Genomic DNA, 1,103,749 nt, shown 5'->3' with positions numbered 1-1,103,749 from the left:
TGTTAGTGTTAGGGTTAGCATCAGCCTTAGGATAGTGTTAGGGTTAGGGATAGGGTTAGCATCAGCCGTAGGATAGTGTTAGGGTTAGGGTTAGCCTCAGCCCTAGGATAGTGTTAGAGTTAGGGTTAGGGTTAGCATCAGCCCTAGGATAGTGTTAGGGTTAGGGTTACTGTTAGCATCAGCCCTAGGATAGTGTTAGGGTTAGGGTTAGCATCAGCCCTATGATAGTGTTAGGGTTAGGGTTAGGGTTAGCATCAGCCCTAGGATAGTGTTAGGGTTAGGGTTAGCATCAGCCCTAGGAGAGTGTTAGGGTTAGGGATAGGGTTAGCATCAGGCCTAGGATAGTATTATTGTTAGGGTTAGGGTTAGGGTTAGCGTTAGCATCAGCTCTAGGATAGTGTTAGGGTTAGGGTTAGGGTTAGCATCAGCCCTAGGATAGTGTTAGGGTTAGGGTTAGGGTTGGCATCAGCCCTAGGATAGTGTTAGGGTTAGGGTTAGCATCTGCCCTAGGATAGTGTTAGGGTTAGGGTTAGGGTTAGCCTCAGCCCTAGGATAGTGTTAGGGTTAGGGTTAGCATCAGCCCTAGGATAGTGTTAGGGTTTGGGCTAGGGTTCGCATCAGCCCTAGGATAGTGTTAGGGTTAGGGTTAGGGTTAGCATCAGCCCTAGGATAGTGTTAGGGTTAGGGTTAGCATCAGCCCTAGGATAGTGTTAGGGTTAGGGTTAGGGTTAGCATCAGCCCTAGGATAGTGTTAGGGTTAGGGTTAGGGTTAGCATCAGCCCTAGGATAGTGTTAGGGTTAGGGTTAGGGTTAGCATCAGCCCTAGGATAGTGTTAGGGTTAGGGTTAGCATCAGCCCTAGGATAGTGTTAGGGTTAGGGTTAGCATCAGGCCTAGGATAGTGTTAGGGTTAGGGTTAGCATCAGCCCTAGGATAGTGTTAGGGTTAGGGTTAGGGTTAGCATCAGCCCTAGGATAGTGTTAGGGTTAGGGTTAGCATGAACCTTAGGATAGTGTTAGGGTTAGGGTTAGGGTTAGCATCAGCCCTAGGATAGTGTTAGGGTTAGGGTTAGCCTCAGCCCTAGGAGAGTGTTAGGGTTAGGGTTAGCCCCAGCCCTAGGAGAGTGTTAGGGTTAGGGATAGGGTTAGCATCTGGCCTAGGATAGTGTTAGGGTTAGGGTTAGGGTTAGCATCAGCCCTAGCATAGTGTTAGGGTTAGGGTTAGCATCAGGCCTAGGATAGTGTTAGGGTTAAGGTTAGCATCAGCCCTAGGAGAGTGTTAGGGTTAGGGTTAGGGTTAGCATCTGCCCTAGCATAGTGTTAGGGTTAGGGTTAACATCAGCCCTAGGATAGTGTTAAGGTTAGGGTTAGGGTTAGCATCAGCCCTAGGATAGTGTTAGGTTTAGGGTTAGCATCAGACCTAGGATAGTGTTAGGGTTAGGGTTAGGGTTAGCATCAGCCCTACGATAGTGTTAGGGTTAGGGTTAGGGTTAGCATCAGCCCTACGATAGTGTTAGGCTTAGGGTTAGGGTTAGCATCAGCCCTAGGATAGTGTCAGGGTTAGGGTTAGCATCAACCCTAGGATAGTGTTTGGGTTAGGGTTAGGGTTAGCATCAGCCCTAGGATAGTGTTAGGGTTAGGGTTAGCCTCAGCCCTAGGAGAGTGTTAGGGTTAGGGATAGGGTTAGCATCAGGCCTAGGATAGTGTTAGGGTTAGGGTTAGGGTTAGCATCAGGCCTATGATAGTGTTAGGGTTACGGTTACAATCAGCCCTAGGATAGTGTTAGGGTTAGGGTTAAGGTTAGCATCAGCCCTAGGATAGTGTTAGGTTTAGGGTTAGGGATATCATCATTCCTAGGATATTGTTAGGGTTAGGGTTAGCATCAGCCCTAGGATAGTGTTAGAGTTAGGGTTAGGGTTAGCATCAGCCCTAGGATAGTGTTAGGGTTAGGGTTAGGGTTAGCATCAGCCCTAGGATAGTGTTAGGGTTAGGGTTAGGGTTAGCATCAGCCCTAGGATATTATTAGGGTTAGGGTTAGCATCAGCCCTAGGATAGTGTTAGGGTTAGGGTTAGGGTTAGCACCAGGCCTAGGATAGTGTTAGTGTTAGGGTTAGCATCAGCCTTAGGATAGTGTTAGGGTTAGGGTTAGGGTTAGCATCAGCCGTAGGATAGTGTTAGGGTTAGGGTTAGCCTCAGCCCTAGGATAGTGTTAGCGTTAGGGTTAGGGTTAGCATCAGCCCTAGGATAGTGTTAGGGTTAGGGTTACTGTTAGCATCAGCCCTAGGATAGTGTTAGGGTTTGGGTTAGCATCAGCCCTAGGAGAGTGTTAGGGTTAGGGATAGGGTTAGCATCAGGCCTAGGATAGTATTAGGGTTAGGGTTAGGGTTAGGGTTAGCGTTAGCATCAGCTCTAGGATAGTGTTAGGGTTAGGGTTAGGGTTAGCATCAGCCCTAGGATAGTGTTAGTGTTAGGGTTAGGGTTGGCATCAGCCCTAGGATAGTGTTAGGGTTAGGGTTAGCATCTGCCCTAGGATAGTGTTAGGGTTAGGGTTAGGGTTAGCATCAGCCCTAGGATAGTGTTAGGGTTAGGGTTAGCATCAGCCCTAGGATAGTGTTAGGGTTTGGGTTAGGGTTCGCATCAGCCCTAGGATAGTGTTAGGGTTAGGGTTAGGGTTAGCATCAGCCCTAGGATACTGTTAGGGTTAGGGTTAGCATCAGCCATAGGATAGAGTTAGGGTTAGGGTTAGGGTTAGCATCAGCCCTAGGATAGTGTTAGGGTTAGGGTTAGGGTTAGCATCAGCCCTAGGATAGTGTTAGGGTTAGGGTTAGGGTTAGCATCAGCCCTAGGATAGTGTTAGGGTTAGGGTTAGCATCAGCCCTAGGATAGTGTTAGGGTTAGGGTTAGCATCAGGCCTAGGATAGTGTTAGGGTTAGGGTTAGCATCAGCCCTAGGATAGTGTTAGGGTTAGGGTTAGGGTTAGCATCAGCCCTAGGATAGTGTTAGGGTTAGGGTTAGCATGAACCTTAGGATAGTGTTAGGGTTAGGGTTAGGGTTAGCATCAGCCCTAGGATAGTGTTAGGGTTAGGGTTAGCCTCAGCCCTAGGAGAGTGTTAGGGTTAGGGTTAGCCCCAGCCCTAGGAGAGTGTTAGGGTTAGGGATAGGGTTAGCATCTGGCCTAGGATAGTGTTAGGGTTAGGGTTAGGGTTAGCATCAGCCCTAGCATAGTGTTAGGGTTAGGGTTAGCATCAGGCCTAGGATAGTGTTAGGGTTAAGGTTAGCATCAGCCCTAGGAGAGTGTTAGGGTTAGGGTTAGGGTTAGCATCTGCCCTAGCATAGTGTTAGGGTTAGGGTTAACATCAGCCCTAGGATAGTGTTAAGGTTAGGGTTAGGGTTAGCATCAGCCCTAGGATAGTGTTAGGTTTAGGGTTAGCATCAGACCTAGGATAGTGTTAGGGTTAGGGTTAGGGTTAGCATCAGCCCTACGATAGTGTTAGGGTTAGGGTTAGGGTTAGCATCAGCCCTACGATAGTGTTAGGCTTAGGGTTAGGGTTAGCATCAGCCCTAGGATAGTGTCAGGGTTAGGGTTAGCATCAACCCTAGGATAGTGTTTGGGTTAGGGTTAGGGTTAGCATCAGCCCTAGGATAGTGTTAGGGTTAGGGTTAGCCTCAGCCCTAGGAGAGTGTTAGGGTTAGGGATAGGGTTAGCATCAGGCCTAGGATAGTGTTAGGGTTAGGGTTAGGGTTAGCATCAGGCCTATGATAGTGTTAGGGTTACGGTTACAATCAGCCCTAGGATAGTGTTAGGGTTAGGGTTAAGGTTAGCATCAGCCCTAGGATAGTGTTAGGTTTAGGGTTAGGGATATCATCATTCCTAGGATATTGTTAGGGTTAGGGTTAGCATCAGCCCTAGGATAGTGTTAGAGTTAGGGTTAGGGTTAGCATCAGCCCTAGGATAGTGTTAGGGTTAGGGTTAGGGTTAGCATCAGCCCTAGGATAGTGTTAGGGTTAGGGTTAGGGTTAGCATCAGCCCTAGGATATTATTAGGGTTAGGGTTAGCATCAGCCCTAGGATAGTGTTAGGGTTAGGGTTAGGGTTAGCACCAGGCCTAGGATAGTGTTAGTGTTAGGGTTAGCATCAGCCTTAGGATAGTGTTAGGGTTAGGGTTAGGGTTAGCATCAGCCGTAGGATAGTGTTAGGGTTAGGGTTAGCCTCAGCCCTAGGATAGTGTTAGCGTTAGGGTTAGGGTTAGCATCAGCCCTAGGATAGTGTTAGGGTTAGGGTTACTGTTAGCATCAGCCCTAGGATAGTGTTAGGGTTTGGGTTAGCATCAGCCCTAGGAGAGTGTTAGGGTTAGGGATAGGGTTAGCATCAGGCCTAGGATAGTATTAGGGTTAGGGTTAGGGTTAGGGTTAGCGTTAGCATCAGCTCTAGGATAGTGTTAGGGTTAGGGTTAGGGTTAGCATCAGCCCTAGGATAGTGTTAGTGTTAGGGTTAGGGTTGGCATCAGCCCTAGGATAGTGTTAGGGTTAGGGTTAGCATCTGCCCTAGGATAGTGTTAGGGTTAGGGTTAGGGTTAGCATCAGCCCTAGGATAGTGTTAGGGTTAGGGTTAGCATCAGCCCTAGGATAGTGTTAGGGTTTGGGTTAGGGTTCGCATCAGCCCTAGGATAGTGTTAGGGTTAGGGTTAGGGTTAGCATCAGCCCTAGGATACTGTTAGGGTTAGGGTTAGCATCAGCCATAGGATAGAGTTAGGGTTAGGGTTAGGGTTAGCATCAGCCCTAGGATAGTGTTAGGGTTAGGGTTAGGGTTAGCATCAGCCCTAGGATAGTGTTAGGGTTAGGGTTAGCATCAGCCCTAGGATAGTGTTAGGGTTAGGGGTAGGGTTAGCATCAGCCCTAGGATAGTATTAGGGTTAGGGTTAGGGTTAGGGTTAGCGTTAGCATCAGCTCTAGGATAGTGTTAGGGTTAGGTTTAGGGTTAGCATCAGCCCTAGGATAGTGTTAGGGTTAGGGTTAGGGTTAGCATCAGCCCTAGGATAGTGTTAGGGTTAGGGTTAGCATCAGCCCTAGGATAGTGTTAGGGTTAGGGTTAGGGTTAGCATCAGCCCTAGGATAGTGTTAGGGTTAGGGTTAGCATCAGCCCTAGGATAGTGTTACGGTTAGGGTTAGGGTTAGCATCAGGCCTAGGATAGTGTTAGGGTTAGGGTTAGCATCAGCCCTAGGATAGTGTTAGGGTTAGGGTTAGGGTTAGCATCAGCCCTAGGATAGTGTTAGGGTTAGGGTTAGCATCAACCCTAGGATAGTGTTAGGGTTAGGGTTAGCATCAGCCCTAGGATAGTGTTAGGGTTAGGGTTAGGGTTAGCATCAGCCCTAGGATAGTGTTAGGGTTAGGGTTAGCATGAACCTTAGGATAGTGTTAGGGTTAGGGTTAGGGTTAGCATCAGCCCTAGGATAGTGTTAGGGTTAGGGTTAGCCTCAGCCCTAGGAGAGTGTTAGGGTTAGGGTTAGCCTCAGCCCTAGGAGAGTGTTAGGGTTAGGGATAGGGTTAGCATCTGGCCTAGGATAGTGTTAGGGTTAGGGTTAGGGTTAGCATCAGCCCTAGCATAGTGTTAGGGTTAGGGTTAGCATCAGGCCTAGGATAGTGTTAGGGTTAAGGTTAGCATCAGCCCTAGGAGAGTGTTAGGGTTAGGGTTAGGGTTAGCATCTGCCCTAGCATAGTGTTAGGGTTAGGGTTAACATCAGCCCTAGGATAGTGTTAAGGTTAGGGTTAGGGTTAGCATCAGCCCTAGGATAGTGTTAGCTTTAGGGTTAGCATCAGACCTAGGATAGTGTTAGGGTTAGGGTTAGGGTTAGCATCAGCCCTACGATAGTGTTAGGGTTAGGGTTAGGGTTAGCATCAGCCCTACGATAGTGTTAGGCTTAGGGTTAGGGTTAGCATCAGCCCTAGGATAGTGTCAGGGTTAGGGTTAGCATCAACCCTAGGATAGTGTTTGGGTTAGGGTTAGGGTTAGCATCAGCCCTAGGATAGTGTTAGGGTTAGGGTTAGCCTCAGCCCTAGGAGAGTGTTAGGGTTAGGGATAGGGTTAGCATCAGGCCTAGGATAGTGTTAGGGTTAGGGTTAGGGTTAGCATCAGGCCTATGATAGTGTTAGGGTTACGGTTACAATCAGCCCTAGGATAGTGTTAGGGTTAGGGTTAAGGTTAGCATCAGCCCTAGGATAGTGTTAGGTTTAGGGTTAGGGATATCATCATTCCTAGGATATTGTTAGGGTTAGGGTTAGCATCAGCCCTAGGATAGTGTTAGAGTTAGGGTTAGGGTTAGCATCAGCCCTAGGATAGTGTTAGGGTTAGGGTTAGGGTTAGCATCAGCCCTAGGATAGTGTTAGGGTTAGGGTTAGGGTTAGCATCAGCCCTAGGATATTATTAGGGTTAGGGTTAGCATCAGCCCTAGGATAGTGTTAGGGTTAGGGTTAGGGTTAGCACCAGGCCTAGGATAGTGTTAGTGTTAGGGTTAGCATCAGCCTTAAGATAGTGTTAGGGTTAGGGTTAGGGTTAGCATCAGCCGTAGGATAGTGTTAGGGTTAGGGTTAGCCTCAGCCCTAGGATAGTGTTAGAGTTAGGGTTAGGGTTAGCATCAGCCCTAGGATAGTGTTAGGGTTAGGGTTACTGTTAGCATCAGCCCTAGGATAGTGTTAGGGTTAGGGTTAGCATCAGCCCTATGATAGTGTTAGGGTTAGGGTTAGGGTTAGCATCAGCCCTAGGATAGTGTTAGGGTTAGGGTTAGCATCAGCCCTAGGAGAGTGTTAGGGTTAGGGATAGGGTTAGCATCAGGCCTAGGATAGTATTATTGTTAGGGTTAGGGTTAGGGTTAGCGTTAGCATCAGCTCTAGGATAGTGTTAGGGTTAGGGTTAGGGTTAGCATCAGCCCTAGGATAGTGTTAGGGTTAGGGTTAGGGTTGGCATCAGCCCTAGGATAGTGTTAGGGTTAGGGTTAGCATCTGCCCTAGGATAGTGTTAGGGTTAGGGTTAGGGTTAGCATCAGCCCTAGGATAGTGTTAGGGTTAGGGTTAGCATCAGCCCTAGGATAGTGTTAGGGTTTGGGTTAGGGTTCGCATCAGCCCTAGGATAGTGTTAGGGTTAGGGTTAGGGTTAGCATCAGCCCTAGGATAGTGTTAGGGTTAGGGTTAGCATCAGCCCTAGGATAGTGTTAGGGTTAGGGTTAGGGTTAGCATCAGCCCTAGGATAGTGTTAGGGTTAGGGTTAGGGTTAGCATCAGCCCTAGGATAGTGTTAGGGTTAGGGTTAGGGTTAGCATCAGCCCTAGGATAGTGTTAGGGTTAGGGTTAGCATCAGCCCTAGGATAGTGTTAGGGTTAGGGTTAGCATCAGGCCTAGGATAGTGTTAGGGTTAGGATTAGCATCAGCCCTAGGATAGTGTTAGGGTTAGGGTTAGGGTTAGCATCAGCCCTAGGATAGTGTTAGGGTTAGGGTTAGCATGAACCTTAGGATAGTGTTAGGGTTAGGGTTAGGGTTAGCATCAGCCCTAGGATAGTGTTAGGGTTAGGGTTAGCCTCAGCCCTAGGAGAGTGTTAGGGTTAGGGTTAGCCCCAGCCCTAGGAGAGTGTTAGGGTTAGGGATAGGGTTAGCATCTGGCCTAGGATAGTGTTAGGGTTAGGGTTAGGGTTAGCATCAGCCCTAGCATAGTGTTAGGGTTAGGGTTAGCATCAGGCCTAGGATAGTGTTAGGGTTAAGGTTAGCATCAGCCCTAGGAGAGTGTTAGGGTTAGGGTTAGGGTTAGCATCTGCCCTAGCATAGTGTTATGGTTAGGGTTAACATCAGCCCTAGGATAGTGTTAAGGTTAGGGTTAGGGTTAGCATCAGCCCTAGGATAGTGTTAGGTTTAGGGTTAGCATCAGACCTAGGATAGTGTTAGGGTTAGGGTTAGGGTTAGCATCAGCCCTACGATAGTGTTAGGGTTAGGGTTAGGGTTAGCATCAGCCCTACGATAGTGTTAGGCTTAGGGTTAGGGTTAGCATCAGCCCTAGGATAGTGTCAGGGTTAGGGTTAGCATCAACCCTAGGATAGTGTTTGGGTTAGGGTTAGGGTTAGCATCAGCCCTAGGATAGTGTTAGGGTTAGGGTTAGCCTCAGCCCTAGGAGAGTGTTAGGGTTAGGGATAGGGTTAGCATCAGGCCTAGGATAGTGTTAGGGTTAGGGTTAGGGTTAGCATCAGGCCTATGATAGTGTTAGGGTTACGGTTACAATCAGCCCTAGGATAGTGTTAGGGTTAGGGTTAAGGTTAGCATCAGCCCTAGGATAGTGTTAGGTTTAGGGTTAGGGATATCATCATTCCTAGGATATTGTTAGGGTTAGGGTTAGCATCAGCCCTAGGATAGTGTTAGAGTTAGGGTTAGGGTTAGCATCAGCCCTAGGATAGTGTTAGGGTTAGGGTTAGGGTTAGCATCAGCCCTAGGATAGTGTTAGGGTTAGGGTTAGGGTTAGCATCAGCCCTAGGATATTATTAGGGTTAGGGTTAGCATCAGCCCTAGGATAGTGTTAGGGTTAGGGTTAGGGTTAGCACCAGGCCTAGGATAGTGTTAGTGTTAGGGTTAGCATCAGCCTTAGGATAGTGTTAGGGTTAGGGTTAGGGTTAGCATCAGCCGTAGGATAGTGTTAGGGTTAGGGTTAGCCTCAGCCCTAGGATAGTGTTAGCGTTAGGGTTAGGGTTAGCATCAGCCCTAGGATAGTGTTAGGGTTAGGGTTACTGTTAGCATCAGCCCTAGGATAGTGTTAGGGTTAGGGTTAGCATCAGCCCTAGGAGAGTGTTAGGGTTAGGGATAGGGTTAGCATCAGGCCTAGGATAGTATTAGGGTTAGGGTTAGGGTTAGGGTTAGCGTTAGCATCAGCTCTAGGATAGTGTTAGGGTTAGGGTTAGGGTTAGCATCAGCCCTAGGATAGTGTTAGTGTTAGGGTTAGGGTTGGCATCAGCCCTAGGATAGTGTTAGGGTTAGGGTTAGCATCTGCCCTAGGATAGTGTTAGGGTTAGGGTTAGGGTTAGCATCAGCCCTAGGATAGTGTTAGGGTTAGGGTTAGCATCAGCCCTAGGATAGTGTTAGGGTTTGGGTTAGGGTTCGCATCAGCCCTAGGATAGTGTTAGGGTTAGGGTTAGCATCAGCCCTAGGATAGTGTTAGGGTTAGGGTTAGCATCAGGCCTAGGATAGTGTTAGGGTTAGGGTTAGCATCAGCCCTAGGATAGTGTTAGGGTTAGGGTTAGGGTTAGCATCAGCCCTAGGATAGTGTTAGGGTTAGGGTTAGCATGAACCTTAGGATAGTGTTAGGGTTAGGGTTAGGGTTAGCATCAGCCCTAGGATAGTGTTAGGGTTAGGGTTAGCCTCAGCCCTAGGAGAGTGTTAGGGTTAGGGTTAGCCCCAGCCCTAGGAGAGTGTTAGGGTTAGGGATAGGGTTAGCATCTGGCCTAGCATAGTGTTAGGGTTAGGGTTAGGGTTAGCATCAGCCCTAGCATAGTGTTAGGGTTAGGGTTAGCATCAGGCCTAGGATAGTGTTAGGGTTAGGGTTAGCATCAGCCCTAGGATAGTGTTAGGGTTAGGGTTAGGGTTAGCATCAGCCCTAGGATAGTGTTAGGGTTAGGGTTAACACCAGCCCTAGGATAGTGTTAAGGTTAGGGTTAGGGTTAGCATCAGCCCTAGGATAGTGTTAGGTTTAGGGTTAGCATCAGACCTAGGATAGTGTTAGGGTTAGGGTTAGGGTTAGCATCAGCCCTAAGATAGTGTTAGGGTTAGGGTTAGGGTTAGCATCAGCCCTAGGATATTATTAGGGTTAGGGTTAGCATCAGCCCTAGGATAGTGTTAGGGTTAGGGTTAGGGTTAGCACCAGGCCTAGGATAGTGTTAGTGTTAGGGTTAGCATCAGCCTTAGGATAGTGTTAGGGTTAGGGTTAGGGTTAGCATCAGCCGTAGGATAGTGTTAGGGTTAGGGTTAGCATCAGCCCTAGGATAGTGTTAGGGTTAGGGTTACTGTTAGCATCAGCCCTAGGATAGTGTTAGGGTTAGGGTTAGCATCAGCCCTAGGAGAGTGTTAGGGTTAGGGATAGGGTTAGCATCAGGCCTAGGATCGTATTAGGGTTAGGGTTAGGGTTAGGGTTAGCGTTAGCATCAGCTCTAGGATAGTGTTAGGGTTAGGGTTAGGGTTAGCATCAGCCCTAGGATAGTGTTAGGGTTAGGGTTAGCATCAGCCCTAGGAGAGTGTTAGGGTTAGGGATAGGGTTAGCATCAGGCCTAGGATAGTATTAGGGTTAGGGTTAGGGTTAGGGTTAGCGTTAGCATCAGCTCTAGGATAGTGTTAGGGTTAGGGTTAGGGTTAGCATCAGCCCTAGGATAGTGTTAGGGTTAGGGTTAGGGTTGGCATCAGCCCTAGGATAGTGTTAGGGTTAGGGTTAGCATCTGCCCTAGGATAGTGTTAGGGTTAGGGTTAGGGTTAGCATCAGCCCTAGGATAGTGTTAGGGTTAGGGTTAGCATCAGCCCTAGGATAGTGTTAGGGTTTGGGTTAGGGTTCGCATCAGCCCTAGGATAGTGTTAGGGTTAGGGTTAGGGTTAGCATCAGCCCTAGGATACTGTTAGGGTTAGGGTTAGCATCAGCCATAGGATAGTGTTAGTGTTAGGGTTAGGGTTAGCATCAGCCCTAGGATAGTGTTAGGGTTAGGGTTAGGGTTAGCATCAGCCCTAGGATAGTGTTAGGGTTAGGGTTAGGGTTAGCATCAGCCCTAGGATAGTGTTAGGGTTAGGGTTAGCATCAGCCCTAGGATAGTGTTAGGGTTAGGGTTAGCATCAGGCCTAGGATAGTGTTAGGGTTAGGGTTAGCATCAGCCCTAGGATACTGTTAGGGTTAGGGTTAGGGTTAGCATCAGCCCTAGGATAGTGTTAGGGTTAGGGTTAACACCAGCCCTAGGATAGTGTTAAGGTTAGGGTTAGGGTTAGCATCAGCCCTAGGATAGTGTTAGGTTTAGGGTTAGCATCAGACCTAGGATAGTGTTAGGGTTAGGATTAGGGTTAGCATCAGCCCTAGGATAGTGTAAGTGTTAGGGTTAGGGTTATCATCATGCCTAGGAGAGTGTTAGGGTTAGGGTTAGCATCAGCCCTAGGATACTGTTAGGGTTAGGGTTAGGGTTAGCATCAGCCCTAGGATAGTGTTAGGGTTAGGGTTATGGTTAGCATCAGCCCTAGGATAGTATTAGGGTTAGGGTTAGCATCAGCCCTAGGATAGTGTTAGGGTTAGTGTTAGGGTTAGCACCAGGCCCAGGATGATGTTAGTGTTAGGGTTAGCATCAGCCTTAGGATAGTGTTAGGGTTAGGGTTAGGGTTAGCATCAGCCGTAGGATAGTGTTAGAGTTAGGGTTAGGGTTAGCATCAGCCCTAGGATAATGTTAGGGTTAGGGTTAGGGTTAGCATCAGCCCTAGGATAGTGTTAGTGTTAGGGTTAGCATCAGCCCTAGGATAGTGTTAGGGTTAGGGTTAGGGTTAGCATCAGCCCTAGGATAGTATTAGGGTTAGGGTTAGGGTTAGGGTTAGCGTTAGCATCAGCTCTAGGATAGTGTTAGGGTTAAGTTTAGGGTTAGCATCAGCCCTAGGATAGTGTTAGGGTTAGGGTTAGGGTTAGCATCAGCCCTAGGATAGTGTTAGGGTTAGGGTTAGCATCAGCCCTAGGATAGTGTTAGGGTTAGGGTTAGGGTTAGCATCAGCCCTAGGATAGTGTTAGGGTTAGGGTTAGCATCAGCCCTAGGATAGTGTTACGGTTAGGGTTAGGGTTAGCATCAGGCCTAGGATAGTGTTAGGGTTAGGGTTAGCATCAGCCCTAGGATAGTGTTAGGGTTAGGGTTAGGGTTAGCATCAGCCCTAGGATAGTGTTAGGGTTAGGGTTAGCATCAACCCTAGAATAGTGTTACGGTTAGGGTTAGCATCAGCCCTAGGATAGTGTTAGGGTTAGGGTTAGGGTTAGCATCAGCCCTAGGATAGTGTTAGGGTTAGGGTTAGCATGAACCTTAGGATAGTGTTAGGGTTAGGGTTAGGGTTAGCATCAGCCCTAGGATAGTGTTAGGGTTAGGGTTAGCCTCAGCCCTAGGAGAGTGTTAGGGTTAGGGTTAGCCTCAGCCCTAGGAGAGTGTTAGGGTTAGGGATAGGGTTAGCATCTGGCCTAGGATAGTGTTAGAGTTAGGGTTAGGGTTAGCATCAGCCCTAGCATAGTGTTAGGGTTAGGGTTAGCATCAGGCCTAGGATAGTGTTAGGGTTAAGGTTAGCATCAGCCCTAGGAGAGTGTTAGGGTTAGGGTTAGGGTTAGCATCTGCCCTAGCATAGTGTTAGGGTTAGGGTTAACATCAGCCCTAGGATAGTGTTAGGTTTAGGGTTAGCATCAGACCTAGGATAGTGTTAGGGTTAGGGTTAGGGTTAGCATCAGCCCTACGATAGTGTTAGGGTTAAGGTTAGGGTTAGCATCAGCCCTACGATAGTGTTAGGCTTAGGGTTAGGGTTAGCATCAGCCCTAGGATAGTGTCAGGGTTAGGGTTAGCATCAACCCTAGGATAGTGTTTGGGTTAGAGTTAGGGTTAGCATCAGCCCTAGGATAGTGTTAGAGTTAGGGGTAGCCTCAGCCCTAGGAGAGTGTTAGGGTTAGGGATAGGGTTACCATCAGGCCTAGGATAGTGTTAGGGTTAGGGTTAGGGTTAGCATCAGGCCTATGATAGTGTTAGGGTTACGGTGACAATCAGCCCTAGGATAGTGTTAGGGTTAGGGTTAAGGTTAGCATCAGCCCTAGGATAGTGTTAGGTTTAGGGTTAGGGATATCATCATTCCTAGGATATTGTTAGGGTTAGGGTTAGCATCAGCCCTAGGATAGTGTTAGAGTTAGGGTTAGGGTTAGCATCAGCCCTAGGATAGTGTTAGGGTTAGGGTTAGGGTTAGCATCAGCCCTAGGATAGTGTTAGGGTTAGGGTTAGGGTTAGCATCAGCCCTAGGATATTATTAGGGTTAGGGTTAGCATCAGCCCTAGGATACTGTTAGGGTTAGGGTTAGGGTTAGCACCAGGCCTAGGATAGTGTTAGTGTTAGGGTTAGCATCAGCCTTAGGATAGTGTTAGGGTTAGGGTTAGGGTTAGCATCAGCCGTAGGATAGTGTTAGGGTTAGGGGTAGCCTCAGCCCTAGGATAGTGTTAGAGTTAGGGTTAGGGTTAGCATCAGCCCTAGGATAGTGTTAGGGTTAGGGTTACTGTTAGCATCAGCCCTAGGATAGTGTTAGGGTTAGGGTTAGCATCAGCCCTAGGATAGTGTTAGGGTTAGGGTTAGGGTTAGCATCAGCCCTAGGATAGTGTTAGGGTTAGGGTTAGCATCAGCCCTAGGAGAGTGTTAGGGTTAGGGATAGGGTTAGCATCAGGCCTAGGATAGTGTTAGGGTTAGGGTTAGGGTTAGCATCAGCCCTAGGATAGTGTTAGGGTTAGGGTTAGCATCAACCCTAGGATAGTGTTAGGGTTAGGGTTAGCATCAGCCCTAGGATGGTGTTAGGGTTAGGGTTAGGGTTAGCATGAGCCCTAGGATAGTGTTAGGGTTAGGGTTAGCATGAACCTTAGGATAGTGTTAGGGTTAGGGTTAGGGTTAGCATCAGCCCTAGGATAGTGTTAGGGTTAGAGTTAGCCTCAGCCCTAGGAGAGTGTTAGGGTTAGGGTTAGCCTCAGCCCTAGGAGAGTGTTAGGGTTAGGGATAGGGTTAGCATCTGCCCTAGGATAGTGTTAGGGTTAGGGTTAGGGTTAGCATCAGCCCTAGCATAGTGTTAGGGTTAGGGTTAGCATGAGGCCTAGTATAGTGTTAGGGTTAAGGTTAGCATCAGCCCTAGGAGAGTGTTAGGGTTAGGGTTAGGGTTAGCATCTGCCCTAGCATAGTGTTAGGGTTAGGGTTAACATCAGCCCTAGGATAGTGTTAAGGTTAGGGTTACGGTTAGCTTCAGCCCTAGGATAGTGTTAGGTTTAGGGTTAGCATCAGACCTAGGATAGTGTTAGGGTTAGGGTTAGGGTTAGCATCAGCCCTACGATAGTGTTAGGGTTAGGGTTAGGGTTAGCATCAGCCCTAGGATAGTGTTAGAGTTAGGGTTAGCATCAGCCCTAGGAGAGTGTTAGGGTTAGGGATAGGGTTAGCATCAGACCTAGGATACTGTTAGGGTTAGGGTTAGGGTTAGCATCAGCCCTAGGATAGTGTTAGGGTTAGGGTTAGCATCAGGCCTAGGATAGTGTTAGGGTTAGGGTTAGCATCAGCCCTAGGATAGTGTTAGGGTTAGGGTTAGGGTTAGCATCAGCCCTAGGATAGTGTTAGGGTTAGGGTTAACACCAGCCCTAGGATAGTGTTAAGGTTAGGGTTAGGGTTAGCATCAGCCCTAGGATAGTGTTAGGTTTAGGGTTAGCATCAGACCTAGGATAGTGTTAGGGTTAGGGTTAGGGTTAGCATCAGCCCTAAGATAGTGTTAGGGTTAGGGTTAGGGTTAGCATCAGCCCTAGGATATTATTAGGGTTAGGGTTAGCATCAGCCCTAGGATAGTGTTAGGGTTAGGGTTAGGGTTAGCACCAGGCCTAGGATAGTGTTAGTGTTAGGGTTAGCATCAGCCTTAGGATAGTGTTAGGGTTAGGGTTAGGGTTAGCATCAGCCGTAGGATAGTGTTAGGGTTAGGGTTAGCCTCAGCCCTAGGATAGTGTTAGAGTTAGGGTTAGGGTTAGCATCAGCCCTAGGATAGTGTTAGGGTTAGGGTTACTGTTAGCATCAGCCCTAGGATAGTGTTAGGGTTAGGGTTAGCATCAGCCCTAGGAGAGTGTTAGGGTTAGGGATAGGGTTAGCATCAGGCCTAGGATAGTATTAGGGTTAGGGTTAGGGTTAGGGTTAGCGTTAGCATCAGCTCTAGGATAGTGTTAGGGTTAGGGTTAGGGTTAGCATCAGCCCTAGGATAGTGTTAGGGTTAGGGTTAGGGTTGGCATCAGCCCTAGGATAGTGTTAGGGTTAGGGTTAGCATCTGCCCTAGGATAGTGTTAGGGTTAGGGTTAGGGTTGGCATCAGCCCTAGGATAGTGTTAGGGTTAGGGTTAGCATCAGCCCTAGGATAGTGTTAGGGTTTGGGTTAGGGTTCGCATCAGCCCTAGGATAGTGTTAGGGTTAGGGTTAGGGTTAGCATCAGCCCTTGGATACTGTTATGGTTAGGGTTAGCATCAGCCATAGGATAGTGTTAGTGTTAGGGTTAGGGTTAGCATCAGCCCTAGGATAGTGTTAGGGTTAGGGTTAGGGTTAGCATCAGCCCTAGGATAGTGTTAGGGTTAGGGTTAGGGTTAGCATCAGCCCTAGGATAGTGTTAGGGTTAGGGTTAGCATCAGCCCTAGGATAGTGTTAGGGTTAGGGTTAGCATCAGGCCTAGGATAGTGTTAGGGTTAGGGTTAGCATCAGCCCTAGGATACTGTTAGGGTTAGGGTTAGGGTTAGCATCAGCCCTAGGATAGTGTTAGGGTTAGGGTTAACACCAGCCCTAGGATAGTGTTAAGGTTAGGGTTAGGGTTAGCATCAGCCCTAGGATAGTGTTAGGTTTAGGGTTAGCATCAGACCTAGGATAGTGTTAGGGTTAGGGTTAGGGTTAGCATCAGCCCTAGGATAGTGTAAGTGTTAGGGTTAGGGTTATCATCATGCCTAGGAGAGTGTTAGGGTTAGGGTTAGCATCAGCCCTAGGATACTGTTAGGGTTAGGGTTAGGGTTAGCATCAGCCCTAGGATAGTGTTAGGGTTAGGGTTATGGTTAGCATCAGCCCTAGGATAGTATTAGGGTTAGGGTTAGCATCAGCCCTAGGATAGTGTTAGGGTTAGTGTTAGGGTTAGCACCAGGCCCAGGATAGTGTTATTGTTAGGGTTAGCATCAGCCTTAGGATAGTGTTAGGGTTAGGGTTAGGGTTAGCATCAGCCGTAGGATAGTGTTAGAGTTAGGGTTAGGGTTAGCATCAGCCCTAGGATAATGTTAGGGTTAGGGTTAGGGTTAGCATCAGCCCTAGGATAGTGTTAGTGTTAGGGTTAGCATCAGCCCTAGGATAGTGTTAGGGTTAGGGTTAGGGTTAGCATCAGCCCTAGGATAGTATTAGGGTTAGGGTTAGGGTTAGGGTTAGCGTTAGCATCAGCCCTAGGATAGTGTTAGTGTTAGGGTTAGCATCAGCCCTAGGATAGTGTTAGGGTTAGGGTTAGGGTTAGCATCAGCCCTAGGATAGTATTAGGGTTAGGGTTAGGGTTAGGGTTAGCGTTAGCATCAGCTCTAGGATAGTGTTAGGGTTAGGTTTAGGGTTAGCATCAGCCCTAGGATAGTGTTACGGTTAGGGTTAGGGTTAGCATCAGGCCTAGGATAGTGTTAGGGTTAGGGTTAGCATCAGCCCTAGGATAGTGTTAGGGTTAGGGTTAGGGTTAGCATCAGCCCTAGGATAGTGTTAGGGTTAGGGTTAGCATCAACCCTAGAATAGTGTTACGGTTAGGGTTAGCATCAGCCCTAGGATAGTGTTAGGGTTAGGGTTAGGGTTAGCATCAGCCCTAGGATAGTGTTAGGGTTAGGGTTAGCATGAACCTTAGGATAGTGTTAGGGTTAGGGTTAGGGTTAGCATCAGCCCTAGGATAGTGTTAGGGTTAGGGTTAGCCTCAGCCCTAGGAGAGTGTTAGGGTTAGGGTTAGCCTCAGCCCTAGGAGAGTGTTAGGGTTAGGGATAGGGTTAGCATCTGGCCTAGGATAGTGTTAGAGTTAGGGTTAGGGTTAGCATCAGCCCTAGCATAGTGTTAGGGTTAGGGTTAGCATCAGGCCTAGGATAGTGTTAGGGTTAAGGTTAGCATCAGCCCTAGGAGAGTGTTAGGGTTAGGGTTAGGGTTAGCATCTGCCCTAGCATAGTGTTAGGGTTAGGGTTAACATCAGCCCTAGGATAGTGTTAAGGTTAGGGTTAGGGTTAGCATCAGCCCTAGGATAGTGTTAGGTTTAGGGTTAGCATCAGACCTAGGATAGTGTTAGGGTTAGGGTTAGGGTTAGCATCAGCCCTACGATAGTGTTAGGGTTAAGGTTAGGGTTAGCATCAGCCCTACGATAGTGTTAGGCTTAGGGTTAGGGTTAGCATCAGCCCTAGGATAGTGTCAGGGTTAGGGTTAGCATCAACCCTAGGATAGTGTTTGGGTTAGGGTTAGGGTTAGCATCAGCCCTAGGATAGTGTTAGAGTTAGGGGTAGCCTCAGCCCTAGGAGAGTGTTAGGGTTAGGGATAGGGTTACCATCAGGCCTAGGATAGTGTTAGGGTTAGGGTTAGGGTTAGCATCAGGCCTATGATAGTGTTAGGGTTACGGTGACAATCAGCCCTAGGATAGTGTTAGGGTTAGGGTTAAGGTTAGCATCAGCCCTAGGATAGTGTTAGGTTTAGGGTTAGGGATATCATCATTCCTAGGATATTGTTAGGGTTAGGGTTAGCATCAGCCCTAGGATAGTGTTAGAGTTAGGGTTAGGGTTAGCATCAGCCCTAGGATAGTGTTAGGGTTAGGGTTAGGGTTAGCATCAGCCCTAGGATAGTGTTAGGGTTAGGGTTAGGGTTAGCATCAGCCCTAGGATATTATTAGGGTTAGGGTTAGCATCAGCCCTAGGATACTGTTAGGGTTAGGGTTAGGGTTAGCACCAGGCCTAGGATAGTGTTAGTGTTAGGGTTAGCATCAGCCTTAGGATAGTGTTAGGGTTAGGGTTAGGGTTAGCATCAGCCGTAGGATAGTGTTAGGGTTAGGGGTAGCCTCAGCCCTAGGATAGTGTTAGAGTTAGGGTTAGGGTTAGCATCAGCCCTAGGATAGTGTTAGGGTTAGGGTTACTGTTAGCATCAGCCCTAGGATAGTGTTAGGGTTAGGGTTAGCATCAGCCCTAGGATAGTGTTAGGGTTAGGGTTAGGGTTAGCATCAGCCCTAGGATAGTGTTAGGGTTAGGGTTAGCATCAGCCCTAGGAGAGTGTTAGGGTTAGGGATAGGGTTAGCATCAGGCCTAGGATAGTGTTAGGGTTAGGGTTAGGGTTAGCATCAGCCCTAGGATAGTGTTAGGGTTAGGGTTAGCATCAACCCTAGGATAGTGTTAGGGTTAGGGTTAGCATCAGCCCTAGGATGGTGTTAGGGTTAGGGTTAGGGTTAGCATGAGCCCTAGGATAGTGTTAGGGTTAGGGTTAGCATGAACCTTAGGATAGTGTTAGGGTTAGGGTTAGGGTTAGCATCAGCCCTAGGATAGTGTTAGGGTTAGAGTTAGCCTCAGCCCTAGGAGAGTGTTAGGGTTAGGGTTAGCCTCAGCCCTAGGAGAGTGTTAGGGTTAGGGATAGGGTTAGCATCTGCCCTAGGATAGTGTTAGGGTTAGGGTTAGGGTTAGCATCAGCCCTAGCATAGTGTTAGGGTTAGGGTTAGCATGAGGCCTAGTATAGTGTTAGGGTTAAGGTTAGCATCAGCCCTAGGAGAGTGTTAGGGTTAGGGTTAGGGTTAGCATCTGCCCTAGCATAGTGTTAGGGTTAGGGTTAACATCAGCCCTAGGATAGTGTTAAGGTTAGGGTTACGGTTAGCTTCAGCCCTAGGATAGTGTTAGGTTTAGGGTTAGCATCAGACCTAGGATAGTGTTAGGGTTAGGGTTAGGGTTAGCATCAGCCCTACGATAGTGTTAGGGTTAGGGTTAGGGTTAGCATCAGCCCTAGGATAGTGTTAGAGTTAGGGTTAGCATCAGCCCTAGGAGAGTGTTAGGGTTAGGGATAGGGTTAGCATCAGACCTAGGATACTGTTAGGGTTAGGGTTAGGGTTAGCATCAGCCCTAGGATAGTGTTAGGGTTAGGGTTAGCATCAGGCCTAGGATAGTGTTAGGGTTAGGGTTAGCATCAGCCCTAGGATAGTGTTAGGGTTAGGGTTAGGGTTAGCATCAGCCCTAGGATAGTGTTAGGGTTAGGGTTAACACCAGCCCTAGGATAGTGTTAAGGTTAGGGTTAGGGTTAGCATCAGCCCTAGGATAGTGTTAGGTTTAGGGTTAGCATCAGACCTAGGATAGTGTTAGGGTTAGGGTTAGGGTTAGCATCAGCCCTAAGATAGTGTTAGGGTTAGGGTTAGGGTTAGCATCAGCCCTAGGATATTATTAGGGTTAGGGTTAGCATCAGCCCTAGGATAGTGTTAGGGTTAGGGTTAGGGTTAGCACCAGGCCTAGGATAGTGTTAGTGTTAGGGTTAGCATCAGCCTTAGGATAGTGTTAGGGTTAGGGTTAGGGTTAGCATCAGCCGTAGGATAGTGTTAGGGTTAGGGTTAGCCTCAGCCCTAGGATAGTGTTAGAGTTAGGGTTAGGGTTAGCATCAGCCCTAGGATAGTGTTAGGGTTAGGGTTACTGTTAGCATCAGCCCTAGGATAGTGTTAGGGTTAGGGTTAGCATCAGCCCTAGGAGAGTGTTAGGGTTAGGGATAGGGTTAGCATCAGGCCTAGGATAGTATTAGGGTTAGGGTTAGGGTTAGGGTTAGCGTTAGCATCAGCTCTAGGATAGTGTTAGGGTTAGGGTTAGGGTTAGCATCAGCCCTAGGATAGTGTTAGGGTTAGGGTTAGGGTTGGCATCAGCCCTAGGATAGTGTTAGGGTTAGGGTTAGCATCTGCCCTAGGATAGTGTTAGGGTTAGGGTTAGGGTTGGCATCAGCCCTAGGATAGTGTTAGGGTTAGGGTTAGCATCAGCCCTAGGATAGTGTTAGGGTTTGGGTTAGGGTTCGCATCAGCCCTAGGATAGTGTTAGGGTTAGGGTTAGGGTTAGCATCAGCCCTTGGATACTGTTATGGTTAGGGTTAGCATCAGCCATAGGATAGTGTTAGTGTTAGGGTTAGGGTTAGCATCAGCCCTAGGATAGTGTTAGGGTTAGGGTTAGGGTTAGCATCAGCCCTAGGATAGTGTTAGGGTTAGGGTTAGGGTTAGCATCAGCCCTAGGATAGTGTTAGGGTTAGGGTTAGCATCAGCCCTAGGATAGTGTTAGGGTTAGGGTTAGCATCAGGCCTAGGATAGTGTTAGGGTTAGGGTTAGCATCAGCCCTAGGATACTGTTAGGGTTAGGGTTAGGGTTAGCATCAGCCCTAGGATAGTGTTAGGGTTAGGGTTAACACCAGCCCTAGGATAGTGTTAAGGTTAGGGTTAGGGTTAGCATCAGCCCTAGGATAGTGTTAGGTTTAGGGTTAGCATCAGACCTAGGATAGTGTTAGGGTTAGGGTTAGGGTTAGCATCAGCCCTAGGATAGTGTAAGTGTTAGGGTTAGGGTTATCATCATGCCTAGGAGAGTGTTAGGGTTAGGGTTAGCATCAGCCCTAGGATACTGTTAGGGTTAGGGTTAGGGTTAGCATCAGCCCTAGGATAGTGTTAGGGTTAGGGTTATGGTTAGCATCAGCCCTAGGATAGTATTAGGGTTAGGGTTAGCATCAGCCCTAGGATAGTGTTAGGGTTAGTGTTAGGGTTAGCACCAGGCCCAGGATAGTGTTATTGTTAGGGTTAGCATCAGCCTTAGGATAGTGTTAGGGTTAGGGTTAGGGTTAGCATCAGCCGTAGGATAGTGTTAGAGTTAGGGTTAGGGTTAGCATCAGCCCTAGGATAATGTTAGGGTTAGGGTTAGGGTTAGCATCAGCCCTAGGATAGTGTTAGTGTTAGGGTTAGCATCAGCCCTAGGATAGTGTTAGGGTTAGGGTTAGGGTTAGCATCAGCCCTAGGATAGTATTAGGGTTAGGGTTAGGGTTAGGGTTAGCGTTAGCATCAGCCCTAGGATAGTGTTAGTGTTAGGGTTAGCATCAGCCCTAGGATAGTGTTAGGGTTAGGGTTAGGGTTAGCATCAGCCCTAGGATAGTATTAGGGTTAGGGTTAGGGTTAGGGTTAGCGTTAGCATCAGCTCTAGGATAGTGTTAGGGTTAGGTTTAGGGTTAGCATCAGCCCTAGGATAGTGTTAGGGTTAGGGTTAGGGTTAGCATCAGCCCTAGGATAGTGTTAGGGTTAGGGTTAGCATCAGCCCTAGGATAGTGTTAGGGTTAGGGTTAGGGTTAGCATCAGCCCTAGGATAGTGTTAGGGTTATGGTTAGCATCAGCCCTAGGATAGTGTTACGGTTAGGGTTAGGGTTAGCATCAGGCCTAGGATAGTGTTAGGGTTAGGGTTAGCATCAGCCCTAGGATAGTGTTAGGGTTAGGGTTAGGGTTAGCATCAGCCCTAGGATAGTGTTAGGGTTAGGGTTAGCATCAACCCTAGGATAGTGTTAGGGTTAGGGTTAGCATCAGCCCTAGGATAGTGTTAGGGTTAGGGTTAGGGTTAGCATCAGCCCTAGGATAGTGTTAGGGTTAGGGTTAGCATGAACCTTAGGATAGTGTTAGGGTTAGGGTTAGGGTTAGCATCAGCCCTAGGATAGTGTTAGGGTTAGGGTTAGCCTCAGCCCTAGGAGAGTGTTAGGGTTAGGGTTAGCCTCAGCCCTAGGAGAGTGTTAGGGTTAGGGATAGGGTTAGCATCTGGCCTAGGATAGTGTTAGGGTTAGGGTTAGGGTTAGCATCAGCCCTAGCATAGTGTTAGGGTTAGGGTTAGCATCAGGCCTAGGATAGTGTTAGGGTTAAGGTTAGCATCAGCCCTAGGAGAGTGTTAGGGTTAGGGTTAGGGTTAGCATCTGCCCTAGCATAGTGTTAGGGTTAGGGTTAACATCAGCCCTAGGATAGTGTTAAGGTTAGGGTTAGGTTTAGCATCAGCCCTAGGATAGTGTTAGGTTTAGGGTTAGCATCAGACCTAGGATAGTGTTAGGGTTAGGGTTAGGGTTAGCATCAGCCCTACGATAGTGTTAGGGTTAGGGTTAGGGTTAGCATCAGCCCTACGATAGTGTTAGGCTTAGGGTTAGGGTTAGCATCAGCCCTAGGATAGTGTCAGGGTTAGGGTTAGCATCAACCCTAGGATAGTGTTTGGGTTAGGGTTAGGGTTAGCATCAGCCCTAGGATAGTGTTAGGGTTAGGGTTAGCCTCAGCCCTAGGAGAGTGTTAGGGTTAGGGATAGGGTTAGCATCAGGCCTAGGATAGTGTTAGGGTTAGGGTTAGGGTTAGCATCAGGCCTATGATAGTGTTAGGGTTACGGTTACAATCAGCCCTAGGATAGTGTTAGGGTTAGGGTTAAGGTTAGCATCAGCCCTAGGATAGTGTTAGGTTTAGGGTTAGGGATATCATCATTCCTAGGATATTGTTAGGGTTAGGGTTAGCATCAGCCCTAGGATAGTGTTAGAGTTAGGGTTAGGGTTAGCATCAGCCCTAGGATAGTGTTAGGGTTAGGGTTAGGGTTAGCATCAGCCCTAGGATAGTGTTAGGGTTAGGGTTAGGGTTAGCATCAGCCCTAGGATATTATTAGGGTTAGGGTTAGCATCAGCCCTAGGATAGTGTTAGGGTTAGGGTTAGGGTTAGCACCAGGCCTAGGATAGTGTTAGTGTTAGGGTTAGCATCAGCCTTAGGATAGTGTTAGGGTTAGGGTTAGGGTTAGCATCAGCCGTAGGATAGTGTTAGGGTTAGGGTTAGCCTCAGCCCTAGGATAGTGTTAGAGTTAGGGTTAGGGTTAGCATCAGCCCTAGGATAGTGTTAGGGTTAGGGTTACTGTTAGCATCAGCCCTAGGATAGTGTTAGGGTTAGGGTTAGCATCAGCCCTATGATAGTGTTAGGGTTAGGGTTAGGGTTAGCATCAGCCCTAGGATAGTGTTAGGGTTAGGGTTAGCATCAGCCCTAGGAGAGTGTTAGGGTTAGGGATAGGGTTAGCATCAGGCCTAGGATAGTATTATTGTTAGGGTTAGGGTTAGGGTTAGCGTTAGCATCAGCTCTAGGATAGTGTTAGGGTTAGGGTTAGGGTTAGCATCAGCCCTAGGATAGTGTTAGGGTTAGGGTTAGGGTTGGCATCAGCCCTAGGATAGTGTTAGGGTTAGGGTTAGCATCTGCCCTGGGATAGTGTTAGGGTTAGGGTTAGGGTTAGCCTCAGCCCTAGGATAGTGTTAGGGTTAGGGTTAGCATCAGCCCTAGGATAGTGTTAGGGTTTGGGCTAGGGTTCGCATCAGCCCTAGGATAGTGTTAGGGTTAGGGTTAGGGTTAGCATCAGCCCTAGGATAGTGTTAGGGTTAGGGTTAGCATCAGCCCTAGGATAGTGTTAGGGTTAGGGTTAGGGTTAGCATCAGCCCTAGGATAGTGTTAGGGTTAGGGTTAGGGTTAGCATCAGCCCTAGGATAGTGTTAGGGTTAGGGTTAGGGTTAGCATCAGCCCTAGGATAGTGTTAGGGTTAGGGTTAGCATCAGCCCTAGGATAGTGTTAGGGTTAGGGTTAGCATCAGGCCTAGGATAGTGTTAGGGTTAGGGTTAGCATCAGCCCTAGGATAGTGTTAGGGTTAGGGTTAGGGTTAGCATCAGCCCTAGGATAGTGTTAGGGTTAGGGTTAGCATGAACCTTAGGATAGTGTTAGGGTTAGGGTTAGGGTTAGCATCAGCCCTAGGATAGTGTTAGGGTTAGGGTTAGCCTCAGCCCTAGGAGAGTGTTAGGGTTAGGGTTAGCCCCAGCCCTAGGAGAGTGTTAGGGTTAGGGATAGGGTTAGCATCTGGCCTAGGATAGTGTTAGGGTTAGGGTTAGGGTTAGCATCAGCCCTAGCATAGTGTTAGGGTTAGGGTTAGCATCAGGCCTAGGATAGTGTTAGGGTTAAGGTTAGCATCAGCCCTAGGAGAGTGTTAGGGTTAGGGTTAGGGTTAGCATCTGCCCTAGCATAGTGTTAGGGTTAGGGTTAACATCAGCCCTAGGATAGTGTTAAGGTTAGGGTTAGGGTTAGCATCAGCCCTAGGATAGTGTTAGGTTTAGGGTTAGCATCAGACCTAGGATAGTGTTAGGGTTAGGGTTAGGGTTAGCATCAGCCCTACGATAGTGTTAGGGTTAGGGTTAGGGTTAGCATCAGCCCTACGATAGTGTTAGGCTTAGGGTTAGGGTTAGCATCAGCCCTAGGATAGTGTCAGGGTTAGGGTTAGCATCAACCCTAGGATAGTGTTTGGGTTAGGGTTAGGGTTAGCATCAGCCCTAGGATAGTGTTAGGGTTAGGGTTAGCCTCAGCCCTAGGAGAGTGTTAGGGTTAGGGATAGGGTTAGCATCAGGCCTAGGATAGTGTTAGGGTTAGGGTTAGGGTTAGCATCAGGCCTATGATAGTGTTAGGGTTACGGTTACAATCAGCCCTAGGATAGTGTTAGGGTTAGGGTTAAGGTTAGCTTCAGCCCTAGGATAGTGTTAGGTTTAGGGTTAGGGATATCATCATTCCTAGGATATTGTTAGGGTTAGGGTTAGCATCAGCCCTAGGATAGTGTTAGAGTTAGGGTTAGGGTTAGCATCAGCCCTAGGATAGTGTTAGGGTTAGGGTTAGGGTTAGCATCAGCCCTAGGATAGTGTTAGGGTTAGGGTTAGGGTTAGCATCAGCCCTAGGATATTATTAGGGTTAGGGTTAGCATCAGCCCTAGGATAGTGTTAGGGTTAGGGTTAGGGTTAGCACCAGGCCTAGGATAGTGTTAGTGTTAGGGTTAGCATCAGCCTTAGGATAGTGTTAGGGTTAGGGTTAGGGTTAGCATCAGCCGTAGGATAGTGTTAGGGTTAGGGTTAGCCTCAGCCCTAGGATAGTGTTAGCGTTAGGGTTAGGGTTAGCATCAGCCCTAGGATAGTGTTAGGGTTAGGGTTACTGTTAGCATCAGCCCTAGGATAGTGTTAGGGTTAGGGTTAGCATCAGCCCTAGGAGAGTGTTAGGGTTAGGGATAGGGTTAGCATCAGGCCTAGGATAGTATTAGGGTTAGGGTTAGGGTTAGGGTTAGCGTTAGCATCAGCTCTAGGATAGTGTTAGGGTTAGGGTTAGGGTTAGCATCAGCCCTAGGATAGTGTTAGTGTTAGGGTTAGGGTTGGCATCAGCCCTAGGATAGTGTTAGGGTTAGGGTTAGCATCTGCCCTAGGATAGTGTTAGGGTTAGGGTTAGGGTTAGCATCAGCCCTAGGATAGTGTTAGGGTTAGGGTTAGCATCAGCCCTAGGATAGTGTTAGGGTTTGGGTTAGGGTTCGCATCAGCCCTAGGATAGTGTTAGGGTTAGGGTTAGGGTTAGCATCAGCCCTAGGATACTGTTAGGGTTAGGGTTAGCATCAGCCATAGGATAGAGTTAGGGTTAGGGTTAGGGTTAGCATCAGCCCTAGGATAGTGTTAGGGTTAGGGTTAGGGTTAGCATCAGCCCTAGGATAGTGTTAGGGTTAGGGTTAGCATCAGCCCTAGGATAGTGTTAGGGTTAGGGGTAGGGTTAGCATCAGCCCTAGGATAGTATTAGGGTTAGGGTTAGGGTTAGGGTTAGCGTTAGCATCAGCTCTAGGATAGTGTTAGGGTTAGGTTTAGGGTTAGCATCAGCCCTAGGATAGTGTTAGGGTTAGGGTTAGGGTTAGCATCAGCCCTAGGATAGTGTTAGGGTTAGGGTTAGCATCAGCCCTAGGATAGTGTTAGGGTTAGGGTTAGGGTTAGCATCAGCCCTAGGATAGTGTTAGGGTTAGGGTTAGCATCAGCCCTAGGATAGTGTTACGGTTAGGGTTAGGGTTATCATCAGGCCTAGGATAGTGTTAGGGTTAGGGTTAGCATCAGCCCTAGGATAGTGTTAGGGTTAGGGTTAGGGTTAGCATCAGCCCTAGGATAGTGTTAGGGTTAGGGTTAGCATCAACCCTAGGATAGTGTTAGGGTTAGGGTTAGCATCAGCCCTAGGATAGTGTTAGGGTTAGGGTTAGGGTTAGCATCAGCCCTAGGATAGTGTTAGGGTTAGGGTTAGCATGAACCTTAGGATAGTGTTAGGGTTAGGGTTAGGGTTAGCATCAGCCCTAGGATAGTGTTAGGGTTAGGGTTAGCCTCAGCCCTAGGAGAGTGTTAGGGTTAGGGTTAGCCTCAGCCCTAGGAGAGTGTTAGGGTTAGGGATAGGGTTAGCATCTGGCCTAGGATAGTGTTAGGGTTAGGGTTAGGGTTAGCATCAGCCCTAGCATAGTGTTAGGGTTAGGGTTAGCATCAGGCCTAGGATAGTGTTAGGGTTAAGGTTAGCATCAGCCCTAGGAGAGTGTTAGGGTTAGGGTTAGGGTTAGCATCTGCCCTAGCATAGTGTTAGGGTTAGGGTTAACATCAGCCCTAGGATAGTGTTAAGGTTAGGGTTAGGGTTAGCATCAGCCCTAGGATAGTGTTAGGTTTAGGGTTAGCATCAGACCTAGGATAGTGTTAGGGTTAGGGTTAGGGTTAGCATCAGCCCTACGATAGTGTTAGGGTTAGGGTTAGGGTTAGCATCAGCCCTACGATAGTGTTAGGCTTAGGGTTAGGGTTAGCATCAGCCCTAGGATAGTGTCAGGGTTAGGGTTAGCATCAACCCTAGGATAGTGTTTGGGTTAGGGTTAGGGTTAGCATCAGCCCTAGGATAGTGTTAGGGTTAGGGTTAGCCTCAGCCCTAGGAGAGTGTTAGGGTTAGGGATAGGGTTAGCATCAGGCCTAGGATAGTGTTAGGGTTAGGGTTAGGGTTAGCATCAGGCCTATGATAGTGTTAGGGTTACGGTTACAATCAGCCCTAGGATAGTGTTAGGGTTAGGGTTAAGGTTAGCATCAGCCCTAGGATAGTGTTAGGTTTAGGGTTAGGGATATCATCATTCCTAGGATATTGTTAGGGTTAGGGTTAGCATCAGCCCTAGGATAGTGTTAGAGTTAGGGTTAGGGTTAGCATCAGCCCTAGGATAGTGTTAGGGTTAGGGTTAGGGTTAGCATCAGCCCTAGGATAGTGTTAGGGTTAGGGTTAGGGTTAGCATCAGCCCTAGGATATTATTAGGGTTAGGGTTAGCATCAGCCCTAGGATAGTGTTAGGGTTAGGGTTAGGGTTAGCACCAGGCCTAGGATAGTGTTAGTGTTAGGGTTAGCATCAGCCTTAAGATAGTGTTAGGGTTAGGGTTAGGGTTAGCATCAGCCGTAGGATAGTGTTAGGGTTAGGGTTAGCCTCAGCCCTAGGATAGTGTTAGAGTTAGGGTTAGGGTTAGCATCAGCCCTAGGATAGTGTTAGGGTTAGGGTTACTGTTAGCATCAGCCCTAGGATAGTGTTAGGGTTAGGGTTAGCATCAGCCCTATGATAGTGTTAGGGTTAGGGTTAGGGTTAGCATCAGCCCTAGGATAGTGTTAGGGTTAGGGTTAGCATCAGCCCTAGGAGAGTGTTAGGGTTAGGGATAGGGTTAGCATCAGGCCTAGGATAGTATTATTGTTAGGGTTAGGGTTAGGGTTAGCGTTAGCATCAGCTCTAGGATAGTGTTAGGGTTAGGGTTAGGGTTAGCATCAGCCCTAGGATAGTGTTAGGGTTAGGGTTAGGGTTGGCATCAGCCCTAGGATAGTGTTAGGGTTAGGGTTAGCATCTGCCCTAGGATAGTGTTAGGGTTAGGGTTAGGGTTAGCATCAGCCCTAGGATAGTGTTAGGGTTAGGGTTAGCATCAGCCCTAGGATAGTGTTAGGGTTTGGGTTAGGGTTCGCATCAGCCCTAGGATAGTGTTAGGGTTAGGGTTAGGGTTAGCATCAGCCCTAGGATAGTGTTAGGGTTAGGGTTAGCATCAGCCCTAGGATAGTGTTAGGGTTAGGGTTAGGGTTAGCATCAGCCCTAGGATAGTGTTAGGGTTAGGGTTAGGGTTAGCATCAGCCCTAGGATAGTGTTAGGGTTAGGGTTAGGGTTAGCATCAGCCCTAGGATAGTGTTAGGGTTAGGGTTAGCATCAGCCCTAGGATAGTGTTAGGGTTAGGGTTAGCATCAGGCCTAGGATAGTGTTAGGGTTAGGGTTAGCATCAGCCCTAGGATAGTGTTAGGGTTAGGGTTAGGGTTAGCATCAGCCCTAGGATAGTGTTAGGGTTAGGGTTAGCATGAACCTTAGGATAGTGTTAGGGTTAGGGTTAGGGTTAGCATCAGCCCTAGGATAGTGTTAGGGTTAGGGTTAGCCTCAGCCCTAGGAGAGTGTTAGGGTTAGGGTTAGCCCCAGCCCTAGGAGAGTGTTAGGGTTAGGGATAGGGTTAGCATCTGGCCTAGGATAGTGTTAGGGTTAGGGTTAGGGTTAGCATCAGCCCTAGCATAGTGTTAGGGTTAGGGTTAGCATCAGGCCTAGGATAGTGTTAGGGTTAAGGTTAGCATCAGCCCTAGGAGAGTGTTAGGGTTAGGGTTAGGGTTAGCATCTGCCCTAGCATAGTGTTATGGTTAGGGTTAACATCAGCCCTAGGATAGTGTTAAGGTTAGGGTTAGGGTTAGCATCAGCCCTAGGATAGTGTTAGGTTTAGGGTTAGCATCAGACCTAGGATAGTGTTAGGGTTAGGGTTAGGGTTAGCATCAGCCCTACGATAGTGTTAGGGTTAGGGTTAGGGTTAGCATCAGCCCTACGATAGTGTTAGGCTTAGGGTTAGGGTTAGCATCAGCCCTAGGATAGTGTCAGGGTTAGGGTTAGCATCAACCCTAGGATAGTGTTTGGGTTAGGGTTAGGGTTAGCATCAGCCCTAGGATAGTGTTAGGGTTAGGGTTAGCCTCAGCCCTAGGAGAGTGTTAGGGTTAGGGATAGGGTTAGCATCAGGCCTAGGATAGTGTTAGGGTTAGGGTTAGGGTTAGCATCAGGCCTATGATAGTGTTAGGGTTACGGTTACAATCAGCACTAGGATAGTGTTAGGGTTAGGGTTAAGGTTAGCATCAGCCCTAGGATAGTGTTAGGTTTAGGGTTAGGGATATCATCATTCCTAGGATATTGTTAGGGTTAGGGTTAGCATCAGCCCTAGGATAGTGTTAGAGTTAGGGTTAGGGTTAGCATCAGCCCTAGGATAGTGTTAGGGTTAGGGTTAGGGTTAGCATCAGCCCTAGGATAGTGTTAGGGTTAGGGTTAGGGTTAGCATCAGCCCTAGGATATTATTAGGGTTAGGGTTAGCATCAGCCCTAGGATAGTGTTAGGGTTAGGGTTAGGGTTAGCACCAGGCCTAGGATAGTGTTAGTGTTAGGGTTAGCATCAGCCTTAGGATAGTGTTAGGGTTAGGGTTAGGGTTAGCATCAGCCGTAGGATAGTGTTAGGGTTAGGGTTAGCCTCAGCCCTAGGATAGTGTTAGCGTTAGGGTTAGGGTTAGCATCAGCCCTAGGATAGTGTTAGGGTTAGGGTTACTGTTAGCATCAGCCCTAGGATAGTGTTAGGGTTAGGGTTAGCATCAGCCCTAGGAGAGTGTTAGGGTTAGGGATAGGGTTAGCATCAGGCCTAGGATAGTATTAGGGTTAGGGTTAGGGTTAGGGTTAGCGTTAGCATCAGCTCTAGGATAGTGTTAGGGTTAGGGTTAGGGTTAGCATCAGCCCTAGGATAGTGTTAGTGTTAGGGTTAGGGTTGTCATCAGCCCTAGGATAGTGTTAGGGTTAGGGTTAGCATCTGCCCTAGGATAGTGTTAGGGTTAGGGTTAGCATCAGCCCTAGGATAGTGTTAGGGTTTGGGTTAGGGTTCGCATCAGCCCTAGGATAGTGTTAGGGTTAGGGTTAGCATCAGCCCTAGGATAGTGTTAGGGTTAGGGTTAGCATCAGGCCTAGGATAGTGTTAGGGTTAGGGTTAGCATCAGCCCTAGGATAGTGTTAGGGTTAGGGTTAGGGTTAGCATCAGCCCTAGGATAGTGTTAGGGTTAGGGTTAGCATGAACCTTAGGATAGTGTTAGGGTTAGGGTTAGGGTTAGCATCAGCCCTAGGATAGTGTTAGGGTTAGGGTTAGCCTCAGCCCTAGGAGAGTGTTAGGGTTAGGGTTAGCCCCAGCCCTAGGAGAGTGTTAGGGTTAGGGATAGGGTTAGCATCTGGCCTAGCATAGTGTTAGGGTTAGGGTTAGGGTTAGCATCAGCCCTAGCATAGTGTTAGGGTTAGGGTTAGCATCAGGCCTAGGATAGTGTTAGGGTTAAGGTTAGCATCAGCCCTAGGAGAGTGTTAGGGTTAGGGTTAGGGTTAGCATCTGCCCTAGCATAGTGTTAGGGTTAGGGTTAACATCAGCCCTAGGATAGTGTTAAGGTTAGGGTTAGGGTTAGCATCAGCCCTAGGATAGTGTTAGGTTTAGGGTTAGCATCAGACCTAGGATAGTGTTAGGGTTAGGGTTAGGGTTAGCATCAGCCCTACGATAGTGTTAGGGTTAGGGTTAGGGTTAGCATCAGCCCTACGATAGTGTTAGGCTTAGGGTTAGGGTTAGCATCAGCCCTAGGATAGTGTCAGGGTTAGGGTTAGCATCAACCCTAGGATAGTGTTTGGGTTAGGGTTAGGGTTAGCATCAGCCCTAGGATAGTGTTAGGGTTAGGGTTAGCCTCAGCCCTAGGAGAGTGTTAGGGTTAGGGATAGGGTTAGCATCAGGCCTAGGATAGTGTTAGAATTAGGGTTAGGGTTAGCATCAGGCCTATGATAGTGTTAGGGTTACGGTTACAATCAGCCCTAGGATAGTGTTAGGGTTAGGGTTAAGGTTAGCATCAGCCCTAGGATAGTGTTAGGTTTAGGGTTAGGGATATCATCATTCCTAGGATATTGTTAGGGTTAGGGTTAGCATCAGCCCTAGGATAGTGTTAGAGTTAGGGTTAGGGTTAGCATCAGCCCTAGGATAGTGTTAGGGTTAGGGTTAGGGTTAGCATCAGCCCTAGGATAGTGTTAGGGTTAGGGTTAGGGTTAGCATCAGCCCTAGGATATTATTAGGGTTAGGGTTAGCATCAGCCCTAGGATAGTGTTAGGGTTAGGGTTAGGGTTAGCACCAGGCCTAGGATAGTGTTAGTGTTAGGGTTAGCATCAGCCTTAGGATAGTGTTAGGGTTAGGGTTAGGGTTAGCATCAGCCGTAGGATAGTGTTAGGGTTAGGGTTAGCCTCAGCCCTAGGATAGTGTTAGCGTTAGGGTTAGGGTTAGCATCAGCCCTAGGATAGTGTTAGGGTTAGGGTTACTGTTAGCATCAGCCCTAGGATAGTGTTAGGGTTAGGGTTAGCATCAGCCCTAGGAGAGTGTTAGGGTTAGGGATAGGGTTAGCATCAGGCCTAGGATAGTATTAGGGTTAGGGTTAGGGTTAGGGTTAGCGTTAGCATCAGCTCTAGGATAGTGTTAGGGTTAGGGTTAGGGTTAGCATCAGCCCTAGGATAGTGTTAGTGTTAGGGTTAGGGTTGGCATCAGCCCTAGGATAGTGTTAGGGTTAGGGTTAGCATCTGCCCTAGGATAGTGTTAGGGTTAGGGTTAGGGTTAGCATCAGCCCTAGGATAGTGTTAGGGTTAGGGTTAGCATCAGCCCTAGGATAGTGTTAGGGTTTGGGTTAGGGTTCGCATCAGCCCTAGGATAGTGTTAGGGTTAGGGTTAGGGTTAGCATCAGCCCTAGGATACTGTTAGGGTTAGGGTTAGCATCAGCCCTAGGATAGTGTTAGGGTTAGGGTTAGGGTTAGCATCAGCCCTAGGATAGTGTTAGGGTTAGGGTTAGCATCAACCCTAGGATAGTGTTAGGGTTAGGGTTAGCATCAGCCCTAGGATAGTGTTAGGGTTAGGGTTAGGGTTAGCATCAGCCCTAGGATAGTGTTAGGGTTAGGGTTAGCATGAACCTTAGGATAGTGTTAGGGTTAGGGTTAGGGTTAGCATCAGCCCTAGGATAGTGTTAGGGTTAGGGTTAGCCTCAGCCCTAGGAGAGTGTTAGGGTTAGGGTTAGCCTCAGCCCTAGGAGAGTGTTAGGGTTAGGGATAGGGTTAGCATCTGGCCTAGGATAGTGTTAGGGTTAGGGTTAGGGTTAGCATCAGCCCTAGCATAGTGTTAGGGTTAGGGTTAGCATCAGGCCTAGGATAGTGTTAGGGTTAAGGTTAGCATCAGCCCTAGGAGAGTGTTAGGGTTAGGGTTAGGGTTAGCATCTGCCCTAGCATAGTGTTAGGGTTAGGGTTAACATCAGCCCTAGGATAGTGTTAAGGTTAGGGTTAGGTTTAGCATCAGCCCTAGGATAGTGTTAGGTTTAGGGTTAGCATCAGACCTAGGATAGTGTTAGGGTTAGGGTTAGGGTTAGCATCAGCCCTACGATAGTGTTAGGGTTAGGGTTAGGGTTAGCATCAGCCCTACGATAGTGTTAGGCTTAGGGTTAGGGTTAGCATCAGCCCTAGGATAGTGTCAGGGTTAGGGTTAGCATCAACCCTAGGATAGTGTTTGGGTTAGGGTTAGGGTTAGCATCAGCCCTAGGATAGTGTTAGGGTTAGGGTTAGCCTCAGCCCTAGGAGAGTGTTAGGGTTAGGGATAGGGTTAGCATCAGGCCTAGGATAGTGTTAGGGTTAGGGTTAGGGTTAGCATCAGGCCTATGATAGTGTTAGGGTTACGGTTACAATCAGCCCTAGGATAGTGTTAGGGTTAGGGTTAAGGTTAGCATCAGCCCTAGGATAGTGTTAGGTTTAGGGTTAGGGATATCATCATTCCTAGGATATTGTTAGGGTTAGGGTTAGCATCAGCCCTAGGATAGTGTTAGAGTTAGGGTTAGGGTTAGCATCAGCCCTAGGATAGTGTTAGGGTTAGGGTTAGGGTTAGCATCAGCCCTAGGATAGTGTTAGGGTTAGGGTTAGGGTTAGCATCAGCCCTAGGATATTATTAGGGTTAGGGTTAGCATCAGCCCTAGGATAGTGTTAGGGTTAGGGTTAGGGTTAGCACCAGGCCTAGGATAGTGTTAGTGTTAGGGTTAGCATCAGCCTTAGGATAGTGTTAGGGTTAGGGTTAGGGTTAGCATCAGCCGTAGGATAGTGTTAGGGTTAGGGTTAGCCTCAGCCCTAGGATAGTGTTAGAGTTAGGGTTAGGGTTAGCATCAGCCCTAGGATAGTGTTAGGGTTAGGGTTACTGTTAGCATCAGCCCTAGGATAGTGTTAGGGTTAGGGTTAGCATCAGCCCTATGATAGTGTTAGGGTTAGGGTTAGGGTTAGCATCAGCCCTAGGATAGTGTTAGGGTTAGGGTTAGCATCAGCCCTAGGAGAGTGTTAGGGTTAGGGATAGGGTTAGCATCAGGCCTAGGATAGTATTATTGTTAGGGTTAGGGTTAGGGTTAGCGTTAGCATCAGCTCTAGGATAGTGTTAGGGTTAGGGTTAGGGTTAGCATCAGCCCTAGGATAGTGTTAGGGTTAGGGTTAGGGTTGGCATCAGCCCTAGGATAGTGTTAGGGTTAGGGTTAGCATCTGCCCTGGGATAGTGTTAGGGTTAGGGTTAGGGTTAGCCTCAGCCCTAGGATAGTGTTAGGGTTAGGGTTAGCATCAGCCCTAGGATAGTGTTAGGGTTTGGGCTAGGGTTCGCATCAGCCCTAGGATAGTGTTAGGGTTAGGGTTAGGGTTAGCATCAGCCCTAGGATAGTGTTAGGGTTAGGGTTAGCATCAGCCCTAGGATAGTGTTAGGGTTAGGGTTAGGGTTAGCATCAGCCCTAGGATAGTGTTAGGGTTAGGGTTAGGGTTAGCATCAGCCCTAGGATAGTGTTAGGGTTAGGGTTAGGGTTAGCATCAGCCCTAGGATAGTGTTAGGGTTAGGGTTAGCATCAGCCCTAGGATAGTGTTAGGGTTAGGGTTAGCATCAGGCCTAGGATAGTGTTAGGGTTAGGGTTAGCATCAGCCCTAGGATAGTGTTAGGGTTAGGGTTAGGGTTAGCATCAGCCCTAGGATAGTGTTAGGGTTAGGGTTAGCATGAACCTTAGGATAGTGTTAGGGTTAGGGTTAGGGTTAGCATCAGCCCTAGGATAGTGTTAGGGTTAGGGTTAGCCTCAGCCCTAGGAGAGTGTTAGGGTTAGGGTTAGCCCCAGCCCTAGGAGAGTGTTAGGGTTAGGGATAGGGTTAGCATCTGGCCTAGGATAGTGTTAGGGTTAGGGTTAGGGTTAGCATCAGCCCTAGCATAGTGTTAGGGTTAGGGTTAGCATCAGGCCTAGGATAGTGTTAGGGTTAAGGTTAGCATCAGCCCTAGGAGAGTGTTAGGGTTAGGGTTAGGGTTAGCATCTGCCCTAGCATAGTGTTAGGGTTAGGGTTAACATCAGCCCTAGGATAGTGTTAAGGTTAGGGTTAGGGTTAGCATCAGCCCTAGGATAGTGTTAGGTTTAGGGTTAGCATCAGACCTAGGATAGTGTTAGGGTTAGGGTTAGGGTTAGCATCAGCCCTACGATAGTGTTAGGGTTAGGGTTAGGGTTAGCATCAGCCCTACGATAGTGTTAGGCTTAGGGTTAGGGTTAGCATCAGCCCTAGGATAGTGTCAGGGTTAGGGTTAGCATCAACCCTAGGATAGTGTTTGGGTTAGGGTTAGGGTTAGCATCAGCCCTAGGATAGTGTTAGGGTTAGGGTTAGCCTCAGCCCTAGGAGAGTGTTAGGGTTAGGGATAGGGTTAGCATCAGGCCTAGGATAGTGTTAGGGTTAGGGTTAGGGTTAGCATCAGGCCTATGATAGTGTTAGGGTTACGGTTACAATCAGCCCTAGGATAGTGTTAGGGTTAGGGTTAAGGTTAGCTTCAGCCCTAGGATAGTGTTAGGTTTAGGGTTAGGGATATCATCATTCCTAGGATATTGTTAGGGTTAGGGTTAGCATCAGCCCTAGGATAGTGTTAGAGTTAGGGTTAGGGTTAGCATCAGCCCTAGGATAGTGTTAGGGTTAGGGTTAGGGTTAGCATCAGCCCTAGGATAGTGTTAGGGTTAGGGTTAGGGTTAGCATCAGCCCTAGGATATTATTAGGGTTAGGGTTAGCATCAGCCCTAGGATAGTGTTAGGGTTAGGGTTAGGGTTAGCACCAGGCCTAGGATAGTGTTAGTGTTAGGGTTAGCATCAGCCTTAGGATAGTGTTAGGGTTAGGGTTAGGGTTAGCATCAGCCGTAGGATAGTGTTAGGGTTAGGGTTAGCCTCAGCCCTAGGATAGTGTTAGCGTTAGGGTTAGGGTTAGCATCAGCCCTAGGATAGTGTTAGGGTTAGGGTTACTGTTAGCATCAGCCCTAGGATAGTGTTAGGGTTAGGGTTAGCATCAGCCCTAGGAGAGTGTTAGGGTTAGGGATAGGGTTAGCATCAGGCCTAGGATAGTATTAGGGTTAGGGTTAGGGTTAGGGTTAGCGTTAGCATCAGCTCTAGGATAGTGTTAGGGTTAGGGTTAGGGTTAGCATCAGCCCTAGGATAGTGTTAGTGTTAGGGTTAGGGTTGGCATCAGCCCTAGGATAGTGTTAGGGTTAGGGTTAGCATCTGCCCTAGGATAGTGTTAGGGTTAGGGTTAGGGTTAGCATCAGCCCTAGGATAGTGTTAGGGTTAGGGTTAGCATCAGCCCTAGGATAGTGTTAGGGTTTGGGTTAGGGTTCGCATCAGCCCTAGGATAGTGTTAGGGTTAGGGTTAGGGTTAGCATCAGCCCTAGGATACTGTTAGGGTTAGGGTTAGCATCAGCCATAGGATAGAGTTAGGGTTAGGGTTAGGGTTAGCATCAGCCCTAGGATAGTGTTAGGGTTAGGGTTAGGGTTAGCATCAGCCCTAGGATAGTGTTAGGGTTAGGGTTAGCATCAGCCCTAGGATAGTGTTAGGGTTAGGGGTAGGGTTAGCATCAGCCCTAGGATAGTATTAGGGTTAGGGTTAGGGTTAGGGTTAGCGTTAGCATCAGCTCTAGGATAGTGTTAGGGTTAGGTTTAGGGTTAGCATCAGCCCTAGGATAGTGTTAGGGTTAGGGTTAGGGTTAGCATCAGCCCTAGGATAGTGTTAGGGTTAGGGTTAGCATCAGCCCTAGGATAGTGTTAGGGTTAGGGTTAGGGTTAGCATCAGCCCTAGGATAGTGTTAGGGTTAGGGTTAGCATCAGCCCTAGGATAGTGTTACGGTTAGGGTTAGGGTTAGCATCAGGCCTAGGATAGTGTTAGGGTTAGGGTTAGCATCAGCCCTAGGATAGTGTTAGGGTTAGGGTTAGGGTTAGCATCAGCCCTAGGATAGTGTTAGGGTTAGGGTTAGCATCAACCCTAGGATAGTGTTAGGGTTAGGGTTAGCATCAGCCCTAGGATAGTGTTAGGGTTAGGGTTAGGGTTAGCATCAGCCCTAGGATAGTGTTAGGGTTAGGGTTAGCATGAACCTTAGGATAGTGTTAGGGTTAGGGTTAGGGTTAGCATCAGCCCTAGGATAGTGTTAGGGTTAGGGTTAGCCTCAGCCCTAGGAGAGTGTTAGGGTTAGGGTTAGCCTCAGCCCTAGGAGAGTGTTAGGGTTAGGGATAGGGTTAGCATCTGGCCTAGGATAGTGTTAGGGTTAGGGTTAGGGTTAGCATCAGCCCTAGCATAGTGTTAGGGTTAGGGTTAGCATCAGGCCTAGGATAGTGTTAGGGTTAAGGTTAGCATCAGCCCTAGGAGAGTGTTAGGGTTAGGGTTAGGGTTAGCATCTGCCCTAGCATAGTGTTAGGGTTAGGGTTAACATCAGCCCTAGGATAGTGTTAAGGTTAGGGTTAGGGTTAGCATCAGCCCTAGGATAGTGTTAGGTTTAGGGTTAGCATCAGACCTAGGATAGTGTTAGGGTTAGGGTTAGGGTTAGCATCAGCCCTACGATAGTGTTAGGGTTAGGGTTAGGGTTAGCATCAGCCCTACGATAGTGTTAGGCTTAGGGTTAGGGTTAGCATCAGCCCTAGGATAGTGTCAGGGTTAGGGTTAGCATCAACCCTAGGATAGTGTTTGGGTTAGGGTTAGGGTTAGCATCAGCCCTAGGATAGTGTTAGGGTTAGGGTTAGCCTCAGCCCTAGGAGAGTGTTAGGGTTAGGGATAGGGTTAGCATCAGGCCTAGGATAGTGTTAGGGTTAGGGTTAGGGTTAGCATCAGGCCTATGATAGTGTTAGGGTTACGGTTACAATCAGCCCTAGGATAGTGTTAGGGTTAGGGTTAAGGTTAGCATCAGCCCTAGGATAGTGTTAGGTTTAGGGTTAGGGATATCATCATTCCTAGGATATTGTTAGGGTTAGGGTTAGCATCAGCCCTAGGATAGTGTTAGAGTTAGGGTTAGGGTTAGCATCAGCCCTAGGATAGTGTTAGGGTTAGGGTTAGGGTTAGCATCAGCCCTAGGATAGTGTTAGGGTTAGGGTTAGGGTTAGCATCAGCCCTAGGATATTATTAGGGTTAGGGTTAGCATCAGCCCTAGGATAGTGTTAGGGTTAGGGTTAGGGTTAGCACCAGGCCTAGGATAGTGTTAGTGTTAGGGTTAGCATCAGCCTTAAGATAGTGTTAGGGTTAGGGTTAGGGTTAGCATCAGCCGTAGGATAGTGTTAGGGTTAGGGTTAGCCTCAGCCCTAGGATAGTGTTAGAGTTAGGGTTAGGGTTAGCATCAGCCCTAGGATAGTGTTAGGGTTAGGGTTACTGTTAGCATCAGCCCTAGGATAGTGTTAGGGTTAGGGTTAGCATCAGCCCTATGATAGTGTTAGGGTTAGGGTTAGGGTTAGCATCAGCCCTAGGATAGTGTTAGGGTTAGGGTTAGCATCAGCCCTAGGAGAGTGTTAGGGTTAGGGATAGGGTTAGCATCAGGCCTAGGATAGTATTATTGTTAGGGTTAGGGTTAGGGTTAGCGTTAGCATCAGCTCTAGGATAGTGTTAGGGTTAGGGTTAGGGTTAGCATCAGCCCTAGGATAGTGTTAGGGTTAGGGTTAGGGTTGGCATCAGCCCTAGGATAGTGTTAGGGTTAGGGTTAGCATCTGCCCTAGGATAGTGTTAGGGTTAGGGTTAGGGTTAGCATCAGCCCTAGGATAGTGTTAGGGTTAGGGTTAGCATCAGCCCTAGGATAGTGTTAGGGTTTGGGTTAGGGTTCGCATCAGCCCTAGGATAGTGTTAGGGTTAGGGTTAGGGTTAGCATCAGCCCTAGGATAGTGTTAGGGTTAGGGTTAGCATCAGCCCTAGGATAGTGTTAGGGTTAGGGTTAGGGTTAGCATCAGCCCTAGGATAGTGTTAGGGTTAGGGTTAGGGTTAGCATCAGCCCTAGGATAGTGTTAGGGTTAGGGTTAGGGTTAGCATCAGCCCTAGAATAGTGTTAGGGTTAGGGTTAGCATCAGCCCTAGGATAGTGTTAGGGTTAGGGTTAGCATCAGGCCTAGGATAGTGTTAGGGTTAGGGTTAGCATCAGCCCTAGGATAGTGTTAGGGTTAGGGTTAGGGTTAGCATCAGCCCTAGGATAGTGTTAGGGTTAGGGTTAGCATGAACCTTAGGATAGTGTTAGGGTTAGGGTTAGGGTTAGCATCAGCCCTAGGATAGTGTTAGGGTTAGGGTTAGCCTCAGCCCTAGGAGAGTGTTAGGGTTAGGGTTAGCCCCAGCCCTAGGAGAGTGTTAGGGTTAGGGATAGGGTTAGCATCTGGCCTAGGATAGTGTTAGGGTTAGGGTTAGGGTTAGCATCAGCCCTAGCATAGTGTTAGGGTTAGGGTTAGCATCAGGCCTAGGATAGTGTTAGGGTTAAGGTTAGCATCAGCCCTAGGAGAGTGTTAGGGTTAGGGTTAGGGTTAGCATCTGCCCTAGCATAGTGTTATGGTTAGGGTTAACATCAGCCCTAGGATAGTGTTAAGGTTAGGGTTAGGGTTAGCATCAGCCCTAGGATAGTGTTAGGTTTAGGGTTAGCATCAGACCTAGGATAGTGTTAGGGTTAGGGTTAGGGTTAGCATCAGCCCTACGATAGTGTTAGGGTTAGGGTTAGGGTTAGCATCAGCCCTACGATAGTGTTAGGCTTAGGGTTAGGGTTAGCATCAGCCCTAGGATAGTGTCAGGGTTAGGGTTAGCATCAACCCTAGGATAGTGTTTGGGTTAGGGTTAGGGTTAGCATCAGCCCTAGGATAGTGTTAGGGTTAGGGTTAGCCTCAGCCCTAGGAGAGTGTTAGGGTTAGGGATAGGGTTAGCATCAGGCCTAGGATAGTGTTAGGGTTAGGGTTAGGGTTAGCATCAGGCCTATGATAGTGTTAGGGTTACGGTTACAATCAGCACTAGGATAGTGTTAGGGTTAGGGTTAAGGTTAGCATCAGCCCTAGGATAGTGTTAGGTTTAGGGTTAGGGATATCATCATTCCTAGGATATTGTTAGGGTTAGGGTTAGCATCAGCCCTAGGATAGTGTTAGAGTTAGGGTTAGGGTTAGCATCAGCCCTAGGATAGTGTTAGGGTTAGGGTTAGGGTTAGCATCAGCCCTAGGATAGTGTTAGGGTTAGGGTTAGGGTTAGCATCAGCCCTAGGATATTATTAGGGTTAGGGTTAGCATCAGCCCTAGGATAGTGTTAGGGTTAGGGTTAGGGTTAGCACCAGGCCTAGGATAGTGTTAGTGTTAGGGTTAGCATCAGCCTTAGGATAGTGTTAGGGTTAGGGTTAGGGTTAGCATCAGCCGTAGGATAGTGTTAGGGTTAGGGTTAGCCTCAGCCCTAGGATAGTGTTAGCGTTAGGGTTAGGGTTAGCATCAGCCCTAGGATAGTGTTAGGGTTAGGGTTACTGTTAGCATCAGCCCTAGGATAGTGTTAGGGTTAGGGTTAGCATCAGCCCTAGGAGAGTGTTAGGGTTAGGGATAGGGTTAGCATCAGGCCTAGGATAGTATTAGGGTTAGGGTTAGGGTTAGGGTTAGCGTTAGCATCAGCTCTAGGATAGTGTTAGGGTTAGGGTTAGGGTTAGCATCAGCCCTAGGATAGTGTTAGTGTTAGGGTTAGGGTTGTCATCAGCCCTAGGATAGTGTTAGGGTTAGGGTTAGCATCTGCCCTAGGATAGTGTTAGGGTTAGGGTTAGGGTTAGCATCAGCCCTAGGATAGTGTTAGGGTTAGGGTTAGCATCAGCCCTAGGATAGTGTTAGGGTTTGGGTTAGGGTTCGCATCAGCCCTAGGATAGTGTTAGGGTTAGGGTTAGCATCAGCCCTAGGATAGTGTTAGGGTTAGGGTTAGCATCAGGCCTAGGATACTGTTAGGGTTAGGGTTAGCATCAGCCCTAGGATAGTGTTAGGGTTAGGGTTAGGGTTAGCATCAGCCCTAGGATAGTGTTAGGGTTAGGGTTAGCATGAACCTTAGGATAGTGTTAGGGTTAGGGTTAGGGTTAGCATCAGCCCTAGGATAGTGTTAGGGTTAGGGTTAGCCTCAGCCCTAGGAGAGTGTTAGGGTTAGGGTTAGCCCCAGCCCTAGGAGAGTGTTAGGGTTAGGGATAGGGTTAGCATCTGGCCTAGCATAGTGTTAGGGTTAGGGTTAGGGTTAGCATCAGCCCTAGCATAGTGTTAGGGTTAGGGTTAGCATCAGGCCTAGGATAGTGTTAGGGTTAAGGTTAGCATCAGCCCTAGGAGAGTGTTAGGGTTAGGGTTAGGGTTAGCATCTGCCCTAGCATAGTGTTAGGGTTAGGGTTAACATCAGCCCTAGGATAGTGTTAAGGTTAGGGTTAGGGTTAGCATCAGCCCTAGGATAGTGTTAGGTTTAGGGTTAGCATCAGACCTAGGATAGTGTTAGGGTTAGGGTTAGGGTTAGCATCAGCCCTACGATAGTGTTAGGGTTAGGGTTAGGGTTAGCATCAGCCCTACGATAGTGTTAGGCTTAGGGTTAGGGTTAGCATCAGCCCTAGGATAGTGTCAGGGTTAGGGTTAGCATCAACCCTAGGATAGTGTTTGGGTTAGGGTTAGGGTTAGCATCAGCCCTAGGATAGTGTTAGGGTTAGGGTTAGCCTCAGCCCTAGGAGAGTGTTAGGGTTAGGGATAGGGTTAGCATCAGGCCTAGGATAGTGTTAGGGTTAGGGTTAGGGTTAGCATCAGGCCTATGATAGTGTTAGGGTTACGGTTACAATCAGCCCTAGGATAGTGTTAGGGTTAGGGTTAAGGTTAGCATCAGCCCTAGGATAGTGTTAGGTTTAGGGTTAGGGATATCATCATTCCTAGGATATTGTTAGGGTTAGGGTTAGCATCAGCCCTAGGATAGTGTTAGAGTTAGGGTTAGGGTTAGCATCAGCCCTAGGATAGTGTTAGGGTTAGGGTTAGGGTTAGCATCAGCCCTAGGATAGTGTTAGGGTTAGGGTTAGGGTTAGCATCAGCCCTAGGATATTATTAGGGTTAGGGTTAGCATCAGCCCTAGGATAGTGTTAGGGTTAGGGTTAGGGTTAGCACCAGGCCTAGGATAGTGTTAGTGTTAGGGTTAGCATCAGCCTTAGGATAGTGTTAGGGTTAGGGTTAGGGTTAGCATCAGCCGTAGGATAGTGTTAGGGTTAGGGTTAGCCTCAGCCCTAGGATAGTGTTAGCGTTAGGGTTAGGGTTAGCATCAGCCCTAGGATAGTGTTAGGGTTAGGGTTACTGTTAGCATCAGCCCTAGGATAGTGTTAGGGTTAGGGTTAGCATCAGCCCTAGGAGAGTGTTAGGGTTAGGGATAGGGTTAGCATCAGGCCTAGGATAGTATTAGGGTTAGGGTTAGGGTTAGGGTTAGCGTTAGCATCAGCTCTAGGATAGTGTTAGGGTTAGGGTTAGGGTTAGCATCAGCCCTAGGATAGTGTTAGTGTTAGGGTTAGGGTTGGCATCAGCCCTAGGATAGTGTTAGGGTTAGGGTTAGCATCTGCCCTAGGATAGTGTTAGGGTTAGGGTTAGGGTTAGCATCAGCCCTAGGATAGTGTTAGGGTTAGGGTTAGCATCAGCCCTAGGATAGTGTTAGGGTTTGGGTTAGGGTTCGCATCAGCCCTAGGATAGTGTTAGGGTTAGGGTTAGGGTTAGCATCAGCCCTAGGATACTGTTAGGGTTAGGGTTAGCATCAGCCATAGGATAGAGTTAGGGTTAGGGTTAGGGTTAGCATCAGCCCTAGGATAGTGTTAGGGTTAGGGTTAGGGTTAGCATCAGCCCTAGGATAGTGTTAGGGTTAGGGTTAGGGTTAGCATCAGCCCTAGGATAGTGTTAGGGTTAGGGTTAGGGTTAGCATCAGCCCTAGGATAGTGTTAGGGTTAGGGTTAGCATCAGCCCTAGGATAGTGTTAGGGTTAGGGTTAGCATCAGGCCTAGGATAGTGTTAGGGTTAGGGTTAGCATCAGCCCTAGGATAGTGTTAGGGTTAGGGTTAGGGTTAGCATCAGCCCTAGGATAGTGTTAGGGTTAGGGTTAGCATGAACCTTAGGATAGTGTTAGGGTTAGGGTTAGGGTTAGCATCAGCCCTAGGATAGTGTTAGGGTTAGGGTTAGCCTCAGCCCTAGGAGAGTGTTAGGGTTAGGGTTAGCCCCAGCCCTAGGAGAGTGTTAGGGTTAGGGATAGGGTTAGCATCTGGCCTAGCATAGTGTTAGGGTTAGGGTTAGGGTTAGCATCAGCCCTAGCATAGTGTTAGGGTTAGGGTTAGCATCAGGCCTAGGATAGTGTTAGGGTTAAGGTTAGCATCAGCCCTAGGAGAGTGTTAGGGTTAGGGTTAGGGTTAGCATCTGCCCTAGCATAGTGTTAGGGTTAGGGTTAACATCAGCCCTAGGATAGTGTTAAGGTTAGGGTTAGGGTTAGCATCAGCCCTAGGATAGTGTTAGGTTTAGGGTTAGCATCAGACCTAGGATAGTGTTAGGGTTAGGGTTAGGGTTAGCATCAGCCCTACGATAGTGTTAGGGTTAGGGTTAGGGTTAGCATCAGCCCTACGATAGTGTTAGGCTTAGGGTTAGGGTTAGCATCAGCCCTAGGATAGTGTCAGGGTTAGGGTTAGCATCAACCCTAGGATAGTGTTTGGGTTAGGGTTAGGGTTAGCATCAGCCCTAGGATAGTGTTAGGGTTAGGGTTAGCCTCAGCCCTAGGAGAGTGTTAGGGTTAGGGATAGGGTTAGCATCAGGCCTAGGATAGTGTTAGGGTTAGGGTTATGGTTAGCATCAGGCCTATGATAGTGTTAGGGTTACGGTTACAATCAGCCCTAGGATAGTGTTAGGGTTAGGGTTAAGGTTAGCATCAGCCCTAGGATAGTGTTAGGTTTAGGGTTAGGGATATCATCATTCCTAGGATATTGTTAGGGTTAGGGTTAGCATCAGCCCTAGGATAGTGTTAGAGTTAGGGTTAGGGTTAGCATCAGCCCTAGGATAGTGTTAGGGTTAGGGTTAGGGTTAGCATCAGCCCTAGGATAGTGTTAGGGTTAGGGTTAGGGTTAGCATCAGCCCTAGGATATTATTAGGGTTAGGGTTAGCATCAGCCCTAGGATAGTGTTAGGGTTAGGGTTAGGGTTAGCACCAGGCCTAGGATAGTGTTAGTGTTAGGGTTAGCATCAGCCTTAGGATAGTGTTAGGGTTAGGGTTAGGGTTAGCATCAGCCGTAGGATAGTGTTAGGGTTAGGGTTAGCCTCAGCCCTAGGATAGTGTTAGCGTTAGGGTTAGGGTTAGCATCAGCCCTAGGATAGTGTTAGGGTTAGGGTTACTGTTAGCATCAGCCCTAGGATAGTGTTAGGGTTAGGGTTAGCATCAGCCCTAGGAGAGTGTTAGGGTTAGGGATAGGGTTAGCATCAGGCCTAGGATAGTATTAGGGTTAGGGTTAGGGTTAGGGTTAGCGTTAGCATCAGCTCTAGGATAGTGTTAGGGTTAGGGTTAGGGTTAGCATCAGCCCTAGGATAGTGTTAGTGTTAGGGTTAGGGTTGGCATCAGCCCTAGGATAGTGTTAGGGTTAGGGTTAGCATCTGCCCTAGGATAGTGTTAGGGTTAGGGTTAGGGTTAGCATCAGCCCTAGGATAGTGTTAGGGTTAGGGTTAGCATCAGCCCTAGGATAGTGTTAGGGTTTGGGTTAGGGTTCGCATCAGCCCTAGGATAGTGTTAGGGTTAGGGTTAGGGTTAGCATCAGCCCTAGGATACTGTTAGGGTTAGGGTTAGCATCAGCCATAGGATAGAGTTAGGGTTAGGGTTAGGGTTAGCATCAGCCCTAGGATAGTGTTAGGGTTAGGGTTAGGGTTAGCATCAGCCCTAGGATAGTGTTAGGGTTAGGGTTAGGGTTAGCATCAGCCCTAGGATAGTGTTAGTGTTAGGGTTAGCATCAGCCCTAGGATAGTGTTAGTGTTAGGGTTAGGGTTAGCATCAGCCTTAGGATAGTATTAGGGTTAGGGTTAGGGTTAGGGTTAGCGTTAGCATCAGCTCTAGGATAGTGTTAGGGTTAGGGTTAGGGTTAGCATCAGCCCTAGGATAGTGTTAGGGTTAGGGTTAGGGTTAGCATCAGCCCTAGGATAGTGTTAGGGTTAGGGTTAGCATCAGCCCTAGGATAGTGTTAGGGTTAGGGTTAGGGTTAGCATCAGCCCTAGGATAGTGTTAGGGTTAGGGTTAGCATCAGCCCTAGGATAGTGTTAGGGTTAGGGTTAGGGTTAGCATCAGGCCTAGGATAGTGTTAGGGTTAAGGTTAGCATCAGCCCTAGGAGAGTGTTAGGGTTAGGGTTAGGGTTAGCATCTGCCCTAGCATAGTGTTAGGGTTAGGGTTAACATCAGCCCTAGGATAGTGTTAAGGTTAGGGTTAGGGTTAGCATCAGCCCTAGGATAGTGTTAGGTTTAGGGTTAGCATCAGACCTAGGATAGTGTTAGGGTTAGGGTTAGGGTTAGCATCAGCCCTACGATAGTGTTAGGGTTAGGGTTAGGGTTAGCATCAGCCCTACGATAGTGTTAGGCTTAGGGTTAGGGTTAGCATCAGCCCTAGGATAGTGTCAGGGTTAGGGTTAGCATCAACCCTAGGATAGTGTTTGGGTTAGGGTTAGGGTTAGCATCAGCCCTAGGATAGTGTTAGGGTTAGGGTTAGCCTCAGCCCTAGGAGAGTGTTAGGGTTAGGGATAGGGTTAGCATCAGGCCTAGGATAGTGTTAGGGTTAGGGTTAGGGTTAGCATCAGGCCTATGATAGTGTTAGGGTTACGGTTACAATCAGCCCTAGGATAGTGTTAGGGTTAGGGTTAAGGTTAGCATCAGCCCTAGGATAGTGTTAGGTTTAGGGTTAGGGATATCATCATTCCTAGGATATTGTTAGGGTTAGGGTTAGCATCAGCCCTAGGATAGTGTTAGAGTTAGGGTTAGGGTTAGCATCAGCCCTAGGATAGTGTTAGGGTTAGGGTTAGGGTTAGCATCAGCCCTAGGATAGTGTTAGGGTTAGGGTTAGGGTTAGCATCAGCCCTAGGATATTATTAGGGTTAGGGTTAGCATCAGCCCTAGGATAGTGTTAGGGTTAGGGTTAGGGTTAGCACCAGGCCTAGGATAGTGTTAGTGTTAGGGTTAGCATCAGCCTTAGGATAGTGTTAGGGTTAGGGTTAGGGTTAGCATCAGCCGTAGGATAGTGTTAGGGTTAGGGTTAGCCTCAGCCCTAGGATAGTGTTAGCGTTAGGGTTAGGGTTAGCATCAGCCCTAGGATAGTGTTAGGGTTAGGGTTACTGTTAGCATCAGCCCTAGGATAGTGTTAGGGTTAGGGTTAGCATCAGCCCTAGGAGAGTGTTAGGGTTAGGGATAGGGTTAGCATCAGGCCTAGGATAGTATTAGGGTTAGGGTTAGGGTTAGGGTTAGCGTTAGCATCAGCTCTAGGATAGTGTTAGGGTTAGGGTTAGGGTTAGCATCAGCCCTAGGATAGTGTTAGTGTTAGGGTTAGGGTTGGCATCAGCCCTAGGATAGTGTTAGGGTTAGGGTTAGCATCTGCCCTAGGATAGTGTTAGGGTTAGGGTTAGGGTTAGCATCAGCCCTAGGATAGTGTTAGGGTTAGGGTTAGCATCAGCCCTAGGATAGTGTTAGGGTTTGGGTTAGGGTTCGCATCAGCCCTAGGATAGTGTTAGGGTTAGGGTTAGGGTTAGCATCAGCCCTAGGATACTGTTAGGGTTAGGGTTAGCATCAGCCATAGGATAGAGTTAGGGTTAGGGTTAGGGTTAGCATCAGCCCTAGGATAGTGTTAGGGTTAGGGTTAGGGTTAGCATCAGCCCTAGGATAGTGTTAGGGTTAGGGTTAGGGTTAGCATCAGCCCTAGGATAGTGTTAGTGTTAGGGTTAGCATCAGCCCTAGGATAGTGTTAGTGTTAGGGTTAGGGTTAGCATCAGCCTTAGGATAGTATTAGGGTTAGGGTTAGGGTTAGGGTTAGCGTTAGCATCAGCTCTAGGATAGTGTTAGGGTTAGGGTTAGGGTTAGCATCAGCCCTAGGATAGTGTTAGGGTTAGGGTTAGGGTTAGCATCAGCCCTAGGATAGTGTTAGGGTTAGGGTTAGCATCAGCCCTAGGATAGTGTTAGGGTTAGGGTTAGGGTTAGCATCAGCCCTAGGATAGTGTTAGGGTTAGGGTTAGCATCAGCCCTAGGATAGTGTTAGGGTTAGGGTTAGGGTTAGCATCAGGCCTAGGATAGTGTTAGGGTTAGGGTTAGCATCAGCCCTAGGATAGTGTTAGGGTTAGGGTTAGGGTTAGCATCAGCCCTAGGATAGTGTTAGGGTTAGGGTTAGCATCAACCCTAGGATAGTGTTAGGGTTAGGGTTAGCATCAGCCCTAGGATAGTGTTAGGGTTAGGGTTAGGGTTAGCATCAGCCCTAGGATAGTGTTAGGGTTAGGGTTAGCATGAACCTTAGGATAGTGTTAGGGTTAGGGTTAGGGTTAGCATCAGCCCTAGGATAGTGTTAGGGTTAGGGTTAGCCTCAGCCCTAGGAGAGTGTTAGGGATAGGGTTAGCCTCAGCCCTAGGAGAGTGTTAGGGTTAGGGATAGGGTTAGCATCTGGCCTAGGATAGTGTTAGGGTTAGGGTTAGGGTTAGCATCAGCCCTAGCATAGTGTTAGGGTTAGGGTTAGCATCAGGCCTAGGATAGTGTTAGGGTTAAGGTTAGCATCAGCCCTAGGAGAGTGTTAGGGTTAGGGTTAGGGTTAGCATCTGCCCTAGCATAGTGTTAGGGTTAGGGTTAACATCAGCCCTAGGATAGTGTTAAGGTTAGGGTTAGGGTTAGCATCAGCCCTAGGATAGTGTTAGGTTTAGGGTTAGCATCAGACCTAGGATAGTGTTAGGGTTAGGGTTAGGGTTAGCATCAGCCCTACGATAGTGTTAGGGTTAGGGTTAGGGTTAGCATCAGCCCTACGATAGTGTTAGGCTTAGGGTTAGGGTTAGCATCAGCCCTAGGATAGTGTCAGGGTTAGGGTTAGCATCAACCCTAGGATAGTGTTTGGGTTAGGGTTAGGGTTAGCATCAGCCCTAGGATAGTGTTAGGGTTAGGGTTAGCCTCAGCCCTAGGAGAGTGTTAGGGTTAGGGATAGGGTTAGCATCAGGCCTATGATAGTGTTAGGGTTACGGTTACAATCAGCCCTAGGATAGTGTTAGGGTTAGGGTTAAGGTTAGCATCAGCCCTAGGATAGTGTTAGGTTTAGGGTTAGGGATATCATCATTCCTAGGATATTGTTAGGGTTAGGGTTAGCATCAGCCCTAGGATAGTGTTAGAGTTAGGGTTAGGGTTAGCATCAGCCCTAGGATAGTGTTAGGGTTAGGGTTAGGGTTAGCATCAGCCCTAGGATAGTGTTAGGTTTAGGGTTAGGGTTAGCATCAGCCCTAGGATATTATTAGGGTTAGGGTTAGCATCAGCCCTAGGATAGTGTTAGGGTTAGGGTTAGGGTTAGCACCAGGCCTAGGATAGTGTTAGTGTTAGGGTTAGCATCAGCCTTAGGATAGTGTTAGGGTTAGGGTTAGGGTTAGCATCAGCTGTAGGATAGTGTTAGGGTTAGGGTTAGCCTCAGCCCTAGGATAGTGTTAGAGTTAGGGTTAGGGTTAGCATCAGCCCTAGGATAGTGTTAGGGTTAGGGTTACTGTTAGCATCAGCCCTAGGATAGTGTTAGGGTTAGGGTTAGCATCAGCCCTAGGATAGTGTTAGGGTTAGGGTTAGGGTTAGCATCAGCCCTAGGATAGTGTTAGGGTTAGGGTTAGCATCAGCCCTAGGAGAGTGTTAGGGTTAGGGATAGGGTTAGCATCAGGCCTAGGATAGTATTAGGGTTAGGGTTAGGGTTAGGGTTAGCGTTAGCATCAGCTCTAGGATAGTGTTAGGGTTAGGGTTAGGGTTAGCATCAGCCCTAGGATAGTGTTAGGGTTAAGGGTTAGGGTTGGCATCAGCCCTAGGATAGTGTTAGGGTTAGGGTTAGCATCTGCCCTAGGATAGTGTTAGGGTTAGGGTTAGGGTTAGCATCAGCCCTAGGATAGTGTTAGGGTTAGGGTTAGCATCAGCCCTAGGATAGTGTTAGGGTTTGGGTTAGGGTTCGCATCAGCCCTAGGATAGTGTTAGGGTTAGGGTTAGGGTTAGCATCAGCCCTAGGATAGTGTTAGGGTTAGGGTTAGCATCAGCCCTAGGATAGTGTTAGGGTTAGGGTTAGGGTTAGCATCAGCCCTAGGATAGTGTTAGGGTTAGGGTTAGGGTTAGCATCAGCCCTAGGATAGTGTTAGGGTTAGGGTTAGGGTTAGCATCAGCCCTAGGATAGTGTTAGGGTTAGGGTTAGCATCAGCCCTAGGATAGTGTTAGGGTTAGGGTTAGCATCAGGCCTAGGATAGTGTTAGGGTTAGGGTTAGCATCAGCCCTAGGATAGTGTTAGGGTTAGGGTTAGGGTTAGCATCAGCCCTAGGATAGTGTTAGGGTTAGGGTTAGCATGAACCTTAGGATAGTGTTAGGGTTAGGGTTAGGGTTAGCATCAGCCCTAGGATAGTCTTAGGGTTAGGGTTAGCCTCAGCCCTAGGAGAGTGTTAGGGTTAGGGTTAGCCCCAGCCCTAGGAGAGTGTTAGGGTTAGGGATAGGGTTAGCATCTGGCCTAGGATAGTGTTAGGGTTAGGGTTAGGGTTAGCATCAGCCCTAGCATAGTGTTAGGGTTAGGGTTAGCATCAGGCCTAGGATAGAGTTAGGGTTAAGGTTAGCATCAGCCCTAGGAGAGTGTTAGGGTTAGGGTTAGGGTTAGCATCTGCCCTAGCATAGTGTTAGGGTTAGGGTTAACATCAGCCCTAGGATAGTGTTAAGGTTAGGGTTAGGGTTAGCATCAGCCCTAGGATAGTGTTAGGTTTAGGGTTAGCATCAGACCTAGGATAGTGTTAGGGATAGGGTTAGGGTTAGCATCAGCCCTACGATAGTGTTAGGGTTAGGGTTAGGGTTAGCATCAGCCCTACGATAGTGTTAGGCTTAGGGTTAGGGTTAGCATCAGCCCTAGGATAGTGTCAGGGTTAGGGTTAGCATCAACCCTAGGATAGTGTTTGGGTTAGGGTTAGGGTTAGCATCAGCCCTAGGATAGTGTTAGGGTTAGGGTTAGCCTCAGCCCTAGGAGAGTGTTAGGGTTAGGGATAGGGTTAGCATCAGGCCTAGGATAGTGTTAGGGTTAGGGTTAGGGTTAGCATCAGGCCTATGATAGTGTTAGGGTTACGGTTACAATCAGCCCTAGGATAGTGTTAGGGTTAGGGTTAAGGTTAGCATCAGCCCTAGGATAGCGTTAGGTTTAGGGTTAGGGATATCATCATTCCTAGGATATTGTTAGGGTTAGGGTTAGCATCAGCCCTAGGATAGTGTTAGAGTTAGGGTTAGGGTTAGCATCAGACCTAGGATAGTGTTAGGGTTAGGGTTAGGGTTAGCATCAGCCCTAGGATAGTGTTAGGGTTAGGGTTAGGGTTAGCATCAGCCCTAGGATATTATTAGGGTTAGGGTTACCATCAGCCCTAGGATAGTGTTAGGGTTAGGGTTAGGGTTAGCACCAGGCCTAGGATAGTGTTAGTGTTAGGGTTAGCATCAGCCTTAGGATAGTGTTAGGGTTAGGGTTAGGGTTAGCATCAGCCGTAGGATAGTGTTAGGGTTAGGGTTAGCCTCAGCCCTAGGATAGTGTTAGCGTTAGGGTTAGGGTTAGCATCAGCCCTAGGATAGTGTTAGGGTTAGGGTTACTGTTAGCATCAGCCCTAGGATAGTGTTAGGGTTAGGGTTAGCATCAGCCCTAGGAGAGTGTTAGGGTTAGGGATAGGGTTAGCATCAGGCCTAGGATAGTATTAGGGTTAGGGTTAGGGTTAGGGTTAGCGTTAGCATCAGCTCTAGGATAGTGTTAGGGTTAGGGTTAGGGTTAGCATCAGCCCTAGGATAGTGTTAGTGTTAGGGTTAGGGTTGGCATCAGCCCTAGGATAGTGTTAGGGTTAGGGTTAGCATCTGCCCTAGGATAGTGTTAGGGTTAGGGTTAGGGTTAGCATCAGCCCTAGGATAGTGTTAGGGTTAGGGTTAGCATCAGCCCTAGGATAGTGTTAGGGTTTGGGTTACGGTTCGCATCAGCCCTAGGATAGTGTTAGGGTTAGGGTTAGGGTTAGCATCAGCCCTAGGATACTGTTAGGGTTAGGGTTAGCATCAGCCATAGGATAGAGTTAGGGTTAGGGTTAGGGTTAGCATCAGCCCTAGGATAGTGTTAGGGTTAGGGTTAGGGTTAGCATCAGCCCTAGGATAGTGTTAGGGTTAGGGTTAGCATCAGCCCTAGGATAGTGTTAGGGTTTGGGTTAGGGTTCGCATCAGCCCTAGGATAGTGTTAGGGTTAGGGTTAGGGTTAGCATCAGCCCTAGGATAGTGTTAGGGTTAGGGTTAGGGGTGGCAGCAGCCCTAGGATAGTGTTAGGGTTAGGGTTAGGGTTGGCATCAGCCCTAGGATAGTGTTAGGGTTAGGGTTAGCATCTGCCCTAGTATAGTGTTAGGGTTAGGGTTAGGGTTAGCATCAGCCCTAGGATAGTGTTAGGGTTAGGGTTAGCATCAGCCCTAGGATAGTGTTAGGGTTTGGGTTAGGGTTCGCATCAGCCCTAGGATAGTGTTAGGGTTAGGGTTAGGGTTGGCATCAGCCCTAGGATAGTGTTAGGGTTAGGGTTAGCATCTGCCCTAGTATAGTGTTAGGGTTAGGGTTAGGGTTAGCATCAGCCCTAGGATAGTGTTAGGGTTAGGGTTAGCATCAGCCCTAGGATAGTGTTAGGGTTTGGGTTAGGGTTCGCATCAGCCCTAGGATAGTGTTAGGGTTAGGGTTAGGGTTAGCATCAGCCCTAGGATAGTGTTAGGGTTAGGGTTAGCATCAGCCCTAGGATAGTGTTAGGGTTAGGGTTAGGGTTAGCATCAGCCCTAGGATAGTGTTAGGGTTAGGGTTAGGGTTAGCATCAGCCCTAGGATAGTGTTAGGGTTAGGGTTAGGGTTAGCATCAGCCCTAGTCTAGTGTTAGGGTTAGGGTTAGCATCAGCCCTAGGATAGTGTTAGGGTTAGGGTTAGCATCAGGCCTAGGATAGTGTTAGGGTTAGGGTTAGCATCAGCCCTAGGATAGTGTTAGGGTTAGGGTTAGGGTTAGCATCAGCCCTAGGATAGTGTTAGGGTTAGGGTTAGCATGAACCTTAGGATAGTGTTAGGGTTAGGGTTAGGGTTAGCATCAGCCCTAGGATAGTGTTAGGGTTAGGGTTAGCCTCAGCCCTAGGAGAGTGTTAGGGTTAGGGTTAGCCCCAGCCCTAGGAGAGTGTTAGGGTTAGGGATAGGGTTAGCATCTGGCCTAGGATAGTGTTAGGGTTAGGGTTAGGGTTAGCATCAGCCCTAGCATAGTGTTAGGGTTAGGGTTAGCATCAGGCCTAGGATAGTGTTAGGGTTAAGGTTAGCATCAGCCCTAGGAGAGTGTTAGGGTTAGGGTTAGGGTTAGCATCTGCCCTAGCATAGTGTTAGGGTTAGGGTTAACATCAGCCCTAGGATAGTGTTAAGGTTAGGGTTAGGGTTAGCATCAGCCCTAGGATAGTGTTAGGTTTAGGGTTAGCATCAGACCTAGGATAGTGTTAGGGTTAGGGTTAGGGTTAGCATCAGCCCTACGATAGTGTTAGGGTTCGGGTTAGGGTTAGCATCAGCCCTACGATAGTGTTAGGCTTAGGGTTAGGGTTAGCATCAGCCCTAGGATAGTGTCAGGGTTAGGGTTAGCATCAACCCTAGGATAGTGTTTGGGTTAGAGTTAGGGTTAGTATCAGCCTTAGGATAGTGTTAGGGTTAGGGTTAGCCTCAGCCCTAGGAGAGTGTTAGGGTTAGGGATAGGGTTAGCATCAGGCCTAGGATAGTGTTAGGGTTAGGGTTAGGGTTAGCATCAGGCCTATGATAGTGTTAGGGTTACGGTTACAATCAGCCCTAGGATAGTGTTAGGGTTAGGGTTAAGGTTAGCATCAGCCCTAGGATAGTGTTAGGTTTAGGGTTAGGGATATCATCATTCCTAGGATATTGTTAGGGTTAGGGTTAGCATCAGCCCTAGGATAGTGTTAGAGTTAGGGTTAGGGTTAGCATCAGCCCTAGGATAGTGTTAGGGTTAGGGTTAGGGTTAGCATCAGCCCTAAGATAGTGTTAGGGTTAGGGTTAGGGTTAGCATCAGCCCTAGGATATTATTAGGGTTAGGGTTAGCATCAGCCCTAGGATAGCGTTAGGGTTAGGGTTAGGGTTAGCACCAGGCCTAGGATAGTGTTAGTGTTAGGGTTAGCATCAGCCTTAGGATAGTGTTAGTGTTAGGGTTAGGGTTAGCATCAGCCGTAGGATAGTGTTAGGGTTAGGGTTAGCCTCAGCCCTAGGATAGTGTTAGAGTTAGGGTTAGGGTTAGCATCAGCCCTAGGATAGTGTTACGGTTAGGGTTACTGTTAGCATCAGCCCTAGGATAGTGTTAGGGTTAGGGTTAGCATCAGGCCTAGGATAGTGTTAGGGTTAGGGTTAGCATCAGCCCTAGGATACTGTTAGGGTTAGGGTTAGGGTTAGCATCAGCCCTAGGATAGTGTTAGGGTTAGGGTTAACACCAGCCCTAGGATAGTGTTAAGGTTAGGGTTAGGGTTAGCATCAGCCCTAGGATAGTGTTAGGTTTAGGGTTAGCATCAGCCCTAGGATAGTGTTAGGGTTAGGGTTAGGGTTAGCATCAGCCCTAGGATAGTGTAAGTGTTAGGGTTAGGGTTATCATCATGCCTAGGAGAGTGTTAGGGTTAGGGTTAGCATCAGCCCTAGGATACTGTTAGGGTTAGGGTTAGGGTTAGCATCAGCCCTAGGATAGTGTTAGGGTTAGGGTTATGGTTAGCATCAGCCCTAGGATAGTATTAGGGTTAGGGTTAGCATCAGCCCTAGGATAGTGTTAGGGTTAGTGTTAGGGTTAGCACCAGGCCCAGGATAGTGTTAGTGTTAGGGTTAGCATCAGCCTTAGGATAGTGTTAGGGTTAGGGTTAGGGTTAGCATCAGCCGTAGGATAGTGTTAGAGTTAGGGTTAGGGTTAGCATCAGCCCTAGGATAATGTTAGGGTTAGGGTTAGGGTTAGCATCAGCCCTAGGATAGTGTTAGTGTTAGGGTTAGCATCAGCCCTAGGATAGTGTTAGGGTTAGGGTTAGGGTTAGCATCAGCCCTAGGATAGTATTAGGGTTAGGGTTAGGGTTAGGGTTAGCGTTAGCATGAGCTCTAGGATAGTGTTAGGGTTAGGTTTAGGGTTAGCATCAGCCCTAGTATAGTGTTAGGGTTAGGGTTAGGGTTAGCATCAGCCCTAGGATAGTGTTAGGGTTAGGGTTAGCATCAGCCCTAGGATAGTGTTAGGGTTAGGGTTAGGGTTAGCATCAGCCCTAGGATAGTGTTAGGGTTAGGGTTAGCATCAGCCCTAGGATAGTGTTACGGTTAGGGTTAGGGTTAGCATCAGGCCTAGGATAGTGTTAGGGTTAGGGTTAGCATCAGCCCTAGGATAGTGTTAGGGTTAGGGTTAGGGTTAGCATCAGCCCTAGGATAGTGTTAGAGTTAGGGTTAGCCTCAGCCCTAGGAGAGTGTTAGGGTTAGGGATAGGGTTAGCCTCAGCCCTAGGAGAGTGTTAGGGTTAGGGATAGGGTTAGCATCAGGCCTATGATAGTGTTAGGGTTACGGTTACAATCAGCCCTAGGATAGTGTTAGGGTTAGGGTTAAGGTTAGCATCAGCCTAGGATAGTGTTAGGTTTAGGGTTAGGGATATCATCATTCCTAGGATATTGTTAGGGTTAGGGTTAGCATCAGCCCTAGGATAGTGTTAGAGTTAGGGTTAGGGTTAGCATCAGCCTTAGGATAGTGTTAGTGTTAGGGTTAGGGTTAGCATCAGCCGTAGGATAGTGTTAGGGTTAGGGTTAGCCTCAGCCCTAGGATAGTGTTAGAGTTAGGGTTAGGGTTAGCATCAGCCCTAGGATAGTGTTAGGGTTAGGGTTACTGTTAGCATCAGCCCTAGGATAGTGTTAGGGTTAGGGTTAGCATCAGCCCTAGGAGAGTGTTAGGGTTAGGGATAGGGTTAGCATCAGGCCTAGGATAGTATTAGGGTTAGGGTTAGGGTTAGGGTTAGCGTTAGCATCAGCTCTAGGATAGTGTTAGGGTTAGGGTTAGGGTTAGCATCAGCCCTAGGATAGTGTTAGGGTTAGGGTTAGGGTTGGCATCAGCCCTAGGATAGTGTTAGGGTTAGGGTTAGCATCTGCCCTAGGATAGTGTTAGGGTTAGGGTTAGGGTTAGCATCAGCCCTAGGATAGTGTTAGCGTTAGGGTTAGCATCAGCCCTAGGATAGTGTTAGGGTTTGGGTTAGGGTTCGCTTCAGCCCTAGGATAGTGTTAGGGTTAGGGTTAGGGTTAGCATCAGCCCTAGGATACTGTTAGGGTTAATGTTAGCATCAGCCATAGGATAGTGTTAGTGTTAGGGTTAGGGTTAGCATCAGCCCTAGGATAGTGTTAGGGTTAGGGTTAGGGTTAGCATCAGCCCTAGGATAGTGTTAGGGTTAGGGTTAGGGTTAGCATCAGCTCTAGGATAGTGTTAGGGTTAGGGTTAGGGTTAGCATCAGCCCTAGGATATTATTAGGGTTAGGGTTAGCATCAGCCCTAGGATAGTGTTAGGGTTAGGGTTAGGGTTAGCACCAGGCCTAGGATAGTGTTAGTGTTAGGGTTAGCATCAGCCTTAGGAGAGTGTTAGGGTTAGGGTTAGCATCAACCCTAGGATAGAGTTAGGGTTAGGGTTAGGGTTCGCATCAGCACTAGGATAGTGTTAGGGTTAGGGTTAGGGTCAGCATCAGCCCTAGGACAGTGTTAGTGTTAGGGTTAGCATCAGCCCTAGGATAGTGTTAGGGTTAGGGTTAGGGTTAGCATCAGCCCTAGGATAGTGTTAGGGTTAGGGTTAACATAAACACTAGGATAGTGTTAGGGTTAGGGTTAGGGTTATCATCAGGCCTAGGATAGTGTTAGGGTTAGGGATAGGGTTAGCATCAGTTCAAGGATAGTGTTTGGGTTAGGGTTAGGGATAGCATCAGCCCTAGGATAGTATTAGGGTTAGGGTTAGCATCAGCCCTAGGATAGTGTTAGGGTTAGGGTTAGGGTTAGCATCAGCCCTAGGATAGTATTAGGGTTAGGGTTAGGGTTAGGGTTAGCGTTAGCATCACCTCTAGGATAGTGTTAGGGTTAGGGTTAGGGTTAGCATCAACCCTAGGATAGTGTTAGGGTTAGGGTTAGGGTTAGCATCAGCCCTAGGATAGTGTGAGGGTTAGGGTTAGCATCAGCCCTAGGATAGTGTTAGGGTCAGGGTTAGGGTTAGCATCAGCCCTAGGATAGTGTTAGGGTTAAGGTTAGCATCAGCCTTAGGATAGCGTTAGGGTTAGGGTTAGGGTTAGCATCAGCCGTAGGATAGTGTTAGGGTTAGGGTTAGCCTCAGCCATAGGGTAGTGTTAGAGTTAGGGTTAGGGTTAGCATCAGCCCTAGGATAGTGTTAGGGTTAGGGTTAGGGTTAGCTTCAGCCCTAGGACAGTGTTAGTGTTAGGGTTAGCATCAGCCCTAGGATAGTGTTAGGGTTAGGGTTAGGGTTAGCATCAGCCCTAGGATAGTATTAGGGTTAGGGTTAGGGTTAGGGTTAGCGTTAGCATCAGCTCTAGGATAGTGTTAGGGTTAGGGTTAGGGTTAGCATCAACCCTAGGATAGTGTTAGGGTTAGGGTTAGGGTTAGCATCAGCCCTAGGATAATGTGAGGGTTAGGGTTAGCATCAGCCCTAGGATAGTGTTAGGGTCAGGGTTAGGGTTAGCATCAACCCTAGGATAGTGTTAGGGTTAGGGTTAGCATCAGCCCTAGGATAGTGTTAGGGTTAGGGTTAGGGCTAGCATCAGCCCTAGGATAGTGCTAGGGTTAGGGTTAGCATCAGCCCAAGGATAGTGTTAGGGTTAGGGTTAGGGTTAGCATCAGCCCTAGGATAGTGTTAGGGTTAGGTTTAGCATCAGCCCTAGGATAGTGTTAGGGTTAGGGTTAGGGTTAGCATCAGCCCTAGGATAGTGTTAGGGTTAGGGTTAGCATCAACCCTAGGATAGTGTTAGGGTTAGGGTTAGGGTTAGCATCAGCCCTAGGATAGTGTTAGGGTTAGGGTTAGCCTCAGCCCTAGGAGAGTGTTAGGGTTAGGGATAGGGTTAGCATCAGGCCTAGGATAGTGTTAGGGTTAGGGTTAGGGTTATCATCAGGCCTAGGATAGTGTTAGGGTTAGGGTTAGCATCAGGCCTAGGATAGTGTTATGGTTAGGGTTAGCATCAGCCCTAGGAGAGTGTTAGGGTTGGGGTTAGGGTTAGCATCAGCCCTAGGATAGTGTTAGGGTTAGGGTTAACATCAGCCCTAGGATAGTGTTAGGTTTAGGGTTAGGGTTAGCATCAGCTCTAGGATAGTGTTAGGTTTAGGGTTAGCATCAGACGTAGGATAGTGTTAGGGTTAGGGTTAGGGTAAGCATCAGCCCTAGGATAGTGTAAATGTTAGGGTTAGGGTTAGCATCAGGCCTAGGATAGTGTTAGGGTTAGGGTTAGCATCAGCCCTAGGATAGTGTTAGAGTTAGGGTTAGGGTTAGCATCAGCCCTAGGATAGTATTAGGGTTAGGGTTAGCATAAGCCCTAAATAGTGTTAGGGTTAGGGTTAGGGTTAGCACCAGGCCTAGGATAGTGTTAGTGTTAGGGTTAGCATCAGCCTTAGGATAGTGTTAGGGTTAGGGTTAGGGTTAGCATCAGCCGTAGGATAGTGTTAGGGTTAGGGTTAGCCTCAGCCATAAGATAGTGTTAGAGTTAGGGATAGGGTTCGCATCAGCACTAGGATAGTGTTAGTGTTAGGGTTAGGGTCAGCATCAGCCCTAGGACAGTGTTAGTGTTAGGGTTAGCATCAGCCCTAGGATAGTGTTAGGGTTAGGGTTAGGGTTAGCATCCACCCTAGGATAGTGTTAGGGTTAGGGTTAGGGTTAGCATCAACCCTAGGATAGTGTTAGGGTTAGGGTTAACATAAACCCTAGGATAGTGTTAGGGTTAGGGTTAGGGTTCTCATCAGGCCTAGGATAGTGTTAGGGTTAGGGTTAGGGTTAGCATCAGTTCAAGGATAGTGTTAGGGTTAGCGTTAGGGTTAGCATCAGCCCTAGGATAGTGTTAGGGTTAGGGTTAGCATCAGCCCTAGGATAGTGTTAGGATTAGGGTTAGGGGTAGCATCAGCCCTAGGATAGTGTTAAGGTTAGGGTTAGCATCAACCCTAGGATAGTGTTTGGGTTTGGGTTAGGGTTAGCATCAGCCCTAGGATAGTGTTAGGGTTAGGGTTAGCCTAAGCTCTAGGAGAGTGTTAGCGTTATGGATAGGGTTAGCATCAGGCCTAGGATAGTGTTAGGGTTAGGGTTAGTGTTAGCATCAGCCCTAGGATAGTGTTAGGGTTAGGGTTAGCATCAGGCCTAGGATAGTGTTAGGGTTAGGGTTAGGGTTAGCATCAGCCCTAGGATAGTGTTAGGGTTAGGGTTAGCATCAGCCCTAGGATAGTGTTAGGGTTAGGGTTAGGGTTAGCATCAGCCCTAGGATAGTGTTAGGGTTAGGGTTAGCATCAACCCTAGGATAGTGTTAGGGTTAGGGTTAGGGTTAGCATCAGCCCTAGGATATTGTTCGGGTTAGGGTTAGCCTCAGCCCTAGGAGAGTGTTAGGGTTAGGGATAGGGTTAGCATCAGGCCTAGGATAGTGTTAGGGTTAGGGTTAGTGTTATCCTCAGGCCTAGGATAGTGTTAGGGTTAGGGTTAGCATCAGGCCTAGGATAGTGTTATGGTTAGGGTTAGCATCAGCCCTAGGAGAGTGTTAGGGTTAGGGTTAGGGTTAGCATCAGCCCTAGGATATTGTTAGGGTTAGGGTTAACATCAGCCCTAGGATAGTGTTAGGGTTAGGGTTATGGTTAGCATCAGCTCTAGGATAGTTTTAGGTTTAGGGTTAGCATCAGACCTAGGATAGTGTTAGGGTTAGGGTTAGGGTAAGCATCAGCCCTAGGATAGTGTAAGTGTTAGGGTTAGGGTTAGCATCAGGCCTAGGATAGTGTTAGGGTTTGGGTTAGAATCAGCCCTAGGATAGTGTTAGGGTTAGGGTTAGGGTTAGCATCAGCCCTAGGTTAGTATTAGGGTTAGGGTTAGCATCAGCCCTAGGATAGTGTTAGGGTTAGGTTTAGGGTTAGCACCAGGCCTAGGATAGTGTTAGGGTTAAGGTTAGGGTTAACACCAGGCCTAGGATAGTGTTAGTGTTAGGGTTAGCATCAGCCTTAGCATAGCGTTAGGGTTAGGGTTAGGGTTAGCATCAGGCTTAGGATAGTGTTATGGTTAGGGTTAGCATCAGCCCTAGGAGAGTGTTAGGGTTAGGGTTAGGGTTAGCATCAGCCCTAGGATAGTGTTAGGGTTAGGGTTAACATCAGCCCTAGGATAGTGTTAGGGTTAGGGTTAGGGTTAGCATCAGCTCTAGGATAGTGTTAGGTTTACGGTTAGCATCAGACGTAGGATAGTGTTAGGGTTAGGGTTAGGGTAAGCATCAGCCCTAGGATAGTGTAAATGTTAGGGTTAGGGTTAGCATCAGCCCTAGGAGAGTGTTAGGGTTAGGGTTAGGGTTAGCATCAGCCCTAGGATAGTGTTAGGGTTAGGGTTAACATCAGCCCTAGGATAGTGTTAGGGTTAGGGTTAGGGTTAGCATCAGCCCTAGGATAGTGTTAGGTTTAGGGTTAGCATCAGACCTAGGATAGTGTTAGCGTTAGGGTTAGGGTTAGCACCAGGCCTAGGATAGTGATAGTGTTAGGGTTAGCATCAGGCTTAGGATAGTGTTAGGGTTAGGGTTAGGGTTAGCACCAGGCCTAGGATAGTGTTAGTGTTAGGGTTAGCATCAGCCTTAGGATAGTGTTAGGGTTAGGGTTAGGGTTAGCATCAGCCGTAGGATAGTGTTTGGGTTAGGGTTAGCCTCAGCCCTAAGATAGTGTAAGAGTTAGGGTTAGGGTTAGCATCAGCCCTAGGATAGTGTTAGGGTTAGGGTTAGGGTTAGCATCAGCCCTAGGATAGTGTTAGTGTTAGGGTTAGCATCAGCCCTAGGATAGTGTTACTGTTAGGGTTAGGGTTAGCATCCGCCCTAGGATAGTGTTAGGGTTAGGGATAGGGTTAGCATCAGCCCTAGGAGAGTGTTAGGGTTAGGGTTAACATCATCCCTAGGATAGTGTTAGGGTTAGGGTTAGGGTTAGCATCAGCCCTAGGATAGTGTTAGGGTTAGGGTTAGGGTTAGCATCAGCCCTAGGATAGTGTTAGGGTTAGGGTTAGCATCAGCCCAAGGATAGTGTTAGGGTTAGGGTTAGGGTTAGCATCAGCTCTAGGATAGTGTTAGGGTTAGGGTTAGCAACAGCCCTAGGATAGTGTTAGGGTTAGGGTTAGGGTTAGCATCAGCCCTAGGATAGTGTTAGGGTTAGGGTTAGGGTTAGCATCAGCCCTAGGATAGTGTTCGGGTTAGGGTTAGCCTCAGCCCTAGGAGAGTGTTAGGGTTAGGGATAGGGTTAGCATCAGGCCTAGGATAGTGTTAGGGTTAGGGTTAGTGTTATCCTCAGGCCTAGGATAGTGTTAGGGTTAGGGTTAGCATCAGGCCTAGGATAGTGTTATGGTTAGGGTTAGCATCAGCCCTAGGAGAGTGTTAGGGTTAGGGTTAGGGTTAGCATCAGCCCTAGGATATTGTTATGGTTAGGGTTAACATCAGCCCTAGGATAGTGTTAGGGTTAGGGTTATGGTTAGCATCAGCTCTAGGATAGTGTTAGGTTTAGGGTTAGCATCAGACCTAGGATAGTGTTAGGGTTAGGGTTAGGGTAAGCATCAGCCCTAGGATAGTGTAAGTGTTAGGGTTAGGGTTAGCATCAGGCCTAGGATAGTGTTAGGGTTTGGGTTAGAATTAGCCCTAGGATAGTGTTAGGGTTAGGGTTAGGGTTAGCATCAGCCCTAGGATAGTATTAGGGTTAGGGTTAGCATCAGCCCTGGGATAGTGTTAGGGTTAGGGTTAGGGTTAGCACCAGGCCTAGGATAGTGTTAGGGTTAAGGTTAGCATCAGCCTTAGGATAGCGTTAGGGTTAGGGTTAGGGTTAGCATCAGCCGTAGGATAGTGTTAGGGTTAGTGTTAGCCTCAGCCATAGGGTAGTGTTAGAGTTAGGGTTAGGGTTAGCATCAGCCCTAGGATAGTGTTAGGGTTAGGGTTAGGGTTAGCATCAGCCCTAGGACAGTGTTAGTGTTAGGGTTAGCATCAGCCCTAGGATAGTGTTAGGGTTAGGGTTAGGGTTAGCATCAGCCCTAGGATAGTATTAGGGTTAGGGTTAGGGTTAGGGTTAGCGTTAGCATCAGCTCTAGGATAGTGTTAGGGTTAGGGTTAGGGTTAGCATCAACCCTAGGATAGTGTTAGGGTTAGGGTTAGGGTTAGCATCAGCCCTAGGATAGTGTGAGGGTTAGGGTTAGCATCAGCCCTAGGATAGTGTTAGGGTCAGGGTTAATGTTAGCATCAGCCCTAGGATAGTGTTAGGGTTATGGTTAGCATCAGCCCTAGGATAGTGTTAGGGTTAGGGTTAGGGCTAGCATCAGCCCTAGGATAGTGTTAGGGTTAGGGTTAGCATCAGCCCAAGGATAGTGTTAGGGTTAGGGTTAGGGTTAGCATCAGCCCTAGGATAGTGTTAGGGTTAGGTTTAGCATCACCCCTAGGATAGTGTTAGGGTTAGGGTCAGGGTTAGCATCAGCCCTAGGATAGTGTTAGGGTTAGGGTTAGCATCAACCCTAGGATAGTGTTAGGGTTAGGGTTAGGGTTAGCATCAGCCCTAGGATAGTGTTAGGGTTAGGGTTAGCCTCAGCCCTAGGAGAGTGTTAGGGTTAGGGATAGGGTTAGCATCAGGCCTAGGTTAGTGTTAGGGTTAGGGTTAGGGTTATCATCAGGCCTAGGATAGTGTTAGGGTTAGGGTTAGCATCAGGCCTAGGATAGTGTTATGGTTAGGGTTAGCATCAGCCCTAGGAGAGTGTTAGGGTTAGAGTTAGGGTTAGCTTCAGCCCTAGGATAGTGTTAGGGTTAGGGTTAACATCAGCCCTAGGATAGTGTTAGGTTTAGGGTTAGGGTTAGCATCAGCTCTAGGATAGTGTTAGGTTTAGGGTTAGCATCAGACGTAGGATAGTGTTAGGGTTAGGGTTAGGGTAAGCATCAGCCCTAGGATAGTGTAAATGTTAGGGTTAGGGTTAGCATCAGGCCTAGGATAGTGTTAGGGTTAGGGTTAGCATCAGCCCTAGGATAGTGTTAGAGTTAGGGTTAGGGTTAGCATCAGCCCTAGGATAGTATTAGGGTTAGGGTTAGCATAAGCCCTAGGATAGTGTTAGGGTTAGGGTTACGGTTAGCACCAGGCCTAGGATAGTGTTAGTGTTAGGGTTAGCATCAGCCTCAGGATAGTGTTAGGGTTAGGGTTAGGGTTAGCATCAGCCGTAGGATAGTGTTAGGGATAGGGTTAGCCTCAGCCCTAATATAGTGTTAGAGTTAGGGATAGGGTTCGCATCAGCACTAGGATAGTGTTAGGGTTAGGGTTAGGGTCAGCATCAGCCCTAGGACAGTGTTAGTGTTAGGGTTAGCATCAGCCCTAGGATAGTGTTAGGGTTAGGGTTAGGGTTAGCATCAGCCCTAGGATAGTGTTAGTGTTAGGGTTAACATAAACCCTAGGATAGTGTTAGGGTTAGGGTTAGGGTTATCATCAGGCCTAGGATAGTGTTAGGGTTAGGGTTAGGGTTAGCATCAGCCCTAGGATAGTGTTAGGGTTAGGGTTAGCATCAGCCCTAGGATAGTGTTAGGATTAGGGTTAGGGGTAGCATCAGCCCTAGGATAGTGTTAAGGTTAGGGTTAGCATCAACCCTAGGATACTGTTTGGGTTTGGGTTAGGGTTAGCATCAGCCCTACGATAGTGTTAGGGTTAGGGTTAGCCTCAGCTCTAGGAGAGTGTTAGCGTTATGGATAGGGTTAGCATCAGGCCTAGGATAGTGTTAGGGTTAGGGTTAGTGTTAGCATCAGCCCTAGGATAGTGTTAGGGTTAGGGTTAGCATCAGGCCTAGGATAGAGTTAGGGTTAGGGTTAGGGTTAGCATCAGCCCTAGGATAGTGTTAGGGTTAGGGTTAGCATCAGCCCTAGGATAGTGTTAGGGTTAGGGTTAGGGTTAGCATCAGCCCTAGGATAGTGTTAGGGTTAGGGTTAGCATCAACCCTAGGATAGTGTTAGGGTTAGGGTTAGGGTTAGCATCAGCCCTAGGATATTGTTCGGGTTAGGGTTAGCCTCAGCCCTAGGAGAGTGTTAGGGTTAGGGATAGGGTTAGCATCAGGCCTAGGATAGTGTTAGGGTTAGCGTTAGTGTTATCCTCAGGCCTAGGATAGTGTTAGGGTTAGGGTTAGCATCAGGCCTAGGATAGTGTTATGGTTAGGGTTAGCATCAGCCCTAGGAGAGTGTTAGGGTTAGGGTTAGGGTTAGCATCAGCCCTAGGATATTGTTAGGGTTAGGGTTAACATCAGCCCTAGGATAGTGTTAGGGTTAGGGTTATGGTTAGCATCAGCTCTAGGATAGTGTTAGGTTTAGGGTTAGCATCAGACCTAGGATAGTGTTAGCGTTAGGGTTAGGGTTAGCACCAGGCCTAGGATAGTGATAGTGTTAGGGTTAGCATCAGGCTTAGGATAGTGTTAGGGTTAGGGTTAGGGTTAGCACCAGGCCTAGGATAGTGTTAGTGTTAGGGTTAGCATCAGCCTTAGGATAGTGTTAGGGTTAGGGTTAGGGTTAGCATCAGCCGTAGGATAGTGTTTGGGTTAGGGTTAGCCTCAGCCCTAAGATAGTGTAAGAGTTAGGGTTAGGGTTAGCATCAGCCCTAGGATAGTGTTAGGGTTAGGGTTAGGGTTAGCATCAGCCCTAGGATAGTGTTAGTGTTAGGGTTAGCATCAGCCCTAGGATAGTGTTAGTGTTAGGGTTAGGGTTAGCATCCGCCCTAGGATAGTGTTAGGGTTAGGGATAGGGTTAGCATCAGCCCTAGGAGAGTGTTAGGGTTAGGGTTAACATCATCCCTAGGATAGTGTTAGGGTTAGGGTTAGGGTTAGCATCAGCCCTAGGATAGTGTTAGGGTTAGGGTTAGGGTTAGCATCAGCCCTAGGATAGTGTTAGGGTTAGGGTTAGCATCAGCCCAAGGATAGTGTTAGGGTTAGGGTTAGGGTTAGCATCAGCCCTAGGATAGTGTTAGGGTTAGGGTTAGCAACAGCCCTAGGATAGTGTTAGGGTTAGGGTTAGGGTTAGCATCAGCCCTAGGATAGTGTTAGGGTTATGGTTAGCATCAACCCTAGGATAGTGTTAGGGTTAGGGTTAGGGTTAGCATCAGCCCTAGGATAGTGTTCGGGTTAGGGTTAGCCTCAGCCCTAAGAGAGTGTTAGGGTTAGGGATAGGGTTAGCATCAGGCCTAGGATAGTGTTAGGGTTAGGGTTAGTGTTATCCTCAGGCCTAGGATAGTGTTAGGGTTAGGGTTAGCATCAGGCCTAGGATAGTGTTATGGTTAGGGTTAGCATCAGCCCTAGGAGAGTGTTAGGGTTAGGGTTAGGGTTAGCATCAGCCCTAGGATATTGTTATGGTTAGGGTTAACATCAGCCCTAGGATAGTGTTAGGGTTAGGGTTATGGTTAGCATCAGCTCTAGGATAGTGTTAGGTTTAGGGTTAGCATCAGTCCTAGGATAGTGTTAGGGTTAGGGTTAGGGTAAGCATCAGCCCTAGGATAGTGTAAGTGTTAGGGTTAGGGTTAGCATCAGGCCTAGGATAGTGTTAGGGTTTGGGTTAGAATTAGCCCTAGGATAGTGTTAGGGTTAGGGTTAGGGTTAGCATCAGCCCTAGGATAGTATTAGGGTTAGGGTTAGCATCAGCCCTGGGATAGTGTTAGGGTTAGGGTTAGGGTTAGCACCAGGCCTAGGATAGTGTTAGGGTTAAGGTTAGCATCAGCCTTAGGATAGCGTTAGGGTTAGGGTTAGGGTTAGCATCAGCCGTAGGATAGTGTTAGGGTTAGTGTTAGCCTCAGCCATAGGGTAGTGTTAGAGTTAGGGTTAGGGTTAGCATCAGCCCTAGGATAGTGTTAGGGTTAGGGTTAGGGTTAGCATCAGCCCTAGGACAGTGTTAGTGTTAGGGTTAGCATCAGCCCTAGGATAGTGTTAGGGTTAGGGTTAGGGTTAGCATCAGCCCTAGGATAGTATTAGGGTTAGGGTTAGGGTTAGGGTTAGCGTTAGCATCAGCTCTAGGATAGTGTTAGGGTTAGGGTTAGGGTTAGCATCAACCCTAGGATAGTGTTAGGGTTAGGGTTAGGGTTAGCATCAGCCCTAGGATAGTGTGAGGGTTAGGGTTAGCATCAGCCCTAGGATAGTGTTAGGGTCAGGGTTAGGGTTAGCATCAGCCCTAGGATAGTGTTAGGGTTAGGGTTAGCATCAGCCCTAGGATAGTGTTAGGGTTAGGGTTAGGGCTAGCATCAGCCCTAGGATAGTGTTAGGGTTAGGGTTAGCATCAGCCCAAGGATAGTGTTAGGGTTAGGGTTAGGGTTAGCATCAGCCCTAGGATAATGTTAGGGTTAGGTTTAGCATCAGCCCTAGGATAGTGTTAGGGTTAGGGTCAGGGTTAGCATCAGCCCTAGGATAGTGTTAGGGTTAGGGTTAGCATCAACCCTAGGATAGTGTTAGGGTTAGGGTTAGGGTTAGCATCAGCCCTAGGATAGTGTTAGGGTTAGGGTTAGCCTCAGCCCTAGGAGAGTGTTAGGGTTAGGGATAGGGTTAGCATCAGGCCTAGGTTAGTGTTAGGGTTAGGGTTAGGGTTATCATCAGGCCTAGGATAGTGTTAGGGTTAGGGTTAGCATCAGGCCTAGGATAGTGTTATGGTTAGGGTTAGCATCAGCCCTAGGAGAGTGTTAGGGTTAGGGTTAGGGTTAGCATCAGCCCTAGGATAGTGTTAGGGTTAGGGTTAACATCAGCCCTAGGATAGTGTTAGGTTTAGGGTTAGGGTTAGCATCAGCTCTAGGATAGTGTTAGGTTTAGGGTTAGCATCAGACGTAGGATAGTGTTAGGGTTAGGGTTAGGGTAAGCATCAGCCCTAGGATAGTGTAAATGTTAGGGTTAGGGTTAGCATCAGGCCTAGGATAGTGTTAGGGTTAGGGTTAGCATCAGCCCTAGGATAGTGTTAGAGTTAGGGTTAGGGTTAGCATCAGCCCTAGGATAGTATTAGGGTTAGGGTTAGCATAAGCCCTAGGATAGTGTTAGGGTTAGGGTTACGGTTAGCACCAGGCCTAGGATAGTGTTAGTGTTAGGGTTAGCATCAGCCTCAGGATAGTGTTAGGGTTAGGGTTAGGGTTAGCATCAGCCGTAGGATAGTGTTAGGGATAGGGTTAGCCTCAGCCCTAATATAGTGTTAGAGTTAGGGATAGGGTTCGCATCAGCACTAGGATAGTGTTAGGGTTAGGGTTAGGGTCAGCATCAGCCCTAGGACAGTGTTAGTGTTAGGGTTAGCATCAGCCCTAGGATAGTGTTAGGGTTAGGGTTAGGGTTAGCATCAGCCCTAGGATAGTGTTAGGGTTAGGGTTAACATAAACCCTAGGATAGTGTTAGGGTTAGGGTTAGGGTTATCATCAGGCCTAGGATAGTGTTAGGGTTAGGGTTAGGGTTAGCATCAGCCCTAGGATAGTGTTAGGGTTAGGGTTAGCATCAGCCCTAGGATAGTGTTAGGATTAGGGTTAGGGGTAGCATCAGCCCTAGGATAGTGTTAAGGTTAGGGTTAGCATCAACCCTAGGATAGTGTTTGGGTTTGGGTTAGGGTTACCATCAGCCCTACGATAGTGTTAGGGTTAGGGTTAGCCTCAGCTCTAGGAGAGTGTTAGCGTTATGGATAGGGTTAGCATCAGGCCTAGGATAGTGTTAGGGTTAGGGTTAGTGTTAGCATCAGCCCTAGGATAGTGTTAGGGTTAGGGTTAGCATATGGCCTAGGATAGAGTTAGGGTTAGGGTTAGGGTTAGCATCAGCCCTAGGATAGTGTTAGGGTTAGGGTTAGCATCAGCCCTAGGATAGTGTTAGGGTTAGGGTTAGGGTTAGCATCAGCCCTAGGATAGTGTTAGGGTTAGGGTTAGCATCAACCCTAGGATAGTGTTAGGGTTAGGGTTAGGGTTAGCATCAGCCCTAGGATATTGTTCGGGTTAGGGTTAGCCTCAGCCCTAGGAAAGTGTTAGGGTTAGGGATAGGGTTAGCATCAGGCCTAGGATAGTGTTAGGGTTAGCGTTAGTGTTATCCTCAGGCCTAGGATAGTGTTAGGGTTAGGGTTAGCATCAGGCCTAGGATAGTGTTATGGTTAGGGTTAGCATCAGCCCTAGGAGAGTGTTAGGGTTAGGGTTAGGGTTAGCATCAGCCGTAGGATAGTGTTAGGGTTAGGGTTAGCCTCAGCCATAGGGTAGTGTTAGAGTTAGGGTTAGGGTTAGCATCAGCCCTAGGATAGTGTTAGGGTTAGGGTTAGGGTTAGCATCAGCCCTAGGACAGTGTTAGTGTTAGGGTTAGCATCAGCCCTAGGATAGTGTTCGGGTTAGGGTTAGGGTTAGCATCAGCCCTAGGATAGTATTAGGGTTAGGGTTAGGGTTAGGGTTAGCGTTAGCATCAGCTCTAGGATAGCGTTAGGGTTAGGGTTAGGGTTAGCATCAACACTAGGATAGTGTTAGGGTTAGGGTTAGGGTTAGCATCAGCCCTAGGATAGTGTTAGGGTTAGGGTTAGCCTCAGCCCTAGGAGAGTGTTAGGGTTAGGGATAGGGTTAGCATCAGGCCTAGGATAGTGTTAGGGTTAGGGTTAGGGTTATCATCAGGCCTAGGATAGTGTTAGGGTTAGGGTTAGCATCAGGCTTAGGATAGTGTTATGGTTAGGGTTAGCATCAGCCCTAGGAGAGTGTTAGGGTTAGGGTTAGGGTTAGCATCAGCCCTAGGAGAGTGTTAGGGTTAGGGTTAACATCAGCCCTAGGTTAGTGTTAGGGTTAGGGTTAGGGTTAGCATCAGCTCTAGGATAGTGTTAGGTTTACGGTTAGCATCAGACGTAGGATAGTGTTAGGGTTAGGGTTAGGGTAAGCATCAGCCCTAGGATAGTGTAAATGTTAGGGTTAGGGTTAGCATCAGCCCTAGGAGAGTGTTAGGGTTAGGGTTAGGGTTAGCATCAGCCCTAGGATAGTGTTAGGGTTAGGTTTAACATCAGCCCTAGGATAGTGTTAGGGTTAGGTTTAGGGTTAGCATCAGCCCTAGGATAGTGTTAGGTTTAGGGTTAGCATCAGACCTAGGATAGTGTTAGCGTTAGGGTTAGGGTTAGCACCAGGCCTACGATAGTGTTAGTGTTAGGGTTAGCATCAGCCTTAGGATAGTGTTAGGGTTAGGGTTAGGGTTAGCATCAGCCTTAGGATAGTGTTAGGGTTAGGGTTAGGGTTAGCACCAGGCCTAGGATAGTGTTAGTGTTAGGGTTAGCATCAGCCTTAGGATAGTGTTAGGGTTAGGGTTAGGGTTAGCATCAGCCGTAGGATAGTGTTTGGGTTAGGGTTAGCCTCAGCCCTAAGATAGTGTAAGAGTTAGGGTTAGGGTTAGCATCAGCCCTAGGATAGTGTTAGGGTTAGGGTTAGGGTTAGCATCAGCCCTAGGATAGTGTTAGTGTTAGGGTTAGCATCAGCCCTAGGATAGTGTTAGTGTTAGGGTTAGGGTTAGCATCCGCCCTAGGATAGTGTTAGGGTTAGGGATAGGGCTAGCATCAGCCCTAGGACAGTGTTAGGGTTAGGGTTAACATCATCCCTAGGGTAGTGTTAGGGTTAGGGTTAGGGTTAGCATCAGCCCTAGGATAGTGTTAGGGTTAGGGTTAGGGTTAGCATCAGCCCTAGGATAGTGTTAGGGTTAGGGTTAGCATCAGCCCAAGGATAGTGTTAGGGTTAGGGTTAGGGTTAGCATCAGCCCTAGGATAGTGTTAGGGTTAGGGTTAGCAACAGCCCTAGGATAGTGTTAGGGTTAGGGTTAGGGTTAGCATCAGCACTAGGATAGTGTTAGGGTTAGGGTTATCATCAACCCTAGGATAGTGTTAGGGTTAGGGTTAGGGTTAGCATCAGCCCTAGGATTGTGTTCGGGTTAGGGTTAGCCTCAGCCCTAGGAGAGTGTTAGGGTTAGGGATAGGGTTAGCATCAGGCCTAGGATAGTGTTAGGGTTAGGGTTAGTGTTATCCTCAGGCCTAGGATAGTGTTAGGGTTAGGGTTAGCATCAGGCCTAGGATAGTGTTATGGTTAGGGTTAGCATCAGCCCTAGGAGAGTGTTAGGGTTAGGGTTAGGGTTAGCATCAGCCCTAGGATATTGTTACGGTTAGGGTTAACATCAGCCCTAGGATAGTGTTAGGGTTAGGGTTATGGTTAGCATCAGCTCTAGGATAGTGTTAGGTTTAGGGTTAGCATCAGCCCTAGGATAGTGTTAGGGTTAGGGTTAGGGTAAGCATCAGCCCTAGGATAGTGTAAGTGTTAGGGTTAGGGTTAGCATCAGGCCTAGGGTAGTGTTAGGGTTTGGGTTAGAATTAGCCCTAGGGTAGTGTTAGGGTTAGGGTTAGGGTTAGCATCAGCCCTAGGATAGTATTAGGGTTAGGGTTAGCATCAGTCCTAGGATAGTGTTAGGGTTAGGGTTAGGGTTAGCACCAGGCCTAGGATAGTGTTAGGGTTAGTGTTAGCCTCAGCCATAGGGTAGTGTTAGAGTTAGGGTTAGGGTTAGCATCAGCCCTAGGATAGTGTTAGGGTTAGGGTTAGGATTAGCATCAGCCCTAGGACAGTGTTAGTGTTAGGGTTAGCATCAGCCCTAGGATAGTGTTAGGGTTAGGGTTAGGGTTAGCATCAGCCCTAGGATAGTATTATTGTTAGGGTTAGGGTTATGGTTAGCGTTAGCATCAGCTATAGGATAGTGTTATGGTTAGGGTTAGGGTTAGCATCAACCCTAGGATAGTGTTAGGGTTAGGGTTAGGGTTAGCATCAGCCCTAGGATAGTGTGAGGGTTAGGGTTAGCATCAGCCCTAGGATAGTGTTAGGGTCAGGGTTAGGGTTAGCATCAGCCCTAGGATAGTGTTAGGGTTAGGGTTAGCATCAGCCCTAGGATAGTGTTAGGGTTAGGGTTAGGGCTAGCATCAGCCCTAGGATAGTGTTAGGGTTAGGGTTAGCATCAGCACAAGGATAGTGTTAGGGTTAGGGTTAGGGTTAGCATCAGCCCTAGGATAGTGTTAGGGTTAGGTTTAGCATCAGCCCTAGGATAGTGTTAGGGTTAGGGTTAGGGTTAGCATCAGCCCTAGGATAGTGTTAGGGTTAGGGTTAGCATCAACCCTAGGATAGTGTTAGGGTTAGGGTTAGGGTTAGCATCAGCCCTAGGATAGTGTTAGGGTTAGGGTTAGCCTCAGCCCTAGGAGAGTGTTAGGGTTAGGGATAGGGTTAGCATCAGGCCTAGGATAGTGTTAGGGTTAGGGTTAGGGTTAGCATCAGGCCTAGGATAGTGTTATGGTTAGGGTTAGCATCAGCCCTAGGAGAGTGTTAGGGTTAGGGTTAGGGTTAGCATCAGCCCTAGGATAGTGTTAGTATTAGGGTTAACATCAGCCCAAGGATAGTGTTAGGTTTAGGGTTAGGGTTAGCATCAGCTCTAGGATAGTGTTAGGTTTAGGGTTAGCATCAGACGTAGGATAGTGTTAGGGTTAGGGTTAGGGTAAGCATCAGCCCTAGGATAGTGTAAATGTTAGGGTTAGGGTTAGCATCAGGCCTAGGATAGTGTTAGGGTTAGGGTTAGCATCAGCCCTAGGATAGTGTTAGAGTTAGGGTTAGGGTTAGCATCAGCCCTAGGATAGTATTAGGGTTAGGGTTAGCATAAGCCCTAGGATAGTGTTAGGGTTAGGGTTAGGGTTAGCACCAGGCCTAGGATAGTGTTAGTGTTAGGGTTAGCATCAGCCTTAGGATAGTGTTAGGGTTAGGGTTAGGGTTAGCATCAGCCGTAGGATAGTGTTAGGGATAGGGTTAGCCTCAGCCCTAAGATAGTGTTAGAGTTAGGGATAGGGTTCGCATCAGCACTAGGATAGTGTTAGGGTTAGGGTTAGGGTCAGCATCAGCCCTAGGACAGTGTTAGTGTTAGGGTTAGCATCAGCCCTAGGATAGTGTTAGGGTTAGGGTTAGGGTTAGCATCAGCCCTAGGATAGTGTTAGGGTTAGGGTTAACATAAACCCTAGGATAGTGTTAGGGTTAGGGTTAGGGTTATCATCAGGCATAGGATAGTGTTAGGGTTAGGGTTAGGGTTAGCATCAGTTCAAGGATAGTGTTAGGGTTAGCGTTAGGGTTAGCATCAGCCCTAGGATAGTGTTAGGGTTAGGGTTAGCATCAGCCCTAGGATAGTGTTAGGATTAGGGTTAGGGGTAGCATCAGCCCTAGGATAGTGTTAAGGTTAGGGTTAGCGTCAACCCTAGGATAGTGTTTGGGTTAGGGTTAGGGTTAGCATCAGCCCTAGGATAGTGTTAGGGTTAGGGTTAGCCTCAGCTCTAGGAGAGTGTTAGGGTTAGGGATAGGGTTAGTATCAGGCCTAGGATAGTGTTAGCGTTAGGGTTAGTGTTAGCATCATCCCCAGGATAGTGTTAGGGTTAGGGTTAGCATCAGGCCTAGGATAGTGTTAGGGTTAGGGTTAGGGTTAGCATCAGCCCTAGGATAGTGTTAGGGTTAGGGTTAGCATCAGCCCTAGGATAGTGTTAGGGTTAGGGTTAGGGTTAGCATTCAGCCCTAGGATAGTGTTAGGGTTAGGGTTAGCATCAACCCTAGGATAGTGTTAGGGTTAGGGTTAGGGTTAGCATCAGCCCTAGGATATTGTTCGGGTTAGGGTTAGCCTCAGCCCTAGGAGAGTGTTAGGGTTAGGGATAGGGTTAGCATCAGGCCTAGGATAGTGTTAGGGTTAGGGTTAGCATCAGGCCTAGGATAGTGTTATGGTTAGGGTTAGCATCAGCCCTAGGAGAGTGTTAGGGTTAGGGTTAGGGTTAGCATCAGCCCTAGGATATTGTTAGGGTTAGGGTTAACATCAGCCCTAGGATAGTGTTAGGGTTAGGGTTATGGTTAGCATCAGCTCTAGGATAGTGTTAGCTTTAGGGTTAGCATCAGACCTAGGATAGTGTTAGGGTTAGGGTTAGGGTAAGCATCAGCCCTAGGATAGTGTAAGTGTTAGGGTTAGGGTTAGCATCAGGCCTAGGATAGTGTTAGGGTTTGGGTTAGAATCAGCCCTAGGATAGTGTTAGGGTTAGGGTTAGGGTTAGCATCAGCCCTAGGTTAGTATTAGGGTTAGGGTTAGCATCAGCCCTAGGATAGTGTTAGGGTTAGGGTTAGGGTTAGCACCAGGCCTAGGATAGTGTTAGGGTTAACACCAAGCCTAGGATAGTGTTAGTGTTATGGTTAGCATCAGCCTTAGGATAGCGTTAGGGTTAGGGTTAGGGTTAGCATCAGCCGTAGGATAGTGTTAGGGTTAGGGTTAGCCTCAGCCATAGGGTAGTGTTAGAGTTAGGGTTAGGGTTAGCATCAGCCCTAGGATAGTGTTAGGGTTAGGGTTAGGGTTAGCATCAGCCCTAGGACAGTGTTAGTGTTAGGGTTAGCATCAGCCCTAGGATAGTGTTAGGGTTAGGGTTAGGGTTAGCATCAGCCCTAGGATAGTATTAGGGTTAGGGTTAGGGTTAGGGTTAGCGTTAGCATCAGCTCTAGGATAGTGTTAGGGTTAGGGTTAGGGTTAGCATCAACCCTAGGATAGTGTTAGGGTTAGGGTTAGCCTCAGCCCTAGGAGAGTGTTAGGGTTAGGGATAGGGTTAGCATCAGGCCTAGGATAGTGTTAGGGTTAGGGTTAGGGTTATCATCAGGCCTAGGATAGTGTTAGGGTTAGGGTTAGCATCAGGCCTAGGATAGTGTTATGGTTAGGGTTAGCATCAGCCCTAGGAGAGTGTTAGGGTTAGGGTTAGGGTTAGCATCAGCCCTAGGATAGTGTTAGGGTTAGGGTTAGCATCAGGCCTAGGATAGTGTTAGGGTTAGGGTTAGGGTTAGCATCAGCCCTAGGATAGTGTTAGGGTTAGGGTTAGCATCAGCCCTAGGATAGTGTTAGGGTTAGGGTTAGGGTTAGCATCAGCCCTAGGATAGTGTTAGGGTTAGGGTTAGCATCAACCCTAGGATAGTGTTAGGGTTAGGGTTAGGGTTAGCATCAGCCCTAGGATATTGTTCGGGTTAGGGTTAGCCTCATCCCTAGGAGAGTGTTAGGGTTAGGGATAGGGTTAGCATCAGGCCTAGGATAGTGTTAGGGTTAGGGTTAGTGTTATCCTCAGGCCTAGGATAGTGTTAGGGTTAGGGTTAGCATCAGGCCTAGGATAGTGTTATGGTTAGGGTTAGCATCAGCCCTAGGAGAGTGTTAGGGTTAGGGTTAGGGTTAGCATCAGCCCTAGGATATTGTTAGGGTTAGGGTTAACATCAGCCCTAGGATAGTGTTAGGGTTAGGGTTATGGTTAGCATCAGCTCTAGGATAGTGTTAGGTTTAGGGTTAGCATCAGACCTAGGATAGTGTTAGGGTTAGGGTTAGGGTAAGCATCAGCCCTAGGATAGTGTAAGTGTTAGGGTTAGGGTTAGCATCAGGCCTAGGATAGTGTTAGGGTTAGGGTTAGCATCAGCCCTAGGTTAGTATTAGGGTTAGGGTTAGCATCAGCCCTAGGATAGTGTTAGGGTTAGGGTTAGGGTTAGCACCAGGCCTAGGATAGTGTTACGGTTAAGGTTACGGTTAACACCAGGCCTAGGATAGTGTTAGTGTTAGGGTTAGCATCAGCCTTAGGATAGCGTTAGGGTTAGGGTTAGGGTTAGCATCAGCCGTAGGATAGTGTTAGGGTTAGGGTTAGCCTCAGCCATAGGGTAGTGTTAGAGTTAGGGTTAGGGTTAGCATCAGCCCTAGGATAGTGTTAGGGTTAGGGTTAGGGTTAGCATCAGCCCTAGGACAGTGTTAGTGTTAGGGTTAGCATCAGCCCTAGGATAGTGTTAGGGTTAGGGTTAGGGTTAGCATCAGCCCTAGGATAGTATTAGGGTTAGGGTTAGGGTTAGGTTTAGCGTTAGCATCAGCTCTAGGATAGTGTTAGGGTTAGGGTTAGGGTTAGCATCAACCCTAGGATAGTGTTAGGGTTAGGGTTAGGGTTAGCATCAGCCCTAGGATAGTGTTAGGGTTAGGGTTAGCCTCAGCCCTAGGAGAGTGTTAGGGTTAGGGATAGGGTTAGCATCAGGCCTAGGATAGTGTTAGGGTTAGGGTTAGGGTTATCATCAGGCCTAGGATAGTGTTAGGGTTAGGGTTAGCATCAGGCCTAGGATAGTGTTATGGTTAGGGTTAGCATCAGCCCTAGGAGAGTGTTAGGGTTAGGGTTAGGGTTAGCATCAGCCCTAGGATAGTGTTAGGGTTAGGGTTAACATCAGCCCTAGGATAGTGTTAGGGTTAGGGTTAGGGTTAGCATCAGCTCTAGGATAGTGTTAGGTTTACGGTTAGCATCAGACGTAGGATAGTGTTAGGGTTAGGGTTAGGGTAAGCATCAGCCCTAGGATAGTGTAAATGTTAGGGTAAGGGTTAGCATCAGCCCTAGGAGAGTGTTAGGGTTAGGGTTAGGGTTAGCATCAGCCCTAGGATAGTGTTAGGGTTAGGGTTAACATCAGCCCTAGGATAGTGTTAGGGTTAGGGTTAGGGTTAGCATCAGCCCTAGGATAGTGTTAGGTTTAGGGTTAGCATCAGACCTAGGATAGTGTTAGCGTTAGGGTTAGGGTTAGCACCAGGCCTAGGATAGTGTTAGTGTTAGGGTTAGCATCAGCCGTAGGATAGTGTTAGGGTTAGGGTTAGGGTTAGCACCAGGCCTAGGATAGTGTTAGTGTTAGGGTTAGCATCAGCCTTAGGATAGTGTTAGGGTTAGGGTTAGGGTTAGCATCAGCCGTAGGATAGTGTTTGGGTTAGGGTTAGCCTCAGCCCTAAGATAGTGTAAGAGTTAGGGTTAGGGTTAGCATCAGCACTAGGATAGTGTTAGGGTTAGGGTTAGGGTTAGCATCAGCCCTAGGATAGTGTTAGTGTTAGGGTTAGCATCAGCCCTAGGATAGTGTTAGGGTTAGGGATAGGGTTAGCATCAGCCCTAGGACAGTGTTAGGGTTAGGGTTAACATCATCCCTAGGATAGTGTTAGGGTTAGGGTTAGGGTTAGCATCAGCCCTAGGATAGTGTTAGGGTTAGGGTTAGGGTTAGCATCAGCCCTAGGATAGTGTTAGGGTTAGGGTTAGCATCAGCCCAAGGATAGTGTTAGGGTTAGGGTTAGGGTTAGCATCAGCCCTAGGATAGTGTTAGGGTTAGGGTTAGCAACAGCCCTAGGATAGTGTTAGGGTTAGGGTTAGGGTAAGCATCAGCCCTAGGATAGTGTAAATGTTAGGGTTAGGGTTAGCATCAGGCCTAGGATAGTGTTAGGGTTAGGGTTAGCATCAGCCCTAGGATAGTGTTACAGTTAGGGTTAGGGTTAGCATCAGCCCTAGGATAGTATTAGGGTTAGGGTTAGCATAAGCCCTAGGATAGTGTTAGGGTTAGGGTTAGGGTTAGCACCAGGCCTAGGATAGTGTTAGGGTTAGGGTTAGCATCAGCCTTAGGATAGTGTTAGGGTTAGGGTTAGGGTTAGCCTCAGCCCTAAGATAGTGTTAGAGTTAGGGATAGGGTTCGCATCAGCACTAGGATAGTGTTAGGGTTAGGGTTAGGGTCAGCATCAGCCCTAGGACAGTGTTAGTGTTAGGGTTAGCATCAACCCTAGGATAGTGTTAGGGTTAGGGTTAGGGTTAGAATCCACCCTAGGATAGTGTTAGGGTTAGGGTTAGGGTTAGCATCAACCCTAGGATAGTGTTAGGGTTAGGGTTAACATAAACCCTAGGATAGTGTTAGGGTTAGGGTTAGGGTTATCATCAGGCCTAGGATAGTGTTAGGGTTAGGGTTAGGGTTAGCATCAGCCCTAGGATAGTGTTAGGGTTATGGTTAGCCTCAGCCCTAGGAGAGTGTTAGGGTTAGGGATAGGGTTAGCATCAGGCCTAGGATAGTGTTAGGGTTAGGGTTAGGGTTATCATCAGGCCTAGGATAGTGTTAGGGTTAGGGTTAGCATCAGGCCCAGGATATTGTTATGGTTAGGGTTAGCATCAGCCCTAGGAGAGTGTTAGGGTTAGGGTTAGGGTTAGCATCAGCCCTAGGATAGTGTTAGGGTTAGGGTTAACATCAGCCCTAGGATAGTGTTAGGGTTAGGGTTAGGGTTAGCATCAGCTCTAGGATAGTGTTAGGTTTACGGTTAGCATCAGACGTAGGATAGTGTTAGGGTTAGGGTTAGGGTAAGCATCAGCCCTAGGATAGTGTAAATGTTAGGGTAAGGGTTAGCATCAGCCCTAGGAGAGTGTTAGGGTTAGGGTTAGGGTTAGCATCAGCCCTAGGATAGTGTTAGGGTTAGGGTTAACATCAGCCCTAGGATAGTGTTAGGGTTAGGGTTAGGGTTAGCATCAGCCCTAGGATAGTGTTAGGTTTAGGGTTAGCATCAGACCTAGGATAGTGTTAGCGTTAGGGTTAGGGTTAGCACCAGGCCTAGAATAGTGTTAGTGTTAGGGTTAGCATCAGCCGTAGGATAGTGTTAGGGTTAGGGTTAGGGTTAGCACCAGGCCTAGGATAGTGTTAGTGTTAGGGTTAGCATCAGCCTTAGGATAGTGTTAGGGTTAGGGTTAGGGTTAGCATCAGCCGTAGGATAGTGTTTGGGTTAGGGTTAGCCTCAGCCCTAAGATAGTGTAAGAGTTAGGGTTAGGGTTAGCATCAGCACTAGGATAGTGTTAGGGTTAGGGTTAGGGTTAGCATCAGCCCTAGGATAGTGTTAGTGTTAGGGTTAGCATCAGCCCTAGGATAGTGTTAGGGTTAGGGATAGGGTTAGCATCAGCCCTAGGACAGTGTTAGGGTTAGGGTTAACATCATCCCTAGGATAGTGTTAGGGTTAGGGTTAGGGTTAGCATCAGCCCTAGGATAGTGTTAGGGTTAGGGTTAGGGTTAGCATCAGCCCTAGGATAGTGTTAGGGTTAGGGTTAGCATCAGCCCAAGGATAGTGTTAGGGTTAGGGTTAGGGTTAGCATCAGCCCTAGGATAGTGTTAGGGTTAGGGTTAGCAACAGCCCTAGGATAGTGTTAGGGTTAGGGTTAGGGTAAGCATCAGCCCTAGGATAGTGTAAATGTTAGGGTTAGGGTTAGCATCAGGCCTAGGATAGTGTTAGGGTTAGGGTTAGCATCAGCCCTAGGATAGTGTTAGAGTTAGGGTTAGGGTTAGCATCAGCCCTAGGATAGTATTAGGGTTAGGGTTAGCATAAGCCCTAGGATAGTGTTAGGGTTAGGGTTAGGGTTAGCACCAGGCCTAGGATAGTGTTAGTGTTAGGGTTAGCATCAGCCTTAGGATAGTGTTAGGGTTAGGGTTAGGGTTAGCATCAGCCGTAGGATAGTGTTAGGGTTAGGGTTAGCCTCAGCCCTAAGATAGTGTTAGAGTTAGGGATAGGGTTCGCATCAGCACTAGGATAGTGTTAGGGTTAGGGTTAGGGTCAGCATCAGCCCTAGGACAGTGTTAGTGTTAGGGTTAGCATCAACCCTAGGATAGTGTTAGGGTTAGGGTTAGCTTTAGAATCCACCCTAGGATAGTGTTACGGTTAGGGTTAGGGTTAGCATCAACCCTAGGATAGTGTTAGGGTTAGGGTTAACATAAACCCTAGGATAGTGTTAGGGTTAGGGTTAGGGTTATCATCAGGCCTAGGATAGTGTTAGGGTTAGGGTTAGGGTTAGCATCAGTTCAAGGATAGTGTTAGGGTTAGCGTTAGGGTTAGCATCAGCCCTAGGATAGTGTTAGGGTTAGGGTTAGCATCAGCCCTAGGATAGTGTTAGGATTAGGGTTAGGGGTAGCATCAGCCCTAGGATAGTGTTAAGGTTAGGGTTAGCATCAACCCTAGGATAGTGTTTGGGTTAGGGTTAGGGTTAGCATCAGCCCTAGGATAGTGTTAGGGTTAGGGTTAGCCTCAGCTCTAGGAGAGTGTTAGGGTTAGGGATAGGGTTAGCATCAGGCCTAGGATAGTGTTAGGGTTAGGGTTAGTGTTAGCATCAGCCCCAGGATAGTGTTAGGGTTAGGGTTCGCATCAGGCCTAGGATAGTGTTAGGGTTAGGGTTAGGGTTAGCATCAGCCCTAGGATAGTGTTAGGGTTAGGGTTAGCATCAGCCCTAGGATAGTGTTAGGGTTAGGGTTAGGGTTAGCATCAGCCCTAGGATAGTGTTAGGGTTAGGGTTAGCATCAACCCTAGGATAGTGTTAGGGTTAGGGTTAGGGTTAGCATCAGCCCTAGGATATTGTTCGGGTTAGGGTTAGCCTCAGCCCTAGGAGAGTGTTAGGGTTAGGGATAGGGTTAGCATCAGGCCTAGGATAGTGTTAGGGTTAGGGTTAGTGTTATCCTCAGGCCTAGGATAGTGTTAGGGTTAGGGTTAGCATCAGTCCTAGGATAGTGTTATGGTTAGGGTTAGCATCAGCCCTAGGAGAGTGTTAGGGTTAGGGTTAGGGTTAGCATCAGCCCTAGGATATTGTTAGGGGTAGGGTTAACATCAGCCCTAGGATAGTGTTAGGGTTAGGGTTATGGTTAGCATCAGCTCTAGGATAGTGTTAGGTTTAGGGTTAGCATCAGACCTAGGATAGTGTTAGGTTTAGGGTTAGGGTAAGCATCAGCCCTAGGATAGTGTAAGTGTTAGGGTTAGGGTTAGCATAAGCCCTAGGATAGTGTTAGGGTTAGGGTTAGGATTAGCACCAGGCCTAGGATAGTGTTAGTGTTAGGGTTAGCATCAGCCCTAAGATAGTGTTAGAGTTAGGGATAGGGTTCGCATCAGTACTAGGATAGTGTTAGGGTTAGGGTTAGGGTCAGCATCAGCCCTAGGACAGTGTTAGTGTTAGGGTTAGCATCAGCCCTAGGATAGTGTTAGGGTTAGGGTTAGGGTTATCATCCACCCTAGGATAGTGTTAGGGTTAGGGTTAGGGTTAGCATCAGCCCTAGGATAGTGTTAGGGTTAGGGTTAACATAAACCCTAGGATAGTGTTAGGGTTAGGGTTAGGGTTATCATCAGGCCTAGGATAGTGTTAGGGTTAGGGATAGGGTTAGCATCAGTTCAAGGATAGTGTTAGGGTTAGCGTTAGGGTTAGCATCAGCCCTAGGATAATGTTACGGTTAGGGTTAGCATCAGCCCTAGGATAGTGTCAGGATTAGGGTTAGGAGTAGCATCAGCCCTAGGATAGTGTTAAGGTTAGGGTTAGCATCAACCCTAGGATAGTGTTTGGGTTAGGGTTAGGGTTAGCATCAGCCCTAGGATAGTGTTAGGGTTAGGGTTAGCCTCAGCTCTAGGAGAGTGTTAGGGTTAGGGATAGGGTTAGCATCAGGCCTAGGATAGTGTTAGGGTTAGGGTTAGTGTTAGCATCAGCCCTAGGATAGTGTTAGGGTTAGGGTTAGCATCAGGCCTAGGATATTGTTAGGGTTAGGGTTAGCATCAGCCCTAGGATAGTGTTAGGCTTAGGGTTAGGGTTAGCATCAGCCCTAGGATAGTGTTAGTGTTAAGGTTAGGGTTAGCATCAGCCCTAGGATATTATTAGGGTTAGGGTTAGCATCAGCCCTAGGATAGTGTTAGGGTTAGGGTTAGGGTTAGCATCAGTCGTAGGATAGTGTTAGGGTTAGGGTTAGCCTCAGCCCTAGGATAGTGTTAGAGTTAGGGATAGGGTTAGCATCAGCCCTAGGATTGTGTTAGGGTTAGGGTTTGGGTTAGCATCAGCCCTAGGATAGTGTTAGTGTTAGGGTTAGCATCAGCCCTAGGATAGTGTTAGGGTTAGGGTTAGGGTTAGCATCAGCCCTAGGATATTATTAAGGTTAGGGTTAGGGTTAGGGTTACCATCAGCTCTAGGATAGTGTTAGGGTTAGGGTTAGGGTTAGCATCAGGCCTAGGATAGTGTTAGGGTTAGGGTTAGCATCAGCCCTAGGATAGTGTTAGGGTTAGGGTTAGGGTTAGCATCAGCCCTAGGATAGTGTTAGGGTTAGGGTTAGCATCAGCCCTAGGATAGTGTTAGGGTTAGGGTTAGGGTTAGCATCAGCCCTAGGATAGTGTTAGGGTTAGGGTTAGGGTTAGCATCAGCCCTAGGACAGTGTTAGGGTTAGGGTTAGGGTTAGCATCAGCCCTAGGATAGTGTTAAGGTTAGGGTTAGCATCAGGCCTAGGATAGTGTTAGGGTTAGTGTTAGCATCAGCCCTAGGAGAGTGTTAGGGTTAGGGTTAGGGTTAGCATCAGCCCTAGGATAGTGTTAGGTTTAGGGTTAGCATCAGACCTAAGATAGTGTTATTGTTAGGGTTAGGGTTAGCACCAGGCCTAGGATAGTGTTAGTGTTAGGGTTAGCATCAGCCTTAGGATAGTGTTAGGGTTAGGGTTAGGGTTAGCACCAGGCCTAGGAAATTGTTAGTGTTAGGGTTAGCATCAGCCCTAGGATAGTGTTAGGATTAGGGTTAGGGTTAGCATCAGCCCTAGGATAGTGTTAGGGTTAGGGTTAGCATCAGCCCTAGGATAGTGTTAGGGTTAGGGTTAGGGTTAGCATCAGCCCTAGGATAGTGTTAGGGTTAGGGTTAGCATCAACCCTAGGATAGTGTTAGGGTTAGGGTTAGGGTTAGCATCAGCCCTAGGATAGTGTTCGTGTTAGGGTTAGCCTCAGCCCTAGGAGAGTGTTAGGGTTAGGGATAGGGTTAGCATCAGGCCTAGGATAGTGTTAGGGTTAGGGTTAGTGTTATCCTCAGGCCTAGGATAGTGTTAGGGTTAGGGTTAGCATCAGGCCTAGGATAGTGTTATGGTTAGGGTTAGCCTCAGCCCTAGGAGAGTGTTAGGGTTAGGGTTAGGGTAAGCATCAGCCCTAGGATATTGTTAGGGTTAGGGTTAACATCAGCCCTAGTATAGTGTTAGGGTTAGGGTTATGGTTAGCATCAGCTCTAGGATAGTGTTAGGTTTAGGGTTAGCATCAGACCTAGGATAGTGTTAGGCTTAGGGTTAGGGTAAGCATCAGCCCTAGGATAGTGTAAGTGTTAGGGTTAGGGTTAGCATGAGGCCTAGGATAGTGTTAAGGTTTGGGTTAGAATCAGCCCTAGGATAGTGTTAGGGTTAGGGTTAGGGTTAGCATCAGCCCTAGGAGAGTATTAGGGTTAGGGTTAGCATCAGCCCTAGGATAGTGTTAGGGTTAGGGTTAGGGTTAGCACCAGGCCTAGGAGAGTGTTAGGGTTAAGGTTAGGGTTAACACCAGGCCTAGGATAGTGTTAGTGTTAGGGTTAGCATCTGCCTTAGGATAGCGTTAGGGTTAGGGTTAGGGTTAGCATCAGCCGTAGGATAGTGTTAGGGTTAGGGTTAGCCTCAGCCATAGGGTAGTGTTAGAGTTAGGGTTAGGGTTAGCATCAGCCCTAGGATAGTGTTAGGGTTAGGGTTAGGGTTAGCATCAGCCCTAGGACAGTGTTAGTGTTAGGGTTAGCATCAGCCCTAGGATAGTGTTAGGGTTAGGGTTAGGGTTAGCATCAGCCCTAGGATAGTATTAGGGTTAGGGTTAGGGTTAGGGTTAGCGTTAGCATCAGCTCTAGGATAGTGTTAGGGTTAGGGTTAGGGTTAGCATCAACCCTAGGATAGTGTTAGGGTTAGGGTTAGGGTTAGCATCAGCCCTAGGATAGTGTTAGGGTTAGGGTTAGCCTCATCCCTAGGAGAGTGTTAGGGTTAGGGATAGGGTTAGCATCAGGCCTAGGATAGTGTTAGGGTTAGGGTTAGGGTTATCATCAGGCCTAGGATAGTGTTAGGGTTAGGGTTAGCATCAGGCCTAGGATAGTGTTATGGTTAGGGTTAGCATCAGCCCTAGGAGAGTGTTAGGGTTAGGGTTACGGTTAGCATCAGCCCTAGGATAGTGTTAGGGTTAGGGTTAACATCAGCCCTAGGATAGTGTTAGGGTTAGGGTTAGGGTTAGCATCAGCTCTAGGATAGTGTTAGGTTTACGGTTAGCATCAGACGTAGGATAGTGTTAGGGTTAGGGTTAGGGTAAGCATCAGCCCTAGGATAGTGTAAATGTTAGGGTTAGGGTTAGCATCAGCCCTAGGAGAGTGTTAGGGTTAGGGTTAGGGTTAGCATCAGCCCTAGGATAGTGTTAGGGTTAGGGTTAACATCAGCCCTAGGATAGTGTTAGGGTTAGGGTTAGGGATAGCATCAGCCCAAGGATAGTGTTAGGTTTAGGGTTAGCATCAGACCTAGGATAGTGTTAGCGTTAGGGTTAGGGTTAGCACCAGGCCTAGGATAGTGTTAGTGTTAGGGTTAGCATCAGCCGTAGGATAGTGTTAGGGTTAGGGTTAGGGTTAGCACCAGGCCTAGGATAGTGTTAGTGTTAGGGTTAGCATCAGCCTTAGGATAGTGTTAGGGTTAGGGTTAGGGTTAGCATCAGCCGTAGGATAGTGTTTGGGTTAGGGTTAGCCTCAGCCCTAAGATAGTGTAAGAGTTAGGGTTAGGGTTAGCATCAGCACTAGGATAGTGTTAGGGATAGGGTTGGGGTTAGCATCAGCCCTAGGATAGTGTTAGTGTTAGGGTTAGCATCAGCCCTAGGATAGTGTTAGGGTTAGGGTTAGGGTTAGCATCCGCCCTAGGATAGTGTTAGGGTTAGGGATAGGGTTAGCATCAGCCCTAGGACAGTGTTAGGGTTAGGGTTAACATCATCCCTAGGATAGTGTTAGGGTTAGGGTTAGGGTTAGCATCAGCCCTAGGATAGTGTTAGGGTTAGGGTTAGCGTTAGCATCAGCCCTAGGATAGTGTTAGGGTTAGGGTTAGGGTTAGCATCAGCCCTAGGATAGTGTTAGGGTTAGGGTTAGCAACAGCCCTTGGATAGTGTTAGGGTTAGGGTTAGGGTAAGCATCAGCCCTAGGATAGTGTAAATGTTAGGGTTAGGGTTAGCATCAGGCCTAGGATAGTGTTAGGGTTAGGGTTAGCATCAGCCCTAGGATAGTGTTAGAGTTAGGGTTAGGGTTAGCATCAGCCCTAGGATAGTATTAGGGTTAGGGTTAGCATAAGCCCTAGGATAGTGTTAGGGTTAGGGTTAGGGTTAGCACCAGGCCTAGGATAGTGTTAGTGTTAGGGTTAGCATCAGCCTTAGGATAGTGTTAGGGTTAGGGTTAGGGTTAGCATCAACCGTAAGATAGTGTTAGGGTTAGGGTTAGCCTCAGCCCTAAGATAGTGTTAGAGTTAGGGATAGGGTTCGCATCAGCACTAGGATAGTGTCAGTGTTAGGGTTAAGGTCAGCATCAGCCCTAGGACAGTGTTAGTGTTAGGGTTAGCATCAACCCTAGGATAGTGTTAGGGTTAGGGTTAGGGTTAGAATCCACCCTAGGATAGTGTTAGGGTTAGGGTTAGGGTTAGCATCAACCCTAGGATAGTGTTAGGGTTAGGGTTAGCATCAGCCCTAGGATAGTGTTAGGATTAGGGTTAGGGGTAGCATCAGCCCTAGGATAGTGTTAAGGTTAGGGTTAGCATCAACCCTAGGATAGTGTTTGGGTTAGGGTTAGGGTTAGCATCAGCCCTAGGATAGTGTTAGGGTTAGGGTTAGGGTTAGCATCCACCCTAGGATAGTGTTAGGGTTAGGGTTAGGGTTAGCATCAGCCCTAGGATAGTGTTAGGGTTAGGGTTAACATAAACCCTAGGATAGTGTTAGGGTTAGGGTTAGGGTTATCATCAGGCCTAGGATAGTGTTAGGGTTAGGGATAGGGTTAGCATCAGTTCAAGGATAGTGTTAGGGTTAGCGTTAGGGTTAGCATCAGCCCTAGGATAATGTTACGGTTAGGGTTAGCATCAGCCCTAGGATAGTGTTAGGATTAGGGTTAGGAGTAGCATCAGCCCTAGGATAGTGTTAAGGTTAGGGTTAGCATCAACCCTAGGATAGTGTTTGGGTTAGGGTTAGGGTTAGCATCAGCCCTAGGATAGTGTTAGGGTTAGGGTTAGCCTCAGCTCTAGGAGAGTGTTAGGGTTAGGGATAGGGTTAGCATCAGGCCTAGGATAGTGTTAGGGTTAGGGTTAGTGTCAGCATCAGCCCTAGGATAGTGTTAGGGTTAGGGTTAGCATCAGGCCTAGGATATTGTTAGGGTTAGGGTTAGCATCAGCCCTAGGATAGTGTTAGGGTTAGGGTTAGGGTTAGCATCAGCCCTAGGATAGTGTTAGTGTTAAGGTTAGGGTTAGCATCAGCCCTAGGATATTATTAGGGTTAGGGTTAGCATCAGCCCTAGAATAGTGTTAGGGTGATTGTAAGGGTTAGCACCAGGCCTAGGATAGTGTTAGTGTTAGGGTTAGCATCAGCCTTAGGATAGTGTTAGGGTTAGGGTTAGGGTTAGCATCAGCCGTAGGATAGTGTTAGGGTTAGGGTTAGCCTCAGCCCTAGGATAGTGTTAGAGTTAGGGTTAGGGTTAGCATCAGCCCTAGGATTGTGTTAGGGTTAGGGTTTGGGTTAGCATCAGCCCTAGGATAGTGTTAGTGTTAGGGTTAGCATCAGCCCTAGGATAGTGTTAGGGTTAGGGTTAGGGTTAGCATCAGCCCTAGGATATTATTAAGGTTAGGGTTAGGGTTAGGGTTACCATCAGCTCTAGGATAGTGTTAGGGTTAGGGTTAGGGTTAGCATCAGGCCTAGGATAGTGTTAGGGTTAGGGTTAGCATCAGCCCTAGGATAGTGTTAGGGTTAGGGTTAGGGTTAGCATCAGCCCTAGGATAGTGTTAGGGTTAGGGTTAGCATCAGCCCTAGGATAGTGTTAGGGTTAGGGTTAGGGTTAGCATCAGCCCTAGGATAGTGTTAGGGTTAGGGTTAGGGTTAGCATCAGCCCTAGGATAGTGTTAGGGTTAGGGTTAGCATCAGCCCTAGGACAGTGTTAGGGTTAGGGTTAGGGTTAGCATTAGCCCTAGGATAGTGTTAGGGTTAGGGATAGCATCAACCCTAGGATAGTGTTAGGGTTAGGGTTAGGGTTAGCATCAGCCCTAGGATAGTGTTAGTGTTAGGGTTAGCCTCAGCCCTAGGAGAGTGTTAGGGTTAGGGATAGGGTTAGCATCAGGCCTAGGATAGTGTTAGGGTTAGGGTTAGTGTTAGCATCAGCCCCAGGATAGTGTTAGGGTTAGGGTTCGCATCAGGCCTAGGATAGTGTTAGGGTTAGGGTTAGGGTTAGCATCAGCCCTAGGATAGTGTTAGGGTTAGGGTTAGCATCAGCCCTAGGATAGTGTTAGGGTTAGGGTTAGGGTTAGCATCAGCCCTAGGATAGTGTTAGGGTTAGGGTTAGCATCAACCCTAGGATAGTGTTAGGGTTAGGGTTAGGGTTAGCATCAGCCCTAGGATATTGTTCGGGTTAGGGTTAGCCTCAGCCCTAGGAGAGTGTTAGGGTTAGGGATAGGGTTAGCATCAGGCCTAGGATAGTGTTAGGGTTAGGGTTAGTGTTATCCTCAGGCCTAGGATAGTGTTAGGGTTAGGGTTAGCATCAGTCCTAGGATAGTGTTATGGTTAGGGTTAGCATCAGCCCTAGGAGAGTGTTAGGGTTAGGGTTAGGGTTAGCATCAGCCCTAGGATATTGTTAGGGTTAGGGTTAACATCAGCCCTAGGATAGTGTTAGGGTTAGGGTTATGGTTAGCATCAGCTCTAGGATAGTGTTAGGTTTAGGGTTAGCATCAGACCTAGGATAGTGTTAGGGTTAGGGTTAGGGTAAGCATCAGCCCTAGGATAGTGTAAGTGTTAGGGTTAGGGTTAGCATAAGCCCTAGGATAGTGTTAGGGTTAGGGTTAGGGTTAGCACCAGGCCTAGGATAGTGTTAGTGTTAGGGTTAGCATCAGCCCTAAGATAGTGTTAGAGTTAGGGATAGGGTTCGCATCAGTACTAGGATAGTGTTAGGGTTAGGGTTAGGGTCAGCATCAGCCCTAGGACAGTGTTAGTGTTAGGGTTAGCATCAGCCCTAGGATAGTGTTAGGGTTAGGGTTAGGGTTAGCATCCACCCTAGGATAGTGTTAGGGTTAGGGTTAGGGTTAGCATCAGCCCTAGGATAGTGTTTTGGTTAGGGTTAACATAAACCCTAGGATAGTGTTAGGGTTAGGGTTGGGGTTATCATCAGGCCTAGGATAGTGTTAGGGTTAGGGATAGGGTTAGCATCAGTTCAAGGATAGTGTTAGGGTTAGCGTTAGGGTTAGCATCAGCCCTAGGATAATGTTACGGTTAGGGTTAGCATCAGCCCTAGGATAGTGTTAGGATTAGGGTTAGGAGTAGCATCAGCCCTAGAATAGTGTTAAGGTTAGGGTTAGCATCAACCCTAGGATAGTGTTTGGGGTAGGGTTAGGGTTAGCATCAGCCCTAGGATAGTGTTAGGGTTAGGGTTAGCCTCAGCTCTAGGAGAGTGTTAGGGTTAGGGATAGGGTTAGCATCAGGCCTAGGATAGTGTTAGGGTTAGGGTTAGTGTTAGCATCAGCCCTAGGATAGTGTTAGGGTTAGGGTTAGCATCAGGCCTAGGATATTGTTAGGGTTAGGGTTAGCATCAGCCCTAGGATAGTGTTAGGGTTAGGGTTAGGGTTAGCATCAGCCCTAGGATAGTGTTAGTGTTAAGGTTAGGGTTAGCATCACCCCTAGGATATTATTAGGGTTAGGGTTAGCATCAGCCCTAGAATAGTGTTAGGGTGATTGTAAGGGTTAGCACCAGGCCTAGGATAGTGTTAGTGTTAGGGTTAGCATCAGCCTTAGGATAGTGTTAGGGTTAGGGTTAGGGTTAGCATCAGCCGTAGGATAGTGTTAGGGTTAGGGTTAGCCTCAGCCCTAGGATAGTGTTAGAGTTAGGGTTAGGGTTAGCATCAGCCCTAGGATTGTGTTAGGGTTAGGGTTTGGGTTAGCATCAGCCCTAGGATAGTGTTAGTGTTAGGGTTAGCATCAGCCCTAGGATAGTGTTAGGGTTAGGGTTAGGGTTAGCATCAGCCCTAGGATATTATTAAGGTTAGGGTTAGGGTTAGGGTTACCATCAGCTCTAGGATAGTGTTAGGGTTAGGGTTAGGGTTAGCATCAGGCCTAGGATAGTGTTAGGGTTAGGGTTAGCATCAGCCCTAGGATAGTGTTAGGGTTAGGGTTAGGGTTAGCATCAGCCCTAGGATAGTGTTAGGGTTAGGGTTAGCATCAGCCCTAGGATAGTGTTAGGGTTAGGGTTAGGGTTAGCATCAGCCCTAGGATAGTGTTAGGGTTAGGGTTAGGGTTAGCATCAGCCCTAGGATAGTGTTAGGGTTAGGGTTAGCATCAGCCCTAGGACAGTGTTAGGGTTAGGGTTAGGGTTAGCATTAGCCCTAGGATAGTGTTAGGTTTAGGGATAGCATCAACCCTAGGATAGTGTTAGGGTTAGGGTTAGGGTTAGCATCAGCCCTAGGATAGTGTTAGGGTTAGGGTTAGCCTCAGCCCTAGGAGAGTGTTAGGGTTAGGGATAGGGTTAGCATCAGGCCTAGGATAGTGTTAGGGTTAGGGTTAGGGTTAGCATCAGCCCTAGGATAGTGTTAAGGTTAGGGTTAGCATCAGGCCTAGGATAGTGTTAGGGTTAGTGTTAGCATCAGCCCTAGGAGAGTGTTAGGGTTAGGGTTAGGGTTAGCATCAGCCCTAGGATAGTGTTAGTTTTAGGGTTAGCATCAGACCTAGGATAGTGTTAGGGTTAGGGTTAGGGTTAGCACCAGGCCTAGGATAGTGTTAGTGTTAGGGTTAGCATCTGCCTTAGGATAGCGTTAGGGTTAGGGTTAGGGTTAGCATCAGCCGTAGGATAGTGTTAGGGTTAGGGTTAGGGTTAACATCAGCCCTAGTATAGTGTTAGGGTTAGGGTTATGGTTAGCATCAGCTCTAGGATAGTGTTAGGTTTAGGGTTAGCATCAGACCTAGGATAGTGTTAGGGTTAGGGTTAGGGTAAGCATCAGCCCTAGGATAGTGTAAGTGTTAGGGTTAGGGTTAGCATGAGGCCTAGGATAGTGTTAGGGTTTGGGTTAGAATCAGCCCTAGGATAGTGTTAGGGTTAGGGTTAGGGTTAGCATCAGCCCTAGGATAGTATTAGGGTTAGGGTTAGCATCAGCCCTAGGATAGTGTTAGGGTTAGGGTTAGGGTTAGCACCAGGCCTAGGAGAGTGTTAGGGTTAAGGTTAGGGTTAACACCAGGCCTAGGATAGTGTTAGTGTTAGGGTTAGCATCTGCCTTAGGATAGCGTTAGGGTTAGGGTTAGGGTTAGCATCAGCCGTAGGATAGTGTTAGGGTTAGGGTTAGCCTCAGCCATAGGGTAGTGTTAGAGTTAGGGTTAGGGTTAGCATCAGCCCTAGGACAGTGTTAGTGTTAGGGTTAGCATCAGCCCTAGGATAGTGTTAGGGTTAGGGTTAGGGTTAGCATCAGCCCTAGGATAGTATTAGGGTTAGGGTTAGGGTTAGGGTTAGCGTTAGCATCAGCTCTAGGATAGTGTTAGGGTTAGGGTTAGGGTTAGCATCAACCCTAGGATAGTGTTAGGGTTAGGGTTAGGGTTAGCATCAGCCCTAGGATAGTGTTAGGGTTAGGGTTAGCCTCAGCCCTAGGAGAGTGTTAGGGTTAGGGATAGGGTTAGCATCAGGCCTAGGATAGTGTTAGGGTTAGGGTTAGGGTTATCATCAGGCCTAGGATAGTGTTAGGGTTAGGGTTAGCATCAGGCCTAGGATAGTGTTATGGTTAGGGTTAGCATCAGCCCTAGGAGAGTGTTAGGGTTAGGGTTAGGGTTAGCATCAGCCCTAGGATAGTGTTAGGGTTAGGGTTAACATCAGCCCTAGGATAGTGTTAGGGTTAGGGTTAGGGTTAGCATCAGCTCTAGGATAGTGTTAGGTTTACGGTTAGCATCAGACGTAGGATAGTGTTAGGGTTAGGGTTAGGGTAAGCATCAGCCCTAGGATAGTGTAAATGTTAGGGTTAGGGTTAGCATCAGCCCTAGGAGAGTGTTAGGGTTAGGGTTAGGGTTAGCATCAGCCCTAGGATAGTGTTAGGGTTAGGGTTAACATCAGCCCTAGGATAGTGTTAGGGTTAGGGTTAGGGTTAGCATCAGCCCAAGGATAGTGTTAGGTTTAGGGTTAACATCAGACCTAGGATAGTGTTAGCGTTAGGGTTAGGGTTAGCACCAGGCCTAGGATAGTGTTAGTGTTAGGCTTAGCATCAGCCGTAGGATAGTGTTAGGGTTAGGGTTAGGGTTAGCACCAGGCCTAGGATAGTGTTAGTGTTAGGGTTAGCATCAGCCTTAGGATAGTGTTAGGGTTAGGGATAGGGTTAGCATCAGCCGTAGGATAGTGTTTGGGTTAGGGTTAGCCTCAGACCTAAGATAGTGTAAGAGTTAGGGTTAGGGTTAGCATCAGCACTAGGATAGTGTTAGGGTTAGGGTTAGGGTTAGCATCAGCCCTAGGATAGTGTTAGTGTTAGGGTTAGCATCACCCCTAGGATAGTGTTAGGGTTAGGGTTAGGGTTAGCATCCGCCCTAGGATAGTGTTAGGGTTAGGGATAGGGTTAGCATCAGCCCTAGGACAGTGTTAGGGTTAGGGTTAACATCATCCCTAGGATAGTGTTAGGGTTAGGGTTAGGGTTAGCATCAGCCCTAGGATAGAGTTAGGGTTAGGGTTAGGGTTAGCATCAGCCCTAGGATAGTGTTAGGGTTAGGGTTAGCATCAGCCCAAGGATAGTGTTAGGGTTAGGGTTAGGGTTAGCATCAGCCCTAGGATAGTGTTAGGGTTAGGGTTAGCAACAGCCCTAGGATAGTGTTAGGGTTAGGGTTAGGGTAAGCATCAGCCCTAGGATAGTGTAAATGTTAGGGTTAGGGTTAGCATCAGGCCTAGGATAGTGTTAGGGTTAGGGTTAGCATCAGCCCTAGGATAGTGTTAGAGTTAGGGTTAGGGTTAGCATCAGTCCTAGGATAGTATTAGGGTTAGGGTTAGCATAAGCCCTAGGATAGTGTTAGGGTTAGGGTTAGGGTTAGCACCAGGCCTAGGATAGTGTTAGTGTTAGGGTTAGCATCAGCCTTTGGATAGTGTTAGGGTTAGGGTTAGGGTTAGCATCAGCCGTAGGATAGTGTTAGGGTTAGGGTTAGCCTCAGCCCTAAGATAGTGTTAGAGTTAGGGATAGGGTTCGCATCAGCACTAGGATAGTGTTAGGGTTAGGGTTAAGGTCAGCATCAGCCCTAGGACAGTGTTAGTGTTAGGGTTAGCATCAACCCTAGGATAGTGTTAGGGTTAGGGTTAGGGTTAGAATCCACCCTAGGATAGTGTTAGGGTTAGGGTTAGGGTTAGCATCAACCCTAGGATAGTGTTAGGGTTAGGGTTAACATAAACCCTAGGATAGTGTTAGGGTTAGGGTTAGGGTTATCATCAGGCCTAGGATAGTGTTAGGGTTAGGGTTAGGTTTAGCATCAGTTCAAGGATAGTGTTAGGGTTAGCGTTAGGGTTAGCATCAGCGCTAGGATAGTGTTAGGGTTAGGGTTAGCATCAGCCCTAGGATAGTGTTAGGATTAGGGTTAGGGGTAGCATCAGCCCTAGGATAGTGTTAAGGTTAGGGTTAGCATCAACCCTAGGATAGTGTTTGGTTTAGGGTTAGGGTTAGCATCAGCCCTAGGATAGTGTTAGGGTTAGGGTTAGCCTCAGCTCTAGGAGAGTGTTAGGGTTAGGGATAGGGTTAGCATCAGGCCTAGGATAGTGTTAGGGTTAGGGTTAGTGTTAGCATCAGCCCCAGGATAGTGTTAGGGTTAGGGTTCGCATCAGGCCTAGGATAGTGTTAGGGTTAGGGTTAGGGTTAGCATGAGCCCTAGGATAGTGTTAGGGTTAGGGTTAGCCTCAGCCCTAGGATAGTGTTAGCGTTAGGGTTAGGGTTAGCATCAGCCCTAGGATAGTGTTAGGGTTAGGGTTAGCATCAACCCTAGGATAGTGTTAGGGTTAGGGTTAGGGTTAGCATCAGCCCTAGGATATTGTTCGGGTTAGGGTTAGCCTCAGCCCTAGGAGAGTGTTAGGGTTAGGGATAGGGTTAGCATCAGGCCTAGGATAGTGTTAGGGTTAGGGTTAGTGTTATCCTCAGGCCTAGGATAGTGTTAGGGTTAGGGTTAGCATCAGTCCTAGGATAGTGTTATGGTTAGGGTTAGCATCAGCCCTAGGAGAGTGTTAGGGTTAGGGTTAGGGTTAGCATCAGCCCTAGGATATTGTTAGGGGTAGGGTTAACATCAGCCCTAGGATAGTGTTAGGGTTAGGGTTATGGTTAGCATCAGCTCTAGGATAGTGTTAGGTTTAGGGTTAGCATCAGACCTAGGATAGTGTTAGGGTTAGGGTTAGGGTAAGCATCAGCCCTAGGATAGTGTAAGTGTTAGGGTTAGGGTTAGCATAAGCCCTAGAATAGTGTTAGGGTTAGGGTTAGGGTTAGCACCAGGCCTAGGATAGTGTTAGTGTTAGGGTTAGCATCAGCCCTAAGATAGTGTTAGAGTTAGGGATAGGGTTCGCATCAGTACTAGGATAGTGTTAGGGTTAGGGTTAGGGTCAGCATCAGCCCTAGGACAGTGTTAGTGTTAGGGTTAGCATCAGCCCTAGGATAGTGTTAGGGTTAGGGTTAGCATCCACCCTAGGATAGTGTTAGGGTTAGGGTTAGGGTTAGCATCAGCCCTAGGATAGTGTTAGGGTTAGGGTTAACATAAACCCTAGGATAGTGTTAGGGTTAGGGTTAGGGTTATCATCAGGCCTAGGATAGTGTTAGGGTTAGGGATAGGGTTAGCATCAGTTCAAGGATAGTGTTAGGGTTAGCGTTAGGGTTAGCATCAGCCCTAGGATAATGTTACGGTTAGGGTTAGCATCAGCCCTAGGATAGTGTTAGGATTAGGGTTAGGAGTAGCATCAGCCCTAGGATAGTGTTAAGGTTAGGGTTAGCATCAACCCTAGGATAGTGTTTGGGTTAGGGTTAGGGTTAGCATCAGCCCTAGGATAGTGTTAGGGTTAGGGTTAACATAAACCCTAGGATAGTGTTAGGGTTAGGGATAGGGTTAGCATCAGGCCTAGGATAGTGTTAGGGTTAGGGTTAGTGTTAGCATCAGCCCTAGGATAGTGTTAGGGTTAGGGTTAGCATCAGGCCTAGGATATTGTTAGGGTTAGGGTTAGCATCAGCCCTAGGATAGTGTTAGGCTTAGGGTTAGGGTTAGCATCAGCCCTAGGATAGTGTTAGTGTTAAGGTTAGGGTTAGCATCAGCCCTAGGATATTATTAGGGTTAGGGTTAGCATCAGCCCTAGGATAGTGTTAGGGTTAGGGTTAGGGTTAGCATCAGCCGTAGGATAGTGTTAGGGTTAGGGTTAGCCTCAGCCCTAGGATAGTGTTAGAGTTAGGGATAGGGTTAGCATCAGCCCTAGGATTGTGTTAGGGTTAGGGTTTGGGTTAGCATCAGCCCTAGGATAGTGTTAGTGTTAGGGTTAGCATCAGCCCTAGGATAGTGTTAGGGTTAGGGTTAGGGTTAGCATCAGCCCTAGGATATTATTAAGGTTAGGGTTAGGGTTAGGGTTACCATCAGCTCTAGGATAGTGTTAGGGTTAGGGTTAGGGTTAGCATCAGGCCTAGGATAGTGTTAGGGTTAGGGTTAGCATCAGCCCTAGGATAGTGTTAGGGTTAGGGTTAGGGTTAGCATCAGCCCTAGGATAGTGTTAGGGTTAGGGTTAGCATCAGCCCTAGGATAGTGTTAGGGTTAGGGTTAGGGTTAGCATCAGCCCTAGGATAGTGTTAGGGTTAGGGTTAGGGATAGCATCAGCCATAGGATAGTGTTAGGGTTAGGGTTAGCATCAGCCCTAGGACAGTGTTAGGGTTAGGGTTAGGGTTAGCATTAGCCCTAGGATAGTGTTAGGGTTAGGGATAGCATCAACCCTAGGATAGTGTTAGGGTTAGGGTTAGGGTTAGCATCAGCCCTAGGATAGTGTTAGGGTTAGGGTTAGCCTCAGCCCTAGGAGAGTGTTAGGGTTAGGGATAGGGTTAGCATCAGGCCTAGGATAGTGTTAGGGTTAGGGTTAGGGTTAGCATCAGCCCTAGGATAGTGTTAAGGTTAGGGTTAGCATCAGGCCTAGGATAGTGTTAGGGTTAGTGTTAGCATCAGCCCTAGGAGAGTGTTAGGGTTAGGGTTAGGGTTAGCATCAACCCTAGGATAGTGTTAGGTTTAGGGTTAGCATCAGACCTAGGATAGTGTTATTGTTAGGGTTAGGGTTAGCACCAGGCCTAGGATAGTGTTAGTGTTAGGGTTAGCATCAGCCTTAGGATAGTGTTAGGGTTAGGGTTAGGGTTAGCACCAGGCCTAGGATAGTGTTAGTGTTAGGGTTAGCATCAGCCTTAGGATAGTGTTAGGGTTAGGGTTAGGGTTAGCATCAGCCGTAGGATAGTGTTTGGGTTAGGGTTAGCCTCCGCCCTAAGATAGTGTTAGAGTTAGGGTTAGGGTTAGCATCAGCCCTAGGATAGTGTTAGGATTAGGGTTAGGGTTAGCATCAGCCCTAGGATAGTGTTAGGGTTAGGGTTAGCATCAGCCCTAGGATAGTGTTAGGGTTAGGGTTAGGGTTAGCATCAGCCCTAGGATAGTGTTAGGGTTAGGGTTAGCATCAACCCTAGGATAGTGTTAGGGTTAGGGTTAGGGTTAGCATCAGCCCTAGGATAGTGTTCGGGTTAGGGTTAGCCTCAGCCCTAGGAGAGTGTTAGGGTTAGGGATAGGGTTAGCATCAGGCCTAGGATAGTGTTAGGGTTAGGGTTAGTGTTATCCTCAGGCCTAGGATAGTGTTAGGGTTAGGGTTAGCATCAGGCCTAGGATAGTGTTATGGTTAGGGTTAGCCTCAGCCCTAGGAGAGTGTTAGGGTTAGGGTTAGGGTAAGCATCAGCCCTAGGATATTGTTAGGGGTAGGGTTAACATCAACCCTAGGATAGTGTTAGGGTTAGGGTTATGGTTAGCATCAGCTCTAGGATAGTGTTAGGTTTAGGGTTAGCATCAGACCTAGGATAGTGTTAGGCTTAGGGTTAGGGTAAGCATCAGCCCTAGGATAGTGTAAGTGTTAGGGTTAGGGTTAGCATGAGGCCTAGGATAGTGTTAGGGTTTGGGTTAGAATCAGCCCTAGGATAGTGTTAGGGTTAGGGTTAGGGTTAGCATCAGCCCTAGGATAGTATTAGGGTTAGGGTTAGCATCAGCGCTAGGATAGTGTTAGGGTTAGGGTTAGGGTTAGCACCAGGCCTAGGAGAGTGTTAGGGTTAAGGTTAGGGTTAACACCAGGCCTAGGATAGTGTTAGTGTTAGGGTTAGCATCTGCCTTAGGATAGCGTTAGGGTTAGGGTTAGGGTTAGCATCAGCCGTAGGATAGTGTTAGGGTTAGGGTTAGCCTCAGCCATAGGGTAGTGTTAGAGTTAGGGTTAGGGTTAGCATCAGCCCTAGGATAGTGTTAGGGTTAGGGTTAGGGTTAGCATCAGCCCTAGGACAGTGTTAGTGTTAGGGTTAGCATCAGCCCTAGGATAGTGTTAGGGTTAGGGTTAGGGTTAGCATCAGCCCTAGGATAGTATTAGGGATAGGGTTAGGGTTAGGGTTAGCGTTAGCATCAGCTCTAGGATAGTGTTAGGGTTAGGGTTAGGGTTAGCATCAACCCTAGGATAGTGTTAGGGTTAGGGTTAGGGTTAGCATCAGCCCTAGGATAGTGTTAGGGTTAGGGTTAGCCTCATCCCTAGGAGAGTGTTAGGGTTAGGGATAGGGTTAGCATCAGGCCTAGGATAGTGTTAGGGTTAGGGTTAGGGTTATCATCAGGCCTAGGATAGTGTTAGGGTTAGGGTTAGCATCAGGCCTAGGATAGTGTTATGGTTAGGGTTAGCATCAGCCCTAGGAGAGTGTTAGGGTTAGGGTTAGGGTTAGCATCAGCCCTAGGATAGTGTTAGGGTTAGGGTTAACATCAGCCCTAGGATAGTGTTAGGGTTAGGGTTAGGGTTAGCATCAGCTCTAGGATAGTGTTAGGTTTACGGTTAGCATCAGACGTAGGATAGTGTTAGGGTTAGGGTTAGGGTAAGCATCAGCCCTAGGATAGTGTAAATGTTAGGGTTAGGGTTAGCATCAGCCCTAGGAGAGTGTTAGGGTTAGGGTTAGGGTTAGCATCAGCCCTAGGATAGTGTTAGGGTTAGGGTTAACATCAGCCCTAGGATAGTGTTAGGGTTAGGGTTAGGGTTAGCATCAGCCCAAGGATAGTGTTAGGTTTAGGGTTAGCATCAGACCTAGGATAGTGTTAGCGTTAGGGTTAGGGTTAGCACCAGGCCTAGGATAGTGTTAGTGTTAGGGTTAGCATCAGCCGTAGGATAGTGTTAGGGTTAGGGTTAGGGTTAGCACCAGGCCTAGGATAGTGTTAGTGTTAGGGTTAGCATCAGCCTTAGGATAGTGTTAGGGTTAGGGTTAGGGTTAGCATCAGCCGTAGGATAGTGTTTGGGTTAGGGTTAGCCTCAGCCCTAAGATAGTGTAAGAGTTAGGGTTAGGGTTAGCATCAGCACTAGGATAGTGTTAGGGATAGGGTTGGGGTTAGCATCAGCCCTAGGATAGTGTTAGTGTTAGGGTTAGCATCAGCCCTAGGATAGTGTTAGGGTTAGGGTTAGGGTTAGCATCCGCCCTAGGATAGTGTTAGGGTTAGGGATAGGGTTAGCATCAGCCCTAGGACAGTGTTAGGGTTAGGGTTAACATCATCCCTAGGATAGTGTTAGGGTTAGGGTTAGGGTTAGCATCAGCCCTAGGATAGTGTTAGGGTTAGGGTTAGGGTTAGCATCAGCCCTAGGATAGTGTTAGGGTTAGGGTTAGCATCAGCCCAAGGATAGTGTTAGGGTTAGGGTTAGGGTTAGCATCAGCCCTAGGATAGTGTTAGGGTTAGGGTTAGCAACAGCCCTAGGATAGTGTTAGGGTTAGGGTTAGGGTAAGCATCAGCCCTAGGATAGTGTAAATGTTAGGGTTAGGGTTAGCATCAGGCCTAGGATAGTGTTAGGGTTAGGGTTAGCATCAGCCCTAGGATAGTGTTAGAGTTAGGGTTAGGGTTAGCATCAGCCCTAGGATAGTATTAGGGTTAGGGTTAGCATAAGCCCTAGGATAGTGTTAGGGTTAGGGTTAGGGTTAGCACCAGGCCTAGGATAGTGTTAGTGTTAGGGTTAGCATCAGCCTTAGGATAGTGTTAGGGTTAGGGTTAGGGTTAGCATCAACCGTAGGATAGTGTTAGGGTTAGGGTTAGCCTCAGCCCTAAGATAGTGTTAGAGTTAGGGATAGGGTTCGCATCAGCACTAGGATAGTGTTAGTGTTAGGGTTAAGGTCAGCATCAGCCCTAGGACAGTGTTAGTGTTAGGGTTAGCATCAACCCTAGGATAGTGTTAGGGTTAGGGTTAGGGTTAGAATCCACCCTAGGATAGTGTTAGGGTTAGGGTTAGGGTTAGCATCAACCCTAGGATAGTGTTAGGGTTAGGGTTAGCATCAGCCCTAGGATAGTGTTAGGATTAGGGTTAGGGGTAGCATCAGCCCTAGGATAGTGTTAAGATTAGGGTTAGCATCAACCCTAGGATAGTGTTTGGGTTAGGGTTAGGGTTAGCATCAGCCCTAGGATAGTGTTAGGGTTAGGGTTAGCCTCAGCTCTAGGAGAGTGTTAGGGTTAGGGATAGGGTTAGCATCAGGCCTAGGATAGTGTTAGGGTTAGGGTTAGTGTTAGCATCAGCCCCAGGATAGTGTTAGGGTTAGGGTTCGCATCAGGCCTAGGATAGTGTTAGGGTTAGGGTTAGGGTTAGCATGAGCCCTAGGATAGTGTTAGGGTTAGGGTTAGCATCAGCCCTAGGATAGTGTTAGGGTTAGGGTTAGGGTTAGCATCAGCCCTAGGATAGTGTTAGGGTTAGGGTTAGCATCAACCCTAGGATAGTGTTAGGGTTAGGGTTAGGGTTAGCATCAGCCCTAGGATATTGTTCGGGTTAGGGTTAGCCTCAGCCCTAGGAGAGTGTTAGGGTTAGGATTAGTGTTATCCTCAGGCCTAGGATAGTGTTAGGGTTAGGGTTAGCATCAGTCCTAGGATAGTGTTATGGTTAGGGTTAGCATCAGCCCTAGGAGAGTGTTAGGGTTAGGGTTAGGGTTAGCATCAGCCCTAGGATATTGTTAGGGGTAGGGTTAACATCAGCCCTAGGATAGTGTTAGGGTTAGGGTTATGGTTAGCATCAGCTCTAGGATAGTGTTAGGTTTAGGGTTAGCATCAGACCTAGGATAGTGTTAGGGTTAGGGTTAGGGTAAGCATCAGCCCTAGGATAGTGTAAGTGTTAGGGTTAGGGTTAGCATAAGCCCTAGGATAGTGTTAGGGTTAGGGTTAGGGTTAGCACCAGGCCTAGGATAGTGTTAGTGTTAGGGTTAGCATCAGCCCTAAGATAGTGTTAGAGTTAGGGATAGGGTTCGCATCAGTACTAGGATAGTGTTAGGGTTAGGGTTAGGGTCAGCATCAGCCCTAGGACAGTGTTAGTGTTAGGGTTAGCATCAGCCCTAGGATAGTGTTAGGGTTAGGGTTAGGGTTAGCATCCACGCTAGGATAGTGTTAGGGTTAGGGTTAGGGTTAGCATCAGCCCTAGGATAGTGTTAGGGTTAGGGTTAACATAAACCCTAGGATAGTGTTAGGGTTAGGGTTAGGGTTATCATCAGGCCTAGGATAGTGTTAGGGTTAGGGATAGGGTTAGCATCAGTTCAAGGATAGTGTTAGGGTTAGCGTTAGGGTTAGCATCAGCCCTAGGATAATGTTACGGTTAGGGTTAGCATCAGCCCTAGGATAGTGTTAGGATTAGGGTTAGGAGTAGCATCAGCCCTAGGATAGTGTTAAGGTTAGGGTTAGCATCAACCCTAGGATAGTGTTTGGGTTAGGGTTAGGGTTAGCATCAGCCCTAGGATAGTGTTAGGGTTAGGGTTAGCCTCAGCTCTAGGAGAGTGTTAGGGTTAGGGATAGGGTTAGCATCAGGCCTAGGATAGTGTTAGGGTTAGGGTTAGTGTCAGCATCAGCCCTAGGATAGTGTTAGGGTTAGGGTTAGCATCAGGCCTAGGATATTGTTAGGGTTAGGGTTAGCATCAGCCCTAGGATAGTGTTAGGGTTAGGGTTAGGGTTAGCATCAGCCCTAGGATAGTGTTAGTGTTAAGGTTAGGGTTAGCATCAGCCCTAGGATATTATTAGGGTTAGGGTTAGCATCAGCCCTAGAATAGTGTTAGGGTGATTGTAAGGGTTAGCACCAGGCCTAGGATAGTGTTAGTGTTAGGGTTAGCATCAGCCTTAGGATAGTGTTAGGGTTAGGGTTAGGGTTAGCATCAGCCGTAGGATAGTGTTAGGGTTAGGGTTAGCCTCAGCCCTAGGATAGTGTTAGAGTTAGGGTTAGGGTTAGCATCAGCCCTAGGATTGTGTTAGGGTTAGGGTTTGGGTTAGCATCAGCCCTAGGATAGTGTTATCTTTAGGGTTAGCATCAGCCCTAGGATAGTGTTAGGGTTAGGGTTAGGGTTAGCATCAGCCCTAGGATATTATTAAGGTTAGGGTTAGGGTTAGGGTTACCATCAGCTCTAGGATAGTGTTAGGGTTAGGGTTAGGGTTAGCATCAGGCCTAGGATAGTGTTAGGGTTAGGGTTAGCATCAGCCCTAGGATAGTGTTAGGGTTAGGGTTAGGGTTAGCATCAGCCCTAGGATAGTGTTAGGGTTAGGGTTAGCATCAGCCCTAGGGTAGTGTTAGGGTTAGGGTTAGGGTTAGCATCAGCCCTAGAATAGTGTTAGGGTTAGGGTTAGGGTTAGCATCAGCCCTAGGATAGTGTTAGGGTTAGGGTTAGCATCAGCCCTAGGACAGTGTTAGGGTTAGGGTTAGGGTTAGCATTAGCCCTAGGATAGTGTTAGGGTTAGGGATAGCATCAACCCTAGGATAGTGTTAGGGTTAGGGTTAGGGTTAGCATCAGCCCTAGGATAGTGTTAGGGTTAGGGTTAGCCTCAGCCCTAGGAGAGTGTTAGGGTTAGGGATAGGGTTAGCATCAGGCCTAGGATAGTGTTAGGGTTAGGGTTAGTGTTAGCATCAGCCCCAGGATAGTGTAAGGGTTAGGGTTCGCATCAGGCCTAGGATAGTGTTAGGGTTAGGGTTAGGGTTAGCATCAGCCCTAGGATAGTGTTAGGGTTAGGGTTAGCATCAGCCCTAGGATAGTGTTAGGGTTAGGGTTAGGGTTATCATCAGCCTTAGGATAGTGTTAGGGTTAGGGTTAGCATCAACCCTAGGATAGTGTTAGGGTTAGGGTTAGGGTTAGCATCAGCCCTAGGATATTGTTCGGGTTAGGGTTAGCCTCAGCCCTAGGAGAGTGTTAGGGTTAGGGATAGGGTTATCATCAGGCCTAGGATAGTGTTAGGGTTAGGGTTAGTGTTATCCTCAGGCCTAGGATAGTGTTAGGGTTAGGGTTAGCATCAGTCCTAGGATAGTGTTATGGTTAGGGTTAGCATCAGCCCTAGGAGAGTGTTAGGATTAGGGTTAGGGTTAGCATCAGCCCTAGGATATTGTTAGGGTTAGGGTTAACATCAGCCCTAGGATAGTGTTAGGGTTAGGGTTATGGTTAGCATCAGCTCTAGGATAGTGTTAGGTTTAGGGTTAGCATCAGACCTAGGATAGTGTTAGGGTTAGGGTTAGGGTAAGCATCAGCCCTAGGATAGTGTAAGTGTTAGGGTTAGGGTTAGCATAAGCCCTAGGATAGTGTTAGGGTTAGGGTTAGGGTTAGCACCAGGCCTAGGATAGTGTTAGTGTTAGGGTTAGCATCAGCCCTAAGATAGTGTTAGAGTTAGGGATAGGGTTCGCATCAGTACTAGGATAGTGTTAGGGTTAGGGTTAGGGTCAGCATCAGCCCTAGGACAGTGTTAGTGTTAGGGTTAGCATCAGCCCTAGGATAGTGTTAGGGTTAGGGTTAGGGTTAGCATCCACCCTAGGATAGTGTTAGGGTTAGGGTTAGGGTTAGCATCAGCCCTAGGATAGTGTTAGGGTTAGGGTTAACATAAACCCTAGGATAGTGTTAGGGTTAGGGTTAGGGTTATCATCAGGCCTAGGATAGTGTTAGGGTTAGGGATAGGGTTAGCATCAGTTCAAGGATAGTGTTAGGGTTAGCGTTAGGGTTAGCATCAGCCCTAGGATAATGTTACGGTTAGGGTTAGCATCAGCCCTAGGATAGTGTTAGGATTAGGGTTAGGAGTAGCATCAGCCCTAGGATAGTGTTAAGGTTAGGGTTAGCATCAACCCTAGGATAGGGTTTGGGTTAGGGTTAGGGTTAGCATCAGCCCTAGGATAGTGTTAGGGTTAGGGATAGCATCAACCCTAGGATAGTGTTAGGGTTAGGGTTAGGGTTAGCATCAGCCCTAGGATAGTGTTAGGGTTAGGGTTAGCCTCAGCCCTAGGAGAGTGTTAGGGTTAGGGATAGGGTTAGCATCAGGCCTAGGATAGTGTTAGGGTTAGGGTTAGGGTTAGCATCAGCCCTAGGATAGTGTTAAGGTTAGGGTTAGCATCAGGCCTAGGATAGTGTTAGGGTTAGTGTTAGCATCAGCCCTAGGAGAGTGTTAGGGTTAGGGTTAGGGTTAGCATCAACCCTAGGATAGTGTTAGGTTTAGGGTTAGCATCAGACCTAGGATAGTGTTATTGTTAGGGTTAGGGTTAGCACCAGGCCTAGGATAGTGTTAGTGTTAGGGTTAGCATCAGCCTTAGGATAGTGTTAGGGTTAGGGTTAGGGTTAGCACCAGGCCTAGGATAGTGTTAGTGTTAGGGTTAGCATCAGCCTTAGGATAGTGTTAGGGTTAGGGTTAGGGTTAGCATCAGCCGTAGGATAGTGTTTGGGTTAGGGTTAGCCTCCGCCCTAAGATAGTGTTAGAGTTAGGGTTAGGGTTAGCATCAGCCCTAGGATAGTGTTAGGATTAGGGTTAGGGTTAGCATCAGCCCTAGGATAGTGTTAGGGTTAGGGTTAGCATCAGCCCTAGGATAGTGTTAGGGTTAGGGTTAGGGTTAGCATCAGCCCTAGGATAGTGTTAGGGTTAGGGTTAGCATCAACCCTAGGATAGTGTTAGGGTTAGGGTTAGGGTTAGCATCAGCCCTAGGATAGTGTTCGGGTTAGGGTTAGCCTCAGCCCTAGGAGAGTGTTAGGGTTAGGGATAGGGTTAGCATCAGGCCTAGGATAGTGTTAGGGTTAGGGTTAGTGTTATCCTCAGGCCTAGGATAGTGTTAGGGTTAGGGTTAGCATCAGGCCTAGGATAGTGTTATGGTTAGGGTTAGCCTCAGCCCTAGGAGAGTGTTAGGGTTAGGGTTAGGGTAAGCATCAGCCCTAGGATATTGTTAGGGGTAGGGTTAACATCAACCCTAGGATAGTGTTAGGGTTAGGGTTATGGTTAGCATCAGCTCTAGGATAGTGTTAGGTTTAGGGTTAGCATCAGACCTAGGATAGTGTTAGGCTTAGGGTTAGGGTAAGCATCAGCCCTAGGATAGTGTAAGTGTTAGGGTTAGGGTTAGCATGAGGCCTAGGATAGTGTTAGGGTTTGGGTTAGAATCAGCCCTAGGATAGTGTTAGGGTTAGGGTTAGGGTTAGCATCAGCCCTAGGATAGTATTAGGGTTAGGGTTAGCATCAGCGCTAGGATAGTGTTAGGGTTAGGGTTAGGGTTAGCACCAGGCCTAGGAGAGTGTTAGGGTTAAGGTTAGGGTTAACACCAGGCCTAGGATAGTGTTAGTGTTAGGGTTAGCATCTGCCTTAGGATAGCGTTAGGGTTAGGGTTAGGGTTAGCATCAGCCGTAGGATAGTGTTAGGGTTAGGGTTAGCCTCAGCCATAGGGTAGTGTTAGAGTTAGGGTTAGGGTTAGCATCAGCCCTAGGATAGTGTTAGGGTTAGGGTTAGGGTTAGCATCAGCCCTAGGACAGTGTTAGTGTTAGGGTTAGCATCAGCCCTAGGATAGTGTTAGGGTTAGGGTTAGGGTTAGCATCAGCCCTAGGATAGTATTAGGGTTAGGGTTAGGGTTAGGGTTAGCGTTAGCATCAGCTCTAGGATAGTGTTAGGGTTAGGGTTAGGGTTAGCATCAACCCTAGGATAGTGTTAGGGTTAGGGTTAGGGTTAGCATCAGCCCTAGGATAGTGTTAGGGTTAGGGTTAGCCTCATCCCTAGGAGAGTGTTAGGGTTAGGGATAGGGTTAGCATCAGGCCTAGGATAGTGTTAGGGTTAGGGTTAGGGTTATCATCAGGCCTAGGATAGTGTTAGGGTTAGGGTTAGCATCAGGCCTAGGATAGTGTTATGGTTAGGGTTAGCATCAGCCCTAGGAGAGTGTTAGGGTTAGGGTTAGGGTTAGCATCAGCCCTAGGATAGTGTTAGGGTTAGGGTTAACATCAGCCCTAGGATAGTGTTAGGGTTAGGGTTAGGGTTAGCATCAGCTCTAGGATAGTGTTAGGTTTACGGTTAGCATCAGACGTAGGATAGTGTTAGGGTTAGGGTTAGGGTAAGCATCAGCCCTAGGATAGTGTAAATGTTAGTGTTAGGGTTAGCATCAGCCCTAGGATAGTGTTAGGGTTAGGGTTAGGGTTAGCATCAGCCCTAGGATAGTGTTAGGGTTAGGGTTAACATCAGCCCTAGGATAGTGTTAGGGTTAGGGTTAGGGTTAGCATCAGCCCAAGGATAGTGTTAGGTTTAGGGTTAGCATCAGACCTAGGATAGTGTTAGCGTTAGGGTTAGGGTTAGCACCAGGCCTAGGATAGTGTTAGTGTTAGGGTTAGCATCAGCCGTAGGATAGTGTTAGGGTTAGGGTTAGGGTTAGCACCAGGCCTAGGATAGTGTTAGTGTTAGGGTTAGCATCAGCCTTAGGATAGTGTTAGGGTTAGGGTTAGGGTTAGCATCAGCCGTAGGATAGTGTTTGGGTTAGGGTTAGCCTCAGCCCTAAGATAGTGTAAGAGTTAGGGTTAGGGTTAGCATCAGCACTAGGATAGTGTTAGGGATAGGGTTGGGGTTAGCATCAGCCCTAGGATAGTGTTAGTGTTAGGGTTAGCATCAGCCCTAGGATAGTGTTAGGGTTAGGGTTAGGGTTAGCATCCGCCCTAGGATAGTGTTAGGGTTAGGGATAGGGTTAGCATCAGCCCTAGGACAGTGTTAGGGTTAGGGTTAACATCATCCCTAGGATAGTGTTAGGGTTAGGGTTAGGGTTAGCATCAGCCCTAGGATAGTGTTAGGGTTAGGGTTAGGGTTAGCATCAGCCCTAGGATAGTGTTAGGGTTAGGGTTAGCATCAGCCCAAGGATAGTGTTAGGGTTAGGGTTAGGGTTAGCATCAGCCCTAGGATAGTGTTAGGGTTAGGGTTAGCAACAGCCCTAGGATAGTGTTAGGGTTAGGGTTAGGGTAAGCATCAGCCCTAGGATAGTGTAAATGTTAGGGTTAGGGTTAGCATCAGGCCTAGGATAGTGTTAGGGTTAGGGTTAGCATCAGCCCTAGGATAGTGTTAGAGTTAGGGTTAGGGTTAGCATCAGCCCTAGGATAGTATTAGGGTTAGGGTTAGCATAAGCCCTAGGATAGTGTTAGGGTTAGGGTTAGGGTTAGCACCAGGCCTAGGATAGTGTTAGTGTTAGGGTTAGCATCAGCCTTAGGATAGTGTTAGGGTTAGGGTTAGGGTTAGCATCAACCGTAGGATAGTGTTAGGGTTAGGGTTAGCCTCAGCCCTAAGATAGTGTTAGAGTTAGGGATAGGGTTCGCATCAGCACTAGGATAGTGTTAGTGTTAGGGTTAAGGTCAGCATCAGCCCTAGGACAGTGTTAGTGTTAGGGTTAGCATCAACCCTAGGATAGTGTTAGGGTTAGGGTTAGGGTTAGAATCCACCCTAGGATAGTGTTAGGGTTAGGGTTAGGGTTAGCATCAACCCTAGGATAGTGTTAGGGTTAGGGTTAGCATCAGCCCTAGGATAGTGTTAGGATTAGGGTTAGGGGTAGCATCAGCCCTAGGATAGTGTTAAGGTTAGGGTTAGCATCAACCCTAGGATAGTGTTTGGGTTAGGGTTAGGGTTAGCATCAGCCCTAGGATAGTGTTAGGGTTAGGGTTAGCCTCAGCTCTAGGAGAGTGTTAGGGTTAGGGATAGGGTTAGCATCAGGCCTAGGATAGTGTTAGGGTTAGGGTTAGTGTTAGCATCAGCCCCAGGATAGTGTTAGGGTTAGGGTTCGCATCAGGCCTAGGATAGTGTTAGGGTTAGGGTTAGGGTTAGCATGAGCCCTAGGATAGTGTTAGGGTTAGGGTTAGCATCAGCCCTAGGATAGTGTTAGGGTTAGGGTTAGGGTTAGCATCAGCCCTAGGATAGTGTTAGGGTTAGGGTTAGCATCAACCCTAGGATAGTGTTAGGGTTAGGGTTAGGGTTAGCATCAGCCCTAGGATATTGTTCGGGTTAGGGTTAGCCTCAGCCCTAGGAGAGTGTTAGGGTTAGGATTAGTGTTATCCTCAGGCCTAGGATAGTGTTAGGGTTAGGGTTAGCATCAGTCCTAGGATAGTGTTATGGTTAGGGTTAGCATCAGCCCTAGGAGAGTGTTAGGGTTAGGGTTAGGGTTAGCATCAGCCCTAGGATATTGTTAGGGGTAGGGTTAACATCAGCCCTAGGATAGTGTTAGGGTTAGGGTTATGGTTAGCATCAGCTCTAGGATAGTGTTAGGTTTAGGGTTAGCATCAGACCTAGGATAGTGTTAGGGTTAGGGTTAGGGTAAGCATCAGCCCTAGGATAGTGTAAGTGTTAGGGTTAGGGTTAGCATAAGCCCTAGGATAGTGTTAGGGTTAGGGTTAGGGTTAGCACCAGGCCTAGGATAGTGTTAGTGTTAGGGTTAGCATCAGCCCTAAGATAGTGTTAGAGTTAGGGATAGGGTTCGCATCAGTACTAGGATAGTGTTAGGGTTAGGGTTAGGGTCAGCATCAGCCCTAGGACAGTGTTAGTGTTAGGGTTAGCATCAGCCCTAGGATAGTGTTAGGGTTAGGGTTAGGGTTAGCATCCACGCTAGGATAGTGTTAGGGTTAGGGTTAGGGTTAGCATCAGCCCTAGGATAGTGTTAGGGTTAGGGTTAACATAAACCCTAGGATAGTGTTAGGGTTAGGGTTAGGGTTATCATCAGGCCTAGGATAGTGTTAGGGTTAGGGATAGGGTTAGCATCAGTTCAAGGATAGTGTTAGGGTTAGCGTTAGGGTTAGCATCAGCACTAGGATAATGTTACGGTTAGGGTTAGCATCAGCCCTAGGATAGTGTTAGGATTAGGGTTAGGAGTAGCATCAGCCCTAGGATAGTGTTAAGGTTAGGGTTAGCATCAACCCTAGGATAGTGTTTGGGTTAGGGTTAGGGTTAGCATCAGCCCTAGGATAGTGTTAGGGTTAGGGTTAGCCTCAGCTCTAGGAGAGTGTTAGGGTTAGGGATAGGGTTAGCATCAGGCCTAGGATAGTGTTAGGGTTAGGGTTAGTGTCAGCATCAGCCCTAGGATAGTGTTAGGGTTAGGGTTAGCATCAGGCCTAGGATATTGTTAGGGTTAGGGTTAGCATCAGCCCTAGGATAGTGTTAGGGTTAGGGTTAGGGTTAGCATCAGCCCTAGGATAGTGTTAGTGTTAAGGTTAGGGTTAGCATCAGCCCTAGGATATTATTAGGGTTAGGGTTAGCATCAGCCCTAGAATAGTGTTAGGGTGATTGTAAGGGTTAGCACCAGGCCTAGGATAGTGTTAGTGTTAGGGTTAGCATCAGCCTTAGGATAGTGTTAGGGTTAGGGTTAGGGTTAGCATCAGCCGTAGGATAGTGTTAGGGTTAGGGTTAGCCTCAGCCCTAGGATAGTGTTAGAGTTAGGGTTAGGGTTAGCATCAGCCCTAGGATTGTGTTAGGGTTAGGGTTTGGGTTAGCATCAGCCCTAGGATAGTGTTATCTTTAGGGTTAGCATCAGCCCTAGGATAGTGTTAGGGTTAGGGTTAGGGTTAGCATCAGCCCTAGGATATTATTAAGGTTAGGGTTAGGGTTAGGGTTACCATCAGCTCTAGGATAGTGTTAGGGTTAGGGTTAGGGTTAGCATCAGGCCTAGGATAGTGTTAGGGTTAGGGTTAGCATCAGCCCTAGGATAGTGTTAGGGTTAGGGTTAGGGTTAGCATCAGCCCTAGGATAGTGTTAGGGTTAGGGTTAGCATCAGCCCTAGGGTAGTGTTAGGGTTAGGGTTAGGGTTAGCATCAGCCCTAGAATAGTGTTAGGGTTAGGGTTAGGGTTAGCATCAGCCCTAGGATAGTGTTAGGGTTAGGGTTAGCATCAGCCCTAGGACAGTGTTAGGGTTAGGGTTAGGGTTAGCATTAGCCCTAGGATAGTGTTAGGGTTAGGGATAGCATCAACCCTAGGATAGTGTTAGGGTTAGGGTTAGGGTTAGCATCAGCCCTAGGATAGTGTTAGGGTTAGGGTTAGCCTCAGCCCTAGGAGAGTGTTAGGGTTAGGGATAGGGTTAGCATCAGGCCTAGGATAGTGTTAGGGTTAGGGTTAGTGTTAGCATCAGCCCCAGGATAGTGTAAGGGTTAGGGTTCGCATCAGGCCTAGGATAGTGTTAGGGTTAGGGTTAGGGTTAGCATCAGCCCTAGGATAGTGTTAGGGTTAGGGTTAGCATCAGCCCTAGGATAGTGTTAGGGTTAGGGTTAGGGTTAGCATCAGCCTTAGGATAGTGTTAGGGTTAGGGTTAGCATCAACCCTAGGATAGTGTTAGGGTTAGGGTTAGGGTTAGCATCAGCCCTAGGATATTGTTCGGGTTAGGGTTAGCCTCAGCCCTAGGAGAGTGTTAGGGTTAGGGATAGGGTTATCATCAGGCCTAGGATAGTGTTAGGGTTAGGGTTAGTGTTATCCTCAGGCCTAGGATAGTGTTAGGGTTAGGGTTAGCATCAGTCCTAGGATAGTGTTATGGTTAGGGTTAGCATCAGCCCTAGGAGAGTGTTAGGATTAGGGTTAGGGTTAGCATCAGCCCTAGGATATTGTTAGGGTTAGGGTTAACATCAGCCCTAGGATAGTGTTAGGGTTAGGGTTATGGTTAGCATCAGCTCTAGGATAGTGTTAGGTTTAGGGTTAGCATCAGACCTAGGATAGTGTTAGGGTTAGGGTTAGGGTAAGCATCAGCCCTAGGATACTGTAAGTGTTAGGGTTAGGGTTAGCATAAGCCCTAGGATAGTGTTAGGGTTAGGGTTAGGGTTAGCACCAGGCCTAGGATAGTGTTAGTGTTAGGGTTAGCATCAGCCCTAAGATAGTGTTAGAGTTAGGGATAGGGTTCGCATCAGTACTAGGATAGTGTTAGGGTTAGGGTTAGGGTCAGCATCAGCCCTAGGACAGTGTTAGTGTTAGGGTTAGCATCAGCCCTAGGATAGTGTTAGGGTTAGGGTTAGGGTTAGCATCCACCCTAGGATAGTGTTAGGGTTAGGGTTAGGGTTAGCATCAGCCCTAGGATAGTGTTAGGGTTAGGGTTAACATAAACCCTAGGATAGTGTTAGGGTTAGGGTTAGGGTTATCATCAGGCCTAGGATAGTGTTAGGGTTAGGGATAGGGTTAGCATCAGTTCAAGGATAGTGTTAGGGTTAGCGTTAGGGTTAGCATCAGCCCTAGGATAATGTTACGGTTAGGGTTAGCATCAGCCCTAGGATAGTGTTAGGATTAGGGTTAGGAGTAGCATCAGCCCTAGGATAGTGTTAAGGTTAGGGTTAGCATCAACCCTAGGATAGTGTTTGGGTTAGGGTTAGGGTTAGCATCAGCCCTAGGATAGTGTTAGGGTTAGGGTTAGCCTCAGCTCTAGGAGAGTGTTAGGGTTAGGGATAGGGTTAGCATCAGGCCTAGGATAGTGTTAGGGTTAGGGTTAGTGTTAGCATCAGCCCTAGGATAGTGTTAGGGTTAGGGTTAGCATCAGGCCTAGGATATTGTTAGGGTTAGGGTTAGCATCAGCCCTAGGATAGTGTTAGGGTTAGGGTTAGGGTTAGCATCAGCCCTAGGATAGTGTTAGTGTTAAGGTTAGGGTTAGCATCAGCCCTAGGATATTATTAGGGTTAGGGTTAGCATCAGCCCTAGAATAGTGTTAGGGTGATTGTAAGGGTTAGCACCAGGCCTAGGATAGTGTTAGTGTTAGGGTTAGCATCAGCCTTAGGATAGTGTTAGGGTTAGGGTTAGGGTTAGCATCAGCCGTAGGATAGTGTTAGGGTTAGGGTTAGCCTCAGCCCTAGGATAGTGTTAGAGTTAGGGTTAGGGTTAGCATCAGCCCTAGGATTGTGTTAGGGTTAGGGTTTGGGTTAGCATCAGCCCTAGGATAGTGTTAGTGTTAGGGTTAGCATCAGCCCTAGGATAGTGTTAGGGTTAGGGTTAGGGTTAGCATCAGCCCTAGGATAGTATTAAGGTTAGGGTTAGGGTTAGGGTTACCATCAGCTCTAGGATAGTGTTAGGGTTAGGGTTAGGGTTAGCATCAGGCCTAGGATAGTGTTAGGGTTAGGGTTAGCATCAGCCCTAGGATAGTGTTAGGGTTAGGGTTAGGGTTAGCATCAGCCCTAGGATAGTGTTAGGGTTAGGGTTAGCATCAGCCCTAGGATAGTGTTAGGGTTAGGGTTAGGGTTAGCATCAGCCCTAGGATAGTGTTAGGGTTAGGGTTAGGGTTAGCATCAGCCCTAGGATAGTGTTAGGGTTAGGGTTAGCATCAGCCCTAGGACAGTGTTAGGGTTAGGGTTAGGGTTAGCATTAGCCCTAGGATAGTGTTAGGGTTAGGGATAGCATCAACCCTAGGATAGTGTTAGGGTTAGGGTTAGGGTTAGCATCAGCCCTAGGATAGTGTTAGGGTTAGGGTTAGCCTCAGCCCTAGGAGAGTGTTAGGGTTAGGGATAGGGTTAGCATCAGGCCTAGGATAGTGTTAGGGTTAGGGTTAGGGTTAGCATCAGCCCTAGGATAGTGTTAAGGTTAGGGTTAGCATCAGGCCTAGGATAGTGTTAGGGTTAGTGTTAGCATCAGCCCTAGGAGAGTGTTAGGGTTAGGGTTACGGTTAGCATCAGCCCTAGGATAGTGTTAGTTTTAGGGTTAGCATCAGACCTAGGATAGTGTTAGGGTTAGGGTTAGGGTTAGCACCAGGCCTAGGATAGTGTTAGTGTTAGGGTTAGCATCAGCCTTAGGATAGTGTTAGGGTTAGGGTTAGGGTTAGCACCAGGCCTAGGATAGTGTTAGTGTTAGGGTTAGCATCAGCCTTAGGATAGTGTTAGGGTTAGGGTTAGGGTTAGCATCAGCCGTAGGATAGTGTTTGGGTTAGGGTTAGCCTCCGCCCTAAGATAGTGTTAGAGATAGGGTTAGGGTTAGCATCAGCCCTAGGATAGTGTTAGGGTTAGGGTTAGGGTTAGCATCAGCCCTAGGATAGTGTTAGGGTTAGGGTTAGCATCAGCCCTAGGATAGTGTTAGTGTTAGGGTTAGGGTTAGCATCAGCCCTAGGATAGTGTTAGGGTTACGGTTAGCATCAACCCTAGGATAGTGTTAGGGTTAGGGTTAGGGTTAGCATCAGCCCTAGGATAGTGTTCGGGTTAGGGTTAGCCTCAGCCCTAGGAGAGTGTTAGGGTTAGGGATAGGGTTAGCATCAGGCCTAGGATAGTGTTAGGGTTAGGGTTAGTGTTATCCTCAGGCCTAGGATAGTGTTAGGGTTAGGGTTAGCATCAGGCCTAGGATAGTGTTATGGTTAGGGTTAGCCTCAGCCCTAGGAGAGTGTTAGGGTTAGGGTTAGGGTTAGCATCAGCCCTAGGATATTGTTAGGGTTAGGGTTAACATCAGCCCTAGTATAGTGTTAGGTTTAGGGTTATGGTTAGCATCAGCTCTAGGATAGTGTTAGGTTTAGGGTTAGCATCAGACCTAGGATAGTGTTAGGGTTAGGGTTAGGGTAAGCATCAGCCCTAGGATAGTGTAAGTGTTAGGGTTAGGGTTAGCATGAGGCCTAGGATAGTGTTAGGGTTTGGGTTAGAATCAGCCCTAGGATAGTGTTAGGGTTAGGGTTAGGGTTAGCATCAGCCCTAGGATAGTATTAGGGTTAGGGTTAGCATCAGCCCTAGGATAGTGTTAGGGTTAGGGTTAGGGTTAGCACCAGGCCTAGGAGAGTGTTAGGGTTAAGGTTAGGGTTAACACCAGGCCTAGGATAGTGTTAGTGTTAGGGTTAGCATCTGCCTTAGGATAGCGTTAGGGTTAGGGTTAGGGTTAGCATCAGCCGTAGGATAGTGTTAGGGTTAGGGTTAGCCTCAGCCATAGGGTAGTGTTAGAGTTAGGGTTAGGGTTAGCATCAGCCCTAGGATAGTGTTAGGGTTAGGGTTAGGGTTAGCATCAGCCCTAGGACAGTGTTAGTGTTAGGGTTAGCATCAGCCCTAGGATAGTGTTAGGGTTAGGGTTAGGGTTAGCATCAGCCCTAGGATAGTATTAGGGTTAGGGTTAGGGTTAGGGTTAGCGTTAGCATCAGCTCTAGGATAGTGTTAGGGTTAGGGTTAGGGTTAGCATCAACCCTAGGATAGTGTTAGGGTTAGGGTTAGGGTTAGCATCAGCCCTAGGATAGTGTTAGGGTTAGGGTTAGCCTCAGCCCTAGGAGAGTGTTAGGGTTAGGGATAGGGTTAGCATCAGGCCTAGGATAGTGTTAGGGTTAGGGTTAGGGTTATCATCAGGCCTAGGATAGTGTTAGGGTTAGGGTTAGCATCAGGCCTAGGATAGTGTTATGGTTAGGGTTAGCATCAGCCCTAGGAGAGTGTTAGGGTTAGGGTTAGGGTTAGCATCAGCCCTAGGATAGTGTTAGGGTTAGGGTTAACATCAGCCCTAGGATAGTGTTAGGGTTAGGGTTAGGGTTAGCATCAGCTCTAGGATAGTGTTAGGTTTACGGTTAGCATCAGACGTAGGATAGTGTTAGGGTTAGGGTTAGGGTAAGCATCAGCCCTAGGATAGTGTAAATGTTAGGGTTAGGGTTAGCATCAGCCCTAGGAGAGTGTTAGGGTTAGGGTTAGGGTTAGCATCAGCCCTAGGATAGTGTTAGGGTTAGGGTTAACATCAGCCCTAGGATAGTGTTAGGGTTAGGGTTAGGGTTAGCATCAGCCCAAGGATAGTGTTAGGTTTAGGGTTAACATCAGACCTAGGATAGTGTTAGCGTTAGGGTTAGGGTTAGCACCAGGCCTAGGATAGTGTTAGTGTTAGGCTTAGCATCAGCCGTAGGATAGTGTTAGGGTTAGGGTTAGGGTTAGCACCAGGCCTAGGATAGTGTTAGTGTTAGGGTTAGCATCAGCCTTAGGATAGTGTTAGGGTTAGGGATAGGGTTAGCATCAGCCGTAGGATAGTGTTAGGGTTAGGGTTAGCCTCAGCCCTAAGATAGTGTAAGAGTTAGGGTTAGGGTTAGCATCAGCACTAGGATAGTGTTAGGGTTAGGGTTAGGGTTAGCATCAGCCCTAGGATAGTGTTAGTGTTAGGGTTAGCATCACCCCTAGGATAGTGTTAGGGTTAGGGTTAGGGTTAGCATCCGCCCTAGGATAGTGTTAGGGTTAGGGATAGGGTTAGCATCAGCCCTAGGACAGTGTTAGGGTTAGGGTTAACATCATCCCTAGGATAGTGTTAGGGTTAGGGTTAGGGTTAGCATCAGCCCTAGGATAGAGTTAGGGTTAGGGTTAGGGTTAGCATCAGCCCTAGGATAGTGTTAGGGTTAGGGTTAGCATCAGCCCAAGGATAGTGTTAGGGTTAGGGTTAGGGTTAGCATCAGCCCTAGGATAGTGTTAGGGTTAGGGTTAGCAACAGCCCTAGGATAGTGTTAGGGTTAGGGTTAGGGTAAGCATCAGCCCTAGGATAGTGTAAATGTTAGGGTTAGGGTTAGCATCAGGCATAGGATAGTGTTAGGGTTAGGGTTAGCATCAGCCCTAGGATAGTGTTAGAGTTAGGGTTAGGGTTAGCATCAGCCCTAGGATAGTATTAGGGTTAGGGTTAGCATAAGCCCTAGGATAGTGTTAGGGTTAGGGTTAGGGTTAGCACCAGGCCTAGGATAGTGTTAGTGTTAGGGTTAGCATCAGCCTTTGGATAGTGTTAGGGTTAGGGTTAGGGTTAGCATCAGCCGTAGGATAGTGTTAGGGTTAGGGTTAGCCTCAGCCCTAAGATAGTGTTAGAGTTAGGGATAGGGTTCGCATCAGCACTAGGATAGTGTTAGGGTTAGGGTTAAGGTCAGCATCAGCCTTAGGACAGTGTTAGTGTTAGGGTTAGCATCAACCCTAGGATAGTGTTAGGGTTAGGGTTAGGGTTAGAATCCACCCTAGGATAGTGTTAGGGTTAGGGTTAGGGTTAGCATCAACCCTAGGATAGTGTTAGGGTTAGGGTTAACATAAACCCTAGGATAGTGTTAGGGTTAGGGTTAGGGTTATCATCAGGCCTAGGATAGTGTTAGGGTTAGGGTTAGGGTTAGCATCAGTTCAAGGATAGTGTTAGGGTTAGCGTTAGGGTTAGCATCAGCGCTAGGATAGTGTTAGGGTTAGGGTTAGCATCAGCCCTAGGATAGTGTTAGGATTAGGGTTAGGGGTAGCATCAGCCCTAGGATAGTGTTAAGGTTAGGGTTAGCATCAACCCTAGGATAGTGTTTGGGTTAGGGTTAGGGTTAGCATCAGCCCTAGGATAGTGTTAGGGTTAGGGTTAGCCTCAGCTCTAGGAGAGTGTTAGGGTTAGGGATAGGGTTAGCATCAGGCCTAGGATAGTGTTAGGGTTAGGGTTAGTGTTAGCATCAGCCCCAGGATAGTGTTAGGGTTAGGGTTCGCATCAGGCCTAGGATAGTGTTAGGGTTAGGGTTAGGGTTAGCATGAGCCCTAGGATAGTGTTAGGGTTAGGGTTAGCATCAGCCCTAGGATAGTGTTAGGGTTAGGGTTAGGGTTAGCATCAGCCCTAGGATAGTGTTAGGGTTAGGGTTAGCATCAACCCTAGGATAGTGTTAGGGTTAGGGTTAGGGTTAGCATCAGCCCTAGGATATTGTTCGGGTTAGGGTTAGCCTCAGCCCTAGGAGAGTGTTAGGGTTAGGGATAGGGTAAGCATCAGGCCTAGGATAGTGTTAGGGTTAGGGTTAGTGTTATCCTCAGGCCTAGGATAGTGTTAGGGTTAGGGTTAGCATCAGTCCTAGGATAGTGTTATGGTTAGGGTTAGCATCAGCCCTAGGAGAGTGTTAGGGTTAGGGTTAGGGTTAGCATCAGCCCTAGGATATTGTTAGGGGTAGGGTTAACATCAGCCCTAGGATAGTGTTAGGGTTAGGGTTATGGTTAGCATCAGCTCTAGGATAGTGTTAGGTTTAGGGTTAGCATCAGACCTAGGATAGTGTTAGGGTTAGGGTTAGGGTAAGCATCAGCCCTAGGATAGTGTAAGTGTTAGGGTTAGGGTTAGCATAAGCCCTAGAATAGTGTTAGGGTTAGGGTTAGGGTTAGCACCAGGCCTAGGATAGTGTTAGTGTTAGGGTTAGCATCAGCCCTAAGATAGTGTTAGAGTTAGGGATAGGGTTCGCATCAGTACTAGGATAGTGTTAGGGTTAGGGTTAGGGTCAGCATCAGCCCTAGGACAGTGTTAGTGTTAGGGTTAGCATCAGCCCTAGGATAGTGTTAGGGTTAGGGTTAGCATCCACCCTAGGATAGTGTTAGGGTTAGGGTTAGGGTTAGCATCAGCCCTAGGATAGTGTTAGGGTTAGGGTTAACATAAACCCTAGGATAGTGTTAGGGTTAGGGTTAGGGTTATCATCAGGCCTAGGATAGTGTTAGGGTTAGGGATAGGGTTAGCATCAGTTCAAGGATAGTGTTAGGGTTAGCGTTAGGGTTAGCATCAGCCCTAGGATAATGTTACGGTTAGGGTTAGCATCAGCCCTAGGATAGTGTTAGGATTAGGGTTACGAGTAGCATCAGCCCTAGGATAGTGTTAAGGTTAGGGTTAGCATCAACCCTAGGATAGTGTTTGGGTTAGGGTTAGGGTTAGCATCAGCCCTAGGATAGTGTTAGGGTTAGGGTTAGCCTCAGCTCTAGGAGAGTGTTAGGGTTAGGGATAGGGTTAGCATCAGGCCTAGGATAGTGTTAGGGTTAGGGTTAGTGTTAGCATCAGCCCTAGGATAGTGTTAGTGTTAAGGTTAGGGTTAGCATCAGCCCTAGGATATTATTAGGGTTAGGGTTAGCATCAGCCCTAGAATAGTGTTAGGGTGATTGTAAGGGTTAGCACCAGGCCTAGGATAGTGTTAGTGTTAGGGTTAGCATCAGCCTTAGGATAGTGTTAGGGTTAGGGTTATGGTTAGCATCAGCCGTAGGATAGTGTTAGGGTTAGGGTTAGCCTCAGCCCTAGGATAGTGTTAGAGTTAGGGTTAGGGTTAGCATCAGCCCTAGGATTGTGTTAGGGTTAGGGTTTGGGTTAGCATCAGCCCTAGGATAGTGTTAGTGTTAGGGTTAGCATCAGCCCTAGGATAGTGTTAGGGTTAGGGTTAGGGTTAGCTTCAGCCCTAGGATATTATTAAGGTTAGGGTTAGGGTTAGGGTTACCATCAGCTCTAGGATAGTGTTAGGGTTAGGGTTAGGGTTAGCATCAGGCCTAGGATAGTGTTAGGGTTAGGGTTAGCATCAGCCCTAGGATAGTGTTAGGGTTAGGGTTAGGGTTAGCATCAGCCCTAGGATAGTGTTAGGGTTAGGGTTAGCATCAGCCCTAGGATAGTGTTAGGGTTAGGGTTAGGGTTAGCATCAGCCCTAGGATAGTGTTAGGGTTAGGGTTAGGGTTAGCATCAGCCCTAGGATAGTGTTAGGGTTAGGGTTAGCATCAGCCCTAGGACAGTGTTAGGGTTAGGGTTAGGGTTAGCATTAGCCCTAGGATAGTGTTAGGGTTAGGGATAGCATCAACCCTAGGATAGTGTTAGGGTTAGGGTTAGGGTTAGCATCAGCCCTAGGATAGTGTTAGGGTTAGGGTTAGCCTCAGCCCTAGGAGAGTGTTAGGGTTAGGGATAGGGTTAGCATCAGGCCTAGGATAGTGTTAGGGTTAGGGTTAGGGTTAGCATCAGCCCTAGGATAGTGTTAAGGTTAGGGTTAGCATCAGGCCTAGGATAGTGTTAGGGTTAGTGTTAGCATCAGCCCTAGGAGAGTGTTAGGGTTAGGGTTAGGGTTAGCATCAGCCCTAGGATAGTGTTAGGTTTAGGGTTAGCATCAGACCTAGGATATTATTAGGGTTAGGGTTAGCATCAGCCCTAGAATAGTGTTAGGGTGATTGTAAGGGTTAGCACCAGGCCTAGGATAGTGTTAGTGTTAGGGTTAGCATCAGCCTTAGGATAGTGTTAGGGTTAGGGTTAGGGTTAGCATCAGCCGTAGGATAGTGTTAGGGTTAGGGTTAGCCTCAGCCCTAGGATAGTGTTAGAGTTAGGGTTAGGGTTAGCATCAGCCCTAGGATTGTGTTAGGGTTAGGGTTTGGGTTAGCATCAGCCCTAGGATAGTGTTAGTGTTAGGGTTAGCATCAGCCCTAGGATAGTGTTAGGGTTAGGGTTAGGGTTAGCATCAGCCCTAGGATATTATTAAGGTTAGGGTTAGGGTTAGGGTTACCATCAGCTCTAGGATAGTGTTAGGGTTAGGGTTAGGGTTAGCATCAGGCCTAGGATAGTGTTAGGGTTAGGGTTAGCATCAGCCCTAGGATAGTGTTAGGGTTAGGGTTAGGGTTAGCATCAGCCCTAGGATAGTGTTAGGGTTAGGGTTAGCATCAGCCCTAGGATAGTGTTAGGGTTAGGGTTAGGGTTAGCATCAGCCCTAGGATAGTGTTAGGGTTAGGGTTAGGGTTAGCATCAGCCCTAGGATAGTGTTAGGGTTAGGGTTAGCATCAGCCCTAGGACAGTGTTAGGGTTAGGGTTAGGGTTAGCATTAGCCCTAGGATAGTGTTAGGGTTAGGGATAGCATCAACCCTAGGATAGTGTTAGGGTTAGGGTTAGGGTTAGCATCAGCCCTAGGATAGTGTTAGGGTTAGGGTTAGCCTCAGCCCTAGGAGAGTGTTAGGGTTAGGGATAGGGTTAGCATCAGGCCTAGGATAGTGTTAGGGTTAGGGTTAGTGTTAGCATCAGCCCCAGGACAGTGTTAGGGTTAGGGTTCGCATCAGGCCTAGGATAGTGTTAGGGTTAGGGTTAGGGTTAGCATCAGCCCTAGGATAGTGTTAGGATTAGGGTTAGCATCAGCCCTAGGATAGTGTTAGGGTTAGGGTTAGGGTTAGCATCAGCCCTAGGATATTGTTAGTGTTAGGGTTAGCATCAACCCTAGGATAGTGTTAGGGTTAGGGTTAGGGTTAGCATCAGCCCTAGGATATTGTTCGGGTTAGGGTTAGCCTCAGCCCTAGGAGAGTGTTAGGGTTAGGGATAGGGTTAGCATCAGGCCTAGGATAGTGTTAGGGTTAGGGTTAGTGTTATCCTCAGGCCTAGGATAGTGTTAGGGTTAGGGTTAGCATCAGTCCTAGGATAGTGTTATGGTTAGGGTTAGCATCAGCCCTAGGAGAGTGTTAGGGTTAGGGTTAGGGTTAGCATCAGCCCTAGGATATTGTTAGGGTTAGGGTTAACATCAGCCCTAGGATAGTGTTAGGGTTAGGGTTATGGTTAGCATCAGCTCTAGGATAGTGTTAGGTTTAGGGTTAGCATCAGACCTAGGATAGTGTTAGGGTTAGGGTTAGGGTAAGCATCAGCCCTAGGATAGTGTAAGTGTTAGGGTTAGGGTTAGCATAAGCCCTAGGATAGTGTTAGGGTTAGGGTTAGGGTTAGCACCAGGCCTAGGATAGTGTTAGTGTTAGGGTTAGCATCAGCCCTAAGATAGTGTTAGAGTTAGGGATAGGGTTCGCATCAGTACTAGGATAGTGTTAGGGTTAGGGTTAGGGTCAGCATCAGCCCTAGGACAGTGTTAGTGTTAGGGTTAGCATCAGCCCTAGGATAGTGTTAGGGTTAGGGTTAGGGTTAGCATCCACCCTAGGATAGTGTTAGGGTTAGGGTTAGGGTTAGCATCAGCCCTAGGATAGTGTTAGGGTTAGGGTTAACATAAACCCTAGGATAGTGTTAGGGTTAGGGTTAGGGTTATCATCAGGCCTAGGATAGTGTTAGGGTTAGGGATAGGGTTAGCATCAGTTCAAGGATAGTGTTAGGGTTAGCGTTAGGGTTAGCATCAGCCCTAGGATAATGTTACGGTTAGGGTTAGTATCAGCCCTAGGATAGTGTTAGGATTAGGGTTAGGAGTAGCATCAGCCCTAGGATAGTGTTAAGGTTAGGGTTAGCATCAACCCTAGGATAGTGTTTGGGTTAGGGTTAGGGTTAGCATCAGCCCTAGGATAGTGTTAGGGTTAGGGTTAGCCTCAGCTCTAGGAGAGTGTTAGGGTTAGGGATAGGGTTAGCATCAGGCCTAGGATAGTGTTAGGGTTAGGGTTAGTGTTAGCATCAGCCCTAGGATAGTGTTAGGGTTAGGGTTAGCATCAGGCCTAGGATATTGTTAGGGTTAGGGTTAGCATCAGCCCTAGGATAGTGTTAGGGTTAGGGTTAGGGTTAGCATCAGCCCTAGGATAGTGTTAGTGTTAAGGTTAGGGTTAGAATCAGGCCTAGGATATTATTAGGGTTAGGGTTAGCATCAGCCCTAGAATAGTGTTAGGGTGATTGTAAGGGTTAGCACCAGGCCTAGGATAGTGTTAGTGTTAGGGTTAGCATCAGCCTTAGGATAGTGTTAGGGTTAGGATTAGGGTTAGCATCAGCCCTAGGATAGTGTTAGGGTTAGGGTTAGCCTCAGCCCTAGGATAGTGTTAGAGTTAGGGTTAGGGTTAGCATCAGCCCTAGGATTGTGTTAGGGTTAGGGTTTGGGTTAGCATCAGCCCTAGGATAGTGTTAGTGTTAGGGTTAGCATCAGCCCTAGGATAGTGTTAGGGTTAGGGTTAGGGTTAGCATCAGCCCTAGGATATTATTAAGGTTAGGGTTAGGGTTAGGGTTACCATCAGCTCTAGGATAGTGTTAGGGTTAGGGTTAGGGTTAGCATCAGGCCTAGGATAGTGTTAGGGTTAGGGTTAGCATCAGCCCTAGGATAGTGTTAGGGTTAGGGTTAGGGTTAGCATCAGCCCTAGGATAGTGTTAGGGTTAGGGTTAGCATCAGCCCTAGGATAGTGTTAGGGTTAGGGTTAGGGTTAGCATCAGCCCTAGGATAGTGTTAGGGTTAGGGTTAGGGTTAGCATCAGCCCTAGGATAGTGTTAGGGTTAGGGTTAGCATCAGCCCTAGGACAGTGTTAGGGTTAGGGTTAGGGTTAGCATTAGCCCTAGGATAGTGTTAGGGTTAGGGATAGCATCAACCCTAGGATAGTGTTAGGGTTAGGGTTAGGGTTAGCATCAGCCCTAGGATAGTGTTAGGGTTAGGGTTAGCCTCAGCCCTAGGAGAGTGTTAGGGTTAGGGATAGGGTTAGCATCAGGCCTAGGATAGTGTTAGGGTTAGGGTTAGGGTTAGCATCAGCCCTAGGATAGTGTTAAGGTTAGGGTTAGCATCAGGCCTAGGATAGTGTTAGGGTTAGTGTTAGCATCAGCCCTAGGAGAGTGTTAGGGTTAGGGTTAGGGTTAGCATCAGCCCTAGGATAGTGTTAGTTTTAGGGTTAGCATCAGACCTAGGATAGTGTTAGGGTTAGGGTTAGGGTTAGCACCAGGCCTAGGATAGTGTTAGTGTTAGGGTTAGCATCAGCCTTAGGATAGTGTTAGGGTTAGGGTTAGGGTTAGCACCAGGCCTAGGATAGTGTTAGTGTTAGGGTTAGCATCAGCCTTAGGATAGTGTTAGGGTTAGGGTTAGGGTTAGCATCAGCCGTAGGATAGTGTTTGGGTTAGGGTTAGCCTCCGCCCTAAGATAGTGTTAGAGTTAGGGTTAGGGTTAGCATCAGCCCTAGGATAGTGTTAGGGTTAGGGTTAGGGTTAGCATCAGCCCTAGGATAGTGTTAGGGTTAGGGTTAGCATCAGCCCTAGGATAGTGTTAGGGTTAGGGTTAGGGTTAGCATCAGCCCTAGGATAGTGTTAGGGTTAGGGTTAGCATCAACCCTAGGATAGTGTTAGGGTTAGGGTTAGGGTTAGCATCAGCCCTAGGATAGTGTTCGGGTTAGGGTTAGCCTCAGCCCTAGGAGAGTGTTAGGGTTAGGGATAGGGTTAGCATCAGGCCTAGGATAGTGTTAGGGTTAGGGTTAGTGTTATCCTCAGGCCTAGGATAGTGTTAGGGTTAGGGTTAGCATCAGGCCTAGGATAGTGTTATGGTTAGGGTTAGCCTCAGCCCTAGGAGAGTGTTAGGGTTAGGGTTAGGGTTAGCATCAGCCCTAGGATATTGTTAGGGTTAGGGTTAACATCAGCCCTAGTATAGTGTTAGGGTTAGGGTTATGGTTAGCATCAGCTCTAGGATAGTGTTAGGTTTAGGGTTAGCATCAGACCTAGGATAGAGTTAGGGTTAGGGTTAGGGTAAGCATCAGCCCTAGGATAGTGTAAGTGTTAGGGTTAGGGTTAGCATGAGGCCTAGGATAGTGTTAGGGTTTGGGTTAGAATCAGCCCTAGGATAGTGTTAGGGTTAGGGTTAGGGTTAGCATCAGCCCTAGGATAGTATTAGGGTTAGGGTTAGCATCAGCCCTAGGATAGTGTTAGGGTTAGGGTTAAGGTTAGCACCAGGCCTAGGAGAGTGTTAGGGTTAAGGTTAGGGTTAACACCAGGCCTAGGATAGTGTTAGTGTTAGGGTTAGCATCTGCCTTAGGATAGCGTTAGGGTTAGGGTTAGGGTTAGCATCAGCCGTAGGATAGTGTTAGGGTTAGGGTTAGCCTCAGCCATAGGGTAGTGTTAGAGTTAGGGTTAGGGTTAGCATCAGCCCTAGGATAGTGTTAGGGTTAGGGTTAGGGTTAGCATCAGCCCTAGGACAGTGTTAGTGTTAGGGTTAGCATCAGCCCTAGGATAGTGTTAGGGTTAGGGTTAGGGTTAGCATCAGCCCTAGGATAGTATTAGGGTTAGGGTTAGGGTTAGGGTTAGCGTTAGCATCAGCTCTAGGATAGTGTTAGGGTTAGGGTTAGGGTTAGCATCAACCCTAGGATAGTGTTAGGGTTAGGGTTAGGGTTAGCATCAGCCCTAGGATAGTGTTAGGGTTAGGGTTAGCCTCAGCCCTAGGAGAGTGTTAGGGTTAGGGATAGGGTTAGCATCAGGCCTAGGATAGTGTTAGGGTTAGGGTTAGGGTTATCATCAGGCCTAGGATAGTGTTAGGGTTAGGGTTAGCATCAGGCCTAGGATAGTGTTATGGTTAGGGTTAGCATCAGACCTAGGAGAGTGTTAGGGTTAGGGTTAGGGTTAGCATCAGCCCTAGGATAGTGTTAGGGTTAGGGTTAACATCAGCCCTAGGATAGTGTTAGGGTTAGGGTTAGGGTTAGCATCAGCTCTAGGATAGTGTTAGGTTTACGGTTAGCATCAGACGTAGGATAGTGTTAGGGTTAGGGTTAGGGTAAGCATCAGCCCTAGGATAGTGTAAATGTTAGGGTTAGGGTTAGCATCAGCCCTAGGAGAGTGTTAGGGTTAGGGTTAGGGTTAGTATCAGCCCTAGGATAGTGTTAGGGTTAGGGTTACCATCAGCCCTAGGATAGTGTTAGGGTTAGGGTTAGGCTTAGCATCAGCCGTAGGATAGTGTTAGGGTTAGGGTTAGGGTTAGCACCAGGCCTAGGATAGTGTTATGGTTAGGGTTAGCATCAGCCTTAGGATAGTGTTAGGGTTAGGGATAGGGTTAGCATCAGCCGTAGGATAGTGTTTGGGTTAGGGTTAGCCTCAGCCCTAAGATAGTGTAAGAGTTAGGGTTAGGGTTAGCATCAGCACTAGGATAGTGTTAGGGTTAGGGTTAGGGTTAGCATCAGCCCTAGGATAGTGTTAGTGTTAGGGTTAGCATCAGCCCTAGGATAGTGTTAGGGTTAGGGTTAGGGTTAGCATCCGCCCTAGGATAGTGTTAGGGTTAGGGATAGGGTTAGCATCAGCCCTAGGACAGTGTTAGGGTTAGGGTTAACATCATCCCTAGGATAGTGTTAGGGTTAGGGTTAGGGTTAGCATCAGCCCTAGGATAGTGTTAGGGTTAGGGTTAGGGTTAGCATCAGCCCTAGGATAGTGTTATGGTTAGGGTTAGCATCAGCCCAAGGATAGTGTTAGGGTTAGGGTTAGGGTTAGCATCAGCCCTAGGATAGTGTTAGGGTTAGGGTTAGCAACAGCCCTAGGATAGTGTTAGGGTTAGGGTTAGGGTAAGCATCAGCCCTAGGATAGTGTAAATGTTAGGGTTAGGGTTAGCATCAGGCCTAGGATAGTGTTAGGGTTAGGGTTAGCATCAGCCCTAGGATAGTGTTAGAGTTAGGGTTAGGGTTAGCATCAGCCCTAGGATAGTATTAGGGTTAGGGTTAGCAACAGCCCTAGGATAGTGTTAGGGTTAGGGTTAGGGTTAGCACCAGGCCTAGGATAGTGTTAGTGTTAGGGTTAGCATCAGCCTTAGGATAGTGTTAGGGTTAGGGTTAGGGTTAGCATCAGCCGTAGGATAGTGTTAGGGTTAGGGTTAGCCTCAGCCCTAAGATAGTGTTAGAGTTAGGGATAGGGTTCGCATCAGCACTAGGATAGTGTTAGGGTTAGGGTTAAGGTCAGCATCAGCCCTAGGACAGTGTTAGTGTTAGGGTTAGCGTCAACCCTAGGATAGTGTTAGGGTTAGGGTTAGGGTTAGAATCCACCCTAGGATAGTGTTAGGGTTAGGGTTAGGGTTAGCATCAACCCTAGGATAGTGTTAGGGTTAGGGTTAACATAAACCCTAGGATAGTGTTAGGGTTAGGGTTAGGGTTATCATCAGGCCTAGGATAGTGTTAGGGTTAGGGTTAGGGTTAGCATCAGTTCAAGGATAGTGTTAGGGTTAGCGTTAGGGTTAGCATCAGCCCTAGGATAGTGTTAGGGTTAGGGTTAGCATCAGCCATAGGATAGTGTTAGGATTAGGGTTAGGGGTAGCATCAGCCCTAGGATAGTGTTAAGGTTAGGGTTAGCATCAACCCTAGGATAGTGTTTGGGTTAGGGTTAGGGTTAGCATCAGCCCTAGGATAGTGTTAGGGTTAGGGTTAGCCTCAGCTCTAGGAGAGTGTTAGGGTTAGGGATAGGGTTAGCATCAGGCCTAGGATAGTGTTAGGGTTAGGGTTAGTGTTAGCATCAGCCCCAGGATAGTGTTAGGGTTAGGGTTCGCATCAGGCCTAGGATAGTGTTAGGGTTAGGGTTAGGGTTAGCATGAGCCCTAGGATAGTGTTAGGGTTAGGGTTAGCATCAGCCCTAGGATAGTGTTAGGGTTAGGGTTAGGGTTAGCATCAGCCCTAGGATAGTGTTAGGGTTAGGGTTAGCATCAACCCTAGGATAGTGTTAGGGTTAGGGTTAGCATCCACCCTAGGATAGTGTTAGGGTTAGGGTTAGGGTTAGCATCAGCCCTAGGATAGTGTTAGGGTTAGGGTTAACATAAACCCTAGGATAGTGTTAGGGTTAGGGTTAGGGTTATCATCAGGCCTAGGATAGTGTTAGGGTTAGGGATAGGGTTAGCATCAGTTCAAGGATAGTGTTAGGGTTAGCGTTAGGGTTAGCATCAGCCCTAGGATAATGTTACGGTTAGGGTTAGCATCAGCCCTAGGATAGTGTTAGGATTAGGGTTACGAGTAGCATCAGCCCTAGGATAGTGTTAAGGTTAGGGTTAGCATCAACCCTAGGATAGTGTTTGGGTTAGGGTTAGGGTTAGCATCAGCCCTAGGATAGTGTTAGGGTTAGGGTTAGCCTCAGCTCTAGGAGAGTGTTAGGGTTAGGGATAGGGTTAGCATCAGGCCTAGGATAGTGTTAGGGTTAGGGTTAGTGTTAGCATCAGCCCTAGGATAGTGTTAGTGTTAAGGTTAGGGTTAGCATCAGCCCTAGGATATTATTAGGGTTAGGGTTAGCATCAGCCCTAGAATAGTGTTAGGGTGATTGTAAGGGTTAGCACCAGGCCTAGGATAGTGTTAGTGTTAGGGTTAGCATCAGCCTTAGGATAGTGTTAGGGTTAGGGTTATGGTTAGCATCAGCCGTAGGATAGTGTTAGGGTTAGGGTTAGCCTCAGCCCTAGGATAGTGTTAGAGTTAGGGTTAGGGTTAGCATCAGCCCTAGGATTGTGTTAGGGTTAGGGTTTGGGTTAGCATCAGCCCTAGGATAGTGTTAGTGTTAGGGTTAGCATCAGCCCTAGGATAGTGTTAGGGTTAGGGTTAGGGTTAGCTTCAGCCCTAGGATATTATTAAGGTTAGGGTTAGGGTTAGGGTTACCATCAGCTCTAGGATAGTGTTAGGGTTAGGGTTAGGGTTAGCATCAGGCCTAGGATAGTGTTAGGGTTAGGGTTAGCATCAGCCCTAGGATAGTGTTAGGGTTAGGGTTAGGGTTAGCATCAGCCCTAGGATAGTGTTAGGGTTAGGGTTAGCATCAGCCCTAGGATAGTGTTAGGGTTAGGGTTAGGGTTAGCATCAGCCCTAGGATAGTGTTAGGGTTAGGGTTAGGGTTAGCATCAGCCCTAGGATAGTGTTAGGGTTAGGGTTAGCATCAGCCCTAGGACAGTGTTAGGGTTAGGGTTAGGGTTAGCATTAGCCCTAGGATAGTGTTAGGGTTAGGGATAGCATCAACCCTAGGATAGTGTTAGGGTTAGGGTTAGGGTTAGCATCAGCCCTAGGATAGTGTTAGGGTTAGGGTTAGCCTCAGCCCTAGGAGAGTGTTAGGGTTAGGGATAGGGTTAGCATCAGGCCTAGGATAGTGTTAGGGTTAGGGTTAGGGTTAGCATCAGCCCTAGGATAGTGTTAAGGTTAGGGTTAGCATCAGGCCTAGGATAGTGTTAGGGTTAGTGTTAGCATCAGCCCTAGGAGAGTGTTAGGGTTAGGGTTAGGGTTAGCATCAGCCCTAGGATAGTGTTAGGTTTAGGGTTAGCATCAGACCTAGGATATTATTAGGGTTAGGGTTAGCATCAGCCCTAGAATAGTGTTAGGGTGATTGTAAGGGTTAGCACCAGGCCTAGGATAGTGTTAGTGTTAGGGTTAGCATCAGCCTTAGGATAGTGTTAGGGTTAGGGTTAGGGTTAGCATCAGCCGTAGGATAGTGTTAGGGTTAGGGTTAGCCTCAGCCCTAGGATAGTGTTAGAGTTAGGGTTAGGGTTAGCATCAGCCCTAGGATTGTGTTAGGGTTAGGGTTTGGGTTAGCATCAGCCCTAGGATAGTGTTAGTGTTAGGGTTAGCATCAGCCCTAGGATAGTGTTAGGGTTAGGGTTAGGGTTAGCATCAGCCCTAGGATATTATTAAGGTTAGGGTTAGGGTTAGGGTTACCATCAGCTCTAGGATAGTGTTAGGGTTAGGGTTAGGGTTAGCATCAGGCCTAGGATAGTGTTAGGGTTAGGGTTAGCATCAGCCCTAGGATAGTGTTAGGGTTAGGGTTAGGGTTAGCATCAGCCCTAGGATAGTGTTAGGGTTAGGGTTAGCATCAGCCCTAGGATAGTGTTAGGGTTAGGGTTAGGGTTAGCATCAGCCCTAGGATAGTGTTAGGGTTAGGGTTAGGGTTAGCATCAGCCCTAGGATAGTGTTAGGGTTAGGGTTAGCATCAGCCCTAGGACAGTGTTAGGGTTAGGGTTAGGGTTAGCATTAGCCCTAGGATAGTGTTAGGGTTAGGGATAGCATCAACCCTAGGATAGTGTTAGGGTTAGGGTTAGGGTTAGCATCAGCCCTAGGATAGTGTTAGGGTTAGGGTTAGCCTCAGCCCTAGGAGAGTGTTAGGGTTAGGGATAGGGTTAGCATCAGGCCTAGGATAGTGTTAGGGTTAGGGTTAGGGTTAGCATCAGCCCTAGGATAGTGTTAAGGTTAGGGTTAGCATCAGGCCTAGGATAGTGTTAGGGTTAGTGTTAGCATCAGCCCTAGGAGAGTGTTAGGGTTAGGGTTAGGGTTAGCATCAGCCCTAGGATAGTGTTAGTTTTAGGGTTAGCATCAGACCTAGGATAGTGTTAGGGTTAGGGTTAGGGTTAGCACCAGGCCTAGGATAGTGTTAGTGTTAGGGTTAGCATCAGCCTTAGGATAGTGTTAGGGTTAGGGTTAGGGTTAGCACCAGGCCTAGGATAGTGTTAGTGTTAGGGTTAGCATCAGCCTTAGGATAGTGTTAGGGTTAGGGTTAGGGTTAGCATCAGCCGTAGGATAGTGTTTGGGTTAGGGTTAGCCTCCGCCCTAAGATAGTGTTAGAGTTAGGGTTAGGGTTAGCATCAGCCCTAGGATAGTGTTAGGGTTAGGGTTAGGGTTAGCATCAGCCCTAGGATAGTGTTAGGGTTAGGGTTAGCATCAGCCCTAGGATAGTGTTAGGGTTAGGGTTAGGGTTAGCATCAGCCCTAGGATAGTGTTAGGGTTAGGGTTAGCATCAACCCTAGGATAGTGTTAGGGTTAGGGTTAGGGTTAGCATCAGCCCTAGGATAGTGTTCGGGTTAGGGTTAGCCTCAGCCCTAGGAGAGTGTTAGGGTTAGGGATAGGGTTAGCATCAGGCCTAGGATAGTGTTAGGGTTAGGGTTAGTGTTATCCTCAGGCCTAGGATAGTGTTAGGGTTAGGGTTAGCATCAGGCCTAGGATAGTGTTATGGTTAGGGTTAGCCTCAGCCCTAGGAGAGTGTTAGGGTTAGGGTTAGGGTTAGCATCAGCCCTAGGATATTGTTAGGGTTAGGGTTAACATCAGCCCTAGTATAGTGTTAGGGTTAGGGTTATGGTTAGCATCAGCTCTAGGATAGTGTTAGGTTTAGGGTTAGCATCAGACCTAGGATAGAGTTAGGGTTAGGGTTAGGGTAAGCATCAGCCCTAGGATAGTGTAAGTGTTAGGGTTAGGGTTAGCATGAGGCCTAGGATAGTGTTAGGGTTTGGGTTAGAATCAGCCCTAGGATAGTGTTAGGGTTAGGGTTAGGGTTAGCATCAGCCCTAGGATAGTATTAGGGTTAGGGTTAGCATCAGCCCTAGGATAGTGTTAGGGTTAGGGTTAAGGTTAGCACCAGGCCTAGGAGAGTGTTAGGGTTAAGGTTAGGGTTAACACCAGGCCTAGGATAGTGTTAGTGTTAGGGTTAGCATCTGCCTTAGGATAGCGTTAGGGTTAGGGTTAGGGTTAGCATCAGCCGTAGGATAGTGTTAGGGTTAGGGTTAGCCTCAGCCATAGGGTAGTGTTAGAGTTAGGGTTAGGGTTAGCATCAGCCCTAGGATAGTGTTAGGGTTAGGGTTAGGGTTAGCATCAGCCCTAGGACAGTGTTAGTGTTAGGGTTAGCATCAGCCCTAGGATAGTGTTAGGGTTAGGGTTAGGGTTAGCATCAGCCCTAGGATAGTATTAGGGTTAGGGTTAGGGTTAGGGTTAGCGTTAGCATCAGCTCTAGGATAGTGTTAGGGTTAGGGTTAGGGTTAGCATCAACCCTAGGATAGTGTTAGGGTTAGGGTTAGGGTTAGCATCAGCCCTAGGATAGTGTTAGGGTTAGGGTTAGCCTCAGCCCTAGGAGAGTGTTAGGGTTAGGGATAGGGTTAGCATCAGGCCTAGGATAGTGTTAGGGTTAGGGTTAGGGTTATCATCAGGCCTAGGATAGTGTTAGGGTTAGGGTTAGCATCAGGCCTAGGATAGTGTTATGGTTAGGGTTAGCATCAGACCTAGGAGAGTGTTAGGGTTAGGGTTAGGGTTAGCATCAGCCCTAGGATAGTGTTAGGGTTAGGGTTAACATCAGCCCTAGGATAGTGTTAGGGTTAGGGTTAGGGTTAGCATCAGCTCTAGGATAGTGTTAGGTTTACGGTTAGCATCAGACGTAGGATAGTGTTAGGGTTAGGGTTAGGGTAAGCATCAGCCCTAGGATAGTGTAAATGTTAGGGTTAGGGTTAGCATCAGCCCTAGGAGAGTGTTAGGGTTAGGGTTAGGGTTAGTATCAGCCCTAGGATAGTGTTAGGGTTAGGGTTACCATCAGCCCTAGGATAGTGTTAGGGTTAGGGTTAGGCTTAGCATCAGCCGTAGGATAGTGTTAGGGTTAGGGTTAGGGTTAGCACCAGGCCTAGGATAGTGTTATGGTTAGGGTTAGCATCAGCCTTAGGATAGTGTTAGGGTTAGGGATAGGGTTAGCATCAGCCGTAGGATAGTGTTTGGGTTAGGGTTAGCCTCAGCCCTAAGATAGTGTAAGAGTTAGGGTTAGGGTTAGCATCAGCACTAGGATAGTGTTAGGGTTAGGGTTAGGGTTAGCATCAGCCCTAGGATAGTGTTAGTGTTAGGGTTAGCATCAGCCCTAGGATAGTGTTAGGGTTAGGGTTAGGGTTAGCATCCGCCCTAGGATAGTGTTAGGGTTAGGGATAGGGTTAGCATCAGCCCTAGGACAGTGTTAGGGTTAGGGTTAACATCATCCCTAGGATAGTGTTAGGGTTAGGGTTAGGGTTAGCATCAGCCCTAGGATAGTGTTAGGGTTAGGGTTAGGGTTAGCATCAGCCCTAGGATAGTGTTAGGGTTAGGGTTAGCATCAGCCCAAGGATAGTGTTAGGGTTAGGGTTAGGGTTAGCATCAGCCCTAGGATAGTGTTAGGGTTAGGGTTAGCAACAGCCCTAGGATAGTGTTAGGGTTAGGGTTAGGGTAAGCATCAGCCCTAGGATAGTGTAAATGTTAGGGTTAGGGTTAGCATCAGGCCTAGGATAGTGTTAGGGTTAGGGTTAGCATCAGCCCTAGGATAGTGTTAGAGTTAGGGTTAGGGTTAGCATCAGCCCTAGGATAGTATTAGGGTTAGGGTTAGCAACAGCCCTAGGATAGTGTTAGGGTTAGGGTTAGGGTTAGCACCAGGCCTAGGATAGTGTTAGTGTTAGGGTTAGCATCAGCCTTAGGATAGTGTTAGGGTTAGGGTTAGGGTTAGCATCAGCCGTAGGATAGTGTTAGGGTTAGGGTTAGCCTCAGCCCTAAGATAGTGTTAGAGTTAGGGATAGGGTTCGCATCAGCACTAGGATAGTGTTAGGGTTAGGGTTAAGGTCAGCATCAGCCCTAGGACAGTGTTAGTGTTAGGGTTAGCGTCAACCCTAGGATAGTGTTAGGGTTAGGGTTAGGGTTAGAATCCACCCTAGGATAGTGTTAGGGTTAGGGTTAGGGTTAGCATCAACCCTAGGATAGTGTTAGGGTTAGGGTTAACATAAACCCTAGGATAGTGTTAGGGTTAGGGTTAGGGTTATCATCAGGCCTAGGATAGTGTTAGGGTTAGGGTTAGGGTTAGCATCAGTTCAAGGATAGTGTTAGGGTTAGCGTTAGGGTTAGCATCAGCCCTAGGATAGTGTTAGGGTTAGGGTTAGCATCAGCCATAGGATAGTGTTAGGATTAGGGTTAGGGGTAGCATCAGCCCTAGGATAGTGTTAAGGTTAGGGTTAGCATCAACCCTAGGATAGTGTTTGGGTTAGGGTTAGGGTTAGCATCAGCCCTAGGATAGTGTTAGGGTTAGGGTTAGCCTCAGCTCTAGGAGAGTGTTAGGGTTAGGGATAGGGTTAGCATCAGGCCTAGGATAGTGTTAGGGTTAGGGTTAGTGTTAGCATCAGCCCCAGGATAGTGTTAGGGTTAGGGTTCGCATCAGGCCTAGGATAGTGTTAGGGTTAGGGTTAGGGTTAGCATGAGCCCTAGGATAGTGTTAGGGTTAGGGTTAGCATCAGCCCTAGGATAGTGTTAGGGTTAGGGTTAGGGTTAGCATCAGCCCTAGGATAGTGTTAGGGTTAGGGTTAGCATCAACCCTAGGATAGTGTTAGGGTTAGGGTTAGGGTTAGCATCAGCCCTAGGATATTGTTCGGGTTAGGGTTAGCCTCAGCCCTAGGAGAGTGTTAGGGTTAGGGATAGGGTTAGCATCAGGCCTAGGATAGTGTTAGGGTTAGGGTTAGTGTTATCCTCAGGCCTAGGATAGTGTTAGGGTTAGGGTTAGCATCAGTCCTAGGATAGTGTTATGGTTAGGGTTAGCATCAGCCCTAGGAGAGTGTTAGGGTTAGGGTTAGGGTTAGCATCAGCCCTAGGATATTGTTAGGGGTAGGGTTAACATCAGCCCTAGGATAGTGTTAGGGTTAGGGTTATGGTTAGCATCAGCTCTAGGATAGTGTTAGGTTTAGGGTTAGCATCAGACCTAGGATAGTGTTAGGGTTAGGGTTAGGGTAAGCATCAGCCCTAGGATAGTGTAAATGTTAGGGTTAGGGTTAGCATAAGCCCTAGAATAGTGTTAGGGTTAGAGTTAGGGTTAGCACCAGGCCTAGGATAGTGTTAGTGTTAGGGTTAGCATCAGCCCTAAGATAGTGTTAGAGTTAGGGATAGGGTTCGCATCAGTACTAGGATAGTGTTAGGGTTAGGGTTAGGGTCAGCATCAGCCCTAGGACAGTGTTAGTGTTAGGGTTAGCATCAGCCCTAGGATAGTGTTAGGGTTAGGGTTAGCATCCACCCTAGGATAGTGTTAGGGTTAGGGTTAGGGTTTGCATCAGCCCTAGGATAGTGTTAGGGTTAGGGTTAACATAAACCCTAGGATAGTGTTAGGGTTAGGGTTAGGGTTATCATCAGGCCTAGGATAGTGTTAGGGTTAGGGATAGGGTTAGCATCAGTTCAAGGATAGTGTTAGGGTTAGCGTTAGGGTTAGCATCAGCCCTAGGATAATGTTACGGTTAGGGTTAGCATCAGCCCTAGGATAGTGTTAGGATTAGGGTTAGGAGTAGCATCAGCCCTAGGATAGTGTTAAGGTTAGGGTTAGCATCAACCCTAGGATAGTGTTTGGGTTAGGGTTAGGGTTAGCATCAGCCCTAGGATAGTGTTAGGGTTAGGGTTAGCCTCAGCTCTAGGAGAGTGTTAGGGTTAGGGATAGGGTTAGCATCAGGCCTAGGATAGTGTTAGGGTTAGGGTTAGTGTTAGCATCAGCCCTAGGATAGTGTTAGGGTTAGGGTTAGCATCAGGCCTAGGATATTGTTAGGGTTAGGGTTAGCATCAGCCCTAGGATAGTGTTAGGGTTAGGGTTAGGGTTAGCATCAGCCCTAGGATAGTGTTAGTGTTAAGGTTAGGGTTAGCATCAGCCCTAGGATATTATTAGGGTTAGGGTTAGCATCAGCCCTAGAATAGTGTTAGGGTGATTGTAAGGGTTAGCACCAGGCCTAGGATAGTGTTAGTGTTAGGGTTAGCATCAGCCTTAGGATAGTGTTAGGGTTAGGGTTAGGGTTAGCATCAGCCGTAGGATAGTGTTAGGGTTAGGGTTAGCCTCAGCCCTAGGATAGTGTTAAAGTTAGGGTTAGGGTTAGCATCAGCCCTAGGATTGTGTTAGGGTTAGGGTTTGGGTTAGCATCAGCCCTAGGATAGTGTTAGTGTTAGGGTTAGCATCAGCCCTAGGATAGTGTTAGGGTTAGGGTTAGGGTTAGCTTCAGCCCTAGGATATTATTAAGGTTAGGGTTAGGGTTAGGGTTACCATCAGCTCTAGGATAGTGTTAGGGTTAGGGTTAGGGTTAGCATCAGGCCTAGGATAGTGTTAGGGTTAGGGTTAGCATCAGCCCTAGGATAGTGTTAGGGTTAGGGTTAGGGTTAGCATCAGCCCTAGGATAGTGTTAGGGTTAGGGTTAGCATCAGCCCTAGGATAGTGTTAGGGTTAGGGTTAGGGTTAGCATCAGCCCTAGGATAGTGTTAGGGTTAGGGTTAGGGTTAGCATCAGCCCTAGGATAGTGTTAGGGTTAGGGTTAGCATCAGCCCTAGGACAGTGTTAGGGTTAGGGTTAGGGTTAGCATTAGCCCTAGGATAGTGTTAGGGTTAGGGATAGCATCAACCCTAGGATAGTGTTAGGGTTAGGGTTAGGGTTAGCATCAGCCCTAGGATAGTGTTAGGGTTAGGGTTAGCCTCAGCCCTAGGAGAGTGTTAGGGTTAGGGATAGGGTTAGCATCAGGCCTAGGATAGTGTTAGGGTTAGGGTTAGGGTTAGCATCAGCCCTAGGATAGTGTTAAGGTTAGGGTTAGCATCAGGCCTAGGATAGTGTTAGGGTTAGTGTTAGCATCAGCCCTAGGAGAGTGTTAGGGTTAGGGTTAGGGTTAGCATCAACCCTAGGATAGTGTTTTGTTTAGGGTTAGCATCAGACCTAGGATAGTGTTAGGGTTAGGGTTAGGGTTAGCACCAGGCCTAGGATAGTGTTAGTGTTAGGGTTAGCATCAGCCTTAGGATAGTGTTAGGGTTAGGGTTAGGGTTAGCACCAGGCCTAGGATAGTGTTAGTGTTAGGGTTAGCATCAGCCTTAGGATAGTGTTAGGGTTAGGGTTAGGGTTAGCATCAGCCGTAGGATAGTGTTTGGGTTAGGGTTAACCTCAGCCCTAAGATAGTGTTAGAGTTAGGGTTAGGGTTAGCATCAGCCCTAGGATAGTGTTAGGGTTAGGGTTAGGGTTAGCATCCGCCCTAGGATAGTGTTAGGGTTAGGGATAGGGTCAGCATCAGCCCTAGGACAGTGTTAGGGTTAGGGTTAACATAAACCCTAGGATAGTGTTAGTGTTAGGGTTAGGGTTATCATCAGGCCTAGGATAGTGTTAGTGTTAGGGTTAGCATCAGCCCTAGGATAGTGTTAGGGTTAGGGTTAGGGTTAGCATCAGCCCTAGGATATTATTAAGGGTAGGGTTAGGGTTAGGGTTACCATCAGCTCTAGGATAGTGTTAGGGTTAGGGTTAGGGTTAGCATCAGGCCTAGGATAGTGTTAGGGTTAGGGTTAGCAACAGCCCTAGGATAGTGTTAGGGTTAGGGTTAGGATTAGCATCAGCCCTAGGATAGTGTTAGGGTTAGGGTTAGCATCAGCCCTAGGATAGTGTTAGGGTTAAGGTTAGGGTTAGCATCAGCCCTAGGATAGTGTTAGGGTTAGGGTTAGGGTTAGTATCAGCCCTAGGATAGTGTTAGGGTTAGGGTTAGCATCAGCCCTAGGACAGTGTTAGGGTTAGGGTTAGCATCAGTCCTAGGATAGTGTTAGCGTTAGGGTTAGGGTTAGCATCAGCCCTAGGATAGTGTTAGGTTTAGGGTTAGCATCAGACCTAGGATAGTGTTAGCGTTAGGGTTAGGGTTAGCACCAGGCCTAGGATAGTGTTAGTGTTAGGGTTAGCATCAGCCTGAGGATAGTGTTAGGGTTAGGGTTAGGGTTAGCACCAGGCCTAGGATAGTGTTAGTGTTAGGGTTAGCATCAGCCTTAGGATAGTGTTACGGTAGGGTTAGGGTTAGCATCAGCCGTAGGATAGTGTTTCGGTTAGGGTTAGCCTCAGCCCTAAGATAGTGTTAGAGTTATGGTTAGGGTTAGCATCAGCCCTAGGATAGTGTTAGGGTTAGGGTTAGGGTTAGCATCCGCCCTAGGATAGTGTTGGGGTTAGAGATAGGGTTAGCATCAGCCCTAGGACAGTGTTAGGGTTAGGGTTAACATCATCCATAGGATAGTGTTAGGGTTAGGGTTAGGGTTAGCATCAGCCCTAGGATAGTGTTAGGGTTAGGGTTAGGGTTAGCATCAGCCCTAGGATAGTGTTAGGGTTAGGGTTAGCATCAGCCCTAGGATAGTGTTAGGGTTAGGGTTAGGGTTAGCCTCAGCCCTAGGAGAGTGTTAGGGTTAGGGATAGGGTTAGCATCAGGCCTAGGATAGTGTTAGGGTTAGGGTTAGTGTTATCCTCAGGCCTAGGATAGTGTTAGGGTTAGGGTTAGCATCAGGCCTACGATAGTGTTATGGTTAGGGTTAGCATCAGCCCTAGGAGAGTGTTAGGGTTAGGGTTAGGGTTAGCATGAGCCCTAGGATATTGTTAGGGTTAGGGTTAACATCAGCCCTAGGATAGTGTTAGGGTTAGGGTTATGGTTAGCATCAGCTCTAGGATAGTGTTAGGTTTAGGGTTAGCATCAGACATAGGATAGTGTTAGGGTTAGGGTTAGGGTAAGCATCAGCCCTAGGATAGTGTAAGTGTTAGGGTTAGGGTTAGCATCAAGCCTAGGATAGTGTTAGGGTTTGGGTTAGAATTAGCCCTAGGATAGTGTTAGGGTTAGGGTTAGGGTTAGCATCAGCCCTAGGATAGTATTAGGGTTAGGGTTAGCATCAGCCCTAGGATAGTGTCAGGGTTAGGGTTAGGGTTAGCACCAGGCCTAGGATAGTGTTAGGGTTAAGGTTAGCATCTGCCTTAGGATAGCGTTAGGGTTAGGGTTAGGGTTAGCATCAGCCGTAGGACAGTGTTAGTGTTAGGGTTAGCATCAGCCCTAGGATAGTGTTAGGGTTAGGGTTAGGGTTAGCATCAGCCCTAGGATAGTATTAGGGTTAGGGTTAGGGTTAGGGTTAGCGTTAGCATCAGCTCTAGGATAGTGTTAGGGTTAGGGTTAGGGTTAGCATCAACCCTAGGATAGTGTTAGGGTTAGGGTTAGGGTTAGCATCAGCCATAGGTAGTGTTAGAGTTAGGGTAGGGTTAGCATCAGCCCTAGGATAGTGTTAGGGTTAGGGTTAGGGTTAGCATCAGCCCTAGGACAGTGTTAGTGTTAGGGTTAGCATCAGCCCTAGGATAGTGTTAGGGTTAGGGTTAGGGTTAGCATCAGCCCTAGGATAGTATTAGGGTTAGGGTTAGGGTTAGGGTTAGCGTTAGCATCAGCTCTAGGATAGTGTTAGGGTTAGGGTTAGGGTTAGCATCAACCCTAGGATAGTGTTAGGGTTAGGGTTAGGGTTAGCATCAGCCCTAGGATAGTGTGAGGGTTAGGGTTAGCATCAGCCCTAGGATAGTGTTAGGGTCAGGGTTAGGGTTAGCATCAGCCCTAGGATATTGTTAGGGTAAGGGTTAGCATCAGCCCTAGGATAGTGTTAGGGTTAGGGTTAGGGCTAGCATCAGCCCTAGGATAGTGTTAGGGTTAGGGATAGCATCAGCCCAAGGATAGTGTTAGGGTTAGGGTTAGGGTTAGCATCAGCCCTAGGATAGTGTTAGGGTTAGGTTTAGCATCAGCCCTAGGATAGTGTTAGGGTTAGGGTTAGGGTTAGCATCAGCCCTAGGATAGTGTTAGGGTTAGGGTTAGCATCAACCCTAGGATAGTGTTAGGGTTAGGGTTAGGGTTAGCATCAGCCCTAGGATAGTGTTAGGGTTAGGGTTAGCCTCAGCCCTAGGAGAGTGTTAGGGTTAGGGATAGGGTTAGCATCAGGCCTAGGATAGTGTTAGGGTTAGGGTTAGGGTTATCATCAGGCCTAGGATAGTGTTAGGGTTAGGGTTAGCATCAGGCCTAGGATAGTGTTATGGTTAGGGTTAGCATCAGCCCTAGGAGAGTGTTAGGGTTAGGGTTAGGGTTAGCATCAGCCCTAGGATAGTGTTAGGGTTAGGGTTAACATAAACCCTAGGATAGTGTTAGGGTTAGGGTTAACATCAGCCCTAGGATAGTGTTAGGTTTACGGTTAGGGTTAGCATCAGCTCTAGGATAGTGTTAGGTTTAGGGTTAGCATCAGACGTAGGATAGTGTTAGGGTTAGGGTTAGGGTAAGCATCAGCCCTAGGATAGTGTAAATGTTAGGGTTATGGTTAGCATCAGGCCTAGAATAGTGTTAGGGTTAGGGTTAGCATCAGCCCTAGGATAGTGTTAGAGTTAGGGTTAGGGTTAGCATCAGCCCTAGGATAGTATTAGGGTTAGGGTTAGCATAAGCCCTAGGATAGTGTTAGGGTTAGGGTTAGGGTTAGCACCAGGCCTAGGATAGTGTTAGTGTTAGGGTTAGCATCAGCCTTAGGATAGTGTTAGGGTTAGGGTTAGGGTTAGCATCAGCCGTAGGATAGTGTTAAGGTTAGGGTTAGCCTCAGCCCTAAGACAGTGTTAGAGTTAGGGATAGGGTTCGCATCAGCACTAGGATAGTGTTAGGGTTAGGGTTAGGGTCAGCATCAGCCCTAGGACAGTGTTAGTGTTAGGGTTAGCATCAGCCCTAGGAAAGTGTTAGGATTAGGGTTAGGGTTAGCATCCACCCTAGGATAGTGTTAGGGTTAGGGTTAGGGTTAGCATCAGCCCTAGGATAGCGTTAGGGTTAGGGTTAACATAAACCCTAGGATAGTGTTAGGGTTAGGGTTAGGGTTATCATCAGGCCTAGGATAGTGTTAGGGTTAGGGTTAGGGTTAGCATCAGTTCAAGGATAGTGTTAGGGTTAGCGTTAGGGTTAGCATCAGCCCTAGGATAGTGTTAGGGTTAGGGTTAACATCAGCCCTAGGATAGTGTTAGGATTAGGGTTAGGGGTAGCATCAGCCCTAGGATAGTGTTAAGGTTAGGGTTAGCATCAACCCTAGGATAGTGTTTGGGTTAGGGTTAGGGTTAGCATCAGCCCTAGGATAGTGTTAGGGTTAGGGTTAGCCTCAGCTCTAGGAGAGTGTTAGGGTTAGGGATAGGGTTAGCATCAGGCCTAGGATAGTGTTAGGGTTAGGGTTAGTGTTAGTATCAGCCCTAGGATAGTGTTAGGGTTAGGGTTAGCATCAGGCCTAGGATAGTGTTAGGGTTAGGGTTAGGGTTAGCATCAGCCCTAGGATAGTGTTAGGGTTAGGGTTAGCATCAGCCCTAGGATAGTGTTAGGGTTAGGGTTAGGGTTAGCATCAGCCCTAGGATAGTGTTAGGGTTAGGGTTAGCCTCAGCCCTAGGAGAGTGTTAGGGTTAGGGATAGGGTTAGCATCAGGCCTAGGATAGTGTTATTGTTAGGGTTAGTGTTATCCTCAGGAAAAGGATAGTGTTAGGGTTAGGGTTAGCATCAGGCCTAGGATAGTGTTATGGTTAGGGTTAGCATCAGCCCTAGGAGAGTCTAGGGTTAGGGTTAGGGTTAGCATCAGCCCTAGGATACTGTTAGGGATAGGGTTAACATCAGCCCTAGGATAGTGTTAGGGTTAGGGTTATGGTTAGCATCAGCTCTAGGATAGTGTTAGGTTTAGGGTTAGCATCAGACCTAGGATAGTGTTAGGGTTAGGGTTAGGGTAAGCATCAGCCCTAGGATAGTGTAAGTGTTAGGGTTAGGGTTAGCATCAGCCCTAGGATAGTGTTAGGGTTTGGGTTAGAATCAGCCCTAGGATAGTGTTAGGGTTAGGGTTAGGGTTAGCATCAGCCCTAGGTTAGTATTAGGGTTAGGGTTAGCATCAGCCCTAGGATAGTGTTAGGGTTAGGGTTAGGGTTAGCACCAGGCCTAGGATAGAGTTAGGGTTAAGGTTAGGGTTAACACCAGGCCTAGGATAGTGTTAGTGTTAGGGTTAGCATCAGCCTTAGGATAGCGTTAGGGTTAGGGTTAGGGTTAGCATCAGCCGTAGGATAGTGTTAGGGTTAGGATTAGCGTCAGCCATAGGGTAGTGTTAGAGTTAGGGTTAGGGTTAGCATCAGCCCTAGGATAGTGTTAGGGTTAGGGTTAGGGTTAGCATCAGCCCTAGGACAGTGTTAGTGTTATGGTTAGCATCAGCCCTAGGATAGTGTTAGGGTTAGGGTTAGGATTAGCATCAGCCCTAGGATAGTATTAGGGTTAGGGTTAGGGTTAGGGTTAGCGTTAGCATCAGCTCTAGGATAGTGTTAGGGTTAGGGATAGGTTTAGCATCAACCCTAGGATAGTGTTAGGGTTAGGGTTAGGGTTAGCATCAGTCCTAGGATAGTGTTAGGGTTAGGGTTAGCCTCAGCCCTAGGAGAGTGTTAGGGTTAGGGATAGGGTTAGCATCAGGCCTAGGATAGTGTTAGGGTTAGGGTTAGGGTTATCTACAGGCCTAGGATAGTGTTAGGGTTAGGGTTAGCATCAGGCCTAGGATAGTGTTATGGTTAGGGTTAGCATCAGCCCTAGGAGAGTGTTTGGGTTAGGGTTAGGGTTAGCATCAGCCCTAGGATAGTGTTAGGGTTAGGGTTAGCATCAGCCCTAGGATAGTGTTAGGGTTAGGGTTAGGGTTAGCATCAGCCCTAGGATAGTGTTAGGGTTAGGGTTAGCCTCAGCCCTAGGAGAGTGTTAGGGTTAGGGATAGGGTTAGCATCAGGCCTAGGATAGTGTTATTGTTAGGGTTAGTGTTATCCTCAGGAAAAGGATAGTGTTAGGGTTAGGGTTAGCATCAGGCCTAGGATAGTGTTATGGTTAGGGTTAGCATCAGCCCTAGGAGAGTCTAGGGTTAGGGTTAGGGTTAGCATCAGCCCTAGGATACTGTTAGGGTTAGGGTTAACATCAGCCCTAGGATAGTGTTAGGGTTAGGGTTATGGTTAGCATCAGCTCTAGGATAGTGTTAGGTTTAGGGTTAGCATCAGACCTAGGATAGTGTTAGGGTTAGGGTTAGGGTAAGCATCAGCCCTAGGATAGTGTAAGTGTTAGGGTTAGGGTTAGCATCAGCCCTAGGATAGTGTTAGGGTTTGGGTTAGAATCAGCCCTAGGTTAGTGTTAGGGTTAGGGTTAGGGTTAGCATCAGCCCTAGGTTAGTATTAGGGTTAGGGTTAGCATCAGCCCTAGGATAGTGTTAGGGTTAGGGTTAGGGTTAGCACCAGGCCTAGGATAGTGTTAGGGTTAAGGTTAGGGTTAACACCAGGCCTAGGATAGTGTTAGTGTTAGGGTTAGCATCAGCCTTAGGATAGCGTTAGGGTTAGGGTTAGGGTTAGCATCAGCCGTAGGATAGTGTTAGGGTTAGGGTTAGCGTCAGCCATAGGGTAGTGTTAGAGTTAGGGTTAGGGTTAGCATCAGCCCTAGGATAGTGTTAGGGTTAGGGTTAGGGTTAGCATCAGCCCTAGGACAGTGTTAGTGTTAGGGTTAGCATCAGCCCTAGGATAGTGTTAGGGTTAGGGTTAGGATTACATCAGCCCTAGGATAGTATTAGGGTTAGGGTTAGGGTTAGGGTTAGCGTTAGCATCAGCTCTAGGATAGTGTTAGGGTTAGGGATAGGTTTAGCATCAACCCTAGGATAGTGTTAGGGTTAGGGTTAGGGTTAGCATCAGCCCTAGGATAGTGTTAGGGTTAGGGTTAGCCTCAGCCCTAGGAGAGTGTTAGGGTTAGGGATAGGGTTAGCATCAGGCCTAGGATAGTGTTAGGGTTAGGGTTAGGGTTATCTACAGGCCTAGGATAGTGTTAGGGTTAGGGTTAGCATCAGGCCTAGGATAGTGTTATGGTTAGGGTTAGCATCAGCCCTAGGAGAGTGTTAGGGTTAGGGTTAGGGGTAGCATCAGCCCTAGGATAGTGTTAAGGTTAGGGTTAGCATCAACCCTAGGATAGTGTTTGGGTTAGGGTTAGGGTTAGCATCAGCCCTAGGATAGTGTTAGGGTTAGGGTTAGCCTCAGCTCTAGGAGAGTGTTAGGGTTAGGGATAGGGTTAGCATCAGGCCTAGGATAGTGTTAGGGTTAGGGTTAGTGTTAGCATCAGCCCTAGGATAGTGTTAGGGTTAGGGTTAGCATCAGGCCTAGGATAGTGTTAGGGTTAGGGTTATGGTTAGCATCAGCCCTAGGATAGTGTTAGGGTTAGGGTTAGCATCAGCTCTAGGATAGTGTTAGGGTTAGGGTTAGGGTTAGCATCAGCCCTAGGATAGTGTTAGGGTTAGGGTTAGCCTCAGCCCTAGGAGAGTGTTAGGGTTAGGGATAGGGTTAGCATCAGGCCTAGGATAGTGTTATTGTTAGGGTTAGTGTTATCCTCAGGAAAAGGATAGTGTTAGGGTTAGGGTTAGCATCAGGCCTAGGATAGTGTTATGGTTAGGGTTAGCATCAGCCCTAGGAGAGTCTAGGGTTAGGGTTAGGGTTAGCATCAGCCCTAGGATACTGTTAGGGTTAGGGTTAACATCAGCCCTAGGATAGTGTTAGGGTTAGGGTTATGGTTAGCATCAGCTCTAGGATAGTGTTAGGTTTAGGGTTAGCATCAGACCTAGGATAGTGTTAGGGTTAGGGTTAGGGTAAGCATCAGCCCTAGGATAGTGTAAGTGTTAGGGTTAGGGTTAGCATCAGCCCTAGGATAGTGTTAGGGTTTGGGTTAGAATCAGCCCTAGGATAGTGTTAGGGTTAGGGTTAGGGTTAGCATCAGCCCTAGGTTAGTATTAGGGTTAGGGTTAGCATCAGCCCTAGGATAGTGTTAGGGTTAGGGTTAGGGTTAGCACCAGGCCTAGGATAGTGTTAGGGTTAAGGTTAGGGTTAACACCAGGCCTAGGATAGTGTTAGTGTTAGGGTTAGCATCAGCCTTAGGATAGCGTTAGGGTTAGGGTTAGGGTTAGCATCAGCCGTAGGATAGTGTTAGGGTTAGGGTTAGCGTCAGCCATAGGGTAGTGTTAGAGTTAGGGTTAGGGTTAGCATCAGCCCTAGGATAGTGTTAGGGTTAGGGTTAGGGTTAGCATCAGCCCTAGGACAGTGTTAGTGTTAGGGTTAGCATCAGCCCTAGGATAGTGTTAGGGTTAGGGTTAGGATTACATCAGCCCTAGGATAGTATTAGGGTTAGGGTTAGGGTTAGGGTTAGCGTTAGCATCAGCTCTAGGATAGTGTTAGGGTTAGGGATAGGTTTAGCATCAACCCTAGGATAGTGTTAGGGTTAGGGTTAGGGTTAGCATCAGCCCTAGGATAGTGTTAGGGTTAGGGTTAGCCTCAGCCCTAGGAGAGTGTTAGGGTTAGGGATAGGGTTAGCATCAGGCCTAGGATAGTGTTAGGGTTAGGGTTAGGGTTATCTACAGGCCTAGGATAGTGTTAGGGTTAGGGTTAGCATCAGGCCTAGGATAGTGTTATGGTTAGGGTTAGCATCAGCCCTAGGAGAGTGTTAGGGTTAGGGTTAGGGGTAGCATCAGCCCTAGGATAGTGTTAAGGTTAGGGTTAGCATCAACCCTAGGATAGTGTTTGGGTTAGGGTTAGGGTTAGCATCAGCCCTAGGATAGTGTTAGGGTTAGGGTTAGCCTCAGCTCTAGGAGAGTGTTAGGGTTAGGGATAGGGTTAGCATCAGGCCTAGGATAGTGTTAGGGTTAGGGTTAGTGTTAGCATCAGCCCTAGGATAGTGTTAGGGTGAGGGTTAGCATCAGGCCTAGGATAGTGTTAGGGTTAGGGTTATGGTTAGCATCAGCCCTAGGATAGTGTTAGGGTTAGGGTTAGCATCAGCTCTAGGATAGTGTTAGGGTTAGGGTTAGGGTTAGCATCAGCCCTAGGATAGTGTTAGGGTTAGGGTTAGCCTCAGCCCTAGGAGAGTGTTAGGGTTAGGGATAGGGTTAGCATCAGGCCTAGGATAGTGTTATTGTTAGGGTTAGTGTTATCCACAGGAAAAGGATAGTGTTAGGGTTAGGGTTAGCATCAGGCCTAGGATAGTGTTATGGTTAGGGTTAGCATCAGCCCTAGGAGAGTCTAGGGTTAGGGTTAGGGTTAGCATCAGCCCTAGGATACTGTTAGGGTTAGGGTTAACATCAGCCCTAGGATAGTGTTAGGGTTAGGGTTATGGTTAGCATCAGCTCTAGGATAGTGTTAGGTTTAGGGTTAGCATCAGACCTAGGATAGTGTTAGGGTTAGGGTTAGGGTAAGCATCAGCCCTAGGATAGTGTAAGTGTTAGGGTTAGGGTTAGCATCAGCACTAGGATAGTGTTAGGGTTTGGGTTAGAATCAGCCCTAGGATAGTGTTAGGGTTAGGGTTAGGGTTAGCATCAGCCCTAGGTTAGTATTAGGGTTAGGGTTAGCATCAGCCCTAGGATAGTGTTAGGGTTAGGGTTAGGGTTAGCACCAGGCCTAGGATAGTGTTAGGGTTAAGGTTAGGGTTAACACCAGGCCTAGGATAGTGTTAGTGTTAGGGTTAGCATCAGCCTTAGGATAGCGTTAGGGTTAGGGTTAGGGTTAGCATCAGCCGTAGGATAGTGTTAGGGTTAGGGTTAGCGTCAGCCATAGGGTAGTGTTAGAGTTAGGGTTAGGGTTAGCATCAGCCCTAGGATAGTGTTAGGGTTAGGGTTAGGGTTAGCATCAGCCCTAGGACAGTGTTAGTGTTAGGGTTAGCATCAGCCCTAGGATAGTGTTAGGGTTAGGGTTAGGATTAGCATCAGCCCTAGGATAGTATTAGGGTTAGGGTTAGGGTTAGGGTTAGCGTTAGCATCAGCTCTAGGATAGTGTTAGGGTTAGGGATAGGTTTAGCATCAACCCTAGGATAGTGTTAGGGTTAGGGTTAGGGTTAGCATCAGCCCTAGGATAGTGTTAGGGTTAGGGTTAGCCTCAGCCCTAGGAGAGTGTTAGGGTTAGGGATAGGGTTAGCATCAGGCCTAGGATAGTGTTAGGGTTAGGGTTAGGGTTATCTACAGGCCTAGGATAGTGTTAGGGTTAGGGTTAGCATCAGGCCTAGGATAGTGTTATGGTTAGGGTTAGCATCAGCCCTAGGAGAGTGTTAGGGTTAGGGTTAGGGTTAGCATCAGCCCTAGGATAGTGTTAGCGTTAGGGTTAACATCAGCCCTAGGATAGTGTTAGGGTTAGGGTTAGGGTTAGCATCAGCTCTAGGATAGTGTTAGGTTTACGGTTAGCATCAGACGTAGGATAGTGTTAGGGTTAGGGTTAGGGTAAGCATCAGCCCTAGGATAGTGTAAATGTTAGGGTTAGGGTTAGCATCAGGCCTAGGATAGTGTTAGGGTTAGTGTTAGCATCAGCCCTAGGATAGTGTTAGGGTTAGGGTTAGGGTTAGCATCAGCCCTAGGATAGTATTAGGGTTAGGGTTAGCATAAGCCCTAGGATAGTGTTAGGGTTAGGGTTGGGGTTAGCACCAGGCCTAGGATAGTGTTAGTGTTAGGGTTAGGGTTAGCATCAGCCCTAGGATAGTGTTAGGGTTAGGGTTAGGGTTAGCATCAGCCCTAGGATAGTGTTAGGGTTAGGGTTAACATAAACCCTAGGATAGTGTTAGGGTTAGGGTTAGGGTTATCATCAGGCCTAGGATAGTGTTAGGGTTAGGGTTAGGGTTAGCATCAGTTCAAGGATAGTGTTAGGGTTAGCGTTAGGGTTAGCATCAGCCCTAGGATAATGTTACAGTTAGGGTTAGCATCAGATCTAGGATAGTGTTAGGATTAGGGTTAGGAGTAGCATCAGCCCTAGGGTAGTGTTAAATTAGGGTTAGCATCAACCCTAGGATAGTGTTTGGGTTAGGGTTAGGGTTAGCATCAGCCCTAGGATAGTGTTAGGGTTAGGGTTAGCCTCAGCTCTTGGAGAGTGTTAGGGTTAGGGATAGGGTTAGCATCAGGCCTAGGATAGTGTTAGGGTTAGGGTTAGTGTTAGCATCAGCCCTAGGATAGTGTTAGGGTTAGGGTTAGCATCAGGCCTAGGATATTGTTAGGGTTAGGGTTAGCATCAGCCCTAGGATAGTGTTAGGGTTAGGGTTAGGGTTAGCATCAGCCCTAGGATAGTGTTAGTGTTAAGGTTAGGGTTAGCATCAGCCCTAGGATATTATTAGGGTTAGGGTTAGCATCAGCCCTAGAATAGTGTTAGGGTGATTGTAAGGGTTAGCACCAGGCCTAGGATAGTGTTAGTGTTAGGGTTAGCATCAGCCTTAGGATAGTGTCAGGGTTAGGGTTACGGTTAGCATCAGCCGTAGGATAGTGTTAGGGTTAGGGTTAGCCTCAGCCCTAGGATAGTGTTAGAGTTAAGGTTAGGGTTAGCATCATCCCTAGGATTGTGTTAGGGTTAGGGTTTGGGTTAGCATCAGCCCTAGGATAGTGTTAGTGTTAGGGTTAGCATCAGCCCTAGGATAGTGTGAGGGTTAGGGTTAGGGTTAGCATCAGCCCTAGGATATTATTAAGGTTAGGGTTAGGGTTAGGGTTACCATCAGCTCTAGGATAGTGTTAGGGTTAGGGTTAGGGTTAGCATCAGCTCTAGGATAGTGTTAGGTTTACGGTTAGCATCAGACGTAGGATAGTGTTAGGGTTAGGGTTAGGGTAAGCATCAGCCCTAGGATAGTGTAAATTTTAGGGTTAGGGTTAGCATCAGGCCTAGGATAGTGTTAGGGTTAGGGTTAGCATCAGCCCTAGGATAGTGTTAGGGTTAGGGTTAGGGTTAGCATCAGCCCTAGGATAGTATTAGGGTTAGGGTTAGCATAAGCCCTAGGATAGTGTTAGGGTTAGGGTTAGGGTTAGCACCAGGCCTAGGATAGTGTTAGTGTCAGGGTTAGCATCAGCCCTAAGATAGTGTTAGAGTTAGGGATAGGGTTCGCATCAGCACTAGGATAGTGTTAGGGTTAGTGTTAGGGTCAGCATCAGCCCTAGGACAGTGTTAGTGTTAGGGTTAGCATCAGCCCTAGGATAGTGTTAGGGTTAGGGTTAGGGTTAGCATCCACCCTAGGATAGTGTTAGGGTTAGGGTTAGGGTTAGCATCAGCCCTAGGATCTTGTTAGGGTTAGGGTTAACATAAACAATAGGATAGTGTTAGGGTTAGGGTTAGGGTTATCATCAGGCCTAGGATAGTGTTAGGGTTAGGGTTAGGGTTAGCATCAGTTCAAGGATAGTGTTAGGGTTAGCGTTAGGGTTAGCATCAGCCCTAGGATAATGTTACGGTTAGGGTTAGCATCAGCCCTAGGATAGTGTTAGGATTAGGGTTAGGAGTAGCATCAGCCCTAGGATAGTGTTAAGGTTAGGGTTAGCATCAACCCTAGGATAGTGTTTGGGTTAGGGTTAGGGTTAGCATCAGCCCTAGGATAGTGTTAGGGTTAGGGTAAGCCTCAGCTCTAGGAGAGTGTTAGGGTTAGGGATAGGGTTAGGATCAGGCCTAGGATAGTGTTAGGGTTAGGGTTAGTGTTAGCATCAGCCCTAGGATAGTGTTAGGGTTAGGGTTAGCATCAGGCCTAGGATATTGTTAGGGTTAGGGTTAGCATCAGCCCTAGGATAGTGTTAGGGTTAGGGTTAGGGTTAGCATCAGCCCTAGGATAGTGTTAGTGTTAAGGTTAGGGTTAGCATCAGCCCTAGGATATTATTAGGGTTAGGGTTAGCATCAGCCCTAGAATAGTGTTAGGGTGATTGTAAGGGTTAGCACCAGGCCTAGGATAGTGTTAGTGTTAGGGTTAGCATCAGCCTTAGGATAGTGTTAGGGTTAGGGTTAGGGTTAGCATCAGCCGTAGGATAGTGTTAGGGTTAGGGTTAGCCTCAGCCCTAGGACAGTGTTAGAGTTAGGGTTAGGGTTAGCATCATCCCTAGGATTGTGTTAGGGTTAGGGTTTGGGTTAGCATCAGCCCTAGGATAGTGTTAGTGTTAGGGTTAGCATCAGCCCTAGGATAGTGTTAGGGTTAGGGTTATGGTTAGCATCAGCCCTAGGATATTATTAAGGTTAGGGTTAGGGTTAGGGTTACCATCAGCTCTAGGATAGTGTTAGGGTTAGGGTTAGGGTTAGCATCAGCCCTAGGATAGTGTTAGGGTTAGGGTTAGCATCAGCCCTAGGATAGTGTTAGGGTTAGGGTTAGGGTTAGCATCAGCCCTAGGATAGTGTTAGGGTTAGGGTTAGGGTTAGCATCAGCCCTAGGATAGTGTTAGGGTTAGGGTTAGCATCAGCCCTAGGACAGTGTTAGGGTTAGGGTTAGGGTTAGCATTAGCCCTAGGATAGTGTTAGGGTTAGGGATAGCATCAACCCTAGGATAGTGTTAGGGTTAGGGTTGGGGTTAGCATCAGCCCTAGGATAGTGTTAGGGTTAGGGTTAGGGTTAGCACCAGGCCTAGGATAGTGTTAGTGTTAGGGTTAGCATCAGCCTTCGGATAGTGTTAGGGTTAGGGTTAGGGTTAGCATCAGCCGTAGGATAGTGTTTGGGTTAGGGTTAGCCTCCGCCCTAAGATAGTGTTAGAGTTAGGGTTAGGGTTAGCATCAGCCCTAGGATAGTGTTAGGGTTAGGGTTAGGGTTAGCATCAGCCCTAGGATAGTGTTAGTGTTAGGGTTAGCATCAGCCCTAGGATAGTGTTAGGGTTAGGGTTAGGGTTAGCATCCGCCCTAGGATAGTGTTAGGGTTAGGGATAGGGTTAGCATCAGCCCTAGGACAGTGTTAGGGTTAGGGTTAACATAAACCCTAGGATAGTGTTAGGGTTAGGGTTAGGGTTATCATCAGGCCTAGGATAGTGTTAGTGTTATGGTTAGCATCAGCCCTAGGATAGTGTTAGGGTTAGGGTTAGGGTTAGCATCAGCCCTAGGATATTATTAAGGTTAGGGTTAGGGTTAGGGTTACCATCAGCTCTAGGATAGTGTTAGGGTTAGCGTTAGGGTTAGCATCAGGCCTAGGATAGTGTTAGGGTTAGGGTTAGCATCAGCCCTAGGATAGTGTTAGGGTTAGGGTTAGGGTTAGCATCAGCCCTAGGATAGTGTTAGGGTTAGGGTTAGCATCAGCCCTAGGACAGTGTTAGGGTTAGGGTTAGGGTTAGCATCAGCCCTAGGATAGTGTTAGGGTTAGGGTTAGGGTTAGCATCAGCCCTAGGATATTGTTAGGGTTAGGGTTAGCATCAGACCTAGGACAGTGTTAGGGTTAGGGTTAGGGTTAGCATTAGCCCTAGGATAGTGTTAGGCTTAAGGATAGCATCAACCCTAGGATAGTGTTAGGGTTAGGGTTAGGGTTAAAATCAGCCCTAGGATAGTGTTAGGGTTAGGGTTAGCCTCAGCCCTAGGAGAGTGTTAGGGTTAGGGATAGGGTTAGCATCAGGCCTAGGATAGTGTTAGGGTTAGGGTTAGGGTTAGCATCAGCCCTAGGATAGTGTTAAGGTTAGGGTTAGCATCAGGCCTAGGATAGTGTTAGGGTTAGTGTTAGCATCAGCCCTAGGAGAGTGTTAGGGTTAGGGTTAGGGTTAGCATCAGCCCTAGGATAGTGTTAGGTTTAGGGTTAGCATCAGCCTTAGGATAGTGTTAGGGTTAGGGTTAGGGTTAGCACCAGGCTTAGGATAGTGTTAGTGTTAGGGTTAGCATCAGCCTTAGGATAGTGTTAGGGTTAGGGTTAGGGTTAGCATCAGCCGTAGGATAGTGTTTGGGTTAGGGTTAGCCTCAGCCCTAAGATAGTGTTAGAGTTAGGGTTAGGGTTAGCATCAGCCCTAGGATAGTGTTAGGGTTAGGGTTAGGGTTAGCATCAGCCCTAGGATAGTGTTAGTGTTAGGGTTAGCATCAGCCCTAGGATAGTGTTAGGGTTAGGGTTAGGGTTAGCATCCGCCCTAGGATAGTGTTAGGGTTAGGGATAGGGTTAGCATCAGCCCTAGGACAGTGTTAGGGTTAGGGTTAACATCATCCCTAGGATAGTGTTAGGGTTAGGGTTAGGGTTAGCATCAGCCCTAGGATAGTGTTCGGGTTAGGGTTAGCCTCAGCCCTAGGAGAGTGTTAGGGTTAGGGATAGGGTTAGGATCAGGCCTAGGATAGTGTTAGGGTTAGGGTTAGTGTTATCCTCAGGCCTAGGATAGTGTTAGGGTTAGGGTTAGCATCAGGCCTAGGATAGTGTTATGGTTAGGGTTAGCATCAGCCCTAGGAGAGTGTTAGGGTTAGGGTTAGGGTTAGCATCAGCCCTAGGATTTTGTTAGGGTTAGGGTTAACATCAGCCCTAGGATAGTGTTAGGGTTAGGGTTATGGTTAGCATCAGCTCTAGGATAGTGTTAGGTTTAGGGTTAGCATCAGACCTAGGATAGTGTTAGGGTTAGGGTTAGGGTAAGCATCAGCCCTAGGATAGTGTAAGTGTTAGGGTTAGGGTTAGCATGAGGCCTAGGATAGTGTTAGGGTTTGGGTTAGAATCAGCCCTAGGATAGTGTTAGGGTTAGGGTTAGGGTTAGCATCAGCCCTAGGATAGTATTAGGGTTAGGGTTAGCATCAGCCCTAGGATAGTGTTAGGGTTAGGGTTAGGGTTAGCACCAGGCCTAGGAGAGTGTTAGGGTTAAGGTTAGGGTTAACACCAGGCCTAGGATAGTGTTAGTGTTAGGGTTAGCGTCAGCCTTAGGATAGCGTTAGGGTTAGGGTTAGGTTTAGCATCAGCCGTAGGATAGTGTTAGGGTTAGGGTTAGGGTTAGCATCAGCCCTAGGACAGTGTTAGTGTTAGGGTTAGCATCAGCCCTAGGATAGTGTTAGGGTTAGGGTTAGGGTTAGCATCAGCCCTAGGATAGTATTAGGGTTAGGGTTAGGGTTAGGGTTAGCGTTAGCATCAGCTCTAGGATAGTGTTAGGGTTAGGGTTATGGTTAGCATCAACCCTAGGATATTGTTAGGGTTAGGGTTAGGGTTAGCATCAGCCCTAGGATAGTGTGAGGGTTAGGGTTAGCATCAGCCCTAGGATAGTGTTAGGGTCAGGGTTAGGGTTAGCATCAGCCCTAGGATAGTGTTAGGGTTAGGGTTAGCATCAGCCCTAGGATAGTGTTAGGGTTAGGGTTAGGGCTAGCATCAGCCCTAGGATAGTGTTAGGGTTAGGGTTAGCATCAGCCCTAGGATAGTGTTAGGGTTAGGGTTAGGGTTAGCATCAGCCCTAGGATAGTGTTAGGGTTAGGGTTAGCATCAGCCCTAGGATAGTGTTAGGGTTAGGGTTAGGGTTAGCATCAGCCCTAGGATAGTGTTAGGGTTAGGATTAGCATCAACCCTAGGATAGTGTTAGGGTTAGGGTTAGGGTTAGCATCAGCCCTAGGATAGTGTTAGGGTTAGGGTTAGCCTCAGCCCTAGGAGAGTGTTAGGGTTAGGGATAGGGTTAGCATCAGGCCTAGGATAGTGTTAGGGTTAGGGTTAGGGTAAGCATCAGCCCTAGGATAGTGTTAATGTTAGGGTTAGGGTTAGCATCAGGCCTAGGATAGTGTTAGGGTTAGGGTTAGCATCAGCCCTAGGATAGTGTTAGGGTTAGGGTTAGGGTTAGCATCAGCCCTAGGATAGTATTAGGGTTAGGGTTAGCATAAGCCCTAGGATAGTGTTAGAGTTAGGGTTAGGGTTAGCATCAGCCCTAGGATAGTGTTAGGGTTAGGGTTAGGGTTAGCATCAGCCCTAGGATAGTGTTAGTGTTAAGGTTAGGGTTAGCATCAGCCCTAGGATAGTGTTAGTGTTAAGGTTAGGGTTAGCATCAGCCCTAGGATATTATTAGGGTTAGGGTTAGCATCAGCCCTAGAATAGTGTTAGGGTGATTGTAAGGGTTAGCACCAGGCCTAGGATAGTGTTAGTGTTAGGGTTAGCATCAGCCTTAGGATAGTGTTAGGGTTAGGGTTAGGGTTAGCATCAGCCGTAGGATAGTGTTAGGGTTAGGGTTAGCCTCAGCCCTAGGATAGTGTTAGAGTTAGGGTTAGGGTTAGCATCATCCCTAGGATTGTGTTAGGGTTAGGGTTTGGGTTAGCATCAGCCCTAGGATAGTGTTAGTGTTAGGGTTAGCATCAGCCCTAGGATAGTGTTAGGGTTAGGGTTAGGGTTAGCATCAGCCCTAGGATATTATTAAGGTTAGGGTTAGGGTTAGGGTTACCATCGGCTGTAGGATAGTGTTAGGGTTAGGGTTAGGGTTAGCATCAGGCCTAGGATAGTGTTAGGGTTAGGGTTAGCATCAGCCCTAGGATAGTGTTAGGGTTAGGGTTAGGGTTAGCATCAGCCCTGGGATAGTGTTAGGGTTAGGGTTAGCATCAGCCCTAGGATAGTGTTAGGGTTAGGGTTAGGGTTAGCATCAGCCCTAGGATAGTGTTAGGGTTAGGGTTAGGGTTAGCATCAGCCCTAGGATAGTGTTAGGGTTAGGGTTAGCATCAGCCCTAGGACAGTGTTAGGGTTAGGGTTAGGGTTAGCATTAGCCTTAGGATAGTGTTAGGGTTAGGGATAGCATCAACCCTAGGATAGTGTTAGGGTTAGGGTTAGGGTTAACATCAGCCCTAGGATAGTGTTAGGGTTAGGGTTAGCCTCAGCCCTAGGAGAGTGTTAGGGTTAGGGATAGGGTTAGCATCAGGCCTAGGATAGTGTTAGGGTTAGGGTTAGGGTTAGCACCAGGCCTAGGATAGTGTTAGTGTTAGGGTTAGCATCAGCCTTAGGATAGTGTTAGGGTTAGGGTTAGGGTTAGCATCAGCCGTAGGATAGTGTTTGGGTTAGGGTTAGCCTCCGCCCTAAGATAGTGTTAGAGTTAGGGTTAGGGTTAGCATCAGCCCTAGGATAGTGTTAGGGTTAGGGTTAGGGTTAGCATCAGCCCTAGGATAGTGTTAGTGTTAGGGTTAGCATCAGCCCTAGGATAGTGTTAGGGTTAGGGTTAGGGTTAGCATCCGCCCTAGGATAGTGTTAGGGTTAGGGATAGGGTTAGCATCAGCCCTAGGACAGTGTTAGGGTTAGGGTTAACATAAACCCTAGGATAGTGTTAGGGTTAGGGTTAGGGTTATCATCAGGCCTAGGATAGTGTTAGTGTTAGGGTTAGCATCAGCCCTAGGATAGTGTTAGGGTTAGGGTTAGGGTTAGCATCAGCCCTAGGATATTATTAAGGTTAGGGTTAGGGTTAGGGTTACCATCAGCTCTAGGATAGTGTTAGGGTTAGGGTTAGGGTTAGCATCAGGCCTAGGATAGTGTTAGGGTTAGGGTTAGCATCAGCCCTAGGATAGTGTTAGGGTTAGGGTTAGGGTTAGCATCAGCCCTAGGATAGTGTTAGGGTTAGGGTTAGCATCAGCCCTAGGATAGTGTTAGGGTTAGGGTTAGGGTTAGCATCAGCCCTAGGATAGTGATAGGGTTAGGGTTAGGGTTAGCATCAGCCCTAGGATAGTGTTAGGGTTAGGGTTAGCATCAGCCCTAGGACAGTGTTAGGGTTAGGGTTAGGGTTAGCATTAGCCCTAGGATAGTGTTAGGGTTAGGGATAGCATCAACCCTAGGATAGTGTTAGGGTTAGGGTTAGGGTTAACATCAGCCCTAGGATAGTGTTAGGGTTAGGGTTAGCCTCAGCCCTAGGAGAGTGTTAGGGTTAGGGATAGGGTTAGCATCAGGCCTAGGATAGTGTTAGGGTTAGGGTTAGGGTTAGCATCAGCCCTAGGATAGTGTTAAGGTTAGGGTTAGCATCAGGCCTAGGATAGTGTTAGGGTTAGTGTTAGCATCAGCCCTAGGAGAGTGTTAGGGTTAGGGTTAGGGTTATTATCAGCCCTAGGATAGTGTTAGGTTTAGGGTTAGCATCAGACCTAGGATAGTGTTAGGGTTAGGTTTAGGGTTAGCACCAGGCCTAGGATAGTGTTAGTGTTAGGGTTAGCATCAGCCTTAGGATAGTGTTAGCGTTAGGGTTAGGGTTAGCACCAGGCCTAGGATAGTGTTAGTGTTAGGGTTAGCATCAGCCTTAGGATAGTGTTAGGGTTAGGGTTAGGGTTAGCATCAGCCGTAGGATAGTGTTTGGGTTAGGGTTAGCCTCAGCCCTAAGATAGTGTTAGAGTTAGGGTTAGGGTTAGCATCAGCCCTAGGATAGTGTTAGGGTTAGGGTTAGGGTTAGCATCAGCCCTAGGATAGTGTTAGTGTTAGGGTTAGCATCAGCCCTGGGATAGTGTTAGGGTTAGGGTTAGGGTTAGCATCCGCCCTAGGATAGTGTTAGGGTTAGGGATAGGGTTAGCATCAGCCCTAGGACAGTGTTAGGGTTAGGGTTAACATCATCCCTAGGATAGTGTTAGGGTTAGGGTTAGGGTTAGCATCAGCCCTAGGATAGTGTTAGGGTTAGGGTTAGGGTTAGCATCAGCCGTAGGATAGTTTTAGGGTTAGGGTTAGCATCAGCCCTAGGATAGTGTTAGGGTTAGGGTTAGGGTTAGCATCAGCCCTAGGATAGTGTTAGGGTTAGGGTTAGCATCAGCCCTAGGATAGTGTTAGGGTTAGGGTTAGGGTTAGCATCAGCCCTAGGATAGTGTTAGGGTTAGGGTTAGCATCAACCCTAGGATAGTGTTAGGGTTAGGGTTAGGGTTAGCATCAGCCCTAGGATAGTGTTCGGGTTAGGGTTATCCTCAGCCCTAGGAGAGTGTTAGGGTTAGGGATAGGGTTAGCATCAGGCCTAGGATAGTGTTAGGGTTAGGGTTAGTGTTATCCTCAGGCCTAGGATAGTGTTAGGGTTAGGGTTAGCATCAGGCCTAGGATAGTGTTATGGTTAGGGTTAGCATCAGCCCTAGGAGAGTGTTAGGGTTAGGGTTAGGGTTAGCATCAGCCCTAGGATTTTGTTAGGGTTAGGGTTAACATCAGCCCTAGGATAGTGTTAGGGTTAGGGTTATGGTTAGCATCAGCTCTAGGATAGTGTTAGGTTTAGGGTTAGCATCAGACCTAGGATAGTGTTAGGGTTAGGGTTAGGGTAAGCATCAGCCCTAGGATAGTGTAAGTGTTAGGGTTAGGGTTAGCATGAGGCCTAGGATAGTGTTAGGGTTTGATTTAAAATCAGCCCTAGGATAGTGTTAGGGTTAGGGTTAGGGTTAGCATCAGCCCTAGGATAGTATTAGGGTTAGGGTTAGCATCAGCCCTAGGATAGTGTTAGGGTTAGGGTTAGGGTTAGCACCAGGCCTAGGAGAGTGTTAGGGTTAAGGTTAGGGTTAACACCAGGCCTAGGATAGTGTTAGTGTTAGGGTTAGCATCAGCCTTAGGATAGTGTTAGGGTTAGGGTTAGGGTTAGCATCAGCCGTAGGATAGTGTTAGGGTTAGGGTTAGCCTCAGCCCTAGGATAGTGTTAGAGTTAGGGTTAGGGTTAGCATCATCCCTAGGATTGTGTTAGGGTTAGGGTTTGGGTTAGCATCAGCCCTAGGATAGTGTTAGTGTTAGGGTTAGCATCAGCCCTATTATAGTGTTAGGGTTAGGGTTAGGGTTAGCATCAGCCCTAGGATATTATTAAGGTTAGGTTTAGGGTTAGGGTTACCATCGGCTCTAGGATAGTGTTAGGGTTAGGGTTAGGGTTAGCATCAGGCCTAGGATAGTGTTAGGGTTAGGGTTAGCATCAGCCCTAGGATAGTGTTAGGGTTAGGGTTAGGGTTAGCATCAGCCCTAGGATAGTGTTAGGGTTAGGGTTAGCATCAGCCCTAGGATAGTGTTAGGGTTAGGGTTAGGGTTAGCATCAGCCCTAGGATAGTGTTAGGGTTAGGGTTAGGGTTAGCATCAGCCCTAGGATAGTGTTAGGGTTAGGGTTAGCATCAGCCCTAGGACAGTGTTAGGGTTAGGGTTAGGGTTAGCATTAGCCCTAGGATAGTGTTAGGGTTAGGGATAGCATCAACCCTAGGATAGTGTTAGGGTTAGGGTTAGGGTTAACCTCAGCCCTAGGATAGTGTTAGGGTTAGGGTTAGCCTCAGCCCTAGGAGAGTGTTAGGGTTAGGGATAGGGTTAGCATCAGGCGTAGGATAGTGTTAGGGTTAGGGTTAGGGTTAGCACCAGGCCTAGGATAGTGTTAGTGTTAGGGTTAGCATCAGCCTTAGGATAGTGTTAGGGTTAGGGTTAGGGTTAGCATCAGCCGTAGGATAGTGTTTGGGTTAGGGTTAGGGTTAGCATCAGCCCTAGGATAGTGTTAGTGTTAGGGTTAGGGTTAGCATCAGCCCTAGGATAGTGTTAGTGTTAGGGTTAGCATCAGCCCTAGGATAGTGTTAGGGTTAGGGTTAGGGTTAGCATCCGCCCTAGGATAGTGTTAGGGTTAGGGATAGGGTTAGCATCAGCCCTAGGACAGTGTTAGGGTTAGGGTTAACATAAAACCTAGGATAGTGTTAGGGTTAGGGTTAGGGTTATCATCAGGCCTAGGATAGTGTTAGTGTTAGGGTTAGCATCAGCCCTAGGATAGTGTTAGGGTTAGGGTTAGGGTTAGCATCATCCCTAGGATTGTGTTAGGGTTAGGGTTTGGGTTAGCATCAGCCCTAGGATAGTGTTAGTGTTAGGGTTAGCATCAGCCCTAGGATAGTGTTAGGGTTAGGGTTATGGTTAGCATCAGCCCTAGGATATTATTAAGGTTAGGGTTAGGGTTAGGGTTACCATCAGCTCTAGGATAGTGTTAGGGTTAGGGTTAGGGTTAGCATCAGGCCTAGGAGAGTGTTAGGGTTAGGGTTAGCATCAGCCCTAGGATAGTGTTAGGGTTAGGGTTAGGGTTAGCATCAGCCCTAGGATAGTGTTAGGGTTAGGGTTAGCATCAGCCCTAGGATAGTGTTAGGGTTAGGGTTAGGGTTAGCATCAGCCCTAGGATAGTGTTAGGGTTAGGGTTAGGGTTAGCATCAGCCCTAGGATAGTGTTAGGGTTAGGGTTAGCATCAGCCCTAGGACAGTGTTAGGGTTAGGGTTAGGGTTAGCATTAGCCCTAGGATAGTGTTAGGGTTAGGGATAGCATCAACCCTAGGATAGTGTTAGGGTTAGGGTTGGGGTTAGCATCAGCACTAGGATAGTGTTAGGGTTAGGGTTAGGGTTAGCACCAGGCCTAGGATAGTGTTAGTGTTAGGGTTAGCATCAGCCTTCGGATAGTGTTAGGGTTAGGGTTAGGGTTAGCATCAGCCGTAGGATAGTGTTTGGGTTAGGGTTAGCCTCCGCCCTAAGATAGTGTTAGAGTTAGGGTTAGGGTTATCATCAGCCCTAGGATAGTGTTAGGGTTAGGGTTAGGGTTAGCATCAGCCCTAGGATAGTGTTAGTGTTAGGGTTAGCATCAGCCCTAGGATAGTGTTAGGGTTAGGGTTAGGGTTAGCATCCGCCCTAGGATAGTGTTAGGGTTAGGGATAGGGTTAGCATCAGCCCTAGGACAGTGTTAGGGTTAGGGTTAACATAAACCCTAGGATAGTGTTAGGGTTAGGGTTAGGGTTATCATCAGGCCTAGGATAGTGTTAGTGTTATGGTTAGCATCAGCCCTAGGATAGTGTTAGGGTTAGGGTTAGGGTTAGCATCAGCCCTAGGATATTATTAAGGTTAGGGTTAGGGTTAGGGTTACCATCAGCTCTAGGATAGTGTTAGGGTTAGGGTTAGGGTTAGCATCAGGCCTAGGATAGTGTTAGGGTTAGGGTTAGCATCAGCCCTAGGATAGTGTTAGGGTTAGGGTTAGGGTTAGCATCAGCCCTAGGATAGTGTTAGGGTTAGGGTTAGCATCAGCCCTAGGACAGTGTTAGGGTTAGGGTTAGGGTTAGCATCAGCCCTAGGATAGTGTTAGGGTTAGGGTTAGGGTTAGCATCAGCCCTAGGATATTGTTAGGGTTAGGGTTAGCATCAGCCCTAGGACAGTGTTAGGGTTAGGGTTAGGGTTAGGGTTAGCATTAGCCCTAGGATAGTGTTAGGGTTAAGGATAGCATCAACCCTAGGATAGTGTTAGGGTTAGGGTTAGGGTTAACATCAGCCCTAGGATAGTGTTAGGGTTAGGGTTAGCCTCAGCCCTAGGAGAGTGTTAGGGTTAGGGATAGGGTTAGCATCAGGCCTAGGATAGTGTTAGGGTTAGGGTTAGGGTTAGCATCAGCCCTAGGATAGTGTTAAGGTTAGGGTTAGCATCAGGCCTAGGATAGTGTTAGGGTTAGTGTTAGCATCAGCCCTAGGAGAGTGTTAGGGTTAGGGTTAGGGTTAGCATCAGCCCTAGGATAGTGTTAGGTTTAGGGTTAACATAAAACCTAGGATAGTGTTAGGGTTAGGGTTAGGGTTATCATCAGGCCTAGGATAGTGTTAGTGTTAGGGTTAGCATCAGCCCTAGGATAGTGTTAGGGTTAGGGTTAGGGTTAGCATCAGCCCTAGGATAGTGTTTGGGTTAGGGTTAGCCTCAGCCCTAAGATAGTGTTAGAGTTAGGGTTAGGGTTAGCATCAGCCCTAGGATAGTGTTAGGGTTAGGGTTAGGGTTAGCATCAGCCCTAGGATAGTGTTAGTGTTAGGGTTAGCATCAGCCCTAGGATAGTGTTAGGGTTAGGGTTAGGGTTAGCATCAGCCCTAGGATAGTATTAGGGTTAGGGTTAGGGTTAGGGTTAGCGTTAGCATCAGCTCTAGGATAGTGTTAGGGTTAGGGTTATGGTTAGCATCAACCCTAGGATATTGTTAGGGTTAGGGTTAGGGTTAGCATCAGCCCTAGGATAGTGTGAGGGTTAGGGTTAGCATCAGCCCTAGGATAGTGTTAGGGTCAGGGTTAGGGTTAGCATCAGCCCTAGGATAGTGTTAGGGTTAGGGTTAGCATCAGCCCTAGGATAGTGTTAGGGTTAGGGTTAGGGCTAGCATCAGCCCTAGGATAGTGTTAGGGTTAGGGTTAGCATCAGCCCTAGGATAGTGTTAGGGTTAGGGTTAGGGTTAGCATCAGCCCTAGGATAGTGTTAGGGTTAGGGTTAGCATCAGCCCTAGGATAGTGTTAGGGTTAGGGTTAGGGTTAGCATCAGCCCTAGGATAGTGTTAGGGTTAGGATTAGCATCAACCCTAGGATAGTGTTAGGGTTAGGGTTAGGGTTAGCATCAGCCCTAGGATAGTGTTAGGGTTAGGGTTAGCCTCAGCCCTAGGAGAGTGTTAGGGTTAGGGATAGGGTTAGCATCAGGCCTAGGATAGTGTTAGGGTTAGGGTTAGGGCAAGCATCAGCCCTAGGATAGTGTTAATGTTAGGGTTAGGGTTAGCATCAGGCCTAGGATAGTGTTAGGGTTAGGGTTAGCATCAGCCCTAGGATAGTGTTAGGGTTAGGGTTAGGGTTAGCATCAGCCCTAGGATAGTATTAGGGTTAGGGTTAGCATAAGCCCTAGGATAGTGTTAGGGTTAGGGTTAGGGTTAGCACCAGGCCTAGGATAGTGTTAGTGTTAGGGTTAGCATCAGCCTTAGGATAGTGTTAGGGTTAGGGTTAGCCTCAGCCCTAGGATAGTGTTAGAGTTAGGGTTAGGGTTAGCATCAGCCCTAGGATAGTGTTAGGGTTAGGGTTAGGGTTAGCATCAGCCCTAGGATAGTGTTAGTGTTAAGGTTAGTTTTAGCATCAGCCCTAGGATATTATTAGGGTTAGGGTTAGCATCAGCCCTAGAATAGTGTTAGGGTGATTGTAAGGGTTAGCACCAGGCCTAGGATAGTGTTAGTGTTAGGGTTAGCATCAGCCTTAGGATAGTGTTAGGGTTAGGGTTAGGGTTAGCATCAGCCGTAGGATAGTGTTAGGGTTAGGGTTAGCCTCAGCCCTAGGATAGTGTTAGAGTTAGGGTTAGGGTTAGCATCATCCCTAGGATTGTGTTAGGGTTAGGGTTTGGGTTAGCATCAGCCCTAGGATAGTGTTAGTGTTAGGGTTAGCATCAGCCCTAGGATAGTGTTAGGGTTAGGGTTAGGGTTAGCATCAGCCCTAGGATATTATTAAGGTTAGGGTTAGGGTTAGGGTTACCATCGGCTCTAGGATAGTGTTAGGGTTAGGGTTAGGGTTAGCATCAGGCCTAGGATAGTGTTAGGGTTAGGGTTAGCATCAGCCCTAGGATAGTGTTAGGGTTAGGGTTAGGGTTAGCATCAGCCCTGGGATAGTGTTAGGGTTAGGGTTAGCATCAGCCCTAGGATAGTGTTAGGGTTAGGGTTAGGGTTAGCATCAGCCCTAGGATAGTGTTAGGGTTAGGGTTAGGGTTAGCATCAGCCCTAGGATAGTGTTAGGGTTAGGGTTAGCATCAGCCCTAGGACAGTGTTAGGGTTAGGGTTAGGGTTAGCATTAGCCTTAGGATAGTGTTAGGGTTAGGGATAGCATCAACCCTAGGATAGTGTTAGGGTTAGGGTTAGGGTTAACATCAGCCCTAGGATAGTGTTAGGGTTAGGGTTAGCCTCAGCCCTAGGAGAGTGTTAGGGTTAGGGATAGGGTTAGCATCAGGCCTAGGATAGTGTTAGGGTTAGGGTTAGGGTTAGCACCAGGCCTAGGATAGTGTTAGTGTTAGGGTTAGCATCAGCCTTAGGATAGTGTTAGGGTTAGGGTTAGGGTTAGCATCAGCCGTAGGATAGTGTTTGGGTTAGGGTTAGCCTCAGCCCTAAGATAGTGTTAGAGTTAGGGTTAGGGTTAGCATCAGCCCTAGGATAGTGTTAGGGTTAGGGTTAGGGTTAGCATCAGCCCTAGGATAGTGTTAGTGTTAGGGTTAGCATCAGCCCTAGGATAGTGTTAGGGTTAGGGTTAGGGTTAGCATCCGCCCTAGGATAGTGTTAGGGTTAGGGATAGGGTTAGCATCAGCCCTAGGACAGTGTTAGGGTTAGGGTTAACATAAACCCTAGGATAGTGTTAGGGTTAGGGTTAGGGTTATCATCAGGCCTAGGATAGTGTTAGTGTTAGGGTTAGCATCAGCCCTAGGATAGTGTTAGGGTTAGGGTTAGGGTTAGCATCAGCCCTAGGATATTATTAAGGTTAGGGTTAGGGTTAGGGTTACCATCAGCTCTAGGATAGTGTTAGGGTTAGGGTTAGGGTTAGCATCAGGCCTAGGATAGTGTTAGGGTTAGGGTTAGCATCAGCCCTAGGATAGTGTTAGGGTTAGGGTTAGGGTTAGCATCAGCCCTAGGATAGTGTTAGGGTTAGGGTTAGCATCAGCCCTAGGATAGTGTTAGGGTTAGGGTTAGGATTAGCATCAGCCCTAGGATAGTGATAGGGTTAGGGTTAGGTTTAGCATCAGCCCTAGGATAGTGTTAGGGTTAGGGTTAGCATCAGCCCTAGGACAGTGTTAGGGTTAGGGTTAGGGTTAGCATTAGCCCTAGGATAGTGTTAGGGTTAGGGATAGCATCAACCCTAGGATAGTGTTAGGGTTAGGGTTAGGGTTAACATCAGCCCTAGGATAGTGTTAGGGTTAGGGTTAGCCTCAGCCCTAGGAGAGTGTTAGGGTTAGGGATAGGGTTAGCATCAGGCCTAGGATAGTGTTAGGGTTAGGGTTAGGGTTAGCATCAGCCCTAGGATAGTGTTAAGGTTAGGGTTAGCATCAGGCCTAGGATAGTGTTAGGGTTAGTGTTAGCATCAGCCCTAGGAGAGTGTTAGGGTTAGGGTTAGGGTTATTATCAGCCCTAGGATAGTGTTAGGTTTAGGGTTAGCATCAGACCTAGGATAGTGTTAGGGTTAGGTTTAGGGTTAGCACCAGGCCTAGGATAGTGTTAGTGTTAGGGTTAGCATCAGCCTTAGGATAGTGTTAGGGTTAGGGTTAGGGTTAGCACCAGGCCTAGGATAGTGTTAGTGTTAGGGTTAGCATCAGCCTTAGGATAGTGTTAGGGTTAGGGTTAGGGTTAGCATCAGCCGTAGGATAGTGTTTGGGTTAGGGTTAGCCTCAGCCCTAAGATAGTGTTAGAGTTACGGTTAGGGTTAGCATCAGCCCTAGGATAGTATTAGGGTTAGGGTTAGGGTTAGCATCAGCCCTAGGATAGTGTTAGTGTTAGGGTTAGCATCAGCCCTGGGACAGTGTTAGGGTTAGGGTTAGGGTTAGCATCCGCCCTAGGATAGTGTTAGGGTTAGGGATAGGGTTAGCATCAGCCCTAGGACAGTGTTAGGGTTAGGGTTAACATCATCCCTAGGATAGTGTTAGGGTTAGGGTTAGGGTTAGCATCAGCCCTAGGATAGTGTTAGGGTTAGGGTTAGGGTTAGCATCAGCCGTAGGATAGTTTTAGGGTTAGGGTTAGCATCAGCCCTAGGATAGTGTTAGGGTTAGGGTTAGGGTTAGCATCAGCCCTAGGATAGTGTTAGGGTTAGGGTTAGCATCAGCCCTAGGATAGTGTTAGGGTTAGGGTTAGGGTTAGCATCAGCCCTAGGATAGTGTTAGGGTTAGGGTTAGCATCAACCCTAGGATAGTGTTAGGGTTAGGGTTAGGGTTAGCATCAGCCCTAGGATAGTGTTCGGGTTAGGGTTATCCTCAGCCCTAGGAGAGTGTTAGGGTTAGGGATAGGGTTAGCATCAGGCCTAGGATAGTGTTAGGGTTAGGGTTAGTGTTAACCTCAGGCCTAGGATAGTGTTAGGGTTAGGGTTAGCATCAGGCCTAGGATAGTGTTATGGTTAGGGTTAGCATCAGCCCTAGGAGAGTGTTAGGGTTAGGGTTAGGGTTAGCATCAACCCTAGGATTTTGTTAGGGTTAGGGTTAACATCAGCCCTAGGATAGTGTTAGGGTTAGGGTTATGGTTAGCATCAGCTCTAGGATAGTGTTAGGTTTAGGGTTAGCATCAGGCCTAGGATAGTGTTAGGGTTAGGGTTAGTGTTAGTATCAGCCCTAGGATAGTGTTAGGGTTAGGGTTAGCATCAGGCCTAGGATAGTGTTAGAGTTAGGGTTAGGGTTAGCATCAGCCCTAGGATAGTGTTAGGTTTAGGGTTAGCATCAGCCCTAGGATAGTGTTAGGGTTAGGGTTAGGGTTAGCATCAGCCCTAGGATAGTGTTAGGGTTAGGGTTAGCCTCAGCCCTAGGAGAGTGTTAGGGTTAGGGATAGGGTTAGCATCAGGCCTAGGATAGTGTTATTGTTAGGGTTAGTGTTATCCTCAGGAAAAGGATAGTGTTAGGGTTAGGGTTAGCATCAGGCCTAGGATAGTGTTATTGTTAGGGTTAGCATCAGCCCTAGGAGAGTCTAGGGTTAGGGTTAGGGTTAGCATCAGCCCTAGGATACTGTTAGTGTTAGGGTTAACATCAGCCCTAGGATAGTGTTAGGGTTAGGGTTATGGTTAGCATCAGCTCTAGGATAGTGTTAGGTTTAGGGTTAGCATCAGACCTAGGATAGTGTTAGGGTTAGGGTTAGGGTAAGCATCAGCCCTAGGATAGTGTAAGTGTTAGGGTTAGGGTTAGCATCAGCCCTAGGATAGTGTTAGGGTTTGGGTTAGAATCAGCCCTAGGATAGTGTTAGGGTTAGGGTTAGGGTTAGCATCAGCCCTAGGTTAGTATTAGGGTTAGGGTTAGCATCAGCCCTAGGATAGTGTTAGGGTTAGGGTTAGGGTTAGCACCAGGCCTAGGATAGAGTTAGGGTTAAGGTTAGGGTTAACACCAGGCCTAGGATAGTGTTAGTGTTAGGGTTAGCATCAGCCTTAGGATAGCGTTAGGGTTAGGGTTAGGGTTAGCATCAGCCGTAGGATAGTGTTAGGGTTAGGATTAGCGTCAGCCATAGGGTAGTGTTAGAGTTAGGGTTAGGGTTAGCATCAGCCCTAGGATAGTGTTAGGGTTAGGGTTAGGGTTAGCATCAGCCCTAGGACAGTGTTAGTGTTATGGTTAGCATCAGCCCTAGGATAGTGTTAGGGTTAGGGTTAGGATTAGCATCAGCCCTAGGATAGTATTAGGGTTAGGGTTAGGGTTAGGGTTAGCGTTAGCATCAGCTCTAGGATAGTGTTAGGGTTAGGGATAGGTTTAGCATCAACCCTAGGATAGTGTTAGGGTTAGGGTTAGGGTTAGCATCAGCCCTAGGATAGTGTTAGGGTTAGGGTTAGCCTCAGCCCTAGGAGAGTGTTAGGGTTAGGGATAGGGTTAGCATCAGGCCTAGGATAGTGTTAGGGTTAGGGTTAGGGTTATCTACAGGCCTAGGATAGTGTTAGGGTTAGGGTTAGCATCAGGCCTAGGATAGTGTTATGGTTAGGGTTAGCATCAGCCCTAGGAGAGTGTTAGGGTTAGGGTTAGGGTTAGAATCAGCCCTAGGATAGTGTTAGGGTTAGGGTTAGCATCAGCCCTAGGATAGTGTTAGGGTTAGGGTTAGGGTTAGCATCAGCCCTAGGATAGTGTTAGGGTTAGGGTTAGGGTTAGCATCAGCCCTAGGATAGTGTGAGGGTTAGGGTTAGCATCAGCCCTAGGATAGTGTTAGGGTCAGGGTTAGGGTTAGCATCAGCCCTAGGATAGTGTTAGGGTTAGGGTTAGCATCAGCCCTAGGATAGTGTTAGGGTTAGGGTTAGGGCTAGCATCAGCCCTAGGATAGTGTTAGGGTTAGGGTTAGCATCAGCCCTAGGATAGTGTTAGGGTTAGGGTTAGGGTTAGCATCAGCCCTAGGATAGTGTTAGGGTTAGGGTTAGCATCAGCCCTAGGATAGTGTTAGGGTTAGGGTTAGGGTTAGCATCAGCCCTAGGATAGTGTTAGGGTTAGGGTTAGCCTCAGCCCTAGGAGAGTGTTAGGGTTAGGGATAGGGTTAGCATCAGGCCTAGGATAGTGTTAGGGTTAGGGTTAGGGCAAGCATCAGCCCTAGGATAGTGTTAATGTTAGGGTTAGGGTTAGCATCAGGCCTAGGATAGTGTTAGGGTTAGGGTTAGCATCAGCCCTAGGATAGTGTTAGGGTTAGGGTTAGGGTTAGCATCAGCCCTAGGATAGTATTAGGGTTAGGGTTAGCATAAGCCCTAGGATAGTGTTAGGGTTAGGGTTAGGGTTAGCACCAGGCCTAGGATAGTGTTAGTGTTAGGGTTAGCATCAGCCTTAGGATAGTGTTAGGGTTAGGGTTAGCCTCAGCCCTAGGATAGTGTTAGAGTTAGGGTTAGGGTTAGCATCAGCCCTAGGATAGTGTTAGGGTTAGGGTTAGGGTTAGCATCAGCCCTAGGATAGTGTTAGTGTTAAGGTTAGTTTTAGCATCAGCCCTAGGATATTATTAGGGTTAGGGTTAGCATCAGCCCTAGAATAGTGTTAGGGTGATTGTAAGGGTTAGCACCAGGCCTAGGATAGTGTTAGTGTTAGGGTTAGCATCAGCCTTAGGATAGTGTTAGGGTTAGGGTTAGGGTTAGCATCAGCCGTAGGATAGTGTTAGGGTTAGGGTTAGCCTCAGCCCTAGGATAGTGTTAGAGTTAGGGTTAGGGTTAGCATCATCCCTAGGATTGTGTTAGGGTTAGGGTTTGGGTTAGCATCAGCCCTAGGATAGTGTTAGTGTTAGGGTTAGCATCAGCCCTAGGATAGTGTTAGGGTTAGGGTTAGGGTTAGCATCAGCCCTAGGATATTATTAAGGTTAGGGTTAGGGTTAGGGTTACCATCGGCTCTAGGATAGTGTTAGGGTTAGGGTTAGGGTTAGCATCAGGCCTAGGATAGTGTTAGGGTTAGGGTTAGCATCAGCCCTAGGATAGTGTTAGGGTTAGGGTTAGGGTTAGCATCAGCCCTGGGATAGTGTTAGGGTTAGGGTTAGCATCAGCCCTAGGATAGTGTTAGGGTTAGGGTTAGGGTTAGCATCAGCCCTAGGATAGTGTTAGGGTTAGGGTTAGGGTTATCTACAGGCCTAGGATAGTGTTAGGGTTAGGGTTAGCATCAGGCCTAGGATAGTGTTATGGTTAGGGTTAGCATCAGCCCTAGGAGAGTGTTAGGGTTAGGGTTAGGGTTAGAATCAGCCCTAGGATAGTGTTAGGGTTAGGGTTAGCATCAGCCCTAGGATAGTGTTAGGGTTAGGGTTAGGGTTAGCATCAGCCCTAGGATAGTGTTAGGGTTAGGGTTAGGGTTAGCATCAGCCCTAGGATAGTGTGAGGGTTAGGGTTAGCATCAGCCCTAGGATAGTGTTAGGGTCAGGGTTAGGGTTAGCATCAGCCCTAGGATAGTGTTAGGGTTAGGGTTAGCATCAGCCCTAGGATAGTGTTAGGGTTAGGGTTAGGGCTAGCATCAGCCCTAGGATAGTGTTAGGGTTAGGGTTAGCATCAGCCCTAGGATAGTGTTAGGGTTAGGGTTAGGGTTAGCATCAGCCCTAGGATAGTGTTAGGGTTAGGGTTAGCATCAGCCCTAGGATAGTGTTAGGGTTAGGGTTAGGGTTAGCATCAGCCCTAGGATAGTGTTAGGGTTAGGGTTAGCCTCAGCCCTAGGAGAGTGTTAGGGTTAGGGATAGGGTTAGCATCAGGCCTAGGATAGTGTTAGGGTTAGGGTTAGGGCAAGCATCAGCCCTAGGATAGTGTTAATGTTAGGGTTAGGGTTAGCATCAGGCCTAGGATAGTGTTAGGGTTAGGGTTAGCATCAGCCCTAGGATAGTGTTAGGGTTAGGGTTAGGGTTAGCATCAGCCCTAGGATAGTATTAGGGTTAGGGTTAGCATAAGCCCTAGGATAGTGTTAGGGTTAGGGTTAGGGTTAGCACCAGGCCTAGGATAGTGTTAGTGTTAGGGTTAGCATCAGCCTTAGGATAGTGTTAGGGTTAGGGTTAGCCTCAGCCCTAGGATAGTGTTAGAGTTAGGGTTAGGGTTAGCATCAGCCCTAGGATAGTGTTAGGGTTAGGGTTAGGGTTAGCATCAGCCCTAGGATAGTGTTAGTGTTAAGGTTAGTTTTAGCATCAGCCCTAGGATATTATTAGGGTTAGGGTTAGCATCAGCCCTAGAATAGTGTTAGGGTGATTGTAAGGGTTAGCACCAGGCCTAGGATAGTGTTAGTGTTAGGGTTAGCATCAGCCTTAGGATAGTGTTAGGGTTAGGGTTAGGGTTAGCATCAGCCGTAGGATAGTGTTAGGGTTAGGGTTAGCCTCAGCCCTAGGATAGTGTTAGAGTTAGGGTTAGGGTTAGCATCATCCCTAGGATTGTGTTAGGGTTAGGGTTTGGGTTAGCATCAGCCCTAGGATAGTGTTAGTGTTAGGGTTAGCATCAGCCCTAGGATAGTGTTAGGGTTAGGGTTAGGGTTAGCATCAGCCCTAGGATATTATTAAGGTTAGGGTTAGGGTTAGGGTTACCATCGGCTCTAGGATAGTGTTAGGGTTAGGGTTAGGGTTAGCATCAGGCCTAGGATAGTGTTAGGGTTAGGGTTAGCATCAGCCCTAGGATAGTGTTAGGGTTAGGGTTAGGGTTAGCATCAGCCCTGGGATAGTGTTAGGGTTAGGGTTAGCATCAGCCCTAGGATAGTGTTAGGGTTAGGGTTAGGGTTAGCATCAGCCCTAGGATAGTGTTAGGGTTAGGGTTAGGGTTAGCATCAGCCCTAGGATAGTGTTAGGGTTAGGGTTAGCATCAGCCCTAGGACAGTGTTAGGGTTAGGGTTAGGGTTAGCATTAGCCTTAGGATAGTGTTAGGGTTAGGGATAGCATCAACCCTAGGATAGTGTTAGGGTTAGGGTTAGGGTTAACATCAGCCCTAGGATAGTGTTAGGGTTAGGGTTAGCCTCAGCCCTAGGAGAGTGTTAGGGTTAGGGATAGGGTTAGCATCAGGCCTAGGATAGTGTTAGGGTTAGGGTTAGGGTTAGCACCAGGCCTAGGATAGTGTTAGTGTTAGGGTTAGCATCAGCCTTAGGATAGTGTTAGGGTTAGGGTTAGGGTTAGCATCAGCCGTAGGATAGTGTTTGGGTTAGGGTTAGCCTCAGCCCTAAGATAGTGTTAGAGTTAGGGTTAGGGTTAGCATCAGCCCTAGGATAGTGTTAGGGTTAGGGTTAGGGTTAGCATCAGCCCTAGGATAGTGTTAGTGTTAGGGTTAGCATCAGCCCTAGGATAGTGTTAGGGTTAGGGTTAGGGTTAGCATCCGCCCTAGGATAGTGTTAGGGTTAGGGATAGGGTTAGCATCAGCCCTAGGACAGTGTTAGGGTTAGGGTTAACATAAACCCTAGGATAGTGTTAGGGTTAGGGTTAGGGTTATCATCAGGCCTAGGATAGTGTTAGTGTTAGGGTTAGCATCAGCCCTAGGATAGTGTTAGGGTTAGGGTTAGGGTTAGCATCAGCCCTAGGATATTATTAAGGTTAGGGTTAGGGTTAGGGTTACCATCAGCTCTAGGATAGTGTTAGGGTTAGGGTTAGGGTTAGCATCAGGCCTAGGATAGTGTTAGGGTTAGGGTTAGCATCAGCCCTAGGATAGTGTTAGGGTTAGGGTTAGGGTTAGCATCAGCCCTAGGATAGTGTTAGGGTTAGGGTTAGCATCAGCCCTAGGATAGTGTTAGGGTTAGGGTTAGGATTAGCATCAGCCCTAGGATAGTGATAGGGTTAGGGTTAGGTTTAGCATCAGCCCTAGGATAGTGTTAGGGTTAGGGTTAGCATCAGCCCTAGGACAGTGTTAGGGTTAGGGTTAGGGTTAGCATTAGCCCTAGGATAGTGTTAGGGTTAGGGATAGCATCAACCCTAGGATAGTGTTAGGGTTAGGGTTAGGGTTAACATCAGCCCTAGGATAGTGTTAGGGTTAGGGTTAGCCTCAGCCCTAGGAGAGTGTTAGGGTTAGGGATAGGGTTAGCATCAGGCCTAGGATAGTGTTAGGGTTAGGGTTAGGGTTAGCATCAGCCCTAGGATAGTGTTAAGGTTAGGGTTAGCATCAGGCCTAGGATAGTGTTAGGGTTAGTGTTAGCATCAGCCCTAGGAGAGTGTTAGGGTTAGGGTTAGGGTTATTATCAGCCCTAGGATAGTGTTAGGTTTAGGGTTAGCATCAGACCTAGGATAGTGTTAGGGTTAGGTTTAGGGTTAGCACCAGGCCTAGGATAGTGTTAGTGTTAGGGTTAGCATCAGCCTTAGGATAGTGTTAGGGTTAGGGTTAGGGTTAGCACCAGGCCTAGGATAGTGTTAGTGTTAGGGTTAGCATCAGCCTTAGGATAGTGTTAGGGTTAGGGTTAGGGTTAGCATCAGCCGTAGGATAGTGTTTGGGTTAGGGTTAGCCTCAGCCCTAAGATAGTGTTAGAGTTACGGTTAGGGTTAGCATCAGCCCTAGGATAGTATTAGGGTTAGGGTTAGGGTTAGCATCAGCCCTAGGATAGTGTTAGTGTTAGGGTTAGCATCAGCCCTGGGACAGTGTTAGGGTTAGGGTTAGGGTTAGCATCCGCCCTAGGATAGTGTTAGGGTTAGGGATAGGGTTAGCATCAGCCCTAGGACAGTGTTAGGGTTAGGGTTAACATCATCCCTAGGATAGTGTTAGGGTTAGGGTTAGGGTTAGCATCAGCCCTAGGATAGTGTTAGGGTTAGGGTTAGGGTTAGCATCAGCCGTAGGATAGTTTTAGGGTTAGGGTTAGCATCAGCCCTAGGATAGTGTTAGGGTTAGGGTTAGGGTTAGCATCAGCCCTAGGATAGTGTTAGGGTTAGGGTTAGCATCAGCCCTAGGATAGTGTTAGGGTTAGGGTTAGGGTTAGCATCAGCCCTAGGATAGTGTTAGGGTTAGGGTTAGCATCAACCCTAGGATAGTGTTAGGGTTAGGGTTAGGGTTAGCATCAGCCCTAGGATAGTGTTCGGGTTAGGGTTATCCTCAGCCCTAGGAGAGTGTTAGGGTTAGGGATAGGGTTAGCATCAGGCCTAGGATAGTGTTAGGGTTAGGGTTAGTGTTAACCTCAGGCCTAGGATAGTGTTAGGGTTAGGGTTAGCATCAGGCCTAGGATAGTGTTATGGTTAGGGTTAGCATCAGCCCTAGGAGAGTGTTAGGGTTAGGGTTAGGGTTAGCATCAACCCTAGGATTTTGTTAGGGTTAGGGTTAACATCAGCCCTAGGATAGTGTTAGGGTTAGGGTTATGGTTAGCATCAGCTCTAGGATAGTGTTAGGTTTAGGGTTAGCATCAGGCCTAGGATAGTGTTAGGGTTAGGGTTAGTGTTAGTATCAGCCCTAGGATAGTGTTAGGGTTAGGGTTAGCATCAGGCCTAGGATAGTGTTAGAGTTAGGGTTAGGGTTAGCATCAGCCCTAGGATAGTGTTAGGTTTAGGGTTAGCATCAGCCCTAGGATAGTGTTAGGGTTAGGGTTAGGGTTAGCATCAGCCCTAGGATAGTGTTAGGGTTAGGGTTAGCCTCAGCCCTAGGAGAGTGTTAGGGTTAGGGATAGGGTTAGCATCAGGCCTAGGATAGTGTTATTGTTAGGGTTAGTGTTATCCTCAGGAAAAGGATAGTGTTAGGGTTAGGGTTAGCATCAGGCCTAGGATAGTGTTATTGTTAGGGTTAGCATCAGCCCTAGGAGAGTCTAGGGTTAGGGTTAGGGTTAGCATCAGCCCTAGGATACTGTTAGTGTTAGGGTTAACATCAGCCCTAGGATAGTGTTAGGGTTAGGGTTATGGTTAGCATCAGCTCTAGGATAGTGTTAGGTTTAGGGTTAGCATCAGACCTAGGATAGTGTTAGGGTTAGGGTTAGGGTAAGCATCAGCCCTAGGATAGTGTAAGTGTTAGGGTTAGGGTTAGCATCAGCCCTAGGATAGTGTTAGGGTTTGGGTTAGAATCAGCCCTAGGATAGTGTTAGGGTTAGGGTTAGGGTTAGCATCAGCCCTAGGTTAGTATTAGGGTTAGGGTTAGCATCAGCCCTAGGATAGTGTTAGGGTTAGGGTTAGGGTTAGCACCAGGCCTAGGATAGAGTTAGGGTTAAGGTTAGGGTTAACACCAGGCCTAGGATAGTGTTAGTGTTAGGGTTAGCATCAGCCTTAGGATAGCGTTAGGGTTAGGGTTAGGGTTAGCATCAGCCGTAGGATAGTGTTAGGGTTAGGATTAGCGTCAGCCATAGGGTAGTGTTAGAGTTAGGGTTAGGGTTAGCATCAGCCCTAGGATAGTGTTAGGGTTAGGGTTAGGGTTAGCATCAGCCCTAGGACAGTGTTAGTGTTATGGTTAGCATCAGCCCTAGGATAGTGTTAGGGTTAGGGTTAGGATTAGCATCAGCCCTAGGATAGTATTAGGGTTAGGGTTAGGGTTAGGGTTAGCGTTAGCATCAGCTCTAGGATAGTGTTAGGGTTAGGGATAGGTTTAGCATCAACCCTAGGATAGTGTTAGGGTTAGGGTTAGGGTTAGCATCAGCCCTAGGATAGTGTTAGGGTTAGGGTTAGCCTCAGCCCTAGGAGAGTGTTAGGGTTAGGGATAGGGTTAGCATCAGGCCTAGGATAGTGTTAGGGTTAGGGTTAGGGTTATCTACAGGCCTAGGATAGTGTTAGGGTTAGGGTTAGCATCAGGCCTAGGATAGTGTTATGGTTAGGGTTAGCATCAGCCCTAGGAGAGTGTTAGGGTTAGGGTTAGGGTTAGAATCAGCCCTAGGATAGTGTTAGGGTTAGGGTTAGCATCAGCCCTAGGATAGTGTTAGGGTTAGGGTTAGGGTTAGCATCAGCCCTAGGATAGTGTTAGGGTTAGGGTTAGCCTCAGCCCTAGGAGAGTGTTAGGGTTAGGGATAGGGTTAGCATCAGGCCTAGGATAGTGTTATTGTTAGGGTTAGTGTTATCCTCAGGAAAAGGATAGTGTTAGGGTTAGGGTTAGCATCAGGCCTAGGATAGTGTTATGGTTAGGGTTAGCATCAGCCCTAGGAGAGTCTAGGGTTAGGGTTAGGGTTAGCATCAGCCCTAGGATACTGTTAGGGTTAGGGTTAACATCAGCCCTAGGATAGTGTTAGGGTTAGGGTTATGGTTAGCATCAGCTCTAGGATAGTGTTAGGTTTAGGGTTAGCATCAGACCTAGGATAGTGTTAGGGTTAGGGTTAGGGTAAGCATCAGCCCTAGGATAGTGTAAGTGTTAGGGTTAGGGTTAGCATCAGCCCTAGGATAGTGTTAGGGTTTGGGTTAGAATCAGCCCTAGGTTAGTGTTAGGGTTAGGGTTAGGGTTAGCATCAGCCCTAGGTTAGTATTAGGGTTAGGGTTAGCATCAGCCCTAGGATAGTGTTAGGGTTAGGGTTAGGGTTAGCACCAGGCCTAGGATAGTGTTAGGGTTAAGGTTAGGGTTAACACCAGGCCTAGGATAGTGTTAGTGTTAGGGTTAGCATCAGCCTTAGGATAGCGTTAGGGTTAGGGTTAGGGTTAGCATCAGCCGTAGGATAGTGTTAGGGTTAGGGTTAGCGTCAGCCATAGGGTAGTGTTAGAGTTAGGGTTAGGGTTAGCATCAGCCCTAGGATAGTGTTAGGGTTAGGGTTAGGGTTAGCATCAGCCCTAGGACAGTGTTAGTGTTAGGGTTAGCATCAGCCCTAGGATAGTGTTAGGGTTAGGGTTAGGATTACATCAGCCCTAGGATAGTATTAGGGTTAGGGTTAGGGTTAGGGTTAGCGTTAGCATCAGCTCTAGGATAGTGTTAGGGTTAGGGATAGGTTTAGCATCAACCCTAGGATAGTGTTAGGGTTAGGGTTAGGGTTAGCATCAGCCCTAGGATAGTGTTAGGGTTAGGGTTAGCCTCAGCCCTAGGAGAGTGTTAGGGTTAGGGATAGGGTTAGCATCAGGCCTAGGATAGTGTTAGGGTTAGGGTTAGGGTTATCTACAGGCCTAGGATAGTGTTAGGGTTAGGGTTAGCATCAGGCCTAGGATAGTGTTATGGTTAGGGTTAGCATCAGCCCTAGGAGAGTGTTAGGGTTAGGGTTAGGGGTAGCATCAGCCCTAGGATAGTGTTAAGGTTAGGGTTAGCATCAACCCTAGGATAGTGTTTGGGTTAGGGTTAGGGTTAGCATCAGCCCTAGGATAGTGTTAGGGTTAGGGTTAGCCTCAGCTCTAGGAGAGTGTTAGGGTTAGGGATAGGGTTAGCATCAGGCCTAGGATAGTGTTAGGGTTAGGGTTAGTGTTAGCATCAGCCCTAGGATAGTGTTAGGGTTAGGGTTAGCATCAGGCCTAGGATAGTGTTAGGGTTAGGGTTATGGTTAGCATCAGCCCTAGGATAGTGTTAGGGTTAGGGTTAGCATCAGCCCTAGGATAGTGTTAGGGTTAGGGTTAGGGTTAGCATCAGCCCTAGGATAGTGTTAGGGTTAGGGTTAGCCTCAGCCCTAGGAGAGTGTTAGGGTTAGGGATAGGGTTAGCATCAGGCCTAGGATAGTGTTATTGTTAGGGTTAGTGTTATCCTCAGGAAAAGGATAGTGTTAGGGTTAGGGTTAGCATCAGGCCTAGGATAGTGTTATGGTTAGGGTTAGCATCAGCCCTAGGAGAGTCTAGGGTTAGGGTTAGGGTTAGCATCAGCCCTAGGATACTGTTAGGGTTAGGGTTAACATCAGCCCTAGGATAGTGTTAGGGTTAGGGTTATGGTTAGCATCAGCTCTAGGATAGTGTTAGGTTTAGGGTTAGCATCAGACCTAGGATAGTGTTAGGGTTAGGGTTAGGGTAAGCATCAGCCCTAGGATAGTGTAAGTGTTAGGGTTAGGGTTAGCATCAGCCCTAGGATAGTGTTAGGGTTTGGGTTAGAATCAGCCCTAGGATAGTGTTAGGGTTAGGGTTAGGGTTAGCATCAGCCCTAGGTTAGTATTAGGGTTAGGGTTAGCATCAGCCCTAGGATAGTGTTAGGGTTAGGGTTAGGGTTAGCACCAGGCCTAGGATAGTGTTAGGGTTAAGGTTAGGGTTAACACCAGGCCTAGGATAGTGTTAGTGTTAGGGTTAGCATCAGCCTTAGGATAGCGTTAGGGTTAGGGTTAGGGTTAGCATCAGCCGTAGGATAGTGTTAGGGTTAGGGTTAGCGTCAGCCATAGGGTAGTGTTAGAGTTAGGGTTAGGGTTAGCATCAGCCCTAGGATAGTGTTAGGTTTAGGGTTAGGGTTAGCATCAGCCCTAGGACAGTGTTAGTGTTAGGGTTAGCATCAGCCCTAGGATAGTGTTAGGGTTAGGGTTAGGATTAGCATCAGCCCTAGGATAGTATTAGGGTTAGGGTTAGGGTTAGGGTTAGCGTTAGCATCAGCTCTAGGATAGTGTTAGGGTTAGGGATAGGTTTAGCATCAACCCTAGGATAGTGTTAGGGTTAGGGTTAGGGTTAGCATCAGCCCTAGGATAGTGTTAGGGTTAGGGTTAGCCTCAGCCCTAGGAGAGTGTTAGGGTTAGGGATAGGGTTAGCATCAGGCCTAGGATAGTGTTAGGGTTAGGGTTAGGGTTATCTACAGGCCTAGGATAGTGTTAGGGTTAGGGTTAGCATCAGGCCTAGGATAGTGTTATGGTTAGGGTTAGCATCAGCCCTAGGAGAGTGTTAGGGTTAGGGTTAGGGTTAGCATCAGCCCTAGGATAGTGTTAGCGTTAGGGTTAACATCAGCCCTAGGATAGTGTTAGGGTTAGGGTTAGGGTTAGCATCAGCTCTAGGATAGTGTTAGGTTTACGGTTAGCATCAGACGTAGGATAGTGTTAGGGTTAGGGTTAGGGTAAGCATCAGCCCTAGGATAGTGTAAATGTTAGGGTTAGGGTTAGCATCAGGCCTAGGATAGTGTTAGGGTTAGTGTTAGCATCAGCCCTAGGATAGTGTTAGGGTTAGGGTTAGGGTTAGCATCAGCCCTAGGATAGTATTAGGGTTAGGGTTAGCATAAGCCGTAGGATAGTGTTAGGGTTAGGGTTGGGGTTAGCACCAGGCCTAGGATAGTGTTAGTGTTAGGGTTAGGGTTAGCATCAGCCCTAGAATAGTGTTAGGGTTAGGGTTAGGGTTAGCATCAGCCCTAGGATAGTGTTAGGGTTAGGGTTAACATAAACCCTAGGATAGTGTTAGGGTTAGGGTTAGGGTTATCATCAGGCCTAGGATAGTGTTAGGGTTAGGGTTAGGGTTAGCATCAGTTCAAGGATAGTGTTAGGGTTAGCGTTAGGGTTAGCATCAGCCCTAGGATAATGTTACAGTTAGGGTTAGCATCAGCCCTAGGATAGTGTTAGGATTAGGGTTAGGAGTAGCATCAGCCCTAGGGTAGTGTTAAATTAGGGTTAGCATCAACCCTAGGATAGTGTTTGGGTTAGGGTTAGGGTTAGCATCAGCCCTAGGATAGTGTTAGGGTTAGGGTTAGCCTCAGCTCTTGGAGAGTGTTAGGGTTAGGGATAGGGTTAGCATCAGGCCTAGGATAGTGTTAGGGTTAGGGTTAGTGTTAGCATCAGCCCTAGGATAGTGTTAGGGTTAGGGTTAGCATCAGGCCTAGGATATTGTTAGGGTTAGGGTTAGCATCAGCCCTAGGATAGTGTTAGGGTTAGGGTTAGGGTTAGCATCAGCCCTAGGATAGTGTTAGTGTTAAGGTTAGGGTTAGCATCAGCCCTAGGATATTATTAGGGTTAGGGTTAGCATCAGCCCTAGAATAGTGTTAGGGTGATTGTAAGGGTTAGCACCAGGCCTAGGATAGTGTTAGTGTTAGGGTTAGCATCAGCCTTAGGATAGTGTCAGGGTTAGGGTTACGGTTAGCATCAGCCGTAGGATAGTGTTAGGGTTAGGGTTAGCCTCAGCCCTAGGATAGTGTTAGAGTTAGGGTTAGGGTTAGCATCATCCCTAGGATTGTGTTAGGGTTAGGGTTTGGGTTAGCATCAGCCCTAGGATAGTGTTAGTGTTAGGGTTAGCATCAGCCCTAGGATAGTGTGAGGGTTAGGGTTAGGGTTAGCATCAGCCCTAGGATATTATTAAGGTTAGGGTTAGGGTTAGGGTTACCATCAGCTCTAGGATAGTGTTAGGGTTAGGGTTAGGGTTAGCATCAGCTCTAGGATAGTGTTAGGTTTACGGTTAGCATCAGACGTAGGATAGTGTTAGGGTTAGGGTTAGGGTAAGCATCAGCCCTAGGATAGTGTAAATTTTAGGGTTAGGGTTAGCATCAGGCCTAGGATAGTGTTAGGGTTAGGGTTAGCATCAGCCCTAGGATAGTGTTAGGGTTAGGGTTAGGGTTAGCATCAGCCCTAGGATAGTGTTAGGGTTAGGGTTAGCCTCAGCCCTAGGAGAGTGTTAGGGTTAGGGATAGGGTTAGCATCAGGCCTAGGATAGTGTTATTGTTAGGGTTAGTGTTATCCTCAGGAAAAGGATAGTGTTAGGGTTAGGGTTAGCATCAGGCCTAGGATAGTGTTATGGTTAGGGTTAGCATCAGCCCTAGGAGAGTCTAGGGTTAGGGTTAGGGTTAGCATCAGCCCTAGGATACTGTTAGGGTTAGGGTTAACATCAGCCCTAGGATAGTGTTAGGGTTAGGGTTATGGTTAGCATCAGCTCTAGGATAGTGTTAGGTTTAGGGTTAGCATCAGACCTAGGATAGTGTTAGGGTTAGGGTTAGGGTAAGCATCAGCCCTAGGATAGTGTAAGTGTTAGGGTTAGGGTTAGCATCAGCCCTAGGATAGTGTTAGGGTTTGGGTTAGAATCAGCCCTAGGATAGTGTTAGGGTTAGGGTTAGGGTTAGCATCAGCCCTAGGTTAGTATTAGGGTTAGGGTTAGCATCAGCCCTAGGATAGTGTTAGGGTTAGGGTTAGGGTTAGCACCAGGCCTAGGATAGTGTTAGGGTTAAGGTTAGGGTTAACACCAGGCCTAGGATAGTGTTAGTGTTAGGGTTAGCATCAGCCTTAGGATAGCGTTAGGGTTAGGGTTAGGGTTAGCATCAGCCGTAGGATAGTGTTAGGGTTAGGGTTAGCGTCAGCCATAGGGTAGTGTTAGAGTTAGGGTTAGGGTTAGCATCAGCCCTAGGATAGTGTTAGGGTTAGGGTTAGGGTTAGCATCAGCCCTAGGACAGTGTTAGTGTTAGGGTTAGCATCAGCCCTAGGATAGTGTTAGGGTTAGGGTTAGGATTAGCATCAGCCCTAGGATAGTATTAGGGTTAGGGTTAGGGTTAGGGTTAGCGTTAGCATCAGCTCTAGGATAGTGTTAGGGTTAGGGATAGGTTTAGCATCAACCCTAGGATAGTGTTAGGGTTAGGGTTAGGGTTAGCATCAGCCCTAGGATAGTGTTAGGGTTAGGGTTAGCCTCAGCCCTAGGAGAGTGTTAGGGTTAGGGATAGGGTTAGCATCAGGCCTAGGATAGTGTTAGGGTTAGGGTTAGGGTTATCTACAGGCCTAGGATAGTGTTAGGGTTAGGGTTAGCATCAGGCCTAGGATAGTGTTATGGTTAGGGTTAGCATCAGCCCTAGGAGAGTGTTAGGGTTAGGGTTAGGGTTAGCATCAGCCCTAGGATAGTGTTAGCGTTAGGGTTAACATCAGCCCTAGGATAGTGTTAGGGTTAGGGTTAGGGTTAGCATCAGCTCTAGGATAGTGTTAGGTTTACGGTTAGCATCAGACGTAGGATAGTGTTAGGGTTAGGGTTAGGGTAAGCATCAGCCCTAGGATAGTGTAAATGTTAGGGTTAGGGTTAGCATCAGGCCTAGGATAGTGTTAGGGTTAGTGTTAGCATCAGCCCTAGGATAGTGTTAGGGTTAGGGTTAGGGTTAGCATCAGCCCTAGGATAGTATTAGGGTTAGGGTTAGCATAAGCCCTAGGATAGTGTTAGGGTTAGGGTTGGGGTTAGCACCAGGCCTAGGATAGTGTTAGTGTTAGGGTTAGGGTTAGCATCAGCCCTAGAATAGTGTTAGGGTTAGGGTTAGGGTTAGCATCAGCCCTAGGATAGTGTTAGGGTTAGGGTTAACATAAACCCTAGGATAGTGTTAGGGTTAGGGTTAGGGTTATCATCAGGCCTAGGATAGTGTTAGGGTTAGGGTTAGGGTTAGCATCAGTTCAAGGATAGTGTTAGGGTTAGCGTTAGGGTTAGCATCAGCCCTAGGATAATGTTACAGTTAGGGTTAGCATCAGCCCTAGGATAGTGTTAGGATTAGGGTTAGGAGTAGCATCAGCCCTAGGGTAGTGTTAAATTAGGGTTAGCATCAACCCTAGGATAGTGTTTGGGTTAGGGTTAGGGTTAGCATCAGCCCTAGGATAGTGTTAGGGTTAGGGTTAGCCTCAGCTCTTGGAGAGTGTTAGGGTTAGGGATAGGGTTAGCATCAGGCCTAGGATAGTGTTAGGGTTAGGGTTAGTGTTAGCATCAGCCCTAGGATAGTGTTAGGGTTAGGGTTAGCATCAGGCCTAGGATATTGTTAGGGTTAGGGTTAGCATCAGCCCTAGGATAGTGTTAGGGTTAGCGTTAGGGTTAGCATCAGCCCTAGGATAGTGTTAGTGTTAAGGTTAGGGTTAGCATCAGCCCTAGGATATTATTAGGGTTAGGGTTAGCATCAGCCCTAGAATAGTGTTAGGGTGATTGTAAGGGTTAGCACCAGGCCTAGGATAGTGTTAGTGTTAGGGTTAGCATCAGCCTTAGGATAGTGTCAGGGTTAGGGTTACGGTTAGCATCAGCCGTAGGATAGTGTTAGGGTTAGGGTTAGCCTCAGCCCTAGGATAGTGTTAGAGTTAGGGTTAGGGTTAGCATCATCCCTAGGATTGTGTTAGGGTTAGGGTTTGGGTTAGCATCAGCCCTAGGATAGTGTTAGTGTTAGGGTTAGCATCAGCCCTAGGATAGTGTGAGGGTTAGGGTTAGGGTTAGCATCAGCCCTAGGATATTATTAAGGTTAGGGTTAGGGTTAGGGTTACCATCAGCTCTAGGATAGTGTTAGGGTTAGGGTTAGGGTTAGCATCAGCTCTAGGATAGTGTTAGGTTTACGGTTAGCATCAGACGTAGGATAGTGTTAGGGTTAGGGTTAGGGTAAGCATCAGCCCTAGGATAGTGTAAATTTTAGGGTTAGGGTTAGCATCAGGCCTAGGATAGTGTTAGGGTTAGGGTTAGCATCAGCCCTAGGATAGTGTTAGGGTTAGGGTTAGGGTTAGCATCAGCCCTAGGATAGTATTAGGGTTAGGGTTAGCATAAGCCCTAGGATAGTGTTAGGGTTAGGGTTAGGGTTAGCACCAGGCCTAGGATAGTGTTAGTGTCAGGGTTAGCATCAGCCCTAAGATAGTGTTAGAGTTAGGGTTAGGGTTAGCATCATCCCTAGGATTGTGTTAGGGTTAGGGTTTGGGTTAGCATCAGCCCTAGGATAGTGTTAGTGTTAGGGTTAGCATCAGCCCTAGGATAGTGTGAGGGTTAGGGTTAGGGTTAGCATCAGCCCTAGGATATTATTAAGGTTAGGGTTAGGGTTAGGGTTACCATCAGCTCTAGGATAGTGTTAGGGTTAGGGTTAGGGTTAGCATCAGCTCTAGGATAGTGTTAGGTTTACGGTTAGCATCAGACGTAGGATAGTGTTAGGGTTAGGGTTAGGGTAAGCATCAGCCCTAGGATAGTGTAAATTTTAGGGTTAGGGTTAGCATCAGGCCTAGGATAGTGTTAGGGTTAGGGTTAGCATCAGCCCTAGGATAGTGTTAGGGTTAGGGTTAGGGTTAGCATCAGCCCTAGGATAGTATTAGGGTTAGGGTTAGCATAAGCCCTAGGATAGTGTTAGGGTTAGGGTTAGGGTTAGCACCAGGCCTAGGATAGTGTTAGTGTCAGGGTTAGCATCAGCCCTAAGATAGTGTTAGAGTTAGGGATAGGGTTCGCATCAGCACTAGGATAGTGTTAGGGTTAGTGTTAGGGTCAGCATCAGCCCTAGGACAGTGTTAGTGTTAGGGTTAGCATCAGCCCTAGGATAGTGTTAGGGTTAGGGTTAGGGTTAGCATCCACCCTAGGATAGTGTTAGGGTTAGGGTTAGGGTTAGCATCAGCCCTAGGATCTTGTTAGGGTTAGGGTTAACATAAACAATAGGATAGTGTTAGGGTTAGGGTTAGGGTTATCATCAGGCCTAGGATAGTGTTAGGGTTAGGGTTAGGGTTAGCATCAGTTCAAGGATAGTGTTAGGGTTAGCGTTAGGGTTAGCATCAGCCCTAGGATAATGTTACGGTTAGGGTTAGCATCAGCCCTAGGATAGTGTTAGGATTAGGGTTAGGAGTAGCATCAGCCCTAGGATAGTGTTAAGGTTAGGGTTAGCATCAACCCTAGGATAGTGTTTGGGTTAGGGTTAGGGTTAGCATCAGCCCTAGGATAGTGTTAGGGTTAGGGTAAGCCTCAGCTCTAGGAGAGTGTTAGGGTTAGGGATAGGGTTAGGATCAGGCCTAGGATAGTGTTAGGGTTAGGGTTAGTGTTAGCATCAGCCCTAGGATAGTGTTAGGGTTAGGGTTAGCATCAGGCCTAGGATATTGTTAGGGTTAGGGTTAGCATCAGCCCTAGGATAGTGTTAGGGTTAGGGTTAGGGTTAGCATCAGCCCTAGGATAGTGTTAGTGTTAAGTTTAGGGTTAGCATCAGCCCTAGGATATTATTAGGGTTAGGGTTAGCATCAGCCCTAGAATAGTGTTAGGGTGATTGTAAGGGTTAGCACCAGGCCTAGGATAGTGTTAGTGTTAGGGTTAGCATCAGCCTTAGGATAGTGTTAGGGTTAGGGTTAGGGTTAGCATCAGCCGTAGGATAGTGTTAGGGTTAGGGTTAGCCTCAGCCCTAGGACAGTGTTAGAGTTAGGGTTAGGGTTAGCATCATCCCTAGGATTGTGTTAGGGTTAGGGTTTGGGTTAGCATCAGCCCTAGGATAGTGTTAGTGTTAGGGTTAGCATCAGCCCTAGGATAGTGTTAGGGTTAGGGTTATGGTTAGCATCAGCCCTAGGATATTATTAAGGTTAGGGTTAGGGTTAGGGTTACCATCAGCTCTAGGATAGTGTTAGGGTTAGGGTTAGGGTTAGCATCAGGCCTAGGAGAGTGTTAGGGTTAGGGTTAGCATCAGCCCTAGGATAGTGTTAGGGTTAGGGTTAGGGTTAGCATCAGCCCTAGGATAGTGTTAGGGTTAGGGTTAGCATCAGCCCTAGGATAGTGTTAGGGTTAGGGTTAGGGTTAGCATCAGCCCTAGGATAGTGTTAGGGTTAGGGTTAGGGTTAGCATCAGCCCTAGGATAGTGTTAGGGTTAGGGTTAGCATCAGCCCTAGGACAGTGTTAGGGTTAGGGTTAGGGTTAGCATTAGCCCTAGGATAGTGTTAGGGTTAGGGATAGCATCAACCCTAGGATAGTGTTAGGGTTAGGGTTGGGGTTAGCATCAGCCCTAGGATAGTGTTAGGGTTAGGGTTAGGGTTAGCACCAGGCCTAGGATAGTGTTAGTGTTAGGGTTAGCATCAGCCTTCGGATAGTGTTAGGGTTAGGGTTAGGGTTAGCATCAGCCGTAGGATAGTGTTTGGGTTAGGGTTAGCCTCCGCCCTAAGATAGTGTTAGAGTTAGGGTTAGGGTTAGCATCAGCCCTAGGATAGTGTTAGGGTTAGGGTTAGGGTTAGCATCAGCCCTAGGATAGTGTTAGTGTTAGGGTTAGCATCAGCCCTAGGATAGTGTTAGGGTTAGGGTTAGGGTTAGCATCCGCCCTAGGATAGTGTTAGGGTTAGGGATAGGGTTAGCATCAGCCCTAGGACAGTGTTAGGGTTAGGGTTAACATAAACCCTAGGATAGTGTTAGGGTTAGGGTTAGGGTTATCATCAGGCCTAGGATAGTGTTAGTGTTATGGTTAGCATCAGCCCTAGGATAGTGTTAGGGTTAGGGTTAGGGTTAGCATCAGCCCTAGGATATTATTAAGGTTAGGGTTAGGGTTAGGGTTACCATCAGCTCTAGGATAGTGTTAGGGTTAGGGTTAGGGTTAGCATCAGGCCTAGGATAGTGTTAGGGTTAGGGTTAGCATCAGCCCTAGGATAGTGTTAGGGTTAGGGTTAGGGTTAGCATCAGCCCTAGGATAGTGTTAGGGTTAGGGTTAGCATCAGCCCTAGGACAGTGTTAGGGTTAGGGTTAGGGTTAGCATCAGCCCTAGGATAGTGTTAGGGTTAGGGTTAGGGTTAGCATCAGCCCTAGGATATTGTTAGGGTTAGGGTTAGCATCAGACCTAGGACAGTGTTAGGGTTAGGGTTAGGGTTAGCATTAGCCCTAGGATAGTGTTAGGCTTAAGGATAGCATCAACCCTAGGATAGTGTTAGGGTTAGGGTTAGGGTTAACATCAGCCCTAGGATAGTGTTAGGGTTAGGGTTAGCCTCAGCCCTAGGAGAGTGTTAGGGTTAGGGATAGGGTTAGCATCAGGCCTAGGATAGTGTTAGGGTTAGGGTTAGGGTTAGCATCAGCCCTAGGATAGTGTTAAGGTTAGGGTTAGCATCAGGCCTAGGATAGTGTTAGGGTTAGTGTTAGCATCAGCCCTAGGAGAGTGTTAGGGTTAGGGTTAGGGTTAGCATCAGCCCTAGGATAGTGTTAGGTTTAGGGTTAGCATCAGCCTTAGGATAGTGTTAGGGTTAGGGTTAGGGTTAGCACCAGGCCTAGGATAGTGTTAGTGTTAGGGTTAGCATCAGCCTTAGGATAGTGTTAGGGTTAGGGTTAGGGTTAGCATCAGCCGCAGGATAGTGTTTGGGTTAGGGTTAGCCTCAGCCCTAAGATAGTGTTAGAGTTAGGGTTAGGGTTAGCATCAGCCCTAGGATAGTGTTAGGGTTAGGGTTAGGGTTAGCATCAGCCCTAGGATAGTGTTAGTGTTAGGGTTAGCATCAGCCCTAGGATAGTGTTAGGGTTAGGGTTAGGGTTAGCATCCGCCCTAGGATAGTGTTAGGGTTAGGGATAGGGTTAGCATCAGCCCTAGGACAGTGTTAGGGTTAGGGTTAACATCATCCCTAGGATAGTGTTAGGGTTAGGGTTAGGGTTAGCATCAGCCCTAGGATAGTGTTCGGGTTAGGGTTAGCCTCAGCCCTAGGAGAGTGTTAGGGTTAGGGATAGGGTTAGGATCAGGCCTAGGATAGTGTTAGGGTTAGGGTTAGTGTTATCCTCAGGCCTAGGATAGTGTTAGGGTTAGGGTTAGCATCAGGCCTAGGATAGTGTTATGGTTAGGGTTAGCATCAGCCCTAGGAGAGTGTTAGGGTTAGGGTTAGGGTTAGCATCAGCCCTAGGATTTTGTTAGGGTTAGGGTTAACATCAGCCCTAGGATAGTGTTAGGGTTAGGGTTATGGTTAGCATCAGCTCTAGGATAGTGTTAGGTTTAGGGTTAGCATCAGACCTAGGATAGTGTTAGGGTTAGGGTTAGGGTAAGCATCAGCCCTAGGATAGTGTAAGTGTTAGGGTTAGGGTTAGCATGAGGCCTAGGATAGTGTTAGGGTTTGGGTTAGAATCAGCCCTAGGATAGTGTTAGGGTTAGGGTTAGGGTTAGCATCAGCCCTAGGATAGTATTAGGGTTAGGGTTAGCATCAGCCCTAGGATAGTGTTAGGGTTAGGGTTAGGGTTAGCACCAGGCCTAGGAGAGTGTTAGGGTTAAGGTTAGGGTTAACACCAGGCCTAGGATAGTGTTAGTGTTAGGGTTAGCGTCAGCCTTAGGATAGCGTTAGGGTTAGGGTTAGGTTTAGCATCAGCCGTAGGATAGTGTTAGGGTTAGGGTTAGGGTTAGCATCAGCCCTAGGACAGTGTTAGTGTTAGGGTTAGCATCAGCCCTAGGATAGTGTTAGGGTTAGGGTTAGGGTTAGCATCAGCCCTAGGATAGTATTAGGGTTAGGGTTAGGGTTAGGGTTAGCGTTAGCATCAGCTCTAGGATAGTGTTAGGGTTAGGGTTATGGTTAGCATCAACCCTAGGATATTGTTAGGGTTAGGGTTAGGGTTAGCATCAGCCCTAGGATAGTGTGAGGGTTAGGGTTAGCATCAGCCCTAGGATAGTGTTAGGGTCAGGGTTAGGGTTAGCATCAGCCCTAGGATAGTGTTAGGGTTAGGGTTAGCATCAGCCCTAGGATAGTGTTAGGGTTAGGGTTAGGGCTAGCATCAGCCCTAGGATAGTGTTAGGGTTAGGGTTAGCATCAGCCCTAGGATAGTGTTAGGGTTAGGGTTAGGGTTAGCATCAGCCCTAGGATAGTGTTAGGGTTAGGGTTAGCATCAGCCCTAGGATAGTGTTAGGGTTAGGGTTAGGGTTAGCATCAGCCCTAGGATAGTGTTAGGGTTAGGATTAGCATCAACCCTAGGATAGTGTTAGGGTTAGGGTTAGGGTTAGCATCAGCCCTAGGATAGTGTTAGGGTTAGGGTTAGCCTCAGCCCTAGGAGAGTGTTAGGGTTAGGGATAGGGTTAGCATCAGGCCTAGGATAGTGTTAGGGTTAGGGTTAGGGTAAGCATCAGCCCTAGGATAGTGTTAATGTTAGGGTTAGGGTTAGCATCAGGCCTAGGATAGTGTTAGGGTTAGGGTTAGCATCAGCCCTAGGATAGTGTTAGGGTTAGGGTTAGGGTTAGCATCAGCCCTAGGATAGTATTAGGGTTAGGGTTAGCATAAGCCCTAGGATAGTGTTAGGGTTAGGGTTAGGGTTAGCACCAGGCCTAGGATAGTGTTAGTGTTAGGGTTAGCATCAGCCTTAGGATAGTGTTAGGGTTAGGGTTAGCCTCAGCCCTAGGATAGTGTTAGAGTTAGGGTTAGGGTTAGCATCAGCCCTAGGATAGTGTTAGGGTTAGGGTTAGGGTTAGCATCAGCCCTAGGATAGTGTTAGTGTTAAGGTTAGGGTTAGCATCAGCCCTAGGATATTATTAGGGTTAGGGTTAGCATCAGCCCTAGAATAGTGTTAGGGTGATTGTAAGGGTTAGCACCAGGCCTAGGATAGTGTTAGTGTTAGGGTTAGCATCAGCCTTAGGATAGTGTTAGGGTTAGGGTTAGGGTTAGCATCAGCCGTAGGATAGTGTTAGGGTTAGGGTTAGCCTCAGCCCTAGGATAGTGTTAGAGTTAGGGTTAGGGTTAGCATCATCCCTAGGATTGTGTTAGGGTTAGGGTTTGGGTTAGCATCAGCCCTAGGATAGTGTTAGTGTTAGGGTTAGCATCAGCCCTAGGATAGTGTTAGGGTTAGGGTTAGGGTTAGCATCAGCCCTAGGATATTATTAAGGTTAGGGTTAGGGTTAGGGTTACCATCGGCTGTAGGATAGTGTTAGGGTTAGGGTTAGGGTTAGCATCAGGCCTAGGATAGTGTTAGGGTTAGGGTTAGCATCAGCCCTAGGATAGTGTTAGGGTTAGGGTTAGGGTTAGCATCAGCCCTGGGATAGTGTTAGGGTTAGGGTTAGCATCAGCCCTAGGATAGTGTTAGGGTTAGGGTTAGGGTTAGCATCAGCCCTAGGATATTGTTAGGGTTAGGGTTAGGGTTAGCATCAGCCCTAGGATAGTGTTAGGGTTAGGGTTAGCATCAGCCCTAGGACAGTGTTAGGGTTAGGGTTAGGGTTAGCATTAGCCTTAGGATAGTGTTAGGGTTAGGGATAGCATCAACCCTAGGATAGTGTTAGGGTTAGGGTTAGGGTTAACATCAGCCCTAGGATAGTGTTAGGGTTAGGGTTAGCCTCAGCCCTAGGAGAGTGTTAGGGTTAGGGATAGGGTTAGCATCAGGCCTAGGATAGTGTTAGGGTTAGGGTTAGGGTTAGCACCAGGCCTAGGATAGTGTTAGTGTTAGGGTTAGCATCAGCCTTAGGATAGTGTTAGGGTTAGGGTTAGGGTTAGCATCAGCCGTAGGATAGTGTTTGGGTTAGGGTTAGCCTCCGCCCTAAGATAGTGTTAGAGTTAGGGTTAGGGTTAGCATCAGCCCTAGGATAGTGTTAGGGTTAGGGTTAGGGTTAGCATCAGCCCTAGGATAGTGTTAGTGTTAGGGTTAGCATCAGCCCTAGGATAGTGTTAGGGTTAGGGTTAGGGTTAGCATCCGCCCTAGGATAGTGTTAGGGTTAGGGATAGGGTTAGCATCAGCCCTAGGACAGTGTTAGGGTTAGGGTTAACATAAACCCTAGGATAGTGTTAGGGTTAGGGTTAGGGTTATCATCAGGCCTAGGATAGTGTTAGTGTTAGGGTTAGCATCAGCCCTAGGATAGTGTTAGGGTTAGGGTTAGGGTTAGCATCAGCCCTAGGATATTATTAAGGTTAGGGTTAGGGTTAGGGTTACCATCAGCTCTAGGATAGTGTTAGGGTTAGGGTTAGGGTTAGCATCAGGCCCAGGATAGTGTTAGGGTTAGGGTTAGCATCAGCCCTAGGATAGTGTTAGGGTTAGGGTTAGGGTTAGCATCAGCCCTAGGATAGTGTTAGGGTTAGGGTTAGCATCAGCCCTAGGATAGTGTTAGGGTTAGGGTTAGGGTTAGCATCAGCCCTAGGATAGTGATAGGGTTAGGGTTAGGGTTAGCATCAGCCCTAGGATAGTGTTAGGGTTAGGGTTAGCATCAGCCCTAGGACAGTGTTAGGGTTAGGGTTAGGGTTAGCATTAGCCCTAGGATAGTGTTAGGGTTAGGGATAGCATCAACCCTAGGATAGTGTTAGGGTTAGGGTTAGGGTTAACATCAGCCCTAGGATAGTGTTAGGGTTAGGGTTAGCCTCAGCCCTAGGAGAGTGTTAGGGTTAGGGATAGGGTTAGCATCAGGCCTAGGATAGTGTTAGGGTTAGGGTTAGGGTTAGCATCAGCCCTAGGATAGTGTTAAGGTTAGGGTTAGCATCAGGCCTAGGATAGTGTTAGGGTTAGTGTTAGCATCAGCCCTAGGAGAGTGTTAGGGTTAGGGTTAGGGTTATTATCAGCCCTAGGATAGTGTTAGGTTTAGGGTTAGCATCAGACCTAGGATAGTGTTAGGGTTAGGTTTAGGGTTAGCACCAGGCCTAGGATAGTGTTAGTGTTAGGGTTAGCATCAGCCTTAGGATAGTGTTAGCGTTAGGGTTAGGGTTAGCACCAGGCCTAGGATAGTGTTAGTGTTAGGGTTAGCATCAGCCTTAGGATAGTGTTAGGGTTAGGGTTAGGGTTAGCATCAGCCGTAGGATAGTGTTTGGGTTAGGGTTAGCCTCAGCCCTAAGATAGTGTTAGAGTTAGGGTTAGGGTTAGCATCAGCCCTAGGATAGTGTTAGGGTTAGGGTTAGGGTTAGCATCAGCCCTAGGATAGTGTTAGTGTTAGGGTTAGCATCAGCCCTGGGATAGTGTTAGGGTTAGGGTTAGGGTTAGCATCCGCCCTAGGATAGTGTTAGGGTTAGGGATAGGGTTAGCATCAGCCCTAGGACAGTGTTAGGGTTAGGGTTAACATCATCCCTAGGATAGTGTTAGGGTTAGGGTTAGGGTTAGCATCAGCCCTAGGATAGTGTTAGGGTTAGGGTTAGGGTTAGCATCAGCCGTAGGATAGTTTTAGGGTTAGGGTTAGCATCAGCCCTAGGATAGTGTTAGGGTTAGGGTTAGGGTTAGCATCAGCCCTAGGATAGTGTTAGGGTTAGGGTTAGCATCAGCCCTAGGATAGTGTTAGGGTTAGGGTTAGGGTTAGCATCAGCCCTAGGATAGTGTTAGGGTTAGGGTTAGCATCAACCCTAGGATAGTGTTAGGGTTAGGGTTAGGGTTAGCATCAGCCCTAGGATAGTGTTCGGGTTAGGGTTATCCTCAGCCCTAGGAGAGTGTTAGGGTTAGGGATAGGGTTAGCATCAGGCCTAGGATAGTGTTAGGGTTAGGGTTAGTGTTATCCTCAGGCCTAGGATAGTGTTAGGGTTAGGGTTAGCATCAGGCCTAGGATAGTGTTATGGTTAGGGTTAGCATCAGCCCTAGGAGAGTGTTAGGGTTAGGGTTAGGGTTAGCATCAGCCCTAGGATTTTGTTAGGGTTAGGGTTAACATCAGCCCTAGGATAGTGTTAGGGTTAGGGTTATGGTTAGCATCAGCTCTAGGATAGTGTTAGGTTTAGGGTTAGCATCAGACCTAGGATAGTGTTAGGGTTAGGGTTAGGGTAAGCATCAGCCCTAGGATAGTGTAAGTGTTAGGGTTAGGGTTAGCATGAGGCCTAGGATAGTGTTAGGGTTTGATTTAAAATCAGCCCTAGGATAGTGTTAGGGTTAGGGTTAGGGTTAGCATCAGCCCTAGGATAGTATTAGGGTTAGGGTTAGCATCAGCCCTAGGATAGTGTTAGGGTTAGGGTTAGGGTTAGCACCAGGCCTAGGAGAGTGTTAGGGTTAAGGTTAGGGTTAACACCAGGCCTAGGATAGTGTTAGTGTTAGGGTTAGCATCAGCCTTAGGATAGTGTTAGGGTTAGGGTTAGGGTTAGCATCAGCCGTAGGATAGTGTTAGGGTTAGGGTTAGCCTCAGCCCTAGGATAGTGTTAGAGTTAGGGTTAGGGTTAGCATCATCCCTAGGATTGTGTTAGGGTTAGGGTTTGGGTTAGCATCAGCCCTAGGATAGTGTTAGTGTTAGGGTTAGCATCAGCCCTATTATAGTGTTAGGGTTAGGGTTAGGGTTAGCATCAGCCCTAGGATATTATTAAGGTTAGGTTTAGGGTTAGGGTTACCATCGGCTCTAGGATAGTGTTAGGGTTAGGGTTAGGGTTAGCATCAGGCCTAGGATAGTGTTAGGGTTAGGGTTAGCATCAGCCCTAGGATAGTGTTAGGGTTAGGGTTAGGGTTAGCATCAGCCCTAGGATAGTGTTAGGGTTAGGGTTAGCATCAGCCCTAGGATAGTGTTAGGGTTAGGGTTAGGGTTAGCATCAGCCCTAGGATAGTGTTAGGGTTAGGGTTAGGGTTAGCATCAGCCCTAGGATAGTGTTAGGGTTAGGGTTAGCATCAGCCCTAGGACAGTGTTAGGGTTAGGGTTAGGGTTAGCATTAGCCCTAGGATAGTGTTAGGGTTAGGGATAGCATCAACCCTAGGATAGTGTTAGGGTTAGGGTTAGGGTTAACATCAGCCCTAGGATAGTGTTAGGGTTAGGGTTAGCCTCAGCCCTAGGAGAGTGTTAGGGTTAGGGATAGGGTTAGCATCAGGCGTAGGATAGTGTTAGGGTTAGGGTTAGGGTTAGCACCAGGCCTAGGATAGTGTTAGTGTTAGGGTTAGCATCAGCCTTAGGATAGTGTTAGGGTTAGGGTTAGGGTTAGCATCAGCCGTAGGATAGTGTTTGGGTTAGGGTTAGCCTCCGCCCTAAGATAGTGTTAGAGTTAGGGTTAGGGTTAGCATCAGCCCTAGGATAGTGTTAGGGTTAGGGTTAGGGTTAGCATCAGCCCTAGGATAGTGTTAGTGTTAGGGTTAGCATCAGCCCTAGGATAGTGTTAGGGTTAGGGTTAGGGTTAGCATCCGCCCTAGGATAGTGTTAGGGTTAGGGATAGGGTTAGCATCAGCCCTAGGACAGTGTTAGGGTTAGGGTTAACATAAAACCTAGGATAGTGTTAGGGTTAGGGTTAGGGTTATCATCAGGCCTAGGATAGTGTTAGTGTTAGGGTTAGCATCAGCCCTAGGATAGTGTTAGGGTTAGGGTTAGGGTTAGCATCAGCCGTAGGATAGTGTTAGGGTTAGGGTTAGCCTCAGCCCTAGGACAGTGTTAGAGTTAGGGTTAGGGTTAGCATCATCCCTAGGATTGTGTTAGGGTTAGGGTTTGGGTTAGCATCAGCCTTAGGATAGTGTTAGTGTTAGGGTTAGCATCAGCCCTAGGATAGTGTTAGGGTTAGGGTTATGGTTAGCATCAGCCCTAGGATATTATTAAGGTTAGGGTTAGGGTTAGGGTTACCATCAGCTCTAGGATAGTGTTAGGGTTAGGGTTAGGGTTAGCATCAGGCCTAGGAGAGTGTTAGGGTTAGGGTTAGCATCAGCCCTAGGATAGTGTTAGGGTTAGGGTTAGGGTTAGCATCAGCCCTAGGATAGTGTTAGGGTTAGGGTTAGCATCAGCCCTAGGATAGTGTTAGGGTTAGGGTTAGGGTTAGCATCAGCCCTAGGATAGTGTTAGGGTTAGGGTTAGGGTTAGCATCAGCCCTAGGATAGTGTTAGGGTTAGGGTTAGCATCAGCCCTAGGACAGTGTTAGGGTTAGGGTTAGGGTTAGCATTAGCCCTAGGATAGTGTTAGGGTTAGGGATAGCATCAACCCTAGGATAGTGTTAGGGTTAGGGTTGGGGTTAGCATCAGCCCTAGGATAGTGTTAGGGTTAGGGTTAGGGTTAGCACCAGGCCTAGGATAGTGTTAGTGTTAGGGTTAGCATCAGCCTTCGGATAGTGTTAGGGTTAGGGTTAGGGTTAGCATCAGCCGTAGGATAGTGTTTGGGTTAGGGTTAGCCTCCGCCCTAAGATAGTGTTAGAGTTAGGGTTAGGGTTATCATCAGCCCTAGGATAGTGTTAGGGTTAGGGTTAGGGTTAGCATCAGCCCTAGGATAGTGTTAGTGTTAGGGTTAGCATCAGCCCTAGGATAGTGTTAGGGTTAGGGTTAGGGTTAGCATCCGCCCTAGGATAGTGTTAGGGTTAGGGATAGGGTTAGCATCAGCCCTAGGACAGTGTTAGGGTTAGGGTTAACATAAACCCTAGGATAGTGTTAGGGTTAGGGTTAGGGTTATCATCAGGCCTAGGATAGTGTTAGTGTTATGGTTAGCATCAGCCCTAGGATAGTGTTAGGGTTAGGGTTAGGGTTAGCATCAGCCCTAGGATATTATTAAGGTTAGGGTTAGGGTTAGGGTTACCATCAGCTCTAGGATAGTGTTAGGGTTAGGGTTAGGGTTAGCATCAGGCCTAGGATAGTGTTAGGGTTAGGGTTAGCATCAGCCCTAGGATAGTGTTAGCGTTAGGGTTAGGCTTAGCATCAGCCCTAGGATAGTGTTAGGGTTAGGGTTAGCATCAGCCCTAGGACAGTGTTAGGGTTAGGGTTAGGGTTAGCATCAGCCCTAGGATAGTGTTAGGGTTAGGGTTAGGGTTAGCATCAGCCCAAGGATATTGTTAGGTTTAGGGTTAGCATCAGCCCTAGGACAGTGTTAGGGTTAGGGTTAGGGTTAGCATTAGCCCTAGGATAGTGTTAGGGTTAAGGATAGCATCAACCCTAGGATAGTGTTAGGGTTAGGGTTAGGGTTAACATCAGCCCTAGGATAGTGTTAGGGTTAGGGTTAGCCTCAGCCCTAGGAGAGTGTTAGGGTTAGGGATAGGGTTAGCATCAGGCCTAGGATAGTGTTAGGGTTAGGGTTAGGGTTAGCATCAGCCCTAGGATAGTGTTAAGGTTAGGGTTAGCATCAGGCCTAGGATAGTGTTAGGGTTAGTGTTAGCATCAGCCCTAGGAGAGTGTTAGGGTTAGGGTTAGGGTTAGCATCAGCCCTAGGATAGTGTTAGGTTTAGGGTTAGCATCAGCCTTAGGATAGTGTTAGGGTTAGGGTTAGGGTTAGCACCAGGCCTAGGATAGTGTTAGTGTTAGGGTTAGCATCAGCCTTAGGATAGTGTTAGGGTTAGGGTTAGGGTTAGCATCAGCCCTAGGATAGTGTTTGGGTTAGGGTTAGCCTCAGCCCTAAGATAGTGTTAGAGTTAGGGTTAGGGTTAGCATCAGCCCTAGGATAGTGTTAGGGTTAGGGTTAGGGTTAGCATCAGCCCTAGGATAGTGTTAGTGTTAGGGTTAGCATCAGCCCTAGGATAGTGTTAGGGTTAGGGTTAGGGTTAGCATCAGCCCTAGGATAGTATTAGGGTTAGGGTTAGGGTTAGGGTTAGCGTTAGCATCAGCTCTAGGATAGTGTTAGGGTTAGGGTTATGGTTAGCATCAACCCTAGGATATTGTTAGGGTTAGGGTTAGGGTTAGCATCAGCCCTAGGATAGTGTGAGGGTTAGGGTTAGCATCAGCCCTAGGATAGTGTTAGGGTCAGGGTTAGGGTTAGCATCAGCCCTAGGATAGTGTTAGGGTTAGGGTTAGCATCAGCCCTAGGATAGTGTTAGGGTTAGGGTTAGGGCGAGCATCAGCCCTAGGATAGTGTTAGGGTTAGGGTTAGCATCAGCCCTAGGATAGTGTTAGGGTTAGGGTTAGGGTTAGCATCAGCCCTAGGATATTGTTAGGGTTAGGGTTAGCATCAGCCCTAGGATAGTGTTAGGGTTAGGGTTAGGGTTAGCATCAGCCCTAGGATAGCGTTAGGGTTAGGATTAGCATCAACCCTAGGATAGTGTTAGGGTTAGGGTTAGGGTTAGCATCAGCCCTAGGATAGTGTTAGGGTTAGGGTTAGCCTCAGCCCTAGGAGAGTGTTAGGGTTAGGGATAGGGTTAGCATCAGGCCTAGGATAGTGTTAGGGTTAGGGTTAGGGCAAGCATCAGCCCTAGGATAGTGTTAATGTTAGGGTTAGGGTTAGCATCAGGCCTAGGATAGTGTTAGGGTTAGGGTTAGCATCAGCCCTAGGATAGTGTTAGGGTTAGGGTTAGGGTTAGCATCAGCCCTAGGATAGTATTAGGGTTAGGGTAAGCATAAGCCCTAGGATAGTGTTAGGGTTAGGGTTAGGGTTAGCACCAGGCCTAGGATAGTGTTAGTGTTAGGGTTAGCATCAGCCTTAGGATAGTGTTAGGGTTAGGGTTAGCCTCAGCCCTAGGATAGTGTTAGAGTTAGGGTTAGGGTTAGCATCAGCCCTAGGATAGTGTTAGGGTTAGGGTTAGGGTTAGCATCAGCCCTAGGATAGTGTTAGTGTTAAGGTTAGGTTTAGCATCAGCCCTAGGATATTATTAGGGTTAGGGTTAGCATCAGCCCTAGAATAGTGTTAGGGTGATTGTAAGGGTTAGCACCAGGCCTAGGATAGTGTTAGTGTTAGGGTTAGCATCAGCCTTAGGATAGTGTTAGGGTTAGGGTTAGGGTTAGCATCAGCCGTAGGATAGTGTTAGGGTTAGGGTTAGCCTCAGCCCTAGGATAGTGTTAGAGTTAGGGTTAGGGTTAGCATCATCCCTAGGATTGTGTTAGGGTTAGGGTTTGGGTTAGCATCAGCCCTAGGATAGTGTTAGTGTTAGGGTTAGCATCAGCCCTAGGATAGTGTTAGGGTTAGGGTTAGGGTTAGCATCAGCCCTAGGATATTATTAAGGTTAGGGTTAGGGTTAGGGTTACCATCGGCTCTAGGATAGTGTTAGGGTTAGGGTTAGGGTTAGCATCAGGCCTAGGATAGTGTTAGGGTTAGGGTTAGCATCAGCCCTAGGATAGTGTTAGGGTTAGGGTTAGGGTTAGCATCAGCCCTGGGATAGTGTTAGGGTTAGGGTTAGCATCAGCCCTAGGATAGTGTTAGGGTTAGGGTTAGGGTTAGCATCAGCCCTAGGATAGTGTTAGGGTTAGGGTTAGGGTTAGCATCAGCCCTAGGATAGTGTTAGGGTTAGGGTTAGCATCAGCCCTAGGACAGTGTTAGGGTTAGGGTTAGGGTTAGCATTAGCCTTAGGATAGTGTTAGGGTTAGGGATAGCATCAACCCTAGGATAGTGTTAGGGTTAGGGTTAGGGTTAACATCAGCCCTAGGATAGTGTTAGGGTTAGGGTTAGCCTCAGCCCTAGGAGAGTGTTAGGGTTAGGGATAGGGTTAGCATCAGGCCTAGGATAGTGTTAGGGTTAGGGTTAGGGTTAGCACCAGGCCTAGGATAGTGTTAGTGTTAGGGTTAGCATCAGCCTTAGGATAGTGTTAGGGTTAGGGTTAGGGTTAGCATCAGCCGTAGGATAGTGTTTGGGTTAGGGTTAGCCTCAGCCCTAAGATAGTGTTAGAGTTAGGGTTAGGGTTAGCATCAGCCCTAGGATAGTGTTAGGGTTAGGGTTAGGGTTAGCATCAGCCCTAGGATAGTGTTAGTGTTAGGGTTAGCATCAGCCCTAGGATAGTGTTAGGGTTAGGGTTAGGGTTAGCATCCGCCCTAGGATAGTGTTAGGGTTAGGGATAGGGTTAGCATCAGCCCTAGGACAGTGTTAGGGTTAGGGTTAACATAAACCCTAGGATAGTGTTAGGGTTAGGGTTAGGGTTATCATCAGGCCTAGGATAGTGTTAGTGTTAGGGTTAGCATCAGCCCTAGGATAGTGTTAGGGTTAGGGTTAGGGTTAGCATCAGCCCTAGGATATTATTAAGGTTAGGGTTAGGGTTAGGGTTACCATCAGCTCTAGGATAGTGTTAGGGTTAGGGTTAGGGTTAGCATCAGGCCTAGGATAGTGTTAGGGTTAGGGTTAGCATCAGCCCTAGGATAGTGTTAGGGTTAGGGTTAGGGTTAGCATCAGCCCTAGGATAGTGTTAGGGTTAGGGTTAGCATCAGCCCTAGGATAGTGTTAGGGTTAGGGTTAGGGTTAGCATCAGCCCTAGGATAGTGATAGGGTTAGGGTTAGGTTTAGCATCAGCCCTAGGATAGTGTTAGGGTTAGGGTTAGCATCAGCCCTAGGACAGTGTTAGGGTTAGGGTTAGGGTTAGCATTAGCCCTAGGATAGTGTTAGGGTTAGGGATAACATCAACCCTAGGATAGTGTTAGGGTTAGGGTTAGGGTTAACATCAGCCCTAGGATAGTGTTAGGGTTAGGGTTAGCCTCAGCCCTAGGAGAGTGTTAGGGTTAGGGATAGGGTTAGCATCAGGCCTAGGATAGTGTTAGGGTTAGGGTTAGGGTTAGCATCAGCCCTAGGATAGTGTTAAGGTTAGGGTTAGCATCAGGCCTAGGATAGTGTTAGGGTTAGTGTTAGCATCAGCCCTAGGAGAGTGTTAGGGTTAGGGTTAGGGTTATTATCAGCCCTAGGATAGTGTTAGGTTTAGGGTTAGCATCAGACCTAGGATAGTGTTAGGGTTAGGTTTAGGGTTAGCACCAGGCCTAGGATAGTGTTAGTGTTAGGGTTAGCATCAGCCTTAGGATAGTGTTAGGGTTAGGGTTAGGGTTAGCACCAGGCCTAGGATAGTGTTAGTGTTAGGGTTAGCATCAGCCTTAGGATAGTGTTAGGGTTAGGGTTAGGGTTAGCATCAGCCGTAGGATAGTGTTTGGGTTAGGGTTAGCCTCAGCCCTAAGAGAGTGTTAGAGTTAGGGTTAGGGTTAGCATCAGCCCTAGGATAGTGTTAGGGTTAGGGTTATGGTTAGCATCAGCCCTAGGATAGTGTTAGTGTTAGGGTTAGCATCAGCCCTGGGATAGTGTTAGGGTTAGGGTTAGGGTTAGCATCCGCCCTAGGATAGTGTTAGGGTTAGGGATAGGGTTAGCATCAGCCCTAGGACAGTGTTAGGGTTAGGGTTAACATCATCCCTAGGATAGTGTTAGGGTTAGGGTTAGGGTTAGCATCAGCCCTAGGATAGTGTTAGGGTTAGGGTTAGGGTTAGCATCAGCCGTAGGATAGTTTTAGGGTTAGGGTTAGCATCAGCCCTAGGATAGTGTTAGGGTTAGGGTTAGGGTTAGCATCAGCCCTAGGATAGTGTTAGGGTTAGGGTTAGCATCAGCCCTAGGATAGTGTTAGGGTTAGGGTTAGGGTTAGCATCAGCCCTAGGATAGTGTTAGGGTTAGGGTTAGCATCAACCCTAGGATAGTGTTAGGGTTAGGGTTAGGGTTAGCATCAGCCCTAGGATAGTGTTCGGGTTAGGGTTATCCTCAGCCCTAGGAGAGTGTTAGGGTTAGGGATAGGGTTAGCATCAGGCCTAGGATAGTGTTAGGGTTAGGGTTAGTGTTATCCTCAGGCCTAGGATAGTGTTAGGGTTAGGGTTAGCATCAGGCCTAGGATAGTGTTATGGTTAGGGTTAGCATCAGCCCTAGGAGAGTGTTAGGGTTAGGGTTAGGGTTAGCATCAACCCTAGGATTTTGTTAGGGTTAGGGTTAACATCAGCCCTAGGATAGTGTTAGGGTTAGGGTTATGGTTAGCATCAGCTCTAGGATAGTGTTAGGTTTAGGGTTAGCATCAGACCTAGGATAGTGTTAGGGTTAGGGTTAGGGTAAGCATCAGCCCTAGGATAGTGTAAGTGTTAGGGTTAGGGTTAGCATGAGGCCTAGGATAGTGTTAGGGTTTGATTTAAAATCAGCCCTAGGATAGTGTTAGGGTTAGGGTTAGGGTTAGCATCAGCCCTAGGATAGTATTAGGGTTAGGGTTAGCATCAGCCCTAGGATAGTGTTAGGGTTAGGGTTAGGGTTAGCACCAGGCCTAGGAGAGTGTTAGGGTTAAGGTTAGGGTTAACACCAGGCCTAGGATAGTGTTAGTGTTAGGGTTAGCATCAGCCTTAGGATAGTGTTAGGGTTAGGGTTAGGGTTAGCATCAGCCGTAGGATAGTGTTAGGGTTAGGGTTAGCCTCAGCCCTAGGATAGTGTTAGAGTTAGGGTTAGGGTTATCATCATCCCTAGGATTGTGTTAGGGTTAGGGTTTGGGTTAGCATCAGCCCTAGGATAGTGTTAGTGTTAGGGTTAGCATCAGCCCTAGGATAGTGTTAGGGTTAGGGTTAGGGTTAGCATCAGCCCTAGGATATTATTAAGGTTAGGTTTAGGGTTAGGGTTACCATCGGCTCTAGGATAGTGTTAGGGTTAGGGTTAGGGTTAGCATCAGGCCTAGGATAGTGTTGGGGTTAGGGTTAGCATCAGCCCTAGGATAGTGTTAGGGTTAGGGTTAGGGTTAGCATCAGCCCTAGGATAGTGTTAGTGTTAGGGTTAGCATCAGCCCTAGGATAGTGTTAGGGTTAGGGTTAGGGTTAGCATCAGCCCTAGGATAGTGTTAGGGTTAGGGTTAGGGTTAGCATCAGCCCTAGGATAGTGTTAGGGTTAGGGTTAGCATCAGCCCTAGGACAGTGTTAGGGTTAGGGTTAGGGTTAGCATTAGCCCTAGGATAGTGTTAGGGTTAGGGATAGCATCAACCCTAGGATAGTGTTAGGGTTAGGGTTAGGGTTAACATCAGCCCTAGGATAGTGTTAGGGTTAGGGTTAGCCTCAGCCCTAGGAGAGTGTTAGGGTTAGGGATAGGGTTAGCATCAGGCCTAGGATAGTGTTAGGGTTAGGGTTAGGGTTAGCACCAGGCCTAGGATAGTGTTAGTGTTAGGGTTAGCATCAGCCTTAGGATAGTGTTAGGGTTAGGGTTAGGGTTAGCATCAGCCGTAGGATAGTGTTTGGGTTAGGGTTAGTCTCCGCCCTAAGATAGTGTTAGAGTTAGGGTTAGGGTTAGCATCAGCCCTAGGATAGTGTTAGGGTTAGGGTTAGGGTTAGCATCAGCCCTAGGATAGTGTTAGTGTTAGGGTTAGCATCAGCCCTAGGATAGTGTTAGGGTTAGGGTTAGGGTTAGCATCCGCCCTAGGATAGTGTTAGGGTTAGGGATAGGGTTAGCATCAGCCCTAGGACAGTGTTAGGGTTAGGGTTAACATTAAACCTACGATAGTGTTAGGGTTAGGGTTAGGGTTATCATCAGGCCTAGGATAGTGTTAGTGTTAGGGTTAGCATCAGCCCTAGGATAGTGTTAGGGTTAGGGTTAGGGTTAGCATCAGCCCTAGGATATTATTAAGGTTAGGGTTAGGGTTAGGGTTACCATCAGCTCTAGGATAGTGTTAGGGTTAGGGTTAGGGTTAGCATCAGGCCTAGGATAGTGTTAGGGTTAGGGTTAGCATCAGCCCTAGGATAGTGTTAGGGTTAGGGTTAGGGTTAGCATCAGCCCTAGGATAGTGTTAGGGTTAGGGTTAGCATCAGCCCTAGGATAGTGTTAGGGTTAGGGTTAGGGTTAGCATCAGCCCTAGGATAGTGTTAGGGTTAGGGTTAGGGTTAGCATCAGCCCTAGGATAGTGTTAGGGTTAGGGTTAGCATCAGCCCTAGGACAGTGTTAGGGTTAGGGTTAGGGTTAGCATTAGCCCTAGGATAGTGTTAGGGTTAGGGATAGCATCAACCCTAGGATAGTGTTAGGGTTAGGGTTAGGGTTAACATCAGCCCTAGGATAGTGTTAGGGTTAGGGTTAGCCTCAGCCCTAGGAGAGTGTTAGGGTTAGGGATAGGGTTAGCATCAGGCCTAGGATAGTGTTAGGGTTAGGGTTAGGGTTAGCATCAGCCCTAGGATAGTGTTAAGGTTAGGGTTAGCATCAGGCCTAGGATAGTGTTAGGGTTAGTGTTAGCATCAGCCCTAGGAGAGTGTTACGGTTAGGGTTAGGGTTAGCATCAGCCCTAGGATAGTGTTAGGTTTAGGGTTAGCACCAGGCCTAGGATAGTGTTAGTGTTAGGGTTAGCATCAGCCTTAGGATAGTGTTAGGGTTAGGGTTAGGGTTAGCACCAGGCCTAGGATAGTGTTAGTGTTAGGGTTAGCATCAGCCTTAGGATAGTGTTAGGGTTAGGGTTAGGGTTAGCATCAGCCGTAGGATAGTGTTTGGGTTAGGGTTAGCCTCAGCCCTAAGATAGTGTTAGAGTTAGGGTTAGGGTTAGCATGAGCCCTAGGATAGTGTTAGGGTTAGGGTTAGGGTTAGCATCAGCCCTAGGATAGTGTTAGTGTTAGGGTTAGCATCAGCCCTAGGATAGTGTTACGGTTAGGGTTAGGGTTAGCATCCGCCCTAGGATAGTGTTAGGGTTAGGGATAGGGTTAGCATCAGCCCTAGGACAGTGTTAGGGTTAGGGTTAACATCATCCCTAGGATAGTGTTAGGGTTAGGGTTAGGGTTAGCATCAGCCCTAGGATAGTGTTAGGGTTAGGGTTAGGGTTAGCATCAGCCGTAGGATAGTTTTAGGGTTAGGGTTAGCATCAGCCCTAGGATAGTGTTAGGGTTAGGGTTAGGGTTAGCATCAGCCCTAGGATAGTGTTAGGGTTAGAGTTAGCATCAGCCCTAGGATAGTGTTAGGGTTAGGGTTAGGGTTAGCATCAGCCCTTGGATAGTGTTAGGGTTAGGGTTAGCATCAACCCTAGGATAGTGTTAGGGTTAGGGTTAGGGTTAGCATCAGCCCTAGGATAGTGTTCGGGTTAGGGTTAGCCTCAGCCCTAGGAGAGTGTTAGGGTTAGGGATAGGGTTAGCATCCGGCCTAGGATAGTGTTAGGGTTAGGGTTAGTGTTATCCTCAGGCCTAGGATAGTGTTAGGGTTAGGGTTAGCAGCAGGCCTAGGATAGTGTTATGGTTAGGGTTAGCATCAGCCCTAGGAGAGTGTTAGGGTTAGGGTTAGGGTTAGCATCAGCCCTAGGATTTTGTTAGGGTTAGGGTTAACATCAGCCCTAGGATAGTGTTAGGGTTAGGGTTATGGTTAGCATCAGCTCTAGGATAGTGTTAGGTTTAGGGTTAGCATCAGACCTAGGATAGTGTTAGGGTTAGGGTTAGGGTAAGCATCAGCCCTAGGATAGTGTTAGGGTTAGGGTTAGGGTTAGCATCAGCCCTAGGATAGTGTTAGGGTTAGGGTTAGCATCAGCCATAGGGTAGTGTTAGAGTTAGGGTTAGGGTTAGCATCAGCCCTAGGATAGTGTTAGGGTTAGGGTTAGGGTTAGCATCAGCCCTAGGACAGTGTTAGTGTTAGGGTTAGCATCAGCCCTAGGATAGTGTTAGGGTTAGGGTTAGGGTTAGCATCAGCCCTAGGATAGTATTAGGGTTAGGGTTAGGGTTAGGGTTAGCATTAGCATCAGCTCTAGGATAGTGTTAGGGTTAGGGTTAGGGTTAGCATCAACCCTAGGATATTGTTAGGGTTAGGGTTAGGGTTAGCATCAGCCCTAGGATAGTGTGAGGGTTAGGGTTATCATCAGCCCTAGGATAGTGTTAGGGTCTGGGTTAGGGTTAGCATCAGCCCTAGGATAGTGTTAGGGTTAGGGTTAGCATCAGCCCTAGGATAGTGTTAGGGTTAGGGTTAGGGCTAGCATCAGCCCTAGGATAGTGTTAGTGTTAGGGTTAGCATCAGCCCTAGGATAGTGTTAGGGTTAGGGTTAGGGTTAGCATCAGCCCTAGGATAGTGTTAGGGTTAGGGTTAGCATCAGCCCTAGGACAGTGTTAGGGTTAGGGTTAGGGTTAGCATTAGCCCTAGGATAGTGTTAGGGTTAGGGATAACATCAACCCTAGGATAGTGTTAGGGTTAGGGTTAGGGTTAACATCAGCCCTAGGATAGTGTTAGGGTTAGGGTTAGCCTCAGCCCTAGGAGAGTGTTAGGGTTAGGGATAGGGTTAGCATCAGGCCTAGGATAGTGTTAGGGTTAGGGTTAGGGTTAGCACCAGGCCTAGGATAGTGTTAGTGTTAGGGTTAGCATCAGCCTTAGGATAGTGTTAGGGTTAGGGTTAGGGTTAGCATCAGCCGTAGGATAGTGTTTGGGTTAGGGTTAGCCTCCGCCCTAAGATAGTGTTAGAGTTAGGGTTAGGGTTAGCATCAGCCCTAGGATAGTGTTAGGGTTAGGGTTAGGGTTAGCATCAGCCCTAGGATAGTGTTAGTGTTAGGGTTAGCATCAGCCCTAGGATAGTGTTAGGGTTAGGGTTAGGGTTAGCATCCGCCCTAGGATAGTGTTAGGGTTAGGGATAGGGTTAGCATCAGCCCTAGGACAGTGTTAGGGTTAGGGTTAACATAAAACCTAGGATAGTGTTAGGATTAGGGTTAGGATTAGCATCACCCCTAGGATAGTGTTAAGGTTAGGGTTAGAATCAACCCTAGGATAGTGTTTGGGTTAGGGTTAGGTTTAGCATCAGCCGTAGGATAGTGTTAGGGTTAGGGTTAGCCTCAGCCCTAGGATAGTGTTAGAGTTAGGGATAGGGTTAGCATCAGCCCTAGGATAGTGTTAGGGTTAGGGTTAGGGTTAGCATCAGCCCTAGGATAGTGTTAGTGTTAGGGTTAGCATCAGCCCTAGGATAGTGTTAGGGTTAGGGTTAGGGTTAGCATCAGCCCTAGGATAGTATTAGGGTTAGGGTTAGGGTTAAGGTTAGCGTTAGCATCAGCTCTAGAATAGTGTTAGGGTTAGGGTTAGGGTTAGCATCAACCCTAGGATAGTGTTAGGGTTAGGGTTAGGGTTAGCATCAGCCCTAGGATAGTGTTAGGGTTAGGGTTAGCATCAGCCCTAGGATAGTGTTAGGGTTAGGGTTAGGGTTAGCATCAGCCCTAGGATAGTGTTAGGGTTAGGGTTAGGGTAAGCATCAGCCCTAGGATAGTGTAAATGTTAGGGTTAGGGTTAGCATCAGGCCTAGGATAGTGTTAGGGTTAGGGTTAGCATTAGCCCTAGGATAGTGTTAGGGTTAGGGTTAGGGTTAGCATCAGCCCTAGGATAGTATTAGGGTTAGGGTTAGCATCAGCCCTAGGATAGTGTTAGGGTAAGGGTTAGGGTTAGCATCAGGCCTAGGATAGTGTTAGTGTAAGGGTTAGCATCAGCCTTAGGATAGTGTTAGTGTTATGGTTAGGGTTAGCATCAGCCGTAGGATAGTGTTAGGGTTAGGGTTAGGGTTATCATCAGGCCTAGGATAGTGTTAGGGTTAGGGTTAGGGTTAGCATCAGTTCAAGGATAGTGTTAGGGTTAGCGTTAGGGTTAGCATCAGCCCTAGGATAGTGTTAGGGTTAGGGTTAGCATCAGCCCTAGGATAGTGTTAGGATTAGGGTTAGGGTTAGCATCAGCCCTAGGATAGTGTTAAGGTTAGGGTTAGAATCAACCCTAGGATAGTGTTAGGGTTAGGGTTAGGGTTAGCATCAGCCCTAGGATAGTGTTAGGGTTAGGGTTAGGGTTAGCATCAGCCCTAGGATAGTGTAAATGTTAGGGTTAGGGTTAGCATCAGGCCTAGGATAGTGTTAGGGTTAGGGTTAGCATTAGCCCTAGGATAGTGTTAGGGTTAGGGTTAGGGTTAGCATCAGCCCTAGGATAGTATTAGGGTTAGGGTTAGCATCAGCCCTAGGATAGTGTTAGGGTAAGGGTTAGGGTTAGCATCAGGCCTAGGATAGTGTTAGTGTAAGGGTTAGCATCAGCCTTAGGATAGTGTTAGTGTTATGGTTAGGGTTAGCATCAGCCGTAGGATAGTGTTAGGGTTAGGGTTAGGGTTATCATCAGGCCTAGGATAGTGTTAGGGTTAGGGTTAGGGTTAGCATCAGTTCAAGGATAGTGTTAGGGTTAGGGTTAGGGTTAGCATCAGCCCTAGGATAGTGTTAGTGTTAGGGTTAGCATCAGCCCTAGGATAGTGTTAGGGTTAGGGTTAGGGTTAGCATCGGCCCTAGGATAGTGTTAGGGTTAGGGTTGACATAAACCCTAGGATAGTGTTAGGGTTAGGGTTAGGGTTATCATCAGGCCTAGGATAGTGTTAGGGTTAGGGTTAGCATCAGCCCTAGGATAGTGTTAGGGTTAGGGTTAGGGTTATCATCAGGCCTAGGATAGTGTTAGGGTTAGGGTTAGCATCAGCCCTAGGATAGTGTTAGGGATAGGTTTAGCGTTAGCATCAGCCGTAGGATAGTGTTAGGGTTAGGGTTAGCATCAACCCTAGGATAGTGTTAGGGTTAAGGTTAGGGTTAACACCAGGCCTAGGATAGTGTTAGTTTTAGGGTTAGCATCAGCCTTAGGATAGCGTTAGGGTTAGGGTTAGGTTTAGCATCAGCCGTAGGATAGTGTTAGGGTTAGGGTTAGCCTCAGCCCTAGGATAGTGTTAGAGTTAGGGTTAGGGTTAGCATCAGCCCTAGGATAGTGTTAGGGTTAGGGTTAGGGTTAGCATCAGCCCTAGGATAGTGTTAGTGTTAGGGTTAGCATCAGCCCTAGGATAGTGTTAGGGTTAGGGTTAGGGTTAGCATCAGCCCTAGGATAGTATTAGGGTTAGGGTTAGGGTTAAGGTTAGCGTTAGCATCAGCTCTAGAATAGTGTTAGGTTTAGGGTTAGGGTTAGCATCAACCCTAGGATAGTGTTAGGGTTAGGGTTAGGGTTAGCATCAGCCCTAGGATAGTGTTAGGGTTAGGGTTAGCATCAGCCCTAGGATAGTGTTAGGGTTAGGGTTAGGGTTAGCATCAGCCCTAGGATAGTATTAGGGTTAGGGTTAGCATCAGCCCTAGGATAGTGTTAGGGTAAGGGTTAGGGTTAGCATCAGGCCTAGGATAGTGTTAGTGTAAGGGTTAGCATCAGCCTTAGGATAGTGTTAGTGTTATGGTTAGGGTTAGCATCAGCCGTAGGATAGTGTTAGGGTTAGGGTTAGGGTTATCATCAGGCCTAGGATAGTGTTAGGGTTAGGGTTAGGGTTAGCATCAGTTCAAGGATAGTGTTAGGGTTAGCGTTAGGGATAGCATCAGCCCTAGGATAGTGTTAGGGTTAGGGTTAGCATCAGCCCTAGGATAGTGTTAGGATTAGGGTTAGGGTTAGCATCAGCCCTAGGATAGTGTTAAGGTTAGGGTTAGAATCAACCCTAGGATAGTGTTAGGGTTAGGGTTAGGGTTAGCATCAGCCCTAGGATAGTGTTAGGGTTAGGGTTAGGGTTAGCATCAGCCCTAGGATAGTGTAAATGTTAGGGTTAGGGTTAGCATCAGGCCTAGGATAGTGTTAGGGTTAGGGTTAGCATTAGCCCTAGGATAGTGTTAGGGTTAGGGTTAGGGTTAGCATCAGCCCTAGGATAGTATTAGGGTTAGGGTTAGCATCAGCCCTAGGATAGTGTTAGGGTAAGGGTTAGGGTTAGCATCAGGCCTAGGATAGTGTTAGTGTAAGGGTTAGCATCAGCCTTAGGATAGTGTTAGTGTTATGGTTAGGGTTAGCATCAGCCGTAGGATAGTGTTAGGGTTAGGGTTAGGGTTATCATCAGGCCTAGGATAGTGTTAGGGTTAGGGTTAGGGTTAGCATCAGTTCAAGGATAGTGTTAGGGTTAGGGTTAGGGTTAGCATCAGCCCTAGGATAGTGTTAGTGTTAGGGTTAGCATCAGCCCTAGGATAGTGTTAGGGTTAGGGTTAGGGTTAGCATCGGCCCTAGGATAGTGTTAGGGTTAGGGTTGACATAAACCCTAGGATAGTGTTAGGGTTAGGGTTAGGGTTATCATCAGGCCTAGGATAGTGTTAGGGTTAGGGTTAGCATCAGCCCTAGGATAGTGTTAGGGTTAGGGTTAGGGTTATCATCAGGCCTAGGATAGTGTTAGGGTTAGGGTTAGCATCAGCCCTAGGATAGTGTTAGGGATAGGTTTAGCGTTAGCATCAGCCGTAGGATAGTGTTAGGGTTAGGGTTAGCATCAACCCTAGGATAGTGTTAGGGTTAAGGTTAGGGTTAACACCAGGCCTAGGATAGTGTTAGTTTTAGGGTTAGCATCAGCCTTAGGATAGCGTTAGGGTTAGGGTTAGGTTTAGCATCAGCCGTAGGATAGTGTTAGGGTTAGGGTTAGCCTCAGCCCTAGGATAGTGTTAGAGTTAGGGTTAGGGTTAGCATCAGCCCTAGGATAGTGTTAGGGTTAGGGTTAGGGTTAGCATCAGCCCTAGGATAGTGTTAGTGTTAGGGTTAGCATCAGCCCTAGGATAGTTTTAGGGTTAGGGTTAGGGTTAGCATCAGCCCTAGGATAGTATTAGGGTTAGGGTTAGGGTTAAGGTTAGCGTTAGCATCAGCTCTAGAATAGTGTTAGGTTTAGGGTTAGGGTTAGCATCAACCCTAGGATAGTGTTAGGGTTAGGGTTAGGGTTAGCATCAGCCCTAGGATAGTGTTAGGGTTAGGGTTAGCATCAGCCCTAGGATAGTGTTAGGGTTAGGGTTAGGGTTAGCATCAGCCCTAGGATAGTATTAGGGTTAGGGTTAGCATCAGCCCTAGGATAGTGTTAGGGTAAGGGTTAGGGTTAGCATCAGGCCTAGGATAGTGTTAGTGTAAGGGTTAGCATCAGCCTTAGGATAGTGTTAGTGTTATGGTTAGGGTTAGCATCAGCCGTAGGATAGTGTTAGGGTTAGGGTTAGGGTTATCATCAGGCCTAGGATAGTGTTAGGGTTAGGGTTAGGGTTAGCATCAGTTCAAGGATAGTGTTAGGGTTAGCGTTAGGGTTAGCATCAGCCCTAGGATAGTGTTAGGGTTAGGGTTAGCATCAGCCCTAGGATAGTGTTAGGATTAGGGTTAGGGTTAGCATCAGCCCTAGGATAGTGTTAAGGTTAGGGTTAGAATCAACCCTAGGATAGTGTTAGGGTTAGGGTTAGGGTTAGCATCAGCCCTAGGATAGTGTTAGGGTTAGGGTTAGGGTTAGCATCAGCCCTAGGATAGTGTAAATGTTAGGGTTAGGGTTAGCATCAGGCCTAGGATAATGTTAGGGTTAGGGTTAGCATTAGCCCTAGGATAGTGTTAGGGTTAGGGTTAGGGTTAGCATCAGCCCTAGGATAGTATTAGGGTTAGGGTTAGCATCAGCCCTAGGATAGTGTTAGGGTAAGGGTTAGGGTTAGCATCAGGCCTAGGATAGTGTTAGTGTAAGGGTTAGCATCAGCCTTAGGATAGTGTTAGTGTTATGGTTAGGGTTAGCATCAGCCGTAGGATAGTGTTAGGGTTAGGGTTAGGGTTATCATCAGGCCTAGGATAGTGTTAGGGTTAGGGTTAGGGTTAGCATCAGTTCAAGGATAGTGTTAGGGTTAGGGTTAGGGTTAGCATCAGCCCTAGGATAGTGTTAGTGTTAGGGTTAGCATCAGCCCTAGGATAGTGTTAGGGTTAGGGTTAGGGTTAGCATCGGCCCTAGGATAGTGTTAGGGTTAGGGTTGACATAAACCCTAGGATAGTGTTAGGGTTAGGGTTAGGGTTATCATCAGGCCTAGGATAGTGTTAGGGTTAGGGTTAGCATCAGCCCTAGGATAGTGTTAGGGTTAGGGTTAGGGTTATCATCAGGCCTAGGATAGTGTTAGGGTTAGGGTTAGCATCAGCCCTAGGATAGTGTTAGGGATAGGTTTAGCGTTAGCATCAGCCGTAGGATAGTGTTAGGGTTAGGGTTAGCATCAACCCTAGGATAGTGTTAGGGTTAAGGTTAGGGTTAACACCAGGCCTAGGATAGTGTTAGTTTTAGGGTTAGCATCAGCCTTAGGATAGCGTTAGGGTTAGGGTTAGGTTTAGCATCAGCCGTAGGATAGTGTTAGGGTTAGGGTTAGCCTCAGCCCTAGGATAGTGTTAGAGTTAGGGTTAGGGTTAGCATCAGCCCTAGGATAGTGTTAGGGTTAGGATTAGGGTTAGCATCAGCCCTAGGATAGTGTTAGTGTTAGGGTTAGCATCAGCCCTAGGATAGTGTTAGGGTTAGGGTTAGGGTTAGCATCAGCCCTAGGATAGTATTAGGGTTAGGGTTAGGGTTAAGGTTAGCGTTAGCATCAGCTCTAGAATAGTGTTAGGTTTAGGGTTAGGGTTAGCATCAACCCTAGGATAGTGTTAGGGTTAGGGTTAGGGTTAGCATCAGCCCTAGGATAGTGTTAGGGTTAGGGTTAGCATCAGCCCTAGGATAGTGTTAGGGTTAGGGTTAGGGTAAGCATCAGCCCTAGGATAGTGTAAATGTTAGGGTTAGGGTTAGCATCAGGCCTAGGATAGTGTTAGGGTTAGGGTTAGCATTAGCCCTAGGATAGTGTTAGGGTTAGGGTTAGGGATAGCATCAGCCCTAGGATAGTATTAGGGTTAGGGTTAGCATCAGCCCTAGGATAGTGTTAGGGTAAGGGTTAGGGTTAGCATCAGGCCTAGGATAGTGTTAGTGTAAGGGTTAGCATCAGCCTTAGGATAGTGTTAGTGTTATGGTTAGGGTTAGCATCAGCAGTAGGATAGTGTTAGGGTTAGGGTTAGGGTTATCATCAGGCCTAGGATAGTGTTAGGGTTAGGGTTAGGGTTAGCATCAGTTCAAGGATAGTGTTAGGGTTAGGGTTAGGGTTAGCATCAGCCCTAGGATAGTGTTAGTGTTAGGGTTAGCATCAGCCCTAGGATAGTGTTAGGGTTAGGGTTAGGGTTAGCATCGGCCCTAGGATAGTGTTAGGGTTAGGGATAGGGTTAGCATCAGCCCTAGGACAGTGTTAGGGTTAGGGTTGACATAAACCCTAGGATAGTGTTAGGGTTAGGGTTAGGGTTATCATCAGGCCTAGGATAGTGTTAGGGTTAGGGTTAGCATCAGCCCTAGGATAGTGTTAGGGTTAGGGTTAGGGTTAGCATCCGCCCTAGGATAGTGTTAGGGTTAGGGTTAGGGTTAGCATCAGCCCCAGGATAGTGTTAGGTTTAGGGTTAGGGTTAGCATCAGCCCTAGGATAGTATTAGGGTTAGGGTTAGGGTTAGGGTCAGCGTTAGCATCAGCTCTAGGATAGTGTTAGGGTTAGGGTTAGGGTTAGCATCAACCCTAGGATAGTGTTAGGGTTAGGGTTAGGGTTAGCATCAGCCCTAGTATAGTGTTAGGGTTAGGGTTAGCATCAGCCCTAGGATAGTGTTAGGGTTAGGGTTAGGGTTAGCATCAGCCCTAGGAAAGTGTGAGGGTTAGGGTTAGCATCAGCCCTAGGATAGTGTTAGGGTTAGGGTTAACATCAGCCCTAGGATAGTGTTAGGGTTAGGGTTAGGGTAAGCATCAGCCCTAGGATAGTGTAAATGTTAGGGTTAGGGTTAGCATCAGGCCTAGGATAGTGTTAGGGTTAGGGTTAACATAAACCCTAGGATAGTGTTAGGGTTAGGGTTAGGGTCAGCATCAGCCCTAGGACAGTGTTAGTGTTAGGGTTAGCATCAGCCCTAGGATAGTGTTAGGGTTAGGGTTAGGGTTAGCATCCACCCTAGGATAGTGTTAGGGTTAGGGTTAGGGTTAGCATCAGCCCTAGGATAGTGTTAGGGTTAGGGTTAGGGTTATCATAAGGCCTAGGATAGTGTTAGGGTTAGGGTTAGGGTTAGCATCAGTTCAAGGATAGTGTTAGGGTTAGCGTTAGGGTTAGCATCAGCCCTAGGATAATGTTACGGTTAGGGTTAGCATCAGCCCTAGGATAGTGTTAGGATTAGGGTTAGGAGTAGCATCAGCCCTAGGATAGTGTTAAGGTTAGGGTTAGCATCAACCCTAGGATAGTGTTTGGGTTAGGGTTAGTGTTAGCATCAGCCCTAGGATAGTGTTAGGGTTAGGGTTAGCATCAGGCCTAGGATATTGTTAGGGTTAGGGTTAGCATCAGCCCTAGGATAGTGTTAGGGTTAGGGTTAGGGTTAGCATCAGCCCTAGGATAGTGTTAGTGTTAAGGTTAGGGTTAGCATCAGCCCTAGGATATTATTAGGGTTAGGGTTAGCATCAGCCCTAGAATAGTGTTAGGGTGATTGTAAGGGTTAGCACCAGGCCTAGGATAGTGTTAGTGTTATGGTTAGCATCAGCCTTAGGAGAGTGTTAGGGTTAGGGTTAGGGTTAGCATCAGCCCTAGGATAGTGTTAGGGTTAGGGTTAGGGTAAGCATCAGCCCTAGGATAGTGTAAATGTTAGGGTTAGGGTTAGCATCAGGCCTAGGATAGTGTTAGGGTTAGGGTTAGCATTAGCCCTAGGATAGTGTTAGGGTTAGGGTTAGGGTTAGCATCAGCCCTAGCATAGTATTAGGGTTAGGGTTAGCATCAGCCCTAGGATAGTGTTAGGGTAAGGGTTAGGGTTAGCATCAGGCCTAGGATAGTGTTAGTGTAAGGGTTAGCATCAGCCTTAGGATAGTGTTAGTGTTATGGTTAGGGTTAGCATCAGCCGTAGGATAGTGTTAGGGTTAGGGTTAGGGTTATCATCAGGCCTAGGATAGTGTTAGGGTTAGGGTTAGGGTTAGCATCAGTTCAAGGATAGTGTTAGGGTTAGCGTTAGGGTTAGCATCAGCCCTAGGATAGTGTTAGGGTTAGGGTTAGCATCAGCCCTAGGATAGTGTTAGGATTAGGGTTAGGATTAGCATCAGCCCTAGGATAGTGTTAAGGTTAGGGTTAGAATCAACCCTAGGATAGTGTTTGGGTTAGGGTTAGGGTTAGCATCAGCCCTAGGATAGTGTTAGGGTTAGGGTTAGCCTCAGCCCTAGGAGAGTGTCAGGGTTAGGGATAGGGTTAGCATCAGGCTTAGGATAGTGTTAGGGTTAGGGTTAGGGTTAGCATCAGCCCTAGGATAGTGTTAGGGTTAGGGTTAGCATCAGGCCTAGGATAGTGTTAGGGTTACGGTTAGCATCAGCCCTAGGATAGTGTTAGGGTTAGGGTTAGGGTTAGCATCAGCCCTAGGATAGTGTTAGGGTTATGGTTAGGTTTAGCATCAGCCCTAGGATAGTGTTAGGGTAAGGGTTACGGTTAGCATCAGGCCTAGGATAGTGTTAGGTTTACGGTTAGAATCAGCCCTAGGATACTGTTAGGGTTAGGGTTAGGGTTAGCATCAGCCCTAGGATAGTGTTTGGTTTAGCGTTATGGATATCATCAGGCCTATGATATTGTTAGGGTTAGGGTTAGCATCAGCCCTAGGATAGTGTTAGGGTTAGGGTTAGGGTTAGCATCAGCCCTAGGATAGTGTTAGGGTTAGTGTTAGGGTTATCACCACACCTAGGATAGTGTTAGGGTTAGGGTTAGGGTTAGCATCAGTTCAAGGATAGTGTTAGGGTTAGCGTTAGGGTTAGCATCAGCCCTAGGATAGTGTTAGGATTAGGGTTAGGGTTAGCATCAGCCCTAGGATAGTGTTAGGGTTAGGGTTAGCATCAGGCCTAGGATAGTGTTTGGGTTAGGGTTAGGGTTAGCATTAGCCCTAGGATAGTGTTAGGGTTAGGGTTAGCCTCAGCCCTAGGAGAGTGTTAGGGTTAGGGATCCGGTTAGCATCAGGCCTAGGATAGTGTTAGGGTTAGGGTTAGGGTTAGCATCAGCCCTAGGATAGTGTTAGGGTTAGGGTTAGCATCAGGCCTAGGATAGTGTTACGGTTAGGGTTAGCATCAGCCCTAGGATAGTGTTAGGGTTAGGGTTAGGGTTAGCATCAGCCCTAGGATAGTGTTAGGGTTATGGTTAGGTTTAGCATCAGCCCTAGGATAGTGTTAGGGTAAGTGTTAGGGTTAGCATCAGGCCTAGGATAGTGTTAGGGTTACGGTTAGAATCAGCCCTAGGATAGCGTTAGGGTTAGGGTTAGGGTTAGCATCACCCCTAGGATAGTGTTAGGGTTAGGGTTAGCCTCAGCCCTAGGATAGTGTTAGAGTTAGGGTTAGGGTTAGCATCAGCCCTAGGATAGTGTTAGGGTTAGGGTTAGGGTAAGCATCAGCCCTAGGATAGTGTAAATGTTAGAGTTAGGGTTAGCATCAGGCCTAGGATAGTGTTAGGGTTAGGGTTAGCATTAGCCCTAGGATAGTGTTAGGGTTAGGGTTAGGGTTAGCATCAGCCCTAGGATTGTATTAGGGTTAGGGTTAGCATCAGCCCTAGGATAGTGTTAGGGTAAGGGTTAGGGTTAGCATCAGGCCTAGGATAGTGTTAGTGTAAGGGTTAGCATCAGCCTTAGGATAGTGTTAGTGTTATGGTTAGGGTTAGCATCAGCCGTAGGATAGTGTTAGGGTTAGGGTTAGGGTTATCATCAGGCCTAGGATAGTGTTAGGGTTAGGGTTAGGGTTAGCATCAGTTCAGGGATAGTGTTAGGGTTAGGGTTAGGGTTAGCATCAGCCCTAGGATAGTGTTAGTGTTAGGGTTAGCATCAGCCCTAGGATAGTGTTAGGGTTAGGGTTAGGGTTAGCATCGGCCCTAGGATAGTGTTAGGGTTAGGGATAGGGTTAGCATCAGCCCTAGGACAGTGTTAGGGTTAGGGTTGACATAAACCCTAGGATAGTGTTAGGGTTAGGGTTAGGGTTATCATCAGGCCTAGGATAGTGTTAGGGTTAGGGTTAGCATCAGCCCTAGGATAGTGTTAGGGTTAGGGTTAGGGTTATCATCAGGCCTAGGATAGTGTTAGGGTTAGGGTTAGCATCAGCCCTAGGATAGTGTTAGGGATAGGGTTAGCGTTAGCATCAGCCGTAGGATAGTGTTAGGGTTAGGGTTAGCATCAACCCTAGGATAGTGTTAGGGTTAAGGTTAGGGTTAACACCAGGCCTAGGATAGTGTTAGTTTTAGGGTTAGCATCAGCCTTAGGATAGCGTTAGGGTTAGGGTTAGGTTTAGCATCAGCCGTAGGATAGTGTTAGGGTTAGGGTTAGCCTCAGCCCTAGGATAGTGTTAGAGTTAGGGTTAGGGTTAGCATCAGCCCTAGGATAGTGTTAGGGTTAGGGTTAGGGTTAGCATCAGCCCTAGGATAGTGTTAGTGTTAGGGTTAGCATCAGCCCTAGGATAGTGTTAGGGTTAGGGTTAGGGTTAGCATCAGCCCTAGGATAGTATTAGGGTTAGGGTTAGGGTTAAGGTTAGCGTTAGCATCAGCTCTAGAATAGTGTTAGGGTTAGGGTTAGGGTTAGCATCAACCCTAGGATAGTGTTAGGGTTAGGGTTAGGGTTAGCATCAGCCCTAGGATAGTGTTAGGGTTAGGGTTAGCATCAGCCCTAGGATAGTGTTAGGGTTAGGGTTAGGGTTAGGGTTAGCATCAGCCCTAGGATAGTGTTAGGGTTAGGGTTAGGGTAAGCATCAGCCCTAGGATAGTGTAAATGTTAGGGTTAGGGTTAGCATCAGGCCTAGGATAGTGTTAGGGTTAGGGTTAGCATCAGCCCTAGGATAGTGTTAGGGTTAGGGTTAGCATCAGCCCTAGGATAGTGTTAGGGTAAGGGTTAGGGTTAGCATCAGGCCTAGGATAGTGTTAGTGTAAGGGTTAGCATCAGCCTTAGGATAGTGTTAGGGTTAGGGTTAGGGTTATCATCAGGCCTAGGATAGTGTTAGGGTTAGGGTTAGGGTTAGCATCAGTTCAAGGATAGTGTTAGGGTTAGGGATAGGGTTAGCATCAGCCCTAGGATAGTGTTAGTGTTAGGGTTAGCATCAGCCCTAGGGTAGTGTTAGGGTTAGGGTTAGGGTTAGCATCGGCCCTAGGATAGGGTTAGGGTTAGGGATAGGGTTAGCATCAGCCCTAGGACAGTGTTAGGTTTAGGGTTGACATAAACCCTAGGATAGTGTTAGGGTTAGGGTTAGGGTTATCATCAGGCCTAGGATTGTGTTAGGGTTAGGGTTAGCATCAGCCCTAGGATAGTGTTAGGGTTAGGGTTAGGGTTATCATCAGGCCTAGGATAGTGTTAGGGTTAGGGTTAGCATCAGCCCTAGGATAGTGTTAGGGATAGGGTTAGCGTTAGCATCAGCCGTAGGATAGTGTTAGGGTTAGGGTTAGCATCAACCCTAGGATAGTGTTAGAGTTAGGGTTAGGGTTAGCATCAGCCCTAGGATAGTGTTAGTGTTAGGGTTAGCATCAGCCCTAGGATAGTGTTAGGGTTAGGGTTAGGGTTAGCATCCGCCCTAGGATAGTGTTAGGGTTAGGGTTAGGGTTAGCATCAGCCCTAGGATAGTGTTAGGTTTAGGGTTAGGGTTAGCATCAGCCCTAGGATAGTATTAGGGTTAGGGTTAGGGTTAGGGTCAGCGTTAGCATCAGCTCTAGGATAGTGTTAGGGTTAGGGTTAGGGTTAGCATCAACCCTAGGATAGTGTTAGGGTTAGGGTTAGGGTTAGCATCAGCCCTAGTATAGTGTTAGGGTTAGGGTTAGCATCAGCCCTAGGATAGTGTTAGGGTTAGGGTTAGGGTTAGCATCAGCCCTAGGAAAGTGTGAGTGTTAGGGTTAGCATCAGCCCTAGGATAGTGTTAGGGTTAGGGTTAGGGTTAGCATCAGCCCTAGGATAATGTTAGGGTTAGGGTTAGCATCAGCCCCAGGATAGTGTTAGGGTTAGGGTTAGGGTTAGCATCAGCCCTAGGATAGTGTTAGGGTTAGGGTTAGCATCAGCCCCAGCATAGTGTTAGTGTTAGGGTTAGGGTTAGCATCAGCCCTAGGATAGTGTTAGGGTTAGGGTTAGCATGAACCCTAGGATAGTGTTAGGGTTAGGGTTAGGGTTAGCATCAGCCCTAGGATAGTGTTAGGGTTAGGGTTAGCCTCAGCCCTAGGAGAGTGTTAGGGTTAGGGATAGGGTTAGCATCAGGCCTAGGATAGTGTTAGGGTTAAGGTTAGCATCAGGCCTAGGATAGTGTTATGGTTAGGGTTAGCATCAGCCCTAGGAGAGTGTTAGGGTTAGGGTTAGGGTTAGCATCAGCCCTAGGATAGTGTTAGGGTTAGGGTTAACATCAGCCCTAGGATACTGTTAGGGTTAGGGTTAGGGTAAGCATCAGCCCTAGGATAGTGTAAATGTTAGGGTTAGGGTTAGCATCAGGCCTAGGATAGTGTTAGGGTTAGGGTTAACATAAACCCTAGGATAGTGTTAGGGTTAGGGTTAGGGTCAGCATCAGCCCTAGGACAGTGTTAGTGTTAGGGTTAGCATCAGCCCTAGGATAGTGTTAGGGTTAGGGTTAGGGTTAGCATCCACCCTAGGATAGTGTTAGGGTTAGGGTTAGGGTTAGCATCAGCCCTAGGATAGTGTTAGGGTTAGGGTTAACATAAACCCTAGGATAGTGTTAGGGTTAGGGTTAGGGTTATCATAAGGCCTAGGATAGTGTTAGGGTTAGGGTTAGGGTTAGCATCAGTTCAAGGATAGTGTTAGGGTTAGCGTTAGGGTTAGCATCAGCCCTAGGATAATGTTACGGTTAGGGTTAGCATCAGCCCTAGGATAGTGTTAGGATTAGGGTTAGGAGTAGCATCAGCCCTAGGATAGTGTTAAGGTTAGGGTTAGCATCAACCCTAGGATAGTGTTTGGGTTAGGGTTAGTGTTAGCATCAGCCCTAGGATAGTGTTATGGTTAGGGTTAGCCTCAGCTCTAGGAGAGTGTTAGGGTTAGGGATAGGGTTAGCCTCAGGCCTAGGATAGTGTTAGGGTTAGGGTTAGTGTTAGCATTAGCCCTAGGATAGTGTTAGGGTTAGGGTTAGCATCAGGCCTAGGATATTGTTAGGGTTAGGGTTAGCATCAGCCCTAGGATAGTGTTAGGGTTAGGGTTAGGGTTAGCATCAGCCCTAGGATAGTGTTAGTGTTAAGGTTAGGGTTAGCATCAGCCCTAGGATATTATTAGGGTTAGGGTTAGCAACAGCCCTAGAATAGTGTTAGGGTGATTGTAAGGGTTAGCACCAGGCCTAGGATAGTGTTAGTGTTAGGGTTAGCATCAGCCTTAGGATAGTGTTAGGGTTAGGGTTAGGGTTAGCATCGTCCCTAGGATAGTGTTAGGGTTAGGGTTAGGGTAAGCATCAGCCCTAGGATAGTGTAAATGTTAGGGTTAGGGTTAGCATCAGGCCTAGGATAGTGTTAGGTTTAGGGTTAGCATTAGCCCTAGGATAGTGTTAGGGTTAGGGTTAGGGTTAGCATCAGCCCTAGCATAGTATTAGGGTTAGGGTTAGCATCAGCCCTAGGATAGTGTTAGGGTAAGGGTTAGGGTTAGCATCAGGCCTAGGATAGTGTTAGTGTAAGGGTTAGCATCAGCCTTAGGATAGTGTTAGTGTTATGGTTAGGGTTAGCATCAGCCGTAGGATAGTGTTAGGGTTAGGGTTAGGGTTATCATCAGGCCTAGGATAGTGTTAGGGTTAGGGTTAGGGTTAGCATCAGTTCAAGGATAGTGTTAGGGTTAGCGTTAGGGTTAGCATCAGCCCTAGGATAGTGTTAGGGTTAGGGTTAGCATCAGCCCTAGGATAGTGTTAGGATTAGGGTTAGGATTAGCATCACCCCTAGGATAGTGTTAAGGTTAGGGTTAGAATCAACCCTAGGATAGTGTTTGGGTTAGGGTTAGGTTTAGCATCAGCCGTAGGATAGTGTTAGGGTTAGGGTTAGCCTCAGCCCTAGGATAGTGTTAGAGTTAGGGATAGGGTTAGCATCAGCCCTAGGATAGTGTTAGGGTTAGGGTTAGGGTTAGCATCAGCCCTAGGATAGTGTTAGTGTTAGGGTTAGCATCAGCCCTAGGATAGTGTTAGGGTTAGGGTTAGGGTTAGCATCAGCCCTAGGATTGTATTAGGGTTAGGGTTAGCATCAGCCCTAGGATAGTGTTAGGGTAAGGGTTAGGGTTAGCATCAGGCCTAGGATAGTGTTAGTGTAAGGGTTAGCATCAGCCTTAGGATAGTGTTAGTGTTATGGTTAGGGTTAGCATCAGCCGTAGGATAGTGTTAGGGTTAGGGTTAGGGTTATCATCAGCCCTAGGACAGTGTTAGGGTTAGGGTTGACATAAACCCTAGGATAGTGTTAGGGTTAGGGTTAGGGTTATCATCAGGCCTAGGATAGTGTTAGGGTTAGGGTTAGCATCAGCCCTAGGATAGTGTTAGGGTTAGGGTTAGGGTTATCATCAGGCCTAGGATAGTGTTAGGGTTAGGGTTAGCATCAGCCCTAGGATAGTGTTAGGGATAGGGTTAGCGTTAGCATCAGCCGTAGGATAGTGTTAGGGTTAGGGTTAGCATCAACCCTAGGATAGTGTTAGGGTTAAGGTTAGGGTTAACACCAGGCCTAGGATAGTGTTAGTTTTAGGGTTAGCATCAGCCTTAGGATAGCGTTAGGGTTAGGGTTAGGTTTAGCATCAGCCGTAGGATAGTGTTAGGGTTAGGGTTAGCCTCAGCCCTAGGATAGTGTTAGAGTTAGGGTTAGGGTTAGCATCAGCCCTAGGATAGTGTTAGGGTTAGGGTTAGGGTTAGCATCAGCCCTAGGATAGTGTTAGTGTTAGGGTTAGCATCAGCCCTAGGATAGTGTTAGGGTTAGGGTTAGGGTTAGCATCAGCCCTAGGATAGTATTAGGGTTAGGGTTAGGGTTAAGGTTAGCGTTAGCATCAGCTCTAGAATAGTGTTAGGGTTAGGGTTAGGGTTAGCATCAACCCTAGGATAGTGTTAGGGTTAGGGTTAGGGTTAGCATCAGCCCTAGGATAGTGTTAGGGTTAGGGTTAGCATCAGCCCTAGGATAGTGTTAGGGTTAGGGTTAGGGTTAGGGTTAGCATCAGCCCTAGGATAGTGTTAGGGTTAGGGTTAGGGTAAGCATCAGCCCTAGGATAGTGTAAATGTTAGGGTTAGGGTTAGCATCAGGCCTAGGATAGTGTTAGGGTTAGGGTTAGCATCAGCCCTAGGATAGTGTTAGGGTTAGGGTTAGCATCAGCCGTAGGATAGTGTTAGGGTAAGGGTTAGGGTTAGCATCAGGCCTAGGATAGTGTTAGTGTAAGGGTTAGCATCAGCCTTAGGATAGTGTTAGGGTTAGGGTTAGGGTTATCATCAGGCCTAGGATAGTGTTAGGGTTAGGGTTAGGGTTAGCATCAGTTCAAGGATAGTGTTAGGGTTAGGGATAGGGTTAGCATCAGCCCTAGGATAGTGTTAGTGTTAGGGTTAGCATCAGCCCTAGGATAGTGTTAGGGTTAGGGTTAGGGTTAGCATCGGCCCTAGGATAGGGTTAGGGTTAGGGATAGGGTTAGCATCAGCCCTAGGACAGTGTTAGGTTTAGGGTTGACATAAACCCTAGGATAGTGTTAGGGTTAGGGTTAGGGTTATCATCAGGCCTAGGATAGTGTTAGGGTTAGGGTTAGCATCAGCCCTAGGATAGTGTTAGGGTTAGGGTTAGGGTTATCATCAGGCCTAGGATAGTGTTAGGGTTAGGGTTAGCATCAGCCCTAGGATAGTGTTAGGGATAGGGTTAGCGTTAGCATCAGCTGTAGGATAGTGTTAGGGTTAGGGTTAGCATCAACCCTAGGATAGTGTTAGAGTTAGGGTTAGGGTTAGCATGAGCCCTAGGATAGTGTTAGTGTTAGGGTTAGCATCAGCCCTAGGATAGTGTTAGGGTTAGGGTTAGGGTTAGCATCCGCCCTAGGATAGTGTTAGGGTTAGGGTTAGGGTTAGCATCAGCCCTAGGATAGTGTTAGGTTTAGGGTTAGGGTTAGCATCAGCCCTAGGATAGTATTAGGGTTAGGGTTAGGGTTAGGGTCAGCGTTAGCATCAGCTCTAGGATAGTGTTAGGGTTAGGGTTAGGGTTAGCATCAACCCTAGGATAGTGTTAGGGTTAGGGTTAGGGTTAGCATCAGCCCTAGTATAGTGTTAGGGTTAGGGTTAGCATCAGCCCTAGGATAGTGTTAGGGTTAGGGTTAGGGTTAGCATCAGCCCTAGGAAAGTGTGAGGGTTAGGGTTAGCATCAGCCCTAGGATAGTGTTAGGGTTAGGGTTAGGGTTAGCATCAGCCCTAGGATAATGTTAGGGTTAGGGTTAGCATCAGCCCCAGGATAGTGTTAGGGTTAGGGTTAGGGTTAGCATCAGCCCTAGGATAGTGTTAGGGTTAGGGTTAGCATCAGCCCCAGGATAGTGTTAGTGTTAGGGTTAGGGTTAGCATCAGCCCTAGGATAGTGTTAGGGTTAGGGTTAGCATGAACCCTAGGATAGTGTTAGGGTTAGGGTTAGGGTTAGCATCAGCCCTAGGATAGTGTTAGGGTTAGGGTTAGCCTCAGCCCTAGGAGAGTGTTAGGGTTAGGGATAGGGGTAGCATCAGGCCTAGGATAGTGTTAGGGTTAAGGTTAGCATCAGGCCTAGGATAGTGTTATGGTTAGGGTTAGCATCAGCCCTAGGAGAGTGTTAGGGTTAGGGTTAGGGTTAGCATCAGCCCTAGGATAGTGTTAGGGTTAGGGTTAACATCAGCCCTAGGATAGTGTTAGGGTTAGGGTTAGGGTAAGCATCAGCCCTAGGATAGTGTAAATGTTAGGGTTAGGGTTAGCATCAGGCCTAGGATAGTGTTAGGGTTAGGGTTAACATAAACCCTAGGATAGTGTTAGGGTTAGGGTTAGGGTCAGCATCAGCCCTAGGACAGTGTTAGTGTTAGGGTTAGCATCAGCCCTAGGATAGTGTTAGGGTTAGGGTTAGGGTTAGCATCCACCCTAGGATAGTGTTAGGGTTAGGGTTAGGGTTAGCATCAGCCCTAGGATAGTGTTAGGGTGAGGGTTAACATAAACCCTAGGATAGTGTTAGGGTTAGGGTTAGGGTTATCATAAGGCCTAGGATAGTGTTAGGGTTAGGGTTAGGGTTAGCATCAGTTCAAGGATAGTGTTAGGGTTAGCGTTAGGGTTAGCATCAGCCCTAGGATAATGTTACGGTTAGGGTTAGCATCAGCCCTAGGATAGTGTTAGGATTAGGGTTAGGAGTAGCATCAGCCCTAGGATAGTGTTAAGGTTAGGGTTAGCATCAACCCTAGGATAGTGTTTGGGTTAGGGTTAGTGTTAGCATCAGCCCTAGGATAGTGTTATGGTTAGGGTTAGCCTCAGCTCTAGGAGAGTGTTAGGGTTAGGGATAGGGTTAGCCTCAGGCCTAGGATAGTGTTAGGGTTAGGGTTAGTGTTAGCATTAGCCCTAGGATAGTGTTAGGGTTAGGGTTAGCATCAGGCCTAGGATTTTGTTAGGGTTAGGGTTAGCATCAGCCCTAGGATAGTGTTAGGGTTAGGGTTAGGGTTAGCATCAGCCCTAGGATAGTGTTAGTGTTAAGGTTAGGGTTAGCATCAGCCCTAGGATATTATTAGGGTTAGGGTTAGCAACAGCCCTAGAATAGTGTTAGGGTGATTGTAAGGGTTAGCACCAGGCCTAGGATAGTGTTAGTGTTAGGGTTAGCATCAGCCTTAGGATAGTGTTAGGGTTAGGGTTAGGGTTAGCATCGGCCCTAGGATAGTGTTAGGGTTAGGGTTAGGGTAAGCATCAGCCCTAGGATAGTGTAAATGTTAGGGTTAGGGTTAGCATCAGGCCTAGGATAGTGTTAGGTTTAGGGTTAGCATTAGCCCTAGGATAGTGTTAGGGTTAGGGTTAGGGTTAGCATCAGCCCTAGCATAGTATTAGGGTTAGGGTTAGCATCAGCCCTAGGATAGTGTTAGGGTAAGGGTTAGGGTTAGCATCAGGCCTAGGATAGTGTTAGTGTAAGGGTTAGCATCAGCCTTAGGATAGTGTTAGTGTTATGGTTAGGGTTAGCATCAGCCGTAGGATAGTGTTAGGGTTAGGGTTAGGGTTATCATCAGGCCTAGGATAGTGTTAGGGTTAGGGTTAGGGTTAGCATCAGTTCAAGGATAGTGTTAGGGTTAGCGTTAGGGTTAGCATCAGCCCTAGGATAGTGTTAGGGTTAGGGTTAGCATCAGCCCTAGGATAGTGTTAGGATTAGGGTTAGGATTAGCATCACCCCTAGGATAGTGTTAAGGTTAGGGTTAGAATCAACCCTAGGATAGTGTTTGGGTTAGGGTTAGGTTTAGCATCAGCCGTAGGATAGTGTTAGGGTTAGGGTTAGCCTCAGCCCTAGGATAGTGTTAGAGTTAGGGATAGGGTTAGCATCAGCCCTAGGATAGTGTTAGGGTTAGGGTTAGGGTTAGCATCAGCCCTAGGATAGTGTTAGTGTTAGGGTTAGCATCAGCCCTAGGATAGTGTTAGGGTTAGGGTTAGGGTTAGCATCAGCCCTAGGATAGTATTAGGGTTAGGGTTAGGGTTAAGGTTAGCGTTAGCATCAGCTCTAGAATAGTGTTAGGGTTAGGGTTAGGGTTAGCATCAACCCTAGGATAGTGTTAGGGTTAGGGTTAGGGTTAGCATCAGCCCTAGGATAGTGTTAGGGTTAGGGTTAGCATCAGCCCTAGGATAGTGTTAGGGTTAGGGTTAGGGTTAGCATCAGCCCTAGGATAGTGTTAGGGTTAGGGTTAGGGTAAGCATCAGCCCTAGGATAGTGTAAATGTTAGGGTTAGGGTTAGCATCAGGCCTAGGATAGTGTTAGGGTTAGGGTTAGCATTAGCCCTAGGATAGTGTTAGGGTTAGGGTTAGGGTTAGCATCAGCCCTAGGATAGTATTAGGGTTAGGGTTAGCATCAGCCCTAGGATAGTGTTAGGGTAAGGGTTAGGGTTAGCATCAGGCCTAGGATAGTGTTAGTGTAAGGGTTAGCATCAGCCTTAGGATAGTGTTAGTGTTATGGTTAGGGTTAGCATCAGCCGTAGGATAGTGTTAGGGTTAGGGTTAGGGTTATCATCAGGCCTAGGATAGTGTTAGGGTTAGGGTTAGGGTTAGCATCAGTTCAAGGATAGTGTTAGGGTTAGCGTTAGGGTTAGCATCAGCCCTAGGATAGTGTTAGGGTTAGGGTTAGCATCAGCCCTAGGATAGTGTTAGGATTAGGGTTAGGGTTAGCATCAGCCCTAGGATAGTGTTAAGGTTAGGGTTAGAATCAACCCTAGGATAGTGTTAGGGTTAGGGTTAGGGTTAGCATCAGCCCTAGGATAGTGTTAGGGTTAGGGTTAGGGTTAGCATCAGCCCTAGGATAGTGTAAATGTTAGGGTTAGGGTTAGCATGAGGCCTAGGATAGTGTTAGGGTTAGGGTTAGCATTAGCCCTAGGATAGTGTTAGGGTTAGGGTTAGGGTTAGCATCAGCCCTAGGATAGTATTAGGGTTAGGGTTAGCATCAGCCCTAGGATAGTGTTAGGGTAAGGGTTAAGGTTAGCATCAGGCCTAGGATAGTGTTAGTGTAAGGGTTAGCATCAGCCTTAGGATAGTGTTAGTGTTATGGTTAGGGTTAGCATCAGCCGTAGGATAGTGTTAGGGTTAGGGTTAGGGTTATCATCAGGCCTAGGATAGTGTTAGGGTTAGGGTTAGGGTTAGCATCAGTTCAAGGATAGTGTTAGGGTTAGGGTTAGGGTTAGCATCAGCCCTAGGATAGTGTTAGTGTTAGGGTTAGCATCAGCCCTAGGATAGTGTTAGGGTTAGGGTTAGGGTTAGCATCGGCCCTAGGATAGTGTTAGGGTTAGGGTTGACATAAACCCTAGGATAGTGTTAGGGTTAGGGTTAGGGTTATCATCAGGCCTAGGATAGTGTTAGGGTTAGGGTTAGCATCAGCCCTAGGATAGTGTTAGGGTTAGGGTTAGGGTTATCATCAGGCCTAGGATAGTGTTAGGGTTAGGGTTAGCATCAGCCCTAGGATAGTGTTAGGGATAGGGTTAGCGTTAGCATCAGCCGTAGGATAGTGTTAGGGTTAGGGTTAGCATCAACCCTAGGATAGTGTTAGGGTTAAGGTTAGGGTTAACACCAGGCCTAGGATAGTGTTAGTTTTAGGGTTAGCATCAGCCTTAGGATAGCGTTAGGGTTAGGGTTAGGTTTAGCATCAGCCGTAGGATAGTGTTAGGGTTAGGGTTAGCCTCAGCCCTAGGATAGTGTTAGAGTTAGGGTTAGGGTTAGCATCAGCCCTAGGATAGTGTTAGGGTTAGGGTTAGGGTTAGCATCAGCCCTAGGATAGTGTTAGTGTTAGGGTTAGCATCAGCCCTAGGATAGTGTTAGGGTTAGGGTTAGGGTTAGCATCAGCCCTAGGATAGTATTAGGGTTAGGGTTAGGGTTAAGGTTAGCGTTAGCATCAGCTCTAGAATAGTGTTAGTGTTAGGGTTAGGGTTAGCATCAACCCTAGGATAGTGTTAGGGTTAGGGTTAGGGTTAGCATCAGCCCTAGGATAGTGTTAGGGTTAGGGTTAGCATCAGCCCTAGGATAGTGTTAGGGTTAGGGTTAGGGTAAGCATCAGCCCTAGGATAGTGTAAATGTTAGGGTTAGGGTTAGCATCAGGCCTAGGATAGTGTTAGGGTTAGGGTTAGCATTAGCCCTAGGATAGTGTTAGGGTTAGGGTTAGGGTTAGCATCAGCCCTAGGATAGTATTAGGGTTAGGGTTAGCATCAGCCCTAGGATAGTGTTAGGGTAAGGGTTAGGGTTAGCATCAGGCCTAGGATAGTGTTAGTGTAAGGGTTAGCATCAGCCTTAGGATAGTGTTAGTGTTATGGTTAGGGTTAGCATCAGCCGTAGGATAGTGTTAGGGTTAGGGTTAGGGTTATCATCAGGCCTAGGATAGTGTTAGGGTTAGGGTTAGGGTTAGCTTCAGTTCAAGGATAGTGTTAGGGTTAGGGTTAGGGTTAGCATCAGCCCTAGGATAGTGTTAGTGTTAGGGTTAGCATCAGCCCTAGGATAGTGTTAGGGTTAGGGTTAGGGTTAGCATCGGCCCTAGGATAGTGTTAGGGTTAGGGATAGGGTTAGCATCAGCCCTAGGACAGTGTTAGGGTTAGGGTTGACATAAACCCTAGGATAGTGTTAGGGTTAGGGTTAGGGTTATCATCTGGCCTAGGATAGTGTTAGGGTTAGGGTTAGCATCAGCTCTAGGATAGTGTTAGGGTTAGGGTTAGGGTTATCATCAGGCCTAGGATAGTGTTAGGGTTAGGGTTAGCATCAGCCCTAGGATAGTGTTAGGGATAGGGTTAGCGTTAGCATCAGCGGTAGGATAGTGTTAGGGATAGGGTTACAATCAACCCTAGGATAGTGTTAGAGTTAGGGTTAGGGTTAGCATCAGCCCTAGGATAGTGTTAGTGTTAGGGTTAGCATCAGCCCTAGGATAGTGTTAGGGTTAGGGTTAGGGTTAGCATCCGCCCTAGGATAGTGTTAGGGTTAGGGTTAGGGTTAGCATCAGCCCTAGGATAGTGTTAGGTTTAGGGTTAGGGTTAGCATCAGCCCTAGGATAGTATTAGGGTTAGGGTTAGGGTTAGGGTCAGCGTTAGCATCAGCTCTAGGATAGTGTTAGGGTTAGGGTTAGGGTTAGCATCAACCCTAGGATAGTGTTAGGGTTAGGGTTAGGGTTAGCATCAGCCCTATTATAGTGTTAGGGTTAGGGTTAGCATCAGCCCTAGGATAGTGTTAGGGTTAGGGTTAGGGTTAGCATCAGCCCTAGGAAAGTGTGAGGGTTAGGGTTAGCATCAGCCCTAGGATAGTGTTAGGGTTAGGGTTAGGGTTAGCGTCAGCCCTAGGATAATGTTAGGGTTAGGGTTAGCATCAGCCCCAGGATAGTGTTAGGGTTAGGGTTAGGGTTAGCATCAGCCCTAGGATAGTGTTAGGGTTAGGGTTAGCATCAGCCCCAGGATAGTGTTAGGGTTAGGGTTAGGGTTAGCATCAGCCCTAGGATAGTGTTAGGGTTAGGGTTAGCATGAACCCTAGGATAGTGTTAGGGTTAGGGTTAGGGTTAGCATCAGCCCTAGGATAGTGTTAGGGTTAGGGTTAGCCTCAGCCCTAGGAGAGTGTTAGGGTTAGGGATAGGGTTAGCATCAGGCCTAGGATAGTGTTAGGGTTAAGGTTAGCATCAGGCCTAGGATAGTGTTATGGTTAGGGTTAGCATCAGCCCTAGGAGAGTGTTAGGGTTAGGGTTAGGGTTAGCATCAGCCCTAGGATAGTGTTAGGGTTAGGGTTAACATCAGCCCTAGGATAGTGTTAGGGTTAGGGTTAGGGTAAGCATCAGCCCTAGGATAGTGTAAATGTTAGGGTTAGGGTTAGCATCAGGCCTAGGATAGTGTTAGGGTTAGGGTTAACATAAACCCTAGGATAGTGTTAGGGTTAGGGTTAGGGTCAGCATCAGCCCTAGGACAGTGTTAGTGTTAGGGTTAGCATCAGCCCTAGGATAGTGTTAGGGTTAGGGTTAGGGTTAGCATCCACCCTAGGATAGTGTTAGGGTTAGGGTTAGGGTTAGCATCAGCCCTAGGATAGTGTTAGGGTTAGGGTTAACATAAACCCTAGGATAGTGTTAGGGTTAGGGTTAGGGTTATCATAAGGCCTAGGATAGTGTTAGGGTTAGGGTTAGGGTTAGCATCAGTTCAAGGATAGTGTTAGGGTTAGCGTTAGGGTTAGCATCAGCCCTAGGATAATGTTACGGTTAGGGTTAGCATCAGCCCTAGGATAGTGTTAGGATTAGGGTTAGGAGTAGCATCAGCCCTAGGATAGTGTTAAGGTTAGGGTTAGCATCAACCCTAGGATAGTGTTTGGGTTAGGGTTAGTGTTAGCATCAGCCCTAGGATAGTGTTATGGTTAGGGTTAGCCTCAGGTCTAGGAGAGTGTTAGGGTTAGGGATAGGGTTAGCATCAGGCCTAGGATAGTGTTAGGGTTAGGGTTAGTGTTAGCATCAGCCCTAGGATAGTGTTAGGGTTAGGGTTAGCATCAGGCCTAGGATATTGTTAGGGTTAGGGTTAGCATCAGCCCTAGGATAGTGTTAGGGTTAGGGTTAGGGTTAGCATCAGCCCTAGGATAGTGTTAGTGTTAAGGTTAGGGTTAGCATCAGCCCTAGGATATTATTAGGGTTAGGGTTAGCATCAGCCCTAGAATAGTGTTAGGGTGATTGTAAGGGTTAGCACCAGGCCTAGGATAGTGTTAGTGTTATGGTTAGCATCAGCCTTAGGAGAGTGTTAGGGTTAGGGTTAGGGTTAGCATCAGCCCTAGGATAGTGTTAGGGTTAGGGTTAGGGTAAGCATCAGCCCTAGGATAGTGTAAATGTTAGGGTTAGGGTTAGCATCAGGCCTAGGATAGTGTTAGGGTTAGGGTTAGCATTAGCCCTAGGATAGTGTTAGGGTTAGGGTTAGGGTTAGCATCAGCCCTAGCATAGTATTAGGGTTAGGGTTAGCATCAGCCCTAGGATAGTGTTAGGGTAAGGGTTAGGGTTAGCATCAGGCCTAGGATAGTGTTAGTGTAAGGGTTAGCATCAGCCTTAGGATAGTGTTAGTGTTATGGTTAGGGTTAGCATCAGCCGTAGGATAGTGTTAGGGTTAGGGTTAGGGTTATCATCAGGCCTAGGATAGTGTTAGGGTTAGGGTTAGGGTTAGCATCAGTTCAAGGATAGTGTTAGGGTTAGCGTTAGGGTTAGCATCAGCCCTAGGATAGTGTTAGGGTTAGGGTTAGCATCAGCCCTAGGATAGTGTTAGGATTAGGGTTAGGATTAGCATCAGCCCTAGGATAGTGTTAAGGTTAGGGTTAGAATCAACCCTAGGATAGTGTTTGGGTTAGGGTTAGGGTTAGCATCAGCCCTAGGATAGTGTTAGGGTTAGGGTTAGCCTCAGCCCTAGGAGAGTGTCAGGGTTAGGGATAGGGTTAGCATCAGGCTTAGGATAGTGTTAGGGTTAGGGTTAGGGTTAGCATGAGCCCTAGGATAGTGTTAGGGTTAGGGTTAGCATCAGGCCTAGGATAGTGTTAGGGTTAGGGTTAGCATCAGCCCTAGGATAGTGTTAGGGTTAGGGTTAGGGTTAGCATCAGCCCTAGGATAGTGTTAGGGTTATGGTTAGGTTTAGCATCAGCCCTAGGATAGTGTTAGGGTAAGGGTTAGGGTTAGCATCAGGCCTAGGATAGTGTTAGGTTTACGGTTAGAATCAGCCCTAGGATACTGTTAGGGTTAGGGTTAGGGTTAGCATCAGCCCTAGGATAGTGTTTGGTTTAGCGTTATGGATATCATCAGGCCTATGATATTGTTAGGGTTAGGGTTAGCATCAGCCCTAGGATAGTGTTAGGGTTAGGGTTAGGGTTAGCATCAGCCCTAGGATAGTGTTAGGGTTAGTGTTAGGGTTATCACCACACCTAGGATAGTGTTAGGGTTAGGGTTAGGGTTAGCATCAGTTCAAGGATAGTGTCAGGGTTAGCGTTAGGGTTAGCATCAGCCCTAGGATAGTGTTAGGATTAGGGTTAGGGTTAGCATCAGCCCTAGGATAGTGTTAGGGTTAGGGTTAGCATCAGGCCTAGGATAGTGTTTGGGTTAGGGTTAGGGTTAGCATTAGCCCTAGGATAGTGTTAGGGTTAGGGTTAGCCTCAGCCCTAGGAGAGTGTTAGGGTTAGGGATCCGGTTAGCATCAGGCCTAGGATAGTGTTAGGGTTAGGGTTAGGGTTAGCATCAGCCCTAGGATAGTGTTAGGGTTAGGGTTAGCATCAGGCCTAGGATAGTGTTACGGTTAGGGTTAGCATCAGCCCTAGGATAGTGTTAGGGTTAGGGTTAGGGTTAGCATCAGCCCTAGGATAGTGTTAGGGTTATGGTTAGGTTTAGCATCAGCCCTAGGATAGTGTTAGGGTAAGTGTTAGGGTTAGCATCAGGCCTAGGATAGTGTTAGGGTTACGGTTAGAATCAGCCCTAGGATAGTGTTAGGGTTAGGGTTAGGGTTAGCATCACCCCTAGGATAGTGTTAGGGTTAGGGTTAGCCTCAGCCCTAGGATAGTGTTAGAGTTAGGGTTAGGGTTAGCATCAGCCCTAGGATAGTGTTAGGGTTAGGGTTAGGGTTAGCATCAGCCCTAGGATAGTGTTAGTGTTAGGGTTAGCATCAGCCCTAGGATAGTGTTAGGGTTAGGGTTAGGGTTAGCATCAGCCCTAGGATAGTATTAGGGTTAGGGTTAGGGTTAGGGTTAGCGTTAGAATCAGCTCTAGAATAGTGTTAGGGTTAGAGTTAGGGTTAGCATCAACCCTAGGATAGTGTTTGGGTTAGGGTTAGGGTTAGCATCAGCCCTAGGATAGTGTTAGGGTTAGGGTTAGCATCAGCCCTAGGATAGTGTTAGGGTTAGGGTTAGGGTTAGCATCAGCCCTAGGATAGTGTTAGGGTTAGGGTTATCATCAGCCCTAGGATAGTGTTAGGGTTAAGGTTAGGGTTAGCATCAGCCCTAGGATAGTGTTAGGGTTAGGGTTAGCATCAGCCCTAGGATAGTGTTAGGGTTAGGGTTAGCATCAGCCCTAGGATAATGTTAGGGTTAGGGTTAGGGTTAGCATCAGCCCTAGGATAGTGTTAGGGTTAGGGTTAGGGTTAGCATCAGCCCTAGGATAGTGTTAGGTTTAGAGTTAGGGATATCATCAGGCCTAGGATATTGTTATGGTTAGGGTTATCATCAGCCCTAGGATAGTGTTAGGGTTAGGGTTAGGGTTAGCATCAGCCCTAGGATAGTGTTAGGGTTAGGGTTAGGGTTAGCACCAGCCCTAGGATATTATTAGGGTTAGGGTTAGCATCAGCCCTAGGATAGTGTTAGGGTTAAGGTTAGGGTTAACACCAGGCCTAGGATAGTGTTAGTTTTAGGGTTAGCATCAGCCTTAGGATAGCGTTAGGGTTAGGGTTAGGTTTAGCATCAGCCGTAGGATAGTGTTAGGGTTAGGGTTAGCCTCAGCCCTAGGATAGTGTTAGGGTTAGGGTTAGGGTTAGCATCAGCCCTAGGATAGTGTTAGTGTTAGGGTTAGCATCAGCCCTAGGATAGTGTTAGGGTTAGGGTTAGGGTTAGCATCAGCCCTAGGATAGTGTTAGTGTTAGGGTTAGCATCAGCCCTAGGATAGTGTTAGGGTTAGGGTTAGGGTTAGCATTAGCCCTAGGATAGTATTAGGGTTAGGGTTAGGGTTAGCATCAGCCCTAGGATAGTGTTAGGGTTAGGGTTAGGGTTAGCATCAGCCCTAGGATAGTGTTAGGGTTAGGGTTAGGGTTAGCATCAGCCCTAGGATAGTATTAGGGTTAGGGATAGGGTTAGCATCAACCCTAGGATAGTGTTAGGGTTAGGGTTAGGGTTAGCATCAGCCCTAGGATAGTGTTAGGGTTAGGGTTAGCATCAGCCCTAGGATAGTGTTAGGGTTAGGGTTAGGGTTAGGGTTAGCATCAGCCCTAGGATAGTGTTAGGGTTAGGGTTAGGGTAAGCATCAGCCCTAGGATAGTGTAAATGTTAGGGTTAGGGTTAGCATCAGGCCTAGGATAGTGTTAGGGTTAGGGTTAGCATCAGCCCTAGGATAGTGTTAGGGTTAGGGTTAGCATCAGCCCTAGGATAGTGTTAGGGTAAGGGTTAGGGTTAGCATCAGGCCTAGGATAGTGTTAGTGTAAGGGTTAGCATCAGCCTTAGGATAGTGTTAGGGTTAGGGTTAGGGTTATCATCAGGCCTAGGATAGTGTTAGGGTTAGGGTTAGGGTTAGCATCAGTTCAAGGATAGTGTTAGGGTTAGGGATAGGGTTAGCATCAGCCCTAGGATAGTGTTAGTGTTAGGGTTAGCATCAGCCCTAGGATAGTGTTAGGGTTAGGGTTAGGGTTAGCATCGGCCCTAGGATAGTGTTAGGGTTAGGGATAGGGTTAGCATCAGCCCTAGGACAGTGTTAGGGTTAGGGTTGACATAAACCCTAGGATAGTGTTAGGGTTAGGGTTAGGGTTATCATCAGGCCTAGGATAGTGTTAGGGTTAGGGTTAGCATCAGCCCTAGGATAGTGTTAGGGTTAGGGTTAGGGTTATCATCAGGCCTAGGATAGTGTTAGGGTTAGGGTTAGCATCAGCCCTAGGATAGTGTTAGGGATAGGGTTAGCGTTAGCATCAGCCGTAGGATAGTGTTAGGGTTAGGGTTAGCATCAACCCTAGGATAGTGTTAGAGTTAGGGTTAGGGTTAGCATCAGCCCTAGGATAGTGTTAGTGTTAGGGTTAGCATCAGCCCTAGGATAGTGTTAGGGTTAGGGTTAGGGTTAGCATCCGCCCTAGGATAGTGTTAGGGTTAGGGTTAGGGTTAGCATCAGCCCTAGGATAGTGTTAGGTTTAGGGTTAGGGTTAGCATCAGCCCCAGGATAGTGTTAGGGTTAGGGTTAGGGTTAGCATCAGCCCTAGTATAGTGTTAGGGTTAGGGTTAGCATCAGCCCTAGGATAGTGTTAGGGTTAGGGTTAGGGTTAGCATCAGCCCTAGGAAAGTGTGAGTGTTAGGGTTAGCATCAGCCCTAGGATAGTATTAGGGTTAGGGTTAGGGTTAGCATCAGCCCTAGGATAATGTTAGGGTTAGGGTTAGCATCAGCCCCAGGATAGTGTTAGGGTTAGGGTTAGGGTTAGCATCAGCCCTAGGATAGTGTTAGGGTTAGGGTTAGCATCAGCCCCAGGATAGTGTTAGTGTTAGGGTTAGGGTTAGCATCAGCCCTAGGATAGTGTTAGGGTTAGGGTTAGCATGAACCCTAGGATAGTGTTAGGGTTAGGGTTAGGGTTAGCATCAGCCCTAGGATAGTGTTAGGGTTAGGGTTAGCCTCAGCCCTAGGAGAGTGTTAGGGTTAGGGATAGGGTTAGCATCAGGCCTAGGATAGTGTTAGGGTTAAGGTTAGCATCAGGCCTAGGATAGTGTTATGGTTAGGGTTAGCATCAGCCCTAGGAGAGTGTTAGGGTTAGGGTTAGGGTTAGCATCAGCCCTAGGATAGTGTTAGGGTTAGGGTTAACATCAGCCCTAGGATAGTGTTAGGGTTAGGGTTAGGGTAAGCATCAGCCATAGGATAGTGTAAATGTTAGGGTTAGGGTTAGCATCAGGCCTAGGATAGTGTTAGGGTTAGGGTTAACATAAACCCTAGGATAGTGTTAGGGTTAGGGTTAGGGTCAGCATCAGCCCTAGGACAGTGTTAGTGTTAGGGTTAGCATCAGCCCTAGGATAGTGTTAGGGTTAGGGTTAGGGTTAGCATCCATCCTAGGATAGTGTTAGGGTTAGGGTTAGGGTTAGCATCAACCCTAGGATAGTGTTAGGGTTCGGGTTAACATAAACCCTAGGATAGTGTTAGGGTTAGGGTTAGGGTTATCATAAGGCCTAGGATAGTGTTAGGGTTAGGGTTAGGGTTAGCATCAGTTCAAGGATAGTGTTAGGGTTAGCGTTAGGGTTAGCATCAGCCCTAGGATAATGTTACGGTTAGGGTTAGCATCAGCCCTAGGATAGTGTTAGGATTAGGGTTAGGAGTAGCATCAGCCCTAGGATAGTGTTAAGGTTAGGGTTAGCATCAACCCTAGGATAGTGTTTGGGTTAGGGTTAGTGTTAGCATCAGCCCTAGGATAGTGTTATGGTTAGGGTTAGCCTCAGCTCTAGGAGAGTGTTAGGGTTAGGGATAGGGTTAGCATCAGGCCAAGGATAGTGTTACGGTTAGGGTTAGTGTTAGCATCAGCCCTAGGATAGTGTTAGGGTTAGGGTTAGCATCAGGCCTAGGATATTGTTAGGGTTAGGGTTAGCATCAGCCCTAGGATAGTGTTAGGGTTAGGGTTAGGGTTAGCATCAGCCCTAGGATAGTGTTAGTGTTAAGGTTAGGGTTAGCATCAGCCCTAGGATATTATTAGGGTTAGGGTTAGCAACAGCCCTAGAATAGTGTTAGGGTGATTGTAAGGGTTAGCACCAGGCCTAGGATAGTGTTAGTGTTAGGGTTAGCATCAGCCTTAGGATAGTGTTAGGGTTAGGGTTAGGGTTAGCATCGGCCCTAGGATAGTGTTAGGGTTAGGGTTAGGGTAAGCATCAGCCCTAGGATAGTGTAAATGTTAGCGTTAGGGTTAGCATCAGGCCTAGGATAGTGTTAGGTTTAGGGTTAGCATTAGCCCTAGGATAGTGTTAGGGTTAGGGTTAGGGTTAGCATCAGCCCTAGCATAGTATTAGGGTTAGGGTTAGCATCAGCCCTAGGATAGTGTTAGGGTAAGGGTTAGGGTTAGCATCAGGCCTAGGATAGTGTTAGTGTAAGGGTTAGCATCAGCCTTAGGATAGTGTTAGTGTTATGGTTAGGGTTAGCATCAGCCGTAGGATAGTGTTAGGGTTAGGGTTAGGGTTATCATCAGGCCTAGGATAGTGTTAGGGTTAGGGTTAGGGTTAGCATCAGTTCAAGGATAGTGTTAGGGTTAGCGTTAGGGTTAGCATCAGCCCTAGGATAGTGTTAGGGTTAGGGTTAGCATCAGCCCTAGGATAGTGTTAGGATTAGGGTTAGGATTAGCATCACCCCTAGGATAGTGTTAAGGTTAGGGTTAGAATCAACCCTAGGATAGTGTTTGGGTTAGGGTTAGGTTTAGCATCAGCCGTAGGATAGTGTTAGGGTTAGGGTTAGCCTCAGCCCTAGGATAGTGTTAGAGTTAGGGTTAGGGTTAGCATCAGCCCTAGGATAGTGTTAGGGTTAGGGTTAGGGTTAGCATCAGCCCTAGGATAGTGTTAGGGTTAGGGTTAGGGTTAGCATCAGCCCTAGGAAAGTGTGAGGGTTAGGGTTAGCATCAGCCCTAGGATAGTGTTAGGGTTAGGGTTAGGGTTAGCATCAGCCCTAGGATAATGTTAGGGTTAGGGTTAGCATCAGCCCCAGGATAGTGTTAGGGTTAGGGTTAGGGTTAGCATCAGCCCTAGTATAGTGTTAGGGTTAGGGTTAGCATCAGCCCTAGGATAGTGTTAGGGTTAGGGTTAGGGTTAGCATCAGCCCTAGGAAAGTGGGAGTGTTAGGGTTAGCATCAGCCCTAGGATAGTATTAGGGTTAGGGTTAGGGTTAGCATCAGCCCTAGGATAATGTTAGGGTTAGGGTTAGCATCAGCCCCAGGATAGTGTTAGGGTTAGGGTTAGGGTTAGCATCAGCCCTAGGATAGTGTTAGGGTTAGGGTTAGCATCAGCCCCAGGATAGTGTTAGTGTTAGGGTTAGGGTTAGCATCAGCCCTAGGATAGTGTTAGGGTTAGGGTTAGCATGAACCCTAGGATAGTGTTAGGGTTAGGGTTAGGGTTAGCATCAGCCCTAGGATAGTGTTAGGGTTAGGGTTAGCCTCAGCCCTAGGAGAGTGTTAGGGTTAGGGATAGGGTTAGCATCAGGCCTAGGATAGTGTTAGGGTTAAGGTTAGCATCAGGCCTAGGATAGTGTTATGGTTAGGGTTAGCATCAGCCCTAGGAGAGTGTTAGGGTTAGGGTTAGGGTTAGCATCAGCCCTAGGATAGTGTTAGGGTTAGGGTTAACATCAGCCCTAGGATAGTGTTAGGGTTAGGGTTAGGGTAAGCATCAGCCATAGGATAGTGTAAATGTTAGGGTTAGGGTTAGCATCAGGCCTAGGATAGTGTTAGGGTTAGGGTTAACATAAACCCTAGGATAGTGTTAGGGTTAGGGTTAGGGTCAGCATCAGCCCTAGGACAGTGTTAGTGTTAGGGTTAGCATCAGCCCTAGGATAGTGTTAGGGTTAGGGTTAGGGTTAGCATCCATCCTAGGATAGTGTTAGGGTTAGGGTTAGGGTTAGCATCAACCCTAGGATAGTGTTAGGGTTCGGGTTAACATAAACCCTAGGATAGTGTTAGGGTTAGGGTTAGGGTTATCATAAGGCCTAGGATAGTGTTAGGGTTAGGGTTAGGGTTAGCATCAGTTCAAGGATAGTGTTAGGGTTAGCGTTAGGGTTAGCATCAGCCCTAGGATAATGTTACGGTTAGGGTTAGCATCAGCCCTAGGATAGTGTTAGGATTAGGGTTAGGAGTAGCATCAGCCCTAGGATAGTGTTAAGGTTAGGGTTAGCATCAACCCTAGGATAGTGTTTGGGTTAGGGTTAGTGTTAGCATCAGCCCTAGGATAGTGTTATGGTTAGGGTTAGCCTCAGCTCTAGGAGAGTGTTAGGGTTAGGGATAGGGTTAGCATCAGGCCAAGGATAGTGTTACGGTTAGGGTTAGTGTTAGCATCAGCCCTAGGATAGTGTTAGGGTTAGGGTTAGCATCAGGCCTAGGATATTGTTAGGGTTAGGGTTAGCATCAGCCCTAGGATAGTGTTAGGGTTAGGGTTAGGGTTAGCATCAGCCCTAGGATAGTGTTAGTGTTAAGGTTAGGGTTAGCATCAGCCCTAGGATATTATTAGGGTTAGGGTTAGCAACAGCCCTAGAATAGTGTTAGGGTGATTGTAAGGGTTAGCACCAGGCCTAGGATAGTGTTAGTGTTAGGGTTAGCATCAGCCTTAGGATAGTGTTAGGGTTAGGGTTAGGGTTAGCATCGGCCCTAGGATAGTGTTAGGGTTAGGGTTAGGGTAAGCATCAGCCCTAGGATAGTGTAAATGTTAGCGTTAGGGTTAGCATCAGGCCTAGGATAGTGTTAGGTTTAGGGTTAGCATTAGCCCTAGGATAGTGTTAGGGTTAGGGTTAGGGTTAGCATCAGCCCTAGCATAGTATTAGGGTTAGGGTTAGCATCAGCCCTAGGATAGTGTTAGGGTAAGGGTTAGGGTTAGCATCAGGCCTAGGATAGTGTTAGTGTAAGGGTTAGCATCAGCCTTAGGATAGTGTTAGTGTTATGGTTAGGGTTAGCATCAGCCGTAGGATAGTGTTAGGGTTAGGGTTAGGGTTATCATCAGGCCTAGGATAGTGTTAGGGTTAGGGTTAGGGTTAGCATCAGTTCAAGGATAGTGTTAGGGTTAGCGTTAGGGTTAGCATCAGCCCTAGGATAGTGTTAGGGTTAGGGTTAGCATCAGCCCTAGGATAGTGTTAGGATTAGGGTTAGGATTAGCATCACCCCTAGGATAGTGTTAAGGTTAGGGTTAGAATCAACCCTAGGATAGTGTTTGGGTTAGGGTTAGGTTTAGCATCAGCCGTAGGATAGTGTTAGGGTTAGGGTTAGCCTCAGCCCTAGGATAGTGTTAGAGTTAGGGTTAGGGTTAGCATCAGCCCTAGGATAGTGTTAGGGTTAGGGTTAGGGTTAGCATCAGCCCTAGGATAGTGTTAGTGTTAGGGTTAGCATCAGCCCTAGGATAGTGTTAGGGTTAGGGTTAGGGTTAGCATCAGCCCTAGGATAGTATTAGGGTTAGGGTTAGGGTTAAGTTTAGCGTTAGCATCAGCTCTAGAATAGTGTTAGGGTTAGGGTTAGGGTTAGCATCAGCCCTAGGATAGTGTTAGGGTTAGGGTTAGCATCAGCCCTAGGATAGTGTTAGGGTTAGGGTTAGGGTTAGCATCAGCCCTAGGATAGTGTTAGGGTTAGGGTTAGGGTAAGCATCAGCCCTAGGATAGTGTAAATGTTAGGGTTAGGGTTAGCATCAGGCCTAGGATAGTGTTAGGGTTAGGGTTAGCATTAGCCCTAGGATAGTGTTAGGGTTAGGGTTAGGGTTAGCATCAGCCCTAGGATAGTATTAGGGTTAGGGTTAGCATCAGCCCTAGGATAGTGTTAGGGTAAGGGTTAGGGTTAGCATCAGGCCTAGGATAGTGTTAGTGTAAGGGTTAGCATCAGCCTTAGGATAGTGTTAGTGTTATGGTTAGGGTTAGCATCAGCCGTAGGATAGTGTTAGGGTTAGGGTTAGGGTTATCATCAGGCCTAGGATAGTGTTAGGGTTAGGGTTAGGGTTAGCATCAGTTCAAGGATAGTGTTAGGGTTAGCGTTAGGGTTAGCATCAGCCCTAGGATAGTGTTAGGGTTAGGGTTAGCATCAGCCCTAGGATAGTGTTAGGATTAGGGTTAGGGTTAGCATCAGCCCTAGGATAGTGTTAAGGTTAGGGTTAGAATCAACCCTAGGATAGTGTTAGGGTTAGGGTTAGGGTTAGCATCAGCCCTAGGATAGTGTTAGGGTTAGGGTTAGGGTTAGCATCAGCCCTAGGATAGTGTAAATGTTAGGGTTAGGGTTAGCATCAGGCCTAGGATAGTGTTAGGGTTAGGGTTAGCATTAGCCCTAGGATAGTGTTAGGGTTAGGGTTAGGGTTAGCATCAGCCCTAGGATAGTATTAGGGTTAGGGTTAGCATCAGCCCTAGGATAGTGTTAGGGTAAGGGTTAGGGTTAGCATCAGGCCTAGGATAGTGTTAGTGTAAGGGTTAGCATCAGCCTTAGGATAGTGTTAGTGTTATGGTTAGGGTTAGCATCAGCCGTAGGATAGTGTTAGGGTTAGGGTTAGGGTTATCATCAGGCCTAGGATAGTGTTAGGGTTAGGGTTAGGGTTAGCATCAGTTCAAGGATAGTGTTAGGGTTAGCGTTAGGGTTAGCATCAGCCCTAGGATAGTGTTAGGATTAGGGTTAGGGTTAGCATCAGCCCTAGGATAGTGTTAGGGTTAGGGTTAGCATCAGGCCTAGGATAGTGTTAGGGTTAGGGTTAGCATCAGGCCTAGGATAGTGTTAGGGTTACGGTTAGAATCAGCCCTAGGATAGTGTTAGGGTTAGGGTTAGGGTTAGCATCACCCCTAGGATAGTGTTAGGGTTAGGGTTAGCCTCAGCCCTAGGATAGTGTTAGAGTTAGGGTTAGGGTTAGCATCAGCCCTAGGATAGTGTTAGGGTTAGGGCTAGGGTTAGCATCAGCCCTAGGATAGTGTTAGGGTTAGGGTTAGCATCAGGCCTAGGATAGTGTTAGGGTTACGGTTAGAATCAGCCCTAGGATAGTGTTAGGGTTAGGGTTAGGGTTAGCATCACCCCTAGGATAGTGTTAGGGTTAGGGTTAGCCTCAGCCCTAGGATAGTGTTAGAGTTAGGGTTAGGGTTAGCATCAGCCCTAGGATAGTGTTAGGGTTAGGGTTAGGGTTAGCATCAGCCCTAGGATAGTGTTAATGTTAGGGTTAGCATCAGCCCTAGGATAGTGTTAGGGTTAGGGTTAGGGTTAGCATCAGCCCTAGGATAGTATTAGGGTTGGGGTTAGGGTTAGGGTTAGCGTTAGCATCAGCTCTAGAATAGTGTTAGGGTTAGAGTTAGGGTTAGCATCAACCCTAGGATAGTGTTTGGGTTAGGGTTAGGGTTAGCATCAGCCCTAGGATAGTGTTAGGGTTAGGGTTAGCATCAGCCATAGGATAGTGTTAGGGTTAGGGTTAGGGTTAGCATCAGCCCTAGGATAGTGTTAGGGTTAGGGTTAGCATCAGCCCTAGGATAGTGTTAGGGTTAATGTTAGGGTTAGCATCAGCCCTAGGATAGTGTTAGGGTTAGGGTTAGCATCAGCCCTAGGATAGTGTTAGGGTTAGGGTTAGCATCAGCCCTAGGATAGTGTTAGGGTTAGGGTTAGGGTTAGCATCAGCCCTAGGATAGTGTTAGGGTTAGGGTTAGGGTTAGCATCAGCCCTAGGATAATGTTAGGGTTAGGGTTAGCATCAGCCCCAGGATAGTGTTAGGGTTAGGGTTAGGGTTAGGGTTAGCATCAGCCCTAGGATAGTGTTAGGGTTAGGGTTAGCATCAGCCCCAGATTGGTGTTAGGGTTAGGGTTAGGGTTAGCATCAGCCCTAGGATAGTGTTAGGGTTAGGGTTAGCATGAACCCTAGGATAGTGTTAGGGTTAGGGTTAGGGTTAGCATCAGCCCTAGGATAGTGTTAGGGTTAGGGTTAGCCTCAGCCCTAGGAGAGTGTTAGGGTTAGGGATAGGGTTAGCATCAGGCCTAGGATAGTGTTAGGGTTAAGGTTAGCATCAGGCCTAGGATAGTGTTATGGTTAGGGTTAGCATCAGCCCTAGGAGAGTGTTAGGGTTAGGGTTAGGGTTAGCATCAGCCCTAGGATAGTGTTAGGGTTAGGGTTAACATCAGCCCTAGGATAGTGTTAGGGTTAGGGTTAGGGTAAGCATCAGCCCTATGATAGTGTAAATGTTAGGGTTAGGGTTAGCATCAGGCCTAGGATAGTGTTAGGGTTAGGGTTAACATAAACCCTAGGATAGTGTTAGGGTTAGGGTTAGGGTCAGCATCAGCCCTAGGACAGTGTTAGTGTTAGGGTTAGCATCAGCCCTAGGATAGTGTTAGGGTTAGGGTTAGGGTTAGCATCCACCCTAGGATAGTGTTAGGGTTAGGGTTAGGGTTAGCATCAGCCCTAGGTTAGTTTTAGGGTTAGGGTTAACATAAACCCTAGGATACTGTTAGGGTTAGGGTTAGGGTTATCATAAGGCCTAGGATAGTGTTAGGGTTAGGGTTAGGGTTAGCATCAGTTCAAGGATAGTGTTAGGGTTAGCGTTAGGGTTAGCATCAGCCCTAGGATAGTGTTAGGGTTAGGGTTAGCATCAGCCCTAGGATAGTGTTAGGATTAGGGTTAGGGTTAGCATCAGCCCTAGGATAGTGTTAAGGTTAGGGTTAGAATCAACCCTAGGATAGTGTTAGGGTTAGGGTTAGGGTTAGCATCAGCCCTAGGATAGTGTTAGGGTTAGGGTTAGGGTTAGCATCAGCCCTAGGATAGTGTAAATGTTAGGGTTAGGGTTAGCATCAGGCCTAGGATAGTGTTAGGGTTAGGGTTAGCATTAGCCCTAGGATAGTGTTAGGGTTAGGGTTAGGGTTAGCATCAGCCCTAGGATAGTATTAGGGTTAGGGTTAGCATCAGCCCTAGGATAGTGTTAGGGTAAGGGTTAGGGTTAGCATCAGGCCTAGGATAGTGTTAGTGTAAGGGTTAGCATCAGCCTTAGGATAGTGTTAGTGTTATGGTTAGGGTTAGCATCAGCCGTAGGATAGTGTTAGGGTTAGGGTTAGGGTTATCATCAGGCCTAGGATAGTGTTAGGGTTAGGGTTAGGGTTAGCATCAGTTCAAGGATAGTGTTAGGGTTAGCGTTAGGGTTAGCATCAGCCCTAGGATAGTGTTAGGATTAGGGTTAGGGTTAGCATCAGCCCTAGGATAGTGTTAGGGTTAGGGTTAGCATCAGGCCTAGGATAGTGTTTGGGTTAGGGTTAGGGTTAGCATTAGCCCTAGGATAGTGTTAGGGTTAGGGTTAGCCTCAGCCCTAGGAGAGTGTTAGGGTTAGGGATCCGGTTAGCATCAGGCCTAGGATAGTGTTAGGGTTAGGGTTAGGGTTAGCATCAGCCCTAGGATAGTGTTAGGGTTAGGGTTAGCATCAGGCCTAGGATAGTGTTACGGTTAGGGTTAGCATCAGCCCTAGGATAGTGTTAGGGTTAGGGTTAGGGTTAGCATCAGCCCTAGGATAGTGTTAGGGTTATGGTTAGGTTTAGCATCAGCCCTAGGATAGTGTTAGGGTAAGTGTTAGGGTTAGCATCAGGCCTAGGATAGTGTTAGGGTTACGGTTAGAATCAGCCCTAGGATAGTGTTAGGGTTAGGGTTAGGGTTAGCATCACCCCTAGGATAGTGTTAGGGTTAGAGTTAGCCTCAGCCCTAGGATAGTGTTAGAGTTAGGGTTAGGGTTAGCATCAGCCCTAGGATAGTGTTAGGGTTAGGGTTAGGGTTAGCATCAGCCCTAGGATAGTGTTAGTGTTAGGGTTAGCATCAGCCCTAGGATAGTGTTAGGGTTAGGGTTAGGGTTAGCATCAGCCCTAGGATAGTATTAGGGTTGGGGTTAGGGTTAGGGTTAGCGTTAGCATCAGCTCTAGAATAGTGTTAGGGTTAGAGTTAGGGTTAGCATCAACCCTAGGATAGTGTTTGGGTTAGGGTTAGGGTTAGCATCAGCCCTAGGATAGTGTTAGGGTTAGGGTTAGCATCAGCCCTAGGATAGTGTTAGGGTTAGGGTTAGGGTTAGCATCAGCCCTAGGATAGTGTTAGGGTTAGGGTTAGCATCAGCCCTAGGATAGTGTTAGGGTTAAGGTTAGGGTTAGCATCAGCCCTAGGATAGTGTTAGGGTTAGGGTTAGCATCAGCCCTAGGATAGTGTTAGGGTTAGGGTTAGCATCAGCCCTAGGATAGTGTTAGGGTTAGGGTTAGGGTTAGCATCAGCCCTAGGATAGTGTTAGGGTTAGGGTTAGGGTTAGCATCAGCCCTAGGATAATGTTAGGGTTAGGGTTAGCATCAGCCCCAGGATAGTGTTAGGGTTAGGGTTAGGGTTAGGGTTAGCATCAGCCCTAGGATAGTGTTAGGGTTAGGGTTAGCATCAGCCCCAGATTAGTGTTAGGGTTAGGGTTAGGGTTAGCATCAGCCCTAGGATAGTGTTAGGGTTAGGGTTAGCATGAACCCTAGGATAGTGTTAGGGTTAGGGTTAGGGTTAGCATCAGCCCTAGGATAGTGTTAGGGTTAGGGTTAGCCTCAGCCCTAGGAGAGTGTTAGGGTTAGGGATAGGGTTAGCATCAGGCCTAGGATAGTGTTAGGGTTAAGGTTAGCATCAGGCCTAGGATAGTCTTATGGTTAGGGTTAGCATCAGCCCTAGGAGAGTGTTAGGGTTAGGGTTAGGGTTAGCATCAGCCCTAGGATAGTGTTAGGGTTAGGGTTAACATCAGCCCTAGGATAGTGTTAGGGTTAGGGTTAGGGTAAGCATCAGCCCTATGATAGTGTAAATGTTAGGGATAGGGTTAGCATCAGGCCTAGGATAGTGTTAGGGTTAGGGTTAACATAAACCCTAGGATAGTGTTAGGGTTAGGGTTAGGGTCAGCATCAGCCCTAGGACAGTGTTAGTGTTAGGGTTAGCATCAGCCCTAGGATAGTGTTAGGGTTAGGGTTAGGGTTAGCATCCACCCTAGGATAGTGTTAGGGTTAGGGTTAGGGTTAGCATCAGCCCTAGGTTAGTTTTAGGGTTAGGGTTAACATAAACCCTAGGATAGTGTTAGGGTTAGGGTTAGGGTTATCATAAGGCCTAGGATAGTGTTAGGGTTAGGGTTAGGGTTAGCATCAGTTCAAGGATAGTGTTAGGGTTAGCGTTAGGGTTAGCATCAGCCCTAGGATAATGTTACGGTTAGGGTTAGCATCAGCCCTAGGATAGTGTTAGGATTAGGGTTAGGAGTAGCATCAGCCCTAGGATAGTGTTAAGGTTAGGGTTAGCATCAACCCTAGGATAGTGTTTGGGTTAGGGTTAGTGTTAGCATCAGCCCTAGGATAGTGTTATGGTTAGGGTTAGCCTCAGCTCTAGGAGAGTGTTAGGGTTAGGGATAGGGTTAGCATCAGGCCTAGGATAGTGTTAGGGTTAGGGTTAGTGTTAGCATCAGCCCTAGGATAGTGTTAGGGTTAGGGTTAGCATCAGGCCTAGGATATTGTTAGGGTTAGGGTTAGCATCAGCCCTAGGATAGTGTTAGGGTTAGGGTTAGGGTTAGCATCAGCCCTAGGATAGTGTTAGTGTTAAGGTTAGGGTTAGCATCAGCCCTAGGATATTATTAGGGTTAGGGTTAGCATCAGGCCTAGAATAGTGTTAGGGTGATTGTAAGGGTTAGCACCAGGCCTAGGATAGTGTTAGTGTTAGGGTTAGCATCAGCCTTAGGATAGTGTTAGGGTTAGGGTTAGGGTTAGCATCAGCCCTAGGATAGTGTTAGGGTTAGGGTTAGGGTAAGCATCAGCCCTAGGATAGTGTAAATGTTAGGGTTAGGGTTAGCATCAGGCCTAGGATAGTGTTAGGGTTAGGGTTAGCATTAGCCCTAGGATAGTGTTAGGGTTAGGGTTAGGGTTAGCATCAGCCCTAGCATAGTATTAGGGTTAGGGTTAGCATCAGCCCTAGGATAGTGTTAGGGTAAGGGTTAGGGTTAGCATCAGGCCTAGGATAGTGTTAGTGTAAGGGTTAGCATCAGCCTTAGGATAGTGTTAGTGTTATGGTTAGGGTTAGCATCAGCCGTAGGATAGTGTTAGGGTTAGGGTTAGGGTTATCATCAGGCCTAGGATAGTGTTAGGGTTAGGGTTAGGGTTAGCATCAGTTCAAGGATAGTGTTAGGGTTAGCGTTAGGGTTAGCATCAGCCCTAGGATAGTGTTAGGGTTAGGGTTAGCATCAGCCCTAGGATAGTGTTAGGATTAGGGTTAGGATTAGCATCAGCCCTAGGATAGTGTTAAGGTTAGGGTTAGAATCAACCCTAGGATAGTGTTTGGGTTAGGGTTAGGGTTAGCATCAGCCCTAGGATAGTGTTAGGGTTAGGGTTAGCCTCTGCCCTAGGAGAGTGTCAGGGTTAGGGATAGGGTTAGCATCAGGCCTAGGATAGTGTTAGGGTTAGGGTTAGGGTTAGCATCAGCCCTAGGATAGTGTTAGGGTTAGGGTTAGCATCAGACCTAGGATAGTGTTAGGGTTAGGGTTAGCATCAGCCCTAGGATAGTGTTAGGGTTAGGGTTAGGGTTAGCATCAGCCCTAGGATAGTGTTAGGGTTATGGTTAGGTTTAGCATCAGCCTTAGGATAGTGTTAGGGTAAGGGTTAGGGTTAGCATCAGGCCTAGGATAGTGTTAGGTTTACGGTTAGAATCAGCCCTAGGATACTGTTAGGGTTAGGGTTAGGGTTAGCATCAGCCCTAGGATAGTGTTTGGTTTAGCGTTATGGATATCATCAGGCCTATTATATTGTTAGGGTTAGGGTTAGCATCAGCCCTAGGATAGTGTTAGGGTTAGGGTTAGGGTTAGCATCAGCCCTAGGATAGTGTTAGGGTTAGTGTTAGGGTTATCATCACAGCTAGGATAGTGTTAGGGTTAGGGTTAGGGTTAGCATCAGTTCAAGGATAGTGTTAGGGTTAGCGTTAGGGTTAGCATCAGCCCTAGGATAGTGTTAGGGTTAGGGTTAGCATCAGGCCTAGGATAGTGTTTGGGTTAGGGTTAGGGTTAGCATTAGCCCTAGGATAGTGTTAGGGTTAGGGTTAGCCTCAGCCCTAGGAGAGTGTTAGGGTTAGGGATCCGGTTAGCATCAGGCCTAGGATAGTGTTAGGGTTAGGGTTAGGGTTAGCATCAGCCCTAGTATAGTGTTAGGGTTAGGGTTAGCATCAGGCCTAGGATAGTGTTACGGTTAGGGTTAGCATCAGCCCTAGGATAGTGTTAGGGTTAGGGTTAGGGTTAGCATCAGCCCTAGGATAGTGTTAGGGTTATGGTTAGGTTTAGCATCAGCCCTAGGATAGTGTTAGGGTAAGTGTTAGGGTTAGCATCAGGCCTAGGATAGTGTTAGGGTTACGGTTAGAATCAGCCCTAGGATAGTGTTAGGGTTAGGGTTAGGGTTAGCATCACCCCTAGGATAGTGTTAGGGTTAGGGTTAGCCTCAGCCCTAGGATAGTGTTAGAGTTAGGGTTAGGGTTAGCATCAGGCCTAGGATAGTGTTAGTGTAAGGGTTAGCATCAGCCTTAGGATAGTGTTAGTGTTATGGTTAGGGTTAGCATCAGCCGTAGGATAGTGTTAGGGTTAGGGTTAGGGTTAGCATCAGTTCAAGGATAGTGTTAGGGTTAGCGTTAGGGTTAGCATCATCCCTAGGATAGTGTTAGGGTTAGGGTTAGCATCAGCCCTAGGATAGTGTTAGGATTAGGGTTAGGGTTAGCATCAGCCCTAGGATAGTGTTAAGGTTAGGGTTAGAATCAACCCTAGGATAGTGTTTGGGTTAGGGTTAGGGTTAGCATCAGCCCTAGGATAGTGTTAGGGTTAGGGTTAGCCTCAGCCCTAGGAGAGTGTCAGTGTTAGGGATAGGGTTAGCATCAGGCCTAGGATAGTGTTAGGGTTAGGGTTAGGGTTAGCATCAGCCCTAGGATAGTGTTAGGGTTAGGGTTAGCATCAGGCCTAGGATAGTGTTAGGGTTAGGGTTAGCATCAGCCCTAGGATAGTGTTAGGGTTAGGGTTAGGGTTAGCATCAGCCCTAGGATAGTGTTAGGGTTATGGTTAGGTTTAGCATCAGCCCTAGGATAGTGTTAGGGTAAGGGTTAGGGTTAGCATCAGGCCTAGGATAGTGTTAGGTTTACGGTTAGAATCAGCCCTAGGATAGTGTTAGGGTTAGGGTTAGGGTTAGCATCAGCCCTAGGATAGTGTTTGGTTTAGCGTTATGGATATCATCAGGCCTATGATATTGTTAGGGTTAGGGTTAGCATCAGCCCTAGGATAGTGTTAGGGTTAGGGTTAGGGTTAGCATCAGCCCTAGGATAGTGTTAGGGTTAGTGTTAGGGTTATCATCAGGCCTAGGATAGTGTTAGGGTTAGGGTTAGGGTTAGCATCAGTTCAAGGATAGTGTTAGGGTTAGCGTTAGGGTTAGCATCAGCCCTAGGATAGTGTTAGGATTAGGGTTAGGGTTAGCATCAGCCCTAGGATAGTGTTAGGCTTAGGGTTAGCATCAGGCCTAGGATAGTGTTTGGGTTAGGGTTAGGGTTAGCATTAGCCCTAGGATAGTGTTAGGGTTAGGGTTAGCCTCAGCCCTAGGAGAGTGTTAGGGTTAGGGATCCGGTTAGCATCAGGCCTAGGATAGTGTTAGGGTTAGGGTTAGGGTTAGCATCAGCCCTAGGATAGTGTTAGGGTTAGGGTTAGCATCAGGCCTAGGATAGTGTTACGGTTAGGGTTATCATCAGCCCTAGGATAGTGTTTGGGTTAGGGTTAGGGTTAGCATCAGCCCTAGGATAGTGTTAGGGTTAGGGTTAGCATCTGCCCTAGGATAGTGTTAGGGTTAGGGTTAGGGTTAGCATCAGCCCTAGGATAGTGTTAGGGTTAGGGTTATGGTTAGCATCACCCCTAGGATAGTGTTAGGGTTAGAATTAGCCTCAGCCCTAGGATAGTGTTAGAGTTAGGGTTAGGGTTAGCATCAGCCCTAGGATAGTGTTAGGGTTAGGGTTAGGGTTAGCATCAGCCCTAGGATAGTGTTAGTGTTAGGGTTAGCATCAGCCCTAGGATAGTGTTAGGGTTAGGGTTAGGGTTAGCATCAGCCCTAGGATAGTATTAGGGTTAGGGTTAGGGTTAGGGTTAGCGTTAGCATCAGCTCTAGAATAGTGTTAGGGTTAGAGTTAGGGTTAGCATCAACCCTAGGATAGTGTTTGGGTTAGGGTTAGGGTTAGCATCAGCCCTAGGATAGTGTTAGGGTTAGGGTTAGCATCTGCCCTAGGATAGTGTTAGGGTTAGGGTTAGGGTTAGCATCAGCCCTAGGATAGTGTTAGGGTTAGGGTTAGCATCAGCCCTAGGATAGTGTTAGGGTTAAGGTTAGGGTTAGCATCAGCCCTAGGATAGTGTTAGGGTTAGGGTTGGCATCAGCCCTAGGATAGTGTTAGGGTTAGGGTTAGCATCAGCCCTAGGATAGTGTTAGGGTTAGGGTTAGGGTTAGCATCAGCCCTAGGATAGTGTTAGGGTTAGGGTTAGGGTTAGCATCAGCCCTAGGATAATGTTAGGGTTAGGGTTAGCATCAGCCCCAGGATAGTGTTAGGGTTAGGGTTAGCCTCAGCCCTAGGATAGTGTTAGAGTTAGGGTTAGGGTTAGCATCAGCCCTAGGATAGTGTTAGGGTTAGGGTTAGGGTTAGCATCAGCCCTAGGATAGTGTTAGTGTTAGGGTTAGCATCAGCCCTAGGATAGTGTTAGGGTTAGGGTTAGGGTTAGCATCAGCCCTAGGATAGTATTAGGGTTAGGGTTAGGGTTAGGGTTAGCGTTAGCATCAGCTCTAGAATAGTGTTAGGGTTAGAGTTAGGGTTAGCATCAACCCTAGGATAGTGTTTGGGTTAGGGTTAGGGTTAGCATCAGCCCTAGGATAGTGTTAGGGTTAGGGTTAGCATCTGCCCTAGGATAGTGTTAGGGTTAGGGTTAGGGTTAGCATCAGCCCTAGGATAGTGTTAGGGTTAGGGTTAGCATCAGCCCTAGGATAGTGTTAGGGTTAAGGTTAGGGTTAGCATCAGCCCTAGGATAGTGTTAGGGTTAGGGTTAGCATCAGCCCTAGGATAGTGTTAGGGTTAGGGTTAGCATCAGCCCTAGGATAGTGTTAGGGTTAGGGTTAGGGTTAGCATCAGCCCTAGGATAGTGTTAGGGTTAGGGTTAGGGTTAGCATCAGCCCTAGGATAATGTTAGGGTTAGGGTTAGCATCAGCCCCAGGATAGTGTTAGGGTTAGGGTTAGGGTTAGCATCAGCCCTAGGATAGTGTTAGGGTTAGGGTTAGCATCAGCCCCAGGATAGTGTTAGGGTTAGGGTTAGGGTTAGCATCAGCCCTAGGATAGTGTTAGGGTTAGGGTTAGCATGAACCCTAGGATAGTGTTAGGGTTAGGGTTAGGGTTAGCATCAGCCCTAGGATAGTGTTAGGGTTAGGGTTAGCCTCAGCCCTAGGAGAGTGTTAGGGTTAGGGATAGGGTTAGCATCAGGCCTAGGATAGTGTTAGGGTTAAGGTTAGCATCAGGCCTAGGATAGTGTTATGGTTAGGGTTAGCATCAGCCCTAGGAGAGTGTTAGGGTTAGGGTTAGGGTTAGCATCAGCCCTAGGATGGTGTTAGGGTTAGGGTTAACATCAGCCCTAGGATAGTGTTAGGGTTAGGGTTAGGGTAAGCATCAGCCCTAGGATAGTGTAAATGTTAGGGTTAGGGTTAGCATCAGGCCTAGGATAGTGTTAGGGTTAGGGTTAACATAAACCCTAGGATAGTGTTAGGGTTAGGGTTAGGGTCAGCATCAGCCCTAGGACAGTGTTAGTGTTAGGGTTAGCATCAGCCCTAGGATAGTGTTAGGGTTAGGGTTAGGGTTAGCATCCACCCTAGGATAGTGTTAGGGTTAGGGTTAGGGTTAGCATCAGCCCTAGGATAGTGTTAGGGTTAGGGTTAACATAAACCCTAGGATAGTGTTAGGGTTAGGGTTAGGGTTATCATAAGGCCTAGGATAGTGTTAGGGTTAGGGTTAGGGTTAGCATCAGCCCTAGGATAGTGTTAGGGTTAGGGTTAGGGTTAGCATCAGCCCTAGGATAGTGTTAGGGTTATGGTTAGGTTTAGCATCAGCCCTAGGATAGTGTTAGGGTAAGGGTTAGGGTTAGCATCAGGCCTAGGATAGTGTTAGGTTTACGGTTAGAATCAGCCCTAGGATAGTGTTAGGGTTAGGGTTAGGGTTAGCATCAGCCCTAGGATAGTGTTTGGTTTAGCGTTATGGATATCATCAGGCCTATGATATTGTTAGGGTTAGGGTTAGCATCAGCCCTAGGATAGTGTTAGGGTTAGGGTTAGGGTTAGCATCAGCCCTAGGATAGTGTTAGGGTTAGTGTTAGGGTTATCATCAGGCCTAGGATAGTGTTAGGGTTAGGGTTAGGGTTAGCATCAGTTCAAGGATAGTGTTAGGGTTAGCGTTAGGGTTAGCATCAGCCCTAGGATAGTGTTAGGATTAGGGTTAGGGTTAGCATCAGCCCTAGGATAGTGTTAGGCTTAGGGTTAGCATCAGGCCTAGGATAGTGTTTGGGTTAGGGTTAGGGTTAGCATTAGCCCTAGGATAGTGTTAGGGTTAGGGTTAGCCTCAGCCCTAGGAGAGTGTTAGGGTTAGGGATCCGGTTAGCATCAGGCCTAGGATAGTGTTAGGGTTAGGGTTAGGGTTAGCATCAGCCCTAGGATAGTGTTAGGGTTAGGGTTAGCATCAGGCCTAGGATAGTGTTACGGTTAGGGTTATCATCAGCCCTAGGATAGTGTTTGGGTTAGGGTTAGGGTTAGCATCAGCCCTAGGATAGTGTTAGGGTTAGGGTTAGCATCTGCCCTAGGATAGTGTTAGGGTTAGGGTTAGGGTTAGCATCAGCCCTAGGATAGTGTTAGGGTTAGGGTTATGGTTAGCATCACCCCTAGGATAGTGTTAGGGTTAGAATTAGCCTCAGCCCTAGGATAGTGTTAGAGTTAGGGTTAGGGTTAGCATCAGCCCTAGGATAGTGTTAGGGTTAGGGTTAGGGTTAGCATCAGCCCTAGGATAGTGTTAGTGTTAGGGTTAGCATCAGCCCTAGGATAGTGTTAGGGTTAGGGTTAGGGTTAGCATCAGCCCTAGGATAGTATTAGGGTTAGGGTTAGGGTTAGGGTTAGCGTTAGCATCAGCTCTAGAATAGTGTTAGGGTTAGAGTTAGGGTTAGCATCAACCCTAGGATAGTGTTTGGGTTAGGGTTAGGGTTAGCATCAGCCCTAGGATAGTGTTAGGGTTAGGGTTAGCATCTGCCCTAGGATAGTGTTAGGGTTAGGGTTAGGGTTAGCATCAGCCCTAGGATAGTGTTAGGGTTAGGGTTAGCATCAGCCCTAGGATAGTGTTAGGGTTAAGGTTAGGGTTAGCATCAGCCCTAGGATAGTGTTAGGGTTAGGGTTGGCATCAGCCCTAGGATAGTGTTAGGGTTAGGGTTAGCATCAGCCCTAGGATAGTGTTAGGGTTAGGGTTAGGGTTAGCATCAGCCCTAGGATAGTGTTAGGGTTAGGGTTAGGGTTAGCATCAGCCCTAGGATAATGTTAGGGTTAGGGTTAGCATCAGCCCCAGGATAGTGTTAGGGTTAGGGTTAGCCTCAGCCCTAGGATAGTGTTAGAGTTAGGGTTAGGGTTAGCATCAGCCCTAGGATAGTGTTAGGGTTAGGGTTAGGGTTAGCATCAGCCCTAGGATAGTGTTAGTGTTAGGGTTAGCATCAGCCCTAGGATAGTGTTAGGGTTAGGGTTAGGGTTAGCATCAGCCCTAGGATAGTATTAGGGTTAGGGTTAGGGTTAGGGTTAGCGTTAGCATCAGCTCTAGAATAGTGTTAGGGTTAGAGTTAGGGTTAGCATCAACCCTAGGATAGTGTTTGGGTTAGGGTTAGGGTTAGCATCAGCCCTAGGATAGTGTTAGGGTTAGGGTTAGCATCTGCCCTAGGATAGTGTTAGGGTTAGGGTTAGGGTTAGCATCAGCCCTAGGATAGTGTTAGGGTTAGGGTTAGCATCAGCCCTAGGATAGTGTTAGGGTTAAGGTTAGGGTTAGCATCAGCCCTAGGATAGTGTTAGGGTTAGGGTTAGCATCAGCCCTAGGATAGTGTTAGGGTTAGGGTTAGCATCAGCCCTAGGATAGTGTTAGGGTTAGGGTTAGGGTTAGCATCAGCCCTAGGATAGTGTTAGGGTTAGGGTTAGGGTTAGCATCAGCCCTAGGATAATGTTAGGGTTAGGGTTAGCATCAGCCCCAGGATAGTGTTAGGGTTAGGGTTAGGGTTAGCATCAGCCCTAGGATAGTGTTAGGGTTAGGGTTAGCATCAGCCCCAGGATAGTGTTAGGGTTAGGGTTAGGGTTAGCATCAGCCCTAGGATAGTGTTAGGGTTAGGGTTAGCATGAACCCTAGGATAGTGTTAGGGTTAGGGTTAGGGTTAGCATCAGCCCTAGGATAGTGTTAGGGTTAGGGTTAGCCTCAGCCCTAGGAGAGTGTTAGGGTTAGGGATAGGGTTAGCATCAGGCCTAGGATAGTGTTAGGGTTAAGGTTAGCATCAGGCCTAGGATAGTGTTATGGTTAGGGTTAGCATCAGCCCTAGGAGAGTGTTAGGGTTAGGGTTAGGGTTAGCATCAGCCCTAGGATGGTGTTAGGGTTAGGGTTAACATCAGCCCTAGGATAGTGTTAGGGTTAGGGTTAGGGTAAGCATCAGCCCTAGGATAGTGTAAATGTTAGGGTTAGGGTTAGCATCAGGCCTAGGATAGTGTTAGGGTTAGGGTTAACATAAACCCTAGGATAGTGTTAGGGTTAGGGTTAGGGTCAGCATCAGCCCTAGGACAGTGTTAGTGTTAGGGTTAGCATCAGCCCTAGGATAGTGTTAGGGTTAGGGTTAGGGTTAGCATCCACCCTAGGATAGTGTTAGGGTTAGGGTTAGGGTTAGCATCAGCCCTAGGATAGTGTTAGGGTTAGGGTTAACATAAACCCTAGGATAGTGTTAGGGTTAGGGTTAGGGTTATCATAAGGCCTAGGATAGTGTTAGGGTTAGGGTTAGGGTTAGCATCAGTTCAAGGATAGTGTTAGGGTTAGCGTTAGGTTTAGCATCAGCCCTAGGATAATGTTACGGTTAGGGTTAGCATCAGCCCTAGGATAGTGTTAGGATTAGGGTTAGGAGTAGCATCAGCCCTAGGATAGTGTTAAGGTTAGGGTTAGCATCAACCCTAGGATAGTGTTTGGGTTAGGGTTAGTGTTAGCATCAGCCCTAGGATAGTGTTATGGTTAGGGTTAGCCTCAGCTCTAGGAGAGTGTTAGGGTTAGGGATAGGGTTAGCATCAGGCCTAGGATAGTGTTAGGGTTAGGGTTAGTGTTAGCATCAGCCCTAGGATAGTGTTAGGGTTAGGGTTAGCATCAGGCCTAGGATATTGTTAGGGTTAGGGTTAGCATCAGCCCTAGGATAGTGTTAGGGTTAGGGTTAGGGTTAGCATCAGCCCTAGGATAGTGTTAGTGTTAAGGTTAGGGTTAGCATCAGCCCTAGGATATTATTAGGGTTAGGGTTAGCATCAGGCCTAGAATAGTGTTAGGGTGATTGTAAGGGTTAGCACCAGGCCTAGGATAGTGTTAGTGTTAGGGTTAGCATCAGCCTTAGGATAGTGTTAGGGTTAGGGTTAGGGTTAGCATCAGCCCTAGGATAGTGTTAGGGTTAGGGTTAGGGTAAGCATCAGCCCTAGGATAGTGTAAATGTTAGGGTTAGGGTTAGCATCAGGCCTAGGATAGTGTTAGGGTTAGGGTTAGCATTAGCCCTAGGATAGTGTTAGGGTTAGGGTTAGGGTTAGCATCAGCCCTAGCATAGTATTAGGGTTAGGGTTAGCATCAGCCCTAGGATAGTGTTAGGGTAAGGGTTAGGGTTAGCATCAGGCCTAGGATAGTGTTAGTGTAAGGGTTAGCATCAGCCTTAGGATAGTGTTAGTGTTATGGTTAGGGTTAGCATCAGCCGTAGGATAGTGTTAGGGTTAGGGTTAGGGTTATCATCAGGCCTAGGATAGTGTTAGGGTTAGGGTTAGGGTTAGCATCAGTTCAAGGATAGTGTTAGGGTTAGCGTTAGGGTTAGCATCAGCCCTAGGATAGTGTTAGGGTTAGGGTTAGCATCAGCCCTACGATAGTGTTAGGATTAGGGTTAGGATTAGCATCAGCCCTAGGATAGTGTTAAGGTTAGGGTTAGAATCAACCCTAGGATAGTGTTTGGGTTAGGGTTAGGGTTAGCATCAGCCCTAGGATAGTGTTAGGGTTAGGGTTAGCCTCTGCCCTAGGAGAGTGTCAGGGTTAGGGATAGGGTTAGCATCAGGCCTAGGATAGTGTTAGGGTTAGGGTTAGGGTTAGCATCAGCCCTAGGATAGTGTTAGGGTTAGGGTTAGCATCAGACCTAGGATAGTGTTAGGGTTAGGGTTAGCATCAGCCCTAGGATAGTGTTAGGGTTAGGGTTAGGGTTAGCATCAGCCCTAGGATAGTGTTAGGGTTATGGTTAGGTTTAGCATCAGCCCTAGGATAGTGTTAGGGTAAGGGTTAGGGTTAGCATCAGGCCTAGGATAGTGTTAGGTTTACGGTTAGAATCAGCCCTAGGATACTGTTAGGGTTAGGGTTAGGGTTAGCATCAGCCCTAGGATAGTGTTTGGTTTAGCGTTATGGATATCATCAGGCCTATTATATTGTTAGGGTTAGGGTTAGCATCAGCCCAGGATAGTGTTAGGGTTAGGGTTAGGGTTAGCATCAGCCCTAGGATACTGTTAGGGTTAGGGTTAGCATCAGGCCTAGGATAGTGTTTGGGTTAGGGTTAGGGTTAGCATTAGCCCTAGGATAGTGTTAGGGTTAGGGTTAGCCTCAGCCCTAGGAGAGTGTTAGGGTTAGGGATCCGGTTAGCATCAGGCCTAGGATAGTGTTAGGGTTAGGGTTAGGGTTAGCATCAGCCCTAGTATAGTGTTAGGGTTAGGGTTAGCATCAGGCCTAGGATAGTGTTACGGTTAGGGTTAGCATCAGCCCTAGGATAGTGTTAGGGTTAGGGTTAGGGTTAGCATCAGCCCTAGGATAGTGTTAGGGTTATGGTTAGGTTTAGCATCAGCCCTAGGATAGTGTTAGGGTAAGTGTTAGGGTTAGCATCAGGCCTAGGATAGTGTTAGGGTTACGGTTAGAATCAGCCCTAGGATAGTGTTAGGGTTAGGGTTAGGGTTAGCATCACCCCTAGGATAGTGTTAGGGTTAGGGTTAGCCTCAGCCCTAGGATAGTGTTAGAGTTAGGGTTAGGGTTAGCATCAGGCCTAGGATAGTGTTAGTGTAAGGGTTAGCATCAGCCTTAGGATAGTGTTAGTGTTATGGTTAGGGTTAGCATCAGCCGTAGGATAGTGTTAGGGTTAGGGTTAGGGTTAGCATCAGTTCAAGGATAGTGTTAGGGTTAGCGTTAGGGTTAGCATCATCCCTAGGATAGTGTTAGGGTTAGGGTTAGCATCAGCCCTAGGATAGTGTTAGGATTAGGGTTAGGGTTAGCATCAGCCCTAGGATAGTGTTAAGGTTAGGGTTAGAATCAACCCTAGGATAGTGTTTGGGTTAGGGTTAGGGTTAGCATCAGCCCTAGGATAGTGTTAGGGTTAGGGTTAGCCTCAGCCCTAGGAGAGTGTCAGGGTTAGGGATAGGGTTAGCATCAGGCCTAGGATAGTGTTAGGGTTAGGGTTAGGGTTAGCATCAGCCCTAGGATAGTGTTAGGGTTAGGGTTAGCATCAGGCCTAGGATAGTGTTAGGGTTAGGGTTAGCATCAGCCCTAGGATAGTGTTAGGGTTAGGGTTAGGGTTAGCATCAGCCCTAGGATAGTGTTAGTGTTATGGTTAGGTTTAGCATCAGCCCTAGGATAGTGTTAGGGTAAGGGTTAGGGTTAGCATCAGGCCTAGGATAGTGTTAGGTTTACGGTTAGAATCAGCCCTAGGATAGTGTTAGGGTTAGGGTTAGGGTTAGCATCAGCCCTAGGATAGTGTTTGGTTTAGCGTTATGGATATCATCAGGCCTATGATATTGTTAGGGTTAGGGTTAGCATCAGCCCTAGGATAGTGTTAGGGTTAGGGTTAGGGTTAGCATCAGCCCTAGGATAGTGTTAGGGTTAGTGTTAGGGTTATCATCAGGCCTAGGATAGTGTTAGGGTTAGGGTTAGGGTTAGCATCAGTTCAAGGATAGTGTTAGGGTTAGCGTTAGGGTTAGCATCAGCCCTAGGATAGTGTTAGGATTAGGGTTAGGGTTAGCATCAGCCCTAGGATAGTGTTAGGCTTAGGGTTAGCATCAGGCCTAGGATAGTGTTTGGGTTAGGGTTAGGGTTAGCATTAGCCCTAGGATAGTGTTAGGGTTAGGGTTAGCCTCAGCCCTAGGAGAGTGTTAGGATTAGGGATCCGGTTAGCATCAGGCCTAGGATAGTGTTAGGGTTAGGGTTAGGGTTAGCATCAGCCCTAGGATAGTGTTAGGGTTAGGGTTAGCATCAGGCCTAGGATAGTGTTACGGTTAGGGTTATCATCAGCCCTAGGATAGTGTTAGGGTTAGGGTTAGGGTTAGCATCAGCCCTAGGATAGTGTTAGGGTTATGGTTAGGTTTCGCATCAGCCCTAGGATAGTGTTAGGGTAAGTGTTAGGGTTAGCATCAGGCCTAGGATAGTGTTAGGGTTACGGTTAGAATCAGCCCTAGGATAGTGTTAGGGTTAGGGTTATGGTTAGCATCACCCCTAGGATAGTGTTAGGGTTAGAATTAGCCTCAGCCCTAGGATAGTGTTAGAGTTAGGGTTAGGGTTAGCATCAGCCCTAGGATAGTGTTAGGGTTAGGGTTAGGGTTAGCATCAGCCCTAGGATAGTGTTAGTGTTAGGGTTAGCATCAGCCCTAGGATAGTGTTAGGGTTAGGGTTAGGGTTAGCATCAGCCCTAGGATAGTATTAGGGTTAGGGTTAGGGTTAGGGTTAGCGTTAGCATCAGCTCTAGAATAGTGTTAGGGTTAGAGTTAGGGTTAGCATCAACCCTAGGATAGTGTTTGGGTTAGGGTTAGGGTTAGCATCAGCCCTAGGATAGTGTTAGGGTTAGGGTTAGCATCTGCCCTAGGATAGTGTTAGGGTTAGGGTTAGGGTTAGCATCAGCCCTAGGATAGTGTTAGGGTTAGGGTTAGCATCAGCCCTAGGATAGTGTTAGGGTTAAGGTTAGGGTTAGCATCAGCCCTAGGATAGTGTTAGGGTTAGGGTTGGCATCAGCCCTAGGATAGTGTTAGGGTTAGGGTTAGCATCAGCCCTAGGATAGTGTTAGGGTTAGGGTTAGGGTTAGCATCAGCCCTAGGATAATGTTAGGGTTAGGGTTAGCATCAGCCCCAGGATAGTGTTAGGGTTAGGGTTAGAGTTAGCATCAGCCCTAGGATAGTGTTAGGGTTAGGGTTAGCATCAGCCCCAGGATAGTGTTAGGGTTAGGGTTAGCCTCAGCCCTAGGATAGTGTTAGAGTTAGGGTTAGGGTTAGCATCAGCCCTAGGATAGTGTTAGGGTTAGGGTTAGGGTTAGCATCAGCCCTAGGATAGTGTTAGTGTTAGGGTTAGCATCAGCCCTAGGATAGTGTTAGGGTTAGGGTTAGGGTTAGCATCAGCCCTAGGATAGTATTAGGGTTAGGGTTAGGGTTAGGGTTAGCGTTAGCATCAGCTCTAGAATAGTGTTAGGGTTAGAGTTAGGGTTAGCATCAACCCTAGGATAGTGTTTGGGTTAGGGTTAGGGTTAGCATAAGCCCTAGGATAGTGTTAGGGTTAGGGTTAGCATCTGCCCTAGGATAGTGTTAGGGTTAGGGTTAGGGTTAGCATCAGCCCTAGGATAGTGTTAGGGTTAGGGTTAGCATCAGCCCTAGGATAGTGTTAGGGTTAAGGTTAGGGTTAGCATCAGCCCTAGGATAGTGTTAGGGTTAGGGTTAGCATCAGCCCTAGGATAGTGTTAGGGTTAGGGTTAGCATCAGCCCTAGGATAGTGTTAGGGTTAGGGTTAGGGTTAGCATCAGCCCTAGGATAGTGTTAGGGTTAGGGTTAGGGTTAGCATCAGCCCTAGGATAATGTTAGGGTTAGGGTTAGCATCAGCCCCAGGATAGTGTTAGGGTTAGGGTTAGGGTTAGCATCAGCCCTAGGATAGTGTTAGGGTTAGGGTTAGCATCAGCCCCAGGATAGTGTTAGGGTTAGGGTTAGGGTTAGCATCAGCCCTAGGATAGTGTTAGTGTTAGGGTTAGCATGAACCCTAGGATAGTCTTAGGGTTAGGGTTAGGGTTAGCATCAGCCCTAGGATAGTGTTAGGGTTAGGGTTAGCCTCAGCCCTAGGAGAGTGTTAGGGTTAGGGATAGGGTTAGCATCAGGCCTAGGATAGTGTTAGGGTTAAGGTTAGCATCAGGCCTAGGATAGTGTTATGGTTAGGGTTAGCATCAGCCCTAGGAGAGTGTTAGGGTTAGGGTTAGGGTTAGCATCAGCCCTAGGATGGTGTTAGGGTTAGGGTTAACATCAGCCCTAGGATAGTGTTAGGGTTAGGGTTAGGGTAAGCATCAGCCCTAGGATAGTGTAAATGTTAGGGTTAGGGTTAGCATCAGGCCTAGGATAGTGTTAGGGTTAGGGTTAACATAAACCCTAGGATAGTGTTAGGGTTAGGGTTAGGGTCAGCATCAGCCCTAGGACAGTGTTAGTGTTAGGGTTAGCATCAGCCCTAGGATAGTGTTAGGGTTAGGGTTAGGGTTAGCATCCACCCTAGGATAGTGTTAGGGTTAGGGTTAGGGTTAGCATCAGCCCTAGGATAGTGTTAGGGTTAGGGTTAACATAAACCCTAGGATAGTGTTAGGGTTAGGGTTAGGGTTATCATAAGGCCTAGGATAGTGTTAGGGTTAGGGTTAGGGTTAGCATCAGTTCAAGGATAGTGTTAGGGTTAACGTTAGGGTTAGCATCAGCCCTAGGATAATGTTACGGTTAGGGTTAGCATCAGCCCTAGGATAGTGTTAGGATTAGGGTTAGGAGTAGCATCAGCCCTAGGATAGTGTTAAGGTTAGGGTTAGCATCAACCCTAGGATAGTGTTTGGGTTAGGGTTAGTGTTAGCATCAGCCCTAGGATAGTGTTATGGTTAGGGTTAGCCTCAGCTCTAGGAGAGTGTTAGGGTTAGGGATAGGGTTAGCATCAGGCCTAGGATAGTGTTAGGGTTAGGGTTAGTGTTAGCATCAGCCCTAGGATAGTGTTAGGGTTAGGGTTAGCATCAGGCCTAGGATATTGTTAGGGTTAGGGTTAGCATCAGCCCTAGGATAGTGTTAGGGTTAGGGTTAGGGTTAGCATCAGCCCTAGGATAGTGTTAGTGTTAAGGTTAGGGTTAGCATCAGCCCTAGGATATTATTAGGGTTAGGGTTAGCATCAGGCCTAGAATAGTGTTAGGGTGATTGTAAGGGTTAGCACCAGGCCTAGGATAGTGTTAGTGTTAGGGTTAGCATCAGCCTTAGGATAGTGTTAGGGTTAGGGTTAGGGTTAGCATCAGGCCTAGGATAGTGTTAGGGTTACGGTTAGAATCAGCCCTAGGATAGTGTTAGGGTTAGGGTTAGGGTTAGCATCACCCCTAGGATAGTGTTAGGGTTAGGGTTAGCCTCAGCCCTAGGATAGTGTTAGAGTTAGGGTTAGGGTTAGCATCAGGCCTAGGATAGTGTTAGTGTAAGGGTTAGCATCAGCCTTAGGATAGTGTTAGTGTTATGGTTAGGGTTAGCATCAGCCGTAGGATAGTGTTAGGGTTAGGGTTAGGGTTAGCATCAGTTCAAGGATAGTGTTAGGGTTAGCGTTAGGGTTAGCATCATCCCTAGGATAGTGTTAGGGTTAGGGTTAGCATCAGCCCTAGGATAGTGTTAGGATTAGGGTTAGGGTTAGCATCAGCCCTAGGATAGTGTTAAGGTTAGGGTTAGAATCAACCCTAGGATAGTGTTTGGGTTAGGGTTAGGGTTAGCATCAGCCCTAGGATAGTGTTAGGGTTAGGGTTAGCCTCAGCCCTAGGAGAGTGTCAGGGTTAGGGATAGGGTTAGCATCAGGCCTAGGATAGTGTTAGGGTTAGGGTTAGGGTTAGCATCAGCCCTAGGATAGTGTTAGGGTTAGGGTTAGCATCAGGCCTAGGATAGTGTTAGGGTTAGGGTTAGCATCAGCCCTAGGATAGTGTTAGGGTTAGGGTTAGGGTTAGCATCAGCCCTAGGATAGTGTTAGTGTTATGGTTAGGTTTAGCATCAGCCCTAGGATAGTGTTAGGGTAAGGGTTAGGGTTAGCATCAGGCCTAGGATAGTGTTAGGTTTACGGTTAGAATCAGCCCTAGGATAGTGTTAGGGTTAGGGTTAGGGTTAGCATCAGCCCTAGGATAGTGTTTGGTTTAGCGTTATGGATATCATCAGGCCTATGATATTGTTAGGGTTAGGGTTAGCATCAGCCCTAGGATAGTGTTAGGGTTAGGGTTAGGGTTAGCATCAGCCCTAGGATAGTGTTAGGGTTAGTGTTAGGGTTATCATCAGGCCTAGGATAGTGTTAGGGTTAGGGTTAGGGTTAGCATCAGTTCAAGGATAGTGTTAGGGTTAGCGTTAGGGTTAGCATCAGCCCTAGGATAGTGTTAGGATTAGGGTTAGGGTTAGCATCAGCCCTAGGATAGTGTTAGGCTTAGGGTTAGCATCAGGCCTAGGATAGTGTTTGGGTTAGGGTTAGGGTTAGCATTAGCCCTAGGATAGTGTTAGGGTTAGGGTTAGCCTCAGCCCTAGGAGAGTGTTAGGATTAGGGATCCGGTTAGCATCAGGCCTAGGATAGTGTTAGGGTTAGGGTTAGGGTTAGCATCAGCCCTAGGATAGTGTTAGGGTTAGGGTTAGCATCAGGCCTAGGATAGTGTTACGGTTAGGGTTATCATCAGCCCTAGGATAGTGTTAGGGTTAGGGTTAGGGTTAGCATCAGCCCTAGGATAGTGTTAGGGTTATGGTTAGGTTTCGCATCAGCCCTAGGATAGTGTTAGGGTAAGTGTTAGGGTTAGCATCAGGCCTAGGTTAGTGTTAGGGTTACGGTTAGAATCAGCCCTAGGATAGTGTTAGGGTTAGGGTTATGGTTAGCATCACCCCTAGGATAGTGTTAGGGTTAGAATTAGCCTCAGCCCTAGGATAGTGTTAGAGTTAGGGTTAGGGTTAGCATCAGCCCTAGGATAGTGTTAGGGTTAGGGTTAGGGTTAGCATCAGCCCTAGGATAGTGTTAGTGTTAGGGTTAGCATCAGCCCTAGGATAGTGTTAGGGTTAGGGTTAGGGTTAGCATCAGCCCTAGGATAGTATTAGGGTTAGGGTTAGGGTTAGGGTTAGCGTTAGCATCAGCTCTAGAATAGTGTTAGGGTTAGAGTTAGGGTTAGCATCAACCCTAGGATAGTGTTTGGGTTAGGGTTAGGGTTAGCATCAGCCCTAGGATAGTGTTAGGGTTAGGGTTAGCATCTGCCCTAGGATAGTGTTAGGGTTAGGGTTAGGGTTAGCATCAGCCCTAGGATAGTGTTAGGGTTAGGGTTAGCATCAGCCCTAGGATAGTGTTAGGGTTAAGGTTAGGGTTAGCATCAGCCCTAGGATAGTGTTAGGGTTAGGGTTGGCATCAGCCCTAGGATAGTGTTAGGGTTAGGGTTAGCATCAGCCCTAGGATAGTGTTAGGGTTAGGGTTAGGGTTAGCATCAGCCCTAGGATAATGTTAGGGTTAGGGTTAGCATCAGCCCCAGGATAGTGTTAGGGTTAGGGTTAGAGTTAGCATCAGCCCTAGGATAGTGTTAGGGTTAGGGTTAGCATCAGCCCCAGGATAGTGTTAGGGTTAGGGTTAGCCTCAGCCCTAGGATAGTGTTAGAGTTAGGGTTAGGGTTAGCATCAGCCCTAGGATAGTGTTAGGGTTAGGGTTAGGGTTAGCATCAGCCCTAGGATAGTGTTAGTGTTAGGGTTAGCATCAGCCCTAGGATAGTGTTAGGGTTAGGGTTAGGGTTAGCATCAGCCCTAGGATAGTATTAGGGTTAGGGTTAGGGTTAGGGTTAGCGTTAGCATCAGCTCTAGAATAGTGTTAGGGTTAGAGTTAGGGTTAGCATCAACCCTAGGATAGTGTTTGGGTTAGGGTTAGGGTTAGCATAAGCCCTAGGATAGTGTTAGGGTTAGGGTTAGCATCTGCCCTAGGATAGTGTTAGGGTTAGGGTTAGGGTTAGCATCAGCCCTAGGATAGTGTTAGGGTTAGGGTTAGCATCAGCCCTAGGATAGTGTTAGGGTTAAGGTTAGGGTTAGCATCAGCCCTAGGATAGTGTTAGGGTTAGGGTTAGCATCAGCCCTAGGATAGTGTTAGGGTTAGGGTTAGCATCAGCCCTAGGATAGTGTTAGGGTTAGGGTTAGGGTTAGCATCAGCCCTAGGATAGTGTTAGGGTTAGGGTTAGGGTTAGCATCAGCCCTAGGATAATGTTAGGGTTAGGGTTAGCATCAGCCCCAGGATAGTGTTAGGGTTAGGGTTAGGGTTAGCATCAGCCCTAGGATAGTGTTAGGGTTAGGGTTAGCATCAGCCCCAGGATAGTGTTAGGGTTAGGGTTAGGGTTAGCATCAGCCCTAGGATAGTGTTAGTGTTAGGGTTAGCATGAACCCTAGGATAGTCTTAGGGTTAGGGTTAGGGTTAGCATCAGCCCTAGGATAGTGTTATGGTTAGGGTTAGCCTCAGCCCTAGGAGAGTGTTAGGGTTAGGGATAGGGTTAGCATCAGGCCTAGGATAGTGTTAGGGTTAAGGTTAGCATCAGGCCTAGGATAGTGTTATGGTTAGGGTTAGTATCAGCCCTAGGAGAGTGTTAGGGTTAGGGTTAGGGTTAGCATCAGCCCTAGGATGGTGTTAGGGTTAGGGTTAACATCAGCCCTAGGATAGTGTTAGGGTTAGGGTTAGGGTAAGCATCAGCCCTAGGATAGTGTAAATGTTAGGGTTAGGGTTAGCATCAGGCCTAGGATAGTGTTAGGGTTAGGGTTAACATAAACCCTAGGATAGTGTTAGGGTTAGGGTTAGGGTCAGCATCAGCCCTAGGACAGTGTTAGTGTTAGGGTTAGCATCAGCCCTAGGATAGTGTTAGGGTTAGGGTTAGGGTTAGCATCCACCCTAGGATAGTGTTAGGGTTAGGGTTAGGGTTAGCATCAGCCCTAGGATAGTGTTAGGGTTAGGGTTAACATAAACCCTAGGATAGTGTTAGGGTTAGGGTTAGGGTTATCATAAGGCCTAGGATAGTGTTAGGGTTAGGGTTAGGGTTAGCATCAGTTCAAGGATAGTGTTAGGGTTAGCGTTAGGGTTAGCATCAGCCCTAGGATAATGTTACGGTTAGGGTTAGCATCAGCCCTAGGATAGTGTTAGGATTAGGGTTAGGAGTAGCATCAGCCCTAGGATAGTGTTAAGGTTAGGGTTAGCATCAACCCTAGGATAGTGTTTGGGTTAGGGTTAGTGTTAGCATCAGCCCTAGGATAGTGTTATGGTTAGGGTTAGCCTCAGCTCTAGGAGAGTGTTAGGGTTAGGGATAGGGTTAGCATCAGGCCTAGGATAGTGTTAGGGTTAGGGTTAGTGTTAGCATCAGCCCTAGGATAGTGTTAGGGTTAGGGTTAGCATCAGGCCTAGGATATTGTTATGGTTAGGGTTAGCATCAGCCCTAGGATAGTGTTAGGGTTAGGGTTAGGGTTAGCATCAGCCCTAGGATAGTGTTAGTGTTAAGGTTAGGGTTAGCATCAGCCCTAGGATATTATTAGGGTTAGGGTTAGCATCAGGCCTAGAATAGTGTTAGGGTGATTGTAAGGGTTAGCACCAGGCCTAGGATAGTGTTAGTGTTAGGGTTAGCATCAGCCTTAGGATAGTGTTAGGGTTAGGGTTAGGGTTAGCATCAGCCCTAGGATAGTGTTAGGGTTAGGGTTAGGGTAAGCATCAGCCCTAGGATAGTGTAAATGTTAGGGTTAGGGTTAGCATCAGGCCTAGGATAGTGTTAGGGTTAGGGTTAGCATTAGCCCTAGGATAGTGTTAGGGTTAGGGTTAGGGTTAGCATCAGCCCTAGCATAGTATTAGGGTTAGGGTTAGCATCAGCCCTAGGATAGTGTTAGGGTAAGGGTTAGGGTTAGCATCAGGCCTAGGATAGTGTTAGTGTAAGGGTTAGCATCAGCCTTAGGATAGTGTTAGTGTTATGGTTAGGGTTAGCATCAGCCGTAGGATAGTGTTAGGGTTAGGGTTAGGGTTATCATCAGGCCTAGGATAGTGTTAGGGTTAGGGTTAGGGTTAGCATCAGTTCAAGGATAGTGTTAGGGTTAGCGTTAGGGTTAGCATCAGCCCTAGGATAGTGTTAGGGTTAGGGTTAGCATCAGCCCTAGGATAGTGTTAGGATTAGGGTTAGGATTATCATCAGCCCTAGGATAGTGTTAAGGTTAGGGTTAGAATCAACCCTAGGATAGTGTTTGGGTTAGGGTTAGGGTTAGCATCAGCCCTAGGATAGTGTTAGGGTTAGGGTTAGCCTCAGCCCTAGGAGAGTGTCAGGGTTAGGGATAGGGTTAGCATCAGGCCTAGGATAGTGTTAGGGTTAGGGTTAGGGTTAGCATCAGCCCTAGGATAGTGTTAGGGTTAGGGTTAGCATCAGGCCTAGGATAGTGTTACGGTTAGGGTTAGCATCAGCCCTAGGATAGTGTTAGGGTTAGGGTTAGGGTTAGCATCAGCCCTAGGATAGTGTTAGGGTTATGGTTAGGTTTAGCATCAGAACTAGGATAGTGTTAGGGTAAGGGTTAGGGTTAGCATCAGGCCTAGGATAGTGTTAGGTTTACGGTTAGAATCAGCCCTAGGATACTGTTAGGGTTAGGGTTAGGGTTAGCATCAGCCCTAGGATAGTGTTTGGTTTAGCGTTATGGATATCATCAGGCCTATGATATTGTTAGGGTTAGGGTTAGCATCAGCCCTAGGATAGTGTTAGGGTTAGGGTTAGGGTTAGCATCAGCCCTAGGATAGTGTTAGGGTTAGTGTTAGGGTTATCATCACACCTAGGATAGTGTTAGGGTTAGGGTTAGGGTTAGCATCAGTTCAAGGATAGTGTTAGGGTTAGCGTTAGGGTTAGCATCAGCCCTAGGATAGTGTTAGGATTAGGGTTAGGGTTAGCATCAGCCCTAGGATAGTGTTAGGGTTAGGGTTAGCATCAGGCCTAGGATAGTGTTTGGGTTAGGGTTAGGGTTAGCATTAGCCCTAGGATAGTGTTAGGGTTAGGGTTAGCCTCAGCCCTAGGAGAGTGTTAGGGTTAGGGATCCGGTTAGCATCAGGCCTAGGATAGTGTTAGGGTTAGGGTTAGGGTTAGCATCAGCCCTAGTATAGTGTTAGGGTTAGGGTTAGCATCAGGCCTAGGATAGTGTTACGGTTAGGGTTAGCATCAGCCCTAGGATAGTGTTAGGGTTAGGGTTAGGGTTAGCATCAGCCCTAGGATAGTGTTAGGGTTATGGTTAGGTTTAGCATCAGCCCTAGGATAGTGTTAGTGTAAGTGTTAGGGTTAGCATCAGGCCTAGGATAGTGTTAGGGTTACGGTTAGAATCAGCCCTAGGATAGTGTTAGGGTTAGGGTTAGGGTTAGCATCACCCCTAGGATAGTGTTAGGGTTAGGGTTAGCCTCAGCCCTAGGATAGTGTTAGAGTTAGGGTTAGGGTTAGCATCAGCCCTAGGATAGTGTTAGGGTTAGGGTTAGGGTTAGCATCAGCCCTAGGATAGTGTTAGTGTTAGGGTTAGCATGAGCCCTAGGATAGTGTTAGGGTTAGGGTTAGGGTTAGCATCAGCCCTAGGATAGTATTAGGGTTAGGGTTAGGGTTAGGGTTAGCGTTAGCATCAGCTCTAGAATAGTGTTAGGGTTAGAGTTAGGGTTAGCATCAACCCTAGGATAGTGTTTGGGTTAGGGTTAGGGTTAGCATCAGCCCTAGGATAGTGTTAGGGTTAGGGTTAGCATCAGCCCTAGGATAGTGTTAGGGTTAGGGTTAGGGTTAGCATCAGCCCTAGGATAGTGTTAGGGTTAGGGTTATCATCAGCCCTAGGATAGTGTTAGGGTTAAGGTTAGGGTTAGCATCAGCCCTAGGATAGTGTTAGGGTTAGGGTTAGCATCAGCCCTAGGATAGTGTTAGGGTTAGGGTTAGCATCAGCCGTAGGATAGTGTTAGGGTTAGGGTTAGGGTTATCATCAGCCCTAGGATAGTGTTAGGGTTAGGGTTAGGGTTAGCATCAGCCCTAGGATAGTGTTAGGGTTAGGGTTAGGGTTGGCACCAGCCCTAGGATATTATTAGGGTTAGGGTTAGCATCAGCCCTAGGATAGTGTTAGGGTTAAGGTTAGGGTTAACACCAGGCCTAGGATAGTGTTAGTTTTAGGGTTAGCATCAGCCTTAGGATAGCGTTAGGGTTAGGGTTAGGTTTAGCATCAGCCGTAGGATAGTGTTAGGGTTAGGGTTAGCCTCAGCCCTAGGATAGTGTTAGAGTTAGGGTTAGGGTTAGCATCAGCCCTAGGATAGTGTTAGGGTTAGGGTTAGGGTTAGCATCAGCCCTAGGATAGTGTTAGTGTTAGGGTTAGCATCAGCCCTAGGATAGTGTTAGGGTTAGGGTTAGGGTTAGCATCAGCCCTAGGATAGTATTAGGGTTAGGGTTAGGGTTAAGGTTAGCGTTAGCATCAGCTCTAGAATAGTGTTAGGGTTAGGGTTAGGGTTAGCATCAACCCTAGGATAGCGTTAGGGTTAGGGTTAGGGTTAGCATCAGCCCTAGGATAGTGTTAGGGTTAGGGTTAGCATCAGCCCTAGGATAGTGTTAGGGTTAGGGTTAGGGTTAGCATCAGCCCTAGGATAGTGTTAGGGTTAGGGTTAGGGTAAGCATCAGCCCTAGGATAGTGTAAATGTTAGGGTTAGGGTTAGCATCAGGCCTAGGATAGTGTTAGGGTTAGGGTTAGCATTAGCCCTAGGATAGTGTTAGGGTTAGGGTTAGGGTTAGCATCAGCCCTAGGATAGTATTAGGGTTAGGGTTAGCATCAGCCCTAGGATAGTTTTAGGGTAAGGGTTAGGGTTAGCATCAGGCCTAGGATTGTGTTAGTGTAAGGGTTAGCATCAGCCTTAGGATAGTGTTAGTGTTATGGTTAGAGTTAGCATCAGCCGTAGGATAGTGTTAGGGTTAGGGTTAGGGTTATCATCAGGCCTAGGATAGTGTTAGGGTTAGGGTTAGGGTTAGCATCAGTTCAAGGATAGTGTTAGGGTTAGCGTTAGGGTTAGCATCAGCCGTAGGATAGTGCTAGGGTTAGGGTTAGCATCAGCCCTAGGATAGTGTTAGGATTAGGGTTAGGCTTAGCATCAGCCCTAGGATAGTGTTAAGGTTAGGGTTAGAATCAACCCTAGGATAGTGTTTGGGTTAGGGTTAGGGTTAGCATCAGCCCTAGGATAGTGTTAGGGTTAGGGTTAGCCTCAGCCCTAGGAGAGTGTCAGGGTTAGGGATAGGGTTAGCATCAGGCCTAGGATAGTGTTAGGGTTAGGGTTAGGGTTAGCATCAGCCCTAGGATAGTGTTATGGTTAGGGTTAGCATCAGGCCTAGGATAGTGTTAGGGTTAGGGTTAGCATCAGCCCTAGGATAGTGTTAGGGTTAGGGTTAGGGTTAGCATCAGCCCTAGGATAGTGTTAGGGTTATGGTTAGGTTTAGCATCAGCCCTAGGATAGTGTTAGGGTAAGGGTTAGGGTTAGCATCAGGCCTAGGATAGTGTTAGGTTTACGGTTAGAATCAGCCCTAGGATAGTGTTAGGGTTAGGGTTAGGGTTAGCATCAGCCCTAGGATAGTGTTTGGTTTAGCGTTATGGATATCATCAGGCCTATGATATTGTTAGGGTTAGGGTTAGCATCAGCCCTAGGATAGTGTTAGGGTTAGGGTTAGGGTTAGCATCAGCCCTAGGATAGTGTTAGGGTTAGTGTTAGGGTTATCATCAGGCCTAGGATAGTGTTAGGGTTAGGGTTAGGGTTAGCATCAGTTCAAGGATAGTGTTAGGGTTAGCGTTAGGGTTAGCATCAGCCCTAGGATAGTGTTAGGATTAGGGTTAGGGTTAGCATCAGCCCTAGGATAGTGTTAGGGTTAGGGTTAGCATCAGGCCTAGGATAGTGTTTGGGTTAGGGTTAGGGTTAGCATTAGCCCTAGGATAGTGTTCGGGTTAGGGTTAGCCTCAGCCCTAGGAGAGTGTTAGGGTTAGGGATCCGGTTAGCATCAGGCCTAGGATAGTGTTAGGGTTAGGGTTAGGGTTAGCATCAGCCCTAGGATAGTGTTAGGGTTAGGGTTAGCATCAGGCCTAGGATAGTGTTACGGTTAGGGTTAGCATCAGCCCTAGGATAGTGTTAGGGTTAGGGTTAGGGTTAGCATCAGCCCTAGGATAGTGTTAGGGTTATGGTTAGGTTTAGCATCAGCCCTAGGATAGTGTTAGGGTAAGTGTTAGGGTTAGCATCAGGCCTAGGATAGTGTTAGGGTTAGGGTTAGCATCAGCCCTAGGATAGTGTTAGGGTTAGGGTTAGGGTTAGCATCAGCCCTAGGATAGTGTTAGGGTTATGGTTAGGTTTAGCATCAGCCCTAGGATAGTGTTAGGGTAAGTGTTAGGGTTAGCATCAGGCCTAGGATAGTGTTAGGGTTACGGTTAGAATCAGCCCTAGGATAGTGTTAGGGTTAGGGTTAGGGTTAGCATCACCCCTAGGATAGTGTTAGGGTTAGGGTTAGCCTCAGCCCTAGGATAGTGTTAGAGTTAGGGTTAGGGTTAGCATCAGCCCTAGGATAGTGTTAGGGTTAGGGTTAGGGTTAGCATCAGCCCTAGGATAGTGTTAGTGTTAGGGTTAGCATCAGCCCTAGGATAGTGTTAGGGTTAGGGTTAGGGTTAGCATCAGCCCTAGGATAGTATTAGGGTTAGGGTTAGGGTTAGGGTTAGCGTTAGCATCAGCTCTAGAATAGTGTTAGGGTTAGAGTTAGGGTTAGAATCAACCATAGGATAGTGTTTGGGTTAGGGTTAGGGTTAGCATCAGCCCTAGCATAGTGTTAGGGTTAGGGTTAGCATCAGCCCTAGGATAGTGTTAGGGTTAGGGTTAGGGTTAGCATCAGCCCTAGGATAGTGTTAGGGTTAGTGTTAGCATCAGCCCTAGGATAGTGTTAGGGTTAAGGTTAGGGTTAGCATCAGCCCTAGGATAGTGTTAGGGTTAGGGTTAGCATCAGCCCTAGGATAGTGTTAGGGTTAGGGTTAGCATCAGCCCTAGGATAGTGTTAGGGTTAGGGTTAGGGTTAGCATCAGCCCTAGGATAGTGTTAGGGTTAGGGTTAGGGTTAGCATCAGCCCTAGGATAGTGTTAGGTTTAGAGTTAGGGATATCATCAGGCCTAGGATATTGTTATGGTTAGGGTTATCATCAGCCCTAGGATAGTGTTAGGGTTAGGGTTAGGGTTAGCATCAGCCCTAGGATAGTGTTAGGGTTAGGGTTAGGGTTAGCATCAGCCCTAGGATATTATTAGGGTTAGGGTTAGCATCAGCCCTAGGATAGTGTTAGGGTTAAGGTTAGGGTTAACACCAGGCCTAGGATAGTGTTAGTTTTAGGGTTAGCATCAACCTTAGGATAGCGTTAGGGTTAGGGTTAGGTTTACCATCAGCCGTAGGATAGTGTTAGGGTTAGGGTTAGCCTCAGCCCTAGGATAGTGTTAGAGTTAGGGTTAGGGTTAGCATAAGCCCTAGGATAGTGTTAGGGTTAGGGTTAGGGTTAGCATCAGCCCTAGGATAGTGTTAGTGTTAGGGTTAGCATCAGCCCTAGGATAGTGTTAGGGTTAGGGTTAGGGTTAGCATCAGCCCTAGGATAGTATTAGGGTTAGGGTTAGGGTTAGGGTTAGCGTTAGCATCAGCTCTAGAATAGTGTTAGGGTTAGGGTTAGGGTTAGCATCAACCCTAGGATAGTGTTAGGGTTAGGGTTAGGGTTAGCATCAGCCCTAGGATAGTGTTAGGGTTAGGGTTAGCATCAGCCTTGGGATAGTGTTAGGGTTAGGGTTAGGGTTAGCATCAGCCCTAGGATAGTGTTAGGGTTAGGGTTAGGGTAAGCATCAGCCCTAGGATAGTGTAAATGTTAGGGTTAGGGTTAGCATCAGGCCTAGGATAGTGTTAGGGTTAGGGTTAGCATTAGCCCTAGGATAGTGTTAGGGTTAGTGTTAGGGTTAGCATCAGCCCTAGGATAGTTTTAGGGTTAGGGTTAGCATCAGCCCTAGGATAGTGTTAGGGTAAGGGTTAGGGTTAGCATCAGGCCTAGGATAGTGTTAGTGTAAGGGTTAGCATCAGCCTTAGGATAGTGTTAGTGTTATGGTTAGGGTTAGCATCAGCCGTAGGATAGTGTTAGGGTTAGGGTTAGGGTTATCATCAGGCCTAGGATAGTGTTAGGGTTAGGGTTAGGGTTAGCATCAGTTCAAGGATAGTGTTAGGGTTAGCGTTAGGGTTAGCATCAGCCCTAGGATAGTGTTAGGGTTAGGGTTAGCATCAGCCCTAGGATAGTGTTAGGATTAGGGTTAGGGTTAGCATCAGCCCTAGGATAGTGTTAAGGTTAGGGTTAGAATCAACCCTAGGATAGTGTTTGGGTTAGGGTTAGGGTTAGCATCAGCCCTAGGATAGTGTTAGGGTTAGGGTTAGCCTCAGCCCTAGGAGAGTGTCAGGGTTAGGGATAGGGTTAGCATCAGGCCTAGGATAGTGTTAGGGTTAGGGTTAGGGTTAGCATCAGCCCTAGGATAGTGTTAGGGTTAGGGTTAGCATCAGGCCTAGGATAGTGTTAGGGTTAGGGTTAGCATCAGCCCTAGGATAGTGTTAGGGTTAGGGTTAGGGTTAGCATCAGCCCTAGGATAGTGTTAGGGTTATGGTTAGGTTTAGCATCAGCCCTAGGATAGTGTTAGGGTAAGGGTTAGGGTTAGCATCAGGCCTAGGATAGTGTTAGGTTTACGGTTAGAATCAGCCCTAGGATAGTGTTAGGGTTAGGGTTAGGGTTAGCATCAGCCCTAGGATAGTGTTTGGTTTAGAGTTATGGATATCATCAGGCCTATGATATTGTTAGGGTTAGGGTTAGCATCAGCCCTAGGATAGTGTTAGGGTGAGGGTTAGGGTTAGCATCAGCCCTAGGATAGTGTTAGGGTTAGTGTTAGGGTTATCATCAGGCCTAGGATAGTGTTAGGGTTAGGGTTAGGGTTAGCATCAGTTCAAGGATAGTGTTAGGGTTAGCGTTAGGGTTAGCATCAGCCCTAGGATAGTGTTAGGATTAGGGTTAGGGTTAGCATCAGCCGTAGGATAGTGTTAGGGTTAGGGTTAGCATCAGGCCTAGGATAGTGTTTGGGTTAGGGTTAGGGTTAGCATTAGCCCTAGGATAGTGTTAGGGTTAGGGTTAACCTCAGCCCTAGGAGAGTGTTAGGGTTATGGATCCGGTTAGCATCAGGCCTAGGATAGTGTTAGGGTTAGGGTTAGGGTTAGCATCAGCCCTAGGATAGTGTTAGGGTTAGGGTTAGCATCAGGCCTAGGATAGTGTTACGCTTAGGGTTAGCATCAGCCCTAGGATAGTGTTAGGGTTAGGGTTAGGGTTAGCATCAGCCCTAGGATAGTGTTAGGGTTATGGTTAGGTTTAGCATCAGCCCTAGGATAGTGTTAGGGTAAGTGTTGGGGTTAGCATCAGGCCTAGGATAGTGTTAGGGTTACGGTTATAATCAGCCCTAGGATAGTGTTAGGGTTAGGGTTAGGGTTAGCATCACCCCTAGGATAGTGTTAGGGTTAGGGTTAGCCTCAGCCCTAGGATAGTGTTAGAGTTAGGGTTAGGGTTAGCATCAGCCCTAGGATAGTGTTAGGGTTAGGGTTAGGGTTAGCATCAGCCCTAGGATAGTGTTAGTGTTAGGGTTAGCATCAGCCCTAGGATAGTGTTAGGGTTAGGGTTAGGGTTAGCATCAGCCCTAGGATAGTGTTAGGGTTAGGGTTAGCATCAGCCCTAGGATAGTGTTAGGGTTAAGGTTAGGGTTAGCATCAGCCCTAGGATAGTGTTAGGGTTAGGGTTAGCATCAGCCCTAGGATAGTGTTAGGGTTAGGGTTAGCATCAGCCCTAGGATAGTGTTAGGGTTAGGGTTAGGGTTAGCATCAGCCCTAGGATAGTGTTAGGGTTAGGGTTAGGGTTAGCATCAGCCCTAGGATAGTCTTAGGTTTAGAGTTAGGGATATCATCAGGCCTAGGATATTGTTATGGTTAGGGTTATCATCAGCCCTAGGATAGTGTTAGGGTTAGGGTTAGGGTTAGCATCAGCCCTAGGATAGTGTTAGGGTTAGGGTTAGGGTTAGCATCAGCCCTAGGATATTATTAGGGTTAGGGTTAGCATCAGCCCTAGGATAGTGTTAGGGTTAAGGTTAGGGTTAACACCAGGCCTAGGATAGCGTTAGTGTTAGGGTTAGCATCAGCCTTAGGATAGCGTTAGGGTTAGGGTTAGGGTTAGCATCAGCCGTAGGATAGTGTTAGGGTTAGGGTTAGCCTCAGCCCTAGGATAGTGTTAGAGTTAGGGTTAGGGTTAGCATCAGCCCTAGGATAGTGTTAGGGTTAGGGTTAGGGTTAGCATCAGCCCTAGGATAGTGTTAGTGTTAGGGTTAGCATCAGCCCTAGGATAGTGTTAGGGTTAGGGTTAGGGTTAGCATCAGCCCTAGGATAGTATTTGGGTTAGGGTTAGGGTTAGGGTTAACGTTAGGATCAGCTCTAGAATAGTGTTAGGGTTAGGGTTAGGGTTAGCATCAACCCTAGGATAGTGTTAGGGTTAGGGTTAGGGTTAGCATCAGCCCTAGGATAGTGTTAGGGTTAGGGTTAGCATCAGCCCTAGGATAGAGTTAGGGTTAGGGTTAGGGTTAGCATCAGCCCTAGGATAGTGTTAGGGTTAGGGTTAGCATCAGCCCTAGGATAGTGTTAGGGTTAGAATTAGGGTTAGCATCAGCCCTAGGATAGTGTTAGGGTTAGGGTTAGCATCAGCCCTAGGATAGTGTTAGGGTTAGGGTTAGGGTTAGCATCAGCCCTAGGATAGTGTTAGGGTTAGGGTTAGCATCAGCCCTAGGATAGTGTTAGGGTTAGGGTTAGGGTTAGGATCAGCCCTAGGATAGTGTTAGGGTTAGGGTTAGCATCAACCCTAGGATAGTGTTAGGGTTAGGGTTAGGGTTAGCATCAGCCCTAGGATAGTGTTCGGGTTAGGGTTAGCCTCAGCCCTAGGAGAGTGTTAGGGTTAGGGATAGGGTTAGCATCAGGCCTAGGATAGTGTTAGGGTTAGTGTTAGGGTTATCATCAGGCCTAGGATAGTGTTAGGGTTAGGGTTAGCATCAGGCCTAGGATAGTGTTATGGTTAGGGTTAGCATCAGCCCTAGGAGAGTGTTAGGGTTAGGGTTAGGGTTAGCATCAGCCCTAGGATATTGTTATGGTTAGGGTTAACATCAGCCCTAGGATAGTGTTAATGTTAGGGTTATGGTTAGCATCAGCTCTAGGATAGTGTTAGGTTTAGGGTTAGGATCAGACCTAGGATAGTGTTAGGGTTAGGGTTAGGGTAAGCATCAGCCCTAGGATAGTGTTAGGGTTAGGGTTAGCATCAGGCCTAGGATATTGTTAGGGTTAGGGTTAGCATCAGCCCTAGGATAGTGTTAGGGTTAGGGTTAGGGTTAGCATCAGCCCTAGGATAGTGTTAGTGTTAAGGTTAGGGTTAGCATCAGCCCTAGGATAGTATTAGGGTTAGGGTTAGGGTTAAGGTTAGCGTTAGCATCAGCTCTAGAATAGTGTTAGGGTTAGGGTTAGGGTTAGCATCAACCCTAGGATAGTGTTAGGGTTATTGTTAGGGTTAGCATCAGCCCTAGGATAGTGTTAGGGTTAGGGTTAGCATCAGCCCTAGGATAGTGTTAGGGTTAGCGTTAGGGTTAGCATCAGCCCTAGGATAGTGTTAGGGTTAGGGTTAGGGTAAGCATCAGCCCTAGGATAGTGTAAATGTTAGGGTTAGGGTTAGCATCAGGCCTAGGATAGTGTTAGGGTTAGGGTTAGCATTAGCCCTAGGATAGTGTTAGGGTTAGGGTTAGGGTTAGCATCAGCCCTAGGATAGTATTAGGGTTAGGGTTAGCATCAGCCCTAGGATAGTGTTAGGGTAAGGGTTAGGGTTAGCATCAGGCCTAGGATTGTGTTAGTGTAAGGGTTAGCATCAGCCTTAGGATAGTGTTAGTGTTATGGTTAGAGTTAGCATCAGCCGTAGGATAGTGTTAGGGTTAGGGTTAGGGTTATCATTAGGCCTAGGATAGTGTTAGGGTTAGGGTTAGGGTTAGCATCAGTTCAAGGATAGTGTTAGGGTTAGCGTTAGGGTTAGCATCAGCCCTAGGATAGTGTTAGGGTTAGGGTTAGCATCAGCCCTAGGATAGTGTTAGGATTAGGGTTAGGGTTAGCATCAGCCCTAGGATAGTGTTAAGGTTAGGGTTAGAATCAACCCTAGGATAGTGTTTGGGTTAGGGTTAGGGTTAGCATCAGCCCTAGGATAGTGTTAGGGTTAGGGTTAGCCTCAGCCCTAGGAGAGTGTCAGGGTTAGGTATAGGGTTAGCATCAGGCCTAGGATAGTGTTAGGGTTAGGGTTAGGGTTAGCATCAGCCCTAGGATAGTGTTAGGGTTAGGGTTAGCATCAGGCCTAGGATAGTGTTAGGGTTAGGGTTAGCATCAGCCCTAGGATAGTGTTAGGGTTATGGTTAGGTTTAGCATCAGCCCTAGGATAGTGTTAGGGTAAGGGTTAGGGTTAGCATCAGGCCTAGGATAGTGTTAGGTTTACGGTTAGAATCAGCCCTAGGATAGTGTTAGGGTTAGGGTTAGGGTTAGCATCAGCCCTAGGATAGTGTTTGGTTTAGAGTTATGGATATCATCAGGCCTATGATATTGTTAGGGTTAGGGTTAGCATCAGCCCTAGGATAGTGTTAGGGTTAGGGTTAGGGTTAGCATCAGCCCTAGGATAGTGTTAGGGTTAGTGTTAGGGTTATCATCAGGCCTAGGATAGTGTTAGGGTTAGGGTTAGGGTTAGCATCAGTTCAAGGATAGTGTTAGGGTTAGCGTTAGGGTTAGCATCAGCCCTAGGATAGTGTTAGGATTAGGGTTAGGGTTAGCATCAGCCGTAGGATAGTGTTAGGGTTAGGGTTAGCATCAGGCCTAGGATAGTGTTTGGGTTAGGGTTAGGGTTAGCATTAGCCCTAGGATAGTGTTAGGGTTAGGGTTAACCTCAGCCCTAGGAGAGTGTTAGGGTTAGGGATCCGGTTAGCATCAGGCCTAGGATAGTGTTAGGGTTAGGGTTAGGGTTAGCATCAGCCCTAGGATAGTGTTAGGGTTAGGGTTAGCATCAGGCCTAGGATAGTGTTAGGGTTAGGGTTAGGGTTAGCATCAGCCCTAGGATAGTGTTAGGGTTATGGTTAGGTTTAGCATCAGCCCTAGGATAGTGTTAGGGTAAGTGTTAGGGTTAACATCAGGCCTAGGATAGTGTTAGGGTTACGGTTATAATCAGCCCTAGGATAGTGTTAGGGTTAGGGATAGGGTTAGCATCACCCCTAGGATAGTGTTAGGGTTAGGGTTAGCCTCAGCCCTAGGATAGTGTTAGAGTTAGGGTTAGGGTTAGCATCAGCCCTAGGATAGTGTTAGGGTTAGGGTTAGGGTTAGCATCAGCCCTAGGATAGTGTTAGTGTTAGGGTTAGCATCAGCCCTAGGATAGTGTTAGGGTTAGGGTTAGGGTTAGCATCAGCCCTAGGATAGTGTTAGGGTTAGGGTTAGCATCAGCCCTAGGATAGTGTTAGGGTTAAGGTTAGGGTTAGCATCAGCCCTAGGATAGTGTTAGGGTTAGGGTTAGCATCAGCCCTAGGATAGTGTTAGGGTTAGGGTTAGCATCAGCCCTAGGATAGTGTTAGGGTTAGGGTTAGGGTTAGCATCAGCCCTAGGATAGTGTTAGGGTTAGGGTTAGGGTTAGCATCAGCCCTAGGATAGTCTTAGGTTTAGAGTTAGGGATATCATCAGGCCTAGGATATTGTTATGGTTAGGGTTATCATCAGCCCTAGGATAGTGTTAGGGTTAGGGTTAGGGTTAGCATCAGCCCTAGGATAGTGTTAGGGTTAGGGTTAGGGTTAGCATCAGCCCTAGGATATTATTAGGGTTAGGGTTAGCATCAGCCCTAGGATAGTGTTAGGGTTAAGGTTAGGGTTAACACCAGGCCTAGGATAGCGTTAGTGTTAGGGTTAGCATCAGCCTTAGGATAGCGTTAGGGTTAGGGTTAGGGTTAGCATCAGCCGTAGGATAGTGTTAGGGTTAGGGTTAGCCTCAGCCCTAGGATAGTGTTAGAGTTAGGGTTAGGGTTAGCATCAGCCCTAGGATAGTGTTAGGGTTAGGGTTAGGGTTAGCATCAGCCCTAGGATAGTGTTAGTGTTAGGGTTAGCATCAGCCCTAGGATAGTGTTAGGGTTAGGGTTAGGGTTAGCATCAGCCCTAGGATAGTATTAGGGTTAGGGTTAGGGTTAGGGTTAACGTTAGGATCAGCTCTAGAATAGTGTTAGGGTTAGGGTTAGGGTTAGCATCAACCCTAGGATAGTGTTAGGGTTAGGGTTAGGGTTAGCATCAGCCCTAGGATAGTGTTAGGGTTAGGGTTAGCATCAGCCCTAGGATAGAGTTAGGGTTAGGGTTAGGGTTAGCATCAGCCCTAGGATAGTGTTAGGGTTAGGGTTAGCATCAGCCCTAGGATAGTGTTAGGGTTAGAGTTAGGGTTAGCATCAGCCCTAGGATAGTGTTAGGGTTAGGGTTAGCATCAGCCCTAGGATAGTGTTAGGGTTAGGGTTAGGGTTAGCATCAGCCCTAGGATAGTGTTAGGGTTAGGGTTAGCATCAGCCCTAGGATAGTGTTAGGGTTAGGGTTAGGGTTAGGATCAGCCCTAGGATAGTGTTAGGGTTAGGGTTAGCATCAACCCTAGGATAGTGTTAGGGTTAGGGTTAGGGTTAGCATCAGCCCTAGGATAGTGTTCGGGTTAGGGTTAGCCTCAGCCCTAGGAGAGTGTTAGGGTTAGGGATAGGGTTAGCATCAGGCCTAGGATAGTGTTAGGGTTAGTGTTAGGGTTATCATCAGGCCTAGGATAGTGTTAGGGTTAGGGTTAGCATCAGGCCTAGGATAGTGTTATGGTTAGGGTTAGCATCAGCCCTAGGAGAGTGTTAGGGTTAGGGTTAGGGTTAGCATCAGCCCTAGGATATTGTTATGGTTAGGGTTAACATCAGCCCTAGGATAGTGTTAATGTTAGGGTTATGGTTAGCATCAGCTCTAGGATAGTGTTAGGTTTAGGGTTAGCATCAGACCTAGGATAGTGTTAGGGTTAGGGTTAGGGTTAGCATCAGCCCTAGGATAGTGTTAGGGTTAGGGTTAGGGTTAGCATCAGCCCTAGGATAGTGTTAGTGTTAAGGTTAGGGTTAGCATCAGCCCTAGGATAGTATTAGGGTTAGGGTTAGGGTTAAGGTTAGCGTTAGCATCAGCTCTAGAATAGTGTTAGGGTTAGGGTTAGGGTTAGCATCAACCCTAGGATAGTGTTAGGGTTAGGGTTAGGGTTAGCATTAGCCCTAGGATAGTGTTAGGGTTAGGGTTAGCATCAGCCCTAGGATAGTGTTAGGGTTAGGGTTAGGGTTAGCATCAGCCCTAGGATAGTGTTAGGGTTAGGGTTAGGGTAAGCATCAGCCCTAGGATAGTGTAAATGTTAGGGTTAGGGTTAGCATCAGGCCTAGGATAGTGTTAGGGTTAGGGTTAGCATTAGCCCTAGGATAGTGTTAGGGTTAGGGTTAGGGTTAGCATCAGCCCTAGGATAGTATTAGGGTTAGGGTTAGCATCAGCCCTAGGATAGTGTTAGGGTAAGGGTTAGGGTTAGCATCAGGCCTAGGATTGTGTTAGTGTAAGGGTTAGCATCAGCCTTAGGATAGTGTTAGTGTTATGGTTAGAGTTAGCATCAGCCGTAGGATAGTGTTAGGGTTAGGGTTAGGGTTATCATCAGGCCTAGGATAGTGTTAGGGTTAGGGTTAGGGTTAGCATCAGTTCAAGGATAGTGTTAGGGTTAGCGTTAGGGTTAGCATCAGCCGTAGGATAGTGTTAGGGTTAGGGTTAGCATCAGCCCTAGGATAGTGTTAGGATTAGGGTTAGGGTTAGCATCAGCCCTAGGATAGTGTTAAGGTTAGGGTTAGAATCAACCCTAGGATAGTGTTTGGGTTAGGGTTAGGGTTAGCATCAGCCCTAGGATAGTGTTAGGGTTAGGGTTAGCCTCAGCCCTAGGAGAGTGTCAGGGTTAGGGATAGGGTTAGCATCAGGCCTAGGATAGTGTTAGGGTTAGGGTTAGGGTTAGCATCAGCCCTAGGATAGTGTTATGGTTAGGGTTAGCATCAGGCCTAGGATAGTGTTAGGGTTAGGGTTAGCATCAGCCCTAGGATAGTGTTAGGGTTAGGGTTAGGGTTAGCATCAGCCCTAGGATAGTGTTAGGGTTATGGTTAGGTTTAGCATCAGCCCTAGGATAGTGTTAGGGTAAGGGTTAGGGTTAGCATCAGGCCTAGGATAGTGTTAGGTTTACGGTTAGAATCAGCCCTAGGATAGTGTTAGGGTTAGGGTTAGGGTTAGCATCAGCCCTAGGATAGTGTTTGGTTTAGCGTTATGGATATCATCAGGCCTATGATATTGTTAGGGTTAGGGTTAGCATCAGCCCTAGGATAGTGTTAGGGTTAGGGTTAGGGTTAGCATCAGCCCTAGGATAGTGTTAGGGTTAGTGTTAGGGTTATCATCAGGCCTAGGATAGTGTTAGGGTTAGGGTTAGGGTTAGCATCAGTTCAAGGATAGTGTTAGGGTTAGCGTTAGGGTTAGCATCAGCCCTAGGATAGTGTTAGGATTAGGGTTAGGGTTAGCATCAGCCCTAGGATAGTGTTAGGGTTAGGGTTAGCATCAGGCCTAGGATAGTGTTTGGGTTAGGGTTAGGGTTAGCATTAGCCCTAGGATAGTGTTCGGGTTAGGGTTAGCCTCAGCCCTAGGAGAGTGTTAGGGTTAGGGATCCGGTTAGCATCAGGCCTAGGATAGTGTTAGGGTTAGGGTTAGGGTTAGCATCAGCCCTAGGATAGTGTTAGGGTTAGGGTTAGCATCAGGCCTAGGATAGTGTTACGGTTAGGGTTAGCATCAGCCCTAGGATAGTGTTAGGGTTAGGGTTAGCATCAGCCCTAGGATAGTGTTAGGGTTAGGGTTAGCATCAGCCCTAGGATAGTGTTAGGGTTAGGGTTAGGGTTAGCATCAGCCCTAGGATAGTGTTAGGGTTAGGGTTAGGGTTAGCATCAGCCCTAGGATAGTCTTAGGTTTAGAGTTAGGGATATCATCAGGCCTAGGATATTGTTATGGTTAGGGTTATCATCAGCCCTAGGATAGTGTTAGGGTTAGGGTTAGGGTTAGCATCAGCCCTAGGATAGTGTTAGGGTTAGGGTTAGGGTTAGCATCAGCCCTAGGATATTATTAGGGTTAGGGTTAGCATCAGCCCTAGGATAGTGTTAGGGTTAAGGTTAGGGTTAACACCAGGCCTAGGATAGCGTTAGTGTTAGGGTTAGCATCAGCCTTAGGATAGCGTTAGGGTTAGGGTTAGGGTTAGCATCAGCCGTAGGATAGTGTTAGGGTTAGGGTTAGCCTCAGCCCTAGGATAGTGTTAGAGTTAGGGTTAGGGTTAGCATCAGCCCTAGGATAGTGTTAGGCTTAGGGTTAGGGTTAGCATCAGCCCTAGGATAGTGTTAGTGTTAGGGTTAGCATCAGCCCTAGGATAGTGTTAGGGTTAGGGTTAGGGTTAGCATCAGCCCTAGGATAGTATTAGGGTTAGGGTTAGGGTTAGGGTTAACGTTAGGATCAGCTCTAGAATAGTGTTAGGGTTAGGGTTAGGGTTAGCATCAACCCTAGGATAGTGTTAGGGTTAGGGTTAGGGTTAGCATCAGCCCTAGGATAGTGTTAGGGTTAGGGTTAGCATCAGCCCTTGGATAGAGTTAGGGTTAGGGTTAGAGTTAGCATCAGCCCTAGGATAGTGTTAGGGTTAGGGTTAGCATCAGCCCTAGGATAGTGTTAGGGTTAGAGTTAGGGTTAGCATCAGCCCTAGGATAGTGTTAGGGTTAGGGTTAGCATCAGCCCTAGGATAGTGTTAGGGTTAGGGTTAGGGTTAGCATCAGCCCTAGGATAGTGTTAGGGTTAGGGTTAGCATCAGCCCTAGGATAGTGTTAGGGTTAGGGTTAGGGTTAGGATCAGCCCTAGGATAGTGTTAGGGTTAGGGTTAGCATCAACCCTAGGATAGTGTTAGGGTTAGGGTTAGGGTTAGCATCAGCCCTAGGATAGTGTTCGGGTTAGGGTTAGCCTCAGCCCTAGGAGAGTGTTAGGGTTAGGGATAGGGTTAGCATCAGGCCTAGGATAGTGTTAGGGTTAGTGTTAGGGTTATCATCAGGCCTAGGATAGTGTTAGGGTTAGGGTTAGCATCAGGCCTAGGATAGTGTTATGGTTAGGGTTAGCATCAGCCCTAGGAGAGTGTTAGGGTTAGGGTTAGGGTTAGCATCAGCCCTAGGATATTGTTATGGTTAGGGTTAACATCAGCCCTAGGATAGTGTTAATGTTAGGGTTATGGTTAGCATCAGCTCTAGGATAGTGTTAGGTTTAGGGTTAGCATCAGACCTAGGATAGTGTTAGGGTTAGGGTTAGGGTAAGCATCAGCCCTAGGATAGTGTTAGGGTTAGGGTTAGCATCAGGCCTAGGATATTGTTAGGGTTAGGGTTAGCATCAGCCCTAGGATAGTGTTAGGGTTAGGGTTAGCCTCAGCCCTAGGATAGTGTTAGAGTTAGGGTTAGGGTTAGCATCAGCCCTAGGATAGTGTTAGGGTTAGGGTTAGGGTTAGCATCAGCCCTAGGATAGTGTTAGTGTTAGGGTTAGCATCAGCCCTAGGATAGTGTTAGGGTTAGGGTTACGGTTAGCATCAGCCCTAGGATAGTATTAGGGTTAGGGTTAGGGTTAGGGTTAGCGTTAGCATCAGCTCTAGAATAGTGTTAGGGTTAGAGTTAGGGTTAGAATCAACCATAGGATAGTGTTTGGGTTAGGGTTAGGGTTAGCATCAGCCCTAGGATAGTGTTAGGGTTAGGGTTAGCATCAGCCCTAGGATAGTGTTAGGGTTAGGGTTAGGGTTAGCATCAGCCCTAGGATAGTGTTAGGGTTAGGGTTAGCATCAGCCCTAGGATAGTGTTAGGGTTAAGGTTAGGGTTAGCATCAGCCCTAGGATAGTGTTAGGGTTAGGGTTAGCATCAGCCCTAGGATAGTGTTAGGGTTAGGGTTAGCATCAGCCCTAGGATAGTGTTAGGGTTAGGGTTAGGGTTAGCATCAGCCCTAGGATAGTGTTAGGGTTAGGGTTAGGGTTAGCATCAGCCCTAGGATAGTGTTAGGTTTAGAGTTAGGGATATCATCAGGCCTAGGATATTGTTATGGTTAGGGTTATCATCAGCCCTAGGATAGTGTTAGGGTTAGGGTTAGGGTTAGCATCAGCCCTAGGATAGTGTTAGGGTTAGGGTTAGGGTTAGCATCAGCCCTAGGATATTATTAGGGTTAGGGTTAGCATCAGCCCTAGGATAGTGTTAGGGTTAAGGTTAGGGTTAACACCAGGCCTAGGATAGTGTTAGTTTTAGGGTTAGCATCAACCTTAGGATAGCGTTAGGGTTAGGGTTAGGTTTACCATCAGCCGTAGGATAGTGTTAGGGTTAGGGTTAGCCTCAGCCCTAGGATAGTGTTAGAGTTAGGGTTAGGGTTAGCATAAGCCCTAGGATAGTGTTAGGGTTAGGGTTAGGGTTAGCATCAGCCCTAGGATAGTGTTAGTGTTAGGGTTAGCATCAGCCCTAGGATAGTGTTAGGGTTAGGGTTAGGGTTAGCATCAGCCCTAGGATAGTATTAGGGTTAGGTTTAGGGTTAGGGTTAGCGTTAGCATCAGCTCTAGAATAGTGTTAGGGTTAGGGTTAGGGTTAGCATCAACCCTAGGATAGTGTTAGGGTTAGGGTTAGGGTTAGCATCAGCCCTAGGATAGTGTTAGGGTTAGGGTTAGCATCAGCCTTGGGATAGTGTTAGGGTTAGGGTTAGGGTTAGCATCAGCCCTAGGATAGTGTTAGGGTTAGGGTTAGGGTAAGCATCAGCCCTAGGATAGTGTAAATGTTAGGGTTAGGGTTAGCATCAGGCCTAGGATAGTGTTAGGGTTAGGGTTAGCATTAGCCCTAGGATAGTGTTAGGGTTAGTGTTAGGGTTAGCATCAGCCCTAGGATAGTTTTAGGGTTAGGGTTAGCATCAGCCCTAGGATAGTGTTAGGGTAAGGGTTAGGGTTAGCATCAGGCCTAGGATAGTGTTAGTGTAAGGGTTAGCATCAGCCTTAGGATAGTGTTAGTGTTATGGTTAGGGTTAGCATCAGCCGTAGGATAGTGTTAGGGTTAGGGTTAGGGTTATCATCAGGCCTAGGATAGTGTTAGGGTTAGGGTTAGGGTTAGCATCAGTTCAAGGATAGTGTTAGGGTTAGCGTTAGGGTTAGCATCAACCCTAGGATAGTGTTAGGGTTAGGGTTAGCATCAGCCCTAGGATAGTGTTAGGATTAGGGTTAGGGTTAGCATCAGCCCTAGGATAGTGTTAAGGTTAGGGTTAGAATCAACCCTAGGATAGTGTTTGGGTTAGGGTTAGGGTTAGCATCAGCCCTAGGATAGTGTTAGGGTTAGGGTTAGCCTCAGCCCTAGGAGAGTGTCAGGGTTAGGGATAGGGTTAGCATCAGGCCTAGGATAGTGTTAGGGTTAGGGTTAGGGTTAGCATCAGCCCTAGGATAGTGTTAGGGTTAGGGTTAGCATCAGGCCTAGGATAGTGTTAGGGTTAGGGTTAGCATCAGCCCTAGGATAGTGTTAGGGTTAGGGTTAGGGTTAGCATCAGCCCTAGGATAGTGTTAGGGTTATGGTTAGGTTTAGCATCAGCCCTAGGATAGTGTTAGGGTAAGGGTTAGGGTTAGCATCAGGCCTAGGATAGTGTTAGGTTTACGGTTAGAATCAGCCCTAGGATAGTGTTAGGGTTAGGGTTAGGGTTAGCATCAGCCCTAGGATAGTGTTTGGTTTAGAGTTATGGATATCATCTGGCCTATTATATTGTTAGGGTTAGGGTTAGCATCAGCCCTAGGATAGTGTTAGGGTTAGGGTTAGGGTTAGCATCAGCCCTAGGATAGTGTTAGGGTTAGTGTTAGGGTTATCATCAGGCCTAGGATAGTGTTAGGGTTAGGGTTAGGGTTAGCATCAGTTCAAGGATAGTGTTAGGGTTAGCGTTAGGGTTAGCATCAGCCCTAGGATAGTGTTAGGATTAGGGTTAGGGTTAGCATCAGCCGTAGGATAGTGTTAGGGTTAGGGTTAGCATCAGGCCTAGGATAGTGTTTGGGTTAGGGTTAGGGTTAGCATTAGCCCTAGGATAGTGTTAGGGTTAGGGTTAACCTCAGCCCTAGGAGAGTGTTAGGGTTAGGGATCCGGTTAGCATCAGGCCTAGGATAGTGTTAGGGTTAGGGTTAGGGTTAGCATCAGCCCTAGGATAGTGTTAGGGTTAGGGTTAGCATCAGGCCTAGGATAGTGTTACGCTTAGGGTTAGCATCAGCCCTAGGATAGTGTTAGGGTTAGGGTTAGGGTTAGCATCAGCCCTAGGATAGTGTTAGGGTTATGGTTAGGTTTAGCATCAGCCCTAGGATAGTGTTAGGGTAAGTGTTAGGGTTAGCATCAGGCCTAGGATAGTGTTAGGGTTACGGTTAGAATCAGCCCTAGGATAGTGTTAGGGTTAGGGTTAGGGTTAGCATCACCCCTAGGATAGTGTTAGGGTTAGGGTTAGCCTCAGCCCTAGGATAGTGTTAGAGTTAGGGTTAGGGTTAGCATCAGCCCTAGGATAGTGTTAGGGTTAGGGTTAGGGTTAGCATCAGCCCTAGGATAGTGTTAGTGTTAGGGTTAGCATCAGCCCTAGGATAGTGTTAGGGTTAGGGTTAGGGTTAGCATCAGCCCTAAGATAGTGTTAGGGTTAGGGTTAGCATCAGCCCTAGGATAGTGTTAGGGTTAAGGTTAGGGTTAGCATCAGCCCTAGGATAGTGTTAGGGTTAGGGTTAGCATCAGCCCTAGGATAGTGTTAGGGTTAGGGTTAGGGTTAGCATCAGCCCTAGGATAGTGTTAGGGTTAGGGTTAGGGTTAGCATCAGCCCTAGGATAGTCTTAGGTTTAGAGTTAGGGATATCATCAGGCCTAGGATATTGTTATGGTTAGGGTTATCATCAGCCCTAGGATAGTGTTAGGGTTAGGGTTAGGGTTAGCATCAGCCCTAGGATAGTGTTAGGGTTAGGGTTAGGGTTAGCATCAGCCCTAGGATATTATTAGGGTTAGGGTTAGCATCAGCCCTAGGATAGTGTTAGGGTTAAGGTTAGGGTTAACACCAGGCCTAGGATAGCGTTAGTGTTAGGGTTAGCATCAGCCTTAGGATAGCGTTAGGGTTAGGGTTAGGGTTAGCATCAGCCGTAGGATAGTGTTAGGGTTAGCCTCAGCCCTAGGATAGTGTTAGAGTTAGGGTTAGGGTTAGCATCAGCCCTAGGATAGTGTTAGGGTTAGGGTTAGGGTTAGCATCAGCACTAGGATAGTGTTAGTGTTAGGGTTAGCATCAGCCCTAGGATAGTGTTAGGGTTAGGGTTAGGGTTAGCATCAGCCCTAGGATAGTATTAGGGTTAGGGTTAGGGTTAGGGTTAACGTTAGGATCAGCTCTAGAATAGTGTTAGGGTTAGGGTTAGGGTTAGCATCAACCCTAGGATAGTGTTAGGGTTAGGGTTAGGGTTAGCATCAGCCCTAGGATAGTGTTAGGGTTAGGGTTAGCATCAGCCCTAGGATAGAGTTAGGGTTAGGGTTAGGGTTAGCATCAGCCCTAGGATAGTGTTAGGGTTAGGGTTAGCATCAGCCCTAGGATAGTGTTAGGGTTAGAGTTAGGGTTAGCATCAGCCCTAGGATAGTGTTAGGGTTAGGGTTAGCATCAGCCCTAGGATAGTGTTAGGGTTAGGGTTAGGGTTAGCATCAGCCCTAGGATAGTGTTAGGGTTAGGGTTAGGGTTAGCATCAGCCCTAGGATAGTGTTAGGGTTAGGGTTAGGGTTAGCATCAGCCCTAGGATAGTGTTAGGTTTAGAGTTAGGGATATCATCAGGCCTAGGATATTGTTATGGTTAGGGTTATCATCAGCCCTAGGATAGTGTTAGGGTTAGGGTTAGGGTTAGCATCAGCCCTAGGATAGTGTTAGGGTTAGGGTTAGGGTTAGCATCAGCCCTAGGATATTATTAGGGTTAGGGTTAGCATCAGCCCTAGGATAGTGTTAGGGTTAAGGTTAGGGTTAACACCAGGCCTAGGATAGTGTTAGTTTTAGGGTTAGCATCAACCTTAGGATAGCGTTAGGGTTAGGGTTAGGTTTACCATCAGCCGTAGGATAGTGTTAGGGTTAGGGTTAGCCTCAGCCCTAGGATAGTGTTAGAGTTAGGGTTAGGGTTAGCATAAGCCCTAGGATAGTGTTAGGGTTAGGGTTAGGGTTAGCATCAGCCCTAGGATAGTGTTAGTGTTAGGGTTAGCATCAGCCCTAGGATAGTGTTAGGGTTAGGGTTAGGGTTAGCATCAGCCCTAGGATAGTATTAGGGTTAGGTTTAGGGTTAGGGTTAGCGTTAGCATCAGCTCTAGAATAGTGTTAGGGTTAGGGTTAGGGTTAGCATCAACCCTAGGATAGTGTTAGGGTTAGGGTTAGGGTTAGCATCAGCCCTAGGATAGTGTTAGGGTTAGGGTTAGCATCAGCCTTGGGATAGTGTTAGGGTTAGGGTTAGGGTTAGCATCAGCCCTAGGATAGTGTTAGGGTTAGGGTTAGGGTAAGCATCAGCCCTAGGATAGTGTAAATGTTAGGGTTAGGGTTAGCATCAGGCCTAGGATAGTGTTAGGGTTAGGGTTAGCATTAGCCCTAGGATAGTGTTAGGGTTAGTGTTAGGGTTAGCATCAGCCCTAGGATAGTTTTAGGGTTAGGGTTAGCATCAGCCCTAGGATAGTGTTAGGGTAAGGGTTAGGGTTAGCATCAGGCCTAGGATAGTGTTAGTGTAAGGGTTAGCATCAGCCTTAGGATAGTGTTAGTGTTATGGTTAGGGTTAGCATCAGCCGTAGGATAGTGTTAGGGTTAGGGTTAGGGTTATCATCAGGCCTAGGATAGTGTTAGGGTTAGGGTTAGGGTTAGCATCAGTTCAAGGATAGTGTTAGGGTTAGCGTTAGGGTTAGCATCAACCCTAGGATAGTGTTAGGGTTAGGGTTAGCATCAGCCCTAGGATAGTGTTAGGATTAGGGTTAGGGTTAGCATCAGCCCTAGGATAGTGTTAAGGTTAGGGTTAGAATCAACCCTAGGATAGTGTTTGGGTTAGGGTTAGGGTTAGCATCAGCCCTAGGATAGTGTTAGGGTTACGGTTAGCCTCAGCCCTAGGAGAGTGTCAGGGTTAGGGATAGGGTTAGCATCAGGCCTAGGATAGTGTTAGGGTTAGGGTTAGGGTTAGCATCAGCCCTAGGATAGTGTTAGGGTTAGGGTTAGCATCAGGCCTAGGATAGTGTTAGGGTTAGGGTTAGCATCAGCCCTAGGATAGTGTTAGGGTTAGGGTTAGGGTTAGCATCAGCCCTAGGATAGTGTTAGGGTTATGGTTAGGTTTAGCATCAGCCCTAGGATAGTGTTAGGGTAAGGGTTAGGGTTAGCATCAGGCCTAGGATAGTGTTAGGTTTACGGTTAGAATCAGCCCTAGGATAGTGTTAGGGTTAGGGTTAGGGTTAGCATCAGCCCTAGGATAGTGTTTGGTTTAGAGTTATGGATATCATCAGGCCTATGATATTGTTAGGGTTAGGGTTAGCATCAGCCCTAGGATAGTGTTAGGGTTAGGGTTAGGGTTAGCATCAGCCCTAGGATAGTGTTAGGGTTAGTGTTAGGGTTATCATCAGGCCTAGGATAGTGTTAGGGTTAGGGTTAGGGTTAGCATCAGTTCAAGGATAGTGTTAGGGTTAGCGTTAGGGTTAGCATCAGCCCTAGGATAGTGTTAGGATTAGGGTTAGGGTTAGCATCAGCCGTAGGATAGTGTTAGGGTTAGGGTTAGCATCAGGCCTAGGATAGTGTTTGGGTTAGGGTTAGGGTTAGCATTAGCCCTAGGATAGTGTTAGGGTTAGGGTTAACCTCAGCCCTAGGAGAGTGTTAGGGTTAGGGATCCGGTTAGCATCAGGCCTAGGATAGTGTTAGGGTTAGGGTTAGGGTTAGCATCAGCCCTAGGATAGTGTTAGGGTTAGGGTTAGCATCAGGCCTAGGATAGTGTTACGCTTAGGGTTAGCATCAGCCCTAGGATAGTGTTAGGGTTAGGGTTAGGGTTAGCATCAGCCCTAGGATAGTGTTAGGGTTATGGTTAGGTTTAGCATCAGCCCTAGGATAGTGTTAGGGTAAGTGTTAGGGTTAGCATCAGGCCTAGGATAGTGTTAGGGTTACGGTTAGAATCAGCCCTAGGATAGTGTTAGGGTTAGGGTTAGGGTTAGCATCACCCCTAGGATAGTGTTAGGGTTAGGGTTAGCCTCAGCCCTAGGATAGTGTTAGAGTTAGGGTTAGGGTTAGCATCAGCCCTAGGATAGTGTTAGGGTTAGGGTTAGGGTTAGCATCAGCCCTAGGATAGTGTTAGTGTTAGGGTTAGCATCAGCCCTAGGATAGTGTTAGGGTTAGGGTTAGGGTTAGCATCAGCCCTAAGATAGTGTTAGGGTTAGGGTTAGCATCAGCCCTAGGATAGTGTTAGGGTTAAGGTTAGGGTTAGCATCAGCCCTAGGATAGTGTTAGGGTTAGGGTTAGCATCAGCCCTAGGATAGTGTTAGGGTTAGGGTTAGGGTTAGCATCAGCCCTAGGATAGTGTTAGGGTTAGGGTTAGGGTTAGCATCAGCCCTAGGATAGTCTTAGGTTTAGAGTTAGGGATATCATCAGGCCTAGGATATTGTTATGGTTAGGGTTATCATCAGCCCTAGGATAGTGTTAGGGTTAGGGTTAGGGTTAGCATCAGCCCTAGGATAGTGTTAGGGTTAGGGTTAGGGTTAGCATCAGCCCTAGGATATTATTAGGGTTAGGGTTAGCATCAGCCCTAGGATAGTGTTAGGGTTAAGGTTAGGGTTAACACCAGGCCTAGGATAGCGTTAGTGTTAGGGTTAGCATCAGCCTTAGGATAGCGTTAGGGTTAGGGTTAGGGTTAGCATCAGCCGTAGGATAGTGTTAGGGTTAGCCTCAGCCCTAGGATAGTGTTAGAGTTAGGGTTAGGGTTAGCATCAGCCCTAGGATAGTGTTAGGGTTAGGGTTAGGGTTAGCATCAGCACTAGGATAGTGTTAGTGTTAGGGTTAGCATCAGCCCTAGGATAGTGTTAGGGTTAGGGTTAGGGTTAGCATCAGCCCTAGGATAGTATTAGGGTTAGGGTTAGGGTTAGGGTTAACGTTAGGATCAGCTCTAGAATAGTGTTAGGGTTAGGGTTAGGGTTAGCATCAACCCTAGGATAGTGTTAGGGTTAGGGTTAGGGTTAGCATCAGCCCTAGGATAGTGTTAGGGTTAGGGTTAGCATCAGCCCTAGGATAGAGTTAGGGTTAGGGTTAGGGTTAGCATCAGCCCTAGGATAGTGTTAGGGTTAGGGTTAGCATCAGCCCTAGGATAGTGTTAGGGTTAGAGTTAGGGTTAGCATCAGCCCTAGGATAGTGTTAGGGTTAGGGTTAGCATCAGCCCTAGGATAGTGTTAGGGTTAGGGTTAGGGTTAGCATCAGCCCTAGGATAGTGTTAGGGTTAGGGTTAGCATCAGCCCTAGGATAGTGTTAGGGTTAGGGTTAGGGTTAGGATCAGCCCTAGGACAGTGTTAGGGTTAGGGTTAGCATCAACCCTAGGATAGTGTTAGGGTTAGGGTTAGGGTTAGCATCAGCCCTAGGATAGTGTTCGGGTTAGGGTTAGCCTCAGCCCTAGGAGAGTGTTAGGGTTAGGGATAGGGTGAGCATCAGGCCTAGGATAGTGTTAGGGTTAGTGTTAGGGTTATCATCAGGCCTAGGATAGTGTTAGGGTTAGGGTTAGCATCAGGCCTAGGATAGTGTTATGGTTAGGGTTAGCATCAGCCCTAGGAGAGTGTTAGGGTTAGGGTTAGGGTTAGCATCAGCCCTAGGATATTGTTATGGTTAGGGTTAACATCAGCCCTAGGATAGTGTTAATGTTAGGGTTATGGTTAGCATCAGCTCTAGGATAGTGTTAGGTTTAGGGTTAGCATCAGACCTAGGATAGTGTTAGGGTTAGGGTTAGGGTAAGCATCAGCCCTAGGATAGTGTTAGGGTTAGGGTTAGCATCAGGCCTAGGATATTGTTAGGGTTAGGGTTAGCATCAGCCCTAGGATAGTGTTAGGGTTAGGGTTAGGGTTAGCATCAGCCCTAGGATAGTGTTAGTGTTAAGGTTAGGGTTAGCATCAGCCCTAGGATATTATTAGGGTTAGGGTTAGCATCAGCCCTAGAATAGTGTTAGGGTGATTGTAAGGGTTAGCACCAGGCCTAGGATAGTGTTAGTGTTAGGGTTAGCATCAGCCTTAGGATAGTGTTAGGGTTAGGGTTAGGATTGGCATCAGCCCTAGGATAGTGTTAGGGTTAGGGTTAGGGTAAGCATCAGCCCTAGGATAGTGTAAATGTTAGGGTTAGGGTTAGCATCAGGCCTAGGATAGTGTTAGGGTTAGGGTTAGCATTAGCCCTAGGATAGTGTTAGGGTTAGGGTTAGGGTTAGCATCAGCCCTAGGATAGTATTAGGGTTAGGGTTAGCATCAGCCCTAGGATAGTGTTAGGGTAAGGGTTAGGGTTAGCATCAGGCCTAGGATAGTGTTAGTGTAAGGGTTAGCATCAGCCTTAGGATAGTGTTAGTGTTATGGTTAGGGTTAGCATCAGCCGTAGGATAGTGTTAGGGTTAGGGTTAGGGTTATCATCAGGCCTAGGATAGTGTTAGGGTTAGGGTTAGGGTTAGCATCAGTTCAAGGATAGTGTTAGGGTTAGCGTTAGGGTTAGCATCAGCCCTAGGATAGTGTTAAGGTTAGGGTTAGCATCAGCCCTAGGATAGTGTTAGGATTAGGGTTAGGGTTAGCATCAGCCCTAGGATAGTGTTAAGGTTAGGGTTAGAATCAACCCTAGGATAGTGTTTGGGTTAGGGTTAGGGTTAGCATCAGCCCTAGGATAGTGTTAGGGTTAGGGTTAGCCTCAGCCCTAGGAGAGTGTCAGGGTTAGGGATAGGGTTAGCATCAGGCCTAGGATAGTGTTAGGGTTAGGGTTAGGGTTAGCATCAGCCCTAGGATAGTGTTAGGGTTAGGGTTAGCATCAGGCCTAGGATAGTGTTAGGGTTAGGGTTAGCATCAGCCCTAGGATAGTGTTAGGGTTAGGGTTAGGGTTAGCATCAGCCCTAGGATAGTGTTAGGGTTACGGTTAGGTTTAGCATCAGCCCTAGGATAGTGTTAGGGTAAGGGTTAGGGTTAGCATCAGGCCTAGGATAGTGTTAGGTTTACGGTTAGAATCAGCCCTAGGATAGTGTTAGGGTTAGCGTTAGGGTTAGCATCAGCCCTAGGATAGTGTTTGGTTTAGCGTTATGGATATCATCAGGCCTATGATATTGTTAGGGTTAGGGTTAGCATCAGCCCTAGGATAGTGTTAGGGTTAGGGTTAGGGTTAGCATCAGCCTTAGGATAGTGTTAGGGTTAGTGTTAGGGTTATCATCAGGCCTAGGATAGTGTTAGGGTTAGGGTTAGGGTTAGCATCAGTTCAAGGATAGTGTTAGGGTTAGCGTTAGGGTTAGCATCAGCCCTAGGATAGTGTTAGGATTAGGGTTAGGGTTAGCATCAGCCCTAGGATAGTGTTAGGGTTATGGTTAGCATCAGGCCTAGGATAGTGTTTGGGTTAGGGTTAGGGTTAGCATTAGCCCTAGGATAGTGTTAGGGTTAGGGTTAGCCTCAGCCCTAGGAGAGTGTTAGGGTTAGGGATCCGGTTAGCATCAGGCCTAGGATAGTGTTAGTGTTAGGGTTAGGGTTAGCATCAGCCCTAGGATAGTGTTAGGGTTAGGGTTAGCATCAGGCCTAGGATAGTGTTACGGTTAGGGTTAGCATCAGCCCTAGGATAGTGTTAGGGTTAGGGTTAGGGTTAGCATCAGCCCTAGGATAGTGTTAGGTTTATGGTTAGGTTTAGCATCAGCCCTAGGATAGTGTTAGGGTAAGTGTTAGGGTTAGCATCAGGCCTAGGATAGTGTTAGGGTTACGGTTAGAATCAGCCCTAGGATAGTGTTAGGGTTAGGGTTAGGGTTAGCATCACCCCTAGGATAGTGTTAGGGTTAGGGGTAGCCTCAGCCCTAGGATAGTGTTAGAGTTAGGGTTAGGGTTAGCATCAGCCCTAGGATAGTGTTAGGGTTATGGTTAGGGTTAGCATCAGCCCTAGGATAGTGTTAGTGTTAGGGTTAGCATCAGCCCTAGGATAGTGTTAGGGTTAGGGTTAGGGTTAGCATCAGCCCTAGGATAGTATTAGGGTTAGGGTTAGGGTTACGGTTAGCGTTAGCATCAGATCTAGAATAGTGTTAGGGTTAGAGTTAGGTTTAGCATCAACCCTAGGATAGTGTTTGGGTTAGGGTTAGGGTTAGCATCAGCCCTAGGATAGTGTTAGGGTTAGGGTTAGCATCAGCCCTAGGATAGTGTTAGGGTTAGGGTTAGGGTTAGCATCAGCCCTAGGATAGTGTTAAGGTTAGGGTTAGAATCAACCCTAGGATAGTGTTTGGGTTAGGGTTAGGGTTAGCATCAGCCCTAGGATAGTGTTAGGGTTAGGGTTAGCCTCAGCCCTAGGAGAGTGTCAGTGTTAGGGATAGGGTTAGCATCAGGCCTAGGATAGTGTTAGGGTTAGGGTTAGGGTTAGCATCAGCCCTAGGATAGTGTTAGGGTTAGGGTTAGGGTTAGCATTAGCACTAGGATATTATTAGGGTTTGGGTTAGCATCAGCCCTAGAATAGTGTTAGGGTTAGGGTTAGGGTTAGCACCAGGCCTAGGATAGTGTTAGTGTTAGGGTTAGCATCAGCCTTAGGATAGTGTTAGGGTTAGGGTTAGGGTTAGCATCAGCCGTAGGATAGTGTTAGGGTTAGGGTTAGCCTCATCCCTAGGATAGTGTTAGAGTTAGGGTTAGTGTTAGCATCAGCCCTAGGATAGTGTTAGGGTTAGGGTTTGGGTTAGCAACAGCCCTAGGATCGTGTTAGTGTTAGGGTTAGCATCAGCCCTAGGACAGTATTAGGGTTAGGGTTAGGGTTAGGGTTAGGGTTAGGGTTAGCATCAGCTCTAGGATAGTGTTAGGGTTAGGGTTAGGGTTAGCATCAGCCCTACGATAGTGTTAGGGTTAGGGTTAGGGTTAGCATCAGGCCTAGGATAGTGTTAGGGTTAGGGTTAGCATCAGCCCTAGGATAGTGTTAGGGTTAGGGTTAGGGTTAGCATCAGCCCTAGGATAGTGTCAGGGTTAGGGTTAGCATCAACCCTAGGATAGTGTTTGGGTTAGTGTTAGGGTTAGCATCAGCCCTAGGATAGTGTTATCGTTAGGGTTAGCCTCAGCCCTAGGAGAGTGTTAGGGTTACGGATAGGGTTAGCATCAGGCCGTGGATAGTGTTAGGGTTAGGGTTAGGGTTAGCATCAGGCCTAGGATAGTGTTAGGGTTACGGTTAGAATCAGCCCTAGGATAGTGTTAGGGTTAGGGTTAGGGTTAGCATCAGGCCTAGGATAGTGTTAGGGTTAGGGTTAGGGTTAGCATCAGCCCTAGGATAGTGTTAGGTTTAGGGTTATGGATATCATCAGGCCTAGGATATTGTTAGGGATAGGGTTAGCATCAGCCCTAGGATAGTGTTAGGGTTAGGGTTAGGGTTAGCATCAGCCCTAGGATAGTGTAAGTGTTAAGGCTAGGGTTAGCATCAGCCCTAGGATATTATTAGGGTTAGGGTTAGCATCAGCCCTAGAATAGTGTTAGGGTGATTGTAAGGGTTACCACCAGGCCTAGGATAGTGTTAGTGTTAGGGTTAGCATCAGCCTTAGGATAGTGTTAGGGTTAGGGTTAGGGTTAGCATCAGCCCTTGGACAGTGTTAGGGTTAGGGTTTGGGTTAGCATCAGCCCTAGGATAGTGTTAGTGTTAGGGTTAGCATCAGCCCTAGGATAGTGTTAGGGTTAGGGTTAGGGTTAGCATCAGCCCTAGGATATTATTATGGTTAGGGTTAGCGTTAGGGTTACCATCAGCTCTAGGATAGTGTTAGGGTTAGGGTTAGGGTTAGCATCAGGCCTAGGATAGTGTTAGGGTTAGGGTTAGCATCAGCCCTAGGATAGAGTTAGGGTTAGGGTTAGGTTAGCATCAGCCCTAGGATAGTGTTAGGGTTAGGGTTAGCATCAGCCCTAGGATAGTGTTAGGGATGGGTTAGGGTTAGCATCAGCCCTAGGATAGTGTTAGGGTTAGGGTAAGGGTTAGCATCAGCCCTAGGATAGTGTTATGGTTAGGGTTAGCATCAGCCCTAGGACAGTGTTAGGGTTAGGGTTAGGGTTAGCATTAGCCCTAGGATAGTGTTAGGGTTAGGGATAGCATCAACCCTAGGATAGTGTTAGGGTTAGGGTTAGGGTTAGCATCAGCCCTAGGATAGTGTTAGGGTTAGGGTTAGCCTCAGCCCTAGGAGAGTGTTAGGGTTAGGGATAGGGTTAGCATCAGGCCTAGGATAGTGTTAGGGTTAGCGTTAGGGTTAGCATCAGCCCTAGGATAGTGTTAAGGTTAGGGTTAGCATCAGGCCTAGGATAGTGTTAGGGTTATTGTTAGCATCAGCCCTAGGAGAGTGTTAGGGTTAGGGTTAGGGTTAGCATCAGCCCTAGGATAGTGTTAGGGTTAGGGTTAGGGTTAGCATCAGCCCTAGGATAGTGTCAGGGTTAGGGTTAGCATCAACCCTACGATAGTGTTTGGGTTAGGGTTAGGGTTAGCCTCAGCCCTAGGATAGTGTTAGGGTTAGGGTTAGGGTTAGCATCAGGCCTAGGATAGTGTTAGGGTTACGGTTAGAATCAGCCCTAGGATAGTGTTAGGGTTAGAGTTTGGGTTAGCATCAGCCCTAGGATAGTGTTAGGTTTAGGGTTAGGGATATCATCAGGCCTAGGATATTGTTAGGGTTAGGGTTAGCATCAGCCCTATGATAGTGTTAGAGTTAGGGTTAGGGTTAGCAACAGCCCTAGGATAGTGTTAGGGTTAGGGTAGGGATAGCATCAGCCCTAGGATAGTGTTAGGGTTAAGGTTAGGGTTAGCATCAGCCCTAGGATATTATTAGGGTTAGGGTTAGCATCAGCCCTAGGATAGTGTTAGGATTAGGGTTAGGGTTAGCACCAGGCCTAGGATAGTGTTAGTGTTAGGGTTAGCATCAGCCTTAGGATAGTGTTAGGGTTAGGGTTAGGGTTAGCATCAGCCGTAGGATAGTGTTAGTGTTAGGGTTAGCCTCAGCCCTAGGATATTGTAAGATTTATGGTTAGGGTTAGCATCAGCCCTAGGATAGTGTTAGGGTTAGGGTTAGCATCAGGCCTAGGATAGTGTTAGGGTTAGGGTTAGCATCAGCCCAAGGAGTGTGTTAGGGTTAGGGTTAGGGTTAGCATCAGCCCTATGATAGTGTTAGGGTTAGGGTTAACATCAGCCCTAGGATAGTGTTAGGGTTAGGGTTAGGGTTAGCATCAGCCCTAGGATAGTGTTAGGTTTAGGGTTAGCATCAGACATAGGATAATGTTAGGGTTAGGGTTAGGGTTAGCATCAGCCCTAGGATAGTGTTAGGGTTAGGGTTAGAGTTAGCATCAGCCCTAGTATAGTGTTAGCGTAAGGGTTAGGGTTAGCATCAGCCCTAGGATTGTATTAGGGTTAGGGTTAGCATCAGCCCTAGGATAGTGTTAGGGTTAGGGTTAGGGTTAGCACCAGGCCCAGGATAGTGTTAGTGTTAGGGTTAGCATCAGCCCTAGGATAGTGTTAGGGTTAGGGTTAACATAAACCCTAGGATAGTGTTAGGGTTAGGGTTAGGGTTATCATCAGGCCTAGGATAGTGTTAGGGTTAGGGTTAGGGTTAGCATCAGCCCTAGGATAGTGTTAGGTTTAGGGTTATGGATATCATCAGGCCTAGGATATTGTTAGGGATAGGGTTAGCATCAGCCCTAGGATAGTGTTAGGGTTAGGGTTAGGGTTAGCATCAGCCCTAGGATAGTGTTAGTGTTAAGGCTAGGGTTAGCATCAGCCCTAGGATATTATTAGGGTTAGGGTTAGCATCAGCCCTAGAATAGTGTTAGGGTGATTGTAAGGGTTAGCACCAGGCCTAGGATAGTGTTAGTGTTAGGGTTAGCATCAGCCTTAGGATAGTGTTAGGGTTAGGGTTAGGGTTAGCATCAGCCCTAGGACAGTGTTAGGGTTAGGGTTTGGGTTAGCATCAGCCCTAGGATAGTGTTAGTGTTAGGGTTAGCATCAGCCCTAGGATAGTGTTAGGGTTAGGGTTAGGGTTAGCATCAGCCCTAGGTTATTATTAAGGTTAGGGTTAGGGTTAGGGTTACCATCAGCTCTAGGATAGTGTTAGGGTTAGGTTTAGGGTTAGCATCAGGCCTAGGATAGTGTCAGGGTTAGGGTTAGCATCAGCCCTAGAATAGTGTTAGGGTTAGGGTTAGGGTTAGCAACAGCCCTAGGATAGTGTTAGGGTTAGGGTTAGCATCAGACCTAGGATAGTGTTAGGGTTAGGGTTAGGGTTAGCATCAGCCCTAGGATAGTGTTAGGGTTAGGGTTAGGGTTAGCATCAGCCCTAGGATAGTGTTATGGTTAGGGTTAGCATCAGCCCTAGGACAGTGTTAGGGTTAGGGTTAGGGTTAGCATTAGCCCTAGGATAGTGTTAGGGTTAGGGATAGCATCAACCCTAGGATAGTGTTGGGGTTAGGGTTAGGGTTAGCATCAGCCCTAGGATAGTGTTAGGGTTAGGGTTAGCCTCAGCCCTAGGAGAGTGTTAGGGTTAGGGATAGGGTTAGCATCAGGCCTAGGATAGTGTTAGGGTTAGGGTTAGGGTTAGCATCAGCCCTAGGATAGTGTTAAGGTTAGGGTTAGCATCAGGCCTAGGATAGTGTTAGGGTTAGTGTTAGCATCAGCCCTAGGAGAGTGTTAGGGTTAGGGTTAGGGTTAGCATCAGCCCTAGGATAGTGTTAGGTTTAGCGTTAGCATCAGACCTAGGATAGTGTTAGGGTTAGGGTTAGGGATAGCACCAGGCCTAGGATAGTGTTAGTGTTAGGGTTAGCCTCACCTTAGGATAGTGTTAGGGTTAGGGTTAGGGTTAGCATCAGCCCTAGGATAGTGTTAGTGTTAGGGTTAGCATCAGCCCTAGGATAGTGTTAGCGTTAGGGTTAGGGTTAGCATCAGCCCTAGGACAGTATTAGGGTTAGGGTTAGGGTTAGGGTTAGCATCAGCTCTAGGATAGTGTTAGGGTTAGGGTTAGGGTTAGCATCAGCCCTACGATAGTGTTAGGGTTTGGGTTAGGGTTAGCATCAGGCCTAGGATAGTGTTAGGGTTAGGGTTAGCATCAGCCCTAGGATAGTGTTAGGGTTAGGGTTATGGTTAGCATCAGCCCTTGGATAGTGTCAGGGTTAGGGTTAGCATCAACCCTAGGATAGTGTTTGGGTTAGGGTTAGGGTTAGCATCAGCCCTAGGATAGTGTTATCGTTAGGGTTAGCCTCAGCCCTAGGAGAGTGTTAGGGTTAGGGATAGGGTTAGCATCAGGCCTTGGATAGTGTTAGGGTTAGGGTTAGCGTTAGCATCAGGCCTAGGATAGTGTTAGGGTTACGGTTAGAATCAGCCCTAGGATAGTGTTAGGGTTAGGGTTAGGGTTAGCATCAGCCCTAGGATAGTGTTAGGTTTAGGGTTAGGGATATCATCAGGGCTAGGATATTGTTAGGGTTAAGGTTAGCATCAGCCCTATGAAAGTGTTAGAGTTAGGGTTAGGGTTAGCAACAGCCCTAGGATAGTGTTAGGGTTAGGGTTAGGGTTAGCATCAGACCTAGGATAGTGTTAGGGTTAGGGTTAGGGTTAGCATCAGCCCTAGGATATTATTAGGGTTAGGGTTATCATCAGCCCTAGGATAGTGTTAGGGTTAGGGTTAGGTTTAGCACCAGGCCTAGGATAGTGTTAGTGTTAGGGTTAGCATCAGCCTTAGGATAGTGTTAGGGTTAGGGTTAGGGTTAGAATCACCCGTAGGATAGTGTTAGGGTTAGGGTTAGCCTCAGCCCTAGGATAGTGTAAGAGTTATGGTTAGGGTTAGCCTCAGCCCTAGGATAGTGTTAGGGATAGGGTTAGGGTTATCATCAGCCCTAGGATAGTGTTAGTGTTAGGGTTAGCATGATCCCTAGGATAGTGTTAGGGTTAGGGTTAGGGTTAGCATCAGCCCTAGGATAGTATTAGGGTTAGGGTTAGGGTTAGGGTTAGCGTTAGCATCAGCTCTAGGATAGTGTTAGCTTTAGGGTTAGGGTTAGCATCAGCCCTAGGATAGTGTTAGGGTTAGGGTTAGGTTTAGCATCAGCCCTAGGATAGTGTTAGGGTTAGGGTTAGCATCAGCCCTAGGATAGTGTTAGGGTTAGGGTTAGGGTTAGCATCATACCTAGGATAGTGTTAGGGTTAGGGTTAGCATCAGCCCTAGGATAGTGTTAGGGTTAGGTTTAGGGTTATCATCAGGAATAGGATAGTGTTAGGGTTAGGGTTAGGGTTAGCATCAGTTCTAGGATAGTGTTAGGCTTAGCGTTAGGGTTAGCATCAGCCCTAGGATAGTGTTAGGGTTAGGGTTAGGGTTAGCATCCGCCCTAGGATAGTGTTAGGGTTAGGGTTAGCATCAGCCCTAGGATAGTGTTAGGGTAAGGGTTAGGGTTATCATCAGGCCTAGGATAGTGTTAGGGTTAGGGTTAGCATCAACTCTAGGATAGTGTTAGGGTTAGGGTTAGGGATAGCATCAGCCCAAGGATAGTGTTAAGGTTAGGGTTAGGGTTATCATCAGGTCTAGGATAGTGTGAGGGCTAGGGTTAGCATCAGACTTAGGATAGTGTTAGGGTTAGTGTTAGGGTTAGCATCAGCCCTAGGATAGTATTAGTGTTAGGGTTAGGGTTAGGGTTAGGGTTAGCATCAGCTCTAGGATAGAGTTAGGGTTAGGGTTAGAGTTAACATCAGCCCTACGATAGTGTTAGGGTTAGGGTTAGGGTTAGCATCAGGCCTAGGATAGTGTTAGGGTTAGGGTTAGCATCAGCCCTAGGATAGTGTTAGGGTTAGGGTTAGGGTTAGCATCAGCCCTAGGATAGTGTCAGGGTTAGGGTTAGCATCAACCCTACGATAGTGTTTGGGTTGGGGTTTGGGTTAGCCTCAGCCCTAGGATAGTGTTAGGGTTAGGGTTAGGGTTAGCATCAGGCCTAGGATAGTGTTAGGGTTACGGTTAGAATCAGCCCTAGGATAGTGTTAGGGTTAGGGTTAGGGTTAGCATCAGCCCTAGGATAGTGTTAGGTTTAGGGTTAGGGATATCATCAGGCCTAGGATATTGTTAGTGTTAGGGTTAGCATCAGCCCTATGATAGTGTTAGAGTTAGGGTTAGGGTTAGCAACAGCCCTAGGATAGTGTTAGGGTTAGGGTTAGGGTTAGCATCAGCCCTAGGATAGTGTTAGGGTTAGGGTTAGGGTTAGCATCAGCCCTAGGATATTATTAGGGTTAGGGTTAGCATCAGCCCTAGGATAGTGTTAGGATTAGGGTTAGGGTTAGCACCAGGCCTAGGATAGTGTTAGTGTTAGGGTTAGCATCAGCCTTAGGATAGTGTTAGGGTTAGGGTTAGGGTTAGCATCAGCCGTAGGATAGTGTTAGTGTTAGGGTTAGCCTCAGCCCTAGGATATTGTAAGATTTATGGTTAGGGTTAGCATCAGCCCTAGGATAGTGTTAGGGTTAGGGTTAGCATCAGCCCTAGGATAGTGTTAGGGTTAGGGTTAGCATCAGACCAAGGAGAGTGTTAGGGTTAGGGTTAGGGTTAGGGTTAGCATCAGCCCTATGATAGTGTTAGGGTTAGGGTTAACATCAGCCCTAGGATAGTGTTAGGGTTAGGGTTAGGGTTAGCATCAGCCCTAGGATAGTGTTAGGTTTAGGGTTAGCATCAGACATAGGATAATGTTAGGGTTAGGGTTAGGGTTAGCATCAGCCCTAGGATAGTGTTAGGGATAGGGTTAGCATCAGCACTAGGATAGTGTTAGGGTTAGGGTTAGAGTTAGCATCAGCCCTAGTATAGTGTTAGCGTAAGGGTTAGGGTTAGCATCAGCCCTAGGATTGTATTAGGGTTAGGGTTAGCATCAGCCCTAGGATAGTGTTAGGGTTAGGGTTAGGGTTAGCACCAGGCCCAGGATAGTGTTAGTGTTAGGGTTAGCATCAGCCTTAGGATAGTGTTAGGGTTAGGGTTAGGGTTAGCATCAGCCGTAGGATAGTGTTTGGGTTAGGGTTAGCCTCAGCCCTAAGATAGTGTTAGAGTTAGGGTTACGGTTAGCATCAGCCCTAGGATAGTGTTAGCGTTAGGGTTAGGGTTAGCATCAGCCCTAGGATAGTGTTAGTGTTAGGGTTAGAATCAGCCCTAGGATAGTGTTAGGGTTAGGGTTAACATAAACCCTAGGATAGTGTTAGGGTTAGGGTTAGGGTTATCATCAGGCCTAGGATAGTGTTAGGGTTAGGGTTAGGGTTATCATCAGCCCTAGGATAGTGTTAGGTTTAGGGTTATGGATATCATCAGGCCTAGGATATTGTTAGGGATAGGGTTAGCATCAGCCCTAGGATAGTGTTAGGGTTAGGGTTAGGGTTAGCATCAGCCCTAGGATAGTGTTAGTGTTAAGGCTAGGGTTAGCATCAGCCCTAGGATATTATTAGGGTTAGGGTTAGCATCAGCCCTAGAATAGTGTTAGGGTGATTGTAAGGGTTAGCACCAGGCCTAGGATAGTGTTAGTGTTAGGGTTAGCATCAGCCGTAGGATAGTGTTAGGGTTAGGGTTAGGGTTAGCATCAGCCCTAGGACAGTGTTAGGGTTAGGGTTTGGGTTAGCATCAGCCCTAGGATAGTGTTAGTGTTAGGGTTAGCATCAGCCCTAGGATAGTGTTAGTGTTAGGGTTAGGGTTAGCATCAGCCCTAGGATATTATTATGGTTAGGGTTAGGGTTAGGGTTACCATCAGCTCTAGGATAGTGTTAGGGTTAGGGTTAGGGTTAGCATCAGGCCTAGGATAGTGTTAGGGTTAGGGTTAGCATAAGCCCTAGGATAGTGTTAGGGTTAAGGTTAGGTTAGCATCAGCCCTAGGATAGTGTTAGGGTTAGGGTTAGCATCAGCCCTAGGATAGTGTTAGGGTTAGGGTTAGGGTTAGCATCAGCCCTAGGATAGTGTTAGGGTTAGGGTTAGGGTTAGCATCAGCCCTAGGATAGTGTTATGGTTAGGGTTAGCATCAGCCCTAGGACAGTGTTAGGGTTAGGGTTAACATAAACCCTAGGATAGTGTTAGGGTTAGGGTTAGGGTTATCATCAGGCCTAGGATAGTGTTAGGGTTAGGGTTAGCATCAGCCCTAGGATAGTGTTAGGGTTAGGGTTAGGGTTATCATCAGGCCTAGGATAGTGTTAGGGTTAGGGTTAGCATCAGCCCTAGGATAGTGTTAGGGATAGGGTTAGCGTTAGCATCAGCCGTAGGATAGTGTTAGGGTTAGGGTTAGCATCAACCCTAGGATAGTGTTAGAGTTAGGGTTAGGGTTAGCATCAACCCTAGGATAGTGTTAGTGTTAGGGTTAGCATCAGCCCTAGGATAGTGTTAGGGTTAGGGTTAGGGTTAGCATCCGCCCTAGGATAGTGTTAGGGTTAGGGATAGGGGTAGCATCAGCCCTAGGATAGTGTTAGGGTTATGGTTATTTTTAGCATCAGCCCTAGGATAGTGTTAGGGTAAGGGTTAGGGTTAGCATCAGGCCTAGGATAGTGTTAGGGTTACGGTTAGAATCAGCCCTAGGATAGTGTTAGGGTTAGGGTTAGGGTTAGCATCAGCCCTAGGATAGTGTTAGGTTTAGGGTTATGGATATCATCAGGCCTAGTATATTGTTAGTGTTAGGGTTAGCATCAGCCCTAGGATAGTGTTAGGGTTAGGGTTAGGGTTAGCATCAGCCCTAGGATAGTGTTAGGGTTAGGGTTAGGGTTAGCATTAGCACTAGGATATTATTATGGTTTGGGTTATAATCAGCCCTAGAATAGTGTTAGGGTTAGGGTTAGGGTTAGCTCCAGGCCTAGGATAGTGTTAGTGTTAGGGTTAGCATCAGCCTTAGGATAGTGTTAGGGCTAGGGTTAGGGTTAGCATCAGCCGTAGGATAGTGTTAGGGTTAGGGTTAGCCTCATCCCTAGGATAGTGTTAGAGTTAGGGTTAGTGTTAGCATCAGCCCTAGGATAGTGTTAGGGTTAGGGTTTGGGTTAGCAACAGCCCTAGGATAGTGTTAGTGTTAGGGTTAGCATCAGCCCTAGGACAGTATTAGGGTTAGGGTTAGGGTTAGGGTTAGGGTTAGGGTTAGCATCAGCTCTAGGATAGTGTTAGGGTTAGGGTTAGGGTTAGCATCAGCCCTACGATAGTGTTAGGGTTAGGGTTAGGGTTAGCATCAGGCCTAGGATAGTGTTAGGGTTAGGGTTAGCATCAGCCCTAGGATAGTGTTAGGGTTAGGGTTAGCATCAGACCAAGGAGAGTGTTAGGGTTAGGGTTAGGGTTAGGGTTAGCATCAGCCCTATGATAGTGTTAGGGTTAGGGTTAACATCAGCCCTAGGATAGTGTTAGGGTTAGGGTTAGGGTTAGCATCAGCCCTAGGATAGTGTTAGGTTTAGGGTTAGCATCAGACATAGGATAATGTTAGGGTTAGGGTTAGGGTTAGCATCAGCCCTAGGATAGTGTTAGGGATAGGGTTAGCATCAGCACTAGGATAGTGTTAGGGTTAGGGTTAGAGTTAGCATCAGCCCTAGTATAGTGTTAGCGTAAGGGTTAGGGTTAGCATCAGCCCTAGGATTGTATTAGGGTTAGGGTTAGCATCAGCCCTAGGATAGTGTTAGGGTTAGGGTTAGGGTTAGCACCAGGCCCAGGATAGTGTTAGTGTTAGGGTTAGCATCAGCCTTAGGATAGTGTTAGGGTTAGGGTTAGGGTTAGCATCAGCCGTAGGATAGTGTTTGGGTTAGGGTTAGCCTCAGCCCTAAGATAGTGTTAGAGTTAGGGTTACGGTTAGCATCAGCCCTAGGATAGTGTTAGCGTTAGGGTTAGGGTTAGCATCAGCCCTAGGATAGTGTTAGTGTTAGGGTTAGAATCAGCCCTAGGATAGTGTTAGGGTTAGGGTTAACATAAACCCTAGGATAGTGTTAGGGTTAGGGTTAGGGTTATCATCAGGCCTAGGATAGTGTTAGGGTTAGGGTTAGGGTTATCATCAGCCCTAGGATAGTGTTAGGTTTAGGGTTATGGATATCATCAGGCCTAGGATATTGTTAGGGATAGGGTTAGCATCAGCCCTAGGATAGTGTTAGGGTTAGGGTTAGGGTTAGCATCAGCCCTAGGATAGTGTTAGTGTTAAGGCTAGGGTTAGCATCAGCCCTAGGATATTATTAGGGTTAGGGTTAGCATCAGCCCTAGAATAGTGTTAGGGTGATTGTAAGGGTTAGCACCAGGCCTAGGATAGTGTTAGTGTTAGGGTTAGCATCAGCCGTAGGATAGTGTTAGGGTTAGGGTTAGGGTTAGCATCAGCCCTAGGACAGTGTTAGGGTTAGGGTTTGGGTTAGCATCAGCCCTAGGATAGTGTTAGTGTTAGGGTTAGCATCAGCCCTAGGATAGTGTTAGTGTTAGGGTTAGGGTTAGCATCAGCCCTAGGATATTATTATGGTTAGGGTTAGGGTTAGGGTTACCATCAGCTCTAGGATAGTGTTAGGGTTAGGGTTAGGGTTAGCATCAGGCCTAGGATAGTGTTAGGGTTAGGGTTAGCATAAGCCCTAGGATAGTGTTAGGGTTAAGGTTAGGTTAGCATCAGCCCTAGGATAGTGTTAGGGTTAGGGTTAGCATCAGCCCTAGGATAGTGTTAGGGTTAGGGTTAGGGTTAGCATCAGCCCTAGGATAGTGTTAGGGTTAGGGTTAGGGTTAGCATCAGCCCTAGGATAGTGTTATGGTTAGGGTTAGCATCAGCCCTAGGACAGTGTTAGGGTTAGGGTTAACATAAACCCTAGGATAGTGTTAGGGTTAGGGTTAGGGTTATCATCAGGCCTAGGATAGTGTTAGGGTTAGGGTTAGCATCAGCCCTAGGATAGTGTTAGGGTTAGGGTTAGGGTTATCATCAGGCCTAGGATAGTGTTAGGGTTAGGGTTAGCATCAGCCCTAGGATAGTGTTAGGGATAGGGTTAGCGTTAGCATCAGCCGTAGGATAGTGTTAGGGTTAGGGTTAGCATCAACCCTAGGATAGTGTTAGAGTTAGGGTTAGGGTTAGCATCAACCCTAGGATAGTGTTAGTGTTAGGGTTAGCATCAGCCCTAGGATAGTGTTAGGGTTAGGGTTAGGGTTAGCATCCGCCCTAGGATAGTGTTAGGGTTAGGGATAGGGGTAGCATCAGCCCTAGGATAGTGTTAGGGTTATGGTTATTTTTAGCATCAGCCCTAGGATAGTGTTAGGGTAAGGGTTAGGGTTAGCATCAGGCCTAGGATAGTGTTAGGGTTACGGTTAGAATCAGCCCTAGGATAGTGTTAGGGTTAGGGTTAGGGTTAGCATCAGCCCTAGGATAGTGTTAGGTTTAGGGTTATGGATATCATCAGGCCTAGTATATTGTTAGTGTTAGGGTTAGCATCAGCCCTAGGATAGTGTTAGGGTTAGGGTTAGGGTTAGCATCAGCCCTAGGATAGTGTTAGGGTTAGGGTTAGGGTTAGCATTAGCACTAGGATATTATTATGGTTTGGGTTATAATCAGCCCTAGAATAGTGTTAGGGTTAGGGTTAGGGTTAGCTCCAGGCCTAGGATAGTGTTAGTGTTAGGGTTAGCATCAGCCTTAGGATAGTGTTAGGGCTAGGGTTAGGGTTAGCATCAGCCGTAGGATAGTGTTAGGGTTAGGGTTAGCCTCATCCCTAGGATAGTGTTAGAGTTAGGGTTAGTGTTAGCATCAGCCCTAGGATAGTGTTAGGGTTAGGGTTTGGGTTAGCAACAGCCCTAGGATAGTGTTAGTGTTAGGGTTAGCATCAGCCCTAGGACAGTATTAGGGTTAGGGTTAGGGTTAGGGTTAGGGTTAGGGTTAGCATCAGCTCTAGGATAGTGTTAGGGTTAGGGTTAGGGTTAGCATCAGCCCTACGATAGTGTTAGGGTTAGGGTTAGGGTTAGCATCAGGCCTAGGATAGTGTTAGGGTTAGGGTTAGCATCAGCCCTAGGATAGTGTTAGGGTTAGGGTTAGGGTTAGCATCAGCCCTAGGATAGTGTCAGGGTTAGGGTTAGCATCAACCCTAGGATAGTGTTTGGGTTAGTGTTAGGGTTAGCATCAGCCCTAGGATAGTGTTATCGTTAGGGTTAGCCTCAGCCCTAGGAGAGTGTTAGGGTTACGGATAGGGTTAGCATCAGGCCGTGGATAGTGTTAGGGTTAGGGTTAGGGTTAGCATCAGGCCTAGGATAGTGTTAGGGTTACGGTTAGAATCAGCCCTAGGATAGTGTTAGGGTTAGGGTTAGGGTTAGCATCAGGCCTAGGATAGTGTTAGGGTTAGGGTTAGGGTTAGCATCAGCCCTAGGATAGTGTTAGGTTTAGGGTTATGGATATCATCAGGCCTAGGATATTGTTAGGGATAGGGTTAGCATCAGCCCTAGGATAGTGTTAGGGTTAGGGTTAGGGTTAGCATCAGCCCTAGGATAGTGTAAGTGTTAAGGCTAGGGTTAGCATCAGCCCTAGGATATTATTAGGGTTAGGGTTAGCATCAGCCCTAGAATAGTGTTAGGGTGATTGTAAGGGTTACCACCAGGCCTAGGATAGTGTTAGTGTTAGGGTTAGCATCAGCCTTAGGATAGTGTTAGGGTTAGGGTTAGGGTTAGCATCAGCCCTTGGACAGTGTTAGGGTTAGGGTTTGGGTTAGCATCAGCCCTAGGATAGTGTTAGTGTTAGGGTTAGCATCAGCCCTAGGATAGTGTTAGGGTTAGGGTTAGGGTTAGCATCAGCCCTAGGATATTATTATGGTTAGGGTTAGCGTTAGGGTTACCATCAGCTCTAGGATAGTGTTAGGGTTAGGGTTAGGGTTAGCATCAGGCCTAGGATAGTGTTAGGGTTAGGGTTAGCATCAGCCCTAGGATAGAGTTAGGGTTAGGGTTAGGTTAGCATCAGCCCTAGGATAGTGTTAGGGTTAGGGTTAGCATCAGCCCTAGGATAGTGTTAGGGATGGGTTAGGGTTAGCATCAGCCCTAGGATAGTGTTAGGGTTAGGGTAAGGGTTAGCATCAGCCCTAGGATAGTGTTATGGTTAGGGTTAGCATCAGCCCTAGGACAGTGTTAGGGTTAGGGTTAGGGTTAGCATTAGCCCTAGGATAGTGTTAGGGTTAGGGATAGCATCAACCCTAGGATAGTGTTAGGGTTAGGTTTAGGGTTAGCATCAGCCCTAGGATAGTGTTAGGGTTAGGGTTAGCCTCAGCCCTAGGAGAGTGTTAGGGTTAGGGATAGGGTTAGCATCAGGCCTAGGATAGTGTTAGGGTTAGCGTTAGGGTTAGCATCAGCCCTAGGATAGTGTTAAGGTTAGGGTTAGCATCAGGCCTAGGATAGTGTTAGGGTTAGTGTTAGCATCAGCCCTAGGAGAGTGTTAGGGTTAGGGTTAGGGTTAGCATCAGCCCTAGGATAGTGTTAGGTTTAGGGTTAGCATCAGACCTAGGATAGTGTTAGGGTTAGGGTTAGGGTTAGCACCAGGCCTAGGATAGTGTTAGTGTTAGGGTTAGCATCAGCCTTAGGATAGTGTTAGGGTTAGGGTTAGGGTTAGCACCAGGCCTAGGATAGTGTTAGTGTTAGGGTTAGCATCAGCCTTAGGATAGTGTTAGGGTTAGGGTTAGGGTTAGCATCAGCCGTAGGTTAGTGTTTGGGTTAGGGTTAGCCGCAGCCCTAAGATAGAGTTAGAGTTACGGTTAGGGTTAGCATCAGCCCTAGGATAGTGTTAGGGTTAGGGTTAGGGTTAGCATCAGCCCTACGATAGTGTTAGGGTTAGGGTTAGGGTTAGCATCAGGCCTAGGATAGTGTTAGGGTTACGGTTAGAATCAGCCCTAGGATAGTGTTAGGGTTAGGGTTAGGGTTAGCATCAGCCCTACGATAGTGTTAGGGTTAGGGTTAGGGTTAGCATCAGGCCTAGGATAGTGTTAGGGTTACGGTTAGAATCAGCCCTAGGATAGTGTTAGGGTAAGGGTTAGGGTTAGCATCAGGCCTAGGATAGTGTTAGGGTTACGGTTAGAATCAGCCCTAGGATAGTGTTAGGGTTAGGGTTAGGGTTAGCATCAGCCCTAGGATAGTGTTAGGTTTAGGGTTATGGATATCATCAGGCCTAGTATATTGTTAGTGTTAGGGTTAGCATCAGCCCTAGGATAGTGTTAGGGTTAGGGTTAGGGTTAGCATCAGCCCTAGGATAGTGTTAGGGTTAGGGTTAGGGTTAGCATTAGCACTAGGATATTATTATGGTTTGGGTTATAATCAGCCCTAGAATAGTGTTAGGGTTAGGGTTAGGGTTAGCTCCAGGCCTAGGATAGTGTTAGTGTTAGGGTTAGCATCAGCCTTAGGATAGTGTTAGGGCTAGGGTTAGGGTTAGCATCAGCCGTAGGATAGTGTTAGGGTTAGGGTTAGCCTCATCCCTAGGATAGTGTTAGAGTTAGGGTTAGTGTTAGCATCAGCCCTAGGATAGTGTTAGGGTTAGGGTTTGGGTTAGCAACAGCCCTAGGATAGTGTTAGTGTTAGGGTTAGCATCAGCCCTAGGACAGTATTAGGGTTAGGGTTAGGGTTAGGGTTAGGGTTAGGGTTAGCATCAGCTCTAGGATAGTGTTAGGGTTAGGGTTAGGGTTAGCATCAGCCCTACGATAGTGTTAGGGTTAGGGTTAGGGTTAGCATCAGGCCTAGGATAGTGTTAGGGTTAGGGTTAGCATCAGCCCTAGGATAGTGTTAGGGTTAGGGTTAGGGTTAGCATCAGCCCTAGGATAGTGTCAGGGTTAGGGTTAGCATCAACCCTAGGATAGTGTTTGGGTTAGTGTTAGGGTTAGCATCAGCCCTAGGATAGTGTTATCGTTAGGGTTAGCCTCAGCCCTAGGAGAGTGTTAGGGTTACGGATAGGGTTAGCATCAGGCCGTGGATAGTGTTAGGGTTAGGGTTAGGGTTAGCATCAGGCCTAGGATAGTGTTAGGGTTACGGTTAGAATCAGCCCTAGGATAGTGTTAGGGTTAGGGTTAGGGTTAGCATCAGGCCTAGGATAGTGTTAGGGTTAGGGTTAGGGTTAGCATCAGCCCTAGGATAGTGTTAGGTTTAGGGTTATGGATATCATCAGGCCTAGGATATTGTTAGGGATAGGGTTAGCATCAGCCCTAGGATAGTGTTAGGGTTAGGGTTAGGGTTAGCATCAGCCCTAGGATAGTGTAAGTGTTAAGGCTAGGGTTAGCATCAGCCCTAGGATATTATTAGGGTTAGGGTTAGCATCAGCCCTAGAATAGTGTTAGGGTGATTGTAAGGGTTACCACCAGGCCTAGGATAGTGTTAGTGTTAGGGTTAGCATCAGCCTTAAGATAGTGTTAGGGTTAGGGTTAGGGTTAGCATCAGCCCTTGGACAGTGTTAGGGTTAGGGTTTGGGTTAGCATCAGCCCTAGGATAGTGTTAGTGTTAGGGTTAGCATCAGCCCTAGGATAGTGTTAGGGTTAGGGTTAGGGTTAGCATCAGCCCTAGGATATTATTATGGTTAGGGTTAGCGTTAGGGTTACCATCAGCTCTAGGATAGTGTTAGGGTTAGGGTTAGGGTTAGCATCAGGCCTAGGATAGTGTTAGGGTTAGGGTTAGCATCAGCCCTAGGATAGAGTTAGGGTTAGGGTTAGGTTAGCATCAGCCCTAGGATAGTGTTAGGGTTAGGGTTAGCATCAGCCCTAGGATAGTGTTAGGGATGGGTTAGGGTTAGCATCAGCCCTAGGATAGTGTTAGGGTTAGGGTAAGGGTTAGCATCAGCCCTAGGATAGTGTTATGGTTAGGGTTAGCATCAGCCCTAGGACAGTGTTAGGGTTAGGGTTAGGGTTAGCATTAGCCCTAGGATAGTGTTAGGGTTAGGGATAGCATCAACCCTAGGATAGTGTTAGGGTTAGGTTTAGGGTTAGCATCAGCCCTAGGATAGTGTTAGGGTTAGGGTTAGCCTCAGCCCTAGGAGAGTGTTAGGGTTAGGGATAGGGTTAGCATCAGGCCTAGGATAGTGTTAGGGTTAGCGTTAGGGTTAGCATCAGCCCTAGGATAGTGTTAAGGTTAGGGTTAGCATCAGGCCTAGGATAGTGTTAGGGTTAGTGTTAGCATCAGCCCTAGGAGAGTGTTAGGGTTAGGGTTAGGGTTAGCATCAGCCCTAGGATAGTGTTAGGTTTAGGGTTAGCATCAGACCTAGGATAGTGTTAGTGTTAGGGTTAGCATCAGCCTTAGGATAGTGTTAGGGTTAGGGTTAGGGTTAGCACCAGGCCTAGGATAGTGTTAGTGTTAGGGTTAGCATCAGCCTTAGGATAGTGTTAGGGTTAGGGTTAGGGTTAGCATCAGCCGTAGGTTAGTGTTTGGGTTAGGGTTAGCCGCAGCCCTAAGATAGAGTTAGAGTTACGGTTAGGGTTAGCATCAGCCCTAGGATAGTGTTAGGGTTAGGGTTAGGGTTAGCATCAGCCCTACGATAGTGTTAGGGTTAGGGTTAGGGTTAGCATCCGCCCTAGGATAGTGTTAGGGTTAGGGATAGGGTTAGCATCAGCCCTAGGATAGTGTTAGAGTTAGGGTTAGGGTTAGCAACAGCCCTAGGATAGTGTTAGGGTTAGGGTTAGGGTTAGCATCAGCCCTAGGATAGTGTTAGGGTTAGGGTTAGGGTTAGCATCAGCCCTAGGATAGTGTTAGGGTTAGGGTTAGGGTTAGCATCAGGCCTAGGATAGTGTTAGGGTTAGGGTTAGCATCAGCCCTAGGATAGTGTTAGGGTTAGGGTTAGGGTTAGCATCAGCCCTAGGATAGTGTCAGGGTTAATGTTAGCATCAACCCTAGGATAGTGTTTGGGTTAGTGTTAGGGTTAGCATCAGCCCTAGGATAGTGTTATCGTTAGGGTTAGCCTCAGCCCTAGGAGAGTGTTAGGGTTACGGATAGGGTTAGCATCAGGCCTTGGATAGTGTTAGGGTTAGGGTTAGGGTTGGCATCAGGCCTAGGATAGTGTTAGGGTTACGGTTAGAATCAGCCCTAGGATAGTGTTAGGGTTAGGGTTAGGGTTAGCATCAGCCCTAGGATAGTGTTAGGTTTAGGGTTAGGGATATCATCAGGCCTAGGATATTGTTAGGGTTAGGGTTAGCATCAGCCCTATGATAGTGTTAGAGTTAGGGTTAGGGTTAGCAACAGCCCTAGGATAGTGTTAGGGTTAGGGTTAGGGTTAGCATCAGCCCTAGGATAGTGTTAGGGTTAGGGTTAGGTTTAGCATCAGCCCTCGGATATTATTAGGGTTAGGGTTATCATCAGCCCTAGGATAGTGTTAGGGTTAGGGTTAGGGTTAGCACCAGGCCTAGGATAGTGTTAGTGTTAGGGTTAGCATCAGCCTTAGGATAGTGTTAGGGTTAGGGTTAGGGTTAGCATCAGCCCTAGGATAGTGTTATGGTTAGGGTTAGCATCAGCCCTAGGACAGTGTTACGGTTAGGGTTAGGGTTAGCATTAGCCCTAGGATAGTGTTAGGGTTAGGGATAGCATCAACCCTAGGATAGTGTTAGGGTTAGGGTTAGGGTTAGCATCAGCCCTAGGATAGTGTTAGGGTTAGGGTTAGCCTCAGCCCTAGGAGAGTGTTAGGGTTAGGGATAGGGTTAGCATCAGGCCTAGGATAGTGTTAGGGTTAGGGTTAGGGTTAGCATCAGCCCTAGGATAGTGTTAAGGTTAGGGTTAGCATCAGGCCTAGGATAGTGTTAGGGTTAGTGTTAGCATCAGCCCTAGGAGAGTGTTAGGGTTAGGGTTAGGGTTAGCATCAGCCCTAGGATAGTGTTAGGTTTAGGGTTAGCATCAGACCTAGGATAGTGTTAGGGTTAGGGTTAGGGTTAGCACCAGGCCTAGGATAGTGTTAGTGTTAGGGTTAGCATCAGCCTTAGGATAGTGTTAGGGTTAGGGTTAGGGTTAGCACCAGGGCTAGGATAGTCTTAGTGATAGGGTTAGCATCAGCCTTAGGATAGTGTTAGGGTTAGGGTTAGGGTTAGATCCGCCGTATGATAGTGTTTGGGTTAGGGTTAGCCTCAGCCCTAAGATAGAGTTAGAGTTACGGTTAGGGTTAGCATCAGCCCTAGGATAGTGTTAGGGTTAGGGTTAGGGTTAGCATCAGCCCTAGGATAGTGTTAGTGTTAGGGTTAGCATCAGCCCTAGGATAGTGTTAGGGTTAGGGTTAGGGTTAGCATCCGCCCTAGGACAGTGTTAGGGTTAGGGATAGGGTTAGCATCAGCCCTAGGATAGTGTTAGGGTTAGGGTTAACATAAACCCTAGGATAGTGTTAGGGTTAGGGTTAGGGTTATCATCAGGCCTAGGATAGTGTTAGGGTTAGGGTTAGCATCAGCCCTAGGATAGTGTTAGGGTTAGGGTTAGGGTTATCATCAGGCCTAGGATAGTGTTAGGGTTAGGGTTAGCATCAGCCCTAGGATAGTGTTAGGGATAGGGTTAGCGTTAACATCAGCCGTAGGATAGTGTTAGGGTTAGGGTTAGCATCAACCCTAGGATAGTGTTAGAGTTAGGGTTAGGGTTAGCATCAGCCCTAGGATAGTGTTAGTGTTAGGGTTAGCATCAGCCCTAGGATAGTGTTAGGGTTAGGGTTAGGGTTAGCATCCGCCCTAGGATAGTGTTAGGGTTAGGGATAGGGTTAGCATCAGCCCTAGGATAGTGTTAGGGTTAGGGTTAGGTTTAGCATCAGCCCTAGGATAGTGTTAGGGTTAGGGTTAGCATCAGCCCTAGGATAGTGTTAGGGTTAGGGTTAGGGTTAGCATCAGCCCTAGGATAGTGTTTGGTTTAGCGTTATGGATATCATCAGGCCTATGATATTGTTAGGGTTAGGGTTAGCATCAGCCCTAGGATAGTGTTAGGGTTAGGGTTAGGGTTAGCATCAGCCCTAGGATAGTGTTAGGGTTAGTGTTAGGGTTATCATCAGGCCTAGGATAGTGTTAGGGTTAGGGTTAGGGTTAGCATCAGTTCAAGGATAGTGTTAGGGTTAGCGTTAGGGTTAGCATCAGCCCTAGGATAGTGTTAGGATTAGGGTTAGGGTTAGCATCAGCCCTGGGATAGTGTTAGGGTTAGGGTTAGCATCAGGCCTAGGATAGTGTTTGGGTTAGGGTTAGGGTTAGCATTAGCCCTAGGATAGTGTTAGGGTTAGGGTTAGCCTCAGCCCTAGGAGAGTGTTAGGGTTAGGGATCCGGTTATCATCAGGCCTAGGATAGTGTTAGGGTTAGGGTTAGGGTTAGCATCAGCCCTAGGATAGTGTTAGGGTTAGGGTTAGCATCAGGCCTAGGATAGTGTTACGGTTAGGGTTAGCATCAGCCCTAGGATAGTGTTAGGGTTAGGGTTAGGGTTAGCATCAGCCCTAGGATAGTGTTAGGGTTATGGTTAGGTTTAGCATCAGCCCTAGGATAGTGTTAGGGTAAGTGTTAGGGTTAGCATCAGGCCTAGGATAGTGTTAGGGTTACGGTTAGAATCAGCCCTAGGATAGTGTTAGGGTTAGGGTTAGGGTTAGCATCACCCCTAGGATAGTGTTAGGGTTAGGGTTAGCCTCAGCCCTAGCATAGTGTTAGAGTTAGGGTTAGGGTTAGCATCAGCCCTAGGATAGTGTTAGGGTTAGGGTTAGGGTTAGCATCAGCCCTAGGATAGTGTTACGGTTAGGGTTAGCATCAGCCCTAGGATAGTGTTAGGGTTAAGGTTAGGGTTAGCATCAGCCCTAGGATAGTGTTAGGGTTAGGGTTAGCATCAGCCCTAGGATAGTGTTAGGGTTAGGGTTAGCATCAGCCCTAGGATAGTGTTAGGGTTAGGGTTAGGGTTAGCATCAGCCCTAGGATAGTGTTAGGGTTAGGGTTAGGGTTAGCATCAGCCCTAGGATAGTGTTAGGTTTAGAGTTAGGGATATCATCAGGCCTAGGATATTGTTATGGTTAGGGTTATCATCAGCCCTAGGATAGTGTTAGGGTTAGGGTTAGGGCTAGCATCAGCCCTAGGTTAGTGTTAGGGTTAGGGTTAGGGTTAGCATCAGCCCTAGGATATTATTAGGGTTAGGGTTAGCATCAGCCCTAGGATAGTGTTAGGGTTAAGGTTAGGGTTAACACCAGGCCTAGGATAGTGTTAGTGTTAGTGTTAGTTAGCATCAGCCTTAGGATAGCGTTAGGGTTAGGGTTAGGGTTAGCATCAGCCGTAGGATAGTGTTAGGGTTAGGGTTAGCCTCAGCCCTAGGATAGTGTTAGAGTTAGGGTTAGGGTTAGCATCAGCCCTAGGATAGTGTTAGGGTTAGGGTTAGGGTTAGCATCAGCCCTAGGATAGTGTTAGTGTTAGGGTTAGCATCAGCCCTAGGATAGTGTTAGGGTTAGGGTTAGGGTTAGCATCAGCCCTAGGATAGTATTAGGGTTAGGGTTAGGGTTAGCATCAGCTCTAGAATAGTGTTAGGGTTAGGGTTAGGGTTAGCATCAACCCTAGGATAGTGTTAGGGTTAGGGTTAGGGTTAGCATCAGCCCTAGGATAGTGTTAGGGTTAGGGTTAGCATCAGCCCTAGGATAGTGTTAGCGTTAGGGTTAGGGTTAGCATCAGCCCTAGGATAGTGTTAGGGTTAGGGTTAGCATCAGCCCTAGGATAGTGTTAGGGTTAGAGTTAGGGTTAGCATCAGCCCTAGGATAGTGTTAGGGTTAGGGTTAGCATCAGCCCTAGGATAGTGTTAGGTTTAGGGTTAGGGTTAGCATCAGCCCTAGGATAGTGTTAGGGTTAGGGTTAGCATCAGCCCTAGGATAGTGTTAGGGTTAGGGTTAGGGTTAGGATCAGCCCTAGGATAGTGTTAGGGTTAGGGTTAGCATCAACCCTAGGATAGTGTTAGGGTTAGGGTTAGGGTTAGCATCAGCCCTAGGATAGTGTTCGGGTTAGGGTTAGCCTCAGCCCTAGGAGAGTGTTAGGGTTAGGGATAGGGTTAGCATCAGGCCTAGGATAGTGTTAGGGTTAGTGTTAGGGTTATCATCAGGCCTAGGATAGTGTTAGGGTTAGGGTTAGCATCAGGCCTAGGATAGTGTTATGGTTAGGGTTAGCATCAGCCCTAGGAGAGTGTTAGGATTAGGGTTAGGGTTAGCATCAGCCCTAGGATATTGTTATGGTTAGGGTTAACATCAGCCCTATTATAGTGTTAATGTTAGGGTTATGGTTAGCATCAGCTCTAGGATAGTGTTAGTTTTAGGGTTAGCATCAGACCTAGGATAGTGTTAGGGTTAGGGTTAGGGTAAGCATCAGCCCTAGGATAGTGTTAGGGTTAGGGTTAGCATCAGGCCTAGGATATTGTTAGGGTTAGGGTTAGCATCAGCCCTAGGATAGTGTTAGGGTTAGGGTTAGGGTTAGCATCAGCCCTAGGATAGTGTTAGTGTTAAGGTTAGGGTTAGCATCAGCCCTAGGATATTATTAGGGTTAGGGTTAGCATCAGCCCTAGAATAGTGTTAGGGTGATTGTAAGGGTTAGCACCAGGCCTAGGATAGTGTTAGTGTTAGGGTTAGCATCAGCCTTAGGATAGTGTTAGGGTTAGGGTTAGGGTTAGCATCAGGCCTAGGATAGTGTTAGGGTTAGGGTTAGGGTAAGCATCAGCCCTAGGATAGTGTAAATGTTACGGTTAGGGTTAGCATCAGGCCTAGGATAGTGTTAGGGTTAGGGTTAGCATTAGCCCTAGGATAGTGTTAGGATTAGGGTTAGGGTTAGCATCAGCCCTAGGATAGTATTAGGGTTAGGGTTAGCATCAGCCCTAGGATAGTGTTAGGGTAAGGGTTAGGGTTAGCATCAGGCCTAGGATAGTGTTAGTGTAAGGGTTAGCATCAGCCTTAGGATAGTGTTAGTGTTATGGTTAGGGTTAGCATCAGCCGTAGGATAGTGTTAAGGTTAGGGTTAGGGTTATCATCAGGCCTAGGATAGTGTTAGGGTTAGGGTTAGGGTTAGCATCAGTTCAAGGATAGTGTTAGGGTTAGCGTTAGGGTTAGCATCAGCCCTAGGATAGTGTTAGGGTTAGGGTTAGCATCAGCCCTAGGATAGTGTTAGGGTTAGGGCTAGCCTCAGCCCTAGGAGAGTGTCAGTGTTAGGGATAGGGTTAGCATTAGGCCTACGATAGTGTTAGGGTTAGGGTTAGGGTTAGCATCAGCCCTAGGATAGTGTTAGGGTTAGGGTTAGCATCAGGCCTAGGATAGTGTTAGGGTTAGGGTTAGCATCAGCCCTAGGATAGTTTTAGGGTTAGGGTTAGGGTTAGCATCAGCCCTAGGATAGTGTTAGGGTTATGGTTAGGTTTAGCATCAGCCCTAGGATAGTGTTAGGGTAAGGGTTAGGGTTAGCATCAGGCCTAGGATAGTTTTAGGTTTACGGTTAGAATCAGCCCTAGGAGAGTGTTAGGGTTAGGGTTAGGGTTAGCATCAGCCCTAGGATAGTGTTTGGTTTAGCGTTATGGATATCATCAGGCCTATGACATTGTTAGGGTTAGGGTTAGCATCAGCCCTAGGATAGTGTTAGGGTTAGGGTTAGGGTTAGCATCAGCCCTAGGATAGTGTTAGGGTTAGTGTTAGGGTTATCATCAGGCCTAGGATAGTGTTAGGGTTAGGGTTAGGGTTAGCATCAGTTCAAGGATAGTGTTAGGGTTAGCGTTAGGTTTAGCATCAGCCCTAGGATAGTGTTAGGATTAGGGTTAGGGTTAGCATCAGCCGTAGGATAGTGTTAGGGTTAGGGTTAGCATCAGGCCTAGGATAGTGTTTGGGTTAGGGTTAGGGTTAGCATTAGCCCTAGGATAGTGTTAGGGTTAGGGTTAGCCTCAGCCCTAGGAGAGTGTCAGGGTTAGGGATAGGGTTAGCATCAGGCCTAGGATAGTGTTAGGGTTAGGGTTAGGGTTAGCATCAGCCCTAGGATAGTGTTAGGGTTAGGGTTAGCATCAGACCTAGGATAGTGTTAGGGTTCGGGTTAGCATCAGCCCTAGGATAGTGTTAGGGTTAGGGTTAGGGTTAGCATCAGCCCTAGGATAGTGTTAGGGTTATGGTTAGGTTTAGCATCAGCCCTAGGATAGTGTTAGGGTAAGGGTTAGGGTTAGCATCAGGCCTAGGATAGTGTTAGGTTTACGGTTAGAATCAGCCCTAGGATACTGTTAGGGTTAGGGTTAGGGTTAGCATCAGCCCTAGGATAGTGTTTGGTTTAGCGTTATGGATATCATCAGGCCTATTATATTGTTAGGGTTAGGGTTAGCATCAGCCCTAGGATAGTGTTAGGGTTAGGGTTAGGGTTAGCATCAGCCCTAGGATAGTGTTAGGGTTAGTGTTAGGGTTATCATCACACCTAGGATAGTGTTAGGGTTAGGGTTAGGGTTAGCATCAGTTCAAGGATAGTGTTAGGGTTAGCGTTAGGGTTAGCATCAGCCCTAGGATAGTGTTAGGATTAGGGTTAGGGTTAGCATCAGCCCTAGGATAGTGTTAGGGTTAGGGTTAGCATCAGGCCTAGGATAGTGTTTGGGTTAGGGTTAGGGTTAGCATTAGCCCTAGGATAGTGTTAGGGTTAGGGTTAGCCTCAGCCCTAGGAGAGTGTTAGGGTTAGGGATCCGGTTAGCATCAGGCCTAGGATAGTGTTAGGGTTAGGGTTAGGGTTAGCATCAGCCCTAGTATAGTGTTAGGGTTAGGGTTAGCATCAGGCCTAGGATAGTGTTACGGTTAGGGTTAGCATCAGCCCTAGGATAGTGTTAGGGTTAGGGTTAGGGTTAGCATCAGCCCTAGGTTAGTGTTAGGGTTATGGTTAGGTTTAGCATCAGCCCTAGGATAGTGTTAGGGTAAGTGTTAGGGTTAGCATCAGGCCTAGGATGGTGTTAGGGTTACGGTTAGAATCAGCCCTAGGATAGTGTTAGGGTTAGGGTTAGGGTTAGCATCACCCCTAGGATAGTGTTAGGGTTAGGGTTAGCCTCAGCCCTAGGATAGTGTTAGAGTTAGCGTTAGGGTTAGCATCAGGCCTAGGATAGTGTTACTGTAAGGGTTAGCATCAGCCTTAGGATAGTGTTAGTGTTATGGTTAGGGTTAGCATCAGCCGTAGGTAAGTGTTAGGGTTAGGGTTAGGGTTATCATCAGGCCTAGGATAGTGTTAGGGTTAGGGTTAGGGTTAGCATCAGTTCAAGGATAGTGTTAGGGTTAGCGTTAGGGTTAGCATCAGCCCTAGGATAGTGTTAGGGTTAGGGTTAGCATCAGCCCTAGGATAGTGTTAGGATTAGGGTTAGGATTAGCATCACCCCTAGGATAGTGTTAAGGTTAGGGTTAGAATCAACCCTAGGATAGTGTTTGGGTTAGGGTTAGGTTTAGCATCAGCCGTAGGATAGTGTTAGGGTTAGGGTTAGCCTCAGCCCTAGGATAGTGTTAGAGTTAGGGTTAGGGTTAGCATCAGCCCTAGGATAGTGTTAGGGTTAGGGTTAGGGTTAGCATCAGCCCTAGGATAGTGTTAGTGTTAGGGTTAGCATCAGCCCTAGGATAGTGTTAGGGTTAGGGTTAGGGTTAGCATCAGCCCTAGGATAGTATTAGGGTTAGGGTTAGGGTTAAGGTTAGCGTTAGCATCAGCTCTAGAATAGTGTTAGGGTTAGGGTTAGGGTTAGCATCAACCCTAGGATAGTGTTAGGGTTAGGGTTAGGGTTAGCATCAGCCCTAGGATAGTGTTAGGGTTAGGGTTAGCATCAGCCCTAGGATAGTGTTAGGGTTAGGGTTAGGGTTAGCATCAGCCCTAGGATAGTGTTAGGGTTAGGGTTAGGGTAAGCATCAGCCCTAGGATAGTGTAAATGTTAGGGTTAGGGTTAGCATCAGGCCTAGGATAGTGTTAGGGTTAGGGTTAGCATTAGCCCTAGGATAGTGTTAGGGTTAGGGTTAGGGTTAGCATCAGCCCTAGGATAGTATTAGGGTTAGGGTTAGCATCAGCCCTAGGATAGTGTTAGGGTAAGGGTTAGGGTTAGCATCAGGCCTAGGATAGTGTTAGTGTAAGGGTTAGCATCAGCCTTAGGATAGTGTTAGTGTTATGGTTAGGGTTAGCATCAGCCGTAGGATAGTGTTAGGGTGAGGGTTAGGGTTATCATCAGGAATAGGATAGTGTTAGGGTTAGGGTTAGGGTTAGCATCAGTTCAAGGATAGTGTTAGGGTTAGCGTTAGGGTTAGCATCAGCCCTAGGATAGTGTTAGGGTTAGGGTTAGCATCAGCCCTAGGATAGTGTTAGGATTAGGGTTAGGGTTAGCATCAGCCCTAGGATAGTGTTAAGGTTAGGGTTAGAATCAACCCTAGGATAGTGTTAGGGTTAGGGTTAGGGTTAGCATCAGCCCTAGGATAGTGTTAGGGTTAGGGTTAGGGTAAGCATCAGCCCTAGGATAGTGTAAATGTTAGGGTTAGGGTTAGCATCAGGCCTAGGATAGTGTTAGGGTTAGGGTTAGCATTAGCCCTAGGATAGTGTTAGGGTTAGGGTTAGGGTTAGCATCAGCCCTAGGATAGTATTAGGGTTAGGGTTAGCATCAGCCCTAGGATAGTGTTAGGGTAAGGGTTAGGGTTAGCATCAGGCCTAGGATAGTGTTAGTGTAAGGGTTAGCATCAGCCTTAGGATAGTGTTAGTGTTATGGTTAGGGTTAGCATCAGCCGTAGGATAGTGTTAGGGTTAGGGTTAGGGTTATCATCAGGCCTAGGATAGTGTTAGGGTTAGGGTTAGGGTTAGCATCAGTTCAAGGATAGTGTTAGGGTTAGCGTTAGGGTTAGCATCAGCCCTAGGATAGTGTTAGGGTTAGGGTTAGCATCAGCCCTAGGATAGTGTTAGGATTAGGGTTAGGGTTAGCATCAGCCCTAGGATAGTGTTAAGGTTAGGGTTAGAATCAACCCTAGGGTAGTGTTTGGGTTAGGGTTAGGGTTAGCATCAGCCCTAGGATAGTGTTAGGGTTAGGGTTAGCCTCAGCCCTAGGAGAGTGTCAGGGTTAGGGATAGGGTTAGCATCAGGCCTAGGATAGTGTTAGGGTTAGGGTTAGGGTTAGCATCAGCCCTAGGATAGTGTTAGGGTTAGGGTTAGCATCAGGCCTAGGATAGTGTTAGGGTTAGGGTTAGCATCATCCCTAGGATAGTGTTAGGGTTAGGGTTAGGGTTAGCATCAGCCCTAGGATAGTGTTAGGGTTATGGTTAGGTTTAGCATCAGCCCTAGGATAGTGTTAGGGTAAGGGTTAGGGTTATCATCAGGCCTAGGATAGTGTTAGGTTTACGGTTAGAATCAGCCCTAGGATAGTGTTAGGGTTAGGGTTAGGGTTAGCATCAGCCCTAGGATAGTGTTTGGTTTAGCGTTATGGATATCATCAGGCCTATGATATTGTTAGGGTTAGGGTTAGCATCAGCCCTAGGATAGTGTTAGGGTTAGGGTTAGGGTTAGCATCAGCCCTAGGATAGTGTTAGGGTTAGTGTTAGGGTTATCATCAGGCCTAGGATAGTGTTAGGGTTAGGGTTAGGGTTAGCATCAGTTCAAGGATAGTGTTAGGGTTAGCGTTAGGGTTAGCATCAGCCCTAGGATAGTGTTAGGATTAGGGTTAGGGTTAGCATCAGCCCTAGGATAGTGTTAGGGTTAGGGTTAGCATCAGGCCTAGGATAGTGTTTCGGTTAGGGTTAGGGTTAGCATTAGCCCTAGGATAGTGTTAGGGTTAGGGTTAGCCTCAGCCCTAGGAGAGTGTTAGGGTTAGGGATCCGGTTAGCATCAGGCCTAGGATAGTGTTAGGGTTAGGGTTAGGGTTAGCATCAGCCCTAGGATAGTGTTAGGGTTAGGGTTAGCATCAGGCCTACGATAGTGTTACGGTTAGGGTTAGCATCAGCCCTAGGATAGTGTTAGGGTTAGGGTTAGGGTTAGCATCAGCCCTAGGATAGTGTTAGGGTTATGGTTAGGTTTAGCATCAGCCCTAGGATAGTGTTAGGGTAAGTGTTAGGGTTAGCATCAGGCCTAGGATAGTGTTAGGGTTACGGTTAGAATCAGCCCTAGGATAGTGTTAGGGTTAGGGTTATGGTTAGCATCACCCCTAGGATAGTGTTAGGGTTAGGGTTAGCCTCAGCCCTAGGATAGTGTTAGAGTTAGGGTTAGGGTTAGCATCAGCCCTAGGATAGTGTTAGGGTTAGGGTTAGGGTTAGCATCAGCCCTAGGATAGTGTTAGTGTTAGGGTTAGCATCAGCCCTAGGATAGTGTTAGGGTTAGGGTTAGGGTTAGCATCAGCCCTAGGATAGTATTAGGGTTAGGGTTAGGGTTAGGGTTAGCGTTAGCATCAGCTCTAGAATAGTGTTAGGGTTAGAGTTAGGGTTAGCATCAACCCTAGGATAGTGTTTGGGTTAGGGTTAGGGTTAGCATCAGCCCTAGGATAGTGTTAGGGTTAGGGTTAGCATCAGCCCTAGGATAGTGTTAGGGTTAGGGTTAGGGTTAGCATCAGCCCTAGGATAGTGTTAGGGTTAGGGTTAGCATCAGCCCTAGGATAGTGTTAGGGTTAAGGTTAGGGTTAGCATCAGCCCTAGGATAGTGTTAGGGTTAGGGTTAGCATCAGCCCTAGGATAGTGTTAGGGTTAGGGTTAGCATCAGCCCTAGGATAGTGTTAGGGTTAGGGTTAGGGTTAGCATCAGCCCTAGGATAGTGTTAGGGTTAGGGTTAGGGTTAGCATAAGCCCTAGGATAATGTTAGGGTTAGGGTTAGCATCAGCCCCAGGATAGTGTTAGGGTTAGGGTTAGGGTTAGCATCAGCCCTAGGATAGTGTTAGGGTTAGGGTTAGCATCAGCCCCAGGATAGTGTTAGGGTTAGGGTTAGGGTTAGCATCTGCCCTAGGATAGTGTTAGGGTTAGGGTTAGCATGAACCCTAGGATAGTGTTAGGGTTAGGGTTAGGGTTAGCATCAGCCCTAGGATAGTGTTAGGGTTAGGGTTAGCCTCAGCCCTAGGAGAGTGTTATGGTTAGGGATAGGGTTAGCATCAGGCCTAGGATAGTGTTAGGGTTAAGGTTAGCATCAGGCCTAGGATAGTGTTATGGTTAGGGTTAGCATCAGCCCTAGGAGAGTGTTAGGGTTAGGGTTAGGGTTAGCATCAGCCCTAGGATAGTGTTAGGGTTAGGGTTAACATCAGCCCTAGGATAGTGTTAGGGTTAGGGTTAGGGTAAGCATCAGCCCTAGGATAGTGTAAATGTTAGGGTTAGGGTTAGCATCAGTTCAAGGATAGTGTTAGGGTTAGCGTTAGGGTTAGCATCAGCCCTAGGATAGTGTTAGGATTAGGGTTAGGGTTAGCATCAGCCCTAGGATAGTGTTAGGGTTAGGGTTAGCATCAGGCCTAGGATAGTGTTTGGGTTAGGGTTAGGGTTAGCATTAGCCCTAGGATAGTGTTAGGGTTAGGGTTAGCCTCAGCCCTAGGATAGTGTTAGAGTTAGGGTTAGGGTTAGCATCAGGCCTAGGATAGTGTTAGGGTTACGGTTAGAATCAGCCCTAGGATAGTGTTAGGGTTAGGGTTAGGGTTAGCATCACCCCTAGGATAGTGTTAGGGTTAGGGTTAGCCTCAGCCCTAGGATAGTGTTAGAGTTAGGGTTAGGGTTAGCATCAGGCCTAGGATAGTGTTAGTGTAAGGGTTAGCATCAGCCTTAGGATAGTGTTAGTGTTATGGTTAGGGTTAGCATCAGCCGTAGGATAGTGTTAGGGTTAGGGTTAGGGTTATCATCAGGCCTAGGATAGTGTTAGGGTTAGGGTTAGGGTTAGCATCAGTTCAAGGATAGTGTTAGGGTTAGCGTTAGGGTTAGCATCAGCCCTAGGATAGTGTTAGGGTTAGGGTTAGCATCAGCCCTAGGATAGTGTTAGGATTAGGGTTAGGATTAGCATCACCCCTAGGATAGTGTTAAGGTTAGGGTTAGAATCAACCCTAGGATAGTGTTTGGGTTAGGGTTAGGTTTAGCATCAGCCGTAGGATAGTGTTAGGGTTAGGGTTAGCCTCAGCCCTAGGATAGTGTTAGAGTTAGGGTTAGGGTTAGCATCAGCCCTAGGATAGTGTTAGGGTTAGGGTTAGGGTTAGCATCAGCCCTAGGATAGTGTTAGTGTTAGGGTTAGCATCAGCCCTAGGATAGTGTTAGGGTTAGGGTTAGGGTTAGCATCAGCCCTAGGATAGTATTAGGGTTAGGGTTAGGGTTAAGGTTAGCGTTAGCATCAGCTCTAGAATAGTGTTAGGGTTAGGGTTAGGGTTAGCATCAACCCTAGGATAGTGTTAGGGTTAGGGTTAGGGTTAGCATCAGCCCTAGGATAGTGTTAGGGTTAGGGTTAGCATCAGCCCTAGGATAGTGTTAGGGTTAGGGTTAGGGTTAGCATCAGCCCTAGGATAGTGTTAGGGTTAGGGTTAGGGTAAGCATCAGCCCTAGTTTAGTGTAAATGTTAGGGTTAGGGTTAGCATCAGGCCTAGGATAGTGTTAGGGTTAGGGTTAGCATTAGCCCTAGGATAGTGTTAGGGTTAGGGTTAGGGTTAGCATCAGCCCTAGGATAGTATTAGGGTTAGGGTTAGCATCAGCCCTAGGATAGTGTTAGGGTAAGGGTTAGGGTTAGCATCAGGCCTAGGATAGTGTTAGTGTAAGGGTTAGCATCAGCCTTAGGATAGTGTTAGTGTTATGGTTAGGGTTAGCATCAGCCGTAGGATAGTGTTAGGGTTAGGGTTAGGGTTATCATCAGGAATAGGATAGTGTTAGGGTTAGGGTTAGGGTTAGCATCAGTTCAAGGATAGTGTTAGGGTTAGCGTTAGGGTTAGCATCAGCCCTAGGATAGTGTTAGGGTTAGGGTTAGCATCAGCCCTAGGATAGTGTTAGGATTAGGGTTAGGGTTAGCATCAGCCCTAGGATAGTGTTAAGGTTAGGGTTAGAATCAACCCTAGGATAGTGTTAGGGTTAGGGTTAGGGTTAGCATCAGCCCTAGGATAGTGTTAGGGTTAGGGTTAGGGTAAGCATCAGTCCTAGGATAGTGTAAATGTTAGGGTTAGGGTTAGCATCAGGCCTAGGATAGTGTTAGGGTTAGGGTTAGCATTAGCCCTAGGATAGTGTTAGGGTTAGGGTTAGGGTTAGCATCAGCCCTAGGATAGTATTAGGGTTAGGGTTAGCATCAGCCCTAGGATAGTGTTAGGGTAAGGGTTAGGGTTAGCATCAGGCCTAGGATAGTGTTAGTGTAAGGGTTAGCATCAGCCTTAGGATAGTGTTAGTGTTATGGTTAGGGTTAGCATCAGCCGTAGGATAGTGTTAGGGTTAGGGTTAGGGTTATCATCAGGCCTAGGATAGTGTTAGGGTTAGGGTTAGGGTTAGCATCAGTTCAAGGATAGTGTTAGGGTTAGCGTTAGGGTTAGCATCAGCCCTAGGATAGTGTTAGGGTTAGGGTTAGCATCAGCCCTAGGATAGTGTTAGGATTAGGGTTAGGGTTAGCATCAGCCCTAGGATAGTGTTAAGGTTAGGGTTAGAATCAACCCTAGGATAGTGTTTGGGTTAGGGTTAGGGTTAGCATCAGCCCTAGGATAGTGTTAGGGTTAGGGTTAGCCTCAGCCCTAGGAGAGTGTCAGGGTTAGGGATAGGGTTAGCATCAGGCCTAGGATAGTGTTAGGGTTAGGGTTAGGGTTAGCAACAGCCCTAGGATAGTGTTAGGGTTAGGGTTAGCATCAGGCCTAGGATAGTGTTAGGGTTATTGTTAGCATCAGCCCTAGGATAGTGTTAGGGTTAGGGTTAGGGTTAGCATCAGCCCTAGGATAGTGTTAGGGTTATGGTTAGGTGTAGCATCAGCCCTAGGATAGTGTTAGGGTAAGGGTTAGGGTTAGCATCAGGCCTAGGATAGTGTTAGGTTTACGGTTAGAATCAGCCCTAGGATAGTGTTAGGGTTAGGGTTAGGGTTAGCATCAGCCCTAGGATAGTGTTAGGGTTAGGGTTAGGGTTAGCATAAGCCCTAGGATAATGTTAGGGTTAGGGTTAGCATCAGCCCCAGGATAGTGTTAGGGTTAGGGTTAGGGTTAGCATCAGCCCTAGGATAGTGTTAGGGTTAGGGTTAGCATCAGCCCCAGGATAGTGTTAGGGTTAGGGTTAGGGTTAGCATCTGCCCTAGGATAGTGTTAGGGTTAGGGTTAGCATGAACCCTAGGATAGTGTTAGGGTTAGGGTTAGGGTTAGCATCAGCCCTAGGATAGTGTTAGGGTTAGGGTTAGCCTCAGCCCTAGGAGAGTGTTATGGTTAGGGATAGGGTTAGCATCAGGCCTAGGATAGTGTTAGGGTTAAGGTTAGCATCAGGCCTAGGATAGTGTTATGGTTAGGGTTAGCATCAGCCCTAGGAGAGTGTTAGGGTTAGGGTTAGGGTTAGCATCAGCCCTAGGATAGTGTTAGGGTTAGGGTTAACATCAGCCCTAGGATAGTGTTAGGGTTAGGGTTAGGGTAAGCATCAGCCCTAGGATAGTGTTAGGGTAAGTGTTAGGGTTAGCATCAGGCCTAGGATAGTGTTAGGGTTACGGTTAGAATCAGCCCTAGGATAGTGTTAGGGTTAGGGTTATGGTTAGCATCACCCCTAGGATAGTGTTAGGGTTAGGGTTAGCCTCAGCCCTAGGATAGTGTTAGAGTTAGGGTTAGGGTTAGCATCAGCCCTAGGATAGTGTTAGGGTTAGGGTTAGCCTCAGCCCTAGGAGAGTGTTATGGTTAGGGATAGGGTTAGCATCAGGCCTAGGATAGTGTTAGGGTTACGGTTAGAATCAGCCCTAGGATAGTGTTAGGGTTAGGGTTATGGTTAGCATCACCCCTAGGATAGTGTTAGGGTTAGGGTTAGCCTCAGCCCTAGGATAGTGTTAGAGTTAGGGTTAGGGTTAGCATCAGCCCTAGGATAGTGTTAGGGTTAGGGTTAGGGTAAGCATCAGCCCTAGGATAGTGTAAATGTTAGGGTTAGGGTTAGCATCAGTTCAAGGATAGTGTTAGGGTTAGCGTTAGGGTTAGCATCAGCCCTAGGATAGTGTTAGGATTAGGGTTAGGGTTAGCATCAGCCCTAGGATAGTGTTAGGGTTAGGGTTAGCATCAGGCCTAGGATAGTGTTTGGGTTAGGGTTAGGGTTAGCATTAGCCCTAGGATAGTGTTAGGGTTAGGGTTAGCCTCAGCCCTAGGATAGTGTTAGAGTTAGGGTTAGGGTTAGCCTCAGGCCTAGGATAGTGTTAGGGTTACGGTTAGAATCAGCCCTAGGATAGTGTTAGGGTTAGGGTTAGGGTTAGCATCACCCCTAGGATAGTGTTAGGGTTAGGGTTAGCCTCAGCCCTAGGATAGTGTTAGAGTTAGGGTTAGGGTTAGCATCAGGCCTAGGATAGTGTTAGTGTAAGGGTTAGCATCAGCCTTAGGATAGTGTTAGTGTTATGGTTAGGGTTAGCATCAGCCGTAGGATAGTGTTAGGGTTAGGGTTAGGGTTATCATCAGGCCTAGGATAGTGTTAGGGTTAGGGTTAGGGTTAGCATCAGTTCAAGGATAGTGTTAGGGTTAGCGTTAGGGTTAGCATCAGCCCTAGGATAGTGTTAGGGTTAGGGTTAGCATCAGCCCTAGGATAGTGTTAGGATTAGGGTTAGGATTAGCATCACCCCTAGGATAGTGTTAAGGTTAGGGTTAGAATCAACCCTAGGATAGTGTTTGGGTTAGGGTTAGGTTTAGCATCAGCCGTAGGATAGTGTTAGGGTTAGGGTTAGCCTCAGCCCTAGGATAGTGTTAGAGTTAGGGTTAGGGTTAGCATCAGCCCTAGGATAGTGTTAGGGTTAGGGTTAGGGTTAGCATCAGCCCTAGGATAGTGTTAGTGTTAGGGTTAGCATCAGCCCTAGGATAGTGTTAGGGTTAGGGTTAGGGTTAGCATCAGCCCTAGGATAGTATTAGGGTTAGGGTTAGGGTTAAGGTTAGCGTTAGCATCAGCTCTAGAATAGTGTTAGGGTTAGGGTTAGGGTTAGCATCAACCCTAGGATAGTGTTAGGGTTAGGGTTAGGGTTAGCATCAGCCCTAGGATAGTGTTAGGGTTAGGGTTAGCATCAGCCCTAGGATAGTGTTAGGGTTAGGGTTAGGGTTAGCATCAGCCCTAGGATAGTGTTAGGGTTAGGGTTAGGGTAAGCATCAGCCCTAGGATAGTGTAAATGTTAGGGTTAGGGTTAGCATCAGGCCTAGGATAGTGTTAGGGTTAGGGTTAGCATTAGCCCTAGGATAGTGTTAGGGTTAGGGTTAGGGTTAGCATCAGCCCTAGGATAGTATTAGGGTTAGGGTTAGCATCAGCCCTAGGATAGTGTTAGGGTAAGGGTTAGGGTTAGCATCAGGCCTAGGATAGTGTTAGTGTAAGGGTTAGCATCAGCCTTAGGATAGTGTTAGTGTTATGGTTAGGGTTAGCATCAGCCGTAGGATAGTGTTAGGGTTAGGGTTAGGGTTATCATCAGGAATAGGATAGTGTTAGGGTTAGGGTTAGGGTTAGCATCAGTTCAAGGATAGTGTTAGGGTTAGCGTTAGGGTTAGCATCAGCCCTAGGATAGTGTTAGGGTTAGGGTTAGCATCAGCCCTAGGATAGTGTTAGGATTAGGGTTAGGGTTAGCATCAGCCCTAGGATAGTGTTAAGGTTAGGGTTAGAATCAACCCTAGGATAGTGTTAGGGTTAGGGTTAGGGTTAGCATCAGCCCTAGGATAGTGTTAGGGTTAGGGTTAGGGTAAGCATCAGTCCTAGGATAGTGTAAATGTTAGGGTTAGGGTTAGCATCAGGCCTAGGATAGTGTTAGGGTTAGGGTTAGCATTAGCCCTAGGATAGTGTTAGGGTTAGGGTTAGGGTTAGCATCAGCCCTAGGATAGTATTAGGGTTAGGGTTAGCATCAGCCCTAGGATAGTGTTAGGGTAAGGGTTAGGGTTAGCATCAGGCCTAGGATAGTGTTAGTGTAAGGGTTAGCATCAGCCTTAGGATAGTGTTAGTGTTATGGTTAGGGTTAGCATCAGCCGTAGGATAGTGTTAGGGTTAGGGTTAGGGTTATCATCAGGCCTAGGATAGTGTTAGGGTTAGGGTTAGGGTTAGCATCAGTTCAAGGATAGTGTTAGGGTTAGCGTTAGGGTTAGCATCAGCCCTAGGATAGTGTTAGGGTTAGGGTTAGCATCAGCCCTAGGATAGTGTTAGGATTAGGGTTAGGGTTAGCATCAGCCCTAGGATAGTGTTAAGGTTAGGGTTAGAATCAACCCTAGGATAGTGTTTGGGTTAGGGTTAGGGTTAGCATCAGCCCTAGGATAGTGTTAGGGTTAGGGTTAGCCTCAGCCCTAGGAGAGTGTCAGGGTTAGGGATAGGGTTAGCATCAGGCCTAGGATAGTGTTAGGGTTAGGGTTAGGGTTAGCAACAGCCCTAGGATAGTGTTAGGGTTAGGGTTAGCATCAGGCCTAGGATAGTGTTAGGGTTATTGTTAGCATCAGCCCTAGGATAGTGTTAGGGTTAGGGTTAGGGTTAGCATCAGCCCTAGGATAGTGTTAGGGTTATGGTTAGGTGTAGCATCAGCCCTAGGATAGTGTTAGGGTAAGGGTTAGGGTTAGCATCAGGCCTAGGATAGTGTTAGGTTTACGGTTAGAATCAGCCCTAGGATAGTGTTAGGGTTAGGGTTAGGGTTAGCATCAGCCCTAGGATAGTGTTCGGTTTAGCGTTATGGATATCATCAGGCCTATGATATTGTCAGGGTTAGGGTTAGCATCAGCCCTAGGATAGTGTTAGGGTTAGGGTTAGGGTTAGCATCAGCCCTAGGATAGTGTTAGGGTTAGTGTTAGGGTTATCATCAGGCCTAGGATAGTGTTAGGGTTAGGGTTAGGGTTAGCATCAGCCCTAGGATAGTGTTAGGGTTAGGGTTAGCATCAGGCCTAGGATAGTGTTTGGGTTAGGGTTAGGGGTAGCATTAGCCCTAGGATAGTGTTAGGGTTAGGGTTAGCCTCAGCCCTAGGAGAGTGTTAGGGTTAGGGATCCGGTTAGCATCAGGCCTAGGATAGTGTTAGGGTTAGGGTTAGGGTTAGCATCAGCCCTAGGATAGTGTTAGGGTTAGGGTTAGCATCAGGCCTAGGATAGTGTTACGGTTAGGGTTAGCATCAGCCCTAGGATAGTGTTAGGGTTAGGGTTAGGGTTAGCATCAGCCCTAGGATAGTGTTAGGGTTATGGTTAGGTTTAGCATCAGCCCTAGGATAGTGTTAGGGTAAGTGTTAGGGTTAGCATCAGGCCTAGGATAGTGTTAGGGTTACGGTTAGAATCAGCCCTAGGATAGTGTTAGGGTTAGGGTTATGGTTAGCATCACCCCTAGGATAGTGTTAGGGTTAGGGTTAGCCTCAGCCCTAGGATAGTGTTAGAGTTAGGGTTAGGGTTAGCATCAGCCCTAGGATAGTGTTAGGGTTAGGGTTAGGGTTAGCATCAGCCCTAGGATAGTGTTAGTGTTAGGGTTAGCATCAGCCCTAGGATAGTGTTAGGGTTAGGGTTAGGGTTAGCATCAGCCCTAGGATAGTATTAGGGTTAGGGTTAGGGTTAGGGTAAGCGTTAGCATCAGCTCTAGAATAGTGTTAGGGTTAGAGTTAGGGTTAGCATCAACCCTAGGATAGTGTTTGGGTTAGGGTTAGGGTTAGCATCAGCCCTAGGATAGTGTTAGGGTTAGGGTTAGCATCAGCCCTAGGATAGTGTTAGGGTTAGGGTTAGGGTTAGCATCAGCCCTAGGATAGTGTTAGGGTTAGGGTTAGCATCAGCCCTAGGATAGTGTTAGGGTTAAGGTTAGGGTTAGCATCAGCCCTAGGATAGTGTTAGGGTTAGGGTTAGCATCAGCCCTAGGATAGTGTTAGGGTTAGGGTTAGCATCAGCCCTAGGATAGTGTTAGGGTTAGGGTTAGGGTTAGCATCAGCCCTAGGATAGTGTTAGGGTTAGGGTTAGGGTTAGCATCAGCCCTAGGATAATGTTAGGGTTAGGGTTAGCATCAGCCCCAGGATAGTGTTAGGGTTAGGGTTAGGGTTAGCATCAGTCCTAGGATAGTGTTAGGGTTAGGGTTAGCATCAGCCCCAGGATAGTGTTAGGGTTAGGGTTAGGGTTAGCATCTGCCCTAGGATAGTGTTAGGGTTAGGGTTAGCATGAACCCTAGGATAGTGTTAGGGTTAGGGTTAGGGTTAGCATCAGCCCTAGGATAGTGTTAGGGTTAGGGTTAGCCTCAGCCCTAGGAGAGTGTTAGGGTTAGGGATAGGGTTAGCATCAGGCCTAGGATAGTGTTAGGGTTAAGGTTAGCATCAGGCCTAGGATAGTGTTATGGTTAGGGTTAGCATCAGCCCTAGGAGAGTGTTAGGGTTAGGGTTAGGGTTAGCATCAGCCCTAGGATAGTGTTAGGGTTAGGGTTAACATCAGCCCTAGGATAGTGTTAGGGTTAGGGTTAGGGTAAGCATCAGCCCTAGGATAGTGTAAATGTTAGGGTTAGGGTTAGCATCAGGCCTAGGATAGTGTTAGGGTTAGGGTTAACATAAACCCTAGGATAGTGTTAGGGTTAGGGTTAGGGTCAGCATCAGCCCTAGGACAGTGTTAGTGTTAGGGTTAGCATCAGCCCTAGGATAGTGTTAGGGTTAGGGTTAGGGTTAGCATCCACCCTAGGATAGTGTTAGGGTTAGGGTTAGGGTTAGCATCAGCCCTAGGATAGTGTTAGGGTTAGGGTTAACATAAACCCTAGGATAGTGTTAGGGTTAGGGTTAGGGTTATCATAAGGCCTAGGATAGTGTTAGGGTTAGGGTTAGGGTTAGCATCAGTTCAAGGATAGTGTTAGGGTTAGCGTTAGGGTTAGCATCAGCCCTAGGATAATGTTACGGTTAGGGTTAGCATCAGCCCTAGGATAGTGTTAGGATTAGGGTTAGGAGTAGCATCAGCCCTAGGATAGTGTTAAGGTTAGGGTTAGCATCAACCCTAGGATAGTGTTTGGGTTAGGGTTAGTGTTAGCATCAGCCCTAGGATAGTGTTATGGTTAGGGTTAGCCTCAGCTCTAGGAGAGTGTTAGGGTTAGGGATAGGGTTAGCATCAGGCCTAGGATAGTGTTAAGGTTAGGGTTAGTGTTAGCATCAGCCCTAGGATAGTGTTAGGGTTAGGGTTAGCATCTGGCCTAGGATATTGTTAGGGTTAGGGTTAGCATCAGCCCTAGGATAGTGTTAGGGTTAGGGTTAGGGTTAGCATCAGCCCTAGGATAGTGTTAGTGTTAAGGTTAGGGTTAGCATCAGCCCTAGGATATTATTAGGGTTAGGGTTAGCATCAGGCCTAGAATAGTGTTAGGGTGATTGTAAGGGGTAGCACCAGGCCTAGGATAGTGTTAGTGTTAGGGTTAGCATCAGCCTTAGGATAGTGTTAGGGTTAGGGTTAGGGTTAGCATCAGCCCTAGGATAGTGTTAGGGTTAGGGTTAGGGTAAGCATCAGCCCTAGGATAGTGTAAATGTTAGGGTTAGGGTTAGCATCAGGCCTAGGATAGTGTTAGGGTTAGGGTTAGCATTAGCCCTAGGATAGTGTTAGGGTTAGGGTTAGGGTTAGCATCAGCCCTAGCATAGTATTAGTGTTAGGGTTAGCATCAGCCCTAGGATAGTGTTAGGGTAAGGGTTAGGGTTAGCATCAGGCCTAGGATAGTGTTAGTGTAAGGGTTAGCATCAGCCTTAGGATAGTGTTAGTGTTATGGTTAGGGTTAGCATCAGCCGTAGGATAGTGTTAGGGTTAGGGTTAGGGTTATCATCAGGCCTAGGTTAGTGTTAGGGTTAGGGTTAGGGTTAGCATCAGTTCAAGGATAGTGTTAGGGTTAGCGTTAGGGTTAGCATCAGCCCTAGGATAGTGTTAGGGTTAGGGTTAGCATCAGCCCTAGGATAGTGTTAGGATTAGGGTTAGGATTAGCATCAGCCCTAGGATAGTGTTAAGGTTAGGGTTAGAATCAACCCTAGGATAGTGTTTGGGTTAGGGTTAGGGTTAGCATCAGCCCTAGGATAGTGTTAGGGTTAGGGTTAGCCTCAGCCCTAGGAGAGTGTCAGGGTTAGGGATAGGGTTAGCATCAGGCCTAGGATAGTGTTAGGGTTAGGGTTAGGGTTAGCATCAGCCCTAGGATAGTGTTAGGGTTAGGGTTAGCATCAGGCCTAGGATAGTGTTAGGGTTAGGGTTAGCATCAGCCCTAGGATAGTGTTAGGGTTAGGGTTAGGGTTAGCATCAGCCCTAGGATAGTGTTAGGGTTATGGTTAGGTTTAGCATCAGCCCTAGGATAGTGTTAGGGTAAGGGTTAGGGTTAGCATCAGGCCTAGGATAGTGTTAGGTTTACGGTTAGAATCAGCCCTAGGATACTGTTAGGGTTAGGGTTATGGTTAGCATCAGCCTTAGGATAGTGTTTGGTTTAGCGTTATGGATATCATCAGGCCTATGATATTGTTAGGGTTAGGGTTAGCATCAGCCCTAGGATAGTGTTAGGGTTAGGGTTAGGGTTAGCATCAGCCCTAGGATAGTGTTAGGGTTAGTGTTAGGGTTATCATCACACCTAGGATAGTGTTAGGGTTAGGGTTAGGGTTAGCATCAGTTCAAGGATAGTGTTAGGGTTAGCGTTAGGGTTAGCATCAGCCCTAGGATAGTGTTAGGATTAGGGTTAGGGTTAGCATCAGCCCTAGGATACTGTTAGGGTTAGGGTTAGCATCAGGCCTAGGATAGTGTTTGGGTTAGGGTTAGGGTTAGCATTAGCCCTAGGATAGTGTTAGTGTTAGGGTTAGCCTCAGCCCTAGGAGAGTGTTAGGGTTAGGGATCCGGTTAGCATCAGGCCTAGGATAGTGTTAGGGTTAGGGTTAGGGTTAGCATCAGCCCTAGTATAGTGTTAGGGTTAGGGTTAGCATCAGGCCTAGGATAGTGTTACGGTTAGGGTTAGCATCAGCCCTAGGATAGTGTTAGGGTTAGGGTTAGGGTTAGCATCAGCCCTAGGATAGTGTTAGGGTTATGGTTAGGTTTAGCATCAGCCCTAGGATAGTGTTAGGGTAAGTGTTAGGGTTAGCATCAGGCCTAGGATAGTGTTAGGGTTACGGTTAGAATCAGCCCTAGGATAGTGTTAGGGTTAGGGTTAGGGTTAGCATCACCCCTAGGATAGTGTTAGGGTTAGGGTTAGCCTCAGCCCTAGGATAGTGTTAGGGTTAGGGTTAGGGTTAGCATCAGCCCTAGGATAGTGTTAGTGTTAGGGTTAGCATGAGCCCTAGGATAGTGTTAGGGTTAGGGTTAGGGTTAGCATCAGCCCTAGGATAGTATTAGGGTTAGGGTTAGGGTTAGGGTTAGCGTTAGCATCAGCTCTAGAATAGTGTTAGGGTTAGAGTTAGGGTTAGCATCAACCCTAGGATAGTGTTTGGGTTAGGGTTAGGGTTAGCATCAGCCCTAGGATAGTGTTAGGGTTAGGGTTAGCATCAGCCCTAGGATAGTGTTAGGGTTAGGGTTAGGGTTAGCATCAGCCCTAGGATAGTGTTAGGGTTAGGGTTATCATCAGCCCTAGGATAGTGTTAGGGTTAAGGTTAGGGTTAGCATCAGCCCTAGGATAGTGTTAGGGTTAGGGTTAGCATCAGCCCTAGGATAGTGTTAGGGTTAGGGTTAGCATCAGCCCTAGGATAGTGTTAGGGTTAGGGTTAGGGTTAGCATCAGCCCTAGGATAGTGTTAGGGTTAGGGTTAGGGTTAGCATCAGCCCTAGGATAGTGTTAGGGTTAGGGTTAGGGTTGGCACCAGCCCTAGGATATTATTAGGGTTAGGGTTAGCATCAGCCCTAGGATAGTGTTGGGGTTAAGGTTAGGGTTAACACCAGGCCTAGGATAGTGTTAGTTTTAGGGTTAGCATCAGCCTTAGGATAGCGTTAGGGTTAGGGTTAGGTTTAGCATCAGCCGTAGGATAGTGTTAGGGTTAGGGTTAGCCTCAGCCCTAGGATAGTGTTAGAGTTAGGGTTAGGGTTAGCATCAGCCCTAGGATAGTGTTAGGGTTAGGGTTAGGGTTAGCATCAGCCCTAGGATAGTGTTAGTGTTAGGGTTAGCATCAGCCCTAGGATAGTGTTAGGGTTAGGGTTAGGGTTAGCATCAGCCCTAGGATAGTATTAGTGTTAGGGTTAGGGTTAAGGTTAGCGTTAGCATCAGCTCTAGAATAGTGTTAGGGTTAGGGTTAGGGTTAGCATCAACCCTAGGATAGTGTTAGGGTTAGGGTTAGGGTTAGCATCAGCCCTAGGATAGTGTTAGGGTTAGGGTTAGCATCAGCCCTAGGATAGTGTTAGGGTTAGGGTTAGGGTTAGCATCAGCCCTAGGATAGTGTTAGGGTTAGGGTTAGGGTAAGCATCAGCCCTAGGATAGTGTAAATGTTAGGGTTAGTGTTAGCATCAGGCCTAGGATAGTGTTAGGGTTAGGGTTAGCATTAGCCCTAGGATAGTGTTAGGGTTAGGGTTAGGGTTAGCATCAGCCCTAGGATAGTATTAGGGTTAGCGTTAGCATCAGCCCTAGGATAGTGTTAGGGTAAGGGTTAGGGTTAGCATCAGGCCTAGGATAGTGTTAGTGTAAGGGTTAGCATCAGCCTTAGGATAGTGTTAGTGTTATGGTTAGAGTTAGCATCAGCCGTAGGATAGTGTTAGGGTTAGGGTTAGGGTTATCATCAGGCCTAGGATAGTGTTAGGGTTAGGGTTAGGGTTAGCATCAGTTCAAGGATAGTGTTAGGGTTAGCGTTAGGGTTAGCATCAGCCGTAGGATAGTGTTAGGGTTAGGGTTAGCATCAGCCCTAGGATAGTGTTAGGATTAGGGTTAGGGTTAGCATCAGCCCTAGGATAGTGTTAGGGTTAGGGTTAGGGTTAGCATCAGCCCTAGGATAGTGTTAGGGTAAGGGTTAGGGTTAGCATCAGGCCTAGGATAGTGTTAGGTTTACGGTTAGAATCAGCCCTAGGATAGTGTAAGGTTAGGGTTAGGGTTAGCATCAGCCCTAGGATAGTGTTTGGTTTAGCGTTATGGATATCATCAGGCCTATGATATTGTTAGGGTTAGGGTTAGCATCAGCCCTAGGATAGTGTTAGGGTTAGGGTTAGGGTTAGCATCAGCCCTAGGATAGTGTTAGGGTTAGTGTTAGGGTTAGCATCAGGCCTAGGATAGTGTTAGGGTTAGTGTTAGCATCAGCCCTAGGAGAGTGTTAGGGTTAGGGTTAGGGTTAGCATCAGCCCTAGGATAGTGTTAGGTTTAGGGTTAGCATCAGACCTAGGATAGTGTTAGGGTTAGGGTTAGGGTTAGCATCAGCCGTAGGATAGTGTTTGGGTTAGGGTTAGCCTCAGCCCTAAGATAGTGTTAGAGTTAGGGTTAGGGTTAGCATCAGCCCTAGGATAGTGTTAGGGTTAGGGTTAGGGTTAGCATCAGCCCTAGGATAGTGTTAGTGTTAGGGTTAGCATCAGCCCTAGGATAGTGTTAGGGTTAGGGTTAGGGTTAGCATCCGCCCTAGGATAGTGTTAGGGTTAGGGATAGGGTTAGCATCAGCCCTAGGATAGTGTTAGGGTTAGGGTTAACATAAACCCTAGGATAGTGTTAGGGTTAGGGTTAGGGTTATCATCAGGCCTAGGATAGTGTTAGGGTTAGGGTTAGCATCAGCCCAAGGATAGTGTTAGGGATAGGGTTAGCGTTAGCATCAGCCGTAGGATAGTGTTAGGGTTAGGGTTAGCATCAACCATAGGATAGTGTTAGAGTTAGGGTTAGGGTTAGCATCAGCCCTAGGATAGTGTTAGTGTTAGGGTTAGCATCAGCCCTAGGATAGTGTTAGGGTTAGGGTTAGGGTTAGCATCCGCCCTAGGATAGTGTTAGGGTTAGGGATAGGGTTAGCATCAGCCCTAGGATAGTGTTAGGGTTATGGTTAGGTTTAGCATCAGCCCTAGGATAGTGTTAGGCTAAGGGTTAGGGTTAGCATCTGGCCTAGGATAATGTTAGGGTTACGGTTAGAATCAGCCCTAGGATAGTGTTAGGTTTAGGGTTAGGGTTAGCATCAGCCCTAGGATAGTGTTAGGTTTAGGGTTATGGATATCATCAGGCCTAGTATATTGTTAGTGTTAGGGTTAGCATCAGCCCTAGGATAGTGTTAGGGTTAGGGTTAGGGTTAGCATCAGCCCTAGGATAGTGTTAGGGTTAGGGTTAGGGTTAGCATCAGCCCTAGGATATTATTAGGGTTTGGGTTAGCATCAGCCCTAGAATAGTGTTAGGGATAGGGTTAGGGTTAGCACCAGGCCTAGGATAGTGTTAGTGTTAGGGTTAGCATCAGCCTTAGGATAGTGTTAGGGTTAGGGTTAGGGTTAGCATCAGCCGTAGGATAGTGTTAGGGTTAGGGTTAGCCTCAGCCCTAGGATAGTGTTAGAGTTAGGGTTAGTGTTAGCATCAGCCCTAGGATAGTGTTAGGGTTAGGGTTTGGGTTAGCATCAGCCCTAGGATAGTGTTAGTGTTAGGGTTAGCATCAGCCCTAGGATAGTGTTAGCGTTAGGGTTAGGGTTAGCATCAGCCCTAGGACAGTATTAGCATTAGGGTTAGGGTTAGGGTTAGGGTTAGGGTTAGCATCAGCTCTAGGATAGTGTTAGGGTTAGGGTTAGGGTTAGCATCAGCCCTACGATAGTGTTAGGGTTTGGGTTAGGGTTAGCATCAGGCCTAGGATAGTGTTAGGGTTAGGGTTAGCATCAGCCCTAGGATAGTGTTAGGGTTAGGGTTATGGTTAGCATCAGCCCTAGGATAGTGTCAGGGTTAGGGTTAGCATCAACCCTAGGATAGTGTTTGGGTTAGGGTTAGGGTTAGCATCAGCCCTAGGATAGTGTTATCGTTAGGGTTAGCCTCAGCCCTAGGAGAGTCTTACGGTTAGGGATAGGGTTAGCATCAGGCCTTGGATAGTGTTAGGGTTAGGGTTAGGGTTAGCATCAGGCCTAGGATAGTGTTAGGGTTACGGTTAGAATCAGCTCTAGGATAGTGTTAGGGTTAGGGTTAGGGTTAGCATCAGCCCTAGGATAGTGTTAGGTTTAGGGTTAGGGATATCATCAGGCCTAGGATATTGTTAGGGTTAAGGTTAGCATCAGCCCTATGAAAGTGTTAGAGTTAGTGTTAGGGTTAGCATCAGCCCTAGGATAGTGTTAGCGTTAGGGTTAGGGTTAGCATCAGCCCTAGGACAGTATTAGCATTAGGGTTAGGGTTAGGGTTAGGGTTAGGGTTAGCATCAGCTCTAGGATAGTGTTAGGGTTAGGGTTAGGGTTAGCATCAGCCCTACGATAGTGTTAGGGTTAGGGTTAGGGTTAGCATCAGCCCTAGGATAGTATTACGGTTAGGGTTAGGGTTAGGGTTAGCGTTAGCATCAGCTCTAGGATAGTGTTAGCGTTAGGGTTAGGGTTAGCATCAGCCCTAGGATAGTGTTAGGGTTAGGGTTAGGTTTAGCATCAGCCCTAGGATAGTGTTAGGGTTAGGGTTAGCATCAGCCCTAGGATAGTGTTAGGGTTAGGGTTAGGGTTAGCATCATACCTAGGATAGTGTTAGGGTTAGGGTTACCATCAGCCCTAGGATAGTGTTAGGGTTAGGTTTAGGGTTATCATCAGGAATAGGATAGTGTTAGGGTTAGGATTAGGGTTAGCATCAGTTCAAGGATAGTGTTAGGCTTAGCGTTAGGGTTAGCATCAGCCCTAGGATAGTGTTAGGGTTAGGGTTAGGGTTAGCATCAGCCCTAGGATAGTGTTAGGGTTAGGATTAGCATCAGCCCTAGGATAGTGTTAGGGTAAGGGTTAGGGTTATCATCAGGCCTAGGATAGTGTTAGGGTTAGGGGTAGCATGAGCTCTAGGATAGTGTTAGGGTTAGGGTTAGGGATAGCATCAGCCCAAGGATAGTGTTAAGGTTAGGGTTAGGGTTATCATCAGGTCTAGGATAGTGTGAGGGCTAGGGTTAGCATCAGACTTAGGATAGTGTTAGGGTTAGTGTTAGGGTTAGCATCAGCCCTAGGATAGTATTAGGGTTAGGGTTAGGGTTAGGGTTAGGGTTAGCATCAGCTCTAGGATAGTGTTAGGGTTAGGGTTAGAGTTAACATCAGCCCTACGATAGTGTTAGGGTTAGGGTTAGGGTTAGCATCAGGCCTAGGATAGTGTTAGGGTTAGGGTTAGCATCAGCCCTAGGATAGTGTTAGGGTTAGGGTTAGGGTTAGCATCAGCCCTAGGATAGTGTCAGGGTTAGGGTTAGCATCAACCCTACGATAGTGTTTGGGTTAGGGTTAGGGTTAGCCTCAGCCCTAGGATAGTGTTAGGGTTAGGGTTAGGGTTAGCATCAGGCCTAGGATAGTGTTAGGGTTACGGTTAGAATCAGCCCTAGGATAGTGTTAGGGTTAGAGTTTGGGTTAGCATCAGCCCTAGGATAGTGTTAGGTTTAGGGTTAGGGATATCATCAGGCCTAGGATATTGTTAGGGTTAGGGTTAGCATCAGCCCTATGATAGTGTTAGAGTTAGGGTTAGGGTTAGCAACAGCCCTAGGATAGTGTTAGGGTTAGGGTAGGGATAGCATCAGCCCTAGGATAGTGTTAGGGTTAGGGTTAGGGTTAGCATCAGCCCTAGGATATTATTAGGGTTAGGGTTAGCATCAGCCCTAGGATAGTGTTAGGATTAGGGTTAGGGTTAGCACCAGGCCTAGGATAGTGTTAGTGTTAGGGTTAGCATCAGCCTTAGGATAGTGTTAGGGTTAGGGTTAGGGTTAGCATCAGCCGTAGGATAGTGTTAGTGTTAGGGTTAGCCTCAGCCCTAGGATATTGTAAGATTTATGGTTAGGGTTAGCATCAGCCCTAGGATAGTGTTAGGGTTAGGGTTAGCATCAGGCCTAGGATAGTGTTAGGGTTAGGGTTAGCATCAGCCCAAGGAGTGTGTTAGGGTTAGGGTTAGGGTTAGCATCAGCCCTATGATAGTGTTAGGGTTAGGGTTAACATCAGCCCTAGGATAGTGTTAGGGTTAGGGTTAGGGTTAGCATCAGCCCTAGGATAGTGTTAGGTTTAGGGTTAGCATCAGACATAGGATAATGTTAGGGTTAGGGTTAGGGTTAGCATCAGCCCTAGGATAGTGTTAGGGTTAGGGTTAGCATCAGCCCTAGGATAGTGTTAGGGTTAGGGTTAGAGTTAGCATCAGCCCTAGTATAGTGTTAGCGTAAGGGTTAGGGTTAGCATCAGCCCTAGGATTGTATTAGGGTTAGGGTTAGCATCAGCCCTAGGATAGTGTTAGGGTTAGGGTTAGGGTTAGCACCAGGCCCAGGATAGTGTTAGTGTTAGGGTTAGCATCAGCCCTAGGATAGTGTTAGGGTTAGGGTTAACATAAACCCTAGGATAGTGTTAGGGTTAGGGTTAGGGTTATCATCAGGCCTAGGATAGTGTTAGGGTTAGGGTTAGGGTTAGCATCAGCCCTAGGATAGTGTTAGGTTTAGGGTTATGGATATCATCAGGCCTAGGATATTGTTAGGGATAGGGTTAGCATCAGCCCTAGGATAGTGTTAGGGTTAGGGTTAGGGTTAGCATCAGCCCTAGGATAGTGTTAGTGTTAAGGCTAGGGTTAGCATCAGCCCTAGGATATTATTAGGGTTAGGGTTAGCATCAGCCCTAGAATAGTGTTAGGGTGATTGTAAGGGTTAGCACCAGGCCTAGGATAGTGTTAGTGTTAGGGTTAGCATCAGCCTTAGGATAGTGTTAGGGTTAGGGTTAGGGTTAGCATCAGCCCTAGGACAGTGTTAGGGTTAGGGTTTGGGTTAGCATCAGCCCTAGGATAGTGTTAGTGTTAGGGTTAGCATCAGCCCTAGGATAGTGTTAGGGTTAGGGTTAGGGTTAGCATCAGCCCTAGGTTATTATTAAGGTTAGGGTTAGGGTTAGGGTTACCATCAGCTCTAGGATAGTGTTAGGGTTAGGTTTAGGGTTAGCATCAGGCCTAGGATAGTGTCAGGGTTAGGGTTAGCATCAGCCCTAGAATAGTGTTAGGGTTAGGGTTAGGGTTAGCAACAGCCCTAGGATAGTGTTAGGGTTAGGGTTAGCATCAGACCTAGGATAGTGTTAGGGTTAGGGTTAGGGTTAGCATCAGCCCTAGGATAGTGTTAGGGTTAGGGTTAGGGTTAGCATCAGCCCTAGGATAGTGTTATGGTTAGGGTTAGCATCAGCCCTAGGACAGTGTTAGGGTTAGGGTTAGGGTTAGCATTAGCCCTAGGATAGTGTTAGGGTTAGGGATAGCATCAACCCTAGGATAGTGTTGGGGTTAGGGTTAGGGTTAGCATCAGCCCTAGGATAGTGTTAGGGTTAGGGTTAGCCTCAGCCCTAGGAGAGTGTTAGGGTTAGGGATAGGGTTAGCATCAGGCCTAGGATAGTGTTAGGGTTAGGGTTAGGGTTAGCATCAGCCCTAGGATAGTGTTAAGGTTAGGGTTAGCATCAGGCCTAGGATAGTGTTAGGGTTAGTGTTAGCATCAGCCCTAGGAGAGTGTTAGGGTTAGGGTTAGGGTTAGCATCAGCCCTAGGATAGTGTTAGGTTTAGCGTTAGCATCAGACCTAGGATAGTGTTAGGGTTAGGGTTAGGGTTAGCACCAGGCCTAGGATAGTGTTAGTGTTAGGGTTAGCCTCACCTTAGGATAGTGTTAGGGTTAGGGTTAGGGTTCGCATCAGCCCTAGGATAGTGTTAGTGTTAGGGTTAGCATCAGCCCTAGGATAGTGTTAGCGTTAGGGTTAGGGTTAGCATCAGCCCTAGGACAGTATTAGGGTTAGGGTTAGGGTTAGGGTTAGGGTTAGGGTTAGCATCAGCTCTAGGATAGTGTTAGGGTTAGGGTTAGGGTTAGCATCAGCCCTACGATAGTGTTAGGGTTTGGGTTAGGGTTAGCATCAGGCCTAGGATAGTGTTAGGGTTAGGGTTAGCATCAGCCCTAGGATAGTGTTAGGGTTAGGGTTATGGTTAGCATCAGCCCTAGGATAGTGTCAGGGTTAGGGTTAGCATCAACCCTAGGATAGTGTTTGGGTTAGGGTTAGGGTTAGCATCAGCCCTAGGATAGTGTTATCGTTAGGGTTAGCCTCAGCCCAAGGAGAGTGTTAGGGTTAGGGATAGGGTTAGCATCAGGCCTTGGATAGTGTTAGGGTTAGGGTTAGCGTTAGCATCAGGCCTAGGATAGTGTTAGGGTTACGGTTAGAATCAGCCCTAGGATAGTGTTAGGGTTAGGGTTAGGGTTAGCATCAGCCCTAGGATAGTGTTAGGTTTAGGGTTAGGGATATCATCAGGGCTAGGATATTGTTAGGGTTAAGGTTAGCATCAGCCCTATGAAAGTGTTAGAGTTAGGGTTAGGGTTAGCAACAGCCCTAGGATAGTGTTAGGGTTAGGGTTAGGGTTAGCATCAGACCTAGGATAGTGTTAGGGTTAGGGTTAGGGTTAGCATCAGCCCTAGGATATTATTAGGGTTAGGGTTATCATCAGCCCTAGGATAGTGTTAGGGTTAGGGTTAGGTTTAGCACCAGGCCTAGGATAGTGTTAGTGTTAGGGTTAGCATCAGCCTTAGGATAGTGTTAGGGTTAGGGTTAGGGTTAGAATCACCCGTAGGATAGTGTTAGGGTTAGGGTTAGCCTCAGCCCTAGGATAGTGTAAGAGTTATGGTTAGGGTTAGCCTCAGCCCTAGGATAGTGTTAGGGATAGGGTTAGGGTTATCATCAGCCCTAGGATAGTGTTAGTGTTAGGGTTAGCATGATCCCTAGGATAGTGTTAGGGTTAGGGTTAGGGTTAGCATCAGCCCTAGGATAGTATTAGGGTTAGGGTTAGGGTTAGGGTTAGCGTTAGCATCAGCTCTAGGATAGTGTTAGCTTTAGGGTTAGGGTTAGCATCAGCCCTAGGATAGTGTTAGGGTTAGGGTTAGGTTTAGCATCAGCCCTAGGATAGTGTTAGGGTTAGGGTTAGCATCAGCCCTAGGATAGTGTTAGGGTTAGGGTTAGGGTTAGCATCATACCTAGGATAGTGTTAGGGTTAGGGTTAGCATCAGCCCTAGGATAGTGTTAGGGTTAGGTTTAGGGTTATCATCAGGAATAGGATAGTGTTAGGGTTAGGGTTAGGGTTAGCATCAGTTCTAGGATAGTGTTAGGCTTAGCGTTAGGGTTAGCATCAGCCCTAGGATAGTGTTAGGGTTAGGGTTAGGGTTAGCATCCGCCCTAGGATAGTGTTAGGGTTAGGGTTAGCATCAGCCCTAGGATAGTGTTAGGGTAAGGGTTAGGGTTATCATCAGGCCTAGGATAGTGTTAGGGTTAGGGTTAGCATCAACTCTAGGATAGTGTTAGGGTTAGGGTTAGGGATAGCATCAGCCCAAGGATAGTGTTAAGGTTAGGGTTAGGGTTATCATCAGGTCTAGGATAGTGTGAGGGCTAGGGTTAGCATCAGACTTAGGATAGTGTTAGGGTTAGTGTTAGGGTTAGCATCAGCCCTAGGATAGTATTAGTGTTAGGGTTAGGGTTAGGGTTAGGGTTAGCATCAGCTCTAGGATAGTGTTAGGGTTAGGGTTAGAGTTAACATCAGCCCTACGATAGTGTTAGGGTTAGGGTTAGGGTTAGCATCAGGCCTAGGATAGTGTTAGGGTTAGGGTTAGCATCAGCCCTAGGATAGTGTTAGGGTTAGGGTTAGGGTTAGCATCAGCCCTAGGATAGTGTCAGGGTTAGGGTTAGCATCAACCCTACAATAGTGTTTGGGTTAGGGTTAGGGTTAGCCTCAGCCCTAGGATAGTGTTAGGGTTAGGGTTAGGGTTAGCATCAGGCCTAGGATAGTGTTAGGGTTACGGTTAGAATCAGCCCTAGGATAGTGTTAGGGTTAGAGTTTGGGTTAGCATCAGCCCTAGGATAGTGTTAGGTTTAGGGTTAGGGATATCATCAGGCCTAGGATATTGTTAGGGTTAGGGTTAGCATCAGCCCTATGATAGTGTTAGAGTTAGGGTTAGGGTTAGCAACAGCCCTAGGATAGTGTTAGGGTTAGGGTAGGGATAGCATCAGCCCTAGGATAGTGTTAGGGTTAGGGTTAGGGTTAGCATCAGCCCTAGGATATTATTAGGGTTAGGGTTAGCATCAGCCCTAGGATAGTGTTAGGATTAGGGTTAGGGTTAGCACCAGGCCTAGGATAGTGTTAGTGTTAGGGTTAGCATCAGCCTTAGGATAGTGTTAGGGTTAGGGTTAGGGTTAGCATCAGCCGTAGGATAGTGTTAGTGTTAGGGTTAGCCTCAGCCCTAGGATATTGTAAGATTTATGGTTAGGGTTAGCATCAGCCCTAGGATAGTGTTAGGGTTAGGGTTAGCATCAGGCCTAGGATAGTGTTAGGGTTAGGGTTAGCATCAGCCCAAGGAGTGTGTTAGGGTTAGGGTTAGGGTTAGCATCAGCCCTATGATAGTGTTAGGGTTAGGGTTAACATCAGCCCTAGGATAGTGTTAGGGTTAGGGTTAGGGTTAGCATCAGCCCTAGGATAGTGTTAGGTTTAGGGTTAGCATCAGACATAGGATAATGTTAGGGTTAGGGTTAGGGTTAGCATCAGCCCTAGGATAGTGTTAGGGTTAGGGTTAGCATCAGCCCTAGGATAGTGTTAGGGTTAGGGTTAGAGTTAGCATCAGCCCTAGTATAGTGTTAGCGTAAGGGTTAGGGTTAGCATCAGCCCTAGGATTGTATTAGGGTTAGGGTTAGCATCAGCCCTAGGATAGTGTTAGGGTTAGGGTTAGGGTTAGCACCAGGCCCAGGATAGTGTTAGTGTTAGGGTTAGCATCAGCCCTAGGATAGTGTTAGGGTTAGGGTTAACATAAACCCTAGGATAGTGTTAGGGTTAGGGTTAGGGTTATCATCAGGCCTAGGATAGTGTTAGGGTTAGGGTTAGGGTTAGCATCAGCCCTAGGATAGTGTTAGGTTTAGGGTTATGGATATCATCAGGCCTAGGATATTGTTAGGGATAGGGTTAGCATCAGCCCTAGGATAGTGTTAGGGTTAGGGTTAGGGTTAGCATCAGCCCTAGGATAGTGTTAGTGTTAAGGCTAGGGTTAGCATCAGCCCTAGGATATTATTAGGGTTAGGGTTAGCATCAGCCCTAGAATAGTGTTAGGGTGATTGTAAGGGTTAGCACCAGGCCTAGGATAGTGTTAGTGTTAGGGTTAGCATCAGCCTTAGGATAGTGTTAGGGTTAGGGTTAGGGTTAGCATCAGCCCTAGGACAGTGTTAGGGTTAGGGTTTGGGTTAGCATCAGCCCTAGGATAGTGTTAGTGTTAGGGTTAGCATCAGCCCTAGGATAGTGTTAGGGTTAGGGTTAGGGTTAGCATCAGCCCTAGGTTATTATTAAGGTTAGGGTTAGGGTTAGGGTTACCATCAGCTCTAGGATAGTGTTAGGGTTAGGTTTAGGGTTAGCATCAGGCCTAGGATAGTGTCAGGGTTAGGGTTAGCATCAGCCCTAGAATAGTGTTAGGGTTAGGGTTAGGGTTAGCAACAGCCCTAGGATAGTGTTAGGGTTAGGGTTAGCATCAGACCTAGGATAGTGTTAGGGTTAGGGTTAGGGTTAGCATCAGCCCTAGGATAGTGTTAGGGTTAGGGTTAGGGTTAGCATCAGCCCTAGGATAGTGTTATGGTTAGGGTTAGCATCAGCCCTAGGACAGTGTTAGGGTTAGGGTTAGGGTTAGCATTAGCCCTAGGATAGTGTTAGGGTTAGGGATAGCATCAACCCTAGGATAGTGTTGGGGTTAGGGTTAGGGTTAGCATCAGCCCTAGGATAGTGTTAGGGTTAGGGTTAGCCTCAGCCCTAGGAGAGTGTTAGGGTTAGGGATAGGGTTAGCATCAGGCCTAGGATAGTGTTAGGGTTAGGGTTAGGGTTAGCATCAGCCCTAGGATAGTGTTAAGGTTAGGGTTAGCATCAGGCCTAGGATAGTGTTAGGGTTAGTGTTAGCATCAGCCCTAGGAGAGTGTTAGGGTTAGGGTTAGGGTTAGCATCAGCCCTAGGATAGTGTTAGGTTTAGCGTTAGCATCAGACCTAGGATAGTGTTAGGGTTAGGGTTAGGGTTAGCACCAGGCCTAGGATAGTGTTAGTGTTAGGGTTAGCCTCACCTTAGGATAGTGTTAGGGTTAGGGTTAGGGTTAGCATCAGCCCTAGGATAGTGTTAGTGTTAGGGTTAGCATCAGCCCTAGGATAGTGTTAGCGTTAGGGTTAGGGTTAGCATCAGCCCTAGGACAGTATTAGGGTTAGGGTTAGGGTTAGGGTTAGGGTTAGGGTTAGCATCAGCTCTAGGATAGTGTTAGGGTTAGGGTTAGGGTTAGCATCAGCCCTACGATAGTGTTAGGGTTTGGGTTAGGGTTAGCATCAGGCCTAGGATAGTGTTAGGGTTAGGGTTAGCATCAGCCCTAGGATAGTGTTAGGGTTAGGGTTATGGTTAGCATCAGCCCTAGGATAGTGTCAGGGTTAGGGTTAGCATCAACCCTAGGATAGTGTTTGGGTTAGGGTTAGGGTTAGCATCAGCCCTAGGATAGTGTTATCGTTAGGGTTAGCCTCAGCCCTAGGAGAGTGTTAGGGTTAGGGATAGGGTTAGCATCAGGCCTTGGATAGTGTTAGGGTTAGGGTTAGCGTTAGCATCAGGCCTAGGATAGTGTTAGGGTTACGGTTAGAATCAGCCCTAGGATAGTGTTAGGGTTAGGGTTAGGGTTAGCATCAGCCCTAGGATAGTGTTAGGTTTAGGGTTAGGGATATCATCAGGGCTAGGATATTGTTAGGGTTAAGGTTAGCATCAGCCCTATGAAAGTGTTAGAGTTAGGGTTAGGGTTAGCAACAGCCCTAGGATAGTGTTAGGGTTAGGGTTAGGGTTAGCATCAGACCTAGGATAGTGTTAGGGTTAGGGTTAGGGTTAGCATCAGCCCTAGGATATTATTAGGGTTAGGGTTATCATCAGCCCTAGGATAGTGTTAGGGTTAGGGTTAGGTTTAGCACCAGGCCTAGGATAGTGTTAGTGTTAGGGTTAGCATCAGCCTTAGGATAGTGTAAGAGTTATGGTTAGGGTTAGCCTCAGCCCTAGGATAGTGTTAGGGATAGGGTTAGGGTTATCATCAGCCCTAGGATAGTGTTAGTGTTAGGGTTAGCATGATCCCTAGGATAGTGTTAGGGTTAGGGTTAGGGTTAGCATCAGCCCTAGGATAGTATTAGGGTTAGGGTTAGGGTTAGGGTTAGCGTTAGCATCAGCTCTAGGATAGTGTTAGCTTTAGGGTTAGGGTTAGCATCAGCCCTAGGATAGTGTTAGGGTTAGGGTTAGGTTTAGCATCAGCCCTAGGATAGTGTTAGGGTTAGGGTTAGCATCAGCCCTAGGATAGTGTTAGGGTTAGGGTTAGGGTTAGCATCATACCTAGGATAGTGTTAGGGTTAGGGTTAGCATCAGCCCTAGGATAGTGTTAGGGTTAGGTTTAGGGTTATCATCAGGAATAGGATAGTGTTAGGGTTAGGGTTAGGGTTAGCATCAGTTCTAGGATAGTGTTAGGCTTAGCGTTAGGGTTAGCATCAGCCCTAGGATAGTGTTAGGGTTAGGGTTAGGGTTAGCATCCGCCCTAGGATAGTGTTAGGGTTAGGGTTAGCATCAGCCCTAGGATAGTGTTAGGGTAAGGGTTAGGGTTATCATCAGGCCTAGGATAGTGTTAGGGTTAGGGTTAGCATCAACTCTAGGATAGTGTTAGGGTTAGGGTTAGGGATAGCATCAGCCCAAGGATAGTGTTAAGGTTAGGGTTAGGGTTATCATCAGGTCTAGGATAGTGTGAGGGCTAGGGTTAGCGTCAGACTTAGGATAGTGTTAGGGTTAGTGTTAGGGTTAGCATCAGCCCTAGGATAGTATTAGTGTTAGGGTTAGGGTTAGGGTTAGGGTTAGCATCAGCTCTAGGATAGTGTTAGGGTTAGGGTTAGAGTTAACATCAGCCCTACGATAGTGTTAGGGTTAGGGTTAGGGTTAGCATCAGGCCTAGGATAGTGTTAGGGTTAGGGTTAGCATCAGCCCTAGGATAGTGTTAGGGTTAGGGTTAGGGTTAGCATCAGCCCTAGGATAGTGTCAGGGTTAGGGTTAGCATCAACCCTACGATAGTGTTTGGGTTGGGGTTAGGGTTAGCCTCAGCCCTAGGATAGTGTTAGGGTTAGGGTTAGGGTTAGCATCAGGCCTAGGATAGTGTTAGGGTTACGGTTAGAATCAGCCCTAGGATAGTGTTAGGGTTAGGGTTAGGGTTAGCATCAGCCCTAGGATAGTGTTAGGTTTAGGGTTAGGGATATCATCAGGCCTAGGATATTGTTAGTGTTAGGGTTAGCATCAGCCCTATGATAGTGTTAGAGTTAGGGTTAGGGTTAGCAACAGCCCTAGGATAGTGTTAGGGTTAGGGTTAGGGTTAGCATCAGCCCTAGGATAGTGTTAGGGTTAGGTTTAGGGTTAGCATCAGCCCTAGGATATTATTAGGGTTAGGGTTAGCATCAGCCCTAGGATAGTGTTAGGATTAGGGTTAGGGTTAGCACCAGGCCTAGGATAGTGTTAGTGTTAGGGTTAGCATCAGCCTTAGGATAGTGTTAGGGTTAGGGTTAGGGTTAGCATCAGCCGTAGGATAGTGTTAGTGTTAGGGTTAGCCTCAGCCCTAGGATATTGTAAGATTTATGGTTAGGGTTAGCATCAGCCCTAGGATAGTGTTAGGGTTAGGGTTAGCATCAGCCCTAGGATAGTGTTAGGGTTAGGGTTAGCATCAGACCAAGGAGAGTGTTAGGGTTAGGGTTAGGGTTAGGGTTAGCATCAGCCCTATGATAGTGTTAGGGTTAGGGTTAACATCAGCCCTAGGATAGTGTTAGGGTTAGGGTTAGGGTTAGCATCAGCCCTAGGATAGTGTTAGGTTTAGGGTTAGCATCAGACATAGGATAATGTTAGGGTTAGGGTTAGGGTTAGCATCAGCCCTAGGATAGTGTTAGGGTTAGGGTTAGCATCAGCACTAGGATAGTGTTAGGGTTAGGGTTAGAGTTAGCATCAGCCCTAGTATAGTGTTAGCGTAAGGGTTAGGGTTAGCATCAGCCCTAGGATTGTATTAGGGTTAGGGTTAGCATCAGCCCTAGGATAGTGTTAGGGTTAGGGTTAGGGTTAGCACCAGGCCCAGGATAGTGTTAGTGTTAGGGTTAGCATCAGCCTTAGGATAGTGTTAGGGTTAGGGTTAGGGTTAGCATCAGCCGTAGGATAGTGTTTGGGTTAGGGTTAGCCTCAGCCCTAAGATAGTGTTAGAGTTAGGGTTAGGGTTAGCATCAGCCCTAGGATAGTGTTAGCGTTAGGGTTAGGGTTAGCATCAGCCCTAGGATAGTGTTAGTGTTAGGGTTAGAATCAGCCCTAGGATAGTGTTAGGGTTAGGGTTAACATAAACCCTAGGATAGTGTTAGGGTTAGGGTTAGGGTTATCATCAGGCCTAGGATAGTGTTAGGGTTAGGGTTAGGGTTATCATCAGCCCTAGGATAGTGTTAGGTTTAGGGTTATGGATATCATCAGGCCTAGGATATTGTTAGGGATAGGGTTAGCATCAGCCCTAGGATAGTGTTAGGGTTAGGGTTAGGGTTAGCATCAGCCCTAGGATAGTGTTAGTGTTAAGGCTAGGGTTAGCATCAGCCCTAGGATATTATTAGGGTTAGGGTTAGCATCAGCCCTAGAATAGTGTTAGGGTGATTGTAAGGGTTAGCACCAGGCCTAGGATAGTGTTAGTGTTAGGGTTAGCATCAGCCGTAGGATAGTGTTAGGGTTAGGGTTAGGGTTAGCATCAGCCCTAGGACAGTGTTAGGGTTAGGGTTTGGGTTAGCATCAGCCCTAGGATAGTGTTAGTGTTAGGGTTAGCATCAGCCGTAGGATAGTGTTAGGGTTAGGGTTAGGGTTAGCATCAGCCCTAGGATAGTGTTAGGGTTAGGGTTAGCCTCAGCCCTAGGAGAGTGTTAGGGTTAGGGATAGGGTTAGCATCAGGCCTAGGATAGTGTTAGGGTTAGGGTTAGGGTTAGCATCAGCCCTAGGATAGTGTTAAGGTTAGGGTTAGCATCAGGCCTAGGATAGTGTTAGGGTTAGTGTTAGCATCAGCCCTAGGAGAGTGTTAGGGTTAGGGTTAGGGTTAGCATCAGCCCTAGGATAGTGTTAGGTTTAGCGTTAGCATCAGACCTAGGATAGTGTTAGGGTTAGGGTTAGGGTTAGCACCAGGCCTAGGATAGTGTTAGTGTTAGGGTTAGCCTCACCTTAGGATAGTGTTAGGGTTAGGGTTAGGGTTAGCATCAGCCCTAGGATAGTGTTAGTGTTAGGGTTAGCATCAGCCCTAGGATAGTGTTAGCGTTAGGGTTAGGGTTAGCATCAGCCCTAGGACAGTATTAGGGTTAGGGTTAGGGTTAGGGTTAGGGTTAGGGTTAGCATCAGCTCTAGGATAGTGTTAGGGTTAGGGTTAGGGTTAGCATCAGCCCTACGATAGTGTTAGGGTTTGGGTTAGGGTTAGCATCAGGCCTAGGATAGTGTTAGGGTTAGGGTTAGCATCAGCCCTAGGATAGTGTTAGGGTTAGGGTTATGGTTAGCATCAGCCCTAGGATAGTGTCAGGGTTAGGGTTAGCATCAACCCTAGGATAGTGTTTGGGTTAGGGTTAGGGTTAGCATCAGCCCTAGGATAGTGTTATCGTTAGGGTTAGCCTCAGCCCTAGGAGAGTGTTAGGGTTAGGGATAGGGTTAGCATCAGGCCTTGGATAGTGTTAGGGTTAGGGTTAGCGTTAGCATCAGGCCTAGGATAGTGTTAGGGTTACGGTTAGAATCAGCCCTAGGATAGTGTTAGGGTTAGGGTTAGGGTTAGCATCAGCCCTAGGATAGTGTTAGGTTTAGGGTTAGGGATATCATCAGGGCTAGGATATTGTTAGGGTTAAGGTTAGCATCAGCCCTATGAAAGTGTTAGAGTTAGGGTTAGGGTTAGCAACAGCCCTAGGATAGTGTTAGGGTTAGGGTTAGGGTTAGCATCAGACCTAGGATAGTGTTAGGGTTAGGGTTAGGGTTAGCATCAGCCCTAGGATATTATTAGGGTTAGGGTTATCATCAGCCCTAGGATAGTGTTAGGGTTAGGGTTAGGTTTAGCACCAGGCCTAGGATAGTGTTAGTGTTAGGGTTAGCATCAGCCTTAGGATAGTGTTAGGGTTAGGGTTAGGGTTAGAATCACCCGTAGGATAGTGTTAGGGTTAGGGTTAGCCTCAGCCCTAGGATAGTGTAAGAGTTATGGTTAGGGTTAGCCTCAGCCCTAGGATAGTGTTAGGGATAGGGTTAGGGTTATCATCAGCCCTAGGATAGTGTTAGTGTTAGGGTTAGCATGATCCCTAGGATAGTGTTAGGGTTAGGGTTAGGGTTAGCATCAGCCCTAGGATAGTATTAGGGTTAGGGTTAGGGTTAGGGTTAGCGTTAGCATCAGCTCTAGGATAGTGTTAGCTTTAGGGTTAGGGTTAGCATCAGCCCTAGGATAGTGTTAGGGTTAGGGTTAGGTTTAGCATCAGCCCTAGGATAGTGTTAGGGTTAGGGTTAGCATCAGCCCTAGGATAGTGTTAGGGTTAGGGTTAGGGTTAGCATCATACCTAGGATAGTGTTAGGGTTAGGGTTAGCATCAGCCCTAGGATAGTGTTAGGGTTAGGTTTAGGGTTATCATCAGGAATAGGATAGTGTTAGGGTTAGGGTTAGGGTTAGCATCAGTTCTAGGATAGTGTTAGGCTTAGCGTTAGGGTTAGCATCAGCCCTAGGATAGTGTTAGGGTTAGGGTTAGGGTTAGCATCCGCCCTAGGATAGTGTTAGGGTTAGGGTTAGCATCAGCCCTAGGATAGTGTTAGGGTAAGGGTTAGGGTTATCATCAGGCCTAGGATAGTGTTAGGGTTAGGGTTAGCATCAACTCTAGGATAGTGTTAGGGTTAGGGTTAGGGATAGCATCAGCCCAAGGATAGTGTTAAGGTTAGGGTTAGGGTTATCATCAGGTCTAGGATAGTGTGAGGGCTAGGGTTAGCATCAGACTTAGGATAGTGTTAGGGTTAGTGTTAGGGTTAGCATCAGCCCTAGGATAGTATTAGTGTTAGGGTTAGGGTTAGGGTTAGGGTTAGCATCAGCTCTAGGATAGTGTTAGGGTTAGGGTTAGAGTTAACATCAGCCCTACGATAGTGTTAGGGTTAGGGTTAGGGTTAGCATCAGGCCTAGGATAGTGTTAGGGTTAGGGTTAGCATCAGCCCTAGGATAGTGTTAGGGTTAGGGTTAGGGTTAGCATCAGCCCTAGGATAGTGTCAGGGTTAGGGTTAGCATCAACCCTACGATAGTGTTTGGGTTGGGGTTAGGGTTAGCCTCAGCCCTAGGATAGTGTTAGGGTTAGGGTTAGGGTTAGCATCAGGCCTAGGATAGTGTTAGGGTTACGGTTAGAATCAGCCCTAGGATAGTGTTAGGGTTAGGGTTAGGGTTAGCATCAGCCCTAGGATAGTGTTAGGTTTAGGGTTAGGGATATCATCAGGCCTAGGATATTGTTAGTGTTAGGGTTAGCATCAGCCCTATGATAGTGTTAGAGTTAGGGTTAGGGTTAGCAACAGCCCTAGGATAGTGTTAGGGTTAGGGTTAGGGTTAGCATCAGCCCTAGGATAGTGTTAGGGTTAGGTTTAGGGTTAGCATCAGCCCTAGGATATTATTAGGGTTAGGGTTAGCATCAGCCCTAGGATAGTGTTAGGATTAGGGTTAGGGTTAGCACCAGGCCTAGGATAGTGTTAGTGTTAGGGTTAGCATCAGCCTTAGGATAGTGTTAGGGTTAGGGTTAGGGTTAGCATCAGCCGTAGGATAGTGTTAGTGTTAGGGTTAGCCTCAGCCCTAGGATATTGTAAGATTTATGGTTAGGGTTAGCATCAGCCCTAGGATAGTGTTAGGGTTAGGGTTAGCATCAGCCCTAGGATAGTGTTAGGGTTAGGGTTAGCATCAGACCAAGGAGAGTGTTAGGGTTAGGGTTAGGGTTAGGGTTAGCATCAGCCCTATGATAGTGTTAGGGTTAGGGTTAACATCAGCCCTAGGATAGTGTTAGGGTTAGGGTTAGGGTTAGCATCAGCCCTAGGATAGTGTTAGGTTTAGGGTTAGCATCAGACATAGGATAATGTTAGGGTTAGGGTTAGGGTTAGCATCAGCCCTAGGATAGTGTTAGGGTTAGGGTTAGCATCAGCACTAGGATAGTGTTAGGGTTAGGGTTAGAGTTAGCATCAGCCCTAGTATAGTGTTAGCGTAAGGGTTAGGGTTAGCATCAGCCCTAGGATTGTATTAGGGTTAGGGTTAGCATCAGCCCTAGGATAGTGTTAGGGTTAGGGTTAGGGTTAGCACCAGGCCCAGGATAGTGTTAGTGTTAGGGTTAGCATCAGCCTTAGGATAGTGTTAGGGTTAGGGTTAGGGTTAGCATCAGCCGTAGGATAGTGTTTGGGTTAGGGTTAGCCTCAGCCCTAAGATAGTGTTAGAGTTAGGGTTAGGGTTAGCATCAGCCCTAGGATAGTGTTAGCGTTAGGGTTAGGGTTAGCATCAGCCCTAGGATAGTGTTAGTGTTAGGGTTAGAATCAGCCCTAGGATAGTGTTAGGGTTAGGGTTAACATAAACCCTAGGATAGTGTTAGGGTTAGGGTTAGGGTTATCATCAGGCCTAGGATAGTGTTAGGTTTAGGGTTATGGATATCATCAGGCCTAGGATATTGTTAGGGATAGGGTTAGCATCAGCCCTAGGATAGTGTTAGGGTTAGGGTTAGGGTTAGCATCAGCCCTAGGATAGTGTTAGTGTTAAGGCTAGGGTTAGCATCAGCCCTAGGATATTATTAGGGTTAGGGTTAGCATCAGCCCTAGAATAGTGTTAGGGTGATTGTAAGGGTTAGCACCAGGCCTAGGATAGTGTTAGTGTTAGGGTTAGCATCAGCCGTAGGATAGTGTTAGGGTTAGGGTTAGGGTTAGCATCAGCCCTAGGACAGTGTTAGGGTTAGGGTTTGGGTTAGCATCAGCCCTAGGATAGTGTTAGTGTTAGGGTTAGCATCAGCCCTAGGATAGTGTTAGTGTTAGGGTTAGGGTTAGCATCAGCCCTAGGATATTATTATGGTTAGGGTTAGGGTTAGGGTTACCATCAGCTCTAGGATAGTGTTAGGGTTAGGGTTAGGGTTAGCATCAGGCCTAGGATAGTGTTAGGGTTAGGGTTAGCATAAGCCCTAGGATAGTGTTAGGGTTAAGGTTAGGTTAGCATCAGCCCTAGGATAGTGTTAGGGTTAGGGTTAGCATCAGCCCTAGGATAGTGTTAGGGTTAGGGTTAGGGTTAGCATCAGCCCTAGGATAGTGTTAGGGTTAGGGTTAGGGTTAGCATCAGCCCTAGGATAGTGTTATGGTTAGGGTTAGCATCAGCCCTAGGACAGTGTTAGGGTTAGGGTTAGGGTTAGCATTAGCCCTAGGATAGTGTTAGGGTTAGGGATAGCATCAACCCTAGGATAGTGTTAGGGTTAGGGTTAGGGTTAGCATCAGCCCTAGGATAGTGTTAGGGTTAGCGTTAGCCTCAGCCCTAGGAGAGTGTTAGGGTTAGGGATAGGGTTAGCATCAGGCCTAGGATAGTGTTAGGGTTAGGGTTAGGGTTAGCATCAGCCCTAGGATAGTGTTAAGGTTAGGGTTAGCATCAGGCCTAGGATAGTGTTAGGGTTAGTGTTAGCATCAGCCCTAGGAGAGTGTTAGGGTTAGGGTTAGGGTTAGCATCAGCCCTAGGATAGTGTTAGGTTTAGGGTTAGCATCAGACCTAGGATAGTGTTAGGGTTAGGGTTAGGGTTAGCACCAGGCCTAGGATAGTGTTAGTGTTAGGGTTAGCATCAGCCTTAGGATAGTGTTAGGGTTAGGGTTAGGGTTAGCACCAGGCCTAGGATAGTGTTAGTGTTAGGGTTAGCATCAGCCTTAGGATAGTGTTAGGGTTAGGGTTAGGGTTAGCATCAGCCGTAGGATAGTGTTTGGGTTAGGGTTAGCCTCAGCCCTAAGATAGAGTTAGAGTTACGGTTAGGGTTAGCATCAGCCCTAGGATAGTGTTAGGGTTAGGGTTAGGGTTAGCATCAGCCCTAGGATAGTGTTAGTGTTAGGGTTAGCATCAGCCCTAGGATAGTGTTAGGGTTAGGGTTAGGGTTAGCATCCGCCCTAGGATAGTGTTAGGGTTAGGGATAGGGTTAGCATCAGCCCTAGGATAGTGTTAGGGTTAGGGTTAACATAAACCCTAGGATAGTGTTAGGGTTAGGGTTAGGGTTATCATCAGGCCTAGGATAGTGTTAGGGTTAGGGTTAGCATCAGCCCTAGGATAGTGTTAGGGATAGGGTTAGCGTTAGCATCAGCCGTAGGATAGTGTTAGGGTTAGGGTTAGCATCAACCCTAGGATAGTGTTAGAGTTAGGGTTAGGGTTAGCATCAGCCCTAGGATAGTGTTAGTGTTAGGGTTAGCATCAGCCCTAGGATAGTGTTAGGGTTAGGGTTAGGGTTAGCATCCGCCCTAGGATAGTGTTAGGGTTAGGGATAGGGGTAGCATCAGCCCTAGGATAGTGTTAGGGTTATGGTTATTTTTAGCATCAGCCCTAGGATAGTGTTAGGGTAAGGGTTAGGGTTAGCATCAGGCCTAGGATAGTGTTAGGGTTACGGTTAGAATCAGCCCTAGGATAGTGTTAGGGTTAGGGTTAGGGTTAGCATCAGCCCTAGGATAGTGTTAGGTTTAGGGTTATGGATATCATCAGGCCTAGTATATTGTTAGTGTTAGGGTTAGCATCAGCCCTAGGATAGTGTTAGGGTTAGGGTTAGGGTTAGCATCAGCCCTAGGATAGTGTTAGGGTTAGGGTTAGGGTTAGCATTAGCACTAGGATATTATTAGGGTTTGGGTTAGCATCAGCCCTAGAATAGTGTTAGGGTTAGGGTTAGGGTTAGCACCAGGCCTAGGATAGTGTTAGTGTTAGGGTTAGCATCAGCCTTAGGATAGTGTTAGGGTTAGGGTTAGGGTTAGCATCAGCCGTAGGATAGTGTTAGGGTTAGGGTTAGCCTCATCCCTAGGATAGTGTTAGAGTTAGGGTTAGTGTTAGCATCAGCCCTAGGATAGTGTTAGGGTTAGGGTTTGGGTTAGCATCAGCCCAAGGATAGTGTTAGGGTTAGGGTTAGGGTTAGCATCAGCCCTAGGATAGTGTCAGGGTTAGGGTTAGCATCAACCCTAGGATAGTGTTTGGGTTAGTGTTAGGGTTAGCATCAGCCCTAGGATAGTGTTATCGTTAGGGTTAGCCTCAGCCCTAGGAGAGTGTTAGGGTTACGGATAGGGTTAGCATCAGGCCGTGGATAGTGTTAGGGTTAGGGTTAGGGTTAGCATCAGGCCTAGGATAGTGTTAGGGTTACGGTTAGAATCAGCCCTAGGATAGTGTTAGGGTTAGGGTTAGGGTTAGCATCAGGCCTAGGATAGTGTTAGGGTTAGGGTTAGGGTTAGCATCAGCCCTAGGATAGTGTTAGGTTTAGGGTTATGGATATCATCAGGCCTAGGATATTGTTAGGGATAGGGTTAGCATCAGCCCTAGGATAGTGTTAGGGTTAGGGTTAGGGTTAGCATCAGCCCTAGGATAGTGTAAGTGTTAAGGCTAGGGTTAGCATCAGCCCTAGGATATTATTAGGGTTAGGGTTAGCATCAGCCCTAGAATAGTGTTAGGGTGATTGTAAGGGTTACCACCAGGCCTAGGATAGTGTTAGTGTTAGGGTTAGCATCAGCCTTAGGATAGTGTTAGGGTTAGGGTTAGGGTTAGCATCAGCCCTTGGACAGTGTTAGGGTTAGGGTTTGGGTTAGCATCAGCCCTAGGATAGTGTTAGTGTTAGGGTTAGCATCAGCCCTAGGATAGTGTTAGGGTTAGGGTTAGGGTTAGCATCAGCCCTAGGATATTATTATGGTTAGGGTTAGCGTTAGGGTTACCATCAGCTCTAGGATAGTGTTAGGGTTAGGGTTAGGGTTAGCATCAGGCCTAGGATAGTGTTAGGGTTAGGGTTAGCATCAGCCCTAGGATAGAGTTAGGGTTAGGGTTAGGTTAGCATCAGCCCTAGGATAGTGTTAGGGTTAGGGTTAGCATCAGCCCTAGGATAGTGTTAGGGATGGGTTAGGGTTAGCATCAGCCCTAGGATAGTGTTAGGGTTAGGGTAAGGGTTAGCATCAGCCCTAGGATAGTGTTATGGTTAGGGTTAGCATCAGCCCTAGGACAGTGTTAGGGTTAGGGTTAGGGTTAGCATTAGCCCTAGGATAGTGTTAGGGTTAGGGATAGCATCAACCCTAGGATAGTGTTAGGGTTAGGGTTAGGGTTAGCATCAGCCCTAGGATAGTGTTAGGGTTAGGGTTAGCCTCAGCCCTAGGAGAGTGTTAGGGTTAGGGATAGGGTTAGCATCAGGCCTAGGATAGTGTTAGGGTTAGCGTTAGGGTTAGCATCAGCCCTAGGATAGTGTTAAGGTTAGGGTTAGCATCAGGCCTAGGATAGTGTTAGGGTTAGTGTTAGCATCAGCCCTAGGAGAGTGTTAGGGTTAGGGTTAGGGTTAGCATCAGCCCTAGGATAGTGTTAGGGTTAGGGTTAGGGTTAGCATCAGCCCTAGGATAGTGTCAGGGTTAGGGTTAGCATCAACCCTACGATAGTGTTTGGGTTAGGGTTAGGGTTAGCCTCAGCCCTAGGATAGTGTTAGGGTTAGGGTTAGGGTTAGCATCAGGCCTAGGATAGTGTTAGGGTTACTGTTAGAATCAGCCCTAGGATAGTGTTAGGGTTAGAGTTTGGGTTAGCATCAGCCCTAGGATAGTGTTAGGTTTAGGGTTAGGGATATCATCAGGCCTAGGATATTGTTAGGGTTAGGGTTAGCATCAGCCCTATGATAGTGTTAGAGTTAGGGTTAGGGTTAGCAACAGCCCAAGGATAGTGTTAGGGTTAGGGTAGGGATAGCATCAGCCCTAGGATAGTGTTAGGGTTAGGGTTAGGGTTAGCATCAGCCCTAGGATATTATTAGGGTTAGGGTTAGCATCAGCCCTAGGATAGTGTTAGGATTAGGGTTAGGGTTAGCACCAGGCCTAGGATAGTGTTAGTGTTAGGGTTAGCATCAGCCTTAGGATAGTGTTAGGGTTAGGGTTAGGGTTAGCATCAGCCGTAGGATAGTGTTAGTGTTAGGGTTAGCCTCAGCCCTAGGATATTGTAAGATTTATGGTTAGGGTTAGCATCAGCCCTAGGATAGTGTTAGGGTTAGGGTTAGCATCAGGCCTAGGATAGTGTTAGGGTTAGGGTTAGCATCAGCCCAAGGAGTGTGTTAGGGTTAGGGTTAGGGTTAGCATCAGCCCTATGATAGTGTTAGGGTTAGGGTTAACATCAGCCCTAGGATAGTGTTAGGGTTAGGGTTAGGGTTAGCATCAGCCCTAGGATAGTGTTAGGTTTAGGGTTAGCATCAGACATAGGATAATGTTAGGGTTAGGGTTAGGGTTAGCATCAGCCCTAGGATAGTGTTAGGGTTAGGGTTAGCATCAGCCCTAGGATAGTGTTAGGGTTAGGGTTAGAGTTAGCATCAGCCCTAGTATAGTGTTAGCGTAAGGGTTAGGGTTAGCATCAGCCCTAGGATTGTATTAGGGTTAGGGTTAGCATCAGCCCTAGGATAGTGTTAGGGTTAGGGTTAGGGTTAGCACCAGGCCCAGGATAGTGTTAGTGTTAGGGTTAGCATCAGCCCTAGGATAGTGTTAGGGTTAGGGTTAACATACCCTAGGATAGTGTTAGGGTTAGGGTTAGGGTTATCATCAGGCCTAGGATAGTGTTAGGGTTAGGGTTAGGGTTAGCTTTAGCCCTAGGATAGTGTTAGGTTTAGGGTTATGGATATCATCAGGCCTAGGATATTGTTAGGGATAGGGTTAGCATCAGCCCTAGGATAGTGTTAGGGTTAGGGTTAGGGTTAGCATCAGCCCTAGGATAGTGTTAGTGTTAAGGCTAGGGTTAGCATCAGCCCTAGGATATTATTAGGGTTAGGGTTAGCATCAGCCCTAGAATAGTGTTAGGGTGATTGTAAGGGTTAGCACCAGGCCTAGGATAGTGTTAGTGTTAGGGTTAGCATCAGCCTTAGGATAGTGTTAGGGTTAGGGTTAGGGTTAGCATCAGCCCTAGGACAGTGTTAGGGTTAGGGTTTGGGTTAGCATCAGCCCTAGGATAGTGTTAGTGTTAGGGTTAGCATCAGCCCTAGGATAGTGTTAGGGTTAGGGTTAGGGTTAGCATCAGCCCTAGGTTATTATTAAGGTTAGGGTTAGGGTTAGGGTTACCATCAGCTCTAGGATAGTGTTAGGGTTAGGTTTAGGGTTAGCATCAGGCCTAGGATAGTGTCAGGGTTAGGGTTAGCATCAGCCCTAGAATAGTGTTAGGGTTAATGTTAGGGTTAGGGTTAACAACAGCCCTAGGATAGTGTTAGGGTTAGGGTTAGCATCAGACCTAGGATAGTGTTAGGGTTAGGGTTAGGGTTAGCATCAGCCCTAGGATAGTGTTAGGGTTAGGGTTAGGGTTAGCATCAGCCCTAGGATAGTGTTATGGTTAGGGTTAGCATCAGCCCTAGGACAGTGTTAGGGTTAGGGTTAGGGTTAGCATTAGCCCTAGGATAGTGTTAGGGTTAGGGATAGCATCAACCCTAGGATAGTGTTGGGGTTAGGGTTAGGGTTAGCATCAGCCCTAGGATAGTGTTAGGGTTAGGGTTAGCCTCAGCCCTAGGAGAGTGTTAGGGTTAGGGATAGGGTTAGCATCAGGCCTAGGATAGTGTAAGGGTTAGGGTTAGGGTTAGCATCAGCCCTAGGATAGTGTTAAGGTTAGGGTTAGCATCAGGCCTAGGATAGTGTTAGGGTTAGTGTTAGCATCAGCCCTAGGAGAGTGTTAGGGTTAGGGTTAGGGTTAGCATCAGCCCTAGGATAGTGTTAGGTTTAGCGTTAGCATCAGACCTAGGATAGTGTTAGGGTTAGGGTTAGGGTTAGCACCAGGCCTAGGATAGTGTTAGTGTTAGGGTTAGCCTCACCTTAGGATAGTGTTAGGGTTAGGGTTAGGGTTAGCATCAGCCCTAGGATAGTGTTAGTGTTAGGGTTAGCATCAGCCCTAGGATAGTGTTAGCGTTAGGGTTAGGGTTAGCATCAGCCCTAGGACAGTATTAGGGTTAGGGTTAGGGTTAGGGTTAGGGTTAGGGTTAGCATCAGCTCTAGGATAGTGTTAGGGTTAGGGTTAGGGTTAGCATCAGCCCTACGATAGTGTTAGGGTTTGGGTTAGGGTTAGCATCAGGCCTAGGATAGTGTTAGGGTTAGGGTTAGCATCAGCCCTAGGATAGTGTTAGGGTTAGGGTTATGGTTAGCATCAGCCCTAGGATAGTGTCAGGGTTAGGGTTAGCATCAACCCTAGGATAGTGTTTGGGTTAGGGTTAGGGTTAGCATCAGCCCTAGGATAGTGTTATCGTTAGGGTTAGCCTCAGCCCTAGGAGAGTGTTAGGGTTAGGGATAGGGTTAGCATCAGGCCTTGGATAGTGTTAGGGTTAGGGTTAGCGTTAGCATCAGGCCTAGGATAGTGTTAGGGTTACGGTTAGAATCAGCCCTAGGATAGTGTTAGGGTTAGGGTTAGGGTTAGCATCAGCCCTAGGATAGTGTTAGGTTTAGGGTTAGGGATATCATCAGGGCTAGGATATTGTTAGGGTTAAGGTTAGCATCAGCCCTATGAAAGTGTTAGAGTTAGGGTTAGGGTTAGCAACAGCCCTAGGATAGTGTTAGGGTTAGGGTTAGGGTTAGCATCAGACCTAGGATAGTGTTAGGGTTAGGGTTAGGGTTAGCATCAGCCCTAGGATATTATTAGGGTTAGGGTTATCATCAGCCCTAGGATAGTGTTAGGGTTAGGGTTAGGTTTAGCACCAGGCCTAGGATAGTGTTAGTGTTAGGGTTAGCATCAGCCTTAGGATAGTGTTAGGGTTAGGGTTAGGGTTAGAATCACCCGTAGGATAGTGTTAGGGTTAGGGTTAGCCTCAGCCCTAGGATAGTGTAAGAGTTATGGTTAGGGTTAGCCTCAGCCCTAGGATAGTGTTAGGGATAGGGTTAGGGTTATCATCAGCCCTAGGATAGTGTTAGTGTTAGGGTTAGCATGATCCCTAGGATAGTGTTAGGGTTAGGGTTAGGGTTAGCATCAGCCCTAGGATAGTATTAGGGTTAGGGTTAGGGTTAGGGTTAGCGTTAGCATCAGCTCTAGGATAGTGTTAGCTTTAGGGTTAGGGTTAGCATCAGCCCTAGGATAGTGTTAGGGTTAGGGTTAGGTTTAGCATCAGCCCTAGGATAGTGTTAGGGTTAGGGTTAGCATCAGCCCTAGGATAGTGTTAGGGTTAGGGTTAGGGTTAGCATCATACCTAGGATAGTGTTAGGGTTAGGGTTAGCATCAGCCCTAGGATAGTGTTAGGGTTAGGTTTAGGGTTATCATCAGGAATAGGATAGTGTTAGGGTTAGGGTTAGGGTTAGCATCAGTTCTAGGATAGCGTTAGGCTTAGCGTTAGGGTTAGCATCAGCCCTAGGATAGTGTTAGGGTTAGGGTTAGGGTTAGCATCCGCCCTAGGATAGTGTTAGGGTTAGGGTTAGCATCAGCCCTAGGATAGTGTTAGGGTAAGGGTTAGGGTTATCATCAGGCCTAGGATAGTGTTAGGGTTAGGGTTAGCATCAACTCTAGGATAGTGTTAGGGTTAGGGTTAGGGATAGCATCAGCCCAAGGATAGTGTTAAGGTTAGGGTTAGGGTTATCATCAGGTCTAGGATAGTGTGAGGGCTAGGGTTAGCATCAGACTTAGGATAGTGTTAGGGTTAGTGTTAGGGTTAGCATCAGCCCGAGGATAGTATTAGTGTTAGGGTTAGGGTTAGGGTTAGGGTTAGCATCAGCTCTAGGATAGAGTTAGGGTTAGGGTTAGAGTTAACATCAGCCCTACGATAGTGTTAGGGTTAGGGTTAGGGTTAGCATCAGGCCTAGGATAGTGTTAGGGTTAGGGTTAGCATCAGCCCTAGGATAGTGTTAGGGTTAGGGTTAGGGTTAGCATCAGCCCTAGGATAGTGTCAGGGTTAGGGTTAGCATCAACCCTACGATAGTGTTTGGGTTGGGGTTAGGGTTAGCCTCAGCCCTAGGATAGTGTTAGGGTTAGGGTTAGGGTTAGCATCAGGCCTAGGATAGTGTTAGGGTTACGGTTAGAATCAGCCCTAGGATAGTGTTAGGGTTAGGGTTAGGGTTAGCATCAGCCCTAGGATAGTGTTAGGTTTAGGGTTAGGGATATCATCAGGCCTAGGATATTGTTAGTGTTAGGGTTAGCATCAGCCCTATGATAGTGTTAGAGTTAGGGTTAGGGTTAGCAACAGCCCTAGGATAGTGTTAGGGTTAGGGTTAGGGTTAGCATCAGCCCTAGGATAGTGTTAGGGTTAGGGTTAGGGTTAGCATCAGCCCTAGGATATTATTAGGGTTAGGGTTAGCATCAGCCCTAGGATAGTGTTAGGATTAGGGTTAGGGTTAGCACCAGGCCTAGGATAGTGTTAGTGTTAGGGTTAGCATCAGCCTTAGGATAGTGTTAGGGTTAGGGTTAGGGTTAGCATCAGCCGTAGGATAGTGTTAGTGTTAGGGTTAGCCTCAGCCCTAGGATATTGTAAGATTTATGGTTAGGGTTAGCATCAGCCCTAGGATAGTGTTAGGGTTAGGGTTAGCATCAGCCCTAGGATAGTGTTAGGGTTAGGGTTAGCATCAGACCAAGGAGAGTGTTAGGGTTAGGGTTAGGGTTAGGGTTAGCATCAGCCCTATGATAGTGTTAGGGTTAGGGTTAACATCAGCCCTAGGATAGTGTTAGGGTTAGGGTTAGGGTTAGCATCAGCCCTAGGATAGTGTTAGGTTTAGGGTTAGCATCAGACATAGGATAATGTTAGGGTTAGGGTTAGGGTTAGCATCAGCCCTAGGATAGTGTTAGGGTTAGGGTTAGCATCAGCACTAGGATAGTGTTAGGGTTAGGGTTAGAGTTAGCATCAGCCCTAGTATAGTGTTAGCGTAAGGGTTAGGGTTAGCATCAGCCCTAGGATTGTATTAGGGTTAGGGTTAGCATCAGCCCTAGGATAGTGTTAGGGTTAGGGTTAGGGTTAGCACCAGGCCCAGGATAGTGTTAGTGTTAGGGTTAGCATCAGCCTTAGGATAGTGTTAGGGTTAGGGTTAGGGTTAGCATCAGCCGTAGGATAGTGTTTGGGTTAGGGTTAGCCTCAGCCCTAAGATAGTGTTAGAGTTAGGGTTACGGTTAGCATCAGCCCTAGGATAGTGTTAGCGTTAGGGTTAGGGTTAGCATCAGCCCTAGGATAGTGTTAGTGTTAGGGTTAGAATCAGCCCTAGGATAGTGTTAGGGTTAGGGTTAACATAAACCCTAGGATAGTGTTAGGGTTAGGGTTAGGGTTATCATCAGGCCTAGGATAGTGTTAGGGTTATGGTTAGGGTTATCATCAGCCCTAGGATAGTGTTAGGTTTAGGGTTATGGATATCATCAGGCCTAGGATATTGTTAGGGATAGGGTTAGCATCAGCCCTAGGATAGTGTTAGGGTTAGGGTTAGGGTTAGCATCAGCCCTAGGATAGTGTTAGTGTTAAGGCTAGGGTTAGCATCAGCCCTAGGATATTATTAGGGTTAGGGTTAGCATCAGCCCTAGAATAGTGTTAGGGTGATTGTAAGGGTTAGCACCAGGCCTAGGATAGTGTTAGTGTTAGGGTTAGCATCAGCCGTAGGATAGTGTTAGGGTTAGGGTTAGGGTTAGCATCAGCCCTAGGACAGTGTTAGGGTTAGGGTTTGGGTTAGCATCAGCCCTAGGATAGTGTTAGTGTTAGGGTTAGCATCAGCCCTAGGATAGTGTTAGTGTTAGGGTTAGGGTTAGCATCAGCCCTAGGATATTATTATGGTTAGGGTTAGGGTTAGGGTTACCATCAGCTCTAGGATAGTGTTAGGGTTAGGGTTAGGGTTAGCATCAGGCCTAGGATAGTGTTAGGGTTAGGGTTAGCATAAGCCCTAGGATAGTGTTAGGGTTAAGGTTAGGTTAGCATCAGCCCTAGGATAGTGTTAGGGTTAGGGTTAGCATCAGCCCTAGGATAGTGTTAGGGTTAGGGTTAGGGTTAGCATCAGCCCTAGGATAGTGTTAGGGTTAGGGTTAGGGTTAGCATCAGCCCTAGGATAGTGTTATGGTTAGGGTTAGCATCAGCCCTAGGACAGTGTTAGGGTTAGGGTTAGGGTTAGCATTAGCCCTAGGATAGTGTTAGGGTTAGGGATAGCATCAACCCTAGGATAGTGTTAGGGTTAGGGTTAGGGTTAGCATCAGCCCTAGGATAGTGTTAGGGTTAGCGTTAGCCTCAGCCCTAGGAGAGTGTTAGGGTTAGGTATAGGGTTAGCATCAGGCCTAGGATAGTGTTAGGGTTAGGGTTAGGGTTAGCATCAGCCCTAGGATAGTGTTAAGGTTAGGGTTAGCATCAGGCCTAGGATAGTGTTAGGGTTAGTGTTAGCATCAGCCCTAGGAGAGTGTTAGGGTTAGGGTTAGGGTTAGCATCAGCCCTAGGATAGTGTTAGGTTTACGGTTAGCATCAGACCTAGGATAGTGTTAGGGTTAGGGTTAGGGTTAGCACCAGGCCTAGGATAGTGTTAGTGTTAGGGTTAGCATCAGCCTTAGGATAGTGTTAGGGTTAGGGTTAGGGTTAGCACCAGGCCTAGGATAGTGTTAGTGTTAGGGTTAGCATCAGCCTTAGGATAGTGTTAGGGTTAGGGTTAGGGTTAGCATCAGCCGTAGGATAGTGTTTGGGTTAGGGTTAGCCTCAGCCCTAAGATAGAGTTAGAGTTACGGTTAGGGTTAGCATCAGCCCTAGGATAGTGTTAGGGTTAGGGTTAGGGTTAGCATCAGCCCTAGGATAGTGTTAGTGTTAGGGTTAGCATCAGCCCTAGGATAGTGTTAGGGTTAGGGTTAGGGTTAGCATCCGCCCTAGGATAGTGTTAGGGTTAGGGATAGGGTTAGCATCAGCCCTAGGATAGTGTTAGGGTTAGGGTTAACATAAACCCTAGGATAGTGTTAGGGTTAGGGTTAGGGTTATCATCAGGCCTAGGATAGTGTTAGGGTTAGGGTTAGCATCAGCCCTAGGATAGTGTTAGGGTTAGGGTTAGGGTTATCATCAGGCCTAGGATAGTGTTAGGGTTAGGGTTAGCATCAGCCCTAGGATAGTGTTAGGGATAGGGTTAGCGTTAGCATCAGCCGTAGGATAGTGTTAGGGTTAGGGTTAGCATCAACCCTAGGATAGTGTTAGAGTTAGGGTTAGGGTTAGCATCAGCCCTAGGATAGTGTTAGTGTTAGGGTTAGCATCAGCCCTAGGATAGTGTTAGGGTTAGGGTTAGGGTTAGCATCCGCCCTAGGATAGTGTTAGGGTTAGGGATAGGGGTAGCATCAGCCCTAGGATAGTGTTAGGGTTATGGTTATTTTTAGCATCAGCCCTAGGATAGTGTTAGGGTAAGGGTTAGGGTTAGCATCAGGCCTAGGATAGTGTTAGGGTTACGGTTAGAATCAGCCCTAGGATAGTGTTAGGGTTAGGGTTAGGGTTAGCATCAGCCCTAGGATAGTGTTAGGTTTAGGGTTATGGATATCATCAGGCCTAGTATATTGTTAGTGTTAGGGTTAGCATCAGCCCTAGGATAGTGTTAGGGTTAGGGTTAGGGTTAGCATCAGCCCTAGGATAGTGTTAGGGTTAGGGTTAGGGTTAGCATTAGCACTAGGATATTATTAGGGTTTGGGTTAGCATCAGCCCTAGAATAGTGTTAGGGTTAGGGTTAGGGTTAGCACCAGGCCTAGGATAGTGTTAGTGTTAGGGTTAGCATCAGCCTTAGGATAGTGTTAGGGTTAGGGTTAGGGTTAGCATCAGCCGTAGGATAGTGTTAGGGTTAGGGTTAGCCTCATCCCTAGGATAGTGTTAGAGTTAGGGTTAGTGTTAGCATCAGCCCTAGGATAGTGTTAGGGTTAGGGTTTGGGTTAGCAACAGCCCTAGGATAGTGTTAGTGTTAGGGTTAGCATCAGCCCTAGGACAGTATTAGGGTTAGGGTTAGGGTTAGGGTTAGGGTTAGGGTTAGCATCAGCTCTAGGATAGTGTTAGGGTTAGGGTTAGGGTTAGCATCAGCCCTACGATAGTGTTAGGGTTAGGGTTAGGGTTAGCATCAGGCCTAGGATAGTGTTAGGGTTAGGGTTAGCATCAGCCCTAGGATAGTGTCAGGGTTAGGGTTAGCATCAACCCTAGGATAGTGTTTGGGTTAGTGTTAGGGTTAGCATCAGCCCTAGGATAGTGTTATCGTTAGGGTTAGCCTCAGCCCTAGGAGAGTGTTAGGGTTACGGATAGGGTTAGCATCAGGCCGTGGATAGTGTTAGGGTTAGGGTTAGGGTTAGCATCAGGCCTAGGATAGTGTTAGGGTTACGGTTAGAATCAGCCCTAGGATAGTGTTAGGGTTAGGGTTAGGGTTAGCATCAGGCCTAGGATAGTGTTAGGGTTAGGGTTAGGGTAAGCATCAGCCCTAGGATAGTGTTAGGTTTAGGGTTATGGATATCATCAGGCCTAGGATATTGTTAGGGATAGGGTTAGCATCAGCCCTAGGATAGTGTTAGGGTTAGGGTTAGGGTTAGCATCAGCCCTAGGATAGTGTAAGTGTTAAGGCTAGGGTTAGCATCAGCCCTAGGATATTATTAGGGTTAGGGTTAGCATCAGCCCTAGAATAGTGTTAGGGTGATTGTAAGGGTTACCACCAGGCCTAGGATAGTGTTAGTGTTAGGGTTAGCATCAGCCTTAGGATAGTGTTAGGGTTAGGGTTAGGGTTAGCATCAGCCCTTGGACAGTGTTAGGGTTAGGGTTTGGGTTAGCATCAGCCCTAGGATAGTGTTAGTGTTAGGGTTAGCATCAGCCCTAGGATAGTGTTAGGGTTAGGGTTAGGGTTAGCATCAGCCCTAGGATATTATTATGGTTAGGGTTAGCGTTAGGGTTACCATCAGCTCTAGGATAGTGTTAGGGTTAGGGTTAGGGTTAGCATCAGGCCTAGGATAGTGTTAGGGTTAGGGTTAGCATCAGCCCTAGGATAGAGTTAGGGTTAGGGTTAGGTTAGCATCAGCCCTAGGATAGTGTTAGGGTTAGGGTTAGCATCAGCCCTAGGATAGTGTTAGGGATGGGTTAGGGTTAGCATCAGCCCTAGGATAGTGTTAGGGTTAGGGTAAGGGTTAGCATCAGCCCTAGGATAGTGTTATGGTTAGGGTTAGCATCAGCCCTAGGACAGTGTTAGGGTTAGGGTTAGGGTTAGCATTAGCCCTAGGATAGTGTTAGGGTTAGGGATAGCATCAACCCTAGGATAGTGTTAGGGTTAGGTTTAGGGTTAGCATCAGCCCTAGGATAGTGTTAGGGTTAGGGTTAGCCTCAGCCCTAGGAGAGTGTTAGGGTTAGGGATAGGGTTAGCATCAGGCCTAGGATAGTGTTAGGGTTAGCGTTAGGGTTAGCATCAGCCCTAGGATAGTGTTAAGGTTAGGGTTAGCATCAGGCCTAGGATAGTGTTAGGGTTAGTGTTAGCATCAGCCCTAGGAGAGTGTTAGGGTTAGGGTTAGGGTTAGCATCAGCCCTAGGATAGTGTTAGGTTTAGGGTTAGCATCAGACCTAGGATAGTGTTAGGGTTAGGGTTAGGGTTAGCACCAGGCCTAGGATAGTGTTAGTGTTAGGGTTAGCATCAGCCTTAGGATAGTGTTAGGGTTAGGGTTAGGGTTAGCACCAGGCCTAGGATAGTGTTAGTGTTAGGGTTAGCATCAGCCTTAGGATAGTGTTAGGGTTAGGGTTAGGGTTAGCATCAGCCGTAGGTTAGTGTTTGGGTTAGGGTTAGCCGCAGCCCTAAGATAGAGTTAGAGTTACGGTTAGGGTTAGCATCAGCCCTAGGATAGTGTTAGGGTTAGGGTTAGGGTTAGCATCAGCCCTAGGATAGTGTTAGGGTTAGGGTTAGGGTTAGCATCCGCCCTAGGATAGTGTTAGGGTTAGGGATAGGGTTAGCATCAGCCCTAGGATAGTGTTAGAGTTAGGGTTAGGGTTAGCAACAGCCCTAGGATAGTGTTAGGGTTAGGGTTAGGGTTAGCATCAGCCCTAGGATAGTGTTAGGGTTAGGGTTAGGGTTAGCATCAGCCCTAGGATAGTGTTAGGGTTAGGGTTAGGGTTAGCATCAGGCCTAGGATAGTGTTAGGGTTAGGGTTAGCATCAGCCCTAGGATAGTGTTAGGGTTAGGGTTAGGGTTAGCATCAGCCCTAGGATAGTGTCAGGGTTAATGTTAGCATCAACCCTAGGATAGTGTTTGGGTTAGTGTTAGGGTTAGCATCAGCCCTAGGATAGTGTTATCGTTAGGGTTAGCCTCAGCCCTAGGAGAGTGTTAGGGTTACGGATAGGGTTAGCATCAGGCCTTGGATAGTGTTAGGGTTAGGGTTAGGGTTAGCATCAGGCCTAGGATAGTGTTAGGGTTACGGTTAGAATCAGCCCTAGGATAGTGTTAGGGTTAGGGTTAGGGTTAGGGTTAGCATCAGCCCTAGGATAGTGTTAGGTTTAGGGTTAGGGATATCATCAGGCCTAGGATATTGTTAGGGTTAGGGTTAGCATCAGCCCTATGATAGTGTTAGAGTTAGGGTTAGGGTTAGCAACAGCCCTAGGATAGTGTTAGGGTTAGGGTTAGGGTTAGCATCAGCCCTAGGATAGTGTTAGGGTTAGGGTTAGGTTTAGCATCAGCCCTCGGATATTATTAGGGTTAGGGTTATCATCAGCCCTAGGATAGTGTTAGGGTTAGGGTTAGGGTTAGCACCAGGCCTAGGATAGTGTTAGTGTTAGGGTTAGCATCAGCCTTAGGATAGTGTTAGGGTTAGGGTTAGGGTTAGCATCAGCCCTAGGATAGTGTTATGGTTAGGGTTAGCATCAGCCCTAGGACAGTGTTACGGTTAGGGTTAGGGTTAGCATTAGCCCTAGGATAGTGTTAGGGTTAGGGATAGCATCAACCCTAGGATAGTGTTAGGGTTAGGGTTAGGGTTAGCATCAGCCCTAGGATAGTGTTAGGGTTAGGGTTAGCCTCAGCCCTAGGAGAGTGTTAGGGTTAGGGATAGGGTTAGCATCAGGCCTAGGATAGTGTTAGGGTTAGGGTTAGGGTTAGCATCAGCCCTAGGATAGTGTTAAGGTTAGGGTTAGCATCAGGCCTAGGATAGTGTTAGGGTTAGTGTTAGCATCAGCCCTAGGAGAGTGTTAGGGTTAGGGTTAGGGTTAGCATCAGCCCTAGGATAGTGTTAGGTTTAGGGTTAGCATCAGACCTAGGATAGTGTTAGGGTTAGGGTTAGGGTTAGCACCAGGCCTAGGATAGTGTTAGTGTTAGGGTTAGCATCAGCCTTAGGATAGTGTTAGGGTTAGGGTTAGGGTTAGCACCAGGCCTAGGATAGTCTTAGTGTTAGGGTTAGCATCAGCCTTAGGATAGTGTTAGGGTTAGGGTTAGGGTTAGATCCGCCGTATGATAGTGTTTGGGTTAGGGTTAGCCTCAGCCCTAAGATAGAGTTAGAGTTACGGTTAGGGTTAGCATCAGCCCTAGGATAGTGTTAGGGTTAGGGTTAGGGTTAGCATCAGCCCTAGGATAGTGTTAGTGTTAGGGTTAGCATCAGCCCTAGGATAGTGTTAGGGTTAGGGTTAGGGTTAGCATCCGCCCTAGGACAGTGTTAGGGTTAGGGATAGGGTTAGCATCAGCCCTAGGATAGTGTTAGGGTTAGGGTTAACATAAACCCTAGGATAGTGTTAGGGTTAGGGTTAGGGTTATCATCAGGCCTAGGATAGTGTTAGGGTTAGGGTTAGCATCAGCCCTAGGATAGTGTTAGGGTTAGGGTTAGGGTTATCATCAGGCCTAGGATAGTGTTAGGGTTAGGGTTAGCATCAGCCCTAGGATAGTGTTAGGGATAGGGTTAGCGTTAACATCAGCCGTAGGATAGTGTTAGGGTTAGGGTTAGCATCAACCCTAGGATAGTGTTAGAGTTAGGGTTAGGGTTAGCATCAGCCCTAGGATAGTGTTAGTGTTAGGGTTAGCATCAGCCCTAGGATAGTGTTAGGGTTAGGGTTAGGGTTAGCATCCGCCCTAGGATAGTGTTAGGGTTAGGGATAGGGTTAGCATCAGCCCTAGGATAGTGTTAGGGTTAGGGTTAGGTTTAGCATCAGCCCTAGGATAGTGTTAGGGTTAGGGTTAGCATCAGCCCTAGGATAGTGTTAGGGTTAGGGTTAGGGTTAGCATCAGCCCTAGGATAGTGTTTGGTTTAGCGTTATGGATATCATCAGGCCTATGATATTGTTAGGGTTAGGGTTAGCATCAGCCCTAGGATAGTGTTAGGGTTAGGGTTAGGGTTAGCATCAGCCCTAGGATAGTGTTAGGGTTAGTGTTAGGGTTATCATCAGGCCTAGGATAGTGTTAGGGTTAGGGTTAGGGTTAGCATCAGTTCAAGGATAGTGTTAGGGTTAGCGTTAGGGTTAGCATCAGCCCTAGGATAGTGTTAGGATTAGGGTTAGGGTTAGCATCAGCCCTAGGATAGTGTTAGGGTTAGGGTTAGCATCAGGCCTAGGATAGTGTTTGGGTTAGGGTTAGGGTTAGCATTAGCCCTAGGATAGTGTTAGGGTTAGGGTTAGCCTCAGCCCTAGGAGAGTGTTAGGGTTAGGGATCCGGTTATCATCAGGCCTAGGATAGTGTTAGGGTTAGGGTTAGGGTTAGCATCAGCCCTAGGATAGTGTTAGGGTTAGGGTTAGCATCAGGCCTAGGATAGTGTTACGGTTAGGGTTAGCATCAGCCCTAGGATAGTGTTAGGGTTAGGGTTAGGGTTAGCATCAGCCCTAGGATAGTGTTAGGGTTATGGTTAGGTTTAGCATCAGCCCTAGGATAGTGTTAGGGTAAGTGTTAGGGTTAGCATCAGGCCTAGGATAGTGTTAGGGTTACGGTTAGAATCAGCCCTAGGATAGTGTTAGGGTTAGGGTTAGGGTTAGCATCACCCCTAGGATAGTGTTAGGGTTAGGGTTAGCCTCAGCCCTAGCATAGTGTTAGAGTTAGGGTTAGGGTTAGCATCAGCCCTAGGATAGTGTTAGGGTTAGGGTTAGGGTTAGCATCAGCCCTAGGATAGTGTTACCGTTAGGGTTAGCATCAGCCCTAGGATAGTGTTAGGGTTAAGGTTAGGGTTAGCATCAGCCCTAGGATAGTGTTAGGGTTAGGGTTAGCATCAGCCCTAGGATAGTGTTAGGGTTAGGGTTAGCATCAGCCCTAGGATAGTGTTAGGGTTAGGGTTAGGGTTAGCATCAGCCCTAGGATAGTGTTAGGGTTAGGGTTAGGGTTAGCATCAGCCCTAGGATACTGTTAGGTTTAGAGTTAGGGATATCATCAGGCCTAGGATATTGTTATGGTTAGGGTTATCATCAGCCCTAGGATAGTGTTAGGGTTAGGGTTAGGGCTAGCATCAGCCCTAGGTTAGTGTTAGGGTTAGGGTTAGGGTTAGCATCAGCCCTAGGATATTATTAGGGTTAGGGTTAGCATCAGCCCTAGGATAGTGTTAGGGTTAAGGTTAGGGTTAACACCAGGCCTAGGATAGTGTTAGTGTTAGTGTTAGTTAGCATCAGCCTTAGGATAGCGTTAGGGTTAGGGTTAGGGTTAGCATCAGCCGTAGGATAGTGTTAGGGTTAGGGTTAGCCTCAGCCCTAGGATAGTGTTAGAGTTAGGGTTAGGGTTAGCATCAGCCCTAGGATAGTGTTAGGGTTAGGGTTAGGGTTAGCATCAGCCCTAGGATAGTGTTAGTGTTAGGGTTAGCATCAGCCCTAGGATAGTGTTAGGGTTAGGGTTAGGGTTAGCATCAGCCCTAGGATAGTATTAGGGTTAGGGTTAGGGTTAGCATCAGCTCTAGAATAGTGTTAGGGTTAGGGTTAGGGTTAGCATCAACCCTAGGATAGTGTTAGGGTTAGGGTTAGGGTTAGCATCAGCCCTAGGATAGTGTTAGGGTTAGGGTTAGCATCAGCCCTAGGATAGTGTTAGGGTTAGGGTTAGGGTTAGCATCAGCCCTAGGATAGTGTTAGGGTTAGGGTTAGCATCAGCCCTAGGATAGTGTTAGGGTTAGAGTTAGGGTTAGCATCAGCCCTAGGATAGTGTTAGGGTTAGGGTTAGCATCAGCCCTAGGATAGTGTTAGGGTTAGGGTTAGGGTTAGCATCAGCCCTAGGATAGTGTTAGGGTTAGGGTTAGCATCAGCCCTAGGATAGTGTTAGGGTTAGGGTTAGGGTTAGGATCAGCCCTAGGATAGTGTTAGGGTTAGGGTTAGCATCAACCCTAGGATAGTGTTAGGGTTAGGGTTAGGGTTAGCATCAGCCTTAGGATAGTGTTCGGGTTAGGGTTAGCCTCAGCCCTAGGAGAGTGTTAGGGTTAGGGATAGGGTTAGCATCAGGCCTAGGATAGTGTTAGGGTTAGTGTTAGGGTTATCATCAGGCCTAGGATTGTGTTAGGGTTAGGGTTAGCATCAGGCCTAGGATAGTGTTATGGTTAGGGTTAGCATCAGCCCTAGGAGAGTGTTAGGATTAGGGTTAGGGTTAGCATCAGCCCTAGGATATTGTTATGGTTAGGGTTAACATCAGCCCTAGGATAGTGTTAATGTTAGGGTTATGGTTAGCATCAGCTCTAGGATAGTGTTAGGTTTAGGGTTAGCATCAGACCTAGGATAGTGTTAGGGTTAGGGTTAGGGTAAGCATCAGCCCTAGGATAGTGTTAGGGTTAGGGTTAGCATCAGGCCTAGGATATTGTTAGGGTTAGGGTTAGCATCAGCCCTAGGATAGTGTTAGGGTTAGGGTTAGGGTTAGCATCAGCCCTAGGATAGTGTTAGTGTTAAGGTTAGGGTTAGCATCAGCCCTAGGATATTATTAGGGTTAGGGTTAGCATCAGCCCTAGAATAGTGTTAGGGTGATTGTAAGGGTTAGCACCAGGCCTAGGATAGTGTTAGTGTTAGGGTTAGCATCAGCCTTAGGATAGTGTTAGGGTTAGGGTTAGGGTTAGCATCAGGCCTAGGATAGTGTTAGGGTTAGGGTTAGGGTAAGCATCAGCCCTAGGATAGTGTAAATGTTACGGTTAGGGTTAGCATCAGGCCTAGGATAGTGTTAGGGTTAGGGTTAGCATTAGCCCTAGGATAGTGTTAGGATTAGGGTTAGGGTTAGCATCAGCCCTAGGATAGTATTAGGGTTAGGGTTAGCATCAGCCCTAGGATAGTGTTAGGGTAAGGGTTAGGGTTAGCATCAGGCCTAGGATAGTGTTAGTGTAAGGGTTAGCATCAGCCTTAGGATAGTGTTAGTGTTATGGTTAGGGTTAGCATCAGCCGTAGGATAGTGTTAAGGTTAGGGTTAGGGTTATCATCAGGCCTAGGATAGTGTTAGGGTTAGGGTTAGGGTTAGCATCAGTTCAAGGATAGTGTTAGGGTTAGCGTTAGGGTTAGCATCAGCCCTAGGATAGTGTTAGGGTTAGGGTTAGCATCAGCCCTAGGATAGTGTTAGGATTAGGGTTAGGGTTAGCATCAGCCCTAGGATAGTGTTAATGTTAGAGTTAGAATCAACCCTAGGATAGTGTTTGGGTTAGGGTTAGGGTTAGCATCAGCCCTAGGATAGTGTTAGGGTTAGGGCTAGCCTCAGCCCTAGGAGAGTGTCAGTGTTAGGGATAGGGTTAGCATTAGGCCTACGATAGTGTTAGGGTTAGGGTTAGGGTTAGCATCAGCCCTAGGATAGTGTTAGGGTTAGGGTTAGCATCAGGCCTAGGATAGTGTTAGGGTTAGGGTTAGCATCAGCCCTAGGATAGTTTTAGGGTTAGGGTTAGGGTTAGCATCAGCCCTAGGATAGTGTTAGGGTTATGGTTAGGTTTAGCATCAGCCCTAGGATAGTGTTAGGGTAAGGGTTAGGGTTAGCATCAGGCCTAGGATAGTGTTAGGTTTACGGTTAGAATCAGCCCTAGGAGAGTGTTAGGGTTAGGGTTAGGGTTAGCATCAGCCCTAGGATAGTGTTTGGTTTAGCGTTATGGATATCATCAGGCCTATGATATTGTTAGGGTTAGGGTTAGCATCAGCCCTAGGATAGTGTTAGGGTTAGGGTTAGGGTTAGCATCAGCCCTAGGATAGTGTTAGGGTTAGTGTTAGGGTTATCATCAGGCCTAGGATAGTGTTAGGGTTAGGGTTAGGGTTAGCATCAGTTCAAGGATAGTGTTAGGGTTAGCGTTAGGTTTAGCATCAGCCCTAGGATAGTGTTAGGATTAGGGTTAGGGTTAGCATCAGCCGTAGGATAGTGTTAGGGTTAGGGTTAGCATCAGGCCTAGGATAGTGTTTGGGTTAGGGTTAGGGTTAGCATTAGCCCTAGGATAGTGTTAGGGTTAGGGTTAGCCTCAGCCCTAGGAGAGTGTCAGGGTTAGGGATAGGGTTAGCATCAGGCCTAGGATAGTGTTAGGGTTAGGGTTAGGGTTAGCATCAGCCCTAGGATAGTGTTAGGGTTAGGGTTAGCATCAGACCTAGGATAGTGTTAGGGTTCGGGTTAGCATCAGCCCTAGGATAGTGTTAGGGTTAGGGTTAGGGTTAGCATCAGCCCTAGGATAGTGTTAGGGTTATGGTTAGGTTTAGCATCAGCCCTAGGATAGTGTTAGGGTAAGGGTTAGGGTTAGCATCAGGCCTAGGATAGTGTTAGGTTTACGGTTAGAATCAGCCCTAGGATACTGTTAGGGTTAGGGTTAGGGTTAGCATCAGCCCTAGGATAGTGTTTGGTTTAGCGTTATGGATATCATCAGGCCTATTATATTGTTAGGGTTAGGGTTAGCATCAGCCCTAGGATAGTGTTAGGGTTAGGGTTAGGGTTAGCATCAGCCCTAGGATAGTGTTAGGGTTAGTGTTAGGGTTATCATCGCACCTAGGATAGTATTAGGGTTAGGGTTAGGGTTAGCATCAGTTCAAGGATAGTGTTAGGGTTAGCGTTAGGGTTAGCATCAGCCCTAGGATAGTGTTAGGATTAGGGTTAGGGTTAGCATCAGCCCTAGGATAGTGTTAGGGTTAGGGTTAGCATCAGGCCTAGGATAGTGTTTGGGTTAGGGTTAGGGTTAGCATTAGCCCTAGGATAGTGTTAGGGTTAGGGTTAGCCTCAGCCCTAGGAGAGTGTTAGGGTTAGGGATCCGGTTAGCATCAGGCCTAGGATAGTGTTAGGGTTAGGGTTAGGGTTAGCATCAGCCCTAGTATAGTGTTAGGGTTAGGGTTAGCATCAGGCCTAGGATAGTGTTACGGTTAGGGTTAGCATCAGCCCTAGGATAGTGTTAGGGTTAGGGTTAGGGTTAGCATCAGCCCTAGGTTAGTGTTAGGGTTATGGTTAGGTTTAGCATCAGCCCTAGGATAGTGTTAGGGTAAGTGTTAGGGTTAGCATCAGGCCTAGGATAGTGTTAGGGTTACGGTTAGAATCAGCCCTAGGATAGTGTTAGGGTTAGGGTTAGGTTTAGCATCACCCCTAGGATAGTGTTAGGGTTAGGGTTAGCCTCAGCCCTAGGATAGTGTTAGAGTTAGCGTTAGGGTTAGCATCAGGCCTAGGATAGTGTTACTGTAAGGGTTAGCATCAGCCTTAGGATAGTGTTAGTGTTATGGTTAGGGTTAGCATCAGCCGTAGGTAAGTGTTAGGGTTAGGGTTAGGGTTATCATCAGGCCTAGGATAGTGTTAGGGTTAGGGTTAGGGTTAGCATCAGTTCAAGGATAGTGTTAGGGTTAGCGTTAGGGTTAGCATCAGCCCTAGGATAGTGTTAGGGTTAGGGTTAGCATCAGCCCTAGGATAGTGTTAGGATTAGGGTTAGGATTAGCATCACCCCTAGGATAGTGTTAAGGTTAGGGTTAGAATCAACCCTAGGATAGTGTTTGGGTTAGGGTTAGGTTTAGCATCAGCCGTAGGATAGTGTTAGGGTTAGGGTTAGCCTCAGCCCTAGGATAGTGTTAGAGTTAGGGTTAGGGTTAGCATCAGCCCTAGGATAGTGTTAGGGTTAGGGTTAGGGTTAGCATCAGCCCTAGGATAGTGTTAGTGTTAGGGTTAGCATCAGCCCTAGGATAGTGTTAGGGTTAGGGTTAGGGTTAGCATCAGCCGTAGGATAGTATTAGGGTTAGGGTTAGGGTTAAGGTTAGCGTTAGCATCAGCTCTAGAATAGTGTTAGGGTTAGGGTTAGGGTTAGCATCAACCCTAGGATAGTGTTAGGGTTAGGGTTAGGGTTAGCATCAGCCCTAGGATAGTGTTAGGGTTAGGGTTAGCATCAGCCCTAGGATAGTGTTAGGGTTAGGGTTAGGGTTAGCATCAGCCCTAGGATAGTGTTAGGGTTAGGGTTAGGGTAAGCATCAGCCCTAGGATAGTGTAAATGTTAGGGTTAGGGTTAGCATCAGGCCTAGGATAGTGTTAGGGTTAGGGTTAGCATTAGCCCTAGGATAGTGTTAGGGTTAGGGTTAGGGTTAGCATCAGCCCTAGGATAGTATTAGGGTTAGGGTTAGCATCAGCCCTAGGATAGTGTTAGGGTAAGGGTTAGGGTTAGCATCAGGCCTAGGATAGTGTTAGTGTAAGGGTTAGCATCAGCCTTAGGATAGTGTTAGTGTTATGGTTAGGGTTAGCATCAGCCGTAGGATAGTGTTAGGGTGAGGGTTAGGGTTATCATCAGGAATAGGATAGTGTTAGGGTTATGGTTAGGGTTAGCATCAGTTCAAGGATAGTGTTAGGGTTAGCGTTAGGGTTAGCATCAGCCCTAGGATAGTGTTAGGGTTAGGGTTAGCATCAGCCCTAGGATAGTGTTAGGATTAGGGTTAGGGTTAGCATCAGCCCTAGGATAGTGTTAAGGTTAGGGTTAGAATCAACCCTAGGATAGTGTTAGGGTTAGGGTTAGGGTTAGCATCAGCCCTAGGATAGTGTTAGGGTTAGGGTTAGGGTAAGCATCAGCCCTAGGATAGTGTAAATGTTAGGGTTAGGGTTAGCATCAGGCCTAGGATAGTGTTAGGGTTAGGGTTAGCATTAGCCCTAGGATAGTGTTAGGGTTAGGGTTAGGGTTAGCATCAGCCCTAGGATAGTATTAGGGTTAGGGTTAGCATCAGCCCTAGGATAGTGTTAGGGTAAGGGTTAGGGTTAGCATCAGGCCTAGGATAGTGTTAGTGTAAGGGTTAGCATCAGCCTTAGGATAGTGTTAGTGTTATGGTTAGGGTTAGCATCAGCCGTAGGATAGTGTTAGGGTTAGGGTTAGGGTTATCATCAGGCCTAGGATAGTGTTAGGGTTAGGGTTAGGGTTAGCATCAGTTCAAGGATAGTGTTAGGGTTAGCGTTAGGGTTAGCATCAGCCCTAGGATAGTGTTAGGGTTAGGGTTAGCATCAGCCCTAGGATAGTGTTAGGATTAGGGTTAGGGTTAGCATCAGCCCTAGGATAGTGTTAAGGTTAGGGTTAGAATCAACCCTAGGATAGTGTTTGGGTTAGGGTTAGGGTTAGCATCAGCCCTAGGATAGTGTTAGGGTTAGGGTTAGCCTCAGCCCTAGGAGAGTGTCAGGGTTAGGGATAGGGTTAGCATCAGGCCTAGGATAGTGTTAGGGTTAGGGTTAGGGTTAGCATCAGCCCTAGGATAGTGTTAGGGTTAGGGTTAGCATCAGGCCTAGGATAGTGTTAGGGTTAGGGTTAGCATCAGCCCTAGGATAGTGTTAGGGTTAGGGTTAGGGTTAGCATCAGCCCTAGGATAGTGTTAGGGTTATGGTTAGGTTTAGCATCAGCCCTAGGATAGTGTTAGGGTAAGGGTTAGGGTTATCATCAGGCCTAGGATAGTGTTAGGTTTACGGTTAGAATCAGCCCTAGGATAGTGTTAGGGTTAGGGTTAGGGTTAGCATCAGCCCTAGGATAGTGTTTGGTTTAGCGTTATGGATATCATCAGGCCTATGATATTGTTAGGGTTAGGGTTAGCATCAGCCCTAGGATAGTGTTAGGGTTAGGGTTAGGGTTAGCATCAGCCCTAGGATAGTGTTAGGGTTAGTGTTAGGGTTATCATCAGGCCTAGGATAGTGTTAGGGTTAGGGTTAGGGTTAGCATCAGTTCAAGGATAGTGTTAGGGTTAGCGTTAGGGTTAGCATCAGCCCTAGGATAGTGTTAGGATTAGGGTTAGGGTTAGCATCAGCCCTAGGATAGTGTTAGGGTTAGGGTTAGCATCAGGCCTAGGATAGTGTTTCGGTTAGGGTTAGGGTTAGCATTAGCCCTAGGATAGTGTTAGGGTTAGGGTTAGCCTCAGCCCTAGGAGAGTGTTAGGGTTAGGGATCCGGTTAGCATCAGGCCTAGGATAGTGTTAGGGTTAGGGTTAGGGTTAGCATCAGCCCTAGGATAGTGTTAGGGTTAGGGTTAGCATCAGGCCTAGGATAGTGTTACGGTTAGGGTTAGCATCAGCCCTAGGATAGTGTTAGGGTTAGGGTTAGGGTTAGCATCAGCCCTAGGATAGTGTTAGGGTTATGGTTAGGTTTAGCATCAGCCCTAGGATAGTGTTAGGGTAAGTGTTAGGGTTAGCATCAGGCCTAGGATAGTGTTAGGGTTACGGTTAGAATCAGCCCTAGGATAGTGTTAGGGTTAGGGTTATGGTTAGCATCACCCCTAGGATAGTGTTAGGGTTAGGGTTAGCCTCAGCCCTAGGATAGTGTTAGAGTTAGGGTTAGGGTTAGCATCAGCCCTAGGATAGTGTTAGGGTTAGGGTTAGGGTTAGCATCAGCCCTAGGATAGTGTTAGTGTTAGGGTTAGCATCAGCCCTAGGATAGTGTTAGGGTTAGGGTTAGGGTTAGCATCAGCCCTAGGATAGTATTAGGGTTAGGGTTAGGGTTAGGGTTAGCGTTAGCATCAGCTCTAGAATAGTGTTAGGGTTAGAGTTAGGGTTAGCATCAACCCTAGGATAGTGTTTGGGTTAGGGTTAGGGTTAGCATCAGCCCTAGGATAGTGTTAGGGTTAGGGTTAGCATCAGCCCTAGGATAGTGTTAGGGTTAGGGTTAGGGTTAGCATCAGCCCTAGGATAGTGTTAGGGTTAGGGTTAGCATCAGCCCTAGGATAGTGTTAGGGTTAAGGTTAGGGTTAGCATCAGCCCTAGGATAGTGTTAGGGTTAGGGTTAGCATCAGCCCTAGGATAGTGTTAGGGTTAGGGTTAGCATCAGCCCTAGGATAGTGTTAGGGTTAGGGTTAGGGTTAGCATCAGCCCTAGGATAGTGTTAGGGTTAGGGTTAGGGTTAGCATAAGCCCTAGGATAATGTTAGGGTTAGGGTTAGCATCAGCCCCAGGATAGTGTTAGGGTTAGGGTTAGGGTTAGCATCAGCCCTAGGATAGTGTTAGGGTTAGGGTTAGCATCAGCCCCAGGATAGTGTTAGGGTTAGGGTTAGGGTTAGCATCTGCCCTAGGATAGTGTTAGGGTTAGGGTTAGCATGAACCCTAGGATAGTGTTAGGGTTAGGGTTAGGGTTAGCATCAGCCCTAGGATAGTGTTAGGGTTAGGGTTAGCCTCAGCCCTAGGAGAGTGTTATGGTTAGGGATAGGGTTAGCATCAGGCCTAGGATAGTGTTAGGGTTAAGGTTAGCATCAGGCCTAGGATAGTGTTATGGTTAGGGTTAGCATCAGCCCTAGGAGAGTGTTAGGGTTAGGGTTAGGGTTAGCATCAGCCCTAGGATAGTGTTAGGGTTAGGGTTAACATCAGCCCTAGGATAGTGTTAGGGTTAGGGTTAGGGTAAGCATCAGCCCTAGGATAGTGTAAATGTTAGGGTTAGGGTTAGCATCAGTTCAAGGATAGTGTTAGGGTTAGCGTTAGGGTTAGCATCAGCCCTAGGATAGTGTTAGGATTAGGGTTAGGGTTAGCATCAGCCCTAGGATAGTGTTAGGGTTAGGGTTAGCATCAGGCCTAGGATAGTGTTTGGGTTAGGGTTAGGGTTAGCATTAGCCCTAGGATAGTGTTAGGGTTAGGGTTAGCCTCAGCCCTAGGAGAGTGTTAGGGTTAGGGATCCGGTTAGCATCAGGCCTAGGATAGTGTTAGGGTTAGGGTTAGGGTTAGCATCAGCCCTAGTATAGTGTTAGGGTTAGGGTTAGCATCAGGCCTAGGATAGTGTTACGGTTAGGGTTAGCATCAGCCCTAGGATAGTGTTAGGGTTAGGGTTAGGGTTAGCATCAGCCCTAGGATAGTGTTAGGGTTATGGTTAGGTTTAGCATCAGCCCTAGGATAGTGTTAGGGTAAGTGTTAGGGTTAGCATCAGGCCTAGGATAGTGTTAGGGTTACGGTTAGAATCAGCCCTAGGATAGTGTTAGGGTTAGGGTTAGGGTTAGCATCACCCCTAGGATAGTGTTAGGGTTAGGGTTAGCCTCAGCCCTAGGATAGTGTTAGAGTTAGGGTTAGGGTTAGCATCAGGCCTAGGATAGTGTTAGTGTAAGGGTTAGCATCAGCCTTAGGATAGTGTTAGTGTTATGGTTAGCGTTAGCATCAGCCGTAGGATAGTGTTAGGGTTAGGGTTAGGGTTATCATCAGGCCTAGGATAGTGTTAGGGTTAGGGTTAGGGTTAGCATCAGTTCAAGGATAGTGTTAGGGTTAGCGTTAGGGTTAGCATCAGCCCTAGGATAGTGTTAGGGTTAGGGTTAGCATCAGCCCTAGGATAGTGTTAGGATTAGGGTTAGGATTAGCATCACCCCTAGGATAGTGTTAAGGTTAGGGTTAGAATCAACCCTAGGATAGTGTTTGGGTTAGGGTTAGGTTTAGCATCAGGCGTAGGATAGTGTTAGGGTTAGGGTTAGCCTCAGCCCTAGGATAGTGTTAGAGTTAGGGTTAGGGTTAGCATCAGCCCTAGGATAGTGTTAGGGTTAGGGTTAGGGTTAGCATCAGCCCTAGGATAGTGTTAGTGTTAGGGTTAGCATCAGCCCTAGGATAGTGTTAGGGTTAGGGTTAGGGTTAGCATCAGCCCTAGGATAGTATTAGGGTTATGGTTAGGGTTAAGGTTAGCGTTAGCATCAGCTCTAGAATAGTGTTAGGGTTAGGGTTAGGGTTAGCATCAACCCTAGGATAGTGTTAGGGTTAGGGTTAGGGTTAGCATCAGCCCTAGGATAGTGTTAGGGTTAGGGTTAGCATCAGCCCTAGGATAGTGTTAGGGTTAGGGTTAGGGTTAGCATCAGCCCTAGGATAGTGTTAGGGTTAGGGTTAGGGTAAGCATCAGCCCTAGGATAGTGTAAATGTTAGGGTTAGGGTTAGCATCAGGCCTAGGATAGTGTTAGGGTTAGGGTTAGCATTAGCCCTAGGATAGTGTTAGGGTTAGGGTTAGGGTTAGCATCAGCCCTAGGATAGTATTAGGGTTAGGGTTAGCATCAGCCCTAGGATAGTGTTAGGGTAAGGGTTAGGGTTAGCATCAGGCCTAGGATAGTGTTAGTGTAAGGGTTAGCATCAGCCTTAGGATAGTGTTAGTGTTATGGTTAGGGTTAGCATCAGCCGTAGGATAGTGTTAGGGTTAGGGTTAGGGTTATCATCAGGAATAGGATAGTGTTAGGGTTAGGGTTAGGGTTAGCATCAGTTCAAGGATAGTGTTAGGGTTAGCGTTAGGGTTAGCATCAGCCTTAGGATAGTGTTAGGGTTAGGGTTAGCATCAGCCCTAGGATAGTGTTAGGATTAGGGTTAGGGTTAGCATCAGCCCTAGGATAGTGTTAAGGTTAGGGTTAGAATCAACCCTAGGATAGTGTTAGGGTTAGGGTTAGGGTTAGCATCAGCCCTAGGATAGTGTTAGGGTTAGGGTTAGGGTAAGCATCAGTCCTAGGATAGTGTAAATGTTAGGGTTAGGGTTAGCATCAGGCCTAGGATAGTGTTAGGGTTAGGGTTAGCATTAGCCCTAGGATAGTGTTAGGGTTAGGGTTAGGGTTAGCATCAGCCCTAGGATAGTATTAGGGTTAGGGTTAGCATCAGCCCTAGGATAGTGTTAGGGGAAGGGTTAGGGTTAGCATCAGGCCTAGGATAGTGTTAGTGTAAGGGTTAGCATCAGCCTTAGGATAGTGTTAGTGTTATGGTTAGGGTTAGCATCAGCCGTAGGATAGTGTTAGGGTTAGGGTTAGGGTTATCATCAGGCCTAGGATAGTGTTAGGGTTAGGGTTAGGGTTAGCATCAGTTCAAGGATAGTGTTAGGGTTAGCGTTAGGGTTAGCATCAGCCCTAGGATAGTGTTAGGGTTAGGGTTAGCATCAGCCCTAGGATAGTGTTAGGATTAGGGTTAGGGTTAGCATCAGCCCTAGGATAGTGTTAAGGTTAGGGTTAGAATCAACCCTAGGATAGTGTTTGGGTTAGGGTTAGGGTTAGCATCAGCCCTAGGATAGTGTTAGGGTTAGGGTTAGCCTCAGCCCTAGGAGAGTGTCAGGGTTAGGGATAGGGTTAGCATCAGGCCTAGGATAGTGTTAGGGTTAGGGTTAGGGTTAGCAACAGCCCTAGGATAGTGTTAGGGTTAGGGTTAGCATCAGGCCTAGGATAGTGTTAGGGTTATTGTTAGCATCAGCCCTAGGATAGTGTTAGGGTTAGGGTTAGGGTTAGCATCAGCCCTAGGATAGTGTTAGGGTTATGGTTAGGTTTAGCATCAGCCCTAGGATAGTGTTAGGGTAAGGGTTAGGGTTAGCATCAGGCCTAGGATAGTGTTAGGTTTACGGTTAGAATCAGCCCTAGGATAGTGTTAGGGTTAGGGTTAGGGTTAGCATCAGCCCTAGGATAGTGTTCGGTTTAGCGTTATGGATATCATCAGGCCTATGATATTGTCAGGGTTAGGGTTAGCATCAGCCCTAGGATAGTGTTAGGGTTAGGGTTAGGGTTAGCATCAGCCCTAGGATAGTGTTAGGGTTAGTGTTAGGGTTATCATCAGGCCTAGGATAGTGTTAGGGTTAGGGTTAGGGTTAGCATCAGCCCTAGGATAGTGTTAGGGTTAGGGTTAGCATCAGGCCTAGGATAGTGTTTGGGTTAGGGTTAGGGGTAGCATTAGCCCTAGGATAGTGTTAGGGTTAGGGTTAGCCTCAGCCCTAGGAGAGTGTTAGGGTTAGGGATCCGGTTAGCATCAGGCCTAGGATAGTGTTAGGGTTAGGGTTAGGGTTAGCATCAGCCCTAGGATAGTGTTAGGGTTAGGGTTAGCATCAGGCCTAGGATAGTGTTACGGTTAGGGTTAGCATCAGCCCTAGGATAGTGTTAGGGTTAGGGTTAGGGTTAGCATCAGCCCTAGGATAGTGTTAGGGTTATGGTTAGGTTTAGCATCAGCCCTAGGATAGTGTTAGGGTAAGTGTTAGGGTTAGCATCAGGCCTAGGATAGTGTTAGGGTTACGGTTAGAATCAGCCCTAGGATAGTGTTAGGGTTAGGGTTATGGTTAGCATCACCCCTAGGATAGTGTTAGGGTTAGGGTTAGCCTCAGCCCTAGGATAGTGTTAGAGTTAGGGTTAGGGTTAGCATCAGCCCTAGGATAGTGTTAGGGTTAGGGTTAGGGTTAGCATCAGCCCTAGGATAGTGTTAGTGTTAGGGTTAGCATCAGCCCTAGGATAGTGTTAGGGTTAGGGTTAGGGTTAGCATCAGCCCTAGGATAGTATTAGGGTTAGGGTTAGGGTTAGGGTAAGCGTTAGCATCAGCTCTAGAATAGTGTTAGGGTTAGAGTTAGGGTTAGCATCAACCCTAGGATAGTGTTTGGGTTAGGGTTAGGGTTAGCATCAGCCCTAGGATAGTGTTAGGGTTAGGGTTAGCATCAGCCCTAGGATAGTGTTAGGGTTAGGGTTAGGGTTAGCATCAGCCCTAGGATAGTGTTAGGGTTAGGGTTAGCATCAGCCCTAGGATAGTGTTAGGGTTAAGGTTAGGGTTAGCATCAGCCCTAGGATAGTGTTAGGGTTAGGGTTAGCATCAGCCCTAGGATAGTGTTAGGGTTAGGGTTAGCATCAGCCCTAGGATAGTGTTAGGGTTAGGGTTAGGGTTAGCATCAGCCCTAGGATAGTGTTAGGGTTAGGGTTAGGGTTAGCATCAGCCCTAGGATAATGTTAGGGTTAGGGTTAGCATCAGCCCCAGGATAGTGTTAGGGTTAGGGTTAGGGTTAGCATCAGCCCTAGGATAGTGTTAGGGTTAGGGTTAGCATCTGCCCCAGGATAGTGTTAGGGTTAGGGTTAGGGTTAGCATCGGCCCTAGGATAGTGTTAGGGTTAGGGTTAGCATGAACCCTAGGATAGTGTTAGGGTTAGGGTTAGGGTTAGCATCAGCCCTAGGATAGTGTTAGGGTTAGGGTTAGCCTCAGCCCTAGGAGAGTGTTAGGGTTAGGGATAGGGTTAGCATCAGGCCTAGGATAGTGTTAGGGTTAAGGTTAGCATCAGGCCTAGGATAGTGTTATGGTTAGGGTTAGCATCAGCCCTAGGAGAGTGTTAGGGTTAGGGTTAGGGTTAGCATCAGCCCTAGGATAGTGTTAGGGTTAGGGTTAACATCAGCCCTAGGATAGTGTTAGGGTTAGGGTTAGGGTAAGCATCAGCCCTAGGATAGTGTAAATGTTAGGGTTAGGGTTAGCATCAGGCCTAGGATAGTGTTAGGGTTAGGGTTAACATAAACCCTAGGATAGTGTTAGGGTTAGGGTTAGGGTCAGCATCAGCCCTAGGACAGTGTTAGTGTTAGGGTTAGCATCAGCCCTAGGATAGTGTTAGGGTTAGGGTTAGGGTTAGCATCCACCCTAGGATAGTGTTAGGGTTAGGGTTAGGGTTAGCATCAGCCCTAGGATAGTGTTAGGGTTAGGGTTAACATAAACCCTAGGATAGTGTTAGGGTTAGGGTTAGGGTTATCATAAGGCCTAGGATAGTGTTAGGGTTAGGGTTAGGGTTAGCATCAGTTCAAGGATAGTGTTAGGGTTAGCGTTAGGGTTAGCATCAGCCCTAGGATAATGTTACGGTTAGGGTTAGCATCAGCCCTAGGATAGTGTTAGGATTAGGGTTAGGAGTAGCATCAGCCCTAGGATAGTGTTAAGGTTAGGGTTAGCATCAACCCTAGGATAGTGTTTGGGTTAGGGTTAGTGTTAGCATCAGCCCTAGGATAGTGTTATGGTTAGGGTTAGCCTCAGCTCTAGGAGAGTGTTAGGGTTAGGGATAGGGTTAGCATCAGGCCTAGGATAGTGTTAAGGTTAGGGTTAGTGTTAGCATCAGCCCTAGGATAGTGTTAGGGTTAGGGTTAGCATCAGGCCTAGGATATTGTTAGGGTTAGGGTTAGCATCAGCCCTAGGATAGTGTTAGGGTTAGGGTTAGGGTTAGCATCAGCCCTAGGATAGTGTTAGTGTTAAGGTTAGGGTTAGCATCAGCCCTAGGATATTATTAGGGTTAGGGTTAGCATCAGGCCTAGAATAGTGTTAGGGTGATTGTAAGGGGTAGCACCAGGCCTAGGATAGTGTTAGTGTTAGGGTTAGCATCAGCCTTAGGATAGTGTTAGGGTTAGGGTTAGGGTTAGCATCAGCCCTAGGATAGTGTTAGGGTTAGGGTTAGGGTAAGCATCAGCCCTAGGATAGTGTAAATGTTAGGGTTAGGGTTAGCATCAGGCCTAGGATAGTGTTAGGGTTAGGGTTAGCATTATCCCTAGGATAGTGTTAGGGTTAGGGTTAGGGTTAGCATCAGCCCTAGCATAGTATTAGTGTTAGGGTTAGCATCAGCCCTAGGATAGTGTTAGGGTAAGGGTTAGGGTTAGCATCAGGCCTAGGATAGTGTTACTGTAAGGGTTAGCATCAGCCTTAGGATAGTGTTAGTGTTATGGTTAGGGTTAGCATCAGCCGTAGGATAGTGTTAGGGTTAGGGTTAGGGTTATCATCAGGCCTAGGATAGTGTTAGGGTTAGGGTTAGGGTTAGCATCAGTTCAAGGATAGTGTTAGGGTTAGCGTTAGGGTTAGCATCAGCCCTAGGATAGTGTTAGGGTTAGGGTTAGCATCAGCCCTAGGATAGTGTTAGGATTAGGGTTAGGATTAGCATCAGCCCTAGGATAGTGTTAAGGTTAGGGTTAGAATCAACCCTAGGATAGTGTTTGGGTTAGGGTTAGGGTTAGCATCAGCCCTAGGATAGTGTTAGGGTTAGGGTTAGCCTCAGCCCTAGGAGAGTGTCAGGGTTAGGGATAGGGTTAGCATCAGGCCTAGGATAGTGTTAGGGTTAGGGTTAGGGTTAGCATCAGCCCTAGGATAGTGTTAGGGTTAGGGTTAGCATCAGGCCTAGGATAGTGTTAGGGTTAGGGTTAGCATCAGCCCTAGGATAGTGTTAGGGTTAGGGTTAGGGTTAGCATCAGCCCTAGGATAGTGTTAGGGTTATGGTTAGGTTTAGCATCAGCCCTAGGATAGTGTTAGGGTAAGGGTTAGGGTTAGCATCAGGCCTAGGATAGTGTTAGGTTTACGGTTAGAATCAGCCCTAGGATACTGTTAGGGTTAGGGTTATGGTTAGCATCAGCCTTAGGATAGTGTTTGGTTTAGCGTTATGGATATCATCAGGCCTATGATATTGTTAGGGTTAGGGTTAGCATCAGCCCTAGGATAGTGTTAGGGTTAGGGTTAGGGTTAGCATCAGCCCTAGGATAGTGTTAGGGTTAGTGTTAGGGTTATCATCACACCTAGGATAGTGTTAGGGTTAGGGTTAGGGTTAGCATCAGTTCAAGGATAGTGTTAGGGTTAGCGTTAGGGTTAGCATCAGCCCTAGGATAGTGTTAGGATTAGGGTTAGGGTTAGCATCAGCCCTAGGATAGTGTTAGGGTTAGGGTTAGCATCAGGCCTAGGATAGTGTTTGGGTTAGGGTTAGGGTTAGCATTAGCCCTAGGATAGTGTTAGGGTTAGGGTTAGCCTCAGCCCTAGGAGAGTGTTAGGGTTAGGGATCCGGTTAGCATCAGGCCTAGGATAGTGTTAGGGTTAGGGTTAGGGTTAGCATCAGCCCTAGTATAGTGTTAGGGTTAGGGTTAGCATCAGGCCTAGGATAGTGTTACGGTTAGGGTTAGCATCAGCCCTAGGATAGTGTTAGGGTTAGGGTTAGGGTTAGCATCAGCCCTAGGATAGTGTTAGGGTTATGGTTAGGTTTAGCATCAGCCCTAGGATAGTGTTAGGGTAAGTGTTAGGGTTAGCATCAGGCCTAGGATAGTGTTAGGGTTACGGTTAGAATCAGCCCTAGGATAGTGTTAGGGTTAGGGTTAGGGTTAGCATCACCCCTAGGATAGTGTTAGGGTTAGGGTTAGCCTCAGCCCTAGGATAGTGTTAGAGTTAGGGTTAGGGTTAGCATCAGCCCTAGGATAGTGTTAGGGTTAGGGTTAGGGTTAGCATCAGCCCTAGGATAGTGTTAGTGTTAGGGTTAGCATGAGCCCTAGGATAGTGTTAGGGTTAGGGTTAGGGTTAGCATCAGCCCTAGGATAGTATTAGGGTTAGGGTTAGGGTTAGGGTTAGCGTTAGCATCAGCTCTAGAATAGTGTTAGGGTTAGAGTTAGGGTTAGCATCAACCCTAGGATAGTGTTTGGGTTAGGGTTAGGGTTAGCATCAGCCCTAGGATAGTGTTAGGGTTAGGGTTAGCATCAGCCCTAGGAGAGTGTTAGGGTTAGGGTTAGGGTTAGCATCAGCCCTAGGATAGTGTTAGGGTTAGGGTTATCATCAGCCCTAGGATAGTGTTAGGGTTAAGGTTAGGGTTAGCATCAGCCCTAGGATAGTGTTAGGGTTAGGGTTAGCATCAGCCCTAGGATAGTGTTAGGGTTAGGGTTAGCATCAGCCCTAGGATAGTGTTAGGGTTAGGGTTAGGGTTAGCATCAGCCCTAGGATAGTTTTAGGGTTAGGGTTAGGGTTAGCATCAGCCCTAGGATAGTGTTAGGGTTAGGGTTAGGGTTGGCACCAGCCCTAGGATATTATTAGGGTTAGGGTTAGCATCAGCCCTAGGATAGTGTTGGGGTTAAGGTAGGGTTAACACCAGGCCTAGGATAGTGTTAGTTTTAGGGTTAGCATCAGCCTTAGGATAGCGTTAGGGTTAGGGTTAGGTTTAGCATCAGCCGTAGGATAGTGTTAGGGTTAGGGTTAGCCTCAGCCCTAGGATAGTGTTAGAGTTAGGGTTAGGGTTAGCATCAGCCCTAGGATAGTGTTAGGGTTAGGGTTAGGGTTAGCATCAGCCCTAGGATAGTGTTAGTGTTAGGGTTAGCATCAGCCCTAGGATAGTGTTAGGGTTAGGGTTAGGGTTAGCATCAGCCCTAGGATAGTATTAGTGTTAGGGTTAGGGTTAAGGTTAGCGTTAGCATCAGCTCTAGAATAGTGTTAGGGTTAGGGTTAGGGTTAGCATCAACCCTAGGATAGTGTTAGGGTTAGGGTTAGGGTTAGCATCAGCCCTAGGATAGTGTTAGGGTTAGGGTTAGCATCAGCCCTAGGATAGTGTTAGGGTTAGGGTTAGGGTTAGCATCAGCCCTAGGATAGTGTTAGGGTTAGGGTTAGGGTAAGCATCAGCCCTAGGATAGTGTAAATGTTAGGGTTAGTGTTAGCATCAGGCCTAGGATAGTGTTAGGGTTAGGGTTAGCATTAGCCCTAGGATAGTGTTAGGGTTAGGGTTAGGGTTAGCATCAGCCCTAGGATAGTATTAGGGTTAGTGTTAGCATCAGCCCTAGGATAGTGTTAGGGTAAGGGTTAGGGTTAGCATCAGGCCTAGGATAGTGTTAGTGTAAGGGTTAGCATCAGCCTTAGGATAGTGTTAGTGTTATGGTTAGAGTTAGCATCAGCCGTAGGATAGTGTTAGGGTTAGGGTTAGGGTTATCATCAGGCCTAGGATAGTGTTAGGGTTAGGGTTAGGGTTAGCATCAGTTCAAGGATAGTGTTAGGGTTAGCGTTAGGGTTAGCATCAGCCGTAGGATAGTGTTAGGGTTAGGGTTAGCATCAGCCCTAGGATAGTGTTAGGATTAGGGTTAGGGTTAGCATCAGCCCTAGGATAGTGTTAGGGTTAGGGTTAGGGTTAGCATCAGCCCTAGGATAGTGTTAGGGTAAGGGTTAGGGTTAGCATCAGGCCTAGGATAGTGTTAGGTTTACGGTTAGAATCAGCCCTAGGATAGTGTTAGGGTTAGGGTTAGGGTTAGCATCAGCCCTAGGATAGTGTTTGGTTTAGCGTTATGGATATCATCAGGCCTATGATATTGTTAGGGTTAGGGTTAGCATCAGCCCTAGGATAGTGTTAGGGTTAGGGTTAGGGTTAGCATCAGCCCTAGGATAGTGTTAGGGTTAGTGTTAGGGTTAGCATCAGGCCTAGGATAGTGTTAGGGTTAGTGTTAGCATCAGCCCTAGGATAGTGTTAGGGTTAGGGTTAGGGTTAGCATCAGCCCTAGGATAGTGTTAGGTTTAGGGTTAGCATCAGACCTAGGATAGTGTTAGGGTTAGGGTTAGGGTTAGCATCAGCCGTAGGATAGTGTTTGGGTTAGGGTTAGCCTCAGCCCTAAGATAGTGTTAGAGTTAGGGTTAGGGTTAGCATCAGCCCTAGGATAGTGTTAGGGTTAGGGTTAGGGTTAGCATCAGCCCTAGGATAGTGTTAGTGTTAGGGTTAGCATCAGCCCTAGGATAGTGTTAGGGTTAGGGTTAGGGTTAGCATCCGCCCTAGGATAGTGTTAGGGTTAGGGATAGGGTTAGCATCAGCCCTAGGATAGTGTTAGGGTTAGGGTTAACATAAACCCTAGGATAGTGTTAGGGTTAGGGTTAGGGTTATCATCAGGCCTAGGATAGTGTTAGGGTTAGGGTTAGCATCAGCCCAAGGATAGTGTTAGGGATAGGGTTAGCGTTAGCATCAGCCGTAGGATAGTGTTAGGGTTAGGGTTAGCATCAACCATAGGATAGTGTTAGAGTTAGGGTTAGGGTTAGCATCAGCCCTAGGATAGTGTTAGTGTTAGGGTTAGCATCAGCCCTAGGATAGTGTTAGGGTTAGGGTTAGGGTTAGCATCCGCCCTAGGATAGTGTTAGGGTTAGGGATAGGGTTAGCATCAGCCCTAGGATAGTGTTAGGGTTATGGTTAGGTTTAGCATCAGCCCTAGGATAGTGTTAGGCTAAGGGTTAGGGTTAGCATCTGGCCTAGGATAATGTTAGGGTTACGGTTAGAATCAGCCCTAGGATAGTGTTAGGTTTAGGGTTAGGGTTAGCATCAGCCCTAGGATAGTGTTAGGTTTAGGGTTATGGATATCATCAGGCCTAGTATATTGTTAGTGTTAGGGTTAGCATCAGCCCTAGGATAGTGTTAGGGTTAGGGTTAGGGTTAGCATCAGCCCTAGGATAGTGTTAGGGTTAGGGTTAGGGTTAGCATCAGCCCTAGGATATTATTAGGGTTTGGGTTAGCATCAGCCCTAGAATAGTGTTAGGGATAGGGTTAGGGTTAGCACCAGGCCTAGGATAGTGTTAGTGTTAGGGTTAGCATCAGCCTTAGGATAGTGTTAGGGTTAGGGTTAGGGTTAGCATCAGCCGTAGGATAGTGTTAGGGTTAGGGTTAGCCTCAGCCCTAGGATAGTGTTAGAGTTAGGGTTAGTGTTAGCATCAGCCCTAGGATAGTGTTAGGGTTAGGGTTTGGGTTAGCATCAGCCCTAGGATAGTGTTAGTGTTAGGGTTAGCATCAGCCCTAGGATAGTGTTAGCGTTAGGGTTAGGGTTAGCATCAGCCCTAGGACAGTATTAGCATTAGGGTTAGGGTTAGGGTTAGGGTTAGGGTTAGCATCAGCTCTAGGATAGTGTTAGGGTTAGGGTTAGGGTTAGCATCAGCCCTACGATAGTGTTAGGGTTTGGGTTAGGGTTAGCATCAGGCCTAGGATAGTGTTAGGGTTAGGGTTAGCATCAGCCCTAGGATAGTGTCAGGGTTAGGGTTAGCATCAACCCTAGGATAGTGTTTGGGTTAGGGTTAGGGTTAGCATCAGCCCTAGGATAGTGTTATCGTTAGGGTTAGCCTCAGCCCTAGGAGAGTCTTACGGTTAGGGATAGGGTTAGCATCAGGCCTTGGATAGTGTTAGGGTTAGGGTTAGGGTTAGCATCAGGCCTAGGATAGTGTTAGGGTTACGGTTAGAATCAGCTCTAGGATAGTGTTAGGGTTAGGGTTAGGGTTAGCATCAGCCCTAGGATAGTGTTAGGTTTAGGGTTAGGGATATCATCAGGCCTAGGATATTGTTAGGGTTAAGGTTAGCATCAGCCCTATGAAAGTGTTAGAGTTAGTGTTAGGGTTAGCATCAGCCCTAGGATAGTGTTAGCGTTAGGGTTAGGGTTAGCATCAGCCCTAGGACAGTATTAGCATTAGGGTTAGGGTTAGGGTTAGGGTTAGGGTTAGCATCAGCTCTAGGATAGTGTTAGGGTTAGGGTTAGGGTTAGCATCAGCCCTACGATAGTGTTAGGGTTAGGGTTAGGGTTAGCATCAGCCCTAGGATAGTATTACGGTTAGGGTTAGGGTTAGGGTTAGCGTTAGCATCAGCTCTAGGATAGTGTTAGCGTTAGGGTTAGGGTTAGCATCAGCCCTAGGATAGTGTTAGGGTTAGGGTTAGGTTTAGCATCAGCCCTAGGATAGTGTTAGGGTTAGGGTTAGCATCAGCCCTAGGATAGTGTTAGGGTTAGGGTTAGGGTTAGCATCATACCTAGGATAGTGTTAGGGTTAGGGTTACCATCAGCCCTAGGATAGTGTTAGGGTTAGGTTTAGGGTTATCATCAGGAATAGGATAGTGTTAGGGTTAGGATTAGGGTTAGCATCAGTTCAAGGATAGTGTTAGGCTTAGCGTTAGGGTTAGCATCAGCCCTAGGATAGTGTTAGGGTTAGGGTTAGGGTTAGCATCAGCCCTAGGATAGTGTTAGGGTTAGGATTAGCATCAGCCCTAGGATAGTGTTAGGGTAAGGGTTAGGGTTATCATCAGGCCTAGGATAGTGTTAGGGTTAGGGGTAGCATGAGCTCTAGGATAGTGTTAGGGTTAGGGTTAGGGATAGCATCAGCCCAAGGATAGTGTTAAGGTTAGGGTTAGGGTTATCATCAGGTCTAGGATAGTGTGAGGGCTAGGGTTAGCATCAGACTTAGGATAGTGTTAGGGTTAGTGTTAGGGTTAGCATCAGCCCTAGGATAGTATTAGGGTTAGGGTTAGGGTTAGGGTTAGGGTTAGCATCAGCTCTAGGATAGTGTTAGGGTTAGGGTTAGAGTTAACATCAGCCCTACGATAGTGTTAGGGTTAGGGTTAGGGTTAGCATCAGGCCTAGGATAGTGTTAGGGTTAGGGTTAGCATCAGCCCTAGGATAGTGTTAGGGTTAGGGTTAGGGTTAGCATCAGCCCTAGGATAGTGTCAGGGTTAGGGTTAGCATCAACCCTACGATAGTGTTTGGGTTAGGGTTAGGGTTAGCCTCAGCCCTAGGATAGTGTTAGGGTTAGGGTTAGGGTTAGCATCAGGCCTAGGATAGTGTTAGGGTTACGGTTAGAATCAGCCCTAGGATAGTGTTAGGGTTAGAGTTTGGGTTAGCATCAGCCCTAGGATAGTGTTAGGTTTAGGGTTAGGGATATCATCAGGCCTAGGATATTGTTAGGGTTAGGGTTAGCATCAGCCCTATGATAGTGTTAGAGTTAGGGTTAGGGTTAGCAACAGCCCTAGGATAGTGTTAGGGTTAGGGTAGGGATAGCATCAGCCCTAGGATAGTGTTAGGGTTAGGGTTAGGGTTAGCATCAGCCCTAGGATATTATTAGGGTTATTGTTAGCATCAGCCCTAGGATAGTGTTAGGATTAGGGTTAGGGTTAGCACCAGGCCTAGGATAGTGTTAGTGTTAGGGTTAGCATCAGCCTTAGGATAGTGTTAGGGTTAGGGTTAGGGTTAGCATCAGCCGTAGGATAGTGTTAGTGTTAGGGTTAGCCTCAGCCCTAGGATATTGTAAGATTTATGGTTAGGGTTAGCATCAGCCCTAGGATAGTGTTAGGGTTAGGGTTAGCATCAGGCCTAGGATAGTGTTAGGGTTAGGGTTAGCATCAGCCCAAGGAGTGTGTTAGGGTTAGGGTTAGGGTTAGCATCAGCCCTATGATAGTGTTAGGGTTAGGGTTAACATCAGCCCTAGGATAGTGTTAGGGTTAGGGTTAGGGTTAGCATCAGCCCTAGGATAGTGTTAGGTTTAGGGTTAGCATCAGACATAGGATAATGTTAGGGTTAGGGTTAGGGTTAGCATCAGCCCTAGGATAGTGTTAGGGTTAGGGTTAGCATCAGCCCTAGGATAGTGTTAGGGTTAGGGTTAGAGTTAGCATCAGCCCTAGTATAGTGTTAGCGTAAGGGTTAGGGTTAGCATCAGCCCTAGGATTGTATTAGGGTTAGGGTTAGCATCAGCCCTAGGATAGTGTTAGGGTTAGGGTTAGGGTTAGCACCAGGCCCAGGATAGTGTTAGTGTTAGGGTTAGCATCAGCCCTAGGATAGTGTTAGGGTTAGGGTTAACATAAACCCTAGGATAGTGTTAGGGTTAGGGTTAGGGTTATCATCAGGCCTAGGATAGTGTTAGGGTTAGGGTTAGGGTTAGCATCAGCCCTAGGATAGTGTTAGGTTTAGGGTTATGGATATCATCAGGCCTAGGATATTGTTAGGGATAGGGTTAGCATCAGCCCTAGGATAGTGTTAGGGTTAGGGTTAGGGTTAGCATCAGCCCTAGGATAGTGTTAGTGTTAAGGCTAGGGTTAGCATCAGCCCTAGGATATTATTAGGGTTAGGGTTAGCATCAGCCCTAGAATAGTGTTAGGGTGATTGTAAGGGTTAGCACCAGGCCTAGGATAGTGTTAGTGTTAGGGTTAGCATCAGCCTTAGGATAGTGTTAGGGTTAGGGTTAGGGTTAGCATCAGCCCTAGGACAGTGTTAGGGTTAGGGTTTGGGTTAGCATCAGCCCTAGGATAGTGTTAGTGTTAGGGTTAGCATCAGCCCTAGGATAGTGTTAGGGTTAGGGTTAGGGTTAGCATCAGCCCTAGGTTATTATTAAGGTTAGGGTTAGGGTTAGGGTTACCATCAGCTCTAGGATAGTGTTAGGGTTAGGTTTAGGGTTAGCATCAGGCCTAGGATAGTGTCAGGGTTAGGGTTAGCATCAGCCCTAGAATAGTGTTAGGGTTAGGGTTAGGGTTAGCAACAGCCCTAGGATAGTGTTAGGGTTAGGGTTAGCATCAGACCTAGGATAGTGTTAGGGTTAGGGTTAGGGTTAGCATCAGCCCTAGGATAGTGTTAGGGTTAGGGTTAGGGTTAGCATCAGCCCTAGGATACTGTTATGGTTAGGGTTAGCATCAGCCCTAGGACAGTGTTAGGGTTAGGGTTAGGGTTAGCATTAGCCCTAGGATAGTGTTAGGGTTAGGGATAGCATCAACCCTAGGATAGTGTTGGGGTTAGGGTTAGGGTTAGCATCAGCCCTAGGATAGTGTTAGGGTTAGGGTTAGCCTCAGCCCTAGGAGAGTGTTAGGGTTAGGGATAGGGTTAGCATCAGGCCTAGGATAGTGTTAGGGTTAGGGTTAGGGTTAGCATCAGCCCTAGGATAGTGTTAAGGTTAGGGTTAGCATCAGGCCTAGGATAGTGTTAGGGTTAGTGTTAGCATCAGCCCTAGGAGAGTGTTAGGGTTAGGGTTAGGGTTAGCATCAGCCCTAGGATAGTGTTAGGTTTAGCGTTAGCATCAGACCTAGGATAGTGTTAGGGTTAGGGTTAGGGTTAGCACCAGGCCTAGGATAGTGTTAGTGTTAGGGTTAGCCTCACCTTAGGATAGTGTTAGGGTTAGGGTTAGGGTTAGCATCAGCCCTAGGATAGTGTTAGTGTTAGGGTTAGTATCAGCCCTAGGATAGTGTTAGCGTTAGGGTTAGGGTTAGCATCAGCCCTAGGACAGTATTAGGGTTAGGGTTAGGGTTAGGGTTAGGGTTAGGGTTAGCATCAGCTCTAGGATAGTGTTAGGGTTAGGGTTAGGGTTAGCATCAGCCCTACGATAGTGTTAGGGTTTGGGTTAGGGTTAGCATCAGGCCTAGGATAGTGTTAGGGTTAGGGTTAGCATCAGCCCTAGGATAGTGTTAGGGTTAGGGTTATGGTTAGCATCAGCCCTAGGATAGTGTCAGGGTTAGGGTTAGCATCAACCCTAGGATAGTGTTTGGGTTAGGGTTAGGGTTAGCCTCAGCCCTAGGAGAGTGTTAGGGTTAGGGATAGGGTTAGCATCAAGCCTTGGATAGTGTTAGGGTTAGGGTTAGCGTTAGCATCAGGCCTAGGATAGTGTTAGGGTTACGGTTAGAATCAGCCCTAGGATAGTGTTAGGGTTAGGGTTAGGGTTAGCATCAGCCCTAGGATAGTGTTAGGTTTAGGGTTAGGGATATCATCAGGGCTAGGATATTGTTAGGGTTAAGGTTAGCATCAGCGCTATGAAAGTGTTAGAGTTAGGGTTAGGGTTAGCAACAGCCCTAGGATAGTGTTAGGGTTAGGGTTAGGGTTAGCATCAGACCTAGGATAGTGTTAGGGTTAGGGTTAGGGTTAGCATCAGCCCTAGGATATTATTAGGGTTAGGGTCATCATCAGCCCTAGGATAGTGTTAGGGTTAGGGTTAGGTTTAGCACCAGGCCTAGGATAGTGTTAGTGTTAGGGTTAGCATCAGCCTTAGGATAGTGTTAGGGTTAGGGTTAGGGTTAGAATCACCCGTAGGATAGTGTTAGGGTTAGGGTTAGCCTCAGCCCTAGGATAGTGTAAGAGTTATGGTTAGGGTTAGCCTCAGCCCTAGGATAGTGTTAGGGATAGGGTTAGGGTTATCATCAGCCCTAGGATAGTGTTAGTGTTAGGGTTAGCATGATCCCTAGGATAGTGTTAGGGTTAGGGTTAGGGTTAGCATCAGCCCTAGGATAGTATTAGGGTTAGGGTTAGGGTTAGGGTTAGCGTTAGCATCAGCTCTAGGATAGTGTTAGCTTTAGGGTTAGGGTTAGCATCAGCCCTAGGATACTGTTAGGGTTAGGGTTAGGTTTAGCATCAGCCCTAGGATAGTGTTAGGGTTAGGGTTAGCATCAGCCCTAGGATAGTGTTAGGGTTAGGGTTAGGGTTAGCATCATACCTAGGATAGTGTTAGGGTTAGGGTTAGCATCAGCCCTAGGATAGTGTTAGGGTTAGGTTTAGGGTTATCATCAGGAATAGGATAGTGTTAGGGTTAGGGTTAGGGTTAGCATCAGTTCTAGGATAGTGTTAGGCTTAGCGTTAGGGTTAGCATCAGCCCTAGGATAGTGTTAGGGTTAGGGTTAGGGTTAGCATCCGCCCTAGGATAGTGTTAGGGTTAGGGTTAGCATCAGCCCTAGGATAGTGTTAGGGTAAGGGTTAGGGTTATCATCAGGCCTAGGATAGTGTTAGGGTTAGGGTTAGCATCAACTCTAGGATAGTGTTAGTGTTAGGGTTAGGGATAGCATCAGCCCAAGGATAGTGTTAAGGTTAGGGTTAGGGTTATCATCAGGTCTAGCATAGTGTGAGGGCTAGGGTTAGCATCAGACTTAGGATAGTGTTAGGGTTAGTGTTAGGGTTAGCATCAGCCCTAGGATAGTATTAGTGTTAGGGTTAGGGTTAGGGTTAGGGTTAGCATCAGCTCTAGGATAGTGTTAGGGTTAGGGTTAGAGTTAACATCAGCCCTACGATAGTGTTAGGGTTAGGGTTAGGGTTAGCATCAGGCCTAGGATAGTGTTAGGGTTAGGGTTAGCATCAGCCCTAGGATAGTGTTAGGGTTAGGGTTAGGGTTAGCATCAGCCCTAGGATAGTGTCAGGGTTAGGGTTAGCATCAACCCTACGATAGTGTTTGGGTTGGGGTTAGGGTTAGCCTCAGCCCTAGGATAGTGTTAGGGTTAGGGTTAGGGTTAGCATCAGGCCTAGGATAGTGTTAGGGTTACGGTTAGAATCAGCCCTAGGATAGTGTTAGGGTTAGGGTTAGGGTTAGCATCAGCCCTAGGATAGTGTTAGGTTTAGGGTTAGGGATATCATCAGGCCTAGGATATTGTTAGTGTTAGGGTTAGCATCAGCCCTATGATAGTGTTAGAGTTAGGGTTAGGGTTAGCAACAGCCCTAGGATAGTGTTAGGGTTAGGGTTAGGGTTAGCATCAGCCCTAGGATAGTGTTAGGGTTAGGGTTAGGGTTAGCATCAGCCCTAGGATATTATTAGGGTTAGGGTTAGCATCAGCCCTAGGATAGTGTTAGGATTAGGGTTAGGGTTAGCACCAGGCCTAGGATAGTGTTAGTGTTAGGGTTAGCATCAGCCTTAGGATAGTGTTAGGGTTAGGGTTAGGGTTAGCATCAGCCGTAGGATAGTGTTAGTGTTAGGGTTAGCCTCAGCCCTAGGATATTGTAAGATTTATGGTTAGGGTTAGCATCAGCCCTAGGATAGTGTTAGGGTTAGGGTTAGCATCAGCCCTAGGATAGTGTTAGGGTTAGGGTTAGCATCAGACCAAGGAGAGTGTTAGGGTTAGGGTTAGGGTTAGGGTTAGCATCAGCCCTATGATAGTGTTAGGGTTAGGGTTAACATCAGCCCTAGGATAGTGTTAGGGTTAGGGTTAGGGTTAGCATCAGCCCTAGGATAGTGTTAGGTTTAGGGTTAGCATCAGACATAGGATAATGTTAGGGTTAGGGTTAGGGTTAGCATCAGCCCTAGGATAGTGTTAGGGTTAGGGTTAGCATCAGCACTAGGATAGTGTTAGGGTTAGGGTTAGAGTTAGCATCAGCCCTAGTATAGTGTTAGCGTAAGGGTTAGGGTTAGCATCAGCCCTAGGATTGTATTAGGGTTAGGGTTAGCATCAGCCCTAGGATAGTGTTAGGGTTAGGGTTAGGGTTAGCACCAGGCCCAGGATAGTGTTAGTGTTAGGGTTAGCATCAGCCTTAGGATAGTGTTAGGGTTAGGGTTAGGGTTAGCATCAGCCGTAGGATAGTGTTTGGGTTAGGGTTAGCCTCAGCCCTAAGATAGTGTTAGAGTTAGGGTTAGGGTTAGCATCAGCCCTAGGATAGTGTTAGCGTTAGGGTTAGGGTTAGCATCAGCCCTAGGATAGTGTTAGTGTTAGGGTTAGAATCAGCCCTAGGATAGTGTTAGGGTTAGGGTTAACATAAACCCTAGGATAGTGTTAGGGTTAGGGTTAGGGTTATCATCAGGCCTAGGATAGTGTTAGGGTTAGGGTTAGGGTTATCATCAGCCCTAGGATAGTGTTAGGTTTAGGGTTATGGATATCATCAGGCCTAGGATATTGTTAGGGATAGGGTTAGCATCAGCCCTAGGATAGTGTTAGGGTTAGGGTTAGGGTTAGCATCAGCCCTAGGATAGTGTTAGTGTTAAGGCTAGGGTTAGCATCAGCCCTAGGATATTATTAGGGTTAGGGTTAGCATCAGCCCTAGAATAGTGTTAGGGTGATTGTAAGGGTTAGCACCAGGCCTAGGATAGTGTTAGTGTTAGGGTTAGCATCAGCCGTAGGATAGTGTTAGGGTTAGGGTTAGGGTTAGCATCAGCCCTAGGACAGTGTTAGGGTTAGGGTTTGGGTTAGCATCAGCCCTAGGATAGTGTTAGTGTTAGGGTTAGCATCAGCCCTAGGATAGTGTTAGTGTTAGGGTTAGGGTTAGCATCAGCCCTAGGATATTATTATGGTTAGGGTTAGGGTTAGGGTTACCATCAGCTCTAGGATAGTGTTAGGGTTAGGGTTAGGGTTAGCATCAGGCCTAGGATAGTGTTAGGGTTAGGGTTAGCATAAGCCCTAGGATAGTGTTAGGGTTAAGGTTAGGTTAGCATCAGCCCTAGGATAGCGTTAGGGTTAGGGTTAGCATCAGCCCTAGGATAGTGTTAGGGTTAGGGTTAGGGTTAGCATCAGCCCTAGGATAGTGTTAGGGTTAGGGTTAGGGTTAGCATCAGCCCTAGGATAGTGTTATGGTTAGGGTTAGCATCAGCCCTAGGACAGTGTTAGGGTTAGGGTTAGGGTTAGCATTAGCCCTAGGATAGTGTTAGGGTTAGGGATAGCATCAACCCTAGGATAGTGTTAGGGTTAGGGTTAGGGTTAGCATCAGCCCTAGGATAGTGTTAGGGTTAGCGTTAGCCTCAGCCCTAGGAGAGTGTTAGGGTTAGGGATAGGGTTAGCATCAGGCCTAGGATAGTGTTAGGGTTAGGGTTAGGGTTAGCATCAGCCCTAGGATAGTGTTAAGGTTAGGGTTAGCATCAGGCCTAGGATAGTGTTAGGGTTAGTGTTAGCATCAGCCCTAGGAGAGTGTTAGGGTTAGGGTTAGGGTTAGCATCAGCCCTAGGATAGTGTTAGGTTTAGGGTTAGCATCAGACCTAGGATAGTGTTAGGGTTAGGGTTAGGGTTAGCACCAGGCCTAGGATAGTGTTAGTGTTAGGGTTAGCATCAGCCTTAGGATAGTGTTAGGGTTAGGGTTAGGGTTAGCACCAGGCCTAGGATAGTGTTAGTGTTAGGGTTAGCATCAGCCTTAGGATAGTGTTAGGGTTAGGGTTAGGGTTAGCATCAGCCGTAGGATAGTGTTTGGGTTAGGGTTAGCCTCAGCCCTAAGATAGAGTTAGAGTTACGGTTAGGGTTAGCATCAGCCCTAGGATAGTGTTAGGGTTAGGGTTAGGGTTAGCATCAGCCCTAGGATAGTGTTAGTGTTAGGGTTAGCATCAGCCCTAGGATAGTGTTAGGGTTAGGGTTAGGGTTAGCATCCGCCCTAGGATAGTGTTAGGGTTAGGGATAGGGTTAGCATCAGCCCTAGGATAGTGTTAGGGTTAGGGTTAACATAAACCCTAGGATAGTGTTAGGGTTAGGGTTAGGGTTATCATCAGGCCTAGGATAGTGTTAGGGTTAGGGTTAGCATCAGCCCTAGGATAGTGTTAGGGTTAGGGTTAGGGTTATCATCAGGCCTAGGATAGTGTTAGGGTTAGGGTTAGCATCAGCCCTAGGATAGTGTTAGGGATAGGGTTAGCGTTAGCATCAGCCGTAGGATAGTGTTAGGGTTAGGGTTAGCATCAACCCTAGGATAGTGTTAGAGTTAGGGTTAGGGTTAGCATCAGCCCTAGGATAGTGTTAGTGTTAGGGTTAGCATCAGCCCTAGGATAGTGTTAGGGTTAGGGTTAGGGTTAGCATCCGCCCTAGGATAGTGTTAGGGTTAGGGATAGGGGTAGCATCAGCCCTAGGATAGTGTTAGGGTTATGGTTATTTTTAGCATCAGCCCTAGGATAGTGTTAGGGTAAGGGTTAGGGTTAGCATCAGGCCTAGGATAGTGTTAGGGTTACGGTTAGAATCAGCCCTAGGATAGTGTTAGGGTTAGGGTTAGGGTTAGCATCAGCCCTAGGATAGTGTTAGGTTTAGGGTTATGGATATCATCAGGCCTAGTATATTGTTAGTGTTAGGGTTAGCATCAGCCCTAGGATAGTGTTAGGGTTAGGGTTAGGGTTAGCATCAGCCCTAGGATAGTGTTAGGGTTAGGGTTAGCATCAGCCCTAGGATAGTGTTAGGGATAGGGTTAGCGTTAGCATCAGCCGTAGGATAGTGTTAGGGTTAGGGTTAGCATCAACCCTAGGATAGTGTTAGAGTTAGGGTTAGGGTTAGCATCAGCCCTAGGATAGTGTTAGTGTTAGGGTTAGCATCAGCCCTAGGATAGTGTTAGGGTTAGGGTTAGGGTTAGCATCCGCCCTAGGATAGTGTTAGGGTTAGGGATAGGGGTAGCATCAGCCCTAGGATAGTGTTAGGGTTATGGTTATTTTTAGCATCAGCCCTAGGATAGTGTTAGGGTAAGGGTTAGGGTTAGCATCAGGCCTAGGATAGTGTTAGGGTTACGGTTAGAATCAGCCCTAGGATAGTGTTAGGGTTAGGGTTAGGGTTAGCATCAGCCCTAGGATAGTGTTAGGTTTAGGGTTATGGATATCATCAGGCCTAGTATATTGTTAGTGTTAGGGTTAGCATCAGCCCTAGGATAGTGTTAGGGTTAGGGTTAGGGTTAGCATCAGCCCTAGGATAGTGTTAGGGTTAGGGTTAGGGTTAGCATTAGCACTAGGATATTATTAGGGTTTGGGTTAGCATCAGCCCTAGAATAGTGTTAGGGTTAGGGTTAGGGTTAGCACCAGGCCTAGGATAGTGTTAGTGTTAGGGTTAGCATCAGCCTTAGGATAGTGTTAGGGTTAGGGTTAGGGTTAGCATCAGCCGTAGGATAGTGTTAGGGTTAGGGTTAGCCTCATCCCTAGGATAGTGTTAGAGTTAGGGTTAGTGTTAGCATCAGCCCTAGGATAGTGTTAGGGTTAGGGTTTGGGTTAGCAACAGCCCTAGGATCGTGTTAGTGTTAGGGTTAGCATCAGCCCTAGGACAGTATTAGGGTTAGGGTTAGGGTTAGGGTTAGGGTTAGGGTTAGCATCAGCTCTAGGATAGTGTTAGGGTTAGGGTTAGGTTTAGCATCAGCCCTACGATAGTGTTAGGGTTAGGGTTAGGGTTAGCATCAGGCCTAGGATAGTGTTAGGGTTAGGGTTAGCATCAGCCCTAGGATAGTGTTAGGGTTAGGGTTAGGGTTAGCATCAGCCCTAGGATAGTGTCAGGGTTAGGGTTAGCATCAACCCTAGGATAGTGTTTGGGTTAGTGTTAGGGTTAGCATCAGCCCTAGGATAGTGTTATCGTTAGGGTTAGCCTCAGCCCTAGGAGAGTGTTAGGGTTACGGATAGGGTTAGCATCAGGCCGTGGATAGTGTTAGGGTTAGGGTTAGGGTTAGCATCAGGCCTAGGATAGTGTTAGGGTTACGGTTAGAATCAGCCCTAGGATAGTGTTAGGGTTAGGGTTAGGGTTAGCATCAGGCCTAGGATAGTGTTAGGGTTAGGGTTAGGGTTAGCATCAGCCCTAGGATAGTGTTAGGTTTAGGGTTATGGATATCATCAGGCCTAGGATATTGTTAGGGATAGGGTTAGCATCAGCCCTAGAATAGTGTTAGGGTTAGGGTTAGGGTTAGCATCAGCCCTAGGATAGTGTAAGTGTTAAGGCTAGGGTTAGCATCAGCCCTAGGATATTATTAGGGTTAGGGTTAGCATCAGCCCTAGAATAGTGTTAGGGTGATTGTAAGGGTTACCACCAGGCCTAGGATAGTGTTAGTGTTAGGGTTAGCATCAGCCTTAGGATAGTGTTAGGGTTAGGGTTAGGGTTAGCATCAGCCCTTGGACAGTGTTAGGGTTAGGGTTTGGGTTAGCATCAGCCCTAGGATAGTGTTAGTGTTAGGGTTAGCATCAGCCCTAGGATAGTGTTAGGGTTAGGGTTAGGGTTAGCATCAGCCCTAGGATATTATTATGGTTAGGGTTAGCGTTAGGGTTACCATCAGCTCTAGGATAGTGTTAGGGTTAGGGTTAGGGTTAGCATCAGGCCTAGGATAGTGTTAGGGTTAGGGTTAGCATCAGCCCTAGGATAGAGTTAGGGTTAGGGTTAGGTTAGCATCAGCCCTAGGATAGTGTTAGGGTTAGGGTTAGCATCAGCCCTAGGATAGTGTTAGGGATGGGTTAGGGTTAGCATCAGCCCTAGGATAGTGTTAGGGTTAGGGTAAGGGTTAGCATCAGCCCTAGGATAGTGTTATGGTTAGGGTTAGCATCAGCCCTAGGACAGTGTTAGGGTTAGGGTTAGGGTTAGCATTAGCCCTAGGATAGTGTTAGGGTTAGGGATAGCATCAACCCTAGGATAGTGTTAGGGTTAGGGTTAGGGTTAGCATCAGCCCTAGGATAGTGTTAGGGTTAGGGTTAGCCTCAGCCCTAGGAGAGTGTTAGGGTTAGGGATAGGGTTAGCATCAGGCCTAGGATAGTGTTAGGGTTAGCGTTAGGGTTAGCATCAGCCCTAGGATAGTGTTAAGGTTAGGGTTAGCATCAGGCCTAGGATAGTGTTAGGGTTAGTGTTAGCATCAGCCCTAGGAGAGTGTTAGGGTTAGGGTTAGGGTTAGCATCAGCCCTAGGATAGTGTTAGGGTTAGGGTTAGGGTTAGCATCAGCCCTAGGATAGTGTCAGGGTTAGGGTTAGCATCAACCCTACGATAGTGTTTGGGTTAGGGTTAGGGTTAGCCTCAGCCCTAGGATAGTGTTAGGGTTAGGGTTAGGGTTAGCATCAGGCCTAGGATAGTGTTAGGGTTACGGTTAGAATCAGCCCTAGGATAGTGTTAGGGTTAGAGTTTGGGTTAGCATCAGCCCTAGGATAGTGTTAGGTTTAGGGTTAGGGATATCATCAGGCCTAGGATATTGTTAGGGTTAGGGTTAGCATCAGCCCTATGATAGTGTTAGAGTTAGGGTTAGGGTTAGCAACAGCCCTAGGATAGTGTTAGGGTTAGGGTAGGGATAGCATCAGCCCTAGGATAGTGTTAGGGTTAGGGTTAGGGTTAGCATCAGCCCTAGGATATTATTAGGGTTAGGGTTAGCATCAGCCCTAGGATAGTGTTAGGATTAGGGTTAGGGTTAGCACCAGGCCTAGGATAGTGTTAGTGTTAGGGTTAGCATCAGCCTTAGGATAGTGTTAGGGTTAGGGTTAGGGTTAGCATCAGCCGTAGGATAGTGTTAGTGTTAGGGTTAGCCTCAGCCCTAGGATATTGTAAGATTTATGGTTAGGGTTAGCATCAGCCCTAGGATAGTGTTAGGGTTAGGGTTAGCATCAGGCCTAGGATAGTGTTAGGGTTAGGGTTAGCATCAGCCCAAGGAGTGTGTTAGGGTTAGGGTTAGGGTTAGCATCAGCCCTATGATAGTGTTAGGGTTAGGGTTAACATCAGCCCTAGGATAGTGTTAGGGTTAGGGTTAGGGTTAGCATCAGCCCTAGGATAGTGTTAGGGTTAGGGTTAGGGTTAGCATTAGCACTAGGATATTATTAGGGTTTGGGTTAGCATCAGCCCTAGAATAGTGTTAGGGTTAGGGTTAGGGTTAGCACCAGGCCTAGGATAGTGTTAGTGTTAGGGTTAGCATCAGCCTTAGGATAGTGTTAGGGTTAGGGTTAGGGTTAGCATCAGCCGTAGGATAGTGTTAGGGTTAGGGGTTGCCTCATCCCTAGGATAGTGTTAGAGTTAGGGTTAGTGTTAGCATCAGCCCTAGGATAGTGTTAGGGTTAGGGTTTGGGTTAGCAACAGCCCTAGGATCGTGTTAGTGTTAGGGTTAGCATCAGCCCTAGGACAGTATTAGGGTTAGGGTTAGGGTTAGGGTTAGGGTTAGGGTTAGCATCAGCTCTAGGATAGTGTTAGGGTTAGGGTTAGGGTTAGCATCAGCCCTACGATAGTGTTAGGGTTAGGGTTAGGGTTAGCATCAGGCCTAGGATAGTGTTAGGGTTAGGGTTAGCATCAGCCCTAGGATAGTGTTAGGGTTAGGGTTAGGGTTAGCATCAGCCCTAGGATAGTGTCAGGGTTAGGGTTAGCATCAACCCTAGGATAGTGTTTGGGTTAGTGTTAGGGTTAGCATCAGCCCTAGGATAGTGTTATCGTTAGGGTTAGCCTCAGCCCTAGGAGAGTGTTAGGGTTACGGATAGGGTTAGCATCAGGCCGTGGATAGTGTTAGGGTTAGGGTTAGGGTTAGCATCAGGCCTAGGATAGTGTTAGGGTTACGGTTAGAATCAGCCCTAGGATAGTGTTAGGGTTAGGGTTAGGGTTAGCATCAGGCCTAGGATAGTGTTAGGGTTAGGGTTAGGGTTAGCATCAGCCCTAGGATAGTGTTAGGTTTAGGGTTATGGATATCATCAGGCCTAGGATATTGTTAGGGATAGGGTTAGCATCAGCCCTAGAATAGTGTTAGGGTTAGGGTTAGGGTTAGCATCAGCCCTAGGATAGTGTAAGTGTTAAGGCTAGGGTTAGCATCAGCCCTAGGATATTATTAGGGTTAGGGTTAGCATCAGCCCTAGAATAGTGTTAGGGTGATTGTAAGGGTTACCACCAGGCCTAGGATAGTGTTAGTGTTAGGGTTAGCATCAGCCTTAGGATAGTGTTAGGGTTAGGGTTAGGGTTAGCATCAGCCCTTGGACAGTGTTAGGGTTAGGGTTTGGGTTAGCATCAGCCCTAGGATAGTGTTAGTGTTAGGGTTAGCATCAGCCCTAGGATAGTGTTAGGGTTAGGGTTAGGGTTAGCATCAGCCCTAGGATATTATTATGGTTAGGGTTAGCGTTAGGGTTACCATCAGCTCTAGGATAGTGTTAGGGTTAGGGTTAGGGTTAGCATCAGGCCTAGGATAGTGTTAGGGTTAGGGTTAGCATCAGCCCTAGGATAGAGTTAGGGTTAGGGTTAGGTTAGCATCAGCCCTAGGATAGTGTTAGGGTTAGGGTTAGCATCAGCCCTAGGATAGTGTTAGGGATGGGTTAGGGTTAGCATCAGCCCTAGGATAGTGTTAGGGTTAGGGTAAGGGTTAGCATCAGCCCTAGGATAGTGTTATGGTTAGGGTTAGCATCAGCCCTAGGACAGTGTTAGGGTTAGGGTTAGGGTTAGCATTAGCCCTAGGATAGTGTTAGGGTTAGGGATAGCATCAACCCTAGGATAGTGTTAGGGTTAGGGTTAGGGTTAGCATCAGCCCTAGGATAGTGTTAGGGTTAGGGTTAGCCTCAGCCCTAGGAGAGTGTTAGGGTTAGGGATAGGGTTAGCATCAGGCCTAGGATAGTGTTAGGGTTAGCGTTAGGGTTAGCATCAGCCCTAGGATAGTGTTAAGGTTAGGGTTAGCATCAGGCCTAGGATAGTGTTAGGGTTAGTGTTAGCATCAGCCCTAGGAGAGTGTTAGGGTTAGGGTTAGGGTTAGCATCAGCCCTAGGATAGTGTTAGGGTTAGGGTTAGGGTTAGCATCAGCCCTAGGATAGTGTCAGGGTTAGGGTTAGCATCAACCCTACGATAGTGTTTGGGTTAGGGTTAGGGTTAGCCTCAGCCCTAGGATAGTGTTAGGGTTAGGGTTAGGGTTAGCATCAGGCCTAGGATAGTGTTAGGGTTACGGTTAGAATCAGCCCTAGGATAGTGTTAGGGTTAGAGTTTGGGTTAGCATCAGCCCTAGGATAGTGTTAGGTTTAGGGTTAGGGATATCATCAGGCCTAGGATATTGTTAGGGTTAGGGTTAGCATCAGCCCTATGATAGTGTTAGAGTTAGGGTTAGGGTTAGCAACAGCCCTAGGATAGTGTTAGGGTTAGGGTAGGGATAGCATCAGCCCTAGGATAGTGTTAGGGTTAGGGTTAGGGTTAGCATCAGCCCTAGGATATTATTAGGGTTAGGGTTAGCATCAGCCCTAGGATAGTGTTAGGATTAGGGTTAGGGTTAGCACCAGGCCTAGGATAGTGTTAGTGTTAGGGTTAGCATCAGCCTTAGGATAGTGTTAGGGTTAGGGTTAGGGTTAGCATCAGCCGTAGGATAGTGTTAGTGTTAGGGTTAGCCTCAGCCCTAGGATATTGTAAGATTTATGGTTAGGGTTAGCATCAGCCCTAGGATAGTGTTAGGGTTAGGGTTAGCATCAGGCCTAGGATAGTGTTAGGGTTAGGGTTAGCATCAGCCCAAGGAGTGTGTTAGGGTTAGGGTTAGGGTTAGCATCAGCCCTATGATAGTGTTAGGGTTAGGGTTAACATCAGCCCTAGGATAGTGTTAGGGTTAGGGTTAGGGTTAGCACCAGGCCTAGGATAGTGTTAGTGTTAGGGTTAGCATCAGCCTTAGGATAGTGTTAGGGTTAGGGTTAGGGTTAGCATCAGCCGTAGGATAGTGTTTGGGTTAGGGTTAGCCTCAGCCCTAAGATAGAGTTAGAGTTACGGTTAGGGTTAGCATCAGCCCTAGGATAGTGTTAGGGTTAGGGTTAGGGTTAGCATCAGCCCTAGGATAGTGTTAGTGTTAGGGTTAGCATCAGCCCTAGGATAGTGTTAGGGTTAGGGTTAGGGTTAGCATCCGCCCTAGGATAGTGTTAGGGTTAGGGATAGGGTTAGCATCAGCCCTAGGATAGTGTTAGGGTTAGGGTTAACATAAACCCTAGGATAGTGTTAGGGTTAGGGTTAGGGTTATCATCAGGCCTAGGATAGTGTTAGGGTTAGGGTTAGCATCAGCCCTAGGATAGTGTTAGGGTTAGGGTTAGGGTTATCATCAGGCCTAGGATAGTGTTAGGGTTAGGGTTAGCATCAGCCCTAGGATAGTGTTAGGGATAGGGTTAGCGTTAGCATCAGCCGTAGGATAGTGTTAGGGTTAGGGTTAGCATCAACCCTAGGATAGTGTTAGAGTTAGGGTTAGGGTTAGCATCAGCCCTAGGATAGTGTTAGTGTTAGGGTTAGCATCAGCCCTAGGATAGTGTTAGGGTTAGGGTTAGGGTTAGCATCCGCCCTAGGATAGTGTTAGGGTTAGGGATAGGGGTAGCATCAGCCCTAGGATAGTGTTAGGGTTATGGTTATTTTTAGCATCAGCCCTAGGATAGTGTTAGGGTAAGGGTTAGGGTTAGCATCAGGCCTAGGATAGTGTTAGGGTTACGGTTAGAATCAGCCCTAGGATAGTGTTAGGGTTAGGGTTAGGGTTAGCATCAGCCCTAGGATAGTGTTAGGTTTAGGGTTATGGATATCATCAGGCCTAGTATATTGTTAGTGTTAGGGTTAGCATCAGCCCTAGGATAGTGTTAGGGTTAGGGTTAGGGTTAGCATCAGCCCTAGGATAGTGTTAGGGTTAGGGTTAGCATCAGCCCTAGGATAGTGTTAGGGATAGGGTTAGCGTTAGCATCAGCCGTAGGATAGTGTTAGGGTTAGGGTTAGCATCAACCCTAGGATAGTGTTAGAGTTAGGGTTAGGGTTAGCATCAGCCCTAGGATAGTGTTAGTGTTAGGGTTAGCATCAGCCCTAGGATAGTGTTAGGGTTAGGGTTAGGGTTAGCATCCGCCCTAGGATAGTGTTAGGGTTAGGGATAGGGGTAGCATCAGCCCTAGGATAGTGTTAGGGTTATGGTTATTTTTAGCATCAGCCCTAGGATAGTGTTAGGGTAAGGGTTAGGGTTAGCATCAGGCCTAGGATAGTGTTAGGGTTACGGTTAGAATCAGCCCTAGGATAGTGTTAGGGTTAGGGTTAGGGTTAGCATCAGCCCTAGGATAGTGTTAGGTTTAGGGTTATGGATATCATCAGGCCTAGTATATTGTTAGTGTTAGGGTTAGCATCAGCCCTAGGATAGTGTTAGGGTTAGGGTTAGGGTTAGCATCAGCCCTAGGATAGTGTTAGGGTTAGGGTTAGGGTTAGCATTAGCACTAGGATATTATTAGGGTTTGGGTTAGCATCAGCCCTAGAATAGTGTTAGGGTTAGGGTTAGGGTTAGCACCAGGCCTAGGATAGTGTTAGTGTTAGGGTTAGCATCAGCCTTAGGATAGTGTTAGGGTTAGGGTTAGGGTTAGCATCAGCCGTAGGATAGTGTTAGGGTTAGGGTTAGCCTCATCCCTAGGATAGTGTTAGAGTTAGGGTTAGTGTTAGCATCAGCCCTAGGATAGTGTTAGGGTTAGGGTTTGGGTTAGCAACAGCCCTAGGATCGTGTTAGTGTTAGGGTTAGCATCAGCCCTAGGACAGTATTAGGGTTAGGGTTAGGGTTAGGGTTAGGGTTAGGGTTAGCATCAGCTCTAGGATAGTGTTAGGGTTAGGGTTAGGGTTAGCATCAGCCCTACGATAGTGTTAGGGTTAGGGTTAGGGTTAGCATCAGGCCTAGGATAGTGTTAGGGTTAGGGTTAGCATCAGCCCTAGGATAGTGTTAGGGTTAGGGTTAGGGTTAGCATCAGCCCTAGGATAGTGTCAGGGTTAGGGTTAGCATCAACCCTAGGATAGTGTTTGGGTTAGTGTTAGGGTTAGCATCAGCCCTAGGATAGTGTTATCGTTAGGGTTAGCCTCAGCCCTAGGAGAGTGTTAGGGTTACGGATAGGGTTAGCATCAGGCCGTGGATAGTGTTAGGGTTAGGGTTAGGGTTAGCATCAGGCCTAGGATAGTGTTAGGGTTACGGTTAGAATCAGCCCTAGGATAGTGTTAGGGTTAGGGTTAGGGTTAGCATCAGGCCTAGGATAGTGTTAGGGTTAGGGTTAGGGTTAGCATCAGCCCTAGGATAGTGTTAGGTTTAGGGTTATGGATATCATCAGGCCTAGGATATTGTTAGGGATAGGGTTAGCATCAGCCCTAGAATAGTGTTAGGGTTAGGGTTAGGGTTAGCATCAGCCCTAGGATAGTGTAAGTGTTAAGGCTAGGGTTAGCATCAGCCCTAGGATATTATTAGGGTTAGGGTTAGCATCAGCCCTAGAATAGTGTTAGGGTGATTGTAAGGGTTACCACCAGGCCTAGGATAGTGTTAGTGTTAGGGTTAGCATCAGCCTTAGGATAGTGTTAGGGTTAGGGTTAGGGTTAGCATCAGCCCTTGGACAGTGTTAGGGTTAGGGTTTGGGTTAGCATCAGCCCTAGGATAGTGTTAGTGTTAGGGTTAGCATCAGCCCTAGGATAGTGTTAGGGTTAGGGTTAGGGTTAGCATCAGCCCTAGGATATTATTATGGTTAGGGTTAGCGTTAGGGTTACCATCAGCTCTAGGATAGTGTTAGGGTTAGGGTTAGGGTTAGCATCAGGCCTAGGATAGTGTTAGGGTTAGGGTTAGCATCAGCCCTAGGATAGAGTTAGGGTTAGGGTTAGGTTAGCATCAGCCCTAGGATAGTGTTAGGGTTAGGGTTAGCATCAGCCCTAGGATAGTGTTAGGGATGGGTTAGGGTTAGCATCAGCCCTAGGATAGTGTTAGGGTTAGGGTAAGGGTTAGCATCAGCCCTAGGATAGTGTTATGGTTAGGGTTAGCATCAGCCCTAGGACAGTGTTAGGGTTAGGGTTAGGGTTAGCATTAGCCCTAGGATAGTGTTAGGGTTAGGGATAGCATCAACCCTAGGATAGTGTTAGGGTTAGGGTTAGGGTTAGCATCAGCCCTAGGATAGTGTTAGGGTTAGGGTTAGCCTCAGCCCTAGGAGAGTGTTAGGGTTAGGGATAGGGTTAGCATCAGGCCTAGGATAGTGTTAGGGTTAGCGTTAGGGTTAGCATCAGCCCTAGGATAGTGTTAAGGTTAGGGTTAGCATCAGGCCTAGGATAGTGTTAGGGTTAGTGTTAGCATCAGCCCTAGGAGAGTGTTAGGGTTAGGGTTAGGGTTAGCATCAGCCCTAGGATAGTGTTAGGGTTAGGGTTAGGGTTAGCATCAGCCCTAGGATAGTGTCAGGGTTAGGGTTAGCATCAACCCTACGATAGTGTTTGGGTTAGGGTTAGGGTTAGCCTCAGCCCTAGGATAGTGTTAGGGTTAGGGTTAGGGTTAGCATCAGGCCTAGGATAGTGTTAGGGTTACGGTTAGAATCAGCCCTAGGATAGTGTTAGGGTTAGAGTTTGGGTTAGCATCAGCCCTAGGATAGTGTTAGGTTTAGGGTTAGGGATATCATCAGGCCTAGGATATTGTTAGGGTTAGGGTTAGCATCAGCCCTATGATAGTGTTAGAGTTAGGGTTAGGGTTAGCAACAGCCCTAGGATAGTGTTAGGGTTAGGGTAGGGATAGCATCAGCCCTAGGATAGTGTTAGGGTTAGGGTTAGGGTTAGCATCAGCCCTAGGATATTATTAGGGTTAGGGTTAGCATCAGCCCTAGGATAGTGTTAGGATTAGGGTTAGGGTTAGCACCAGGCCTAGGATAGTGTTAGTGTTAGGGTTAGCATCAGCCTTAGGATAGTGTTAGGGTTAGGGTTAGGGTTAGCATCAGCCGTAGGATAGTGTTAGTGTTAGGGTTAGCCTCAGCCCTAGGATATTGTAAGATTTATGGTTAGGGTTAGCATCAGCCCTAGGATAGTGTTAGGGTTAGGGTTAGCATCAGGCCTAGGATAGTGTTAGGGTTAGGGTTAGCATCAGCCCAAGGAGTGTGTTAGGGTTAGGGTTAGGGTTAGCATCAGCCCTATGATAGTGTTAGGGTTAGGGTTAACATCAGCCCTAGGATAGTGTTAGGGTTAGGGTTAGGGTTAGCATCAGCCCTAGGATAGTGTTAGGTTTAGGGTTAGCATCAGACATAGGATAATGTTAGGGTTAGGGTTAGGGTTAGCATCAGCCCTAGGATAGTGTTAGGGTTAGGGTTAGCATCAGCCCTAGGATAGTGTTAGGGTTAGGGTTAGAGTTAGCATCAGCCCTAGTATAGTGTTAGCGTAAGGGTTAGGGTTAGCATCAGCCCTAGGATTGTATTAGGGTTAGGGTTAGCATCAGCCCTAGGATAGTGTTAGGGTTAGGGTTAGGGTTAGCACCAGGCCCAGGATAGTGTTAGTGTTAGGGTTAGCATCAGCCCTAGGATAGTGTTAGGGTTAGGGTTAACATAAACCCTAGGATAGTGTTAGGGTTAGGGTTAGGGTTATCATCAGGCCTAGGATAGTGTTAGGGTTAGGGTTAGGGTTAGCATCAGCCCTATGATAGTGTTAGGTTTAGGGTTATGGATATCATCAGGCCTAGGATATTGTTAGGGATAGGGTTAGCATCAGCCCTAGGATAGTGTTAGGGTTAGGGTTAGGGTTAGCATCAGCCCTAGGATAGTGTTAGTGTTAAGGCTAGGGTTAGCATCAGCCCTAGGATATTATTAGGGTTAGGGTTAGCATCAGCCCTAGAATAGTGTTAGGGTGATTGTAAGGGTTAGCACCAGGCCTAGGATAGTGTTAGTGTTAGGGTTAGCATCAGCCTTAGGATAGCGTTAGGGTTAGGGTTAGGGTTAGCATCAGCCCTAGGACAGTGTTAGGGTTAGGGTTTGGGTTAGCATCAGCCCTAGGATAGTGTTAGTGTTAGGGTTACCATCAGCCCTAGGATAGTGTTAGGGTTAGGGTTAGGGTTAGCATCAGCCCTAGGTTATTATTAAGGTTAGGGTTAGGGTTAGGGTTACCATCAGCTCTAGGATAGTATTAGGGTTAGGTTTAGGGTTAGCATCAGGCCTAGGATAGTGTCAGGGTTAGGGTTAGCATCAGCCCTAGAATAGTGTTAGGGTTAGGGTTAGGGTTAGCAACAGCCCTAGGATAGTGTTAGGGTTAGGGTTAGCATAAGACCTAGGATAGTGTTAGGGTTAGGGTTAGGGTTAGCATCAGCCCTAGGATAGTGTTAGGGTTAGGGTTAGGGTTAGCATCAGCCCTAGGATAGTGTTATGGTTAGGGTTAGCATCAGCCCTAGGACAGTGTTAGGGTTAGGGTTAGGGTTAGCATTAGCCCTAGGATAGTGTTAGGGTTAGGGATAGCATCAACCCTAGGATAGTGTTGGGGTTAGGGTTAGGGTTAGCATCAGCCCTAGGATAGTGTTAGGGTTAGGGTTAGCCTCAGCCCTAGGAGAGTGTTAGGGTTAGGGATAGGGTTAGCATCAGGCCTAGGATAGTGTTAGGGTTAGGGTTAGGGTTAGCATCAGCCCTAGGATAGTGTTAAGGTTAGGGTTAGCATCAGGCCTAGGATAGTGTTAGGGTTAGTGTTAGCATCAGCCCTAGGAGAGTGTTAGGGTTAGGGTTAGGGTTAGCATCAGCCCTAGGATAGTGTTAGGTTTAGCGTTAGCATCAGACCTAGGATAGTGTTAGGGTTAGGGTTAGGGTTAGCATCAGGCCTAGGATAGTGTTAGTGTTAGGGTTAGCCTCACCTTAGGATAGTGTTAGGGTTAGGGTTAGGGTTAGCATCAGCCCTAGGATAGTGTTAGTGTTAGGGTTAGCATCAGCCCTAGGATAGTGTTAGCGTTAGGGTTAGGGTTAGCATCAGCCCTAGGACAGTATTAGGGTTAGGGTTAGGGTTAGGGTTAGGGTTAGGGTTAGCATCAGCTCTAGGATAGTGTTAGGGTTAGGGTTAGGGTTAGCATCAGCCCTACGATAGTGTTAGGGTTTGGGTTAGGGTTAGCATCAGGCCTAGGATAGTGTTAGGGTTAGGGTTAGCATCAGCCCTAGGATAGTGTTAGGGTTAGGGTTATGGTTAGCATCAGCCCTAGGATAGTGTCAGGGTTAGGGTTAGCATCAACCCTAGGATAGTGTTTGGGTTAGGGTTAGGGTTAGCATCAGCCCTAGGATAGTGTTATCGTTAGGGTTAGCCTCAGCCCTAGGAGAGTGTTAGGGTTAGGGATAGGGTTAGCATCAGGCCTTGGATAGTGTTAGGGTTAGGGTTAGCGTTAGCATCAGGCCTAGGATAGTGTTAGGGTTACGGTTAGAATCAGCCCTAGGATAGTGTTAGGGTTAGGGTTAGGGTTAGCATGAGCCCTAGGATAGTGTTAGGTTTAGGGTTAGGGATATCATCAGGGCTAGGATATTGTTAGGGTTAAGGTTAGCATCAGCCCTATGAAAGTGTTAGAGTTAGGGTTAGGGTTAGCAACAGCCCTAGGATAGTGTTAGGGTTAGGGTTAGGGTTAGCATCAGACCTAGGATAGTGTTAGGGTTAGGGTTAGGGTTAGCATCAGCCCTAGGATATTATTAGGGTTAGGGTTATCATCAGCCCTAGGATAGTGTTAGGGTTAGGGTTAGGTTTAGCACCAGGCCTAGGATAGTGTTAGTGTTAGGGTTAGCATCAGCCTTAGGATAGTGTTAGGGTTAGGGTTAGGGTTAGAATCACCCGTAGGATAGTGTTAGGGTTAGGGTTAGCCTCAGCCCTAGGATAGTGTAAGAGTTATGGTTAGGGTTAGCCTCAGCCCTAGGATAGTGTTAGGGATAGGGTTAGGGTTATCATCAGCCCTAGGATAGTGTTAGTGTTAGGGTTAGCATGATCCCTAGGATAGTGTTAGGGTTAGGGTTAGGGTTAGCATCAGCCCTAGGATAGTATTAGGGTTAGGGTTAGGGTTAGGGTTAGCGTTAGCATCAGCTCTAGGATAGTGTTAGCTTTAGGGTTAGGGTTAGCATCAGCCCTAGGATAGTGTTAGGGTTAGGGTTAGGTTTAGCATCAGCCCTAGGATAGTGTTAGGGTTAGGGTTAGCATCAGCCCTAGGATAGTGTTAGGGTTAGGGTTAGGGTTAGCATCATACCTAGGATAGTGTTAGGGTTAGGGTTAGCATCAGCCCTAGGATAGTGTTAGGGTTAGGTTTAGGGTTATCATCAGGAATAGGATAGTGTTAGGGTTAGGGTTAGGGTTAGCATCAGTTCTAGGATAGTGTTAGGCTTAGCGTTAGGGTTAGCATCAGCCCTAGGATAGTGTTAGGGTTAGGGTTAGGGTTAGCATCCGCCCTAGGATAGCGTTAGGGTTAGGGTTAGCATCAGCCCTAGGATAGTGTTAGGGTAAGGGTTAGGGTTATCATCAGGCCTAGGATAGTGTTAGGGTTAGGGTTAGCATCAACTCTAGGATAGTGTTAGGGTTAGGGTTAGGGATAGCATCAGCCCAAGGATAGTGTTAAGGTTAGGGTTAGGGTTATCATCAGGTCTAGGATAGTGTGAGGGCTAGGGTTAGCATCAGACTTAGGATAGTGTTAGGGTTAGTGTTAGGGTTAGCATCAGCCCTAGGATAGTATTAGTGTTAGGGTTAGGGTTAGGGTTAGGGTTAGCATCAGCTCTAGGATAGAGTTAGGGTTAGGGTTAGAGTTAACATCAGCCGTACGATAGTGTTAGGGTTAGGGTTAGGGTTAGCATCAGGCCTAGGATAGTGTTAGGGTTAGGGTTAGCATCAGCCCTAGGATAGTGTTAGGGTTAGGGTTAGGGTTAGCATCAGCCCTAGGATAGTGTCAGGGTTAGGGTTAGCATCAACCCTACGATAGTGTTTGGGTTGGGGTTAGGGTTAGCCTCAGCCCTAGGATAGTGTTAGGGTTAGGGTTAGGGTTAGCATCAGGCCTAGGATAGTGTTAGGGTTACGGTTAGAATCAGCCCTAGGATAGTGTTAGGGTTAGGGTTAGGGTTAGCATCAGCCCTAGGATAGTGTTAGGTTTAGGGTTAGGGATATCATCAGGCCTAGGATATTGTTAGTGTTAGGGTTAGCATCAGCCCTATGATAGTGTTAGAGTTAGGGTTAGGGTTAGCAACAGCCCTAGGATAGTGTTAGGGTTAGGGTTAGGGTTAGCATCAGCCCTAGGATAGTGTTAGGGTTAGGGTTAGGGTTAGCATCAGCCCTAGGATATTATTAGGGTTAGGGTTAGCATCAGCCCTAGGATAGTGTTAGGATTAGGGTTAGGGTTAGCACCAGGCCTAGGATAGTGTTAGTGTTAGGGTTAGCATCAGCCTTAGGATAGTGTTAGGGTTAGGGTTAGGGTTAGCATCAGCCGTAGGATAGTGTTAGTGTTAGGGTTAGCCTCAGCCCTAGGATATTGTAAGATTTATGGTTAGGGTTAGCATCAGCCCTAGGATAGTGTTAGGGTTAGGGTTAGCATCAGCCCTAGGATAGTGTTAGGGTTAGGGTTAGCATCAGACCAAGGAGAGTGTTAGGGTTAGGGTTAGGGTTAGGGTTAGCATCAGCCCTATGATAGTGTTAGGGTTAGGGTTAACATCAGCCCTAGGATAGTGTTAGGGTTAGGGTTAGGGTTAGCATCAGCCCTAGGATAGTGTTAGGTTTAGGGTTAGCATCAGACATAGGATAATGTTAGGGTTAGGGTTAGGGTTAGCATCAGCCCTAGGATAGTGTTAGGGTTAGGGTTAGCATCAGCACTAGGATAGTGTTAGGGTTAGGGTTAGAGTTAGCATCAGCCCTAGTATAGTGTTAGCGTAAGGGTTAGGGTTAGCATCAGCCCTAGGATTGTATTAGGGTTAGGGTTAGCATCAGCCCTAGGATAGTGTTAGGGTTAGGGTTAGGGTTAGCACCAGGCCCAGGATAGTGTTAGTGTTAGGGTTAGCATCAGCCTTAGGATAGTGTTAGGGTTAGGGTTAGGGTTAGCATCAGCCGTAGGATAGTGTTTGGGTTAGGGTTAGCCTCAGCCCTAAGATAGTGTTAGAGTTAGGGTTACGGTTAGCATCAGCCCTAGGATAGTGTTAGCGTTAGGGTTAGGGTTAGCATCAGCCCTAGGATAGTGTTAGTGTTAGGGTTAGAATCAGCCCTAGGATAGTGTTAGGGTTAGGGTTAACATAAACCCTAGGATAGTGTTAGGGTTAGGGTTAGGGTTATCATCAGGCCTAGGATAGTGTTAGGGTTAGGGTTAGGGTTATCATCAGCCCTAGGATAGTGTTAGGTTTAGGGTTATGGATATCATCAGGCCTAGGATATTGTTAGGGATAGGGTTAGCATCAGCCCTAGGATAGTGTTAGGGTTAGGGTTAGGGTTAGAATCACCCGTAGGATAGTGTTAGGGTTAGGGTTAGCCTCAGCCCTAGGATAGTGTAAGAGTTATGGTTAGGGTTAGCCTCAGCCCTAGGATAGTGTTAGGGATAGGGTTAGGGTTATCATCAGCCCTAGGATAGTGTTAGTGTTAGGGTTAGCATGATCCCTAGGATAGTGTTAGGGTTAGGGTTAGGGTTAGCATCAGCCCTAGGATAGTATTAGGGTTAGGGTTAGGGTTAGGGTTAGCGTTAGCATCAGCTCTAGGATAGTGTTAGCTTTAGGGTTAGGGTTAGCATCAGCCCTAGGATAGTGTTAGGGTTAGGGTTAGGTTTAGCATCAGCCCTAGGATAGTGTTAGGGTTAGGGTTAGCATCAGCCCTAGGATAGTGTTAGGGTTAGGGTTAGGGTTAGCATCATACCTAGGATAGTGTTAGGGTTAGGGTTAGCATCAGCCCTAGGATAGTGTTAGGGTTAGGTTTAGGGTTATCATCAGGAATAGGATAGTGTTAGGGTTAGGGTTAGGGTTAGCATCAGTTCTAGGATAGTGTTAGGCTTAGCGTTAGGGTTAGCATCAGCCCTAGGATAGTGTTAGGGTTAGGGTTAGGGTTAGCATCCGCCCTAGGATAGTGTTAGGGTTAGGGTTAGCATCAGCCCTAGGATAGTGTTAGGGTAAGGGTTAGGGTTATCATCAGGCCTAGGATAGTGTTAGGGTTAGGGTTAGCATCAACTCTAGGATAGTGTTAGGGTTAGGGTTAGGGATAGCATCAGCCCAAGGATAGTGTTAAGGTTAGGGTTAGGGTTATCATCAGGTCTAGGATAGTGTGAGGGCTAGGGTTAGCATCAGACTTAGGATAGTGTTAGGGTTAGTGTTAGGGTTAGCATCAGCCCTAGGATAGTATTAGTGTTAGGGTTAGGGTTAGGGTTAGGGTTAGCATCAGCTCTAGGATAGAGTTAGGGTTAGGGTTAGAGTTAACATCAGCCGTACGATAGTGTTAGGGTTAGGGTTAGGGTTAGCATCAGGCCTAGGATAGTGTTAGGGTTAGGGTTAGCATCAGCCCTAGGATAGTGTTAGGGTTAGGGTTAGGGTTAGCATCAGCCCTAGGATAGTGTCAGGGTTAGGGTTAGCATCAACCCTACGATAGTGTTTGGGTTGGGGTTAGGGTTAGCCTCAGCCCTAGGATAGTGTTAGGGTTAGGGTTAGGGTTAGCATCAGGCCTAGGATAGTGTTAGGGTTACGGTTAGAATCAGCCCTAGGATAGTGTTAGGGTTAGGGTTAGGGTTAGCATCAGCCCTAGGATAGTGTTAGGTTTAGGGTTAGGGATATCATCAGGCCTAGGATATTGTTAGTGTTAGGGTTAGCATCAGCCCTATGATAGTGTTAGAGTTAGGGTTAGGGTTAGCAACAGCCCTAGGATAGTGTTAGGGTTAGGGTTAGGGTTAGCATCAGCCCTAGGATAGTGTTAGGGTTAGGGTTAGGGTTAGCATCAGCCCTAGGATATTATTAGGGTTAGGGTTAGCATCAGCCCTAGGATAGTGTTAGGATTAGGGTTAGGGTTAGCACCAGGCCTAGGATAGTGTTAGTGTTAGGGTTAGCATCAGCCTTAGGATAGTGTTAGGGTTAGGGTTAGGGTTAGCATCAGCCGTAGGATAGTGTTAGTGTTAGGGTTAGCCTCAGCCCTAGGATATTGTAAGATTTATGGTTAGGGTTAGCATCAGCCCTAGGATAGTGTTAGGGTTAGGGTTAGCATCAGCCCTAGGATAGTGTTAGGGTTAGGGTTAGCATCAGACCAAGGAGAGTGTTAGGGTTAGGGTTAGGGTTAGGGTTAGCATCAGCCCTATGATAGTGTTAGGGTTAGGGTTAACATCAGCCCTAGGATAGTGTTAGGGTTAGGGTTAGGGTTAGCATCAGCCCTAGGATAGTGTTAGGTTTAGGGTTAGCATCAGACATAGGATAATGTTAGGGTTAGGGTTAGGGTTAGCATCAGCCCTAGGATAGTGTTAGGGTTAGGGTTAGCATCAGCACTAGGATAGTGTTAGGGTTAGGGTTAGAGTTAGCATCAGCCCTAGTATAGTGTTAGCGTAAGGGTTAGGGTTAGCATCAGCCCTAGGATTGTATTAGGGTTAGGGTTAGCATCAGCCCTAGGATAGTGTTAGGGTTAGGGTTAGGGTTAGCACCAGGCCCAGGATAGTGTTAGTGTTAGGGTTAGCATCAGCCTTAGGATAGTGTTAGGGTTAGGGTTAGGGTTAGCATCAGCCGTAGGATAGTGTTTGGGTTAGGGTTAGCCTCAGCCCTAAGATAGTGTTAGAGTTAGGGTTACGGTTAGCATCAGCCCTAGGATAGTGTTAGCGTTAGGGTTAGGGTTAGCATCAGCCCTAGGATAGTGTTAGTGTTAGGGTTAGAATCAGCCCTAGGATAGTGTTAGGGTTAGGGTTAACATAAACCCTAGGATAGTGTTAGGGTTAGGGTTAGGGTTATCATCAGGCCTAGGATAGTGTTAGGGTTAGGGTTAGGGTTATCATCAGCCCTAGGATAGTGTTAGGTTTAGGGTTATGGATATCATCAGGCCTAGGATATTGTTAGGGATAGGGTTAGCATCAGCCCTAGGATAGTGTTAGGGTTAGGGTTAGGGTTAGCATCAGCCCTAGGATAGTGTTAGTGTTAAGGCTAGGGTTAGCATCAGCCCTAGGATATTATTAGGGTTAGGGTTAGCATCAGCCCTAGAATAGTGTTAGGGTGATTGTAAGGGTTAGCACCAGGCCTAGGATAGTGTTAGTGTTAGGGTTAGCATCAGCCGTAGGATAGTGTTAGGGTTAGGGTTAGGGTTAGCATCAGCCCTAGGACAGTGTTAGGGTTAGGGTTTGGGTTAGCATCAGCCCTAGGATAGTGTTAGTGTTAGGGTTAGCATCAGCCCTAGGATAGTGTTAGTGTTAGGGTTAGGGTTAGCATCAGCCCTAGGATATTATTATGGTTAGGGTTAGGGTTAGGGTTACCATCAGCTCTAGGATAGTGTTAGGGTTAGGGTTAGGGTTAGCATCAGGCCTAGGATAGTGTTAGGGTTAGGGTTAGCATAAGCCCTAGGATAGTGTTAGGGTTAAGGTTAGGTTAGCATCAGCCCTAGGATAGTGTTAGGGTTAGGGTTAGCATCAGCCCTAGGATAGTGTTAGGGTTAGGGTTAGGGTTAGCATCAGCCCTAGGATAGTGTTAGGGTTAGGGTTAGGGTTAGCATCAGCCCTAGGATAGTGTTATGGTTAGGGTTAGCATCAGCCCTAGGACAGTGTTAGGGTTAGGGTTAGGGTTAGCATTAGCCCTAGGATAGTGTTAGGGTTAGGGATAGCATCAACCCTAGGATAGTGTTAGGGTTAGGGTTAGGGTTAGCATCAGCCCTAGGATAGTGTTAGGGTTAGCGTTAGCCTCAGCCCTAGGAGAGTGTTAGGGTTAGGGATAGGGTTAGCATCAGGCCTAGGATAGTGTTAGGGTTAGGGTTAGGGTTAGCATCAGCCCTAGGATAGTGTTAAGGTTAGGGTTAGCATCAGGCCTAGGATAGTGTTAGGGTTAGTGTTAGCATCAGCCCTAGGAGAGTGTTAGGGTTAGGGTTAGGGTTAGCATCAGCCCTAGGATAGTGTTAGGTTTAGGGTTAGCATCAGACCTAGGATAGTGTTAGGGTTAGGGTTAGGGTTAGCACCAGGCCTAGGATAGTGTTAGTGTTAGGGTTAGCATCAGCCTTAGGATAGTGTTAGGGTTAGGGTTAGGGTTAGCACCAGGCCTAGGATAGTGTTAGTGTTAGGGTTAGCATCAGCCTTAGGATAGTGTTAGGGTTAGGGTTAGGGTTAGCATCAGCCGTAGGATAGTGTTTGGGTTAGGGTTAGCCTCAGCCCTAAGATAGAGTTAGAGTTACGGTTAGGGTTAGCATCAGCCCTAGGATAGTGTTAGGGTTAGGGTTAGGGTAAGCATCAGCCCTAGGATAGTGTTAGTGTTAGGGTTAGCATCAGCCCTAGGATAGTGTTAGGGTTAGGGTTAGGGTTAGCATCCGCCCTAGGATAGTGTTAGGGTTAGGGATAGGGTTAGCATCAGCCCTAGGATAGTGTTAGGGTTAGGGTTAGCATCAGCCCTAGGATAGTGTTAGGGTTAGGGTTAGGGTTATCATCAGGCCTAGGATAGTGTTAGGGTTAGGGTTAGCATCAGCCCTAGGATAGTGTTAGGGATAGGGTTAGCGTTAGCATCAGCCGTAGGATAGTGTTAGGGTTAGGGTTAGCATCAACCCTAGGATAGTGTTAGAGTTAGGGTTAGGGTTAGCATCAGCCCTAGGATAGTGTTAGTGTTAGGGTTAGCATCAGCCCTAGGATAGTGTTAGGGTTAGGGTTAGGGTTAGCATCCGCCCTAGGATAGTGTTAGGGTTAGGGATAGGGGTAGCATCAGCCCTAGGATAGTGTTAGGGTTATGGTTATTTTTAGCATCAGCCCTAGGATAGTGTTAGGGTAAGGGTTAGGGTTAGCATCAGGCCTAGGATAGTGTTAGGGTTACGGTTAGAATCAGCCCTAGGATAGTGTTAGGGTTAGGGTTAGGGTTAGCATCAGCCCTAGGATAGTGTTAGGTTTAGGGTTATGGATATCATCAGGCCTAGTATATTGTTAGTGTTAGGGTTAGCATCAGCCCTAGGATAGTGTTAGGGTTAGGGTTAGGGTTAGCATCAGCCCTAGGATAGTGTTAGGGTTAGGGTTAGGGTTAGCATTAGCACTAGGATATTATTAGGGTTTGGGTTAGCATCAGCCCTAGAATAGTGTTAGGGTTAGGGTTAGGGTTAGCACCAGGCCTAGGATAGTGTTAGTGTTAGGGTTAGCATCAGCCTTAGGATAGTGTTAGGGTTAGGGTTAGGGTTAGCATCAGCCGTAGGATAGTGTTAGGGTTAGGGTTAGCCTCATCCCTAGGATAGTGTTAGAGTTAGGGTTAGTGTTAGCATCAGCCCTAGGATAGTGTTAGGGTTAGGGTTTGGGTTAGCAACAGCCCTAGGATAGTGTTAGTGTTAGGGTTAGCATCAGCCCTAGGACAGTATTAGGGTTAGGGTTAGGGTTAGGGTTAGGGTTAGGGTTAGCATCAGCTCTAGGATAGTGTTAGGGTTAGGGTTAGGGTTAGCATCAGCCCTACGATAGTGTTAGGGTTAGGGTTAGGGTTAGCATCAGGCCTAGGATAGTGTTAGGGTTAGGGTTAGCATCAGCCCTAGGATAGTGTTAGGGTTAGGGTTAGGGTTAGCATCAGCCCTAGGATAGTGTCAGGGTTAGGGTTAGCATCAACCCTAGGATAGTGTTTGGGTTAGTGTTAGGGTTAGCATCAGCCCTAGGATAGTGTTATCGTTAGGGTTAGCCTCAGCCCTAGGAGAGTGTTAGGGTTACGGATAGGGTTAGCATCAGGCCGTGGATAGTGTTAGGGTTAGGGTTAGGGTTAGCATCAGGCCTAGGATAGTGTTAGGGTTACGGTTAGAATCAGCCCTAGGATAGTGTTAGGGTTAGGGTTAGGGTTAGCATCAGGCCTAGGATAGTGTTAGGGTTAGGGTTAGGGTTAGCATCAGCCCTAGGATAGTGTTAGGTTTAGGGTTATGGATATCATCAGGCCTAGGATATTGTTAGGGATAGGGTTAGCATCAGCCCTAGGATAGTGTTAGGGTTAGGGTTAGGGTTAGCATCAGCCCTAGGATAGTGTAAGTGTTAAGGCTAGGGTTAGCATCAGCCCTAGGATATTATTAGGGTTAGGGTTAGCATCAGCCCTAGAATAGTGTTAGGGTGATTGTAAGGGTTACCACCAGGCCTAGGATAGTGTTAGTGTTAGGGTTAGCATCAGCCTTAGGATAGTGTTAGGGTTAGGGTTAGGGTTAGCATCAGCCCTTGGACAGTGTTAGGGTTAGGGTTTGGGTTAGCATCAGCCCTAGGATAGTGTTAGTGTTAGGGTTAGCATCAGCCCTAGGATAGTGTTAGGGTTAGGGTTAGGGTTAGCATCAGCCCTAGGATATTATTATGGTTAGGGTTAGCGTTAGGGTTACCATCAGCTCTAGGATAGTGTTAGGGTTAGGGTTAGGGTTAGCATCAGGCCTAGGATAGTGTTAGGGTTAGGGTTAGCATCAGCCCTAGGATAGAGTTAGGGTTAGGGTTAGGTTAGCATCAGCCCTAGGATAGTGTTAGGGTTAGGGTTAGCATCAGCCCTAGGATAGTGTTAGGGATGGGTTAGGGTTAGCATCAGCCCTAGGATAGTGTTAGGGTTAGGGTAAGGGTTAGCATCAGCCCTAGGATAGTGTTATGGTTAGGGTTAGCATCAGCCCTAGGACAGTGTTAGGGTTAGGGTTAGGGTTAGCATTAGCCCTAGGATAGTGTTAGGGTTAGGGATAGCATCAACCCTAGGATAGTGTTAGGGTTAGGTTTAGGGTTAGCATCAGCCCTAGGATAGTGTTAGGGTTAGGGTTAGCCTCAGCCCTAGGAGAGTGTTAGGGTTAGGGATAGGGTTAGCATCAGGCCTAGGATAGTGTTAGGGTTAGCGTTAGGGGTAGCATCAGCCCTAGGATAGTGTTAAGGTTAGGGTTAGCATCAGGCCTAGGATAGTGTTAGGGTTAGTGTTAGCATCAGCCCTAGGAGAGTGTTAGGGTTAGGGTTAGGGTTAGCATCAGCCCTAGGATAGTGTTAGGTTTAGGGTTAGCATCAGACCTAGGATAGTGTTAGGGTTAGGGTTAGGGTTAGCACCAGGCCTAGGATAGTGTTAGTGTTAGGGTTAGCATCAGCCTTAGGATAGTGTTAGGGTTAGGGTTAGGGTTAGCACCAGGCCTAGGATAGTGTTAGTGTTAGGGTTAGCATCAGCCTTAGGATAGTGTTAGGGTTAGGGTTAGGGTTAGCATCAGCCGTAGGTTAGTGTTTGGGTTAGGGTTAGCCGCAGCCCTAAGATAGAGTTAGAGTTACGGTTAGGGTTAGCATCAGCCCTAGGATAGTGTTAGGGTTAGGGTTAGGGTTAGCATCAGCCCTAGGATAGTGTTAGCGTTAGGGTTAGGGTTAGCATCCGCCCTAGGATAGTGTTAGGGTTAGGGATAGGGTTAGCATCAGCCCTAGGATAGTGTTAGAGTTAGGGTTAGGGTTAGCAACAGCCCTAGGATAGTGTTAGGGTTAGGGTTAGGGTTAGCATCAGCCCTAGGATAGTGTTAGGGTTAGGGTTAGGGTTAGCATCAGCCCTAGGATAGTGTTAGGGTTAGGGTTAGGGTTAGCATCAGGCCTAGGATAGTGTTAGGGTTAGGGTTAGCATCAGCCCTAGGATAGTGTTAGGGTTAGGGTTAGGGTTAGCATCAGCCCTAGGATAGTGTCAGGGTTAATGTTAGCATCAACCCTAGGATAGTGTTTGGGTTAGTGTTAGGGTTAGCATCAGCCCTAGGATAGTGTTATCGTTAGGGTTAGCCTCAGCCCTAGGAGAGTGTTAGGGTTACGGATAGGGTTAGCATCAGGCCTTGGATAGTGTTAGGGTTAGGGTTAGGGTTATCATCAGGCCTAGGATAGTGTTAGGGTTAGGGTTAGGGTTATCATCAGCCCTAGGATAGTGTTAGGTTTAGGGTTATGGATATCATCAGGCCTAGGATATTGTTAGGGATAGGGTTAGCATCAGCCCTAGGATAGTGTTAGGGTTAGGGTTAGGGTTAGCATCAGCCCTAGGATAGTGTTAGTGTTAAGGCTAGGGTTAGCATCAGCCCTAGGATATTATTAGGGTTAGGGTTAGCATCAGCCCTAGAATAGTGTTAGGGTGATTGTAAGGGTTAGCACCAGGCCTAGGATAGTGTTAGTGTTAGGGTTAGCATCAGCCGTAGGATAGTGTTAGGGTTAGGGTTAGGGTTAGCATCAGCCCTAGGACAGTGTTAGGGTTAGGGTTTGGGTTAGCATCAGCCCTAGGATAGTGTTAGTGTTAGGGTTAGCATCAGCCCTAGGATAGTGTTAGTGTTAGGGTTAGGGTTAGCATCAGCCCTAGGATATTATTATGGTTAGGGTTAGGGTTAGGGTTACCATCAGCTCTAGGATAGTGTTAGGGTTAGGGTTAGGGTTAGCATCAGGCCTAGGATAGTGTTAGGGTTAGGGTTAGCATAAGCCCTAGGATAGTGTTAGGGTTAAGGTTAGGTTAGCATCAGCCCTAGGATAGTGTTAGGGTTAGGGTTAGCATCAGCCCTAGGATAGTGTTAGGGTTAGGGTTAGGGTTAGCATCAGCCCTAGGATAGTGTTAGGGTTAGGGTTAGGGTTAGCATCAGCCCTAGGATAGTGTTATGGTTAGGGTTAGCATCAGCCCTAGGACAGTGTTAGGGTTAGGGTTAGGGTTAGCATTAGCCCTAGGATAGTGTTAGGGTTAGGGATAGCATCAACCCTAGGATAGTGTTAGGGTTAGGGTTAGGGTTAGCATCAGCCCTAGGATAGTGTTAGGGTTAGCGTTAGCCTCAGCCCTAGGAGAGTGTTAGGGTTAGGGATAGGGTTAGCATCAGGCCTAGGATAGTGTTAGGGTTAGGGTTAGGGTTAGCATCAGCCCTAGGATAGTGTTAAGGTTAGGGTTAGCATCAGGCCTAGGATAGTGTTAGGGTTAGTGTTAGCATCAGCCCTAGGAGAGTGTTAGGGTTAGGGTTAGGGTTAGCATCAGCCCTAGGATAGTGTTAGGTTTAGGGTTAGCATCAGACCTAGGATAGTGTTAGGGTTAGGGTTAGGGTTAGCACCAGGCCTAGGATAGTGTTAGTGTTAGGGTTAGCATCAGCCTTAGGATAGTGTTAGGGTTAGGGTTAGGGTTAGCACCAGGCCTAGGATAGTGTTAGTGTTAGGGTTAGCATCAGCCTTAGGATAGTGTTAGGGTTAGGGTTAGGGTTAGCATCAGCCGTAGGATAGTGTTTGGGTTAGGGTTAGCCTCAGCCCTAAGATAGAGTTAGAGTTACGGTTAGGGTTAGCATCAGCCCTAGGATAGTGTTAGGGTTAGGGTTAGGGTAAGCATCAGCCCTAGGATAGTGTTAGTGTTAGGGTTAGCATCAGCCCTAGGATAGTGTTAGGGTTAGGGTTAGGGTTAGCATCCGCCCTAGGATAGTGTTAGGGTTAGGGATAGGGTTAGCATCAGCCCTAGGATAGTGTTAGGGTTAGGGTTAGCATCAGCCCTAGGATAGTGTTAGGGTTAGGGTTAGGGTTATCATCAGGCCTAGGATAGTGTTAGGGTTAGGGTTAGCATCAGCCCTAGGATAGTGTTAGGGATAGGGTTAGCGTTAGCATCAGCCGTAGGATAGTGTTAGGGTTAGGGTTAGCATCAACCCTAGGATAGTGTTAGAGTTAGGGTTAGGGTTAGCATCAGCCCTAGGATAGTGTTAGTGTTAGGGTTAGCATCAGCCCTAGGATAGTGTTAGGGTTAGGGTTAGGGTTAGCATCCGCCCTAGGATAGTGTTAGGGTTAGGGATAGGGGTAGCATCAGCCCTAGGATAGTGTTAGGGTTATGGTTATTTTTAGCATCAGCCCTAGGATAGTGTTAGGGTAAGGGTTAGGGTTAGCATCAGGCCTAGGATAGTGTTAGGGTTACGGTTAGAATCAGCCCTAGGATAGTGTTAGGGTTAGGGTTAGGGTTAGCATCAGCCCTAGGATAGTGTTAGGTTTAGGGTTATGGATATCATCAGGCCTAGTATATTGTTAGTGTTAGGGTTAGCATCAGCCCTAGGATAGTGTTAGGGTTAGGGTTAGGGTTAGCATCAGCCCTAGGATAGTGTTAGGGTTAGGGTTAGGGTTAGCATTAGCACTAGGATATTATTAGGGTTTGGGTTAGCATCAGCCCTAGAATAGTGTTAGGGTTAGGGTTAGGGTTAGCACCAGGCCTAGGATAGTGTTAGTGTTAGGGTTAGCATCAGCCTTAGGATAGTGTTAGGGTTAGGGTTAGGGTTAGCATCAGCCGTAGGATAGTGTTAGGGTTAGGGTTAGCCTCATCCCTAGGATAGTGTTAGAGTTAGGGTTAGTGTTAGCATCAGCCCTAGGATAGTGTTAGGGTTAGGGTTTGGGTTAGCAACAGCCCTAGGATAGTGTTAGTGTTAGGGTTAGCATCAGCCCTAGGACAGTATTAGGGTTAGGGTTAGGGTTAGGGTTAGGGTTAGGGTTAGCATCAGCTCTAGGATAGTGTTAGGGTTAGGGTTAGGGTTAGCATCAGCCCTACGATAGTGTTAGGGTTAGGGTTAGGGTTAGCATCAGGCCTAGGATAGTGTTAGGGTTAGGGTTAGCATCAGCCCTAGGATAGTGTTAGGGTTAGGGTTAGGGTTAGCATCAGCCCTAGGATAGTGTCAGGGTTAGGGTTAGCATCAACCCTAGGATAGTGTTTGGGTTAGTGTTAGGGTTAGCATCAGCCCTAGGATAGTGTTATCGTTAGGGTTAGCCTCAGCCCTAGGAGAGTGTTAGGGTTACGGATAGGGTTAGCATCAGGCCGTGGATAGTGTTAGGGTTAGGGTTAGGGTTAGCATCAGGCCTAGGATAGTGTTAGGGTTACGGTTAGAATCAGCCCTAGGATAGTGTTAGGGTTAGGGTTAGGGTTAGCATCAGGCCTAGGATAGTGTTAGGGTTAGGGTTAGGGTTAGCATCAGCCCTAGGATAGTGTTAGGTTTAGGGTTATGGATATCATCAGGCCTAGGATATTGTTAGGGATAGGGTTAGCATCAGCCCTAGGATAGTGTTAGGGTTAGGGTTAGGGTTAGCATCAGCCCTAGGATAGTGTAAGTGTTAAGGCTAGGGTTAGCATCAGCCCTAGGATATTATTAGGGTTAGGGTTAGCATCAGCCCTAGAATAGTGTTAGGGTGATTGTAAGGGTTACCACCAGGCCTAGGATAGTGTTAGTGTTAGGGTTAGCATCAGCCTTAGGATAGTGTTAGGGTTAGGGTTAGGGTTAGCATCAGCCCTTGGACAGTGTTAGGGTTAGGGTTTGGGTTAGCATCAGCCCTAGGATAGTGTTAGTGTTAGGGTTAGCATCAGCCCTAGGATAGTGTTAGGGTTAGGGTTAGGGTTAGCATCAGCCCTAGGATATTATTATGGTTAGGGTTAGCGTTAGGGTTACCATCAGCTCTAGGATAGTGTTAGGGTTAGGGTTAGGGTTAGCATCAGGCCTAGGATAGTGTTAGGGTTAGGGTTAGCATCAGCCCTAGGATAGAGTTAGGGTTAGGGTTAGGTTAGCATCAGCCCTAGGATAGTGTTAGGGTTAGGGTTAGCATCAGCCCTAGGATAGTGTTAGGGATGGGTTAGGGTTAGCATCAGCCCTAGGATAGTGTTAGGGTTAGGGTAAGGGTTAGCATCAGCCCTAGGATAGTGTTATGGTTAGGGTTAGCATCAGCCCTAGGACAGTGTTAGGGTTAGGGTTAGGGTTAGCATTAGCCCTAGGATAGTGTTAGGGTTAGGGATAGCATCAACCCTAGGATAGTGTTAGGGTTAGGTTTAGGGTTAGCATCAGCCCTAGGATAGTGTTAGGGTTAGGGTTAGCCTCAGCCCTAGGAGAGTGTTAGGGTTAGGGATAGGGTTAGCATCAGGCCTAGGATAGTGTTAGGGTTAGCGTTAGGGGTAGCATCAGCCCTAGGATAGTGTTAAGGTTAGGGTTAGCATCAGGCCTAGGATAGTGTTAGGGTTAGTGTTAGCATCAGCCCTAGGAGAGTGTTAGGGTTAGGGTTAGGGTTAGCATCAGCCCTAGGATAGTGTTAGGTTTAGGGTTAGCATCAGACCTAGGATAGTGTTAGGGTTAGGGTTAGGGTTAGCACCAGGCCTAGGATAGTGTTAGTGTTAGGGTTAGCATCAGCCTTAGGATAGTGTTAGGGTTAGGGTTAGGGTTAGCACCAGGCCTAGGATAGTGTTAGTGTTAGGGTTAGCATCAGCCTTAGGATAGTGTTAGGGTTAGGGTTAGGGTTAGCATCAGCCGTAGGTTAGTGTTTGGGTTAGGGTTAGCCGCAGCCCTAAGATAGAGTTAGAGTTACGGTTAGGGTTAGCATCAGCCCTAGGATAGTGTTAGGGTTAGGGTTAGGGTTAGCATCAGCCCTAGGATAGTGTTAGCGTTAGGGTTAGGGTTAGCATCCGCCCTAGGATAGTGTTAGGGTTAGGGATAGGGTTAGCATCAGCCCTAGGATAGTGTTAGAGTTAGGGTTAGGGTTAGCAACAGCCCTAGGATAGTGTTAGGGTTAGGGTTAGGGTTAGCATCAGCCCTAGGATAGTGTTAGGGTTAGGGTTAGGGTTAGCATCAGCCCTAGGATAGTGTTAGGGTTAGGGTTAGGGTTAGCATCAGGCCTAGGATAGTGTTAGGGTTAGGGTTAGCATCAGCCCTAGGATAGTGTTAGGGTTAGGGTTAGGGTTAGCATCAGCCCTAGGATAGTGTCAGGGTTAATGTTAGCATCAACCCTAGGATAGTGTTTGGGTTAGTGTTAGGGTTAGCATCAGCCCTAGGATAGTGTTATCGTTAGGGTTAGCCTCAGCCCTAGGAGAGTGTTAGGGTTACGGATAGGGTTAGCATCAGGCCTTGGATAGTGTTAGGGTTAGGGTTAGGGTTAGCATCAGGCCTAGGATAGTGTTAGGGTTACGGTTAGAATCAGCCCTAGGATAGTGTTAGGGTTAGGGTTAGGGTTAGCATCAGCCCTAGGATAGTGTTAGGTTTAGGGTTAGGGATATCATCAGGCCTAGGATATTGTTAGGGTTAGGGTTAGCATCAGCCCTATGATAGTGTTAGAGTTAGGGTTAGGGTTAGCAACAGCCCTAGGATAGTGTTAGGGTTAGGGTTAGGGTTAGCATCAGCCCTAGGATAGTGTTAGGGTTAGGGTTAGGTTTAGCATCAGCCCTCGGATATTATTAGGGTTAGGGTTATCATCAGCCCTAGGATAGTGTTAGGGTTAGGGTTAGGGTTAGCACCAGGCCTAGGATAGTGTTAGTGTTAGGGTTAGCATCAGCCTTAGGATAGTGTTAGGGTTAGGGTTAGGGTTAGCATCAGCCCTAGGATAGTGTTATGGTTAGGGTTAGCATCAGCCCTAGGACAGTGTTACGGTTAGGGTTAGGGTTAGCATTAGCCCTAGGATAGTGTTAGGGTTAGGGATAGCATCAACCCTAGGATAGTGTTAGGGTTAGGGTTAGGGTTAGCATCAGCCCTAGGATAGTGTTAGGGTTAGGGTTAGCCTCCGCCCTAGGAGAGTGTTAGGGTTAGGGATAGGGTTAGCATCAGGCCTAGGATAGTGTTAGGGTTAGGGTTAGGGTTAGCATCAGCCCTAGGATAGTGTTAAGGTTAGGGTTAGCATCAGGCCTAGGATAGTGTTAGGGTTAGTGTTAGCATCAGCCCTAGGAGAGTGTTAGGGTTAGGGTTAGGGTTAGCATCAGCCCTAGGATAGTGTTAGGTTTAGGGTTAGCATCAGACCTAGGATAGTGTTAGGGTTAGGGTTAGGGTTAGCACCAGGCCTAGGATAGTGTTAGTGTTAGGGTTAGCATCAGCCTTAGGATAGTGTTAGGGTTAGGGTTAGGGTTAGCACCAGGCCTAGGATAGTCTTAGTGTTAGGGTTAGCATCAGCCTTAGGATAGTGTTAGGGTTAGGGTTAGGGTTAGATCCGCCGTATGATAGTGTTTGGGTTAGGGTTAGCCTCAGCCCTAAGATAGAGTTAGAGTTACGGTTAGGGTTAGCATCAGCCCTAGGATAGTGTTAGGGTTAGGGTTAGGGTTAGCATCAGCCCTAGGATAGTGTTAGTGTTAGGGTTAGCATCAGCCCTAGGATAGTGTTAGGGTTAGGGTTAGGGTTAGCATCCGCCCTAGGACAGTGTTAGGGTTAGGGATAGGGTTAGCATCAGCCCTAGGATAGTGTTAGGGTTAGGGTTAACATAAACCCTAGGATAGTGTTAGGGTTAGGGTTAGGGTTATCATCAGGCCTAGGATAGTGTTAGGGTTAGGGTTAGCATCAGCCCTAGGATAGTGTTAGGGTTAGGGTTAGGGTTATCATCAGGCCTAGGATAGTGTTAGGGTTAGGGTTAGCATCAGCCCTAGGATAGTGTTAGGGATAGGGTTAGCGTTAACATCAGCCGTAGGATAGTGTTAGGGTTAGGGTTAGCATCAACCCTAGGATAGTGTTAGAGTTAGGGTTAGGGTTAGCATCAGCCCTAGGATAGTGTTAGTGTTAGGGTTAGCATCAGCCCTAGGATAGTGTTAGGGTTAGGGTTAGGGTTAGCATCCGCCCTAGGATAGTGTTAGGGTTAGGGATAGGGTTAGCATCAGCCCTAGGATAGTGTTAGGGTTAGGGTTAGGTTTAGCATCAGCCCTAGGATAGTGTTAGGGTTAGGGTTAGCATCAGCCCTAGGATAGTGTTAGGGTTAGGGTTAGGGTTAGCATCATACCTAGGATAGTGTTAGGGTTAGGGTTAGCATCAGCACTAGGATAGTGTTAGGGTTAGGTTTAGGGTTATCATCAGGAATAGGATAGTGTTAGGGTTAGGGTTAGGGTTAGCATCAGTTCTAGGATAGTGTTAGGCTTAGCGTTAGGGTTAGCATCAGCCCTAGGATAGTGTTAGGGTTAGGGTTAGGGTTAGCATCAGCCCTAGGATAGTGTTAGGGTTAGGGTTAGCATCAGCCCTAGGATAGTGTTAGGGTAAGGGTTAGGGTTATCATCAGGCCTAGGATAGTGTTAGGGTTAGGGTTAGCATCAACTCTAGGATAGTGTTAGGGTTAGGGTTAGGGATAGCATCAGCCCAAGGATAGTGTTAAGGTTAGGGTTAGGGTTATCATCAGGTCTAGGATAGTGTGAGGGCTAGGGTTAGCATCAGACTTAGGATAGTGTTAGGGTTAGTGTTAGGGTTAGCATCAGCCCTAGGATAGTATTAGTGTTAGGGTTAGGGTTAGGGTTAGGGTTAGCATCAGCTCTAGGATAGTGTTAGGGTTAGGGTTAGAGTTAACATCAGCCCTACGATAGTGTTAGGGTTAGGGTTAGGGTTAGCATCAGGCCTAGGATAGTGTTAGGGTTAGGGTTAGCATCAGCCCTAGGATAGTGTTAGGGTTAGGGTTAGGGTTAGCATCAGCCCTAGGATAGTGTCAGGGTTAGGGTTAGCATCAACCCTACGATAGTGTTTGGGTTGGGGTTAGGGTTAGCCTCAGCCCTAGGATAGTGTTAGGGTTAGGGTTAGGGTTAGCATCAGGCCTAGGATAGTGTTAGGGTTACGGTTAGAATCAGCCCTACGATAGTGTTAGGGTTAGGGTTAGGGTTAGCATCAGCCCTAGGATAGTGTTGGGTTTAGGGTTAGGGATATCATCAGGCCTAGGATATTGTTAGTGTTAGGGTTAGCATCAGCCCTATGATAGTGTTAGAGTTAGGGTTAGGGTTAGCAACAGCCCTAGGATAGTGTTAGGGTTAGGGTTAGGGTTAGCATCAGCCCTAGGATAGTGTTAGGGTTAGGGTTAGGGTTAGCATCAGCCCTAGGATATTATTAGGATTAGGGTTAGCATCAGCCCTAGGATAGTGTTAGGATTAGGGTTAGGGTTAGCACCAGGCCTAGGATAGTGTTAGTGTTAGGGTTAGCATCAGCCTTAGGATAGTGTTAGGGTTAGGGTTAGGGTTAGCATCAGCCGTAGGATAGTGTTAGTGTTAGGGTTAGCCTCAGCCCTAGGATATTGTAAGATTTATGGTTAGGGTTAGCATCAGCCCTAGGATAGTGTTAGGGTTAGGGTTAGCATCAGCCCTAGGTTAGTGTTAGGGTTAGGGTTAGCATCAGACCAAGGAGAGTGTTAGGGTTAGGGTTAGGGTTAGGGTTAGCATCAGCCCTATGATAGTGTTAGGGTTAGGGTTAACATCAGCCCTAGGATAGTGTTAGGGTTAGGGTTAGGGTTAGCATCAGCCCTAGGATAGTGTTAGGTTTAGGGTTAGCATCAGACATAGGATAATGTTAGGGTTAGGGTTAGGGTTAGCATCAGCCCTAGGATAGTGTTAGGGTTAGGGTTAGCATCAGCACTAGGATAGTGTTAGGGTTAGGGTTAGAGTTAGCATCAGCCCTAGTATAGTGTTAGCGTAAGGGTTAGGGTTAGCATCAGCCCTAGGATTGTATTAGGGTTAGGGTTAGCATCAGCCCTAGGATAGTGTTAGGGTTAGGGTTAGGGTTAGCACCAGGCCCAGGATAGTGTTAGTGTTAGGGTTAGCATCAGCCTTAGGATAGTGTTAGTGTTAGGGTTAGGGTTAGCATCAGCCGTAGGATAGTGTTTGGGTTAGGGTTAGCCTCAGCCCTAAGATAGTGTTAGAGTTAGGGTTAGGGTTAGCATCAGCCCTAGGATAGTGTTAGCGTTAGGTTTAGTGTTAGCATCAGCCCTAGGATAGTGTTAGTGTTAGGGTTAGAATCAGCCCTAGGATAGTGTTAGGGTTAGGGTTAACATAAACCCTAGGATAGTGTTAGGGTTAGGGTTAGGGTTATCATCAGGCCTAGGATAGTGTTAGGGTTAGGGTTAGGGTTAGCATCAGCCCTAGGATAGTGTTAGGTTTAGGGTTATTGATATCATCAGGCCTAGGATATTGTTAGGGATAGGGTTAGCATCAGCCCTAGGATAGTGTTAGGGTTAGGGTTAGGGTTAGCATCAGCCCTAGGATAGTGTTAGTGTTAAGGCTAGGGTTAGCATCAGCCCTAGGATATTATTAGGGTTAGGGTTAGCATCAGCCCTAGAATAGTGTTAGGGTGATTGTAAGGGTTAGCACCAGGCCTAGGATAGTGTTAGTGTTAGGGTTAGCATCAGCCTTAGGATAGTGTTAGGGTTAGGGTTAGGGTTAGCATCAGCCGTAGGTTAGTGTTTGGGTTAGGGTTAGCCGCAGCCCTAAGATAGAGTTAGAGTTACGGTTAGGGTTAGCATCAGCCCTAGGATAGTGTTAGGGTTAGGGTTAGGGTTAGCATCAGCCCTAGGATAGTGTTAGCGTTAGGGTTAGGGTTAGCATCCGCCCTAGGATAGTGTTAGGGTTAGGGATAGGGTTAGCATCAGCCCTAGGATAGTGTTAGAGTTAGGGTTAGGGTTAGCAACAGCCCTAGGATAGTGTTAGGGTTAGGGTTAGGGTTAGCATCAGCCCTAGGATAGTGTTAGGGTTAGGGTTAGGGTTAGCATCAGCCCTAGGATAGTGTTAGGGTTAGGGTTAGGGTTAGCATCAGGCCTAGGATAGTGTTAGGGTTAGGGTTAGCATCAGCCCTAGGATAGTGTTAGGGTTAGGGTTAGGGTTAGCATCAGCCCTAGGATAGTGTCAGGGTTAATGTTAGCATCAACCCTAGGATAGTGTTTGGGTTAGTGTTAGGGTTAGCATCAGCCCTAGGATAGTGTTATCGTTAGGGTTAGCCTCAGCCCTAGGAGAGTGTTAGGGTTACGGATAGGGTTAGCATCAGGCCTTGGATAGTGTTAGGGTTAGGGTTAGGGTTAGCATCAGGCCTAGGATAGTGTTAGGGTTACGGTTAGAATCAGCCCTAGGATAGTGTTAGGGTTAGGGTTAGGGTTAGCATCAGCTCTAGGATAGTGTTAGGTTTAGGGTTAGGGATATCATCAGGCCTAGGATACTGTTAGGGTTAGGGTTAGCATCAGCCCTATGATAGTGTTAGAGTTAGGGTTAGGGTTAGCAACAGCCCTAGGATAGTGTTAGGGTTAGGGTTAGGGTTAGCATCAGCCCTAGGATAGTGTTAGGGTTAGGGTTAGGTTTAGCATCAGCCCTCGGATATTATTAGGGTTAGGGTTATCATCAGCCCTAGGATAGTGTTAGGGTTAGGGTTAGGGTTAGCACCAGGCCTAGGATAGTGTTAGTGTTAGGGTTAGCATCAGCCTTAGGATAGTGTTAGGGTTAGGGTTAGGGTTAGCATCAGCCCTAGGATAGTGTTATGGTTAGGGTTAGCATCAGCCCTAGGACAGTGTTACGGTTAGGGTTAGGGTTAGCATTAGCCCTAGGATAGTGTTAGGGTTAGGGATAGCATCAACCCTAGGATAGTGTTAGGGTTAGGGTTAGGGTTAGCATCAGCCCTAGGATAGTGTTAGGGTTAGGGTTAGCCTCAGCCCTAGGAGAGTGTTAGGGTTAGGGATAGGGTTAGCATCAGGCCTAGGATAGTGTTAGGGTTAGGGTTAGGGTTAGCATCAGCCCTAGGATAGTGTTAAGGTTAGGGTTAGCATCAGGCCTAGGATAGTGTTAGGGTTAGTGTTAGCATCAGCCCTAGGAGAGTGTTAGGGTTAGGGTTAGGGTTAGCATCAGCCCTAGGATAGTGTTAGGTTTAGGGTTAGCATCAGACCTAGGATAGTGTTAGGGTTAGGGTTAGGGTTAGCACCAGGCCTAGGATAGTGTTAGTGTTAGGGTTAGCATCAGCCTTAGGATAGTGTTAGGGTTAGGGTTAGGGTTAGCACCAGGCCTAGGATAGTCTTAGTGTTAGGGTTAGCATCAGCCTTAGGATAGTGTTAGGGTTAGGGTTAGGGTTAGATCCGCCGTATGATAGTGTTTGGGTTAGGGTTAGCCTCAGCCCTAAGATAGAGTTAGAGTTACGGTTAGGGTTAGCATCAGCCCTAGGATAGTGTTAGGGTTAGGGTTAGGGTTAGCATCAGCCCTAGGATAGTGTTAGTGTTAGGGTTAGCATCAGCCCTAGGATAGTGTTAGGGTTAGGGTTAGGGTTAGCATCCGCCCTAGGACAGTGTTAGGGTTAGGGATAGGGTTAGCATCAGCCCTAGGATAGTGTTAGGGTTAGGGTTAACATAAACCCTAGGATAGTGTTAGGGTTAGGGTTAGGGTTATCATCAGGCCTAGGATAGTGTTAGGGTTAGGGTTAGCATCAGCCCTAGGATAGTGTTAGGGTTAGGGTTAGGGTTAGCATCAGCCCTAGGATAGTGTTAGGTTTAGGGTTAGCATCAGACATAGGATAATGTTAGGGTTAGGGTTAGGGTTAGCATCAGCCCTAGGATAGTGTTAGGGTTAGGGTTAGCATCAGCACTAGGATAGTGTTAGGGTTAGGGTTAGAGTTAGCATCAGCCCTAGTATAGTGTTAGCGTAAGGGTTAGGGTTAGCATCAGCCCTAGGATTGTATTAGGGTTAGGGTTAGCATCAGCCCTAGGATAGTGTTAGGGTTAGGGTTAGGGTTAGCATCAGCCGTAGGATAGTGTTTGGGTTAGGGTTAGCCTCAGCCCTAAGATAGTGTTAGAGTTAGGGTTAGGGTTAGCATCAGCCCTAGGATAGTGTTAGCGTTAGGTTTAGTGTTAGCATCAGCCCTAGGATAGTGTTAGTGTTAGGGTTAGAATCAGCCCTAGGATAGTGTTAGGGTTAGGGTTAACATAAACCCTAGGATAGTGTTAGGGTTAGGGTTAGGGTTATCATCAGGCCTAGGATAGTGTTAGGGTTAGGGTTAGGGTTAGCATCAGCCCTAGGATAGTGTTAGGTTTAGGGTTATTGATATCATCAGGCCTAGGATATTGTTAGGGATAGGGTTAGCATCAGCCCTAGGATAGTGTTAGGGTTAGGGTTAGGGTTAGCATCAGCCCTAGGATAGTGTTAGTGTTAAGGCTAGGGTTAGCATCAGCCCTAGGATATTATTAGGGTTAGGGTTAGCATCAGCCCTAGAATAGTGTTAGGGTGATTGTAAGGGTTAGCACCAGGCCTAGGATAGTGTTAGTGTTAGGGTTAGCATCAGCCTTAGGATAGTGTTAGGGTTAGGGTTAGGGTTAGCATCAGCCGTAGGTTAGTGTTTGGGTTAGGGTTAGCCGCAGCCCTAAGATAGAGTTAGAGTTACGGTTAGGGTTAGCATCAGCCCTAGGATAGTGTTAGGGTTAGGGTTAGGGTTAGCATCAGCCCTAGGATAGTGTTAGCGTTAGGGTTAGGGTTAGCATCCGCCCTAGGATAGTGTTAGGGTTAGGGATAGGGTTAGCATCAGCCCTAGGATAGTGTTAGAGTTAGGGTTAGGGTTAGCAACAGCCCTAGGATAGTGTTAGGGTTAGGGTTAGGGTTAGCATCAGCCCTAGGATAGTGTTAGGGTTAGGGTTAGGGTTAGCATCAGCCCTAGGATAGTGTTAGGGTTAGGGTTAGGGTTAGCATCAGGCCTAGGATAGTGTTAGGGTTAGGGTTAGCATCAGCCCTAGGATAGTGTTAGGGTTAGGGTTAGGGTTAGCATCAGCCCTAGGATAGTGTCAGGGTTAATGTTAGCATCAACCCTAGGATAGTGTTTGGGTTAGTGTTAGGGTTAGCATCAGCCCTAGGATAGTGTTATCGTTAGGGTTAGCCTCAGCCCTAGGAGAGTGTTAGGGTTACGGATAGGGTTAGCATCAGGCCTTGGATAGTGTTAGGGTTAGGGTTAGGGTTAGCATCAGGCCTAGGATAGTGTTAGGGTTACGGTTAGAATCAGCCCTAGGATAGTGTTAGGGTTAGGGTTAGGGTTAGCATCAGCCCTAGGATAGTGTTAGGTTTAGGGTTAGGGATATCATCAGGCCTAGGATATTGTTAGGGTTAGGGTTAGCATCAGCCCTATGATAGTGTTAGAGTTAGGGTTAGGGTTAGCAACAGCCCTAGGATAGTGTTAGGGTTAGGGTTAGGGTTAGCATCAGCCCTAGGATAGTGTTAGGGTTAGGGTTAGGTTTAGCATCAGCCCTCGGATATTATTAGGGTTAGGGTTATCATCAGCCCTAGGATAGTGTTAGGGTTAGGGTTAGGGTTAGCACCAGGCCTAGGATAGTGTTAGTGTTAGGGTTAGCATCAGCCTTAGGATAGTGTTAGGGTTAGGGTTAGGGTTAGCATCAGCCCTAGGATAGTGTTATGGTTAGGGTTAGCATCAGCCCTAGGACAGTGTTACGGTTAGGGTTAGGGTTAGCATTAGCCCTAGGATAGTGTTAGGGTTAGGGATAGCATCAACCCTAGGATAGTGTTAGGGTTAGGGTTAGGGTTAGCATCAGCCCTAGGATAGTGTTAGGGTTAGGGTTAGCCTCAGCCCTAGGAGAGTGTTAGGGTTAGGGATAGGGTTAGCATCAGGCCTAGGATAGTGTTAGGGTTAGGTTTAGGGTTAGCATCAGCCCTAGGATAGTGTTAAGGTTAGGGTTAGCATCAGGCCTAGGATAGTGTTAGGGTTAGTGTTAGCATCAGCCCTAGGAGAGTGTTAGGGTTAGGGTTAGGGTTAGCATCAGCCCTAGGATAGTGTTAGGTTTAGGGTTAGCATCAGACCTAGGATAGTGTTAGGGTTAGGGTTAGGGTTAGCACCAGGCCTAGGATAGTGTTAGTGTTAGGGTTAGCATCAGCCTTAGGATAGTGTTAGGGTTAGGGTTAGGGTTAGCACCAGGCCTAGGATAGTCTTAGTGTTAGGGTTAGCATCAGCCTTAGGATAGTGTTAGGGTTAGGGTTAGGGTTAGATCCGCCGTATGATAGTGTTTGGGTTAGGGTTAGCCTCAGCCCTAAGATAGAGTTAGAGTTACGGTTAGGGTTAGCATCAGCCCTAGGATAGTGTTAGGGTTAGGGTTAGGGTTAGCATCAGCCCTAGGATAGTGTTAGTGTTAGGGTTAGCATCAGCCCTAGGATAGTGTTAGGGTTAGGGTTAGGGTTAGCATCCGCCCTAGGACAGTGTTAGGGTTAGGGATAGGGTTAGCATCAGCCCTAGGATAGTGTTAGGGTTAGGGTTAACATAAACCCTAGGATAGTGTTAGGGTTAGGGTTAGGGTTATCATCAGGCCTAGGATAGTGTTAGGGTTAGGGTTAGCATCAGCCCTAGGATAGTGTTAGGGTTAGGGTTAGGGTTATCATCAGGCCTAGGATAGTGTTAGGGTTAGGGTTAGCATCAGCCCTAGGATAGTGTTAGGGATAGGGTTAGCGTTAACATCAGCCGTAGGATAGTGTTAGGGTTAGGGTTAGCATCAACCCTAGGATAGTGTTAGAGTTAGGGTTAGGGTTAGCATCAGCCCTAGGATAGTGTTAGTGTTAGGGTTAGCATCAGCCCTAGGATAGTGTTAGGGTTAGGGTTAGGGTTAGCATCCGCCCTAGGATAGTGTTAGGGTTAGGGATAGGGTTAGCATCAGCCCTAGGATAGTGTTAGGGTTAGGGTTAGGTTTAGCATCAGCCCTAGGATAGTGTTAGGGTTAGGGTTAGCATCAGCCCTAGGATAGTGTTAGGGTTAGGGTTAGGGTTAGCATCATACCTAGGATAGTGTTAGGGTTAGGGTTAGCATCAGCACTAGGATAGTGTTAGGGTTAGGTTTAGGGTTATCATCAGGAATAGGATAGTGTTAGGGTTAGGGTTAGGGTTAGCATCAGTTCTAGGATAGTGTTAGGCTTAGCGTTAGGGTTAGCATCAGCCCTAGGATAGTGTTAGGGTTAGGGTTAGGGTTAGCATCAGCCCTAGGATAGTGTTAGGGTTAGGGTTAGCATCAGCCCTAGGATAGTGTTAGGGTTAGGGTTAGCATCAGCCCTAGGATAGTGTTAGGGTTAGGGTTAGGGTTAGCATCAGCCCTAGGATAGTGTTAGGGTTAGGGTTAGGGTTAGCATCAGCCCTAGGATAGTGTTATGGTTAGGGTTAGCATCAGCCCTAGGACAGTGTTAGGGTTAGGGTTAGGGTTAGCATTAGCCCTAGGATAGTGTTAGGGTTAGGGATAGCATCAACCCTAGGATAGTGTTAGGGTTAGGGTTAGGGTTAGCATCAGCCCTAGGATAGTGTTAGGGTTAGCGTTAGCCTCAGCCCTAGGAGAGTGTTAGGGTTAGGGATAGGGTTAGCATCAGGCCTAGGATAGTGTTAGGGTTAGGGTTAGGGTTAGCATCAGCCCTAGGATAGTGTTAAGGTTAGGGTTAGCATCAGGCCTAGGATAGTGTTAGGGTTAGTGTTAGCATCAGCCCTAGGAGAGTGTTAGGGTTAGGGTTAGGGTTAGCATCAGCCCTAGGATAGTGTTAGGTTTAGGGTTAGCATCAGACCTAGGATAGTGTTAGGGTTAGGGTTAGGGTTAGCACCAGGCCTAGGATAGTGTTAGTGTTAGGGTTAGCATCAGCCTTAGGATAGTGTTAGGGTTAGGGTTAGGGTTAGCACCAGGCCTAGGATAGTGTTAGTGTTAGGGTTAGCATCAGCCTTAGGATAGTGTTAGGGTTAGGGTTAGGGTTAGCATCAGCCGTAGGATAGTGTTTGGGTTAGGGTTAGCCTCAGCCCTAAGATAGAGTTAGAGTTACGGTTAGGGTTAGCATCAGCCCTAGGATAGTGTTAGGGTTAGGGTTAGGGTTAGCATCAGCCCTAGGATAGTGTTAGTGTTAGGGTTAGCATCAGCCCTAGGATAGTGTTAGGGTTAGGGTTAGGGTTAGCATCCGCCCTAGGATAGTGTTAGGGTTAGGGATAGGGTTAGCATCAGCCCTAGGATAGTGTTAGGGTTAGGGTTAACATAAACCCTAGGATAGTGTTAGGGTTAGGGTTAGGGTTATCATCAGGCCTAGGATAGTGTTAGGGTTAGGGTTAGCATCAGCCCTAGGATAGTGTTAGGGTTAGGGTTAGGGTTATCATCAGGCCTAGGATAGTGTTAGGGTTAGGGTTAGCATCAGCCCTAGGATAGTGTTAGGGATAGGGTTAGCGTTAGCATCAGCCGTAGGATAGTGTTAGGGTTAGGGTTAGCATCAACCCTAGGATAGTGTTAGAGTTCGGGTTAGGGTTAGCATCAGCCCTAGGATAGTGTTAGTGTTAGGGTTAGCATCAGCCCTAGGATAGTGTTAGGGTTAGGGTTAGGGTTAGCATCCGCCCTAGGATAGTGTTAGGGTTAGGGATAGGGGTAGCATCAGCCCTAGGATAGTGTTAGGGTTATGGTTATTTTTAGCATCAGCCCTAGGATAGTGTTAGGGTAAGGGTTAGGGTTAGCATCAGGCCTAGGATAGTGTTAGGGTTACGGTTAGAATCAGCCCTAGGATAGTCTTAGTGTTAGGGTTAGGGTTAGCATCAGCCCTAGGATAGTGTTAGGTTTAGGGTTATGGATATCATCAGGCCTAGTATATTGTTAGTGTTAGGGTTAGCATCAGCCCTAGGATAGTGTTAGGGTTAGGGTTAGGGTTAGCATCAGCCCTAGGATAGTGTTAGGGTTAGGGTTAGGGTTAGCATTAGCCCTAGGATATTATTAGGGTTTGGGTTAGCATCAGCCCTAGAATAGTGTTAGGGTTAGGGTTAGGGTTAGCACCAGGCCTAGGATAGTGTTAGTGTTAGGGTTAGCATCAGCCTTAGGATATTGTTAGGGTTAGGGTTAGGGTTAGCATCACCCGTAGGATAGTGTTAGGGTTAGGGTTAGCCTCATCCCTAGGATAGTGTTAGGGTTAGGGTTTGGGTTAGCAACAGCCCTAGGATAGTGTTAGTGTTAGGGTTAGCATCAGCCCTAGGACAGTATTAGGGTTAGGGTTAGGGTTAGGGTTAGGGTTAGGGTTAGCATCAGCTCTAGGATAGTGTTAGGGTTAGGGTTAGGGTTAGCATCAGCCCTACGATAGTGTTAGGGTTAGGGTTAGGGTTAGCATCAGGCCTAGGATAGTGTTAGGGTTAGGGTTAGCATCAGCCCTAGGATAGTGTTAGGGTTAGGGTTAGGGTTAGCATCAGCCCTAGGATAGTGTCAGGGTTAGGGTTAGCATCAACCCTAGGATAGTGTTTGGGTTAGTGTTAGGGTTAGCATCAGCCCTAGGATAGTGTTATCGTTAGGGTTAGCCTCAGCCCTAGGAGAGTGTTAGGGTTACGGATAGGGTTAGCATCAGGCCGTGGATAGTGTTAGGGTTAGGGTTAGGGTTAGCATCAGGCCTAGGATAGTGTTAGGGTTACGGTTAGAATCAGCCCTAGGATAGTGTTAGGGTTAGGGTTAGGGTTAGCATCAGGCCTAGGATAGTGTTAGGGTTAGGGTTAGGGTTAGCATCAGCCCTAGGATAGTGTTAGGTTTAGGGTTATGGATATCATCAGGCCTAGGATATTGTTAGGGATAGGGTTAGCATCAGCCCTAGGATAGTGTTAGGGTTAGGGTTAGGGTTAGCATCAGCCCTAGGATAGTGTAAGTGTTAAGGCTAGGGTTAGCATCAGCCCTAGGATATTATTAGGGTTAGGGTTAGCATCAGCCCTAGAATAGTGTTAGGGTGATTGTAAGGGTTACCACCAGGCCTAGGATAGTGTTAGTGTTAGGGTTAGCATCAGCCTTAGGATAGTGTTAGGGTTAGGGTTAGGGTTAGCATCAGCCCTAGGACAGTGTTAGGGTTAGGGTTTGGGTTAGCATCAGCCCTAGGATAGTGTTAGTGTTAGGGTTAGCATCAGCCCTAGGATAGTGTTAGGGTTAGGGTTAGGGTTAGCATCAGCCCTAGCATATTATTATGGTTAGGGTTAGGGTTAGGGTTACCATCAGCTCTAGGATAGTGTTAGGGTTAGGGTTAGGGTTAGCATCAGGCCTAGGATAGTGTTAGGGTTAGGGTTAGCATCAGCCCTAGGATAGAGTTAGGGTTAGGGTTAGGTTAGCATCAGCCCTAGGATAGTGTTAGGGTTAGGGTTAGCATCAGCCCTAGGATAGTGTTAGGGATGGGTTAGGGTTAGCATCAGCCCTACGATAGTGTTAGGGTTAGGGTAAGGGTTAGCATCAGCCCTAGGATAGTGTTATGGTTAGGGTTAGCATCAGCCCTAGGACAGTGTTAGGGTTAGGGTTAGGGTTAGCATTAGCCCTAGGATAGTGTTAGGGTTAGGGATAGCATCAACCCTAGGATAGTGTTAGGGTTAGGGTTAGGGTTAGCATCAGCCCTAGGATAGTGTTAGGGTTAGGGTTAGCCTCAGCCCTAGGAGAGTGTTAGGGTTAGGGATAGGGTTAGCATCAGGCCTAGGATAGTGTTAGGGTTAGGGTTAGGGTTAGCATCAGCCCTAGGATAGTGTTAAGGTTAGGGTTAGCATCAGGCCTAGGATAGTGTTAGGGTTAGTGTTAGCATCAGCCCTAGGAGAGTGTTAGGGTTAGGGTTAGGGTTAGCATCAGCCCTAGGATAGTGTTAGGTTTAGGGTTAGCATCAGACCTAGGATAGTGTTAGGGTTAGGGTTAGGGTTAGCACCAGGCCTAGGATAGTGTTAGTGTTAGGGTTAGCATCAGCCTTAGGATAGTGTTAGGGTTAGGGTTAGGGTTAGCACCAGGCCTAGGATAGTGTTAGTGTTAGGGTTAGCATCAGCCTTAGGATAGTGTTAGGGTTAGGGTTAGGGTTAGCATCAGCCGTAGGTTAGTGTTTGGGTTAGGGTTAGCCGCAGCCCTAAGATAGAGTTAGAGTTACGGTTAGGGTTAGCATCAGCCCTACGATAGTGTTTGGGTTGGGGTTAGGGTTAGCCTCAGCCCTAGGATAGTGTTAGGGTTAGGGTTAGGGTTAGCATCAGGCCTAGGATAGTGTTAGGGTTAGGGTTAGCATAAGCCCTAGGATAGTGTTAGGGTTAGGGTTAGGTTAGCATCAGCCCTAGGATAGTGTTAGGGTTAGGGTTAGGGTTAGCATCAGCCCTAGGATAGTGTTAGGTTTAGGGTTAGGGATATCATCAGGCCTAGGATATTGTTAGTGTTAGGGTTAGCATCAGCCCTATGATAGTGTTAGAGTTAGGGTTAGGGTTAGCAACAGCCCTAGGATAGTGTTAGGGTTAGGGTTAGGGTTAGCATCAGCCCTAGGATAGTGTTAGGGTTAGGGTTAGGGTTAGCATCAGCCCTAGGATATTATTAGGGTTAGGGTTAGCATCAGCCCTAGGATAGTGTTAGGATTAGGGTTAGGGTTAGCACCAGGCCTAGGATAGTGTTAGTGTTAGGGTTAGCATCAGCCTTAGTATAGTGTTAGGGTTAGGGTTAGGGTTAGCATCAGCCCTAGGATAGTGTTAGTGTTAGGGTTAGCCTCAGCCCTAGGATATTGTAAGATTTATGGTTAGGGTTAGCATCAGCCCTAGGATAGTGTTAGGGTTAGGGTTACCATCAGGCCTAGGATAGTGTTAGGGTTAGGGTTAGCATCAGACCAAGGAGAGTGTTAGGGTTAGGGTTAGGGTTAGGGTTAGCATCAGCCCTATGATAGTGTTAGGGTTAGGGTTAACATCAGCCCTAGGATAGTGTTAGGGTTAGGGTTAGGGTTAGCATCAGCCCTAGGATAGTGTTAGGTTTAGGGTTAGCATCAGACATAGGATAATGTTAGGGTTAGGGTTAGGGTTAGCATCAGCCCTAGGATAGTGTTAGGGTTAGGGTTAGCATCAGCACTAGGATAGTGTTAGGGTTAGGGTTAGAGTTAGCATCAGCCCTAGTATAGTGTTAGCGTAAGGGTTAGGGTTAGCATCAGCCCTAGGATTGTATTAGGGTTAGGGTTAGCATCAGCCCTAGGATAGTGTTAGGGTTAGGGTTAGGGTTAGCACCAGGCCCAGGATAGTGTTAGTGTTAGGGTTAGCATCAGCCTTAGGATAGTGTTAGGGTTAGGGTTAGGGTTAGCATCAGCCGTAGGATAGTGTTTGGGTTAGGGTTAGCCTCAGCCCTAAGATAGTGTTAGAGTTAGGGTTAGGGTTAGCATCAGCCCTAGGATAGTGTTAGCGTTAGGGTTAGGGTTAGCATCAACCCTAGGATAGTGTTAGTGTTAGGGTTAGAATCAGCCGTAGGATAGTGTTAGGGTTAGGGTTAACATAAACCCTAGGATAGTGTTAGGGTTAGCGTTAGGGTTATCATCAGGCCTAGGATAGTGTTAGGGTTAGGGTTAGGGTTAGCATCAGCCCTAGGATAGTGTTAGGTTTAGGGTTATGGATATCATCAGGCCTAGGATATTGTTAGGGATAGGGTTAGCATCAGCCCTAGGATAGTGTTAGGGTTAGGGTTAGGGTTAGCATCAGCCCTAGGATAGTGTTAGTGTTAAGGCTAGGGTTAGCATCAGCCCTAGGATATTATTAGGGTTAGGGTTAGCATCAGCCCTAGAATAGTGTTAGGGTGATTGTAAGGGTTAGCACCAGGCCTAGGATAGTGTTAGTGTTAGGGTTAGCATCAGCCTTAGGATAGTGTTAGGGTTAGGGTTAGGGTTAGCATCAGCCCTAGGACAGTGTTAGGGTTAGGGTTTGGGTTAGCATCAGCCCTAGGATAGTGTTAGTGTTAGGGTTAGCATCAGCCCTAGGATAGTGTTAGTGTTAGGGTTAGGGTTAGCATCAGCCCTAGGATATTATTATGGTTAGGGTTAGGGTTAGGGTTACCATCAGCTCTAGGATAGTGTTAGGGTTAGGGTTAGGGTTAGCATCAGGCCTAGGATAGTGTTAGGGTTAGGGTTAGCATAAGCCCTAGGATAGTGTTAGGGTTAGGGTTAGGTTAGCATCAGCCCTAGGATAGTGTTAGGGTTAGGGTTAGCATCAGCCCTAGGATAGTGTTAGGGTTAGGGTTAGGGTTAGCATCAGCCCTAGGATAGTGTTAGGGTTAGGGTTAGGGTTAGCATCAGCCCTAGGATAGTGTTATGGTTAGGGTTAGCATCAGCCCTAGGACAGTGTTAGGGTTAGGGTTAGGGTTAGCATTAGCCCTAGGATAGTGTTAGGGTTAGGGATAGCATCAACCCTAGGATAGTGTTAGGGTTAGGGTTAGGGTTAGCATCAGCCCTAGGATAGTGTTAGGGTTAGCGTTAGCCTCAGCCCTAGGAGAGTGTTAGGGTTAGGGATAGGGTTAGCATCAGGCCTAGGATAGTGTTAGGGTTAGGGTTAGGGTTAGCATCAGCCCTAGGATAGTGTTAAGGTTAGGGTTAGCATCAGGCCTAGGATAGTGTTAGGGTTAGTGTTAGCATCAGCCCTAGGAGAGTGTTAGGGTTAGGGTTAGGGTTAGCATCAGCCCTAGGATAGTGTTAGGTTTAGGGTTAGCATCAGACCTAGGATAGTGTTAGGGTTAGGGTTAGGGTTAGCACCAGGCCTAGGATAGTGTTAGTGTTAGGGTTAGCATCAGCCTTAGGATAGTGTTAGGGTTAGGGTTAGGGTTAGCACCAGGCCTAGGATAGTGTTAGTGTTAGGGTTAGCATCAGCCTTAGGATAGTGTTAGGGTTAGGGTTAGGGTTAGCATCAGCCGTAGGATAGTGTTTGGGTTAGGGTTAGCCTCAGCCCTAAGATAGAGTTAGAGTTACGGTTAGGGTTAGCATCAGCCCTAGGATAGTGTTAGGGTTAGGGTTAGGGTTAGCATCAGCCCTAGGATAGTGTTAGTGTTAGGGTTAGCATCAGCCCTAGGATAGTGTTAGGGTTAGGGTTAGGGTTAGCATCCGCCCTAGGATAGTGTTAGGGTTAGGGATAGGGTTAGCATCAGCCCTAGGATAGTGTTAGGGTTAGGGTTAACATAAACCCTAGGATAGTGTTAGGGTTAGGGTTAGGGTTATCATCAGGCCTAGGATAGTGTTAGGGTTAGGGTTAGCATCAGCCCTAGGATAGTGTTAGGGTTAGGGTTAGGGTTATCATCAGGCCTAGGATAGTGTTAGGGTTAGGGTTAGCATCAGCCCTAGGATAGTGTTAGGGATAGGGTTAGCGTTAGCATCAGCCGTAGGATAGTGTTAGGGTTAGGGTTAGCATCAACCCTAGGATAGTGTTAGAGTTCGGGTTAGGGTTAGCATCAGCCCTAGGATAGTGTTAGGGTTAGGGTTAGGGTTAGCATCCGCCCTAGGATAGTGTTAGGGTTAGGGATAGGGGTAGCATCAGCCCTAGGATAGTGTTAGGGTTATGGTTATTTTTAGCATCAGCCCTAGGATAGTGTTAGGGTAAGGGTTAGGGTTAGCATCAGGCCTAGGATAGTGTTAGGGTTACGGTTAGAATCAGCCCTAGGATAGTCTTAGGGTTAGGGTTAGGGTTAGCATCAGCCCTAGGATAGTGTTAGGTTTAGGGTTATGGATATCATCAGGCCTAGTATATTGTTAGTGTTAGGGTTAGCATCAGCCCTAGGATAGTGTTAGGGTTAGGGTTAGGGTTAGCATCAGCCCTAGGATAGTGTTAGGGTTAGGGTTAGGGTTAGCATTAGCCCTAGGATATTATTAGGGTTTGGGTTAGCATCAGCCCTAGAATAGTGTTAGGGTTAGGGTTAGGGTTAGCACCAGGCCTAGGATAGTGTTAGTGTTAGGGTTAGCATCAGCCTTAGGATATTGTTAGGGTTAGGGTTAGGGTTAGCATCACCCGTAGGATAGTGTTAGGGTTAGGGTTAGCCTCATCCCTAGGATAGTGTTAGGGTTAGGGTTTGGGTTAGCAACAGCCCTAGGATAGTGTTAGTGTTAGGGTTAGCATCAGCCCTAGGACAGTATTAGGGTTAGGGTTAGGGTTAGGGTTAGGGTTAGGGTTAGCATCAGCTCTAGGATAGTGTTAGGGTTAGGGTTAGGGTTAGCATCAGCCCTACGATAGTGTTAGGGTTAGGGTTAGGGTTAGCATCAGGCCTAGGATAGTGTTAGGGTTAGGGTTAGCATCAGCCCTAGGATAGTGTTAGGGTTAGGGTTAGGGTTAGCATCAGCCCTAGGATAGTGTCAGGGTTAGGGTTAGCATCAACCCTAGGATAGTGTTTGGGTTAGTGTTAGGGTTAGCATCAGCCCTAGGATAGTGTTATCGTTAGGGTTAGCCTCAGCCCTAGGAGAGTGTTAGGGTTACGGATAGGGTTAGCATCAGGCCGTGGATAGTGTTAGGGTTAGGGTTAGGGTTAGCATCAGGCCTAGGATAGTGTTAGGGTTACGGTTAGAATCAGCCCTAGGATAGTGTTAGGGTTAGGGTTAGGGTTAGCATCAGGCCTAGGATAGTGTTAGGGTTAGGGTTAGGGTTAGCATCAGCCCTAGGATAGTGTTAGGTTTAGGGTTATGGATATCATCAGGCCTAGGATATTGTTAGGGATAGGGTTAGCATCAGCCCTAGGATAGTGTTAGGGTTAGGGTTAGGGTTAGCATCAGCCCTAGGATAGTGTAAGTGTTAAGGCTAGGGTTAGCATCAGCCCTAGGATATTATTAGGGTTAGGGTTAGCATCAGCCCTAGAATAGTGTTAGGGTGATTGTAAGGGTTACCACCAGGCCTAGGATAGTGTTAGTGTTAGGGTTAGCATCAGCCTTAGGATAGTGTTAGGGTTAGGGTTAGGGTTAGCATCAGCCCTAGGACAGTGTTAGGGTTAGGGTTTGGGTTAGCATCAGCCCTAGGATAGTGTTAGTGTTAGGGTTAGCATCAGCCCTAGGATAGTGTTAGGGTTAGGGTTAGGGTTAGCATCAGCCCTAGGATATTATTATGGTTAGGGTTAGGGTTAGGGTTACCATCAGCTCTAGGATAGTGTTAGGGTTAGGGTTAGGGTTAGCATCAGGCCTAGGATAGTGTTAGGGTTAGGGTTAGCATCAGCCCTAGGATAGAGTTAGGGTTAGGGTTAGGTTAGCATCAGCCCTAGGATAGTGTTAGGGTTAGGGTTAGCATCAGCCCTAGGATAGTGTTAGGGATGGGTTAGGGTTAGCATCAGCCCTACGATAGTGTTAGGGTTAGGGTAAGGGTTAGCATCAGCCCTAGGATAGTGTTATGGTTAGGGTTAGCATCAGCCCTAGGACAGTGTTAGGGTTAGGGTTAGGGTTAGCATTAGCCCTAGGATAGTGTTAGGGTTAGGGATAGCATCAACCCTAGGATAGTGTTAGGGTTAGGGTTAGGGTTAGCATCAGCCCTAGGATAGTGTTAGGGTTAGGGTTAGCCTCAGCCCTAGGAGAGTGTTAGGGTTAGGGATAGGGTTAGCATCAGGCCTAGGATAGTGTTAGGGTTAGGGTTAGGGTTAGCATCAGCCCTAGGATAGTGTTAAGGTTAGGGTTAGCATCAGGCCTAGGATAGTGTTAGGGTTAGTGTTAGCATCAGCCCTAGGAGAGTGTTAGGGTTAGGGTTAGGGTTAGCATCAGCCCTAGGATAGTGTTAGGTTTAGGGTTAGCATCAGACCTAGGATAGTGTTAGGGTTAGGGTTAGGGTTAGCACCAGGCCTAGGATAGTGTTAGTGTTAGGGTTAGCATCAGCCTTAGGATAGTGTTAGGGTTAGGGTTAGGGTTAGCACCAGGCCTAGGATAGTGTTAGTGTTAGGGTTAGCATCAGCCTTAGGATAGTGTTAGGGTTAGGGTTAGGGTTAGCATCAGCCGTAGGTTAGTGTTTGGGTTAGGGTTAGCCGCAGCCCTAAGATAGAGTTAGAGTTACGGTTAGGGTTAGCATCAGCCCTACGATAGTGTTTGGGTTGGGGTTAGGGTTAGCCTCAGCCCTAGGATAGTGTTAGGGTTAGGGTTAGGGTTAGCATCAGGCCTAGGATAGTGTTAGGGTTAGGGTTAGCATAAGCCCTAGGATAGTGTTAGGGTTAGGGTTAGGTTAGCATCAGCCCTAGGATAGTGTTAGGGTTAGGGTTAGGGTTAGCATCAGCCCTAGGATAGTGTTAGGTTTAGGGTTAGGGATATCATCAGGCCTAGGATATTGTTAGTGTTAGGGTTAGCATCAGCCCTATGATAGTGTTAGAGTTAGGGTTAGGGTTAGCAACAGCCCTAGGATAGTGTTAGGGTTAGGGTTAGGGTTAGCATCAGCCCTAGGATAGTGTTAGGGTTAGGGTTAGGGTTAGCATCAGCCCTAGGATATTATTAGGGTTAGGGTTAGCATCAGCCCTAGGATAGTGTTAGGATTAGGGTTAGGGTTAGCACCAGGCCTAGGATAGTGTTAGTGTTAGGGTTAGCATCAGCCTTAGGATAGTGTTAGGGTTAGGGTTAGGGTTAGCATCAGCCCTAGGATAGTGTTAGTGTTAGGGTTAGCCTCAGCCCTAGGATATTGTAAGATTTATGGTTAGGGTTAGCATCAGCCCTAGGATAGTGTTAGGGTTAGGGTTACCATCAGGCCTAGGATAGTGTTAGGGTTAGGGTTAGCATCAGACCAAGGAGAGTGTTAGGGTTAGGGTTAGGGTTAGGGTTAGCATCAGCCCTATGATAGTGTTAGGGTTAGGGTTAACATCAGCCCTAGGATAGTGTTAGGGTTAGGGTTAGGGTTAGCATCAGCCCTAGGATAGTGTTAGGTTTAGGGTTAGCATCAGACATAGGATAATGTTAGGGTTAGGGTTAGGGTTAGCATCAGCCCTAGGATAGTGTTAGGGTTAGGGTTAGCATCAGCACTAGGATAGTGTTAGGGTTAGGGTTAGAGTTAGCATCAGCCCTAGTATAGTGTTAGCGTAAGGGTTAGGGTTAGCATCAGCCCTAGGATTGTATTAGGGTTAGGGTTAGCATCAGCCCTAGGATAGTGTTAGGGTTAGGGTTAGGGTTAGCACCAGGCCCAGGATAGTGTTAGTGTTAGGGTTAGCATCAGCCTTAGGATAGTGTTAGGGTTAGGGTTAGGGTTAGCATCAGCCGTAGGATAGTGTTTGGGTTAGGGTTAGCCTCAGCCCTAAGATAGTGTTAGAGTTAGGGTTAGGGTTAGCATCAGCCCTAGGATAGTGTTAGCGTTAGGGTTAGGGTTAGCATCAGCCCTAGGATAGTGTTAGTGTTAGGGTTAGAATCAGCCGTAGGATAGTGTTAGGGTTAGGGTTAACATAAACCCTAGGATAGTGTTAGGGTTAGCGTTAGGGTTATCATCAGGCCTAGGATAGTGTTAGGGTTAGGGTTAGGGTTAGCATCAGCCCTAGGATAGTGTTAGGTTTAGGGTTATGGATATCATCAGGCCTAGGATATTGTTAGGGATAGGGTTAGCATCAGCCCTAGGATAGTGTTAGGGTTAGGGTTAGGGTTAGCATCAGCCCTAGGATAGTGTTAGTGTTAAGGCTAGGGTTAGCATCAGCCCTAGGATATTATTAGGGTTAGGGTTAGCATCAGCCCTAGAATAGTGTTAGGGTGATTGTAAGGGTTAGCACCAGGCCTAGGATAGTGTTAGTGTTAGGGTTAGCATCAGCCTTAGGATAGTGTTAGGGTTAGGGTTAGGGTTAGCATCAGCCCTAGGACAGTGTTAGGGTTAGGGTTTGGGTTAGCATCAGCCCTAGGATAGTGTTAGTGTTAGGGTTAGCATCAGCCCTAGGATAGTGTTAGTGTTAGGGTTAGGGTTAGCATCAGCCCTAGGATATTATTATGGTTAGGGTTAGGGTTAGGGTTACCATCAGCTCTAGGATAGTGTTAGGGTTAGGGTTAGGGTTAGCATCAGGCCTAGGATAGTGTTAGGGTTAGGGTTAGCATAAGCCCTAGGATAGTGTTAGGGTTAGGGTTAGGTTAGCATCAGCCCTAGGATAGTGTTAGGGTTAGGGTTAGCATCAGCCCTAGGATAGTGTTAGGGTTAGGGTTAGGGTTAGCATCAGCCCTAGGATAGTGTTAGGGTTAGGGTTAGGGTTAGCATCAGCCCTAGGATAGTGTTATGGTTAGGGTTAGCATCAGCCCTAGGACAGTGTTAGGGTTAGGGTTAGGGTTAGCATTAGCCCTAGGATAGTGTTAGGGTTAGGGATAGCATCAACCCTAGGATAGTGTTAGGGTTAGGGTTAGGGTTAGCATCAGCCCTAGGATAGTGTTAGGGTTAGCGTTAGCCTCAGCCCTAGGAGAGTGTTAGGGTTAGGGATAGGGTTAGCATCAGGCCTAGGATAGTGTTAGGGTTAGGGTTAGGGTTAGCATCAGCCCTAGGATAGTGTTAAGGTTAGGGTTAGCATCAGGCCTAGGATAGTGTTAGGGTTAGTGTTAGCATCAGCCCTAGGAGAGTGTTAGGGTTAGGGTTAGGGTTAGCATCAGCCCTAGGATAGTGTTAGGTTTAGGGTTAGCATCAGACCTAGGATAGTGTTAGGGTTAGGGTTAGGGTTAGCACCAGGCCTAGGATAGTGTTAGTGTTAGGGTTAGCATCAGCCTTAGGATAGTATTAGGGTTAGGGTTAGGGTTAGCACCAGGCCTAGGATAGTGTTAGTGTTAGGGTTAGCATCAGCCTTAGGATAGTGTTAGGGTTAGGGTTAGGGTTAGCATCAGCCGTAGGATAGTGTTTGCGTTAGGGTTAGCCTCAGCCCTAAGATAGAGTTAGAGTTACGGTTAGGGTTAGCATCAGCCCTAGGATAGTGTTAGGGTTAGGGTTAGGGTTAGCATCAGCCCTAGGATAGTGTTAGTGTTAGGGTTAGCATCAGCCCTAGGATAGTGTTAGGGTTAGGGTTAGGGTTAGCATCCGCCCTAGGATAGTGTTAGGGTTAGGGATAGGGTTAGCATCAGCCCTAGGATAGTGTTAGGGTTAGGGTTAACATAAACCCTAGGATAGTGTTAGGGTTAGGGTTAGGGTTATCATCAAGCCTAGGATAGTGTTAGGGTTAGGGTTAGCATCAGCCCTAGGATAGTGTTAGGGTTAGGGTTAGGGTTATCATCAGGCCTAGGATAGTGTTAGGGTTAGGGTTAGCATCAGCCCTAGGATAGTGTTAGGGATAGGGTTAGCGTTAGCATCAGCCGTAGGATAGTGTTAGGGTTAGGGTTAGCATCAACACTAGGATAGTGTTAGAGTTAGGGTTAGGGTTAGCATCAGCCCTAGGATAGTGTTAGTGTTAGGGTTAGCATCAGCCCTAGGATAGTGTTAGGGTTAGGGTTAGGGTTAGCATCCGCCCTAGGATAGTGTTAGGGTTAGGGATAGGGGTAGCATCAGCCCTAGGATAGTGTTAGGGTTATGGTTATTTTTAGCATCAGCCCTAGGGTAGTGTTAGGGTATGGGTTAGGGTTAGCATCAGGCCTAGGATAGTGTTAGTGTTACGGTTAGAATCAGCCCTAGGATAGTGTTAGGGTTAGGGTTAGGGTTAGCATCAGCCCTAGGATAGTGTTAGGTTTAGGGTTATGGATATCATCAGGCCTAGTATATTGTTAGTGTTAGTGTTAGCATCAGCCCTAGGATAGTGTTAGGGTTAGGGTTAGGGTTAGCATCAGCCCTAGGATAGTGTTAGGGTTAGGGTTAGGGTTAGCATTAGCCCTAGGATATTATTAGGGTTTGGGTTAGCATCAGCCCTAGAATAGTGTTAGGGTTAGGGTTAGGGTTAGCACCAGGCCTAGGATAGTGTTAGTGTTAGGGTTAGCATCAGCCTTAGGATAGTGTTAGGGTTAGGGTTAGGGTTAGCATCACCCGTAGGATAGTGTTAGGGTTAGGGTTAGCCTCATCCCTAGGATAGTGTTAGAGTTAGGGTTAGTGTTAGCAGCAGCCCTAGGATAGTGTTAGGGTTAGGGTTTGGGTTAGCAACAGCCCTAGGATAGTGTTAGTGTTAGGGTTAGCATCAGCCCTAGGACAGTATTAGGGTTAGGGTTAGGGTTAGGGTTAGGGTTAGGGTTAGCATCAGCTCTAGGATAGTGTTAGGGTTAGGGTTAGGGTTAGCATCAGCCCTACGATAGTGTTAGGGTTAGGGTTAGGGTTAGCATCAGGCCTAGGATAGTGTTAGGGTTAGGGTTAGCATCAGCCCTAGGATAGTGTTAGGGTTAGGGTTAGGGTTAGCATCAGCCCTAGGATAGTGTCAGGGTTAGGGTTAGCATCAACCCTAGGATAGTGTTTGGGTTAGTGTTAGGGTTAGCATCAGCCCTAGGATAGTGTTATCGTTAGGGTTAGCGTCAGCCCTAGGAGAGTGTTAGGGTTACGGATAGGGTTAGCATCAGGCCGTGGATAGTGTTAGGGTTAGGGTTAGGGTTAGCATCAGGCCTAGGATAGTGTTAGGGTTACGGTTAGAATCAGCCCTAGGATAGTGTTAGGGTTAGGGTTAGGGTTAGCATCAGGCCTAGGATAGTGTTAGGGTTAGGGTTAGGGTTAGCATCAGCCCTAGGATAGTGTTAGGTTTAGGGTTATGGATATCATCAGGCCTAGGATATTGTTAGGGATAGGGTTAGCATCAGCCCTAGGATAGTGTTAGGGTTAGGGTTAGGGTTAGCATCAGCCCTAGGATAGTGTAAGTGTTAAGGCTAGGGTTAGCATCAGCCCTAGGATATTATTAGGGTTAGGGTTAGCATCAGCCCTAGAATAGTGTTAGGGTGATTGTAAGGGTTACCACCAGGCCTAGGATAGTGTTAGTGTTAGGGTTAGCATCAGCCTTAGGATAGTGTTAGGGTTAGGGTTAGGGTTAGCATCAGCCCTAGGACAGTGTTAGGGTTAGGGTTTGGGTTAGCATCAGCCCTAGGATAGTGTTAGTGTTAGGGTTAGCATCAGCCCTAGGACAGTGTTAGGGTTAGGGTTAGGGTTAGCATCAGCCCTAGGATATTATTATGGTTAGGGTTAGGGTTAGGGTTACCATCAGCTCTAGGATAGTGTTAGGGTTAGGGTTAGGGTTAGCATCAGGCCTAGGATAGTGTTAGGGTTAGGGTTAGCATCAGCCCTAGGATAGAGTTAGGGTTAGGGTTAGGTTAGCATCAGCCCTAGGATAGTGTTAGGGTTAGGGTTAGCATCAGCCCTAGGATAGTGTTAGGGATGGGTTAGGGTTAGCATCAGCCCTAGGATAGTGTTAGGGTTAGGGTAAGGGTTAGCATCAGCCCTAGGATAGTGTTATGGTTAGGGTTAGCATCAGCCCTAGGACAGTGTTAGGGTTAGGGTTAGGGTTAGCATTAGCCCTAGGATAGTGTTAGGGTTAGGGATAGCATCAACCCTAGGATAGTGTTAGGGTTAGGGTTAGGGTTAGCATCAGCCCTAGGATAGTGTTAGGGTTAGGGTTAGCCTCAGCCCTAGGAGAGTGTTAGGGTTAGGGATAGGGTTAGCATCAGGCCTAGGATAGTGTTAGGGTTAGGGTTAGGGTTAGCATCAGCCCTAGGATAGTGTTAAGGTTAGGGTTAGCATCAGGCCTAGGATAGTGTTAGGGTTAGTGTTAGCATCAGCCCTAGGAGAGTGTTAGGGTTAGGGTTAGGGTTAGCATCAGCCCTAGGATAGTGTTAGGTTTAGGGTTAGCATCAGACCTAGGATAGTGTTAGGGTTAGGGTTAGGGTTAGCACCAGGCCTAGGATAGTGTTAGTGTTAGGGTTAGCATCAGCCTTAGGATAGTGTTAGGGTTAGGGTTAGGGTTAGCACCAGGCCTAGGATAGTGTTAGTGTTAGGGTTAGCATCAGCCTTAGGATAGTGTTAGGGTTAGGGTTAGGGTTAGCATCAGCCGTAGGTTAGTGTTTGGGTTAGGGTTAGCCGCAGCCCTAAGATAGAGTTAGAGTTACGGTTAGGGTTAGCATCAGCCCTAGGATAGTGTTAGGGTTAGGGTTAGGGTTAGCATCAGCCCTAGGATAGTGTTAGTGTTAGGGTTAGCATCAGCCCTAGGATAGTGTTAGGGTTAGGGTTAGGGTTAGCATCCGCCCTAGGATAGTGTTAGGGTTAGGGATAGGGTTAGCATCAGCCCTAGGATAGTGTTAGAGTTAGGGTTAGGGTTAGCAACATCCCTAGGATAGTGTTAGGGTTAGGGTTAGGGTTAGCATCAGCCCTAGGATAGTGTTAGGGTTAGGGTTAGGGTTAGCATCAGCCCTAGGATAGTGTTAGGGTTAGGGTTAGGGTTAGCATCAGGCCTAGGATAGTGTTAGGGTTAGGGTTAGCAACCGCCCTAGGATAGTGTTAGGGTTAGGGTTAGGGTTAGCATCAGCCCTAGGATAGTGTCAGGGTTAATGTTAGCATCAACCCTAGGATAGTGTTTGGGTTAGTGTTAGGGTTAGCATCAGCCCTAGGAAAGTGTTATCGTTAGGGTTAGCCTCAGCCCTAGGAGAGTGTTAGGGTTACGGATAGGGTTAGCATCAGGCCTTGGATAGTGTTAGGGTTAGGGTTAGGGTTAGCATCAGGCCTAGGATAGTGTTAGGGTTACGGTTAGAATCAGCCCTAGGATAGTGTTAGGGTTAGGGTTAGGGTTAGCATCAGCCCTAGGATAGTGTTAGGTTTAGGGTTAGGGATATCATCAGGCCTAGGATATTGTTAGGGTTAGGGTTAGCATCAGCCCTATGATAGTGTTAGAGTTAGGGTTAGGGTTAGCAACAGCCCTAGGATAGTGTTAGGGTTAGGGTTAGGTTTAGCATCAGCCCTAGGATATTATTAGGGTTAGGGTTATCATCAGCCCTAGGATAGTGTTAGGGTTAGGGTTAGGGTTAGCACCATGCCTAGGATAGTGTTAGTGTTAGGGTTAGCATCAGCCTTAGGATAGTGTTAGGGTTAGGGTTAGGGTTAGCATCAGCCCTAGGATAGTGTTATGGTTAGGGTTAGCATCAGCCCTAGGACAGTGTTACGGTTAGGCTTAGGGTTAGGGTTAGGGTTAGGGTTAACATCAGCTCTAGGATAGTGTTAGGGTTAGGGTTAGGGTTAGCATCAGCCCTACGATAGTGTTAGGGTTAGGGTTAGGGTTAGCATCAGGCCTTGGATAGTGTTAGGGTTAGGGTTAGCATCAGCCCTAGGATAGTGTTAGGGTTAGGGTTAGGGTTAGCATCAGCCCTAGGATAGTGTCAGGGTTAGGGTTAGCATCAACCCTAGGATAGTGTTTGGGTTAGGGTTAGGGTTAGCATCAGCCCTAAGATAGTGTTAGGGTTAGGGTTAGCCTCAGCCCTCGGAGAGTGTTAGGGTTAGGGATAGGGTTAGCATCAGGCCTAGGACAGTGTTAGGGTTAGGGTTAGGGTTAGCATCAGGCCTAGGATAGTGTTAGGGTTACGGTTAGAATCAGCCCTAGGATAGTGTTAGTGTTAGGGTTAGGGTTAGCATCAGCCCTAGGATAGTGTTAGGTTTAGGGTTAGGGATATCATCAGGCCTAGGATATTGTTAGGGTTAGGGTTAGCATCAGCCCTAGGATAGTGTTAGAGTTAGGGTTAGGGTTAGCATCAGCCCTAGGATAGTGTTAGGGTTAGGGTTAGGGTTAGCATCAGCCCTAGGATAGTGTTAGGGTTAGGGTTAGGGTTAGCATCAGCCCTAGGATATTATTAGTGTTACGGTTAGCATCAGCCCTAGGATAGTGTTAGGGTTAGGGTTAGGGTTAGCACAAGGCCTAAGATAGTGTTAGTGTTAGGGTTAGCATCAGCCTTAGGATAATGTTAGGGTTAGGGTTAGGGTTAGAATCAGCCGTAGGATAGTGTTAGGGTTAGGGTTAGCATCAGCCCTAGGATAGTGTTAGGGTTAGGCTTAGGGTTAGCATCAGCCCTAGGATAGTGTTAGTGTTAGGGTTAGAATCAGCCCAAGGATAGTGTTAGGGTTAGGGTTAGGGTTAGCATCAGCCCTATGATAGTATTAGGGTTAGGGTTAGGGTTAGGTTTAGCGTTAGCATCAGCTCTAGGATAGTGTTAGGGTTAGGGTAAGGGTTAGCATCAGCCCTAGGATAGTGTTAGGGTTAGGGTTAGGGTTAGCATCAGCCCTACGATAGTGTTAGGGTTAGGGTTAGCATCAGCCCTAGGATAGTGTTAGGGTTAGGGTTAGGGTTAGCATCAGCCCTAGGATAGTGTTAGGGTTAGGGTTAGGGTTAGCATCAGCCCTAGGATAGTGTTAGGGTTAGGGTTAGCATCAGCCCTAGTATAGTGTTAGGGTTAGGGTTAGGGTTAGCATCAGACCTAGGATAGTCTTAGGGTTAGGGTTAGGGTTAGCATCAGCCCTAGGATAGTATTAGGGTTAGGGTTAGCATGAGCCCTAGGATAGTGTTAGGGTTAGGGTTAGTGTTAGCATCAGCCCTAGGATAGTATTAGGGTTAGGGTTAGCATCAGCCCTAGGATAGTGTTAGAGTTAGGGTTAGGGTTAGCATCAGCCCTAGGATAGTCTTAGGGTTACGGTTAGGGTTAGCATCAGCCCTAGGATATTATTAGGGTTAGGGTTAGCATGAGCCCTAGGATAGTGTTAGAGTTAGGGTTAGGGTTAGCATCAGCCCTAGCATAGTGTTAGGGTTAGGGTTAGGGTTAGCATCAGCCCTAGGATAGGGTTAGGGTTAGGGTTAGCATCAGGCCTAGGATAGTGTTAGGGTTAGGGTTAGCATCAGCCCTAGGAGAGTGTTAGGTTTAGGGTTAGTGTTAGCATCAGCCCTAGGATAGTGTTAGGGTTAGGGTTAACATCAGCCCTAGGATAGTGTTAGGGTTAGTGTTAGGGTTAGCATCAGCCCTAGGATAGTGTTAGGTTTAGGGTTAGCATCAGACCTAGGATAGTGTTAGGGTTAGGGTTAGGGTTAGCATCAGCCCTAGGATAGTGTAAGTGTTAGGGTTAGGGTTAGCATCAGCCCTAGGATAGTGTTCGGGTTAGGGTTAGCATCAGGCCTAGGATAGTGTTAGGGTTAGGGTTAGCATCAGCCCTAGGATAGTGTTAGGATTAGGGTTAGGGTTAGCATCAGGCCTAGGATGGTGTTAGGGTTAGGGTTAGCATCAGCCCTAGGATAGTGTTAGGGTTAGGGTTAGGGTTAGCATCAGCCCTAGGATAGTGTTAGGGTTAAGGTTAGCATCAGCCCTAGGATAGTGTTAGTGTTAGGGTTAGCTTCAGCCTTAGGATAGTGTTAGGGTTAGGGTTAACATAAACCCTAGGATAGTGTTAGAGTTAGGGTTAGGGTTATCATCAGGCCTAGGATAGTGTTAGGGTTTGGGTTAGGGTTAGCATCAGTTCAAGGATAGTGTTAGGGTTAGCGTTAAGGTTAGCATCAGCCCTAGGATAGTGTTAGGGTTAGGGTTAGGGTTAGCATCAGCCCTAGGATAGTGTTAAGGTTAGGGTTAGCATCAGCCCTAGGATAGTGTTAGGGTTAGGGTTAGGGTTATCATCAGGCCTAGGATAGTGTTAGGGTTAGGGTTAGCATCAGCTCTAGGATAGTGTTAGTGTTAGGGTTAGGGTTAGCATCAGCCCTAGGATAGTGTTAAGGTTAGGGTTAGGGTTATCATCAGGCCTAGGATAGTGTGAGGGCTAGGGTTAGCATCAGACTTAGGATAGTGTTAGGGTTAGGGTTAGGGTTAGCATCAGCCCTAGGATAGTGTTAAGGTTAGGGTTAGCATCAGCCCTAGGATAGTGTTAGTGTTAGGGTTAACATAAACCTTAGGATAGTGTTAGGGTTAGTGTTAGGGTTATCATCAGGCCTAGGATAGTGTTAGGGTTAGGGTTAGGGTTAGCATCAGTTAAAGGATAGTGTTAGGGTTAGCGTTAGGGTTAGCATCAGCCCTAGGATAGTGTTAGGGTTAGGGTTAGGGTTAGCATCAGCCCTAGGATAGTGTTAGGGTTAGGGTTAGCATCAGCCCTACGATAGTGTTAGGGTTAGGGTTAGGGTTATCATCAGGGCTAGGATAGTGTTAGGGTTAGGGTTATCATCAGCCCTAGGATAGTGTTAGGGTTAGGGTTAGGGTTAGCATCAGCCCTAGGATAGTGTTAGGGTTAGGGTTAGCATCAGCCCTAGGATAGTGTTAGGGTTAGGGTTAGGGTTATCATCAGGGCTAGGATAGTGTTAGGGTTAGGGTTAGCATCAGCCCTAGGATAGTGTTAGGGTTAGGGTAAGGGTTAGCATCAGCCCTAGGATAGTGTTAGGGTTAGGGTTAGCATCAGCCCTAGGATAGTGTTAGGATTAGGGTTAGGGTTAGCATCAGGCCTAGGATGGTGTTAGGGTTAGGGTTAGCATCAGCCCTAGGATAGTGTTAGGGTTAGGGTTAGGGTTAGCATCAGCCCTAGGATAGTGTTAGGGTTAGGGTTAGCATCAGCCTTAGGATAGTGTTAGGGTTAGGGTTAGGGTTAGCATCAGCCCTAGGATAGTGTTAGTCTTAGGGTTAGCATCAGCCCTAGGATAGTGTTAGGGTTAAGGTTAGGGTTAGCATCCGCCCTAGGGTAGTGTTAGGGTTAGGGATATGGTTAGCATCAGCCCTAGGATAGTGATAGGGTTATGGTTAGGTTTAGCATCAGCCCTAGGATAGTGTTAGGGTAAGGGTTAGGGTTAGCATCATGCCTAGGATAGTGTTAGGGTTACGGTTAGAATCAGCCCTAGGATAGTATTAGGGATAGGGTTAGGGTTAGCATCAGCCCTAGGATAGTGTTAGGTTTAGGGTTATGGATATCATCAGGCCTAGGATATTGTTAGTGTTAGGGTTAGCATCAACCCTAGGATAGTGTTAGGGTTAGGGTTAGGGTTAGCATCAGCCCTAGGATAGTGTTAGGGTTAGGGTTAGGGTTAGCATCACTCCTAGGATACTGTTAGGGTTAGGGTTAGGGTTAGCATCATCCCTAGGATATTATTAGGGTTAGAGTTAGCATCAGCCCTAGAATAGTGTTAGGGTTAGGGTTAGGGTTAGCACCAGGCCTAGGATAGTGTTAGTGTTAGGGTTAGCATCAGCCTTAGGATAGTGTTAGGGTTAGGGTTAGGGTTAGCATCAGCCGTAGGATAGTGTTAGGGTTAGGGTTAGCCTCAGCCCTAGGATAGTGTTAGAGTTAGGGTTAGTGTTAGCATCAGCCCTAGGATAGTGTTAGGGTTAGGGTTTGGGTTAGCATCAGCCCTAGGATAGTGTTAGTGTTAGGGTTAGCATCAGCCCTAGGATAGTTTTAGCGTTAGGGTTAGGGTTAGCATCAGCCCTAGGATAGTATTAGGCTTAGGGTTAGGGTTAGGGTTAGGGTTAGCATTAGCTCTAGGATAGTGTTAGGGTTAGGGTTAGGGTTAGCATCAGACCTACGATAGTGTTAGGGTTAGGGTTAGGGTTAGCATCAGGCCTTGGATAGTTTTAGGGTTAGGGTTAGCATCAGCCCTAGGATTGTGTTAGGGTTAGGGTTAGGGTTAGCATCAGCCCTAGGATAGTGTCAGGGTTAGGGTTAGCATCAACCCTAGGATAGTGTTTGGGTTAGGGTTAGGGTTAGCATCAGCCCTAAGATAGTGTTAGGGTTAGGGTTAGCCTCAGCCCTAGGAGAGTGTTAGGGTTAGGGATAGGGTTAGCATCAGGCCTAGGACAGTGTTAGGGATAGGGTTAGGGTTAGCATCAGGCCTAGGATAGTGTTAGGGTTACGGTTAGAATCAGCCCTAGGATAGTGTTAGGGTTAGGGTTAGGGTTAGCATCAGCCCTAGGATAGTGTTAGGTTTAGGGTTAGGGATATCATCAGGCCTAGGATATTGTTAGGGTTAGGGTTATCATCAGTCCTAGGATAGTGTTAGAGTTAGGGTTAGGGTTAGCATCAGCCCTAGGATAGTGTTAGGGTTAGGGTTATGGTTAGCATCAGCCCTAGGATAGTGTTAGGGTTAGGGTTAGTGTTAGCATCAGCCCTAGGATATTATTAGTGTTAGGGTTAGCATCAGCCCTAGGATAGTGTTAGGGTTAGGGTTAGGGTTAGCACCAAGCCTAGGATAGTGTTAGGGTTAGCATCAGCCTTAGGATAGTGTTAGGGTTAGGGTTAGGGTTAGAATCAGCCGTAGGATAGTGTTAGGGTTAGGGTTATCATCAGCCCTAGGATAGTGTTAGGGTTAGGGTTAGGGTTAGCATCAGCCCTAGGATAGTGTTAGTGTTAGGGTTAGAATCAGCCCAAGGATAGTGTTAGGGTTAGGGTTAGGGTTAGCGTTAGCATCAGCTCTAGGATAGTGTTAGGGTTAGGGTAAGGGTTAGCTTCAGCCCTAGGATAGTGTTAGGGTTAGGGTTAGGGTTAGCATCAGCCCTACGATAGTGTTAGGGTTAGGGTTAGCATCAGCCCTAGGTTAGTGTTAGGGTTAGGGTTAGGGTTAGCATCAGCCCTAGGATAGTATTAGGGTTAGGGTTAGCATCAGCCCTAGGATAGTGTTAGAGTTAGGGTTAGGGTTAGCATCAGCCCTAGTATAGTGTTAGGGTTAGTGTTAGGGTTAGCATCAGCCCTAGGATAGTCTTAGGGTTAGGGTTATGGTTAGCATCAGCCCTAGGATAGTATTAGGGTTAGGGTTAGCATGAGCCCTAGGATAGTGTTAGGGTTAGGGTTAGTGTTAGCATCAGCCCTAGGATAGTATTAGGGTTAGGGTTAGCATCAGCCCTAGGATAGTGTTAGAGTTAGGGTTAGGGTTAGCATCAGCCCTAGGATAGTCTTAGGGTTAGGGTTAGGGTTAGCATCAGCCCTAGGATAGTATTAGGGTTAGGGTTAGCATCAGCCCTAGGATAGTGTTAGAGTTAGGGTTAGGGTTAGCATCAGCCCTAGCATAGTGTTAGGGTTAGGGTTAGGGTTAGCATCAGCCCTAGGATATTATTAGGGTTAGGGTTAGCATCAGCCCTAGGATAGTGTTAGGGTTAGGGTTAGGGTTAGCACCAGGCCTAGGATAGTGTTACTGTTAGGGTTAGCATCAGCCTTAGGATAGTGTTAGGGTTAGGGTTAGGGTTAGCATCAGCCTTAGGATAGTGTTAGGGTTAGGGGTAGGGTTAGCATCAGCCGTAGGATAGTGTTTGGGTTAGGGTTAGCCTCAGCCCTAATATAGTGTTAGAGTTAGGTTTAGGGTTAGCATCAGCTCTAGGATAGTGTTAGGGTTAGGGTTAGCGTTAGCATCAGCCTTAGGATAGTGTTAGTGTTAGGGTTAGCATCAGCCCTAGGATAGTGTTAGGGTTAGGGTTAGGGTTAGTATCCGCCCTAGGATAGTGTTAGGGTTAGGGTTAGCATCAGCCCTAGGATAGTGTTAGGGTTAGGGTTAACATAAACCCTAGGATAGTGATAGGGTTAATGTTAGGGTTATCATCAGGCCTAGGATAGTGTTTGGGTTAGGGTTAGGGTTAGCATCAGCCCTAGGATAGTGTTAGTGTTAGGGTTAGCATCAGCCCTAGGATAGTGTTAGGGTTAGGGTTAGGGTTAGCATCAGCCCTAGGATAGTATTAGGGTTAGGGTTAGGGTTAGGGTTAGCGTTAGCATCAGCTCTAGGATAGTGTTAGGGTTAGGGTTAGGGTTAGCATCAGCCCTAGGATAGTGTTCAGGTTAGGGTTAGGGTTAGCATCAGCCCTAGGATAGTGTTAGGGTTAGGGTTAGCATCAGCCCTAGGATAGTGTTAGGGTTAGGGTTACTTTTAGCATCAGCCCTAGGATAGTGTTAGGGTTAGGGTTAGCATCAGCCCTAGGATAGTGTTAGGGTTAGGGTTAGGGTTAGCATCAGCCCTAGGATAGTGTTAGGGTTAGGGTTAGCATCAGCCTTAGGATAGTGTTAGGGTTAGGGTTAGGGTTAGCATCAGCCGTAGGATAGTGTTTGGGTTAGGGTTAGCCTCAGCCCTAATATAGTGTTAGAGTTAGGATTAGGGTTAGCATCAGCCCTAGGATAGTGTTAGGGTTAGGGTTAGCATCAACCCTAGGATAGTGTTAGGGTTAGGGTTAGCATCAGCCCTAGGATAGTGTTAGGGTTAGGGTTAGGGTTAGCATCAGCCCTAGGATAGTGTTAGGGTTAGGGTTAGCATCAACCCTAGGAGAGTGTTAGGGTTAGGGTTAGCCTCAGCCCTAGGAGAGTGTTAGGGTTAGGGATAGGGTTAGCATCAGGCCTAGGACAGTGTTAGGGTTAGGGTTAGGGTTAGCATCAGCCCTAGGATTGTGTTAGGGTTAGGGTTAGCATCAGGCCTAGGATAGTGTTACTGTTAAGGTTAGCATCAGCCCTAGGAGAGTGTTAGGGTTAGGGTTAGGGTTAGCATCAGCCCTAGGATAGTGTTAGGGTTAGGGTTAACATCAGCCCTAGGATAGTGTTAGGGTTAGGGTTAGGGTTAGCATCAGCCCTAGGATAGTGTTAGGTTTAGGGTTAGCATGAGACCTAGGATAGTGTTAGGGTTAGGGTAAGGGTTAGCATCAGCCCTAGGATAGTGTAAGTGTTAGGGTTAGGGTTAGCATCAGCCCTAGTATAGTGTTAGGGTTAGGGTTAGGGTTAGCATCAGCCCTAGGATAGTCTTAGGGTTAGGGTTAGGGTTAGCATCAGCCCTAGGATAGTATTAGGGTTAGGGTTAGCATCAGCCCTAGGATAGTGTTAGGGGTAGGGTTAGGGTTAGCACCAGGCCCAGGATAGTGTTAGTGTTAGGGTTAGCATCAGCCTTAGGATAGTGTTAGGGTTAGGGGTAGGGTTAGCATCAGCCGTAGGATAGTGTTTTGGTTAGGGTTAGCCTCAGCCCTAATATAGTGTTAGAGTTAGGGTTAGGGTTAGCATCAGCTCTAGGATAGTGTTAGGGTTAGGGTTAGCTTTAGCATCAGCCTTAGGATAGTGTTAGTGTTAGGGTTAGCATCAGCCCTAGGATAGTGTTAGGGTTAGGGTTAGGGTTAGTATCCGCCCTAGGATAGTGTTAGGGTTAGGGTTAGCATCAGCCCTAGGATAGTATTAGGGTTAGGGTTAACATAAACCCTAGGATAGTGTTAGGGTTAAGGTTAGGGTTATCATCAGGCCTAGGATAGTATTAGGGTTAGGGTTAACATAAACCCTAGGATAGTGTTAGGGTTAAGGTTAGGGTTATCATCAGGCCTAGGATAGTGTTTGGGTTAGGTTTAGGGTTAGCATCAGTTCAAGGATTGTGTTAGGGTTAGCGTTAGGGTTAGCATCAGCCCTAGGATAGTGTTAGCGTTAGGGTTAGGGTTAGCATCAGCCCTAGGATAGTGTTAGGGTTAGGGTTAGCATCAGCCCTAGGATAGTGTTAGGGTTAGGGTTAGGGTTAGCATCAGCCCTAGGATAGTGTTAGGGTTAGGGTTAGCATCAGCTCGAGGATAGTGTTAGGGTTAGGGTTAGGGTTAGCACCAGCCCTAGGATAGTGTTAAGGTTAGGTTTAGGGTTAACATCAGGCCTAGGATAGTGTGAGGGCTAGGGTTAGCATCAGACTTAGGATAGTGTTAGGGTTAGGTTTAGGGTTAGCATCAGCCCTAGGATAGTGTTAGGGTTAGGGTTAGCATCAGCCCTAGGATAGTGTTAGGGTTAGGGTTAACATAAACCCTAGGATAGTGTTAGGGTTAGGGTTAGGGTTTTCATCAGGCCTGGGATAGTGTTAGGGTTAGGGTTAGGGTTAGCATCAGTTCAAGGATAGTGTTACGGTTAGCGTTAGGGTTAGCATCAGCCCTAGGATAGTGTTAGGGTTAGGGTTAGGGTTAGCATCAGTCCTAGGATAGTGTTAGGGTTAGGGTTAGCATCAGCCCTAGGATAGTGTTAGGGTTAGTGTTACGGTTATCATCAGGCCTAGGATAGTGTTAGGGTTAGGGTTAGCATCAGCCCTAGGATAGTGTTAGGGTTAAGGTTAGGGTTAGCATCAGCCCTAGGATAGTGTTAGGGTTAGGGTTAGCATCAGCCCTAGGATAGTGTTAGAGTTAGGGTTAGGGTTAGCATCAGCCCTAGGATAGTGTTAGTGTTAGGGTTAGCATCAGCACTAGGATAGTGTTAGAGTTAGGGTTAGGGTTAGCATCCGCCCTAGGATAGTGTTAGGGTTAGGGATAGGGTTAGCATCAGCCCTAGGATAGTGTTAGGGTTAGGGTTAGCGTTAGCATCAGCCCTAGGATAGTGTTAGGGTAAGGGTTAGGGTTAGCATCAGGCCTAGGATAGTGTTAGGGTTACGGTTAGAATCAGCCCTAGGATAGTGTTAGGCTTAGGGTTAGGGTTAGCATCAGCCCTAGGATAGTGTTAGGTTTAGGGTTATGGATATCATCAGGCATAGGATATTGTTAGTGTTAGGGTTAGCATCAGCCCTAGGATAGTGTTAGGGTTAGGGTTAGGGTTAGCGTCAGCCCTAGGATAGTGTTAGGGTTAGGGTTAGGGTTAGCATGAACCCTAGGATACTGTTAGGGTTAGGGTTAGGGTTAGCATCAGCCCTAGTATATTATTAGGGTTAGGGATAGCATCAGCCCTAGAATAGTGTTAGGGTTAGGGTTAGGGTTAGCACCAGGCCTAGGATAGTGTTAGTGTTAGGGTTAGCATCAGCCTTAGGATAGTGTTAGGGTTAGGGTTAGGGTTAGCATCAGCCGTAGGATAGTGTTAGGGTTAGGGTTAGCCTCAGCCCTTGGATAGTGTTAGAGTTAGGGTTAGTGTTAGCATCAGCCCTAGGATAGTGATAGGTTTAGGGTTCGGGTTAGCATCAGCCCTAGGATAGTGTTAGTGTTAGGATTAGCATCAGCCCTAGGATAGTGTTAGCGTTAGGGTTAGGGTTAGCATCAGCCCTAGGATAGTATTAGGGTTAGGGTTTTGGTTAGGGTTAGGGTTAGCATCAGCTCTAGGATAGTGTTAGGGTTAGGGTTAGGGTTAGCATCAGCCCTACGATAGTGTTAGGCTTAGGGTTAGGGTTAGCATCAGGCCTAGGATAGTGTTAGGGTTAGGGTTAGCATCAGCCCTAGGATAGTGTTAGGGTTAGGGTTAGGGTTAGCATCAGCCCTAGGATAGTGTCAGGGTTAGGGTTAGCATCAACCATAGGATAGTGTTTGGGTTAGGGTTAGGGTTAGCATCAGCCCTAGGATAGTGTTAGGGTTAGGGTTAGCCTCAGCCCTAGGAGAGTGTTAGGGTTAGGGATAGTGTTAGCATCAGGCCTAGGATAGTGTTAGGGTTAGGGTTAGGGTTAGCATCAGGCCTATGATAGTGTTAGGGTTACGGTTAGAATCAGCCCTAGGATAGTGTTAGGGTTAGGGTTAGGGCTAGCATCAGCCCTAGGATAGTGTTAGGTTTAGGGTTAGGGATATCATCAGGCCTAAGATATTGTTAGGGTTAGGGTTAGCATCAGCCCTAGGATATTGTTAGAGTTAGGGTTAGCGTTAGCATCAGCCCTAGGATAGTGTTAGGGTTAGGGTTAGGGTTAGCATCAGCCCTAGGATAGAGTTAGGGTTATGGTTAGGGTTAGCATCAGACCTAGGATATTATTAGGGTTAGGGTTAGCATCAGCCCTAGGATAGTGTTAGGGTTAGGGTTAGGGTTAGCACCAGGCCTGGGATAGTGTTAGTGTTAGGGTTAGCATCAGCCTTAGGATAGTGTTAGGGTTAGGGTTAGGGTTAGCATCAGCCGTAGGATAGTGTTAGGGTTAGGGTTAGCCTCAGCCCTAAGATAGTGTTAGAGTTAGGGTTAGGGTTAGCATCAGCTCTAGGATAGTGTTAGGGTTAGGGTTAGGGTTAGCATCAGCCCTAGGATAGTGTTAGTCTTAGGGTTAGCCTCAGCACTAGGATAGTGTCAGAGTTAGGGTTAGGGTTAGCATCAGCCCTAGGATAGTGTTAGGGTTAGGGTTAGGGTTAGCATCAGCCCTAGGATAGTGTTAGGGTTAGGGTTAGCATCAGCCCTAGGATAGTGTTAGGGTTAGGGTTAGGGTTAGCATCAGCCCTAGGATAGTGTTAGGGTTAGGGTTAGCATCAGCCCTACGATAGTGTTAGGGTTAGGGTTAGGGTTAGCATCAGCCCTAGGATAGTGTTAGGGTTAGGGTTAGCATCAGCCCTAGGATAGTGTTAGGGTTAGGGTTAGGGTTAGCATCAGCCCTAGGATAGTGTTAGGGTTAGGGTTAGCATCAACCCTAGGATAGTGTTAGGGTTATTGTTAGGGTTAGCATCAGCCCTAGGATAATATTAGGGTTAGGGTTAGGGTTAGGGTTAGCGTTACCATCCGCTCTAGGATAGTGTTAGGGTTAGGGTTAGGGTTAGCATCAGCCCTACGATAGTGTTAGGGTTAGGGTTAAGGATGGCATCAGCCCTAGGATAGTGTTAGGGTTAGGGTTAGGGTTAGCATCAGCCCTAGGATAGTGTTAGGGTTAGGGTTAGCATCAGCCCTTGGATAGTGTTAGGGTTAGGGTTAGGGTTATCATCAGGGCTAGGATAGTGTTAGGGTTAGGGTTAGCATCAGCCCTAGGATAGTGTTAGGGTTAGGGTTAGCATCAGCCCTAGGATAGTGTTAGGGTTAGGGTTAGGGTTATCATCAGGGCTAGGATAGTGTTAGGGTTAGGGTTAGCATCAGCCCTAGGATAGTGTTAGGGTTAGGGTTAGGGTTAGCATCAGCCCTAGGATAGTGTTAGGGTTAGGGTTAGCATCAGCCCTAGGATAGTGTTAGGGTTAGGGTTAGGGTTAGCATCAGGCCTAGGATAGTGTTAGGGTTAGGGTTAGCATCAGCCCTAGGATAGTGTTAGGGTTAGGGTTAGGGTTAGCATCAGCCCTAGGATAGTGTTAGGGTTAGGGTTAGCATCAGCCCTAGGATAGTGTTAGAGTTAGGGTTAGGGTTAGCATCAGCCCTAGGAGAGTGTTAGGGGTAGGGTTAGGGTTAGCACCAGGCCCAGGATAGTGTTAGTGTTAGGGTTAGCATCAGCCTTAGGATAGTGTTAGGGTTAGGGGTAGGGTTAGCATCAGCCGTAGGATAGTGTTTTGGTTAGGGTTAGCCTCAGCCTTAATATAGTGTTAGAGTTAGGGTTAGGGTTAGCATCAGCCCTAGGATAGTGCTAGGTATAGGGTTAGCATCAGACCTAGGATACTGTCAGGGTTAGGGTTAGGGTTAGCATCAGCCCTAGGAGAGTGTAAGTGTTAGGGTTAGGGTTAGCATCAGGCATAGGATAGTGTTAGGGTTATGGTTAGCATCAGCCCTAGGATAGTGTTAGGGTTAGGGATATGGTTAGCATCAGCCCTAGGATAATGTCAGGGTTAGTGTAAGGGTTAGCATCAGCCCTAGGATAGTATTAGGGTTAGGGTTAGCATCAGCCCTGGGATAGTGTTAGGGTTAGGGTTACGGTTAACACCAGGCCTAGGATAGTGTTAGTGTTAGGGTTAGCTTCAGCCTTAGGATAGTGTTAGGGTTAGGGTTAACATAAACCCTAGGATAGTGTTAGAGTTAGGGTTAGGGTTATCATCAGGCCTAGGATAGTGTTAGGGTTTGGGTTAGGGTTAGCATCAGTTCAAGGATAGTGTTAGGGTTAGCGTTAGGGTTAGCATCAGCCTTAGGATAGTGTTGGGGTTAGGGTTAGGGTTAGCATCAGCCCTAGGATAGTGTTAAGGTTAGGGTTAGCATCATCCATAGGATAGTGTTAGGGTTAGGGTTAGGGTTATCATCAGGCCTAGGATAGTGTTAGGGTTAGGGTTAGCATCAGCTCTAGGATAGTGTTAGGGTTAGGGTTAGGGTTAGCATCAGCCCTAGGATAGTGTTAAGGTTAGGGTTAGGGTTATCATCAGGCCTAGGATAGTGTGAGGGCTAAGGTTAGCATCAGACTTAGGATAGTGTTAGGGTTAGGGTTAGGGTTACCATCAGCCGTAGGATAGTGTTAAGGTTAGGGGTAGCATCAGCCCTAGGATAGTGTTAGTGTTAGGGTTAACATAAACCCTAGGATAGTGTTAGGGTTAGGGTTAGGGTTATCATCAGGCCTAGGATAGTGTTAGGGTTAGGGTTAGGGTTAGCATCAGTTAAAGGATAGTGTTAGGGTTAGCGTTAGGGTTAGCATCAGCCCTAGGATAGTGTTAGGGTTAGGGTTAGGGTTAGCATCAGCCCTAGGATAGTGTTAGGGTTAGGGTTAGCATCAGCCCTAGGATAGTGTTAGGGTTAGGGTTAGGGTTATCATCAGGGCTAGGATAGTGTTAGGGTTAGGGTTAGCATCAGCCCTAGGATAGTGTTAGGGTTAGGGTTAGGGTTATCATCAGGGCTAGGATAGTGTTAGGGTTAGGGTTAGCATCAGCCCTAGGATAGTGTTAGGGTTAGGGTTAGGGTTAGCATCAGCCCTAGGATAGTGTTAGGGTTAGGGTTAGCGTTAGCATCAGCCCTAGGATAGTGTTAGGGTAAGGGTTAGGGTTAGCATCAGGCCTAGGATAGTGTTAGGGTTACGGTTAGAATCAGCCCTAGGATAGTGTTAGGCTTAGGGTTAGGGTTAGCATCAGGCCTAGGATAGTGTTAGGTTTAGGGTTATGGATATCATCAGGCATAGGATATTGTTAGTGTTAGGGTTAGCATCAGCCCTAGGATAGTGTTAGGGTTAGGGTTAGGGTTAGCGTCAGCCCTAGGATAGTGTTAGGGTTAGGGTTAGGGTTAGCATGAACCCTAGGATACTGTTAGGGTTAGGGTTAGGGTTAGCATCAGCCCTAGTATATTATTAGGGTTAGGGATAGCATCAGCCCTAGAATAGTGTTAGGGTTAGGGTTAGGGTTAGCACCAGGCCTAGGATAGTGTTAGTGTTAGGGTTAGCATCAGCCTTAGGATAGTGTTAGGGTTAGGGTTAGGGTTAGCATCAGCCGTAGGATAGTGTTAGGGTTAGGGTTAGCCTCAGCCCTTGGATAGTGTTAGAGTTAGGGTTAGTGTTAGCATCAGCCCTAGGATAGTGATAGGTTTAGGGTTCGGGTTAGCATCAGCCCTAGGATAGTGTTAGTGTTAGGATTAGCATCAGCCCTAGGATAGTGTTAGCGTTAGGGTTAGGGTTAGCATCAGCCCTAGGATAGTATTAGGGTTAGGGTTTTGGTTAGGGTTAGTGTTAGCATCAGCTCTAGGATAGTGTTAGGGTTAGGGTTAGGGTTAGCATCAGCCCTACGATAGTGTTAGGCTTAGGGTTAGGGTTAGCATCAGGCCTAGGATAGTGTTAGGGTTAGGGCTAGCATCAGCCCTAGGATAGTGTTAGGGTTAGGGTTAGGGTTAGCATCAGCCCTAGGATAGTGTCAGGGTTAGGGTTAGCATCAACCATAGGATAGTGTTTGGGTTAGGGTTAGGGTTAGCATCAGGCCTAGGATAGTGTTAGGGTTAGGGTTAGCCTCAGCCCTAGGAGAGTGTTAGGGTTAGGGATAGTGTTAGCATCAGGCCTAGGATAGTGTTAGGGTTAGGGTTAGGGTTAGCATCAGGCCTATGATAGTGTTAGGGTTACGGTTAGAATCAGCCCTAGGATAGTGTTAGGGTTAGGGTTAGGGCTAGCATCAGCCCTAGGATAGTGTTAGGTTTAGGGTTAGGGATATCATCAGGCCTAAGATATTGTTAGGGTTAGGGTTAGCATCAGCCCTAGGATAGTGTTAGAGTTAGGGTTAGCGTTAGCATCAGCCCTAGGATAGTGTTAGGGTTAGGGTTAGGGTTAGCATCAGCCCTAGGATAGAGTTAGGGTTATGGTTAGGGTTAGCATCAGACCTAGGATATTATTAGGGTTAGGGTTAGCATCAGCCCTAGGATAGTGTTAGGGTTAGGGTTAGGGTTAGCACCAGGCCTGGGATAGTGTTAGTGTTAGGGTTAGCATCAGCCTTAGGATAGTGTTAGGGTTAGGGTTAGGGTTAGCATCAGCCGTAGGATAGTGTTAGGGTTAGGGTTAGCCTCAGCCCTAAGATAGTGTTAGAGTTAGGGTTAGGGTTAGCATCAGCCCTAGGATAGTGTTAGGGTTAGGGTTAGGGTTAGCATCAGCCCTAGGATAGTGTTAGGGTTAGGGTTAGCGTTAGCATCAGCCCTAGGATAGTGTTAGGGTAAGGGTTAGGGTTAGCATCAGGCCTAGGATAGTGTTAGGGTTACGGTTAGAATCAGCCCTAGGATAGTGTTAGGCTTAGGGTTAGGGTTAGCATCAGCCCTAGGATAGTGTTAGAGTTAGGGTTAGGGTTAGCATCAGCCCTAGGAGAGTGTTAGGGGTAGGGTTAGGGTTAGCACCAGGCCCAGGATAGTGTTAGTGTTAGGGTTAGCATCAGCCTTAGGATAGTGTTAGGGTTAGGGGTAGGGTTAGCATCAGCCGTAGGATAGTGTTTTGGTTAGGGTTAGCCTCAGCCCTAATATAGTGTTAGAGTTAGGGTTAGGGTTAGCATCAGCCCTAGGATAGTGTTAGGTTTAGGGTTAGCATCAGACCTAGGATACTGTCAGGGTTAGGGTTAGGGTTAGCATCAGCCCTAGGAGAGTGTAAGTGTTAGGGTTAGGGTTAGCATCAGGCATAGGATAGTGTTAGGGTTATGGTTAGCATCAGCCCTAGGATAGTGTTAGGGTTAGGGATATGGTTAGCATCAGCCCTAGGATAATGTCAGGGTTAGTGTAAGGGTTAGCATCAGCCCTAGGATAGTATTAGGGTTAGGGTTAGCATCAGCCCTGGGATAGTGTTAGGGTTAGGGTTACGGTTAACACCAGGCCTAGGATAGTGTTAGTGTTAGGGTTAGCTTCAGCCTTAGGATAGTGTTAGGGTTAGGGTTAACATAAACCCTAGGATAGTGTTAGAGTTAGGGTTAGGGTTATCATCAGGCCTAGGATAGTGTTAGGGTTTGGGTTAGGGTTAGCATCAGTTCAAGGATAGTGTTAGGGTTAGCGTTAGGGTTAGCATCAGCCTTAGGATAGTGTTGGGGTTAGGGTTAGGGTTAGCATCAGCCCTAGGATAGTGTTAAGGTTAGGGTTAGCATCATCCATAGGATAGTGTTAGGGTTAGGGTTAGGGTTATCATCAGGCCTAGGATAGTGTTAGGGTTAGGGTTAGCATCAGCTCTAGGATAGTGTTAGGGTTAGGGTTAGGGTTAGCATCAGCCCTAGGATAGTGTTAAGGTTAGGGTTAGGGTTATCATCAGGCCTAGGATAGTGTGAGGGCTAAGGTTAGCATCAGACTTAGGATAGTGTTAGGGTTAGGGTTAGGGTTACCATCAGCCGTAGGATAGTGTTAAGGTTAGGGTTAGCATCAGCCCTAGGATAGTGTTAGTGTTAGGGTTAACATAAACCCTAGGATAGTGTTAGGGTTAGGGTTAGGGTTATCATCAGGCCTAGGATAGTGTTAGGGTTAGGGTTAGGGTTAGCATCAGTTAAAGGATAGTGTTAGGGTTAGCGTTAGGGTTAGCATCAGCCCTAGGATAGTGTTAGGGTTAGGGTTAGGGTTAGCATCAGCCCTAGGATAGTGTTAGGGTTAGGGTTAGCATCAGCCCTAGGATAGTGTTAGGGTTAGGGTTAGGGTTATCATCAGGGCTAGGATAGTGTTAGGTTTAGGGTTAGCATCAGCCCTAGGATAGTGTTAGGGTTAGGGTTAGGGTTATCATCAGGGCTAGGATAGTGTTAGGGTTAGGGTTAGCATCAGCCCTAGGATAGTGTTAGGGTTAGGGTTAGGGTTAGCATCAGCCCTAGGATAGTGTTAGGGTTAGGGTTAGCGTTAGCATCAGCCCTAGGATAGTGTTAGGGTAAGGGTTAGGGTTAGCATCAGGCCTAGGATAGTGTTAGGGTTACGGTTAGAATCAGCCCTAGGATAGTGTTAGGCTTAGGGTTAGGGTTAGCATCAGGCCTAGGATAGTGTTAGGTTTAGGGTTATGGATATCATCAGGCATAGGATATTGTTAGTGTTAGGGTTAGCATCAGCCCTAGGATAGTGTTAGGGTTAGGGTTAGGGTTAGCGTCAGCCCTAGGATAGTGTTAGGGTTAGGGTTAGGGTTAGCATGAACCCTAGGATACTGTTAGGGTTAGGGTTAGGGTTAGCATCAGCCCTAGTATATTATTAGGGTTAGGGATAGCATCAGCCCTAGAATAGTGTTAGGGTTAGGGTTAGGGTTAGCACCAGGCCTAGGATAGTGTTAGTGTTAGGGTTAGCATCAGCCTTAGGATAGTGTTAGGGTTAGGGTTAGGGTTAGCATCAGCCGTAGGATAGTGTTAGGGTTAGGGTTAGCCTCAGCCCTTGGATAGTGTTAGAGTTAGGGTTAGTGTTAGCATCAGCCCTAGGATAGTGATAGGTTTAGGGTTCGGGTTAGCATCAGCCCTAGGATAGTGTTAGTGTTAGGATTAGCATCAGCCCTAGGATAGTGTTAGCGTTAGGGTTAGGGTTAGCATCAGCCCTAGGATAGTATTAGGGTTAGGGTTTTGGTTAGGGTTAGTGTTAGCATCAGCTCTAGGATAGTGTTAGGGTTAGGGTTAGGGTTAGCATCAGCCCTACGATAGTGTTAGGCTTAGGGTTAGGGTTAGCATCAGGCCTAGGATAGTGTTAGGGTTAGGGCTAGCATCAGCCCTAGGATAGTGTTAGGGTTAGGGTTAGGGTTAGCATCAGCCCTAGGATAGTGTCAGGGTTAGGGTTAGCATCAACCATAGGATAGTGTTTGGGTTAGGGTTAGGGTTAGCATCAGGCCTAGGATAGTGTTAGGGTTAGGGTTAGCCTCAGCCCTAGGAGAGTGTTAGGGTTAGGGATAGTGTTAGCATCAGGCCTAGGATAGTGTTAGGGTTAGGGTTAGGGTTAGCATCAGGCCTATGATAGTGTTAGGGTTACGGTTAGAATCAGCCCTAGGATAGTGTTAGGGTTAGGGTTAGGGCTAGCATCAGCCCTAGGATAGTGTTAGGTTTAGGGTTAGGGATATCATCAGGCCTAAGATATTGTTAGGGTTAGGGTTAGCATCAGCCCTAGGATAGTGTTAGAGTTAGGGTTAGCGTTAGCATCAGCCCTAGGATAGTGTTAGGGTTAGGGTTAGGGTTAGCATCAGCCCTAGGATAGAGTTAGGGTTATGGTTAGGGTTAGCATCAGACCTAGGATATTATTAGGGTTAGGGTTAGCATCAGCCCTAGGATAGTGTTAGGGTTAGGGTTAGGGTTAGCACCAGGCCTGGGATAGTGTTAGTGTTAGGGTTAGCATCAGCCTTAGGATAGTGTTAGGGTTAGGGTTAGGGTTAGCATCAGCCGTAGGATAGTGTTAGGGTTAGGGTTAGCCTCAGCCCTAAGATAGTGTTAGAGTTAGGGTTAGGGTTAGCATCAGCCCTAGGATAGTGTTAGGGTTAGGGTTAGGGTTAGCATCAGCCCTAGGATAGTGTTAGGGTTAGGGTTAGCGTTAGCATCAGCCCTAGGATAGTGTTAGGGTAAGGGTTAGGGTTAGCATCAGGCCTAGGATAGTGTTAGGGTTACGGTTAGAATCAGCCCTAGGATAGTGTTAGGCTTAGGGTTAGGGTTAGCATCAGCCCTAGGATAGTGTTAGAGTTAGGGTTAGGGTTAGCATCAGCCCTAGGAGAGTGTTAGGGGTAGGGTTAGGGTTAGCACCAGGCCCAGGATAGTGTTAGTGTTAGGGTTAGCATCAGCCTTAGGATAGTGTTAGGGTTAGGGGTAGGGTTAGCATCAGCCGTAGGATAGTGTTTTGGTTAGGGTTAGCCTCAGCCCTAATATAGTGTTAGAGTTAGGGTTAGGGTTAGCATCAGCCCTAGGATAGTGTTAGGTTTAGGGTTAGCATCAGACCTAGGATACTGTCAGGGTTAGGGTTAGGGTTAGCATCAGCCCTAGGAGAGTGTAAGTGTTAGGGTTAGGGTTAGCATCAGGCATAGGATAGTGTTAGGGTTATGGTTAGCATCAGCCCTAGGATAGTGTTAGGGTTAGGGATATGGTTAGCATCAGCCCTAGGATAATGTCAGGGTTAGTGTAAGGGTTAGCATCAGCCCTAGGATAGTATTAGGGTTAGGGTTAGCATCAGCCCTGGGATAGTGTTAGGGTTAGGGTTACGGTTAACACCAGGCCTAGGATAGTGTTAGTGTTAGGGTTAGCTTCAGCCTTAGGATAGTGTTAGGGTTAGGGTTAACATAAACCCTAGGATAGTGTTAGAGTTAGGGTTAGGGTTATCATCAGGCCTAGGATAGTGTTAGGGTTTGGGTTAGGGTTAGCATCAGTTCAAGGATAGTGTTAGGGTTAGCGTTAGGGTTAGCATCAGCCTTAGGATAGTGTTGGGGTTAGGGTTAGGGTTAGCATCAGCCCTAGGATAGTGTTAAGGTTAGGGTTAGCATCATCCATAGGATAGTGTTAGGGTTAGGGTTAGGGTTATCATCAGGCCTAGGATAGTGTTAGGGTTAGGGTTAGCATCAGCTCTAGGATAGTGTTAGGGTTAGGGTTAGGGTTAGCATCAGCCCTAGGATAGTGTTAAGGTTAGGGTTAGGGTTATCATCAGGCCTAGGATAGTGTGAGGGCTAAGGTTAGCATCAGACTTAGGATAGTGTTAGGGTTAGGGTTAGGGTTACCATCAGCCGTAGGATAGTGTTAAGGTTAGGGTTAGCATCAGCCCTAGGATAGTGTTAGTGTTAGGGTTAACATAAACCCTAGGATAGTGTTAGGGTTAGGGTTAGGGTTATCATCAGGCCTAGGATAGTGTTAGGGTTAGGGTTAGGGTTAGCATCAGTTAAAGGATAGTGTTAGGGTTAGCGTTAGGGTTAGCATCAGCCCTAGGATAGTGTTAGGGTTAGGGTTAGGGTTAGCATCAGCCCTAGGATAGTGTTAGGGTTAGGGTTAGCATCAGCCCTAGGATAGTGTTAGGGTTAGGGTTAGGGTTATCATCAGGGCTAGGATAGTGTTAGGGTTAGGGTTAGCATCAGCCCTAGGATAGTGTTAGGGTTAGGGTTAGGGTTATCATCAGGGCTAGGATAGTGTTAGGGTTAGGGTTAGCATCAGCCCTAGGATAGTGTTAGGGTTAGGGTTAGGGTTAGCATCAGCCCTAGGATAGTGTTAGGGTTAGGGTTAGCGTTAGCATCAGCCCTAGGATAGTGTTAGGGTTAGGGTTAGCATCAGCCCTAGGATAGTGTTAGGGTTAGGGTTAGCATCAGCCCTAGGATAGTGTTAGGGTTAGGGTTAGCATCAGCCCTAGGATAGTGTTAGGATTAGGGTTAGGGTTAGCATCAGGCCTAGGATAGTGTCAGGGTTAGGGTTAGCATCAACCATAGGATAGTGTTTGGGTTAGGGTTAGGGTTAGCATCAGGCCTAGGATAGTGTTAGGGTTAGGGTTAGCCTCAGCCCTAGGAGAGTGTTAGGGTTAGGGATAGTGTTAGCATCAGGCCTAGGATAGTGTTAGGGTTAGGGTTAGGGTTAGCATCAGGCCTATGATAGTGTTAGGGTTACGGTTAGAATCAGCCCTAGGATAGTGTTAGGGTTAGGGTTAGGGCTAGCATCAGCCCTAGGATAGTGTTAGGTTTAGGGTTAGGGATATCATCAGGCCTAAGATATTGTTAGGTTTAGGGTTAGCATCAGCCCTAGGATAGTGTTAGAGTTAGGGTTAGCGTTAGCATCAGCCCTAGGATAGTGTTAGGGTTAGGGTTAGGGTTAGCATAACCCCTAGGATAGAGTTAGGGTTATGGTTAGGGTTAGCATCAGACCTAGGATATTATTAGGGTTAGGGTTAGCATCAGCCCTAGGATAGTGTTAGGGTTAGTGTTAGGGTTAGCACCAGGCCTGGGATAGTGTTAGTGTTAGGGTTAGCATCAGCCTTAGGATAGTGTTAGGGTTAGGGTTAGGGTTAGCATCAGCCGTAGGATAGTGTTAGGGTTAGGGTTAGCCTCAGCCCTAAGATAGTGTTAGAGTTAGGGTTAGGGTTAGCATCAGCTCTAGGATAGTGTTAGGGTTAGGGTTAGGGTTAGCATCAGCCCTAGGATAGTGTTAGTCTTAGGGTTAGCCTCAGCACTAGGATAGTGTCAGAGTTAGGGTTAGGGTTAGCATCAGCCCTAGGATAGTGTTAGGGTTAGGGTTAGGGTTAGCATCAGCCCTAGGATAGTGTTAGGGTTAGGGTTAGCATCAGCCCTAGGATAGTGTTAGGGTTAGGGTTAGGGTTAGCATCAGCCCTATGATAGTGTTAGGGTTAGGGTTAGCATCAGCCCTACGATAGTGTTAGGGTTAGGGTTAGGGTTAGCATCACCCCTAGGATAGTGTTAGGGTTAGGGTTAGCATCAACCCTAGGATAGTGTTAGGGTTATTGTTAGGGTTAGCATCAGCCCTAGGATAGTATTAGGGTTAGGGTTAGGGTTAGGGTTAGCGTTACCATCCGCTCTAGGATAGTGTTAGGTTTAGGGTTAGGGTTAGCATCAGCCCTACGATAGTGTTAGGGTTAGGGTTAAGGATGGCATCAGCCCTAGGATAGTGTTAGGGTTAGGGTTAGGGATAGCATCAGCCCTAAGATAGTGTTAGGGTTAGGGTTAGCATCAGCCCTAGGATAGTGTTAGGGTTAGGGTTAGCATCAGCCCTAGGATAGTGTTAGAGTTAGGGTTAGGGTTAGCATCAGCCCTAGGAGAGTGTTAGGGGTAGGGTTAGGGTTAGCACCAGGCCCAGGATAGTGTTAGTGTTAGGGTTAGCATCAGCCTTAGGATAGTGTTAGGGTTAGGGGTAGGGTTAGCATCAGCCGTAGGATAGTGTTTTGGTTAGGGTTAGCCTCAGCCCTAATATAGTGTTAGAGTTAGGGTTAGGGTTAGCATCAGCCCTAGGATAGTGTTAGGTTTAGGGTTAGCATCAGACCTAGGATACTGTCAGGGTTAGGGTTAGGGTTAGCATCAGCCCTAGGAGAGTGTAAGTGTTAGGGTTAGGGTTAGCATCAGGCATAGGATAGTGTTAGGGTTATGGTTAGCATCAGCCCTAGGATAGTGTTAGGGTTAGGGATAGGGTTAGCATCAGCCCTAGGATAATGTCAGGGTTAGTGTAAGGGTTAGCATCAGCCCTAGGATAGTATTAGGGTTAGGGTTAGCATCAGCCCTGGGATTGTGTTAGGGTTAGGGTTACGGTTAACACCAGGCCTAGGATAGTGTTAGTGTTAGGGTTAGCTTCAGCCTTAGGATAGTGTTAGGGTTAGGGTTAACATAAACCCTAGGATAGTGTTAGAGTTAGGGTTAGGGTTATCATCAGGCCTAGGATAGTGTTAGGGTTTGGGTTAGGGTTAGCATCAGTTCAAGGATAGTGTTAGGGTTAGCGTTAGGTTTAGCATCAGCCTTAGGATAGTGTTGGGGTTAGGGTTAGGGTTAGCATCAGCCCTAGGATAGTGTTAAGGTTAGGGTTAGCATCATCCATAGGATAGTGTTAGGGTTAGGGTTAGGGTTATCATCAGGCCTAGGATAGTGTTAGGGTTAGGGTTAGCATCAGCTCTAGGATAGTGTTAGGGTTAGGGTTAGGGTTAGCATCAGCCCTAGGATAGTGTTAGGGTTAGGGTTAGGGTTAGCGTCAGCCCTAGGATAGTGTTAGGGTTAGGGTTAGGGTTAGCATGAACCCTAGGATACTGTTAGGGTTAGGGTTAGGGTTAGCATCAGCCCTAGTATATTATTAGGGTTAGGGATAGCATCAGCCCTAGAATAGTGTTAGGGTTAGGGTTAGGGTTAGCACCAGGCCTAGGATAGTGTTAGTGTTAGGGTTAGCATCAGCCTTAGGATAGTGTTAGGGTTAGGGTTAGGGTTAGCATCAGCCGTAGGATAGTGTTAGGGTTAGGGTTAGCCTCAGCCCTTGGATAGTGTTAGAGTTAGGGTTAGTGTTAGCATCAACCCTAGGATAGTGATAGGTTTAGGGTTCGGGTTAGCATCAGCCCTAGGATAGTGTTAGTGTTAGGATTAGCATCAGCCCTAGGATAGTGTTAGCGTTAGGGTTAGGGTTAGCATCAGCCCTAGGATAGTATTAGGGTTAGGGTTTTGGTTAGGGTTAGTGTTAGCATCAGCTCTAGGATAGTGTTAGGGTTAGGGTTAGGGTTAGCATCAGCCCTACGATAGTGTTAGGCTTAGGGTTAGGGTTAGCATCAGGCCTAGGATAGTGTTAGGGTTAGGGCTAGCATCAGCCCTAGGATAGTGTTAGGGTTAGGGTTAGGGTTAGCATCAGCCCTAGGATAGTGTCAGGGTTAGGGTTAGCATCAACCATAGGATAGTGTTTGGGTTAGGGTTAGGGTTAGCATCAGGCCTAGGATAGTGTTAGGGTTAGGGTTAGCCTCAGCCCTAGGAGAGTGTTAGGGTTAGGGATAGTGTTAGCATCAGGCCTAGGATAGTGTTAGGGTTAGGGTTAGGGTTAGCATCAGGCCTATGATAGTGTTAGGGTTACGGTTAGAATCAGCCCTAGGATAGTGTTAGGGTTAGGGTTAGGGCTAGCATCAGCCCTAGGATAGTGTTAGGTTTAGGGTTAGGGATATCATCAGGCCTAAGATATTGTTAGGGTTAGGGTTAGCATCAGCCCTAGGATAGTGTTAGAGTTAGGGTTAGCGTTAGCATCAGCCCTAGGATAGTGTTAGGGTTAGGGTTAGGGTTAGCATCAGCCCTAGGATAGAGTTAGGGTTATGGTTAGGGTTAGCATCAGACCTAGGATATTATTAGGGTTAGGGTTAGCATCAGCCCTAGGATAGTGTTAGGGTTAGGGTTAGGGTTAGCACCAGGCCTGGGATAGTGTTAGTGTTAGGGTTAGCATCAGCCTTAGGATAGTGTTAGGGTTAGGGTTAGGGTTAGCATCAGCCGTAGGATAGTGTTAGGGTTAGGGTTAGCCTCAGCCCTAAGATAGTGTTAGAGTTAGGGTTAGGGTTAGCATCAGCCCTAGGATAGTGTTAGGGTTAGGGTTAGGGTTAGCATCAGCCCTAGGATAGTGTTAGGGTTAGGGTTAGCGTTAGCATCAGCCCTAGGATAGTGTTAGGGTAAGGGTTAGGGTTAGCATCAGGCCTAGGATAGTGTTAGGGTTACGGTTAGAATCAGCCCTAGGATAGTGTTAGGCTTAGGGTTAGGGTTAGCATCAGCCCTAGGATAGTGTTAGGTTTAGGGTTATGGATATCATCAGGCATAGGATATTGTTAGTGTTAGGGTTAGCATCAGCCCTAGGATAGTGTTAGGGTTAGGGTTAGGGTTAGCGTCAGCCCTAGGATAGTGTTAGGGTTAGGGTTAGGGTTAGCATGAACCCTAGGATACTGTTAGGGTTAGGGTTAGGGTTAGCATCAGCCCTAGTATATTATTAGGGTTAGGGATAGCATCAGCCCTAGAATAGTGTTAGGGTTAGGGTTAGGGTTAGCACCAGGCCTAGGATAGTGTTAGTGTTAGGGTTAGCATCAGCCTTAGGATAGTGTTAGGGTTAGGGTTAGGGTTAGCATCAGCCGTAGGATAGTGTTAGGGTTAGGGTTAGCCTCAGCCCTTGGATAGTGTTAGAGTTAGGGTTAGTGTTAGCATCAGCCCTAGGATAGTGATAGGTTTAGGGTTCGGGTTAGCATCAGCCCTAGGATAGTGTTAGTGTTAGGATTAGCATCAGCCCTAGGATAGTGTTAGCGTTAGGGTTAGGGTTAGCATCAGCCCTAGGATAGTATTAGGGTTAGGGTTTTGGTTAGGGTTAGTGTTAGCATCAGCTCTAGGATAGTGTTAGGGTTAGGGTTAGGGTTAGCATCAGCCCTACGATAGTGTTAGGCTTAGGGTTAGGGTTAGCATCAGGCCTAGGATAGTGTTAGGGTTAGGGCTAGCATCAGCCCTAGGATAGTGTTAGGGTTAGGGTTAGGGTTAGCATCAGCCCTAGGATAGTGTCAGGGTTAGGGTTAGCATCAACCATAGGATAGTGTTTGGGTTAGGGTTAGGGTTAGCATCAGGCCTAGGATAGTGTTAGGGTTAGGGTTAGCCTCAGCCCTAGGAGAGTGTTAGGGTTAGGGATAGTGTTAGCATCAGGCCTAGGATAGTGTTAGGGTTAGGGTTAGGGTTAGCATCAGGCCTATGATAGTGTTAGGGTTACGGTTAGAATCAGCCCTAGGATAGTGTTAGGGTTAGGGTTAGGGCTAGCATCAGCCCTAGGATAGTGTTAGGTTTAGGGTTAGGGATATCATCAGGCCTAAGATATTGTTAGGTTTAGGGTTAGCATCAGCCCTAGGATAGTGTTAGAGTTAGGGTTAGCGTTAGCATCAGCCCTAGGATAGTGTTAGGGTTAGGGTTAGGGTTAGCATCAGCCCTAGGATAGAGTTAGGGTTATGGTTAGGGTTAGCATCAGACCTAGGATATTATTAGGGTTAGGGTTAGCATCAGCCCTAGGATAGTGTTAGGGTTAGTGTTAGGGTTAGCACCAGGCCTGGGATAGTGTTAGTGTTAGGGTTAGCATCAGCCTTAGGATAGTGTTAGGGTTAGGGTTAGGGTTAGCATCAGCCGTAGGATAGTGTTAGGGTTAGGGTTAGCCTCAGCCCTAAGATAGTGTTAGAGTTAGGGTTAGGGTTAGCATCAGCTCTAGGATAGTGTTAGGGTTAGGGTTAGGGTTAGCATCAGCCCTAGGATAGTGTTAGTCTTAGGGTTAGCCTCAGCACTAGGATAGTGTCAGAGTTAGGGTTAGGGTTAGCATCAGCCCTAGGATAGTGTTAGGGTTAGGGTTAGGGTTAGCATCAGCCCTAGGATAGTGTTAGGGTTAGGGTTAGCATCAGCCCTAGGATAGTGTTAGGGTTAGGGTTAGGGTTAGCATCAGCCCTACGATAGTGTTAGGGTTAGGGTTAGGGTTAGCATCACCCCTAGGATAGTGTTAGGGTTAGGGTTAGCATCAACCCTAGGATAGTGTTAGGGTTATTGTTAGGGTTAGCATCAGCCCTAGGATAGTATTAGGGTTAGGGTTAGGGTTAGGGTTAGCGTTACCATCCGCTCTAGGATAGTGTTAGGTTTAGGGTTAGGGTTAGCATCAGCCCTACGATAGTGTTAGGGTTAGGGTTAAGGATGGCATCAGCCCTAGGATAGTGTTAGGGTTAGGGTTAGGGTTAGCATCAGCCCTAAGATAGTGTTAGGGTTAGGGTTAGCATCAGCCCTTGGATAGTGTTAGGGTTAGGGTTAGGGTTATCATCAGGGCTAGGATAGTGTTAGGGTTAGGGTTAGCATCAGCCCTAGGATAGTGTTAGGGTTAGGGTTAGGGTTAGCATCAGCCCTAGGATAGTGTTAGGGTTAGGGTTAGCATCAGCCCTAGGATAGTGTTAGGGTTAGGGTTAGGGTTATCATCAGGGCTAGGATAGTGTGAGGGCTAAGGTTAGCATCAGACTTAGGATAGTGTTAGGGTTAGGGTTAGGGTTACCATCAGCCGTAGGATAGTGTTAAGGTTAGGGTTAGCATCAGCCCTAGGATAGTGTTAGTGTTAGGGTTAACATAAACCCTAGGATAGTGTTAGGGTTAGGGTTAGGGTTATCATCAGGCCTAGGATAGTGTTAGGGTTAGGGTTAGGGTTAGCATCAGTTAAAGGATAGTGTTAGGGTTAGCGTTAGGGTTAGCATCAGCCCTAGGATAGTGTTAGGGTTAGGGTTAGGGTTAGCATCAGCCCTAGGATAGTGTTAGGGTTAGGGTTAGCATCAGCCCTAGGATAGTGTTAGGGTTAGGGTTAGGGTTATCATCAGGGCTAGGATAGTGTTAGGGTTAGGGTTAGCATCAGCCCTAGGATAGTGTTAGGGTTAGGGTTAGGGTTATCATCAGGGCTAGGATAGTGTTAGGGTTAGGGTTAGCATCAGCCCTAGGATAGTGTTAGGGTTAGGGTTAGGGTTAGCATCAGCCCTAGGATAGTGTTAGGGTTAGGGTTAGCGTTAGCATCAGCCCTAGGATAGTGTTAGGGTTAGGGTTAGCATCAGCCCTAGGATAGTGTTAGGGTTAGGGTTAGCATCAGCCCTAGGATAGTGTTAGGGTTAGGGTTAGCATCAGCCCTAGGATAGTGTTAGGATTAGGGTTAGGGTTAGCATCAGGCCTAGGATAGTGTCAGGGTTAGGGTTAGCATCAACCATAGGATAGTGTTTGGGTTAGGGTTAGGGTTAGCATCAGGCCTAGGATAGTGTTAGGGTTAGGGTTAGCCTCAGCCCTAGGAGAGTGTTAGGGTTAGGGATAGTGTTAGCATCAGGCCTAGGATAGTGTTAGGGTTAGGGTTAGGGTTAGCATCAGGCCTATGATAGTGTTAGGGTTACGGTTAGAATCAGCCCTAGGATAGTGTTAGGGTTAGGGTTAGGGCTAGCATCAGCCCTAGGATAGTGTTAGGTTTAGGGTTAGGGATATCATCAGGCCTAAGATATTGTTAGGTTTAGGGTTAGCATCAGCCCTAGGATAGTGTTAGAGTTAGGGTTAGCGTTAGCATCAGCCCTAGGATAGTGTTAGGGTTAGGGTTAGGGTTAGCATAACCCCTAGGATAGAGTTAGGGTTATGGTTAGGGTTAGCATCAGACCTAGGATATTATTAGGGTTAGGGTTAGCATCAGCCCTAGGATAGTGTTAGGGTTAGTGTTAGGGTTAGCACCAGGCCTGGGATAGTGTTAGTGTTAGGGTTAGCATCAGCCTTAGGATAGTGTTAGGGTTAGGGTTAGGGTTAGCATCAGCCGTAGGATAGTGTTAGGGTTAGGGTTAGCCTCAGCCCTAAGATAGTGTTAGAGTTAGGGTTAGGGTTAGCATCAGCTCTAGGATAGTGTTAGGGTTAGGGTTAGGGTTAGCATCAGCCCTAGGATAGTGTTAGTCTTAGGGTTAGCCTCAGCACTAGGATAGTGTCAGAGTTAGGGTTAGGGTTAGCATCAGCCCTAGGATAGTGTTAGGGTTAGGGTTAGGGTTAGCATCAGCCCTAGGATAGTGTTAGGGTTAGGGTTAGCATCAGCCCTAGGATAGTGTTAGGGTTAGGGTTAGGGTTAGCATCAGCCCTATGATAGTGTTAGGGTTAGGGTTAGCATCAGCCCTACGATAGTGTTAGGGTTAGGGTTAGGGTTAGCATCACCCCTAGGATAGTGTTAGGGTTAGGGTTAGCATCAACCCTAGGATAGTGTTAGGGTTATTGTTAGGGTTAGCATCAGCCCTAGGATAGTATTAGGGTTAGGGTTAGGGTTAGGGTTAGCGTTACCATCCGCTCTAGGATAGTGTTAGGTTTAGGGTTAGGGTTAGCATCAGCCCTACGATAGTGTTAGGGTTAGGGTTAAGGATGGCATCAGCCCTAGGATAGTGTTAGGGTTAGGGTTAGGGATAGCATCAGCCCTAAGATAGTGTTAGGGTTAGGGTTAGCATCAGCCCTAGGATAGTGTTAGGGTTAGGGTTAGCATCAGCCCTAGGATAGTGTTAGAGTTAGGGTTAGGGTTAGCATCAGCCCTAGGAGAGTGTTAGGGGTAGGGTTAGGGTTAGCACCAGGCCCAGGATAGTGTTAGTGTTAGGGTTAGCATCAGCCTTAGGATAGTGTTAGGGTTAGGGGTAGGGTTAGCATCAGCCGTAGGATAGTGTTTTGGTTAGGGTTAGCCTCAGCCCTAATATAGTGTTAGAGTTAGGGTTAGGGTTAGCATCAGCCCTAGGATAGTGTTAGGTTTAGGGTTAGCATCAGACCTAGGATACTGTCAGGGTTAGGGTTAGGGTTAGCATCAGCCCTAGGAGAGTGTAAGTGTTAGGGTTAGGGTTAGCATCAGGCATAGGATAGTGTTAGGGTTATGGTTAGCATCAGCCCTAGGATAGTGTTAGGGTTAGGGATAGGGTTAGCATCAGCCCTAGGATAATGTCAGGGTTAGTGTAAGGGTTAGCATCAGCCCTAGGATAGTATTAGGGTTAGGGTTAGCATCAGCCCTGGGATTGTGTTAGGGTTAGGGTTACGGTTAACACCAGGCCTAGGATAGTGTTAGTGTTAGGGTTAGCTTCAGCCTTAGGATAGTGTTAGGGTTAGGGTTAACATAAACCCTAGGATAGTGTTAGAGTTAGGGTTAGGGTTATCATCAGGCCTAGGATAGTGTTAGGGTTTGGGTTAGGGTTAGCATCAGTTCAAGGATAGTGTTAGGGTTAGCGTTAGGTTTAGCATCAGCCTTAGGATAGTGTTGGGGTTAGGGTTAGGGTTAGCATCAGCCCTAGGATAGTGTTAAGGTTAGGGTTAGCATCATCCATAGGATAGTGTTAGGGTTAGGGTTAGGGTTATCATCAGGCCTAGGATAGTGTTAGGGTTAGGGTTAGCATCAGCTCTAGGATAGTGTTAGGGTTAGGGTTAGGGTTAGCATCAGCCCTAGGATAGTGTTAGGGTTAGGGTTAGGGTTAGCGTCAGCCCTAGGATAGTGTTAGGGTTAGGGTTAGGGTTAGCATGAACCCTAGGATACTGTTAGGGTTAGGGTTAGGGTTAGCATCAGCCCTAGTATATTATTAGGGTTAGGGATAGCATCAGCCCTAGAATAGTGTTAGGGTTAGGGTTAGGGTTAGCACCAGGCCTAGGATAGTGTTAGTGTTAGGGTTAGCATCAGCCTTAGGATAGTGTTAGGGTTAGGGTTAGGGTTAGCATCAGCCGTAGGATAGTGTTAGGGTTAGGGTTAGCCTCAGCCCTTGGATAGTGTTAGAGTTAGGGTTAGTGTTACCATCAACCCTAGGATAGTGATAGGTTTAGGGTTCGGGTTAGCATCAGCCCTAGGATAGTGTTAGTGTTAGGATTAGCATCAGCCCTAGGATAGTGTTAGCGTTAGGGTTAGGGTTAGCATCAGCCCTAGGATAGTATTAGGGTTAGGGTTTTGGTTAGGGTTAGTGTTAGCATCAGCTCTAGGATAGTGTTAGGGTTAGGGTTAGGGTTAGCATCAGCCCTACGATAGTGTTAGGCTTAGGGTTAGGGTTAGCATCAGGCCTAGGATAGTGTTAGGGTTAGGGCTAGCATCAGCCCTAGGATAGTGTTAGGGTTAGGGTTAGGGTTAGCATCAGCCCTAGGATAGTGTCAGGGTTAGGGTTAGCATCAACCATAGGATAGTGTTTGGGTTAGGGTTAGGGTTAGCATCAGGCCTAGGATAGTGTTAGGGTTAGGGTTAGCCTCAGCCCTAGGAGAGTGTTAGGGTTAGGGATAGTGTTAGCATCAGGCCTAGGATAGTGTTAGGGTTAGGGTTAGGGTTAGCATCAGGCCTATGATAGTGTTAGGGTTACGGTTAGAATCAGCCCTAGGATAGTGTTAGGGTTAGGGTTAGGGCTAGCATCAGCCCTAGGATAGTGTTAGGTTTAGGGTTAGGGATATCATCAGGCCTAAGATATTGTTAGGGTTAGGGTTAGCATCAGCCCTAGGATAGTGTTAGAGTTAGGGTTAGCGTTAGCATCAGCCCTAGGATAGTGTTAGGGTTAGGGTTAGGGTTAGCATCAGCCCTAGGATAGAGTTAGGGTTATGGTTAGGGTTAGCATCAGACCTAGGATATTATTAGGGTTAGGGTTAGCATCAGCCCTAGGATAGTGTTAGGGTTAGGGTTAGGGTTAGCACCAGGCCTGGGATAGTGTTAGTGTTAGGGTTAGCATCAGCCTTAGGATAGTGTTAGGGTTATGGTTAGGGTTAGCATCAGCCGTAGGATAGTGTTAGGGTTAGGGTTAGCCTCAGCCCTAAGATAGTGTTAGAGTTAGGGTTAGGGTTAGCATCAGCCCTAGGATAGTGTTAGGGTTAGGGTTAGGGTTAGCATCAGCCCTAGGATAGTGTTAGGGTTAGGGTTAGCGTTAGCATCAGCCCTAGGATAGTGTTAGGGTAAGGGTTAGGGTTAGCATCAGGCCTAGGATAGTGTTAGGGTTACGGTTAGAATCAGCCCTAGGATAGTGTTAGGCTTAGGGTTAGGGTTAGCATCAGCCCTAGGATAGTGTTAGGTTTAGGGTTATGGATATCATCAGGCATAGGATATTGTTAGTGTTAGGGTTAGCATCAGCCCTAGGATAGTGTTAGGGTTAGGGTTAGGGTTAGCGTCAGCCCTAGGATAGTGTTAGGGTTAGGGTTAGGGTTAGCATGAACCCTAGGATACTGTTAGGGTTAGGGTTAGGGTTAGCATCAGCCCTAGTATATTATTAGGGTTAGGGATAGCATCAGCCCTAGAATAGTGTTAGGGTTAGGGTTAGGGTTAGCACCAGGCCTAGGATAGTGTTAGTGTTAGGGTTAGCATCAGCCTTAGGATAGTGTTAGGGTTAGGGTTAGGGTTAGCATCAGCCGTAGGATAGTGTTAGGGTTAGGGTTAGCCTCAGCCCTTGGATAGTGTTAGAGTTAGGGTTAGTGTTAGCATCAGCCCTAGGATAGTGATAGGTTTAGGGTTCGGGTTAGCATCAGCCCTAGGATAGTGTTAGTGTTAGGATTAGCATCAGCCCTAGGATAGTGTTAGCGTTAGGGTTAGGGTTAGCATCAGCCCTAGGATAGTATTAGGGTTAGGGTTTTGGTTAGGGTTAGTGTTAGCATCAGCTCTAGGATAGTGTTAGGGTTAGGGTTAGGGTTAGCATCAGCCCTACGATAGTGTTAGGCTTAGGGTTAGGGTTAGCATCAGGCCTAGGATAGTGTTAGGGTTAGGGCTAGCATCAGCCCTAGGATAGTGTTAGGGTTAGGGTTAGGGTTAGCATCAGCCCTAGGATAGTGTCAGGGTTAGGGTTAGCATCAACCATAGGATAGTGTTTGGGTTAGGGTTAGGGTTAGCATCAGGCCTAGGATAGTGTTAGGGTTAGGGTTAGCCTCAGCCCTAGGAGAGTGTTAGGGTTAGGGATAGTGTTAGCATCAGGCCTAGGATAGTGTTAGGGTTAGGGTTAGGGTTAGCATCAGGCCTATGATAGTGTTAGGGTTACGGTTAGAATCAGCCCTAGGATAGTGTTAGGGTTAGGGTTAGGGCTAGCATCAGCCCTAGGATAGTGTTAGGTTTAGGGTTAGGGATATCATCAGGCCTAAGATATTGTTAGGTTTAGGGTTAGCATCAGCCCTAGGATAGTGTTAGAGTTAGGGTTAGCGTTAGCATCAGCCCTAGGATAGTGTTAGGGTTAGGGTTAGGGTTAGCATCAGCCCTAGGATAGAGTTAGGGTTATGGTTAGGGTTAGCATCAGACCTAGGATATTATTAGGGTTAGGGTTAGCATCAGCCCTAGGATAGTGTTAGGGTTAGTGTTAGGGTTAGCACCAGGCCTGGGATAGTGTTAGTGTTAGGGTTAGCATCAGCCTTAGGATAGTGTTAGGGTTAGGGTTAGGGTTAGCATCAGCCGTAGGATAGTGTTAGGGTTAGGGTTAGCCTCAGCCCTAAGATAGTGTTAGAGTTAGGGTTAGGGTTAGCATCAGCTCTAGGATAGTGTTAGGGTTAGGGTTAGGGTTAGCATCAGCCCTAGGATAGTGTTAGTCTTAGGGTTAGCCTCAGCACTAGGATAGTGTCAGAGTTAGGGTTAGGGTTAGCATCAGCCCTAGGATAGTGTTAGGGTTAGGGTTAGGGTTAGCATCAGCCCTAGGATAGTGTTAGGGTTAGGGTTAGCATCAGCCCTAGGATAGTGTTAGGGTTAGGGTTAGGGTTAGCATCAGCCCTACGATAGTGTTAGGGTTAGGGTTAGGGTTAGCATCACCCCTAGGATAGTGTTAGGGTTAGGGTTAGCATCAACCCTAGGATAGTGTTAGGGTTATTGTTAGGGTTAGCATCAGCCCTAGGATAGTATTAGGGTTAGGGTTAGGGTTAGGGTTAGCGTTACCATCCGCTCTAGGATAGTGTTAGGTTTAGGGTTAGGGTTAGCATCAGCCCTACGATAGTGTTAGGGTTAGGGTTAAGGATGGCATCAGCCCTAGGATAGTGTTAGGGTTAGGGTTAGGGTTAGCATCAGCCCTAAGATAGTGTTAGGGTTAGGGTTAGCATCAGCCCTTGGATAGTGTTAGGGTTAGGGTTAGGGTTATCATCAGGGCTAGGATAGTGTTAGGGTTAGGGTTAGCATCAGCCCTAGGATAGTGTTAGGGTTAGGGTTAGGGTTAGCATCAGCCCTTGGATAGTGTTAGGGTTAGGGTTAGCATCAGCCCTAGGATAGTGTTAGGGTTAGGGTTAGGGTTATCATCAGGGCTAGGATAGTGTTAGGGTTAGGGTTAGCATCAGCCCTAGGATAGTGTTAGGGTTAGGGTTAGGGTTAGCATCAGCCCTAGGATAGTGTTAGGGTTAGGGTTAGCATCAGCCCTAGGATAGTGTTAGGGTTAGGGTTAGGGTTAGCATCAGCCCTAGGATAGTGTTAGGGTTAGGGTTAGCATCAGCCCTAGGATAGTGTTAGAGTTAGGGTTAGGGTTAGCATCAGCCCTAGGAGAGTGTTAGGGGTAGGGTTAGGGTTAGCACCAGGCCCAGGATAGTGTTAGTGTTAGGGTTAGCATCAGCCTTAGGATAGTGTTAGGGTTAGGGGTAGGGTTAGCATCAGCCGTAGGATAGTGTTTTGGTTAGGGTTAGCCTCAGCCCTAATATAGTGTTAGAGTTAGGGTTAGGGTTAGCATCAGCCCTAGGATAGTGTTAGGTTTAGGGTTAGCATCAGACCTAGGATACTGTCAGGGTTAGGGTTAGGGTTAGCATCAGCCCTAGGAGAGTGTAAGTGTTAGGGTTAGGGTTAGCATCAGGCATAGGATAGTGTTAGGGTTATGGTTAGCATCAGCCCTAGGATAGTGTTAGGGTTAGGGATAGGGTTAGCATCAGCCCTAGGATAATGTCAGGGTTAGTGTAAGGGTTAGCATCAGCCCTAGGATAGTATTAGGGTTAGGGTTAGCATCAGCCCTGGGATTGTGTTAGGGTTAGGGTTACGGTTAACACCAGGCCTAGGATAGTGTTAGTGTTAGGGTTAGCTTCAGCCTTAGGATAGTGTTAGGGTTAGGGTTAACATAAACCCTAGGATAGTGTTAGAGTTAGGGTTAGGGTTATCATCAGGCCTAGGATAGTGTTAGGGTTTGGGTTAGGGTTAGCATCAGTTCAAGGATAGTGTTAGGGTTAGCGTTAGGTTTAGCATCAGCCTTAGGATAGTGTTGGGGTTAGGGTTAGGGTTAGCATCAGCCCTAGGATAGTGTTAAGGTTAGGGTTAGCATCATCCATAGGATAGTGTTAGGGTTAGGGTTAGGGTTATCATCAGGCCTAGGATAGTGTTAGGGTTAGGGTTAGCATCAGCTCTAGGATAGTGTTAGGGTTAGGGTTAGGGTTAGCATCAGCCCTAGGATAGTGTTAAGGTTAGGGTTAGGGTTATCATCAGGCCTAGGATAGTGTGAGGGATAAGGTTAGCATCAGACTTAGGATAGTGTTAGGGTTAGGGTTAGGGTTACCATCAGCCGTAGGATAGTGTTAAGGTTAGGGTTAGCATCAGCCCTAGGATAGTGTTAGTGTTAGGGTTAACATAAACCCTAGGATAGTGTTAGGGTTAGGGTTAGGGTTATCATCAGGCCTAGGATAGTGTTAGGGTTAGGGTTAGGGTTAGCATCAGTTAAAGGATAGTGTTAGGGTTAACGTTAGGGTTAGCATCAGCCCTAGGATAGTGTTAGGGTTAGGGTTAGGGTTAGCATCATCCCTAGGATAGTGTTAGGGTTAGGGTTAGCATCAGCCCTAGGATAGTGTTAGGGTTAGGGTTAGGGTTATCATCAGGGCTAGGATAGTGTTAGGGTTAGGGTTAGCATCAGCCCTAGGATAGTGTTAGGGTTAGGGTTATGGTTAGCATCAGCCCTAGGATAGTGTTAGGGTTAGGGTTAGCATCAGCCCTAGGATAGTGTTAGGGTTAGGGTTAGGGTTATCATCAGGGCTAGGATAGTGTTAGGGTTAGGGTTAGCATCAGCCCTAGGATAGTGTTAGGGTTAGGGTTAGGGTTAGCATCAGCCCTAGGATAGTGTTAGGGTTAGGGTTAGCATCAGCCCTAGGATAGTGTTAGGGTTAGGGTTAGCATCAGCCCTAGGATAGTGTTAGGGTTAGGGTTAGCATCAGCCCTAGGATAGTGTTAGGATTAGGGTTAGGGTTAGCATCAGGCCTAGGATAGTGTTAGGGTTAGGGTTAGCATCAGCCCTAGGATAGTGTTAGGGTTAGGGTTAGGGTTAGCATCAGCCCTAGGATAGTGTTAGGGTTAGGGTTAGCATCAGCCCTAGGATAGTGTTAGGGTTAGGGTTAGGGTTAGCATCATGCCTAGGATAGTGTTAGGGTTAGGGTTAGCATTAGCCCTAGGATAGTGTTAGTGTTAGTGTTAGGGTAAGCATCAGCCGTAGGATAGTGTTAGGGTTAGGGTTAGCCTCAGCCCTAAGATAGTGTCAGAGTTAGGGTTAGGGTTAGCATCAGCTCTAGGATAGTGTTAGGGTTAGGGTTAGGGTTAGCATCAGCCCTAGGATAGTGTTAGTGTTAGGGTTAGCATCAGCCCTAGGATAGTGTTAGGGTTAGGGTTAGGGTTAGCATCCGCCCTAGGGTAGTGTTAGGGTTAGGGATAGGGTTAGCATCAGCCCTAGGATAGTGATAGGGTTATGGATAGGTTTAGCATCAGCCCTAGGATAGTGTTAGGGTAAGGGTTAGGGTTAGCATCATGCCTAGGATAGTGTTAGGGTTAGGGTTAGAATCAGCCCTAGGATAGTGTTAGGGTTAGGGTTAGGGTTAGCATCAGCCCTAGGATAGTGTTAGGGTTAGGGTTAGGGTTAGCATCAGCCAGAGGATACTGTTAGGGTTAGGGTTAGGGTTAGCATCAGCCCTAGGATATTATTAGGGTTAGAGTTAGCATCAGGCCTAGAATACTGTTAGGGTTAGGGTTAGGGTTAGCACCAGGCCTAGGATAGTGTTAGTGTTAGGGTTAGCATCAGCCTTAGGATAGTGTTAGGGTTAGGGTTAGGGTTAGCATCAGCCGTAGGATAGTGTTAGGGATAGGGTTAGCCTCAGCCCTAGGATAGTGTTAGAGTTAAGGTTAGTGTTAGCATCAGCCCTAGGATAGTGTTAGGGTTAGGGTTTGGGTTAGCATGAGCCCTAGGATAGTGTTAGTGTTAGGGTTAGCATCAGCCCTAGGATAGTGTTAGCGTTAGGGTTAGGGTTAGCATCAGCCCTAGGATAGTATTAGGCTTAGGGTTAGGGTTAGGGTTAGGGTTAACATCAGCTCTAGGATAGTGTTAGGGTTAGGGTTAGGGTTAGCATCAGCCCTACGATAGTGTTAGGGTTAGGGTTAGGGTTAGCATCAGGCCTTGGATAGTGTTAGGGTTAGGGTTAGCATCAGCCCTAGGATAGTGTTAGGTTTAGTGTTAGGGATATCATCAGGCCTAGGATATTGTTAGGGTTAGGGTTAGCATCAGCCCTAGGATAGTGTTAGAGTTTGGGTTAGGGTTAGCATCAGCCCTAGGATAGTGTTAGGGTTAGGGTTAGGGTTAGCATCAGCCCTAGGATAGTGTTAGGGTTAGGGTTAGGGTTAGCATCAGCCCTAGGATATTATTAGTGTTACGGTTAGCATCAGCCCTAGGATAGTGTTAGGGTTAGGGTTAGGGTTAGCACCAGGCCTAGGATAGTGTTAGTGTTAGGGTTAGCATCAGCCTTAGGATAATGTTAGGGTTAGGGTTAGGGTTAGAATCAGCCGTAGGATAGTGTTAGGGTTAGGGTTAGCATCAGCCCAAGGATAGTGTTAGGGTTAGGCTTAGGGTTAGCATCAGCCCTAGGATAGTGTTAGTGTTAGGGTTAGAATCAGCCCAAGGATAGTGTTAGGGTTAGGGTTAGGGTTAGCATCAGCCCTATGATAGTATTAGGGTTAGGGTTAGGGTTAGGTTTAGCGTTAGCATCAGCTCTAGGATAGTGTTAGGGTTAGGGTAAGGGTTAGCATCAGCCCTAGGATAGTGTTAGGGTTAGGGTTAGGGTTAGCATCAGCCCTACGATAGTGTTAGGGTTAGGGTTAGCATCAGCCCTAGGATAGTGTTAGGGTTATGGTTAGGGTTAGCATCAGCCCTAGGATAGTGTTAGGGTTAGGGTTAGGGTTAGCATCAGCCCTAGGATAGTGTTAGGGTTAGGGTTAGCATCAGCCCTAGTATAGTGTTAGGGTTAGCGTTAGGGTTAGCATCAGACCTAGGATAGTCTTAGGGTTAGGGTTAGGGTTAGCATCAGCCCTAGGATAGTATTATGGTTAGGGTTAGCATGAGCCCTAGGATAGTGTTAGGGTTAGGGTTAGTGTTAGCATCAGCCCTAGGATAGTATTAGGTTTAGGGTTAGCATCAGCCCTAGGATAGTGTTAGAGTTAGGGTTAGGGTTAGCATCAGCCCTAGGATAGTCTTAGGGTTAGGGTTAGGGTTAGCATCAGCCCTAGGATAGGGTTAGGGTTAGGGTTAGCATCAGGCCTAGGATAGTGTTAGGGTCAGGGTTAGCATCAGCCCTAGGATATTATTAGGGTTAGGGTAAGCATGAGCCCTAGGATAGTGTTAGAGTTAGGGTTAGGGTTAGCATCAGCCCTAGCATAGTGTTAGGGTTAGGGTTAGGGTTAGCATCAGCCCTAGGATAGGGTTAGGGTTAGGGTTAGCATCAGGCCTAGGATAGTGTTAGGGTCAGGGTTAGCATCAGCCCTAGGAGAGTGTTAGGTTTAGGGTTAGTGTTAGCATCAGCCCTAGGATAGTGTTAGGGTTAGGGTTAACATCAGCCCTAGGATAGTGTTAGGGTTAGTGTTAGGGTTAGCATCAGCCCTAGGATAGTGTTAGGTTCAGGGTTAGCATCAGACCTAGGATAGTGTTAGGGTTAGGGTTAGGGTTAGCATCAGCCCTAGGATAGTGTAAGTGCTAGGGTTAGGGTTAGCATCAGCCCTAGGATAGTGTTAGGGTTAGGGTTAGCATCAGGCCTAGGATAGTGTTAGGGTTAGGGTTAGCATCAGCCCTAGGAGAGTGTTAGGTTTAGGGTTAGTGTTAGCATCAGCCCTAGGATAGTGTTAGGGTTAGGGTTAACATCAGCCCTAGGATAGTGTTAGGGTTAGGGTTAGGGTTAGCATCAGCACTAGGATAGTGTTAGGTTTAGGGTTAGCATCAGACCTAGGATACTGTCAGGGTTAGGGTTAGGGTTAGCATCAGCCCTAGGAGAGTGTAAGTGTTAGGGTTAGGGTTAGCATCAGGCCTAGGATAGTGCTAGGGTTAGGGTTAGCATCAGCCCTTGGATAGTGTTAGGGTTAGGGATAGGGTTAGCATCAGCCCTAGGATAATGTTAGGGTTAGGGTAAGGGTTAGCAACAGCCCTAGGATAGTATTAGGGTCAGGGTTAGCATCAGCCCTAGGATAGTGTTAGGGTTAGGGTTAGGGTTAGCACCAGGCCTAGGATAGTGTTAGTGTTAGGGTTAGCTTCAGCCTTAGGATAGTGTTAGGGTTAGGGTTAACATAAACCCTAGGATAGTGTTAGAGTTAGGGTTAAGGTTATCATCAGGCCTAGGATAGTGTTAGGGTTTGGGTTAGGGTTAGCATCAGTTCAAGGATAGTGTTAGGGTTAGCGTTAGGGTTAGCATCAGCCTTAGGATCGTGTTAGGGTTAGGGTTAGGGTTAGCATCAGCCCTAGGATAGTGTTAAGGTTAGGGTTAGCATCAGCCCTAGGATAGTGTTAGGGTTAGGGTTAGGGTTATCATCAGGCCTAGGATAGTGTTAGGGTTAGGGTTAGCATCAGCTCTAGGATAGTGTTAGGGTTAGGGTTAGGGTTAGCATCAGCCCTAGGATAGTGTTAAGGTTAGGGTTAGGGTTATCATCAGGCCTAGGATAGTGTGAGGGCTAGGGTTAGCATCAGACTTAGGATAGTGTTAGGGTTAGGGTTAGGGTTAGCATCAGCCCTAGGATAGTGTTAAGGTTAGGGTTAGCATCAGCCCTAGGATAGTGTTAGTGTTAGGGTTAACATAAACCTTAGGATAGTGTTAGGGTTAGTGTTAGGGTTATCATCAGGCCTAGGATAGTGTTAGGGTTAGGGTTAGGGTTAGCATCAGTTAAAGGATAGTGTTAGGGTTAGCGTTAGGGTTAGCATCAGCCCTAGGATAGTGTTAGGGTTAGGGTTAGGGTTAGCATCAGCCCTAGGATAGTGTTAGGTTTAGGGTTAGCATCAGCCCTACGATAGTGTTAGGGTTAGGGTTAGGGTTATCATCAGGGCTAGGATAGTGTTAGGGTTAGGGTTATCATCAGCCCTAGGATAGTGTTAGGGTTAGGGTTAGGGTTAGCATCAGCCCTAGGATAGTGTTAGGGTTAGGGTTAGCATCAGCCCTAGGATAGTGTTAGGGTTAGGGTTAGGGTTATCATCAGGGCTAGGATAGTGTTAAGGTTAGGGTTAGCATCAGCCCTAGGATAGTGTTAGGGTTAGGGTTAGGGTTATCATCAGGGCTAGGATAGTGTTAGGGTTAGGGTTAGCATCAGCCCTAGGATAGTGTTAGGGTTAGGGTTAGGGTTAGCATCAGCCCTAGGATAGTGTTAGGGTTAGGGTTAGCATCAGCCCTAGGATAGTGTTAGGATTAGGGTTAGGGTTAGCATCAGGCCTAGGATAGTGTTAGGATTAGGGTTAGCATCAGCCCTAGGATAGTGTTAGGGTTAGGGTTAGGGTTAGCATCAGCCCTAGGATAGTGTTAGGGTTAAGGTTAGCATCAGCCTTAGGATAGTGTTAGGGTTAGGGTTAGGGTTAGCATCAGCCCTAGGATAGTGTTAGTCTTAGGGTTAGCATCAGCCCTAGGATAGTGTTAGGGTTAGGGTTAGGGTTAGCATCCGCCCTAGGGTAGTGTTAGGGTTAGGGATAGAGTTAGCATCAGCCCTAGGATAGTGATAGGGTTATGGTTAGGTTTAGCATCAGCCCTAGGATAGTGTTAGGGTAAGGGTTAGGGTTAGCATCATGCCTAGGATAGTGTTAGGGTTACGGTTAGAATCAGCCCTAGGATAGTATTAGGGATAGGGTTAGGGTTAGCATCAGCCCTAGGATAGTGTTAGGTTTAGGGTTATGGATATCATCAGGCCTAGGATATTGTTAGTGTTATGGTTAGCATCAACCCTAGGATAGTGTTAGGGTTAGGGTTAGGGTTAGCATCAGCCCTAGGATAGTGTTAGGGTTAGGGTTAGGGTTAGCATCAGTCCTAGGATACTGTTAGGGTTAGGGTTAGGGTTAGCATCATCCCTAGGATATTATTAGGGTTAGAGTTAGCATCAGCCCTAGAATAGTGTTAGGGTTAGGGTTAGGGTTAGCACCAGGCCTAGGATAGTGTTAGTGTTAGGGTTAGCATCAGCCTTAGGATAGTGTTAGGGTTAGGGTTAGGGTTAGCATCAGCCGTAGGATAGTGTTAGGGTTAGGGTTAGCCTCAGCCCTAGGATAGTGTTAGAGTTAGGGTTAGTGTTAGCATCAGCCCTAGGATAGTGTTAGGGTTAGGGTTTGGGTTAGCATCAGCCCTAGGATAGTTTTAGCGTTAGGGTTAGGGTTAGCATCAGCCCTAGGATAGTATTAGGCTTAGGGTTAGGGTTAGGGTTAGGGTTAGCATTAGCTCTAGGATAGTGTTAGGGTTAGGGTTAGGGTTAGCATCAGCCCTACGATAGTGTTAGGGTTAGGGTTAGGGTTAGCATCAGGCCTTGGATAGTTTTAGGGTTAGGGTTAGCATCAGCCCTAGGATTGTGTTAGGGTTAGGGTTAGGGTTAGCATCAGCCCTAGGATAGTGTCAGGGTTAGGGTTAGCATCAACCCTAGGATAGTGTTTGGGTTAGGGTTAGGGTTAGCATCAGCCCTAAGATAGTGTTAGGGTTAGGGTTAGCCTCAGCCCTAGGAGAGTGTTAGGGTTAGGGATAGGGTTAGCATCAGGCCTAGGACAGTGTTAGGGTTAGGGTTAGGGTTAGCATCAGGCCTAGGATAGTGTTAGGGTTACGGTTAGAATCAGCCCTAGGATAGTGTTAGGGTTAGGGTTAGGGTTAGCATCAGCCCTAGGATAGTGTTAGGTTTAGGGTTAGGGATATCATCAGGCCTAGGATATTGTTAGGGTTAGGGTTATCATCAGCCCTAGGATAGTGTTAGAGTTAGGGTTAGGGTTAGCATCAGCCCTAGGATAGTGTTAGGGTTAGGGTTATGGTTAGCATCAGCCCTAGGATAGTGTTAGGGTTAGGGTTAGTGTTAGCATCAGCCCTAGGATATTATTAGTGTTAGGGTTAGCATCAGCCCTAGGATAGTGTTAGGGTTAGGGTTAGGGTTAGCACCAGGCCTAGGATAGTGTTAGGGTTAGCATCAGCCTTAGGATAGTGTTAGGGTTATGGTTAGGGTTAGAATCAGCCGTAGGATAGTGTTAGGGTTAGGGTTATCATCAGCCCTAGGATAGTGTTAGGGTTAGGGTTAGGGTTAGCATCAGCCCTAGGATAGTGTTAGTGTTAGGGTTAGAATCAGCCCAAGGATAGTGTTAGGGTTAGGGTTAGGGTTAGCGTTAGCATCAGCTCTAGGATAGTGTTAGGGTTAGGGTAAGGGTTAGCATCGGCCCTAGGATAGTGTTAGGGTTAGGGTTAGGGTTAGCATCAGCCCTACGATAGTGTTAGGGTTAGGGTTAGCATCAGCCCTAGGATAGTGTTAGGGTTAGGGTTAGGGTTAGCATCAGCCCTAGGATAGTATTAGGGTTAGGGTTAGCATCAGCCCTAGGATAGTGTTAGAGTTAGGGTTAGGGTTAGCATCAGCCCTAGTATAGTGTTAGGGTTAGTGTTAGGGTTAGCATCAGCCCTAGGATAGTCTTAGGGTTAGGGTTATGGTTAGCATCAGCCCTAGGATAGTATTAGGGTTAGGGTTAGCATGAGCCCTAGGATAGTGTTAGGGTTAGGGTTAGTGTTAGCATCAGCCCTAGGATAGTATTAGGGTTAGGGTTAGCATCAGCCCTAGGATAGTGTTAGAGTAAGGGTTAGGGTTAGCATCAGCCCTAGGATAGTCTTAGGGTTAGGGTTAGGGTTAGCATCAGCCCTAGGATAGTATTAGGGTTAGGGTTAGCATCAGCCCTAGGATAGTGTTAGAGTTAGGGTTAGGGTTAGCATCAGCCCTAGCATAGTGTTAGGGTTAGGGTTAGGGTTAGCATCAGCCCTAGGATATTATTAGGGTTAGGGTTAGCATCAGCCCTAGGATAGTGTTAGGGTTAGGGTTAGGGTTAGCACCAGGCCTAGGATAGTGTTACTGTTAGGGTTAGCATCAGCCTTAGGATAGTGTTAGGGTTAGGGTTAGGGTTAGCATCAGCCGTAGGATAGTGTTAGGGTTAGGGTTAGCCTCAGCCCTAGGATAGTGTTAGAGTTAGGGTTAGGGTTAGCATCAGCCCTAGGATAATGTTAGGGTTAGGGTTAGGGTTAGCATCAGCCCTAGGATAGTGTTAGTGTTAGGGTTAGCATCAGCCTTAGGATAGTGTTAGGGTTAGGGTTAGGGTTAGCATCAGCCCTAGGATAATATTAGGGTTAGGGTTAGGGTTAGGGTTAGCGTTAGCATCAGCTCTAGGATATTGTTAGGGTTAGGGTTAGGGTTAGCATCAGCCCTTGGATAGTGTTCAGGTTAGGGTTAGGGTTAGCATCAGCCCTAGGATAGTGTTAGGGTTAGGGTTAGCATCAGCCCTAGGATAGTGTTAGGGTTAGGGTTACTTTTAGCATCAGCCCTAGGATAGTGTTAGGGTTAGGGTTAGCATCAGCCCTAGGATATGTTAGGGTTAGGGTTAGGGTTAGCACCAGGCCCAGGATAGTGTTAGTGTTAGGGTTAGCATCAGCCTTAGGATAGTGTTAGGGTTAGGGGTAGGGTTAGCATCAGCCGTAGGATAGTGTTTGGGTTAGGGTTAGCCTCAGCCCTAATATAGTGTTAGAGTTAGGGTTAGGGTTAGCATCAGCTCTAGGATAGTGTTAGGGTTAGGGTTAGCGTTAGCATCAGCCTTAGGATAGTGTTAGTGTTAGGGTTAGCATCAGCCCTAGGATAGTGTTAGGGTTAGGATTAGGGTTAGTATCCGCCCTAGGATAGTGTTAGGGTTAGGGTTAGCATCAGCCCTAGGATAGTGTTAGGGTTAGGGTTAACATAAACCCTAGGATAGTGATAGGGTTAAGGTTAGGGTTATCATCAGGCCTAGGATAGTGTTTGGGTTAGGGTTAGGGTTAGCATCAGCCCTAGGATAGTGTTAGTGTTAGGGTTAGCATCAGCCCTAGGATAGTGTTAGGGTTAGGGTTAGGGTTAGCATCAGCCCTAGGATAGTATTAGGGTTAGGGTTAGGGTTAGGGTTAGCGTTAGCATCAGCTCTAGGATAGTGTTAGGGTTCGGGTTAGGGTTAGCATCAGCCCTAGGATAGTGTTCAGGTTAGGGTTAGGGTTAGCATCAGCCCTAGGATAGTGTTAGGGTTAGGGTTAGCATCAGCCCTTGGATAGTGTTAGGGTTAGGGTTACTTTTAGCATCAGCCCTAGGATAGTGTTAGGGTTAGGGTTAGCATCAGCCCTAGGATAGTGTTACGGTTAGGGTTAGGGTTAGCATCAGCCGTAGGATAGTGTTAGGGTTAGGGTTAGCATCAGCCCTAGGATAGTGTTAGAGTTAGGATTAGGGTTAGCATCAGCCCTAGGATAGTGTTAGGGTTAGGGTTAGCATCAACCCTAGGATAGTGTTAGGGTTAGGGTTAGCATCAGCCCTAGGATAGTGTTAGGGTTAGTGCTAGGGTTAGCATCAGCCCTAGGATAGTGTTAGGGTTAGGGTTAGCATCAACCCTAGGAGAGTGTTAGGGTTAGGGTTAGCCTCAGCCCTAGGAGAGTGTTAGGGTTAGGGATACGGTTAGCATCAGGCCTAGGACAGTGTTAGGGTTAGGGTTAGGGTTAGCATCAGCCCTAGGATAGTGTTAGGGTTAGGGTTAGCATCAGGCCTAGGATAGTGTTAGGGTTAAGGTTAGCATCAGCCCTAGGAGAGTGTTAGGGTTAGGGTTAGGGTTAGCATCAGCCCTAGGATAGTGTTAGGGTTAGGGTTAACATCAGCCCTAGGATAGTGTTAGGGTTAGGGTTAGGGTTAGCATCAGCCCTAGGATAGTGTTAGGTTTAGGGTTAGCATCAGACCTAGGATAGTGTTAGGGTTAGGGTAAGGGTTAGCATCAGCCCTAGGATAGTGTAAGTGTTAGGGTTAGGGTTAGCATCAGGCCTAGGATAGTGTTAGGGTTAGGGTTAGCATCAGCCCTAGTATAGTGTTAGGGTTAGGGTTAGGGTTAGCATCAGCCCTAGGATAGTCTTAGGGTTAGGGTTAGGGTTAGCATCAGCCCTAGGATAGTATTAGGGTTAGGGTTAGCATCAGCCCTAGGATAGTGTTAGGGGTAGGGTTAGGGTTAGCACCAGGCCCAGGATAGTGTTAGTGTTAGGGTTAGCATCAGCCTTAGGATAGTGTTAGGGTTAGGGGTAGGGTTAGCATCAGCAGTAGGATAGTGTTTTGGTTAGGGTTAGCCTTAGCCCTAATATAGTGTTAGAGTTAGGGTTAGGGTTAGCATCAGCTCTAGGATAGTGTTAGGGTTAGGGTTAGCGTTAGCATCAGCCTTAGGATAGTGTTAGTGTTAGGGTTAGCATCAGCCCTAGGATAGTGTTAGGGTTAGGGTTAGGGTTAGTATCCGCCCTAGGATAGTGTTAGGGTTAGGGTTAGCATCAGCCCTAGGATAGTGTTAGGGTTAGGGTTAACATAAACCGTAGGATAGTGTTAGGGTTAAGGTTAGGGTTATCATCAGGCCTAGGATAGTGTTAAGGTTAGGTTTAGGGTTAACATCAGGCCTAGGATAGTGTGAGGGCTAGGGTTAGCATCAGACTTAGGATAGTGTTAGGGTTAGGTTTAGGGTTAGCATCAGCCCTAGGATAGTGTTAGGGTTAGGGTTAGCATCAGCCCTAGGATAGTGTTAGGGTTAGTGCTAGGGTTAGCATCAGCCCTAGGATAGTGTTAGGGTTAGGGTTAGCATCAACCCTAGGAGAGTGTTAGGGTTAGGGTTAGCCTCAGCCCTAGGAGAGTGTTAGGGTTAGGGATACGGTTAGCATCAGGCCTAGGACAGTGTTAGGGTTAGGGTTAGGGTTAGCATCAGCCCTAGGATAGTGTTAGGGTTAGGGTTAGCATCAGGCCTAGGATAGTGTTAGGGTTAAGGTTAGCATCAGCCCTAGGAGAGTGTTAGGGTTAGGGTTAGGGTTAGCATCAGCCCTAGGATAGTGTTAGGGTTAGGGTTAACATCAGCCCTAGGATAGTGTTAGGGTTAGGGTTAGGGTTAGCATCAGCCCTAGGATAGTGTTAGGTTTAGGGTTAGCATCAGACCTAGGATAGTGTTAGGGTTAGGGTAAGGGTTAGCATCAGCCCTAGGATAGTGTAAGTGTTAGGGTTAGGGTTAGCATCAGGCCTAGGATAGTGTTAGGGTTAGGGTTAGCATCAGCCCTAGTATAGTGTTAGGGTTAGGGTTAGGGTTAGCATCAGCCCTAGGATAGTCTTAGGGTTAGGGTTAGGGTTAGCATCAGCCCTAGGATAGTATTAGGGTTAGGGTTAGCATCAGCCCTAGGATAGTGTTAGGGGTAGGGTTAGGGTTAGCACCAGGCCCAGGATAGTGTTAGTGTTAGGGTTAGCATCAGCCTTAGGATAGTGTTAGGGTTAGGGGTAGGGTTAGCATCAGCAGTAGGATAGTGTTTTGGTTAGGGTTAGCCTTAGCCCTAATATAGTGTTAGAGTTAGGGTTAGGGTTAGCATCAGCTCTAGGATAGTGTTAGGGTTAGGGTTAGCGTTAGCATCAGCCTTAGGATAGTGTTAGTGTTAGGGTTAGCATCAGCCCTAGGATAGTGTTAGGGTTAGGGTTAGGGTTAGTATCCGCCCTAGGATAGTGTTAGGGTTAGGGTTAGCATCAGCCCTAGGATAGTGTTAGGGTTAGGGTTAACATAAACCGTAGGATAGTGTTAGGGTTAAGGTTAGGGTTATCATCAGGCCTAGGATAGTGTTAAGGTTAGGTTTAGGGTTAACATCAGGCCTAGGATAGTGTGAGGGCTAGGGTTAGCATCAGACTTAGGATAGTGTTAGGGTTAGGTTTAGGGTTAGCATCAGCCCTAGGATAGTGTTAGGGTTAGGGTTAGCATCAGCCCTAGGATAGTGTTAGGGTTAGGGTTAACATAAACCCTAGGATAGTGTTAGGCTTAGGGTTAGGGTTTTCATCAGGCCTAGGATAGTGTTAGGGTTAGGGTTAGGGTTAGCATCAGTTCAAGGATAGTGTTACGGTTAGCGTTAGGGTTAGCATCAGCCCTAGGATAGTGTTAGGGTTAGGGTTAGGGTTAGCATCAGTCCTAGGATAGTGTTAGGGTTAGGGTTAGCATCAGCCCTAGGATAGTGTTAGGGTTAGTGTTACGGTTATCATCAGGCCTAGGATAGTGTTAGGGTTAGGGTTAGCATCAGCCCTAGGATAGTGTTAGGGTTAGGGTTAGGGTTACCATCAGCCCTAGGATAGTGTTAGGGTTAGGGTTAGCATCAGCCCTAGGATAGTGTTAGAGTTAGGGTTAGGGTTAGCATCAGCCCTAGGATAGTGTTAGTGTTAGGGTTAGCATCAGCACTAGGATAGTGTTAGAGTTAGGGTTAGGGTTAGCATCCGCCCTAGGATAGTGTTAGGGTTAGGGATAGGGTTAGCATCAGCCCTAGGATAGTGTTAGGGTTAGGGTTAGCGTTAGCATCAGCCCTAGGATAGTGTTAGGGTAAGGGTTAGGGTTAGCATCAGGCCTAGGATAGTGTTAGGGTTACGGTTAGAATCAGCCCTAGGATAGTGTTAGGTTTAGGGTTAGGGTTAGCATCAGCCCTAGGATAGTGTTAGGTTTAGGGTTATGGATATCATCAGGCATAGGATATTGTTAGTGTTAGGGTTAGCATCAGCCCTAGGATAGTGTTAGGGTTAGGGTTAGGGTTAGCGTCAGCCCTAGGATAGTGTTAGGGTTAGGGTTAGGGTTAGCATGAACCCTAGGATACTGTTAGGGTTAGGGTTAGGGTTAGGGTTAGCATCAGCCCTAGTATATTATTAGGGTTAGGGTTAGCATCAGCCCTAGAATAGTGTTAGGGTTAGGGTTAGGGTTAGCATCAGCCGTAGGATAGTGTTAGGGTTAGGGTTAGCCTCAGCCCTTGGATAGTGTTAGAGTTAGGGTTAGTGTTAGCATCAGCCCTAGGATAGTGATAGGTTTAGAGTTCGGGTTAGCATCAGCCCTAGGATAGTGTTAGTGTTAGGATTAGCATCAGCCCTAGGATAGTGTTAGCGTTAGGGTTAGGGTTAGCATCAGCCCTAGGATAGTATTAGGGTTAGGGTTTTGGTTAGGGTTAGGGTTAGCATCAGCTCTAGGATAGTGTTAGGGTTAGGGTTAGGGTTAGCATCAGCCCTACGATAGTGTTAGGCTTAGGGTTAGGGTTAGCATCAGGCCTAGGATAGTGTTAGGGTTAGGGTTAGCATCAGCCCTAGGATAGTGTTAGGGTTAGGGTTAGGGTTAGCATCAGCCCTAGGATAGTGTCAGGGTTAGGGTTAGCATCAACCATAGGATAGTGTTTGGGTTAGGGTTAGGGTTAGCATCAGCCCTAGGATAGTGTTAGGGTTAGGGTTAGCCTCAGCCCTAGGAGAGTGTTAGGGTTAGGGATAGGGTTAGCATCAGCCCTAGGATAGTGTTAGGTTTAGGGTTAGGGATATCATCAGGCCTAAGATATTGTTAGGGTTAGGGTTAGCATCAGCCCTAGGATAGTGTTAGAGTTAGTGTTAGGGTTAGCATCAGCCCTAGGATAGTGTTAGGGTTAGGGTTAGGGTTAGCATCAGCCCTAGGATAGAGTTAGGGTTAGGGTTAGGGTTAGCATCAGACCTAGGATATTATTAGGGTTAGGGTTAGCATCAGCCCTAGGATAGTGTTAGGGTTAGGGTTAGGGTTAGCACCAGGCCTAGGATAGTGTTAGTGTTAGGGTTAGCATCAGCCTTAGGATAGTGTTAGGGTTAGGGTTAGGGTTAGCATCAGCCGTAGGATAGTGTTATGGTTAGGGTTAGCCTCAGCACTAGGATAGTGTCAGAGTTAGGGTTAGGGTTAGCATCAGCCCTAGGATAGTGTTATGGTTAGGGTTAGTGTTAGCATCAGCCCTAGGATAGTGTTAGGGTTAGGGTTAGCATCAGCCCTAGGATAGTGTTAGGGTTAGGGTTAGGGTTAGCATCAGCCCTAGGATAGTGTTAGGGTTAGGGTTAGCATCAGCCCTACGATAGTGTTAGGGTTAGGGTTAGGGTTAGCATCAGCCCTAGGATAGTGTTAGGGTTAGGGTTAGCATCAGCCCTAGGATAGTGTTAGGGTTAGGGTTAGGGTTAGCATCAGCCCTAGGATAGTGTTAGGGTTAGGGTTAGGGTTAGCATCAGCCCTAGGATAGTGTTAGGGTTAGGGTTAGCATCAGCCCTAGGATAGTGTTAGGGTTAGGGTTAGGGTTATCATCAGGGCTAGGATAGTGTTAGGGTTAGGGTTAGCATCAGCCCTAGGATAGTGTTAGGGTTAGGGTTAGGGTTAGCATCAGCCCTAGGATAGTGTTAGGGTTAGGGTTAGCATCAGCCCTAGGATAGTGTTAGAGTTAGGGATAGGGTTAGCATCAGCCCTAGGATAGTGTTAGTGTTAGGGTTAGCATCAGCCGTAGGATAGTGTTAGGGTTAGGGTTAGGGTTAGCATCAGCCGTAGGATAGTGTTAGGGTTAGGGTTAGCCTCAGCTCTTGGATAGTGTTAGAGTTAGGGTTAGTGTTAGCATCAGCCCTAGGATAGTGATAGGTTTAGGGTTCGGGTTAGCATCAGCCCTAGGATAGTGTTAGTGTTAGGATTAGCATCAGCCCTAGGATAGTGTTAGCGTTAGGGTTAGGGTTAGCATCAGCCCTAGGATAGTATTAGGGTTAGGGTTTTGGTTAGGGTTAGGGTTAGCATCAGCTCTAGGATAGTGTTAGGGTTAGGGTTAGGGTTAGCATCAGCCCTACGATAGTGTTAGGCTTAGGGTTAGGGTTAGCATCAGGCCTAGGATAGTGTTAGGGTTAGGGTTAGCATCAGCCCTAGGATAGTGTTAGGGTTAGGGTTAGGGTTAGCATCAGCCCTAGGATAGTGTCAGGGTTAGGGTTAGCATCAACCATAGGATAGTGTTAGGGTTAGGGTTAGGGTTAGCATCAGCCCTAGGATAGTGTTAGGGTTAGGGTTAGCCTCAGCCCTAGGAGAGTGTTAGGGTTAGGGATAGGGTTAGCATCAGGCCTAGGATAGTGTTAGGGTTAGGGTTAGGGTTAGCATCAGGCCTATGATAGTGTTAGGGTTACGGTTAGAATCAGCCCTAGGATAGTGTTAGGGTTAGGGTTAGCATCAGCCCTAGGATAGTGTTAGTGTTAGGGTTAGGGTTAGCATCAGCCCTAGGATAGTGTTAGTGTTAGGGTTAGCATCAGCCCTAGGATAGTGTTAGAGTTAGGGTTAGGGTTAGCATCCGCCCTAGGATAGTGTTAGGGTCAGGGATAGGGTTAGCATCAGCCCTAGGATAGTGTTAGGGTTAGGGTTAGCGTTAGCATCAGCCCTAGGATAGTGTTAGGGTAAGGGTTAGGGTTAGCATCAGGCCTAGGATAGTGTTAGGGTTACGGTTAGAATCAGCCCTAGGAGAGTGTTAGGGTTAGTGTTAGGGTTAGCATCAGCCCTAGGATAGTGTTAGGTTTAGGGTTAGGGATATCATCAGGCCTAAGATATTGTTAGGGTTAGGGTTAGCATCAGCCCTAGGATAGTGTTAGAGTTAGGGTTAGGGTTAGCATCAGCCGTAGGATAGTGTTAGGGATAGGGTTAGGGTTAGCATCAGCCCTAGGATAGAGTTAGGGTTAGGGTTAGGGTTAGCATCAGACCTAGGATATTATTAGGGTTAGGGTTAGCATCAGCCCTAGGATAGTGTTAGGGTTAGGGTTAGGGATAGCACCAGGCCTAGGATAGTGTTAGTGTTAGGGTTAGCATCAGCCTTAGGATAGTGTTAGGGTTAGGGTTAGGGTTAGCATCAGCCGTAGGATAGTGTTAGGGTTAGGGTTAGCCTCAGCACTAGGATAGTGTCAGAGTTAGGGTTAGGGTTAGCATCAGCCCTAGGATAGTGTTAGGGTTAGGGTTAGGGTTAGCATCAGCCCTAGGATAGTGTTAGGGTTAGGGTTAGCATCAGCCCTTGGATAGTGTTAGGGTTAGGGTTAGGGTTAGCATCAGCCCTAGGATAGTGTTAGGGTTAGGGTTAGCATCAGCCCTACGATAGTGTTAGGGTTAGGGTTAGGGTTAGCATCAGCCCTAGGATAGTGTTAGGGTTAGGGTTAGCATCAGCCCTAGGATAGTGTTAGGGTTAGGGTTAGGGTTAGCATCAGCCCTAGGATAGTATTAGGGTCAGGGTTAGGGTTAGGGTTAGCGTTAGCATCAGCTCTAGGATAGTGTTAGGGTTAGGGTTAGGGTTAGCATCAGCCCTAGGATAGTGTTAGGGTTAGGGTTAGGGTTGGTATCAGCCCTAGGATAGTGTTAGGGTTAGGGTTAGGGTTATCATCATGGCTAGGATAGTGTTAGGGTTAGGGTTAGCATCAGCCCTAGGATAGTGTTAGGGTTAGGGTTAGGGTTAGCATCAGCCCTAGGATAGTGTTAGGGTTAGGGTTAGCATCAGCCCTAGGATAGTGTTAGGGTTAGGGTTAGGGTTATCATCAGGGCTAGGATAGTGTTAGGGTTAGGGTTAGCATCAGCCCTAGGATAGTGTTAGGGTTAGGGTTATGGTTAGCATCAGCCCTAGGATAGTGTTAGGGTTAGGGTTAGCATCAGCCCTAGGATAGTGTTAGAGTTAGGGATAGGGTTAGCATCAGCCCTACGATAGTGTTAGTGTTAGGGTTAGCATCAGCCCTAGGATAGTGTTAGGGTTAGGGTTAGGGTTAGCATCAGCCGTAGGATAGTGTTAGGGTTAGGGTTAGCCTCAGCTCTTGGATAGTGTTAGAGTTAGGGTTAGTGTTAGCATCAGCCCTAGGATAGTGATAGGTTTAGGGTTCGGGTTAGCATCAGCCCTAGGATAGTGTTAGTGTTAGGATTAGCATCAGCCCTAGGATAGTGTTAGCGTTAGGGTTAGGGTTAGCATCAGCCCTAGGATAGTGTTAGGGGTAGGGTTAGGGTTAGCACCAGGCCCAGGATAGTGTTAGTGTTAGGGTTAGCATCAGCCTTAAGATAGTGTTAGGGTTAGGGGTAGGGTTAGCATCAGCCGTAGGATAGTGTTTTGGTTAGGGTTAGCCTTAGCCCTAATATAGTGTTAGAGTTAGGGTTAGGGTTAGCATCAGCTCTAGGATAGTGTTAGGGTTAGGGTTAGCGTTAGCATCAGCCTTAGGATAGTGTTAGTGTTAGGGTTAGCATCAGCCCTAGGATAGTGTTAGGGTTAGGGTTAGGGTTAGTATCCGCCCTAGGATAGTGTTAGGGTTAGGGTTAGCATCAGCCCTAGGATAGTGTTAGGGTTAGGGTTAACATAAACCCTAGGATAGTGTTAGGGTTAAGGTTAGGGTTATCATCAGGCCTAGGATAGTGTTTGGGTTAGGGTTAGGGTTAGCATCAGTTCAAGGATTGTGTTAGGGTTAGCGTTAGGGTTAGCATCAGCCCTAGGATAGTGTTAGCGTTAGGGTTAGGGTTAGCATCAGCCCTAGGATAGTGTTAGGGTTAGGGTTAGCATCAGCCCTAGGATAGTGTTAGGGTTAGGGTTAGGGTTATCATCAGGCCTAGGATAGTGTTAGGGTTAGGGTTAGCATCAGCTCGAGGATAGTGTTAGGGTTAGGGTTAGGGTTAGCACCAGCCCTAGGATAGTGTTAAGGTTAGGTTTAGGGTTAACATCAGGCCTAGGATAGTGTGAGGGCTAGGGTTAGCATCAGACTTAGGATAGTGTTAGGGTTAGGTTTAGGGTTAGCATCAGACCTAGGATAGTGTTAGGGTTAGGGTTAGCATCAGCCCTAGGATAGTGTTAGGGTTAGGGTTAACATAAACCCTAGGATAGTGTTAGGGTTAGGGTTAGGGTTTTCATCAGGCCTAGGATAGTGTTAGGGTTAGGGTTAGGGTTAGCATCAGTTCAAGGATAGTGTTACGGTTAGCGTTAGGGTTAGCATCAGCCCTAGGATAGTGTTAGGGTTAGGGTTAGGGTTAGCATCAATCCTAGGATAGTGTTAGGGTTAGGGTTAGCATCAGCCCTAGGATAGTGTTAGGGTTAGTGTTACGGTTATCATCAGGCCTAGGATAGTGTTAGGGTTAGGGTTAGCATCAGCCCTAGGATAGTGTTAGGGTTAGGGTTAGGGTTAGCATCAGCCCTAGGATAGTGTTAGGGTTAGGGTTAGCATCAGCCCTAGGATAGTGTTAGAGTTAGGGTTAGGGTTAGCATCAGCCCTAGGATAGTGTTAGTGTTAGGGTTAGCATCAGCACTAGGATACTGTTAGAGTTAGGGTTAGGGTTAGCATCCGCCCTAGGATAGTGTTAGGGTTAGGGATAGGGTTAGCATCAGCCCTAGGATAGTGTTAGGGTTAGGTTTAGCGTTAGCATCAGCCCTAGGATAGTGTTAGGGTAAGGGTTAGGGTTACCATCAGGCCTAGGATAGTGTTAGGGTTACGGTTAGAATCAGCCCTAGGATAGTGTTAGGTTTAGGGTTAGGGTTAGCATCAGCCCTAGGATAGTGTTAGGTTTAGGGTTATGGATATCATCAGGCATAGGATATTGTTAGTGTTAGGGTTAGCATCAGCCCTAGGATAGTGTTAGGGTTAGGGTTAGGGTTAGCGTCAGCCCTAGGATAGTGTTAGGGTTAGGGTTAGGGTTAGCATGAACCCTAGGATACTGTTAGGGTTAGGGTTAGGGTTAGGGTTAGCATCAGCCCTAGTATATTATTAGGGTTAGGGTTAGCATCAGCCCTAGAATAGTGTTAGGGTTAGGGTTAGGGTTAGCATCAGCCGTAGGATAGTGTTAGGGTTAGGGTTAGCCTCAGCCCTTGGATAGTGTTAGAGTTAGGGTTAGTGTTAGCATCAGCCCTAGGATAGTGATAGGTTTAGAGTTCGGGTTAGCATCAGCCCTAGGATAGTGTTAGTGTTAGGATTAGCATCAGCCCTAGGATAGTGTTAGCGTTAGGGTTAGGGTTAGCATCAGCCCTAGGATAGTATTAGGGTTAGGGTTTTGGTTAGGGTTAGGGTTAGCATCAGCTCTAGGATAGTGTTAGGGTTAGGGTTAGGGTTAGCATCAGCCCTACGATAGTGTTAGGCTTATGGTTAGAGTTAGCATCAGGCCTAGGATAGTGTTAGGGTTAGGGTTAGCATCAGCCCTAGGATAGTGTTAGGGTTAGGGTTAGGGTTAGCATCAGCCCTAGGATAGTGTCAGGGTTAGGGTTAGCATCAACCATAGGATAGTGTTTGGGTTAGGGTTAGGGTTAGCATCAGCCCTAGGATAGTGTTAGGGTTAGGGTTAGCCTCAGCCCTAGGAGAGTGTTAGGGTTAGGGATAGGGTTAGCATCAGCCCTAGGATAGTGTTAGGTTTAGGGTTAGGGATATCATCAGGCCTAAGATATTGTTAGGGTTAGGGTTAGCATCAGCCCTAGGATAGTGTTAGAGTTAGTGTTAGGGTTAGCATCAGCCCTAGGATAGTGTTAGGGTTAGGGTTAGGGTTAGCATCAGCCCTAGGATAGAGTTAGGGTTAGGGTTAGGGTTAGCATCAGACCTAGGATATTATTAGGGTTAGGGTTAGCATCAGCCCTAGGATAGTGTTAGGGTTATTGTTAGGGTTAGCACCAGGCCTAGGATAGTGTTAGTGTTAGGGTTAGCATCAGCCTTAGGATAGTGTTAGGTTTAGGGTTAGGGTTAGCATCAGCCGTAGGATAGTGTTAGGGTTAGGGTTAGCCTCAGCACTAGGATAGTGTCAGAGTTAGGGTTAGGGTTAGCATCAGCCCTAGGATAGTGTTATGGTTAGGGTTAGTGTTAGCATCAGCCCTAGGATAGTGTTAGGGTTAGGGTTAGCATCAGCCCTAGGATAGTGTTAGGGTTAGGGTTAGGGTTAGCATCAGCCCTAGGATAGTGTTAGGGTTAGGGTTAGCATCAGCCCTACGATAGTGTTAGGGTTAGGGTTAGGGTTAGCATCAGCCCTAGGATAGTGTTAGGGTTAGGGTTAGCATCAGCCCTAGGATAGTGTTAGGGTTAGGGTTAGGGTTAGCATCAGCCCTAGGATAGTGTTAGGGTTAGGGTTAGGGTTAGCATCAGCCCTAGGATAGTGTTAGGGTTAGGGTTAGCATCAGCCCTAGGATAGTGTTAGGGTTAGGGTTAGGGTTATCATCAGGGCTAGGATAGTGTTAGGGTTAGGGTTAGCATCAGCCCTAGGATAGTGTTAGGGTTAGGGTTAGGGTTAGCATCAGCCCTAGGATAGTGTTAGGGTTAGGGTTAGCATCAGCCCTAGGATAGTGTTAGAGTTAGGGATAGGGTTAGCATCAGCCCTAGGATAGTGTTAGTGTTAGGGTTAGCATCAGCCATAGGATAGTGTTAGGGTTAGGGTTAGGGTTAGCATCAGCCGTAGGATAGTGTTAGGGTTAGGGTTAGCCTCAGCTCTTGGATAGTGTTAGAGTTAGGGTTAGTGTTAGCATCAGCCCTAGGATAGTGATAGGTTTAGGGTTCGGGTTAGCATCAGCCCTAGGATAGTGTTAGTGTTAGGATTAGCATCAGCCCTAGGATAGTGTTAGCGTTAGGGTTAGGGTTAGCATCAGCCCTAGGATAGCATTAGGGTTAGGGTTTTGGTTAGGGTTAGGGTTAGCATCAGCTCTAGGATAGTGTTAGGTTTAGGGTTAGGGTTAGCATCAGCCCTACGATAGTGTTAGGCTTAGGGTTAGGGTTAGCATCAGGCCTAGGATAGTGTTAGGGTTAGGGTTAGCATCAGCCCTAGGATAGTGTTAGGGTTAGGGTTAGGGTTAGCATCAGCCCTAGGATAGTGTCAGGGTTAGGGTTAGCATCAACCATAGGATAGTGTTAGGGTTAGGGTTAGGGTTAGCATCAGCCCTAGGATAGTGTTAGGGTTAGGGTTAGCCTCAGCCCTAGGAGAGTGTTAGGGTTAGGGATAGGGTTAGCATCAGGCCTAGGATAGTGTTAGGGTTAGGGTTATGGTTAGCATCAGGCCTATGATAGTGTTAGGGTTACGGTTAGAATCAGCCCTAGGATAGTGTTAGGGTTAGGGTTAGCATCAGCCCTAGGATAGTGTTAGTGTTAGGGTTAGGGTTAGCATCAGCCCTAGGATAGTGTTAGTGTTAGGGTTAGCATCAGCCCTAGGATAGTGTTAGAGTTAGGGTTAGGGTTAGCATCCGCCCTAGGATAGTGTTAGGGTTAGGGATAGGGTTAGCATCAGCCCTAGGATAGTGTTAGGGTTAGGGTTAGCGTTAGCATCAGCCCTAGGATAGTGTTAGGGTAAGGGTTAGGGTTAGCATCAGGCCTAGGATAGTGTTAGGGTTACGGTTAGAATCAGCCCTAGGATAGTGTTAGGGTTAGTGTTAGGGTTAGCATCAGCCCTAGGATAGTGTTAGGTTTAGGGTTAGGGATATCATCAGGCCTAAGATATTGTTAGGGTTAGGGTTAGCATCAGCCCTAGGATAGTGTTAGAGTTAGGGTTAGGGTTAGCATCAGCCGTAGGATAGTGTTAGGGATAGGGTTAGGGTTAGCATCAGCCCTAGGATAGAGTTAGGGTTAGGGTTAGGGTTAGCATCAGACCTAGGATATTATTAGGGTTAGGGTTAGCATCAGCCCTAGGATAGTGTTAGGGTTAGGGTTAGGGTTAGCACCAGGCCTAGGATAGTGTTAGTGTTAGGGTTAGCATCAGCCTTAGGATAGTGTTAGGGTTAGGGTTAGGGTTAGCATCAGCCGTAGGATTGTGTTAGGGTTAGGGTTAGCCTCAGCACTAGGATAGTGTCAGAGTTAGGGTTAGGGTTAGCATCAGCCCTAGGATAGTGTTAGGGTTAGGGTTAGGGTTAGCATCAGCCCTAGGATAGTGTTAGGGTTAGGGTTAGCATCAGCCCTTGGATAGTGTTAGGGTTAGGGTTAGGGTTAGCATCAGCCCTAGGATAGTGTTAGGGTTAGGGTTAGCATCAGCCCTACGATAGTGTTAGGGTTAGGGTTAGGGTTAGCATCAGCCCTAGGATAGTGTTAGGGTTAGGGTTAGCATCAGCCCTAGGATAGTGTTAGGGTTAGGGTTAGGGTTAGCATCAGCCCTAGGATAGTATTAGGGTTAGGGTTAGGGTTAGGGTTAGCGTTAGCATCAGCTCTAGGATAGTGTTAGGGTTAGGGTTAGGGTTAGCATCAGCCCTAGGATAGTGTTAGGGTTAGGGTTAGGGTTGGCATCAGCCCTAGGATAGTGTTAGGGTTAGGGTTAGGGTTATCATCATGGCTAGGATAGTGTTAGGGTTAGGGTTAGCATCAGCCCTAGGATAGTGTTAGGGTTAGGGTTAGGGTTAGCATCAGCCCTAGGATAGTGTTAGGGTTAGGGTTAGCATCAGCCCTAGGATAGTGTTAGGGTTAGGGTTAGGGTTATCATCAGGGCTAGGATAGTGTTAGGGTTAGGGTTAGCATCAGCCCTAGGATAGTGTTAGGGTTAGGGTTAGGGTTAGCATCAGCCCTAGGATAGTGTTAGGGTTAGGGTTAGCATCAGCCCTAGGATAGTGTTAGAGTTAGGGATAGGGTTAGCATCAGCCCTACGATAGTGTTAGTGTTAGGGTTAGCATCAGCCCTAGGATAGTGTTAGGGTTAGGGTTAGGGTTAGCATCAGCCGTAGGATAGTGTTAGGGTTAGGGTTAGCCTCAGCTCTTGGATAGTGTTAGTGTTAGGGTTAGCATCAGCCCTAGGATAGTGATAGGTTTAGGGTTCGGGTTAGCATCAGCCCTAGGATAGTGTTAGTGTTAGGATTAGCATCAGCCCTAGGATAGTGTTAGCGTTAGGGTTAGGGTTAGCATCAGCCCTAGGATAGTATTAGGGTTAGGGTTTTGGTTAGGGTTAGTGTTAGCATCAGCTCTAGGATAGTGTTAGGGTTAGGGTTAGGGTTAGCATCAGCCCTACGATAGTGTTAGGCTTAGGGTTAGGGTTAGCATCAGGCCTAGGATAGTGTTAGGGTTAGGGTTAGCATCAGCCCTAGGATAGTGTTAGCGTTAGGGTTAGGGTTAGCATCAGCCCTAGGATAGTGTCAGGGTTAGGGTTAGCATCAACCATAGGATAGTGTTTGGGTTAGGGTTAGGGTTAGCATCAGCCCTAGGATAGTGTTAGGGTTAGGGTTAGCCTCAGCCCTAGGAGAGTGTTAGGGTTAGGGATAGGGTTAGCATCAGGCCTAGGATAGTGTTAGGGTTAGGGTTAGGGTTAGCATCAGGCCTATGATAGTGTTAGGGTTACGGTTAGAATCAGCCCTAGGATAGTGTTAGGGTTAGGGTTAGGGCTAGCATCAGCCCTAGGATAGTGTTAGGTTTAGGGTTAGGGATATCATCAGGCCTAAGATATTGTTAGGGTTAGGGTTAGCATCAGCCCTAGGATAGTGTTAGAGATAGGGTTAGCGTTAGCATCAGCCCTAGGATAGTGTTAGGGTTAGGGTTAGGGTTAGCATCAGCCCTAGGATAGAGTTAGGGTTATGGTTAGGGTTAGCATCAGACCTAGGATATTATTAGGGTTAGGGTTAGCATCAGCCCTAGGATAGTGTTAGGGGTAGGGTTAGGGTTAGCACCAGGCCCAGGATAGTGTTAGTGTTAGGGTTAGCATCAGCCTTAGGATAGTGTTAGGGTTAGGGGTAGGGTTAGCATCAGCCGTAGGATAGTGTTTTGGTTAGGGTTAGCCTTAGCCCTAATATAGTGTTAGAGTTAGGGTTAGGGTTAGCATCAGCTCTAGGATAGTGTTAGGGTTAGGGTTAGCGTTAGCATCAGCCTTAGGATAGTGTTAGTGTTAGGGTTAGCATCAGCCCTAGGATAGTGTTAGGGTTAGGGTTAGGGTTAGTATCCGCCCTAGGATAGTGTTAGGGTTAGGGTTAGCATCAGCCCTAGGATAGTGTTAGGGTTAGGGTTAACATAAACCCTAGGATAGTGTTAGGGTTAAGGTTAGGGTTATCATCAGGCCTAGGATAGTGTTTGGGTTAGGGTTAGGGTTAGCATCAGTTCAAGGATTGTGTTAGGGTTAGCGTTAGGGTTAGCATCAGCCCTAGGATAGTGTTAGCGTTAGGGTTAGGGTTAGCATCAGCCCTAGGATAGTGTTAGGGTTAGGGTTAGCATCAGCCCTAGGATAGTGTTAGGGTTAGGGTTAGGGTTATCATCAGGCCTAGGATAGTGTTAGGGTTAGGGTTAGCATCAGCTCGAGGATAGTGTTAGGGTTAGGGTTAGGGTTAGCACCAGCCCTAGGATAGTGTTAAGGTTAGGTTTAGGGTTAACATCAGGCCTAGGATAGTGTGAGGGCTAGGGTTAGCATCAGACTTAGGATAGTGTTAGGGTTAGGGTTAGGGTTAGCATCAGCCCTAGGATAGTGTTAGGGTTAGGGTTAGCATCAGCCCTAGGATAGTGTTAGGGTTAGGGTTAACATAAACCCTAGGATAGTGTTAGGGTTAGGGTTAGGGTTTTCATCAGGCCTAGGATAGTGTTAGGGTTAGGGTTAGGGTTAGCATCAGTTCAAGGATAGTGTTACGGTTAGCGTTAGGGTTAGCATCAGCCCTAGGATAGTGTTAGGGTTAGGGTTAGGGTTAGCATCAGTCCTAGGATAGTGTTAGGGTTAGGGTTAGCATCAGCCCTAGGATAGTGTTAGGGTTAGTGTTACGGTTATCATCAGGCCTAGGATAGTGTTAGGGTTAGGGTTAGCATCAGCCCTAGGATAGTGTTAGGGTTAGGGTTAGGGTTAGCATCACCCCTAGGATAGTGTTAGGGTTAGGGTTAGCATCAGCCCTAGGATAGTGTTAGAGTTAGGGTTAGGGTTAGCATCAGCCCTAGGATAGTGTTAGTGTTAGGGTTAGCATCAGCACTAGGATAGTGTTAGAGTTAGGGTTAGGGTTAGCATCCGCCCTAGGATAGTGTTAGGGTTAGGGATAGGGTTAGCATCAGCCCTAGGATAGTGTTAGGGTTAGGGTTAGCGTTAGCATCAGCCCTAGGATAGTGTTAGGTTAAGGGTTAGGGTTACCATCAGGCCTAGGATAGTGTTAGGGTTACGGTTAGAATCAGCCCTAGGATAGTGTTAGGTTTAGGGTTAGGGTTAGCATCAGCCCTAGGATAGTGTTAGGTTTAGGGTTATGGATATCATCAGGCATAGGATATTGTTAGTGTTAGGGTTAGCATCAGCCCTAGGATAGTGTTAGGGTTAGGGTTAGGGTTAGCGTCAGCCCTAGGATAGTGTTAGGGTTAGGGTTAGGGTTAGCATGAACCCTAGGATACTGTTAGGGTTAGGGTTAGGGTTAGGGTTAGCATTAGCCCTAGTATATTATTAGGGTTAGGGTTAGCATCAGCCCTAGAATAGTGTTAGGGTTAGGGTTAGGGTTAGCATCAGCCGTAGGATAGTGTTAGGGTTAGGGTTAGCCTCAGCCTTTGGATAGTGTTAGAGTTAGGGTTAGTGTTAGCATCAGCCCTAGGATAGTGATAGGTTTAGAGTTCGGGTTAGCATCAGCCCTAGGATAGTGTTAGTGTTAGGATTAGCATCAGCCCTAGGATAGTGTTAGCGTTAGGGTTAGGGTTAGCATCAGCCCTAGGATAGTATTAGGGTTAGGGTTTTGGTTAGGGTTAGGGTTAGCATCAGCTCTAGGATAGTGTTAGGGTTAGGGTTAGGGTTAGCATCAGCCCTACGATAGTGTTAGGCTTAGGGTTAGGGTTAGCATCAGGCCTAGGATAGTGTTAGGGTTAGGGTTAGCATCAGCCCTAGGATAGTGTTAGGGTTAGGGTTAGGGTTAGCATCAGCCCTAGGATAGTGTCAGGGTTAGGGTTAGCATCAACCATAGGATAGTGTTTGGGTTAGGGTTAGGGTTAGCATCAGCCCTAGGATAGTGTTAGGGTTAGGGTTAGCCTCAGCCCTAGGAGAGTGTTAGGGTTAGGGATAGGGTTAGCATCAGCCCTAGGATAGTGTTAGGTTTAGGGTTAGGGATATCATCAGGCCTAAGATATTGTTAGGGTTAGGGTTAGCATCAGCCCTAGGATAGTGTTAGAGTTAGTGTTAGGGTTAGCATCAGCCCTAGGATAGTGTTAGGGTTAGGGTTAGGGTTAGCATCAGCCCTAGGATAGAGTTAGGGTTAGGGTTAGGGTTAGCATCAGACCTAGGATATTATTAGGGTTAGGGTTAGCATCAGCCCTAGGATAGTGTTAGGGTTATTGTTAGGGTTAGCACCAGGCCTAGGATAGTGTTAGTGTTAGGGTTAGCATCAGCCTTAGGATAGTGTTAGGTTTAGGGTTAGGGTTAGCATCAGCCGTAGGATAGTGTTAGGGTTAGGGTTAGCCTCAGCACTAGGATAGTGTCAGAGTTAGGGTTAGGGTTAGCATCAGCCCTAGGATAGTGTTATGGTTAGGGTTAGTGTTAGCATCAGCCCTAGGATAGTGTTAGGGTTAGGGTTAGCATCAGCCCTAGGATAGTCTTAGGGTTAGGGTTAGGGTTAGCATCAGCCCTAGGATAGTGTTAGGGTTAGGGTTAGCATCAGCCCTATGATAGTGTTAGGGTTAGGGTTAGGGTTAGCATCAGCCCTAGGATAGTGTTAGGGTTAGGGTTAGCATCAGCCCTAGGATAGTGTTAGGGTTAGGGTTAGGGTTAGCATCAGCCCTAGGATAGTGTTAGGGTTAGGGTTAGGGTTAGCATCAGCCCTAGGATAGTGTTAGGGTTAGGGTTAGCATCAGCCCTAGGATAGTGTTAGGGTTAGGGTTAGGGTTATCATCAGGGCTAGGATAGTGTTAGGGTTAGGGTTAGCATCAGCCCTAGGATAGTGTTAGGGTTAGGGTTAGGGTTAGCATCAGCCCTAGGATAGTGTTAGGGTTAGGGTTAGCATCAGCCCTAGGATAGTGTTAGAGTTAGGGATAGGGTTAGCATCAGCCCTAGGATAGTGTTAGTGTTAGGGTTAGCATCAGCCATAGGATAGTGTTAGGGTTAGGGTTAGGGTTAGCATCAGCCGTAGGATAGTGTTAGGGTTAGGGTTAGCCTCAGCTCTTGGATAGTGTTAGAGTTAGGGTTAGTGTTAGCATCAGCCCTAGGATAGTGATAGGTTTAGGGTTCGGGTTAGCATCAGCCCTAGGATAGTGTTAGTGTTAGGATTAGCATCAGCCCTAGGATAGTGTTAGCGTTAGGGTTAGGGTTAGCATCAGCCCTAGGATAGCATTAGGGTTAGGGTTTTGGTTAGGGTTAGGGTTAGCATCAGCTCTAGGATAGTGTTAGGTTTAGGGTTAGGGTTAGCATCAGCCCTACGATAGTGTTAGGCTTAGGGTTAGGGTTAGCATCAGGCCTAGGATAGTGTTAGGGTTAGGGTTAGCATCAGCCCTAGGATAGTGTTAGGGTTAGGGTTAGGGTTAGCATCAGCCCTAGGATAGTGTCAGGGTTAGGGTTAGCATCAACCATAGGATAGTGTTAGGGTTAGGGTTACGGTTAGCATCAGCCCTAGGATAGTGTTAGGGTTAGGGTTAGCCTCAGCCCTAGGAGAGTGTTAGGGTTAGGGATAGGGTTAGCATCAGGCCTAGGATAGTGTTAGGGTTAGGGTTAGGGTTAGCATCAGGCCTATGATAGTGTTAGGGTTACGGTTAGAATCAGCCCTAGGATAGTGTTAGGGTTAGGGTTAGCATCAGCCCTAGGATAGTGTTAGTGTTAGGGTTAGGGTTAGCATCAGCCCTAGGATAGTGTTAGTGTTAGGGTTAGCATCAGCCCTAGGATAGTGTTAGAGTTAGGGTTAGGGTTAGCATCCGCCCTAGGATAGTGTTAGGGTTAGGGATAGGGTTAGCATCAGCCCTAGGATAGTGTTAGGGTTAGGGTTAGCGTTAGCATCAGACCTAGGATAGTGTTAGGGTAAGGGTTAGGGTTAGCATCAGGCCTAGGATAGTGTTAGGGTTACGGTTAGAATCAGCCCTAGGATAGTGTTAGGGTTAGTGTTAGGGTTAGCATCAGCCCTAGGATAGTGTTAGGTTTAGGGTTAGGGATATCATCAGGCCTAAGATATTGTTAGGGTTAGGGTTAGCATCAGCCCTAGGATAGTGTTAGAGTTAGGGTTAGGGTTAGCATCAGCCGTAGGATAGTGTTAGGGATAGGGTTAGGGTTAGCATCAGCCCTAGGATAGAGTTAGGGTTAGGGTTAGGGTTAGCATCAGACCTAGGATATTATTAGGGTTAGGGTTAGCATCAGCCCTAGGATAGTGTTAGGGTTAGGGTTAGGGTTAGCACCAGGCCTAGGATAGTGTTAGTGTTAGGGTTAGCATCAGCCTTAGGATAGTGTTAGGGTTAGGGTTAGGGTTAGCATCAGCCGTAGGATTGTGTTAGGGTTAGGGTTAGCCTCAGCACTAGGATAGTGTCAGAGTTAGGGTTAGGGTTAGCATCAGCCCTAGGATAGTGTTAGGGTTAGGGTTAGGGTTAGCATCAGCCCTAGGATAGTGTTAGGGTTAGGGTTAGCATCAGCCCTTGGATAGTGTTAGGGTTAGGGTTAGGGTTAGCATCAGCCCTAGGATAGTGTTAGGGTTAGGGTTAGCATCAGCCCTACGATAGTGTTAGGGTTAGGGTTAGGGTTAGCATCAGCCCTAGGATAGTGTTAGGGTTAGGGTTAGCATCAGCCCTAGGATAGTGTTAGGGTTAGGGTTAGGGTTAGCATCAGCCCTAGGATAGTATTAGGGTTAGGGTTAGGGTTAGGGTTAGCGTTAGCATCAGCTCTAGGATAGTGTTAGGGTTAGGGTTAGGGTTAGCATCAGCCCTAGGATAGTGTTAGGGTTAGGGTTAGGGTTGGCATCAGCCCTAGGATAGTGTTAGGGTTAGGGTTAGGGTTATCATCATGGCTAGGATAGTGTTAGGGTTAGGGTTAGCATCAGCCCTAGGATAGTGTTAGGGTTAGGGTTAGGGTTAGCATCAGCCCTAGGATAGTGTTAGGGTTAGGGTTAGCATCAGCCCTAGGATAGTGTTAGGGTTAGGGTTAGGGTTATCATCAGGGCTAGGATAGTGTTAGGGTTAGGGTTAGCATCAGCCCTAGGATAGTGTTAGGGTTAGGGTTAGGGTTAGCATCAGCCCTAGGATAGTGTTAGGGTTAGGGTTAGCATCAGCCCTAGGATAGTGTTAGAGTTAGGGATAGGGTTAGCATCAGCCCTACGATAGTGTTAGTGTTAGGGTTAGCATCAGCCCTAGGATAGTGTTAGGGTTAGGGTTAGGGTTAGCATCAGCCGTAGGATAGTGTTAGGGTTAGGGTTAGCCTCAGCTTTTGGATAGTGTTAGTGTTAGGGTTAGCATCAGCCCTAGGATAGTGATAGGTTTAGGGTTCGGGTTAGCATCAGCCCTAGGATAGTGTTAGTGTTAGGATTAGCATCAGCCCTAGGATAGTGTTAGCGTTAGGGTTAGGGTTAGCATCAGCCCTAGGATAGTATTAGGGTTAGGGTTTTGGTTAGGGTTAGTGTTAGCATCAGCTCTAGGATAGTGTTAGGGTTAGGGTTAGGGTTAGCATCAGCCCTACGATAGTGTTAGGCTTAGGGTTAGGGTTAGCATCAGGCCTAGGATAGTGTTAGGGTTAGGGTTAGCATCAGCCCTAGGATAGTGTTAGGGTTAGGGTTAGGGTTAGCATCAGCCCTAGGATAGTGTCAGGGTTAGGGTTAGCATCAACCATAGGATAGTGTTTGGGTTAGGGTTAGGGTTAGCATCAGCCCTAGGATAGTGTTAGGGTTAGGGTTAGCCTCAGCCCTAGGAGAGTGTTAGGGTTAGGGATAGGGTTAGCATCAGGCCTAGGATAGTGTTAGGGTTAGGGTTAGGGTTAGCATCAGGCCTATGATAGTGTTAGGGTTACGGTTAGAATCAGCCCTAGGATAGTGTTAGGGTTAGGGTTAGGGCTAGCATCAGCCCTAGGATAGTGTTAGGTTTAGGGTTAGGGATATCATCAGGCCTAAGATATTGTTAGGGTTAGGGTTAGCATCAGCCCTAGGATAGTGTTAGAGTTAGGGTTAGCGTTAGCATCAGCCCTAGGATAGTGTTAGGGTTAGGGTTAGGGTTAGCATCAGCCCTAGGATAGAGTTAGGGTTATGGTTAGGGTTAGCATCAGACCTAGGATATTATTAGGGTTAGGGTTAGCATCAGCCCTAGGATAGTGTTAGGGTTAGGGTTAGGGTTAGCACCAGGCCTGGGATAGTGTTAGTGTTAGGGTTAGCATCAGCCTTAGGATAGTGTTAGGGTTAGGGTTAGGGTTAGCATCAGCCGTAGGATAGTGTTAGGGTTAGGGTTAGCCTCAGCCCTAAGATAGTGTTAGAGTTAGGGTTAGGGTTAGCATCAGCTCTAGGATAGTGTTAGGGTTATGGTTAGGGTTAGCATCAGCCCTAGGATAGCGTTAGTCTTAGGGTTAGCCTCAGCACTAGGATAGTGTCAGAGTTAGGGTTAGGGTTAGCATCAGCCCTAGGATAGTGTTAGGGTTAGGGTTAGGGTTAGCATCAGCCCTAGGATAGTGTTACGGTTAGGGTTAGCATCAGCCCTAGGATAGTGTTAGGGTTAGGGTTAGGGTTAGCATCAGCCCTAGGATAGTGTTAGGGTTAGGGTTAGCATCAGCCCTACGATAGTGTTAGGGTTAGGGTTAGGGTTAGCATCAGCCCTAGGATAGTGTTAGGGTTAGGGTTAGCATCAGCCCTAGGATAGTGTTAGGGTTAGGGTTAGGGTTAGCATCAGCCCTAGGATAGTGTTAGGGTTAGGGTTAGCATCAACCCTAGGATAGTGTTAGGGTTATTGTTAGGGTTAGCATCAGCCCTAGGATAGTATTAGGGTTAGGGTTAGGGTTAGGGTTAGCGTTAGCCTCCGCTCTAGGATAGTGTTAGGGTTAGGGTTAGGGTTAGAATCAGCCCTACGATAGTGTTAGGGTTAGGGTTAAGGATGGCATCAGGCCTAGGATAGTGTTAGGGTTAGGGTTAGGGTTAGCATCAGCCCTAGGATTGTGTTAGGGTGAGGGTTAGCATCAGCCCTTGATTAGTGTTAGGGTTAGGGTTAGGGTTATCATCAGGGCTAGGATAGTGTTAGGGTTAGGGTTAGCATCAGCCCTAGGATAGTGTTAGGGTTAGGGTTAGGGTTAGCATCAGCCCTAGGATAGTGTTAGGGTTAGGGTTAGCATCAGCCCTAGGATAGTGTTAGGGTTAGGGTTAGGGTTATCATCAGGGCTAGGATAGTGTTAGGGTTAGGGTTAGCATCAGCCCTAGGATAGTGTTAGGGTTAGGGTTAGGGTTAGCATCAGCCCTAGGATAGTGTTAGGGTTAGGGTTAGCATCAGCCCTAGGATAATGTTAGGGTTAGGGTTAGGGTTAGCATCAGGCCTAGGATAGTGTTAGGGTTAGGGTTAGCATCAGCCCTAGGATAGTGTTAGGGTTAGGGTTAGGGTTAGCATCAGCCCTAGGATAGTGTTAGGGTTAGGGTTAGCATCAGCCCTAGGATAGTGTTAGAGTTAGGGTTAGGGTTAGCATCAGCCCTAGGATAGTGTTAGGGGTAGGGTTAGGGTTAGCACCAGGCCCAGGATAGTGTTAGTGTTAGGGTTAGCATCAGCCTTAGGATAGTGTTAGGGTTAGGGGTAGGGTTAGCATCAGCCGTAGGATAGTGTTTTGGTTAGGGTTAGCCTCAGCCCTAATATAGTGTTAGAGTTAGGGTTAGGGTTAGCATCAGCTCTAGGATAGTGTTAGGGTTAGGGTTAGCGTTAGCATCAGCCTTAGGATAGTGTTAGTGTTAGGGTTAGCATCAGCCCTAGGATAGTGTTAGGGTTAGGGTTAGGGTTAGTATCCGCCCTAGGATAGTGTTAGGGTTAGGGTTAGCATCAGCCCTAGGATAGTGTTAGGGTTAGGGTTAACATAAACCCTAGGATAGTGTTAGGGTTAAGGTTAGGGTTATCATCAGGCCTAGGATAGTGTTTGGGTTAGGTTTAGGGTTAGCATCAGATCAAGGATTGTGTTAGGGTTAGCGTTAGGTTTAGCATCAGCCCTAGGATAGTGTTAGCGTTAGGGTTAGGGTTAGCATCAGCCCTAGGATAGTGTTAGGGTTAGGGTTAGCATCAGCCCTAAGATAGTGTTAGGGTTAGGGTTAGGGTTATCATCAGGCCTAGGATAGTGTTAGGGTTAGGGTTAGCATCAGCTCGAGGATAGTGTTAGGGTTAGGGTTAGGGTTAGCACCAGCCCTAGGATAGTGTTAAGGTTAGGTTTAGGGTTAACATCAGGCCTAGGATAGTGTGAGGGCTAGGGTTAGCATCAGACTTAGGATAGTGTTAGGGTTAGGGTTAGGGTTAGCATCAGCCCTAGGATAGTGTTAGGGTTAGGGTTAGCATCAGCCCTAGGATAGTGTTAGGGTTAGGGTTAACATAAACCCTAGGATAGTGTTAGGGTTAGGGTTAGGGTTTTCATCAGGCCTAGGATAGTGTTAGGGTTAGGGTTAGGGTTAGCATCAGTTCAAGGATAGTGTTAGGGTTAGCGTTAGGGTTAGCATCAGCCCTAGGATAGTGTTAGGGTTAGGGTTAGGGTTAGCATCAGTCCTAGGATAGTGTTAGGGTTAGGGTTAGCATCAGCCCTAGGATAGTGTTGGGGTTAGTGTTACGGTTATCATCAGGCCTAGGATAGTGTTAGGGTTAGGGTTAGCATCAGCCCTAGGATAGTGTTAGGGTTAGGGTTAGGGTTAGCATCAGCCCTAGGATAGTGTTAGGGTTAGGGTTAGCATCAGCCCTAGGATAGTGTTAGAGTTAGGGTTAGGGTTAGCATCAGCCCTAGGATAGTGTTAGTGTTAGGGTTAGCATCAGCCCTAGGATAGTGTTAGAGTTAGGGTTAGGGTTAGCATCCGCCCTAGGATAGTGTTAGGGTTAGGGATAGGGTTAGCATCAGCCCTAGGATAGTGTTAGTGTTAGGGTTAGCGTTAGCATCAGGCCTAGGATAGTGTTAGGGTTACGGTTAGAATCAGCCCTAGGATAGTGTTAGCTTTAGGGTTAGGGTTAGCATCAGCCCTAGGATAGTGTAAGGTTTAGGGTTATGGATATCATCAGGCATAGGATATTGTTAGTGTTAGGGTTAGCATCAGCCCTAGGATAGTGTTAGGGTTAGGGTTAGGGGTAGCGTCAGCCCTAGGATAGTGTTAGGGTTAGGGTTAGGGTTAGCATGAACCCTAGGATACTGTTAGGGTTAGGGTTAGGGTAGCATCAGCCCTAGTATATTATTAGGGTTAGGGTTAGCATCAGCCCTAGAATAGTGTTAGGGTTAGGGTTAGGGTTAGCACCAGGCCTAGGATAGTGTTAGTGTTAGGGTTAGCATCAGCCTTAGGATAGTGTTAGGGTTAGGGTTAGGGTTAGCATCAGCCGTAGGATAGTGTTAGGGTTAGGGTTAGCCTCAGCCCTTGGATAGTGTTAGAGTTAGGGTTAGTGTTAGCATCAGCCCTAGGATAGTGATAGGTTTAGGGTTCGGGTTAGCATCAGCCCTAGGATAGTGTTAGTGTTAGGATTAGCATCAGCCCTAGGATAGTGTTAGCGTTAGGGTTAGGGTTAGCATCAGCCCTAGGATAGTATTAGGGTTAGGGTTTTGGTTAGGGTTAGGGTTAGCATCAGCTCTAGGATAGTGTTAGGGTTAGGGTTAGGGTTAGCATCAGCCCTACGATAGTGTTAGGCTTAGGGTTAGGGTTAGCATCAGGCCTAGGATAGTGTTAGGGTTAGGGTTTGCATCAGCCCTAGGATAGTGTTAGGGTTAGGGTTAGGGTTAGCATCAGCCCTAGGATAGTGTCAGGGTTAGGGATAGCATCAACCATAGGATAGTGTTTGGGTTAGGGTTAGGGTTACCATCAGCCCTAGGATAGTGTTAGGGTTAGGGTTAGCCTCAGCCCTAGGAGAGTGTTAGGGTTAGGGATAGTGTTAGCATCAGGCCTAGGATAGTGTTAGGGTTAGGGTTAGGGTTAGCATCAGGCCTATGATAGTGTTAGGGTTACGGTTAGAATCAGCCCTAGGATAGTGTTAGGGTTAGTGTTAGGGTTAGCATCAGCCCTAGGATAGTGTTAGGTTTAGGGTTAGGGATATCATCAGGCCTAAGATATTGTTAGGGTTAGGGTTAGCATCAGCCCTAGGATAATGTTAGAGTTAGGGTTAGGGTTAGCATCAGCCCTAGGATAGTGTTAGGGTTAGGGTTAGGGTTAGCATCAGCCCTAGGATAGAGTTAGGGTTAGGGTTAGGGTTAGCATCAGACCTAGGATATTATTAGGGTTAGGGTTAGCATCAGCCCTAGGATAGTGTTAGGGTTAGGGTTAGGGTTAGCACCAGGCCTAGCATAGTGTTAGTGTTAGGGTTAGCATCAGCCTTAGGACAGTGTTAGGGTTAGGGTTAGGGTTAGCATCAGCCGTAGGATAGTGTTAGGGTTAGGGTTAGCCTCAGCACTAGCATAGTGTCAGAGTTAGGGTTAGGGTTAGCATCAGCCCTACGATAGTGTTAGGGTTAGGGTTAGGGTTAGCATCAGCCCTAGGATAGTGTTAGGGTTAGGGTTAGCATCAGCCCTAGGATAGTGTTAGGGTTAGGGTTAGGGTTAGCATCAGCCCTAGGATAGTGTTAGGGTTAGGGTTAGCATCAACCCTAGGATAGTGTTCGGGTTAGGGTTAGGGTAAGCATCAGCCCTAGGATAGTATTAGGGTTAGGGTTAGGGTTAGGGTTAGCGTTAGCATCAGCTCTAGGATAGTGTTAGGGTTAGGGTTAGGGTTAGCATCAGCCCTAGGATAGTGTTAGGGTTAGGGTTAGGGTTGGCATCAGCCCTAGGATAGTGTTAGGGTTAGGGTTAGGGTTATCATCAGGGCTAGGATAGTGTTAGGGTTAGGGTTAGCATCAGCCCTAGGATAGTGTTAGGGTTAGGGTTAGGGTTAGCATCAGCCCTAGGATAGTGTTAGGGTTAGGGTTAGCATCAGCCCTAGGATAGTGTTAGGGTTAGGGTTAGGGTTATCATCAGGGCTAGGATAGTGTTAGGGTTAGGGTTAGCATCAGCCCTAGGATAGTGTTAGGGTTAGGGTTAGGGTTAGCATCAGCCCTAGGATAGTGTTAGGGTTAGGGTTAGCATCAGCCCTAGGATAGTGTTAGAGTTAGGGATAGGGTTAGCATCAGCCCTAGGATAGTGTTAGTGTTAGGGTTAGCATCAGCCCTAGGATAGTGTTAGGGTTAGGGTTAGGGTTAGCATCAGCCGTAGGATAGTGTTAGGGTTAGGGTTAGCCTCAGCTCTTGGATAGTGTTAGAGTTAGGGTTAGTGTTAGCATCAGCCCTAGGATAGTGATAGGTTTAGGGTTCGGGTTAGCATCAGCCCTAGGATAGTGTTAGTGTTAGGATTAGCATCAGCCCTAGGATAGTGTTAGCGTTAGGGTTAGGGTTAGCATCAGCCCTAGGATAGTATTAGGGTTAGGGTTTTGGTTAGGGTTAGGGTTAGCATCAGCTCTAGGATAGTGTTAGGGTTAGGGTTAGGGTTAGCATCAGCCCTACGATAGTGTTAGGCTTAGGGTTAGTGTTAGCATCAGGCCTAGGATAGTGTTAGGGTTAGGGTTAGCATCAGCCCTAGGATAGTGTTAGGGTTAGGGTTAGGGTTAGCATCAGCCCTAGGATAGTGTCAGGTTTAGGGTTAGCATCAACCATAGGATAGTGTTTGGGTTAGGGTTAGGGTTAGCATCAGCCCTAGGATAGTGTTAGGGTTAGGGTTAGCCTCAGCCCTAGGAGAGTGTTAGGGTTAGGGATAGGGTTAGCATCAGGCCTAGGATAGTGTTAGGGTTAGGGTTAGGGTTAGCATCAGGCCTAGGATAGTGTTAGGGTTATGGTTAGAATCAGCCCTAGGATAGTGTTACGGTTAGGGTTAGGGTTAGCATCAGCCCTAGGATAGTGTAAGGGTTAGGGTTAGGGTTAGCATCAGGCCTAGGTTAGCGTTAGGGTTAGGGTTAGCATCAGCCTTAGGATAGTGTTAGGGTTAGGGTTAGGATTAGCATCAGCCCTAGGATAGTGTTAGGGTTAGGGTTATGGTTAGCATCAGCCCTAGGATAGTGTTAGGGTTAGGGTTAGGGTTAGCATCAGCCCTAGGATAGTGTTAGTGTTAGGGTTAGCATCAGCCCTAGGATAGTGTTAGGGTTAGGGTTAGGGTTAGCATCAGCCCTAGGATAGTGTTAGGGTTAGGGTTAGGGTTAGCATCAGCCCTAGGATAGTGTTAGGGTTAGGGTTAGCATCACCCCTAGGATAGTGTTAGGGTTAGGGCTAGGGTTAGCATCAGCCCTAGGATAGTGTTATTGTTAGGGTTAGGGTTAGCATCAGCCCTAGGATAGTGTTAGGGTTAGGGTTAGCATCAGCGCTAGGATAGTGTTAGGGTTAGGGTTAGGGTTATCATCAGGCCTAGGATAGTGTTAGTGTTAGGGTTAGCATCAGGCCTAGGATAGTGTTAGAGTTAGGGTTAGGTTTAGCATCAGCCCTAGGATAGTGTTAGGGTTAGGGTTAGCATCAGACTAGGATAGTGTTAGGGTTACTGTAAGGGAAAGCATGAGCCCTAGGATAGTGTTAGGTTTAGGGTTCGCATCAGCCCTAGGATAGTGTTAGGGTTAGGGTTAGCATCAGCCCTAGGATAGTGTTAGGGTTAGGGTTAGCATTAGGCCTAGGATAGTGTTAGAGTTAGGATTACTGTTAGGATCAGCCCTAGGATAGTGTTAGGTTTAGGGTTAGCATCAGCCCTAGGATAGTGTTAGGGCTAGGGTTAGGGTAAGCATCAGCCCTAGGATAGTGTTAGGATTAGGGTTAGCATCAGCCCTAGGATAGTCTAGGGTTAGGGTTAGGGTTAGCATCTGCCCTAGCATAGTGTTAGTTTTAGGGTTAGCATCAGACCTAGGATAGTGTTAGGGTTAGGGTTAGGGTTAGCTTCAGCCCTAGGATGGTGTTGGGGTTAGGGTTAGGGTTATCATCATGCCTAGGATAGTGTTAGGGTTAGGGTTAGCATCAGGCTAGGATAGTGTTAGGGTTAGGGTGAGGGCTAGCATCAGCCCTAGGATATTGTTAGAGTTAGGGTTAGGGTTAGCATCAGCCCTAGGATAGTGTTAGATTTAGGGTTAGGGTGAGCATCAGCCCTAGGATAGTGTTAGGGTTAGTGTTAGGGTTAGCATCAGCCCTAGGATAGTATTAGGGTAAGGGTTAGGGTTAGCATCAGCCCTAGGATAGTGTTAGGGTTAGGGTTAGCATCAGGCCTAGGATAGTGTTAGGGTTAGGGTTAGGGTTAGCATCAGCCCTAGGACAGTGTTAGGGTTAGGCTTAGTGTTATCATCAGGCCTGGGACAGTGTTAGGGTGAGCGTTAGAGTTAGCATCAGCCCTAGAATAGTGTTAGGGTTAGGTTTAATGTTAGCATCAGCCCTAGGATAGTGTTAGGGTTAGCGGTTAGGGTTAGCATCAGGCCTAGGATAGTGTTAGTGTTAGGGTTAGGGTTATCATCAGGCCTAGGATAGTGTTAGGGTTACGGTTACCATCAGCTCTAGGATAGTGTTAGGGTTAGGGTTAGCGTTAGCATCGGCCCTAGGATAGTGTTAGTGTTAGGGTTAGGGTTATCATCAGGCCTAGGATAGTGTTAGGGTTAGTGTTAGCATCAGCCCTAGGATAGTGTGAGGGCTAGGGTTAGCATCAGACCTAGGATACTGTTAGGGTGAGGGTTAGGGTTAGCATCAGCCCTAGGATAGTGTTAGGGTTAGGGTTAGCATCAGCCCTAGGATAGTATTAGGGGTAGGGTTACGGTTAGGGTTAGCATCAGCTCTAGGATAGTGTTAGGGTTAGGGTTAGGGATAGCATCAGCCCTGGGATAGTGTTAGGGTTAGAGTTAGGGTTAGCATCCGCCCTAGGATAGTGTTAGGGTTAGAGTTAGGGTTAGCATCAGCCCTAGGATAGTGTTAGGGTTAGGGTTAGGGTTAGCATCAGGCCTAGGATAGTGTTAGGGTTAGAGTTAGCATCAGCCCTAGGATAGTATTAGTGTTAGGGTTAGGGTTAGCATCAGTCCTAGGATAGTGCTAAGGTTAGGGTTAGCATCAGCCCTAGGATTGTGTTACGGTTAGGGTTAGTGTTAGCATCAGCCCTAGGATAGTGTTAGGGTTAGGGTTAGCATCAGCCCTAGGATAGTGATAGGGTTAGGGTTAGCCTCAGCCCTAGGAGAGTGTTAGGGTTAGGGATAGGGTTAGCCTCAGCCCTAGGATAGTGTTAGGGTTAGGGTTAGGGTTAGCATCAGCCCTAGGATAGTGTTACGGTTAGGGTTAGGGTTAGCATCAACCCTAGGATAGTGTAAGGGTTAGGGTTAGGGTTAGCATCAGGCCTAGGAAAGTGTTAGGGTTAGGGTTAGCATCAGCCTTAGGATAGTGTTAGGGTTAGGTTTAGGGTTAGCATCAGCCCTAGGATAGTGTTAGGGTTAGGGTTATGGTTAGCATCAGCCCTAGGATAGTGTCAAGGTTAGGGTTAGGGTTAGCATCAGCCCTAGGATAGAGTTAGGGTTAGGGTTAGCATCACCCATAGGATAGTGTTAGGGTTAGGGCTAGGGTTAGCATCAGCCCTAGGATAGTGTTATGGTTAGGGTTAGCCTCAGCCCTAGGAGAGTGTTAGGGTTAGGGTTAGGGTTAGCATGAGCCCTAGGATAGTGTTAGGGTTAGGGTTAGAATCAGCCCTAGGATAGTGTTAGGGTTAGGGTTATGGTTAGCATCAGCCCTAGGATAGTGTTAAGGTTAGGGTTAGGGTTAGCATGAGCCCTAGGATAGTGTTAGTGTTAGGGTTAGCATCAGCCCTAGGATAGTGTTAGGGTGAGGGTTAGGGTTAGCATCAGCCCTGGAATAGTGTTATGGTTCGGGTTAATGTTAGCATCAGCCCTAGGATAGTGTTAGGGTTAGGGTTAGGGTTAGCATCAGCCCTAGGATAGTGTTAGGGTTAGGGTTAGCATCAGCCCTAGGATAGTGTTAGGGTAAGGGTTAGGGTTATCATCAGGCCTAGGATAGTGTTAGGGTTACGGTTACCATCAGCTCTAGCATAGTGTTAGGGTTAGGGTTAGGGTTAGCATGAGCCCTAGGATAGTGTTAGTGTTAGGGTTAGGGTTATCATCAGGCCTAGGATAGTGTTAGGGTTAGGGTTAGCATCAGCCCTAGGATAGTGTGAGGGCTAGGGTTAGCATCAGACCTAGGATAGTGTTAGGGTGAGGGTTAGGGTTAGCATCAGCCCTAGGATAGTGTTAGGGTTAGGGTTAGCATCAGCCCTAGGATAGTATTAGGCTTAGGTTTACGGTTAGGGTTAGCATCAGCTCTAGGATAGTGTTAGGGTTAGGGTTAGGGAGAGCATCAGCCCTAGGATACTGTTAGGGTTAGGGTTAGGGTTAGCATCAGCCCTAGGACAGTGTTAGGTTTAGGGTTAGCATCAGCCCTAGGATAGTGTTAGGGTTAGGGTTAGCATCAGCCCTAGGATAGTGTTAGGGTTAGGGTTAGGGTTATCATCATGCCTAGGATAGTGTTAGGGTTAGGGTTAGCATTAGGCCTAGGATAGTGTTAGAGTTAGGATTACTGTTAGCATCAGCCCTAGGATAGTGTTAGGTTTAGGGTTAGCATCAGCCCTAGGATAGTGTTAGGGCTAGGGTTAGGGTAAGCATCAGCCCTAGGATAGTGTTAGGATTAGGGTTAGCATCAGCCCTAGGATAGTCTAGGGTTAGGGTTAGAGTTAGCATCTGCCCTAGCATAGTGTTAGTTTTAGGGTTAGCATCAGACCTAGGATAGTGTTAGGGTTAGAGTTAGGGTTAGCTTCAGCCCTAGGATGGTGTTGGGGTTAGGGTTAGGTTTATCATCATGCCTAGGATAGTGTTAGGTTTAGGGTTAGCATCAGGCTAGGATAGTGTTAGGGTTAGGGTGAGGGCTAGCATCAGGCCTAGGATATTGTTAGAGTTAGGGTTAGGGTTAGCATCAGCCCTAGGATAGTGTTAGATTTAGGGTTAGGGTGAGCATCAGCCCTAGGATAGTGTTAGGGTTAGGGTTAGGGTAAGCATCAGCCCTAGGATAGTGTTAGGGTTAGGGTTAGCATCACCCCTAGGATAGTGTTAGGGTTAGGGTTAGGGTTTGCATCAGCCCTAGGATAGTGTTAGGTTTAGGGTTAGCATCAGACCTAGGAGAGTGTTAGGGTTAGGTTAAGGGTTAGCGTCTGCCCTAGGATGGTGTTAGGGTTAGGGTTAGGGTTATCATCAGGCCTAGGATAGTGTTATGGTTAGGGTTAGCATCAGGCTAGGATAGTGTTAGGTTTAGGGTTAGGGTTAGCATCAGCCCTAGGATAGTGTTAGTGTTAGTGTTAGGGTTAGCATCAGTCCTAGGATAGTGTTAGGATTAGGTTTAGGGTTAGCATCAGCCCTAGGATAGCGTTAGGGTTAGGGTTAGCATCATCCCTAGGACAGTGTTAGGGTTAGGGTTAGGGTTATCATCAGGCCTAGGATAGTGTGAGGGTGAGGGTTAGGGTTAGCATCAGCCCTAGAATAGTGTTAGGGTTAGGTTTAATGTGAGCATCAGCCCTAGGATAGCATTAGGGTTAGGGTTAGGATTCCATCACCCCTAGGATAGTGTTAGGGTTAGGGTTAGCATCAGCCCTAGGATACTGTTAGGGTAAGGGTTAGGGTTATCATCAGGCCTAGGATAGTGTTAGGGTTATGGTTACCATCAGCTCTAGGATAGTGTTAGGGTTAGGGTTAGGGTTAGCATCAGGCCTAGGATAGTGTTACTGTTAGGGTTAGGGATATCATCAGGCCTAGGATAGTGTTAGGGTTACGGTTACCATCAGCTCTAGGATAGTGTTAGGGTTAGGGTTAGGGTTAGCATCGGCCCAAGGATAGTGTTAGTGTTAGGGTTAGGGTTATCATCAGGCCTAGGATAGTGTTAGGGTTAGTGTTAGCATCAGCCCTAGGATAGTGTGAGGGCTAGGGTTAGCATGAGACCTAGGATAGTGTTAGGGTGAGGGTTAGGGTTAGCATCAGCCCTAGGATAGTGTTAGGGTTAGGGTTAGCATCAGCCCTAGGATATTATTAGGGTTAGGGTTACGGTTAGGGTTAGCATCAGCTCTAGGATAGTGTTAGGGTTAGGGTTAGGGATAGCATCAACCCTAGGATACTGTTAGGGTTATGGTTAGGGTTAGCATCAGCCCTAGGAAAGTGTTAGTGTTAGGGTTAGGGTTAGCATCAGCCCTAGGATAGTGTTAGGGATAGGGTTACCATCAGCCCTAGGATAGTGTTAGGGTTAGGGTTAGGGTTAGCATCAGGCCTAGGATAGTGTTAGGGATAGGGTTAGCATCAGCCCTAGGATAGTATTAGTGTTAGGGTTAGGGTTAGCATCAGCCCTAGGATAGTGTTAGGGTTAGGGTTAGCATCAGCCCTAGGATTGTGTTACGGTTAGGGTTAATGTTAGCATCAGCCCTAGGATACTGTTAGGGTTAGGGTTAGGGTTAGCATCAGCCGTACGATAGTGTTAGGGTTAGGGTTAGGGTTAGCATCAGCCCTACGATAGTGTTAGGGTTAGGGTTAGGGTTAGCATCAGCCCTAGGATAGTGTTAGTGTTAGGGTTAGCATCAGCCCTAGGATAGTGTTAGGGTTAGGGTTAGGGTTAGCATCAGCCCTAGGATAGTGTTAGGGTTAAGGTTAGCATCACCCCTAGGATAGTGTTAGGGTTAGGGCTAGGGTTAGCATCAGCCCTAGGATAGTGTTATTGTTAGGGTTAGGGTTAGCATCAGCCGTAGGATAGTGTTAGGGTTAGGGCTAGGTTTAGCATCAGCCCTAGGATAGTGTTATTGTTAGGGTTAGGGTTAGCATCAGCCCTAGGATAGTGTTAGGGTTAGGGTTAGCATCAGCGCTAGGATAGTGTTAGGGTTAGGGTTAGGGTTATCATCAGGCCTAGGATAGTGTTAGTGTTAGGGTTAGCATCAGGCCTAGGATAGTGTTAGAGTTAGGGTTAGGTTTAGCATCAGCCCTAGGATAGTGTTAGGGTTAGGGTTAGCATCAGACTAGGATAGTGTTAGGGTTACTGTAAGGGAAAGCATGAGCCCTAGGATAGTGTTAGGTTTAGGGTTAGCATCAGCCCTAGGATAGTGTTAGGGTTAGGGTTAGCATCAGCCCTAGGATAGTGTTAGTGTTAGGGTTAGGGTTATCATCATGCCTAGGATAGTGTTAGGGTTAGGGTTAGCGTTAGGCCTAGGATAGTGTTAGAGTTAGGATTACTGTTAGCATCAGCCCTAGGATAGTGTTAGGTTTAGGGTTAGCATCAGCCCTAGGATAGTGTTAGGGCTAGGGTTAGGGTAAGCATCAGCCCTAGGATAGTGTTAGGATTAGGGTTAGCATCAGCCCTAGGATAGTCTAGGGTTAGGGTTAGGGTTAGCATCTGCCCTAGCATAGTGTTAGTTTTAGGGTTAGCATCAGACCTAGGATAGTGTTAGGGTTAGGGTTAGGGTTAGCTTCAGCCCTAGGATGGTGTTGAGGTTAGGGTTAGGGTTGTCATCATGCCTAGGATAGTGTTAGGGTTAGGGTTAGCATCAGGCTAGGATAGTGTTAGGGTTAGGGTTAGGGCTAGCATCAGCCCTAGGATATTGTTAGAGTTAGGGTTAGGGTTATCATCAGCCCTAGGATAGTGTTAGATTTAAGGTTAGGGTGAGCATCAGCCCTAGGATAGTGTTAGGTTTAGGGTTAGGGTAAGCATCAGCCCTAGGATAGTGTTAGGGTTAGGGTTATCATCAGGCCTAGGATAGTGTTAGGGTTAGGGTTAGGGTTAGCATCAGCCCTAGGATAGTGTTAGGTTTAGGGTTAGCATCAGACCTAGGAGAGTGTTAGGGTTACGTTAAGGGTTACCGTCCGCCCTAGGATGGTGTTAGGGTTAGGGTTAGGGTTATCATCAGGCCTAGGATAGTGTTATGGTTAGGGTTAGCATCAGGCTAGGATAGTGTTAGGTTTAGGGTTAGGGTTAGCATCAGCCCTAGGATAGTGTTAGTGTTAGTGTTAGGGTTAGCATCAGGCCTAGGATAGTGTTAGGGTTAGGGTTAGGGTTAGCATCAGCCCTAGGACAGTGTTAGGGTTAGGGTTAGTGTTATCATCAGGCCTGGGACAGTGTTAGGGTGAGCGTTAGAGTTAGCATCAGCCCTAGAATAGTGTTAGGGTTAGGTTTAATGTTAGCATCAGCCCTAGGATAGTGTTAGGGTTAGCGGTTAGGGTTAGCATCAGGCCTAGGATAGTGTTAGTGTTAGGGTTAGGGTTATCATCAGCCCTAGGATAGTGTTAGGGTTACGGTTACCATCAGCTCTAGGATAGTGTTAGGGTTAGGGTTAGCGTTAGCATCGGCCCTAGGATAGTGTTAGTGTTAGGGTTAGGGTTATCATCAGGCCTAGGATAGTGTTAGGGTTAGTGTTAGCATCAGCCCTAGGATAGTGTGAGGGCTAGGGTTAGCATCAGACCTAGGATACTGTTAGGGTGAGGGTTAGGGTTAGCATCAGCCCTAGGATAGTGTTAGGGTTAGGGTTAGCATCAGCCCTAGGATAATATTAGGGGTAGGGTTACGGTTAGGGTTAGCATCAGCTCTAGGATAGTGTTAGGGTTAGGGTTAGGGATAGCATCAGCCCTGGGATAGTGTTAGGGTTAGAGTTAGGGTTAGCATCAGCCCTAGGATAGTGTTAGGGTTAGGGTTAGGGTTAGCATCAGCCCTAGGATAGTGTTAGGGTTAGGGTTAGGGTTAGCATCAGGCCTAGGATAGTGTTAGGGTTAGAGTTAGCATCAGCCCTAGGATAGTATTAGTGTTAGGGTTAGGGTTAGCATCAGTCCTAGGATAGTGCTAAGGTTAGGGTTAGCATCAGCCCTAGGATTGTGTTACGGTTAGGGTTAGTGTTAGCATCAGCCCTAGGATAGTGTTAGGGTTAGGGTTAGCATCAGCCCTAGGATAGTGATAGGGTTAGGGTTAGCCTCAGCCCTAGGAGAGTGTTAGGGTTAGGGATAGGGTTAGCCTCAGCCCTAGGATAGTGTTAGGGTTAGGGTTAGGGTTAGCATCAGCCCTAGGATAGTGTTACGGTTAGGGTTAGGGTTAGCATCAACCCTAGGATAGTGTAAGGGTTAGGGTTAGGGTTAGCATCAGGCCTAGGAAAGTGTTAGGGTTAGGGTTAGCATCAGCCTTAGGATAGTGTTAGGGTTAGGTTTAGGGTTAGCATCAGCCCTAGGATAGTGTTAGGGTTAGGGTTATGGTTAGCATCAGCCCTAGGATAGTGTCAAGGTTAGGGTTAGGGTTAGCATCAGCCCTAGGATAGAGTTAGGGTTAGGGTTAGCATCACCCATAGGATAGTGTTAGGGTTAGGGCTAGGGTTAGCATCAGCCCTAGGATAGTGTTATGGTTAGGGTTAGCCTCAGCCCTAGGAGAGTGTTAGGGTTAGGGTTAGGGTTAGCATGAGCCCTAGGATAGTGTTAGGGTTAGGGTTAGAATCAGCCCTAGGATAGTGTTAGGGTTAGGGTTATGGTTAGCATCAGCCCTAGGATAGTGTTAAGGTTAGGGTTAGGGTTAGCATGAGCCCTAGGATAGTGTTAGTGTTAGGGTTAGCATCAGCCCTAGGATAGTGTTAGGGTGAGGGTTAGGGTTAGCATCAGCCCTGGAATAGTGTTATGGTTCGGGTTAATGTTAGCATCAGCCCTAGGATAGTGTTAGGGTAAGGGTTAGGGTTAGCATCAGCCCTAGGATAGTGTTAGGGTTAGGGTTAGCATCAGCCCTAGGATAGTGTTAGGGTAAGGGTTAGGGTTATCATCAGGCCTAGGATAGTGTTAGGGTTACGGTTACCATCAGCTCTAGCATAGTGTTAGGGTTAGGGTTAGGGTTAGCATGAGCCCTAGGATAGTGTTAGTGTTAGGGTTAGGGTTATCATCAGGCCTAGGATAGTGTTAGGGTTAGGGTTAGCATCAGCCCTAGGATAGTGTGAGGGCTACGGTTAGCATCAGACCTAGGATAGTGTTAGGGTGAGGGTTAGGGTTAGCATCAGCCCTAGGATAGTGTTAGGGTTAGGGTTAGCATCAGCCCTAGGATAGTATTAGGCTTAGGTTTACGGTTAGGGTTAGCATCAGCTCTAGGATAGTGTTAGGGTTAGGGTTAGGGATAGCATCAGCCCTAGGATACTGTTAGGGTTAGGGTTAGGGTTAGCATCAGCCCTAGGACAGTGTTAGGTTTAGGGTTAGCATCAGCCCTAGGATAGTGTTAGGGTTAGGGTTAGCATCAGCCCTAGGATAGTGTTAGGGTTAGGGTTAGGGTTATCATCATGCCTAGGATAGTGTTAGGGTTAGGGTTAGCATTAGGCCTAGGATAGTGTTAGAGTTAGGATTACTGTTAGCATCAGCCCTAGGATAGTGTTAGGTTTAGGGTTAGCATCAGCCCTAGGATAGTGTTAGGGCTAGGGTTAGGGTAAGCATCAGCCCTAGGATAGTGTTAGGATTAGGGTTAGCATCAGCCCTAGGATAGTCTAGGGTTAGGGTTAGAGTTAGCATCTGCCCTAGCATAGTGTTAGTTTTAGGGTTAGCATCAGACCTAGGATAGTGTTAGGGTTAGAGTTAGGGTTAGCTTCAGCCCTAGGATGGTGTTGGGGTTAGGGTTAGGTTTATCATCATGCCTAGGATAGTGTTAGGTTTAGGGTTAGCATCAGGCTAGCATAGTGTTAGGGTTAGGGTTAGGGCTAGCATCAGGCCTAGGATATTGTTAGAGTTAGGGTTAGGGTTAGCATCAGCCCTAGGATAGTGTTAGATTTAGGGTTAGGGTGAGCATCAGCCCTAGGATAGTGTTAGGGTTAGGGTTAGGGTAAGCATCAGCCCTAGGATAGTGTTAGGGTTAGGGTTAGCATCACCCCTAGGATAGTGTTACGGTTAGGGTTAGGGTTTGCATCAGCCCTAGGATAGTGTTAGGTTTAGGGTTAGCATCAGACCTAGGAGAGTGTTAGGGTTAGGTTAAGGGTTAGCGTCCGCCCTAGGATGGTGTTAGGGTTAGGGTTAGGGTTATCATCAGGCCTAGGATAGTGTTATGGTTAGGGTTAGCATCAGGCTAGGATAGTGTTAGGTTTAGGGTTAGGGTTAGCATCAGCCCTAGGATAGTGTTAGTGTTAGTGTTAGGGTTAGCATCAGTCCTAGGATAGTGTTAGGATTAGGTTTAGGGTTAGCATCAGCCCTAGGATAGCGTTAGGGTTAGGGTTAGCATCATCCCTAGGACAGTGTTAGGGTTAGGGTTAGGGTTATCATCAGGCCTAGGATAGTGTGAGGGTGAGGGTTAGGGTTAGCATCAGCCCTAGAATAGTGTTAGGGTTAGGTTTAATGTGAGCATCAGCCCTAGGATAGCATTAGGGTTAGGGTTAGGATTCCATCACCCCTAGGATAGTGTTAGGGTTAGGGTTAGCATCAGCCCTAGGATACTGTTAGTGTAAGGGTTAGGGTTATCATCAGGCCTAGGATAGTGTTAGGGTTATGGTTACCATCAGCTCTAGGATAGTGTTAGGGTTAGGGTTAGGGTTAGCATCAGGCCTAGGATAGTGTTACTGTTAGGGTTAGGGATATCATCAGGCCTAGGATAGTGTTAGGGTTACGGTTACCATCAGCTCTAGGATAGTGTTAGGGTTAGGGTTAGGGTTAGCATCGGCCCAAGGATAGTGTTAGTGTTAGGGTTAGGGTTATCATCAGGCCTAGGATAGTGTTAGGGTTAGTGTTAGCATCAGCCCTAGGATAGTGTGAGGGCTAGGGTTAGCATGAGACCTAGGATAGTGTTAGGGTGAGGGTTAGGGTTAGCATCAGCCCTAGGATAGTGTTAGGGTTAGGGTTAGCATCAGCCCTAGGATATTATTAGGGTTAGGGTTACGGTTAGGGTTAGCATCAGCTCTAGGATAGTGTTAGGGTTAGGGTTAGGGATAGCATCAACCCTAGGATACTGTTAGGGTTATGGTTAGGGTTAGCATCAGCCCTAGGAAAGTGTTAGTGTTAGGGTTAGGGTTAGCATCAGCCCTAGGATAGTGTTAGGGATAGGGTTACCATCAGCCCTAGGATAGTGTTAGGGTTAGGGTTAGGGTTAGCATCAGGCATAGGATAGTGTTAGGGATAGGGTTAGCATCAGCCCTAGGATAGTATTAGTGTTAGGGTTAGGGTTAGCATCAGCCCTAGGATAGTGTTAGGGTTAGGGTTAGCATCAGCCCTAGGATTGTGTTACGGTTAGGGTTAATGTTAGCATCAGCCCTAGGATACTGTTAGGGTTAGGGTTAGGGTTAGCATCAGCCGTACGATAGTGTTAGGGTTAGGGTTAGGGTTAGCATCAGCCCTACGATAGTGTTAGGGTTAGGGTTAGGGTTAGCATCAGCCCTAGGATAGTGTTAGTGTTAGGGTTAGCATCAGCCCTAGGATAGTGTTAGGGTTAGGGTTAGGGTTAGCATCAGCCCTAGGATAGTGTTAGGGTTAGGGTTAGCATCACCCCTAGGATAGTGTTAGGGTTAGGGCTAGGGTTAGCATCAGCCCTAGGATAGTGTTATTGTTAGGGTTAGGGTTAGCATCAGCCCTAGGATAGTGTTAGGGTTAGGGCTAGGTTTAGCATCAGCCCTAGGATAGTGTTATTGTTAGGGTTAGGGTTAGCATCAGCCCTAGGATAGTGTTAGGGTTAGGGTTAGCATCAGCGCTAGGATAGTGTTAGGGTTAGGGTTAGGGTTATCATCAGGCCTAGGATAGTGTTAGTGTTAGGGTTAGCATCAGGCCTAGGATAGTGTTAGAGTTAGGGTTAGGTTTAGCATCAGCCCTAGGATAGTGTTAGGGTTAGGGTTAGCATCAGACTAGGATAGTGTTAGGGTTACTGTAAGGGAAAGCATGAGCCCTAGGATAGTGTTAGGTTTAGGGTTAGCATCAGCCCTAGGATAGTGTTAGGGTTAGGGTTAGCATCAGCCCTAGGATAGTGTTAGTGTTAGGGTTAGGGTTATCATCATGCCTAGGATAGTGTTAGGGTTAGGGTTAGCGTTAGGCCTAGGATAGTGTTAGAGTTAGGATTACTGTTAGCATCAGCCCTAGGATAGTGTTAGGTTTAGGGTTAGCATCAGCCCTAGGATAGTGTTAGGGCTAGGGTTAGGGTAAGCATCAGCCCTAGGATAGTGTTAGGATTAGGTTTAGCATCAGCCCTAGGATAGTCTAGGGTTAGGGTTAGGGTTATGGTTAGCATCTGCCCTAGCATAGTGGTAGTTTTAGGGTTAGCATCAGACCTAGGATAGTGTTAGGGTTAGGGTTAGGGTTAGCTTCAGCCCTAGGATGGTGTTGAGGTTAGGGTTAGGGTTATCATCATGCCTAGGATAGTGTTAGGGTTAGGGTTAGCATCAGGCTAGGATAGTGTTAGGGTTAGGGTTAGGGCTAGCATCAGCCATAGGATATTGTTAGAGTTAGGGTTAGGGTTATCATCAGCCCTAGGATAGTGTTAGATTTAAGGTTAGGGTGAGCATCAGCCCTAGGATAGTGTTAGGGTTAGGGTTAGGGTAAGCATCAGCCCTAGGATAGTGTTAGGGTTAGGGTTATCATCAGGCCTAGGATAGTGTTAGGGTTAGGGTTAGGGTTAGCATCAGCCCTAGGATAGTGTTAGGTTTAGGGTTAGCATCAGACCTAGGAGAGTGTTAGGGTTACGTTAAGGGTTACCGTCCGCCCTAGGATGGTGTTAGGGTTAGGGTTAGTGTTATCATCAGGCCTAGGATAGTGTTATGGTTAGGGTTAGCATCAGGCTAGGATAGTGTTAGGTTTAGGGTTAGGGTTAGCATCAGCCCTAGGATAGTGTTAGTGTTAGTGTTAGGGTTAGCATCAGCCCTAGGATAGTGTTAGGGTTAGGGTTAGGGTTAGCATCAGCCCTAGGATAGTGTTAGGGTTAGGGTTAGCATCATCCCTAGGACAGTGTTAGGGTTAGGGTTAGGGTTATCATCAGGCCTAGGATAGTGTTAGGGTGAGGGTTAGGGTTAGCATCAGCCCTAGAATAGTGTTAGGGTTAGGTTTAATGTGAGCATCAGCCCTAGGATAGTATTAGGGTTAGGGTTAGGGTTCCATCAGCCCTAGGATAGTGTTAGGGTTAGGGTTAGCATCAGCCCTAGGATACTCTTAGGGTAAGGGTTAGGGTTATCATCAGGCCTAGGATAGTGTTAGGGTTATGGTTACCATCAGCTCTAGGATAGTGTTAGGGTTAGGGTTAGGGTTAGCATCAGGCCTAGGATAGTGTTAGTGTTAGGGTTAGGGATATCATCAGGCCTAGGATAGTGTTAGGGTTACGGTTACCATCAGCTCTAGGATAGTGTTAGGGTTAGGGTTAGGGTTAGCATCGGCCCCAGGATAGTGTTAGTGTTATGGTTAGGGTTATCATCAGGCCTAGGATAGTGTTAGGGTTAGTGTTAGCATCAGCCCTAGGATAGTGTGAGGGCTAGGGTTAGCATCAGACCTAGGATAGTGTTAGGGTGAGGGTTAGGGTTAGCATCAGCCCTAGGATAGTGTTAGGGTTAGGGTTAGCATCAGCCCTAGGATAGTATTAGGGTTAGGGTTACGGTTAGGGTTAGCATCAGCTCTAGGATAGTGTTAGGGTTAGGGTTAGGGATAGCATCAACCCTAGGATACTGTTAGGGTTAGGGTTAGGGTTAGCATCAGCCCTAGGATAGTGTTAGTGTTAGGGTTAGGGTTAGCATCAGCCCTAGGATAGTGTTAGTAATAGGGTTAGCATCAGCCCTAGGATAGTGTTAGGGTTAGGGTTAGGGTTAGCATCAGGCCTAGGATAGTGTTAGGGTTAGGGTTAGCATCAGCCCTAGGATAGTATCAGTGTTAGGGTTAGGGTTAGCATCAGCCCTAGGATAGTGTTAGGGTTAGGGTTAGCATCAGCCCTAGGATTGTGTTACGGTTAGGGTAGTGTTAGCATCAGCCCTAGGATAGTGTGAGGGTTAGGGTTAGCATCATCCCCGGGATAGTGATAGGGTTAGGGTTAGCCTCAGCCCTAGGAGAGTGTTAGGGTTAGGGATAGGGTTAGACTCAGCACTGGGAGAGTGTTAGGCTTAGGGATAGGGTTAGCCTCAGCACTAGGAGAGTGTTAGGGTTAGGGTTAGGGTTAGCATCAGCCTTAGGATAGTGTTAGGGTTAGGGTTAGGGTTAGCATCAGCCCTAGGATAGTGTTAGGGTTAGGGTTATGGTTAGCATCAGCCCTACGATAGTGTTAGGGTTAGGGTTAGGGTTAGCATCAGCCCTAGGATAGTGTTAGTGTTAGGGTTAGCATCAGCCCTAGGATAGTGTTAGGGTTAGGGTTAGGGTTAGCATCAGCCCTAGGATAGTGTTAGGGTTAGGGTTAGCATCACCCCTAGGATAGTGTTAGGGTTAGGGCTAGGGTTAGCATCAGCCCTAGGATAGTGTTATTGTTAGGGTTAGGGTTAGCATCAGCCCTAAGATTGTGTTAGGGTTAGGGTTAGCATCAGCGCTAGGATAGTGTTAGGGTTAGGGTTAGGGTTATCATCATGCCTAGGATAGTGTTAGGGTTAGGGTTAGCATTAGGCCTAGGATAGTGTTAGAGTTAGGGTTACTGTTAGCATCAGCCCTAGGATAGTGTTAGGTTTAGGGTTAGCACCAGCCCAAGGATAGTGTTAGGGCTAGGGTTAGCGTAAGCATCAGCCCTAGGATAGTGTTAGGATTAGGGTTAGCATCAGCCCTAGGATAGTGTTAGGGTTAGGGTTAGGGTTAGCATCTGCCCTAGGATAGTGTTATTTTTAGGGTTAGCATCAGACCTAGGATAGTGTTAGGGTTAGGGTTAGGGTTAGTTTCAGCCCTAGGATGGTGTTGGTGTTAGGGTTAGGGTTATCATCAGCCCTAGGATAGTGTTAGGGTTAGGGTTAGGGTTAGCATCAGCCCTAGGAGAGTGTTAGGGTTAGGGCTAGGGTTAGCATCAGCCCTAGGATAGTGTTATTGTTAGGGTTAGGGTTAGCATCAGCCCTAGGATAGTGTTAGGGTTAGGGTTAGCATCAGCGCTAGGATAGTGTTAGAGTTAGGGTTAGGGTTATCATCAGGCCTAGGATAGTGTTAGTGTTAGGGTTAGCATCAGGCCTAGGATAGTGTTAGAGTTAGGATTACTGTTAGCATCAGCCCTAGGATAGTGTTAGGTTTAGGGTTAGCATCAGCCCTAGGATAGTGTTAGGGCTAGGGTTAGGGTAAGCATCAGCCCTAGGATAGTGTTAGGATTAGGGTTAGCATCAGCCCTAGGATAGTCTAGGGTTAGGGTTAGGGTTAGCATCTGCCCTAGCATAGTGTTAGTTTTAGGGTTAGCATCAGACCTAGGATAGTGTTAGGGTTAGGGTTAGGGTTAGCTTCAGCCCTAGGATGGTGTTGAGGTTAGGGTTAGGGTTGTCATCATGCCTAGGATAGTGTTAGGGTTAGGGTTAGCATCAGGCTAGGATAGTGTTAGGGTTAGGGTTAGGGCTAGCATCAGCCCTAGGATATTGTTAGAGTTAGGGTTAGGGTTATCATCAGCCCTAGGATAGTGTTAGATTTAAGGTTAGGGTGAGCATCAGCCCTAGGATAGTGTTAGGGTTAGGGTTAGGGTAAGCATCAGCCCTAGGATAGTGTTAGGGTTAGGGTTATCATCAGGCCTAGGATAGTGTTAGGGTTAGGGTTAGGGTTAGCATCAGCCCTAGGATAGTGTTAGGTTTAGGGTTAGCATCAGACCTAGGAGAGTGTTAGGGTTACGTTAAGGGTTACCGTCCGCCCTAGGATGGTGTTAGGGTTAGGGTTAGGGTTATCATCAGGCCTAGGATAGTGTTATGGTTAGGGTTAGCATCAGGCTAGGATAGTGTTAGGTTTAGGGTTAGGGTTAGCATCAGCCCTAGGATAGTGTTAGTGTTAGTGTTAGGGTTAGCATCAGGCCTAGGATAGTGTTAGGGTTAGGGTTAGGGTTAGCATCAGCCCTAGGACAGTGTTAGGGTTAGGGTTAGTGTTATCATCAGGCCTGGGACAGTGTTAGGGTGAGCGTTAGAGTTAGCATCAGCCCTAGAATAGTGTTAGGGTTAGGTTTAATGTTAGCATCAGCCCTAGGATAGTGTTAGGGTTAGCGGTTAGGGTTAGCATCAGGCCTAGGATAGTGTTAGTGTTAGGGTTAGGGTTATCATCAGCCCTAGGATAGTGTTAGGGTTACGGTTACCATCAGCTCTAGGATAGTGTTAGGGTTAGGGTTAGCGTTAGCATCGGCCCTAGGATAGTGTTAGTGTTAGGGTTAGGGTTATCATCAGGCCTAGGATAGTGTTAGGGTTAGTGTTAGCATCAGCCCTAGGATAGTGTGAGGGCTAGGGTTAGCATCAGACCTAGGATACTGTTAGGGTGAGGGTTAGGGTTAGCATCAGCCCTAGGATAGTGTTAGGGTTAGGGTTAGCATCAGCCCTAGGATAATATTAGGGGTAGGGTTACGGTTAGGGTTAGCATCAGCTCTAGGATAGTGTTAGGGTTAGGGTTAGGGATAGCATCAGCCCTGGGATAGTGTTAGGGTTAGAGTTAGGGTTAGCATCAGCCCTAGGATAGTGTTAGGGTTAGGGTTAGGGTTAGCATCAGCCCTAGGATAGTGTTAGGGTTAGGGTTAGGGTTAGCATCAGGCCTAGGATAGTGTTAGGGTTAGAGTTAGCATCAGCCCTAGGATAGTATTAGTGTTAGGGTTAGGGTTAGCATCAGTCCTAGGATAGTGCTAAGGTTAGGGTTAGCATCAGCCCTAGGATTGTGTTACGGTTAGGGTTAGTGTTAGCATCAGCCCTAGGATAGTGTTAGGGTTAGGGTTAGCATCAGCCCTAGGATAGTGATAGGGTTAGGGTTAGCCTCAGCCCTAGGAGAGTGTTAGGGTTAGGGATAGGGTTAGCCTCAGCCCTAGGATAGTGTTAGGGTTAGGGTTAGGGTTAGCATCAGCCCTAGGATAGTGTTACGGTTAGGGTTAGGGTTAGCATCAACCCTAGGATAGTGTAAGGGTTAGGGTTAGGGTTAGCATCAGGCCTAGGAAAGTGTTAGGGTTAGGGTTAGCATCAGCCTTAGGATAGTGTTAGGGTTAGGTTTAGGGTTAGCATCAGCCCTAGGATAGTGTTAGGGTTAGGGTTATGGTTAGCATCAGCCCTAGGATAGTGTCAAGGTTAGGGTTAGGGTTAGCATCAGCCCTAGGATAGAGTTAGGGTTAGGGTTAGCATCACCCATAGGATAGTGTTAGGGTTAGGGCTAGGGTTAGCATCAGCCCTAGGATAGTGTTATGGTTAGGGTTAGCCTCAGCCCTAGGAGAGTGTTAGGGTTAGGGTTAGGGTTAGCATGAGCCCTAGGATAGTGTTAGGGTTAGGGTTAGAATCAGCCCTAGGATAGTGTTAGGGTTAGGGTTATGGTTAGCATCAGCCCTAGGATAGTGTTAAGGTTAGGGTTAGGGTTAGCATGAGCCCTAGGATAGTGTTAGTGTTAGGGTTAGCATCAGCCCTAGGATAGTGTTAGGGTGAGGGTTAGGGTTAGCATCAGCCCTGGAATAGTGTTATGGTTCGGGTTAATGTTAGCATCAGCCCTAGGATAGTGTTAGGGTAAGGGTTAGGGTTAGCATCAGCCCTAGGATAGTGTTAGGGTTAGGGTTAGCATCAGCCCTAGGATAGTGTTAGGGTAAGGGTTAGGGTTATCATCAGGCCTAGGATAGTGTTAGGGTTACGGTTACCATCAGCTCTAGCATAGTGTTAGGGTTAGGGTTAGGGTTAGCATGAGCCCTAGGATAGTGTTAGTGTTAGGGTTAGGGTTATCATCAGGCCTAGGATAGTGTTAGGGTTAGGGTTAGCATCAGCCCTAGGATAGTGTGAGGGCTACGGTTAGCATCAGACCTAGGATAGTGTTAGGGTGAGGGTTAGGGTTAGCATCAGCCCTAGGATAGTGTTAGGGTTAGGGTTAGCATCAGCCCTAGGATAGTATTAGGCTTAGGTTTACGGTTAGGGTTAGCATCAGCTCTAGGATAGTGTTAGGGTTAGGGTTAGGGATAGCATCAGCCCTAGGATACTGTTAGGGTTAGGGTTAGGGTTAGCATCAGCCCTAGGACAGTGTTAGGTTTAGGGTTAGCATCAGCCCTAGGATAGTGTTAGGGTTAGGGTTAGCATCAGCCCTAGGATAGTGTTAGGGTTAGGGTTAGGGTTATCATCATGCCTAGGATAGTGTTAGGGTTAGGGTTAGCATTAGGCCTAGGATAGTGTTAGAGTTAGGATTACTGTTAGCATCAGCCCTAGGATAGTGTTAGGTTTAGGGTTAGCATCAGCCCTAGGATAGTGTTAGGGCTAGGGTTAGGGTAAGCATCAGCCCTAGGATAGTGTTAGGATTAGGGTTAGCATCAGCCCTAGGATAGTCTAGGGTTAGGGTTAGAGTTAGCATCTGCCCTAGCATAGTGTTAGTTTTAGGGTTAGCATCAGACCTAGGATAGTGTTAGGGTTAGAGTTAGGGTTAGCTTCAGCCCTAGGATGGTGTTGGGGTTAGGGTTAGGTTTATCATCATGCCTAGGATAGTGTTAGGTTTAGGGTTAGCATCAGGCTAGCATAGTGTTAGGGTTAGGGTTAGGGCTAGCATCAGGCCTAGGATATTGTTAGAGTTAGGGTTAGGGTTAGCATCAGCCCTAGGATAGTGTTAGATTTAGGGTTAGGGTGAGCATCAGCCCTAGGATAGTGTTAGGGTTAGGGTTAGGGTAAGCATCAGCCCTAGGATAGTGTTAGGGTTAGGGTTAGCATCACCCCTAGGATAGTGTTACGGTTAGGGTTAGGGTTTGCATCAGCCCTAGGATAGTGTTAGGTTTAGGGTTAGCATCAGACCTAGGAGAGTGTTAGGGTTAGGTTAAGGGTTAGCGTCCGCCCTAGGATGGTGTTAGGGTTAGGGTTAGGGTTATCATCAGGCCTAGGATAGTGTTATGGTTAGGGTTAGCATCAGGCTAGGATAGTGTTAGGTTTAGGGTTAGGGTTAGCATCAGCCCTAGGATAGTGTTAGTGTTAGTGTTAGGGTTAGCATCAGTCCTAGGATAGTGTTAGGATTAGGTTTAGGGTTAGCATCAGCCCTAGGATAGCGTTAGGGTTAGGGTTAGCATCATCCCTAGGACAGTGTTAGGGTTAGGGTTAGGGTTATCATCAGGCCTAGGATAGTGTGAGGGTGAGGGTTAGGGTTAGCATCAGCCCTAGAATAGTGTTAGGGTTAGGTTTAATGTGAGCATCAGCCCTAGGATAGCATTAGGGTTAGGGTTAGGATTCCATCACCCCTAGGATAGTGTTAGGGTTAGGGTTAGCATCAGCCCTAGGATACTGTTAGTGTAAGGGTTAGGGTTATCATCAGGCCTAGGATAGTGTTAGGGTTATGGTTACCATCAGCTCTAGGATAGTGTTAGGGTTAGGGTTAGGGTTAGCATCAGGCCTAGGATAGTGTTACTGTTAGGGTTAGGGATATCATCAGGCCTAGGATAGTGTTAGGGTTACGGTTACCATCAGCTCTAGGATAGTGTTAGGGTTAGGGTTAGGGTTAGCATCGGCCCAAGGATAGTGTTAGTGTTAGGGTTAGGGTTATCATCAGGCCTAGGATAGTGTTAGGGTTAGTGTTAGCATCAGCCCTAGGATAGTGTGAGGGCTAGGGTTAGCATGAGACCTAGGATAGTGTTAGGGTGAGGGTTAGGGTTAGCATCAGCCCTAGGATAGTGTTAGGGTTAGGGTTAGCATCAGCCCTAGGATATTATTAGGGTTAGGGTTACGGTTAGGGTTAGCATCAGCTCTAGGATAGTGTTAGGGTTAGGGTTAGGGATAGCATCAACCCTAGGATACTGTTAGGGTTATGGTTAGGGTTAGCATCAGCCCTAGGAAAGTGTTAGTGTTAGGGTTAGGGTTAGCATCAGCCCTAGGATAGTGTTAGGGATAGGGTTACCATCAGCCCTAGGATAGTGTTAGGGTTAGGGTTAGGGTTAGCATCAGGCATAGGATAGTGTTAGGGATAGGGTTAGCATCAGCCCTAGGATAGTATTAGTGTTAGGGTTAGGGTTAGCATCAGCCCTAGGATAGTGTTAGGGTTAGGGTTAGCATCAGCCCTAGGATTGTGTTACGGTTAGGGTTAATGTTAGCATCAGCCCTAGGATACTGTTAGGGTTAGGGTTAGGGTTAGCATCAGCCGTACGATAGTGTTAGGGTTAGGGTTAGGGTTAGCATCAGCCCTACGATAGTGTTAGGGTTAGGGTTAGGGTTAGCATCAGCCCTAGGATAGTGTTAGTGTTAGGGTTAGCATCAGCCCTAGGATAGTGTTAGGGTTAGGGTTAGGGTTAGCATCAGCCCTAGGATAGTGTTAGGGTTAGGGTTAGCATCACCCCTAGGATAGTGTTAGGGTTAGGGCTAGGGTTAGCATCAGCCCTAGGATAGTGTTATTGTTAGGGTTAGGGTTAGCATCAGCCCTAGGATAGTGTTAGGGTTAGGGCTAGGTTTAGCATCAGCCCTAGGATAGTGTTATTGTTAGGGTTAGGGTTAGCATCAGCCCTAGGATAGTGTTAGGGTTAGGGTTAGCATCAGCGCTAGGATAGTGTTAGGGTTAGGGTTAGGGTTATCATCAGGCCTAGGATAGTGTTAGTGTTAGGGTTAGCATCAGGCCTAGGATAGTGTTAGAGTTAGGGTTAGGTTTAGCATCAGCCCTAGGATAGTGTTAGGGTTAGGGTTAGCATCAGACTAGGATAGTGTTAGGGTTACTGTAAGGGAAAGCATGAGCCCTAGGATAGTGTTAGGTTTAGGGTTAGCATCAGCCCTAGGATAGTGTTAGGGTTAGGGTTAGCATCAGCCCTAGGATAGTGTTAGTGTTAGGGTTAGGGTTATCATCATGCCTAGGATAGTGTTAGGGTTAGGGTTAGCGTTAGGCCTAGGATAGTGTTAGAGTTAGGATTACTGTTAGCATCAGCCCTAGGATAGTGTTAGGTTTAGGGTTAGCATCAGCCCTAGGATAGTGTTAGGGCTAGGGTTAGGGTAAGCATCAGCCCTAGGATAGTGTTAGGATTAGGGTTAGCATCAGCCCTAGGATAGTCTAGGGTTAGGGTTAGGGTTATGGTTAGCATCTGCCCTAGCATAGTGTTAGTTTTAGGGTTAGCATCAGACCTAGGATAGTGTTAGGGTTAGGGTTAGGGTTAGCTTCAGCCCTAGGATGGTGTTGAGGTTAGGGTTAGGGTTATCATCATGCCTAGGATAGTGTTAGGGTTAGGGTTAGCATCAGGCTAGGATAGTGTTAGGGTTAGGGTTAGGGGTAGCATCAGCCATAGGATATTGTTAGAGTTAGGGTTAGGGTTATCATCAGCCCTAGGATAGTGTTAGATTTAAGGTTAGGGTGAGCATCAGCCCTAGGATAGTGTTAGGGTTAGGGTTAGGGTAAGCATCAGCCCTAGGATAGTGTTAGGGTTAGGGTTATCATCAGGCCTAGGATAGTGTTAGGGTTAGGGTTAGGGTTAGCATCAGCCCTAGGATAGTGTTAGGTTTAGGGTTAGCATCAGACCTAGGAGAGTGTTAGGGTTACGTTAAGGGTTACCGTCCGCCCTAGGATGGTGTTAGGGTTAGGGTTAGTGTTATCATCAGGCCTAGGATAGTGTTATGGTTAGGGTTAGCATCAGGCTAGGATAGTGTTAGGTTTAGGGTTAGGGTTAGCATCAGCCCTAGGATAGTGTTAGTGTTAGTGTTAGGGTTAGCATCAGCCCTAGGATAGTGTTAGGGTTAGGGTTAGGGTTAGCATCAGCCCTAGGATAGTGTTAGGGTTAGGGTTAGCATCATCCCTAGGACAGTGTTAGGGTTAGGGTTAGGGTTATCATCAGGCCTAGGATAGTGTTAGGGTGAGGGTTAGGGTTAGCATCAGCCCTAGAATAGTGTTAGGGTTAGGTTTAATGTGAGCATCAGCCCTAGGATAGTATTAGGGTTAGGGTTAGGGTTCCATCAGCCCTAGGATAGTGTTAGGGTTAGGGTTAGCATCAGCCCTAGGATACTCTTAGGGTAAGGGTTAGGGTTATCATCAGGCCTAGGATAGTGTTAGGGTTATGGTTACCATCAGCTCTAGGATAGTGTTAGGGTTAGGGTTAGGGTTAGCATCAGGCCTAGGATAGTGTTAGTGTTAGGGTTAGGGATATCATCAGGCCTAGGATAGTGTTAGGGTTACGGTTACCATCAGCTCTAGGATAGTGTTAGGGTTAGGGTTAGGGTTAGCATCGGCCCCAGGATAGTGTTAGTGTTATGGTTAGGGTTATCATCAGGCCTAGGATAGTGTTAGGGTTAGTGTTAGCATCAGCCCTAGGATAGTGTGAGGGCTAGGGTTAGCATCAGACCTAGGATAGTGTTAGGGTGAGGGTTAGGGTTAGCATCAGCCCTAGGATAGTGTTAGGGTTAGGGTTAGCATCAGCCCTAGGATAGTATTAGGGTTAGGGTTACGGTTAGGGTTAGCATCAGCTCTAGGATAGTGTTAGGGTTAGGGTTAGGGATAGCATCAACCCTAGGATACTGTTAGGGTTAGGGTTAGGGTTAGCATCAGCCCTAGGATAGTGTTAGTGTTAGGGTTAGGGTTAGCATCAGCCCTAGGATAGTGTTAGTAATAGGGTTAGCATCAGCCCTAGGATAGTGTTAGGGTTAGGGTTAGGGTTAGCATCAGGCCTAGGATAGTGTTAGGGTTAGGGTTAGCATCAGCCCTAGGATAGTATCAGTGTTAGGGTTAGGGTTAGCATCAGCCCTAGGATAGTGTTAGGGTTAGGGTTAGCATCAGCCCTAGGATTGTGTTACGGTTAGGGTAGTGTTAGCATCAGCCCTAGGATAGTGTGAGGGTTAGGGTTAGCATCATCCCCGGGATAGTGATAGGGTTAGGGTTAGCCTCAGCCCTAGGAGAGTGTTAGGGTTAGGGATAGGGTTAGACTCAGCACTGGGAGAGTGTTAGGCTTAGGGATAGGGTTAGCCTCAGCACTAGGAGAGTGTTAGGGTTAGGGTTAGGGTTAGCATCAGCCTTAGGATAGTGTTAGGGTTAGGGTTAGGGTTAGCATCAGCCCTAGGATAGTGTTAGGGTTAGGGTTATGGTTAGCATCAGCCCTACGATAGTGTTAGGGTTAGGGTTAGGGTTAGCATCAGCCCTAGGATAGTGTTAGTGTTAGGGTTAGCATCAGCCCTAGGATAGTGTTAGGGTTAGGGTTAGGGTTAGCATCAGCCCTAGGATAGTGTTAGGGTTAGGGTTAGCATCACCCCTAGGATAGTGTTAGGGTTAGGGCTAGGGTTAGCATCAGCCCTAGGATAGTGTTATTGTTAGGGTTAGGGTTAGCATCAGCCCTAAGATAGTGTTAGGGTTAGGGTTAGCATCAGCGCTAGGATAGTGTTAGGGTTAGGGTTAGGGTTATCATCATGCCTAGGATAGTGTTAGGGTTAGGGTTAGCATTAGGCCTAGGATAGTGTTAGAGTTAGGGTTACTGTTAGCATCAGCCCTAGGATAGTGTTAGGTTTAGGGTTAGTACCAGCCCAAGGATAGTGTTAGGGCTAGGGTTAGCGTAAGCATCAGCCCTAGGATAGTGTTAGGATTAGGGTTAGCATCAGCCCTAGGATAGTGTTAGGGTTAGGGTTAGGGTTAGCATCTGCCCTAGGATAGTGTTATTTTTAGGGTTAGCATCAGACCTAGGATAGTGTTAGGGTTAGGGTTAGGGTTAGTTTCAGCCCTAGGATGGTGTTGGTGTTAGGGTTAGGGTTATCATCAGCCCTAGGATAGTGTTAGGGTTAGGGTTAGGGTTAGCATCAGCCCTAGGAGAGTGTTAGGGTTAGGGCTAGGGTTAGCATCAGCCCTAGGATAGTGTTATTGTTAGGGTTAGGGTTAGCATCAGCCCTAGGATAGTGTTAGGGTTAGGGTTAGCATCAGCGCTAGGATAGTGTTAGAGTTAGGGTTAGGGTTATCATCAGGCCTAGGATAGTGTTAGTGTTAGGGTTAGCATCAGGCCTAGGATAGTGTTAGAGTTAGGGTTAGGTTTAGCATCAGCCCTAGGATAGTGTTAGGGTTAGGGTTAGCATCAGACTAGGATAGTGTTAGGGTTACTGTAAGGGAAAGCATGAGCCCTAGGATAGTGTTAGGTTTAGGGTTAGCATCAGCCCTAGGATAGTGTTAGGGTTAGGGTTAGCATCAGCCCTAGGATAGTGTTAGTGTTAGGGTTAGGGTTATCATCATGCCTAGGATAGTGTTAGGGTTAGGGTTAGCGTTAGGCCTAGGATAGTGTTAGAGTTAGGATTACTGTTTGCATCAGCCCTAGGATAGTGTTAGGTTTAGGGTTAGCATCAGCCCTAGGATAGTGTTAGGGCTAGGGTTAGGGTAAGCATCAGCCCTAGGATAGTGTTAGGATTAGGGTTAGCATCAGCCCTAGGATAGTCTAGGGTTAGGCTTAGGGTTAGCATCTGCCCTAGCATAGTGTTAGTTTTAGGGTTAGCATCAGACCTAGGATAGTGTTAGGGTTAGGGTTAGGGTTAGCTTCAGCCCTAGGATGGTGTTGAGGTTAGGGTTAGGGTTATCATCATGCCTAGGATAGTGTTAGGGTTAGGGTTAGCATCAGGCTAGGATAGTGTTAGGGTTAGGGTTAGAGTTACGGCTAGCATCAGCCCTAGGATATTGTTAGAGTTAGGGTTAGGGTTATCATCAGCCCTAGGATAGTGTTAGATTTAAGGTTAGGGTGAGCAACAGCCCTAGGATAGTGTTAGGGTTAGGGTTAGGGTAAGCATCAGCCCTAGGATAGTGTTAGGGTTAGGGTTATCATCAGCCCTAAAATGGTGTTAGGGTTAGGGTTAGGGTTATCATCAGGCCTAGGATAGTGTTATGGTTAGGGTTAGCATCAGGCTAGGATAGTGTTAGGTTTAGGGTTAGGGTTAGCATCAGCCCTAGGATAGTGTTAGTGTTAGTGTTAGGGTTAGCATCAGCCCTAGGATAGTGTTAGGGTTAGGGTTAGGGTTAGCATCAGCCCTAGGATAGTGTTAGGGTTAGGGTTAGCATCAGCCCTAGGACAGTGTTAGGGTTAGGGTTAGGGTTATCATCAGGCCTAGGATAGTGTTAGGGTGAGGGTTAGGGTTAGCATCAGCCCTAGAATAGTGTTAGGGTTAGGTTTAATGTGAGCATCAGCCCTAGGATAGTATTAGGGTTAGGGTTAGGGTTCCATCAGCCCTAGGATAGTGTTAGGGTTAGGGTTAGCATCAGCCCTAGGATACTCTTAGGGTAAGGGTTAGGGTTATCATCAGGCCTAGGATAGTGTTATGGTTATGGTTACCATCAGCTCTAGGATAGTGTTAGGGTTAGGGTTAGGGTTAGCATCAGGCCTAGGATAGTGTTAGTGTTAGGGTTAGGGATATCATCAGGCCTAGGATAGTGTTAGGGTTACGGTTACCATCAGCTCTAGGATAGTGTTAGGGTTAGGGTTAGGGTTAGCATCGGCCCCAGGATAGTGTTAGTGTTATGGTTAGGGTTATCATCAGGCCTAGGATAGTGTTAGGGTTAGTGTTAGCATCAGCCCTAGGATAGTGTGAGGGCTAGGGTTAGCATCAGACCTAGGATAGTGTTATTGTGAGGGTTAGGGTTAGCATCAGACCTAGGATAGTTTTAGGGTTAGGGTTAGCATCAGCCCTAGGATAGTATTAGGGTTAGGGTTACGGTTAGGGTTAGCATCAGCTCTAGGATAGTGTTAGGGTTAGGGTTAGGGATAGCATCAACCCTAGGATACTGTTAGGGTTAGGTTTAGGGTTAGCATCAGCCCTAGGATAGTGTTAGTGTTAGGGTTAGGGTTAGCATCAGCCCTAGGATAGTGTTAGGGATAGGGTTAGCATCAGCCCTAGGATAGTGTTAGGGTTAGGGTTAGGGTTAGCATCAGGCCTAGGATAGTGTTAGGGTTAGGGTTAGCATCAGCCCTAGGATAGTATCAGTGTTAGGGTTAGGGTTAGCATCAGCCCTAGGATTGTGTTACGGTTAGGGTAGTGTTAGCATCAGCCCTAGGATAGTGTGAGGGTTAGGGTTAGCATCAGCCCTAGGATAGTGATAGGGTTAGGGTTAGCCTCAGCCCTAGGAGAGTGTTAGGGTTAGGGATAGGGTTAGACTCAGCACTAGGAGAGTGTTAGGGTTAGGGATAGGGTTAGCCTCAGCACTAGGAGAGTGTTAGGGTTAGGGTTAGGGTTAGCATCAGCCTTAGGATAGTGTTAGGGTTAGGGTTAGGGTTAGCATCAGCCCTAGGATAGTGTTAGGGTTAGGGTTATGGTTAGCATCAGCCCTACGATAGTGTTAGGGTTAGGGTTAGGGTTAGCATCAGCCCTAGGATAGTGTTAGTGTTAGGGTTAGCATCAGCCCTAGGATAGTGTTAGGGTTAGGGTTAGGGTTAGCATCAGCCCTAGGATAGTGTTAGGGTTAGGGTTAGCATCACCCCTAGGATAGTGTTAGGGTTAGGGCTAGGGTTAGCATCAGCCCTAGGATAGTGTTATTGTTAGGGTTAGGGTTAGCATCAGCCCTAAGATAGTGTTAGGGTTAGGGTTAGCATCAGCGCTAGGATAGTGTTAGGGTTAGGGTTAGGGTTATCATCATGCCTAGGATAGTGTTAGGGTTAGGGTTAGCATTAGGCCTAGGATAGTGTTAGAGTTAGGGTTACTGTTAGCATCAGCCCTAGGATAGTGTTAGGTTTAGGGTTAGCATCAGCCCAAGGATAGTGTTAGGTCTAGGGTTAGGGTAAGCATCAGCCGTAGGATAGTGTTAGGATTAGGGTTAGCATCAGCCCTAGGATAGTGTTAGGGTTAGGGTTAGGGTTAGCATCTGCCCTAGGATAGTGTTATTTTTAGGGTTAGCATCAGACCTAGGATAGTGTTAGGGTTAGGGTTAGGGTTAGTTTCAGCCCTAGGATGGTGTTGGGGTTAGGGTTAGGGTTATCATCAGCCCTAGGATAGTGTTAGGGTTAGGGTTAGGGTTAGCATCAGCCCTAGGATAGTGTTAGGGTTAGGGTTAGCATCAGCCCTAGGACAGTGTTAGGGTTAGGGTTAGGGTTATCATCAGGCCTAGGATAGTGTTAGGGTGAGGGTTATGGTTAGCATCAGCTCTAGAATAGTGTTAGGGTTAGGTTTAATGTTAGCATCAGCCCTAGGATAGTGTTAGGTTTACGGTTAGGGTTCCATCAGCCCTAGGATAGTGTTAGGGTTAGGGTTAGCATCAGCCCTAGGATAGTGTTAGGGTAAGGGTTAGGGTTATCATCCGGCCTGGGATAGTGTTAGGGTTATGGTTACCATCAGCTCTAGGATAGTGTTAGGGTTAGGGTTAGGGTTAGCATCAGGCCTAGGATAGTGTTAGTGTTAGGGTTAGGGATATCATCAGGCCTAGGATAGTGTTAGGATTACGGTTACCATCAGCTCTAGGATAGTGTTAGGGTTAGGGTTAGGGTTAGCATCAGGCCTAGGATAGTGTTAGTGTTAGGGTTAGGGATATCATCAGGCCTAGGATAGTGTTAGGATTACGGTTACCATCAGCTCTAGGATAGTGTTAGGGTTAGAGTTAGGGTTAGCATCGGCCCTAGGATAGTGTTCGTGTTAGGGTTAAGGTTATCATCAGGCCTAGGATAGTGTTAGGGTTAGTGTTAGCATCAGCCCTAGGATAGTGTGAGGGCTAGGGTTAGCATCAGACCTAGGATAGTGTTAGGGTGAGGATTAGGGTTAGCATCAGCCCTAGGATAGTGTTAGGGTTAGGGTTAGCATCAGCCCTAGGATAGTATTAGGGTTAGGGTTACGGTTAGGGTTAGCATCAGCTCTAGGATAGTGTTAGGGTTAGGGTTAGGGATAGCATCAGCCCTAGGATACTGTTAGGGTTAGGGTTAGGGTTAGCATCAGCCCTATGATAGTGTTAGGGTTAGGGTTAGGGTTAGCATCAGCCCTAGGATAGTGTTAGGGTTAGGGTTAGCATCAGCCCTAGGATAGTGTTAGGGTTAGGGTTAGGGTTAGCATCATTCCTAGGATAGTGTTAGGGTTAGGGTTAGCATCAGCCCTAGGATAGTATTAGTGTTAGGGTTAGGGTTAGCATCAGCCCTAGGATAGTGTTAGGGTTAGGGTTAGCATCAGCCCTAGGATTGTGTTACGGTTAGGGTTAGTGTTAGCATCAGCCCTAGGATAGTGTTAGGGTTAGGGTTAGCATCAGCCCTAGGATAGTGATAGGGTTAGGGTTAGCCTCAGCCCTAGGAGAGAGTTAGGGTTAGGGATAGGGTTAGCCTCAGCCCTAGCAGAGTGTTAGGGTTAGGGTTAGGGTTAGCATCAGCCCTAGGATAGTGTTACGGTTAGGGTTAGGGTTAGCATCAGCCCTAGGATAGTGTAAGGGTTAGGGTTAGCGTTAGCATCAGGCCTAGGATAGTGTTAGGGTTAGGGTTAGCATCAGCCTTAGGATAGCGTTAGGGTTAGGGTTAGGGTTAGCATCAGCCCTAGGATAGTGTTAGGGTTAGGGTTATGGTTAGCATCAGCCCTAGGATAGTGTTAAGGTTAGGGTTAGGGTTAGCATCAGCCCTAGGATAGTGTTAGTGTTAGGGTTAGCATCAGCCCTAGGATAGTGTTAGGGTTAGGGTTAGGGTTAGCATCAGCCCTAGGATAGTGTTAGGGTTAGGGTTAGCATCACCCCTAGGATAGTGTTAGGGATAGCGCTAGGGTTAGCATCAGCCCTAGGATAGTGTTATTGTTAGGGTTAGGGTTAGCATCAGCCCTAGGATAGTGTTAGGGTTAGGGTTAGCATCAGCGCTAGGATACTGTTAGGGTTAGGGTTAGGGTTATCATCAGGCCTAGGATAGTGTTAGCGTTAGGCTTAGCATCAGGCCTAGAATAGTGTTAGAGTTAGGGTTAGGTTTAGCATCAGCCCTAGGATAGTGTTAGGGTTAGGGTTAGCATCAGACTAGGATAGTGTTAGAGTTACGGTTAGGGTAAGCATGAGCCCTAGGATAGTGTTAGGTTTAGGGTTAGCATAAGCCCTAGGATAGTGTTAGGGTTAGGGTTAGCATCAGCCCTAGGATAGTGTTAGGGTTAAGGTTAGGGTTATCATCATGCCTAGGATAGTGTTAGGGTTAGGGTTAGCATTAGGCCTAGGATAGTGTTAGAGTTAGGGTTAGGGTTAGCAACAGCCCTAGGATAGTGTTAGGGTTAGGGTTAGGGTTATCCTCAGGCCTAGGATAGTGTTAGGGTTAGGGTTAGCATCAGCCCTAGGATAGTGTTAGGGTTACGGTTAGGGTTAGCATCAGCCCTAGGATAGTGTTAGGGTTAGGGTTAGGGTTAGCATCAGCCCTAGGATAGTGTTAGGGTTAGGGTTAGCATCAGCCCTAGGATAGTGTTAGGGTTAGGGTTAGGGTTATCATCAGGCCTAGGATAGTGTTAGGGTTAGGGTTAGCATCAGCCCTAGGATAGTGTTAGGGTTAGGGTTAGGGTTAGCATCATCCCTAGGATAGTATTAGGGTTAGGGTTAGCATCAGCCCTAAGATAGCGTTAGGGTTAGGGTTAGGGTTAGCATCAGCCCTAAGATAGTGTTAGGGTTAGGGTTAGCCTTAGCCCTAGGAGATTGTTAGGGTTAGGGTTAGGGTTAGCATCAGCCTTACGATAGTGTTAGGGTTAGGGTTAGCATCAGCCCTAGGATAGTGTTAGGGTTAGGGTTACGGTTAGAATCAGCCCTAGGATAGTGTTAGGGTTAGGGTCAGCATCAGCCCTAGGATAGTGTTAGGGTTAGGGTTAGGGTTATCATCAGGCCTAGGATAGTGTTAGGGTTAGAGTTAGCATCAGCCCTAGGATAGTGTTAGGGTTATGGTTAGGGTTAGCATCAGCCCTAGGATTGTGTTAGGGTTAGGGTTAGGGTTATCATCAGGCCTAGGATAGTGTTAGGGTTAGGATTAGGTTAGCATCAGCCCTAGGATAGTGTTAGGGTTACGGTTAGGGTTAGCATCAGCCCTAGGATAGGGTTAGGGTTAGGGTTAGGGTTAGCATCAGCCCTAGGATAGTGTTAGGGTTAGGGTTAGCATCAGCCCTAAGATAGCGTTAGGGTTAGGGTTAGGGTTATCATCAGCCCTAGGATAGTGTTAGGGTTACGGTTACCATCAGCTCTAGGATAGTGTTAGGGTTAGGGTTAGGGTTAGCATTGGCCCTAGGATAGTGTTAGTGTTAGGGTTAGGGTTATCATCAGGCCTAGGATAGTGTTAGGGTTAAGGTTAGCATCAGCCCTAGGATAGTGTGAGGGCTAGGGTTAGCATCAGACCTAGGATAGTGTTAGGGTGAGGGTTAGGGTTAGCATCAGCCCTAGGATAGTGTTAGGGTTAGGGTTAGCATCAGCCCTAGGATAGTATTGGGGTTAGTGTTAGGGTTAGGGTTAGCATCAGCCCTAGGATAGTGTTCGGGTTAGGTTTAATGTTAGCATCAGCTCTAGGATAGTGTTAGGGTTAGGGTTAGGGTTCCATCAGCCCTAGGATAGTGTTAGGGTTAGGGTTAGCATCAGCCCTAGGATAGTGTTAGGGTAAGGGTTAGGGTTATCATCAGGCCTACGATAGTGTTAGGGTTATTGTTACCTTCAGCTCTAGGATAGTGTTACGGTTAGGGTTAGGGTTAGCATCAGGCCTAGGATAGTGTTAGTGTTAGGGTTAGGGTTATCATCAGGCCTAGCATAGTGTTAGGGTTAGGGTTAGGGTTAGCATTGGCCCTAGGATAGTGTTAGTGTTAGGGTTAGGGTTATCATCAGCCCTAGGATAGTGTTAGGGTTAGGGTGAACATCAGCCCTAGGATAGTGTGAGGGCTAGGGTTAGCATCAGACCAAGGATAGTGTTAGGGTGAGGGTTAGGGTTAGCATCAGCCATTAGGATAGTGTGAGGGTTAGGGTTAGCATCAGCCCTAGGATAGTATTAGAGTTAGTGTTAGGGTTAGGGTTAGCATCAGCCCTAGGATAGTGTTAGGGTTAGGGTTAGCATCAGCCCTAGGATTGTGTTACGGTTAGGGGTAGTGTTAGCATCAGCCCTAGGATAGTGTTAGGGTTAGGGTTAGCATCAGCCCTAGGATAGTGATAGGGTTAGGGTTAGCCTCAGCCCTAGGAGAGTGTTAGGGTTAGGGATAGGGTTAGCCTCAGCCCTAGGAGAGTGTTAGGGTTAGGGTTAGGGTTAGCATCAGCCCTAGGATAGTGTTAGGGTTACGGTTAGGGTTAGCATCAGCCCTAGGATAGTGTTAGGGTTAGGGTTAGGGTTAGCATCAGCCCTAGGATAGTGTTAGTGTTAGGGTTAGCATCAGACCTAGGATAGTGTTAGGGTTAGGGTTAGGGTTAGCATCAGCCCTAGGATGGTGTTAGGGTTAGGGTTAGGGTTATCATCAGGCCTAGGATAGTGTTAGGGTTAGGGTTAGCATCAGGCTACGATAGTGTTAGGGTTAGGTTTAGGGTTAGCATCAGCCCTAGGATAGCGTTAGCGTTAGGGTTAGGGTTAGCATCAGACCTAGGATAGTGTTAGGGTTAGGGTTAGGGTTAGCATCAGCCCTAGGATAGTGTTAGGGTTAGGGTTAGGGTTATCATCAGGCCTAGGATAGTGTTAGGGTTAGGGTTAGCATCAGCCCTAGGATAGTGTTAGGGTTAGGGTTAGGGTTAGCATCATCCCTAGGATAGTGTTAGGGTTAGGGTTAGCATCAGCCCTAAGATAGCGTTAGGGTTAGGGTTAGGGTTAGCATCAAACCTAAGATAGTGTTAGGGTTAGGGTTAGCCTTAGCCCTAGGAGATTGTTAGGGTTAGGGTTAGGGTTAGCATCAGCCTTACGATAGTGTTAGGGTTAGGGTTAGCATCAGCCCTAGGATAGTGTTAGGGTTAGGGTTACGGTTAGAATCAGCCCTAGGATAGTGTTAGGGTTAGGGTCAGCATCAGCCCTAGGATAGTGTTAGGGTTAGGGTTAGGGTTATCATCAGGCCTAGGATAGTGTTAGGGTTAGGGTTAGCATCAGCCCTAGGATAGTGTTAGGGTTATGGTTAGGGTTAGCATCAGCCCTAGGATTGTGTTAGGGTTAGGGTTAGGGTTATCATCAGGCCTAGGATAGTGTTAGGGTTAGGATTAGGTTAGCATCAGCCCTAGGATAGTGTTAGGGTTACGGTTAGGGTTAGCATCAGCCCTAGGATAGGGTTAGGTTTAGGGTTAGGGTTAGCATCAGCCCTAGGATAGTGTTAGGGTTAGGGTTAGCATCAGCCCTAAGATAGCGTTAGGGTTAGGGTTAGGGTTATCATCAGCCCTAGGATAGTGTTAGGGTTACGGTTACCATCAGCTCTAGGATAGTGTTAGGGTTAGGGTTAGGGTTAGCATTGGCCCTAGGATAGTGTTAGTGTTAGGGTTAGGGTTATCATCAGGCCTAGGATAGTGTTAGGGTTAAGGTTAGCATCAGCCCTAGGATAGTGTGAGGGCTAGGGTTAGCATCAGACCTAGGATAGTGTTAGGGTGAGGGTTAGGGTTAGCATCAGCCCTAGGATAGTGTTAGGGTTAGGGTTAGCATCAGCCCTAGGATAGTATTAGGGTTATTGTTAGGGTTAGGGTTAGCATCAGCCCTAGGATAGTGTTCGGGTTAGGTTTAATGTTAGCATCACCTCTAGGATAGTGTTAGGGTTAGGGTTAGGGTTCCATCAGCCCTAGGATAGTGTTAGGGTTAGGGTTAGCATCAGCCCTAGGATAGTGTTAGGGTAAGGGTTAGGGTTATCATCAGGCCTAGGATAGTGTTAGGGTTATTGTTACCTTCAGCTCTAGGATAGTGTTACGGTTAGGGTTAGGGTTAGCATCAGGCCTAGGATAGTGTTAGTGTTAGGGTTAGGGTTATCATCAGGCCTAGCATAGTGTTAGGGTTAGGGTTAGGGTTAGCATTGGCCCTAGGATAGTGTTAGTGTTAGGGTTAGGGTTATCATCAGCCCTAGGATAGTGTTAGGGTTAGGGTGAACATCAGCCCTAGGATAGTGTGAGGGCTAGGGTTAGCATCAGACCAAGGATAGTGTTAGGGTGAGGGTTAGGGTTAGCATCAGCCATTAGGATAGTGTGAGGGTTAGGGTTAGCATCAGCCCTAGGATAGTATTAGAGTTAGTGTTAGGGTTAGGGTTAGCATCAGCCCTAGGATAGTGTTAGGGTTAGGGTTAGCATCAGCCCTAGGATTGTGTTACGGTTAGGGTTAGTGTTAGCATCAGCCCTACGATAGTGTTAGGGTTAGGGTTAGCATCAGCCCTAGGATAGTGATAGGGTTAGGGTTAGCCTCAGCCCTAGGAGAGTGTTAGGGTTAGGGATAGGGTTAGCCTCAGCCCTAGGAGAGTGTTAGGGTTAGGGTTAGGGTTAGCATCAGCCCTAGGATAGTGTTAGGGTTACGGTTAGTGTTAGCATCAGCCCTAGGATAGTGTTAGGGTTAGGGTTAGGGTTAGCATCAGCCCTAGGATAGTGTTAGTGTTAGGGTTAGCATCAGACCTAGGATAGTGTTAGGGTTAGGGTTGGGGTTAGCATCAGCCCTAGGATGGTGTTAGGGTTAGGGTTAGGGTTATCATCAGGCCTAGGATAGTGTTAGGGTTAGGGTTAGCATCAGGCTACGATAGTGTTAGGGTTAGGTTTAGGGTTAGCATCAGCCCTAGGATAGCGTTAGCGTTAGGGTTAGGGTTAGCATCAGACCTAGGATAGTGTTAGGGTTAGGGTTAGGGTTAGCATCAGCCCTAGGATAGTGTTAGGGTTCGGGTTAGCATCAGCCCTAGGACAGTGTTAGGCTTAGTGTTAGGGTTATCGTCAGGCTTAGAATAGTGTTAGTGTGAGGGTTAGGGTTAGCATCAGCCCTAGGATAGTGATAGGGTTAGGGTTAGCCTCAGCCCTAGGAGAGTGTTAGGGTTAGGGATAGGGTTAGCCTCAGCCCTAGGAGAGTGTTTGGGTTAGGGTTAGGGTTAGCATCAGCCCTAGGATAGTGTTACGGTTAGGGTTAGGGTTAGCATCAGCCCTAGGATAGTGTTAGGGTTAGGGTTAGCATCAGCCTTAGGATAGCGTTAGGGTTAGGGTTAGGGTTAGCATCAGCCCTAGGTAAGTGTTAGGGTTAGGGTTATGGTTAGCATCAGCCCTAGGATAGTGTTAGTGTTAGGGTTAGCATCAGCCCTAGGATAGTGTTAGGGTTAGGGTTAGGGTTAGCATCAGCCCTAGGATAGTGTTAGGGTTAGGGTTAGCATCACCCCTAGGATAGTGTTAGGGATAGCGCTAGGGTTAGCATTAGCCCTAGGATAGTGTTATTGTTAGGGTTAGGGTTAGCATCAGCCCTAGGATAGTGTTAGGGTTAGGGTTAGCATCAGCGCTAGGATACTGTTAGGGTTAGGGTTAGGGTTATCATCAGGCCTAGGATAGTGTTAGTGTTAGGCTTAGCATCAGGCCTAGAATAGTGTTAGAGTTAGGGTTAGGTTTAGCATCAGCCCTAGGATAGTGTTAGGGTTAGGGTTAGCATCAGACTAGGATAGTGTTAGAGTTACGGTTAGGGTAAGCATGAGCCCTAGGATAGTGTTAGGTTTAGGGTTAGCATAAGCCCTAGGATAGTGTTAGGGTTAGGGTTAGCATCAGCCCTAGGATAGTGTTAGGGTTAGGGTTAGGGTTATCATCATGCCTAGGATAGTGTTAGGGTTAGGGTTAGCATTAGGCCTAGGATAGTGTTAGAGTTAGGGTTAGGGTTAGCAACAGCCCTAGGATAGTGTTAGGGTTAGGGTTAGGGTTATCCTCAGGCCTAGGATAGTGTTAGGGTTAGGGTTAGCATCAGCCCTAGGATAGTGTTAGGGTTACGGTTAGGGTTAGCATCAGCCCTAGGATAGTGTTAGGGTTAGGGTTAGGGTTAGCATCAGCCCTAGGATAGTGTTAGTGTTAGGGTTAGCATCAGCCCTAGGATAGTGTTAGGGTTAGGGTTAGGGTTATCATCAGGCCTAGGATAGTGTTAGGGTTAGGGTTAGCATCAGCCCTAGGATAGTGTTAGGGTTAGGGTTAGGGTTAGCATCATCCCTAGGATAGTGTTAGGGTTAGGGTTAGCATCAGCCCTAAGATAGCGTTAGGGTTAGGGTTAGGGTTAGCATCAGCCCTAAGATAGTGTTAGGGTTAGGGTTAGCCTTAGCCCTAGGAGATTGTTAGGGTTAGGGTTAGGGTTAGCATCAGCCCTACGATAGTGTTAGTGTTAGGGTTAGCATCAGCCCTAGGATAGTGTTAGGGTTAGGGTCAGCATCAGCCCTAGGATAGTGTTAGGGTTAGGGTTAGGGTTATCATCAGGCCTAGGATAGTGTTAGGGTTAGGGTTAGCATCAGCCCTAGGATAGTGTTAGGGTTATGGTTAGAGTTAGCATCAGCCCTAGGATTGTGTTAGGGTTAGGGTTAGGGTTATCATCAGGCCTAGGATAGTGTTAGGGTTAGGATTAGGTTAGCATCAGCCCTAGGATAGTGTTAGGGTTACGGTTAGGGTTAGCATCAGCCCTAGGATAGGGTTAGGGTTAGGGTTAGGGTTAGCATCAGCCCTAGGATAGTGTTAGTGTTAGGGTTAGCATCAGCCCTAGGATAGTGTTAGGGTTAGGGTTAGGGTTATCATCAGGCCTAGGATAGTGTTAGGGTTAGGGTTAGCATCAGCCCTAGGATAGTGTTAGGGTTACGGTTAGGGTTAGCATCATCCCTAGGATAGTGTTAGGGTTAGGGTTAGCATCAGCCCTAAGATAGCGTTAGGGTTAGGGTTAGGGTTAGCATCAGCCCTAAGATAGTGTTAGGGTTAGGGTTAGCCTTAGCCCTAGGAGATTGTTAGGGTTAGGGTTAGGGTTAGCATCAGCCCTACGATAGTGTTAGTGTTAGGGTTAGCATCAGCCCTAGGATAGTGTTAGGGTTATGGTTACGGTTAGAATCAGCCCTAGGATAGTGTTAGGGTTAGGGTCAGCATCAGCCCTAGGATAGTGTTAGGGTTAGGGTTAGGGTTATCATCAGGCCTAGGATAGTGTTAGGGTTAGGGTTAGCATCAGCCCTAGGATAGTGTTAGGGTTATGGTTAGAGTTAGCATCAGCCCTAGGATTGTGTTAGGGTTAGGGTTAGGGTTATCATCAGGCCTAGGATAGTGTTAGGGTTAGGATTAGGTTAGCATCAGCCCTAGGATAGTGTTAGGGTTACGGTTACCATCACCTCTAGGATAGTGTTAGGGTTAGGGTTAGGGTTAGCATCGGCCCTAGGATAGTGTTAGTGTTAGGGTTAGGGTTATCATCAGGCCTAGGATAGTGTTAGGGTTAAGGTTAGCATCAGCCCTAGGATAGTGTGAGGGCTAGGGTTAGCATCTGACCTAGGATAGTGTTAGGGTGAGGGTTAGGGTTAGCATCAACCCTAGGATAGTGTTAGGGTTAGGGTTAGCATCAGCCCTAGGATAGTATTAGGGTTAGTGTTAGGGTTAGGGTTAGCATCAGCCCTAGGACAGTGTTAGGGTTAGGTTTAATGTTAGCATCAGCTCTAGGATAGTGTTAGGTTTAGGGTTAGGGTTCCATCAGCCCTAGGATAGTGTTAGGGTTAGGGTTAGCATCAGCCCTAGAATAGTGTTAGGGTAAGTTTTAGGGTTATCATCAGGCCTAGGATAGTGTTAGGGTTATTGTTACCTTCAGCTCTAGGATAGTGTTACGGTTAGGGTTAGGGTTAGCATCAGGCCTAGGATAGTGTTAGTGTTAGGGTTAGGGTTATCATCAGGCCTAGGATAGTGTTAGGGTTAGGGTTAGCATCAGGCTACGATAGTGTTAGGGTTAGGTTTAGGGTTAGCATCAGCCCTAGGATAGCGTTAGTGTTAGGGTTAGGGTTAGCATCAGACCTAGGATAGTGTTAGGGTTAGGGTTAGGGTTAGCATCAGCCCTAGGATAGTGTTAGGGTTCGGGTTAGCATCAGCCCTAGGACAGTGTTAGGCTTTGGGTTAGGGTTATCGTCAGGCTTAGAATAGTGTTAGTGTGAGGGTTAGGGTTAGCATCAGCCCTAGAATAGTGTTAGGGTTAGGGTTAATGTTAGCATCAGCCCTAGGATAGTGTTAGGGTTAGGGTTGGGTTTAGCATCAGCCCTAGGATAGTGTTAGGGTTAAGTTTAGCATCAGCCCTAGGATAGTGTTAGGGTTAGGGTTAGGGTTATAATCAGGCCTAGGATAGTGTTAGGGTTAGGGTTAGCATCAGCTCTAGGATAGTGTTAGGGTTAGGGTTAGGGTTAGCATCAGCCCTAAGATAGTGTTAGTGTTAGGGTTAGGGTTATCATCAGGCCTAGGATAGTGTTAGGGTTAGGGTTAGCATCAGCCCTAGGATACTGTGAGGGCTAGGGTTAGCATCAGACCTAGGATAGTGTTAGGGTTAGGGTTAGGGTTCCATCAGCCCTAGGATAGTGTTAGGGTTAGGGTTAGCATCAGCCCTAGGATAGTGTTAGGGTAAGGGTTAGGGTTATCATCAGGCCTAGGATAGTGTTAGGGTTATGGTTACCATCAGCTCTAGGATAGTGTTAGGGTTAGGGTTAGGGTTAGCATCAGGCCTAGGATAGTGTTAGTGTTAGGGTTAGGGTTATCATCAGGCCTAGGATAGTGTTAGGGTTACGGTTACCATCAGCTCTAGGATAGTGTTAGGGTTAGGGTTAGCATCAGCCCTAGGATAGTATTAGGGTTAGGGTTACGGTTAGGGTTAGCATCAGCTCTAGGATAGTGTTAGGGTTAGGGTTAGGGATAGCATCAGCCCTAGGATAGTGTTAGGGTTAGAGTTAGGGTTAGCATCAGCCCTAGGATAGTGTTAGGGTTAGGGTTAGGGTTAGCATCAGCCCTAGGATAGTGTTAGGGTTAGGGTTAGGGTTAGCATCAGGCCTAGGATAGTGTTAGGGTTAGAGTTAGCATCAGCCCTAGGATAGTATTAGTGTTAGGGTTAGGGTTAGCATCAGTCCTAGTATAGTGCTAAGGTTAGGGTTAGCATCAGCCCTAGGATTGTGTTACGTTTAGGGTTAGTGTTAGCATCAGCCCTAGGATAGTGTTAGGGTTAGGGTTAGCATCAGCCCTAGGATAGTGATAGGGTTAGTGTTAGCCTCAGCCCTAGGAGAGTGTTAGGGTTAGGGATAGGGTTAGCCTCAGACCTAGGATAGTGTTAGGGTTAGGGTTAGGGTTAGCATCAGCCCTAGGATAGTGTTACGGTTAGGGTTAGGGTTAGCATCAGCCCTAGGATAGTGTAAGGGTTAGTGTTAGGGTTAGCATCAGGCCTAGGAAAGTGTTAGGGTTAGGGTTAGCATCAGCCTTAGGATAGTGTTAGGGTTAGGGTTAGGGTTAGCATCAGCCCTAGGATAGTGTTAGGGTTAGGGTTAGCATCACCCCTAGGATAGTGTTAGGGTTAGGGCTAGGGTTAGCATCAGCCCTAGGATAGTGTTATGGTTAGGGTTAGCCTCAGCCCTAGGAGAGTGTTAGGGTTAGGGTTAGGGTTAGCATGAGCCCTAGGATAGTGTTAAGGTTAGGGTTAGAATCAGCCCTAGGATAGTGTTAGGGTTAGGTTTATGGTTAGCATCAGCCCTAGGATAGTGTTAAGGTTAGGGTTAGGGTTAGCATCAGCCGTAGGATAGTGTTAGTGTTAGGGTTAGCATCAGCCCTAGGATAGTGTTAGGGTTAGGGTTAGGGTTAGCATGAGCCCTAGGATAGTGTTAGGGTTAGGGTTAGCATCAGCCCTAGGACAGTGTTAGGGTTAGTGTTAGGGTTATCATCAGGCGTAGGATAGTGTTAGGGTGAGGGTTAGAGTTAGCATCAGCCCTGGAATAGTGTTATGGTTCGGGTTAATGTTAGCATCAGCCCTAGGATAGTGTTAGGGTTAGGGTTAGCATCAGCCCTAGGATAGTGTTAGGGTAAGGGTTAGGGTTATCATCAGGCCTAGGATAGTGTTAGGGTTACGGTTACCATCAGCTCTAGCATAGTGTTAGGGTTAGGGTTAGGGTTAGCATGAGCCCTAGGATAGTGTTAGTGTTAGGGTTAGGGTTATCATCAGGCCTAGGATAGTGTTAGGGTTAGGGTTAGCATCAGCCCTAGGATAGTGTGAGGGCTAGGGTTAGCATCAGACCTAGGATAGTTTTGGGTGAGGGTTAGGGTTAGCATCAGCCCTAGGATAGTGTTAGGGTTAGGGTTAGCATCAGCCCTAGGATAGTATTAGGGTTAGTGTTAGGGTTAGGGTTAGCATCAGCCCTAGGATAGTGTTAGGGTTAGGGTTAGCATCAGCCCTAGGATTGTGTTAGGGTTAGGGTTAGGGTTAGCATCAGCCCTAGGATAGTGTTAGGGTTAGGGTTAGCATCACCCCTAGGATAGTGTTAGGGTTAGGGCTAGGGTTAGCATCAGCCCTAGGATAGTGTTAGTGTTAGGGTTAGGGATATCATCAGGCCTAGGATAGTGTTAGGGTTACGGTTAACATCAGCTCTAGGATAGTGTTAGGGTTAGGGTTAGGGTTAGCATCGGCCCTAGGATAGTGTTAGTGTTAGGGTTAGGGTTATCATCAGGACTAGGATAGTGTTAGGGTTAGTGTTAGCATCAGCCCTAGGATAGTGTGAGGGCTAGGGTTAGCATCAGACCTAGGATAGTGTTAGGGTGAGGGTTAGGGTTAGCATCAGCCCTAGGATAGTGTTAGGGTTAGGGTTAGCATCAGCCCTAGGATAGTATTAGGCTTAGGTTTACGGTTAGGGTTAGCATCAGTTCTAGGATAGTGTTAGGGTTAGGGTTAGGGATAGCATCAGCCCTAGGATACTGTTAGGGTTAGGGTTAGGGTTAGCATCAGCCCTAGGATAGTGTTAGGGTTAGGGTTAGGGTTAGCATCAGCCCTAGGATAGTGTTAGGGTTAGGGTTAGCATCAGCCCTAGGATAGTGTTAGGGTTAGGGTTAGGGTTAGCATCAGGCCTAGGATAGTGTTAGGGTTAGGGTTAGCATCAGCCCTAGGATAGTATTAGTGGTAGGGTTAGGGTTAGCATCAGCCCTAGGATAGTGTTAGGGTTAGGGTTAGCATCAGCCCTAGGATTGTGTTACGGTTAGGGTAGTGTTAGCATCAGCCCTAAGATAGTGTTAGGGTTAGGGTTAGCATCAGCCCTAGGATAGTGATAGGGTTATGGTTAGCCTCAGCCCTAGGAGAGTATTAGGGTTACGGATAGGGTTAGCCTCAGCACTAGGAGAGTGTTAGAATTAGGGTTAGGGTTAGCATGAGCCCTACGATAGTGTTACGGTTAAGGTTAGGGTTAGCATCAGCCCTAGGATAGTGTAAGGGTTAGGGTTAGGGTTAGCATCAGGCCTAGGATAGTGTTAGGGTTAGGGTTAGCATCAGCCTTAGGATAGTGTTAGGGTTAGGGTTAGGGTTAGCATCAGCCCTAGGATAGTGTTAGGGTTAGGGTTATGGTTAGCATCAGCCCTAGGATAGTGTTAGGGTTAGGGTTAGGGTTAGCATCAGCCCTAGGATCGTGTTAGTGTTAGGGTTAGCATCAGCCCTAGGATAGTGTTAGGGTTAGGGTTAGGGTTAGCATCGGCCCTAGGATAGTGTTAGAGTTAGGGTTAGCATCACCCCTAGGATAGTGTTAGGGTTAGGGCTAGGGTTAGCATCAGCCCTAGGATACTGTTAGTGTTAGGGTTAGGGTTAGCATCAGCCCTAGGATAGTGTTAGGGTTAGGGTTAGCATCAGCGCTAGGATAGTGTTAGGGTTAGGGTTAGGGTTATCATCAGGCCTATGATAATGTTAGTGTTAGGGTTAGCATCAGGCCTAGGATAGTGTTAGGGTTAGGGTTAGGGTTAGCATCAGCCCTAGGATAGTGTTAGGGTTAGGGTTAGCATCAGACTAGGATAGTGTTAGGGTTACTGTAAGGGAAAGCATGAGCCCTAGGATAGTGTTAGGTTTAGGGTTAGCATCAGCCCTAGGATAGTGTTAGGGTTAGGGTTAGCATCATCCCTAAGATAGTGTTAGGGTTAGGGTTAGGGTTATCATCATGCCTAGGATAGTGTTAGGGTTAGGGTTAGCATTAGGCCTAGGACAGTGTTAGAGTTAGGATTACTGTTAGCATCAGCCCTAGGATAGTGTTAGGTTTAGGGTTAGCATCAGCCCTAGGATAGTGTTAGGGCTAGGGTTAGGGTAAGCATCAGCCCTAGGATAGTGTTAGGATTAGGGTTAGCATCAGCCCTAGGATAGTCTAGGGTTAGGGTTAGGGTTAGCATCTGCCCTAGCATAGTGTTAGTTTTAGGGTTAGCATCAGACCTAGGATAGTGTTAGGGTTAGGGTTAGGGTTAGCTTCAGCCCTAGGATGGTGTTGGGGTTAGGGTTAGGGTTATCATCATGCCTAGGATAGTGTTAGTGTTAGGGTTAGCATCAGGCTAGGATAGTGTTAGTGTTAGGGTTAGGGCTAGCATCAGCCCTAGGATATTGTTAGAGTTAGGGTTAGGGTTAGCATCAGCCCTAGGATAGTGTTAGATTTAGGGTTAGGGTGAGCATCGGCCCTAGGATAGTGTTAGGGTTAGGGTTAGGGTAAGCCTCAGCCCTAGGATAGTGTTAGGGTTAGGGTTAGCATCACCCCTAAAATAGTGTTAGGGTTAGGGTTAGGGTTAGCATCAGCCCTAGGATAGTGTTAGGTTTAGGGTTAGCATCAGACCTAGGAGAGTGTTAGGGTTAGGTTAAGGGTTAGCGTCAGCCCTAGGATGGTGTTAGGGTTAGGGTTAGGGTTATCATCAGGCCTAGGATAGTGTTATGGTTAGGGTTAGCATCAGGCTAGGATAGTGTTAGGTTTAGGGTTAGGGTTAGCATCAGCCCTAGGATAGTGTTAGTGTTAGTGTTAGGGTTAGCATCAGCCCTAGGATAGTGTTAGGGTTAGGGTTAGGGTTAGCATCAGCCCTAGGATAGCCTTAGGGTTAGGGTTAGCATCAGCCCTAAGACAGTGTTAGGGTTAGGGTTAGGGTTATCATCAGGCCTAGGATAGTGTTAGGGTGAGGGTTAGGGTTAGCATCAGCCCTAGAATAGTGTTAGGGTTAGGTTTAATGTGAGCATCAGCCCTAGGATAGTATTAGGGTTAGGGTTAGGGTTCCATCAGCCCTAGGATAGTGTTAGGGTTAGGGTTAGCATCAGCCCTAGGATACTGTTAGGGTAAGGGTTAGGGTTATCATCAGGCCTAGGATAGTGTTAGGTTTATGGTTACCATCAGCTCTAGGATAGTGTTAGGGTTAGGGTTAGGGTTAGCATCAGGCCTAGGATAGTGTTAGTGTTAGGGTTAGGGATATCATCAGGCCTAGGATAGTGTTAGGGTTACGGTTACCATCAGCTCTAGGATAGTGTTAGGGTTAGGGTTAGGGTTAGCATCGGCCCTAGGATAGTGTTAGTGTTAGGGTTAGGGTTATCATCAGGCCTAGGATAGTGTTAGGGTTAGTGTTAGCATCAGCCCTAGGATAGTGTGAGGGCTAGGGTTAGCATCAGACCTAGGATAGTGTTAGGGTGAGGGTTAGGGTTAGCATCAGCCCTAGGATAGTGTTAGGGTTAGGGTTAGCATCAGCCCTAGGATATTATTAGGGTTAGGGTTACGGTTAGGGTTAGCATCAGCTCTAGGATAGTGTTAGGGTTAGGGTTAGGGATAGCATCAACCCTAGGATACTGTTAGGGTTAGGGTTAGGGTTAGCATCAGCCCTAGGAAAGTGTTAGTGTTAGGGTTAGGGTTATCATCAGCCCTAGGATAGTGTTAGGGATAGGGTTAGAATCAGCCCTAGGATAGTGTTAGGGTTAGGGTTAGGGTTAGCATCAGGCCTAGGATAGTGTTAGGGATAGGGTTAGCATCAGCCCTAGGATAGTATTAGTGTTAGGGTTAGGGTTACCATCAGCCCTAGGATAGTGTTAGGGTTAGGGTTAGCATCAGCCCTAGGATTGTGTTACGGTTAGGGTTAATGTTAGCATCAGCCCTAGGATACTGTTAGGGTTAGGGTTAGGGTTAGCATCAGCCCTAGGATAGTGTTAGGGTTAGGGTTAGGGTTAGCATCAGCCCTAGGATAGTGTTAGGGTTAGGGTTAGCATCAGCCCTTGGATTGTGTTACGGTTAGGGTAGTGTTAGCATCAGCCCTAGGATAGTGTGAGGGTTAGGGTTAGCATCAGCCCTAGGATAGTGATAGGGTTAGGGTTAGCCTCAGCCCTAGGAGAGTGTTAGGGTTAGGGATAGGGTTAGCCTCAGCACTAGGAGAGTGTTAGGGTTAGGGATAGGGTTAGCCTCAGCACTAGGAGAGTGTTAGGGTTAGGGTTAGGGTTAGCATCAGCCTTAGGATAGTGTTAGGGTTAGGGTTAGGGTTAGCATCAGCCCTAGGATAGTGTTAGGGTTAGGGTTATGGTTAGCATCAGCCCTACGATAGTGTTAGGGTTAGGGTTAGGGTTAGCATCAGCCCTAGGATAGTGTTAGTGTTAGGGTTAGCATCAGCCCTAAGATAGTGTTAGGGTTAGGGTTAGGGTTAGCATCAGCCCTAGGATAGTGTTAGGGTTAGGGTTAGCATCACCCCTAGGATAGTGTTAGGGTTAGGGCTAGGGTTAGCATCAGCCCTAGGATAGTGTTATTGTTAGGGTTAGGGTTAGCATCAGCCCTAGGATAGTGTTAGGGTTAGGGCTAGGGTTAGCATCAGCCCTAGGATAGTGTTATTGTTAGGGTTAGGGTTAGCATCAGCCCTAGGATAGTGTTAGGGTTAGGGTTAGCATCAGCGCTAGGATAGTGTTAGGGTTAGGGTTAGGGTTATCATCAGGCCTAGGATAGTGTTAGTGTTACGGTTAGCATCAGGCCTAGGATAGTGTTAGAGTTAGGGTTAGGTTTAGCATCAGCCCTAGGATAGTTTTAGGGTTAGGGTTAGCATCAGACTAGGATAGTGTTAGGGTTACTGTAAAGGAAAGCATGAGCCCTAGGATAGTGTTAGGTTTAGGGTTAGCATCAGCCCTAGGATAGTGTTAGGGTTAGGGTTAGCATCAGCCCTAGGATAGTGTTAGGGTTAGGGTTAGGGTTATCATCATGCCTAGGATAGTGTTAGGGTTAGGGTTAGCATTAGGCCTAGGATAGTGTTAGAGTTAGGATTACTGTTAGCATCAGCCCTAGGATAGTGTTAGGTTTAGGGTTAGCATCAGCCCTAGGATAGTGTTAGGGCTAGGGTTAGGGTAAGCATCAGCCCTAGGATAGTGTTAGTTTTAGGGTTAGCATCAGACCTAGGATAGTGTTAGGGTTAGGGTTAGGGTTAGCTTCAGCCCTAGCATGGTGTTGGGGTTAGGGTTAGGGTTATCATCATGCCTAGGATAGTGTTAGGGTTAGGGTTAGCATCAGGCTAGGATAGTGTTAGGGTTGGGGTTAGGGCTAGCATCAGCCCTAGGATATTGTTAGAGTTAGGGTTAGGGTTAGCATCAGCCCTAGGATAGTGTTAGATTTAGGGTTAGGGTGAGCATCAGCCCTAGGATAGTGTTAGGGTTAGGGTTAGGGTAAGCATCAGCCCTAGGATAGTGTTAGGGTTAGGGTTAGCATCACCCCTAGGATAGTGTTAGGGTTCGGGTTAGGGTTAGCATCAGCCCTAGGATAGTGTTAGGTTTAGGGTTAGCATCAGACCTAGGAGAGTGTTAGGGTTAGGTTAAGGGTTAGCGTCCGCCCTAGGATGGTGTTAGGGTTAGGGTTAGGGTTATCATCAGGCCTAGGATAGTGTTATGGTTAGGGTTAGCATCAGGCTAGGATAGTGTTAGGTTTAGGGTTAGGGTTAGCATAAGCCCTAGGATAGTGTTAGTGTTAGTGTTAGGGTTAGCATCAGCCCTAGGATAGTGTTAGGGTTAGGGTTAGGGTTAGCATCAGCCCTAGGATAGTGTTAGGGTTAGGGTTAGCATCAGCCCTAGGACAGTGTTAGGGTTAGGTTTAGGGTTATCATCAGGCCTAGGATAGTGTTAGGGTGAGGGTTAGGGTTAGCATCAGCCCTAGAATAGTGTTAGGGTTAGGTTTAATGTGAGCATCAGCCCTAGGATAGTATTAGGGTTAGGGTTAGGGTTCCATCAGCCCTAGGATAGTGTTAGGTTTAGGGTTAGCGTCAGCCCTAGGATACTGTTAGGGTAAGGGTTAGGGTTATCATCAGGCCTAGGATAGTGTTAGGGTTATGGTTACCATCAGCTCTAGGATAGTGTTAGGGTTAGGGTTAGGGTTAGCATCAGGCCTAGGATAGTGTTAGTGATAGGGTTAGGGATATCATCAGGCCTAGGATAGTGTTAGGGTTACGGTTACCATCAGCTCTAGGATAGTGTAGGGTTAGGGTTAGGGTTAGCATCGGCCCTAGGATAGTGTTAGTGTTAGGGTTAGGGTTATCATCAGGCCTAGGATAGTGTTAGGGTTAGTGTTAGCATCAGCCCTAGGTTAGTGTGAGGGCTAGGGTTAGCATCAGACCCAGGATAGTGTTAGGGTGAGGGTTAGGGTTAGCATCAGCCCTAGGATAGTGTTAGGGTTAGGGTTAGCATCAGCCCTAGGATAGTATTAGGGTTAGGGTTACGGTTAGGGTTAGCATCAGCTCTAGGATAGTGTTAGGGTTAGGGTTAGGGATAGCATCAACCCTAGGATACTGTTAGGGTTAGGGTTAGGGTTAGCATCAGCCCTAGGATAGTGTTAGTGTTAGGGTTAGGGTTAGCATCAGCCTAGGATAGTGTTAGGGATAGGGTTAGCATCAGCCCTAGGATAGTGTTAGGGTTAGGGTTAGGGTTAGCATCAGGCCTAGGATAGTGTTAGGGATAGGGTTAGCATCAGCCCTAGGATAGTATTAGTGTTAGGGTTAGGGTTAGCATCAGCCCTAGGATAGTGTTAGGGTTAGGGTTAGTATCAGCCCTAGGATTGTGTTACGGTTAGGGTTAATGTTAGCATCAGCCCTAGGATACAGTTAGGGTTAGGGTTAGGGTTAGCATCAGCCCTAGGATACTGTTAGGGTTAGGGTTAGGGTTAGCATCAGCCCTAGGATAGTGTTAGGGTTAGGGTTAGCATCAGCCCTAGGATAGTGTTACGGTTAGGGTTAGGGTTAGCATCAGGCCTAGGATAGTGTTAGGGTTAGGGTTAGCATCAGCCCTAGGATAGTATTAGTGTTAGGGTTAGGGTTAGCATCAGCCCTAGGATAGTGTTAGGGTTAGGGTTAGCATCAGCCCTAGGATTGTGTTAAGGTTAGGGTAGTGTTAGCATCAGCCCTAGGATAGTGTGAGGGTTAGGGTTAGCATCAGCCCTAGGATAGTGAGAGGGTTAGGGTTAGCCTCAGCCCTAGGAGAGTGTTAGGGTTAGGGATAGGGTTAGCCTCAGCACTAGGAGAGTGTTAGGGTTAGGGATAGGGTTAGCCTCAGCACTAGGAGAGTGTTAGGGTTAGGGTTAGGGTTAGCATCAGCCTTAGGATAGTGTTAGGGTTAGGGTTAGGGTTAGCATCAGCCCTAGGATAGTGTTAGGGTTAGGGTTATGGTTAGCATCAGCCCTACGATAGTGTTAGGGTTAGGGTTAGGGTTAGCATCAGCCCTAGGATAGTGTTAGTGTTAGGGTTAGCATCAGCCCTAGGATAGTGTTAGGGTTAGGGTTAGGGTTAGCATCAGCCCTAGGATAGTGTTAGGGTTAGGGTTAGCATCACCCCTAGGATAGTGTTAGGGTTAGGGCTAGGGTTAGCATCAGCCCTAGGATAGTGTTATTGTTAGGGTTAGGGTTAGCATCAGCCCTAGGATAGTGTTAGGGTTAGGGTTAGCATCAGCGCTAGGATAGTGTTAGGGTTAGGGTTAGGGTTATCATCAGGCCTAGGATAGTGTTAGTGTTAGGGTTAGCATCAGGCCTAGGATAGTGTTAGAGTTAGGGTTAGGTTTAGCATCCGCCCTAGGATAGTGTTAGGGTTAGGGTTAGCATCAGACTAGGATAGTGTTAGGGTTACGGTTAGGGAAAGCATGAGCCCTAGGATAGTGTTAGGTTTAGGGTTAGCATCACCCCTAGGATAGTGTTAGGGTTAGGGTTAGCATCAGCCCCAGGATAGTGTTAGGGTTAGGGTTAGGGTTATCATCATGCCTAGCATAGTGTTAGGGTTAGGGTTAGCATTAGGCCTAGGATAGTGTTAGAGTTAGGGTTACTGTTAGCATCAGCCCTAGGATAGTGTTAGGTTTAGGGTTAGCATCAGCCCAAGGATAGTGTTAGGGCTAGGGTTAGGGTAAGCATCAGCCCTAGGATAGTGTTAGGATTAGGGTTAGCATCAGCCCTAGGATAGTGTTAGGGTTAGGGTTAGGGTTAGCATCTGCCCTAGGATAGTGTTAGTTTTAGGGTTAGCATCAGACCTAGGATAATGTTAGGGTTAGGGTTAGGGTTAGCTTCAGCCCTAGGATGGTGTTGGGGTTAGGGTTAGGGTTATCATCAGCCCTAGGATAGTGTTAGGGTTAGGGTTAGGGTTATCATCAGGCCTAGGATAGTGTTAGGGTGAGGGTTATGGTTAGCATCAGCCCTAGAATAGTGTTAGGGTTAGGTTTAATGTTAGCATCAGCCCTAGGATAGTGTTAGGGTTACGGTTAGGGTTCCATCAGCCCTAGGATAGTGTTAGGGTTAGGGTTAGCATCAGCCCTAGGATAGTGTTAGGGTAAGTGTTAGGGTTATCATCAGGCCTAGGATAGTGTTAGGGTTATGGTTACCATCAGCCCTAGGATAGTGTTAGGGTTAGGGTTAGGGTTAGCATCAGGCCTAGGATAGTGTTAGTGTTAGGGTTAGGGATATCATCAGGCCTAGAATAGTGTTAGGATTACGGTTACCATCAGCTCTAGGATAGTGTTAGGGTTAGGGTTAGGGTTAGCATCGGCCCTAGGATAGTGTTCGTGTTAGGGTTAAGGTTATCATCAGGCCTAGGATAGTATTAGGGTTAGTGTTAGCATCAGCCCTAGGATAGTGTGAGGGGTAGGGTTAGCATCAGACCTAGGATAGTGTTAGGGTGAGGATTACGGTTAGCATCAGCCCTAGGATAATGTTAGAGTTAGGGTTAGCATCAGCCCTAGGATAGTATTAGGGTTAGGGTTACGGTTAGGGTTAGCATCAGCTCTAGGATAGTGTTAGGGTTAGGGTTAGGGATAGCATCAGCCCTAGGATACTGTTAGGGTTAGGGTTAGGGTTAGCATCAGCCCTATGATAGTGTTAGGGTTAGGGTTAGGGTTAGCATCAGCCCTAGGATAGTGTTAGGGTTAGGGTTAGCATCAGCCCTAGGATAGTGTTAGGGTTATTGTTAGGGTTAGCATCAGTCCTAGGATAGTGTTAGTGTTAGGGTTAACATCAGCCCTAGGATAGTATTAGTGTTAGGGTTAGGGTTTGCATCAGCCCTAGGATAGTGTTAGGGTTAGGGTTAGCATCAGCCCTAGGATTGTGTTACGGTTAGGGTTAGTGTTAGCATCAGCCCTAGGATAGTGTTAGGGTTAGGGTTAGCATCAGCCCTAGGATAGTGATAGGGTTAGGGTTAGCCTCAGCCCTAGGAGAGTGTTAGGGTTAGGGATAGGGTTAGCCTCAGCCCTAGGAGAGTGTTAGGGTTAGGGTTAGGGTTAGCATCAGCCCTAGGATAGTGTTACGGTTAGGGTTAGGGTTAGCATCAGCCCTAGGATAGTTTAAGGGTTAGGGTTAGCGTTAGCATCAGGCCTAGGATAGTGTTAGGGTTAGGGTTAGCATCAGCCTTAGGATAGCGTTAGGGTTAGGGTTAGGGTTAGCATCAGCCCTAGGATAGTGTTAGGGTTAGGGTTATGGTTAGCATCAGCCCTAGGATAGTGTTAAGGTTAGGGTTAGGGTTAGCATCAGCCCTAGGATAGTGTTAGTGTTATTGTTAGCATCAGCCCTAGGATAGTGTTAGGGTTAGTGTTAGGGTTAGCATCAGCCCTAGGATAGTGTTAGGGTTAGGGTTAGCATCACCCCTAGGATAGTGTTAGGGATAGCGCTAGGGTTAGCATCAGCCCTAGGATAGTGTTATTGTTAGGGTTAGGGTTAGCATCAGCCCTAGGATAGTGTTAGGGTTAGGGTTAGCATCAGCGCTAGGATACTGTTAGGGTTAGGGTTAGGGTTATCATCAGGCCTAGGATAGTGTTAGTGTTAGGCTTAGCATCAGGCCTAGAATAGTGTTAGAGTTAGGGTTAGGTTTAGCATCAGCCCTAGGATAGTGTTAGGGTTAGGGTTAGCATCAGACTAGGATAGTGTTAGAGTTACGGTTAGGGTAAGCATGAGCCCTAGGATAGTGTTAGGTTTAGGGTTAGCATCAGCCCTAGGATAGTGTTAGGGTTAGGGTTAGGGTTATCCTCAGCCCTAGGATACTGTTAGGGTTAGGGTTAGCATCAGCCCTAGGATAGTGTTAGGGTTACGGTTAGGGTTAGCATCAGCCCAAGGATAGTGTTAGGGTTAGGGTTAGGGTTATCATCAGGCCTAGGATAGTGTTAGGGTTAGGGTTAGCATCAGCCCTAGGACAGTGTTAGGGTTAGGGTTAGGGTTAGCATCAGCCCTAGGATAGTGTTAGGGTTAGGGTTAGCATCAGCCCTAAGATAGCGTTAGGGTTAGGGTTAGGGTTAGCATCAGCCCTAAGATAGTGTTAGGGTTAGGGTTAGCCTTAGCCCTAGGAGAGTGTTAGGGTTAGGGTTAGGGTTAGCATCAGCCCTAGGATAGTGTTAGGGTTAGGGTTACGGTTAGAATCAGCCCTAGGATAGTGTTAACGTTAGGGTCAGCATCAGCAATAGGATAGTGTTAGGGTTAGGGTTAGGGTTATCATCAGGCCTAGGATAGTGTTAGGGTTAGGGTTAGCATCAGCCCTAGGATAGTGTTAGGGTTATGGTTAGGGTTAGCATCAGCCCTAGGATTGTGTTAGGGTGAGGGTTAGGGTTATCATCAGGCCTAGGATAGTGTTAGGGTTAGGATTAGGTTAGCATCAGCCCTAGGATAGTGTTAGGGTTACGGTTAGGGTTATCATCAGCCCTAGGATAGTGTTAGGGTTACGGTTACCATCAGCTCTAGGATAGTGTTAGGGTTAGGGTTAGGGTTATCATCAGGCCTAGGATAGTGTTAGGGTTAGGGTTAGCATCAGCCCTAGGATAGTGTGAGGGCTAGGGTTAGCATCAGACCTAGGATAGTGTTAGGGTGAGGGTTCGGGTTAGCATCAGCCCTAGGATAGTGTTAGGGTTAGGGTTAGCATCAGCCCTAGGATAGTATTAGGGTTAGTGTTAGGGTTAGGGATAGCATCAGCCCTAGGATAGTGTTAGGGTTAGGTTTAATGTTAGCATCAGCTCTAGGATAGTGTTAGGGTTAGGGTTAGGGTTCCATCAGCCCTAGGATAGTGTTAGGGTTAGGGTTAGCATCAGGCCTAGGATAGTGTTAGTGTTAGGGTTAGGGTTATCATCAGGCCTAGGATATTGTTAGGGTTACGGTTACCATCACCTCTAGGATAGTGTTAGGGTTAGGGTTAGGGTTAGCATTGGCCCTAGGATAGTGTTAGTGTTAGGGTTAGGGTTATCATCAGCCCTAGGATAGTGTTAGGGTTAGGGTTAGCATCAGCTCTAGGATAGTGTTAGGTTTAGGGTTAGGGTTAGCATCAGCCCTAAGATAGTGTTAGTGTTAGGGTTAGGGTTATCATCAGGCCTAGGATAGTGTTAGGGTTAGGGTTAGCATCAGCCCTAGGATACTGTGAGGGCTAGGGTTAGCATCAGACCTTGGATAGTGTTAGGGTGAGGGTTAGGGTTAGCATCAGCCCTAGGATAGTGTTAGTGTTAGGGTTAGCATCAGCCCTAGGATAGTGTTAGGGTTAGGGTTAAGGTTATCATCAGGCCAAGGATAGTGTTAGGGTGAGGGTTAGGGTTAGCATCAGCCCTAGAATAGTGTTAGAGTTAGGGTTAATGTTAGCATCAGCCCTAGGGCAGTGTTAGGGTTAGGGTTAGGGTTAGCATCAGCCCTAGGATAGTGTTAGGGTTAGGGTTAGGGTTAGCATCAGCCCTAGGATAGTGTTAGGGTTAGGGTTAGCATCAGCCCTAGGACAGTGTTAGGGTTAGGGTTATCATCAGGCCTAGGATAGTGTTAGGGTGAGGGTTAGGGTTAGCATCAGCCCTAGAATAGTGTTAGGGTTAGGGTTAATGTTAGCATCAGCCCTAGGATAGTGTTAGGGTTAGGGTTAGCATCACCCCTAGGATAGTGTTAGCATAAGGGTTAGGGTTAGCATCAGCCCTAGGATAGTGTTAGGGTTAGGGTTAGCATCAGCCCTAGGATAGTATTAGGGTTAGGGTTACGGTTACGGTTACCATCACCTCTAGGATAGTGTTAGGGTTAGGGTTAGGGTTAGCATGAGCCCTAGGATAGTGTTAGTGTTAGGGTTAGGGTTATCATCAGGCCTAGGATAGTGTTAGGGTTAGGGTTAGCATCAGCCCTAGGATAGTGTTAGTGTTAGGGTTAGGGATATCATCAGGCCTAGGATAGTGTTAAGATTACGGTTACCATCAGCTCTAGGATAGTGTTAGGGTTAGGGTTAGGGTTAGCATCGGCCCTAGGATAGTGTTCGTGTTAGGGTTCAGGTTATCATCAGGCCTAGGATAGTATTAGGGTTAGTGTTAGCATCAGCCCTAGGATAGTGTGAGGGCTACGGTTAGCATCAGACCTAGGATAGTGTTAGGGTGAGGATTAGGGTTAGCATCAGCCCTAGGATAATGTTAGGGTTAGGGTTAGCATCAGCCCTAGGATAGTATTAGGGTTAGGGTTACGGTTAGGGTTAGCATCAGCTCTAGGATAGTGTTAGGGTTAGGGTTAGGGATAGCATCAGCCCTAGGATACTGTTAGGGTTAGGGTTAGGGTTAGCATCAGCCCTAGGATAGTGTTAGGGTTAGGGTTAGGGTTAGCATCAGCCCTAGGATAGTGTTAGGGTTAGGGTTAGCATCAGCCCTAGGATAGTGTTAGGGTTAGGGTTAGGGTTAGCATCAGGCCTAGGATAGTGTTAGGGTTAGGGTTAACATCAGCCCTAGGATAGTATTAGTGTTAGGGTTAGGGTTAGCATCAGCCCTAGGATAGTGTTAGGGTTAGGGTTAGCATCAGCCCTAGGATTGTGTTACGGTTAGTGTTAGTGTTAGCATCAGCCCTAGGATAGTGTTAGGGTTAGGGTTAGCATCAGCCCTAGGATAGTGATAGGGTTAGGGTTAGCCTCAGCCCTAGGAGAGTGTTAGGGTTAGGGATAGGCTTAGCCTCAGCCCTAGGAGAGTGTTAGGGTTAGGGTTAGGGTTAGCATCAGCCCTAGGATAGTGTTACGGTTAGGGTTAGGGTTAGCATCAGCCCTAGGATAGTTTAAAGGTTAGGGTTAGCGTTAGCATCAGGCCTAGGATAGTGTTAGGGTTAGGGTTAGCATCAGCCTTAGGATAGCGTTAGGGTTAGGGTTAGGGTTAGCATCAGCCCTAGGATAGTGTTAGGGTTAAGGTTATGGTTAGCATCAGCCCTAGGATAGTGTTAAGGTTAGGGTTAGGGTTAGCATCACCCCTAGGATAGTGTTAGTGTTAGGGTTAGCATCAGCCCTAGGATAGTGTTAGGGTTAGGGTTAGGGTTAGCATCAGCCCTAGGATAGTGTTAGGGTTAGGGTTAGCATCACCCCTAGGATAGTGTTAGGGATAGCGCTAGGGTTAGCATCAGCCCTAGGATAGTGTTATTGTTAGGGTTAGGGTTAGCATCAGCCCTAGGATAGTGTTAGGGTTAGGGTTAGCATCAGCGCTAGGATACTGTTAGGGTTAGGGTTAGGGTTATCATCAGGCCTAGGATAGTGTTAGTGTTAGGCTTAGCATCAGGCCTAGAATAGTGTTAGAGTTAGGGTTAGGTTTAGCATCAGCCCTAGGATAGTGTTAGGGTTAGGGTTAGCATCAGACTAGGATAGTGTTAGAGTTACGGTTAGGGTAAGCATGAGCCCTAGGATAGTGTTAGGTTTAGGGTTAGCATCAGCCCTAGGATAGTGTTAGGGTTAGGGTTAGCATCAGCCCTAGGATAGTGTTAGGGTTAGGGTTAGGGTTATCATCATGCCTAGGATAGTGTTAGGGTTAGGGTTAGCATTAGGCCTAGGATAGTGTTAGAGTTAGGGTTAGGGTTAGCAACAGCCCTAGGATACTGTTAGGGTTAGGGTTAGGGTTATCCTCAGCCCTAGGATACTGTTAGGGTTAGGGTTAGCATCAGCCCTAGGATAGTGTTAGGGTTACGGTTAGGGTTAGCATCAGCCCTAGGATAGTGTTAGGGTTAGGGTTAGGGTTAGCATAAGCCCTAGGATAGTGTTAGTGTTAGGGTTAGCATCAGCCCTAGGATAGTGTTAGGGTTAGGGTTAGGGTTATCATCAGGCCTAGGATAGTGTTAGGGTTAGGATTAGGTTAGCATCAGCCCTAGGATAGTGTTAGGGTTACGGTTAGGGTTAGCATCAGCCCTAGGATAGGGTTAGGGTTAGGGTTAGGGTTAGCATCAGCCTTAGGATAGTGTTAGGGTTAGGGTTAGCATCAGCCCTAAGATAGCGTTAGTGTTAGGGTTAGGGTTATCATCAGCCCTAGGATAGTGTTAGGGTTACGGTTACCATCAGCTCTAGGATAGTGTTAGGGTTAGGGTTAGGGTTATCATCAGGCCTAGGATAGTGTTAGGGTTAGGGTTAGCATCAGCCCTAGGATAGTGTGAGGGCTAGGGTTAGCATCAGACCTAGGATAGTGTTAGGGTGAGGGTTCGGGTTAGCATCAGCCCTAGGATAGTGTTAGGGTTAGGGTTAGCATCAGCCCTAGGATAGTATTAGGGTTAGTGTTAGGGTTAGGGATAGCATCAGCCCTAGGATAGTGTTAGGGTTAGGTTTAATGTTAGCATCAGCTCTAGGATAGTGTTAGGGTTAGGGTTAGGGTTCCATCAGCCCTAGGATAGTGTTAGGGTTAGGGTTAGCATCAGCCCTAGGATTGTGTTACGGTTAGTGTTAGTGTTAGCATCAGCCCTAGGATAGTGTTAGGGTTAGGGTTAGCATCAGCCCTAGGATAGTGATAGGGTTAGGGTTAGCCTCAGCCCTAGGAGAGTGTTAGGGTTAGGGATAGGCTTAGCCTCAGCCCTAGGAGAGTGTTAGGGTTAGGGTTAGGGTTAGCATCAGCCCTAGGATAGTGTTACGGTTAGGGTTAGGGTTAGCATCAGCCCTAGGATAGTTTAAAGGTTAGGGTTAGCGTTAGCATCAGGCCTAGGATAGTGTTAGGGTTAGGGTTAGCATCAGCCTTAGGATAGCGTTAGGGTTAGGGTTAGGGTTAGCATCAGCCCTAGGATAGTGTTAGGGTTAGGGTTATGGTTAGCATCAGCCCTAGGATAGTGTTAAGGTTAGGGTTAGGGTTAGCATCAGCCCTAGGATAGTGTTAGTGTTAGGGTTAGCATCAGCCCTAGGATAGTGTTAGGGTTAGGGTTAGGGTTAGCATCAGCCCTAGGATAGTGTTAGGGTTAGGGTTAGCATCACCCCTAGGATAGTGTTAGGGATAGCGCTAGGGTTAGCATCAGCCCTAGGATAGTGTTATTGTTAGGGTTAGGGTTAGAATCAGCCCTAGGATAGTGTTAGGGTTAGGGTTAGCATCAGCGCTAGGATACTGTTAGGGTTAGGGTTAGGGTTATCATCAGGCCTAGGATAGTGTTAGTGTTAGGCTTAGCATCAGGCCTAGAATAGTGTTAGAGTTAGGGTTAGGTTTAGCATCAGCCCTAGGATAGTGTTAGGGTTAGGGTTAGCATCAGACTAGGATAGTGTTAGAGTTACGGTTAGGGTAAGCATGAGCCCTAGGATAGTGTTAGGTTTAGGGTTAGCATCAGCCCTAGGATAGTGTTAGGGTTAGGGTTAGCATCAGCCCTAGGATAGTGTTAGGGTTAGGGTTAGGGTTATCATCATGCCTAGGATAGTGTTAGGTTTAGGGTTAGCATTAGGCCTAGGATAGTGTTAGAGTTAGGGTTAGGGTTAGCAACAGCCCTAGGATACTGTTAGGGTTAGGGTTAGGGTTATCCTCAGCCCTAGGATACTGTTAGGGTTAGGGTTAGCATCAGCCCTAGGATAGTGTTAGGGTTACGGTTAGGGTTAGCATCAGCCCTAGGATAGTGTTAGGGTTAGGGTTAGGGTTAGCATCAGCCCTAGGATAGTGTTAGTGTTAGGGTTAGCATCAGCCCTAGGATAGTGTTAGGGTTAGGGTTAGGGTTATCATCAGGCCTAGGATAGTGTTAGGGTTAGGATTAGGTTAGCATCAGCCCTAGGATAGTGTTAGGGTTACGGTTAGGGTTAGCATCAGCCCTAGGATAGGGTTAGGGTTAGGGTTAGGGTTAGCATCAGCCTTAGGATAGTGTTAGGGTTAGGGTTAGCATCAGCCCTAAGATAGCGTTAGTGTTAGGGTTAGGGTTATCATCAGCCCTAGGATAGTGTTAGGGATACGGTTACCATCAGCTCTAGGATAGTGTTAGGGTTAGGGTTAGGGTTATCATCAGGCCTAGGATAGTGTTAGGGTTAGGGTTAGCATCAGCCCTAGGATAGTGTGAGGGCTAGGGTTAGCATCAGACCTAGGATAGTGTTAGGGTAAGGGTTCGGGTTAGCATCAGCCCTAGGATAGTGTTAGGGTTAGGGTTAGCATCAGCCCTAGGATAGTATTAGGGTTAGTGTTAGGGTTAGGGATAGCATCAGCCCTAGGATAGTGTTAGGGTTAGGTTTAATGTTAGCATCAGCTCTAGGATAGTGTTAGGGTTAGGGTTAGGGTTCCATCAGCCCTAGGATAGTGTTAGGGTTAGGGTTAGCATCAGGCCTAGGATAGTGTTAGTGTTAGGGTTAGGGTTATCATCAGGCCTAGGATAGTGTTAGGGTTACGGTTACCATCAGCTCTAGGATAGTGTTAGGGTTAGGGTTAGGGTTAGCATTGGCCCTAGGATAGTGTTAGTGTTAGGGTTAGGGTTACCATCAGCCCTAGGATAGTGTTAGGGTTAGGGTTAACATCAGCCCTAGGATAGTGTGAGGGCTAGGGTTAGCATCAGACCAAGGATAGTGTTAGGGTGAGGGTTAGGGTTAGCATCAGCCATTAGGATAGTGTGAGGGTTAGGGTTAGCATCAGCCCTAGGATAGTATTAGAGTTAGTGTTAGGGTTAGGGTTAGCATCAGCCCTAGGATAGTGTTAGGGTTAGGGTTAGCATCAGCCCTAGGATTGTGTTACGGTTAGGGTTAGTGTTAGCATCAGCCCTAGGATAGTGTTAGGGTTAGGGTTAGCATCAGACCTAGGATAGTGATAGGGTTAGGGTTAGCCTCAGCCCTAGGAGAGTGTTAGGGTTAGGGATAGGGTTAGCCTCAGCCCTAGGAGAGTGTTAGGGTTAGGGTTAGGGTTAGCATCAGCCCTAGGATAGTGTTAGGGTTACGGTTAGGGTTAGCATCAGCCCTAGGATAGTGTTAGGGTTAGGGTTAGGGTTAGCATCAGCCCTAGGATAGTGTTAGTGTTAGGGTTAGCATCAGACCTAGGATAGTGTTAGGGTTAGGGTTAGGGTTAGCATCAGCCCTAGGATGGTGTTAGGGTTAGGGTTAGGGTTATCATCAGGCCTAGGATAGTGTTAGGGTTAGGGTTAGCATCAGGCTAGGATAGTGTTAGGGTTAGGTTTAGGGTTAGCATCAGCCCTAGGATAGCATTAGGGTTAGGGTTAGGGTTAGCATCAGACCTAGGATAGTGTTAGGGTTAGGGTTAGGGTTAGCATCAGCCCTAGGATAGTGTTAGGGTTCGGGTTAGCATCAGCCCTAGGACAGTGTTAGGCTTAGGGTTAGGGTTATCGTCAGGCCTAGAATAGTGTTAGTGTGAGGGTTAGGGTTAGCATCAGCCCTAGAATAGTGTTAGGGTTAGGGTTAATGTTAGCATCAGCCCTAGGATAGTGTTAGGGTTAGGGTTGGGTTTAGCATCAGCCCTAGGATAGTGTTAGGGTTAAGGTTAGCATCAGCCCTAGGATAGTGTTAGGGTTAGGGTTAGGGTTATAATCAGGCCTAGGATAGTGTTAGGGTTAGGGTTAGCATCAGCTCTAGGATAGTGTTAGGGTTAGGGTTAGGGTTAGCATCAGCCCTAAGATAGTGTTAGTGTTAGGGTTAGGGTTATCATCAGGCCTAGGATAGTGTTAGGGTTAGGGTTAGCATCAGCCCTAGGATACTGTGAGGGCTAGGGTTAGCATCAGACCTAGGATAGTGTTAGGGTGAGGGTTAGGGTTAGCATCAGCCCTAGGATAGTGTTAGTGTTAGGGTTAGCATCAGCCCTAGGATAGTGTTAGGCTTAGGGTTAAGGTTATCATCAGGCCAAGGATAGTGTTAGGGTGAAGGTTAGGGTTAGCATCAGCCCTGGGATAGTGTTAGAGTTAGGGTTAATGTTAGCATCAGCCCTAGGACAGTGTTAGGGTTAGGGTTAGGGTTAGCATCAGCCCTAGGATAGTGTTAGGGTTAGGGTTAGGGTTAGCATCAGCCCTAGGATAGTGTTAGGGTTAGGGTTAGCATCAGCCCTAGGACAGTGTTAGGGTTAGGGTTAGGGTTATCATCAGGCCTAGGATAGTGTTAGGGTGAGGGTTAGGGTTAGCATCAGCCCTAGAATAGTGTTAGGGTTAGGGTTAATGTTAGCATCAGCCCTAGGATAGTGTTAGGGTTAGGGTTAGCATCACCCCTAGGATAGTGTTAGCGTAAGGGTTAGGGTTAGCATCAGCCCTAGGATAGTGTTAGGGTTAGGGTTAGCATCAGCCCTAGGATAGTATTAGGGTTAGGGTTACGGTTACGGTTACCATCAGCTCTAGGATAGTGTTAGGGTTAGGGTTAGGGTTAGCATGAGCCCTAGGATAGTGTTAGTGTTAGGGTTAGGGTTATCATCAGGCCTAGGATAGTGTTAGGGTTAGGGTTAGCATCAGCCCTAGGATAGTGTGAGGGCTAGGGTTAGCATCAGACCTAGGATAGTGTTTGGGTGAGGGTTAGGGTTAGCATCAGCCCTAGGATAGTGTTAGGGTTAGGGTTAGCATCAGCCCTAGGATAGTATTAGGGTTAGGGTTACGGTTAGGGTTAGCATCAGCTCTAGGATAGTGTTAGGGTTAGGGTTAGGGACAGCATCAGCCCTAGGATAGTGTTAGGGTTAGGGTTAGGGTTAGCATCAGCCCTAGGATAGTGTTAGGGTTAGGGTTAGGGATAGCATCAGCCCTAGGATAGTGTTAGGGTTAGGGTTAGGGTTAGCATCAGCCCTAGGATAGTGTTAGGGTTAGGGTTAGGGTTAGCATCATCCCTAGGATAGTGTTAGGGTTAGGGTTACCATCAGCTCTAGGATAGTGTTAGGGTTACGGTTAGGGTTAGCATCAGCTCTAGGATAGTGTTAGGGTTAGGGTTAGGGATAGCATCAGCCCTAGGATAGTGTTAGGGTTAGGGTTAGGGTTAGCATCAGACCTAGGATAGTGTTTGGGTTAGGGTTAGGGTTAGCATCATCCCTAGGATAGTGTTATGGTTAGGGTTACCATCAGCTCTAGGATAGTGTTAGGGTTAGGGTTACGGTTAGAATCAGCCCTAGGATAGTGTTAGGGTTAGGGTCAGCATCAGCCCTAGGATAGTGTTAGGGTTAGGGTTAGGGTTAGCATCAGCCCTAGGATAGTGTTAGTGTTAGGGTTAGCATCAGCCCTAGGATAGTATTAGGGTTAGTGTTAGGGTTAGGGTTAGCGTCAGCCCTAGGATAGTGTTAGGGTTAGGATTAATGTTAGCATCAGCTCTAGGATAGTGTTAGGGTTAGGGTTAGGGTTCCATCAGCCCTAGGATAGTGTTAGGGTTAGGGTTAGCATCAGCCCTAGGATAGTGTTAGGGTAAGGGTTAGGGTTATCATCAGGCCTAGGATAGTGTTAGGGTTATTGTTACCTTCAGCTCTAGGATAGTGTTACGGTTAGGGTTAGGGTTAGCATCAGGCCTAGGATAGTGTTAGTGTTAGGGTTAGGGTTATCATCAGGCCTAGGATAGTGTTAGGGTTACGGTTACCATCAGCTCTAGGATAGTGTTAGGGTTAGGGTTAGGGTTAGCATTGGCCCTAGGATAGTGTTAGTGTTAGGGTTAGGGTTATCATCAGGCCTAGGATAGTGTTAGGGTTAGGGTTAACATCAGCCCTAGGATATTGTGAGGGCTAGGGTTAGCATCAGACCAAGGATAGTGTTAGGGTGAGGGTTAGGGTTAGCATCAGCCATTAGGATAGTGTGAGGGTTAGGGTTAGCATCAGCCCTAGGATAGTATTAGAGTTAGTGTTAGGGTTAGGGTTAGCATCAGCCCTAGGATAGTGTTAGGGTTAGGGTTAGCATCAGCCCTAGGATAGCGTTAGGGTTAGGGTTAGGGTTAGCATCAGACCTAGGATAGTGTTAGGGTTAGGGTTAGGGTTAGCATCAGCCCTAGGATAGTGTTAGGGTTCGGGTTAGCATCAGCCCTAGGACAGTGTTAGGCTTAGGGTTAGGGTTATCGTCAGGCCTAGAATAGTGTTAGTGTGAGGGTTAGGGTTAGCATCAGCCCTAGAATAGTGTTAGGGTTAGGGTTAATGTTAGCATCAGCCCTAGGATAGTGTTAGGGTTAGGGTTGGGTTTAGCATCAGCCCTAGGATAGTGTTAGGGTTAAGGTTAGCATCAGCCCTAGGATAGTGTTAGGGTTAGGGTTAGGGTTATAATCAGGCCTAGGATAGTGTTAGGGTTAGGGTTAGCATCAGCTCTAGGATAGTGTTAGGGTTAGGGTTAGGGTTAGCATCATCCCTAAGATAGTGTTAGTGTTAGGGTTAAGGTTATCATCAGGCCTAGGATAGTGTTAGGGTTAGGGTTAGCATCAGCCCTAGGATACTGTGAGGGCTAGGGTTAGCATCAGACCTAGGATAGTGTTAGGGTGAGGGTTAGGGTTAGCATCAGCCCTAGGATAGTGTTAGTGTTAGGGTTAGCATCAGCCCTAGGATAGTGTTAGGGTTAGGGTTAAGGTTATCATCAGGCCAAGGATAGTGTTAGGGTGAGGGTTAGGGTTAGCATCAGCCCTAGAGTAGTGTTAGAGTTAGGGTTAATGTTAGCATCAGCCCTAGGACAGTGTTAGGGTTAGGGTTAGGGTTAGCATCAGCCCTAGGATAGTGTTAGGGTTAGGGTTAGGGTTAGCATCAGCCCTAGGATAGTGTTAGGGTTAGGGTTAGCATCAGCCCTAGGACAGTGTTAGGGTTAGGGTTAGGGTTATCATCAGGCCTAGGATAGTGTTAGGGTGAGGGTTAGGGTTAGCATCAGCCCTAGAATAGTGTTAGGCTTAGGGTTAATGTTAGCATCAGCCCTAGGATAGTGTTAGGGTTAGGGTTAGAGTTAGCATCAGCCCTAGGATAGTGTTAGGGTTAGGGTTAGCATCACCCCTAGGATAGTGTTAGCGTAAGGGTTAGGGTTAGCATCAGCCCTAGGATAGTGTTAGGGTTAGGGTTAGCATCAGCCCTAGGATAGTATTAGGGTTAGGGTTACGGTTACGGTTACCATCAGCTCTACGATAGTGTTAGGGTTAGGGTAGGGTTAGCATGAGCCCTAGGATAGTGTTAGTGTTAGGGTTAGGGTTATCATCAGGCCTAGGATAGTGTTAGGGTTAGGGTTAGCATCAGCCCTAGGATAGTGTGAGGGCTAGGGTTAGCATCAGACCTAGGATAGTTTTGGGTGAGGGTTAGGGTTAGCATCAGCCCTAGGATAGTGTTAGGGTTAGGGTTAGCATCAGCCCTAGGATAGTATTAGGGTTAGGGTTACGGTTAGGGTTAGCATCAGCTCTAGGATAGTGTTAGGGTTAGGGTTAGGGATAGCATCAGCCCTAGGATAGTGTTAGGGTTAGGGTTAGGGTTAGCATCAGCCCTAGGATAGTGTTAGGGTTAGGGTTAGGGTTAGCATCAGGCCTAGGATAGTGTTAGTGTTAGGGTTAGGGTTAGCATCAGGCCTAGGATAGTGTTAGGGTTACGGTTAACATCAGCTCTAGGATAGTGTTAGGGTTAGGGTTAGGGTTAGCATCGGCCCTAGGATAGTGTTAGTGTTAGGGTTAGGGTTATCATCAGGCCTAGCATAGTGTTAGGGATAGGGTTAGCATCAGCCCTAGGATAGTGTGAGGGCTAGGGTTAGCATCAGACCTAGGATAGTGTTAGGGTGAGGGTTAGGGTTAGCATCAGCCCTAGGATAGTGTTAGGGTTAGGGTTAGCATCAGCCCTAGGATAGTATTAGGGTTAGTGTAAGGGTTAGGGTTAGCATCAGCCCTAGGATAGTGTTAGGGTTAGGGTTAGCATCAGCCCTAGGATTGTGTTACGGTTAGGGTTAGTGTTAGCATCAGCTCTAGGATAGTGTTAGGGTTAGGGTTAGGGTTCCATCAGCCCTAGGATAGTGTTAGGGTTAGGGTTAGCATCAGCCCTAGGATAGTGTTAGGGTAAGGGTTAGGGTTATCATGAGGCCTAGGATAGTGTTAGGGTTATTGTTACCTTCAGCTCTAGGATAGTGTTACGGTTAGGGTTAGGGTTAGCATCAGGCCTAGGATAGTGTTAGTGTTAGGGTTAGGGTTATCATCAGGCCTAGGATAGTGTTAGGGTTAGGGTTAACATCAGCCCTAGGATAGTGTGAGGGCTAGGGTTAGCATCAGACTAAGGATAGTGTTAGGGTGAGGGTTAGGGTTAGCATCAGCCATTAGGATAGTGTGAGGGTTAGGGTTAGCATCAGCCCTAGGATAGTATTAGAGTTAGTGTTAGGGTTAGGGTTAGCATCAGCCCTAGGATAGTGTTAGGGTTAGGGTTAGCATCAGCCCTAGGATTGTGTTACGGTTAGGGTTAGTGTTAGCATCAGCCCTATGATAGTGTTAGGGTTAGGGTTAGCATCAGCCCTAGGATAGTGATAGGGTTAGGGTTAGCCTCAGCCCTAGGAGAGTGTTAGGGTTAGGGATAGGGTTAGCCTCAGCCCTAGGAGAGTGTTAGGGTTAGGGTTAGGGTTAGCATCAGCCCTAGGATAGTGTTAGGGTTACGGTTAGGGTTAGCATCAGCCCTAGGATAGTGTTAGGGTTAGGGTCAGGGTTAGCATCAGCCCTAGGATAGTGTTAGTGTTAGGGTTAGCATCAGACCTAGGATAGTGTTAGGGTTAGGGTTAGGGTTAGCATCAGCCCTAGGATGGTGTTAGGGTTAGGGTTAGGGTTATCATCAGGCCTAGGATAGTGTTAGGGTTAGGGTTAGCATCAGGCTAGGATAGTGTTAGGGTTAGGTTTAGGGTTAGCATCAGCCCTAGGATAGCGTTAGGGTTAGGGTTAGGGTTAGCATCAGACCTAGGATAGTGTTAGGGTTAGGGTTAGGGTTAGCATCAGCCCTAGGATAGTGTTAGGGTTCGGGTTAGCATCAGCCCTAGGACAGTGTTAGGCTTAGGGTTAGGGTTATCGTCAGGCCTAGAATAGTGTTAGTGTGAGGGTTAGGGTTAGCATCAGCCCTAGAATAGTGTTAGGGTTAGGGTTAATGTTAGCATCAGCCCTAGGATAGTGTTAGGGTTAGGGTTGGGTTTAGCATCAGCCCTAGGATAGTGTTAGGGTTAAGGTTAGCATCAGCCCTAGGATAGTGTTAGGGTTAGGGTTAGGGTTATAATCAGGCCTAGTATAGTGTTAGGGTTAGGGTTAGCATCAGCTCTAGGATAGTGTTAGGGTTAGGGTTAGGGTTAGCATCAGCCCTAAGATAGTGTTAGTGTTAGGGTTAGGGTTATCATCAGGACTAGGATAGTGTTAGGGTTAGGGTTAGCATCAGCCCTAGGATACTGTGAGGGCTAGGGTTAGCATCAGACCAAGGATAGTGTTAGGGTGAGGGTTAGGGTTAGCATCAGCCCTAGGATAGTGTTAGTGTTAGGGTTAGCATCAGCCCTAGGATAGTGTTACGGTTAGGGTTAAGGTTATCATCAGGCCAAGGATAGTGTTAGGGTTATTGTTACCTTCAGCTCTAGGATAGTGTTACGGTTAGGGTTAGGGTTAGCATCAGCCCTAGGATAGTGTTAGGGTTAGGGTTAGCATCAGCCCTAGGACAGTGTTAGGGTTAGGGTTAGGGTTATCATCAGGCCTAGGATAGTGTTAGGGTGAGGGTTAGGGTTAGCATCAGCCCTAGAATAGTGTTAGGGTTAGGGTTAATGTTAGCATCAGCCCTAGGATAGTGTTAGGGTTAGGGTTAGCATCACCCCTAGGATAGTGTTAGCGTAAGGGTTAGGGTTAGCATCAGCCCTAGGATAGTGTTAGGGTTAGGGTTAGCATCAGCCCTAGGATAGTATTAGGGTTAGGGTTACGGTTACGGTTACCATCAGCTCTAGGATAGTGTTAGGGTTAGGGTTAGGGTTAGCATGAGCCCTAGGATAGTGTTAGTGTTAGGGTTAGGGTTATCATCAGGCCTAGGATAGTGTTAGGGTTAGGGTTAGCATCAGCCCTAGGATAGTGTGAGGGCTAGGGTTAGCATCAGACCTAGGATAGTGTTTGGGTGAGGGTTAGGGTTAGCATCAGCCCTAGGATAGTGTTAGGGTTAGGGTTAGCATCAGCCCTAGGATAGTATTAGGGTTAGGGTTACGGTTAGGGTTAGCATCAGCTCTAGGATAGTGTTAGGGTTAGGGTTAGGGACAGCATCAGCCCTAGGATAGTGTTAGGGTTAGGGTTAGGGTTAGCATCAGCCCTAGGATAGTGTTAGGGTTAGGGTTAGGGATAGCATCAGCCCTAGGATAGTGTTAGGGTTAGGGTTAGGGTTAGCATCAGCCCTAGGATAGTGTTAGGGTTAGGGTTAGGGTTAGCATCATCCCTAGGATAGTGTTAGGGTTAGGGTTACCATCAGCTCTAGGATAGTGTTAGGGTTACGGTTAGGGTTAGCATCAGCTCTAGGATAGTGTTAGGGTTAGGGTTAGGGATAGCATCAGCCCTAGGATAGTGTTAGGGTTAGGGTTAGGGTTAGCATCAGACCTAGGATAGTGTTTGGGTTAGGGTTAGGGTTAGCATCATCCCTAGGATAGTGTTATGGTTAGGGTTACCATCAGCTCTAGGATAGTGTTAGGGTTAGGGTTACGGTTAGAATCAGCCCTAGGATAGTGTTAGGGTTAGGGTCAGCATCAGCCCTAGGATAGTGTTAGGGTTAGGGTTAGGGTTAGCATCAGCCCTAGGATAGTGTTAGTGTTAGGGTTAGCATCAGCCCTAGGATAGTATTAGGGTTAGTGTTAGGGTTAGGGTTAGCGTCAGCCCTAGGATAGTGTTAGGGTTAGGATTAATGTTAGCATCAGCTCTAGGATAGTGTTACGGTTAGGGTTAGGGTTCCATCAGCCCTAGGATAGTGTTAGGGTTAGGGTTAGCATCAGCCCTAGGATAGTGTTAGGGTAAGGGTTAGGGTTATCATCAGGCCTAGGATAGTGTTAGGGTTATTGTTACCTTCAGCTCTAGGATAGTGTTACGGTTAGGGTTAGGGTTAGCATCAGGCCTAGGATAGTGTTAGTGTTAGGGTTAGGGTTATCATCAGGCCTAGGATAGTGTTAGGGTTACGGTTACCATCAGCTCTAGGATAGTGTTAGGGTTAGGGTTAGGGTTAGCATTGGCCCTAGGATAGTGTTAGTGTTAGGGTTAGGGTTATCATCAGGCCTAGGATAGTGTTAGGGTTAGGGTTAACATCAGCCCTAGGATATTGTGAGGGCTAGGGTTAGCATCAGACCAAGGATAGTGTTAGGGTGAGGGTTAGGGTTAGCATCAGCCATTAGGATAGTGTGAGGGTTAGGGTTAGCATCAGCCCTAGGATAGTATTAGAGTTAGTGTTAGGGTTAGGGTTAGCATCAGCCCTAGGATAGTGTTAGGGTTAGGGTTAGCATCAGCCCTAGGATAGCGTTAGGGTTAGGGTTAGGGTTAGCATCAGACCTAGGATAGTGTTAGGGTTAGGGTTAGGGTTAGCATCAGCCCTAGGATAGTGTTAGGGTTCGGGTTAGCATCAGCCCTAGGACAGTGTTAGGCTTAGGGTTAGGGTTATCGTCAGGCCTAGAATAGTGTTAGCGTAAGGGTTAGGGTTAGCATCAGCCCTAGGATAGTGTTAGGGTTAGGGTTAGCATCAGCCCTAGGATAGTATTAGGGTTAGGGTTACGGTTACGGTTACCATCAGCTCTACGATAGTGTTAGGGTTAGGGTTAGGGTTAGCATGAGCCCTAGGATAGTGTTAGTGTTAGGGTTAGGGTTATCATCAGGCCTAGGATAGTGTTAGGGTTAGGGTTAGCATCAGCCCTAGGATAGTGTGAGGGCTAGGGTTAGCATCAGACCTAGGATAGTTTTGGGTGAGGGTTAGGGTTAGCATCAGCCCTAGGATAGTGTTAGGGTTAGGGTTAGCATCAGCCCTAGGATAGTATTAGGGTTAGGGTTACGGTTAGGGTTAGCATCAGCTCTAGGATAGTGTTAGGGTTAGGGTTAGGGATAGCATCAGCCCTAGGATAGTGTTAGGGTTAGGGTTAGGGTTAGCATCAGCCCTAGGATAGTGTTAGGGTTAGGGTTAGGGTTAGCATCAGGCCTAGGATAGTGTTAGTGTTAGGGTTAGGGTTAGCATCAGGCCTAGGATAGTGTTAGGGTTACGGTTAACATCAGCTCTAGGATAGTGTTAGGGTTAGGGTTAGGGTTAGCATCGGCCCTATGATAGTGTTAGTGTTAGGGTTAGGGTTATCATAAGGCCTAGCATAGTGTTAGGGATAGGGTTAGCATCAGCCCTAGGATAGTGTGAGGGCTAGGGTTAGCATCAGACCTAGGATAGTGTTAGGGTGAGGGTTAGGGTTAGCATCAGCCCTAGGATAGTGTTAGGGTTAGGGTTAGCATCAGCCCTAGGATAGTATTAGGGTTAGTGTAAGGGTTAGGGTTAGCATCAGCCCTAGGATAGTGTTAGGGTTAGGGTTAGCATCAGCCCTAAGATTGTGTTACGGTTAGGGTTAGTGTTAGCATCAGCTCTAGGATAGTGTTAGGGTTAGGGTTAGGGTTCCATCAGCCCTAGGATAGTGTTAGGGTTAGGGTTAGCATCAGCCCTAGGATAGTGTTAGGGTAAGGGTTAGGGTTATCATGAGGCCTAGGATAGTGTTAGGGTTATTGTTACCTTCAGCTCTAGGATAGTGTTACGGTTAGGGTTAGGGTTAGCATCAGGCCTAGGATAGTGTTAGTGTTAGGGTTAGGGTTATCATCAGGCCTAGGATAGTGTTAGGGTTAGGGTTAACATCAGCCCTAGGATAGTGTCAGGGCTAGGGTTAGCATCAGACCAAGGATAGTGTTAGGGTGAGGGTTAGGGTTAGCATCAGCCATTAGGATAGTGTGAGGGTTAGGGTTAGCATCAGCCCTAGGATAGTATTAGAGTTAGTGTTAGGGTTAGGGTTAGCATCAGCCCTAGGATAGTGTTAGGGTTAGGGTTAGCATCAGCCCTAGGATTGTGTTACGGTTAGGGTTAGTGTTAGCATCAGCCCTATGATAGTGTTAGGGTTAGGGTTAGCATCAGCCCTAGGATAGTGATAGGGTTAGGGTTAGCCTCAGCCCTAGGAGAGTGTTAGGGTTAGGGATAGGGTTAGCCTCAGCCCTAGGAGAGTGTTAGGGTTAGGGTTAGGGTTAGCATCAGCCCTAGGATAGTGTTAGGGTTACGGTTAGGGTTAGCATCAGCCCTAGGATAGTGTTAGGGTTAGGGTTAGGGTTAGCATCAGCCCTAGGACAGTGTTAGTGTTAGGGTTAGCATCAGACCTAGGATAGTGTTAGGGTTAGGGTTAGGGTTAGCATCAGCCCTAGGATGGTGTTAGGGTTAGGGTTAGGGTTATCATCAGGCCTAGGATAGTGTTAGGGTTAGGGTTAGCATCAGGCTAGGATAGTGTTAGGGTTAGGTTTAGGGTTAGCATCAGCCCTAGGATAGCGTTAGGGTTAGGGTTAGGGTTAGCATCAGACCTAGGATAGTGTTAGGGTTAGGGTTAGGGTTAGCATCAGCCCTAGGATAGTGTTAGGGTTCGGGTTAGCATCAGCCCTAGGACAGTGTTAGGCTTAGGGTTAGGGTTATCGTCAGGCCTAGAATAGTGTTAGTGTGAGGGTTAGGGTTAGCATCAGCCCTAGAATAGTGTTAGGGTTAGGGTTAATGTTAGCATCAGCCCTAGGATAGTGTTAGGGTTAGGGTTGGGTTTAGCATCAGCCCTAGGATAGTGTTAGGGTTAAGGTTAGCATCAGCCCTAGGATAGTGTTAGGGTTAGGGTTAGGGTTATAATCAGGCCTAGGATAGTGTTAGGGTTAGGGTTAGCATCAGCTCTAGGATAGTGTTAGGGTTAGGGTTAGGGTTAGCATCAGCCCTAAGATAGTGTTAGTGTTAGGGTTAGGGTTATCATCAGGACTAGGATAGTGTTAGGGTTAGGGTTAGCATCAGCCCTAGGATACTGTGAGGGCTAGGGTTAGCATCAGACCTAGGATAGTGTTAGGGTGAGGGTTAGGGTTAGCATCAGCCCTAGGATAGTGTTAGTGTTAGGGTTAGCATCAGACCTAGGATAGTGTTAGGGTTAGGGTTAAGGTTATCATCAGGCCAAGGATAGTGTTAGGGTGAGGGTTAGGGTTAGCATCAGCCCTAGAATAGTGTTAGAGTTAGGGTTAATGTTAGCATCAGCCCTAGGACAGTGTTAGGGTTAGGGTTAGGGTTAGCATCAGCCCTAGGATAGTGTTAGGGTTAGGGTTAGGTTTAGCATCAGCCCTAGGATAGTGTTAGGGTTAGGGTTAGCATCAGCCCTAGGACAGTGTTAGGGTTAGGGTTAGGGTTATCATCAGGCCTAGGTTAGTGTTAGGGTGAGGGTTAGGGTTAGCATCAGCCCTAGAATAGTGTTAGGGTTAGGGTTAATGTTAGCATCAGCCCTAGGATAGTGTTAGGGTTAGGGTTAGAGTTAGCATCAGCCCCAGGATAGTGTTAGGGTTAGGGTTAGCATCACCCCTAGGATAGTGTTAGCGTAAGGGTTAGGGTTAGCATCAGCCCTAGGATAGTGTTAGGGTTAGGGTTAGCATCAGCCCTAGGATAGTATTAGGGTTAGGGTTACGGTTACGGTTACCATCAGCTCTAGGATAGTGTTAGGGTTAGTGTTAGGGTTAGCATGAGCCCTAGGATAGTGTTAGTGTTAGGGTTAGGGTTATCATCAGGCCTAGGATAGTGTTAGGGTTAGGGTTAACATCAGCCCTAGGATAGTGTGAGGGCTAGGGTTAGCATCAGACCTAGGATAGTTTTGGGTGAGGGTTAGGGTTAGCATCAGCCCTAGGATAGTGTTAGGGTTAGGGTTAGCATCAGCCCTAGGATAGTATTAGGGTTAGGGTTACGGTTAGGGTTAGCATCAGCTCTAGGATAGTGTTAGGGTTAGGGTTAGGTATAGCATCAGCCCTAGGATAGTGTTAGGGTTAGGGTTAGGGTTAGCATCAGCCCTAGGATAGTGTTAGGGTTAGGGTTAGGGTTAGCATCATCCCTAGGATAGTGTTAGGGTTAGGGTTACCATCAGCTCTAGGATAGTGTTAGGGTTAGGGTTAGGGTTAGCATCAGGCCTAGGATAGTGTTAGTGTTAGGGTTAGGGTTAGCATCAGGCCTAGGATAGTGTTAGGGTTACGGTTAACATCAGCTCTAGGATAGTGTTAGGGTTAGGGTTAGGGTTAGCATCGGCCCTAGGATAGTGTTAGTGTTAGGGTTAGGGTTATCATCAGGCCTAGGATAGTGTTAGGGATAGGGTTAGCATCAGCCCTAGGATAGTGTGAGGGCTAGGGTTAGCATCAGACCTAGGATAGTGTTAGGGTGAGGGTTAGGGTTAGCATCAGCCCTAGGATAGTGTTAGGGTTAGGGTTAGCATCAGCCCTAGGATAGTATTAGGGTTAGTGTAAGGGTTAGGGTTAGCATCAGCCCTAGGATAGTGTTAGGGTTAGGGTTAGCATCAGCCCTAGGATTGTGTTACGGTTAGGGTTAGTGTTAGCATCAGCCCTAGGATACTGTTAGGGTTAGGGTTAGCATCAGCCCTAGGATAGTGTTAGATTTAGGGTTAGGGTTAGCATCAGCCCTAGGATAGTGTTAGGGTTAGGGTTAGGGTAAGCATCAGCCCTATGATAGTGTTAGGGTTAGGGTTAGCATCACCCCTAGGATAGTGTTAGGGTTAGGGTTAGGGTTAGCATCAGCCCTAGGATAGTGTTAGGTTTAGGGTTAGCATCAGACCTAGGAGAGTGTTAGGGTTAGGTTAAGGGTTAGCGTCAGCCGTAGGATGGTGTTAGGGTTAGGGTTAGGGTTATCATCATGCCTAGGATAGTGTTATGGTTAGGGTTAGCATCAGGCTAGGATAGTGTTAGGTTTAGGGTTAGGGTTAGCATCAGCCCTAGGATAGTGGTAGTGTTAGTGTTAGGGTTAGCATCAGCCCTAGGATAGTGTTAGGGTTAGGGTTAGGGTTAGCATCAGCCCTAGGATAGTGTTAGGGTTAGGGTTAGCATCAGCCCTAGGACAGTGTTAGGGTTAGGGTTAGGGTTATCATCAGCCCTAGGATAGTGTTAGGGTTAGGATTAATGTTAGCATCAGCCCTAGGATAGTGTTAGGGTTAGGGTTAGGGTTCCATCAGCCCTAGGATAGTGTTAGGGTTAGGGTTAGCATCAGCACTAGGATAGTGTTAGGGTAAGTGTTAGGGTTATCATCAGGCCTAGGATAGCGTTAGGGTTATGGTTACCATCAGCTCTAGGATAGTGTTAGGGTTAGGGTTAGGGTTAGCATCAGGCCTAGGATAGTGTTAGTGTTAGGGTTAGGGATATCATCAGGCCTAGGATAGTGTTAGGATTACGGTTACCATCAGCTCTAGGATAGTGTTAGGGTTAGGGTTAGGGTTAGCATCGGCCCTAGGATAGTGTTAGTGTTAATGTTAGGGATATCATCAGGCCTAGGATAGTGTTAGGGTTAGTGTTAGCATCAGCCCTAGGATAGTGTGAGGGCTAGGGTTAGCATCAGACCTAGGATAGTGTTAGGGTGAGGGTTAGGGTTAGCATCAGCCCTAGGATAGTGTTAGGGTTAGGGTTAGCATCAGCCCAAGGATAGTATTCGGGTTAGGGTTACGGTTAGGGTTAGCATCAGCTCTAGGATAGTGTTAGGGTTAGGGTTAGGGATAGCATCAGCCCTAGGATACTGTTAGGGTTAGGGTTAGGGTTAGCATCAGCCCTAGGAAAGTGTTAATGTTAGGGTTAGGGTTAGCATCAGCCCTAGGATAGTGTGAGGGTTAGGGTTAGCATCAGCCCTAGGATAGTGTTAGGGTTAGGGTTAGCATCAGCCCTAGGATAGTGTTAGGGTTAGGGTTAGGGTTAGCATCAGCCCTAGGATAGTGTTAGGGTAAGGGTTAGCATCAGCCCTAAGATAGCGTTAGAGTTAGGGTTAGGGTTAGCATCAGCCCTAAGATAGTGTTAGGGTTAGGGTTAGTCTTAGCCCTAGGAGACTGTTAGGGTTAGGGTTAGGGTTAGCATCAGCCCTACGATAGTGTTAGGGTTAGGGTTAGCATCAGCCCTAGGATAGTGTTAGGGTTAGGGTTACGGTTAGAATCAGCCCTAGGATAATGTTAGGGTTAGGGTCAGCATCAGCCCTAGGATAGTGTTAGGGTTAGGGTTAGGGTTATCATCAGGCCTAGGATAGTGTTAGGGTTAGGGTTAGCATCAGCCCTAGGATAGTGTTAGGGTTATGGTTAGGGTTAGCATCAGCCCTAGGATTGTGTTAGGGTAAGGTTTAGGATTATCATCAGGCCTAGGATAGTGTTAGGGTTAGGATTAGGTTAGCATCAGCCCTAGGATAGTGTTAGGGTTACGGTTAGGGTTAGCATCAGCCCTAGGATAGGGTTAGCGTTAGGGTTATGGTTAGCATCAGCCCTAGGATAGTGTTAGGGTTAGGGTTAGCATCAGCCCTAAGATAGCGTTAGGGTTAGGGTTAGGGTTATCATCAGCCCTAGGATAGTGTTAGGGTTAGGGTTAAGGTTATCAACAGGCCAAGGATAGTGTTAGGGTGAGGGTTAGGGTTAGCATCAGCCCTAGGATAGTGTTAGGGTTAGGGTTAAGGTTATCATCAGGCCAAGGATAGTGTTAGGGTGAGGGTTAGGGTTAGCATCAGCCCTAGAATAGTGTTAGAGTTAGGGTTAATGTTAGCATCAGCCCTAGGACAGTGTTAGGGTTAGGGTTAGGGTTAGCATCAGCCCTAGGATAGTGTTAGGGTTAGGGTTAGGTTTAGCATCAGCCCTAGGATAGTGTTAGGGTTAGGGTTAGCATCAGCCCTAGGACAGTGTTAGGGTTAGGGTTAGGGTTATCATCAGGCCTAGGTTAGTGTTAGGGTGAGGGTTAGGGTTAGCATCAGCCCTAGAATAGTGTTAGGGTTAGGGTTAATGTTAGCATCAGCCCTAGGATAGTGTTAGGGTTAGGGTTAGAGTTAGCATCAGCCCCAGGATAGTGTTAGGGTTAGGGTTAGCATCACCCCTAGGATAGTGTTAGCGTAAGGGTTAGGGTTAGCATCAGCCCTAGGATAGTGTTAGGGTTAGGGTTAGCATCAGCCCTAGGATAGTATTAGGGTTAGGGTTACGGTTACGGTTACCATCAGCTCTAGGATAGTGTTAGGGTTAGTGTTAGGGTTAGCATGAGCCCTAGGATAGTGTTAGTGTTAGGGTTAGGGTTATCATCAGGCCTAGGATAGTGTTAGGGTTAGGGTTAACATCAGCCCTAGGATAGTGTGAGGGCTAGGGTTAGCATCAGACCTAGGATAGTTTTGGGTGAGGGTTAGGGTTAGCATCAGCCCTAGGATAGTGTTAGGGTTAGGGTTAGCATCAGCCCTAGGATAGTATTAGGGTTAGGGTTACGGTTAGGGTTAGCATCAGCTCTAGGATAGTGTTAGGGTTAGGGTTAGGTATAGCATCAGCCCTAGGATAGTGTTAGGGTTAGGGTTAGGGTTAGCATCAGCCCTAGGATAGTGTTAGGGTTAGGGTTAGGGTTAGCATCATCCCTAGGATAGTGTTAGGGTTAGGGTTACCATCAGCTCTAGGATAGTGTTAGGGTTAGGGTTAGGGTTAGCATCAGGCCTAGGATAGTGTTAGTGTTAGGGTTAGGGTTAGCATCAGGCCTAGGATAGTGTTAGGGTTACGGTTAACATCAGCTCTAGGATAGTGTTAGGGTTAGGGTTAGGGTTAGCATCGGCCCTAGGATAGTGTTAGTGTTAGGGTTAGGGTTATCATCAGGCCTAGGATAGTGTTAGGGATAGGGTTAGCATCAGCCCTAGGATAGTGTGAGGGCTAGGGTTAGCATCAGACCTAGGATAGTGTTAGGGTGAGGGTTAGGGTTAGCATCAGCCCTAGGATAGTGTTAGGGTTAGGGTTAGCATCAGCCCTAGGATAGTATTAGGGTTAGTGTAAGGGTTAGGGTTAGCATCAGCCCTAGGATAGTGTTAGGGTTAGGGTTAGCATCAGCCCTAGGATTGTGTTACGGTTAGGGTTAGTGTTAGCATCAGCCCTAGGATACTGTTAGGGTTAGGGTTAGCATCAGCCCTAGGATAGTGTTAGATTTAGGGTTAGGGTTAGCATCAGCCCTAGGATAGTGTTAGGGTTAGGGTTAGGGTAAGCATCAGCCCTATGATAGTGTTAGGGTTAGGGTTAGCATCACCCCTAGGATAGTGTTAGGGTTAGGGTTAGGGTTAGCATCAGCCCTAGGATAGTGTTAGGTTTAGGGTTAGCATCAGACCTAGGAGAGTGTTAGGGTTAGGTTAAGGGTTAGCGTCAGCCGTAGGATGGTGTTAGGGTTAGGGTTAGGGTTATCATCATGCCTAGGATAGTGTTATGGTTAGGGTTAGCATCAGGCTAGGATAGTGTTAGGTTTAGGGTTAGGGTTAGCATCAGCCCTAGGATAGTGGTAGTGTTAGTGTTAGGGTTAGCATCAGCCCTAGGATAGTGTTAGGGTTAGGGTTAGGGTTAGCATCAGCCCTAGGATAGTGTTAGGGTTAGTGTTAGCATCAGCCCTAGGACAGTGTTAGGGTTAGGGTTAGGGTTATCATCAGCCCTAGGATAGTGTTAGGGTTAGGATTAATGTTAGCATCAGCCCTAGGATAGTGTTAGGGTTAGGGTTAGGGTTCCATCAGCCCTAGGATAGTGTTAGGGTTAGGGTTAGCATCAGCACTAGGATAGTGTTAGGGTAAGTGTTAGGGTTATCATCAGGCCTAGGATAGCGTTAGGGTTATGGTTACCATCAGCTCTAGGATAGTGTTAGGGTTAGGGTTAGGGTTAGCATCAGGCCTAGGATAGTGTTAGTGTTAGGGTTAGGGATATCATCAGGCCTAGGATAGTGTTAGGATTACGGTTACCATCAGCTCTAGGATAGTGTTAGGGTTAGGGTTAGGGTTAGCATCGGCCCTAGGATAGTGTTAGTGTTAGGGTTAGGGATATCATCAGGCCTAGGATAGTGTTAGGGTTAGTGTTAGCATCAGCCCTAGGATAGTGTGAGGGCTAGGGTTAGCATCAGACCTAGGATAGTGTTAGGGTGAGGGTTAGGGTTAGCATCAGCCCTAGGATAGTGTTAGGGTTAGGGTTAGCATCAGCCCAAGGATAGTATTCGGGTTAGGGTTACGGTTAGGGTTAGCATCAGCTCTAGGATAGTGTTAGGGTTAGGGTTAGGGATAGCATCAGCCCTAGGATACTGTTAGGGTTAGGGTTAGGGTTAGCATCAGCCCTAGGAAAGTGTTAATGTTAGGGTTAGGGTTAGCATCAGCCCTAGGATAGTGTGAGGGTTAGGGTTAGCATCAGCCCTAGGATAGTGTTAGGGTTAGGGTTAGCATCAGCCCTAGGATAGTGTTAGGGTTAGGGTTAGGGTTAGCATCAGCCCTAGGATAGTGTTAGGGTAAGGGTTAGCATCAGCCCTAAGATAGCGTTAGAGTTAGGGTTAGGGTTAGCATCAGCCCTAAGATAGTGTTAGGGTTAGGGTTAGTCTTAGCCCTAGGAGACTGTTAGGGTTAGGGTTAGGGTTAGCATCAGCCCTACGATAGTGTTAGGGTTAGGGTTAGCATCAGCCCTAGGATAGTGTTAGGGTTAGGGTTACGGTTAGAATCAGCCCTAGGATAATGTTAGGGTTAGGGTCAGCATCAGCCCTAGGATAGTGTTAGGGTTAGGGTTAGGGTTATCATCAGGCCTAGGATAGTGTTAGGGTTAGGGTTAGCATCAGCCCTAGGATAGTGTTAGGGTTATGGTTAGGGTTAGCATCAGCCCTAGGATTGTGTTAGGGTAAGGTTTAGGATTATCATCAGGCCTAGGATAGTGTTAGGGTTAGGATTAGGTTAGCATCAGCCCTAGGATAGTGTTAGGGTTACGGTTAGGGTTAGCATCAGCCCTAGGATAGGGTTAGCGTTAGGGTTATGGTTAGCATCAGCCCTAGGATAGTGTTAGGGTTAGGGTTAGCATCAGCCCTAAGATAGCGTTAGGGTTAGGGTTAGGGTTATCATCAGCCCTAGGATAGTGTTAGGGTTAGGGTTAAGGTTATCAACAGGCCAAGGATAGTGTTAGGGTGAGGGTTAGGGTTAGCATCAGCCCTAGGATAGTGTTAGGGTTAGGGTTAAGGTTATCATCAGGCCAAGGATAGTGTTAGGGTGAGGGTTAGGGTTAGCATCAGCCCTAGAATAGTGTTAGAGTTAGGGTTAATGTTAGCATCAGCCCTAGGACAGTGTTAGGGTTAGGGTTAGGGTTAGCATCAGCCCTAGGATAGTGTTAGGGTTAGGGTTAGGTTTAGCATCAGCCCTAGGATAGTGTTAGGGTTAGGGTTAGCATCAGCCCTAGGACAGTGTTAGGGTTAGGGTTAGGGTTATCATCAGGCCTAGGTTAGTGTTAGGGTGAGGGTTAGGGTTAGCATCAGCCCTAGAATAGTGTTAGGGTTAGGGTTAATGTTAGCATCAGCCCTAGGATAGTGTTAGGGTTAGGGTTAGAGTTAGCATCAGCCCCAGGATAGTGTTAGGGTTAGGGTTAGCATCACCCCTAGGATAGTGTTAGCGTAAGGGTTAGGGTTAGCATCAGCCCTAGGATAGTGTTAGGGTTAGGGTTAGCATCAGCCCTAGGATAGTATTAGGGTTAGGGTTACGGTTACGGTTACCATCAGCTCTAGGATAGTGTTAGGGTTAGTGTTAGGGTTAGCATGAGCCCTAGGATAGTGTTAGTGTTAGGGTTAGGGTTATCATCAGGCCTAGGATAGTGTTAGGGTTAGGGTTAACATCAGCCCTAGGATAGTGTGAGGGCTAGGGTTAGCATCAGACCTAGGATAGTTTTGGGTGAGGGTTAGGGTTAGCATCAGCCCTAGGATAGTGTTAGGGTTAGGGTTAGCATCAGCCCTAGGATAGTATTAGGGTTAGGGTTACGGTTAGGGTTAGCATCAGCTCTAGGATAGTGTTAGGGTTAGGGTTAGGTATAGCATCAGCCCTAGGATAGTGTTAGGGTTAGGGTTAGGGTTAGCATCAGCCCTAGGATAGTGTTAGGGTTAGGGTTAGGGTTAGCATCATCCCTAGGATAGTGTTAGGGTTAGGGTTACCATCAGCTCTAGGATAGTGTTAGGGTTAGGGTTAGGGTTAGCATCAGGCCTAGGATAGTGTTAGTGTTAGGGTTAGGGTTAGCATCAGGCCTAGGATAGTGTTAGGGTTACGGTTAACATCAGCTCTAGGATAGTGTTAGGGTTAGGGTTAGGGTTAGCATCGGCCCTAGGATAGTGTTAGTGTTAGGGTTAGGGTTATCATCAGGCCTAGGATAGTGTTAGGGATAGGGTTAGCATCAGCCCTAGGATAGTGTGAGGGCTAGGGTTAGCATCAGACCTAGGATAGTGTTAGGGTGAGGGTTAGGGTTAGCATCAGCCCTAGGATAGTGTTAGGGTTAGGGTTAGCATCAGCCCTAGGATAGTATTAGGGTTAGTGTAAGGGTTAGGGTTAGCATCAGCCCTAGGATAGTGTTAGGGTTAGGGTTAGCATCAGCCCTAGGATTGTGTTACGGTTAGGGTTAGTGTTAGCATCAGCCCTAGGATAGTGTTAGGGTTAGGGTTAGCATCAGCCCTAGGATAGTGTTAGATTTAGGGTTAGGGTTAGCATCAGCCCTAGGATAGTGTTAGGGTTAGGGTTAGGGTAAGCATCAGCCCTATGATAGTGTTAGGGTTAGGGTTAGCATCACCCCTAGGATAGTGTTAGGGTTAGGGTTAGGGTTAGCATCAGCCCTAGGATAGTGTTAGGTTTAGGGTTAGCATCAGACCTAGGAGAGTGTTAGGGTTAGGTTAAGGGTTAGCGTCAGCCGTAGGATGGTGTTAGGGTTAGGGTTAGGGTTATCATCATGCCTAGGATAGTGTTATGGTTAGGGTTAGCATCAGGCTAGGATAGTGTTAGGTTTAGGGTTAGGGTTAGCATCAGCCCTAGGATAGTGGTAGTGTTAGTGTTAGGGTTAGCATCAGCCCTAGGATAGTGTTAGGGTTAGGGTTAGGGTTAGCATCAGCCCTAGGATAGTGTTAGGGTTAGTGTTAGCATCAGCCCTAGGACAGTGTTAGGGTTAGGGTTAGGGTTATCATCAGCCCTAGGATAGTGTTATGGTTAGGATTAATGTTAGCATCAGCCCTAGGATAGTGTTAGGGTTAGGGTTAGGGTTCCATCAGCCCTAGGATAGTGTTAGGGTTAGGGTTAGCATCAGCACTAGGATAGTGTTAGGGTAAGTGTTAGGGTTATCATCAGGCCTAGGATAGCGTTAGGGTTATGGTTACCATCAGCTCTAGGATAGTGTTAGGGTTAGGGTTAGGGTTAGCATCAGGCCTAGGATAGTGTTAGTGTTAGGGTTAGGGATATCATCAGGCCTAGGATAGTGTTAGGATTACGGTTACCATCAGCTCTAGGATAGTGTTAGGGTTAGGGTTAGGGTTAGCATCGGCCCTAGGATAGTGTTAGTGTTAGGGTTAGGGATATCATCAGGCCTAGGATAGTGTTAGGGTTAGTGTTAGCATCAGCCCTAGGATAGTGTGAGGGCTAGGGTTAGCATCAGACCTAGGATAGTGTTAGGGTGAGGGTTAGGGTTAGCATCAGCCCTAGGATAGTGTTAGGGTTAGGGTTAGCATCAGCCCAAGGATAGTATTCGGGTTAGGGTTACGGTTAGGGTTAGCATCAGCTCTAGGATAGTGTTAGGGTTAGGGTTAGGGATAGCATCAGCCCTAGGATACTGTTAGGGTTAGGGTTAGGGTTAGCATCAGCCCTAGGAAAGTGTTAATGTTAGGGTTAGGGTTAGCATCAGCCCTAGGATAGTGTGAGGGTTAGGGTTAGCATCAGCCCTAGGATAGTGTTAGGGTTAGGGTTAGCATCAGCCCTAGGATAGTGTTAGGGTTAGGGTTAGGGTTAGCATCAGCCCTAGGATAGTGTTAGGGTAAGGGTTAGCATCAGCCCTAAGATAGCGTTAGGGTTAGGGTTAGGGTTAGCATCAGCCCTAAGATAGTGTTAGGGTTAGGGTTAGTCTTAGCCCTAGGAGACTGTTAGGGTTAGGGTTAGGGTTAGCATCAGCCCTACGATAGTGTTAGGGTTAGGGTTAGCATCAGCCCTAGGATAGTGTTAGGGTTAGGGTTACGGTTAGAATCAGCCCTAGGATAATGTTAGGGTTAGGGTCAGCATCAGCCCTAGGATAGTGTTAGGGTTAGGGTTAGGGTTATCATCAGGCCTAGGATAGTGTTAGGGTTAGGGTTAGCATCAGCCCTAGGATAGTGTTAGGGTTAGGGTTACGGTTAGAATCAGCCCTAGGATAATGTTAGGGTTAGGGTCAGCATCAGCCCTAGGATTGTGTTAGGGTAAGGTTTAGGATTATCATCAGGCCTAGGATAGTGTTAGGGTTAGGATTAGGTTAGCATCAGCCCTAGGATAGTGTTAGGGTTACGGTTAGGGTTAGCATCAGCCCTAGGATAGGGTTAGCGTTAGGGTTATGGTTAGCATCAGCCCTAGGATAGTGTTAGGGTTAGGGTTAGCATCAGCCCTAAGATAGCGTTAGGGTTAGGGTTAGGGTTATCATCAGCCCTAGGATAGTGTTAGGGTTACGGTTACCATCAGCTCTAGGATAGTGTTAGGGTTAGGGTTAGGGTTAGCATCGGCCCTAGGATAGTGTTAGTGTTAGGGTTAGGGTTAGCATCAGCCCTAGGATAGTGTGAGGGCTAGGGTTAGCATCAGACCTAGGATAGTGTTAGGGTGAGGGTTAGGGTTAGCATCAGCCCTAGGATAGTGTTAGGGTTAGGGTTAGCATCAGCCCTAGGATAGTATTAGGGTTAGTGTTAGGGTTAGGGTTAGCATCAGCCCTAGGATAGTGTTAGGGATAGGTTTAATGTTAGCATCAGCTCTAGGATAGTGTTAGGGTTAGGGTTAGGGTTCCATCAGCCCTAGGATAGTGTTAGGGTTAGGGTTAGCATCAGCCCTAGGATAGTGTTAGGGTAAGGGTTAGGGTTATCATCAGGCCTAGGATAGTGTTAGGGTTATTGTTACCTTCAGCTCTAGGATAGTGTTACGGTTAGGGTTAGGGTTAGCATAAGGCCTAGGATAGTGTTAGTGTTAGGGTTAGGGTTATCATCAGGCCTAGGATAGTGTTAGGGTTACGGTTACCATCAGCTCTAGGATAGTGTTAGGGTTAGGGTTAGGGTTAGCATTGGTCCTAGGATAGTGTTAGTGTTAGGGTTAGGGTTATCATCAGGCCTAGGATAGTGTTAGGGTTAGGGTTAACATCAGCCCTAGGATAGTGTGAGGGCTAGGGTTAGCATCAGACCAAGGATAGTGTTAGGGTGAGGGTTAGGGTTAGCATCAGCCATTAGGATAGTGTGAGGGTTAGGGTTAGCATCAGCCCTAGGATAGTATTAGAGTTAGTGTTAGGGTTAGGTTTAGCATCAGCCCTAGGATAGTGTTAGGGTTAGGGTTAGCATCAGCCCTAGGATTGTGTTACGGTTAGGGTTAGTGTTAGCATCAGCCCTAGGATAGTGTTAGGGTTAGGGTTAGCATCAGCCCTAGGATAGTGATAGGGTTAGGGTTAGCCTCAGCCCTAGGAGAGTGTTAGGGTTAGGGATAGGGTTAGCCTCAGCCCTAGGAGAGTGTTAGGGTTACGGTTAGGGTTAGCATCAGCCCTAGGATAGAGTTAGGGTTACGGTTAGGGTTAGCATCAGCCCTAGGATAGTGTTAGGGTTAGGGTTAGGGTTAGCATCAGCCCTAGGATAGTGTTAGTGTTAGAGTTAGCATCAGACCTAGGATAGTGTTAGGGTTAGGGCTGGGTTAGCATCAGCCCTATGATGGTGTTAGGGTTAGGGTTAGGGTTATCATCAGGCCTAGGATAGTGTTAGGGTTAGGGTTAGCATCAGGCTAGGATAGTGTTAGGGTTAGGTTTAGGGTTAGCATCAGCCCTAGGATAGCGTTAGGGTTAGGGTTAGGGTTAGCATCAGACCTAGGATAGTGTTAGGGTTAGGGTTAGGGTTAGCATCAGCCCTAGGATAGTGTTAGGGTTCGGGTTAGCATCAGCCCTAGGACAGTGTTAGGCTTAGGGTTAGGGTTATCGTCAGGCCTAGAATAGTGTTAGTGTGAGGGTTAGGGTTAGCATCAGCCCTAGAATAGTGTTAGGGTTAGGGTTAATGTTAGCATGAGCCCTAGGATAGTGTTAGGGTTAGGGTTGGGTTTAGCATCAGCCCTAGGATAGTGTTAGGGTTAAGGTTAGCATCAGCCCTAGGATAGTGTTAGGGTTAGGGTTAGGGTTATAATCAGGCCTAGGATAGTGTTAGGGTTAGGGTTAGCATCAGCTCTAGGATAGTGTTAGGGTTAGGGTTAGGGTTAGCATCAGCCCTAAGATAGTGTTAGTGTTAGGGTTAGGGTTATCATCAGGCCTAGGATAGTGTTAGGGTTAGGGTTAGCATCAGCCCTAGGATAATGTGAGGGCTAGGGTTAGCATCAGACCTAGGATAGTGTTAGGGTGAGGGTTAGGGTTAGCATCAGCCCTAGGATAGTGTTAGTGTTAGGGTTAGCATCAGCCCTAGGATAGTGTTAGGGTTAGGGTTAAGGTTATCATCAGGCCAAGGATAGTGTTAGGGTGAGTGTTAGGGTTAGCATCAGCCCTAGAATAGTGTTAGAGTTAGGGTTAATGTTAGCATCAGCCCTAGGACAGTGTTAGGGTTAGGGTTAGGGTTAGCATCAGCCCTAGGATAGTGTTAGGGTTAGGGTTAGGGTTAGCATCAGCCTTAGGATAGTGTTAGGGTTAGGGTTAGCATCAGCCCTAGGACAGTGTTAGGGTTAGGGTTAGGGTTATCATCAGACCTAGGATAGTGTTAGGGTGAGGGTTAGGGTTAGCATCAGCCCTAGAATAGTGTTCGGGTTAGGGTTAATGTTAGCATCAGCCCTAGGATAGTGTTAGGGTTAGGGTTAGAGTTAGCATCAGCCCTAGGATAGTGTTAGGGTTAGGGTTAGCATCACCCCTAGGATAGTGTTAGCGTAAGGGTTAGGGTTAGCATCAGCCCTAGGATAGTGTTAGGGTTAGGGTTAGCATCAGCCCTAGGATAGTATTAGGGTTAGGGTTACGGTTACGGTTACCATCAGCTCTAGGATAGTGTTAGGGTTAGGGTTAGGGTTAGCATGAGCCCTAGGATAGTGTTAGTGTTAGGGTTAGGGTTATCATCAGGCCTAGGATAGTGTTAGGGTTAGGGTTAGCATCAGCCCTAGGATAGTGTGAGGGCTAGGGTTAGCATCAGACCTAGGATAGTGTTAGGGTGAGGATTAGGGTTAGCATCAGCCCTAGGATAATGTTAGGGTTAGGGTTAGCATCAGCCCTAGGATAGTATTAGGGTTAGGGTTACGGTTAGGGTTAGCATCAGCTCTAGGATAGTGATAGGGTTAGGGTTAGGGATAGCATCAGCCCTAGGATACTGTTAGGGTTAGGGTTAGGGTTAGCATCAGCCCTAGGATAGTGTTAGGGTTAGGGTTAGGGTTAGCATCAACCCTAGGATAGTGTTAGGGTTAGGGTTAGCATCAGCCCTAGGATAGTGTTAGGGTTAGGGTTAGGGTTAGCATCAGGCCTAGGATAGTGTTAGGGTTAGGGTTAACATCAGCCCTAGGATAGTATAAGTGTTAGGGTTAGGGTTAGCATCAGCCCTAGGATTGTGTTACGGTTAGGGTTAGTGTTAGCATCAGCCCTAGGATAGTGTTAGGGTTAGGGTTAGCATCAGCCCTAGGATAGTGATAGGGTTAGGGTTAGCCTCAGCCCTAGGAGAGTGTTAGGGTTAGGGATAGGGTTAGCCTCAGCCCTAGGAGAGTGTTAGGGTTAGGGTTAGGGTTAGCATCAGCCCTAGGATAGTGTTACGGTTAGGGTTAGGGTTAGCATCAGCCCTAGGATAGTTTAAGGGTTAGGGTTAGCGTTAGCATCAGGCCTAGGATAGTGTTAGGGTTAGGGTTAGCATGAGCCTTAGGATAGCGTTAGGGTTAGGGTTAGGGTTAGCATCAGCCCTAGGATAGTGTTAGGGTTAGGGTTATGGTTAGCATCAGCCCTAGGATAGTGTTAAGGTTAGGGTTAGGGTTAGCATCAGCCCTAGGATAGTGTTAGTGTTAGGGTTAGCATCAGCCCTAGGATAGTGTTAGGGTTAGGGTTAGGGTTAGCATCAGCCCTAGGATAGTGTTAAGGTTAGGGTTAGCATCACCCCTAGGATAGTGTTAGGGATAGCGCTAGGGTTAGCATCAGCCCTAGGATGGTGTTATTGTTAGGGTTAGGGTTAGCATCAGCCCTAGGATAGTGTAAGGGTTAGGGTTAGCATCAGCGCTAGGATACTGTTAGGGTTAGGGTTAGGGTTATCATCAGGCCTAGGATAGTGTTAGTGTTAGGCTTAGCATCAGGCCTAGAATAGTGTTAGAGTTAGGGTTAGGTTTAGCATCAGCCCTAGGATAGTGTTAGGGTTAGGGTTAGCATCAGACTAGGATAGTGTTAGAGTTACGGTTAGGGTAAGCATGAGCCCTAGGATAGTGTTAGGTTTAGGGTTAGCATCAGCCCTAGGATAGTGTTAGGGTTAGGGTTAGCATCAGCCCTAGGATAGTGTTAGGGTTAGGGTTAGGGTTATCATCATGCCTAGGATAGTGTTAGGGTTAGGGTTAGCATTAGGCCTAGGATAGTGTTAGAGTTAGGGTTAGGGTTAACAACAGCCCTAGGATAGTGTTAGGGTTAGGGTTAGGGTTATCCTCAGCCCTAGGATACTGTTAGGGTTAGGGTTAGCATCAGCCCTAGGATAGTGTTAGGGTTACGGTTAGGGTTAGCATCAGCCCTAGGATAGTGTTAGGGTTAGGGTTAGGGTTAGCATCAGCCCTAGGATAGTGTTAGTGTTAGGGTTAGCATCAGCCCTAGGAGAGTGTTAGGGTTAGGGTTAGGGTTATCATCAGGCCTAGGATAGTGTTAGGGTTAGGGTTAGCATCAGCCCTAGGACAGTGTTAGGGTTAGGGTTAGGGTTAGCATGAGCCCTAGGATAGTGTTAGGGTTAGGGTTAGCATCAGCCCTAAGATAGCGTTAGGGTTAGGGTTAGGGTTAGCATCAGCCCTAAGATAGTGTTAGGGTTAGGGTTAGCCTTAGCCCTAGGAGAGTGTTATGGTTAGGGTTAGGGTTAGCATCAGCCCTAGGATAGTGTTAGTGTTAGGGTTACGGTTAGAATCAGCCCTAGGACAGTGTTAGCGTTAGGGTCAGCATCAGCCCTAGGATAGTGTTAGGGTTATTGTTAGGGTTATCATCAGGCCTAGGATAGTGTTAGGGTTAGGGTTAGCATCAGCCCTAGGATAGTGTTAGGGTTATGGTTAGGGTTAGCATCAGCCCTAGGATTGTGTTAGGGTTAGGGTTAGGGCTATCATCAGGCCTAGGATAGTGTTAGGGTTAGGATTAGGTTAGCATCAGCCCTAGGATAGTGTTAGGGTTACGGTTAGGGTTAGCATCAGCCCTAGGATAGGGTTAGGGTTAGGGTTAGGGTTAGCATCAGCCTTAGGATAGTGTTAGGGTTAGGGTTAGCATCAGCCCTAAGATAGCGTTAGTGTTAGGGTTAGGGTTATCATCAGCCCTAGGATAGTGTTAGGGTTACGATTACCATCAGCTCTAGGATAGTGTTAGGGTTAGGGTTAGGGTTATCATCAGGCCTAGGATAGTGTTAGGGTTAGGGTTAGCATCAGCCCTAGGATAGTGTGAGGGCTAGGGTTAGCATCAGACCTAGGATAGTGTTAGGGTGAGGGTTCGGGTTAGCATCAGCCCTAGGATAGTGTTAGGGTTAGGGTTAGCATCAGCCCTAGGATAGTATTAGGGTTAGTGTTAGGGTTAGGGATAGCATCAGCCCTAGGATAGTGTTAGGGTTAGGTTTAATGTTAGCATCAGCTCTAGGATAGTGTTAGGGTTAGGGTTAGGGTTCCATCAGCCCTAGGATAGTGTTAGGGTTAGGGTTAGCATCAGGCCTAGGATAGTGTTAGTGTTAGGGTTAGGGTTATCATCAGGCCTAGGATAGTGTTAGGGTTACGGTTACCATCACCTCTAGGATAGTGTTAGGGTTAGGGTTAGGGTTAGCATTGGCCCTAGGATAGTGTTAGTGTTAGGGTTAGGGTTATCATCAGCCCTAGGATAGTGTTAGGGTTAGGGTTAACATCAGCCCTAGGATAGTGTGAGGGCTAGGGTTAGCATCAGACCAAGGATAGTGTTAGGGTGAGGGTTAGGGTTAGCATCAGCCATTAGGATAGTGTGAGGTTTAGGGTTAGCATCAGCCCTAGGATAGTATTAGAGTTAGTGTTAGGGTTAGGGTTAGCATCAGCCCTAGGATAGTGTTAGGGTTAGGGTTAGCATCAGCCCTAGGATTGTGTTACGGTTAGGGTTAGTGTTAGCATCAGCCCTAGGATAGTGTTAGGGTTAGGGTTAGCATCAGCCCTAGGATAGTGATAGGGTTAGTGTTAGCCTCAGCCCTAGGAGAGTGTTAGGGTTAGGGATAGGGTTAGCCTCAGCCCTAGGATAGTGTTAGGGTTACGGTTAGGGTTAGCATCAGCCCTAGGATAGTGTTAGGGTTAGGGTTACGGTTAGCATCAGCCCTAGGATAGTGTTAGTGTTAGGGTTAGCATCAGACCTAGGATAGTGTTAGGGTTAGGGTTAGGGTTAGCATCAGCCCTAGGATGGTGTTAGGGTTAGGGTTAGGGTTATCATCAGGCCTAGGATAGTGTTAGGGTTAGGGTTAGCATCAGGCTAGGATAGTGTTAGGGTTAGGTTTAGGGTTAGCATCAGCCCTAGGATAGCGTTAGGGTTAGGGTTAGGGTTAGCATCAGACCTAGGATAGTGTTAGGGTTAGGGTTCGGGTTAGCATCAGCCCTAGGATAGTGTTAGGGTTCGGGTTAGCATCAGCCCTAGGACAGTGTTAGGCTTAGGGTTAGGGTTATCGTCAGGCCTAGAATAGTGTTAGCGTGAGGGTTAGGGTTAGCATCAGCCCTAGAATAGTGTTATGGTTAGGGTTAATGTTAGCATCAGCCCTAGGATAGTGTTAGGGTTAGGGTTGGGTTTAGCATCAGCCCTAGGATAGTGTTAAGGTTAAGGTTAGCATCAGCCCTAGGATAGTGTTAGGGTTAGGGTTGGGGTTATAATCAGGCCTAGGATAGTGTTAGGGTTAGGGTTAGCATCAGCTCTAGGATAGTGTTAGGGTTAGGGTTAGGGTTAGCATCAGCCCTAAGATAGTGTCAGTGTTAGGGTTAGGGTTATCATCAGGCCTAGGATAGTGTTAGGGTTAGGGTTAGCATCAGCCCTAGGATACTGTGAGGGCTAGGGTTAGCATCAGACCTAGGATAGTGTTAGGGTGAGGGTTAGGGTTAGCATCAGCCCTAGGATAGTGTTAGTGTTAGGGTTAGCATCAGCCCTAGGATAGTGTTAGGGTTAGGGTTAAGGTTATCATCAGGCCAAGGATAGTGTTAGGGTGAGGGTTAGGGTTAGCATCAGCCCTAGAATAGTGTTAGAGTTAGGGTTAATGTTAGCATCAGCCCTAGGACACTGTTAGGGTTAGGGTTAGGGTTAGCATCAGCCCTAGGATAGTGTTAGGGTTAGGGTTAGGGTTAGCATCAGCCCTAGGATAGTGTTAGGGTTAGGGTTAGCATCAGCCCTAGGACAGTGTTAGGGTTAGGGTTAGGGTTATCATCAGGCCTAGGATAGTGTTAGGGTGAGGGTTAGGGTTAGCATCAGCCCTAGAATAGTGTTAGGGTTAGGGTTAATGTTAGCATCAGCCCTAGGATAGTGTTAGGGTTAGGGTTAGCATCACCCCTAGGATAGTGTTAGCGTAAGGGTTAGGGTGAGCATCAGCCCTAGGATAGTGTTAGGGTTAGGGTTAGCATCAGCCCTAGGATAGTATTTGGGTTAGGGTTACGGTTACGGTTACCATCACCTCTAGGATAGTGTTAGGGTTAGGGTTAGGGTTAGCATGAGCCCTAGGATAGTGTTAGTGTTAGGGTTAGGGTTATCATCAGGCCTAGGATAGTGTTAGGGTTAGGGTTAGCATCAGCCCTAGGATAGTGTTAGTGTTAGGGTTAGGGATATCATCAGGCCTAGGATAGTGTTAGGATTACGGTTACCATCAGCTCTAGGATAGTGTTAGGGTTAGGGTTAGGGTTAGCATCGGCCCTAGGATAGTGTTCGTGTTAGGGTTCAGGTTATCATCAGGCCTAGGATAGTATTAGGGTTAGTGTTAGCATCAGCCCTAGGATAGTGTGAGGGCTAGGGTTAGCATCAGACCTAGGATAGTGTTAGGGTGACGATTAGGGTTAGCATCAGCCCTAGGATAATGTTAGGGTTAGGGTTAGCATCAGCCCTAGGATAGTATTAGGGTTAGGGTTACGGTTAGGTTTAGCATCAGCTCTAGGATAGTGTTAGGGTTAGGGTTAGGGATAGCATCAGCCCTAGGATAGTGTTAGGGTTAGGGTTAGGGTTAGCATCAGCCCTAGGATAGTGTTAGGGTTAGGGTTAGCATCAGCCCTAGGATAGTGTTAGGGTTAGGGTTAGGGTTAGCATCAGGCCTAGGATAGTGTTAGGGTTAGGGTTAACATCAGCCCTAGGATAGTATTAGTGTTAGGGTTAGGGTTAGCATCAGCCCTAGGATAGTGTTAGGGTTAGGGTTAGCATCAGCCCTAGGATAGTGTTAGGGTTAGGGTTAGCATCACCCCTAGGATAGTGTTAGGGATAGCGCTAGGGTTAGCATCAGCCCTAGGATAGTGTTATTGTTAGGGTTAGGGTTAGCATCAGCCCTAGGATAGTGTTAGGGTTAGGGTTAGCATCAGCGCTAGGATACTGTTAGGGTTAGGGTTAGGGTTATCATCAGGCCTAGGATAGTGTTAGTGTTAGGCTTAGCATCAGGCCTAGAATAGTGTTGGAGTTAGGGTTAGGTTTAGAATCAGCCCTAGGATACTGTTAGGGTTAGGGTTAGCATCAGACTAGGATAGTGTTAGAGTTACGGTTAGGGTAAGCATGAGCCCTAGGATAGTGTTAGGTTTAGGGTTAGCATCAGCCCTAGGATAGTGTTAGGGTTAGGGTTAGCATCAGCCCTAGGATAGTGTTAGGGTTAGGGTTAGGGTTATCATCATGCCTAGGATAGTGTTAGGGTTAGGGTTAGCATTAGGCCTAGGATAGTGTTAGAGTTAGGGTTAGGGTTAGCAACAGCCCTAGGATAGTGTTAGGGTTAGGGTTAGGGTTACCCTCAGCCCTAGGATACTGTTAGGGTTAGGGTTAGCATCAGCCCTAGGATAGTGTTAGGGTTACAGTTAGGGTTAGCAAAAGCCCTAGGATAGTGTTAGGGTTAGGGTTAGGGTTAGCATCAGCCCTAGGATAGTGTTAGTGTTAGGGTTAGCATCAGCCCTAGGATAGTGTTAGGGTTAGGGTTAGGGTTATCATCAGGCCTAGGATAGTGTTAGGGTTAGGGTTAGCATCAGCCCTAGGACAGTGTTAGGGTTAGGGTTAGGGTTAGCATCAGCCCTAGGATAGTGTTAGGGTTAGGGTTAGCATCAGCCCTAAGATAGCGTTAGGGTTAGGGTTAGGGTTAGCATCAGCCCTAAGATAGTGTTAGGGTTAGGGTTAGCCTTAGCACTAGGAGAGTGTTAGGGTTAGGGTTAGGGTTAGCATCAGCCCTAGGATAGTGTTAGGGTTAGGGTTACGGTTAGAATCAGCCCTAGGATAGTGTTAGCGTTAGGGTCAGCATCAGCCCTAGGATAGTGTTAGGGTTAGGGTTAGGGTTATCATCAGGCCTAGGATAGTGTTAGGGTTAGGATTAGCATCAGCCCTAGGATAGTGTTAGGGTTATGGTTAGGGTTAGCATCAGCCCTAGGATTGTGTTAGGGTTAGGGTTAGGGCTATCATCAGGCCTTGGATAGTGTTAGGGTTAGGATTAGGTTAGCATCAGCCCTAGGATAGTGTTAGGGTTACGGTTAGGGTTAGCATCAGCCCTAGGATAGGGTTAGGGTTAGGGTTAGGGTTAGCATCAGCCTTAGGATAGTGTTAGGGTTAGGGTTAGCATCAGCCCTAAGATAGCGTTAGTGTTAGGGTTAGGGTTATCATCAGCCCTAGTATAGTGTTAGGGTTACGGTTACCATCAGCTCTAGGATAGTGTTAGGGTTAGGGTTAGGGTTATCATCAGGCCTAGGATAGTGTTAGGGTTAGGGTTAGCATCAGCCCTAGGATAGTGTGAGGGCTAGGGTTAGCATCAGACCTAGGATAGTGTTAGGGTGAGGGTTCGGGTTAGCATCAGCCCTAGGATAGTGTTAGGGTTAGGGTTAGCATCAGCCCTAGGATAGTATTAGGGTTAGTGTTAGGGTTAGGGATAGCATCAGCCCTAGGATAGTGTTAGGGTTAGGTTTCATGTTAGCATCAGCTCTAGGATAGTGTTAGGGTTAGGGTTAGGGTTCCATCAGCCCTAGGATAGTGTTAGGGTTAGGGTTAGCATCAGGCCTAGGATAGTGTTAGTGTTAGGGTTAGGGTTATCATCAGGCCTAGGATCGTGTTAGGGTTACGGTTACCATCACCTCTAGGATAGTGTTAGGGTTAGGGTTAGGGTTACCATTGGCCCTAGGATAGTGTTAGTGTTAGGGTTAGGGTTATCATCAGCCCTAGGATAGTGTTAGGGTTAGGGTTAACATCAGCCCTAGGATAGTGTGAGGGCTAGGGTTAGCATCAGACCAAGGATAGTGTTAGGGTGAGGGTTAGGGTTAGCATCAGCCATTAGGATAGTGTGAGGGTTAGGGTTAGCATCAGCCCTAGGATAGTATTAGAGTTAGTGTTAGGGTTAGGGTTAGCATCAGCCCTAGGATAGTGTTAGGGTTAGGGTTAGCATCAGCCCTAGGATTGTGTTACGGTTAGGGTTAGTGTTAGCATCAGCCCTAGGATAGTGTTAGGGTTAGGGTTAGCATCAGCCCTAGGATAGTGATAGGGTTAGGGTTAGCCTCAGCCCTAGGAGAGTGTTAGGGTTAGGGATAGGGTTAGCCTCAGCCCTAGGAGAGTGTTAGGGTTAGGGTTAGGGTTAGCATCAGCCCTAGGATAGTGTTAGGGTTACGGTTAGGGTTAGCATCAGCCCTAGGATAGTGTTAGGGTTAGGGTTAGGGTTAGCATCAGCCCTAGGATAGTGTTAGTGTTAGGGTTAGCATCAGACCTAGGATAGTGTTAGGGTTAGGGTTAGGGTTAGCATCAGCCCTAGGATGGTGTTAGGGTTAGGGTTAGGGTTATCATCAGGCCTAGGATAGTGTTAGGGTTAGGGATAGCATCAGGCTAGGATAGTGTTAGGGTTAGGTTTAGGGTTAGCATCAGCCCTAGGATAGCGTTAGGGTTAGGGTTAGGGTTAGCATCAGACCTAGGATAGTGTTAGGGTTAGGGTTAGGGTTAGCATCAGCCCTAGGATAGTGTTAGGGTTCGGGTTAGCATCAGCCCTAGGACAGTGTTAGGCTTAGGGTTAGGGTTATCGTCAGGCCTAGAATAGTGTTAGTGTGAGGGTTAGGGTTAGCATCAGCCCTAGAATAGTGTTAGGGTTAGGGTTAATGTTAGCATCAGCCCTAGGATAGTGTTAGGGTTAGGGTTGGGTTTAGCATCAGCCCTAGGATAGTGTTAGGTTTAAGGTTAGCATCAGCCCTAGGATAGTGTTAGGGTTAGGGTTAGGGTTATAATCAGGCCTAGGATAGTGTTAGGGTTAGGGTTAGCATCAGCTCTAGGATAGTGTTAGGGTTAGGGTTAGGGTTAGCATCAACCCTAAGATAGTGTCAGTGTTAGGGTTAGGGTTATCATCAGGCCTAGGATAGTGTTAGGGTTAGGGTTAGCATCAGCCCTAGGATACTGTGAGGGCTAGGGTTAGCATCAGACCTAGGATAGTGTTAGGGTGAGGGTTAGGGTTAGCATCAGCCCTAGGATAGTGTTAGTGTTAGGGTTAGCATCAGCCCTAGGATAGTGTTAGGGTTAGGGTTAAGGTTATCATCAGGCCAAGGATAGTGTTAGGGTGAGGGTTAGGGTTAGCATCAGCCCTAGAATAGTGTTAGAGTTAGGGTTAATGTTAGCATCAGCCCTAGGACAGTGTTAGGGTTAGGGTTAGGGTTAGCAACAGCCCTAGGATAGTGTTAGGGTTAGGGTTAGGGTTAGCATCAGCCCTAGGATAGTGTTAGGGTTAGGGTTAGCATCAGCCCTAGGACAGTGTTAGGGTTAGGGTTAGGGTTATCATCAGGCCTAGGATAGTGTTAGGGTGAGGGTTAGGGTTAGCATCAGCCCTAGAATAGTGTTAGGGTTAGGGTTAATGTTAGCATCAGCCCTAGGATAGTGTTAGGGTTAGGGTTAGCATCAGCCCTAGGATAGTGTTAGGGTTAGGGTTAGCATCAGCCCTAGGATAGTATTAGGGTTAGGGTTACGGTTACGGTTACCATCACCTCTAGGATAGTGTTAGGGTTAGGGTTAGGGTTAGCATGAGCCCTAGGATAGTGTTAGTGTTACGGTTAGGGTTATCATCAGGCCTAGGATAGTGTTAGGGTTAGGGTTAGCATCAGCCCTAGGATAGTGTTAGTGTTAGGGTTAGGGATATCATCAGGCCTAGGATAGTGTTAGGATTACGGTTACCATCAGCTCTAGGATAGTGTTAGTGTTAGGGTTAGGGTTAGCATCGGCCCTAGGATAGTGTTCGTGTTAGGGTTCAGGTTATCATCAGGCCTAGGATAGTATTAGGGTTAGTGTTAGCATCAGCCCTAGGATAGTGTGAGGGCTAGGGTTAGCATCAGACCTAGGATAGTGTTAGGGTGAGGATTAGGGTTAGCATCAGCCCTAGGATAATGTTAGGGTTAGGGTTAGCATCAGCTCTAGGATAGTGTTAGGGTTAGGGTTAGGGATAGCATCAGCCCTAGGATACTGTTAGGGTTAGGGTTAGGGTTAGCATCAGCCCTAGGATAGTGTTAGGGTTAGGGTTAGGGTTAGCATCAGCCCTAGGATAGTGTTAGGGTTAGGGTTAGCATCAGCCCTAGGATAGTGTTAGGGTTAGGGTTAGGGTTAGCATCAGGCCTAGGATAGTGTTAGGGTTAGGGTTAACATCAGCCCTAGGATAGTATTAGTGTTAGGGTTAGGGTTAGCATCAGCCCTAGGATAGTGTTAGGGTTAGGGTTAGCATCAGCCCTAGGATAGTGTTAGGGTTAGGGTTAGCATCACCCCTAGGATAGTGTTAGGGATAGCGCTAGGGTTAGCATCAGCCCTAGGATAGTGTTATTGTTAGGGTTAGGGTTAGCATCAGCCCTAGGATAGTGTTAGGGTTAGGGTTAGCATCAGCGCTAGGATACTGTTAGGGTTAGGGTTAGGGTTATCATCAGGCCTAGGATAGTGTTAGTGATAGGCTTAGCATCAGGCCTAGAATAGTGTTAGAGTTAGGGTTAGGTTTAGCATCAGCCCTAGGATAGTGTTAGGGTTAGGGTTAGCATCAGCCCTAGGATAGTGTTAGGGTTAGGGTTAGCATCACCCCTAGGATAGTGTTAGGGATAGGGTTAGGGTTAGCATCAGCCCTAGGATAGTGTTAGGGTTAGGGTTAGCATCAGCGCTAGGATACTGTTAGGGTTAGGGTTAGGGTTATCATCAGGCCTAGGATAGTGTTAGTGTTAGGCTTAGCATCAGGCCTAGAATAGTGTTAGAGTTACGGTTAGGGTAAGCATGAGCCCTAGGATAGTGTTAGGTTTAGGGTTAGCATCAGCCCTAGGATAGTGTTAGGGTTAGGGTTAGCATCAGCCCTAGGAATGTGTTAGGGTTAGGGTTAGGGTTATCATCATGCCGAGGATAGTGTTAGGGTTAGGGTTAGCATTAGGCCTAGGATAGTGTTAGAGTTAGGGTTACGGTTAGCAACAGCCCTAGGATAGTGTTAGGGTTAGGGTTAGGGTTATCCTCAGCCCTAGGATACTGTTAGGGTTAGGGTTAGCATCAGCCCTAGGATAGTGTTAGGGTTACGGTTAGGGTTAGCATCAGCCCTAGGATAGTGTTAGGGTTAGGGTTAGGGTTAGCATCAGCCCTAGGATAGTGTTAGTGTTAGGGTTAGCATCAGCCCTAGGATAGTGTTAGGGTTAGGGTTAGGGTTATCATCAGGCCTAGGATAGTGTTAGGGTTAGGGTTAGCATCAGCCCTAAGACAGTGTTAGGGTTAGGGTTAGGGTTAGCATCAGCCCTAGGATAGTGTTAGGGTTAGGGTTAGCATCAGCCCTAAGATAGCGTTACGGTTAGGGTTAGGGTTAGCATCAGCCCTAAGATAGTGTTAGGGTTAGGGTTAGCCTTAGCCCTAGGAGAGTGTTAGGGTTAGGGTTAGGGTTAGCATCAGCCCTAGGATAGTGTTAGGGTTAGGGTTACGGTTAGAATCAGCCCTAGGATAGTGTTAGGGTTAGGGTTAGCATCAGCCCTAGGATAGTGTTAGGGTTATGGTTAGGGTTAGCATCAGCCCTAGGATTGTGTTAGGGTTAGGGTTAGGGTTATCATCAGGCCTAGGATAGTGTTAGGGTTAGGATTAGGTTAGCATCAGCCCTAGGATAGTGTTAGGGTTACGGTTAGGGTTAGCATCAGCCCTAGGATAGGGTTAGGGTTAGGGTTAGGGTTAGCATCAGCCTTAGGATAGTGTTAGGGTTAGGGTTAGCATCAGCCCTAAGATAGCGTTAGTGTTAGGGTTAGGGTTATCATCAGCCCTAGGATAGTGTTAGGGTTACGGTTACCATCAGCTCTAGGATAGTGTTAGGGTTAGGGTTAGGGTTATCATCAGGCCTAGGATAGTGTTAGGGTTAGGGTTAGCATCAGCCCTAGGATAGTGTGAGGGCTAGGGTTAGCATCAGACCTAGGATAGTGTTAGGGTGAAAGTTCGGGTTAGCATCAGCCCTAGGATAGTGTTAGGGTTAGGGTTAGCATCAGCCCTAGGATAGTATTAGGGTTAGTGTTAGGGTTAGGGATAGCATCAGCCCTAGGATAGTGTTAGGGTTAGGTTTAATGTTAGCATCAGCTCTAGGATAGTGTTAGGGTTAGGGTTAGGGTTCCATCAGCCCTAGGATAGTGTTAGGGTTAGGGTTAGCATCAGGCCTAGGATAGTGTTAGTGTTAGGGTTAGGGTTATCATCAGGCCTAGGATAGTGTTAGGGTTACGGTTACCATCACCTCTAGGATAGTGTTAGGGTTAGGGTTAGGGTTAGCATTGGCCCTAGGATAGTGTTAGTGTTAGGGTTAGGGTTATCATCAGCCCTAGGATAGTGTTAGGGTTAGGGTTAACATCAGCCCTAGGATAGTGTGAGGGCTAGGGATAGCATCAGGCTAGGATAGTGTTAGGGTTAGGTTTAGGGTTAGCATCAGCCCTAGGATGGTGTTAGGGTTAGGGTTAGGGTTATCATCAGGCCTAGGATAGTGTTAGGGTTAGGGATAGCATCAGGCTAGGATAGTGTTAGGGTTAGGTTTAGGGTTAGCATCAGCCCTAGGATAGCGTTAGGGTTAGGGTTAGGGTTAGCATCAGACCTAGGATAGTGTTAGGGTTAGGGTTAGGGTTAGCATCAGCCCTAGGATAGTGTTAGGGTTCGGGTTAGCATCAGCCCTAGGACAGTGTTAGGCTTAGGGTTAGGGTTATCGTCAGGCCTAGAATAGTGTTAGTGTGAGGGTTAGGGTTAGCATCAGCCCTAGAATAGTGTTAGGGTTAGGGTTAATGTTAGCATCAGCCCTAGGATAGTGTTAGGGTTAGGGTTGGGTTTAGCATCAGCCCTAGGATAGTGTTAGGTTTAAGGTTAGCATCAGCCCTAGGATAGTGTTAGGGTTAGGGTTAGGGTTATAATCAGGCCTAGGATAGTGTTAGGGTTAGGGTTAGCATCAGCTCTAGGATAGTGTTAGGGTTAGGGTTAGGGTTAGCATCAACCCTAAGATAGTGTCAGTGTTAGGGTTAGGGTTATCATCAGGCCTAGGATAGTGTTAGGGTTAGGGTTAGCATCAGCCCTAGGATACTGTGAGGGCTAGGGTTAGCATCAGACCTAGGATAGTGTTAGGGTGAGGGTTAGGGTTAGCATCAGCCCTAGGATAGTGTTAGTGTTAGGGTTAGCATCAGCCCTAGGATAGTGTTAGGGTTAGGGTTAAGGTTATCATCAGGCCAAGGATAGTGTTAGGGTGAGGGTTAGGGTTAGCATCAGCCCTAGAATAGTGTTAGAGTTAGGGTTAATGTTAGCATCAGCCCTAGGACAGTGTTAGGGTTAGGGTTAGGGTTAGCATCAGCCCTAGGATAGTGTTAGGGTTAGGGTTAGGGTTAGCATCAGCCCTAGGATAGTGTTAGGGTTAGGGTTAGCATCAGCCCTAGGACAGTGTTAGGGTTAGGGTTAGGGTTATCATCAGGCCTAGGATAGTGTTAGGGTGAGGGTTAGGGTTAGCATCAGCCCTAGAATAGTGTTAGGGTTAGGGTTAATGTTAGCATCAGCCCTAGGATAGTGTTAGGGTTAGGGTTAGCATCAGCCCTAGGATAGTGTTAGGGTTAGGGTTAGCATCAGCCCTAGGATAGTATTAGGGTTAGGGTTACGGTTACGGTTACCATCACCTCTAGGATAGTGTTAGGGTTAGGGTTAGGGTTAGCATGAGCCCTAGGATAGTGTTAGTGTTACGGTTAGGGTTATCATCAGGCCTAGGATAGTGTTAGGGTTAGGGTTAGCATCAGCCCTAGGATAGTGTTAGTGTTAGGGTTAGGGATATCATCAGGCCTAGGATAGTGTTAGGATTACGGTTACCATCAGCTCTAGGATAGTGTTAGTGTTAGGGTTAGGGTTAGCATCGGCCCTAGGATAGTGTTCGTGTTAGGGTTCAGGTTATCATCAGGCCTAGGATAGTATTAGGGTTAGTGTTAGCATCAGCCCTAGGATAGTGTGAGGGCTAGGGTTAGCATCAGACCTAGGATAGTGTTAGGGTGAGGATTAGGGTTAGCATCAGCCCTAGGATAATGTTAGGGTTAGGGTTAGCATCAGCTCTAGGATAGTGTTAGGGTTAGGATTAGGGATAGCATCAGCCCTAGGATACTGTTAGGGTTAGGGTTAGGGTTAGCATCAGCCCTAGGATAGTGTTAGGGTTAGGGTTAGGGTTAGCATCAGCCCTAGGATAGTGTTAGGGTTAGGGTTAGCATCAGCCCTAGGATAGTGTTAGGGTTAGGGTTAGGGTTAGCATCAGGCCTAGGATAGTGTTAGGGTTAGGGTTAACATCAGCCCTAGGATAGTATTAGTGTTAGGGTTAGGGTTAGCATCAGCCCTAGGATAGTGTTAGGGTTAGGGTTAGCATCAGCCCTAGGATAGTGTTAGGGTTAGGGTTAGCATCACCCCTAGGATAGTGTTAGGGATAGCGCTAGGGTTAGCATCAGCCCTAGGATAGTGTTATTGTTAGGGTTAGGGTTAGCATCAGCCCTAGGATAGTGTTAGGGTTAGGGTTAGCATCAGCGCTAGGATACTGTTAGGGTTAGGGTTAGGGTTATCATCAGGCCTAGGATAGTGTTAGTGATAGGCTTAGCATCAGGCCTAGAATAGTGTTAGAGTTAGGGTTAGGTTTAGCATCAGCCCTAGGATAGTGTTAGGGTTAGGGTTAGCATCAGCCCTAGGATAGTGTTAGGGTTAGGGTTAGCATCACCCCTAGGATAGTGTTAGGGATAGGGTTAGGGTTAGCATCAGCCCTAGGATAGTGTTAGGGTTAGGGTTAGCATCAGCGCTAGGATACTGTTAGGGTTAGGGTTAGGGTTATCATCAGGCCTAGGATAGTGTTAGTGTTAGGCTTAGCATCAGGCCTAGAATAGTGTTAGAGTTACGGTTAGGGTAAGCATGAGCCCTAGGATAGTGTTAGGTTTAGGGTTAGCATCAGCCCTAGGATAGTGTTAGGGTTAGGGTTAGCATCAGCCCTAGGAATGTGTTAGGGTTAGGGTTAGGGTTATCATCATGCCGAGGATAGTGTTAGGGTTAGGGTTAGCATTAGGCCTAGGATAGTGTTAGAGTTAGGGTTACGGTTAGCAACAGCCCTAGGATAGTGTTAGGGTTAGGGTTAGGGTTATCCTCAGCCCTAGGATACTGTTAGGGTTAGGGTTAGCATCAGCCCTAGGATAGTGTTAGGGTTACGGTTAGGGTTAGCATCAGCCCTAGGATAGTGTTAGGGTTAGGGTTAGGGTTAGCATCAGCCCTAGGATAGTGTTAGTGTTAGGGTTAGCATCAGCCCTAGGATAGTGTTAGGGTTAGGGTTAGGGTTATCATCAGGCCTAGGATAGTGTTAGGGTTAGGGTTAGCATCAGCCCTAAGACAGTGTTAGGGTTAGGGTTAGGGTTAGCATCAGCCCTAGGATAGTGTTAGGGTTAGGGTTAGCATCAGCCCTAAGATAGCGTTACGGTTAGGGTTAGGGTTAGCATCAGCCCTAAGATAGTGTTAGGGTTAGGGTTAGCCTTAGCCCTAGGAGAGTGTTAGGGTTAGGGTTAGGGTTAGCATCAGCCCTAGGATAGTGTTAGGGTTAGGGTTACGGTTAGAATCAGCCCTAGGATAGTGTTAGGGTTAGGGTTAGCATCAGCCCTAGGATAGTGTTAGGGTTATGGTTAGGGTTAGCATCAGCCCTAGGATTGTGTTAGGGTTAGGGTTAGGGTTATCATCAGGCCTAGGATAGTGTTAGGGTTAGGATTAGGTTAGCATCAGCCCTAGGATAGTGTTAGGGTTACGGTTAGGGTTAGCATCAGCCCTAGGATAGGGTTAGGGTTAGGGTTAGGGTTAGCATCAGCCTTAGGATAGTGTTAGGGTTAGGGTTAGCATCAGCCCTAAGATAGCGTTAGTGTTAGGGTTAGGGTTATCATCAGCCCTAGGATAGTGTTAGGGTTACGGTTACCATCAGCTCTAGGATAGTGTTAGGGTTAGGGTTAGGGTTATCATCAGGCCTAGGATAGTGTTAGGGTTAGGGTTAGCATCAGCCCTAGGATAGTGTGAGGGCTAGGGTTAGCATCAGACCTAGGATAGTGTTAGGGTGAAAGTTCGGGTTAGCATCAGCCCTAGGATAGTGTTAGGGTTAGGGTTAGCATCAGCCCTAGGATAGTATTAGGGTTAGTGTTAGGGTTAGGGATAGCATCAGCCCTAGGATAGTGTTAGGGTTAGGTTTAATGTTAGCATCAGCTCTAGGATAGTGTTAGGGTTAGGGTTAGGGTTCCATCAGCCCTAGGATAGTGTTAGGGTTAGGGTTAGCATCAGGCCTAGGATAGTGTTAGTGTTAGGGTTAGGGTTATCATCAGGCCTAGGATAGTGTTAGGGTTACGGTTACCATCACCTCTAGGATAGTGTTAGGGTTAGGGTTAGGGTTAGCATTGGCCCTAGGATAGTGTTAGTGTTAGGGTTAGGGTTATCATCAGCCCTAGGATAGTGTTAGGGTTAGGGTTAACATCAGCCCTAGGATAGTGTGAGGGCTAGGGTTAGCATCAGACCAAGGATAGTGTTAGGGTGAGGGTTAGGGTTAGCATCAGCCATTAGGATAGTGTGAGGGTTAGGGTTAGCATCAGCCCTAGGATAGTATTAGAGTTAGTGTTAGGGTTAGGGTTAGCATCAGCCCTAGGATAGTGTTAGGGTTAGGGTTAGCATCAGCCCTAGGATTGTGTTACGGTTAGGGTTAGTGTTAGCATCAGCCCTAGGATAGTGTTAGGGTTAGGGTTAGCATCAGCCCTAGGATAGTGATAGGGTTAGGGTTAGCCTCAGCCCTAGGAGAGTGTTAGGGTTAGGGATAGGGTTAGCCTCAGCCCTAGGAGAGTGTTAGGGTTAGGGTTAGGGTTAGCATCAGCCCTAGGATAGTGTTAGGTTTACGGTTAGGGTTAGCATCAGCCCTAGGATAGTGTTAGGGTTAGGGTTAGCATCAGCGCTAGGATACTGTTAGGGTTAGGGTTAGGGTTATCATCAGGCCTAGGATAGTGTTAGTGTTAGGCTTAGCATCAGGCCTAGAATAGTGTTAGAGTTACGGTTAGGGTAAGCATGAGCCCTAGGATAGTGTTAGGTTTAGGGTTAGCATCAGCCCTAGGATAGTGTTAGGGTTAGGGTTAGCATCAGCCCTAGGATAGTGTTAGGGTTAGGGTTAGGGTTATCATCATGCCGAGGATAGTGTTAGGGTTAGGGTTAGCATTAGGCCTAGGATAGTGTTAGAGTTAGGGTTAGGGTTAGCAACAGCCCTAGGATAGTGTTAGGGTTAGGGTTAGGGTTATCCTCAGCCCTAGGATACTGTTAGGGTTAGGGTTAGCATCAGCCCTAGGATAGTGTTAGGGTTAGGGTTAGCATCAGCCCTAGGATAGTGTTAGGGTTAGGGTTAGGGTTATCATCAGGCCTAGGATAGTGTTAGGGTTAGGGTTAGCATCAGCCCTAAGACAGTGTTAGGGTTAGGGTTAGGGTTAGCTTCAGCCCTAGGATAGTGTTAGGGTTAGGGTTAGCATCAGCCCTAAGATAGCGTTAGGGTTAGGGTTAGGGTTAGCATCAGCCCTAAGATAGTGTTAGGGTTAGGGTTAGCCTTAGCCCTAGGAGAGTGTTAGGGTTAGGGTTAGGGTTAGCATCAGCCCTAGGATAGTGTTAGGGTTAGGGTTACGGTTAGAATCAGCCCTAGGATAGTGTTAGGGTTAGGGTTAGCATCAGCCCTAGGATAGTGTTAGGGTTATGGTTAGGGTTAGCATCAGCCCTAGGATTGTGTTAGGGTTAGGGTTAGGGTTATCATCAGGCCTAGGATAGTGTTAGGGTTAGGATTAGGTTAGCATCAGCCCTAGGATAGTGTTAGGGTTACGGTTAGGGTTAGCATCAGCCCTAGGATAGGGTTAGGGTTAGGGTTAGGGTTAGCATCAGCCTTAGGATAGTGTTAGGGTTAGGGTTAGCATCAGCCCTAAGATAGCGTTAGTGTTAGGGTTAGGGTTATCATCAGCCCTAGGATAGTGTTAGGGTTACGGTTACCATCAGCTCTAGGATAGTGTTAGGGTTAGGGTTAGGGTTATCATCAGGCCTAGGATAGTGTTAGGGTTAGGGTTAGCATCAGCCCTAGGATAGTGTGAGGGCTAGGGTTAGCATCAGACCTAGGATAGTGTTAGGGTGAAAGTTCGGGTTAGCATCAGCCCTAGGATAGTGTTAGGGTTAGGGTTAGCATCAGCCCTAGGATAGTATTAGGGTTAGTGTTAGGGTTAGGGATAGCATCAGCCCTAGGATAGTGTTAGGGTTAGGGTTAGCATCAGCCCTAGGATTGTGTTACGGTTAGGGTTAGTGTTAGCATCAGCCCTAGGATAGTGTTAGGGTTAGGGTTAGCATCAGCCCTAGGATAGTGATAGGGTTAGGGTTAGCCTCAGCCCTAGGAGAGTGTTAGGGTTACGGTTACCATCAGCTCTAGGATAGTGTTAGGGTTAGGGTTAGGGTTAGCATTGGCCCTAGGATAGTGTTAGTGTTAGGGTTAGGGTTATCATCAGCCATAGGATAGTGTTAGGGTTAGGGTTAACATCAGCCCTAGGATAGTGTGAGGGCTAGGGTTAGCATCAGACCAAGGATAGTGTTAGGGTGAGGGTTAGGGTTAGCATCAGCCATTAGGATAGTGTGAGGGTTAGGGTTAGCATCAGCCCTAGGATAGTATTAGAGTTAGTGTTAGGGTTAGGGTTAGCATCAGCCCTAGGATAGTGTTAGGGTTAGGGTTAGCATCAGCCCTAGGATTGTGTTACGGTTAGGGTTAGTGTTAGCATCAGCCCTAGGATAGTGTTAGGGTTAGGGTTAGCATCAGCCCTAGGATAGTGATAGGGTTAGGGTTAGCCTCAGCCCTAGGAGAGTGTTAGGGTTAGGGATAGGGTTAGCCTCAGCCCTAGTAGAGTGTTAGGGTTAGGGTTAGGGTTAGCATCAGCCCTAGGATAGTGTTAGGTTTACGGTTAGGGTTAGCATCAGCCCTAGGATAGTGTTAGGGTTAGGGTTAGGGTTAGCATCAGCCCTAGGATAGTGTTAGTGTTAGGGTTAGCATCAGACCAAGGATAGTGTTAGGGTTAGGGTTAGGGTTAGCATCAGCCCTAGGATGGTGTTAGGGTTAGGGTTAGGGTTATCATCAGGCCTAGGATAGTGTTAGGGTTGGGGTTAGCATCAGGCTAGGATAGTGTTAGGGTTAGGTTTAGGGTTAGCATCAGCCCTAGGATAGCGTTAGGGTTAGGGTTAGGGTTAGCATCAGACCTAGGATAGTGTTAGGGTTAGGGTTAGGGTTAGCATCAGCCCTAGGATAGTGTTAGGGTTCGGGTTAGCATCAGCCCTAGGACAGTGTTAGGCTTAGGGTTAGGGTTATCATCAGGCCAAGGATAGTGTTAGGGTGAGGGTTAGGGTTAGCATCAGCCCTAGGATAGTGTTAGAGTTAGGGTTAATGTTAGCATCAGCCCTAGGATAGTGTTAGGGTTAGGGTTACCATCAGCCCTAGGACAGTGTTAGGGTTAGGGTTAGGGTTATCATCAGGCCTAGGATAGTGTTAGGGTGAGGGTTAGGGTTAGCATCAGCCCTAGAATAGTGTTAGGGTTAGGGTTAATGTTAGCATCAGCCCTAGGATAGTGTTAGGGTTAGGGTTAGCATCACCCCTAGGATAGTGTTAGCGTAAGGGTTAGGGTTAGCATCAGCCCTACGATAGTGTTACGGTTAGGGTTAGGGTTAGCATCAGCCCTAGGATAGTGTAAGGGTTAGGGTTAGGGTTAGCATCAGTCCTAGGATAGCGTTAGGGTTAGGGTTAGCATCAGCCTTAGGATAGTGTTAGGGTTAGGGTTAGGATTAGCATCAGCCCTAGGATAGTGTTAGGGTTAGGGTTATGGTTAGCATCAGCCCTAGGATAGTGTTAGGGTTAGGGTTAGGGTTAGCATCAGCCCTAGGATAGTATTAGGGTTAGGGTTACGGTTAGGGTTAGCATCAGCTCTAGGATAGTGTTAGGGTTAGGGTTAGGGACAGCATCAGCCCTAGGATAGTGTTAGGGTTAGGGTTAGGGTTAGCATCAGCCCTAGGATAGTGTTAGGGTTAGGGTTAGGGATAGCATCAGCCCTAGGATAGTGTTAGGGTTAGGGTTAGGGTTAGCATCAGCCCTAGGATAGTGTTAGGGTTAGTGTTAGGGTTAGCATCATCCCTAGGATAGTGTTAGGGTTAGGGTTACCATCAGCTCTAGGATAGTGTTAGGGTTACGGTTAGGGTTAGCATCAGCTCTAGGATAGTGTTAGGGTTAGGGTTAGGGATAGCATCAGCCCTAGGATAGTGTTAGGGTTAGGGTTAGGGTTAGCATCAGACCTAGGATAGTGTTTGGGTTAGGGTTAGGGTTAGCATCATCCCTAGGATAGTGTTATGGTTAGGGTTACCATCAGCTCTAGGATAGTGTTAGGGTTAGGGTTACGGTTAGAATCAGCCCTAGGATAGTGTTAGGGTTAGGGTCAGCATCAGCCCTAGGATAGTGTTAGGGTTAGGGTTAGGGTTAGCATCAGCCCTAGGATAGTGTTAGGGTTAGGGTTAGCATCAGCCCTAGGATAGTATTAGGGTTAGTGTTAGGGTTAGGGTTAGCATCAGCCCTAGGATAGTGTTAGGGTTAGGATTAATGTTAGCATCAGCTCTAGGATAGTGTTAGGGTTAGGGTTAGGGTTCCATCAGCCCTAGGATAGTGTTAGGGTTAGGGTTAGCATCAGCCCTAGGATAGTGTTAGGGTAAGGGTTAGGGTTATCATCAGGCCTAGGATAGTGTTAGGGTTATTGTTACCTTCAGCTCTAGGATAGTGTTACGGTTAGGGTTAGGGTTAGCATCAGGCCTAGGATAGTGTTAGTGTTAGGGTTAGGGTTATCATCAGGCCTAGGATAGTGTTAGGGTTACGGTTACCATCAGCTCTAGGATAGTGTTAGGGTTAGGGTTAGGGTTAGCATTGGCCCTAGGATAGTGTTAGTGTTAGGGTTAGGGTTATCATCAGGCCTAGGATAGTGTTAGGGTTAGGGTTAACATCAGCCCTAGGATATTGTGAGGGCTAGGGTTAGCATCAGACTAAGGATAGTGTTAGGGTGAGGGTTAGGGTTAGCATCAGCCATTAGGATAGTGTGAGGGTTAGGGTTAGCATCAGCCCTAGGATAGTATTAGAGTTAGTGTTAGGGTTAGGGTTAGCATCAGCCCTAGGATAGTGTTAGGGTTAGGGTTAGCATCAGCCCTAGGATTGTGTTACGGTTAGGGTTAGTGTTAGCATCAGCCCTAGGATAGTGTTAGGGTTAGGGTTAGCATCAGCCCTAGGATAGTGATAGGGTTAGGGTTAGCCTCAGCCCTAGGAGAGTGTTAGGGTTAGGGATAGGGTTAGCCTCAGCCCTAGGAGAGTGTTAGGGTTAGGGTTAGGGTTAGCATCAGCCCTAGGATAGTGTTAGGGTTACGGTTAGGGTTAGCATCAGCCCTAGGATAGTGTTAGGGTTAGGGTTAGGGTTAGCATCAGCCCTAGGATGGTGTTAGGGTGAGGGTTAGGGTTATCATCAGGCCTAGGATAGTGTTTGGGTTAGGGTTAGCATCAGGCTAGGATAGTGTTAGGGTTAGGGTTAGGGTTAGCATCAGACCTAGGATAGTGTTAGGGTTAGGGTTAGGGTTAGCATCAGCCCTAGGATAGTGTTAGGGTTCGGGTTAGCATCAGCCCTAGGACAGTGTTAGGCTTAGGGTTAGGGTTATCGTCAGGCCTAGAATAGTGTTAGTGTGAGGGTTAGGGTTAGCATCAGCCCTAGAATAGTGTTAGGGTTAGGGTTAATGTTAGCATCAGCCCTAGGATAGTGTTAGGGTTAGGGTTGGGTTTAGCATCAGCCCTAGGATAGTGTTAGGGTTAAGGTTAGCATCAGCCCTAGGATAGTGTTAGGGTTAGGGTTAGGGTTATAATCAGGCCTAGGATAGTGTTAGGGTTAGGGTTAGCATCAGCTCTAGGATAGTGTTAGGGTTAGGGTTAGGGTTAGCATCAGCCCTAAGATAGTGTTAGTGTTAGGGTTAGGGTTATCATCAGGCCTAGGATAGTGTTAGGGTTAGGGTTAGCATCAGCCCTAGGATACTGTGAGGGCTAGGGTTAGCATCAGACCTAGGATAGTGTTAGGGTGAGGGTTAGGGTTAGCATCAGCCCTAGAATAGTGTTAGTGTTAGGGTTAGCATCAGCCCTAGGATAGTGTTAGGGTTAGGGTTAAGGTTATCATCAAGCCAAGGATAGTGTTAGGGTGAGGGTTAGGGTTAGCATCAGCCCTAGAATAGTGTTAGAGTTAGGGTTAATGTTAGCATCAGCCCTAGGACAGTGTTAGGGTTAGGGTTAGCATCAGCCCTAGGATAGTGTTAGGGTTAGGGTTAGGGTTAGCATCAGCCCTAGGATAGTGTTAGGGTTAGGGTTAGCATCAGCCCTAGGACAGTGTTAGGGTTAGGGTTAGGGTTATCATCAGGCCTAGGATAGTGTTAGGGTGAGGGTTAGGGTTAGCATCAGCCCTAGAATAGTGTTAGGGTTAGGGTTAATGTTAGCATCAGCCCTAGGCTAGTGTTAGGGTTAGGGTTATAGTTAGCATCAGCCCTAGGATAGTGTTAGGGTTAGGGTTAGCATCACCCCTAGGATAGTGTTAGCGTAAGGGTTAGGGTTAGCATCAGCCCTAGGATAGTGTTAGGGTTAGGGTTAGCATCAGCCCTAGGATAGTATTAGGGTTAGGGTTACGGTTACGGTTACCATCAGCTCTAGGATAGTGTTAGGGTTAGGGTTAGGGTTAGCATGAGCCCTAGGATAATGTTAGTGTTAGGGTTAGGGTTATCATCAGGCCTAGGATAGTGTTAGGGTTAGGGTTAGCATCAGCCCTAGGATAGTGTGAGGGCTGGGTTAGCATCAGACCTAGGATAGTTTTGGGTGAGGGTTAGGGTTAGCATCAGCCCTAGGATAGTGTTAGGGTTAGGGTTAGCATCACCCCTAGGATAGTGTTAGCGTAAGGGTTAGGGTTAGCATCAGCCCTAGGATAGTGTTAGGGTTAGGGTTAGCATCAGCCCTAGGATAGTATTAGGGTTAGGGTTACGGTTAGGGTTAGCATCAGCTCTAGGATAGTGTTAGGGTTAGGGTTAGGGATAGCATCAGCCCTAGGATAGTGTTAGGGTTAGGGTTAGGGTTAGCATCAGCCCTAGGATAGTGTTAGGGTTAGGGTTAGGGTTAGCATCAGGCCTAGGATAGTGTTAGTGTTAGGGTTAGGGTTAGCATCAGGCCTAGGATAGTGTTAGGGTTACGGTTAACATCAGCTCTAGGATAGTGTTAGGGTTAGGGTTAGGGTTAGCATCGGCCCTAGGATAGTGTTAGTGTTAGGGTTAGGGTTATCATCAGGCCTAGGATAGTGTTAGGGATAGGGTTAGCATCAGCCCTAGGATAGTGTGAGGGCTAGGGTTAGCATCAGACCTAGGATAGTGTTAGGGTGAGGGTTAGGGTTAGCATCAGCCCTAGGATAGTGTTAGGGTTAGGGTTAGCATCAGCCCTAGGATAGTATTAGGGTTAGTGTAAGGGTTAGGGTTAGCATCAGCCCTAGGATAGTGTTAGGGTTAGGGTTAGCATCAGCCCTAGGATTGTGTTACGGTTAGGGTTAGTGTTAGCATCAGCTCTAGGATAGTGTTAGGGTTAGGGTTAGGGTTCCATCAGCCCTAGGATAGTGTTAGGGTTAGGGTTAGCATCAGCCCTAGGATAGTGTTAGGGTAAGGGTTAGGGTTATCATGAGGCCTAGGATAGTGTTAGGGTTATTGTTACCTTCAGCTCTAGGATAGTGTTACGGTTAGGGTTAGGGTTAGCATCAGGCCTAGGATAGTGTTAGTGTTAGGGTTAGGGTTATCATCAGGCCTAGGATAGTGTTAGGGTTACGGTTACCATCAGCTCTAGGATAGTGTTAGGGTTAGGGTTAGGGTTAGCATTGGCCCTAGGATAGTGTTAGTGTTAGGGTTAGGGTTATCATCAGGCCTAGGATAGTGTTAGGGTTAGGGTTAACATCAGCCCTAGGATAGTGTGAGGGCTAGGGTTAGCATCAGACCAAGGATAGTGTTAGGGTGAGGGTTAGGGTTAGCATCAGCCATTAGGATAGTGTGAGGGTTAGGGTTAGCATCAGCCCTAGGATAGTATTAGAGTTAGTGTTAGGGTTAGGGTTAGCATCAGCCCTAGGATAGTGTTAGGGTTAGGGTTAGCATCAGCCCTAGGATTGTGTTACGGTTAGGGTTAGTGTTAGCATCAGCCCTAGGATAGTGTTAGGGTTAGGGTTAGCATCAGCCCTAGGATAGTGATAGGGTTAGGGTTAGCCTCAGCCCTAGGAGAGTGTTAGGGTTAGGGATAGGGTTAGCCTCAGCCCTAGGAGAGTGTTAGGGTTAGGGTTAGGGTTAGCATCAGCCCTAGGATAGTGTTAGGGTTACGGTTAGGGTTAGCATCAGCCCTAGGATAGTGTTAGGGTTAGGGTTAGGGTTAGCATCAGCCCTAGGATAGTGTTAGTGTTAGGGTTAGCATCAACCCTAGGATAGTGTTAGGGTTAGGGTTAGGGTTAGCATCAGCCCTAGGATGGTGTTAGGGTTAGGGTTAGGGTTATCATCAGGCCTAGGATAGTGTTAGGGTTAGGGTTAGCATCAGGCTAGGATAGTGTTAGGGTTAGGTTTAGCGTTAGCATCAGCCCTAGGATAGCGTTAGGGTTAGGCTTAGGGTTAGCATCAGACCTAGGATAGTGTTAGGGTTAGGGTTAGGGTTAGCATCAGCCCTAGGATAGTGTTAGGGTTCGGGTTAGCATCAGCCCTAGGACAGTGTTAGGCTAAGGGTTAGGGTTATCGTCAGGCCTAGAATAGTGTTAGTGTGAGGGTTAGGGTTAGCATCTGCCCTAGAATAGTGTTAGGGTTAGGGTTAATGTTAGCATCAGCCCTAGGATAGTGTTAGGGTTAGGGTTGGGGTTAGCATCAGCCCTAGGATAGTGTTAGGGTTAAGGTTAGCATCAGCCCTAGGATAGTGTTAGGGTTAAGGTTAGGGTTATAATCAGGCCTAGGCTAGTGTTAGGGTTAGGGTTAGCATCAGCTCTAGGATAGTGTTAGGGTTAGGGCTAGGGTTAGCATCAACCCTAGGATAGTGTTATTGTTAGGGTTAGGGTTAGCATCAGCCCTAGGATAGTGTTAGGGTTAGGGTTAGCATCAGCGCTAGGATAGTGTTAGGGTTAGGGTTAGGGTTATCATCAGGCCTAGGATAATGTTAGTGTTAGGGTTAGCATCAGGCCTAGGATAGTGTTAGAGTTAGGGTTAGGTTTAGCATCAGCCCTAGGATAGTGTTAGGGTTAGGGTTAGCATCAGACTAGGATAGTGTTAGGGTTACGGTTAGGGTAAGCATGAGCCCTAGGATAGTGTTAGGTTTAGGGTTGGCATCAGCCCTAGGATAGTGTTAGGGTTAGGGTTAGCATCAGCCCTAGGATAGTGTTAGGGTTAGGGTTAGGGTTATCATCATGCCTAGGATAGTGTTAGGGTTAGTGTTAGCATTAGGCCTATAATAGTGTTAGAGTTAGGGTTAGGGTTAGCATCAGCCCTAGGATAGTGTTAGGTTTAGGGTAAGCATCAGGCCTAGGATAGTGTTAGGGTTAGGGTTAGCATCAGCCCTAGGATATTGTTAGGGTTAGGGTTAGGGTTAGCATCAACCCTAGGATAGTGTTAGATTTAGGGTTAGGGTTAGCATCAGCCCTAGGATACTGTTAGGTTTAGGGTTAGGGTAAGCATCAGCCTTAGGATAGTGTTAGGGTTAGGGTTAGCATCACCCCTAGGATAGTGTTAGGGTTAGGGTTAGGGTTAGCATCAGCCGTAGAATAGTGTTTGGTTTAGGGTTAGCATCAGACCTAGGATAGTGTTAGGGTTAGGGTAAGGGTTAGCGTCAGCCCTAGGATGGTGTTAGGGTTAGGGTTCGGGTTATCATCAGGCCTAGGATAGTGTTATGGTTAGGGTTAGCATCAGGCTAGGATAGTGTTAGGTTTAGGGTTAGGGTTAGCATCAGCCCTAGGATAGTGTTAGTGTTAGTGTTATGGTTAGCATCAGCCCTAGGATAGTGTTAGGGTTAGGGTTAGGGTTAGCATCAGCCCTAGGATAGTGTTAGGGTTAGGGTTAGCATCAGCCCTGGGACAGTGTTAGGGTTAGGGTTAGGGTTATCATCAGGCCTAGGATAGTGTTAGGGTGAGGGTTAGGGTTAGCATCAGCTCTAGAATAGTGTTAGGGTTAGGTTTAATGTTAGCATCAGCCCTAGGATAGTGTTAGGGTTAGGGTTAGGGTTCCATCAGCCCTAGGATAGTGTTAGGGTTAGGGTTAGCATCAGCCCTAGGATAGTGTTAGGGTAAGGGTTAGGGTTATCATCAGGCCTAGGATAGTGTTAGGGTTATGGTTACCATCAGCTCTAGGATAGTGTTAGGGTTAGGGTTAGGGTTAGCATCAGGCCTAGGATAGTGTTAGTGTTAGGGTTAGGGTTAGCATCAGCCCTAGGATAGTGTTAGGGTTAGGGTTAGCATCCGCCCTAGGATTGTGTGAGGGCTAGGGTTAGCATCAGACCTAGGATAGTGTTAGGGTTAGGGTTAGCATCAGCCCTAGGATAGTATTAGGGTTAGTGTAAGGGTTAGGGTTAGCATCAGCCCTAGGATAGTGTTAGGGTTAGGGTTAGCATCAGCCCTAGGATTGTGTTACGGTTAGGGTTAGTGTTAGCATCAGCCCTAGGATAGTGTTAGGGTTAGGGTTAGCATCAGCCCTAGGATAGTGGTAGGGTTAGGGTTAGGGTTATCATCAGGCCTAGGATAGTGTTAGGGTTAGGGTTAGCATCAGCCCTAGGATAGTGTTAGGGTTAGGGTTAGGGTTAGCATCAGCCCTAAGATAGTGTTAGGGTTAGGGTTAGCATCAGCCCTAAGATAGCGTTAGGGTTAGGGTTAGGGTTAGCATCAGCCCTAAGATAGTGTTAGGGTTAGGGTTAGCCTTAGCCCTACGAGAGTGTTAGGGTTAGGGTTAGGGTTAGCATCAGCCCTAGAATAGTGTTAGGGTTAGGTTTAATGTTAGCATCAGCCCTAGGATAGTGTTAGGGTTAGGGTTAGGGTTCCATCAGCCCCAGGATAGTGTTAGGGTTAGGGTTAGCATCAGCACTAGGATAGTGTTAGTGTAAGGGTTAGGGTTATCATCAGGCCTAGGATAGCGTTAGGGTTATGGTTACCATCAGCTCTAGGATAGTGTTAGGGTTAGGGTTAGGGTTAGCATCAGGCCAAGGATAGTGTTAGTGTTAGGGTTAGGGATATCATCAGGCCTAGGATAGTGTTAGGATTACGGTTACCATCAGCTCTAGGATAGTGTTAGGGTTAGGGTTAGGGTTAGCATCGGCCCTAGGATAGTGTTAGTGTTAGGGTTAGGCATATCATCAGGCCTAGGATAGTGTTAGGGTTAGTGTTAGCATCAGCCCTAGGATAGTGTGAGGGCTAGGGTTAGCATCAGACCTAGGATAGTGTTAGGGTGAGGGTTAGGGTTAGCATCAGCCCTTGGATAGTGTTAGGGTTAGGGTTAGCATCAGCCCTAGGATAGTATTCGGGTTAGGGTTACGGTTAGGGTTAGCATCAGCTCTAGGATAGTGTTAGGGTTAGGGCTAGGGTTAGCATCAGCCCTAGGATAGTGTTATTGTTAGGGTTAGGGTTAGCATCAGCCCTAGGATAGTGTTAGGGTTAGGGTTAGGGTTAGCATCAGCCCTAGGATAGTGTTAGGGTTAGGGTTAGCATCAGCCCTAGGATAGTGTTAATGTTAGGGTTAGGGTTAGCATCAGCCCTAGGATAGTGTTAGGGTTAGGGTTAGCATCAGCCCTAGGATAGTGTTAGGGTTAGGGTTAGGGTTAGCATCAGGCCTAGGATAGTGTTAGGGTTAGGGTTAGCATCAGCCCTAGGATAGTATTAGTGTTAGGGTTAGGGTTAGCATCAGCCCTAGGATTGTGTTACGGTTAGGGTTAGTGTTAGCATCAGCCCTAGGATAGTGTTAGGGTTAGGGTTAGCATCAGCCCTAGGATAGTGATACGGTTAGGGTTAGCCTCAGCCCTAGGAGAGTGTTAGGGTTAGGGATAGGGTTAGCCTCAGCCCTAGGAGAGTGTTAGGGTTAGGGTTAGGGTTAGCATCAGCCCTAGGATAGTGTTTCGGTTAGGGTTAGGGTTAGCATCAGCCCTAGGATAGTGTAAGGGTTAGGGTTAGGGTTAGCATCAGGCCTAGGATAGTGTTAGGGTTAGGGTTAGCATCAGCCTTAGGATAGTGTTAGGGTTAGGGTTAGGGTTAGCATCAGCCCTACGATAGTGTTAGGGTTAGGGTTATGGTTAGCATCAGCCCTAGGATAGTGTTAAGGTTAGGGTTAGGGTTAGCATCAGCCCTAGGATAGTGTTAGTGTTAGGGTTAGCATCAGCCCTAGGATAGTGTTAGGGTTAGGGTTAGGGTTAGCATCAGCCCTAGGATAGTGTTAGGGTTAGGGTTAGCATCACCCCTAGGATAGTGTTAGGGTTAGGGCTAGGGTTAGCATCAGCCCTAGGATAGTGTTATTGTTAGGGTTAGGGTTAGCATCAGCCCTAGGATAGTGTTAGGGTTAGGGTTAGCATCAGCGCTAGGATAGTGTTAGGGTTAGGGTTAGGGTTATCATCAGGCCTAGGATAGTGTTAGTGTTAGGCTTAGCATCAGGCCTAGAATAGTGTTAGAGTTAGGGTTAGGTTTAGCATCAGCCCTAGGATAGTGTTAGGGATAGGGTTAGCATCAGACTAGGATAGTGTTAGAGTTACGGTTAGGTTAAGCATGAGCCCTAGGATAGTGTTAGGTTTAGGGTTCGCATCAGCCCTAGGATACTGTTAGGGTTAGGGTTAGCATCAGCCCTAGGATAGTGTTAGGGTTAGGGTTAGGGTTACCATCATGCCTAGGATAGTGTTAGGGTGAGGGTTAGCATTAGGCCTAGGATAGTGTTAGAGTTAGGGTTAGGGTTAGCATCAGCCCTAGGATAGTGTTAGGGTTAGGGTTAGGGTTATAATCAGGCCTAGGATAGTGTTAGGGGTAGGGTTAGCATCAGCCCTAGGATAGTGTTAGGGTTACGGTTAGGGTTAGCATCAGCCCTAGGATAGTGTTAGGGTTAGCGTTAGGGTTAGCATCAGCCCTAGGATAGTGTTAGTGTTAGGGTTAGCATCAGCCCTAGGATAGTGTTAGGGTTAGGGTTAGGGTTATCATCAGGCCTAGGATAGTGTTAGGGTTAGGGTTAGCATCAGCCCTAGGATAGTGTTAGGGTTAGGGTTAGGGTTATCATCAGGCCTAGGATAGTGTTAGGGTTAGTGTTAGCATCAGCCCTAGGATAGTGTGACGGCTAGGGTTAGCCTCAGACCTAGGATAGTGTTAGGGTGAGGGATAGGGTTAACATCAGCCCTAGGATAGTGTTAGGGTTAGGGTTAGCATCAGCCCTAGGATAGTATTCGGGTTAGGGTTACGGTTAGGGTTAGCATCAGCTCTAGGATAGTGTTAGGGTTAGGGTTAGGGATAGCATCAGCCCTAGGATACTGTTAGGGTTAGGGTTAGGGTTAGCATCAGCCCTAGGATAGTGTTAATGTTAGGGTTAGGGTTAGCATCAGCCCTAGGATAGTGTTAGGGTTAGGGTTAGCGTCAGCCCTAGGATAGTGTTAGGGTTAGGGTTAGGGTTAGCATCAGGCCTAGGATAGTGTTAGGGTTAGGGTTAGCATCAGCCCTAAGATAGTATTAGTGTTAGGGTTAGGGTTAGCATCAGCCCTATGATTGTGTTACGGTTAGGGTTAGTGTTAGCATCAGCCCTAGGATAGTGTTAGGGTTAGGGTTAGCATCAGCCCTAGGATAGTGATAGGGTTAGGGTTAGCCTCAGCCCTAGGAGAGTGTTATGGTTAGGGATAGGGTTAGCCTCAGCCCTAGGAGAGTGTTAATGTTAGGGTTACGGTTAGCATCAGCCCTAGGATAGTGTTTCGGTTAGGGTTAGGGTTAGCATCAGCCCTAGGATAGTGTACGGGTTAGGGTTAGGGTTAGCAACAGGCCTAGGATAGTGTTAGGGTTAGTTTTAGCATCAGCCTTAGGATAGTGTTAGGGTTAGGGTTAGGGTTAGCATCAGCCCTAGGATAGTGTTAGGGTTAGGGTTATGGTTAGCATCAGCCCTAGGATAGTGTTAAGGTTAGGGTTAGGGTTAGCATCAGCCCTAGGATAGTGTTAGTGTTAGGGTTAGCATCAGCCCTAGGATAGTGTTAGGGTTAGGGTTAGGGTTAGCATCAGCCCTAGGATAGTGTTAGGGTTAGGGTTAGCATCACCCCTAGGATAGTGTTAGGGTTAGGGCTAGGGTTAGCATCAGCCCTAGGATAGTGTTATTGTTAGGGTTAGGGTTAGCATCAGCCCTAGGATAGTGTTAGGGTTAGGGTTAGAATCAGCGCTAGGATAGTGTTAGAGTTAGGGTTAGGGTTATCATCAGGCCTAGGATAGTGTTAGTGTTAGGCTTAGCATCAGGCCTAGAATAGTGTTAGAGTTAGGGTTAGGTTTAGCATCAGCCCTAGGATAGTGTTAGGGATAGGGTTAGCATCAGACTAGGATAGTGTTAGAGTTACGGTTAGGTTAAGCATGAGCCCTAGGGTAGTGTTAGGTTTAGGGTTAGCATCAGCCCTAGGATAGTGTTAGGGTTAGGGTTAGGGTTATCATCATGCCTAGGATAGTGTTAGGGTTAGGGTTAGCATTAGGCCTAGGATAGTGTTAGAGTTAGGGTTAGGGTTAGCATCAGCCCTAGGATAGTGTTAGGGTTAGGGTTAGGGTTATCATCAGCCCTAGGATAGTGTTAGTGTTAGGGTTAGCATCAGCCCTAGGATAGTGTTAGGGTTAGGGTTAGGGTTAGCATCAGCCCTAGGATAGTGTTAGGGTTAGGGTTAGCATCAGCCCTAGGATAGTGTTAGGGTTAGGGTTAGGGTAAGCATCAGCCCTAGGATAGTGTTAGGGTTAGGGTTAGCATCAGCCCTAAGATAGCGTTAGGGTTAGGGTTAGGGTTAGCATCAGCCCTAAGATAGTGTTAGGGTTAGGGTTAGCCTTAGCCCTAGGGGAGTGTTAGGGTTAGGGTTAGGGTTAGCATCAGCCCTACGATAGTGTTATGGTTAGGGTTAGCATCAGCCCTAGGATAGTGTTAGGGTTAGGGTTACGGTTAGAATCAGCCCTAGGATAGTGTTAGGGTTAGGGTCAGCATCAGCCCTAGGATAGTGTTAGGGTTAGGGTTAGGGTTATCATCAGGCCTAGGATAGTGTTAGGGTTAGGGTTAGCATCAGCCCTAGGATAGTGTTAGGGTTATGGTTAGGGTTAGCATCAGCCCTAGGATTGTGTTAGGGTTAGGGTTAGGGTTATCATCAGGCGTAGGATAGTGTTAGGGTTAGGATTAGGTTAGCATCAGCCCTAGGATAGTTTTAGGGTTACGGTTAGGGTTAGCATCAGCCCTAGGATAGGGTTAGGGTTAGGGTTAGAGTTAGCATCAGCCCTAGGATAGTGTTAGGGTTAGGGTTAGCATCAGCCCTAAGATAGCGTTAGGGTTAGGGTTAGGGTTATCATCAGCCCTAGGATAGTGTTAGGGTTACGGTTACCATCAGCTCTAGGATAGTGTTAGGGTTAGGATTAGGGTTAGCATCGGCCCTAGGATAGTGTTAGTGTTAGAGTTAGGGTTATCATCAGGCCTAGGATAGTGTTAGGGTTAGGGTTAGCATCAGCCCTAGGATAATGTGAGGGCTAGGGTTAGCATCAGACCTAGGAGAGTGTTAGGGTGAGGGTTAGGGTTAGCATCAGCCCTAGGATAGTGTTAGGGTTAGGGTTAGCATCAGCCCTAGGAGAGTATTAGGGTTAGTGTTAGGGTTAGGGTTAGCATCAGCCCTAGGATAGTGTTAGGGTTAGGTTTAATGTTAGCATCAGATCTAGGATAGTGTTAGGGTTAGGGTTAGGGTTCCATCAGCCCTAGGATAGTGTTAGTGTTAGGGTTAGCATCAGCCCTAGGATAGTGTTAGGGTAAGGGTTGGGGTTATCATCAGGCCTAGGATAGTGTTAGGGTTATGGTTACCATCAGCTCTAGGATAGTGTTACGGTTAGGGTTAGGGTTAGCATCAGGCCTAGGATAGTGTTAGTGTTAGGGTTAGGGTTATCATCAGGCCTAGGATAGTGTTAGGGTTACGGTTACCATCAGCTCTAGGATAGTGTTAGTGTTAGGGTTAGTGTTATCATAAGGCCTGGGATAGTGTTAGGGTTAGGGTTAGCATCAGCCCTAGGATAGTGTGAGGGCTAGGGTTAGCATCAGACCTAGGATAGTGTTAGGGTGAGGGTTAGGGTTAGCATCAGCCCTAGGATAGTGTGAGGGTTAGGGTTAGCATCAGCCCTAGGATAGTATTAGAGTTAGTGTTAGGGTTAGGGTTAGCATCAGCCCTAGGATAGTGTTAGGGTTAGGGTTAGCATCAGCCCTAGGATAGTGATAGGGTTAGGGTTAGCCTCAGCCCTAGGAGAGTGTTAGGGTTAGGGATAGGGTTAGCCTCAGCCCTAGGAGAGTGTTAGGGTTAGGGTTAGGGTTAGCATCAGCCCTAGGATAGTGTTAGGGTTACGGTTAGGGTTAGCATCAGCCCTAGGATAGTGTTAGGGTTAGGGTTAGGGTTAGCATCAGCCCTAGGATAGTGTTATGTTAGGGTTAGCATCAACCCTAGGATAGTGTTAGGGTTAGGGTTAGGGTTAGCATCAGCCCTAGGATGGTGTTAGGGTTAGGGTTAGGGTTATCATCAGGCCTAGGATAGTGTTAGGGTTAGGGTTAGCATCAGGCTAGGATAGTGTTAGGGTTAGGTTTAGCGTTAGCATCAGCCCTAGGATAGCGTTAGGGTTAGGCTTAGGGTTAGCATCAGACCTAGGATAGTGTTAGGGTTAGGGTTAGGGTTAGCATCAGCCCTAGGATAGTGTTAGGGTTCGGGTTAGCATCAGCCCTAGGACAGTGTTAGGCTTAGGGTTAGGGTTATCGTCAGGCCTAGAATAGTGTTAGTGTGAGGGTTAGGGTTAGCATCTGCCCTAGAATAGTGTTAGGGTTAGGGTTAATGTTAGCATCAGCCCTAGGATAGTGTTAGGGTTAGGGTTGGGGTTAGCATCAGCCCTAGGATAGTGTTAGGGTTAAGGTTAGCATCAGCCCTAGGATAGTGTTAGGGTTAAGGTTAGGGTTATAATCAGGCCTAGGCTAGTGTTAGGGTTAGGGTTAGCATCAGCTCTAGGATAGTGTTAGGGTTAGGGTTAGGGTTAGCATCAGCCCTACGATAGTGTTAGTGTTAGGGTTAGGGTTATCATCAGGCCTAGGATAGTGTTAGGGTTAGGGTTAGCATCAGCCCTAGGATACTGTGAGGGCTAGGGTTAGCATCAGACCTAGGATAGTGTTAGGGTGAGGGTTAGGGTTAGCATCAGCCCTAGGATAGTGTTAGTGTTAGGGTTAGCATCAGCACTAGGATAGTGTTAGGGTTAGGGGTAGGGTTATCATCAGGTCTAGGATAGTGTTAGGGTGAGGGTTAGGGGTAGCATCAGCCCTAGAATAGTGTTAGAGTTAGGGTTAATGTTAGCATCAGCCCTAGGATAGTGTTAGGGTGAGGGTTAGGGTTAGCATCAGCCCTAGCATAGTGTTAGTGTTAGGGTTAGCATCAGCACTAGGATAGTGTTAGGGTTAGGGTTAGGGTTATCATCAGGTCTAGGATAGTGTTAGGGTGAGGGTTAGGGGTAGCATCAGCCCTAGAATAGTGTTAGAGTTAGGGTTAATGTTAGCATCAGCCCTAGGATAGTGTTAGGGTTAGGGTTAGGGTTAGCATCAGCCCTAGGATAGTGTTATGGTTAGGGTTAGCATCAGCCCTAGGACAGTGTTAGGGTTAGGGTTAGGGTTATCATCAGGCCTAGGATAGTGTTAGGGTGAGGGTTAGGGTTAGCATCAGCCCTAGAATAGTGTTAGGGTTAGGGTTAATGTTAGCATCAGCCCTAGGATAGTGTAAGGGTTAGGGTTAGGGTTAGCATCAGCCCTAGGATAGTGTTAGGGTTAGGGTTAGCATCAGCCCTAGGATAGTGTTAGTGTTAGGGTTAGGGTTATCATCAGGCCTAGGATAGTGTTAGGGTTAGGGTTAGCATCAGCCCTAGGATAGTGTGAGGGCTAGGGTTAGCATCAGACCTAGGATAGTGTTAGGGTGAGGGATAGGGTTAGCATCAGCCCTAGGATAGTGTTAGGGTCAGGGTTAGCATCATCCCTAGGATAGTATTATGGTTAGGGTTACGGTTAGGGTTAGCATCAGCTCTAGGATAGTGTTAGGGTTAGGGTTAGGGATAGCATCAGCCCTAGGATAGTGTTAGGGTTAGGGCTAGGGTTAGCATCAGCCCTAGGATAGTGTTATTGTTAGGGTTAGGGTTAGCATCAGATCTAGGATAGTGTTAGGGTTAGGGTTAGAATCAGCGCTAGGATAGTGTTAGAGTTAGGGTTAGGGTTATCATCAGGCATAGGATAGTGTTAGTGTTAGGCTTAGCATCAGGCCTAGAATAGTGTTAGAGTTAGGGTTAGGTTTAGCATCAGCCCTAGGATAGTGTTAGGGATAGGGTTAGCATCAGACTAGGATAGTGTTAGAGTTACGGTTAGGTTAAGCATGAGCCCTAGGGTAGTGTTAGGTTTAGGGTTAGCATCAGCCCTAGGATAGTGTTAGGGTTAGGGTTAGGGTTATCATCATGCCTAGGATAGTGTTAGGGTTAGGGTTAGCATTAGGCCTAGGATAGTGTTAGAGTTAGGGTTAGGGTTAGCATCAGCCCTAGGATAGTGTTAGGGTTAGGGTTAGGGTTATCATCAGCCCTAGGATAGTGTTAGTGTTAGGGTTAGCATCAGCCCTAGGATAGTGTTAGGGTTAGGGTTAGGGTTAGCATCAGCCCTAGGATAGTGTTAGGGTTAGGGTTAGCATCAGCCCTAGGATAGTGTTAGGGTTAGGGTTAGGGTTAGCATCAGCCCTAGGATAGTGTTAGGGTTAGGGTTAGCATCAGCCCTAAGATAGCGTTAGGGTTAGGGTTAGGGTTAGCATCAGCCCTAAGATAGTGTTAGGGTTAGGGTTAGCCTTAGCCCTAGGGGAGTGTTAGGGTTAGGGTTAGGGTTAGCATCAGCCCTACGATAGTGTTATGGTTAGGGTTAGCATCAGCCCTAGGATAGTGTTAGGGTTAGGGTTACGGTTAGAATCAGCCCTAGGATAGTGTTAGGGTTAGGCTCAGCATCAGCCCTAGGATAGTGTTAGGGTTAGGGTTAGGGTTATCATCAGGCCTAGGATAGTGTTAGGGTTAGGGTTAGCATCAGCCCTAGGATAGTGTTAGGGTTATGGTTAGGGTTAGCATCAGCCCTAGGATTGTGTTAGGGTTAGGGTTAGGGTTATCATCAGGCGTAGGATAGTGTTAGGGTTAGGATTAGGTTAGCATCAGCCCTAGGATAGTTTTAGGGTTACGGTTAGGGTTAGCATCAGCCCGAGGATAGGGTTAGGGTTAGGGTTAGAGTTAGCATCAGCCCTAGGATAGTGTTAGGGTTAGGGTTAGCATCAGCCCTAAGATAGCGTTAGGGTTAGGGTTAGGGTTATCATCAGCCCTAGGATAGTGTTAGGGTTACAGTTACCATCAGCTCTAGGATAGTGTTAGGCTTAGGATTAGGGTTAGCATCGGCCCTAGGATAGTGTTAGTGTTAGAGTTAGGGTTATCATCAGGCCTAGGATAGTGTTAGGGTTAGGGTTAGCATCAGCCCTAGGATAATGTGAGGGCTAGGGTTAGCATCAGACCTAGGATAGTGTTAGGGTGAGGGTTAGGGTTAGCATCAGCCCTAGGATAGTGTTAGGGTTAGGGTTAGCATGAGCCCTAGGAGAGTATTAGAGTTAGTGTTAGGGTTAGGGTTAGCATCAGCCCTAGGATAGTGTTAGGGTTAGGTTTAATGTTAGCATCAGATCTAGGATAGCGTTAGGGTTAGGGTTAGGGTTCCATCAGCCCTAGGATAGTGTTAGTGTTAGGGTTAGCATCAGCCCTAGGATAGTGTTAGGGTAAGGGTTAGGGTTATCATCAGGCCTAGGATAGTGTTAGGGTTATGGTTACCATCAGCTCTAGGATAGTGTTACGGTTAGGGTTAGGGTTAGCATCAGGCCTAGGATAGTGTTAGTGTTAGGGTTAGGGTTATCATCAGGCCTAGGATAGTGTTAGGGTTACGGTTACCATCAGCTCTAGGATAGTGTTAGTGTTAGGGTTAGTGTTATCATAAGGCCTGGGATAGTGTTAGGGTTAGGGTTAGCATGAGCCCTAGGATAGTGTGAGGGCTAGGGTTAGCATCAGACCTAGGATAGTGTTAGGGTGAGGGTTAGGGTTAGCATCAGCCCTAGGATAGTGTGAGGGTTAGGGTTAGCATCAGCCCTAGGATAGTATTAGAGTTACTGTTAGGGTTAGGGTTAGCATCAGCCCTAGGATAGTGTTAGGGTTAGGGTTAGCATCAGCCCTAGGATAGTGATAGGGTTAGGGTTAGCCTCAGCCCTAGGAGAGTGTTAGGGTTAGGGATAGGGTTAGCCTCAGCCCTAGGAGAGTGTTAGGGTTAGGGTTAGGGTTAGCATCAGCCCTAGGATAGTGTTAGGGTTACGGTTAGGGTTAGCATCAGCCCTAGGATAGTGTTAGGGTTAGGGTTAGGGTTAGCATCAGCCCTAGGATAGTGTTAGTGTTAGGGTTAGCATCAACCCTAGGATAGTGTTAGGGTTAGGGTTAGGGTTAGCATCAGCCCTAGGATGGTGTTAGGGTTAGGGTTAGGGTTATCATCAGGCCTAGGATAGTGTTAGTTTTAGGGTTAGCATCAGGCTAGGATAGTGTTAGGGTTAGGTTTAGCGTTAGCATCAGCCCTAGGATAGCGTTAGGGTTAGGCTTAGGGTTAGCATCAGACCTAGGATAGTGTTAGGGTTAGGGTTAGGGTTAGGGTTAGCATCAGCCCTAGGATAGTGTTAGGGTTCGGGTTAGCATCAGCCCTAGGACAGTGTTAGGCTTAGGGTTAGGGTTATCGTCAGGCCTAGAATAGTGTTAGTGTGAGGGTTAGGGTTAGCATCTGCCCTAGAATAGTGTTAGGGTTAGGGTTAATGTTAGCATCAGCCCTAGGATAGTGTTAGGGTTAGGGTTGGGGTTAGCATCAGCCCTAGGATAGTGTTAGGGTTAAGGTTAGCATCAGCCCTAGGATAGTGTTAGGGTTAAGGTTAGGGTTATAATCAGGCCTAGGCTAGTGTTAGGGTTAGGGTTAGCATCATCTCTAGGATAGTGTTAGGGTTAGGGTTAGGGTTAGCATCAGCCCTACGATAGTGTTAGTGTTAGGGTTAGGGTTATCATCAGGCCTAGGATAGTGTTAGGGTTAGGGTTAGCATCAGCCCTAGGATACTGTGAGGGCTAGGGTTAGCATCAGACCTAGGATAGTGTTAGGGTGAGGGTTAGGGTTAGCATCAGCCCTAGGATAGTGTTAGTGTTAGGGTTAGCATCAGCACTAGGATAGTGTTAGGGTTAGGGTTAGGGTTATCATCAGGTCTAGGATAGTGTTAGGGTGAGGGTTAGGGGTAGCATCAGCCCTAGAATAGTGTTAGAGTTAGGGTTAATGTTAGCATCAGCCCTAGGATAGTGTTAGGGTGAGGGTTAGGGTTAGCATCAGCCCTAGGATAGTGTTAGTGTTAGGGTTAGCATCAGCACTAGGATAGTGTTAGGGTTAGGGTTAGGGTTATCATCAGGTCTAGGATAGTGTTAGGGTGAGGGTTAGGGGTAGCATCAGCCCTAGAATAGTGTTAGAGTTAGGGTTAATGTTAGCATCAGCCCTAGGATAGTGTTAGGGTTAGGGTTAGGGTTAGCATCAGCCCTAGGATAGTGTTAGGGTTAGGATTAGCATCAGCCCTAGGACAGTGTTAGGGTTAGGGTTAGGGTTATCATCAGGCCTAGGATAGTGTTAGGGTGAGGGTTAGGGTTAGCATCAGCCCTAGAATAGTGTTAGGGTTAGGGTTAATGTTAGCATCAGCCCTAGGATAGTGTAAGGGTTAGGGTTAGGGTTAGCATCAGCCCTAGGATAGTGTTAGGATTAGGGTTAGCATCAGCCCTAGGATAGTGTTAGTGTTAGGGTTAGGGTTATCATCAGGCCTAGGATAGTGTTAGGGTTAGGGTTAGCATCAGCCCTAGGATAGTGTGAGGGCTAGGGTTAGCATCAGACCTAGGATAGTGTTAGGGTGAGGGATAGGGTTAGTATCAGCCCTTGGATAGTGTTAGGGTTAGGGTTAGCATCATCCCTAGGATAGTATTATGGTTAGGGTTACGGTTAGGGTTAGCATCAGCTCTAGGATAGTGTTAGGGTTAGGGTTAGGGATAGCATCAGCCCTAGGATAGTGTTAGGGTTAGGGTAAGGGTTAGCATCAGCCCTAGGACAGTGTTAGTGTTAGGGTTAGCATCAGCCCTAGGATAGTGTTAGGGTTAGTGTTAGGGTTAGCATCAGGCCTAGGATAGTGTTAGGGTTAGGGTTAGCATTAGCCCTAGGATACTATTAGTGTTAGGGTTAGGGTTAGCATCAGCCCTAGGATAGTGTTAGGGTTAGGGTTAGCATCAGCCCTAGGATTGTGTTATGGTTAGGGTTCGTGTTAGCATCAGCCCTAGGATAGTGTTAGGGTTAGGGTTAGCATCAGCCCTAGGATAGTGATAGGGTTAGGGTTAGCCTCAGCCCTAGGAGAGTGTTAGGGTTAGGGATAGGGTTAGCCTCAGCCCTAGGAGAGTGTTAGGGTTAGGGTTAGGGGTAGCATCAGCCCTAGGATAGTGTTACTGTTAGGGTTAGGGTTAGCATCAGCCCTAGGATAGTGTAAGGGTTAGGATTAGGGTTAGCATCAGGCCTAGGATAGTGTTAGGGTTAGGTTTACCATCAGCCTTAGGATAGTGTTAGGGTTAGGGTCAGCATCAGCCCTAGGATAGTGTTAGGGTTAGGGTTAGGGTTATCATCAGGCCTAGGATAGTGTTAGGGTTAGGGTTAGCATCAGCCCTAGGATAGTGTTAGGGTTATGGTTAGGGTTAGCATCAGCCCTAGGATTGTGTTAGGGTTAGGGTTAGGGTTATCATCAGGCGTAGGATAGTGTTAGGGTTAGGATTAGGTTAGCATCAGCCCTAGGATAGTTTTAGGGTTACGGTTAGGGTTAGCATCAGCCCGAGGATAGGGTTAGGGTTAGGGTTAGAGTTAGCATCAGCCCTAGGATAGTGTTAGGGTTAGGGTTAGCATCAGCCCTAAGATAGCGTTAGGGTTAGGGTTAGGGTTATCATCAGCCCTAGGATAGTGTTAGGGTTACGGTTACCATCAGCTCTAGGATAGTGTTAGGGTTAGGATTAGGGTTAGCATCGGCCCTATGATAGTGTTAGTGTTAGAGTTAGGGTTATCATCAGGCCTAGGATAGTGTTAGGGTTAGGGTTAGCATCAGCCCTAGGATAATGTGAGGGCTAGGGTTAGCATCAGACCTAGGATAGTGTTAGGGTGAGGGTTAGGGTTAGCATCAGCCCTAGGATAGTGTTAGGGTTAGGGTTAGCATGAGCCCTAGGAGAGTATTAGGGTTAGTGTTAGGGTTAGGGTTAGCATCAGCCCTAGGATAGTGTTAGGGTTAGGTTTAATGTTAGCATCAGATCTAGGATAGCGTTAGGGTTAGGGTTAGGGTTCCATCAGCCCTAGGATAGTGTTAGTGTTAGGGTTAGCATCAGCCCTAGGATAGTGTTAGGGTAAGGGTTAGGGTTATCATCAGGCCTAGGATAGTGTTAGGGTTATGGTTACCATCAGCTCTAGGATAGTGTTACGGTTAGGGTTAGGGTTAGCATCAGGCCTAGGATAGTGTTAGTGTTAGGGTTAGGGTTATCATCAGGCCTAGGATAGTGTTAGGGTTACGGTTACCATCAGCTCTAGGATAGTGTTAGTGTTAGGGTTAGTGTTATCATAAGGCCTGGGATAGTGTTAGGGTTAGGGTTAGCATCAGCCCTAGGATAGTGTGAGGGCTAGGGTTAGCATCAGACCTAGGATAGTGTTAGGGTGAGTGTTAGGGTTAGCATCAGCCCTAGGATAGTGTGAGGGTTAGGGTTAGCATCAGCCCTAGGATAGTATTAGAGTTACTGTTAGGGTTAGGGTTAGCATCAGCCCTAGGATAGTGTTAGGGTTAGGGTTAGCATCAGCCCTAGGATAGTGATAGGGTTAGGGTTAGCCTCAGCCCTAGGAGAGTGTTAGGGTTAGGGATAGGGTTAGCCTCAGCCCTAGGAGAGTGTTAGGGTTAGGGTTAGGGTTAGCATCAGCCCTAGGATAGTGTTAGGGTTACGGTTAGGGTTAGCATCAGCCCTAGGATAGTGTTAGGGTTAGGGTTAGGGTTAGCATCAGCCCTAGGATAGTGTTAGTGTTAGGGTTAGCATCAACCCTAGGATAGTGTTAGGGTTAGGGTTAAGGTTAGCATCAGCCCTAGGATGGTGTTAGGGTTAGGGTTAGGGTTATCATCAGGCCTAGGATAGTGTTAGGGTTAGGGTTAGCATCAGGCTAGGATAGTGTTAGGGTTAGGTTTAGCGTTGGCATCAGCCCTAGGATAGCGTTAGGGTTAGGCTTAGGGTTAGCATCAGACCTAGGATAGTGTTAGGGTTAGGGTTAGGGTTAGCATCAGCCCTAGGATAGTGTTAGGGTTCGGGTTAGCATCAGCCCTAGGACAGTGTTAGGCTTAGGGTTAGGGTTATCGTCAGGCCTAGAATAGTGTTAGTGTGAGGGTTAGGGTTAGCATCTGCCCTAGAATAGTGTTAGGGTTAGGGTTAATGTTAGCATCAGCCCTAGGATAGTGTTAGGGTTAGGGTTGGGGTTAGCATCAGCCCTAGGATAGTGTTAGGGTTAAGGTTAGCATCAGCCCTAGGATAGTGGTAGGGTTAAGGTTAGGGTTATAATCAGGCCTAGGCTAGTGTTAGGGTTAGGGTTAGCATCATCTCTAGGATAGTGTTAGGGTTAGGGTTAGGGTTAGCATCAGCCCTACGATAGTGTTAGTGTTAGGGTTAGGGTTATCATCAGGCCTAGGATAGTGTTAGGGTTAGGGTTAGCATCAGCAATAGGATACTGTGAGGGCTAGGGTTAGCATCAGACCTAGGATAGTGTTAGGGTGAGGGTTAGGGTTAGCATCAGCCCTAGGATAGTGTTAGTGTTAGGGTTAGCATCAGCACTAGGATAGTGTTAGGGTTAGGGTTAGGGTTATCATCAGGTCTAGGATAGTGTTAGGGTGAGGGTTAGGGGTAGCATCAGCCCTAGAATAGTGTTAGAGTTAGGGTTAATGTTAGCATCAGCCCTAGGATAGTGTTAGGGTGAGGGTTAGGGTTAGCATCAGCCCTAGGATAGTGTTAGTGTTAGGGTTAGCATCAGCACTAGGATAGTGTTAGGGTTAGGGTTAGGGTTATCATCAGGTCTAGGATAGTGTTAGGGTGAGGGTTAGGGGTAGCATCAGCCCTAGAATAGTGTTAGAGTTAGGGTTAATGTTAGCATCAGCCCTAGGATAGTGTTAGGTTTAGGGTTAGGGTTAGCATCAGCCCTAGGATAGTGTTAGGGTTAGGATTAGCATCAGCCCTAGGACCGTGTTAGGGTTAGGGTTAGGGTTATCATCAGGCCTAGGATAGTGTTAGGGTGAGGGTTAGGGTTAGCATCAGCCCTAGAATAGTGTTAGGGTTAGGGTTAATGTTAGCATCAGCCCTAGGATAGTGTAAGGGTTAGGGTTAGGGTTAGCATCAGCCCTAGGATAGTGTTAGGATTAGGGTTAGCATCAGCCCTAGGATAGTGTTAGTGTTAGGGTTAGGGTTATCATCAGGCCTAGGATAGTGTTAGGGTTAGGGTTAGCATCAGCCCTAGGATAGTGTGAGGGCTAGGGTTAGCATCAGACCTAGGATAGTGTTAGGGTGAGGGATAGGGTTAGTATCAGCCCTTGGATAGTGTTAGGGTTAGGGTTAGCATCATCCCTAGGATAGTATTATGGTTAGGGTTACGGTTAGGGTTAGCATCAGCTCTAGGATAGTGTTAGGGTTAGGGTTAGGGATAGCATCAGCCCTAGGATAGTGTTAGGGTTAGGGTTAGGGTTAGCATCAGCCCTATGATAGTGTTAGGGTTAGGGTTAGGGTTAGCATCAGCCCTAGGACAGTGTTAGTGTTAGGGTTAGCATCAGCCCTAGGATAGTGTTAGGGTTAGGGTTAGGGTTAGCATCAGGCCTAGGATAGTGTTAGGGTTAGGGTTAGCATTAGCCCTAGGATACTATTAGTGTTAGGGTTAGGGTTAGCATCAGCCCTAGGATAGTGTTAGGGTTAGGGTTAGCATCAGCCCTAGGATTGTGTTATGGTTAGGGTTCGTGTTAGCATCAGCCCTAGGATAGTGTTAGGGTTAGGGTTAGCATCAGCCCTAGGATAGTGATAGGGTTAGGGTTAGCCTCAGCCCTATGAGAGTGTTAGGTTTAGGGATAGGGTTAGCCTCAGCCCTAGGAGAGTGTTAGGGTTAGGGTTAGGGGTAGCATCAGCCCTAGGATAGTGTTACTGTTAGGGTTAGGGTTAGCATCAGCCCTAGGATAGTGTAAGGGTTAGGATTAGGGTTAGCATCAGGCCTAGGATAGTGTTAGGGTTAGGTTTACCATCAGCCTTAGGATAGTGTTAGGGTTAGGGTTAGGGTTAGCATCAGCCCTAGGATAGAGTTAGGGTTAGGGTTATGGTTAGCATCAGCCCTAGGATAGTGTTAGGGTTAGGGTTAGGGTTAGCATCAGCCCTAGGATAGTGTTAGTGTTAGGGTTAGCATCAGCCCTAGGATAGTGTTAGGGTTAGGGTTAGGGTTAGCATCAGCCCTAGGATAGTGTTAGGGTTAGGGTTAGCATCACACCTAGGATAGTGTTAGGGTTAGGGTTAGGGTTATCATCAGGCCTAGGATAGTGTTAGTGTTAGGGTTAGCATCAGGCCTAGGATAGTGTTAGAGTTATGGTTAGGTTTAGCATCAGCCCTAGGATAGCGTTAGGGTTAGGGTTAGCATCAGACTAGGATAGTGTTAGGGTTACGGTTAGGGTAAGCATGAGCCCTAGGATAGTGTTAGGTTTAGGGTTAGCATCAGCCCTAGGATAGTGTTAGGGTTAGGGTTAGCATCAGCCCTAGGATAGTGTTAGGGTTAGGGTTAGGGTTATCATCATGCCTAGGATAGTGTTAGGGTTAGTGTTAGCATTAGGCCTATAATAGTGTTAGAGTTAGGGTTAGGGTTAGCATCAGCCCTAGGATAGTGTTAGGTTTAGGGTTAGCATCAGGCATAGGATAGTGTTAGGGTTAGGGTTAGCATCAGCCCTAGGATATTGTTAGGGTTAGGGTTAGGGTTAGCATCAACCCTAGGATAGTGTTAGATTTAGGGTTAGGGTTAGCATCAGCCCTAGGATACTGTTAGGTTTAGGGTTAGGGTAAGCATCAGCCTTAGGATAGTGTTAGGGTTAGGGTTAGCATCACCCCTAGGATAGTGTTAGGGTTAGGGTTAGGGTTAGCATCAGCCCTAGAATAGTGTTTGGTTTAGGGTTAGCATCAGACCTAGGATAGTGTTAGGGTTAGGGTAAGGGTTAGCGTCAGCCCTAGGATGGTGTTAGGGTTAGGGTTATGGTTATCATCAGGCCTAGGATAGTGTTATGGTTAGGGTTAGCATCAGGCTAGGATAGTGTTAGGTTTAGGGTTAGGGTTAGCATCAGCCCTAGGATAGTGTTAGTGTTAGTGTTATGGTTAGCATCAGCCCTAGGATAGTGTTAGGGTTAGGGTTAGGGTTAGCATCAGCCCTAGGATAGTGTTAGGGTTAGGGTTAGCATCAGCCCTGGGACAGTGTTAGGGTTAGGGTTAGGGTTATCATCAGGCCTAGGATAGTGTTAGGGTGAGGGTTAGGGTTAGCATCAGCTCTAGAATAGTGTTAGGGTTAGGTTTAATGTTAGCATCAGCCCTAGGATAGTGTTAGGGTTAGGGTTAGGGTTCCATCAGCCCTAGGATAGTGTTAGGGTTAGGGTTAGCATCAGCCCTAGGATAGTGTTAGGGTAAGGGTTAGGGTTATCATCAGGCCTAGGATAGTGTTAGGGTTATGGTTACCATCAGCTCTAGGATAGTTTTAGGGTTAGGGTTAGGGTTAGCATCAGGCCTAGGATAGTGTTAGTGTTAGGGTTAGGGTTAGCATCAGCCCTAGGATAGTGTTAGGGTTACGGTTAACATCAGCTCTAGGATAGTGTTAGGGTTAGGGTTGGGTTAGCATCGGCCCTAGGATAGTGTTAGTGTTAGGGTTAGGGTTATCATCAGGCCTAGGATAGTGTTAGGGTTAGGGTTAGCATCAGCCCTAGGATTGTGTGAGGGCTAGGGTTAGCATCAGACCTAGGATAGTGTTAGGGTTAGGGTTAGCATCAGCCCTAGGATAGTATTAGGGTTAGTGTAAGGGTTAGGGTTAGCATCAGCCCTAGGATAGTGTTAGGGTTAGGGTTAGCATCAGCCCTAGGATTGTGTTACGGTTAGGGTTAGTGTTAGCATCAGCCCTAGGATAGTGTTAGGGTTAGGGTTAGCATCAGCCCTAGGATAGTGGTAGGGTTAGGGTTAGCATCAGCCCTAGGAGAGTGTTAGGGTTAGGGATAGGGTTAGCCACAGCCCTAGGAGAGTGTTAGGGTTAGGGTTAGGGTGTTCATCAGCCCTAGGATAGTTTTAGGGTTACGGTTAGGGTTAGCATCAGCCCTAGGTTAGTGTTAGGGTTAGATTTAGGGTTAGCATCAGCCCTAGGATAGTGTTAGTGTTAGGGTTAGCATCAGCCCTAGGATAGTGTTAGGGTTAGGGTTAGGGTTATCATCAGGCCTAGGACAGTGTTAGGGTTAGGGTTAGCATCAGCCCTAGGATAGTGTTAGGGTTAGGGTTAGGGTTAGCATCAGCCCTAGGATAGTGTTAGGGTTAGGGTTAGCATCAGCCCTAAGATAGCGTTAGGGTTAGGGTTAGGGTTAGCATCAGCCCTAAGATAGTGTTAGGGTTAGGGTTAGCCTTAGCCCTAGGAGAGTGTTAGGGTTAGGGTTAGGGTTAGCATCAGCCCTACGGTAGTGTTAGGGTTAGGGTTAGCATCAGCCCTAGGATAGTGTTAGGGTTAGGGTTACGGTTAGAATCAGCCCTAGGATAGTGTTAGGGTTAGGGTCAGCATCAGCCCTAGGATAGTGTTAGGGTTAGGGTTAGGGTTATCATCAGGCCTAGTATAGTGTTAGGGTTAAGGTTAGCATCAGCCCTAGGATAGTGTTAGTGTTATGGTTAGGGTTAGCATCAGCCCTAGGATTGTGTTAGGGTTAGGGTTAGGGTTATCATCAGGCCTAGGATAGTGTTAGGGTTAGGATTAGGTTAGCATCATCCCTAGGATAGTGTTAGGGTTACGGTTAGGGTTAGCATCAGCCCTAGGATAGTGTTAGGGTTAGGGTTAGGGTTAGCATCAGCCCGAGGATAGTGTTAGGGTTAGGGTTAGCATCAGCCCTAAGATAGCGTTAGGGTTAGGGTTAGGGTTATCATCAGCCCTAGGATAGTGTTAGTGTTAGGCTTAGTGTTATCATCAGGCCTAGGATAGTGTTAGGGTTAGGGTTAGCATCAGCCATAGGATAGTGTGAGGGCTAGGGTTAGCATCAGACCTAGGATAGTGTTAGGGTGAGGGTTAGGGTTAGCATCAGCCCTAGGATAGTGTTAGGGTTAGAGTTAGCATCAGCCCTAGGATAGTATTAGGGTTAGTGTTAGGGTTAGGGTTAGCATCAGCCCTAGGATACTGTTAGGGTTAGGTTTAATGTTAGCATCAGCCTTAGGATAGTGTTAGGGTTAGGGTTAGGGTTCCATCAGCCCTAGGATAGTGTTAGGGTTAGGGTTAGCATCAGCCCTAGGATAGTGTTACGGTAAGGGTTAGGGTTATCATCAGGCCTAGGAGAGTGTTAGGTTTATGGTTACCATCAGCTCTAGGATAGTGTTAGGGTTTTTGTTAGGGTTAGCATCAGCACTAGGATAGTGTTAGTGTTAGTGTTAGGGTTAGCATCAGCCCTAGGATAGTGTTAGGGTTAGGGTTAGGGTTAGCATCAGCCCTAGGATAGTGTTAGGGTTAGGGTTAGCATCAGCCGTAGGACAGTGTTAGGGTTAGGGTTAGGGTTATCATCAGGCCTAGGATAGTGTTAGGGTTAGGGTTAGCATCAGCCCTAGGATAGTGTTAGGGTTAGGGTTAGCATGAGCCCTAGGAGAGTATTAGGGTTAGTGTTAGGGTTAGGGTTAGCATCAGCCCTAGGATAGTGTTAGGGTTAGGTTTAATGTTAGCATCAGATCTAGGATAGCGTTAGGGTTAGGGTTAGGGTTCCATCAGCCCTAGGATAGTGTTAGTGTTAGGGTTAGCATCAGCCCTAGGATAGTGTTAGGGTAAGGGTTAGGGTTATCATCAGGCCTAGGATAGTGTTAGGGTTATGGTTACCATCAGCTCTAGGATAGTGTTACGGTTAGGGTTAGGGTTAGCATCAGGCCTAGGATAGTGTTAGTGTTAGGGTTAGGGTTATCATCAGGCCTAGGATAGTGTTAGGGTTACGGTTACCATCAGCTCTAGGATAGTGTTAGTGTTAGGGTTAGTGTTATCATAAGGCCTGGGATAGTGTTAGGGTTAGGGTTAGCATCAGCCCTAGGATAGTGTGAGGGCTAGGGTTAGCATCAGACCTAGGATAGTGTTAGGGTGAGGGTTAGGGTTAGCATCAGCCCTAGGATAGTGTGAGGGTTAGGGTTAGCATCAGCCCTAGGATAGTATTAGAGTTACTGTTAGGGTTAGGGTTAGCATCAGCCCTAGGATAGTGTTAGGGTTAGGGTTAGCATCAGCCCTAGGATAGTGATAGGGTTAGGGTTAGCCTCAGCCCTAGGAGAGTGTTAGGGTTAGGGATAGGGTTAGCCTCAGCCCTAGGAGAGTGTTAGGGTTAGGGTTAGGGTTAGCATCAGCCCTAGGATAGTGTTAGGGTTACGGTTAGGGTTAGCATCAGCCCTAGGATAGTGTTAGGGTTAGGGTTAGGGTTAGCATCAGCCCTAGGATAGTGTTAGTGTTAGGGTTAGCATCAACCCTAGGATAGTGTTAGGGTTAGGGTTAGGGTTAGCATCAGCCCTAGGATGGTGTTAGGGTTAGGGTTAGGGTTATCATCAGGCCTAGGATAGTGTTAGGGTTAGGGTTAGCATCAGGCTAGGATAGTGTTAGGGTTAGGTTTAGCGTTAGCATCAGCCCTAGGATAGCGTTAGGGTTAGGCTTAGGGTTAGCATCAGACCTAGGATAGTGTTAGGGTTAGGGTTAGGGTTAGCATCAGCCCTAGGATAGTGTTAGGGTTCGGGTTAGCATCAGCCCTAGGACAGTGTTAGGCTTAGGGTTAGGGTTATCGTCAGGCCTAGAATAGTGTTAGTGTGAGGGTTAGGGTTAGCATCTGCCCTAGAATAGTGTTAGGGTTAGGGTTAATGTTAGCATCAGCCCTAGGATAGTGTTAGGGTTAGGGTTGGGGTTAGCATCAGCCCTAGGATAGTGTTAGGGTTAAGGTTAGCATCAGCCCTAGGATAGTGGTAGGGTTAGGGTTAGGGTTATCATCAGGTCTAGGATAGTGTTAGGGTGAGGGTTAGGGGTAGCATCAGCCCTAGAATAGTGTTAGAGTTAGGGTTAATGTTAGCATCAGCCCTAGGATAGTGTTAGGGTGAGGGTTAGGGTTAGCATCAGCCCTAGGATACTGTGAGGGCTAGGGTTAGCATCAGACCTAGGATAGTGTTAGGGTGAGGGTTAGGGTTAGCATCAGCCCTAGGATAGTGTTAGTGTTAGGGTTAGCATCAGCACTAGGATAGTGTTAGGGTTAGGGTTAGGGTTATCATCAGGTCTAGGATAGTGTTAGGGTGAGGGTTAGGGGTAGCATCAGCCCTAGAATAGTGTTAGAGTTAGGGTTAATGTTAGCATCAGCCCTAGGATAGTGTTAGGGTGAGGGTTAGGGTTAGCATCAGCCCTAGGATAGTGTTAGTGTTAGGGTTAGCATCAGCACTAGGATAGTGTTAGGGTTAGGGTTAGGGTTATCATCAGGTCTAGGATAGTGTTAGGGTGAGGGTTAGGGGTAGCATCAGCCCTAGAATAGTGTTAGAGTTAGGGTTAATGTTAGCATCAGCCCTAGGATAGTGTTAGGTTTAGGGTTAGGGTTAGCATCAGCCCTAGGATAGTGTTAGGGTTAGGATTAGCATCAGCCCTAGGACAGTGTTAGGGTTAGGGTTAGGGTTATCATCAGGCCTAGGATAGTGTTAGGGTGAGGGTTAGGGTTAGCATCAGCCCTAGAATAGTGTTAGGGTTAGGGTTAATGTTAGCATCAGCCCTAGGATAGTGTAAGGGTTAGGGTTAGGGTTAGCATCAGCCCTAGGATAGTGTTAGGATTAGGGTTAGCATCAGCCCTAGGATAGTGTTAGTGTTAGGGTTAGGGTTATCATCAGGCCTAGGATAGTGTTAGGGTTAGGGTTAGCATCAGCCCTAGGATAGTGTGAGGGCTAGGGTTAGCATCAGACCTAGGATAGTGTTAGGGTGAGGGATAGGGTTAGTATCAGCCCTTGGATAGTGTTAGGGTTAGGGTTAGCATCATCCCTAGGATAGTATTATGGTTAGGGTTACGGTTAGGGTTAGCATCAGCTCTAGGATAGTGTTAGGGTTAGGGTTAGGGATAGCATCAGCCCTAGGATAGTGTTAGGGTTAGGGTTAGGGTTAGCATCAGCCCTATGATAGTGTTAGGGTTAGGGTTAGGGTTAGCATCAGCCCTAGGACAGTGTTAGTGTTAGGGTTAGCATCAGCCCTAGGATAGTGTTAGGGTTAGGGTTAGGGTTAGCATCAGGCCTAGGATAGTGTTAGGGTTAGGGTTAGCATTAGCCCTAGGATACTATTAGTGTTAGGGTTAGGGTTAGCATCAGCCCTAGGATAGTTTTAGGGTTAGGGTTAGCATCAGCCCTAGGATTGTGTTATGGTTAGGGTTCGTGTTAGCATCAGCCCTAGGATAGTGTTAGGGTTAGGGTTAGCATCAGCCCTAGGATAGTGATAGGGTTAGGGTTAGCCTCAGCCCTAGGAGAGTGTTGGTGTTAGGGATAGGGTTAGCCTCAGCCCTAGGAGAGTGTTAGGGTTAGGGTTAGGGGTAGCATCAGCCCTAGGATAGTGTTACTGTTAGGGTTAGGGTTAGCATCAGCCCTAGGATAGTGTAAGGGTTAGGATTAGGGTTAGCATCAGGCCTAGGATAGTGTTAGGGTTAGGTTTACCATCAGCCTTAGGATAGTGTTAGGGTTAGGGTTAGGGTTAGCATCAGCCCTAGGATAGAGTTAGGGTTAGGGTTATGGTTAGCATCAGCCCTAGGATAGTGTTAGGGTTAGGGTTAGGGTTAGCATCAGCCCTAGGATAGTGTTAGTGTTAGGGTTAGCATCAGCCCTAGGATAGTGTTAGGGTTAGGGTTAGGGTTAGCATCAGCCCTAGGATAGTGTTAGGGTTAGGGTTAGCATCACACCTAGGATAGTGTTAGGGTTAGGGTTAGGGTTATCATCAGGCCTAGGATAGTGTTAGTGTTAGGGTTAGCATCAGGCCTAGGATAGTGTTAGAGTTATGGTTAGGTTTAGCATCAGCCCTAGGATAGCGTTAGGGTTAGGGTTAGCATCAGACTAGGATAGTGTTAGGGTTACGGTTAGGGTAAGCATGAGCCCTAGGATAGTGTTAGGTTTAGGGTTAGCATCAGCCCTAGGATAGTGTTAGGGTTAGGGTTAGCATCAGCCCTAGGATAGTGTTAGGGTTAGGGTTAGGGTTATCATCATGCCTAGGATAGTGTTAGGGTTAGTGTTAGCATTAGGCCTATAATAGTGTTAGAGTTAGGGTTAGGGTTAGCATCAGCCCTAGGATAGTGATAGGTTTAGGGTTAGCATCAGGCATAGGATAGTGTTAGGGTTAGGGTTAGCATCAGCCCTAGGATATTGTTAGGGTTAGGGTTAGGGTTAGCATCAAACCTAGGATAGTGTTAGATTTAGGGTTAGGGTTAGCATCAGCCCTAGGATACTGTTAGGTTTAGGGTTAGGGTAAGCATCAGCCTTAGGATAGTGTTAGGGTTAGGGTTAGCATCACCCCTAGGATAGTGTTAGGGTTAGGGTTAGGGTTAGCATCAGCCCTAGAATAGTGTTTGGTTTAGGGTTAGCATCAGACCTAGGATAGTGTTAGGGTTAGGGTAAGGGTTAGCGTCAGCCCTAGGATGGTGTTAGGGTTAGGGTTATGGTTATCATCAGGCCTAGGATAGTGTTATGGTTAGGGTTAGCATCAGGCTAGGATAGTGTTAGGTTTAGGGTTAGGGTTAGCATCAGCCCTAGGATAGTGTTAGTGTTAGTGTTATGGTTAGCATCAGCCCTAGGATAGTGTTAGGGTTAGGGTTAGGGTTAGCATCAGCCCTAGGATAGTGTTAGGGTTAGGGTTAGCATCAGCCCTGGGACAGTGTTAGGGTTAGGGTTAGGGTTATCATCAGGCCTAGGATAGTGTTAGGGTGAGGGTTAGGGTTAGCATCAGCTCTAGAATAGTGTTAGGGTTAGGTTTAATGTTAGCATCAGCCCTAGGATAGTGTTAGGGTTAGGGTTAGGGTTCCATCAGCCCTAGGATAGTGTTAGGGTTAGGGTTAGCATCAGCTTAGGATAGTGTTAGGGTAAGGGTTAGGGTTATCATCAGGCCTAGGATAGTGTTAGGGTTATGGTTACCATCAGCTCTAGGATAGTTTTAGGGTTAGGGTTAGGGTTAGCATCAGGCCTAGGATAGTGTTAGTGTTAGGGTTAGGGTTAGCATCAGCCCTAGGATAGTGTTAGGGTTACGGTTAACATCAGCTCTAGGATAGTGTTAGGGTTAGGGTTGGGTTAGCATCGGCCCTAGGATAGTGTTAGTGTTAGGGTTAGGGTTATCATCAGGCCTAGGATAGTGTTAGGGTTAGGGTTAGCATCAGCCCTAGGATTGTGTGAGGGCTAGGGTTAGCATCAGACCTAGGATAGTGTTAGGGTTAGGGTTAGCATCAGCCCTAGGATAGTATTAGGGTTAGTGTAAGGGTTAAGGTTAGCATCAGCCCTAGGATAGTGTTAGGGTTAGGGTTAGCATCAGCCCTAGGATTGTGTTACGGTTAGGGTTAGTGTTAGCATCAGCCCTAGGATAGTGTTAGGGTTAGGGTTAGCATCAGCCCTAGGATAGTGGTAGGGTTAGGGTTAGCATCAGCCCTAGGAGAGTGTTAGGGTTAGGGATAGGGTTAGCCACAGCCCTAGGAGAGTGTTAGGGTTAGGGTTAGGGTGTTCATCAGCCCTAGGATAGTTTTAGGGTTACGGTTAGGGTTAGCATCAGCCCTAGGTTAGTGTTAGGGTTAGATTTAGGGTTAGCATCAGCCCTAGGATAGTGTTAGTGTTAGGGTTAGCATCAGCCCTAGGATAGTGTTAGGGTTAGGGTTAGGGTTATCATCAGGCCTAGGACAGTGTTAGGGTTAGGGTTAGCATCAGCCCTAGGATAGTGTTAGGGTTAGGGTTAGGGTTAGCATCAGCCCTAGGATAGTGTTAGGGTTAGGGTTAGCATCAGCCCTAAGATAGCGTTAGGGTTAGGGTTAGGGTTAGCATCAGCCCTAAGATAGTGTTAGGGTTAGGGTTAGCCTTAGCCCTAGGAGAGTGTTAGGGTTAGGGTTAGGGTTAGCATCAGCCCTACGGTAGTGTTAGGGTTAGGGTTAGCATCAGCCCTAGGATAGTGTTAGGGTTAGGGTTACGGTTAGAATCAGCCCTAGGATAGTGTTAGGGTTAGGGTCAGCATCAGCCCTAGGATAGTGTTAGGGTTAGAGTTAGGGTTATCATCAGGCCTAGTATAGTGTTAGGGTTAAGGTTAGCATCAGCCCTAGGATAGTGTTAGTGTTATGGTTAGGGTTAGCATCAGCCCTAGGATTGTGTTAGGGTTAGGGTTAGGGTTATCATCAGGCCTAGGATAGTGTTAGGGTTAGGATTAGGTTAGCATCATCCCTAGGATAGTGTTAGGGTTACGGTTAGGGTTAGCATCAGCCCTAGGATAGTGTTAGGGTTAGGGTTAGGGTTAGCATCAGCCCTAGGATAGTGTTAGGGTTAGGGTTAGCATCAGCCCTAAGATAGCGTTAGGGTTAGGGTTAGGGTTATCATCAGCCCTAGGATAGTGTTAGTGTTAGGCTTAGTGTTATCATCAGGCCTAGGATAGTGTTAGGGTTAGGGTTAGCATCAGCCATAGGATAGTGTGAGGGCTAGGGTTAGCATCAGACCTAGGATAGTGTTAGGGTGAGGGTTAGGGTTAGCATCAGCCCTAGGATAGTGTTAGGGTTAGAGTTAGCATCAGCCCTAGGATAGTATTAGGGTTAGTGTTAGGGTTAGGGTTAGCATCAGCCCTAGGATACTGTTAGGGTTAGGTTTAATGTTAGCATCAGCCTTAGGATAGTGTTAGGGTTAGGGTTAGGGTTCCATCAGCCCTAGGATAGTGTTAGGGTTAGGGTTAGCATCAGCCCTAGGATAGTGTTACGGTAAGGGTTAGTGTTATCATCAGGCCTAGGAGAGTGTTAGGTTTATGGTTACCATCAGCTCTAGGATAGTGTTAGGGTTTTTGTTAGGGTTAGCATCAGCCCTAGGATAGTGTTAGTGTTAGTGTTAGGGTTAGCATCAGCCCTAGGATAGTGTTAGGGTTAGGGTTAGGGTTAGCATCAGCCCTAGGATAGTGTTAGGGTTAGGGTTAGCATCAGCCGTAGGACAGTGTTAGGGTTAGGGTTAGGGTTATCATCAGGCCTAGGATAGTGTTAGGGTGAGGGTTAGCGTCAGCCCTAGGATAGTGTGAGGGCTAGTGATAGCATCAGACCTAGGATAGTGTTAGGGTGAGGGTTAGGGTTAGCATCAGCCCTAGGATAGTGTTAGGGTTAGGGTTAGCATCAGCCCTAGGATAGTATTTGGGTTAGTGTAAGGGTTAGGGTTAGCATCAGCCCTAGGATAGTGTTAGGGTAAGGGTTAGGGTTATCATCAGGCCTAGGATAGTGTTAGGGTTATGGTTACCATCAGCTCTAGGATAGTGTTACGGTTAGGGTTAGGGTTAGCATCAGGCCTAGGATAGTGTTAGTGTTAGGGTTAGGGTTATCATCAGGCCTAGGATAGTGTTAGGGTTACGGTTACCATCAGCTCTAGGATAGTGTTAGTGTTAGGGTTAGTGTTATCATAAGGCCTGGGATAGTGTTAGGGTTAGGGTTAGCATCAGCCCTAGGATAGTGTGAGGGCTAGGGTTAGCATCAGACCTAGGATAGTGTTAGGGTGAGGGTTAGGGTTAGCATCAGCCCTAGGATAGTGTGAGGGTTAGGGTTAGCATCAGCCCTAGGATAGTATTAGAGTTACTGTTAGGGTTAGGGTTAGCATCAGCCCTAGGATAGTGTTAGGGTTAGGGTTAGCATCAGCCCTAGGATAGTGATAGGGTTAGGGTTAGCCTCAGCCCTAGGAGAGTGTTAGGGTTAGGGATAGGGTTAGCCTCAGCCCTAGGAGAGTGTTAGGGTTAGGGTTAGGGTTAGCATCAGCCCTAGGATAGTGTTAGGGTTACGGTTAGGGTTAGCATCAGCCCTAGGATAGTGTTAGGGTTAGGGTTAGGGTTAGCATCAGCCCTAGGATAGTGTTAGTGTTAGGGTTAGCATCAACCCTAGGATAGTGTTAGGGTTAGGGTTAGGGTTAGCATCAGCCCTAGGATGGTGTTAGGGTTAGGGTTAGGGTTATCATCAGGCCTAGGATAGTGTTAGGGTTAGGGTTAGCATCAGGCTAGGATAGTGTTAGGGTTAGGTTTAGCGTTAGCATCAGCCCTAGGATAGCGTTAGGGTTAGGCTTAGGGTTAGCATCAGACCTAGGATAGTGTTAGGGTTAGGGTTAGGGTTAGCATCAGCCCTAGGATAGTGTTAGGGTTCGGGTTAGCATCAGCCCTAGGACAGTGTTAGGCTTAGGGTTAGGGTTATCGTCAGGCCTAGAATAGTGTTAGTGTGAGGGTTAGGGTTAGCATCTGCCCTAGAATAGTGTTAGGGTTAGGGTTAATGTTAGCATCAGCCCTAGGATAGTGTTAGGGTTAGGGTTGGGGTTAGCATCAGCCCTAGGATAGTGTTAGGGTTAAGGTTAGCATCAGCCCTAGGATAGTGGTAGGGTTAGGGTTAGGGTTATCATCAGGTCTAGGATAGTGTTAGGGTGAGGGTTAGGGGTAGCATCAGCCCTAGAATAGTGTTAGAGTTAGGGTTAATGTTAGCATCAGCCCTAGGATAGTGTTAGGGTGAGGGTTAGGGTTAGCATCAGCCCTAGGATACTGTGAGGGCTAGGGTTAGCATCAGACCTAGGATAGTGTTAGGGTGAGGGTTAGGGTTAGCATCAGCCCTAGGATAGTGTTAGTGTTAGGGTTAGCATCAGCACTAGGATAGTGTTAGGGTTAGGGTTAGGGTTATCATCAGGTCTAGGATAGTGTTAGGGTGAGGGTTAGGGGTAGCATCAGCCCTAGAATAGTGTTAGAGTTAGGGTTAATGTTAGCATCAGCCCTAGGATAGTGTTAGGGTGAGGGTTAGGGTTAGCATCAGCCCTAGGATAGTGTTAGTGTTAGGGTTAGCATCAGCACTAGGATAGTGTTAGGGTTAGGGTTAGGGTTATCATCAGGTCTAGGATAGTGTTAGGGTGAGGGTTAGGGGTAGCATCAGCCCTAGAATAGTGTTAGAGTTAGGGTTAATGTTAGCATCAGCCCTAGGATAGTGTTAGGTTTAGGGTTAGGGTTAGCATCAGCCCTAGGATAGTGTTAGGGTTAGGATTAGCATCAGCCCTAGGACAGTGTTAGGGTTAGGGTTAGGGTTATCATCAGGCCTAGGATAGTGTTAGGGTGAGGGTTAGGGTTAGCATCAGCCCTAGAATAGTGTTAGGGTTAGGGTTAATGTTAGCATCAGCCCTAGGATAGTGTAAGGGTTAGGGTTAGGGTTAGCATCAGCCCTAGGATAGTGTTAGGATTAGGGTTAGCATCAGCCCTAGGATAGTGTTAGTGTTAGGGTTAGGGTTATCATCAGGCCTAGGATAGTGTTAGGGTTAGGGTTAGCATCAGCCCTAGGATAGTGTGAGGGCTAGGGTTAGCATCAGACCTAGGATAGTGTTAGGGTGAGGGATAGGGTTAGTATCAGCCCTTGGATAGTGTTAGGGTTAGGGTTAGCATCATCCCTAGGATAGTATTATGGTTAGGGTTACGGTTAGGGTTAGCATCAGCTCTAGGATAGTGTTAGGGTTAGGGTTAGGGATAGCATCAGCCCTAGGATAGTGTTAGGGTTAGGGTTAGGGTTAGCATCAGCCCTATGATAGTGTTAGGGTTAGGGTTAGGGTTAGCATCAGCCCTAGGACAGTGTTAGTGTTAGGGTTAGCATCAGCCCTAGGATAGTGTTAGGGTTAGGGTTAGGGTTAGCATCAGGCCTAGGATAGTGTTAGGGTTAGGGTTAGCATTAGCCCTAGGATACTATTAGTGTTAGGGTTAGGGTTAGCATCAGCCCTAGGATAGTTTTAGGGTTAGGGTTAGCATCAGCCCTAGGATTGTGTTATGGTTAGGGTTCGTGTTAGCATCAGCCCTAGGATAGTGTTAGGGTTAGGGTTAGCATCAGCCCTAGGATAGTGATAGGGTTAGGGTTAGCCTCAGCCCTAGGAGAGTGTTGGTGTTAGGGATAGGGTTAGCCTCAGCCCTAGGAGAGTGTTAGGGTTAGGGTTAGGGGTAGCATCAGCCCTAGGATAGTGTTACTGTTAGGGTTAGGGTTAGCATCAGCCCTAGGATAGTGTAAGGGTTAGGATTAGGGTTAGCATCAGGCCTAGGATAGTGTTAGGGTTAGGTTTACCATCAGCCTTAGGATAGTGTTAGGGTTAGGGTTAGGGTTAGCATCAGCCCTAGGATAGAGTTAGGGTTAGGGTTATGGTTAGCATCAGCCCTAGGATAGTGTTAGGGTTAGGGTTAGGGTTAGCATCAGCCCTAGGATAGTGTTAGTGTTAGGGTTAGCATCAGCCCTAGGATAGTGTTAGGGTTAGGGTTAGGGTTAGCATCAGCCCTAGGATAGTGTTAGGGTTAGGGTTAGCATCACACCTAGGATAGTGTTAGGGTTAGGGTTAGGGTTATCATCAGGCCTAGGATAGTGTTAGTGTTAGGGTTAGCATCAGGCCTAGGATAGTGTTAGAGTTATGGTTAGGTTTAGCATCAGCCCTAGGATAGCGTTAGGGTTAGGGTTAGCATCAGACTAGGATAGTGTTAGGGTTACGGTTAGGGTAAGCATGAGCCCTAGGATAGTGTTAGGTTTAGGGTTAGCATCAGCCCTAGGATAGTGTTAGGGTTAGGGTTAGCATCAGCCCTAGGATAGTGTTAGGGTTAGGGTTAGGGTTATCATCATGCCTAGGATAGTGTTAGGGTTAGTGTTAGCATTAGGCCTATAATAGTGTTAGAGTTAGGGTTAGGGTTAGCATCAGCCCTAGGATAGTGATAGGTTTAGGGTTAGCATCAGGCATAGGATAGTGTTAGGGTTAGGGTTAGCATCAGCCCTAGGATATTGTTAGGGTTAGGGTTAGGGTTAGCATCAAACCTAGGATAGTGTTAGATTTAGGGTTAGGGTTAGCATCAGCCCTAGGATACTGTTAGGTTTAGGGTTAGGGTAAGCATCAGCCTTAGGATAGTGTTAGGGTTAGGGTTAGCATCACCCCTAGGATAGTGTTAGGGTTAGGGTTAGGGTTAGCATCAGCCCTAGAATAGTGTTTGGTTTAGGGTTAGCATCAGACCTAGGATAGTGTTAGGGTTAGGGTAAGGGTTAGCGTCAGCCCTAGGATGGTGTTAGGGTTAGGGTTATGGTTATCATCAGGCCTAGGATAGTGTTATGGTTAGGGTTAGCATCAGGCTAGGATAGTGTTAGGTTTAGGGTTAGGGTTAGCATCAGCCCTAGGATAGTGTTAGTGTTAGTGTTATGGTTAGCATCAGCCCTAGGATAGTGTTAGGGTTAGGGTTAGGGTTAGCATCAGCCCTAGGATAGTGTTAGGGTTAGGGTTAGCATCAGCCCTGGGACAGTGTTAGGGTTAGGGTTAGGGTTATCATCAGGCCTAGGATAGTGTTAGGGTGAGGGTTAGGGTTAGCATCAGCTCTAGAATAGTGTTAGGGTTAGGTTTAATGTTAGCATCAGCCCTAGGATAGTGTTAGGGTTAGGGTTAGGGTTCCATCAGCCCTAGGATAGTGTTAGGGTTAGGGTTAGCATCAGCTTAGGATAGTGTTAGGGTAAGGGTTAGGGTTATCATCAGGCCTAGGATAGTGTTAGGGTTATGGTTACCATCAGCTCTAGGATAGTTTTAGGGTTAGGGTTAGGGTTAGCATCAGGCCTAGGATAGTGTTAGTGTTAGGGTTAGGGTTAGCATCAGCCCTAGGATAGTGTTAGGGTTACGGTTAACATCAGCTCTAGGATAGTGTTAGGGTTAGGGTTGGGTTAGCATCGGCCCTAGGATAGTGTTAGTGTTAGGGTTAGGGTTATCATCAGGCCTAGGATAGTGTTAGGGTTAGGGTTAGCATCAGCCCTAGGATTGTGTGAGGGCTAGGGTTAGCATCAGACCTAGGATAGTGTTAGGGTTAGGGTTAGCATCAGCCCTAGGATAGTATTAGGGTTAGTGTAAGGGTTACGGTTAGCATCAGCCCTAGGATAGTGTTAGGGTTAGGGTTAGCATCAGCCCTAGGATTGTGTTACGGTTAGGGTTAGTGTTAGCATCAGCCCTAGGATAGTGTTAGGGTTAGGGTTAGCATCAGCCCTAGGATAGTGGTAGGGTTAGGGTTAGCATCAGCCCTAGGAGAGTGTTAGGGTTAGGGATAGGGTTAGCCACAGCCCTAGGAGAGTGTTAGGGTTAGGGTTAGGGTGTTCATCAGCCCTAGGATAGTTTTAGGGTTACGGTTAGGGTTAGCATCAGCCCTAGGTTAGTGTTAGGGTTAGATTTAGGGTTAGCATCAGCCCTAGGATAGTGTTAGTGTTAGGGTTAGCATCAGCCCTAGGATAGTGTTAGGGTTAGGGTTAGGGTTATCATCAGGCCTAGGACAGTGTTAGGGTTAGGGTTAGCATCAGCCCTAGGATAGTGTTAGGGTTAGGGTTAGGGTTAGCATCAGCCCTAGGATAGTGTTAGGGTTAGGGTTAGCATCAGCCCTAAGATAGCGTTAGGGTTAGGGTTAGGGTTAGCATCAGCCCTAAGATAGTGTTAGGGTTAGGGTTAGCCTTAGCCCTAGGAGAGTGTTAGGGTTAGGGTTAGGGTTAGCATCAGCCCTACGGTAGTGTTAGGGTTAGGGTTAGCATCAGCCCTAGGATAGTGTTAGGGTTAGGGTTACGGTTAGAATCAGCCCTAGGATAGTGTTAGGGTTAGGGTCAGCATCAGCCCTAGGATAGTGTTAGGGTTAGAGTTAGGGTTATCATCAGGCCTAGTATAGTGTTAGGGTTAAGGTTAGCATCAGCCCTAGGATAGTGTTAGTGTTATGGTTAGGGTTAGCATCAGCCCTAGGATTGTGTTAGTGTTAGGGTTAGGGTTATCATCAGGCCTAGGATAGTGTTAGGGTTAGGATTAGGTTAGCATCATCCCTAGGATAGTGTTAGGGTTACGGTTAGGGTTAGCATCAGCCCTAGGATAGTGTTAGGGTTAGGGTTAGGGTTAGCATCAGCCCTAGGATAGTGTTAGGGTTAGGGTTAGCATCAGCCCTAAGATAGCGTTAGGTTTAGGGTTAGGGTTATCATCAGCCCTAGGATAGTGTTAGTGTTAGGCTTAGTGTTATCATCAGGCCTAGGATAGTGTTAGGGTTAGGGTTAGCATCAGCCATAGGATAGTGTGAGGGCTAGGGTTAGCATCAGACCTAGGATAGTGTTAGGGTGAGGGTTAGGGTTAGCATCAGCCCTAGGATAGTGTTAGGGTTAGAGTTAGCATCAGCCCTAGGATAGTATTAGGGTTAGTGTTAGGGTTAGGGTTAGCATCAGCCCTAGGATACTGTTAGGGTTAGGTTTAATGTTAGCATCAGCCTTAGGATAGTGTTAGGGTTAGGGTTAGGGTTCCATCAGCCCTAGGATAGTGTTAGGGTTAGGGTTAGCATCAGCCCTAGGATAGTGTTACGGTAAGGGTTAGTGTTATCATCAGGCCTAGGAGAGTGTTAGGTTTATGGTTACCATCAGCTCTAGGATAGTGTTAGGGTTTTTGTTAGGGTTAGCATCAGCCCTAGGATAGTGTTAGTGTTAGTGTTAGGGTTAGCATCAGCCCTAGGATAGTGTTAGGGTTAGGGTTAGGGTTAGCATCAGCCCTAGGATAGTGTTAGGGTTAGGGTTAGCAACAGCCGTAGGACAGTGTTAGGGTTAGGGTTAGGGTTATCATCAGGCCTAGGATAGTGTTAGGGTGAGGGTTAGCGTCAGCCCTAGGATAGTGTGAGGGCTAGTGATAGCATCAGACCTAGGATAGTGTTAGGGTGAGGGTTAGGGTTAGCATCAGCCCTAGGATAGTGTTAGGGTTAGGGTTAGCATCAGCCCTAGGATAGTATTTGGGTTAGTGTAAGGGTTAGGGTTAGCATCAGCCCTAGGATAGTGTTAGGGTTAGGGTTAGCATCAGCCCTAGGATTGTGTTACGGTTAGGGTTAGTGTTAGCGTCAGCCCTAGGATAGTGTTAGGGTTAGGGTTAGCATCAGCCCTAGGATAGTGATAGGGTTAGGGTTAGCATCAGCCCTAGGTGAGTGTTAGGGTTAGGGATAGGGTTAGCCTCAGCCCTAGGAGAGTGTTAGGGTTAGGGTTAGGGTTAGCATCAGCCCTAGGATAGTTTTAGGGTTACGGTTAGGGTTAGCATCAGCCCTAGGATAGTGTTAGGGTTAGGGTTAGGGTTAGCATCAGCCCTAGGATAGTGTTAGTGTTAGGGTTAGCATCAGCCCTAGGATAGTGTTAGGGTTAGGGTTAGGGTTATCATCAGGCCTAGGATAGTGTTAGGGTTAGGGTTAGCATCAGCCCTAGGATAGTGTTAGGGTTAGGGTTAGGGTTAGCATCAGCCCTAGGATAGTGTTAGGGTTAGGGTTAGCATCAGCCCTAAGATAGCGTTAGGTTTAGGGTTAGGGTTAGCATCAGCCCTAAGATAGTGTTAGGGTTAGGGTTAGCCTTAGCCCTAGGAGAGTGTTAGGGTTAGGGTTAGGGTTAGCATCAGCCCTACGGTATTGTTAGGGTTAGGGTTAGCATCAGCCCTAGGATAGTGTTAGGGTTAGGGTTACGGTTAGAATCAGCCCTAGGATAGTGTTAGGGTTAGGGTCAGCATCAGCCCTACGATAGTGTTAGGGTTAGGGTTAGGGTTATCATCAGGCCTAGTATAGTGTTAGGGTTAGGGTTAGCATCAGCCCTAGGATAGTGTTAGGGTTATGGTTAGGGTTAGCATCAGCCCTAGGATTGTGTTAGGGTTACGGTTAGGGTTATCATCAGGCCTAGGATAGTGTTAGGGTTAGAATTAGTTTAGCATCATCCCTAGGATAGTGTTAGGGTTACGGTTAGGGTTAGTATCAGCCCTAGGATAGTGTTAGGGTTAGGGTTAGGGTTAGCATCAGCCCTAGGATAGTGTTAGGGTTAGGGTTAGCATCCGCCCTAAGATAGCGTTAGGGTTAGTGTTAGGGTTATCATCAGCCCTAGGATAGTGTTAGTGTTAGGCTTAGGGTTATCATCAGGCCTAGGATAGTGTTAGGGTTAGGGTTAGCATCAGCCCTAGGATAGTGTTAGGGTTAGGGGTAGGGTTATCATCAGGCCTAGGATAGTGTTAGGGTTAGTGTTAGCATCAGCCCTAGGATAGTGTGAGGGCTAGGGTTAGCCTCAGACCTAGGATAGTGTTAGGGTGAGGGTTAGGGTTAGCATCAGCCCTAGGATAGTGTTAGGGTTAGGGTTAGCATCAGCCCTAGGATAGTATTCGGGTTAGGGTTACGGTTAGGGTTAGCATCAGCTCTAGGATAGTGTTAGGGTTAGGGTTAGGGATAGCATCAGCCCTAGGATACTGTTAGGGTTAGGGTTAGGGTTAGCATCAGCCCTAGGATAGTGTTAATGTTAGGGTTAGGGTTAGCATCATCCCTAGGATAGTGTTAGGGTTAGGGTTAGCATCAGCCCTAGGATAGTGTTAGGGTTAGGGTTAGGGTTAGCATCAGGCCTAGGATAGTGTTAGGGTTAGGGTTAGCATCAGCCCTAGGATAGTATTAGTGTTAGGGTTAGGGTTAGCATCAGCCCTAGGATTGTGTTACGGTTAGGGTTAGTGTTAGCATCAGCCCTAGGATAGTGTTAGGGTTAGGGTTAGCATCAGCCCTAGGATAGTGATAGGGTTAGGGTTAGTCTCAGCCCTAGGAGAGTGTTAGGGTTAGGGATAGGGTTAGCCTCAGCCCTAGGAGAGTGTTAATGTTAGGGTTAGGGTTAGCATCAGCCCTAGGATAGTGTTTCGGTTAGGGTTAGGGTTAGCATCAGCCCTAGGATAGTGTACGGGTTAGGGTTAGGGTTAGCATCAGGCCTAGGATAGTGTTAGGGTAAGGGTTAGCATCAGCCTTAGGATAGTGTTAGGGTTAGGGTTAGGGTTAGCATCAGCCCTAGGATAGTGTTAGGGTTAGAGTTATGGTTAGCATCAGCCCTAGGATAGTGTTAAGGTTAGGGTTAGGGTTAGCATCAGCCCTAGGCTAGTGTTAGTGTTATGGTTAGCATCAGCCCTAGGATAGTGTTAGGGTTAGGGTTAGGGTTAGCATCAGCCCTAGGATAGTGTTAGGGTTAGGGTTAGCATCACCCCTAGGATAGTGTTAGGGTTACGGCTAGGGTTAGCATCAGCCCTAGGATAGTGTTATTGTTAGGGTTAGGGTTAGCATCAGCCCTAGGATAGTGTTAGGGTTAGGGTTAGAATCAGCGCTAGGATAGTGTTAGATTTAAGGTTAGGGTTATCATCAGGCCTAGGATAGTGTTAGTGTTAGGCTTAGCATCAGGCCTAGAATAGTGTTAGAGTTAGGGTTAGGTTTAGCATCAGCCCTAGGATAGTGTTAGGGATAGGGTTAGCATCAGACTAGGATAGTGTTAGAGTTACGGTTAGGTTAAGCATGAGCCCTAGGGTAGTGTTAGGTTTAGGGTTAGCATCAGCCCTAGGATAGTGTTAGGGTTAGGGTTAGGGTTATCATCATGCCTAGGATAGTGTTAGGGTTAGGGTTAGCATTAGTACTAGGATAGTGTTAGAGTTAGGGTTAGGGTTAGCATCAGCCCTAGGATAGTGTTAGGGTTAGGGTTAGGGTTATCATCAGGCCTAGGATAGTGTTAGGGTTAGGGTTAGCATCAGCCCTAGGATAGTGTTAGGGTTACGGTTAGGGTTAGCATCAGCCCTAGGATAGTGTTAGTGTTAGGGTTAGGGTTAGCATCAGCCCTAGGATAGTGTTAGGGTTAGGGTTAGGGTTAGCATCAGGCCTAGGATAGTGTTAGGGTTAGGGTTAGCATCAGCCCTAGGATAGTATTAGTGTTAGGGTTAGGGTTAGCATCAGCCCTAGGATTGTGTTACGGTTAGGGTTAGTGTTAGCATCAGCCCTAGGATAGTGTTAGGGTTAGGGTTAGCATCAGCCCTAGGATAGTGATAGGGTTAGGGTTAGCCTCAGCCCTAGGAGAGTGTTAGGGTTAGGGATAGGGTTAGCCTCAGCCCTAGGGGAGTGTTAATGTTAGGGTTAGGGTTAGAATCAGCCCTAGGATAGTGTTTCGGTTAGGGTTAGGGTTAGCATCAGCCCTAGGATAGTGTAAGGGTTAGGGTTAGGGTTAGCATCAGGCCTAGGATAGTGTTAGGGTTAGGGTTAGCGTCAGCCTTAGGATAGTGTTAGGGTTAGGGTTAGGGTTAGCATCAGCCCTAGGATAGTGTTAGGGTTAGAGTTATGGTTAGCATCAGCCCTAGGATAGTGTTAAGGTTAGGGTTAGGGTTAGCATCAGCCCTAGGCTAGTGTTAGTGTTATGGTTAGCATCAGCCCTAGGATAGTGTTAGGGTTAGGGTTAGGGTTAGCATCAGCCCTAGGATAGTGTTAGGGTTAGGGTTAGCATCACCCCTAGGATAGTGTTAGGGTTAGGGCTAGGGTTAGCATCAGCCCTAGGATAGTGTTATTGTTAGGGTTAGGGTTAGCATCAGCCCTAGGATAGTGTTAGGGTTAGGGTTAGAATCAGCGCTAGGATAGTGTTAGAGTTAAGGTTAGGGTTATCATCAGGCCTAGGATAGTGTTAGTGTTAGGCTTAGCATCAGGCCTAGAATAGTGTTAGAGTTAGGGTTAGGTTTAGCATCAGCCCTAGGATAGTGTTAGGGATAGGGTTAGCATCAGACTAGGATAGTGTTAGAGTTACGGTTAGGTTAAGCATGAGCCCTAGGGTAGTGTTAGGTTTAGGGTTAGCATCAGCCCTAGGATAGTGTTAGGGTTAGGGTTAGGGTTATCATCATGCCTAGGATAGTGTTAGGGTTAGGGTTAGCATTAGGCCTAGGATAGTGTTAGAGTTAGGGTTAGGGTTAGCATCAGCCCTAGGATAGTGTTAGGGTTAGGGTTAGGGTTATCATCAGGCCTAGGATAGTGTTAGGGTTAGGGTTAGCATCAGCCCTAGGATAGTGTTAGGGTTACGGTTAGGGTTAGCATCAGCCCTAGGATAGTGTTAGTGTTAGGGTTAGGGTTAGCATCAGCGCTAGGATAGTGTTAGTGTTAGGGTTAGCATCAGCCCTAGGATAGTGTTAGGGTTAGGGTTAGGGTTATAATCAGGCCTAGGATAGTGTTAGGGTTAGGGTTAGCATCAGCCCTAGGATAGTGTTAGGGTTAGGGTTAGGGTTAGCATCAGCCCTAGGATAGTGTTAGGGTTAGGGTTAGCATCAGCCCTAAGATAGCGTTAGGGTTAGGGTTAGGTTTAGCATCAGCCCTAAGATAGTGTTAGGGTTAGGGTTAGCCTTAGCCCTAGGAGAGTGTTAGGGTTAGGGTTAGGGTTAGCATCAGCCCTACGATAGTGTTATGGTTAGGGTTAGCATCAGCCCTAGGATAGTGTTAGGGTTAGGGTTACGGTTAGAATCAGCCCTAGGATAGTGTTAGGGTTAGGGTCAGCATCAGCCCTAGGATAGTGTTAGCGTTAGGGTTAGGGTTATCATCAGGCCTAGGATAGTGTTAGGGTTAGGGTTAGCATCAGCCCTAGGATAGTGTTAGGGTTATGGTTAGGGTTAGCATCAGCCCTAGGATTGTGTTAGGGTTAGGGTTAGGGTTATCATCAGGCGTAGGATAGTGTTAGGGTTAAGGTTAGGTTAGCATCAGCCCTAGGATAGTGTTACGGTTACGGTTAGGGTTAGCATCAGCCCTAGGATAGGGTTAGGGTGTGGGTTAGAGTTAGCATCAGCCCTAGGATAGTGTTAGGGTTAGGGTTCGCATCAGCCCTAAGATAGCGTTAGGGTTAGGGTTAGGGTTATCATCAGTCCTAGGATAGTGTTAGGGTTACGGTTCCCATCAGCTCTAGGATAGTGTTAGGGTTAGGATTAGGGTTAGCATCGGCCCTAGGATAGTGTTAGTGTTAGAGTTAGGGTTATCATCAGTCCTAGGATAGTGTTAGGGTTAGGGTTAGCATCAGCCCTAGGATAGTGTGAGGGCTAGGGTTAGCATCAGACCTAGGATAGTGTTAGGGTGAGGGTTAGGGTTAGCATCAGCCCTAGGATAGTGTTAGGGTTAGGGTTAGCATCAGCCCTAGGAGAGTATTAGGGTTAGTGTTAGGGTTAGGGTTAGCATCAGCCCTAGGATAGTGTTAGGGTTAGGTTTAATGTTAGCATCAGATCTAGGATAGTGTTAGGGTTAGGGTTAGGGTTCCATCAGCCCTAGGATAGTGTCAGTGTTAGGGTTAGCATCAGCCCTAGGATAGTGTTAGGGTAAGGGTTAGGGTTATCATCAGGCCTAGGATAGTGTTAGGGTTATGGTTACCATCAGCTCTAGGATAGTGTTACGGTTAGGGTTAGGGTTAGCATCAGGCATAGGATAGTGTTATTGTTAGGGTTAGGGTTATCATCAGGCCTAGGATAGTGTTAGGGTTACGGTTACCATCAGCTCTAGGATAGTGTTAGGGTTAGGGTTAGGGTTAGCATTGGCCCTAGGATAGTGTTAGTGTTAGGGTTAGGGTTATCATAAGGCCTAGGATAGTGTTAGGGTTAGGGTTAGCATCAGCCCTAGGATAGTGTGAGGGCTAGGGTTAGCATCAGACCTAGGATAGTGTTGGGGTGAGGGTTAGGGTTAGCATCAGCCCTAGGATAGTGTGAGGGTTAGGGTTAGCATCAGCCCTAGGATAGTATTAGAGTTAGTGTTAGGGTTAGGGTTAGCATCAGCCCTAGGATAGTGTTAGGGTTAGGGTTAGCATCAGCCCTAGGATAGTGATAGGGTTAGGGTTAGCCTCAGCCCTAGGAGAGTGTAAGGGTTAGGGATAGGGTTAGCCTCAGCCCTAGGAGAGTGTTAGGGTTAGAGTTAGGGTTAGCATCAGCCCTAGGATAGTGTTAGGGTTACGGTTAGGGTTAGCATCAGCCCTAGGATAGTGTTAGGGTTAGGGTTAGGGTTAGCATCAGCCCTAGGATAGTGTTAGTGTTAGGGTTAGCATCAGCCCTAGGATAGTGTTAGGGTTAGGGTTATGGTTAGCATCAGCCCTAGGATGGTGTTAGGGTTAGGGTTAGGGTTATCATCAGGCCTTGGATAGTGTTAGGGTTAGGGTTAGCATCAGGCTAGGATAGTGTTAGGGTTAGGTTTAGGGTTAGCATCAGCCCTAGGATAGCGTTAGGGTTAGGGTTAGGGTTAGCATCAGACCTAGGATAGTGTTAGGGTTAGGGTTAGGGTTAGCATCAGCCCTAGGATAGTGTTAGGGTTCGGGTTAGCATCAGCCCTAGGACAGTGTTAGGCTTAGGGTTAGGGTTATCGTCAGGCCTAGAATAGTGTTAGTGTGAGGGTTAGGGTTAGCATCTGCCCTAGAATAGTGTTAGGGTTAGGGTTAATGTTAGCATCAGCCCTAGGATAGTGTTAGGGTTAGGGTTGGGGTTAGCATCAGCCCTAGGATAGTGTTAGGGTTAAGGTTAGCATCAGCCCTAGGATAGTGTTAGGGTTAAGGTTAGGGTTATAATCAGGCCTAGGCTAGTGTTAGGGTTAGGGTTAGCATCAGCTCTAGGATAGTGTTAGGGTTAGGGTTAGGGTTAGCATCAGCCCTAGGATAGTGTTAGTGTTAGGGTTAGGGTTATCATCAGGCCTAGGATAGTGTTAGGGTTAGGGTTAGCATCAGCCCTAGGATACTGTGAGGGCTAGGGTTAGCATCAGACCTAGGATAGTGTTAGGGTGAGGGTTAGGGTTAGCATCAGCCCTAGGATAGTGTTAGTGTTAGGGTTAGCATCAGCACTAGGATAGTGTTAGGGTTAGGGTTAGGGTTATCATCAGGCCTAGGATAGTGTTAGGGTGAGGGTTAGGGGTAGCATCAGCCCTAGAATAGTGTTAGAGTTAGGGTTAATGTTAGCATCAGCCCTAGGATAGTGTTAGGGTTAGGGTTAGGGTTAGCATCAGCCCTAGGATAGTGTTAGGGTTAGGGTTAGCATCAGCCCTAGGACAGTGTTAGGGTTAGGGTTAGGGTTATCATCAGGCCTAGGATAGTGTTAGGGTGAGGGTTAGGGTTAGCATCAGCCCTAGAACAGTGTTAGGGTTAGGGTTAATGTTAGCATCAGCCCTAGGATAGTGTAAGGGTTAGGGTTAGGGTTAGCATCAGCCCTATGATAGTGTTAGGGTTAGGGTTAGCATCAGCCCTAGGATAGTGTTAGTGTTAGGGTTAGGGTTATCATCAGGCCTAGGATAGTGTTAGGGTTAGGGTTAGCATCAGCCCTAGGATAGTGTGAGGGCTAGGGTTAGCATCAGACCTAGGATAGTGTTAGGGTGAGGGATAGGGTTAGCATCAGCCCTAGGATAGTGTTAGGGTTAGGGTTAGCATCATCCCTAGGATAGTATTATGGTTAGGGTTACGGTTAGGGTTAGCATCAGCTCTAGGATAGTGTTAGGGTTAGGGTTATGGAAAGCATCAGCCCTAGGATAGTGTTAGGGTTAGGGTTAGGGTTAGCATCAGCCCTATGATAGTGTTAGGGTTAGGGTTAGCATCAGCCCTAGGATAGTGTTAGGGTTAGGGTTAGGGTTATCATCAGGCCTAGGATAGTGTTAGGGTTAGGGTTAGCATCAGCCCTAGGATAGTGTCAGTGTTAGGCTTAGGGTTATCATCAGGCCTAGGATAGTGTTAGGGTTAGGGTTAGCATCAGCCCTAGGATAGTGTTAGGGTTAGGGTTAGGGTTATCATCAGGCCTAGGATAGTGTTAGGGTTAGTGTTAGCATCAGCCCTAGGATAGTGTGAGGGCTAGGGTTAGCCTCAGACCTAGGATAGTGTTAGGGTGAGGGTTAGGGTTAGCATCAGCCCTAGGATAGTGTTAGGGTTAGGGTTAGCATCAGCCCTAGGATAGTATTCGGGTTAGGGTTACGGTTAGGGTTAGCATCAGCTCTAGGATAGTGTTAGGGTTAGGGTTAGGGATAGCATCAGCCCTAGGATACTGTTAGGGTTAGGGTTAGGGTTAGCATCAGCCCTAGGATAGTGTTAATGTTAGGGTTAGGGTTAGCATCATCCCTAGGATAGTGTTAGGGTTAGGGTTAGCATCAGCCCTAGGATAGTGTTAGGGTTAGGGTTAGGGTTAGCATCAGGCCTAGGATAGTGTTAGGGTTAGGGTTAGCATCAGCCCTAGGATAGTATTAGTGTTAGGGTTAGGGTTAGCATCAGCCCTAGGATTGTGTTACGGTTAGGGTTAGTGTTAGCATCAGCCCTAGGATAGTGTTAGGGTTAGGGTTAGCATCAGCCCTAGGATAGTGATAGGGTTAGGGTTAGCCTCAGCCCTAGGAGAGTGTTAGGGTTAGGGATAGGGTTAGCCTCAGCCCTAGGAGAGTGTTAATGTTAGGGTTAGGGTTAGCATCAGCCCTAGGATAGTGTTTCGGTTAGGGTTAGGGTTAGCATCAGCCCTAGGATAGTGTACGGGTTAGGGTTAGGGTTAGCATCAGGCCTAGGATAGTGTTAGGGTTAGGGTTAGCATCAGCCTTAGGATAGTGTTAGGGTTAGGGTTAGGGTTAGCATCAGCCCTAGGATAGTGTTAGGGTTAGAGTTATGGTTAGCATCAGCCCTAGGATAGTGTTAAGGTTAGGGTTAGGGTTAGCATCAGCCCTAGGCTAGTGTTAGTGTTAGGGTTAGCATTAGCCCTAGGATAGTGTTAGGGTTAGGGTTAGGGTTAGCATCAGCCCTAGGATAGTGTTAGGGTTAGGGTTAGCATCACCCCTAGGATAGTGTTAGGGTTAGGGCTAGGGTTAGCATCAGCCCTAGGATAGTTTTATTGTTAGGGTTAGGGTTAGCATCAGCCCTAGGATAGTGTTAGGGTTAGGGTTAGAATCAGCGCTAGGATAGTGTTAGAGTTAGGGTTAGGGTTATCATCAGGCCTAGGATAGTGTTAGTGTTAGGCTTAGCATCAGGCCTAGAATAGTGTTAGAGTTAGGGTTAGGTTTAGCATCAGCCCTAGGATAGTGTTAGGGATAGGGTTAGCATCAGACTAGGATAGTGTTAGAGTTACGGTTAGGTTAAGCATGAGCCCTAGGGTAGTGTTAGGTTTAGGGTTAGCATCAGCCCTAGGATAGTGTTAGGGTTAGGGTTAGGGTTATCATCATGCCTAGGATAGTGTTAGGGTTAGGGTTAGCATTAGGCCTAGGATAGTGTTAGAGTTAGGGTTAGGGTTAGCATCAGCCCTAGGATAGTGTTAGGGTTAGGGTTAGGGTTATCATCAGGCCTAGGATAGTGTTAGGGTTAGGGTTAGCATCAGCCCTAGGATAGTGTTAGGGTTACGGTTAGGGTTAGCATCAGCCCTAGGATAGTGTTAGTGTTAGGGTTAGGGTTAGCATCAGCCCTAGGATAGTGTTAGTGTTAGGGTTAGCATCAGCCCTAGGATAGTGTTAGGGTTAGGGTTAGGGTTATCATCAGGCCTAGGATAGTGTTAGGGTTAGGGTTAGCATCAGCCCTAGGATAGTGTTAGGGTTAGGGTTAGGGTTAGCATCAGCCCTAGGATAGTGTTAGGGTTAGGGTTAGCATCAGCCCTAAGATAGCGTTAGGGTTAGGGTTAGGTTTAGCATCAGCCCTAAGATAGTGTTAGGGTTAGGGTTAGCCTTAGGCCTAGGAGAGTGTTAGGGTTAGGGTTAGGGTTAGCATCAGCCCTACGATAGTGTTATGGTTAGGGTTAGCATCAGCCCTAGGATAGTGTTAGGTTTAGGGTTACGGTTAGAATCAGCCCTAGGATAGTGTTAGGGTTAGGGTCAGCATCAGCCCTAGGATAGTGTTAGCGTTAGGGTTAGGGTTATCATCAGGCCTAGGATAGTGTTAGGGTTAGGGTTAGCATCAGCCCTAGGATAGTGTTAGGGTTATGGTTAGGGTTAGCATCAGCCCTAGGATTGTGTTAGGGTTAGGGTTAGGGTTATCATCAGGCGTAGGATAGTGTTAGGGTTAGGATTAGGTTAGCATCAGCCCTAGGATAGTGTTAGGGTTACGGTTAGGGTTAGCATCAGCCCTAGGATAGGGTTAGGGTTAGGGTTAGAGTTAGCATCAGCCCTAGGATAGTGTTAGGGTTAGGGTTCGCATCAGCCCTAAGATAGCGTTAGGGTTAGGGTTAGGGTTATCATCAGCCCCAGGATAGTGTTAGGGTTACGGTTACCATCAGCTCTAGGATAGTGTTAGGGTTAGGATTAGGGTTAGCATCGGCCCTAGGATAGTGTTAGTGTTAGAGTTAGGGTTATCATCAGGCCTAGGATAGTGTTAGGGTTAGGGTTAGCATCAGCCCTAGGATAGTGTGAGGGCTAGGGTTAGCATCAGACCTAGGATAGTGTTAGGGTGAGGGTTAGGGTTAGCATCAGCCCTAGGATAGTGTTAGGGTTAGGGTTAGCATCAGCCCTAGGAGAGTATTAGGGTTAGTGTTAGGGTTAGGGTTAGCATCAGCCCTAGGATAGTGTTAGGGTTAGGTTTAATGTTAGCATCAGATCTAGGATAGTGTTAGGGTTAGGGTTAGGGTTCCATCAGCCCTAGGATAGTGTTAGTGTTAGGGTTAGCATCAGCCCTAGGATAGTGTTAGGGTAAGGGTTAGGGTTATCATCAGGCCTAGGATAGTGTTAGGGTTATGGTTACCATCAGCTCTAGGATAGTGTTACGGTTAGGGTTAGGGTTAGCATCAGGCATAGGATAGTGTTAGTGTTAGGGTTAGGGTTATCATCAGGCCTAGGATAGTGTTAGGGTTACGGTTACCATCAGCTCTAGGATAGTGTTAGGGTTAGGGTTAGGGTTAGCATTGGCCCTATGATAGTGTTAGTGTTAGGGTTAGGGTTATCATAAGGCCTAGGATAGTGTTAGGGTTAGGGTTAGCATCAGCCCTAGGATAGTGTGAGGGCTGGGGTTAGCATCAGACCTAGGATAGTGTTGGGGTGAGGGTTAGGGTTAGCATCAGCCCTAGGATAGTGTGAGGGTTAGGGTTAGCATCAGCCCTAGGATAGTATTAGAGTTAGTGTTAGGGTTAGGGTTAGCATCAGCCCTAGGATAGTGTTAGGGTTAGGGTTAGCATCAGCCCTAGGATAGTGATAGGGTTAGGGTTAGCCTCAGCCCTAGGAGAGTGTTAGGGTTAGGGATAGGGTTAGCCTCAGCCCTAGGAGAGTGTTAGGGTTAGAGTTAGGGTTAGCATCAGCCCTAGGATAGTGTTAGGGTTACGGTTAGGGTTAGCATCAGCCCTAGGATAGTGTTAGGGTTAGGGTTAGGGTTAGCATCAGCCCTAGGATAGTGTTAGTGTTAGGGTTAGCATCAGCCCTAGGATAGTGTTAGGGTTAGGGTTATGGTTAGCATCAGCCCTAGGATGGTGTTAGGGTTAGGGTTAGGGTTATCATCAGGCCTAGGATAGTGTTAGGGTTAGGGTTAGCATCAGGCTAGGATAGTGTTAGGGTTAGGTTTAGGGTTAGCATCAGCCCTAGGATAGCGTTAGGGTTAGGGTTAGGGTTAGCATCAGACCTAGGATAGTGTTAGGGTTAGGGTTAGGGTTAGCATCAGCCCTAGGATAGTGTTAGGGTTCGGGTTAGCATCAGCCCTAGGACAGTGTTAGGCTTAGGGTTAGGGTTATCGTCAGGCCTAGAATAGTGTTAGTGTGAGGGTTAGGGTTAGCATCTGCCCTAGAATAGTGTTAGGGTTAGGGTTAATGTTAGCATCAGCCCTAGGATAGTGTTAGGGTTAGGTTTGGGGTTAGCATCAGCCCTAGGATAGTGTTAGGGTTAAGGTTAGCATCAGCCCTAGGATAGTGTTAGGGTTAAGGTTAGGGTTATAATCAGGCCTAGGCTAGTGTTAGGGTTAGGGTTAGCATCAGCCCTAGGATTGTGTGAGGGCTAGGGTTAGCATCAGACCTAGGATAGTGTTAGGGTTAGGGTTAGCATCAGCCCTAGGATAGTATTAGGGTTAGTGTAAGGGTTAGGGTTAGCATCAGCCCTAGGATAGTGTTAGGGTTAGGGTTAGCATCAGCCCTAGGATTGTGTTACGGTTAGGGTTAGTGTTAGCATCAGCCCTAGGATAGTGTTAGGGTTAGGGTTAGCATCAGCCCTAGGATAGTGGTAGGGTTAGGGTTAGCATCAGCCCTAGGAGAGTGTTAGGGTTAGGGATAGGGTTAGCCTCAGCCCTAGGAGAGTGTTAGGGTTAGGGTTAGGGTGTTCATCAGCCCTAGGATAGTTTTAGGGTTACGGTTAGGGTTAGCATCAGCCCTAGGGTAGTGTTAGGGTTAGATTTAGGGTTAGCATCAGCCCTAGGATAGTGTTAGTGTTAGGGTTAGCATCAGCCCTAGGATAGTGTTAGGGTTAGGGTTAGGGTTATCATCAGGCCTAGGATAGTGTTAGGGTTAGGGTTAGCATCAGCCCTAAGATAGCGTTAGGGTTAGGGTTAGGGTTAGCATCAGCCCTAAGATAGTGTTAGGGTTAGGGTTAGCCTTAGCCCTAGGAGAGTGTTAGGGTTAGGGTTAGGGTTAGCATCAGCCCTACGGTAGTGTTAGGGTTAGGGTTAGCATCAGCCCTAGGATAGTGTTAGGGTTAGGGTTACGGTTAGAATCAGCCCTAGGATAGTGTTAGGGTTAGGGTCAGCATCAGCCCTAGGATAGTGTTAGGGTTAGGGTTAGGGTTATCATCAGGCCTAGTATAGTGTTAGGGTTAAGGTTAGCATCAGCCCTAGGATAGTGTTAGTGTTATGGTTAGGGTTAGCATCAGCCCTAGGATTGTGTTAGGGTTAGGGTTAGGGTTATCATCAGGCCTAGGATAGTGTTAGGGTTAGGATTAGGTTAGCATCATCCCTAGGATAGTGTTAGGGTTACGGTTAGGGTTAGCATCAGCCCAAGGATAGTGTTAGGGTTAGGGTTAGGGTTAGCATCAGCCCTAGGATAGTGTTAGGGTTAAGGTTAGCATCAGCCCTAAGATAGCGTTAGGGTTAGGGTTAGGGTTATCCTCAGCCCTAGGATAGTGTTAGTGTTAGGCTTAGTGTTATCATCAGGCCTAGGATAGTGTTAGGGTTAGGGTTAGCATCAGCCATAGGATAGTGTGAGGGCTAGGGTTAGCATCAGACCTAGGATAGTGTTAGGGTGAGGGTTAGGGTTAGCATCAGCCCTAGGATAGTGATAGGGTTAGAGTTAGCATCAGCCCTAGGATAGTATTAGGGTTAGTGTTAGGGTTAGGGTTAGCATCAGCCCTAGGATACTGTTAGGGTTAGGTTTAATTTTAGCATCAGCCCTAGGATAGTGTTAGGGTTAGGGTTAGGGTTCCATCAGCCCTAGGATAGTGTTAGGGTTAGGGTTAGCATCAGCCCTAGGATAGTGTTACGGTAAGGGTTAGGGTTATCATCAGGCCTAGGAGAGTGTTAGGTTTATGGTTACCATCAGCTCTAGGATAGTGTTAGGCTTTTTGTTAGGGTTAGCATCAGCCCTAGGATAGTGTTAGTGTTAGTGTTAGGGTTAGCATCAGCCCTAGGATAGTGTTAGGGTTAGGGTTAGGGTTAGCATCAGCCCTAGGATAGAGTTAGGGTTAGGGTTAGCATCAGCCCTAGGACAGTGTTAGGGTTAGGGTTAGGGTTATCATCAGGCCTAGGATAGTGTTAGGGTGAGGGTTAGCATCAGCCCTAGGATAGTGTGAGGGCTAGGGTTAGCATCAGACCTAGGATAGTGTTAGGGTGAGGGTTAGGGTTAGCATCAGCCCTAGGATAGTGTTAGGTTAGGGTTACCATCAGCCCTAGGATAGTATTTGGGTTAGTGTAAGGGTTAGGGTTAGCATCAGCCCTAGGATAGTGTTAGGGTTAGGGTTAGCATCAGCACTAGGATTGTGTTACGGTTAGGGTTAGTGTTAGCATCAGCCCTAGGATAGTGTTAGGGTTAGGGTTAGCATCAGCCCTAGGATAGTGATAGGGTTAGGGTTAGCATCAGCCCTAGGAGAGTGTTAGGGTTAGGGATAGGGTTAGCCTCAGCCCTAGGAGAGTGTTAGGGTTATGGTTAGGGTTAGCATCAGCCCTAGGATAGTTTTAGGGTTACGGTTAGGGTTAGCATCAGCCCTAGGATAGTGTTAGGGTTAGGGTTAGGGTTAGCATCAGCCCTAGGATAGTGTTAGTGTTAGGGTTAGCATCAGCCCTAGGATAGTGTTAGGGTTAGGGTTAGGGTTATCATCAGGCCTAGGATAGTGTTAGGGTTAGGGTTAGCATCAGCCCTAGGATAGTGTTAGGGTTATGGTTAGGGTTAGCATCAGCCCTAGGATTGTGTTAGGGTTAGGGTTAGGGTTATCATCAGGCCTAGGATAGTGTTAGGGTTAGGATTAGGTTAGCATCATCCCTAGGATAGTGTTAGGGTTACGGTTAGGGTTAGTATCAGCCCTAGGATAGTGTTAGGGTTAGGGTTAGGGTTAGCATCAGCCCTAGGATAGTGTTAGGGTTAGGGTTAGCATCCGCCCTAAGATAGCGTTAGGGTTAGGGTTAGGGTTATCATCAGCCCTAGGATAGTGTTAGTGTTAGGCTTAGGGTTATCATCAGGCCTAGGATAGTGTGAGTGTTAGGGTTAGCATCAGCCCTAGGATAGTGTTAGGGTTAGTGTTAGCATCAGCCCTAGGATAGTGTGAGGGCTAGGGTTAGCCTCAGACCTAGGATAGTGTTAGGGTGAGGGTTAGGGTTAGCATCAGCCCTAGGATAGTGTTAGGGTTAGGGTTAGCATCAGCCCTAGGATAGTATTCGGGTTAGGGTTACGGTTAGGGTTAGCATCAGCTCTAGGATAGTGTTAGGGTTAGGGTTAGGGATAGCATCAGCCCTAGGATACTGTTAATGTTAGGGTTAGGGTTAGCATCATCCCTAGGATAGTGTTAGGGTTAGGGTTAGCATCAGCCCTAGGATAGTGTTAGGGTTAGGGTTAGGGTTAGCATCAGGCCTAGGATAGTGTTAGGGTTAGGGTTAGCATCAGCCCTAGGATAGTATTAGTGTTAGGGTTAGGGTTAGCATCAGCCCTAGGATTGTGTTACGGTTAGGGTTAGTGTTAGCATCAGCCCTAGGATAGTGTTAGGGTTAGGGTTAGCATCAGCCCTAGGATAGTGATAGGGTTAGGGTTAGCCTCAGCCCTAGGAGAGTGTTAGGGTTAGGGATAGGGTTAGCCTCAGCCCTAGGAGAGTGTTAATGTTAGGGTTAGGGTTAGCATCAGCCCTAGGATAGTGTTTCGGTTAGGGTTAGGGTTAGCATCAGCCCTAGGATAGTGTACGGGTTAGGGTTAGGGTTAGCATCAGGCCTAGGATAGTGTTAGGGTTAGGGTTAGCATCAGCCTTAGGATAGTGTTAGGGTTAGGGTTAGGGTTAGCATCAGCCCTAGGATAGTGTTAGGGTTAGGGTTATGGTTAGCATCAGCCCTAGGATAGTGTTTAGGTTAGGGTTAGGGTTAGCATCAGCCCTAGGATAGTGTTAGTGTTAGGGTTAGCATCAGCCCTAGGATAGTGTTAGGGTTAGGGTTAGGGTTAGCATCAGCCCTAGGATAGTGTTAGGGTTAGGGTTAGCATCACCCCTAGGATAGTGTTAGGGTTAGGGCTAGGGTTAGCATCAGCCCTAGGATAGTGTTATTGTTAGGGTTAGGGTTAGCATCAGCCCTAGGATAGTGTTAGGGTTAGGGTTAGAATCAGCGCTAGGATAGTGTTAGATTTAGGGTTAGGGTTATCATCAGGACTAGGATAGTGTTAGTGTTAGGCTTAGCATCAGGCCTAGAATAGTGTTAGAGTTAGGGTTAGGTTTAGCATCAGCCCTAGGATAGTGTTAGGGATAGGGTTAGCATCAGACTAGGATAGTGTTAGAGTTAAGGTTAGGTTAAGCATGAGCCCTAGGGTAGTGTTAGGTTTAGGGTTAGCATCAGCCCTAGGATAGTGTTAGGGTTAGGGTTAGGGTTATCATCATGCCAAGGATAGTGTTAGGGTTAGGGTTAGCATTAGGCCTAGGATAGTGTTAGAGTTAGGGTTAGGGTTAGCATCAGCCCTAGGATAGTGTTAGGGTTAGGGTTAGGGTTATCATCAGGCCTAGGATAGTGTTAGGGTTAGGGTTAGCATCAGCCCTAGGATAGTGTTAGGGTTACGGTTAGGGTTAGCATCAGCCCTAGGATAGTGTTAGGGTTAGGGTTAGGGTTAGCATCAGCCCTAGGATAGTGTTAGTGTTAGGGTTAGCATCAGCCCTAGGATAGTGTTAGGGTTAGGGTTAGGGTTATAATCAGGCCTAGGATAGTGTTAGGGTTAGGGTTAGCATCAGCCCTAGGATATTGTTAGGGTTAGGGTTAGGGTTAGCATCAGCCCTAGGATAGTGTTAGGGTTAGGGTTAGCATCAGCCCTAAGATAGCGTTAGGGTTAGGGTTAGGTTTAGCATCAGCCCTAATATAGTGTTAGGGTTAGGGTTAGCCTTAGCCCTAGGAGAGTGTTAGGGTTAGGGTTAGGGTTAGCATCAGCCCTACGATAGTGTTATGGTTAGGGTTAGCATCAGCCCTAGGATAGTGTTAGGGTTAGGGTTACGGTTAGAATCAGCCCTAGGATAGTGTTAGGGTTAGGGTCAGCATCAGCCCTAGGATAGTGTTAGCGTTAGGGTTAGGGTTATCATCAGGCCTAGGATAGTGTTAGGGTTAGGGTTAACATCAGCCCTAGGATAGTTTTAGGGTTATGGTTAGGGTTAGCATCAGCCCTAGGATTGTGTTAGGATTAGGGTTAGGGTTATCATCAGGCGTAGGATAGTGTTAGGGTTAGGATTAGGTTAGCATCAGCCCTAGGATAGTGTTAGGGTTACGGTTAGGGTAAGCATCAGCCCTAGGATAGGGTTAGGGTTAGGGTTAGAGTTAGCATCAGCCCTAGGATAGTGTTAGGGTTAGGGTTAGCATCAGCCCTAAGATAGCGTTAGGGTTAGGGTTAGGGTTATCATCAGCCCTAGGATAGTGTTAGGGTTACGGTTACCATCAGCTCTAGGATAGTGTTAGGGTTAGGATTAGGGTTAGCATCGGCCCTAGGATAGTGTTAGTGTTAGAGTTAGGGTTATCATCAGGCCTAGGATAGTGTTAGGGTTAGGGTTAGCATCAGCCCTAGGATAGTGTGAGGGCTAGGGTTAGCATCAGACCTAGGATAGTGTTAGGGTGAGGGTTAGGGTTAGCATCAGCCCTAGGATAGTGTTAGGGTTAGGGTTAGCATCAGCCCTAGGAGAGTATTAGGGTTAGTGTTAGGGTTAGGGTTAGCATCAGCCCTAGGATAGTGTTAGGGTTAGGTTTAATGTTAGCATCAGATCTAGGATAGTGTTAGGGTTAGGGTTAGGGTTCCATCAGCCCTAGGATAGTGTTAGTGTTAGGGTTAGCATCAGCCCTAGGATAGTGTTAGGGTAAGGGTTACGGTTATCATCAGGCCTAGGATAGTGTTAGGGTTATGGTTACCATCAGCTCTAGGATAGTGTTACGGTTAGGGTTAGGGTTAGCATCAGGCATAGGATAGTGTTAGTGTTAGGGTTAGGGTTATCATCAGGCCTAGGATAGTGTTAGGGTTACGGTTACCATCAGCTCTAGGATAGTGTTAGGGTTAGGGTTAGGGTTAGCATTGGCCCTAGGATAGTGTTAGTGTTAGGGTTAGGGTTATCATAAGGCCTAGGATAGTGTTAGGGTTAGGGTTAGCATCAGCCCTAGGATAGTGTGAGGGCTAGGGTTAGCATCAGACCTAGGATAGTTTTGGGGTGAGGGTTAGGGGTAGCATCAGCCCTAGGATAGTGTGAGGGTTAGGGTTAGCATCAGCCCTAGGATAGTATTAGAGTTAGTGTTAGGGTTAGGGTTAGCATCAGCCCTAGGATAGTGTTAGGGTTAGGGTTAGCATCAGCCCTAGGATAGTGATAGGGTTAGGGTTAGCCTCAGCCCTAGGAGAGTGTTAGGGTTAGGGATAGGGTTAGCCTAAGCCCTAGCAGAGTGTTAGGGTTAGAGTTAGGGTTAGCATCAGCCCTAGGATAGTGTTAAGGTTACGGTTAGGGTTAGCTTCAGCCCTAGGATAGTGTTAGGGTTAGGGTTAGGGTTAGCATCAGCCCTAGGATAGTGTTAGTGTTAGGGTTAGCATCAGCCCTAGGATAGTGTTAGGGTTAGGGTTATGGTTAGCATCAGCCCTAGGATGGTGTTAGGGTTAGGGTTAGGGTTATCATCAGGCCTAGGATAGTGTTAGGGTTAGGGTTAGCATCAGGCTAGGATAGTGTTAGGGTTAGGTTTAGGGTTAGCATCAGCCCTAGGATAGCGTTAGGGTTAGGGTTAGGGTTAGCATCAGACCTAGGATAGTGTTAGGGTTAGGGTTAGGGTTAGCATCAGCCCTAGGATAGTGTTAGGGTTCGGGTTAGCATCAGCCCTAGGACAGTGTTAGGCTTAGGGTTAGGGTTATCGTCAGGCCTAGAATAGTGTTAGTGTGAGGGTTAGGGTTAGCATCTGCCCTAGAATAATGTTAGGGTTAGGGTTAATGTTAGCATCAGCCCTAGGATAGTGTTAGGGTTAGGGTTGGGGTTAGCATCAGCCCTAGGATAGTGTTAGGGTTAAGGTTAGCATCAGCCCTAGGATAGTGTTAGGGTTAAGGTTAGGGTTATAATCAGGCCTAGGCTAGTGTTAGGGTTAGGGTTAGCATCAGCTCTAGGATAGTGTTAGGGTTAGGGTTAGGGTTAGCATCAGCCCTAGGATAGTGTTAGTGTTAGGGTTAGGGTTATCATCAGGCCTAGGATAGTGTTAGGGTTAGGGTTAGCATCAGCCCTAGGATACTGTGAGGGCTAGGGGTAGCATCAGACCTAGGATAGTGTTAGGGTGAGGGTTAGGGTTAGCATCAGCCCTAGGATAGTGTTAGTGTTAGGGTTAGCATCAGCACTAGGATAGTGTTAGGGTTAGGGTTAGGGTTATCATCAGGCCTAGGATAGTGTTAGGGTGAGTGTTAGGGGTAGCATCAGCCCTAGAAGAGTGTTAGAGTTAGGGTTAATGTTAGCATCAGCCCTAGGATAGTGTTAGGGTTAGGGTTAGGGTTAGCATCAGCCCTAGGATAGTGTTAGGGTTAGGGTTAGCATCAGCCCTAGGACAGTGTTAGGGTTAGGGTTAGGGTTATCATCAGGCCTAGGATAGGGTTAGGGTGAGGGTTAGGGTTAGCATCAGCCCTAGAACAGTGTTAGGGTTAGGGTTAATGTTAGCATCAGCCCTAGGATAGTGTAAGGGTTAGGGTTAGGGTTAGCATCAGCCCTAGGATAGTGTTAGGGTTAGGGTTAGCATCAGCCCTAGGATAGTGTTAGTGTTAGGGTTAGGGTTATCATCAGGCCTAGGATAGTGTTAGGGTTAGGGTTAGCATCAGCCCTAGGATAGTGTGAGGGCTAGGGTTAGCATCAGACCTAGGATATTGTTAGGGTGAGGGATAGGGTTAGCATCAGCCCTAGGATAGTGTTAGGGTTAGGGTTAGCATCATCCCTAGGATAGTATTATGGTTAGGGTTACGGTTAGGGTTAGCATCAGCTCTAGGATAGTGTTAGGGTTAGGGTTAGGGATAGCATCAGCCCTAGGATACTGTTAGGGTTAGGGTTAGGGTTAGCATCAGCCCTATGATAGTGTTAGGGTTAGGGTTAGGGTTAGCATCAGCCCTAGGACACTGTTAGTGTTAGGGTTAGCATCAGCCCTAGGATAGTGTTAGGGTTAGGGTTAGGGTTAGCATCAGGCCTAGGATAGTGTTAGGGTTAGGGTTAGCATCAGCCCTAGGATACTATTAGTGTTAGGGTTAGGGTTAGCATCAGCCCTAGGATAGTGTTAGGGTTAGGGTTAGCATCAGCCCTAGGATTGTGTTATGGTTAGGGTTCGTGTTAGCATCAGCCCTAGGATAGTGTTAGGGTTAGGGTTAGCATCAGCCCTAGGATAGTGATAGGGTTAGGGTTAGCCTCAGCCCTAGGAGAGTGTTAGGGTTAGGGATAGGGTTAGCCTCAGCCCTAGGAGAGTGTTAGGGTTAGGGTTAGGGGTAGCATCAGCCCTAGGATAGTGTTACGGTTAGGGTTAGGGTTAGCATCAGCCCTAGGATAGTGTAAGGGTTAGGGTTAGGGTTAGCATCAGGCCTAGGATAGTGTTAGGGTTAGGTTTAGCATCAGCCTTAGGATAGTGTTAGGGTTAGGGTTAGGGTTAGCATCAGCCCTAGAATAGAGTTAGGGTTAGGGTTATGGTTAGCATCAGCCCTAGGATAGTGTTAAGGTTAGGGTTAGGGTTAGCATCCGCCCTAGGATAGTGTTAGTGTTAGGGTTAGCATCAGCCCTAGGATAGTGTTAAGGTTAGGGTTAGGGTTAGCATCAGCCCTAGGATAGTGTTAGGGTTAGGGTTAGCATCACACCTAGGATAGTGTTAGGGTTAGGGCTAGGGTTAGCATCAACCCTAGGATAGTGTTATTGTTAGGGTTAGGTTTAGCATCAGCCCTAGGATAGTGTTAGGGTTAGGGTTAGCATCAGCGCTAGGATAGTTTTAGGGTTAGGGTTAGGGTTATCATCAGGCCTAGGATAGTGTTAGTGTTAGGGTTAGCATCAGGCCTAGTATAGTGTTAGAGTTAGGGTTAGGTTTACCATCAGCCCTAGGATAGTGTTAGGGTTAGGGTTAGCATCAGACTAGGATAGTGTTAGGGTTACGGTTAGGGTAAGCATGAGCCCTAGGATAGTGTTAGGTTTAGGGTTAGCATCAGCCCTAGGATAGTGTTAGGGTTAGGGTTAGAATCAGCCCTAGGATAGTGTTAGGGTTAGGGTTAGGGTTATCATCATGCCTAGGATAGTGTTAGGGTTAGGGTTAGCATTAGGCCTGGGATAGTGTTAGAGTTAGGGTTAGGTTTAGCATCAGCCCTAGGATAGTGTTAGGGTTAGGGTTAGCATCAGCCCTAGGATAGTGTTAGTGTTAGGGTTAGCATCAGCCCTAGGATAGTGTTAGGGTTAGGGTTAGGGTTAGCATCAGCCCTAGGATAGTGTTAGGGTTAGGGTTAGCATCACCCCTAGGATAGTGTTAGGGTTAGGGCTAGGGTTAGCATCAGCCCTAGGATAGTGTTATTGTTAGGGTTAGGGTTAGCATCAGCCCTAGGATAGTGTTAGGGTTAGGGTTAGAATCAGCGCTAGGATAGTGTTAGAGTTAGGGTTAGGGTTATCATCAGGCCTAGGATAGTGTTAGTGTTAGGCTTAGCATCAGCCCTAGGATAGTGTTAGGGATAGGGTTAGCATCAGACTAGGATAGTGTTAGAGTTACGGTTAGGTTAAGCATGAGCCCTAGGGTAGTGTTAGTTTTAGGGTTAGCATCAGCCCTAGGATAGTGTTAGGGTTAGGGTTAGCATTAGGCCTAGGATAGTGTTAGAGTTAGGGTTAGGGTTAGCATCAGCCCTAGGATAGTGTTAGGGTTAGGGTTAGGGTTATCATCAGGCCTAGGATAGTGTTAGGGTTAGGGTTAGCATCAGCCCTAGGATAGTGTTAGGGTTACGGTTAGGGTTAGCATCAGCCCTAGGATAGTGTTAGGGTTAGGGTTAGGGTTATATTCAGGCCTAGGATAGTGTTAGGGTTAGGGTTAGCATCAGCCCTAGGATAGTGTTAGGGTTAGGGTTAGGGTTAGCATCAGCCCTAGGATAGTGTTAGGGTTAGGGTTAGCATCAGCCCTAAGATAGCGTTAGGGTTAGGGTTAGGTTTAGCATCAGCCCTAAGATAGTGTTAGTGTTAGGGTTAGCCTTAGCCCTAGGAGAGTGTTAGGGTTAGGGTTAGGGTTAGCATCAGCCCTACGATAGTGTTATGGTTAGGGTTAGCATCAGCCCTAGGATAGTGTTAGTGTTAGGGTTACGGTTAGAATCAGCCCTAGGATAGTGTTAGGGTTAGGGTCAGCATCAGCCCTAGGATAGTGTTAGCGTTAGGGTTAGGGTTATCATCAGGCCTAGGATAGTGTTAGGGTTAGGGTTAGCATCAGCCCTAGGATAGTGTTAGGGTTATGGTTAGGGTTAGCATCAGCCCTAGGATTGTGTTAGGGTTAGGGTTAGGGTTTTCATCAGGCGTAGGATAGTGTTAGGGTTAGGATAAGGTTAGCATCAGCCCTAGGATAGTGTTAGGGTTACGGTTAGGGTTAGCATCAGCCCTAGGATAGGGTTAGGGTTAGGGTTAGAGTTAGCATCAGCCCTAGGATAGTGTTAGGGTTAGGGTTAGCATCAGCCCTAAGATAGCGTTAGGGTTAGGGTTAGGGTTATCATCAGCCCTAGGATAGTGTTAGGGTTACGGTTACCATCAGCTCTAGGATAGTGTTAGGGTTAGGATTAGGGTTAACATCGGCCCTAGGATAGTGTTAGTGTTAGAGTTAGGGTTATCATCAGGCCTAGGATAGTGTTAGGGTTAGGGTTAGCATCAGCCCTAGGATAGTGTGAGGGCTAGGGTTAGCATCAGACCTAGGATAGTGTTAGGGTGAGGGTTAGGGTTAGCATCAGCCCTAGGATAGTGTTAGGGTTAGGGTTAGCATCAGCCCTAGGAGAGTATTAGGGTTAGTGTTAGGGTTGGGGTTAGCATCAGCCCTAGGATAGTGTTAGGGTTAGGTTTAATGTTAGCATCAGATCTAGGATAGTGTTAGGGTTAGGATTAGGGTTCCATCAGCCCTAGGATAGTGTTAGTGTTAGGGTTAGCATCAGCCCTAGGATAGTGTTAGGGTAAGGGTTAGGGTTATCATCAGGCCTAGGATAGTGTTAGGGTTATGGTTACCATCAGCTCTAGGATAGTGCTACGGTTAGGGTTAGGGTTAGCATCAGGCATAGGATAGTGTTAGTGTTAGGGTTAGGGTTATCATCAGGCCTAGGATAGTGTTAGGGTTACGGTTACCATCAGCTCTAGGATAGTGTTAGGGTTAGGGTTAGGGTTAGCATTGGCCCTAGGATAGTGTTAGTGTTAGGGTTAGGGTTATCATAAGGCCTAGGATAGTGTTAGGGTTAGGGTTAGCATCAGCCCTAGGATAGTGTGAGGGCTAGGGTTAGCATCAGACCTAGGATAGTGTTGGGGTGAGGGTTAGGGTTAGCATCAGCCCTAGGATAGTGTGAGGGTTAGGGTTAGCATCAGCCCTAGGATAGTATTAGAGTTAGTGTTAGGGTTAGGGTTAGCATCAGCCCTAGGATAGTGTTAGGGTTAGGGTTAGCATCAGCCCTAGGATAGTGATAGGGTTAGGGTTAGCCTCAGCCCTAGGAGAGTGTTAGGGTTAGGGATAGGGTTAGCCTCAGCCCTAGGAGAGTGTTAGGGTTAGAGTTAGGGTTAGCATCAGCCCTAGGATAGTGTTAGGGTTACGGTTAGGGTTAGCATCAGCCCTAGGATAGTGTTAGGGTTAGGGTTAGGGTTAGCATCAGCCCTAGGATAGTGTTAGTGTTAGGGTTAGCATCAGCCCTAGGATAGTGTTAGGGTTAGGGTTATGGTTAGCATCATCCCTAGGATGGTGTTAGGGTTAGAGTTAGGGTTATCATCAGGCCTAGGATAGTGTTAGGGTTAGGGTTAGCATCAGGCTAGGATAGTGTTAGGGTTAGGTTTAGGGTTAGCATCAGCCCTAGGATAGCGTTAGGGTTAGGGTTAGGGTTAGCATCAGACCTAGGATAGTGTTAGGGTTAGGGTTAGGGTTAGCATCAGCCCTAGGATAGTGTTAGGGTTCGGGTTAGCATCAGCCCTAGGACAGTGTTAGGCTTAGGGTTAGGGTTATCGTCAGGCCTAGAATAGTGTTAGTGTGAGGGTTAGGGTTAGCATCTGCCCTAGAATAGTGTTAGGGTTAGGGTTAATGTTAGCATCAGCCCTAGGATAGTGTTAGGGTTAGGGTTGGGGTTAGCATCAGCCCTAGGATAGTGTTAGGGTTAAGGTTAGCATCAGCCCTAGGATAGTGTTAGGGTTAAGGTTAGGGTTATAATCAGGCCTAGGCTAGTGTTAGGGTTAGGGTTAGCATCAGCTCTAGGATAGTGTTAGGGTTAGGGTTAGGGTTAGCATCAGCCCTAGGATAGTGTTAGTGTTAGGGTTAGGGTTATCATCAGGCCTAGGATAGTGTTAGGGTTAGGGTTAGCATCAGCCCTAGGATACTGTGAGGGCTAGGGTTAGCATCAGACCTAGGATAGTGTTAGGGTGAGGGTTAGGGTTAGCATCAGCCCTAGGATAGTGTTAGGGTTAGGGTTAGGGTTAGCATCAGCCCTAGGATAGTGTTAGGGTTAGGGTTAGCATCAGCCCTAAGATAGCGTTAGGGTTAGGGTTAGGTTTAGCATCAGCCCTAAGATAGTGTTAGTGTTAGGGTTAGCCTTAGCCCTAGGAGAGTGTTAGGGTTAGGGTTAGGGTTAGCATCAGCCCTAGGATAGTGTTAGGGTTAGGGTTACGGTTAGAATCAGCCCTAGGATAGTGTTAGGGTTAGGGTCAGCATCAGCCCTAGGATAGTGTTAGCGTTAGGGTTAGGGTTATCATCAGGCCTAGGATAGTGTTAGGGTTAGGGTTAGCATCAGCCCTAGGATAGTGTTAGGGTTATGGTTAGGGTTAGCATCAGCCCTAGGATTGTGTTAGGGTTAGGGTTAGGGTTTTCATCAGGCGTAGGATAGTGTTAGGGTTAGGATAAGGTTAGCATCAGCCCTAGGATAGTGTTAGGGTTACGGTTAGGGTTAGCATCAGCCCTAGGATAGGGTTAGGGTTAGGGTTAGAGTTAGCATCAGCCCTAGGATAGTGTTAGGGTTAGGGTTAGCATCAGCCCTAAGATAGCGTTAGGGTTAGGGTTAGGGTTATCATCAGCCCTAGGATAGTGTTAGGGTTACGGTTACCATCAGCTCTAGGATAGTGTTAGGGTTAGGATTAGGGTTAACATCGGCCCTAGGATAGTGTTAGTGTTAGAGTTAGGGTTATCATCAGGCCTAGGATAGTGTTAGGGTTAGGGTTAGCATCAGCCCTAGGATAGTGTGAGGGCTAGGGTTAGCATCAGACCTAGGATAGTGTTAGGGTGAGGGTTAGGGTTAGCATCAGCCCTAGGATAGTGTTAGGGTTAGGGTTAGCATCAGCCCTAGGAGAGTATTAGGGTTAGTGTTAGGGTTAGGGTTAGCATCAGCCCTAGGATAGTGTTAGGGTTAGGTTTAATGTTAGCATCAGATCTAGGATAGTGTTAGGGTTAGGATTAGGGTTCCATCAGCCCTAGGATAGTGTTAGTGTTAGGGTTAGCATCAGCCCTAGGATAGTGTTAGGGTAAGGGTTAGGGTTATCATCAGGCCTAGGATAGTGTTAGGGTTATGGTTACCATCAGCTCTAGGATAGTGCTACGGTTAGGGTTAGGGTTAGCATCAGGCATAGGATAGTGTTAGTGTTAGGGTTAGGGTTATCATCAGGCCTAGGATAGTGTTAGGGTTACGGTTACCATCAGCTCTAGGATAGTGTTAGGGTTAGGGTTAGGGTTAGCATTGGCCCTAGGATAGTGTTAGTGTTAGGGTTAGGGTTATCATAAGGCCTAGGATAGTGTTAGGGTTAGGGTTAGCATCAGCCCTAGGATAGTGTGAGGGCTAGGGTTAGCATCAGACCTAGGATAGTGTTGGGGTGAGGGTTAGGGTTAGCATCAGCCCTAGGATAGTGTGAGGGTTAGGGTTAGCATCAGCCCTAGGATAGTATTAGAGTTAGTGTTAGGGTTAGGGTTAGCATCAGCCCTAGGATAGTGTTAGGGTTAGGGTTAGCATCAGCCCTAGGATAGTGATAGGGTTAGGGTTAGCCTCAGCCCTAGGAGAGTGTTAGGGTTAGGGATAGGGTTAGCCTCAGCCCTAGGAGAGTGTTAGGGTTAGAGTTAGGGTTAGCATCAGCCCTAGGATAGTGTTAGGGTTACGGTTAGGGTTAGCATCAGCCCTAGGATAGTGTTAGGGTTAGGGTTAGGGTTAGCATCAGCCCTAGGATAGTGTTAGTGTTAGGGTTAGCATCAGCCCTAGGATAGTGTTAGGGTTAGGGTTATGGTTAGCATCAGCCCTAGGATGGTGTTAGGGTTAGGGTTAGGGTTATCATCAGGCCTAGGATAGTGTTAAGGTTAGGGTTAGGGTTAGCATCCGCCCTAGGATAGTGTTAGGGTTAGGGTTAGGGTTAGCATCAGCCCTAGGATAGTGTTAGGGTTCGGGTTAGCATCAGCCCTAGGACAGTGTTAGGCTTAGGGTTAGGGTTATCGTCAGGCCTAGAATAGTGTTAGTGTGAGGGTTAGGGTTAGCATCTGCCCTAGAATAGTGTTAGGGTTAGGGTTAATGTTAGCATCAGCCCTAGGATAGTGTTAGGGTTAGGGTTGGGGTTAGCATCAGCCCTAGGATAGTGTTAGGGTTAAGGTTAGCATCAGCCCTAGGATAGTGTTAGGGTTAAGGTTAGGGTTATAATCAGGCCTAGGCTAGTGTTAGGGTTAGGGTTAGCATCAGCTCTAGGATAGTGTTAGGGTTAGGGTTAGGGTTAGCATCAGCCCTAGGATAGTGTTAGTGTTAGGGTTAGGGTTATCATCAGGCCTAGGATAGTGTTAGGGTTAGGGTTAGCATCAGCCCTAGGATACTGTGAGGGCTAGGGTTAGCATCAGACCTAGGATAGTGTTAGGGTGAGGGTTAGGGTTAGCATCAGCCCTAGGATAGTGTTAGTGTTAGGGTTAGCATCAGCACTAGGATAGTGTTAGGGTTAGGGTTAGGGTTATCATCAGGCCTAGGATAGTGTTAGGGTGAGGGTTAGGGGTAGCATCAGCCCTAGAATAGTGTTAGAGTTAGGGTTAATGTTAGCATCAGCCCTAGGATAGTGTTAGGGTTAGGGTTAGGGTTAGCATCAGCCCTAGGATAGTGTTAGGGTTAGGGTTAGCATCAGCCCTAGGACAGTGTTAGGGTTAGGGTTAGGGTTATCATCAGGCCTAGGATAGTGTTAGGGTGAGGGTTAGGGTTAGCATCAGCCCTAGAACAGTGTTAGGGTTAGGGTTAATGTTAGCATCAGCCCTAGGATAGTGTAAGGGTTAGGGTTAGGGTTAGCATCAGCCCTAGGATAGTGTTAGGGTTAGGGTTAGCATCAGCCCTAGGATAGTGTTAGTGTTAGGTTTAGGGTTATCATCAGGCCTAGGATAGTGTTAGGGTTAGGGTTAGCATCAGCCCTAGGATAGTGTGAGGGCTAGGGTTAGCATCAGACCTAGGATAGTGTTAGGGTGAGGGATAGGGTTAGCATCAGCCCTAGGATAGTGTTAGGGTTAGGGTTAGCATCATCCCTAGGATAGTATTATGGTTAGGGTTACGGTTAGGGTTAGCATCAGCTCTAGGATAGTGTTAGGGTTAGGGTTAGGGATAGCATCAGCCCTAGGATAGTGTTAGGGTTAGGGTTAGGGTTAGCATCAGCCCTATGATAGTGTTAGGGTTAGGGTTAGGGTTAGCATCAGCCCTAGGACACTGTTAGTGTTAGGGTTAGCATCAGCCCTAGGATAGTGTTAGGGTTAGGGTTAGGGTTAGCATCAGGCCTAGGATAGTGTTAGGGTTAGGGTTAGCATCAGCCCTAGGATACTATTAGTGTTAGGGTTAGGGTTAGCATCAGCCCTAGGATAGTGTTAGGGTTAGGGTTAGCATCAGCCCTAGGATTGTGTTATGGTTAGGGTTCGTGTTAGCATCAGCCCTAGGATAGTGTTAGGGTTAGGGTTAGCATCAGCCCTAGGATAGTGATAGGGTTAGGGTTAGCCTCAGCCCTAGGAGAGTGTTAGGGTTAGGGATAGGGTTAGCCTCAGCCCTAGGAGAGTGTTAGGGTTAGGGTTAGGGGTAGCATCAGCCCTAGGATAGTGTTACGGTTAGGGTTAGGGTTAGCATCAGCCCTAGGATAGTGTAAGGGTTAGGGTTAGGGTTAGCATCAGGCCTAGGATAGTGTTAGGGTTAGGTTTAGCATCAGCCTTAGGATAGTGTTAGGGTTAGGGTTAGGGTTAGCATCAGCCCTAGGATTGAGTTAGGGTTAGGGTTATGGTTAGCATCAGCCCTAGGATAGTGTTAAGGTTAGGGTTAGGGTTAGCATCCGCCCTAGGATAGTGTTAGTGTTAGGGTTAGCATCAGCCCTAGGATAGTGTTAGGGTTAGGGTTAGGGTTAGCATCAGCCCTAGGATAGTGTTAGGGTTAGGGTTAGCATCACACCTAGGATAGTGTTAGGGTTAGGGCTAGGGTTAGCATCAACCCTAGGATAGTGTTATTGTTAGGGTTAGGTTTAGCATCAGCCCTAGGATAGTGTTAGGGTTAGGGTTAGCATCAGCGCTAGGATAGTGTTAGGGTTAGGGTTAGGGTTATCATCAGGCCTAGGATAGTGTTAGTTTTAGGGTTAGCATCAGGCCTAGTATAGTGTTAGAGTTAGGGTTAGGTTTAGCATCAGCCCTAGGATAGTGTTAGGGTTAGGGTTAGCATCAGACTAGGATAGTGTTAGGGTTACGGTTAGGGTAAGCATGAGCCCTAGGATAGTGTTAGGTTTAGGGTTAGCATCAGCCCTAGGATAGTGTTAGGGATAGGGTTAGAATCAGCCCTAGGATAGTGTTAGGGTTAGGGTTAGGGTTATCATCATGCCTAGGATAGTGTTAGGGTTAGGGTTAGCATTAGGCCTGGGATAGTGTTAGAGTTAGGGTTAGGTTTAGCATCAGCCCTAGGATAGTGTTAGGTTTAGGGTTAGCATCAGGCCTAGGATAGTGTTAGGGCTAGGGTTAGGGTAAGCATCAGCCCTAGGATAGTGTTAGGGTTAGGGTTAGCATCAGCCCTAGGATATTGTTAGGGTTAGGGTTAGGGTTAGCATCAACCCTAGGATAGTGTTAGATTTAGGGTTAGGGTTAGCATCAGCCCTAGGATAGTGTTAGGTTTAGGGTTAAGGTAAGCATCAGCCCTAGGATAGTGTTAGGGTTAGGGTTAGCATCACCCCTAGGATAGTGTTAGGGTTAGGGTTAGGGTTAGAATCAGCCCTAGATTAGTGTTTGGTTTAGGGTTAGCATCAGACCTAGGATAGTGTTAGGGTTAGGGTAAGGGTTAGCGTCAGCCCTAGGATGGTGTTAGGGTTAGGGTTAGGGTTATCATCAGGCCTAGGATAGTGTTATGGTTAGGGTTAGCATCAGGCTAGGATAGTGTTAGGTTTAGGGTTAGGGTTAGCATCAGCCCTAGGATAGTGTTAGTGTTAGTGTTAGGGTTAGCATCAGCCCTAGGATAGTGTTAGGGTTAGGGTTAGGGTTAGCATCAGCCCTAGGATAGTGTTAGGGTTAGGGTTAGCATCAGCCCTAGGACAGTGTTAGGGTTAGGGTTAGGGTTATCATCAGGCCTAGGATAGTGTTAGGGTGAGGGTTAGGGTTAGCATCAGCTCTAGAATAGTGTTAGGGTTAGGTTTAATGTTAGCATCAGCCCTAGGATAGTGTTAGGGTTAGGGTTAGGGTTCCATCAGCCCTAGGATAGTGTTAGGGTTAGGGTTAGCATCAGCCCTAGGATAGTGTTAGGGTAAGGGTTAGGGTTATCATCAGGCCTAGGATAGTGTTAGGGTTATGGTTACCATCAGCTCTAGGATAGTGTTAGGGTTAGGGTTAGGGTTAGCATCAGGCCTAGGATAGTGTTAGTGTTAGGGTTAGGGTTAGCATCAGCCCTAGGATAGTGTTAGGGTTACGGTTAACATCAGCTCTAGGATAGTGTTAGGGTTAGGGTTAGGGTTAGCATCGGCCCTAGGATACTGTTAGTGTTAGGGTTACGGTTATCATCAGGCCTAGGATAGTGTTAGGGTTAGGGTTAGCATCAGCCCTAGGATTGTGTTATGGGTAGGGTTCGTGTTAGCATCAGCCCTAGGATAGTGTTAGGGTTAGGGTTAGCATCAGCCCTAGGATAGTGATAGGGTTAGGGTTAGCCTCAGCCCTAGGAGAGTGTTAGGGTTATGGATAGGGTTAGCCTCAGCCCTAGGAGAGTGTTAGGGTTAGGGTTAGGGGTAGCATCAGCCCTAGGATAGTGTTAGGGTTAGGGTTAGCATCAGCCCTAGGATAGTGTTAGGGTTAGGGTTAGGGTTAGCATCAGCCCTAGGATAGTGTTAGGGTTAGGGTTAGCATCAGCCCTAGGATAGTGTTAGGGTTAGGGTTAGGGTTAGCATCAGCCCTAGGATAGAGTTAGGGTTAGGGTTATGGTTAGCATCAGCCCTAGGATAGTGTTAGGGTTAGGGTTAGGGTTAGCATCAGCCCTAGGATAGTGTTAGTGTTAGGGTTAGCATCAGCCCTAGGATAGTGTTAGGGTTAGGGTTAGGGTTAGCATCAGCCCTAGGATAGTGTTAGTGTTAGGGTTAGCATCACACCTAGGATAGTGTTAGGGTTAGGGCTAGGGTTAGCATCAACCCTAGGATAGTGTTATTGTTAGGGTTAGGGTTAGCATCAGCCCTAGGATAGTGTTAGGGTTAGGGTTAGCATCAGCGCTAGGATAGTGTTAGGGTTAGGGTTAGGGTTATCATCAGGCCTAGGATAGTGTTAGTGTTAGGGTTAGCATCAGGCCTAGGATATTGTTAGAGTTAGGGTTAGGTTTAGCATCAGCCCTAGGATAGTGTTAGGGTTAGGGTTAGCATCAGACTAGGATAGTGTTAGGGTTAGGGTTAGCATCAGACTAGGATAGTGTTAGGGTTACGGTTAGGGTAAGCATGAGCCCTAGGATAGTGTTAGGTTTAGGGTTAGCATCAGCCCTAGGATAGTGTTAGGGATAGGGTTAGAATCAGCCCTAGGATAGTGTTAGGGTTAGGGTTAGGGTTATCATCATGCCTAGGATAGTGTTAGGGTTAGGGTTAGCATTAGGCCTGGGATAGTGTTAGAGTTAGGGTTAGGTTTAGCATCAGCCCTAGGATAGTGTTAGGTTTAGGGTTAGCATCAGGCCTAGGATAGTGTTAGGGCTAGGGTTAGGGTAAGCATCAGCCCTAGGATAGTGTTAGGGTTAGGGTTAGCATCAGCCCTAGGATATTGTTAGGGTTAGGGTTAGGGTTAGCATCAACCCTAGGATAGTGTTAGATTTAGGGTTAGGGTTAGCATCAGCCCTAGGATAGTGTTAGGTTTAGGGTTAAGGTAAGCATCAGCCCTAGGATAGTGTTAGGGTTAGGGTTAGCATCACCCCTAGGATAGTGTTAGTGTTAGGGTTAGGGTTAGCATCAGCCCTAGATTAGTGTTTGGTTTAGGGTTAGCATCAGACCTAGGATAGTGTTAGGGTTAGGGTAAGGGTTAGCGTCAGCCCTAGGATGGTGTTAGGGTTAGGGTTAGGGTTATCATCAGGCCTAGGATAGTGTTATGGTTAGGGTTAGCATCAGGCTAGGATAGTGTTAGGTTTAGGGTTAGGGTTAGCATCAGCCCTAGGATAGTGTTAGTGTTAGTGTTAGGGTTAGCATCAGCCCTAGGATAGTGTTAGGGTTAGGGTTAGGGTTAGCATCAGCCCTAGGATAGTGTTAGGGTTAGGGTTAGCATCAGCCCTAGGACAGTGTTAGGGTTAGGGTTAGGGTTATCATCAGGCCTAGGATAGTGTTAGGGTGAGGGTTAGGGTTAGCATCAGCTCTAGAATAGTGTTAGGGTTAGGTTTAATGTTAGCATCAGCCCTAGGATAGTGTTAGGGTTATGGTTAGGGTTCCATCAGCCCTAGGATAGTGTTAGGGTTAGGGTTAGCATCAGCCCTAGGATAGTGTTAGGGTAAGGGTTAGGGTTATCATCAGGCCTAGGATAGTGTTAGGGTTATGGTTACCATCAGCTCTAGGATAGTGTTAGGGTTAGGGTTAGGGTTAGCATCAGGCCTAGGATAGTGTTAGTGTTAGGGTTAGGGTTAGCATCAGCCCTAGGATAGTGTTAGGGTTACGGTTAACATCAGCTCTAGGATAGTGTTAGGGTTAGGGTTAGGGTTAGCATCGGCCCTAGGATAGTGTTAGTGTTAGGGTTAGGGTTATCATCAGGCCTAGGATAGTGTTAGGGTTAGGGTTAGCATCAGCCCTAGGATAGTGTGAGGGCTAGGGTTAGCATCAGACCTAGGATAGTGTTAGGGTGAGGGTTAGGGTTAGCATCAGCCCTAGGATAGTGTTAGGGTTAGGGTTAGCATCAGCCCTAGGATAGTATTAGGGTTAGTGTAAGGGTTAGGGTTAGCATCAGCCCTAGGATAGTGTTAGGGTTAGGGTTATCATCAGCCCTAGGATTGTGTTACGGTTAGTGTTAGTGTTAGCATCAGCCCTAGGATAGTGTTAGGGTTAGGGTTAGCATCATCCCTAGGATAGTGATAGGGTTAGGGTTAGCATCAGCCCTAGGAGAGTGTTAGGGTTAGGGATAGGGTTAGCCTCAGCCCTAGCATAGTGTTAGGGTTAGGGTTAGGGTGTTCATCAGCCCTAGGATAGTTTTAGGGTTACGGTTAGGGTTAGCATCAGCCCTAGGATAGTGTTAGGGTGAGGGTTAGGGTTGGCATCAGCTCTAGAATAGTGTTAGGGTTAGGGTTAATGTTAGCATCAGCCCTAGGATAGTGTTAGGGTTATGGATAGGGTTAGCCTCAGCCCTAGGAGAGTGTTAGGGTTAGGGTTAGGGGTAGCATCAGCCCTAGGATAGTGTTAGGGTTAGGGTTAGCATCAGCCCTAGGATAGTGTTAGGGTTAGGGTTAGGGTTAGCATCAGCCCTAGGATAGTGTTAGGGTTAGGGTTAGCATCAGCCCTAGGATAGTGTGAGGGCTAGGGTTAGCATCAGACCTAGGATAGTGTTAGGGTGAGGGTTAGGGTTAGCATCAGCCCTAGGATAGTGTTAGGGTTAGGGTTAGCATCATCCCTAGGATAGTATTATGGTTAGGGTTACGGTTAGGGTTAGCATCAGCTCTAGGATAGTGTTAGGGTTAGGGTTAGGGATAGCATCAGCCCTAGGATAGTGTTAGGGTTAGGGTTAGGGTTAGCATCAGCCCTATGATAGTGTTAGGGTTAGGGTTAGGGTTAGCATCAGCCCTAGGACAGTGTTAGTGTTAGGGTTAGCATCAGCCCTAGGATAGTGTTAGGGTTAGGGTTAGGGTTAGCATCAGGCCTAGGATAGTGTTAGGGTTAGGGTTAGCATCAGCCCTAGGATACTATTAGTGTTAGGGTTAGGGTTAGCATCAGCCCTAGGATAGTGTTAGGGTTAGGGTTAGCATCAGCCCTAGGATTGTGTTATGGTTAGGGTTCGTGTTAGCATCAGCCCTAGGATAGTGTTAGGGTTAGGGTTAGCATCAGCCCTAGGATAGTGATAGGGTTAGGGTTAGCCTCAGCCCTAGGAGAGTGTTAGGGTTATGGATAGGGTTAGCCTCAGCCCTAGGAGAGTGTTAGGGTTAGGGTTAGGGGTAGCATCAGCCCTAGGATAGTGTTAGGGTTAGGGTTAGCATCAGCCCTAGGATAGTGTTAGGGTTAGGGTTAGGGTTAGCATCAGCCCTAGGATAGTGTTAGGGTTATGGTTAGCATCAGCCCTAGGATAGTGTTAGGGTTAGGGTTAGGGTTAGCATCAGCCCTAGGATAGTGTTAGTGTTAGGGTTAGCATCAGCCCTAGGATAGTGTTAGGGTTAGGGTTAGGGTTAGCATCAGCCCTAGGATAGTGTTAGGGTTAGGGTTAGCATCACACCTAGGATAGTGTTAGGGTTAGGGCTAGGGTTAGCATCAACCCTAGGATAGTGTTATTGTTAGGGTTAGGGTTAGCATCAGCCCTAGGATAGTGTTAGGGTTAGGGTTAGCATCAGCGCTAGGATAGTGTTAGGGTTAGGGTTAGGGTTATCATCAGGCCTAGGATAGTGTTAGTGTTAGGGTTAGCATCAGGCCTAGGATAGTGTTAGAGTTAGGGTTAGGTTTAGCATCAGCCCTAGGATAGTGTTAGGGTTAGGGTTAGCACCAGACTAGGATAGTGTTAGGGTTACGGTTAGGGTAAGAATGAGCCCTAGGATAGTGTTAGGTTTAGGGTTAGCATCAGCCCTAGGATAGTGTTAGGGTTAGGGTTAGCATCAGCCCTAGGATAGTGTTAGGGTTAGGGTTAGGGTTATCATCATGCCTAGGATAGTGTTAGGGTTAGTGTTAGCATTAGGCCTATAATAGTGTTAGAGTTAGGGTTAGGGTTAGCATCAGCCCTAGGATAGTGTTAGGTTTAGGGTTAGCATCAGGCCTAGGATAGTGTTAGGGCTAGGGTTAGGGTAAGCATCAGCCCTAGGATAGTGTTAGGGTTAGGGTTAGCATCAGCCCTAGGATATTGTTAGGGTTAGGGTTAGGGTTAGCATCAATCCTAGGATAGTGTTAGATTTAGGGTTAGGGTTAGCATCAGCCCTAGGATAGTGTTAGGTTTAGGGTTAGGGTAAGCATCAGCCCTAGGATAGTGTTAGGGTTAGGGTTAGCATCACCCCTAGGATAGTGTTAGGGTTAGGGTTAGGGTTAGCATCAGCCCTAGAATAGAGTTTTGTTTAGGGTTAGCATCAGACCTAGGATAGTGTTAGGGTTAGGGTAAGGGTTAGCGTCAGCCCTAGGATGGTGTTAGGGTTAGGGTTAGGGTTATCATCAGGCCTAGGATAGTGTTATGGTTAGGGTTAGCATCAGGCTAGGATAGTGTTAGGTTTAGAGTTAGGGTTAGCATCAGCCCTAGGATAGTGTTAGTGTTAGTGTTAGGGTTAGCATCAGCCCTAGGATAGTGTTAGGGTTAGGGTTAGGGTTAGCATCAGCCCTAGGATAGTGTTAGGGTTAGGGTTAGCATCAGCCCTAGGACAGTGTTAGGGTTAGGGTTAGGGTTATCATCAGGCCTAGGATAGTGTTAGGGTGAGGGTTAGGGTTAGCATCAGCTCTAGAATAGTGTTAGGGTTAGGTTTAATGTTAGCATCAGCCCTAGGATAGTGTTAGGGTTAGGGTTAGGGTTCCATCAGCCCTAGGATAGTGTTAGGGTTAGGGTTAGCATCAGCCCTAAGATAGTGTTAGGGTAAGGGTTAGGGTTATCATCAGGCCTAGGATAGTGTTAGTGTTATGGTTACCATCAGCTCTAGGATTGTGTTAGGGTTAGGGTTAGGGTTAGCATCAGGCCTAGGATAGTGTTAGTGTTAGGGTTAGGGTTAGCATCAGCCCTAGGATAGTGTTAGGGTTACGGTTAACATCAGCTCTAGGATAGTGTTAGGGTTAGGGTTAGGGTTAGGGTTAGCATCGGCCCTAGGATAGTGTTAGTGTTAGGGTTAGGGTTATCATCAGGCCTAGGATAGTGTTAGGGTTAGGGTTAGCATCAGCCCTAGGATTGTGTGAGGGCTAGGGTTAGCATCAGACCTAGGATAGTGTTAGGGTGAGGGTTAGGGTTAGCATCAGCCCTAGGATAGTGTTAGGGTTAGGGTTAGCATCAGCCCTAGGATAGTATTAGGGTTAGTGTAAGGGTTAGGGTAAGCATCAGGCCTAGGATAGTGTTAGGGTTAGGGTTAGCATCAGCCCTAGGATTGTGTTACGGTTAGGGTTAGTGTTAGCATCAGCCCTAGGATAGTGTTAGGGTTAGGGTTAGCATCAGCCCTAGGATAGTGATAGGGTTAGGGTTAGCATCAGCCCTAGGAGAGTGTTAGGGTTAGGGATAGGGTTAGCCTCAGCCCTAGGATAGTGTTAGGGTTAGGGTTACGGTTAGAATCAGCCCTAGGATAGTGTTAGGGTTAGGGTCAGCATCAGCCCTAGGATAGTGTTAGGGTTAGGGTTAGGGTTATCATCAGGCCTAGTATAGTGTTAGGGTTAAGGTTAGCATCAGCCCTAGGATAGTGTTAGTGTTATGGTTAGGGTTAGCATCAGCCCTAGGATTGTGTTAGGGTTAGGGTTAGGGTTATCATCAGGCCTAGGATAGTGTTAGGGTTAGGATTAGGTTAGCATCATCCCTATGATAGTGTTAGGGTTACGGTTAGGGTTAGCATCAGCCCTAGGATAGTGTTAGGGTTAGGGTTAGGGTTAGCATCAGCCCTAGGATAGTGTTAGGGTTAGGGTTAGCATCAGCCCTAAGATAGCGTTAGGGTTAGGGTTAGGGTTATCATCAGCCCTAGGATAGTGTTAGTGTTAGGCTTAGTGTTATCATCAGGCCTAGGATAGTGTTAGGGTTAGGGTTAGCAACAGCCATAGGATAGTGTGAGGGCTAGGGTTAGCATCAGACCTAGGATAGTGTTAGGGTGAGGGTTAGGGTTAGCATCAGCCCTAGGATAGTGTTAGGGTTAGAGTTAGCATCAGCCCTAGGATAGTATTAGGGTTAGTGTTAGGGTTAGGGTTAGCATCAGCCCTAGGATACTGTTAGGGTTAGGTTTAATGTTAGCATCAGCCCTAGGATAGTGTTAGGGTTAGGGTTAGGGTTCCATCAGCCCTAGGATAGTGTTAGGGTTAGGGTTAGCATCAGCCCTAGGATAGTGTTAGTGTAAGGGTTAGGGTTATCATCAGGCCTAGGAGAGTGTTAGGTTTATGGTTGCCATCAGCTCTAGGATAGTGTTAGGGTTTTTGTTAGGGTTAGCATCAGCCCTAGGATAGTGTTAGTGTTAGTGTTAGGGTTAGCATCAGCCCTAGAAAAGTGTTAGGGTTAGGGTTAGGGTTAGCATCAGCCCTAGGATAGTGTTAGGGTTAGGGTTAGCATCAGCCCTAGGACAGTGTTACGGTTAGGGTTAGGGTTATCATCAGGCCTAGGATAGTGTTAGGGTGAGGGTTAGCATCAGCCCTAGGATAGTGTGAGGGCTAGGGTTAGCATCAGACCTAGGATAGTGTTAGGGTGAGGGTTAGTGTTAGCATCAGCCCTAGGATAGTGTTAGGGTTAGGGTTAGCATCAGCCCTAGGATAGTATTTGGGTTAGTGTAAGGGTTAGGGTTAGCATCAGCCCTAGGATAGTGTTAGGGTTAGGGTTAGCATCAGCCCTAGGATTGTGTTACTGTTAGGGTTAGGGTTAGCATCAGCCCTAGGATAGTGTTAGGGTTAGGGTTAGCATTAGCCCTAGGATAGTGATAGGGTTAGGGTTAGCATCAGCCCTAGGAGAGTGTTAGGGTTAGGGATAGGGTTAGCCTCAGCCCTAGGAGAGTGTTAGGGTTAGGGTTAGGGTTAGCATCAGCCCTAGGATAGTTTTAGGGTTACGGTTAGGGTTAGCATCAGCCCTAGGATAGTGTTAGGGTTAGGGTTAGGGTTAGCATCAGCCCTAGGATAGTGTTAGTGTTAGGGTTAGCATCAGCCCTAGGATAGTGTTAGGGTTAGGGTTAGGGTTATCATCAGGCCTAGGATAGTGTTAGGGTTAGGGTTAGCATCAGCCCTAGGATAGTGTTAGGGTTAGGGTTAGGGTTAGCATCAGCCCTAGGATAGTGTTAGGGTTAGGGTTAGCATCAGCCCTAAGATAGCATTAGGGTTAGGGTTAGGGTTAGCATCAGCCCTAAGATAGTGTTAGGGTTAGGGTTAGCATCAGCCCTAGGATAGTGTTAGGGTTAGGGTTAGGGTTAGCATCAGCCCTACGGTATTGTTAGGGTTAGGGTTAGCATCAGCCCTAGGATAGTGTTAGGGTTAGGGTTACGGTTAGAATCAGCCCTAGGATAGTGTTAGGGTTAGGGTCAGCATCAGCCCTAGGATAGTGTTAGGGTTAGGGTTAGGGTTATCATCAGGCCTAGTATAGTGTTAGGGTTAGGGTTAGCATCAGCCCTAGGATAGTGTTAGAGTTATGGTTAGGGTTAGCATCAGCCCTAGGATTGTGTTAGGGTTAGGGTTAGGGTTATCATCAGGCCTAGGATAGTGTTAGGGTTAGGATTAGGTTAGCATCATCCCTAGGATAGTGTTAGGGTTACGGTTAGGGTTAGTATCAGCCCTAGGATAGTGTTAGGGGTAGGGTTAGGGTTAGCATCAGCCCTAGGATAGTGTTAGTGTTAGGCTTAGGGTTATCATCAGGCCTAGGATAGTGTTAGGGTTAGGATTAGGTTAGCATCATCCCTAGGATAGTGTTAGGGTTACGGTTAGGGTTAGCATCCGCCCTAAGATAGCGTTAGGGTTAGGGTTAGGGTTATCATCAGCCCTAGGATAGTGTTAGTGTTAGGCTTAGGGTTATCATCAGGCCTAGGATAGTGTTAGGGTTAGGGTTAGCATCAGCCATAGGATAGTGTGAGGGCTAGGGTTAGCATCAGACCTAGGATAGTGTTAGGGTGAGGGTTAGGGTTAGCGTCAGCCCTAGGATAATGTTAGGGTTAGGGTTAGCATCAGCCCTAGGTTAGTATTAGGGTTAGTGTTAGGGTTAGGGTTAGCATCAGCCCTAGGATAGTGTTAGGGTTAGGTTTAATGTTAGCATCAGCCCTAGGATAGTGTTAGGGTTAGGGTTAGGGTTCCATCATCCCTAGGATAGTGTTAGGGTTAGGGTTAGCATCAGTCCTAGGTTAGTGTTAGGGTAAGGGTTAGGGTTATCATCAGGCCTAGGAGAGTGTTAGGGTTATGGTTACCATCAGCTCTAGGATAGTGTTAGGATTTTGTTAGGGTTAGCATCAGGCCTAGGATAGTGTTAGTGTTAGGGTTAGGGTTATCATCAGGCCTAGGATAGTGTTAGGGTTACGGTTACCATCAGCTCTAGGATAGTGTTAGGGTTAGGATTAGGGTTAGCATTGGCCCTAGGATAGTGTTAGTGTTAGGGTTAGGGTTATCATCAGGCCTAGGATAGTGTTAGGGTTAGGGTTAGCATCAGCCCTAGGATAGTGTTAGGGTTAGGGTTAGCATCAGCCCTAGGATTGTGTTACGGTTAGGGTTAGTGTTAGCATCAGCCCTAGGATAGTGTTAGGGTTAGGGTTAGCATCAGCCCTAGGATAGTGATAGGTTTAGGGTTAGCCTCAGCCCTAGGAGAGTGTTAGTGTTAGGGATAGGGTTAGCCTCAGCCCTAGGAGAGTGTTAGGGTTAGGGTTAGGGTTAGCATCAGCCCTAGGATAGTGTTAGGGTTACGGTTAGGGTTAGCATCATCCCTAGGATAGTGTTAGGGTTAGGGTTAGGGTTAGCATCAGCCCTAGGATAGTGTTAGGGTTAGGGTTAGGGTTATCATCAGGCCTAGGATAGTGTTAGGGTTAGGGTTAGCATCAGCCCTAGGATAGTGTTAGGGTTAGGGTTAGGGTTAGCATCAGCCCTAGGATAGTGTTAGGGTTAGGGTTAGCATCAGCCCTAAGATAGCGTTAGGGTTAGGGTTAGGGTTAGCATCAGCCCCAAGATAGTGTTAGGGTTAGGGTTAGCCTTAGCCCTAGGAGAGTGTTAGGGTTAGGGTTAGGGTTAGCATCAGCCCTACGATAGTGTTAGAGTTAGGGTTAGCATCAGCCCTAGGATAGTGTTAGGGTTAGGGTTACGGTTAGAATCAGCCCTAGGATAGTGTTAGGGTTAGGGTTAGGGTTATCATCAGGCCTAGGATAGTGTTATGGTTAGGGTTAGCATCAGGCTAGGATAGTGTTAGGTTTAGGGTTAGGGTTAGCATCAGCCCTAGGATAGTGTTAGTGTTAGGGTTAGGGTTAGCATCAGCCCTAGGATAGTATTAGGTTTAGGGTTAGGGTTAGGGTTAGCATCAGCTCTAGGATAGTGTTAGGGTTAGGGTTAGGGATAGCATCAGCCCTAGGATACTGTTACGGTTAGGGTTAGGGTTAGCATCAGCCCTAGGATAGTGTTAGGGTTAGGGTTAGGGTTAGCATCAGCCCTAGGATAGTGTTAGGGTTAGGGTTAGCATCAGCCCTAGGATAGTGTTAGGGTTAGGGTTAGCATCAGCCCTAGGACAGTGTTACGGTTAGGGTTAGGGTTATCATCAGGCCTAGGATAGTGTTAGGGTGAGGGTTAGCATCAGCCCTAGGATAGTGTGAGGGCTAGGGTTAGCATCAGACCTAGGATAGTGTTAGGGTGAGGGTTAGGGTTAGCATCAGCCCTAGGATAGTGTTAGGGTTAGGGTTAGCATCAGCCCTAGGATAGTATTTGGGTTAGTGTAAGGGTTAGGGTTAGCATCAGCCCTAGGATAGTGTTAGGGTTAGGGTTAGCATCAGCCCTAGGATTGTGTTACTGTTAGGGTTAGGGTTAGCATCAGCCCTAGGATAGTGTTAGGGTTAGGGTTAGCATTAGCCCTAGGATAGTGATAGGGTTAGGGTTAGCATCAGCCCTAGGAGAGTGTTAGGGTTAGGGATAGGGTTAGCCTCAGCCCTAGGAGAGTGTTAGGGTTAGGGATAGGGTTAGCATCAGCCCTAGGACAGTTTTAGGGTTACGGTTAGGGTTAGCATCAGCCCTAGGATAGTGTTAGGGTTAGGGTTAGGGTTAGCATCAGCCCTAGGATAGTGTTAGTGTTAGGGTTAGCATCAGCCCTAGGATAGTGTTAGGGTTAGGGTTAGGGTTATCATCAGGCCTAGGATAGTGTTAGGGTTAGGGTTAGCATCAGCCCTAGGATAGTGTTAGGGTTAGGGTTAGGGTTAGCATCAGCCCTAGGATAGTGTTAGGGTTAGGGTTAGCATCAGCCCTAAGATAGCATTAGGGTTAGGGTTAGGGTTAGCATCAGCCCTAAGATAGTGTTAGGGTTAGGGTTAGCATCAGCCCTAGGATAGTGTTAGGGTTAGGGTTAGGGTTAGCATCAGCCCTACGGTATTGTTAGTGTTAGGGTTAGCATCAGCCCTAGGATAGTGTTAGGGTTAGGGTTACGGTTAGAATCAGCCCTAGGATAGTGTTAGGGTTAGGGTCAGCATCAGCCCTAGGATAGTGTTAGGGTTAGGGTTAGGGTTATCATCAGGCCTAGTATAGTGTTAGGGTTAGGGTTAGCATCAGCCCTAGGATAGTGTTAGAGTTATGGTTAGGGTTAGCATCAGCCCTAGGATTGTGTTAGGGTTAGGGTTAGGGTTATCATCAGGCCTAGGATAGTGTTAGGGTTAGGATTAGGTTAGCATCATCCCTAGGATAGTGTTAGGGTTACGGTTAGGGTTAGTATCAGCCCTAGGATAGTGTTAGGGGTAGGGTTAGGGTTAGCATCAGCCCTAGGATAGTGTTAGGGTTAGGGTTAGCATCCGCCCTAAGATAGCGTTAGGGTTAGGGTTAGGGTTATCATCAGCCCTAGGATAGTGTTAGTGTTAGGCTTAGGGTTATCATCAGGCCTAGGATAGTGTTAGGGTTAGGGTTAGCATCAGCCATAGGATAGTGTGAGGGCTAGGGTTAGCATCAGACCTAGGATAGTGTTAGGGTGAGGGTTAGGGTTAGCGTCAGCCCTAGGATAATGTTAGGGTTAGGGTTAGCATCAGCCCTAGGTTAGTATTAGGGTTAGTGTTAGGGTTAGGGTTAGCATCAGCCCTAGGATAGTGTTAGGGTTAGGTTTAATGTTAGCATCAGCCCTAGGATAGTGTTAGGGTTAGGGTTAGGGTTCCATCATCCCTAGGATAGTGTTAGGGTTAGGGTTAGCATCAGTCCTAGGTTAGTGTTAGGGTAAGGGTTAGGGTTATCATCAGGCCTAGGAGAGTGTTAGGGTTATGGTTACCATCAGCTCTAGGATAGTGTTAGGATTTTGTTAGGGTTAGCATCAGGCCTAGGATAGTGTTAGTGTTAGGGTTAGGGTTATCATCAGGCCTAGGATAGTGTTAGGGTTACGGTTACCATCAGCTCTAGGATAGTGTTAGGGTTAGGATTAGGGTTAGCATTGGCCCTAGGATAGTGTTAGTGTTAGGGTTAGGGTTATCATCAGGCCTAGGATAGTGTTAGGGTTAGGGTTAGCATCAGCCCTAGGATAGTGTGAGGGCTAGGGTTAGCATCAGACCTAGGATAGTGTTAGGGTGAGGGTTAGGGTTAGCATCAGCCCTAGGATAGTGTTAGGGTTAGGGTTAGCATCAGCCCTAGGATAGTATTAGGGTTAGTGTTAGGGTTAGGGTTAGCATCAGCCCTAGGATAGTGTTAGGGTTAGGGTTAGCATCAGCCCTAGGATTGTGTTACGGTTAGGGTTAGTGTTAGCATCAGCCCTAGGATAGTGTTAGGGTTAGGGTTAGCATCAGCCCTAGGATAGTGATAGGTTTAGGGTTAGCCTCAGCCCTAGGAGAGTGTTAGGGTTAGGGATAGGGTTAGCCTCAGCCCTAGGAGAGTGTTAGGGTTAGGGTTAGGGTTAGCATCAGCCCTAGGATAGTGTTAGGGTTACGGTTAGGGTTAGCATCAGCCCTAGGATAGTGTTAGGGTTAGGGTTAGGGTTAGCATCAGCCCTAGGATAGTGTTAGGGTTAGGGTTAGGGTTATCATCAGGCCTAGGATAGTGTTAGGGTTAGGGTTAGCATCAGCCCTAGGATAGTGTTAGGGTTAGGGTTAGGGTTAGCATCAGCCCTAGGATAGTGTTAGGGTTAGGGTTAGCATCAGCCCTAAGATAGCGTTAGGGTTAGGGTTAGGGTTAGCATCAGCCCTAAGATAGTGTTAGGGTTAGGGTTAGCCTTAGCCCTAGGAGAGTGTTAGGGTTAGGGTTAGGGTTAGCATCAGCCCTACGATAGTGTTAGAGTTAGGGTTAGCATCAGCCCTAGGATAGTGTTAGGGTTAGGGTTACGGTTAGAATCAGCCCTAGGATAGTGTTAGGGTTAGGGTTAGGGTTATCATCAGGCCTAGGATAGTGTTATGGTTAGGGTTAGCATCAGGCTAGGATAGTGTTAGGTTTAGGGTTAGGGTTAGCATCAGCCCTAGGATAGTGTTAGTGTTAGGGTTAGGGTTAGCATCAGCCCTAGGATAGTATTAGGTTTAGGGTTAGGGTTAGGGTTAGCATCAGCTCTAGGATAGTGTTAGGGTTAGGGTTAGGGATAGCATCAGCCCTAGGATACTGTTACGGTTAGGGTTAGGGTTAGCATCAGCCCTAGGATAGTGTTAGGGTTAGGGTTAGGGTTAGCATCAGCCCTAGGATAGTGTTAGGGTTAGGGTTAGCATCAGCCCTAGGATAGTGTTAGGGTTAGGGTTAGGGGTAGCATCAGGCCTAGGATAGTGTTAGGGTTAGGGTTAGCATCAGCCCTAGGATAGTATTAGTGTTAGGGTTAGGGTTAGCATCAGCCCTAGGATAGTGTTAGGGTTAGGGTTAGCATCAGCCCTAGGATTGTGTTACGGTTAGGGTTAGTGTTAGCATCAGCCCTAGGATAGTGTTAGGGTTAGGGTTAGCATCAGCCCTAGGATAGTGATAGGGTTAGGGTTAGCCTCAGCCCTAGGAGAGTGTTAGGGTTAGGGATAGGGTTAGCCTCAGCACTAGGAGAGTGTTAGGGTTAGGGTTAGGGTTAGCATCAGCCCTAGGATAGTGTTACGGTTAGGGTTAGGGTTAGCATCAGCCCTAGGATAGTGTAAGGGTTAGGGTTAGGGTTAGCATCAGGCCTAGGATAGTGTTAGGGTTAGGGTTAGCATCAGCCTTAGGATAGTGTTAGGGTTAGGGTTAGGGTTAGCATCAGCCCTAGGATAGTGTTAGGGTTAGGGTTATGGTTAGCATCAGCCCTAGGATAGTGTTAGGGTTAGGGTTAGGGTTAGCATCAGCCCTAGGATAGTGTTGGTGTTAGGGTTAGCATCAGCCCTAGGATAGTGTTAGGGTTAGGGTTAGGGTTAGCATCAGCCCTAGGATAGTGTTAGGGTTAGGGTTAGCATCACCCCTAGGATAGTGTTAGGGTTAGGGCTAGGGTTAGCATCAGCCCTAGGATAGTGTTATTGTTAGGGTTAGGGTTAGCATCAGCCCTAGGATAGTGTTAGGGTTAGGGTTAGGGTTATCATCAGGCCTAGGATAGTGTTAGGGTTAGGGTTAGCATCAGCCCTAGGATAGTGTTAGGGTTACGGTTAGGGTTAGCATCAGCCCTAGGATAGTGTTAGGGTTAGGGTTAGGGTTAGCATCAGCCCTAGGATAGTGTTAGTGTTAGGGTTAGCATCAGCCCTAGGATAGTGTTAGGGTTAGGGTTAGGGTTATCATCAGGCCTAGGATAGTGTTAGGGTTAGGGTTAGCATCAGCCCTAGGATAGTGTTAGGGTTAGGGTTAGGGTTAGCATCAGCCCTAGGATAGTGTTAGGGTTAGGGTTAGCATCAGCCCTAAGATAGTGTTAGGGTTAGGGTTAGCCTTAGCCCTAGGAGAGTGTTAGGGTTAGGGTTAGGGTTAGCATCAGCCCTACGATAGTGTTATGGTTAGGGTTAGCATCAGCCCTAGGATAGTGTTAGGGTTAGGGTTACGGTTAGAATCAGCCCTAGGATAGTGTTAGGGTTAGGGTCAGCATCAGCCCTAGGATAGTGTTATGGTTAGGGTTAGGGTTATCATCCGGCCTAGGATAGTGTTAGGGTTAGGGTTAGCATCAGCCCTAGGATAGTGTTAGGGTTATGGTTAGGGTTAGCATCAGCCCTAGGATTGTGTTAGGGTTAGGGTTAGGGTTATCATCAGGCGTAGGATAGTGTTAGGGTTAGGATTAGGTTAGCATCAGCCCTAGGATAGTGTTAGGGTTACGGTTAGGGTTAGCATCAGCCCTAGGATAGGGTTAGGGTTAGGGTTAGAGTTAGCATCAGCCCTAGGATAGCGTTAGGTTTAGGGTTAGCATCAGCCCTAAGATAGCGTTAGGGTTAGGGTTAGGGATATCATCAGCCCTAGGATAGTGTTAGGGTTACTGTTACCATCAGCTCTAGGATAGTGTTAGGGTTAGGATTAGGGTTAGCATCGGCCCTAGGATAGTGTTAGTTTTAGGGTTAGGGTTATCATCAGGCCTAGGATAGTGTTAGGGTTAGGGTTAGCATCAGCCCTATGATAGTGTGAGGGCTAGGGTTAGCATCAGACCTAGGATAGTGTTAGGGTGAGGGTTAGGGTTAGCATCAGCCCTAGGATAGTGTTAGGGTTAGGGTTAGCATCAGCCCTAGGAGAGTATTAGGGTTAGTGTTAGGGTTAGGGTTAGCATCAGCCCTAGGATAGTGTTAGGGTTAGGTTTAATGTTACCATCAGCTCTAGGATAGTGTTAGGGTTAGGGTTAGGGTTCCATCAGCCCTAGGATAGTGTTAGTGTTAGGGTTAGCATCAGCCCTAGGATAGTGTTAGGGTAAGGGTTAGGGTTATCATCAGGCCTAGGATAGTGTTAGGGTTATGGTTACCATCAGCACTAGGATAGTGTTACGGTTAGGGTTAGGGTTAGCATCAGGCCTAGGATAGTGTTAGTGTTAGGGTTAGGGTTATCATCAGGCCTAGGATAGTGTTAGGGTTACGGTTACCATCAGCTCTAGGATAGTGTTAGGGTTAGGGTTAGGGTTAGCATTGGCCCTAGGATAGTGTTAGTGTTAGGGTTAGGGTTATCATCAGGCCTAGGATAGTGTTAGGGTTAGGGTTAGCATCAGCCCTAGGATAGTGTGAGGGCTAGGGTGAGCATCAGACCTAGGATAGTGTTAGGGTGAGGTTTAGGGTTAGCATCAGCCCTAGGATAGTGTGAGGTTTAGGGTTAGCATCAGCCCTAGGATAGTATTAGAGTTAGTGTTAGGGTTAGGGTTAGCATCAGCCCTAGGATAGTGTTAGGGTTAGGGTTAGCATCAGCCCTAGGATAGTGATAGGGTTAGGGTTAGCCTCAGCCCTAGGAGAGTGTTAGGGTTAGGGATAGGGTTAGCCTCAGCCCTAGGAGAGTGTTAGGGTTAGGGTTAGGGTTAGCATCAGCACTAGGATAGTGTTAGGGTTACGGTTACGGTTAGCATCAGCCCTAGGATAGTGTTAGGGTTAGGGTTAGGGTTAGCATCAGCCCTAGGATAGTGTTAGTGTTAGGGTTAGCATCAGCCCTAGGATAGTGTTAGGGTTAGGGTTAGGGTTAGCATCAGCCCTAGGATGGTGTTAGGGTTAGGGTTAGGGTTATCATCAGGCCTAGGATAGTGTTAGGGTTAGGGTTAGCATCAGGCTAGGATAGCGTTAGGGTTAGGTTTAGGGTTAGCATCAGCCCTAGGATAGCGTTAGGGTTAGGGTTAGGGTTAGCATCAGACCTAGGATAGTGTTAGGGTTAGGGTTAGGGTTAGCATCAGCCCTAGGATAGTGTTAGGGTTCGGGTTAGCATCAGCCCTAGGACAGTGTTAGGCTTAGGGTTAGGGTTATCGTCAGGCCTAGAATAGTGTTAGTGTGAGGGTTAGGGTTAGCATCTGCCCTAGAATAGTGTTAGGGTTAGGGTTAATGTTAGCATCAGCCCTAGGATAGTGTTAGGGTTAAGGTTGGGGTTAGCCTCAGCCCTAGGATAGTGTTAGGGTTAAGGTTAGCATGAGCCCTAGGATAGAGTTAGGGTTAGGGTTAGGGTTATAATCAGGCCTAGGCTAGTGTTAGGGTTAGGGTTAGCATCAGCTCTAGGATAGTGTTAGGGTTAGGGTTAGGGTTAGCATCAGCCCTAGGATAGTGTTAGTGTTAGGTTTAGGGTTATCATCAGGCCTAGGATAGTGTTAGGGTTAGGGTTAGCATCAGCCCTAGGATACTGTGAGGGCTAGGGTTAGCATCAGACCTAGGATAGTGTTAGGGTGAGGGTTAGGGTTAGCATCAGACCTAGGATAGTGTTAGTGTTAGGGTTAGCATCAGCACGAGGATAGTGTTAGGGTTAGGGTTAGGGTTATCATCAGGCCTAGGATAGTGTTAGGGTGAGGGTTAGGGGTAGCATCAGCCCTAGAATAGTGTTAGAGTTAGGGTTAATTTTAGCATCAGCCCTAGGATAGTGTTAGGGTTAGGGTTAGGGTTAGCATCAGCCCTAGGATAGTGTTAGGGTTAGGGTTAGCATCAGCCCTAGGACAGTGTTAGTGTTAGGGTTAGGGTTATCATCAGGCCTAGGATAGTGTTACGGTTAGGGTTAGCATCAGCCCTAGGATAGTGTGAGGGCTAGGGTTAGCATCAGACCTAGGATAGTGTTAGGGTGAGGGTTAGGGTTAGCATCAGCCCTAGGATAGTGTTAGGGTTAGGGTTAGCATCATCCCTAGGATAGTATTATGGTTAGGGTTACGGTTAGGGTTAGCATCAGCTCTAGGATAGTGTTAGGGTTAGGGTTAGGGATAGCATCAGCCCTAGGATAGTGTTAGGGTTAGGGTTAGGGTTAGCATCAGCCCTATGATAGTGTTAGGGTTAGGGTTAGGGTTAGCATCAGCCCTAGGACAGTGTTAGTGTTAGGGTTAGCATCAGCCCTAGGATACTGTTAGGGTTAGGGTTAGGGTTAGCATCAGGCCTAGGATAGTGTTAGGGTTAGGGTTAGCATCAGCCCTAGGATTGTGTTATGGTTAGGGTTCGTGTTAGCATCAGCCCTAGGATAGTGTTAGGGTTAGGGTTAGCATCAGCCCTAGGATAGTGATAGGGTTAGGGTTAGCCTCAGCCCTAGGAGAGTGTTAGTGTTAGGGATAGGGTTAGCCTCAGCCCTAGGAGAGTGTTAGGGTTAGGGTTAGGGGTAGCATCAGCCCTAGGATAGTGTTACGGTTAGGGTTAGTGTTAGCATCAGCCCTAGGATAGTGTAAGGGTTAGGGTTAGGGTTAGCATCAGGCCTAGGATAGTGTTAGGGTTAGGTATAGCATCAGCCTTAGGATAGTGTTAGGGTTAGGGTTAGGGTTAGCATCAGCCCTAGGATAGAGTTAGGGTTAGGGTTATGGTTAGCATCAGCCCTAGGATAGTGTTAAGGTTAGGGTTAGTGTTAGCATCAGCCCTAGGATAGTGTTAGTGTTAGGGTTAGCATCAGCCCTAGGATAGTGTTAGGGTTAGGGTTAGGGTTAGCATCAGCCCTAGGATAGTGTTAGGGTTAGGGTTAGCATCACACCTAGGATACTGTTAGGGTTAGGGCTAGGGTTAGCATCAACCCTAGGATAGTGTTATTGTTAGGGTTAGGGTTAGCATCAGCCCTAGGATAGTGTTAGGGTTAGGGTTAGCATCAGCGCTAGGATACTGTTAGGGTTAGGGTTAGGGTTATCATCAGGCCTAGGATAGTGTTAGTGTTAGGGTTAGCATCAGGCCTAGGATAGTGTTAGAGTTAGGGTTAGGTTTAGCATCAGCCCTAGGATAGTGTTAGGGTTAGGGTTACCATCAGACTAGGATAGTGTTAGGGTTACGGTTAGGGTAAGCATGAGCCCTAGGATAGTGTTAGGTTTAGGGTTAGCATCAGCCCTAGGATAGTGTTAGGGTTAGGGTTAGCATCACCCCTAGGATAGTGTTAGGGTTAGGGTTAGGGTTATCATCATGCCTAGGATAGTGTTAGGGTTAGGGTTAGCATTAGGCCTAGGATAGTGTTAGAGTTAGGGTTAGGGTTAGCATCAGCCATAGGATAGTGTTAGGTTTAGGGTTAGCATCAGGCCTAGGATAGTGTTAGGGCTAGGGTTAGGGTAAGCATCAGCCCTAGGATAGTGTTAGGGTTAGGGTTAGCATCAGCCCTAGGATATTGTTAGGGTTAGGGTTAGGGTTAGCAACAACCCTAGGATAGTGTTATATTTAGGGTTAGGGTTAGCATCAGCCCTAGGATAGTGTTAGGTTTAGGGTTAGGGTAAGCATCAGCCCTAGGATAGTGTTAGGGTTAGGGTTAGCATCACCCCTAGGATAGTGTTAGGGTTAGGGTTAGGGTTAGCATCAGCCCTAGAATAGTGTTTGGTTTAGGGTTAGCATCCGACCTAGGATAGTGTTAGGGTTAGGGTAAGGGTTAGCGTCAGCCGTAGGATGGTGTTTGGGTTAGGGTTAGGGTTATAATCAGGCCTAGGATAGTGTTATGGTTAGGGTTAGCATCAGGCTAGGATAGTGTTAGGTTTAGGGTTAGGGTTAGCATCAGCCCTAGGATAGTGTTAGTGTTAGTGTTAGGGTTAGCATCAGCCCTAGGATAGTGTTAGGGTTAGGGTTAGGGTTAGCATCAGCCCTAGGATAGTGTTAGGGTTAGGGTTAGCATCAGCCCTAGGACAGTGTTAGAGTTAGGGTTAGGGTTATCATCAGGCCTAGGATAGTGTTAGGGTGAGGGTTAGGGTTAGCATCAGCTCTAGAATAGTGTTAGGGTTAGGTTTAATGTTAGCATCAGCCCTAGGATTGTGTTAGGGTTAGGGTTAGGGTTCCATCACCCCTAGGATAGTGTTAGGGTTAGGGTTAGCATCAGCCCTAGGATAGTGATAGTGTAAGGGTTAGGGTTATCATCAGGCCTAGGATAGTGTTAGGGTTATGGTTACCATCAGCTCTAGGATAGTGTTAGGGTTAGGGTTAGGGTTAGCATCAGGCCTAGGATAGTTTTAGTGTTAGGGTTAGGGTTAGCATCAGCCCTAGGATAGTGTTAGGGTTACGGTTAACATCAGCTCTAGGATAGTGTTAGGGTTAGGGTTAGGGTTAGCATCGGCCCTAGGATAGTGTTAGTGTTAGCGTTAGGGTTATCATCAGGCCTAGGATAGTGTTAGGGTTAGGGTTAGCATCAGCCCTAGGATAGTGTGAGGGCTAGGGATAGCATCAGACCTAGGATAGTGTTAGGGTGAGGGTTAGTGTTAGCATCAGCCCTAGGATAGTGTTAGGGTTAGGGTTAGCATCAGCCCTAGGATAGTATTAGGGTTAGTGTAAGGGTTAGGGTTAGCATCAGCCCTAGGATAGTGTTAGGGTTAGGGTTAGCATCAGCCCTAGGATTGTGTTACGGTTAGGGTTAGTGTTAGCATCAGCCCTAGGATAGTGTTAGGGTTAGGGTTAGCATCAGCCCTAGGATAGTGATAGGGTTAGGGTTAGCATCAGCCCTAGGAGAGTGTTAGGGTTAGGGATAGGGTTAGCCTCAGCCCTAGGAGAGTGTTAGGGTTAGGGTTAGGGTGTTCATCAGCCCTAGGATAGTTTTAGGGTTACGGTTAGGGTTAGCATCAGCCCTAGGATAGTGTTAGGCTTAGGGTTAGGGTTAGCATCAGCCCTAGGATAGTGTTAGTGTTAGGGTTAGGGTTATCATCAGGCCTAGGATAGTGTTAGGGTTAGGGTTAGCATCAGCCCTAGGATAGTGTTAGGGTTAGGGTTAGGGTTAGCATCAGCCCTAGGATAGTGTTAGGGTTAGGGTTAGCATCAGCCCTAAGATAGCGTTAGGGTTAGGGTTAGGGTTAGCATCAGCCCTAAGATAGTGTTAGGGTTAGGGTTAGCCTTAGCCCTAGGAGAGTGTTAGGGTTAGGGTTAGGGTTAGCATCAGCCCTACGGTAGTGTTAGGGTTAGGGTTAGCATCAGCCCTAGGATAGTGTTAGGGTTAGGGTTAGGGTTAGCATCAGCCCTAGGATAGTGTTAGTGTTAGGGTTAGCATGAGCCCTAGGATAGTGTTAGTGTTAGGGTTAGGGTTATCATCAGGCCTAGGATAGTGTTAGGGTTAGGGTTAGCATCAGCCCTAGGATAGTGTTAGGTTTAGGTTAGGGTTAGCATCAGCCCTAGGATAGTGTTAGGGTTAGGGTTAGCATCAGCCCTAAGATAGCGTTAGGGTTAGGGTTAGGGTTATCATCAGGCCTAGTATAGTGTTCGGGTTAAGGTTAGCATCAGCCCTAGGATAGTGTTAGTGTTATGGTTAGGGTTAGCATCAGCCCTAGCATTGTGTTAGGGTTAGGGTTAGGGTTATCATCAGGCCTAGGATAGTGTTAGGGTTAGGATTAGGTTAGCATCATCCCTAGGATAGTGTTAGGGTTACGGTTAGGGTTAGCATCAGCCCTAGGATAGTGTTAGGGTTAGGGTTAGGGTTAGCATCAGCCCTAGGATAGTGTTAGGGTTAGGGTTAGCATCAGCCCTAAGATAGCGTTAGGGTTAGGGTTATTGTTATCATCAGCCCTAGAATAGTGTTAGTGTTAGGCTTAGGGTTATCATCAGGCCTAGCATAGTGTTAGGGTTAGGGTTAGCATCAGCCATAGGATAGTGTGAGGGCTAGGGTTAGCATCAGACCTAGGATAGTGTTAGGGTGAGTGTTAGGGTTAGCATCAGCCCTAGGATAGTGTTAGGGTTAGGGTTAGCATCAGCCCTAGGATAGTATTAGGGTTAGTGTTAGGGTTAGGGTTAGCATCAGCCCTAGGATACTGTTAGGGTTAGGTTTAATGTTAGCATCAGCCCTAGGATAGTGTTAGGGTTAGGGTTAGGGTTCCATCAGCCCTAGGATAGTGTTAGGGTTAGGGTTAGCATCAGCCCTAGGATAGTGTTAGGGTAAGGGTTAGTGTTATCATCAGGCCTAGGAGAGTGTTAGGTTTATGGTTACCATCAGCTCTAGGATAGTGTTAGGGTTTTTGTTAGGGTTAGCATCAGCCCTACGATAGTGTTAGTGTTAGTGTTAGGGTTAGCATCAGCCCTAGGATAGTGTTAGGGTTAGGGTTAGGGTTAGCATCAGCCCTAGGATAGTGTTAGAGTTAGGGTTAGCATCAGCCCTAGGACAGTGTTAGGGTTAGGGTTAGGGTTATCATCAGGCCTAGGATAGTGTTAGGGTGAGGGTTAGCATCAGCCCTAGGATAGTGTGAGGGCTAGGGTTAGCATCAGACCTAGGATAGTGTTAGGGTGAGGGTTAGGGTTAGCATCAGCCCTAGGATAGTGTTAGGGTTAGGGTTAGCATCAGCCCTAGGATAGTATTAGGGTTAGTGTAAGGGTTAGGGTTAGCATCAGCCCTAGGATTGTGTTACGGTTAGGGTTAGTGTTAGCATCAGCCCTAGGATAGTGTTAGGGTTAGGGTTAGCATCAGCCCTAGGATAGTGATAGGGTTAGGGTTAGCATCAGCCCTAGGAGAGTGTTAGGGTTAGGGATAGGGTTAGCCTCAGCCCTAGGAGAGTGTTAGGGTTAGGGTTAGGGTTAGCATCAGCCCTAGGATAGTTTTAGGGTTACGGTTAGGGTTAGCATCAGCCCTAGGATAGTGTTAGGGTTAGGGTTAGGGTTAGCATCAGCCCTAGGATAGTGTTAGTGTTAGGGTTAGCATCAGCCCTAGGATAGTGTTAGGGTTAGGGTTAGGGTTATCATCAGGCCTAGGATAGTGTTAGGGTTAGGGTTAGCATCAGCCCTAGGATAGTGTTAGGGTTAGGGTTAGGGTTAGCATCAGCCCTAGGATAGTGTTAGGGTTAGGGTTAGCATCAGCCCTAAGATAGCGTTAGGGTTAGGGTTAGGGTTAGCATCAGCCCTAAGATAGTGTTACGGTTAGGGTTAGCCTTAGCCCTAGGAGAGTGTTAGGGTTAGGGTTAGGGTTAGCATCAGCCCTACGGTAGTGTTAGGGTTAGGGTTAGCATCACCCCTAGGATAGTGTTAGGGTTAGGGCTAGGGTTAGCATCAGCCCTAGGATAGTGTTATTGTTAGGGTTAGGGTTAGCATCAGCCCTTGGATAGTGTTAGGGTTAGGGTTAGCATCAGCGCTAGGATAGTGTTAGGGTTAGGGTTAGGGTTATCATCAGGCCTAGGATAGTGTTAGTGTTAGGGTTAGCATCAGGCCTAGGATAGTGTTAGAGTTAGGGTTAGGTTTAGCATCAGCCCTAGGATAGTGTTAGGGATAGGGTTAGCATCAGACTAGGATAGTGTTAGAGTTAGGGTTAGGGTTAGCATCAGCCCTAGGATAGTGTTAGGGTTAGGGTTAGGGTTATCATCAGGCCTAGGATAGTGTTAGGGTTAGGGTTAGCATCAGCCCTAGGATAGTGTTAGGGTTACGGTTAGGGTTAGCATCAGCCCTAGGATAGTGTTAGGGTTAGGGTTAGGGTTAGCATCAGCCCTAGGATAGTGTTAGTGTTAGGGTTAGCATCAGCCCTAGGATAGTGTTAGGGTTAGGGTTAGGGTTATCATCAGGCCTAGGATAGTGTTAGGGTTAGGGTTACATCAGCCCTAGGATAGTGTTAGGGTTAGGGTTAGGGTTAGCATCAGCCCTAGGATAGTGTTAGGGTTAGGGTTAGCATCAGCCCTAAGATAGTGTTAGGGTTAGGGTTAGCCTTAGCCCTAGGAGAGTGTTAGGGTTAGGGTTAGGGTTAGCATCAACCCTACGATAGTGTTATGGTTAGGGTTAGCATCAGCCCTAGGATAGTGTTAGGGTTATGGTTAGGGTTAGCATCAGCCCTAGGATTGTGTTAGGGTTAGGGTTAGGGTTATCATCAGGCGTAGGATAGTGTTAGGGTTAGGATTAGGTTAGCATCAGCCCTAGGATAGTGTTAGGGTTACGGTTAGGGTTAGCATCAGCCCTAGGATAGGGTTAGGGTTAGGGTTAGAGTTAGCATCAGCCCTAGGATAGCGTTAGGGTTAGGGTTAGCATCAGCCCTAAGATAGCGTTAGGGTTAGGGTTAGGGTTATCATCAGCCCTAGGATAGTGTTAGGGTTACGGTTACCATCAGCTCTAGGATAGTGTTAGGGTTAGGATTAGGGTTAGCATCGGCCCTAGGATAGTGTTAGTTTTAGGGTTAGGGTTATCATCAGGCCTAGGATAGTGTTAGGGTTACGGTTAGCATCAGCCCTATGATAGTGTGAGGGCTAGGGTTAGCATCAGACCTAGGATAGTGTTAGGGTGAGGGTTAGGGTTAGCATCAGCCCTAGGATAGTGTTAGGGTTAGGGTTAGCATCAGCCCTAGGAGAGTATTAGGGTTAGTGTTAGGGTTAGGGTTAGCATCAGCCCTAGGATAGTGTTAGGGTTAGGTTTAATGTTAGCATCAGCTCTAGGATAGTGTTAGGGTTAGGGTTAGGGTTCCATCAGCCCTAGGATAGTGTTAGTGTTAGGGTTAGCATCAGCCCTAGGATAGTGTTAGGGTAAGGGTTAGGGTTATCATCAGGCCTAGGATAGTGTTAGGGTTATGGTTACCATCAGCTCTAGGATAGTGTTACGGTTAGGGTTAGGGTTAGCATCAGGCCTAGGATAGTGTTAGTGTTAGGGTTAGGGTTATCATCAGGCCTAGGATAGTGTTAGGGTTACGGTTACCATCAGCTCTAGGATAGTGTTAGGGTTAGGGTTAGGGTTAGCATTGGCCCTAGGATAGTGTTAGTGTTAGGGTTAGGGTTATCATCAGGCCTAGGATAGTGTTAGGGTTAGGGTTAGCATCACCCCTAGGATAGTGTGAGGGCTAGGGTGAGCATCAGACCTAGGATAGTGTTAGGGTGAGGTTTAGGGTTAGCATCAGCCCTAGGATAGTGTGAGGTTTAGGGTTAGCATCAGCCCTAGGATAGTATTAGAGTTAGTGTTAGGGTTAGGGTTAGCATCAGCCCTAGGATAGTGATAGGGTTAGGGTTAGCCTCAGCCCTAGGAGAGTGTTAGGGTTAGGGATAGGGTTAGCCTCAGCCCTAGGAGAGTGTTAGGGTTAGGGTTAGGGTTAGCATCAGCACTAGGATAGTGTTAGGGTTACGGTTAGGGTTAGCATCAGCCCTAGGATAGTGTTAGGGTTAGGGTTAGGGTTAGCATCAGCCCTAGGATAGTGTTAGTGTTAGGGTTAGCATCAGCCCTAGGATAGTGTTAGGGTTAGGGTTAGGGTTAGCATCAGCCCTAGGATGGTGTTAGGGTTAGGGTTAGGGTTATCATCAGGCCTAGGATAGTGTTAGGGTTAGGGTTAGCATCAGGCTAGGATAGTGTTAGGGTTAGGTTTAGGGTTAGCATCAGCCCTAGGATAGCGTTAGGGTTAGGGTTAGGGTTAGCATCAGACCTAGGATAGTGTTAGGGTTAGGGTTAGGGTTAGCATCAGCCCTAGGATAGTGTTAGGGTTCGGGTTAGCATCAGCCCTAGGACAGTGTTAGGCTTAGGGTTAGGGTTATCGTCAGGCCTAGAATAGTGTTAGTGTGAGGGTTAGGGTTAGCATCTGCCCTAGAATAGTGTTAGGGTTAGGGTTAATGTTAGCATCAGCCCTAGGATAGTGTTAGGGTTAAGGTTGGGGTTAGCCTCAGCCCTAGGATAGTGTTAGGGTTAAGGTTAGCATGAGCCCTAGGATAGTGTTAGGGTTAGGGTTAGGGTTATAATCAGGCCTAGGCTAGTGTTAGGGTTAGGGTTATCATCAGGCCTAGGATAGTGTTAGGGTTAGGGTTAGGGTTAGCATCAGCCCTAGGATAGTGTTAGGGTTAGGGTTAGGGTTAGCATCAGCCCTAGGATAGTGTTAGGGTTAGGGTTAGCATCAGCCCTAAGATAGCGTTAGGGTTAGCGTTAGGGTTAGCATCAGCCCTAAGATAGTGTTAGGGTTAGGGTTAGCCTTAGCCCTAGGAGAGTGTTAGGGTTAGGGTTAGGGTTAGCATCAGCCCTACGGTAGTGTTAGGGTTAGGGTTAGCATCAGCCCTAGGATAGTGTTATGGTTAGGGTTAGGGTTAGCATCAGCCCTAGGATAGTGTTAGTGTTAGGGTTAGCATCAGCCCTAGGATAGTGTTAGTGTTAGGGTTAGGGTTATCATCAGGCCTAGGATAGTGTTAGGGTTAGGGTTAGCATCAGCCCTAGGATAGTGTTAGGTTTAGGTTAGGGTTAGCATCAGCCCTAGGATAGTGTTAGGGTTAGGGTTAGCATCAGCCCTAAGATAGCGTTAGGGTTAGGGTTAGGGTTATCATCAGGCCTAGTATAGTGTTCGGGTTAAGGTTAGCATCAGCCCTAGGATAGTGTTAGTGTTATGGTTAGGGTTAGCATCAGCCCTAGCATTGTGTTAGGGTTAGGGTTAGGGTTATCATCAGGCCTAGGATAGTGTTAGGGTTAGGATTAGGTTAGCATCATCCCTAGGATAGTGTTAGGGTTACGGTTAGGGTTAGCATCAGCCCTAGGATAGTGTTAGGGTTAGGGTTAGGGTTAGCATCAGCCCTAGGATAGTGTTAGGGTTAGGGTTAGCATCAGCCCTAAGATAGCGTTAGGGTTAGGGTTATTGTTATCATCAGCCCTAGAATAGTGTTAGTGTTAGGCTTAGGGTTATCATCAGGCCTAGCATAGTGTTAGGGTTAGGGTTAGCATCAGCCATAGGATAGTGTGAGGGCTAGGGTTAGCATCAGACCTAGGATAGTGTTAGGGTGAGTGTTAGGGTTAGCATCAGCCCTAGGATAGTGTTAGGGTTAGGGTTAGCATCAGCCCTAGGATAGTATTAGGGTTAGTGTTAGGGTTAGGGTTAGCATCAGCCCTAGGATACTGTTAGGGTTAGGTTTAATGTTAGCATCAGCCCTAGGATAGTGTTAGGGTTAGGGTTAGGGTTCCATCAGCCCTAGGATAGTGTTAGGGTTAGGGTTAGCATCAGCCCTAGGATAGTGTTAGGGTAAGGGTTAGTGTTATCATCAGGCCTAGGAGAGTGTTAGGTTTATGGTTACCATCAGCTCTAGGATAGTGTTAGGGTTTTTGTTAGGGTTAGCATCAGCCCTACGATAGTGTTAGTGTTAGTGTTAGGGTTAGCATCAGCCCTAGGATAGTGTTAGGGTTAGGGTTAGGGTTAGCATCAGCCCTAGGATAGTGTTAGAGTTAGGGTTAGCATCAGCCCTAGGACAGTGTTAGGGTTAGGGTTAGGGTTATCATCAGGCCTAGGATAGTGTTAGGGTGAGGGTTAGCATCAGCCCTAGGATAGTGTGAGGGCTAGGGTTAGCATCAGACCTAGGATAGTGTTAGGGTGAGGGTTAGGGTTAGCATCAGCCCTAGGATAGTGTTAGGGTTAGGGTTAGCATCAGCCCTAGGATAGTATTAGGGTTAGTGTAAGGGTTAGGGTTAGCATCAGCCCTAGGATTGTGTTACGGTTAGGGTTAGTGTTAGCATCAGCCCTAGGATAGTGTTAGGGTTAGGGTTAGCATCAGCCCTAGGATAGTGATAGGGTTAGGGTTAGCATCAGCCCTAGGAGAGTGTTAGGGTTAGGGATAGGGTTAGCCTCAGCCCTAGGAGAGTGTTAGGGTTAGGGTTAGGGTTAGCATCAGCCCTAGGATAGTTTTAGGGTTACGGTTAGGGTTAGCATCAGCCCTAGGATAGTGTTAGGGTTAGGGTTAGGGTTAGCATCAGCCCTAGGATAGTGTTAGTGTTAGGGTTAGCATCAGCCCTAGGATAGTGTTAGGGTTAGGGTTAGGGTTATCATCAGGCCTAGGATAGTGTTAGGGTTAGGGTTAGCATCAGCCCTAGGATAGTGTTAGGGTTAGGGTTAGGGTTAGCATCAGCCCTAGGATAGTGTTAGGGTTAGGGTTAGCATCAGCCCTAAGATAGCGTTAGGGTTAGGGTTAGGGTTAGCATCAGCCCTAAGATAGTGTTAGGGTTAGGGTTAGCCTTAGCCCTAGGAGAGTGTTAGGGTTAGGGTTAGGGTTAGCATCAGCCCTACGGTAGTGTTAGGGTTAGGGTTAGCATCACCCCTAGGATAGTGTTAGGGTTAGGGCTAGGGTTAGCATCAGCCCTAGGATAGTGTTATTGTTAGGGTTAGGGTTAGCATCAGCCCTTGGATAGTGTTAGGGTTAGGGTTAGCATCAGCGCTAGGATAGTGTTAGGGTTAGGGTTAGGGTTATCATCAGGCCTAGGATAGTGTTAGTGTTAGGGTTAGCATCAGGCCTAGGATAGTGTTAGAGTTAGGGTTAGGTTTAGCATCAGCCCTAGGATAGTGTTAGGGATAGGGTTAGCATCAGACTAGGATAGTGTTAGAGTTAGGGTTAGGGTTAGCATCAGCCCTAGGATAGTGTTAGGGTTAGGGTTAGGGTTATCATCAGGCCTAGGATAGTGTTAGGGTTAGGGTTAGCATCAGCCCTAGGATAGTGTTAGGGTTACGGTTAGGGTTAGCATCAGCCCTAGGATAGTGTTAGGGTTAGGGTTAGGGTTAGCATCAGCCCTAGGATAGTGTTAGTGTTAGGGTTAGCATCAGCCCTAGGATAGTGTTAGGGTTAGGGTTAGGGTTATCATCAGGCCTAGGATAGTGTTAGGGTTAGGGTTACATCAGCCCTAGGATAGTGTTAGGGTTAGGGTTAGGGTTCGCATCAGCCCTAGGATAGTGTTAGGGTTAGGGTTAGCATCAGCCCTAAGATAGCGTTAGGGTTAGGGTTAGGGTTAGCATCAGCCCTAAGATAGTGTTAGGGTTAGGGTTAGCCTTAGCCCTAGGAGAGTGTTAGGGTTAGGGTTAGGGTTAGCATCAACCCTACGATAGTGTTATGGTTAGGGTTAGCATCAGCCCTAGGATAGTGTTAGGGTTAGGGTTACGGTTAGAATCAGCCCTAGGATAGTGTTAGGGTTAGGGTCAGCATCAGCCCTAGGATAGTGTTAGGGTTAGGGTTAGGGTTATCATCAGGCCTAGGATAGTGTTAGGGTTAGGGTTAGCATCAGCCCTAGGATAGTGTTAGGGTTATGGTTAGGGTTAGCATCAGCCCTAGGATTGTGTTAGGGTTAGGGTTAGGGTTATCATCAGGCGTAGGATAGTGTTAGGGTTAGGATTAGGTTAGCATCAGCCCTAGGATAGTGTTAGGGTTACGGTTAGGGTTAGCATCAGCCCTAGGATAGGGTTAGGGTTAGGGTTAGAGTTAGCATCAGCCCTAGGATAGCGTTAGGGTTAGGGTTAGCATCAGCCCTAAGATAGCGTTAGGGTTAGGGTTAGGGTTAGCATCAGCCCTAGGATAGTGTTAGTGTTAGGGTTAGCATCAGCCCTAGGATAGTGTTAGGGTTAGGGTTAGGGTTATCATCAGGCCTAGGATAGTGTTAGGGTTAGGGTTACATCAGCCCTAGGATAGTGTTAGGGTTAGGGTTAGGGTTAGCATCAGCCCTAGGATAGTGTTAGGGTTAGGGTTAGCATCAGCCCTAAGATAGCGTTAGGGTTAGGGTTAGGGTTAGCATCAGCCCTAAGATAGTGTTAGGGTTAGGGTTAGCCTTAGCCCTAGGAGAGTGTTAGGGTTAGGGTTAGGGTTAGCATCAACCCTACGATAGTGTTATGGTTAGGGTTAGCATCAGCCCTAGGATAGTGTTAGGGTTAGGGTTACGGTTAGAATCAGCCCTAGGATAGTGTTAGGGTTAGGGTCAGCATCAGCCCTAGGATAGTGTTAGGGTTAGGGTTAGGGTTATCATCAGGCCTAGGATAGTGTTAGGGTTAGGGTTAGCATCAGCCCTAGGATAGTGTTAGGGTTATGGTTAGGGTTAGCATCAGCCCTAGGATTGTGTTAGGGTTAGGGTTAGGGTTATCATCAGGCGTAGGATAGTGTTAGGGTTAGGATTAGGTTAGCATCAGCCCTAGGATAGTGTTAGGGTTACGGTTAGGGTTAGCATCAGCCCTAGGATAGGGTTAGGGTTAGGGTTAGAGTTAGCATCAGCCCTAGGATAGCGTTAGGGTTAGGGTTAGCATCAGCCCTAAGATAGCGTTAGGGTTAGGGTTAGGGTTATCATCAGCCCTAGGATAGTGTTAGGGTTACGGTTACCATCAGCTCTAGGATAGTGTTAGGGTTAGGATTAGGGTTAGCATCGGCCCTAGGATAGTGTTAGTTTTAGGGTTAGGGTTATCATCAGGCTTAGGATAGTGTTAGGGTTACGGTTAGCATCAGCCCTATGATAGTGTGAGGGCTAGGGTTAGCATCAGACCTAGGATAGTGTTAGGGTGAGGGTTAGGGTTAGCATCAGCCCTAGGATAGTGTTAGGGTTAGGGTTAGCATCAGCCCTAGGAGAGTATTAGGGTTAGTGTTAGGGTTAGGGTTAGCATCAGCCCTAGGATAGTGTTAGGGTTAGGTTTAATGTTAGCATCAGCTCTAGGATAGTGTTAGGGTTAGGGTTAGGGTTCCATCAGCCCTAGGATAGTGTTAGTGTTAGGGTTAGCATCAGCCCTAGGATAGTGTTAGGGTAAGGGTTAGGGTTATCATCAGGCCTAGGATAGTGTTAGGGTTATGGTTACCATCAGCTCTAGGATAGTGTTACGGTTAGGGTTAGGGTTAGCATCAGGCCTAGGATAGTGTTAGTGTTAGGGTTAGGGTTATCATCAGGCCTAGGATAGTGTTAGGGTTACGGTTACCATCAGCTCTAGGATAGTGTTAGGGTTAGGGTTAGGGTTAGCATTGGCCCTAGGATAGTGTTAGTGTTAGGGTTAGGGTTATCATCAGGCCTAGGATAGTGTTAGGGTTAGGGTTAGCATCACCCCTAGGATAGTGTGAGGGCTAGGGTGAGCATCAGACCTAGGATAGTGTTAGGGTGAGGTTTAGGGTTAGCATCAGCCCTAGGATAGTGTGAGGTTTAGGGTTAGCATCAGCCCTAGGATAGTATTAGAGTTAGTGTTAGGGTTAGGGTTAGCATCAGCCCTAGGATAGTGATAGGGTTAGGGTTAGCCTCAGCCCTAGGAGAGTGTTAGGGTTAGGGATAGGGTTAGCCTCAGCCCTAGGAGAGTGTTAGGGTTAGGGTTAGGGTTAGCATCAGCACTAGGATAGTGTTAGGGTTACGGTTAGGGTTAGCATCAGCCCTAGGATAGTGTTAGGGTTAGGGTTAGGGTTAGCATCAGCCCTAGGATAGTGTTAGTGTTAGGGTTAGCATCAGCCCTAGGATAGTGTTAGGGTTAGGGTTAGGGTTAGCATCAGCCCTAGGATGGTGTTAGGGTTAGGGTTAGGGTTATCATCAGGCCTAGGATAGTGTTAGGGTTAGGGTTAGCATCAGGCTAGGATAGTGTTAGGGTTAGGTTTAGGGTTAGCATCAGCCCTAGGATAGCGTTAGGGTTAGGGTTAGGGTTAGCATCAGACCTAGGATAGTGTTAGGGTTAGGGTTAGGGTTAGCATCAGCCCTAGGATAGTGTTAGGGTTCGGGTTAGCATCAGCCCTAGGACAGTGTTAGGCTTAGGGTTAGGGTTATCGTCAGGCCTAGAATAGTGTTAGTGTGAGGGTTAGGGTTAGCATCTGCCCTAGAATAGTGTTAGGGTTAGGGTTAATGTTAGCATCAGCCCTAGGATAGTGTTAGGGTTAAGGTTGGGGTTAGCCTCAGCCCTAGGATAGTGTTAGGGTTAAGGTTAGCATGAGCCCTAGGATAGTGTTAGGGTTAGGGTTAGGGTTATAATCAGGCCTAGGCTAGTGTTAGGGTTAGGGTTACCATCAGCTCTAGGATAGTGTTAGGGTGAGGGTTAGGGTTAGCATCAGCCCTAGGATAGTGTTAGTGTTAGGGTTAGCATCAGCACGAGGATAGTGTTAGGGTTAGGGTTAGGGTTATCATCAGGCCTAGGATAGTGTTAGGGTGAGGGTTAGGGGTAGCATCAGCCCTAGAATAGTGTTAGAGTTAGGGTTAATTTTAGCATCAGCCCTAGGATAGTGTTAGGGTTAGGGTTAGGGTTAGCATCAGCCCTAGGATAGTGTTAGGGTTAGGGTTAGCATCAGCCCTAGGACAGTGTTAGGGTTAGGGTTAGGGTTATCATCAGGCCTAGGATAGTGTTAGGGTGAGGGTTAGGGTTAGCATAAGCCCTAGGATAGTGTTAGGGTTAGGGTTAGCATCAGCCCTAGGATAGTGTTAGTGTTAGGGTTAGGGTTATCATCAGGCCTAGGATAGTGTTAGGGTTAGGGTTAGCATCAGCCCTAGGATAGTGTGAGGGCTAGGGTTAGCATCAGACCTAGGATAGTGTTAGGGTGAGGGTTAGGGTTAGCATCAGCCCTAGGATAGTGTTAGGGTTAGGGTTAGCATCATCCCTAGGATAGTATTATGGTTAGGGTTACGGTTAGGGTTAGCATCAGCTCTAGGAGAGTGTTAGGGTTAGGGTTAGGGATAGCATCAGCCCTAGGATAGTGTTAGGGTTAGGGTTAGGGTTAGCATCAGCCCTAGGATAGTGTTAGGGTTAGGGTTAGGGTTAGCATCAGCCCTAGGACAGTGTTAGTGTTAGGGTTAGCATCAGCCCTAGGATACTGTTAGGGTTAGGGTTAGGGTTAGCATCAGGCCTAGGATAGTGTTAGGGTTAGGGTTAGCATCAGCCCTAGGATTGTGTTATGGTTAGGGTTCGTGTTAGCATCAGCCCTAGGATAGTGTTAGGGTTAGGGTTAGCATCAGCCCTAGGATAGTGATAGGGTTAGGGTTAGCCTCAGCCCTAGGAGAGTGTTAGTGTTAGGGATAGGGTTAGCCTCAGCCCTAGGAGAGTGTTAGGGTTAGGGTTAGGGGTAGCAGCAGCCCTAGGATAGTGTTACGGTTAGGGTTAGTGTTAGCATCAGCCCTAGGATAGTGTAAGGGTTATGGTTAGGGTTAGCATCAGGCCTAGGATAGTGTTAGGGTTAGGTATAGCATCAGCCTTAGGATAGTGTTAGGGTTAGGGTTAGGGTGAGCATCAGCCCTAGGATAGTGTTAGTGTTAGGGTTAGCATCAGCCCTAGGATAGTGTTAGGGTTAGGGTTAGGGTTAGCATCAGCCCTAGGATAGTGTTAGGGTTAGGGTTAGCATCACACCTAGGATAGTGTTAGGGTTAGGGCTAGGGTTAGAATCAACCCTAGGATAGTGTTATTGTTAGGGTTAGGGTTAGCATCAGCCCTAGGATAGTGTTAGGGTTAGGGTTAGCATCAGCGCTAGGATAGTGTTAGGGTTAGGGTTAGGGTTATCATCAGGCCTAGGATAGTGTTAGTGTTAGGGTTAGCATCAGGCCTAGGATAGTGTTAGAGTTAGGGTTAGGTTTAGCATCAGCCCTAGGATAGTGTTAGGGTTAGGGTTACCATCAGACTAGGATAGTGTTAGGGTTACGGTTAGGGTAAGCATGAGCCCTAGGATAGTGTTAGGTTTAGGGTTAGCATCAGCCCTAGGATAGTGTTAGGGTTAGGGTTAGCATCACCCCTAGGATAGTGTTAGGGTTAGGGTTAGGGTTATCATCATGCCTAGGATAGTGTTAGGGTTAGGGTTAGCATTAGGCCTAGGATAGTGTTAGAGTTAGGGTTAGGGTTAGCATCAGCCATAGGATAGTGTTAGGTTTAGGGTTACCATCAGGCCTAGGATAGTGTTAGGGCTAGGGTTAGGGTAAGCATCAGCCCTAGGATAGTGTTAGGGTTAGGGTTAGCATCAGCCCTAGGATATTGTTAGGGTTAGGGTTAGGGTTAGCAACAACCCTAGGATAGTGTTATATTTAGGGTTAGGGTTAGCATCAGCCCTAGGATAGTGTTAGGTTTAGGGTTAGGGTAAGCATCAGCCCTAGGATAGTGTTAGGGTTAGGGTTAGCATCACCCCTAGGATAGTGTTAGGGTTAGGGTTAGCATCAGCCCTAGAATAGTGTTTTGTTTAGGGTTAGCATCCGACCTAGGATAGTGTTAGGGTTAGGGTAAGGGTTAGCGTCAGCCCTAGGATGGTGTTTGGGTTAGGGTTAGGGTTATCATCAGGCCTAGGATAGTGTTATGGTTAGGGTTAGCATCAGGCTAGGATAGTGTTAGGTTGAGGGTTAGGGTTAGCATCAGCCCTAGGATAGTGTTAGTGTTAGTGTTAGGGTTAGCATCAGCCCTAGGATAGTGTTAGGGTTAGGGTTAGGGTTAGCATCAGCCCTAGGATAGTGTTAGGGTTAGGGTTAGCATCAGTCCTAGGACAGTGTTAGAGTTAGGGTTAGGGTTATCATCAGGCCTAGGATAGTGTTAGGGTGAGGGTTAGGGTTAGCATCAGCTCTAGAATAGTGTTAGGGTTAGGTTTAATGTTAGCATCAGCCCTAGGATTGTGTTAGGGTTAGGGTTAGGGTTCCATCACCCCTAGGATAGTGTTAGGGTTAGGGTTAGCATCAGCCCTAGGATAGTGATAGGGTAAGGGTTAGGGTTATCATCAGGCCTAGGATAGTGTTAGGGTTATGGTTACCATCAGCTCTAGGATAGTGTTAGGGTTAGGGTTAGGGTTAGCATCAGGCCTAGGATAGTGTTAGTGTTAGGGTCAGGGTTAGCATCAGCCCTAGGATAGTGTTAGGGTTACGGTTAACATCAGCTCTAGGATAGTGTTAGGGTTAGGGTTAGGGTTAGCATCGGCCCTAGGATAGTGTTAGTGTTAGCGTTAGGGTTATCATCAGGCCTAGGATAGTGTTAGGGTTAGGGTTAGCATCAGCCCTAGGATAGTGTGAGGGCTAGGGATAGCATCAGACCTAGGACAGTGTTAGGTTGAGGGTTAGTGTTAGCATCAGCCCTAGGATAGTGTTAGGGTTAGGGTTAGCATCAGCCCTAGGATAGTATTAGGGTTAGTGTAAGGGTTAGGGTTAGCATCAGCCCTAGGATAGTGTTAGGGTTAGGGTTAGCATCAGCCCTAGGATTGTGTTACGGTTAGGGTTAGTGTTAGCATCAGCCCTAGGATAGTGTTAGGGTTAGGGTTAGCATCAGCCCTAGGATAGTGATAGGGTTAGGGTTAGCATCAGCCCTAGGAGAGTGTTAGGGTTAGGGATAGGGTTAGCCTCAGCCCTAGGAGAGTGTTAGGGTTAGGGTTAGGGTGTTCATCAGCCCTAGGATAGTTTTAGGGTTACGGTTAGGGTTAGCATCAGCCCTAGGATAGTGTTAGGCTTAGGGTTAGGGTTAGCATCAGCCCTAGGGTAGTGTTAGTGTTAGGGTTAGCATCAGCCCTAGGATAGTGTTAGTGTTAGGGTTAGGGTTATCATCAGGCCTAGGATAGTGTTAGGGTTAGGGTTAGCATCAGCCCTAGGATAGTGTTAGGGTTAGGGTTAGCATCAGCCCTAAGATAGCGTTAGGGTTAGGGTTAGGGTTAGCATCAGCCCTAAGATAGTGTTAGGGTTAGGGTTAGCCTTAGCCCTAGGAGAGTGTTAGGGTTAGGGTTAGGGTTAGCATCAGCCCTACGGTAGTGTTAGGGTTAGGGTTAGCATCAGCCCTAGGATAGTGTTAGGGTTAGGGTTAGGGTTAGCATCAGCCCTAGGATAGTGTTAGTGTTAGGGTTAGCATCAGCCCTAGGATAGTGTTAGTGTTAGGGTTAGGGTTATCATCAGGCCTAGGATAGTGTTAGGGTTAGGGTTAGCATCAGCCCTAGGATAGTGTTAGGGTTAGGGTTAGGGTTAGCATCAGCCCTAGGATAGTGTTAGGGTTAGGGTTAGCATCAGCCCTAAGATAGCGTTAGGGTTAGGGTTAGGGTTATCATCAGGCCTAGTATAGTGTTCGGGTTAAGGTTAGCATCAGCCCTAGGATAGTGTTAGTGTTATGGTTAGGGTTAGCATCAGCCCTAGCATTGTGTTAGGGTTAGGGTTAGGGTTATCATCAGGCCTAGGATAGTGTTAGGGTTAGGATTAGGTTAGCATCATCCCCAGGATAGTGTTAGGGTTACGGTTAGGGTTAGCATCAGCCCTAGGATAGTGTTAGGGTTAGGGTTAGGGTTAGCATCAGCCCTAGGATAGTGTTAGGGTTAGGGTTAGCATCAGCCCTAAGATAGCGTTAGGGTTAGGGTTATTGTTATCATCAGCCCTAGGATAGTGTTAGTGTTAGGCTTAGGGTTATCATCAGGCCTAGGATAGTGTTAGGGTTAGGGTTAGCATCAGCCATAGGATAGTGTGAGGGCTAGGGTTAGCATCAGACCTAGGATAGTGTTAGGGTGAGTGTTAGGGTTAGCATCAGCACTAGGATAGTGTTAGGGTTAGGGTTAGCATCAGCCCTAGGATAGTATTAGGGTTAGTGTTAGGGTTAGGGTTAGCATCAGCCCTAGGATACTGTTAGGGTTAGGTTTAATGTTAGCATCAGCCCTAGGATAGTGTTAGGGTTAGGGTTAGGGTTCCATCAGCCCTAGGATAGTGTTAGGGTTAGGGTTAGCATCAGCCCTAGGATAGTGTTAGGGTAAGGGTTAGTGTTATCATCAGGCCTAGGAGAGTGTTAGGTTTATGGTTACCATCAGCTCTAGGATAGTGTTAGGGTTTTTGTTAGGGTTAGCATCAGCCCTACGATAGTGTTAGTGTTAGTGTTAGGGTTAGCATCAGCCCTAGGATAGTGTTAGGGTTAGGGTTAGGGTTAGCATCAGCCCTAGGATAGTGTTAGAGTTAGGGTTAGCATCAGCCCAAGGACAGTGTTAGGGTTAGGGTTAGGGTTATCATCAGGCCTAGGATAGTGTTAGGGTGAGGGTTAGCATCAGCCCTAGGATAGTGTGAGGGCTAGGGTTAGCATCAGACCTAGGATAGTGTTAGGGTGAGGGTTAGGGTTAGCATCAGCCCTAGGATAGTGTTAGGGTTAGGGTTAGCATCAGCCCTAGGATAGTATTAGGGTTAGTGTATGGGTTAGGGTTAGCATCAGCCCTAGGATTGTGTTACGGTTAGGGTTAGTGTTAGCATCAGCCCTAGGATAGTGTTAGGGTTAGGGTTAGCATCAGCCCTAGGATAGTGATAGGGTTAGGGTTAGCATCAGCCCTAGGAGAGTGTTAGGGTTAGGGATAGGGTTAGCCTCAGCCCTAGGAGAGTGTTAGGGTTAGGGTTAGGGTTAGCATCAGCCCTAGGATAGTTTTAGGGTTACGGTTAGGGTTAGCATCAGCCCTAGGATAGTGTTAGGGTTAGGGTTAGGGTTAGCATCAGCCCTAGGATAGTGTTAGTGTTAGGGTTAGCATCAGCCCTAGGATAATGTTAGGGTTAGGGTTAGGGTTATCATCAGGCCTAGGATAGTGTTAGGGTTAGGGTTAGCATCAGCCCTAGGATAGTGTTAGGGTTAGGGTTAGGGTTAGCATCAGCCCTAGGATAGTGTTAGGGTTAGGGTTAGCATCAGCCCTAAGATAGCGTTAGGGTTAGGGTTAGGGTTAGCGTCAGCCCTAAGATAGTGTTAGGGTTAGGGTTAGCCTTAGCCCTAGGAGAGTGTTATGGTTAGGGTTAGGGTTAGCATCAGCCCTACGGTAGTGTTAGGGTGAGGGTTAGCATCACCCCTAGGATAGTGTTAGGGTTAGGGCTAGGGTTAGCATCAGCCCTAGGATAGTGTTATTGTTAGGGTTAGGGTTAGCATCAGCCCTAGGATAGTGTTAGGGTTAGGGTTAGCATCAGCGCTAGGATAGTGTTAGGGTTAGGGTTAGGGTTATCATCAGGCCTAGGATAGTGTTAGTGTTAGGGTTAGCATCAGGCCTAGGATAGTGTTAGAGTTAGGGTTAGGTTTAGCATCAGCCCTAGGATAGTGTTATTGATAGGGTTAGCATCAGACTAGGATGGTGTTAGAGTTAGGGTTAGGGTTAGCATCAGCCCTAGGATAGTGTTAGGTTTAGGGTTAGGGTTATCATCAGGCCTAGGATAGTGTTAGGGTTAGGGTTAGCATCAGCCCTAGGATAGTGTTAGGGTTACGGTTAGGGTTAGCATCAGCCCTAGGATAGTGTTAGGGTTAGGGTTAGGGTTAGCATCAGCCCTAGGATAGTGTTAGTGTTAGGGTTAGCATCAGCCCTAGGATAGTGTTAGGGTTAGGGTTAGGGATATCATCAGGCCTAGGATAGTGTTAGGGTTAGGGTTAGCATCAGCCCTAGAATAATGTTAGAGTTAGGGTTAATTTTAGCATCAGCCCTAGGATAGTGTTAGGGTTAGGGTTAGGGTTAGCATCAGCCCTAGGATAGTGTTAGGGTTAGGGTTAGCATCAGCCCTAGGACAGTGTTAGGGTTAGGGTTAGGGTTATCATCAGGCCTAGGATAGTGTTAGGGTGAGGGTTAGTGTTAGCATCAGCCCTAGGATAGTGTTAGGGTTAGGGTTAGCATCAGCCCTAGGATAGTGTTAGTGTTAGGGTTAGGGTTATCATCAGGCCTAGGATAGTGTTAGGGTTAGGGTTAGCATCAGCCCTAGGATAGTGTGAGGGCTAGGGTTAGCATCAGACCTAGGATAGTGTTAGGGTGAGGGTTAGGGTTAGCATCAGCCCTAGGATAGTGTTAGGGTTAGGGATAGCATCATCCCTAGGATAGTATTATGGTTAGGGTTACGGTTAGGGTTAGCATCAGCTCTAGGATAGTGTTAGGGTTAGGGTTAGGGATAGCATCAGCCCTAGGATAGTGTTAGGGTTAGGGTTAGGGTTAGCATCAGCCCTAGGATAGTGTTAGGGTTAGGGTTAGGGTTAGCATCAGCCCTAGGACAGTGTTAGTGTTAGGGTTAGCATCAGCCCTAGGATACTGTTAGGGTTAGGGTTAGGGTTAGCATCAGGCCTAGGATAGTGTTAGGGTTAGGGTTAGCATCAGCCCTAGGATTGTGTTATGGTTAGGGTTCGTGTTAGCATCAGCCCTAGGATAGTGTTAGGGTTAGGGTTAGCATCAGCCCTAGGATAGTGATAGGGTTAGGGTTAGCCTCAGCCCTAGGAGAGTGTTAGTGTTAGGGATAGGGTTAGCCTCAGCCCTAGGAGAGTGTTAGGGTTAGGGTTAGGGGTAGCATCAGCCCTAGGATAGTGTTACGGTTAGGGTTAGTGTTAGCATCAGCCCTAGGATAGTGTAAGGGTTATGGTTAGGGTTAGCATCAGGCCTAGGATAGTGTTAGGGTTAGGTATAGCATCAGCCTTAGGATAGTGTTAAGGTTAGGGTTAGGGTGAGCATCAGCCCTAGGATAGTGTTAGTGTTAGGGTTAGCATCAGCCCTAGGATAGTGTTAGGGTTAGGGTTAGGGTTAGCATCAGCCCTAGGATAGTGTTAGGGTTAGGGTTAGCATCACACCTAGGATAGTGTTAGGGTTAGGGCTAGGGTTAGAATCAACCCTAGGATAGTGTTATTGTTAGGGTTAGGGTTAGCATCAGCCCTAGGATAGTGTTAGGGTTAGGGTTAGCATCAGCGCTAGGATAGTGTTAGGGTTAGGGTTAGGGTTATCATCAGGCCTAGGATAGTGTTAGTGTTAGGATTTGCATCAGGCCTAGGATAGTGTTAGAGTTAGGGTTAGGTTTAGCATCAGCCCTAGGATAGTGTTAGGGTTAGGGTTACCATCAGACTAGGATAGTGTTAGGGTTACGGTTAGGGTAAGCATGAGCCCTAGGATAGTGTTAGGTTTAGGGTTAGCATCAGCCCTAGGATAGTGTTAGGGTTAGGGTTAGCATCACCCCTAGGATAGTGTTAGGGTTAGGGTTAGGGTTATCATCATGCCTAGGATAGTGTTAGGGTTAGGGTTAGCATTAGGCCTAGGATAGTGTTAGAGTTAGGGTTAGGGTTAGCATCAGCCATAGGATAGTGTTAGGTTTAGGGTTACCATCAGGCCTAGGATAGTGTTAGGGCTAGGGTTAGGGTAAGCATCAGCCCTAGGATAGTGTTAGGGTTAGGGTTAGCATCAGCCCTAGGATATTGTTAGGGTTAGGGTTAGGGTTAGCAACAACCCTAGGATAGTGTTATATTTAGGGTTAGGGTTAGCATCAGCCCTAGGATAGTGTTAGGTTTAGGGTTAGGGTAAGCATCAGCCCTAGGATAGTGTTAGGGTTAGGGTTAGCATCACCCCTAGGATAGTGTTAGGGTTAGGGTTAGCATCAGCCCTAGAATAGTGTTTTGTTTAGGGTTAGCATCCGACCTAGGATAGTGTTAGGGTTAGGGTAAGGGTTAGCGTCAGCCCTAGGATGGTGTTTGGGTTAGGGTTAGGGTTATCATCAGGCCTAGGATAGTGTTATGGTTAGGGTTAGCATCAGGCTAGGATAGTGTTAGGTTGAGGGTTAGGGTTAGCATCAGCCCTAGGATAGTGTTAGTGTTAGCGTTAGGGTTAGCATCAGCCCTAGGATAGTGTTAGGGTTAGGGTTAGGGTTAGCATCAGCCCTAGGATAGTGTTAGGGTTAGGGTTAGCATCAGTCCTAGGACAGTGTTAGAGTTAGGGTTAGGGTTATCATCAGGCCTAGGATAGTGTTAGGGTGAGGGTTAGGGTTAGCATCAGCTCTAGAATAGTGTTAGGGTTAGGTTTAATGTTAGCATCAGCCCTAGGATTGTGTTAGGGTTAGGGTTAGGGTTCCATCACCCCTAGGATAGTGTTAGGGTTAGGGTTAGCATCAGCCCTAGGATAGTGATAGGGTAAGGGTTAGGGTTATCATCAGGCCTAGGATAGTGTTAGGGTTATGGTTACCATCAGCTCTAGGATAGTGTTAGGGTTAGGGTTAGGGTTAGCATCAGGCCTAGGATAGTGTTAGTGTTAGGGTTAGGGTTAGCATCAGCCCTAGGATAGTGTTAGGGTTACGGTTAACATCAGCTCTAGGATAGTGTTAGGGTTAGGGTTAGGGTTAGCATCGGCCCTAGGATAGTGTTAGTGTTAGCGTTAGGGTTATCATCAGGCCTAGGATAGTGTTAGGGTTAGGGTTAGCATCAGCCCTAGGATAGTGTGAGGGCTAGGGATAGCATCAGACCTAGGACAGTGTTAGGGTGAGGGTTAGTGTTAGCATCAGCCCTAGGATAGTGTTAGGGTTAGGGTTAGCATCAGCCCTAGGATAGTGATAGGGTTAGGGTTAGCATCAGCCCTAGGAGAGTGTTAGGGTTAGGGATAGGGTTAGCCTCAGCCCTAGGAGAGTGTTAGGGTTAGGGTTAGGGTGTTCATCAGCCCTAGGATAGTTTTAGGGTTACGGTTAGGGTTAGCATCAGCCCTAGGATAGTGTTAGGCTTAGGGTTAGGGTTAGCATCAGCCCTAGGGTAGTGTTAGTGTTAGGGTTAGCATCAGCCCTAGGATAGTGTTAGTGTTAGGGTTAGGGTTATCATCAGGCCTAGGATAGTGTTAGGGTTAGGGTTAGCATCAGCCCTAGGATAGTGTTAGGGTTAGGGTTAGCATCAGCCCTAAGATAGCGTTAGGGTTAGGGTTAGGGTTAGCATCAGCCCTAAGATAGTGTTAGGGTTAGGGTTAGCCTTAGCCCTAGGAGAGTGTTAGGGTTAGGGTTAGGGTTAGCATCAGCCCTACGGTAGTGTTAGGGTTAGGGTTAGCATCAGCCCTAGGATAGTGTTAGGGTTAGGGTTAGGGTTAGCATCAGCCCTAGGATAGTGTTAGTGTTAGGGTTAGCATCAGCCCTAGGATAGTGTTAGTGTTAGGGTTAGGGTTATCATCAGGCCTAGGATAGTGTTAGGGTTAGGGTTAGCATCAGCCCTAGGATAGTGTTAGGGTTAGGGTTAGGGTTAGCATCAGCCCTAGGATAGTGTTAGGGTTAGGGTTAGCATCAGCCCTAAGATAGCGTTAGGGTTAGGGTTAGGGTTATCATCAGGCCTAGTATAGTGTTCGGGTTAAGGTTAGCATCAGCCCTAGGATAGTGTTAGTGTTATGGTTAGGGTTAGCATCAGCCCTAGCATTGTGTTAGGGTTAGGGTTAGGGTTATCATCAGGCCTAGGATAGTGTTAGGGTTAGGATTAGGTTAGCATCATCCCTAGGATAGTGTTAGGGTTACGGTTAGGGTTAGCATCAGCCCTAGGATAGTGTTAGGGTTAGGGTTAGGGTTAGCATCAGCCCTAGGATAGTGTTAGGGTTAGGGTTAGCATCAGCCCTAAGATAGCGTTAGGGTTAGGGTTATTGTTATCATCAGCCCTAGGATAGTGTTAGTGTTAGGCTTAGGGTTATCATCAGGCCTAGGATAGTGTTAGGGTTAGGGTTAGCATCAGCCATAGGATAGTGTGAGGGCTAGGGTTAGCATCAGACCTAGGATAGTGTTAGGGTGAGTGTTAGGGTTAGCATCAGCACTAGGATAGTGTTAGGGTTAGGGTTAGCATCAGCCCTAGGATAGTATTAGGGTTAGTGTTAGGGTTAGGGTTAGCATCAGCCCTAGGATATTGTTAGGGTTAGGTTTAATGTTAGCATCAGCCCTAGGATAGTGTTAGGGTTAGGGTTAGGGTTCCATCAGCCCTAGGATAGTGTTAGGGTTAGGGTTAGCATCAGCCCTAGGATAGTGTTAGGGTAAGGGTTAGTGTTATCATCAGGCCTAGGAGAGTGTTAGGTTTATGGTTACCATCAGCTCTAGGATAGTGTTAGGGTTTTTGTTAGGGTTAGCATCAGCCCTACGATAGTGTTAGTGTTAGTGTTAGGGTTAGCATCAGCCCTAGGATAGTGTTAGGGTTAGGGTTAGGGTTAGCATCAGCCCTAGGATAGTGTTAGAGTTAGGGTTAGCATCAGCCCTAGGACAGTGTTAGGGTTAGGGTTAGGGTTATCATCAGGCCTAGGATAGTGTTAGGGTGAGGGTTAGCATCAGCCCTAGGATAGTGTGAGGGCTAGGGTTAGCATCAGACCTAGGATAGTGTTAGGGTGAGGGTTAGGGTTAGCATCAGCCCTAGGATAGTGTTAGGGTTAGGGTTAGCATCAGCCCTAGGATAGTATTAGGGTTAGTGTATGGGTTAGGGTTAGCATCAGCCCTAGGATTGTGTTACGGTTAGGGTTAGTGTTAGCATCAGCCCTAGGATAGTGTTAGGGTTAGGGTTAGCATCAGCCCTAGGATAGTGTTAGGGTTAGGGTTAGCATCAGCCCTAGGATAGTGTTAGGGTTACGGTTAGGGTTAGCATCAGCCCTAGGATAGTGTTAGGGTTAGGGTTAGGGTTAGCATCAGCCCTAGGATAGTGTTAGTGTTAGGGTTAGCATCAGCCCTAGGATAGTGTTAGGGTTAGGGTTAGGGTTATCATCAGGCCTAGGACAGTGTTAGGGTTAGGGTTAGCATCAGCCCTAGGATAGCGTTAGGGTTAGGGTTAGGGTTAGCATCAGCCCTAAGATAGTGTTAGGGTTAGGGTTAGCCTTAGCCCTAGGAGAGTGTTAGGGTTAGGGTTAGGGTTAGCATCAGCCCTACGATAGTGTTATGGTTAGGGTTAGCATCAGCCCTAGGATAGTGTTAGGGTTAGGGTTACGGTTAGAATCAGCCCTAGGATAGTGTTAGGGTTAGGTTCAGCATCAGCCCTAGGATAGTGTTAGGGTTAGGGTTAGGGTTATCATCAGGCCTAGGATAGTGTTAGGGTTAGGGTTAGCATCAGCCCTAGGATAGTGTTAGGGTTATGGTTAGGGTTAGCATCAGCCCTAGGATTGTGTTAGGGTTAGGGTTAGGGTTATCATCAGGCGTAGGATAGTGTTAGGGTTAGGATTAGGTTAGCATCAGCCCTAGGATAGTGTTAGGGTTACGGTTAGGGTTAGCATCAGCCCTAGGATAGGGTTAGGGTTAGGGTTAGAGTTAGCATCAGCCCTAGGATAGCGTTAGGGTTAGGGTTAGCATCAGCCGTAAGATAGCGTTAGGGTTAGGGTTAGGGTTATCATCAGCCCTAGGATAGTGTTAGGGTTACGGTTACCATCAGCTCTAGGATAGTGTTAGGGTTAGGATTAGGGTTAGCATCGGCCCTAGGATAGTGTTAGTTTTAGGGTTAGGGTTATCATCAGGCCTAGGATAGTGTTAGGGTTAGGGTTAGCATCAGCCCTATGATAGTGTGAGGGCTAGGGTTAGCATCAGACCTAGGATAGTGTTAGGGTGAGGGTTAGGGTTAGCATCAGCCCTAGGATAGTGTTAGGGTTAGGGTTAGCATCAGCCCTAGGAGAGTATTAGGGTTAGTGTTAGGGTTAGGGTTAGCATCAGCCCTAGGATAGTGTTAGGGTTAGGTTTAATGTTAGCATCAGCTCTAGGATAGTGTTAGGGTTAGGGTTAGGGTTCCATCAGCCCTAGGATAGTGTTAGTGTTAGGGTTAGCATCAGCCCTAGGATAGTGTTAGGGTAAGGGTTAGGGTTATCATCAGGCCTAGGATAGTGTTAGGGTTATGGTTACCATCAGCTCTAGGATAGTGTTACGGTTAGGGTTAGGGTTAGCATCAGGCCTAGGATAGTGTTAGTGTTAGGGTTAGGGTTATCATCAGGCCTAGGATAGTGTTAGGGTTACGGTTACCATCAGCTCTAGGATAGTGTTAGGGTTAGGGTTAGGGTTAGCATTGGCCCTAGGATAGTGTTAGTGTTAGGGTTAGGGTTATCATCAGGCCTAGGATAGTGTTAGGGTTAGGGTTAGCATCAGCCCTAGGATAGTGTGAGGGCTAGGGTGAGCATCAGACCTAGGATAGTGTTAGGGTGAGGTTTAGGGTTAGCATCAGCCCTAGGATAGTGTGAGGTTTAGGGTTAGCATCAGCCCTAGGATAGTATTAGAGTTAGTGTTAGGGTTAGGGTTAGCATCAGCCCTAGGATAGTGTTAGGGTTAGGGTTAGCATCAGCCCTAGGATAGTGATAGGGTTAGGGTTAGCCTCAGCCCTAGGAGAGTGTTAGGGTTAGGGATAGGGTTAGCCTCAGCCCTAGGAGAGTGTTAGGGTTAGGGTTAGGGTTAGCATCAGCACTAGGATAGTGTTAGGGTTACGGTTAGGGTTAGCATCAGCCCTAGGATAGTGTTAGGGTTAGGGTTAGGGTTAGCATCAGCCCTAGGATAGTGTTAGTGTTAGGGTTAGCATCAGCCCTAGGATAGTGTTAGGGTTAGGGTTAGGGTTAGCATCAGCCCTAGGATGGTGTTAGGGTTAGGGTTAGGGTTATCATCAGGCCTAGGATAGTGTTAGGGTTAGGGTTAGCATCAGGCTAGGATAGTGTTAGGGTTAGGTTTAGGGTTAGCATCAGCCCTAGGATAGCGTTAGGGTTAGGGTTAGGGTTAGCATCAGACCTAGGATAGTGTTAGGGTTAGGGTTAGGGTTAGCATCAGCCCTAGGATAGTGTTAGGGTTCGGGTTAGCATCAGCCCTAGGACAGTGTTAGGCTTAGGGTTAGGGTTATCGTCAGGCCTAGAATAGTGTTAGTGTGAGGGTTAGGGTTAGCATCTGCCCTAGAATAGTGTTAGGGTTAGGGTTAATGTTAGCATCAGCCCTAGGATAGTGTTAGGGTTAAGGTTCGGGTTAGCCTCAGCCCTAGGATAGTGTTAGGGTTAAGGTTAGCATGAGCCCTAGGATAGTGTTAGGGTTAGGGTTAGGGTTATAATCAGGCCTAGGCTAGTGTTAGGGTTAGGGTTAGCATCAGCTCTAGGATAGTGTTAGGGTTAGGGTTAGGGTTAGCATCAGCCCTAGGATAGTGTTAGTGTTAGGGATAGGGTTATCATCAGGCCTAGGATAGTGTTAGGGTTAGGGTTAGCATCAGCCCTAGGATACTGTGAGGGCTAGGGTTAGCATCAGACCTAGGATAGTGTTAGGGTGAGGGTTAGGGTTAGCATCAGCCCTAGGATAGTGTTAGTGTTAGGGTTAGCATCAGCACGAGGATAGTGTTAGGGTTAGGGTTAGGGTTATCATCAGGCCTAGGATAGTGTTAGGGTGAGGGTTAGGGGTAGCATCAGCCCTAGAATAGTGTTAGAGTTAGGGTTAATTTTAGCATCAGCCCTAGGATAGTGTTAGGGTTAGGGTTAGGGTTAGCATCAGCCCTAGGATAGTGTTAGGGTTAGGGTTAGCATCAGCCCTAGGACAGTGTTAGGGTTAGGGTTAGGGTTATCATCAGGCCTAGGATAGTGTTAGGGTGAGGGTTAGGGTTAGCATCAGCCCTAGGATAGTGTTAGGGTTAGGGTTAGCATCAGCCCTAGGATAGTGTTAGTGTTAGGGTTAGGGTTATCATCAGGCCTAGGATAGTGTTAGGGTTAGGGTTAGCATCAGCCCTAGGATAGTGTGAGGGCTAGGGTTAGCATCAGACCTAGGATAGTGTTAGGGTGAGGGTTAGGGTTAGCATCAGCCCTAGGATAGTGTTAGGGTTAGGGTTAGCATCATCCCTAGGATAGTATTATGGTTAGGGTTACGGTTAGGTTTAGCATCAGCTCTAGGATAGTGTTAGGGTTAGGGTTAGGGATAGCATCAGCCCTAGGATAGTGTTAGGGTTAGGGTTAGGGTTAGCATCAGCCCTATGATAGTGTTAGGGTTAGGGTTAGGGTTAGCATCAGCCCTAGGACAGTGTTAGTGTTAGGGTTAGCATCAGCCCTAGGATACTGTTAGGGTTAGGGTTAGGGTTAGCATCAGGCCTAGGATAGTGTTAGGGTTAGGGTTAGCATCAGCCCTAGGATTGTGTTATGGTTAGGGTTCGTGTTAGCATCAGCCCTAGGATAGTGTTAGGGTTAGGGTTAGCATCAGCCCTAGGATAGTGATAGGGTTAGGGTTAGCCTCAGCCCTAGGAGAGTGTTAGTGTTAGGGATAGGGTTAGCCTCAGCCCTAGGAGAGTGTTAGGGTTATGGTTAGGGGTAGCATCAGCCCTAGGATAGTGTTACGGTTAGGGTTAGTGTTAGCATCAGCCCTAGGATAGTGTAAGGGTTAGGGTTAGGGTTAGCATCAGGCCTAGGATAGTGTTAGGGTTAGGTATAGCATCAGCCTTACGATAGTGTTAGGGTTAGGGTTAGGGTTAGCATCAGCCCTAGGATAGAGTTAGGGTTAGGGTTATGGTTAGCATCAGCCCTAGGATAGTGTTAAGGTTAGGGTTAGGGTTAGCATCAGCCCTAGGATAGTGTTAGTGTTAGGGTTAGCATCAGCCCTAGGATAGTGTTAGGGTTAGGGTTAGCATCAGCCCTAGGATAGTGTTAGGGTTAGGGTTATCATCACACCTAGGACAGTGTTAGGGTTAGGGCTAGGGTTAGCATCAACCCTAGGATAGTGTTATTGTTAGGGTTAGGGTTAGCATCAGCCCTAGGATAGTGTTAGGGTTAGGGTTAGCATCAGCGCTAGGATAGTGTTAGGGTTAGGGTTAGGGTTATCATCAGGCCTAGGATAGTGTTAGTGTTAGGGTTAGCATCAGGCCTAGGATAGTGTTAGAGTTAGGGTTAGGTTTAGCATCAGCCCTAGGATAGTGTTAGGGTTAGGGTTACCATCAGACTAGGATAGTGTTAGGGTTACGGTTAGGGTAAGCATGAGCCCTAGGATAGTGTTAGGTTTAGGGTTAGCATCAGGACTAGGATAGTGTTAGGGTTAGGGTTAGCATCACCCCTAGGATAGTGTTAGGGTTAGGGTTAGGGTTATCATCATGCCTAGGATAGTGTTAGGGTTAGGGTTAGCATTAGGCCTAGGATAGTGTTAGAGTTAGGGTTAGGGTTAGCATCAGCCATAGGATAGTGTTAGGTTTAGGGTTAGCATCAGGCCTAGGATAGTGTTAGGGTTACGGTTAGGGTAAGCATCAGCCCTAGGATAGTGTTAGGGTTAGGGTTAGCATCAGCCCTAGGATATTGTTAGGGTTAGGGTTAGGGTTAGCAACAACCCTAGGATAGTGTTATATTTAGGGTTAGGGTTAGCATCAGCCCTAGGATAGTGTTAGGTTTAGGGTTAGGGTAAGCATCAGCCCTAGGATAGTGTTAGGGTTAGGGTTAGCATCACCCCTAGGATAGTGTTAGGGTTAGGGTTAGGGTTAGCATCAGCCCTAGAATAGTGTTTGGTTTAGGGTTAGCATCCGACCTAGGATAGTGTTAGGGTTAGGGTAAGGGTTAGCGTCAGCCCTAGGATGGTGTTTGGGTTAGGGTTAGGGTTATCATCAGGCCTAGGATAGTGTTATGGTTAGGGTTAGCATCAGGCTAGGATAGTGTTAGGTTTAGGGTTAGGGTTAGCATCAGCCCTAGGATAGTGTTAGTGTTAGTGTTAGGGTTAGCATCAGCCCTAGGATAGTGTTAGGGTTACGGTTAGGGTTAGCATCAGCCCTAGGATAGTGTTAGGGTTAGGGTTAGCATCAGCCCTAGGACAGTGTTAGAGTTAGGGTTAGGGTTATCATCAGGCCTAGGATAGTGTTAGGGTGAGGGTTAGGGTTAGCATCAGCTCTAGAATAGTGTTAGGGTTAGGTTTAATGTTAGCATCAGCCCTAGGATTGTGTTAGGGTTAGGGTTAGGGTTCCATCACCCCTAGGATAGTGTTAGGGTTAGGGTTAGCATCAGCCCTAGGATAGTGATAGGGTAAGGGTTAGGGTTATCATCAGGCCTAGGATAGTGTTAGGGTTATGGTTACCATCAGCTCTAGGATAGTGTTAGGGTTAGGGTTAGGGTTAGCATCAGGCCTAGGATAGTGTTAGTGTTAGGGTTAGGGTTAGCATCAGCCCTAGGATAGTGTTAGGGTTACGGTTAACATCAGCTCTAGGATAGTGTTAGGGTTAGGGTTAGGGTTAGCATCGGCCCTAGGATAGTGTTAGTGTTAGCGTTAGGGTTATCATCAGGCCTAGGATAGTGTTAGGGTTAGGGTTAGCATCAGCCCTAGGATAGTGTGAGGGCTAGGGATAGCATCAGACCTAGGATAGTGTTAGGGTGAGGGTTAGTGTTAGCATCAGCCCTAGGATAGTGTTAGGGTTAGGGTTAGCATCAGCCCTAGGATAGTATTAGGGTTAGTGTAAGGGTTAGGGTTAGCATCAGCCCTAAGATAGTTTTAGGGTTAGGGTTAGCATCAGCCCTAGGATTGTGTTACGGTTAGGGTTAGTGTTAGCATCAGCCCTAGGATAGTGTTAGGGTTAGGGTTAGCATCAGCCCTAGGATAGTGATAGGGTTAGGGTTAGCATCAGCCCTAGGAGAGTGTTAGGGTTAGGGATAGGGTTAGCCTCAGCCCTAGGAGAGTGTTAGGGTTAGGGTTAGGGTGTTCATCAGCCCTAGGATAGTTTTAGCGTTACGGTTAGGGTTAGCATCAGACTTAGGATAGTGTTAGGCTTAGGGTTAGGGTTAGCATCAGCCCTAGGATAGTGTTAGTGTTAGGGTTAGCATCAGCCCTAGGATAGTGTTAGTGTTAGGGTTAGGGTTATCATCAGGCCTAGGATAGTGTTAGGGTTAGGGTTAGCATCAGCCCTAGGATAGTGTTAGGGTTAGGGTTAGGGTTAGCATCAGCCCTAGGATAGTGTTAGGGTTAGGGTTAGCATCAGCCCTAAGATAGCGTTAAGGTTAGGGTTAGGGTTAGCATCAGCCCTAAGATAGTGTTAGGGTTAGGGTTAGCCTTAGCCCTAGGAGAGTGTTAGGGTTAGGGTTAGGGTTAGCATCAGCCCTTCGGTAGTGTTAGGGTTAGGGTTAGCATCAGCCCTAGGATAGTGTTAGGGTTACGGTTAACATCAGCTCTAGGATAGTGTTAGGGTTAGGGTTAGGGTTAGCATCGGCCCTAGGATAGTGTCAGTGTTAGGGTTAGGGTTATCATCAGGCCTAGGATAGTGTTAGGGTTAGGGTTAGCATCAGCCCTAGGATAGTGTGAGGGCTAGGGTTAGCATCAGACCTAGGATAGTGTTAGGGTGAGGGTTAGGGTTAGTATCAGCCCTAGGATAGTGTTAGGGTTAGGGTTAGCATCAGACTAGGATAGTATTAGGGTTAGTGTAAGGGTTAGGGTTAGCATCAGCCCTAGGATAGTGTTAGGGTTAGGGTTAGCATCAGCCCTAGGATTGTGTTACGGTTAGGGTTAGTGTTAGCATCTGCCCTAGGATAGTGTTAGGGTTAGGGTTAGCATCAGCCCTAGGATAGTGATAGGGTTAGGGTTAGCATCAGCCCTAGGAGAGTGTTAGGGTTAGGGATAGGGTTAGCCTCAGCCCTAGGAGATTGTTAGGGTTAGGGTTAGGGTTAGCATCAGCCCTAGGATAGTGTTAGTGTTAGGGTTAGCATCAGCCCTAGGATAGTGTTAGGGTTAGGGTTAGGGTTATCATCAGGCCTAGGATAGTGTTAGGGTTAGGGTTAGCATCAGCCCTAGGATAGTGTTAGGGTTAGGGTTAGGGTTGGCATCAGCCCTAGGATAGTGTTAGGGTTAGGGTTAGCATCAGCCCTAAGATAGCGTTAGGGTTAGGGTTGGGGTTCGCATCAGCCCTAAGATAGTGTTAGGGTTAGGGTTAGCCTTAGCCCTAGGAGAGTGTTAGGGTTAGGGTTAGGGTTAGCATCAGCCCTACGGTAGTGTTAGGGTTAGGGTTAGCATCAGCCCTAGGATAGTGTTAGGGTTAGTGTTACGGTTAGAATCAGCCCTAGGATAGTGTTAGGGTTAGGGTCAGCATCAGCCCTAGGATAGTGTTAGGGTTAGGGTTAGGGTTATCATCAGGACTAGTATAGTTTTAGGGTTAGGGTTAGCATCAGCCCTAGGATAGTGTTAGGGTTATGGTTAGGGTTAGCATCAGCCCTAGGATTGTGTTAGGGTTAGGGTTAGGGTTATCATCAGGCCTAGGATAGTGTTAGGGTTAGGATTAGGTTAGCATCATCCCTAGGATAGTGTTAGGGTTACGGTTAGGGTTAGCATCAGCCCTAGGATAGTGTTAGGGTTAGGTTTAGGGTTAGCATCAGCGCTAGGATAGTGTTAGGGTTAGGGTTAGCATCAGCCCTAAGATAGCGTTAGGGTTAGGGTTAGGGTTATCATCAGCCCTAGGATAGTGTTAGTGTTAGGCTTAGGGTTATCATCAGGCCTAGGGTAGTGTTAGGGTTAGGGTTAGCATCAGCCATAGGATAGTGTGACGGCTAGGGTTAGCATCAGACCTAGGATAGTGTTAGGGTGAGGGTTAGGGTTAGCATCAGCCCTAGGATAGTGTTAGGGTTAGGGTTAGCATCAGCCCTAGGATAGTATTAGGGTTAGTGTTAGGGTTAGGGTTAGCATCAGCCCTAGGATAGTGTTAGGGTTAGGTGTAATGTTAGCATCAGCCCTAGGATAGTGTTAGGGTTAGGGTTAGGGTTCCATCAGCCCTAGGATAGTGTTAGGGTTAGGGTTAGCATCTGCCCTAGGATAGTGTTAGGTTAAGGGTTAGGGTTATCATCAGGCCTAGGAGAGTGTTAGGGTTATGGTTACCATCAGCTCTAGGATAGTGTTAGGGTTAGGGTTAGGGTTAGCATCAGGCCTAGGATAGTGTTAGTGTTAGGGTTAGGGTTATCATCAGGCCTAGGATAGTGTTAGGGTTACGGTTACCATCAGCTCTAGGATAGTGTTAGGGTTAGGGTTAGGGTTAGCATTGGCCATAGGATAGTGTTAATGTTAGGGTTAGGGTTATCATCAGGCCTAGGATAGTGTTAGGGTTAGGGTTAGCATCAGCCCTAGGATAGTGTGAGGGCTAGGGTTAGCATCAGCCCTAGGATAGTATTAGGGTTAGTGTTAGGGTTAGGGTTAGCATCAGCCCTAGGATAGTGTTAGGGTTAGGGTTAGCATCAGCCCTAGGATTGTGTTACAGATAGGGTTAGTGTTAGCATCAGCCCTAGGATAGTGTTAGGGTTAGGGTTAGCATCAGCCCTAGGATCGTGATAGGGTTAGGGTTAGCCTCAGCCCTAGGAGAGTGTTAGGGTTATGGTTAGGGTTAGCATCAGCCCTAGGATAGTGTTAGGGTTACGGTTAGGGTTACCATCAGCCCTAGGATAGTGTTAGGGTTAGGGTTAGGGTTAGCATCAGCCCTAGGATAGTGTTAGTGTTAGGGTTAGCATCAGCCCTAGGATAGTGTTAGGGTTAGGGTTAGGGTTATCATCAGGCCTAGGATAGTGTTAGGGTTAGGGTTAGCATCAGCCCTAGGATAGTGTTAGGGTTAGGGTTAGGGTTAGCATCAGCCCTAGGATAGTGTTAGGGTTAGGGTTAGCATCAGCCCTAAGATAGTGTTAGGGTTAGGGTTAGCCTTAGCCCTAGGAGAGTGTTAGGGTTAGGGTTAGGGTTAGCATCAGCCCTACGATAGTGTTAGGGTTAGGGTTAGCATCAGCCCTAGGATAGTGTTAGGGTTAGGGTTACGGTTAGAATCAGCCCTAGGATAGTGTTAGGGTTAGGGTTAGGGTTATCATCAGGCCTAGGATAGTGTTATGGTTAGGGTTAGCATCACGCTAGGATAGTGTTAGGTTTAGGGTTAGGGTTAGCATCAGCCCTAGGATAGTGTTAGTGTTAGGGTTAGGGTTAGCATCAGCCCTAGGATAGTATTAGGGTTAGGGTTAGGGTTAGGGTTAGCATCAGCTCTAGGATAGTGTTAGGGTTAGGGTTAGGGATAGCATCAGCCCTAGAATACTGTTAGGGTTAGGGTTACGGTTAGCATCAGCCCTAGGATAGTGTTAGGGTTAGGGTTAGGGTTAGCATCAGCCCTAGGATAGTGTTAGGGTTAGGGTTAGCATCAGCCCTAGGATAGTGTTAGGGTTAGGGTTAGGGGTAGCATCAGGCCTAGGATAGTGTTAGGGTTAGGGTTAGCATAAGCCCTAGGATAGTATTAGTGTTAGGGTTAGGGTTAGCATCAGCCCTAGGATAGTGTTAGTGTTAATGTTAGCATCAGCCCTAGGATTGTGTTACGGTTAGGGTTAGTGTTAGCATCAGCCCTAGGATAGTGTTAGGGTTAGGGTTAGCATCAGCCCTAGGATAGTTATAGGGTTAGGGTTAGCCTCAGCCCTAGGAGAGTGTTAGGGTTAGGGATAGGGTTAGACTCAGCACTAGGAGAGTGTTAGGGTTATGGTTAGGGTTAGCATCAGCCCTAGGATAGTGTAAGGGTTAGGGTTAGGGTTAGCATCAGGCCTAGGATAGTGTTAGGGTTAGGGTTAGCATCAGCCTTAGGATAGTGTTAGGGTTAGGGTTAGGGTTAGCATCAGCCCTAGGATAGTGTTAGGGTTAGGGTTATGGTTAGCATCAGCCCTAGGATAGTGTTAGGGTTAGGGTTAGGGTTAGCATCAGCCCTAGGATATTGTTAGTGTTAGGGTTAGCATCAGCCCTAGGATAGTGTTAGGGTTAGGGTTAGGGTTAGCATCAGCCCTAGGATAGTGTTAGGGTTAGGGTTAGCATCACCCCTAGGATAGTGTTAGGGTTAGGGCTAGGGTTAGCATCAGCCCTAGGATAGTGTTATTGTTAGGGTTAGGGTTAGCATCAGCCCTCGATAGTGTTAGGGTTAGGGTTAGCATCAGCGCTGGGATAGTGTTAGGGTTAGGGTTAGGGTTATCATCAGGCCTAGGATAGTGTTAGTGTTAGGGTTAGCATCAGGCCTAGGATAGTGTTAGAGTTACGGTTAGGTTTAGCATCAGCCCTAGGATAGTGTTAGGGTTAGGGTTAGCATCAGACTAAGATAGTGTTAGGGTTACGGTTAGGGAAAGCATGAGCCCTAGGATAGTGTTAGGTTTAGGGTTAGCATCAGCCCTAGGATAGTGTTAGGGTTTGGGTTAGCATCAGCCCTAGGATAGTGTTAGGGTTAGGGTTAGGGTTATCATCATGCCTAGGATAGTGTTAGGGTTAGGGTTAGCATTAGGCCTAAGATAGTGTTAGAGTTAGGGTTACTGTTAGCATCAGCCCTAGGATAGTGTTAGGTTCAGCGTTAGCATCAGCCCTAGGATAGTGTTAGGGTTAGGGTTAGGGTTAGCATCTGCCCTAGGATAGTGTTAGTTTTAGGGTTAGCATCAGACCTAGGATAGTGTTAGGGTTAGGGTTAGGGTTAGCTTCAGCCCTAGGATGGTGTTGGGGTTAGGGTTAGGGTTATCATCAGGCCTAGGATATTGTTATGGTTAGGGTTAGCATCAGGCTAGGATAGTGTTAGGTTTAGGGTTAGGGTTAGCATCAGTCCTAGGATAGTGTTAGTGTTAGTGTTAGGGTTAGCATCAGCCCTAGGATAGTGTTAGGGTTAGGGTTAGGGTTAGCATCAGCCCTAGGAAAGTGTTAGGGTTAGGGTTGGGGTTAGCATCAGGCCTAGGATAGTGTTAGAGTTAGGGTTAGCATCAGCCCTAGGATAGTATTAGTGTTAGGGTTAGGATTAGCATCAGCCCTAGGATAGTGTTAGGGTTAGGGTTAGCATCAGCCCTAGGATTGTGTTACGGTTAGGGTTAGTGTTAGCATCAGCCCTAGGATAGTGTTAGGGGTAGGGTTAGCATCAGCCCTAGGATAGTGATAGGGTTAGGGTTAGCCTCAGCCCTAAGAGAGTGTTAGGGTTAGCGATAGGGTTAGCCTCAGCACTAGGAGAGTGTTAGGGTTAGGGTTAGGGTTAGCATCAGCCCTAGGATAGTGTTACGGTTAGGGTTAGGGTTAGCATCAGCCCTAGGATAGTGTAAGGGTTAGGGTTAGGGTTAGCATCAGGCCTAGGATAGTGTTAGGGTTAGGGTTAGCATCAGCCTTAGGATAGTGTTAGGGTTAGGGTTAGGGTTAGCATCAGCCCTAGGATAGTGTTATGGTTAGGGTTATGGTTAGCATCAGCCCTAGGATAGTGTTAGGGTTAGGGTTAGGGTTAGCATCAGCCCTAGGATAGTGTTAGTGTTAGGGTTAGCATCAGCCCTAGGATAGTGTTAGGGTTAGGGTTAGGGTTAGCATCAGCCCTAGGATAGTGTTAGGGTTAGGGTTAGCATCACCCCTAGGATAGTGTTAGGGTTAGGGCTATGGTTAGCATCAGCCCTAGGATAGTGTTATTGTTAGGGTTAGGGTTAGCATCAGCCCTAGGATAGTGTTAGATTTAGGGTTAGCATCAGGCTAGGATAGTGTTAGGGTTAGGGTTAGGGCTAGCATCAGCCCAAGGATATTGTTAGAGTTAGGGTTAGGGTTAGCATCAGCCCTAGGGTAGTGTTAGATTTAGGGTTAGGGTTAGCATCAGCCCTAGGATAGTGTTAGGGTTAGGGTTAGGGTAAGCATCAGCCCTAGGATAGTGTTAGGTTTAGGGTTAGCATCAGACCTAGGAGTGTGTTAGGGTTAGGTTAAGGGTTAGCGTCAGCCCTAGGATGGTGTTAGGGTTAGGGTTAGGGTTATCATCAGGCCTAGGATAGTGTTATGGTTAGGGTTAGCATCAGGCTAGGATAGTGTTAGGTTTAGGGTTAGGGTTAGCATCAGCCCTAGGATAGTGTTAGTGTTAGTGTTAGGGTTAGCATCAGCCCTAGGATAGTGTTAGGGTTAGGGTTATGGTTAGCATCAGCCCTAGGATAGTGTTAGGGTTAGGGTTAGGGTTAGCATCAGCCCTAGGATAGTGTTAGTGTTAGGGTTAGCATAAGCCCTAGGATAGTGTTAGGGTTAGGGTTAGGGTTAGCATCAGCCCTAGGATAGTGTTAGGGTTAGGGTTATGGTTAGCATCAGCCGTAGGATAGTGTTAGGGTTAGGGTTAGGGTTAGCATCAGCCCTAGGATAGTGTTAGTGTTAGGGTTAGCATCAGCCCTAGGATAGTGTTAGGGTTAGGGTTAGGGTTAGCATCAGCCCTAGGATAGTGTTAGGGTTAGGGTTAGCATCACCCCTAGGATAGTGTTAGGGTTAGGGCTAGGGTTAGCATAAGCCCTAGGATAGTGTTATTGTTAGGGTTAGGGTTAGCATCAGCCCTCGATAGTGTTAGGGTTAGGGTTAGCATCAGCCCTAGGATAGTTATAGGGTTAGGGTTAGCCTCAGCCCTAGGAGAGTGTTAGGGTTAGGGATAGGGTTAGACTCAGCACTAGGAGAGTGTTAGGGTTAGGGTTAGGGTTAGCATCAGCCCTAGGATAGTGTAAGGGTTAGGGTTAGGGTTAGCATCAGGCCTAGGATAGTGTTAGGGTTAGGGTTAGCATCAGCCTTAGGATAGTGTTAGGGTTAGGGTTAGGGTTAGCATCAGCCCTAGGATAGTGTTAGGGTTAGGGTTATGGTTAGCATCAGCCCTAGGATAGTGTTAGGGTTAGGGTTAGGGTTAGCATCAGCCCTAGGATAGTGTTAGTGTTAGGGTTAGCATCAGCCCTAGGATAGTGTTAGGGTTAGGGTTAGGGTTAGCATCAGCCCTAGGATAGTGTTAGGGTTAGGGTTAGCATCACCCCTAGGATAGTGTTAGGGTTAGGGCTAGGGTTAGCATCAGCCCTAGGATAGTGTTATTGTTAGGGTTAGGGTTAGCATCAGCCCTCGATAGTGTTAGGGTTAGGGTTAGCATCAGCGCTGGGATAGTGTTAGGGTTAGGGTTAGGGTTATCATCAGGCCTAGGATAGTGTTAGTGTTAGGGTTAGCATCAGGCCTAGGATAGTGTTAGAGTTACGGTTAGGTTTAGCATCAGCCCTAGGATAGTGTTAGGGTTAGGGTTAGCATCAGACTAAGATAGTGTTAGGGTTACGGTTAGGGAAAGCATGAGCCCTAGGATAGTGTTAGGTTTAGGGTTAGCATCAGCCCTAGGATAGTGTTAGGGTTTGGGTTAGCATCAGCCCTAGGATAGTGTTAGGGTTAGGGTTAGGGTTATCATCATGCCTAGGATAGTGTTAGGGTTAGGGTTAGCATTAGGCCTAAGATAGTGTTAGAGTTAGGGTTACTGTTAGCATCAGCCCTAGGATAGTGTTAGGTTCAGCGTTAGCATCAGCCCTAGGATAGTGTTAGGGTTAGGGTTAGGGTTAGCATCTGCCCTAGGATAGTGTTAGTTTTAGGGTTAGCATCAGACCTAGGATAGTGTTAGGGTTAGGGTTAGGGTTAGCTTCAGCCCTAGGATGGTGTTGGGGTTAGGGTTAGGGTTATCATCAGGCCTAGGATATTGTTATGGTTAGGGTTAGCATCAGGCTAGGATAGTGTTAGGTTTAGGGTTAGGGTTAGCATCAGTCCTAGGATAGTGTTAGTGTTAGTGTTAGGGTTAGCATCAGCCCTAGGATAGTGTTAGGGTTAGGGTTAGGGTTAGCATCAGCCCTAGGAAAGTGTTAGGGTTAGGGTTGGGGTTAGCATCAGGCCTAGGATAGTGTTAGAGTTAGGGTTAGCATCAGCCCTAGGATAGTATTAGTGTTAGGGTTAGGATTAGCATCAGCCCTAGGATAGTGTTAGGGTTAGGGTTAGCATCAGCCCTAGGATTGTGTTACGGTTAGGGTTAGTGTTAGCATCAGCCCTAGGATAGTGTTAGGGGTAGGGTTAGCATCAGCCCTAGGATAGTGATAGGGTTAGGGTTAGCCTCAGCCCTAAGAGAGTGTTAGGGTTAGCGATAGGGTTAGCCTCAGCACTAGGAGAGTGTTAGGGTTAGGGTTAGGGTTAGCATCAGCCCTAGGATAGTGTTACGGTTAGGGTTAGGGTTAGCATCAGCCCTAGGATAGTGTAAGGGTTAGGGTTAGGGTTAGCATCAGGCCTAGGATAGTGTTAGGGTTAGGGTTAGCATCAGCCTTAGGATAGTGTTAGGGTTAGGGTTAGGGTTAGCATCAGCCCTAGGATAGTGTTATGGTTAGGGTTATGGTTAGCATCAGCCCTAGGATAGTGTTAGGGTTAGGGTTAGGGTTAGCATCAGCCCTAGGATAGTGTTAGTGTTAGGGTTAGCATCAGCCCTAGGATAGTGTTAGGGTTAGGGTTAGGGTTAGCATCAGCCCTAGGATAGTGTTAGGGTTAGGGTTAGCATCACCCCTAGGATAGTGTTAGGGTTAGGGCTATGGTTAGCATCAGCCCTAGGATAGTGTTATTGTTAGGGTTAGGGTTAGCATCAGCCCTAGGATAGTGTTAGATTTAGGGTTAGCATCAGGCTAGGATAGTGTTAGGGTTAGGGTTAGGGCTAGCATCAGCCCAAGGATATTGTTAGAGTTAGGGTTAGGGTTAGCATCAGCCCTAGGGTAGTGTTAGATTTAGGGTTAGCATCAGGCTAGGATAGTGTTAGGGTTAGGGTTAGGGCTAGCATCAGCCCAAGGATATTGTTAGAGTTAGGGTTAGGGTTAGCATCAGCCCTAGGATAGTGTTAGATTTAGGGTTAGCATCAGGCTAGGATAGTGTTAGGGTTAGGGTTAGGGCTAGCATCAGCCCAAGGATATTGTTAGAGTTAGGGTTAGGGTTAGCATCAGCCCTAGGATAGTGTTAGGGTTAGGGTTAGGGTAAGCATCAGCCCTAGGATAGTGTTAGGGTTAGGGTTAGCATCACCCCTAGGATAGTGTTAGGGTTAGGGTTAGGGTTAGCATCAGCCCTAGGATAGTGTTAGGTTTAGGGTTAGCATCAGACCTAGGAGTGTGTTAGGGTTAGGTTAAGGGTTAGCGTCAGCCCTAGGATGGTGTTAGGGTTAGGGTTAGGGTTATCATCAGGCCTAGGATAGTGTTATGGTTAGGGTTAGCATCAGGCTAGGATAGTGTTAGGTTTAGGGTTAGGGTTAGCATCAGCCCTAGGATAGTGTTAGTGTTAGTGTTAGGGTTAGCATCAGCCCTAGGATAGTGTTAGGGTTAGGGTTATGGTTAGCATCAGCCCTAGGATAGTGTTAGGGTTAGGGTTAGGGTTAGCATCAGCCCTAGGATAGTGTTAGTGTTAGGGTTAGCATAAGCCCTAGGATAGTGTTAGGGTTAGGGTTAGGGTTAGCATCAGCCCTAGGATAGTGTTAGGGTTAGGGTTATGGTTAGCATCAGCCGTAGGATAGTGTTAGGGTTAGGGTTAGGGTTAGCATCAGCCCTAGGATAGTGTTAGTGTTAGGGTTAGCATCAGCCCTAGGATAGTGTTAGGGTTAGGGTTAGGGTTAGCATCAGCCCTAGGATAGTGTTAGGGTTAGGGTTAGCATCACCCCTAGGATAGTGTTAGGGTTAGGGCTAGGGTTAGCATAAGCCCTAGGATAGTGTTATTGTTAGGGTTAGGGTTAGCATCAGCCCTCGATAGTGTTAGGGTTAGGGTTAGCATCAGCGCTAGGATAGTGTTAGGGTTAGGGTTAGGGTTATCATCAGGCCTAGGATAGTGTTAGTGTTAGGGTTAGCATCAGGCCTAGGATAGTGTTAGAGTTAGGGTTAGGTTTAGCATCAGCCCTAGGATAGTGTTAGGGTTAGGGTTAGCATCAGACTAGGATAGTGTTAGGGTTACGGTTAGGGAAAGCATGAGCCCTAGGATAGTGTTAGGTTTAGGGTTAGCATCAGCCCTAGGATAGTGTTAGGGTTTGGGTTAGCATCAGCCCTAGGATAGTGTTAGTGTTAGGGTTAGGGTTACCATCATGCCTAGGATAGTGTTAGGGTTAGGGTTAGCATTAGGCCTAGGATAGTGTTAGAGTTAGGGTTACTGTTAGCATCAGCCCTAGTATAGTGTTTGGTTTAGGGTTAGCATCAGCCCTAGGATAGTGTTAGGGTTAGGGTTAGGGTTAGCATCTGCCCTAGGATAGTGTTAGTTTTAGGGTTAGCATCAGACCTAGGATAGTGTTAGGGTTAGGGTTAGGGTTAGCTTCAGCCCTAGGATGGTGTTGGGGTTAGGGTTAGGGTTATCATCAGGCCTAGGATAGTGTTATGGTTAGGGTTAGCATCAGGCTAGGATAGTGTTAGGTTTAGGGTTAGGGTTAGCATCAGTCCTAGGATAGTGTTAGTGTTACTGTTAGGGTTAGCATCAGCCCTAGGATAGTGTTAGGGTTAGGGTTAGGGTTAGCATCAGCCCTAGGAAAGTGTTAGGGTTAGGGTTAGGGTTAGCATCAGGCCTAGGATAGTGTTAGGGTTAGGGTTAGCATCAGCCCTAGGATAGTATTAGTGTTAGGGTTAGGGTTAGCATCAGCCCTAGGATAGTGTTAGGGTTAGGGTTAGCATCAGCCCTAGGATTGTGTTACGGTAAGGGTTAGTGTTAGCATCAGCCCTAGGATAGTGTTAGGGTTAGGGTTAGCATCAGCCCTAGGATAGTGATAGGGTTAAGGTTAGCCTCAGCCCTAGGAGAGTGTTAGGGTTAGGGATAGGGTTAGTCTCAGCACTAGGAGAGTGTTAGGGTTAGGGTTAGGGTTAGCATCAGCCCTAGGATAGTGTTACGGTTAGGGTTAGGGTTAGCATCAGCCCTAGGATAGTGTAAGGGTTAGGGTTAGGGTTAGCATCAGGCCTAGGATAGTGTTAGGGTTAGGGTTAGCATCAGCCTTAGGATAGTGTTAGGGTTAGGGTTAGGGTTAGCATCAGCCCTAGGATAGTGTTAAGGTTAGGGTTATGGTTAGCATCAGCCCTAGGATAGTGTTAGGGTTAGGGTTAGGGTTAGCATCAGCCCTAGGATAGTGTTAGTGTTAGGGTTAGCATCAGCCCTAGGATAGTGTTAGGGTTAGGGTTAGGGTTAGCATCAGCCCTAGGATAGTGTTAGGGTTAGGGTTAGCATCACCCCTAGGATAGTGTTAGGGTTAGGGCTAGGGTTAGCATCAGCCTTAGGATAGTGTTATTGTTAGGGTTAGGGTTAGCATCAGCCCTAGGATAGTGTTAGAGTTAGGGTTAGCATCAGGCTAGGATAGTGTTAGGGTTAGGGTTAGGGCTAGCATCAGCCCTAGGATATTGTTAGAGTTAGGGTTAGGGTTAGCATCAGCCCTAGGATAGTGTTAGATTTAGGGTTAGGGTTAGCATCAGCCCTAGGATAGTGTTAGGGTTAGGGTTAGGGTAAGCATCAGCCCTAGGATAGTGTTAGGGTTAGGGTTAGCATCACCCCGAGGATAGTGTTAGGGTTAGGGTTAGGGTTAGCATCATCCCTAGGATAGTGTTAGGTTTAGGGTTAGAATCAGACCTAGGAGAGTGTTAGGGTTAGGTTAAGGGTTAGCGTCAGCCCTAGGATGGTGTTAGGGTTAGGGTTAGGGTTATCATCAGGCCTAGGATAGTGTTATGTTTAGGGTTAGCATCAGGCTAGGATAGTGTTAGGTTTAGGGTTAGGGTTAGCATCAGCCCTAAAATAGTGTTAGTGTTAGTGTTAGGGTTAGCATCAGCCCTAGGATAGTGTTAGGGTTAGGGTTAGGGTTAGCATCAGCCCTAGGATAGTGTTAGGGTTAGGGTTAGCATCAGCCCTAGGACAGTGTTAGGGTTAGGGTTAGGGTTATCATCAGGCCTAGGATAGTGTTAGGGTGAGGGTTAGGGTTAGCATCAGACCTAGAATAGTGTTAGGGTTAGGTTTAATGTTAGCATCAGCCCTAGGATAGTGTTAGGGTTAGGGTTAGGGTTCCATCAGCCCTAGGATAGTGTTAGGGTTAGGGTTAGCATCAGCCCTAGGATAGTGTTAGGGTAAGGGTTAGGGTTATCATCAGGCCTAGGATAGTGTTAGGGTTATGGTTACCATCAGCTCTAGGATAGTGTTAGGGTTAGGGTTAGGGTTAGCATCAGCCCTAGGATAGTGTTAGGGTTAGGGTTAGCATCAGCCCTAGGATAGTATTAGGGTTAGTGTTAGGGTTAGGGTTAGCATCAGCCCTTGGATAGTGTTAGGGTTAGGTTTAATGTTAGCATCATCCCTAGGATAGTTTTAGGGTTAGGGTTAGGGTTCCATCAGCCCTAGGATAGTGTTAGGGTTAGGGTTAGCATCAGCCCTAGGATACTGTTAGTGTTAGTGTTAGGGTTAGCATCAGCCCTAGGATAGTGTTAGGGTTAGGGTTAGGGTTAGCATCATCCCTAGGATAGTGTTAGGGTTAGGGTTAGCATCAGCCCCAGGACAGTGTTAGGGTTAGGGTTAGGGTTATCATCAGGCCTAGGATAGTTTTAGGGTGAGGGTGAGGGTTAGCTTCAGCTCTAGAATAGTGTTAGGGTTAGGTTTAATGTTAGCATCAGCCCTAGGATAGTTTTAGGGTTAGGGTTAGGGTTCCATCAGCCCTAGGATAGTGTTAGGGTTAGGGTTAGCATCAGCCCTAGGATAGTGTTAGGGTAAGGGTTAGGGTTATCATCAGGCCTAGGATAGTGTTAGGGTTATGGTTACCATCAGCTCTAGGATAGTGTTAGGGTTAGGGTTAGGGTTAGCATCAGGCCTAGGATAGTGTCAGTGTTAGGGTTAGGGTTAGCATCAGCCCAAGGATAGTGTTAGGGTTACGGTTAACATCAGCTCTAGGATAGTGTTAGGGTTTTTGTTAGGGTTAGCATCAGGCCTAGGATAGTGTTAGTGTTAGGGTTAGGGTTATCATCAGGCCTAGGATAGTGTTAGGGTTACGGTTACCATCAGCTCTAGGATAGTGTTAGGGTTAGGGTTAGGGTTAGCATTGGCCCAAGGATAGTGTTAGTGTTAGGGTTAGGGTTATCATCAGGCCTAGGATAGTGTTAGGGTTAGGGTTAGCATCAGCCCTAGGATAGTGTGAGGGCTAGGGTTAGCATCAGACCTAGGATAGTGTTAGGGTGTGGGTTAGGGTTAGCATCAGCCCTAGGATAGTGTTAGGGTTAGGGTTAGCATCAGCCCTAGGATAGTATTAGGGTTAGTGTTAGGGTTAGGGTTAGCATCAGCCCTAGGATAGTGTTAGGGTTAGGGTTAGCATCAGCCCTAAGATTGTGTTACGGTTAGGGTTAGTGTTAGCATCAGCCCTAGGATAGTGTTAGGGTTAGGGTTAGCATCAGCCCTAGGATCGTGATAGGGTTAGGGTTAGCCTCAGCCCTAGGAGAGTGTTAGGGTTAGGGATAGGGTTAGCCTCAGCCCTAGGAGAGTGTTAGGGTTAGGGTTAGGGTTAGCATCAGCCCTAGGATAGTGTTAGGGTTACGGTTAGGGTTAGCATCAGCCCTAGGATAGTGTTAGGGTTAGGGTTAGGGTTAGCATCAGCCCTAGGATAGTGTTAGTGTTAGGGTTAGCATCAGCCCTAGGATAGTGTTAGGGTTAGGGTTAGCATCAGACTAGGATAGTGTTAGGGTTACGGTTAGGGAAAGCATGAGCCCTAGGATAGTGTTAGGTTTAGGGTTAGCATCAGCCCTAGGATAGTGTTAGGGTTTGGGTTAGCATCAGCCCTAGGATAGTGTTAGGGTTAGGGTTAGGGTTACCATCATGCCTAGGATAGTGTTAGGGTTAGGGTTAGCATTAGGCCTAGGATAGTGTTAGAGTTAGGGTTACTGTTAGCATCAGCCCTAGTATAGTGTTTGGTTTAGGGTTAGCATCAGCCCTAGGATAGTGTTAGGGTTAGGGTTAGGGTTAGCATCTGCCCTAGGATAGTGTTAGTTTTAGGGTTAGCATCAGACCTAGGATAGTGTTAGGGTTAGGGTTAGGGTTAGCTTCAGCCCTAGGATGGTGTTGGGGTTAGGGTTAGGGTTATCATCAGGCCTAGGATAGTGTTATGGTTAGGGTTAGCATCAGGCTAGGATAGTGTTAGGTTTAGGGTTAGGGTTAGCATCAGTCCTAGGATAGTGTTAGTGTTACTGTTAGGGTTAGCATCAGCCCTAGGATAGTGTTAGGGTTAGGGTTAGGGTTAGCATCAGCCCTAGGAAAGTGTTAGGGTTAGGGTTAGGGTTAGCATCAGGCCTAGGATAGTGTTAGGGTTAGGGTTAGCATCAGCCCTAGGATAGTATTAGTGTTAGGGTTAGGGTTAGCATCAGCCCTAGGATAGTGTTAGGGTTAGGGTTAGCATCAGCCCTAGGATTGTGTTACGGTTAGGGTTAGTGTTAGCATCAGCCCTAGGATAGTGTTAGGGTTAGGGTTAGCATCAGCCCTAGGATAGTGATAGGGTTAAGGTTAGCCTCAGCCCTAGGAGAGTGTTAGGGTTAGGGATAGGGTTAGTCTCAGCACTAGGAGAGTGTTAGGGTTAGGGTTAGGGTTAGCATCAGCCCTAGGATAGTGTTACGGTTAGGGTTAGGGTTAGCATCAGCCCTAGGATAGTGTAAGGGTTAGGGTTAGGGTTAGCATCAGGCCTAGGATAGTGTTAGGGTTAGGGTTAGCATCAGCCTTAGGATAGTGTTAGGGTTAGGGTTAGGGTTAGCATCAGCCCTAGGATAGTGTTAGGGTTAGGGTTATGGTTAGCATCAGCCCTAGGATAGTGTTAGGGTTAGGGTTAGGGTTAGCATCAGCCCTAGGATAGTGTTAGTGTTAGGGTTAGCATCAGCCCTAGGATAGTGTTAGGGTTAGGGTTAGGGTTAGCATCAGCCCTAGGATAGTGTTAGGGTTAGGGTTAGCATCACCCCTAGGATAGTGTTAGGGTTAGGGCAAGGGTTAGCATCAGCCTTAGGATAGTGTTATTGTTAGGGTTAGGGTTAGCATCAGCCCTAGGATAGTGTTAGAGTTAGGGTTAGCATCAGGCTAGGATAGTGTTAGGGTTAGGGTTAGGGCTAGCATCAGCCCTAGGATATTGTTAGAGTTAGGGTTAGGGTTAGCATCAGCCCTAGGATAGTGTTAGATTTAGGGTTAGGGTTAGCATCAGCCCTAGGATAGTGTTAGGGTTAGGGTTAGGGTAAGCATCAGCCCTAGGATAGTGTTAGGGTTAGGGTTAGCATCACCCCGAGGATAGTGTTAGGGTTAGGGTTAGGGTTAGCATCATCCCTAGGATAGTGTTAGGTTTAGGGTTAGAATCAGACCTAGGAGAGTGTTAGGGTTAGGTTAAGGGTTAGCGTCAGCCCTAGGATGGTGTTAGGGTTAGGGTTAGGGTTATCATCAGGCCTAGGATAGTGTTATGTTTAGGGTTAGCATCAGGCTAGGATAGTGTTAGGTTTAGGGTTAGGGTTAGCATCAGCCCTAAAATAGTGTTAGTGTTAGTGTTAGGGTTAGCATCAGCCCTAGGACAGTGTTAGGGTTAGGGTTAGGGTTATCATCAGGCCTAGGATAGTGTTAGGGTGAGGGTTAGGGTTAGCATCAGACCTAGAATAGTGTTAGGGTTAGGTTTAATGTTAGCATCAGCCCTAGGATAGTGTTAGGGTTAGGGTTAGGGTTCCATCAGCCCTAGGATAGTGTTAGGGTTAGGGTTAGCATCAGCCCTAGGATAGTGTTAGGGTAAGGGTTAGGGTTATCATCAGGCCTAGGATAGTGTTAGGGTTATGGTTACCATCAGCTCTAGGATAGTGTTAGGGTTAGGGTTAGGGTTAGCATCAGCCCTAGGATAGTGTTAGGGTTAGGGTTAGCATCAGCCCTAGGATAGTATTAGGGTTAGTGTTAGGGTTAGGGTTAGCATCAGCCCTAGGATAGTGTTAGGGTTAGGTTTAATGTTAGCATCATCCCTAGGATAGTTTTAGGGTTAGGGTTAGGGTTCCATCAGCCCTAGGATAGTGTTAGGGTTAGGGTTAGCATCAGCCCTAGGATACTGTTAGTGTTAGTGTTAGGGTTAGCATCAGCCCTAGGATAGTGTTAGGGTTAGGGTTAGGGTTAGCATCATCCCTAGGATAGTGTTAGGGTTAGGGTTAGCATCAGCCCCAGGACAGTGTTAGGGTTAGGGTTAGGGTTATCATCAGGCCTAGGATAGTTTTAGGGTGAGGGTGAGGGTTAGCTTCAGCTCTAGAATAGTGTTAGGGTTAGGTTTAATGTTAGCATCAGCCCTAGGATAGTTTTAGGGTTAGGGTTAGGGTTCCATCAGCCCTAGGATAGTGTTAGGGTTAGGGTTAGCATCAGCCCTAGGATAGTGTTAGGGTAAGGGTTAGGGTTATCATCAGGCCTAGGATAGTGTTAGGGTTATGGTTACCATCAGCTCTAGGATAGTGTTAGGGTTAGGGTTAGGGTTAGCATCAGGCCTAGGATAGTGTCAGTGTTAGGGTTAGGGTTAGCATCAGCCCAAGGATAGTGTTAGGGTTACGGTTAACATCAGCTCTAGGATAGTGTTAGGGTTTTTGTTAGGGTTAGCATCAGGCCTAGGATAGTGTTAGTGTTAGGGTTAGGGTTATCATCAGGCCTAGGATAGTGTTAGGGTTACGGTTACCATCAGCTCTAGGATAGTGTTAGGGTTAGGGTTAGGGTTAGCATTGGCCCAAGGATAGTGTTAGTGTTAGGGTTAGGGTTATCATCAGGCCTAGGATAGTGTTAGGGTTAGGGTTAGCATCAGCCCTAGGATAGTGTGAGGGCTAGGGTTAGCATCAGACCTAGGATAGTGTTAGGGTGTGGGTTAGGGTTAGCATCAGCCCTAGGATAGTGTTAGGGTTAGGGTTAGCATCAGCCCTAGGATAGTATTAGGGTTAGTGTTAGGGTTAGGGTTAGCATCAGCCCTAGGATAGTGTTAGGGTTAGGGTTAGCATCAGCCCTAAGATTGTGTTACGGTTAGGGTTAGTGTTAGCATCAGCCCTAGGATAGTGTTAGGGTTAGGGTTAGCATCAGCCCTAGGATCGTGATAGGGTTAGGGTTAGCCTCAGCCCTAGGAGAGTGTTAGGGTTAGGGATAGGGTTAGCCTCAGCCCTAGGAGAGTGTTAGGGTTAGGGTTAGGGTTAGCATCAGCCCTAGGATAGTGTTAGGGTTACGGTTAGGGTTAGCATCAGCCCTAGGATAGTGTTAGGGTTAGGGTTAGGATTAGCATCAGCCCTAGGATAGTGTTAGTGTTAGGGTTAGCATCAGCCCTAGGATAGTGTTAGGGTTAGGGTTAGTGTTATCATCAGGCCTAGGATAGTGTTAGGGTTAGGGTTAGCATCAGCCCTAGGATAGTGTTAGGGTTAGGGTTAGGGTTAGCATCAGCCCTAGGATAGTGTTAGGGTTAGGGTTAGCATCAGCCCTAAGATAGTGTTAGAGTTAGGGTTAGCCTTAGCCCAAGGAGAGTGTTAGGGTTAGGGTTAGGGTTAGCATCAGCCCTACGATAGTGTTAGGGTTAGGGTTAGCATCAGCCCTAGGATAGTGTTAGGGTTAGGGTTACGGTTAGAATCAGCCCTAGGATAGTGTTAGGGTTAGGGTTAGGGTTATCATCAGGCCTAGGATAGTGTTATGGTTAGGGTTAGCATCAGGCTAGGATAGTGTTAGGTTTAGGGTTATGGTTAGCATCAACCCTAGGATAGTGTTAGTGTTAGGGTTAGGGTTAGCATCAGCCCTAGGATAGTGTTAGGGTTAGGGTTAGCATCAGCCCTAGGATACTGTTAGGGTTAGGGTTAGGGTTAGCATCAGGCTTACGATAGTGTTAGGGTTAGGGTTAGCATCAGCCATAGGATAGTATTAGTGTTAGGGTTAGGGTTAGCATCAGCCCTAGGATAGTGTTAGGGTTAGGGTTAGCATCAGCCCTAGGATTGTGTTACGGTTAGGGTTAGTGGTAGCATCAGCCCTAGGATAGTGTTAGGGTTAGGGTAAGCATCAGCCCTAGGATAGTGTTAGGATTAGGGTTAGCATCAGCCCTAGGATAGTGTTAGGGTTAGGGTTAGGGTTAGCATCTGCCCTTTGATAGTGTTAGTTTTAGGGTTAGCATCAGACCTAGGATAGTGTTAGGGTTAGGGTTAGGGTTAGCTTCAGCCCTAGGATGGTGTTGGGGTTAGGGTTAGGGTTATCATCAGGCCTAGGATAGTGTTATGGTTAGGGTTAGCATCAGGCTAGGATAGTGTTAGGTTTAGGGTTAGGGTTAGCATCAGTCCTAGGATAGTGTTAGTGTTAGTGTTAGGGTTAGCATCAGCCCTAGGATAGTGTTAGGGTTAGGGTTAGGGTTAGCATCAGCCCTAGGATAGTGTTAGGGTTAGGGTTAGCATCAGCCCTAGGACAGTGTTAGGGTTAGGGTTAGGGTTATCATCAGGCCTAGGATAGTGTTAGGGTGAGGGTTAGGGTTAGCATCAGCCCTAGAATAGTGTTAGGGTTAGGTTTAATGTTAGCATCAGCCCTAGGCTAGTGTTAGGGTTAGGGTTAGGGTTCCATCAGCCCTAGGATAGTGTTAGGGTTAGGGTTAGCATCAGCCCTAGGATAGTGTTAGGGTAAGGGTTAGGGTTCCATCAGCTCTAGGATAGTGTTAGGGTTAGGGTTAGTGTTAGCATCAGGCCTAGGATAGTGTTAGTGTTAGGGTTACGGATATCATCAGGCCTAGGATAGTGTTAGGGTTAGGGTTAGCATCAGCCCTAGGATAGTGTTAGGGTTAGGGTTAGGGTTAGCATCAGCCCTAGGATAGTGTTAGGGTTAGGGTTAGCATCAGCCCTAAGATAGTGTTAGGGTTAGGGTTAGCCTTAGCCCTAGGAGAGTGTTAGGGTTAGGGTTAGGGTTAGCATCAGCCCTACGATAGTGTTAGGGTTAGGGTTAGCATCAGCCCTAGGATAGTGTTAGGGTTAGGGTTACGGTTAGAATCAGCCCTAGGATAGTGTTAGGGTTAGGGTTAGGGTTATCATCAGGCCTAGGATAGTGTTATGGTTAGGGTTAGCATCAGGCTAGGATAGTGTTAGGTTTAGGGTTAGGGTTAGCATCAGCCCTAGGATAGTGTTAGTGTTAGGGTTAGGGTTAGCATCAGCCCTAGGATAGTATTAGGGTTAGGGTTAGGGTTAGGGTTAGCATCAGCTCTAGGATAGTGTTAGGGTTAGGGTTAGGGATAGCATCAGCCCTAGAATACTGTTAGGGTTAGGGTTACGGTTAGCATCAGCCCTAGGATAGTGTTAGGGTTAGGGTTAGGGTTAGCATCAGCCCTAGGATAGTGTTAGGGTTAGGGTTAGCATCAGCCCTAGGATAGTGTTAGGGTTAGGGTTAGGGGTAGCATCCGGCCTAGGATAGTGTTAGGGTTAGGGTTAGCATCAGCCCTAGGATAGTATTAGTGTTAGGGTTAGGGTTAGCATCAGCCCTAGGATAGTGTTAGTGTTAGGGTTAGCATCAGCCCTAGGATTGTGTTACGGTTAGGGTTAGTGTTAGCATCAGCCCTAGGATAGTGTTAGGGTTAGGGTTAGCATCAGCCCTAGGATAGTTATAGGGTTAGGGTTAGCCTCAGCCCTAGGAGAGTGTTAGGGTTAGGGATAGGGTTAGACTCAGCACTAGGAGAGTGTTAGGGTTAGGGTTAGGGTTAGCATCAGCCCTAGGATAGTGTAAGGGTTAGGGTTAGGGTTAGCATCAGGCCTAGGATAGTGTTAGGGTTAGGGTTAGCATCAGCCTTAGGATAGTGTTAGGGTTAGGGTTAGGGTTAGCATCAGCCCTAGGATAGTGTTAGGGTTAGGGTTATGGTTAGCATCAGCCCTAGGATAGTGTTAGGGTTAGGGTTAGGGTTAGCATCAGCCCTAGGATAGTGTTAGTGTTAGGGTTAGCATCAGCCCTAGGATAGTGTTAGGGTTAGGGTTAGGGTTAGCATCAGCCCTAGGATAGTGTTAGGGTTAGGGTTAGCATCACCCCTAGGATAGTGTTAGGGTTAGGGCTAGGGTTAGCATCAGCCCTAGGATAGTGTTATTGTTAGGGTTAGGGTTAGCATCAGCCCTCGATAGTGTTAGGGTTAGGGTTAGCATCAGCGCTGGGATAGTGTTAGGGTTAGGGTTAGGGTTATCATCAGGCCTAGGATAGTGTTAGTGTTAGGGTTAGCATCAGGCCTAGGATAGTGTTAGAGTTAGGGTTAGGTTTAGCATCAGCCCTAGGATAGTGTTAGGGTTAGGGTTAGCATCAGACTAAGATAGTGTTAGGGTTACGGTTAGGGAAAGCATGAGCCCTAGGATAGTGTTAGGTTTAGGGTTAGCATCAGCCCTAGGATAGTGTTAGGGTTTGGGTTAGCATCAGCCCTAGGATAGTGTTAGGGTTAGGGTTAGGGTTATCATCATGCCTAGGATAGTGTTAGGGTTAGGGTTAGCATTAGGCCTAAGATAGTGTTAGAGTTAGGGTTACTGTTAGCATCAGCCCTAGGATAGTGTTAGGTTCAGCGTTAGCATCAGCCCTAGGATAGTGTTAGGGTTAGGGTTAGGGTTAGCATCTGCCCTAGGATAGTGTTAGTTTTAGGGTTAGCATCAGACCTAGGATAGTGTTAGGGTTAGGGTTAGGGTTAGCTTCAGCCCTAGGATGGTGTTGGGGTTAGGGTTAGGGTTATCATCAGGCCTAGGATATTGTTATGGTTAGGGTTAGCATCAGGCTAGGATAGTGTTAGGTTTAGGGTTAGGGTTAGCATCAGTCCTAGGATAGTGTTAGTGTTAGTGTTAGGGTTAGCATCAGCCCTAGGATAGTGTTAGGGTTAGGGTTAGGGTTAGCATCAGCCCTAGGAAAGTGTTAGGGTTAGGGTTGGGGTTAGCATCAGGCCTAGGATAGTGTTAGAGTTAGGGTTAGCATCAGCCCTAGGATAGTATTAGTGTTAGGGTTAGGATTAGCATCAGCCCTAGGATAGTGTTAGGGTTAGGGTTAGCATCAGCCCTAGGATTGTGTTACGGTTAGGGTTAGTGTTAGCATCAGCCCTAGGATAGTGTTAGGGGTAGGGTTAGCATCAGCCCTAGGATAGTGATAGGGTTAGGGTTAGCCTCAGCCCTAAGAGAGTGTTAGGGTTAGCGATAGGGTTAGCCTCAGCACTAGGAGAGTGTTAGGGTTAGGGTTAGGGTTAGCATCAGCCCTAGGATAGTGTTACGGTTAGGGTTAGGGTTAGCATCAGCCCTAGGATAGTGTAAGGGTTAGGGTTAGGGTTAGCATCAGGCCTAGGATAGTGTTAGGGTTAGGGTTAGCATCAGCCTTAGGATAGTGTTAGGGTTAGGGTTAGGGTTAGCATCAGCCCTAGGATAGTGTTATGGTTAGGGTTATGGTTAGCATCAGCCCTAGGATAGTGTTAGGGTTAGGGTTAGGGTTAGCATCAGCCCTAGGATAGTGTTAGTGTTAGGGTTAGCATCAGCCCTAGGATAGTGTTAGGGTTAGGGTTAGGGTTAGCATCAGCCCTAGGATAGTGTTAGGGTTAGGGTTAGCATCACCCCTAGGATAGTGTTAGGGTTAGGGCTATGGTTAGCATCAGCCCTAGGATAGTGTTATTGTTAGGGTTAGGGTTAGCATCAGCCCTAGGATAGTGTTAGATTTAGGGTTAGCATCAGGCTAGGATAGTGTTAGGGTTAGGGTTAGGGCTAGCATCAGCCCTAGGATATTGTTAGAGTTAGGGTTAGGGTTAGCATCAGCCCTAGGGTAGTGTTAGATTTAGGGTTAGGGTTAGCATCAGCCCTAGGATAGTGTTAGGGTTAGGGTTAGGGTAAGCATCAGCCCTAGGATAGTGTTAGGGTTAGGGTTAGCATCACCCCTAGGATAGTGTTAGGGTTAGGGTTAGGGTTAGCATCAGCCCTAGGATAGTGTTAGGTTTAGGGTTAGCATCAGACCTAGGAGTGTGTTAGGGTTAGGTTAAGGGTTAGCGTCAGCCCTAGGATGGTGTTAGGGTTAGGGTTAGGGTTATCATCAGGCCTAGGATAGTGTTATGGTTAGGGTTAGCATCAGGCTAGGATAGTGTTAGGTTTAGGGTTAGGGTTAGCATCAGCCCTAGGATAGTGTTAGTGTTAGTGTTAGGGTTAGCATCAGCCCTAGGATAGTGTTAGGGTTAGGGTTATGGTTAGCATCAGCCCTAGGATAGTGTTAGGGTTAGGGTTAGGGTTAGCATCAGCCCTAGGATAGTGTTAGTGTTAGGGTTAGCATAAGCCCTAGGATAGTGTTAGGGTTAGGGTTAGGGTTAGCATCAGCCCTAGGATAGTGTTAGGGTTAGGGTTATGGTTAGCATCAGCCGTAGGATAGTGTTAGGGTTAGGGTTAGGGTTAGCATCAGCCCTAGGATAGTGTTAGTGTTAGGGTTAGCATCAGCCCTAGGATAGTGTTAGGGTTAGGGTTAGGGTTAGCATCAGCCCTAGGATAGTGTTAGGGTTAGGGTTAGCATCACCCCTAGGATAGTGTTAGGGTTAGGGCTAGGGTTAGCATAAGCCCTAGGATAGTGTTATTGTTAGGGTTAGGGTTAGCATCAGCCCTCGATAGTGTTAGGGTTAGGGTTAGCATCAGCGCTAGGATAGTGTTAGGGTTAGGGTTAGGGTTATCATCAGGCCTAGGATAGTGTTAGTGTTAGGGTTAGCATCAGGCCTAGGATAGTGTTAGAGTTAGGGTTAGGTTTAGCATCAGCCCTAGGATAGTGTTAGGGTTAGGGTTAGCATCAGACTAGGATAGTGTTAGGGTTACGGTTAGGGAAAGCATGAGCCCTAGGATAGTGTTAGGTTTAGGGTTAGCATCAGCCCTAGGATAGTGTTAGGGTTTGGGTTAGCATCAGCCCTAGGATAGTGTTAGGGTTAGGGTTAGGGTTACCATCATGCCTAGGATAGTGTTAGGGTTAGGGTTAGCATTAGGCCTAGGATAGTGTTAGAGTTAGGGTTACTGTTAGCATCAGCCCTAGTATAGTGTTTGGTTTAGGGTTAGCATCAGCCCTACGATAGTGTTAGGGTTAGGGTTAGGGTTAGCATCTGCCCTAGGATAGTGTTAGTTTTAGGGTTAGCATCAGACCTAGGATAGTGTTAGGGTTAGGGTTAGGGTTAGCTTCAGCCCTAGGATGGTGTTGGGGTTAGGGTTAGGGTTATCATCAGGCCTAGGATAGTGTTATGGTTAGGGTTAGCATCAGGCTAGGATAGTGTTAGGTTTAGGGTTAGGGTTAGCATCAGTCCTAGGATAGTGTTAGTGTTACTGTTAGGGTTAGCATCAGCCCTAGGATAGTGTTAGGGTTAGGGTTAGGGTTAGCATCAGCCCTAGGAAAGTGTTAGGGTTAGGGTTAGGGTTAGCATCAGGCCTAGGATAGTGTTAGGGTTAGGGTTAGCATCAGCCCTAGGATAGTATTAGTGTTAGGGTTAGGGTTAGCATCAGCCCTAGGATAGTGTTAGGGTTAGGGTTAGCATCAGCCCTAGGATTGTGTTACGGTTAGGGTTAGTGTTAGCATCAGCCCTAGGATAGTGTTAGGGTTAGGGTTAGCATCAGCCCTAGGATAGTGATAGGGTTAAGGTTAGCCTCAGCCCTAGGAGAGTGTTAGGGTTAGGGATAGGGTTAGTCTCAGCACTAGGAGAGTGTTAGGGTTAGGGTTAGGGTTAGCATCAGCCCTAGGATAGTGTTACGGTTAGGGTTAGGGTTAGCATCAGCCCTAGGATAGTGTAAGGGTTAGGGTTAGGGTTAGCATCAGGCCTAGGATAGTGTTAGGGTTAGGGTTAGCATCAGCCTTAGGATAGTGTTATTGTTAGGGTTAGGGTTAGCATCAGCCCTAGGATAGTGTTAGAGTTAGGGTTAGCATCAGGCTAGGATAGTGTTAGGGTTAGGGTTAGGGCTAGCATCAGCCCTAGGATATTGTTAGAGTTAGGGTTAGGGTTAGCATCAGCCCTAGGATAGTGTTAGATTTAGGGTTAGGGTTAGCATCAGCCCTAGGATAGTGTTAGGGTTAGGGTTAGGGTAAGCATCAGCCCTAGGATAGTGTTAGGGTTAGGGTTAGCATCACCCCGAGGATAGTGTTAGGGTTAGGGTTAGGGTTAGCATCATCCCTAGGATAGTGTTAGGTTTAGGGTTAGAATCAGACCTAGGAGAGTGTTAGGGTTAGGTTAAGGGTTAGCGTCAGCCCTAGGATGGTGTTAGGGTTAGGGTTAGGGTTATCATCAGGCCTAGGATAGTGTTATGTTTAGGGTTAGCATCAGGCTAGGATAGTGTTAGGTTTAGGGTTAGGGTTAGCATCAGCCCTAAAATAGTGTTAGTGTTAGTGTTAGGGTTAGCATCAGCCCTAGGATAGTGTTAGGGTTAGGGTTAGGGTTAGCATCAGCCCTAGGATAGTGTTAGGGTTAGGGTTAGCATCAGCCCTAGGACAGTGTTAGGGTTAGGGTTAGGGTTATCATCAGGCCTAGGATAGTGTTAGGGTGAGGGTTAGGGTTAGCATCAGACCTAGAATAGTGTTAGGGTTAGGTTTAATGTTAGCATCAGCCCTAGGATAGTGTTAGGGTTAGGGTTAGGGTTCCATCAGCCCTAGGATAGTGTTAGGGTTAGGGTTAGCATCAGCCCTAGGATAGTGTTAGGGTAAGGGTTAGGGTTATCATCAGGCCTAGGATAGTGTTAGGGTTATGGTTACCATCAGCTCTAGGATAGTGTTAGGGTTAGGGTTAGGGTTAGCATCAGCCCTAGGATAGTGTTAGGGTTAGGGTTAGCATCAGCCCTAGGATAGTATTAGGGTTAGTGTTAGGGTTAGGGTTAGCATCAGCCCTAGGATAGTGTTAGGGTTAGGTTTAATGTTAGCATCATCCCTAGGATAGTTTTAGGGTTAGGGTTAGGGTTCCATCAGCCCTAGGATAGTGTTAGGGTTAGGGTTAGCATCAGCCCTAGGATACTGTTAGTGTTAGTGTTAGGGTTAGCATCAGCCCTAGGATAGTGTTAGGGTTAGGGTTAGGGTTAGCATCATCCCTAGGATAGTGTTAGGGTTAGGGTTAGCATCAGCCCCAGGACAGTGTTAGGGTTAGGGTTAGGGTTATCATCAGGCCTAGGATAGTTTTAGGGTGAGGGTGAGGGTTAGCTTCAGCTCTAGAATAGTGTTAGGGTTAGGTTTAATGTTAGCATCAGCCCTAGGATAGTTTTAGGGTTAGGGTTAGGGTTCCATCAGCCCTAGGATAGTGTTAGGGTTAGGGTTAGCATCAGCCCTAGGATAGTGTTAGGGTAAGGGTTAGGGTTATCATCAGGCCTAGGATAGTGTTAGGGTTATGGTTACCATCAGCTCTAGGATAGTGTTAGGGTTAGGGTTAGGGTTAGCATCAGGCCTAGGATAGTGTCAGTGTTAGGGTTAGGGTTAGCATCAGCCCAAGGATAGTGTTAGGGTTACGGTTAACATCAGCTCTAGGATAGTGTTAGGGTTTTTGTTAGGGTTAGCATCAGGCCTAGGATAGTGTTAGTGTTAGGGTTAGGGTTATCATCAGGCCTAGGATAGTGTTAGGGTTACGGTTACCATCAGCTCTAGGATAGTGTTAGGGTTAGGGTTAGGGTTAGCATTGGCCCAAGGATAGTGTTAGTGTTAGGGTTAGGGTTATCATCAGGCCTAGGATAGTGTTAGGGTTAGGGTTAGCATCAGCCCTAGGATAGTATTAGGGTTAGTGTTAGGGTTAGGGTTAGCATCAGCCCTAGGATAGTGTTAGGGTGTGGGTTAGGGTTAGCATCAGCCCTAGGATAGTGTTAGGGTTAGGGTTAGCATCAGCCCTAGGATAGTATTAGGGTTAGTGTTAGGGTTAGGGTTAGCATCAGCCCTAGGATAGTGTTAGGGTTAGGGTTAGCATCAGCCCTAAGATTGTGTTACGGTTAGGGTTAGTGTTAGCATCAGCCCTAGGATAGTGTTAGGGTTAGGGTTAGCATCAGCCCTAGGATCGTGATAGGGTTAGGGTTAGCCTCAGCCCTAGGAGAGTGTTAGGGTTAGGGATAGGGTTAGCCTCAGCCCTAGGAGAGTGTTAGGGTTAGGGTTAGGGTTAGCATCAGCCCTAGGATAGTGTTAGGGTTACGGTTAGGGTTAGCATCAGCCCTAGGATAGTGTTAGGGTTAGGGTTAGGGTTAGCATCAGCCCTAGGATAGTGTTAGTGTTAGGGTTAGCATCAGCCCTAGGATAGTGTTAGGGTTAGGGTTAGTGTTATCATCAGGCCTAGGATAGTGTTAGGGTTAGGGTTAGCATCAGCCCTAGGATAGTGTTAGGGTTAGGGTTAGGGTTAGCATCAGCCCTAGGATAGTGTTAGGGTTAGGGTTAGCATCAGCCCTAAGATAGTGTTAGAGTTAGGGTTAGCCTTAGCCCAAGGAGAGTGTTAGGGTTAGGGTTAGGGTTAGCATCAGCCCTACGATAGTGTTAGGGTTAGGGTTAGCATCAGCCCTAGGATAGTGTTAGGGTTAGGGTTACGGTTAGAATCAGCCCTAGGATAGTGTTAGGGTTAGGGTTAGGGTTATCATCAGGCCTAGGATAGTGTTATGGTTAGGGTTAGCATCAGGCTAGGATAGTGTTAGGTTTAGGGTTATGGTTAGCATCAACCCTAGGATAGTGTTAGTGTTAGGGTTAGGGTTAGCATCAGCCCTAGGATAGTATTAGTGTTAGGGTTAGGGTTAGGGTTAGCATCAGCTCTAGGATAGTGTTAGGGTTAGGGTTAGGGATAGCATCAGCCCTAGGATACTGTTAGGGTTAGGGTTAGGGTTAGCATCAGCCCTAGGATAGTGTTAGGGTTAGGGTTAGCATCAGCCCTAGGATACTGTTAGGGTTAGGGTTAGGGTTAGCATCAGGCTTACGATAGTGTTAGGGTTAGGGTTAGCATCAGCCATAGGATAGTATTAGTGTTAGGGTTAGGGTTAGCATCAGCCCTAGGATAGTGTTAGGGTTAGGGTTAGCATCAGCCCTAGGATTGTGTTACGGTTAGGGTTAGTGGTAGCATCAGCCCTAGGATAGTGTTAGGGTTAGGGTAAGCATCAGCCCTAGGATAGTGTTAGGATTAGGGTTAGCATCAGCCCTAGGATAGTGTTAGGGTTAGGGTTAGGGTTAGCTTCAGCCCTAGGATGGTGTTGGGGTTAGGGTTAGGGTTATCATCAGGCCTAGGATAGTGTTATGGTTAGGGTTAGCATCAGGCTAGGATAGTGTTAGGTTTAGGGTTAGGGTTAGCATCAGCCCTAGGATAGTGTTAGGGTTAGGGTTAGGGTTAGCATCAGCCCTAGGATAGTGTTAGGGTTAGGGTTAGCATCAGCCCTAGGACAGTGTTAGGGTTAGGGTTAGGGTTATCATCAGGCCTAGGATAGTGTTAGGGTGAGGGTTAGGGTTAGCATCAGCCCTAGAATAGTGTTAGGGTTAGGTTTAATGTTAGCATCAGCCCTAGGCTAGTGTTAGGGTTAGGGTTAGGGTTCCATCAGCCCTAGGATAGTGTTAGGGTTAGGGTTAGCATCAGCCCTAGGATAGTGTTAGGGTAAGGGTTAGGGTTCCATCAGCTCTAGGATAGTGTTAGGGTTAGGGTTAGGGTTAGCATCAGGCCTAGGATAGTGTTAGTGTTAGGGTTACGGATATCATCAGGCCTAGGATAGTGTTAGGGTTACGGTTACCATCAGCTCTAGGATAGTGTTAGGGTTAGGGTTAGGGTTAGCATCGGCCCTAGGATAGTGTTAGTGTTAGGGTTAGTGTTATCATCAGGCCTAGGATAGTGTTAGGGTTAGTGTTAGCATCAGCCCTAGGATAGTGTGAGGGCTAGGGTTAGCATCAGACCTAGGATAGTGTTAGGGTTAGGGTTAGCATCAGCCCTAGGATAGTATTAGGGTTAGGGTTACGGTTAGGGTTAGCATCAGCTCTAGGATAGTGTTAGGGTTAGCGTTAGGGAAGCATCAGCCCTAGGATACTGTTAGGGTTAGGGTTAGGGTTAGCATCAGCCCTAGGATAGTGTTAGGGTTAGGGTTAGGGTTAGCATCAGCCCTAGGATAGTGTTAGGGTTAGGGTTAGCATCAGCCCTAGGATAGTGTTAGGGTTAGGGTTAGGGTTAGCATCAGGCCTAGGATAGTGTTAGGGTTAGGGTTAGCATCAGCCCTAGGATAGTATTAGTGTTAGGGTTAGGGTTAGCATCAGCCCTAGGATAGTGTTAGGGTTAGGGTTAGCATCAGCCCTAGGATTGTGTTACGGTTAGGGTTAGTGTTAGCATCAGCCCTAGGATAGTGTTAGGGTTAGGGTTAGCATCAGCCCTAGGATAGTGATAGGGTTAGGGTTAGCCTCAGCCCTAGGAGAGTGTTAGGGTTAGGGATAGGGTTAGCCTCAGCCCTAGGAGAGAGTTAGGGTTAGGGTTAGGGTTAGCATCAGCCCTAGGATAGTGTTATGGTTAGGGTTAGGGTTAGCATCAGCCCTAGGATAGTGTAAGGGTTAGGGTTAGGGTTAGCATCAGGCCTAGGATAGTGTTAGGGTTAGGGTTAGCATCAGCCTTAGGATAGTTTTAGGGTTAGGGTTAGGGTTACCATGAGCCATAGGATAGTGTTAGGGTTAGTGTCATGGTTAGCATCAGCCCTAAGATAGTGTTAAGGTTAGGGTTAGGGTTAGCATCAGCCCTAGGATAGTGTTAGTGTTAGAGTTAGCATCAGCCCTAGGATAGTGTTAGGGTTAGGGCTAGGGTTAGCATCAGCCGTAGGATAGTGTTATTGTTAGGGTTAGGGTTAGCATCAGCCCTAGGATCGTGTTAGGGTTAGGGTTAGCATCAGCGCTAGGATAGTGTTAGGGTTAGGGTTAGGGTTATCATCAGGCCTAGGATAGTGTTAGGGTTAGGGTTAGCATTAGGCCTAGGATAGTGTTAGAGTTAGGGTTAGGGTTAGCATCAGACTAGGATAGTGTTAGAGTTACGGTTAGGGTAAGCATGAGCCCTAGGATAGTGTTAGGTTTAGGGTTAGCATCAGCCCTAGGATAGTGTTAGGGTTAGGGTTAGCATCAGCCCTAGGATAGTGTTAGGGTTAGGGTTAGGGTTATCATCATGCCTAGGATAGTGTTAGGGTTAGGGTTAGCATTAGGCCTAGGATAGTGTTAGAGTTAGGGTTAGGGTTAGCATCAGCCCTAGGATAGTGTTAGGGTTAGGGTTAGGGTTATCATCAGGCCTAGGATAGCGTTAGGGTTAGGGTTAGCATCAGCCCTAGGATAGTGTTAGGGTTAGGGTTAGGGTTAGCATCAGCCCTAGGATAGTGTTAGTGTTAGGGTTAGCATCAGCCCTAGGATAGTGTTAGGGTTAGGGTTAGGGTTATCATCAGGCCTAGGATAGTGTTAGGGTTAGGGTTAGCATCAGCCCTAGGATAGTGTTAGGGTTAGGGTTAGGGTTAGCATCAGCCCTAGGATAGTGTTAGGGTTAGGGTTAGCATCAGCCCTAAGATAGCGTTAGGGTTAGGGTTAGGGTTAGCATCAGCCCTAAGATAGTGTTAAGGTTAGGGTTAGCCTTAGCCCTAGGAGAGTGTTAGGGTTAGGGTTAGGGTTAGCATCAGCCCTACGATAGTGTTAGGGTTAGGGTTAGCATCAGCCCTAGGATAGAGTTAGGGTTAGGGTTACGGTTAGAATCAGCCCTAGGATAGTGTTAGGGTTAGGGTCAGCATCAGCCCTAGGATAGTGTTAGGGTTAGGGTTAGGGTTATCATCAGGCCTGGGATAGTGTTAGGGTTAGGGTTAGCATCAGCCCTAGGATAGTGTTAGGGTTATTGTTAGGGTCAGCATCAGCCCTAGGATTGTGTTAGGGTTAGGGTTAGGGTTATCATCAGGCCTAGGATAGTGTTAGGGTTAGGATTAGGTTATCATCATCCCTAGGATAGTGTTAGGGTTACGGTTAGGGTTAGCATCAGCCCTAGGATAGGGTTAGGGTTAGGGTTAGGGTTATCATCAGCCCTAGGATAGTGTTAGGGTTACGGTTACCATCAGCTCTAGGATAGTGTTAGGGTTAGGGTTAGGGTTAGCATCGGCCCTAGGATAGTGTTAGTGTTAGGTTTAGGTTTATCATCAGGCCTAGGATAGTGTTAGGGTTAGGGTTAGCATCAGCCCTAGGATAGTGTGAGGGCTAGGGTTAGCATCAGACCTAGGATAGTGTTAGGGTGAGTGTTAGGGTTAGCATCAGCCCTAGGATAATGTTAGGGTTGGAGATAGCATCAGCCCTAGGATAGTATTAGGGTTAGTGTTAGGGTTAGGTTTAGCATCAGCCCTAGGATAGTGTTAGGGTTAGGTTTAATGTTAGCATCAGCTCTAGGATAATGTTAGGGTTAGGGTTAGGGTTCCATCAGCCCTAGGATAGTGTTAGGGTTAGGGTTAGCATCAGCCCTAGGATAGTGTTAGGGTAAGGGTTAGGGTTATCATCAGGCCTAGGATAGTGTTAGGGTTATGGTTACCATCAGCTCTAGGATAATGTTACGGTTAGGGTTAGGGTTAGCATCAGGCCTAGGATAGTGTTAGTGTTAGGGTTAGGGTTATCATCAGGCCTAGGATAGTGTTAGGGTTACGGTTACCATCAGCTCTAGGATAGTGTTAGGGTTAGGGTTAGGGTTAGCATTGGCCCTAGGATAGTGTTAGTGTTAGGGTTAGGGTTATCATTAGGCCTAGGATAGCGTTAGGGTTAGGGTTAGCATCAGCCCTAGGATAGTGTGAGGGCTAGGGTTAGCATCAGACCTAGGATAGTGTTAGGGTGAGGGTTAGGGTTAGCATCAGCCCTAGGATAGTGTGAGGGTTAGGGTTAGCATCAGCCCTAGGATAGTATTAGGGTTAGTGTTAGGGTTAGGGTTAGCATCAGCCCTAGGATAGTGTTAGGGTTAGGGTTGGCATCAGCCCTAGGATTGTGTTACGGTTAGGGTTAGTGTTTGCATCAGCCCTAGGATAGTGTTAGGGTTAGGGTAAGCATCAGCCCTAGGATAGTGATAGGGTTAGGGTTAGCCTCAGCCCTAGGAGAGTGTTAGGGTTAGGGATAGGGTTAGCCTCAGCCCTAGGAGAGTGTTAGGGTTAGGGTTAGGGTTAGCATCAGCCCTAGGATAGTGTTAGGGTTACGGTTAGGGTTAGCATCAGCCCTAGGATAGTGTTAGGGTTAGGGTTAGGGTTAGCATCAGCCCTAGGATAGTGTCAGTGTTAGGGTTAGTATCAGCCCTAGGACAGTGTTAGGGTTAGGGTTAGGGTTAGCATCAGCCCTAGGATGGTGTTAGGGTTAGGGTTAGGGTTATCATCAGGCCTAGGATAGTGTTAGGGTTAGTGTTAGCATCAGGCTAGGATAGTGTTAGGGTTAGGTTTAGGGTTAGCATCAGCCCTAGGATAGCGTTAGGGTTAGGGTTAGGGTTAGCATCAGACCTAGGATAGTGTTAGGGTTAGGGTTAGGGTTAGCATCAGCCCTAGGATAGTGTTAGGGTTCGGGTTAGCATCAGCCCTAGGACAGTGTTAGGCTTATGGTTAGGGTTATCGTCAGGGATAGAATAGTGTTAGTGTGAGGGTTAGGGTTAGCATCAGCCCTAGAATAGTGTTAGGGTTAGGGTTAATGTTAGCATCAGCCCTAGGATAGTGTTAGGGTTAGGGTTGGGGTTAGCATCAGCCCTAGGATAGTGTTAGGGTTAAGGTTAGCATCAGCCCTAGGATAGTGTTAGGGTTAGGGTTAGGGTTATAATCAGGCCTAGGATAGTGTTAGGGTTAGGGTTAGCATCAGCTCTAGGATAGTGTTAGGGTTAGGGTTAGGGTTAGCATCAGCCCTAGGATAGTGTTAGTGTTAGGGTTAGGGTTATCATCAGGCCTAGGATAGTGTTAGGGTAAGGTTTAGCATCAGCCTAGGATACTGTGAGGGCTAGGGTTAGCACAGACCTAGGATAGTGTTAGGGTGAGGGTTAGGGTTAGCATCAGCCCTAGGATAGTGTTAGTGTTAGGGTTAGCATCAGCCCTAGGATAGTGTTAGGGTTAGGGTTAGGGTTATCATCAGGCCTAGGATAGTGTTAGGGTGAGGGTTAGGGTTAGCATCAGCCCTAGAATAGTGTTAGAGTTAGGGTTAATGTTAGCATCAGCCCTAAGACAGTGTTAGGGTTAGGTTAGGGTTATCATCAGGCCTAGGATAGTGTTAGGGTGAGGGTTAGGGTTAGCATCAGCACTAGAATAGTGTTAGGGTTAGGGTTAATGTTAGCATCAGCCCTAGGATAGTGTTAGGGTTAGGGTTAGGGTTAGCATCTGCCCTAGGATAGTGTTAGGGTTAGGGTTAGCATCAGCCCTAGGATAGTGTTAGGGTAAGGGTTAGGGTTATCATCATGCCTAGGATAGTGTTAGGGTTACGGTTACCATCAGCTCTAGGATAGTGTTAGGGTTAGGGTTATGGTTAGCATGAGCCCTAGGATAGTGTTAGTGTTAGGGTTAGGGTTATCATCAGGCCTAGGATAGTGTTAGGGTTAGGGTTAGCATCAGCCCTAGGATAGTATGAGGGCTAGGGTTAGCATCAGACCTAGGATAGTTTTAGGGTGAGGGTTAGGGTTAGCATCAGCCCTAGGATAGTGTTAGGGTTAGGGTTAGCATCAGCCCTAGGATATTATTAGGGTTAGGGTTACGGTTAGGGTTAGCATCAGCTCTAGGATAGGGTTAGGGTTAGGGTTAGGGATAGCATCAGCCCTAGGATAGTGTTAGGGTTAGGGTTAGGGTTAGCATCAGCCCTTGGATAGTGTTAGGGTTAGGGTTAGGGTTAGCCTCAGCCCTTGGATAGTGTTAGGGTTAGGGTTAGCATCAGCCCTAGGATAGTGTTAGGGTTAGGGTTAGGGTTAGCATCAGGCCTAGGATAATGTTAGGGTTAGGGTTAGCATCAGCCTAGGATAGTATTAGTGTTAGGGTTAGGGATAGCATCAGCCCTAGGATAGTGTTAGGGTTAGGGTTAGCATCAGCCCTCGGATTGTGTTACGGTTAGGGTTAGTGTTAGCATCAGCCCTAGGATAGTGTTAGGGTTAGGGTTAGCATCAGCCCTAGGATAGTGATAGTGTTAGGGTTAGCCTCAGCCCTAGGATAGTGTTAGGGTTAGGGTTAGGGGTAGCATCAGCCGTAGAATAGTGTTAGGTTTAGGGTTAGCATCAGACCTAGGATAGTGTTAGGGTTAGGGTAAGGGTTAGCGTCAGCCCTAGGATGGTGTTAGGGTTAGGGTTAGGGTTATCATCAGGCCTAGGATAGTGTTATGGTTAGGGTTAGTATCAGGATAGGATAGTGTTAGGTTTAGTGTTAGGGTTAGCATCAGCCCTAGGATAGTGTTAGTGTTAGTGTTAGGGTTAGCATCAGCCCTAGGATAGTGTTAGGGTTAGGGTTAGGGTTAGCATCAGCCCTAGGATAGTGTTAGGGTTAGGGTTAGCATCAGCCCTAGGACAGTGTTAGGGTTAGGGTTCGGGTTATCATCAGGCCTAGGATAGTGTTAGGGTGAGGGTTAGGGTTAGCATCAGCACTAGAATAGTGTTAGGGTTAGGTTTAATGTTAGCATCAGCCCTAGGATAGTGTTAGGGTTAGGGTTAGGGTTCCATCAGCCCTGGGATAGTGTTAGGGTTAGGGTTAGCATCAGTCCTAGGATAGTGTTAGGGTAAGGGTTAGGGTTATCATCAGGCCTAGGATAGTGTTAGGGTTATGGTTACCATCAGCTCTAGGATAGTGTTAGGGTTAGGGTTAGGGTTAGCATCAGGCCTAGGATAGTGTTAGGGTTAGGGTTAGCATCAGCCCTAGGATTGTGTTACGGTTAGGGTTAGTGTTAGCATCAGCCCTAGGATAGTGTTAGGGTTAGGGTTAGCATCAGCCCTAGGATAGTGATAGGGTTAGGGTTAGCATCAGCCCTAGGAGAGTGTTAGGGTTAGGGATAGGGTTAGCCTCAGCCCTAGGAGAGTGTTAGGGTTAGGGTTAGGGTTAGCATCAGCCCTAGGATAGTTTTAGGAATACGGTTAGGGTTAGCATCAGCCCTAGGATAGTGTTAGGGTTAGGGTTAGGGTTAGCATCAGCCCTAGGATAGTGTTAGTGTTAGGGTTAGCATCAGCCCTAGGATAGTGTTAGGGTTAGGGTTAGGGTTATCATCAGGCCTAGGATAGTGTTAGGGTTAGGGTTAGCATCAGCCCTAGGATAGTGTTACGGTTAGGGTTAGGGTTAGCATCAGCCCTAGGATAGTGTTAGGGTTAGGGTTAGAATCAGCCCTAAGATAGTGTTAAGGTTAGGGTTAGGGTTAGCATCAGCCCTAAGATAGTGTTAGGGTTAGTGTTAGCCTTAACCCTAGGAGAGTGTTAGGGTTAGGGTTAGGGTTAGCATCAGCCCTACGGTAGTGTTAGAGTTAGGGTTAGCATCAGCCCTAGGATAGTGTTCGGGTTAGGGTTACGGTTAGAATCAGCCCTAGGATAGTGTTAGGGTTACTGTCAGCATCAGCCCTAGGATAGTGTTAGGGTTAGGGTTAGGGTTATCATCAGGCCTAGTATAGTGTTAGGGTTAGGGTTAGCATCAGCCCTAGGATAGTATTAGTGTTATGGTTAGGGTTAGCATCAGCCCTAGGATTGTGTTAGGGTTAGGGTTAGGGTTATCATCAGGCCTAGGATAGTGTTAGGGTTAGGATTAGGTTAGCATCATCCCTAGGATAGTGTTAGGGTTACGGTTAGGGTTAGCATCAGCCCTAGGATAGTTTTAGGGTTAGGGTTAGGGTTAGCATCAGCCCTAGGATAGTGTTAGGGTAAGGGTTAGCATCAGCCCTAAGATAGCGTTAGGGTTAGGGTTAGGGTTATCATCAGCCCTAGGATAGTGTTAGTGTTAGGGTTAGGGTTATCATCAGGCCTAGGATAGTGTTAGGGTTAGGGTTAGCATCAGCCATAGGACAGTGTGAGGGCTAGGGTTAGCATCAGACCTAGGATAGTGTTAGGGTGAGGGTTAGGGTTAGCATCAGCCCTAGGATAGTGTTAGGGTTAGGGTTAGGGTTAGGGTTAGCATCAGCCCTAGGATAGTGTTAGGGTTAGGGTTAGGGTTCCATCAGCCCTAGGATAGTGTTAGGGTTAGGGTTAGCATCAGCCCTAGGATAGTGTTAGGGTAAGGGTTAGGGTTATCATCAGGCCTAGGAGAATGTTAGGGTTATGGTTACCATCAGCTCTAGGATAGTGTTAGGGTTAGGGTTAGGGTTAGCATCAGGCCTAGGATAGTGTTAGTGTTAGGGTTAGGGTTATCATCAGGCCTAGGATAGTGTTAGGGTTACGGTTACCATCAGCTCTAGGATAGTGTTAGGGTTAGGGTTAGGGTTAGCATTGGCCCTAGGATAGTGTTAGTGTTAGGGTTAGGGTTATCATCAGGCCTAGGATAGTGTTAGGGTTAGGGTTAGCATCAGCCCTAGGATAGTGTGAGGGCTAGGGTTAGCATCAGACCTAGGATAGTGTTAGGGTGAGGGTTAGGGTTAGCATCAGCCCTAGGATAGGTTAGGGTTAGGGTTAGCATCAGCCCTAGGATAGTATTAGGTTTAGTGTTAGGGTTAGGGTTAGCATCAGCCCTAGGATAGTGTTAGGGTTAGGGTTAGCATCAGCCCTAGGATTGTGTTACGGTTAGGGTTAGTGTTAGCATCAGCCCTAGGATAGTGTTATGGTTAGGGTTAGCATCAGCCCTAGGATAGTGATAGGGTTAGGGTTAGCCTCAGCCCTAGGAGAGTGTTAGGGTTAGGGATAGGGTTAGCATCAGCCCTAGGAGAGTGTTAGGGTTAGGGTTAGGGTTAGCATCAGCCCTACGATAGTGTTAGTGTTACGGTTAGCATCAGCCCTGGGATAGTGTTAGGGTTAGGGTTAGGGTTATCATCAGGCCTAGGATAGTGTTAGGGTTAGGGTTAGCATCAGCCCTAGGATAGTGTTAGGGTTAGGGTTAGGGTTAGCATCAGCCCTAGGATAGTGTTAGGGTTAGGGTTAGCATCAGCCCTAAGATAGTGTTAGGGTTAGGGTTAGGGTTAGCATCAGCCCTAAGATAGTGTTAGGGTTAGGGTTAGCCTTAGCACTAGGAGAGTGTTAGGGTTAGGGTTAGGGTTAGCATCAGCCCTACGGTAGTGTTAGAGTTAGGGTTAGCATCAGCCCTAGGATAGTGTTAGGGTTAGTGTTACGGTTAGAATCAGCCCTAGGATAGTGTTAGGGTTACTGTCAGCATCAGCCCTAGGATAGTGTTAGGGTTAGGGTTAGGGTTATCATCAGGCCTAGTATAGTGTTAGGGTTAGGGTTAGCATGAGCCCTAGGATAGTGTTAGTGTTAGGGTTAGGGTTATCATCAGGCCTAGGATAGTGTTAGGGTTAGGGTTAGCATCAGCCCTAGGATAGTGTGAGGGCTAGGGTTAGAATCAGACCTAGGATAGTGTTAGGGTGAGGGTTAGGGTTAGCATCAGCCCTAGGATAGTGTTAGGGTTAGGGTTAGCATCAGCCCTAGGATATTATTAGGGTTAGGGTTACGGTTAGGGTTAGCATCAGCCGTAGAATAGTGTTAGGTTTAGGGTTAGCATCAGACCTAGGATAGTGTTAGGGTTAGGGTAAGGGTTAGCGTCAGCCTAGGATGGTGTTAGGGTTAGGGTTAGGGTTATCATCAGGCCTAGGATAGTGTTATGGTTAGGGTTAGTATCAGGCTAGGATAGTGTTAGGTTTAGTGTTAGGGTTAGCATCAGCCCTAGGATAGTGTTAGTGTTAGTGTTAGGGTTAGCATCAGCCCTAGGATAGTGTTAGGGTTAGGGTTAGGGTTAGCATCAGCCCTAGGATAGTGTTAGGGTTAGGGTTAGCATCAGCCCTAGGACAGTGTTAGGGTTAGGGTTCGGGTTATCATCAGGCCTAGGATAGTGTTAGGGTGAGGGTTAGGGTTAGCATCAGCACTAGAATAGTGTTAGGTTTAGGGTTCCATCAGCCCTAGGATAGTGTTAGGGTTAGGGTTAGCATCAGTCCTAGGATAGTGTTAGGGTAAGGGTTAGGGTTATCATCAGGCCTAGGATAGTGTTAGGGTTATGGTTACCATCAGCTCTAGGATAGTGTTAGGGTTAGGGTTAGGGTTAGCATCAGGCCTAGGATAGTGTTAGTGTTAGGGTTAGGGTTAGCATCAGGCCTAGGATAGTGTTAGGGTTACGGTTAACATCAGCTCTAGGATAGTGTTAGGGATAGTGTTATGGTTAGCATCGGCCCTAGGATAGTGTTAGTGTTAGGGTTAGGGTTATCATCAGGCCTAGGATAGTGTTAGGGTTAGGGTTAGCATCAGCCCTAGGATAGTGTGAGGTCTAGGGTTAGCATCAGACCTAGGATAGTGTTAGGGTGAGGGTTAGGGTTAGCATCAGCCCTAGGATAGTGTTAGGGTTAGGGTTAGCATCAGCCCTAGGATAGTATTAGGGTTAGTGTTAGGGTTAGGGTTAGCATCAGCCCTAGGATAGTGTTAGGGTTAGGGTTAGCATCAGCCCTAGGATTGTGTTACGGTTAGGGTTAGTGTTAGCATCAGCCCTAGGATAGTGTTAGGGTTAGGGTTAGCATCAGCCCTAGGATAGTGATAGGGTTAGGGTTAGCATCAGCCCTAGGATAGTATTAGGGTTAGGGTTAGGGTTAGCATCAGCCCTAGGAGAGTTTTAGGGTTAGGGTTAGGGTTAGCATCAGCCCTAGGATAGTTTTAGGAATACGGTTAGGGTTAGCATCAGCCCTAGGATAGTGTTAGGTTTAGGGTTAGGGTTAGCATCAGCCCTAGGATAGTGTTAGTGTTAGGGTTAGCATCAGCCCTAGGATAGTATTAGGGTTAGGGTTAGGGTTATCATCAGGCCTAGGATAGTGTTAGGGTTAGGGTTAGCATCAGCCCTAGGATAGTGTTAGGGTTAGGGTTAGGGTTAGCATCAGCCCTAGGATAGTGTTAGGGTTAGGGTTAGCATCAGCCCTAAGATAGTGTTAGGGTTAGGGTTAGGGTTAGCATCAGCCCTAAGATAGTGTTAGGGTTAGGGTTAGCCTTAGCCCTAGGAGAGTGTTAGGGTTAGGGTTAGGGTTAGCATCAGCCCTATGGTAGTGTTAGAGTTAGGGTTAGCATCAGCCCTAGGATAGTGTTCGGGTTAGGGTTACGGTTAGAATCAGCCATAGGATAGTGTTAGGGTTACTGTCAGCATCAGCCCTAGGATAGTGTTAGGGTTAGGGTTAGGGTTATCATCAGGCCTAGTATAGTGTTAGGGTTAGGGTTAGCATCAGCCCTAGGATAGTATTAGGGTTATGGTTAGGGTTAGCATCAGCCCTAGGATTGTGTTAGGGTTAGGGTTAGGGTTATCATCAGGCCTAGGATAGTGTTAGGGTTAGGATTAGGTTAGCATCATCCCTAGGATAGTGTTAGGGTTACGGTTAGGGTTAGCATCAGCCCTAGGATAGTTTTAGGTTTAGGGTTAGGGTTAGCATCAGCCCTAGGATAGTGTTAGGGTTAGGGTTAGCATCAGCCCTAAGTTAGCGTTAGGGTTAGGGTTAGGGTTATCATCAGCCCTAGGATAGTGTTAGTGTTAGGGTTAGGGTTATCATCAGGCCTAGGATAGTGGTAGGGTTAGGGTTAGCATCAGCCATAGGACAGTGTGAGGGCTAGGGTTAGCATCAGACCTAGGATAGTGTTAGGGTGAGGGTTAGGGTTAGCATCAGCCCTAGGATAGTGTTAGGGTTAGGGTTAGCATCAGCCCTAGGATAGTATTAGGGTTAGTGTTAGGGTTAGGGTTAGCATCAGCCCTAGGATAGTGTTAGGGTTAGGGTTAGGGTTCCATCAGCCCTAGGATAGTGTTAGGGTTAGGGTTAGCATCAGCCCTAGGATAGTGTTAGGGTAAGGGTTAGGGTTATCATCAGGCCTAGGAGAATGTTAGGGTTATGGTTACCATCAGCTCTAGGATAGTGTTAGGGTTAGGGTTAGGGTTAGCATCAGGCCTAGGATAGTGTTAGTGTTAGGGTTAGGGTTATCATCAGGCCTAGGATAGTGTTAGGGTTACGGTTACCATCAGCTCTAGGATAGTGTTAGGGTTAGGGTTAGGGTTAGCATTGGCCCTAGGATAGTGTTAGTGTTAGGGTTAGGGTTATCATCAGGCCTAGGATAGTGTTAGGGTTAGGGTTAGCATCAGCCCTAGGATAGTGTGAGGGCTAGGGTTAGCATCAGACCTAGGATAGTGTTAGGGTGAGGGTTAGGGTTAGCATCAGCCCTAGGATAGGTTAGGGTTAGGGTTAGCATCAGCCCTAGGATAGTATTAGGTTTAGTGTTAGGGTTAGGGTTAGCATCAGCCCTAGGATAGTGTTAGGGTTAGGGTTAGCATCAGCCCTAGGATTGTGTTACGGTTAGGGTTAGTGTTAGCATCAGCCCTAGGATAGTGTTATGGTTAGGGTTAGCATCAGCCCTAGGATAGTGATAGGGTTAGGGTTAGCCTCAGCCCTAGGAGAGTGTTAGGGTTAGGGATAGGGTTAGCATCAGCCCTAGGAGAGTGTTAGGGTTAGGGTTAGGGTTAGCATCAGCCCTAGGATAGTGTTAGGGTTAGGGTTAGGGTTAGCATCAGCCCTAGGATAGTGTTAGTGTTAGGGTTAGCATCAGCCCTAGGATAGTGTTAGGGTTAGGGTTAGGGTTATCATCAGGCCTAGGATAGTGTTAGGGTTAGGGTTAATATCAGCCCTAGGATAGTGTTAGGGTTAGGGTTAGGGTTAACATCAGCCCTAGGATAGTGTTAGGGTTAGGGTTAGCATCAGCCCTAAGATAGCGTTAGGGTTAGGGTTAGGGTTAGCATCAGCCCTAAGTTAGTGTTAGGGTTAGGGTTAGCCTTAGCCCTAGGAGAGTGATAGGGTTAGGGTTAGCATTAGCCCTACGATAGTGTTAGGGTTAGGGTTAGCATCAGCCCTAGGATAGTGTTAGGGTTAGGGTTACGGTTAGAATCAGCCCTAGGATAGTGTTAGGGTTAGGGTTAGGGTTATCATCAGGTCTAGGATAGTGTTATGGTTAGGGTTAGCATCAGGCTAGGATAGTGTTAGGTTTAGGGTTAGGGTTAGCATCAGCCCTAGGATAGTGTTAGTGTTAGTGTTAGGGTTAGCATCAGCCCTAGGATAGTGTTAGGGTTAGGGTTAGGTTTAGCATCAGCCCTAGGATAGTGTTAGGGTTAGGGTTAGCATCAGCCCTAGGACAGTGTTAGGGTTAGGGTTAGGGTTATCATCAGGTCTACGATAGTGTTAGGGTGAGGGTTAGGGTTTGCATCAGACCTAGAATAGTGTTAGGGTTAGGTTTAATGTTAGCATCAGCCCTAGGATAGTGTTAGGGTTAGGGTTAGGGTTCCATCAGCCCTAGGATACTGTTAGGGTTAGGGTTAGCATCAGCCCTAGGATAGTGTTAGGGTAAGGGTTAGGGTTATCATCAGGCCTAGGATAGTGTTAGGGTTATGGTTACCATCAGCTCTAGGATAGTGTTAGGGTTAGGGTTAAGGTTAGCATCAGGCATAGGATAGTGTTAGTGTTAGGGTTAGGGTTAGCATCAGGCCTAGGATAGTGTTAGGGTTACGGTTACCATAAGCTCTAGGATAGTGTTAGGGTTAGGGTTAGGGTTAGCATCGGCCCTAGGATAGTGTTAGGGTTAGGGTTAGCATCAGCCCTAGGATAGTGTGAGGGCTAGGGTTAGCATCAGACCTAGGATAGTGTTAGGGTGAGGGTTAGGGTTAGCATCAGCCCTAGGATAGTGTTAGGGTTAGGGTTATCATCAGCCCTAGGATAGTATTAGGGTTAGTGTTAGGGTTAGGTTTAGCATCAGCCCTAGGATAGTGTTAGGGTTAGGGTTAGCATCAGCCCTAGGATTGTGTTACTGTTAGGGTTAGTGTTAGCATCAGCCCTAGGATAGTGCTAGGGTTAGGGTTAGCATCAGCCCTAGGATCGTGATAGGGTTAGGGTTAGCCTCAGCCCTAGGAGAGTGTTAGGGTTAGGGATAGGGTTAGCCTCAGCCCTAGGAGAGTGTTAGGGTTAGGGTTAGGGTTAGCATCAGCCCTAGGATAGTGTTAGGGTTACGGTTAGGGTTAGCATCAGCCCTAGGATAGTGTTAGGGTTAGGGTTAGGGTTAGCATCAGCCCTAGGATAGTGTTAGTGTTAGGGTTACCATCAGCCCTAGGATAGTGTTAGGGTTAGGGTTAGGGTTATCATCAGGCCTAGGATAGTGTTATGGTTAGGGTTAGCATCAGCACTAGGATAGTGGTAGGGTTAGGGTTAGGGTTAGCATCAGCCCTAGGATAGTGTTAGGGTTAGGGTTAGCATCAGCCCTAAGATAGCGTTAGGGTTAGGGTTAGGGTTAGCATCAGACCTAAGATAGTGTTAGGGTTAGGGTTAGCCTTAGCCCTAGGAGAGTGTTAGGGTTAGGGGTATGGTTAGCATCAGCCCTACTATATTGTTAGGGTTAGGGTTAGCATCAGCCCTAGGATAGTGTTAGGGTTAGGGTCAGCATCAGCCCTAGGATAGTGTTAGGGTTAGGGTTAGGGTTATCATCAGGCCTAGTATAGTGTTAGGGTTAGGGTTAGCATCAGCCTAGGATAGTGTTAGAGTTAGGGTTAGGGTTAGCATCAGCCCTAGGATTGTGGTAGGGTTAGGGTTAGGGTTATCATCAGGCCTAGGATAGTGTTAGGGTTAGGGTTAGGTTAGCATCAGCCCTAGGGTAATGTTAGGGTTACGGTTATGGTTAGCATCAGCCCTAGGATAGTGTTAGGGTTAGGGTTAGGGTTAGCATCAGCCCTAGGATGGTGTTAGGGTTAGGGTTAGCATCAGACCTAAGATAGTGTTAGGGTTAGGGTTAGCCTTAGCCCTAGGAGAGTGTTACGGGTAGGGTTAGGGTAAGCATCAGCCCTAGGATAGTGTTAGGGTTAGGGTAAGGGTTAGCGTCAGCCCTACGATGGTTTTAGGGTTAGTGTTAGGGTTATCATCAGGCCTAGGATAGTGTTATGGTTAGGGTTAGCATCAGGCTAGGATAGTGTTAAGTTTAGGGTTAGGGTTAGCATCAGCCCTAGGATAGTGTTAGTGTTAGTGTTAGGGTTAGCATCAGCCCTAGGATAGTGTTAGGGTTAGGGTTAGGGTTAGCATCAGCCCTAGGATAGTGTTAGGGTTAGGGTTAGCATCAGCCCTAGGACAGTGTTAGGGTTAGGGTTAGGGTTATCATCAGGCCTAGGATAGTGTTAGGGTGAGGGTTAGGGTTAGCATCAGCCCTAGGATAGTGTTAGGGTTAGGTTTAATGTTAGCATCAGCCCTAGGATAGTGTTAGGGTAAGGGTTAGGGTTATCATCAGGCCTAGGATAGTGTTAGGGTTATGGTTACCATCAGCTCTAGGATAGTGTTAGGGTTAGGGTTAGGGTTAGCATCAGGCCTAGGATAGTGTTAGTGTTAGGGTTAGGGTTAGCATCAGGCCTAGGATAGTGTTAGGGTTATGGTTACCATAAGCTCTAGGATAGTGTTAGGGTTACGGTTAGGGTTAGCATCGGCCCTAGGATAGTGTTAGTGTTAGGGTTAGGGTTATCATCAGGCCTAGGATAGTGTTAGGGTTAGGGTTAGCATCAGCCCTAGGATAGTGTGAGGGCTAGGGTTAGCATCAGACCTAAGATAGTGTTAGGGTGAAGGTTAGGGTTAGCATCAGCCCTAGGATAGTGTTAGGGTTAGGGTTAGCCTCAGCCCTAGGATAGTATTACGGTTAGTGTTAGGGTTAGGGTTAGCATCAGCCCCAGGATAGTGTTAGGGTTAGGGTTAGCATCAGCCCTAGGATTGTGTTACGGTTAGGGTTAGTGTTAGCATCAGCCCTAGGATAGTGTTATGGTTAGGGTTAGCATCAGCCCTAGGATAGTGAGAGGGTTAGGGTTAGCCTCAGCCCTAGGAGAGTGTTAGGGTTAGGGATAGGGTTAGCCTCAGCCCTAGGAGAGTGTTAGGGTTAGGGTTAGTGTTAGCATCAGCCCTAGGATAGTGTTAGGGTTACGGTTAGGGTTAGCCTCAGCCCTAGGATAGTTTTAGGGTTAGGGTTAGGGTTAGCATCAGCCCTAGGATAGTGTTAGTGTTAGGGTTAGCATCAGCCCTAGGATAGTGTTAGGGTTTGGGTTAGGGTTATCATCAGGCCTAGGATAGTGTTAGGGTTAGGGTTAGCATCAGCCCTAGGATAGTGTTAGGGTTAGGGTTAGGGTTAGCGTCAGCCCTAGGATAGTGTTAGGGTTAGGGTTAGCATCAGCCCTAAGATAGCGTTAGGGTTAGGGTTAGGGTTAGCATCAGCCCTAAGATAGTGTTAGGGTTAGGGGTAGCCTTAGCCCTAGGATAGTGTTATGGTTAGGGTTACGGTTAGAATCAGCCCTAGGATAGTGTTAGGGTTAGGGTCAGCATCAGCCCTAGGATAGTGTTAGGGTTAGGGTCAGCATCAGCCCTAGGATAGTGTTAGGGTTAGGGTTAGGGTTATCATCAGGCCTAGGATAGTGTTAGGGTTAGGGTTAGCATCAGCCCTAGGATAGTGTTAGGGTTATGGATAGGGTTAGCATCAGCCCTAGGATTGTGTTAGGGTTAGGGTTAGTGTTATCATCAGGCCTAGGATAGTGTTAGGTTTAGGGTTAGGTTAGCATCAGCCCTAGGATAGTGTTAGGTTTACGGTTAGGGTTAGCATCAGCCCTAGGATAGTGTTAGGGTTAGGGTTAGGTTTATCATCAGCCCTAGGATAGTGTTAGGGTTGCGGTTACCATCAGCTCTAGGATACTGTTAGGGTTAGGGTTAGGGTTAGCATCGGCCCTAGGATAGTGTTAGTGTTAGGGTTAGGGTTATCATCAGGCCTAGGATAGTGTTAGGGTTAGGGTTAGCATCAGCCCTAGGATAGTGTGTTGGCTAGGGTTAGCATCAGACCTAGGATAGTGTTAGGGTGGAGGTTAGGGTTAGCATCAGCCCTAGGATAGTGTTAGGGTTAGGGTTAGCATGAGCCCTAGGATAGTATTAGGGTTAGTGATAGGGTTAGGGTTAGCATCAGCCCTAGGATAGTGTTAGGGTTAGGTTTAATGTTAGCATCCGCCCTAGGATAGTGTTAGGGTTAGGGTTAGGGTTCCATCAGCCCTAGGATAGTGTTAGGGTTAGGGTTAGCATCAGCCCTAGGATAGTGTTAGGGTTAGGGTTACGGTTAGAATCAGCCCTAGGATAGTGTTAGGGTTAGGGTCAGCATCAGCCCTAGGATAGTGTTAGGGTTTGGGTTAGGGTTATCATCAGGCCTAGGATAGTGTTAGGGTTAGGGTTAGCATCAGCCCTAGGATAGTGTTAGGGTTAGGGTTAGGGTTACCATCAGCCATAGGATTGTGCTAGGGTTAGGGTTAGGGTAATCATCAGGCCTAGGATAGTGTTAGGGTTAGGGTTAGGTTAGCATCAGCCCTAGGATAGTGTTAGGGTTACGGTTAGGGTTAGCATCAGCCCTAGGATAGTGTTAGGGTTAGGGTTAGGGTTAGCATCAGCCCTAGGATAGTGTTAGGGTTAGGGTTAGCGTCAGCCCTAAGATAGCGTTAAGGATAGGGTTAGGGTTAGCATCAGCCCTAAGATATGTTAGGGTTAGGGTTAGCCTTAGCCCTAGGAGAGTGTTACGGGTAGGGTTAGGGCTAGCATCAGCCCTACAATAGTGTTAGGGTTAGGGTTAGCATCAGCCCTAGGATAGTGTTAGGGTTAGGGTTACGGTTAGAATCAGCCCTAGGATAGTGTTAGGGTTAGGGTCAGCATCAGCCCTAGGATAGTGTTAGGGTTAGGGTTAGGGTTATCATCAGGCCTAGGATAGTGTTAGGGTTAGGGTTAGCATCAGCCCTAGGATAGTGATAGGGTTAGGGTTAGGGTTAGCATCAGCCCTAGGATTGTGTTAGGGTTAGGGTTAGGGTTGGCATCAGACCTAGGATAGTGTTAGGGTTACGGTTAGCATCAGCCTTAGGATAGTGTTAGGGTTAGGTTTACGGTTAGCTTCAGCCCTAGGATCGTGTCAGGGTTAGGGTTAGCCTCAGCCCTGGGATAGTGTTAGAGTTAGAGTTAGGGTTAGCATCAGCCCTAGGATAGTGTTAGGGTTAGGGTTAAGGTTATGGTTAGCATCAGCCCTAGGATAGTGTTAGGGTTAGGGTTAGCATCAGCCCTAGGATAGTGTTAGGGTTATGGTTAGGGTTAGCATCAGCCCTAGGATAGTGTTAGGGTTAGGGTTAGCATAAGCCCTAGGATAATGTTAGGTTAAGGGTTAGGGTTAGCATCAGCCCTAGGATAGTGTTAGGTTTAGGGTTACCATCAGCCCTAAGATAGTGTTAGTTTTAGGGTTAAGGTTAGCATCAGCCCTAGGATAGTGTTAGGTGTAGGGTTAGCATCAGCCCTAGGATAGTGTTAGGGTTAGGGTTAGGGTTAGCATCAGCCCTAGGATAGTGTTATGGTTAGGGTTGGCCTCAGCCCTAAGAGAGTGTTAGGGTTAGGGATAGGGTTAGCATCAGCCCTAGGATAGTGTTAGAGTTAGGGTTAGCCTCAGCCCTAGGAGAGTGTTAGGGTTAGCGTTATGGTTAGCATCAGCCCTAGGATAGTGTTACGGTTAGGGTTAGGGTTAGCATCAGACCTAGGATAGTGTAAGGTTTAGGGTTAGGGTTACCATTAGGCCTAGGATAGTGTTAGGGTTACGGTTAGCATCAGCCTTAGGATAGTGTTTTGGTTAGGGTTAGGGTTAGCATCAGCCGTAGGATAGTGGTAGGGTTAGGGTTAGGGTAAGCATCAGCCCTAGGATAGTGTTAGCGTTAGAGTTAGCATCAGCCCTAGTATAGTGTTAGGGTTAGGGTTAGGGTTAGCATCAGCCCTAAGATAGTGTTAGTGGTAGGGTTAGGGTTAGCATCAGCCATAGGATAGTGTTAGGGTTAGGGTTAGCCTCAGCCCTAGGCGAGTGTTACTGTTAGGGTTAGGGTTAGCATCAGCCCTAGAATAGTGATAGGGTTAGGGTTAGGGTAAGCATCAGCCCTAGGACAGTGTTAGGGTTAGGGTTAGCATCAGCCCTAGGATAGTGTTAGGGTTAGGGTTACGGTTAGCATCAGCCCAAGGATAGTGTTAGGTTTAGGGTTAGCATCAGACCTAGGATAGTGTTAGGGTTAGGGTTAGGGTTAGCGTCAGCCCTAGGACGGTGTTAGGGTTAGGGTTAGGGTTATCATCAGGCCTAGGATAGTGTTAGGGTTAGGGTTAGCATCAGGCTAGGATAATGTTAGTGTTAGGGTTAGGGTTAGCATCAGCCCTAGGATAGTGTTAGTGTTAGGGTTAGGGTTAGCATCAGCCCTAGGATAGTGTTAAGGTTAGGGTTAGGGTTAGCATCAGCCCTACGATAGTGTTAGGGTTAGGGTTAGCATCAGCCCTAGGATAGTGTTAGGGTTAGGTTTAGGATTAGCACCAGGCCTAGGATAGTGTTAGGGTTAGGGTTAGCATCAGCCTTAGGATAGTTTTAGGGTTAGGTTTAGGGTTAGCTTCAGCGCGAGGATCGTGTCAGGGTTAGGGTTAGCCTCAGCCCTGGGATAGTGTTAGAGTTAGGGTTAGGGTTAGCATAAGCCATAGGACAGTGTTAGGGTTAGGGTTAAGGTTATGGTTAGCATCAGCCCTAGGACAGTGTTAGGGTTAGGGTTAGCGTTAGCATCAGCTCTAGGATAGTGTTATTGTTAGGGTTAGCATCAGCCCTAGGATAGTGTTAGGGTTAGGGTTAGGGTTAGCATCAGCCTTAGGATATTGTTTGGGTTAGGGTTAGCATCAGCCCTAGGATAGTGTTAGTGTTAGGGTTAGGGTTAGCATCAGCCCTAGGATAGTGTTATTGTTAGGGTTAGGGTTATAATCAGGCCTAGGATAGTGGTAGGGTTAGGGTTAGCATCAGGCTAGGATAGTGTAAGGGTTAGGGTTAGGGTTAGCATCAGCCCTAGGATAGCGTTAGGGTTAGGGTTAGGGTTAGCATCAGACCTAGGATAGTGTTAGGGTTAGGGTTAGGGTTAGCATCAGCCCTAGGATAGTGTTAGGGTTCGGGTTAGCATCAGCCCTAGGACAGTGTTAGGGTTAGGGTTAGGGTTATCATCAGGCCTAGAATAGTGTTAGTGTGAGGGTTAGGGTTAGCATCAGCCCTAGAATAATGTTAGGGTTAGGGTTAATGATAGCATCAGCCCTAGGATAGTGTTAGGGTTAGGGGTGGGGTTAGCATCAGCCCTAGGATAGTGTTAGGGTTAAGGTTAGCATCAGCCCTAGGATAGTGTTAGGGTTAGGGTTAGGGTTATCATCAGGCCTAGGGTAGTGTTAGGGTTAGGGTTAGCATCAGCTCTAGGATAGTGTTAGGGTTAGGGTTAGGGTTCGCATCAGCCCTAGGATAGTGTTAGTGTTAGGGTTAGAGTTATCATCAGGCCTAGGATAGTGTTAGGGTTAGGGTTAGCATCAGCCCTAGGATAGTGTTAGGGTTAGGGTTAGCATCAGCCCTAGGATAGTATTAGGGTTAGGGTTTGGGTTAGGGTTAGCATCAGCTCTAGGATAGTGTTAGGGTTCGGGTTAGCATCAGCCCTAGGACAATGTTAGGGTTAGGGTTAGGGTTATCATCAGGCCTAGAATAGTGTTAGTGTGAGGGTTAGGGTTAGCATCAGCCCTAGAATAATGTTAGGGTTAGGGTTAATGATAGCATCAGCCCTAGGATAGTGTTAGGGTTAGGGTTGGGGTTAGCATCAGCCCTAGGATAGTGTTAGGGTTAAGGTTAGCATCAGCCCTAGGATAGTGTTAGGGTTAGGGTTAGGGTTATCATCAGGCCTAGGATAGTGTTAGGGTTAGGGTTAGCATCAGCTCTAGGATAGTGTTAGGGTTAGGGTTAGGGTTAGCATCAGCCCTAGGATAGTGTTAGTGTTAGGGTTAGAGTTATCATCAGGCCTAGGATAGTGTTAGGGTTAGGGTTAGCATCAGCCCTAGGAAACTGTTAGGGTTAGGTTTAGTGTTATCATCAGGCCTAGGATACTGTTAGGGTGAGGGTTAGGGTTAGCATCAGCCCTAGAATAGTGTTAGGGTGAGGGTTAATGTTAGCTTCAGCCCTAGGATAGTGTTAGGGTTAGGGTTAGGGTTAGCATCAGCCCTAGGATAGTGTTAGGGTTAGGGTTAGGGTTAGCATGAGCCCTAGGATAGTGTTAGGGTTAGGGTTAGCATCAGCCCTAGGACAGTGTTAGGGTTAGGGTTAGGGTTATGATCAGGCCTAGGATAGTGTTAGGGTGAGGGTTAGGGTTAGCATCAGCCCTAGAATAGTGTTAGGGTTAGGGTTAATGTTAGCATCAGCCCTAGGATAGTGTTAGGGTTAGGGTTAGGGTTAGCATCAACCCTAGGATAGTGTTAGGGTTAGGGTTAGCATCAGCAATAGGATAGTGTTAGTGTTAGGGTTAGCCTCAGCCCTAGGAGAGTGTTAGTGTTAGGGTTAGGGTTAGCATCAGCCCTAGGATAGTGATAGGGTTAGGGTTAGGGTAAGCATCAGCCCTAGGACAGTGTTAGGGTTAGGGTTAGCATCAGTCCTATGATAGTGTTAGGGTTAGGGTTACGGTTAGCATCAGCCCAAGGATAGTGTTAGGTTTAGGGTTAGCATCAGACCTAGGATAGTGTTAGGGTTAGGGTTAGGGTTAGCGTCAGCCCTAGGACGGTGTTAGGGTTAGGGTTAGGGTTATCATCAGGCCTAGGATAGTGTTAGGGTTAGGGTTAGCATCAGGCTAGGATAGTGTTAGTGTTAGGGTTAGGGTTAGCATCAGCCCTAGGATAGTGTTAGGGTTAGGGTTAGGGTTAGCATCAGCCCTACGATAGTGTTAGGGTTAGGGTTAGATCAGCCCTAGGATAGTGTTAGGGTTAGGTTTAGGATTAGCACCAGGCCTAGGATAGTGTTAGGGTTAGGGTTAGCATCAGCCTTAGGATAGTTTTAGGGTTAGGTATAGGGTTAGCTTCAGCGCGAGGATCGTGTCAGGGTTAGGGTTAGCCTCAGACCTGGGATAGTGTTAGAGTTAGGGTTAGGGTTAGCATAAGCCATAGGACAGTGTTAGGGTTAGGGTTAAGGTTATGGTTAGCATCAGCCCTAGGACAGTGTTAGGGTTAGGGTTAGCGTTAGCATCAGCTCTAGGATAGTGTTATTGTTAGGGTTAGCATCAGCCCTAGGATAGTGTTAGGGTTAGGGTTAGGGTTAGCATCAGCCTTACGATATTGTTTGGGTTAGGGTTAGCATCAGCCCTAGGATAGTGTTAGTGTTAGGGTTAGGGTTAGCATCAGCTCTAGGATAGTGTTATTGTTAGGGTTAGGGTTATAATCAGGCCTAGGATAGTGTTAGGGTTAGGGTTAGCATCAGGCTAGGATAGTGTAAGGGTTAGGGTTAGGGTTAGCATCAGCCCTAGGATAGCGTTAGGGTTAGGGTTAGGGTTAGCATCAGACCTAGGATAGTGTTAGGGTTAGGGTTAGGGTTAGCATCAGCCCTAGGATAGTGTTAGGGTTCGGGTTAGCATCAGCCCTAGGACAGTGTTAGGGTTAGGGTTAGGGTTATCATCAGGCCTAGAATAGTGTTAGTGTGAGGGTTAGGGTTAGCATCAGCCCTAGAATAATGTTAGGGTTAGGGTTAATGATAGCATCAGCCCTAGGATAGTGTTAGGGTTAGGGGTGGGGTTAGCATCAGCCCTAGGATAGTGTTAGGGTTAGGGTTAGGGTTATCATCAGGCCTAGGATAGTGTTAGGGTTAGGGTTAGCATCAGCTCTAGGATAGTGTTAGGGTTAGGGTTAGGGTTAGCATCAGCCCTAGGATAGTGTTAGTGTTAGGGTTAGAGTTATCATCAGGCCTAGGATAGTGTTAGGGTTAGGGTTAGCATCAGCCCTAGGATAGTGTTAGGGTTAGGGTTAGGGTTATCATCAGGCCTAGGATTCTGTTAGGGTGAGGGTTAGGGTTAGCATCAGCCCTAGAATAGTGTTAGGGTTAGGGTTAATGTTAGCATCAGCCCTAGGATAATGTTAGGGTTAGGGTTAGGGTTAGCATCAGACCTAGGATAGTGTTAGGGTTAGGGTTAGGGTTAGCATCAGCCCTAGGATAGTGTTAGGGTTCGGGTTAGCATCAGCCCTAGGACAGTGTTAGGGTTAGGGTTAGGGTTATCATCAGGCCTAGAATAGTGTTAGTGTGAGGGTTAGGGTTAGCATCAGCCCTAGAATAATGTTAGGGTTAGGGTTAATGATAGCATCAGCCCTAGGATACTGTTAGGGTTAGGGGTGGGGTTAGCATCAGCCCTAGGATAGTGTTAGGGTTAAGGTTAGCATCAGCCCTAGGATAGTGTTAGGGTTAGGGTTAGGGTTATCATCAGGCCTAGGGTAGTGTTAGGGTTAGGGTTAGCATCAGCTCTAGGATAGTGTTAGGGTTAGGGTTAGGGTTCGCATCAGCCCTAGGATAGTGTTAGTGTTAGGGTTAGAGTTATCATCAGGCCTAGGATAGTGTTAGGGTTAGGGTTAGCATCAGCCCTAGGATAGTGTTAGGGTTAGGGTTAGGGTTATCATCAGGCCTAGGATACTGTTAGGGTGAGGGTTAGGGTTAGCATCAGCCCTAGAATAGTGTTAGGGTTAGGGTTAATGTTAGCATCAGCCCTAGGATAGTGTTAGGGTTAGGGTTAGGGTTAGCATCAGCCCTAGGATAGTGTTAGGGTTAGGGTTAGGGTTAGCATGAGCCCTAGGATAGTGTTAGGGTTAGGGTTAGCATCAGCCCTAGGACAGTGTTAGGGTTAGGGTTAGGGTTATCATCAGGCCTAGGATAGTGTTAGGGTGAGGGTTAGGGTTAGCATCAGCCCTAGAATAGTGTTAGGGTTAGGGTTAATGTTAGCATCAGCCCTAGGATAGTGTTAGGGTTAGGGTTAGGGTTAGCATCAGCCCTAGGATAGTGTTAGGGTTAGGGTTAGCATCAGCCCTAGGATAGTGTTAGAGTAAGGGTTAGGGTGATCATCAGGCCTAGGATAGTGTTAGGGTTACGGTTACCATCAGCTCTAGGATAGTGTTAGGGTTAGGGTTAGGGTTAGCATGAGCCCTAGGATAGTGTTAGTGTTAGGGTTAGGGTTATCATCAGGCCTAGGATAGTGTTAGGGTTAGGGTTAGCATCAGCCCTAGGATAGTGTGAGGGCTAGGGTTAGCATCAGACCTAGGATAGTGTTAGGGTGAGGGTTAGGGTTAGCATCAGCCCTAGGATAGTGTTAGGGTTAGGGTTAGCATCAGCCCTAGGATAGTATTAGGGTTAGGGTTTGGGTTAGGGTTAGCATCAGCTCTAGGATAGTGTTAGGGTTCGGGTTAGCATCAGCCCTAGGACAGTGTTAGGGTTAGGGTTAGGGTTATCATCAGGCCTAGAATAGTGTTAGTGTGAGGGTTAGGGTTAGCATCAGCCCTAGAATAATGTTAGGGTTAGGGTTAATGATAGCATCAGCCCTAGGATAGTGTTAGGGTTAGGGTTGGGGTTAGCATCAGCCCTAGGATAGTGTTAGGGTTAAGGTTAGCATCAGCCCTAGGATAGTGTTAGGGTTAGGGTTAGGGTTATCATCAGGCCTAGGATAGTGTTAGGGTTAGGGTTAGCATCAGCTCTAGGATAGTGTTAGGGTTAGGGTTAGGGTTAGCATCAGCCCTAGGATAGTGTTAGTGTTAGGGTTAGAGTTATCATCAGGCCTAGGATAGTGTTAGGGTTAGGGTTAGCATCAGCCCTAGGATACTGTTAGGGTTAGGGTTAGGGTTATCATCAGGCCTAGGATACTGTTAGGGTGAGGGTTAGGGTTAGCATCAGCCCTAGAATAGTGTTAGGGTTAGGGTTAATGTTAGCATCAGCCCTAGGATAGTGTTAGGGTTAGGGTTAGGGTTAGCATCAGCCCTAGGATAGTGTTAGGGTTAGGGTTAGGGTTAGCATGAGCCCTAGGATAGTGTTAGGGTTAGGGTTAGCATCAGCCCTAGGACAGTGTTAGGGTTAGCGTTAGGGTTATGATCAGGCCTAGGATAGTGTTAGGGTGAGGGTTAGGGTTAGCATCAGCCCTAGAATAGTGTTAGGGTTAGGGTTAATGTTAGCATCAGCCCTAGGATAGTGTTAGGGTTAGGGTTAGGGTTAGCATCAGCCCTAGGATAGTGTTAGGGTTAGGGTTAGCATCAGCCATAGGATAGTGTTAGTGTTAGGGTTAGCCTCAGCCCTAGGAGAGTGTTAGTGTTAGGGTTAGGGTTAGCATCAGCCCTAGGATAGTGATAGGGTTAGGGTTAGGGTAAGCATCAGCCCTAGGATAGTGTTAGGGTTAGGGTTAGCATCACCCCTAGGATAGTGTTAGGTTTAGGGTTACGGTTAGCATCAGCCCAAGGATAGTGTTAGGTTTAGGGTTAGCATCAGACCTAGGATAGTGTTAGGGTTAGGGTTAGGGTTAGCGTCAGCCCTAGGACGGTGTTAGGGTTAGGGTTAGGGTTATCATCAGGCCTAGGATAGTGTTAGGGTTAGGGTTAGCATCAGGCTAGGATAATGTTAGTGTTAGGGTTAGGGTTAGCATCAGCCCTAGGATAGTGTTAGTGTTAGGGTTAGGGTTAGCATCAACCCCAGGATAGTGTTAGGGTTAGGGTTAGGGTTAGCATCAGCCCTACGATAGTGTTAGGGTTAGGGTTAGCATCAGCCCTAGGATAGTGTTAGGGTTAGGTTTAGGATTAGCACCAGGCCTAGGATAGTGTTAGGGTTAGGGTTAGCATCAGCCTTAGGATAGTTTTAGGGTTAGGTTTAGGGTTAGCTTCAGCGCGAGGATCGTGTCAGGGTTAGGGTTAGCCTCAGCCCTGGGATAGTGTTAGAGTTAGGGTTAGGGTTAGCATAAGCCATAGGATGGTGTTAGGGTTAGGGTTAAGGTTATGGTTAGCATCAGCCCTAGGACAGTGTTAGGGTTAGGGTTAGCGTTAGCATCAGCTCTAGGATAGTGTTATTGTTAGGGTTAGCATCAGCCCTAGGATAGTGTTAGGGTTAGGGTTAGGGTTAGCATCAGCCTTAGGATATTGTTTGGGTTAGGGTTAGCATCAGCCCTAGGATAGTGTTAGTGTTAGGGTTAGGGTTAGCATCAGCCCTAGGATAGTGTTACTGTTAGGGTTAGGGTTATAATCAGGCCTAGGATAGTGTTAGGGTTAGGGTTAGCATCAGGCTAGGATAGTGTAAGGGTTAGGGTTAGGGTTAGCATCAGCCCTAGGATAGCGTTAGGGTTAGGGTTAGGGTTAGCATCAGACCTAGGATAGTGTTAGGGTTAGGGTTAGGGTTAGCATCAGCCCTAGGATAGTGTTAGGGTTCGGGTTAGCATCAGCCCTAGGAGAGTGTTAGGGTTAGGTTTAGGGTTATCATCAGGCCTAGAATAGTGTTCGTGTGAGGGTTAGGGTTAGCATCAGCCCTAGAATAATGTTAGGGTTAGGGTTAATGATAGCATCAGCCCTAGGGTAGTGTTAGGGTTAGGGGTGGGGTTAGCATCAGCCCTAGGATAGTGTTAGGGTTAAGGTTAGCATCAGCCCTAGGATAGTGTTAGGGTTAGGGTTAGGGTTATCATCAGGCCTAGGATAGTGTTAGGGTTAGGGTTAGCATCAGCTCTAGGATAGTGTTAGGGTTAGGGTTAGGGTTAGCATCAGCCCTAGGATAGTGTTAGTGTTAGGGTTAGAGTTATCATCAGGCCTAGGATAGTGTTAGGGTTAGGGTTAGCATCAGCCCTAGGATAGTGTTAGGGTTAGGGTTAGGGTTATCATCAGGCCTAGGATACTGTTAGGGTGAGGGTTAGGGTTAGCATCAGCCCTAGAATAGTGTTAGGGTTAGGGTTAATGTTAGCATCAGCCCTAGGATAGTGTTAGGGTTAGGGTTAGGGTTAGCATGAGCCCTAGGATAGTGTTAGGGTTAGGGTTAGCATCAGCCCTAGGACAGTGTTAGGGTTAGGGTTAGGGTTATCATCAGGCCTAGGATAGTGTTAGGGTGAGGTTTAGGGTTAGCATCAGCCCTAGAATAGTGTTATGGTTAGGGTTAATGTTAGCATCAGCCCTAGGATAGTGTTAGGGTTACGGTTACCATCAGCTCTAGGATAGTGTTAGGGTTAGGGTTAGGGTTAGCATGAGCCCTAGGATAGTGTTAGTGTTAGGGTTAGGGTTATCATCAGGCCTAGGATAGTGTTAGGGTTAGGGTTAGCATCAGCCCTAGGATAGTGTGAGGGCTAGGGTTAGCATCAGACCTAGGATAGTGTTAGGGTGAGGGTTAGGGTTAGCATCAGCCCTAGGATAGTGTTAGGGTTAGGGTTAGCATCAGCCCTAGGATAGTATTAGGGTTAGGGTTTGGGTTAGGGTTACATCAGCTCTAGGATAGTGTTAGGGTTAGGGTTAGGGATAGCATCAGCCCTAGGATACTGTTAGGGTTAGGGTTAGGGTTAGCATCAGCCCTAGGATAGTGTTAGGGTTAGGGTTAGGGTTAGCATCAGCCCTAGGATAGTGTTAGGGTTAGGGTTAGCATCAGCCCTAGGATAGTGTTAGGGTTAGGGTTCGGTTAGCATCAGGCCTAGGATAGTGTTAGCGTTAGGGTTAGCATCAGCCCTAGGATTCTGTTACGGTTAGGGTTAGTGTTAGCATCAGCCCTAGGATAGTGTTAGGGTTAGGGTTAGCATCAGCCCTAGGATAGTGATAGGGTTAGGGTTAGCCTCAGCCCTAGGAGAGTGTTAGGGTTAGGGATAGGGTTAGCCTCAGCACTAGGAGAGTGTTAGGGTTAGGGTTAGGGTTAGCATCAGCCCTAGGATAGTGTTACGGTTAGGGTTAGGGTTAGCATCAGCCCTAGGATAGTGTTAGGGTTAGGGTCATGGTTAGCATCAGCCCTAGGATAGTGTTAGGGTTAGGGTTAGGGTTAGCATCCGACCTAGGATAGTGTTAGTGTTAGGGTTAACATCAACCCTAGGATAGTGTTAGGGTTAGGGTTAGGGTTAGCATCAGCCCTAGGATAGTGTTAGGGTTAGGGTTAGCATCACCCCTAGAATAGTGTTAGGGTTAGGGCTAGGGTTAGCATCAGCCCTAGGATAGTGTTATTGTTAGGGTTAGGGTTAGCATCAGCCCTAGGATAGTGTTAGGGTTAGGGTTAGCATCAGCGCTAGGATAGTGTTAGGGTTAGGGTTGGGGTTAGCATCAGCCCTAGGATAGTGTTAGGGTTAGGGTTAGGGTAAGCATCAGCCCTAGGATAGTGTTAGGGTTAGGGTTAGCATCAGCACTAGGACAGTGTTAGGGTTAGGGTTAGCATCAGGCCTAGGATAGTGTTAGAGTTAGGGTTAGCTTTAGCATCAGCCCTAGGATAGTGTTAGAGTTAGGGTTAGCATCAGACTAGGATACTATTAGGGTTACGGTTAGGGAAAGCATGAGCCCTAGGATAGTGTTAGGTTTAGGGTTAGCATCAGCCCTAGGATAGTGTTAAGGTTAGGGTTAGCATCAGCCCTAGGATAGTGTTAGGGTTAGGGTTAGGGTTATCATCATGCCTAGGATAGTGTTAGGGTTAGGGTTAGCATAAGGCCTAGGATAGTGTTAGAGTTAGGGTTACTGTTAGCATCAGCCCTAGGATAGTGTTAGGTTTAGGGTTAGCATCAGCCCTAGGATAGTGTTAGGGCTAGGGTTAGGGTAAGCATAAGCCCTAGGATAGTGTTAGGATTAGTGTTAGCATCAGCCCTAGGATAGTGTTAGGGTTAGGGTTAGGGTTAGCATCTGCCCTAGGATAGTGTTAATTTTAGGGTTAGCATCAGACCTAGGATAGTGTTAGGGTTAGGGTTAGGGTTAGCTTCAGCCCTAGGATGGTGTTGGGGTTAGGGTTAGGGTTATCATCAGGCCTAGGATAGTGTTAGCGTTAGGGTTAGCATCAGGCTAGGATAGTGTTAGGGTTAGGGTTAGGGTTAGCATCAGCCCTAGGATATTGTTAGAGTTAGGGTTAGGGTTAGCATCAGCCCTAGGATAGTGTTAGATTTAGGGTTGGGGTTAGCATCAGCCCTAGGATAGTGTTAGGGTTAGGGTTAGGGTAAGCATCAGCCCTAGGATAGTGTTAGGGTTAGGGTTAGCATCACCCCTAGGATAGTGTTAGGGTTAGGGTTAGGGTTAGCATCAGCCCTAGGATAGTGTTAGGTTTAGGGTTAGCATGAGACCTAGGAGAGTGTTAGGGTTAGGTTAAGGGTTAGCGTCAGCCCTAGAATGGTGTTAGGGTTAGGGTTAGGGTTATCATCAGGCCTAGGATAGTGTTATGGTTAGGGTTAGCATCAGGCTAGGATAGTGTTAGGGTTAGGGTTAGGGTTAGCATCAGCCCTAGGATAGTGTTAGGGTTAGGGTTAGCATCAGCACTAGGACAGTGTTAGGGTTAGGGTTAGGATTATCATCAGGCCTAGGATAGTGTTAGGGTGAGGGTTAGGGTTAGTATCAGCCCTAGAATAGTGTTAGGGTTAGGTTTAATGTTAGCATCAGCCCTAGGATAGTGTTAGGGTTAGGGTTAGGTTTCCATCAGCCCTAGGATAGTGTTAGGGTTAGGGTTAGCATCAGCCCTAGGATAGTATTAGTGTAAGTGTTAGGGATATCATCAGGCCTAGGATAGTGTTAGGGTTATGGTTACCATCAGCTCTAGGATAGTGTTAGGGTTAGGGTTAGGGTTAGCATCGGCCCTAGGATAGTGTTAGTGATAGGGATAGGGTTATCATCAAGCCTAGGATAGTGTTAGGGTTTGTGTTAGCATCAGCCCTAGGATAGTGTGAGGGCTAGGGTTAGCATCAGACCTAGGATAGTGTTAGGGTGAGGGTTAGGGTTAGCATCAGCCCTAGGATAATGTTAGGGTTAGGGTTAGCATCAGCCCTAGGATAGTATTAGGGTTAGTGTTAGGGTTAGGGTTAGCATCAGCCCTAGGATAGTGTTAGGGTTAGGGTTAGCATCAGCCCTAGGATTGTGTTACGGTTAGGGTTAGTGTTAGCATCAGCCCTAGGATAGTGTTAGGGTTAGGGTTAGCATCAGCCCTAGGATAGTGATAGGGTTAGGGTTAGCCTCAGCCCTAGGAGAGAGTTAGGGTTAGGGATAAGGTTAGCCTCAGCCCTAGGAGAGTGTTAGGGTTAGGGTTAGGGTTAGCATCAGCCCTAGGATAGTGTTAGGGTTAGGGTTAGCGTTAGCATCAGCCCTAGGATAGTGTAAGGGTTAGGGTTAGGGTTAGCATCAGCCTAGGATAGTGTTAGGGTTAGGGTTAGCATCAGCCTTAGGATAGTCTTAGGGTTAGGGTTAAGGTTAGCATCAGCCCTAGGATAGTGTTAGGGTTAGAGTTATGGTTAGCATTCAGCCCTAGGATAGTGTTAGGGTTAGCGTTAGGGTTAGCATCAGCCCTAGGATAGTGTTAGTGTTAGGGTTAGCATCAGCCCTAGGATAGTGTTAGGGTTAGGGTTAGGGTTAGCATCAGCCCTAGGATAGTGTTAGGGTTAGGGTTAGCATCAGCCCTAGGATAGTGTTAGGGTTAGGGCTAGGGTTAGCATCAGCCCTAGGATAGTGTTATTGTTAGGGTTAGGGTTAGCATCAGCGCTAGGATAGTGTTAGGGTTAGGGTTAGCATCAGCGCTAGGATAGTGTTAGGGTTAGGGTTAGGGTTATCATCAGGCCTAGGATAGTGTTAGTGTTAGGGTTAGCATCAGGCCTAGGATAGTGTTAGAGTTAGGGTTAGGGTTAGCATCAGCCCTAGGATAGTGTTAGGGTTAGAGTTAGCATCAGACTAGGATAGTGTTAGGGTTAGGGTTAGGGTAAGCATGAGCCCTAGGTTAGTGTTAGGGTTAGGGTTAGCATCAGCCCTAGGATAGTGTTAGGGTTAGGGTTAGGGTTAGCATCAGCCCTAGGATAGTGTTAGGTTTAGGGTTAGCATCAGCCCTAGGATAGTGTTAGGGTTAGGGTTAGGGTTAGCATCAGGCCTAGGATAGTGTTAGGGTTAGGGTTAGCATCAGCCCTAGGATAATGTTAGGGTTATGGTTAGGGTTAGCCTCAGCCCTAGGAGAGTGTTAGGGTTAGGGATAGGGTTAGCATCAGCCCTAGGATAGTGTTAGGCTTAGGGTTAGCCTCAGCCCTAGGAGAGTGTTAGGGTTAGGGTTAGGGTTAGCATCAGCCCTAGGATAGTGTTACGGTTATGGTTAGGGTTAGCATCAGCCCTAGGATAGTGTAAGGGTTAGGGTTAGGGTTTGCATCAGGCCTAGGATAGTATTAGGGTTACGGTTAGCATCAGCCTTAGGATAGTGTTAGGGTTAGGGTTAGGGTTAGCATCAGCCCTAGGATAGTGGTAGGTTTAGGGTTAGGGTAACCATCAGCCCTAGGATAGTGCTAGGGTTAGAGTTAGCATCAGCCCTACGATAGTGTTAGGGTTAGTGATAGCATCAGCCCTAGGATAGTGTTAGGGTTAGGGTTAGGGTTAGCATCAGCCCTAGGATAGTGTTAGGGTTAGGGTTAGTGTTAGCATCAGCCCTAGGATAGTGTTAGGGTTAGGGTTAGCATCAGCCCTAGGATAGTGATAGGGTTAGGGTTAGCCTCAGCCCTAGGAGAGTGTTAGGGTTAGGGATAGGGTTAGCCTCAGCACTAGGAGAGTGTTAGGGTTAGGGTTAGGGTTAGCATCAGCCCTAGGATAGTGTTACGGTTAGGGTTAGGGTTAGCATCAGCCCTAGGATAGTGTTAGGGTTAGGGTCATGGTTAGCATCAGCCCTAGGATAGTGTTAGGGTTAGGGTTAGGGTTAGCATCAGCCCTAGGATAGTGTTAGTGTTAGGGTTAGCATCAGCCCTAGGATAGTGTTAGGGTTAGGGTTAGCATCAGCCCTAGGATAGTATTAGGGTTAGGGTTTGGGTTAGGGTTAGCATCAGCTCTAGGATAGTGTTAGGGTTAGGGTTAGGGATAGCATCAGCCCTAGGATACTGTTAGGGTTAGGGTTAGGGTTAGCATCAGCCCTAGGATAGTGTTAGGGTTAGGGATAGGGTTAGCATCAGCCCTAGGATAGTGTTAGGGTTAGGGTTAGCATCAGCCCTAGGATAGTGTTAGGGTTAGGGTTAGGGTTAGCATCAGCCCTAGGATAGTGTTATTGTTAGGGTTGGCCTCAGCCCTAAGAGAGTGTTAGGGTTAGGGATAGGGTTAGCATCAGCCCTAGGATAGTGTTAGAGTTAGGGTTATGGTTAGCATCAGCCCTAGGATAGTGTTACGGTTAGGGTTAGGGTTAGCATCAGACCTAGGATAGTGTAAGGTTTAGGGTTAGGGTTAGCATTAGGCCTAGGATAGTGTTAGGGTTACGGTTAGCATCAGCCTTAGGATAGTGTTAGGGTTAGGGTTAGGGTTAGCATCAGCCGTAGGATAGTGGTAGGGTTAGGGTTAGGGTAAGCATCAGCCCTAGGATAGTGTTAGCGTTAGAGTTAGCATCAGCCCTAGGATAGTGTTAGGGTTAGGGTTAGGGTTAGCATCAGCCCTAAGATAGTGTTAGTGGTAGGGTTAGGGTTAGCATCAGCCATAGGATAGTGTTAGGGTTAGGGTTAGCCTCAGCCCTAGGAGAGTGTTAGTGTTAGGGTTAGGGTTAGCATCAGCCCTAGGATAGTGATAGGGTTAGGGTTAGGGTAAGCATCAGCCCTAGGACAGTGTTAGGGTTAGGGTTAGCATCAGTCCTATGATAGTGTTAGGGTTAGGGTTACGGTTAGCATCAGCCCAAGGATAGTGTTAGGTTTAGGGTTAGCATCAGACCTAGGATAGTGTTAGGGTTAGGGTTAGGGTTAGCGTCAGCCCTAGGACGGTGTTAGGGTTAGGGTTAGGGTTAGCATCAGCCCTACGATAGTGTTAGGGTTAGGGTTAGCATCACCCCTAGGATAGTGTTAGGGTTAGGTTTAGGATTAGCACAAGGCCTAGGATAGTGTTAGGGTTAGGGTTAGCATCAGCCTTAGGATAGTTTTAGGGTTAGGTATAGGGTTAGCTTCAGCGCGAGGATCGTGTCAGGGTTAGGGTTAGCCTCAGACCTGGGATAGTGTTAGAGTTAGGGTTAGGGTTAGCATAAGCCATAGGACAGTGTTAGGGTTAGGGTTAAGGTTATGGTTAGCATCAGCCCTAGGACAGTGTTAGGGTTAGGGTTAGCGTTAGCATCAGCTCTAGGATAGTGTTATTGTTAGGGTTAGCATCAGCCCTAGGATAGTGTTAGGGTTAGGGTTAGGGTTAGCATCAGCCTTACGATATTGTTTGGGTTAGGGTTAGCATCAGCCCTAGGATAGTGTTAGTGTTAGGGTTAGGGTTAGCATCAGCCCTAGGATAGTGTTATTGTTAGGGTTAGGGTTATAATCAGGCCTAGGATAGTGTTAGGGTTAGGGTTAGCATCAGGCTAGGATAGTGTAAGGGTTAGGGTTAGGGTTAGCATCAGCCCTAGGATAGCGTTAGGGTTAGGGTTAGGGTTAGCATCAGACCTAGGATAGTGTTAGGGTTAGGGTTAGGGTTAGCATCAGCCCTAGGATAGTGTTAGGGTGAGGGTTAGGGTTAGCATCAGCCCTAGAATAGTGTTAGGGTTAGGGTTAATGTTAGCATCAGCCCTAGGATAGTGTTAGGGTTAGGGTTAGGGTTAGCATCAGCCCTAGGATAGTGTTAGGGTTAGGGTTAGCATCAGCCCTAGGATAGTGTTAGAGTAAGGGTTAGGGTTATCATCAGGCCTAGGATAGTGTTAGGGTTACGGTTACCATCAGCTCTAGGATAGTGTTAGGGTTAGGGTTAGGGTTAGCATGAGCCCTAGGATAGTGTTAGTGTTAGGGTTAGGGTTATCATCAGGCCTAGGATAGTGTTAGGGTTAGGGTTAGCATCAGCCCTAGGATAGTGTGAGGGCTAGGGTTAGCATCAGACCTAGGATAGTGTTAGGGTGAGGGTTAGGGTTAGCATCAGCCCTAGGATAGTGTTAGGGTTAGGGTTAGCATCAGCCCTAGGATAGTATTAGGGTTAGGGTTTGGGTTAGGGTTAGCATCAGCTCTAGGATAGTGTTAGGGTTCGGGTTAGCATCAGCCCTAGGACAGTGTTAGGGTTAGGGTTAGGGTTATCATCAGGCCTAGAATAGTGTTAGTGTGAGGGTTAGGGTTAGCATCAGCCCTAGAATAATGTTAGGGTTAGGGTTAATGATAGCATCAGCCCTAGGATAGTGTTAGGGTTAGGGTTGGGGTTAGCATCAGCCCTAGGATAGTGTTAGGGTTAAGGTTAGCATCAGCCCTAGGATAGTGTTAGGGTTAGGGTTAGGGTTATCATCAGGCCTAGGATAGTGTTAGGGTTAGGGTTAGCATCAGCTCTAGGATAGTGTTAGGGTTAGGGTTAGGCTTAGCATCAGCCCTAGGATAGTGTTAGTGTTAGGGTTAGAGTTATCATCAGGCCTAGGATAGTGTTAGGGTTAGGGTTAGCATAAGCCCTAGGATACTGTTAGGGTTAGGGTTAGGGTTATCATCAGGCCTAGGATACTGTTAGGGTGAGGGTTAGGGTTAGCATCAGCCCTAGAATAGTGTTAGGGTTAGGGTTAATGTTAGCATCAGCCCTAGGATAGTGTTAGGGTTAGGGTTAGGTTTAGCATCAGCCCTAGGATAGTGTTAGGGTTAGGGTTAGGGTTAGCATGAGCCCTAGGATAGTGTTAGGGTTAGGGTTAGCATCAGCCCTAGGACAGTGTTAGGGTTAGCGTTAGGGTTATGATCAGGCCTAGGATAGTGTTAGGGTGAGGGTTAGGGTTAGCATCAGCCCTAGAATAGTGTTAGGGTTAGGGTTAATGTTAGCATCAGCCCTAGGATAGTGTTAGGGTTAGGGTTAGGGTTAGCATCAGCCCTAGGATAGTGTTAGGGTTAGGGTTAGCATCAGCCATAGGATAGTGTTAGTGTTAGGGTTAGCCTCAGCCCTAGGAGAGTGTTAGTGTTAGGGTTAGGGTTAGCATCAGCCCTAGGATAGTGATAGGGTTAGGGTTAGGGTAAGCATCAGCCCTAGGATAGTGTTAGGGTTAGGGTTAGCATCACCCCTAGGATAGTGTTAGGTTTAGGGTTACGGTTAGCATCAGCCCAAGGATAGTGTTAGGTTTAGGGTTAGCATCAGACCTAGGATAGTGTTAGGGTTAGGGTTAGGGTTAGCGTCAGCCCTAGGACGGTGTTAGGGTTAGGGTTAGGGTTATCATCAGGCCTAGGATAGTGTTAGGGTTAGGGTTAGCATCAGGCTAGGATAATGTTAGTGTTAGGGTTAGGGTTAGCATCAACCCCAGGATAGTGTTAGGGTTAGGGTTAGGGTTAGCATCAGCCCTACGATAGTGTTAGGGTTAGGGTTAGCATCAGCCCTAGGATAGTGTTAGGGTTAGGTTTAGGATTATCACCAGGCCTAGGATAGTGTTAGGGTTAGGGTTAGCATCAGCCTTAGGATAGTTTTAGGGTTAGGTTTAGGGTTAGCTTCAGCGCGAGGATCGTGTCAGGGTTAGGGTTAGCCTCAGCCCTGGGATAGTGTTAGAGTTAGGGTTAGGGTTAGCATAAGCCATAGGATGGTGTTAGGGTTAGGGTTAAGGTTATGGTTAGCATCAGCCCTAGGACAGTGTTAGGGTTAGGGTTAGCGTTAGCATCAGCTCTAGGATAGTGTTATTGTTAGGGTTAGCATCAGCCCTAGGATAGTGTTAGGGTTAGGGTTAGGGTTAGCATCAGCCTTAGGATATTGTTTGGGTTAGGGTTAGCATCAGCCCTAGGATAGTGTTAGTGTTAGGGTTAGGGTTAGCATCAGCCCTAGGATAGTGTTATTGTTAGGGTTAGGGTTATAATCAGGCCTAGGATAGTGTTAGGGTTAGGGTTAGCATCAGGCTAGGATAGTGTAAGGGTTAGGGTTAGGGTTAGCATCAGCCCTAGGATAGCGTTAGGGTTAGGGTTAGGGTTAGCATCAGACCTAGGATAGTGTTAGGGTTAGGGTTAGGGTTAGCATCAGCCCTAGGATAGTGTTAGGGTTCGGGTTAGCATCAGCCCTAGGAGAGTGTTAGGGTTAGGTTTAGGGTTATCATCAGGCCTAGAATAGTGTTCGTGTGAGGGTTAGGGTTAGCATCAGCCCTAGAATAATGTTAGGGTTAGGGTTAATGATAGCATCAGCCCTAGGGTAGTGTTAGGGTTAGGGGTGGGGTTAGCATCAGCCCTAGGATAGTGTTAGGGTTAAGGTTAGCATCAGCCCTAGGATAGTGTTAGGGTTAGGGTTAGGGTTATCATCAGGCCTAGGATAGTGTTAGGGTTAGGGTTAGCATCAGCTCTAGGATAGTGTTAGGGTTAGGGTTAGGGTTAGCATCAGCCCTAGGATAGTGTTAGTGTTAGGGTTAGAGTTATCATCAGGCCTAGGATAGTGTTAGGGTTAGGGTTAGCATCAGCCCTAGGATAGTGTTAGGGTTAGGGTTAGGGTTATCATCAGGCCTAGGATACTGTTAGGGTGAGGGTTAGGGTTAGCATCAGCCCTAGAATAGTGTTAGGGTTAGGGTTAATGTTAGCATCAGCCCTAGGATAGTGTTAGGGTTAGGGTTAGGGTTAGCATGAGCCCTAGGATAGTGTTAGGGTTAGGGTTAGCATCAGCCCTAGGACAGTGTTAGGGTTAGGGTTAGGGTTATCATCAGGCCTAGGATAGTGTTAGGGTGAGGTTTAGGGTTAGCATCAGCCCTAGAATAGTGTTATGGTTAGGGTTAATGTTAGCATCAGCCCTAGGATAGTGTTAGGGTTAGGGTTAGCATCAGCCCTAGGATAGTGTTAGAGTAAGGGTTAGGGTTATCATCAGGCCTAGGATAGTGTTAGGGTTACGGTTACCATCAGCTCTAGGATAGTGTTAGGGTTAGGGTTAGGGTTAGCATGAGCCCTAGGATAGTGTTAGTGTTAGGGTTAGGGTTATCATCAGGCCTAGGATAGTGTTAGGGTTAGGGTTAGCATCAGCCCTAGGATAGTGTGAGGGCTAGGGTTAGCATCAGACCTAGGATAGTGTTAGGGTGAGGGTTAGGGTTAGCATCAGCCCTAGGATAGTGTTAGGGTTAGGGTTAGCATCAGCCCTAGGATAGTATTAGGGTTAGGGTTTGGGTTAGGGTTACATCAGCTCTAGGATAGTGTTAGGGTTAGGGTTAGGGAAAGCATCAGCCCTAGGATACTGTTAGGGTTAGGGTTAGGGTTAGCATCAGCCCTAGGATAGTGTTAGGGTTAGGGTTAGGGTTAGCATCAGCCCTAGGATAGTGTTAGGGTTAGGGTTAGCATCAGCCCTAGGATAGTGTTAGGGTTAGGGTTCGGTTAGCATCAGGCCTAGGATAGTGTTAGCGTTAGGGTTAGCATCAGCCCTAGGATTCTGTTACGGTTAGGGTTAGTGTTAGCATCAGCCCTAGGATAGTGTTAGGGTTAGGGTTAGCATCAGCCCTAGGATAGTGATAGGGTTAGGGTTAGCCTCAGCCCTAGGAGAGTGTTAGGGTTAGGGATAGGGTTAGCCTCAGCACTAGGAGAGTGTTAGGGTTAGGGTTAGGGTTAGCATCAGCCCTAGGATAGTGTTACGGTTAGGGTTAGGGTTAGCATCAGCCCTAGGATAGTGTTAGGGTTAGGGTCATGGTTAGCATCAGCCCTAGGATAGTGTTAGGGTTAGGGTTAGGGTTAGCATCCGACCTAGGATAGTGTTAGTGTTAGGGTTAACATCAACCCTAGGATAGTGTTAGGGTTAGGGTTAGGGTTAGCATCAGCCCTAGGATAGTGTTAGGGTTAGGGTTAGCATCACCCCTAGAATAGTGTTAGGGTTAGGGCTAGGGTTAGCATCAGCCCTAGGATAGTGTTATTGTTAGGGTTAGGGTTAGCATCAGCCCTAGGATAGTGTTAGGGTTAGGGTTAGCATCAGCGCTAGGATAGTGTTAGGGTTAGGGTTGGGGTTAGCATCAGCCCTAGGATAGTGTTAGGGTTAGGGTTAGGGTAAGCATCAGCCCTAGGATAGTGTTAGGGTTAGGGTTAGCATCAGCACTAGGACAGTGTTAGGGTTAGGGTTAGCATCAGGCCTAGGATAGTGTTAGAGTTAGGGTTAGCTTTAGCATCAGCCCTAGGATAGTGTTAGAGTTAGGGTTAGCATCAGACTAGGATACTATTAGGGTTACGGTTAGGGAAAGCATGAGCCCTAGGATAGTGTTAGGTTTAGGGTTAGCATCAGCCCTAGGATAGTGTTAAGGTTAGGGTTAGCATCAGCCCTAGGATAGTGTTAGGGTTAGGGTTAGGGTTATCATCATGCCTAGGATAGTGTTAGGGTTAGGGTTAGCATTAGGCCTAGGATAGTGTTAGAGTTAGGGTTACTGTTAGCATCAGCCCTAGGATAGTGTTAGGTTTAGGGTTAGCATCAGCCCTAGGATAGTGTTAGGGCTAGGGTTAGGGTAAGCATAAGCCCTAGGATAGTGTTAGGATTAGTGTTAGCATCAGCCCTAGGATAGTGTTAGGGTTAGGGTTAGGGTTAGCATCTGCCCTAGGATAGTGTTAATTTTAGGGTTAGCATCAGACCTAGGATAGTGTTAGGGTTAGGGTTAGGGTTAGCTTCAGCCCTAGGATGGTGTTGGGGTTAGGGTTAGGGTTATCATCAGGCCTAGGATAGTGTTAGGGTTAGGGTTAGCATCAGGCTAGGATAGTGTTAGGGTTAGGGTTAGGGTTAGCATCAGCCCTAGGATATTGTTAGAGTTAGGGTTAGGGTTAGCATCAGCCCTAGGATAGTGTTAGATTTAGGGTTGGGGTTAGCATCAGCCCTAGGATAGTGTTAGGGTTAGGGTTAGGGTAAGCATCAGCCCTAGGATAGTGTTAGGGTTAGGGTTAGCATCACCCCTAGGATAGTGTTAGGGTTAGGGTTAGGGTTAGCATCAGCCCTAGGATAGTGTTAGGTTTAGGGTTAGCATGAGACCTAGGAGAGTGTTAGGGTTAGGTTAAGGGTTAGCGTCAGCCCTAGAATGGTGTTAGGGTTAGGGTTAGGGTTATCATCAGGCCTAGGATAGTGTTAGGGTTAGGGTTAGCATCAGCCCTAGGATAGTATTAGTGTAAGTGTTAGGGATATCATCAGGCCTAGGATAGTGTTAGGGTTATGGTTACCATCAGCTCTAGGATAGTGTTAGGGTTAGGGTTAGGGTTAGCATCGGCCCTAGGATAGTGTTAGTGATAGGGATAGGGTTATCATCAAGCCTAGGATAGTGTTAGGGTTTGTGTTAGCATCAGCCCTAGGATAGTGTGAGGGCTAGGGTTAGCATCAGACCTAGGATAGTGTTAGGGTGAGGGTTAGGGTTAGCATCAGCCCTAGGATAATGTTAGGGTTAGGGTTAGCATCAGCCCTAGGATAGTATTAGGGTTAGTGTTAGGGTTAGGGTTAGCATCAGCCCTAGGATAGTGTTAGGGTTAGGGTTAGCATCAGCCCTAGGATTGTGTTACGGTTAGGGTTAGTGTTAGCATCAGCCCTAGGATAGTGTTAGGGTTAGGGTTAGCATCAGCCCTAGGATAGTGATAGGGTTAGGGTTAGCCTCAGCCCTAGGAGAGAGTTAGGGTTAGGGATAAGGTTAGCCTCAGCCCTAGGAGAGTGTTAGGGTTAGGGTTAGGGTTAGCATCAGCCCTAGGATAGTGTTAGGGTTAGGGTTAGCGTTAGCATCAGCCCTAGGATAGTGTAAGGGTTAGGGTTAGGGTTAGCATCAGGCCTAGGATAGTGTTAGGGTTAGGGTTAGCATCAGCCTTAGGATAGTGTTAGGGTTAGGGTTAAGGTTAGCATCAGCCCTAGGATAGTGTTAGGGTTAGAGTTATGGTTAGCATCAGCCCTAGGATAGTGTTAGGGTTAGCGTTAGGGTTAGCATCAGCCCTAGGATAGTGTTAGTGTTAGGGTTAGCATCAGCCCTAGGATAGTGTTAGGGTTAGGGTTAGGGTTAGCATCAGCCCTAGGATAGTGTTAGGGTTAGGGTTAGCATCAGCCCTAGGATAGTGTTAGGGTTAGGGTTAGGGTTAGCATCAGGCCTAGGATAGTGTTAGGGTTAGGGTTAGCATCAGCCCTAGGATAATGTTAGGGTTATGGTTAGGGTTAGCCTCAGCCCTAGGAGAGTGTTAGGGTTAGGGATAGGGTTAGCATCAGCCCTAGGATAGTGTTAGGCTTAGGGTTAGCCTCAGCCCTAGGAGAGTGTTAGGGTTAGGGTTAGGGTTAGCATCAGCCCTAGGATAGTGTTACGGTTATGGTTAGGGTTAGCATCAGCCCTAGGATAGTGTAAGGGTTAGGGTTAGGGTTTGCATCAGGCCTAGGATAGTATTAGGGTTACGGTTAGCATCAGCCTTAGGATAGTGTTAGGGTTAGGGTTAGGGTTAGCATCAGCCCTAGGATAGTGGTAGGTTTAGGGTTAGGGTAACCATCAGCCCTAGGATAGTGCTAGGGTTAGAGTTAGCATCAGCCCTACGATAGTGTTAGGGTTAGTGATAGCATCAGCCCTAGGATAGTGTTAGGGTTAGGGTTAGGGTTAGCATCAGCCCTAGGATAGTGTTAGGGTTAGGGTTAGTGTTAGCATCAGCCCTAGGATAGTGTTAGGGTTAGGGTTAGCATCAGCCCTAGGATAGTGATAGGGTTAGGGTTAGCCTCAGCCCTAGGAGAGTGTTAGGGTTAGGGATAGGGTTAGCCTCAGCACTAGGAGAGTGTTAGGGTTAGGGTTAGGGTTAGCATCAGCCCTAGGATAGTGTTACGGTTAGGGTTAGGGTTAGCATCAGCCCTAGGATAGTGTTAGGGTTAGGGTCATGGTTAGCATCAGCCCTAGGATAGTGTTAGGGTTAGGGTTAGGGTTAGCATCAGCCCTAGGATAGTGTTAGTGTTAGGGTTAGCATCAGCCCTAGGATAGTGTTAGGGTTAGGGTTAGCATCAGCCCTAGGATAGTATTAGGGTTAGGGTTTGGGTTAGGGTTAGCATCAGCTCTAGGATAGTGTTAGGGTTAGGGTTAGGGATAGCATCAGCCCTAGGATACTGTTAGGGTTAGGGTTAGGGTTAGCATCAGCCCTAGGATAGTGTTAGGGTTAGGGATAGGGTTAGCATCAGCCCTAGGATAGTGTTAGGGTTAGGGTTAGCATCAGCCCTAGGATAGTGTTAGGGTTAGGGTTAGGGTTAGCATCAGCCCTAGGATAGTGTTATTGTTAGGGTTGGCCTCAGCCCTAAGAGAGTGTTAGGGTTAGGGATAGGGTTAGCATCAGCCCTAGGATAGTGTTAGAGTTAGGGTTATGGTTAGCATCAGCCCTAGGATAGTGTTACGGTTAGGGTTAGGGTTAGCATCAGACCTAGGATAGTGTAAGGTTTAGGGTTAGGGTTAGCATTAGGCCTAGGATAGTGTTAGGGTTACGGTTAGCATCAGCCTTAGGATAGTGTTAGGGTTAGGGTTAGGGTTAGCATCAGCCGTAGGATAGTGGTAGGGTTAGGGTTAGGGTAAGCATCAGCCCTAGGATAGTGTTAGCGTTAGAGTTAGCATCAGCCCTAGGATAGTGTTAGGGTTAGGGTTAGGGTTAGCATCAGCCCTAAGATAGTGTTAGTGGTAGGGTTAGGGTTAGCATCAGCCATAGGATAGTGTTAGGGTTAGGGTTAGCCTCAGCCCTAGGAGAGTGTTAGTGTTAGGGTTAGGGTTAGCATCAGCCCTAGGATAGTGATAGGGTTAGGGTTAGGGTAAGCATCAGCCCTAGGACAGTGTTAGGGTTAGGGTTAGCATCAGTCCTATGATAGTGTTAGGGTTAGGGTTACGGTTAGCATCAGCCCAAGGATAGTGTTAGGTTTAGGGTTAGCATCAGACCTAGGATAGTGTTAGGGTTAGGGTTAGGGTTAGCGTCAGCCCTAGGACGGTGTTAGGGTTAGGGTTAGGGTTAGCATCAGCCCTACGATAGTGTTAGGGTTAGGGTTAGCATCACCCCTAGGATAGTGTTAGGGTTAGGTTTAGGATTAGCACAAGGCCTAGGATAGTGTTAGGGTTAGGGTTAGCATCAGCCTTAGGATAGTTTTAGGGTTAGGTATAGGGTTAGCTTCAGCGCGAGGATCGTGTCAGGGTTAGGGTTAGCCTCAGACCTGGGATAGTGTTAGAGTTAGGGTTAGGGTTAGCATAAGCCATAGGACAGTGTTAGGGTTAGGGTTAAGGTTATGGTTAGCATCAGCCCTAGGACAGTGTTAGGGTTAGGGTTAGCGTTAGCATCAGCTCTAGGATAGTGTTATTGTTAGGGTTAGCATCAGCCCTAGGATAGTGTTAGGGTTAGGGTTAGGGTTAGCATCAGCCTTACGATATTGTTTGGGTTAGGGTTAGCATCAGCCCTAGGATAGTGTTAGTGTTAGGGTTAGGGTTAGCATCAGCCCTAGGATAGTGTTATTGTTAGGGTTAGGGTTATAATCAGGCCTAGGATAGTGTTAGGGTTAGGGTTAGCATCAGGCTAGGATAGTGTAAGGGTTAGGGTTAGGGTTAGCATCAGCCCTAGGATAGCGTTAGGGTTAGGGTTAGGGTTAGCATCAGACCTAGGATAGTGTTAGGGTTAGGGTTAGGGTTAGCATCAGCCCTAGGATAGTGTTAGGGTGAGGGTTAGGGTTAGCATCAGCCCTAGAATAGTGTTAGGGTTAGGGTTAATGTTAGCATCAGCCCTAGGATAGTGTTAGGGTTAGGGTTAGGGTTAGCATCAGCCCTAGGATAGTGTTAGGGTTAGGGTTAGCATCAGCCCTAGGATAGTGTTAGAGTAAGGGTTAGGGTTATCATCAGGCCTAGGATAGTGTTAGGGTTACGGTTACCATCAGCTCTAGGATAGTGTTAGGGTTAGGGTTAGGGTTAGCATGAGCCCTAGGATAGTGTTAGTGTTAGGGTTAGGGTTATCATCAGGCCTAGGATAGTGTTAGGGTTAGGGTTAGCATCAGCCCTAGGATAGTGTGAGGGCTAGGGTTAGCATCAGACCTAGGATAGTGTTAGGGTGAGGGTTAGGGTTAGCATCAGCCCTAGGATAGTGTTAGGGTTAGGGTTAGCATCAGCCCTAGGATAGTATTAGGGTTAGGGTTTGGGTTAGGGTTAGCATCAGCTCTAGGATAGTGTTAGGGTTCGGGTTAGCATCAGCCCTAGGACAGTGTTAGGGTTAGGGTTAGGGTTATCATCAGGCCTAGAATAGTGTTAGTGTGAGGGTTAGGGTTAGCATCAGCCCTAGAATAATGTTAGGGTTAGGGTTAATGATAGCATCAGCCCTAGGATAGTGTTAGGGTTAGGGTTGGGGTTAGCATCAGCCCTAGGATAGTGTTAGGGTTAAGGTTAGCATCAGCCCTAGGATAGTGTTAGGGTTAGGGTTAGGGTTATCATCAGGCCTAGGATAGTGTTAGGGTTAGGGTTAGCATCAGCTCTAGGATAGTGTTAGGGTTAGGGTTAGGCTTAGCATCAGCCCTAGGATAGTGTTAGTGTTAGGGTTAGAGTTATCATCAGGCCTAGGATAGTGTTAGGGTTAGGGTTAGCATAAGCCCTAGGATACTGTTAGGGTTAGGGTTAGGGTTATCATCAGGCCTAGGATACTGTTAGGGTGAGGGTTAGGGTTAGCATCAGCCCTAGAATAGTGTTAGGGTTAGGGTTAATGTTAGCATCAGCCCTAGGATAGTGTTAGGGTTAGGGTTAGGTTTAGCATCAGCCCTAGGATAGTGTTAGGGTTAGGGTTAGGGTTAGCATGAGCCCTAGGATAGTGTTAGGGTTAGGGTTAGCATCAGCCCTAGGACAGTGTTAGGGTTAGCGTTAGGGTTATGATCAGGCCTAGGATAGTGTTAGGGTGAGGGTTAGGGTTAGCATCAGCCCTAGAATAGTGTTAGGGTTAGGGTTAATGTTAGCATCAGCCCTAGGATAGTGTTAGGGTTAGGGTTAGGGTTAGCATCAGCCCTAGGATAGTGTTAGGGTTAGGGTTAGCATCAGCCATAGGATAGTGTTAGTGTTAGGGTTAGCCTCAGCCCTAGGAGAGTGTTAGTGTTAGGGTTAGGGTTAGCATCAGCCCTAGGATAGTGATAGGGTTAGGGTTAGGGTAAGCATCAGCCCTAGGATAGTGTTAGGGTTAGGGTTAGCATCACCCCTAGGATAGTGTTAGGTTTAGGGTTACGGTTAGCATCAGCCCAAGGATAGTGTTAGGTTTAGGGTTAGCATCAGACCTAGGATAGTGTTAGGGTTAGGGTTAGGGTTAGCGTCAGCCCTAGGACGGTGTTAGGGTTAGGGTTAGGGTTATCATCAGGCCTAGGATAGTGTTAGGGTTAGGGTTAGCATCAGGCTAGGATAATGTTAGTGTTAGGGTTAGGGTTAGCATCAACCCCAGGATAGTGTTAGGGTTAGGGTTAGGGTTAGCATCAGCCCTACGATAGTGTTAGGGTTAGGGTTAGCATCAGCCCTAGGATAGTGTTAGGGTTAGGTTTAGGATTAGCACCAGGCCTAGGATAGTGTTAGGGTTAGGGTTAGCATCAGCCTTAGGATAGTTTTAGGGTTAGGTTTAGGGTTAGCTTCAGCGCGAGGATCGTGTCAGGGTTAGGGTTAGCCTCAGCCCTGGGATAGTGTTAGAGTTAGGGTTAGGGTTAGCATAAGCCATAGGATGGTGTTAGGGTTAGGGTTAAGGTTATGGTTAGCATCAGCCCTAGGACAGTGTTAGGGTTAGGGTTAGCGTTAGCATCAGCTCTAGGATAGTGTTATTGTTAGGGTTAGCATCAGCCCTAGGATAGTGTTAGGGTTAGGGTTAGGGTTAGCATCAGCCTTAGGATATTGTTTGGGTTAGGGTTAGCATCAGCCCTAGGATAGTGTTAGTGTTAGGGTTAGGGTTAGCATCAGCCCTAGGATAGTGTTATTGTTAGGGTTAGGGTTATAATCAGGCCTAGGATAGTGTTAGGGTTAGGGTTAGCATCAGGCTAGGATAGTGTAAGGGTTAGGGTTAGGGTTAGCATCAGCCCTAGGATAGCGTTAGGGTTAGGGTTAGGGTTAGCATCAGACCTAGGATAGTGTTAGGGTTAGGGTTAGGGTTAGCATCAGCCCTAGGATAGTGTTAGGGTTCGGGTTAGCATCAGCCCTAGGAGAGTGTTAGGGTTAGGTTTAGGGTTATCATCAGGCCTAGAATAGTGTTCGTGTGAGGGTTAGGGTTAGCATCAGCCCTAGAATAATGTTAGGGTTAGGGTTAATGATAGCATCAGCCCTAGGGTAGTGTTAGGGTTAGGGGTGGGGTTAGCATCAGCCCTAGGATAGTGTTAGGGTTAAGGTTAGCATCAGCCCTAGGATAGTGTTAGGGTTAGGGTTAGGGTTATCATCAGGCCTAGGATAGTGTTAGGGTTAGGGTTAGCATCAGCTCTAGGATAGTGTTAGGGTTAGGGTTAGGGTTAGCATCAGCCCTAGGATAGTGTTAGTGTTAGGGTTAGAGTTATCATCAGGCCTAGGATAGTGTTAGGGTTAGGGTTAGCATCAGCCCTAGGATAGTGTTAGGGTTAGGGTTAGGGTTATCATCAGGCCTAGGATACTGTTAGGGTGAGGGTTAGGGTTAGCATCAGCCCTAGAATAGTGTTAGGGTTAGGGTTAATGTTAGCATCAGCCCTAGGATAGTGTTAGGGTTAGGGTTAGGGTTAGCATGAGCCCTAGGATAGTGTTAGGGTTAGGGTTAGCATCAGCCCTAGGACAGTGTTAGGGTTAGGGTTAGGGTTATCATCAGGCCTAGGATAGTGTTAGGGTGAGGTTTAGGGTTAGCATCAGCCCTAGAATAGTGTTATGGTTAGGGTTAATGTTAGCATCAGCCCTAGGATAGTGTTAGGGTTAGGGTTAGCATCAGCCCTAGGATAGTGTTAGAGTAAGGGTTAGGGTTATCATCAGGCCTAGGATAGTGTTAGGGTTACGGTTACCATCAGCTCTAGGATAGTGTTAGGGTTAGGGTTAGGGTTAGCATGAGCCCTAGGATAGTGTTAGTGTTAGGGTTAGGGTTATCATCAGGCCTAGGATAGTGTTAGGGTTAGGGTTAGCATCAGCCCTAGGATAGTGTGAGGGCTAGGGTTAGCATCAGACCTAGGATAGTGTTAGGGTGAGGGTTAGGGTTAGCATCAGCCCTAGGATAGTGTTAGGGTTAGGGTTAGCATCAGCCCTAGGATAGTATTAGGGTTAGGGTTTGGGTTAGGGTTACATCAGCTCTAGGATAGTGTTAGGGTTAGGGTTAGGGAAAGCATCAGCCCTAGGATACTGTTAGGGTTAGGGTTAGGGTTAGCATCAGCCCTAGGATAGTGTTAGGGTTAGGGTTAGGGTTAGCATCAGCCCTAGGATAGTGTTAGGGTTAGGGTTAGCATCAGCCCTAGGATAGTGTTAGGGTTAGGGTTCGGTTAGCATCAGGCCTAGGATAGTGTTAGCGTTAGGGTTAGCATCAGCCCTAGGATTCTGTTACGGTTAGGGTTAGTGTTAGCATCAGCCCTAGGATAGTGTTAGGGTTAGGGTTAGCATCAGCCCTAGGATAGTGATAGGGTTAGGGTTAGCCTCAGCCCTAGGAGAGTGTTAGGGTTAGGGATAGGGTTAGCCTCAGCACTAGGAGAGTGTTAGGGTTAGGGTTAGGGTTAGCATCAGCCCTAGGATAGTGTTACGGTTAGGGTTAGGGTTAGCATCAGCCCTAGGATAGTGTTAGGGTTAGGGTCATGGTTAGCATCAGCCCTAGGATAGTGTTAGGGTTAGGGTTAGGGTTAGCATCCGACCTAGGATAGTGTTAGTGTTAGGGTTAACATCAACCCTAGGATAGTGTTAGGGTTAGGGTTAGGGTTAGCATCAGCCCTAGGATAGTGTTAGGGTTAGGGTTAGCATCACCCCTAGAATAGTGTTAGGGTTAGGGCTAGGGTTAGCATCAGCCCTAGGATAGTGTTATTGTTAGGGTTAGGGTTAGCATCAGCCCTAGGATAGTGTTAGGGTTAGGGTTAGCATCAGCGCTAGGATAGTGTTAGGGTTAGGGTTGGGGTTAGCATCAGCCCTAGGATAGTGTTAGGGTTAGGGTTAGGGTAAGCATCAGCCCTAGGATAGTGTTAGGGTTAGGGTTAGCATCAGCACTAGGACAGTGTTAGGGTTAGGGTTAGCATCAGGCCTAGGATAGTGTTAGAGTTAGGGTTAGCTTTAGCATCAGCCCTAGGATAGTGTTAGAGTTAGGGTTAGCATCAGACTAGGATACTATTAGGGTTACGGTTAGGGAAAGCATGAGCCCTAGGATAGTGTTAGGTTTAGGGTTAGCATCAGCCCTAGGATAGTGTTAAGGTTAGGGTTAGCATCAGCCCTAGGATAGTGTTAGGGTTAGGGTTAGGGTTATCATCATGCCTAGGATAGTGTTAGGGTTAGGGTTAGCATTAGGCCTAGGATAGTGTTAGAGTTAGGGTTACTGTTAGCATCAGCCCTAGGATAGTGTTAGGTTTAGGGTTAGCATCAGCCCTAGGATAGTGTTAGGGCTAGGGTTAGGGTAAGCATAAGCCCTAGGATAGTGTTAGGATTAGTGTTAGCATCAGCCCTAGGATAGTGTTAGGGTTAGGGTTAGGGTTAGCATCTGCCCTAGGATAGTGTTAATTTTAGGGTTAGCATCAGACCTAGGATAGTGTTAGGGTTAGGGTTAGGGTTAGCTTCAGCCCTAGGATGGTGTTGGGGTTAGGGTTAGGGTTATCATCAGGCCTAGGATAGTGTTAGGGTTAGGGTTAGCATCAGGCTAGGATAGTGTTAGGGTTAGGGTTAGGGTTAGCATCAGCCCTAGGATATTGTTAGAGTTAGGGTTAGGGTTAGCATCAGCCCTAGGATAGTGTTAGATTTAGGGTTGGGGTTAGCATCAGCCCTAGGATAGTGTTAGGGTTAGGGTTAGGGTAAGCATCAGCCCTAGGATAGTGTTAGGGTTAGGGTTAGCATCACCCCTAGGATAGTGTTAGGGTTAGGGTTAGGGTTAGCATCAGCCCTAGGATAGTGTTAGGTTTAGGGTTAGCATGAGACCTAGGAGAGTGTTAGGGTTAGGTTAAGGGTTAGCGTCAGCCCTAGAATGGTGTTAGGGTTAGGGTTAGGGTTATCATCAGGCCTAGGATAGTGTTAGGGTTAGGGTTAGCATCAGCCCTAGGATAGTATTAGTGTAAGTGTTAGGGATATCATCAGGCCTAGGATAGTGTTAGGGTTATGGTTACCATCAGCTCTAGGATAGTGTTAGGGTTAGGGTTAGGGTTAGCATCGGCCCTAGGATAGTGTTAGTGATAGGGATAGGGTTATCATCAAGCCTAGGATAGTGTTAGGGTTTGTGTTAGCATCAGCCCTAGGATAGTGTGAGGGCTAGGGTTAGCATCAGACCTAGGATAGTGTTAGGGTGAGGGTTAGGGTTAGCATCAGCCCTAGGATAATGTTAGGGTTAGGGTTAGCATCAGCCCTAGGATAGTATTAGGGTTAGTGTTAGGGTTAGGGTTAGCATCAGCCCTAGGATAGTGTTAGGGTTAGGGTTAGCATCAGCCCTAGGATTGTGTTACGGTTAGGGTTAGTGTTAGCATCAGCCCTAGGATAGTGTTAGGGTTAGGGTTAGCATCAGCCCTAGGATAGTGATAGGGTTAGGGTTAGCCTCAGCCCTAGGAGAGAGTTAGGGTTAGGGATAAGGTTAGCCTCAGCCCTAGGAGAGTGTTAGGGTTAGGGTTAGGGTTAGCATCAGCCCTAGGATAGTGTTAGGGTTAGGGTTAGCGTTAGCATCAGCCCTAGGATAGTGTAAGGGTTAGGGTTAGGGTTAGCATCAGGCCTAGGATAGTGTTAGGGTTAGGGTTAGCATCAGCCTTAGGATAGTGTTAGGGTTAGGGTTAAGGTTAGCATCAGCCCTAGGATAGTGTTAGGGTTAGAGTTATGGTTAGCATCAGCCCTAGGATAGTGTTAGGGTTAGCGTTAGGGTTAGCATCAGCCCTAGGATAGTGTTAGTGTTAGGGTTAGCATCAGCCCTAGGATAGTGTTAGGGTTAGGGTTAGGGTTAGCATCAGCCCTAGGATAGTGTTAGGGTTAGGGTTAGCATCAGCCCTAGGATAGTGTTAGGGTTAGGGCTAGGGTTAGCATCAGCCCTAGGATAGTGTTATTGTTAGGGTTAGGGTTAGCATCAGCGCTAGGATAGTGTTAGGGTTAGGGTTAGCATCAGCGCTAGGATAGTGTTAGGGTTAGGGTTAGGGTTATCATCAGGCCTAGGATAGTGTTAGTGTTAGGGTTAGCATCAGGCCTAGGATAGTGTTAGAGTTAGGGTTAGGGTTAGCATCAGCCCTAGGATAGTGTTAGGGTTAGAGTTAGCATCAGACTAGGATAGTGTTAGGGTTAGGGTTAGGGTAAGCATGAGCCCTAGGTTAGTGTTAGGGTTAGGGTTAGCATCAGCCCTAGGATAGTGTTAGGGTTAGGGTTAGGGTTAGCATCAGCCCTAGGATAGTGTTAGGTTTAGGGTTAGCATCAGCCCTAGGATAGTGTTAGGGTTAGGGTTAGGGTTAGCATCAGGCCTAGGATAGTGTTAGGGTTAGGGTTAGCATCAGCCCTAGGATAATGTTAGGGTTATGGTTAGGGTTAGCCTCAGCCCTAGGAGAGTGTTAGGGTTAGGGATAGGGTTAGCATCAGCCCTAGGATAGTGTTAGGCTTAGGGTTAGCCTCAGCCCTAGGAGAGTGTTAGGGTTAGGGTTAGGGTTAGCATCAGCCCTAGGATAGTGTTACGGTTATGGTTAGGGTTAGCATCAGCCCTAGGATAGTGTAAGGGTTAGGGTTAGGGTTTGCATCAGGCCTAGGATAGTATTAGGGTTACGGTTAGCATCAGCCTTAGGATAGTGTTAGGGTTAGGGTTAGGGTTAGCATCAGCCCTAGGATAGTGGTAGGTTTAGGGTTAGGGTAACCATCAGCCCTAGGATAGTGCTAGGGTTAGAGTTAGCATCAGCCCTACGATAGTGTTAGGGTTAGTGATAGCATCAGCCCTAGGATAGTGTTAGGGTTAGGGTTAGGGTTAGCATCAGCCCTAGGATAGTGTTAGGGTTAGGGTTAGTGTTAGCATCAGCCCTAGGATAGTGTTAGGGTTAGGGTTAGCATCAGCCCTAGGATAGTGATAGGGTTAGGGTTAGCCTCAGCCCTAGGAGAGTGTTAGGGTTAGGGATAGGGTTAGCCTCAGCACTAGGAGAGTGTTAGGGTTAGGGTTAGGGTTAGCATCAGCCCTAGGATAGTGTTACGGTTAGGGTTAGGGTTAGCATCAGCCCTAGGATAGTGTTAGGGTTAGGGTCATGGTTAGCATCAGCCCTAGGATAGTGTTAGGGTTAGGGTTAGGGTTAGCATCAGCCCTAGGATAGTGTTAGTGTTAGGGTTAACATCAACCCTAGGATAGTGTTAGGGTTAGGGTTAGGGTTAGGGTTAGCATCAGCCCTAGGATAGTGTTAGGGTTAGGGTTAGCATCACCCCTAGAATAGTGTTAGGGTTAGGGCTAGGGTTAGCATCAGCCCTAGGATAGTGTTATTGTTAGGGTTAGGGTTAGCATCAGCCCTAGGATAGTGTTAGGGTTAGGGTTAGCATCAGCGCTAGGATAGTGTTAGGGTTAGGGTTAGGGTTATCATCAGGCCTAGGATAGTGTTAGTGTTAGGGTTAGCATCAGGCCTAGGATAGTGTTAGAGTTAGGGTTAGCTTTAGCATCAGCCCTAGGATAGTGTTAGAGTTAGGGTTAGCATCAGACTAGGATACTATTAGGGTTACGGTTAGGGAAAGCATGAGCCCTAGGATAGTGTTAGGTTTAGGGTTAGCATCAGCCCTAGGATAGTGTTAGGGTTAGGGTTAGCATCAGCCCTAGGATAGTGTTAGGGTTAGGGTTAGGGTTATCATCATGCCTAGGATAGTGTTAGGGTTAGGGTTAGCATTAGGCCTAGGATAGTGTTAGAGTTAGGGTTACTGTTAGCATCAGCCCTAGGATAGTGTTAGGTTTAGGGTTAGCATCAACCCTAGGATAGTGTTAGGGTTAGGGTTAGGGTTAGCATCTGCCCTAGGATAGTGTTAGTTTTAGGGTTAGCATCAGACCAAGGATAGTGTTAGGGTTAGGGTTAGGGTTAGCTTCAGCCCTAGGATGGTGTTGGGGTTAGGGTTAGGGTTATCATCAGGCCTAGGATAGTGTTAGGGTTAGGGTTAGCATCAGGCTAGGATAGTGTTAGGGTTAGGGTTAGGGTTAGCATCAGCCCTAGGATAGTGTTAGATTTAGGGTTGGGGTTAGCATCAGCCCTAGGATAGTGTTAGGGTTAGGGTTAGGGTAAGCATCAGCCCTAGGATAGTGTTAGGGTTAGGGATAGCATCACCCCTAGGATAGTGTTAGGGTTAGGGTTAGGGTTAACGTCAGCCCTAGGATAGTGTTAGGTTTAGGGTTAGCATCAGACCTAGGAGAGTGTTAGGGTTAGGTTACGGGTTAGCGTCAGCCCTAGGATCGTGTTAGGGTTAGGGTTAGGGTTATCATCAGGCCTAGGATAGTGTTATGGTTAGGGTTAGCATCAGGCTAGGATAGTGTTAGGTTTAGGGTTAGGGTTAGCATCAGCCCTAGGATAGTGTTAGTGTTAGTGTTAGGGTTAGCATCAGCCCTAGGATAGTGTTAGGGTTAGGGTTAGGGTTAGCATCAGCCCTAGGATAGTGTTAGGGTTAGGGTTAGCATCAGCACTAGGACAGTGTTAGGGTTAGGGTTAGGATTATCATCAGGCCTAGGATAGTTTTAGGGTGAGGGTTAGGGTTAGCATCAGCCCTAGAATAGTATTAGGGTTAGGTTTAATGTTAGCATCAGCCCTAGGATAGTGTTAGGGTTAGGGTTAGGTTTCCATCAGCCCTAGGATAGTGTTAGGGTTAGGGTTAGCATCAGCCCTAGGATAGTATTAGTGTAAGTGTTAGGGATATCATCAGGCCTAGGATAGTGTTAGGGTTATGGTTACCATCAGCTCTAGGATAGTGTTAGGGTTAGGGTTAGGGTTAGCATCGGCCCTAGGATAGTGTTAGTGTTAGGGATAGGGTTATCATCAGGCCTAGGATAGTGTTAGGGTTTGTGTTAGCATCAGCCTTAGGATAGTGTGAGGGCTACGGTTAGCATCAGACCGAGGATAGTGTTAGGGTGAGGGTTAGGGTTAGCATCAGCCCTAGGATAGTGTTAGGGTTAGGGTTAGCATCAGCCATAGGATAGTATTAGGGTTAGTGTTAGGGTTAGGGTTAGCATCAGCCCTAGGATAGTGTTAGGGTTAGGGTTAGCATCAGCCCTAGGATTGTGTTAGGGTTAGGGTTAGCATCAGCCCTAGGATAGTGATAGGGTTAGGGTTAGCCTCAGCCCTAGGAGAGTGTTAGGGTTAGGGATAGGGTTAGCCTCAGCCCTAGGAGAGTGTTAGGGTTAGGGTTAGGGTTAGCATCAGCCCTAGGATAGTGTTAGGGTTAGGGTTAGCGTTAGCATCAGCCCTAGGATAGTGTAAGGGTTAGGGTTAGGGTTAGCATCAGGCCTAGGATAGTGTTAGGGTTAGGGTTAGCATCAGCCTTAGGATAGTGTTAGGGTTAGGGTTAAGGTTAGCATCAGCCCTAGGATAGTGTTAGGGTTAGGGTTATGGTTAGCATCAGCCCTAGGATAGTGTTAGGGTTAGCGTTAGGGTTAGCATCAGGCCTAGGATAGTGTTAGTGTTAGGGTTAGCATCAGCCCTAGGATAGTGTTAGGGTTAGGGTTAGGGTTAGCATCAGCCCTAGGATAGTGTAAGGGTTAGGGTTAGCATCAGCCCTAGGATAGTGTTAGGGTTAGGGCTAGGTTTAGCATCAGCCCTAGGATAGTGTTATTGTTAGGGTTAGGGTTAGCATCAGCGCTAGGATAGTGTTAGGGTTAGGGTTAGCATCAGCGCTAGGATAGTGTTAGGGTTAGGGTTAGGGTTATCATCAGGCCTAGGATAGTGTTAGTGTTAGGGTTAGCATCAGGCCTAGGATAGTGTTAGAGTTAGGGTTAGGGTTAGCATCAGCCCTAGGATAGTGTTAGGGTTAGAGTTAGCATCAGACTAGGATAGTGTTAGGGTTAGGGTTAGGGTAAGCATGAGCCCTAGGTTAGTGTTAGGGTTAGGGTTAGCATCAGCCCTAGGATAGTGTTAGGGTTAGGGTTAGGGTTAGGGTTAGCATCAGCCCTAGGATAGTGTTAGGGTTAGGGTTAGCATCAGCCCTAGGATAGTGTTAGGGTTAGGGTTAGGGTTAGCATCAGGCCTAGGATAGTGTTAGGGTTAGGGGTAGCATCAGCCCTAGGATAATGTTAGGGTTATGGTTAGGGTTAGCCTCAGCCCTAGGAGAGTGTTAGGGTTAGGGATAGGGTTAGCATCAGCCCTAGGATAGTGTTAGGGTTAGGGTTAGCCTCAGCCCTAGGAGAGTGTTAGGGTTAGGGTTAGGGTTAGCATCAGCCCTAGGATAGTGTTACGGTTATGGTTAGGGTTAGCATGAGCCCTAGGATAGTGTAAGTGTTAGGGTTAGGGTTAGCATCAGGCCTAGGATAGTATTAGGGTTACGGTTAGCATCAGCCTTAGGATAGTGTTAGGGTTAGTGTTAGGGTTAGCATCAGCCCTAGGATAGTGGTAGGGTTAGGGTTAGGGTAAGCATCAGCCCTAGGATAGTGCTAGGCTTAGAGTTAGCATCAGCCCTAGGATAGTGTTAGGGTTAGTGATAGCATCAGCCCTAGGATAGTGTTAGGGTTAGGGTTAGGGTTAGCATCAGCCCTAGGATAATGTTAGGGTTAGGGTTAGCATCAGCCCTAGGATAGTGTTAGGTTTATGGATAGGGTTAGCATCAGCCCTAAGATATTGTTAGGGTTAGGGTTAGCCTCAGCCCTAGGAGAGTGTTAGGGTTAGTGTTAGGGTTAGCATCAGCCCTAGGATAGTGTTAGGGTTAGGGTTAGCATGAGCCCTAGGATAGTGTTAGGGATAGGTTTACGGTTAGAATCAGCCCTAGGATAGTATTTGGGTTAGGGTTAGGGTTAGGGTTAGCATCAACTCTAGGATAGTGTTAGGGTTAGGGTTAGCATCACCCTAGGATAGTGTTAGGGTTAGGGTTAGTGTTAGCATCAGCCCTAGGATAGTGTTAGGGTTAGGGTTACGGTTAGCATCAGCCCTAGGATAGTGTTAGGGTTAGGATTAGCATCAGCCGTAGGATAGTGTTAGGGTTAGGGTTAGGGTTAGCATCAGGCCTAGGATAGTGGTTATGGTTAGGGTTATCATCAGCCCTAGGATAGTGTTAGGGTTACGGTTAGGGTTAGCATCAGCAATAGGGTTGTGTTAGGGTTAGGGTTAGCATCAGCCCTAGAATAGTGTTACGGTTAGGGTTAGCATCAGCCCTAGGATAGTGTTACGGTTAGGATTAGGGTTAGCATCAGCCCTAGGATAGTGTTATTGTTAGGGTTAGGGTTAGCATCAGCCCTAGGATAGTGTTAGGGTTAGGGTTAGCATCAGACTAGGATAGTGTTAGGGTTAGGGTTAGGGTTAGCATCTGCCCTAGGATAGTGTTAGCGTTAGGGTTAGCATCAGACTAGCATAGTGTTAGGGTTAGGGTTAGGGTAAGCGTCAGCCCTAGGATAGTGTTAGGGTTAGGGTTAGCATCAGCCCTAGGATAGTGTTAGGGTTAGGGATAGCATCAGCCCTAGAATAGTGGTAGGGTTAGGGTTAGGGTAAGCATCAGCCCTAGGATAGTGTTAGCGTTAGAGTTAGCATCAGCCCTAGGATAGTGTTAGGGATAGGGATAGCATCAGCCCTAGGAGAGTGTTAGGGTTAGGGTTAGGGTTAGCATGAGCCCTAGGATAGTGTTAGGGTTAGGGTTAGCATCAGCCCTAGGATAGTGTTAGGTTTATGGATAGGGTTAGCATCAGCCCTAAGATATTGCTATGGTTAGGGTTAGCCTCAGCCCTAGGAGAGTGTTAGGGTTAGTGTTAGGGTTAGCATCAGCCCTAGGATAGTGTTAGGGTTAGGGTTAGCATCAGCCCTAGGATAGTGTTAGGGTTAGGTTTACGGTTAGAATCAGCCCTAGGATAGTATTAGGGTTAGGGTTAGGGTTAGGGTTAGCATCAGCTCTAGGATAGTGTTAGGGTTAGGGTTAGCATCAGCCCTAGGATAGTGTTAGGGTTAGGGTTAGGGTTAGCATCAGCCCTAGGATAGTGTTAGGGTTAGGGTTAGGGTTAGCATCAGCCCTAGGATAGTGTTAGGGTTAGGGTTAGCATCAGCCCTAGGATAGTGTTAGGGTTAGGGTTAGTGTTAGCATCAGGCCTAGGATAGTTGTTATGGTTAGGGTTAGCATCAGCCCTAGGATAGTGTTAGGGTTAGGGTTAGCGTTAGCATCAGGCCTAGGATAGTTGTTATGGTTAGGGTTAGCATCAGTCCTAGGATAGTGTTAGGGTTAGGGTTAGCATCAGCCCTAGGATAGTGTTAGGGTTAGGGTTAGCGTTAGCATCAGCCCTAGGATAGTGTAAGGGTTAGGGTTAGGGTTAGCATCAGGCCTAGGATAGTGTTAGGGTTAGGGTTAGCATCAGCTTTAGGATAGTGTTAGGGTTAGGGTTAAGGTTAGCATCAGCCCTAGGATAGTGTTAGGGTTAGGGTTATGGTTAGCATCAGCCCTAGGATAGTGTTAGGGTTAGCGTTAGGGTTAGCATCAGCCCTAGGATAGTGTTAGTGTTAGGGTTAGCATCAGCCCTAGGATAGTGTTAGGGTTAGGGTTAGGGTTAGCATCAGCCCTAGGATAGTGTTAGGGTTAGGGTTAGCATCAGCCCTAGGATAGTGTTAGGGTTAGGGCTAGGGTTAGCATCAGCCCTAGGATAGTGTTATTGTTAGGGTTAGGGTTAGCATCAGCGCTAGGATAGTGTTAGGGTTAGGGTTAGCATCAGCGCTAGGATAGTGTTAGGGTTAGGGTTAGGGTTATCATCAGGCCTAGGATAGTGTTAGTGTTAGGGTTAGCATCAGGCCTAGGATAGTGTTAGGGTTAGGGTTAGGGTTAGCATCAGCCCTAGGATAGTGTTAGGGTTAGGGTTAGCATCAGCCCTAGGATAGTGTTAGGGTTAGGGTTAGGGTTAGCATCAGGCCTAGGATAGTGTTAGGGTTAGGGGAAGCATCAGCCCTAGGATAATGTTAGGGTTATGGTTAGGGTTAGCCTCAGCCCTAGGAGAGTGTTAGGGTTAGGGATAGGGTTAGCATCAGCCCTAGGATAGTGTTAGGGTTAGGGTTAGCCTCAGCCCTAGGAGAGTGTTAGGGTTAGGGTTAGGGTTAGCATCAGCCCTAGGATAGTGTTAGGGTTAGGGTTAGGGTTAGCATCAGCCCTAGGATAGTGTTACGGTTATGGTTAGGGTTAGCATCAGCCCTAGGATAGTGTAAGGGTTAGGGTTAGGGTTTGCATCAGGCCTAGGATAGTATTAGGGTTACGGTTAGCATCAGCCTTAGGATAGTGTTAGGGTTAGGGTTAGGGTTAGCATCAGCCCTAGGATAGTGGTAGGTTTAGGGTTAGGGTAACCATCAGCCCTAGGATAGTGCTAGGGTTAGAGTTAGCATCAGCCCTACGATAGTGTTAGGGTTAGTGATAGCATCAGCCCTAGGATAGTGTTAGGGTTAGGGTTAGGGTTAGCATCAGCCCTAGGATAGTGTTAGGGTTAGGGTTAGTGTTAGCATCAGCCCTAGGATAGTGTTAGGGTTAGGGTTAGCATCAGCCCTAGGATAGTGATAGGGTTAGGGTTAGCCTCAGCCCTAGGAGAGTGTTAGGGTTAGGGATAGGGTTAGCCTCAGCACTAGGAGAGTGTTAGGGTTAGGGTTAGGGTTAGCATCAGCCCTAGGATAGTGTTACGGTTAGGGTTAGGGTTAGCATCAGCCCTAGGATAGTGTTAGGGTTAGGGTCATGGTTAGCATCAGCCCTAGGATAGTGTTAGGGTTAGGGTTAGGGTTAGCATCAGCCCTAGGATAGTGTTAGTGTTAGGGTTAACATCAACCCTAGGATAGTGTTAGGGTTAGGGTTAGGGTTAGGGTTAGCATCAGCCCTAGGATAGTGTTAGGGTTAGGGTTAGCATCACCCCTAGAATAGTGTTAGGGTTAGGGCTAGGGTTAGCATCAGCCCTAGGATAGTGTTATTGTTAGGGTTAGGGTTAGCATCAGCCCTAGGATAGTGTTAGGGTTAGGGTTAGCATCAGCGCTAGGATAGTGTTAGGGTTAGGGTTAGGGTTATCATCAGGCCTAGGATAGTGTTAGTGTTAGGGTTAGCATCAGGCCTAGGATAGTGTTAGAGTTAGGGTTAGCTTTAGCATCAGCCCTAGGATAGTGTTAGAGTTAGGGTTAGCATCAGACTAGGATACTATTAGGGTTACGGTTAGGGAAAGCATGAGCCCTAGGATAGTGTTAGGTTTAGGGTTAGCATCAGCCCTAGGATAGTGTTAGGGTTAGGGTTAGCATCAGCCCTAGGATAGTGTTAGGGTTAGGGTTAGGGTTATCATCATGCCTAGGATAGTGTTAGGGTTAGGGTTAGCATTAGGCCTAGGATAGTGTTAGAGTTAGGGTTACTGTTAGCATCAGCCCTAGGATAGTGTTAGGTTTAGGGTTAGCATCAGCCCTAGGATAGTGTTAGGGTTAGGGTTAGGGTTAGCATCTGCCCTAGGATAGTGTTAGTTTTAGGGTTAGCATCAGACCTAGGATAGTGTTAGGGTTAGGGTTAGGGTTAGCTTCAGCCCTAGGATGGTGTTGGGGTTAGGGTTAGGGTTATCATCAGGCCTAGGATAGTGTTAGGGTTAGGGTTAGCATCAGGCTAGGATAGTGTTAGGGTTAGGGTTAGGGTTAGCATCAGCCCTAGGATATTGTTAGAGTTAGGGGTAGGGTTAGCATCAGCCCTAGGATAGTGTTAGATTTAGGGTTGGGGTTAGCATCAGCCCTAGGATAGTGTTAGGGTTAGGGTTAGGGTAAGCATCAGCCCTAGGATAGTGTTAGGGTTAGGGATAGCATCACCCCTAGGATAGTGTTAGGGTTAGGGTTAGGGTTAACGTCAGCCCTAGGATAGTGTTAGGTTTAGGGTTAGCATCAGACCTAGGAGAGTGTTAGGGTTAGGTTACGGGTTAGCGTCAGCCCTAGGATGGTGTTAGGGTTAGGGTTAGGGTTATCATCAGGCCTAGGATAGTGTTATGGTTAGGGTTAGCATCAGGCTAGGATAGTGTTAGGTTTAGGGTTAGGGTTAGCATCAGCCCTAGGATAGTGTTAGTGTTAGTGTTAGGGTTAGCATCAGCCCTAGGATAGTGTTAGGGTTAGGGTTAGGGTTAGCATCAGCCCTAGGATAGTGTTAGGGTTAGGGTTAGCATCAGCACTAGGACAGTGTTAGGGTTAGGGTTAGGATTATCATCAGGCCTAGGATAGTTTTAGGGTGAGGGTTAGGGTTAGCATCAGCCCTAGAATAGTATTAGGGTTAGGTTTAATGTTAGCATCAGCCCTAGGATAGTGTTAGGGTTAGGGTTAGGTTTCCATCAGCCCTAGGATAGTGTTAGGGTTAGGGTTAGCATCAGCCCTAGGATAGTATTAGTGTAAGTGTTAGGGATATCATCAGGCCTAGGATAGTGTTAGGGTTATGGTTACCATCAGCTCTAGGATAGTGTTAGGGTTAGGGTTAGGGTTAGCATCGGCCCTAGGATAGTGTTAGTGTTAGGGATAGGGTTATCATCAGGCCTAGGATAGTGTTAGGGTTTGTGTTAGCATCAGCCTTAGGATAGTGTGAGGGCTAGGGTTAGCATCAGACCGAGGATAGTGTTAGGGTGAGGGTTAGGGTTAGCATCAGCCCTAGGATAGTGTTAGGGTTAGGGTTAGCATCAGCCATAGGATAGTATTAGGGTTAGTGTTAGGGTTAGGGTTAGCATCAGCCCTAGGATAGTGTTAGGGTTAGGGTTAGCATCAGCCCTAGGATTGTGTTAGGGTTAGGGTTAGCATCAGCCCTAGGATAGTGATAGGGTTAGGGTTAGCCTCAGCCCTAGGAGAGTGTTAGGGTTAGGGATAGGGTTAGCCTCAGCCCTAGGAGAGTGTTAGGGTTAGGGTTAGGGTTAGCATCAGCCCTAGGATAGTGTTAGGGTTAGGGTTAGCGTTAGCATCAGCCCTAGGATAGTGTAAGGGTTAGGGTTAGGGTTAGCATCAGGCCTAGGATAGTGTTAGGGTTAGGGTTAGCATCAGCCTTAGGATAGTGTTAGGGTTAGGGTTAAGGTTAGCATCAGCCCTAGGATAGTGTTAGGGTTAGGGTTATGGTTAGCATCAGCCCTAGGATAGTGTTAGGGTTAGCGTTAGGGTTAGCATCAGCCCTAGGATAGTGTTAGTGTTAGGGTTAGCATCAGCCCTAGGATAGTGTTAGGGTTAGGGTTAGGGTTAGCATCAGCCCTAGGATAGTGTAAGGGTTAGGGTTAGCATCAGCCCTAGGATAGTGTTAGGGTTAGGGCTAGGTTTAGCATCAGCCCTAGGATAGTGTTATTGTTAGGGTTAGGGTTAGCATCAGCGCTAGGATAGTGTTAGGGTTAGGGTTAGCATCAGCGCTAGGATAGTGTTAGGGTTAGGGTTAGGGTTATCATCAGGCCTAGGATAGTGTTAGTGTTAGGGTTAGCATCAGGCCTAGGATAGTGTTAGAGTTAGGGTTAGGGTTAGCATCAGCCCTAGGATAGTGTTAGGGTTAGAGTTAGCATCAGACTAGGATAGTGTTAGGGTTAGGGTTAGGGTAAGCATGAGCCCTAGGTTAGTGTTAGGGTTAGGGTTAGCATCAGCCCTAGGATAGTGTTAGGGTTAGGGTTAGGGTTAGGGTTAGCATCAGCCCTAGGATAGTGTTAGGGTTAGGGTTAGCATCAGCCCTAGGATAGTGTTAGGGTTAGGGTTAGGGTTAGCATCAGGCCTAGGATAGTGTTAGGGTTAGGGGTAGCATCAGCCCTAGGATAATGTTAGGGTTATGGTTAGGGTTAGCCTCAGCCCTAGGAGAGTGTTAGGGTTAGGGATAGGGTTAGCATCAGCCCTAGGATAGTGTTAGGGTTAGGGTTAGCCTCAGCCCTAGGAGAGTGTTAGGGTTAGGGTTAGGGTTAGCATCAGCCCTAGGATAGTGTTACGGTTATGGTTAGGGTTAGCATGAGCCCTAGGATAGTGTAAGTGTTAGGGTTAGGGTTAGCATCAGGCCTAGGATAGTATTAGGGTTACGGTTAGCATCAGCCTTAGGATAGTGTTAGGGTTAGTGTTAGGGTTAGCATCAGCCCTAGGATAGTGGTAGGGTTAGGGTTAGGGTAAGCATCAGCCCTAGGATAGTGCTAGGCTTAGAGTTAGCATCAGCCCTAGGATAGTGTTAGGGTTAGTGATAGCATCAGCCCTAGGATAGTGTTAGGGTTAGGGTTAGGGTTAGCATCAGCCCTAGGATAATGTTAGGGTTAGGGTTAGCATCAGCCCTAGGATAGTGTTAGGTTTATGGATAGGGTTAGCATCAGCCCTAAGATATTGTTAGGGTTAGGGTTAGCCTCAGCCCTAGGAGAGTGTTAGGGTTAGTGTTAGGGTTAGCATCAGCCCTAGGATAGTGTTAGGGTTAGGGTTAGCATGAGCCCTAGGATAGTGTTAGGGATAGGTTTACGGTTAGAATCAGCCCTAGGATAGTATTTGGGTTAGGGTTAGGGTTAGGGTTAGCATCAACTCTAGGATAGTGTTAGGGTTAGGGTTAGCATCACCCTAGGATAGTGTTAGGGTTAGGGTTAGTGTTAGCATCAGCCCTAGGATAGTGTTAGGGTTAGGGTTACGGTTAGCATCAGCCCTAGGATAGTGTTAGGGTTAGGATTAGCATCAGCCGTAGGATAGTGTTAGGGTTAGGGTTAGGGTTAGCATCAGGCCTAGGATAGTGGTTATGGTTAGGGTTATCATCAGCCCTAGGATAGTGTTAGGGTTACGGTTAGGGTTAGCATCAGCAATAGGGTTGTGTTAGGGTTAGGGTTAGCATCAGCCCTAGAATAGTGTTACGGTTAGGGTTAGCATCAGCCCTAGGATAGTGTTACGGTTAGGATTAGGGTTAGCATCAGCCCTAGGATAGTGTTATTGTTAGGGTTAGGGTTAGCATCAGCCCTAGGATAGTGTTAGGGTTAGGGTTAGCATCAGACTAGGATAGTGTTAGGGTTAGGGTTAGGGTTAGCATCTGCCCTAGGATAGTGTTAGCGTTAGGGTTAGCATCAGACTAGCATAGTGTTAGGGTTAGGGTTAGGGTAAGCGTCAGCCCTAGGATAGTGTTAGGGTTAGGGTTAGCATCAGCCCTAGGATAGTGTTAGGGTTAGGGATAGCATCAGCCCTAGAATAGTGGTAGGGTTAGGGTTAGGGTAAGCATCAGCCCTAGGATAGTGTTAGCGTTAGAGTTAGCATCAGCCCTAGGATAGTGTTAGGGATAGGGATAGCATCAGCCCTAGGAGAGTGTTAGGGTTAGGGTTAGGGTTAGCATGAGCCCTAGGATAGTGTTAGGGTTAGGGTTAGCATCAGCCCTAGGATAGTGTTAGGTTTATGGATAGGGTTAGCATCAGCCCTAAGATATTGCTATGGTTAGGGTTAGCCTCAGCCCTAGGAGAGTGTTAGGGTTAGTGTTAGGGTTAGCATCAGCCCTAGGATAGTGTTAGGGTTAGGGTTAGCATCAGCCCTAGGATAGTGTTAGGGTTAGGTTTACGGTTAGAATCAGCCCTAGGATAGTATTAGGGTTAGGGTTAGGGTTAGGGTTAGCATCAGCTCTAGGATAGTGTTAGGGTTAGGGTTAGCATCAGCCCTAGGATAGTGTTAGGGTTAGGGTTAGGGTTAGCATCAGCCCTAGGATAGTGTTAGGGTTAGGGTTAGGGTTAGCATCAGCCCTAGGATAGTGTTAGGGTTAGGGTTAGCATCAGCCCTAGGATAGTGTTAGGGTTAGGGTTAGTGTTAGCATCAGGCCTAGGATAGTTGTTATGGTTAGGGTTAGCATCAGCCCTAGGATAGTGTTAGGGTTAGGGTTAGCGTTAGCATCAGGCCTAGGATAGTTGTTATGGTTAGGGTTAGCATCAGTCCTAGGATAGTGTTAGGGTTAGGGTTAGCATCAGCCCTAGGATAGTGTTAGGGTTAGGGTTAGCGTTAGCATCAGCCCTAGGATAGTGTAAGGGTTAGGGTTAGGGTTAGCATCAGGCCTAGGATAGTGTTAGGGTTAGGGTTAGCATCAGCCTTAGGATAGTGTTAGGGTTAGGGTTAAGGTTAGCATCAGCCCTAGGATAGTGTTAGGGTTAGGGTTATGGTTAGCATCAGCCCTAGGATAGTGTTAGGGTTAGCGTTAGGGTTAGCATCAGCCCTAGGATAGTGTTAGTGTTAGGGTTAGCATCAGCCCTAGGATAGTGTTAGGGTTAGGGTTAGGGTTAGCATCAGCCCTAGGATAGTGTTAGGGTTAGGGTTAGCATCAGCCCTAGGATAGTGTTAGGGTTAGGGCTAGGGTTAGCATCAGCCCTAGGATAGTGTTATTGTTAGGGTTAGGGTTAGCATCAGCGCTAGGATAGTGTTAGGGTTAGGGTTAGCATCAGCGCTAGGATAGTGTTAGGGTTAGGGTTAGGGTTATCATCAGGCCTAGGATAGTGTTAGTGTTAGGGTTAGCATCAGGCCTAGGATAGTGTTAGGGTTAGGGTTAGGGTTAGCATCAGCCCTAGGATAGTGTTAGGGTTAGGGTTAGCATCAGCCCTAGGATAGTGTTAGGGTTAGGGTTAGGGTTAGCATCAGGCCTAGGATAGTGTTAGGGTTAGGGGAAGCATCAGCCCTAGGATAATGTTAGGGTTATGGTTAGGGTTAGCCTCAGCCCTAGGAGAGTGTTAGGGTTAGGGATAGGGTTAGCATCAGCCCTAGGATAGTGTTAGGGTTAGGGTTAGCCTCAGCCCTAGGAGAGTGTTAGGGTTAGGGTTAGGGTTAGCATCAGCCCTAGGATAGTGTTACGGTTATGGTTACGGTTAGCATCAGCCCTAGGATAGTGTAAGGGTTAGGGTTAGAGTTAGCATCAGCCCTAGGATAGTGTTAGGGTTAGTGATAGCATCAGCCCTAGGATAGTGTTAGGGTTAGGGTTAGGGTTAGCATCAGCCCTAGGATAATGTTAGGGTTAGGGTTAGCATCATCCCTAGGATAGTGTTAGGTTTATGGATAGGGTTAGCATCAGCCCTAAGATATTGTTAGGGTTAGGGTTAGCCTCAGCCCTAGGAGAGTGTTAGGCTTAGTGTTAGGGTTAGCATCAGCCCTAGGATAGTGTTAGGGTTAGGGTTAGCATGAGCCCTAGGATAGTGTTAGGGTTAGGTTTACGGTTAGAATCAGCCCTAGGATAGTATTAGGGTTAGGGTTAGGGTTAGGGTTAGCATCAGCTCTAGGATAGTGTTAGGGTTAGGGTTAGCATCAGCCCTAGGATAGTGTTAGGGTTAGGGTTAGGGTTAGCATCAGCCCTAGGATAGTGTTAGGGTTAGGGTTAGGGTTAGCATCAGCCCTAGGATAGTGTTAGGGTTAGGATTAGCATCAGCCCTAGGATAGTGTTAGGGTTAGGGTTAGGGTTAGCATCAGGCCTAGGATAGTGGTTATGGTTAGGGTTATCATCAGCCCTAGGATAGTGTTAGGGTTACGGTTAGGGTTAGCATCAGCAATAGGGTTGTGTTAGGGTTAGGGTTAGCATCAGCCCTAGAATAGTGTTAGGGTTAGGGTTAGCATCAGCCCTAGGATAGTGTTAGGGTTAGGATTAGGGTTAGCATCAGCCCTAGGATAGTGTTATTGTTAGGGTTAGGGTTAGCATCAGCCCTAGGATAGTGTTAGGGTTAGGGTTAGCATCAGACTAGGATAGTGTTAGGGTTAGGGTTAGGGTTAGCATCTGCCCTAGGATAGTGTTAGCGTTAGGGTTAGCATCAGACTAGCATAGTGTTAGGGTTAGGGTTAGGGTAAGCGTCAGCCCTAGGATAGTGTTAGGGTTAGGGTTAGCATCAGCCCTAGGATAGTGTTAGGGTTAGGGTTAGCATCAGCCCTAGAATAGTGGTAGGGTTAGGGTTAGGGTAAGCATCAGCCCTAGGATAGTGTTAGGGTTAGAGTTAGCATCAGCCCTAGGATAGTGTTAGGGTTAGGGATAGCATCAGCCCGAGGAGAGTGTTAGGGTTATGGATCGGGTTAGCATCAGCCCTAAGATATTGCTATGGTTAGGGTTAGCCTCAGCCCTAGGAGAGTGTTAGGGTTAGTGTTAGGGTTAGCATCAGCCCTAGGATAGTGTTAGGGTTAGGTTTACGGTTAGAATCAGCCCTAGGATAGTATTAGTGTTAGGGTTAGGGTTAGGGTTAGCATCAGCCCTAGGATAGTGTTAGGGTTAGGGTTAGGGTTAGCATCAGCCCTAGGATAGTGTTAGTGTTAGGGTTAGGGTTAGCATCAGCCCTAGGATAGTGTTAGGGTTAGGGTTAGCATCAGCCCTAGGATAGTGTTAGGGTTAGGGTTAGGGTTAGCATCAGCCCTAGGATAGTTGTTATGGTTAGGGTTAGCATCAGCCCTAGGATAGTGTTAGGGTTACGGTTAGGGTTAGCAGCAGCAATAGGATAGTGTTAGGGTTAGGGTTAGCATCAACCCTAGGATAGTGTTAGGGTTAGGGTTAGGGTTAGCATCAGCCCTAGGATAGTGTTAGGGTTAGGGTTAGCATCAGCCCTAGGATAGTGTTAGGGTTAGGGCTAGGGTTAGCATCAACCCTAGGATAGTGTTATCGTTAGGGTTAGGGTTAGCATCAGCGCTAGGATAGTGTTAGGGTTAGGGTTAGCATCAGCGCTAGGATAGTGTTAGAGTTAGGGTTAGGGTTAGCATCAGCCCTAGGATAGTGTTAGGGTTAGAGTTAGCATCAGACTAGGATAGTGTTAGGGTTAGGGTTAGCGTAAGCATGAGCCCTAGGTTAGTGTTATTGTTAGGGTTAGCATCAGCCCTAGGATAGTGTTAGGGTTAGGGTTAGGGTTAGCATCAGCCCTAGGATAGTGTTAGCGTTAGGGTTAGCATCAGCCCTAGGATAGTGTTAGGGTTAGGGTTAGGGTTAGCATCAGGCCTAGGATAGTGTTTGGGTTAGGGTTAGCATCAGCCCTAGGATAATGTTAGGGTTATGGTTAGGGTTAGCCTCAGCCCTAGGAGAGTGTTAGGGTTAGGGTTAGGGTTAACATCAGCCCTAGGATAGTGGTACGGTTAGGGTTAGGGTTAGCATCAGCCCTAGGATAGTGTAAGGGTTAGGGTTAGGGTTAGCATCAGGCCTAGGATAGTATTACGGTTACGGTTAGCATCAGCCTTAGGATAGTGTTAGGGTTAGGGTTAGGGTTTGCATCAGCCCTAGGATAGTGGTAGGGTTAGGGTTAGGGTAAGCATCAGCCCTAGGATAGTGTTAGGGTTAGAGTTAGCATCAGCCCTAGGATAGTGTTAGGGTTAGGGATAGCATCAGCCCTAGGATAGTGTTAGGGTTAGGGTTAGGGTTAGCATCAGCCCTAGGATAGTGTTAGGGTTAGGGTTAGCATCAGCCCTAGGATAGTGTTAGGTTTATGGATAGGGTTAGCATCAGCCCTAAGATATCGTTAGGGTTAGGGTTAGCCTGAGCCCTAGGAGAGTGTTAGGGTTAGTGTTAGGGTTAGCATCAGCCCTAGGATAGTGTTAGGGTTAGGGTTAGCATGAGCCCTAGGATAGTGTTAGGGTTAGCTTTACGGTTACAATCAGCCCTAGGATAGTATTAGGGTTAGGGTTAGGGTTAGGGTTAGCATCAGCTCTAGGATAGTGTTAGGGTTAGGGTTAGCATCAGCCCTAGGATAGTGTTAGGGTTAGGGTTAGGGTTAGCATCAGCCCTAGGATAGTGTTAGGGTTAGGGTTAGCGTTAGCATCAGCCCTAGGATAGTGTTAGGGTTAGGGTTAGCATCAGCCCTAGGATAGTGTTAGGGTTAGGGCTAGGGTTAGCATCAGCCCTAGGATAGTGTTATTGTTAGGGTTAGGGTTAGCATCAGCGCTAGGATAGTGTTAGGGTTAGGGTTAGGGTTATCATCAGGCCTAGGATAGTGTTAGTGTTAGGGTTAGCATCAGGCCAAGGATAGTGTTAGAGTTAGGGTTAGGGTTAGCATCAGCCCTAGGATAGTGTTAGGGTTAGAGTTAGCATCAGACTAGGATAGTGTTAGGGTTAGGGTTAGGGTAAGCATGAGCCCTAGGTTAGTGTTAGGGTTAGGGTTAGCATCAGACCTAGGATAGTGTTAGGGTTAGGGTTAGGGTTAGCATCAGCCCTAGGATAGTGTTAGGGTTAGGGTTAGCATCAGCCCTAGGATAGTGTTAGGGTTAGGGTTAGGGTTAGCATCAGGCCTAGGATAGTGTTAGGGTTAGGGTTAGCATCAGCCCTAGGATAATGTTAGGGTTATGGTTAGGGTTAGCCTCAGCCCTAGGAGAGTGTTAGGGTTAGGGATAGGGTTAGCATCAGCCCTAGGATAGTGTTAGGGTTATGGTTAGCCTCAGCCCTAGGAGAGTGTTAGGGTTAGGGTTAGGGTTAGCATCACCCCTAGGATAGTGTTACGGTTATGGTTAGGGTTAGCATCAGCCCTAGGATAGTGTAAGGGTTAGGGTTAGGGTTAGCATCAGGCCTAGGATAGTATTAGGGTTACGGTTAGCATCCGCCTTAGGATAGTGTTAGGGTTAGGGTTAGGGTTAGCATCAGCCCTAGGATAGTGGTAGGGTTAGGGTTAGGGTAAGCATCAGCCCTAGGATAGTGCTAGGGTTAGAGTTAGCATCAGCCCTAGGATAGTGTTAGGGTTAGTGATAGCATCAGCCCTAGGATAGTGTTAGTGTTAGGGTTAGGGTTAGCATCAGCCCTAGGATAATGTTAGGGTTAGGGTTAGCATCAGCCCTAGGATAGTGTTAGGTTTATGGATAGGGTTAGCATCAGCCCTAAGATATTGTTAGGGTTAGGGTTAGCCTCAGCCCTAGGAGAGTGTTAGGGTTAGTGTTAGGGTTAGCATCAGCCCTAGGATAGTGTTAGGGTTAGGGTTAGCATCAGCCCTAGGATAGTGTTAGGGTTAGGTTTACGGTTAGAATCAGCCCTAGGATAGTATTAGGGTTAGGGTTAGGGTTAGGGTTAGCATCAGCTCTAGGATAGTGTTAGGGTTAGGGTTAGCATCAGCCCTAGGATAGTGTTAGGGTTAGGGTTAGGGTTAGCATCAGCCCTAGGATAGTGTTAGGGTTAGGGTTAGGGTTAGCATCAGCCCTAGGATAGTGTTAGGCTTAGGATTAGCATCAGCCGTAGGATAGTGTTAGGGTTAGGGTTAGGGTTAGCATCAGGCCTAGGATAGTGGTTATGGTTAGGGTTATCATCAGCCCTAGGATAGTGTTAGGGTTACGGTTAGGGTTAGCATCAGCAATAGGGTTGTGTTAGGGTTAGGGTTAGCATCAGCCCTAGAATAGTGTTAGGGTTAGGATTAGGGTTAGCATCAGCCCTAGGATAGTGTTATTGTTAGGGTTAGGGTTAGCATCAGCCCTAGGATAGTGTTAGGGTTAGGGTTAGCATCAGACTAGGATAGTGTTAGCGTTAGGGTTAGGGTTAGCATCTGCCCTAGGATAGTGTTAGCGTTAGGGTTAGCATCAGACTAGCATAGTGTTAGGGTTAGGGTTAGGGTAAGCGTCAGCCCTAGGATAGTGTTAGGGTTAGGGTTAGCATCAGCCCTAGGATAGTGTTAGGGTTAGGGTTAGCATCAGCCCTAGAATAGTGGTAGGGTTAGGGTTAGGGTAAGCATCAGCCCTAGGATAGTGTTAGGGTTAGAGTTAGCATCAGCCCTAGGATAGTGTTAGGGTTAGGGATAGCATCAGCCCTAGGAGAGTGTTAGGGTTAGGGTTAGGGTTAGCATCAGCCCTAGGATAGTGTTAGGGTTAGGGTTAGCATCAGCCCTAGGATAGTGTTAGGTTTATGGATAGGGTTAGCATCAGCCCTAAGATATTGCTATGGTTAGGGTTAGCCTCAGCCCTAGGAGAGTGTTAGGGTTAGTGTTAGGGTTAGCATCAGCCCTAGGATAGTGTTAGGGTTAGGGTTAGCATCAGCCCTAGGATAGTGTTAGGGTTAGGTTTACGGTTAGAATCAGCCCTAGGATAGTATTAGGGTTAGGGTTAGGGTTAGGGTTAGCATCAGCTCTAGGATAGTGTTAGGGTTAGGGTTAGCATCAGCCCTAGGATAGTGTTAGGGTTAGGGTTAGGGTTAGCATCAGCCCTAGGATAGTGTTAGGGTTAGGGTTAGGGTTAGCATCAGCCCTAGGATAGTGTTAGGGTTAGGGTTAGCATCAGCCCTAGGATAGTGTTAGGGTTAGGGTTAGGGTTAGCATCAGGCCTAGGATAGTTGTTATGGTTAGGGTTAGCATCAGCCCTAGGATAGTGTTAGGGTTACGGTTAGGGTTAGCAGCAGCAATAGGATAGTGTTAGGGTTAGGGTTAGCATCAACCCTAGGATAGTGTTAGGGTTAGGGTTAGGGTTAGCATCAGCCCTAGGATAGTGTTAGGGTTAGGGTTAGCATCAGCCCTAGGATAGTGTTAGGGTTAGGGCTAGGGTTAGCATCAACCCTAGGATAGTGTTATTGTTAGGGTTAGGGTTAGCATCAGCGCTAGGATAGTGTTAGGGTTAGGGTTAGCATCAGCGCTAGGATAGTGTTAGGGTTAGAGTTAGGGTTATCATCAGGCCTAGGATAGTGTTAGTGTTAGGGTTAGCATCAGGCCTAGGATAGTGTTAGAGTTAGGGTTAGGGTTACCATCAGCCCTAAGATAGTGTTAGGGTTAGAGTTAGCATCAGACTAGGATAGTGTTAGGGTTAGGGTTAGGGTAAGCATGAGCCCTAGGTTAGTGTTAGGGTTAGGGTTAGCATCAGCCCTAGGATAGTGTTAGGGTTAGGGTTAGGGTTAGCATCAGCCCTAGGATAGTGTTAGCGTTAGGGTTAGCATCAGCCCTAGGATAGTGTTAGTGTTAGGGTTAGGGTTAGCATCAGGCCTAGGATAGTGTTAGTGTTAGGGTTAGCATCAGCCCTAGGATAATGTTAGGGTTATGGTTAGGGTTAGCCTCAGCCCTAGGAGAGTGTTAGGGTTAGGGATAGGGTTAGCATCAGCCCTAGGATAGTGCTAGGGTTAGGGTTAGCCTCAGCCCTAGGAGAGTGTTAGGGTTAGGGTTAGGGTTAGCATCAGCCCTAGGATAGTGGTACGGTTAGGGTTAGGGTTAGCATCAGCCCTAGGATAGTGTAAGGGTTAGGGTTAGGGTTAGCATCATGCCTAGGATAGTATTAGGGTTACGGTTAGCATCAGCCTTAGGATAGTGTTAGGGTTAGGATTAGGGTTGGCATCAGCCCTAGGATAGTGGTAGGGTTAGGGTTAGGGTAAGCATCAGCCCTAGGATAGTGTTAGGGTTAGAGTTAGCATCAGCCCTAGGATAGTGTTAGGGTTAGGGATAGCATCAGCCCTAGGATAGTGTTAGGGTTAGGGTTAGGGTTAGCATCAGCCCTAGGATAGTGTTAGGGTTAGGGTTAGCATCAGCCCTAGGATAGTGTTAGGTTTATGGATAGGGTTAGCATCAGCCCTAAGATATCGTTAGGGTTAGGGTTAGCCTGAGCCCTAGGAGAGTGTTAGGGTTAGTGTTAGGGTTAGCATCAGCCCTAGGATAGTGTTAGGGTTAGGGTTAGCATGAGCCCTAGGATAGTGTTAGGGTTACCTTTACGGTTAGAATCAGCCCTAGGATAGTATTAGGGTTAGGGTTAGGGTTAGCATCAGCCCTAGGATAGTGTTAGGGTTAGGGTTAGGGTTAACATCAGCCCTACGATAGTGTTAGGGTTAGGGTTAGCGTTAGCATCAGCCCTAGGATAGTGTTAGGGTTAGGGTTAGCATCAGCCCTAGGATAGTGTTAGGGTTAGGGTTAGGGTTATCATCAGGCCTAGGATAGTGGTTATGGTTAGCGTTATCATCAGCCCTAGGATAGTGTTAGGGTTACGGTTAGGGTTAGCATCAGCAATAGGATTGTGTTAGGGTTAGGGTTAGCATCAGCCCTAGGATAGTGTTAGTGTTAGGGTTAGCATCAGCCCTAGGATAGTGTTAGGGTTAGGGTTAGGGTTAGCATCAGCGCTAGGATAGTGTTAGCGTTAGGGTTAGCATCAGCCCTAGGATAGTGTTAGGGTTAGGATTAGGGTTAGCATCAGCCCTAGGATAGTGTTATTGTTAGGGTTAGGGTTAGCATCAGCCCTAGGATAGTGTTAGGGTTAGGGTTAGGGTTATCATCAGGCCTAGGATAGTGTTAGGGTTAGGGTTACCATCAGCCCTAGGATAGTGTTACGGTTAGGGTTAGGGTTAGCATCAGCTCTACGATACTGTAAGGGTTAGGGTTAGGGTTAGCATCAGGCCTAGGATAGTGTTAGGGATACGGTTAGCATCAGCCTTAGGATAGTGTTAGGGATAGGGTTAGGGTTAGCATCAGCCCTAGGATAGTGTTGGGGTTAGGGTTAGCATCAGCCCTAGGATAGTGGTAGGGTTAGCGTTAGGGTAAGCATCAGCCCTAGGATAGTGTTACGGTTAGAGTTATCATCAGCCATAGGATAGTGTTAGGGTTAGGGTTAGGGTTAGCATCAGCCCTAAGATAGTGTTAAGGTTAGGGTTAGGGGTAGCATCAGCCATAGGATAGTGTTAGGGTTAGGGTTACCCTCAGCCCTAGGAGAGTGTTAGGGTTAGAGTTAAGGTTAGCATCAGCCCCAGGATAGTGTTAGGGTTAGGGTTAGCAACAGCCCTAGGATAGTGTTAGGTTTATGGATAGGGTTAGCATCAGCCCTAAGATATTGTTAGGGTTAGGGTTAGCCTCAGCCCTAGGAGAGTGTTAGGGTTAGTGTTAGGTTTAGCATCAGCCCTAGGATAGTGTTAGGGTTAGGGTTAGCATGAGCCCTAGGATAGTGTTAGGGTTAAGTTTACGGTTAGAATCAGCCCGAGGATAGCATTAGGGTTAGGGTTAGGGTTAGGGTTAGCATCAGCTCTAGGATAGTGTTAGGGTTAGAGTTAGCATCAGACTAGGATAGTGTTAGGGTTAGGGTTAGGGTAAGCATGAGCCCTAGGTTAGTGTTAGGGTTAGGGTTAGCATCAGCCCTAGGATAGTGTTAGGGTTAGGGTTAGGGTTAGCATCAGCCCTAGGATAGTGTTAGCGTTAGGGTTAGCATCAGCCCTAGGATAGTGTTAGGGTTAGGGTTAGGGTTAGCATCAGGCCTAGGATAGTGTTAGGGTTAGGGTTAGCATCAGCCCTAGGATAATGTTAGGGTTATGGTAAGGGTTAGCCTCAGCCCTAGGAGAGTGTTAGGGTTAGGGATAGGGTTAGCATCAGCCCTAGGACAGTGCTAGGGTTAGGGTTAGCCTCAGCCCTAGGAGAGTGTTAGGGTTAGGGTTAGGGTTAGCATCAGCCCTAGGATAGTGGTACGGTTAGGGTTAGGGTTAGCATCAGCCCTAGGATAGTGTAAGGGTTAGGGTTAGGGTTAGCATCATGCCTAGGATAGTATTAGGGTTACGGTTAGCATCAACCTTAGGATAGTGTTAGGGTTAGGGTTAGGGTTGGCATCAGCCCTAGGATAGTGGTAGGGTTAGGGTTAGGGTAAGCATCAGCCCTAGGATAGTGTTAGGGTGAGAGTTAGCATCAGCCTTAGGATAGTGTTAGGGTTAGGGATAGCATCAGCCCTAGGATAGTGTTAGGGTTAGGGTTAGCATCAGCCCTAGATAGTGTTAGGGTTAGGATTAGGGTTAGCATCAGCCCTAGGATAGTGTTATTGTTAGGGTTAGGGTTAGCATCAGCCCTAGGATAGTGTTAGGGTTAGGGTTAGCATCAGACTAGAATAGTGTTAGGGTTAGGGTTAGGGTTATCATCAGGCCTAGGATAGTGTTAGTGTTAGGGTTAGCATCAGGCCTAGGATAGTGTTAGAGTTAGAGTTAGGGTTAGCATCTGCCCTAGGATAATGTTAAGGTTAGGGTTAGCATCAGACTAGCATAGTGTTAGGGTTAGGGTTAGGGTAAGCATCAGCCCTAGGATAGTGTTAGGGTTAGGGTTAGCATCAGCCCTAGGATAGTGTTAGGGTTAGGGTTAGGGTTAGCATCAGCCGTAGGATAGTGTTAGGGTTAGGGTTAGCATCAGCCCTAGGATAGTGTTAGGGTTAGGGTTAGGGTTAGCATCAGGCCTAGGATAGTGTTCGGGTTAGGGTTAGCATCAGCCCTAGGATAATGTTAGGGTTAGGGTTAGGGTTAGCATCAGCCCTAGGATAGTGTTAGGTTTAGGGTTAGCATCAGCCCTAGGATAGTGTTAGGGTTAGGGTTAAGGTTAACATCAGCCCTAGGATAGTGTTAGGTTTAGGGTTAGCATCAGCCCTGTGATAGTGTTAGGGTTAGGGTTAGGGTTATCATCAGCCCTAGGATAGTGTTATGGTTAGGGTTAGCCTCAGCCCTAGGAGAGTGTTAGGGTTTGGGATAGGGTTAGCATGAGCCCTAGGGTATTGTTAGGGTTAAGGTTAGCCTCAGCCCTAGAAGAGTGTTAGGGTTAGGGTTAGGGTTAGCATCAGCCCTAGGATAGTGTTACGGTTAGGGTTAGGGTTAGCAACAGCTCTACGATACTGTAAGGGTTAGGGTTAGGGTTAGCATCAGGCCTACGATAGTGTTAGGGATACGGTTAGCATCAGCCTTAGGATAGTGTTAGGGATAGGGTTAGGGTTAGCATCAGCCCTAGGATAGTGTTGGGGTTAGGGTTAGCATCAGCCCTAGGATAGTGGTAGGGTTAGCGTTAGGGTAAGCATCAGCCCTAGGATAGTGTTACGGTTAGAGTTATCATCAGCCATAGGATAGTGTTAGGGTTAGGGTTAGGGTTAGCATCAGCCCTAAGATAGTGTTAAGGTTAGGGTTAGGGGTAGCATCAGCCATAGGATAGTGTTAGGGTTAGGGTTACCCTCAGCCCTAGGAGAGTGTTAGGGTTAGAGTTAAGGTTAGCATCAGCCCCAGGATAGTGTTAGGGTTAGGGTTAGCAACAGCCCTAGGATAGTGTTAGGTTTATGGATAGGGTTAGCATCAGCCCTAAGATATTGTTAGGGTTAGGGTTAGCCTCAGCCCTAGGAGAGTGTTAGGGTTAGTGTTAGGGTTAGCATCAGCCCTAGGATAGTGTTAGGTTTAGGGTTAGCATGAGCCCTAGGATAGTGTTAGGGTTAAGTTTACGGTTAGAATCAGCCCGAGGATAGCATTAGGGTTAGGGTTAGGGTTAGGGTTAGCATCAGCTCTAGGATAGTGTTAGGGTTAGAGTTAGCATCAGACTAGGATAGTGTTAGGGTTAGGGTTAGGGTAAGCATGAGCCCTAGGTTAGTGTTAGGGTTAGGGTTAGCATCAGCCCTAGGATAGTGTTAGGGTTAGGGTTAGGGTTAGCATCAGCCCTAGGATAGTGTTAGCGTTAGGGTTAGCATCAGCCCTAGGATAGTGTTAGGGTTAGGGTTAGGGTTAGCATCAGGCCTAGGATAGTGTTAGGGTTAGGGTTAGCATCAGCCCTAGGATAATGTTAGGGTTATGGTTAGGGTTAGCCTCAGCCCTAGGAGAGTGTTAGGGTTAGGGATAGGGTTAGCATCAGCCCTAGGACAGTGCTAGGGTTAGGGTTAGCCTCAGCCCTAGGAGAGTGTTAGGGTTAGGGTTAGGGTTAGCATCAGCCCTAGGATAGTGGTACGGTTAGGGTTAGGGTTAGAATCAGCCCTAGGATAGTGTAAGGGTTAGGGTTAGGGTTAGCATCATGCCTAGGATAGTATTAGGGTTACGGTTAGCATCAGCCTTAGGATAGTGTTAGGGTTAGGGTTAGGGTTGGCATCAGCCCTAGGATAGTGGTAGGGTTAGGGTTAGGGTAAGCATCAGCCCTAGGATAGTGTTAGGGTTAGGGTTAGCATCAGTCCTAGGATAGTGTTAGGGTTAGGGTTAGGGTTAGCATCAGGCCTAGGATAGTTGTTAGGGTTAGGGTTAGCATCAGCCCTAGGATAGTGTTAGGGTTACGGTTAGGGTTAGCATCAGCAATAGGATAGTGTTAGGGTTAGGGTTAGCATCAGCCCTAGGATAGTGTTAGTGTTAGGGTTACCATCAGCCCTAGGATAGTGTTAGAGTTAGGGTTAGGGTTAGCATCAGCCCTAGGATAGTGTTAGGGTTAGAGTTAGCATCAGACTAGGATAGTGTTAGGGTTAGGGTTAGGGTAAGCATGAGCCCTAGGTTAGTGTTAGGGTTAGGGTTAGCATCAGTCCTAGGATAGTGTTAGGGTTAGGGTTAGGGTTAGCATCAGCCCTAGGATAGTGTTAGCGTTAGGGTTAGCATCAGCCCTAGGATAGTGTTAGGGTTAGGGTTAGGGTTAGCATCAGGCCTAGGATAGTGTTTGGGTTAGGGTTAGCATCAGCCCTAGGATAATGTTAGGGTTATGGTTAGGGTTAGCCTCAGCCCTAGGAGAGTGTTAGGGTTAGGGATAGGGTTAGCATCAGCCCTAGGATAGTGCTAGGGTTAGGGTTAGCCTCAGCCCTAGGAGAGTGTTAGGGTTAGGGTTAGGGTTAGCATCAGCCCTAGGATAGTGGTACGGTTAGGGTTAGGGTTAGCATCAGCCCTAGGATAGTGTTAGGGTTAGGGATAGCATCAGCCCTAGGATAGTGTTAGGGTTAGGGTTAGGGTTAGCATCAGCCCTAGGACAGTGTTAGGGTTAGGGTTAGGGTTAGCATCAGGCCTAGGATAGTGTTAGGGTTAGGGTTAGGGTTAGCATCAGCCCTAGGATAGTGTTAGGGTTAGGGTTAGCATCAGCCCTAGAATAGTGTTAGGGTTAGGGTTAGGGTTAGCATCAGGCCAAGGATAGTTGTTAGGGTTAGGGTTAGCATCAGCCCTAGGATAGTGTTAGGGTTACGGTTAGGGTTAGCATCAGCAATAGGATAGTGTTAGGGTTAGGGTTAGCATCAGCAATAGGATAGTGTTAGGGTTGGGGTTAGCATCAGCCCAAGGATAGTGTTAGTGTTAGGGTTACCGTCAGCCCTAGGATAGTGTTAGGGTTAGGGTTAGGGTTAGCATCAGCCCTAGGATAGTGTTAGGGTTAGGGTTAGCATCAGCCCTAGGATAGTGTTAGGGTTAGGATTAGGGTTAGCATCAGCCCTAGGATAGTGTTATTGTTAGGGTTAGGGTTAGCATCAGCCCTAGGATAGTGTTAGGGTTAGGGTTAGCATCAGACTAGGATAGTGTTAGGGTTAGGGTTAGGGTTTTCATCAGGCCTAGGATAGTGTTAGTGTTAGGGTTAGCATCAGGCCTAGGATAGTGTTAGAGTTAGAGTTAGGGTTAGCATCTGCCCTAGGATAGTGTTAGGGTTAGGGTTAGCATCAGACTAGCATAGTGTTAGGGTTAGGGTTAGGGTAGCATCAGCCCTAGGATAGTGTTAGGGTTAGGGTTAGCATCAGCCCTAGGATAGTGTTAGGGTTAGTGTTAGGGTTAGCATCAGCCCTAGGATAGTGTTAGGGTTAGGGTTAGCATCAGCCCTAGGATAGTGTTAGGGTTAGGTTTACGGTTAGAATCAGCCCTAGGATAGTATTAGGGTTAGGGTTAGGGTTAGGATTAGCATCAGCTCTAGGATAGAGTTAGGGTTAGGGTTAGCATCAGCCCTAGGATAGTGTTAGGGTTAGGGTTAGGGTTAGCATCAGCCCTAGGATAGTGTTAGGGTTAGGGTTAGGGTTAGCATCAGCCCTAGGATAGTGTTAGGGTTAGGGTTAGCATCAGCCCTAGGATAGTGTTAGGGTTAGGATTAGGGTTAGCATCAGCCCTAGGATAGTGTTATTGTTAGGGTTAGGGTTAGCATCAGCCCTAGGATAGTGTTAGGGTTAGGGTTAGCATCAGACTAGGATAGTGTTAGGGTTAGGGTTAGGGTTTTCATCAGGCCTAGGATAGTGTTAGTGTTAGGGTTAGCATCAGGCCTAGGATAGTGTTAGAGTTAGAGTTTTGGTTAGCATCTGCCCTAGGATAGTGTTAGGGTTAGGGTTAGCATCAGACTAGCATAGTGTTAGGGTTAGGGTTAGGGTAGCATCAGCCCTAGGATAGTGTTAGGGTTAGGGTTAGCATCAGCCCTAGGATAGTGTTAGGGTTAGTGTTAGGGTTAGCATCAGCCCTAGGATAGTGTTAGGGTTAGGGTTAGCATCAGCCCTAGGATAGTGTTAGGGTTAGGTTTACGGTTAGAATCAGCCCTAGGATAGTATTAGGGTAAGGGTTAGGGTTAGGATTAGCATCAGCTCTAGGATAGAGTTAGGGTTAGGGTTAGCATCAGCCCTAGGATAGTGTTAGGGTTAGGGTTAGGGTTAGCATCAGCCCTAGGATAGTGTTAGGGTTAGGGTTAGGGTTAGCATCAGCCCTAGGATAGTGTTAGGGTTAGGGTTAGCATCAGCCCTAGGATAGTGTTAGGGTTAGGGTTCGGGTTAGCATCAGGCCTAGGATAGTTGTTAGGGTTAGGGTTAGCATCAGCCCTAGGATAGTGTTAGGGTTACGGTTAGGGTTAGCATCAGCAATAGGATAGTGTTAGGGTTAGGGTTAGCATCAGCCCTAGGATAGTGTTAGGGTTAGGGTTAGCATCAGCCCTAGGATAGTGTTAGGGTTAGGGTTAGGGTTAGCATCAGCCCTAGGATACTGTTAGGGTTAGGGTTAGCATCAGCCCTAGGATAGTGTTAGGGTTAGGATTAGGGTTAGCATCAGCCCTAGGATAGTGTTAAGGTTAGGGTTAGGGTTAGCATCAGCCCTAGGATAGTGTTAGGGTTAGGGTTAGCATCAGACTAGGATAGTGTTAGGGTTAGGGTTAGGGTTATCATCAGCCCTAGGATAGTGTTAGTGTTAGGGTTAGCATCAGGCCTAGGATAGTGTTAGAGTTAGAGTTAGGGTTAGCATCTGCCCTAGGATAGTGTTAGGGTTAGGGTTAGCATCAGACTGGCATAGTGTTAGGGTTAGGGTTAGGGTAAGCGTCAGCCCTAGGATAGTGTTAGTGTTAGGGTTACCATCAGCCCTAGGATAGTGTTAGGGTTAGGGTTAGGGTTAGCATCAGCCCTAGGATAGTGTTAGGGTTAGGGTTAGCATCAGCCCTAGAATAGTGGTAGGGTTAGGGTTAGGGTAAGCATCAGCCCTAGGATAGTGTTAGGGTTAGAGTTAGCATCAGCCCTAGGATAGTGTTAGGGTTAGGGATAGCATCAGCCCTAGGATAGTGTTAGGGTTAGGGTTAGGGTTAGCATCAGCCCTAGGACAGTGTTAGCGTTAGGGTTAGGGTTAGCATCAGGCCTAGGATAGTGTTAGGGTTAGGGTTAGGGTTAGCATCAGCCCTAGGATAGTGTTAGGGTTAGGGTTAGCATCAGCCCTAGAATAGTGTTAGGGTTAGGGTTAGGGTTAGCATCAGGCCTAGGATAGTTGTTAGGGTTAGGGTTACCATCAGCCCTAGGATAGTGTTAGGGTTACGGTTAGGGTTAGCATCAGCAATAGGATAGTGTTAGGGTTGGGGTTAGCATCAGCCCAAGGATAGTGTTAGTGTTAGGGTTACCATCAGCCCTAGGATAGTGTTAGGGTTAGGGTTAGGGTTAGCATCAGCCCTAGGATAGTGTTAGGGTTAGGGTGAGCATCACCCCTAGGATAGTGTTAGGGTTAGGATTAGGGTTAGCATCAGCCCTAGGATAGTGTTATTGTTAGGGTTAGGGTTAGAATCAGCCCTAGGATAGTGTTAGGGTTAGGGTTAGCATCAGACTAGGATAGTGTTAGGGTTAGGGTTAGGGTTTTCATCAGGCCTAGGATAGTGTTAGTGTTAGGGTTAGCATCAGGCCTAGGATAGTGTTAGAGTTAGAGTTAGGGTTAGCATCTGCCCTAGGATAGTGTTAGGGTTAGGGTTAGCATCAGACTAGCATAGTGTTAGGGTTAGGGTTAGGGTAGCATCAGCCCTAGGATAGTGTTAGGGTTAGGGTTAGCATCAGCCCTAGGATAGTGTTAGGGTTAGTGTTAGGGTTAGCATCAGCCCTAGGATAGTGTTAGGGTTAGGGTTAGCATCAGCCCTAGGATAGCGTTAGGGTTAGGTTTACGGTTAGAATCAGCCCTAGGATAGTATTAGGGTTAGGGTTAGGGTTAGGATTAGCATCAGCGCTAGGATAGTGTTACGGTTAGGGTTAGCATAAGCCCTAGGATAGTGTTAGGGTTAGGGTTAGGGTTAGCATCAGCCCTAGGATAGTGTTAGGGTTAGGGTTCGGGTTAGCATCAGCCCTAGGATAGTGTTAGGGTTAGGGTTAGCATCAGCCCTAGGATAGTGTTAGGGTTAGGGTTCGGGTTAGCATCAGGCCTACGATAGTTGTTAGGGTTAGGGTTAGCATCAGCCCTAGGATAGTGTTAGGGTTACGGTTAGGGTTAGCATCAGCAGTAGGATAGTGTTAGGGTTAGGGTTAGCATCAGCCCTAGGATAGTGTTAGGGTTAGGGTTAGCATCAGCCCTAGGATAGTGTTAGGGTTAGGGTTAGGGTTAGCATCAGCCCTAGGATAGTGTTAGGGTTAGGGTTAGCATCAGCCCTAGGATAGTGTTAGGGTTAGGATTAGGGTTAGCATCAGCCCTAGGATAGTGTTAAGGTTAGGGTTAGGGTTAGCATCAGCCCTAGGATAGTGTTAGGGTTAGAGTTAGCATCAGACTAGGATAGTGTTAGGGTTAGGGTTAGGGTTCTCATCAGGCCTAGGATAGTGTTAGTGTTAGGGTTAGCATCAGTCCTAGGATAGTGTTAGAGTTAGAGTTAGGGTTAGCACCTGCCCTAGGATAGTGTTATGGTTAGGGTTAGCATCAGACTAGCATAGTGTTAGGGTTAGGGTTAGGGTAAGCATCAGCCCTAGGATAGTGTTAGGGTTAGGGTTAGCATCAGCCCTAGGATAGTGTTAGGGTTAGGGTTAGGGTTAGCATCAACCGTAGGATAGTGTAAGGGTTAGGGTTAGCATCAGCCCTAGGATAGTGTTAGGGTTAGGGTTAGGGTTAGCATCAGGCCTAGGATAGTGTTAGGGTTAGGGTTAGCATCAGCCCTGGGATAGTGTTAGGGTTCGGGTTAAGGTTAACATCAGCCCTAGGATAGTGTTAGGTTTAGGGTTAGCATCAGCCCTAGGATAGTGTTAGGGTTAGGGTTAGCATCAGCCCTAGGATAGTGTTAGGGTTAGGGTTAGGGTTAGCATCAGCCCTAGGATAGTGTTATTGTTAGGATTAGGGTTAGCATCAGCCCTAGGATAGTGTGAGGGCTAGGGTTAGCATCAGACCTAGGATAGTGTTAGGGTGAGGGTTAGGGTTAGCATCAGCCCTAGGATAGTGTTAGGGTTAGGGTTAGCATCAGCCCTAGGATAGTATTAGGGTTAGTGTTAGGGTTAGGGTTAGCATCAGCCCTAGGATAGTGTTAGGGTTAGGGTTAGCATCAGCCCTAGGATTGTGTTAGGGTTAGGGTTAGCATCAGCCCTAGGATAGTGTTAGGGTTTGGGTTAGGGTTAGCATCAGCCCTAGGATAGTGTTATGGTTAGGGTTAGCCTCAGCCCTAGGAGAGTGTTAGGGTTAGGGATAGGGTTAGCATCAGCCCTAGGATATTGTTAGGGTTAGGGTTAGCCTCAGCCCTAGAAGAGTGTTAGGGTTAGGGTTAGGGTTAGCATCAGCCCTAGGATGATGTTACGGTTAGGGTTAGGGTTAGCATCAGCCCTACGATAGTGTAAGGGTTAGGATTAGGGTTAGCATCAGGCCTAGGATAGTGTTAGGGTTACGGTTAGCATCAGCCTTAGGATGGTGTTAGGGATAGGGTTAAGGTTAGCATCAGCCCTAGGATAGTGTTAGGGTTAGGGTTAGCTTCAGCCCTAGGATAGTGGTAGGGTTAGGGTTAGGGTAAGCATCAGCCCTAGGATAGTGTTAGGGTTAGAGTTAGCATCAGCCCTAGGATAGTGTTAGGGTTAGGGTTAGCATCAGCCCTAGGATAGTGTTAGGGTTAGGTTTACGGTTAGAATCAGCCCTAGGATAGTATTAGGGTTAGGGTTAGGGTTAGGATTAGAATCAGCTCTAGGATAGTGTTAGGGTTAGGGTTAGCATAAGCCCTAGGATAGTGTTAGGGTTATTGTTAGGGTTAGCATCAGCCCTAGGATAGTGTTAGGGTTAGGGTTCGGGTTAGCATCAGCCCTAGGATAGTGTTAGGGTTAGGGTTAGCATCAGCCCTAGGATAGTGTTAGGGTTAGGGTTCGGGTTAGCATCAGGCCTAGGATAGTTGTTAGGGTTAGGGTTAGCATCAGCCCTAGGATAGTGTTAGGGTTACGGTTAGGGTTAGCATCAGCAATAGGATAGTGTTAGGGTTAGGGTTAGCATCAGCCCTAGGATAGTGTTAGGGTTAGGGTTAGCATCAGCCCTAGGATAGTGTTAGGGTTAGGGTTAGGGTTAGCATCAGCCCTAGGATAGTGTTAGGGTTAGGGTTAGCATCAGCCCTAGGATAGTGTTAGGGTTAGGATTAGGGTTAGCATCAGCCCTAGGATAGTGTTAAGGTTAGGGTTAGGGTTAGCATCAGCCCTAGGATAGTGTTAGGGTTAGGGTTAGCATCAGACTAGGATAGTGTTAGGGTTAGGGTTAGGGTTCTCATCAGGCCTAGGATAGTGTTAGTGTTAGGGTTAGCATCAGTCCTAGGATAGTGTTAGAGTTAGAGTTAGGGTTAGCACCTGCCCTAGGATAGTGTTAGGGTTAGGGTTAGCATCAGACTAGCATAGTGTTAGGGTTAGGGTTAGGGTAAGCATCAGCCCTAGGATAGTGTTAGGGTTAGGGTTAGCATCAGCCCTAGGATAGTGTTAGGGTTAGGGTTAGGGTTAGCATCAGGCCTAGGATAGTGTTAGGGTTAGGGTTAGCATCAGCCCTGGGATAGTGTTAGGGTTCGGGTTAAGGTTAACATCAGCCCTAGGATAGTGTTAGGTTTAGGGTTAGCATCAGCCCTAGGATAGTGTTAGGGTTAGGGTTAGCATCAGCCCTAGGATAGTGTTAGGGTTAGGGTTAGGGTTAGCATCAGCCCTAGGATAGTGTTATTGTTAGGATTAGGGTTAGCATCAGCCCTAGGATAGTGTGAGGGCTAGGGTTAGCATCAGACCTAGGATAGTGTTAGGGTGAGGGTTAGGGTTAGCATCAGCCCTACGATAGTGTTAGGGTTAGGGTTAGCATCAGCCCTAGGATAGTGTTAGGGTTAGGGTTAGCATCAGCCCTAGGATTGTGTTACGGTTAGGGTTAGTGTTAGCATCAGCCCTAGGACAGTGTTAGGGTTAGGGTTAGGGTTAGCATCAGCCCTAGGATAGTGTTAGGGTTAGGGTTAGCATCAGCCCTAGGATAGTGTTAGGGTTAGGGTTAGGGTTAGCATCAGCCCTAGGATAGTGTTATGGTTAGGGTTAGCCTCAGCCCTAGGAGAGTGTTAGGGTTAGGGATAGGGTTAGCATCAGCCCTAGGATATGGTTAGGGTTAGGGTTAGCCTCAGCCCGAGAAGAGTGTTAGGGTTAGGGTTAGGGTTAGCATCAGCCCTAGGATGATGTTACGGTTAGGGTTAGGGTTAGCATCAGCCCTACGATAGTGTAAGGGTTAGGATTAGGGTTAGCATCAGGCCTAGGATAGTGTTAGGGTTACGGTTAGCATCAGCCTTAGGATAGTGTTAGGGATAGGGTTAAGGTTAGCATCAGCCCTAGCATAGTGTTAGGGTTAGGGTTAGCTTCAGCCCTAGGATAGTGGTAGGGTTAGGGTTAGGGTAAGCATCAGCCCTAGGATAGTGTTAGGGTTAGAGTTAGCATCAGCCCTAGGATAGTGTTAAGGTTAGGGTTAGGGTTAGCATCATCCCTAAGATAGTGTTAAGGTTAGGGTTAGGGTTAGCATCAGCCCTAGGATAGTGTTAGGGTTAGGGTTACCCTCAGCCCTAGGAGACTGTTAGGGTTAGGGTTAGGGTTAGCATCAGCCCTAGGATAGTGTTAGGGTTAGGGTTAGCATCAGCACTAGGATAGTGTTAGGGTTAGGGATAGCATCAGCCCTAGGATAGTGTTAGGGTTAGGGTTAGGGTTAGCATCAGCCCTAGGATAGTGTTAGGGTTTGGGTTAGCATCAGCCCTAGGATAGTGTTAGGGTTAGGGTTAGGGTTAGCATCAGCCCTAGGATAGTGTTAGTGTTAGGGTTAGCATCAGCCCTAGGATAGTGTTAGGGTTAGGGTTAGCATCAGCACTAGGATAGTGTTAGGGTTAGGGTTAGCATCAGCCCTACGATAGTGTAAGGGTTAGGATTAGGGTTAGCATCAGCCCTAGGATAGTGTTAGGGTTAGGTTTACGGTTAGAATCAGCCCTAGGATAGTATTAGGGTTAGGGTTAGGGTTAGGATTAGCATCAGCGCTAGGATAGTGTTACGGTTAGGGTTAGCATAAGCCCTAGGATAGTGTTAGGGTTAGGGTTAGGGTTAGCATCAGCCCTAGGATAGTGTTAGGGTTAGGGTTCGGGTTAGCATCAGCCCTAGGATAGTGTTAGGGTTAGGGTTAGCATCAGCCCTAGGATAGTGTTAGGGTTAGGGTTCGGGTTAGCATCAGGCCTACGATAGTTGTTAGGGTTAGGGTTAGCATCAGCCCTAGGATAGTGTTAGGGTTACGGTTAGGGTTAGCATCAGCAGTAGGATAGTGTTAGGGTTAGGGTTAGCATCAGCCCTAGGATAGTGTTAGGGTTAGGGTTAGCATCAGCCCTAGGATAGTGTTAGGGTTAGGGTTAGGGTTAGCATCAGCCCTAGGATAGTGTTAGGGTTAGGGTTAGCATCAGCCCTAGGATAGTGTTAGGGTTAGGATTAGGGTTAGCATCAGCCCTAGGATAGTGTTAAGGTTAGGGTTAGGGTTAGCATCAGCCCTAGGATAGTGTTAGGGTTAGAGTTAGCATCAGACTAGGATAGTGTTAGGGTTAGGGTTAGGGTTCTCATCAGGCCTAGGATAGTGTTAGTGTTAGGGTTAGCATCAGTCCTAGGATAGTGTTAGAGTTAGAGTTAGGGTTAGCACCTGCCCTAGGATAGTGTTATGGTTAGGGTTAGCATCAGACTAGCATAGTGTTAGGGTTAGGGTTAGGGTAAGCATCAGCCCTAGGATAGTGTTAGGGTTAGGGTTAGCATCAGCCCTAGGATAGTGTTAGGGTTAGGGTTAGGGTTAGCATCAACCGTAGGATAGTGTAAGGGTTAGGGTTAGCATCAGCCCTAGGATAGTGTTAGGGTTAGGGTTAGGGTTAGCATCAGGCCTAGGATAGTGTTAGGGTTAGGGTTAGCATCAGCCCTGGGATAGTGTTAGGGTTCGGGTTAAGGTTAACATCAGCCCTAGGATAGTGTTAGGTTTAGGGTTAGCATCAGCCCTAGGATAGTGTTAGGGTTAGGGTTAGCATCAGCCCTAGGATAGTGTTAGGGTTAGGGTTAGGGTTAGCATCAGCCCTAGGATAGTGTTATTGTTAGGATTAGGGTTAGCATCAGCCCTAGGATAGTGTGAGGGCTAGGGTTAGCATCAGACCTAGGATAGTGTTAGGGTGAGGGTTAGGGTTAGCATCAGCCCTAGGATAGTGTTAGGGTTAGGGTTAGCATCAGCCCTAGGATAGTATTAGGGTTAGTGTTAGGGTTAGGGTTAGCATCAGCCCTAGGATAGTGTTAGGGTTAGGGTTAGCATCAGCCCTAGGATTGTGTTACGGTTAGGGTTAGCATCAGCCCTAGGATAGTGTTAGGGTTTGGGTTAGGGTTAGCATCAGCCCTAGGATAGTGTTATGGTTAGGGTTAGCCTCAGCCCTAGGAGAGTGTTAGGGTTAGGGATAGGGTTAGCATCAGCCCTAGGATATTGTTAGGGTTAGGGTTAGCCTCAGCCCTAGAAGAGTGTTAGGGTTAGGGTTAGGGTTAGCATCAGCCCTAGGATGATGTTACGGTTAGGGTTAGGGTTAGCATCAGCCCTACGATAGTGTAAGGGTTAGGATTAGGGTTAGCATCAGGCCTAGGATAGTGTTAGGGTTACGGTTAGCATCAGCCTTAGGATGGTGTTAGGGATAGGGTTAAGGTTAGCATCAGCCCTAGGATAGTGTTAGGGTTAGGGTTAGCTTCAGCCCTAGGATAGTGGTAGGGTTAGGGTTAGGGTAAGCATCAGCCCTAGGATAGTGTTAGGGTTAGAGTTAGCATCAGCCCTAGGATAGTGTTAGGGTTAGGGTTAGCATCAGCCCTAGGATAGTGTTAGGGTTAGGTTTACGGTTAGAATCAGCCCTAGGATAGTATTAGGGTTAGGGTTAGGGTTAGGATTAGAATCAGCTCTAGGATAGTGTTAGGGTTAGGGTTAGCATAAGCCCTAGGATAGTGTTAGGGTTATTGTTAGGGTTAGCATCAGCCCTAGGATAGTGTTAGGGTTAGGGTTCGGGTTAGCATCAGCCCTAGGATAGTGTTAGGGTTAGGGTTAGCATCAGCCCTAGGATAGTGTTAGGGTTAGGGTTCGGGTTAGCATCAGGCCTAGGATAGTTGTTAGGGTTAGGGTTAGCATCAGCCCTAGGATAGTGTTAGGGTTACGGTTAGGGGTTAGCATCAGCAATAGGATAGTGTTAGGGTTAGGGTTAGCATCAGCCCTAGGATAGTGTTAGGGTTAGGGTTAGCATCAGCCCTAGGATAGTGTTAGGGTTAGGGTTAGGGTTAGCATCAGCCCTAGGATAGTGTTAGGGTTAGGGTTAGCATCAGCCCTAGGATAGTGTTAGGGTTAGGATTAGGGTTAGCATCAGCCCTAGGATAGTGTTAAGGTTAGGGTTAGGGTTAGCATCAGCCCTAGGATAGTGTTAGGGTTAGGGTTAGCATCAGACTAGGATAGTGTTAGGGTTAGGGTTAGGGTTCTCATCAGGCCTAGGATAGTGTTAGTGTTAGGGTTAGCATCAGTCCTAGGATAGTGTTAGAGTTAGAGTTAGGGTTAGCACCTGCCCTAGGATAGTGTTAGGGTTAGGGTTAGCATCAGACTAGCATAGTGTTAGGGTTAGGGTTAGGGTAAGCATCAGCCCTAGGATAGTGTTAGGGTTAGGGTTAGCATCAGCCCTAGGATAGTGTTAGGGTTAGGGTTAGGGTTAGCATCAGGCCTAGGATAGTGTTAGGGTTAGGGTTAGCATCAGCCCTGGGATAGTGTTAGGGTTCGGGTTAAGGTTAACATCAGCCCTAGGATAGTGTTAGGTTTAGGGTTAGCATCAGCCCTAGGATAGTGTTAGGGTTAGGGTTAGCATCAGCCCTAGGATAGTGTTAGGGTTAGGGTTAGGGTTAGCATCAGCCCTAGGATAGTGTTATTGTTAGGATTAGGGTTAGCATCAGCCCTAGGATAGTGTGAGGGCTAGGGTTAGCATCAGACCTAGGATAGTGTTAGGGTGAGGGTTAGGGTTAGCATCAGCCCTACGATAGTGTTAGGGTTAGGGTTAGCATCAGCCCTAGGATAGTGTTAGGGTTAGGGTTAGCATCAGCCCTAGGATTGTGTTACGGTTAGGGTTAGTGTTAGCATCAGCCCTAGGACAGTGTTAGGGTTAGGGTTAGGGTTAGCATCAGCCCTAGGATAGTGTTAGGGTTAGGGTTAGCATCAGCCCTAGGATAGTGTTAGGGTTAGGGTTAGGGTTAGCATCAGCCCTAGGATAGTGTTATGGTTAGGGTTAGCCTCAGCCCTAGGAGAGTGTTAGGGTTAGGGATAGGGTTAGCATCAGCCCTAGGATATGGTTAGGGTTAGGGTTAGCCTCAGCCCGAGAAGAGTGTTAGGGTTAGGGTTAGGGTTAGCATCAGCCCTAGGATGATGTTACGGTTAGGGTTAGGGTTAGCATCAGCCCTACGATAGTGTAAGGGTTAGGATTAGGGTTAGCATCAGGCCTAGGATAGTGTTAGGGTTACGGTTAGCATCAGCCTTAGGATAGTGTTAGGGATAGGGTTAAGGTTAGCATCAGCCCTAGCATAGTGTTAGGGTTAGGGTTAGCTTCAGCCCTAGGATAGTGGTAGGGTTAGGGTTAGGGTAAGCATCAGCCCTAGGATAGTGTTAGGGTTAGAGTTAGCATCAGCCCTAGGATAGTGTTAAGGTTAGGGTTAGGGTTAGCATCATCCCTAAGATAGTGTTAAGGTTAGGGTTAGGGTTAGCATCAGCCCTAGGATAGTGTTAGGGTTAGGGTTACCCTCAGCCCTAGGAGACTGTTAGGGTTAGGGTTAGGGTTAGCATCAGCCCTAGGATAGTGTTAGGGTTAGGGTTAGCATCAGCACTAGGATAGTGTTAGGGTTAGGGATAGCATCAGCCCTAGGATAGTGTTAGGGTTAGGGTTAGGGTTAGCATCAGCCCTAGGATAGTGTTAGGGTTTGGGTTAGCATCAGCCCTAGGATAGTGTTAGGGTTAGGGTTAGGGTTAGCATCAGCCCTAGGATAGTGTTAGGGTTAGGGTTAGCATCAGCCCTAGGATAGTGTTAGGGTTAGGGTTAGCATCAGCACTAGGATAATGTTAGGGTTAGGGTTAGCATCAGCCCTACGATAGTGTAAGGGTTAGGATTAGGGTTAGCATCAGGCCTAGGATAGTGTTAGGGTTACGGTTAGCATCAGCCTTAGGATGGTGTTAGGGATAGGGTTAAGGTTAGCATCAGCCCTAGGATAGTGTTAGGGTTAGGGTTAGCTTCAGCCCTAGGATAGTGGTAGGGTTAGGGTTAGGGTAAGCATCAGCCCTAGGATAGTGTTAGGGTTAGAGTTAGCATCAGCCCTAGGATAGTGTTAGGGTTAGGGTTAGCATCAGCCCTAGGATAGTGTTAGGGTTAGGTTTACGGTTAGAATCAGCCCTAGGATAGTATTAGGGTTAGGGTTAGGGTTAGGATTAGCATCAGCTCTAGGATAGTGTTAGGGTTAGGGTTAGCATAAGCCCTAGGATAGTGTTAGGGTTATTGTTAGGGTTAGCATCAGCCCTAGGATAGTGTTAGGGTTAGGGTTCGGGTTAGCATCAGCCCTAGGATAGTGTTAGGGTTAGGGTTAGCATCAGCCCTAGGATAGTGTTAGGGTTAGGGTTCGGGTTAGCATCAGGCCTAGGATAGTTGTTAGGGTTAGGGTTAGCATCAGCCCTAGGATAGTGTTAGGGTTACGGTTAGGGTTAGCATCAGCAATAGGATAGTGTTAGGGTTAGGGTTAGCATCAGCCCTAGGATAGTGTTAGGGTTAGGGTTAGCATCAGCCCTAGGATAGTGTTAGGGTTAGGGTTAGGGTTAGCATCAGCCCTAGGATAGTGTTAGGGTTAGGGTTAGCATCAGCCCTAGGATAGTGTTAGGGTTAGGATTAGGGTTAGCATCAGCCCTAGGATAGTGTTAAGGTTAGGGTTAGGGTTAGCATCAGCCCTAGGATAGTGTTAGGGTTAGGGTTAGCATCAGACTAGGATAGTGTTAGGGTTAGGGTTAGGGTTCTCATCAGGCCTAGGATAGTGTTAGTGTTAGGGTTAGCATCAGTCCTAGGATAGTGTTAGAGTTAGAGTTAGGGTTAGCACCTGCCCTAGGATAGTGTTAGGGTTAGGGTTAGCATCAGACTAGCATAGTGTTAGGGTTAGGGTTAGGGTAAGCATCAGCCCTAGGATAGTGTTAGGGTTAGGGTTAGCATCAGCCCTAGGATAGTGTTAGGGTTAGGGTTAGGGTTAGCATCAGGCCTAGGATAGTGTTAGGGTTAGGGTTAGCATCAGCCCTGGGATAGTGTTAGGGTTCGGGTTAAGGTTAACATCAGCCCTAGGATAGTGTTAGGTTTAGGGTTAGCATCAGCCCTAGGATAGTGTTAGGGTTAGGGTTAGCATCAGCCCTAGGATAGTGTTAGGGTTAGGGTTAGGGTTAGCATCAGCCCTAGGATAGTGTTATTGTTAGGATTAGGGTTAGCATCAGCCCTAGGATAGTGTGAGGGCTAGGGTTAGCATCAGACCTAGGATAGTGTTAGGGTGAGGGTTAGGGTTAGCATCAGCCCTACGATAGTGTTAGGGTTAGGGTTAGCATCAGCCCTAGGATAGTATTAGGGTTAGTGTTAGGGTTAGGGTTAGCATCAGCCCTAGGATAGTGTTAGGGTTAGGGTTAGCATCAGCCCTAGGATTGTGTTACGGTTAGGGTTAGTGTTAGCATCAGCCCTAGGACAGTGTTAGGGTTAGGGTTAGGGTTAGCATCAGCCCTAGGATAGTGTTAGGGTTAGGGTTAGCATCAGCCCTAGGATAGTGTTAGGGTTAGGGTTAGGGTTAGCATCAGCCCTAGGATAGTGTTATGGTTAGGGTTAGCCTCAGCCCTAGGAGAGTGTTAGGGTTAGGGATAGGGTTAGCATCAGCCCTAGGATATTGTTAGGGTTAGGGTTAGCCTCAGCCCTAGAAGAGTGTTAGGGTTAGGGTTAGGGTTAGCATCAGCCCTAGGATGATGTTACGGTTAGGGTTAGGGTTAGCATCAGCCCTACGATAGTGTAAGGGTTAGGATTAGGGTTAGCATCAGGCCTAGGATAGTGTTAGGGTTACGGTTAGCATCAGCCTTAGGATAGTGTTAGGGATAGGGTTAAGGTTAGCATCAGCCCTAGGATAGTGTTAGGGTTAGGGTTAGCTTCAGCCCTAGGATAGTGGTAGGGTTAGGGTTATGGTAAGCATCAGCCCCAGGATAGTGTTAGGGTTAGAGTTAGCATCAGCCCTAGGATAGTGTTAAGGTTAGGGTTAGGGTTAGCATCATCCCTAAGATAGTGTTAAGGTTAAGGTTAGGGTTAGCATCAGCCCTAGGATAGTGTTAGGGTTAGGGTTACCCTCAGCCCTAGGAGACTGTTAGGGTTAGGGTTAGGGTTAGCATCAGCCCTAGGATAGTGTTAGGGTTAGGGTTAGCATCAGCACTAGGATAGTGTTAGGGTTAGGGATAGCATCAGCCCTAGGATAGTGTTAGGGTTAGGGTTAGGGTTAGCATCAGCCCTAGGATAGTGTTAGGGTTTGGGTTAGCATCAGCCCTAGGATAGTGTTAGGTTTACGGTTAGGGTTAGATTCAGCCCTAAGATATTGTTAGGGTTGGGGTTAGCCTCAGCCCTAGGAGAGTGTTAGGGTTAGTGTTAGCATCAGACTAGGATAGTGTTAGGGTTAGGGTTAGGGTTATCATCAGCCCTAGGATAGTGTTAGTGTTAGGGTTAGCATCAGGCCTAGGATAGTGTTAGAGTTAGAGTTAGGGTTAGCATCTGCCCTAGGATAGTGTTAGGGTTAGGGTTAGCATCAGACTAGCATAGTGTTAGGGTTTGGGTTAGGGTAAGCGTCAGCCCTAGGATAGTTTTAGAGTTAGGGTTACCATCAGCCCTAGGATAGTGTTAGGGTTAGGGTTAGGGTTAGCATCAGCCCTAGGATAGTGTTAGGGTTAGGGTTAGCATCAGCCCTAGAATAGTGGTAGGGTTAGGGTTAGGGTAATCATCAGCCCTAGGATAGTGTTAGGGTTAGAGTTAGCATCAGCCCTAGGATAGTGTTAGGGTTAGGGATAGCAACAGCCCTAGGATAGTGTTAGGGTTAGGGTTAGGGTTAGCATCAGCCCTAGGACAGTGTTAGGGTTAGGGTTAGGGTTAGCATCAGGCCTAGGATAGTGTTAGGGTTAGGGTTAGGGTTAGCATCAGCCCTAGGATAGTGTTAGGGTTAGGGTTAGCATCAGCCCTAGAATAGTGTTAGGGTTAGGGTTAGGGTTAGCATCAGGCCTAGGATAGTTGTTAGGGTTAGGGTTAGCATCAGCCCTAGGATAGTGTTAGGGTTACGGTTAGGGTTAGCATCAGCAATAGGATAGTGTTAGGGTTGGGGTTAGCATCAGCCCAAGGATAGTGTTAGTGTTAGGGTTACCATCAGCCCTAGGATAGTGTTAGGGTTAGGGTTAGGGTTAGCATCAGCCCTAGGATAGTGTTAGGGTTAGGGATAGCATCAGCCCTAGGATAGTGTTAGGGTTAGGATTAGGGTTAGCATCAGCCCTAGGATAGTGTTATTGTTAGGGTTAGGGTTAGCATCTGCCCTAGGATAGTGTTAGGGTTAGGGTTAGCATCAGACTAGCATAGTGTTAGGGTTAGGGTTAGGGTAGCATCAGCCCTAGGATAGTGTTAGGGTTAGGGTTAGCATCAGCCCTAGGATAGTGTTAGGGTTAGTGTTAGGGTTAGCATCAGCCCTAGGATAGTGTTAGGGTTAGGGTTAGCATCAGCCCTAGGATAGTGTTAGGGTTAGGTTTACGGTTAGAATCAGCCCTAGGATAGTATTAGGGTTAGGGTTAGGGTTAGGATTAGCATCAGCTCTAGGATAGTGTTAGGGTTAGGGTTAGCATCAGCCCTAGGATAGTGTTAGGGTTAGGGTTAGGGTTAGCATCAGCCCTAGGATAGTGTTAGGGTTAGGGTTAGGGTTAGCATCAGCCCTAGGATAGTGTTAGGGTTAGGGTTAGCATCAGCCCTAGGATAGTGTTTGGGTTAGGGTTCGGGTTAGCATCAGGCCTAGGATAGTTGTTAGGGTTAGGGTTAGCATCAGCCCTAGGATAGTGTTAGGGTTAGGATTAGGGTTAGCATCAGCTCTAGGATAGTGTTAGGGTTAGGGTTAAGGTTAGCATCAGCCCTAGGATAGTGTTAGTGTTAGGGTTAGCATCAGGCCTAGGATAGTGTTAGAGTTAGAGTTAGGGTTAGCATCTGCCCTAGGATAGTGTTAGGGTTAGGGTTAGCATCAGACTAGCATAGTGTTAGAGTTAGGGTTAGGGTAAGCGTCAGCCCTAGGATAGTGTTAGTGTTAGGGTTACCATCAGCCCTAGGATAGTGTTAGGGTTAGGGTTAGGGTTAGCATCAGCCCTAGGATAGTGTTAGGGTTAGGGTTAGCATCAGCCCTAGAATAGTGGTAGGGTTAGGGTTAGGGTAAGCATCAGCCCTAGGATAGTGTTAGGGTTAGAGTTAGCATCAGCCCTAGGATAGTGTTAGGGTTAGGGATAGCATCAGCCCTAGGATAGTGTTAGGGTTAGGGTTAGGGTTAGCATCAGCCCTAGGACAGTGTTAGCGTTAGGGTTAGGGTTAGCATCAGGCCTAGGATAGTGTTAGGGTTAGGGTTAGGGTTAGCATCAGCCCTAGGATAGTGTTAGGGTTAGGGTTAGCATCAGCCCTAGAATAGTGTTAGGGTTAGGGTTAGGGTTAGCATCAGGCCTAGGATAGTTGTTAGGGTTAGGGTTAGCATCAGCCCTAGGATAGTGTTAGGGTTACGGTTAGGGTTAGCATCAGCAATAGGATAGTGTTAGGGTTGGGGTTAGCATCAGCCCAAGGATAGTGTTAGTGTTAGGGTTACCATCAGCCCTAGGATAGTGTTAGGGTTAGGGTTAGGGTTAGCATCAGCCCTAGGATAGTGTTAGGGTTAGGGTTAGCATCAGCCCTAGGATAGTGTTAGGGTTAGGATTAGGGTTAGCATCAGCCCTAGGATAGTGTTATTGTTAGGGTTAGGGTTAGCATCAGCCCTAGGATAGTGTTAGGGTTAGGGTTAGCATCAGACTAGGATAGTGTTAGGGTTAAGGTTAGGGTTTTCATCAGGCCTAGGATAGTGTTAGTGTTAGGGTTAGCATCAGGCCTAGGATAGTGTTAGAGTTAGAGTTAGGGTTAGCATCTGCCCTAGGATAGTGTTAGGGTTAGGGTTAGCATCAGACTAGCATAGTGTTCGGGTTAGGGTTAGGGTAGCATCAGCCCTAGGATAGTGTTAGGGTTAGGGTTAGCATCAGCCCTAGGATAGTGTTAGGGTTAGTGTTAGGGTTAGCATCAGCCCTAGGATAGTGTTAGGGTTAGGGTTAGCATCAGCCCTAGGATAGTGTTAGGGTTAGGTTTACGGTTAGAATCAGCCCTAGGATAGTATTAGGGTTAGGGTTAGGGTTAGGATTAGCATCAGCTCTAGGATAGTGTTAGGGTTAGGGTTAGCATCAGCCCTAGGATAGTGTTAGGGTTAGGGTTAGGGTTAGCATCAGCCCTAGGATAGTGTTAGGGTTAGGGTTAGGGTTAGCATCAGCCCTAGGATAGTGTTAGGGTTAGGGTTAGCATCAGCCCTAGGATAGTGTTAGGGTTAGGGTTCGGGTTAGCATCAGGCCTAGGATAGTTGTTAGGGTTAGGGTTAGCATCAGACTAGGATAGTGTTAGGGTTAGGGATAGGGTTCTCATCAGGCCTAGGATAGTGTTAGTGTTAGGGTTAGCATCAGTCCTAGGATAGCGTTAGAGTTAGAGTTAGGGTTAGCACCTGCCCTAGGATAGTGTTAGGGTTAGGGTTAGCATCAGACTAGCATAGTGTTAGGGTTAGGGTTAGGGTAAGCATCAGCCCTAGGATAGTGTTAGGGTTAGGGTTAGCATCAGCCCTAGGATAGTGTTAGGGTTAGGGTTAGGGTTAGCATCAACCGTAGGATAGTGTAAGGGTTAGGGTTAGCATCAGCCCTAGGATAGTGTTAGGGTTAGGGTTAGGGTTAGCATCAGGCCTAGGATAGTGTTAGGGTTAGGGTTAGCATCAGCCCTGGGAGAGTGTTAGGGTTCGGGTTAAGGTTAACATCAGCCCTAGGATAGTGTTAGGTTTAGGGTTAATATCAGCCCTAGGATAGTGTTAGGGTTAGGGTTAGCATCAGCCCTAGGATAGTGTTAGGGTTAGGGTTAGGGTTAGCATCAGCCCTAGGATAGTGTTATTGTTAGGATTAGGGTTAGCATCAGCCCTAGGATAGTGTGAGGGCTAGGGTTAGCATCAGACCTAGGATAGTGTTAGGGTGAGGGTTAGGGTTAGCATCAGCCCTAGGATAGTGTTAGGGTTAGGGTTAGCATCAGCCCTAGGATAGTATTAGGGTTAGTGTTAGGGTTAGGGTTAGCATCAGCCCTAGGATAGTGTTAGGGTTAGGGTTAGCATCAGCCCTAGGATTGTGTTACGGTTAGGGTTAGTGTTAGCATCAGCCCTAGGATAGTGTTAGGGTTAGGGTTAGGGTTAGCATCAGCCCTAGGATAGTGTTAGGGTTAGGGTTAGCATCAGCCCTAGGATAGTGTTACGGTTAGGGTTAGGGTTAGCATCAGCCCTAGGATAGTGTTATGGTTAGGGTTAGCCTCAGCCCTAGGAGAGTGTTAGGGTTAGGGATAGGGTTAGCATCAGCCCTAGGATATTGTTAGGGTTAGGGTTAGCCTCAGCCCTAGAAGAGTGTTAGGGTTAGGGTTAGGGTTAGCATCAGCCCTAGGATGATGTTACGGTTAGGGTTAGGGTTAGCATCAGCCCTACGATAGTGTAAGGGTTAGGATTAGGGTTAGCATCAGCCCTAGGATAGTGTTAGGGTTAGAGTTAGCATCAGCCCTAGGATAGTGTTAAGGTTAGGGTTAGGGTTAGCATCATCCCTAAGATAGTGTTAAGGTTAAGGTTAGGGTTAGCATCAGCCCTAGGATAGTGTTAGGGATAGGGTTACCCTCAGCCCTAGGAGACTGTTAGGGTTAGGGTTAGGGTTAGCATCAGCCCTAGGATAGTGTTAGGGTTAGGGTTAGCATCAGCACTAGGATAGTGTTAGGGTTAGGGATAGCATCAGCCCTAGGATAGTGTTAGGGTTAGGGTTATGGTTAGCATCAGCCCTAGGATAGTGTTAGGGTTTGGGTTAGCATCAGCCCTAGGATAGTGTTAGGTTTACGGTTAGGGTTAGCATCAGCCCTAAGATATTGTTAGGGTTGGGGTTAGCCTCAGCCCTAGGAGAGTGTTAGGGTTAGTGTTAGCATCAGACTAGGATAGTGTTAGGGTTAGGGTTAGGGTTATCATCAGCCCTAGGATAGTGTTAGTGTTAGGGTTAGCATCAGGCCTAGGATAGTGTTAGAGTTAGAGTTAGGGTTAGCATCTGCCCTAGGATAGTGTTAGGGTTAGGGTTAGCATCAGACTAGCATAGTGTTAGGGTTAGGGTTAGGGTAAGCGTCAGCCCTAGGATAGTGTTAGAGTTAGGGTTACCATCAGCCCTAGGATAGTGTTAGGGTTAGGGTTAGGGTTAGCATCAGCCCTAGGATAGTGTTAGGGTTAGGGTTAGCATCAGCCCTAGAATAGTGGTAGGGTTAGGGTTAGGGTAAGCATCAGCCCTAGGATAGTGTTAGGGTTAGAGTTAGCATCAGCCCTAGGATAGTGTTAGGGTTAGGGATAGCATCAGCCCTAGGATAGTGTTAGGGTTAGGGTTAGGGTTAGCATCAGCCCTAGGACAGTGTTAGGGTTAGGGTTAGGGTTAGCATCAGGCCTAGGATAGTGTTAGGGTTAGGGTTAGGGTTAGCATCAGCCCTAGGATAGTGTTAGGGCTAGGGTTAGCATCAGCCCTAGAATAGTGTTAGGGTTAGGGTTAGGGTTAGCATCAGGCCTAGGATAGTTGTTAGGGTTAGGGTTAGCATCAGCCCTAGGATAGTGTTAGGGTTACGGTTAGGGTTAGCATCAGCAATAGGATAGTGTTAGGGTTGGGGTTAGGGTTATCATCAGCCCTAGGATAGTGTTAGTGTTAGGGTTAGCATCAGGCCTAGGATAGTGTTAGAGTTAGAGTTAGGGTTAGCATCTGCCCTAGGATAGTGTTAGGGTTAGGGTTAGCATCAGACTAGCATAGTGTTAGGGTTAGGGTTAGGGTAAGCGTCAGCCCTAGGATAGTGTTAGAGTTAGGGTTACCATCAGCCCTAGGATAGTGTTAGGGTTAGGGTTAGGGTTAGGGTTAGCATCAGCCCTAGGATAGTGTTAGGGTTAGGGTTAGCATCAGCCCTAGAATAGTGGTAGGGTTAGGGTTAGGGTAAGCATCAGCCCTAGGATAGTGTTAGGGTTAGAGTTAGCATCAGCCCTAGGATAGTGTTAGGGTTAGGGATAGCATCAGCCCTAGGATAGTGTTAGGGTTAGGGTTAGGGTTAGCATCAGCCCTAGGACAGTGTTAGGGTTAGGGTTAGGGTTAGCATCAGGCCTAGGATAGTGTTAGGGTTAGGGTTAGGGTTAGCATCAGCCCTAGGATAGTGTTCGGGTTAGGGTTAGCATCAGCCCTAGAATAGTGTTAGGGTTAGGGTTAGGGTTAGCATCAGGCCTAGGATAGTTGTTAGGGTTAGGGTTAGCATCAGCCCTAGGATAGTGTTAGGGTTACGGTTAGGGTTAGCATCAGCAATAGGATAGTGTTAGGGTTGGGGTTAGCATCAGCCCAAGGATAGTGTTAGTGTTAGGGTTACCATCAGCCCTAGGATAGTGTTAGGGTTAGGGTTAGGGTTAGCATCAGCCCTAGGATAGTGTTAGGGTTAGGGTTAGCATCAGCCCTAGGATAGTGTTAGGGTTAGGATTAGGGTTAGCATCAGCCCTAGGATAGTGTTATTGTTAGGGTTAGGGTTAGCATCAACCCTAGGATAGTGTTAGGGTTAGGGTTAGCATCAGACTAGGATAGTGTTAGGGTTAGGTTTAGGGTTTTCATCAGGCCTAGGATAGTGTTAGTGTTAGGGTTAGCATCAGGCCTAGGATAGTGTTAGAGTTAGAGTTAGGGTTAGCATCTGCCCTAGGATAGTGTTAGGGTTAGGGTTAGCATCAGACTAGCATAGTGTTAGGGTTAGGGTTAGGGTAGCATCAGCCCTAGGATAGTGTTAGGGTTAGGGTTAGCATCAGCCCTAGGATAGTGTTAGGGTTAGTGTTAGGGTTAGCATCAGCCCTAGGATAGTGTTAGGGTTAGGGTTAGCATCAGCCCTAGGATAGTGTTAGGGTTAGGTTTACGGTTAGAATCAGCCCTAGGATAGTATTAGGGTTAGGGTTAGGGTTAGGATTAGCATCAGCTCTAGGATAGTGTTAGGGTTAGGGTTAGCATCAGCCCTAGGATAGTGTTAGGGTTAGGGTTATGGTTAGCATCAGCCCTAGGATAGTGTTAGGGTTAGGGTTAGGGTTAGCATCAGCCCTAGGATAGTCTTAGGGTTAGGGTTAGCATCAGCCCTAGGATAGTGTTTGGGTTAGGGTTCGGGTTAGCATCAGGCCTAGGATAGTTGTTAGGGTTAGGGTTAGCATCAGCCCTAGGATAGTGTTAGGGTTACGGTTAGGGTTAGCATCAGCAATAGGATAGTGTTAGGGTTAGGGTTAGCATCAGCCCTAGGATAGTGTTAGGGTTAGGGTTAGCATCAGCCCTAGGATAGTGTTAGGGTTAGGATTAGGGTTAGCATCAGCTCTAGGATAGTGTTAGGGTTAGGGTTAGGGTTAGCATCAGCCCTAGGATAGTGTTAGTGTTAGGGTTAGCATCAGGCCTAGGATAGTGTTAGAGTTAGAGTTAGGGTTAGCATCTGCCCTAGGATAGTGTTAGGGTTAGGGTTAGCATCAGACTAGCATAGTGTTAGGGTTAGGGTTAGGGTTAGCATCAGCCCTAGGATAGTGTTAGTGTTAGGGTTACCATCAGCCCTAGGATAGTGTTAGGGTTATGGTTAGGGTTAGCATCAGCCCTAGGATAGTGTTAGGGTTAGGGTTAGCATCAGCCCTAGAATAGTGGTAGGGTTAGGGTTAGGGTAAGCATCAGCCCTAGGATAGTGTTAGGGTTAGAGTTAGCATCAGCCCTAGGATAGTGTTAGGGTTAGGGATAGCATCAGCCCTAGGATAGTGTTAGGGTTAGGGTTAGGGTTAGCATCAGCCCTAGGACAGTGTTAGCGTTAGGGTTAGGGTTAGCATCAGGCCTAGGATAGTGTTAGGGTTAGGGTTAGGGTTAGCATCAGCCCTAGGATAGTGTTAGGGTTAGGGTTAGCATCAGCCCTAGAATAGTGTTAGGGTTAGGGTTAGGGTTAGCATCAGGCCTAGGATAGTTGTTAGGGTTAGGGTTAGCATCAGCCCTAGGATAGTGTTAGGGTTACGGTTAGGGTTAGCATCAGCAATAGGATAGTGTTAGGGTTGGGGTTAGCATCAGCCCAAGGATAGTGTTAGTGTTAGGGTTACCATCAGCCCTAGGATAGTGTTAGGGTTAGGGTTAGGGTTAGCATCAGCCCTAGGATAGTGTTAGGGTTAGGGTTAGCATCAGCCCTAGGATAGTGTTAGGGTTAGGATTAGGGTTAGCATCAGCCCTAGGATAGTGTTATTGTTAGGGTTAGGGTTAGCATCAGCCCTAGGATAGTGTTAGGGTTAGGGTTAGCATCAGACTAGGATAGTGTTAGGGTTAGGGTTAGGGTTTTCATCAGGCCTAGGATAGTGTTAGTGTTAGGGTTAGCATCAGGCCTAGGATAGTGTTAGAGTTAGAGTTAGGGTTAGCATCTGCCCTAGGATAGTGTTAGGGTTAGGGTTAGCATCAGACTAGCATAGTGTTCGGTTTAGGGTTAGGGTAGCATCAGCCCTAGGATAGTGTTAGGGTTAGGGTTAGCATCAGCCCTAGGATAGTGTTAGGGTTAGTGTTAGGGTTAGCATCAGCCCTAGGATAGTGTTAGGGTTAGGGTTAGCATCAGCCCTAGGATAGTGTTAGGGTTAGGTTTACGGTTAGAATCAGCCCTAGGATAGTATTAGGGTTAGGGTTAGGGTTAGGATTAGCATCAGCTCTAGGATAGTGTTAGGGTTAGGGTTAGCATCAGCCCTAGGATAGTGTTAGGGTTAGGGTTAGGGTTAGCATCAGCCCTAGGATAGTGTTAGGGTTAGGGTTAGGGTTAGCATCAGCCCTAGGATAGTGTTAGGGTTAGGGTTAGCATCAGCCCTAGGATAGTGTTAGGGTTAGGGTTCGGGTTAGCATCAGGCCTAGGATAGTTGTTAGGGTTAGGGTTAGCATCAGACTAGGATAGTGTTAGGGTTAGGGATAGGGTTCTCATCAGGCCTAGGATAGTGTTAGTGTTAGGGTTAGCATCAGTCCTAGGATAGCGTTAGAGTTAGAGTTAGGGTTAACACCTGCCCTAGGATAGTGTTAGGGTTAGGGTTAGCATCAGACTAGCATAGTGTTAGGGTTAGGGTTAGGGTAAGCATCAGCCCTAGGATAGTGTTAGGGTTAGGGTTAGCATCAGCCCTAGGATAGTGTTAGGGTTAGGGTTAGGGTTAGCATCAACCGTAGGATAGTGTAAGGGTTAGGGTTAGCATCAGCCCTAGGATAGTGTTAGGGTTAGGGTTAGGGTTAGCATCAGGCCTAGGATAGTGTTAGGGTTAGGGTTAGCATCAGCCCTGGGATAGTGTTAGGGTTCGGGTTAAGGTTAACATCAGCCCTAGGATAGTGTTAGGTTTAGGGTTAATATCAGCCCTAGGATAGTGTTAGGGTTAGGGTTAGCATCAGCCCTAGGATAGTGTTAGGGTTAGGGTTAGGGTTAGCATCAGCCCTAGGATAGTGTTATTGTTAGGATTAGGGTTAGCATCAGCCCTAGGATAGTGTGAGGGCTAGGGTTAGCATCAGACCTAGGATAGTGTTAGGGTGAGGGTTAGGGTTAGCATCAGCCCTAGGATAGTGTTAGGGTTAGGGTTAGCATCAGCCCTAGGATAGTATTAGGGTTAGTGTTAGGGTTAGGGTTAGCATCAGCCCTAGGATAGTGTTAGGGTTAGGGTTAGCATCAGCCCTAGGATTGTGTTACGGTTAGGGTTAGTGTTAGCATCAGCCCTAGGATAGTGTTAGGGTTAGGGTTAGGGTTAGCATCAGCCCTAGGATAGTGTTAGGGTTAGGGTTAGCATCAGCCCTAGGATAGTGTTAGGGTTAGGGTTAGGGTTAGCATCAGCCCTAGGATAGTGTTATGGTTAGGGTTAGCCTCAGCCCTAGGAGAGTGTTAGGGTTAGGGATAGGGTTAGCATCAGCCCTAGGATATTGTTAGGGTTAGGGTTAGCCTCAGCCCTAGAAGAGTCTTAGGGTTAGGGTTAGGGTTAGCATCAGCCCTAGGATGATGTTACGGTTAGGGTTAGGGTTAGCATCAGCCCTACGATAGTGTAAGGGTTAGGATTAGGGTTAGCATCAGGCCTAGGATAGTGTTAGGGTTACGGTTAGCATCAGCCTTAGGATAGTGTTAGGGATAGGGTTAAGGTTAGCATCAGCCCTAGGATAGTGTTAGGGTTAGGGTTAGCTTCAGCCCTAGGATAGTGGTAGGGTTAGGGTTAGGGTAAGCATCAGCCCTAGGATAGTGTTAGGGTTAGAGTTAGCATCAGCCCTAGGATAGTGTTAGGGTTAGGGTTAGGGTTAGCATCATCCCTAAGATAGTGTTAAGGTTAGGGTTAGGGTTAGCATCAGCCCTAGGATAGTGTTAGGGTTAGGGTTACCCTCAGCCCTAGGAGACTGTTAGGGTTAGGGTTAGGGTTAGCATCAGCCCTAGGATAGTGTTAGGGTTAGGGTTAGCATCAGCACTAGGATAGTGTTAGGGTTAGGGATAGCATCAGCCCTAGGATAGTGTTAGGGTTAGGGTTAGGGTTAGCATCAGCCCTAGGATAGTGTTAGGGTTAGGGTTAGCATCAGCACTAGGATAGTGTTAGGTTTACGGTTAGGGTTAGCATCAGCCCTAAGATATTGTTAGGGTTGGGGATAGCCTCAGCCCTAGGAGAGTGTTAGCGTTAGGGTTAGGGTTAGCATCAGCCCTAGGATAGTGTTAGGGTTAGGGTTAGCATCAGCCCTAGGATAGTGTTATGGTTAGGTTTACGGTTAGAATCAGCCCTAGGATAGTATTAGGGTTAGGGTTAGGTTTAGGGTTAGCATCAGCTCTAGGATAGTGTTAGGGTTAGGGTTAGCATCAGCCCTAGGATAGTGTTAGGGTTAGGGTTAGGGTTAGCATCAGCCCTAGGATAGTGTTATTGTTAGGATTAGGGTTAGCATCAGCCCTAGGATAGTGTGAGGGCTAGGGTTAGCATCAGACCTAGGATAGTGTTAGGGTGAGGGTTAGGGTTAGCATCAGCCCCAGGATAGTGTTAAGGTTAGGGTTAGCATCAGCCCTAGGATAGTATTAGGGTTAGTGTTAGGGTTAGGGTTAGCATCAGCCCTAGGATAGTGTTAGGGTTAGGGTTAGCATCAGCCCTAGGATTGTGTTACGGTTAGGGTTAGTGTTAGCATCAGCCCTAGGATAGTGTTAGGGTTAGGGTTAGCATCAGCCCTAGGATAGTGATAGGGTTAGGGTTAGCCTCAGCCCTAGGAGAGTGTTAGGGTTAGGGATAGGGTTAGCCTCAGCCCTAGGAGAGTGTTAGGGTTAGGGTTAGGGTTAGCATCAGCCCTATGATAGTGTTACGGTTAGGGTTAGCGTTAGCATCAGCCCTAGGATAGTGTAAGGGTTAGGGTTAGGGTTAGCATCAGGCCTAGGATAGTGTTAGGGTTAGGGTAAGCATCAGCCTTAGGATAGTGTTAGGGATAGGGTTAAGGTTAGCATCAGCCCTAGGATAGTGTTAGGGTTAAGGTTATGGTTAGCATCAGCCCTAGGATAGTGTTACGGTTAGCGTTAGGGTTAGCATTAGCCCTAGGATAGTGTTAGTGTTAGGGTTAGCATCAGCCCTAGGATAGTGATAGGGTTAGGGTTAGGGTTAGCATCAGCCCTAGGATAGTGTTAGGGTTAGGGTTAGCATCAGCCCTAGGATAGTGTTAGTGTTAGGACTAGGGTTAGCATCAGCCCTAGGATAGTGTTATTGTTAGGGTTAGGGTTAGCATCAGCGCTAGGATAGTGTTAGGGTTAGGGTTAGCATCAGCGCTAGGATAGTGTTAGGGTTAGGTTTAGGGTTATCATCAGGCCTAGGATAGTGTTAGTGTTAGGGTTAGCATCAGGCATAGGATAGTGTTAGAGTTAGGGTTAGGGTTAGCATCAGCCCTAGGATAGTGTTAGGGTTAGAGGTAGCATCAGACTAGGATAGTGTTAGGGTTAGTGTTAGGGTAAGCATGAGCCCTAGGTTAGTGTTAGGGTTAGGGTTAGCATCAGCCCTAGGATAGTGTTAGGGTTAGGGTTAGGGTTAGCATCAGGCCTAGGATAGTGTTAGGGTTAGGGTTAGCATCAGCCCTAGGATAATGTTAGGATTATGGTTAGGGTTAGCCTCAGCCCTAGGAGAGTGTTATGGTTAGGGATAGGGTTAGCATCAGCCCTAGGATAGTGTTAGGGTTAGGGTTAGCCTCATCCCTAGGTGAATGTTAGGGTTAGGGTTAGGGTTAGCATCTGCCCTAGGATAGTGTTACGGTTAGGGTTAGGGTTAGCATCAGCCCTAGGATAGTGTAAGGGTTAGGGTTAGGGTTAGCATCAGGCCTAGGATAGTATGAGGGTTACGGTTAGCATCAGCCTTAGGATAGTGTTAGGGTTAGGGTTAGGGTTAGCATCAGCCCTAGGATAGTGGTTGGGTTAGGGTTAGGGTAAGCATCAGCCCTAGGATAGTGTTAGGGTTAGAGTTAGCATCAGCCCTAGGATAGAGTTAGGGTTAGGGATAGCATCAGCCCTAGGATAGTGTTAGGGTTAGGGTTAGGGTTAGCATCAGCCCTAGGATAGTGTTAGGGTTAGGGTTAGCATCAGCCCTATGATAGTGTTAGGTTTATGGATAGGGTTAGCATCAGCCCTAAGATATTGTTAGGGTTAGGGTTAGCATCAGCCCTAGGATAGTGTTAGGGTTAGGTTTACGGTTAGAATCAGCCCTAGGATAGTATTAGTGTTAGAGTTAGGGTTAGGGTTAGCATCAGCTCTAGGATAGTGTTAGGGTTAGGGTTAGGGTTAGCGTCAGCCCTAGGATAGTGTTAGGGTTAGGGTTAGGGTTAGTATCAGCCCTAGGATAGTGTTAGGGTTAGGGTTAGCATCAGCCCTAGGATAGTGTTAGTGTTAGGGTTAGCATCAGCCCTAGGATAGTGTTAGGGTTAGGGTTAGGGTTAGCATCAGCCCTAGGATAGTGTTAGGGTTAGGGTTAGCATCAGCCCTAGGACAGTGTTAGGGTTAGGATTAGGGTTAGCATCAGCCCTAGGATAGTGTTATTGTTAGAGTTAGGGTTACCATCAGCCCTAGGATAGTGTTAGGGTTAGGGTTAGCATCAGACTAGGATAGTGTTAGGGTTAGGGTTAGGGTTATCATCAGGCCTAGGATAGTGTTAGTGTTAGGGTTAGCATCAGGCCTAGGATAGTGTTAGAGTTAGAGTTAGGGTTAGCATCTGCCCTAGGATAGTGTTAGGGTTAGGGTTAGCATCAGACTAGCATAGTGTTAGGGTTAGGGTTAGGGTAAGCGTCAGCCCTAGGATGGTGTTAGGGTTAGGGTTAGGGTTAGCATCAGCCCTAGGATAGTGTTAGGGTTAGGGTTAGCATCAGCCCTAGGATAGTATTAGGGTTAGTGTTAGGGTTAGGGTTAGCATCAGCCCTAGGATAGTGTTAGGGTTAGGGTTAGCATCCACCCTAGGATTGTGTTACGGTTAGGGTTAGTGTTAGCATCAGCCCTAAGATAGTGTTAGGGTTAGGGTTAGCATCAACCCTAGGATAGTGTTAGGGTTAGGGTTAGGGTTATCATCAGGCCTAGGATAGTGTTAGTGTTAGGGTTAGCATCAGGCCTAGGATAGTGTTAGAGTTAGAGTTAGGGTTAGCATCAGCCTAAGGATAGTGTTAGGGTTAGGGTTAAGGTTAGCATCAGCACTAGGATAGTGTTAGGGTTAGGGTTATGGTTAACATCAGCCCTAGGATAGTGTTAGGGTTAGCGTTAGGGTTACCATCAGCCCTAGGATGGTGTTAGTGTTAGGGTTAGCATCAGCGCTAGGATAGTGTTAGGGTTAGGGTTAGGGTTAGCATCAGCCCTAGGATAGTGTTAGGGTTAGGGTTAGCATCAGCCCTAGGATAGTGTTAGGGTTAGGGCTAAGGTTAGCATCAGCCCTAGGATAGTGTTATTGTTAGGGTTAGGGTTAGCATCAGCCCTAGGATAGTGATAGGGTTAGGGTTAGCCTCAGCCCTAGGAGAGTGTTAGGGTTAGGGTTAGGGTTAGCATCAGCCCTAGGATAGTGTTAGGGTTAGGGTTAGGGTAAGGATGAGCCCTAGGTTAGTGTTAGGGTTAGGGTTAGCATCAACCCTAGGATAGTGTTAGGGTTAGGGTTAGGGTTAGCATCAGCCCTAGGATAGTGTTAGGGTTAGGGTTAGCATCAGCCCTAGGATAGTGTTAGGGTTAGGTTTACGGTTAGAATCAGCCCTAGGATAGTATTAGGGTTAGGGTTAGGGTTAGGATTAGCATCAGCTCTAGGATAGTGTTAGGGTTAGGGTTAGCATCAGCCCTAGGATAGTGTTAGGGTTAGGGTTAGGGTTAGCATCAGCCCTAGGATAGTGTTAGGGTTAGGGTTAGGGTTAGCATCAGCCCTAGGATAGTGTTAGGGTTAGGGTTAGCATCAGCCCTAGGATAGTGTTAGGGTTAGGGTTCGGGTTAGCATCAGGCCTAGGATAGTTGTTAGGGTTAGGGTTAGCATCAGACTAGGATAGTGTTAGGGTTAGGGTTAGGGTTCTCATCAGGCCTAGGATAGTGTTAGTGTTAGGGTTAGCATCAGTCCTAGGATAGCGTTAGAGTTAGAGTTAGGGTTAGCACCTGCCCTAGGATAGTGTTAGGGTTAGGGTTAGCATCAGACTAGCATAGTGTTAGGGTTAGGGTTAGGGTAAGCATCAGCCCTAGGATAGTGTTAGGGTTAGGGTTAGCATCAGCCCTAGGATAGTGTTAGGGTTAGGGTTAGGGTTAGCATCAACCGTAGGATAGTGTAAGGGTTAGGGTTAGCATCAGCCCTAGGATAGTGTTAGGGTTAGGGTTAGGGTTAGCATCAGGCCTAGGATAGTGTTAGGGTTAGGGTTAGCATCAGCCCCGGGATAGTGTTAGGGTTCGGGTTAAGGTTAACATCAGCCCTAGGATAGTGTTAGGTTTAGGGTTAATATCAGCCCTAGGATAGTGTTAGGGTTAGGGTTAGCATCAGCCCTAGGATAGTGTTAGGGTTAGGGTTAGGGTTAGCATCAGCCCTAGGATAGTGTTATTGTTAGGATTAGGGTTAGCATCAGCCCTAGGATAGTGTGAGGGCTAGGGTTAGCATCAGACCTAGGATAGTGTTAGGGTGAGGGTTAGGGTTAGCATCAGCCCTAGGATAGTGTTAGGGTTAGGGTTAGCATCAGCCCTAGGAAAGTATTAGGGTTAGTGTTAGGGTTAGGGTTAGCATCAGCCCTAGGATAGTGTTAGGGTTAGGGTTAGCATCAGCCCTAGGATTGTGTTACGGTTAGGGTTAGTGTTAGCATCAGCCCTAGGATAGTGTTAGGGTTAGGGTTAGGGTTAGCATCAGCCCTAGGATAGTGTTAGGGTTAGGGTTAGTATCAGCCCTAGGATAGTGTTAGGGTTACGGTTAGGGTTAGCATCAGCCCTAGGATAGTGTTATGGTTAGGGTTAGCCTCAGCCCTAGGAGAGTGTTAGGGTTAGGGATAGGGTTAGCATCAGCCCTAGGATATTGTTAGGGTTAGGGTTAGCCTCAGCCCTAGAAGAGTGTTAGGGTTAGGGTTAGGGTTAGCATCAGCCCTAGGATGATGTTACGGTTAGGGTTAGGGTTAGCATCAGCCCTACGATAGTGTAAGGGTTAGGATTAGGGTTAGCATCAGGGCTAGGATAGTGTTAGGGTTAGGGTTAGCTTCAGCCCTAGGATAGTGGTAGGGTTAGGGTTAGGGTAAGCATCAGCCCTAGGATAGTGTTAGGGTTAGAGTTAGCATCAGCCCTAGGATAGTGTTAGGGTTAGGGTTAGGGTTAGCATCATCCCTAAGATAGTGTTAAGGTTAGGGTTAGGGTTAGCATCAGCCCTAGGATAGTGTTAGGGTTAGGGTTACCCTCAGCCCTAGGAGACTGTTAGGGTTAGGGTTAGGATTAGCATCAGCCCTAGGATAGTGTTAGGGTTAGGGTTAGCATCTGCACTAGGATAGTGTTAGGGTTAGGGATAGCATCAGCCCTAGGATAGTGTTAGGGTTAGGGTTAGGGTTAGCATCAGCCCTAGGATAGTGTTAGGGTTAGGGTTAGCATCAGCACTAGGATAGTGTTAGGTTTACGGTTAGGGTTAGCATCAGCCCTAAGATATTGTTAGGGTTGGGGATAGCCTCAGCCCTAGGAGAGTGTTAGGGTTAGGGTTAGGGTTAGCATGAGCCCTAGGATAGTGTTAGGGTTAGGGTTAGCATCAGCCCTAGGATAGTGTTATGGTTAGGTTTACGGTTAGAATCAGCCCTAGGATAGTATTAGGGTTAGGGTTAGGTTTAGGGTTAGCATCAGCTCTAGGATAGTGTTAGTGTTAGGGTTAGCATCAGCCCTAGGATAGTGTTAGGGTTAGGGTTAGGGTTAGCATCAGCCCTAGGATAGTGTTATTGTTAGGATTAGGGTTAGCATCAGCCCTAGGATAGTGTGAGGGCTAGGGTTAGCATCAGACCTAGGATAGTGTTAGGGTGAGGGTTAGGGTTAGCATCAGCCCTAGGATAGTGTTAAGGTTAGGGTTAGCATCAGCCCTAGGATAGTATTAGGGTTAGTGTTAGGGTTAGGGTTAGCATCAGCCCTAGGATAGTGTTAGGGTTAGGGTTAGCATCAGCCCTAGGATTGTGTTACGGTTAGGGTTAGTGTTAGCATCAGCCCTAGGATAGTGTTAGGGTTAGGGTTAGCATCAGCCCTAGGATAGTGATAGGGTTAGGGTTAGCCTCAGCCCTAGGAGAGTGTTAGGGTTAGGGATAGGGTTAGCCTCAGCCCTAGGAGAGTGTTAGGGTTAGGGTTAGGGTTAGCATCAGCCCTAGGATAGTGTTACGGTTAGGGTTAGCGTTAGCATCAGCCCTAGGATAGTGTAAGGGTTAGGGTTAGGGTTAGCATCAGGCCTAGGATAGTGTTAGGGTTAGGGTTAGCATCAGCCTTAGGATAGTGTTAGGGATAGGGTTAAGGTTAGCATCAGCCCTAGGATAGTGTTAGGGTTAGGGTTATGGTTAGCATCAGCCCTAGGATAGTGTTACGGTTAGCGTTAGGGTTAGCATTAGCCCTAGGATAGTGTTAGTGTTAGGGTTAGCATCAGCCCTAGGATAGTGTTAGGGTTAGGGTTAGGGTTAGCATCAGCCCTAGGATAGTGTTAGGGTTAGGGTTAGCATCAGCCCTAGGATAGTGTTAGTGTTAGGACTAGGGTTAGCATCAGCCCTAGGATAGTGTTATTGTTAGGGTTAGGGTTAGCGTCAGCGCTAGGATAGTGTTAGGGTTAGGGTTAGCATCAGCGCTAGGATAGTGTTAGGGTTAGGTTTAGGGTTATCATCAGGCCTAGGATAGTGTTAGTGTTAGGGTTAGCATCAGGCATAGGATAGTGTTAGAGTTAGGGTTAGGGTTAGCATCAGCCCTAGGATAGTGTTAGGGTTAGAGGTAGCATCAGACTAGGATAGTGTTAGGGTTAGTGTTAGGGTAAGCATGAGCCCTAGGTTAGTGTTAGGGTTAGGGTTAGCATCAGCCCTAGGATAGTGTTAGGGTTAGGGTTAGGGTTAGCATCAGGCCTAGGATAGTGTTAGGGTTAGGGTTAGCATCAGCCCTAGGATAATGTTAGGATTATGGTTAGGGTTAGCCTCAGCCCTAGGAGAGTGTTATGGTTAGGGATAGGGTTAGCATCAGCCCTAGGATAGTGTTAGGGTTAGGGTTAGCCTCATCCCTAGGTGAATGTTAGGGTTAGGGTTAGGGTTAGCATCTGCCCTAGGATAGTGTTACGGTTAGGGTTAGGGTTAGCATCAGCCCTAGGATAGTGTAAGGGTTAGGGTTAGGGTTAGCATCAGGCCTAGGATAGTATGAGGGTTACGGTTAGCATCAGCCTTAGGATAGTGTTAGGGTTAGGGTTAGGGTTAGCATCAGCCCTAGGATAGTGGTTGGGTTAGGGTTAGGGTAAGCATCAGCCCTAGGATAGTGTTAGGGTTAGAGTTAGCATCAGCCCTAGGATAGAGTTAGGGTTAGGGATAGCATCAGCCCTAGGTTAGTGTTAGGGTTAGGGTTAGGGTTAGCATCAGCCCTAGGATAGTGTTAGGGTTAGGGTTAGCATCAGCCCTAGGATAGTGTTAGGTTTATGGATAGGGTTAGCATCAGCCCTAAGATATTGTTAGGGTTAGGGTTAGCATCAGCCCTAGGATAGTGTTAGGGTTAGGTTTACGGTTAGAATCAGCCCTAGGATAGTATTAGTGTTAGAGTTAGGGTTAGGGTTAGCATCAGCTCTAGGATAGTGTTAGGGTTAGGGTTAGGGTTAGCGTCAGCCCTAGGATAGTGTTAGGGTTAGGGTTAGGGTTAGTATCAGCCCTAGGATAGTGTTAGGGTTAGGGTTAGCATCAGCCCTAGGATAGTGTTAGTGTTAGGGTTAGCATCAGCCCTAGGATAGTGTTAGGGTTAGGGTTAGGGTTAGGGTTAGCATCAGCCCTAGGATAGTGTTAGGGTTAGGGTTAGCATCAACCCTAGGATTGTGTTACGGTTAGGGTTAGTGTTAGCATCAGCCCTAAGATAGTGTTAGGGTTAGGGTTAGCATCAGCCCTAGGATAGTGATAGGGTTAGGGTTAGCCTCAGCCCTAGGAGAGTGTTAGGGTTAGGAATAGGGTTAGCCTCAGCCCTAGGAGAGTGTTAGGGTTAGGGTTAGGGTTAGCATCAGCCCTAGGATAGTGTTACGGTTAGGGTTAGCGTTAGCATGAGCCCTAGGATAGTGTAAGGGTTAGGGTTAGGGTTAGCATCTGGCCTAGGATAGTGTTAGGTTTAGGGTTAGCATCAGCCTAAGGATAGTGTTAGGGTTAGGGTTAAGGTTAGCATCAGCACTAGGATAGTGTTAGGGTTAGGGTTATGGTTAACATCAGCCCTAGGATAGTGTTAGGGTTAGCGTTAGGGTTACCATCAGCCCTAGGATGGTGTTAGTGTTAGGGTTAGCGTCAGCCCTAGGATAGTGTTAGGGTTAGGGTTAGGGTTAGCATCAGCCCTAGGATAGTGTTAGGGTTAGGGTTAGCATCAGCCCTAGGATAGTGTTAGGGTTACGGCTAAGGTTAGCATCAGCCCTAGGATAGTGTTATTGTTAGGGTTAGGGTTAGCATCAACGCTAGGATAGTGTTAGGGTTAGGGTTAGCATCAGCCCTAGGATAGTGTTAGTGTTAGGGTTAGCATCAGCCCTAGGATAGTGTTAGGGTTAGGGTTAGGGTTAGCATCAGCCCTAGGATAGTTGTTAGGGTTAGGGTTAGCATCAGCCCTAGGATAGTGTTAGGGTTACGGTTAGGGTTAGCATCAGCAATAGGATAGTGTTAGGGTTAGGGTTAGCATCAGCCCTAGGATAGTGTTAGGGTTAGGGTTAGGGTTAGCATCAGCCGTAGGATAGTGTTAGGGTTAGGGTTAGCATTAGCCCTAGGATAGTGTTAGGGTTAGGGTTAGGGTTAGCATCAGGCCTAGGATAGTGTTAGGGTTAGGGTTAACATCCGCCCTAGGATAATGTTAGGGTTAGGGTTAGGGTTAGCATCAGCCCTAGGATAGTGTTAGGTTTAGGGTTAGCATCAGCCCTAGGATAGTGTTAGGGTTAGGGTTAAGGTTAACATCAGCCCTAGGATAGTGTTATGGTTACGGTTAGGGTTAGCATCAGCAATAGGATTGTGTTAGGGTTAGGGTTAGCATCACCCTAGGATATTGTTAGTGTTAGGGTTAGCATCAGCCCTAGGATAGTGTTAGGGTTAGGGTTAGGGTTAGCATCAGCCCTAGGATAGTGTTAGGGTTTTGGTTAGCATCAGCCCTAGGATAGTGTTAGGGTTAGGATTAGGGTTAGCATCAGCCCTAGGATAGTGTTATTGTTAGGGTTAGGGTTAGAATCAGCCCTAGGATAGTGTTAGGGTTAGGGTTAGCATCAGACTAGGATAGTGTAGGGTTAGGGTTAGGGTTATCATCAGCCCTAGGATAGTGTTAGTGTTAGGGTTAGCATCAGGCCTAGGATTGTGTTAGAGTTAGAGTTAGGGTTAGCATCTGCCCTAGGATAGTGTTAGGGTTAGGGTTAGCATCAGACTAGCATAGTGTTAGGTTTAGGGTTAGGGTAAGCGTCAGCCCTAGGATAGTGTTAGGGTTAGGGTTAGCATCAGCCCTAGGATAGTGTTAGGGTTAGGGTTAGGGTTAGTATCAGCCCTAGGATAGTGTTAGGGTTAGGGTTATCATCAGCCCTAGAATAGTGGTAGGGTTAGGGTTAGGGTAAGCATCAGCCCTAGGATAGTGTTAGGGTTAGGGATAGCATCAGCCCTAGGATAGTGTTAGGGTTAGGGTTAGGGTTAGCATCAGCCCTAGGACAGTGTTAGGGTTAGGGTTAGGGTTAGCATCAGGCCTAGGATAGTGTTAGGGTTAGGGTTAGGGTTAGCATCAGCCCTAGGATAGTGTTAGGGTTAGGGTTAGCATCAGCCCTAGAATAGTGTTAGGGTTAGGGTTAGGGTTAGCATCAGGCCTAGGATAGTTGTTAGGGTTAGGGTTAGCATCAGCCCTAGGATAGTGTTAGGGTTACGGTTAGGGTTAGCATCAGCAATAGGATAGTGTTAGGGTTAGGGTTAGCATCAGCCCAAGGATAGTGTTAGTGTTAGGGTTACCATCACCCCTAGGATAGTGTTAGGGTTAGGGTTAGGGTTAGCATCAGCCCTAGGATAGCGTTAGGGTTAGGGTTAGCATCAGCCCTAGGATAGTGTTAGGGTTAGGGTTAGGGTTTTCATCAGGCCTAGGATAGTGTTAGTGTTAGGGTTAGCATCAGGCCTAGGATAGTGTTAGAGTTAGAGTTAGGGTTAGCATCTGCCCTAGGATAGTGTTAGGGTTAGGGTTAGCATCAGACTAGCATAATGTTAGGGTTAGGGTTAGGGTAAGCATCAGCCCTAGGATAGTGTTAGGGTTAGAATTAGCATCAGCCCTAGGATAGTGTTAGGGTTAGGGTTAGGGTTAGCATCAGCCCTAGGATAGTGTTAGGGTTAGGGTTAGCAGCAGCCCTAGGATAGTGTTAGCTTTATGGATAGGGTTAGAATCAGCCCTAAGATATTGTTATGGTTGAGGTTAGCCTCAGCCCTAGGAGAGTGTTAGGGTTAGTGTTAGGGTTAGCATCAGCCCTAGGATAGTGTTAGGGTTAGGGTTAGCATCAGCCCTAGGATAGTGTTAGGGTTAGGTTTACGGTTAGAATCAGCCCTAGGACAGTATTAGGGTTAGGGTTAGGGTTAGGGTTAGCATCAGCCCTAGGATAGTGTTAGGGTTAGGGTTAGCATCAGCCGTAGGATAGTGTTAGGTTTATGGATAGGGTTAGCATCAGCCCTAAGATATTGTTAGGGTTAGGGTTAGCATCAGCCCTAGGATAGTGTTAGGGTTAGGTTTACGGTTAGAATCAGCCCTAGGATAGTATTAGTGTTAGGGTTAGGGTTAGGGTTAGCATCAGCTCTAGGATAGTGTTAGGGTTAGGGTTAGGGTTAGCGTCAGCCCTAGGATAGTGTTAGGGTTAGGGTTAGGGTTAGTATCAGCCCTAGGATAGTGTTAGGGTTAGGGTTAGCATCAGCCCTAGGATAGTGTTAGTGTTAGGGTTAGCATCAGCCCTAGGATAGTGTTAGGGTTAGGGTTAGGGTTAGCATCAGCCCTAGGATAGTGTTAGGGTTAGGGTTAGCATCAGCCCTAGGACAGTGTTAGGGTTAGGATTAGGGTTAGCATCAGCCCTAGGATAGTGTTATTGTTAGAGTTAGGGTTACCATCAGCCCTAGGATAGTGTTAGGGTTAGGGTTAGCATCAGACTAGGATAGTGTTAGGGTTAGGGTTAGGGTTATCATCAGGCCTAGGATAGTGTTAGTGTTAGGGTTAGCATCAGGCCTAGGATAGTGTTAGAGTTAGAGTTAGGGTTAGCATCTGCCCTAGGATAGTGTTAGGGTTAGGGTTAGCATCAGACTAGCATAGTGTTAGGGTTAGGGTTAGGGTAAGCGTCAGCCCTAGGATGGTGTTAGGGTTAGGGTTAGGGTTAGCATCAGCCCTAGGATAGTGTTAGGGTTAGGGTTAGCATCAGCCCTAGGATAGTATTAGGGTTAGTGTTAGGGTTAGGGTTAGCATCAGCCCTAGGATAGTGTTAGGGTTAGGGTTAGCATCAACCCTAGGATTGTGTTACGGTTAGGGTTAGTGTTAGCATCAGCCCTAAGATAGTGTTAGGGTTAGGGCTAGCATCAGCCCTAGGATAGTGATAGGGTTAGGGTTAGCCTCAGCCCTAGGAGAGTGTTAGGGTTAGGAATAGGGTTAGCCTCAGCCCTAGGAGAGTGTTAGGGTTAGGGTTAGGGTTAGCATCAGCACTAGGATAGTGTTACGGTTAGGGTTAGCGTTAGCATGAGCCCTAGGATAGTGTAAGGGTTAGGGTTAGGGTTAGCATCTGGCCTAGGATAGTGTTAGGTTTAGGGTTAGCATCAGCCTAAGGATAGTGTTAGGGTTAGGGTTAAGGTTAGCATCAGCACTAGGATAGTGTTAGGGTTAGGGTTATGGTTAACATCAGCCCTAGGATAGTGTTAGGGTTAGCGTTAGGGTTACCATCAGCCCTAGGATGGTGTTAGTGTTAGGGTTAGCATCAGCCCTAGGATAGTGTTAGGGTTAGGGTTAGGGTTAGCATCAGCCCTAGGATAGTGTTAGGGTTAGGGTTAGCATCAGCCCTAGGATAGTGTTAGGGTTAGGGCTAAGGTTAGCATCAGCCCTAGGATAGTGTTATTGTTAGGGTTAGGGTTAGCATCAACGCTAGGATAGTGTTAGGGTTAGGGTTAGCATCAGCGCTAGGATAGTGTTAGTGTTAGGGTTAGCATCAGGCCTAGGATAGTGTTAGAGTTAGGGTTAGGGTTAGCATCAGCCCTAGGATAGTCTTAGTGTTAGAGTTAGCATCAGACTAGGATAGTGTTAGGGTTAGGGTTAGGGTAAGGATGAGCCCTAGGTTAGTGTTAGGGTTAGGGTTAGCATCAGCCCTAGGATAGTGTTAGGGTTATGGTTAGGGTTAGCATCAGGCCTAGGATAGTGTTAGGGTTAGGGTTAGCATCAGCCCTAGGATAATGTTAGGGTTATGGTTAGGGTTAGCCTCAGCCCTAGGAGAGTGTTAGGGTTATGGATAGGGTTAGCTTCAGCCCTAGGATAGTGTTAGGGTTAGGGTTAGCCTCAGCCCTAGGAGAGTGTTAGGGTTAGGGTTAGGGTTAGCATCAGCCCTAGGATAGTGTTAAGGTTAGGGTTAGGGTTAGCATCAGCCCTAGGATAGTGTTAAGGTTAGGGTTAGGGTTAGCATCAGGCCTAGGATAGTATTAGGGTTACGGTTAGCATCAGCCTTAGGATAGTGTTAGGGTTAGGGTTAGGGTTAGCATCAGCCCTAGGATAGTGGTAGGGTTAGGGTTAGGGTTAGCATCAGCCCTAGGATAGTGTTAGTGTTAGGGTTAGCATCAGCCCTAGGATAGTGTTAGGTTTATGGATAGGGTTAGCATCAGCCCTAAGATATTGTTAGGGTTAGGGTTAGCATCAGCCCTAGGATAGTGTTAGGGTTAGGTTTATGGTTAGAATCAGCCCTAGGATAGTATTAGGGTTAGGGTTAGGGTTAGGGTTAGCATCAGCTCTAGGATAGTGTTAGGGTTAAGGTTAGCATCAGCCCTAGGATAGTGTTAGGGTTAGGGTTAGCATCAGCCCTAGGATAGTGTTAGGGTTAGGGTTAGGGTTAGTATCAGCCCTAGGATAGTGTTAGGGTTAGGGTTAGCATCAGCCCTAGGATAGTGTTAGTGTTAGGGTTAGCATCAGCCCTAGGATAGTGTTAGGGTTAGGGTTAGGGTTAGCATCAGCCCTAGGATAGTTGTTAGGGTTAGGGTTAGCATCAGCCCTAGGATAGTGTTAGGGTTACGGTTAGGGTTAGCATCAGCAATAGGATAGTGTTAGGGTTAGGGTTAGCATCAGCCCTAGGATAGTGTTAGGGTTAGGGTTAGCATCAGCCCTAGGATAGTGTTAGGGTTAGGGTTAGGGTTAGCATCAGCCCTAGGATAGTGTTAGGGTTAGGGTTAGCATCAGCCCTAGGATAGTGTTAGGGTTAGGATTAGGGTTAGCATCAGCCCTAGGATAGTGTTATTGTTAGGGTTAGCATCAGGCCTAGGATAGTGTTAGAGTTAGAGTTAGGGTTAGCATCTGCCCTAGGATAGTGTTAGGTTTAGGGTTAGCATCAGACTAGCATAGTGTTAGGGTTAGGGTTAGGGTAAGCATCAGCCCTAGGATAGTGTTAGGGTTAGGGTTAGCATCAGCCCTAGGATAGTGTTAGGGTTAGGGTTAGGGTTAGCATCAGCCGTAGGATAGTGTTAGGGTTAGGGTTAGCATTAGCCCTAGGATAGTGTTAGGGTTAGGGTTAGGGTTAGCATCAGGCCTAGGATAGTGTTAGGGTTAGGGTTAGCATCAGCCCTAGGATAATGTTAGGGTTAGGGTTAGGGTTAGCATCAGCCCTAGGATAGTGTTAGGTTTAGGGTTAGCATCAGCCCTAGGATAGTGTTAGGGTTAGGGTTAAGGTTAACATCAGCCCTAAGATAGTGTTATGGTTACGGTTAGGGTTAGCATCAGCAATAGGATTGTGTTAGGGTTAGGGTTAGCATCAGCCCTAGGATATTGTTAGTGTTAGGGTTAGCATCAGCCCTAGGATAGTGTTAGGGTTAGGGTTAGGGTTAGCATCAGCCCTAGGATAGTGTTAGGGTTTTGGTTAGCATCAGCCCTAGGATAGTGTTAGGGTTAGGATTAGGGTTAGCATCAGCCCTAGGATAGTGTTATTGTTAGGGTTAGGGTTAGCATCAGCCCTAGGATAGTGTTAGGGTTAGGGTTAGCATCAGACTAGGATAGTGTTAGGGTTAGGGTTAGGGTTATCATCAGCCCTAGGATAGTGTTAGTGTTAGGGTTAGCATCAGGCCTAGGATTGTGTTAGAGTTAGAGTTAGGGTTAGCATCTGCCCTAGGATAGTGTTAGGGTTAGGGTTAGCATCAGACTAGCATAGTGTTAGGTTTAGGGTTAGGGTAAGCGTCAGCCCTAGGATAGTGTTAGGGTTAGGGTTAGCATCAGCCCTAGGATAGTGTTAGGGTTAGGGATAGCATCAGACCTAGGATAGTGTTAGGGTTAGGGTTAGGGTTAGCATCAGCCCTAGGACAGTGTTAGGGTTAGGGTTAGGGTTAGCATCAGGCCTAGGATAGTGTTAGGGTTAGGGTTAGGGTTAGCATCAGCCCTAGGATAGTGTTAGGGTTAGGGTTAGCATCAGCCCTAGAATAGTGTTAGGGTTAGGGTTAGGGTTAGCATCAGGCCTAGGATAGTTGTTAGGGTTAGGGTTAGCATCAGCCCTAGGATAGTGTTAGGGTTACGGTTAGGGTTAGCATCAGCAATAGGATAGTGTTAGGGTTAGGGTTAGCATCAGCCCAAGGATAGTGTTAGTGTTAGGGTTACCATCAGCCCTAGGATAGTGTTAGGGTTAGGGTTAGGGTTAGCATCAGCCCTAGGATAGCGTTCGGGTTAGGGTTAGCATCAGCCCTAGGATAGTGTTAGGGTTAGGATTAGGGTTAGCATCAGCCCTAGGATAGTGTTATTGTTAGGGTTAGGGTTAGCATCAGCCCTAGGACAGTGTTAGGGTTAGGGTTAGCATCAGACTAGGATAGTGTTAGGGTTAGGGTTAGGGTTTTCATCAGGCCTAGGATAGTGTTAGTGTTAGGGTTAGCATCAGGCCTAGGATAGTGTTAGAGTTAGAGTTAGGGTTAGCATCTGCCCTAGGATAGTGTTAGGGTTAGGGTTAGCATCAGACTAGCATAATGTTAGGGTTAGGGTTAGGGTAAGCATCAGCCCTAGGATAGTGTTAAGGTTAGGGTTAGCATCAGCCCTAGGATAGTGTTAGGGTTAGGGTTAGGGTTAGCATCAGCCCTAGGATAGTGTTAGGGTTAGGGTTAGCAGCAGCCCTAGGATAGTGTTAGCTTTATGGATAGGGTTAGCATCAGCCCTAAGATATTGTTATGGTTGAGGTTAGCCTCAGCCCTAGGAGAGTGTTAGGGTTAGTGTTAGGGTTAGCATCAGCCCTAGGATAGTGTTAGGGTTAGGGTTAGCATCAGCCCTAGGATAGTGTTAGGGTTAGGTTTACGGTTAGAATCAGCCCTAGGACAGTATTAGCGTTAGGGTTAGGGTTAGGGTTAGCATCAGCTCTATGATAGTGTTAGGGTTAGGGTTAGTATCAGCCCTAGGATAGTGTTAGGGTTAGGGTTAGGGTTAGCATCAGCCCTAGGATAGTGTTAGGGTTAGGGTTAGGGTTAGCATCAGCCCTAGGATAGTGTTAGGGTTAGGGTTAGCATCAGCCCTAGGATAGTGTTAGGGTTAGGGTTCGGGTTAGCATCAGGCCTAGGATAGTTGTTAGGGTTAGGGTTAGCATCAGCCCTAGGATAGTGTTAGGGTTACGGTTAGGGTTAGCATCAGCAATAGGATAGTGTTAGGGTTAGGGTTAGCATCAGCCCTAGGATAGTGGTAGTGTTAGGGTTAGCATCAGCCCTAGGATAGTGTTAGGGTTAGGGTTAGGGTTAGCATCAGCCCTAGGATAGTGTTAGGGTTAGGGTTATCATCAGCCCTAGGATAGTGTTAGGGTTAGGATTAGTGTTAGCATCAGCCCTAGGATAGTGTTAAGGTTAGGGTTAGGGTTAGCATCAGCCCTAGGATAGTGTTAGGTTTAGGGTTAGCATCAGCCCTCGGATAGTGTTAGGGTTAGGGTTAAGGTTAACATCAGCCCTACGATAGTGTTAGGTTTAGGGTTAGCATCAGCCCTAGGATAGTGTTAGGGTTAGGGTTAGGGTTATCATCAGCCCTAGGATAGTGTTATGGTTAGGGTTAGCCTCAGGCCTAGGAGAGTGTTAGGGTTAGGGATAGGGTTAGCATCAGCCCTAGGATAATGTTAGTGTTAGGGTTAGCCTCAGCCCTAGAAGCGTGTTAGGGTTAGGGTTAGGGTTAGCATCAGCCCTAGGATAGTGTTACGGTTAGGGTTAAGGTTAGCATCAGCCCTACGATAGTGTAAGGGTTAGGGTTAGGGTTAGCATCAGGCCTAGGATAGTGTTAGGGTTACGGTTAGCATCAGCCTTAGGATAGTGTTAGGGATAGGGTTAGGGTTAGCATCAGCCCTAGGATAGTGTTAGGGTTAGGGTTAGCATCAGCCCTAGGATAGTGGTAGGGTTAGGGTTAGGGTAAGCATCAGCCCTAGGATAGGGTTAGTTTTAGAGTTAGCATCAGCCCTAGGATAGTGTTAGGGTTAGGGTTAGGGTTAGCATCAGCCCTAAGATAGTGTTAAGGTTAGGGTTAGGGTTAGCATCAGCCATAGGATAGTGTTAGGGTTAGGGTTACCCTCAGCCCTAGGAGAGTGTTAGGGTTAGGGTTAGGGTTAGCATCAGCCCTAGGATAGTGTTAGGGTTAGGGTTAGCATCAGCACTAGGATAGTGTTAGGGTTAGGGATAGCATCAGCCCTAGGATAGTGTTAGGGTTAGGGTTAGGGTTAGCATCAGCCCTAGGATAGTGTTAGGGTTAGGGTTAGCATCAGCCCTAGGATAGTGTTAGGGTTAGTTTTACGGTTAGAATCAGCCCTAGGATAGTATTAGGGTTAGGGTTAGGTTTAGGGTTAGCATCAGCTCTAGGATAGTGTTAGGGTTAGGGTTAGCATCAGCCCTAGGATAGTGTTAGAGTTAGGGTTAGGGTTAGCATCAGCCCTAGGATAGTGTTATTGTTAAGATTAGGGTTAGCATCAGCCCTAGGATAGTGTGAGGGCTAGGGTTAGCATCAGACCTAGGATAGTGTTAGGGTGAGGGTTAGGGTTAGCATCAGCCCTAGGATAGTGTTAGGGTTAGGGTTAGCATCAGCCCTAGGATAGTATTAGGGTTAGTGTTAGGGTTAGGGTTAGCATCAGCCCTAGGATAGTGTTAGGGTTAGGGTTAGCATCAGCCCTAGGATTGTGTCACGGTTAGGGTTAGTGTTAGCATCAGCCCTAGGATAGTGTTAGGGTTAGGGTTAGTGTTAGCATCAGCCCTAGGATAGTGTTAGGGTTAGGGTTAGCATCAGCCCTAGGATAGTGTTAGGGTTAAGGTTAGCATCAGACTAGGATAGTGTTAGGTTTAGGGTTAGGGTTATCATCAGGCCTAGGATAGTGTTAGTGTTAGGGTTAGCATCAGGCCTAGGATAGTGTTAGAGTTAGAGTTAGGGTTAGCACCTGCCCTAGGATAGTGTTAGGGTTAGGGTTAGGGTAAGCATCAGCCCTAGGATAGTGTTAGGGTTAGGGTTAGCATCAGCCCTAGGATAGTGTTAGGGTTAGGGTTAGGGTTAGCATCAACCGTAGGATAGTGTAAGGGTTAGGGTTAGCATCAGCCCTAGGATAGTGTTAGGGTTAGGGTTAGGGTTGGCATCAGGCCTAGGATAGTGTTAGGGTTAGGGTTAGCATCAGCCCTAGGATAATGTTAGGGTTAGGGTTAGGGTTAGCATCAGCCCTAGGATAGTGTTAGGTTTAGGGTTAGCATCAGCCCTGGGATAGTGTTAGGGTTAGGGGTAAGGTTAACATCAGCCCTAGGATAGTGTTAGGTTTAGGGTTAGCATCAGCCCTAGGATAGTGTTAGGGTTAGGGTTAGGGTTATCATCAGCCCTAGGATAGTGTTATGGTTAGGGTTAGCCTCAGCCCTAGGAGAGTGTTAGGGTTAGGGATAGGGTTAGCATCAGCCCTAGGATATTGTTAGGGTTAGGGTTAGCCTCAGCCCTAGAAGAGTGTTAGGGTTAGGGTTAGGGTTAGCATCAGCCCTAGGATAGTGTTACGGTTAGGGTTAGGGTTAGCATCAGCCCTACGATAGTGTAAGGATTAGGGTTAGGGTTAGCATCAGGCCTAGGATAGTGTTAGGGTTACGGTTAGCATCAGCCTTAGGATAGTGTTAGGTTTAGGGTTAGGGTTATCATCAGGCCTAGGATAGTGTTAGGGTTAGGGTTAGCATCAGCCCTAGGATAGTGTTAGGGTTAGGGTTCGGGTTAGCATCAGGCCTAGGATAGTTGTTAGGGTTAGGGTTAGCATCAGCCCTAGGATAGTGTTAGGGTTACGGTTAGGGTTAGCATCAGCAATAGGATAGTGTTAGGGTTAGGGTTAGCATCAGCCCTAGGATACTGTTAGTGTTAGGGTTAGCATCAGCCCTAGGATAGTGTTAGGGTTAGGGTTAGGGTTAGCATCAGCCCTAGGATAGTGTTAGGGTTAGGGTTAGCATCAGCCCTAGGATAGTGTTAGGGTTAGGATTAGGGTTAGCATCAGCCCTAGGATAGTGTTAAGGGTAGGGTTAGGGTTATCATCAGCCCTAGGATAGTGTTAGGGTTAGGGTTAGCGTCAGACTAGGATAGTGTTAGGGTTAGGGTTAGGGTTATCATCAGGCCTAGGATAGTGTTAGTGTTAGGGTTAGCATCAGGCCAGGATAGTGTTAGAGTTAGAGTTAGGGTTAGCACCTGCCCTAGGATAGTGTTAGGGTTAGGGTTAGCATCAGACTAGCATAGTGTTAGGGTTAGGGTTAGGGTAAGCATCAGCCCTAGGATAGTGTTAGGGTTAGGGTTAGCATCAGCCCTAGGATAGTGTTAGGGTTAGGGTTAGGGTTAGCATCAACCGTAGGATAGTGTAAGGGTTAGGGTTAGCATCAGCCCTAGGATAGTGTTAGGGTTAGGGTTAGGGTTAGCATCAGGCCTAGGATAGTGTTAGGGTTAGGGTTAGCATCAGCCCTAGGATAATGTTAGGGTTAGGGTTAGGGTTAGCATCAGCCCTAGGATAGTGTTAGGTTTAGGGTTAGCATCAGCCCTCGGATAGTGTTAGGGTTAGGGTTAAGGTTAACATCAGCCCTACGATAGTGTTAGGTTTAGGGTTAGCATCAGCCCTAGGATAGTGTTAGGGTTAGGGTTAGGGTTATCATCAGCCCTAGGATAGTGTTATGGTTAGGGTTAGCCTCAGCCCTAGGAGAGCGTTAGGGTTAGGGATAGGGTTAGCATCAGCCCTAGGATATTGTTAGGGTTAGGGTTAGCCTCAGCCCTAGAAGAGTGTTACGGTTAGGGTTAGGGTTAGCATCAGCCCTAAGATAGTGTTACGGTTAGGGTTAGGGTTAGCATCAGCCCTACGATAGTGTAAGGGTTAGGGTTAGGGTTAGCATCAGGCCTAGGATAGTGTTAGGGTTACGGTTAGCATCAGCCTTAGGATAGTGTTAGGGATAGGGTTAGGGTTAGCATCAGCCCTAGGATAGTGTTAGGGTTAGGGTTAGCATCAGCCCTAGGATAGTGGTAGGGTTAGGGTTAGGGTAAGCATCAGCCCTAGGATAGGGTTAGTTTTAGAGTTAGCATCAGCCCTAGGATAGTGTTAGGGTTAGGGTTAGGGTTAGCATCAGCCCTAAGATAGTGTTAAGGTTAGGGTTAGGGTTAGCATCAGCCATAGGATAGTGTTAGGGTTAGGGTTACCCTCAGCCCTAGGAGAGTGTTAGGGTTAGGGTTAGGGTTAGCATCAGCCCTAGGATAGTGTTAGGGTTAGGGTTAGCATCAGCACTAGGATAGTGTTAGGGTTAGGGATAGCATCAGCCCTAGGATAGTGTTAGGGTTAGCGTTAGGGTTAGCATCAGCCCTAGGATAGTGTTAGGGTTAGGGTTAGCATCAGCCCTAGGATAGTGTTAGGGTTAGTTTTACGGTTAGAATCACCCCTAGGATAGTATTAGGGTTAGGGTTAGGTTTAGGGTTAGCATCAGCTCTACGATAGTGTTAGGGTTAGGGTTAGCATCAGCCCTAGGATAGTGTTAGAGTTAGGGTTAGGGTTAGCATCAGCCCTAGGATAGTGTTATTGTTAAGATTAGGGTTAGCATCAGCCCTAGGATAGTGTGAGGGCTAGGGTTAGCATCAGACCTAGGATAGTGTTAGGGTGAGGGTTAGGGTTAGCATCAGCCCTAGGATAGTGTTAGGGTTAGGGTTAGCATCAGCCCTAGGATAGTATTAGGGTTAGTGTTAGGGTTAGGGTTAGCATCAGCCCTAGGATAGTGTTAGGGTTAGGGTTAGCATCAACCCTAGGATTGTGTCACGGTTAGGGTTAGTGTTAGCATCAGCCCTAGGATAGTGTTAGGGTTAGGGTTAGTGTTAGCATCAGCCCTAGGATAGTGTTAGGGTTAGGGTTAGCATCAGCCCTAGGATAGTGTTAGGGTTAGGGTTAGCATCAGACTAGGATAGTGTTAGGTTTAGGGTTAGGGTTATCATCAGGCCTAGAATAGTGTTAGTGTTAGGGTTAGCATCAGGCCTAGGATAGTGTTAGAGTTAGAGTTAGGGTTAGCACCTGCCCTAGGATAGTGTTAGGGTTAGGGTTAGCATCAGACTAGCATAGTGTTAGGGTTAGGGTTAGGGTAAGCATCAGCCCTAGGATAGTGTTAGGGTTAGGGTTAGCATCAGCCCTAGGATAGTGTTAGGGTTAGGGTTAGGGTTAGTATCAACCGTAGAATAGTGTAAGGGTTAGGGTTAGCATCAGCCCTAGGATAGTGTTAGGGTTAGGGTTAGGGTTGGCATCAGGCCTAGGATAGCGTTAGGGTTAGTGTTAGCATCAGCCCTAGGATAATGTTAGGGTTAGGGTTAGGGTTAGCATCAGCCCTAGGATAGTGTTAGGTTTAGGGTTAGCATCAGCCCTGGGATAGTGTTAGGGTTAGGGTTAAGGTTAACATCAGCCCTAGGATAGTGTTAGGTTTAGGGTTAGCATCAGCCCTAGGATAGTGTTAGGGTTAGGGTTAGGGTTATCATCAGCCCTAGGATAGTGTTATGGTTAGGGTTAGCCTCAGCCCTAGGAGAGTGTTAGGGTTAGGGATAGGGTTAGCATCAGCCCTAGGATATTGTTAGGGTTAGGGTTAGCCTCAGCCCTAGAAGAGTGTTAGGGTTAGGGTTAGGGTTAGCATCAGCCCTAGGATAGTGTTACGGTTAGGGTTAGGGTTAGCATCAGCCCTACGATAGTGTAAGGATTAGGGTTAGGGTTAGCATCAGGCCTAGGATAGTGTTAGGGTTACGGTTAGCATCAGCCTTAGGATAGTGTTAGGGATAGGGTTAGGGTTAGCATCAGCCCTAGGATAGTGTTAGGGTTAGGGTTAGCATCAGCCCTAGGATAGTGGTAGGGTTAGGGTTAGGGTAAGCATCAGCCCTAGGATAGTGTTAGTTTTAGAGTTAGCATCAGCCCTAGGATAGTGTTAGGGTTAGGGTTAGGGTTAGCATCAGCCCTAAGATAGTGTTAAGATTAGGGTTAGGGTTAGCATCAGCCATAGGATAGTGTTAGGGTTAGGGTTACCCTCAGCCCTAGGACAGTGTTAGGGTTAGGGTTAGGGTTAGCATCAGCCCTAGGATAGTGTTAGGGTTAGGGTTAGCATCAGCACTAGGATAGTGTTAGGGTTAGGGATAGCATCAGCCCTAGGATAGTGTTAGGGTTAGGGTTAGGGTTAGCATCAGCCCTAGGATAGTGTTAGGGTTAGGGTTAGCGTGAACCCTAGGATAGTGTTAGGGTTAGTTTTACGGTTAGAATCAGCCCTAGGATAGTATTAGGGTTAGGGTTAGGTTTAGGGTTAGCATCAGCTCTAGGATAGTGTTAGGGTTAGGGTTAGCATCAGCCCTAGGATAGTGTTAGGGTTAGGGTTAGGGTTAGCATCAGCCCTAGGATAGTGTTATTGTTAGGATTAGGGTTAGCATCAGCCCTAGGATAGTGTGAGGGCTAGGGTTAGCATCAGACCTAGGATAGTGTTAGGGTGAGGGTTAGGGTTAGCATCAGCCCTAGGATAGTGTTAGGGTTAGGGTTAGCATCAGCCCTAGGATAGTATTAGGGTTAGTGTTAGGGTTAGGGTTAGCATCAGCCCTAGGATAGTGTTAGGGTTAGGGTTAGCATCAGCCCTAGGATTGTGTTACGGTTAGGGTTAGTGTTAGCATCAGCCCTAGGATAGTGTTAGGGTTAGGGTTAGGGTTAGCATCAGCCCTAGGATAGTGTTAGGGTTAGGGTTAGCATCAGCCCTAGGATAGTGTTAGGGTTAGGGTTAGGGTTAGCATCAGCCCTAGGATAGTGTTATGGTTAGGGTTAGCCTCAGCCCTAGGAGAGTGTTAGGGTTAGGGATAGGGTTAGCATCAGCCCTAGGATATTGTTAGGGTTAGGGTTAGCCTCAGCCCTAGAAGAGTGTTAGGGTTAGGGTTAGGGTTAGCATCAGCCCTAGGATAGTGTTACGGTTAGGGTTAGGGTTAGCATCAGCCCTACGATAGTGTAAGGGTTAGGATTAGGGTTAGCATCAGGCCTAGGATAGTGTTAGGGTTACGGTTAGCATCAGCCTTAGGATAGTGTTAGGGATAGGGTTAGGGTTAGCATCAGCCCTAGGATAGTGTTAGGTTTAGGGTTAGCATCAGCCCTAGGATAGTGGTAGGGTTAGGGTTAGGGTAAGCATCAGCCCTAGGATAGTGTTAGGGTTAGAGTTAGCATCAGCCCTAGGATAGTGTTAGGGTTAGGGTTAGGGTTAGCATCAGCCCTAAGATAGTGTTAAGATTAGGGTTAGGGTTAGCATCAGCCATAGGATAGTGTTAGGGTTAGGGTTACCCTCAGCCCTAGGAGAGTGTTAGGGTTAGGGTTGGGTTAGTATCAGCCCTAGGATAGTGTTAGGGTTAGGGTTAGCATCAGCACTAGGATAGTGTTAGGGTTAGGGATAGCATCAGCCCTAGGATAGTGTTAGGGTTAGGGTTAGGGTTAGCATCAGCCCTAGGATAGTGTTAGGGTTTGGGTTAGCATCAGCCCTAGGATAGTGTTAGGTTTACGGTTAGGGTTAGCATCAGCCCTAAGATATTGTTAGGGTTGGGGTTAGCCTCAGTACTAGGAGAGTGTTAGGGTTAGGGTTAGGGTTAGCATCAGCCCTAGGATAGTGTTAGGGTTAGGGTTAGCATCAGCCCTAGGATAGTGTTAGGGTTAGGTTTACGGTTAGAATCAGCCCTAGGATAGTATTAGGGTTAGGGTTAGGTTTAGGGTTAGCATCAGCTCTAGGATAGTGTTCGGGTTAGGGTTAGCATCAACCCTAGGATAGTGTTAGGGTTAGGGTTAGGGTTAGCATCAGCCCTAGGATAGTGTTATTGTTAGGATTAGGGTTAGCATCAGCCCTAGGATAGTGTTAGGGTTAGGGTTAGCATCAGCCCTAGGATAGTATTAGGGTTAGTGTTAGGGTTAGGGTTAGCATCAGCCCTAGGATAGTGTTAGGGTTAGGGTTAGCATCAACCCTAGGATTGTGTCACGGTTAGGGTTAGTGTTAGCATCAGCCCTAGGATAGTGTTAGGGTTAGGGTTAGTGTTAGCATCAGCCCTAGGATAGTGTTAAGGTTAGGGTTAGCATCAGCCCTAGGATAGTGTTAGGGTTAGGGTTAGCATCAGACTAGGATAGTGTTAGGTTTAGTGTTAGGGTTATCATCAGGCCTAGAATAGTGTTAGTGTTAGGGTTAGCATCAGGCCTAGGATAGTGTTAGAGTTAGAGTTAGGGTTAGCACCTGCCCTAGGATAGTGTTAGGGTTAGGGTTAGCATCAGACTAGCATAGTGTTAGGGTTAGGGTTAGGGTAAGCATCAGCCCTAGGATAGTGTTAGGGTTAGAGTTAGCATCAGCCCTAGGATAGTGTTAGGGTTAGGGTTAGGGTTAGCATCAGCCCTACGATAGTGTAAGGGTTAGGATTAGGGTTAGCATCAGGCCTAGGATAGTGTTAGGGTTACGGTTAGCATCAGCCTTAGGATAGTGTTAGGGATAGGGTTAGGGTTAGCATCAGCCCTAGGATAGTGTTAGGGTTAGGGTTAGGGTTAGCATCAGCCCTAGGATAGTGTGAGGGCTAGGGTTAGCATCAGACCTAGGATAGTGTTAGGGTGAGGGTTAGGGTTAGCATCAGCCCTAGGATAGTGTTAGGGTTAGGGTTAGCATCAGCCCTAGGATTGTGTTACGGTTAGGGTTAGTGTTAGCATCAGCCCTAGGATAGTGTTAGGGTTAGGGTTAGGGTTAGCATCAGCCCTAGGATAGTGTTAGGGTTAGGGTTAGCATCAGCCCTAGGATAGTGTTAGGGTTAGGGTTAGGGTTAGCATCAGCCCTAGGATAGTGTTATGGTTAGGGTTAGCCTCAGCCCTAGGAGAGTGTTAGGGTTAGGGATAGGGTTAGCATCAGCCCTAGGATATTGTTAGGGTTAGGGTTAGCCTCAGCCCTAGAAGAGTGTTAGGGTTAGGGTTAGGGTTAGCATCAGCCCTAGGATAGTGTTACGGTTAGGGTTAGGGTTAGCATCAGCCCTACGATAGTGTAAGGGTTAGGATTAGGGTTAGCATCAGGCCTAGGATAGTGTTAGGGTTACGGTTAGCATCAGCCTTAGGATAGTGTTAGGGATGGGGTTAGGGTTAGCATCAGCCCTAGGATAGTGTTAGGGTTAGGGTTAGCATCAGCCCTAGGATAGTGGTAGGGTTAGGGTTAGGGTAAGCATCAGCCATAGGATAGTGTTAGGGTTAGGGTTACCCTCAGCCCTAGGAGAGTGTTAGGGTTAGGGTTAGGGTTAGTATCAGCCCTAGGATAGTGTTAGGGTTAGGGTTAGCGTGAACCCTAGGATAGTGTTAGGGTTAGTTTTACGGTTAGAATCAGCCCTAGGATAGTATTAGGGTTAGGGTTAGGTTTAGGGTTAGCATCAGCTCTAGGATAGTGTTAGGGTTAGGGTTAGCATCAGCCCTAGGATAGTGTTAGGGTTAGGGTTAGGGTTAGCATCAGCCCTAGGATAGTGTTATTGTTAGGATTAGGGTTAGCATCAGCCCTAGGATAGTGTGAGGGCTAGGGTTAGCATCAGACCTAGGATAGTGTTAGGGTGAGGGTTAGGGTTAGCATCAGCCCTAGGATAGTGTTAGGGTTAGGGTTAGCATCAGCCCTAGGATAGTATTAGGGTTAGTGTTAGGGTTAGGGTTAGCATCAGCCCTAGGATAGTGTTAGGGTTAGGGTTAGCATCAGCCCTAGGATTGTGTTACGGTTAGGGTTAGTGTTAGCATCAGCCCTAGGATAGTGTTAGGGTTAGGGTTAGGGTTAGCATCAGCCCTAGGATAGTGTTAGGGTTAGGGTTAGCATCAGCCCTAGGATAGTGTTAGGGTTAGGGTTAGGGTTAGCATCAGCCCTAGGATAGTGTTATGGTTAGGGTTAGCCTCAGCCCTAGGAGAGTGTTAGGGTTAGGGATAGGGTTAGCATCAGCCCTAGGATATTGTTAGGGTTAGGGTTAGCCTCAGCCCTAGAAGAGTGTTAGGGTTAGGGTTAGGGTTAGCATCAGCCCTAGGATAGTGTTACGGTTAGGGTTAGGGTTAGCATCAGCCCTACGATAGTGTAAGGGTTAGGATTAGGGTTAGCATCAGGCCTAGGATAGTGTTAGGGTTACGGTTAGCATCAGCCTTAGGATAGTGTTAGGGATAGGGTTAGGGTTAGCATCAGCCCTAGGATAGTGTTAGGTTTAGGGTTAGCATCAGCCCTAGGATAGTGGTAGGGTTAGGGTTAGGGTAAGCATCAGCCCTAGGATAGTGTTAGGGTTAGAGTTAGCATCAGCCCTAGGATAGTGTTAGGGTTAGGGTTAGGGTTAGCATCAGCCCTAAGATAGTGTTAAGATTAGGGTTAGGGTTAGCATCAGCCATAGGATAGTGTTAGGGTTAGGGTTACCCTCAGCCCTAGGAGAGTGTTAGGGTTAGGGTTGGGTTAGTATCAGCCCTAGGATAGTGTTAGGGTTAGGGTTAGCATCAGCACTAGGATAGTGTTAGGGTTAGGGATAGCATCAGCCCTAGGATAGTGTTAGGGTTAGGGTTAGGGTTAGCATCAGCCCTAGGATAGTGTTAGGGTTTGGGTTAGCATCAGCCCTAGGATAGTGTTAGGTTTACGGTTAGGGTTAGCATCAGCCCTAAGATATTGTTAGGGTTGGGGTTAGCCTCAGTACTAGGAGAGTGTTAGGGTTAGGGTTAGGGTTAGCATCAGCCCTAGGATACTGTTAGGGTTAGGGTTAGCATCAGCCCTAGGATAGTGTTAGGGTTAGGTTTACGGTTAGAATCAGCCCTAGGATAGTATTAGGGTTAGGGTTAGGTTTAGGGTTAGCATCAGCTCTAGGATAGTGTTCGGGTTAGGGTTAGCATCAACCCTAGGATAGTGTTAGGGTTAGGGTTAGGGTTAGCATCAGCCCTAGGATAGTGTTATTGTTAGGATTAGGGTTAGCATCAGCCCTAGGATAGTGTTAGGGTTAGGGTTAGCATCAGCCCTAGGATAGTATTAGGGTTAGTGTTAGGGTTAGGGTTAGCATCAGCCCTAGGATAGTGTTAGGGTTAGGGTTAGCATCAACCCTAGGATTGTGTCACGGTTAGGGTTAGTGTTAGCATCAGCCCTAGGATAGTGTTAGGGTTAGGGTTAGTGTTAGCATCAGCCCTAGGATAGTGTTAAGGTTAGGGTTAGCATCAGCCCTAGGATAGTGTTAGGGTTAGGGTTAGCATCAGACTAGGATAGTGTTAGGTTTAGTGTTAGGGTTATCATCAGGCCTAGAATAGTGTTAGTGTTAGGGTTAGCATCAGGCCTAGGATAGTGTTAGAGTTAGAGTTAGGGTTAGCACCTGCCCTAGGATAGTGTTAGGGTTAGGGTTAGCATCAGACTAGCATAGTGTTAGGGTTAGGGTTAGGGTAAGCATCAGCCCTAGGATAGTGTTAGGGTTAGAGTTAGCATCAGCCCTAGGATAGTGTTAGGGTTAGGGTTAGGGTTAGCATCAGCCCTACGATAGTGTAAGGGTTAGGATTAGGGTTAGCATCAGCCCTAGGATAGTGTTAGGGTTACGGTTAGCATCAGCCTTAGGATAGTGTTAGGGATAGGGTTAGGGTTAGCATCAGCCCTAGGATAGTGTTAGGGTTAGGGTTAGGGTTAGCATCAGCCCTAGGATAGTGTGAGGGCTAGGGTTAGCATCAGACCTAGGATAGTGTTAGGGTGAGGGTTAGGGTTAGCATCAGCCCTAGGATAGTGTTAGGGTTAGGGTTAGCATCAGCCCTAGGATTGTGTTACGGTTAGGGTTAGTGTTAGCATCAGCCCTAGGATAGTGTTAGGGTTAGGGTTAGGGTTAGCATCAGCCCTAGGATAGTGTTAGGGTTAGGGTTAGCATCAGCCCTAGGATAGTGTTAGGGTTAGGGTTAGGGTTAGCATCAGCCCTAGGATAGTGTTATGGTTAGGGTTAGCCTCAGCCCTAGGAGAGTGTTAGGGTTAGGGATAGGGTTAGCATCAGCCCTAGGATATTGTTAGGGTTAGGGTTAGCCTCAGCCCTAGAAGAGTGTTAGGGTTAGGGTTAGGGTTAGCATCAGCCCTAGGATAGTGTTACGGTTAGGGTTAGGGTTAGCATCAGCCCTACGATAGTGTAAGGGTTAGGATTAGGGTTAGCATCAGGCCTAGGATAGTGTTAGGGTTACGGTTAGCATCAGCCTTAGGATAGTGTTAGGGATAGGGTTAGGGTTAGCATCAGCCCTAGGATAGTGTTAGGGTTAGGGTTAGCATCAGCCCTAGGATAGTGGTAGGGTTAGGGTTAGGGTAAGCATCAGCCATAGGATAGTGTTAGGGTTAGGGTTACCCTCAGCCCTAGGAGAGTGTTAGGGTTAGGGTTAGGGTTAGTATCAGCCCTAGGATAGTGTTAGGGTTAGGGTTAGCATCAGCACTAGGATAGTGTTAGGGTTAGGGATAGCATCAGCCCTAGGATAGTGTTAGGGTTAGGGTTAGGGTTAGCATCAGCCCTAGGATAGTGTTAGGGTTTGGGTTAGCATCAGCCCTAGGATAGTGTTAGGTTTACGGTTAGGGTTAGCATCAGCCCTAAGATATTGTTAGGGTTGGGGTTAGCCTCAGTTCTAGGAGAGTGTTAGGGTTAGGGTTAGGGTTAGCATCAGCCCTAGGATAGTGTTAGGGTTAGGGTTAGCATCAGCCCTAGGATAGTGTTAGGGTTAGGTTTACGGTTAGAATCAGCCCTAGGATAGTATTAGGGTTAGGGTTAGGTTTAGGGTTAGCATCAGCTCTAGGATAGTGTTAGGGTTAGGGTTAGCATCAACCCTAGGATAGTGTTAGGGTTAGGACTAGGGTTAGCATCAGCCCTAGGATAGTGTTATTGTTAGGGTTAGGGTTAGCATCAGCGCTAGGATAGTGTTAGGGTTAGGGTGAGCATCAGCGCTAGGATAGTGTTAGGGTTAGGGTTAGGGTTATCATCAGGCCTAGGATAGTGTTAGTGTTAGGGTTAGCATCAGGCCTAGGATAGTGTTGGAGTTACGGTTAGGGTTAGCATCAGCCCTAGGATAGTGTTAGGGTTAGAGTTAGCATCAGACTAGGATAGTGTTAGGGTTAGTGTTAGGGTAAGCATGAGCCCTAGTTTAGTGTTAGGGTTAGGGTTAGCATCAACCCTAGGATAGTGTTAGGGTTAGGGTTAGGGTTAGCATCAGCCCTAGGATAGTGTTAGGGTTAGGGTCAGCATCAGCCCTAGGATAGTGTTAGGGTTAGGGTTAGGGTTAGCATCAGGCCTAGGATAGTGTTAGGGTTAGGGTTAGCATCAGCCCTAGGATAATGTTAGGATTATGGTTAGGGTTAGCCTCAGCCCTAGGAGAGTGTTAGGGTTAGGGATAGGGTTAGCATCAGCCCTAGGAGAGTGTTAGGGTTAGGGTTAGCCTCAGCCCTAGGAGAGTGTTAGGGTTAGGGTTAGGGTTAGCATCAGCCCTAGGATAGTGTTACCGTTAGGGTTAGGGTTAGCATCAGCCCTAGGATAGTGTAAGCGTTAGGGTTAGGGTTAGCATCAGGCCTAGGATAGTGTTAGGGTTAGGGTTAGCATCAGCCCTAGGGTAGTGTTAGGGTTAGGGTTAGGGTTAGCATCAGCCCTAGGATAGTGTTAGGGTTAGGGTTAGCATCAGCCCTAGGATAGTGTTAGGTTTATGGATAGGGTTAGCATCAGCCCTAAGATATTGTTAGGGTTAGGGTTAGCATCAGCCCTAGGATAGTGTTAGGGTTAGGTTTACGGTTAGAATCAGCCCTAGGATAGTGTTAGGGTTAGAGTTAGCATCAGCCCTAGGATAGTGTTAGGGTTAGGGTTAGCATCAGCCCTAGGGTAGTGTTAGGGTTAGGGTTAGGGTTAGCATCAGCCCTAGGATAGTGTTAGGGTTAGGGTTAGCATCAGCCCTAGGATAGTGTTAGGTTTATGGATAGGGTTAGCATCAGCCCTAAGATATTGTTAGGGTTAGGGTTAGCATCAGCCCTAGGATAGTGTTAGGGTTAGGTTTACGGTTAGAATCAGCCCTAGGATAGTATTAGTGTTAGGGTTATGGTTAGGGTTAGCATCAGCTCTAGGATAGTGTTAGGGTTAGGGTTAGCATCAGCCCTAGGATAGTGTTAGGGTTAGGGTTAGGGTTAGCATCAGCCCTAGGATAGTGTTAGGGTTAGGGTTAGGGTTAGTATCAGCCCTAGGATAGTGTTAGGGTTAGGGTTAGCATCAGCCCTAGGATAGTGTTAGTGTTAGGGTTAGCATCAGCCCTAGGATAGTGTTAGGGTTAGGGTTAGGGTTAGCATCAGCCCTAGGATAGTGTTAGGGTTAGGGTTAGCATCAGCCCTAGGATAGTGTTAGGCTTAGGATTAGGGTTAGCATCAGCCCTAGGATAGTGTTATTGTTAGGTTTAGGGTTACCATCAGCCCTAGGATAGTGTTAGGGTTAGGGTTAGCATCAGACTAGGATAGTGTTAGGGTTAGGGTTAGGGTTATCATCAGGCCTAGGATAGTGTTAGTGTTAGGGTTAGCATCAGGCCTAGGATAGTGTTAGAGTTAGAGTTAGGGTTAGCATCTGCCCTAGGATAGTGTTAGGGTTAGGGTTAGCATCAGACTAGCATAGTGTTACTGTTAGGGTTAGGGTAAGCGTCAGCCCTAGGATGGTATTAGGGTTAGGGTTAGGGTTAGCATCAGCCCTAGGATAGTGTTAGGGTTAGGGTTAGCATCAGCCATAGGATAGTATTAGGGTTAGTGTTAGGGTTAGGGTTAGCATCAGCCCTAGGATAGTGTTAGGGTTAGGGTTAGCATCAACCCTAGGATTGTGTTACGGTTAGGGTTAGTGTTAGCATCAGACCTAGGATAGTGTTAGGGTTAGGGTTAGCATCAGGCCTAGGATAGTGATAGGGTTAGGGTTAGCCTCAGCCCTAGGAGAGTGTTAGGGTTAGGGATAGGGTTAGCCTCAGCCCTAGGAGAGTGTTAGGGTTAGCGTTAGGGTTAGCATCAGCCCTAGGATAGTGTTAGTGTTAGGGTTAGCATCAGCCCTAGGATAGTGTTAGGGTTAGGGTTAGGGTTAGCATCAGCCCTAGGATAGTGTTAGGGTTAGGGTTAGCATCAGCCCTAGGATAGTGTTAGGGTTAGGGCTAAGGTTAGCTTCAGCCCTAGGATAGTGTTATTGTTAGGGTTAGGGTTAGCATCAACGCTAGGATAGTGTTAGGGTTAGGGTTAGCATCAGCGCTAGGATAGTGTTAGGGTTAGGGTTAGGGTTATCATCAGCCCTAGGATAGTGTTAGGGTTAGGGTTAGCATCAGCCCTAGGATAGTGTTAGGGTTATGGTTAGGGTTAGCATCAGGCCTAGGATAGTGTTAGGGTTAGGGTTAGCATCAGCCCTAGGAAAATGTTAGGGTTATGGTTAGGGTTAGCCTCAGCCCTAGGAGAATGTTAGGGTTAGGGATAGGGTTAGCTTCAGCCCTAGGATAGTGTTAGGGTTAGGGTTAGCCTCAGCCCTAGGAGAGTGTTAGGGTTAGGGTTAGGGTTAGCATCAGCCCTAGGATAGTGTTACGGCTAAGGTTAGGGTTAGCATCAGCCCTAGGATAGGGTAAGGGTTAGGGTTAGGGTTAGCATCAGGCCTAGGATAGTATTAGGGTTACGGTTAGCATCAGCCTTAGGATAGTGTTAGGGTTAGGGTTAGGGTTAGCATCAGCCCTAGGATAGTGGTAGGGTTAGGGTTAGGGTAAGCATCAGCCCTAGGATAGTGTTAGGGTTAGAGTTAGCATCAGCCCTAGGATAGCGTTAGGGTTAGGGATAGCATCAGCCCTAGGATAGTGTTAGGGTTAGGGTTAGGGTTAGCATCAGCCCTAGGATAGTGTTAGGGTTAGGGTTAGCATCAGCCCTAGGATAGTGTTAGGTTTATGGATAGGGTTAGCATCAGCCCTAAGATATTGTTAGGGTTAGGGTTAGCATCAGCCCTAGGATAGTGTTAGGGTTAGGTTTACGGTTAGAATCAGCCCTAGGATATTATTAGGGTTAGGGTTAGGGTTAGGGTTAGCATCAGCTCTAGGATAGTGTTAGGGTTAAGGTTAGCATCAGCCCTAGGATAGTGTTAGGGTTAGGGTTAGCATCAGCCCTAGGATACTGTTAGGGTTAGGGTTAGGGTTAGGGTTAGTTTCAGCCCTAGGATAGTGTTAGGGTTAGGGTTAGCATCAGCCCTAGGATAGTGTTAGTGTTAGGGTTAGCATCAGCCCTAGGATAGTGTTAGGGTTAGGGTTAGGGTTAGCATCAGCCCTAGGATCGTGTTAGGGTTAGGGTTAGCATCAGCCCTAGGATAGTGCTAGGGTTAGGATTAGGGTTAGCATCAGCCCTAGGATAGTGTTATTGTTAGGGTTAGGGTTACCATCAGCCCTAGGATAGTGTTAGGGTTAGGGTTAGCATCAGACTAGGATAGTGTTAGGGTTAGGGTTAGGGTTATCATCAGGCCTAGGATAGTGTTAGTGTTAGGGTTAGCATCAGGCCTAGGATAGTGTTAGAGTTAGAGTTAGGGTTAGCATCTGCCCTAGGATAGTGTTAGGATTAGGGTTAGCATAAGACTAGCATAGTGTTAGGGTTAGGGTTAGGGTAAGCGTCAGCCCTAGGATGGTGTTAGGGTTAGGGTTAGGGTTAGCATCAGCCCTAGGATAGTGTTAGGGTTAGGGTTAGCATCAGCCCTAGAATAGTGGTAGGGTTAGGGTTAGGGTAAGCATCAGCCCTAGGATAGTGTTAGGGTTAGAGTTAGCATCAGCCCTAGGATAGTGTTAGGGTTAGGGATAGCATCAGCCCTAGGATAGTGTTAGGGTTAGGGTTAGGGTTAGCATCAGACCTAGGATAGTGTTAGGGTTAGGGTTAGCATCAGCCCTAGGATAGTGTTAGGTTTATGGATAGGGTTAGCATCAGCACTAAGATATTGTTATGGTTAGGGTTAGCCTCAGCCCTAGGAGAGTGTTAGGGTTAGTGTTAGGGTTAGCATCAGCCCTAGGTTAGTGTTAGGGTTAGGGTTAGCATCAGCCCTAGCATAGTGTTAGGGTTAGGTTTACGGTTAGAATCAGCCCTAGGATAGTATTAGGGTTAGTGTTAGGGTTAGGGTTAGCATCAGCTCTAGGATAGTGTTAGGGTTAGGGTTAGCGTCAGCCCTAGGATAGTGTTAGGGTTAGGGTTAGGGTTAGCATCAGCCCTGGGATAGTGTTAGGGTTAGGGTTAGGGTTAGCATCAGCCCTAGGATAGTGTTAGGGTTAGGGTTAGCAACAGCCCTAGGATAGTGTTAGGGTTAGGGTTAGGGTTAGCATCAGGCCTAGGATAGTTGTTAGGGTTAGGGTTAGCATCAGCCCTAGGATAGTGTTAGGGTTACGGTTAGGGTTAGCATCAGCAATAGGATAGTGTTAGGGTTAGGGTTAGCATCAGCCCTAGGATAGTGTTAGGGTTAGGGTTAGCATCAGCCCTAGGACAGTGTTAGGGTTAGGGTTAGGGTTAGCATCAGCCCTAGGATAGTGTTAGGGTTAGGGTTAGCATCAGCCCTAGGATAGTGTTAGGGTTAGGATTAGGGTTAGCATCAGCCCTAGGATAGTGTTATTGTTAGGGTTAGCATCAGGCCTAGGATAGTGTTAGAGTTAGAGTTAGGGTTAGCATCTGCCCTAGGATAGTGTTAGGTTTAGGGTTAGCATCAGACTAGCATAGTGTTAGGGTTAGGGTTAGGGTAAGCATCAGCCCTAGGATAGTGTTAGGGCTAGGGTTAGGGTTATCATCAGCCCTAGGATATTGTTATGGTTAGGGTTAGCCTCAGCCCTAGGAGAGTGTTACGGTTAGGGTTAGGGTTAGCATCAGCCCTAGGATAGTGTTACGGTTAGGGTTAGGGTTAGCATCAGACCTAGGATAGTGTAAGGTTTAGGGTTAGGGTTAGCATCAGGCCTAGGATAGTGTTAGGGTTACGGTTAGCATCAGCCTTAGGATAGTGTTAGGGATAGGGTTAGGGTTAGCATCAGCCCTAGGATAGTGTTAGGGTTAGGGTTAGCATCAGCCCTAGGATAGTGGTAGGGTTTGGGTTAGGGTAAGCATCAGCCCTAGGATAGGGTTAGTTTTAGAGTTAGCATCAGCCCTAGGATAGTGTTAGGGTTAGGGTTAGGGTTAGCATCAGCCCTAAGATAGTGTTAAGGTTAGGGTTAGGGTTAGCATCAGCCATAGGATAGTGTTAGGGTTAGGGTTACCCTCAGCCCTAGGAGAGTGTTAGGGTTAGGGTTAGGGTTAGCATCAGCCCTAGGATAGTGTTAGGGTTAGGGTTAGCATTAGCCCTAGGATAGTGTTAGGGTTAGAGTTAGCATCAGCCCCAGGATAGTGTTAGGGTTAGGGTTAGGGTTAGCATCAGCCCTAAGATAGTGTTTATGTTAGGGTTAGGGTTAGCATCAGCCATAGGATAGTGTTAGGGTTAGGGTTACCCTCAGCCCTAGGAGAGTGTTAGGGTTAGGGTTAGGGTTAGCATCAGCCCTAGGATAGTGTTAGGGTTAGGGTTAGCATCAGCACTAGGATAGTGTTAGGGTTAGGGATAGCATCAGCCCTAGGATAGTGTTAGGGTTAGGGTTAGGGTTAGCATCAGCCCTAGGATAGTGTTAGGGTTTGGGTTAGCATCAGCCCTAGGATAGTGTTAGGTTTATGGTTAGGGTTAGCATCAGCCCTAGGATATTGTTAGGGTTAGGGTTAGCCTCAGCCCTAGGAGAGTGTTAGGGTTAGGGTTAGGGTTAGCATCAGCCCTAGGAGAGTGTTAGGGTTAGGGTTAGCATCAGCCCTAGGATAGTGTTAGGGTTAGGGTTACCATCAGCCCTAGGATAGTGTTAGGGTTAGGGTTAGGGCTAGCATCAGGCCTAGGATAGTCTTAGGATTAGGGTTAGCATCAGCCCTAGGATAGTGTTAGGGTTAGGGTTAGGGTTAGCATCAGCCCTAGGATAGTGTTATTGTTAGGGTTAGGGTTAGCATCAGCCCTAGGATAGTGTTAGGGTTAGGGTTAGCATCAGCCCTAGGATAGTGTTAGTGTTAGGGTTAGGGTTATCATCATGCCTAGGATAGTGTTAGTGTTCGGGTTAGGGTTATCATCAGGCCTAGGATAGTGTTAGGGTTAGGGTTAGCATCAGCCCTAGGATAGTGTGAGGGCTAGGGTTAGCATCAGATCTAGGATAGTGTTTTTGGGTGAGGGTTAGGGCTAGCATCATCGCTAGCATAGTGTTAGGGTTAGGAATAGGGTTAGCATCAGCCCTAGGATAGTGTTAGGGTTAGGGTTAGGGTTAGCATCAACCCTAGGATAGTGTTAGGGTTAGGGTTAAGGTTACGGTTAGCATCAGCCCTAGGATAGTGTTAGGGTTAGGGTTAGCGTTAGCATCATCTCTAGGATAGTGTTAGGGTTAGGGTTAGCATCAGCCCTAGGATCGTGTTAGGGTTAGGGTTAGGGTTAGCATCAGCCCTAGGATAGTGTTAGGGTTAGGGTTAGGGTTAGCATCAGTCCTAGGATAGTGTTAGGGTTAGGGTTAGCATCAGCCCTAGGATAGTGTTAGGGTTATGGTTAGGGTTAGCATCAGCCCTAGGATAGTGTTAGGGTTAGGGTTAGCATAAGCCCTAGGATAATGTTAGGTTAAGGGTTAGGGTTAGCATCAGCCCTAGGATAGTGTTAGGTTTAGGGTTACCATCAGCCCTAGGATAGTGTTAGTGTTAGGGTTAAGGTTAGCATCAGCCGTAGGATAGTGTTAGGTGTAGGGTTAGCATCAGCCCTAGGATAGTGTTAGGGTTAGGGTTAGGGTTAGCATCAGCCCTAGGATAGTGTTATGGTTAGGGTTAGCCTCAGCCCTAAGAGAGTGTTAGGGTTAGGGATAGGGTTAGCATCAGCCCTAGGATAGTGTTAGGGTTAGGGTTAGCCTCAGCCCTAGGAGAGTGTTAGGGTTAGCGTTAGGGTTAGCATCAGCCCTAGGATAGTGTTACGGTTAGGGTTAGGGTTAGCATCAGACCTAGGATAGTGTAAGGGTTAGGGTTAGGGTTAGCATCAGGCCTAGGATAGTGTTAGGGTTACGGTTAGCATCAGCCTTAGGATAGTGTTAGGGTTAGGGTTAGGGTTAGCATCCCCCCTAGGATAGTGTTAGGGTTAGGGTTAGCATCAGCCCTAGGATAGTGGTAGGGTTACGGTTAGGTTAAGCATCAGCCCTAGGATAGTGTTAGGGTTAGAGTTATCATCAGCCCTAGGATAGTGTTAGGGTTAGTGTTAGGTTTAGCATCAGCCCTAAGATAGTGTTAGGGTTAGGGTTAGGGTTAGCATCAGTCATAGGATAGTGTTAGGGTTAGGGTTAGCCTCAGCCCTAGGAGAGTGTTAGTGTTAGGGTTAGGGTTAGCATCAACCCTAGGATAGTGTTAGGGTTAGGGTTAGGGTAAGCCTCAGCCCTAGGATAGTGTTAGGGTTAGGGTTAGCATCACCCCTAGGATAGTGTTAGGGTTAGGGTTACGGTTAGCATCAGCCCAAGGATAGTGTTAGGTTTAGGGTTAGCATCAGATCTAGGATAGTGTTAGGGTTAGGGTTAGGGTTAGCGTCAGCCCTAGGATGGTGTTAGGGTTAGGGTTAGGGATATCATCAGGCCTAGGATAGTGTTAGGGTTAGGGTTAGCATCAGGCTAGGATAATGTTAGTGTTAGGGTTAGGGTTAGCATCAGCCCTAGGATAGTGTTAGTGTTAGGGTTAGGGTTAGCATCAGCCCTAGGATAGTGTTAGGGTTAGGGTTAGGGTTAGCATCAGCCCTAGGATAGTGTTAGGGTTAGCGTTAGCATCAGCCCTAGGATAGTGTTAGGGTTAGGTTTAGGATTAGCACCAGGCCTAGGATAGTGTTAGGGTTAGGGTTAGCATCAGCCTTAGGATAGTTTTAGGGTTAGGTTTAGGGTTAGCTTCAGCGCTAGGATCGTGTCAGGGTTAGGGTTAGCCTCAGCCCTGGGATAGTGTTAGAGTTATGTTTAGGGTTAGCATCAGCCATAGGATAGTGTTAGGGTTAGGGTTAAGGTTATGGTTAGCATCAGCCCTAGGACAGTGTTAGGGTTAGGGTTAGCGTTAGCATCAGCTCTAGAATAGTGTTATTGTTAGGGTTAGCATCAGCCCTAGGATAGTGTTAGGGTTAGGGTTAGGGTTAGCATCAGCCTTAGGATAGTGTTTGGGTTAGGGTTAGCATCAGCCCTAGGATAGTGTTAGTGTTAGGGTTAGGGTTAGCATCAGCCCTAGGATAGTGTTATTGTTAGGGTTAGGGTTATCATCAGGCCTAGGATAGTGTTATGGTTAGGGTTAGCATCAGGCTAGGATAGTGTTAGGGTTAGAGTTAGGGTTAGCATCAGCACTAGGATAGCGTTAGGGTTAGGGTTAGGGTTAGCATCAGACCTAGGATAGTGTTAGGGTTAGGGTTAGGGTTACCATCAGCCCTAGGATAGTGTTAGGGTTCGGGTTAGGGTTATCATCAGGCCTAGGATAGTGCTGGGTGAGGATTAGGGTTAGCATCAGCCCTAGAATAGTGTTAGGGTTAGGGTTAATGTTAGCATCAGCCCTAGGATAGTGTTAGGGTTAGGGTTAGGGTTAGCATCAGCCCTAGGATAGTGTTAGGGTTAGGGTTAGCATCAGCCCTAGGATAGTGTTAGGGTAAGGGTTAGGGTTATCATCAGGTCTAGGATAGTGTTAGGGTTACGGTTACCATCAGCTCTAGGATAGTGTTAGGGTTAGGGTTAGGGTTAGCATGAGCCCTAGGATAGTGTTAGTGTTAGGGTTAGTGTTATCATCAGGCCTAGGATAGTGTTAGGGTTAGGGTTAGCATCAGCCCTAGGATAGTGTGAGGGCTAGGGTTAGCATCAGACCTAGGATAGTGTTAGGGTGATGGTTAGGGTTAGCATCAGCCCTAGGATAGTGTTAGGGTTAGGGTTAGCATCAGCCCTAGGATAGTATTAGGGTTAGGGTTAGGGTTAGGGTTAGCATCAGCTCTAGGATAGTGTTAGGGTTAGGGTTAGGGATAGCATCAGCCCTAGGATACTGTTAGGGTTAGGGTTAGGGTTAGCATCAGCCCTAGGATAGTGTTAGCGTTAGGGTTAGCATCAGCCCTAGGTTAGTGTTAGGGTTAGGGTTAGGGTTATCATCAGGCCTAGGATAGTGTTAGGGTTAGGGTTATCATCAGGCTAGGATAATGTTAGTGTTAGGGTTAGGGTTAGCATCAGCCCTAGGATAGTGTTAGTGTTAGGGTTAGGGTTAGCATCAGCCCTAGGATAGTGTTAGGGTTAGGGTTAGGGTTAGCATCAGCCCTAGGATAGTGTTAGGGTTAGGGTTAGCATCAGCCCTAGGATAGTCTTAGGGTTAGGTTTATGATTAGCACCAGGCCTTGGATAGTGTTAGGGTCAGGGTTAGCATCAGCCTTAGGATAGTTTTAGGGTTAGGTTTAGGGTTCGCTTCAGCGCTAGGATCGTGTCAGGGTTAGGGTTAGCCTTAGCCCTGGGATAGTGTTAGAGTTAGATTTAGGGTTAGCATCAGCCATAGGATAGTGTTAGGGTTAGGGTTAAGGTTATGGTTAGCATCAGCCCTAGGACAGTGTTAGGGTTAGGGTTAGCGTTAGCATCAGCTCTAGAATAGTGTTATTGTTAGGGTTAGCATCAGCCCTAGGATAGTGTTAGGGTTAGGGTTAGGGTTAGCATCAGCCTTAGGATACTGTTTGGGTTAGGGTTAGCATCAGCCCTAGGATAGTGTTAGTGTTAGGGTTAGGGTTAGCATCAGCCCTAGGATAGTGTTATTGTTAGGGTTAGGGTTATCATCAGGCCTAGGATAGTGTTAGGGTTAGGGTTAGCATCAGGCTAGAATAGTGTTAGGGTTAGGGTTAGGGTTAGCTTCAGCCCTAGGATAGCGTTAGGGTTAGGGTTAGGGTTAGCATCAGACCTAGGATAGTGTTAGGGTTAGGGTTAGGGTTAGCATCAGCCCTAGGATAGTGTTAGGGTTCGGGTTAGCGTCAGCCCTAGGACAGTGTTAGGGTTAGGGTTAGGGTTATCATCATGCCTAAAATAGTGTTAGTGTGATGGTTAGGGTTAGCATCAGCCCTAGAATAGTGTTAGGGTTAGGGTTAATGATAGCATCAGCCCTAGGATAGTGTTAGGGTTAGGGTTGGGGTTAGCATCAGCCCTAGGACAGTGTTAGGGTTAAGGTTAGCATCAGCCCTAGGATAGTGTTAGGGTTAAGGTTAGGGTTATCATCAGGCCTAGGATAGTGTTAGGGTTAGGGTTAGCATCAGCTCTAGGATAGTGTTAGGGTTAGGGTTAGGGTTAGCATCAGCCCTAGGATAGTGTTAGGGTTAGGGTTAACATCAGCCCTAGGATAGTGTTAGGGTTAGGTTTAGGATTAGCACCAGGCCTATGATAGTGTTAGTGTTAGGGTTAGCATCAGCCTTAGGATAGTTTTAGGGTTAGGTTTAGGGTTAGCTTCAGCGCTAGGATCGTGTCAGGGTTAGGGTTAGCCTCAGCCCTGGGATAGTGTTAGAGTTAGGTTTAGGGTTAGCATCAGCCATAGGATAGTGTTAGGGTTAGGGTTAAGGTTATGGTTAGCATCAGCCCTAGGACAGTGTTAGGGTTAGGGTTAGCGTTAGCATCAGCTCTAGAATAGTGTTATTGTTAGGGTTAGCATCACCCCTAGGATAGTGTTAGGGTTAGGGTTAGCATCAGCCTTAGGATAGTGTTTGGGTTAGGGTTAGCATCAGCCCTAGGATAGTGTTAGTGTTAGGGTTAGGGTTAGAATCAGCCCTAGGATAGTGTTATTGTTAGGGTTAGGGTTATCATCAGGCCTAGGATAGTGTTAGGGTTAGGGTTAGCATCAGGCTAGGATAGTGTTAGGGTTAGGGTTAGGGTTAGCATCAGCCCTAGGATAGCGTTAGGGTTAGGGTTAGGGTTAGCATCAGACCTAGGATAGTGTTAGGGTTAGGGTTAGGGTTAGCATCAGCCCTAGGATAGTGTTAGGGTTCGGGTTAGCGTCAGCCCTAGGACAGTGTTAGGGTTAGGGTTAGGGTTATCATCATGCCTAGAATAGTGTTAGTGTGAGGGTTAGGGTTAGCATCAGCCCTAGAATAGTGTTAGGGTTAGGGTTAATGATAGCATCAGCCCTAGGATAGTGTTAAGGTTAGGGTTGGGGTTAGCATCAGCCCTAGGATAGTGTTAGGGTTAAGGTTAGCATCAGCCCTAGGATAGTGTTAGTGTTAGGGTTAGGGTTATCATCAGGCCTAGGATAGTGTTAGGGTTAGGGTTAGCATCAGCTCTAGGATAGTGTTAGGGTTAGGGTTAGGGTTAGCATCAGCCCTAGGATAGTGTTAGGGTTAGGGTTAGCATCAGCCCTAGGATAGTGTTAGGGTTATGTTTAGGATTAGCACCAGGCCTAGGATAGTGTTAGGGTTAGGGTTAGCATCAGCCTTAGGATAGTTTTAAGGGTTAGGTTTAGGGTTAGCTTCAGCGCTAGGATCGTGTCAGGGTTAGGGTTAGCCTCAGCCCTGGGATAGTGTTAGAGTTAGGTTTAGGGTTAGCATCAGCCATAGGATAGTGTTAGGGTTAGGGTTAAGGTTATGGTTAGCATCAGCCCTAGGACAGTGTTAGGGTTAGGGTTAGCGTTAGCATCAGCTCTAGAATAGTGTTATTGTTAGGGTTAGCATCACCCCTAGGATAGTGTTAGGGTTAGGGTTAGCATCAGCCTTAGGATAGTGTTTGGGTTAGGTTTAACATCAGCCCTAGGATAGTGTTAGGGTTAGGTTTAGGATTAGCACCAGGCCTATGATAGTGTTAGGGTTAGGGCTAGCATCAGCCTTAGGATAGTTTTAGGGTTAGGTTTAGGGTTAGCTTCAGCGCTAGGATCGTGTCAGGGTTAGGGTTAGCCTCAGCCCTGGGATAGTGTTAGAGTTAGGTTTAGGGTTAGCATCAGCCATAGGATAGTGTTAGGGTTAGGGTTAAGGTTATGGTTAGCATCAGCCCTAGGACAGTGTTAGGGTTAGGGTTAGCGTTAGCATCAGCTCTAGAATAGTGTTATTGTTAGGGTTAGCATCACCCCTAGGATAGTGTTAGGGTTAGGGTTAGCATCAGCCTTAGGATAGTGTTTGGGTTAGGGTTAGCATCAGCCCTAGGATAGTGTTAGTGTTAGGGTTAGGGTTAGAATCAGCCCTAGGATAGTGTTATTGTTAGGGTTAGGGTTATCATCAGGCCTAGGATAGTGTTAGGGTTAGGGTTAGCATCAGGCTAGGATAGTGTTAGGGTTAGGGTTAGGGTTAGCATCAGCCCTAGGATAGCGTTAGGGTTAGGGTTAGGGTTAGCATCAGACCTAGGATAGTGTTAGGGTTAGGGTTAGGGTTAGCATCAGCCCTAGGATAGTGTTAGGGTTCGGGTTAGCGTCAGCCCTAGGACAGTGTTAGGGTTAGGGTTAGGGTTATCATCATGCCTAGAATAGTGTTAGTGTGAGGGTTAGGGTTAGCATCAGCCCTAGAATAGTGTTAGGGTTAGGGTTAATGATAGCATCAGCCCTAGGATAGTGTTAAGGTTAGGGTTGGGGTTAGCATCAGCCCTAGGATAGTGTTAGGGTTAAGGTTAGCATCAGCCCTAGGATAGTGTTAGTGTTAGGGTTAGGGTTATCATCAGGCCTAGGATAGTGTTAGGGTTAGGGTTAGCATCAGCTCTAGGATAGTGTTAGGGTTAGGGTTAGGGTTAGCATCAGTCCTAGGATAGCGTTAGTGTTAGGGTTAGAGTTATCATCAGGCCTAGGATAGTGTTAGGGTTAGGGTTAGCATCAGCCCTAGGATAGTGTTAGGGTTAGGGTTAGGGTTATCATCAGGCCTAGGATAGTGTTAGGGTGAGGGTTAGGGTTAGCATCAGCCCTAGAATAGTGTTAGGGTTAGGGTTAATGTTAGCATCAGCCCTAGGATAGTGTTAGGGTTAGGGTTAGGGTTAGCATCAGCCCTAGGATAGTGTTAGGGTTAGGGTTAGGGTTAGCATGAGCCGTAAGATAGTGTTCGGGTTAGGGTTAGCTTCAGCCCTAGGACAGTGTTAGGATTAGGGTTAGGGTTATCATAAGGCCTAGGATAGTGCTGGGTGAGGATTAGGGTTAGCATCAGCCTTAGAATAGTGTTAGGGTTAGGGTTAATGTTAGCATCAGCCCTAGGATAGTGTTAGGTTTAGGGTTAGGGTTAGCATCAGCCCTAGGATAGTGTTAGGGTTAGGGTTAGCATCAGCCCTAGGATAGTGTTAGGGTAAGGGTTAGGGTTATCATCCGGTCTAGGATAGTGTTAGGGTTACGGTTACCATCAGCTCTAGGATAGTGTTAGGGTTAGGGTTAGGGTTAGCATGAGCCCTAGGATAGTGTTAGTGTTAGGGTTAGTGTTATCATCAGGCCTAGGATAGTGTTAGGGTTAGGGTTAGCATCAGCCCTAGGATAGTGTGAGGGCTAGGGTTAGCATCAGACCTAGGATAGTGTTAGGGTGATGGTTAGGGTTAGCATCAGCCCTAGGATAGTGTTAGGGTTAGGGTTAGCATCAGCCCTAGGATAGTATTAGGGTTAGTGTTAGGGTTAGGGTTAGCATCAGCTCTAGGATAGTGTTAGGGTTAGGGTTAGGGATAGCATCAGCCCTAGGATACTGTTAGGGTTAGGGTTAGGGTTAGCATCAGCCCTAGGATAGTGTTAGGGTTAGGGTTAGCATCAGCCCTAGGATAGTGTTAGGATTAGGGTTAGGGTTATCATCAGGCCTAGGATAGTGTTAGGGTTAGGGTTATCATCAGGCTAGGATAATGTTAGTGTTAGGGTTAGGGTTAGCATCAGCCCTAGGATAGTGTTAGTGTTAGGGTTAGGGTTAGCATCATCCCTAGGATAGTGTTAGGGTTAGGGTTAGGGTTAGCATCAGCCCTAGGATAGTGTTAGGGTTAGGGTTAGCATCAGCCCTAGGATAGTGTTAGGGTTAGGTTTAGGATTAGCACCAGGCCTAGGATAGTGTTAGGGTTAGGGTTAGCATCAGCCTTAGGATAGTTTTAGGGTTAGGTTTAGGTTTAGCTTCAGCGCTAGGATCGTGTCAGGGTTAGGGTTAGCCTCAGCCCTGGGATAGTGTTAGAGTTAGGTTTAGGGTTAGCATCAGCCATAGGATAGTGTTAGGGTTAGGGTTAAGGTTATGGTTAGCATCAGCCCTAGGACAGTGTTAGGGTTAGGGTTAGCGTTAGCATCAGCTCTAGAATAGTGTTATTGTGAGGGTTAGCATCAGCCCTAGGATAGTGTTAGGGTTAGGGTTAGGGTTAGCATCAGCCTTAGGATACTGTTTGGGTTAGGGTTAGCATCAGCCCTAGGATAGTGTTAGTGTTAGGGTTAGGGTTAGCATCAGCCCTAGGATAGTGTTATTGTTAGGGTTAGGGTTATCATCAGGCCTAGGATAGTGTTAGGGTTAGGGTTAGCATCAGGCTAGGATAGTGTTAGGGTTAGGGTTAGGGTTAGATTCAGCCCTAGGATAGCGTTAGGGTTAGGGTTAGGGTTAGCATCAGACCTAGGATAGTGTTAGGGTTAGGGTTAGGGTGAGCATCAGCCCTAGGATAGTGTTAGGGTTCGGGTTAGCGTCAGCCCTAGGACAGTGTTAGGGTTAGGGTTAGGGTTATCATCATGCCTAAAATAGTGTTAGTGTGATCGTTAGGGTTAGCATCAGCCCTAGAATAGTGTTAGGGTTAGGGTTAATGATAGCATCAGCCCTAGGATAGTGTTAGGGTTAGGGTTGGGGTTAGCATCAGCCCTAGGATAGTGTTAGGGTTAAGGTTAGCATCAGCCCTAGGATAGTGTTAGGGTTAGGGTTAGGGTTATCATCAGGCCTAGGATAGTGTTAGGGTTAGGGTTAGCATCAGCTCTAGGATAGTGTTAGGGTTAGGGTTAGGGTTAGCATCAGCCCTAGGATAGTGTTAGGGTTAGGGTTCGCATCAGCCCTAGGATAGTGTTAGGGTTATGTTTAGGATTAGCACCAGGCCTAGGATAGTGTTAGGGTTAGGGTTAGCATCAGCCTTAGGATAGTTTTAGGGTTAGGTTTAGGATTAGCTTCAGCGCTAGGATCGTGTCAGGGTTAGGGTTAGCCTCAGCCCTGGGATAGTGTTAGAGTTAGGTTTAGGGTTAGCATCAGCCATAGGATAGTGTTAGGGTTAGGGTTAGCATCAGCCTTAGGATAGTGTTTGGGTTAGGGTTAGCATCAGCCCTAGGATAGTGTTAGTGTTAGGGTTAGGGTTAGAATCAGCCCTAGGATAGTGTTATTGTTAGGGTTAGGGTTATCATCAGGCCTAGGATAGTGTTAGGGTTAGGGTTAGCATCAGGCTAGGATAGTGTTAGGGTTAGGGTTAGGGTTAGCATCAGCCCTAGGATAGCGTTAGGGTTGGGGTTAGGGTTAGCATCAGACCTAGGATAGTGTTAGGGTTAGGGTTAGGGTTAGCATCAGCCCTAGGATAGTGTTAGGGTTCGGGTTAGCATCAGCCCTAGGACAGTGTTAGGGTTAGGGTTAGGGTTATCATCATGCCTAGAATAGTGTTAGTGTGATGGTTAGGGTTAGCATCAGCCCTAGAATAGTGTTAGGGTTAGGGTTACTGATAGCATCAGCCCTAGGATAGTGTTAGGGTTAGGGTTGGGGTAAGCATCAGCCATACGATAGTGTTAGGGTTAAGGTTAGCATCAGCCCTAGGATAGTGTTAGGGTTAGGGTTAGGGTTATCATCAGGCCTAGGATAGTGTTAGGGTTAGGGTTAGCATCAGCTCTAGGATAGTGTTAGGGTTAGGGTTAGGGTTAGCATCAGTCCTAGGATAGTGTAAGTGTTAGGGTTAGAGTTATCATCAGGCCTAGGATAGTGTTAGGGTTAGGGTTAGCATCAGCCCTAGGATAGTGTTAGGGTTAGGGTTAGGGTTATCATCAGGCCTAGGATAGTGTTAGGGTGAGGGTTAGGGTTAGCATCAGCCCTAGAATAGTGTTAGGGTAAGGGTTAGGGTTATCATCAGGTCTAGGATAGTGTTAGGGTTACGGTTACCATCAGCTCTAGGATAGTGTTAGGGTTAGGGTTAGGGTTAGCATGAGCCCTAGGATAGTGTTAGTGTTAGGGTTAGTGTTATCATCAGGCCTAGGATAGTGTTAGGTTAGGGTTAGGGTTATCATCAGCCCTAGGATAGTGTGAGGGCTAGGGTTAGCATCAGACCTAGGATAGTGTTAGGGTGATGGCTAGGGTTAGCATCAGCCCTAGGATAGTGTTAGGGTTAGGGTTAGCATCAGCCCTAGGATAGTGTTAGGGTTAGGGTTAGGGTTATCATCAGGCCTAGGATAGTGTTAGGGTTAGGGTTAGCATCAGGCTAGGATAATGTTAGTGTTAGGGTTAGGGTTAGCATCAGCCCTAGGATAGTGTTAGTGTTAGGGTTAGGGTTAGCATCAGCCCTAGGATAGTGTTAGGGTTAGGGTTAGGGTTAGCATCAGCCCTAGGATAGTGTTAGGGTTAGGGTTAGCATCAGCCCTAGGATAGTGTTAGGGTTAGGTTTAGGATTAGCACCAGGCCTAGGATAGTGTTAGGGTTAGGGTTAGCATCAGCCTTAGGATAGTTTTAGGGTTAGGTTTAGGGTTAGCTTCAGCGCTAGGATCGTGTCAGGGTTAGGGTTAGCCTCAGCCCTGGGATAGTGTTAGAGTTAGGTTTAGGGTTAGCATCAGCCATAGGATAGTGTTAGGGTTAGGGTTAAGGTTAGGGTTAGCATCAGCCCTAGGACAGTGTTAGGGTTAGGGTTAGCGTTAGCATCAGCTCTAGAATAGTGTTATTGTTAGTGTTAGCATCAGCCCTAGGATAGTGTTAGGGTTAGGGTTAGGGTTAGCATCAGCCTTAGGATACTGTTTGGGTTAGGGTTAGCATCAACCCTAGGATAGTGTTAGTGTTAAGGTTAGGGTTAGCATCAGCCCTAGGATAGTGTTATTGTTAGGGTTAGGGTTATCATCAGGCCTAGGATAGTGTTAGGGTTAGGGTTAGCATCAGGCTAGGATAGTGTTAGGGTTAGGGTTAGGGTTAGCATCATCCCTAGGATAGCGTTAGGGTTAGGGTTAGGGTTAGCATCAGACCTAGGATAGTGTTAGGGTTAGGGTTAGGGTTAGCATCAGCCCTAGGATAGTGTTAGGGTTCGGGTTAGCGTCAGCCCTAGGACAGTGTTAGGGTTAGGGTTAGGGTTATCATCATGCCTAAAATAGTGTTAGTGTGATGGTTATGGTTAGCATCAGCCCTAGAATAGTGTTAGGGTTAGGGTTAATGATAGCATCAGCCCTAGGATAGTGTTAGGGTTAGGGTTGGGGTTAGCATCAGCCTTAGGATAGTGTTAGGGTTAAGGTTAGCATCAGCCCTAGGATAGTGTTAGGGTTAGGGTTAGGGTTATCATCAGGCCTAGGATAGTGTTAGGGTTAGGGTTAGCATCAGCTCTAGGATAGTGTTAGGGTTAGGGTTAGGGTTAGCATCAGCCCTAGGATAGTGTTAGGGTTAGGGTTAGCATCAGCCCTAGGATAGTGTTAGGGTTAGGTTTAGGATTAGCACCAGGCCTAGGATAGTGTTAGGGTTAGGGTTAGCATCAGCCTTAGGATAGTTTTAGGGTTAGGTTTAGGGTTAGCTTCAGCGCTAGGATCGTGTCAGGGTTAGGGTTAGCCTCAGCCCTGGGATAGTGTTAGAGTTAGGTTTAGGGTTAGCATCAGCCATAGGATAGTGTTAGGGTTAGGGTTAAGGTTATGGTTAGCGTCATCCCTAGGACAGTGTTAGGGTTAGGGTTAGTGTTAGCATCCGCTCTAGAATAGTGTTATTGTTAGGGTTAGCATCACCCGTAGGATAGTGTTAGGGTTAGGGTTAGCATCAGCCTTAGGATAGTGTTTGGGTTAGGGTTAGCATCAGCCCTAGGATAGTGTTAGTGTTAGGGTTAGGGTTAGAATCAGCCCTAGGATAGTGTTATTGTTAGGGTTAGGGTTATCATCAGGCCTAGGATAGTGTTAGGGTTAGGGTTAGCATCAGGCTAGGATAGTGTTAGGGTTAGGGTTAGGGTTAGCATCAGCCCTAGGATAGCGTTAGGGTTAGGGTTAGGGTTAGCATCAGACCTAGGATAGTGTTAGAGTTAGGGTTAGGGTTAGCATCAGCCCTAGGATAGTGTTAGGGTTCGGGTTAGCGTCAGCCCTAGGACAGTGTTAGGGTTAGGGTTATTGTTATCATCATGCCTAGAATAGTGTTAGTGTGATGGTTAGGGTTAGCATCAGCCCTAGAATAGTGTTAGGGTTAGGGTTAATGATAGCATCAGCCCTAGGATAGTGTTAGGGTTAGGGTTGGGGTTAGCATCAGCCCTAGGATAGTGTTAGGGTTAAGGTTAGCATCAGCCCTAGGATAGTGTTAGGGTTAGGGTTAGGGTTATCATCAGGCCTAGGATAGTGTTAGGGTAGGGTTAGCATCAGCTCTAGGATAGTGTTAGGGTTAGGGTTAGGGTTAGAATCAGTCCTAGGATAGTGTTAGTGTTAGGGTTAGAGTTATCATCAGGCCTAGGATAGTGTTAGGTTTAGAGTTAGCATCAGCCCTAGGATAGTGTTAGGGTTAGGGTTAGGGTTATCATCAGGCCTAGGATAGTGTTAGGGTGAGGGTTAGGGTTAGCATCAGCCCTAGAATAGTGTTAGGGTAAGGGTTAGGGTTATCATCAGGTCTAGGATAGTGTTAGGGTTACGGTTACCATCAGCTCTAGGATAGTGTTAGGGTTAGGGTTAGGGTTAGCATGAGCCCTAGGATAGTGTTAGTGTTAGGGTTAGTGTTATCATCAGGCCTAGGATAGTGTTAGGGTTAGGGTTAGGGTTATCATCAGCCCTAGGATAGTGTGAGGGCTAGGGTTAGCATCAGACCTAGGATAGTGTTAGGGTGATGGTTAGGGTTAGCATCAGCCCTAGGATAGTGTTAGGGTTACGGTTAGCATCAGCCCTAGGATAGTATTAGGGTTAGGGTTAGGGTTAGGGTTAGCATCAGCTCTAGGATAGTGTTAGGGTTAGGGTTAGGGATAGCATCAGCCCTAGGATACTGTTAGGGTTAGGGTTAGGGTTAGGATCAGCCCAACGATAGTGTTAGGGTTAGGGTTAGCATCAGCCCTAGGATAGTGTTAGGGTTAGGGTTAGCATCAGCCCTAGGATAGTATTAGTGTTAGGGTTAGGGTTAGCATCAGCCCTAGGATAGTGTTAGGGTTAGGGTTAGCATCAGCCCTAGGATTGTGTTACGGTTAGGGTTAGTGTTAGCATCAGCCCTAGGATAGTGTTAGGGTTAGGATTAGCATCAGCTCTAGGATAGTGATAGGGTTAGGGTTAGCGTCAGCCCTAGGAGAGTGTTAGGGTTAGGGTTAGGGTTAGCATCAGCCCTAGGATAGTGTTACGGTTAGGGTTAGGGTTAGCATCAGCCCTAGGATAGTGTAAGGGTTAGTGTTAGGGTTAGCATCAGGCCTAGGATAGTGTTAGGGTTAGGGTTAGCATTAGCCTTAGGATAGTGTTAGGGTTAGGTTTAGGGTTACCATCAGCCCTAGGATAGTGTTAGGGTTAGGGTTATGGTTAGCATCAGCCCTAGGATAGTGTTAGGGTTAGGGTTAGGGTTATGGTTAGCATCAGCCCTAGGACAGTGTTAGGGTTAGGGTTAGCGTTAGCATCAGCTCTAGAATAGTGTTATTGTTAGGGTTAGCATCAGCCCTAGGATAGTGTTAGGGTTAGGGTTAGGGTTAGGGTTAGCATCAGCCTTAGGATACTGTTTGGGTTAGGGTTAGCATCAACCCTAGGATAGTGTTAGTGTTAAGGTTAGGGTTAGCATCAGCCCTAGGATAATGTTATTGTTAGGGTTAGGGTTATCATCAGGCCTAGGATAGTGTTAGGGTTAGGGTTAGCATCAGGCTAGGATAGTGTTAGGGTTAGGGTTAGGGTTAGCATCAGCCTAGGATAGCGTTAGGGTTAGGGTTAGGGTTAGCATCAGACCTAGTATAGTGTTAGGGTTAGGGTTAGGGTTAGCATCAGCCCTAGGATAGTGTTAGGGTTCGGGTTAGCGTCAGCCCTAGGACAGTGTTAGGGTTAGGGTTAGGGTTATCATCATGCCTAAAATAGTGTTAGTGTGATGGGTAGGGTTAGCATCAGCCCTAGAATAGTGTTAGGGTTAGGGTTAATGATAGCATCAGCCCTAGGATAGTGTTAGGGTTAGGGTTGGGGTTAGCATCAGCCCTAGGATAGTGTTAGGGTTAAGGTTAGCATCAGCCCTAGGATAGTGTTAGGGTTAGGGTTAGGGTTATCATCAGGCCTAGGATAGTGTTAGGGTTAGGGTTAGCATCAGCTCTAGGATAGTGTTAGGGTTAGGGTTAGGGTTAGCATCAATCCTAGGATAGTGTTAGTGTTAGGGTTAGTGTTATCATCAGGCCTAGGATAGTGTTAGGGTTAGGGTTAGCATCAGCCCTAGGATAGTGTTAGGGTTAGGGTTAGGGTTATCATCAGGCCTAGGATAGTGTTAGGGTGAGGGTTAGGGTTAGGATCAGCCCTAGAATAGTGTTAGGGTAAGGGTTAGGGTTATCATCAGGTCTAGGATAGTGTTAGGGTTACGGTTACCATCAGCTCTAGGATAGTGTTAGGGTTAGGTTTAGGGTTAGCATGAGCCCTAGGATAGTGTTAGTGTTAGGGTTAGTGTTATCATCAGGCCTAGGATATGGTTAGGGTTAGGGTTAGGGTTATCATCAGCCCTAGGATAGTGTGAGGGCTAGGGTTAGCATCAGACCTAGGATAGTGTTAGGATGATGGTTAGGGTTAGCATCAGCCCTAGGATAGTGTTAGGGTTACGGTTAGCATCAGCCCTAGGATAGTATTAGGGTTAGGGTTAGGGTTAGGGTTAGCATCAGCTCTAGGATAGTGTTAGGGTTAGGGTTAGGGATAGCATCAGCCCTAGGATACTGTTAGGGTTAGGGTTAGGGTTAGGATCAGCCCTACGATAGTGTTAGGGTTAGGGTTAGCATCAGCCCTAGGATAGTGTTAGGGTTAGGGTTAGGGTTAGCATCAGGCCTAGGATAGTGTTAGGGTTAGAGTTAGCTTCAGCCCTAGGATAGTATTAGTGTTAGGGTTAGGGTTAGCATCAGCCCTAGGATAGTGTTAGGGTTAGGGTTAGCATCAGCCCTAGGATTGTGTTACGGTTAGGGTTAGTGTTAGCATCAGCCCTAGGATAGTGTTAGGGTTAGGGTTAGCATCAGCTCTAGGATAGTGATAGGGTTAGGGTTAGCCTCAGCCCTAGGAGAGTGTTAGGGTTAGGGTTAGGGTTAGCATCAGCCCTAGGATAGTGTTACGGTTAGGGTTAGGGTTAGCATCAGCCCTAGGATAGTGTAAGGGTTAGGGTTAGGGTTAGCATCAGGCCTAGGATAGTGTTAGGGTTAGGGTTAGCATCAGCCTTAGGATAGTGTTAGGGTTAGGGTTAGGGTTACCATCAGCCCTAGGATAGTGTTAGGGTTAGGGTTATGGTTAGCATCAGCCCTAGGATAGTGTTAGGGTTAGGCTTAGGGTTATGGTTAGCATCAGCCCTAGGACAGTGTTAGGGTTAGGGTTAGCGTTAGCATCAGCTCTAGAATAGTGTTATTGTTAGGGTTAGCATCAGCCCTAGGATAGTGTTAGGGTTAGGGTTAGGGTTAGGGTTAGCATCAGCCTTAGGATACTGTTTGGGTTAGGGTTAGCATCAACCCTAGGATAGTGTTAGTGTTAAGGTTAGGGTTAGCATCAGCCCTAGGATAGTGTTATTGTTAGGGTTAGGGTTATCATCAGGCCTAGGATAGTGTTAGGGTTAGGGTTAGCATCAGGCTAGGATAGTGTTAGGGTTAGGGTTAGGGTTAGCATCAGCCTAGGATAGCGTTAGTGTTAGGGTTAGGGTTAGCATCAGACCTAGGATAGTGTTAGGGTTAGGGTTAGGGTTAGCATCAGCCCTAGGATAGTGTTAGGGTTCGGGTTAGCGTCAGCCCTAGGACAGTGTTAGGGTTAGCTTTAGGGTTATCATCATGCCTAAAATAGTGTTAGTGTGATGGTTAGGGTTAGCATCAGCCCTAGAATAGTGTTAGGGTTAGGGTTAATGATAGCATCAGCCCTAGGATAGTGTTAGGGTTAGGGTTGGGGTTAGCATCAGACCTAGGATAGTGTTAGGGTTAAGGTGAGCATCAGCCCTAGGATAGTGTTAGGGTTAGGGTTAGGGTTATCATCAGGCCTAGGATAGTGTTAGGGTTAGGGTTAGCATCAGCTCTAGGATAGTGTTAGGGTTAGGGTTAGGGTTAGCATCAGCCCTAGGATAGTGTTAGGGTTAGGGTTAGCATCAGCCCTAGGATAGTGTTAGGGTTAGGTTTAGGATTAGCACCAGGAATAGGATAGTGTTAGGGTTAGGGTTATCATCAGCCTTAGGATAGTTTTAGGGTTAGGTTTAGGGTTAGCTTCAGCGCTAGGATCGTGTCAGGGTTAGGGTTAGCCTCAGCCCTGGGATAGTGTTAGAGTTAGGTTTAGGGTTAGCATCAGCCATAGGATAGTGTTAGGGTTAGGGTTAAGGTTATGGTTAGCATCAGCCCTAGGACAGTGTTAGGGTTAGGGTTAGCGTTAGCATCAGCTCTAGAATAGTGTTATTGTTAGGGTTAGCATCACCCCTAGGATAGTGTTAGGGTTAGGGTTAGCATCAGCCTTAGGATAGTGTTTGGGTTAGGGTTAGCATCAGCCCTAGGATAGTGTTAGTGTTAGGGTTAGGGTTAGAATCAGCCCTAGGATAGTGTTATTGTTAGGGTTAGGGTTATCATCAGGCCTAGGATAGTGTTAGGGTTAGGGTTAGCATCAGGCTAGGATAGTGTTAGGGTTAGGGTTAGGGTTAGCATCAGCCCTAGGATAGCGTTAGGGTTAGGGTTAGGGTTAGCATCAGACCTAGGATAGTGTTAGGGTTAGGGTTAGGGTTAGCATCAGCCCTAGGATAGTGTTAGGGTTCGGGTTAGCGTCAGCCCTAGGACAGTGTTAGGGTTAGGGTTAGGGTTATCATCATGCCTAGAATAGTGTTAGTGTGATGGTTAGGGTTAGCATCAGCCCTAGAATAGTGTTAGGGTTAGGGTTAATGATAGCATCAGCCCTAGGATAGTGTTAGGGTTAGGGTTGGGGTTAGCATCAGCCCTAGGATAGTGTTAGGGTTAAGGTTAGCATCAGCCCTAGGATAGTGTTAGGGTTAGGGTTAGGGTTATCATCAGGCCTAGGATAGTGTTAGGGTTAGGGTTAGCATCAGCTCTAGGATAGTGTTAACGTTAGGGTTAGGGTTAGCATCAGTCCTAGGATAGTGTTAGTGTTAGGGTTAGAGTTATCATCAGGCCTAGGATAGTGTTAGGGTTAGGGTTAGCATCAGCCCTAGGATAGTGTTAGGGTTAGGGTTAGGGTTATCATCAGGCCAAGGATAGTGTTAGGGTGAGGGTTAGGGTTAGCATCAGCCCTAGAATAGTGTTAGGGTAAGGGTTAGGGTTATCATCAGGTCTAGGATAGTGTTAGGGTTACGGTTACCATCAGCTCTAGGATAGTGTTAGGGTTAGGGTTAGGGTTAGCATGAGCCCTAGGATAGTGTTAGTGTTAGGGTTAGTGTTATCATCAGGCCTAGGATAGTGTTAGGGTTATGGTTAGGGTTATCATCAGCCCTAGGATAGTGTGAGGGCTAGGGTTATCATCAGACCTAGGATAGTGTTAGGGTGATGGTTAGGGTTAGCATCAGCCCTAGGATAGTGTTAGGGTTAGGGTTAGCATCAGCCCTAGGATAGTATTAGGGTTAGGGTTAGGGTTAGGGTTAGCATCAGCTCTAGGATAGTGTTAGGGTTAGGGTTAGGGATAGCATCAACCCTAGGATACTGTTAGGGTTAGGGTTAGGGTTAGTATCAGCCCTACGATAGTGTTAGGGTTAGGGTTAGCATCAGCCCTAGGATAGTGTTAGGGTTAGGGTTAGGGTTAGCATCAGGCCTAGGATAGTGTTAGGGTTAGGGTTAGCATCAGCCCTAGGATAGTATTAGTGTTAGGGTTAGGGTTAGCATCAGCCCTAGGATAGTGTTAGGGTTAGGGTTAGCATCAGCCCTAGGATTGTGTTACGGTTAGGGTTAGTGTTAGCATCAGCCCTAGGATAGTGTTAGGGTTAGGGTTAGCATCAGCTCTAGGATAGTGATAGGGTTAGGGTTAGCCTCAGCCCTAGGAGAGTGTTAGGGTTAGGGTTAGGGTTAGCATCCGCCCTAGGATAGTGTTACGGTTAGGGTTAGGGTTAGCATCAGCCCTAGGATAGTGTAAGGGTTAGGGTTAGGGTTAGCATCAGGCCTAGGATAGTGTTAGGGTTAGGGTTAGCATCAGCCTTAGGATAGTGTTAGGGTTAGGGTTAGGGTTAGCATCAGCCCTAGGATAGTGTTAGGGTTAGGGTTATGGTTAGCATCAGCCCTAGGATAGTGTTAGGGTTAGGGTTAGGGTTAGCATCAGCCCTAGGATAGTGTTAGTGTTAGGGTTAGCATCAGCCCTAGGATAGTGTTAGGGTTAGGGTTAGGGTTAGCATCAGCCCTAGGATAGTGTCAGGTTTAGGGTTAGCATCAACCCTAGGATAGTGTTAGGGTTAGGGCTAGGGTTAGCATCAGCCCTAGGATAGTGTTATTGTTAGGGTTAGGGTTAGCATCAGCCCTAGGATAGTGTTAGGGTTAGGGTTAGCATCACCGCTAGGATAGTGTTAGGGTTAGGGTTAGGGTTATCATCAGGCCTAGGATAGTGTTAGTGTTAGGGTTAGGATCAGGCCTAGGATAGTGTTAGAGTTAGGGTTAGGTTTAGCATCAGACTAGGATAGTGTTAGGGTTACGGTTAGGGAAAGCATGAGCCCAAGGATAGTGTTAGGTTTAGGGTTAGCATCAGCCCTAGGATAGTGTTAGGGTTAGGGTTAGCATCAGCCCTAGGATAGTATTAGGGTTAGGGTTAGTGTTAGGGTTAGCATCAGCCCTAGGATAGTGTTAGGGTTAGGGTTAGGGTTAGCATCAGCCCTAGGATAGTTGTTAGGGTTAGGGTTAGCATCAGCCCTAGGATAGTGTTAGGGTTACGGTTAGGGTTAGCATCAGCAATAGGATAGTGTTAGGGTTAGGGTTAGCATCAGCCCTAGGATAGTGTTAGGGTTAGGGTTAGCATCAGCCCTAGGATAGTGTTAGGGTTAGGGTTAGGGTTAGCATCAGCCCTAGGATAGTGTTAGGGTTAGGGTTAGCATCAGCCCTAGGATAGTGTTAGGGTAAGGATTAGGGTTAGCATCAGCCCTAGGATAGTGTTATTGTTAGGGTTAGCATCAGGCCTAGGATAGTGTTAGAGTTAGAGTTAGGGTTAGCATCTGCCCTAGGATAGTGTTAGGTTTAGGGTTAGCATCAGACTAGCATAGTGTTAGGGTTAGGGTTAGGGTAAGCATCAGCCCTAGGATAGTGTTAGGGTTAGGGTTAGCATCAGCCCTAGGATAGTGTTAGGGTTAGGGTTAGGGTTAGCATCAGCCGTAGGATAGTGTTAGGGTTAGGGTTAGCATTAGCCCTAGGATAGTGTTAGGGTTAGGGTTAGGGTTAGCATCAGGCCTAGGATAGTGTTAGGGTTAGGGTTAACATCAGCCCTAGGATAATGTTAGGGTTAGGGTTAGGGTTAGCATCAGCCCTAGGATAGTGTTAGGTTTAGGGTTAGCATCAGCCCTAGGATAGTGTTAGGGTTAGGGTTAAGGTTAACATCAGCCCTAGGATAGTGTTATGGTTACGGTTAGGGTTAGCATCAGCATTAGGATTGTGTTAGGGTTAGGGTTAGCATCACCCTAGGATATTGTTAGTGTTAGGGTTAGCATCAGCCCTAGGATAGTGTTAGGGTTAGGGTTAGGGTTAGCATCAGCCCTAGGATAGTGTTAGGGTTTTGGTTAGCATCAGCCCTAGGATAGTGTTAGGGTTAGGATTAGGGTTAGCATCAGCCCTAGGATAGTGTTATTGTTAGGGTTAGGGTTAGAATCAGCCCTAGGATAGTGTTAGGGTTAGGGTTAGCATCAGACTAGGATAGTGTAGGGTTAGGGTTAGGGTTATCATCAGCCCTAGGATAGTGTTAGTGTTAGGGTTAGCATCAGGCCTAGGATTGTGTTAGAGTTAGAGTTAGGGTTAGCATCTGCCCTAGGATAGTGTTAGGGTTAGGGTTAGCATCAGACTAGCATAGTGTTAGGTTTAGGGTTAGGGTAAGCGTCAGCCCTAGGATAGTGTTAGGGTTAGGGTTAGCATCAGCCCTAGGATAGTGTTAGGGTTAGGGTTAGGGTTAGCATCAGCCCTAGGATAGTGTTAGGGTTAGGGTTATCATCAGCCCTAGAATAGTGGTAGGGTTAGGGTTAGGGTAAGCATCAGCCCTAGGATAGTGTTAGGGTTAGGGATAGCATCAGCCCTAGGATAGTGTTAGGGTTAGGGTTAGGGTTAGCATCAGCCCTAGGACAGTGTTAGGGTTAGGGTTAGGGTTAGCATCAGGCCTAGGATAGTGTTAGGGTTAGGGTTAGGGTTAGCATCAGCCCTAGGATAGTGTTAGGGTTAGGGTTAGCATCAGCCCTAGAATAGTGTTAGGGTTAGGGTTAGGGTTAGCATCAGGCCTAGGATAGTTGTTAGGGTTAGGGTTAGCATCAGCCCTAGGATAGTGTTAGGGTTACGGTTAGGGTTAGCATCAGCAATAGGATAGTGTTAGGGTTAGGGTTAGCATCAGCCCAAGGATAGTGTTAGTGTTAGGGTTACCATCACCCCTAGGATAGTGTTAGGGTTAGGGTTAGGGTTAGCATCAGCCCTAGGATAGCGTTAGGGTTAGGGTTAGCATCAGCCCTAGGATAGTGTTAGGGTTAGGGTTAGGGTTTTCATCAGGCCTAGGATAGTGTTAGTGTTAGGGTTAGCATCAGGCCTAGGATAGTGTTAGAGTTAGAGTTAGGGTTAGCATCTGCCCTAGGATAGTGTTAGGGTTAGGGTTAGCATCAGACTAGCATAATGTTAGGGTTAGGGTTAGGGTAAGCATCAGCCCTAGGATAGTGTTAGGGTTAGAATTAGCATCAGCCCTAGGATAGTGTTAGGGTTAGGGTTAGGGTTAGCATCAGCCCTAGGATAGTGTTAGGGTTAGGGTTAGCAGCAGCCCTAGGATAGTGTTAGCTTTATGGATAGGGTTAGAATCAGCCCTAAGATATTGTTATGGTTGAGGTTAGCCTCAGCCCTAGGAGAGTGTTAGGGTTAGTGTTAGGGTTAGCATCAGCCCTAGGATAGTGTTAGGGTTAGGGTTAGCATCAGCCCTAGGATAGTGTTAGGGTTAGGTTTACGGTTAGAATCAGCCCTAGGACAGTATTAGGGTTAGGGTTAGGGTTAGGGTTAGCATCAGCCCTAGGATAGTGTTAGGGTTAGGGTTAGCATCAGCCCTAGGATAGTGTTAGGTTTATGGATAGGGTTAGCATCAGCCCTAAGATATTGTTAGGGTTAGGGTTAGCATCAGCCCTAGGATAGTGTTAGGGTTAGGTTTACGGTTAGAATCAGCCCTAGGATAGTATTAGTGTTAGGGTTAGGGTTAGGGTTAGCATCAGCTCTAGGATAGTGTTAGGGTTAGTGTTAGGGTTAGCGTCAGCCCTAGGATAGTGTTAGGGTTAGGGTTAGGGTTAGTATCAGCCCTAGGATAGTGTTAGGGTTAGGGTTAGCATCAGCCCTAGGATAGTGTTAGTGTTAGGGTTAGCATCAGCCCTAGGATAGTGTTAGGGTTAGGGTTAGGGTTAGCATCAGCCCTAGGATAGTGTTAGGGTTAGGGTTAGCATCAGCCCTAGGACAGTGTTAGGGTTAGGATTAGGGTTAGCATCAGCCCTAGGATAGTGTTATTGTTAGAGTTAGGGTTACCATCAGCCCTAGGATAGTGTTAGGGTTAGGGTTAGCATCAGACTAGGATAGTGTTAGGGTTAGGGTTAGGGTTATCATCAGGCCTAGGATAGTGTTAGTGTTAGGGTTAGCATCAGGCCTAGGATAGTGTTAGAGTTAGAGTTAGGGTTAGCATCTGCCCTAGGATAGTGTTAGGGTTAGGGTTAGCATCAGACTAGCATAGTGTTAGGGTTAGGGTTAGGGTAAGCGTCAGCCCTAGGATGGTGTTAGGGTTAGGGTTAGGGTTAGCATCAGCCCTAGGATAGTGTTAGGGTTAGGGTTAGCATCAGCCCTAGGATAGTATTAGGGTTAGTGTTAGGGTTAGGGTTAGCATCAGCCCTAGGATAGTGTTAGGGTTAGGGTTAGCATCAACCCTAGGATTGTGTTACGGTTAGGGTTAGTGTTAGCATCAGCCCTAAGATAGTGTTAGGGTTAGGGCTAGCATCAGCCCTAGGATAGTGATAGGGTTAGGGTTAGCCTCAGCCCTAGGAGAGTGTTAGGGTTAGGAATAGGGTTAGCCTCAGCCCTAGGAGAGTGTTAGGGTTAGGGTTAGGGTTAGCATCAGCACTAGGATAGTGTTACGGTTAGGGTTAGCGTTAGCATGAGCCCTAGGATAGTGTAAGGGTTAGGGTTAGGGTTAGCATCTGGCCTAGGATAGTGTTAGGTTTAGGGTTAGCATCAGCCTAAGGATAGTGTTAGGGTTAGGGTTAAGGTTAGCATCAGCACTAGGATAGTGTTAGGGTTAGGGTTATGGTTAACATCAGCCCTAGGATAGTGTTAGGGTTAGCGTTAGGGTTACCATCAGCCCTAGGATGGTGTTAGTGTTAGGGTTAGCATCAGCCCTAGGATAGTGTTAGGGTTAGGGTTAGGGTTAGCATCAGCCCTAGGATAGTGTTAGGGTTAGGGTTAGCATCAGCCCTAGGATAGTGTTAGGGTTAGGGCTAAGGTTAGCATCAGCCCTAGGATAGTGTTATTGTTAGGGTTAGGGTTAGCATCAACGCTAGGATAGTGTTAGGGTTAGGGTTAGCATCAGCGCTAGGATAGTGTTAGGGTTAGGGTTAGGGTTATCATCAGGCCTAGGATAGTGTTAGTGTTAGGGTTAGCATCAGGCCTAGGATAGTGTTAGAGTTAGGGTTAGGGTTAGCATCAGCCCTAGGATAGTCTTAGTGTTAGAGTTAGCATCAGACTAGGATAGTGTTAGGGTTAGGGTTAGGGTAAGGATGAGCCCTAGGTTAGTGTTAGGGTTAGGGTTAGCATCAGCCCTAGGATAGTGTTAGGGTTATGGTTAGGGTTAGCATCAGGCCTAGGATAGTGTTAGGGTTAGGGTTAGCATCAGCCCTAGGATAATGTTAGGGTTATGGTTAGGGTTAGCCTCAGCCCTAGGAGAGTGTTAGGGTTATGGATAGGGTTAGCTTCAGCCCTAGGATAGTGTTAGGGTTAGGGTTAGCCTCAGCCCTAGGAGAGTGTTAGGGTTAGGGTTAGGGTTAGCATCAGCCCTAGGATAGTGTTAAGGTTAGGGTTAGGGTTAGCATCAGCCCTAGGATAGTGTTAAGGTTAGGGTTAGGGTTAGCATCAGGCCTAGGATAGTATTAGGGTTACGGTTAGCATCAGCCTTAGGATAGTGTTAGGGTTAGGGTTAGGGTTAGCATCAGCCCTAGGATAGTGGTAGGGTTAGGGTTAGGGTAAGCATCAGCCCTAGGATAGTGTTAGGGTTAGAGCTAGCATGAGCCCTAGGATAGTGTTAGAGTTAGGGATAGCATCAGCCCTAGGATAGTGTTAGGGTTAGGGTTAGGGTTAGCATCAGCCCTAGGATAGTGTTAGTGTTAGGGTTAGCATCAGCCCTAGGATAGTGTTAGGTTTATGGATAGGGTTAGCATCAGCCCTAAGATATTGTTAGGGTTAGGGTTAGCATCAGCCCTAGGATAGTGTTAGGGTTAGGTTTATGGTTAGAATCAGCCCTAGGATAGTATTAGGGTTAGGGTTAGGGTTAGGGTTAGCATCAGCTCTAGGATAGTGTTAGGGTTAAGGTTAGCATCAGCCCTAGGATAGTGTTAGGGTTAGGGTTAGCATCAGCCCTAGGATAGTGTTAGGGTTAGGGTTAGGGTTAGTATCAGCCCTAGGATAGTGTTAGGGTTAGGGTTAGCATCAGCCCTAGGATAGTGTTAGTGTTAGGGTTAGCATCAGCCCTAGGATAGTGTTAGGGTTAGGGTTAGGGTTAGCATCAGCCCTAGGATAGTTGTTAGGGTTAGGGTTAGCATCAGCCCTAGGATAGTGTTAGGGTTACGGTTAGGGTTAGCATCAGCAATAGGATAGTGTTAGGGTTAGGGTTAGCATCAGCCCTAGGATAGTGTTAGGGTTAGGGTTAGCATCAGCCCTAGGATAGTGTTAGGGTTAGGGTTAGGGTTAGCATCAGCCCTAGGATAGTGTTAGGGTTAGGGTTAGCATCAGCCCTAGGATAGTGTTAGGGTTAGGATTAGGGTTAGCATCAGCCCTAGGATAGTGTTATTGTTAGGGTTAGCATCAGGCCTAGGATAGTGTTAGAGTTAGAGTTAGGGTTAGCATCTGCCCTAGGATAGTGTTAGGTTTAGGGTTAGCATCAGACTAGCATAGTGTTAGGGTTAGGGTTAGGGTAAGCATCAGCCCTAGGATAGTGTTAGGGTTAGGGTTAGCATCAGCCCTAGGATAGTGTTAGGGTTAGGGTTAGGGTTAGCATCAGCCGTAGGATAGTGTTAGGGTTAGGGTTAGCATTAGCCCTAGGATAGTGTTAGGGTTAGGGTTAGGGTTAGCATCAGGCCTAGGATAGTGTTAGGGTTAGGGTTAGCATCAGCCCTAGGATAATGTTAGGGTTAGGGTTAGGGTTAGCATCAGCCCTAGGATAGTGTTAGGTTTAGGGTTAGCATCAGCCCTAGGATAGTGTTAGGGTTAGGGTTAAGGTTAACATCAGCCCTAAGATAGTGTTATGGTTACGGTTAGGGTTAGCATCAGCAATAGGATTGTGTTAGGGTTAGGGTTAGCATCAGCCCTAGGATATTGTTAGTGTTAGGGTTAGCATCAGCCCTAGGATAGTGTTAGGGTTAGGGTTAGGGTTAGCATCAGCCCTAGGATAGTGTTAGGGTTTTGGTTAGCATCAGCCCTAGGATAGTGTTAGGGTTAGGATTAGGGTTAGCATCAGCCCTAGGATAGTGTTATTGTTAGGGTTAGGGTTAGCATCAGCCCTAGGATAGTGTTAGGGTTAGGGTTAGCATCAGACTAGGATAGTGTTAGGGTTAGGGTTAGGGTTATCATCAGCCCTAGGATAGTGTTAGTGTTAGGGTTAGCATCAGGCCTAGGATTGTGTTAGAGTTAGAGTTAGGGTTAGCATCTGCCCTAGGATAGTGTTAGGGTTAGGGTTAGCATCAGACTAGCATAGTGTTAGGTTTAGGGTTAGGGTAAGCGTCAGCCCTAGGATAGTGTTAGGGTTAGGGTTAGCATCAGCCCTAGGATAGTGTTAGGGTTAGGGTTAGGGTTAGCATCAGCCCTAGGATAGTGTTAGGGTTAGGGTTAGCATCAGCCCTAGAATAGTGGTAGGGTTAGGGTTAGGGTAAGCATCAGCCCTAGGATAGTGTTAGGGTTAGAGTTAGCATCAGCCCTAGGATAGTGTTAGGGTTAGGGATAGCATCAGACCTAGGATAGTGTTAGGGTTAGGGTTAGGGTTAGCATCAGCCCTAGGACAGTGTTAGGGTTAGGGTTAGGGTTAGCATCAGGCCTAGGATAGTGTTAGGGTTAGGGTTAGGGTTAGCATCAGCCCTAGGATAGTGTTAGGGTTAGGGTTAGCATCAGCCCTAGAATAGTGTTAGGGTTAGGGTTAGGGTTAGCATCAGGCCTAGGATAGTTGTTAGGGTTAGGGTTAGCATCAGCCCTAGGATAGTGTTAGGGTTACGGTTAGGGTTAGCATCAGCAATAGGATAGTGTTAGGGTTAGGGTTAGCATCAGCCCAAGGATAGTGTTAGTGTTAGGGTTACCATCAGCCCTAGGATAGTGTTAGGGTTAGGGTTAGGGTTAGCATCAGCCCTAGGATAGCGTTCGGGTTAGGGTTAGCATCAGCCCTAGGATAGTGTTAGGGTTAGGATTAGGGTTAGCATCAGCCCTAGGATAGTGTTATTGTTAGGGTTAGGGTTAGCATCAGCCCTAGGACAGTGTTAGGGTTAGGGTTAGCATCAGACTAGGATAGTGTTAGGGTTAGGGTTAGGGTTTTCATCAGGCCTAGGATAGTGTTAGTGTTAGGGTTAGCATCAGGCCTAGGATAGTGTTAGAGTTAGAGTTAGGGTTAGCATCTGCCCTAGGATAGTGTTAGGGTTAGGGTTAGCATCAGACTAGCATAATGTTAGGGTTAGGGTTAGGGTAAGCATCAGCCCTAGGATAGTGTTAAGGTTAGGGTTAGCATCAGCCCTAGGATAGTGTTAGGGTTAGGGTTAGGGTTAGCATCAGCCCTAGGATAGTGTTAGGGTTAGGGTTAGCAGCAGCCCTAGGATAGTGTTAGCTTTATGGATAGGGTTAGCATCAGCCCTAAGATATTGTTATGGTTGAGGTTAGCCTCAGCCCTAGGAGAGTGTTAGGGTTAGTGTTAGGGTTAGCATCAGCCCTAGGATAGTGTTAGGGTTAGGGTTAGCATCAGCCCTAGGATAGTGTTAGGGTTAGGTTTACGGTTAGAATCAGCCCTAGGACAGTATTAGGGTTAGGGTTAGGGTTAGGGTTAGCATCAGCTCTATGATAGTGTTAGGGTTAGGGTTAGTATCAGCCCTAGGATAGTGTTAGGGTTAGGGTTAGGGTTAGCATCAGCCCTAGGATAGTGTTAGGGTTAGGGTTAGGGTTAGCATCAGCCCTAGGATAGTGTTAGGGTTAGGGTTAGCATCAGCCCTAGGATAGTGTTAGGGTTAGGGTTCGGGTTAGCATCAGGCCTAGGATAGTTGTTAGGGTTAGGGTTAGCATCAGCCCTAGGATAGTGTTAGGGTTACGGTTAGGGTTAGCATCAGCAATAGGATAGTGTTAGGGTTAGGGTTAGCATCAGCCCTAGGATAGTGGTAGTGTTAGGGTTAGCATCAGCCCTAGGATAGTGTTAGGGTTAGGGTTAGGGTTAGCATCAGCCCTAGGATAGTGTTAGGGTTAGGGTTAGCATCAGCCCTAGGATAGTGTTAGGGTTAGGATTAGTGTTAGCATCAGCCCTAGGATAGTGTTAAGGTTAGGGTTAGGGTTAGCATCAGCCCTAGGATAGTGTTAGGTTTAGGGTTAGCATCAGCCCTCGGATAGTGTTAGGGTTAGGGTTAAGGTTAACATCAGCCCTACGATAGTGTTAGGTTTAGGGTTAGCATCAGCCCTAGGATAGTGTTAGGGTTAGGGTTAGGGTTATCATCAGCCCTAGGATAGTGTTATGGTTAGGGTTAGCCTCAGGCCTAGGAGAGTGTTAGGGTTAGGGATAGGGTTAGCATCAGCCCTAGGATAATGTTAGTGTTAGGGTTAGCCTCAGCCCTAGAAGCGTGTTAGGGTTAGGGTTAGGGTTAGCATCAGCCCTAGGATAGTGTTACGGTTAGGGTTAAGGTTAGCATCAGCCCTACGATAGTGTAAGGGTTAGGGTTAGGGTTAGCATCAGGCCTAGGATAGTGTTAGGGTTACGGTTAGCATCAGCCTTAGGATAGTGTTAGGGATAGGGTTAGGGTTAGCATCAGCCCTAGGATAGTGTTAGGGTTAGGGTTAGCATCAGCCCTAGGATAGTGGTAGGGTTAGGGTTAGGGTAAGCATCAGCCCTAGGATAGGGTTAGTTTTAGAGTTAGCATCAGCCCTAGGATAGTGTTAGGGTTAGGGTTAGGGTTAGCATCAGCCCTAAGATAGTGTTAAGGTTAGGGTTAGGGTTAGCATCAGCCATAGGATAGTGTTAGGGTTAGGGTTACCCTCAGCCCTAGGAGAGTGTTAGGGTTAGGGTTAGGGTTAGCATCAGCCCTAGGATAGTGTTAGGGTTAGGGTTAGCATCAGCACTAGGATAGTGTTAGGGTTAGGGATAGCATCAGCCCTAGGATAGTGTTAGGGTTAGGGTTAGGGTTAGCATCAGCCCTAGGATAGTGTTAGGGTTAGGGTTAGCATCAGCCCTAGGATAGTGTTAGGGTTAGTTTTACGGTTAGAATCAGCCCTAGGATAGTATTAGGGTTAGGGTTAGGTTTAGGGTTAGCATCAGCTCTAGGATAGTGTTAGGGTTTGGGTTAGCATCAGCCCTAGGATAGTGTTAGAGTTAGGGTTAGGGTTAGCATCAGCCCTAGGATAGTGTTATTGTTAAGATTAGGGTTAGCATCAGCCCTAGGATAGTGTGAGGGCTAGGGTTAGCATCAGACCTAGGATAGTGTTAGGGTGAGGGTTAGGGTTAGCATCAGCCCTAGGATAGTGTTAGGGTTAGGGTTAGCATCAGCCCTAGGATAGTATTAGGGTTAGTGTTAGGGTTAGGGTTAGCATCAGCCCTAGGATAGTGTTAGGGTTAGGGTTAGCATCAGCCCTAGGATTGTGTCACGGTTAGGGTTAGTGTTAGCATCAGCCCTAGGATAGTGTTAGGGTTAGGGTTAGTGTTAGCATCAGCCCTAGGATAGTGTTAGGGTTAGGGTTAGCATCAGCCCTAGGATAGTGTTAGGGTTAAGGTTAGCATCAGACTAGGATAGTGTTAGGTTTAGGGTTAGGGTTATCATCAGGCCTAGGATAGTGTTAGTGTTAGGGTTAGCATCAGGCCTAGGATAGTGTTAGAGTTAGAGTTAGGGTTAGCACCTGCCCTAGGATAGTGTTAGGGTTAGGGTTAGGGTAAGCATCAGCCCTAGGATAGTGTTAGGGTTAGGGTTAGCATCAGCCCTAGGATAGTGTTAGGGTTAGGGTTAGGGTTAGCATCAACCGTAGGATAGTGTAAGGGTTAGGGTTAGCATCAGCCCTAGGATAGTGTTAGGGTTAGGGTTAGGGTTGGCATCAGGCCTAGGATAGTGTTAGGGTTAGGGTTAGCATCAGCCCTAGGATAATGTTAGGGTTAGGGTTAGGGTTAGCATCAGCCCTAGGATAGTGTTAGGTTTAGGGTTAGCATCAGCCCTGGGATAGTGTTAGGGTTAGGGGTAAGGTTAACATCAGCCCTAGGATAGTGTTAGGTTTAGGGTTAGCATCAGCCCTAGGATAGTGTTAGGGTTAGGGTTAGGGTTATCATCAGCCCTAGGATAGTGTTATGGTTAGGGTTAGCCTCAGCCCTAGGAGAGTGTTAGGGTTAGGGATAGGGTTAGCATCAGCCCTAGGATATTGTTAGGGTTAGGGTTAGCCTCAGCCCTAGAAGAGTGTTAGGGTTAGGGTTAGGGTTAGCATCAGCCCTAGGATAGTGTTACGGTTAGGGTTAGGGTTAGCATCAGCCCTACGATAGTGTAACGATTAGGGTTAGGGTTAGCATCAGGCCTAGGATAGTGTTAGGGTTACGGTTAGCATCAGCCTTAGGATAGTGTTAGGTTTAGGGTTAGGGTTATCATCAGGCCTAGGATAGTGTTAGGGTTAGGGTTAGCATCAGCCCTAGGATAGTGTTAGGGTTAGGGTTCGGGTTAGCATCAGGCCTAGGATAGTTGTTAGGGTTAGGGTTAGCATCAGCCCTAGGATAGTGTTAGGGTTACGGTTAGGGTTAGCATCAGCAATAGGATAGTGTTAGGGTTAGGGTTAGCATCAGCCCTAGGATACTGTTAGTGTTAGGGTTAGCATCAGCCCTAGGATAGTGTTAGGGTTAGGGTTAGGGTTAGCATCAGCCCTAGGATAGTGTTAGGGTTAGGGTTAGCATCAGCCCTAGGATAGTGTTAGGGTTAGGATTAGGGTTAGCATCAGCCCTAGGATAGTGTTAAGGGTAGGGTTAGGGTTATCATCAGCCCTAGGATAGTGTTAGGGTTAGGGTTAGCGTCAGACTAGGATAGTGTTAGGGTTAGGGTTAGGGTTATCATCAGGCCTAGGATAGTGTTAGTGTTAGGGTTAGCATCAGGCCAGGATAGTGTTAGAGTTAGAGTTAGGGTTAGCACCTGCCCTAGGATAGTGTTAGGGTTAGGGTTAGCATCAGACTAGCATAGTGTTAGGGTTAGGGTTAGGGTAAGCATCAGCCCTAGGATAGTGTTAGGGTTAGGGTTAGCATCAGCCCTAGGATAGTGTTAGGGTTAGGGTTAGGGTTAGCATCAACCGTAGGATAGTGTAAGGGTTAGGGTTAGCATCAGCCCTAGGATAGTGTTAGGGTTAGGGTTAGGGTTAGCATCAGGCCTAGGATAGTGTTAGGGTTAGGGTTAGCATCAGCCCTAGGATAATGTTAGGGTTAGGGTTAGGGTTAGCATCAGCCCTAGGATAGTGTTAGGTTTAGGGTTAGCATCAGCCCTCGGATAGTGTTAGGGTTAGGGTTAAGGTTAACATCAGCCCTACGATAGTGTTAGGTTTAGGGTTAGCATCAGCCCTAGGATAGTGTTAGGGTTAGGGTTAGGGTTATCATCAGCCCTAGGATAGTGTTATGGTTAGGGTTAGCCTCAGCCCTAGGAGAGCGTTAGGGTTAGGGATAGGGTTAGCATCAGCCCTAGGATATTGTTAGGGTTAGGGTTAGCCTCAGCCCTAGAAGAGTGTTACGGTTAGGGTTAGGGTTAGCATCAGCCCTAAGATAGTGTTACGGTTAGGGTTAGGGTTAGCATCAGCCCTACGATAGTGTAAGGGTTAGGGTTAGGGTTAGCATCAGGCCTAGGATAGTGTTAGGGTTACGGTTAGCATCAGCCTTAGGATAGTGTTAGGGATAGGGTTAGGGTTAGCATCAGCCCTAGGATAGTGTTAGGGTTAGGGTTAGCATCAGCCCTAGGATAGTGGTAGGGTTAGGGTTAGGGTAAGCATCAGCCCTAGGATAGGGTTAGTTTTAGAGTTAGCATCAGCCCTAGGATAGTGTTAGGGTTAGGGTTAGGGTTAGCATCAGCCCTAAGATAGTGTTAAGGTTAGGGTTAGGGTTAGCATCAGCCATAGGATAGTGTTAGGGTTAGGGTTACCCTCAGCCCTAGGAGAGTGTTAGGGTTAGGGTTAGGGTTAGCATCAGCCCTAGGATAGTGTTAGGGTTAGGGTTAGCATCAGCACTAGGATAGTGTTAGGGTTAGGGATAGCATCAGCCCTAGGATAGTGTTAGGGTTAGCGTTAGGGTTAGCATCAGCCCTAGGATAGTGTTAGGGTTAGGGTTAGCATCAGCCCTAGGATAGTGTTAGGGTTAGTTTTACGGTTAGAATCACCCCTAGGATAGTATTAGGGTTAGGGTTAGGTTTAGGGTTAGCATCAGCTCTACGATAGTGTTAGGGTTAGGGTTAGCATCAGCCCTAGGATAGTGTTAGAGTTAGGGTTAGGGTTAGCATCAGCCCTAGGATAGTGTTATTGTTAAGATTAGGGTTAGCATCAGCCCTAGGATAGTGTGAGGGCTAGGGTTAGCATCAGACCTAGGATAGTGTTAGGGTGAGGGTTAGGGTTAGCATCAGCCCTAGGATAGTGTTAGGGTTAGGGTTAGCATCAGCCCTAGGATAGTATTAGGGTTAGTGTTAGGGTTAGGGTTAGCATCAGCCCTAGGATAGTGTTAGGGTTAGGGTTAGCATCAACCCTAGGATTGTGTCACGGTTAGGGTTAGTGTTAGCATCAGCCCTAGGATAGTGTTAGGGTTAGGGTTAGTGTTAGCATCAGCCCTAGGATAGTGTTAGGGTTAGGGTTAGCATCAGCCCTAGGATAGTGTTAGGGTTAGGGTTAGCATCAGACTAGGATAGTGTTAGGTTTAGGGTTAGGGTTATCATCAGGCCTAGAATAGTGTTAGTGTTAGGGTTAGCATCAGGCCTAGGATAGTGTTAGAGTTAGAGTTAGGGTTAGCACCTGCCCTAGGATAGTGTTAGGGTTAGGGTTAGCATCAGACTAGCATAGTGTTAGGGTTAGGGTTAGGGTAAGCATCAGCCCTAGGATAGTGTTAGGGTTAGGGTTAGCATCAGCCCTAGGATAGTGTTAGGGTTAGGGTTAGGGTTAGTATCAACCGTAGAATAGTGTAAGGGTTAGGGTTAGCATCAGCCCTAGGATAGTGTTAGGGTTAGGGTTAGGGTTGGCATCAGGCCTAGGATAGTGTTAGGGTTAGTGTTAGCATCAGCCCTAGGATAATGTTAGGGTTAGGGTTAGGGTTAGCATCAGCCCTAGGATAGTGTTAGGTTTAGGGTTAGCATCAGCCCTGGGATAGTGTTAGGGTTAGGGTTAAGGTTAACATCAGTCCTAGGATAGTGTTAGGTTTAGGGTTAGCATCAGCCCTAGGATAGTGTTAGGGTTAGGGTTAGGGTTATCATCAGCCCTAGGATAGTGTTATGGTTAGGGTTAGCCTCAGCCCTAGGAGAGTGTTAGGGTTAGGGATAGGGTTAGCATCAGCCCTAGGATATTGTTAGGGTTAGGGTTAGCCTCAGCCCTAGAAGAGTGTTAGGGTTAGGGTTAGGGTTAGCATCAGCCCTAGGATAGTGTTACGGTTAGGGTTAGGGTTAGCATCAGCCCTACGATAGTGTAAGGATTAGGGTTAGGGTTAGCATCAGGCCTAGGATAGTGTTAGGGTTACGGTTAGCATCAGCCTTAGGATAGTGTTAGGGATAGGGTTAGGGTTAGGATCAGCCCTAGGATAGTGTTAGGGTTAGGGTTAGCATCAGCCCTAGGATAGTGGTAGGGTTAGGGTTAGGGTAAGCATCAGCCCTAGAATAGTGTTAGTTTTAGAGTTAGCATCAGCCCTAGGATAGTGTTAGGGTTAGGGTTAGGGTTAGCATCAGCCATAGGATAGTGTTAGGGTTAGGGTTACCCTCAGCCCTAGGACAGTGTTAGGGTTAGGGTTAGGGTTAGCATCAGCCCTAGGATAGTGTTAGGGTTAGGGTTAGCATCAGCACTAGGATAGTGTTAGGGTTAGGGATAGCATCAGCCCTAGGATAGTGTTAGGGTTAGGGTTAGGGTTAGCATCAGCCCTAGGATAGTGTTAGGGTTAGGGTTAGCGTGAACCCTAGGATAGTGTTAGGGTTAGTTTTACGGTTAGAATCAGCCCTAGGATAGTATTAGGGTTAGGGTTAGGTTTAGGGTTAGCATCAGCTCTAGGATAGTGTTAGGGTTAGGGTTAGCATCAGCCCTAGGATAGTGTTAGGGTTAGGGTTAGGGTTAGCATCAGCCCTAGGATAGTGTTATTGTTAGGATTAGGGTTAGCATCAGCCCTAGGATAGTGTGAGGGCTAGGGTTAGCATCAGACCTAGGATAGTGTTAGGGTGAGGGTTAGGGTTAGCATCAGCCCTAGGATAGTGTTAGGGTTAGGGTTAGCATCAGCCCTAGGATAGTATTAGGGTTAGTGTTAGGGTTAGGGTTAGCATCAGCCCTAGGATAGTGTTAGGGTTAGGGTTAGCATCAGCCCTAGGATTGTGTTACGGTTAGGGTTAGTGTTAGCATCAGCCCTAGGATAGTGTTAGGGTTAGGGTTAGGGTTAGCATCAGCCCTAGGATAGTGTTAGGGTTAGGGTTAGCATCAGCCCTAGGATAGTGTTAGGGTTAGGGTTAGGGTTAGCATCAGCCCTAGGATAGTGTTATGGTTAGGGTTAGCCTCAGCCCTAGGAGAGTGTTAGGGTTAGGGATAGGGTTAGCATCAGCCCTAGGATATTGTTAGGGTTAGGGTTAGCCTCAGCCCTAGAAGAGTGTTAGGGTTAGGGTTAGGGTTAGCATCAGCCCTAGGATAGTGTTACGGTTAGGGTTAGGGTTAGCATCAGCCCTACGATAGTGTAAGGGTTAGGATTAGGGTTAGCATCAGGCCTAGGATAGTGTTAGGGTTACGGTTAGCATCAGCCTTAGGATAGTGTTAGGGATAGGGTTAGGGTTAGCATCAGCCCTAGGATAGTGTTAGGTTTAGGGTTAGCATCAGCCCTAGGATAGTGGTAGGGTTAGGGTTAGGGTAAGCATCAGCCCTAGGATAGTGTTAGGGTTAGAGTTAGCATCAGCCCTAGGATAGTGTTAGGGTTAGGGTTAGGGTTAGCATCAGCCCTAAGATAGTGTTAAGATTAGGGTTAGGGTTAGCATCAGCCATAGGATAGTGTTAGGGTTAGGGTTACCCTCAGCCCTAGGAGAGTGTTAGGGTTAGGGTTGGGTTAGTATCAGCCCTAGGATAGTGTTAGGGTTAGGGTTAGCATCAGCACTAGGATAGTGTTAGGGTTAGGGATAGCATCAGCCCTAGGATAGTGTTAGGGTTAGGGTTAGGGTTAGCATCAGCCCTAGGATAGTGTTAGGGTTTGGGTTAGCATCAGCCCTAGGATAGTGTTAGGTTTACGGTTAGGGTTAGCATCAGCCCTAAGATATTGTTAGGGTTGGGGTTAGCCTCAGTACTAGGAGAGTGTTAGGGTTAGGGTTAGGGTTAGCATCAGCCCTAGGATAGTGTTAGGGTTAGGGTTAGCATCAGCCCTAGGATAGTGTTAGGGTTAGGTTTACGGTTAGAATCAGCCCTAGGATAGTATTAGGGTTAGGGTTAGGTTTAGGGTTAGCATCAGCTCTAGGATAGTGTTCGGGTTAGGGTTAGCATCAACCCTAGGATAGTGTTAGGGTTAGGTTTAGGGTTAGCATCAGCCCTAGGATAGTGTTATTGTTAGGATTAGGGTTAGCATCAGCCCTAGGATAGTGTTAGGGTTAGGGTTAGCATCAGCCCTAGGATAGTATTAGGGTTAGTGTTAGGGTTAGGGTTAGCATCAGCCCTAGGATAGTGTTAGGGTTAGGGTTAGCATCAACCCTAGGATTGTGTCACGGTTAGGGTTAGTGTTAGCATCAGCCCTAGGATAGTGTTAGGGTTAGGGTTAGTGTTAGCATCAGCCCTAGGATAGTGTTAAGGTTAGGGTTAGCATCAGCCCTAGGATAGTGTTAGGGTTAGGGTTAGCATCAGACTAGGATAGTGTTAGGTTTAGTGTTAGGGTTATCATCAGGCCTAGAATAGTGTTAGTGTTAGGGTTAGCATCAGGCCTAGGATAGTGTTAGAGTTAGAGTTAGGGTTAGCACCTGCCCTAGGATAGTGTTAGGGTTAGGGTTAGCATCAGACTAGCATAGTGTTAGGGTTAGGGTTAGGGTAAGCATCAGCCCTAGGATAGTGTTAGGGTTAGAGTTAGCATCAGCCCTAGGATAGTGTTAGGGTTAGGGTTAGGGTTAGCATCAGCCCTACGATAGTGTAAGGGTTAGGATTAGGGTTAGCATCAGGCCTAGGATAGTGTTAGGGTTACGGTTAGCATCAGCCTTAGGATAGTGTTAGGGATAGGGTTAGGGTTAGCATCAGCCCTAGGATAGTGTTAGGGTTAGGGTTAGGGTTAGCATCAGCCCTAGGATAGTGTGAGGGCTAGGGTTAGCATCAGACCTAGGATAGTGTTAGGGTGAGGGTTAGGGTTAGCATCAGCCCTAGGATAGTGTTAGGGTTAGGGTTAGCATCAGCCCTAGGATTGTGTTACGGTTAGGGTTAGTGTTAGCATCAGCCCTAGGATAGTGTTAGGGTTAGGGTTAGGGTTAGCATCAGCCCTAGGATAGTGTTAGGGTTAGGGTTAGCATCAGCCCTAGGATAGTGTTAGGGTTAGGGTTAGGGTTAGCATCAGCCCTAGGATAGTGTTATGGTTAGGGTTAGCCTCAGCCCTAGGAGAGTGTTAGGGTTAGGGATAGGGTTAGCATCAGCCCTAGGATATTGTTAGGGTTAGGGTTAGCCTCAGCCCTAGAAGAGTGTTAGGGTTAGGGTTAGGGTTAGCATCAGCCCTAGGATAGTGTTACGGTTAGGGTTAGGGTTAGCATCAGCCCTACGATAGTGTAAGGGTTAGGATTAGGGTTAGCATCAGGCCTAGGATAGTGTTAGGGTTACGGTTAGCATCAGCCTTAGGATAGTGTTAGGGATAGGGTTAGGGTTAGCATCAGCCCTAGGATAGTGTTAGGGTTAGGGTTAGCATCAGCCCTAGGATAGTGGTAGGGTTAGGGTTAGGGTAAGCATCAGCCATAGGATAGTGTTAGGGTTAGGGTTACCCTCAGCCCTAGGAGAGTGTTAGGGTTAGGGTTAGGGTTAGTATCAGCCCTAGGATAGTGTTAGGGTTAGGGTTAGCATCAGCACTAGGATAGTGTTAGGGTTAGGGATAGCATCAGCCCTAGGATAGTGTTAGGGTTAGGGTTAGGGTTAGCATCAGCCCTAGGATAGTGTTAGGGTTTGGGTTAGCATCAGCCCTAGGATAGTGTTAGGTTTACGGTTAGGGTTAGCATCAGCCCTAAGATATTGTTAGGGTTGGGGTTAGCCTCAGTTCTAGGAGAGTGTTAGGGTTAGGGTTAGGGTTAGCATCAGCCCTAGGATAGTGTTAGGGTTAGGGTTAGCATCAGCCCTAGGATAGTGTTAGGGTTAGGTTTACGGTTAGAATCAGCCCTAGGATAGTATTAGGGTTAGGGTTAGGTTTAGGGTTAGCATCAGCTCTAGGATAGTGTTAGGGTTAGGGTTAGCATCAACCCTAGGATAGTGTTAGGGTTAGGGTTAGGGTTAGCATCAGCCCTAGGATAGTGTTATTGTTAGGATTAGGGTTAGCATCAGCCCTAGGATAGTGTGAGGGCTAGGGTTAGCATCAGACCTAGGATAGTGTTAGGGTGAGTGTTAGGGTTAGGGTTAGCATCAGCCCTAGGATAGTGTTAGGGTTAGAGTTAGCATCAGCCCTAGGATTGTGTTACGGTTAGGATTAGTGTTAGCATCAGCCCTAGGATAGTGTTAGGGTTAGGGTTAGCATCAGCCCTAGGATAGTGATAGGGTTAGGGTTAGCCTCAGCCCTAGGAGAGTGTTAGGGTTAGGGATAGGGTTAGCCTCAGCCCTAGGAGAGTGTTAGGGTTAGGGTTAGGGTTAGCATCAGCCCTAGGATAGTGTTACGGTTAGGGTTAGGGTTAGCATCAGCCCTAGGATAGTGTAAGGGTTAGGGTTAGGGTTAGCATCAGGCCTAGGATAGTGTTAGGGTTAGGGTTAGCATCAGCCTTAGGATAGTGTTAGGGTTAGGGTTAGGGTTAGCATCAGCCCTAGGATAGTGTTACGGTTAGCGTTAGGGTTAGCATCAGCCCTAGGATAGTGTTAGTGTTAGGGTTAGCATCAGCCCTAGGATAGTGTTAGGGTTAGGGTTAGCATCAGCCCTAGGATAGTGTTAGGGTTAGGACTAGGGTTAGCATCAGCCCTAGGATAGTGTTATTGTTAGGGTTAGGGTTAGCATCAGCGCTAGGATAGTGTTAGGGTTAGGGTGAGCATCAGCGCTAGGATAGTGTTAGGGTTAGGGTTAGGGTTATCATCAGGCCTAGGATAGTGTTAGTGTTAGGGTTAGCATCAGGCCTAGGATAGTGTTGGAGTTACGGTTAGGGTTAGCATCAGCCCTAGGATAGTGTTAGGGTTAGAGTTAGCATCAGACTAGGATAGTGTTAGGGTTAGTGTTAGGGTAAGCATGAGCCCTAGTTTAGTGTTAGGGTTAGGGTTAGCATCAACCCTAGGATAGTGTTAGGGTTAGGGTTAGGGTTAGCATCAGCCCTAGGATAGTGTTAGGGTTAGGGTCAGCATCAGCCCTAGGATAGTGTTAGGGTTAGGGTTAGGGTTAGCATCAGGCCTAGGATAGTGTTAGGGTTAGGGTTAGCATCAGCCCTAGGATAATGTTAGGATTATGGTTAGGGTTAGCCTCAGCCCTAGGAGAGTGTTAGGGTTAGGGATAGGGTTAGCATCAGCCCTAGGAGAGTGTTAGGGTTAGGGTTAGCCTCAGCCCTAGGAGAGTGTTAGGGTTAGGGTTAGGGTTAGCATCAGCCCTAGGATAGTGTTACCGTTAGGGTTAGGGTTAGCATCAGCCCTAGGATAGTGTAAGCGTTAGGGTTAGGGTTAGCATCAGGCCTAGGATAGTATGATGGTTACGGTTAGCATCAGCCTTAAGATAGTGTTAGGGTTAGGGTTAGGGTTATCATCAGCCCTAGGATAGTGGTTGGGTTAGGGTTAGGGTAAGCATCAGCCCTAGGATAGTGTTAGGGTTAGAGTTAGCATCAGCCCTAGGATAGTGTTAGGGTTAGGGTTAGCATCAGCCCTAGGGTAGTGTTAGGGTTAGGGTTAGGGTTAGCATCAGCCCTAGGATAGTGTTAGGGTTAGGGTTAGCATCAGCCCTAGGATAGTGTTAGGTTTATGGATAGGGTTAGCATCAGCCCTAAGATATTGTTAGGGTTAGGGTTAGCATCAGCCCTAGGATAGTGTTAGGGTTAGGTTTACGGTTAGAATCAGCCCTAGGATAGTATTAGTGTTAGGGTTATGGTTAGGGTTAGCATCAGCTCTAGGATAGTGTTAGGGTTAGGGTTAGCATCAGCCCTAGGATAGTGTTAGGGTTAGGGTTAGGGTTAGCATCAGCCCTAGGATAGTGTTAGGGTTAGGGTTAGGGTTAGTATCAGCCCTAGGATAGTGTTAGGGTTAGGGTTAGCATCAGCCCTAGGATAGTGTTAGTGTTAGGGTTAGCATCAGCCCTAGGATAGTGTTAGGGTTAGGGTTAGGGTTAGCATCAGCCCTAGGATAGTGTTAGGGTTAGGGTTATCATCAGCCCTAGGATAGTGTTAGGCTTAGGATTAGGGTTAGCATCAGCCCTAGGATAGTGTTATTGTTAGGTTTAGGGTTACCATCAGCCCTAGGATAGTGTTAGGGTTAGGGTTAGCATCAGACTAGGATAGTGTTAGGGTTAGGGTTAGGGTTATCATCAGGCCTAGGATAGTGTTAGTGTTAGGGTTAGCATCAGGCCTAGGATAGTGTTAGAGTTAGAGTTAGGGTTAGCATCTGCCCTAGGATAGTGTTAGGGTTAGGGTTAGCATCAGACTAGCATAGTGTTACTGTTAGGGTTAGGGTAAGCGTCAGCCCTAGGATGGTATTAGGGTTAGGGTTAGGGTTAGCATCAGCCCTAGGATAGTGTTAGGGTTAGGGTTAGCATCAGCCCTAGGATAGTATTAGGGTTAGTGTTAGGGTTAGGGTTAGCATCAGCCCTAGGATAGTGTTAGGGTTAGGGTTAGCATCAACCCTAGGATTGTGTTACGGTTAGGGTTAGTGTTAGCATCAGACCTAGGATAGTGTTAGGGTTAGGGTTAGCATCAGCCCTAGGATAGTGATAGGGTTAGGGTTAGCCTCAGCCCTAGGAGAGTGTTAGGGTTAGGGATAGGGTTAGCCTCAGCCCTAGGAGAGTGTTAGGGTTAGCGTTAGGGTTAGCATCAGCCCTAGGATAGTGTTAGTGTTAGGGTTAGCATCAGCCCTAGGATAGTGTTAGGGTTAGGGTTAGGGTTAGCATCAGCCCTAGGATAGTGTTAGGGTTAGGGTTAGCATCAGCCCAAGGATAGTGTTAGGGTTAGGGCTAAGGTTAGCTTCAGCCCTAGGATAGTGTTATTGTTAGGGTTAGGGTTAGCATCAACGCTAGGATAGTGTTAGGGTTAGGGTTAGCATCAGCGCTAGGATAGTGTTAGGGTTAGGGTTAGGGTTATCATCAGCCCTAGGATAGTGTTAGGGTTAGGGTTAGCATCAGCCCTAGGATAGTGTTAGGGTTATGGTTAGGGTTAGCATCAGGCCTAGGATAGTGTTAGGGTTAGGGTTAGCATCAGCCCTAGGATAATGTTAGGGTTATGGTTAGGGTTAGCCTCAGCCCTAGGAGAATGTTAGGGTTAGGGATAGGGTTAGCTTCAGCCCTAGGATAGTGTTAGGGTTAGGGTTAGCCTCAGCCCTAGGAGAGTGTTAGGGTTAGGGTTAGGGTTAGCATCAGCCCTAGGATAGTGTTACGGCTAAGGTTAGGGTTAGCATCAGCCCTAGGATAGGGTAAGGGTTAGGGTTAGGGTTAGCATCAGGCCTAGGATAGTATTAGGGTTACGGTTAGCATCAGCCTTAGGATAGTGTTAGGGTTAGGGTTAGGGTTAGCATCAGCCCTAGGATAGTGGTAGGGTTAGGGTTAGGGTAAGCATCAGCCCTAGGATAGTGTTAGGGTTAGAGTTAGCATCAGCCCTAGGATAGCGTTAGGGTTAGGGATAGCATCAGCCCTAGGATAGTGTTAGGGTTAGGGTTAGGGTTAGCATCAGCCCTAGGATAGTGTTAGGGTTAGGGTTAGCATCAGCCCTAGGATAGTGTTAGGTTTATGGATAGGGTTAGCATCAGCCCTAAGATATTGTTAGGGTTAGGGTTAGCATCAGCCCTAGGATAGTGTTAGGGTTAGGTGTACGGTTAGAATCAGCCCTAGGATATTATTAGGGTTAGGGTTAGGGTTAGGGTTAGCATCAGCTCTAGGATAGTGTTAGGGTTAAGGTTAGCATCAGCCCTAGGATAGTGTTAGGGTTAGGGTTAGCATCAGCCCTAGGATACTGTTAGGGTTAGGGTTAGGGTTAGGGTTAGTTTCAGCCCTAGGATAGTGTTAGGGTTAGGGTTAGCATCAGCCCTAGGATAGTGTTAGTGTTAGGGTTAGCATCAGCCCTAGGATAGTGTTAGGGTTAGGGTTAGGGTTAGCATCAGCCCTAGGATCGTGTTAGGGTTAGGGTTAGCATCAGCCCTAGGATAGTGCTAGGGTTAGGATTAGGGTTAGCATCAGCCCTAGGATAGTGTTATTGTTAGGGTTAGGGTTACCATCAGCCCTAGGATAGTGTTAGGGTTAGGGTTAGCATCAGACTAGGATAGTGTTAGGGTTAGGGTTAGGGTTATCATCAGGCCTAGGATAGTGTTAGTGTTAGGGTTAGCATCAGGCCTAGGATAGTGTTAGAGTTAGAGTTAGGGTTAGCATCTGCCCTAGGATAGTGTTAGGATTAGGGTTAGCATAAGACTAGCATAGTGTTAGGGTTAGGGTTAGGGTAAGCGTCAGCCCTAGGATGGTGTTAGGGTTAGGGTTAGGGTTAGCATCAGCCCTAGGATAGTGTTAGGGTTAGGGTTAGCATCAGCCCTAGAATAGTGGTAGGGTTAGGGTTAGGGTAAGCATCAGCCCTAGGATAGTGTTAGGGTTAGAGTTAGCATCAGCCCTAGGATAGTGTTAGGGTTAGGGATAGCATCAGCCCTAGGATAGTGTTAGGGTTAGGGTTAGGGTTAGCATCAGACCTAGGATAGTGTTAGGGTTAGGGTTAGCATCAGCCCTAGGATAGTGTTAGGTTTATGGATAGGGTTAGCATCAGCACTAAGATATTGTTATGGTTAGGGTTAGCCTCAGCCCTAGGAGAGTGTTAGGGTTAGTGTTAGGGTTAGCATCAGCCCTAGGTTAGTGTTAGGGTTAGGGTTAGCATCAGCCCTAGCATAGTGTTAGGGTTAGGTTTACGGTTAGAATCAGCCCTAGGATAGTATTAGGGTTAGTGTTAGGGTTAGGGTTAGCATCAGCTCTAGGATAGTGTTAGGGTTAGGGTTAGCGTCAGCCCTAGGATAGTGTTAGGGTTAGGGTTAGGGTTAGCATCAGCCCTGGGATAGTGTTAGGGTTAGGGTTAGGGTTAGCATCAGCCCTAGGATAGTGTTAGGGTTAGGGTTAGCAACAGCCCTAGGATAGTGTTAGGGTTAGGGTTAGGGTTAGCATCAGGCCTAGGATAGTTGTTAGGGTTAGGGTTAGCATCAGCCCTAGGATAGTGTTAGGGTTACGGTTAGGGTTAGCATCAGCAATAGGATAGTGTTAGGGTTAGGGTTAGCATCAGCCCTAGGATAGTGTTAGGGTTAGGGTTAGCATCAGCCCTAGGACAGTGTTAGGGTTAGGGTTAGGGTTAGCATCAGCCCTAGGATAGTGTTAGGGTTAGGGTTAGCATCAGCCCTAGGATAGTGTTAGGGTTAGGATTAGGGTTAGCATCAGCCCTAGGATAGTGTTATTGTTAGGGTTAGCATCAGGCCTAGGATAGTGTTAGAGTTAGAGTTAGGGTTAGCATCTGCCCTAGGATAGTGTTAGGTTTAGGGTTAGCATCAGACTAGCATAGTGTTAGGGTTAGGGTTAGGGTAAGCATCAGCCCTAGGATAGTGTTAGGGCTAGGGTTAGGGTTATCATCAGCCCTAGGATATTGTTATGGTTAGGGTTAGCCTCAGCCCTAGGAGAGTGTTACGGTTAGGGTTAGGGTTAGCATCAGCCCTAGGATAGTGTTACGGTTAGGGTTAGGGTTAGCATCAGACCTAGGATAGTGTAAGGTTTAGGGTTAGGGTTAGCATCAGGCCTAGGATAGTGTTAGGGTTACGGTTAGCATCAGCCTTAGGATAGTGTTAGGGATAGGGTTAGGGTTAGCATCAGCCCTAGGATAGTGTTAGGGTTAGGGTTAGCATCAGCCCTAGGATAGTGGTAGGGTTTGGGTTAGGGTAAGCATCAGCCCTAGGATAGGGTTAGTTTTAGAGTTAGCATCAGCCCTAGGATAGTGTTAGGGTTAGGGTTAGGGTTAGCATCAGCCCTAAGATAGTGTTAAGGTTAGGGTTAGGGTTAGCATCAGCCATAGGATAGTGTTAGGGTTAGGGTTACCCTCAGCCCTAGGAGAGTGTTAGGGTTAGGGTTAGGGTTAGCATCAGCCCTAGGATAGTGTTAGGGTTAGGGTTAGCATTAGCCCTAGGATAGTGTTAGGGTTAGAGTTAGCATCAGCCCCAGGATAGTGTTAGGGTTAGGGTTAGGGTTAGCATCAGCCCTAAGATAGTGTTAATGTTAGGGTTAGGGTTAGCATCAGCCACAGGATAGTGTTAGGGTTAGGGTTACCCTCAGCCCTAGGAGAGTGTTAGGGTTAGGGTTAGGGTTAGCATCAGCCCTAGGATAGTGTTAGGGTTAGGGTTAGCATCAGCACTAGGATAGTGTTAGGGTTAGGGATAGCATCAGCCCTAGGATAGTGTTAGGGTTAGGGTTAGGGTTAGCATCAGCCCTAGGATAGTGTTAGGGTTTGGGTTAGCATCAGCCCTAGGATAGTGTTAGGTTTATGGTTAGGGTTAGCATCAGCCCTAGGATATTGTTAGGGTTAGGGTTAGCCTCAGCCCTAGGAGAGTGTTAGGGTTAGGGTTAGGGTTAGCATCAGCCCTAGGAGAGTGTTAGGGTTAGGGTTAGCATCAGCCCTAGGATAGTGTTAGGGTTAGGGTTACCATCAGCCCTAGGATAGTGTTAGGGTTAGGGTTAGGGCTAGCATCAGGCCTAGGATAGTGTTAGGATTAGGGTTAGCATCAGCCCTAGGATAGTGTTAGGGTTAGGGTTAGGGTTAGCATCAGCCCTAGGATAGTGTTATTGTTAGGGTTAGGGTTAGCATCAGCCCTAGGATAGTGTTAGGGTTAGGGTTAGCATCAGCCCTAGGATAGTGTTAGTGTTAGGGTTAGGGTTATCATCATGCCTAGGATAGTGTTAGTGTTCGGGTTAGGGTTATCATCAGGCCTAGGATAGTGTTAGGGTTAGGGTTAGCATCAGCCCTAGGATAGTGTGAGGGCTAGGGTTAGCATCAGATCTAGGATAGTGTTTTTGGGTGAGGGTTAGGGCTAGCATCATCGCTAGCATAGTGTTAGGGTTAGGAATAGGGTTAGCATCAGCCCTAGGATAGTGTTAGGGTTAGGGTTAGGGTTAGCATCAACCCTAGGATAGTGTTAGGGTTAGGGTTAAGGTTACGGTTAGCATCAGCCCTAGGATAGTGTTAGGGTTAGGGTTAGCGTTAGCATCATCTCTAGGATAGTGTTAGGGTTAGGGTTAGCATCAGCCCTAGGATCGTGTTAGGGTTAGGGTTAGGGTTAGCATCAGCCCTAGGATAGTGTTAGGGTTAGGGTTAGGGTTAGCATCAGTCCTAGGATAGTGTTAGGGTTAGGGTTAGCATCAGCCCTAGGATAGTGTTAGGGTTATGGTTAGGGTTAGCATCAGCCCTAGGATAGTGTTAGGGTTAGGGTTAGCATAAGCCCTAGGATAATGTTAGGTTAAGGGTTAGGGTTAGCATCAGCCCTAGGATAGTGTTAGGTTTAGGGTTACCATCAGCCCTAGGATAGTGTTAGTGTTAGGGTTAAGGTTAGCATCAGCCGTAGGATAGTGTTAGGTGTAGGGTTAGCATCAGCCCTAGGATAGTGTTAGGGTTAGGGTTAGGGTTAGCATCAGCCCTAGGATAGTGTTATGGTTAGGGTTAGCCTCAGCCCTAAGAGAGTGTTAGGGTTAGGGATAGGGTTAGCATCAGCCCTAGGATAGTGTTAGGGTTAGGGTTAGCCTCAGCCCTAGGAGAGTGTTAGGGTTAGCGTTAGGGTTAGCATCAGCCCTAGGATAGTGTTACGGTTAGGGTTAGGGTTAGCATCAGACCTAGGATAGTGTAAGGGTTAGGGTTAGGGTTAGCATCAGGCCTAGGATAGTGTTAGGGTTACGGTTAGCATCAGCCTTAGGATAGTGTTAGGGTTAGGGTTAGGGTTAGCATCCCCCCTAGGATAGTGTTAGGGTTAGGGTTAGCATCAGCCCTAGGATAGTGGTAGGGTTACGGTTAGGTTAAGCATCAGCCCTAGGATAGTGTTAGGGTTAGAGTTATCATCAGCCCTAGGATAGTGTTAGGGTTAGTGTTAGGTTTAGCATCAGCCCTAAGATAGTGTTAGGGTTAGGGTTAGGGTTAGCATCAGTCATAGGATAGTGTTAGGGTTAGGGTTAGCCTCAGCCCTAGGAGAGTGTTAGTGTTAGGGTTAGGGTTAGCATCAACCCTAGGATAGTGTTAGGGTTAGGGTTAGGGTAAGCCTCAGCCCTAGGATAGTGTTAGGGTTAGGGTTAGCATCACCCCTAGGATAGTGTTAGGGTTAGGGTTACGGTTAGCATCAGCCCAAGGATAGTGTTAGGTTTAGGGTTAGCATCAGATCTAGGATAGTGTTAGGGTTAGGGTTAGGGTTAGCGTCAGCCCTAGGATGGTGTTAGGGTTAGGGTTAGGGATATCATCAGGCCTAGGATAGTGTTAGGGTTAGGGTTAGCATCAGGCTAGGATAATGTTAGTGTTAGGGTTAGGGTTAGCATCAGCCCTAGGATAGTGTTAGTGTTAGGGTTAGGGTTAGCATCAGCCCTAGGATAGTGTTAGGGTTAGGGTTAGGGTTAGCATCAGCCCTAGGATAGTGTTAGGGTTAGCGTTAGCATCAGCCCTAGGATAGTGTTAGGGTTAGGTTTAGGATTAGCACCAGGCCTAGGATAGTGTTAGGGTTAGGGTTAGCATCAGCCTTAGGATAGTTTTAGGGTTAGGTTTAGGGTTAGCTTCAGCGCTAGGATCGTGTCAGGGTTAGGGTTAGCCTCAGCCCTGGGATAGTGTTAGAGTTATGTTTAGGGTTAGCATCAGCCATAGGATAGTGTTAGGGTTAGGGTTAAGGTTATGGTTAGCATCAGCCCTAGGACAGTGTTAGGGTTAGGGTTAGCGTTAGCATCAGCTCTAGAATAGTGTTATTGTTAGGGTTAGCATCAGCCCTAGGATAGTGTTAGGGTTAGGGTTAGGGTTAGCATCAGCCTTAGGATAGTGTTTGGGTTAGGGTTAGCATCAGCCCTAGGATAGTGTTAGTGTTAGGGTTAGGGTTAGCATCAGCCCTAGGATAGTGTTATTGTTAGGGTTAGGGTTATCATCAGGCCTAGGATAGTGTTAGGGTTAGGGTTAGCATCAGGCTAGGATAGTGTTAGGGTTAGAGTTAGGGTTAGCATCAGCACTAGGATAGCGTTAGGGTTAGGGTTAGGGTTAGCATCAGACCTAGGATAGTGTTAGGGTTAGGGTTAGGGTTACCATCAGCCCTAGGATAGTGTTAGGGTTCGGGTTAGGGTTATCATCAGGCCTAGGATAGTGCTGGGTGAGGATTAGGGTTAGCATCAGCCCTAGAATAGTGTTAGGGTTAGGGTTAATGTTAGCATCAGCCCTAGGATAGTGTTAGGGTTAGGGTTAGGGTTAGCATCAGCCCTAGGATAGTGTTAGGGTTAGGGTTAGCATCAGCCCTAGGATAGTGTTAGGGTAAGGGTTAGGTTTATCATCAGGTCTAGGATAGTGTTAGGGTTACGGTTACCATCAGCTCTAGGATAGTGTTAGGGTTAGGGTTAGGGTTAGCATGAGCCCTAGGATAGTGTTAGTGTTAGGGTTAGTGTTATCATCAGGCCTAGGATAGTGTTAGGGTTAGGGTTAGCATCAGCCCTAGGATAGTGTGAGGGCTAGGGTTAGCATCAGACCTAGGATAGTGTTAGGGTGATGGTTAGGGTTAGCATCAGCCCTAGGATAGTGTTAGTGTTAGGGTTAGCATCAGCCCTAGGATAGTATTAGGGTTAGGGTTAGGGTTAGGGTTAGCATCAGCTCTAGGATAGTGTTAGGGTTAGGGTTAGGGATAGCATCAGCCCTAGGATACTGTTAGGGTTAGGGTTAGGGTTAGCATCAGCCCTAGGATAGTGTTAGCGTTAGGGTTAGCATCAGCCCTAGGTTAGTGTTAGGGTTAGGGTTAGGGTTATCATCAGGCCTAGGATAGTGTTAGGGTTAGGGTTATCATCAGGCTAGGATAATGTTAGTGTTAGGGTTAGGGTTAGCATCAGCCCTAGGATAGTGTTAGTGTTAGGGTTAGGGTTAGCATCAGCCCTAGGATAGTGTTAGGGTTAGGGTTAGGGTTAGCATCAGCCCTAGGATAGTGTTAGGGTTAGGGTTAGCATCAGCCCTAGGATAGTCTTAGGGTTAGGTTTATGATTAGCACCAGGCCTTGGATAGTGTTAGGGTCAGGGTTAGCATCAGCCTTAGGATAGTTTTAGGGTTAGGTTTAGGGTTCGCTTCAGCGCTAGGATCGTGTCAGGGTTAGGGTTAGCCTTAGCCCTGGGATAGTGTTAGTGTTAGATTTAGGGTTAGCATCAGCCATAGGATAGTGTTAGGGTTAGGGTTAAGGTTATGGTTAGCATCAGCCCTAGGACAGTGTTAGGGTTAGGGTTAGCGTTAGCATCAGCTCTAGAATAGTGTTATTGTTAGGGTTAGCATCAGCCCTAGGATAGTGTTAGGGTTAGGGTTAGGGTTAGCATCAGCCTTAGGATACTGTTTGGGTTAGGGTTAGCATCAGCCCTAGGATAGTGTTAGTGTTAGGGTTAGGGTTAGCATCAGCCCTAGGATAGTGTTATTGTTAGGGTTAGGGTTATCATCAGGCCTAGGATAGTGTTAGGGTTAGGGTTAGCATCAGGCTAGAATAGTGTTAGGGTTAGGGTTAGGGTTAGCTTCAGCCCTAGGATAGCGTTAGGGTTAGGGTTAGGGTTAGCATCAGACCTAGGATAGTGTTAGGGTTAGGGTTAGGGTTAGCATCAGCCCTAGGATAGTGTTAGGGTTCGGGTTAGCGTCAGCCCTAGGACAGTGTTAGGGTTAGGGTTAGGGTTATCATCATGCCTAAAATAGTGTTAGTGTGATGGTTAGGGTTAGCATCAGCCCTAGAATAGTGTTAGGGTTAGGGTTAATGATAGCATCAGCCCTAGGATAGTGTTAGGGTTAGGGTTGGGGTTAGCATCAGCCCTAGGACAGTGTTAGGGTTAAGGTTAGCATCAGCCCTAGGATAGTGTTAGGGTTAAGGTTAGGGTTATCATCAGGCCTAGGATAGTGTTAGGGTTAGGGTTAGCATCAGCTCTAGGATAGTGTTAGGGTTAGGGTTAGGGTTAGCATCAGCCCTAGGATAGTGTTAGGGTTAGGGTTAACATCAGCCCTAGGATAGTGTTAGGGTTAGGTTTAGGATTAGCACCAGGCCTATGATAGTGTTAGTGTTAGGGTTAGCATCAGCCTTAGGATAGTTTTAGGGTTAGGTTTAGGGTTAGCTTCAGCGCTAGGATCGTGTCAGGGTTAGGGTTAGCCTCAGCCCTGGGATAGTGTTAGAGTTAGGTTTAGGGTTAGCATCAGCCATAGGATAGTGTTAGGGTTAGGGTTAAGGTTATGGTTAGCATCAGCCCTAGGACAGTGTTAGGGTTAGGGTTAGCGTTAGCATCAGCTCTAGAATAGTGTTATTGTTAGGGTTAGCATCACCCCTAGGATAGTGTTAGGGTTAGGGTTAGCATCAGCCTTCGGATAGTGTTTGGGTTAGGGTTAGCATCAGCCCTAGGATAGTGTTAGTGTTAGGGTTAGGGTTAGAATCAGCCCTAGGATAGTGTTATTGTTAGGGTTAGGGTTATCATCAGGCCTAGGATAGTGTTAGGGTTAGGGTTAGCATCAGGCTAGGATAGTGTTAGGGTTAGGGTTAGGGTTAGCATCAGCCCTAGGATAGCGTTAGGGTTAGGGTTAGGGTTAGCATCAGACCTAGGATAGTGTTAGGGTTAGGGTTAGGGTTAGCATCAGCCCTAGGATAGTGTTAGGGTTCGGGTTAGCGTCAGCCCTAGGACAGTGTTAGGGTTAGGGTTAGGGTTATCATCATGCCTAGAATAGTGTTAGTGTGAGGGTTAGGGTTAGCATCAGCCCTAGAATAGTGTTAGGGTTAGGGTTAATGATAGCATCAGCCCTAGGATAGTGTTAAGGTTAGGGTTGGGGTTAGCATCAGCCCTAGGATAGTGTTAGGGTTAAGGTTAGCATCAGCCCTAGGATAGTGTTAGTGTTAGGGTTAGGGTTATCATCAGGCCTAGGATAGTGTTAGGGTTAGGGTTAGCATCAGCTCTAGGATAGTGTTAGGGTTAGGGTTAGGGTTAGCATCAGCCCTAGGATAGTGTTAGGGTTAGGGTTAGCATCAGCCCTAGGATAGTGTTAGGGTTATGTTTAGGATTAGCACCAGGCCTAGGATAGTGTTAGGGTTAGGGTTAGCATCAGCCTTAGGATAGTTTTAAGGGTTAGGTTTAGGGTTAGCTTCAGCGCTAGGATCGTGTCAGGGTTAGGGTTAGCCTCAGCCCTGGGATAGTGTTAGAGTTAGGTTTAGGGTTAGCATCAGCCATAGGATAGTGTTAGGGTTAGGGTTAAGGTTATGGTTAGCATCAGCCCTAGGACAGTGTTAGGGTTAGGGTTAGCGTTAGCATCAGATCTAGAATAGTGTTATTGTTAGGGTTAGCATCACCCCTAGGATAGTGTTAGGGTTAGGGTTAGCATCAGCCTTAGGATAGTGTTTGGGTTAGGTTTAACATCAGCCCTAGGATAGTGTTAGGGTTAGGTTTAGGATTAGCACCAGGCCTATGATAGTGTTAGGGTTAGGGCTAGCATCAGCCTTAGGATAGTTTTAGGGTTAGGTTTAGGGTTAGCTTCAGCGCTAGGATCGTGTCAGGGTTAGGGTTAGCCTCAGCCCTGGGATAGTGTTAGAGTTAGGTTTAGGGTTAGCATCAGCCATAGGATAGTGTTAGGGTTAGGGTTAAGGTTATGGTTAGCATCAGCCCTAGGACAGTGTTAGGGTTAGGGTTAGCGTTAGCATCAGCTCTAGAATAGTGTTATTGTTAGGGTTAGCATCACCCCTAGGATAGTGTTAGGGTTAGGGTTAGCATCAGCCTTAGGATAGTGTTTGGGTTAGGGTTAGCATCAGCCCTAGGATAGTGTTAGTGTTAGGGTTAGGGTTAGAATCAGCCCTAGGATAGTGTTATTGTTAGGGTTAGGGTTATCATCAGGCCTAGGATAGTGTTAGGGTTAGGGTTAGCATCAGGCTAGGATAGTGTTAGGGTTAGGGTTAGGGTTAGCATCAGCCCTAGGATAGCGTTAGGGTTAGGGTTAGGGTTAGCATCAGACCTAGGATAGTGTTAGGGTTAGGGTTAGGGTTAGCATCAGCCCTAGGATAGTGTTAGGGTTCGGGTTAGCGTCAGCCCTAGGACAGTGTTAGGGTTAGGGTTAGGGTTATCATCATGCCTAGAATAGTGTTAGTGTGAGGGTTAGGGTTAGCATCAGCCCTAGAATAGTGTTAGGGTTAGGGTTAATGATAGCATCAGCCCTAGGATAGTGTTAAGGTTAGGGTTGGGGTTAGCATCAGCCCTAGGATAGTGTTAGGGTTAAGGTTAGCATCAGCCCTAGGATAGTGTTAGTGTTAGGGTTAGGGTTATCATCAGGCCTAGGATAGTGTTAGGGTTAGGGTTAGCATCAGCTCTAGGATAGTGTTAGGGTTAGGGTTAGGGTTAGCATCAGTCCTAGGATAGCGTTAGTGTTAGGGTTAGAGTTATCATCAGGCCTAGGATAGTGTTAGGGTTAGGGTTAGCATCAGCCCTAGGATAGTGTTAGGGTTAGGGTTAGGGTTATCATCAGGCCTAGGATAGTGTTAGGGTGAGGGTTAGGGTTAGCATCAGCCCTAGAATAGTGTTAGGGTTAGGGTTAATGTTAGCATCAGCCCTAGGATAGTGTTAGGGTTAGGGTTAGGGTTAGCATCAGCCCTAGGATAGTGTTAGGGTTAGGGTTAGGGTTAGCATGAGCCGTAAGATAGTGTTCGGGTTAGGGTTAGCTTCAGCCCTAGGACAGTGTTAGGATTAGGGTTAGGGTTATCATAAGGCCTAGGATAGTGCTGGGTGAGGATTAGGGTTAGCATCAGCCTTAGAATAGTGTTAGGGTTAGGGTTAATGTTAGCATCAGCCCTAGGATAGTGTTAGGTTTAGGGTTAGGGTTAGCATCAGCCCTAGGATAGTGTTAGGGTTAGGGTTAGCATCAGCCCTAGGATAGTGTTAGGGTAAGGGTTAGGGTTATCATCAGGTCTAGGATAGTGTTAGGGTTACGGTTACCATCAGCTCTAGGATAGTGTTAGGGTTAGGGTTAGGGTTAGCATGAGCCCTAGGATAGTGTTAGTGTTAGGGTTAGTGTTATCATCAGGCCTAGGATAGTGTTAGGGTTAGGGTTAGCATCAGCCCTAGGATAGTGTGAGGGCTAGGGTTAGCATCAGACCTAGGATAGTGTTAGGGTGATGGTTAGGGTTAGCATCAGCCCTAGGATAGTGTTAGGGTTAGGGTTAGCATCAGCCCTAGGATAGTATTAGGGTTAGTGTTAGGGTTAGGGTTAGCATCAGCTCTAGGATAGTGTTAGGGTTAGGGTTAGGGATAGCATCAGCCCTAGGATACTGTTAGGGTTAGGGTTAGGGTTAGCATCAGCCCTAGGATAGTGTTAGGGTTAGGGTTAGCATCAGCCCTAGGATAGTGTTAGGATTAGGGTTAGGGTTATCATCAGGCCTAGGATAGTGTTAGGGTTAGGGTTATCATCAGGCTAGGATAATGTTAGTGTTAGGGTTAGGGTTAGCATCAGCCCTAGGATAGTGTTAGTGTTAGGGTTAGGGTTAGCATCATCCCTAGGATAGTGTTAGGGTTAGGGTTAGGGTTAGCATCAGCCCTAGGATAGTGTTAGGGTTAGGGTTAGCATCAGCCCTAGGATAGTGTTAGGGTTAGGTTTAGGATTAGCACCAGGCCTAGGATAGTGTTAGGGTTAGGGTTAGCATCAGCCTTAGGATAGTTTTAGGGTTAGGTTTAGGTTTAGCTTCAGCGCTAGGATCGTGTCAGGGTTAGGGTTAGCCTCAGCCCTGGGATAGTGTTAGAGTTAGGTTTAGGGTTAGCATCAGCCATAGGATAGTGTTAGGGTTAGGGTTAAGGTTATGGTTAGCATCAGCCCTAGGACAGTGTTAGGGTTAGGGTTAGCGTTAGCATCAGCTCTAGAATAGTGTTATTGTTAGGGTTAGCATCAGCCCTAGGATAGTGTTAGGGTTAGGGTTAGGGTTAGCATCAGCCTTAGGATACTGTTTGGGTTAGGGTTAGCATCAGCCCTAGGATAGTGTTAGTGTTAGGGTTAGGGTTAGCATCAGCCCTAGGATAGTGTTATTGTTAGGGTTAGGGTTATCATCAGGCCTAGGATAGTGTTAGGGTTAGGGTTAGCATCAGGCTAGGATAGTGTTAGGGTTAGGGTTAGGGTTAGATTCAGCCCTAGGATAGCGTTAGGGTTAGGGTTAGGGTTAGCATCAGACCTAGGATAGTGTTAGGGTTAGGGTTAGGGTGAGCATCAGCCCTAGGATAGTGTTAGGGTTCGGGTTAGCGTCAGCCCTAGGACAGTGTTAGGGTTAGGGTTAGGGTTATCATCATGCCTAAAATAGTGTTAGTGTGATCGTTAGGGTTAGCATCAGCCCTAGAATAGTGTTAGGGTAGGGTTAATGATAGCATCAGCCCTAGGATAGTGTTAGGGTTAGGGTTGGGGTTAGCATCAGCCCTAGGATAGTGTTAGGGTTAAGGTTAGCATCAGCCCTAGGATAGTGTTAGGGTTAGGGTTAGGGTTATCATCAGGCCTAGGATAGTGTTAGGGTTAGGGTTAGCATCAGCTCTAGGATAGTGTTAGGGTTAGGGTTAGGGTTAGCATCAGCCCTAGGATAGTGTTAGGGTTAGGGTTCGCATCAGCCCTAGGATAGTGTTAGGGTTATGTTTAGGATTAGCACCAGGCCTAGGATAGTGTTAGGGTTAGGGTTAGCATCAGCCTTAGGATAGTTTTAGGGTTAGGTTTAGGATTAGCTTCAGCGCTAGGATCGTGTCAGGGTTAGGGTTAGCCTCAGCCCTGGGATAGTGTTAGAGTTAGGTTTAGGGTTAGCATCAGCCATAGGATAGTGTTAGGGTTAGGGTTAGCATCAGCCTTAGGATAGTGTTTGGGTTAGGGTTAGCATCAGCCCTAGGATAGTGTTAGTGTTAGGGTTAGGGTTAGAATCAGCCCTAGGATAGTGTTATTGTTAGGGTTAGGGTTATCATCAGGCCTAGGATAGTGTTAGGGTTAGGGTTAGCATCAGGCTAGGATAGTGTTAGGGTTAGGGTTAGGGTTAGCATCAGCCCTAGGATAGCGTTAGGGTTGGGGTTAGGGTTAGCATCAGACCTAGGATAGTGTTAGGGTTAGGGTTAGGGTTAGCATCAGCCCTAGGATAGTGTTAGGGTTCGGGTTAGCATCAGCCCTAGGACAGTGTTAGGGTTAGGGTTAGGGTTATCATCATGCCTAGAATAGTGTTAGTGTGATGGTTAGGGTTAGCATCAGCCCTAGAATAGTGTTAGGGTTAGGGTTACTGATAGCATCAGCCCTAGGATAGTGTTAGGGTTAGGGTTGGGGTAAGCATCAGCCATACGATAGTGTTAGGGTTAAGGTTAGCATCAGCCCTAGGATAGTGTTAGGGTTAGGGTTAGCGTTATCATCAGGCCTAGGATAGTGTTAGGGTTAGGGTTAGCATCAGCTCTAGGATAGTGTTAGGGTTAGGGTTAGGGTTAGCATCAGTCCTAGGATAGTGTAAGTGTTAGGGTTAGAGTTATCATCAGGCCTAGGATAGTGTTAGGGTTAGGGTTAGCATCAGCCCTAGGATAGTGTTAGGGTTAGGGTTAGGGTTATCATCAGGCCTAGGATAGTGTTAGGGTGAGGGTTAGGGTTAGCATCAGCCCTAGAATAGTGTTAGGGTAAGGGTTAGGGTTATCATCAGGTCTAGGATAGTGTTAGGGTTACGGTTACCATCAGCTCTAGGATAGTGTTAGGGTTAGGGTTAGGGTTAGCATGAGCCCTAGGATAGTGTTAGTGTTAGGGTTAGTGTTATCATCAGGCCTAGGATAGTGTTAGGTTAGGGTTAGGGTTATCATCAGCCCTAGGATAGTGTGAGGGCTAGGGTTAGCATCAGACCTAGGATAGTGTTAGGGTGATGGCTAGGGTTAGCATCAGCCCTAGGATAGTGTTAGGGTTAGGGTTAGCATCAGCCCTAGGATAGTGTTAGGGTTAGGGTTAGGGTTATCATCAGGCCTAGGATAGTGTTAGGGTTAGGGTTAGCATCAGGCTAGGATAATGTTAGTGTTAGGGTTAGGGTTAGCATCAGCCCTAGGATAGTGTTAGTGTTAGGGTTAGGGTTAGCATCAGCCCTAGGATAGTGTTAGGGTTAGGGTTAGGGTTAGCATCAGCCCTAGGATAGTGTTAGGGTTAGGGTTAGCATCAGCCCTAGGATAGTGTTAGGGTTAGGTTTAGGATTAGCACCAGGCCTAGGATAGTGTTAGGGTTAGGGTTAGCATCAGCCTTAGGATAGTTTTAGGGTTAGGTTTAGGGTTAGCTTCAGCGCTAGGATCGTGTCAGGGTTAGGGTTAGCCTCAGCCCTGGGATAGTGTTAGAGTTAGGTTTAGGGTTAGCATCAGCCATAGGATAGTGTTAGGGTTAGGGTTAAGGTTATGGTTAGCGTCATCCCTAGGACAGTGTTAGGGTTAGGGTTAGTGTTAGCATCCGCTCTAGAATAGTGTTATTGTTAGGGTTAGCATCACCCGTAGGATAGTGTTAGGGTTAGGGTTAGCATCAGCCTTAGGATAGTGTTTGGGTTAGGGTTAGCATCAGCCCTAGGATAGTGTTAGTGTTAGGGTTAGGGTTAGAATCAGCCCTAGGATAGTGTTATTGTTAGGGTTAGGGTTATCATCAGGCCTAGGATAGTGTTAGGGTTAGGGTTAGCATCAGGCTAGGATAGTGTTAGGGTTAGGGTTAGGGTTAGCATCAGCCCTAGGATAGCGTTAGGGTTAGGGTTAGGGTTAGCATCAGACCTAGGATAGTGTTAGAGTTAGGGTTAGGGTTAGCATCAGCCCTAGGATAGTGTTAGGGTTCGGGTTAGCGTCAGCCCTAGGACAGTGTTAGGGTTAGGGTTATTGTTATCATCATGCCTAGAATAGTGTTAGTGTGATGGTTAGGGTTAGCATCAGCCCTAGAATAGTGTTAGGGTTAGGGTTAATGATAGCATCAGCCCTAGGATAGTGTTAGGGTTAGGGTTGGGGTTAGCATCAGCCCTAGGATAGTGTTAGGGTTAAGGTTAGCATCAGCCCTAGGATAGTGTTAGGGTTAGGGTTAGGGTTATCATCAGGCCTAGGATAGTGTTAGGGTAGGGTTAGCATCAGCTCTAGGATAGTGTTAGGGTTAGGGTTAGGGTTAGAATCAGTCCTAGGATAGTGTTAGTGTTAGGGTTAGAGTTATCATCAGGCCTAGGATAGTGTTAGGTTTAGAGTTAGCATCAGCCCTAGGATAGTGTTAGGGTTAGGGTTAGGGTTATCATCAGGCCTAGGATAGTGTTAGGGTGAGGGTTAGGGTTAGCATCAGCCCTAGAATAGTGTTAGGGTAAGGGTTAGGGTTATCATCAGGTCTAGGATAGTGTTAGGGTTACGGTTACCATCAGCTCTAGGATAGTGTTAGGGTTAGGGTTAGGGTTAGCATGAGCCCTAGGATAGTGTTAGTGTTAGGGTTAGTGTTATCATCAGGCCTAGGATAGTGTTAGGGTTAGGGTTAGGGTTATCATCAGCCCTAGGATAGTGTGAGGGCTAGGGTTAGCATCAGACCTAGGATAGTGTTAGGGTGATGGTTAGGGTTAGCATCAGCCCTAGGATAGTGTTAGGGTTACGGTTAGCATCAGCCCTAGGATAGTATTAGGGTTAGGGTTAGGGTTAGGGTTAGCATCAGCTCTAGGATAGTGTTAGGGTTAGGGTTAGGGATAGCATCAGCCCTAGGATACTGTTAGGGTTAGGGTTAGGGTTAGGATCAGCCCAACGATAGTGTTAGGGTTAGGGTTAGCATCAGCCCTAGGATAGTGTTAGGGTTAGGGTTAGCATCAGCCCTAGGATAGTATTAGTGTTAGGGTTAGGGTTAGCATCAGCCCTAGGATAGTGTTAGGGTTAGGGTTAGCATCAGCCCTAGGATTGTGTTACGGTTAGGGTTAGTGTTAGCATCAGCCCTAGGATAGTGTTAGGGTTAGGATTAGCATCAGCTCTAGGATAGTGATAGGGTTAGGGTTAGCGTCAGCCCTAGGAGAGTGTTAGGGTTAGGGTTAGGGTTAGCATCAGCCCTAGGATAGTGTTACGGTTAGGGTTAGGGTTAGCATCAGCCCTAGGATAGTGTAAGGGTTAGTGTTAGGGTTAGCATCAGGCCTAGGATAGTGTTAGGGTTAGGGTTAGCATTAGCCTTAGGATAGTGTTAGGGTTAGGTTTAGGGTTACCATCAGCCCTAGGATAGTGTTAGGGTTAGGGTTATGGTTAGCATCAGCCCTAGGATAGTGTTAGGGTTAGGGTTAGGGTTATGGTTAGCATCAGCCCTAGGACAGTGTTAGGGTTAGGGTTAGCGTTAGCATCAGCTCTAGAATAGTGTTATTGTTAGGGTTAGCATCAGCCCTAGGATAGTGTTAGGGTTAGGGTTAGGGTTAGGGTTAGCATCAGCCTTAGGATACTGTTTGGGTTAGGGTTAGCATCAACCCTAGGATAGTGTTAGTGTTAAGGTTAGGGTTAGCATCAGCCCTAGGATAATGTTATTGTTAGGGTTAGGGTTATCATCAGGCCTAGGATAGTGTTAGGGTTAGGGTTAGCATCAGGCTAGGATAGTGTTAGGGTTAGGGTTAGGGTTAGCATCAGCCTAGGATAGCGTTAGGGTTAGGGTTAGGGTTAGCATCAGACCTAGTATAGTGTTAGGGTTAGGGTTAGGGTTAGCATCAGCCCTAGGATAGTGTTAGGGTTCGGGTTAGCGTCAGCCCTAGGACAGTGTTAGGGTTAGGGTTAGGGTTATCATCATGCCTAAAATAGTGTTAGTGTGATGGGTAGGGTTAGCATCAGCCCTAGAATAGTGTTAGGGTTAGGGTTAATGATAGCATCAGCCCTAGGATAGTGTTAGGGTTAGGGTTGGGGTTAGCATCAGCCCTCGGATAGTGTTAGGGTTAAGGTTAGCATCAGCCCTAGGATAGTGTTAGGGTTAGGGTTAGGGTTATCATCAGGCCTAGGATAGTGTTAGGGTTAGGGTTAGCATCAGCTCTAGGATAGTGTTAGGGTTAGGGTTAGGGTTAGCATCAATCCTAGGATAGTGTTAGTGTTAGGGTTAGTGTTATCATCAGGCCTAGGATAGTGTTAAGGTTAGGGTTAGCATCAGCCCTAGGATAGTGTTAGGGTTAGGGTTAGGGTTATCATCAGGCCTAGGATAGTGTTAGGGTGAGGGTTAGGGTTAGGATCAGCCCTAGAATAGTGTTAGGGTAAGGGTTAGGGTTATCATCAGGTCTAGGATAGTGTTAGGGTTACGGTTACCATCAGCTCTAGGATAGTGTTAGGGTTAGGTTTAGGGTTAGCATGAGCCCTAGGATAGTGTTAGTGTTAGGGTTAGTGTTATCATCAGGCCTAGGATATGGTTAGGGTTAGGGTTAGGGTTATCATCAGCCCTAGGATAGTGTGAGGGCTAGGGTTAGCATCAGACCTAGGATAGTGTTAGGATGATGGTTAGGGTTAGCATCAGCCCTAGGATAGTGTTAGGGTTACGGTTAGCATCAGCCCTAGGATAGTATTAGGGTTAGGGTTAGGGTTAGGGTTAGCATCAGCTCTAGGATAGTGTTAGGGTTAGGGTTAGGGATAGCATCAGCCCTAGGATACTGTTAGGGTTAGGGTTAGGGTTAGGATCAGCCCTACGATAGTGTTAGGGTTAGGGTTAGCATCAGCCCTAGGATAGTGTTAGGGTTAGGGTTAGGGTTAGCATCAGGCCTAGGATAGTGTTAGGGTTAGAGTTAGCTTCAGCCCTAGGATAGTATTAGTGTTAGGGTTAGGGTTAGCATCAGCCCTAGGATAGTGTTAGGGTTAGGGTTAGCATCAGCCCTAGGATTGTGTTACGGTTAGGGTTAGTGTTAGCATCAGCCCTAGGATAGTGTTAGGGTTAGGGTTAGCATCAGCTCTAGGATAGTGATAGGGTTAGGGTTAGCCTCAGCCCTAGGAGAGTGTTAGGGTTAGGGTTAGGGTTAGCATCAGCCCTAGGATAGTGTTACGGTTAGGGTTAGGGTTAGCATCAGCCCTAGGATAGTGTAAGGGTTAGGGTTAGGGTTAGCATCAGGCCTAGGACAGTGTTAGGGTTAGGGTTAGCATCAGCCTTAGGATAGTGTTAGGGTTAGGGTTAGGGTTACCATCAGCCCTAGGATAGTGTTAGGGTTAGGGTTATGGTTAGCATCAGCCCTAGGATAGTGTTAGGGTTAGGCTTAGGGTTATGGTTAGCATCAGCCCTAGGACAGTGTTAGGGTTAGGGTTAGCGTTAGCATCAGCTCTAGAATAGTGTTATTGTTAGGGTTAGCATCAGCCCTAGGATAGTGTTAGGGTTAGGGTTAGGGTTAGGGTTAGCATCAGCCTTAGGATACTGTTTGGGTTAGGGTTAGCATCAACCCTAGGATAGTGTTAGTGTTAAGGTTAGGGTTAGCATCAGCCCTAGGATAGTGTTATTGTTAGGGTTAGGGTTATCATCAGGCCTAGGATAGTGTTAGGGTTAGGGTTAGCATCAGGCTAGGATAGTGTTAGGGTTAGGGTTAGGGTTAGCATCAGCCTAGGATAGCGTTAGTGTTAGGGTTAGGGTTAGCATCAGACCTAGGATAGTGTTAGGGTTAGGGTTAGGGTTAGCATCAGCCCTAGGATAGTGTTAGGGTTCGGGTTAGCGTCAGCCCTAGGACAGTGTTAGGGTTAGCTTTAGGGTTATCATCATGCCTAAAATAGTGTTAGTGTGATGGTTAGGGTTAGCATCAGCCCTAGAATAGTGTTAGGGTTAGGGTTAATGATAGCATCAGCCCTAGGATAGTGTTAGGGTTAGGGTTGGGGTTAGCATCAGACCTAGGATAGTGTTAGGGTTAAGGTGAGCATCAGCCCTAGGATAGTGTTAGGGTTAGGGTTAGGGTTATCATCAGGCCTAGGATAGTGTTAGGGTTAGGGTTAGCATCAGCTCTAGGATAGTGTTAGGGTTAGGGTTAGGGTTAGCATCAGCCCTAGGATAGTGTTAGGGTTAGGGTTAGCATCAGCCCTAGGATAGTGTTAGGGTTAGGTTTAGGATTAGCACCAGGAATAGGATAGTGTTAGGGTTAGGGTTATCATCAGCCTTAGGATAGTTTTAGGGTTAGGTTTAGTGTTAGCTTCAGCGCTAGGATCGTGTCAGGGTTAGGGTTAGCCTCAGCCCTGGGATAGTGTTAGAGTTAGGTTTAGGGTTAGCATCAGCCATAGGATAGTGTTAGGGTTAGGGTTAAGGTTATGGTTAGCATCAGCCCTAGGACAGTGTTAGGGTTAGGGTTAGCGTTAGCATCAGCTCTAGAATAGTGTTATTGTTAGGGTTAGCATCACCCCTAGGATAGTGTTAGGGTTAGGGTTAGCATCAGCCTTAGGATAGTGTTTGGGTTAGGGTTAGCATCAGCCCTAGGATAGTGTTAGTGTTAGGGTTAGGGTTAGAATCAGCCCTAGGATAGTGTTATTGTTAGGGTTAGGGTTATCATCAGGCCTAGGATAGTGTTAGGGTTAGGGTTAGCATCAGGCTAGGATAGTGTTAGGGTTAGGGTTAGGGTTAGCATCAGCCCTAGGATAGCGTTAGGGTTAGGGTTAGGGTTAGCATCAGACCTAGGATAGTGTTAGGGTTAGGGTTAGGGTTAGCATCAGCCCTAGGATAGTGTTAGGGTTCGGGTTAGCGTCAGCCCTAGGACAGTGTTAGGGTTAGGGTTAGGGTTATCATCATGCCTAGAATAGTGTTAGTGTGATGGTTAGGGTTAGCATCAGCCCTAGAATAGTGTTAGGGTTAGGGTTAATGATAGCATCAGCCCTAGGATAGTGTTAGGGTTAGGGTTGGGGTTAGCATCAGCCCTAGGATAGTGTTAGGGTTAAGGTTAGCATCAGCCCTAGGATAGTGTTAGGGTTAGGGTTAGGGTTATCATCAGGCCTAGGATAGTGTTAGGGTTAGGGTTAGCATCAGCTCTAGGATAGTGTTAACGTTAGGGTTAGGGTTAGCATCAGTCCTAGGATAGTGTTAGTGTTAGGGTTAGAGTTATCATCAGGCCTAGGATAGTGTTAGGGTTAGGGTTAGCATCAGCCCTAGGATAGTGTTAGGGTTAGGGTTAGGGTTATCATCAGGCCAAGGATAGTGTTAGGGTGAGGGTTAGGGTTAGCATCAGCCCTAGAATAGTGTTAGGGTAATGGTTAGGGTTATCATCAGGTCTAGGATAGTGTTAGGGTTACGGTTACCATCAGCTCTAGGATAGTGTTAGGGTTAGGGTTAGGGTTAGCATGAGCCCTAGGATAGTGTTAGTGTTAGGGTTAGTGTTATCATCAGGCCTAGGATAGTGTTAGGGTTATGGTTAGGGTTATCATCAGCCCTAGGATAGTGTGAGGGCTAGGGTTATCATCAGACCTAGGATAGTGTTAGGGTGATGGTTAGGGTTAGCATCAGCCCTAGGATAGTGTTAGGGTTAGGGTTAGCATCAGCCCTAGGATAGTATTAGGGTTAGGGTTAGGGTTAGGGTTAGCATCAGCTCTAGGATAGTGTTAGGGTTAGGGTTAGGGATAGCATCAACCCTAGGATACTGTTAGGGTTAGGGTTAGGGTTAGGATCAGCCCTACGATAGTGTTAGGGTTAGGGTTAGCATCAGCCCTAGGATAGTGTTAGGGTTAGGGTTAGGGTTAGCATCAGGCCTAGGATAGTGTTAGGGTTAGGGTTAGCATCAGCCCTAGGATAGTATTAGTGTTAGGGTTAGGGTTAGCATCAGCCCTAGGATAGTGTTAGGGTTAGGGTTAGCATCAGCCCTAGGATTGTGTTACGGTTAGGGTTAGTGTTAGCATCAGCCCTAGGATAGTGTTAGGGTTAGGGTTAGCATCAGCTCTAGGATAGTGATAGGGTTAGGGTTAGCCTCAGCCCTAGGAGAGTGTTAGGGTTAGGGTTAGGGTTAGCATCCGCCCTAGGATAGTGTTACGGTTAGGGTTAGGGTTAGCATCAGCCCTAGGATAGTGTAAGGGTTAGGGTTAGGGTTAGCATCAGGCCTAGGATAGTGTTAGGGTTAGGGTTAGCATCAGCCTTAGGATAGTGTTAGGGTTAGGGTTAGGGTTAGCATCAGCCCTAGGATAGTGTTAGGGTTAGGGTTATGGTTAGCATCAGCCCTAGGATAGTGTTAGGGTTAGGGTTAGGGTTAGCATCAGCCCTAGGATAGTGTTAGTGTTAGGGTTAGCATCAGCCCTAGGATAGTGTTAGGGTTAGGGTTAGGGTTAGCATCAGCCCTAGGATAGTGTCAGGTTTAGGGTTAGCATCAACCCTAGGATAGTGTTAGGGTTAGGGCTAGGGTTAGCATCAGCCCTAGGATAGTGTTATTGTTAGGGTTAGGGTTAGCATCAGCCCTAGGATAGTGTTAGGGTTAGGGTTAGCATCACCGCTAGGATAGTGTTAGGGTTAGGGTTAGGGTTATCATCAGGCCTAGGATAGTGTTAGTGTTAGGGTTAGGATCAGGCCTAGGATAGTGTTAGAGTTAGGGTTAGGTTTAGCATCAGACTAGGATAGTGTTAGGGTTACGGTTAGGGAAAGCATGAGCCCAAGGATAGTGTTAGGTTTAGGGTTAGCATCAGCCCTAGGATAGTGTTAGGGTTAGGGTTAGCATCAGCCCTAGGATAGTGTTAGGGTTAGGGTTAGGGTTATCATCATGCCTAGGATAGTGTTACGGTTAGGGTTAGCCTCAGCCCTAGGATAGTGTTAGAGTTAGTGTTACTGTTAGCATCAGCCCTAGGATAGTGTTAGGTTTAGGGTTAGCATCAGCCCTAGGATAGTGTTAGGGCTAGGGTTAGGGTAAGCATCAGCCCTAGGATAGTGTTAGGATTAGAGTTAGCATCAGCCGTAGGATAGTGTTAGGGTTAGGGTTAGGGTTAGCATCTGCCCTAGGATAGTGTTAGTTTTAGGGTTAGCATCAGACCTAGGATAGTGTTAGGGTTAGGGTTAGGGTTAGCTTCAGCCCTAGGATGGTGTTGGGGTTAGGGTTAGGGTTATCATCAGGCCTAGGATAGTGTTAGGGTTAGGGTTAGCATCAGGCTAGGATAGTGTTAGAGTTAGGGTTAGGGTTAGCATCAGCCCTAGGATAGTGTTAGATTTAGGGTTAGGGTTAGCATCAGCCCTAGGATAGTGTTAGGGTTAGGGGTAGGGTAAGCATCAGCCCTAGGATAGTGTTAGGGTTAGGGTTAGCATCACCCCTAGGATAGTGTTAGGGTTAGGGTTAGGGTTAGCATCAGCCCTAGGATAGTGTTAGATTTAGGGTTAGGGTTAGCATCAGCCCTAGGACAGTGTTAGGGTTAGGGTTAGGGTTATCATCAGGCCTAGGATAGTGTTAGGGTGAGGGTTAGGGTTAGCATCAGCCCTAGAATAGTGTTAGGGTTAGGTTTAATGTTAGCATCAGCCCTAGGATAGTGTTAGGGTTAGGTTTAATGTTAGCATCAGCCCTAGGATAGTGTTATTGTTAGGATTAGGGTTAGCATCAGCCCTAGGATAGTGTTAGGGTTAGGATTAGCATCAGCCCTAGGATAGTGTTAGGGTTAGGGTTAGCATCAGCCCTAGGATAGTCTGAGGGCTAGGGTTAGCATCAGATCTAGGATAGTGTTTTTGGGTGAGGGTTAGGGCTAGCATCAGCCCTAGGATAGTGTTAGGGTTAGGGTTACGGTTAGCATCAGCCCTAGGATAGTGTTAGGGTTAGGGTTAAGGTTACGGTTAGCATCAGCCCTAGGATAGTGTTAGGGTTAGGGTTAGGGTTAGCATCAGCCCTAGGATAGTGTTAGGGTTAGGGTTAGCATCAGCCCTAGGATAGTGTTAGGGTTAGGTTTAGGATTAGCACCAGGCCTAGGATAGTGTTAGGGTTAGGGTTAGCATCAGCCTTAGGATAGTTTTAGGGTTAGGTTTAGGGTTAGCTTCAGCGCTAGGATCGTGTCAGGGTTAGGGTTAGCCTCAGCCCTGGGATAGTGTTAGAGTTAGGTTTAGGGTTAGCATCAGCCATAGGATAGTGTTAGGGTTAGGGTTAAGGTTAGGGTTAGCATCAGCCCTAGGACAGTGTTAGGGTTAGGGTTAGCGTTAGCATCAGCTCTAGAATAGTGTTATTGTTAGTGTTAGCATCAGCCCTAGGATAGTGTTAGGGTTAGGGTTAGGGTTAGCATCAGCCTTAGGATACTGTTTGGGTTAGGGTTAGCATCAACCCTAGGATAGTGTTAGTGTTAAGGTTAGGGTTAGCATCAGCCCTAGGATAGTGTTATTGTTAGGGTTAGGGTTATCATCAGGCCTAGGATAGTGTTAGGGTTAGGGTTAGCATCAGGCTAGGATAGTGTTAGGGTTAGGGTTAGGGTTAGCATCATCCCTAGGATAGCGTTAGGGTTAGGGTTAGGGTTAGCATCAGACCTAGGATAGTGTTAGGGTTAGGGTTAGGGTTAGCATCAGCCCTAGGATAGTGTTAGGGTTCGGGTTAGCGTCAGCCCTAGGACAGTGTTAGGGTTAGGGTTAGGGTTATCATCATGCCTAAAATAGTGTTAGTGTGATGGTTATGGTTAGCATCAGCCCTAGAATAGTGTTAGGGTTAGGGTTAATGATAGCATCAGCCCTAGGATAGTGTTAGGGTTAGGGTTGGGGTTAGCATCAGCCCTAGGATAGTGTTAGGGTTAAGGTTAGCATCAGCCCTAGGATAGTGTTAGGGTTAGGGTTAGGGTTATCATCAGGCCTAGGATAGTGTTAGGGTTAGGGTTAGCATCAGCTCTAGGATAGTGTTAGGGTTAGGGTTAGGGTTAGCATCAGCCCTAGGATAGTGTTAGGGTTAGGGTTAGCATCAGCCCTAGGATAGTGTTAGGGTTAGGTTTAGGATTAGCACCAGGCCTAGGATAGTGTTAGGGTTAGGGTTAGCATCAGCCTTAGGATAGTTTTAGGGTTAGGTTTAGGGTTAGCTTCAGCGCTAGGATCGTGTCAGGGTTAGGGATAGCCTCAGCCCTGGGATAGTGTTAGAGTTAGGTTTAGGGTTAGCATCAGCCATAGGATAGTGTTAGGGTTAGGGTTAAGGTTATGGTTAGCGTCATCCCTAGGACAGTGTTAGGGTTAGGGTTAGTGTTAGCATCCGCTCTAGAATAGTGTTATTGTTAGGGTTAGCATCACCCGTAGGATAGTGTTAGGGTTAGGGTTAGCATCAGCCTTAGGATAGTGTTTGGGTTAGGGTTAGCATCAGCCCTAGGATAGTGTTAGTGTTAGGGTTAGGGTTAGAATCAGCCCTAGGATAGTGTTATTGTTAGGGTTAGGGTTATCATCAGGCCTAGGATAGTGTTAGGGTTAGGGTTAGCATCAGGCTAGGATAGTGTTAGGGTTAGGGTTAGGGTTAGCATCAGCCCTAGGATAGCGTTAGGGTTAGGGTTAGGGTTAGCATCAGACCTAGGATAGTGTTAGAGTTAGGGTTAGGGTTAGCATCAGCCCTAGGATAGTGTTAGGGTTCGGGTTAGCGTCAGCCCTAGGACAGTGTTAGGGTTAGGGTTATTGTTATCATCATGCCTAGAATAGTGTTAGTGTGATGGTTAGGGTTAGCATCAGCCCTAGAATAGTGTTAGGGTTAGGGTTAATGATAGCATCAGCCCTAGGATAGTGTTAGGGTTAGGGTTGGGGTTAGCATCAGCCCTAGGATAGTGTTAGGGTTAAGGTTAGCATCAGCCCTAGGATAGTGTTAGGGTTAGGGTTAGGGTTATCATCAGGCCTAGGATAGTGTTAGGGTAGGGTTAGCATCAGCTCTAGGATAGTGTTAGGGTTAGGGTTAGGGTTAGAATCAGTCCTAGGATAGTGTTAGTGTTAGGGTTAGAGTTATCATCAGGCCTAGGATAGTGTTAGGTTTAGAGTTAGCATCAGCCCTAGGATAGTGTTAGGGTTAGGGTTCGGGTTATCATCAGGCCTAGGATAGTGTTAGGGTGAGGGTTAGGGTTAGCATCAGCCCTAGAATAGTGTTAGGGTAAGGGTTAGGGTTATCATCAGGTCTAGGATAGTGTTAGGGTTACGGTTACCATCAGCTCTAGGATAGTGTTAGGGTTAGGGTTAGGGTTAGCATGAGCCCTAGGATAGTGTTAGTGTTAGGGTTAGTGTTATCATCAGGCCTAGGATAGTGTTAGGGTTAGGGTTAGGGTTATCATCAGCCCTAGGATAGTGTGAGGGCTAGGGTTAGCATCAGACCTAGGATAGTGTTAGGGTGATGGTTAGGGTTAGCATCAGCCCTAGGATAGTGTTAGGGTTACGGTTAGCATCAGCCCTAGGATAGTATTAGGGTTAGGGTTAGGGTTAGGGTTAGCATCAGCTCTAGGATAGTGTTAGGGTTAGGGTTAGGGATAGCATCAGCCCTAGGATACTGTTAGGGTTAGGGTTAGGGTTAGGATCAGCCCAACGATAGTGTTAGGGTTAGGGTTAGCATCAGCCCTAGGATAGTGTTAGGGTTAGGGTTAGCATCAGCCCTAGGATAGTATTAGTGTTAGGGTTAGGGTTAGCATCAGCCCTAGGATAGTGTTAGGGTTAGGGTTAGCATCAGCCCTAGGATTGTGTTACGGTTAGGGTTAGTGTTAGCATCAGCCCTAGGATAGTGTTAGGGTTAGGATTAGCATCAGCTCTAGGATAGTGATAGGGTTAGGGTTAGCGTCAGCCCTAGGAGAGTGTTAGGGTTAGGGTTAGGGTTAGCATCAGCCCTAGGATAGTGTTACGGTTAGGGTTAGGGTTAGCATCAGCCCTAGGATAGTGTAAGGGTTAGTGTTAGGGTTAGCATCAGGCCTAGGATAGTGTTAGGGTTAGGGTTAGCATTAGCCTTAGGATAGTGTTAGGGTTAGGTTTAGGGTTACCATCAGCCCTAGGATAGTGTTAGGGTTAGGGTTATGGTTAGCATCAGCCCTAGGATAGTGTTAGGGTTAGGGTTAGGGTTATGGTTAGCATCAGCCCTAGGACAGTGTTAGGGTTAGGGTTAGCGTTAGCATCAGCTCTAGAATAGTGTTATTGTTAGGGTTAGCATCAGCCCTAGGATAGTGTTAGGGTTAGGGTTAGGGTTAGGGTTAGCATCAGCCTTAGGATACTGTTTGGGTTAGGGTTAGCATCAACCCTAGGATAGTGTTAGTGTTAAGGTTAGGGTTAGCATCAGCCCTAGGATAATGTTATTGTTAGGGTTAGGGTTATCATCAGGCCTAGGATAGTGTTAGGGTTAGGGTTAGCATCAGGCTAGGATAGTGTTAGGGTTAGGGTTAGGGTTAGCATCAGCCTAGGATAGCGTTAGGGTTAGGGTTAGGGTTAGCATCAGACCTAGTATAGTGTTAGGGTTAGGGTTAGGGTTAGCATCAGCCCTAGGATAGTGTTAGGGTTCGGGTTAGCGTCAGCCCTAGGACAGTGTTAGGGTTAGGGTTAGGGTTATCATCATGCCTAAAATAGTGTTAGTGTGATGGGTAGGGTTAGCATCAGCCCTAGAATAGTGTTAGGGTTAGGGTTAATGATAGCATCAGCCCTAGGATAGTGTTAGGGTTAGGGTTGGGGTTAGCATCAGCCCTAGGATAGTGTTAGGGTTAAGGTTAGCATCAGCCCTAGGATAGTGTTAGGGTTAGGGTTAGGGTTATCATCAGGCCTAGGATAGTGTTAGGGTTAGGGTTAGCATCAGCTCTAGGATAGTGTTAGGGTTAGGGTTAGGGTTAGCATCAATCCTAGGATAGTGTTAGTGTTAGGGTTAGTGTTATCATCAGGCCTAGGATAGTGTTAGGGTTAGGGTTAGCATCAGCCCTAGGATAGTGTTAGGGTTAGGGTTAGGGTTATCATCAGGCCTAGGATAGTGTTAGGGTGAGGGTTAGGGTTAGGATCAGCCCTAGAATAGTGTTAGGGTAAGGGTTAGGGTTATCATCAGGTCTAGGATAGTGTTAGGGTTACGGTTACCATCAGCTCTAGGATAGTGTTAGGGTTAGGTTTAGGGTTAGCATGAGCCCTAGGATAGTGTTAGTGTTAGGGTTAGTGTTATCATCAGGCCTAGGATATGGTTAGGGTTAGGGTTAGGGTTATCATCAGCCCTAGGATAGTGTGAGGGCTAGGGTTAGCATCAGACCTAGGATAGTGTTAGGATGATGGTTAGGGTTAGCATCAGCCCTAGGATAGTGTTAGGGTTACGGTTAGCATCAGCCCTAGGATAGTATTAGGGTTAGGGTTAGGGTTAGGGTTAGCATCAGCTCTAGGATAGTGTTAGGGTTAGGGTTAGGGATAGCATCAGCCCTAGGATACTGTTAGGGTTAGGGTTAGGGTTAGGATCAGCCCTAGGATAGTGTTAGGGTTAGGGTTAGGGTTAGCATCAGGCCTAGGATAGTGTTAGGGTTAGAGTTAGCTTCAGCCCTAGGATAGTATTAGTGTTAGGGTTAGGGTTAGCATCAGCCCTAGGATAGTGTTAGGGTTAGGGTTAGCATCAGCCCTAGGATTGTGTTACGGTTAGGGTTAGTGTTAGCATCAGCCCTAGGATAGTGTTAGGGTTAGGGTTAGCATCAGCTCTAGGATAGTGATAGGGTTAGGGTTAGCCTCAGCCCTAGGAGAGTGTTAGGGTTAGGGTTAGGGTTAGCATCAGCCCTAGGATAGTGTTACGGTTAGGGTTAGGGTTAGCATCAGCCCTAGGATAGTGTAAGGGTTAGGGTTAGGGTTAGCATCAGGCCTAGGATAGTGTTAGGGTTAGGGTTAGCATCAGCCTTAGGATAGTGTTAGGGTTAGGGTTAGGGTTACCATCAGCCCTAGGATAGTGTTAGGGTTAGGGTTATGGTTAGCATCAGCCCTAGGATAGTGTTAGGGTTAGGCTTAGGGTTATGGTTAGCATCAGCCCTAGGACAGTGTTAGGGTTAGGGTTAGCGTTAGCATCAGCTCTAGAATAGTGTTATTGTTAGGGTTAGCATCAGCCCTAGGATAGTGTTAGGGTTAGGGTTAGGGTTAGGGTTAGCATCAGCCTTAGGATACTGTTTGGGTTAGGGTTAGCATCAACCCTAGGATAGTGTTAGTGTTAAGGTTAGGGTTAGCATCAGCCCTAGGATAGTGTTATTGTTAGGGTTAGGGTTATCATCAGGCCTAGGATAGTGTTAGGGTTAGGGTTAGCATCAGGCTAGGATAGTGTTAGGGTTAGGGTTAGGGTTAGCATCAGCCTAGGATAGCGTTAGTGTTAGGGTTAGGGTTAGCATCAGACCTAGGATAGTGTTAGGGTTAGGGTTAGGGTTAGCATCAGCCCTAGGATAGTGTTAGGGTTCGGGTTAGCGTCAGCCCTAGGACAGTGTTAGGGTTAGCTTTAGGGTTATCATCATGCCTAAAATAGTGTTAGTGTGATGGTTAGGGTTAGCATCAGCCCTAGAATAGTGTTAGGGTTAGGGTTAATGATAGCATCAGCCCTAGGATAGTGTTAGGGTTAGGGTTGGGGTTAGCATCAGACCTAGGATAGTGTTAGGGTTAAGGTGAGCATCAGCCCTAGGATAGTGTTAGGGTTAGGGTTAGGGTTATCATCAGGCCTAGGATAGTGTTAGGGTTAGGGTTAGCATCAGCTCTAGGATAGTGTTAGGGTTAGGGTTAGGGTTAGCATCAGCCCTAGGATAGTGTTAGGGTTAGGGTTAGCATCAGCCCTAGGATAGTGTTAGGGTTAGGTTTAGGATTAGCACCAGGAATAGGATAGTGTTAGGGTTAGGGTTATCATCAGCCTTAGGATAGTTTTAGGGTTAGGTTTAGGGTTAGCTTCAGCGCTAGGATCGTGTCAGGGTTAGGGTTAGCCTCAGCCCTGGGATAGTGTTAGAGTTAGGTTTAGGGTTAGCATCAGCCATAGGATAGTGTTAGGGTTAGGGTTAAGGTTATGGTTAGCATCAGCCCTAGGACAGTGTTAGGGTTAGGGTTAGCGTTAGCATCAGCTCTAGAATAGTGTTATTGTTAGGGTTAGCATCACCCCTAGGATAGTGTTAGGGTTAGGGTTAGCATCAGCCTTAGGATAGTGTTTGGGTTAGGGTTAGCATCAGCCCTAGGATAGTGTTAGTGTTAGGGTTAGGGTTAGAATCAGCCCTAGGATAGTGTTATTGTTAGGGTTAGGGTTATCATCAGGCCTAGGATAGTGTTAGGGTTAGGGTTAGCATCAGGCTAGGATAGTGTTAGGGTTAGGGTTAGGGTTAGCATCAGCCCTAGGATAGCGTTAGGGTTAGGGTTAGGGTTAGCATCAGACCTAGGATAGTGTTAGGGTTAGGGTTAGGGTTAGCATCAGCCCTAGGATAGTGTTAGGGTTCGGGTTAGCGTCAGCCCTAGGACAGTGTTAGGGTTAGGGTTAGGGTTATCATCATGCCTAGAATAGTGTTAGTGTGATGGTTAGGGTTAGCATCAGCCCTAGAATAGTGTTAGGGTTAGGGTTAATGATAGCATCAGCCCTAGGATAGTGTTAGGGTTAGGGTTGGGGTTAGCATCAGCCCTAGGATAGTGTTAGGGTTAAGGTTAGCATCAGCCCTAGGATAGTGTTAGGGTTAGGGTTAGGGTTATCATCAGGCCTAGGATAGTGTTAGGGTTAGGGTTAGCATCAGCTCTAGGATAGTGTTAACGTTAGGGTTAGGGTTAGCATCAGTCCTAGGATAGTGTTAGTGTTAGGGTTAGAGTTATCATCAGGCCTTGGATAGTGTTAGGGTTAGGGTTAGCATCAGCCCTAGGATAGTGTTAGGGTTAGGGTTAGGGTTATCATCAGGCCAAGGATAGTGTTAGGGTGAGGGTTAGGGTTAGCATCAGCCCTAGAATAGTGTTAGGGTAAGGGTTAGGGTTATCATCAGGTCTAGGATAGTGTTAGGGTTACGGTTACCATCAGCTCTAGGATAGTGTTAGGGTTAGGGTTAGGGTTAGCATGAGCCCTAGGATAGTGTTAGTGTTAGGGTTAGTGTTATCATCAGGCCTAGGATAGTGTTAGGGTTATGGTTAGGGTTATCATCAGCCCTAGGATAGTGTGTGGGCTAGGGTTATCATCAGACCTAGGATAGTGTTAGGGTGATGGTTAGGGTTAGCATCAGCCCTAGGATAGTGTTAGGGTTAGGGTTAGCATCAGCCCTAGGATAGTATTAGGGTTAGGGTTAGGGTTAGGGTTAGCATCAGCTCTAGGATAGTGTTAGGGTTAGGGTTAGGGATAGCATCAACCCTAGGATACTGTTAGGGTTAGGGTTAGGGTTAGGATCAGCCCTACGATAGTGTTAGGGTTAGGGTTAGCATCAGCCCTAGGATAGTGTTAGGGTTAGGGTTAGGGTTAGCATCAGGCCTAGGATAGTGTTAGGGTTAGGGTTAGCATCAGCCCTAGGATAGTATTAGTGTTAGGGTTAGGGTTAGCATCAGCCCTAGGATAGTGTTAGGGTTAGGGTTAGCATCAGCCCTAGGATTGTGTTACGGTTAGGGTTAGTGTTAGCATCAGCCCTAGGATAGTGTTAGGGTTAGGGTTAGCATCAGCTCTAGGATAGTGATAGGGTTAGGGTTAGCCTCAGCCCTAGGAGAGTGTTAGGGTTAGGGTTAGGGTTAGCATCCGCCCTAGGATAGTGTTACGGTTAGGGTTAGGGTTAGCATCAGCCCTAGGATAGTGTAAGGGTTAGGGTTAGGGTTAGCATCAGGCCTAGGATAGTGTTAGGGTTAGGGTTAGCATCAGCCTTAGGATAGTGTTAGGGTTAGGGTTAGGGTTAGCATCAGCCCTAGGATAGTGTTAGGGTTAGGGTTATGGTTAGCATCAGCCCTAGGATAGTGTTAGGGTTAGGGTTAGGGTTAGCATCAGCCCTAGGATAGTGTTAGTGTTAGGGTTAGCATCAGCCCTAGGATAGTGTTAGGGTTAGGGTTAGGGTTAGCATCAGCCCTAGGATAGTGTCAGGTTTAGGGTTAGCATCAACCCTAGGATAGTGTTAGGGTTAGGGCTAGGGTTAGCATCAGCCCTAGGATAGTGTTATTGTTAGGGTTAGGGTTAGCATCAGCCCTAGGATAGTGTTAGGGTTAGGGTTAGCATCACCGCTAGGATAGTGTTAGGGTTAGGGTTAGGGTTATCATCAGGCCTAGGATAGTGTTAGTGTTAGGGTTAGCATCAGGCCTAGGATAGTGTTAGAGTTAGGGTTAGGTTTAGCATCAGACTAGGATAGTGTTAGGGTTACGGTTAGGGAAAGCATGAGCCCAAGGATAGTGTTAGGTTTAGGGTTAGCATCAGCCCTAGGATAGTGTTAGGGTTAGGGTTAGCATCAGCCCTAGGATAGTGTTAGGGTTAGGGTTAGGGTTATCATCATGCCTAGGATAGTGTTACGGTTAGGGTTAGCCTCAGCCCTAGGATAGTGTTAGAGTTAGTGTTACTGTTAGCATCAGCCCTAGGATAGTGTTAGGTTTAGGGTTAGCATCAGCCCTAGGATAGTGTTAGGGCTAGGGTTAGGGTAAGCATCAGCCCTAGGATAGTGTTAGGATTAGGGTTAGCATCAGCCGTAGGATAGTGTTAGGGTTAGGGTTAGGGTTAGCATCTGCCCTAGGATAGTGTTAGTTTTAGGGTTAGCATCAGACCTAGGATAGTGTTAGGGTTAGGGTTAGGGTTAGCTTCAGCCCTAGGATGGTGTTGGGGTTAGGGTTAGGGTTATCATCAGGCCTAGGATAGTGTTAGGGTTAGGGTTAGCATCAGGCTAGGATAGTGTTAGAGTTAGGGTTAGGGTTAGCATCAGCCCTAGGATAGTGTTAGATTTAGGGTTAGGGTTAGCATCAGCCCTAGGATAGTGTTAGGGTTAGGGGTAGGGTAAGCATCAGCCCTAGGATAGTGTTAGGGTTAGGGTTAGCATCACCCCTAGGATAGTGTTAGGGTTAGGGTTAGGGTTAGCATCAGCCCTAGGATAGTGTTAGGTTTAGGGTTAGCATCAGACCTAGGAGAGTGTTAGGGTTAGGTTAAGGGTTAGCGTCAGCCCTAGGATGGTGTTAGGGTTAGGGTTAGGGTTATCATCAGGCCTAGGATAGTGTTATGGTTAGGGTTAGCATCAGGCTAGGATAGTGTTAGGTTTAGGGTTAGGGTTAGCATCAGCCCTAGGACAGTGTTAGGGTTAGGGTTAGGGTTATCATCAGGCCTAGGATAGTGTTAGGGTGAGGGTTAGGGTTAGCATCAGCCCTAGAATAGTGTTAGGGTTAGGTTTAATGTTAGCATCAGCCCTAGGATAGTGTTAGGGTTAGGTTTAATGTTAGCATCAGCCCTAGGATAGTGTTATTGTTAGGATTAGGGTTAGCATCAGCCCTAGGATAGTGTTAGGGTTAGGATTAGCATCAGCCCTAGGATAGTGTTAGGGTTAGGGTTAGCATCAGCCCTAGGATAGTCTGAGGGCTAGGGTTAGCATGAGATCTAGGATAGTGTTTTTGGGTGAGGGTTAGGGCTAGCATCAGCCCTAGGATAGTGTTAGGGTTAGGGATAGGGTTAGCATCAGCCCTAGGATAGTGTTAGGGTTAGGGTTACGGTTAGCATCAGCCCTAGGATAGTGTTAGGGTTAGGGTTAAGGTTACGGTTAGCATCAGCCCTAGGATAGTGTTAGGGTTAGGGTTAGCGTTAGCATCATCTCTAGGATAGTGTTAGGGTTAGGGTTAGCATCAGCCCTAGGATAGTGTTAGGGTTAGGGTTAGGGTTAGCATCAGCCCTAGGATAGTGTTAGGGTTAGGGTTAGGGTTAGCATCAGTCCTAGGATAGTGTTAGGGTTAGGGTTAGCATCAGCCCTAGGATAGTGTTAGGGTTATGGTTAGGGTTAGCATCAGCCCTAGGATAGTGTTAGGGTTAGGGTTAGCATAAGCCCTAGGATAATGTTAGGTTAAGGGTTAGGGTTAGCATCAGCCCTAGGATAGTGTTAGGTTTAGGGTTACCATCAGCCCTAGGATAGTGTTAGTGTTAGGGTTAAGGTGAGCATCAGCCCTAGGATAGTGTTAGGTGTAGGGTTAGCATCAGCCCTAGGATAGTGTTAGGGTTAGGGTTAGGGTTAGCATCAGCCCTAGGATAGTGTTAGGGTTAGGGTTGGGGTTAGCATCAGCCCTAGGATAGTGTTAGGGTTAAGGTTAGCATCAGCCCTAGGATAGTGTTAGGGTTAGGGTTAGGGTTATCATCAGGCCTAGGATAGTGTTAGGGTAGGGTTAGCATCAGCTCTAGGATAGTGTTAGGGTTAGGGTTAGGGTTAGAATCAGTCCTAGGATAGTGTTAGTGTTAGGGTTAGAGTTATCATCAGGCCTAGGATAGTGTTAGGTTTAGAGTTAGCATCAGCCCTAGGATAGTGTTAGGGTTAGGGTTAGGGTTATCATCAGGCCTAGGATAGTGTTAGGGTGAGGGTTAGGGTTAGCATCAGCCCTAGAATAGTGTTAGGGTAAGGGTTAGGGTTATCATCAGGTCTAGGATAGTGTTAGGGTTACGGTTACCATCAGCTCTAGGATAGTGTTAGGGTTAGGGTTAGGGTTAGCATGAGCCCTAGGATAGTGTTAGTGTTAGGGTTAGTGTTATCATCAGGCCTAGGATAGTGTTAGGGTTAGGGTTAGGGTTATCATCAGCCCTAGGATAGTGTGAGGGCTAGGGTTAGCATCAGACCTAGGATAGTGTTAGGGTGATGGTTAGGGTTAGCATCAGCCCTAGGATAGTGTTAGGGTTACGGTTAGCATCAGCCCTAGGATAGTATTAGGGTTAGGGTTAGGGTTAGGGTTAGCATCAGCTCTAGGATAGTGTTAGGGTTAGGGTTAGGGATAGCATCAGCCCTAGGATACTGTTAGGGTTAGGGTTAGGGTTAGGATCAGCCCAACGATAGTGTTAGGGTTAGGGTTAGCATCAGCCCTAGGATAGTGTTAGGGTTAGGGTTAGCATCAGCCCTAGGATAGTATTAGTGTTAGGGTTAGGGTTAGCATCAGCCCTAGGATAGTGTTAGGGTTAGGGTTAGCATCAGCCCTAGGATTGTGTTACGGTTAGGGTTAGTGTTAGCATCAGCCCTAGGATAGTGTTAGGGTTAGGATTAGCATCAGCTCTAGGATAGTGATAGGGTTAGGGTTAGCGTCAGCCCTAGGAGAGTGTTAGGGTTAGGGTTAGGGTTAGCATCAGCCCTAGGATAGTGTTACGGTTAGGGTTAGGGTTAGCATCAGCCCTAGGATAGTGTAAGGGTTAGTGTTAGGGTTAGCATCAGGCCTAGGATAGTGTTAGGGTTAGGGTTAGCATTAGCCTTAGGATAGTGTTAGGGTTAGGTTTAGGGTTACCATCAGCCCTAGGATAGTGTTAGGGTTAGGGTTATGGTTAGCATCAGCCCTAGGATAGTGTTAGGGTTAGGGTTAGGGTTATGGTTAGCATCAGCCCTAGGACAGTGTTAGGGTTAGGGTTAGCGTTAGCATCAGCTCTAGAATAGTGTTATTGTTAGGGTTAGCATCAGCCCTAGGATAGTGTTAGGGTTAGGGTTAGGGTTAGGGTTAGCATCAGCCTTAGGATACTGTTTGGGTTAGGGTTAGCATCAACCCTAGGATAGTGTTAGTGTTAAGGTTAGGGTTAGCATCAGCCCTAGGATAATGTTATTGTTAGGGTTAGGGTTATCATCAGGCCTAGGATAGTGTTAGGGTTAGGGTTAGCATCAGGCTAGGATAGTGTTAGGGTTAGGGTTAGGGTTAGCATCAGCCTAGGATAGCGTTAGGGTTAGGGTTAGGGTTAGCATCAGACCTAGTATAGTGTTAGGGTTAGGGTTAGGGTTAGCATCAGCCCTAGGATAGTGTTAGGGTTCGGGTTAGCGTCAGCCCTAGGACAGTGTTAGGGTTAGGGTTAGGGTTATCATCATGCCTAAAATAGTGTTAGTGTGATGGGTAGGGTTAGCATCAGCCCTAGAATAGTGTTAGGGTTAGGGTTAATGATAGCATCAGCCCTAGGATAGTGTTAGGGTTAGGGTTGGGGTTAGCATCAGCCCTAGGATAGTGTTAGGGTTAAGGTTAGCATCAGCCCTAGGATAGTGTTAGGGTTAGGGTTAGGGTTATCATCAGGCCTAGGATAGTGTTAGGGTTAGGGTTAGCATCAGCTCTAGGATAGTGTTAGGGTTAGGGTTAGGGTTAGCATCAATCCTAGGATAGTGTTAGTGTTAGGGTTAGTGTTATCATCAGGCCTAGGATAGTGTTAGGGTTAGGGTTAGCATCAGCCCTAGGATAGTGTTAGGGTTAGGGTTAGGGTTATCATCAGGCCTAGGATAGTGTTAGGGTGAGGGTTAGGGTTAGGATCAGCCCTAGAATAGTGTTAGGGTAAGGGTTAGGGTTATCATCAGGTCTAGGATAGTGTTAGGGTTACGGTTACCATCAGCTCTAGGATAGTGTTAGGGTTAGGTTTAGGGTTAGCATGAGCCCTAGGATAGTGTTAGTGTTAGGGTTAGTGTTATCATCAGGCCTAGGATATGGTTAGGGTTAGGGTTAGGGTTATCATCAGCCCTAGGATAGTGTGAGGGCTAGGGTTAGCATCAGACCTAGGATAGTGTTAGGATGATGGTTAGGGTTAGCATCAGCCCTAGGATAGTGTTAGGGTTACGGTTAGCATCAGCCCTAGGATAGTATTAGGGTTAGGGTTAGGGTTAGGGTTAGCATCAGCTCTAGGATACTGTTAGGGTTAGGGTTAGGGATAGCATCAGCCCTAGGATACTGTTAGGGTTAGGGTTAGGGTTAGGATCAGCCCTACGATAGTGTTAGGGTTAGGGTTAGCATCAGCCCTAGGATAGTGTTAGGGTTAGGGTTAGGGTTAGCATCAGGCCTAGGATAGTGTTAGGGTTAGAGTTAGCTTCAGCCCTAGGATAGTATTAGTGTTAGGGTTAGGGTTAGCATCAGCCCTAGGATAGTGTTAGGGTTAGGGTTAGCATCAGCCCTAGGATTGTGTTACGGTTAGGGTTAGTGTTAGCATCAGCCCTAGGATAGTGTTAGGGTTAGGGTTAGCATCAGCTCTAGGATAGTGATAGGGTTAGGGTTAGCCTCAGCCCTAGGAGAGTGTTAGGGTTAGGGTTAGGGTTAGCATCAGCCCTAGGATAGTGTTACGGTTAGGGTTAGGGTTAGCATCAGCCCTAGGATAGTGTAAGGGTTAGGGTTAGGGTTAGCATCAGGCCTAGGATAGTGTTAGGGTTAGGGTTAGCATCAGCCTTAGGATAGTGTTAGGGTTAGGGTTAGGGTTACCATCAGCCCTAGGATAGTGTTAGGGTTAGGGTTATGGTTAGCATCAGCCCTAGGATAGTGTTAGGGTTAGGCTTAGGGTTATGGTTAGCATCAGCCCTAGGACAGTGTTAGGGTTAGGGTTAGCGTTAGCATCAGCTCTAGAATAGTGTTATTGTTAGGGTTAGCATCAGCCCTAGGATAGTGTTAGGGTTAGGGTTAGGGTTAGGGTTAGCATCAGCCTTAGGATACTGTTTGGGTTAGGGTTAGCATCAACCCTAGGATAGTGTTAGTGTTAAGGTTAGGGTTAGCATCAGCCCTAGGATAGTGTTATTGTTAGGGTTAGGGTTATCATCAGGCCTAGGATAGTGTTAGGGTTAGGGTTAGCATCAGGCTAGGATAGTGTTAGGGTTAGGGTTAGGGTTAGCATCAGCCTAGGATAGCGTTAGTGTTAGGGTTAGGGTTAGCATCAGACCTAGGATAGTGTTAGGGTTAGGGTTAGGGTTAGCATCAGCCCTAGGATAGTGTTAGGGTTCGGGTTAGCGTCAGCCCTAGGACAGTGTTAGGGTTAGCTTTAGGGTTATCATCATGCCTAAAATAGTGTTAGTGTGATGGTTAGGGTTAGCATCAGCCCTAGAATAGTGTTAGGGTTAGGGTTAATGATAGCATCAGCCCTAGGATAGTGTTAGGGTTAGGGTTGGGGTTAGCATCAGACCTAGGATAGTGTTAGGGTTAAGGTGAGCATCAGCCCTAGGATAGTGTTAGGGTTAGGGTTAGGGTTATCATCAGGCCTAGGATAGTGTTAGGGTTAGGGTTAGCATCAGCTCTAGGATAGTGTTAGGGTTAGGGTTAGGGTTAGCATCAGCCCTAGGATAGTGTTAGGGTTAGGGTTAGCATCAGCCCTAGGATAGTGTTAGGGTTAGGTTTAGGATTAGCACCAGGAATAGGATAGTGTTAGGGTTAGGGTTATCATCAGCCTTAGGATAGTTTTAGGGTTAGGTTTAGGGTTAGCTTCAGCGCTAGGATCGTGTCAGGGTTAGGGTTAGCCTCAGCCCTGGGATAGTGTTAGAGTTAGGTTTAGGGTTAGCATCAGCCATAGGATAGTGTTAGGGTTAGGGTTAAGGTTATGGTTAGCATCAGCCCTAGGACAGTGTTAGGGTTAGGGTTAGCGTTAGCATCAGCTCTAGAATAGTGTTATTGTTAGGGTTAGCATCACCCCTAGGATAGTGTTAGGGTTAGGGTTAGCATCAGCCTTAGGATAGTGTTTGGGTTAGGGTTAGCATCAGCCCTAGGATAGTGTTAGTGTTAGGGTTAGGGTTAGAATCAGCCCTAGGATAGTGTTATTGTTAGGGTTAGGGTTATCATCAGGCCTAGGATAGTGTTAGGGTTAGGGTTAGCATCAGGCTAGGATAGTGTTAGGGTTAGGGTTAGGGTTAGCATCAGCCCTAGGATAGCGTTAGGGTTAGGGTTAGGGTTAGCATCAGACCTAGGATAGTGTTAGGGTTAGGGTTAGGGTTAGCATCAGCCCTAGGATAGTGTTAGGGTTCGGGTTAGCGTCAGCCCTAGGACAGTGTTAGGGTTAGGGTTAGGGTTATCATCATGCCTAGAATAGTGTTAGTGTGATGGTTAGGGTTAGCATCAGCCCTAGAATAGTGTTAGGGTTAGGGTTAATGATAGCATCAGCCCTAGGATAGTGTTAGGGTTAGGGTTGGGGTTAGCATCAGCCCTAGGATAGTGTTAGGGTTAAGGTTAGCATCAGCCCTAGGATAGTGTTAGGGTTAGGGTTAGGGTTATCATCAGGCCTAGGATAGTGTTAGGGTTAGGGTTAGCATCAGCTCTAGGATAGTGTTAACGTTAGGGTTAGGGTTAGCATCAGTCCTAGGATAGTGTTAGTGTTAGGGTTAGAGTTATCATCAGGCCTAGGATAGTGTTAGGGTTAGGGTTAGCATCAGCCCTAGGATAGTGTTAGGGTTAGGGTTAGGGTTATCATCAGGCCAAGGATAGTGTTAGGGTGAGGGTTAGGGTTAGCATCAGCCCTAGAATAGTGTTAGGGTAAGGGTTAGGGTTATCATCAGGTCTAGGATAGTGTTAGGGTTACGGTTACCATCAGCTCTAGGATAGTGTTAGGGTTAGGGTTAGGGTTAGCATGAGCCCTAGGATAGTGTTAGTGTTAGGGTTAGTGTTATCATCAGGCCTAGGATAGTGTTAGGGTTATGGTTAGGGTTATCATCAGCCCTAGGATAGTGTGAGGGCTAGGGTTATCATCAGACCTAGGATAGTGTTAGGGTGATGGTTAGGGTTAGCATCAGCCCTAGGATAGTATTAGGGTTAGGGTTAGGGTTAGGGTTAGCATCAGCTCTAGGATAGTGTTAGGGTTAGGGTTAGGGATAGCATCAACCCTAGGATACTGTTAGGGTTAGGGTTAGGGTTAGGATCAGCCCTACGATAGTGTTAGGGTTAGGGTTAGCATCAGCCCTAGGATAGTGTTAGGGTTAGGGTTAGGGTTAGCATCAGGCCTAGGATAGTGTTAGGGTTAGGGTTAGCATCAGCCCTAGGATAGTATTAGTGTTAGGGTTAGGGTTAGCATCAGCCCTAGGATAGTGTTAGGGTTAGGGTTAGCATCAGCCCTAGGATTGTGTTACGGTTAGGGTTAGTGTTAGCATCAGCCCTAGGATAGTGTTAGGGTTAGGGTTAGCATCAGCTCTAGGATAGTGATAGGGTTAGGGTTAGCCTCAGCCCTAGGAGAGTGTTAGGGTTAGGGTTAGGGTTAGCATCCGCCCTAGGATAGTGTTACGGTTAGGGTTAGGGTTAGCATCAGCCCTAGGATAGTGTAAGGGTTAGGGTTAGGGTTAGCATCAGGCCTAGGATAGTGTTAGGGTTAGGGTTAGCATCAGCCTTAGGATAGTGTTAGGGTTAGGGTTAGGGTTAGCATCAGCCCTAGGATAGTGTTAGGGTTAGGGTTATGGTTAGCATCAGCCCTAGGATAGTGTTAGGGTTAGGGTTAGGGTTAGCATCAGCCCTAGGATAGTGTTAGTGTTAGGGTTAGCATCAGCCCTAGGATAGTGTTAGGGTTAGGGTTAGGGTTAGCATCAGCCCTAGGATAGTGTCAGGTTTAGGGTTAGCATCAACCCTAGGATAGTGTTAGGGTTAGGGCTAGGGTTAGCATCAGCCCTAGGATAGTGTTATTGTTAGGGTTAGGGTTAGCATCAGCCCTAGGATAGTGTTAGGGTTAGGGTTAGCATCACCGCTAGGATAGTGTTAGGGTTAGGGTTAGGGTTATCATCAGGCCTAGGATAGTGTTAGTGTTAGGGTTAGCATCAGGCCTAGGATAGTGTTAGAGTTAGGGTTAGGTTTAGCATCAGACTAGGATAGTGTTAGGGTTACGGTTAGGGAAAGCATGAGCCCAAGGATAGTGTTAGGTTTAGGGTTAGCATCAGCCCTAGGATAGTGTTAGGGTTAGGGTTAGCATCAGCCCTAGGATAGTGTTAGGGTTAGGGTTAGGGTTATCATCATGCCTAGGATAGTGTTACGGTTAGGGTTAGCCTCAGCCCTAGGATAGTGTTAGAGTTAGTGTTACTGTTAGCATCAGCCCTAGGATAGTGTTAGGTTTAGGGTTAGCATCAGCCCTAGGATAGTGTTAGGGCTAGGGTTAGGGTAAGCATCAGCCCTAGGATAGTGTTAGGCTTAGGGTTAGCATCAGCCGTAGGATAGTGTTAGGGTTAGGGTTAGGGTTAGCATCTGCCCTAGGATAGTGTTAGTTTTAGGGTTAGCATCAGACCTAGGATAGTGTTAGGGTTAGGGTTAGGGTTAGCTTCAGCCCTAGGATGGTGTTGGGGTTAGGGTTAGGGTTATCATCAGGCCTAGGATAGTGTTAGGGTTAGGGTTAGCATCAGGCTAGGATAGTGTTAGAGTTAGGGTTAGGGTTAGCATCAGCCCTAGGATAGTGTTAGATTTAGGGTTAGGGTTAGCATCAGCCCTAGGATAGTGTTAGGGTTAGGGGTAGGGTAAGCATCAGCCCTAGGATAGTGTTAGGGTTAGGGTTAGCATCACCCCTAGGATAGTGTTAGGGTTAGGGTTAGGGTTAGCATCAGCCCTAGGATAGTGTTAGGTTTAGGGTTAGCATCAGACCTAGGAGAGTGTTAGGGTTAGGTTAAGGGTTAGCGTCAGCCCTAGGATGGTGTTAGGGTTAGGGTTAGGGTTATCATCAGGCCTAGGATAGTGTTATGGTTAGGGTTAGCATCAGGCTAGGATAGTGTTAGGTTTAGGGTTAGGGTTAGCATCAGCCCTAGGACAGTGTTAGGGTTAGGGTTAGGGTTATCATCAGGCCTAGGATAGTGTTAGGGTGAGGGTTAGGGTTAGCATCAGCCCTAGAATAGTGTTAGGGTTAGGTTTAATGTTAGCATCAGCCCTAGGATAGTGTTAGGGTTAGGTTTAATGTTAGCATCAGCCCTAGGATAGTGTTATTGTTAGGATTAGGGTTAGCATCAGCCCTAGGATAGTGTTAGGGTTAGGATTAGCATCAGCCCTAGGATAGTGTTAGGGTTAGGGTTAGCATCAGCCCTAGGATAGTCTGAGGGCTAGGGTTAGCATCAGATCTAGGATAGTGTTTTTGGGTGAGGGTTAGGGCTAGCATCAGCCCTAGGATAGTGTTAGGGTTAGGGATAGGGTTAGCATCAGCCCTAGGATAGTGTTAGGGTTAGGGTTCCGGTTAGCATCAGCCCTAGGATAGTGTTAGGGTTAGGGTTAAGGTTACGGTTAGCATCAGCCCTAGGATAGTGTTAGGGTTAGGGTTAGCGTTAGCATCATCTCTAGGATAGTGTTAGGGTTAGGGTTAGCATCAGCCCTAGGATAGTGTTAGGGTTAGGGTTAGGGTTAGCATCAGCCCTAGGATAGTGTTAGGGTTAGGGTTAGGGTTAGCATCAGTCCTAGGATAGTGTTAGGGTTAGGGTTAGCATCAGCCCTAGGATAGTGTTAGGGTTATGGTTAGGGTTAGCATCAGCCCTAGGATAGTGTTAGGGTTAGGGTTAGCATAAGCCCTAGGATAATGTTAGGTTAAGGGTTAGGGTTAGCATCAGCCCTAGGATAGTGTTAGGTTTAGGGTTACCATCAGCCCTAGGATAGTGTTAGTGTTAGGGTTAAGGTGAGCATCAGCCCTAGGATAGTGTTAGGTGTAGGGTTAGCATCAGCCCTAGGATAGTGTTAGGGTTAGGGTTAGGGTTAGCATCAGCCCTAGGATAGTGTTATGGTTAGGGTTAGCCTAAGCCCTAAGAGAGTGTTAGGGTTAGGGATAGGGTTAGCATCAGCCCTAGGATAGTGTTAGGGTTAGGGTTAGCCTCAGCCCTAGGAGAGTGTTAGGGTTAGCGTTAGGGTTAGCATCAGCCCTAGGATAGTGTTACGGTTAGGGTTAGGGTTAGCATCAGACCTAGGATAGTGTAAGGGTTAGGGTTAGGGTTAGCATCAGGCCTAGGATAGTGTTAGGGTTACGGTTAGCATCAGCCTTAGGATAGTGTTAGGGTTAGGGTTAGGGTTAGCATCAGCCCTAGGATAGTGTTAGGGTTAGGGTTTGCATCACCCTAGGATAGTGGTAGGGTTAGGGTTAGGGTAAGCATCAGCCCTAGGATAGTGTTAGGGTTAGAGTTAGCATCAGCCCTAGGATAGTGTTAGGGTTAGTGTTAGGTTTAGCATCAGCCCTAAGATAGTGTTAGGGTTAGGGTTAGGGTTAGCATCAGTCATAGGATAGTGTTAGGGTTAGGGTTAGCCTCAGCCCTAGGAGAGTGTTAGTGTTAGGGTTAGGGTTAGCATCAGCCCTAGGATAGTGTTAGGGTTAGGGTTAGGGTAAGCATCAGCCCTAGGATAGTGTTAGGGTTAGGGTTAGCATCACCACTAGGATAGTGTTAGGTTTAGGGTTAGCATCAGACCTAGGATAGTGTTAGGGTTAGGGTTAGGGTTATCGTCAGCCCTAGGATGGTGTTAGGGTTAGGGTTAGGTTTATCATCAAGCCTAGGATAGTGTTACGGTTAGGGTTAGCATCAGGCTAGGATAATGTTAGTGTTAGTGTTAGGGTTAGCATCAGCCCTAGGATAGTGTTAGTATTAGGGTTAGGGATAGCATCAGCCCTAGGATAGTGTTAGGGTTAGGGTTAGGGTTAGCATCAGCCCTAGGACAGTGTTAGGGTTAGGGTTAGCATCAGCCCTAGGATAGTGTTAGGGTTAGGTTTAGGATTAGCACCAGGCCTAGGATAGTGTCAGGGTTAGGGTTAGCATCACCCCTAGGATAGTGTTAGGGTTAGGGTTAGGGTTAGCATCAGCCATAGGATAGTGTTAGGGTTAGGGTTAAGGTTATGGTTAGCATCAGCCCTAGGACAGTGTTAGGGTTAGGGTTAGCGTTAGCATCAGCTCTAGGATAGTGGTATTGTTAGGGTTAGCATCAGCCCTAGGATAGTGTTAGGGTTAGGGTTAGGGTTAGCATCAGCCTTAGGATAGTGTTTGGGTTAGGGTTAGCATCAGCCCTAGGATAGTGTTAGTGTTAGGGTTAGGGTTAGCATCAGCCCTAGGATAGTGTTATTGTTAGGGTTAGGGTTATCATCAGGCCTAGGATAGTGTTAGGGTTAGGGTTAGCATCAGGCTAGGATAGTGTTAGGGTTAGGGTTAGGGTTAGCATCAGCCCTAGGATAGCGTTAGGGTTAGGGTTAGGGTTAGCATCAGACCTAGGATAGTGTTAGGGTTAGGGTTAGGGTTAGCATCAGCCCTAGGATAGTGTTAGGGTTCGGGTTAGCATCAGCCCTAGGACAGTGTTAGGGTTAGGGTTAGGGTTATCATCAGGCCTAGAATAGTGTTAGTGTGAGGGTTAGGGTTAGCATAAGCCCTAGAATAGTGTTAGGGTTAGGGTTAATGATAGCATCAGCCCTAGGATAGTGTTAGGGTTAGGGTTGCGGTTAGCATCAGCCCTAGGATAGTGTTAGGGTTAGGGTTAGGGTTAGCATGAGCCCTAGGATAGTGTTCGGGTTAGGGTTAGCATCAGCCCTAGGACAGTGTTAGTGTTAGGGTTAGGGTTATCATCAGGCCTAGGATAGTGTTACGGTGAGGATTAGGGTTAGCATCAGCCCTAGAATAGTGTTAGGGTTAGGGTTAATGTTAGCATCAGCCCTAGGATAGTGTTATGGTTAGGTTTAGGGTTAGCATCAGCCCTAGGATAGTGTTAGGGTTAGGGGTAGCATCAGCCCTAGGATTGTGTTAGGGTAAGGGTTAGGGTTATCATCAGGCCTAGGATAGTGTTAGGGTTACGGTTACCATCATCTCTAGGATAGTGTTAGGGTAGGGTTAGGGTTAGCATGAGCCCTAGGATAGTGTTAGTGTTAGGGTTAAGGTTATCATCAGGCCTAGGATAGTGTTAGGGTTAGGGTTAGCATCAGCCCTAGGATAGTGTGAGAGCTAGGGTTAGCATCAGACCTAGGATAGTGTTAGGGTGATAGCTAGGGTTAGCATCAGCCCTAGGATAGTGTTAGGGTTAGGGTTAGCATCAGCCCTAGGATAGTATTAGGGTTAGGGTTAGGGTTAGGGATAGCATCAGCCCTAGGATACTGTTAGAGTTAGGGTTAGGGTTAGCATCAGCCCTAGGATAGTGTTAGGGTTAGGGTTAGGGTTAGCATCAGCCCTAGGATAGTGTTAGGGTTAGGGTTAGCATCAGCCCTAGGATAGTGTTAGGGTTAGGGTTAGGGTTAGCATCAGGCCTTGGATAGTGTTAGGGTTAGGGTTAGCATCAGCCCTAGGATAGTATTAGTGTTAGGGTTAGGGTTAGCATCAGCCCTAGGATAGTGTTATGGTTAGGGTTAGCATCAGCCCTTGGATTGTGTTACGGTTAGGGTTAGTGTTAGCATCAGCCCTAGGATAGTGTTAGGGTTAGGGTTAGCATCAGCCCTAGGATAGTGATAGGGTTAGGGTTAGCCTCACCCCTAGGAGAGTTTTAGGGTTAGGGATAGGGTTAGCCTCAGCACTAGGAGAGTGTTAGGGTTAGGGTTAGGGTTAGCATCAGCCCTAGGATAGTGTTAGGGTTAGGGTTAGGGTTAGCATCAGTCCTAGGATAGTGTTAGGGTTAGGGTTAGCATCAGCCCTAGGATAGTGTTAGGGTTATGGTTAGGGTTAGCATCAGCCCTAGGATAGTGTTAGGGTTAGGGTTAGCATAAGCCCTAGGATAATGTTAGGTTAAGGGTTAGGGTTAGCATCAGCCCTAGGATAGTGTTAGGTTTAGGGTTACCATCAGCCCTAGGATAGTGTTAGTGTTAGGGTTAAGGTGAGCATCAGCCCTAGGATAGTGTTAGGTGTAGGGTTAGCATCAGCCCTAGGATAGTGTTAGGGTTAGGGTTAGGGTTAGCATCAGCCCTAGGATAGTGTTATGGTTAGGGTTAGCCTAAGCCCTAAGAGAGTGTTAGGGTTAGGGATAGGGTTAGCATCAGCCCTAGGATAGTGTTAGGGTTAGGGTTAGCCTCAGCCCTAGGAGAGTGTTAGGGTTAGCGTTAGGGTTAGCATCAGCCCTAGGATAGTGTTACGGTTAGGGTTAGGGTTAGCATCAGACCTAGGATAGTGTAAGGGTTAGGGTTAGGGTTAGCATCAGGCCTAGGATAGTGTTAGGGTTACGGTTAGCATCAGCCTTAGGATAGTGTTAGGGTTAGGGTTAGGGTTAGCATCAGCCCTAGGATAGTGTTAGGGTTAGGGTTTGCATCACCCTAGGATAGTGGTAGGGTTAGGGTTAGGGTAAGCATCAGCCCTAGGATAGTGTTAGGGTTAGAGTTAGCATCAGCCCTAGGATAGTGTTAGGGTTAGTGTTAGGTTTAGCATCAGCCCTAAGATAGTGTTAGGGTTAGGGTTAGGGTTAGCATCAGTCATAGGATAGTGTTAGGGTTAGGGTTAGCCTCAGCCCTAGGAGAGTGTTAGTGTTAGGGTTAGGGTTAGCATCAGCCCTAGGATAGTGTTAGGGTTAGGGTTAGGGTAAGCATCAGCCCTAGGATAGTGTTAGGGTTAGGGTTAGCATCACCCCTAGGATAGTGTTAGGTTTAGGGTTAGCATCAGACCTAGGATAGTGTTAGGGTTAGGGTTAGGGTTATCGTCAGCCCTAGGATGGTGTTAGGGTTAGGGTTAGGTTTATCATCAAGCCTAGGATAGTGTTACGGTTAGGGTTAGCATCAGGCTAGGATAATGTTAGTGTTAGTGTTAGGGTTAGCATCAGCCCTAGGATAGTGTTAGTATTAGGGTTAGGGATAGCATCAGCCCTAGGATAGTGTTAGGGTTAGGGTTAGGGTTAGCATCAGCCCTAGGACAGTGTTAGGGTTAGGGTTAGCATCAGCCCTAGGATAGTGTTAGGGTTAGGTTTAGGATTAGCACCAGGCCTAGGATAGTGTCAGGGTTAGGGTTAGCATCACCCCTAGGATAGTGTTAGGGTTAGGGTTAGGGTTAGCATCAGCCATAGGATAGTGTTAGGGTTAGGGTTAAGGTTATGGTTAGCATCAGCCCTAGGACAGTGTTAGGGTTAGGGTTAGCGTTAGCATCAGCTCTAGGATAGTGGTATTGTTAGGGTTAGCATCAGCCCTAGGATAGTGTTAGGGTTAGGGTTAGGGTTAGCATCAGCCTTAGGATAGTGTTTGGGTTAGGGTTAGCATCAGCCCTAGGATAGTGTTAGTGTTAGGGTTAGGGTTAGCATCAGCCCTAGGATAGTGTTATTGTTAGGGTTAGGGTTATCATCAGGCCTAGGATAGTGTTAGGGTTAGGGTTAGCATCAGGCTAGGATAGTGTTAGGGTTAGGGTTAGGGTTAGCATCAGCCCTAGGATAGCGTTAGGGTTAGGGTTAGGGTTAGCATCAGACCTAGGATAGTGTTAGGGTTAGGGTTAGGGTTAGCATCAGCCCTAGGATAGTGTTAGGGTTCGGGTTAGCATCAGCCCTAGGACAGTGTTAGGGTTAGGGTTAGGGTTATCATCAGGCCTAGAATAGTGTTAGTGTGAGGGTTAGGGTTAGCATAAGCCCTAGAATAGTGTTAGGGTTAGGGTTAATGATAGCATCAGCCCTAGGATAGTGTTAGGGTTAGGGTTGCGGTTAGCATCAGCCCTAGGATAGTGTTAGGGTTAGGGTTAGGGTTAGCATGAGCCCTAGGATAGTGTTCGGGTTAGGGTTAGCATCAGCCCTAGGACAGTGTTAGTGTTAGGGTTAGGGTTATCATCAGGCCTAGGATAGTGTTACGGTGAGGATTAGGGTTAGCATCAGCCCTAGAATAGTGTTAGGGTTAGGGTTAATGTTAGCATCAGCCCTAGGATAGTGTTATGGTTAGGTTTAGGGTTAGCATCAGCCCTAGGATAGTGTTAGGGTTAGGGGTAGCATCAGCCCTAGGATTGTGTTAGGGTAAGGGTTAGGGTTATCATCAGGCCTAGGATAGTGTTAGGGTTACGGTTACCATCATCTCTAGGATAGTGTTAGGGTAGGGTTAGGGTTAGCATGAGCCCTAGGATAGTGTTAGTGTTAGGGTTAAGGTTATCATCAGGCCTAGGATAGTGTTAGGGTTAGGGTTAGCATCAGCCCTAGGATAGTGTGAGAGCTAGGGTTAGCATCAGACCTAGGATAGTGTTAGGGTGATAGCTAGGGTTAGCATCAGCCCTAGGATAGTGTTAGGGTTAGGGTTAGCATCAGCCCTAGGATAGTATTAGGGTTAGGGTTAGGGTTAGGGATAGCATCAGCCCTAGGATACTGTTAGAGTTAGGGTTAGGGTTAGCATCAGCCCTAGGATAGTGTTAGGGTTAGGGTTAGGGTTAGCATCAGCCCTAGGATAGTGTTAGGGTTAGGGTTAGCATCAGCCCTAGGATAGTGTTAGGGTTAGGGTTAGGGTTAGCATCAGGCCTTGGATAGTGTTAGGGTTAGGGTTAGCATCAGCCCTAGGATAGTATTAGTGTTAGGGTTAGGGTTAGCATCAGCCCTAGGATAGTGTTATGGTTAGGGTTAGCATCAGCCCTTGGATTGTGTTACGGTTAGGGTTAGTGTTAGCATCAGCCCTAGGATAGTGTTAGGGTTAGGGTTAGCATCAGCCCTAGGATAGTGATAGGGTTAGGGTTAGCCTCACCCCTAGGAGAGTTTTAGGGTTAGGGATAGGGTTAGCCTCAGCACTAGGAGAGTGTTAGGGTTAGGGTTAGGGTTATCATCAGCCCTAGGATAGTGTTACTGTTAGGGTTAGGGTTAGCATCAGCCCTAGGATAGTGTAAGGGTTAGGGTTAGGGTTAGCATCAGGCCTAGGATAGTGTTAGGGTTAGGGTTAGCATCAGCCTTAGGATAGTGTTAGGGTTAGGGTTAGGGTTAGCATCAGCCCTAGGATAGTGTTAGGGTTAGGGTTATGGTTAGCATCAGCCCTAGGATAGTGTTAGGGTTAGGGTTAGGGTTAGCGTCAGCCCTAGGATAGTGTTAGTGTTAGGGTTAGCATCAGCCCTAGGATAGTGTTAGGGTTAGGGTTAGGGTTATCATCAGGCCTAGGATAGTGTTAGGGTTAGGGTTAGCATCAGCCCTAGGATAGTGTGAGGGCTAGGGTTAGCATCAGACCTAGGATAGTGTTAGGGTGATGGTTAGGGTTAGCATCAGCCCTAGGATAGTGTTAGGGTTAGGGTTAGCATCAGCCCTAGGATAGTATTAGGGTTAGGGTTAGGGTTAGGGTTAGGGTTAGCATCAGCTCTAGGATAGTGTTAGGTTTAGGGTTAGGGATAGCATCAGCCCTAGGATACTGTTAGGGTTAGGGTTAGGGTTAGCATCAGCCCTAGGATAGTGTTAGGGTTAGGGTTAGGGTTAGCATCAGCCCTAGGATAGTGTTAGGGTTAGGGTTAGCATCAGCCCTAGGATAGTGTTAGGGTTAGGGTTAGGGTTAGCATCAGGCCTAGGATAGTGTTAGGGTTAGGGTTAGCATCAGCCCTAGGATAGTGTTAGGGTTAGGGTTAGCATCAGCCCTAGGATAGTATTAGGGTTAGGGTTAGGGTTAGGGTTAGCATCAGCTCTAGGATAGTGTTAGGTTTAGGGTTAGGGATAGCATCAGCCCTAGGATACTGTTAGGGTTAGGGTTAGGGTTAGCATCAGCCCTAGGATAGTGTTAGGGTTAGGGTTAGGGTTAGCATCAGCCCTAGGATAGTGTTAGGGTTAGGGTTAGCATCAGCCCTAGGATAGTGTTAGGGTTAGGGTTAGGGTTAGCATCAGGCCTAGGATAGTGTTAGGGTTAGGGTTAGCATCAGCCCTAGGATAGTATTAGTGTTAGGGTTAGAGTTAGCATCAGCCCTAGTATAGTGTTAGGGTTAGGGTTAGCATCAGCCCTAGGATTGTGTTACGGTTAGGGTTAGTGTTAGCATCAGCCCTAGGATAGTGTTAGGGTTAGGGTTAGCATCAGCCCTAGGATAGTGATAGGGTTAGCCTTAGCCTCAGCCCTAGGAGAGTGTTAGGGTTAGGGATAGGGTTAGCCTCAGCACTAGGAGAGTGTTAGGGTTAGGGTTAGGGTTATCATCAGCCCTAGGATAGTGTTACGGTTAGGGTTAGGGTTAGCATCAGCCCTAGGATAGTGTAAGGGTTAGGGTTAGGGTTAGCATCAGGCCTAGGATAGTGTTAGGGTTAGGGTTAGCATCAGCCTTAGGATAGTGTTAGGGTTAGGTTTAGGGTTAGCATCAGCCCTAGGATAGTGTTAGGGTTAGGGTTATGGTTAGCATCAGCCCAAGGATAGTGTTAGGGTTAGGGTTAGGGTTAGCATCAGCCCTAAGATAGTGTTAGGGTTAGGGTTAGGGTTAGCATCAGTCATAGGATAGTGTTAGGGTTAGGGTTAGCCTCAGCCCGAGGAGAGTGTTAGTGTTAGGGTTAGGGTTAGCATCAGCCCTAGGATAGTGTTAGGGTTAGGGTTAGGGTAAGCATCAGCCCTAGGATAGTTTTAGGGTTAGGGTTAGCATCACCCCTAGGATAGTGTTAGGTTTAGGGTTAGCATCAGACCTAGGATAGTGTTAGGGTTAGGGTTAGGGTTAGCGTCAGCCCTAGGATGGTGTTAGGGTTAGGGTTAGGTTTATCATCAAGCCTAGGATAGTGTTAGGGTTAGGGTTAGCATCAGGCTAGGATAATGTTAGTGTTAGTGTTAGGGTTAGCATCAGCCCTAGGATAGTGTTAGTATTAGGGTTAGGGTTAGCATCAGCCCTAGGATAGTGTTAGGGTTAGGGTTAGGGTTAGCGTCAGCCCTAGGATAGTGTTAGTGTTAGGGTTAGCATCAGCCCTAGGATAGTGTTAGGGTTAGGGTTAGGGTTATCATCAGGCCTAGGATAGTGTTAGGGTTAGGGTTAGCATCAGCCCTAGGATAGTGTGAGGGCTAGGGTTAGCATCAGACCTAGGATAGTGTTAGGGTGATGGTTAGGGTTAGCATCAGCCCTAGGATAGTGTTAGGGTTAGGGTTAGCATCAGCCCTAGGATAGTATTAGGGTTAGGGTTAGAGTTAGGGTTAGCATCAGCTCTAGGATAGTGTTAGGTTTAGGGTTAGGGATAGCATCAGCCCTAGGATACTGTTAGGGTTAGGGTTAGGGTTAGCATCAGCCCTAGGATAGTGTTATTGTTAGGGTTAGCATCAGCCCTAGGATAGTGTTAGGGTTAGGGTTAGCGTTAGCATCAGCCTTAGGATAGTGTTTGGGTTAGGGTTAGCATCAGCCCTAGGATAGTGTTAGTGTTAGGGTTAGGGTTAGCATCAGCCCTAGGATAGTGTTATTGTTAGGGTTAGGGTTATCATCAGGCCTAGGATAGTGTTAGGGTTAGGGTTAGCATCAGGCTAGGATAGTGTTAGGGTTAGGGTTAGGGTTAGCATCAGCCCTAGGATAGCGTTAGGGTTAGGGTTAGGGTTAGCATCAGACCTAGGATAGTGTTAGGGTTAGGGTTAGGGTTAGCATCAGCCCTAGGATAGTGTTCGGGTTAGGGTTAGCATCAGCCCTAGGACAGTGTTAGGGTTAGGGTTAGGGTTATCATCAGGCCTAGGATAGTGTTAGGGTGAGGATTAGGGTTAGCATCAGCCCTAGAATAGTGTTAGGGTTAGGGTTAATGTTAGCATCAGCCCTAGGATAGTGTTATGGTTAGGGTTAGGGTTAGCATCAGCCCTAGGATAGTGTTAGGGTTAAGGGTAGCATCAGCCCTAGGATAGTGTTAGGGTAAGGGTTAGGGTTATCATCAGGCCTAGGATAGTGTTAGGGTTACGGTTACCATCATCTCTAGGATAGTGTTAGGGTTAGGGTTAGGGTTAGCATGAGCCCTAGGATAGTGTTAGTGTTAGGGTTAAGGTTATCATCAGGCCTAGGATAGTGTTAGGGTTAGGGTTAGCAACAGCCCTAGAATAGTGTGAGGGCTAGGGTTAGCATCAGACCTAGGATAGTGTTAGGGTGATAGTTAGGGTTAGCCTCAGGCCTAGGATAGTGTTAGGGTTAGGGTTAGCATCAGCCCTAGGATAGTATTAGGGTTAGGGTTAGGGTTAGGGATAGCATCAGCCCTAGGATACTGTTAGGGTTAGGGTTAGGGTTAGCATCAGCCCTAGGATAGTGTTAGGGTTAGGGTTAGGGTTAGCATCAGCCCTAGGATAGTGTTAGGGTTAGGGTTAGCATCAGCCCTAGGATAGTGTTAGGGTTAGGGTTAGGGTTAGCATCAGGCCTAGGATAGTGTTAGGGTTAGGGTTACCATCAGCCCTAGGATAGTATTAGTGTTAGGGTTAGGGTTAGCATCAGCCTTAGGATAGTGTTAGGGTTAGGGTTAGCATCAGCCCTAGGATTGTGTTACGGTTAGGGTTAGTGTTAGCATCAGCCCTAGGATAGTGTTAGGGTTAGGGTTAGCAACAGCCCTAGGATAGTGATAGGGTTAGGGTTAGCCTCACCCCTAGGAGAGTGTTAGGGTTAGGGATAGGGTTAGCCTCAGCACTAGGAGAGTGTTAGGGTTAGGCTTAGGGTTATCATCAGCCCTAGGATAGTGCTACGGTTAGGGTTAGGGTTAGCATCAGCCCTAGGATAGTGTAAGGGTTAGGGTTAGGGTTAGCATCAGGCCTAGGATAGTGTTAGGGTTAGGGTTAGCATCAGCCTTAGGATAGTGTTAGGGTTAGGGTTAGGGTTAGCATCAGCCCTAGGATAGTGTTAAGGTTAGGGTTATGGTTAGCATCAGCCCTAGGATAGTGTTAGGGTTAGGGTTAGGGTTAGCGTCAGCCCTAGGATAGTGTTAGTGTTAGGGTTAGCATCAGCCCTAGGATAGTGTTAGGGTTAGGGTTAGGGTTATCATCAGGCCTAGGATAGTGTTAGGGTTAGGGTTAGCATCAGCCCTAGGATAGTGTGAGGGCTAGGGTTAGCATCAGACCTAGGATAGTGTTAGGGTGATGGTTAGGGTTAGCATCAGCCCTAGGATAGTGTTAGGGTTAGGGTTAGCATCAGCCCTAGGATAGTATTAGGGTTAGGGTTAGGGTTAGGGTTAGCATCAGCTCTAGGATAGTGTTAGGTTTAGGGTTAGGGATCGCATCAGCCCTAGGATACTGTTAGGGTTAGGGTTAGGGTTAGCATCAGCCCTAGGATAGTGTTAGGGTTACGGTTAGGTTTAGCATCAGCCCTAGGATAGTGTTAGGGTTAGGGTTAGCATCAGCCCTAGGATAGTGTTAGGGTTAGGGTTAGGGTTAGCATCAGGCCTAGGATAGTGTTAGGGTTAGGGTTAGCATCAGCCCTAGGATAGTATTAGTGTTAGGGTTAGGGTTAGCATCAGCCCTAGTATAGTGTTAGGGTTAGGGTTAGCATCAGCCCTAGGATTGTGTTACGGTTAGGGTTAGTGTTAGCATCAGCCCTAGGATAGTGTTAGGGTTAGGGTTAGCATCAGCCCTAGGATAGTGATAGGGTTAGCCTTACCCTCAGCCCTAGGAGAGTGTTAGGGTTAGGGATAGGGTTAGCCTCAGCACTAGGAGAGTGTTAGGGTTAGGGTTAGGGTTATCATCAGCCCTAGGATAGTGTTTAGGTTAGGGTTAGGGTTAGCATCAGCCCTAGGAGAGTGTAAGGGTTAGGGTTAGGGTTAGCATCAGGCCTAGGATAGTGTTAGGGTTAGGGTTAGCATCAGCCTTAGGATAGTGTTAGGGTTAGGTTTAGGGTTAGCATCAGCCCTAGGATAGTGTTAGGGTTAGGGTTATGGTTAGCATCAGCCCTAGGATAGTGTTAGGGTTAGGGTTAGGGTTAGCATCAGCCCTAGGATAGTGTTAGTGTTAGGGTTAGCATCAGACCTAGGATAGTGTTAGGGTTAGTTTTAGGGTTAGCATCAGCCCTAGGATAGTGTTAGGGTTAGGGTTAGCATCACCCCTAGGATAGTGTTAGGGTTAGGGCTAGGGTTAGCATCAGCCCTAGGATAGTGATATTGTTAGGGTTAGGGTTAGCATCAGCCCTAGGATAGTGTTAGGATTAGGGTTAGCATCAGCGCTAGGATAGTGTTAGGGTTAGGGTTAGGGTTATCATCAGGCCTAGGATAGTGTTAGTGTTAGGGTTAGCATCAGGGCTAGGATAGTGTTAGAGTTAGGGTTAGGTTTAGCATCAGCCCTAGGATAGTGTTAGGGTTAGGGTTAGCATCAGACTAGGATAGTGTTAGGGTTACGGTTAGGGAAATCATGAGCCCTAGGATAGTGTTAGGTTTAGGGTTAGCATCAGCCCTAGGATAGTGTTAGGGTTAGGGTTAGCATCAGCCCTAGGATAGTGTTAGGGTTAGGGTTAGGGTTATCATCATGCCTAGGATAGTGTTACGGTTAGGGTTAGCATTAGTCCTAGGATAGTGTTAGAGTTAGGGTTACTGTTAGCATCAGCCCTAGGATAGTGTTAGGTTTAGGGTTAGCATCAGCCCTAGGATAGTGTTAGGGCTAGGGTTAGGGTAAGCATCAGCCCTAGGATAGTGTTAGGATTAGGGTTAGCATCAGCCCAAGGATAGTGTTAGGGTTAGGGTTAGGGTTAGCATCTGCCCTAGGATAGTGTTAGTTTTAGGGTTAGCATCAGACCTAGGATAGTGTTAGGGTTAGGGTTAGGGTTAGCATCAGCCCTGGGATAGTATTAGGGTTAGGGTTAGCATCAGCCCTAGGACAGTGTTAGGGTTAGGGTTAGGGTTATCATCAGGCCTAGGATAGTGTTAGGGTGAGGGTTAGGGTTAGCATCAGCCCTAGAATAGTGTTAGGGTTAGGTTTAATGTTAGCATCAGCCCTAGGATAGTGTTAGGGTTAGGGTTAGGGTTCCATCAGCCCTAGGATAGTGTTAGGGTTAGGGTTAGCATCAGCCCTAGGATAGTGTTAGGGTAAGGTTTAGGGTTATCATCAGGCGTAGGATAGTGTTAGGGTTATGGTTACCATCAGCTCTAGGATAGTGTTAGGGTTAGGGTTAGGGTTAGCATCAGGCCTAGGATAGTGGTAGTGTTAGGGTTAGGGTTATCATCAGGCCTAGGATGGTGTTAGGGTTAGGGTTACCATCAGCTCTAGGATAGTGTTAGGGTTAGGGTTAGGGTGATCATCGGCCCTAGGATAGTGTTAGTGTTAGGGTTCGGTTATCATCAGACCTAGGATAGTGTTAGGTTTAGTGTTAGCATCAGCCCTAGGATAGTGTGAGGGCTAGGGTTAGCATCAGACCTAGGATAGTGTTAGGGTGAGGGTTAGGGTTAGCATCAGCCCTAGGATAGTGTTAGGGTTAGGGTTAGCATCAGCCCTAGGATAGTATTAGGGTTAGTGTTAGGGTTAGGGTTAGCATCAGCCATAGGATAGTGTTAGGGTTAGGGTTAGCATCAGCCCTAGGATTGTGTTACGGTTAGGGTTAGTGTTAGCATCAGCCCTAGGATAGTGTTAGGGTTAGGGTTAGCATCAGCCCTAGGATAGTGATAGGGTTAGGGTTAGCCTCAGCCCTAGGAGAGTGTTAGGGTTAGGGATAGGGTTAGCCTCAGCCCTAGGAGAGTGTTAGGGTTAGGGTTAGGGTTAGCATCAGCCCTAGGACAGTGTTACGGTTAGGGTTAGCGTTAGCATCAGCCCTAGGATAGTGTAAGGGTTAGGGTTAGCGTTAGCATCAGGCCCAGGATAGTGTTAGGGTTAGGGTTAGCATCAGCCTTAGGATAGTGTTAGGGTTAGGGTTAAGGTTAGCATCAGCCCTAGGATAGTGTTATTGTTAGTGTTATGGTTAGCATCAGCCCTAGGATAGTGTTAGGGTTAGCGTTAGGGTTAGCATCAGCCCTAGGATAGTGTTAGTGTTAGGGTTAGCATCAGCCCTAGGATAGTGTTAGGGTTAGGGTTAGGGTTAGCATCAGCCCTAGCATAGTGTTAGGGTTAGGGTTAGCATGAGCCCTAGGATAGTGTTAGGGTTACGGCTAGGGTTAGCATCAGCCCTAGGATAGTGTTATTGTTAGGGTTAGGGTTAGCATCAGCGCTAGGATAGTGTTAGGGATAGGGTTAGCATCAGCGCTAGGATAGTGTTAGGGTTAGGGTTAGGGTTATCATCAGGCCTAGGATAGTGTTAGTGTTAGGGTTAGCATCAGGCCTAGGATAGTGTTAGAGTTAGGGTTAGGGTTAGCATCAGCCCTAGGATAGTGTTAGGGTTAGGGTTAGCATCAGCCCTCGGATAGTGTTAGGGTTAGGGTTAGGGTTAGCATCAGCCCTAGGATAGTGTTAGGGTTAGGGTTAGGGTAAGAATGAGCCCTAGGTTAGTGTTAGGGTTAGGGTTGGCATCAGCCCTAGGATAGTGTTAGGGTTAGGGTTAGGGATAGCATCAGCCCTAGGATAGTGTTAGGGTTAGGGTTAGCATCAGCCCTAGGATAATGTTAGGGTTATGGTTAGGGTTAGCCTCAGCCCTACGAGAGTGTTAGGGTTAGGGATAGTGTTAGCATCAGCCCTAGGATAGTGTTAGGGTTAGGGTTAGCCTCAGCCCTAGGAGAGTGTTAGGATTAGGGTTAGGGTTAGCATCAGCCCTAGGATAGTGTTACGGTTAGGGTTAGGGTTAGCATCAGCCCTAGGATAGTGTAAGGGTTAGGGTTAGGGTTAGCATCAGGCCTAGGATAGTATTAGGGTTACGGTTAGCATCAGCCTTAGGATAGTGTTAGGGTTAGGGTTAGGGTTAGCATCAGCCCTAGGATAGTGGTAGGGTTAGGGTTAGGGTAAGCATCAGCCCTAGGATAGTGTTAGGGTTAGAGTTAGCATCAGCCCTAGGATAGTGTTAGGGTTAGGGATAGCATCAGCCCTAGGATAGTGTTAGGGTTAGTGTTAGGGTTAGCATCAGCCCTAGGATACTGTTAGGGTTAGGGTTAGCATCAGCCCTAGTATAGTGTTAGGGTTAGGTTTACGGTTAGAATCAGCCCTAGGATAGTATTAGGGTTAGGGTTAGGGTTAGGGTTAGCATCAGCTCTAGGATAGTGTTAGGGTTAGGGTTAGCATCAGCCCTAGGATAGTGTTAGGGTTAGGGTTAGGGTTAGCATCAGCCCTAGGATAGTGTTAGGGTTAGGGTTAGCATCTGCCCTAGGATAGTGTTAGGGTTAGGGTTAGGGTTAGCATCAGGCCTAGGATAGTGGTTATGGTTAGGGTTATCATCAGCCCTAGGATAGTGTTAGGGTTACGGTTAGGGTTAGCATCAGCAATAGGATTGTGTTAGGGTTAGGGTTAGCATCAGCCCTAGGATAGTGTTAGTGTTAGGGTTAGCATCAGCCCTAGGATAGTGTTAGGGTTAGGGTTAGGGTTAGCATCAGCCCTAGGATAGTGTTAGGGTTAGGGTTAGCATCAGCCCTAGGATAGTGTTAGGGTTAGGATTAGGGTTAGCATCAGCCCTAGGATAGTGTTATTGTTAGGGTTAGGGTTAGCATCAGCCCTAGGATAGTGTTAGGTTTAGGGTTAGCATCAGACTAGGATAGTGTTAGGGTTAGGGTTAGGGTTATCATCAGGCCTAGGATAGTGTTAGTGTTAGGGATAGCATCAGGCCTGGGATAGTGTTAGAGTTAGAGTTAGGGCTAGCATCTGCCCTAGGATAGTGTTAGGGTTAGGATTAGCATCAGACTAGCATAGTGTTAGGGTTAGCGTTAGGGTAAGCGTCAGCCCTAGGGTAGTGTTAGGGTTAGGGTTAGCATGAGCCCTAGGATAGTGTTAGGTTTAGGGTTAGGGTTAGCATCAGCCCTAGGATAGTGTTAGGGTTAGGGTTAGCATCAGCCCTAGAATAGTGGTAGGGTTAGGGTTAGGGTAAGCATCAGCCCTAGGATAGTGTTAGGGTTAGAGTTAGCATCAGCCCTAGGATAGTGTTAGGGTTAGGGATAGCATCAGCCCTAGGATAGTGTTAGGGTTAGGGTTAGGGTTAGCATCAGCCCTAGGATAGTGTTAGGGTTAGGGTTAGCATCAGCCCTAGGATAGTGTTAGGTTTATGGATAGGGTTAGCATCAGCCCTAAGATATTTTTATTGTTAGGGTTAGCCTCAGCCCTAGGAGAGTGTTAGGGTTAGTGTTAGGGTTAGCATCAGCCCTAGAATAGTGTTAGGGTTAGGGTTAGCATCAGCCATAGGATAGTGTTAGGGCTAGGTTTACGGTTAGAATCAGCCCTAGGATAGTATTAGGGTTAGGGTTAGGGTTAGGGTTAGCATCAGCCCTAGCATACTGTTAGGTTTAGGGTTAGCATCAGCCCTAGGATAGTGTTAGGGTTAGGGTTAAGGTTAACATCAGCCCTAGGATAGTGTTAGGTTTAGGTTTAGCATCAGCCCTAGGATAGTGTTAGGGTTAGGGTTAGGGTTATCATCAGCCCTAGGATAGTGTTATGGTTAGGGTTAGCCTCAGCCCTAGGAGAGTGTTAGGGTTAGGGATAGGGTTAGCATCAGCCCTAGGATATTGTTAGGGTTAGGGTTAGCCTCAGCCCTAGAAGATTGTTAGGGTTAGGGTTAGGGTTAGCAACAGCCCTAGGATAGTGTTACGGTTAGGGTTAGGGTTAGCATCAGAACTAGGATAGTGTAAGGGTTAGGGTTAGGGTTAGCATCAGGCCTAGGATAGTGTTAGGGTTACGGTTAGCATCAGCCTTAGGATAGTGTTAGGGATAGGGTTAGGGTTAGCATCAGCCCTAGGATAGTGTTAGGGTTAGGGTTAGCATCAGCCCTAGTATAGTGGGAGGGTTAGGGTTAGGGTAAGCATCAGCCCTAGGATAGTGTGAGGGTTAGAGTTAGCATCAGCCCTAGGATAGTGTTAGGGTTACGGTTAGGGTTAGCATCAGCCCTAAGATAGTGTTAAGGTTAGGGTTAGGGTTAGCATCAGCCATAGGATAGTGTTAGGGTTAGGGTTACCCTCAACCCTAGGAGAGTGTTAGGGTTAGGGTTAGGGTTAGCATCAGCCCTAGGATAGTGTTAGGGTTAGGGTTAGCATCAGCACTAGGAGAGTGTTAGTGTTATGGTTAGGGTTAGCATCAGCCCTAGGATAGTGTTAGGTTTATGGTTAGGGTTAGCATCAGCCCTAAGATATTGTTAGGGTTAGGGTTAGCCTCAGCCCTAGGAGAGTGTTAGGGTTAGGGTTAGGGTTAGCATCAGCCCTAGGATAGTGTTAGGGTTAGGGTTAGCATCAGCCCTAGGATAGTGTTAGGGTTAGGTTTACGGTTAGAATCAGCCCTAGGATAGTATTAGGGTTAGGGTTAGGGTTAGGGTTAGCATCAGCTCTAGGATAGTGTTAGGGTTAGGGTTATGGTTAGCATCAGCCCTAGGATAGTGTTAGGGTTAGGGTTAGGGTTAGCATCAGCCCTAGGATAGTGTTAGTGTTAGGGTTAGCATCAGACCTAGGATAGTGTTAGGGTTAGGGTTAGGGTTAGCATCAGCCCTAGGATAGTGTTAGTGTTAGGGTTAGCATCACCCCTAGGATAGTGTTAGGGTTAGGGCTAGGGTTAGCATCAGCCCTAGGATAGTGTTATTGTTAGGGTTAGGGTTAGCATCAGCCCTAGGATAGTGTTAGGGTTAGGTTTAGCATCAGCGCTAGGATAGTGTTAGGGTTAGTGTTAGGGTTATCATCAGGCCTAGGATAGTGCTAGTGTTAGGGTTAGCATCAGGCCTAGGATTGTGTTAGAGTTAGGGTTAGGTTTAGCATCAGCCCTAGGATAGTGTTAGTGTTAGGGTTAGCATCAGACTAGGAGAGTGTTAGGGTTATGGTTAGGGTAAGCATGAGCCCTAGGATAGTGTTAGGTTTAGGGTTAGCATCAGCCCTAGGATAGTGTTAGGGTTAGGGTTAGCGTCAGCCCTAGGATAGCGTTAGGGTTAGGGTTAGGGTTAGCATCATGCCTAGGATAGTGTTAGTGTTAGGTTTAGGGTTATCATCAGGCCTATGATAGTGTTAGGGTTAGGGTTAGCATCAGCCCTAGGATAGTGTGAGGGCTAGGGTTAGCATCAGATCTAGGATAGTGTTTTTGGGTGAGGGTTAGGGTTAGCATCAGCCCTAGGATAGTGTTAGGGTTAGGGATAGGTTTGCATCAGCCCTAGGATAGTGTTAGGGTTAGGGTTAGGGTTAGCATCAGCCCTAGGATAGTGTTAGGTTTAGGGTTACCATCAGCCTTAGGATAGTGTTAGGGATAGGGTTAGGGTTAGCATCAGCCCTAGGATAGTGTTAGGGTTAGGGTTAGCATCAGCCCTAGTATAGTGGGAGGGTTAGGGTTAGGGTAAGCATCAGCCCTAGGATAGTGTGAGGGTTAGAGTTAGCATCAGCCCTAGGATAGTGTTAGGGTTACGGTTAGGGTTAGCATCAGCCCTAAGATAGTGTTAAGGTTAGGGTTAGGGTTAGCATCAGCCATAGGATAGTGTTAGGGTTAGGGTTACCCTCAACCCTAGGAGAGTGTTAGGGTTAGGGTTAGGGTTAGCATCAGCCCTAGGATAGTGTTAGGGTTAGGGTTAGCATCAGCACTAGGAGAGTGTTAGTGTTATGGTTAGGGTTAGCATCAGCCCTAGGATAGTGTTAGGTTTATGGTTAGGGTTAGCATCAGCCCTAAGATATTGTTAGGGTTAGGGTTAGCCTCAGCCCTAGGAGAGTGTTAGGGTTAGGGTTAGGGTTAGCATCAGCCCTAGGATAGTGTTAGGGTTAGGGTTAGCATCAGCCCTAGGATAGTGTTAGGGTTAGGTTTACGGTTAGAATCAGCCCTAGGATAGTATTAGGGTTAGGGTTAGGGTTAGGGTTAGCATCAGCTCTAGGATAGTGTTAGGGTTAGGGTTATGGTTAGCATCAGCCCTAGGATAGTGTTAGGGTTAGGGTTAGGGTTAGCATCAGCCCTAGGATAGTGTTAGTGTTAGGGTTAGCATCAGACCTAGGATAGTGTTAGGGTTAGGGTTAGGGTTAGCATCAGCCCTAGGATAGTGTTAGTGTTAGGGTTAGCATCACCCCTAGGATAGTGTTAGGGTTAGGGCTAGGGTTAGCATCAGCCCTAGGATAGTGTTATTGTTAGGGTTAGGGTTAGCATCAGCCCTAGGATAGTGTTAGGGTTAGGTTTAGCATCAGCGCTAGGATAGTGTTAGGGTTAGTGTTAGGGTTATCATCAGGCCTAGGATAGTGCTAGTGTTAGGGTTAGCATCAGGCCTAGGATTGTGTTAGAGTTAGGGTTAGGTTTAGCATCAGCCCTAGGATAGTGTTAGTGTTAGGGTTAGCATCAGACTAGGATAGTGTTAGGGTTACGGTTAGGGTAAGCATGAGCCCTAGGATAGTGTTAGTTTTAGGGTTAGCATCAGCCCTAGGATAGTGTTAGGGTTAGGGTTAGCGTCAGCCCTAGGATAGCGTTAGGGTTAGGGTTAGGGTTAGCATCATGCCTAGGATAGTGTTAGTGTTAGGTTTAGGGTTATCATCAGGCCTATGATAGTGTTAGGGTTAGGGTTAGCATCAGCCCTAGGATAGTGTGAGGGCTAGGGTTAGCATCAGATCTAGGATAGTGTTTTTGGGTGAGGGTTAGGGTTAGCATCAGCCCTAGGATAGTGTTAGGGTTAGGGATAGGTTTGCATCAGCCCTAGGATAGTGTTAGGGTTAGGGTTAGGGTTAGCATCAGCCCTAGGATAGTGTTAGGTTTAGGGTTACCATCAGCCCTAGGATAGTGTTAGGGTTAGGGTTAGGGCTAGCATCAGGCCTAGGATAGTGTTAGGGTTAGGGTTAGCATCAGCCCTAGGATAGTGTTATTGTTAGGATTAGGATTAGCATCAGCCCTAGGATAGTGTTAGGGTTAGGGTTAGCATCAGCCCTAGGATAGTGTTAGGGTTAGGGTTAGGGTTATCATCATGCCTAGGATATTGTTAGTGTTAGGGTTAGGGTTATCATCAGGCCTAGGATAGTGTTAGGGTTAGGGTTAGCATCAGCCCTAGGATAGTGTGAGGGCTAGGGTTAGCGTCAGATCTAGGATAGTGTTTTTGGGTGACGGTTAGGGTTAGCATCAGCCCTAGGATACTGTTAGTGTTAGGGTTAGCATCAGCCCTAGGATAGTGGTAGGGTTAGGGTTAGGGTAAGCATCAGCCCTAGGATAGTGTTAGGGTTAGAGTTAGCATCAGCCCTAGGATAGTGTTAGGGTTAGGGTTAGGGTTAGCATCAGCCATAGGATAGTGTTAGGGTTAGGGTTAGCCTCAGCCCTAGGAGAGTGTTAGTGTTAGGGTTAGGGTTAGCATCAGCCCTAGGATAGTGTTAGGGTTAGGGTTAGGGTAAGCATCAGCCCTAGGATAGTGTTAGGGTTAGGGTTAGCATCACCCCTAGGATAGTGTTAGGGTTAGGGTTACGGATAGCATCAGCCCAAGGATAGTGTTAGGTTTAGGGTTAGCATCAGACCTAGGATAGTGTTAGGGTTAGGGTTAGGGTTAGCGTCAGCCCTAGGATGGTGTTAGGGTTAGGGTTAGGGTTATCATCAGGCCTAGGATAGTGTTAGGGTTAGGGTTAGCATCAGGCTAGGATAATGTTAGTGTTAGGTTTAGGGTTAGCATCAGCCCTAGGATAGTGTTAGTGTTAGTGTTAGGGTTAGCATCAGCCCTAGGATAGTGTTTGGGTAAGGGTTAGGGTCATCATCTGGCCTAGGATAGTGTTAGGGTTACGGTTACCGTCAGCTCTAGGATAGTGTTAGGGTTAGGGTTAGGGTTAGCATGAGCCCTAGGATAGTGTTAGTGTTAGGGTTAGGGTTATCATCAGGCCTAGGATAGTGTTAGGGTTAGGGTTAGCATCAGCCCTAGGATAGTGTGAGGGCTAGGGTTAGCATCAGACCTAGGATAGTGTTAGGGTGAGGGTTAGGGTTAGCATCAGCCCTAGGATAGTGTTAGGGTTAGGTTTAGCATCAGCCCTAGGATAGTATTAGTGTTAGGGTTAGGGTTAGGGTTAGCATCAGCTCTAGGATAGTGTTAGGGTTAGGGTTAGGGATAGCATCAGCCCTAGGATACTGTTAGGGTTAGGGTTAGGGTTAGCATCAGCCCTAGGATAGTGTTATTGTTAGGATTAGGATTAGCATCAGCCCTAGGATAGTGTTAGGGTTAGGGTAGCATCAGCCCTAGGATAGTGTTAGGGTTAGGGTTAGCGTTATCATCATGCCTAGGATATTGTTAGTGTTAGGGTTAGGGTTATCATCAGGCCTAGGATAGTGTTAGGGTTAGGGTTAGCATCAGCCCTAGGATAGTGTGAGGTCTAGGGTTAGCGTCAGATCTAGGATAGTGTTTTTGGGTGACGGTTAGGGTTAGCATCAGCCCTAGGATAGTGTTAGTGTTAGGGTTAGCATCAGCCCTAGGATAGTGGTAGGGTTAGGGTTAGGGTAAGCATCAGCCCTAGGATAGTGTTAGGGTTAGAGTTAGCATCAGCCCTAGGATAGTGTTAGGGTTAGGGTTAGGGTTAGCATCAGCCTTAAGATAGTGTTAGTGTTAGGGTTAGGGTTAGCATCAGCCATATGATAGTGTTAGGGTTAGGGTTAGCCTCAGCCCTAGGAGAGTGTTAGTGTTAGGGTAAGGGTTAGCATCAGCCCTAGGATAGTGTTAGGGTTAGGGTTATGGTAAGCATCAGCCCTAGGATAGTGTTAGGGTTAGGGTTAGCATCACCACTAGGATAGTGTTAGGGTTAGGGTTACGGATAGCATCAGCCCAAGGATAGTGTTAGGTTTAGGGTTAGCATCAGACCTAGGATAGTGTTAGGGTTAGGGTTAGGGTTAGCGTCAGCCCTAGGATGGTGTTAGGGTTAGGGTTAGGGTTATCATCAGGCCTAGGATAGTGTTAGGGTTAGGGTTAGCATCAGGCTAGGATAATGTTAGTGTTAGGTTTAGGGTTAGCATCAGCCCTAGGATAGTGTTAGTGTTAGGGTTAGGGTTAGCATCAGCCCTAGGATAGTGTTAGGGTAACGGTTAGGGTTATCATCTGGCCTAGGATAGTGTTAGGGTTACGGTTACCGTCAGCTCTAGGATAGTGTTAGGGTTAGGGTTAGGGTTAGCATGAGCCCTAGGATAGTGTTAGTGTTAGGGTTAGGGTTATCATCAGGCCTAGGATAGCGTTAGGGTTAGGGTTAGCATCACCCTAGGATAGTGTGAGGGCTAGGGTTAGCATCAGACCTAGGATAGTGTTAGGGTTAGGGTTAGCATCAGCCCTAGGATAGTATTAGGGTTAGGGTTAGGGTTAGGGTTAGCATCAGCTCTAGGATAGTGTTAGGGTTAGGGTTAGGGATAGCATCAGCCCTAGGATACTGTTAGGGTTAGGGTTAGGGTTAGCATCAGCCCTAGGATAGTGTTAGGGTTAGGGTTAGGGTTAGCATCAGCTCTAGGATAGTGTTAGGGTTAGGGTTAGCATCAGCCCTAGGATAGTGTTAGGGTTAGGGTTAGGGTTAGCATCAGGCCTAGGATAGTGTTAGGGTTAGGGTTAGCATCAGCCCTAGGATAGTGTTAGGGTTAGGGTTAGTGTTAGCATCAGCCCTAAGATAGTGTTAAGGTTAGGGTTAGGGTTAGCATCAGCCATAGGATAGTGTTAGGGTTACGGTTACCCTCAGCCCTAGGAGAGTGTTAGGGTTAGGGTTCGGGTTAGCATCAGCCCTAGGATAGTGTTAGGGTTAGGGTTAGCATCAGCCCTAGGATAGTGTTAGGGTTAGGGTTAGGGTAAGCATCAGCCCTAGGATAGTGTTAGGGTTAGGGTTAGCATCACCCCTAGGATAGTGTTAGGGTTAGGGTTACGGATAGCATCAGCCCAAGGATAGTGTTAGGTTTAGGGTTAGCATCAGACCTAGGATAGTGTTAGGGTTAGGGTTAGGGTTAGCGTCAGCCCTAGGATGGTGTTAGGGTTAGGGTTAGGGTTATCATCAGGCCTAGGATAGTGTTAGGGTTAGGGTAAGCATCAGGCTAGGATAATGTTAGTGTTAGGTTTAGGGTTAGCATCAGCCCTAGGATAGTGTTAGTGTTAGTGTTAGGGTTAGCATCAGCCCTAGGATAGTGTTAGGGTAAGGGTTAGGTTTATCATCTGGCCTAGGATAGTGTTAGGGTTACGGTTACCGTCAGCTCTAGGATAGTGTTAGGGTTAGGGTTAGGGTTAGCATGAGCCCTAGGATAGTGTTAGTGTTAGGGTTAGTGTTATCATCAGGCCTAGGATAGTGTTAGGGTTAGGGTTAGCATCAGCCCTAGGATAGTGTGAGGGCTAGGGTTAGCATCAGACCTAGGATAGTGTTAGGGTGAGGGTTAGGGTTAGCATCAGCCCTAGGATAGTGTTAGAGTTAGGTTTAGCATCAGCCCTAGGATAGTATTAGGGTTAGGGTTAGGGTTAGGGTTAGCATCAGCTCTAGGATAGTGTTAGGGTTAGGGTTAGGGATAGCATCAGCCCTAGGATACTGTTAGGGTTAGGGTTAGGGTTAGCATCAGCCCTAGGATAGTGTTATTGTTAGGATTAGGATTAGCATCAGCCCTAGGATAGTGTTAGGGTTAGGGTTAGCATTAGCCCTAGGATAGTGTTAGGGTTAGGGTTAGCGTTATCATCATGCCTAGGATATTGTTAGTGTTAGGGTTAGGGTTATCATCAGGCCTAGGATAGTGTTAGGGTTAGGGTTAGCATCAGCCCTAGGATAGTGTGAGGTCTAGGGTTAGCGTCAGATCTAGGATAGTGTTTTTGGGTGACGGTTAGGGTTAGCATCAGCCCTATGATAGTGTTATTGTTAGGATTAGGATTAGCATCAGCCCTAGGATAGTGTTAGTGTTAGGGTTAGCATCAGCCCTAGGATAGTGTTAGGGTTAGGGTTAGGGTTATCATCATGCCTAGGATATTGTTAGTGTTAGGGTTAGGGTTATCATCAGGCCTAGGATAGTGTTAGGGTTAGGGTTAGCATCAGCCCTAGGATAGTGTGAGGGCTAGGGTTAGCGTCAGATCTAGGATAGTGTTTTTGGGTGACGGTTAGGGTTAGCATCAGCCCTAGGATACTGTTAGTGTTAGGGTTAGCATCAGCCCTAGGATAGTGGTAGGGTTAGGGTTAGGGTAAGCATCAGCCCTAGGATAGTGTTAGGGTTAGAGTTAGCATCAGCCCTAGGATAGTGTTAGGGTTAGGGTTAGGGTTAGCATCAGCCATAGGATAGTGTTAGGGTTAGGGTTAGCCTCAGCCCTAGGAGAGTGTTAGTGTTAGGGTTAGGGTTAGCATCAGCCCTAGGATAGTGTTAGGGTTAGGGTTAGGGTAAGCATCAGCCCTAGGATAGTGTTAGGGTTAGGGTTAGCATCACCCCTAGGATAGTGTTAGGGTTAGGGTTACGGATAGCATCAGCCCAAGGATAGTGTTAGGTTTAGGGTTAGCATCAGACCTAGGATAGTGTTAGGGTTAGGGTTAGGGTTAGCGTCAGCCCTAGGATGGTGTTAGGGTTAGGGTTAGGGTTATCATCAGGCCTAGGATAGTGTTAGGGTTAGGGTTAGCATCAGGCTAGGATAATGTTAGTGTTAGGTTTAGGGTTAGCATCAGCCCTAGGATAGTGTTAGTGTTAGTGTTAGGGTTAGCATCAGCCCTAGGATAGTGTTTGGGTAAGGGTTAGGGTCATCATCTGGCCTAGGATAGTGTTAGGGTTACGGTTACCGTCAGCTCTAGGATAGTGTTAGGGTTAGGGTTAGGGTTAGCATGAGCCCTAGGATAGTGTTAGTGTTAGGGTTAGGGTTATCATCAGGCCTAGGATAGTGTTAGGGTTAGGGTTAGCATCAGCCCTAGGATAGTGTGAGGGCTAGGGTTAGCATCAGACCTAGGATAGTGTTAGGGTGAGGGTTAGGGTTAGCATCAGCCCTAGGATAGTGTTAGGGTTAGGTTTAGCATCAGCCCTAGGATAGTATTAGTGTTAGGGTTAGGGTTAGGGTTAGCATCAGCTCTAGGATAGTGTTAGGGTTAGGGTTAGGGATAGCATCAGCCCTAGGATACTGTTAGGGTTAGGGTTAGGGTTAGCATCAGCCCTAGGATAGTGTTATTGTTAGGATTAGGATTAGCATCAGCCCTAGGATAGTGTTAGGGTTAGGGTAGCATCAGCCCTAGGATAGTGTTAGGGTTAGGGTTAGCGTTATCATCATGCCTAGGATATTGTTAGTGTTAGGGTTAGGGTTATCATCAGGCCTAGGATAGTGTTAGGGTTAGGGTTAGCATCAGCCCTAGGATAGTGTGAGGTCTAGGGTTAGCGTCAGATCTAGGATAGTGTTTTTGGGTGACGGTTAGGGTTAGCATCAGCCCTAGGATAGTGTTAGTGTTAGGGTTAGCATCAGCCCTAGGATAGTGGTAGGGTTAGGGTTAGGGTAAGCATCAGCCCTAGGATAGTGTTAGGGTTAGAGTTAGCATCAGCCCTAGGATAGTGTTAGGGTTAGGGTTAGGGTTAGCATCAGCCTTAAGATAGTGTTAGTGTTAGGGTTAGGGTTAGCATCAGCCATATGATAGTGTTAGGGTTAGGGTTAGCCTCAGCCCTAGGAGAGTGTTAGTGTTAGGGTAAGGGTTAGCATCAGCCCTAGGATAGTGTTAGGGTTAGGGTTATGGTAAGCATCAGCCCTAGGATAGTGTTAGGGTTAGGGTTAGCATCACCACTAGGATAGTGTTAGGGTTAGGGTTACGGATAGCATCAGCCCAAGGATAGTGTTAGGTTTAGGGTTAGCATCAGACCTAGGATAGTGTTAGGGTTAGGGTTAGGGTTAGCGTCAGCCCTAGGATGGTGTTAGGGTTAGGGTTAGGGTTATCATCAGGCCTAGGATAGTGTTAGGGTTAGGGTTAGCATCAGGCTAGGATAATGTTAGTGTTAGGTTTAGGGTTAGCATCAGCCCTAGGATAGTGTTAGTGTTAGGGTTAGGGTTAGCATCAGCCCTAGGATAGTGTTAGGGTAACGGTTAGGGTTATCATCTGGCCTAGGATAGTGTTAGGGTTACGGTTACCGTCAGCTCTAGGATAGTGTTAGGGTTAGGGTTAGGGTTAGCATGAGCCCTAGGATAGTGTTAGTGTTAGGGTTAGGGTTATCATCAGGCCTAGGTTAGCGTTAGGGTTAGGGTTAGCATCACCCTAGGATAGTGTGAGGGCTAGGGTTAGCATCAGACCTAGGATAGTGTTAGGGTTAGGGTTAGCATCAGCCCTAGGATAGTATTAGGGTTAGGGTTAGGGTTAGGGTTAGCATCAGCTCTAGGATAGTGTTAGGGTTAGGGTTAGGGATAGCATCAGCCCTAGGATACTGTTAGGGTTAGGGTTAGGGTTAGCATCAGCCCTAGGATAGTGTTAGGGTTAGGGTTAGGGTTAGCATCAGCTCTAGGATAGTGTTAGGGTTAGGGTTAGCATCAGCCCTAGGATAGTGTTAGGGTTAGGGTTAGGGTTAGCATCAGGCCTAGGATAGTGTTAGGGTTAGGGTTAGCATCAGCCCTAGGATAGTGTTAGGGTTAGGGTTAGTGTTAGCATCAGCCCTAAGATAGTGTTAAGGTTAGGGTTAGGGTTAGCATCAGCCATAGGATAGTGTTAGGGTTACGGTTACCCTCAGCCCTAGGAGAGTGTTAGGGTTAGGGTTCGGGTTAGCATCAGCCCTAGGATAGTGTTAGGGTTAGGGTTAGCATCAGCACTAGGATAGTGTTAGGGTTAGGGATAGCATCAGCCCTAGGATAGTGTTAGGGGTAGGGTTAGGGTTAGCATCAGCCCTAGGATAGTGTTAGGGTTTGGGTTAGCATCAGCCCTAGGATAGTGTTAGGTTTATGGTTAGGGTTAGCATCAGCCCTAAGATATTGTTAGGGTTAGGGTTAGCCTCAGCCCTAGGAGAATGTTAGTGTTAGGGTTAGGGTTAGCATCAGCCCTAGGATAGTGTTAGGGTTAGGGTTAGAATCAGCCCTAGGATAGTGTTAGGGTTAGGTTTACGGTTAGAATCAGCCCTAGGATAGTATTAGGGTTAGGGTTAGGGTTAGGGTTAGCATCAGCTCTGGGATAGTGTTAGGGTTAGGGTTAGCATCAGCCCTAGGATAGTGTTAGGGTTAGGGATAGGGTTAGCATCAGCCCTAGGATAGTGTTAGGGTTAGGGTTAGGGTTAGCATCAGCCCTAGGATAGTGTTAGGGTTAGGGTTACCGTCAGCCCTAGGATAGTGTTAGGGTTAGGGTTAGGGCTAGCATCAGGCCTAGGATAGTGTTAGGGTTAGGGTTAGCAACAGCCCTAGGATAGTGTTAGGGTTAGGGTTAGGGTTATCATCATGCCTAGGATAGTGTTAGTGTTGGGGTTAGGGTTATCATCAGGCCTAGGGTAGTGTTAGGGTTAGGGTTAGCATCAGCCCTAGGATAGTGTGCGGGCTAGGGTTCGCATCAGATCTAGGATAGTGTTTTTGGGTGAGGGTTAGGGTTAGCATCAGCCCTAGGATAGTGTTAGGGTTAGCGATAGGGTTAACATCAGCCATAGGATAGTGTTAGGGTTAGGGTTAGCCTCAGCCCTAGGAGAGTGTTAGTGTTAGGGTTAGGGTTAGCATCAGCCCTAGGATAGTGTTAATTTAGGGTTAGGGTAAGCATCAGCCCTAGGATAGTGTTAGGGTTAGGGTTAGCATCACCCCTAGGATAGTGTTAGGGTTAGGGTTACGGTTAGCATCAGCCCAAGGATAGTGTTAGGTTTAGGGTTGGCATCAGACCTAGGATAGTGTTAGGGTTAGGGTTAGGGTTAGCGTCAGCCCTAGGATGGTGTCAGCGTTAGGGTTAGGGTTATCATCAGGCCTAGGATAGTGTTACGGTTAGGGTTAGCATCAGGCTAGGATAATGTTAGTGTTAGGGTTAGGGTTAGCATCAGCCTTAGGATAGTGTTAGTCTTAGGGTTAGGGTTAGCATCAGCCCTAGGATAGTGTTAGTGTTAGGGTTAGGGTTAGCATCAGCCCTAGGATAGTGTTAGGGTTAGGGTTAGCATCAGCCCTAGGATAGTGTTAGGGTTAGGTTTAGGATTAGCACCAGGCCTAGGATAGTGTTAGGGTTAGGGTTAGCATCAGCCTTAGGATAGTGTTAGGGTTAGGTTTAGGGTTAGCTTCAGCGCTAGGATCGTGTCAGGGTTAGGCTTAGCCTCAGCCCTGGGATAGTGTTAGAGTTAGGGTTAGGGTTAGCATCAGCCCTAGGATAGTGTTATTTTTAGGGTTAGGGTTAGCATCAGCGCTAGGATAGTGTTAGCGTTAGGGTTAGCATCAGCGCTAGGATAGTGTTAGGGTTAGGGTTAGGGTTATCATCAGGCCTAGGATAGTGTTAGTGTTAGGGTTAGCATCAGGCCTAGTATAGTGTTAGAGTTAGGGTTAGGGTTAGCATCAGCCCTAGGATAGTGTTAGGTTAGGGTTAGCATCAGACTAGGATAGTGTTAGGGTTAGGGTTAGGGTAAGCATGAGCCCTAGGATAGTGTTAGGGTTAGGGTTAGCATCAGCCCTAGGATAGTGTTAGGGTTAGGGTTAGGGTAAGCATCAGCCCTAGGATAGTGTTAGGCTTAGGGTTAGCATCAGCCCTAGGATAGTGTTAGGGTTAGGGTTAGGGTTAGCATCAGGCCTAGGATAGTGTTAGGGTTAGGGTTAGCATCAGCCCTAGGATAATGTTAGGGTTATGGTTGGGGTTAGCCTCAGCCCTAGGAGAGTGTTAGGGTTAGGAATACGGTTAGCATCAGCCCTAGGATAGTGTTAGGGTTATGGTTAGCCTCAGCCCTAGGAGAGCGTTACGGTTAGGGTTAGGGTTAGCATCAGCCCTAGGATAGTGTAAGGGTAAGGGTTAGGGTTAGCATCAGGCGTAGGATAGTGTTAGGGTTACGGTTAGCATCAGCCTTAGGATAGTGTTAGGGTTAGGGTTAGGGTTAGCATCAGCCCTAAGATAGTGTTAGGGTTAGGGTTATCATCAGACTAGCACAGTGTTAGTGTTAGGGTTAGGGTAAGCATCAGCCCTAGGATAGTGTTAGGGTTAGGGTTAGCATCAGCCCTAGGATAGTGTTAAGGTTAGGGTTAGCATCAGCCCTAGGATAGTGTTAGGGTTAGGGTTAGCATCAGCCCTAGGATAGTGTTAGGGTTAGGGTTAGCATCAGCCCTAGGATAGTGTTAGGGTTAGCGTTAGCATCATCCCTAGGATAGTGGTAGGGTTAGGGTTAGGGTAAGCATCAGCCCTAGGATAGTGTTAGTGTTAGAGTTAGCATCAGCCCTAGGATAGTGGTAGGGTTAGGGATAGCATCAGCCCTAGGATAGTGTTAGTGTTAAGGTTAGGGTTAGCATCAGCCCTAGGATAGTGTTACGGTTAGGGTTAGCATCAGCCCTATGATAGTGTTAGGTTTATGGATAGGGTTAGCATCAGCCCTAAGATATTGTTAGGGTTAGGGTTAGCCTCAGCCCTAGGAGAGTGTTAGGGTTAGTGTTAGGGTTAGCATCAGCCCTAGGATAGTGTTAGGGTTAGGGTAAGCATCAGCCCTAGGATAGTGTTAGGATTAGGTTTACGGTTAGAATCAGCCCTAGGATAGTATTAGGGTTAGGGTTAGGGTTAGGGTTAGCATCAGCTCTGGGATAGTGTTAGGGTTAGGGTTAGCATCAGCCCTAGGATAGTGTTAGGGTTAGGGTTAGGGTTAGCATCAGCCCTAGGATAGTGTTAGGGTTAGTGTTAGGGTTAGCATCAACCCTAGGATAGTGTTAGGGTTAGGGTTAGCATCAGCCCTAGGATAGTGTTAGGGTTAGGATTAGGGTTAGCATCAGCCCTAGGATAGTGTAAGGGTTAGGGTTAGGGTTAGCATCAGCCCTAGGATAGTGTTAGGGTTAGGGTTAGCATCACACTAGGATAGTGTTAGGGTTAGGGTTAGGGTTATCATCAGGCCTAGGATAGTGTTAGTGTTAGGGTTAGCATCATGCCTAGGATAGTGTTAGGGTTAGGGTTAGGGTAAGCATCAGCCCTAGGATAGTGTTAGGGTTAGGGTTAGCATCAGCCCTAGGATAGTGCTAGAGTTAGGGTTAGGGTTAGCATCAGACCTAGGATAGTGTTAAGGTTAGGGTTAGCATCAGCCCTAGGATAGTGTTAGGGTTAGGGTTAGGGTTAGCATCAGGCCTAGGATAGTGTTAGGGTTAGGGTTAGCATCAGCCCTAGGATAATGTTAGGGTTAGGGTTAGGGTTAGCATCAGCCCTAGGATAGTGTTAAGTTTAGGGTTAGCATGAGCCCTAGGATAGTGTTAGGGTTAGTGTTAAGGGTAACATCAGCCCTAGGATAGTGTTAGGATTAGGGTTAGCATAAGCTCTAGGATAGTGTTACGGTTAGGGTTAGGGTTATCATCAGCCCTAGGATAGTGTTATCGTTAGGGTTAGCCTCAGCCCTAGGAGAGTGTTAGGGTTAGGGATAGGGTTAGCATCAGCCCTAGGATATTGTTAGGGTTAGGGTTAGCCTCAGCCCTAGAAGAGTGTTAGGGTTAGGGTTAGGGTTAGCATCAGCCCTAGGATAGTGTTACGGTTAGGGTTAGGGTTAGCATCAGACCTAGGATAGTGTAAGGGTTAGGGTTAGGGTTAGCATCAGGCCTAGGATAGTGTTAGGGTTACGGTTTGCATCAGCCTTAGGATAGTGTTAGGTATAGGGTTAGGGTTAGCATCAGCCCTAGGTTATTTTTAGGGTTAGGGTTAGCATCATCCTAGGATAGTGGTAGGGTTAGGGTTAGGGTAAGCATCAGCCCTAGGATAGTGTTAGGGTTAGAGTTAGCATCAGCCCTAGGATAGTGTTAAGGTTAGGGTTAGGTTTAGCATCAGCCATAGGATAGTGTTAGGGTTAGGGTTAGCCTCAGCCCTAGGAGAGTGTTAGGGTTAGGGGTCGGGTTAGCATCAGCCCTAGGATAGTGTTAGGGTTAGGGTTAGCATCAGCCCTAGGATAGTGTTAGGATTAGGGATAGCATCAGCCCTAGGACAGTGTTAGGGTTAGGGTTAGGGTTAGCATCAGCCCTACGATAGTGTTACTGTTTGGGTTAGCATCAGCCCTAGGATAGTGTGAGGTTTATGGTTAGGGTTAGCATCAGCCCTAAGATATTGTTAGGGTTAGGGTTAGCCTCAGCCCTAGGAGAGTGTTAGGGTTAGGGTTAGGGTTAGCATCAGCCCTAGGATAGTGTTAGGGTTAGGTTTATGGTTAGAATCACCCCTAGGATAGTATTGGGGTTAGGGTTAGTGTTAGGGTTAGCATCAGCTCTAGGATAGTGTTAGCGTTAGGGTTAGCATCAGCCCTAGGATAGTGTTAGGGTTAGGGTTACCATCAGCCCTACGATAGTGTTAGGGTTAGGGTTAGGGCTAGCGTCAGGCCTAGGATAGTGTTAGGGTTAGGGTTAGCATCAGCCCTAGGATAGTGTTAGGGTTAGGGTTAGGGTTAGCATCAGCCCTAGGATAGTGTTATTGTTAGGATTAGGGTTAGCATCAGCCCTAGGATAGTGTTAGGGTTAGGGTTAGCATCAGCCCTAGGATAGTGTTAGGGTTAGGGTTAGGGTTATCATCATGCCTTGGATAGTGTTAGTGTTAGGGTTAGGGTTATCATCAGGATTAGGATAGTATTAGGGTTAGGGTTAGCATCAGCCCTAGGATAGTGTGAGGGCTAGGGTTAGCATCAGATCTAGGATAGTGTTTTTGGGTGAGGGTTAGGGTTAGCATCAGCCCTAGGATAGTGTTAGGGTTAGGGTTAGCATCAGCCGTAGGATAGTATTAGGGTTAGGGTTAGGGTTAAGGTTAGCATCAGCTCTAGGATAGTGTTAGGGTTAGGGTTACGGTTAGCATCAGCCCTAGGATAGTGTTAGGGTTACGGTTAGGGGTAGCATCAGCCCTAGGATAGTGTTAGGGTTAGTGTTAGGGTTAGCATCAGCCTTAGGATAGTGTTAGGGTTAGGGTTAGCATCAGCCCTAGGATAGTGTTAGGGTTAGGGTTAGGGTTAGCATCAGGCCTAGGATAGTGTTAGGGTTAGGGTTAGCATCAGCCCTAGGATAGTATTAGGGTTAGTGTTAGGGTTAGCATCAGCCCTAGGATAGTGTTAGGGTTAGGGTTAGCATCAGCCCTAGGATTGTTTTACTGTTAGGATTAGTGTTAGCATCAGCCCTAGGATAGTGTTAGTGTTAGGGTTAGCATCAGCCCTAGGATAGTGTTAGGGTTAGGGTTAGGGTTATCATCAGCCCTAGGATAGTGTTATGGTTAGGGTTAGCCTCAGCCCTAGGAGAGTGTTAGGGTTAGGGATAGAGTTAGGATCAGCCCTAGGATAATGTTAGGGTTAGGGTTAGCCTCATCCCTAGAAGAGTGTTAGGGTTAGGGTTAGGGTTAGTATCAGCCCTAGGATAGTGTTAGGGTTAGGGTTAGGGTTAGCATCAGACCTAGGATAGTGTAAGGGTTAGGGATAGGGTTAGCATCAGGCCTAGGATAGTGTTAGGGTTACGGTTAGCATCAGCCTTAGGATAGTGTTAGGGATAGGGTTAGGGTTAGCATCAGCCCTAGGATAGTGGTAGGGTTAGGGTTAGGGTAAGCATCAGCCCTAGGATAGTGTCAGGGTTAGAGTTAGCATCAGCCCTAGGATAGTGTTAGGGTTTGGGTTAGGGTTAGCATCAGCCCTAAGATAGTGTTAAGGTTAGATTTAGGGTTAGCATCAGCCATAGGATAGTGTTAGGGTTAGGGTTAGCCTCAGCCTAGAAGAGTGGTAGGGTTAGGGTTAGGGTTAGCATCAGCCCTAGGATAGTGTTAGGGTTAGGGATAGCATCAGCCCTAGGATAGTGTTAGGGTTAGGGTTAGTGTTAGCATCAGCCCTAGGATAGTGTTAGGGTTAGGGTTAGCAACAGCCCTAGGATAGTGTTAGGTTTATGGTTAGGGTTAGCATCAGCCCTAAGATATTGTTAGGGTTAGGGTTAGCCTCAGCCCTAGGAGAGTGTTAGGGTTAGGGTTAGGGTTAGCATCAGCCCTAGGATAGTGTTAGGGTTAGGGTTAGCATCAGCCCTAGGATAGTGTTAGGGTTAGGGATAGCATCAGCCCTAGGATAGTGTTAGGGTTAGGGTTAGGGTTAGCATCAGCCCTAGGACAGTGTTAGGGTTAGGGTTAGCAACAGCCCTAGGATAGTGTTAGGTTTATGGTTAGGGTTAGCATCAGCCCTAAGATATTGTTAGGGTTAGGGTTAGCCTCAGCCCTAGGAGAGTGTTAGGGTTAGGGTTAGGGTTAGCATCATCCCTAGGATAGTGTTAGGGTTAGGGTTAGCATCAGCCTTAGGATAGTGTTAGGGTTAGGTTTACGGTTAGAATCAGCCCTAGGAGAGTATTAGGGTTAGGGTTAGGGTTAGGGTTAGCATCAGCTCTAGGACAGTGTTAGGGTTAGCGTTAGCATCAGCCCTAGGATAGTGTTAGGGTTAGGGATAGGGTTACCATCAGCCCTAGGATAGTGTTAGGGTTAGGGTTGGGTTAGCATCAGCCCTAGGATAGTGTTAGGGTTAGGGTTACCATCAGCCCTAGGATAGTGTTAGGGTTAGGGTTAGGGATAGCATCAGGCCTAGGATAGTGTTAGTTTTAGGGTTAGCATCAGCCCTAGGATAGTGTTAGGGTTAGGGTTAGGGTTAGTATCAGCCCTAGGATAGTGTTATGGTTAGGATTAGGGTTAGCATCAGCCCTAGGATAGTGTTAGGGTTAGGGTTAGCATCAGCCCTAGGATAGTGTTAGGGTTAGGGTTAGGGTTATCATCATGCCTAGGATAGTGTTAGGGTTAGGGTTAGCATCAGCCCTAGGATAGTGTTAGGGTTAGGATTAGGGTTAGCATCAGCCCTAGGATAGTGTAAGGGTTAGGGTTAGGGTTAGCATCAGCCCTAGGATAGTGTTAGGGTTAGGGTTAGCATCACACTAGGATAGTGTTAGGGTTAGGGTTAGGGTTATCATCAGGCCTAGGATAGTGTTAGTGTTAGGGTTAGCATCATGCCTAGGATAGTGTTAGGGTTAGGGTTAGGGTAAGCATCAGCCCTAGGATAGTGTTAGGGTTAGGGTTAGCATCAGCCCTAGGATAGTGCTAGGGTTAGGGTTAGGGTTAGCATCAGACCTAGGATAGTGTTAAGGTTAGGGTTAGCATCAGCCCTAGGATAGTGTTAGGGTTAGGGTTAGGGTTAGCATCAGGCCTAGGATAGTGTTAGGGTTAGGGTTAGCATCAGCCCTAGGATAATGTTAGGGTTAGGGTTAGGGTTAGCATCAGCCCTAGGATAGTGTTAAGTTTAGGGTTAGCATGAGCCCTAGGATAGTGTTAGGGTTAGTGTTAAGGTTAACATCAGCCCTAGGATAGTGTTAGGATTAGGGTTAGCATAAGCTCTAGGATAGTGTTACGGTTAGGGTTAGGGTTATCATCAGCCCTAGGATAGTGTTATCGTTAGGGTTAGCCTCAGCCCTAGGAGAGTGTTAGGGTTAGGGATAGGGTTAGCATCAGCCCTAGGATATTGTTAGGGTTAGGGTTAGCCTCAGCCCTAGAAGAGTGTTAGGGTTAGGGTTAGGGTTAGCATCAGCCCTAGGATAGTGTTACGGTTAGGGTTAGGGTTAGCATCAGACCTAGGATAGTGTAAGGGTTAGGGTTAGGGTTAGCATCAGGCCTAGGATAGTGTTAGGGTTACGGTTTGCATCAGCCTTAGGATAGTGTTAGGTATAGGGTTAGGGTTAGCATCAGCCCTAGGTTATTTTTAGGGTTAGGGTTAGCATCATCCTAGGATAGTGGTAGGGTTAGGGTTAGGGTAAGCATCAGCCCTAGGATAGTGTTAGGGTTAGAGTTAGCATCAGCCCTAGGATAGTGTTAAGGTTAGGGTTAGGTTTAGCATCAGCCATAGGATAGTGTTAGGGTTAGGGTTAGCCTCAGCCCTAGGAGAGTGTTAGGGTTAGGGGTCGGGTTAGCATCAGCCCTAGGATAGTGTTAGGGTTAGGGTTAGCATCAGCCCTAGGATAGTGTTAGGATTAGGGATAGCATCAGCCCTAGGACAGTGTTAGGGTTAGGGTTAGGGTTAGCATCAGCCCTACGATAGTGTTACTGTTTGGGTTAGCATCAGCCCTAGGATAGTGTGAGGTTTATGGTTAGGGTTAGCATCAGCCCTAAGATATTGTTAGGGTTAGGGTTAGCCTCAGCCCTAGGAGAGTGTTAGGGTTAGGGTTAGGGTTAGCATCAGCCCTAGGATAGTGTTAGGGTTAGGTTTATGGTTAGAATCACCCCTAGGATAGTATTGGGGTTAGGGTTAGTGTTAGGGTTAGCATCAGCTCTAGGATAGTGTTAGCGTTAGGGTTAGCATCAGCCCTAGGATAGTGTTAGGGTTAGGGTTACCATCAGCCCTACGATAGTGTTAGGGTTAGGGTTAGGGCTAGCGTCAGGCCTAGGATAGTGTTAGGGTTAGGGTTAGCATCAGCCCTAGGATAGTGTTAGGGTTAGGGTTAGGGTTAGCATCAGCCCTAGGATAGTGTTATTGTTAGGATTAGGGTTAGCATCAGCCCTAGGATAGTGTTAGGGTTAGGGTTAGCATCAGCCCTAGGATAGTGTTAGGGTTAGGGTTAGGGTTATCATCATGCCTTGGATAGTGTTAGTGTTAGGGTTAGGGTTATCATCAGGATTAGGATAGTATTAGGGTTAGGGTTAGCATCAGCCCTAGGATAGTGTGAGGGCTAGGGTTAGCATCAGATCTAGGATAGTGTTTTTGGGTGAGGGTTAGGGTTAGCATCAGCCCTAGGATAGTGTTAGGGTTAGGGTTAGCATCAGGCGTAGGATAGTATTAGGGTTAGGGTTAGGGTTAAGGTTAGCATCAGCTCTAGGATAGTGTTAGGGTTAGGGTTACGGTTAGCATCAGCCCTAGGATAGTGTTAGGGTTACGGTTAGGGGTAGCATCAGCCCTAGGATAGTGTTAGGGTTAGTGTTAGGGTTAGCATCAGCCTTAGGATAGTGTTAGGGTTAGGGTTAGCATCAGCCCTAGGATAGTGTTAGGGTTAGGGTTAGGGTTAGCATCAGGCCTAGGATAGTGTTAGGGTTAGGGTTAGCATCAGCCCTAGGATAGTATTAGGGTTAGGGTTAGGGTTAGCATCAGCCCTAGGATAGTGTTAGGGTTAGGGTTAGCATCAGCCCTAGGATTGTTTTACTGTTAGGATTAGTGTTAGCATCAGCCCTAGGATAGTGTTAGGGTTAGGGTTAGCATCAGCCCTAGGATAGTGTTAGGGTTAGGGTTAGGGTTATCATCAGCCCTAGGATAGTGTTATGGTTAGGGTTAGCCTCAGCCCTAGGAGAGTGTTAGGGTTAGGGATAGAGTTAGGATCAGCCCTAGGATAATGTTAGGGTTAGGGTTAGCCTCATCCCTAGAAGAGTGTTAGGGTTAGGGTTAGGGTTAGTATCAGCCCTAGGATAGTGTTAGGGTTAGGGTTAGGGTTAGCATCAGACCTAGGATAGTGTAAGGGTTAGGGATAGGGTTAGCATCAGGCCTAGGATAGTGTTAGGGTTACGGTTAGCATCAGCCTTAGGATAGTGTTAGGGATAGGGTTAGGGTTAGCATCAGCCCTAGGATAGTGGTAGGGTTAGGGTTAGGGTAAGCATCAGCCCTAGGATAGTGTCAGGGTTAGAGTTAGCATCAGCCCTAGGATAGTGTTAGGGTTTGGGTTAGGGTTAGCATCAGCCCTAAGATAGTGTTAAGGTTAGATTTAGGGTTAGCATCAGCCATAGGATAGTGTTAGGGTTAGGGTTAGCCTCAGCCTAGAAGAGTGGTAGGGTTAGGGTTAGGGTTAGCATCAGCCCTAGGATAGTGTTAGGGTTAGGGATAGCATCAGCCCTAGGATAGTGTTAGGGTTAGGGTTAGTGTTAGCATCAGCCCTAGGATAGTGTTAGGGTTAGGGTTAGCAACAGCCCTAGGATAGTGTTACGTTTATGGTTAGGGTTAGCATCAGCCCTAAGATATTGTTAGGGTTAGGGTTAGCCTCAGCCCTAGGAGAGTGTTAGGGTTAGGGTTAGGGTTAGCATCAGCCCTAGGATAGTGTTAGGGTTAGGGTTAGCATCAGCCCTAGGATAGTGTTAGGGTTAGGGATAGCATCAGCCCTAGGATAGTGTTAGGGTTAGGGTTAGGGTTAGCATCAGCCCTAGGACAGTGTTAGGGTTAGGGTTAGCAACAGCCCTAGGATAGTGTTAGGTTTATGGTTAGGGTTAGCATCAGCCCTAAGATATTGTTAGGGTTAGGGTTAGCCTCAGCCCTAGGAGAGTGTTAGGGTTAGGGTTAGGGTTAGCATCATCCCTAGGATAGTGTTAGGGTTAGGGTTAGCATCAGCCTTAGGATAGTGTTAGGGTTAGGTTTACGGTTAGAATCAGCCCTAGGAGAGTATTAGGGTTAGGGTTAGGGTTAGGGTTAGCATCAGCTCTAGGACAGTGTTAGGGTTAGCGTTAGCATCAGCCCTAGAATAGTGTTAGGGTTAGGGATAGGGTTAGCATCAGCCCTAGGATAGTGTTAGGGTTAGGGTTGGGTTAGCATCAGCCCTAGGATAGTGTTAGGGTTAGGGTTACCATCAGCCCTAGGATAGTGTTAGGGTTAGGGTTAGGGATAGCATCAGGCCTAGGATAGTGTTAGTTTTAGGGTTAGCATCAGCCCTAGGATAGTGTTAGGGTTAGGGTTAGGGTTAGTATCAGCCCTAGGATAGTGTTATGGTTAGGATTAGGGTTAGCATCAGCCCTAGGATAGTGTTAGGGTTAGGGTTAGCATCAGCCCTAGGATAGTGTTAGGGTTAGGGTTAGGGTTATCATCATGCCTAGGATAGTGTTAGTGTTAGGGTTAGGGTTATCATCAGGCCTAGGATAGTATTAGGGTTAGGGTTAGCATCAGCCCTAGGATAGTGTGAGGGCTAGGGTTAGCATCAGATCTAGGATAGTGTTTTTGGGTGAGGGTTAGGGTTAGCATCAGCCCTAGGATAGTGTTAGGGTTAGGGTTAGCATCAGCCGTAGGATAGTATTAGGGTTAGGGTTAGGGTTAAGGTTACCATCAGCTCTAGGATAGTGTTAGGGTTAGGGTTAGGTTTAGCATCAGCCCTAGGATAGTGTTAGGGTTACGGTTAGGGGTAGCATCAGCCCTAGGATAGTGTTAGGGTTAGGGTTAGGGTTAGCATCAGCCCTAGGATAGTGTTAGGGTTAGGGTTAGCATGAGCCCTAGGATAGCGTTAGGGTTAGGGATAGCATCAGCCCTAGGATAGTGTTAGGGTTAGGGTTAGGGTTAGCATCAGCCCTAGGATAGTGTTAGGTTTATGCTTAGGGTTAGCATCAGCCCTAAGATATTGTTAGGGTTAGGGTTAGCCTCAGCCCTAGGAGAGTGTTAGGGTTAGGGTTAGGGTTAGCATCAGCCCTAGGATAGTGTTAGGGTTAGGGTTAGCATCAGCCTTAGGATAGTGTTAGGGTTAGGTTTACGGTTAGAATCAGCCCTAGGAGAGTATTAGGGTTAGGGTTAGGGTTAGGGTTAGCATCAGCTCTAGGACAGTGTTAGGGTTAGGGTTATCATCAGCCCTAGGATAGTGTTAGGGTTAGGGATAGGGTTAGCATCAGCCCTAGGATAGTGTTAGGGTTAGGGTTAGGGTTAGCATCAGCCCTAGGATAGTGTTAGGGTTAGGGTTACCATCAGCCCTAGGATAGTGTAAGGGTTAGGGTTAGGGTTAGCATCAGGCCTAGGATAGTGTTAGGGTTAGGGTTAGCATCAGCCCTAAGATAGTGTTAGGGTTAGGGTTAGGGTTAGCATCAGCCCTAGGATAGTGTTATTGTTAGGATTAGGGTTAGCATCAGCCCTAGGGTAGTGTTAGGGTTAGGGTTAGCATCAGCCCTAGGATAGTGTTAGGGTTAGGGTTAGGGTTATCATCATGCCTAGGATAGTGTTAGTGTTAGGGTTAGGGTTATCATCATGCCTAGGATCGTGTTAGGGTTAGGGTTAGCATCAGCCCTAGGATAGTGTGAGGGCTAGGGTTAGCATCAGATCTAGGATAGTGTTTTTGGGTGAGGGTTAGGGTTAGCATCAGCCCTAGGATAGTGTTAGGGTTAGAATTAGCATCAGCCGTAGGATAGTATTAGGGTTACGGTTAGGGGTAGCATCAGCCCTAGGATATTGTTAGTGTTAGGGTTAGGGTTAGCATCAGCCCTAGGATAGTGTTAGGGTTAGGGTTAGCATCAGCCCAAGGATAGTGTTAGGGTTAGGGTTAGGGTTAGCATCAGGCCTAGGATAGTGTTAGGGTTAGGATTAGCATCAGCCCTAGGATAGTATTAGGGTTAGGGTTAGGGTTAGCATCAGCCCTAGGATAGTGTTAGGGTTAGGGTTAGCATCAGCCCTAGGATTGTTTTACGGTTAGGATTAGTGTTAGCATCAGCCCTAGGATAGTGTTAGGGTTAGGGTTAGCATCAGCCCTAGGATAGTGATAGGGTTAGGGTTAGCCTCAGCCCTAGCAGAGTGTTAGGGTTAGGGATAGGGTTAGCATCAGCCCTAGGATAGTGTTAAGGTTAGGGTTAGCCTCAGCCCTAGGACAGTGTTAGGGTTAGGGTTAGGGTTAGAATCAGCCCTAGGATAGTGTTACGGTTAGGGTTAGGGTTAGCATCAGCCCTAGGATAGTGTAAGGGTTAGGGTTAGGGTTAGCATCAGGCCTAGGATAGTGTTAGGGTTAGGGTTAGCATCAGCCTTGGGATAGTGTTAGGGTTAGGGTTAGGGTTAGCATCAGCCCTAGGATAGTGTTAGGGTTAGGGTTATGGTTACCATCAGCCCTAGGATAGTGTTAGGGTTAGGGTTAGGGTTAGCATCAGCCCTAGGATACTGTTAGTGTTAGGGGTAGAATGAGCCCTAGGATAGTGTTAGGGTTAGGGTTAGGGTTAGCATCAGCCCTAGGATAGTGTTAGGGTTAGGGTTAGCATCAGGCCTAGGATATTGTTAGAGTTAGGGTTAGGGTTATCATCATGCCTAGGATAGTGTTAGGGTTAGGGTTAGCATCAGCCCTAGGATAGTGTTAGGGTTAGGATTAGGGTTAGCATCAGCCCTAGGATAGTGTAAGGGTTAGGGTTAGGGTTAGCATCAGCCCTAGGATAGTGTTAGGGTTAGGGTTAGCATCACACTACGATAGTGTTAGGGTTAGGGTTAGGGTTATCATCAGGCCTAGGATAGTGTTAGTGTTAGGGTTAGCATCATGCCTAGGATAGTGTTAGGGTTAGGGTTAGGGTAAGCATCAGCCCTAGGATAGTGTTAGGGTTAGGGTTAGCATCAGCCCTAGGATAGTGCTAGGGTTAGGGTTAGGGTTAGCATCAGACCTAGGATAGTGTTAAGGTTAGGGTTAGCATCAGCCCTAGGATAGTGTTAGGGTTAGGGTTAGGGTTAGCATCAGGCCTAGGATAGTGTTAGGGTTAGGGTTAGCATCAGCCCTAGGATAATGTTAGGGTTAGGGTTAGGGTTAGCATCAGCCCTAGGATAGTGTTAAGTTTAGGGTTAGCATGAGCCCTAGGATAGTGTTAGGGTTAGTGTTAAGGTTAACATCAGCCCTAGGATAGTGTTAGGATTAGGGTTAGCATAAGCTCTAGGATAGTGTTACGGTTAGGGTTAGGGTTATCATCAGCCCTAGGATAGTGTTATCGTTAGGGTTAGCCTCAGCCCTAGGAGAGTGTTAGGGTTAGGGATAGGGTTAGCATCAGCCCTAGGATATTGTTAGGGTTAGGGTTAGCCTCAGCCCTAGAAGAGTGTTAGGGTTAGGGTTAGGGTTAGCATCAGCCCTAGGATAGTGTTACGGTTAGGGTTAGGGTTAGCATCAGACCTAGGATAGTGTAAGGGTTAGGGTTAGGGTTAGCATCAGGCCTAGGATAGTGTTAGGGTTACGGTTTGCATCAGCCTTAGGATAGTGTTAGGTATAGGGTTAGGGTTAGCATCAGCCCTAGGTTATTTTTAGGGTTAGGGTTAGCATCATCCTAGGATAGTGGTAGGGTTAGGGTTAGGGTAAGCATCAGCCCTAGGATAGTGTTAGGGTTAGAGTTAGCATCAGCCCTAGGATAGTGTTAAGGTTAGGGTTAGGTTTAGCATCAGCCATAGGATAGTGTTAGGGTTAGGGTTAGCCTCAGCCCTAGGAGAGTGTTAGGGTTAGGGGTCGGGTTAGCATCAGCCCTAGGATAGTGTTAGGGTTAGGGTTAGCATCAGCCCTAGGATAGTGTTAGGATTAGGGATAGCATCAGCCCTAGGACAGTGTTAGGGTTAGGGTTAGGGTTAGCATCAGCCCTACGATAGTGTTACTGTTTGGGTTAGCATCAGCCCTAGGATAGTGTGAGGTTTATGGTTAGGGTTAGCATCAGCCCTAAGATATTGTTAGGGTTAGGGTTAGCCTCAGCCCTAGGAGAGTGTTAGGGTTAGGGTTAGGGTTAGCATCAGCCCTAGGATAGTGTTAGGGTTAGGTTTATGGTTAGAATCACCCCTAGGATAGTATTGGGGTTAGGGTTAGTGTTAGGGTTAGCATCAGCTCTAGGATAGTGTTAGCGTTAGGGTTAGCATCAGCCCTAGGATAGTGTTAGGGTTAGGGTTACCATCAGCCCTACGATAGTGTTAGGGTTAGGGTTAGGGCTAGCGTCAGGCCTAGGATAGTGTTAGGGTTAGGGTTAGCATCAGCCCTAGGATAGTGTTAGGGTTAGGGTTAGGGTTAGCATCAGCCCTAGGATAGTGTTATTGTTAGGATTAGGGTTAGCATCAGCCCTAGGATAGTGTTAGGGTTAGGGTTAGCATCAGCCCTAGGATAGTGTTAGGGTTAGGGTTAGGGTTATCATCATGCCTTGGATAGTGTTAGTGTTAGGGTTAGGGTTATCATCAGGATTAGGATAGTATTAGGGTTAGGGTTAGCATCAGCCCTAGGATAGTGTGAGGGCTAGGGTTAGCATCAGATCTAGGATAGTGTTTTTGGGTGAGGGTTAGGGTTAGCATCAGCCCTAGGATAGTGTTAGGGTTAGGGTTAGCATCAGGCGTAGGATAGTATTAGGGTTAGGGTTAGGGTTAAGGTTAGCATCAGCTCTAGGATAGTGTTAGGGTTAGGGTTACGGTTAGCATCAGCCCTAGGATAGTGTTAGGGTTACGGTTAGGGGTAGCATCAGCCCTAGGATAGTGTTAGGGTTAGTGTTAGGGTTAGCATCAGCCTTAGGATAGTGTTAGGGTTAGGGTTAGCATCAGCCCTAGGATAGTGTTAGGGTTAGGGTTAGGGTTAGCATCAGGCCTAGGATAGTGTTAGGGTTAGGGTTAGCATCAGCCCTAGGATAGTATTAGGGTTAGGGTTAGGGTTAGCATCAGCCCTAGGATAGTGTTAGGGTTAGGGTTAGCATCAGCCCTAGGATTGTTTTACTGTTAGGATTAGTGTTAGCATCAGCCCTAGGATAGTGTTAGGGTTAGGGTTAGCATCAGCCCTAGGATAGTGTTAGGGTTAGGGTTAGGGTTATCATCAGCCCTAGGATAGTGTTATGGTTAGGGTTAGCCTCAGCCCTAGGAGAGTGTTAGGGTTAGGGATAGAGTTAGGATCAGCCCTAGGATAATGTTAGGGTTAGGGTTAGCCTCATCCCTAGAAGAGTGTTAGGGTTAGGGTTAGGGTTAGTATCAGCCCTAGGATAGTGTTAGGGTTAGGGTTAGGGTTAGCATCAGACCTAGGATAGTGTAAGGGTTAGGGATAGGGTTAGCATCAGGCCTAGGATAGTGTTAGGGTTACGGTTAGCATCAGCCTTAGGATAGTGTTAGGGATAGGGTTAGGGTTAGCATCAGCCCTAGGATAGTGGTAGGGTTAGGGTTAGGGTAAGCATCAGCCCTAGGATAGTGTCAGGGTTAGAGTTAGCATCAGCCCTAGGATAGTGTTAGGGTTTGGGTTAGGGTTAGCATCAGCCCTAAGATAGTGTTAAGGTTAGATTTAGGGTTAGCATCAGCCATAGGATAGTGTTAGGGTTAGGGTTAGCCTCAGCCTAGAAGAGTGGTAGGGTTAGGGTTAGGGTTAGCATCAGCCCTAGGATAGTGTTAGGGTTAGGGATAGCATCAGCCCTAGGATAGTGTTAGGGTTAGGGTTAGTGTTAGCATCAGCCCTAGGATAGTGTTAGGGTTAGGGTTAGCAACAGCCCTAGGATAGTGTTACGTTTATGGTTAGGGTTAGCATCAGCCCTAAGATATTGTTAGGGTTAGGGTTAGCCTCAGCCCTAGGAGAGTGTTAGGGTTAGGGTTAGGGTTAGCATCAGCCCTAGGATAGTGTTAGGGTTAGGGTTAGCATCAGCCCTAGGATAGTGTTAGGGTTAGGGATAGCATCAGCCCTAGGATAGTGTTAGGGTTAGGGTTAGGGTTAGCATCAGCCCTAGGACAGTGTTAGGGTTAGGGTTAGCAACAGCCCTAGGATAGTGTTAGGTTTATGGTTAGGGTTAGCATCAGCCCTAAGATATTGTTAGGGTTAGGGTTAGCCTCAGCCCTAGGAGAGTGTTAGGGTTAGGGTTAGGGTTAGCATCATCCCTAGGATAGTGTTAGGGTTAGGGTTAGCATCAGCCTTAGGATAGTGTTAGGGTTAGGTTTACGGTTAGAATCAGCCCTAGGAGAGTATTAGGGTTAGGGTTAGGGTTAGGGTTAGCATCAGCTCTAGGACAGTGTTAGGGTTAGCGTTAGCATCAGCCCTAGAATAGTGTTAGGGTTAGGGATAGGGTTAGCATCAGCCCTAGGATAGTGTTAGGGTTAGGGTTGGGTTAGCATCAGCCCTAGGATAGTGTTAGGGTTAGGGTTACCATCAGCCCTAGGATAGTGTTAGGGTTAGGGTTAGGGATAGCATCAGGCCTAGGATAGTGTTAGTTTTAGGGTTAGCATCAGCCCTAGGATAGTGTTAGGGTTAGGGTTAGGGTTAGTATCAGCCCTAGGATAGTGTTATGGTTAGGATTAGGGTTAGCATCAGCCCTAGGATAGTGTTAGGGTTAGGGTTAGCATCAGCCCTAGGATAGTGTTAGGGTTAGGGTTAGGGTTATCATCATGCCTAGGATAGTGTTAGTGTTAGGGTTAGGGTTATCATCAGGCCTAGGATAGTATTAGGGTTAGGGTTAGCATCAGCCCTAGGATAGTGTGAGGGCTAGGGTTAGCATCAGATCTAGGATAGTGTTTTTGGGTGAGGGTTAGGGTTAGCATCAGCCCTAGGATAGTGTTAGGGTTAGGGTTAGCATCAGCCGTAGGATAGTATTAGGGTTAGGGTTAGGGTTAAGGTTACCATCAGCTCTAGGATAGTGTTAGGGTTAGGGTTAGGTTTAGCATCAGCCCTAGGATAGTGTTAGGGTTACGGTTAGGGGTAGCATCAGCCCTAGGATAGTGTTAGGGTTAGGGTTAGGGTTAGCATCAGCCCTAGGATAGTGTTAGGGTTAGGGTTAGCATGAGCCCTAGGATAGCGTTAGGGTTAGGGATAGCATCAGCCCTAGGATAGTGTTAGGGTTAGGGTTAGGGTTAGCATCAGCCCTAGGATAGTGTTAGGTTTATGCTTAGGGTTAGCATCAGCCCTAAGATATTGTTAGGGTTAGGGTTAGCCTCAGCCCTAGGAGAGTGTTAGGGTTAGGGTTAGGGTTAGCATCAGCCCTAGGATAGTGTTAGGGTTAGGGTTAGCATCAGCCTTAGGATAGTGTTAGGGTTAGGTTTACGGTTAGAATCAGCCCTAGGAGAGTATTAGGGTTAGGGTTAGGGTTAGGGTTAGCATCAGCTCTAGGACAGTGTTAGGGTTAGGGTTATCATCAGCCCTAGGATAGTGTTAGGGTTAGGGATAGGGTTAGCATCAGCCCTAGGATAGTGTTAGGGTTAGGGTTAGGGTTAGCATCAGCCCTAGGATAGTGTTAGGGTTAGGGTTACCATCAGCCCTAGGATAGTGTTAGGGTTAGGGTTAGGGTTAGCATCAGGCCTAGGATAGTGTTAGGGTTAGGGTTAGCATCAGCCCTAAGATAGTGTTAGGGTTAGGGTTAGGGTTAGCATCAGCCCTAGGATAGTGTTATTGTTAGGATTAGGGTTAGCATCAGCCCTAGGGTAGTGTTAGGGTTAGGGTTAGCATCAGCCCTAGGATAGTGTTAGGGTTAGGGTTAGGGTTATCATCATGCCTAGGATAGTGTTAGTGTTAGGGTTAGGGTTATCATCATGCCTAGGATCGTGTTAGGGTTAGGGTTAGCATCAGCCCTAGGATAGTGTGAGGGCTAGGGTTAGCATCAGATCTAGGATAGTGTTTTTGGGTGAGGGTTAGGGTTAGCATCAGCCCTAGGATAGTGTTAGGGTTAGAATTAGCATCAGCCGTAGGATAGTATTAGGGTTACGGTTAGGGGTAGCATCAGCCCTAGGATATTGTTAGTGTTAGGGTTAGGGTTAGCATCAGCCCTAGGATAGTGTTAGGGTTAGGGTTAGCATCAGCCCAAGGATAGTGTTAGGGTTAGGGTTAGGGTTAGCATCAGGCCTAGGATAGTGTTAGGGTTAGGATTAGCATCAGCCCTAGGATAGTATTAGGGTTAGGGTTAGGGTTAGCATCAGCCCTAGGATAGTGTTAGGGTTAGGGTTAGCATCAGCCCTAGGATTGTTTTACGGTTAGGATTAGTGTTAGCATCAGCCCTAGGATAGTGTTAGGGTTAGGGTTAGCATCAGCCCTAGGATAGTGATAGGGTTAGGGTTAGCCTCAGCCCTAGCAGAGTGTTAGGGTTAGGGATAGGGTTAGCATCAGCCCTAGGATAGTGTTAAGGTTAGGGTTAGCCTCAGCCCTAGGACAGTGTTAGGGTTAGGGTTAGGGTTAGAATCAGCCCTAGGATAGTGTTACGGTTAGGGTTAGGGTTAGCATCAGCCCTAGGATAGTGTAAGGGTTAGGGTTAGGGTTAGCATCAGGCCTAGGATAGTGTTAGGGTTAGGGTTAGCATCAGCCTTGGGATAGTGTTAGGGTTAGGGTTAGGGTTAGCATCAGCCCTAGGATAGTGTTAGGGTTAGGGTTATGGTTACCATCAGCCCTAGGATAGTGTTAGGGTTAGGGTTAGGGTTAGCATCAGCCCTAGGATACTGTTAGTGTTAGGGGTAGAATGAGCCCTAGGATAGTGTTAGGGTTAGGGTTAGGGTTAGCATCAGCCCTAGGATAGTGTTAGGGTTAGGGTTAGCATCAGGCCTAGGATATTGTTAGAGTTAGGGTTAGGGTTAGCATCAGCCCTAGTATAGTGTTAGGGTTAGGGTTAGCATCAGACTAGGATAGTGTTAGGGTTAGGGTTAGGGTAAGCATCAGCCCTAGGATAGTGTTAGCGTTAGGGTTAGCATCAGCCCTAGGATAGTATTAGCGTTAGGGTTAGGGTTAGCATCAGCCCTAAAATAGTGTTAGGGTTAGGGTTAGCATCAGCCCTAGGATACTGTTAGGGTTAGGGTTAGGGTTAGCATCAGGCCTAGGATAGTGTTAGGGTTAGGGTTAGCATCAGCCCTAGGATAATGTTAGGGTTAGGGTTAGGGTTAGCATCAGCCCTAGGATAGTGTTAGGTGTAGGGTTAGCATCAGCCCTAGGATAGTGTTAGGGTTAGGGTTAAGGTTGGCATCAGCCCTAGGATAGTGTTAGGGTTAGGGTTAGCATCAGCCCTAGGAGAGTGTTAGGGTTACGGTTAGGGTTAGCATCACCCCTAGGATAGTGTTATGGTTAGGGTTAGCCTCAGCCCTAAGACAGTGTTAGGGTTAGGGATAGGGTTAGCATCAGCCCTAGGATAGTGTTAGGGTTAGGGTTAGCCTCAGCCCTAGGAGAGTGTTGGGGTTAGTGTTAGGGTTAGCATCAGCCCTAGGATAGTGTTACGGTTAGGGTTAGGGTTAGCACCAACCCTAGGATAGTGTAAGGGTTAGGGTTAGGGTTAGCATCAGGCCTAGGATAGTGTTAGGGTTACGGTTAGCATCAGCCTTAGGATAGTGTTAGGGTTAGGGTTAGGGTTAGCATCAGCCCTAGGATAGTCTTAGTGTTAGGGTTAGCATCAGCCCTAGGATAGTGGTAGGGTTAGGGTTAGGGTAAGCATCAGCCCTAGAATAGTGTTGGGGTTAGAGTTAGCATCAGCCCTAGGATAGTGTTAGGGTTAGGGTTAGGGTTAGCATCAGCCCTAAGATAGTGTTAGGGTTAGGGTTAGGGTTAGCATCAGCCATAGGATAGTGTAAGGGTTAGGGTTAGCCTCAGCCCTAGGAGAGTGTTAGTGTTAGGGTTAGCATCAGCCCCAGGAGAGTGTTAGGGTTAGGGTTAGCATCAGCCCTAGGATAGTGTTAGGGTTAGGGTTAGGGTTAGCATTAGCCCTAGGATAGTGTTAGGGTTAGGGTTAGCATCAGACCTAGGACAATGTTAGGTTTATGGTTAGGGTTAGCATCAGCCCTAAGATATTGTTAGGGTTAGGGTTAGCCTCAGCCCTAGGAGAGTGTTAGGGTTAGGGTTAGGGTTAGCATAAGCCCTAGGATAGTGTTAGGGTTAGGGTTAGCATGAGCCCTAGGATAGTGTTAGGGTTAGGTTTACGGTTAGAATCAGCCCTAGGATAATATTAGGGTTAGGGTTAGGGTTAGGGTTAGCATCAGCTCTAGGATAGTGTTAGGGTTAGGGTTAGCATCAGCCCTAGGATAGTGTTAGGGTTAGGGTTAGGGTTAGCATCAGCCCTAGGATAGCGTTAGGGTTAGGGTTAGGGTTAGCATCAGCCCTAGGATAGTGTTAGGGTTAGGGTTAGCATCAGCCCTAGGATAGTGTTAGGGTTAGGGTTAGTGTTAGCATCAGGCCTAGGATAGTGTTAGGTTAGGGTTAGCATCAGCCCTAGGATAGTGTTAGGCTTACGGTTAGGGTTAGCATCAGCAATAGGATAGTGTTAGGGTTAGGGTTAGCATCAGCCCTAGGATAGTGTTAGTGTTAGGGTTAGCATCAGCCCTAGGATAGTGTTAGGGTTAGGGTTAGGGTTAGTATCTGCCCTAGGATAGTGTTACGGTTAGGGTTACAATCAGCGCTAGGATAGTGTTTGGGTTAGGTTTAGGGTTAGTGTCAGCCCTAGGATAGTATTATTGTTAGGGTTAGGGTTAGCATCAGCCCTAGGATAGTGTTAGGGTTAGGGTTAGGGTTAGCATCAGCCCTAGGATAGTGTTAGGGTTAGGGTTACCATCAGCCCTAGGATAGTGTTAGGGTTAGGGTTAGGGTTAGCATCAGGCCTAGGGTAGTGTTAGGGTTAGGGTTAGCATCAGCCCTAGGATAGTGTTACGGTTAGGGTTAGGGTTATCATCATGCCTAGGATAGTGTTAGTGTTAGGGTTAGGGTTATCATCAGGCCTAGGACCGTGTTAGGGTTAGGGTTAGCATCAGCCCTAGGATAGTGTGAGGGCTAGGGTTAGCATCAGATCTAGGATAGTGTTTTTGGGTGACTGTTAGGGTTAGCATTAGCCCTAGGATAGTGTTAGGGTTAGGGTTAGCATCAGCCGTAGGATAGTATTAGGGTTAGGGTTAGGGTTAAGGTTAGCATCAACTCTAGGATATTGTTAGGGTTAGGGTTAGGGTTAGCATCAGCCCTAGGATAGTGTTAGGGTTAGGGTTAGCATCAGCCCTAGGATAGTGTTAGGGTTAGGGTTAGGGTTAGCATCAGGCCTAGGATATTGTTAGGGTTAGGGTTATCATCAGCCCTAGGATAGTATTATTGTTAGGGTTAGGGTTAGCATCATCCCTAGGATAGTGTTAGGGTTAGGGTTAGCATCAGCCCTAGGATTGTTTTACGGTTAGGATTAGTGTTAGCATCAGCCCTAGGATAGTGTTAGGGTTAGGGTTAGCATCAGCCCTAGGATAGTGATAGGGTTAGGGTTAGGGTTAGCATCAGCACTAGGTTAGTGTTAGGGTTAGGGTTATGGTTAGCATCAGCTCTAGGATAGTGTTAGGGTTAGGGTTAGGGTTAGCATCAGCCCTAGGATAGTGTTAGTGTTAGGGTTAGCATCAGCCCTAGGATAGTGTTAGGGTTAGGATTAGGGTTAGCATCAGCCCTAGGATACTGTTAGTGTTAGGGGTAGAATCAGCCCTAGGATAGTGTTAGGGTTAGGGTTAGGGTTAGCATCAGCTCTAGGATGGTGTTAGGGTTAGGGTTAGCATCAGGCCTAGGATGTTGTTAGAGTTAGGGTTAGGGTTAGCATCAGCCCTAGTATAGTGTTAGGGTTAGGGTTAGCATCAGACTAGGATAGTGTTAGGGTTAGGGTTAGGGTAAGCATCAGCCCTAGGATAGTGTTAGGGTTAGGGTTAGCATCAGCCCTAGGATAGTATTAGCGTTAGGGTTAGGGTTAGCATCAGCCCTAAAATAGTGTTAGGGTTAGGGTTAGCATCATCCCTAGGATACTGTTAGGGTTAGGGTTAGGGTTAGCATCAGGCCTAGGATAGTGTTAGGGTTAGGGTTAGCATCAGCCCTAGGATAATGTTAGGGTTAGGGTTAGGGTTAGCATCAGCCCTAGGATAGTGTTAGGTGTAGGGTTAGCATCAGCCCTAGGATAGTGTTAGGGTTAGGGTTAAGGTTGGCATCAGCCCTAGGATAGTGTTAGGGTTAGGGTTAGCATCAGCCCTAGGAGAGTGTTAGGGTTACAGTTAGGGTTAGCATCAGCCCTAGGATAGTGTTATGGTTAGGGTTAGCCTCAGCCCTAGGAGAGTGTTAGGGTTAGGGATAGGGTTAGCATCAGCCCTAGGATAGTGTTAGGGTTAGGGTTAGCCTCAGCCCTAGGAGAGTGTTGGGGTTAGGGTTAGGGTTAGCATCAGCCCTAGGATAGTGTTACGGTTAGGGTTAGGGTTAGCACCAGCCCTAGGATAGTGTAAGGGTTAGGGTTAGGGTTAGCATAAGGCCTAGGATAGTGTTAGGGTTACGGTTAGCATCAGCCTTAGGATAGTGTTAGGGTTAGGGTTAGGGTTAGCATCAGCCCTAGGATAGTCTTAGTGTTAGGGTTAGCATCAGCCCTAGGATAGTGGTAGGGTTAGGGTTAGGGTAAGCATCAGCCCTAGAATAGTGTTAGGGTTAGAGTTAGCATCAACCCTAGGATAGTGTTAGGGTTAGGTTTAGGGTTAGCATCAGCCCTAAGATAGTGTTAGGGTTAGGGTTAGGGTTAGCATCAGCCATATTATAGTGTAAGGGTTAGGGTTAGCCTCAGCCCTAGGAGAGTGTTAGGGTTAGGGTTAGCATCAGCCCCTGGAGAGTGTTAGGGTTAGGGTTAGCATCAGCCCTAGGATAGTGTTAGGGTTAGGGATAGCATCAGCCCTAGGATAGTGTTAGGGTTAGGGTTAGGGTTAGCATTAGCCCTAGGATAGTGTTAGGGTTAGGGTTAGCATCAGACCTAGGACAATGTTAGGTTTATGGTTAGGGTTAGCATCAGCCCTAAGATATTGTTAGGGTTAGGGTTAGCCTCAGCCCTAGGAGAGTGTTAGGGTTAGGGTTAGGGTTAGCATAAGCCCTAGGATAGTGTTAGGGTTAGGGTTAGCATGAGCCCTAGGATAGTGTTAGGGTTAGGTTTACGGTTAGAATCAGCCCTAGGATAATATTAGGGTTAGGGTTAGGGTTAGGGTTAGCATCAGCTCTAGGATAGTGTTAGGGTTAGGGTTAGCATCAGCCCTAGCATAGTGTTAGGGTTAGGGTTAGGGTTAGCATCAGCCCTAGGATAGCGTTAGGGTTAGGGTTAGGGTTAGCATCAGCCCTAGGATAGTGTTAGGGTTAGGGTTAGCATCAGCCCTAGGATAGTGTTAGGGTTAGGGTTAGTGTTAGCATCAGGCCTAGGATAGCGTTAGGTTAGGGTTAGCATCAGCCCTAGGATAGTGTTAGGCTTACGGTTAGGGTTAGCATCAGCAATAGGATAGTGTTAGGGTTAGGGTTAGCATCAGCCCTAGGATAGTGTTAGTGTTAGGGTTAGAATCAGCCCTAGGATAGTGTTAGGGTTAGGGTTAGGGTTAGCATCTGCCCTAGGATAGTGTTAGGGTTAGGGTTACAATCAGCCCTAGGATAGTGTTTGGGTTAGGTTTAGGGTTAGCATCAGCCCTAGGATAGTATTATTGTTAGGGTTAGGGTTAGCATCAGCCCTAGGATAGTGTTAGGGTTAGGGTTAGGGTTAGCATCAGCCCTAGGATAGTGTTAGGGTTAGGGTTACCATCAGCCCTAGGATAGTGTTAGGGTTAGGGTTAGGGTTAGCATCAGGCCTAGGGTAGTGTTAGGGTTAGGGTTAGCATCAGCCCTAGGATAGTGTTAGGGTTATGGTTAGGGTTATCATCATGCCTAGGATAGTGTTAGTGTTAGGGTTAGGGTTATCATCAGGCCTAGGACCGTGTTAGGGTTAGGGTTATCATCAGCCCTTTGATAGTGTGGGGGCTAGGGTTAGCATCAGATCTAGGATAGTGTTTTTGGGTGAGGGTTAGGGTTAGCATTAGCCCTAGGATAGTGTTAGGGTTAGGGTTAGCATCAGCCGTAGGATAGTATTAGGGTTAGGGTTAGGGTTAAGGTTAGCATCAACTCTAGGATATTGTTAGGGTTAGGGTTAGGGTTAGCATCAGCCCTAGGATAGTGTTAGGGTTACGGTTAGGGGTAGCATCAGCCCTAGGATAGTGTTAGGGTTAGGGTTAGGGTTAGCATCAGCCCTAGGATAGTGTTAGGGTTAGGGTTAGCATCAGCCCTAGGATAGTGTTAGGGTTAGGGTTAGGGTTAGCATCAGGCCTAGGATAGTGTTAGGGTTAGGGTTAGCATCAGCCCTAGGATAGTATTAGGGTTAGGGTTAGGGTTAGCATCATCCCTAGGATAGTGTTAGGGTTAGGGTTAGCATCAGCCCTAGGATTGTTTTACGGTTAGGATTAGTGTTAGCATCAGCCCTAGGATAGTGTTAGGGTTAGGGTTAGCATCAGCCCTAGGATAGTGATAGGGTTAGGGTTAGCCTCAGCCCTAGCAAAGTGTTAGGGTTAGGGATAGGGTTAGCATCAGCCCTAGGATAGTGTTAAGGTTAGGGTTAGCCTCAGCCCTAGGACAGTGTTAGGGTTATGGTTAGGGTTAGAATCAGCCCTAGGATCGTGTTACGGTTAGGGTTAGGGTTAGCATCAGCCCTAGGATAGTGAAAGGGTTAGGGTTAGGGTTAGCATCAGGCCTAGGATAGTGTTAGGGTTAGGGTTAGCATCAGCCTTGGGATAGTGTTAGGGTTAGTGTTAGGGTTAGCATCAGCCCTAGGATAGTGTTAGGGTTAGGGTTATGGTTAGCATCAGCTCTAGGATAGTGTTAGGGTTAGGGTTAGGGTTAGCATCAGCCCTAGGATAGTGTTAGTGTTAGGGTTAGCATCAGCCCTAGGATAGTGTTAGGGTTAGGGTTAGGGTTAGCATAAGCCCTAGGATAGTGTTAGGGTTAGGGTTAGGGTTAGCATCAGCCCTAGCGTAGTGTTAGTGTTAGGGTTAGCATCAGGCCTAGGATATTGTTAGAGTTAGGGTTAGGGTTAGCATCAGCCCTAGTATAGTGTTAGGGTTAGGGTTAGCATCAAACTAGGATAGTGTTAGGGTTAGGGTTAGGGTAAGCATCAGCCCTAGGATAGTGTTAGGGTTAGGGTTAGCATCAGCCCTAGGATAGTATTAGCGTTAGGGTTAGGGTTAGCATCAGCCCTAAAATTGTGTTAGGGTTAGGGTTAGCATCAGGCCTAGGATACTGTTAGGGTTAGGGTTAGCATCAGCCCTAGGATAATGTTAGGGTTAGGGTTAGGGTTAGCATCAGCCCTAGGATAGTGTTAGGTGTAGGGTTAGCATTCAGCCCTAGGATAGTGTTAGGGTTAGGGTTAAGGTTGGCATCAGCCCTAGGATAGTGTTAGGGTTAGGGTTAGCATCAGCCCTAGGAGAGTGTTAGGGTTAGGGTTAGGGTTAGCATCAGCCCTAGGATAGTGTTATGGGTAGGGTTAGCCTCAGGCCTAGGAGAGTGTTAGGGTTAGGGATAGGGTTAGCATCAGCCCTAGGATAGTGTTAGGGTTAGGGTTAGCCGCAGCCCTAGGATAGTGTTTCGGTTAGGGTTAGGGTTAGAACCAGCCCTAGGATAGTGTAAGGGTTAGGGTTAGGGTTAGCATCAGGCCTAGGATAGTGTTAGGGTTACGGTTAGCATCAGCCTTAGGATAGTGTTAGCGTTAGGGTTAGGGTTAACATCAGCCCAAGGATAGTGTTAGTGTTAGGGTTAGCATCAGCCCTAGGATAGTGTTAGGGTTAGGGTTAGGGTTAGCATCAGCCCTAAGATAGTGTTAGGGTTAGGGTTAGGGTTAGCATCAGCCATAGGATAGTGTAAGGGTTAGGGTTAGCCTCAGCCCTAGGAGAGTGTTAGGGTTAGGGTTAGCATCAGCCCCAGGAGAGTGTTAGGGTTAGGGTTAGCATCAGCCCTAGGATAGTGTTAGGGTTCGGGATAGCATCAACCCTAGGATAGTGTTAGGGTTAGGGTTAGGGTTAGCATTAGCCCTAGGATAGTGTTAGGGTTAGGGTTAGCATCAGACCTAGGACAGTGTTAGGTTTATGGTTAGGGTTAGCATCAGCCCTAAGATATTGTTAGGGTTAGGGTTAGCCTCAGCCCTAGGAGAGTGTTAGGGTTAGGGTTAGGGTTAGCATAAGCCCTAGGATAGTGTTAGGGTTAGGGTTAGCATGAGCCCTAGGATAGTGTTAGGGTTAGGTTTACGGTTAGAATCAGCCCTAGGATAGTATTAGGGTTAGGGTTAGGGTTAGGGTTAGCATCAGCTCTAGGATAGTGTTAGGGTTAGGGTTAGCATCAGCCTTAGTATAGTGTTAGGGTTAGGTTTAGGGTTAGCATCAGTCCTAGGATAGCGTTAGGGTTAGGGTTAGGGTTAGCATCAGCCCTAGGATAGTGTTAGGGTTAGGGTTAGCATCAGCCCTAGGATAGTGTTAGGGTTAGGGTTAGGGTTAGCATCAGGCCTAGGATAGTGTTAGGTTAGGGTTAGCATCAGCCCTAGGGTAGTGTTAGGCTTACGGTTAGGGTTAGCATCAGCAAAAGGATAGTGTTAGGGTTAGGGTTAGCATCAGCCCTAGGATAGTGTTAGTGTTAGGGTTAGCATCAGCCCTAGGATAGTGTTAGGGTTAGGGTTAGGGTTAGCATCTGCCCTAGGATAGTGTTAGGGTTAGGGTTAGCATCAGCCTTAGGATAGTGTTAGGGTTAGGTTTAGGGTTAGCATCAGCCCTAGGATAGTATTATTGTTAGGGTTAGGGTTAGCATCAGCCCTAGGATAGTGTTAGGGTTAGGGATAGGGTTAGCATCAGCCCTAGGATAGTGTTAGGGTTAGGGTTAGGGTTAGCATCAGCCCTAGGATAGTGTTTGGGTTAGGGTTACCATCAGCCCTAGGATAGTGTTAGGGTTAGGGTTAGGGTTAGCATCAGGCCTAGGATAGTGTTAGGGTTAGGGTTAGCATCAGCCCTAGGATAGTGTTAGGGTTAGGGTTAGGGATAGCATCAGCCCTAGGATAGTGTTATTGTTAGGATTAGGGTTAGCATCAGCCCTAGGGTAGTGTTAGGGTTAGGGTTAGCATCAGCCCTAGGATAGTGTTAGGGTTAGGGTTAGGGTTATCATCATGCCTAGGATAGTGTTAGTGTTAGGGTTAGGGTTATCATCAGGCCTAGGATCGTGTTAGGGTCAGGGTTAGCATCAGCCCTAGGATAGTGTGAGGGCTAGGGTTAGCATCAGATCTAGGATAGTGTTTTTGGGTGAGGGTTAGGGTTAGCATCAGCCCTAGGATAGTGTTAGGGTTAGGGTTAGCATCAGCGCTAGGATAGTGTTAGGGTTACGGTTAGGGGTAGCATCAGCCCTAGGATAGTGTTAGGGTTAGGGTTAGGGTTAGCATCAGCCCTAGGATAGTGTTAGGGTTAGGGTTAGCATCAGCCCTAGGATAGTGTTAGGGTTAGGGTTAGGGTTAGCATCAGGCCTAGGATAGTGTTAGGGTTAGGGTTAGCATCAGCCCTAGGATAGTATTAGGGTTAGGGTTAGGGTTAGCATCAGCGCTAGGATAGTGTTAGGTTTAGGGTTAGCATCAGCCCTAGGATTGTTTTACGGTTAGGATTAGTGTTAGCATCAGCCCTATGATAGTGTTAGGGTTAGGGTTAGCATCAGCCCTAGGATAGTGATAGGGTTAGGGTTAGCCTCAGCCCTAGCAGAGTGTTAGGGTTAGGGATAGGGTTAGCATCAGCCCTAGGATATTGTTAAGGTTAGGGTTAGCCTCAGCCCTAGGACAGTGTTAGGATTAGGGTTAGGGTTAGAATCAGCCCTAGGATAGTGTTACGGTTAGGGTGAGGGTTAGCATCAGCCCTAGGATAGTGTAAGGGTTTGGGTTAGGGTTAGCATCAGGCCTAGGATATTGTTAGGGTTAGGGTTAGCATCAGCCTTGGGATAGTGTTAGGGTTAGGGTTAGGGTTAGCATCACCCCTAGGATAGTGTTTGGGTTAGGGTTAGGGTTAGCATCAGCCCTAGGATAGTGTTTGTGTTAGGGTTAGCATCAGCCCTAGGATAGTGTTAGGGTTAGGGTGTGGGTTAGCGTCAGCCCTAGGATAGTGTTAGGGTTAGGGTTAGGGTTAGCATCAGCCCTAGGATAGTGTTAGTGTTAGGGTTAGCATCAGGCCTAGGATATTGTTAGTGTTAGGGTTAGGGTTTGCATCAGCCCTAGGATAGTGTTAAGGTTAGGGTTAGCATCACACTAGGATAGTGTTAGGGTTAGGGTTAGGGTAAGCATCAGCCCTAGGATAGTGTTAGGGTTAGGGTTAGCATCAGCCCTAGGATAGTATTAGCGTTAGGGTTAGGGTTAGCATCAGCCCTAAAATAGTGTTAGGGTTAGGGTTAGCATCAGCCCTAGGATACTGTTAGGGTTAGGGTTAGGGTTAGCATCAGGCCTAGGATAGTGTTATGGTTAGGGTTAGCATCAGGCCTAGGATAATGTTAGGGTTATGGTTAGGGTTAGCATCAGCCCTAGGATAGTGTTAGGTGTAGGGTTAGCATCAGCCCTAGGATAGTGTTAGGGTTAGGGTTAAGGTTAGCATCAGCCCGAGGATAGTGTTAGGGTTAGGGTTAGCATCAGCCCTAGGAGAGTGTTAGGGTTAGGGTTAGGGTTAGCATCAGCCCTAGGATAGTGTTAGGGTTGCGGTTAGCATCAGCCCTAGGATAGTGTTAGGGTTAGGGTTAGGGTTAGCATCAGCCCTAAGATAGTGTTAGGGTTAGGGTTAGGGTTAGCATCAGCCATAGGATAGTGTTAGGGTTAGGGTTAGCCTCAGCCCTAGAAGAGTGTTAGGGTTAGGGTTAGCATCAGCCCTAGGAGAGTGTTAGGGTTAGGGTTAGCATCAGCCCTAGGGTAGTGTTAGGGTTAGGGATAGCATCAGCCCTAGGATAGTGTTAGGGTTAGGGTTCGGGATTGCATTAGCCCTAGGATAGTGTTAGGGTTAGGGTTAGCATCAGACCTAGGACAGTGTTAGGTTTATGGTTAGGGTTAGTATCAGCCCTAAGATATGGTTAGGGTTAGGGTTAGCCTCAGCCATAGGAGAGTGTTAGGGTTAGTGTTAGGGTTAGCATAAGCCCTAGGATAGTGTTAGGTTTAGGGTTAGCATGAGCCCTAGGATAGTGTTAGGGTTAGGTTTACGGTTAGAATCAGCCCTAGGATAGTATTAGGGTTAGGGTTAGGGTTAGGGTTAGCATCAGCTCTAGGATAGTGTTAGGGTTAGGGTTAGCATCAGCCCTAGGATAGTGTTAGGGTTAGGGTTAGGGTTAGCATCAGCCCTAGGATAGCGTTAGGGTTAGGGTTAGGGTTAGCATCAGCCCTAGGATAGTGTTAGGGTTAGGGTTAGCATCAGCCCTAGGATAGTGTTAGGGTTAGGGTTAGGGTTAGCATCAGGCCTAGGATACTGTTAGGTTAGGGTTAGCATCAGCCCTAGGATAGTGTTAGGCTTACGGTTAGGGTTAGCATCAGCAATAGGATAGTGTTAGGGTTAGGGTTAGCATCAGCCCTAGGATAGTGTTAGTGTTAGGGTTAGCATCAGCCCTAGCATAGTGTTAGGGTTAGGGTTAGGGTTAGCATCTGCCCTAGGATAGTGTTAGGGTTAGGGTTAGCATCAGCCCTAGGATAGTGTTAGGGTTAGGTTTAGGGTTAGCATCAGCCCTAGGATAGTATTATTGTTAGGGTTAGGGTTAGCATCAGCCCTAGGATAATGTTAGGGTTAGGGTTAGGGTTAGCATCAGCCCTAGGATAGTGTTAGGTGTAGGGTTAGCATTCAGCCCTAGGATAGTGTTAGGGTTAGGGTTAAGGTTGGCATCAGCCCTAGGATAGTGTTAGGGTTAGGGTTAGCATCAGCCCTAGGAGAGTGTTAGGGTTAGGGTTAGGGTTAGCATCAGCCCTAGGATAGTGTTATGGGTAGGGTTAGCCTCAGGCCTAGGAGAGTGTTAGGGTTAGGGATAGGGTTAGCATCAGCCCTAGGATAGTGTTAGGGTTAGGGTTAGCCGCAGCCCTAGGATAGTGTTTCGGTTAGGGTTAGGGTTAGAACCAGCCCTAGGATAGTGTAAGGGTTAGGGTTAGGGTTAGCATCAGGCCTAGGATAGTGTTAGGGTTACGGTTAGCATCAGCCTTAGGATAGTGTTAGCGTTAGGGTTAGGGTTAACATCAGCCCAAGGATAGTGTTAGTGTTAGGGTTAGCATCAGCCCTAGGATAGTGTTAGGGTTAGGGTTAGGGTTAGCATCAGCCCTAAGATAGTGTTAGGGTTAGGGTTAGGGTTAGCATCAGCCATAGGATAGTGTAAGGGTTAGGGTTAGCCTCAGCCCTAGGAGAGTGTTAGGGTTAGGGTTAGCATCAGCCCCAGGAGAGTGTTAGGGTTAGGGTTAGCATCAGCCCTAGGATAGTGTTAGGGTTCGGGATAGCATCAACCCTAGGATAGTGTTAGGGTTAGGGTTAGGGTTAGCATTAGCCCTAGGATAGTGTTAGGGTTAGGGTTAGCATCAGACCTAGGACAGTGTTAGGTTTATGGTTAGGGTTAGCATCAGCCCTAAGATATTGTTAGGGTTAGGGTTAGCCTCAGCCCTAGGAGAGTGTTAGGGTTAGGGTTAGGGTTAGCATAAGCCCTAGGATAGTGTTAGGGTTAGGGTTAGCATGAGCCCTAGGATAGTGTTAGGGTTAGGTTTACGGTTAGAATCAGCCCTAGGATAGTATTAGGGTTAGGGTTAGGGTTAGGGTTAGCATCAGCTCTAGGATAGTGTTAGGGTTAGGGTTAGCATCAGCCTTAGTATAGTGTTAGGGTTAGGTTTAGGGTTAGCATCAGTCCTAGGATAGCGTTAGGGTTAGGGTTAGGGTTAGCATCAGCCCTAGGATAGTGTTAGGGTTAGGGTTAGCATCAGCCCTAGGATAGTGTTAGGGTTAGGGTTAGGGTTAGCATCAGGCCTAGGATAGTGTTAGGTTAGGGTTAGCATCAGCCCTAGGGTAGTGTTAGGCTTACGGTTAGGGTTAGCATCAGCAAAAGGATAGTGTTAGGGTTAGGGTTAGCATCAGCCCTAGGATAGTGTTAGTGTTAGGGTTAGCATCAGCCCTAGGATAGTGTTAGGGTTAGGGTTAGGGTTAGCATCTGCCATAGGATAGTGTTAGGGTTAGGGTTAGCATCAGCCTTAGGATAGTGTTAGGGTTAGGTTTAGGGTTAGCATCAGCCCTAGGATAGTATTATTGTTAGGGTTAGGGTTAGCATCAGCCCTAGGATAGTGTTAGGGTTAGGGATAGGGTTAGCATCAGCCCTAGGATAGTGTTAGGGTTAGGGTTAGGGTTAGCATCAGCCCTAGGATAGTGTTTGGGTTAGGGTTACCATCAGCCCTAGGATAGTGTTAGGGTTAGGGTTAGGGTTAGCATCAGGCCTAGGATAGTGTTAGGGTTAGGGTTAGCATCAGCCCTAGGATAGTGTTAGGGTTAGGGTTAGGGATAGCATCAGCCCTAGGATAGTGTTATTGTTAGGATTAGGGTTAGCATCAGCCCTAGGGTAGTGTTAGGGTTAGGGTTAGCATCAGCCCTAGGATAGTGTTAGGGTTAGGGTTAGGGTTATCATCATGCCTAGGATAGTGTTAGTGTTAGGGTTAGGGTTATCATCAGGCCTAGGATCGTGTTAGGGTCAGGGTTAGCATCAGCCCTAGGATAGTGTGAGGGCTAGGGTTAGCATCAGATCTAGGATAGTGTTTTTGGGTGAGGGTTAGGGTTAGCATCAGCCCTAGGATAGTGTTAGGGTTAGGGTTAGCATCAGCGCTAGGATAGTGTTAGGGTTACGGTTAGGGGTAGCATCAGCCCTAGGATAGTGTTAGGGTTAGGGTTAGGGTTAGCATCAGCCCTAGGATAGTGTTAGGGTTAGGGTTAGCATCAGCCCTAGGATAGTGTTAGGGTTAGGGTTAGGGTTAGCATCAGGCCTAGGATAGTGTTAGGGTTAGGGTTAGCATCAGCCCTAGGATAGTATTAGGGTTAGGGTTAGGGTTAGCATCAGCGCTAGGATAGTGTTAGGTTTAGGGTTAGCATCAGCCCTAGGATTGTTTTACGGTTAGGATTAGTGTTAGCATCAGCCCTATGATAGTGTTAGGGTTAGGGTTAGCATCAGCCCTAGGATAGTGATAGTGTTAGGGTTAGCCTCAGCCCTAGCAGAGTGTTAGGGTTAGGGATAGGGTTAGCATCAGCCCTAGGATATTGTTAAGGTTAGGGTTAGCCTCAGCCCTAGGACAGTGTTAGGATTAGGGTTAGGGTTAGAATCAGCCCTAGGATAGTGTTACGGTTAGGGTGAGGGTTAGCATCAGCCCTAGGATAGTGTAAGGGTTTGGGTTAGGGTTAGCATCAGGCCTAGGATATTGTTAGGGTTAGGGTTAGCATCAGCCTTGGGATAGTGTTAGGGTTAGGGTTAGGGTTAGCATCACCCCTAGGATAGTGTTTGGGTTAGGGTTAGGGTTAGCATCAGCCCTAGGATAGTGTTTGTGTTAGGGTTAGCATCAGCCCTAGGATAGTGTTAGGGTTAGGGTGTGGGTTAGCGTCAGCCCTAGGATAGTGTTAGGGTTAGGGTTAGGGTTAGCATCAGCCCTAGGATAGTGTTAGTGTTAGGGTTAGCATCAGGCCTAGGATATTGTTAGTGTTAGGGTTAGGGTTTGCATCAGCCCTAGGATAGTGTTAAGGTTAGGGTTAGCATCACACTAGGATAGTGTTAGGGTTAGGGTTAGGGTAAGCATCAGCCCTAGGATAGTGTTAGGGTTAGGGTTAGCATCAGCCCTAGGATAGTATTAGCGTTAGGGTTAGGGTTAGCATCAGCCCTAAAATAGTGTTAGGGTTAGGGTTAGCATCAGCCCTAGGATACTGTTAGGGTTAGGGTTAGGGTTAGCATCAGGCCTAGGATAGTGTTATGGTTAGGGTTAGCATCAGGCCTAGGATAATGTTAGGGTTATGGTTAGGGTTAGCATCAGCCCTAGGATAGTGTTAGGTGTAGGGTTAGCATCAGCCCTAGGATAGTGTTAGGGTTAGGGTTAAGGTTAGCATCAGCCCGAGGATAGTGTTAGGGTTAGGGTTAGCATCAGCCCTAGGAGAGTGTTAGGGTTAGGGTTAGGGTTAGCATCAGCCCTAGGATAGTGTTAGGGTTGGGGTTAGCATCAGCCCTAGGATAGTGTTAGGGTTAGGGTTAGGGTTAGCATCAGCCCTAAGATAGTGTTAGGGTTAGGGTTAGGGTTAGCATCAGCCATAGGATAGTGTTAGGGTTAGGGTTAGCCTCAGCCCTAGAAGAGTGTTAGGGTTAGGGTTAGCATCAGCCCTAGGAGAGTGTTAGGGTTAGGGTTAGCATCAGCCCTAGGGTAGTGTTAGGGTTAGGGATAGCATCAGCCCTAGGATAGTGTTAGGGTTAGGGTTCGGGATTGCATTAGCCCTAGGATAGTGTTAGGGTTAGGGTTAGCATCAGACCTAGGACAGTGTTAGGTTTATGGTTAGGGTTAGTATCAGCCCTAAGATATGGTTAGGGTTAGGGTTAGCCTCAGCCATAGGAGAGTGTTAGGGTTAGTGTTAGGGTTAGCATAAGCCCTAGGATAGTGTTAGGTTTAGGGTTAGCATGAGCCCTAGGATAGTGTTAGGGTTAGGTTTACGGTTAGAATCAGCCCTAGGATAGTATTAGGGTTAGGGTTAGGGTTAGGGTTAGCATCAGCTCTAGGATAGTGTTAGGGTTAGGGTTAGCATCAGCCCTAGGATAGTGTTAGGGTTAGGGTTAGGGTTAGCATCAGCCCTAGGATAGCGTTAGGGTTAGGGTTAGGGTTAGTATCAGCCCTAGGATAGTGTTAGGGTTAGGGTTAGCATCAGCCCTAGGATAGTGTTAGGGTTAGGGTTAGGGTTAGCATCAGGCCTAGGATACTGTTAGGTTAGGGTTAGCATCAGCCCTAGGATAGTGTTAGGCTTACGGTTAGGGTTAGCATCAGCAATAGGATAGTGTTAGGGTTAGGGTTAGCATCAGCCCTAGGATAGTGTTAGTGTTAGGGTTAGCATCAGCCCTAGCATAGTGTTAGGGTTAGGGTTAGGGTTAGCATCTGCCCTAGGATAGTGTTAGGGTTAGGGTTAGCATCAGCCCTAGGATAGTGTTAGGGTTAGGTTTAGGGTTAGCATCAGCCCTAGGATAGTATTATTGTTAGGGTTAGGGTTAGCATCAGCCCTAGGATAATGTTATGGTTAGGGTTAACATCAGCGCTAGGATAGTGTTAGGGTTAGGGTTAGCGTTATCATCAGGCCTAGGATAGTGTTAGTGTTAGGGTTAGCATCAGGCCTAGGATAGTGTTAGAGTTAGGGTTAGGGTTAGCATCAGCCCTAGGATAGTGTTAAGGTTAGGGTTAGCATCGGACTAGGATAGTGTTAGGGTTAGGGTTAGGGTAAGCATCAGCCCTATGATAGTGTTAGGGTTAGGGTTAGCATCAGCCCTAGGATAGTGTTAGCGTTAGAGTTAGGGTTAGCATCAGCCCTAGGATAGTGTTAGGGTTAGGGTTAGCATCAGCCCTAGGATAGTGTTAGGGTTAGGGTTAGGGTTAGCATCAGGCCTAGGATAGTGTAAGGGTTTGGGTTAGCATCAGCCCTAGTATAGTGTTAGGGTTAGGATTAGCGTCAGCATCAGCCCTAGGACAGTGTTAGGGTTAGCCTTAGTGTTAGCATCAACCCTAGGATAGTATTAGGGTTAGGGTTAGCATCAGCCCTAGGATAGTGTTAGGGATAGGGTTAGGGTTAGCATCAGCCCTAGGATAGTGTTAGGGTTAGGGTTAGCATCAGCCCTAGGAGAGTGTTAGGGTTAGGGTTAAGGTTAGCATCAGCCCTAGGATAGTGTTAGTGTTAGGGTTAGGGTTAGCATCAGCCCTAGGATAGTGTTAGGGTTAGGGTTAGCATCAGCACTAGGATAGTGTTAGGGTTAGGTTTAGGGTTATCATCAGGCCTAAGATAGTGGTAGGGTTAGGGTTAGCATCAGCCCTAGGATAGTGTTAGGGTTAGGGTTAGCATCAGCCGTAGGATAGTATTAGGGTTAGGGTTAGGGTTAAGGTTAGCATCAGCTCTAGGATAGTGTTAGGGTTAGGGTTAGGTTTAGCATCAGCAATAGGATAGTGTTAGTGTTACGGTTAGGGGTAGCATCAGCCCTAGGATAGTGTTAGGGTTAGGGTTAGGGTTAGCATCAGCCCTAGGATAATGTTAGGGTTAGGGTTAGCATCAGCCCTAGGATAGTGTTAGGGATAGGGTTAGGGTTAGCATGAGCCCTAGGATAGTGTTAGGGTTAGGGTTAGGGTTATCATCAGCCCTAGGATAGTGTTATGGTTAGGGTTAGCCTCAGCCCTAGGAGAGTGTTAGGGTTAGGGTTAGGGTTAGCATCAGCCCTAGGATAGTGTTAGGGTTAGGGTTAGGGTTAGCATCAGACCTAGGATAGTGTAACGGTTAGGGATAGGGTTAGCATCAGGCCTAGGATAGTGTTAGGGTTAGGGTTAGCATCAGCCCTAGGATAGTGGTAGGGTTAGGGTTAGGGTAAGCATCAGCCCTAGGATAGTGTTAGGGTTAGAGTTAGCATCAGCCCTAGGATAGTGTTAGGGTTAGGGTTAGGGTTAGCATCAGCCCTAAGATAGTGTTAAGGTTAGGGTTAGGGTTAGCATCAGCCATAGGATATTGTTACGGTTAGGGTTAGCCTCAGCCTAGGAGAGTGTTAGGGTTAGGGTTAGGGTTAGCATCAGCCCTAGGATAGTGTTAGGGTTAGGGTTAGCATCAGCCCTAGGATAGTGTTAGGGTTAGGCATAGCATCTGCCCTAGGATAGTGTTAGGGTTAGGGTTAGGGTTAGCATCAGGCCTAGGATAGTGTTAGGTTTAGGGTTAGCATCAGCCCTAGGATAGTGTTAGGTTTATGGTTAGGGTTAGCATCAGCCCTAAGATATTGTTAGGGTTAGGGTTAGCCTCAGCCCTAGGAGAGTGTTAGGGTTAGGGTTAGGGTTAGCATCAGCCCTAGGAGAGTGTTAGGGTTAGGGTTAGCATCAGCCTTAGGATAGTGTTAGGGATAGGTTTACGGTTAGAATCAGCCCTAACAGAGTATTAGGGTTAGGGTTAGGGTTAGGGTTAGCATCAGCTCTAGGACAGTGTTAGGGTTAGCATTAGCATCAGCCCTAGGATAGTGTTAGGGTTAGGGATAGGGTTAGCATCAGCCCTAGGATAGTGTTAGGGTTAGGGTTGGCTTAGCATCAGCCCTAGGATAGTGTTAGGGTTAGGGTTATCATCATGCCTAGGATAGTGTTAGTGTTAGGGTTAGGGTTATCATCAGGCCTAGGATCGTGTTAGGGTTAGGGTTAGGGTTAGCATCAGGCCTAGGATAGTGTTAGGGTTAGGGTTAGCATCAGCCCTAGGATAGTATTAGGGTTAGGTTTAGGGTTAGCATCAGCCCTAGGATAGTGTTAGGGTTAGGGTTAGCATCAGCCCTAGGATTGTTTTACGGTTAGGATTAGTGTTAGCATCAGCCCTAGGATAGTGTTAGGGTTAGGGTTAGCATCAGCCCTAGGATAGTGTTAGGGTTAGGGATAGGGTTAGCATCAGCCCTAGGATAGTGTTAGGGTTAGGGTTGGGTTAGCATCAGCCCTAGGATAGTGTTAGGGTTAGGGTTATCATCATGCCTAGGATAGTGTTAGTGTTATGGTTAGGGTTAACATCAGCGCTAGGATAGTGTTAGGGTTAGGGTTAGGGTTATCATCAGGCCTAGGATAGTGTTAGTGTTAGGGTTAGCATCAGGCCTAGGATAGTGTTAGAGTTAGGGTTAGGGTTAGCATCAGCCCTAGGATAGTGTTAAGGTTAGGGTTAGCATCGGACTAGGATAGTGTTAGGGTTAGGGTTAGGGTAAGCATCAGCCCTATGATAGTGTTAGGGTTAGGGTTAGCATCAGCCCTAGGATAGTGTTAGCGTTAGAGTTAGGGTTAGCATCAGCCCTAGGATAGTGTTAGGGTTAGGGTTAGCATCAGCCCTAGGATAGTGTTAGGGTTAGGGTTAGGGTTAGCATCAGGCCTAGGATAGTGTAAGGGTTTGGGTTAGCATCAGCCCTAGTATAGTGTTAGGGTTAGGATTAGCGTTAGCATCAGCCCTAGGACAGTGTTAGGGTTAGCCTTAGTGTTAGCATCAACCCTAGGATAGTGTTAGGGTTAGGGTTAGCATCAGCCCTAGGATAGTGTTAGGGATAGGGTTAGGGTTAGCATCAGCCCTAGGATAGTGTTAGGGTTAGGGTTAGCATCAGCCCTAGGAGAGTGTTAGGGTTAGGGTTAAGGTTAGCATCAGCCCTAGGATAGTGTTAGTGTTAGGGTTAGGGTTAGTATCAGCCCTAGGATAGTGTTAGGGTTAGGGTTAGCATCAGCACTAGGATAGTGTTAGGGTTAGGTTTAGGGTTATCATCAGGCCTAAGATAGTGGTAGGGTTAGGGTTAGCATCAGCCCTAGGATAGTGTTAGGGTTAGTGTTAGCATCAGCCGTAGGATAGTATTAGGGTTAGGGTTAGGGTTAAGGTTAGCATCAGCTCTAGGATAGTGTTAGGGTTAGGGTTAGGGTTAGCATCAGCAATAGGATAGTGTTAGTGTTACGGTTAGGGGTAGCATCAGCCCTAGGATAGTGTTAGGGTTAGGGTTAGGGTTAGCATCAGTCCTAGGATACTGTTAGGGTTAGGGTTAGCATCAGCCCTAGGATAGTGGTAGGGTTAGGGTTCGGGTTAGCATCAGCCCTAGGATAGTGTTAGGGTTAGGGTTAGGGTTATCATCAGCCCTAGGATAGTGTTATTTTTAGGGTTAGCCTCAGCCCTAGGAGAGTGTTAGGGTTAGGGATAGAGTTAGGATCAGCCCTAGGATAATGTTAGGGTTAGGGTTAGCCTCAGCCCTAGAAGAGTGTTAGGGTTAGGGTTAAGGTTAGCATCAGCCCTAGGATAGTGTTAGGGTTAGGGTTAGGGTTAGCATCAGACCTAGGATAGTGTAAGGGTTAGGGATAGGGTTAGCATCAGGCCTAGGATAGTGTTAGGGTTAGGGTTAGCATCAGCCCTAGGATAGTGGTAGGGTTAGGGTTAGGGTAAGCATCAGCCCTAGGATAGTGTTAGGGTTAGAGTTAGCATCAGCCCTAGGATAGTGTTAGGGTTAGGGTTAGGGTTAGCATCAGCCCTAAGATAGTGTTAAGGTTAGGGTTAGGGTTAGCATCAGCCATAGGATATTGTTACGGTTAGGGTTAGCCTCAGCCTAGGAGAGTGTTAGGGTTAGGGTTAGGGTTAGCATCAGCCCTAGGATAGTGTTAGGGTTAGGGTTAGCATCAGCCCTAGGATAGTGTTAGGGTTAGGGATAGCATCAGCCCTAGGATAGTGTTAGGGTTAGGGTTAGGGTTAGCATCAGGCCTAGGATAGTGTTAGGGTTAGGGTTAGCATCAGCCCTAGGATAGTGTTAGGTTTATGGTTAGGGTTAGCATCAGCCCTAAGATATTGTGAGGGTTAGGGTTAGCCTCAGCCCTAGGAGAGTGTTAGGGTTAGGGTTAGGGTTAGCATCAGCCCTAGGATAGTGTTAGGGTTAGGGTTAGCATCAGCCTTAGGATAGTGTTAGGGTTAGATTTACGGTTAGAATCAGCCCTAGGAGAGTATTAGGGTTAGGGTTAGGGTTAGGGTTAGCATCAGCTCTAGGACAGTGTTAGGGTTAGGGTTGGGTTAGCATCAGCCCTAGGATAGTGTTAGGGTTAGGGTTACCATCAGCCCTAGGATAGTGTTAGGGTTAGGGTTAGGGTTAGCATCAGGCCTAGGATAGTGTTAGGGTTAGGATTAGCATCAGCCCTAGGATAGTGTTATTGTTAGGATTAGGGTTATCATCAGCCCTAGGGTAGTGTTACGGTTAGGGATAGCATCAGCCCTAGGATAGTGTTAGGGTTAGGGTTAGGGTTATCATCATGCCTAGGATAGTGTTAGTGTTAGGGTTAGGGTTATCATCAGGCCTAGGATCGTGTTAGGGTTAGGGTTAGGGTTAGCATCAGGCCTAGGATAGTGTTAGGGTTAGGGTTAGCATCAGCCCTAGGATAGTATTAGGGTTAGGTTTAGGGTTAGCATCAGCCCTAGGATAGTGTTAGGGTTAGGGTTAGCATCAGCCCTAGGATTGTTTTACCGTTAGGATTAGTGTTAGCATCAGCCCTAGGATAGTGTTAGGGTTAGGGTTAGCATCAGCCCTAGGATAGTGATAGGGTTAGGGTTAGCCTCAGCCCTAGGAGAGTGTTAGGGTTAGGGATAGGGTTAGCATCAGTCCTAGGATAGTGTTAAGGTTAGGGTTAGCCTCAGCACTAGGACAGTGTTAGGGTTAGGGTTAGGGTTAGAATCAGCCCTAGGATACTGTTACGGTTAGGGTTAGGGTTAGCATCAGCCCTAGGATAGTGTAAGGGTTAGGGTTAGGGTTAGCATCAGGCCTAGGATAGTGTTAGAGTTAGGGTTAGCATCAGCTTTGGGATAGTGTTAGGGTTAGGGTTAGGGTTAGCATCAGCCCTAGGATAGTGTTAGGGTTAGGGTTATGGTTAGCATCAGCCCTAGGATACTGTTAGGGTTAGGGTTAGGGTTAGCATCAGCACTAGGATAGTGTTAGTGTTAGGGTTAGCATCAGCCCTAGGATAGTGTTAGGGTTAGGGTTAGGGTTAGCATCAGCCCTAGGATAGTGTTAGGGTTAGGGTTAGGGTTAGCATCAGCCCTAGGATAGTGTTAGTGTTAGGGTTAGCATCAGGCCTAGGATATTGTTAGAGTTAGGGTTAGGGTTAGCATCAGTCCTAGTATAGTGTTAGGGTTAGGGTTAGCATCAGCCCTAGGATAGTATTAGCGTTAGGGTTACGGTTAGCATCAGCCCTAAAATAGTGTTAGGGTTAGGGTTAGCATCAGCCCTAGGATACTGTTAGGGTTAGGGTTAGGGTTAGCATCAGGCCTAGGATAGTGTTAGGGTTAGGGTTAGGGTAAGCATCAGCCCTAGGATAGTGTTAGGGTTAGGGTTAGCATCAGCCCTAGGATAGTATTAGCGTTAGTGTTAGGGTTAGCATCAGCCCTAAAATAGTGTTAGGGTTAGGGTTAGCATCAGCCCTAGGATACTGTTAGGGTTAGGGTTAGGGTTAGCATCAGGCCTAGGATAGTGTTAGGGTTAGGGTTAGCATCGGCCCTAGGATAATGTTAGGGTTAGGGTTAGGGTTAGCATCAGCCCTAGGATAGTGTTAGGTGTAGGGTTAGCATCAGCCCTAGGATAGTGTTAGGGTTAGGGTTAAGGTTAGCATCAGTCCTAGGATAGTGTTAGGGTTAGGGTTAGCTTCAGCCCTAGGATAGTGTTAGGGTTAGGGATAGGGTTAGCATCAGCCCTAAGATAGTGCTAGGGTTAGGGTAAGGGTTAGCATCACCCATAGGATAGTGTTAGGGTTAGGGTTAGCCTCAGCCCTAGGAGAGTGTTAGGGTTAGGGTTAGAATCAGCCCTAGGATAGTGTTAGGGTTAGGGTTAGGGTTAGCATTAGCCCTAGGATAGTGTTAGGGTTAGCGTTAGCATCAGACCTAGGACAGTGTTAGGTTTATGGTTAGGGTTAGCATCAGCCCTAAGATATTGTTAGGGTTAGGGTTAGCCTCAGCCCTAGGAGAGTGTTAGGGTTAGGGTTAGGGTTAGCATAAGCCCTAGGATAGTGTTAGGGTTAGGGTTAGCATGAGCCCTAGGATAGTGTTAGGGTTAGGTTTACGGTTAGAATCAGCCCTAGGATAGTATTAGGGTTAGGGTTAGGGTTAGGGTTAGCATCAGCTCTAGAATAGTGTTAGGGTTAGGGTTAGCATCAGCCCTAGGATAGTGTTAGGGTTAGGGTTAGGGTTAGCATCAGCCCTAGGATAGCGTTAGGGTTAGGGTTAGGGTTAGCATCAGGCCTAGGATAGTGTTAGGGTTAGGGTTAGCATCAGCCCTAGGATAGTGTTAGGGTTAGGGTTAGGGTTAGCATGAGGCCTAGGATAGTGTTAGGTTAGGGTTAGCATCAGCCCTGGGATAGTGTTAGGCTTACGGTTAGGGTTAGCATCAGCAATAGGATAGTGTTAGGGTTAGGGTTAGCATCAGCCCTAGGATAGTGTTAGTGTTAGGGTTAGCATCAGCCCTAGGATAGTGTTAGGGTTAGGGTTAGGGTTAGCATCTGTCCTAGGATAGTGTTAGGGTTAGGGTTAGCATCAGCCCTAGGATAGTGTTAGGGTTAGTGTTAGGGTTAGCATCAGCCCTAGGATAGTATTATTGTTAGGGTTAGGGTTAGCATCAGCCCTAGGATAGTGTTAGGTGTAGGGTTAGCATCAGCCCTAGGATAGTGTTAGGGTTAGGGTTAAGGTTAGCATCAGCCCTAGGATAGTGTTAGGGTTAGGGTTAGCATCAGCCCTAGGTGAGTGTTAGGGTTAGGGTTAGGGTTAGCATCAGCCCTAGGATAGTGTTATGGTTAGGGTTAGCCTCAGCCCTAGGAGAGTGTTAGGGTTAGGGATAGGGTTAGCATCAGCCCTAGGATAGTGTTAGGGTTAGGGTTAGCCTCAGCCCTAGGATAGTGTTAGGGTTAGGGATAGGGTTAGCATCAGCCCTAGGATAGTGTTAGGGTTAGGGTTGGGTTAGCATCAGCCCTAGGATAGTGTTAGGGTTAGGGTTACCATCAGCCCTAGGAAAGTGTTAGGTTTAGGGTTAGGGTTAGCATCAGGCCTAGGATAGTGTTAGGGTTAGGGTTAGCATCAGCCCTAGGAGAGTGTTAGGGTTAGGGTTAGGGTTAGCATAAGCCCTAGGATAGTGTTAGGGTTAGGGTTAGCATGAGCCCTAGGATAGTGTTAGGGTTAGGTTTACGGTTAGAATCAGCCCTACGATAGTATTAGGGTTAGGGTTAGGGTTAGGGTTAGCATCAGCTCTAGAATAGTGTTAGGGTTAGGGTTAGCATCAGCCCTAGGATAGTGTTAGGGTTAGGGTTAGGGTTAGCATCAGCCCTAGGATAGCGTTAGGGTTAGGGTTAGGGTTAGCATCAGCCCTAGGATAGTGTTAGGGTTAGGGTTAGCATCAGCCCTAGGAGAGTGTTAGGGTTAGGGTTAGGGTTAGCATCAGGCCTAGGATAGTGTTAGGTTAGGGTTAGCATCAGCCCTAGGATAGTGTTAGGCTTACGGTTAGGGTTAGCATCAGCAATAGGATAGTGTTAGGGTTAGGGTTAGCATCAGCCCTAGGATAGTGTTAGTGTTAGGGTTAGCATCAGCCCTAGGATAGTGTTTTGGTTAGGGTTAGGGTTAGCATCTGTCCTAGGATAGTGTTAGGGTTAGGGTTAGCATCATCCCTAGGATAGTGTTAGGGTTAGGGTTAGGGTTAGCATCAGCCCTAGGATAGTGTTAGGGTTAGGGATAGGCTTAGCATCAGCCCTAGGATAGTGTTAGTGTTAGGGTTAGCATCAGGCCTAGGATATTGTTAGAGTTGGGGTTAGGGTTAGCATCAGCCCTAGTATAGTGTTAGGGTTAGGGTTAGCATCAGACTAGGATAGCGTTAGGGTTAGGGTTAGGGTAAGCATCAGCCCTAGGATAGTGTTAGGGTTAGGGTTAGCATCAGCCCTAGGATAGTATTAGCGTTAGGGTTAGGGTTAGTATCAGCCCTAAAATAGTGTTAGGGTGAGGGTTAGCATCAGCCCTAGGATACTGTTAGGGTTAGGGTTAGGGTTAGCATCAGGCCTAGGATAGTGTTAGGGTTAGGGTTAGCATCGGCCCTAGGATAATGTTAGGGTTAGGGTTAGGGTTAGCATCAGCCCTAGGATAGTGTTAGGTGTAGGGTTAGCATCAGCCCTAGGATAGTGTTAGGGTTAGGGTTAAGGTTAGCATCAGTCCTAGGATAGTGTTAGGGTTAGGGTTAGCTTCAGCCCTAGGATAGTGTTAGGGTTAGGGATAGGGTTAGCATCAGCCCTAAGATAGTGCTAGGGTTAGGGTTAGGGTTAGCATCAGCCATAGGATAGTGTTAGGGTTAGGGTTAGCCTCAGCCCTAGGAGAGTGTTAGGGTTAGGGTTAGAATCAGCCCTAGGATAGTGTTAGGGTTAGGGTTAGGGTTAGCTTCAGCCCTAGGATAATGTTAGGGTTAGGGTTAGGGTTAGCATCAGCCCTAGGATAGCGTTAGGGTTAGGGTTAGGGTTAGCATCAGCCCTAGGATAGTGTTAGGGTTAGGGTTAGCATCAGCCCTAGGATAGTGTTAGGGTTAGGGTTAGGGTTAGCATCAGGCCTAGGATAGTGTTAGGTTAGGGTTAGCATCAGCCCTAGGATAGTGTTAGGCTTACGGTTAGGGTTAGCATCAGCAATAGGATAGTGTTAGGGTTAGGGTTAGCATCAGCCCTACGATAGTGTTAGTGTTAGGGTTAGCATCAGCCCTAGGATAGTGTTTTGGTTAGGGTTAGGGTTAGCATCTGTCCTAGGATAGTGTTAGGGTTAGGGTTAGCATCAGCCCTAGGATAGTGTTAGGGTTAGGGTTAGGGTTAGCATCAGCCCTAGGATAGTATTATTGTTAGGGTTAGGGTTAGCATCAGCCCTAGGATAGTGTTAGGTGTAGGGTTAGCATCAGCCCTAGGATAGTGTTAGGGTTAGGGTTAAGGTTAGCATCAGCCCTAGGATAGTGTTAGGGTTAGGGTTAGCATCAGCCCTAGGAGAGTGTTAGGGTTAGGGTTAGGGTTAGCATCAGCCCTAGGATAGTGTTATGGTTAGGGTTAGCCTCAGCCCTAGGAGAGTGTTAGGGTTTGGGATAGGGTTAGCATCAGCCCTAGGATAGTGTTAGGGTTAGGGTTAGCCTCAGCCCTAGGAGAGTGTTGGGGTTAGGGTTAGGGTTAGCATCAGCCCTAGGATAGTGTTACGGTTAGGGTTAGGGTTAGCACCAGCCCTAGGATAGTGTAAGGGTTAGGGTTAGGGTTAGCATCAGGCCTAGGATAGTGTTAGGGTTACGGTTAGCATCAGCCTTAGGATAGTGTTAGGGTTAGGGTTAGGGTTAGCATCACCCCTAGGATAGTGTTAGTGTTAGGATTAGCATCAGCCCTAAGATAGTGGTAGGGTTAGTTAGGGTAAGCATCAGCCCTAGGATAGTGTTAGGGTTAGAGTTAGCATCAGCCCTAGGATAGTGTTAGGGTTAGGGTTAGTGTTAGCATCAGCCCTAAGATAGTGTTAGGGTTAGGGTTAGGGGTAGCATCAGCCATAGGATAGTGTTAGGGTTAGGGTTAGCCTCAGCCCTAGGAGAGTGTTAGGGTTAGGGTTAGCATCAGCCCTAGGAGAGTGTTAGGGTTAGGGTTAGCATCAGCCCTAGGATAGTGTTAGGGTTAGGGATAGCATCAGCCCTAGGATAGTGTTAGGGTTAGGGTTCGGGTTAGCATTAGCCCTAGGATAGTGTTAGGGTTAGGGTTAGCATCAGACCTAGGACAGTGTTAGGTTTATGGTTAGGGTTAGCATCAGCCCTAAGATATGGTTAGGGTTAGGGTTGGCCTCAGCCCTAGGAGAGTGTTAGTGTTAGGGTTAGGGTTAGCATAAGCCCTAGGATAGTGTTTGGGTTAGGGTTAGCATGAGCCCTAGGATAGTGTTAGGGTTAGGTTTACGGTTAGAATCAGCCCTAGGATAGTATTAGGGTTAGGGTTAGGGTTAGGGTTAGCATCAGCTCTAGGATAGTGTTAGGGTTAGGGTTAGCATCAGCCCTAGGATAGTGTTAGGGTTAGGGTTAGGGTTAGCATCAGCCCTAAGATAGCGTTAGGGTTAGGGTTAGGGTTAGCATCAGCCCTAGGATAGTGTTAGGGTTAGGGTTAGGGTTAGCATCAGGCCTAGGATAGTGTTAGGTTAGGGTTAGCATCAGCCCTAGGATAGTGTTAGGCTTACGGTTAGGGTTAGCATCAGCAATAGGATAGTGTTAGGGTTAGGGTTAGCATCAGCCCTAGGATAGTGTTAGTGTTATTGTTAGCATCAGCCCTACGATAGTGTTAGGGTTAGGGTTAGGGTTAGCATCTGCCCTAGGATAGTGTTAGGGTTAGGGTTAGCATCAGCCCTAGGATAGTGTTAGGGTTAGGTTTAGGGTTAGCATCAGCCCTAGGAGAGTGTTAGGGTTAGGGTTAACATCAGCGCTAGGATAGTGTTAGGGTTAGGGTTAGGGTTATCATCAGGCCTAGGATAGTGTTAGTGTTAGGGTTAGCATCAGGCCTAGGATAGTGTTAGAGTTAGGGTTAGGTTTAGCATCAGCCCTAGGATAGTGTTAAGGTTAGGGTTAGCATCGGACTAGGATAGTGTTAGGGTTAGGGTTAGGGTAAGCATCAGCCCTATGATAGTGTTAGGGTTAGGGTTAGCATCAGCCCTAGGATAGTGTTAGCGTTAGAGTTAGGGTTAGCATCAGCCCTAGGATAGTGTTAGGGTTAGGGTTAGCATCAGCCCTAGGATAGTGTTAGGGTTAGGGTTAGGGTTAGCATCAGGCCTAGGATAGTGTAAGGGTTTGGGTTAGCATCAGCCCTAGTATAGTGTTAGGGTTAGGATTAGCGTTAGCATCAGCCCTAGGACAGTGTTAGGGTTAGCCTTAGTGTTAGCATCAACCCTAGGATAGTGTTAGGGTTAGGGTTAGCATCAGCCCTAGGATAGTGTTAGGGATAGGGTTAGGGTTAGCATCAGCCCTAGGATAGTGTTAGGGTTAGGGTTAGCATCAGCCCTAGGAGAGTGTTAGGGTTAGGGTTAAGGTTAGCATCAGCCCTAGGATAGTGTTAGTGTTAGGGTTAGGGTTAGTATCAGCCCTAGGATAGTGTTAGGGTTAGGGTTAGCATCAGCACTAGGATAGTGTTAGGGTTAGGTTTAGGGTTATCATCAGGCCTAAGATAGTGGTAGGGTTAGGGTTAGCATCAGCCCTAGGATAGTGTTAGGGTTAGGGTTAGCATCAGCCGTAGGATAGTATTAGGGTTAGGGTTAGGGTTAAGGTTAGCATCAGCTCTAGGATAGTGTTAGGGTTAGGGTTAGGGTTAGCATCAGTAATAGGATAGTGTTAGTGTTACGGTTAGGGGTAGCATCAGCCCTAGGATAGTGTTAGGGTTAGGGTTAGGGTTAGCATCAGTCCTAGGATACTGTTAGGGTTAGGGTTAGCATCAGCCCTAGGATAGTGATAGGGTTAGGGTTAGGGTAAGCATCAGCCCTAGGATAGTGTTAGGGTTAGAGTTAGCATCAGCCCTAGGATAGTGTTAGGGTTAGGGTTAGGGTTAGCCTCAGCCCTAGGAGAGTGTTAGGGTTAGGGATAGAGTTAGGATCAGCCCTAGGATAATGTTAGGGTTAGGGTTAGCCTCAGCCCTAGAAGAGTGTTAGGGTTAGGGTTAGGGTTAGCATCAGCCCTAGGATAGTGTTAGGGGTAGGGTTAGGGTTAGCATCAGACCTAGGATAGTGTAAGGGTTAGGGATAGGGTTAGCATCAGGCCTAGGATAGTGTTAGGGTTAGGGTTAGCATCAGCCCTAGGATAGTGATAGGGTTAGGGTTAGGGTAAGCATCAGCCCTAGGATAGTGTTAGGGTTAGAGTTAGCATCAGCCCTAGGATAGTGTTAGGGTTAGGGTTAGGGTTAGCATCAGCCCTAAGATAGTGTTAAGGTTAGGGTTAGGGTTAGCATCAGCCATAGGATATTGTTACGGTTAGGGTTAGCCTCAGCCTAGGAGAGTGTTAGGGTTAGGGTTAGGGTTAGCATCAGCCCTAGGATAGTGTTAGGGTTAGGGTTAGCATCAGCCCTAGGATAGTGTTAGGGTTAGGTATAGCATCAGCCCTAGGATAGTGTTAGGGTTAGGGTTAGGGTTAGCATCAGGCCTAGGATAGTGTTAGGGTTAGGGTTAGCATCAGCCCTAGGATAGTGTTAGGTTTATGGTTAGGGTTAGCATCAGCCCTAAGATATTGTTAGGGTTAGGGTTAGCCTCAGCCCTAGGAGAGTGTTAGGGTTAGGGTTAGGGTTAGCATCAGCCCTAGGATAGTGTTAGGGTTAGGGTTAGCATCAGCCTTAGGATAGTGTTAGGGTTAGATTTACGGTTAGAATCAGCCCTAGGAGAGTATTAGGGTTAGGGTTAGGGTTAGGGTTAGCATCAGCTCTAGGACAGTGTTAGGGTTAGGGTTGGGTTAGCATCAGCCCTAGGATAGTGTTAGGGTTAGGGTTACCATCAGCCCTAGGATAGTGTTAGGGTTAGGGTTAGGGTTAGCATCAGCCCTAGGATAGTGTTAGGGTTAGGGTTAGCATCAGCCCTAGGATAGTGTTAGGGTTAGGGTTAGGGTTAGCATCAGCCCTAGGATAGTGTTATTGTTAGGATTATGGTTAGCATCAGCCCTAGGGTAGTGTTACGGTTAGGGATAGCATCAGCCCTAGGATAGTGTTAGGGTTAGGGTTAGGGTTATCATCATGCCTAGGATAGTGTTAGTGTTAGGGTTAGGGTTATCATCAGGCCTAGGATCGTGTTAGGGTTAGGGTTAGGGTTAGCATCAGGCCTAGGATAGTGTTAGGGTTAGGGTTAGGGTTAGCATCAGCCCTAGGATAGTGTTAGTGTTAGGGTTAGCATCAGGCCTAGGATATTGTTAGAGTTAGGGTTAGGGTTAGCATCAGCCCTAGTATAGTGTTAGGGTTAGGGTTAGCATCAGCCCTAGGATAGTATTAGCGTTACGGTTACGGTTAGCATCAGCCCTAAAATAGTGTTAGGGTTAGGGTTAGCATCAGCCCTAGGATACTGTTAGGGTTAGGGTTAGGGTTAGCATCAGGCCTAGGATAGTGTTAGGGTTAGGGTTAGGGTAAGCATCAGCCCTAGGATAGTGTTAGGGTTAGGGTTAGCATCAGCCCTAGGATAGTATTAGCGTTAGGGTTAGGGTTAGCATCAGCCCTAAAATAGTGTTAGGGTTAGGGTTAGCATCAGCCCTAGGATACTGTTAGTGTTAGGGTTAGGGTTAGCATCAGGCCTAGGATAGTGTTAGGGTTAGGGTTAGCATCGGCCCTAGGATAATGTTAGGGTTAGGGTTAGGGTTAGCATCAGCCCTAGGATAGTGTTAGGTGTAGGGTTAGCATCAGCCCTAGGATAGTGTTAGGGTTAGGGTTAAGGTTAGCATCAGTCCTAGGATAGTGTTAGGGTTAGGGTTAGCTTCAGCCCTAGGATAGTGTTAGGGTTAGGGATAGGGTTAGCATCAGCCCTAAGATAGTGCTAGGGTTAGGGTAAGGGTTAGCATCAGCCATAGGATAGTGTTAGGGTTAGGGTTAGCCTCAGCCCTAGGAGAGTGTTAGGGGTAGGGTTAGAATCAGCCCTAGGATAGTGTTAGGGTTAGGGTTAGGGTTAGCATTAGCCCTAGGATATTGTTAGGGTTAGGGTTAGCATCAGACCTAGGACAGTGTTAGGTTTATGGTTAGGGTTAGCATCAGCCCTAAGATATTGTTAGGGTTAGGGTTAGCCTCAGCCCTAGGAGAGTGTTAGGGTTAGGGTTAGGGTTAGCATAAGCCCTAGGATAGTGTTAGGGTTAGGGTTAGCATGAGCCCTAGGATAGTGTTAGGGTTAGGTTTACGGTTAGAATCAGCCCTAGGATAGTATTAGGGTTAGGGTTAGGGTTAGGGTTAGCATCAGCTCTAGAATAGTGTTAGGGTTAGGGTTAGCATCAGCCCTAGGATAGTGTTAGGGTTAGGGTTAGGGTTAGCATCAGCCCTAGGATAGCGTTAGGGTTATTGTTAGGGTTAGCATCAGGCCTAGGATAGTGTTAGGTTATGGTTAGCATCAGCCCTAGGATAGTGTTAGGCTTACGGTTAGGGTTAGCATCAGCAATAGGATAGTGTTAGGGTTAGGGTTAGCATCAGCCCTAGGATAGTGTTAGTGTTAGGGTTAGCATCAGCCCTAGGATAGTGTTAGGGTTAGGGTTAGGGTTAGCATCTGTCCTAGGATAGTGTTAAGGTTAGGGTTAGCATCAGCCCTAGGATAGTGTTAGGGTTAGGGTTAGGGTTAGCATCAGCCCTAGGATAGTATTATTGTTAGGGTTAGGGTTAGCATCAGCCCTAGGATAGTGTTAGGTGTAGGGTTAGCATCAGCCCTAGGATAGTGTTAGCGTTAGGGTTAAGGTTAGCATCAGCCCTAGGATAGTGTTAGCGTTAGGGTTAGCATCAGCCCTAGGTGAGTGTTAGGGTTAGGGTTAGGGTTAGCATCAGCCCTAGGAGAGTGTTAGGGTTAGGGATAGGGTTAGCATCAGCCCTAGGATAGTGTTAGGGTGAGGGTTAGCCTCAGCCCTAGGATAGTGTTAGGGTTAGTGATAGGGTTAGCATCAGCCCTAGGATAGTGTTAGGGTTAGGGTTGGGTTAGCATCAGCCCTAGGATAGTGTTAGGGTTAGGGTTACCAGCAGCCCTAGGATAGTGTTAGGTTTAGGGTTAGGGTTAGCATCAGGCCTAGGATAGTGTTAGGGTTAGGGTTAGCATCAGCCCTAGGATAGTGTTAGGGTTAGGGTTAGGGTTAGCATCAGCCCTAGGATAGTGTTATTCTTAGGATTAGGGTTAGCATCAGCCCTAGGGTAGTGTTAGGGTTAGGGATAGCATCAGCCCTAGGATAGTGTTAGGGTTAGGGTTAGGGTTATCATCATGCCTAGGATAGTGTTAGTGTTAGGGTTAGGGTTATCATCAGGCCTAGGATCGTGTTAGGGTTAGGGTTAGGGTTAGCATCAGCCCTAGGATAGTGTTAAGGTTAGGGTTAGCCTAAGCACTAGGACAGTGTTAGGGTTAGGGTTAGGGTTAGAATCAGCCCTAGGATACTGTTACGGTTAGGGTTAGGGTTAGCATCAGCCCTAGGATAGTGTAAGGGTTAGGGTTAGGGTTAGCATCAGGCCTAGGATAGTGTTAGGGTTAGGGTTAGCATCAGCCTTGGGATAGTGTTAGGGTTAGGGTTAGGCTTAGCATCAGCCCTAGGATAGTGTTAGTGTTAGGGTTAGCATCAGGCCTAGGATATTGTTAGAGTTAGGGTTAGGGTTAGCATCAGCCCTAGTATAGTGTTAGGGTTAGGGTTAGCATCAGACTAGGATAGTGTTAGGGTTAGGGTTAGGGTAAGCATCAGCCGTAGGATAGTGTTAGGGTTAGGGTTAGCATCAGCCCTAGGACAGTATTAGCGTTAGGGTTAGGGTTAGCATCAGCCCTAAAATAGTGTTAGGGTGAGGGTTAGCATCAGCCCTAGGATACTGTTAGGGTTAGGGTTAGGGTTAGCATCAGGCCTAGGATAGTGTTAAGGTTAGGGTTAGCATCGGCCCTAGGATAATGTTAGGGTTAGGGTTAGGGTTAGCATCAGCCCTAGGATAGTGTTAGGTGTAGGGTTAGCATCAGCCCTAGGATAGTGTTAGGGTTAGGGTTAAGGTTAGCATCAGTCCTAGGATAGTGTTAGGGTTAGGGTTAGCTTCAGCCCTAGGATAGTGTTAGGGTTAGGGATAGGGTTAGCATCAGCCCTAAGATAGTGCTAGGGTTAGGGTTAGGGTTAGCATCAGCCATAGGATAGTGTTAGGGTTAGGGTTAGCCTCAGCCCTAGGAGAGTGTTAGGGTTAGGGTTAGAATCAGCCCTAGGATAGTGTTAGGGTTAGGGTTAGGGTTAGCATTAGCCCTAGGATAGTGTTAGGGTTAGGGTTAGCATCAGACCTAGGACAGTGTTAGGTTTATGGTTAGGGTTAGCATCAGCCCTAAGATATTGTTAGGGTTAGGGTTAGCCTCAGCCCTAGGAGAGTGTTAGGGTTAGGGTTAGGGTTAGCATAAGCCCTAGGATAGTGTTAGGGTTAGGGTTAGCATGAGCCCTAGGATAGTGTTAGGGTTAGGTTTACGGTTAGAATCAGCCCTAGGATAGTATTAGGGTTAGGGTTAGGGTTAGGGTTAGCATCAGCTCTAGAATAGTGTTAGGGTTAGGGTTAGCATCAGCGCTAGGATAGTGTTAGGGTTAGGGTTAGGGTTAGCATCAGCCCTAGGATAGCGTTAGGGTTAGGGTTAGGGTTAGCATCAGCCCTAGGATAGTGTTAGGGTTAGGGTTAGCATCAGCCCTAGGATAGTGTTAGGGTTAGGGTTAGGGTTAGCATCTGTCCTAGGATAGTGTTAGGGTTAGGGTTAGCATCAGCCCTAGGATAGTGTTAGGGTTAGGGTTAGGGTTAGCATCAGCCCTAGGATAGTATTATTGTTAGGGTTAGGGTTAGCATCAGCCCTAGGATAGTGTTAGGTGTAGGGTTAGCATCAGCCCTAGGATAGTGTTAGGGTTAGGGTTAAGGTTAGCATCAGCCCTAGGATAGTGTTAGGGTTAGGGTTAGCATCAGCCCTAGGAGAGTGTTAGGGTTAGGGTTAGGGTTAGCATCAGCCCTAGGATAGTGTTATGGTTAGGGTTAGCCTCAGCCCTACGAGAGTGTTAGGGTTAGGGATAGGGTTAGCATCAGCCCTAGGATAGTGTTAGGGTTAGGGTTAGCCTCAGCCCTAGGAGAGTGTTGGGGTTAGGGTTAGGGTTAGCATCAGCCCTAGGATAGCATTACGGTTAGGGTTAGGGTTAGCACCAGCCCTAGGATAGTGTAAGGGTTAGCGTTAGGGTTAGCATCAGGCCTAGGATAGTGTTAGGGTTACGGTTAGCATCAGCCTTAGGATAGTGTTAGGGTTAGGGTTAGGGTTAGCATCACCCCTAGGATAGTGTTAGTGTTAGGATTAGCATCAGCCCTAAGATAGTGGTAGGGTTAGTTAGGGTAAGCATCAGCCCTAGGATAGTGTTAGGGTTAGAGTTAGCATCAGCCCTAGGATAGTGTTAGGGTTAGGGTTAGTGTTAGCATCAGCCCTAAGATAGTGTTAGGGTTAGGGTTAGGGTTAGCATCAGCCATAGGATAGTGTTAGGGTTAGGGTTAGCCTCAGCCCTAGGAGAGTGTTAGGGTTAGGGTTAGCATCAGCCCTAGGATAGTGTTAGGGTTAGGGATAGCATCAGCCCTAGGATAGTGTTAGGGTTAGGGTTCGGGTTAGCATTAGCCCTAGGATAGTGTTAGGGTTAGGGTTAGCATCAGACCTAGGACAGTGCTAGCTTTATGGTTAGGGTTAGCATCAGCCCTAAGATATGGTTAGGGTTAGGGTTAGCCTCAGCCCTAGGAGAGTGTTAGGGTTAGGGTTAGGGTTAGCATAAGCCCTAGGATAGTGTTAGGGTTAGGGTTAGCATGAGCCCTAGGATAGTGTTAGGGTTAGGTTTACGGTTAGAATCAGCCCTAGGATAGTATTAGGGTTAGGGTTAGGGTTAGGGTTAGCATCAGCTCTAGGATAGTGTTAGGGTTAGGGTTAGCATCAGCCCTAGGATAGTGTTAGGGTTAGGGTTAGGGTTAGCATCAGCCCTAAGATAGCGTTAGGGTTAGGGTTAGGGTTAGCATCAGCCCTAGGATAGTGTTAGGGTTAGGGGTAGGGTTAGCATCAGGCCTAGGATAGTGTTAGGTTAGGGTTAGCATCAGCCCTAGGATAGTGTTAGGCTTACGGTTAGGGTTAGCATCAGCAATAGGATAGTGTTAGGGTTAGGGTTAGCATCAGCCCTAGGATAGTGTTAGTGTTATTGTTAGCATCAGCCCTACGATAGTGTTAGGGTTAGGGTTAGGGTTAGCATCTGCCCTAGGATAGTGTTAGGGTTAGGGTTAGCATCAGCCCTAGGATAGTGTTAGGGTTAGGTTTAGGGTTAGCATCAGCCCTAGGAGAGTGTTAGGGTTAGGGTTAGTATCAGCCCTAGGATAGTGTTAGGGTTAGGGATAGCATCAGCCCTAGGATAGTGTTAGGGTTAGGGTTCCGGTTAGCATTAGCCCTAGGATAGTGTTAGGGTTAGGGTTAGCATCAGACCTAGGACAGTGTTAGGTTTATGGTTAGGGTTAGCATCAGCCCTAAGATATGGTTAGGGTTAGGGTTAGCCTCAGCCCTAGGAGAGTGTTAGGGTTAGGGTTAGGGTTAGCATAAGCCCTAGGATAGTGTTAGGGTTAGAGTTAGCATAAGCCCTAGGATAGTGTTAGGGTTAGGGTTAGGGTTAGGGTTAGCATCAGCTCTAGGATAGTGTTAGGGTTAGGGTTAGCATCAGCCCTAGGATAGTGTTAGGGTTAGGGTTAGGGTTAGCATCAGCCCTAGGATAGCGTTAGGGTTAGGGTTAGGGTTAGCATCAGCCCTAGGATAGTGTTAGGGTTAGGGTTAGGGTTACCATCAGGCCTAGGATAGTGTTAGGTTCGGGTTAGCATCAGCCCTAGGATAGTGTTAGGCTTACGGTTAGGGTTAGCATCAGCAATAGGATAGTGTTAGGGTTAGGGTTAGCATCAGCCCTAGGATAGTGTTAGTGTTAGGGTTAGCATCAGCCCTAGGATAGTGTTAGGGTTAGGGTTAGGGTTAGCATCTGCCCTAGGGTAGTGTCAGGGTTAGGGTTAGCATCAGCCCTAGGATAGTGTTAGGGTTAGGTTTAGGGTTAGCATCAGCCCTAGGATAGTATTATTGTTAGGGTTAGGGTTAGCATCAGCCCTAAGATGGTGTTATGGGTAGGGTTAACATCAGCGCTAGGATAGTGTTAGGGTTAGGGTTAGGGTTATCATCAGGCCTAGGATAGTGTTAGTGTTAGGGTTAGCATCAGGCCTAGGATAGTGTTAGAGTTAGGGTTAGGGTTAGCATCAGCCCTAGGATAGTGTTAAGGTTAGGGTTAGCATCGGACTAGGATAGTGTTAGGGTTAGGGTTAGGGTAAGCATCAGCCCTATGATAGTGTTAGGGTTAGGGTTAGCATCAGCCCTAGGATAGTGTTAGCGTTAGAGTTAGGGTTAGCATCAGCCCTAGGATAGTGTTAGGGTTAGGGTTAGCATCAGCCCTAGGATAGTGTTAGGGTTAGGGTTAGGGTTAGCATCAGGCCTAGGATAGTGTTAGGGTTTGGGTTAGCATCAGCCCTAGTATAGTGTTAGGGTTAGGATTAGCGTTAGCATCAGCCCTAGGACAGTGTTAGGGTTAGCCTTAGTGTTAGCATCAACCCTAGGATAGTGTTAGGTTTAGGGTTAGCATCAGCCCTAGGATAGTGTTAGGGATAGGGTTAGGGTTAGCATCAGCCCTAGGATAGTGTTAGGGTTAGGGTTAGCATCAGCCCTAGGAGAGTGTTAGGGTTAGGGTTAAGGTTAGCATCAGCCCTAGGATAGTGTTAGTGTTAGGGTTAGGGTTAGCATCAGCCCTAGGATAGTGTTAGGGTTAGGGTTAGCATCAGCACTAGGATAGTGTTAGGGTTAGGTTTAGGGTTATCATCAGGCCTAAGATAGTGGTAGGGTTAGGGTTAGCATCAGCCCTAGGATAGTGTTAGGGTTAGGGTTAGCATCAGCCGTAGGATAGTATTAGGGTTAGGGTTAGGGTTAAGGTTAGCATCAGCTCTAGGATAGTGTTAGGGTTAGGGTTAGGGTTAGCATCAGCCCTTGGGTAATGTTAGGGTTAGGGTTAGCATCAGCCCTAGGATTGTGTTAGGGTTAGGGTTAGGGTTAGCATCAGCCCTAGGATCGTGTTAGGGTTAGGGTTAGGGTTATCATCAGCCCTAGGATAGTGTTATGGTTAGGGTTAGCCTCAGCCCTAGGAGAGTGTTAGGGTTATGGATAGAGTTAGGATCAGACCTAGGATAATGTTAGCGTTAGGGTTAGCCTCAGCCCTAGAAGAGTGTTAGGGTTAGGGTTAGGGTTAGCATCAGCCCTAGGATAGTGTTAGGGTTAGGGTTAGGGTTAGCATCAGACCTAGGATAGTGTAAGGGTTAGGGATAGGGTTAGCATCAGGCCTAGGTTAGTGTTAGGGTTAGGGTTAGCATCAGCCCTAGGATAGTGGTAGGGTTAGGGATAGCATCAGCCCTAGGATAGTGTTAGGGTTAGGGTTAGGGTTAGCATCAGGCCTAGGATAGTGTTAGGGTTAGGGTTAGCATCAGCCCTAGGATAGTGTTAGGTTTATGGTTAGGGTTAGCATCAGCCCTAAGATATTGTTAGGGTTAGGGTTAGCCTCAGCCCTAGGAGAGTGTTAGGGTTAGGGTTAGGGTTAGCATCAGCCCTAGGATAGTGTTAGGGTTAGGGTTAGCATCAGCCTTAGGATAGTGTTAGGGTTAGATTTACGGTTAGAATCAGCCCTAGGAGAGTATTAGGGTTAGGGTTAGGGTTAGGGTTAGCATCAGCTCTAGGACAGTGTTAGGGTTAGGGTTGGGTTAGCATCAGCCCTAGGATAGTGTTAGGGTTAGGGTTACCATCAGCCCTAGGATAGTGTTAGGGTTAGGGTTAGGGTTAGCATCAGGCCTAGGATAGTGTTAGGGTTAGGGTTAGCATCAGCCCTAGGATAGTGTTAGGGTTAGGGTTAGGGTTAGCATCAGCCCTAGGATAGTGTTATTGTTAGGATTATGGTTAGCATCAGCCCTAGGGTAGTGTTACGGTTAGGGATAGCATCAGCCCTAGGATAGTGTTAGGGTTAGGGTTAGGGTTATCATCATGCCTAGGATAGTGTTAGTGTTAGGGTTAGGGTTATCATCAGGCCTAGGATCGTGTTAGGGTTAGGGTTAGGGTTAGCATCAGGCCTAGGATAGTGTTAGGGTTAGGGTTAGGGTTAGCATCAGCCCTAGGATAGTGTTAGTGTTAGGGTTAGCATCAGGCCTAGGATATTGTTAGAGTTAGGGTTAGGGTTAGCATCAGCCCTAGTATAGTGTTAGGGTTAGGGTTAGCATCAGCCCTAGGATAGTATTAGCGTTAGGGTTACGGTTAGCATCAGCCCTAAAATAGTGTTAGGGTTAGGGTTAGCATCAGCCCTAGGATACTGTTAGGGTTAGGGTTGGGGTTAGCATCAGGCCTAGGATAGTGTTAGGGTTAGGGTTAGGGTAAGCATCAGCCCTAGGATAGTGTTAGGGTTAGGGTTAGCATCAGCCCTAGGATAGTATTAGCGTTAGGGTTAGGGTTAGCATCAGCCCTAAAATAGTGTTAGGGTTAGGGTTAGCATCAGCCCTAGGATACTGTTAGTGTTAGGGTTAGGGTTAGCATCAGGCCTAGGATAGTGTTAGGGTTAGGGTTAGCATCGGCCCTAGGATAATGTTAGGGTTAGGGTTAGGGTTAGCATCAGCCCTAGGATAGTGTTAGGTGTAGGGTTAGCATCAGCCCTAGGATAGTGTTAGGGTTAGGGTTAAGGTTAGCATCAGTCCTAGGATAGTGTTAGGGTTAGGGTTAGCTTCAGCCCTAGGATAGTGTTAGGGTTAGGGATAGGGTTAGCATCAGCCCTAAGATAGTGCTAGGGTTAGGGTAAGGGTTAGCATCAGCCATAGGATAGTGTTAGGGTTAGGGTTAGCCTCAGCCCTAGGAGAGTGTTAGGGTTAGGGTTAGAATCAGCCCTAGGATAGTGTTAGGGTTAGGGTTAGGGTTAGCATTAGCCCTAGGATATTGTTAGGGTTAGGGTTAGCATCAGACCTAGGACAGTGTTAGGTTTATGGTTAGGGTTAGCATCAGCCCTAAGATATTGTTAGGGTTAGGGTTAGCCTCAGCCCTAGGAGAGTGTTAGGGTTAGGGTTAGGGTTAGCATAAGCCCTAGGATAGTGTTAGGGTTAGGGTTAGCATGAGCCCTAGGATAGTGTTAGGGTTAGGTTTACGGTTAGAATCAGCCCTAGGATAGTATTAGGGTTAGGGTTAGGGTTAGGGTTAGCATCAGCTCTAGAATAGTGTTAGGGTTAGGGTTAGCATCAGCCCTAGGATAGTGTTAGGGTTAGGGTTAGGGTTAGCATCAGCCCTAGGATAGCGTTAGGGTTATTGTTAGGGTTAGCATCAGGCCTAGGATAGTGTTAGGTTATGGTTAGCATCAGCCCTAGGATAGTGTTAGGCTTACGGTTAGGGTTAGCATCAGCAATAGGATAGTGTTAGGGTTAGGGTTAGCATCAGCCCTAGGATAGTGTTAGTGTTAGGGTTAGCATCAGCCCTAGGATAGTGTTAGGGTTAGGGTTAGGGTTAGCATCTGTCCTAGGATAGTGTTAAGGTTAGGGTTAGCATCAGCCCTAGGATAGTGTTAGGGTTAGGGTTAGGGTTAGCATCAGCCCTAGGATAGTATTATTGTTAGGGTTAGGGTTAGCATCAGCCCTAGGATAGTGTTAGGTGTAGGGTTAGCATCAGCCCTAGGATAGTGTTAGGGTTAGGGTTAAGGTTAGCATCAGCCCTAGGATAGTGTTAGCGTTAGGGTTAGCATCAGCCCTAGGTGAGTGTTAGGGTTAGGGTTAGGGTTAGCATCAGCCCTAGGAGAGTGTTAGGGTTAGGGATAGGGTTAGCATCAGCCCTAGGATAGTGTTAGGGTTAGGGTTAGCCTCAGCCCTAGGATAGTGTTAGGGTTAGTGATAGGGTTAGCATCAGCCCTAGGATAGTGTTAGGGTTAGGGTTGGGTTAGCATCAGCCCTAGGATAGTGTTAGGGTTAGGGTTACCATCAGCCCTAGGATAGTGTTAGGTTTAGGGTTAGGGTTAGCATCAGGCCTAGGATAGTGTTAGGGTTAGGGTTAGCATCAGCCCTAGGATAGTGTTAGGGTTAGGGTTAGGGTTAGCATCAGCCCTAGGATAGTGTTATTCTTAGGATTAGGGTTAGCATCAGCCCTAGGGTAGTGTTAGGGTTAGGGATAGCATCAGCCCTAGGATAGTGTTAGGGTTAGGGTTAGGGTTATCATCATGCCTAGGATAGTGTTAGTGTTAGGGTTAGGGTTATCATCAGGCCTAGGATCGTGTTAGGGTTAGGGTTAGGGTTAGCATCAGCCCTAGGATAGTGTTAAGGTTAGGGTTAGCCTAAGCACTAGGACAGTGTTAGGGTTAGGGTTAGGGTTAGAATCAGCCCTAGGATACTGTTACGGTTAGGGTTAGGGTTAGCATCAGCCCTAGGATAGTGTAAGGGTTAGGGTTAGGGTTAGCATCAGGCCTAGGATAGTGTTAGGGTTAGGGTTAGCATCAGCCTTGGGATAGTGTTAGGGTTAGGGTTAGGCTTAGCATCAGCCCTAGGATAGTGTTAGTGTTAGGGTTAGCATCAGGCCTAGGATATTGTTAGAGTTAGGGTTAGGGTTAGCATCAGCCCTAGTATAGTGTTAGGGTTAGGGTTAGCATCAGACTAGGATAGTGTTAGGGTTAGGGTTAGGGTAAGCATCAGCCGTAGGATAGTGTTAGGGTTAGGGTTAGCATCAGCCCTAGGACAGTATTAGCGTTAGGGTTAGGGTTAGCATCAGCCCTAAAATAGTGTTAGGGTGAGGGTTAGCATCAGCCCTAGGATACTGTTAGGGTTAGGGTTAGGGTTAGCATCAGGCCTAGGATAGTGTTAAGGTTAGGGTTAGCATCGGCCCTAGGATAATGTTAGGGTTAGGGTTAGGGTTAGCATCAGCCCTAGGATAGTGTTAGGTGTAGGGTTAGCATCAGCCCTAGGATAGTGTTAGGGTTAGGGTTAAGGTTAGCATCAGTCCTAGGATAGTGTTAGGGTTAGGGTTAGCTTCAGCCCTAGGATAGTGTTAGGGTTAGGGATAGGGTTAGCATCAGCCCTAAGATAGTGCTAGGGTTAGGGTTAGGGTTAGCATCAGCCATAGGATAGTGTTAGGGTTAGGGTTAGCCTCAGCCCTAGGAGAGTGTTAGGGTTAGGGTTAGAATCAGCCCTAGGATAGTGTTAGGGTTAGGGTTAGGGTTAGCATTAGCCCTAGGATAGTGTTAGGGTTAGGGTTAGCATCAGACCTAGGACAGTGTTAGGTTTATGGTTAGGGTTAGCATCAGCCCTAAGATATTGTTAGGGTTAGGGTTAGCCTCAGCCCTAGGAGAGTGTTAGGGTTAGGGTTAGGGTTAGCATAAGCCCTAGGATAGTGTTAGGGTTAGGGTTAGCATGAGCCCTAGGATAGTGTTAGGGTTAGGTTTACGGTTAGAATCAGCCCTAGGATAGTATTAGGGTTAGGGTTAGGGTTAGGGTTAGCATCAGCTCTAGAATAGTGTTAGGGTTAGGGTTAGCATCAGCGCTAGGATAGTGTTAGGGTTAGGGTTAGGGTTAGCATCAGCCCTAGGATAGCGTTAGGGTTAGGGTTAGGGTTAGCATCAGCCCTAGGATAGTGTTAGGGTTAGGGTTAGCATCAGCCCTAGGATAGTGTTAGGGTTAGGGTTAGGGTTAGCATCTGTCCTAGGATAGTGTTAGGGTTAGGGTTAGCATCAGCCCTAGGATAGTGTTAGGGTTAGGGTTAGGGTTAGCATCAGCACTAGGATAGTATTATTGTTAGGGTTAGGGTTAGCATCAGCCCTAGGATAGTGTTAGGTGTAGGGTTAGCATCAGCCCTAGGATAGTGTTAGGGTTAGGGTTAAGGTTAGCATCAGCCCTAGGATAGTGTTAGGGTTAGGGTTAGCATCAGCCCTAGGAGAGTGTTAGGGTTAGGGTTAGGGTTAGCATCAGCCCTAGGATAGTGTTATGGTTAGGGTTAGCCTCAGCCCTAGGAGAGTGTTAGGGTTAGGGATAGGGTTAGCATCAGCCCTAGGATAGTGTTAGGGTTAGGGTTAGCCTCAGCCCTAGGAGAGTGTTGGGGTTAGGGTTAGGGTTAGCATCAGCCCTAGGATAGCGTTACGGTTAGGGTTAGGGTTAGCACCAGCCCTAGGATAGTGTAAGGGTTAGCGTTAGGGTTAGCATCAGGCCTAGGATAGTGTTAGGGTTACGGTTAGCATCAGCCTTAGGATAGTGTTAGGGTTAGGGTTAGGGTTAGCATCACCCCTAGGATAGTGTTAGTGTTAGGATTAGCATCAGCCCTAAGATAGTGGTAGGGTTAGTTAGGGTAAGCATCAGCCCTAGGATAGTGTTAGGGTTAGAGTTAGCATCAGCCCTAGGATAGTGTTAGGGTTAGGGTTAGTGTTAGCATCAGCCCTAAGATAGTGTTAGGGTTAGGGTTAGGGTTAGCATCAGCCATAGGATAGTGTTAGGGTTAGGGTTAGCCTCAGCCCTAGGAGAGTGTTAGGGTTAGGGTTAGCATCAGCCCTAGGAGAGTGTTAGGGTTAGGGTTAGCATCAGCCCTAGGATAGTGTTAGGGTTAGGGATAGCATCAGCCCTAGGATAGTGTTAGGGTTAGGGTTCGGGTTAGCATTAGCCCTAGGATAGTGTTAGGGTTAGGGTTAGCATCAGACCTAGGACAGTGCTAGCTTTATGGTTAGGGTTAGCATCAGCCCTAAGATATGGTTAGGGTTAGGGTTAGCCTCAGCCCTAGGAGAGTGTTAGGGTTAAGGTTAGGGTTAGCATAAGCCCTAGGATAGTGTTAGAGTTAGGGTTAGCATGAGCCCTAGGATAGTGTTAGGGTTAGGTTTACGGTTAGAATCAGCCCTAGGATAGTATTAGGGTTAGGGTTAGGGTTAGGGTTAGCATCAGCTCTAGGATAGTGTTAGGGTTAGGGTTAGCATCAGCCCTAGGATAGTGTTAGGGTTAGGGTTAGGGTTAGCATCAGCCCTAAGATAGCGTTAGGGTTAGGGTTAGGGTTAGCATCAGCCCTAGGATAGTGTTAGGGTTAGGGTTAGGGTTAGCATCAGGCCTAGGATAGTGTTAGGTTAGGGTTAGCATCAGCCCTAGGATAGTGTTAGGCTTACGGTTAGGGTTAGCATCAGCAATAGGATAGTGTTAGGGTTAGGGTTAGCATCAGCCCTAGGATAGTGTTAGTGTTATTGTTAGCATCAGCCCTACGATAGTGTTAGGGTTAGGGTTAGGGTTAGCATCTGCCCTAGGATAGTGTTAGGGTTAGGGTTAGCATCAGCCCTAGGATAGTGTTAGGGTTAGGTTTAGGGTTAGCATCAGCCCTAGGAGAGTGTTAGGGTTAGGGTTAGTATCAGCCCTAGGATAGTGTTAGGGTTAGGGATAGCATCAGCCCTAGGATAGTGTTAGGGTTAGGGTTCCGGTTAGCATTAGCCCTAGGATAGTGTTAGGGTTAGGGTTAGCATCAGACCTAGGACAGTGTTAGGTTTATGGTTAGGGTTAGCATCAGCCCTAAGATATGGTTAGGGTTAGGGTTAGCCTCAGCCCTAGGAGAGTGTTAGGGTTAGGGTTAGGGTTAGCATAAGCCCTAGGATAGTGTTAGGGTTAGGGTTAGCATAAGCCCTAGGATAGTGTTAGGGTTAGGGTTAGGGTTAGGGTTAGCATCAGCTCTAGGATAGTGTTAGGGTTAGGGTTAGCATCAGCCCTAGGATAGTGTTAGGGTTAGGGTTAGGGTTAGCATCAGCCCTAGGATAGCGTTAGGGTTAGGGTTAGGGTTAGCATCAGCCCTAGGATAGTGTTAGGGTTAGGGTTAGGCTTACCATCAGGCCTAGGATAGTGTTAGGTTCGGGTTAGCATCAGCCCTAGGATAGTGTTAGGCTTACGGTTAGGGTTAGCATCAGCAATAGGATAGTGTTAGGGTTAGGGTTAGCATCAGCCCTAGGATAGTGTTAGTGTTATGGTTAGCATCAGCCCTAGGATAGTGTTAGGGTTAGGGTTAGGGTTAGCACCTGCCCTAGGATAGTGTTAGGGTTAGGGTTAGCATCAGCCCTAGGATAGTGTTAGGGTTAGGTTTAGGGTTAGCATCAGCCCTAGGATAGTATTATTGTTAGGGTTAGGGTTAGCATCAGCCCTAAGATGGTGTTATGGGTAGGGTTAACATCAGCGCTAGGATAGTGTTAGGGTTAGGGTTAGGGTTATCATCAGGCCTAGGATAGTGTTAGTGTTAGGGTTAGCATCAGGCCTAGGATAGTGTTAGAGTTAGGGTTAGGGTTAGCATCAGCCCTAGGATAGTGTTAAGGTTAGGGTTAGCATCGGACTAGGATAGTGTTAGGGTTAGGGTTAGGGTAAGCATCAGCCCTATGATAGTGTTAGGGTTAGGGTTAGCATCAGCCCTAGGATAGTGTTAGCGTTAGAGTTAGGGTTAGCATCAGCCCTAGGATAGTGTTAGGGTTAGGGTTAGCATCAGCCCTAGGATAGTGTTAGGGTTAGGGTTAGGGTTAGCATCAGGCCTAGGATAGTGTTAGGGTTTGGGTTAGCATCAGCCCTAGTATAGTGTTAGGGTTAGGATTAGCGTTAGCATCAGCCCTAGGACAGTGTTAGGGTTAGCCTTAGTGTTAGCATCAACCCTAGGATAGTGTTAGGGTTAGGGTTAGCATCAGCCCTAGGATAGTGTTAGGGATAGGGTTAGGGTTAGCATCAGCCCTAGGATAGTGTTAGGGTTAGGGTTAGCATCAGCCCTAGGAGAGTGTTAGGGTTAGGGTTAAGGTTAGCATCAGCCCTAGGATAGTGTTAGTGTTAGGGTTAGGGTTAGCATCAGCCCTAGGATAGTGTTAGGGTTAGGGTTAGCATCAGCACTAGGATAGTGTTAGGGTTAGGTTTAGGGTTATCATCAGGCCTAAGATAGTGGTAGGGTTAGGGTTAGCATCAGCCCTAGGATAGTGTTAGGGTTAGGGTTAGCATCAGCCGTAGGATAGTATTAGGGTTAGGGTTAGGGTTAAGGTTAGCATCAGCTCTAGGATAGTGTTAGGGTTAGGGTTAGGGTTAGCATCAGCCCTTGGGTAATGTTAGGGTTAGGGTTAGCATCAGCCCTAGGATAGTGTTAGGGTTAGGGTTAGGGTTAGCATCAGCCCTAGGATCGTGTTAGGGTTAGGGTTAGGGTTATCATCAGCCCTAGGATAGTGTTATGGTTAGGGTTAGCCTCAGCCCTAGGAGAGTGTTAGGGTTATGGATAGAGTTAGGATCAGACCTAGGATAATGTTAGCGTTAGGGTTAGCCTCAGCCCTAGAAGAGTGTTAGGGTTAGGGTTAGGGTTAGCATCAGCCCTAGGATAGTGTTAGGGTTAGGGTTAGGGTTAGCATCAGCCCTAGGATAGTGTTAGGGTTAGGGTTAGGGTTAGCATCTGTCCTAGGATAGTGTTAAGGTTAGGGTTAGCATCAGCCCTAGGATAGTGTTAGGGTTAGGGTTAGGGTTAGCATCAGCCCTAGGATAGTATTATTGTTAGGGTTAGGGTTAGCATCAGCCCTAGGATAGTGTTAGGTGTAGGGTTAGCATCAGCCCTAGGATAGTGTTAGGGTTAGGGTTAAGGTTAGCATCAGCCCTAGGATAGTGTTAGCGTTAGGGTTAGCATCAGCCCTAGGTGAGTGTTAGGGTTAGGGTTAGGGTTAGCATCAGCCCTAGGAGAGTGTTAGGGTTAGGGATAGGGTTAGCATCAGCCCTAGGATAGTGTTAGGGTTAGGGTTAGCCTCAGCCCTAGGATAGTGTTAGGGTTAGTGATAGGGTTAGCATCAGCCCTAGGATAGTGTTAGGGTTAGGGTTGGGTTAGCATCAGCCCTAGGATAGTGTTAGGGTTAGGGTTACCATCAGCCCTAGGATAGTGTTAGGTTTAGGGTTAGGGTTAGCATCAGGCCTAGGATAGTGTTAGGGTTAGGGTTAGCATCAGCCCTAGGATAGTGTTAGGATTAGGGTTAGGGTTAGCATCAGCCCTAGGATAGTGTTATTCTTAGGATTAGGGTTAGCATCAGGCCTAGGGTAGTGTTAGGGTTAGGGATAGCATCAGCCCTAGGATAGTGTTAGGGTTAGGGTTAGGGTTATCATCATGCCTAGGATAGTGTTAGTGTTAGGGTTAGGGTTATCATCAGGCCTAGGATCGTGTTAGGGTTAGGGTTAGGGTTAGCATCAGCCCTAGGATAGTGTTAAGGTTAGGATTAGCCTAAGCACTAGGACAGTGTTAGGGTTAGGGTTAGGGTTAGAATCAGCCCTAGGATACTGTTACGGTTAGGGTTAGGGTTAGCATCAGCCCTAGGATAGTGTAAGGGTTAGGGTTAGGGTTAGCATCAGGCCTAGGATAGTGTTAGGGTTAGGGTTAGCATCAGCCTTGGGATAGTGTTAGGGTTAGGGTTAGGCTTAGCATCAGCCCTAGGATAGTGTTAGTGTTAGGGTTAGCATCAGGCCTAGGATATTGTTAGAGTTAGCGTTAGGGTTAGCATCAGCCCTAGTATAGTGTTAGGGTTAGGGTTAGCATCAGACTAGGATAGTGTTAGGGTTAGGGTTAGGGTAAGCATCAGCCGTAGGATAGTGTTAGGGTTAGGGTTAGCATCAGCCCTAGGACAGTATTAGCGTTAGGGTTAGGGTTAGCATCAGCCCTAAAATAGTGTTAGGGTGAGGGTTAGCATCAGCCCTAGGATACTGTTAGGGTTAGGGTTAGGGTTAGCATCAGGCCTAGGATAGTGTTAAGGTTAGGGTTAGCATCGGCCCTAGGATAATGTTAGGGTTAGGGTTAGGGTTAGCATCAGCCCTAGGATAGTGTTAGGTGTAGGGTTAGCATCAGCCCTAGGATAGTGTTAGGGTTAGGGTTAAGGTTAGCATCAGTCCTAGGATAGTGTTAGGGTTAGGGTTAGCTTCAGCCCTAGGATAGTGTTAGGGTTAGGGATAGGGTTAGCATCAGCCCTAAGATAGTGCTAGGTTTAGGGTTAGGGTTAGCATCAGCCATAGGATAGTGTTAGGGTTAGGGTTAGCCTCAGCCCTAGGAGAGTGTTAGGGTTAGGGTTAGAATCAGCCCTAGGATAGTGTTAGGGTTAGGGTTAGGGTTAGCATTAGCCCTAGGATAGTGTTAGGGTTAGGGTTAGCATCAGACCTAGGACAGTGTTAGGTTTATGGTTAGGGTTAGCATCAGCCCTAAGATATTGTTAGGGTTAGGGTTAGCCTCAGCCCTAGGAGAGTGTTAGGGTTAGGGTTAGGGTTAGCATAAGCCCTAGGATAGTGTTAGGGTTAGGGTTAGCATGAGCCCTAGGATAGTGTTAGGGTTAGGTTTACGGTTAGAATCAGCCCTAGGATAGTATTAGGGTTAGGGTTAGGGTTAGGGTTAGCATCAGCTCTAGAATAGTGTTAGGGTTAGGGTTAGCATCAGCGCTAGGATAGTGTTAGGGTTAGGGTTAGGGTTAGCATCAGCCCTAGGATAGCGTTAGGGTTAGGGTTAGGGTTAGCATCAGCCCTAGGATAGTGTTAGGGTTAGGGTTAGCATCAGCCCTAGGATAGTGTTAGGGTTAGGGTTAGGGTTAGCATCTGTCCTAGGATAGTGTTAGGGTTAGGGTTAGCATCAGCCCTAGGATAGTGTTAGGGTTAGGGTTAGGGTTAGCATCAGCACTAGGATAGTATTATTGTTAGGGTTAGGGTTAGCATCAGCCCTAGGATAGTGTTAGGTGTAGGGTTAGCATCAGCCCTAGGATAGTGTTAGGGTTAGGGTTAAGGTTAGCATCAGCCCTAGGATAGTGTTAGGGTTAGGGTTAGCATCAGCCCTAGGAGAGTGTTAGGGTTAGGGTTAGGGTTAGCATCAGCCCTAGGATAGTGTTATGGTTAGGGTTAGCCTCAGCCCTAGGAGAGTGTTAGGGTTAGGGATAGGGTTAGCATCAGCCCTAGGATAGTGTTAGGGTTAGGGTTAGCCTCAGCCCTAGGAGAGTGTTGGGGTTAGGGTTAGGGTTAGCATCAGCCCTAGGATAGCGTTACGGTTAGGGTTAGGGTTAGCACCAGCCCTAGGATAGTGTAAGGGTTAGCGTTAGGGTTAGCATCAGGCCTAGGATAGTGTTAGGGTTACGGTTAGCATCAGCCTTAGGATAGTGTTAGGGTTAGGGTTAGGGTTAGCATCACCCCTAGGATAGTGTTAGTGTTAGGATTAGCATCAGCCCTAAGATAGTGGTAGGGTTAGTTAGGGTAAGCATCAGCCCTAGGATAGTGTTAGGGTTAGAGTTAGCATCAGCCCTAGGATAGTGTTAGGGTTAGGGTTAGTGTTAGCATCAGCCCTAAGATAGTGTTAGGGTTAGGGTTAGGGTTAGCATCAGCCATAGGATAGTGTTAGGGTTAGGGTTAGCCTCAGCCCTAGGAGAGTGTTAGGGTTAGGGTTAGCATCAGCCCTAGGAGAGTGTTAGGGTTAGGGTTAGCATCAGCCCTAGGATAGTGTTAGGGTTAGGGATAGCATCAGCCCTAGGATAGTGTTAGGGTTAGGGTTCGGGTTAGCATTAGCCCTAGGATAGTGTTAGGGTTAGGGTTAGCATCAGACCTAGGACAGTGCTAGCTTTATGGTTAGGGTTAGCATCAGCCCTAAGATATGGTTAGGGTTAGGGTTAGCCTCAGCCCTAGGAGAGTGTTAGGGTTAAGGTTAGGGTTAGCATAAGCCCTAGGATAGTGTTAGAGTTAGGGTTAGCATGAGCCCTAGGATAGTGTTAGGGTTAGGTTTACGGTTAGAATCAGCCCTAGGATAGTATTAGGGTTAGGGTTAGGGTTAGGGTTAGCATCAGCTCTAGGATAGTGTTAGGGTTAGGGTTAGCATCAGCCCTAGGATAGTGTTAGGGTTAGGGTTAGGGTTAGCATCAGCCCTAAGATAGCGTTAGGGTTAGGGTTAGGGTTAGCATCAGCCCTAGGATAGTGTTAGGGTTAGGGTTAGGGTTAGCATCAGGCCTAGGATAGTGTTAGGTTAGGGTTAGCATCAGCCCTAGGATAGTGTTAGGCTTACGGTTAGGGTTAGCATCAGCAATAGGATAGTGTTAGGGTTAGGGTTAGCATCAGCCCTAGGATAGTGTTAGTGTTATTGTTAGCATCAGCCCTACGATAGTGTTAGGGTTAGGGTTAGGGTTAGCATCTGCCCTAGGATAGTGTTAGGGTTAGGGTTAGCATCAGCCCTAGGATAGTGTTAGGGTTAGGTTTAGGGTTAGCATCAGCCCTAGGAGAGTGTTAGGGTTAGGGTTAGTATCAGCCCTAGGATAGTGTTAGGGTTAGGGATAGCATCAGCCCTAGGATAGTGTTAGGGTTAGGGTTCCGGTTAGCATTAGCCCTAGGATAGTGTTAGGGTTAGGGTTAGCATCAGACCTAGGACAGTGTTAGGTTTATGGTTAGGGTTAGCATCAGCCCTAAGATATGGTTAGGGTTAGGGTTAGCCTCAGCCCTAGGAGAGTGTTAGGGTTAGGGTTAGGGTTAGCATAAGCCCTAGGATAGTGTTAGGGTTAGGGTTAGCATAAGCCCTAGGATAGTGTTAGGGTTAGGGTTAGGGTTAGGGTTAGCATCAGCTCTAGGATAGTGTTAGGGTTAGGGTTAGCATCAGCCCTAGGATAGTGTTAGGGTTAGGGTTAGGGTTAGCATCAGCCCTAGGATAGCGTTAGGGTTAGGGTTAGGGTTAGCATCAGCCCTAGGATAGTGTTAGGGTTAGGGTTAGGGTTACCATCAGGCCTAGGATAGTGTTAGGTTCGGGTTAGCATCAGCCCTAGGATAGTGTTAGGCTTACGGTTAGGGTTAGCATCAGCAATAGGATAGTGTTAGGGTTAGGGTTAGCATCAGCCCTAGGATAGTGTTAGTGTTAGGGTTAGCATCAGCCCTAGGATAGTGTTAGGGTTAGGGTTAGGGTTAGCATCTGCCCTAGGATAGTGTTAGGGTTAGGGTTAGCATCAGCCCTAGGATAGTGTTAGGGTTAGGTTTAGGGTTAGCATCAGCCCTAGGATAGTATTATTGTTAGGGTTAGGGTTAGCATCAGCCCTAAGATGGTGTTATGGGTAGGGTTAACATCAGCGCTAGGATAGTGTTAGGGTTAGGGTTAGGGTTATCATCAGGCCTAGGATAGTGTTAGTGTTAGGGTTAGCATCAGGCCTAGGATAGTGTTAGAGTTAGGGTTAGGGTTAGCATCAGCCCTAGGATAGTGTTAAGGTTAGGGTTAGCATCGGACTAGGATAGTGTTAGGGTTAGGGTTAGGGTAAGCATCAGCCCTATGATAGTGTTAGGGTTAGGGTTAGCATCAGCCCTAGGATAGTGTTAGCGTTAGAGTTAGGGTTAGCATCAGCCCTAGGATAGTGTTAGGGTTAGGGTTAGCATCAGCCCTAGGATAGTGTTAGGGTTAGGGTTAGGGTTAGCATCAGGCCTAGGATAGTGTTAGGGTTTGGGTTAGCATCAGCCCTAGTATAGTGTTAGGGTTAGGATTAGCGTTAGCATCAGCCCTAGGACAGTGTTAGGGTTAGCCTTAGTGTTAGCATCAACCCTAGGATAGTGTTAGGGTTAGGGTTAGCATCAGCCCTAGGATAGTGTTAGGGATAGGGTTAGGGTTAGCATCAGCCCTAGGATAGTGTTAGGGTTAGGGTTAGCATCAGCCCTAGGAGAGTGTTAGGGTTAGGGTTAAGGTTAGCATCAGCCCTAGGATAGTGTTAGTGTTAGGGTTAGGGTTAGCATCAGCCCTAGGATAGTGTTAGGGTTAGGGTTAGCATCAGCACTAGGATAGTGTTAGGGTTAGGTTTAGGGTTATCATCAGGCCTAAGATAGTGGTAGGGTTAGGGTTAGCATCAGCCCTAGGATAGTGTTAGGGTTAGGGTTAGCATCAGCCGTAGGATAGTATTAGGGTTAGGGTTAGGGTTAAGGTTAGCATCAGCTCTAGGATAGTGTTAGGGTTAGGGTTAGGGTTAGCATCAGCCCTTGGGTAATGTTAGGGTTAGGGTTAGCATCAGCCCTAGGATAGTGTTAGGGTTAGGGTTAGGGTTAGCATCAGCCCTAGGATCGTGTTAGGGTTAGGGTTAGGGTTATCATCAGCCCTAGGATAGTGTTATGGTTAGGGTTAGCCTCAGCCCTAGGAGAGTGTTAGGGTTATGGATAGAGTTAGGATCAGACCTAGGATAATCTTAGCGTTAGGGTTAGCCTCAGCCCTAGAAGAGTGTTAGGGTTAGGGTTAGGGTTAGCATCAGCCCTAGGATAGTGTTAGGGTTAGGGTTAGGGTTAGCATCAGCCCTAGGATAGTGTTAGGGTTAGGGTTAGGGTTAGCATCTGTCCTAGGATAGTGTTAAGGTTAGGGTTAGCATCAGCCCTAGGATAGTGTTAGGGTTAGGGTTAGGGTTAGCATCAGCCCTAGGATAGTATTATTGTTAGGGTTAGGGTTAGCATCAGCCCTAGGATAGTGTTAGGTGTAGGGTTAGCATCAGCCCTAGGATAGTGTTAGGGTTAGGGTTAAGGTTAGCATCAGCCCTAGGATAGTGTTAGCGTTAGGGTTAGCATCAGCCCTAGGTGAGTGTTAGGGTTAGGGTTAGGGTTAGCATCAGCCCTAGGAGAGTGTTAGGGTTAGGGATAGGGTTAGCATCAGCCCTAGGATAGTGTTAGGGTTAGGGTTAGCCTCAGCCCTAGGATAGTGTTAGGGTTAGTGATAGGGTTAGCATCAGCCCTAGGATAGTGTTAGGGTTAGGGTTGGGTTAGCATCAGCCCTAGGATAGTGTTAGGGTTAGGGTTACCATCAGCCCTAGGATAGTGTTAGGTTTAGGGTTAGGGTTAGCATCAGGCCTAGGATAGTGTTAGGGTTAGGGTTAGCATCAGCCCTAGGATAGTGTTAGGGTTAGGGTTAGGGTTAGCATCAGCCCTAGGATAGTGTTATTCTTAGGATTAGGGTTAGCATCAGCCCTAGGGTAGTGTTAGGGTTAGGGATAGCATCAGCCCTAGGATAGTGTTAGGGTTAGGGTTAGGGTTATCATCATGCCTAGGATAGTGTTAGTGTTAGGGTTAGGGTTATCATCAGGCCTAGGATCGTGTTAGGGTTAGGGTTAGGGTTAGCATCAGCCCTAGGATAGTGTTAAGGTTAGGATTAGCCTAAGCACTAGGACAGTGTTAGGGTTAGGGTTAGGGTTAGAATCAGCCCTAGGATACTGTTACGGTTAGGGTTAGGGTTAGCATCAGCCCTAGGATAGTGTAAGGGTTAGGGTTAGGGTTAGCATCAGGCCTAGGATAGTGTTAGGGTTAGGGTTAGCATCAGCCTTGGGATAGTGTTAGGGTTAGGGTTAGGCTTAGCATCAGCCCTAGGATAGTGTTAGTGTTAGGGTTAGCATCAGGCCTAGGATATTGTTAGAGTTAGCGTTAGGGTTAGCATCAGCCCTAGTATAGTGTTAGGGTTAGGGTTAGCATCAGACTAGGATAGTGTTAGGGTTAGGGTTAGGGTAAGCATCAGCCGTAGGATAGTGTTAGGGTTAGGGTTAGCATCAGCCCTAGGACAGTATTAGCGTTAGGGTTAGGGTTAGCATCAGCCCTAAAATAGTGTTAGGGTGAGGGTTAGCATCAGCCCTAGGATACTGTTAGGGTTAGGGTTAGGGTTAGCATCAGGCCTAGGATAGTGTTAAGGTTAGGGTTAGCATCGGCCCTAGGATAATGTTAGGGTTAGGGTTAGGGTTAGCATCAGCCCTAGGATAGTGTTAGGTGTAGGGTTAGCATCAGCCCTAGGATAGTGTTAGGGTTAGGGTTAAGGTTAGCATCAGTCCTAGGATAGTGTTAGGGTTAGGGTTAGCTTCAGCCCTAGGATAGTGTTAGGGTTAGGGATAGGGTTAGCATCAGCCCTAAGATAGTGCTAGGTTTAGGGTTAGGGTTAGCATCAGCCATAGGATAGTGTTAGGGTTAGGGTTAGCCTCAGCCCTAGGAGAGTGTTAGGGTTAGGGTTAGAATCAGCCCTAGGATAGTGTTAGGGTTAGGGTTAGGGTTAGCATTAGCCCTAGGATAGTGTTAGGGTTAGGGTTAGCATCAGACCTAGGACAGTGTTAGGTTTATGGTTAGGGTTAGCATCAGCCCTAAGATATTGTTAGGGTTAGGGTTAGCCTCAGCCCTAGGAGAGTGTTAGGGTTAGGGTTAGGGTTAGCATAAGCCCTAGGATAGTGTTAGGGTTAGGGTTAGCATGAGCCCTAGGATAGTGTTAGGGTTAGGTTTACGGTTAGAATCAGCCCTAGGATAGTATTAGGGTTAGGGTTAGGGTTAGGGTTAGCATCAGCTCTAGAATAGTGTTAGGGTTAGGGTTAGCATCAGCGCTAGGATAGTGTTAGGGTTAGGGTTAGGGTTAGCATCAGCCCTAGGATAGCGTTAGGGTTAGGGTTAGGGTTAGCATCAGCCCTAGGATAGTGTTAGGGTTAGGGTTAGCATCAGCCCTAGGATAGTGTTAGGGTTAGGGTTAGGGTTAGCATCTGTCCTAGGATAGTGTTAGGGTTAGGGTTAGCATCAGCCCTAGGATAGTGTTAGGGTTAGGGTTAGGGTTAGCATCAGCACTAGGATAGTATTATTGTTAGGGTTAGGGTTAGCATCAGCCCTAGGATAGTGTTAGGTGTAGGGTTAGCATCAGCCCTAGGATAGTGTTAGGGTTAGGGTTAAGGTTAGCATCAGCCCTAGGATAGTGTTAGGGTTAGGGTTAGCATCAGCCCTAGGAGAGTGTTAGGGTTAGGGTTAGGGTTAGCATCAGCCCTAGGATAGTGTTATGGTTAGGGTTAGCCTCAGCCCTAGGAGAGTGTTAGGGTTAGGGATAGGGTTAGCATCAGCCCTAGGATAGTGTTAGGGTTAGGGTTAGCCTCAGCCCTAGGAGAGTGTTGGGGTTAGGGTTAGGGTTAGCATCAGCCCTAGGATAGCGTTACGGTTAGGGTTAGGGTTAGCACCAGCCCTAGGATAGTGTAAGGGTTAGCGTTAGGGTTAGCATCAGGCCTAGGATAGTGTTAGGGTTACGGTTAGCATCAGCCTTAGGATAGTGTTAGGGTTAGGGTTAGGGTTAGCATCACCCCTAGGATAGTGTTAGTGTTAGGATTAGCATCAGCCCTAAGATAGTGGTAGGGTTAGTTAGGGTAAGCATCAGCCCTAGGATAGTGTTAGGGTTAGAGTTAGCATCAGCCCTAGGATAGTGTTAGGGTTAGGGTTAGTGTTAGCATCAGCCCTAAGATAGTGTTAGGGTTAGGGTTAGGGTTAGCATCAGCCATAGGATAGTGTTAGGGTTAGGGTTAGCCTCAGCCCTAGGAGAGTGTTAGGGTTAGGGTTAGCATCAGCCCTAGGAGAGTGTTAGGGTTAGGGTTAGCATCAGCCCTAGGATAGTGTTAGGGTTAGGGATAGCATCAGCCCTAGGATAGTGTTAGGGTTAGGGTTCGGGTTAGCATTAGCCCTAGGATAGTGTTAGGGTTAGGGTTAGCATCAGACCTAGGACAGTGCTAGCTTTATGGTTAGGGTTAGCATCAGCCCTAAGATATGGTTAGGGTTAGGGTTAGCCTCAGCCCTAGGAGAGTGTTAGGGTTAAGGTTAGGGTTAGCATAAGCCCTAGGATAGTGTTAGAGTTAGGGTTAGCATGAGCCCTAGGATAGTGTTAGGGTTAGGTTTACGGTTAGAATCAGCCCTAGGATAGTATTAGGGTTAGGGTTAGGGTTAGGGTTAGCATCAGCTCTAGGATAGTGTTAGGGTTAGGGTTAGCATCAGCCCTAGGATAGTGTTAGGGTTAGGGTTAGGGTTAGCATCAGCCCTAAGATAGCGTTAGGGTTAGGGTTAGGGTTAGCATCAGCCCTAGGATAGTGTTAGGGTTAGGGTTAGGGTTAGCATCAGGCCTAGGATAGTGTTAGGTTAGGGTTAGCATCAGCCCTAGGATAGTGTTAGGCTTACGGTTAGGGTTAGCATCAGCAATAGGATAGTGTTAGGGTTAGGGTTAGCATCAGCCCTAGGATAGTGTTAGTGTTATTGTTAGCATCAGCCCTACGATAGTGTTAGGGTTAGGGTTAGGGTTAGCATCTGCCCTAGGATAGTGTTAGGGTTAGGGTTAGCATCAGCCCTAGGATAGTGTTAGGGTTAGGTTTAGGGTTAGCATCAGCCCTAGGAGAGTGTTAGGGTTAGGGTTAGTATCAGCCCTAGGATAGTGTTAGGGTTAGGGATAGCATCAGCCCTAGGATAGTGTTAGGGTTAGGGTTCCGGTTAGCATTAGCCCTAGGATAGTGTTAGGGTTAGGGTTAGCATCAGACCTAGGACAGTGTTAGGTTTATGGTTAGGGTTAGCATCAGCCCTAAGATATGGTTAGGGTTAGGGTTAGCCTCAGCCCTAGGAGAGTGTTAGGGTTAGGGTTAGGGTTAGCATAAGCCCTAGGATAGTGTTAGGGTTAGGGTTAGCATAAGCCCTAGGATAGTGTTAGGGTTAGGGTTAGGGTTAGGGTTAGCATCAGCTCTAGGATAGTGTTAGGGTTAGGGTTAGCATCAGCCCTAGGATAGTGTTAGGGTTAGGGTTAGGGTTAGCATCAGCCCTAGGATAGCGTTAGGGTTAGGGTTAGGGTTAGCATCAGCCCTAGGATAGTGTTAGGGTTAGGGTTAGGGTTACCATCAGGCCTAGGATAGTGTTAGGTTCGGGTTAGCATCAGCCCTAGGATAGTGTTAGGCTTACGGTTAGGGTTAGCATCAGCAATAGGATAGTGTTAGGGTTAGGGTTAGCATCAGCCCTAGGATAGTGTTAGTGTTAGGGTTAGCATCAGCCCTAGGATAGTGTTAGGGTTAGGGTTAGGGTTAGCATCTGCCCTAGGATAGTGTTAGGGTTAGGGTTAGCATCAGCCCTAGGATAGTGTTAGGGTTAGGTTTAGGGTTAGCATCAGCCCTAGGATAGTATTATTGTTAGGGTTAGGGTTAGCATCAGCCCTAAGATGGTGTTATGGGTAGGGTTAACATCAGCGCTAGGATAGTGTTAGGGTTAGGGTTAGGGTTATCATCAGGCCTAGGATAGTGTTAGTGTTAGGGTTAGCATCAGGCCTAGGATAGTGTTAGAGTTAGGGTTAGGGTTAGCATCAGCCCTAGGATAGTGTTAAGGTTAGGGTTAGCATCGGACTAGGATAGTGTTAGGGTTAGGGTTAGGGTAAGCATCAGCCCTATGATAGTGTTAGGGTTAGGGTTAGCATCAGCCCTAGGATAGTGTTAGCATTAGAGTTAGGGTTAGCATCAGCCCTAGGATAGTGTTAGGGTTAGGGTTAGCATCAGCCCTAGGATAGTGTTAGGGTTAGGGTTAGGGTTAGCATCAGGCCTAGGATAGTGTTAGGGTTTGGGTTAGCATCAGCCCTAGTATAGTGTTAGGGTTAGGATTAGCGTTAGCATCAGCCCTAGGACAGTGTTAGGGTTAGCCTTAGTGTTAGCATCAACCCTAGGATAGTGTTAGGGTTAGGGTTAGCATCAGCCCTAGGATAGTGTTAGGGTTAGGGTTAGGGTTAGCATCAGCCCTAGGATAGTGTTAGGGTTAGGGTTAGGGTTAGCATCTGTCCTAGGATAGTGTTAGGGTTAGGGTTAGCATCAGCCCTAGGATAGTGTTAGGGATAGGGTTAGGGTTAGCATCAGCCCTAGGATAGTGTTAGGGTTAGGGTTAGCATCAGCCCTAGGAGAGTGTTAGGGTTAGGGTTAAGGTTAGCATCAGCCCTAGGATAGTGTTAGTGTTAGGGTTAGGGTTAGCATCAGCCCTAGGATAGTGTTAGGGTTAGGGTTAGCATCAGCACTAGGATAGTGTTAGGGTTAGGTTTAGGGTTATCATCAGGCCTAAGATAGTGGTAGGGTTAGGGTTAGCATCAGCCCTAGGATAGTGTTAGGGTTAGGGTTAGCATCAGCCGTAGGATAGTATTAGGGTTAGGGTTAGGGTTAAGGTTAGCATCAGCTCTAGGATAGTGTTAGGGTTAGGGTTAGGGTTAGCATCAGCCCTTGGGTAATGTTAGGGTTAGGGTTAGCATCAGCCCTAGGATAGTGTTAGGGTTAGGGTTAGGGTTAGCATCAGCCCTAGGATCGTGTTAGGGTTAGGGTTAGGGTTATCATCAGCCCTAGGATAGTGTTATGGTTAGGGTTAGCCTCAGCCCTAGGAGAGTGTTAGGGTTATGGATAGAGTTAGGATCAGACCTAGGATAATGTTAGCGTTAGGGTTAGCCTCAGCCCTAGAAGAGTGTTAGGGTTAGGGTTAGGGTTAGCATCAGCCCTAGGATAGTGTTAGGGTTAGGGTTAGGGTTAGCATCAGACCTAGGATAGTGTAAGGGTTAGGGATAGGGTTAGCATCAGGCCTAGGTTAGTGTTAGGGTTAGGGTTAGCATCAGCCCTAGGATAGTGGTAGGGTTAGGGTTAGGGTAAACATCAGCCCTAGGATAGTGTTAGGGTTAGGGTTAGTATCAGCCCTAGGATAGTGTTAGGTTTATGGTTAGGGTTAGCATCAGCCCTAAGATATTGTTAGGGTTAGGGTTAGCCTCAGCCCTAGGAGAGTGTTAGGGTTAGGGTTAGGGTTAGCATCAGCCCTAGGATATTGTTAGGGTTAGGGTTAGCATCAGCGCTAGGATAGTGTTAGGGTTAGGTTTACGGTTAGAATCAGCCCTAGGAGAGTATTAGGGTTAGGGTTAGGTTTAGGGTTAGGGTTAGCATCAGCTCTAGGACAGAGTTAGGGTTAGCGTTAGCATCAGCCCTAGGATAGTGTTAGGGTTAGGGATAGGGTTAGCATCAGCCCTAGGATAGTGTTAGGGTTAGGGTTGGGTTAGCATCAGCCCTAGGATAGTGTTAGGGTTAGGGTTACCATCAGCCCTAGGATAGTGTTAGGGTTAGGGTTAGGGTTAGCATCAGGCCTAGGATAGTGTTAGGGTTAGGGTTAGCATCAGCCCTAGGATTGTGTTATTGTTAGGATTAGGGTTAGCATCAGCCCTAGGGTAGTATTAGGGTGAGGGTTAGCATCAGCCCTAGGATAGTATTAGGGTTAGGGTTAGGGTTAGCATCAGCCCTAGGATAGTGTTAGGGTTAGGGTTAGCATCAGTCCTAGGATTGTTTTACGGTTAGGATTAGTGTTACCATCAGCCCTAGGATAGTGTTAGGGTTAGGGTTAGCATCAGCCCTAGGATAGTGATAGGGTTAGGGTTAGCCTCAGCCCTAGGAGAGTGTTACGGTTAGGGATAGGGTTAGCATCAGCCCTAGGATAGTGTTAAGGTTAGGGTTAGCCTCAGCACTAGGACAGTGTTAGGGTTAGGGTTAGGGTTAGAATCAGCCCTAGGATAGTGTTACGGTTAGGGTTAGGGTTAGCATCAGCCCTAGGATAGTGTAAGGGTTAGGGTTAGGGTTAGCATCAGGCCTAGGATAGTGTTAGGGTTAGGGTTAGCATCAGACTTGGGATAGTGTTAGGGTTAAGGTTAGGGTTAGCATCAGCCCTAGGATAGTGTTAGGGTTAGGGTTATGGTTAGCATCAGCCCTAGGATAGTGTTAGGGTTAGGGTTAGGGTTAGCATCAGCCCTAGGATAGTGTTAGGGTTAGGGTTAGGGTTAGCATCAGCCCTAGGATAGTGTTAGTGTTAGGGTTAGCATCAGGCCTAGGATATTGTTAGAGTTAGGGTTAGGGTTAGCATCAGCCCTAGTATAGTGTTAGGGTTAGGGTTAGCATCAGACTAGGATAGTGTTAGGGTTAGGGTTAGGGTAAGCATCAGCCCTAGGATAGTGTTAGGGTTAGGGTTAGCATCAGCCCTAGGATAGTATTAGCGTTAGGGTTAGGGTTAGCATCAGCCCTAAAATAGTGTTAGGGTTAGGGTTAGCATCAGCCCTAGGATACTGTTAGGGTTAGGGTTAGGGTTAGCATCAGGCCTAGGATAGTGTTAGGGTTAGGGTTAGCATCGGCCCTAGGATAATGTTAGGGTTAGGGTTAGGGTTAGCATCAGCCCTAGGATAGTGTTAGGTGTAGAATTAGCATCAGCCCTAGGATAGTGTTAGGGTTAGGGTTAAGGTTAGCATCAGTCCTAGGATAGTGTTAGGGTTAGGGTTAGCATCAGCCCTAGGAGAGTGTTAGGGTTAGGGTTAGGGTTAGCATCAGCCCTAAGATAGTGCTAGGGTTAGGGTTAGGGTTAGCATCAGCCATAGGATAGTGTTAGGGTTAGGGTTAGCCTCAGCCCTAGGAGAGTGTTAGGGTTAGGGTTAGCATCAGCCCTAGGAGAGTGTTAGCGTTAGGGTTAGCATCAGCCCTAGGATAGTGTTAGGGTTAGGGATAGCATCAGCCCTAGGATAGTGTTAGGGTTAGGGTTAGGGTTAGCATTAGCCCTAGGATAGTGTTAGGGTTAGGGTTAGCATCAGACCTAGGACAGTGTTAGGTTTATGGTTAGGATTAGCATCATCCCTAAGATATTGTTAGGGTTAGGGTTAGCCTCATCCCTAGGAGAGTGTTAGGGTTAGGGTTATGGTTAGCATAAGCCCTAGGATAGTGTTAGGGTTAGGGTTAGCATAAGCCCTAGGATAGTGTTAGGGTTAGGGTTAGCATCAGCCCTAGGATAGTGTTAGGGTTAGGGTTAGGGTTAGCATCAGGCCTAGGATAGTGTTAGGGTTTGGGTTAGCATCAGCCCTAGTATAGTGTTAGGGTTAGGATTAGCGTTAGCATCAGCCCTAGGACAGTGTTAGGGTTAGCCTTAGTGTTAGCATCAACCCTAGGATAGTGTTAGGGTTAGGGTTAGCATCAGCCCTAGGATACTGTTAGGGATAGGGTTAGGGTTAGCATCAGCCTTAGGATAGTGTTAGGGTTAGGGTTAGCATCAGCCCTAGGAGAGTGTTAGGGTTAGGGTTAAGGTTAGCATCAGCCCTAGGATAGTGTTAGTGTTAGGGTTAGGGTTAGCATCAGCACTAGGATAGTGTTAGGGTTAGGGTTAGCATCAGCACTAGGATAGTGTTAGGGTTAGGTTTAGGGTTATCATCAGGCCTAAGATAGTGGTAGGGTTAGGGTTAGCATCAGCCCTAGGATAGTGTTAGGGTTAGGGTTAGCATCAGCCGTAGGATAGTATTAGGGTTAGGGTTAGGGTTAAGGTTAGCATCAGCTCTAGGATAGTGTTAGGGTTAGGGTTAGTGTTAGCATCAGCCCTAGGATAGTGTTAGTGTTACGGTTAGGGGTAGCATCAGCCCTAGGATAATGTTAGGGTTAGGGTTAGCTTCAGCCCTAGGATAGTGTTAGGGTTAGAGTTAGGGTTAGCATCAGCCCTAGGATAGTGTTAGGGTTAGGGTTAGGGTTATCATCAGCCCTAGGATAGTGTTATGGTTAGGGTTAGCCTCAGCCCTAGGAGAGTGTTAGGGTTAGGGATAGAGTTAGGATCAGCCCTAGGATAATGTTAGGGTTAGGGTTAGCCTCAGCCCTAGAAGAGTGTTAGGGTTAGGGTTAGGGTTAGCATCAGCCCTAGGATAGTGTTAGGGTTAGGGTTAGGGTTAGCATCAGACCTAGCATAGTGTAAGGGTTAGGGATAGGGTTAGCATCAGGCCTAGGATAGTGTTAGGGTTAGGGTTAGCATCAGCCCTAGGATACTGGTAGGGTTAGGGTTAGGGTAAACATCAGCCCTAGGATAGTGTTAGGGTTAGAGTTAGCATCAGCCCTAGGATAGTGTTAGGGTTAGGGTTAGGGTTAGCATCAGCCCTAAGATAGTGTTAAGGTTAGGGTTAGGGTTAGCATCAGCCGTAGGATAGTGTTACGGTTAGGGTTAGCCTCAGCCTAGGACAGTGTTAGGGTTAGGGTTAGGGTTAGCATCAGCCCTAGGATAGTGTTAGGGTTGGCGATAGCATCAGCCCTAGGATAGTGTTAGGGTTAGGGTTAGGGTTAGCATCAGCCCTAGGATAGTGTTAGGGTTAGGGTTAGCATCAGCCCTAGGATAGTGTTAGGTTTATGGTTAGGGTTAGCATCAGCCCTAAGATATTGTTAGGGTTAGGGTTAGCCTCAGCCCTAGGAGAGTGTTAGGGTTAGGGTTAGGGTTAGCATCAGCCCTAGGATAGTGTTAGGGTTAGGGTTAGCATCAGCCTTAGGATAGTGTTAGGGTTAGGTTTACGGTTAGAATCATCCCTAGGAGAGTATTAGGGTTAGGGTTAGGGTTAGGGTTAGCATCAGCTCTAGGACAGTGTTAGGGTTAGCGTTAGCATCAGCCCTAGGATAGTGTTAGGGTTAGGGATAGGGTTAGCATCAGCCCTATGATAGTGTTAGGGTTAGGGTTGGGTTAGCATCAGCCCTAGGATAGTGTTAGGGTTAGGGTTACCATCAGCCCTAGGATAGTGTTAGGGTTAGGGTTATGGTTAGCATCAGGCCTAGGATAGTGTTAGGGTTAGGGTTAGCATCAGCCCTATGATAGTGTTAGGGTTAGGGTTAGGGTTAGCATCAGCCCTAGGATAGTGTTATTGTTAGGATTAGGGTTAGCATCAGCCCTAGGGTAGTGTTAGGGTTAGGGTTAGTATCAGCCCTAGGATAGTGTTAGGGTTAGGGTTAGGGTTATCATCATGCCTAGGATAGTGTTAGTGTTAGGGTTAGGGTTATCATCAGGCCTAGGATCGTGTTAGGGTTAGGGTTAGGGTTAGCATCAGGCCTAGGATAGTGTTAGGGTTAGGGTTAGCATCAGCCCTAGGATAGTATTAGGGTTAGGGTTAGGGTTAGCATCAGCCCTAGGATAGTGTTAGGGTTAGGGTTAGCATCAGCCCTAGGATTGTTTTACGGTTAGGATTAGTGTTAGCATCAGCCCTAGGATAGTGTTAGGGTTAGGGTTAGCATCAGCCCTAGGATAGTCATAGGGTTAGGGTTAGCCTCAGCCCTAGGAGAGTGTTAGGGTTAGGGATAGGGTTAGCATCAGCCCTAGGATAGTGTTAATGTTAGGGTTAGCCTCAGCACTAGGACAGTGTTAGGGTTAGGGTTAGGGTTAGAATCGGCCCTAGGATAGTGTTACGGTTATGGTTAGGGTTAGCATCAGCCCTAGGATAGTGTAAGGTTTAGGGTTAGGGTTAGCATCAGGCCTAGGATAGTGTTAGGGTTAGGGTTAGCATCAGCCTTGGGATAGTGTTAGGGTTAGGGTTAGGGTTAGCATCAGCCCTAGGATAGTGTTAGGGTTAGGGTTATGGTTAGCATCAGCCCTAGGATAGTGTTAGGGTTAGGGTTAGGGTTAGCATCAGCCCTAGGATAGTGTTAGTGTTAGGGTTAGCATCAGCCCTAGGATAGTGTTAGGGTTAGGGTTAGGGTTAGCATCAGCCCTAGGATAGTGTTAGGGTTAGGGTTAGGGTTAGCGTCAGCGCTAGGATAGTGTTAGTGTTAGGGTTAGCATCAGGCCTAGGATATTGTTAGAGTTAGGGTTAGGGTTATCATCAGCCCTAGTATAGTGTTAGGGTTAGGGTTAGCATCAGACTAGGATAGTGTTAGGGTTAGGGTTAGGGTAAGCATCACCCTAGGATAGTGTTAGGGTTAGGGTTAGCATCAGCCCTAGGATATTACTAGCGTTAGGGTTAGGGTTAGCATCAGCCCTAGGAGAGTGTTAGGGTTAGGGTTAGGGTTAGCATCAGCCCTAAGATAGTGCTAGGGTTAGGGTTAGGGTTAGCATCAGCCATAAGATAGTGTTAGGGTTAGGGTTAGCCTCAGCCCTAGGAGAGTGTTAGGGTTAGGGTTAGCATCAGCCCTAGGAGAGTGTTAGGGTTAGGGTTAGCATCAGCCCTAGGATAGTGTTAGGGTTAGGGATAGCATCAGCCCTAGGATAGTGTTAGGGTTAGGGTTAGGGTTAGCATTAGCCCTAGGATAGTGTTAGGGTTAGGGTTAGCATCAGCCCTAGGATAGTGTTAGGGTTAGGGATAGCATCAGCCCTAGGATAGTGTTAGGGTTAGGGTTAGGGTTAGCATTAGCCCTAGGATAGTGTTAGGGTTAGGGTTAGCATCAGACCTAGGACAGTGTTAGGTTTATGGTTAGGGTTAGCATCAGCCCTAAGATATTGTTAGGGTTAGGGATAGCCTCAGCCCTAGTAGAGTGTTAGGGTTAGGGTTAGGGTTAGCATAAGCCCTAGGATAGTGTTAGGGTTAGGGTTAGCATGAGCCCTAGGATAGTGTTAGGGTTAGGGTTAGGGTTAGCATCAGGCCTAGGATAGTGTTAGGTTAGGGTTAGCATCAGCCCTAGGATAGTTTTAGGCTTACGGTTAGGGTTAGCATCAGCAATAGGATAGTGTTAGGGTTAGGGTTAGCATCAGCCCTAGGATAGTGTTAGTGTTAGGGTTAGCATCAGCCCTAGGATAGTGTTAGGGTTAGTGTTAGGGTTAGCATCTGTCCTAGGATAGTGTTAGTGTTAGGGTTAGCATCAGCCCTAGGATACTGTTAGGGTTAGGGTTAGGGTTAGCATCAGCCCTAGGATAGTATTATTGTTAGGGTTAGGGTTAGCATCAGCCCTAGGATAGTGTTAGGGTTAGGGTTAGCATCAGCACTAGGAGAGTGTTAGGGTTAGGGTTAAGGTTAGCATCAGCCCTAGGATGGTGTTAGGGTTAGGGTTAGGGTTAGCATCAGCCCTAGGATAGTGTTAGTGTTAGGGTTAGCATCAGCCCTAGGATAGTGTTAGTGTTAGGGTTAGCATCAGCCCTAGGATAGTGTTAGGGTTAGGGTTAGGGTTAGCATCAGCCCTAGGATAGTGTTAGTGTTAGGGTTAGGGTTAGCATCAGCCCTAGTATAGTGTTAGTGTTAGGGTTAGCATCAGGCCTAGGATATTGTTAGAGTTAGGGTTAGGGTTAGCATCAGCTCTAGTATAGTGTTAGGGTTAGGGTTAGCATCAGACTAGGATAGTGTTAGGGTTAGGGTTAGGGAAAGAATCAGCCCTAGGATAGTGTTAGGGTTAGGGTTAGCATCAGCCCTAGGATAGTATTAGCGTTAGGGTTAGGGTTAGCATCAGCCCTAACATAGTGTTAGGGTTAGGGTTAGCATCAGCCCTAGGATACTGTTAGGGTTAGGGTTAGGGTTAGCATCAGGCCTAGGATAGTGTTAGGGTTAGGGTTAGCATCGGCCCTAGGATAATGTTAGGGTTAGGGTTAGGGTTAGCATCAGCCCTAGGATAGTGTTAGGTGTAGGGTTAGCATCAGCCCTAGGATAGTGTTAGGGTTAGGGTTAAGGTTAGCATCAGTCCTAGGATAGTGTTAGGGTTAGGGTTAGCATCAGCCCTAGGAGAGTGTTAGGGTTAGGGTTAGGGTTAGCATCAGCCCTAAGATAGTGCTAGGGTTAGGGTTAGGGTTAGCATCAGCCATACGATAGTGTTAGGGGTAGGGTTAGCCTCAGCCCTAGGAGAGTGTTAGGGTTAGGGTTAGCATCAGCCCTAGGAGAGTGTTAGGGTTAGGGTTAGCATCAGCCCTAGGATAGTGTTAGGGTTAGGGATAGCATCAGCCCTAGGATAGTGTTAGGTTTAGGGTTAGGGTTAGCATTAGCCCTAGGATAGTGTTAGGGTTAGGGTTAGCATCAGCCCTAGGATAGTGTTAGGGTTAGGGATAGCATCAGCCCTAGGATAGTGTTAGGGTTAGGGTTTGGGTTAGCATTAGCCCTAGGATAGTGTTAGGGTTAGGGTTAGCATCAGACCTAGGACAGTGTTAGGTTTATGGTTAGGGTTAGCATCAGCCCTAAGATATTGTTAGGGTTAGGGTTAGCCTCAGCCCTAGGAGAGTGTTAGGGTTAGGGTTAGGGTTAGCATAAGCCCTAGGATAGTGTTCGGGTTAGGGTTAGCATGAGCCCTAGGATAGTGTTAGGGTTAGGTTTACGGTTAGAATCAGCCCTAGGATAGTATTAGGGTTATGGTTAGGGTTAGGGTTAGCATCAGCTCTAGAATAGTGTTAGGGTTAGGTAGAGCATCAGCCCTAGGATAGTGTTAGGGTTACGGTTAGGGTTAGCATCAGCCCTAGGATAGCGTTAGGGTTAGGGTTAGGGTTAGCATCAGCACTAGGATAGTGTTAGGGTTAGGGTTAGCATCAGCCGTAGGATAGTATTAGGGTTAGGGTTAGGGTTAAGGTTAGCATCAGCTCTAGGATAGTGTTAGGGTTAGGGTTAGGTTTAGCATCAGCCCTAGGATAGTGTTAGGGTTACGGTTAGGGGTAGCATCAGCCCTAGGATAGTGTTAGGGTTAGGGTTAGGGTTAGCATCAGCCCTAGGATAGTGTTAGGGTTAGGATTAGCATGAGCCCTAGGATAGCGTTAGGGTTAGGGATAGCATCAGCCCTAGAATAGTGTTAGGGTTAGGGTTAGGGTTAGCATCAGCCCTAGGATAGTGTTAGGTTTATGCTTAGGGTTAGCATCAGCCCTAAGATATTGTTAGGGTTAGGGTTAGCCTCAGCCCTAGGAGAGTGTTAGGGTTAGGGTTAGGGTTAGCATCAGCCCTAGGATAGTGTTAGGGTTAGGGTTAGCATCAGCCTTAGGATAGTGTTAGGGTTAGGTTTACGGTTAGAATCAGCCCTAGGAGAGTATTAGGGTTAGGGTTAGGGTTAGGGTTAGCATCAGCTCTAGGACAGTGTTAGGGTTAGGGTTATCATCAGCCCTAGGATAGTGTTAGGGTTAGGGATAGGGTTAGCATCAGCCCTAGGATAGTGTTATGGTTAGGGTTAGGGTTAGCATCAGCCCTAGGATAGTGTTAGGGTTAGGGTTACCATCAGCCCTAGGATAGTGTTAGGGTTAGGGTTAGGGTTAGCATCAGGCCTAGGATAGTGTTAGGGTTAGGGTTAGCATCAGCCCTAAGATAGTGTTAGGGTTAGGGTTAGGGTTAGCATCAGCCCTAGGATAGTGTTATTGTTAGGATTAGGGTTAGCATCAGCCCTAGGGTAGTGTTAGGGTTAGGGTTAGCATCAGCCCTAGGATAGTGTTAGGGTTAGGGTTAGGGTTATCATCATGCCTAGGATAGTGTTAGTGTTAGGGTTAGGGTGATCATCATGCCTAGGATCGTGTTAGGGTTAGGGTTAGCATCAGCCCTAGGATAGTGTGAGGGCTAGGGTTAGCATCAGATCTAGGATAGTGTTTTTGGGTGAGGGTTAGGGTTAGCATCAGCCCTAGGATAGTGTTAGGGTTAGAATTAGCATCAGCCGTAGGATAGTATTAGGGTTACGGTTAGGGGTAGCATCAGCCCTAGGATATTGTTAGTGTTAGGGTTAGGGTTAGCATCAGCCCTAGGATAGTGTTAGGGTTAGGGTTAGCATCAGCCCAAGGATAGTGTTAGGGTTAGGGTTAGGGTTAGCATCAGGCCTAGGATAGTGTTAGGGTTAGGATTAGCATCAGCCCTAGGATAGTATTAGGGTTACGGTTAGGGTTAGCATCAGCCCTAGGATAGTGTTAGGGTTAGGGTTAGCATCAGCCCTAGGATTGTTTTACGGTTAGGATTAGTGTTAGCATCAGCCCTAGGATAGTGTTAGGGTTAGGGTTAGCATCAGCCCTAGGATAGTGATAGGGTTAGGGTTAGCCTCAGCCCTAGCAGAGTGTTAGGGTTAGGGATAGGGTTAGCATCAGCCCTAGGATAGTGTTAAGGTTAGGGTTAGCCTCAGCCCTAGGACAGTGTTAGGGTTAGGGTTAGGGTTAGAATCAGCCCTAGGATAGTGTTACGGTTAGGCTTAGGGTTAGCATCAGCCCTAGGATAGTGTAAGGGTTAGGGTTAGGGTTAGCATCAGCACTAGGATAGTGTTAGGGTTAGGTTTAGGGTTATCATCAGGCCTAAGATAGTGGTAGGGTTAGGGTTACCATCAGCCCTAGGATAGTGTTAGGGTTAGGGTTAGCATCAGCCCTAGGATAGTGTTAGTGTTACGGTTAGGGGTAGCATCAGCCCTAGGATAGTGTTAGGGTTAGGGTTAGGGTTAGCATCAGCCCTAGGATAATGTTAGGGTTAGGGTTAGCATCAGCCCTAGGATAGTGTTAGGGTTAGGGTTAGGGTTAGCATCAGCCCTAGGATAGTGTTAGGGTTAGGGTTAGGGTTATCATCAGCCCTAGGATAGTGTTATGGTTAGGGTTAGCCTCAGCCCTAGGAGAGTGTTAGGGTTAGGGATAGAGTTAGGATCAGCCCTAGGATAATGTTAGGGTTAGGGTTAGCCTCAGCCCTAGAAGAGTGTTAGGGTTAGGGTTAGGGTTAGCATCAGCCCTAGGATAGTGTTAGGGTTAGGGTTAGGGTTAGCATCAGACCTAGGATAGTGTAAGGGTTAGGGATAGGGTTAGCATCAGGCCTAGGATAGTGTTAGGGTTAGGGTTAGCATCAGCCATAGGATAGTGATAGGGTTAGGGTTAGGGTAAACATCAGCCCTAGGATAGTGTTAGGGTTAGAGTTAGCATCAGCCCTAGGATAGTGTTAGGGTTAGGGTTAGGGTTAGCTTCAGCCCTAAGATAGTGTTAAGGTTAGGGTTAGGGTTAGCATCAGCCATAGGATAGTGTTACGGTTAGGGTTAGCATCAGCCCTAGGATAGTGTTAGGGTTAGGGATAGCATCAGCCCTAGGATAGTGTTAGGGTTAGGGTTAGGGTTAGCATCAGCCCTAGGATAGTGTTAGGGTTAGGGTTAGCATCAGCCCTAGGATAGTGTTAGGTTTATGGTTAGGGTTAGCATCAGCCCTAAGATATTGTTAGGGTTAGGGTTAGCCTCAGCCCTAGGAGAGTGTTAGGGTTAGGGTTAGGGTTAGCATCAGCCCTAGGATAGTGTTAGGGTTAGGGTTAGCATCAGCCTTAGGATAGTGTTAGGGTTAGGTTTACGGTTAGAATCAGCCCTAGGAGAGTATTAGGGTTAGGGTTAGGGTTAGGGTTAGCATCAGCTCTAGGACAGTGTTAGGGTTAGCGTTAGCATCAGCCCTAGGATAGTGTTAGGGTTAGGGTTAGCATCAGCCCTAGGATAGTGTTAGGTTTATGGTTAGGGTTAGCATCAGCCCTAAGATATTGTTAGGGTTAGGGTTAGCCTCAGCCCTAGGAGAGTGTTAGGGTTAGGGTTAGGGTTAGCATCAGCTCTAGGACAGTGTTAGGGTTAGCGTTAGCATCAGCCCTAGGATAGTGTTAGGGTTAGGGATAGGGTTAGCCTCAGCCCTAGGATAGTGTTAGGGTTAGGGTTGGGTTAGCATCAGCCCTAGGATAGTGTTAGTCTTAGGGATACCATCAGCCCTAGGATAGTGTTAGGGTTAGGGTTAGGGTTAGCATCAGGCCTAGGATAGTGTTAGGGTTAGGGTTAGCATCAGCCCTAGGATAGTGTTAGGGTTAGGGTTAGGGTTAGCATCAGCCCTAGGATAGTGTTATTGCTAGGATTAGGGTTAGCATCAGCCCTAGGGTAGTGTTAGGGTTAGGGTTAGCATCAGCCCTAGGATAGTGTTAGGGTTAGGGTTAGGGTTATCATCATGCCTAGGATAGTATTAGTGTTAGGGTTAGGGTTATCATCAGGCCTAGGATCGTGTTAGGGTTAGGGTTAGGGTTAGCATCAGGCCTAGGATAGTGTTAGGGTTAGGGTTAGCATCAGCCCTAGGATAGTATTAGGGTTAGGGTTAGGGTTAGCATCAGCCCTAGGATAGTGTTAGGGTTAGGGTTAGCATCAGCCCTAGGATTGTTTTACGGTTAGGATTAGTGTTAGCATCAGCCCTAGGATAGTGTTAGGGTTAGGGTTAGCATCAGCCCTAGGATAGTGATAGGGTTAGGGTTAGCCTCAGCCCTAGGAGAGTGTTAGGGTTAGGGATAGGGTTAGCATCAGCCCTAGGATAGTGTTAAGGTTAGGGTTAGCCTCAGCACTAGGACAGTGTTAGGGTTAGGGTTAGGGTTAGAATCAGCCCTAGGATAGTGTTACGGTTAGGGTTAGGGTTAGCATCAGCCCTAGGATAGTGTAAGGGTTAGGGTTAGGGTTAGCATCAGGCCTAGGATAGTGTTAGGGTTAGGGTTAGCATCAGCCTTGGGATAGTGTTAGGGTTAGGGTTAGGGTTAGCATCAGCCCTAGGATAGTGTTAGGGTTAGGGTTATGGTTAGCATCAGCCCTAGGATAGTGTTAGGGTTAGGGTTAGGGTTAGCATCAGCCCTAGGATAGTGTTAGTGTTAGGGTTAGCATCAGCCCTAGGATAGTGTTAGGGTTAGGGTTAGGGTTAGCATCAGCCCTAGGATAGTGTTAGGGTTAGGGTAAGGGTTAGCATCAGCCCTAGGATAGTGTTAGTGTTAGGGTTAGCATCAGGCCTAGGATATTGTTAGAGTTAGGGTTAGGGTTAGCATCAGCCCTAGTATAGTGTTAGGGTTAGGGTTAGCATCAGGCCTAGGATAGTGTTAGGGTTAGGGTTAGCATCGGCCCTAGGATAATGTTAGGGTTAGGGTTAGGGTTAGCATCAGCCCTAGGATAGTGTTAGGTGTAGGGTTAGCATCAGCCCTAGGATAGTGTTAGGGTTAGGGTTAAGGTTAGCATCAGTCCTAGGATCGTGTTAGGGTTAGGGTTAGCATCAGCCCTAGGAGAGTGTTAGGGTTAGGGTTAGGGTTAGCATCAGCCCTAAGATAGTGCTAGGGTTAGGGTTAGGGTTAGCATCAGCCATAGGATAGTGTTAGGGTTAGGGTTAGCCTCAGCCCTAGGAGAGTGTTAGGGTTAGGGTTAGCATCAGACTTAGGAGAGTGTTAGGGTTAGGGTTAGCATCAGCCCTAGGATAGTTTTAGGGTAAGGGATAGCATCAGCCCTAGGATAGTGTTAGGGTTAGGGTTAGGGTTAGCATTAGCCCTAGGATAGTGTTAGGGTTAGGGTTAGCATCAAACCTAGGACAGTGTTAGGTTTATGGTTAGGGTTAGCATCAGCCCTAAGATATTGTTAGTGTTAGGGTTAGCCTCAGCCCTAGGAGAGTGTTAGGGTTAGGGTTAGGGTTAGCATAAGCCCTAGGATAGTGTTAGGGTTAGGGTTAGCATGAGCCCTAGGATAGTGTTAGGGTTAGGTTTACGGTTAGAATCAGCCCTAGGATAGTATTAGGGTTAGGGTTAGGGTTAGGGTTAGCATCAGCTCTACAATAGTGTTAGGGTTAGGGTTAGCATCAGCCCTAGGATAGTGTTAGGGTTAGGGTTAGGGTTAGCATCAGCCCTAGGATAGCGCTAGGGTAAGGGTTAGGGTTAGCATCAGCCCTAGGATAGTGTTAGGGTTAGGGTTAGGGTTAGCATCAGGCCTAGGATAGTGTTAGGTTAGGGGTAGCATCAGCCCTAGGATAGTGTTAGGCTTACGGTTAGGGTTAGCATCAGCAATAGGATAGTGTTAGGGTTAGGGTTAGCATCAGCCCTAGGATAGTGTTAGTGTTAGGGTTAGCATCAGCCCTAGGATAGTGTTAGGGTTAGGGTTAGGGTTAGCATCTGTCCTAGCATAGTGTTAGGGTTAGGTTTGGCATCAGCCCTAGGATAGTGTTAGGGTTAGGGTTAGGGTTAGCATCAGCCCAAGGATAGTATTATTGTTAGGGTTAGGGTTAGCATCAGCCCTAGGATAGTGTTATGGTTAGGGTTAGCATCAGCGCTAGGATAGTGTTAGGGTTAGGGTTAGGGTTATCATCAGGCCTAGGATAGTGTTAGTGTTAGGGTTAGCATCAGGCCTAGGATAGTGTTAGAGTTAGGGTTAGGGTTAGCATCTGCCCTAGGATAGTGTTAAGGTTAGGGTTAGCATCGGACTAGGATAGTGTTAGGGTTAGGGTTAGGGTTAGCATCAGCACTAGGATAGTGTTAGCGTTAGAGTTAGGGTTAGCATCAGCCCTAGGATAGTGTTAGGGTTAGGGTTAGCATCAGCCCTAGGATAGTGTTAGGGTTAGGGTTAGGGTTAGCATCAGGCCTAGGATAGTGTTAGGGTTTGGGTTAGCATCAGCCCTAGTATAGTGTTAGGGTTAGCCTTAGTGTTAGCATCAACCCTAGGATAGTGTTAGGGTTAGGGTTAGCATCAGCCCTAGGATAGTGTTAGGGATAGGGTTAGGGTTAGCATCAGCCCTAGGATAGTGTTAGGGTTAGGGTTAGCATCAGCCCTAGGAGAGTGTTAGTGTTAGGGTTAAGGTTAGCATCAGCCCTAGGATAGTGTTAGTGTTAGGGTTAGGGTTAGCATCAGCCCTAGGATAGTGTTAGGGTTAGGGTTAGCATCAACACTAGGATAGTGTTAGGGTTAGGTTTCGGGTTATTATCAGGCCTAAGATAGTGGTAGGGTTAGGGTTAGCATCAGCCCTAGGATAGTGTTAGGCTTAGGGTTAGGGTTAGCATCAGTCCTAGGATAGTGTTAGTGTTAGGGTTATGGTTAGCATCAGCCCTAGGATAGTGTTAGGGTTAGGTTTAGGGTTATCATCAGGCCTAGGATAGTGGTAGGTTTAGGGTTAGCATCAGCCCTAGGATAGTGTTAGGGTTAGGGCTAGGGTTAGCATGGGCCCCTGGATAGTGTTAGGGTTAGGGTTAGCATGAGCCCGAGGATAGTGTTAGTGTTAGGGTTAGGGTTAGCATCAGCCCTAGGATAGTGTTAGGGTTAGGCTTAGTGTTAGCATCAACCCTAGGATAGTGTCAGGGTTAGGGTTAGCATCAGCCCTAGGATAGTGTTTGGGTTAGTGTTAGGGTTATCATCATGCCTAGGATAGTGTTTGGGTTAGGGATACCATCAGCCCTAGGATAGTGTTAGGTTTTGGTTAGCATCAGCCCTAGGATAGTCTTAGGGTTAGGGTTAGCATCAGCCCTAGGATAATGTTAGGGTTAGGGTTAGGGTAATCATCAGCCCAAGGATAGTGATAGGGTTAGGGTTAGAATCCGCACTAGGATAGTGTTAGGGTTAGGGTTAGGGTTAGGGTTAGCATCAGCCCTAGGAGTGTGTTAGGGTTATGGTTAGGCTTAGCATCAGCCTAGGATAGTGTTAGGTTTAGGGTTAGGGTTAGCATCAGCCCTAGGATAGTGTTAGGGTTAGGGTTAGCATCAGCCCTAGGATAGTGTTAGGGTTAGGGTTAGGGTTAGCATCAGCCCTAGGATAGTGTTAGGGTTAGGGTTAGCATCAGCCCTAGGATAGTGTTAGGGTTAGAGTTAGGGTAAGCATCAGCCCTAGGATAGTGTTACGTTTAGGTTTAGCATCGGAACTAGGATAGTGTTAGGGTTAGGGTTAGCATCAGCACTAGGATAGTGTTAGGGTTACGGTTAGCATCAGCCCTAGGATAGTGTTAGTGTTAGTGTTAGCATCAGCCCTAGGATAGTGTTAGGGTTAGGGTTAGGGTTAGCATCAGCCTAGGATTGTGTTAGTGTTAAGTTTAGCGTTAGCATCAAAGCTAGGATAGTGTTAGGGTTAGGGTTAACATCAGCCCTAGGATAGTGTTAGGGTTAGGGTTAGGGTTAGCATCAGCCCTAGGATAGTGTTAGGGTTAGGCTTAGGGTTAGCATCAGCCCTAGGATACTGTTAGGGTTAGGGTTAGTATCAGCCCTAGGATAGTGTTAGGGTTACGGTTAGCATCAGCCGTAGGATCTTGTTACGGTTAGGTTAGGGTTAGGGTTACCATCAGCCCTTCGATAGTGTTAGGGTTTGGGTTAGCATAAGCCCTAGTATAGTGTTAGGGTTAGGATTAGGGTTAGTATCACCCCTAGGAGAGTGTTAGGGTTAGGCTTAGTGTTAGCATCAACCCTAGGATAGTTTTAGGGTTAGGGTTAGCATCAGCCCTAGGATAGTGTTCGAGATAGGTTTAGGGTTAGCATCAGCCCTAGGATAGTGTTAGGGTTAGGGTTAGCATCAGCGCTAGGATAGTGTTAGGGTTAGGGTTAGGGTTAGCATCAGCCCTAGGATAGTGTTAGGGTTAGGCTTAGGGTTAGCATCAGCCCTAGGATACTGTTAGCGTTAGGGTTAGCATCAGCCCTAGGATAGTGTTAGGGTTACGGTTAGCATCAGCCGTAGGATCGTGTTATGGTTAGGGTTAGGGTTAGGGTTACCATCAGCCCTAGGATAGTGTTAAGTTTTGGGTTAGCATCAGCCCTAGTATAGTGTTAGGTTTATGATTAGGGTTAGTATCAGCCCTAGGACAGTGTTAGGGTTAGGCTTAGTGTTAGCATCAACCCTAGGATAGTTTTAGGGTGAGGGTTAGCATCAGCCCTAGGATAGTGTTAGTGTTAGGGTTAGGGTTAGCATCAGCCCTAGGATAGTGTTAGGGTTAGGGTTAGCATCAACACTAGGATAGTGTTAGGGTTAGGTTTAGGGTTATCATCAGGCCTAAGATAGTGGTAGGGTTAGGGTTAGCATCAGCCCTAGGATAGTGTTAGGCTTAGGGTTAGGGTTAGCATCAGTCCTAGGATAGTGTTCGTGTTAGGGTTATGGTTAGCATCAGCCCTAGGATAGTGTTAGGGTTAGGTTTAGGGTTATCATCAGGCCTAGGATAGTGGTAGTTTTAGGGTTAGCATCAGCCCTAGGATAGTGTTAGGGTTAGGGCTAGGGTTAGCATGGGCCCCTGGATAGTGTTAGGGTTAGGGTTAGCATGAGCCCTAGGATAGTGTTAGTGTTAGGGTTAGGGTTAGCATCAGCCCTAGGATAGTGTTAGGGTTAGGCTTAGTGTTAGCATCAACCCTAGGATAGTGTTAGGGTTAGGGTTAGCATCAGCCCTAGGATAGTGTTTGGGTTAGTGTTAGGGTTATCATCAGGCCTAGGATAGTGTTTGGGTTAGGGTTACCATCAGCCCTAGGATAGTGTTAGGTTTTGTTTAGCATCAGCCCTAGGATAGTCTTAGGGTTAGGGTTAGCATCAGCCCTAGGATAATGTTAGGGTTAGGGTTAGGGTAATCATCAGCCCAAGGATAGTGATAGGGTTAGGGTTAGAATCAGCACTAGGATAGTGTTAGGGTTAGGGTTAGGGTTAGGGTTAGCATCAGCCCTAGGAGTGTGTTAGGGTTATGGTTAGGCTTAGCATCAGCCTAGGATAGTGTTAGTTTTAGGGTTAGGGTTAGCATCAGCCCTAGGATAGTGTTAGGGTTAGGGTTAGCATCAGCCCAAGGATAGTGTTAGGGTTAGGGTTAGGGTTAGCATCAGCCCTAGGATAGTGTTAGTGTTAGGGTTAGCATCAGCCCTAGGATAGTGTTAGGGTTAGAGTTAGGGTAAGCATCAGCCCTAGGATAGTGTTACGGTTAGGGTTAGCATCGGAACTAGGATAGTGTTAGGGTTAGGGTTAGCATCAGCCCTAGGATAGTGTTAGGGTTAGGGTTAGCATCAGCCCTCGGATAGTGTTAGTGTTAGTGTTAGCATCAGCCCTAGGATAGTGTTAGGGTTAGGGTTAGGGTTAGCATCAGCCTAGGATTGTGTTAGTGTTAAGGTTAGCGTTAGCATCAAAGCTAGGATAGTGTTAGGGTTAGGGTTAGCATCAGCCCTAGGATAGTGTTAGGGTTAGGGTTAGGGTTAGCATCAGCCCTAGGATAGTGTTAGGGTTAGGCTTAGGGTTAGCATCAGCCCTAGGATACTGTTAGGGTTAGGGTTAGTATCAGCCCTAGGATAGTGTTAGGGTTACGGTTAGCATCAGCCGTAGGATCTTGTTACGGTTAGGGTTAGGGTTAGCGTTACCATCAGCCGTAGGATAGTGTTAGGGTTTGGGTTAGCATAAGCCCTAGTATGGTGTTAGGGTTAGGATTAGGGTTAGTATCACCCCTAGGAGAGTGTTAGGGTTAGGCTTAGTGTTAGCATCAACCCTAGGATAGTTTTAGGGTTAGGGTTACCATCAGCCCTAGGATAGTGTTCGGGATAGGGTTAGGGTTAGCATCAGCCCTAGGATAGTGTTAGGGTTAGGGTTAGCATCAGCCCTAGGATAGTGTTAGGGTTAGGGTTAGGGTTAGCATCAGCCCTAGGATAGTGTTAGGGTTAGGCTTAGGGTTAGCATCAGCCCTAGGATACTGTTAGCGTTAGGGTTAGCATCAGCCCTAGGATAGTGTTAGGGTTACGGTTAGCATCAGCCGTAGGATCGTGTTATGGTTAGGGTTAGGGTTAGGGTTACCATCAGCCCTAGGATAGTGTTAGGGTTTGGGTTAGCATCAGCCCTAGTATAGTGTTAGGTTTAGGATTAGGGTTAGTATCAGCCCTAGGACAGTGTTAGGGTTAGGCTTAGTGTTAGCATCAACCCTAGGATAGTTTTAGGGTGAGGGTTAGCATCAGCCCTAGGATAGTGTTAGTGTTAGGGTTAGGGTTAGCATCAGCCCTAGGATAGTGTTAGGGTTAGGGTTAGCATCAGCACTAGGATAGTGTTAGGGTTAGGTTTAGGGTTATCATCAGGCCTAAGATAGTGGTAGGGTTAGGGTTAGCATCAGCCCTAGCATAGTGTTAGGGTTAGGGTTAGGGTTAGCATCAGTCCTAGGATAGTGTTAGTATTAGGGTTATGGTTAGCATCAGCCCTAGGATAGTGTTAGGGTTATGTTTAGGGTTATCATCAGGCCTAGGATAGTCGTAGGTTTAGGGTTAGCATCAGCCCTAGGATAGTGTTAGGGTTAGGGCTAGGGTTAGCATGGGCCCTAGGATAGTGTTAGGGTTAGGGTTAGCATGAGCCCTAGGATAGTGTTAGGGTTAGGGTTAGGGTTAGCATCAGCCCTAGGATAGTGTTAGGGTTAGGCTTAGTGTTAGCATCAACCCTAGGATAGTGTTAGGGTTAGGGTTAGCATCAGCCTTGGGATAGTGTTTGGGTTAGTGTTAGGGTTATCATCAGGCTTAGGATAGTGTTTGGGTTAGGGGTACCATCAGCCCTAGGATAGTGTTAGGTTTGGGTTAGCATCAGCCCTAGGATAGTCTTAGGGTTATGGTTAGCATCAGCCCTAGGATAATGTTAGGGTTAGGGTTAGGGTAATCATCAGCCCAAGGATAGTGTTATGGTTAGGGTTAGCATCAGCACTAGGATAGTGTTAGGGTTAGGGTTAGCGTTAGGGTTAGCTTCAGCCCTAGGATAGTGTTAGGGTTATGGTTAGCATCAGCCCTAGGATAGTGTTAGGTTTAGGGTTAGGGTTAGCATCAGCCCTAGGATAGTGTTAGGGTTAGGGTTAACATCGGCACTAGGATAGTGTTAGGGTTAGGGTTAGCATCAGCCCTAGGATAGTGTTAGGGTTAGGGTTAGGGTTAGCATCAGCCCTAGGATAGTGTTAGGGTTAGGGTTAGCATCAGCCCTAGGATAGTGTTAGGGTTAGAGTTAGGGTAAGCATCAGCCCTAGGATAGTGTTAGGGTTAGGGTTAGCATCGGCACTAGGATAGTGTTAGGGTTAGGGTTAGCATCAGCCCTAGGATAGTGTTAGGGTTACGGTTAGCATCAGGCCTAGGATAGTGTTAGTGTTAGTATTCGCATCAGCCCTTCGATAGTGTTAGGGTTAGGTTAGGGTTAGCATCAGCCTAGGATAGTGTTAGTGTTAAGGTTAGCGTTAGCATCAAAGCTAGGATGGTGTTAGGGTTAGGGTTAGCATCAGCCCTAGGATAGTGTTAGGGTTAGGGTTAGGGTTAGCATCAGCCCTAGGATAGTGTTAGGGTTAGGCTTAGGGTTAGCATCAGCCCTAGGGTACTGTTAGGGTTAGGGTTAGCATCAGCCCTAGGATAGTGTTAGGGTTAGGTTTAGGGTTAGCATCAGCCCTAGTATAGTATTATTGTTAGGGTTAGGGTTAGCATCAGCCCTAGGATAGTGTTATGGTTAGGGTTAAAATCAGCGCTAGGATAGTGTTAGGGTTAGGGTTAGGGTTATCATCAGGCCTAGGATAGTGTTAGTGTTAGGGTTAGCATCAGGCCTAGGATAGTGTTAGAGTTAGGGTTAGGGTTAGCATCAGCCCTAGGATAGTGTTAGGGTTAGGCTTAGTGTTAGCATCAACCCTAGGATAGTGTTAGGGTTAGGGTTAGCATCAGCCCTAGGATAGTGTTTGGGTTAGTGTTAGGGTTATCATCAGGCCTAGGATAGTGTTTGGGTTAGGGTTACCATCAGCCCTAGGATAGTGTTAGGTTTTGTTTAGCATCAGCCCTAGGATAGTCTTAGGGTTAGGGTTAGCATCAGCCCTAGGATAATGTTAGGGTTAGGGTTAGGGTAATCATCAGCCCAAGGATAGTGATAGGGTTAGGGTTAGAATCAGCACTAGGATAGTGTTAGGGTTAGGGTTAGGGTTAGGGTTAGCATCAGCCCTAGGAGTGTGTTAGGGTTATGGTTAGGCTTAGCATCAGCCTAGGATAGTGTTAGGTTTAGGGTTAGGGTTAGCATCAGCCCTAGGATAGTGTTAGGGTTAGGGTTAGCATCAGCCCTAGGATAGTGTTAGGGTTAGGGTTAGGGTTAGCATCAGCCCTAGGATAGTGTTAGTGTTAGGGTTAGCATCAGCCCTAGGATAGTGTTAGGGTTAGAGTTAGGGTAAGCATCAGCCCTAGGATAGTGTTACGGTTAGGGTTAGCATCGGAACTAGGATAGTGTTAGAGTTAGGGTTAGCATCAGCCCTAGGATAGTGTTAGGGTTAGGCTTAGGGTTAGCATCAGCCCTAGGATACTGTTAGCGTTAGGGTTAGCATCAGCCCTAGGATAGTGTTAGGGTTACGGTTAGCATCAGCCGTAGGATCGTGTTATGGTTAGGGTTAGGGTTAGGGTTACCATCAGCCCTAGGATAGTGTTAAGTTTTGGGTTAGCATCAGCCCTAGTATAGTGTTAGGTTTATGATTAGGGTTAGTATCAGCCCTAGGACAGTGTTAGGGTTAGGCTTAGTGTTAGCATCAACCCTAGGATAGTTTTAGGGTGAGGGTTAGCATCAGCCCTAGGATAGTGTTAGTGTTAGGGTTAGGGTTAGCATCAGCCGTAGGATAGTGTTAGGGTTAGGGTTAGCATCAACACTAGGATAGTGTTAGGGTTAGGTTTAGGGTTATCATCAGGCCTAAGATAGTGGTAGGGTTAGGGTTAGCATCAGCCCTAGGATAGTGTTAGGCTTAGGGTTAGGGTTAGCATCAGTCCTAGGATAGTGTTCGTGTTAGGGTTATGGTTAGCATCAGCCCTAGGATAGTGTTAGGGTTAGGTTTAGGGTTATCATCAGGCCTAGGATAGTGGTAGGTTTAGGGTTAGCATCAGCCCTAGGATACTGTTAGGGTTAGGGCTAGGGTTAGCATGGGCCCCTGGATAGTGTTAGGGTTAGGGTTAGCATGAGCCCTAGGATAGTGTTAGTGTTAGGGTTAGGGTTAGCATCAGCTCTAGGATAGTGTTAGGGTTAGGCTTAGTGTTAGCATCAACCCTAGGATAGTGGTAGGGTTAGGGTTAGCATCAGCCCTAGGATAGTGTTTGGGTTAGTGTTAGGGTTATCATCAGGCCTAGGATAGTGTTTGGGTTAGGGTTACCATCAGCCCTAGGATAGTGTTAGGTTTTGTTTAGCATCAGCCCTAGGATAGTCTTAGGGTTAGGGTTAGCATCAGCCCTAGGATAATGTTAGGGTTAGGGTTAGGGTAATCATCAGCCCAAGGATAGTGATAGGGTTAGGGTTAGAATCAGCACTAGGATAGTGTTAGGGTTAGGGTTAGGGTTAGGGTTAGCATCAGCCCTAGGAGTGTGTTAGGGTTATTGTTAGGCTTAGCATCAGCCTAGGATAGTGTTAGGTTTAGGGTTAGGGTTAGCATCAGCCCTAGGATAGTGTTAGGGTTAGAGTTAGCATCAGCCCTAGGATAGTGTTAGGGTTAGGGTTAGGGTTAGCATCAGCCCTAGGATAGTGTTAGTGTTAGGGTTAGCATCAGCCCTAGGATAGTGTTAGGGTTAGAGTTAGGGTAAGCATCAGCCCTAGGATAGTGTTACGGTTAGGGTTAGCATCGGAACTAGGATAGTGTTAGGGTTAGGGTTAGCATCAGCCCTAGGATAGTGTTAGGGTTAGGGTTAGCATCAGCCCTAGGATAGTGTTACGGTTAGGGTTAGCATCGGAACTAGGATAGTGTTAGTGTTAGTGTTAGCATCAGCCCTAGGATAGTGTTAGGGTTAGGGTTAGGGTTAGCATCAGCCTAGGATTGTGTTAGTGTTAAGGTTAGCGTTAGCATCAAAGCTAGGATAGTGTTAGGGTTAGGGTTAGCATCAGCCCTAGGATAGTGTTAGGGTTAGGGTTAGGGTTAGCATCAGCCCTAGGATAGTGTTAGGGTTAGGCTTAGGGTTAGCATCAGCCCTAGGATACTGTTAGGGTTAGGGTTAGTATCAGCCCTAGGATAGTGTTAGGGTTACGGTTAGCATCAGCCGTAGGATCTTGTTACGGTTAGGGTTAGGGTTAGCGTTACCATCAGCCGTAGGATAGTGTTAGGGTTTGGGTTAGCATAAGCCCTAGTATGGTGTTAGGGTTAGGATTAGGGTTAGTATCACCCCTAGGAGAGTGTTAGGGTTAGGCTTAGTGTTAGCATCAACCCTAGGATAGTTTTAGGGTTAGGGTTACCATCAGCCCTAGGATAGTGTTCGGGATAGGGTTAGGGTTAGCATCAGCCCTAGGATAGTGTTAGGGTTAGGGTTAGCATCAGCCCTAGGATAGTGTTAGGGTTAGGGTTAGGGTTAGCATCAGCCCTAGGATAGTGTTAGGGTTAGGCTTAGGGTTAGCATCAGCCGTAGGATACTGTTAGCGTTAGGGTTAGCATCAGCCCTAGGATAGTGTTAGGGTTACGGTTAGCATCAGCCGTAGGATCGTGTTATGGTTAGGGTTAGGGTTAGGGTTACCATCAGCCCTAGGACAGTGTTAGGGTTAGGCTTAGTGTTAGCATCAACAATAGGATAGTTTTAGGGTGAGGGTTAGCATCAGCCCTAGGATAGTGTTAGTGTTAGGGTTAGGGTTAGCATCAGCCCTAGGATAGTGTTAGGGTTAGGGTTAGCATCAGCACTAGGATAGTGTTAGGGTTAGGTTTAGGGTTATCATCAGGCCTAAGATAGTGGTAGGGTTAGGGTTAGCATCAGCCCTAGCATAGTGTTAGGGTTAGGGTTAGGGTTAGCATCAGTCCTAGGATAGTGTTAGTATTAGGGTTATGGTTAGCATAAGCCCTAGGATAGTGTTAGGGTTATGTTTAGGGTTATCATCAGGCCTAGGATAGTCGTAGGTTTAGGGTTAGCATCAGCCCTAGGATAGTGTTAGGGTTAGGGCTAGGGTTAGCATGGGCCCTAGGATAGTGTTAGGGTTAGGGTTAGCATGAGCCCTAGGATAGTGTTAGGGTTAGGGTTAGGGTTAGCATCAGCCCTAGGATAGTGTTAGGGTTAGGCTTAGTGTTAGCATCAACCCTAGGATAGTGTTAGGGTTAGGGTTAGCATCAGCCTTGGGATAGTGTTTGGGTTAGTGTTAGGGTTATCATCAGGCTTAGGATAGTGTTTGGGTTAGGGGTACCATCAGCCCTAGGATAGTGTTAGGTTTGGGTTAGCATCAGCCCTAGGATAGTCTTAGGATTATGGTTAGCATCAGCCCTAGGATAATGTTAGGGTTAGGGTTAGGATAATCATCAGCCCAAGGATAGTGTTAGGGTTAGGGTTAGCATCAGCACTAGGATAGTGTTAGGGTTAGGGTTAGCGTTAGGGTTAGCTTCAGCCCTAGGATAGTGTTAGGGTTATGGTTAGCATCAGCCCTAGGATAGTGTTAGGTTTAGGGTTAGGGTTAGCATCAGCCCTAGGATAGTGTTAGGGTTAGGGTTAGCATCAGCCCTAGGATAGTGTTAGGGTTAGGGTTAGGTTTAGCATCAGCCCTAGGATAGTGTTAGGGTTAGGGTTAGCATCAGCCCTAGGATAGTGTTAGGGTTAGAGTTAGGGTAAGCATCAGCCCTAGGATAGTGTTAGGGTTAGGGTTAGCATCGGCACTAGGATAGTGTTAGGGTTAGGGTTAGCATCAGCCCTAGGATAGTGTTAGGGTTACGGTTAGCATCAGGCCTAGGATAGTGTTAGTGTTAGTATTCGCATCAGCCCTTCGATAGTGTTAGGGTTAGGTTAGGGTTAGCATCAGCCTAGGATAGTGTTAGTGTTAAGGTTAGCGTTAGCATCAAAGCTAGGATGGTGTTAGGGTTAGGGTTAGCATCAGCCCTAGGATAGTGTTAGGGTTAGGGTTAGGGTTAGCATCAGCCCTAGGATAGTGTTAGGGTTAGGCTTAGGGTTAGCATCAGCCCTAGGGTACTGTTAGGGTTAGGGTTAGCATCAGCCCTAGGATAGTGTTAGGGTTAGGTTTAGGGTTAGCATCAGCCCTAGTATAGTATTATTGTTAGGGTTAGGGTTAGCATCAGCCCTAGGATAGTGTTATGGTTAGGGTTAAAATCAGCGCTAGGATAGTGTTAGGGTTAGGGTTAGGGTTATCATCAGGCCTAGGATAGTGTTAGTGTTAGGGTTAGCATCAGGCCTAGGATAGTGTTAGAGTTAGGGTTAGGGTTAGCATCAGCCCTAGGATAGTGTTAAGGTTAGGGTTAGCATCGGACTAGGATAGTGTTAGGGTTAGGGTTAGGGTAAGCATCAGCCCTATGATAGTGTTAGGGTTAGGGTTAGCTTCAGCCCTAGGATAGTGTTAGCGTTAGAGTTAGAATTAGCATCAGCCCTAGGATAGTGTTAGGGTTAGGGTTAGCATCAGCCCTAGGATAGTGTTAGGGTTAGGGTTAGGGTTAGCATCAGGCCTAGGATAGTGTTAGGATTTGGATTAGCATCAACCCTTGTATAGTGTTAGGGTTAGGATTAGAGTTAGCATCAGCCCTAGGACAGTGTTAGGGTTAGCCTTAGTGTTAGCATCAACCCTAGGATAGTGTTAGGGTTAGGGTTAGCATCAGCCCTAGGATAGTGTTAGGGATAGGGTTAGGGTTAGCATCAGCCCTAGGATAGTGTTAGGGTCAGGGGTAGCATCAGCCCTAGAGGAGTGTTAGGGTTAGGTTTAAGGTTAGCATCAGCCCTAGGATAGTGTTAATGTTAGTGTTAGGGTTAGCATCAGCCCTAGGATAGTGTTAGGGTTAGGGTTAGCATCAGCACTAGGATAGTGTTAGGGTTAAGTTTAGGGTTATCATCAGGCCTAAGATAGTGGTAGGGTTAGGGTTAGCATCAGCCCTATGATAGTGTTAGGGTTAGGGTTAGCATCAGCCGTAGGATAGTATTAGGGTTAGGGTTAGGGTTAAGGTTAGCATCAGCTCTAGGATAGTGTTAGGGTTTGGCTTAGGGTTAGCATCAGCCCTAGGATACTGTTAGCGTAAGGGTTAGCATCAGCCCTAGGATAGTGTTAGGGTTACGGTTAGCATCAGCCGTAGGATCGTGTTATGGTTAGGGTTAGGGTTAGGGTTACCATCTGCCCTAGGATAGTGTTAGGGTTAGGGTTAGCGATAGGGTTAGCATCAGCCCTAGGATAGTGTTAGGGTTATGGTTAGCATCAGCCCTAGGATAGTGTTAGGTTTAGGGTTAGGGTTAGCATCAGCCCTAGGATAGAGTTAGGGTTAGGGTTAGCATCAGCCCTAGGATAGTGTTACGGTTAGGGTTAGGGTTAGCATCAGCCCTAGGATAGTGTTAGGTTTAGGGTTAGCATCAGCCCTAGGATAGTGTTAGTTTTAGAGTTAGGGTAAGCATCAGCCCTAGGATAGTGTTAGGGTTAGGGTTAGCATCGGCACTAGGATAGTGTTAGGGTAAGGGTTAGCATCAGCCCTAGGATAGTGTTAGGGTTACGGTTAGCATCAGGCCTAGGATAGTGTTAGTGTTAGTGTTAGCATCAGCCCTTCGATAGTGTTAGGGTTAGGTTAGGGTTAGCATCAGCCTAGGATAGTGTTAGTGTTAAGGTTAGCGTTAGCATCAAAGCTAGGATGGTGTTAGGGTTAGGGTTAGCATTAGCCCTAGGATAGTGTTAGGGTTAGGGTTAGGGTTAGCATCAGCCGTAGGATAGTGTTAGGGTTAGGCTTAGGGTTAGCATCAGCCCTAGCATACTGTTAGGGTTAGGGTTAGCATCAGCCCTAGGATAGTGTTAGGGTTAGGGTTAGGGTTAGCATCAGCCCTAGGATAGTATTATTGTTAGGGTTAGGGTTAGCATCAGCCCTAGGATAGTGTTATTGTTAGGGTTAACATCAGCGCTAGGATAGTGTTAGGGTTAGGGTTAGGGTTATCATCAGGCCTAGGATAGTGTTAGTGTTAGGGTTAGCATCAGGCCTAGGATAGTGTTAGAGTTAGGGTTAGCATCGGACTAGTATAGTGTTAGGGTAAGGGTTAGGGTAAGCATCAGCCCTATGATAGTGTTAGGGTTAGGGTTAGCATCAGCCCTAGGATAGTGTTAGCGTTAGAGTTAGGGTTAGCATCAGCCCTAGGATAGTGTTAGGGTTAGGGTTAGCATCAGCCCTAGGATAGTGTTAGGGTTAGGGTTAGGGTTAGCATCAGGCCTAGGATAGTGTTAGGGTTTGGGTTAGCATCAGCCCTAGTATTGTGTTAGGGTTAGGATTAGCGTTAGCATCAGCCCTAGGACAGTGTTAGGGTTAGCCTTAGTGTTAGCATCAACCCTAGGATAGTGTTAGGGTTAGGGTTAGCATCAGCCCTAGGATAGTGTTAGGGATAGGGTTAGGGTTAGCATCAGCCATAGGATAGTGTTAGGGTTAGGGTTAGCATCAGCCCTAGGAGAGTGTTAGGGTTAGGGTTAAGGTTAGCATCCGACCTAGGATAGTGTTAGTGTTAGGGTTAGGGTTAGCATCAGCCCTAGCATAGTGCTAGGGTTAGGGTTAGCATCAGCACTAGGATAGTGTTAGGGTTAGGTTTAGGGTTATCATCAGGCCTAAGATAGTGGTAGGGTTAGGGTTAGCATCAGCCCTATGATAGTGTTAGGGTTAGGGTTAGCATCAGCCGGAGGATAGTATTAGGATTAGGGTTAGGGTTAAGGTTAGCATCAGCTCTAGGATAGTGTTAGGGTTAGGGTTAGGGTTAGCATCAGCCCTAGGATAATGTTAGGGTTAGGGTTAGCATCAGCCCTAGGATAGTGTTAGGGTTAGGGTTAGGGTTAGCATCAGGCCTAGGATAGTGTTAGGGTTAGGGTTAGCATCAGCCCTAGGATAGTATTAGGGTTAGGGTTAGGGTTAGCATCAGCCCTAGGACAGTGTTAGGGTTAGGGTTAGCATCAGCCCTAGGATTGTTTTACGGTTAGGATTAGTGTTAGCATCAGCCCTAGGATAGTGTTAGGGTTAGGGTTAGCATCAGCCCTAGGATAGTGATAGGGTTAGGGTTAGCCTCAGCCCTAGGAGAGTGTTAGGGTTAGGGATAGGGTTAGCATCAGCCCTAGGATAGTGTTACGGTTAGGGTTAGGGTTAGCATCAGCCCTAGGATAGTGTAAGGGTTAGGGTTAGGGTTAGCATCAGGCCTAGGATAGTGTTAGGGTTAGGGTTAGCATCAGCCTTGGGATAGTGTTAGGGTTAGGGTTAGGGTTAGCATCAGCCCTAGGATAGTGTTAGGGTTAAGGTTATGGTTAGCATCAGCCCTAGGATAGTGTTAGGGTTAGGGTTAGGGTTAGCATCAGCCCTAGGATAGTGTTAGTGTTAGGGTTAGCCTCAGCCCTAGGATAGTGTTAGGGTTAGGGTTAGGGTTAGCATCAGCCCTAGGATAGTGTTAGGGTTAGGGTTAGGATTAGCATCAGCACTAGGATAGTGTTAGTGTTAGGTTTAGCATCAGGCCTAGGATATTGTTAGAGTTAGGGTTAGGGTTACCATCAGCCCTAGTATAATGTTAGGGTTAGGGTTAGCATCAGACTAGGATAGTGTTAGGGTTAGGGTTAGGGTAAGCATCAGCCCTAGGATAGTGTTAGGGTTAGGGTTAGTATCAGCCCTAGGATAGTATTAGCGTTAGGGTTAGGGTTAGCATCAGCCCTAAAATAGTGTTAGGGTTAGGGTTAGCATCAGCCCTAGGATACTGTTAGGGTTAGGGTTAGGGTTAGCATCAGGCCTAGGATAGTGTTAGGGTTAGGGTTAGCATCGGCCCTAGGATAATGTTAGGGTTAGGGTTAGGGTTAGCATCAGCCCTAGGACTGTTTTACGGTTAGGATTAGTGTTAGCATCAGCCCTAGGATAGTGTTAGGGTTAGGGTTAGCATCAGCCCTAGGATAGTGATAGGGTTAGGGTTAGCCTCAGCCCTAGGAGAGTGTTAGGGTTAGGGATAGGGTTAGCATCAGCCCTAGGATAGTGTTAAGGTTAGGGTTAGCCTCAGCACTAGGACAGTGTTAGGGTTAGGGTTAGGGTTAGAATCAGCCCTAGGATAGTGTTACGGTTAGGGTTAGGGTTAGCATCAGCCCTAGGATAGTGTAAGGGTTAGGGTTAGGGTTAGCATCAGGCCTAGGATAGTGTTAGGGTTAGGGTTAGCATCAGCCTTGGGATAGTGTTAGGGTTAGGGTTAGGGTTAGCATCAGCCCTAGGATAGTGTTAGGGTTAAGGTTATGGTTAGCATCAGCCCTAGGATAGTGTTAGGGTTAGGGTTAGGGTTAGCATCAGCCCTAGGATAGTGTTAGTGTTAGGGTTAGCATCAGCCCTAGGATAGTGTTAGGGTTAGGGTTAGGGTTAGCATCAGCCCTAGGATAGTGTTAGGGTTAGGGTTAGGGTTAGCATCAGCCCTAGGATAGTGTTAGTGTTAGGTTTAGCATCAGGCCTAGGATATTGTTAGAGTTAGGGTTAGGGTTACCATCAGCCCTAGTATAATGTTAGGGTTAGGGTTAGCATCAGACTAGGATAGTGTTAGGGTTAGGGTTAGGGTAAGCATCAGCCCTAGGATAGTGTTAGGTTTAGGGTTAGTATCAGCCCTAGGAAGGTATTAGCGTTAGGGTTAGGGTTAGCATCAGCCCTAAAATAGTGTTAGGGTTAGGGTTAGGATCAGCCCTAGGATACTGTTAGGGTTAGTGTTAGGGTTAGCATCAGGCCTAGGATAGTGTTAGGGTTAGGGTTAGCATCGGCCCTAGGATAATGTTAGGGTTAGGGTTAGGGTTAGCATCAGCCCTAGGATAGTGTGAGGTGTAGGATTAGCATCAGCCCTAGGATAGTGTTAGGGTTAGGGTTAAGGTTACCATCAGTCCTAGGATAGTGTTAGGGTTGGGGTTAGCATCAGCCCTAGGAGAGTGTTAGGGTTAGGGTTAGGGTTAGCATCAGCCCTAAGATAGTGTTAAGGTTAGGGTTAGGGTTAGCATCAGCCATAGGATAGTGTTAGGGTTAGGGTTAGCCTCAGCCCTAGGAGAGTGTTAGGGTTAGGGTTAGCATCAGCCCTAGGAGAGTGTTAGGGTTAGGGTTAGCATCAGCCCTAGGATAGAGTTAGGGTTAGGGATAGCATCATCCCTAGGATAGTGTTAGGGTTAGGGTGAGGGTTAGCATTAGCCCTAGGATAGTGTTAGGGTTAGGGTTAGCATCAGACCTAGGACAGTGTTAGGTTTATGGTTAGGGTTAGCATCAGCCCTAAGATATTGTTAGGGTTAGGGTTAGCCTCAGCCCTAGGAGAGTGTTAGGGTTAGGGTTAGGGTTAGCATAAGCCCTAGGATAGTGTTAGGGTTAGGGTTAGCATGAGCCCTAGGATAGTGTTAGGGTTAGGTTTACGGTTAGAATCAGCCCTAGGATAGTATTAGCGTTAGGGTTAGGGTTAGGGTTAGCATCAGCTCTAGGATAGTGTTAGGGTTAGGGTTAGAATCACCCCTAGGATAGTGTTAGGGTCAGGGTTAGGGTTAGCATCAGGCCTAGGATAGTGTTAGGTTAGGGTTAGCATCAGCCCTAGGATAGTGTTAGGCTTACGGTTGGGGTTAGCATCAGCAATAGGATAGTGTTAGGGTTAGGGTTAGCATCAGCCCTAGGATAGTGTTAGTGTTAGGGTTAGCATCAGCCCTAGGATAGTGTTAGGATTAGGGTTAGGGTTAGCATCTGTACTAGGATAGTGTTAGGGTTAGGGTAAGCATCAGCCCTAGGATAGTGTTAGGGTTAGGGTTAGGGTTAGCATCAGCCCTAGGATAGTATTATTGTCAGGGTTAGGGTTAGCATCAGCCCTAGGATAGTGTTATGGTTAGGGTTAGCATCAGCGCTAGGATAGTTTTAGGGTTAGGGTTAGGGTTATCATCAGGCCTAGGTTAGTGTTAGTGTTAGGGTTAGCATCAGGCCTAGGATAGTGTTAGAGTTAGGGTTAGGGTTAGCATCAGCCCTAGGATAGTGTTCGGGTTATGGTTAGCATCAACACTAGGATAGTGTTAGGGTTAGGTTTAGGGTTATCATCAGGCCTAAGATAGTGGTAGGGTTAGGGTTAGCATCAGCCCTAGGATAGTGTTAGGCTTAGGGTTAGGGTTAGCATCAGTCCTAGGATAGTGTTAGTGTTAGGGTTATGGTTAGCATCAGCCCTAGGATAGTGTTAGGGTTAGGTTTAGGGTTATCATCAGGCCTAGGATAGTGGTAGGTTTAGGGTTAGCATCAGCCCTAGGATAGTGTTAGGGTTAGGGCTAGGGTTAGCATGGGCCCCTGGATAGTGTTAGGGTTAGGGTTAGCATGAGCCCTAGGATAGTGTTAGTGTTAGGGTTGGGTTAGCATCAGCCCTAGGATAGTGTTAGGGTTAGGCTTAGTGTTAGCATCAACCCTAGGATAGTGTTAGGGTTAGGGTTAGCATCAGCCCTAGGATAGTGTTTGGGTTAGTGTTAGGGTTATCATCAGGCCTAGGATAGTGTTTGGGTTAGGGTTACCATCAGCCCTAGGATAGTGTTAGGTTTTGGGTAGCATCAGCCCTAGGATAGTCTTAGGGTTAGGGTTAGCATCAGCCCTAGGATAATGTTAGGGTTAGGGTTAGGGTAATCATCAGCCCAAGGATAGTGTT

The sequence above is a fragment of the Lemur catta genome, chromosome 14 (genome assembly GCF_020740605.2).
Source record: "Lemur catta isolate mLemCat1 chromosome 14, mLemCat1.pri, whole genome shotgun sequence".
Lineage (NCBI taxonomy): Eukaryota > Metazoa > Chordata > Mammalia > Primates > Lemuridae > Lemur > Lemur catta.
This window is presented reverse-complemented; position numbering follows the sequence as displayed.